At 40.9% G+C, this 1,153,433-nt stretch overlaps 2 protein-coding genes and 5 long non-coding RNA genes across 15 annotated transcripts; 3 read left to right on the forward strand and 4 right to left on the reverse strand.

Moving 5' to 3' along the window:
• Positions 1 to 10,521: 10,521 nt before the first annotated feature.
• LOC138736805 (uncharacterized) lies at positions 10,522 to 57,247 on the reverse strand. Its single transcript, XR_011340592.1, has 4 exons — positions 57,184 to 57,247; positions 35,695 to 36,948; positions 32,607 to 32,879; positions 10,522 to 10,899 (listed from the first exon to the last, which is right to left on the reverse strand). It is a non-coding gene; the product is annotated as an uncharacterized lncRNA (long non-coding RNA).
• Positions 57,248 to 70,890: 13,643 nt separating this feature from the next.
• fam184ab (family with sequence similarity 184 member Ab) lies at positions 70,891 to 247,157 on the reverse strand. Of its 6 annotated transcripts, none has more exons than XM_069886849.1 (18): positions 246,732 to 247,155; positions 197,099 to 197,947; positions 195,736 to 195,871; positions 188,549 to 188,730; positions 185,604 to 185,801; positions 181,239 to 181,361; positions 177,580 to 177,741; positions 157,839 to 157,960; positions 156,257 to 156,407; positions 131,955 to 132,167; positions 106,921 to 107,074; positions 104,850 to 104,977; positions 101,472 to 101,656; positions 97,987 to 98,133; positions 91,624 to 91,741; positions 82,519 to 82,623; positions 81,713 to 81,918; positions 70,891 to 71,746 (listed from the first exon to the last, which is right to left on the reverse strand). In XM_069886849.1, the coding sequence occupies exons 1-18, from the start codon at positions 246,858 to 246,860 to the stop codon at positions 71,659 to 71,661; spliced, it is 3,396 nt and encodes a 1,131-aa protein (XP_069742950.1). In that variant the 5' UTR covers positions 246,861 to 247,155; the 3' UTR covers positions 70,891 to 71,658. The 6 variants fall into 6 exon arrangements, 5 of the variants coding, with proteins under 5 accessions (XP_069742950.1, XP_069742953.1, XP_069742954.1 ...); XM_069886852.1 differs by lacking the exon at positions 246,732 to 247,155 and adding an exon at positions 231,614 to 231,663; XM_069886850.1 differs by lacking the exon at positions 70,891 to 71,746 and adding an exon at positions 79,317 to 80,970.
• A 43,948-nt stretch (positions 247,158 to 291,105) lies between these two features.
• Positions 291,106 to 832,740, reverse strand: man1a1 (mannosidase, alpha, class 1A, member 1). 4 transcript variants are annotated; one of them, XM_069886857.1, is made up of 13 exons: positions 831,834 to 832,740; positions 657,270 to 657,366; positions 608,400 to 608,515; positions 547,055 to 547,135; positions 421,929 to 422,023; positions 347,407 to 347,530; positions 346,760 to 346,853; positions 346,125 to 346,157; positions 317,936 to 318,051; positions 313,685 to 313,904; positions 311,269 to 311,441; positions 302,673 to 302,788; positions 291,106 to 291,788 (listed from the first exon to the last, which is right to left on the reverse strand). In XM_069886857.1, exons 1-13 carry the CDS (start codon positions 832,350 to 832,352, stop codon positions 291,785 to 291,787), a joined length of 1,788 nt encoding a protein of 595 aa, XP_069742958.1. In that variant the 5' UTR covers positions 832,353 to 832,740; the 3' UTR covers positions 291,106 to 291,784. The 4 variants fall into 4 exon arrangements, with proteins under 4 accessions (XP_069742958.1, XP_069742955.1, XP_069742957.1 ...); XM_069886854.1 differs by having other exon boundaries at positions 291,106 to 292,347; positions 831,834 to 832,737; XM_069886856.1 differs by lacking the exon at positions 547,055 to 547,135 and having other exon boundaries at positions 291,106 to 292,347; positions 831,834 to 832,739.
• LOC138736810 (uncharacterized) lies at positions 445,910 to 468,355 on the forward strand. The gene is made up of 3 exons (XR_011340599.1): positions 445,910 to 446,022; positions 463,701 to 463,849; positions 467,511 to 468,355. It is a non-coding gene; the product is annotated as an uncharacterized lncRNA (long non-coding RNA).
• LOC138736809 (uncharacterized) lies at positions 529,437 to 544,236 on the forward strand. Its single transcript, XR_011340598.1, has 4 exons — positions 529,437 to 529,464; positions 539,542 to 539,662; positions 540,173 to 540,288; positions 544,124 to 544,236. It is a non-coding gene; the product is annotated as an uncharacterized lncRNA (long non-coding RNA).
• LOC138736808 (uncharacterized) lies at positions 831,825 to 930,115 on the forward strand. Its single transcript, XR_011340596.1, has 3 exons — positions 831,825 to 832,437; positions 833,160 to 833,250; positions 928,341 to 930,115. It is a non-coding gene; the product is annotated as an uncharacterized lncRNA (long non-coding RNA).
• On the reverse strand, positions 913,376 to 917,611 carry LOC138737676 (uncharacterized). The gene is made up of 3 exons (XR_011341136.1): positions 917,414 to 917,611; positions 913,812 to 913,885; positions 913,376 to 913,717 (listed from the first exon to the last, which is right to left on the reverse strand). It is a non-coding gene; the product is annotated as an uncharacterized lncRNA (long non-coding RNA).
• Positions 930,116 to 1,153,433: the final 223,318 nt, after the last annotated feature.

The following is a 1,153,433-nucleotide window of genomic DNA, read 5'->3' on the forward strand; positions in this document are numbered from 1 at the left end:
TGACCAGGAGTCTGTCCCATCATGCTCGAGACAATTGTCTGAATTTGAAAACCTGTAAATATGTTTTATTTTCTCTCCCAACTCCACGGTATCTAGTGGACGTTCAGCACAATGACATTGGTGGACACTGTTTTTTTCCCTCCCCCATGGACTCATTTTAAGAAGGGGGTGAATGTGGTGATGCAATCACTGGACTGCCTGTGACTGCCTGGGCCCGTCTGCACTCCTGCACTGCCTACTGCAGGGGGCAACCCATTGTACCTGCAGGGAAGTAACCTGGGTGGCTGGCTCCACCTACTCCCTGCCAATCACTGGCCCCATATAAAGGCTCATGCCAGTCCTTGGGCAGGAGCAGAGCACACAGAGCCAGAAGGGATACTGAACTTTGTGTGCAAGTTTTAAGCTAATCAAAGGCTGTAGTACAGCCTTTATAGTTTGTGCTTATTCACATATGTGTGTGTTTGTATATCTGTGTATATATAACATTTTGACCCTGACCCCTTTGTCATGAGCAAAAGAGCAGGCAGTTGTGTGAATAAAAAGGCAGGGGAAGGAGGAAAGAAGGGCAGGGCGAAGACTACAGACCAACAGGCAAGAGGTCATAACTCAACATGGATGAGAGGGCAGGAGAAAAAAGCTGAGAATTGATCAGGGTGGGGAGGTAGATCTGTGTATGCAGAACTGGAGGAAAGGAGACAGAGAGATAGGGAAAGAGAGGGGGGGGGAAAAGAGGTTTGTGTAGAGGAGACCACAACGGGAGCCTTGGATGCAGTAGATGTCTTTGCAGATTCACAAGAGAAGTGTTGCTTCATTTGGGGCCCAAAATTGTGTTGTGGGTGCAGGTGTAGTATTTCCTGCAGCCATAGGGGTAGGTACCAGGGGAGTGATTAGTGGGGAGGGAGGAGTGGATGAGGAAGTCACAAGGGAGCAGTCCCTTCAGATGACAGAGAGGGAGGAGAGGGGAGTGTCTGGTAGTAGGTTCATGTTGTAGGTGGTAGAAATTGCAGAGGTTACGTTGAATATGGAGGCTGGTGGGTGGTAGGCAAGGACAAGCGAATCTTATCCTTGTTGTGTCTAGGAGGGAGGGGACCAGAGCAGATGTATAGTAAATAGAGGTTATGTGGTTGAGGTTGCTAGTAACTTTGTTACACAGAATTGCTAAAGGGTCCATGGCATAAATGTTCTTATTCTTATAATATTTCTGCTGATCTGCTACAACAAGATCTATTATTGTTGAACAGGAAACCACATAGCAAGTCAATGTTTATCAAAGATATTATCGTTCACTTCTGTATTTTAAACGGGAAGATGCTTTCATCATACTGAAGTGCTTTAGGAACTTAAAAATATAATTCTGTAAACAGAAAGCTTTGAAACGTTGTCTCCCATTGGTAGAGGAAACTCACTCCCATTATACACAGCCACTAATAATAATGACAACTAGATTTTGATTAATCCTAATTTATATTTCACAACACTTAATCAAATAAACACATTTATTGAGACAGATTTTCATTTGGAATGGTAAAACTGTAGGTGAATGAAATGTTGCTAAGTGACACTGCTTTTTTTAACCTGAAATATATGATCCAGTCTGGCCTGAAACATCAACTGTGAGAAACAGAAGTACCTTCACAGAATTTGCTCGAGACAAAAATTGAGAACAAAGAACATTTATTATACAACAATGCAAAGTTGGGTGCTTCCCCTTACCCTGGGAATACACACATACACTGGGACTCACCCAACTTTTATACAGTTTATTTCAGTATAGAAGTACCCTCCCCCTTACATTCTTCTGCCTCCTGGATGAGTTTGGCATTAGGCAATCCTGTCTGCCTACATGCTGTTTCTGTGAACTTGGAGGACCACGGGGTATCCTGTCGGTTTCCCATCATGTCATTGTCCTTATTCACACCTTCCCGACTCTCAGGGCTTACTAACTTCTTATATGCAGAACTTGCTAATTCTGTCTAAGGCTTACTAATTACATATACGGAACTTGCTGATTCTGTCTCAAAGGCTAGAAGACCCTTATCTTATTCAGATTAGCCTTACCTTCCTACATTCTATTATCTATTATCTATCCTTATCTTATTCATACTGGCTTTATTCATTACACATATATCCATACTAGTTTTCTTCATCTTTCATATTAGTTTTACTCATCTCTCACATCAACCATTTATTTTCTCCCCCTAACGTTGGTCGACCTGTTGAGTAGCTTCAGTAGATTGTGTGTTGTGAGTATGATCTTGTCACTTAGCAACATCCCATTCAATTACACTCCACACCATAGTACTTTCATCTGAATCTCTTTAAATCTGCAAGAGTCCTTTTTAACTTGATAGAACTCCTATTTAAGTACTGCAAGACACCAGACTGGGATTTGGGTCACCTGTTTTCTAATCCAAGTTAAAAAAGTGGGGAAAAAAAACAAAGTGAAAAAATAAAAATTACACTATTGTATTACACTTTTCAACGGTCTTGCCATCCAGTTAGAATTCTCAGACAAATATACCAGAAATTAGTAATACACTGGATTGGTCATTGAAATGAAATAGAGTCCAGGCTGGACATATGGGTATGCATAGGTTCTAGAGGTAAAGAAAGAGAAAATTTAAAATGTATATTTTATGGGAGTATCAATAGATCTTACTTGATACAGAAGACAATATAGAAGACTGCAGATGCTGTAATCTGGAATAAAAATTACAGTGCCGGAGGAATTCATCAGTCAGGTTGAGACCCTGCATCAGGAATTTTTAGGTTGGGATTTGTTTGGAGTGAATGGAGAGCTGTGCATTCAGAAGGGGAGGAGGTGGCAGCAGGTGAGGGAAGTGGAGAAGTCCAGGTGTTTGATGTCATGTCTAATTGAAAATGAAAGATCAAGAGAGGTTAAAATGTCAGAAGGGCATGTCCAAGGGGAAAGAGGAGGGTTAGAGATGTAAGTGGTCATCATTAATTTCTCTCTAAAACATAGGCATGGAATTCAAAACCATCCTTTTTCCTCGGCAGATACTGCCTAACCCATCGAGTTGTAAACTGCACTTGGAAAAATATTACGCTTGTTGCCATGTATTGTTAATTAATCTTTCATCGCTTTGGTCATTTTCCTGCACGTTCCCTCTCCTTATAACTCGATTAAAAGTTTAAAATGTAAAGCAATTAAATGAGTGGCTGTTAACTCACTTGATAGATGAAAATTGAGCATCATTACAAAATCAGATAGATCCTAATTCTTTTGGTTAAAAATATGCAGGACTTTAAAAAAAAATCCTTCAATGTCCTATTTAAATATGGAATACATGGTCACATTTAAACTTTGCACATTTTAAACTGCATAAGTAGCTGGTGATTTCTTCTCCTTCTGCCCCCCCCCCGCCCCCCCACCCGATCAACCTCACCTGCTTCCATTCTGACAAAGGATCTTCAGACTCAAAGATTAACTCTATTTCTCTTCCCACAGACGCACACCGACCTGCTGAGAGGTTGCAGCATTTTCTTTTTTTCACTTAAGGCTTTCAGCCTCTGCACTTTTTAAAAGACAGATTAAAATCTGTCAACACATTGAACAGGTGAAGCCAATCCTCAGCAATATTCTGCAAGTCTGAGCCCCAGGGCCCAGCACTGAGTGAGCATACAGTCCACCCCAGCTCATCCAACCTCAGCCTCTTAGACTGTCTCTCCCCAAGGAGCTTTGGCTCTTGATTTGCTACAGGAATAGCAGCAGAAAATGTGAATTCACCCAAGGGTCCCAGCACTACAATGTACATCAGTGGCAAGGTTGGGATTCAGGTGAGCTTTCCAGTGCAGTAACACTTTCAGTAACAATAATGCCTGAATGATCCCTCTTAGCATTGCTTTCACATTTTTTTTTAATGCTGGAAAGCATTCTAAATGCAAAACAATGTATCTTTGTGGCTGTTAACCATCCACCATTGCTTAGTAGTAGAATTCTTTGGCTTGGCTTCGCGGACGAAGATTTATGGAGGGGGTAAAAAGTCCACGTCAGCTGCAGGCTCGTTTGTGGCTGACAAGTCCGATGCGGGACAGGCAGACACGGTTGCAGCGGCTGCAGGGGAAAATTGGTTGGTTGAGGTTAGGTGTTGGGTTTTTCCTCCTTTGCCTTTTGTCAGTGAGGTGGGCTCTGCGGTCTTCTTCAAAGGAGGTTGCTGCCCGCCAAACTGTGAGGCGCCAAGATGCACGGTTTGAGGCGTTATCAGCCCACTGGCGGTGGTCAATGTGGCAGGCACCAAGAGATTTCTTTAGGCAGTCTTTAGAGTTAGCAGGGCAGTAAATATCAAATCTGATCACTTAACTGGGGGATTTGCATGCTGCTTTTCCTGTTCAGCATACAGGTAGCCCTCCCTGTGTTACATTGGTTCTGCTCTTACAATGCTCTTCTACACTCATCATTGAACCAGGATTTATAATAATGATGGGGTGAGGAATATGAATTTTAAAAAGCGACAGCACTGGTGCTGGTGTGGACACACAGAGAGCAGGGAGCGAAGTCACAGTGCTCTCCCATGGTGTCCAACCACCCAGTCTGACTTCTGTCAGATCTGTACAGGCTTTAACTAGCCTGTTAAAGGAAGCAATATTCAAGATTATTTCAAAAATATTCAAAATAATCTTTATTTTAAAATCCTGTGACCATGGGGTCTGGACCAAAGATGGCAGTGCCTGTGATCGACAGCAGCCTCAACGAGTTGTACACTCCAGGGAAGCAGAAGACTGGTGCAGGGCACCATAAAATGGGGCGATCACCCCCCCATTTGAGAAGGAGAAGCAGAGGATAATGACAATGGCACTAAGGCTGAAGAACACACAGGCGGTGACTTGAGGCAAAAAACCCATGTAGGCTGCAGGCTGCTGACAACTGTGGTCAAAGGACTTATATCAGGCTGCAGACTGCAGGAGATTAGCTGGAGATCGGCTGAAGATATCAGAACCAAGGTTTGAGAGCATGCCAAGTGCCCTGGAGGCTTCCTGATCATGCCAAAGGTATGTATCTGGAGCTCGGGTTGCTGATGGTTTGGATTCTGAGATCAATAATACTATTTCCTCACTGAACTCGGGGAAAGCACCAGGTCCCGATGGATATTCTGTGGAATTTTATAAAGCTTTTTCTTCTACTCTCTCTCCCTGGCTTATTAAGATGTTTGATGAATCTATCACATTGGGTAAGCTACCACAATCATTTTACAGAGCTACGATTTCTCTAATCTTGAAAAAAAATAAAGACCCGACCGAATGTTCCTCTTATAGACCAATTTCTTTGTTGAATGTTGATTCTAAGATTTTCTCTAAAATTCTAGCGACAAGGCTAGAGAAGATATTACCATATATTATCTCTGAAGACCAGACTGGATTCATTAAAAATCGTTATTCCTCCTTTAATATTAGAAGATTGATGAATATTATTTACACCCCTTCACATAAGTCCTCAGAATGTGTTATTTCATTAGATGCTGAGAAGGCCTTCGATAGAGTAGAATGGCCTTATTTATTTACAGTTCTTGAAAAATTTAATTTTAGTCCAATATTTATATCTTGGATTAAACTTCTTTATAATTCCCCAGTTGCCTCGGTTTTTACTAATACCCAAAGATCGCCATATTTTCGATTATTTCGGGGCACCAGGCAAGGGTGCCCCCTTAGCCCTTTATTATTTAACTTAGCTTTAGAACCTTTGGCAATTGCTATCAGAGAAGCACCCAATATTACTGGTATTATTCGTTGCAGGGATATTCATAAAGTATCACTATATGCAGATGATTTATTGCTATATATTTCCAATTCTGAAAATTCTATTCCTGCAGTTTTATCTTTATTAGCCCAATTTAGTAATTTTTCGGGATATAAACTGAACTTAAATAAAAGTGAATTATTCCCTTTTAATGGATGGGTTCCTATTTATGATAGTTTGCCTTTTAAAATAGCTAGAGACTATTTTATATATTTAGGGATTAAGATTACTAAAAAACATAAAGATTTGTTTAGGACTAATTTTCTCCCTCTATTGGACCTGATCGGTAGTTTACTTACCAATTGGTCACCATTATCCCTATCTATGATAGGCCGAATTAATGCTATTAAGATGATGATCTTACCTAAATTTTTATATATATTCCAAGCTATACCTATTTTTGTTCCTAAATCTTTTTTTGATAAGGTCGATTCTAAATTGTCCTCGTATATCTGGCAAAACAAGAATCCTAGATTGGGGAAAAAATATTTACAGAAATCTAAACTGGAGGGAGGGTTGGCATTACCCAACTTTAGAATTTATTATTGGGCAATTAATATTAGTTACTTAAGGTATTGGTTGAATTATTCAGAATTATCTCTAAATCCCCATTGGGTAAATTTAGAAATTAAACTGGTACAAAATTTCTCAATTAGTTCTATTTTGGGAGCTGCTCTCCCTTTTACTCTTACTAAACTATATAAACTAATTGATAATCCAATGGTTAAACATACACTACGTATATGGTTTCAATTCCAGAGATTTTTTGGCCTAAGTCATTTTATCTTGGAAACCCCTATTGTACTAAATTTCCTTTTTCATCCCTCTCTAATTGATCAAACTCTTGTCACAAACTTCTATAATTCTGTATGTGCAGAAATCAAATGGAAATACAACAGTGTCATGGGAAGATTCATTGATGAATAAACATAAGGAACAAAGATTAGTTTACACAGAGAGAAAAGTAACTTCACTTTCGGTTACAATAGTGTCACTGGTGGGATCTGGAATAAGAAGAATTCAGTCAGTGTTTGCACAGAATACATTACAAAGATAGTGACCATGTAAACGGAAGAAATGTCCTACAAAACCTATTTGGTTTATTCATTTTTCTGATGACATCCTGTGGTTGCAACAATACATCAATAACTGAAGAGATTTCCCAGTTCTCGTGTGATGTAAAATGTGTTGCTTAATCTTGAATTGGTCACAGATTAACAGAGCATGTTATTACCAGATATGGCTGCCTCTTGCTCAGCATTTAATTAGACTGGAAGAATACAGTGTTCAATGTTCAGAATTCATTTTCTCATCATGTTTAAAGAAGAATAGAGATCATAAAGCCAAATTCTTACTCAATTAAATAAAGTGCACCCAAGGTGAGCATCTGGAGAGGAGAGATAATTCTGCAGAACTGAATTGCAATTCCAACTGTCCTGCTTTAACCCAAGCCTTCATCATATTGACAGAAGTAAAGCTGAAACTGCAGAACTTCAAAGAGTAAACAAAAGTAAAAACACAAAGCTGGAAAAACTCAGCAGGTCAAACAGTGTCCTTCATATCGCAAAGATAAAAATACATAACCGACGTTTTGGGCTTGAGCCCTTCATCAAGGTATGAAAAAAATGTCAGCAGGCATCCCAACAAAGAGGTGGGGGGTGGGGGGAATGGATGAAGGAGAGGAGCCTGGTCTCAAAGGCAGGAGGTAATAGGTGGAGAAGGGGAATATAGTACCTCTATGAAACTCTGTTCAGACCACACTTGGAACATTGTGTTCAATTCTGATCACTTCATTACAGGAAGGAGTTTGAAGCTTTCGAAAGGGTGAAGAGGAGATTTACCAGGACATTGTCTTTTTACTTCTAACTACAGTTTCTGTAGACTTTCATGATTTACTTGGAACTTCAAAGTATTATTTGCATCTTATTTGTGATGACACTAAAAAAACAAATTGGCAGTACAGCCGAAGCTGCTGTTACGGCACTAGTGCAGATTCACGGAGAGTGGGAGGCAGAGATACAGCACTCCCCCACAGAGTCCATCCACCTAGTTTGACTGCCATCAGCTCTGTACAGAACTTAAAGGGATGGTTAAAGAGGCCAAAATGAAGGGAACAGAAGACTGATGCAGGGAACGAGAAAGCGGGAAGATCACCACCATTTGAGAAGGAGAAGCAGAGGAGACGGCCAACGGGATGGTGACCACAGCAGCAGAGCAGTGAGGGGCTCTGATGCTGAAGAACGCACAGGTGGTGGGCGAGTGGTGACTTGAGGCGAGGAACCCATGCAGGCTGCAAGCTACAGTTGACTGCAGTCAAAGGACTCACAGCAGGCTGCAGACTGCTGGAGACTGACTCAAGACTGGCTGAATGGGTACAAGGCATCGGAACTGGGATGCGAAAGAGTGTCGAGGGCACTGAAGGCTTCCTGATTGTTTCAGAGGTGTGCATATAGAGCTTGGGATGCTGATGGTTTGGACTGAAGGCTGTGTTGGTGAGGAGGCTGTGGGAGCGCAGGAGGCGAAGCCATAGACATTCAGTGACATTGGATGGGAACTCTCTTGTACTTTTCTTTATCTGGCTGTAGTGGGCACTGGCCAATAAGTCAGTGTAAAGCTGAATTTTACATTTATTGTCAAAACAAAACAAAAGTTTGTTTCTGGCTTATTCTATTGTGATATCCTCAAAATGAGGGCAAATGTGATTGGTGTAGTTGGGTGAAGGTATCAGCATGAAGATGATTGGAAAGGGCTCTGTTTCTGTGTTGCACATGACTATGATCTAAATTGACAGAGGGAAGTAAACTTTCACAGAACATCAAGCATAAACAAAATAATGCCATGTATTCAAGTCAGAAATAAAAAAAACAATATTCAATAGATATGTGGGGAGACAATTTAAGATTGGTGAATCATAGAGAGCTGAATAGATGCAGATTTCATTTTAATTTTTAACTCAAAAATACAGCATGATAACAGGCCCTTCTGGCCCATGAGCCCAAGCTATCCAAATATACCTATGTGATGAATTAGCCTACTAACCCGTATCTTTGGAACATGGGAGGAAACGGGAGCATCAGGAGGAAATCCACTCAGTAATGGGGAGAACATCCAAACCCCCTACAGGCAGTAATTGATTCAATCCCTTGTCGCTGGCACTGTGATAGCATTGTGTTAACCCCAATGCAAACCATGCCGCAGTTAATAGAGTTAATAATATAAAGAAATATGGAACAAATGCAAAAATTGGTCAGACTGCATATCCCTCAAATGGAGTGATAGCCACAGTCCAAGGGGTTGAAAGGCCTCTTCCTCTTTCACACCTGATACAACATTTTTAATACACTTGGTTGCTTTCATATATTTGATATTTGAAGCTAAATACATGAAATAATAGTTGAAGGTCTGTTAATCAAAAAGTCGAGGCCCTGTTTCGAGTTTTCATTAAATGCGTTTTGACCCTTCCGTAGACTCAAAAGACGAGAAGAAATCCTCAAAAACAATAGGCAGCTGTGATCAGAAATAAGAACCCATGAATTCGACGCCACCTGGTCTGTCAAGCCTGCTCTCCCATTTATCAAGATCGTGACAGATCTTCCACCACAACTCTTTTTATGATCAAGCTCAATGACTGTCTCTCCAAATTGGACAGGTTAAAGAATTCTCTGTATTCACCACCTCTTCACATAGAAATTCCACCTCATCTTGATCTTAAATAGCCCACTGCATAATTAGAATGGAATAATGAAGTACCCTCATTGGACTTGAATCTAAGAATATGAAGAGAATTATATTTCATGCCAATTAAGGTTTCTGCTTGCATGGTAGTTTAATTTTAAAACTCATTCAAAAATTTTTAAAATCTGCATAATTAAGTTTCTTATGTGTATTGATATCATGTTAAAATATGCCAAGAAATAATTTTAAAAGATACTTTTTCTGATATTATGTAGCTACTAACCTTTGCATCTATATGGCAATTAGTGCTAATTTAATACATGCTGAATAGATCATCTAAATAATGGAATCTGCATCCTGAAATAATTCCTTTGCGAATCGTAGATTTCCACACATTTAAAAAAAAAACCTCAATGACGCTTACTTTAATTCACTTTAACTGAAAGCCTGCTCGATAAATTCACTTATCCCAATTAATTAAATTAGCATCAGACTATCATAACTCTGTTATGCTCATGAAGCCACCCCCCAAACCCCACAGATTAAATTCTGGACATTAATTTTTAATTGTTCCTGCAAATCAATGGATATGCTTCTGCTGGCCATAAACACCATCATTTTTTTTAGTGGGTGCACCAGTGAATTTATTGACAGAGATTTAGCCAAAATACTGGCCACAAATGTCAGCTGTAATCACTGGAATTAAAAAGCTTAATATTACATTGGTTAAACAGATGTATTTTATGACATGAAATTTGTTATAGAGGAAAAAAATGGGCATTCAGCCCATTCAGCCTAATATAAATATTCTGACTGTGATATTCTTCTGTAGCAGTAAAACAGGTGTTCCCATGACATTTTCTGGGGACCACACCTGTTTTGATCAGAGGGTTTGGCATGTAGAGTGAATGCCCAGCCATGTCCCGCAACTACTTGGTGAAATTAGTTTTCTTCGAGAAAATGAGCATTTAATGTTGCTGTGGGATTTACCAAATGCTATAATTTCTTCTCTTTGCCTGGATATTTTAGGCAAATATAATTAGATTATTTTTTTTGGACCATGTAGAGGTTAATAATGAAGAATACTAGAATAAAATTTATATATGTTAATTAATCATAACCACATTTTAAACTGAAACGTGTGCAACACTTACTATGAAGAAGTGAAACTCAACAGAACATCTCCTTCTTCAACAAGCTTCATAAAAGTGTTCAAAAGAGGGTTTTTTTGCCTTGAGGAATAACTTGGCTCTGGCTAATGTATTGTTCAGCCCCCATTTTGTGTTTTCCACCTCAGTGGAGATGAGAGGAACTCTAATCCAACAAGCATTCATATACTTTTTCCACACGTAGATTTCAATCATTTCCAAGTTGCTTGATGTCTCACCATTTGTTGGACTAATTTTGACTTTGGATCCAATAATATCCATTGCAAGCCACTCGAGACTTTCGTTTCCACTAGAAAAAAGCTAAAATAACACAGAGTTACATTTAATTTCCAGTTGTGGGATAGGTCAATTATCATGCTTATGGTCCAACTCCCCCCCCCCCCCCCCTCACTCTTTGAGGATGAAGGAAAGTCAGCAGTAAGTAAGGGAATTTTGGGAGGCTGGCAATAATTTTGGGAAATATAAAAGATAAAAACCAAAAGACAGTAACAGCTAGCGTGAGTAAGTTATGGCGCCAGTGACTGGGTATCAAATCCAGCGCTATTTGTAAGTAGTTTGACCCTTCTCCCCTTTTCTTACTGGGTTTCCTCTGGGCACTCCAGTTTTCTACCACCCTTAAAACATATACGGGGAGTTGTGTGTTAATTGGGTGGAATTGGGTGGCACAGGTTTGTGGGGCGGAAGGGCCTGTTACTGTGCTGTATGTCTAAATAAAAAAGATAAAAAATGAAATAAAGGAAGGAATGATGAGAAGTCAGCTCAAAGTTGGACAGTTTCTCAGACTTCAGTAAATGGAGAATTAAGTGAGGGGACCGGATACAGAAAAATAAGCAAAAGCTCAAAATGTAGAATTAGAGAATGGGAACATAAAAGGGAGAAATAGTGATAGGGCATCAGTAAATAGAGGATCTGCCAGGTAATTTTTTAAAAAAGTGGCAGCACTGCTTGTGCTGCTCTAATGGCAGTGATCTCACTGGTGCAGACCTGAGAGAGTGGGAAGTAGAGACAGAGCTCTGCTTTGCAGGGTCTTACCTCCTGGTGCTACAGGCTTTAAGCTGTTAAAGGGTCTGATGGTCTTTTATTTTTAAAATCTTATGACAGAGAACATACACAGTACAGGGACTTTGGTCCTCGATGTTGTGCCAACCAATATATCCCTAAAAAATCCAAAATAAAAAGTACTAAACCCACCTACCCCATTACCCTCTATTTTCCTTCATCCATGTGCCCTTCTGAGTCTCTTAAATGCCCTATTGCTTCAGCCTCCACCATTTGCCCCGGGAAGGCATTCTAGGCACCCACAACTCTCTGTGTAAAAAAAAAAAACATACCTCCCCTAATTTTGTACATATGTCCTCTGGTGTTTGTCATTCATGCCCCTGGGAAACAGTCGCTGGCTGTGATTATGCCTCTCATAATCTTGTAGACCACTATTATGTCTCCTCTCATCCTTCTGAGCTTCAAAGAGAAAAAAGTCCCATTTGTCTCATAAGACTTGTTTTCCAATCCAGGCAACATCCTGGTAAATCTCCTCTGCACCCTCTCCATGGCTTCCACATCCTTCCTATAATGAGGTGACCAGAACTGAACACAATATTCTAAGTGTGGTCTTACCAAAGATTTGTAGAGTAGCAACGTGACCTCTCTACTCCTGAACTTAATCCCCTTATTAATGAAGCCCAGCATCCCATTGGCCTTCTTAACTATCATCAACCTATAGGCAAACTTGAGGGATGTATGGATTTGAACCCCAAGGTCTCTCTGTTCATCCACACTCTTAAGTAACTGACCATTTACCCTGTTTTCAGCTTTCTAGTTGTCCTTCCTAAATACATCACATCACAATTATCTGGATTGAACTCCATCTGCCACTTTTACACCCATCTCTGCATCCTGTCTATATTCTCTTGTAACATTTGACAACCTTCAGCTCCTTCCACAGCTCCTCCAACTTTCATGTCATGTGCAAACATACTGACTCATCCTTCTGCCTCTTCATCCAGGTCATTTATAAAAATCACAAAGAGCAGGGGTCCCAGAACAGATCCCTACAGCACTCCACTAGTCACTGACCTCCAGGCAGAATACTTTCTTTCCACTACTACTCTCTGTTTTCTTCCTGCAAGCCAATTTTTTTAAAATCCACACAGTCAAGGTTCCACTGATCCCATGTCTCATGACTTTCTGACTAAATCTCTCATGGGGGACCTTGTCAAATGCCTTTCTAAAATCTACGTAGACCATATCTACTACCCTACCTTCATCAATTTCTTTTGTTACCTCCTTAAAAAACTCAATTAGGTTCGACCTTCCCTTCACAAAGCCATGCTGTCTATCCTTGAGTAGACTGCACTTCTCCAAATGCTCATAGATCCTATCCTTAAGAATCCTCTCCAATATTTTGCACATCACAGATTCCAACAGCAGTCTATAATTCCCAGGATTCTCCCTATTACCTTTTTTTAATAAGGGGGCTACATTTGCCATTCTCCAATCTTCAGACACCTCCTTTGTGGTCAAGGATTCAAAGATGATTGCTACTGCCCCAGTTATCTCTCCTCACACTTCGCACAGTTACTTGGAATATAATCGCATCTGTCCCCGGGGACAGAAGATCCAATGCTTTCTCTTCCTTGATCTCCACATTATCCAGCACACAGGCCTATTCTATTTTGACCTCACCTTCATCAAGTTTCTTTTCTTTTGTGAACACTGATGCAAAGTATTCATTTAGGACTTCTCCAACCTCCATCCCTGAAATCCCGCGCCGACCGCCCCAGCCCTGTAGTCCCGCGCCGGCCGCCCCAGCCCTGTAGTCCCGCGCCGGCCGCCCCAGCCCTGTAGTCCCGCGCCGGCCACCCCAGCCCTGTAGTCCTGCGCCGGTCGCCTCAGCCCTGTAGTCCCGCACTGGGGGAGTGTCAGGCAGCGGGGTCTGCGAGGCACCTGAAAGCTGCTATCCGCTTTGCCTGCTGCTGCTTTCAGGTGCAACGGGGGATTCTCCGAGCCAGAGAATATACCTACAGGAGGAGGGTTAGGTAAGTGCTCCTCCTGGCTGGATTCTCCACTCTCAGATGGCCACCTGACAGCCGCATTGGGGTAGAATAGGCGGCTTTACAGTTGGGTATTCTGGCCACCTGAAAGTGGCTTTTGTGTCAACTTCAAAGGACCCCTGCCCTCTGCGGACCACGATGTGTATTGCCTCAATATTATTTATGAGTACTCCCATTTTCTGTTTATCATCCCCTGCTCTGACATGACAGCTACCAGAGTCATCAAGGCCCTGCACAGCCTCTTCACTCTTTTTGGCTTCCCCTACTAGATTCATAGTGACCACGGATCCTCTTTTATGTGCGACAAGCTGCACCAGTACCTGGTGGCCAGAGGCATTGCCACGAGCAGGACCACCAGCTACAATCCCTAGGGGAACGAGCAGATAAAAAGGAAGAATGTCACTGTCTGGATGGCCATCCTCCTAGCCCTGTGGTCCAGGGGCCTTCCAGACTCCCACTGGCAAGAGGTCCTCCTAGAGGTGCTCCATTCCATCAGGTCCCTCCTATGTACTCCCAAGAATGCCACACCACATGAACATATTGTAATGATATGGTTGTATGTACAGGCTGGCCCGCCTTCCTGATGACATCCTCTCCTAGACTCCTCCCTGGTCTCCTTCCATGTGACCCAGGCCATAAAGGTCGAGTCCTCTCTCCCTCTCCTCATTTTCCCTAGCCTTGACCCGGGCCATAATAAAGCCTATCGTTCCCCTCAGTCTTTGTCTCCATAATTATTGGGGCAACTGGTAGCGCCCAACAATTTTTTAAACAAAATTTTGACGGTCTCCGATAATGGAGAAGTTGCTGCGCCCTGATCGGCTAGAGCTAGACCCCAAGTCCCGGTGCATCTGTACTCTTCAAGCAGTGGGTGAACTGTTTTAATAATTTCCTCGACGCCACCACTGAAGTGGTCGATTCTGATGAGAAGAAGCTAAAGATCCTATAGGCACGAGTCAGCCAGAGGGCTTTCCTGGCCATCCAAGGCAGCGTGACCTACGTCAAGGCGATGGCTGAGCAGCGGACGATGTACAAGCCAAAAGTGAACGAAGTCAACTCCCATTACCTGCTGACATCCTGAAAACAACAGCCTGGTGAGTTCACTGAAGAGTTCATCTGATCCTTGTTCATACTGGGAAAAGACTGTTTGGGGAATCCCACGTCCACAATAACGTTGAACCAGATCCGATGCATGCCGTGGATGAAACCGTCCTCTTCCAGGTGGAGATTGATATCTCCGACTTCGCACTGGCCACCACACTTAACCAGGCAGGCAGGCCGGTAGCGTTTTTCTCCCACACCCTGCATGGTCCCGAAGTATGGCACTCGTCTGTCGAGAAGGAGGCAGAAGCAATCATTGAGGCAGTGCGCCACTGGTGGCATAATCTGGCCAGTAAAATGTTTACCCTGCTGACTGACCAGAGGGCAGTGGCCTTCATGTTCAATACAAAACAGCGGGATAAAATAAAAAATGACAAGATTCCTAGGTGAAGGATTGAGTTATCCACCTATAATTACTATACCTTGTATCGGCTGGGTAAACTCAACGATCCCCCAGATGCCTTATCCCAAGGGACAAGCGCCAGCACGCATCTCGACCATCTCCAGGCCATTCACGACAATCTGTGCCACCCGGGAATCATGAGGCTGTACCATTTCGTTAAGAATCTAAACCTCCTGTACTCCGTTGAGGATGTCCGGTCCACGACTAGATGCTGCCAGATCTGTGCCGAGTGTAAGCCACAGTTCTACCAGCCAGAAAACGCACACCTCATTAAGGCCTCACGCCCCTTCGAACGACTCAGTGTCTATTTCAAGAGCCGCCTCCCAATCTCCAATAGGAACGCCTACTTCCTGACAGTGGTAGACAAATTCTCCAGGTTTCCCTTTTCTATTCCCTGCCCACATATGACCTCGACGACAATTATTAAAAGAGACTGTGCAGCATCTTCACCCTATTCAGGTACCCCAACTATATTCATGGCGACCGGGAGTCCTCCTTTCCGGAGGAGTGACTCACAGACACGCGGCCCCTTGGCAGTCCGGTAGAAGGAGGAAGCCGCCCGTGCAACTAAACCTTTAGTCGGAGGGAGCGTCCACCTTCCCATCCATTTTTTTTTTTCACTCCCCCCCCCCCCTTTTCTCTGATTGTTCCCAGTGGTTTCTATTTAAAAAGAGGGGGTGAATGTAATGATATGGTTGTATGTACAGGCTGGCCCGCCCTCCTGATGACATACTCTCCTAGACTCCTCCCTGGTCTCCTCCCATGTGACCCAGGCCATAAAGGTCGAGTCCCCTCTTCCTCTCCTCATTTTCCTCATTTTCAGTCAGCAGGGTAAACATTTGACTGCTTGGGCCAGCAGTCTCTTGTATAAAAAAGCCTATCGTTCTCCTCAGTCTTTGTCTCTGTAATTATTGGGAAAACTGGTAGCGCCCAACACATATGTTTTCCTTTCCCAGGAACTCTGTGACAGGGACCACGCTGCCAGTGTGGCTGACGTCCCCAGGCCTGGTCCTACTCCGGAAACGTGAGGAGCCATAAGTCCGACCCTCTGGTTGAAAGGGTCCAGCCAGTTTCCCTTTGACTAACTTCTGAATGCAACAACAAACATTCAAAATGTGCCTTGAATTTATTTACGACCACCTTGGTTTTTTGCATCCAGATGTTGCCTGTGGATTACACAGTGCACCGTAAATACACCAGGTACAGATTTTTTCAAGAAACTGATGAAGCCACGATGATGGCCTGTTGCAATCCAAGAATGCTGGGAAGCGGGATAGCTTTCTCTCTGAAAAAAAATCTCAAACACATAAAATACTCTCTCCCCTTTTGTATTTGTTTCTAGTTGCCTTGCAAGTAACAGCTCTTGAACCAAACTTTCATCTCTGTCGAAACAAACAAAAGCAAGAAACAAAGATTCTTTTCCTGGCAGGGTGAACTCATCTAATTTTAAGCCAAATGCTTAAAATTGTCCAAACAATGTTGTGAATGTAGTGATATGTAATTACACCACTAGGTCACCAGGGGTCATCCCGGTGACCTTGTATATAAAGCAGTCCAGAGCTACAGTCTAGCCTTCCAGATTTGTCTTGCAGAGAGACAAGATCTCTTAGTGTACATATTAGTTTATTAAAGCTGTCTTACACTCGTACTGCTGGTGTGGTTATTGTCAGCACAGTGCTTTCAATGTTTGTGCCTTCAATGTTTTCAGCCATTTCTTCCACTCTTCTTTGAACAGAGTTATCACTGAAAGCGATAGCTTTAATAATTTGTTCAGGTGACTTGTGTGAAGCTGTGCATAAAACCTTACTTACTGCTGGCAGAATAAGCTCTTTCTGGGATGAGACTTACCAGATCTAGCAATGAGCAATGAGATGCTGTTTGATGCATGCAAACCATCACTGGATTGTTGTGAAGTGCTAGCAAACATATTTCCAATGGATTTCCCTTTCTGTATGTTTTCTCAAAGTGACTTAAAATATGCAAAGTTTTTGTCTGCATTATCAGAGCGCATTTGCTTCAAATGTTTAAGAAGCCCGGAAAGCTTCATGGTTTCATTTGAAAAGGCTCCTTCACACAGTCGGCACATGGGTTTCTGTTGGCTATTTTGTGCTGATACAAATCCATATTTCACATATTCCACACTATATTGCCGACATTTCTTTTTGTTTGCTTTGCTGAGGCCATATTTTATTCAGCAAAACAAAATGTCCTTTGTAAAAATCATACCAATCACAGCAAAATGCAACAGAAAAGAAACTTAAGGAAATACAATAGCAATGCAATTACCTCCGCAGTCTGCCCTTGGGTTCTACATCCGCGGATTCAACCAATTGTGGATCAAAAATATTTAAAATAGAAATTCCACAAAGTTCCAAAAAGCACGTGCGAGCACTACGACATTTTATAGAACCAGTAATACAGCGTAGCCTATATATGTATAACATGTGTATGTGCACTTAAGAAGTATAAGTTAATGCTGCCTGATGTAACCTAAATGTAAATAAAATGTGGCACGACAGAGGAGAAAGACAAAACAAAGCACTTCAAGCAAAAAAAAATGTAAAAACCATGTAAATCACTGCAAGAGAGTTAGATAAGACTCTTGTGGGTAACGGAGTTAAGGGTTATGGGGATAAGGCTGGAAAGGGGTACTGATGGTAATGATCAGCCATGATCTAAAATGGCGGTGCTGGCCCGACGGGCCAAATGGCCTACTCCAGCTCCTATTGTCTATTGTCTATTGTCTATTTTCTAAAACACAACAGAAAAACCCCCCACGGTCTGGCTGTCAGGTGCTCAATAGGCAGGTGGTTGGGGTGAGGATCAACTGCCGGGAGCTCGATGAGCAGGCAGCCTCGGCGAGGATCAGCCATTAGGAGCTCGATGGGCGGGCAGCCAGAGTGCGGATCAGCCGTTGGGAGTTCGATGGGCGGGCAGCCAGGGCGAGGATCAGCCATCAGGAGCTCGATGGGAAGGCTGCTGGGGGCGAGGATTAGCTGTCAGGAGCACGATGAAAGGGTGGAAGGGGCCAAAAATAGAGAGGGGGGGGGTTGTGTATTTATACATAATTTAAATATACATTACAACCTGAAGAAAATTTTAAATTCTTACAAACCTGGAGCATTGGCCCTTGCAGATATGAATGTAGTACATGTACTGTCCAGAGGACGTAAACAAGAAACAAACAAACATTCACCTCCCCCTTTTCTTCCCTCTGATCCCTTGGATCTTCCCACTGCCCCCAGTGGACCGCAGGGCCCACTTTGTTGATCAATATTCTATAGCAAATAAAGGTTGGCTCAACTTAAGTCTTTTGGAGTCATTGAGGATGCATCACATGTATATTACAGTTCTATGTATTATTACATGACAATAAAAGGAATTGTGTATCAGTAGTAAGTTGGAGAGAGCACTAATGTAGAGCAAAAATATAATAGAATTCACTTCACGGAAACAATTCTGCAACCCTGTCAGCTCCAAGCTGAAAACTTGCCTGCAGAATGTGACAGTGCAAGTCAAACTCCAAATGAACTGCAATTAATTAAGGATTGCTTAAAATCCCACGGATGTCAGTCTTCTTTCTGGTGTTCAGTATTTCCTCTATCCTCTCACATTGTGCTTTAGATATATTTGCACAACAAAAAGATTTGTATGAGAATTGATTTTATTCTTCAATCTTCTGTATACATGGAGTATCAGGATGGTCGACAGGACACTATCTCAATCCAGGACACCCCTTGACTGACCAGCCAATCCCCTCCCCTGGTAATCCTGACCAACCGGCCCTACCCGATTTTGCACTCCAAACTCCAACCAACCCAAACAGCACCACAGTACCAACACCCCCTCAACCATCAGAAGCACCGCCTGTTGCACAAGACACCGCCCGGGGAAACGGCAGCTGTGCCACAGCAGCCCCTGCCATGGTCCCAATGACAGACGAGACCACTAGCCAGGCTGAACCTGTAAGGGACTTTGGAACTGCAATGAACACTAAAACCACATCACCTCACCAGACTTTGTTTAAAAAGGAGGGGTGAATGTGGTGCTACCCCTATGTATATATGTACTGTGTGGGTTGGCCTGCCCCCTGAACCTGTGACTCCAACTTCCCAGATATCTCCATAAAGACTGTCACACCCAAACCCTTCCCTCAGTACCTGCCTAGGAACCGGGCCAGGAACATGCAAGCTGTGCTGACACTTAAGGTAATTAAAGCCTATTAATCCCGACTCTCTGTCTGATTGTGGTTGATTGGCAGTACATGCCAGCAACTCTGAAATTTGACAGCTTAGACACGCAAACACCAAAGTTTTCGGATCAAATGTTTGTGAGCAGACGACTTCTTGGTTTATTTTTCATGTGGATGGCAGCATTGTGCAATTTCGCTGGACTGACAGCTCGCAGCTCTTTCCAGAAAGGGGAAGCTTCAAGGTTCCTTTTATTGTTATGTAATTATACATGAACATGTAATAAACATGATACACTTCAACATCTGTGTGTCATAAAGCACACACAAGTCTCCATGAGCAATGCCTATGTGGAGCAATCCTACACAGGCAAGGCCCCTCATCTCTTCCTCCACTACATTCGTGCTGCCTTATGAACCCATGATGAGCTTGTTGATTTCATCCACTTTGCTGCCAACTTCCGCTCTGACATGAAATTCACTTGGTCCATCTCTAGCAACACTTCCCCCCCCCCCCCCCCCCGATCTTTCTGTCTCCATCTCAGGAGATAACGCTCCACAGATATCTTCTATAAACCCACCAACTCCCACAGCTACCTCGACTACACCTTTAATCACCCTGTCCCCTGTGAGGATTCCATTCTGTTCTCTCACTGTCTCTGTCGCATCTGCACCCAGGGTGAGGACTTGTATGCCAGATCATCCTTCTTCAAACAACGTGGCTTTCCCTCTATTACCATTAACCCTACAGCACAATACAGGCCTTTGACCCACAAAGTTGTGCTGAAACCTACCTTAACGTGGTCCTTTAGGAGCTGCAGTTTGACACATCGGATGCAGATATGGCCATCCGGAAGTCTAGGATACTCTAGGGCCTCCCACATCTGACACTCACCCGCATATCCTCCATTACCTGCACATCTGCCCTGGTCCCCTCTGTCCCCACATGCAACAAGGAAAGGACTCCTCTTGTCCTCACCTACAATCCCATCAGTCTCCACATCCCACATATCCTCCTCTGCCATTTTCACCACTTATTATGTGATCCCACCACAAGCGTATAGTCACTTCTCCTCCCTCCAGAGGGACCGCTCTTTCTTCGACTCCAATCATACTCTTGGGACCTACCCCATGACCACAGAAGAATCTCCACTTGCAACCACATCTCCTCTCACCACCATCCAGGGCCCCAAATAGTCCTTCCAAATGAAGCAACGCTTCACTTGTGAATCTGCGGGTGTCATCTACTGCATCCGGTGCTCCCCCTGTGGTCTGCTCTACATTGGAGAGACTGGACTCAGACTGGGAGATTGCTTTGTTGAGCACCCTGCTCTGTATGCCTCAATACTGTGGATCTCCCAGTGGCCAGTGCCAGATTTATATATGGGCTGAACAGGCTGCAGCCTAGGGCCTCATAATCTAGGGGGACCTTTGCCTCCTGCCAAAAAAAATAGAAAAATAAATTTACCATTAATTTATTTAATTTGTTACAATAAAAATTAGGGGAGAAAATAATGTGCAAGCATAAATCCAAAATTCAGGAACACATTGATGGGAGTGCCAAACACACTCGCCTTTGATTTTAATATTTAGGCCCAGTTGCCTAGTAACATTAAACATGTATGTATAACAATTGCACAAGTTTTCACACAGGATTTTCCTGCATGGCCGATTCTCAACTTGTGGGAATTCTGAATTCTTAGCAGGATTCCAACAATCACGCATGTTGACGAAATCTCTGAGATGACTGTCTATCATTAGAACGTGTATTATGAGAACAAGTGACGATTCTTTACAGTCAACAATGTCCCAAAATCAGTTGTCTGATCTGAGCATTCTCTGCATAGAAAATGATAAATTGCAACTTACTGATTTTAATGACATAATTGATGTTTGCATCCAAAAAATCTTGAAACTATTCTGACGTTGTATATAGTGTCATGTTGAAACATAGCTAGGAATGTTCTGTGTGAACATCTTCATTAATTCCATACTTTTGTAGAGTTATTAAAGGTTATAAATATATAAACAATCTTCTTATCAATGCTAACATTTCACCAGTGTTCTAATTTCATTGTCTAGACAAAAAAAAGAGAACGAGGTATGTTTCTCATGATCAGATGCCCTAGGCCTCCCAATGTCTCCTAGCCCAGGGCCTCCAGTTGTGTTAATCTGGAACTGCCAGTGGCCACCCATTTCAATTCTTCATCCTATGCCCTTGCCGACATGTCTGTCATGGTCTCATGCACTGCCAGACTGAGAACACCTGTAAATTGGAGGAACAACACCTGACTGGGCACCCTTCAATCAGATGGCATTAATATAGACTTCTCTGGCTTTTGTTAAACACCCCACCCCCCCCCCCCCCCACCACCACCGCTTCCACCGTCATCTCTCCATTCCCAGTCTCTTTTCCCACAGTCAATATAAATTCTACCTAGTTCCTTATCAAATCTATTTAACACCTTTTGTTGGTCTGGATTCCTCCCCCATTGTTTGAATTCTGACTCTTTCTGATTATTTTCCCCTGAAGAAGGGCTCAGGCCTGAAACATCGACTATATCTATCTCTGTCTCCTGTAGATGCTGAAAATACCAGCTGAGTTCCTCCAGCATTTTGATGTTTTTACTACAATCACAGCATCTGCAGCCAATCGTGTTTCACCCCAAACAATGGACGAAAGAGAAGAAAAAGAGAATTCCTTCAGAGACAACAAGTGTCCGTGGATTTGTCTCCAGTACTCCCTCAGCCTCTGCAGCTGCACAGACTCTTGTTCAATCCATTGACAACCCGAGTTCCAGGTCCAAACCTATACAATCAGGAAGCCTTCACCACTCAAGGCCCTTTGGGAGCCCTTCCTGCCCTCAGCACCCTCTCAAATCCCAGTTTGAATACCTGGTTCCCATGAGCCAGTCTCCAGCAGCCCACAGCCTCTGTGGGTCCTTCAACTGCAAGTTGCCAGCAGCCCACAGCCTGTCTCATTGTCCTCCATGCTTTGCCTGCTCCACAGAAGGTATTCTTCCCGCTTCTGGGGCCCTGCGTCAGTCTGCTGCTCCCCTGGAGTCTGAACCCCCTCGAGTTATGCTGCCAAGCATTGGCACTGACATATTGGGCACAGACATCATTGCTGCAGGATAGAAAAAGATCAGCTTCTTTAAAAAGCTGTTTGAACCCTGTATGACTGTATCACAGTAGGATCGTGCGGAGCAGCCCTGTGTCGTTGTTTCCTGCTCTTCCGGGTTCGTACCAGCAGCAGCATTGCAGTTGCACCAGCTCCTGCAGTACCACCATTGTATTTTAGATAAGTACAATCTGCTAGAGGAATGCACTGGGTAGAACAGCATCAATAGTAGTTAGTAATAGTTGTTTATTTCTATAGAGCATTTAACACAATGCACATTGATCCAAAGCACTGAACATGCAATTAGGAATAAATTGGTTACTATCTAAATGATAGCAGGCAGCCAAAATACACCGGCACAGCCATCTTTCTACAGAGACTATCCCACTTAGAACATTAATTATTTAAACCCTAACCCGTTCCTCCCGATCGCAGTAACGAACAACTTCTCATGTCAAGTCAACATTATTTATCATTCATCCCATGTTTGCACGGTGGGACAAGATAGTGTTTCTCCAGGACCATGGAGCAAATTTACATAGATATAAGTTAGGAAGGCAGTTAACATATTAAAATATTAAGGTGTTAAGACGTATACACTGGAAATCCATGGCACACTATCCTCATCTGGGAGTTCAGTAGCGTGATGGCTTGGGGGGAAAAAGCTGTTTCCCGCTCTGGGTTCAAGGGCTTGAGTGCTTCAGTACCTCCTGCCTGATGGGCAGGAGTTTATATGTGGGATGTGTGGAGTCTTTTAAATTGTTTATTGCTTTCTGCCTGCATTGAGTGTAGTAAATGTTCTTCATGCTAGGAAGAGGTTCCTTAATGGTCTTTTCTGAAGACTTCACTATCCTCCGCAGGGTCTTTCAATCTGAGGTGGTACACCTTCCAAAACAGGCGGTGATACAGTTGCATAGGATGCTCTTAATACATCCTCTGTAGAATGTAATGAGGAGGGCAGGTGGGAGAGGGATTTTCCTTAGCCTTTGCTGGAACTAGAGGCACTGTTGGGCTTTTTTGGCTTTGGAATTGGTGCTAAAGGACTAGGTGACGTTGTCCTTCAGATGCACACCGAGGAACTTGATGACTTCAACAGTAGACCCATCAATGGTCAGAGGAGTGTGATCTCTCCGGGCCCTCCTGAAGTTGACAATCGTCTCTTTTGTATTTTTTAACATTCAGATACAGATGGTTGGCTCTGCACCAATTTTTAGTGTCTGTACTTTGTCTCTGAATGCTGCCTCCTCGTCTTTACTGATCAGGCCAACCACTTGAACTTGATGATGTGGTTCGAGCAGTGTTTGGCTGCACCATCTTGGGTCAGCAGGTTGAACAGCAGTGAACTAAGCATGCAGCCCTGGGGGGGGGGGGGGGGGGGGTGGGCGGGTGGCGGCCTTGCTCAGAGTGACAATCTTGGAGGTGCTGTTCTGATCCAGACTACCTGAGGTCTCCCCGTCAGGAAATCAGAATCCAATTGCACGGGGAGGTTTTTAGACCCAGCAGGATCAACTTCCTTATCAGGTACTGAGGTAATATCATGTTGAATGCCAAACTGAAGTCAATAAACAGCATTCAAACATACGAGTCTTTATTTTCCAGGTGAGTGAGGGCTAGATGAAGGGTGATGGCTGTAGCATCATCCATTCTCAATTTTAAATGAACAACTGTGCTACAAACATCAGATCTCAAAGAATAAATGGTGAACACAAATAAACCCAGTTGCAATTCTTTTTAGATGTTACAAAAAACTCCAACTGCAGCCATCTTAGGGCTGGTTTACCGGCGTCAGCAAGATTTAGATGTTACCGTCTGCCAGCTTCAAAGAATAACCACCAACCAAGTCAGTTTCTCAAGTTGGAAGAGCAACAGTCCTCCTCAAAGCCCTCCTACCCCAGATGATCCAAACACCATGAGGCCCTACTGCTCAGGTCAACATTGACCACAACCAACACATCTCTGAGATTCTCAGATTTAAGGGAAGAGGGGAAAGATTAACAATAGTCCTAAGGGGACCACGCACATAATCCTAACTAAACCCCAGTACAGCCCTTGCTATTCAACAGACAACATGCCAGATGTTCAAGGTCCAGGTCATTTATTTGGCACATGCCAAGTATATTAAGCTGCAGGAGAAACAAAATGGTCAATGTTGTGGGCAAGAAACCAGGACCGAGAGTACAGAGAAAAGAGAACTAGTATAATAAAGGTCAAGGTTGGAAGGGTTGGAGCAGGGTCAGTGGGAGATTGGTAGACCAGGGAGAGGTGAAGAATGCCATACAGAGGGAGTTACACAGGCAAATACCTGATAAAAGGAGAGAGATGCAGGAGAAGCAAAGGGATAAGATGAAGGAAGCCGTGTTATACAATGTGGTGTGGGTGATAAATAGGGACAATGACTGCCAGTTCCGGAATCTTATAAGAGGTGACAATGATGGCATAATGAGAGACCAAATGGAACTGAGGGGGTGGAAGGAGGGAGGACTAGGCAGAAGGAACTAAAAGGGGATATAGTGGTGGAAAAGGAAGAAAAGAGAAAGGAGAATGAGAATGGGTGGGGTATGTGTGAAGGTGGATGGGAAAGGGAACAAAAATAAGTCAGCTTTTCTTTCTCCAGTCATAATTGCATGTGCAGGTACATAAATACCACCTAAACTCCCACTCTTATCTGTTAGTTTGGGAGGGAGCCACAGTTTCACAATGAGATTACAGATGAGATTGATTAACAGGGGAGCAAGTCCCTGACTTGGTGTATAAGGTGGTGAGTGTGTCAGATGTAAATATTGTCTGTTACAACTGACTGACTGCATTTGTCATCCTTGTTCTGACTCAGTAAGTTGGGGAAGATGAGTGTTTGAGGTTACTGATAGATGCTAAAATCAAAGCTTATGAAACTCCAGGACTAAAGATATAAAGTTCTACTTGAAATTCACATAAAATGCTAGAAACGAAAATTGAGAATCCTGAAGCCTTCAGCAGGTCAGGGTTCATCACTAGAGAAAAGCAGTCAATATTTCAGGTGAAGGATCTTTCTTCAGAACTGAAAATAAAGTGAAAAGACAAGCTTCCTTTTTAAGTTTTGGAGACAGGTATGGTGGGATAAATAAATATGACACTATACCTTGAATACAGTTTTAAAATTTAACTTCTTTTAGAAAAAAAATCACTCTGTAAGCATATTACATTTACTGCCCTAAAATAGTTAACAATTGTATTTTAATTGATCAACTTTTTTTTCAAATTAGTTGTTGACTCTCTGAGGTCCTGCTGTCAAATAAAATGGGTAACATTTGAATATATTTAATTCTTGCAATATTCAACCACAAAAAAAACCACAAGAAAGAAATAAGAGTTTTGCTGCATTGTAAAAGATGCAAAGAGTATCTTCTGAATTTGATTTGCAAAAGTATAATTTGAATGAATATAAAACCATTGCCTTTTCAGAATGGTGCTTTGTGTCCCATTGCACTTCCTTTTCCTGTTCCAGGGAACACAGAGTAGACTTTCATTCTTAGAGAGACCAAAATCTGGAATTTTTTTTGATCACCAGCACTTCTCAGGGGATTAGTCCTGGTGTAAATCTGAGGGTTTGATCCAACATCCAGCCCCAGCCTCTCTCTGCAACATGTCTAGTGTTTTCTTCACTGCACACTTTAGTAAGACCAGCAATGAAGCAAATACTCTTGGTTGTGACCTTCAGGTTATTTTGCCAAGCACATATGATGGACTGAAACAAATTGGATCCTGAAGATTCCAAATGGATCCATTAACTATCAACACCTCAATTCGCCTTTTATCCTTCAGTCCCCCCCCCCCAACCCTCATTAAATTTCAACAACAGAAGGCCCTCCACAAATTTTACTTCATTGTACAACCAGAAAGCAATTACTTTTCATTTGTAGTGTTTATGGAACTTAAAGGTATTAACAGCATGCTTGGAAAAACAGAAGCCTGGATATCAGGTTGATTTTGATAAATTATTATAATTAACAGGTAAAACAATTTAGAGTCATAAAGTACAGGACGGAAACAGATCCTCAGGTCCTACTCATCCTTGCTGACCAAGTTGCTTATCTGAGCTGGTCCAATTTGCCTACACTTGGCCCATATCCATTTGAACTTTTTCCTGCCCATGAATCTGTCCAAATGTCTTTTTAATTATAATGCTACCCTCTTCTACAGTTTCCTCTGGCAACTTAAACCAAGACAGATTGCACAAATATTCATTTCTGTTTGATTATTCTTCAGAAAATTGGCACAGGCTTTAATGTGTGCTAATGTACATTAGAATGTTAGGTGCATTTCAACAATCAGACACACACCTAGTTCTGTCCTTGATTACACACTCACATTTCCTTTCTTGTTTGTATACTTTGGAGCTTTTGGGTATTGGGTATTTGGGCATTTTCCCTTTTGATTTGTCCATTCCCCCTGGGATTGTAAATTGTAGTGTGGCTGGTGGCAATCCCTCTCTCGTGCAGGCACTGCTGTACTTCTGTGCTCATGAATGCAGCACCCCTGTCTGTGTATATATAGTTCGGGTACCCAAATATGCTGAAGATGGGTTGGAGGCATTTTATAACAGTGGCTGCTGATACATCAGAACACGGGATTGCGAAGGGGAAACGGAAATAATCATCTTTTATGTTTAGGAAATAGACATTTCTATTATTGAACAGTAGTGGGCCTTTAAAATCGAGGCTGAGGCGCTCAAAAGGTTTGATAGCTTTTATCAGGGTGGCTTTGTCTGGCCGGTAAAATTGCTGCTAACAGGATCTGGTGCTCACTTGGGCATGTGGGGAGGGCAAGGCGGATGACTAACCCCTGGTCAATAAAACTTTCAGTGCTTCCACTATCTATTAAGCAATTTACCCTCACATCATTAATTTTGATGCACACAGTGGCATCAAATAAATTGTGTGGACTCGCTTGATTCATGCGTATCCTTCTGGCGTGTCCTTCCATCCGATAGTACTCGCCGTCATATTCATCTCCTGAAGACTGTCCTCTGTTTTGTAGCATTTGTCCAAGATGGCTGGCTGCACATGGCATTCTTCTTCTTCTGTTTGTCTGTGGAGAAAGAAGAGCTTTCCCGCCTCTCATTAGCATGAGAATGGGCCTTGGCTGTGGCCTTGGGGCTTCTGCAGATTTTTGCACAATGCCCACGTTTTCCACAGTTTGGAACAGACATTTTCTCTGGCAGGGCAGAGGGCTCTGGAGTGTTTTCTTTGTTCACAGAAAAAGCACTTGGGACCCTCAAGGTGCTGCTGCTGCTGTGAATTCCTGTGAGGCAGCAAACTTTTCTTTTCCTGGGGCTAGAGAGTCCAGCAGTGTGACGTTTGTCTCAGCCCCAGGGTCCTGTGAGTACTCCTCCAATTCTTTCCTGGTGCTTTCTAAACTTTCCTCAATAGTCTCTGCCTCATCTAGCCCTACCATTCCTTTCTCCAGCAATCGATGTCTTGTCTCAGTGGACCATATGCCCGCAACAATTCTGTCCCTAATAAGGTCCTCCACATACTCCTGAGCTGATACTGCTTTAAAGTTGCAGCCTCTCGCCAGGTCTTTCAGAGAGAGTATAAAGTCTCTGGCAGACTCCCCTACTTGTTGTGACCTGGTCATGAGCCTGTACCAGGAGTGGAGTTCACTATGTCCCTTACTGTAATGCCTCTGTAAAATGCTCATTGCCTTTTGGTAGGACCTGGCATCCTGTATAAGGGAGTAAGGGTGGTCTCCCAGCTGGGCTAACAGCAGCATTAATAGCTCTTTATCCGATGTCTTAGCACCCTCCACGTAATTCAGAAAGCATCTCTGCCAGCGGCCAAAGTGTGTGCCGGCTCTGGGATTTCTGGAGTCGAGCTCTAGCCTTTCTGGTCGCAGCACATGGCTAAGCCGCAGTCTCTGGTCCCTTAGGTGTAGCAAGGGCAGACCCTGGGGTACTGGGAACTTCTGGTAGAGCCTCTGTGGGGCTTGTGTCTGCTGGAGGAGTAACCTGGGTGATTGGGGCTGTTGGCTGAGTCTCTGGCTTTGGGACATTTGCAGCCATAGCCTCAGGTCTCCGTGGTACTGTGGAAACTGCTGCTGGGGTAGTGACGATAGCAGTGTCTGCTTTCCCTGGCTCTGGAGTGGTCAGGAATTCTGCACAAATGTGGCACATACGTCTTGTGGAGATCCTTCCACCCACGCTAGTAGAGGCCCCTTTCTGATGAGACCGCAGTTTAGTTCTGCAGTGCCTGTACCAGTGAACCCATGGGCAGACAGGGCTCTGGGCCGTTTCTTACCTGTCCTATTTTACTTCTGTGGTTTTCCCCACATTCCACCATGATTCCAGTACAGTGGGCCCTCGCCATCTCTATCCTTGGATGCACGTGTGTGCTAGTCGTCCCCGGATTCCATTCCTCAGGAAGAGTCTCCAGGTGGTTGGGAATGCGCATTGGAGCAGAAGCAGCTTCCATCTTAGTAGCTATGATATTAGTTTATTTAATTGTACTGACAATAACCACACCAGCAGTGCGAGTATAAGACAGCTTTAATAAACTAATATGTACACTAAGAGGTCTTGTAGTTCTGGACTGCCTTATATACAAGGTCACTGGTATGACCCCTGGTGACCTAGTGGTGTAATTACATATCACCACAGGTATAACATTTGTTGAATAGTCACAATGCAACAAACAGCACATCCAGTTAATTTTTACCTAATACAACAGTGCTGACAGGAGACGTGACTGGCAGTTTCAATATTGAGTGGAGGTGGATCACCTCCTCCCAATGTGGACAGAGTGTACTTGAACCAAGAGGGAGTACTTTTTTCCAACATCTGTTCAGGTGCAGGCTCTGTGTTAGCAGAGAAATTACTTTGTCTACTTTGGTTTCTCTCTGACCAGATGGTATCTGATACACACTATCAATGACTCTAAAGACTGAGTGAGGAGTGATGAGCTGGCCTAACTCCATGTGCTTGAATGAATGGAAGGGGGCAGGAAGGTCGACCTTTATGGCCAGGTCACAGGGATAGGGGTCACATGGATAGGGGTCAAGTCATCAGTGGGCAGGCCAGCCACTTAGGTACAGAGCAACAGCAGTATATACATATATCACTACATTCACCCCCTCTATAAAAAACAAGACCCAGTCCTAGAGGTTCAGCCGGTCAGATAGCTTCCTCTGCCTGTGACCTGCACAGCTCTGCCGGTGGTGTACTGGTCGGCTCCATTGCTGATCGGGTGTCTTGAGGCGGGGCGGGGGGGGGGGGGGTCGGCAAGGCTGATGCCATAGGGAGTGGGTTCTGGTTGTCTGTGGGGGCAGTCGTGGTGGTCGGCTTGGCAAGGCGAGGGTCTCAGGCATGTGGTGTGGGTGCCTGGGAGGGTGTCAATAGCCTGCACCAAGTCCCTGTAGGGGCCAATACGTGTGTGTATGGGGATTGGGGCTGGAATAGGTGAGTGTCTCCCGCACATGCCTGGTACCAGACAGGGACTGGGTTTTCATGGCCATCAGGGTTCTGGACATATTCATATTGTGGAGTTGGGGGTTGTGTATCGTTATGGGAGGTTGCAGTCCTCTGAACGCCATTGTTACACTCTTAAACTGGCTCTAGAAGTCGAGGCCCATTAGTATTGATGCACAGAGCTGTGGCATCACAAGTAAATGAAAGTTATCATAGCATTCACCCCCACCATTAACGATGTTACACAGTACCCACGGATCTCCACAGATTGGTTCTTTCTGGCCATAGGGATGGTGCCGCTCATGGGTCTGACAGAGAGAGAGAGAGAGAGAGAGAGAGAGAGAGAGAGAGAGAGAGTTTCTGGGCAGTGATCAGGTGGATAAAGCTCTCTGTGCTCCCACTGTCAAATAGTAAGATCATATGCATTAAATGGTAGGTTATTGAGATGTGCAGAGCAACAAAGGGATTTAGGAGTTGTGGTCAATAGTACCCTCAAGGCTGATACTCAGGTAGATGGTGTGGTGAAGAAGGCATTTGGAATGTTGGCCTTCATAAATCGGAGTATTGAATTCAAGAGTAGGGAGGTTATGATGAAATTGTACAAGGCATTGGTGAGGCCAAATTTGGAGTACTGTGTACAGTTTTGGTCACCAAATTATAGGAAAGATATAAACAAAATAGAGAGAGTGCAGAGAAGATTCACAAGAATGTTGAAAGGATTTCAAGGTTTGAGTTAGAGGGAAAGGTTGTGCAGTCTGGGGCTTTTTTCTCTGGAGCGTAGAAGGTTGAGGGGGGACTTGATAAAAGTGTTTAAGATTTTAAAAGGGACAGACAGAGTAAATGTGGATAGGCTTTTTCAATTAAGAGTGGGGGAGATTCAAACTAGAGGGCATGGTTTAAGATTGAAGGGGAAAATTATAAGGGGAACATGAGGGGAAATTTCTTTACGCAAAGGGTGGTAGGGATGTGGAATGAGCTTCCGGCAGACGTGATCGAGGCGGAATCATTGGTTACATTTAAGGAAAGATTGGATCGTTACATGGAGAGGAGAGGACTGGAGGGGAATGGACCGGATGCTGGTCAGTGGGACTAGGAGGGTGGGAATTTGTTACGGAATGGACTAGTAGGGCCGAACTGGCCTGTTCTGTGCTGTAAGTGGTTATATGGTTATGGTTATCTTTTTTCCATTTACCTCGATCTCAATCATTGAGCGGGCAATAGGATGAGGTCTACACTGGTTCAGGGTCACAGAAGCCAGGATCAATTCATTGTTGTCGCTGTAGGAGGGGAGGCCAGACCAGTAAGATGGTGGCCTCCATGTTGACCATGTTGTTGCATCGGAAGAGGAAGGTGGAAATGACATCACCTAGGAAGGTGGAGGAGATGCTGGGTAAGGTGGTGACTCCTGGGTCACGCATGCAATCAAGCCATTCGGAGCTGGACGTGATGTCAGTGACACCCTGCTCACTCAGGAGGGTTTGGACGACTACAGACATGCTGGTAATGCCCTTTCTTTCTGCACCCCAAGCAGGTTGCCACTTTGGCTGGATAGAGTCATCTGGGGTGCTTCAGATGGCTGCAGTAGTGGCACCTCAGGTGTCATTCGTGGGGTTGTGACTCATTAATGCGGAGGCCATCTGTGATGCTGGCTTTCAACATGGCAGCATCCACAGTCTGCACATGGAGGCCCCGTTCTTACCAGCAATCTTGATGGCATTGCGTTGGGCTGAGTCGAGGGTCCTGGCAAGCTGGAAGGCTCTCTTCAGGGACATCTTGACCTCCTCAAGCAGTCGCTGATGGATGTAGTCAGACCTCACTCTATCCACGCAGGCATCTCGGACCAGATCTTCCACACACTGAGCTGCAGGCACGGGGGCTGTAGGTGTGCCCCAGCAGTCTCTCCCCAGGTTGTACAGCGCTCGGAGGAACTCGTCCATGGACTCACCGAGTTGCTGTCTTGAGGCCAGTCGATACCGTGAGTACACTTCATTCACCCGGGGTTGGTAGAGGTTATGGAGCTCAGCCATGGCCTTTGGGTAGGTCATGCAGCTCCGGATCGTCAGGTACACTCGGTGGCCCACTCTAGCTTGCAGGACCTTGAGTTTTTTCTTGTCAGAGTCCACCAGGCCCACTTCGACTTCAAGGAAGTTTGTGAAGCAGGCGATCCACTGCTCGTACCGTTCGGCAGCTCCGGGCATCTGTGGATCGATTTTTGAGGCAGTCAGGTCTCAGCAGCTTGTCCATCCCGTGTGGAGAATCAATGTGTATTAAATTGATACCCACTATCAATTACTCTAAAGACTGAGTGAGGAACGATCGGCTTTAACACACATTAGGTTTTGGCCGGCCCAACTCCATGTGTTCGAATGAACAGAAGGGGGCAGGGAGGTCGACCTTTATGACCAGGTCACAAGGAGAGGGGTTACATGGGGTCGAGTCATCAGTGGGCGGGCCTGCCACTTATGTACAGAGCAGCAGCTGTATATACATATATACACATCACTACGCATCTCAGTCACTGGGTATGAGCTTCCCAGGAGGGCAGGCAGCCACGAACTGCATTTCTCCAAAGGGCTCTCATTAAAAGCCAGGCCATTTCAACATATCTCCAACCTCTTAATGATCAGCGGTTGTGGATCATCCCGAAATTAAAGTTTGCATGTTTTATTTTTAATGTACTATGGTGTGACAATAAAAAAGAGAACCTTGATTTTGCTGATGATCAAATCCGTATTTCTAGACAACACACGGTTGACTTTAATCCTTAGGGAAACCAATCAGTCGGATATTTTTCACCAGCATTACTTCTCAGGGTAGTAAATCTTGGAAGATAACGGCTTCCCTAGCTCCTGATGTCAACTTAACACCCGGTATTCGTGATTTGTGCCTCTTCTCAGTGGTATTTCACAGGGATCGGTGCTGGGATCCTTGGCATTTATAACATATGGATGTAGATGCAGCAGGCACAATCAGTAAGCCTGCAGATGATAGGAAGATTGGTGGAGTTATTGACAGGATGGAGGGTGATTCTAATGTATTGTTGATAAGGGTTGAGAATGGAAGCTGGAGTCTAATCATGATAAATGTGAGGTTTGCATTTTACAAGTGCATTTGAGACTAGCATGTTCCATGAACAGTAAGAAATTAGGAAGCAATGAGGAACAGAGGGACTTTGTTGCGTCAGTCCAAGGATTCTTGAATGAATGGGTGAATGGGAATTTATTGTCATATGTTTAAGAACAATAAATTCTTATTTATTCAACCATTTTTTCAATGTACAGATACAATCGAAGTCTTATTGGCAGCACAGCTAGGAAATGTGGTTAAAAGCACAGAAACGCTGGGTGAATGCCTTGAAGAAGGGCTTGGGCCTGAAATGTCAGTTCTACAGTACCTCATCTGGAAACCTGCTGAGTTCCTCGCATATTTCTGTATTTTTTACTAAAACCACAGCATCTACAGACATCTCACTCCAGATAACGTGGTTAAAAGGGCATATGAATGTTTGCCTTCATTAGTTGTGGCATTGAATACAAGAGCGGAGAGGTAATGTCCCAGCTTTACAAAACTTTGCTCAGATATCAGCTGGAGAGCTGCATGTAATTCTGGTCATCACACAAAGGAAAATATGTGATAGCACTGGAGGGGGTGCAGCACAGATTCACTGGATGTTGCCTGAGAATCAATTATGATGAGAGAAAAGAAAGTGAGGTCTGTTTTTCCAAGAGTGGAAGAGGGAAAGAAGAGACATTTCAAAGGCATCTAAAATTAAATGAGTTGAGATGGGGTAAACTGCAGGTAACTTCTCCCTTAATGGGAGTGATTAAAATGAGAGACATAGATATCAGATAAGAGCAAGAGATTTTGAGGAGAGACACATGGAATCTTTTTCACCCAGAGAGTGTTAAATACCTCAAATGCATTGCTGGAGAGAGTGGTGGAAGAAGAGTGGCTGACAGCTTTTTGGAAGTGCCAAAAAATTGCCGAGGTATTGAAGGCTATGGGCCAAGAGCTGGAAGATGGGATTAGTCTGGGTGTTTGCCCACTGGTTGGAGTTATTATGTTAGGCTGAGTGATCTCCTTTCATGCTGTATGACTATTGTCATACAGTCAGTGTATTGTCTCTCCATTATTGGAGAAACTACATTCTCAGTAGCAAATACAGTATACAATGATGAAAGGAGTACAAATAATTCCTAAGTTTAAATAAGAGTTTTTGACTTTTTGGACAGAGGAGAAGGTAAGTTAACAGAGGTAGGAGTTAAATATTTTGTGTTGGCCTGATAAAGTATTTTGGGAGACGGAGCAGGTATTGGTGGAAATGAAACCTGAGCGTAAGACACAATCAATTTGGATAATTAATTATAAAATGTCTGTGTAACTGACATGATGAAAGAGTGTTTTCCTGCTGACCAATGTTATATGTTACACATTATAAATTATACCTCTGAGATATTATGATTTAACTTGAATGATTGTGAACGAGGTGCCTATAACACTGGACAATGAAGATTTTGATTCCTGAACCTTGTGGGTATATTTTATGGATTCTGGGCTGGGGATCACAAAAATCACCTTAAGATTTTCTTATACTATTTTTTAGATATTGTATAACTTATTTTTGTGATTTTCTGATTTCCTGTCATATTTTAAGTCTACTTCAAGTATATAAAACCATGAAGTGCAGCATGTCATTAAAAATTAATTTTCTGCATTCACATCTGGACGTTTTCCCTGTTGATCTTGGTTCAGTGAGTGACAAACATAGTGAAAGGTTTCACCAGGATATTGCTACAATGAAAAAGTGGTATCAGGGCAACTGGAATCCATCAACGCTGGCCAACTAATGTTGGACACTGACTCGAGAGGCATCAGATGCTGAGTACAAATGGAAATCAATGGCAAAAACATTTTTAGGTCAGTTGAACTAATGCAAGATTTTCATTATGTGATTAAATTGCTCAATTCAATAAAAGTTCATTCAGTGTTTTTCCAAAATTCCTATGTTATACAGCAAATCTGAAATTATCTTTGTGTTCAGCTTGAAGTTATCTATCGTAATCTCCATTTTATTTCAGGGGAAGCAAACCTTTTGAAAAAAAAAGATTGTCCAGTGTAATAATGTTTGGAACTAAAGTGAAAAATAAATTAACGAGTATATTCTTTATAATTTCATTTCCAAAACTACCCCTTTCCTTAATATAGACTATAGAGGTAAAAATATCAAATATGTAGGATAAGTGTGGATAAATTCTTGATGGTAATCACACAGACAGGGTGGCCAAGGGATGGATTTCTGTACTGTATGACCCTGGTTTTTTTTTGAATGAAGAAGTATTCAACAGTTTGGTTGCATTAGAAGAAATAGGATAACCTATGTTAAATAAATTAATGTTGAAAAGGAGGAAATCTGAAAATGAATGAATTGAGGAAAATTTGAAAATTGAGTTAATAATTTTAGCACCATGGGCACGAATTAAAATATTTACAAAGGAATCAACCAGTGTTCCCAGTGAAAATGATAAATAGTTCTGAATCATTCCTTCAAAAATATTTTCATTGGGGGTGAGTGGTGTGATGGCATAGGTGGGAAATGTGGGAAGACACTTCTCCCAGCAGAACTATTCAAAACCTGGCCCTAAAAGGTTTTTCTGAACAAATCAACAATCCAAAGATTTTTGAGAATCATTGTTAACATTATTCAAAGCAGCTATGAGGAAAACAAAGCAATAGACTGGGAAAAAAAAAACCCATCCCAAAACAAACAGTAAGTAGTGAAGAACCTGGGTCTACCTTAGAAATGGAGCCTGCGGAGTCAATTCCTCTTCCACCAATATCAACGAGACAGTCGCTGCCTAGTGTCCAGGTAACTCTAACACCATCCCCTTGAAGCTCTGAGGAAGATGGTGCTGGAATTCAGACGTCTTCCTCCTGAATCCCAGGAGCTGTCATGCATGGTTCAATTCTCCCTGCCGGTGGGGGAGGGGACCGGGTGGTTTGCGACTTCTTGCTGGCCAGTGATACTAGACTGCTGAGGGAGAGGCCTAGACCTCACAGAGAGGTGGAATTGCCATCCATGTTGATGGAGGAGGAGGAAGAAGACATCACTGGAGTGGCTGAAGAAGAGGAAATCTTCCCAACAATGAAGAAGAGAAAACAGTGATTTATCAGGTAGGCCCTTATCTAAGACTGTTCAATATATTGAGAGTAAAATTGGGCCTACAACTTATGTAGACCCTCCAACCCAGTTTGATATTTTAATGAAAAAAATGAAAACATTGACAATTCAAATGAGTCAAGGTTTTTCATCTATAAAGGAATAATTTAGTGGTATAAAGGGAGAAATATTGACTATTAAGAATGATGTGGCAAAATGTGTGAAGCAGGTGGACAATATGCAAATTAAATTTCAGAAAATTGAGGAGGATTTTCAAGATTGTCACGAAGATGTGGTACAACGTAAAGATACGGTTAATAAGTTGGAGGATTCTTTTACTGCTTGGGAAGTACAAAAAAATTATTTATTAAAGAAAATTGATGTTTTGGAAAATCAGATTTGTAGGAATAATGTTAAGATTGTCATTTTGCTGGAAGAATTTGAAGGCTTAGATCCAGTGCAGTTTTATCAGAATTGGATTCCTGAAGTTTTGGGAAGAGATTATTTTCCAAATGGTTTGGAATTGGACAGAGCACACAGAGCTATTAGGAAGAAGCATTTTCCTGGCCAACCATCATGATCCATTTTAATTAGGTGTCTATGTAATCAAGATAAAGAAATGATTTTGAGAGTTGCAGTTCAAAATGCAAGAAAGCATAAGACACTTTTGTTGGTCAAGATTAACAGAGTGTTTTTTGTTATATATGCAGATCTGAGCCAAATTATTATTAAGAAGCATAAAGAGTTCAATCCTGTTAAAGCTGTATTGTGGAAGAAAGGATATAAATTTGCTTTTAGATACCCTGCTACTCTCAAGGATTTTTATGGTGAATATAAAACTCAATTTTTTACTGATGAAGATGATCCTCTTCTATTCACTAATTCATTGCCTGAAAATAAGCAGAAGAGAAGTCAAGATCAATTCCCTCAACAACTGAAGCCAGTTCAAGAAGAGAGGAAGAATGGTTCACAGAAGATGGAATGCCACAAATTAACTGAAATTGACGATGATCAAGTTAATAGGGATTTACAAGCTGCACATGATACTTGAAATGCTTTTAAATATTGTTGTTTTTACTTAATTGTTCTGTTCGGGGAGGTGGTTTTGTTTGCTTATCCTTCCAAAGTCATTAGCCACTTGGTCACTTCCCATATAATAGAGAGGGGTAACACAGCTTGTCAGTGTTTTTTTTTCTGGGGGGGTGGTTTATATATTTTATTTTTCTCTTTTTGAAGGTTTCTTTATTTCTTATCAAGGAGATGTACTTTACTTCACAGATTAATCATGGATAGGATTCCCATCCCAGCAGGCGGCGGAAGTTCAACATTTATGATATTAAGTATCATGACAAGTAAATTAAATTTTGTGATGTTTAATGTTAACAGGCTCAATAATCCAATTAAGAGGAAGAGAGTTTTGGCTTATGTTAAAAAGTTCAAAGTAGATATTGCTTTCTTGCAAGAAACATATTTGACTGAAAAGGAATGTCTGAAATTGAAATTGGGTTGTTCAAGTTACGTCTTCTTCCGTCAATTCTAAAGCGAGAAGTGTTGCTATTTTGATTAATAAGAAATTGTCTTTTAAATTAGAATCAATTGTTTGTGACTCAGTGGGTAGACTATTAGTAATTAATTGCAAAAATTATTTGGTATTTTGGACACTTTTGAATATTTATGTGGCAAATGTTGATGATGAGAAATTTATTCAAGATTTTTTTTTATTTGGTTCAGGCACATGAAAAAGTAATGATTGGAGGGATTTTAACTTTTGTTTGAACCCATTATTTGATAAATCTCCAAAAATAGTAACTAGAACGAAAATGCCAAAACAAATTTTAACATTAATAAACAAAATGAATTTAGTTGATATTTGCAGAAGGTTGAATCTTAAAGAAAAAAAAAATTTTTCAGTTTATTCATTTCAATATGATTCTTACTCTAGAATAGATTTTTTTATTATCGTCCCATTTGCAAGGATGTGTAGTATCTGCTGAATATAAAAATAGAATATTGTCAGATCATTCTCTTTTATTATTAACATGTATAGGCTCAGAAAAATTAGACACTACATATAGATGGAGATTTAATTATTTATTGTTAAGAAATGTAGAGTTTTGTAACTTTTATAAGAGACCAAATAGAGCAATATTTACAAATAAATAGATTCAGTTAATAGTAAATTTATTTTGTGGGATGCTTTAAAAGCATATTTAAGTGGATAAATTATTAGTTTGTTGACTAAAGTTAAGAAACTCTCGAGTGAGGTTGATAAATTGGAAAAGGAGATAGAAAATTTAGAAAAAAGATTTACAGCAGAATTCAACAGAGACTTAAAAAATACAAACGATAAATAAAAAAATTGCATTATAATTCATTACAAATTTATAAAATGGAGAAATTATTACAAAGAACTAGACAAAAATATTATGAATTAGGGGAGAGAGTCCATGGCAATGAAAAACAGAAAAGACATCTAGAACAATTAACGTTATGAGGAAAAATTCAAAAAATACATATAAATCCCAAGATATAAATTATGCTTTTAATGAATTTTATATGAAATTATGTACATTTAAATCCAAAAGGATGAAGTTAAAATTGATAATTTTTTAGCTAACCTTCAGCCACCTTTTTTGAATATTCAAGAACATAATGAATTATAGAGAAATTATAGAAGAACTTAAATCAATGCCAAATGAGAAATCTCCTGGAGAAGATGAATTTACATTTGAATTTTATTTTTAAAAATCAAGATTTATTAATGGTCTTTGTTAATGAATGTATTGAAACAAGCAATGGTGGTTCATTTTTTTAATCAAATTCTTTTTCTCAGGCAATTATAACTGTTATTCTTAAGAGGGACAGAGATCCTTTAAATACTGGATCATATAGACCTATTTCTTTGTTAAATGTTGATTATAAAATTGTAACTAAGGTTTGAGCAAATTGATTATCAAATTACTTACCAGAATTTAATTCATTTAGATCAAGCTGGATTTATTAAAAATTGTTATTCTACAGATAATATTGTAAAATTAATTAGTTTGATTCATATTTCTCAGGAGGTGTCCAACTTGCCAATGGTCTTATCATTAGATGCTGAAAAGGCATTCGATAGGATACTTTAATTTAAAGTATTGGAAAAAAAATTGGTTTGGAACAATGTTTATTAGTTAGATTGAATCTTTTTTCCAAACTTTATTTATTGAAAAATTATTGGTATACATACAAAATACACTTCACAACAAAATTTATACATACATACATATATATATATATATATATATATATATATATATATCTATATACATATATATATATATATATATATATATATATTCTATATACATATATATAGATATATATACATGAAAATAAAAAGAAAAAATCAAACAAAAAAAAACAACCCCCACCCCTTCAGCCAGCTCTCTTAAGGAGAGCCAAAGAAATATATATTAATAAAAACTTTTTAAAAAATGAATAAAATAAATCAAAGTACCTCTAAATGCATATATTCCAAATATAATGACACTTATTAACAAAAAATTAATAATTATCATGCAAAACATAAATAATTTTATCCATAACAATACAAGCTTTCATTTTTTATGCCATCACATTATACTAATCACTGTCTTATCCATCCATGTATTTGCTACACATTTTCAAGCTACAGACAATGCTAAATATACAAATGCGATTTGAAATTTATCCAACCCCAATCGCTTTAAAGGAATCACATAACCCAGTAAAAAAAAAAGATGGATCTAATGGTAACTTAATCTTATACAATTTTTCCAAAATTGACTTAATTTCTTCCCAAAATGGTTGTACATACATACAAGACCAAACAGCATGTAAAAAAGTTCCAACACATGTACCACATCTAAAACAGGAAACTGAATTACTAAGGCCATAATTTTTTCAATTTCTCAGGAGTTAAATATAACTGATGCAAAAAATTATAATGAACCATTCCATATCGTACATTCGTCAATCTAGTATCACTATCATGACACATATCCATCCAGTAATCTTCAGGAAAAAACAAAAGTTAAATCATTTTCCCATTTAAACTTAGATTTCTCCTATATTATCTTGTAATACTTGATACATAACAGAAATATAACCCTTTTTAGGCATAGAAGAAATCAAAGACTCAAACTCCGACAATACTCCATCTCTCTCCCATACATTTTTTTTTACCAGTGACCAAAGTTGATAATAAATAAATAAAGCTTCAGCAATATCAATTGAATAAAAGAAAGAAATTGACCTTCCACAAAACAATCCTGCAATATTTTTATATTCTTAAAATCCCAATTCTTTAAATGACTATTAAACAATGAAAAAAGAATAAATTGATTATTATATGATGGCATTAAAATAGATAATTTACCTTTTGATCCTATAGTCCTATTCTTTTTTGTTGATAACATCAATAAATGATTTAATATCGCCACATCATACTCCCATAATAAATCTATATTCCACCAAAATATAAATTGATGTACTGCAGTTTCAGAAATACTCACCATCTCAACTTTAGCCCAACTTGGAGATTGATCCAGATCCATCAAACCACTAATAAATTTAAGTTGGGCTGCGTCATAATAATTCTGATAATGAGGTCATTGCAATCCACCTAATGCATATTTCCAACTGAGCTTACTTAATGCTACCCTTGGTAATTTACCTTTCCATAAAAATTCCCTAGTAGCTTTATTTAAATCCTGAAAAAAGTTCCTTGTAAGAAAACATGGTATTGATTGAAACAAATATTGAATACATGAAAAAATATTCATTTTAATACAATTAAACCGGCCAATTAAAGTTAATGGAAGGTCTTTCCACTTAATTAAATCTGCTTTTATCTTTTTCAACAATGGAACATAATTTAATTTATATAAAGATTGATACTCAGTATTCACAATTATTCCTAAATATTTAATTTTATGTCTATTTCAAATTAATAACATTTTTATAAACTGAATAATCTCCTTCACCTACCGGTAAAATTTCACTTTTATCCCAATTTATTTTCTATCCAGATAATGATCCATACTGCAATAAACATACCCGTAAATGCAGCAAACATTGTTCCAGATTTGTAAAGTATGGAGTCTCCAGGAGGTGCTCATGGAGTGAACACGTTTTGGTTTTTGCTCCATAAAATATACTATTTTTAACCTGTATCCACCTTTGAACTAACTTCACAGAAGTCAGAAAGATCTTTATTATTTCTCTAATTATACTTGAGTCTGAAAATTTTGAAGAAATGACTGAAGGAAAAGCTACACGAGCTAAAACCCGGGAAGAAGAAGGTAACGGCCGAGAGAAGAAACAACCAGACATTAAACTAAGTGAGATGACCTTCACTGACTTTTTAAAATTCTTTCGTGATGAATTCAAAGATGTTTGTCGCAAAAAGACCTAGCTGAACTTCGTACAGCTTTAATTGCCTCAGAAGCTGAAACCAAAAAACAACATACCTTAATTGCAGCTCTTCAAACTGAAGTTCAACAAAAAGAGATTAGACTGACTGAGGTCGAACAGAAACTTTCCAAAGCAATTAAACAACTAGAAGCACTCCAGCTGAAAAGCATTGATTCAGAGAACCGTTCCAGAAGACAAAATATTCGTTTGGTTGGAATTCCTGAAGGCATTGAGAAAGGAGATCTCCTGACGTTTTTTGCCGAGCTTTTAAAAGAAGCATACCCATCCGAATTCCCTGCTGATCCACCGCTACTTGATAGAGTACATCGTATCTGGAACCAAAATGCTGAAGCTTCCAAACCCAGAGTGGTGATGGTCCGTATGCATTACATGAGTACAAAGGATAGATTGATTCGTGCAGCCAGAAGACTTGGAAATGTGACTGTTCGTGGCTTTAGTCTAAGAGCCTATGAAGATTTTAGTCCGGAGGTAGTACGCGCTCGAAGACTGCTTAAAGATCTGATGTCCGAATGTTTTGAGAAGAAACTGAAACCTGCGCTCCTGTATCCTGCGAGGCTTAGAATTTCTCCGGAGAACCAAGCTCGTCAAATATTCGACTCCGTGTCTGCAGCACGGAACTACCTGTCGGCTAATTTCCCGTCTAGCGCGACCTCTCAGCCCGAGTGACCGATAAAAAATGCGGTAGATATTGGTCTTTTTCAGGTTAATAGTCAGATTCTGATTTCTGACCATTCGAAAAGTAATAGATCATTATAGCTCTAATTATCCTGTTCATCTTTAACACATTTTTATATATTTTCTTTCTCCTCTGTGAGAAATTTTTTTTTTAAATATATAAGTGTATGTTTAATTTTATATTAATCTATACTAATAATATGATTATATTCTTTACTATTTTATTTCTGAATTACTGAAAATGGCAATTTTTTATCTTTTGTTTATTAAAACTTTTCATGGTTTTTTTTTTACATTCGCCATTTTCTCTTTGTCTTTCTTCATAAACTAATTTTAAAATGATTTAACTCTTTATGACTTTGTTTTATCAGTAGGTACTACACAATTACGATTTTTCTTTTATTTCTTTTTAAATATTTTTCTTTCAATATTTAGTATTTGATTTTAGCTTGAGTTATCCTTTTTATAAGTTTAGGTGGTGGATCTTATCTTAATATTAGGAGCTGCCGTCTGAAGACATGGGGGTAGGTTTAGTATTATCTCTTCTTTTTTCTCTGATCACTCTCTGGTCAGATGGGGGGCTTTGTGGGTGGGGGGTGGGTTTTGTTTTTCCTTCAGGGGTTCTTATGTTTCATTTTCTTTTGTTTTTTCTTGATTTTTCTTTTAGAACTACAGATATGGCTGACACGTCATCATTTCCAGTCCTTCCTTATATCTTAATTCTTCTTCCGGGCGCATGGGTCCCTGCTTTGGTTAACCCTTTATATACTGGAGGGTTGACCTAAGTAATGGATCAAAACATTAATTTTGTCTCTTGGAATGCTAATGGTCTAAACAACATGTTTAAAAGGAGGAAGGTCTTTAAAGTATTCCAGAGACTGAAAGCACAGATTATTTTTTTACAGGAGACTCATGTGAGGAAGGAGGATAATCTGCATTTTTTTAAATCTTGGAAAGGCCCACAATTTCATGCCAACTCATGCTCTAAGACTCGAGGTGTATCTATTTTTATTGATCCCTCTATTACATTTGTTCAACATGACATCACTGTAGACCCTAACGGCAGATTTTTATTGGTTACTGGGTTATTATTCAATATTAAGGTTGTCATGGTTAATGTTTATGCCCCGAATGTAGATCACCCTGAGTTTTTTAGATCTTTGTTTACTATTTCACCCAATCTAAATGAATATCATTTAATAATGGGTGGGGATTCTAACTGTTGTCTGAATCCCCTGCTAGATAGGTCGAATCCTTCACAGCTCCTACCGAATAAATCGGCTACATATATTAACTCTTTCCTTACTAACTCTGGAGCTGTTGATATTTGGAGATTTCTTCACCCGACAGATAAAGAGTTTTCCTTTTTTTCTCATGTATACCATTCATACTCGAGAATTGATCACTTTTTTATTGATTCACGTTTTATTCCACTTGTAACTGCTTGTAAGTATGACATTATAGCCATTTCGGATCACTCTCCATTACAACTCTCTCTTAAATTCAAAGACTCTATTTCTACTATTAAGCACTGGCGTTTTGATGTTACATTATTGCAAGATTTAGACTTTGTTAAATTTATGAAAGAACAAATTAACTTTTTCTTTTCAACAAATTACACTATGGAAATTTCTTATGGAATATTGTGGGATACATTCAAGGCTTATATTCGTGGTCAAATTATTTCTTACTCAGTAGCTTTGAAGAAATGCATCAAAAACAAGATTCATCTATTGGTTGAGAAGATTAAAGACATTGATAAGAAATATGTGACTGATCCTACTGAAGAACTTTACAAACAAAGAATTGAACTGCAGATGGAATATAATTTGTTACTTACATCTTCGATTGAAAACCAGCTAATTAGATATAAATCTGATTTTTATGTGCATAGTGAGAAATCGGGTAAACTGTTGGCTAATCATCTGAAGAATATTTCAGCTAGACGCCAAATTGTGGAGATTCGCAAACAGAATGGAGAACTGACTGTTAACCAGGAAGAGATAAATCAATCTTTCCAAAATTTTTATACATCCTTATATAGTACAGAATCCCCTCAAGACTTTAGTAATATGTTTAATTTTTTAGAACATTTGAAATTCCCAAAAGTATTACCTCAAGATAACTTAGAATTAAGTAAACCTATTACAGATTCGGAGATCAATAATACTATTTTCTCACTGAACTCGGGGAAAGCACCAGGTCCCGATGGATATTCTGTGGAATTTTATAAAGCTTTTTCTTCTACTCTCTCTCCCTGGCTGATTAAGATGTTTGATGAATCTATCACATTGGGTAAACTACCACAATCATTTTACAGAGCTACGATTTCTCTAATCTTGAAAAAAAATAAAGACCCGACCGAATGTTCTTCTTATAGACCTATTTCTTTGTTGAATGTTGATTCTAAGATCTTCTCTAAAATTCTAGCGACAAGGCTAGAGAAGATATTACCATATATTATCTCTGAAGACCAGACTGGATTCATTAAAAATTGTTATTCCTCCTTTAATATTAGAAGATTGATGAATATTATTTACACTCCTTCACATAAGTCTTCAGAATGTGTTATTTCACTAGATGCTGAGAAGGCCTTCGATAGAGTAGAATGGCCTTATTTATTTACAGTTCTTGAAAAATTTAATTTTAGTCCAATATTTATATCTTGGATTAAACTTCTTTATAATTCCCCAGTTGCCTCGGTTTTTACTAATACCCAAAGATCGCCATATTTTCGATTATTTCAGGGCACCAGGCAAGGGTGCCCCCTTAGCCCTTTATTATTTAACTTAGCTTTAGAACCTTTGGCAATTGCTATCAGAGAAGCACCCAATATTACTGGTATTATTCGTTGCAAGGATATTCATAAAGTATCACTATATGCAGATGATTTATTGTTATATATTTCCAATCCTGAAAATTCTATTCCTGCAGTTTTATCTTTATTAGCCCAATTTAGTAATTTTTCGGGATATAAACTGAATTTAAATAAAAGTGAATTATTCCCTTTTAATGGATGGGTCCCTATTTATGATAGTTTACCTTTTAAAATAGCTAGAGACCATTTTATATATTTAGGGATTAAGATTACTAAAAAACATAAAGATTTGTTTAGGACTAATTTTTTCCCTCTATTGGACCTGATCGGCAGTTTACTTACCAATTGGTCACCATTATCCCTATCCATGATAGGCCGAATTAATGCTATTAAGATGATGATCTTACCTAAATTTTTATATATATTCCAAGCTATACCTATTTTTGTTCCTAAATCTTTTTTTGATAAGGTCGATTCTAAATTGTCCTCGTATATCTGGCAAAACAAGAATCCTAGATTGGGGAAAAAATATTTACAGAAATCTAAACTAGAGGGAGGGTTGGCATTACCCAAATTTAGAATTTATTACTGGGCAATTAATATTAGTTACTTAAGGTATTGGTTGAATTATTCAGAATTATCTCTAAATCCCCATTGGGTAAATTTAGAAATTAAACCGATACAAAATTTTTCAATTAGCTCTATTTTGGGAGCTGCTCTCCCTTTTACTCTTACTAAATTATATAAACAAATTGATAATCCAATGGCTAAACATACACTGCGTATATGGTTTCAACTCCGGAGATTTTTTGGCCTAAGTCATTTTATCTTGGAAACTCCTATTGTACTAAATTTCCTTTTTCATCCCTCTCTAATTGATCAAGCTTATTTACTCTGGAAAGTTAAAGGTATAACATGCTTTTCGGATTTATTCTTGGATAACTCTTTCATGTCATTTGAACAATTATCCATGAAATATGATTTACCTCGATCTCATTTCTTTCGATATTTGCAGATTAGGAGTTTCTTAATTTCGACTTTACCCTCTTTTCCCAATCGGGAGACTACGACTGTTTTAGAGGATGTACTATATTCAAAATTCCCTCCAAAAGGTGTGATATCTAAATTATATAATATAATTACAGATTTGTAAAGTATATTAAAACATCATCTGCAAATAAATTAATCTTATACTCTTCATCCAAACCTCTCATCCCTTGTATCTGCTCATTTTGCCATATTAATTGAGCTAATGGTTCAATGACCAACGCAAATAGAGCTGGTGACAATGGACAACACTGTCGAATAGAATGCGTTAATTTAAATAATGTCAAAATCTGTCCATTTGTCACCACTCTAGCAGTTGTGTTTGTGTATAAATCTTTAACTCAGCCAATAAAAAAGGGGCCAAATTTAAACTTTTCCAAGAACTTAAATTAAAAAATTCCATTCGACCCTATCAAAAGCTTTTTCCATATCAAGTACAACCGCCATTGGATGGTTGGGCTGCCGTTGGTATGCATTGATCAAACTAATTAGTTGAAGAATATTATCTGAAGCATATCTATTTTTAATAAAACCTGTTTGATCTACATATATCAATTTAGGTAAATATTTAGCAAGCCAATTTGCTAACAATTTAGTTATTATTTTATAGTCCACATTCAATAAAGAAATAGGTCTATATGAAGTCACTTTTAATGGATTTCTATCTTTCTTTGGAATTACAGTAATTAAAGCACTGGAACAAGATTCTGGTAACTCATAATGTTCAGTCACTTGCTGTAATACCTCTCCAAACACCAAAGATAAATCTTCATAAAAACTTTATAAAATTCCACTGAAAACCCATCATCTCCTGGTGACTTACCATTAGACATTTCCATCATAGCAGTTTGAATTTCTAAATTTGTGAATGGAGTTTCCAAATCTATAATATCCTCTTCATCTAATGCTGGTAACTTTAATGTAGATAAAAAAGAATCAATAGATCCATTATCCTGTTTCCCATCAGAAGTATATAATTTTTTATAAAATGAATAAAACTGTTCATTGATTTCCTGAGGTTTATAGGTAACTATTGAATCCTTTTTTAACAGCATTAATAACCCTCGAGGTTTGCTCCTTCTTTAACTGCCAAACAAGTACTTTATGCGCCTTCTCACCCCACTCATAATATCATTGTTTCGTTCGATTAAGAAAACATTCAAATTGATAAGTGTGTAACGTATTATATTGCAATTTCAATCTAGTCAAAGCTATCTTCTGATCTTGTTACTCCCTTCTGAAATTCCTTCTCCAATTCATCAATCTGCTTTTCTAATTTAATAATTTCAGCCATATACCCTTTCTTAACTTTAGTAGCATAACAAATTATTTGTCCTCTTAAATAAGCCTTTAACACATCCCATACTACAAATCTACTTTGAACAGAGTTAACATTTTCCATTAAGAAAAAATCAATCTGTTTCTTAACAAAAGCAACAAACTCAGGTTTTTTCAACAACATTGCATTAAACCTCCATCTATAAGATGGACCTAACACCTCTGAACTTTTATAAGAAAAAAATAATAAAGAATGATCAGATATTACTTTACTTTTATAATCTGCCTGCAATATCTTTCTCTGTAAATGTGCAGATATTAAAAAAAAATCTATGCTAGAAAAAGAATCATGCCTAGAAGAATAAAAAGAGAAATCTTCCTCTATAGGATTAATCCTTCTCCAAATATCTGCAAAATTTGAGTTTTTCATTAAAGCCCCTATTTGTATCACCATTTTTTTGATTTTCTAATACATTTTAGGGATTTATCCATTAATGGATTTAAAACGCAATTAAAATCACCCCCAACTAGAATATTTTCATTAGCTTGACTTAATAACAAAAAGGCGCCTGAAATAAAACATTCATCATCCACATTAGGTGCATAGATATCAAATAAAGTTCAAAGTTCATTAAACATTTTACAATCCACTTTTAAAACCCTCCCAGTCTGTAACTCAAAAGATAAATTTTTATGAACTAAAATTGCTACACCTTTTGCCTTAGAGTTAAATGAAGAAAAAAAAACATGACCAACCTAATCTCTTTTCAATTTCATATGTTCTTTTTCAGTCAAATGTGTTTCTTGTTAAAAAGCAATATCAATTTTCATTTTCTTAATATAAGCTAAAACTTGCTTTTGCTTAATTGGATTATTTAATCCTTGAACATTAAAAGTTCCAAATTTCAAATTAGACATTTAATAAATTGACAAAAGACAAAGGAGGAAAAACCCAACACCCAACCCCAACCAACCAATTTTCCCCTGCAACCATGTCTGCCTGTCCCGCATCGGACTTGTCAGCCACCATCGTGGACATTTACCCCTCCATAAATCTTTGTCTGCGAAGCCAAGCCAAAGAGAGAGAGAATATAAACACGTAATATTAAAAAAATGCTCTACTCTCCCTCCCCTAATGTTATAAAAAAAGTTAATATAAAAAGGAATCCAATTAATTCCACCCCCCAAAAAAAACCACCCAAAGGTAGTAATTCCCTAAAAAATTGGGTGTGGAACACCCCACCAGTGGCAGATGACTATCCACCTCCCCCCAGCCAGAAATACAATATATATAATAATGAAATTCAACATCATTAATATATCCAGCCCTGGGACTCCAGTCCAAGAGATTGATTCGAATCTTCAACAACACTAGGACTGTGAGTCAAAGCCTCCTTTTTCCCATCTTTCCCATTCTTCCCATTCTGTCCATTTGCCCTTCTTTTAGGTGACGATGGTGAAATTCTTCCCTGACCACGTAAATCCAGTATGAATTAGCGAAAACCAAAAAATTGAGACTGATATTTGCCATAAAAAACTTTCAACACTGCAGGGTATCGAAAAGCAAATTTATATCCTTTGCGCCACAGCACATCTTTGGCCGAATTAAACTCACGTCAACATCTGATAATTTCTTGACTCAAATCAGCATAAAAAACCTCTATTATTCTGACTCATCATTGGGACTTGACTTTGTCTTCCCTTCTGTACTGTCAACTGTAAAATCATTTCTCTATCCTGATAACTCAAGCACCGAATTAACACTGCTCGTGATGGTTGTCCCGGTAACGGTTTCCTCCTCAACTTCCATATCTTCTGGAAGGCCCACAATTTTTACATTATTTCTCTGGTTTTGATTTTCCATTGAATCCAATTTTTTAAAATAATTCTCTCTTCTGGATTCCTCAATCCACAAACAAATCTTCTACATTTTCTATTTTTTCTTTATTACTTTGAACTTGCTCTTTACATTCAGAAAAAGCTGTCTCAATTTTTTTTAAATTTTCCTGTACCACATCTACTGAATTAAGGTATTTATTAACATCTCTATTAAGCATAGATAAATCTTCAGATATTGTAGATTGCACTTGAGTCACTTGATGAGACATAGTATCCATATTACAACCAATCCCTTCCAGCACAGTAAAAATAGAGTTCAGTCCAGGTTCCATTGCCACATCTTGAGACCCACCTTCTTCAAGCTCCTCTTCCAGTTGTTCCTGTGAACTAGCTGTCTAAGGTAAATCCTCTTCTTTCTCCCTCATCGTTAAGATATTCCCCATGTGGCTGCAGGTTTGGACACCACCCCAGCAACCCACACGCGCTCTAACAGATCCCGGACCCTGGAACATGCCCGGCAGAGTGAGGGGCCATGTAGGGGCGATTTCCAGCACATTCCTGTGCATCCCCAACTCCACTGATGACAGCGCGGGCCCAAGGATTCCTTGTTCCGTCGGATCACCCGCACAGCCAACTTCGTGAACGCATGGGTCATCAGTCAATTTCTTCAACAAGCCAGCGCCATCTTGCGGGGAGAAGACTGGCGCCGGCATAATATTCAACCTGGCTGGTGTTCTTTGTGGCTTGGAGGCTCCTGATGGCAGCTCCATGGTTCCAGCTGGACAGGTAGGCCTCAGTTCTTCAGCACTTTTAAAAAGTAGTTTTTTCTGTAGTTGAACCTTAGATGTTTTAATATTAGCCACCATTATAGACAACTAATGTACTTAGAAGCAGAAATAAAATGTTTATATATGTAGATTAAAGTTTAAAAACAGGTGTTTATTTAATTAGAAAGATCTACTAGACAAGGATCCCCTTTGACTCCAGCACTGTTTGTATTAGCTATTTAATCTTTGGCTCAATTGATAAGACAAAATAATAATATTAAAGGTATTAAAGTGAAATCTGAGAAGTATAAGATTAATTTATTTGTTGATGATGTTTTATTTAACAGAACCCCAAAATTCTTTAAAATCATTATATGAAAGATTGAAACAATCTGGTGCAATATCAGATTATAAAATTAATTGGGGGAAAAGTGAGATTTTATCACTGATTGATGCTGATTAATACCGATTGTAAAATGATTGTTCAATTTAAATGGGCAGACCAAATTAAATATTTAGGAATTAGGTTGAATAAGAATTTTGATCATTTATACGAGTTAAATTATTTGCCTTTATTTCATAAAATTAAAAATGATTTAAATAGATGAAAAGATTTACATATAACATTAATAGGCAGAGTTTTTACATTTAACATTAATAGGGAGAGTTAATTGTATCAAGATGAGCAGTAGGGAGAGGAGAGGAGAGGAGAGGAGAAGGACAGAAAAGAAAAGAAAAGAGTCCGGGGCAGGTAAGAAAACTTTTTTAAAAGTCTCTTACCAGGGTCTGCGGGGAGGAGTCGGCGTCGGAGGCGGCCATTGGTCGAGCCAGCGTACAGGAGAGTGTGATGGGAAGGTAAGGTCTTTTTAAAGACTCTTACTGGGGACAGAGCTTAGCAGTAGGGAGAGGAGAGGAGAGGAGAGGAGAAGGACAGAAAAGAAAAGAGTCCGGGGCAGGTAAGAAAACTTTTTTAAAAGTCTCTTACCAGGGTCTGCGGGGAAGAGTCGGCGTCAGAGGCGGCCATTGGTCGAGCCAGCGTACAGGAGAGTGTGACGGGAAGGTAAGGTCTTTTTAAAGACTCTTACTGGGGACAGAGCTTAGCAGTAGGGAGAGGAGAGGAGAGGAGAGGAGAGGAGAAGGACAGAAAAGAAAAGAGTCCGGGGCAGGTAAGAAAACTTTTTTAAAAGTCTCTTACCAGGGTATGCGGGGAGGAGTCGGCGTCGGAGGCGGCCATTGGTCGAGCCAGCGTACAGGAGAGTGTGAAGGGGTTAATTGGTAAAAGGCCAATAAATAAGAGGGGCCCAGCGAGTGAGTGGCCCAGTGAAGGAGTGGGACTTCCAGGCTTTGGCTCATCAGGCTTCGGCGAAAGCAGGCGGAGAGAAAGCTAAGATAGTCTTCATTACTTCTTCATTGGGGTAAGGGATGAGTGTTAAGGCTGTGTGTTGTTGGGAGTGCCGGATGTGGGAGGTCCTGGAGTCTTCCAGACTCCCGGATGTCCATATCTGCACTAGGTGTGTCGAGCTGCAGATTGTCAGGGACCGTGTTAGGGAACTAGAGCTGCAGCTCGATGACCTCAGGCTGGTTAGGGAAACAGAGGTAGTCATAGACAGGAGTTACAGCCAGGTGGTCACGCCAGGGCCACGGGAGGATGAAAGGTGGGTAACTGTTAGGAGAGGGACAAAAGAACGTAAGGTGCCAGAGACGAGCCCTGTGAATGTAACCCTCAGCAATAAGTACGCCTCTTTGAGCACTGTTGAGAGGGACATCAAGGTTGGGGGGAGTGACAGTGGCTGTGCCTCCGGCACGAGGTCGGCCCCTGTAGCTCAGAAAGGGAGGGAAAGGAAGAGGAGGGCAATTGTGGTAGGAGACTCCATAGTTAAGAGGACGGATAGGGGATTCTGCGGACGCAGCAAGGAGAACCGGATGGTGGTTTGCCTCCCTGGTGCCAGGGTCCGAGATGTTGCTGCTCGTGTCCCAGATATCCTAAAGTGGGAGGGACAGGAGCCAGAGGTCGTGGTACATGTAGGTACCAATGACATAGGGAGAATTAGAGAAGAGGTCCTAAAAAGTGAGTACAGGCAGTTAGGTAGGGAGTTAAAAAGAAGGACTGCAAAGGGGGTAATCTCTGGATTACTCCCTGTGCCACGTGACAGTGTGAATAGAAATAGAATGAGGTGGAGGATTAACACGTGGCTGAAGGGGTTGAGTAAGGGGCAGGGTTTTAAGTTTCTGGATAACTGGGACCTTTTTTGGGGGAGATGTGACCTGTACAGTAAGGACGGGTTACACTTAAATCCCAGGGGGACCAGAATCCTGGCAGAGGTATTTGCTAGGGCTACTCAGGATCCTTTAAACTAGAATGGTTGGGGGGAGGGAACAAAATAGTACAGAGCAGTAAGGAGAAGGTTAGAATGCAAACAATGAAAGTTTGTAGTAAGTATTTGAATATGGATGGGCAGGTGATAGAGAAGGGAAATGCTCTGGAAGAAGATGAAGGGCAATTGTCAGGAAAAGTAAATAATGTTGTTCTTAAAGATGAGGGAAAACAGGGATTAAAAAATGGGAAATCCCTGAAATTCATATATTTTAATGCCAGGAGTATTGTAAAAAAGGTGGATGAGCTGAAGGTGTGGATTGATACTTGGAAGTATGATGTGGTAGCGATTAGAGAGACATGGTTGCAGGAGGGATGTGATTGGCAACTGAATATCCCTGGGTTTTGTTGTTTTAGGTGTGATAGAGTCGGAGGGGCAAGAGGAGGTGGGGTTGCATTGCTTGTCAGGGAAAATATTACAGCGGTGCCTAGGAAGGATAGATTAGAGGGCACATCCACGGAGGCTATTTGGGTGGAACTGAGGAGTAGGAAAGGAGAGGTTACACTTGTAGGGGTGTATTATAGACCACCCGGAGGGGACCAAGACCTAGAGGAGCAAATCTGTAGGAAGATAGTAGATATTTGTGATAAGCACAGGGTTGTAATTATGGGAGATTTTAATTTTCCACATATAGATTGGGAAACACATTCTGTGAAAGGAATGGATGGGTTAGAGTTTGTGAAATGTGTGCAAGATAGTTTTTTACAACAATATGTAGAGGTGCCAACCAGAGAAGGAGCAGTGTTAGATCTACTGTTGGCAAATGGGATGGGTCAAGTGACGGAGGTTAGTGTTGGCGAGCACTTCGGGTCCAGTGATCATAATGCCATCAGCTTCAATGTCATTATGGAAAGAGAGAAATCAGGGCCAAGGATTGAGGTTTTTGATTGGGGAAAAGCTAGATTTGAGGAGATGCGAAAGGACTTGCAGGGTGTGCATTGGGACAATTTGTTTTTATGGGCAGGATGTAGTAGAGAGATGGAAGTCTTTTAAAGATCAGATTTTGAGAGTGCAAAAGCTTTATGTTCCTGTTAGGTTAAAAGGAGGGGCAAAAGGTTTGAGAGAGCCGTGGTTTTCAAGGAATATTGGAAACTTGGTTCGAAGAAAAAGGGAGGCGTACATTAGATATAAGAAGCATGGAGTTAAGGAGATGTTTGAAAGATACATTGAATGTAAGAGGAATTTTAAGAGAGGAATTAGGAAAGCTAAAAGAAGGTACGAGAAAACTATGGCAAGCAGGGTGAAAACTAATCCAAAAGAGTTCTACAAATATGTTAATGGTAAGAGGAAAGCTAGAGACAAAATTGGTCCCTTAGAAAATCAGAGTGGAAAACTGTGTGTGGAGCCTAGAGAAATGGGGGAGATATTGAACAGTTTCTTTTCTTCGGTATTCACTAAGGAGAAGGATATTGGGAGATGTGGGATAAAAAAAGCAAATTGGGTAAATATGGGGAATATAGAGATTACAAAAGGTGTAGTTTTAAGGCTTTTGAAGAATATAAAGGTGGATAAGTCTCCGGGACCAGACGGGATCTTCCCCAGGACATTGAGAGAAGTGAAGGAGGAAATAGCAGAGGCTCTGGCGGTAATTTTTCAAATGTCATTAGATATGGGGATAGTGCCGGAGGATTGGCGCATTGCGCATGTGGTTCCGTTATTTAAAAAGGGTTCAAGGAGGAAGCCTGGCAACTATCGGCCTGTAAGTTTGACGTCTGTGGTAGGTAAATTAATGGAGAAAATTCTTAGAGATAGTACTTATAAACATCTGGATAGACAGGGTCTGATCAGGAGCACTCAACATGGATTTGTGGGAGGAAGGTCATGTTTGACCAATCTGATTGAATTTTTTGAAGAGGTGACTAGGAATGTGGATGAGGGTAGCGCAGTGGATGTTGTCTATATGGACTTCAGTAAGGCCTTCGATAAGGTACCACATGGAAGGTTAGTTAGGAAGGTGCAGTCTTTAGGTATAAATTTTGAGATAGTCAAATGGATTGAACATTGGCTGAAAGGGAGAGGCCAGAGAGTGGTAGTGGATAATTGTCTGTCAGGTTGGAGGCCGGTGACCAGTGGTGTGCCTCAAGGATCTGTATTGGGCCCATTGTTGTTCGTTATATACATTAATGATCTAGATGATGGGGTGGTGAATTGGATTAGTAAATATGCAGATGATACTAAGATAGGTGGAATAGTGGATAATGAAGAAGGTTTTCAAGGATTGCAGAGGGATTTGGGCTGCTTAGAAAAGTGGGCTGAAAAATGGCAGATGGAATTTAATGCTGATAAGTGTGAGGTGCTTCATTTTGGTAAGAAGAATCAGAATAGGACATATGTGGTAAATGGGAGAGCATTGAGGAATACAGAAGAGCAGAAAGATTTAGGAGTAACGGTACATCGTTCCCTGAGGGTAGAAACTCACGTGAATAGGGTGGTGAAGAAGGCTTTTAGTATGCTGGCCTTTATCAATCATTGCATGGAATATAGGAGTTGGGAGGTGATGTTGAGATTGTATAAGACGTTGGTGCGGCCTAATTTGGAGTTCTGTGTGCAGTTCTGGTCGCCTAATTATAGGAAGGATATAAACAGAGTGGAGAGAGTGCAGAGAAGGTTTACCAGAATGTTGCCTGGGTTTAAGCATCTGGAGTATGGGGAGAGATTGGACAGATTGGGTCTTTATTCTTTGGAGCGTAGAAGGTTGAGAGGGGATTTGATAGAAGTATTTAAGATTATGAAAGGGATAGACAGAATGGATGTGGATATTTCCGTTAAGAGGAGGAAAGTTTAAAACAAGAGGACATGAGTTAAGAATTAAGGGGCAGAGGTTTAGAGGTAACATGAGGGGGAACTTCTTTACTCAGAGAGTGGTAGCTGTGTGGAATGAACTTCCGGGAGAAATAGTGGCGGCGGAGTCAATTGTATTATTTAAGAAAAGGTTGGACAGGTATATGGATGAGAGGAAGATGGAGGGTTATGGGCATTGTGCAGGGAGGTGGGATTAGAAAGGGGTGTTTGGTTCGGTGCGGACTAGAAGGGCCTAATGGACTGTTTCCGTGCTGTAATTGTTATGTAATATGTAATAATTAATTAAATAATATTTTTCCTAGATTACAATATCTTTTTCAATTTATTCCTTGCAAAGTTCCTCCAAAGTTTTTTTAAAAGTTCTGAATTCTATAGTTAGCAAGTTATTGTGGAAAGATAAAATGGTCAGGGTATCATTGCAAATATTAACTTGGAGATATGAATTGGAAGATTTGCAACCCCAAATTTTCAAAACTATTATAAAGTGGCACAATTGAAATTTAATAATCGAATGCTTGAATTGGAAAATCCATTGGTATGGACTAATCTTGAGGTAACTAAAATTGATGAGAAGAAGATGGAGTAATTTATTTATAAATGGAATTCTAAGTTATTACTTATTTATAATTCACCTATTTTGAGACATTTAAATTGAATTATGGAATATGATAAATGAGGAAATAGGTACAAAGGGGAAAATTTCAGGTAAGACACCTTTACATCAGATTAAAACCTTTTTCCTTTACTCTTAATATTCAGGTTTTGAAAATTATGGGATCAGAAAGGAATTAAGACAGTACAAGATTGTTATAAAGCTGATTATTTTATGTCTTTTCAAAGAATGAAAGAGAAATGTGAAATACCACAAATTACTCTTTTTTGTTATTATCAAGTTAGAACTTTATTATTGGATAATTATGGACATGCTCTGAGGTTGCCAAGACAGTCAAAATTTAAAATTTTACTAATGGAAGTTGGGAAGAAAAATTGTATCTGAAATGCATTTGTTATAACAGAATAAAATGTCTAAATTAGATTTGCATAAATCAAGATTAAAGTGGGAAAAAAGATTGGTGAATAGCAATTGATCAGGAAGACCAGAGAAATTTATGACTAAGATTGTTAATGTGAGATATAGATCAGTTCATTATAATTTTATACACCAGTTATATTTAACTCCCAAAGAATTAAAGAGATATAATTCCTTCAGATTTATGAAGGGAACATGGGAACAGTAATCCTGGTGTATTGGGAGAGCAGGAATCAGTACCTGCTGAGCCAGAGACTAAACTATCAGAATCTCTGAACAATCAGATAATGGATTACTGGAGTTTTACTGCATTTGGTTTGTACTCATCTTGAAAATACCATGTGAACCAGAAGAGGGTGCTGATAGTCCATAATTTATACATACTTCTGATATTCCGAAGCAGTAGCCAGGTTAAACCTTTTGCAGGGTGGGTTGTAACTGGCAATGAGGAAGAGCAGCTTGTCCATAGCTTCACAATCATAGTAAACATATAATGCCGTGTCTCTCATCAAATAGCAATACACCTTAAAATATGGTTGATGTTTGTACGACTTTGATGAGTGCAGAGAGAAGTCTTTTTACATAAAAAATAAAACATGAAAATCTGCAGACACCATGGTTGAAATAAAAACACAAAGCTGGAGAAACTCAACAGTTTGACAGTTTCCTTTAAATAGCAATGGTAAAACTACCTCACCAACGTTTTGAGCTAGAGCTCTTCATCTTCATTCCTTGATGAAGGGCTCAAGCCTGAAACATCAGTTATATATTTTTACCTTTGCTAAATAATGGACACGGCTTGAACGGTTGAGTTTCTCCAGCTTTGTGTTTTTACTTTTTAATTATTCTTAGATGCCTAGCCAAATGTCTGATATATTTAATTAATGCTGATGGCAAAATATCTCAACTATTTGAATAATAATTCTTGTGCAATTTAAAATCATTAATGTTTATAAGTTCTCAAAGGGGTAACATATTCTCATGCAATGTATTCACACCGGTAACAAGGAATAATGGAAGCTCGGATCAGATCTTACCAATTGACCTTCTGCAGAGAATACCAAAGCAGACCACTCTACCCTGAGCATTCTTCACCTTCAGGGTCATGGCATAACAATGATTGTGATGAAGCAATATGTCACAATGGGGTACTTGACCCTTTTGGAAACATTTGAGTTGGATCACCATACCAACAGGATATTCACTCAACCAGCTAACAAAATGGAACAGGTTTTAAATTATGCAGACCTAAAACAGGCCTTAAAGGTTGAGACCAATTTTAAAGCACCCATAGGGTACTGGTGGGATATCTGAAATGTTGATCTCCCACTAGGTGGGTTATTTCTTTATCTTCTGATGTCCTTAGTCCACACATCAGATTATCACTGATGAGGCCACATTCCAATCCAATCAGCTCTTTAGCAATGACGCCCTGATCTACCTCTTTGATCTCCATCCCACAGAACAGTCTTCCTCTCAGGCCTCTAAATTTCCCTTTCCCTCTTCAATCTCTCCATTGTGGAACAATCATGCATCTACATATCATTTCTACCCTTACGGTCAAACACTACCAATGATTTTCCTCTATGGCCCAAACTTTCCAAAAAGTCTGGAGTTTGCTGAGGGAATGGCCTTTGAAAGTGCTCAAACCTTGTACATGGTAAAATATAGGACCTAGATGCCCCTCTGTTCTCCGAGCACATGGCTTTCGTGCAGTCTTGTCCAACAATTTTTATTTCTTGATGTCTTAGAATTACAAAAGCTGGACCTTTTTAGGGAATGCTTACATTATGAACATGCACAGTTTTTCTATCAATGTAGAGGTGAGGTGTGGGAAGACTGGGGAGTGCTATACAAGAATGGCGGTAGGGAACCGCAGACCAGTCAACCTCATAATAGTGGTCGGTAAGGTATTAGAGAGTATTCTGAGGAAGAAGATACACCTATACCTACACATAAATGGACAAGAGTTGATTTGGAGTAGTCAGTATGGCTTTGTAAGGGCAAGGCATAGTCTCACAAATCTGATTGTGTTTTTTTTTTAAATGTGACCAAGAAGGTTGACGAGGGCAGTGTTGTAGATGTTGTGCACATGGATTTCAGCAAGGCATTCATTAAAGTTCTGTACAGTAGACTGGTCTAGAAGAGATTAGATCTTATGGGTTCCAAGAAGAGATAACAAAATGGATAAATAAAACTGGCTTCCTGAAAGAAAGAAAAAGGTGATGATGGTTGTTTTTCAGACTGGATGCTTGTGACTAGTGGTGTGGCTCAGGGTTTGACGCTGGGCCACTTTCTCTTTATCATTTATATCAAAGATTTGGATTAAAAAAATACATGGCATAAATAGCAAGGTTGGTATTGCAGATGGTGAAGAGTTGTCAAAACTTGCAGAAGGATTTTGACTGGGTTTTGGCAGAGAAATAATTGATGGAATTTAATACAAATAACCTGAGTTGTTGCATTTTGGAAAGTCAAATATGGGTAGGACTTGTACAGTAAATGGAAGGGTGTTTGGGAGTATTTCAGAGCAGAGAGATCAAGGGCATCGTACCTTGAAAATGGCATCACAAGTAGAGAGTGTGGTCAAAAAGGCTTTTGGCACATTGGCTTTCATCCATCAGAGAATTGAGTGTAGAAATTTTGAGATTATGTCACAGCTACACAAGATGTTGGTGAGGATATTTATGAGGATGCTGCCACGACTCAGGTCCTGAGGTAGAGGGAAAGGTTAAACAGATTTCGGATCAATTCCTTGGAGTGATCTTATTGGGGTAATCTTATTGAGGTATACTAAATAGTGAAAGGAATAGAGTATTTTGCCCAGAGTATGGGAATGGAGAACCAGAGAACATAGGTTTTAGCTGTGGGGAAGAGTTTTAATAGGAACTGGGGAGATAACTTTTTAAAAATAAACAGAGGGTGATGGGAATATGCAGGAGAAGGTAGTTGGAACAGGTACTAATCCATTTAAGAAATATTTGGATGGATATTAGGCCAAAGAGCCTGTTTCTACATTGTATGCCTTTATGATGTATTCTGAGATAAAGCCACCATACGAATTTTGATATTATTTGATTTGGTGGCATGTTTATTTCAGCATACAGTTCTGCTCTGTGCATTTCAAATCTAGTCTAAAGTGCAGATGCCTGCTGTTATACAAGTTAAAATCTAATGCTTTGTTAGATGGTGCTAACTATTGAAACATTATCAAACCTCAATCCACATCACTATTGGATTCTGATAATTAATACACCAGGCACATGCTGGCTACCTACAGACAGTGAGCGGGTGAATCGAGTGATGAGTTCTTTCAGCCCTGCATGGACTCGCACGAGCATGCAACTTCCAGTTAGTGTAGACTGCCCAGAACAAGGAGGACATGATCCACATTGCCTATGTTGCAGGCATCAAATCCGACTACATGCACCAGAGGCTACTCGAGCAAAGTAAGTTAGACTTCAGAGAGGCGAAGGACCTCGTGAAATTGCTGAAGATTGCCCTCCGTAACATGGAAGCATGCTCAGAAAATGGCGCGTGGTCTTTACTGTGGTTGTCATATTGGGACTTGGGTCTACAGGCCTGCAGCCTGCTATCACATTCAATGAGTGAACCAACCACAGCTTCCCAGAGCACCCAAAGTGCTACTTTTGCGGTCAATCAAAAAGTTGTCTGGCAAAATTCGCTATGTGATTGAACTGCAGAAAGAAGGGCACTGCGCAAAGGTATGTTGATCACAGCCGTCCTCCAGTTCCAGGTCCACCACAGGCGCAAATGGGAGCCACCATCTTGGCCACCGTCGACCACACCATGACATGGGGGCTGTTATCTTGGACACTGGTAAATTCCAGGGATAACCATGTCACCACTTGGGCGCCACTATTATGGCAGACCAAAAGTTAACATGGGCCAGACTATGAACTGACACTAGCATCTGTGGTGCTGGATCAGAACAGCCCATATCAACTCTCCTGGTTTATCCAGAATTGAGGTACCACCATTAGTCACCTCAATGTCTTGCTGATGAAACTTGCCCCATCAGGTTTCTCCAGACGATAAGCTCTTTATTTCAGGCTATCACAGAGTTCCTTTCTGTTCCCCTTATTTCAAGAGAAACATCAGACAGATAGCACTTCCAGCTATCCGCCACTCTGGAGTTTCTGTTTCAGTTCCAACAAGCTTCTCCTGGCTTGTTACAGCTTTCTGTGTCACACACAGTCAAAGACTCCCTTCTGTCTCTCTCTCTCTCTTTGAGACTCAAACTGCCAGGCAGCATGTCCTTCTCTCTCTCACTTGCAAAACCCCTGACCTTCTCCAGCAAACAATAGCAGTTCATTTTTTGGTTTAATCTGTTGTTTTAGGTAAACAATAACCTTTCAATGACATTTCTGTGAAGAGGTATTAGGAGACAGCTGGTCTTTTGCTGTGGCTTTAAAGACAATAGTCCATTCATTCACTTCAATTAACAGCCACTTGTGAAATCACCATAACATTCTCCATAACTTCTGTAAAGTCACTGTCAATATGAAATCTCCAGTATTTCAAATAAAATCTGTTTTAAAGTGTGTGTATGTATGTAACCTTCTCTACTTTTCCCAATTTATCTCCAATACAGTAAAGGGAACAGGACATTTATTAAAGCGAAGGTCCAGCGACTCCTGAATGAGTGGATCATTGAGCCCAGTACCAGCCTGTGGAGAACCCAAGTGGTGGTGGCCCAGGGAGGGGGTAAACACAGGATGGTGATTGATCATAGCCAGACTATTAACTGCTCTACACAGCTGGATGCGTACCCCCTCCCTTGCATTGCAGAAATGGTCAATCAAATTGCCCAATATCCACCTACCACCAGCTCCCCATTCGCCTGGAGAACCACCAGAACACCACTTTTGAGACAGACAGCTGCCTCTACCATTTCCTCAGGGTCCCCTTCAGGGTTACCAATGGTGTCTCTGTTTTCCAGCGGAAGATGAACTGGATGGTGGGCCAAAATAACCTGTGTGCCACCTTCCCCTGCCTGGATAATGTCATGATCTGGGGCCATGACCTGGAAGATCATGTTGCCAAACTTCAAAAATTTCTCACAACAGCCAATTGCATAAACCTCACCTACAACAGGGATAAATTTGTTTTCCGGACTACCCGCCTGGCGATCCCTGGCTGTTTGTGGAGAATGGAGTTATTGTGGCCCCAACTGCATATGCCCACTACTAGAACTCCCCCTTCCCCACAGCATTAAGGCCCCAAAATATGCCTGAGGTTCTTTTCCTACTAAGTCCGGTCGGTGGCCAATTATGCGGAAAAAGCCCGCCTCCTTATTAAGTCCACATCCTTCCCCCAACAAGAGAGGCCTGTGCAGCCTTCAGTTGGATAAAAGAGGACATCGCTCGAGCCACAACTTATGTGGTGGATGAATCTACCCTGTTTCAAGTTCAGAGGGATATGTCTGATTTCACCCTGGCTGCCACCCTGAACCAGCAGGTCAGTCAGTGACCTTTTTCTCCTGTACCCTCCAGGGCCCTGAAATCTGACACCCCTCCATCGAGTAGGAGGCTCAGGCAATAGTTGAGACAGTGCGGCACTGGAGGCATTATCTCACCGGTAGATGTTTTACCCTGCTCATGGACCAACAGGCCATGGCATTCATGTTTAACAATAAACAGGGGGGTAAAATAAAAAAATGATAACATTTTGAGGTGGAGGATTGAATTCTCTACCTATATCCTGTATTGGCCGGGGAAGCTCAATGGGCCCCTGATACCCTGACCCAAGGGACATGTGTCAATGCCCAGATAGACCTCCTCAAAACTCTCCACAATAACCTCTGCCACCCTGGTGCCACGATATTTTCCACTTCATCAAATCTCATCATCTGCCGTACTTCATTGGAGAGGTCAGAAACATGATCGGGGACTGCCGAGTCTGCGTGGAGTGCAAACAACTAGATAGGGCATACCTGATGAAAGCCACATGGCTGTTTGAACTCCTGAGTATGGATTTCAAGGGCCCTCTCCCCTCCATCAACTGCAATGTGTATTTCCTCATGGTCATTGATGAGTATTCATATTTTCATTTTGCCATCCCTTGCCCGGACATGACCACCACCACCACAGTCATCAAGGCACTGCACAACTTGTTCACTTTATTCGGGTGCCCATCATACACCCACAGTTCCCAGGACAGTCCTGCTACGGAATCACGTGAGGGGTCATAAAATGACCCACTAGTTGAAAGGGTCCAGCTCCTTCATGAAAATCTCCAATACATTTATGTGGCCTGCCTGGATGGGTGTGACGCTACTGTCTCCATCAGGGAGCTTGTGTGTGCGGGAACACCCAAGGAGCATACCCACCAAACAACACCCTCCCCTCCATGGACACACACTACATACCATGCACTCTAGTCCCTCCCCAGCCCCAGTCACACCGGTCAAGCCACCATGCCCCCAGCAGGTCGACAAGGCGCTGGAGCTCCAGGAAGAATCAAAGGCCCCAGCTACCGCAGAGCAACCGACTCTCTGCTGGTCTCAGTGGAAGGCCAGGCTGTCAAACAGACTCAACCTCTAAGACTTTTGTAAGACTTTGTGCTCCACTCCACCCCACCAGTCAAAAAAAAAAGGGGTGAATGTGGTGAACTGTTGTACCCTCTTTAATCTGGCTCTGCCCCCTCCTGTGATTGTACCCATGCCTCCTCCCTGTTGACCCTGTATTAAGGCTCCAACACCACAACCCCTCCCCAGAAAGCCTGGGTCACAGCACAGGACGACCTTCAAGTTTTTCTAAATAAAAGCCTATAGTTCTGTAACTCTATAGTTTTCTGAGTTATTGATAGTGTTTAAAGTATCAGTGAGTTATTTCTCTTGTACTAAGTTTCATCCCCCTTGCTCCTGCCCGTATCGGGGCCGCCGCCATCTACCCTTCGCCCGGACCGGGGCCGGGGCCGCTGCTGCTCTCCCTGTGCCCGGACTGGGGCCGCCGCCTCCCACTCCCTGTCCGGCCCCGGCCCCGGTCCGGGCGAAGGGTAGACGGCGGCGGCCCCGATACGGGCAGGAGCAAGGGGGAGACGGCGGCCCCGGCCTCGGTCGAGTGAGGCAGGCGGAGGCCCCGGTCCGGACAGGGAGTGGGAGGCGGCGGCCCCAGTCCGGGCACAGGGAGAGCAGCAGCGGCCCCGGCCCCGGTCCGGGCGAAGGGTAGACGGCGGCGGCCCCGATACGGGCAGGAGCAAGGGGGAGACGGCGGCCCCGGCCTCGGTCGAGTGGGGCAGGGGGAGGCCCCGATCCGGGCAGAGAGTGGGAGGCGGCGGCCCCAGTCCAGGCACAGGGTGAGCTGCGGCGGCCTCGGCCCCGGTCCGGGCAGTATGGACCGACCTAGGAGGGGAGGCAGGCCCCTCCAGCCCGGGTAAGAAACCTGCATAGGAGAAGGCCACTCCGATATAAAACCTACGACCCAAGGACCTCGCTGCCACGTCCCAGCTTGCTTGGCCACGGCACACGAACCATGGGTGTAAAGGGTGGGGCCAGTACTGCGCGCACTGCACTCCACCTAAAAGCTCCTTTGCGCAGGCCCGAGGACAGGTCCTCGTCCTCCCCCTCCTCGTCCTCCCCCTCCTCGTCCTCCCCCTCCTCGTCCTCCCCCTCCTCGTCCTCCCCCTCCTCGTCCTCCCCCTCCTCGTCCTCCCCCTCCTCGTCCTCCCCCTCCTCGTCCTCCCCCTCCTCGTCCTCCCCCTCCTCGTCCTCCCCCTCCTCGTCCTCCCCCTCCTCGTCCTCCCCCTCCTCGTCCTCCCCCTCCTCGTCCTCCCCCTCCTCGTCCTCCCCCTCCTCGTCCTCCCCCTCCTCGTCCTCCCCCTCCTCGTCCTCCCCTCCTCGTCCTCCCCCTCCTCGTCCTCCCCTCCTCGTCCTCCCCCTCCACGTCCTCCCCCTCCACGTCCTCCCCCTCCACGTCCTCCCCCTCCACGTCCTCCCCCTCCACGTCCTCCCCCTCCACGTCCTCCCCCTCCACGTCCTCCCCCTCCACGTCCTCCCCCTCCACGTCCTCCCCCTCCACGTCCTCCCCCTCCACGTCCTCCCCCTCCACGTCCTCCCCCTCCACGTCCTCCCCCTCCACGTCCTCCCCCTCCACGTCCTCCCCCTCCACGTCCTCCCCCTCCACGTCCTCTCCCTCCACGCCTTCCCCCTCAAAAGATGCTCACAAACTCAAGCTAGCATGCTGGAACATCAGAACCATGCTAGACAAGGCTGACAGCCACCGACCTGAACGTCGGTCTGCCCTCATTGCACATGAACTCCTCAGACTTGACATCGACGTAGCCGCTCTCAGTGAAGTCCTCCTGGCAGATGTAGGCAGCCTCCAAGAACGCGGCGCGGGCTACACACTCTACTGGTCTGGCAAGCCTTCGGATGAACGACGCCTATCTGGTGTAGGCTTCATGGTCAAGAGCTTCATTGCCTCCAAACTCGAAAACCTTCCGACAGGCCTCTCGGACCGAATCATGTCCATGCGACTCCCCCTTCAGAACAAGCGTCACATCACCCTCATCAGTGTCTATGCTCCAACCCTCCAGGCGGAACCAGCAGAAAAGGACAAGTTCTACACCGACCTGCGCAACCTCATCCAACGCACCCCTACAGCCGACAAGGTTGTCATCCTGGGCGACTTCAACGCTCGTGTCGGCAAAGACTCAGAAACCTGGCCAGGAATCCTGGGCAAGCATGGCGTCGGCAAGTGCAACGACAATGGGCGCCTCCTGTTGGAGCTCTGCGCAGAACAGCGGCTTGTCATTACAAACACCCTTTTTCAGCAGAGGGACAGCCTTAAGACCACCTGGATGCATCCCCGATCCAAACACTGGCACCTCCTGGACTACATCCTGGTGCGAGAAAGTGACAAACGAGATGTGCTCCACACCAGGGTCATGCCTAGCGCGGAATGCCACACTGACCACCGGCTGGTTCGCTGCAAGCTCAACCTTCACTTCAAACCAAAGCCCAGGAACAATAAAGCCCCCAGAAAGAGGTTCAATGTTGGAAACCTGCAGTCAGACGAAGCGAGAGGAAACTTCCAGGCAAACCTCAAAGCAAAGCTCGACGATGCAACCCGCCTCACGGACCCGTCCCCTGAAACCCTCTGGGATCAGTTGAAGACTACCATACTGCAATCCACTGAAGAGGTACTGGGCTTCTCCTCCAGGAAAAACAAGGACTGGTTTGACAAAAACAGCCAGGAAATCCAGGAGCTGCTGGCAAAGAAGCGAGCTGCCCACCAGGCTCACCTTACAAAGCCGTCCTGTCCAGAGAAGAAACAAGCCTTCCGTCGCGCATGCAGCCATCTTCAGCGCAAACTCCGGGAGATCCAAAATGAGTGGTGGACTAGCCTCGCCAAACGAACCCAGCTCAGCGCGGACATTGGCGACTTCAGGGGTTTCTACGAGGCTCTAAAGGCTGTGTACGGCCCCTCACCCCAAGTCCAAAGCCCGCTGCGCAGCTCAGACGGCAAAGTCCTCCTCAGCGACAAGATCTCCATCCTCAACCGATGGTCAGAACACTTCCAATCTCTTTTCAGTGCCAACCGCTCAGTCCAAGATTCCGCCCTGCTCCAGCTCCCTCAACAGCCCCTAAGGCTAGAGCTGGATGAGGTTCCCACCCTGGATGAGACATATAAGGCAATCGAACAACTGAAAAGTGGCAAAGCAGCAGGTATGGATGGAATCCCCCCAGAAGTCTGGAAGGCTGGCGGCAAAACTCTGCATGCCAAACTGCATGAGTTTTTCAAGCTTTATTGGGACCAAGGTAAACTGCCTCAGGATCTTCGTGATGCCACCATCATCACCCTGTACAAAAACAAAGGCGAGAAATCAGACTGCTCAAACTACAGGGGAATCACGTTGCTCTCCATTGCAGGCAAAATCTTCGCTAGGATTCTACTAAATAGAATAATACCTAGTGTCGCCGAGAATATTCTCCCAGAATCACAGTGCGGCTTTCGCGCAAACAGAGGAACTACTGACATGGTCTTTGCCCTCAGACAGCTCCAAGAAAAATGCAGAGAACAAAACAAAGGACTCTACATTACCTTTGTTGACCTCACCAAAGCCTTCGACACCGTGAGCAGGAAAGGGCTTTGGCAAATACTAGAGCGCATCGGATGTCCCCCAAAGTTCCTCAACATGATTATCCAACTGCACGAAAACCAACAAGGTCGGGTCAGATACAGCAATGAGCTCTCTGAACCCTTCTCCATTAACAATGGCGTGAAGCAAGGCTGTGTTCTGGCACCAACCCTCTTTTCAATCTTCTTCAGCATGATGCTGAACCAAGCCATGAAAGACCCCAACAATGAAGACGCTGTTTACATCCGGTACCGCACGGATGGCAGTCTCTTCAATCTGAGGCGCCTGCAAGCTCACACCAAGACACAAGAGAAACTTGTCCGTGAACTACTCTTTGCAGACGATGCCGCTTTAGTTGCCCATTCAGAGCCAGCTCTTCAGCGCTTGACGTCCTGCTTTGAGGAAACTGCCAAAATGTTTGGCCTGGAAGTCAGCCTGAAGAAAACTGAGGTCCTCCATCAGCCAGCTCCCCACCATGATTACCAGCCCCCCCACATCTCCATCGGGCACACAAAACTCAAAACGGTCAACCAGTTTACCTATCTCGGCTGCACCATTTCATCAGATGCAAGGATCGACAATGAGATAGACAACAGACTCGCCAAGGCAAATAGCGCCTTTGGAAGACTACACAAAAGAGTCTGGAAAAACAACCAACTGAAAAACCTCACAAAGATAAGCGTATACAGAGCCGTTGTCATACCCACACTCCTGTTCGGCTCCGAATCATGGGTCCTCTACCGGCACCACCTACGGCTCCTAGAACGCTTCCACCAGCGTTGTCTCCGCTCCATCCTCAACATCCATTGGAGCGCTTACATCCCTAACGTCGAAGTACTCGAGATGGCAGAGGTCGACAGCATCGAGTCCACGCTGCTGAAGATCCAGCTGCGCTGGATGGGTCACGTCTCCAGAATGGAGGACCATCGCCTTCCCAAGATCGTGTTATATGGCGAGCTCTCCACTGGCCACCGTGACAGAGGTGCACCAAAGAAAAGGTACAAGGATTGCCTGAAGAAATCTCTTGGTGCCTGCCACATTGACCACCGCCAGTGGGCTGATATCGCCTCAAACCGTGCATCTTGGCGCCTCACAGTTTGGCGGGCAGCAACCTCCTTTGAAGAAGACCGCAGAGCCTACCTCACTGACAAAAGGCAAAGGAGGAAAAACCCAACACCCAACCCCAACCAACCAATTTTCCCCTGCAACCGCTGCAATCGTGTCTGCCTGTCCCGCATCGGACTTGTCAGCCACAAACGAGCCTGCAGCTGACGTGGACTTTTTACCCCCTCCATAAATCTTCGTCCGCGAAGCCAAGCCAAAGAAAAAGAACTTTCATGGGCTATGTTTTCTTGGATTCCAGAGCAATTCCTGATTCCAGAGCAAGCAACAGCGTCAATGGGAATATTTAGAATAACTGAAGCCCATTGGGAAAACAAAATCATTGTCTTGACAATTTGGTCTTTGTGAACAGTGTTCCAAAACCATAATATTTCCAAAAAAATATTGATTTTTCTGTAAATACAGATCTACTTTAAAAATTGAATAATGAAGTCATTATTTATATTTCTGGAAATTAATTTTTTTCTTCATTCTCTTGCTTCAGCCTTATTCATTTGTATCTGTCCAAGATCTGTAATTGTAATCTAAGTTTGATAACCTGCTCAAATCTATAATAATAAGGCACCTCATCAATTTCCACAGTTAGACTGCCTTAAATCCTGGACATTCATGATTCACACTATTTTATTTCAATTCACACACGATGACATTGAATTAAATAATCATATTATTTCAGTACTACTGTTGTATCAACCTCACACAATTAAAGGAGAGTGCTTAAAATAAGAGTAGAAATTTTACAAACTCCACTTTTCATTACTCTCTCATTTCCAATTCTCTTCCCCATTTCTTCCTTTCTAATTTTTCTTCATCTTACCATTTTTTTCTGTTATTTTGCTTATCGTTGCATTGATTTTTCCCATTTGATCCATAGATTGATTTTCTGACTTTGTTTACGAGTTCTTCCTTTAACATTCAATTTTACTGGCCTTCACCCATTTCCCATTGTTTGATAAATACTCCAATCAATTTTAAAAAATATATACATCTTTAGGTAATGCAGCAATAACAAATTATGTGAGAGTAATGTTTTGGTATATATTTTTCATGCATTGGCAATGTTAATTAATTGAAAACCAATTAGCACAAACTCCATGATAAAATTCTAAAACAGGTCTCTGTATTAACAACTGGCTGATTGATTAGATAAATAATATGAAATTATTCAAACTATATCAAATATCAAAGTATAAATAATGTGGATACAGACTTTGCTCATTTGTCTTTTGTATTGCTGCCTTTTCCAACAATTGCAATTCATAAAGTAAAATAATCAGTTTTGCAATAAAGATTTATTTTGTCACTAAATGAACTATTTACTTAACTTTGTTCTTCATACCCATCATTACCTGACTAGGGGACATTCTTTTAGCCTTATCTACAGAATTCTATGGGAAAATGGAACAGAAAAAGACCATATGGCTCATGGAATCTGGTTCTCCAAAAAAGCAAAGACCTCAGATCTTGAGATGACAAAAATGTGGACCAGAGTCTCGAAGTATATCTGAAGCAATTGTCATACTTGTCTGAAGATAACCATGGGAACTGTCTTCTCAGAATCGGACAGTCTCAGAATAGATCCATTAAACACATATCACAAAGGTATGAAGGTATCACAAACCCAATTTACAAAGGTCAAGATCTTAGAAAACAATATAACAATGCTGTCTCATGATTTGTGCAAATTTGATAGAGGTAATAAACAGTGCAAGTAGATGGACTATTGAATATTCATTAAAGTTAGATCTGCTATTTTACTACAATTAGCTTGCACATTTCAATTAACAATCCTTCCCAACCCCACTACAGAGGCCTCCTATTCTTACTTCCACCTTCAAAACATCAATCCAGAGGTAGGAAACCAATACCAAATTTTTATCTAATTGGTTCTTAGCTTAAGCAGTATGGATTTTTCATTGTTGTACTAACAGATCATGTCTGTAATATCAGACTATTAGACTTTTGGAAAATTGTATGCTTTGATGAAAAACCTAGAATGCCGTTGTCTTTTAAAAAGTCACGAGACACTGAAATGATATAAACAATGTTAATGGTGCAAGTAATAACCAACAGCAAACCAGAAGCCTTGCAATCGTTTTCATCGCTGAGCTAATATTATCCTACACCTTATAAAATGGATAAATGATTTAACAGAATTATATGCATACTCAAAAGGTCTGCTGGAAAAATATCAACAACTTTAAAAATATTACATTTACTACATAGCTTATAACATCTGGAAATTAATTTGAAATCAATGCATTTCAAATCTGTCCTCTAATTATCATTTTCATTGAAATCTCCTTTGGCTTTCCTTTCAAGTGCAAGTTTTGCCAACTCCCTGGTGTTACTATAAAAATTAAATAATAGTCTCCCTAGATAGTCTTGACACATACACATTACTAAAACTTAAATGGTATAATTTTTCATTTCTGTGTTTTTCTTTCTGGAAAAGACAGCTTTAATATGATAGTCGCTGATGATGTACTGTACGTGCCAAAATGTCAATCCCTCGGGAAACTTGAAAAGAAAATCAAGGCTGCCAAATAAATTTACTGATTGAGGCATTAACGTGTGATTAGTTTATGCTACTGCAAATGTAGGATTTTCAACTTGCCTCCCAAACAATTGGCACAAAATACTTTCAATTATCAAGAATGAATAGGCAGTATGTCATCGGTTTTTAATGAAGACCACCTGCCTGCAAAATTGTGGAGTAAAAACCCAAAGCTGGAGAAACTCAGCAGGTCAAGCAGTGTCCTTTATATAGCAAAGGTAAAAATGCATAACGAATGTTCCAGGTTAGAGCCCTTCTTCAAATATGGAAAAATGTCGGCAGGCATCCGAACAAAAGAATGGGTGGGGGAGGAGGTGTGGTCGTGAAGGCTGGAAGTGATAGGTGGAGAAAGGAGGAGAGGACAGCAGCGATCACCTCCAACCTTTGCGACCACACCTCCCCCCACCCCACTCTTTTGTTCAGATGCTTGCCGACATTTTTCCATACTTTGAAGGTCTCTAACCTGAAACATCAATTACGTTTTTTTTTTAACCTTTGCTATGTAAAAGATACTGCTTGACCTGCTGAGTTTCTCCAGCCTTGTGTTTTTACTTCAACCATGTTATCTGCAGACTTTTGTGTTTTACTGCTTGTAAAATTGTGGAGGCATCCTTGTGTGTATTTTCTGTATATCATTTCCCAAAAGTTACAAGCAGAATTATATTGCCAGAATGTTAGAAATTAGCAATACTATGCTCACTGCATTGTTTTCTTATTGGATTTAAAAGTTGTGCTGATGCTACAGCATTTTTACACATTTTTAAAATCTCTTTGGTACACCATGATGATTTTGAGCAGATTTAAAGCATTTCTACTGAAATGATAACAAGACAATGATGGTTTTCAACATGCCTTGTACTGTATTTCTTCCAGGATCTAACACACTAAAGACACATCGTGTATTTTAAAATACTTGAAAAGGAAACATGCATTTTATTTATGTTCTTTATTCAGCTTCTACGGATCCCAACTGATGACTTACCAGCTCTGACAATATTGTATTTCTTTCATTCAATATTTACACATTTTTTTGTGAAATTGATTTGTGCATTACTACATTTGTTTCAGAGAATTGGAATAAGCAAACAGCTCATAAAGTCAGAATGTCAAGCAGTTCTATTGGCATATGGATACTGTGATTAAACATACTCCTCTCAACAAAACAAAAAAAGCATGTTACAGGATCAAAAGTTTATTAAGCAGTCAATATAAACTTCCAAACAGTGAGACATCCTGAGGTAAATACAAACCATGTTTCACATCTACATTATATTCCAATATATTGCATATTTGTCCAAGAAAGAAATAAGTAACTTGAGATATCAATCACAATTTTGCCTCTCTCTCTCTCCCTCGACCCCAAAGTCAGCAAGGGATAAACTTGGGGAAAGTAACATAAGGTAATCTATCAGCCAAAGAGACATGGAAGAACATTTGTTCTGCCCCACAAGTTGGGAGCTTGGGAACATTGCAAGGAGGAGGAGGGAGTTAAAATATTATTTAAAATCAGTAAAATAAAATGTATTGTGCTGCTGGTAACATTCCATATTTTTTAAAGTCCTGGTCAGCAACTCAACCAGGCCAAGGCAAACAAAGTTCCTTAAAATGCTCATTATTTTTCAGAATGCTTAATGACAATAACTATGCTCAGATGTGTGGTGAATGGATTTTTGTAGCATCATGCTCCTAATGTAGAAAGTGTTTAAGATCCATAGGAGTTTGGCTACTTTTAGAAAGTAAAGTATCTTGCAAACCATTCTTCGTGCTGTGAATCTGAAGCAGGCTCCATAACTGCTGTAGTTTCCATATGTGAAGGGCTACAGTGAGAGATAGAGAAACCATTTTTTAAGCACGAGCCATGATAATAAAAATTCAAAAGACATGATCATATGAATCACCTCCACTGGTGCAGTGTCGCAAAATAAGTTCAGTTCCCACAAACAAATTGAACCTGAAAACATTTCACAAAGCACCATGTCCTTCCAAGCATTTTGATTTATCCTGTTTCTTTGATCAAATGATCCTTATGGATTCAGAAAGAGAAGGTTTGCCAGCAAGATTCTGAATCAGTTTCTAAGATTGAACACAACACTGAGATAAATTTCACAAATAAAAAGTTAGTAAAAATATCATGAGTAATATAAAAGGTAAAAGTAAATCCTATTAGAAAAATAAAAGCTTCAATGTGTGCCCCGACCATTCATTCTACTTACCAGGATCAAAGTAGTGTAAGACACCTGTTGGGAAATTAAAATTGAATTAGAAGTGTGAGATGATGTATTTTGGGTAGTCAGATAGGGGTAGAACACGTCCAGTAAATCTGTGGGTGGTAAGGAATGCTAAATCACTGAGGGACCATGGAGTTCAAGTCCATTGTTCACTGACAGTGGCAACACAGATAGACAAGCCATGAATAAAAGCCTATAGCCTTCATAGGTCAGAGCACAAATGTAAAATTTTGGACATTACTCTGAAACTTCAAGGTCAAAAGAACAACTTTATCTGATTTTACTTACACACACACACACACACATTTTGTTCCTCTGGAACACATGGCATGGTCTCAAAGCTATATACCAGGCACACCAGAACAAAAAGAAGACAGGAATTAAAACCCCTCCCAGCCTCACTTTCAGGACAGCTTCTCTCCCTTTAATCCAACATGCCCCAAATATAAAAGAAGAATGGCATCATTAGCTTGCTTACTCCTAAAACTTCTAATAACGTCTCAATTTAACAATAAAAAAAACTGAAAAATATGACAGATTCCACATTCAGTCTACTAAAAAAAAAGCTGTTCAAAGATTCAGTCTGTCAGCAGGTTTGTGAGTGTGCTGTGATCTGCGCACTACCTCCGATGACCCAACAGGCACCGCAGTCAAAGATGTTTTGGGCGGATCTGGTTCGGGGGCAATAGACGGGTCTGTGTGTCCATGTGGGAAAGTTCATCCTTTTCAGGGGACCCAGGCCCCTCTGCCAGCATCTTTCTCTCTCCGGCAAAGTCACGGGGGAACACACTTCCTCAGTAGTCTGTCTCACCATTGGGAACTCCATGACTATGTATCATGACGCAAGTACACATGGTCCTGATATCTGTGGAAAACACGTCCTTCAGTCAGCTTAACAACATAGGAGACTGGCCCACTCTGCTTAAGAATAACCACAGGTCACTATTCCTGATTGTTTCTCACATAAACATTGTCATGTGGTTTTAACTGTCTTTCTCGTGCATGTTGATTATGTCCCTCCTTCTGCTTTTCCTGCTTTCTCTCCACTTTTGCCTTCCTGTCTGGGTGCAGCAGGTCCAATCTTGACTTGGGCTTACACCTCACCAGCATCTCTGCTGGAGTGCGTACAGTTGTAGTCTGCGGTATAAACCGGTAGTTAAACAATAAATGTGAAAGCCTTCAGGTCTTCCTTCACTGTCCAAACAGTCCACTCAGCCAAACCATTTGAGGCTGGGTGGAAAGGGGTCGTCTAAATGTGATGAATGTCATTCTGCTTCATGAACTCACTGAACATCTACTGGTAAATGTTGGGCTATTATCAATGGCCAGAGTGTCAGGCAACCCCTGGACTGCAAACACTTGCCTGAGTTTGTCAATGGCTGAATGTGATGTAATTTTGCCCATGATGTGAGCTTCCATTTAGAATGTGCATCCACCATTACTAGAAACATTTGCCCCATAAAAGGGACAGCAAAGTCCAAATGCAGCCTAAACCGGGGCGGTCTGGCCGCTCCCAGGGATGCAAAGAAGCTGCTAGTGGCAATTTCTGATTGATCTGACATTGTATGCATGATTTTACCTTGTTCTCCAGATCCTGATCCATTCTTGACCACCAGATGCAAGGCATTTTATTCGAGACACCCCTGGATGAGTCTCACGAACTTCTTCCACAATCTCTGAATGGCCTGGGGATGCACGATGACCCTTGGCCCCCAGAAAATGCAGTCATCCTGAAGACTCAAAGTTCCTCTCCTTCTATGATACTGGGCCATCCTTGCAAAAAGAAAGTCTTGACTTGAGACAGGACTGGGTCCCTCTCTGTCCACTGCTTTATCTGAGTCGCTTTTACAGGTGTCCCTGACAACTTCTCTGATGAAAACACCGTCTCTGGAGACCCAGATGTAGTATCCGGTGCCTCAGGTAAAGGTAGATGACACAGCACATCAGCGTTAGCATTATCTTTACCTGTTCTGTACATAATAGTGTACTAGTAGACTGACAAAGTGAGAGCCCAACACTGTATCCTAGCTAAGGCTAGAGATGGGATCCATCTGGTCTCACTGAACCAGCTCATCAGTGGTTTATGATCCGTAAAAATTGTAAATGCACACCCAGAAAGGTACTGATGAAAATGTTTGACTGCAACAATAGTGGCGACACCTTCTTTGTGTAGCTGTGAATATCCCTTTTCAGCAGCTGTTTGGGTATGTGAAGCAAAACCAATGGGCTTCTCTGAACGGACCTCCATTACATGGAAGAGAACTGCCTCACCTCCATAGGGCAATGCATCACATGAAAGGGTGATCTCCTTATCTGGGTCATAGTGAACCAGCAGCTTTGCTCCTGCTCTTCATTCCACTGTCACTTGGTGTTATTCTGAAACAGCATGAACAGTGGGGCCAAATCCCTTGAGAGGTCAGGAAGTAACTTGCCATAATAATTCACCATGCCCAAAAATGATCCAAGTTCCATAATGCTCTTTCGGCTTGGGACCTCCTTGATAGCTCTCACTTCATCCTCCACCAGGAAGAGCCCCTCATCTGTGATCTTGTGTCCCAAGTAGGTCACACTTGGTGCCAGAAGCACTTGCCGTGTTTCAATCACAGCCATGCATCTGAGAGCCTCTTCAACACCTGGTCCAAGTTAGCCAGATGCTCCACCTCCGTGGCCCCCATGATCAAAATATCATCCAGATACACTGCTACATGCAGAATCCCCTGCAGCAAGGTGTCCATTGCCCTTTGGAAAATGGCAGGGCTGGACACCACTCCAATACCAGATGATTGTATTTAAATAATCCCTTATGCGTGTTAATTGTGACGTACTCCTTTGACTCCTCATCGAGCAACAGCTGTTGATAAGCGTGGCTCATGTCCAGCTTTGAGAATAGCTTAGCCCCTGACAGGGTTGCAAAAAGGTCATCCATCCATGGCAATGGGTGCTCCTCCATCTAAGAGACCTGATTTCACCATAAGCTTATAGTCCCCACATATCCACACCATTTTGTCTGCCTTCAAAACTAGAAAAATGGGAGCCGCCCACCCTGAAAACTGGATGGACTCAATGATGCCCAACAGCTGTAAACATTTAAGATCTTCCTTGACCTTGTCTTTCATGGTGTAGGGCACTGCCCTGGGATTAAAAAAATGTGGTGTGGCCTCATGGTCAACATCGAGTTTCACTGTCATGCCCTTCAATGTGCCAGCTCATCCTTGAAAATGTCGTCGTACCACTGTGTGTGCATACTTAAATTCATGCCAGTTGAGCCGGATTTTGTGAAGCCAATCATGGCCCAAAAGACTGGGCCGCTACCTTTAGCTATCACCAGCCGAGCTTCTGCCTTCTGATCCCTAGCTAAAATATCTAGATATAACATCCTTAAATGAGGTATGGGCTGCCTCATATAGGTCTTGAGTTTGAGCTTTGACAGTCTGACGGGAGGCAGGGTGGACCTCCATGTCCTGCTGTATGTCTCCTCACTGATGACTGATGCTGTGGCCCCTGAATCAATTTCAAACTTAATGTCCTTTCCCGATAGTGACTGTGGCAGAATATGGTTCAGGTGGTTTCTCAACTGTTTCCACTCCAAACATATTGTAAGTACACATTGCCTCTTCCTCTGCTTCTTCTAGCTATTGTGTGGCTGCTGGAGCCTGTTTGCACAGTGCGTCCCTCCACACCGAAAATATTCCACTCACTTTGCCTGTATACCAGTCTCCCTCTTGACTTGGTACACTGCCATTGACTACTTAGCCTCCTCTGTAATTCCATTCCCAACTTCTTTTCATACTCTGGCCAATCCTCATTTCCTTCCACAAATTCACCTATAATCCCAAACATAGCCATCCAAATGCACAGCTCAGGTTTGAAATAGGTTGACACTTCCACAAAATCGGCAAAAATATGTGATAACTTCTAATTTGAAAAAGGACCACTTGACAACTTCAAGCTCAAAAGAACAATTTTATCTGGTACAGCAAAACCATATACATACGCTCACACACACACACACACACACACACACACACACACACAGAGGCTTGTTTTCTTCCTCTGCAACACACATGGTCTCAAAGCTATATTAAAGGCACACCGGAAGTAAAAGAAGACAGGAAGTAAAACCCCTCCCTTACTCAGGAAACAGCCTCACTTTCAACACTTTACAACTTTAGAAAACACTGGCTAGGCTACACTTGGAGCATTGTGTGCAGTTCTGGTTGCAGCACTATGGGAAGAATGTGATTAAGCTGGAGAGAACACAGAGGAGATTTACCAGGATGTTGACTAGATTGGAGGACTTCAGATATGGGGAGAGATTGGATATCTGGGTTGTTTTTCCTTTGAGCTAAGAACATGGAGGATTGACTTGTGAGAGGCGTATAATAAAAGGCATTGTTATCAGAATATTTTGCCCTTGGGAGAGATATCAAAAATAAAAGGCATTGGTTTAAGAGAAGAGGATGGAGTTGAAGGGTTTATGAAGGAAATTTCTATTTTTTAAAAACATACAAAGTGATTAATATTTGGAATTCACTGCCAAAGGATGTGTTAGAATCAGATACAATAGCTACATGAGGAAGCATTCATTGCTCAGGACTTTGAACATAAAAGTTGGGAAGTCATATTGCAGTTACCGTATTTAAAACATTTTGAATATTTGTTTGCAGTTCTGATTGCCACATTACAGGAAGGACGTGGAGGCTTTGGGGAAGGTGAAGTTCAATAGGATGTAGTCTGGATTTGACAGTGTTAGATATAAAGAGGTTGAGCAATCTTTGATTGTTTTCTCAGGAATCTTAGGGTCTGCGGGCAACCTGATAGAAGTATAAAAAATTAAAAGAAGTAGATAGGTCTTTTGTCTCAGGATGGAAATGTCAAATAATAAAGGGGATAAAGATGAAAGAAGGAAAGTTTAAAGTAGATGGGTGAAGCAATAATTTTTTTTTTCAAAACTCAAGAGTGCCTGGAACACACTGCCAGGGAGGTGGTGGAAGCAAACATAATAGCAACTTTCAGAAGGCAGACAGAAACATGAACTAGCAATGTATGGAGGGATATTGACAGCATGTGGGCAGACAGGATTAGTCTCAATTGACTTTATGATCAACAAGCCATCATGAACAAAGGTCTGGTTCTTGTGCTGTACCGTTCTATATGTTCCAGAAGATATTTGAACAGCCACTTGAATTGGCAAAGCATAAAAGAATACAAACCTAATGTGGGGAAATTGCCCAGTGTTTGATAGGACAAAAATGTCAGTGTGGACATGCTGGAATGCCTCAAATACAACCATAGTCTAGTGAACACATTTTGGTCATACAGAATTCAACCTAATCCAGATTGTGGGCCAATGTTTGCTTTAAGTGATGGGAAAAGATAGCATTGTCAACAGTTTGAGTAATTAACTCCTGGAGAAGGATACCATGATATCAATGGATGATTCTTTACTGACTTTCAATTAGGCAACAGATGAAAGTCTGGTTAAAACATACCACCACGTCATCCAAAAATATATAAATTTCTGGAGAATAATTTGCTGGCATAGGAATCGTGGGATGCAGGAAAAAATTATGAAAGGCTTTCAAATTGAAACTTTATCTTCTTGGGCAGATGCTGCAGAACCTTTCTTAGGATGTAAAAGGAAATAATGCAGGGGCTAACAATATGATGAAAATGTGTATAAAAGTTGGAAAGGCTTGTAAACAAATTATGATCCAAACATTTGGCCTTCCAAACATTTATTGCCCTTGAATAAGATACATTTGAGTGTTCAGTAACTGATACAGTGTTTGAGCGCATAGAGTTATCTTTTGATCTATATTCTAGTTGCAAAATTATTAAATTATATCCAACGGTGAATGCCAGTCCAATGACCTCTGAACAAAAAGAATTGAGACAGCATACATTAAAAAAACAAGGTTAATAGTTCCTTGCAAAAAAAATCACACCATACAATTGTACATATTTGATTTGTTCATCTGTTTTAAATGATCAAAGTGAACATTAAAACTAAATGGCTGAGATAAGTTTCCATAGAACAAAAGAAATGGAATTAAGGAGAGGGCATTTGACCCCTCACATCCTCTTAGCCATTCAATAAGACCATAGCTGTTCTCAAAACTCAGCACCACTTTCCTGCACCAATTCCATTTCTTTTGAGTCCATTAATCCATAAATCTACATATCCAAGAGAATGAAGCTTCACAACCCTCTTGGATAGTAATTCACTGACACCTGAGTGAAAAGAAATCTTCTTGGATCAGTCCAGAATGTCCTCAACTCTTTCCATGAATTTAACACTTATCAGGCAAAATAAAAACAGGAAGACAGGTGTGAGACAGCATGTGAATTAAGCAAAACGCATAGCAGTGTACTTAAACAAGTAGATTCCGGAAATTTGCAACTCATTTATGTTTTTTTTAAAATAGAATTTGCATGGTTTTATGGTCTGAAGAATGTCGGAGGACTCAGCATTGGTCATTTACACACGAATGACCAAAACTCAAAATCTCCATTTTCTTACGCGAGTTTAGACAGCATACTGGAAGTGCGGTAATTAAAGCGGCAAGACTTGCAACACGCATCGTTGATATGCGCTAGTCCATTGTTCACAAAATTTACTAGGTGTCCAGAAGTTAAAATATTGGAATGGGAATTACACCCTCATTCCCGTTCTGAGATTTTTACACAGCATGTGTTCTGGGGAAATGGCAATAATTTCATGGGAATGCAGTGGCTGTGTAAAAAAACAGAATTGTGAACCTATGAATTCCAAATCAATGCTATTCACTTTGCATATTAACAAATTGCATTCTTTTTCCAGTGAGGTTCACATCAATAAAATAAACAACAGGAAAGTGAGTAAAAGGATTAATATTTTTGTTCATATGCAGGAGAAATGCCAAGAAGCGACTCTCCAAATTACAAATCAGTAAAATACAGAATCAAAATTGTTCAACACAAGTGAACATAATTTAGATATAAAAACAAAAAAATCTAAAGTTCAAAACAGCTTCATAACATAATCTAAAAAAAATTTAACTAGTGATGCCAAAATGCATTCCTTAACACGCTGCTGGGACACATATAGAAATAAAACAATAGCTCATTTGCAAAAGTAATTTATTAAAATAAAATATATACTTTAAAAAAAATGCAGGTATTACATTGTAGAAGCAACCAAAGGTACAAATACATTAAAAGCCACTATAACTTAGGCCCAGATAATAAGAAAACATAAAACAGGAAGAAAACTACAAACAAAATGGGTAGTAAGTACAGATTAATTATATAAGTGAAATTTTTCAGAGTTCAAGCACCTTTGCACACATGTTTAAAGCTGCACAAATCTTTTTAAACATAGTGTACACAAATTTTAGAAAATTGGTTTTATTGATTCTGTACAATTATAAATAATTCATTTAGATGATGCTTGCTTTTACAAATTATTTACAATATATTGCAGTAATCAGATTTTTAACATGCTTTTCTCTTCAGTCCAAATTAAGTAATCAATTAATTTTAAATTTCTGAAATTAACCTGGAAGTGGCAAAAATATAGTTATGGAAACTGTTGAGTGCAGGCATAAGATATTGAGCTAAATATACTTAAAATATAAAACATTAACTTTTGAAAGATAAGGAGACAATGCAGAAAATATATTATGAAATGTTCTACTGTTTATCTCAATCCTAAGAATCCGCTCACTAATTATCATGAAATTCTGCACAGCCTCATTAGGGAACCTGTCATAACAGATTTTAATTTCTTTGATACTTTTCCCTTTTTGCAATATCAAGCAGCAAATGTTTTCTGCCAGGAAACAACCATGCCATCTTTACCTAAAAATTTCTACTCGCCATCTTTTCAACTGTAAAATAAACCAACAATAGGCTCCTTCTGGGAAAAAAACTGAACCATAAATGATGAAAATGCTCAAGAGCTTGAGAGCATCATCAGAAAGAGTTACTAAGGTAATACTGCAAGTGGATGATATTTTATTTTTCTTTGATCTGCGATGTTAACCTTATTTTCATGATGTTATCTGGTCTGCCTTCTATTTACATCTAATTCTGGTTAAATTTCAGATTTTAAGCATCCACCACATTTTTCTTCAAAGTATTCTTTCTCAATTTGAGTGGGAATTAATTGGTCCCTCATAAAATGCACTTAACACTCAAACATAACAATGTGTAGCTGTCAAAACTCTCAGCAGATATTGCTTTTAATTTTCTGGGGTAAGGATGATCCCATTATAAGACAGTAGCCGTGAAAAAGGATCAGGTTGCTCCATGCTGCCAAGAAATATAAAGATTGGGAACTTTCTTGTGTCCTCTTTTCCATTTAACTGGAATTTACTCAATGTAGTTGAAAAGAAATAGTGAAAAATGGGTCTTCCCTTTGCATTGTAGACCTTTTATGTAAGTGTTTGGGGCAAAACGTGTGTGCAAGCAACATAGGGGTTGGTCAGTATTAGGGATCACAATAGATGAACCTGAGCCCAATGTCAGTGATCCAAGTGATTTTCATTGATGGTGTGCATTGGAATCAGAGACAAGATCAAGGTCAAGAATGTCAGTCATTGTTGGGGATCAGAGACAATGGAGGAAAGAGTAAATTTCCAATTGACATTCTTCATGTGTACAATCAAGACGAGACATTTTGCCTCCACAGACGCTGCTTAATCTGCTAGAGTTCTGTTTATTGTTTTGGATTTCAGCATCTGCAGTCTCTTCTGTCTCTTCACCAAACCTCCGGATTGATGTGCAGGTGATTTTTTTTTTACCTCCATACAGAACACATCTCTTGAGATCTCACCCAGAACAAAAAATACAAAATGATAAAATACATTTTCAATGTATTTTAATTCCACAAGGGATTTAATCACTGGAGGAATTATTGATGTCTTAAATTCTATGACATCAATTGTTAATGAAAGGGGATATTCCAATAGCATACAAGACAAGGACAATCTGTTCATTATTGCATAGCTTATGAGCATTGATAATGAGTAAACTGTTGAGGTTTATAATTGCTACATTTTACTTCTACTGAAAAAATAATATTTTTTCTGAAAAAATACTGCCCTAACAAATACAGAATTTGTTTCAATTTAAAAAAAAACTCTCCCTTTGTCCAGATTTCATTGAGGTTAAATTAGTATAAGAATTTCACATTTATATAAAAAATATTTTATTAATTCAGCCTCAGAATGAAACCTTAGCTTGTTTGCTTTAAGTGCAGTGGAGATGATTGAAAGAGATCCAACAATATTGATCAGAACTATTGAAATTATTGTTCATCACAAATTACTGGTAATTTAATGAATTAAATTTGGTTAATCGTTACACTACTGATGTAATGAAACATTCACATGTAATAGAAGCTTTTACAACAGACCAAAAAAAAACATTGCTTAATTGCAAAGAACTGTGAGTTTCCAATTAAGGCATTGCCTATCTTATGCAATTGAAATTTGATTCGCAAAATTATGGTTTTGGTTTATGGGCATTTTGGGCCATCACATTAACATTTATATGGAGGTGTATGCTCACCTCAAAAATCTTTTCACCTCTTTTGGAGGTACAGGCTGGGGTAGAGGCTTGTTGCTATTAAACCCAATATCATGAACTGGAGAATTTGGAATTGGCTCCAAGCGATTGTGCTGATGTTGCCCATTTCCCACTCCTGCCGATTCCACAGCACTTAGATTTGGGGCACTAACAAAACGACTGGCAGTTTTATCGTTCTTTTTTTTCTGCTGTAATGAAAACAGGAAAAAAAATAAGAGTTAAAATAAGAATGTTATTTTAAAAGGAAGTTCTTTTCCAATTCGTGGAACAGGCCCTTCAGCCCTTCTAGTCTGTGTCAAACTATTATTCTGCCTAGTCCCACTGACTTCACCCAGTCCATAGCCCTCCATACCTCTCTCATCCATGAACCTGTCAAAATTTTGTTTAAATGTTGAAATTAAGCCCACAATCAGCTAGCAGCTCATCCCACACTCCCACTACCCTCTGTGTGAAGAAACTTCCCCTAATGTTCCTCCTAAACTTTTCCCATTTCACCTGTATCTCAGCAAGTCTCAGTGGAAAAAGCCCACTTGCATTTACTCTGTCTATACCCCTCATAAGTTTGTACACTAATATCAAATCTTCCCTCATTCTTCTACGCTTCAGGGAATAAAATCTTAACTTTTTAATCTTTCCCTGTAACTTAGTTCTTAGAGATCCAGCAACATCCTCTTAGATCTTCTCTGCACTCTTTCAATCTTATTGATATCCTTAGTGTAACTAAACAGAAAGGCCAAACCACTAGTAATCACAGAGCAGATTAAAAAAAACACTCCAATGAAACAAACCTTGGCTAGGGGATTGATTACTCCTACAGTTGGGCTGGCATTAAAAACCTTGTTGAAATTTGTTTCTCTGTTCACCAGCTCCAGTTGGTAAAATTTCTTGTCATCCTGTTCAAATTAAAAATTAAACATTAAAATGCTTTCAATTTTATTTTAATAACTTTTATTGATATCATGAATGTAACATAGAAAAATCTTTAAAGGTGTATCTCAGAGTAATTTTAGACAAAAATAGATCCCAAAACAAAGAAGGCACTGCATTAAGTTTCTGGCCTTAAAGAGTTAAATAGGTAGAAAGGTTTAGGGAAAGAATTGAAGAGTTTTCAGTTGCCGTTTAGGGATTTGGTATTAAAGTTGTAGCTGGGGTGCAAATCAAGCAATCTTACTTGCCCTGATTGTAACTTTGAACAAGATTGTTATCACTGCATTCAACCAAGGAAGAATATCCCATTCTACAACTTATTTATGTTTTCTAGGCGCTAGAGGGACTTCAAGGAGTCAGAAAATTCTACTGTCATGATCTAATCCTGACAAGGATACTATTCTAACTTTTAGGGAAATTGAAGCTGCACATGGACAGGCCAAATGAAATGAATAGTAATAGTTTCAGAATTTATTCAAGAATGTATAAGAGAGGTTTTTCTGGATCAGAAAGACAGAACAGGCTAATTTAAGAGCCTTAAGGAAAAAGTAATCACAACAGGGTATACAAAGAGTGAAAGTTTTTAATTTAATGAGCAGAAGAGCATTGAATTTGAATAACGCAAACTACAAGACAGGAGGCACATAGGCAAACTAAGCTAAAAGTACAACTCTAAACAAGCAATTTAAAATTTAAAGATTTAATTCATGTTTACAAATAAACTTTGAAGTAATAAACAGAAAAAGTCATTATCACAAATTATCACGCGGAAAAACCAGGGGTTCCCCAACCAGAAGCTCTGCATGAATCAGAGACTCCGCAACCTGCTGAGGGTGAGAACAAAGACATTTAAGGCCGAGGATCAGGTTCTTTACAAGAAGCTGAGTCATGACCTGCAGAAGGCCATCTCTGAAGCAAAGTGGCAATTCCGTAGGAAGCTAAAGATAGAGACAGATACACACCAGCTATGGCAGGGAGTGCAGGCAATTATAGCCTATAAAGCGAAGGCAAACTCTATAGATGGCTATAATGCTTCACTACCCGATGAGCTGAACACTTTCTATACCCATTTTGAGAAGAACCACCAAACAGTACCGACTAGAATCCCTGAAAAGACTGAGGACCCTGTGATATCTGTCTGTGATGCCAATGTCAGAACATCATTCAAGAACCCTCCCAAGGCATCAGGCCCTGACAGTGTACCTGGCAGGGTTCTGAATTTCTGTGCCAACCAACTAGCCGGAGTGTTCATGAACATTTTCAACCCCTCATTGTGGCAGTCAGAGGTTCCCACCTGCTTCAAAAGGGCATCAATCATCCCGGTACCCAAGAGCTGTATAAGATGCCTCAATGATTACTGCCCAGTAGCACTAACTTCTACTGTGATGAAATACTTTGAGAGGCTGGTCATGGCCTGAATAAACATGGACCCACTGTAATTTGTCTATTGTCACAATTGCTCCACAGTAGATGCAATATTGCTGGCTCTCCACTCACCCATGAATCATCTCAAAAACAGCAGTTCATACATATGGCTGCTCTTCATCGACTACAGCTGGGGCTTCAATCATTTTCCTTCAGAGCTGGTCAAGAAGAGACAAACTCCAGGCCTCTGTACCCCTCTCTGCAACAGGATCCTTGACTTTCTCATCTGAAGACCAGTCAGTATGAATTGGAAACAACATCTTCTCCTCACGGATTATCAACACAGGCGCTCCCAAAGGATGGATGCTAAACCCGTTGATCTACTCACTATACACCCATGACACAATACCAATGCCATCTACAAGTTTGCCGATGACACCACAGTTATCGGCAGAATGACAAACGCCAATGAGGAAGCGAACAGGAGGGAAATAGATCTACTTGCTGAAGAGCATAACAACAACAACCTTGCACTCAATGTAGCAAAATCAAGGAGATTATTGTGGACGTCAGGAGGAAGTTAGGGGAACATGACCCAGTCCTCATCGAGGGCTCAATAGTGGAGAGGGTAAAGAACTTCAAATTTCTGGGAGTGAACATCTCTGAGGATCTGTCTTGAGCCTCCACGTTGATGCAATCACAAAGGTGGCTTGCCAGCGACAAAACTTTGTGAGGTATGGGAGGAGATTCAGTATGTCATCGAAGACTCTCGTAAACTTCTACAGGTGTACTGTGGAAAGCATTCTAGCTGGCAGCATCACTGCCTGGTATGGAGGTGCCAACTCTCACTGCAAGAATAAATTCCAGAGGGTTGGTAACTCGACCTGCGATATCACAGGCACCAGACTTCACTCCATCGAGGACATCTACATGAGGTGGAGTCTAAAAAAAGCTGCCTTTATCCTCAAAGACCTCCACCACCCAGGCCATTCCCTTTTCACTCTACTACAATCAGGAGAAAGGTACAGGAGCCTAAAGACAAGCACTCAATGGAACAAAAACAGCTTCTTCCCTATTGCCATCAGATTCCTGAATAATCAATGAACCATAGACACTGCCTTACTTTACATGCACTATTATTTTTACATTTTTTTAAATTTGTTATTGTTGTAAGATAGTTATAATATGAATATTTTGATTATGATTGCTGCTGGAAAACAAAACAACAAATTTCATGACTTGATCATGGCAATAAATTCTGATTCTGATTTCAAAGATAGTACTGTATCAAAAGGAATGGCACATAATGCTGCCAATAAGAACAATAAACCAGAGGGTTCAGAAAATTTCAGAATTCAGCCTAGGAGAATCAAGGCATCAATGATGAAAGAGAAACTAGAAGAGTAAAAAAAAACTTCTCAAATAAATGTATAAATAAGAAAAGATCATCTAAAGATGAAGTAGTGCCTTATTGACTGAGATAGGAAATTATTTTGGGAAGTTAGGAAACGCAGAGAAACTGGACAAATATTTTGTGTCTGCCAACATAGAAGCATGAAAAAAATCTATTTTATATTCCATTCAGGCTTATTATAATACTAGAGATATCAAAAAAGAACAAATTGATTCAATACATAATGGTTTTCACTCCACCCCAAAAACCCGTTCCTCCCACCCAAAAAAAGGAAAATATACAAACTAAAAAAAAGTTTTTAAAAATTGCTATAAAAAGAAAAAAGGTATTTGGATTGCAGAGAGAGATGTTGTGCAGTACAAATCATCAGTTCTAACATAAACATACAGAGGAGAATTCTGCAGGACTAGAGGAATAAGGATATCACTACAAATTTAATGCCATTATATGAGTGTATGGGCATCAAATTTGTAAAAACAGAGTATTTATTTCCTAACTTATAGGTATTTTTTTTCCAAAGGAATCCAGCTTTGAATTCCACCTTGGCACAGTTAAAGATACATTCAATATCGAAGTAATTGCAATCCATTTTATTGCTGCTACTGATGCTAATTTAACAAATTTCAATTGATAAATTGATCATTTCAATTGAAGAGTCATACCTTCAATATTCACTAATAAAAATAAATCTGGACTTAGCGGTAAAGCAACTCCTGTAACCTGTCTCAAAAAGTTACGTATAGTCACCCAAAAAGGTCTCACTTTGGGACAAGACCACATTGAATGTGTAAAAGATCCTACATTTTCACCACACCTAAAACATTGACCTGATAAATCTGATTTCAATCTATTCAACTTCTGTTGATCTATTGTAATATTCAAATCTATTTCCATTTCTGCCTTGATCTCTATAATCCTAATTTAGGAGTTCCTGCTTGTAATAATGAATATATCAAAGAAATAGTTTTTTTTAACAATCCCACTCCTAATAAGAAATCTACCTCAGTACAGCTAGATAGAAAAATTGTTGGTCTTAACTTATCTCTCTAATATACTCCTAACTGAAAATAAAAAAAGGGTATTATGTGGTATATCATATTTGTTTCTCAATTGCTCAAATGACATTAATTGATCATTTCATAACAATCTTCAACATTAACAATCTCTTTATGGTGCCATATATTTCACAACTTACTATCTTTTGAAAAAAAAGAGGATTAATCAATGGCAACTTTAGGTGATATAAACCCTCCATCAACATCCTGATTTATTTCATTCCACACATTAAGCAAATGTTTCAATAATAGTGTCCCTTTATCAGCAACCAAGAGTTTTAATTCCCACATATATAAATTCTTCTGCTTTTTTCTCTCCTATTTTATTCAATTCTACATTAACCCATGCTGGTTTTTTTTTATTTACAAATGAAGCAAAAAAATCTCAGCCGTGCTGCTTAATAAAGGTGAATGGTCAGATAAAATCCTCATCTTATAATCCGCTTCAAACGTCCTAGTTTGTATTTGAGCTGAAACCAAAAATAGATGAATTCTGGAATAAGAATCAAACATACTAGAATTAAATGAATAATCTTTCTCCCGAAGGTGAAATCGCTTCCATACATCAATTAAATTCAAATCGCTCATCAAACCCAATGTAGCTTTAGCAGCTTTCAATTTCGCCATCACTCAAGTGGACTTATCCGACAATGAATCTAAGCAAAAAATGAAGTCTCCTCCTATTAAAATATTTTCAAGTGCCTCTGCTAGATTTTTAAAAAAGTATCTTGAATAAACTTGTCATCATCAATATTTGGAGCATACAAATTCAAAAATGTCCACATTTCTGAAAATATTGGATAGTATTTGATCATTACATTCTATCTACAGGGTCTGTAACTATATTCTAGACCTTAATTGAAAGATTCCTTTTAATCAAAATTGCCACTCCTCCTGTTTTAGAATTAAATGAAGATGACATTAAATGTCCTACCCGATCCCTTTTTAATTTCAAATGTTCTTTTTCAGTTAAATGTATTTCTTGAAGAAAAGCTATATCAATTCCCAATTTCTTAATATATGTTAACATTCTTTCTACTTTACTGTTTAGCCCATTAACATCAACATTTACAAACTTAATTACCTTACTCATCAAGATCAAACATTTATTAATCTCTCTCCCTCACCCCATCCTGCAGGCCTCCTCCGAATCCAACAAAATCTGTGTATCTATACCTTCTCTAGCAATCCAAAAGAAGAAAAAGGAAAAAAAATTTAAAAACTGAAAAAATTCATACCTATAATACAGAGAAAAAAAACCCTCCCCATAAGTGTTGTCTAATATAACATTAACTCCCTCCATTTTACGAGTTGTGACCAAAGTCACAAACACACATAATCCTGCAGAAATCAACTCTCATGGTATATCCAATGTATAAACTTTTATCACTTAGCTAATAAAGATTAATCATTTGATTAATTTATCATAATTAAGATAACAGTTCAAAAATCAAAAGAAAAGAGCATAAAGGAAAAAAGTACATCACCAAATTCTTCCATCTTAATTATGAAATTAAAATTAAAAAGAGAGAAAAAAGATAGTTCATGGCATCAAGTCCGTAGTAATCACTGAAGGCTGAGCTTCAGGAAGACTCTGAGCATATTCTTCTGCTTGAGCAAAATTTGTAAAAAACCTGTTCTGTTGTCACGGAACAAAAATCTTCAAAGTCGCAGGATATTGAAGGACAAACTTGTAACCTTTATCAGATAGAATTTTCTAAGCTGAATTCTTCCTTCTTCTCAACAAATTTTCACTCAAGTCAGGGAAGAATAAGATCCTATTCCCTTCCCATAACAAAGGCCCTTTCATTCCTTCACTCCTTTCACAGCAAGACTTAGAACTTTCTCTCTGTCTTGATAACACAGAAACTTTATTAATATAGAATGTGGCCTTTTATTAGCCCTCAATTCTCAAAGTTATCTTCTCCCAATGCTTTAGGAATGCAATCTTGAAAGAAGCAAATCACATCTGGACCTTCTTTACTTTCTGGCAGACCTACTATTTTAATATTATTTCTTCTACTGAAATTCTCCAAAATATCCACTTTATCAGAAACCTTTTTGTTTACTGTAATCAAACAAACAAGTAGTTGTATTCTCCACATTAGACACCCGATCTTAAATATGCGGTACATCATCCTGTACTGCAGTCATGTTTCTTCCATTTTCTCTAATTTCTTCTTCATTTTATTTACAATATCCAATACCTTATCAGTTTCTTCTTTCATCTCTTTAATTTCAGCCTTAACCTTCTTTAGTCCTTCTCTCATTTCCTCTTTCATTAAGTTAATCTATTGCATTATTATAGATAACTCCTCTGTCTTGTTCGGAAGATTAAATTTAATTTCTTCCATCACCTCTTCTTTCTGTACCTCTTCTTCAGCTGATGAATCTCCTCTCGAACCTAATTACTCCTCCTCCGGCGCCAAAGTCAAGGTCCTCAACTTTTCTGTAAAGCGTTGCTGCACTCCCAGTCGTGCCTTGGGCTTCGTTGTGCCACGCATGCGTGATTTCTCACATATGCACAGTTCGCTTAGATTCCTCACCAATGCCATCTCTCCACATTAGCGACTGAGAGACAGGAATCCCCTCCTCAGGCTCACCAGGTCAGGTTTCAAACCTTTTTCTTTTCACTCACATAACACCTTAAGCAGTCCCTTACCAATCACAGTGCACTTATGGCATGGGAAATACTTAAGGTGGAATGTGTGTTTTTATTAAAAAAATGATGCCCACCCCTGTTCTAAACTTTTATACTCAATGCCCTGTTCTAAACTTTTATACTCAATGCCCTGATCTAAACTTTTATACTCCATGCCCTGATCTAAACTTTTATACTCCATGCCCTGATCTAAACTTTTATACTCCATGCCCTGATCTAAACTTTTATACTCCATGCCCTGATCTAAACTTTTATACTCCATGCCCTGATCTAAACTTTTATACTCCATGCCCTGATCTAAACTTTTATACTCCATGCCCTGATCTAAACTTTTATACTCCATGCCCTGATCTAAACTTTTATACTCCATGCCCTGATCTAAACTTTTATACTCCATGCCCTGATCTAAACTTTTATACTCCATGCCCTGATCTAAACTTTTATACTCCATGCCCTGATCTAAACTTTTATACTCCATGCCCTGATCTAAACTTTTATACTCCATGCCCTGATCTAAACTTTTATACTCCATGCCCTGATCTAAACTTTTATACTCCATGCCCTGATCTAAACTTTTATACTCCATGCCCTGATCTAAACTTTTATACTCCATGCCCTGATCTAAACTTTTATACTCCATGCCCTGATCTAAACTTTTATACTCCATGCCCTGATCTAAACTTTTATACTCCATGCCCTGATCTAAACTTTTATACTCAATGCCCTGATCAATGAAGGCAAGCAATTTGCACAACCCTCTTACTACACCAGGGACTGGGCTCAAATCTGATGCTATCTGTAAGGAGTTTGTACAATCTCCCCATGTCTGTGTGAGTTTCATCTGGGTGCTCTGGTTTCCTCCCACCATTCAAAACAGACTTGGGTGCAATTGGGCAGCATGGGCTCGTAGGCTGAAAGAGCCTGTTATGGTGCTGTATGACTAAAGTTTTTTTTAAAGTCTAAATAGCATGTCAGATAGCTTCCTTACCACCCAATCTTCTTGTGTGGCCACTTTCAATGAGCTATGGATCTGGAACTCTAACCCTCTGTACACTGAATATTTTTAAAAAGAATCCTGCTATTAACTATATACTTTCCCCTTACATTTTACCCTAAAACCTAACATCTCACATTTATTCAGATTAAACTCCATCTGTATTTTCACTGCCTGTATCTGTAATCAATCTGTACCTTGCATATACTTTGACAATTCAACCAATCTTCATGTCATCTGCAAACTTACTAACCCATGCACATATTTTTTTCATCACATTAATTTGATTGATTAGAAGCAGCAGCAGTCCTAACACCAATCCCCATGAAACACCACTGGAGAAAAACCTCCACTGAGAGGCAAGCCAATTCAAAATCCAATGTGGATCCATTGCATCTGCATCTGTGTCTTCAGGATCAGCTAACCATGAAGGGCCTTGTCAAATGCCTTACAACAATCCATGTAGACAACATCCACTGCCCAATCCTCATCAACCACATTCATCAGCTAAATAAATTTAAAAAAAAGTTTTCTAGAATGTACTTGAAATTATGTGTCAGTCGCATTCTTTATTTGATGACATGTCTACTTTGAGTACAATTTTTACCAATAATTCTGCCTCGCCCCAGGAAAAGAATCTCAGGGCAAATAAAGGTGACTTGACTTGATGTCAATAAACCTGAAAAAATTGTATTCTTTTCAAAAAGACTGGTCAACAATGAATCTTGTTCCTAAATTAGAAACAAAGAGAAAATAAAAGTTAGACGTCAACTGACAAAAAAAACCAAAAAAAAACCACATTCATCAGTTCCTGGAGGAAAAAAAATCACATTTCTAAGCACCTCCCCCTCCCCACCCCTCCAAGCCATGCTGATTGTTCCTGATCTAATCATGACATTCTAATATGTATGCAAACTTCTCAAATAGCCTCCTTACCACTGATGTGACTCTCACTATCTATAATTTCCTGAATAATCCCAATATCCTTTCTGCTCTCCAGCCCTCCAATACCTTAACTTAGGTGTTGCAAGTAGGGATCCTCCTTTCTTTCAGCAGCTTGAGGTAGATCCTATCAGGCCCTGAGGACGTCGACCTAAACATTTCGGCATTCTCCACACTGCTCTCATTACCCTACATGCTCTATTAGTAGACAAGGAGCACATTTTTTAGCAAGGGTTAATAAAAATCATTTTGGTCTTCCTCATATTTAGTTGGAAATGTATTCAATTTTAAAGGCACCAATTGGCTAACAATAGTTTAAACTCTGAGCATTCAATTTCTGCTGCCAAAGCAAAAATAGATGTAAAGAATTTGACACAGTTCTTTTAGCTCAAGCAGTAATTAAAATCACAATTTTGTTCCGAAAAGATCCTGTCGACAACCCATAAAGAGTATTGAGCTGATTAATACTCCAATTGTCATTTGTCATCACTGGGTGGAAGAGATGTCTTCTACTTAAAGATAATGAATACACACCACTAGTTTTTTCATGAGCTCATCCCGTTCTGTAATCATTTCCTTTAATTCACTGATCAGCTGCAGATCTTCTGCTCTTGATTCCCTGCTATTGTATTGTTCTTCAGCCTCTTCCAATCTGGAATAGCAGAACATATTTTGAACTAAGAATAAGCATTCATATAGTCTGGAATTTGCTAAACTCCACTTTTAAACCTAAACCTTTTTTTAAAATAGTGGGTTACAGATCAAACAAAATTGTCTTTATGCACGGAGTGAAACCAAAAATTGTCAATTCTCATAAGCTGCGTTACAAGTTAAGGAAAACAACAAGTTGTATTTTAGATTTCTTTTTAAAGAAATATTTCTGTTTTTTCATCTCATCTCATTTTGAACCCATGCTTGTATTTTGCCTTTATATTTTAATCCTTACAATTTCCTTTGTTTGGAGAAATTAATATTAAATTCTCAGGACCACTGAGAAGAACACTAAAGTGCAAATGTACCACAGCAAATGTTTCTAAATTTTTAGGTTATAGACATGTCACTGCTTTAAAGTAAAGAAATCCAAAATTACATCATTCTAAGGCATTATGAATGATAATTCATGACAACTAAATAGGATTGATGACTTTACTGAAATTCTGTTTACATAACTGCTAATGCTTCCATATTCATGTTGATTGTGTCATTCTGAATTGCAAAAAGGGAGTATCTCAAAAAGTGCAAGCATAAGCTAATCATGCCTTCATATAAATAGCACACAAATGAAATCTTCATCTAAAGTCAAAGGGTACAATACCAACATGGCATTTCGTGAAAAGGAGTTGAAATTGAGGGGCTGATTGTTTTCGGAGGGTTTTTAAAAAAAATGTGATTAAGTGTCAAAGTGTTTGTGGCAATTGTTTGTTTTCTGGAGCAGCATCATTTCTATCCTCTATAAACAGATACTGTGATTATAGTTTAATACACAGAAGTGACAGATGTAATTCAATCCAGGTAAGTGTGAAATTATGCATTTTGGAAGGTCAAACATAGTTAATGGCAGGATTCTTAACAGTGTGGAAGAACAGAGGGACCTTAGGATCTAAATCCATAGATCTCTCAAGGTTGCCACATAGGCTGATAGGATAGTTAAGAAGACTTATGGTATTAGTCAAGGGATTGAGTTCAAGAGTCATGAAGTAAATTCTGGTTAGATCACACTTGGAATATTGTGTTTAGTTCTGGTCACCTCATTACAGGAAGGATGTGGAAGCTATGAAGAGGGTGCTGATGAGATTTACAAAGATGTTGCCTACATTGGAGAATATGTCTTATGAAACAAGGTTAACAGATCTAGGGCTTTTCTCTTTGGAGTGAAAAATAATGAGAGGTGACTTAATAGAGATCTTCAAGTTTATGAGAGGCATAGTTAGGCAGACATACAGCACTTTTCCCCCCCAGGGTGAGAGTAGTAAAGACTAGAGGAGGGCTGTACAAAGTGAAGGGAACAAAGTTTAGGGGAGATGTCAGGGGTGAGTTTTTTTTAAAAAATACAGAGCGTAGTGGTTGGAATGCATTGCCAGGGCTGGTGGTGGAGGTTGGTACAATAGGGACATTTAAAAGACTTAAGCAAGCACATAGATACAAGAAAAATAGAGGGCTATGGGAGTAAGGAACGGAAGGTTTAGTTTGTCGAATAGGTTTCTATCAGTCAGTACAACATGGTGGGCTGAAGGGCCTGTATTGTGTTAGAATGTTCTATGTTCTAGATTCTAATTGTTGGAGAAACTCAGCAGGTCACACAGGTTTTTTTTTAATGACAAAGAATCATAACCAATGTTTTTGGTCTGAGCCCTTCGAAAAGGTATGAGCAAAAAGCAGGCAGGCGCCTGGATAAAATGATAGGGGGAGGAGCAAGAGCACAGGCTCACAGAAAAGAGGTAATAGGTGGATATGCTTGGGAGGACAGAAGAGGAAAAAGCTAGGAAGTAATAGGAGGAGGAGATAGCTCTCTACCAGAGAATGCTGTTTGGTTGGGTTGCACTGGTGAATTCAGATGACAAATAAATTTGAACTTGAATGGAGGTGGAAGGGGGTGGGGAGGTGGAGGAAAGGGAAAGAGAAAGAAAGAGAGAACGAGAACTAGGAGACATAGGGTTAGGGGAAGGGGAGAAATGGCTAACGGAAACTGGAGAAGTCGATGTTCATACCATCTGGTTGGAGGGTGCCCAGATGGAATATGATGTGCTGTTCTTAGTCTGGCACCCTCCATGAGACCATGGACAGACATGTTGGCCTAGGAATGGAGTGTTGAATTATAATGGGTTGCTACTGGGATGTCTCCGCAATTGCAGTGGATAGAGCAAAGGTGCTCAATGAAACAATTTGCCAGTTTACGTCCAGCCACTCCAATGTGGAGGAGGCCACAATGAGAGCACTAGATGCAGTGGATGCTGCTTCACTGTACTGATTATTTTGTTTACATGGGTTTCCTATACAAAATTATTAAATCTAATTGTAATGTATTTGTAATTATACTAAATCAATGTAAGCATTGTTAAGTGTCAGTTATAAAACTGAGAGAAACAAAAACAATTTAGTGACAATGAATAGTAAAATATTGTTAGGCATGTGAAAAAGAGCTGAGAATAAATAAGTGGGGGTATAGGATTAATTGGATCTCTCTAGGAGCTGGCATGGACTCAATGCATTAACTAATCTCCTAAGTTATGAGGAAAAATAATATTTCAAATATGCCGATGTTTATTTTTTTAACTGAATTCAGTTTTAATCATGTTAAGATCATTTTTATGCACAAGCTTTTCCTACAGTTATGTTGCAAGTATTCTCTATAAAGGTTGAAGATATTTGTCTCATCTAATGTAAGTTTCCAAATCTAGTAAGATATTTTGTGACAAATCACAAATAATTTAAGCAAAGGATTGAAAAACGCTGCGTCAAAACAATTTAACCTAACAAGTTAAACTCCATACAAGTTTCATATAGTCCTCTTTACTCTATCCTATTTGGGTATACTGTTAGTCGTTCCATCTTTGACTGTTTATCTGATTTTCCCATAATGGCTTGGGAATTCTTATACAATTAAAACAAATGTGACTACTTTTATGTCAAAATAACTCATTTGCATTGCGCCGTTTGTCAACACAGATTGATGGAGTTCTTTGCCTTACTGCCATTCCCCTGATCAGTTGGCAGACTGAAAGTTGCTGAAAATGCAAAGGAACTTGAAGGTGGAAAAGAATAAGGTACAGCAACAGTACCAACAAGGAAGTTCATTGCATGACAGGAGGAAGAGTGAAAAATTTCAGGATAGCATTACAGTCTCAAGTGGATTCACAAGCTGAAGGGGAGGTTTGGAAAGCCTAACTTTCTTTTATTTTTTGTGAGCACTCCTTTTCCACTCGGCCACAGAAACCTGTAGAAATTTCCCTTGTTGGTTTACCAGTCAAAATAACAACTCAATCCCAAGGATGTCATCACATTTCACTCTTAAAGTGGATTGCGGGAGGAATCTTTCTGTCTACCTGGAAGAGTAGATTGAAAAAGAATGCTGCAGAATGAGAACATGTTGTTTGTAGACAGATCACCAGGCATGTTTTTGTTTAAACCACTTTTCCATCTGTTGAAAATCAGGCAAACAAGACTAAAGCACAATAATACAAACAGGATCCAATTGAAACATGTTGCATTAATCTTCTAATACAGCTTCTGTTTTCAAATAAATTCATCCATAACCAGTAAGATAAGGATTTTCCCTTGTTCATATTTTAATAAAGCAGCTTGTTCTGGTGCTGAGTGAAACTGAATTATAATTAGTATCTGCAAATTCAGCCTTTTTCCCAAGAAATATCCTCAAGCATGATTTCAGAGGGGCCAGAAAGTCTCAAAGCCATCCCTTGTCACTCTATCTCAAAAATGAGCCTTTTTAACTATAAGTAAGGACAGGTGGGAGTGAGAAAAATATTTTAAAAAAGGGACAAACCTCAGTGTCAAACCAGATACTCATCTAACAGCAAATTTCACTTTCAAGTAAACAGTTGATGTCAGACTGATTTCTGTCTATTATCTGATAAAGGCAGCTTGTGCAATGACTACATATGAGATGATTCCAGTCATAATGAGTCAGGATCGTACAAGCTTACCTAGGAAATTAGAGGCAGAATTAAATGATGCCATTTGTGAGAAAATTACTGAAATCTGCTAACTAGGAAAGAATGACTGAGAAGGAAAATATAAACAAGTCAAAGAAGGAGCCAGTAGGATCAGTGAATAATAAGTCATATCTAATGGGGTAGATAAGGCATTAGAATGAACACTATATAAGCTTTTACCCTGAATGGTATCAGGAAATCCATGACTTGTGCAAATGCAGAAGCCCAACCCTGCTGACCAAGTTTTGGCAACAATATTTAGGTCAGATAGAGACCAGAAATGGACCAGGAGCTTACTGAGGTTTACCAGCAATGGGGATTCTGATGTTAAATATTAAACTGAATCAGACCTCGCTCTCAAATCTGTCAATATAGAATCTGAATGAAGTGTAAAATATTTCTAATTCTTTTGCATTTATAGTTTGTAATAATGTTAACTTTTTTCTTCAGTACCTGAGGTTTTATTCATTGTTTAATTGTTTTTGAATGCTAGGAACAACAAAAATCTTGACAGCATTTTCAGATGACAAAGCTAGAGCAGGGATTTCTCTGCTGTCAAAGGTTTCCAGGGGAGTTTCATGGATGGGGATCAATAAGGCTTGGCACACAAGTACATCAATAACAAAAGTGTAAATTAAGTTACCATAATGTCCCATGAAACTAGGCAGACTATTACTGAGACTGGCAGAATTTATTCCATATGTTGACAGACTATCTGGATCCAATGGATGTAATGGAAATGGTTGTCTCCTCCTCGTTGCACCATTAGTTCACACCAGCCTTCTATGGTAATAAACTTGGGATTTGATCTTATTACAACAGAAAAATCTCTGGACTGGGGTAAGGCAGCCTCTGAACAGCTTAAATAGCCAATGCTATACCCTAACAATGGCCAGTGAATATATCTGTTTGAGCAAGGGTGTTGCCCAAATTCTGCATCTCAACTCTTAGTGGTTCACATTTTGACCAACCTACCTAACCCCAGCCCACAGTCAATGTTGCCACAGCAAACCATGGAGAGATTCTTTGCTGGTTAAAACCAATCGACAGCAAATAATCATGACAAGTTCCCAGCAAAAGACAACAGAGCAGGGATTCATGTCCGGAGAAAGAAACAGGAATCACAAGTAGAGGTTTATGTACAATACAAAATTAGGTAGCTTTGTAAATAATGCAAATAGGAAATTAAGCAGATGTTGATATATTTTAATGAGATTAAAAGTGCAAGATCACAAAATCATTCCTTTAGGCCAAGAAAGAGATAAAACATCTTGAAGAAAGCAGTGAGCAACAGTGGATGAGATTTGAGGTTTAATGCAGCCACATGCAGAAATCACTCAAACAAGAGTAGGCAAATAACAATAGGAAATCATGAATGGAATGTTGGGTCTAATAAGAAACGAACTGCAATAAAAAGGGATAGGAGTTACAGAAGTATGGAATAGATCCTTGAGACAAGAAACGACAGATCCTGGAATCTGAAACAAAAAAAAACTGCTGGAAAAATCAGTGATTTCAGCATACATGGGCGAGATGGATGTCCTGATGCATGGACTCAACCTAAAATGCCAACAATTCCTTTCAGCCCATGATATTGATCCATCTGTTGGATTCCTCCAGCAATTTCTTTTTTATTTTGCTCCAAATAGATCCTACTTCTCTTAATTTCTGGTAGTGTACTTCAGTAAAGATGCACTTTTTTTTGATGGGATGCACCTCTGGTTCACCAATATTATAGTTAACAACAACAGCTAACTTAGGTTAAACTCAAATTCCTTCAAATAAAGGTTAGCAAGAGTGATACTATTTGGATGGTTAAGATTATTTAAGAAATGCTTATAGTGTAGATAGAAAGTAATTATTTCATGGTGATAGTTTGTTTGGGAATTATGTCAGAAAACTGTTTATTACGAAGAAGGTAGTGTTAGACTGGCACTCTGTCTCTTCTCAAAACACAGTCAAGGATCAGCCAATTGAAGATTTCAATGTTTTGAGTTAAGTTGAAAGTTACTGATCAATGTAAGGTAGCTGAATTATATATAATGCATATCAGTCATGCTCTAATGGCCTTGAGAGGTTTAAAGGTCTATTCCTGTTCCAATCTTCATAAAACTTCTGTATATTGCCAAGAAGAAAATTATAAACTAATCAGTATCTTTCTTTGTTTGACACTACAGCTATTTGCTTCAGTTCTCATAGTCATTATTTTAAAATGCTCAAAACATACAAGATTTCCAGAGAAGAAATTTTATCTTTCAAGAATTCCTGAGCCTTGTTGAAGTCTGCTAGCATGCACTGTGTTTCTCGGATATGGGCTGCAGTCATTTCATTTATCGTCTTCTCCTCTTTCTTTATCATCTCCTGTTCATAAATCCTGTTCAAAAAGAGACAAACGAAAGCTAACTCCCATCTTAACAGCCACTAATTTACACAGCTCAATCCCTTCATTTCAATTGTCACATGGGCGAGATGGATGTATCCAAATCATAAAATGTTAAAACTGTTTACCTTAACCAATTTCAAGCTGGAAAAAAAAATCTCTGGCACAGAAAGAGGCCATTCAGCTCATTTGGTCAGACAAGAAATTTCCAGCCTAATCCCACCAGGTTTGTGGTCCTGCAGGTACCATATGAACAGAAGAAAAGGAAGCAGGGTTTGCCAATCTAACATCAGAGGTCTGCTCTGGCATTCAATATATAGCTGTGTTTATACTAAGGACACCTCGCAACACCGCAATTTTTGTCGCTCGCATCACCGCGCATTTTTGGACTACCTGAGCTGTTTCTACCGAGCAATGAATACGCGGTGATGCGGGGCAATGCGAGGTGATGCGAGGAATGCGAGGTGATGCAGGGCGATGCGAGGTGACCAGGAAGTCTGATAAGCAATTGAAAACCACGGGTGAAAAATCGCGACTTCCGATGAGTCACCCACGGTGTTTCCACTGCGAGGTTGTCCCTCGCATCACCCTGCATCGACCACCTCAAAAGTAGGACGCCGGAGCACCTCGAATCGCCGCACATCGGCCACAACCGGATGTGTTTCCAGTGCGGCCAAATTCGAGGTGTCACCGCGCATCACTGCGCTTCACCTCACATCACCGCGCTTTTCCCGGCTCACTAGAAACACCCCCAATGATCTTTTACCTCATCCACTTTCCTACACTAACCTCATATCCTTCATCCCTGAATATTCAAAAATGTATCCAGCTCAGTCTTGCATATACTCAGTAATGGAGCTTCAAACAAATTAACTCACTCTTGATACATTAGCTCTTTATTCTGAGACAGTGACAGTTGGTTCTAGATACACCAGGTGAGGAATTTACCAATCATGTCCCAAACAAATTCTGTAGTTTTGAATGAGATCGTTTCCCCTTTTAAACTCAACAGGATACATGTCCAGTCTGCTTAATCAACCCCTATATACAACTGCACCCCTCATCCCCTCTCAATCCCTGGAAACATGGAACAATTGCAAGAAATAATGGAACTTTAACATGCATCTTCAGTGCCTATCTAGGGTATAAGGCTGCCTAAACTCCTGTTACTTCAGCAATGATTTTGAAATCTCTCTTACTTCACTGAATGCCTTACATGTCTAAATTCTTTACATTTATCTATTTAATTTTGAACTGTATTTTTTTTAGCAATCTCAATCAATTCCCAGGGATTATAATTAGGCAAGTATTGCTTGGTTTAATGCCTTGTCTGTCTTCACTTTATTAACATGACCTGGAGGAATTATGGCATGTTGCATATATCCTCAAGAATAAGGTTACGAAGGGGAACAATTAGTTCAATGGGAGTACCTGCTCTTGTCTATCCGCAAGATACCTTTGATGGTTGCAATTTAGAGCAGTTGGACAAAAGACAAAGGAGGAAAAACCCAACACCCAACCCCAACCAACCAATTTTCCCTTGCAACCGCTGCAACCGTGCCTGCCTGTCCCGCATCGGACTTGTCAGTCACCAACGAGCCTGCAGCAGACGTGGACATACCCCTCCATAAATCTTCGTCCGCGAAGCCAAGCCAAAGAAAAAAAGAGCAGTTGGGGAGCATAGAGTTGCAGAATAATACAACAGATATCACTATCTTCATTAGTTCTTTGAAAGATTTATTACCCAATAGTCTCTTCTCTGCATGTCCTTTCTCTGTGGCTTTTCAAAATATTTGTCCCTTGAAACTTTGTAGGAAGTTGCTTTCAGCACAATCCTTGACTTTATGTTCCAGATTATAACAATATGCTAGATAATTTTTATTTCCACATTTAACCAATTTCTTTGGGAGTAAGTGGCATTTTTTTCTGAACATGTCCTGCCAACTTTGAAAATTTTGATACAAACACTCTGTATTTTTTATTTGTTCCTGCAGAATTTAGATAAAATTTGGTGGGTGTTGTTTTTCTTGAATTTCCTTCCTAAATTTATTTCCTTTTATCTTCATCTATTTGTTTATTTCAACAATTTTCTTACAGTATATTCTCCTTATGGCTGTTTTGATCATGGTTACTCTGTGCAACATTTCAGAGGTTTGCAGCTTCTGGCATAATAACTGGACACACACAGGAAACTGCAGACACTGCATTCTGAAGCTAAACACAATCTGCTAGTTGAACTCAGCAGGTCAAGCAGCATCAGTGGGAGAAAAAGAATGAAAAAAAAGAATAGTGTCATGATATAAAATTTCAGCCAAAATGTTGTACATTCTTTTTCTCCCTCTGATGCTGCTCGACCCACTGAGTTTCTCCAGCAGGTCGTGTTTAGGAATAATTTCAAAGTTGCATTTCACTTCAACAACCACTTTTTGCATCAATTGCACCTTAAACAGCACTTTCTATCATGTCATGGAATATGATTGTATTTATTGTGATGCCTCTTGAAGTCAAAAAGCTTGTCAAATTTTATCATCAGGGCTCATACCTCACACAAATAAAAGGCTCCCATGAATATTTTGAAGATTGAGCATGAAGATGCATCTAGTCATTTTTAAACCTTCAAGACATGTATATTTATTGAACTATTTTCTTTGCAATGATTTTTCAAGGCAAATATACTGTTAAAAAATGCACAAGATTATGTTTTTAATTGATTGACACAATAAATGGATAACACTGCAAGTAAAAACAAAAAGGAACAAACTTCACTGATCTGAGGTTCTAATCCTTAATTTCATTGTGACATATAATGAGGCCAATTCAGCCATTGTCTCAATGTCAGCTCAAAGAGAAATATGATCCTCTCACTAATTTTCCCTGTAACCTATATTCACATTTCTATTAATTTCCTTAAGATTCTTCTCCACGACCACACATCAGATGCAATGTACAATGGCATCTACCAACTCCAGCATCATTGAGATGGGGGAGGAATTCAGAGCATTCAAGGGAAACAGCACATGGTCACAGGAGAACATGCAAAATCCACACAGATCATACCAGAATCCAAGTTTAGACATGGGTCTCTGTGATATAGCACTTCTATTAGCTACACGGAATAGGAAGGAACCATGAATTGAAGAGAGAGGAAAAAGAATTATTTTAATACACATCTTCAGCAAATATAAATCACATTTCATTCATCTTTTCAGATTGAAATTATTCTCATGTGCAATTGTTAAGTTCTGAAGGAGATGCAAAAAAGATTTGCACACATGTTTGCGTGCGAGAAAGGGTTCAAATATGCAACTTAAATTTCTAAAATTATTGTTTACCTAATTTTCTGGTTGACTTCACTTCGTATTTTTAGAACCTCATTCCCTTTGTACTCAAGCTCTTTGGTTAAGGTGCTTAAGTTTTCATGCATAGATTGATTCTCCTCATCCATTTCCTTTATATGGTGTGCTCGATGTCGAACTTCTTCTTGCAAATCAGATATTCTGCTTAATAGTTCCTTTTTCTAGATGATTAAGAGAATCACATAAGTTGAGCAGCAATTACCAGTAAAAGGAGAAATATAATAAAATGTGTTCCAACTTGGAGCCTCACTCAGAGAAACCAAACAACTTGTCCTGTATAATCTCAGTATGTACATTCATTTAGAACCATAGAACACACATTAGAGCGCAGTAGCAGACCCTATGACCCATTGACAATGTTGAACTATTTATTCCACCTTGTCCCATCAATCTACATCTGGACCACACTCTTTCATATCCCTCCCATCCATGTAACTATCCCATCTTCTCATTCATGTTGAAATTGGCAGCTCATTCCACTGTCTCGCCACTTTCTCAGTAATGAAGTTCCCTCCAATATTCCCCTTAAACATTTTACCTTCAATACTTTAACCCATGTCCTCTCATTCTTGTCTCAGCCAACCGCAGTGAAAAAAGCCGGCTTGCATTCACCCCTTATAATTTTGAATACTTCTATCAAATCTCCCCTTATTAGAACCATAGAACATTACAGCACAGAAAACGCATGTCTAATCTTTGCAGAAGTATTATTTTGCCCAGTCCCACTGATCTGTACCCAGTCCATAGCTCTTCATGCCTCTCCCATCCATATACCTGTCCAAATTTTTCTTAAATGTAAAAATTGAGCACACATTCACAAATTCAGCTGGCAGTTCATTTTACACTCCTACTACTCTCTGTGTGAAAAAGTTTCCCCAAATTTAGCCTCACCAATGTTTTATAAAACTTCAACATAACATCCCAACTCCTGTATTCAGTACTGTGATTTATAAAGGCCAAAGTGCTAAAAGCTTTCTTAATGACCCTTTCAACCTGTGATCCCATTTTAAAAGAATCATGTATCTGTATTCCCTCTGTTCTACTCTGTAGTTCCCTATAGTTTACAGTGCATGTCCTATCTTGATATAGCCATCCCAAAGTGCAACACATCACTCTTGCCAGTATTATGTTCCTTCTGCCATTTTACAGCCCATTTTTCTTTTTGGTCCAGATCTTGCTGCAAATTTTGAGTGTCTTACACGCTGTCCACTACTCCCCAAATCTTAGTGTTATCTGCCAAATGAACCATTGTCCACATTGTCATCCAGATTGTTGATATAGATGACAATCAACAATGAACTGGTTTCTGAAGCACACAGTAGTCACAACCTTGTGAATTTTAACTCATGGAGCAAAATGCTTTAAATGACTAATATTATAACTGCTACTTAAAAAGAGCAGCAACGACAAGCCAAGGAACTTGTCAGTAGTGGGATAATTGCTGGAGGAGATCCTCTGGGAGAGGAATTATCAGCATTTTGATAGACAGTGACTGATTAGAGATGGTCAGTATGGGTTTGTGTGTGTAGGAAATTGTGTCTCACAAATTTCATAAGGTCCCGCACTGGAGGTTTCCTGCAAGGCAAAATCACATTGGATTCAAGGTGAGCTAACCAATTGGATTCAAAATTGGCTTAGTGTAGAGGGTTGCATTTCTAATTGGAGGCCTTTGACCAGTATTGTGCTGCAGGATCTGGTGCTTGGTTCACTTCTATTTATCTGCATTAATGATTTGGATGACAATGTAGTTAACACTATAAGTACCAATATCAAGGAAGAATATCTCAGTTTATAACAGGATTTGAAGATGGACCAGCGAGTGGCAAATGGAATTTAACAAAGATTTGCACTTTGGCAAGTCATAGCTGGAAACAACTTCCTCGGTAAATAGTAGTGCCTTAAAGAATGTTGTAGAAGAGAAAGAGTACAGGTGAATATTTTCATGCGACTCAGATAGACAAAGAGGCCAGGAAGGTGTTTAGCACGGCTGCCTTCATTGGGCAGGACATGGAATACAACATTTTAGACATCATGATACAAGGCATTGGTAAAACCAACTAGGAGTACTGTGTAAAGTTCTAGTTACTCAGCACGAATAAGGATATCAATAGGTTGGAACATGTGCAGAAGATATTTACCAGGATGACACCAGGACTTCAGGGCTTGAATTACTGGAGAATCAGGGATATGATTGGAGTGCAGGAGGTATATAAAATGATGAGGGGGCATAGATAAAATGAATATTCACAGTCCCCCCCACTACCACTTCCCCAGGATAAAAGATTCTAGAATGAGAGCCTATGGGTATAAGCGGGGTAGGGAGAGATTTAAGACCAGAGAGACATTTTTTATCCACTCAGAAGGTAATCTGTATCTGGCTGGAGTTATCAGACACAATTAGGAGCTGGTACAAATACACATTCAAAAGACATTTGGAAGATATATGGATAGGAATGGGCAAAATGCAGGTAAATGAGCCTAGCCAGAACATCAACTGGGTTGGCATGGGCCTGCTCCATTCCCAATAGAATAATTTGAGATTCAGTTGTAAGATCTTAAATATTTTATGACAATGTATTTCTTGTTCACCCACTAATTGTTTAAAGATCCTAACAATTGCCCAAAACAATGTAAATTTATTTTTAGAGTTTAAAATATTCAATTTAAATTAAATTCCACTCAGAATTTTACAAAAATCTGGACTCAAATTACACAGATAGGTTGATGATAAAATTGGAAAAGTTCCTGTTTGATAATGGGTAATTATATTTATTAAAGATTCAGTTGACAATGAATTTTCAATATCTTCAATGCTGAAGGAATTAAAAGTTTAAGAAGACAGCGTCACTTAACAAGAGGGGAAAGTCACAAATTACAATTGAGTAGTTTCTAGTTAACATGCAACTGTTGACAAGAAAATCAGTAATGTTGTGCAAGTCTTTTAATCTCATCATATAGGAATACAAGAATAGGAATACAGGAAATGAACACCAGACACATTTGGGGAAAATAAAACTATATTGAGAGAAAGCTCTTGAGGATTTTGAAGATACTAAACAATATAATTAAAAGAACAATATTCTGCAATATTTTCAAATCTCAGTACTGAATAGTGAAGCTTAACACAATCAGTAGAAAAGACTCGAGATGAAGGCTGATCATATCCCTCAAGTTAGGGGAGGAAAAGATGTTTAACAAATACATCTGCCTTAATTATTTGAATGCATTGGTGCTATGCAAGACCAAAAATTGAAGCAATTTTCTACTTTGATCAGAAAATGGGGTCTCATTCCTTACAGTATGTATTTTGTTTTTTTTATAATTGTAAAACATTAAAACATTAAATGAACTAACCTCTTGCCTGTGCAGCTCAATAGCCTGATCTAATTCGATTCTTGCAGTTGCCATTTCCTGTTGGTGATTTTGTTTCAGCTGGTCCATGGCTATAGAATGTTTGTAGTTGAGATCTGAACAAGCAGCAGCTAGCAAGACCATACAACATTGCTTTAGTAAACTGCTCTTTAACATATTACTTGGTTGTTAATTAAAAGTATTTGCTGTAGAGAACTGTCAGAAAGGAAACAAGATTGATTACATCATTGGAATCTTGCATGAAAAAAATACCTTCTGTAAAATAGATTTTGATTTTAATAATTACAATTTTTTTTAAAGTATGACAAGGTAAGAATAACATTTTTGTTTATTGTTAAGTCCCTGGCCTTCCTTTTAAAAAAAAATCTAAATTTGCAACAAATTGAGAGAAATTTAGAAAATTCAACAGTCAAATGTATTCAGATGTTGAATTTTCATATAGTCTTTTAAACAGGAAATTATTTTTGATCCATCAGAATTACAGGCCAAATCATGGTCACATTTACTCACTGATTTTCTCTCTGAGGGAATCTGATAGTGATCGCTTGTGGTCATACTCCCATGTTTAATGCGTTATTACCCAAGTAACTATTGAGACTGCTAACAGGAACCTACTACGTAGAGCACCAGGCTCTTCTTGGTGAAAGTGGTTCCAGCATTTAAGCCCATTTTGCCTACAATAACGAATATATTTTTATCATTTTACAACAGAACATCAAATAAAACTGGATATCTAAAGTCTACTTGTTTATATCATACAGCACAGGAACAGGTCCTATCCATGCTGAACATCAGATAGATATCTATCTATACAAATCCCATTTACTTGCTCTTTTGCCTATTGCCTTGTATTCAAATGATCATCCAGATGTTTTTAAATGTTCCAGACTTCAGTCATCTTCCAGGTAAAAAAAAATCTTCCTCAGATTCCCACTGAACCTCTTGTTCCTCAATTTAAATTTATGCTCTTTGATTTTTGACAAGTTTACCAGAAGGAACAGTTTCTTCCTATCTACCTTATCACTGCCTCTCAGCATTCTGTTTGCCTCTGTTGGGACTCTCTCAATGTCCTCTGATCCAAGGAAACAAATCAATTATGTTCATTCTCTCCTCATAACTGAAACTGTTCATTGCAGGAAGCATCCAGGTTAATCCCTTCTGCATTCCATCTGCTGCACTTACAAATTATCCCTTCTACATTCATGTTTTGGTTATGGATGAACATCACCAACAGCAAGAGTCCCAGACCTAATCCTGGTGATAAAACATTGGTCAGGCTGCTTCCAAGCAAAAACTCCAAAACCATTCTCTGACTCTGACAACCTAGCCAATTTTGGATCCAGCTCACCAATTTGCTTTTGTTCCCAGAAACTCTAAAATGTTGAACCAGTCTTCCTTGTATGAACTTTTAAAATGCTTTACTGTTGTGCATGTAAATCACATCAATGTCACCACCCTCATCAATATATTTAGTTAGTTCTTTAAAAAAATAACAATATCATATTAGGCAGGATCTCCCAATAACAAACCTGTACTATCATAATTTTACTGATGTTGCGCAACAGTGTTGCCATTTTTTTCTGACAGGAAACATAATGATTGTCACCGGACAAACGAGCATTGAAAGTTTTAATCCTATAGCTTTTTCCTTCAACAAGATATTTGGCCTGATAACCTTCATTAAAAGATGTACTGAGTGTTAACAAGCTACTTTCTTATCACGTCAGAATTATTGTGTAAGAAGTGGAAAAAAAAATTCATATTGAGTGACTTCAGCAAGTTTAGAAAAATTCCAAATGGTAGGTGGGTAGATGACCAAATGAATACAATTTTAGATCATAACAAAGGACATGTATACATACAAAAATATATCCAAAACTTGGGCCAGGATGAAAGATTAATACAAGAGAGACAGAACACGGCTGAATAAAATCATCAAATGATCTGAAACCAGAGAAATAAGATTACTTTTTTTTTAAAGTGAAGAATGCAGCAGAGATAATTAATTCTCTACAAAGAGGACAAATCAGTAGAATTGTACAAGAATATATACCAAGTAATGCTTTCTTTTCATCCTCCAGCTCTGTCCTCAAATCCTGTAGGTTTTGTTCGGCCTCCTTTTGTAAAGCCTCCAAATTTATTTTCTGACTAACCTTCTGGGCCTGCATTTCTTCCACATGCTGTCTAATTAAAGATTCCTCCAATTGCTACAAGACATACAGAAAAGAATTACATTAAAAGCTTTACATAAAAAATAGAAGCAGGATAAGAATCATGCATTCATCATTTATCAAAAGTTTTAACCTGCACTATATCCCACATTCAATCCTTTTCTGAATTTGGAAGTTCACCCACCCTCTGTATGAATAAATTCCTTCTGAATTGAATGGTGTGCACCTTTTAAATTTGAGATTGTGCCCCTCCAACTGGCTGGTCCCAGATTTCTCAGCCACTACTTATTCTAGCACCTTTGGAACCTCTGCTTGAGAAGAAATTTAGTAAACCTTTACTTTAGTTCTTCCATTACAAATACCTATTTCTTTATTTAACATCCCCTTTTACAATGTTTTTCAAGGAACAATATTTGTTCACAAATCACAATTTTAGTTTTTAATGAAGGAAACCAAAATGTATTCAAGCATGGACTGTTCAAGATGCAATATATCCCTATCAAGATACATCTAAGAACTATCTGCACTGCCCTCACTATCCTCTATGGCAATGTACTGTTACAAGCCCAAAGGACCCCAAAACCCAGCAGCAATAGACATTTTTCACCAAGACGAATGGCTTTCAAAACAAGTTATTTTTAATCAACTTCAAACATGAAAATAGAATCAAACTTTAACTTAACTCTACACTTAACTAATCCAAATTAACCCCCTTCTAATTCTAAGCACACATGTACATAGTGTGTGTAAATTCAAGAAAAGTTCTTTGGTTCACAGTTCAATCTCACTTCACCTTCTTCCAAGTTCTCTGGTTGCAGGCAATCACCATACTGTGCACAGAATTTAACATGTATAAAGTTCACCAGGCTTGGTGCTTGAAAGGTAAATGTTTACTGCTCAGGAAGGTTCTTGTAGAGTTTGCAGAGATATTTGTTGCTCCAGGATTTGCACAACTGAGGTACCAACACTAGTCTCCTCAGGATCTCGCTGATGAAACTTGCCCCATCAGGGTCTAGATGGTAACCTCTTTCTTCACCTACCACAGAGTTCCATTCCTTCCTCTATTTCAAGAAACATCAGACAGATAGCACTTCCAGCCATCGACTGCTCTGGAACTTGCTTTCATCAATTTCAAAGTTTTCCCTGGATTGGACTTTTCAGTTACTTGTCAGTGTCCACACACACTGACTGACTGACTCAGCTGTTAACTCAATTCTCCAAAAAAAGCATGTGACTCATGTCTTGCAAAACCCCCACCTTCTCCAGCAAAACAACAGGAGTTCTTTCTTCTGCTCCATCTGTTGTTATCTTAGGTAAACAATCCAGGAGTGACCTTTCTATGAGCACTTTGCAGAAAGGATACTGATAGACAGCATGTCTCCCAGCAAAACAATGGTCAAGGCAGTTCAATTAACACCTACTTGTGAAAGGTGCTTACATTCTCCAGAGATCCTGCAATGTGAATTCTTCAACCTTTCACAAATAAGATCTGTTTTAAAACGTGTGTTTGTATGTGACCTACTCTACTCTAAATCTTATAAATTCTCCCCAAATATTAATATTGTTACAGTACCCATTCAGTACCTCTGACTCTATGCACAAATTCCCTATTTTATCCCTGAGATGTCCTATCATCTTGTTTTTAATGCAAGTACAAAATGTCTTGGGATTCTCTTTAATCCTACTCTCCAAGGAAATTTTTATTCCTATTTTGTGCCTACTTAATGTCCTGCTTGTGCTCTTTCCTGTGGTCTTTATATTTCTCAGGGTTCTGATCTAATGGTAGCTTCTTAAACCTTCCTTTTTTTTTGTTTTTGCTGATTTCACAACTTTTTTCATCATGCAAGGTTCTCTTTCTTTGCCAATAACTGAGCTTCCTCCTTATTAGAACATGCTGGTTCTAGATTCTGATCAGCTGGTCAAGGGAGCTGTCATTATTGGAGTGGGCTGAGTTAGGGTGGAAAGGATTTGGCTTAAGGGACTTTAGTAAATAGGGCTGAGGTGGTGGTGCAGGAGGTTAAACAAGAAAGGGCCACCCTATTTGAGAAACAAAAAGGATTCAGTAGAAAGGCACAGTAAGGGGAGGTTTTAGACATCATTTTTTTTCCTCTAGTCATAAACAGTGGGAATGGCAGCCAAGGCAGGGGTATGCTCCTCTTTCAGAATATAGGTCATCAGGAAAACCAACAGTATCCCTGACGACTTCATCTGCGAGGTGCATCCAGCTGCAGCTTCTGAAAATCTAAGTTAAAGAATTGGAGCTGGAGTTGGATGAATTCTGGATCATTCGGAAGCAGAGCGATGATAGGCAGGAATTACACGGAAACTATCACACCTAAAAGGCAGGCGGAGGGTAGCTGGGTGACAGCTAGGAGAGAGAAAGGGAACATGCAAGGGGGAGGGGGATGAAAGGGGGAGGAGTGGCATTGCTCATCAGTACAAATATCACATCTGTGCTCAGGCAGATAAGACCAGAGAATTTGTATAACTACTGGAGGCTATATGGGTGGAGCTGAGGAATGGGAAAGGTAAGACCACACTCATGGGTTGTATTACAGATCGCCCAATAGCCAACAAGAATTGGAGGAGCAAATCTGTAGAGAGAAAGCAAACACCTGCAGAAAACATAAGGCTGTGATAGTAGGGGATTTAAATTTTCCACTTATTGACTGGGACTCCCAAACTGTAAAAGGGCTGGATGGCTTGAAGTTCTTCAAATGTGTCCAGGAAAGTTTTCTAAATCAATATATAGAGGTACAACTAGAAAGAATGCAATAACAAATCTCCTATTAGGGAACAAGACAGTTCGAGTGACAGAATTATGTGTAGGGGAACATTTTGGGTTCAGTGATAATAATGCCATTAGTTTCGTTAATTATGGACAAGGATAGGTTGAGATTCTAAATTGAAGAAAGGCTAATTTTGAGGAAATGAGAAAGGATCTAGAATGTGTGGATTGGGATAAGTTGTTTTCAGGTAAGGATATACGAGGTAATTGGAGGACCTTCAAAGGTGAAATTTTGAGAGTACAGAGTTTGTATGTTCCTGTAAGGATTACAGGCAAGGTTAGCAGGCAGAGGGAACCTTGGTTTTCGAGGGATATTGGGGATTTGGTTTGGAAGGTGTATAGCAGGTATAAGCAACATGGAGCAAATAAGGTTCTCAAGAAGTATAAAAAATGCAAAAAAAAAAAAAATCAGGAAGGCTAAAAGAAGACAGGAGGTTGCTTTAGCATAAAATGTGAAGCAAAATCCTAAGGGCTTCCACACGTATATTAAGAGCAAAAGGATAGTAAGGGACAAAATTGTTCCCTTTGAACATCAGTCAGATTTGTATGGAGCCAAAAGAGATGGGGGCGATCTTAAATGGTTTTTTTTCCCATCAGTATACACTCAGGATCTTCAGCTGGATCTTCAGCAGCGTGGACTCGATGCTGTCGACCTCTGCCATCCCGAGCACCTCGACGTTAGGGGTGTGAGCGCTCCAATGGATGTTGAGGATGCTGCTGAAGATCCAGCTGCGCTGGATGGGTCACGTCTCCAGAATGGAGGACCATCGCCTTCCCAAGATCGTATTATATGGCGAGCTCTCCACTGGCCACCGTGACAGAGGTGCACCAAAGAAAAGGTACAAGGACTGCCTAAAGAAATCTCTTGGTGCCTGCCACATTGACCACCGCCAGTGGGCTGATAACGCCTCAAACCGTGCATCTTGGCGCCTCACAGTTTGGCGGGCAGCAGCCTCCTTTGAAGAAGACCGCAGAGCCCACCTCACTGACAAAAGGCAAAGGAGGAAAAACCCAACACCCAACCCCAACCAACCAATTTTCCCTTGCAACTGCTGCAATCGTGTCTGCCTGTCCTGCATCGGACTGGTCAGCCACAAACGAGCCTGCAGCTGACGTGGACTTTTTACCCCCTCCATAAATCTTCGTCCGCGAAGCCAAGCCAAAGAAGAAGAAGATACACTCAGGATGACTAAAATTTAGCATCATATAGACTAAAATTAATAAACATGGACCAGACAGGCTTTGTTAAAAAGAGACCATCAGCAGATAATGTGATTAGACAACTTAGTAGTATACATTTGGCACAAAAAAAAAATTTAAGTATTGTTGTGGCCTTAAATACAGAAAAAAGCTTTTGATCGATTGGAATGGGATTTTTTTTTTAATTTTATGTTCTGGACAAATTTGGATTTGGTCAAATTTTTATAAATTGGATTAAGGCCCTTATAAAAAATAAAGATCCAAAAGACAAAGTAATAACTAATGGACAATTATCTATTTAATTTCAAATGACTAGGACGTCCCTTATCTCCAACTTTGTTTATATTAGCTATAGACCCACTATCAGAAGTAATTCAGAGTGATTTGAAAATTAAGGGACTTAAGGTTGGTCAATATACTTGACAGAACCTGAGACTTCCCTGTGGAAGAATTTGGCAAGATTTCTGGGTACAAAATAAATTGGAATAAAAGTGAAATTATGCTTCTTACAGTGGGAGATTATAGTCATTGTCAAAGAAATACTCAATTTAAATGGCAAAAAAATGGGATTAACTATTTATGGATTCACATCGACAATAATCTAAAAAAATCTATATAAATTGAATTATTTGCCAAAATTTAAAGTTGAAGATTTTAAAAAATGGATGACTTTACCTATTAATAGGATGAGTTAATTGTGTAAAGATGAATACATTTCCAAGAATTCAGTATCTTTTACAAACTTTACCTTTAATTACTGCCACAAAAGATTTTTTTCAAGAATTAAATAAATATGTAATGAAATTTCTTTGCAAAGGTAAAGTGTCAAGAGTTTCGATAGAAAGATTAATATGGAAATATGAACTGGGAGGCTTACAACTTCCTAACTTTAAGAATTATTGTCAAGGAGGAGTCACATGATGTAGAGGCCGGTCGGGGTGAACCAGCCCTCTCCAGAAAAAAATAAAAAGTTTGGAATAAACAAAGCTCAACAAGTATAAAACTCAAGAAATAGAAGATAAAGTTACAGAGAAGAACCAGAAGATGGAACCCAAAAAAGAGAAAGTAAGAACTACGGCAAAAAAAGGAAAATCACCAGAGAAGAAAGAAGAAGGCCTTACCTGCATGCAGGAGCAGGGAGCTACAGTGGTAGCTCTCCAAGGTTGGTGAGTGCACTGCGAAGTCGCGACCTCCCGACCGGTGGACTTCAAAAATGGCTTTCGGGGCCAAACAAAAGTGCACAGTCAAAGCATAAAGTGAACACCAGCGGGAGGGGGGCTCAGCCGAGGAGCAAGCAGCTACAACACGACCAGCTGAGGGATGCCCAGCATCAGGGCGCTCAGCTGGAGGAAACGTACAATCAAGAAAAACAAAATAACGGCGAGGAAAGAATCGAGGAGCCTGAAGAGGGAGCACTGCGGCAGGGTGACTGACGATGAGATGATCAACAGCAGGAGACCTGGCAGACAGATGGCCTGCAACCGGAGGCCCAACAGCAAGAGGCCCAGCAAGACAAGGCCAACAAAGACATAGAAATAATTAATCAGAAAGAATAGAAGAGACACAGATACAAAGAAGAAAAGAAGAAGACACAAACACAGGTACAGACACAGAAGAAGAGGAGGAAGAAGACCAAGATCTTCACAGGGAAAAATAAGGTACAATAGATGGACAAATATAGATTAAAGCCTTTTTTGAAGAACAAATTACGTCATTAAAAGAATGGTTATCATTAGAATTTAATGCAATTAAAAGAAAAATAAAAAGAGCAGAAGATAAAATGCAAAGTTTAGAACTGGTCATTACAGAAATAAGGAAAAAAGTAGAAAATGTGGAGGAATGCAAAACTGCAGTTGACTGGAAGTAAATGATTTAAGAGAAAAATTGGAAGAAAGTGACAAAAAAATTAAAGAGACACAAGAGTTGTTATCTCAGAAAATTGATATTTTGGAAAACTGTAGTAGGCGAAACAACATAAAAATAGTGGGCCTGAAGGAGGATGAAGGCGGCTCAGACATGAAGGAATTTATAAAAGGATGTATCCCAAAGGTTTTGAGAATGACAGAATTGCATGAAGAAATAGAAAGGGCACATAGAGCACTAGTATCGAAACCGCAGACACATCAAAAACCAAGATCCGGCAATAAAGTATACATAAAGATGTAATAATATAAAGTAAAAATAATGTATATGTAAAGATCTAAAGATGGAAAAGAGAAGGGAAGGAAGGAAGAAGGTGGGAAAAAGAGAGAGCTTTGTTATATGTATATAAAAAAAGTGTTTTCTGGGGGGTGCTGGGGGGCAGAGAATAACCATCACTGCGAAATCAGTTGATGCTTGTGAGCAAGATCACAAACCAAATGGAAAGGGGAGTTGTGGTTTCCTGGCAAGGGATAAGGGGCAACTCAGAGAAGGGAGGTTCATTTGGGGTTAAACTGTTATTGGGTGTGGGGATTGTTGGGAGTATTTTATGTTTTAAATGTGTTGTCATACATTGAGTTTAAAAAGGAAAACTTAAAAGACAAAAAAAGAGAAAAAAAGGGGACGGAGGTGGCGGGGAGGCGGAAAAGAGGTGTAAACAAGATATAAGATGGCCGCGTTGAACTATATGACTATAAACATTAATGGAATACATAACCAAATTAAAAGGAAGAGGCTTCTAAATTTACTGAAAAAAAAAAGAAAAATAGATTATAGCATTTGTTCAGGAAACACATCTAACCGAAGTGGAACATAACAAATTGAAGAGAGACTGGGTAGGACACGCAGCGGCAGCATCATATAATTCAAAAGCTAGAGGTGCAGTCATATTAGTTAACAAAAATGTACCAATCAAGATAGAGGAGGAAATAACAGATCCAGCAGGGAGGTATGTAATAATAAAGTGTCAGAAATACTCATATTTTTGGAATTTGCTCAATATATATGCACCTAACAATGAGGATCAAAAGTTTATGCAAGATATTTTTTTGAAGATTGCAGATATACAGGAAATATATTGATAGGAGGGGATTTTAACCTTAATTTGGATCCAATGTTGGATAAAACTGGACAAAAGACAAGCAAAAAGAATAAAGTACTCAAATTTATTGTTAAATCAATGCAGGAAATGAAACTTATGGATATATGGAGGAGACAGCACCGAAAAGAGAAGGAATATTCATATTACTTGAGTAGGCATAAAACATACTCAAGGATTGATATGACATGTTTTTGTTGTTGGCTCATATTCAAGGGAGAGTCAGGAAAACTGAGTATAAAGCTAGACTACTTTTAGATCATTCGCCCCTGCTATTAGCAATAGAACTGGAGGATATCCCACCAAGAACATATAGATGGAGGTTAAACCCCATGCTACTTAAAAAGCAGGAACTTAGAGAGTTTATTGAATGCCAAATTAAAACATATTTTGAAATAAACACAGAATCAGTTAAAGATTAATTTATACTATGGATGCAATGAAAGCTTTCATTAGCGGACACATAATAAGCTATGTATCTAAGATGAAAAAGGAACAGAATTGGGAAATAGAGCAGCTGGAAAGGGAGATAGCAAGTACAGAAAAGGAACGAGTGAAAAGGGATGATATAAATAAAAAGAGAATTGGCAGACAAAAAAATAAAATATGAAACATTACAAACATACAAGGTGGAGAAGTACATAATGAAAACAAAGCAAAAGTATTACGAATTGGGAGGAAAAAAAAACATAAAATATTGGCCTTGCAACTTAAAACAGAACAAGCTAAAAGAACTATATTGGCATCAAGGAAAAAGGACAAACAAATCACATATAACCCAACAGAGATTAATGAAAACTTTAAGGAATTTTATGAACAATGATATCAAACTGAAAATGAGGGGAAAGATGATAAACAATAAAATACCAGGAGAGGATGGATTTCCAATAGCATTTTATAAAACATTTTAAGAGTTATTAATTCCTCCTGGAAGTAATGAATTAGATAGAAGAAACACAAAACTTACCAGACTCATGTAAGACAGCAATAATTACAGTAATACCAAAGATGGGGAAGGATCAATTAACACCAGCATCATATAGACCAATATCCTTACTTAACTCAGATCATAAAATAGCAAAATTATTAGCAAACAGATTTGCCGACTGTGTACCAAAAATAATAAAACAAGATCAAACTGGATTTGTCAAGAAAAGACAAACAGTGGACAATGTCTGTAAACTTATTAATTTGATTCTTGCATCTCAAGGAAGTAAAAAACCAAAGTGGCAGTTGCCTTAGATGCAGAAAAAGCCTTTGACAGGGTAGAATGGAATTATTTATTCAAAATATTACAGAGGTTCAATCTACCAGAAAAATATATTAATTGGATTAAAGCATTATAAAATGGACCATTGGCGAAGGTGACATTAAATGGATATGTATCGAACCAGTTTAAACGAAGTAGGTCAACTAGGCAGGGATGTCCACTATCTCCCTCACTATTTGCTTTAGCAATAGAACCATTGGCAGAACTGATAAGAACAGAAAATAAAAGGGATAAAAATAAAGGAGCAGGAGTATAAAATCAGTTTATTTGCAGATGTCATCATAGTATACTTAACAGAACCTAAAATATCAATAAAAGAACTACATAAGAAATTGAAGAAATATGGAGAAATATCAGGATATAAGGTCAATGTAAATAAAAGTGGTGATGCCAATGAGTAATGCAGATTATACAAAACTTAAAAAAGAATCACCATTTAAATGGCAAACACCAGCAATCCAATACCTAGGTATTAGGTTAGACAATAACTTAAGCCACTTGTACAAACTAAATTATCAGCCATTAATAAAGAAATTACAGGAAGACTGAGAACATCAGAAAGAATTACCACTAACGTTGATAGGGAAGGTGAAATGCATTAAAATGAATGTGTTCCCAAGGATACAATACTTATTTCAAATGTTACCAATTCCCTTAACAAGAAATTCTTTGTTGAACTAAAGAGAGTAATAAGGAAATTCTTGTGGAAATGGGGGAAACCCAGGGGAGCACTAAATAAATTAACCAAGGTGGTTTGCAGTTACCAAACTTCAGAAATTATTACAGAGCTGCACAATTAAGGTATTTGTCAGATTTTTACCAGACAAGAGATAAACCAGACTGGACTAAGATAGAACTAGATAAAATAGGGGAGAAGGTACCAGAACATATACTTTATAAATGAGATGAAAAGCTGGTGCAATATAATTACTTAATATATGGAAGAAGATACACGTAGAAAGTAAAAAAAATGAATGACCAAATACCAAAAATGTTATTGACGCAAAATCCACTAATCCCTTTTACAATAGATAACCTTTCCTTTAGAGAATGGGAGAGAAAAGAAAAGAATTTATGAACATTTGAACAGTTGAAGGACAAATATGGAATAACTCACAGTACAATGTTTGCATACCAAAAACTGAAATCTTATTTAAAGGATAAATTGGGAAACAGATTGAGATTAACAGAAGGAAGCAGCTTTGAATATGTGATTACAGATACAATGATAATAAAAAGATTTATAACAAATATTTACATTAAGCTGCAAAATGATGAAATAACCTATAAACCCAAACAAAAGTGGAAAAAGGACTTAAAGATAAAGATAAAGAATGAAACATGGGAAAAGTTATGTTCAGGAACAATGAAGAATACAATAAACACGAAGTTACGCATGATACAGTATAATTGGTTACACAGGTTTTATATATATCACTCCTCAAAAATTAAAAGAATTGGATCCAACAATATCAGATTGATGTTTTCATTGTAAAAATGAAATGGGAACAATAAAATCACAAAAAAAACAGCATACCAAAAAATCCAGAAATCTTTCTTTTAAATAACATAATAAGTAAAGAATTAGGCCTGAAATTGGATAAAGCACAAAAAAGATTCATTATGATAGCCTTAGCAGTAGCAAATGTTACTGAGTTCTGTGTTGTGTATTGGCCTATGTGTTGTGTGGTTTTATGTTAAAAAGTGACAGTTTGCCTTAGAGAGCCAAGGTGAAGGTGGACTACTGAGAGAGCGGGAGATGGACTGAGCATGTGCAGAAAATTATCTAAAGGTTTCTGGACTTGGACGATAAACCACCACGGGGGTGCTGTGGAGTAGAAGAAGGCCCAGAGCATGAGTTATGGTCTGGAGGACAGTTTAGAATGTTGGGATTTCAAAAAGGATGAACATTCTGAAGGCAGCCAGAAGGATCCTGACCAAGCCAGTTCCTCTCTTTGCAAGCAACACAAAACAACTTCGAATTTTATGCTCTCCCTTTCTCTCTCAAAGATCTTTTGGCTTCAGTTTACCAAACAAACTGAATTTTGTTTATGATCTTTGCTTCAGTTGAGATCGAAGTTTTGTGAGTCTTGTGTGTTTTGTGTTGGTTTTGTGTCTAAGTTAAACTGTGGGCTGGTTGGAAATATAACTTAGACTTTGAATATGTATGTTATATTTAGGCTGGTGAAGTTATTAGTTTTATACTGTTATAGAAATTTGCATAGTAACCAGTGGGCATTGTTATAAAAGGGGGAATATTGAATTGAAGTTTGAAGGTGATTTTTTTGTTAATAAAGTAATTGTTCATCTTTACCCCTGTGTGATATGCCTTCTTTGTGGTTACTGGTTTGATCTTGTTACATAAAAATTGTATAATGTCAACTTGGAAAATGGAAGAGAGCCTGAGAATACAGCAATGGTACATGGAAATGAATAAATGTATTCCATTGGAAAAAAATAACATATCATTTAAAAAATAAAGTTTCATTGTTTGATCAAATTTGGGAACCATACATGGAACATAACAGAAAGAGCTTGCCTCGGACCTCAATCTCCTAAAATGATAAGAAGACAAAAACGATTAGTGTACAAAAGTAAATGACACATTTTTCTTGTTTGTTTTTCCCTTGTGTGAAGATGTTATTTTATGATTTTATTGTATTGAATATATTTAATATTTTCTGGTTTTGGAGGGGGGTGGGAAGGGGGGAGGGAGGGAAAGGGGGAGAAAAGGGGGAAAATGTCACTGTGTATATTTAATGAGAAACATATGTACATATTTTGGTTGATATGGTTCATAGTGTGAGAAATTTTAAAAAAGAATTATTGTCAAGAGGCTCAAATGATATTTCTTACCTCTCTCTTTGAAAAAGTACAAAAACAAGCATGGATCAAAATAGAGTTAGATAAAATAGGAGAGAGATTAATGGAGGAATTTATATATAAATGGCATTCAAATATATTTATTAGGGATCTACCATTGTTGAAACACTTGATTACTGATTGGGATAAAAGATGAAATTTGAATAAAAGGAAATATATCACCTCAGATGCCCTTGATTCTAAATCATGTGTACCTTTTTCAAAGGATAACCAGTTTTTAATTATTTGGGTCAGTAAGGGTATTAAAACATTGAAGATAGTTATCAACAAGGTCAATTGATGTCATGTGAACAATTAGGGAATAAATATGGAATCCCTAGGAACACTTTGTCCTGTTATTTCTAATTCAGAGCATATTTAAGGGAAAAGTTAGGTTTAGAAATGTGGTTTACCCATTTGTAGTGGGGTGGAAACTCTTATCAGGAGAGAAAATACCAAAATAATTACTTTTGTAATATACGTTTTATTAATAAAAGAATACTAAACAGGTAGTGCATAAATCTGGACAGAAATGGGAGCTGGATCTGAATATCATAATTTTTTTTTCTTTTCTGCCTTTTAAAGTAATAGGCAAGTCATTCCACCTATCTAGATCATTTTTAATTTTATTAAGCAATGGTACATAATTTAACTTATACAAATTATCTAAATTTTTATCAATTCTAATAACGAAATATTTAATCGGATTATATGTCCACCTAAATTGAGTCAATAGTGTAGGAGATAAAGGGCAACCTTGTCCAGTTGATTGTGTTAATGAAAAAGAAGAAGAAAGTTGTCCATTAGTAACTACTTTAGCTGAAGGATTTCTAAATAAAGCTTTAATCCAATTCATAAATTTTGGCTCAAATTGAAATTTTTGTAAAACCTTAAATAAATAACTTAATTCTAATCTATCAAAAGGCTGAGAACTATTTCATTAAGCTAATTCATTTAGTTACATCATCAGCAGAATATCTTTTCTTAATAAAATCAGATTGATCTAAATTAACCAACTCAAGAAAATATTAATTTATTCTATTAGCCAAAACTTTAGCAAAAGTTTTATAATCAATGTTTAATAACGATATAGGTCTATAAGACTCAGGTTTTAATAAAATTTTATCTTCTTGGGTATTACTGTTATTACAGTATTTGAAAAAGATTCTGGTAAGGAGCAAGTTACTGTTACTTATTTTAATACTTCCATTAATAAAGGCATCAATAAGTCTTCAAATCTTTTATAAAATTCAGACATAAACCCATGTTCACTAGGAGACTTCCCAATTTGCATAGAATTTAAAGCCTTAATAACTTCTTTCAACGTAAATATAGAATCTAAATCTTTCTGAGCTTGGCAATTCAAAGATGGAAGTTGAAGCTTCTGTAAAAAGTCATTATTTTTTTCTTCATTATTCAATGATTGAGATGTATATAACAGTATAATACTCTCAAAGAATCTTTATATCCTGTAGCTTATAAATAATTTTTGAATTCTTCTTGACAGCATTAATAACTCTTGATCCTTGTTCCGTTTTCAATTGCCAAGCTAAAATCTTATGTGCTTGTTCTCCTAATTCATAATATTTTTGTTTAGTTCTATCAATTAATTTCTGTCCTATAAGTCTAAACTGAATTATAATGCTTTTTTTTATTTATCAATTCTAACCTTTTTTTCCAGATGGATTTTTTTGTTAGTTTTTCCCCAAAATTACAATTTCCTGCTCTAATTTATCCAGTTCCTTAAGATATATTTTTTTAAATTTTAGTTAAATAGCATATTATTTGGCCTCTTAGATAAGCTTTTAATTCATCCCATAAAACAAATTTATTATCAACTGAAACACCATGTATTAGACTTCTCACAAAATTCTACATTTCTTAATAATGAGTTAAATCTCCATCTATAACTGTTGTAATTTTATCAGAATTTGAACATGACATCAATAATGGTAAATGGTCTGATTCAATTTTAGCTTTATATTGTACATAGTCAATCCTTCCTTGTAAATGAGCCGAAATTAAGAAAACAATCTGTTCTAGACTAAGAATCAAACCGATAAGAATAAAATGCATAATCTTTCTCTCTCGGATTCAATTTCCTCCAAATATTTACCAAATTTAACTCTTCTATAAATGTCAATATTCTTTTAGCCATTTTCATTAAAGATTTTGTAGATTTATCTAAAATTGGGTCCAAACAACAATTAAATTCTCCACCAATTATTATATTTCCACTTACTTGTGGCAAATTAAGAAAAACATCTTGAATACATTTTTCATCATCTACATTAGGAGCATTCATAAAAACCTACATTCATAAAAATCCAAGATACTGAATAAATTTGACAATTTACCAACACAAATCTACCAAAAGGATGAATGACTGTTAATTGTAAGTTAAATGGAAAATTTTTATTAATTAAAATAGCTAATACTCGTGCTTTAGAGTTAAAAGACAAAGGTATAACTTGACCAACTCATTCCCTCTTTAACTTATGATGTTCTTTCTCTGTTAAATGAGTTTCATGTAAAAAAGCAATATCTACTTTCAACTTCTTAATATGAGCTAAAACTCTCTTCCTTTTAATTGGATTATTGACCCATTCACATTAAGCATTATATAATTCAAACCTTGTATTACCATATTTTAATTTAAAAAAAATACTCAACTCTCCTCTCCACCTCGGGTCGTCCCAGCTCCACAGACAACTTTCAAAACATACCATCTCCAAAGATAGAAAGTAAGAAACACCAAAACTAAAAATACATTAAAAAAATTAAAATAAAAAACCTTAAAAGTGCCCATTAGGTCAGTGCTAACTCACTTCATAATGAGAAGTAGCCCTCGCCACTGGTAACACGAGGCCTTGGAAGAGGAAAGCGGGAAAAAGAGAATCCACCTCCCCAGACAGAATATCAAAATTTAATTTCAATCAGTCAATTATGATGAAATTCTTTAAGGTCTCTATTAACTTGATCATCATCAATTTCAACTTGAGCTTCAGTCGCTGTCTTCCAGGTGAAATCCTTCTTTTCGATTTTTCTTGATCCCCTTCAATTTGTTGAGATGCTCAAGATTGCTTTCATTCTGCTTAATATGAGGTAAGGAATTGGCAAATTTAAAAGCTTCAGACTCATTAGCAAAAAAATTGAGCTTGATAGGTCCATAAAACACTTTAAGAACTGCAGGGTATCGAAAAGCAAATTTATATCCCTTCTTCCATAAAACTGATTTTGCTGGATTAAATTCTTTTCTTCTTTTTGATAATTTCATTACTCAAATCTGCATTAAAAAATACTCTATTATTTTGGATCATTCAAGGGCTTTGTTGTTTCCTGGCTTTTTTGAGCTGCCATTTTTAAAATCATTTCCCTATCTTGATGGTTGTCCCGGATACTGTTTTTTTTTCTTAGATCACTAAGTGCTCTATCAATTTCCAAACCAGTTAGAAAATTCTCTGCTCCCAAAATTTCAGGCAGCCAATTTTGAAAAAAATCACGGTTTTCACATTGTTTCTTCCATTCTGATTTTCCAACATATCAACTTTTTGCAATAATTTTTTTTTCTAAATTTCCCACGCCATAAAATAATCTTCTATCTTATTAACTGTATCTTTACATTCTTCTACCTCTATGTGACATTCCTGGAAATCTTCTTCTAATTTTTTTTAATTTTATTTTTATTAAGTTTTATTTAATTTTGCCTTATCTATCTTCATTACAGTCATTTTGTCTCTAAAATCAGCTTTCACTTTATCAAAATGTGCATCCATTTTTTGACTAATTGAGTCTATTTTTTTCAAAAATCTTATCAAAAATCTGTGGGTCAAGAGGTTTTGGGGTAACATAATATGCACCCATTTTTACCTTGAATATATTGATCTCCTCCTTCTTCTGATTCCTCTCCCTATGATTATGGCAGAAGGCTTTCCTCTGCTTCTGGTTCTTCTTCTTCTTCCTTCTCCTTTGAAGTTGCCAAGGACTGAAACTGCAGGTGGGCTTTTTGCTTCGCCCTTGTTTGGCCTGCAATCACATATGGAGTCGAGTCCACAGACTCTGACTCAATCACTTCCATAGAGCACATGTGCATGCACGTGGTTTCTACAATCACTTCCTAGTTTTCTTCCATGCTCCAGTGCCATCTTCCCCAGCTCCCCGAGAAGGTGGCGCTGGAACCCGAATCCTTTCCCGTGGAGCCTTCGACAGTCAGGCCTGAGAGGAACCAGAATCGGATGCTGATTCTTCAAGGTAGGCCCAGTTTCTTCCATCAAAGTAACTTCAGTTACAGCCGACTTTTTTGCAGTTTGTGTTCTGGAATATTTTTTGGAGCCATCTTTTGAGACCTCTAGAAAATGTTTAAAGTTATTTAATACTTAAAAAAAGGTATTAATTAAATCTGCCAGGAGAGGCATTTTCCATGTCTTCTCCCTATGACATCATGCCATGCCCCTTCCCCTGAAAATCACAATTGATGAGCAAAGATGGCCAGATCTCTGTCAAGATAGTATGATAAATACTATTTGTTTAAGATATAGATAAGTTCAGTTTAATTTTTTTTTCAGCTATATTTAACACCACACAAACTTTACAGAATGAAATCAGATACATCAGATCAATATTTTAGGTGTGGTGAAGAGATAGGCACTTTCTTGCATTCAACTTGGTCATGTTCAAAAGTAAAACCTTTTTGGGTGGATCTACAAAACTTCTTAGAGCAAGTTACAGGTGTATTTCCATTAAACCCAGATTTATTTCTAGTAGGAAATATAGAAGGAACAAGACCTAAATTAAAATTGTCAATATATCAAATGAAATTTGTTAAAGTTTTATTGGCAGTAGCAAGGAAATGTATTGTGGTGACTTGGAAATCAGACTTATATTTAGGTATGGGAAGATGGAATGCAGAAATTCAAAGCTGTATTGCTTTGGAGAAAATTAAATATAATTTGAGAAATAAATCTCGTATATTTTTACAAATTTGGAGCCTGATAACATAAATTTTTGGTATAAATATGTAGAAATCTTCTTCCAGACTCTTAAGACCTGTTTTAACCTTCATTAAAATGAAAAGGCACATATAAAGTCTGCTGAGTTCCACTGTGTTGGAGGGGCGATACTTTGGGCAATCCTTTTTTTTTGTGATATATATTTCTTTATATATATATTATTCTTTATGAGAGAGAGGTGGGGTAAGGGGCTGGGAGAGGGAGGGAAGGGGAGGGGATATAGCTATCATGTAATGAATGAAAATTTCTTCAATTTAAACACTTTTTATTGTATAATAATTACATGTATGGAAAAAATGTTAAATAATATATTTTAAAAATATTCAGGAAACGAGCACAGGGGAAGTAAGAAAAACAAGCAGTGAGGGCATGGAATCTAAACAGATTACAGAGGAATAAATGTTTGCTGTCTAAAGCAATTAAGAATGAATAAATCCCCAGGGTCTGACATGATATTCCCTCAGATCTTGAGGGAGGCTAGTGTAGAAATTGTAGGGGTCTGGCATAAAAATTTAAAATGCCCTTAGCCATGGGTGAGGTGCTGGAGGATTGGAGGGTAGCTCATATTGTTCTGTTGTTTAAAAAAGGCTCTAAAAGTAACCCTGGAAATTATAGGCCAGTGAGCCTTACATTGGTAGTTGGTAAATTATTGGAAGGTGTTCTAAGAGATCGGATATACAATTAATTGGATAACCATGGACTGGTTAGGGATAGTGAGCATGGCTTTGTGCATGGTACGTCATTTTTAACCAATTTTATAGAGAGGTTACCAAGAGCATTGATGAAGAAAAGGCTGTGGATGTTGTTTGCATGGACTTTAGTAAGGCCTTTGACAAAGTCTCAGATGGGAAAAGTTAGTCAGGAAGGTTCAGACACTAGATATTCATGGTGAAGTAGTGAACTGGATTCAACAATGGCTGGATGGGAGAAGGTAGAGAGTATTGGTAGATAAGTGCTTCTCAGACTGGAGGCCTATGACTAGCAGTGTGCCTCAGTGATCAGTGTTGGGACTATTGTTGTTCATTATCTATATCAATGATCTGGATGATAATGTGGTAAATTGGATCAGTAAGTTTGCAGATGACACTAAGATTGGAGGTGCTGTGGACAGCGAAGAAGGTTTTCAAAGCTTGCAGAAGGATCTGGACCAGCTGGAAAAATGGGATGAAAAATGGCAGATGGAATTTAATACAGACAAGTATGAGGTGTGGCAATTTGAAAAGACAAACCAAGAAAGGAAATACATTGTAAATGGTACGGCACTGAGGAGTGTGGTAGAACAGAGGGAAACGGGAATACAGAAACATAATTCCCTGAAAGTGGCGCCACAGGTGAATAGTGTTGTAAAAAGAGCTTTTGGCATTTATGCCTTCATAAATCAAATTATTGAGTATAGGAGTTGGAATGTTATGTTAAAGTTGTATATGACATCGATGAGGCCAAATTTGTAGTATTGTGTGCAGTTTTTGTCAGCTAACTGCAGGAAAGATATCAATAAGAAACAAAGATTGCAGAGGAGATTTACTAGGATGTTGCCCGGAATTCAGGAACTGAGTTACAGGGAAAGGTTAAAGAGGTTAGGACTTTATTCCCTGGAGCTTAGAAGAATGAGGGGAGATTTGATAGAGTTATTTTAAATTGTGAGGGGGATAGATGGAGTAAATATAGATAGGCTTATCCACTGAGGATAGGTGACATACAAATCAGAGGACATGGATTAAGAATGAAAGGGGAAAAGTTTAGGGGGAACATAAGGGAGAACTTCTTCACGCAGACAATGGTGGGAGAGTGGAACGAGCTTCCAGCTGAGGTGGTTAATGCTTGCTCAATTTTAACATTTAAGAAGAATTTCGGCAGATGCATGGATGGGAGAGGTAGGAAGAGCAGCTCAATTGGGATAGGCAAACAAAAGTGCTTTGGCACAGACTAGAAGGATCAAAGAGGCCTGTTTCTATGCTATAATGTTCTATCGTCCTTAAAAAAAAATCAGATGTGGACTTGTCTGTTAATTGCTGCTTAGTTAATCCCTTCCTCCTGCTCCAGTCTAATAATGTTATCATTTGTCTTCTTTCAATTTATTGCTTTCCCACAAATTCCAGGCTTATCCTTATTCATTACTATGTTGATCACTATTCCCCAAATGCTCTCCACTGAAACTGATCATTTGGTCTAGTATGACTCCTTCCCTGCTTGGAATTTTACATGCCATTTCAAGAAACAATCCTAGATGCAGCTAATAGATTCCACCCCATCTATGCTTCTGGCACACAGGAAGTCCCAATTAATATTGGGAAAATTAAATTCTCCCACTACAACTCCATTGCCTTGATGTATTTTCATAATCTGTGCACATTTATTCCTCTTTCTCTTGGTGGCTATTGGGAGCTCTATCTTATAACTTAATCAGTGATTACATCTTTCTTATTTCTTAACATAATGCCTTGGTTGATAAGCCCTCCATTTTGTTCTCTGTACAGCTGTGATGCTCTCCCTGTTTAGAAATCCAATCCTTCCATATTTTTTTACTTCCCTCTCTCCTCGTTCTAAAACGTCAAAACCCCGAAATGTTGAGCTGCCAGAGTTATACCTTTTGCAGCCAAATCTCCATAACATCATAATTCCATGCACTGATCCAGCCTTTAATTCCATCAGCCTTATCCCCAATACTATAACCATTGAAGAGAAAACATTTTGTCCATTAGACTTAATGTTCATGAACCTATGTCTTCCTGTCCTTCCTTTCCGACTTACTTAATATCCAACATTCCATCATTTCCTCCACTTGCTACCCTTACTTGGCAGGCAGTAGATTTAATTCAAAGGACAACAAGCACTTGTGCTTCATCAATAAAAATGTTTGTTAGTTACAATCTAGAAAGGCTAAATTCCTTGCATATTCTAGATGTAACCAAAAAATATAATTTAACGTGCTGCTCTACATCTAATTAACATCAAGCTCAAGTACATTAAAATTTGATGTGGCAAATTGCCACGTTGCTTTTGGCCCATTTTCCTGGTTAAATGGGAAGAGCTCAATCTTCTTATCAATCATCTGGTATACTTCCAAGTCACAAAGTTTCCCTATGTGAAATAATTCAGAAAACATTGATACGGCCAACAAGCATATCAATATTCAATAACATATCAGAAATCCTTTATTTTTCTTTTTAACATTATCCTAATATGTATAATTGATATATCCAACATTACCACTCAAAAGATCTTGTAAAGATCTGTAATTTCTCAAAATATTTTTTTTTCCCTCTAGTTCCTTTTGCTGTTTGGTACTTCATAAAATATCTGCAATCCTTCCTGCATTCAGTTCAGGGCATCCTTCATCTTCAACACTAACATCAGTGCTGCTACCCATCTCCTTTTCTTCCTTCCTTACCTTTTCTGAAAGATTCACATCATGAGTATTGTGTACCCAGTTCTGCCCTTTTTTGAGTCATGTAGGCAGTACTGACTTCCACAGTGACTCAAAGCAAATTTGGTGCCAAGTTATACTTCATGGACAGGTAGTGCAGATCAGGAGCTTTTATTGCTCACATAATGCAAAGTCTGGGCCTCTCCTGGACCTTGACTCAAGCATCTCCAAAATAAATGCCTCATTGCACTCACCATTTATCACCTTGGGGGATGATTTTAATGTCCCAGGTATGGATTCAAAAGGTGCTCTTCAAGAACCCCGAGCTGATCTCAATGGGTCCCTATCTTTCTTAGGAATCACAGTAATTATAGCACTTAAACAAGATTCTGGTAACAAGTGCTCCTCTGTTACTTGCTGCAACACATCTCCAAATATAGAGGATAAATCTTCATAAAATACTTTATAAAATTTAACAGAAAATCCATAATCTCCTGGTGACTTTCCATTTGGCATCTCTTGTATAGCCACTTTAATCTCAAAATCTGTAAATGGAGCTTCCAATTCTTTAACCTCATCCTCCCCTAAAACAGGTAAATTTAATTTAGATAAATAGGATTCGATAGAACCAGTGTCCTGCTTTCCCTCAGAAGTATATAAATTTTGATAAAATGTATAAAACTGAGGTTTATAGGTAACTATTGAATTCTTTTTCACAGCATTAATAATTTGTGATGTCTGTTCCATTTTTAATTACAATGCTAATACCTTATGAGCTCGCTCACCCAATTCGTAATAACATTGCTTAGATCGATAAAGTAGATGATCATACTGATAAGTTTGTAAAGTATTATAATATAATTTCAACTTCATTAAAGCAGCTTTTTTTTAAATCTTCTGTAACATCTTTCTGAAATTCCTTTTCCAATTCAGCAATGTGTTTCTCTGACATTAAGCTTTCTGCCACATATTGAGGAGCAGTTGTTATTAGAATCTTGTTTGAGTGCTATAATTACTGTGATTCCTAAGAAAGATAGGGATCCGTTGAAAGTATCTTTGTATAGACTTATTTCTTTATTAAATGTAGATTATAAAATTATAGCGAAGATGTTAGCGAATAGACTTGCCAAATATTTACCTCAGTTGATACAAATAGATCAAACAGGTTTTATTAAAAATAGAAATGCGTCTGATAATATTCTTAGATTGATAACATTAGTCAATGCATTTAGACAGCAACCCAACCATCCAATAAGACAATCAGACATTAAGACAGAATGATAAAATTGAAGGAATGACAATTGGGGAGGATGAATACAAGATTAATCTATTTGCAGACAATATGCTGGTATATTTGTCAGAACCAGAACAGTGTTTGAAATATTTACAAGATTGTTAAAATTTGGAGAGCTATCTGGACATAAAGTAAATTGGGATAAGACTGAAATATTGTCCGTTGGGGATGGAGATTATTCAGAATATAAAATATTATAAAATTGAAGTGGTCAGATAGAATTAAGTATCTGGGAGTGGCAGTAAACACAGACTACCAGTCTCTATATAAATTGAATTATGTCCCTTTATTAAAAAGGATTAAAATGGATTTGATTAAATGGAAAGATTTGCCGTTAACATTAATTGGATGAGTAAATTGTGTTAAAATGAATATTTTTCCTCAAATTCAATATTTGTTTCAGTATATACCATGTTCACTTTCAAAGGGTTTTTTTCAGGACCTGAATAGGGCAGTGCGGGAGTTTTTATGGAAAGGAAAATTAGCCCGAGTAACTTTACATAAACTTACATGCTTTAGGTGGATTGCAGTTACCTCACTTTCAAAATTATTATGATGAAACCCAGTTGAAATTTGTTAGCAGATTGATGGATGTGGACCAACCTCCAAGTTGGGCAAAGGTGGAAATAGCTTGTATATCTGAAGTTGAGACACATCAGTTTATATTTAAATGGAATGTGGATTTATTGTGGGAATGTGATATGCCGGTATTAAAACATTTGTTAAGGTTATGGGCTGAAAGAAACAGGGTTTTAGGATCAAAGGGTAAATTACCAATTCAAACCCCGTTATATCATAACCAGCTTATTCCTTTTTCAATGTTTAATAATCATTTAAAGAGATGGAATTCTCAGGACATAAAGATAGTTCAGGACTGTTTTGAAGAAGGTCAATTTCTTTCTTTAATTCAATTGAGGGAGAAATATGATATATCTATAAATTCTCTGTTTGTGTATTATCAGTTCAGAGCATTGATAAAAGATAATTATGGTAAAGAGATAAATTTACCCATGTAAACGATCTTTGATCTTTTCTGTACCTAAGAAAGGTTATATTTCAGATATGTATCAATTGTTACAGGATAGTATGGATAAACCGAAATGGGAGAAATCTCGGCTTAAATGGGAAAGTGATTTAACTTATATTTTTCCGGAAGATAATTGGGAGGTTATGTGTTCTGATAGTGTAACTAAAGTAACACATGGTATGGTACATTATGGCACATTATGGTATGGTCAATTATAATTTTTCACATCAGCTATATTTGACTCCAGAGAAATTGAAAAAATATGGATTTAGTCATTTGGATTCCTGTTTTAGCTGTGGACTATGTACTTGAACTTTTTTACATGCTGTTTGGTCTTGTTTTAAAGTACAACCATTTTGGGAAAGAATTAGATTGGTTTTGGAAAAATTATTTAAGATTAAATTACCGTTAGACCCATCAATCATTTTGTTGGAATATATGGTTTCTTTGAAAGGATTAGGGTTGGATAAATTTCAAATTGCATTTGTACATTTAGTGTTATCTGTAGCACAAAAATGTGTAGCTAGTACTTGGAAGGATAAGTTGGAGGTTAATATAACACGCTGGCACAATGAGTTGAGAAATTGTATTATCATGGAAAAAATTACATGTAATCTGCACGATAATTATTCATTTTTTGTTAAAATGTGGTCTTCTTATTTTGAGTATATGAATTTAGAAATACTTTGAAATATTCTTTATAATCACTGTATTATCTTTATATTTGGCTCCCCTTAAGGGGGCTGTCTGAGGGGTGGGAGGGTGGGTGGGGATTTTGTTTTTTCATATAAACACAAAAATTGTTTTTTTTCTGTTATGTTTGATTGTAAGTTGTTTAAATTCTTTTAAATAAAGTTTTCAAAAAAAGAAGCCCTAGCTGATCTGATTCTGAATAATCACCTGTCACAGAAAGTCACTTTCCCTACCAAATGTAATGATACAAATGGCACTGCAAACACCTTAGACCTATTACTAACTACAAAACCAGACTTAATTTCAGAGGTCTCATTTAGTGCTGGAATTAATGATCACTTTATCATCCAAGCAAAACTGTACATAAAGACTAAAATCCCTTCTAAACCACCTCATTAAATCCCCCTTTGGAGAAGGGTGAATGGCAAGGTATTCAAAGTTTTAGCAAAATAACTTGGGAAAGATTTCTTCAATTTCCACCAGATAAAAAGTCTGTTGAAGACAACTGTGTATGACTAAGAGACTCACTAAATGATATTGTCACAAATCATGTCCCTCATAAATGTATTAAAGGTCACATGAGTCCTCCTTGATTTTCTGTGAAACTAAAACATCTCTGCATTAAGAAAGAGAAAGTATTTTTGGAAATATGTGAAATCCAGACAGACAAACACTGGTGTCCATACACTTAAAGTAAATAACTGCTGAGGACCAGGAGAAAGCAGAAGCTCTTGCAAATCAATTCCAAAATGTCTTTTCCCAGGAAGATATGGATCTTTCTTCTTTAAATAATCTACCATCCAGCCCATATACAGACATGCCTCCTGTCACAATTGAGGATTAAGGTGTCAATAAGTTACTGCTTAATATCAATACGGCAAAAGCTATTGAGCCAGACCAGATTCAGAAGCAAGCCCTCAGATTGCAGCTAAAGAACTAGCTCCTGTTCTGCAGTTTATCTTCCAGCAGTTGTTCAACTCAAGTGACGTTCCCCTAGATTGGAGAAAGGCAAGCATCACTCCTCTAGTCAAGAAGGGCACAACTACCAACCTGTCAAATTATCATCCTATTTCATTAACAAGCACCTGCTGCAAACTCCTAACGCATATAATAGACAACAACCTGATGAGGCATCTTAGCAGTCACAATATTCTTGCTGATAATCAGCATGCATTTAGGAAGCATAGATCATGCGAGTCCCAGCTTACCCTAACAACAAATGACCTGGCCAAAAACTTCAATAACTATGTCACAACTGATTTAGCAGTGTTCGACTTCTCCAAAGTATTCAATGTCATTCCCCACCAAAGATACTTAAGAAACTCAATGACGGTATTCGCTCCAACACTAAAAAATGGATTTCCAATTTCTTGAAGAAACGTCTCCAACATGTGTGCATGAATTGAAAAAGCTCTGAATGGCGTCCAGTGTTACGTGGTACACCCTTAGGTACAGTGTTAGGCCCACATTTATTTCTTTACTCCACATCAACAACATTCATAGAAAAGTTACAAGCACCTCTAGACTATTCATGGATGACTGCTTGGCATACCCTCCCATTAAGTCAGCTGATGACGAGGATGCTCTCCAAAAAGATCTTGATAGCATGGTAGAATGGTACAACAATTTGGCATGCACTTCAATCCTTCCAAATGTGAAACCATGCATGTCATCAGGAAGAGAAAACCAGGCAAAACATCATACAAAATCCTGGGTGTCACCCTTGATGAAACCAAACAGAACCTGCATTGGAACGATCAGATGTATCATACAAAGGTGAATGCAACAGGAGTCCTAAATTTTTCTGAGACGCAGTTTCCATCATTGTTCAACTTCTGTGACTACATTTGGAATAAGCAGTAGCTGCATGGGACCCATACACAAACAAAACAGGCAACCCAATTTGTCACAAATACATATGGAAGAGAAGTGAGTGTTACAAAGCTCTTGGATTCATTTAAGTGGAGCTCTCTACAAGACAGATGTGAAGCACACTGCCTGATCTGTTAACTGTCAGCTCAATATAGACTATCAATTCTACAATGCTAGGAGCAGATGAGGGCATGCAACCCAATTTGTAGTGCCATCTTCCAAGACAGATGTGTACAGCAATTCATTCTCTTCCTGTACAAATAGAGCATGGAATAATCTTCTCCCTACCATACTCACACAACCAGACCCAATTAATTTTAAGACCGCTCTTCTTCAAAAATCTCCTCCTTAAGCACACCCTCTTCCACCTCCAGTTTAAATTCCACACGGAATATGTTGGAGGATCAAGAACCAAGTAATTCAATAGGAAATTACTTCACAATTACTACAACAAGTCTATGGAGCAAAAAATTTAAATGTAATTCAATGTCTAAAAGAACAAGAGTATAACATGCCTTATATTCTTGGGCCTTGGATTCATTCAGACTTCTCAAAGTATTCTGATGAACATCCTCTAAAGATGCCTGTTGATGCTTGTGCTCTTCTTCCATTTCTTGCATTTGCTTCATGAGCCGTTGTCTCTCATGATTGAACTGGCATTGAAGTTTCTGCAAGGAATCTTGGGACTGGGATAGCTGCATTTCCAGATTTTGCTTCAGTAAGGAGATCTAGATCAAAGAAGAATTAATGGACTGAAATAGGAATTAAAGATAGCAATATACATTTATTAAATGTGGTAACTAAATTATGTGCATCTTGATTTGTAAATTTCAAAAATCAACCATACAATTTTATGCAGTTTCAAACAACTGATTAATTTTGATTAAATGCAATGAAAAAATAACTGATGGACATCAAAACAATGGTCTTCATTATTCTACACAGGCAGTCATATATCCAAGCACAAGATGACAAGAAAATGGAACCACAATAGGCTACCAGACCACTCAAGTTCAGTTTAATATAGGATAATGTATACTGGTTTCAATTCATAAGATCATAGGATATTGGAGCAGAAGTAGGCCATTCAGCTCATCGAGTCTGCTCTGCCATTCCATCATGAGTTGATCCACTCAGCCCCACTCACTTGTCTTGTTCCCATAACCTTTAATACCCTGACCCTTCAGATACCTATCAATCTTTGCCTTAAATGCTCCAAATGACTTGGCCTCCACAGTCACCCATAGTTGCAAATTCCCTGAGGTTCAATCACTCCTGGCTAAAGAAATTCCTCTGCATCTCTGTTTTGAATGGATGCCCTTCAATCAAAGTCATGCAATCTTCTGTGAACTCCCTCTTTTGAGTCAGTTCTCCATAAATTTCCTAATACTTATCAATTTCCATCTTGCATACATCCAACAATCTGGCCTCCAATTCCCTTGGAGGAAGAGAAATTCAGATGTTTGCCACTATTTGAGAGAAATTTGTATACACCTACACACATCTCCTTTAAATCCCATCCCACCCTCCCCCCAAACCCAAAACACATGCCTGCTAGTATTTTACATTTTAATTCTGTCTGTCCTATCTATACCTCTCATAATTTTATAAACTTTTATTAGGTCTACCCTTAGCCTCTGATGCTCTAGAGCAGGGGTGTCAAACTCAAATTCACGGAGGGCCAAAATTAAAAACTTGGACTAAGTCGAGGGCTGAACTAAATATTTATTGAAAATTTTCAACAACATCTGCATGTTTTCTCTTCTTTCAACATATGTAATGTTAAACTTTTTCTTATTAAAATAAATGTTTAATAATAGTTTTGGATAAACTCTTTCCAGAAGCATTAACAAATGAGAAATAAAATATTCAATAAATAATATTTCTCTATAGAGGATTTGTCAAATGTTGCTAGTGTGCTGTCGAATAGTAAAATCTGAGGGCTATTGAGAATGTGGGAGAATAACATGATTCCTGAAACAATCAAATGGGTGACTGATTGTGGGCATGAACTCTAGCAGGATTATTTGCCAGGCCCTTTTTCCATTGGTACAGATATCCTTTGATTTACACACTTTTCAAGTTTTATGCCTAATGAGCTTGTATCCAGGTGCAGGACCATTTTTAACCAGGAATATATTTATCACTGTGACATGAAACTATTGGAAGATTGTTTTATCCTGAGATTAAAGTTCATAATCCTTACTCAGGCATGTGTGCAGGAGGGCGGGGTTTGCGGGCGATCGGGTTGGACAACGACAGTGCGGGGGCATCGGCTCTCGCTGCAGGGCAGCATCTCGGCGGATCAGCGGCCCCGTCACCGTGAGTCGCAGGTCGGCCTGCGGCAGGGAGGGGGAATGGGCAACGGTCCTGGCGAGGTCAGGGCCCCCCCTGAGTTTCTGCTGGACCCCCCTTGACCTGCTGAGTTTCTCCCGGACCCCCCTTGACCTGCTGAGTTTCTGCCGGACCCCCCCTTGACCTGCTGAGTTTCTCCCGGACCCCCCTTGACCTGCTGAGTTTCTCCCGGACCCCTCTTGACCTGCTGAGTTTCTCCCGGACCTCCCGTGACCTGCTGAGTTTCTCCTGGAACCCCCTTGACCTACTGAGTTTCTCCTGGACCCCCTCCCCTTGACTTTGAGTTTCTCCCAGACCCCTCCCCCTTGACCTGCTGAGTTTCTCTCGGACCCCCCTTTGACCTGCTGAGTTTTTCCCGGATCCCCCTTTGACCTGCTGAGTTTCTCCCAGACCCCCTTTGACCTGCTGAGTTTCTCCCTTCTGGTGTTTTTACGAGAACCACAGACTTTCTCTCATACATTGATGAGGGGGATCAAGGGCCAAACATTGTCAGGTATCTCTCTGCTGGATAAAGGATACGGTTTAACCCGCTGAGTTTCTCCAGTGTTGGGTTTTCACGAGGTAGAGTCAAAGGGCCAAAGGGCCTGTTTCTGATCTGTAATGTTCTATGGACCCTGCTCTTCTTTCTGTGCCGGAGTCCCAGGACCTTTCCAGGGCAGTCTCCGCGCTCAGGACCGCGCTGGGATCCCGGTCAGCGGTGGAGGAGCAGGTGAGCGCGGCTAATCCCAATCCAGCCCACGCCACTCCCGAGATTGGCGGGGGGTTCCACCCTACCTGCCCGACCAGCCTCGCTCTCCACGTGTACTCCGGGCATCCGCCGCTGGTCCGGTGGGAAGGCGCAGGGTGGCCGGCGCCCCCATCGCCCAGCGGGGAGCCCCAATCTTCCCTCCGGCGTCCCGACTCCATCTGCAGCTCCAAGAAATGCTGTGCCACTGGGGTTCTGGGCGCTGGGAAGCAGCCTTGGCTTCCCCTGACACCGGCCAGGCCGTGCTGCGGTGGGGGTTGGGCGGGGGGACACGACAGCGTGTTTATAAAACCACCCACCACTACTTTTCAAGGACCAGGATTTTTCTCTCTCTCTCTCTCTCTCTCTCACCCTGGGACACAGCGGTTACTGTGCATGCGCTATACTGGCGCAGCGGCCAGCGGGCCACCTCTAATACATTTTTTATATGATCTTGCGGGCCAAATATAATTATATCGCGGGCATGTTTGACATGTGTGCTCTAGAGTAAACAATCAAGTTTATCCAACCTCTACCCATAGTTTGTATCCTTTAATTCAGACAGTATCCAAAGCCTCAAACTTCCAGTAATGTGATTAAAATTGAACATAATACTCAAAAATTAGCCAACCAAAGTGTCTGCTTTCTCCACCACCCTATCGACTTATGTAGCTGCTTTCTAGAACCTTTGGGCTTAGACCTCAAGATCTCCCTGCCTATAAATGCTGTTTGGACTCCTGCCTTAAATTTGACCTCTCAAGCGCAACACCTCATATATTTCCAGATTAAACCCAGCTGCCAGTTTTCTTTCCATACCTGTACAGGTACTCTCGACTTGCGACCTACGTGACTTGCGTTCATCTGCACATAGGACCAAAAATTTGTTGAAAAATATAAAGAAAAATATAAAATTTATGTGGTTTATGCTGCATTTGACAAACTATAACAGGGCACATAAGAGCCAAAATGTGCACTTACCTTGTTAGTCAGCATCCTGGGGTCTATAGGATGGGTGCAATCATCTTCCTGTGTGCATGTATAAGCCTTCGGTTAGTGTACATGTGGTTTGTATATTGGAGTTTGGTTGGTGCATGTGCGAGAGTTAAGGGTGCAAATTCAATATTGTTAGGGTGCTTTTTTCTCGCACATGCACCAACTGAACTCCAATAGGTAAATCCACCATGCATGTGCAACCAAAGACTTGTGCATTCTCACGGGAATCAAAATGGCTGTGCCCAGCCTATGGACCCTGGGACATCGACTAATAAATATGCACATTTTGGCTCTTACATGCCCTATATCCCTGTTATATTTTATCAAATACAACATAAACTGTGTAAATTTTATAATTTTTATATTTTTTAACAAATGAACACCATTTCAACATACGTCCATTCCAAGATTTGACAGATCCTTCGGTCTGAATTACGCTCGTCAGTCGGGGAGTACATGTAATTGATTTGTCTTGTCAACAACAGATGCCAAATTAATTGGCTTATCATACCCCATTTCATCCTTCCTTTTGAAATAAGAAGGTTAAATTGCCTGTTTTCCAATCTTCTGGTATCCTCCTGGAATTTAGTGGGTTTAAAAAAATCAACTTCTGGGTCAACTATTCTGCGTCAACTATTCTGCAACCACTTCCTTTTATATCCTTGGGTGCATGTCATAAGGTCCAGGCAATTTGTCTACCTTTGGCCAGTGATTTTCTCTAATATTTTATCCCTTGTGATTGTGATCTTTACAAGTTACTCCATTTTGTTTTCATTTCTTAGCTGACAGATATTGGCAGTGCCCTCCATATTAAAGACAGACGCAAAAAAATCCTTTTATTAATTCATTTCCCTTTTCTCCATCTTCTTCCTGTTTGTTTTGATATTAGATGGACATTTTCTCTCAAAATAATTTTTCTCCCTTATTAGTTCTTCTGCTGCTGGAGCCTTAAACCTCCCAATCCTCTGGTCTACCATCAGGCCATGCTACTTTGCATGCTCTACTTGTCAAGTTTACATTATCGTTGACTTACTTTGTTAACCACAGATCATATCTTTTTCTCATGAAATCACTCTTTCAAATCGATAAGTTTAATGTAGTGGTTGGCAACCTGGGCTTGTATCTGCCACTCTCGAAAAGGAGTTTGTATGTGCTCCCTGTGTCCACGTGGGTTTCCTCCAGGGACGCCAGTTTCCTTCCACATTTCAAAGACATATGGGTTAGAAGAATAATTGGTAGTATGAGCGTAATTGGGTGATGCACGTTTGTGTGCTGATTGGGTCTGTTATTGTAAATTTGTGTGGAGCATTGTTGACAGTCTCTTTGACTACTGCCTGTCTCTGCACTTCCTTTCCCAATCTACCTTAGACAATGTGATCTTCCTGTCAATATAATCACCCTATTTAAGTTGAAGACCATATATTTGGCCCTGAAATTGTGCTGCAACATCTAGATTTCTATTATTTTTGGTCATAAACTCTGTGATCTTTACCACAAAATCTCTTAATAATCTTTCCCTATTACATGTCAATTCTAAAATAGCCTGTTCCTAGCTAAGTCTCATAACATACTGCTCTCAGAAACAAACCCTGAAATACTCCATAAATTCTTCCACTTAAATAAACATGCCAATTTGTTTCATCCCGTTAATATATACCTTAAAACCCCTCATGACAAATGCAGTTCCCTTCAAACATGCCTACAATATTTCTACTTGTGCCCTACCCCATCAAGAGACCATATTTTGGGAGCCTAGTGGAAAGCCCAAACTTTATCCTATTCATGATTGTATCCCAAAGTGATACTTGTATGACTGTCCAATGCTTCTCTATTATGATACAACATCACTTTCATAATTTCTTGATGAACAGTGCTACCTTGCCTTGTTTTATTTTTGTATTATTCTTTTGGCACATTGCACCCTCATCCTCAATACATTCTACAGAGGATGTATTGAGAGCAATGAGAGCATCCTGTGCAACTGCATCACCCCACCTGGTTTGGAAGTTGTACCACCTCGGACTGCAAGAACCTGCAGAGGACAATTAAGTGAATGGAAAAGATAATTGTGGAGTCTCTTCCAACCATGAAGGACACCTACAACATTCAATGCAGGTGAAAGGCAATAAACATTGAGAAGGACTCCACACACCCATCACGTAAACTGCTCTCCTTTTTGCCATCTGGTAACACTCAGGTCTTATGTCCAGATTGGACAACAGTTTTTTTTCGCTCCAGGCTCTTGAACAATCCATGGACTTTTACTGTATACGCCTTAATATTTTAATATGTTTAACTTCTAACTTATATTTATGTAAATATGCTCCATGGTCCTGGAGAAACGCTATCTCATCTTTATTGTGTAAGCATGGTGACTTCATTTGACTTGATAATCTGGAATTCTGAACACCCAGTCCTGGTGAGCCTGCATCTATTATTTTGTATAACCTGTTCAGATCATTCTCGTACATTGGTACTTGTGCTGTCAACTCTTGTAACTTACTGTAAATGATATTGTAGCCATATGCTACTTGAACACACACACACACACACACACACACACACACACACACACACACACACACACACACACACACACACACACACACACACACACACACACACACACACACACACACACACACGTAGTGTAGTCAGGTTAAGCTCTGAGTTTTATTAGGGATCAGGTCCAACTTTTATACTTGCACTGTTCCCACCGTGGTCCCCCTTGGCTGATGTCACAACATGCATAACAAAAGTGGGTTTCCTGTGCATGGGTATTTTCCTGCATAACAATGCCCTTCTTCCCCATGCGCTGTCCCTGTCTGTTGGCTGCGCAGCAAGACCAGTGCCATTGGGGTCGCTGGCCTTTAAGCTGCCATTGCCGTTCACCCGCTGGTTTGCTTGTTGGGGACAATAGCCGCTGCGCAGGCTGCTGTCCTTTGCTTGCACTCGCCGTCTAAAGCGCCAGCTCGATTGCTGCAGTGGTGGGCCACCACATGACCCCCCCCACCCCACCCCCAGAACTGGTGGTATTGTCCATGTTATTGACCTTGGTGCCTGGAGGCAAAGTCTCTTCAGCCTTCGGTACCCTGCCTCTTTGGTGTGGTGCTGGTGTCTCGACCAAGCAAACAGGATCCAGATGTGCCGGCTTCAGCCTGTCTGTGAAGATCTCCAGCTCGAACATGGCCCCATTGATCAGATGGCTTCTGAAGCAGTGGATGATATGGAGAATGAAGGTCCTGCAGGTCTGTGGGTATGTTGGTTCTCGCGTGTCTGTGACTGGAAGGTGGAATCTTTCCCTTAGCCTGCTAAGGAATGCTGCAGAGTTGTCCTGCTACCCATTTCTAGGATGGTACGAATTCTCTAGGCATCACCAGTGGAGCTCTGTAGATGAGTTTGGCCGAAGAGGTGTTGGAGTCCTCCATAGGGAAGATCCTTGCCCCATTCAGGATAGCCACGAAGTCCTGGATGTGCGGCATGGGGTACCAATCTGGTGTTGTGGCCTCGTTGAGTCGGCAGTAGTCGCTGCATGGTCTCCAGCACTCAGTTGTTTTGGGTACCATGTGCAGGAGAGAAGCCCATGGACTGTCTGACCGCCGTATGATGCTGAGCTCCTCCAGTTCCCTGAATTCCTCCTTCACCAGCTGGTGCTTCTCCGGAGGGCTCTGGGTCAGGATATGATGTTGTACTCCATGTCGGGGCATCACCATGTAGAATTGAGGGGTGAGCACTTCAGGGAACTCAGCCAGGACCCTAGCGTACTCATTGTCTGATCTCTGTATGGAGTCTAGGTGGAGCGCTGGGAGCCTGGTGTCTTTGAGGGGGAAGGTTTGAAAAGTCTTGGTGTGGAACAATCCCCTTCCCTTGCACATTTGAGCATGCAGGAAGTCTGCCTGAGCCAACTGCAGTTGGGCCTTGTGAGTATCATAGATCTGAATCTTGCTGTTGTTGGCAGCCCTCAGCGTGGCACCTGACTCCCTGTTCCTCGTATCCTGTCCTAACGGGGGCAGGACGTTAACCTCTGCTCCTGTGTCCACGTGGAAGCGTCATCTGAACTGGTGGTCCCAAACATACAGGAGGCTGTCTTGGTGGCCAGCTATCGTGGCCATTAGTGACGGCTAGCCCCGGAATTTCCCTGAAATGTCCATGGCAGCCTGCACCAGCTAGCTCTGACGCCTCATCTCTGGTGGTAGAAATACCACTGGTCATCTGGATCACCTCCTCTGGGGTGCTGCTGTTTTCTTGGCGCCTCTGCGTGGGTCTGGCCGTGGGATTTAGTGACGAGGCCCATGGATATTGAGTACTCTCTCTTCTGTTTCTACAGATCGTCAGCTCATGCTGCAACTTTCAGTGGGTTGCTGAAATCCGTGTCAGCCAGGAGCAGTTGGATGTCCTTGGGTAGTTGCTCCAGGAATGCCTGCTCAAACATGATGCAGGGCTTGTGTTTGACAAGGAGGGCCAGCATCTCGTTCATGAGGGCCGACGGGGGCCTGTCCCCTCTGACACACCGTGAAAGCCCGAAGGTCTCAATCAGCAAGTCCTTGAAGGCAGTGTACGCGCCTTCTGATGGAGGCTCCTGGATGAAGTTGGCCACCTGGCTTGCTGTGTCCTGGTCTAGGGCACTCATCAAGTGGTAATACTGGGTGGATTCTGCTGTGATCTGCCAGATCTGGAATTGTGTCTCAGCCTGGTCAAACCATACATGTGGTTGAGAGCGATCGTATTGACTGCTGCCTGTTTGCTCATCGCTGGGTTTAGATGCCATGTAAACTATCGGGGTCACCAATTGTAGCTGCGTGCTACTTGAAGGTAGACACACACACATAGTGTCGTCAGGTAAAGCTGAGTTTTATTAGGGCCAGGCCAGACTTTTATACTTGCACTGTTCCTGCTGTGCCCCCCTCCCCCCACCCTTGGGTGACATTATAACATGCATAACAAAAGCTGCATTCCCACACGCGGGTACTTTTCTGTGTAACAATGCATTTATTCCCTGTCTGCTGTCCCAGTCTGGCAGCAAGGCCAACGACATTTTGCCGTTTACCTGGCAGTTCGATTGCTGGGGCCAGTGCTGCTGCGTGGGCTGCTGGCCTTTGGTTGCACTCACCAGCTGGAGTGCTAGTTTGATCACTGCCATGGCGGACCGTCACAATATGCACATTCAAATAGTGACAGTCAAGGTCTAATTATACTAATTCTGGATATGCTCTGTATGGCATACTTTTGTTTATATATTCTCTCCACCCTGTCACACCTTGCTTGTCAATTTCTCTCCCTTGCACCTCCACTCTCCCATTTCCTCTCGGTCTATGAATCATCCCATTCTTGGACGCTTTTTTTCCTATTTAATTTAAAGGCCCGCCTTCAACCATATTTATGCGATTCACCAAGGCACTGGCTCCAGCATGGTTTAAATGAAGCCTATTCCAAGGGAAGAGCTTTCTCCTTCCCCAGAACTGGTGCCAGTATCTCATGAATCAAACCCATTTCTACCATTCCATGCTTTGACTCACATATTTAGTCTCATCCACTTTGCACTTGCTGTTTTTGTTTCCCACATAGTTCAAGTAGTAATCCAGTGATTAACACCCTTGTGGTTGTACTTTTCTATTTTGCCCCAAGGTCTTCTTAATCCAGAAGTAGAACCTCTTTCAGACTCCAAGATATGTTGTCAGTGTTTACATGACCCCAGGAAATGTATCCTGCTTTCCCACTCCAAGTTTTACTTAAATCAGGCCAAGAAATAACAACAGATGGCCCATATAGCCTGTAGGGCTCTGCCTTTGCTGCAGAGAAACTGTTCTCACTTGTGCTAATCTTTAAGGCTATTATGTTTCCTTTTTTTTCCTCATTTGAATGGCATCATGTCATGGTACAATGGAGAGTTTTCAGATTCTCCCTGCATTTTGCATTTTCAACCACACAGGGAGCAACAACCTCATACCTTTTGGACAAGCTGAGCACTGAGGCTTCTCTGGAACTATTTACTAGATCCCTCTACCCACCTCTTCTGCAGTTTCATCATACTGTTCCACATCATTCAGCAGTTTAAAGATTCCCTTTCAATCATCTAAGGGAATAATTGCCTCCTGGAATACTGTAGTATTTTCTCGAGTACTACACTATTACAATCCAAGTGAAGAAATTCTTAACAAAATTGCTTATACTATTTGATTTCAGTTCATCATGTGATTATGCAAGTGCAGGCTGCGCCTGTTTACCCAAAATAATGTTGAAAATTCAACTTCTATGGACATACAACATTGCTCTAGGTGTGCATCAACATTTCTTGTTCTTGACAAGCAGGTTTCTCCAAGAGACTGCAAATCTAAGAATAACCGCACAGTATTTAAAAATCATAACACAACCAACAATCACAATTTTGGAAAAAACATAAATAATGCACATATACTATTCATAATTGCAAATATTATATTGCACCCAAAGACATATATGATGTAGTTAATTCACTGGTACAAGTCACTCATAAAACAACTAACGTGCAATTATACTATTATAAACAACCTATAAGACATAAAATCATTCATGTCACAGCAGGTGCAAATTATAATTTGCTTTGTATCAAATGGCTTTCTTCTCATGCACACAGACAAAGTCTAATAGCACAATTTTTCATGCAAAGGTAGTTTGTGAGCATTTTAAAATATCAAATTTTTAAAGAAGCTTAATATGGAGTAAAGCTTAAAAGCCACATTGCTTGATGCATAACCAGGATAGCAAAAGTCCATCATTCTACATCCATTTTTTGACTCTCACATTTAACTTCAGAATTATTTTGCACAAAATCACTGTGAAGTTATTCCAATCAATTTTATGCTTGGTTAAATTGTTACACTTTGAGATTAACATATCATCCTGACTAGTTTCTAAATAAAATCACCTGATAGGCCCCAATTCTTCCCATTTGAGAGGAATTTATTTGAGCTACTTTTATTTTAACTTCTGGTTGCAAATAAAAGCCTGTATCTAAATACAACTACATTAAACATTGCAAAACAATTACAACCTTGTGAAAAGCTGTAAAGCCAGCTCAGGCATGTTCATGAACAATTAATTACAAGACTGCAAAGTCACAAAACGATCAAGAATGGTGAACGATGCACAGCATTCTTCATTTACATAATTGAGATAAAACAAATATGATTGAAATTCAGCCCTTATCACTATCACAATCTTGTTTATGCAATAGTGGCAGCTCTTTGTACTCTATTTCCAAAGTTCAGTTAACATGTCCAAAGACAAAATTTCAACCTGTACTCTTTTGATTGAGCTGGAAAACAGAACTGCTTTAGTCAAACAATCTGCTTCCAAGCAGTGTTAAGTTTTCTAGTTCCAAAGCATAAAATGGGATTTGTGACAATTAAACTAAAATTTATAAACCTTCACAAGGGTGTTGCATCTGGCCATTGTCTTTAAGATTAACAACTAGGAATCTTGTTTATTTCTAGGTTAAATCCTCCCCGCAAGTTATTGTAGTTCCTGTTATGGGAAATGATAAATATTCAAATAAACATGCAAAAATCACACAACAGACACACATATATACATATATGTATATATTCAGGTGAGATGAATATTGCATGTGTTTAAACATTTTTTTTCCCAAAAATATATTTTAAAGTAAACCTTTTTACATGTAGAGGAATTCACTATGAGTAAATCAGGTAATGCAAGCATGCCACACCTACACATCAGGTATCAGGCAGGATGAAAATTGCATCTCACTTACATTACTGATAGATTTTTGTAAAGCTTCACCTAGAAAGTGCCGCTATGAAAAAGATCACAGGAATAAAAAAAAAATCAGAATCTAATTGTAAATTGAAGAAACAATTTGGAACAAATATGGAAAAAAAAACAAATGCTTATTATGAACAGTGTGATGATTTTGACACACTGGTAAAAAATGAAATATTTCCACTATGAGGCTGAGTTTTAAGAATTGTTCCAACAACGTTGATGACTTAATTATATAAATATATGTTGGCAATGCAGAATTCAAAATTCATAAAAAATATGATGAAAAATATTAAAAAGAGTTGAAGTAAAGCATATAATGATCATAACCATCTAAGGTCAGAAAGTCAAAGGCATATAACATAGAAATAGGGTCCTTGGTCCTCCTTGTCATGCCAACGATTAAATATCTATACTAATTCCATTTACCACTATTTGATCCATAGATTTTATGCCATGAAAATTCAAGTGCTTATCTGGATACATCTTAAATGTTTTGAGAGTATTCTTCTTCACTCCTCTTCACCCTACAGTGCAATCATGTATTTTCTGTAGCTGGTGAACTAATCTGTACTCCCCTGTGGCCTAACCTAAGTTTTATAAAATTGTATTATATTTACTGTCCTCTGATTATCTCATACTTCAACACGAGCAAGAACTTTGGAAAAACTTTATCAGGTTCCCAGTAATCTTCTCTTTGCCTCCCATAGCATTCTGGGATACGGAAGCTTGGGAATTTATCCACCAGTAGTCTTGCTCAGAATTCCAAAACCTCCTATTTAGCGATAACTCATTCTAGAACTTCAATGTCTCCCTCCTGGAATTCACTAGTGAAAATATCCTTCTCCTTAATGAATATAAATGAGCAGTATTCATTTAAGCCCTCTCTTACATGTTCTGGCTCCAAACAATATTTTAGTACCCAATAAACACTACTCTTTCCCTGGACATCCATCTTCTTGCTGTTATTATTCTTAAAACATGCTTAAGGATTTTTCATGACGTGGTCCATAAATGACATTGCATGCCCCTTCTTTTCCTTCTCAGTTTCTTATTTTTCTAAAGTATCCTCCCTTCAACAAAGAATGGGAGGCTCTTGGAACAAGTGCCAGATGAGATGATAGAGGCAGCTATGACAGTAACATTTAAGAGGTCTCTCTTATTTTCAGTTCTCTATACCAGCCATGTGCTTTATTCTCTTTTACCTTAATTCAGCTTTTGATTTCCCTTCCAGGATTCTTTGGAATTAAGGTCCTTACCTTTCACTCTTATAGGAACACTTTGGCCCTGAATTTTCATTATTTCACTTTTGAATGAACTCAACAGAAAAGTAAGTACAGGACCAGGCCCTATAATCCAAAATGCCTGTGCCAAATATGGAGCCAAATTATACTTAACTCATCTGCCATGGTCTCAATACTTCAATTCCATGCCTGTCTGAACACATCATTTTTTTGAACATTTTATTTATTAGCATCTTTCATACATTTCAAATTAATTTGCAATAACATTACATAAAAAATAGTAAATAATTTTTAATGTTCATCCCCTCCATTTCCCACCATCCCTAACCCCAACAGATAGAAAAAGAAGATAGAAAAAAAGAAAAGTACATATTCATCATAATCATTATTAACCATATTAATAATAACAAAATATATTTCCTGATGAAAGTACCATATTTTCAGGTGGAATTGGATTAGAAGGTCTGGATTAGTCTATATTCATAAAACTCATAAGGCTCCCATATTTGACAAAATTTATCATAATCATATCTCATATTATAAGTATTTTTTTCTAATGGGAGACAATATTTTATTTCATTAACCATTCTTCTATTTTAACATTATTTTCCAAATTCCACATTTTAGCTGCACACTTTCTCACTATTGCTGTTGCAAGACTCAAAAATCTCTTTTTATATGTATCTAATTCCAACTTAATGTCTTCATCATATATATTATCCAACAAAAATATTCTTGGATCTAATTTAACCTTCACTTTTAATATTCCCTCTAAGATAACACAATTCTTTCCAAAAAAATTTCTTACCTTTTCACACAACCATACTGAATGCAAAAAATTACCAACCTCTTTTTTACATCCAAAACATTGAGCAGAAAATTTTAAATTAAATTTATTCAACTTATAGGGTGTATAATACATTTGATGTAAAAAATTATATTGATCCATTTGTTATCTAGCATTGATTTCATCATATTTCTTCTTGAATTTGTATATTTAAATCCTGTTCTCTTTAGTTTTATATAAATCATTATTTTCCTTTATTTCTTATAATTTATTAAACATAGTAGTTATAAATCTTCGAATAATAAAGGTATCTGTAATAACATATTCAAATTGACTATGCTCGGGAAGTCTTGTTCATTCCTATTTTTTCCTTAAAATATGATCGTAATTGATAATATGCAAATATTGTATTTTGTAATATCCTATATTTCTCCTTTAATTGATCATGTCATAAAAAATTGAACCTCTAAATCAATCTCATATTTTCTGTATACCTTTTTCATACCAATTGTCAGATAAATAATTATTCATTGTAAACAGAAGAATTTGATTTTGTTTTAAAGTCAATTGAGCCAACTGATAATTCCTTATACCTCTTTTGACATGTATCTTGTTCTATATTCGCAACAAATATTTTAAAATTGGTATTTCTTTTCTACCTTTAAAAATTTCATAATTCCATTTATACAATATTTGGTCTGGAATTTCTTCACCTATATCATTCATCTCAAAATCGACCCAAGATGCTTTTTCTTCCCTTTGATACCAAGATGACAAAAATCTCAATTGAGCTACCTTATAATAACTTTTAAAATTTGGTAATCTCAAACCTCCTTGATCTTTTTTCCATGTCAACTTTTCCATACTTATTCTTCCCTATTTCCCTTTCAATAAAAACTCCCTAACATTCTTATTTAATGGGTGTAAAGGGTGGGCCCAGTACTGCGCACACTGCACTCCACCTAAAAGCTCCTTTGCGTGGGTCCGTCCTCCCCCTCAAAATATGCACACAAACTCAAGCTAGCATGCTGGAACATCAGAACCATGCTAGACAAGGCTGACAGCCACCGACCTGAACGTCGGACTGCCCTCATCGCACATGAACTCCTCAGACTCGACATCGACATAGCCGCTCTCAGCGAAGTCTGCCTTGCAGATGTAGGCAGCCTCCAAGAACAAGGCCTGGGCTACACACTCTACCAGTCTGGCAAGCCTCAGGCTGAACGACGCGTATCTGGTGTTGGCTTCCTGGTCAAGAACCCCATTGCCTCCAAACTTGAAAACCTCCCGACAGGCCACTCTGACCGGATCATCCCCCTTCAAAACAAGCGACGCATCACACTCATCAGTGTCTATGCTCCAACTCTTCAGGCGGAACCAGCAGAAAAGGACAAGTTCTACACTGATCTGCGCAACCTCATCCAACGCACCCCTACAGCAGACAAGGTTGTCATCCTTGGCGACTTCAATGCTCACGTCAGCAAAGACTCAGAAACCTGGCCAGGAATCCTTGGCAAGCATGGTGTTGGCAAGTGCAATGACAACGGGTGCCTTCTGTTGGAGCTCTGCGCAGAACAGCGGCTTGTCATTACTAACACCCTTTTCCACCAGAGAGACAGCCTGAAGACTACCTGGATGCATCCCCGATCCAAACACTGGCACCTCCTGCACTACGTTCTGGTGCGAGGAAGAGACAAACGAGATCTGCTCCACACCAGGATCATGCCCAGCGCGGAATGCCACACTGACCACCGGCTTGTTCGTTGCAAGCTCAACCTTCACTTCAAGCAAAGTTCAAGAACAGTGGAGCTCCCAGAAAGAGGTTCAATGTTGGAAACTTGCAGTCAGACGAAGTGAGAGGAAACTTCCAGGCAAACCTCAAAGCAAAGCTCGAGGATGCAAACTGCCTCACAGACATGTCTCCTGAAACCCTTTGGGATCAGCTGAAAACGGCCATACTGCAATCCACTGAAGAGGTACTGGGCTTCTCCTCCAGGAAAAACAAGGACTGGTTTGACAAAAACAACCAGGAAATCCAGGAGCTGCTGGCAAAGAAGCAATCTGCCCACCAGGCTCACCTTGCAAAGCCTTCCTGGCCAGAGAAAAAATGAGCCTTCCGTCTCACATGCAGCTATCTTCAGCGCAGACTCTGGAAGATCCAAAATGAGTGCTGGACTAGCCTCGCCAAATGATCCCAGCTTAGCGCTGACATTGGCGACTTCAGGGGATTTATGAGACACTAAAGGCTGTGTACGGCCCCTCACCCCAAGTCCAAAGCCCTCTGCGCAGCTCAGATGGCGAAGTCCTCCTCAGTGACAAGATCTCCATCCTCAATCGATGGTCAGAACACTTCCAATCTCTTTTCAGTGTCAACCGCTCAGTCCAAGAATCCGCCCTGCTCCAGCTCCCTCAGCAGCCCTTGAGTCTAGAGCTGGATGAGGTCCTTACCCGGGAAGAGACATAGAAGGCAATTGAACAACTGAAAAGTGACAAAGCAGCAGGTATGGATGGAATCCCCCCCAGAGGTCTGGCGGCAAAACTCTGCATACCAAACTGCATGAGTTTTTCATGCTCAACTGAGACCAAGGAAAGCTGCCTCGGACCTTTGTGATACCATCATCATCACCCTGTACAAAAACAAAGGCAAGAAATCAGACTGCTCAAACGACAGGGGAATCACGCTGTTCTCCATTGCAGGCAAAATCTTCACTAGGATTCTCCTTAATAGACTAATACCTAACAGAGGAACTACTGACATGGTCTTTGCCCTCAGACAGCTCCAAGAAAAGTGCAGAGAACAAAACAAAGGACTCTACATCACCTTTGTTGACCTCACCAAAGCCTTTGACACCTTGAGCAGGAAAGGGCTTTGGCAAATACTAGAGCGCCTCGGATGCCCCCCCCCCCCCCACCAAGTTCCTCATCATGGTTATCCAACTGCACGAAAACCAACAAGGTCAGGTTAGATACAGCAATGAGCTCTCCAAACCCTTCTCCATTGAAGCAAGGCTGCGTCCTCGCATTAACCCTCTTTACTATCTTCTTCAGCAAGATGCTGAAACAAGCCATGAAAGACCTCAACAACGAAGACGCTGTTTACATCCGGTACTGCACGGATGGCAGTCTCTTCAATCTGAGGCGCCTGCAAGCTCACACCAAGACACAAGAGCAACTTGTCCATGAACTACTCTTTGCAGACGATGCCGCTTTAGTTGCCCATTCAGAGCCAGCTCTCCAGTACATGACGTTCTATTTTTGCGGAAACTGCCAAAATGTTTGGCCTGGAAGTCAGCCTGAAGAAATCTGAGGTCTTCCATCAGCCAGCTCCCCACCATGACTACCAGCCCCCCCACATCTCCATCGGGCACACAGAACTCAAAACGGTCAACCAGTTTACCTACCTCGGCTGCACCATTTCATCTGATGTAAGGATCGACAAAGAGATAGACAACAGACTCGCCAAGGAAAATAGCACCTTTGGAAGACTACACAAAAGAGTCTGGAAAAACAACCACCTGAAGAAACACACAAAGATCAGCGTGTACAGAGCCGTTGTCATACCCAAGCTCCTGTTCGGCTTGGAATCTTGGGTCCTCTACCGGCATCACCTATGGCTCCTAGAACACTTCCATCAGCGCTGTCTCCGCTCCATCCTCAACATTCATTGGAGTGACTTCATCACCAACAACGAAGTACTCGAGCTGGCAGAGTCTGCAAGCATCGAATCCATGCTGCTGAAGACCCAACTGCGCTGGGTGGGTCACGTCTCGAGAATGGAGGACCACCTCACTGACAAAAGACAAAGGAGGAAAAACCCAACACCCAACCCCAACCAACCAATTTTCCCTTGCAACCGCTGCAACCATGCCTGCCTGTCCCGCATCGGACGTGCCAGTCACCAACGAGCCTGCAGCAGACGTGGAGATACCCCTCCATAAATCTTCATCCGCGAAGCCAAGCCAAAGATCTAAAAAAACGTTTCAGGTATCTGAATTGGTAATGTTTGAAATAAGTATTGAATTCTTGGAAAAATATTCATTTTAACACAATTCTCCTGTCCTATTAAAATTATTGGTAATTCCTTCCATCTTTTTAAATCTTCCTCCAATCTTTTTAAAAGTGGTAAATAATTCAATTTAAACAGATTATTCAATTGATTACTTACTATTATCCCAAATATTTAACTTCATCACTTTGCCATTTAAATTTTACTAACTTTTTACATTGTGTATAATCTGATTAACCATCGACATCATTTCACTTTTATCCACATTAACATATATCCTGAAACTAATCCATATTCTATCAATCTTTCATTTAGTCTATTCAGTGAAATTCCAGGTTTAGTCAAATATATAACATCATCTGCAAAAAGACTTATTTTATGAACTTTGTCTCCTATCTCAAAACTTGTAATTTCCTCATCCCCTCCAATAATTTCGGCTAACGATTCTATTGCCAATACAAATAAGAATGGTGAAAGTAGGCAACCCTGCCTTGAAGACCTTCCTAATCTAATCAAACCCAATGTTTGACCATTTACTACTACTTTCACCTTTGGTTCATTATACAATGCTTTTATTCCTTTTATAAATGTCTCAGGAAATCCAAACTTACATAATACCTTAAATAGAAAGTCCCATTTTAATCTATCAAACGTTTTTTCTACATCTAAAGTAACTGCCATCGCTGGAGTTTTCCTCCTTTGAGCCACATTTACCAAACTTAAAAATCTCACAATATTATCTGCTGCCTTCCTTTTTGTAATAAATCCCATTTTGGAAGTATCTTAACCAAACAATTAGCCCACAATTTGGATACAATTTTATAATCTACATTTAACAAAGATATTGGTCTATATGAAGCTGTTTGTAATGGACCTTTCCTCTTTTTTGGTATTATCGTTATCAATGCCATCTTAAAAGATTCTGGTACATCATTTACTTCTCCTAATTGATTTAATATCTCTTTAAAAACTGGCACCAACATTTCCTTAAATTCCTTCTAAAATTCTCCTGGAAAACTATCTTCTCCTGGCACTTTATTATTTTGCAATGTTTTCAGAACCTCATATACATAAATTTGGTAATTGAATTTGTTGCAAATATTGCTCTATTTTAATATGATCTTGTTTTTACTCAGACATACAACTTCTCATAAAACTCTCTAAAATTTTCATTCATTTCCTTCAACTCAGTAAACCATCTATTTTTGTCTTTCATTGTCCTAAATACCTATTCTTTCTTTAAATGCCATGTCAACACCTTATGAGCTCTTTCTCCCAGTTCATAATACCTTTGTTTAGTTCACAAAATATCTCCTTCAACTCTATATGTTTGTATCATATTAAGTTTGACCTCTTTTGTTTCCATTAATTTCTTCCTTTCTTCACTTGGACTCATTTGTATTGTTTTCTCTAGATCAGTTATTTCCTTTTCTAATTGATCTACTTCCTTTAAATAGTCTTTTTTTTTAAATTTAATCATATAACTAATCATGTCCTCTTAAATATACCTTTAAAGTATCCCATATAACAAATTTATTCTTTACCAAATCTTTATTATTTTCCATAAAAAACTTAATTTGTTTTCTTACAAAATCACAAAAACCTTTCCAAAAAACAATATCTTATTAATCTCCACCTGTATCCACTAACATTTTTCTTCCTCAGATTCTATTGACAATAACAATGGGGAATGTTCCAAGATAGCATGTGCCAAATATTCCACCTGTTGTATTCTAGATTGAACTTGAATTGTCAATAAAAACATGCCAATTCGTGAATGTCTTATGTCGTAAAGAATAAAATGAATAATACATATTTTCCTGATCTTTCCATTTTTGAACTTAATTAAAATCTCCTCCCATCAAAATTTTACCATTGGCATTTGATAGTTTCACAAAAACATCTTGCATAAATTTACTATCTTCTACATTAGGAGCATATAAATTCAACAAGGTCCAATTTTCTGAGTATATTTGACATTCTACCATAACATACCTTCCTGATATATCCTTCTCTACACCAAAAATTTTTACTGGTAGATTTTTATTTATCAATATTGCAACTCCTAAAGCTTTTGAATTAAATGAAGCTGTCACTACTTTACCTACCCAATTCCTTTATAATTTATCTAATGCATTTCTTGTTAAAAAAAGCTATATCTATATATTTTTTCATAAATACCATTTTTATGTTTTAATTGATTTTGTATCCCATTAACATTAAAACTCATAAAATTAATCTTCCTAATCATTTTCAATCAAATTAACCCCCTACTCATCCAGCCTTCATCCTCCAAATCCCTCTTTAACATATCAAAGATATTATTCTTTATTAGATCTATTATACCAATAAATGTGTGGAAAATAGAAAAGTTAAGAAAAAAATAAATTATGGAATACCCCAAAAAAGGCGCACACAAAAAAACATACCCTTTTTAACAGCCTTATTTATAGGGGTAGTAGTCCAGCCAACACCCGCACACATGAATTGGTGGCAGCCAGCAAACATTCCCTTTGTCCCCCGTCCCCCCAAATCTTATACTAACTAGCCTTTACAAATATCTTCAGTTACTAAACTATTTATTAATATTGTCTTAACTTCCTCCCCTTATAATTAAAGTCAAAGAAACACATAATCTTCCAGTTTTGCCGTCAAACCAAACAGTATACCTCCTCCCCCATTACTTCCCATCTTAGCAGGTTACCCCTTACTTCCATTTTAACAGGAAAAGATTCAGCAAAAGCTTTGGTTTCATCAGGATCTGAAAAAAAATTATGCTCATCAAGAAAAATTTTCAATACAGCAGGATATCTCAAAACAAATGCATATCCCTTCTTCCACAAAACATTTTTAACCATTAAATTCCTTTCTCTTATTCAGCAGTTCAAAACTTATATCCAGATTAAAAAAAGATTTTGTTTCCATTATAGATCATTGCCTTCGCTTGCTTTGCTGCTTGTTCCAACGCTTTCTCTCACCTCATAGCGAAGGAAATTAACCAATATTGGATGAGGATTTTGACCTTCTTGCGGTTTTGGTCTTAAAGCTCTATGCGCTCTTTCAATTTCAAAGCCTTCTTTAAATTCTTCCATTCCCAATACTTGTAGTCTCCAACTTTGTAAAAATGTCTTCATATCTTGGCCTTCATCACCTTCTCTTAGCCCCACAATCTTGATGTTATTTCTTCTACTGTATTTTTCCAGTGTCCATCTTCTGACTAAAAGGTTCCTTCATTATTTTTGCAAATTTTTCACCTGGTCTTTTAGTTGTTGAATTTCCAACTCATTTCCTTTTATTCTTTCTTCCATAACTTCTAATTTGGTTAATATCCAATTGGTTTATGGTATTCTGCACCTGACCAGTCATATCTCTAGTTTCTGTCACTTTATTAGATATGACTTTAAGAGTCTTTTGCAATGATTCTTCCAGAGTCCACTGCAGATGACCCATATACATTTTGAGCTCTGAAGCCAATAATAAAATTTCTTACCAACCTCTCTGAATACTTGTTTTGTGTCATATTCAACTTCTACCTCTATTAGTTCTTCACTTGGTTCTTCCCCGGAGCTGTCAGGTTCAGGATTTTTTTTTTTTAAAGTGCTTCTTTTTTTTCTTCTCTGCACATGCATGACTCCTCGTGCCTGCGCAGTAGATGTTCTTCTTTAGTTACCAGCGGCCATTGTCGGGGGAGACCTTGAGTGAAAGAGCTCAAGGTCTCCCCATCTCCCTGGCGTTCACTACGGAGGACCAGATTCTGAACAGCTCCAGGCTCCTTCTTTGAGATAGGCCTTATTTTTTTTCTCCTTGTCCTTTTCTTTTTCTGGCTTCAGGACTGTAATAACAAGTTTTTCCTTCTTTGGTGGCATCCTGTTCTTTTCTCCAATTCTTCTGACGGTTTCTTTCACTGTTCTTTTAAACTTTTCTGCATTTTAAAAAATCTTCTTTAAACTTTTTCAGGGAGAGTAGGGATTACATCACTAACTCCACATCATCACGTGACACAGCTCCTGTCTGAACACATCATATCTGGTTCCACCACTTTTCTAGCACTTGTTCCAGGAACCCATCAATCTCTGTGTAAAACTTTGCCTCATCAATCTCCTTTTAACTTTCTTCTCTCACCTTTAGTCTGGTATTCTTCTTGTGTGTCTTGCATTACCCAGGTTTTCCCACTATCAACTAGATTAAATTAGTTTTCCTTCTATATACAAAATTGTGAACACAATTTTTGATTCTGCAAAATTTTAAATGCAGACATTTAAAAATTCACATTTCAACTTTGGTACTGAGAATTTTCTCCAAAATTAGCCCTCCCCAGAATAATTGGTATAGTTGCAAGACTGATCCTACTTGATAAAATAAAAATTACTATCAAAAAATGGAAACCTAATCTAATGTAACCACCATCCAAAGTGACTAATTTCTATTCCATCAGTCTCCTCTAAGTGTTGAGCACAGTCATAGAAGATGTCATTGAAGAATTCCTTGATGGCCTGGACACATGGTGATTAGAAGTATTTAGTCTGCACTTCTTTTAAAGAACTGGATTAAATATTGATAAGGGAGCCAAATTTCTGAAGAAATGTCAGGATAATTTTTTTTATCATATGGGCAGCACATTCAGTTGGCCATAGTGACTCCTGTATTGGCAATGCAAATTTAATTATTGACGTATTCTAAACAAAATATAAAATAAATTAAAAATATTAAAAGAGAAAAGAGAAGTTCCACCTCAAAATAATGAGGCAGCTAAATGTGGAGCATCTAAATGAGAAATCAAATAGAGCTACTGCCAGTTCACATTATTGATTGAGAAGCTCTTTGTTAAAAACTCAATCTTTCTTCCTTTTCCTGATCTTTGATTTTTCCACTTCCTGCTTTCTGCCCACACTTCTCTTCAGATTTGAGTCTTTTTTCTTCCTTGCTCATTATGAAGTTTTATCCAGTTTTTCCTTTACTTATTAGTTTTCCCATTTAGATTTCCTGCAGTACTGTCTGGTTAATTGCTTTAATGATTCAAAAAGTTCTTTGAGGACAGAACTAAAAGAACAGATGAAGGGAAGATGATGCAATTAGTCAAATTGGAGTAATGTGTAATCAAAAATAGAATAAAAGTCCAAAAATCCAAACCACCCGAGAATACGAATTTCTCAAAAGTTCTCAAGATTTTTTAAATTTAGCAGGCTTGTGTGTACATGCATAAGTGCCAAAGAAGCACAGAAGTTGCAGAAATGAATAAATAAATATTTATTTGTTATTTATACTTAGTTTATTTACATTTTAACATATAAAATACAATTAAAAATATACCTGTTCATCTTTTCTTTATTCTCCTTAAATTTGAATTTTAAAAGCACTGCCCGAAAATTCAGAAAATCTGAACCGACGCCATCCCTGGGCAGTCCAGATTTTAGGACTTTTATTGCATTAGACAATTTGAAAGAGACCATGAAATTAGAAAGAAACTAAATTCTTTTCTGTAAAAATGTTTCCTCATTTTATTTTATGCTTTAATGGGTCTTGTTACACTAAGACATCTAGTAATCAGCTTTAAGCTAAATCGAGCATAAAAATATTGTTCCACATTTTCAATGAATGCTATTGGAATTTAGCATCTGTGATTGCTAACCAAAAATCTGTCTTGCTACAGTATTTAAAAACATGGAGATTTGAAACAATATTAAGCCAAGTTGAAGCAACACACAAGATGCAGGAGGAAATCAATGGGATAGGCAGCACCCATGAAAGACAATAGACAGTCAATATTTCAGGCTATAACCTTTCATCAGGAATAGCAAGAGGTTAGAAGCTCTAATAAAAGTGTGGATAAAAGGGGAGAACCACAAGATAGCAGATAGGTGAATATAGGTGGAAGATGAAGAGGGAAAGAATGTGGAGATGATAGGAGGAAGAAGCAAAGGGCTAAGGAACATGCATTCTGATAGGACACTATATCATGGGGCCATTAAGTCTCGATCCATTTGCTTTTTCTAATCTCTCTGACTCCATTCGACTTTGTCTTTCCCCTTCCTTACCTGCCAATCTTCCACACTTTCCCTCCTTTGGCTTCTCACCCCCTTCCCTGCAACTTCTTCAACCCTCTGCCGACCAGCACTTCCTACTCCATCACCCCACCCCCCCACCGCTATTTCTTCCCTCCCACCCAGTCACTTGTATTCACCTAATGCCTGACAGCTCATGCTCTTTCCCTTCCACCTCACTCTTTTATTCGGATTTATGTGATGAAGGGTTTCAGCCCAAATGTGTATTGCCTTCCATGAAGGTGACCTGACCAACTGACTTCTTCCTGTATTCTGTGTGTCCTTGCTCCATTTTCCCAGCATTTGCATTCTTTCTTGTTTGAGCCAAGTTGATGGTTTTTGTTCCAATGTAACATAGATTCTTTACTATTAATAAAGATGCAATGAGAATTGTTTCAACTAAAATTAAAATATTTCTGAGAGTTGCAGAAAAGAAGAAAGTGCTGCTCTTGAACTAATGTTCTGCAAAAGTAAAGAGATGTAGAAACTACTGCAGTCAGGACACAACTTGGCAGGTTTATTGGCCCTTCTCCCAATATTAATTAGTAAGCACACTCACAGTCACAGGAAAGATTGGAACAAATGGGTTAATTAACATTAAAAAAAGCTCCAGTGAATGGAATGATATCTTAGCAAGCCATCATCTTCAGAAAAGAGTAAGGGTGAAAATTTAATCATATTCTTGCTATAATTAATTACAACTTTCCTGTTGGGCACAATATTTTAAAATAAAACTTTTTTTTGATATTAGTTCAATCAGCATTCTGAAGCATATGAAAAGAACAAATGCAGCTTTAAAGGTGTATAGTTTCTTTATGATTTGTATTTAACAAAAACAAGGTTTACAAAATAAAAGTTGTACTTTGATATAGTACAGTAATAATTTTAGACAAGTTCAACGCATACCTGATTCAAAAGATCTTCTACCTTTTTCTGGCAACCTTCCTTCTCTGCACTGATTTCTTGGTCCTTTTGGTGTGAGAGGTGAGCCAATGCAAACCGTTTCTCATCTGCATGCTGTCTTTCTAACGTTGCACATAATTTTTCATATTGCTCCCTAAGATAAAGACATCACTTCAGTAATATAAAATACAAAAGGATTAAAGAGTTTTGAGTAATGATACAAGCATAGAAAATGTTAATGAACATTTTTAATTCATAACGCTGAGTGATTCAGAAAAGGAAATGAAAATATCAAAAGTTTCTGGTTCAAGAAAAAACCTAAAGACTCCTTGTTGAAAACCTTTCCCTTAATGGACCAGTTATAATAAGTTGTGTCAAAACTTGTGAAAAGTTATTTACTAATCCTCAAATCTTTTTACATGGCCTTTCAATCAGATCATCTTTCATTTTTCTAAATTGCAAATATAGACCTCCATCTGCATGATGGTTCCTCAAAGGCAAACTGCAGGAACTAATGTAACTTATATTATATCTACTTCTTTTGATTTTCTCACCTATAGAATAATACTGTAAATATGGTTCATAGCCTATCCAGCATGAATTACACTACTCATGATCTTAATACCATTGGCTTCTATTCTATCACACGCATTACATTGATTCTTTTCATCCTCTTCCCTTATCTGCAACTTAAAAATTCAGTGTAAGATGTGCAATATGCGAACGGAATATTTACTTCCCTCCCTTTCAATTAAAAAAAAATATTTTTCACACTATGAACCATACTGACCAAAATACACACAAACATTTCCCTCTTGAATATACACAGTGTCATTTTCTCCCCATTTCCCCCCTCCCTTCCCTCCCTCCTTCACCCCCCCTCCCCACCCACTCAACGTTCAACATATATGATACATTAAACACTTTCAATATTGATAAACATAGGCAATTCTGATATTACACCAATATTTTATTACAACAATAAGAGTTGTGAGCAAGGCTAATTGTGGATGGGGTAGATGGATATGAGTTCTCTTGGGTGAGCCCCTATGTCCAATAGAAAATTTAGGGATTAACACAATCTTAAAATGACATTGGTCATTTCTAACAGTAGACATTGTATAAAATTGTTCTAATGAAATGAAAAGGGGAAAAATGCAGGATGTCTGTTACAATTTCAGACACATTTCCACTTTTTTGAAAACACAATTGTCATTAACATATGTGCTGTTCTAGTCAAAATCTAATCAGGTCATAAAACATGTTATTTAAGGAGCTAGACCACTAAACCTTCCTCTCAGAGGCTAAATGTTTCTGTCTGTAATATGTCAGGAAGCTACACACATTTCCTTCCTGTTCCTCAATATCATTACTTGAAATCCCAAGTATTTATCTTTGGGGTTGATGGTGATCAGAGTTTTACAGATGATTACATTTCAACTATTTCTTTAAAACAACTCACAGTGGCAATTACTGCCAGCAAGATGCCTGCATCCACTAGTCGAGGAGATCTGGTTGGGTTTAGAATTGGTGGGCAGCCCATATGCTTCCTTGTGGTTTTCATTCATGAAGAACAATGAATTACCTCATAACTATTTTCCACTTTTGTTCCAGATCCTTTTCTAATGTTTCCAATTTGAATTTACATTCTTCTTTAGCTACAGTTAGTTGCGTCTCGTAGTTCTGCCTTTGTTGTTCCATTTCTCCCTATGGCATACAAGTAAATTACGATTATAATAAACAGATAATGGGTCAAAAATATTACATTGGAATTATGTACTTGAGGCATTCAGAAAATTAGCTTGTGAATGCAGCCCAAAACATAACACAAATCTCCATCAACTCGATCTACACCCCTTTGCTGTCTAGGAAAGCGAGCCAACGTACAGAAGGATCTACCCCATCCTGGATATTTTCTTTCCCAGTGATGGGCGTTGGTGAGTGTGATCAAGAGAGTTACACTTTAAAAAAAATGTAAATAAGAAGTGTCTGTAATTAACTGGAGCCAGTAAAAGAAAGGGAAACTCAGGTAGAGCATCTGCTCCATCTGTGACTTGGAAACTTTGGTGAACAGCTGCTTCACAGTGAAACTGATAAGTCCCTTAAACTTCCCTCATAAACCACTCAAAAACAGTAATTGTCCAGTAGGTTGGCACTTGAGACTAAACAAAGTAATTCAAGATTATTTTTATTGTCAAATAATAAAAATATGTAATATTAGATGACATTGCATTTAGTCTGCCTTAAGTCGAAGATTTGCCATCAGCGGAAATTATCTAGCATCCCTTATAGCCAGAGAAACAGAAGAAAAAGAGAGTCCAGAGTCACTAAGTGTCCATGGATTCACCTCCAGTGCTCCTATAGCCTCTACAGCCACACAGATTTCAGTCCAAATTATTGGCAACCCAAGCTTCAGCTCAAAATCTCCGACACAATCAGGAAACCTTCAGCACCCAAAGCCTGTCAGGAGCTCCTCTAGCCCTCAGCATGCTCTCATATCCTGATTCCGATATCTGGTACCGCTTCAGCCAGTCTTGAACCAATCTCCAGCAGTCCGCAGACTAGAGTGATTTCTTTAACCTCAAGTCACCAGCAGCCTGTAGTCTGCATGGGTTCCAAGCCTTGAGTTGCTAACATCCCACCGCCTGTCTGTTCTTCAGCCACAGATCACATCACTGGTCCACCGCCATGTTCACCATCTGTAGGTCCTCTCCTCTGCTTCTTCTCAAATGGTGGAGTGTGGGGGGGGGGGTGGGGGGGGGTAGGTGTTCTCTCTATTTTCTGGTGTCCTCCACCAGTCCTCTGCTTCTCTGGAGTTTGGAACTACTTAAGGCCACTGCCAGTACAAGTGCTGTCATCTTGGATCCAGACCCAATGCTGACTGGATTTAAAATAAAACCATCGTCGACTTCTTTAACAAGCCATTTAAAGGATGTTGTTGAGCTGTTGGTAGTAGGACTGGGCAGTAGAACCCTGTGGAGGAATGCTACTTCACCGCTCCCCGCTCTACCCAGATCCACGCCAGTGGCAGCATTGCTATTGCAGTACCTCGGAAATTGTTTTTTTTTCAACATCCAATTACAGCTATTTATATAAAATAAGGATTCTGGGCCAGGAGTTGTAGCTCCATTGTGGTTCCAGCTGACCACAGTGGCATCAAGTGTTGGTTGACTGAGGAACTCGAGCTCAAAATTGATGATCTGGAAACTGAGCTTCAAGCACTGACACATCAGGGAGGGAGAGAGTTACCTGGACACTATCTCAGGAAGTCAAACCATTAGACTAACTGCTTCAAATTTGGTCTGTAGTCAGGGATAAAAGACTTGATTGCTGGTGGAACTAGTTGGATCTAAGGGGTAGTTCTGTCAGAGCCTCAGCCCTCCACCAATTCACAGGGTCTTGCTCTCCCTCTGAGGGAGAGAGTGGGAGTGTAGGAGGGAAGAATGGCCTGACTGTGACACTGTGGTTCATAGAGCTATTCAAGAGGGGGTGAGGTGGGGGGGGTGGGTGGGGGGGAATGAGAATAGGAGTGAAGTATAATGGTAATGTAGTCAGGGAAATAGACACTATTTTCTGTAGCAAAGATCGAGAGCCCCGAAGGCTATATTACCTGGCTAATGCCCAAGTGTGGGATATCTCACCTGACCTGTAGAGGAATTTGGAGTTGGAGAGAAAAAATCCAGTTGTTATGGTCCATGTAGGTACCAGTGACATCAGAAGAACAAGGAGGGAGGTTATGCTGACAGAATTTGAGCAGGTTGGGACTAAATTAAAAATCAGAATCAAAAAGTTAATCATCACCAGGTTGCCAACTAAGCCTCATGCAAATTGTCAAGGGATTGTTAGGAATTAAAGTACCTTTAAAGAAATTGCTCGAGACAAAAATTGAGAACAAAGAACATTTATTACTACAACAATGCAAAGTTGGGTGCTTCCCCTTACCCTGGGAATACACACACATACTGGGGCTCACCCAACTTTTATACAGTCAATTTCAGTATCAGAATGCCCTCCCCCTTACATTCTTCTGCCCCCTGAATGGGTTTGGCATAGGTAATTCTTCCTGCCTACGTGCAGTTTCAGTATACTTGGAGAACCAGGGGGGGTTATCCTGTCGGTGTCCCTTCATGTCATTGTCCTTATTCACACCTTCCTGATTCTCTGGGCTACAGTCTCTTGATATGCAGAGTTGACTCATTCTATCTAGGGTTGGCTAATTTCATATGTATAAATCTGTGTATGGTTAGCTAATTAGAAATGTATGACTTGGTACTTCTGTCCAGGGCTAGGAGACCCTTATCTGATCCAGACTACCTCAACTTCCTACATTCTATTGTACCTTACCATTCCTTATCTTAGTCCTATGGTCTTGTCACAAAGGATAGAAGATTCTTATGTTAATCGTGCTGACTCTGCTTTCCTGCATCCTAAGCCCCAAACTTATCCTGTTTGAACTGGTTTCAGCCATTTTACTGATGAACTTTAGTTTCTTCCATGTTCATAATTTTAGGTCAATTTTCCCATCTCTCACAATCCTCACTTTTCTTTTAGATCAGTAATACTGATCTTTCACCATGATCAGTGTTACTGATCTTTGGTTACTAGTGTCAGTGTGACTGATCCCCCCCCCCCCCCCTTTCCTCACTTTTCTTTTAGATCAGTAACACTGATCTTTCAAGTGTAAGGTGTAGTTTTACCCAGCTGGTCAATAACCGAATTGTAATGTCTGTGTAAAGTCTTTAGGTAGGGGAGCACCATGAAGGTCAGGGGAGTGAGTCCAGCTGCTTATTAGGGTTTGGAGTATCAGGCTCCAGTTCTCAGTAAAGAGTCTAGTCCATCCCATACGTTGAAATATGGAAGCAGTGTCTTTGAAGCACACGACCTTTGTTAAGTGTTGTCCCGACGAAGTCTATGAGAAGCGCTGCCTTCAGCAGCGAACGAGTAGCAGTAGTCAGGCGGTTCCGTTTGATTGTGGCTAGTATCTGATGTCCTCTTCAGCCCCGAACCCTAGGGCCACCGATCTCCGAAGGCTGTTTGGAGCCTGATATTAAAGTGTCAAGCAGCTCACGTTGTTGGAAACTGGTGCTCCCTTTCATGGGGTGATGAAAAGAGACCAAGCTGGGGGGGGATTGTTTCTTGTGATTTAACTGTGTGTTGCAGCTTGTCTGCCAACATTAGCATATGTGTCAACTCTCTCTCTCTCTCTGCTACATGTACAATCCAATGTCCTTTGTGAGGATTTTGACACCCTGCACTCTACTTCGCTCCTTTCCACGTTATATAAGCACCAGATGAGCAGCAGCTCCCTGAAAACAGGTGTTCCCCTTCAGGGATGATCAGAGAGAGAGAGCCAGGTGGGGGATTATGTGTCTCGTGGTTGTGTGAAGTGTCTGTTTGTTTTGCGGTTAGCTTGTTAGTTTCCCCCTTTGTGTGAAATGTACATTGTTTGTTTTGCGGTTAGTCTGTGTACACAGGTGCCTCACTGTGTGACTGCCTATCCCCACTGTGTTTCCCTGATCCGTATTCTAAATACCTTGCCTCTATGCCCTCTCTAGCCTGTAAAACAGTACAATCTGTAACCTCTGCTACCCCTTCTCCAGAAGTACTTAAAACATCGAGAGTACTCCACTAAAGCTGTTTAATTCCCCTGGTCCGTATTGGGATCCCTTATATCCCATTATGACTATACATTAAATCTATGCCCTGTCTACATTCTAAAGGAGCTGAATTGTAACCTCTGCTGCCCCTATTCCAGGGGGGCTTAAAACATTAACGAACAATATTCCAAAGAAATTAGTAAACAACAATGAAGAATACATGTAAGCTCATTAAAATACAATAAGAACTTAATAAAACACAAAAAATGTAAAGCTCATTGAAAACTGCAATAAAATGCAAGAAGAACTGAATAAAACCACAATAAATGTAAAGCTCATTGAAAACAGCAATCAAATGCAAGAAGAACTGAATAAAACCACAATAAATGTAAAGCTCATTGAAAACAGCAATCAAATGCAAGAAGAACTGAATAAAACCACAATAAATGTAAAGCTCATTGAAAACAGCAATCAAATGCAAGAAGAACTGAATAAAACCACAATAAATGTAAAGCTCATTGAAAACAGCAATAAAATACACAAAACTGAATAAACCATTAAAAAAAAACGAATAAAATTGTAACATTATGGCACTTTGTCATTAATTCTTTGAATGTGGGTCCAGCCTTTCTCTCTTGTTCTTACTGCTGTGTCTGTAATTAAAAGTACACAGAAGGGACCATCCCAGGCAGGTTTTAGTTGATCCTCTTGCCATGCTTTTACATATAACCAATCACTAGATTTTAATAAAATGAATAACAATCTGACTTTCCTTTGTGTTAGTGTAAAAATTGTAAAATGAAACACAAACCATATTTGCATGGGTTTTGAATATGTTAGACCTTATTAAAATGCAGTTGGAGCTGCTTGTCTGTATGGGGCACAACCCTCCAATTTGTTAGAGTGAGTACATAACAGACATTGCAGCACAAGAGCCCCTGCAAGAGAACTTGAAACATATTCAACCTTTAGTTCTGCCTTAAGTAAAATGCCTTGTGCCACAGCTCACAGGAGCTGGCCTTATTTAAAACAGTCTGTAAAACAGGCACCAAAAAAAAGTTAAAAGATGTTCTTCTGAGGATTGCACACACAATAATTTAAGTACAGGCTAGTTTCTATTATATTCCACTTAAAAGTTCTGCTGCATGAATCCTGGAGCTTGTGGAGTCATTATTGAATCAAGAAATATTGGTACCATGCCAATCTCATTCTAACATGCCAATTTCTCCAGTCCTTAAGTCAAGATGTACTGAATAGCATCTGGTACAAGATCTGTGAGTTCTTAATGATATTATTATTCTTATGCACCCAATTGTTCTGAACTATGCCACCAATTTAAATCATATTCCACCTATTGCAGTACTCACACAGCACCATAGACCAGTTCGCAGGTTTATTTCTCCATTAAGCTGAATCCAGTTGCGCAGGGTTTACCTCCGTGATTATTTACAATGTAACTTCCGCACTACCGGATTTAAATATAAACCTGATGAATGGGGGAAAGTTATCATGAATTAAATAACAGCGGCAATACAGAGAAATTGTGCTGAGGCATTAATTTCACTCCAGAGGAAAATGCACCAGAGAAATGAATGATTAAACTTATAGGAATCCCCATAGGAATCCCCAGAGGTATCTTTATTCTCCAGAGGTGGGTGATCTTTAAACTCACGGACCTTGACTGCTGAATGTGTAGAAGAAATGTATTAAATGTGTTGATAGGGCTCCATACCTCTAACTGCAAGACAAGAGCCTGAAGCCTCAATTTCAAGTGCCACAGTGTACTTAAAGGGACATGCACACTCCCCCTTCAACTGGCTGATCCAGCCACTTTACACATCAGATCCTTTCTTTATCTCACATACACTTAAAGTTAAGATGTATAGAACTCACCCTATTTGCGCAAACATTTCTCCCTGCAAATGTTATAACATCACTCAACTCTCAGGTACTCCCTGTGCAAAATCACATTTAAATACAATTTATTTCATAAATTGGAATTAACTGGTAGTTAAATTCGCTAATTCTACAGTATTGAAAAACGATCATTTATGACATTTAATTTTTAGCATGAATTTTAATCAATATTGGTCAGTGACTGAAGTGGGAAGTCGTGATTTATGAAATTATCTCTGGTCTCTACTCTCCCACTCCCTGCACTTCTCCCAACATTCAGGAGCTGGCACACAGTCCCTGCCTTTTTTTTTTTTTGTTACTCATCTACTATTCCTTTAACTGCTTGCATCAAAATGTTAGCCTTTGCTTTCTGCTTATCCTCAGATGTCTGGACAAATGCTTTTTGTGTGATCTGTAGAAGCTGGGTTATTCCCTGCTCATGCCAATTTTCTGTCTTTTGTAATTTTCTCTTAATGTCTGGGGCTGAGTTGGTAACAAAACCTGTTAGTACCAATTGTTCCCCTGCTGGGGATTCTATGTCGAGACCCCCATATTGTATATATATTTGGTCCCAAAAATTGGTCTAACTGTTCGGCACATCCCTGGGGATCTTCTATCAGGGAGGTCAGTTCTTTCTTAAAGTTACACACTTCAGTACTGGTCAGGGGCACATTTACGAAACCGAGACCTTCTCTCATGGGAACTTCCCGCAGTGGTCTCATCCAATTGGTTTCTGGCTTATTAGGTCTGGGTTCCTGCTCCCTGGGAAATGAATCAAAGGGTTCTGCCCTTTCTTCCTGAAGAGTCTCACGCTGTTCTGAATTAAAGTTACCTCTCTCTCCTGCCAACAGAGGTGGTAATCGAGTGCTTTGTGAGCAAGTTATCATACCACTCCTGCTCTCTTCTCTAGTGGTGGGGGAGGTGGGGAAGGTGCAGAAGGGTAGGTCATAGGAGGGGAAGGAAAGATAGGAGCCGGCATAGGAGGAACATAGGGTGGAGGGAGGGAATGTAACACATCCCAACCCTGTGGTTCAGGGACAAGAGGTTCCTCCTCTCTCTTATTCCTGAATTCTTTCTCATTCAAAACCAGCTGTTCAATGGATCCCTTGAGCCAGCAGGCTGCATATTCCCTGCTCTCAACATTGTCTGGCTGGTTTTGATAGAGCCATAAGTTCAAACTTCACACATCCATTCATCCTCGGATCCGAATTTTGGCCAGTACACGGAGCTCCCTTTAACCGGGTATCCCACCCATTCATTACAACAATACCTGACCGTCGTCAGTTTGTCTTTACCGCGGGTCTTTCCTGTGCCCCACTCAGATAACATCATCCCAAGCGGGCTGTACGTAGCTATCTGGTGGTCACGTCCTGTGTCAGGACTCTCATCTCTACTGCCCGCTATTCCCATACTTAGGAACAAGTAAAATACTCTTACCGAGTTCTGGCAGTACTGCTCTAGCGCGCGTCCTTCCGCCGTTTGTTCTCAATGCCTCTTCTCGGATATCACTCGCTTCTTCCACTGACCAGCCACCCGTCGCCCGTGAGTCCAGCTGAATCAGCCGGGGTGCACCTACTCTCGTCGTCGGGGTACTCTGTCAGTGGAGGGAGTGTGATCCCGGACGAGCCCCCATTTGTTAGGAATTAAAGTACCTTTAAAGAAATTGCTCGAGACAAAAATTGAGAACAAAGAACATTTATTACTACAACAATGCAAAGTTGGGTGCTTCCCCTTACCCTGGGAATACACACACATACTGGGGCTCACCCAACTTTTATACAGTCAATTTCAGTATCAGAATGCCCTCCCCCTTACATTCTTCTGCCCCCTGAATGGGTTTGGCATAGGTAATTCTTCCTGCCTACGTGCAGTTTCAGTATACTTGGAGAACCAGGGGGGGTTATCCTGTCGGTGTCCCTTCATGTCATTGTCCTTATTCACACCTTCCTGATTCTCTGGGCTACAGTCTCTTGATATGCAGAGTTGACTCATTCTATCTAGGGTTGGCTAATTTCATATGTATAAATCTGTGTATGGTTAGCTAATTAGAAATGTATGACTTGGTACTTCTGTCCAGGGCTAGGAGACCCTTATCTGATCCAGACTACCTCAACTTCCTACATTCTATTGTACCTTACCATTCCTTATCTTAGTCCTATGGTCTTGTCACAAAGGATAGAAGATTCTTATGTTAATCGTGCTGACTCTGCTTTCCTGCATCCTAAGCCCCAAACTTATCCTGTTTGAACTGGTTTCAGCCATTTTACTGATGAACTTTAGTTTCTTCCATGTTCATAATTTTAGGTCAATTTTCCCATCTCTCACAGGATTAATAAGATCAGGGATTTAAATTTGTGGCTCAAAACCTGCTGAGGGAGAGGAGGGTTTGAATTTGTGGGGCATTGGCACCAGTATTGGGGAAGGAGGGAGCTCTTCTGATGCTCGGTGTCCACTTGAATTGCACTGGAACCAGGGTTCTGGTGAATCACATAACTAGCGCTGTGGATAAGGCTTCAAACTAAATAGGGGGGTGAGTTCAATAGAATTAAAAAGTATGGATAAAGTTAAAGGGAAGGAATGTGCAGGAGAGGCTACAGAAGTGACCAGGATGAAAGATAAGACTGTAAAAATTTAAGATCTGACAACACAAAGACAAAGGCGGGAAGGGTGTTGAACCCACAACTGAAGGTGTATTTAAATGCATTCAGTGTACGAAATTGGGTAGCTGTGCTTAAAGCTCAGTGAGAAATTGGGAGGTATGACAATGTGTGAGATGTTTCTGAAGGAGGATCACAGCTGGGAGCTAGACAGGCAGGTGGGCAGAGGGGAATCTGTAACTAAAAAGTGAAATCCAATCCCTTACAAGAAGGGAAATGGAATCAAGGGGTGGAGAATCTTTGTGCATAGAGTTGAGAAACTGTGAGGGTTTAAAAACTCCAAATAACAGCCAGGTTATAGGGTGCAAATTCTAACAAGAGTTAGAGAAGATATGTAAAAATATAACCTTATGATGGTCATGAGGGCTTCAATATATAGGAAGACTGGGGAAATTAGGTAGGGGCTGAATCCAAAGAGAAGGAATGTGTAAAATGTCTACAAAATGTTTTATTTTTAAGAACAACTTCTGGTCAAACCCACTGGAGAAGAGGCAACTCTGGATTTGGTGTAGTGCAATCAATCAGGTTTGATTCTGGAACTCAAGGTAAAGGAATCATAGGGTGTAGCAATCACAATGTGCTAGAATTCACCCCACATTTAGTAAGGAAGAAGTGAAGTTCAGACATGTCAGCATTGCAATTGAGTAAAGGTTATTATGGAGGCATGAGAAAGGAGCTGACCAAAGTTCATTGGAAGGGAACCCTAACAAGGATGACAGTAGAGCAGCATTGGCAGGAGTTTCTAAACAGTATTTGAAAGATGCATTATTGTTTCTTCCCAATGAAGAAGAACCATTCTAAATGGAGGGTATGACAACCATGGCTGAGAGTGGAAGTCAAACCAACATAAAAGCAAAAGAGAGGGCATACGGTATTGCAAAAATTAATAGGAAATTGGACGATGGGGTAGCTTTTAAAATCTAACAGAAGGCAATTAAAAACAAAGAGAAAAAAGATGAATATCAAAGTAAGACAGCCAATAACAAAGGAAGACACCCAAAGTTTTTCAGATATCAGAGAGAAGCAAAAGTGGACACTGGTATTCTGGAGAAGTGGTAATGAGGAACCAAGAAGTTGTGGATCAACTGAACATATATATTGTATCAGTCTTCAGTGACGTGCCAGAAATTCAAGAGAGTCGGAGCTGAAGTGAGTGTAATTGCTATGACTAAGGAGAAGGTTCTTAGAATACTGGATAAGTCACATGGACTGGAGGGAGTATAGCCCAGGGTTCTGAAAGAGGTAGATGAAGAGATTGTGAATATATTAGTCATGATATTTCAGGAATCGCTGAAGTTGGGAATGATTCCATAGATAAAATACAGGTAATTACAAGTCAGATAGCCTAACATTAGTGGTTCACATGATTCGAGAGTCCATTATTAAGAATGAGTTTTCAGAATATGTGAAAATACAAAATAAAATAAGCCCAAGTCAGCATGGATTCCTACAGGGGAGATCAAGCCTGGCAAATTTGTTTGTTGTTCATTGAGGAAGTTCTGAGCGAGGCAAAGGACAGTCAGGGCATTTGGTTTACTTAGATTTTCAGAAGGCCACATGTTCCATGAAAGGTACAAGCATGAATAGAAGATTGGTAGACTTGAAGAAAACAAAGAGCAGGAACAAACAGGACCTTTTCTAGCTGGCCGTTGGCAACAAAATTGATGTTTTTTTGGCAAACTTTGCTGATGATAGGAAGATAGCTGGAGGCGCGAATAATGTTGGGGAAGTCGGCAGTGGGAGGGACTTGGATAGATTAGGAGAAGGGTCAAAGAAGTGGCAGATGGAATACAATGTAGAGAAGTGTATTGTCATGTACTTTGATAAAGGAATAAAGAAGTGGACTAATATTTAAGTAGGGAGAGAATGCAGAAAGCAGAGGGAAAAAGGATTCCCTGTCAGTTAACTTGTAGGTTGACTCAAAAAGCCAAATATATTATTACCATTCATTTCATGAGGACTAGAACATGAAGGCAAAGATATAATGCTGAGGCTTTACAAGGCATTGGTTAAACCACATTTGGAGTACTTTGAGCAGTTTTGGGATCCATATCTAAGGAAGGATGTGCTGGTATTGGAGAAGGTCCAAAGGAGGGTTTTCAAGAAGGTTAATACATGAGCATGTAGGCGACTACTACAAAGAAACACATACATACACACAGCATGGCAGGCTAAGCTCACTCCTTTATTAGGGCTGGAAAGGCTGCTTTTATACAGTTCAAGATCCCGCCATTTTTGCTGATTGACTGAGTCATCCATATGAATAATAGCGGGTGGGAACATCCATGCATATGAATGCCCTTCTTCCCAGCCTGTTTCTGCTGAGTTAGCTGGGCACCTTGACTAATGCCATTTTAGGGCTGTGGTCTGATGCTGCCCCAGCTTCTACCCCTGCCGGTTCGTTGTCCTGGGAGTCGCTTTAGCAATCTCTGCCCGTGTCTGCTGCCGCGCGATGTGCCGGCCCGATCTCCACAATTGCAGGCCACCACATGACTCACCCCCTCCCTCCAGAACTAGAGTTTCAGTCTGTAGTGTCCGTAGGTATAGTCCCCAAAGTCTTTTGTGATCTGCCTCTGCATCGAGGTGTTGATGTCTCCACGGGTTCTGCTGGGTCTGTGTGGGCAGGCTTGAGTCTATCTGTAGTGAAGACCTTTGGTTCACCACCGATGTCCAATTCGAAGGTGGCTCTGTTGTTCCAGATGACTTGAAAGAGACCTTCGTATGGCTTCTGCAGTGGTGAATGGTGGGGTCCTCTGCATGCAAACACATACTCACAATCCTTGAGTTCTTTGGGGATTTTAGACTTGGCTTGTCTGTGTCTGAGGGTGGGATCAGAGCCAGGTTACCGACCTTTATGAGCAGCCTGTCCAGGAAGGTGGTTGTCTCCTCCTGCTGTCCTCTGGCCTGTGGAACAAAATCCTCGGGAAACGTGAGTAGGGTTCCATAGATGAGTTCAGCGGAGGATGTGTGGAGGTCTTCTTTCGGCGCTGTTCAGATGCCCTGTAGTGCCCATGGTAGCTTGTACACCCAGTTGGGGCCTCTGAGTCTGGTCATGAGGGCAGTCTCGAGGTGCCTGTGGAAACGCTCCACCACGCCATTGGCTTGTAGGTGTTATGCCATCATATGGTGTAGCTGAGCACCCCACAGGTTGGCAATGTCGGTCAACAAACTGGAGGTGAACTGTGCACCTCAGTCAGAAGTGATGTGCTGTGGAAATCCGAATCTTGCAATCCAGGACGAGAGGAGTGCTTTGGCACAAGACCTGGTGGATGTGTCGGCCAGGGGGATTGCTTCTGGCCACCGGGTGAAGCAGTCGACCACTGTGAACAGGTAGCGGAAACCCTGAGAGACTGGCAAGGGTCCCACTATGTCCATGTGAATGTGCTCAAACCTGCATTCCGTTGTCTCGAAAGGCTGTGGGGGGAACTTTGGTGTGTCACTGCACTTTGGCTGTTTGACACTGCATACATCCATCAGCCAGCTCCCCACCAAGACTACCAGCCCCCCTACATCTCCATCGGGCACACAAAACTCAAAACGGTCAACCAGTTTACCTATCTCGGCTGCACCATTTCATCAGATGCAAGGATCGACAACGAGATAGACAACAGACTCGCCAAGGCAAATAGCGCCTTTGGAAGACTACACAAAAGAGTCTGGAAAAACAACCAACTGAAAAGCCTCACAAAGATAAGCGTATACAGAGCTGTTGTCATACCCACACTCCTGTTCGGCTCCGAATCATGGGTCCTCTACCGGCATCACCTACGGCTCCTAGAATGCTTCCACCAGCGTTGTCTCCGCTCCATCCTCAACATTCATTGGAGCGACTTCATCCCTAAAATCGAAGTACTCGAGATGGCAGAGGCCGACAGCATCGAGTCCACGCTGCTGAAGATCCAGCTGCGTTGGGTGGGTCACGTCTCCAGAATGGAGGACCATCGCCTTCCCAAGATCGTGTTATATGGCGAGCTCTCCACTGGCCACCGAGACAGAGGTGCACCAAATAAGAGGTACAAGGACTGCCTAAAGAAATCTCGGTGCCTGCCACATTGACCACCGCCAGTGGGCTGATATCACCTCAAACCGTGCATCTTGGCGCCTCAGTTCAGCGGGCAGCAACCTCCTTTGAAGAAGACCGCAGAGCCCACCTCACTGACAAAAGACAAAGGAGGAAAAACCCAACACCCAACCCCAACCAACCAATTTTCCCCTGCAACCGCTGCAACCGTGTCTGCCTGTCCCGCATCGGACTTGTCAGCCACAATCGAGCCTGCAGCTGACGTGGACATTTACCCCCTCCATAAATCTTCGTCCGCGAAGCCAAGCCAAAGACAAGAAGACACACCTTGGTCCACCCCCGAACTTGTTTCTGCAATCCATGCCACCAGCTGGACCATAGACCTGATGGATGGGTGTGCCAGCCCGTGGATTCATCAAAAACGCATCGCCTGCTGATGGATGCAATATAATCGGGACAATAGGTCGAACCTGCCTGGTGGCCACGTCGCACAGGAGGGTGGTAGTACCTGTGCCGACTGGAACATCCTGAAGCTGTAGACCTATAACAGCAGTCCCGTACTGTGGGATCTTGTCATCCTGCTGCTGTGCCTCTGCCAGTGCTGCGAAGTCCAGACCATTGACCAGGGAGTGGATGCAGTATCTTGAGAAGGCGCCCGTGACCATGTTGCCTTGCCTGAGATGTGCTGGATGTCGATGGTATACTCGGAGATGTAAGACAAGTGTCTGTGTTGACGGGCTGACCAGGGATCGGAGATTTTAGCCAGAACGAAAGTCAGTGGTTTGTGGTCTGTGAAAGCCCTTCCCTCAAGAAAGTACCGGAAGTGGCGGATGACTAAGTACAGTGCCAGCAGCTCTCTATCGAAAGCACTGTACTTTAGTTCAGGGGGCTGCAGATGTTTGCTGAAGAAAACTAGTGGGTACCAACTTCCTTCTATCTGCTGCTCCAGGACTCCACCAATCGCTATTCCTGAGGCATCAACTGTGAGGGCCGTGGGTGCATCTGGTCTGGGATGGGTCAGGAGTGCAGCTTTAGCCAGGGCTTCTTTTGTTTCCACAAATGCACGTGCAGATTCATCGCCCCAGGTCAGGTCTTTCTCCTTGCCGGACATCAGGATGAACAGAGGACACATCACTCAGGCAGCTGCTTGGATAAAAGTTTATCATCCTCACGATCTCCTGCAGACCTTTGGTTGTAATGGGCTTCAGGAAGCTGCGGATGGCCTCTACCTTGTCGGGCAGTGGTGTGGCTCCATCTTTTATAATCCTGTGGCTCAGGAAGTCGACGGTGTTCAGGCCACACTGGCATTTGGCCAGGTTGATGGTGAGGCCGAACTCCTGCAGATGACGACAGAGATTTCGGAGGTGATGAAGGTGTTCCTGTCGGGTTCTACTTGCCACGAGGATATCGTTGAGGTAGATGAAAGTGCCATCCAGGTCTCAGCCCACTGCATCCATCAGTCACTGGAATGACTGTGCCGCATTTTTGAGCCCGAATGGCATCCTCGTGAACTTGAACAGCCCAAATGGAGTGATGATGGTCGTCTTAGGGATGTCATCAGGATGCACCGCGATCTGGTGATATCCTCGCACGAGGTCCACTTTTGAGAATATTGTTGCCCCGTGCAGGTTTGCCGCAAAATCCTGGATATATGGCATGGGGTAACGGTCCGGGGTGGTAGCCTCGTTGAACCGGCGATAGTCGCCACATGGTCTCCAGCTCCCAGTTGTTTTAGGCACCATGTGCAGGAGCGAAGCCCATGGGCTGTCTGACTGTCGAACAACACCCAATTCCTCGAGCTTGCAGAACTCCTCCTTGGCCAGTCGCAGCTTCTCCAGGGGAAGTTGTTTCACCTTTGCATGGAGAGGTGGGCCCTTGGACAGGATATGATGTCTGATGCCGTGTCGAGGCAACTGAGGGGAAAAGATTGCTGGGAATCCCGCTAGCACCTTGGAGAACTCATCCTCCAAGCTGTGGACGGAGTCCAGGTGCATTGCCGGAAACCTAGCACCCCTCAGTGCGATGGTCTGAGGTCTCAGTCTGTCACTTACCCTTAAGTCCACTAGGAGGCTGTGGGCTCGCAGGAAATCCGCTCTGAGGAATGGTTGTTCCACTGCAGCCAGCGTGAACTCCCACGAGAAGTGGCTGTTCCCGAACTGCAGCTTGGCCCTACGAGTGCTATAGGTCCGTATACTGCTGTTGATGGCAGCCCTCAATGTGGGTCCCACAAGCCTGTGCCTAGTGTCCAACCCTGTCGGGGGTATCACGCTAACATCTGTCAGACAGGCGGTGCCAGACGTTCATGATGCTCTCTTGGTGGCCATCCATCATGCCCATCAGCAACGGCTGGCCTTGTTGTTTTCCCTGGAACTCGCAGGGGGACTGGCATCGGCGGGCCTCGGTGCCCCACCTCTGGTGGTAGAAGCACCATCTGTCGCTAGACTCGCTTCTGCCTCTCGTCTGCTGTTCCTTGCTTGGGACCACTCTGGTCGGATTGAGGGACTTCTTTACGAGCCCCATGGTAGCCGAGCACTTCTGTTTCTGTTTCTACAGAATGTCTGCCTGTGCTGCGACTTTCCGGGGGGGTCAGTGAAATCTGCATCTGCCAGGAGCATTTGGATGTCTTCAGGAATCTGTTCCAGAAATGCCTGCTCGAACATGATGCCAGGCTGCTCATCTCCCAGGAGGGCCAGCATCTCATTGATGAGTGCTGACGGGGATCTTTCTCCAAGCACATCCAGGTAGAGCAAACGTGCTCCTCGCTCTCGCCGTGAGAGAATGAACATCTCGATTAATAGCTCTTTGAAGGCAGTGTAAGTGCCTTCCGATGGTGGTTTGTGGATAAAGTCTGCGGATTCAGGGTGCTGACCACATGGTAGCACCAGGTGGTCTCTGCTGTGATGCCCTGAATCTGGAACTGAGCCTCTGCCAGATTAAACCACAAGCTGGGTCGAACTGTCCAAAAGGTCGGGAACTTCAGGCCATCTGCGCTGACTGCTGCTTCGTTCTCCATCGCTAGGTTTAGATTCCTTCTAAACCGTCGGGGTCACCAATTTTAGCCGACCGCTACAAAGAAACACACACACACAGTGTGGCAGGTTAAGCTCACTCCTTTATTAGGGCTGGAAAGGCTGCTTTTATACTGTTCAAGTTCCGGCCATTTTTTGCTGATTGACTGAGTCATCCATATGAATAACAATAGTGGGTGGGAACGTCCAAGCATATGAATGCCCTTCTTCCCCAGCCTGTTTCTGCTGAGTTAGCTGGGCACCTTAACCACGCCATTTTAGGACTGTTGGTCTGATGCTGCCCCAGCTTCTATCCCTGCCGGTTCGTTGTCCTGGAAGTCGCTTTAGCGATCTCTGTCCCCGTCAGCTGCTGCACGATATGCCGGCCCGATTTCCGCAATTGCAGGCCGCCACAAGCAATGTTTGATGGCTGTGGGGCTGTATTCACTGGAGTTTAGATGTGGGTACGGGGGAATCTTATCAAAACATACTGACAGATAGCATGGACGTGGAGAAGATGTTTCCAGTCTTGGGGGGGGGGGGGGGGGTCAAGGACCAGACAATACAGCCTCAGAATAAATCTATGTCTCTTTAAAACAGAGATGAGAATTTTCTTCAGCCAGAAAATGGTGAATCTGTGGAATTTGTTGCCCAAGATGTCTGTGGACACCAATTCTTTGGGAATACATAAAGTAAAGATTGATAGGTTCTTGATTAGTAAGTGCATCAAAGGTTATGGGGAGGTGGCAGGAAAAAAATACATCAACCATTATTTGAATGGTCTGAATGATCTAATTCTGTTCCAAAATCTCATGGTCTTATGACACACTCTCTTCTCCATCCTCCTTTCAGGGAGCTGGTTCAAGAGTGAAATTGTCCAGCAACAGGCCAAAAGAGCGTTTCTTTGGCTCTGGCCATTTAAAAACTAATCTTTTCATTGTAACTCTATAGTCTGAAATTGTGCGCCTGCCCCTCTACTTTGCAAGGCCGTATGCATGCTAAAGATGACTTGCTAGGGTGCTCGCAGAAGAATCTTCTTACTGTACCAGGTTTAATGTGACAATCAACCTGAACTTGATGTTAGAGAGCTTTAGCCTAATATTTTTACCCTCATGTAAACAAAAATCTTCTCAATTACTTGATCAGTAAGTAGATATCATACCATTAGACCACTAATTATGTGTATATGCATAAAAATACGTATAAATTGATATCTCATTCCACACAGCCTTCTATATTTGAAAGCTGACAAACACCATCATCTGTCCATCATGCTTCAGTGAAAAATGAAAGTCTGATCATTGTGATGTCAGAACATCAAAGTAAGAAAATAAATGATGCATAATAAATAAACTGCTTGAAATTAGAAAAAATAATGGAAGACCTCAGGTTCAGGTCCTTTCAGTTTCTTTGTCTAATTTGTGAGCAATCATTATTTGGGAATGACTCACAGAGGCACTTGCAAAGCTATTTGAAGTGGCAGAAGGGACGAGATACTGGAGAATATTTCTTAAATTATAATGGTTGTCTTTACTTAACTATTAAAACATTGTGAAATAATTCTTCTGGAGATTAAGCACAATAACGTTCTCCAGCATTCTTACCAGTCAATGATCAATTTTCATCTGATACCCAACAAATGAAATTATATTTGATTGGATTTTTAAAACACATGAATATATTTAATCATGCGACAATAATGAGTTGTTCAAAAGAGCATCAAGTGCCTGTAAAACATGCAAATTGCTGTCTTGCTGACTGAGCTTTGCTGTCACTATTCTGTCTGTGCTTCACTGTTGGATTTCAAGTGGAGGCCAATGATCAATTTCCCCATTAATTAAACTGGAATATAATTTCTGGATCCTGCAATGAGATTATTGATGGTATATGTGGGGAAAAAAGAAAACTAGGTAATTTAAAGTAAAATTATTTTATGCTCTGTATTGAGAGATTTTATTGTCCTCAAAATTTCGCATCTGTAACAGTGTATTTCATTGAGAATAACTAAATATTTCTGAATGTCAGCGATAGACAATAGAGAAAAAAAGCAAACAGGTTTAAAATATGCCAAAGGTGTGATATTGCTTTGCCATCAAAATTTCCAATGTGATCTCATGGGCAGGTGTTATTCTTACCTATCCACCACTCAAGGCCTTTGTGCCTCTAGGGGCTTAACTGTTGTCTCCAGAAATGCCTTGGTCTGCAACATCAACTGTGCATATCCAAACAGAGGGATATGAACCAAGCGCATGCAAATCGAACTAGCTTAGATGGGCAACTTGATCAGCAAGGAAATGTTGGACTGATAGACCCATTTTTGTTCTGTATAACCTGACCACTTTGAAAACATGTGGAATGTAATCCAGATAACAGGAAGCACTCTGCAAAATCTCAAATAATGACCATCATAGTTCATCAATGATGTTCATATTTGAAGGGCTTAGGCTGAAATGTTGGTTATACATCTTTACCTGCTATTGACGTTGTGGGACTTGCTGAGTTTCTCCAGCATTTTTGTGTTTTTACAACCATCATTGTCCTACCAGTTTTTGGCAATGTCAAACCAACAAATTACTTAACTGTCTCATGTGCACTGATTTCAACACCAAAGCTTTTGAGCTAAACTTTGTGGAATCTGTAACAAATTGGTCTTGTACTGTGTTTAATCAACTTTCAAAAGAGAATTGGATAGGTGCAAGGGAATATAATGTGTAGGATTGCAAGAGGAAAAAAAAATGGATTGTTCCAGAAATACTAGTCTGTACCTGATGGACCTAATGGTCTCCATCAAGCTGTAATTATCTTATGATCCTAGTTATAATGAGGACAGTAAAATCCCCAGTATCCACAATCAAGAAACTGGCAACCCCAAGCAATCAGCAAAAAAAAATACATTTTTTAAAAATATATATTTTTTTAAAAAATAATTAGATAAAAATTTAAATTTGTAAAAGTGAATGTTGTCCAAAGCAACACCCAACCCCTTGGTGAAGATAGAGCAAATATTTAGCCAGGGGAGTGTCCTGGTTGTGCCCCACCTGCAGCAGCTGTTTGAATAAAGTTTCAGTAAAGTTGTGTTTGAATAAAATGGTGTCGCCCACGATGAAGAGCCAGCTGATGCCACTCAGCACTGGGGTGACTCTGTTAAAGTGTGTCCTATCACTGCCTAGCAAGTCTTTATCTTTATTAATATTAAGTATATAAGTATGGTTTTATCAGTAAACTTGAAGAAAGGGGTGTTAATTATGATGGCAGCATGGTTAACATAGTGTTTAGTGCAATGCGATTATAGCGCCAGCGACTGGACATGGAATTTAAATATTGTAAGTTATGGGAATTACCTGATTAAAGTGAACTTTACATAATTAAGCACTACAATAGTGATGTTTTTTAAAAAATTACTTTTCATTTTGCATCGTCTTTTGCCTTTTAAACTGATTATTCTTAATGGAGGGATATTAGTTATGCATTGTAAGAGTATGTCTCAGGCAAATGGAAAATTTGCATATCCGGCATCCACAATCCCCATAGGTGCCGGATAATGGGGATTTTACTGTATATACTATCCAATTAAACACAAATGTATTTATTTTCACCCATTTTTAAAGCCTGAAATTATGACAGAAATTCTTTGTATTTTGCAGCAATTGAAATATTAGTTTATCAATTGAACTTCTTACAGAACTTAAACTAAAAAGGTAGCAACGTTTTCCTTTCCACAAGATTTGAAATTAAGTATATAAATAAAATCAGTAATAAAAGAAAACTGCAAAAATAAGAAAAAATGAAAGAATATTATTGTAAAGTAATTTGTAAAGAGATAATGATCACTTTTCAAAATTACACTCTCAAATGGCACAGACATGGTAATTTTCTTTCGTGGTCTTGGAGAAATTCACTGATTTGAAGAAGCATAATTCTGGGTCATAAACAGATTAACTGAATAAAAATGATGCATTAGAAGACCAAAAAAAGATATTTCAATATCATCTTTCATGGAATGACTATAAATGGCATGTCATTAAGCAAAACATACCTTTAACCGCTGGAGAAAATACATTCAAAAATGTGTCAGAGGTCTTATTTGAAAATGATCTCTCAGTATATTGAATAAATAGTTTCAAATATATGGATAAGATATTAATACCTGCACAGAAGAAAAGGAGTCACTGGTCTCCCTCAGTTTGACCCTGGCATAATCCAGTTCATCTTGAAGTTTTTTCTGAGCATCCTTCAGGCTGGAAATATGCCCTTCTGCTGATCCTAAGCCATGCTCGCTCTTTTTCACAAGCTCTTGTAAACGGCATACCTGGTGGAATTAGATCATTTTTCATTATAAATGCTTTCTGAAGGAAAATAAAATTAGTTCATTACATCCACATCAATTTTCTGATTCAGCTTTGACCTTTGCCTTCTCCATATTCTCTCAAATTGATAAAAGAGACAAGTTCTCATATTTCTGCAGTATATTTCAAAACAGGCAGATTGTAAAATTTCATATTTAGTGCTGAAGATTGGTATGGAACTTGAACAAAAATCTTCCCAATCTCTTGCTTTACTTTGATGTTAATACTGCATACACTGCATTTGTATTGCTCCTGTAAGTTACTATTGATCTCACAACAGCCTCCATCAATTCTTTATTAGTTCACGGTTTTGGATTTCCAGCAAGCTGTAAACCACATTTCTATCTTCACAACTATTCAAAACATTTCCAGATACTTCTGATGATATTAGACATTGGGTGGCTTGTATCAACATGCATTTCTTAAAAACGAAATACATCAAGCGGCATGTAAATCAAACTCCACGTCTTGGAAACTGCTAACTTTTCAACATGGACAAAACAGCCCAATGGTCAATCTTATATACCGAACATCCCAGAAGAATCTAGAAACGGTCTCTCAAAATGAAGAAGATATTCAGGTGTCGATATTTGATTTGAGATTTACAGTATATAACAATTACGTTTCCAGGGAAATGCATAGGTTTAACTTATTCTGTGTAACAGAAATTAAATTTTAACATTAATACAAATATGGCAGCAGGGGCTATGACCGTTTGATCAGGATGAGCCAGGTCCTTCAAGACAGGTTGCAAAATTTAGGTTTTAATCTCATAGCAAACAAATCTTCATTGAGACATGCAGGATTATTAGGCTGAATTGAGTTACAGTGGAGTGAGTATTGTATATTGGAAAGATATTATGGTTCATTAGGCAGAAATAAGGATCAGGACTAATGTGGTTTCAAAATTTATGGAGATTGGAACAAAGGATGGCAACTGGTATATTGGAATAGTCAAGTCCAAAGGATAGAAAAAGGCTTCAGCAGTAGCTGCTTTGAGGAAAAGGGAGATCAAGTGATGTTGCAGTAGATCCAGAGGAAGAATAAATGGCAATTTCAGTTATAATCTGAAATCGTAGTACTCAACTGAAAAATTACTTGCTATTCCTTGAGCTTTGGAATACAGTGCAAGGCTGTAGAGGGGTGGTGTTAATTTTTATGTGAACAATAAATGGCAGCATAGATGGTTAATTTCTTTATGAATAAAGATAGTGTAAGCAAGTGCTTGTTATCTTTTAGTTAGCAGTTAGTGTTGGAGAGTCTATATGTAAATAAACAATAAAAAAAAGGGTTGGAAAAAAGCAGACTCTCAGATTATATCGAAAGGCTGGAAGGTTTTCAAAATCTTGGATGTCAAAAATGCAATAAATAACAAGAAGTGTGATGGGAGTGCTCGATTCAGCAACACATATTAAAATTGGAATGATACAGAGTAGATTAGCATAATCCATAATTTTTAATAAATAATAAAAATTAAAAAAACACACAAAGAAGTGTGATGGGAACAGAAAATGTTTTTCAGCAAATCCCCATTTGACTTAACATTTGAAGGAATTTATAGTGTGGAGTTACTGTACTTTATAAATATGTCTAAAATATTCCAAGATTAGAATATTGTCCAACTATGCAAATATCGTTTTAATGGTCTTGTACGTCTTAGCCACCAATGAAACAATCTCCAGCGAAAAGCTAGCTTTTATGAGCCTGCAGTATCATTTCCTCAGCATTATTTTGTTACTTTCTTTCATCACCTGTACATAATTGAATATCAATATTTCTAACTGACAGTCCAGGTAAATTATTTGCAACTAGTGGCATGGTTATGCAGCACAGAAACTGGCCTTCAGCCAAAATTGTTCATGTCAACCAAGTTATCTATCCAAGCTACTCCCAGTCACTTGTGTTTGTTCAATATCCTCTTCTAACCACATACTTGTTCAAATATCTTCTAAATGTTAGCCACTTTTTAATCCTTCCCTCTTATTTTCAATTTATTCCCTCGAGTATTAGATTCCCCTACAGTTAGAAAAACTGTGACTATTTAGCCTTCTATAGCTCTCGTGATTTCTGTAAAGTTCCCCACTCCTATGCTCCAAAGAAGCTTCAACCTATCGAGTTTCTCTTTATAATTCAACATCTCGTACATTTGTAACATGAAGTCCCTGCTCCTGCACTCAGTCCTGACTGATGAAGGAAAAGATGCCAAATGACTTCTTCACTACCCAATCTACCTGTGTCCCCATTTTTACAGAATGATGTCTCTTTGTTTTTCAACTCGATTGGTTAAAGACGTATATGTTTCTTTAGCTAAATACGTTTTGGGGGGGGGGAAGAGATGTAGTTATTATTGAATTTTTGAGTGAGAGCAATCTGGTAGTCAAAAAAGCCAAAATAATGTAAATGTTAAATGCAAATTTAACAAGATGCTCAGTGCAGAGGTGGATCCAATAATTTACTCGCAGTGTCAGATCTTCCTGAATCTGTTATAACGAAACAGAAGCAGCAGCACATTTAGAATCTCGATGCAGCTCCACTATTCAACCAGATAATGATTATAACTCCATATTATATGCTTGCCTTTGCTTGATATTGTTTCTCAACAGAAATCTATTAAGACTGGTTTTAATAGCTGTTATTGTAAAATGTAAATATATATTCTCTTCAGTTCAATTCAGCATTTTCCATTTGCTACAAAGAACTGAATTCTGTTTTAAAATAAGAATATAGTAAACATTTGATGATCTATCATATTCTCAGTATTACTGGTGTATTGCATTTTCCAGTGAATCCATTGAATTTAAAATAAATGTGGAAACCAGGGACCCAGTGAGCATAAAGGGAGCTTATAAAGATGGCCCCAATGAATTTAAAGCAAACATGGTAACTTGAGCCTCAGTGAGTTCAAAAAGAGGGCAGAAACCAGGCCTCAGCAAGTTTAAAAGAAGCACAGGTAACAATGCACAAGCAAATTTTAAAATAACATAACTCAGTTTAAAGGGCACATGGAAACTAGAGCCTGAAAAAATTGAAACTGAATGTATTAAACAGGGTTCCTATGAATTGAAAGGGAGTACAGGAAATGCCATCCAATGACTTGGATGCCAAACCATAAGGATTTATAAATAAAAAACACAACACGCTGGAGAAATTCAGCTGGTCAAACAGTGTCCTTTATGTAGCAAAGGTAAAAATACATAACCAACGTAAACGTAACTGTATTTTCACCTTTACTACATAAAGGATACTGTTCGACCAGTTGAGTTTCTCCAGCATTTTGTGTTTTTACTTCAACCACGGTCTCTAGAGATTTTCATGATTTACTTAGGATTTAAATAGTTGAATAGCAGATTATCAAAAGTTTTACTACATTCCAAAAATTGTTTTTACTTGCTGCATGCATATTTTGAGAGAACAACATTTAAGAAAAACAATCAAATCCTAGATTAGCAGTTTCTCTTGCCTCTTGATTGGCTGTATTTAGCTTCGCATTCAACTCTTCACGGAAGTTTTCTAGCTGTTGTTTGTATTGACTTTTCTCTTCTTCCATTTGCAGACGATCTTTTTCAAGACTTTGATCTATTTCCTTAAAAGAGAAAGCCGGGTAAAGAGATTGAGACTAAATTAATTAGTTTAAACATATGAATCTATAATATTGTGCAAAAATAATCCTTCTACCTGAATTTCAATATAGATCTACTACAAAGCATGTGCATTTCAGCAAGGACATCCTCCCAAAAATATGACACCGGCTCTGGCTACAAGGCTAACCCTGAAGGGTGAGGAATAGTGTGAAGGGGGTGGAAAGACAGGGATTTTTCCACAAGGCTATGTGAAGCTTGGTCATTTACTTCTTTCAATTGGGTTCTGACCAGGATGGAGTTGGCACTATTTCCAAAACCTCTCAGTTCTGTCATCTATTGAAACACCACTCCAAGGGTTTGAGTGTGTTTAATTTTCTTTTGGCTGAAAGCAGTAGGCACCAAAAATACATGGCTTCTTCAGAATTATAATCCTATCCACTTGCTGACATATGCTGCTTTGACATGGTACCACACATCAATTGGAGATATGCAATCTTACACAGCACACCATAAAGAATAAAGCCTGATAATCAGATAGCCATAGAAACATTTTCATTCAACAGCAGATCATGGTGCCAAATGCATTTAAGGCACTGTCACAAATCATACAAAATGGGCTATCTGCATTCAATGAACACCATGCTGCCACACAACATATTGGAGCAGAACACCGTCCATTTTGGAAAAAATCATGAAGTTGGTGACTAAAGTAGCAATGATTTGTGATCTGCATTATATTGCTCATCCAAGGAGATGAAGTATGACATACCAAGAAGCATATCAGCAAGAGGCATCAGGCATCACTTGCACAATTACTTCTGGAGATCTCCCTTTCACAGCCTCTGACCTTGTTTCCCAACCCCTTACTGCCCACTTCTACCTCTGACCAAAGATCCACAAGCACAACTTCCCTGGTACACCTATTGCTTTCATCTGGTCCTGCCACATTGAACTCGTACCATCCTATCTCGTCCCCATTTTGTCAGGCTTTGTCCAGTCCCTTACCACCTATATTCAGGATAACTCACAAGCTCTCCACTCTTTTAACAATGTTCATGGCCCTGCTGCTAACCATCTAATTTTTACCATGGTTACCCAGTCCCTGTACACTTCCATCACCTATAAATAAGGACTCAAGATTCTCTGCTTTTTCCTGGATAACAGACCCATCCAGCTCCGTTCCACACCATCACCCTCCATCTGGCTGAAATGGAACTCACCTTAATAACCTCATTTGACTCCTCCCACTTTCTACAAATCAAAAGTGAGGCCAAAGGTACTCATATAGACAGCAGCTAAGCTTGTTTTTTTTTGTAGGGTACATCAAATAATTCAAGTTGCCAACCAAAATAGGGAATGTTCCTCCACTCGTTCTCCATGGTATTGATGACTACTTTGAGGTTGAATTGTTCACCCATGATGAGCTTGTCAATTTCATCATTTTTTGGCGGGTAGATATTAGGGGGGGGGAAGGTTGGGAGGGAGGGAAGAGGAGGGGGAGGGAGTGTATAGGGAGAAAATCTTGTATTGTTTACTCTTTATTTGTATATTTTTTTAAACTTTATTTATTGAACAAAAAGTAAGTTTGCTGCCAACTTCTGCCCTAAAATTTACTTGGCCCATCTCTGGTACTCCTCTTCCCTTTCTCAATATCTGTCTCCATCTTGGGAGACAGATTATTGACTGACATTTTTTATTAAGCCAATGACTTCAGTAGTCACCTAGGATACATCTCTTCCCACCCAAGTCAAGCAAAGTCACCTTTATTTATTGTTCATTCCATGTCCGCACGATAAAGATGAGATAGCGTTTCTCCAGGACCATGGAGCATACTAACATAAATATAAGTTAGAAGTTAAATATATTAAAATATTAAGATGTATACAGTAAAAGTCCATGGTACCCTATCCATATGGAATCCGCCTGCACCGAGTGTGGTAGATGTCCTTCAAGGAAGGAAGAGAGCCCCCAGTGATATTTTACACTGACTTCACTATCCCCTGCAGAATCTTGTGGTCCGAGATGCAACTTCCAAACCAGGTGGTGATGCAGTTGCACAGGATGCTTTTGATACATCCGCTTTAGAACGTAGTGAGGATGGAGGGTGGGAGATGGACTTTCCTCAGCCTTCACAGGAAGTAGAGATGCTGCTGGGCTTTCCTGGCTATGGAGCTGGTGTTAAAGGGCCAGGTGAGATTCTCCGCCAAGTACACTTCAAGGAACTTGATATTCTTGATGCCCTCAACAGTGGAGCTGTCAATGGTCAACGGAGCATAGTCAAGAACCATCTCTTGTTTTTGTAATGTTCAGATATAGGTTGTTGGCTCTGCACCAATCAAGGTCGTGTCGTCAACAAACGTGATGATGTGGCTCGAGCTGTATTTACCTGCATAGTCATGGGTCAGCAGAGTAAACAGCAGCAAACTAAGACCCCCATGCTCAGTATGATATTCTTGGAAGTGCTGTTACCAATCCAGACTGCCTGAGGTCTCCACGATAGGATGTCAAGAGCCCAAATTCAGAGAGAGGTGTTTAAACCCAGCAGAATCAACTTCCCTATTAGGTACTGTAGTACGACTGTGTTGAATGCTGAGCTGAAGTCAATAAACAGCATTCAAACATACGAGTCCTTGTTTTCCAGGTGGGTGATGGAGGACTGTGGCGATGGCATCGTCCGTAGAGTGGTTGGGTCTGTATGCGAAATACAGGGGGTCTAGTGATAGGGGTAGCAGGAGCTTGATGTGCCCCATGTCGAGCCTCTTGAAGCACTTCATGACAATGGATGTAAGTGCGACAGGGCAGTAGTCACTGAGGCAGGACACAGACAACTTCTTCGGCACAGGGACCAAGGTGGTGGCTTTGAAGCACGTTGAGACCATGGCACTCCTCAGGGTGATGTTAAAGATGTCGGTGAGAACATAGCTGAGTAACACATCCCCTGAGCACTCTGCTGTGTATGTTATCTGGTCCAGCAGCTTTCCACAGGTTGATGTTGCCTAGCTCTCTCTTCTGCTATTCCTTTCTCAGTTTCTTTGTCTCTGCCATATCTGCTTCCAGGATGAAGTCTTCCATTCTAAGACATTTTAGATGTCCTCCTTTAGTAAACACAGTTTCTCTCTACTCTAGCACCTCACCTGCACCTCCTCCATTTCCCATACATTTGTCCTTGGCTCATGCCCTCCCCAAAAATAAGTGTCCTTCTCATTCTTATCTCCCACTCCACTTGCCTCAACATTCGACATATTATTCTTTGTAAATTCCTGTCACCCACAAAGAGATCCCACCCATCTTCCCCTCCCCACAGGAATCATTTTCTCTAACACACTTCTTTACTTGTCCCTTTGTACTAAATGTTCCCCACCCAAACCTATAACCACACAATATACCACATCTGCACCTGCACGCTCCAACTTCCCCACAACCCCCCACCCCACCTCAGCACCATTTGAGGCCGCTACCAGTCCTTCCAAATGAAGTAACACTTCATCTATGAATCTGGAGGGTCATTTACTCCACCTGTGTCCCGCTGTAGTATCATCTCCATCAGAGAGACTGGATGCAAACTGGGGATTCCTTCATCGTGCACCTCCGCTCTGTTTGCTGCAACAAACAAGGATTTCCCAGTGGCCAGCTACTTCATTTCCACTTCCCATTCCCACAATGACATGTCTGTCTATGGCATATTGTATTGCCAGGTTGATGACACACAAATTAGAGAAAAGCATCTTATATTCTACCTTGGCAGTCTCCAACAACATGGGATTAATATTGACCTTCAATTTCCAGAAATCCCCTCCCCCCCCCATTTTCCCTTATTTCTGTGGCCCAATTCCTCTGCTATTTTCATTCCTCACCCTCCCTACCTGTCTGTCACCTACACCTTTTTTCCTCCGGTTCCCTATCACCTATTAAAGTGCATCTTTTTCAGCCCATTCCCTCATCACCACTTAGCTATTTTTTTCTTCTCCTTCCCACATGTGTTCACCCATCATCTGCCAGCCTGTACTCCTTCCTCTCCCCTCACAACCCCCTCCTTTTATTTGATGAAGGGTTTTTAGTCCAAAACTTTGACTATATATTGCTGTCCACATCAAAACATTTACATGCACAATACAACTAAGGATTGGGTTAGGATGGGGGCACATACTGATATTGAGAGCTTAGGAAAATATTTGATTGGACATGTCATAACGTTCAGTGCAACATGTGACTCAGAAGAATATGGGCCGAAATTTTTAACTTACCAATTGCAACATTTTCTTTTCTCTTTCACTTGTGCCTTGAATTGATTCTAATGCAGCTTGATGTTTTTCAGTTAACTCCTCTATATTCTTCCTAAAGGTTTCCTTTAGATATCTAGTTTCCTCTTCAAGCTTATGGTGCAGGTTTGTTATCTCCTCTTCATAGTATAGCCTTTGTACCTCTTTTTCTTCATTTAAGGACTGCAATTAAGAACCATTAATTGAAAGATAATTATAACTGTAAGATTTAGATCAGTGGTTCTCAACCTTTTTCTTTCCACTAAGTATTTCTTATGGCATAGCTGCTCTGTGATTAGTAAGGGATTGCTTAAGGTGGTATGTGGGTGGAAAGAAAAAGGTTTTGAAACCACTGTTTTAATCATACCTAATTAACTCATTATGTGCAGTTTCATCACTTCAAAGAAAGTGGACCAATGACAATTTTTATCAAGCAAAATATTTCAGTAACAATTGAGTCTAGAGCAGTGATTCTCAACCTTCCCTTCCAATTCATACCACCTTAAGCAATCTCTTACTAATCACAGAGCACTGATGGCATAGGGATTACTTAAAGTGGTATGTGAGTGGAAAGAAAAAGGTTGAGAACCACTGGTTTAGATATTTTAATTAGGTTTAAGGAGTTGGCCCTGGAGTGGTATTTCTCTATCAATTACATTTTTGTGTTATATTGTAAGGATACAAATTTATTTCTATACTGTATACATAATGAAGTTGTCCAACAACATATTGGTTCATTCTTATGGCCTCAGATTGAGATTGTACTAGATCACACATGTCAAACTCTGGCATTTGGCCCGCAAGATTATTTCAAAAATGTACTAGAGGTGGCCCGCCCTGCAGCGAGAGCCGATGCTGTTTTTTGGTAATGTCACCCCCACCATCCTCCCCCTTCATTGCACATCCTTCCCCATTGTAACACAAGAAATTGTAACACGAGAAGTCTGTTGATGTCATCAGCCGGCAAGCCAGTTGGAAGGCTCCCCGCACAACCAGTCACTTCTCCCACCTGTCGAGCGGTGCGGCGGATTGGCGAGCGCCTGTGATTTCCTGTCGGCGCGACGGACATGGCAGGCTGCGCACAGTCCCCGGGCAGCGCGAGCCCCGCGCGACTGGCACCGGACGGCCCTTCCACAGAGCGAGCGCACTTCTCCCGGTTGCCACGGCCTTCAGCGTTTGCACCCGCGCAGACCCCAGGGACGGCTGGTTCAGCCCTGCACGTGAAGAGAGAGATGGTGGCTGTCCGCAAAGGCTGATCGGCAGCGCGCTGGGCCTGAGTGGGTGGGTAAGCAGAGGTGGGCAGAGGATGTAGGTAAGGAGTAATGGGCAGGGGAAGTTATGGTGGTGCGAGGGGTAGTTAGAGGGAGGGATGAGGAGGAGGGGTGGTTAGGGAAGAGGTAAAAGGGGAGGGGCAGGGTAAGTAGGGGAGTGTTGATTAGAGGGTGAGAGACAGGTAAAGGGAGGAACAGGTTGAGGGGAGAGGCAGTAGAGGGGCGTGTATAGGATGGGGTGGGTAGAGGCAGAGCGAGTGGAGTGAGGGGTGAGTAGAGGTTGGGTAAAGGACAGGTCAGGTAGAGGGATTGTAGGTCGTGGGTGAATAGAGGCCTAGAGCCTGAGGAGTGAGCAGGAAATGCTGAGTCCTGATGCAGGCCAAAATGGACACAGCCTGTGAATGCTGACTACATCTCCACAGGGACCAAATATGTTTCCCTCAGGTCAAGCAAAGGGTGAACTTGAGCAACCTACTCCTGACCTGTAACATTATCCTCCTAAAGTTATATCCTAAAGTTTAACATTACATATGTTGAAAGAAGAGAAAACATGCAGATGTTGTTGAAAAATTTCAATAAATATTTAGTTCGGCCCTCGACTTAGTCCAAGTTTTTAATTTTGGCCCTCCGTGAATTTGAGTTTGACACCCCTGTACTAGATGATGAATGAATAAAATCTACTTGGAATTATCAAAATTCCAGTAAAAATTATTAATACAAGACTACAGTTGGTATTTTATAGATGGCATCAATGTCTGAAGGTCAACAATGGACAATTCCCAGGTCTATTATCATGTCTGTTTTTAAATGTTGCTTTTGTTCCAACTTCTGAACCTTTTCATGTGAATCCCAACCTTCGACACATTAGCTTCATTTCTGATTAAATTATATGATATAAAACTACTTATGTCTTCTGATGTCTTTGACTGTTGCTTCTATTTAAATTTTTGGAAAAACCCCTCACGTAACTTGCATTGCTTGCTTGACCAATTCAATTTTCAGAGCCAAAGCGGTCTTCTTTTTCTGTCCCTGCTGTTTTAAGATGGTTTGAATCTTCTTTAGTTTATGGGTTTGAAGGTTGTTTGATCTTATTCCGGGTCTGCAGATCTGCCACAACTACAGCGGGTGAAGCCTGATGGAGCAAATGGTTGGAAATTGTCTCTTCTTTCTGTTCTTTCTCTTGCTGTGACAGGACTTTGAATAAACTAATTTTCAAGGAGTCAGCTTTCTGGCATGCAGATGATGAAGTCCATTCACTGGACTTGGTTAACCCAGACCCTCTAAGCAGGGAGTATTGGCCTGGGAGAGGAATATGATCAAGGTTTGCCAATTGTGCCAGTTATAGTGGAGGATTTTGTAGACAACATTATAGGCTGGCCATTGAGTTTCAAAACGGTTTAAAATCTTTCCATCTTGAATGTTTGCCTCAATATCTTAATAACTGATCTCACACATTTTCTACCGTCTTGAGAGATCATAACCAACATTTTGGTTGGTTACATTTTTTTTAACCTTTGTTATATAAAAGACACTGTTGGACCTGCTGAGTTCTTCCACATTGTGTTTTTACTTCTACCACGGCGTCTACAGATCTTCATGTTTTACTTTTAACATTCCTTTCAAATCAGAATTAAACATCTCAAAATATTAAAGCACAACCTTCTCAATGGCAATGAGTTGCTTCCTCTGTTGCTCATCCAAGGTCTGCTTGCTGTTTTGCAAGATATTCCTTTCTTCTTCAAGATGGGATAGCTTCTCCTTTAACTGGCAGTGCTGCAAATTCAATTCTTGGATTGTAGCTTCTTGGGCCACTTGAGTAGCTTGAAGGGTTCCAATATGACCTAAGAACAGGAAAATGTATTATTATAATTGTTCCTCAGGTATCTGCAATCTCTTATATTTTAATATACCTATCCCATTTGTTTCTATCCCTGGATCTATGGTAGCATTGCCAACTGAGTTAGATCATTTCTGTTGAACTCGATCCATAATTTAGAAACAAGTCTTTAAATCAAAGCACCATCCGTTTTCTGAGTTTGATGCAACAAAATCTATGAAATAAGGGATGGGGAGGAGGGTGTTCAGTAATTCTGGCCAATAACTGCTTCTCAACAAATAGCATTAAATGAATGCATGAATGTTTGCACTGTGCTGCTAGCACTAAACAACAAATTTTGTGACTTGCTCATGGCAATAAATTCTGATTCTAAAACAAATTATATTGTCCTTATCATATTTCTATTTGCCGGGAAATTGTTTGCCAGGGTTGTTAATGACTACAATGTGCCTGTGAAGTTATTTGAAAGATAGAGATCAAAAGTGCTGTTGATTAATTGTAAATCTGTCTCTTAGATTAAAGTCTCAGTAAGATTATGTAAACAAAAATGGATTTTGTGTCAGAAAAAAAACTGCAATTTGCATTTATTTGTTAATTTTAATGCAGGAAAAACTTGAGATGTATAATTAGAAAAAAAAATATATGCAAAGCCAAAGCAAGTTTAGAGCAAATGCAACTTTGGTTACCCTATTACAGGAGTAGTGTGCAGGCATTTGGAAAAAGTACATTACAGAAAAGATTTACCATGATATTGCTTGAATGAAAGGCAATAAGTTATGAGGAGAGGTTGGCAAACCTGGATTGTTGTTTTGTCTGGAACACCAGAGGCTGAGAGAGCTAATAGTTTATAAAATGATGAAATGCACAGATAGGATAGAAAAATGTCACAATCTAGAGGACATGCATTGAAAGTGAAGGGGTGTGTGTGGCGAGTGGTGTAAGCATTTAAAAGGGCTCTAAATAGACCTGAATATGTCGGGAACAAAGGGATGTGCATCTTTTGAGAGTAGCAGTTTTAGTTTAATTTCAGCATCACGTTTAGTGCAAACGCCGTGGGCTGAAGGAGCTCATTCCTGATATTTTATGTTTTAATTGTTCTGGTGCCTTGGAAGAGAATTTTTTAACTTTTGATATGGAAGAGGTATAGGACATCTGGTGGATAGCTGGTGCTGTGTCATTATTTGAGACTGGCAACAGGGAAATGCATCAGAAGCAGGAAGTTATGGAAAGGGATTCTGAGGTACAGGATTTATTTGCATTTGGAAAGGTAAGGGCTGATTAGAGTGTAGCTTTGTGTGTGGGAGATCATATCTTATGAATTTGATTTGAGTTTTTTTTGAAGAGGTAACCAATAGGATTGATGAGAGCAGGACAGTAGACACTGTTTAGATGAGCATTAGCTTAGACTTTGACAAGGTCCTGCACAGTCCAGCTTAGCACATATTGGATCCAGGAGAGTTAACAAACTGGATTTTAGAAGACAGAGGGTGATAGTGGAGGGTTGTTTTTCAGAAAGGCTTGTGACAAGTGTTGGGCTGTAGGGATTCATAACAATGAACAATGAAGGTATTCCTTCCTGAACACTTTGGGTGATTTTGTTGATTTGGGGCTGCTGAGTATGAAAATCATCTTATAATTTTCATATCATGTATCTTTTAAAAATAGAATTAATTTTTTTGTGATTTCCTGTAATATTTTAAGCCTCCTTCAAGCGTACAAAGAAGTACAACATGTCATTAAAAATTCATTTTCTACATTCACACTTGGACTTCTTCCCTGCTGATCTTGGTGCAGTCAGTGACTAATATGGCGAAAGATTAGATCAGGACACTGCGACCATGGAAAAGAGTCATCATGGCATCCGGATAGAATCCATCAATGCTGGCTGACTACTGTTGGACACTGACATGAGAGGCAATAGCTGCTGAGTACACAATGAAAATCGGGGGCAAAACATTTTTAGGTCAGTTGAACTGATGCAATACGCCAGCATCATTATGCGATTAGACATGCTAAATTCAATAAAATTAATTTAATGTTTTTCCAACTTCCTTCGTGATACAGAAAATCTGAAATTATTTTTGTATTCAGTTTGAAGTTGTCTATCATCATAAACAATTTTATTTTCAGGAAGCAAACCTTTTGGAAAAAAAATTATTGACCAGTATAATTGATCCTCCCTTGTTCATCATCTGATCTGATTTGGAAGTGAAAGGTGTTGTGTTATGGTGAGCCAAAACAGGGCAGGACTTGCACTGTAAATGGTCAGGAACTGGGGAAAGTGGTAGAGAAGAAAGACCTCAGAGCACGAGTACATAGGTAACGCAGGTAAATGGGACAGTGAAGAAATCATTTAGCACATTTGTCTTTCTCAGTCAAGTCAATGAGTACACGTGTAGGAACATCATGTTGTGGCTGTATAAGACATTATTATGGCCACATTTAGAATATTATGTACGATATTTGGTCATCTAGCTCTAAGAAGGGTGCCATAGGAAGGGACACAGTAAAGATTCACATGGATTTAACCTTGGTGGAGAGCTTGAGTTTACAGGAGAGATTAGCATAGACAGACATGATGGGCAACATAGGCAGTGCCCTCCATAATGTTTGGGACAAAGACACTTTTTTCCTTTATTTGCCCATATGCTCCACAGTTTTAAATTTGTTATCAAACAATTCAAGTGATTAAAGTGAGCATCCAGATTTTATTCAAGGTTATTTGCATACATTTTGGTTTGACCATGTAGAAATTACAGCACTTTTTGTACATAGTTCCCCCATTTCAGGGCACCATAATGTTTGGGACATTTGGCTTCATAGATATTTGTGATTATTCAGGCATGTTTAATTGCTTCAATAGTGCAGGTATAAGAGAAATAGGATTGCTTCTAAGCTTTTGATCACCTGTTGTTGCCATTTTTCAACATGAGGACCAGAGATGCGCCAATGAAGGTCAAAGAAGCCATTATGAGGCTGAAAAACAAGACTAAAAACAGTAAGAGACATCACACAATCCTTAGGATTACCAAAATAGATTGTTTGGAACATAATTAAAAAGAGTGTACTGGTGAGCTCAGTAATAGCAAAGGGACTGGTAGGCCAAGGAAGACCCCCGCTGTTGAAGACAGAAGAATTCTCATCATGATGAAGAAAAATCCTAAAAGCCTGCCCGACAGATCAGAAACACTTTTCATGGTTTGGATGTGTCAATGACCACTGTCCATAGAAGACTTCATAAAATAGAAATACAGAGGGTACAGTGCGAGATGCAAACCACTAATTCACCAGAGAAACAGGGTGGCCAGATTACAGTTTGCCAAGAAGTATTTAAAAGAGCTTGCAGAATTCTGGAAAAGGATCTTGTTGTCAGATGAAACCAAGAGCAACCTATATCAGAGTGATGGCGAGAGCAAAGTGTGGAGGTGTAAAGGAACTGCCCAAGATCAAAAGTATTCACATTTCAGGATCTCTGGAGAATGTAAGCACTTTTCACAAGTAGGTGTTAATTGAACTGACATCATAAAATGCTTAACCATTGTCTTGCTGGAGTCATTCCATTTATCAGTATCCTTTCTGCATTGTGTTCACAGAAAGGTCAATTCTGGATTGTTTACCTAAGATAACAACAGATGAAGCAAAAGAAAGAACTCCTGTTGTTTGCTGGAGAAGGTGGGGGGTTTGCAAGGCATGAGTCACATGCTCTCTTTGAAGTTTCAGTTGGAAAAGAGAGAGTTGAGTTAACAGCTCAGTCAGTCAGTGTGTAGGACACTGACAAGTAACTGAAAAGTGCAATCCAGGGAAAACTGTTTGAAACTGATGAAAGCAAGTTCCAGAGCAGCAGATGGCTGGAAGTGCTATCTATCTGATGTTTCTTTTGAAATAGAGGAAGGCATGGAACTCTGTAGTAGCTTGAAGAAAGAGGTTAACATCTAGAAGATCCTGATGAGGCAAGTTTCATCAGCAAGACCCTGAGGTGGTGGTACCTCAGTTGTGGAAATCCTGGAGCAACAAATATCTCTCTGCAAACCCTACAAGAACCTTCATGAGTGGTAAACATTTACCTTTCAAGCACTAAGCCTGGTGAACTTTATACATGTTAAATTCTGTGCACAGTATGGTGATTGCCTGCAACCAGAGAACTTGGAAGAAGGAGAAGTGAGATTGAACTGTGAACCGAAGAACTTTTCTTGAATTTACACACACATTATATACACGTGCGCTTAGAATTAGAAGGGGTACTTTGGGTTAGAGTATAGTATAAGAATAGAATTAAGTTAAAGTTTGATTCTATTTTCATGTTTGAAGTTGATTAAAAATAATTTTTGTTTTAAAAACCACTTGGCTTGGTGAATGTCTATTGCTGCTGGGTTTTGGGGTCCTTTGGGCTCGTAACAAATGATGTAACTGCTGATAGCAGTAGAAAAATGAATTCTGAGGTTTACAGAAACATCACATTTGCTCAGGTTTGAGCAAATGCCTCCAAACTCATTGGATAGCTCTTCACCCTACAGCAAGGCAAAATCCCAAACATACTACTAAAGCCACAAAAGGGGTTTTCCAAAGCTACAAACTGGAAAAATATTGAATGGCCAAGTCAGTCACCCAATTTAAATCCAATTGAGCATGCCTTCTATATGCTGAAGAGGAAACTTAAGAGGACAAACCCCCAAAACAAGGAGGTGAAGAGGTAATAGAGGCTATTACCAGATAAGATACTCAGCACATGGTGATTTCTGTGAATCACAGACTTCAAGCAGTCATTGCATGCAAGGGTAATGCAACAAAGTACTAAACAACTTTATACCATTGCTATGTCCCAAATATTAAGGAGCCCTGAAATGAGGCGGTCTATGTACAAAAAGTGTTGCAATTTTCATAAACAGCAAACATAATTTGTTCTTGTGATGTTGGTTGATGGCTATTCATTGGTCAGAAGTCTATAAAGATTCCACTATATTTCTCTGAAATACATCCATTTCCAATAGTACACCAGTTTAAAACTTCATTAAAACTATCTACTTTCAACAGTGCTGGGTTCTTTCAGCAACATTCTGAAATTTTAATCTAGATTTTTGTACTCATTTGGAAAGGGACTTGAACCCAAGATTTTCTCTCATGGATGAAAGTATGAAATACCTGTCACTAGGGGATCGAGTTGGAGAGGGAGAGTTTATTAGGAAGGACATTGCAGAGGATGAAACTTACAGATCTCAAAGAACCAATGAAAATAAATAAATTGGGATCCATCATTTGTTAGAATAGGAAGAACAAAACAAAGAAATTGTACCTTCATTGGAAGTTACAAATTAGGATGTGTGAGGCTATGAAAATAAAGATGAGTATTTTAAACTGGAACAAAGTATTTTATACATGAACCAATAGTTGAGTTTTGGGCAAATTGAATGACATTGAGTCTGAAATTAGGAAGTATGCCAGGCAATCACTGGGATTGCTGAATCTGGAGATAAAAGGTGTGATTGAATGTGTTCATCTTCAAAGTGACTGAGTTAGAGAAGTGACCAGCAATAATCGTGTGTGGAATTATGGTAGTTTACATGATTTCAATCTCAGTTAAGGGCTAAATAAATTGCTGGAATTGCAAACAATCCGAGACGACAGTTGGTGAAGGAAATAAATTTGGTGCTGAAAGCAAATTTTTGTGGGGTGTAAAAGACTCCTGTGATATTACCAATAATTGTATTGCAGACAGACAGCTCAGTTCAGCTAACATTGGATATTAGACAAGTTATTTGACAACAGAGAATCAATGGTTGGATCTGGAATGGTCTTTTAGAGGTTAAGTTGGGAAACTGTGGATCTGAAATCGCAATTCATGGAAATGGCTAATGTCATTAAGAGTTAGGAAAAGACAACTAAATATTAATAAATTATTGGGGTTTCCAGAAAGCATGTTAGCAGAATGACAAGAAAGCATACTGGCTGCATTTCATGTCAGACTGCAGTCATTGAACCCGACATTAGAATTACAATGAAGTATCCAGGACACTGAAAACACTGCTCCTAGTGAGGCCTCCTCTAATTTGGAGAGTGGATGCAGATTGGGGGAAAATTGCTTCATTGAGCACCTCCATTCTGTCTGCTGCAACACCAAGGATCCACTAGTGGCCATCCACTTCAATTCCCTTTCCCATTCTCACACTGACATGTCTGTCCATAGCCTACTGTCCTGCCAAGTTGAGGGCACAACACAAATTTGAGGAACTGTGCCTTGTATTCTATCTTAGCAGTTCTACTTCCCCTTCCCTACGCTCCAAATCTGCCTATCGCCTACACCTTTCTTCCTCCAGCCAACCACCTCCTTCCCTTCCTTCCTCTTCTCAGAGCCCACCTGTCTCAGCTCTCTGACCCTTTTACCTATCACACAGCTCCTTTCTTTTCTTCCTTCTTCCAGCTGTGTTCACATTTCACCTCCAGCCTGTCTCTTCCCCTCCACCCACCCCTTATTCAAGCAACCACCCAGTTCTTGCTATTGCTGGAGGGTTCTTGGCCTAAAACATTGACCATTTAGTGCTTTCAATGGATGTTCCCCGATCCGTTCAGGGCCTCCAGCACTCTATGAAAAACAACAAATATGTAGATACTGTAAAACTGGAGCAACTCACAGAGGATTAGTCATAACTTTGATGATTGGCAGGCCTGGCTCAAGAGACTGGGTGGTTTACTCCAGTTTCTAATTCTTGTATTCTCATGTTTGTACTTTCTGGATGTCAGAATATAAATTGTTGTCTTGACCATAAGGAACAGACTTAATAAGAAAGAAGAAAGATCTTACCGAGGTGTTAATGGCAATAAAGATAGAAGTGAAGCAATAATTGAGAAGACTGTCATTCATCTGATTTCAATATTCCTAATTTTTGCTTAATGTTGAACTAGGTTTCATTCAGCATCGTCTCTTTCCAATTGCATCATCCAAACTGCATGCATTTAGAATTTATCCACCATTTTGTTTAGTCTAATAAACAGAGTTAAACAAAGGCAGACCTACTTGATTTAAGTAACAATTCTGTAGATTGCTGTTGAATATGATCTTTATAAGCAATCAGTTCATTTTCTAACTGATTTTGTTTTATCTGAGTATTATCTGCTTTCTGTTGATCCTCCTTCAGCTGTCCCTGAAGCATCTGAAAGAATATGTGTATTTTTAGTTAAATAAATCAATTGCTATAATTGGGCTCTGTTCAGAACTAAATATTACAAAAAATGATAAAGCAAGGCAAATTTTAACAGTTACATAATGACAATCACATGAAATTACCATCATCAATGTACACATCTTCAGTGTTCTGGAATTAGCAATAGCTTCCTGCTTCCCACTGTCAATCTCTCAGCATGTCAAGGGAAAACAGTGGCCAAAATGCATTTTATTACCTCTCTGGCTCAATGTTGAGTTTAAAAATCAAGTCCTGTCAAATTTCAGAATCCCTGGTCACATGGCATCAGGCCAGTGCAAATTGTTGCAGATGGAACATGGAAAAAAAACTGAAACTACTGATATATGAACCTTAATGTCTACTTACTGCAATACAGGAGGAGGCTATGACAGTCTATGGCATCTCTGCCAACTCCCAGCAGTGCAATCCCACAGTCTCCTTCTCCATATCCCTCTATATGCCTGCAATTTCCTCTCTCTCTCTGATGCTCTTCAGCTTGATCCTTTTACCACTTTTAAGTGGCAATTTACAGTAGCCAATTATTCTATCAAAGTGTCTTTGTGATGTGGGAGGAAAGTGGAGCAAGTGTCACATGATCACAAGGAGAAAATGCATCATGTACAAAGACAGCAAAAAGACAGAAATAATCCCAATTTCCTGTGGCTGCTGAGCATCAGTACTAACTGTTGTGCATACTATTCCATCTAGCAATACTGTGTAACATCTAAATTGATCAAGCTATTAACTTATTGGGATGATTGGGAGAGTTTTCTTAATGGTTAAAAATTCATCTCAATTCCAGCCCATTGATACCATTAAAGTAGGTGACAAATGGAGATGTTCATTACCCACTCAAGGAAACAAGCTCAAGTAGAAATGGTTTGCAGCCATTGAAAGATTTTTTTTCTTAAAAACATGTTTATCACTACTGTTCAACAACATTCACTTTATTGGCTTGATGCACTTGACAAGATAAATTTGAATGAACAGTCATGACAGAACCTCGAGATTTATTACAGAAACTATTTCATCCCACAGATCAGAAGACAAAACAAATTTTAATCTCCAATAGAAGATAATTTTCTAATGTAACATTTCTAATATATGTTTAATGTAGTTTTGAAAATCTGGGCAATAAATGCTTTACAGCAATGATTTCAGATCATTAAATTTCTAATCATTTGCATTATTTCTTACTTGTACATGGTCTTCTGCTTTGTTTAATGCTCCATGAAGCTGTTCACATTTTTTCCTCAGCTGATTGCCATCCTCCTGAGCAATCTGCAATTCTGCCTGCAGTTTCTCAAGTACCGTTTTCAAACCAGTCTCTTGCATATGAAACTCCATCTTTAATTGTGACTCCCTCTGTTTACAAAGCACATTTTCAGATGCCTGCTGAGATTTTTTTAAAGCTTCAATTTCACGTTCATAAAATGCCTGAGTTTTAGTCAATTTTGCTTCATGTTCTTCCATTAATTTGTGCTTTTCAAGTGCAAGTTCTTCACTTTTATTTTTCATAGAAAGCAGTTCAGATCTGAGCATTTGCTCCAATTTTTCCTGTTGTTTATCTGATGTTTGCTGTCGACTCTGATGAGACCTCAAAAGATTCTGTATTTCGAGTTTGTGAGCTGCACGAAGTTCTTCTAGAGTTTCTTGTTTATCCAGATCGAACTGAGACTCTAATTTCATAAATTGTTGCAACTTTTCTTCAAAACTATCCTTAATTTCTTGAATATTTTTAGTCATAGTCACAACACCTTGAATTTGGTTAGTCTCTAAAACAAGATGTGCATCTTCAACCTGCTGCCTATAGGCCTCAAATTCTGCAAGTGCTTGTTGTTTCATCTGCTCATGTTGTTCCAGAGATTCTTCTAAAGTCTGAATTTTCTTCCGTAGCTCTACTTCCTCATTGATTTTACCCTCATAGTGAAGAATTTTCTCTTTTGTTTCATTGAAGATTTGTTGTATTTCCTCCTCGTAGGCCTCCTTGAGTGTCTCGATAGCAGCCTCATGTTCATCGTTTTTGGTATTTAAAGCATAAATCACCTGCAAAAATATAATTACATACATTTATAAAGCTAAAGGTTCAGACAATGCAGTCCCTTGGATCAAAAGGATTTAGTGTTTGGTAATAAAGATATTATCCAATGCAATATGTTTTGTACAAGAATAATATAGCTCTTGATTACCCTTATGAATAAGGGGAAAGAAGGTGGCCTTAGCTTTTAACTTATAACTTTCTCTAGACTCACCTTGATCTCCTCCCCAGTTAAAGTTCACATCATTGAAGATTTGAGGAATCTTTATTGTGGGCTTTTAAGCAATAAAATTTACTACAAATTTATAGCATTGCCATTCAATCTAAGAACAATTCATTTTTTTTTAATGTAAGAAAACTACGATCAATGACTATACTGCTTAAGATGCAACTTAACTGGCAACTGATGCTTCCTTAAGATTATTACAAGTAACAATATGGATTACACATGGCAAAATAGCAAATGCCATCAGCTTCTTAGGGTGGACAATTAAGCTCCAAGTTTATAGTCTTGGAAATGAATTTAATCAAAAATCAACAAGGTCCTGGAAAGAATGCAAAGAATCACACCAAGAATTCCTCAGAGTTCAGGAAGTGCTCCATAAGAATTCTGGAAAACAAAAGCAAATATATCCACACTCTCAATATGCAAAACTAACACCCATTACATCAATGGCCAGCTATGTCCTGAAATATCCCAGCAGTTTCACACAGAAAGGGAAGTTACAATGTTTCTTAAAGGCACTTTAATTTGTCAGCTGTTGTTCGTGAACACCTCAGTAAGTCAAATGGAGTGGTACCAGGTTCCTGAACTTATTCACCAGTTACTCTGCTAACTTTGTAATCATTACACATTCAAAGATCAAATTATTTAGCATCTGATTAAGTTTGTGGGTGAGGCCAGTCTATTATCAAGAACAAACATATCAAGGAAACCAAACTTTGAAGAGGCAAGTTCCCTACACTACAGTTAAACAATAAAATCTGCAAATGCTGGGGGGGGGGGGGGAGAGAAAGGGATCGGGCAAGCAATTGACCAATGGGGAGGGGGGAGCTTACTCCTGTGAGTGTGTAACTCATCATCAGTTGGGGGTCGGGACTCCCCCTAAATTGCCAGGGAGGGCAAATTCCTAGGAATTTGAACCACGGTGTGAAAGGCCTGAGAGGTTCTGAATTTCTCCAGGTCAAAGTAGGGCCCCCTTTGGTGTGAAAACGCCTTTTGTTTTTACTACAATCACAGCATCTGCAGACTTCAGTGTTTCACTCCAAACTCAGGAAGTAAAAGGCTATCAACATTTCAGGCCTGAGCCCTTTGTTGGAAATTTAGAAAAAACAGGTAAATGAAAAAGGTGGGGGGAGGAGAGAAGAGGTGGGAGGAAGGCAGAGAAGCATAAGCTAACAGAAAAAGAAGCTCCAAAGTGATTGGGGAGAAAAGAGCACAGGATAATTCGAGGAGAAAGAAGGGAAGTGGGTCAGGATCTGGAAGAGGGGTTGGGAGAAAAAGAGACAAGGGGAGTATTTTAACAGAAATTGGAGAAGTCAATATTGATGCTGACTGGTTATGACTGATGAGATGGAAATCAAGGTGTGGTTCCTCCAATTTGCAGGTGGCCTCGATTTGGCAGTACATGAAGCAATGGTGTCACCATGGTTGTGGTGTGTGGAATTAAAATAGTTGGTCAATCAAAAGTCCTTGCTGAGGCTGCACAACAAAACGATATACTAGTCTGTGTCCAGCCTCCCTGCACTACACGTCATTCTTTTGACCTTCACACATACAAAAATGAATGTTTTCATGAACCAACAGGACTGAAATTAACCTTTAAAAATAGACTGAGATAAAAAGAAATACAAAAAGGAGTCATTAATGCCAAGACAATGAACTTTGCTATAACCTAAGTAAATAGTGTAATCATACCACTGGTTGACAAGTGTTCATTTAAGACTAACCACAAAGTAACAATTATGGTTCCATCTTGTCTGGAATTATCCCAAAAGTCTTTGACAATATCAATGCCCAAGTCAATGTGCTGTTATCTGAGCTTTGAATTTTACTCAAGTTGTATGGGTTCAGATCAAATTCTGAGTGGGAAGAAAACATCATCTATTCTCAAGTGAAACAAAAAAGTCTGCAGATGCTATCACATTAGAAACTACAGTACACAAAATTGCTGCAGAAACTCAGCATACTTCCATAAGAGGGACTGAGCACTTCACCATACATGGGTGAAAAGCAGGTAGGCACCTGAATAAAAGATAGACGAAAGAAGGGATAGGGGGAAGTGCACATACCAATAGCCAAGAGACTGGACATAGATAGGAGAGCAAGAGAGAAAAGCTGAGAATTGATCAGGGGAGGAGGTTGATCTGTAAATGCAGAGCTGAAAGGTGGTGGGATCACGTTGTAGGAGGCAGAAACTGCGGAGATTTGTTGGCTATGGAGGCTGATGGGGTGATCAGGCTAGAAATGTTGGCAAGTTATCCCTGCCTTTTATGAATGCTGTGGGACATGCTAAGTTTCTGTAGCAATTTTGTGTGGTTTTCTATTTGCAAGCCAACAATCCAAGCAATGTATGGGAGGGGATTGTTCCAATAGCCTGAAAGCTGTGGATTGTGCAAATTTTCACCAGCTTTGTTAAGGACATTATTACAAGAAGATAATTTCTAGAAAATGCTTACTGTCCAGTTTTAGATTGTGTTGTCTCCCTCTACCATCCCTCCTTTTTTCAATAACTATTTTTCCCTTCCACTAAATATTGTGCCTCTTTACAAACTGCTGCACCAGATTTCAGCATCGGCACTCTCTTGCATCTCCAAAGGGGATACAATCTCCATTGCTCTTTAATAGCCAACATCAACGTGAGCAAGACTAGTTATTACACATTCAAACTGTAAGGTACTTGAGATTGAAGATTTTTTTTAATGATGTCAAAGAAGCCCAAGGTGAAATATACTAAATAGGACACACTTCAAGCATCATAACCAAGTAGTGAACAGAATGGATGTTATAATGATAAAAGGACTATAGTCAAGGAGTGTGCTTTAAGCAAAGTGTCATGTGCTTTAAGCAAAGTGTCAACTTCCTTTTCGGCTGTTTTGCTGCAGCTATCCAGGCAACAGTGTATTCCAGTGCAGTCTTGTATGGGTGGAATGACTTAGAGGACACAGAGAACACCCATCTTCAGATATGGTTTGGCATATACGGTATTTTTATAGCTTATCTTTAATTTTTCATCAAAAGGCTCTGCAAATGATGATGTTGCTGTCACTGAATGACAAGATGTGCAACTATACGAGGTACAGAAGCCTGAAGTGAAGCACTTCCAGATTTGAGGGGTTTTTTCCCTCAACAGTCAATTGAATATTTATTTATCCATCCTTTGATACAGGATATTTATTTTCTCTTTTTCTGTTACGTCATTTGTGGCAATTTATTACTTTTATTTCTTTTGTAGCAAGCAAAAATTATGCACCATCTTTCCATTGTAATTAAGTGCATGACAAGCTCATATTGACATTCAAAGATATACAAAATAATTTTAAAACTGACAACATTGAAAAATAGTAACTCAAGTACAAGAATATTTCATTTAGCTCAAGGAAATAATAACACTCAATGCCATTTTGTCCAATTTAAATTCAGCTCGTATATCTATTTTTATCCATGTCTCCTGATACTTTTGGCTGATAAAAATCTACCTCAGATTTAAAATTAACAACATGTTCCAGTATCAATAGCCATTTGTAGAAGACACTTCAAAAATGTACTCCCCTTTGTAGATTTTAAGGACAAGGAAAAGGAGTGAATTTTTGGATGTGCAATCTCCACTTTAAAAGCCTTTATGTCCCTCCCAGTTCTTTCTCACTGTTCTAAAACCCATTCCCTCAATTCAAAGTGTAAACATTGCTGATCTTCTGTTGACCCAACTCTGCTCACTCATCCAACATGGCAATATTAGTATTTCTGATGCTTCATCATCTCATCATAAGACTTCCAGATTTTAGGATCTCCAACGCTGTTTTGATATTCCACTATCCCCTTCTTGCTCTCTCAAAACCATCTTTATACCAACAACACACATCCAGATCATACTTCCTCAACAAAACCCTTTCACTACTGTATAATGCTAAAATAATTCAGCATCTAGAAAAGAAGGTATGGAAGAGTGACTAAATGCTTACATCAAATCATCTTGCAGATGAAATGCTATTTTCAATAACATCAACATATTTTTAAAAAATTGAAGGTTAGGGCAAATAAGAAAAAGGAGGTAGAAAACTGAAACTGCAAAATAAAGCACAAGAAGAGTATAGAGTATACGGAGAGATTGGACAGATTAGGTCTTTATTCTTTGGAGCGTAGAAGGTTGAGAGGGGATTTGATAGAAGTATTTAAGATTATGAAAGGGATAGACAGAGTGGATGTGGATAGACTATTTCCGTTAAGAGGAGGAAAGATTAAAACAAGAGGACATGAGTTAAGAATTAAGGGGCAGAGGTTTAGAGGTAACATGAGGGGGAACTTCTTTACTCAGAGAGTGGTAGCCGTGTGGAATGAGCTTCCAGGAGAAATAGTGGCGGCGGAGTCAATTGTATTATTTAAGAAAAGGTTGGACAGGTATATGGATGAGAAGAAAATGGAGGGTTATGGGCATTGTGCAGGGAGGTGGGACTAGAAAGGGGTGTTTGGTTCGGTGCGGACTAGAAGGGCCTAATGGCCTGTTTCCGTGCTGTAATTGTTATGTTATGTTAAGTTCATAATTGTAATTATAATGAGAAGAAAAGATATCTCATCTGGCATGAGGTAACATTGTTGCAATTGTTGCAATTGTTGCTACATTGCTTCAATTAAACAAATGAGATTAATGGAAATTAACTAGGATTGACCAAAACAACTAAAAACTAAAGATTGGATTGTACCTTTCTTTAATGCATAAAATTCTGTCTTGGTGCCAAATCAGATGCAATGAAAGAAAACAGACTTAACTGGGACTACCTCATTTTAAGAAATAGCTTCCATAGTTTTCTCCACAATAATAGCATTCAAGAATGTATCTTATGATGCAAGGTTAAGAGGGTTCTGACTTTTTTTTAAAGAGCAAAGGAGAGGTGACAATAAAGGTATGTAAGATTATGAGAGGTATAGTTAGGGTAGACACAAGTATCTTTATTCCCAGGCTGACAGTAGCAAATACCAAAGGACAGCTGCATAAAGTGAATGGAGGCAAGTTTAGGGTAGGTCAGGGTTACTTTTGAAAAAAAAACACAAAGTACTGGGTGCCTGTCATGCCTTGCCAGGGCATGTCAGCACCTCTACTTCCTCAGGAGTTTGCAGAGGTTTGGTAGTGGCAAATTTCTACAGAGATGTGATGGAAAGTGTGCTGAATGGCTGCATCACAATCTGGTATGGAAACACCAATACCCCTCCGCCTAAAGCCCTCTAAAAGGTAGTGGACACAGCCAACACAGGCAAAACCCTCTCCACCATTGAGTATATCTACAGGGAACGATGCCATCGGAGAGCATCAGCAATCATCAAAGACCTACACCACCTAGCACACGCTCTGTTCTCACTGCTACTATCAGGAAAGAGGTAGAGGTGCCACAAGACTTGCACCACCAGGTTCAGGAACAGCTGCTACCCCTCCACCATCAGACTCCTCAACAACAAACTGAATCAGAGACTCATTTAAGGACTCTTACCTGTGCACTTTATTGATTTTCTTTTGGTTCTCTCTGTATTGCACAGTTTGTTTACATTCATTATCTGTTTACAGTTATTTGCTTGTTTATATGTTTATGCTGTGTAGTTTTTTTTTTGCACTATCAATTAGTGGCAATTCTACTGCGCCCGCACGAAAAAAAGAATCTCAGCGTTGTATGTACTCTGACAATAAATCTGAAAACCTGAAATCCGCCCACTAGACACCTATGTTATGGAGTGGCCTACATTAAATGTGTGGTATTTAGTAGCACCGCACCTTCAAACAAATCTTATATCAATGTTGGTGAATCAATGAATATTAGCAATACTCCTGTGGAAATGCTTCAATTCACATACGATTCCTAACTTACTGCAAGATGATTTTGTTTTTAATCAGAAAAAAAAATTGTAGCCATGACCTTCTGATACAATTTAATCACTCAAAGTCATCACTCTTTTGATGTGATGGGCTGGAGTTGAGATATCAGTGAAGTAATTTTGTTGAGGGGTGTCAGTGGTTGTTCTGGGTGTGAAGTTAATTGGTGTGAAGTTAATTGATTTATTGGTGACACCATTCCCTTTCTCAGATCATTTTTGACAATCATTTTCAGCATATCAAGATGACAGGGACAACACTGTTACAGTGACAAGTTCAATGGTTTTAGTCGTATCAGTCATGGAATTAACATGCAGGTCCCCTGAGTAAATATGGTATGTCTGTTCTCAGTATTACTGTAATACAGGGACCTGGCCCAGACCATGAGGAATTTGCAAAGAAAATTGCAATGTAACTGCAGTTATAAACTATATAAAATCATAGAATGATTACAGTTTAGAAGAAGCTCAGTCAACTATGTCTTCACCAATTTGCTGTAGTCCAATTCTGTGAGTTCCATTTTACCTTTTTTTCCTGTAGGCCTGCATATTATATCCTCATAATAAATAAACGTTTTTAATTAACAGTGATATGTCTTGTGTACTACAAACTTAACTAGGATGTACATTATCATCATTTATTTGTTGTTACATTAATCATACTTATATATTGTGTAAGCATTAAATGCATCATCCGACTATCCATTCAACTCAAAGATTTCATGAACCTCAAAATAATGAGAATATGATGAATAAAGGGAAAAGTAAAAAGTAAATTTGTTGAGTAAAATAGTCAGGGCTGCGCCTAAATGGACAGGGATGAGCTTGGCATTTTTCAATTCCTATTGAACCATTCATGCATCAGAAATTTATCTTGAATGATCATGACATCACCAGTGGTATAGGGTGAAGAACAGTAGTCAACTCCTTAATTTTCAGCCCAAGTCTATGGTGGTCAATCCTATACCCATCATCAGAATTGAAACATTCTCACCAGTGACTAGTAACATGATTGTATTTCAACTAAAAAAAAGACTGAAGGTTAAAGTTAGTTAGATTGTCATGTCCCACCATCATAGAAAGCAGCTGTCAAAAGAAAACACACAACTGGACAAAAATTGAGCATTAATGAAAATGTGGAAATGTGTATGAGTTATACATTAGAATGCTTAAAAATATTGAGAAATGTGTAAATAAAATATTATTGACTATAAAAACTGCTAACAAGAAATACATTAAAGGTTGAAAAAGAATAATTTAGATTTCACATGTAGATACATGACATCACATACAACCCTGAGATTCCTTTTTCCTACGGGCATGGCAGTATTACCACTAACTGGTAGTGCAAAAATAAACTGTACTCAGCTTATTGTTCACAAACTGACTGTGCAATACAGAGAGAACAAAGGAAAATCAATAAAGTGCACAAGTCCTTAAATGAGTCTCTGATTGAGTTTGTTGTTGAGGAGTCTGATGGTGGAGGGGTAGCAGCTGTTCCTGAACTTTGTAGTGAGTCTTGTGGCACCTACACCTCTTTCCTAATAGCAGCGAGAACAGAGCGTGTGCTAGGTGGTGTGGGTCTTTAATGATTGCCACTGCCCTCTGACAGCAGTGTTCCCTGTGAATGTACTCAATAGTGAGGAGGGCTTTGTTGTCCTACATATAAAGTAGAATGTGTGCAGTTAAATTAATCTAATAGTTTTTAAATGGATTCTTGGTAAGGTATCTCATTTTTTGGACCATTTGAAAACAGTTCATGTCAACGTTTCCAATGGTTCTTTGTTTAATACCAATAGAAACAAAAGCTAGAAACTGGAGGGTAACAGCATACTTCAGAAGGGCAAGTGAAGTTTGTTTACTCAAATGATCAGTAATTCTGTAAAGGAAAAAAACCTTGTTTTCAACTCAAAAATGGAGCAGGTTGATTATTAGAAAACAAGTTTTAACGTGCCCAAACCTTACTGTGTCTTCAACAATCTGAAAATCTGCTTCCTAACGAAACCAAGATTTTTTTTTATGCTGGCTAAATTTTTCTCATTTTCCATCTCTCAAAAAGGAGCTAATTTTCTGACTTCAGTCTGTATCAGTGGTGCTGAGGTGGAAATAGTAGGCTGCTGTAAGTTTATTGGGGTAAACAACTCCAGTTACTTGTCCTGATCCACCCATGTTAATCCAATGGTCAAGAAAGCACACCGAAGGCTCTACTTCTTCAGAAGGCACCCCTTCATGACTTTTACAGGTGCACCAACAAGGGCATCCTATCAGGGCACATCACTACATAGTACAGCAACTACTCTGCCCAAGACTGCAAGAAAAAAGTCATGAATGCGGCTCAGGCCATCACAGAAACACTATTTCCTTCCATCAACTCCATTTATAACTTCTGTTGCCTTGGAAAAAAATAGCCAAAAAATTAAAAGACTCACCCCACCCCAGCAGGGAAAAAAATTCACAAGTAGGAGATAATGAATCACCAGATTCAAAAACCGTTTCTTTTGCATTGTTTTCAGTGTTCCTGAATGAACTTCAAAATAGTAAAATTATGATAGCTTTACTCCATACCAACAAATCTCTCTCTGTAACTCTTACACCGTGTCTTACTTGTGTTAGATGCCCTTTGGCCTGCTTGCAAAACAAGTTTTATCATTGTATCTTCATTCATGTGACAAATTTAAACTTGAATTATCTTTAAAACTGGGATAAGATTTAATGAATTATAGTATTTTAAGGCACAAATAAATTGTTTTTAAAAATTCCTAACAAATCCATTTGTTAGAGGTGTATGACATCTGTTGAGAATATCTTCACATTCAAATTAAACTTATTTATAAATGCTACCCAATTCATAAAAAAAACTAACTATCCACAATACGCAGTCGGTAGGAATCCTAAAATAAAACTGAATCACTTATTCAGCAAAAGGGATTAAACCACTCAATACAATAAATGCTGTCGAACCCTCAAACTGATTAAAATGACAAACCAGCCCTCAATGAGTTGCTGTCATTGACCTTTTACTAGATACAAGCAAACAGAATTTGATGAAATGAAAAATAATGAACATTTTGTGCCACCAATTTATAACACATGCTGTACTTGATTACCAAAGTGGTTCCTCCTTATCTGTCTTAATTCTATTCCCATGATAAAAGGGTTTTTTTTCCCCCCAGAGCAGTTCTTACTTATCCCTGTCTTAACTTCATTCCCATGTACCTTGAAGCTATGACCCCTAGTTCAAATCTCACCTGTCAGTGGAAACAACCTCCTGCTTCTATCTTATATTCTAGTCCTTTCAGAATTTTATAGGTTGCCACAAAATCTCCTCTCATCTTTCCAAATTCCAATGAGCATCATCCCAGGCTACTGCTCCCTCAATGACTCCCTCGTGCACACATCCCTCCTCATCAATTGCACACCCCCCCAGCACTTTTCCCTGTGGCCAAAGGAAGTGCCACATGTGCCCACATCACTTCCTTCATCATAGTTCAGGGCCCCAAACACGCCTTTCAAGTGAAGCAAATACTTCACGTGTATCTACAGAGTTGATTTACTGCTCCCTTTGTGACCTTCTCTACATCAGAGAGACTGGGCGCAGATAGGGACATTGCTTCGCTGAGCACCTTCGCTCCTTCCACACCAGTGACAGAGACTGCCCAGTAGCCAACCATTTCAGTTCTGTGTTACACTCCAATTCTCACAGGTCTGTCCGTGGCTTTATGTACTATCCCACCAAAATCACCCTTTTAAATGGGAGGAACAACACCTGACTTTCCATCTGGGAATTCTCCAGTCAGATGGCATTAACATTGACTTTTCTGGTTTCAACTAATCAGTTCTCCTCTACCCTCCTTTCCTCTTCTAGCTCTCCTTTCTGCCCCCTTCCCTCCCTATTCATCCAGTCATCCTGCTCCTCTTGCTTGCTGCTGACCCTTCTCCCTTTTCCACCTTTTATCTCTTGCTTTCTGACCACATGTCCCCACCCCCCCCCCCCTTTTATTTGGGGGCCTGCTGACATTTTTATCATGCCTTTTTAAAGAGCTGAAGCTCGAAACATTGGTTATATGTATTTTTACCTTTGCTATATAATGGACAAGGTTGACCTGGTGAGTTTCTCCAGCATTGTGTTTTTACATTATATATGGTATCTACAGATTTTCATGTTTTACTTCATGCTGCAATTTTTCACTGATAGAAAGATTTTCCATTTTTCCTTCCCAAGTGTATGACTACACAGTTACCAAAAGTGCACTCCATCTGCCTTAACCTGTTTACATCTCTCTGCAGACTTAATCATCCTCTGCACAACTTGCTTTACAACTCAATTTTGTGTCATTAACATATGGTACTTTGATGCATTACACTCAGTCCTCTCCCACAAACCACATATGCATGTTGCCAACAGTTCTGGGCTCGGTACTAATCCCTGCATTTCTCTACTACCCATTGATTGCCATCTATTTATCCCAACTCTCTGTCTTCTATCACCCAGCACACGCTCGGTTCTCACTGCTACCATCAGGAAAGAGGTATAGGTGCACAAGACTCGCATCACCAGGTTTAGGAACAGCTGCTACCGCTCTATCAGAAACCTCAACAACAAACTCATTCAGGGATGTATTTAAGGACCCTTACTTCATTTATTTTATTTCTCTGTATTGCAGTTTGTTTAATTTCCTTATTTGTCTACATGTGCATGTTAAGTCAGTTTTTTTTTTGCACTGCCAATAAGTGGTAATTTTGCCATGCCCGCAGGAAAAAAAGAATTTCAGGGTTGTATGTTGTTTTGTTGAGAAAGTGTCAAGTTTGGTGGGTTCAAAGAAAGACAAGTTTGGACATAAGGATTTGCAATCAAACATAACTTTATTAACATAACAATTAATAAGAGCGTGGGAACATATGTGCACAATTTATAAGAAAGCATGGGAAAAATGGTAACAGGAATAAAACACGCGCATATTTAATAAAGAGAATGGGAAAATTTGTAACAAAAACAAACAGGGGAGAATATTAAACAATACACAATTATGAATTCACACAGGCAATGCAGACATTAGCACACAATAAGCGGGGATTATACACACTCTCCCGGACCCCTGAATGAGAGGAGGTGGATCTGGTACCGCAGTACCTGCAAGGATATAAGCACATTCTCGAACCTCTGATCAGTAGAGGGGTGGATCTGGTATCACTGTACACGCTGGGTTATACACATGCTCTTGGACCCCTGATCATTTGCAAGCAGCAGCTCTACTACCAGTATTTATCTATAGCAATTTGAGCTATAGCAATACCAAGGCTCAGCTTTAGTACAATGTGCACCTTAACCACAACCCTTCCAAGCAATGTCTACAGTTGCAACCTGGCATGGAGCAGTGTCTGGGGTCATCATCACAAGGCAAAGAGAGCGAATGTTCTCTGTGCTGGTGCTAAATACAAAGACACTAGGTGATTTGAACCAGTTAATGGCAAGGTGTGCGCTGACCAGTGGCCAGAACCCAATGTTAACTGACACTCCACCTGCAAACTGTAACTTTATAACTTTGAGTGCAACAAAAAGCACACCACATACTGAGACATAATGTGACTTCCAAATGAGTTTTAGATGGAGAGGCCACATGTCCAGGCCACGCCTCTTCCACACACAACAAAATTTCAGGGTTGCATGTGATGTCATGTACGTACTCTGACAATAAATCTGAAATCTGAACTGTGCATCCTTATCTTAGTCTTTTGTGCAGCACCTTATAGAATGCCTTCTGAAAATCCAAGTGAGCCACATCCATCAGTTCCATTGCACTTGTTATTCCTCAAAAAAAACTCCATTAAATTTGTTAAACATGATCTGCCTTTCTTGAACACATACTGAAGCTATCTCATGGAACAATTTCTCTCCAGTCCAGGTTCGTGACACCAGTCATGAAGCTAACTGGCCTATACATACCTGCCTTTAGTCTTGCTCTTTTTAAAATAGTGATGTTACATTTGTTGTGTTCCAAAAGATACAAAAATTCTTTTTCACTTTACTGTGCTGTGAAATCCAAAACAAAGATATTGACATCATTCATGAATGGTCTGATAAATGCGAAGTAACATTTGCACCAAACAGTGAAGGAGAATAACCATCTCCAATTGTTAATACAGGGTATTGTCCATTTGGGCAAAGTCCAACTGCATTTATGTCTGTCATCCATGGTCCCATAAGGCTATAAAAGAGTTCAGAAATCCTTATTCTGGAAGAGAATGTCTGAAAGGAATTTCATCGATAAAGAGGTCCAGTCAATGCCAGACTTTAAGGCTTTTAAAGTCAGAATGACAGTGTTGTTATAAAGCAATGTTGCTGGCTTCAAGTTAAAGCCATTTCTTATTTGGCATAGTGAAAACCCCGAGAATTTCAATAACAAACGCAGCTTACTGGTTTATTACAGGAACAATAAAAAGTCCTGGGTGACACAAATGCTGTTTCAGGATGCCCTTCTCCATTGCTATGCCAGTGAATTGGAGAAGTACTGCTTAGAAGAAGGCATACCACTTAAGATTTTGCTAACTGTAGACAATGGTCCAGGACATCCCCTTTTAATTGGTGACATCCCCTTTTAATTGGTGACATCCCCTTTTAATTGGTGACATCCCCTTTTAATTGGTGACATCCCCTTTTAATTGGTGACATCCCCTTTTAATTGGTGACATCCCCTTTTAATTGGTGACATCCCCTTTTAATTGGTGACATCCCCTTTTAATTGGTGACATCCCTTTAGTTGGTGACATCCCCTTTTAATTGGTGACATCCCCTTTTAATTGGTGACATCCCCTTTTAATTGGTGACATCCCCTTTTAATTGGTGACATCCCCTTTTAATTGGTGACATCCCTTTAATTGGTGACATCCCCTTTTAATTGGTGACATCCCCTTTTAATTGGTGACATCCCCTTTTAATTGGTGACATCCCCTTTTAATTGGTGACATCCCCTTTTAATTGGTGACATCCCCTTTTAATTGGTGACCAATATCAAAAATTACCTCTTTAATCCAGCCAAAGGACCAAGGAGTTATTGCAGCATTCAAGGCCTACTACCTGAAGAGGACCTTTACTCACACTGTTGCTCTAACTGATGACACTGGCAAGACACTGATGTATTTCTGGAAGGAGTACATTTTCCACTGCATAAAAAAACCTTGCTTGAGCCTGGGATGATGTGACCAAAGAGTGCATGAATGACATATGGAAAAAAAATACTGAATATGTGCATGTCTTTAAAGGATTTGAAAAAGATGAGATTGCAAGGATTAACAGAACTGTTGTCAACATGGTAAACAACAACCTGTACCTAGACATGGATGATGAGGACACTGAAGAACTCCTAAAGATGGTTCCTGAGGGGAGGAGTCACGTGATGGAGTAGTGGCTGGTAGGAGAATACCAGCCCTCTCCAGAAAAGAAGAAATAAAGTGATGAAAACGTAAAACAAGAAGGAAAGACACCGGAAGAGAAAGGATAAGGCTTTACCTGCATGAAGAGGCAGGTGCCTCAATGGAGAGTGAAGCCCACTCCCCGAGGTTAGAGACGACCGAAATGCACAATGCGCACACCAAGGAAAAGGAAAAGGGAGGGGGAGGAGGAGACCAAGCTCTGCACAGAGGAATAGAAGGTAAAATAGATGGACAGTATATAGATTTAAAAAATTTCAAGAACAAATGAATGCATTAAAAGAATGGTTGACATTAGAATTTAGTGAAATTAAAAGAAAAATGAAAAGTACAGAAGAAAAAGTGAGTAGAATAGAGCTGGTCGTGACAGAAATAAGGAAAAGATTAGATAATGTGGAAGAATGAGAAACGGCTGTAGAAATGGAAGAAGAAAATTGGAAGACAGTGACAAAAAAGTTAAAGAGTCACAAGAGTTGTTAGCTCAGAAGATGGATATAATGGAAAACTATAGTAGGCGAAACAATATAAAGATAGTGGACCTAAAGGAAGGCAAAAATATGAAAGAATTTATAAAAGAATGGATCCCAAAGGTCCTGGGAATGCCAGAAATACAGGAAGGAATGGAAATAGAAAGGGCACTCAGAACACTAGCCCCGAAACCACATTCACAACAAAAACCAAGATCTGTTTTAGTTGAATTTATGAGATACATGACAAGAGAAAATATATTGGAGAGGGCAAGGAATAAAATTAGAGAAGACAAAAAGCCATTGGAACACAAGGGTCAAAAAATATTTTTTTTTACCCAGACATAAGTTTTGAACTCCTAAAGAAGAGGAAGGAGTTTAACACAGCAAAATCAATCCTATGGAAAAAAGGTTATAAATAAATGTTAAGACATCCAGCTGTGCTTAAAATAGTTATCCCGGGGGAGCAAAACAGACTGTTCTCGGATCCGGAGAAAGGATGAGAATTTGCAGAATGCCTACAGGACAGAAAGAGAAATGAAGAGATGTAACAAGAACAAAGAACGACAACAAACTACATATAAAGATGTGAAAATAATGTATAAGTAAGAACTAAAGGGAAAGAAAAGGGAAGTAAGGGAGAGAGGAAAAAAAGAAAAGGGAGTGAGCTTTGTTAATTGTGAAGATAAAAGTCTTTTCTGGAGGGAGTCGGGTGGGAGAGAATAACAGTCACTGCGAAATCAGTTGATGCTTGCGAGCGGGTTCGCAATCCGAAATGAGAGGGGAGTTGTGGTTGCCCGGCAAGGGACAAGGGGAAACTCAGAGAGGGGGGGGGGGAAGAGACACTTGGGGTTAAGGGAATTTTAGATGTGGGAGTTGTTGAAGTATTTTATATTTTAGAAGTGTTGTCATACATTGAGTTCAAAAAGGGAAAACTGAGATATGAAAATGGGGAGAAAGGGAAAGGTGGTGGTGAGGAAGCGGAAATGAGATGTAAACAGAGTATGAGATGGCAATGTTGAACTATATGACTATAAATATTAATGGAATACATAACCAAATCAAAAGGAAGAGGCTATTAAATTTACTGAAAAAAGAAAAAATAGATATAGCATTCGTGCAGGAAACGCATCTAACTGAAGGGGAACGTAGGGCACGTAACGGCAGCATCATATAATTCAAAAGCCAGAGGTGTAGCTATATTAATCAATAAAAATGTACCAATCAAAATAAAGGAGGAAATAATAGATCCAGCAGGAAGGTATCTAATGATAAAGTGTCAGATATATTCAGAATTCTGGAATTTGGTCAATATATATGCACCTAATGAAGAGGATCAAAAGTTTATGCAAGATATTTTTTTGAAGATTGTAGATACCCAGGGAAGTATATTGATAGGAGGGTATTTTAACCTTAATTTGGACCCAAAGGTGGATATAACTGGACAAAAGACTAGCAAAAAGAATAAAGTAGCCAAATTTATGGTTAAATCAATGCAGGAAATCCAACTTTTGGATATATGGAGGAGGCAACACCCATAGGAGAAGGAATACTCATATTATTCGAGTAGACATAAAACATACTCAAGGATTGACTTGTTCCTGTTGTCAGCCCATATCCAAGGGAGAGTTAGGAAAATGGAATATAAAGCTAGATTGCTATTTGATCATTCACCCCTGTTATTAGCAATAAAACTGGAGGACATCCCACCAAGAACATATAGATGGAGATTAAACTCCATGCTACTTAAAAGACAGAAATTTAGAGAATTTATTGAACGCCAAATTAAAATGTACTTTGAAATAAATACGGACTCAGTGAAAGACAAATTTATATTATGGGATATAATGAAAGCCTTCATTAGAGGGCAGATAATAAGTTATGTAACTAAGATGAAAAAGGACTACAATTGGGAAATAGAATAGCTGGAAAGGGAAATAGTACAGAAAAAGAACTAGCAACAAGGGAAAATACAACATAAAGAGAATTTGCGGACAAAAAAATAAAATACAAAACATTACAAACGTACAACGTGGAGAAGAACATTATGAAAATAAAGCAGAGGTATTACAAGCTAGGAGAAGAAACGCACAAAACATTAGCCTGGCAACTTAAAACAGAACAAGCTAAAAGAATAGTATTGTCATCAAGGAAAAAGGACATACAATTTACATATAACTCAACAGAGATCAATGAAAACTTTAAGGAATTCTATGAACAATTCTACCAAACTGAGAACGAAGGGAAAGAAGACAAAATAGATCGAGTTTTTAGCTAAAATTGAACTACCAAAATTGCAAGAAGAGGAGCAAAATAATTTGATAAAACCATTTGAAATAGGGGAAATACAGGATATATTAAAAAAGCTGCCGAACAATAAAACACCTGGAGAGGATGGACTCCACAGAATTCTATAAAACATTTAAAGAGTTATTAATTCCTCTTCTCCTGGAACTAATTAACCAGATAGAAGAAACACAAAACTTGCCAGATTCATGTAAGACAGCAATAATTACAGTAATACCAAAGATGGGGAAAGATCCACTAACACCAGCATCATATAGACCAATATCTCTACTTAATTCAGATTACAAGATCATAACAAAACTATTAGCAAACAGATTGGCTGACTGTGTACCAAAAATAGTAAAACAAGATCAAAATGGATTTATTAAGAAAAGACGAACAACGGACAATGTATGCAAGTTCATTAATTTAATCCATGCAGTACAAGGAAATAAGATACCAACAGTCGCTGTTGCTTTAGATGCAGAGAAAGCCTTTGACAGGGTAGAATGGAATTATTTATTCAAAGTATTAATGTGAAGATAAAAGTGGTTTAACCTACCAGAAAAATATATTAATTGGATAAAAGCATTATACAAGGGACCATTGGCGAAGGTGACAGTAAGTGGATATGTGTTGAACCAATTTAAATTAAGTAGGTAAACTAGGCAGGGATGTCCACTATCTCCCTCACTGTTCACTTTAGCAATAGAACCATTGGCAGAACTGATAAGTACAGAAAATAAAATAAAAAGGATAAAAAAATAAAGGAGAAGGAATATAAAATCAGTTTATTTGCAGATAACATCATAGTATACTTAACAGAACCAGAAATATCAATAAAAGAACTACATAAGAAATTGAAGGAATATGGAGAAATAAAAATAAAGATCAATGCAAATAAAAATGAAGCAATGCCAATGAATAATGCGGATTATACAGAGTTTAAAATTGGCATTTAAATGGAAAACACAAGCAATCCGATACCTAGGATTTAAAAAATAAAATCACAGTATTTGAACAAATTTGGGAACCGTACATTGAACACAACAGAGAGGACTTACTGCGGACCTCCACCCCCTAAAATTATAAAATGAGAAGAAGTCAAAATGACCTGATCCACTGCGTAAAAGTAGATGACACAATTTTCTTGTTTATTTTCATTGTGTGATGTAATTGTTCAATGGTTTTATTGTATTGTATATGTTGAATGTTTAATGGGTTTGGAGGGGTGTGGGAAGGAGGGAGGGAAGGTGGGGGGTGGGGGGGGAGAAAATGCCACTGTGTATATTTAAGAGGGAAATGTTTGTATGTATTTTGATTGATATGGTTCATAGTGTGAAATTTTTCTTTTAATTTAAAAAAGATGGTTCCTGAAGAGCTAACAAATGAAGAGTTGCTGGAACAAGGGTGAAGAACTGAAGAGGCCAGGGAAAAGGAAACTGCAGAAGGTGAAGAACAGGTGGATAAGAGATTCTGGTTAAGGAGTTAGCCAAATTCTTTGCAGACCTTAACAACTTGCTGAAGAGATGGACCCAAACACTGAATGCTTTTCATTAATACTCATGTAGTGTTTGCTGCATATAAAGACATTTATGAAGAAAAAGCCAAATAGATCAAAGAACACTGGACATTCCTGAAGAAGCCAACACCTTCTCAAGAAGAGCCTCAGTCAAGTCCTTCAGGCATTAGAGTGACAGGTCATCAATAGAGGTTATTCAACCTGAAACTCTTCCAGTCGAACACATATGAGCAAGTTGAGAACAGTGATGTAGATGATCCTGATCCACTTTGTTAAGTTGTGTGTGATATAAGCTAAGAAAGTGTTTACATAAAAGTTTAAAAAGTGAAAAAATAATTAAACAGTTTAATTTAGCATAAGTTCAGTATCCCATATAGATTTGCTAAGTATATTCAGCAATATGGTGTTTGCACAACGTCCACATCAAATAACACGCAATTTCACAGAACGTATCATGAACGTTAAGTGGTGCATAATACATTCAACTTTTCATAACAGTATCCCTCAAGTATCAACATCTTAAGGTGAGTGGATGGGGGTAGGAGAAAGGAGTGTTCGGATTGGTTACATCAATGGACCAGCCACAAAACAACTGTTGTAAGAAGGTGGTTCTTATGCTGAGACTGATTCACTTGCTGACTCTACAAAAAAATTCCACCGTCTTTTAAGCAGAAGTCAGGTAATGTAATCCTGTACTCACCACTTGCCTGGACAAATGTTACTCGAACAACAATGAAACAGGAAGACTGAAGCTGAGAAGGAATGGGGTACATTTGCTGCAGAGAAATGGATGGGAGGTCAATCTACATGACTATAAGAGAGGCAGAGAGGATCACTGGAATCTCCCTCCATCAACCTGATATACCAGGATTGTTTTCTGAGAGCACTCAAAATCATTGGGGAGCCCTTCAATCTGCACACAGCACCTTTCAGCTGCACCTGTCAGGAAAGAGATACAGGAGTATCAGAGCCAGTGCCACCAGGCTGAGGAACAGCTTCTCTTCACAGGCAGTGAGAATGCTAAACGACCAAAGGAACTACTCACACTAACCGTCCGAGACTCTCATTTGTAGAAAACAATATTTATATAGATGAAATACTTGTCCTGCATGTGTATTGTTTGTATGTGTGTTATGTCTGGTTATGTGTCTGCATATCTTGCAATGGAGTCCAGAGAATGCGGTTTTGTCTGGTTGGATTTGCACAATCAGATTACAATAAACTTAACATGATCAAAGCAGTTTTGTTGATTGCCACAGAATCCACTATCTTGAGCATTCACTCCTGCTATCAAAGTACATACTGTAACCATGATGTGGAAATCTATTTCCAAGGCAATTTCAACAATAATTCCTCAAACTACCATTACTACGAGAGGTGTTTTCATAATTCTAATAACTGCTCTTCAGTTAGCAGCGATATGGAATTGCCAGACATTCCCCATTAAGTCATACAACAAAATTAATAGGATATGTTTTCTATTCTGTCATTATTGATGCACCCAAATCCTGGTTTCCCAACTAAAAAGCCTTGTGGAAGCGCCTTCAACCTGACTGCTGCCATGATTGAATGCAATAATTCACCACCACTTTCTCAAGCCCCATAAATGGCTAATTTATTTTAAAATAGTTAAGGCACTCTGGAATGATGTTAGCAATATCACAATTCTTGATAAGCAAAGGACAAAAGGATATCAAGTGGAAGAAGAAATGTGGAAAATTCCATGCTCCTACCTTGTATGTTGGTATGTGGACCAAACAATCTGATAAATTGTTGAGATACAAGACCATGATCATATCTGTCATCATTTCACTAATAGAACAAGGTCAGGTATGTTGCTCCTGTTCTAATGAAATAATGAAGCAACTATGGAATTGGACATCACCAAGCATGTCATGATGGGTGGTGTTACGGAGTCCAGAGGACCCCAAAAACCAGCAGCAATGGATATGCACCGCAACACAGGGTTACTTAAACAAAAGTAGTTTTTAATTATATTTGAACAGGAAAACAGAATTGAACTTTAACTTATTACTTAACCTACCTAACTAACTACTTAATTCCCCCCTCTAATATAAGCGCAGGTCCGTGTAATGTATATTTAGAATTAGAAAAGTTCTTTGGATCACAATCCAATCTCACTGGTTGCAGGCAATTCTTGTACTGTGCACAGAAGTTAGCATTAACAAAGTTCACCAGTCTTTGGAGCTTAACAGGCAAATGGTTACCACTCAGGAGGGTTCTTGCTGGTTTTCAGAGAGAGATTCCTTTTCCAGGACATCCACAACTGATTCCTTCTCAATCAGTCTTGCTGACGAAACTTGCCCCCTTCAGGGTTCTCCAGATGATCCTCTTTTTTTCAGGTCACCTTTCATACCGCCATCTTCTCCTTTGACCAGGCAGCCTTCCAAAGTTTGCCAGCTTGCCTCTCTGGAACAGATTCTCTCTCCTCTGTTTCTCACCCTCCCTCTCTGAGTGCAAAACTCTTTTCCTCTGCCTGCAAAGATCACATGCTCTCCCAGGCAAACTGCTGTTGATACCTTGTTGCCTCCTGCAAAAAGCATTCTGCAAAAGTCCTGCAAATATTCTGTGTTTTAAAATATGTGTGTGCAAACTGCTCTAACAATTCTTCCCAAACCACCTCTAGATACTCTGTCACAGTGGAAACCCAAAGACACAAGAGTTAGCAAGTATGCAAGGAACTGAAATAGAATGTTCAAATGGTCTTTAGAATGACAGTGAATCTTCAGTCTCAAATATAACCACAATTCAACATTTGACTATTACAAACCTATCAAAACCTCAGGTGAAATCAAGCATAATGCACTGCAACTGCAACGCCATATCAACCAAATGAGAAGAACTGACAGTTATTCAGTTGATTCTGTTACATGTCAAGATTGCTGGATGAGCTACAACATTCTGTTTCAAAATAAATGAATTTTTTTGTCTACCTCTCCCATAATAAATTTCCCTGTAGTACCTGTAATCAGATTTCCAATAAGCATCTGTCAAACTTGATATACACTACTAAATTAACCTTTAATTTCTCAACACACAGCTTCCAACAACTCTACACACTCAACATCCAAAGAACACTTCTATCCTATTACTTTTATTCCTTTCATATTTGTCTTTCACAAATTACAAATTCAAGTTAGCTTTTACACTTTATTTTAGTTTTGATCCTCAAATTGCAGTCTTATAAAGCCATATGATGTCAAAAAGGAAAGATGCAAAAATGTACTGATATTTTGAAACAGGAAAGTCATATCCAACCACAAGTAATATTTTATTTCATCCTAAATGGACTATTTAAAGTACACCTGGCCACCCTCTTTAATGGTGCTCTCCATAAAACTATGTCAACCAAAACTTTGCCAGCCAAGTCCCATCTGATTGCACTTAATTCTGCTTATTGATTAGGCTTCAGGTTATGCACAAGGAGACAATAGTAGAATTACCTCACAAATCAGGCAGCATCTAAGACTCAAAAGTGGGATAGTGGATTAAAATAATGGATATTTGAGAGCTGAGGGTTAGCTGTCTGGACTGAACAATGGTGTTCAGCAAAACAGTGAATCAATTAGTTTTAGGTTTCTCCAATGCAGAGGCAACCTTATTGTGAGCACCAAACATAATACGATACTGAAAGAAGTGCAAATGGATTACTGTTTCACCTGGATGGATTCTTAGACAGTGGAAAGCGAAGCAGTAAAAGAGCAGGTATGCATTTCCCATGTTTATGTGGAACAGTATCATGAAGACCCATTGATGGAGATGAAAGAGTAAATGATGAAGAAATGGAGGCAAATGTCTCTGCAGAATGCTGAAATGGAAGAGAAGGGGAAGCTGTATCTACATTTGAATCCTTGAAAAGTGGAAGAATTTATGGAGGAAGGACCATTGAAGTTGTGGATCCTATTTGTATTCTGGTTGTATCAACAGGACAGGAGTGCAAAAATGCAGGAAAAAAAAGGAGATGCTTAGAGACATTTATCAACAAGATGGTAGAAGGGCACAAGCATCATGAAATCATAGAATGATTGCACCAAAGAAGGAGACCAAAAAGAATGAGAGGAGATCTAAAACAAATAATTATCAAAGGGATTGATAAGATTGAGGTAGGAAAGTTACTTTCAGTGGTAGGCATGATTAGAGTAAGAGGACATACCCTCGAGATATGGGAGAGTAGGTTTAGGATGGAGTTGAAGAGGAACTGCTTTTCCCAAAGAGTAGAAAATCTGTGGAATTCTATGTCCAAGGAAGCCGTTGAGGGTTCCTTATTTAAGACACAGTTACCGGTATATAGATGTTTGGATAGTTGTGTAATTAAGGGTTATGGGGAAAAGGAGAGTAAGTACAATTGCCCACAGCCAGATCAGCCATGACATGAAATGATAGTGTAGGCTCAACAGGCCAGATGGCCTACTCCTGCTCGTATTTTTTATGTTCTTGTGTGACCTATCATGTCTTGACAGCTCTCTACAGAGCAATGATCTACTTCCACCCAATGACCCTTTTAATATAACAGCAGAAGTGATGAGGGAATAGAAAGAGTCTCCCAGAATGCATTGTAGGAGGAAATATTAAGATAGCTGTGGGTCTAAACAAATATTCTTGTTAATCTATTCCCTGCCCCCCTCAAAATAAAAATTTAAAAATGTAAAGAAAGAGAAAGCAAGAGTCAAAAATAAAACACGTGACTGAGAGGAAGGTGAAATATGGCAGCAAGGGATTTTTTTTTAATTTTTGGGTGTATATATATATATATATATATATCTATAGATAGATAGATAGATAGAAGGAATTTCAGGATTGTATGTGATGTCATGTATGTACTGACAATAAAAATGAAATCTGAAACTATGGACAAAAGGGATTTTTCCCTTACTCAAGACAAGCAGGCATGCCAAGCAATGTGGATGAACACCATAACATTGGCCATTTTTTTGTTGTTGATGGTCAACACCACTTGTACTTTCAAAGTAATAATCTCTCTGGTTCACAAAGAGATAGATGTTCACAGAGTGCAAGACATTATCATGGTCTATTGCTCCTTAATCTCTGTTTTGGGGTCAAGGATATTATTGCTTTTATTGAAACAAAGGCACGAAAATTTATTAACTGTGGCGGTGTGAGCAATGGAAGAAACACAACCACCACGTTAAGGGTCATTAATAACAATTTTTATTCAAATTCAGCACGCCCATATAAGGGCAGCATGAGCTCAGTCACCTGGTGCATTGTGACATCATAATCACTGCCCAGGGTGCGCGCTGGAAGGGGTGCTGGAATCAGAGAGAAACCTCTGACGACGCCATTTCCCCATGGCTGCCCCGCCACATGGCGATACAAGCAGGGCCGGTTTGCCATGAGGATGTGTGGCACCACACAACCCCCCCAGAACCGGCAACGCGTCCTGTCTCCTGTCACATTGGTGGCCGGCCCCGTGGTGTCTGCACTGGCTTCAGGCAGTCCACCATAAAAAGTTCCTCTCTCCCCCCAACATCCTGGGTGAAGGTTCCGCTGGACCAGTGCAAGACTTTGTATGGCTGCTCATACAGTCGATAGAGCGGTGCACCTTGTGGTCCCCTCCACATGAAACGAACTAGGCCGAGTCGAGCTCTTTGGGGAGATGAAATGGCTGGGTGCCGTGGTGTGCCAGGGGGTGGGGGAGCTAGGGAGGCCAGTTGCCTGCGTAGGACCGCCAGCAGGTTTTTGTCAGTGGTCGTGGTGTCAGGGTCTGGGATGAAAAACTCTCACAGCAGGGAAAGCAGTGCGCCATAGACCATCTCCGCTGCTGAAGCCTGCAGTTCCTCCTTGGGTGCTGTCCTAATCCCAAGGAGGACCCAAGGTAGTTCGTCCGCCCAGTATGGTCTGGAGAGCCTGGCCATAAGTGATGCCTTCAGGTGCCTATGGAACCTCTCCACCAACCCGTTAGACTGCAAGTAGTATGCTGTGGTGTGATGGAGCTTGACCCCCCCAGGAGCTTCGCCATCTGAGTCCACAGGGAAGACGTGAACTGCTCACCTCTATCGCTAGTGATGTGTGCCGGGACTCCAAAACGAGCGATCAAATGGCTGACCAGAGTCCTGGCGCATGTCTCCACAAATGTCTCCTTAATCAGGACGGCCTCCGGCCACCTTGTGGCCCGATCCACCACCATCAGGAGGTAACGAGCTTCCTTGGACACCGGCACGGGCCCAACGACATCAACGTGGAATGTGCGAACTGCTGGGTCGAAATTCTGGATCAGGGCTCACGTGTATCACTGGACCTTGGAGGTCTGGCATCTGGTACAGTTCCTGGCCAGTTCTGCCATCTCTTTCTTCAGCCCGTGCCACAAAAACCACTCCACGACCATCCGCACGGTTGTCTTTACTGCTGGGTGAGAGAGGTCATGGATCAGACTGAAGACCTTCGCTCTCCTGTGCGGCAGGACCACCGGGCACGGCGTGCCTGTTTAGACGTCACAGAGAAATGTGTCTGGGCTGCTGGGCACCCGGACATCCTTGAGTTTGAGGCCCGAGATGGCAGTCCACAAGGCCTGCGTCTCCGCATCGTTCCTCTGTGCCTGATCCAGTTGCTCATAATTCAGGCCGGGCGCGAGAGTGTTGATGGCTGGACGGGAGAGTGCATCCACCACTACATTGTCCTTGCCGGCCCTGTGTCGGATGTCGGTCATGAACTCAGAAACATACAAGAGGTGGCGCTGCTGTCTGGAGGACCACGGATCCTTGGCCATCACCAATGCTTGAGTGAGGGGCTTATGATCCATGAAGGCTGTGAACAGGCTGCCCTCGAGGAAGTAGCGGAAATGGCGGAGGCCAAATACAGTGCCAGGAGCTCTCGGTTAAAGGTGCTGTATTTGAGCTCCGGCGGGCACAGCTGCTTGCTGAAAAAAGTCAGCGGGTGCCATTGTCCATCGAGCTACTGTTCCAGAACCACCCCACTGCCATAGCTGAGGCGTCCACAGAGAGCAAAGTGTGCGCCTCCGGCAGCAGGTGCACCAGCAGCGTGGCGCTGGCTAGAGCATTCTTTGTCACGATGAAAGCCCTGTCCGCCTCCTCTGGTCATGATAAAGTCTTTTCTTTGGTGGCTCGCACTCGTCCCTGGCAGCGGCTACGGTGGTGATTTCAGGCCTGCGGGCTTCTGCTGTGTCTAATTGGGTGGAATGGAACATTCGGGCATTGATCAGCCTTTTGCCCTTCATGTCAACCAGTAGGCCGTGAGCTCTAAGGAAGTCGGCTCCTAACAGCGCGGTGCCCACGGCAGCAAGGACAAACCTCCAGTGGAACTTCAGCTTCCCGATCTGGATCTGTGCCCTGTGGGTGCCGGAGGTCCTGATGGAGGAGCCGTTGGCCGCCCACAGCGTTAGACCTCGAGATCATTTGTGCAAAGCAAGTCTCTTATGCTGTGGGGGTAAGGATGCTGAACTCAGCATGTGTCCACCAGGAATTGGCGGCCGGTGGAACTATCCATCACATCTTCAGTTTGAGGCTGTTTGTGCGGCCAGCCATCGCAGCCATCAACGGCAGCTAGCCTGGTCATTTCCATGAAACCTGCAGGGTTGGCGGCACTTACAAGTTTGCGCTCCCCAGCACTGGTGGTAGAAACACCAGGTCGACTGGCCCTCCTCTGGCTTGGTCTTGGGAGTGGCTTGCGGTCGGCTGGCTCCTGGTCGTGCCACCTGGTTGAGGGCTACCTCGTTCTCCCTCTTTGTGCACCAGAGGCCATCTGCACAGGCTGCTGATCTCCTCGGGTTTGAGAAATCTTCATCTGTGAGGAGCAGCTGGATGTCCTCCAGGAATATCTGGTGGAAAATAAAACAAGGCTCGTGGTCTTCCGCCAGGGCCAGCATTTCGTCCATCAGCGCTGACGGACTACGGTCCCCAAGCCCATCTAGGTGAAGGTGCCTGGAAGCCCGTTAGTGGGGAGTTAGCCCGAAAGTTCCAAACAGCAGGTCTTTGAGGGCAGTCTACTTGCCCGTAGCCAGGGGGAGTGGTGGATGATGTCATCCACCCTCACTACCATATCTTGGTCCAGAGCACTCACGATATGATAGAACATCATGGCGTTTGAGGAGATGTTGCGGAGTTCAAATTGTGCTTCTGCCTGCCCAAACCACGTTCTCAGTCAGTGAATCCAAAAGGGGGGAAGCTTGATGGAGAAAGCGTTAACCTCTGCTGAATCCATGGAGTTTTGAGTCCAGAAAAACATCTGGGCTCATCAGGGTCACCACTGTGGCAGTGTGGGCATTGGAAGAAACACAGCCACCACGTTGAGGGTCGTTAACGACTTTATTTTATTCAAATTCAGTGTGCCCCTTTAAGGGCAGCATGAGCTCAGTCACCTGGTGCATTGTGACATCATAATCATTGCCCAGGGTGCGCGCTGGAAGGGATGCTGGAGTCAGAGAGAAAACTCTGATGACGCCATTTCCCCATGGCTGCCCCGCCATGTGGCAATACAAGCGGGGCTGGTTCGCCACGAGGATATGCGCCGCCACACACCTAATTAAACTCAACCACGCAAACTTTCATTGAGGCCTCTGCCCCATGGAATGAAATAAGCTCAGATCCAAACATTTTCCCAAGTAACTTGCAAGTAAATGATAATTCTGTAACTAGCACAGTATTAATTATACAGCTACGTCATTTTCACAGGACAGCTTGCAATTGGGTATTGAACACATTTGGAAGTGGCTAATTAAATATTGAATTACTTATTAAGAGTGCTAGAAAGTCTTGATCAAAGTTTGTGCCAATTTTACACTCAAAATCAATTACATGTTGCTGAAAAAAAAATCAGGACAAATGGATTCCTCGATTCAAAGTTAGAAAGCTATGATGCAAACTCAATTTTTTGTTTTAATTAAAACAGATTCAGAATCTTTTGAGGCAGTTTCAATTTGTTGCCATTTCTTCATTTTAACCAGTTTTACTGTTTCGAGAATAGGTGCTCACCAGATTTAAATTACCTTTGTTCATCTATTTAAGGACCAAGAAAGAATAATTTAAAGATATGTTTGACACTTCCATAGATTACAATTAAGATCTGTTCAATCTTCTGAAGCATGTGTGCAAAGTGAAAGCTGAATGCATTAATCATATAAAATAGGTCAGAATTTAGGCCAAATAAATGGACAGAAGAAAAAAAATGGGTCGAAGCACAACTGCAATGGAATTACAGAGCATAGCATGGGGAAAAGAGAAAGTGCACGTGCAATGGGGAATACTGGCATAAAAGAGTGATTGAAAAACTGAAATAAGGCACAGGGATGGAAGTGTTATCAAGAAAAATGGCTTTAGCTTTGGGGTGCAAGTAAATAATCTGTCTGAGGTGGAATTGATTTTGGTTGGTGGGTGAGTAGATTCCTTTGGGAGAGATTTGGGGATATATCATTATTTACTACTGAGTATGAAACTCCAGAAGCAGAGTGATGTAATTATCCATAATTAACAGTATATTAGCAATTAGGAACAGGCCAAAAAACATCATTGACTCAAAGCAGGCCTGAATATATGACCAGGAATAACATGAGAAAATAAAGAGATTGGAATTAGAAATAATGCTAAAAGGATAGGTATTGGGATAGAAAATGTCAGTACCTGCACATATCAACAAGGAGTTAAAAAGATCACAGATAACAAAAAAAAGTTAAGAAAACTATTAGCCAAACACATTCACATATGATACTGTCATTGCCTGACAGGGTATTACAGCAGTTACAGGGACATTTTTAGCTGACTTCCTACTATAAACTATAAGCTATGTCAAAGCACTTAGCAAAATGGCCATCCAATTGTTAGAGTCTGCATGTATAGTCAAAATGAAATCAGTGAACAGATCTATTATGAAGATATAGACTGCATGTAAACATCACTTTAAAGCAAAATTGTATCATAGCAAAATCTAAATAACAAGATGCAACCGAGTCAATATTTAAAGATGCAATATTCAGAATGTATTCAGTGGCTGACTGAAATATTTTGAAAAAAATGACATAATTTCATATATTTATTCAACCTTCTCAAATCAAGGAGGAGAGGAGCACAAAAGGGGCAAGTAAAAGAAATATGTGAACAAAATTGACTATGTTTATGCTATTTAATAAATGATCACAGTCACAGCTGGTGTGAATTTAATCTCAGAGTAAACCACGTGATTTGCATGAAGGAAATCACGTCATTTTACTTAAACTGTAAAATATTCATATATTTTCTTGTGAATTAGCTTTCCAGGTGCACTGTCCTTATCCAAACAGAAAACAACCTTGCTGTAATGTCCACAATACAAAGTAAATTCAAATTGTAATGCTTGATTTCCATTTTACTCATCATTCAGAATAAATTATGAGTTCTAAGGTAATGGAACCAGAGAACTTCAGATAATGTTTTTTTGCCCCCAGTTAATCGCTCATTCATTTATCAAATATAGTAAAATGACAAAGGTATTACCAATAATCTTCTGGATTTCTGAAACATGATAAAATTATAGTTATACAACATGGCTGCAGACCAAAGCTATAAAGTCATAAAATTAGCTAGAAGATAAACTAGCGCTTTGGTCCAAAGTCTTCACACCAATCTACACACATATATGCTCCCATTTTTCCTTCTCCAGTTCTCCTACCATCCACCTGCACCATGCAAATTATCCATTTCACTTATCCATGAGAACATCTTTGATATTAATTAAGTATTAATTATTAATCCAAAAAATTTTTATTATATAATATATATGAAAAAACAAAAATAACTTAAACGAAAAAAAACTAATAAAAAAAACTAAAAAAAAAGAAAAAAGAAAGAAAAAAAGAAAACATATATAGAAAAAATATATAATAAAAACAAGTTTTTTTTAAAGAAAAAAATGATTAATTCAAACTTATTTAAATTGTATATAATCAATAACTGGGGTCGACTTTAACTCATATAAAGACATCTTATCTTGTATAGAAAAAGATATTCTTTCCATAACCAAACAAAACTTCATCTCTGAATACCACCTATCTAAAGACAATACATTTCTATTCTTCCAAGTAATCGCTATACATTTCTTGGCCACTGCCAGCGCTAAGTAAATAAAAGAGATCTGGTAATTATTTAATTCTAAATCAATCAACGGTTGCATATTCCCTAATAAAAATATATCAGGGTCTAATACAATATGAAGATTATATAGATTATTAAATACAGATTGAATACCTTTCCAAAATTGTTGTAACCGATCACACAACCAAACAGCATGTAAAAAAGTACCAGAAACCTGATCACAACGAAAACAAAGATCTGACTTACTAAAACCAAATTTTTTTAATTTTTCGGGTGTTAAATATAATTGATGTATAAAACTATAATTAATCATCGCCAATCTAGCATTAATCAATTTTCGAACGCTATTACGGCAGATTTCAGACCAATCTTCTTCAGTTATGGTTAAACTTAAATCTTTTTCCCATTTCATTTTATCTTTATCCCAATCTATTTTACTTTCACTTTCCAACAAAATACGATGCAAACCTGATATATAACCCTTTTTTGGAAATGAGAGCACATATTTCTCAAAATCAGTTTCAGACAGTAAATTCATTTGACGACTGCATAACTGTTTTACAAAAGATCTTAACTGATAATACACAAATATAGAATAACCACTTATATCAGATCTCTTTTGCAATTCTACAAAAGAACAAAAATGACCTTCTAAAAAACAGTCAGATAAATTATGTATTCCTTTCTCCTCCCATTGTTTCAAAATAGTATTAGATACCGTGAAAGGAACAAGTTGATTATTATATAATGGTAATCTTCCCGACCACTTATTTTTCAATCCCATTTTATATAATTTACTTGTCCATAAATTCATTAAATATTTAAATATTGGTACATCATAAGTTCGTAACAAATTTTTATTCCATCGAAATAAAAATTCATTCGAAAATTTTTCAGAAATAACTGCCAATTCTAACTGTGCCCAACTAGGCGTATCTTGTGTGGCCATTAATGCGCTAAGAAATCTAAATTGAGCTGCTTCATAATAAAATTGAAAGTTAGGTAGCCGTAACCCTCCAAATTGAAAATCCCACATCAATTTTTTCAACACCACCCTAGGAAATTAAAATTAAAACTAAAAGTGAAATTTTATCAATTAGTAAAGATGATTATTCAATGTTTAGAAATATTACGAATTTGAAGTGGATGAAACAAATTAAATATTTGGGAATTAATGTTAATACTGACTACCAAAATTTATATTCACTTAATTATCTTCCTTTTATGAAGAAGATTAAGGCAGATTTAGTTAAATGGAAAGATTTACCTTTGGGTTTATTAGGAAGAATTAATACTATAAAAATGAATATTTTTCCTCATATACAATATTTATTTCAATCAATTCCTTGTTGTTTACAAAAAAGATTTTTTAAGGATTTTTTAAAGTTATTAGGGATTTTTTGTGGAAAGGAAAATTTTCTAGGGTGCCGCTAGGGAACTTTGACAACTGTCAAAGCATGTGAGCCATACACTGGAAGTCCATGGGCTCGCAAGAGAGCGAGCCTGCGGCTGTTATCCGCTCTCCACCAATGGGGAGAGCTGGAGGCATGCGCTGGGCAGTTTAAAAAGCCCAGCACGCTGGTTTTGAAGAGGTTAGTCCAGTGGATTGGACTACAGTCAGTCTGACTGTGTGTGTTCACCCTGCAGCTTCAGCAAGCCACAGGCTGAGGTGCTTTGTTCACGGGTGGTAGCACTGCTAGCTAGAGCTGTACGTCAGTGTGCTCAACCAGTAGTTTTAGTGGAAAAAGACAGAACTACTTTGTCCATGGGAAAAAAACCACACAAATGCTGGAGAGAGAGAGAGAGTGTGTGTGTGTGTGTGTGTGTGTGTGTGTGTGTGTGTGTGTGTGTGTGTGTGTGTGTGTGTGTGTGTGTGTGTGTGTGTGTGTGTGTGTGTGTGTGTGTGTGAGAGAGAAAGACATTGACCAGTGCCTCTCCTGTCCCCTTTCAAGAGGAGGAGTTCATGTGACAGCAGTCTCGGGATCACTCAAGCCAGGGTGTCCAAAGGAGAGAACCTGTGTCACAGAAGGTCACTTGTTAATCCTAACGAGGGCTTTGAAAGACTCGTGTGACAGAAAGTCACCTTTTGACCCTAAAGAGGGCTTCAGAGGTGTAAACCTCGTGTGGTGACTAGGAGGTTATTGTGAAAATTCCCAAGTGAAGGAAGTAAAGGTAGTTGTTGCCACATTCAAAATGCAAGCAAATCTCATGTTCACCTGACAGGGTTGAAAGGCTATAGGGACCACGGTCAACTGCATACAGCCTCAAACTAAAATACCAGTGGGCAAGGAAACAAATAATCCCAAGCTTGGAGGCCAAATCTGTGAGCTGTTTCTTCTTGACTGACAAACGTGATGTGTCTGACTTGGGGGGTTTTGTTTTGAGAATTTTATTGATTTTTTGGGGCATTTGAGCTTGGTTTGTAATGGTCTGGGTTCCCTCCCACCCCCAACCACATATGCCATATAATAATCTGTTGTTTGCATAGAGTGCCATTAAGGCTGGTGTTTGGGTGTTGTTTATCGGGTTAATTCTATTATTGTCTGTTTGTTAATAAATTTTGTGTTAAACTTAACCCATTTGTTTACGTGTCTCTCAATTGCTTCTGTAGAGCGTAACACATGGGAAGAAGATCAGGCAAGATGTCATAGGTAGATATGGGTGGGAGAGCAGGAGGAAAATGCTGGGAAGTGATTGTGACAAAAGTAGAAAAGCAGAGCACATTCCATTTTGAATGTTGGTAATTCAGCAAAGTAAAAGCTGATTGTGGAGAATAACTCTTAATTTGGCATAGGCAATAAAAAGACAAATTAATAATTTGGCATGGGACACAACCCAATGCAATGAATCCTAGAAAGCGTACTTAAATAGAAAAAGGATTGAGAAAGTCTTTAGATCTTTTAGAAAGCTTTGGAAATTTGTCTGTATAAATATGCAACTTGTGAGCCACATGGCAGATACCCTTGTGGCAAGACTAGTTGCATGTGGCAGTGCTGCTTCCTGTAACAGAGTTCTCACACTTTGCAAAGCAACAATAAAGTACGGTAAAATTTGGAACTGTATTTGCATTCATTTGTCAAATAATATCAGGTCCACTTCTACAATAGGGGAATAGGACAGCTCTCTGAATGGAGAGGAAAGAGACTGGGGAGCTGGAGGAAATGAGACAGGGATAGGTAAAGAGAAAGATACAGAGGAAGGGCCAAATAGAAACCAGAGAAGTCGATATTAATACCATCTGGTTGGAGAGTCCACAAACAGAACACCCATTGTTATTTCTCCAATTTGCAAGTGGCCTCAGTTTGGCAGGGCGAGGCACCAGGTGACTGAGCTCATGCTGCCCTTAAAGGGGCATGCTGAATTTGAATAAAAACAGTCATTAACCACCCTCAACATGGTGGCTGTGTTTTTTTCCCCACTGCTCACACCCCCACACATCTGTATTTTCAGATCCCTCTGTTCTACCACATTTCCCAGTGGTCTACCATTTACCATATATGTCCCATTTTTCTTTGTCTTTCCAAAATACAACACCTCACTTGTCTGCATTAAACTCCATCTTCCATTTTTCAGGCTGGTCCAGATCCCTCTGCAAACTTTAAAAACCTTCTTCACTGTCCACAACATCTTGCTGATCCAAACTTGCTGATCCAATTTACCACAATGTCATCCAGATCATTGATATAGATGACAAACAACAATAGTCCCAGAACTTATCCCTGAGTCACATTGCTAGTCACAGGCCTCCAAAATGAGAAGCAATCATCCACCACTACTCTCTGGCTTCTCCCATTCAGCCATTGTAGAATCCAGTTCACTACTTCACCATGAATATCTAGTGGCTGAACCTTCCTGACTAACCTCAAGGATGCGTGCATATCCCACTGCTCTACTCTTTCTATATCCATGACTGTGACTGGGAACCCTGGTCCTATTCGCTGGCACTGTAAAGACATTGTGCTAACTGCTACACTAACAATGCCACCCCACAGTATTAATTCCTGTTTTAAGCTTTGTTGTACCTTTGATAGGTTTACATAGTGGGTTCCCTTAGGGATGTTTCTGTTTTCTGGCACTTTATGTGGTCCAGCAATGGCCAGTCCCAACGTCACCGGATTAAAGAGGTACAACCTGTATTACTGAAAGTACTAAAACCTCCTTATCTTATAACCCTCTATTTTTCTTCCATCCATGTGCCTGTCTAAGTATCTTAAATGCCACGAATAGTTCAGCCTCCACCACCATCCCTTGCAAAATATTCCAGGCACCCACAACTCTCTGTAAAAAAAAAACAAAAAAAAACTTACCCCTGATGTCTCCCTCCCTTCACTTTGTAAATACTCTATGTTTTCTGCTGTTTGCTATTCCTGCCCTGGGAAAAAATGCACATTATCTACTCTATCTCTGCCTCTCATAATCTTGTAGGTCTCTATCAAGTCTCCTCTCATCTATCTATGCTCCAAAGAGAAAAGACCCAGCTCTACTACCCTTGCCTCATAAGAGCTATTCTCCACTCCAGGCACATCCTGGTAAATCTTCTCTGTATCCTCTCGACAGCTTCCACATCCTTCCTACAATGAGATGACCAGAACTGAATGCAATACTCTTAAATGTGATCTCACCAAAGATTTGTAGATTTGCAATATGACATCTTCACTCTTGAACTCTTGAATTAATGAAGCCCAACATCACATAGGTCCTATCAACTTGTGCAGCAACCTTCTGAGATGTACGGATTTGGCCCCAAAGTCCCTCTGTTCATCCACACTCTTAAGTAACCAACCTTTAACCCTGTACTCCGCCTTCAGGTTTGATCTCACAAAATGCCTCACCTCATACTCATCCAGACTGAACTTCATCAGCCACCTTTCCACCTGCCTAATCATCCATGTAATTTTATGAAAAACATCACAAAGAGCAGGGGTTCCAGAACAGGTCTCTGTGGAACTCCACTAGTCAATGACCTCAGGCAGAATCATTTCCTTCCACTACTACTCTCTACTTTCTACATGCAAACCATTTTCTTTTTATCCTCACCACCGAGGTTCCATGGATCCCATACCTCTTGACTTTCTGAACAAGTCATTCATGGGGGGGTTTTGAAAATGCCATACTAAAATCTATATAGACCACATCTATTGCTCTACCCTCATCAATTTATTTTGTTACCTCTTTTGTTCATGAGACAAAATCTCCCATAAACAGACATGCTGACTATCCCTACTCAATCTTTGTCTTTCCAAGTACAGATAAATCCTATCTCACAAAATGCCCTCCAGTAACTTTCCTACCACTGTTATTGGGCTCACCAGCCTGCAGTTGCAAGCTTGTCCTTGCTGCCCTTTTTTTTTTAAATAACGGCACCACATTAGAACTTTCTAGTCTTCCAGTTTCTCACCCATGGATACCAACGAGAAAAGAATTCTGCCGGGTTCCAACAATTTCTTCCCTAGGTTCCTATAATGCCCAGGGATGTCCTTGGGGAAGGACTTGGGGATTTATCCATTTTTGTATGCTTTAAGATGATCAGCAACTCTGCTTTTGCAAGATGGATAGGTTTCAAAACATCACTATTTTCTATCCTATGCTCTCTACCTTTCACAACCATGGACAGTACAAACATGAAATATCAACTTACAACAATGCCCATCTCGGATGGCTCCACACATGTATCACCACATCTATTGTTAAGGACCACTACTCTCTCTGAAATTACCGTTTTGCACTTAATATGCTTATAAAATCTTTAAGGATTCTCCTTTACCTTATCTCCAAAACCTATTGCATGTTCTCATTCTGGATTGAGTTTCAAACACTGTGATACATCAAGGAAGGGGAGATTTATCTAGACATTCTATTTCAGGATGCACATTACCATTAGAGTAACTGCTTCAAATTTGAACTGTGCTCAAGGACAAGAGTGTGTGACTGCTAATGAGACAGTTAGTGGCATCCAAGATCTAAGAGGATCCAAGGAAGAGCCTCAACCCTTGAGCTTATCCACAGGTCAGGGATTCTTACTTTTTCTGCAGGCAATGTGACCCAATTGTGGCATCATGGTTCAGGGGGCCATTCAAGAAGAGGAAAAAGGGAAGATAAATGTCATGGTAATAGGGGATAGTGTAGACAGAGGAATGGACATGTTCTTTGTTGTGAGGATCAAGAGTCCTGAGGCTGTATTGCCTGCCTGGTGTCCAGGATTAGGACATTGCAACTGGCCTGCATACGAATTGGGAAAGGGAGGAATAAGATTCAGTTGCCATGATCCATGTATGTATGATGTAGGTAGAACTACAAAAGTGGTTCTGCTGAGGGAATTTGGGCAGCTAGGAACTAAATTAAAAGGCAGAATGAAAAAGTTAATAATCTCTGAATTGACACATAAGATTAGGTAGTTAAATGCTTGGCTCAAAGACTGGTGTAGGACAGGCATGTTGGAATTTGTGGGATATTGGTACAAGTATTGGAGAAGGAAAGAGCTCTTCTGATGGGACACACTCCTCTAAACCCTGCTGAGATCATGGTCCTAGTAAATCACATAATTGGTTAGGGCTGGGGGGGGAGGTGGTGAGGTGTCAACAGATTGGAAAAGAATAGATAAAATTAAAGGGAAGGAGAAGTTATTGAAGTATCCTCAATAAAAGATAGGACAAGAAGTTTAGAAAATAGAAACTCTTGGCAACACAAAAATAAATGTGAGAAGGGTGGCGAACACGAGACTAAAGGATATGTATTTAAAGGTCTGCAGTGCTCAAAACAAGGTAGGCAAGGCTTAAAGCTAGTTAGAAATTTGAAATTGGTGTGGGCATGACAGAGATGTGTGGCTGATGGAGAATTGCAGCTGGGTGTAAAACATCCAAGGATGCACATCCTCTAATTTGGAAAGAGAGGCAGATGAGAAGATGATTGGAAGGGGACCATAGCAGGATAGAGATAGAGCAGCAATGGCTAGAGTTTCTAGGAATAATTCGAATGACACAGGATTATTTCATCCCAAAGAAGCAGCACTCAAAAGGGATGGCAAGGTAACTGTGGGTGACATGAAAAGCCAAGGGTAGCAATTAAAAAAAAGGAAAAGCAAGGACATACAGTACAGCCAGGTGTGCAGTGCTATTATTTTTTAAGGAGCTGGAGCTCACCAAAAATGGTGACATGGAGGTCTCATGAGATCTGGCCTTGGTAGCTCCCATGTTGTATTTGGTGTTGTATAATTGAGAGTGAACAGTAAGACAAGGAAGGACGACGACCAGTCGTGGAAGAAACAGGTTCTTTGAATGTCCATAATAGTGCTCAGCAGAGTGGGTGGGGAGGGGGGTTCTGGAGCAAAAATTAGGAGTAAGCCAGAGGAGTAGGTAGCTTTGAAGAACCAAGAGATCCCAACAAAAACTAAAAGCAAAAAATGAAATATGAATGTTAGCTTGCTAATAATATAAAAATAGCACACCAAAAATGTTCTCAGAGAAATAAAGAGCAAAAGAGAGGCAAAGGAGAACATCAAGCCACTGGAAAATTCTGCTGGAGAATGGTAATGGGGAATAAAGAAATGGGGAATTAAATTAAGCAGCAGCATGGTTAGCAATAGCAACAAACACAACGTGATTACAGCGCCTGCAACCGGGAGCAGGGTTTGAATCCCATGTTATCTGTTTGGAGTTTCTACGTTCTCCCTGTGTATTCATGGGTTTTCTACCAGGGCTCTGGTTTCCTCCATCGTTCAAAAAAAAAAAGTGGTGGTTGAAGGTCAGTTGGGAATAGTTGGGTGGCATGGACTCATGGGCTACCATGCAGTATATCTAAATTTAACTATTTAACAGACATTTACATCAGTCTTCAGATTTATTGTCAGAGTACATACATGATATCACATACAACCCTGAGATTCTTTTTCTTGCGGGCACGCAAGAATTATGACCAATTGCTCGTGCACGGTTTCATAACTCCAAAGGAAATGCACCAATGACAATTTTTCTCAAGCAAATTATTTCGGTAACAATTGGGTTAGAACAGTGATTCTCAACCTTTTTCTTTCCATGCACATACCACTAAGTAATCCTAATGATTATTAAGGGTTTGCTTAAGGTGGTATGTGCGTGGGAAGGGAAGGTTGAGAATCACTGCTCTAACCCAATTGTAACCGAAATATTTTGCTTGAGAAAAATTTTCAGTGGCCCATTTCCTTTGGAGTTATGAAACCGTGCACATAACGAGTCAATTAGGTACGATTAAAACAGTGGCTTTCAAACTTTTTTCTTTCCACCCACATACCATCTTAAGCAATCCCTTACTAATCACAGGGCACCTATGGCATAGTGAAAATTTAAAGTGGTATGTGAATGGAAAGAAAAAAGTTAAGAACCATTGATGTAAACAAAGAACTATAAACAGATAACAAATGTAAACAAGCTGACTGTGCAATACAGAGAGAATTAAAAAAGAAAAATCAATAAAGTGCACAAATTAGAGTCTTTAATGAGTTTCTGATTGAATTTGTCATTGAGGAGTCTGATGGTGGTGGGGTTGCAGCTGTTCCTGAAACTAGTGGTATGGGTCTTGGGGCACTTAAACCTCTTTCCTGATGGTAAGAGCGCGTGCTGGGTGCTGTGGGTCTTTGATGACTGCTGATGCTCTCCGATGGCAGTGTTCCCTGTAGATGTACTCAATAGTGAAAAGGATTTTAGCTGTCATATCCCAGGCTGTATCCACTACCTTTTAGTCATTGGTGTTTCTATACCAGACTGTGATGCAGCCAGTCAGCAGCCTTTCCACCACACATCTATAGAAATTCGCCAAGGTTTCTGGTGCCAAATCAAACCTCCACAAACTCCTGAAGTAGAGGTGCTGACGTGCTTTTTTTAATGATGCTACTGGTGTGTTGGGTCCAGGAAAGATCCTCCGAGATAGTGACGCCCAAGAATTTAAATTTGATCAACCTCTCCACCTTTGACCCCCCAATGATCACTGGATTGTATACCTCAGACTTCCCTTTCTAGATTTGATGACATTGAGTGCAAGGTTGTTTGTTGTTCAACATTTAAAGAAGTTTTTCAATCTCCATCCTGCTGACTCATCCCCTTCCTTTATACAACCCACTACCATGGTAGTATCAGCAAATTTGTAGTTGGTGTTATTGTTGTCCAAGCTGCACACTCGTAGTGTAAAGTGAGTGGAGCAGGGGGCTAAGAATACAGCCCTGTGCTGCTCCAATTCTGATGGAGATTGTGGAGGAGAAGGTCTTACCAATTTTCACTGATTGTGGTCTGGAGGTGACAAAGTCTAGGATCCATTACACCATGAGATGTTAAACCCAAGGTCTTGGAGTTTGCTGATCAGTTTTGAGTGGATGATGATGTTAAATGCTGAAATGTCACCAATAAAGAGCAGCCTGATCTTTGCTGTTTTGGCATTGCAGGGCATTGTGTTGAGCCAGTGAGATGGCATCCACTGTAGACTTGTTCCTACATTAGGCAAACTGAAATGATTCCATGTTACTGCTCAGACAGGAGTCAATATGCTCCTTCACCAGCATTTCAAAACACTCCATAACTGTTGATGTAAGTGCTGCTGGTCGATAATCACTAAGGGAGGTTACTACACTCTTCTTAGGCACCAGTATGATCGATACCTGTTTGAAACAGGTGGGTATCATGCTCTGCTGGAGTGCAATATTGAAGACATCTGTGAATACATTGGTAAATTGGTCAGCACAAATTCATAATACTCAGCCAGGTAATCCATCTGGGTTGGATTTTTTCCTCGTATTCACTCTCCTGAAGGAGAGTCCATATCCTCATATATGGACAGAATAGGATCATCAGGGGATGCTGTGGTGTGGAGGGGTGGTTCTTCACTGTTACTGTCATCAAATTGGGTGTAGAAGGCATTGATTTCCTCTGGGAGCTAAGCTTTGCTGTCTGCTACTTCACCAGATTTGTTTTGTAACAGATAATGGAATTTAGGCCCCACCACAACTGTTAGGTTCCCATTTTCATCCGGAATCTCCACTTTGCCTGGGAGATAGCTTCCTGCTCCTACTGTACTGATCTGGATCTCTGGACTTAAATGCCTGTGATTTGGATCTCAGCTGGTTCTGGAATTCATTCTTCATCTAGGGTTTTAATTGGGGAAACCCTGACTGATTTGGTAGTGTCACGCTCATCTACACGTGTTTTAATAAAATCTGTGTACTTGTTCAGATTCTCAGCAGAGTCCTTGAACACGCCCAATCTGCTGACTTGTAATTGGTCTTCAGCTTCCTGTGACCACCTTATAACTATCCTGATCCTCTCTGAGTGTCATGCCAAAAATTCAAGAAAGTCAGAGGGCATAAGTGAGTGTAGTCACCATTACAAAGGAGAAGTTTCTTGGGAATGTGAAGTGACTGAATTACCTTGGTCAAACAGACTACATCCCAAGACTCTGAAAGAGGTAGCAGGTGAGATTGTTAATGTGTTAGTAGTAATCCTGCAGGAATTGCTAGAATCAGGAATGGCTCAAGAAGGCTCCAAAAAGGGAGAGAGGCAAAAGACAGGAAATTAGAGGCTGGCTACGCTAACTTCAGTGATTTCCAAGATTCTAGTGTCCATTATTAATGACAATGTATCCATAAGACATAGGAGTGGAATTAGCCCATTCCATCATGGCTTATTTCCTATCCTTGACATATTCTCCCGTCTTCTCCCAGTATCCCTTGATTCCCTTCTTATCAAGAACTTATCTACCTCTATCTTAAATATACCAATAACTTGGCCTCCACAGCTGTCCGTCACAACGAATTCCATAGTAACATCACCCTCTGGGTAAAGAAATTCCTTCTAATCTCTATTCTAAAGGGATGTTTTTGTATTTTGAGACTATTACCTCTGCTCCCAGACTCTCCCATTATAGGGAAATAGCCTCTCCACATCCACTCTACCCAGTCCTTTCAGTGTTCAATAGGTTTGAATGAGATCCCCCTCATCCTCTAAACTCCAGCGAGTACAGTCCCAGAGCCAACAAATAATGCTTCTCATTGGAGTGGCATGGTTAGTGCAGTAGTTAGCGCAACTCTGTAACAGCGCCAGCAATTGGGACCAGGGTTTGAACCCTGCGCTGTCTGTAAGGAGTTCATACGCTCTTCTGTCTGCATGGGTTTCCCTGTGGTGCTCTGGTTTCTTCCTACTGTTCAAAACATACATGTAGGGGCTGTAGGTCAATTGGGTGTTTTTTGGCACCATAGGAACGTGGGCCATATTGTGCTGTATGTCTCAAATTAAAATTAAATTTAATGAGATCCCTTTCATTCCAAGTATCATTCTAATGAACCTCATACTTTTAGAGTACTTGAAAGCACACGCAAAATAGGCCAAAGTCAGTGTGATTTGCTTCAGGAAAGATACTGCCTGGCAAATCTCAAAATTTTTTGAGAAAGTAAGGAGCTGGACAGACAAAGGAAAGTCAGTGGATGATGTTTACTTGAATTTCAGAAGGCCTTTGACAAGATGCCACAATGAGGCTGCTTAATAAGAAAGAATTACAGAAAAGGTACTAACATGAATAAAAGATTGGCTGTCTGGTAGAATTCAGTGGGAATAAAAGGGGCCTTTTCTGGCCAGCTTCTGGTGATAAGTAGTGTTCTGTATGGGTTGGTCGGTACGAGTCCACTAATTTTCACGCTGTATTTAAATAGTTTAGATGATGAAATTTATGGCTTTTTGGGCATGTTTGCAAATGATTCAAGGGTAGGTGATAGGCAAGTAGTGTGAGGAAGTAAGGGAGTTTGCAGAGATTGGGAAAATGGGCAAAGAAGTTGCAAATGCATACAGTGCAGGCAAGTGTATGGTCATGCACTTTAATTGAGGAATAAAGAGGCAGGGCTTTTTTTAAAGTCGGGAGAGAATTCAGAATGCAGAGATCCAAAGGGATTCAGAAATCCTCATCCAGGATTCCTCATGGGTGAACTTGCAGGTTGAGTCAGTAGTAAAAAAAAAAGCAAGTGCAATGTTAGCATTCGTTTTGAGAGGACGAGAACATAAAAGCAAAGTTGTACTGCTGAGGATTTACAAGATGTGAATCAGACCACATGTGGAGCAATGGGAGCAGTACTGGGCTCCATATGCAAGGAAGTGCAAGTATTTGAGAGGGCTCAGAGGAGGTTTATAAGAATAATCCCAGGGATGCTTCAAAAGCAAAATCATCTAATCCTTTTTTTAAAATATTCCTTATGTAAAAGATATGTGCATTATTAATGTTTATCTATAATTTTTAAATAGCAATAAAATTATCTTACCAATATCATATTTGGGAAAATTGAACAAAGAATAATTCTGCTAAGTATTACCACAGAAAATATGTCTTTTCACTTCATTCTTTCATTAAGCCATCCTGCCCATCCCTAATTGCTTTTTTAAAGATAGGGCCAAATTGCCTTCTTGAATTGCTGCTCTTTCTTTTGAAGGTAGTCCATCAATGTAGTTGATATTAGAGCAGCAGGACACAGTGTGAGTTTTCACAAGTGCCTTATTCTTCCAAATGGTACATTTCTCAGATTTGGGAGGCAATGTTTAAATCACAGTTTACTTTATAGATGATACATACTGTCCCTACTGAACACAGACAAAATATACAAATTTGTACATTACAGACTGCAAAGCACAAAAGGCTCAATTTAGATTGGTAAAAGTACTTTTTATGGCTTGAAGATTATAAAACAAATGTATTAAAATGTAAATGTATCCTAATATGGTGATTTTCAGTTTTCTCAACAAGTTTACTTCACAAAGAGTGCTACAAAAAAAACTGTGCCACTTGGTTCTCGAACCGTCATTCAAAGGCTCGGGCCGTGAGAGCCCGAGGGAGTGATGGGCCCAAGCAGCAGACTGGCAGCACAAGGCTGGGTGGTTTAACTTGCTCCCTCTCAATCAACAGATCGGCTCGTGTTATCGACCGAGGATAACAACATTTGAACTGAAGTGTTGAATTATTAAACTTAATTTTTGGAACAAGTTGTTAAACAATTACACTTAGTGTTTGTACAACTCACAAACAACTACAATTCCTTAATTAAAGTCACAAACCCCTGCGATCCAAAATGGCCCCTTTTGGATTGCAAAATGCTGGAAGGACACAATTCAGATATACAGAATGTAGTTTCACTCAAACTGCCCCCCTTCTGGACATCATAATCACAAGTATGGTTTGAACAAGCCAAAGCCAAATTCCACATATACCAGATAACTGCCAATGCCACAAAGTACTACTACATGGTCAGTGCACTGGACCAGGAAACCACCGGGCACGTCATTGATTACCTTCACCAACCACAAGCAGACAACAAGTACGAAGGGATCAAAACACTCCAGGTCTCTCCTGCCATGACAGGGTGACAAAACAGTTGCACATGAATGGCCAAGGCGACCATAAACCATCCACGTTCATGAACGAAATGCTCGCCCTGATGGATGGGCACATGACATGCTCCTCTCTCATGATGATTTCACCGACCTTCCCCAATGGCTGGCAGCCTGTGCAGATGTACAATGGCAAGCCAAACAGCAGGGGGAAGCAACCATCAGCTGTGCCTGACCAGGTGACACGGAAAGGACAACAGCGAAGTCAGCCTTTAACAGCACCAGTAAGGACAAGTGGTGCTACTACCACCAAAGATGGAGCTCCACAGCCCGCCAATGCTGATGTCCCTGCACACATCCAGGAAATGTCTGGGTCGGCTGTTGTTAGTGGCAACGGCGGCCAGCCAAAAAAAATGACTCCTCTACATCTGAGATCGTTATTCAGGGTGGCATTTTATTGTTGACTCAAGAGCAGAGGTCAGTGCATTGCTCCTCTTGAGCATCGACACTCATTCCAGAAAGAAGAGGCCTTCCCTGACTGCCACCAACAGCAGCAGCATCAGGATGTATGGGGTCCACACAATCCCGCTTAACATCAACTCTTGCCATTTCAAATGCACCTTTACCATCGTCGATGTCTCACGCCGACTTCCTCTGGGCGCACTCCCTACTAGTCGATTTGAAAGGACAATGTCTCGTCAATTCCAAAACATTCTAATCAATCAAATTGTGCCATGCCAAATTGACTGCACCCCACCTCAGCTGAATGACTTTCTCCAACAATGAGTATACCAGGATCCCAGATGATTTCCTGCACATCACAACTCTCCAGTTCACAATGGCCAGCCTCAAGCATGGGGTACAGCACCATATCCCCACCACTGGACTGTCACTCCATGCATGCACAAGCAGACTGCCCCATGATAAGCACCAACTGGCCAAAGACACGTTCCGTAGGTTGGAGGAAATGGGCACAGTACACCACTCAGACAGCCTGTGGGCGTCCCCGCTTCACATGGCCCCCAAATCTTCTGGGGGCTGGAGACCCTGTGGGCCTACTGCCAATTACTGCAATCTTAATCGGGTCACAACAGCTGTCTGGTATCCTGTCAAATTCTGTCTACCCAGACGACAACCCCAAAACAGCTCTCATCACACTCTACAGCCTCTGAGTTCCTGCGCATACCTTTCAGCCTCAAGGTCGTTGTTCAAGATTTTCAAAGGCTTATGGACATGGTAGTCCCCGGGCTCAACTTCTTGTTCATCTACTTCATCACCAGCCACTCTCACCAGGAACACCGTGCACACCTCCGACAACTCTGCCAGAGATTCAATGAGTATGACCTGGTGATCAACCTTGCCAAGTATCAGTTTGGCCTCAATTCCATCAACTTCCTTAGCCACCACATCATCTAACACAGAGCGGTCCCACTCCTGTCCAAGGTCGAGGTCATTCGCAAGTTTCCCAAACCCTCTATTATGAAGGGACTCCAAGAGTTTGTCGGGACAGTCAATTTCTATCACCTTTTCATGCCAGCAGCAGACAAGATAATGCATTCACTTTTCAAGGTCCTGGCCAACAAGCCGAAAGACTTCACTTGCGATGATGCAGCTACGAACATGTTCGACAATGCCAAGGAAGCTCTGGCAAAGACAACAATGCTGGTACATCCATGGGTCAACACATCGACCACTCTCATGGATGACACATCTGACACAGCCGTGGGCGGAGTGCTGGAACAATTGATCAATTGTAGCTGGCAGTCCCTCGCCTTTTTCAGTCGTCACCTGAGACGACGAGCAGAAATACACCCCTTACGACTGGGAACTCCTACTCCCTACCTCACCATCTGGCATTTCTGCTACTTTTTCCAAAGGCAGGCATTTCATGGCTTTCTCAGGCCACAAACCACTCATGTTTGCCTTTTCCAAAGTGTCTGATCACTAGCCTGACAGCAGCACCACATGACCTACATCTCAGAATACATGACCTCCATCCAGCACATCACAGGCAAGAGCAACCAGTTCGCAGATATGTTATCCAGCAACGGCCATCAATGCCATCCATGGTTTGGCCCCAGCTGTCGACTACTCAGCGAGAGCAGGAAGAGATGTTCGCCATCGTACTGCCATCTCAGACCTAAAGTTAGAGGATGTGATATTTGGGCCACTGACACCACACTCCTCTGCAATGTGTTAATGGGACAGCCAAGACCCATCACACCTGCTGCCTGGCAATGCCGGATCTTCAACATGGTTCATGGCCTAGCTCACCCTTCCATTTGGGCAACAAAAACATTGCAGCCAAGTTTATGTGGCATGGGTTGTGCAAACAGATTGGCAACTGAGCCAGAGCGTGCATCCCCTATCAAACCTCCAAGATTCAGCGACACTTAAAGGCACCACAGCAGAACTTCGCCCCGACATTTCAACCACATCCATGTCGACATCATGTGACCAATGCCCCCATCCAGAGGTGTCACCCTTTACACCATCGTGGACAGGTTCACGAGATGGCCAGAGGTTGTCTCACTATCCAACACTTCCACCATGACCAGTGCATGTGCCCTCACCATCCGCTGGACAGCCCGTTTTGGCTTGCCAGCAGACATCTCCTTCGACAGAGGTGTGTAGTTCACCTCTGAGCTGTGGTGAGCAATGGCCTGGCTGCTTGGCACCAAGCTGCACCACACAACAGCCGACCTCCTGCAAGCAAACGCCATAATGGAATGTTTTCACACGCACATGAAGGCATCCCTCAAGGCACAGCTCAGGCTCAGGCTGGATGGACGAATTGCCGTGGTTCATGCAAGACATGCATGCTACCCCAAAGGAGGACCTGACAACTTCCTCAGCCGAACTGCTGTACAGCGCCCTACTTACAGTCCTCGGAGACTTCATCGTGTGGACATCAAGAATTGCCCATGACCATGCTGACACGTCTCCATGAAAAGGTGAGCACACTTTCTCCAGCTCCAACATGATCTCCCAACCACATACATCCCACCTGACCTCCAGTACGTTTTCTTTCACCAAGATTCCCACTGTACACCTCTGCAAAAGCCATATGAGGGGTACTTCAGAGTACTGCAAAAGGGTACCATGGTTTTCATCATCGACATGGGCGGCAGACATGAGACTGTCTCCGTGGACCTTCTCAAGCTGGCACATTTGGGCATTGACTAACCAGTGCAGGTGGCACAACCATGCCACAGAGGGCGTTCACCACCACAACCAATCCCACATTCAACTTGACAAGCAAACCACCTCTAATTCTCCTGTTCTTGGGAGTATGGATGGGGGGGGGTTCATGTGGAGAATCACGCCACCTAGTTCTCGAACCATCGTTTGGAGGTTCGGGCTCTCGTGAGAACATGACGGGGTCCAAGCAGCAGACTGGCACACTCGCCTGGGCAGTTTTTTTTACCTTCTCTCTGAATCAACAGGTCGCTCGTGTTTTCGACTGAAGATAAAGACATCTGAACTGAACTGTTGAATTATTAAACTTAACGTTTGGACCAAATTGTTAAACAATTAAACTTAGTGTTTGTACAACTCACAAACAACTACACCACTCTAATATTATGTGACTTATTAAATTAGATCAAAGCTCAATTTTACAGAAGCCTTTATATTTTAGATATCATACATTCAATACAGTACTTTCAAATGTGATTATTAAAATCTTGAGATTTTTCACATTTCAACAAGAATAATTTACTTTAATGTTATTAATATTTTGTTACTGTGTAACCATGCAAAAGAAAAGAGCACTGAGAGGAGCCTGGGCTTTGTCGAAGGAAAGAATCCAAAAATATCCATGTGCTGCACAGAAATAACTTTTCTACTTTAACCTTTTTGCTGTTGTAAAAAGAATTTAATATTCACTATTAACAACTCACCATACAGATTAACTGCAGTAAAGATAAATTCTTTCAAATCCAAATTTGATAGTCATCTAATCAAATCTAAATTAAAATCAGAAGTCATATTTTTTCTTTCAATAAATATGAACTTCTGGCATCTTCATTCACCTAACAGGAGTTTTACAGTTTTAACATCAAGTCTTGTAATCAATATAAATTTTGTGATTGTACTACAATACAAATATATTAGAAATTAAATTCAAAAACGCTAAGCTGTTCCAAAAACTGCTAAAAGGGACAACAATTATTGGTTTTCGTCAAATTTATTGTCATCTGATTGTCCAGTCTTAGATGCAAAAACATGCAGTCACACAACCAGACAAAGAATACATATGCAGGACAAGTATTATATCTATACAAATAAATGAATAAATTTTATTTTGTACAATTGATCGCCTCGGATAGTTAGTGTGAGCAGTTTCTTTGGTCATTCAGCTTTCTCACTGTCCTTGGGAAGAAGCTGTGCCTCTGATTCTGCTGAGTTCTTCCCCAATGGGAGCAGCTGAAAGATGCTGTGTGCAGAGTGGAAGAGGTCCTCAATGATTTTGTGTATCCTCTTCAGAAAATGATCCTGGTAGATCATGTCAATAGTGGGGAGGTGGGGTAGGCGGCGGGGGTGAGGGGAGAGAGAGACTTCAGTGATCCTCTCTGGCACTCTTATGGCTCTGTGAATTGACCTCCGATCTATTTCTCTGCAGCAACTGTACCACGCTGTGATGCAGCACCAGGACACTCTCTATAGAGCTCCTATAGAAGCCTTGCCTGCTTCAGTCTTCTTGGGAAGTGTAGATGCTGTTGCGCCTTCCTGAAAAATGAGATGTTGAGCGTCCACGATAGGCCACTAGTTAAGTGAACTCCAAGGAACTTGAGCTCTCCACTCAATCTACTACAGTGTTATTGATGTGTAGTGGAAGGTGGTCATTCCTGGTCTTCCTGAAATCCACCTTCATCTTGTCCATGTTGAGATTCAGGTTGTTACTCTTGCACCATTTCACAAGATTTTCCACCTCTTTGTTGTGCGACTCATCGTTGTTGCTGATGAGGCCAACTACTGTTGTGTCATCTGCTACCTTGAAGACACTGTTGGAGCAGGATCTGGCAATGCAGTGGTGGGTCAATAATGTGAACAGGAGCAGGCTGAGCACACTGCCCTAAGGTGTCCCAGTGCTCAGTGTGACAGTGCTCAATATTCTACTGTGGTCTTTCTGATAGGAATGCCAGGATCCTGTTACAGAGAGGGGTGTTGAGTCCCCGTGAGGACAACTTCGCCACCAGCCTCTGGAGAATGATCATATTAAGCACTTAGCTGAAGTTAATGAACAGCAGCCTGGCATATGAGGCATCATTCTCCAGGTGAACGGTTACTTCTACAGGCAATCTGAAATGGATCCATAGTCCCAGGGAGGTATGCTTTGATGTATTCTATCAAAGCATTTCATAATGGTGGCGATCAGTACCACACTAGTTATTGAAGACTGTCATTGTCACCCTCTTGGCCACCTAGAACCCTGTGGGAATGATGGATTGCTGCAGTGAGGTGATTAAGATGTTCGTGAAGACATCTGTCAATTCGTCTGTGCAGTCCTTCAGTACTCGGCCAGGTATGATGTCTAGTCCCACCACCTTGTGTGGGTTCACCTTGGAGAGAGTCCTCCTCACATCGGCCACGGCTATGCAGGGATCCCGTCCATCAGGGGGACATGGAGCTTTTTTTGGCATCATCCTGTTCTTGTCATCAAATCGTGCACAGTCTGTCTGGAAGGGTAGCATCCTTGTCCTTAACTCGCAAGGTTGACTTGTGATCCATACGTGATCCCTTACCACATGCACCTCGTGTCATCCATGTCCATGTGGATCTTCTGTGTGTATCCTCGCTTTGCCTTCTGGATTGCACAAGAGAGTTCAGCCCTGGCTGATCCTTGTACCATTCTATGCCCTGTCTTGAAGGCAGCATCATAAGCTGAGAAGGGCCTGGACCTCTGCATCCAACCATGTTTCTGGTTAGCCCTGGTTGTGATGCATTTGATCTTGATGACATCCTCAATCCACTTGCTGTGTACTGAGCTTATCTACTCCTCTATGTTTATGACCGTTTCAGGTGGCCACCTGAAACTGACTTCGTTAATTGTTTCTGTCATCTTGCCAGTTTGAATGTTTACATACCATCATAATAATAATAAAAAACTTCATTCAATTTCCAAATGGGACTTTCTTGAGATTTAATACACAAATAATTCTAAAAAGCTATTTAACAACACAGGACACGACTCTATTAAAAGTGAGCGAGTGATGGTTGAATACAATTCCACCGAACCTCATTATTTTCTTCTCGAGTTCAACCCTGGATCATCCCTTCACTTGACAGCCCTTTGACACCAGTTTCTCCCATTCTTTTCCTCCCCCAAATTTGCCTTATTCTCCAAGGGTCTCATTAAGAGATACCCTACGTTTCCTTTATCCTGAGTCCACCATCCTCGTTCTTCTACCCCGACCCTTTGGCTGAGTTTGTCTCGGCTTTACCCTGGTGCCTTCGGGTTTCTTTTCTCCGCTGAATTTGTCCCAGCTGTGCCCTGTCCCCCATCCCCCGCACTATTTAAACACCCTCTCCAGGGATTTTGTCCCAGGTTTTCCCCACTCCATTCCTTTCCAGTGGCCTTCACCAGGTTTCCCCTCTCCGCCAGATGCCAGCCCGCAGTCACCTTGGTCAGCTGCGCGATCTTCTTGCTCATCTTGATGTGGAGCTCCTGGTTGGACTCGGGGGCCGAGGCCGCCTTACCGACGGCCGGCCCGCCGCTGCAGTGCTGCTGCCAGCCCACGCCAGTCGCCATCTTCCGAAGCAGGGAAGGAACTGAATGGACAGTCGCCTCGGGAGCCGGGTCCCGGACTGGGGTGGGCGCCGCTCGCCTCTTGCTCAAGCAGCCGTTTTAACCAGGCAGAGAGAGGCCGGGCAACCCGTGCAGCCACGGACTGGGAGCGGGCGCTCCTGGGAACCGAATCGACTCACAGCTCGCCATGGTTACTGTCGGCCGTGGCTCAGCATCGCCTCTCTGCCGCCGCCGGTCCCTGTGTGTTGTTGTTGTTGTCGTTCCTTTCCTCTCTCTCTCGCCGCATCCACGCTGACGCCGTTACCATGGAGCGCGCCGATACGCAATTTCCGGTTCCAGCGCCTCCCCCGAAGGAAGTGATGACTGCTCTTTCACGGCCGAGACTCGCAATGAAGAAAGGTTGGAGTGGACACGCGAAGATCGGGGCCATGCTTGGGAAGAGATCGGGAGATGGAAGAAGAGTCGGTTTTAGAACTGGCGTCTTCTTAAGAACCTTCTGGGCTCTTTATTTCTCAACCTTTCTTCCCCCACTCACAGATACCGCCTGAAGTAATCCGATGCCATAGGTGCTCTGGGGTTGACTTAAGGTGGTATGTGAGTGGGGAAAAAAGGTGGAGAAACACTGAATAAGTTTCACCTGTGAATAGCATCACCAAAGCCATCTCGTGGATCTCATGAACCCTCGTATTAGAAATATGTCAATGCTCCTCGTTTAAGTTCCGAAATGATTCTCACAAAAGAGCGAGGAATGTGGCTTGTCACTTCACCACGTCGCCTGCCACCGTTCAGCTCACCACTCTCCTGCATGAATTGGGACATGCAATGTCTGACTGAGCAGGAGCAATGAGGCAAATTCAGTGGTAACATTCAAAATGGAATTGGATAAACATTTAAAATGAAATAAATTACAGGATTATTGGGGAATGGGACCAGCGAGATTGCTTTCACTGAGAGCCTTTATGTGGACTTGATACTCCAAGTGGCCGCCTTCCATGCTGTGTCCATTCAGTGACTCTGAAATGTGTGAGACAAAAGCATGGAGCGATAAAACGGGCCGAGAGTATCCGAGAGTAATATCCGTTCGGGCCACTTCCCATTCTCACGTTGAACGAGAAAAGGGTAAATGTTTTTGAGCCAAATGCTCCACTTTCTTTACCTTCACATGCTTGGTCTCTGACCTACTTTTTCATCCTCAATTTCTCTGCATCATTTCAGGGTGAGGCTAAAAATAAAAGAGTCATCATGATTCGACCAAATTTCTCAACTACTAAGCACATTCCCAGTCGGTTTACAAAAGCACTTGATTCTCAACTTACCAGACACTAAGAATCCAGAGAAAAAAGTTCAAATCTCACCAAAGCAGTTAATAATGATTTTTTTTTTTAATTTATTTACTATCACATAATAACTTAAAGCAATCAGTGCCCAGTGAATTTTTTTCTCCTTTTTTTAGATTTTAAAGTGTCACCAAGAAACTCAGTTGAGAATTTCGAATATGCTTCTATATCAAAGAATTACTGAGAATGTGTACCTTACAAAAGTTGAATTGAATAATATAGGTGGGTGACCACCGGAATCGCAGTGGATACAGTGAAATAACCATTTTTAGAGTGAATCAAACGGATTTACTCTGCATCTCCCAATAAAAGCCAGAATCACACGCTGATATCATCACACGCTGACATCACATAACCGGTTCGATGCCTCCTGGGAGTTGCAGTGTCATTATAGTGCTGCTACACAGCTCCCCTGCTCCCCAGAACCAGCAGAAAGGTTTGTCTGTCATTTGGGTGGTCGACCTCTGTGACAGACTGTTGCAGTGGGGGAGTTTTGTCCACATGAGCCTGTCAATAATGAAGGACTGTGGTTTCCTCCAATGTCTAAAATACAGGTCAACCTCATTTATCTGAGTATCCTACAAGTTCCTTTATAGGGCAACTGTAAAAGTTGACCAAGTGTTCCCCTTCAGGCAAAGACATATTTACAGTTTTTGAGGTCTTCACACATAAAGGAAGAGTGCGCCGTACATAAGCTCTGCAGATGAAGCTTGGAGGTCCTCCTTTGGAGTTGTTTTAATGCCTAGTAATACCCAGGGCAGCTCATCAGCCCAGTTTGAGCCCTCTAACTGAGCCATCAAGGCTGACGAGATGCCGATGAAATGTTTCCACCATTCCATTAGCCTGAGGATGATAGGCATTCGTATGATGAATTGTTGTACCCAGCAAGCAAGACAAGGCCATACATAGCGAGGAAGTAAACTCTGGTCCTCTATCCAAAGTAACATGCACCGGTAAACAAAACAAGACACTCAAGAACTATGGAAAGCCTGAGCACAAGTGTCTGCAATAGCGTCTGCCATAAGCACGGGAATCATGGAGGAAGTGGTCCCTGTGGAAGGCAGAGAAGGGAGAAAAGGGGAAAATGTAACTCATGGTGGGATCACGTAGTAGGTGGTGAATCTGCAAGGGTCATCTACTGCTCCTGCTGTGATCTCCTCTACATCGATGTGCAGGGCTGGACACAGACTTGATCACTTTGTTAAGCACCTTGGCTTTGTCCACTGCAATAATGTTAATATCCCAGTGGCCACCCATTTCAATTCTCCATCCCATTCCCTTGCCGACATATCTGTGCATGGTCTCATGTACTGCCAGACAGAGACTGCCCATGAATCGGAGGAAAAACATTACATCCTTTGACTGGGCACCCTCCAATCTGATGGCATTAATATTGACTTCTCTGGCTTTTGTTAACTCCCCTCCCCCACCTACCCCTACCCCCACCTACCCCTACCCCCTTGCTTCTTTCCCTTCCCTGACTCTTCACACAGACATGATAAATTCGACCTAATCCCTTATCAGATCCAATTAACACCTTTTATTGGTCTGGATTTCTCCCCCATTGTTTGAATTCTGAGACTTTCTGATGTATCCTGCTTCTGCCTTTTCTGATTTTTCATAGAAGAAGGGTTCAGGCCTGAAACTACAACAATATATCTTTGTCTCCTAGAGCAGCTGAAAAGACCAGCTGAATTCCTCCAGCATTTTGGTGTGTTTACTACAACCACAATGTTTGCAGTCTATCATTTTTCACTGAGACCAAATTTGGAATATTTTGTGCAGTTTTGGTCACTAGCTATGGGAAAGATATCAATATAATTGAAAGAGTGCAAAAGAATTTACGAGGATCTTATCGGGACTTGAGAAGCTAAGTTACATGGAAAGGATGAATAGGTTAGTACTTTATTCTCTAAAGCATCTGAGATTGAGGGTAATTTCATTGAATGATACAAAATTATGAGTATAGATGGGGTAAATGCAAGCAGGCTTTTTCCACTGAATTTGGGTGAGAGGATATGGTTTAAGGTGAAAGGTGTAAGGAGAACATTCTTTGCACAGAAGGTGGTGAGAGTGTAAATTATGGTGATGATTGTAGGTTCAATTTTGTTATTTAAGAGAAGACAAAAATTGCTGGCACTGCTGTAGCTGCTGTAACAGCAGTACTGACCAGTGTGGACTCTTCAGAAGAGCCGGGAGCAGAGACACAGTGCTGCTCCACAGGGTCCTGCTGCCAGGTATAGATTTCAATGACTGTACAGACTTTAAATAATCTGTTAAAGGAGCCAATGGTGTTTTATTCTAATCCTGCAACCACAGAGGATTGTGCTCAAGATGGCAGCGCCTGTGCTGTGCAACACACCATAAGAGATTGCAGTCTCCAGAGGAGAGGTGAAGCGACACAGGGCACCTGAACCGGGGTGAACACTACCTCCTCCCTTGCCCCTGCAGGTAGGTGACCAGGACAAGGACCAAAGGGTTCAGCGGCTGAAGAAGCCTCGCAGGCTATGGGCTACTGGAGAATGGCTCATAGAAACTTGGTGTCAGATCTGGGATTTGAGAGGTGCTGAGGGCAAGAAGGGCTCCTGAAGGGCTTCAGGCACTGAAGACTTTCTGATCATATCAGAGGCTTGGACTGCCAATGGTTTTAACAGGAGTCTGAGCGGCTGCAGAGGCACTGGAAGTTCATCCACGGATACTCTGTCTCTGAAAGCACTCTCTTATTGTTAGTGTGACAGATTATGTTATATTTTATATTGTACATTCTTTGGCTTGGGTTCGCGGACGAAGATTTATGGAGGGGGTAAAAAGTCCACGTCAGCTGCAGACTCGTTTGTGGCTGACAAGTCCGATGCGGGACAGGCAGACACGATTGCAGCGGTTGCAGGGGAAAATTGGTTGGTTGGGGATGGGTGTTGGGTTTTTCCTCCTTTGCCTTTTGTCAGTGAGGTAGGCTCTGCGGTCTTCTTCAAAGGAGGTTGCTGCCCGCCAAACTGTGAGGCGCCAAGATGCACGGTTTGAGGCGATATCAGCCCACTGGCGGTGGTCAATGTGGCAGGCACCAAGAGATTTCTTTAGGCAGTCCTTGTACCTTTTCTTTGGTGCACCTCTGTCACGGTGGCCAGTGGAGAGCTCGCCATATAACACGATCTTGGGAAGGCGATGGTCCTCCATTCTGGAGACGTGACCCATCCAGCGCAGCTGGATCTTCAGCAGCGTGGACTCGATGCTGTCGACCTCTGCCATCTCGAGTACTTCGACGTTAGGGATGTAAGCGCTCCAATGGATGTTGAGGATGGAGCGGAGACAACGCTGGTGGAAGCGTTCTAGGAGCCGTAGGTGGTGCCGGTAGAGGACCCATGATTACATAGATATGTGTTAAAAGGAGATAAATTGAGGCAGTTTTTTTTAGTGTAGTTCAATGTAGTGGCACAACACCGGCCTACTGCAGGGGGCAACCTCTGTACCTGCAGGAGTGTAAGGGGACAGGACAGCACCTGGCCGGCTTTCAATCAGTCAGCCTGAAGGGATCAAGCCCCATCCGTTTTGGTGTCAATCACCCTCCAGGATATAAGCCTGCACCGGCCTCCTGAAACTCACTCAGAGTTACTGCAGCTACAGACGCCTGGCTCTGTGGAAGTCATTGTGGATTAAAGCCTGTTGTCCAGTCTTTACCTTGTGTGTGTCTGATTCTAGCTAACAACGCACCACAATTTAATCCACAAAATTTTCCTACGGCTGCCATGAAAAACCTCCTGAGCGCAAGGAACCTCGAAGTAGACCCACGCCACCCGGAAGCCCAGACACGCTTCGAGATCTGGCAGAACGTGGTCGAGGCAATCATCGAGGCACACCAAGGTGGCATCCTGGACTCAGATTGGAAGAGGTTGGTCCTACTCCAGTCAAAGCTGGGTTCCCATGCATTCCAGGCAACCAAAGGCTTCTCCACATACAAGTGCGCAATGGACACTCTTGAGAACTTGTACAAACCCCCCCCCCCCCTTGAATGCAGTCTGTGCAAAGTACTTCCTCAACCCCTGAGCCCAGCAACCTGGGGAGATGGCTGAGGCTTACCTGGGGCACCTGCGAGAGTTGGCTCGACCGTGTCTGGCTGAACCCGGGGTAGGTGCAGAGGAAGTCGAGAGGCTGATCCACACTGCCTTCATCCGAGGGTTATGCTCAAGGACCATCTGACAGAAGCTACTGGAAGACAATATCTACACCCTAACCAAGACAGTGGAAGTGGTCCAAACCCTGGAAACGGCAGCCCTGCACATCGAATCCTTCGACTCCAGGTTCCCCCAGGCTCCCTCGTGCCCTTCTCACACTGGAGCTGCAGCCCCAAACCGAACTGGGGAGAAGAACATCGCTGCAGCAGGTGCCCGGCACCCCTGTAAGTACTGTGGGTCCTGGTGTGGGTCAGACCGACGATCACGCCAAAACTGCCTTGCTAGGAACCAGTATTGTTCTCGATGCGGCAAGAAAGGCCACTTTGCTAAAGTGTGCCTCTCAAAACCAGCCAGCAGCTGAGTGGCCCTCAATGACCTCCCCACCTCCCCCGCGGACTCCTCCATGTATGCGTGCCAGGCGGCGCCATTGTCCCCGCTACAACTTTGGCCTTCTCCAACCTCGACGGTGCAACATCCGACAATGCCTTCAACTGTCGCAGTGTGTGCCCAAAGCACCTGGACCATCCCCCGCCCTTGCCAGTGCCGCTCACCGAGAGCTACAGCGAAATCACTTCCAGCTCACGGTGTGACGTCACTTCCGGCTGATGTAATGATGTCACTTCCCCCGGTGCAATGAACACGGCTGGGGAAGGAGGCCAGCCACGCAGAGGGCCCCCATGTGCCACCGCCATCTTGGGCCAGGCAGTGGCCGACACGGAGGGCCCCTGACGAGGTTGAGAATGATGTAGTCAACACGGGCGGTGACCAGGCCACTCTACCAATGCTTCCCATGCCTCCAGGTGCCAACGGCTACCACATGCCGCACCCCACAACCGATGTCAACATGGTTAACATGGGCAATGACCAGGCCACCCTACCAACGCTCCCCATGCCTCCAGATGCCATAAATCACTGTGCACAACAGAAGAGCGATGACTCCGACTCCAAGACAGTCCTGGCTGCCACCACACTGACCAGGGACATCTCTCACGACCTCGGGTGCTCTATGATGGATGTGCAAGTCAACGGGCAGGTAATGAAGTGCCTGTTCAACAGTGGCAAGACCGAGAGCTTCATTCACCCAAGCATGGCCCACTCCCTAAGATTAAAAGTCCACCCCACCAACTGCTCGATCGCCCTCGCCGCCAAGGTTAAGACTGTTGGTACCCTCAGGTGCTGCTCGGCCGATATAACTGTGGGAGGGGAGACTTACACAGGGTTCAGGTTCCTGGTCATGCCCAAACTCTGCGCCCCAGTCCTCCTGGGCCAAAATTTCAATTGCCACCTGCAGAGTGTCACCTTTGCCTTCGGGGGGCCCCAACCTCCACTCACATTACACAGCACACCAACCTACCAGCCCCGGCCAACTTGCAGCCTCTCCACATTGCGGATCACCCCACCAGCACTCTTCCCACATCTTGCGCTAGGCTGCAAGCCAATTGCCACCAGAAGAAGGCGCTATTATGCCACAGATAGAGACTTCATCAAGGCGGAGGTATGGCAACTCCTGGTGGAAGGTGTCATAGAGCCCAGTAACAGCCCTTGGAGAGCCCAAGTCTTGGTGGTCAAGGATGGTTGTAGATTATAGCCAGACCATTAGTCGGTACACCGAACTGGATGCCTACCCCCACCGAGGATCGCTGACATGGTCAATGAGATAGCCCGCTACCGGGTTTTCTCCACAATTGACCTGAAGTCAGCATATCACCAAATCCCCATCCACCTGAAGGACAAGCCCTACACCACCTTTGAGGTGGATGGGCGCTTGTACCAGTTCCGCTGAGTTCCCTTTGGGGTCATGTACATGCTCTCCATTTTCCAGTGGAGATGGACCGCATGGTAGACCGTCACAAGCTGAAGGCAACGTTGCCATATCTGGATAGCATCACTATCTGTGGCCGTGACCAGCAGGACCACAATGCCAACCTGGAAAAATTCCTTCAGATGGCCGGGGTGCTGAACCTCACTTACAACAAGGAGAAGTGTGTGTTTAGCACCACCCGCCTTGCCATCCTGGGGTACATCGTGACTTATATAGTCGTCGGCCCAGATCCAGAAAGGATCCGCCCATTAATGGAGTTACCTCTCCCCTCCATGCTAAACACCCTCTGTAGGTGCCTTGGCCTTTTCTCTTATTAATTGCAGTTGGTCCGTCACTTCTCAGACAAGCTCCACCCACTGGCCCAAGCTACAACTTTACCCCTCCCACATGAGGTAGCCTTCATCCACATCAGGCAAGACATCGCGGATGCCATGATGCAGGCTGTGGATGAGGATTCCCCCTTCCAGGTGGAGAGTGATGCCTCTGAGGGTGCCCTCACTGCTACTCTCAACCAAGAGGGGTGCCCTGTTACTTACTTCTCCAGGACCCTCCACAGCTCTGAGCTAGGGCATTCCGCCTTTGAAAAGGAGGCCCAGGCAATTGTGGAAGCCGTCCGCCACTGGCGCCACTACCTGGCTGGCAGGAGATTCACCCTCCTCATGGACCAACAGGCCGTAGCGTTCATGTTTAACACTTCCCCCAAGAGCAAGATAAAGAATGACAAGATCTTGTGCTGGAGAGTCGAGCTGGCAACCTATAGCTACGTCATCCAGTACTGCCCCGGGAAGTTTAATGACTCCCCCGATGCCCTCTCTTACACCTGCACGTCTATGCACAACAACAGGCTGCAGGCATTGCATGAGTCCTTCTGCCATCCAGGTGTCACCAGGTTGTACTATTTCATTAAGTCCCGGAACTTGCCGTACACCATCAGGGACGTCAGGGACATGACTGAGGCCTGTCGGGTGTGCGCAGAGAGAAAAGCCCGTTTCTTCCACCCGCTCCAGGCCCATGTTGTCAAGGCTACTCAGCCTTTCGAGCATCTCAGCATGGACTTCAAAGGGCCCCTGCCTTCCACAAAACGAAATGTCTACTTACTCAGTTGTGGACGAGTACTCATTCTTCCCTTTCGCTATCCCTTGTCCGGACACCTCCACTGCTACCATCATCAGGGCCCTGGGGCAGATGTTCACCATGTTTGGCTACCCCACCTTCATCCACAGCGACCGGGGTCTAGTTTCGTGAGTGATGAGCTGTGCCAGTACCTGAAGGTGAGGGGAATCGCGACCAGTTGCACGATGAGCTATAACCCTAGAGGCAATGGGCAAGTAGAATGCGAAAATGGGGTGGTCTGGAAGGCAACTCTCCTGGCTCTCAGGTCAAAATGGTGTACCGTTGAGTACTGGCAGGATGCCCTAACTGAGGCGCTCCATGCCATTCAGTCAATGCTGTGCACGGCTACCAACAAGACCCCTCAAGAACGTCTGTTCTCATTCCCCAGGAAGTCGGCAACTGGAATGTCCCTCCCAGCATGGCTCACGTTCCTGGGACCAGTGCTCCTGCGTAAGCACGTATGGACACACAAGGCCGAAGCCACCCTCCAGCCCAGGACGATGCTGACCAGGCATACATCCCCATCCCCAGGCAGCTATGGGGCATGCAGGACCACCTTGACCACCAGGGGCCCACTTCAACCCTGGGAAACAACCTGCCCCCCCCCCACCCATCCAATACGACCCTCATACGTCGACCCCAGCCCCCCCATGCGACACCACACCAGTCACTGGCACCCCTGCTGCCAGCCCCTCCACTTCTGTCCGACCAGTGACCAGGAGCCAGTCCTACAATGGTCACAGAGACCCCGGCGGCCACCGGACCGTCTCAACCTGTAAATATTGTACGTGTATAGTGAGTACGATTCCTTGTTACTGTGCACCCCGGGACAATTTTAAAGAAGGGGGTGAATGTGGTGGTACACCACTGACCTACTGCAGGGGGCAACCTCTATACCTGCAGGAGTGTAAGGGGACAGGACAACACCTGGCCGGCTGTCAATCAGTTGGCCTGAAGGGGTCAAGCCCCACCTGGTCAGTTGTCAATCACCCTCCGGGATATAAGCCTGCACCGGCCTCCCAAAGCTCACTCAGAGTTACTGCAGCTACAGCCAGCCTGGCTCTGTGAAAGTCTTTGTTGATTAAAGCCTGTTGTGTGTGTCTGATTCTGGCTAACAGCGCACCACAGTCACATACAAACTCTTCAAAACAGATCTCATTTAAAATGCCAGAGCTCTGCTCAAGTCAGATAGTCCAGGCTCTGAGTGCCTTTGAAAAGACTTTGAAGAATGCCTTTAGAGACTTCACAAATAGGTATTAATTGAACATGCTGTGGAGTAATGGATTATTGTTTCGGAATCTGAATGCAGTTCACTGTTCTAGAAAGGTCATGTGGTTTTGCAAGCAGAGAGAGTCAAATGGACTTTTCTCAGAGAGAGACGGAGAATTCAGCTCTATAGTTCAGCAGCAGCAGCTGGTACTGGAACATGACAAGCTGGCAAGCTTGTGGAAATACCCCATTTTGAAGATGGTTTGTGAGTTCTTAGTTCAGCCTGGTCAAAGCTCTTGTGGTCCATACAAGAGGAGATGGCTGGCTGTATAATGTTCCACTTGAAATAAGGGAAACTGAAAAGGAATTCTCTGTTGACCTGAAAGAAAGAGTTATCATCTGGAAAACCCTGATGGGGCTAGCTTCTTCGGCAAGACACTGACATGGCTGATCGGAAGGAATCAGTTTGTGTCCAAAGAGCAACAAATCTCTCTCTAAAAGCCAACAAGAACCTTCCTGAGTAGTAACCATTTACCTTTCAAGAGCCAAAGCCTGGTGAACTTCATAAATGTTAAATTCTGTGCACAGTATTAGAATTGCCTGATACCGGTGAACTTGGAGGAGTGAGAAGTGAGATTGGACTGTGAATCAAAGAATTTTTCTTAACTTACACACACACACATTATAATCATCTGTACTTAGAATTTAAAGGGGGTTAAGTTAAGTTAATAGTGATGTTAAAGTTTGATCCTGTTTTCATGTTTGAAGATAATTAAAAGCAACTTTTGTTTAAGTAACCATTTGTCTTGGTGAATTTCTATTGCTGCTGGGTTTTGGGGTCCTCTGGGCCCATAACTAAGCCCTCTGGGCAATGCTCATAACAACTCTTTGCGTTATGGCAGACAATAGTTGAAATATATCATATATATTACATTTTTATGTATTATTGTGATGATAAAAGGAAATGAAGATTGAATAGATACTGTACATGGATGGGAGGGTTAATAAAGAGCTTTGGTCTGGGTGTAGGTCGATGGGAGTGGGCAAAATAGCTGGGCACAGATTAGATGGGCTGATGGGCCTGTTTCTTAATGGTTCTAATTTACTCCTAATCGCTCAGATCTCTGTGTTCTGGCAATATCCTCCTAAATTTTAAGTAAGTTTATTGTCATCTGATTGTACAAATACAACCTGACAAAATGCTGCCAGTGAGGACAGCTTCTTCACCAGCCGCAGGGGAAAAATTGTATTAAACGCCGAGCTGAAGTTAATGAACAACTCGCCGCATGAAGCGTCTTTCACCAGGTGGGCCAGGACAGAGTGAAGTGACAAGGCTATAGCATCATCTATGGAACGGTTTCTTTGATAGGTGAATTTAATTAAATCTACCATCTCTGGGAGATGTGCTTTGATACATTCCATCACCAGATACTCAAAGCATTTCATAATGTTAAATGGAAGTCAATGAGGCCTGTTATGTCATTTTCTATGGTACTGGGATGGTGGTGGCTGTCTTGAACCCTGTGGGAATGATGGACTACTGCAGTGAGGTGTTGAAGATGTTAGTGAAAACCTCTGTCAATTCATCTGTGTAGTCCTTCAATACTTTACAAGGTATGTCATAGGGTCCCACCACCTTGTGTGGGTTGACCTTGGATAGGGTTCTCCCTCATATCAGCCGCACCTATGTAGGAGGCCCATTCATCGGAGGACACAGAGCTCCTTCTTCTCATCAAACCATGCATGAAGGTGTTCAGTCTGTCTGGAAGGGAGGCATCATTATTCTTAATTTGCAAGGTTGACGTGATCTGTTATAGTCTTTATCAGTTGCTACATGAGCCTCATGTCATACAGCTGCCTGCAGATCTCCTGTGCATACCCCCACTTTCCCTTCTAGATTGCACATGAGAGTTCAGTCCTGGCTGATCTTAGTGCCATCCTACATCCTGTCCTGAAGGCAGCATCGCAAGCTCTGAGAATGGCCTGGACCTCTGCATTCAACCATGGTTTCTGGTTAGTCCTTATTGTGAAGCATTTGATCTCGGTGACGTCCTCAATGCACTTGCTAATGTCGTCAGTCACTGAGCTCGTCTACTCCTCTATGTTTACATGACCGTTCTAGGTGGTCACCTCCCTGAAACAGCTCCAGGCCGTAGTCTCATTAGATATCAGGTCAGGTATCAGGTAGTGTTTTATTGTCACTTTAACACCATACTCCATTCTGGAGACATGACCTACCCAGCGCAGTTTGATCTTCAGCAGCGTGGATTCGATGCTGTCGGCCTCTGCCATCTCGAGTACTTCGATGTTGGAGATGAAGTCGCTCCAATAAATGTTGAGGATGGAGCGGAGACAACGCTGGTGGAAGCGTTCTAGGAGCCGTAGGTGATGCTGGTAAAGGACCCATGATTCGGAGCCGAACAGGAGTATGGGTATGACAACGGCTCTGTATACGTTAATTTTTGTGAGGTTTTTCAGTTGGTTATTTTTCCAGACTCTTTTGTGTAGTCTTCCAAAGGCGCTATTTGCCTTGGCGAGTCTGTTATCATCGCCTTCCCAAGATCGTGTTATATGGCAAGCTCTCCACTGGCCACCGAGACAGAGGTGCACCAAAGAAGAGGTACAAGGACTGCCTCAAGAAAGCTCTTGGTGCCTGCCACATTGACCACCGCCAGTGGGCTGATATCGCCTCAAACTGTGCATTTTGGCGCCTCACAGTTCGGCGGGCAGCAACCTCCTTTGAAGAAGACCGCAGAGCCCACCTCACTGACAAAAGACAAAGGAGGAAAAACCCAACACCCAACCCCAACCAACCAATTTTTCCTTGCAACCGCTGCAACCGTGTCTGCCTGTCCCGCATCGGACTTGTCAGCCACAAACGAGCCTGCAGCTGACGTGGACATTACCCCTCCATAAATCTTCGTCCGCGAAGCCAAGCCAGAGAAAGAACACCATTCTGCAAAGCAGTGTCACAGAATTAAAATGAGACAATGTTCTTGAGATGACAGTGATTATACAAAAGATGCTTGTCAAAACAGTACCACATACAATTCATTCTTCAGAGATTAGACAATGGCACAAGTAAAGACTGTTTGCAAACTAGATGTTAAATGTGTCTGCCAGTTCAAGTAAAGAACAGTCCCCGATCCTTAAAGGCCCCTGCGGGCTACTAGTCGCACAGCCTTCCCAGGTCAGGTTAATGACCCCTCCAGGACAAGATGTTAAAAGTCCGCCAGCGTTTAGGGAAAACAGACTACCGCATATTCATAGTTTACGCAGTTCCCAAAAGCTCTGGTGCCATCTGCCACAAGGCCCAGGATAATGCATCCTCTCGACCTCTGAGCTTGCCCTGAGGCCCAGGGCAACGCATCACTAGACTTCTGAACTTGGAAACCGAACGCCACCTAAGACTCTGCTGTTCCATCCTCTCCTCACAACCCCTGGCAGCAGACACCCCCAAAGAGTCTGAAAAGCCGCTAGGCCACAGCGACACAAAGTGGATTGACCTCCTCCTCTCGGCCGCGGGTGAACCTCCGTTCTTCATCGAACTGGATCTCCGCAACTTCTCAGTATCCGCTTGGGTCAGCTCCTGTTCCTCGCTTCTCACTTGCAACGCTTGACTCACTGTAATGCAAAGTCCAACATGCTTATTATCTCCCTGGGAATTGACTTAGTTTGTTTTCCCAGTGAAAACATTCAGCAACCTTCTCAAAAGCTCTGCTATATCTCATTGTAAAAGTGGAAGCCAATGCATGCGGAACAGGTTTGGATGAAGAAAGATACATTTCATTTTTTAATCTTCCCTCTTGCTCATGAATGATCATTATTAAATCCAGTACTTCTGCTCACATAGATAACTGTTAATGGGTGAATTTTCAATTTTATGTTTCCATCAGAAAGCCTTACTTGCTAGGCAGACATATTAAAATTTCTATTGTAATCTATGTATTATTTTTGGACAATAAAATTAATAAAATTATATGCTGTGAACCTTAGTGTTTTAAGTACAAGCTATTCAAAATATTCACCCTGATCCAACACCATTCCTTTAATTTAATTTCTAGCTTAATATTTTACAGCTCTTTTGAAAGAATTAAATGTGCTCAAAATTAAATGATTTGGGCGGGATCCTTTGTCATGTGTTCATAAATCTATGAGAGGAAAAGACTTCATCTCTGATCTTGCATACAACTCATTAATTTTGTATTTCTTCTCATTCTACACTCACAAATCAAGTTGAATAGCCTGTTTTTTTTTAATCTCCATCACCATGCCTACACATATTAAATACTTGTCTTTGATTTGTTAAGTAACTGTAGCTAAGGAATGCAATGAGGTAGATAAAGTACTGAGTAATCTCTTAGAAGAACGCTTCATTATAGAGCCAGTGGCTGAGGGCCAAGTTGTTAAGAGATGTGTGATATATATATGCACTGATATCGAATGAAAAACGGAATTATCATGGAACCTGTGAACCAAGATCCGTTGATGAGTTTCTCTGATCTTCTTTGGTTTGTGGTTGTGGGCAACATACAAAAAAATCATAAGGAGTCATGGGCCAAACAATATTAAGCCCAGCAGTTTTCAACCAGTTACACTGCAAGAAAAATGGTGTTTTTAGACTAGAAAACCCTGTGCCATTGAAAATTAATTTTCTATCAAAATAACTATATGACACTATTGAATAGTTTAACTGTTGACATCACAGTAGGCATTTCTGTATCTGCTGTGGTATAAATTAAATGAATACAAATAAATCTCTTTAAAACTCATTCAAAAACCAGTGCAAAATAAAAAGATGGGTGCAAAATAAGAACAGGGTACAAGGCAGTCTCCAAAATTCCTCCACAACTCTCAGTGAATACATTTAATGGCCCAGCTTAATGATTATGACACAATGTGTAATTCTGTAGATAGGCTATTAAAATTAGGCTATTAAAGTTAACAGACTCCTTGCAAATCAAACAAACACACTTCCTCTTGACTTCTGTGAAAAAGTTCATTTTTTTTCCCCCCACTGTGTCTGAAATTTTTAGCACTCCCTTGCTATTTTCCGTCTTCGGTTCTGCCATGTTTAATCAACTGGAAGGTACAAACTCCTTACAGACGGTGCCGGGTTCAAGCCCCAGTCATTAGCGCTGTTTAAGCATTGCACGAAATGCAAAGCTAACTGTGCCAGGATGTGATAGCAATATGTTTTTATTTCCTTATTTTACAAACATCTTTGAATCTTTTCCTCTGCCCATCTGGTAAATTGTTCCCATGATAGAATAGTATATTATCCAGAATCACTGTCACCAACAGTAGCTGTATTTGTGCAACTCTATTCCAAAATGGCACCAGAAAGTGCAACATGTTGTTAGCAGCAGAGCAGGGAAACCTACATCTACTAGGATACTCATTGTATTGTTTAACTACAAAAGTATCCATAATTTCATGAAATGGTGCATAACTTTTTAATGCTAATTGACTTTTTATGTTGGGTGTTTAAAATTATTTTTCAGTCATTTCTTGCTATCAGATAAATTGATTGACTTCATCAGTATATGTTAATTGTGTTGATATCATATTTGAAAGAGGTATTTTTCCCCTGTGAAGTTTCTGTAGAAACATTATTGTAACAATGAAATCTTTAAATTGATGAAGGGGAATCCATCATTGATATGAGCAGTGGGATTTCACGTACTCAGGTTTGTATAATTAGTTCTCATCAGTTTCCCATTATTTGCCAGAAGGCAAACTGGAGTGTTAGCTTGATCCATACTAAGCAAAAGATTCTTAATTTTATGATTTTTCTCATTCATTTTACCTTTATTATGTTTTCCAGGAAGAAAATTGCTATAATAAATATTAAGGATTCTTGGGCTCTAACCAGTTGTCTACTCCTGGAAAGGATATTCCAAATTTACTGATTCTCAAGGTAAAAAGATATAATGACTTAATTAAACTGTGTATCCTGCTTCTGGATCCATCTGTTCTCAATACTGTGGAGAATTCACCCATGACTGTGTGGCCAGGCACAATTCAAATGCTATCTACAAGTTTGCCGATGACACTACAGTTGTTGGCAGAATCACAAATGACAATGAGGAAGTGTACGGGAGGGAGATAGATCAGTGCATTGAATGGTATGACAACAGTAACCTTGTGCTCAATGTCAGCAAAACCAAGGAGGTGATTGTGGACTTCAGGATGAAGTCAGGGGAGCATGATCCAGTCCTCATCGAGGGCCCCATAGTAGAGAGAGTGTCAAGAACTTCAAATTCCTGTGGGTTAACATCTCCAAAGATCTGTCCTGGAGCCTCCATGTTGATGCTATCACAAAGAAGGTTCTCCAGAAGGTGTACTTTGTAGGATGTCTGAGGAGATTTGGTATGTCATCAAAAACTCTAGTGAACTTCTACAGGTTTACGATGGAGACCATTCTAGTTGGTTGCATCACTGCACCAACTCTCAGGACAAGAATAAACTCCAGAGGGTTGTTAACTGCAATATCACAGAAACCAGACTTCACTCCATCAAGGACATCTACACAAGGCAGAGCCTTAAAAAAGCAGTCTTTATCCTCAAATACCCCCACCTCTCAGGCTATGCCCTCTTCACTCTACTACCATTGGGGAAAAGGTACAGGAGCCTAAAGATAAGCACTCAACAGTAAAAGGACAGCTTCTTCCCCATTCCCATCAGATTCCTGAATAATCATTGAACCAAAGACTGTGCCTTAATTTTCATGCACTATTTTCATATAATAATGTTGAAAGATAGTTATAATATCAATATTTGCACTGTAATGCTGCCACGAAACACTGAATTTAATGACTTATTCATGACAATAAATACTGATTCTGAATTTCATATTTTTCAATTTCAACCCAAAAATTGAAACATAGTGTTCTACAGGACAGAAATAAGCCCTATGGCTCAGCTTGTCCATGACAACCAATGTAGTCTCATTTGCTTGTGTTTACCCCCATAACCCTCTAAACCTTTACTATGTACAGAAAAATCTAATTAATTGTGAACTTCCTACTCACTGCTGCATATAGAATGTGGAATTCCGGTCAACTGTATATGTGTGAAAAAGAAAAAAGTGTATATCATGGCTAATGTGATTTATGGTGTGAAAAAAAAAATTTAAAAAAAAAAAAAATTCTGTCTCCAGACTGCTGAGTTGAACTGAATGAATAAAAACCTGTGTTACAAGTTCATGAAAAAACACACAAGCCCACTGGATCTCTATTGTCCAATCAGCTACCTGTTGATCTGAGCTTTTCAAATCCATCTGCCTGAGTCACCTGAATTCAATTGGCAAGCGCAGCCTTCAGATACTACAACTATGCATGGACCCATTTAATTGTCTTTTCAACATTATAACTAAACTCACTTCCAACACTTCCTCTGGCAGTTCATTTCATAAACCCACCACTCTCTGTTTGAAAATAAGTTGCCCCTCAGCTTCTTTTTACTTTTTTTCCCTTCTCACCTTAAATCTTTGCCCGCTAACTTTAGATTTCCCTACCCTGAGATAAAGACTGTGATTATTTACCTCATCTATGGTTCTCATGATGTTGACAATCTCTACAAGATCCCCTCCTTGGCCACCAAAACTCTAGGGAGAAAAGTATCAGCCAATCTAACCTTTCCTTATAATTTAAGCCTACCATTCTAAGTAACATTCTCATCAATCTTTTATGCACCCTTACCAGCTTAATTATACATTTCCTCAAGTTGGGTGGCCAGACCCGTGTACAGAAGTCCAAGTGTGATCTCATTAACAATTAGTACAGTTGTAACATGACATCTCTGGTCCTGTACTCAGTGTTTGACTGATAAAGGCAAGCATGCCAAACACTTTCTTCACCACTCTATCTACCTGTACTGCCAAGTTCATGGAACTCTATACCTGTACGCCCAAGTTTGTTCTTTAAAACACTCCATTTACTGTAAGTCCTGGCCTGGGTTAACACCTTGGCCCACTTTTTTTTTACTTCCTCTCTATTATGTTATAATCTTAGATATCCTTCACTGTCTATAATTTTGGTGTCATATGTAAATATCCTAACCATGCCATCAAAGTTATTGTAGAGCACGTCAAAAGAACCAAAGACTTGTTGATCCAAACCAAGGTTTTTATTAACTAAAAGACTGGAGCATAACACAAGTAGGTCGACCAGTCCAGAATGACCTGGTCTGGCTAGGAGCGATCCTTTAAGACCTGCCAGTAGGTGTGGCTACACTCTCAGCCAATCACAGTCATCCTACACTGCAATCTGTACATATACACATTGGTGATAGAATTTGTACCATCACAGTTATAGATAACAATCCCTATAACATATCATTGGCTCGTGGCCTCCAATCTAAGTAACAATCCTCCTCTGTGTCTTTCCTACCATCAAGCTAATTCTGCATCCAATTTGGCTAGCTCAGCTTGGATTCAATGCCTCAGATAGACACTGACTTACAATGTTCCTATTTATGATATTTGAAAGTTACGGTGATCAGAATCCATCTTGAATAAAGGTCAGTCGGAGTCGACCTGTATCATCATTGTTGCTTCTCCTTCTCTGAAGGAAATGCTTCGGTCCAATCAGCACACACAGATTGCTTCCAAATTGTGTTTTGTCAGACCCAACGCCATTTAAAAAAAAAAGTTGTTTTGGAATGCATGAACAGATTGCAAGAGATTGAAGAGGGAGAGAGAGCGACGACAATTTGTGAATGCATTCTAAATCACGACGTAGAGATGAATAGGGTTGCCGCTGCCCCTAGTTACCAGGCACCATCTCAGGCATCTTGCAGGAGCAGAGATGCTGGATCTCCCTCTCGGCAGGTGAGGGGACATCGGCCTTCTGGCAAGGGCAAGGACGTTGACCTCCCGGCAGGAGCAGATCAGAAAACTACCTGTACAGGTAGACCCCAACTCACAATAATTTCACCTTACAATGCAAGTTGCAGAACTGAACCCCATTGTAAAGCAAGTGAATCACTCCAAATCTGTGGAACTCCTTCCCTTTTGATCTCTTTTACGGCAGAGTCCACAGTACAGGAGAGCAGGAGCCTGAGGTTTTAAAATGCAGAAAGATAGTTAAATACCAAATGTATCTTTGGACATTGTAGCAGGCTGTGGCTGAAATTGCAGTCAGATTCGCAGAAATATCTACAGCTTCATACTTGAATTTGATCTTCTGGCCAGCCTATTACCATGTGGAACAATGTTGCAGGCCATGTTAAAGTGCTACATTATGACCCTGCCCTCATAAATCTTTTTGGTCACTGCTTCAGAAAACTCTTGAGACATGATTTACCATGCACAAAGGAATGCTTATTATCCTTAAACAGTCTTTCTCTTTCCAAATGCATGTAGATCCTGCCTCTTAGAATCCCTTTCCAATAATAAGCTCACTGGGCTATAGATCCCTTGTTGTTTCTTGTAGCCTTTTATTTAAAAATTAAGGTACAATATTAGCTGGTCTTTCAACTTTTCACCTGTGACTAAAGAAGATGTAGATATTTCTGCGAATCTGACTGCAATTTCAGCCACAGCCTGCTACAATGTCCAAAGATACATTTGGTATTTAACTATCTTTCTGCATTTTAAAACCTCAGGCTCCTGCTCTCCTGTACTGTGGACTCTGCCGTAAAAGAGATCAAAAGGGAAGGAGTTCCACAGATTTGGAGTGATTCACTTGCTTTATCTTGAGCTCCATTCCGATCACAGTGCTGTTTGTGTGATGTATGCAGCTTCTGCAGGTGACCCTGACGATTTTCCCTGGTTTCTTCACTTTCCTCTATCATGAGGCATTTCATTTTAGTGTGACTGTCACTTTAAAGGTTAAAAAATTGAGGGCTAGTATGAGCTATGGAGAGCACTAAGTTGGAAATAATCATCTATAGACTGTGCCCAAGGATTTTCCTCGGGAAAAACTGTTGTTTTTATCCAGGCACACGAGTGAAGAGTCATGTGAGAGACACACTTAAAGAAACAGGCACTTTGTGATCAGCAGCCATTTTTAAGAAAAAGCAGTTCGAGCAGCAGGCCATCGGAAGGACCACTGTGCTGGAGTGGCTTTGTGTGGTAATGGTCAATTTGTTTGTTTCTCCTTGTCAGGAGAAGTTTTGATCCCCACCGTGATCAAAGAAAGGGTAATTTTGAAGGGGATTTAATGAACCACATAGTAACCATGAGAAAGGTCATTTAGAAGAGAAATTATTAAATTACACCATGACCAAAGGATAGGTCATTTTGACTGACCAGTATTTGGGTATTGGAAGCAGAAGAATTACTGCATTTGAATCGTGACCATTGTTATGGTCATTTTTGACTGACTCATTTCGGGATTCTGGAATTATTGTGAAAGTCCCTCATTTTGTTTCCCCTACGCCAGGAAAAGGGGAGTTGTGACAACTGTCCATGTGAAAGGACATTAGCTCTGGAAGTAACTCAACAAGGTTTCATGATTTTTCAGCCATCTGTCACTTGATCTCTCCCACTTGATTCGTAATCACTTCTTTGCCTCAGTTTAAGAGTCTTGTGTCAACACTGGATTTCTAAGACTGACCTAGAAATAACTTTTCTGAATTGTGCCTAAGTTGTAATGGTTTTGGGTAACACACACACACACACACACACACACACACACACACACACACACACACACACACACACACACACACACACACACACACACACACACACAGACATACAATTAAGCATAGTTGGGGGATAAATTAGATAAGGTAATTATTAGTAATTAATAGTAAAAAATATTATTTTAAAAATAACACTGTCTTGGTGAATTTCTATTGCTGCTGGTCTGTGACATAACACCTCCTAATTCCTGAAGGTGTGCTAGTTGGTAGATTTATTGGCCACTATAAATTGCCCCTCATTTGTAGGAGAGTTGTAGAATATGGGATGTTGGGGATGATGGGAATGGTGGGAGTATAACATGAAATTAGTATTGGATTAATGTAAATGAGTATTTGGTGCTTGTTTCTTTGCTGTAAGACTCTATGATTGAAGCAGTGCTAGACTTATTTGAGGAAAGTATTAGAGGCGATATTAAACATTTGAGAACAGTGATCACAAGAGCTGAAACTATTTATAATTTGAAACTGGTTTTGAATAGTGGAGAATCTGGATCAGAAGAATTGGAATCAAAAACTGGCAACCAAAGCAATAACTGAACAATGAATTGGCCTTGGACTAATATTTGAGGAATAAGTATTACATAAATGTTGAGATTTGTCATCTTACTCTTTTTTCAAAATTGTGCCATGGGATTTTTTATGTCCATCTGACAGGGAATGTAAATGAACATTTTAGGAGAAAGACAGCCCTTCACTATTGATGAAGCTCTTCCACAGTAAATACTTCAGTGTCACCATAGATTGTGATGTCTCTCAAGTGATACTGGGATCCTTCTCACTGAAATGTGAGAATACTTTCCTCAAAACAGTTGTAAAATTAGCCAGAAGTATCTTATCTTTTCATTAGCACATTATGACCTTCTGGACACAAACATAATTTCAATAATTTAAAATTATAACTATGATATCATTATTAAAGCAGGTGCAAGCAATGGTTTTCTGTTTTCACTTGCAGCTTTTCTCAAACCATCGTCTGTTTATTTAGTGTCCCCCTTATTGCATCTTTTCTTTTCCATTTGTTTATTTTTTTCTCTCTGTTTTTCAGTCTATGTCATACATCATTTGTTCTTCCACAAAACATGTTCCCTTGATTCTTGGTCTCTGAACTGACATATTAAGTAGTTGCCTTTGAAACAGAGCAATAAAGGATTTTTGTGCTTTTTTAGTACAATTCTAAGAAATGTAATTGTGCTTGAGGTCTAATTTCTCATATATGACTCAATTAGCATGAGCTGAGGTAAAGAGAAATAAGGTTATCCCAGGTTGGGTTGGGTTCAGAACTTACATACGTTCACCAGCAGTGAATGGGGTTCGAGATCAAGCCAATAAATTGAGCGGTCAGTGTAAGTGTTAATTTTCAAGGATTATGAGGTGGTGATAAAATTAGGCATGGCTTTATCTAGCCAGGAATCAGTAGTCAGGGATATGTTCAGTTGCTGGGATGGGGATTGTTCCAAATGTGGTGTGATTGGTTATCGAAGGAAATGGCATCAATAAGTGGGGTCAGGAGGGTGTCGTAATTTGTGGGTAATATTATACTGAAGGAGGAGGAGTGATGAGGTCTCAAAGAAGAGCCAGATCAGTGGAAGAAAACTGAACCTCATCCTTTTACCAACACCACCAGAATATCTCAATTGATGCCTTGATGTTGCACTTGAACAGGCTTTTCAGTTACTGAAATTGACATTACTGTAACAGGCGTCTTCTACAAATCCATTAATTTCCACAGCTACCTCATCACACCCGGTCCCCTGTAAGGATTCCATTTCATTCTTTCAATTCCTCTGCCTCTGTCACATCTGCACCCAGGACGAGATCCTCCATCCCAGATCATCAGAAATGTCCTCGTTCTTCAAACAACATAGCTTTCCCACTACCACCATCAACTTGGTCCTCACCCACATATCCTCCATTTCCTGCACAGCTGCCCTGACCCACTTTGCTCCCACATACAACAAGAATTCCTTGTCCTCACCTACCACCTCACCAGCTGCTGCATCCAACACATCTTCCTTCACTATTTCCGCCATCTACGAAGTCATCATACTACTAAACACATATTCCCCTCTCCTCCCATCTCTGCTTTATGCAGGGGCCTCTCCCTCCTTGACTCCCTTGCCCACTCATCCTTTCCCACTAATTATCCCCTTGGCACCTACCCATGTGACCTCAGGTGATGCTCCACTTGAGCCCACACGTCCTCCCTCACCACCATTCAAGGCCCCAAATGGTCCTTCTAAGTGAAGCAACATTTCACTTGTGAATCTGCAGGTGTCATCTTCTGTATCCAGTGCCCATTGTGTTCTCCTCTACATCAGAGAGACTGGGTACAGACCGAGAGATCTCTTTGTTGAGCACCTCAGCTCTGTCTGCCATAATAGTGTGGATCTCCCAGTGGCCATACATTCCAATTCCCCATCCATTCCCTTGTTGACATGTCTGTCCATGGTCTCATGCATTGCCAGACTGAGACCAACAAATTGGAGGAACAACACCTCATCTTCCATCTGTGAGCTTTCCAACCAGATGGCATTAACATAACATTGACTTCTCTGGCTTTGGTTAACCCCACTCCCTCAATTTTACCCCTGTTGCCTTGCCCCCCCAGCCCTGTCTCCCTCCCCTTTTCCTCTGTCTACCTTCGCACAGACAAAGTCAATTCTCACCTCTCCCCTTATCTTATCCAATTAACACCTTTTGTTGGTCTGGACTCCTCCCCTAGCCAGCACTGTCTCCATTCCGAGAGTTCTGGTTTTTTTTGCCTTTATCTTGAAGAAGGGCTCAGGCCTGAAACATCGGAAATATATCTTTATCTCCTATGGGTGCTGCAAGAAAGGCTGAGTTTTGGTGTGTTTTTACTACAATCACAGCATCTGCAGAATTTCATGTTTCACTTAGTTACTGTAATTGCTTCCATGTGAGAGGTTTGCAGCACATGTGGAATAGAAGGAAAGTTACCAACATTGCAATGCACATGATTAATCCATTTAAATCACATTTTATTGTTAGTGGAAGTCAAATTGTGTAATATGTAGCATCCAATTTCCAGACATTTGTGGTCTTCTTTTTAAAATATTTTTATTGAATTTAACATATAAATCCTACATACAAAGTCTTCTAATAAAACAAATAACAGGTCATATCATATACATATCACAAATTAATATAAATATAAATCAATAACCTATCCTTATTTGTTTATTCAACCATATTTCTTTAAAAATTTATGGATAGAAAATAGATAAACTACATTAGACAATCCCTTGATATAAACAAAATTAAATTCTGTCTAATTTAATGATATGACTTATGATAATCATAATTAAACTCATATTCAAGTTAATCTAAAAAAGGAATAAAGAGAAAAAAATGCAAAATTCCCCCCCCCCCCCACAACCCTAAAACTAAATTGAATCTATCCCCTTCCTCTAATCAAGGTTACCTTGTAGAAAAGGATGTAAAGATATGGATTATTACGAGCCCAGAGGACACCAAAACCCACCAGCGATAGGAATTCACCAAGACAAATGGTTACTTAAACAAAAGTTGCCTTTAATTATCTTTAAACATGAAAACAGGATCAAACTTTCTCCCATATCCCAAAGCTCTGAAGGTTGATAGGGTGTAAGTGAGACATAGAATGTGGCATGAATTAAAACCTTGAAATGCAAAAATAAATGGAATTATTGTAGGACTTGTGTAAATGAACATGATGGTTAGAGCAAAGTTGTTCTGCCAATGTGGCCTTTTCCTTGCTATATCTCTATAGAACTCTGACTTTAATACATCTTAAATATCTCAGAATGCCAGTAATACTTTTAAAAAAGTTAAATTTGTTAATAAATTTGACAAAACAGAGAGGTTCACTCCAGCTTCCCTTTCTGTTAAAGTCTGTCAGGGCATTGAAGAGCTGGAGCCATTGCATCACCTCACCTGAGGCTAGTTTGCCTTCCAGAGCCATGTATCTAATGCAAAATGTAGCAGACATATAACATAGGCTTTCTGCTTCCAGCTCAGTTTAATACAGGCATATTGCAAAATGAAGATATATGCAGCAAAACCCACAACATAACCCTGTGGAATTGAACTGATTATCATGAAAGTCACTGAACAGTTTTGCAACTGATAAATTGATGAAGCTTTTACTGATGAGTAAGACTAACAATATTTCTGGTATTAGTTCTTTTGGCAATGTGTTAGGACTGCAAATTTTGTATCTATTTTTCTCACTGGATCAGGTTCAACATTAATAAGAATAGCAGCCACTGATTAAAAGTTGTAGATAGTTCATTGAGTATAGGAATAATCTTTAGAGTAATGTGAAAAACTCTATTTGAACGATACTTTGGAATTCATTCGTAATGAGATTAGGATGATGATCTTACCAAAGTGACTACAAACACTTTCTAGCACAATATTGGCCCTTAAACCCATGATTTTATGCCAATTTATGTAAACAAACCACAGTAATCTAATCCTTTGCTGTATCACACCCATAATCTTCTATTTTTCTTACAATAGTATAACAATACTGGGTTTGTGGTTGAGGATTTTTTTTGTGTATTCAGAAAATTGCAATTTATTGTTGTATTGTCATATTATATTGTCCGTATCGGAGGATGTCACGCGAGCTGTCTTCTGGAGAGTGGATCCGAGAAAAGCACCCAATCTAGACAGAGTACCAGGCTGAGTATTCAAATTTAGTGCTGACCAACTTATCAACGTGTTCATGGATATCTTCGAAATCTCACTCGGATGGGGCATGGTACACACCTGTTTCAAACAGGCATCAATCGTATCAGTGCCCAAGAAGAGGGTGGTAACCTGCCTAAATGACTATTAACCAGTGGCACATCAACAATGATGAAATGTTTTGAAAGGTTGATGTTGAAGCTCATCAGCTCCTATCTGAATGGCACCATGGATGTGTTCCGATATGCCCGTCATTTGCATTTCACTGGCTCTTCACAAAGCCCTGGAACACCTGGACAGCAAAAATTCATTCATCAGGATGCTTTTTATCAACTACATTTTGGCATTTAACACTATCATTTCTTCAAAACTGATCAGCAAACTCCAAGACCTGGAACTCAACAGCCTTCTGAGAAATTAGTCCTTGATTTCCTCACCTGCAGACCACAATCAGTGAAGATTGGTAAGAACATCTCCTCCACAATCTCTATCAGTACTGGAGCACCACAGGGCTCTGTTCTTAGCTCTCTGCTCTTCTTGCTTGACACCAATGACTCTGTAGCTTGGTACAACAACGACACCATCTACAAGTTTACTGATGATACCTCGGTAATGGGTTTCATAAAAAGGAGTGATGAGTCAGCCTACACTTGGCCGCATGGATACACCCTCTATAATCTTGCACTCAATGTCACCAAAACCAAGGAGTTGATTGTTGAGTTCAGGAAGGAAAAAATAGAAGTGTATGATCCAATGATTAATGGGAGAGCAGATGTGGAGAGGGTGAGCAAATTTAAGTTCTTGGGAGTCACTATCTTGGAGGATCTTTCTTGGAGCCCACACACTAAAGGCATCATGCAGAAAGTATGTCAGTACCTCTACTTTAGCAAGAGTTGGCAGAGGTTTGGTATGACATCGAAAACCCTGGCAAATTTCTACTGATGTGTGGTGGGAAGTGTGCTGACTGGATGCATCATGGTCTGGTCTGGGAACACCAATACCTAAGGTGTAAAGTTCTGGTAAAGGTAGTGAACGTAGCCCAGGACATCACAGCTTCTCACCATTGAGAACATCTACAGGGATCGCAGCTGTCAGAGAGCAGCAGCAATCATCAAGAATCCACATCACCCAGCACATGCTCTGTTCTTGCTGCTGCCATTAGGAAAGAGGTCTAGGTGCCACAAGACTCCCACCACCAGGTTCAGGAACAACTACTATCCCTCCACCATCGGACTCTTCACCAGAAAATTCAATCAGGGACTCATTTAAAGACTTTGTTTTGCACTTCATTGCTTTCTTTTCTCTCTATATATTGCACAATCAGTTGTTTATTTATTTGCATGTGTACATTGTGTACAGTTTTTGTTTGCACTTCCAATAAGTGGTAATTCTGCCTGGCCCAGGTCAGGGTTGTATGTGATGTCATGTATGTACTCTGACAATAAATCTGAAATCCAAAACCAGAAATCTATTAAACATAGTATAAAATTATCCATTTTTAGAGTTTAGTGGTTGTGTACTTCAAAGAACTTTAGGTCATTACGTAGAAACTATGACCACGGAATGATGATGAATCACCAGCGTATACCAAGGAGTGTCGAGAAACTTTTACATTGGGGAGTGTTGAGGTTCTCTGATGCCAATACACTAGCAACATGGAGCTGGAGTTAAAGCTCTCTTGTCATGGGGAATGGTGCAATTGTTGGACGCTCTGATATTTTTTCTTCATCTTGGTAGAATTCTTTGATTCTGCTTTGGTTCACACTTTGTGGCCTTTTATCTGCTTTGGTTCACACTTTGTGCCTTTTGCAGCAATATTAGCAGTAATCTTTGAGGAGAAATTGTATATGTTATGGTAAGTAGATTAGCTTTCTGTTCAAATTAATACTTCTAGCCTATTAATGATTCAAGCATTGCCTGCAGACAGAAAATAATTATATCAAGATATTTGCAAGGAGTTTTTCTGAACCAATAGATTTAGCTGGAGTCAATGGAGAGAGATGTATATCTCTTTTGCTGTTAATATTGCTGCTTCTGGAATGCTTTCACTTGCATTCGGGAAGTAGTATTAATATTTTATGGCCATTTCTAGCAAAGATATGCTGGAAATTATTCAGGAAACCATCTGCTCAGCATTTTTGAAGCTGCTATTAGTCAAAGGTAGATTAATGGAACCTTTAATAATTGGCAAATGACCTAGGAATTAAAAAAAATACTATTAATCTATTTTATCTACTTGTTTCCGCTTTTGAATGTCAAGTCAGAAGATAAACTCCCTGACAGTGAAGTACTTGCAGAAGCTACATTAACAAATCTAATAACTCTTCTAAAATAAAACATATCTGGCAGCTTGTCCTCTTTATCAAATGGAAGAGTGTTATGTTACAAGATCTGGATAAGACACTTATGTACATGGATAGGAAAGGTTTGCAGGAATATGGCCAAATGCTGGAAAATGGGCCGAGCCAATGGCCCTGTTTCTATGCTGAATATATCTATAACGTCAAACTTACTGGGATGACAGGAGATTGAAATATGTCTGTAAAAATATTTAAAATCAATAATACAAACTTGTAAGATGGAGCTTCCAAAAGGCCACATGAGGTGGCTCAGCATCATGACCCTCAGACATTTGAGAGTGGTTAATTTTTTAGATGGAGATAAGCAGGAAAGTACATCAAATTTCAAGAGTCATTTTGGTTTTAGCTTCCATATTTAAATCAATGATTTAAATGTACATCATGTACATTGGGAGCTATTGCTCAAAATTTAGACTATTTAGCTGGTGGACACCTACTATTTTATTTTAATTCATGTTTGGATGCAAAATTAAAATGTTAAATGCAGTAAATATGTACAGTAGAGGAGTAGCCACTTCAGCCCACTATACCATACACAAATGGCATGCAATATCCTATTGTCCTTTAATCTTTAAAACCCAGCTCTAAATTGTGCCTTTTTGTATTGCAATTCATAAAAAAGTGCTGGAGAAACTCAGCAGGTCACACAGAATCTATAGGGGGAAAAAATTACCAAAGTTTCGAGCCTGAGCCCTTCGTCAAGGTATGAGCAAATAGCAGGCAGGCCCATGAATAAAAAAGTTGGGGAGAGGAGGGAGGAAGGAGCAGGAGGAGGAGTTCAGGCTAACAGGTAAGAAGTCATAGATGAATATGGGTGGGAAGGTAGAAGAGGAAAAAAAGAAGTGAGGAAATAGGGGGATGGGAAGCTTTCTGAATGAAGAGGGCTGGGGAGTTGGACGAAATGAGAGGGATGGGGAAAGAGAGACTCAGAGGAGGAGTTTTCCTTATCCCATTCCTGTTCCCTTCCCTCTCCATTCAGAGACATACCGCCTCCCCTATCATTTCTCAACATTTTTTTTTTCTTTTCCACCCTCCCACCCGTACTGATCTATGACCTCTTATACGTTAGCCTGTACTCTTCTACTTTCCCCTTCTCCTAACTCTCCTCTCCCCACCTTTTTTATTCAGGTTCCAGCCCTGCTTTTTGCTTATACATTGACGAAAGCTTCCGGCCCGAAACATTGGTTACCCTTTATTTCCTATGAATGCTGTGTGACCTGCTGAGTTTCTCTACAATCACAGTGTCTACAGTCTTTCCTATTTAAAGCCTCTGTGTTTTGTTACCTTGTGACAAAAGCACTCAGATTTCCTTCCATTTTCTAGCTCCCACTTTCTATCTCCCTGAGCCATAATCTTGACCTTGTTCAGAACTCTGCCCATATTCTACTGACATGACTTTCATTGGTTCCAAATTAAGCAACGTTCCAATTAAAACATCCCTGTTTTTATTTTCAAATCCATGCATGGCTTCGTCCTTTCCTCACTTTTTATCAGCTTCAGATCCAGGATAAGAATTTAGAAATAGAAATAGGAGTAGGCCATCTGGTCCATCATGCCTGCTTCATCATTCAATAAAATTAAAGGCTGCTCTATTTTCTCAATGCACAAAAGTGCTGGAGAAACTCAGCAGGACATGCAGCATCCACAACAAGCAACGCACAGCTGATGTTTCAGGCCTGAGCCTTTCATTGTATAAGAGAGTGGGGTAAGAAAGGGAGGAATGTGGGGTAGTAGGTGATAGATATATACGGCAGGAGAAGAAGTGAGTGAGATCAAGGGTATTGTCATCTGAGTGCACAAATACAACCTGACGAAAGTGTTCTCCAGTCCTCCGTGCAAAACAAGCAGACGCACAACCAGATAGAGCACACATACAGGCGAACAATACTCATGCAGGATAAATATTCATATATACAAATAAATAAATATTGTTTCATGAATATGAGAGGCTCAGATGGTAAGTGTGAGCAGATCAGCATTCTTGCTGCCTGTGGGAAGAAGCTGGAGCAGCTGAAGGATGTTGTGCGCAGGGTGGAATGGGGTGCTCACTGATTTTGCATAGCCTCTTCAGATAATGATCCCAGGACATCATGTTGATGATGGGGAGGGAGTCTCCAGTGATCCTCTTTGCCACCCTTATGGCCCTGTGGATTGTCGTCTGATCTGCTGCTCTATAGCAACTGTACTGTGTTGCAGCTAGCCAGCTGGCAGATCGATAGAGTTCCTGTAGAAAGAAGCTGGGAAGGGGTAGAGGGCTGAGTCAAATGCTCTCTGATATGATAATGAAGGAGAAAGGTGTGGCGAGCTGGAGGAAGGAAAACGTAGGTGTCAGGCAGGGTAAAGACAGAATGAAAGGGAGACAGAGGGATGAGGGAAAGTGGCAGGGTGGGAAGAAAAAAAGAAAACAGGAGAGGGGGGCTATTGGAAATTGGAGAAGTAAATATTGATGTGTATAGTTGGAGTCAGCCAAGACATAATACAAGATGTAGTTCTTCCAATTTACATATGAGCTCACCCTGGCAGTTTAGGGAGGGCCAAAGGACCTAGCCTGTGCTGTATTGTTCTATGTTCTAAGGAGTATGTAAGTTGCCCTATGAGAAAGAGTAACATTGGTCCTCATTTTGGGAAATTAGGCAGGACAAGTGACTGAGGTATCAATGAGGAAGTACTATTTGACCAGTGATCATATTCCTATGAGTTTTAAAACAGTTGTGGATAAAGATACCCTCCAAGATCCACAATCCAAATTGTCCCATAGATCCACCGTCTCTGCATGCTCCTGATTCACCAAACGGGTATTATTTCACCTCAACTCCATTTTATCTTCCCAGTCCTGTCCCTCCTCACCTACATCCATGATATCTCATGTACCCTCCATTTCTCAATAAGTTCCAGCTCCATGAACCTGATTGCCTCGTTTTCACTATGGACAACCAATATCCAAGTACCTCCATCCCCATATCAAAGGTGACAAAGTCCTTCCTTTCTTTCTCAACAAAAATCCCAACCCAACCACCCTCCTTTGACTGGCAAAACTTGTTCTCACCCTCAATAATATATCCTTTAACTCATCCCAGTTTCTCTATGTCAAAGGGGTAGGCAAGGATATCCACATAGGTCCTGGCTATGCTTGCCTTTTTGTTGACTCTGTGAAATAATCCAAACTACAGGCCTACACAGGCAAGGCCCCTCAACTCTTCCTCCTCTGACATCTACATTGGTGCTACTTCATGCACCTATGATGAGCTCTCGACTTTATTTACTTTGCTGCTAACTTTCACCCTGACTTCAAATTCACTTGGTCCATCTCTTGCAACACTCTCCATTTTCTCAATCCCTCTGTTTCCATCTTGGGAGGCAAACACTCTACAGACACCTTCTACAAACCTATCAACTCCCACATTTACCTTGACTGCACCTCTTCACACCCTGTCCCTTGTAAGGATTCCATGCCTTTTTTTTCAATTCCTTCATCTCCATTGTATCTGTTCCCAGGATGAGGTCTTCATTCCAGAACATAAGATATCTCCCTCTTCAAAAAGCATTGATTCCCCTCTACCACCATCAACTCAGCCCTTACTCACATCTATTTCCCGCACATCTGCCTTGACTACTTCTGCCCCTAAATGCAACAAGGACAAGATTCTACACCTACCACCCCACCAGCCTCTATATCCAATATATTATCCTCTGCAATATCTGCCTTTTACAACACTTACAACATGATCCCAGAACCAGACACAGCTTTCATTCTCCTCCCCTCTCTGCTTTCCTCGGGGACCGTTCCTTCTGTGACTCTCTTATCCACTCTTCTCTTCCCATCAACCACTCCCTTGGTACCCAGGCCTGTGACAGAAGAAAATACTGCCCTTGTGCCCACACTTCCTCCCACATCACCATTCAGGGCCCCAAAGAGTCTTTCCTAATGAACCTGCAGAGGTCATTTACTGCTTTTGGTGCTCCTGTTGTAGCCTTCTCTATTTTGGAGAGACTAGATGAAGACTAGGAGATTGTTTCATTGAGCACCTTTTCTTTGACGCTGCAATAATGGTGAGCTCCCAGTGGCCAACATTTCAATTCCATACCCCATCCCCACACCCACTGACATGTATATAGTCTTGTTCACTGCAAATTGGAAGCTTGTTCTTCTCCCTCCGCCCCTTCTTCTCTCCCCTCCTCCCCCCACCTTTTTATTCAGATACTTGTCTGTGTTTTGCTCATACCTTGATGAAGGGTTCAGGTCTGAAACATTGGTTATATCCCTTTGCGACCTGCTGAGTATCTCCAGCACTTTTTTGATTTGCACTACAATTACAGTGTCTGCAGGTTTTCCTGCTTAACTGAAAAAAGATGGGACTGGTCAACAAATTGAAATCCTAAATTAGGGAAAGTTAACTTTGTTGGCATGAGACAGAAACTGGTTAATGTTAATTGGGGGAGGCTGTTTGTAAAGGGTCATCTGGTAAGTAGGATGCTTTTAAAAGTGATGGAGAGGGTTCACAGCTAACAAGTTTTGTTGCAATGAAAGGCAAGGGTGTCAGACTAATGAATATGGATTGATGAGGGATAGTCAGGCTCTGATCTGCAAAAAAGAGTCATATGTTCAGTAGAGAGGGCTGGGATCAAGCTGAGGTGTAGCAGGATGCTAAAGAGCAAAGTAAAACATGAACATCTGTAGATTTTAGAATGTATTTTTATTTTAGATGTAGAAAAATTTAGATGTAGAAAATAAGAGTGAAATCAGGAGGGCAAAAGGGATTAAATATCTTTGTAGACAAAGACAAGGAGAATCCTAAGGGATTCAATAAGTATTAGAGTAAAGGCTAATTCGGGAGAGAATATGTGCCCTCAAAGATCAATGTGGTTGATTATGTGTGGAGCGACAGATCAATTAGGTCTCAACTGAATATATCATATCAGTATTTACAATGGAGATGGTCATTGATGCTTGGAAGTTCAGACAAGAGAGTAATGATGCCTTGAAACATATATCTACATTTCAAAAAAGGAGGTGCTGGCAGGTAGATGAATCTGCAAAGCCTTCATAAGGGTATCCTTGAGGACTGTGGGAAACCAGGGAAGAAATTGCTGGGAGTCTGGCAGAGATATTTGTACAATTGTTAGCCATAAATAAAATAATGCAAGACTGAAGGGTGGCTGACATTGTGCCTATGTTTAATAAAGGCTGCAAGGACAAGCCAGGAACTACATGAGTAAAACACGGAGGTCTGTAGACACCATGTTTGAAGTAAAACCACAAGGCTGAAGGAACTCAGCAGGTCAAAGAAGTTCTTTTTTATTCTTTGGCTTGGCTTCGCGGACGAAGATTTATGGAGGGGGTAAAAAGTCCACGTCAGCTGCAGGCTGAATATTAAAATACATAACCAAGAATTCAGGGGGGGCGTGGCAAGATGGCGTAAGGATCAGACGTGCCTTCCAGTCCTCTCCTGACTCTATCTTATTGTTTTGTCTAGAAATGCCCGTTAAAATTCTTTAAAAGTTTAGATAATTTCAGTGCTGTTAATTTAACTTATGATGGTACAATTGGTGAAAAAGAGCAAAAAAAAAATGACAACAGATCATCAAAAAACTACATTTTCCAAAAGTTCAAGTTTTGGAGCCTACCTGCAGGAAAGACACCGGGACTCAGCGTGAAATGGATCCCATGAGAGAGGTACAGTGTTCGGATGTAGAGCTCTATGTTACATCGGTAGAGCCCCCTAAAGAGGGCACCAAACAGCCTTTAGAACAAAGAGTTACTCAAAGGCATTTGTCAACTGTAGAGGTGGCGCTGCAAACTGCACCTCTTGAGATAGAAGAACCTATACAACTTGATGTACTGGGAGAACTTAAAACATTATGGACAGGGGAAAACCCCGGCCAGCGTCCTCCAGTCACTGCTGGAGAGGCTATGGCTGGGGTTTCCACACGCAGTCATACTACAAGGAAGGCAACCAGAATGAAGGAAGGAACAGAAGATTCTTTGGTTACGCAGAAGAAGCAGGAATCTGTTGAGCCAAAATCTCTTCCAATTGAAAAGATTTTTGTGAATCTTGAATCTAAATTATCTCATACAATGCAGGGATTATCCAAGATTATGACTGAACTTGGTACTAGGTTTAATACTCTGGTGAAAATACATTCTCAACAGATGGCTGAGTTTGGAGCTTTTAAGCTTGAAGTGAGAGATAAATTTAATTCGTGTGAAGAAGATATAGACGAAATACGGGATCAAGTTTTTGATGTGACCAAAATGGTCAAAGACTTACAAACTCAAAATAAAAATTTGGTGAAAAAGATTGATTATTTGGAAAACCAATCCAGACGGAACAATATAAAGATTATTGGTTTGCCGGAAAGTATGGAGGAACCAGACCCAAGAAAATTTTTACTGAATGGATTCCGCAGGTGCTGGGTCAAGAACATTTCCCGGAAGGTATAATACTGGAACGTGCTCACAGAGCCTTGCGTAGAAGACCTATTTCAGGTCAAAGTCCAAGACCTGTTTTGGTTCGTTGCTTGAATTATTACGACAGAGAAATAATTTTACGAGTGGCTATTGGATATGAACAACAGAGAAAATCACCCTTGATGATTCAAAATAATCGAGTTTTCTTCTATGCGGATTTGAGTCAAGAAGTTATGTTCCAACGAAGGGAATTCAATCCTGCTAAAGAGTTGTTGTGGAAGAAAGGTTACAAGGCAACCTTTAGATATCTAGCTGTTTTGAAGGTTTTTCAAGATGGTTACCAACCAAAGTTCTTTGATTCTCCAAAGGAAGCTATAGCATTTGCTCAAGAGCTGCCAATTACTCAGTTTCAACAGAGACATAGCCTGCCGCGATCTCTAAGGAGACAAGAGATGGAAGAAAAGAGCCGTGCTCCAAGAAGGAATGGTTGTAATGGTGACTCGGCAGTTGGAGCTGATTAAAAGAAGAGTTGTCCTTTTTTTTTCTAATGTTTTTTTTTAAAAGGGATATTAAATAATGATGATGTTAGTTTAAGATGAAGTGAGTTGGGGGAGAGAACTGGATAGGCACTATTTCCTGAAAGTCATCTGCTACGTGTGAGTTATCTCACACCCATTTTATTTTGGGAGTTACCGCATTGCGTGGTTTAGACGGGAGGGGGTATTTTTAACCACCTACCCATTTTTTTTTCCTTTTTTTTGTATTATTAAAGAGTGAAGGGGTTTTTTTTTGTTTAAATATAAAAAGTATTTGATTGTTTAAAAAACTAAAAATTGATGTGGTTTTTTTTGTAAAGTTTATTCAGTGGAAAGTTTTTTTCATCTTTTTTTTCATGCTACAATTTTCATCCAGAAGCACTAATATCAACAGTGATGAAGTGTTTTGAAAGGCTGGTGATGAAGCAGATCAGCTCCTGTCTGAGCAATGACATGGATACATTCCAGTTTGCTTATCGCAGCAACAGGTCTATGGCAGATGTCATCTCACTGGCCCTACACAAAACCCTGGAACATCTGGACAGCAAAGATGAATACATCAGGATGCTCTTTATTGACTACAGTTTGGCATTTAACACCATCATCCCCTCAAAACTGATCAACAATCTCCAAGACCTGTGATTCAACATCCGACTGTGTAATTGTATCATGGATTTCCTCACCTCCAGACCACAATCACTGAGGATTGACAAGAACATCTCCCAACAATCTCCATCAGTACTGGAGCACGACCAGGTTGTGTTCTTAGTCCCCTGCTCTACTCACTATACACCTAGGATGTGTATGATAATAACACCATCTACAAATTTGCTGATTATACCATGGTAGTGGGTTGTATAAAGGAAGGGGATGAGTCAGCCTACAGGATGGAGATTGAATACTTGGCTGAATGGTGCACCAACAACAACCTTGCACTCAACGTCACCAAAACTAAGGAACTGATTGTTGACTTCAGGAAAGAGATATACAAACCAGTGATCATTGGGAGATCAGAGGTGGAGAGGGTGAGCATTTTTAGGTTTTTGGGAGTCACTATTTTGGAGGATCTTTGCTAGATCCAACACATCAATGTCATCAAGAAGAAAGCACAACAGCACCTCTACTTCCTCAGGAGTTTGGGGAGGTTTGGCATGACTCTGGCAAATTTCTACCGAGGTGTGGTGGTAAGTGTGCTGACCCGCTGCATCACAGTCTGGTGGGAACACCAACATCCGTGAGCATAAAGCCCTCTGAAAGATAGTGGCCACAGCCCAGGACACGACAGGCAAAACCCTCCCCACTACTGAGTACATCTACAGGGAACGCTGGCATTGTAGGGCAGCAGCAATCATTAAAAATCCTCACCATCCAGCACACGCTGCTGCCAGCAGGAAAGAGGTATAGATGCCACAAGACTCACACCACCAGGTTCAGAAACAGCTGTTACCCCTCCACCATCAGATTCCTCAAAGACTCATTTAAGGGCTCTTGTGAAATTTATTGATTTCCTTTGCTCTCACTGTATCACAGTCAGTTTGTATGCATTCGTTATCTGTTTACTGTTCTTTTGTTTACATCTTCACGCTGTGTACGGTTAACATTTGCACGATCAATTCTGCCGCGCACGCAGGAAAAAGGAATCTCAGAGTTGTTATGTGATATCATGTATGTACTCTGACAATAAATCTGAAATAAAAAAAAATAACAAACATAATGTACTAGAACTTTTGACTGCTGTAAGGCAAACAAAGAGTCACCATGACCCAGGCTCCCCTAATAATAGAAGAAAGAGAATCACTGCATGTCTGTAGATTCACCCCCAGTTCTCCCACAACCTCTGCAGCTCTACAGACTCTAGTTTGATTGATCAACCACCCAAGCTCCAGGTCCAAACCTCTGACATGATCAGGAAGCCCTGAGTACCTGAGGTCCTTCAGGAGCCCTTCTTGCCCTCAGCACTCTTTTGAATCCCGGCTCCAATACCTGGTTCCCATTAGCCAATCTCCAGCAGGCCACAGCTTATGTAGGTCCTTCAACTGTAAGCCTCCCGCAGCTTGTGTAGCTCTCTCAGCCAATGAGCCTCTTGATGGTCTGCTGTGGTGTTCTTTTAGCTGCTGAGCCACTTGCTGGTCATTTCCTTTGCTTCTCCTTCTCAATTGGGGGTACTCTTCCCGTTTCTGGTGCCCTGCACCAGTCCGCTCCTCCCCCAGCGTCTGCATGTACAGGTACAGTAAATGGCAGGGGTCAGGAGAGACCTCAGGTACTTACATAGTTCCCTGAAAGTGCTGACATGGATAAACAGGGCGGTGACGATGCTGGTTGGCATAGCTGCTTTCATCTGTCAGTGCAATGAACATAAGAGATGATGTCATGTTACAACTGAACAAGACATTAGTGAGACATCATCTAGCTACAGAAAGGCTATCATTAAGCTAGAAGTGCAGAAAATACTAGTAATGAAGATTCTGGAACTGGAGGGCTTGAATTTGAAGGAGAAACTGTGTGGGCTATATTTTTTTTACCTGGAGTGAGGGATGCTGAGAGGTGACCTGAAAGAGATAGATAAAATTACGAGGAGATTCTTTCATGAGGAAAGTACTGATGAAATTTACAGCCCAAAACGTTGACTATCTATTGCCTTCCACAGATGCTGCATGTCCTGCTGAGCTCCTCCAGCACTTTGTGTGTATTAACCAGTTCCCATGTTGGAATCACCTGCCAACAAGCAACTGTTTAAAGGTAATTTATAAATAGTTTCTATTGTTAAGAGCCCAAAGGACCCCAAAACCCAGCAGCAATAGACCTTCACTTAAACAAAATTTGTTTTTAATTATCTTTAAACATGAAAATAGAATCAAACTTTAACTTAGCTCTATTTACTTAACTAACCCAAATTAACCCCCTTCTAATTCTAAGCACATGTGTATGATGTATGTAAAGTTCTTTGCTTCACAGTTCAATCTCACTTCTCCTTCTTCCAAGCTCTCTGGTTGCAGGCAATTCTTATACTGTGCATGGAATTTAACATGTATAAACTTCACCAGGCTTTGGTGCTTGAATGGTAAATGTTTACCGCTCAGGAAGGTTCTTTGGAGGTTTGCAGAGAGAGATTTGTTGTTCCAGGATGTCTACAACTGAGGTACCACCATTAGTCACCTCAATGTCTCGCTGATGAAACTTGCCCCATCAGGGTTCTCCAGATGATAACCTCTTTCTTTCAGTTCCTTTCTGTTCCCCTTATTCCAAGAGAAACATCAGACAGATAGCACTTTCAACCATCTGCCACTCTTGAGTTTACTGTTTCCAACCAGATTCTCCTGGCTTGCACTGTTCAGCTGCCTTCAGTGTCACACACACTGGCTGAGAGAGCTTGTTGAGCTTGTCTTCTCTCTCTCTCTCTCTCTCCCTCCAACTGCCAACTGCCAGGAAGCCCATGTGACTCTCTCACTTGCAAAAACCTCCACCTTCTTCAGCAAACAATAGGAGTTACCCTTCTTGTTCAAGTTGTTGTCTTATGTAATCAAAACCCAGGTGTGACCCTTCTGTGAGCACTTTTCAGAAAGGTCAGAAGCCTTGTAGTTATCCAACCAGCCAGCCTGTCTCCAATTCTAAACAATGGTCTATTCATTTCATGATGTCATTTCAATTAGCACCTACTTGTGAAATGTGCATATCATTCTCCAAAAGTTTCTGCAATGTTACTGAATGTGAATTCTTTGTATTTCAAATAAGATCTGTTTTAAAAAGTGTGTGTGTGTATGTAACCTACTCTAATCTTACCAAATTCTTCCCAATATTTATCCATTACATTATATTTCCTTTTGACAGAAGAAAAGCATTTGACCCACTGACTCTATGCTGGCTCACAGAACAATCCCTTTCCCCAACTAACTTTCCCTGCAACATTTTCTCCCTGTATTTCCTTATATTCTATACTTTCTATACACTTGATATATCAAAGGTATAATATATTCAATACACCTGGTGCAATTTACAATTGTAGATTAAAACATAAACCAGCCTGTCTTAGGGATATGAAGAAAACAGACCACTTGGGGAACCCATGCAATCACTGGGAAACATGCTAACTCTACAAAGACAGTACCAGAAATCAGGATTGAATCCTTATTAATGGAATTGTGAGGCAAATCTGAGCTTTGTTAAGCATCTGTCATCTGTATAGACAGCTGCAATATTCTGGAAGTCACATAACAGCACAGTGGTCACAATTCAGACAGGAATTTGGTTAAAATATAAGTAGACACTTCAAACACTAATTCCAGAAGCTTAATAGCAAATTAAGTCAGAAGATTAATGTTCTGTTTAGTATTTTATTCACAGCAGAACTGTGCATGAAATATTCAAGTGCTATATTCAATCTTGAAGTCCATCATTTATCATTCTGAGTTTCCAACTAGAAATAGAGCACTTTAGGGCCCTAAATTGAAGGGATGCTTCAAAGGTTTAGAAAGTAAAGAAGTTCACCTGTATGCAATCATAATATTTACTTGTCCAGTATTTTTGTATCATATATTTCAATTAAAAAAAATCACACCCCCTTGATTATGTTTACCAGAATTATTAACAAGACTCCATTCAATGTGAATTTCTTTAGCCAGATTGTGATAAATCTGTGGAATTTGTTGCTACAGCAGTTGTGAAGGCCAAGTCATTGGGTGTATTTAAAGCAGAGATTAATTGGTTCTTGATTAGCCAGGGGATCAAGTGTTATGGGGAGAAGTCTGGGCAGTGGGGCTGAGTAGGACAATGAATCTCCTCATGATTAAATGGCAAAGCAGACTCGATGGGCTGAATAGCCTATTTCTGCTCCAATGTCTTATAGTTAATCATATTTATAAAGTATGATGACACCTTGTGGAAAAAAATAAATATTACAGTTCAATATCAAAATAAAGTCAGGATGCTTTCAAGGTTCCAATCATTGGGAATCCTGTTTCCTCTTTGCTTGGTTGCAAATTTTAAGTGGAGCTTAGGAAAGAGTTATGTGCCTGTTTGATTAATGGATATGCAAAGAGAAAATTATCACATTCAAAAGATTTAGAAAGAGTGCTGCTGAATGAGGAAAAGTATGTTAATTAGTTGTAAAATTAAATAAAATTGTTATTCACAGGATATTAAAAAAATAATAGTTGATTGTAATTTTAATTAGACTGTTTATTTTGAAAATTCTTTAATAATTCTAGATGCACTTTTTAAAAATGTATAAATTAAAAAAAAATCACCTCATTAATTTTTAACAGGTTTTGAAAGTAAGCAGGATGTGATCTCTGAGGAGTTGGATTGGTTTTGGGGAAGGAGGATTTCATGGATCTTTTCTCATAAAATGGTGTGTAGACTGCTTGTTGGCCATCAGCAAAATGACTTTGCTACTGACCGGAAAAGTGGAGGCTAATTTAATTTTTGCTCCAAGTGAAAATTAACCTGATCAATTTGCCTTTTCATTGATCATTATGATCAACAGACAGCCCTCGTTTCGGAGAATAAAATGCTCAACTTATCAAAGGACCATTCAAAAAGCCAGGGATCGCAATGTCAGCCAGTGTGATGGCTGCACTGTGGTGAAAAAGAAATCAGGAAACATTTAGCAGATTGTCACAATCTGCATAAAGCTTTGGGCTACTAACCTTTTGAAAGCTCTCTCTGGTGTGTAAAATTAATTTTTTTTCTTCTACTTTTATGATGTAAACTTGACAAAACCATATATAATTAATTTATCACTTGATCCTCAAATGTCCATATTTATTTGACTTGGTTTTTCTGCTTATTGTGCAAATATCCAACCTCAAGCTGAAGATTTCTTAAAGGTTTTGAGTTCTTTTAATGCTTCTGGCACTCATAATATTTAACTTAAATTTATATTTTAGTTAAAATAAACATTGCTTGATGTTTCAATATTAATCTCAAACTAAGCAAACATATTCCTTGTACATGTCATTTAAATTGGTAATGAACAATCCAAACAATATCAACCAGTGTTATCCCAATATCTGAACTTTCGATTCTGATTGATGTTGCGGACTCCATTGACATCTGTTAAAATATTTGAGGCTTTGAAGGCTAATGTTACATTTCTTCAAATGAAATTTTGTCACAATTGTCTATTATTATCCTGTTCTACAACTTCCCAACAAAATATTAGAGTTCCTTATCCATACCATTCCTTGAAAGCTTGATTGAATTAGTTCTTTTTTTTTTACTTTGTTTTCTTTTTATGAATTCAAGGTTTCTCCAAAATATATTTTGATTTTTGTTTTTAGTTAGGTTAAACTACTTTTGATTAGGAATGCAAAATAGATCATTAATAACAAAAAGCGATGCTATTTAACCAGACATTTCTCCCACTGCATTGCCAACTGGTAACATATACAGACTGAATGGAAAAGAGAGAGAAAGATATGATACTGAATTGGAATGGAATGGAGACAGAACTCTCAAGGAAAGACAGGTTTATCTCATAAGAAACTGGGACATGTTGGACAACATGGGTGTAAATCATGGGGAACAAATAGTGTACAAAATAAATAGCACTTGAGAGCCAACATCTTGCTTGCATGTTGACATCATCCATGGTAATCTTGGAGGAAGGATGACGAAAGAGGTACCAAACTGTGAAAAATTAACAATGTGGAAATATCAGTTCTATGCTGGGTGGAAAAGCTTATAATTTTGTTGGTTTTATGTGTAAAGCATTTAAACTTTTCTCACTTTGTTCTCTAATGATGTGTATTTGATCAGTTAAAGAATCCTACAAATCAATTGTTTCAACAGTTTTATTTTCTGCCACTACTCTTGAAACATGATCAAAGTGTGGATTGATTCTTTTTCATTCATTCTTGGGATATTGACATTGTGAGTAAGGCTGATATTCAGCGCCTATCAGGAATTTCCCTATTGAAGCTACTGCCCATCACCATCTTACCCCTGAATAGCTTGCTCAACCACTTCAGACAACAGGTAACCATCAAAAATGGAATCACATGAGGTTACTCTGAATCAGAATAGCAGGTGTTACGAGCCCAGAGGACCCCAAAACCCAGCAGCAATAGATATTCACCGACAAATGGTTACTTAAACAAAAATTGCTTTTAATTATCTTTAAACATGAAAACTGATTTAAACTTTAACTAACCTAACTTAACCCCCTTCTAGTTCTTCTTCTTTGGCTTGGCTTCGCGGACGAAGATTTATGGAGGGGGTAAAAAAGTCCACGTCAGCTGCAGGCTCGTTTGTGGCTGACAAGTCCGATGCGGGACAGGCAGACACGATTGCAGCGGTTGCAAGGGAAAATTGGTTGGTTGGGGTTGGGTGTTGGGTTTTTCCTCCTTTGCCTTTTGTCAGTGAGGTGGGCTCTGCGGTCTTCTTCAAAGGAGGTTGCTGCCCGCCAAACTGTGAGGCGCCAAGATGCACGATTTGAGGCGTTATCAGCCCACTGGCGGTGGTCAATGTGGCAGGCACCAAGAGATTTCTTTAGGCAGTCCTTGTACCTTTTCTTTGGTGCACCTCTGTCACGGTGGCCAGTGGAGAGCTCGCCATATAACACGATCTTGGGAAGGCGATGGTCCTCCATTCTGGAGACGTGACCCATCCAGCGCAGCTGGATCTTCAGCAGCGTGGACTCGATGCTGTCGACCTCTGCCATCTCGAGTACTTCGACGTTAGGGGTGTAAGCGCTCCAATGGATGTTGAGGATGGAGTGGAGACAACGCTGGTGGAAGCGTTCTAGGAGCCGTAGGTGGTGCCGGTAGAGGACCCATGATTCGGAGCCGAACAGGAGTGTGGGTATGACAACGGCTCTGTATACGCTTATCTTTGTGAGGTTTTTCAGTTGGTTGTTTTTCCAGACTCTTTTGTGTAGTCTTCCAAAGGCGCTATTTGCCTTGGCGAGTCTGTTGTCTATCTCATTGTCGATCCTTGCATCTGATGAAATGGTGCAGCTGAGATAGGTAAACTGGTTGACCGTTTTGAGTTTTGTGTGCCCGATGGAGATGTGGGGGGGCTGGTAGTCATGGTGGGGAGCTGGCTGATGGAGGACCTCAGTTTTCTTCAGGCTGACTTCCAGGCCAAACATTTTGGCAGTTTCCGCAAAGCAGGACGTCAAGCGCTGAAGAGCTGGCTCTGAATGGGCAACTAAAGCGGCATCGTCTGCAAAGAGTAGTTCGCGGACAAGTTTCTCTTGTGTCTTGGTGTGAGCTTGCAGGCGCCTCAGATTGAAGAGACTGCCATCCGTGCGGTACCGGATGTAAACAGCGTCTTCATTGTTGGGGTCTTTCATGCACTTTCTAAGTGCATGTGTATGTAATGTGTGTGTAAGTTCAGAAAAGTTCTTTGGTTTACAGTCCAATCTCACTTCTCATTCCTCCAAGTTCACTGGTTGCAGGCAATTCTTATATTGTGCACAGAATTTAACATATATAAAGTTCACCAGGCTTTGGTGCTTGAAAGGTATATGGTTACCGCTCATGAAGGTTCTTGTCAGTTTTCAGAGAGATTTGTTGTTCCAGGACATCCACAACTGATGTACTCCCATCAGCCACTCCAGTGTCTTACTGACAAAACTTGCCCCTTCAGGGTTCTCCAGATGATAACCTCTTTCTTTCAGGTCACTGTAGAGTGCCTTTTTGTTTTTCTTATTCCAAGTGAAACATTAGACATTCAGTCCTCTCCTCTTGCATGACCAGGCCGTCTTCCAAATGGAACTTTCCACAAGCTTTCCAGCTTGTCCTGTTCAGCTGCTTCTGCTAGCTGTAACACTATAGAAGTAATCTGTGTGTGTGTGTCTCTCTCTCTCTGAGAGAAAGCCTGTTTGACTCACTCTGCTTGCAAAACCACATGACCCTCTTAGAACAACAAGTTCTCTTCCAAACAATCTGCAGCTCCAACAAGATCTTTGATCTGTTGCCTTTTGTAAACAACAATCCATTAGTGAAGTCTCTTGAGCACACTTCAAAGCTCTTGCAAAAGCTGTGAAGCCAATATGTCTAGCATGGGGCAGAGCTCCAGATCTGTCTACTCTAACAAATCTTTCTAAATTTATCTCCCAAAAACATATCTACATACTCTGTCACACAAGTTTCTTCTCTCAATGACAGTGAAAGGCACATTTATAGGCTGATGGAAAATATTAAGGTTTGCAATCTGATTTACAGCTCTCTTTTATCTTCTCTGAGCATACACTAGCAGATATAATCCAAAATGCAAAGTTGTTCAAACAAACATGTCCCAAGCTTCCTTATATACAATAATTTTTCAACTGAGCTGTTTGATTCCTCATGGAATCTACTTGTGGTGAACAAAATTTCTACAGTTCATTAAGCCGGGGAATCTGTCTGCAGAGCAGGGTCTCCATTCTGTCAATAGAGTGGGTTAATAAGAAGAGACAAATAACAGGGAATTTTTGAATTAAGTTATCTTGAAATTAATTGTAATCTTGTCTTTACATTAAAATTTAAAAAAAAAACAGGGGTTTAAAAAGATATTTTGAGGGACACCATTTGGCTAGATATCAAAGTATTTGTGAGTAGGGAAGTTTTTTTATGAAGGCAAATGGAACAACAGTAGGTAAACAACTTGGTCACCATAGACAGGATGGACTGAAGAGCATGTTTCCATGTGATAAGACTCTACATCTCCATATTATTGTCAGCTTTGTACTTAATCCATTCTATGCACTAACCTCTGTCTATCTTCTCCAGAATTGCAACTCCTTTTCCCATTCAGATTTTCTGTAAATTGTTTTTTGCATTTGTTTATCTCCTCTTCCCCAACTATTTTTAGCCACCTACCCCATCCATTGAAATCCAGTAACTAAGTACAAGCCCAATAGTATAATTTCTTTTTCATATCTCCCTTAATATTAACTATTGTAACTTTGTATCTATCCATCATTGTGAAATGCATTATTTTGTCACAATATGCACAAAACAAATGTTTTTTCTTTTAATTTACTTTTTTTTTAATCGAAGGTGTCAAGGAAGGAATGTACAAATTGTCAGAGAATTGTGATAACAGAATGTGTATAAAATGGTATCAAACATTTTCAAACCACGCACACATACGCAGTGCCAACAACAACCACCAGAGAATTTTAACTGAGTTTTTCAAAGTTTCAAGGTGTGTAATATTCTTGAATCCCTGCCAACCAAACATATTTTCATTGTTGTCATTTACCTGCATATCTAAATGTGAGAAGAAGTAAACATTTTAAACACCCTGCCCACAAAGGTTGAGAATAGTACATTAATTAAAATAACAAATCTTTAGATATCTATCACCATACATTTTATATTGTTGCTTTAGAAAACATACATAAAAATATTTTTTAAATTTTTTTGAAGTAGACACTCAAACAATTTACAACATTAGAGGCTCATATAAAGGGAATGTTTTAATTTGCAGAAGAAAGACACAAAAAGATGTCTAAAAATAAATCAAAATACAGAAGAGCAGAAACCAATTCCCTCATTTGATTATCTGGCATATTTTAGAAGAACTGTCAAGTGCAATGTTTGTCCTTTGGGTCCGTTCCACGCCATCAGTTTGGAAGTTCAATAATTCACAATATCACCTCCTTACAGTATTTTTGATTTCCCTATCTTCAGATCTCAAATTACCTGAAATAAAAACATTGTTTATCCAACACAGTGATTTTTTATTTTCACTGTACAAAATAGAGAAAAATAAAACATAGCATTTATACCAAGATCTCAATTTATAACAGTCAATTAAATCAAAAATGTAAATGATTCAATGAGAAAGTTTCTTATTTTTAATTTTATAAATGTGTGGCTAAGGAACAAAAGCAAAAGAAGATAATTATTTATGAATAAATCTCTGGATATTAAATTAATTATGGCTTTTTTGCAACATGGCAAAATTGCAAATCCAAGCAGACATCTCCTCACAGAGGAGGCGAGAATTGTTGCAGTCTCCTGCAGTCTTGTATTAATTATATGGCAGCATGCATGTTGCATATTACAATGTATTTTGCTTTGTTTTACAGCACGCATATTTGGATTAAAATGATGGATATCTGAATGGTCCAAAATATTTGCATTGATTTACTGAATTTGGTCATTTTTGCGTATGATTGGTAATGGATGAGCTTCAGAGTTGAATATCCAGTGGTCCAGTGAAAGAACGTCATCATCGGAGAACATCAAGTAAAGGTATCTGATGACAAGTAATAAGGATTTAGATTAATAAGGATGAAACCGTATATGAGAAAGCACCAATTTTATGCAGAATATTACTGTCAAGTACAGTCTTAGATTCTTCCACATCTATTAACAGCACTGTTTCATGGACAAGAGTTTTAACATAGACTTACTATTCTTGAAATGTAACTGATTAATGGCAAATCAGGATCTATCAATTTAAGAAACTTGTGGCACCGAAGTCTTTAATAGTCATTACCTAAGAACATATTAGTGGCTTATTTGACTTCAAATGGGGAGCTGTGAAATCTGTTGGTGACAATGTAGTTTACAAATCCTTTAGTGCTAAAGGAAGAAAACCATGCTTGTAAATAGTTTTCTTTTATTTTTTACAAGTAGTACTTGATTGTAAAAAGTAATAAATATGAGAATATCAGGTCTTATCATCTTTAACATGTGCATAAGATAGCAGAAATCCCAAATTCAGATATCTGTAAGTTGCTGATCCAAGTATCCACCTCTTCTGCAAGTACACTGAACTCTATGAATATGGAAACTTTTAGTGATTCTTAGTAGTGGTATATGAAATGAGGATAGAATTTACTACCAACCCCTTGTGCCCTTTCAAAGAAGGTAACAAATTGCATATTTGAAAACTAGAGTTAATGTATAGAGAATGCTGTTAGGGAAGAGTTTCAGGATTTTGGCCCAATAAAAAAACAACATCAATATACACTCAAGTGGAGGATCACTTCACCGGGGTTGCATTGGAAGCTCCCCCAATTGTCAAAGGGAATTAAAAGACAGCTGTTGGAATAATAACATCACTATATTCGGCAATTTCATCTTCCTTTAAATTAGCTGGAATTCTCACATTGCAAAGGGCTTGGTCAGGGCACAACTTATTAACTTATCCAGCAAACTTTTCTACCATTTGCAGTTGGCTAAATGGAAAGGATGCTGTATGAGACCTCCTCTTGGGAAACCAGGCAGTTGCAAGTAACTGAGGTGTCAGTAGGGGAGCATTTTGGGACCAGTGGACATAACCTCATTATTTGAAAGTAGTTGTGAACAAATTAAAGTTCTAAATTGATGCAAGGCTATATTGATGGTGTTAGATTGGAACTTGCAAGTTTGTTTGAGAGAGGGTTTGCAGGTAAAGAATGTCCAACAAATGTGCAGCTTTTAAAAGGAAATAGTGAGAGTTCAGGGACAGCATCTTCACATTAGAATGAATGGTAAGGTTGGCAAAATTAGGGAACCATAGAACACCACAACATAGATACACACCCTTCAGCCCATTGAGTCCATGCAGAACTATATTTTTGCCCAGTCCCATCAACCTCTTGCCATGCCATAGCCCTCCAAACACCTATCCAAATTTCTTGTAAAACTTGAAATTGAACCATCATCCACATCTTTTGTTGGCAACTCATTCCACATTCTCACCACCTTCTGAGTGAAATTGCTCTCTCTAATGTTCTTCTTCAGCATTTTACCTTTCACCCTTAAAAATTGTCTCTTGTTCTAGTCTCACCCAGCGTCAGTGGAAAAAATATACTGCCACTTATCTACTTTATCTATACCTACAAGGGAAAAGCCCTGCAAAAGGTAATGGACATACCCCAGCACATTGCAGGCAAAACTCTCTGTACCATTGAGAAAATCTACATGGAATGCTGCTGCCAGAGAACAGCAGCAATCATCAAGAATCCACATTACCCAGTATATGATCTGTTCTTGCTGTGGCCATCAGGAAAAAAAAAAGAGGTGCCACAGGCTTGTATTACTAGGTTCAGGAACTGTTGCATTCCTCTATCATCAGACTCCCCGTCAACAAACTCAATCAGAGACTAATTTATGGACTCTTTCTTGCCACATTATTATTGAATATTTATTTTTCTTTATTGAACCTTTCCCAGTAACTCAACTCCTCAAGTCCTTGCAACATCCTTATAAATTTGCTTTCCACTCTTTCAATTTTATTGATATCTTTCCTGTGGGGAGGTGACCATAACTGCACCCAATGTTCCAAATTTGGCCTCACCAATGTCTTATACAACAAGAACATTTTATTCCAACTCCTGTACTCAATACTTTGATTAATAAAGGCCAATGTGCCAAAAGCTCTCCTATCCAACCTGTGTTACCACTTTCAATTAATTATGTATGTGTAGTCCCAGATGCCTCTGTTCCTCTGCACTCCACAGAGCTCTAACATTTACAGTGCAACACTCTCACTTTTTCAAATTAAATTTTAATTGCCATTCTGCAGCCCATTTTTCCAACTCGTCCAGATCCCAATGCAAACTTTGAAATCCTTAATCGCTGTCCACTACACCCCGATCTTAGTGCAAATTTACGGATCCAATTCATCACATTACTACCAAATTGTTAATATAGATGACATATCCCTGAGGTACAGCACTAATCACAGGCCTCTAGTCAGATTGGTAATCATCTCTGACCACTTTGTAGTTTCTCCCACAAAGCAAATGACTAACCTTACTTTGAATACTTTTTTTTTATTTTTTAAATTTTTTATTTTTCACACCATAAATCACAATAGCCATGATATACACTTTTTCTTTTCCACACATTTACAGTGACTTTTTCTCCCTCCCCCCTCCCTCCTCCCAAGCCACCCCCCCATCCCCCCCCTCTCATCCATTTTAGTTATACAATCTAGGTTGCATTAATTCAGTTAGACAATGTTGTCATTCAACAAAAATACACCAGAAATTCTACTGAGTCCATTCTTTTCTTTTCTTCTCCTTCCATCAACTTAGGTAATGTTTGTTCCCGGTAGGTTTTCGCTATTGTATTTAATGTAAGGCTCCCATACTTGTTCGAATATTTCAATATTATTTCTTAAACTATATGTTATTTTTTCTAATGGAATACATTTATTCATTTCTATATACCATTGTTGTATTTTCAAATTATCTTCCAATTTCCAGGTTGACATAATACATTTTTTTGCTACGGCTAGGGCTATCTTAACAAATCTTTTTTGTGCATCCTCCAAGTCAATTCCAAATTCTTTATTTTTTATGTTACTTAGGAGAAAGATCTCTGGATTCTTTGGAATATTGTTTTCTGTTATTTTATTTAATATCTGATTGAGATCATCCCAAAATTTTTCTACTCTCTCACATGTCCAGATTGCATGAATTGTTGTTCCCCTTTCTTTTTTACATCGAAAACATCTATCAGATACTGTTGGGTCCCATTTATTTAACTTTTGCGGTGTAATGTATAGTCTGTGTAACCAATTATATTGTATCATACGCAGCCTCGTATTTATTGTATTTCTCATCGTTCCAGAGCATAACTTCTCCCATGTTTCCTTTTTTATCTTTATATTTAAATCTTGTTCCCATTTTTGTTTAGTTTTACCATTTGTTTCCTCATTTTCCTTTTCTTGCAGTTTAATATACATATTTTTTATAAATCTTTTGATTAACATTGTATCTGTAATCACATATTCAAGGTTACTTCCCTCTGGTAAACTCAAGTTGCTTCCTAATTTATCTTTCAAGTAGGATCTCAGTTGGTAATATGCCAGCGCTGTATCTCCCGTTATATTGTACTTATCTCTCATTTGTTCAAAGGATAAGAATCTACTTCCTGAAAAACAATTTTCTATTCTTTTAATCCCTTTTTTTTCCCATTTTCTAAAGGCAAGGTTGTCTATTGTAAAAGGGAGTAGCTTATTTTGCGTCAATATTAGTTTTGGTATTTGGTAATTTATTTTATTTCTTTCTACATGAATCTTCTTCCATATATTGAGGAGATGGTGTAATACTGGAGAAGTTCTATGTTGTACCAATTTTTCGTCCCATTTATATAATATGTGTTCAGGTATCTTTTCCCCTATTTTATCTAATTCTAGTCTCGTCCAGTCTGGTTTTTCCCTTGTTTGATAAAAATCTGATAGGTACCTTAATTGTGCGGCTCTATAATAATTTTTGAAGTTTGGCAGTTGTAAGCCTCCTTGTTTATACCATTCTGTTAATTTGTCTAGTGCTATCCTCGGTTTCCCCCCTCTCCATAAAAATCTCCTTATTATTTTCTTTAACTCTTTGAAGAATTTTTCTGTCAGTTGTATTGGCAATGCCTGAAATAAGTATAGTATCCTTGGAAAAATGTTCATTTTAATACAGTTTATCCTTCCTATCAGTGTTAGTGGTAGCTCTTTCCAATGCTCTAAATCGTCCTGTAATTTTTTCATTAGTGGATTGTAATTGAGTTTATATAATTGGCCTAGATTTTTGTTTATTTGCACACCTAGGTATCTTATTGCCTGCGTTTGCCATCTGAATGGGGATTCCTCCTTAAATTTTGAGAAATCCGCGTTATTCATAGGCATTGCTTCACTTTTATTTACGTTTATCTTGTATCCCGACACTTCTCCATATTCCTTCAATTTCTTATATAGTTCTTTTATTGATAGTTCTGGTTCTGTTAAGTACACTATCACATCATCTGCAAACAGACTGATTTTATATTCCCTGTCTTTTATTTTTATTCCTTTTATATTATTATCTCTTCTTATCGATTCTGCTAGTGGTTCTATAGCTAGCGCAAACAATAATGGTGATAGTGGGCATCCCTGCCGCGTTGACCTGCTTAAGTTAAATTGCTTTGATACATGTCCATTTACTGTCACTTTCGCTAACGGTCCCTTATATAATGCTTTAATCCAATTAATATACTTCTCCGGTAAACTGAATTTTTGCAATACTTTGAACAAGTAATTCCATTCTACTCTGTCGAAGGCCTTCTCTGCGTCTAAAGCAACTGCTACTGCCGGTGCTTTATTTCCTTCTACTGCATGAATTAAGTTAATAAATTTACAAATATTGTCTGTTGTGCGTCTTTTTTTGATAAATCCAGTTTGGTCTAAATTTACCATTTTCGGTACCTGTTCTGCTAATCTGTTCGCTAATAGTTTAGCTATTATCTTATAATCTGTGTTTAGCAGAGATATTGGTCTATATGACGCTGGTGAGATTGGATCTTTCCCTTGTTTTAGTATCACTGTAATTATTGCTGTTTTACATGAATCTGGTAAGTTTTGTGTCTCATCAATCTGGTTGATTACATCCAGGAGGGGCGGTATTATTAGGTCTTTAAATGTTTTGTAGAATTCTATTGGGAGTCCATCCTCTCCTGGTGTCTTATTATTTGGTAAATTTTTTATTATCTCTTGTATTTCTACTGTTCCAAATGGTTCTGTTAATTTATTTTGTTCCTCTATTTGTAGTTTTGGTAGTTCAATTTTAGTCAAAAATTCATCTATTTTCCCTTCTTTCCCTTCGTTTTCGGTTCGGTATAATTGTTCATAGAATTCTCTGAAGTTTTCCTTAATTTCTTTTGGATTATATGTAATTTGTTTGTCTTTTTTCCTTGTTGCCAATACCATTTTCTTAGTTTGCTCTGTCTTAAGCTGCCATGCTAGGATTTTGTGTGTTTTTTCCCCTAGTTCATAATATTTCTGTTTTGTCTTCATTATATTCTTCTCCACCTTATATGTTTGTAATGTTTCATATTTTATTTTTTTATCCGCCAATTCTCTTCTTTTGGTTGTATCTTCCTTTATTGCTAATTTTTTTTCTATGTTTATTATTTCCCTTTCCAACTGCTCTGTTTCCTGATTATAGTCCTTCTTCATCTTGGTTGCATAACTTATTATTTGCCCTCTAATGAATGCTTTCATTGCGTCCCATAGTATAAACTTATCTTCCACTGATTCCGTATTTACTTCAAAGTACATTTTTAATTGTTTTTCAATAAATTCTCTAAAATCCTGTCTTTTAAGTAGCATGGGGTTTAATCTCCATCTATACATTCTTGGAGGGATGTCTTCTAGCTCTATTGCCAATAACAGGGGTGAGTGGTCCGATAATAGTCTAGCTTTATATTCCGTTTTCCTAACTCTCCCTTGTATGTGGGCTGATAACAGGAATAGGTCTATCCTTGAGTATGTTTTATGTCTAGTCGAGTAGTATGAGTATTCCTTTTCTTTTGGGTTTTGTTTCCTCCATATGTCCACAAGTTTCATTTCTTGCATTGATTTAATTATAAATTTGGTTACTTTGTTCTTCCTGTTAATTTTTTTCCCCGTTTTATCCATATTTGGATCCAAATTCAGATTGAAATCCCCTCCTATTAGTATGTTCCCTTGCGTATTAGCTACCTTCAAAAAGATATCTTGCATAAACTTTTGATCTTCTTCGTTAGGTGAATATATATTAAGTAGATTCCAAAGCTCTGAATATATCTGACATTTTATCATAACATATCTCCCTGCTGGATCTATTATTTCCTCTTCTATTTTAAATGGCACATTTTTGCTAATTAATATAGCCACTCCTCTTGCTTTTGAATTATACGATGCTGCTGTTACATGTCCTACCCAATCTCTCTTTAATTTCTTGTGCTCCAATTCAGTTAAGTGTGTTTATTGGACAAATGCTATATCTATTTTTTCCTTTTTCAGTAAATTTAGTAGTTTCTTCCTTTTAATTTGGTTATGTATTCCATTAATATTTAGAGTCATATAGTTCAGCGTAGCCATTTTATATTTTGTTTATCTTCTCTTTCTGTTTTTCCATCATTACCTTTCCTCCTTTTCCATTTCTGTTTTCTTATTTTCAACTCTTTACCAGACAACATTCCTACAACATCCAACATTTTCCTTATTCTCCTATTTCTATCTTCTTTATCCCCAATCTCCCCTTCCCCTCCTGAGTTGCCCTTTATCCCTTGTCGGACAACCACATCTCCCCTCTCCATTTGGATTTGCGAATCCACTCGCAAGCGTCAACTGATTTTGCAGTGACCGCTCTTTTCCCCCACCCAGCCCCCCCCAGAAAAGATTTCGCTTTTTATATGTCACAAAGGTCACTCTTTTAGTTCCCTCCTTATTCTCTCTATTCCATTACCTTCCCTTATTAATTCTTGTCTATACTCTCTATGTTTTCCTCTAATTACAGATACTTTCACATATGCCCATTGTCTCTATTCACTCTTATACCTCTTTACCCGCATACATATCAATCGTGGTCATTTTTACCCTCCTTACCCGTCTTCATCCCTCAGTCTATTTTTGTCTTTACCCACATACATATCAATCGTGATAATTTTTGATCTCATTACCCGTCTTCATCCCTCAGTCTATTTTTGTAATTGTTCTGCAAATTTTCGTGCTTCTTCTGGATCCGAGAATAGTCTGTTTTGTTGTCCTGGAATAAATATTTTCAATACCGCAGGATGCTTCAGTGTAAATTTATATCCTTTCTTCCATAAAATCGCTTTTGCTGCATTGAACTCTTTTCTCTTCTTTAGGAGTTCAAAGCTTATATCTGGATAAATGAAGATTTTTTGCCCTTTATACTCCAGTGGTTTGTTGCCCTCTCTTACTTTTTCCATTGTCTTCTCCAGTACCTTTTCTCTTGTAGTATATCTTAGGAATTTTACTACAATAGATCTTGGTTTTTGTTGTGGTTGTGGTTTAGGGGCCAATGCTCTATGTGCCCTTTCTATTTCCATTTCTTGCTGTAGTTCTGGACATCCTAGGGCCTTAGGGATCCATTCTTTTATAAACTCCCTCATATTCTTGCCTTCTACATCTTCCTTAAGGCCCACTATCTTTATGTTATTTCTTCTGTTATAATTTTCCATTATATCTATTTTTTGGGCTAGTAATTCTTGTGTCTCTTTAGTTTTTTTATTAGATTCCTCCAATTTCTTTTTTAAGTCTTCTACCTCCATTTCTGCTGCTATTGCCCGTTCTTCCATCTTGTCCATTTTTTTCCCCATTTCTGTTAAGGTCATATCCATTTTATTTATTTTCTTTTCTGTGTTGTTTATTCTTCTTCTTAAATCATTGAATTCCTGTGTTTGCCATTCTTTAAATGACTCCATGTATCCTCTAACAAGAGCAAGTACCTCCTTTACCTTGCCTTTCTTTTCTTCTTCTATTTCCCTGTACTCTTCCTCTTCCTCTTCTTCTTCCTCTAGGTTGACCGTCTGTTGTTTCTTTGCTGCCCTTTCCTCCTCTTCTTTCTTGTTTCCATTGTCTTCTGTGGTCTCTTCTTGCTGCAGGTGTTCTGCAGCTGTCGTTGCCGGCTGTGGAGATCGACTCCCCAGCTGGTCCCCCCTCCCGTCGGTGAGTTTTTTTTCATGCGCATCGCGCATGCGCGAGGAGTCGCGCATGCGCGGTTGCGCACTTTTACTCGGCTCTGTGAGCCATTGTTGTAGTTCTCTTTCTACCGACCTGAGGTAGTGGGGTCTTCTCTCCACAGCGGGCCTCTTCGGACAGGTAAGGCCTTCACCTTTTTCCTCTGTTGTCTTCTCTTCCTCTCTTCTTTCCGTTGATTTTGATTTTTCTCCTTTTGTCTCCATCTTCTTTCCACCTTTATACTCACTTTTCTTTAACTTGTATTTCTGTGCCTTTGTATTTTCTCTTGTTTTTCCCGACTTTTCTGGAGAGGGCTGGAGTTCACCGTCCGGCCACTACTCCATCACGTGACTCCTCCTTACTTTGAATACTTCATGACTTAGTCTTCTTGACCATCCTTCCATGCAAAAACTTGTCAATGTCCTTGTAGTCAACATCCTCTGCCCTTCCTTCATTAACTTTCCTGATAACCTCCTCGAAAAACTCTTAAGATTGGTTAGACATGACTTACTATGCACTAAAACCATGCTGTCTGTCCCCAATCAGTTCTTTTTTTATCCAAGAACGTGTATATCCAATCACTTAACATACCTTCCAATAACTTACCCACTTCTAATGTGAGGCTCACTGGCAGACAAATACAATTTGTCTAATAACCTGCATTATTCTGAGTGCTTTAAACAATCAACAGCATTAGCTTTCTTCCAATCCTTTGGTACCTCTTCTATGGCTAAGGATTAAAAAAAAACACTGCTGCACCTCCTGCAATTTCTGTACTCGCTCCCCTCAGCTCCGAAGTAATATCGTCAGCCAATGGAAATGTATCCACCTTTATTAGCCTCAAGACCGCAAGCATCCCCTACTCAGTAATCTGTATAGGGCTGTTAACCTCACTGTTGTATGGTCTTACTTTTCTAGACTCTGTGTCCTTCTCCTGAGTTAAATTACATTTTAAAAAATCATTTATGGTCTCCATCATCTCTTTTGGCTTCATGCTTATATGGCTACTCTGGTCTTCAATAGAACTAACTTTGTCTCTTGCTATCCTTTTGCTTTTAATATATTCATAGAAGCCTTTTGGATTTTACTTCACCTTGTCTGCAAGATTAATTTCATACCTTTTAGCCCTTCTGATTTTCTTGTGTTTTCTTGCATTTCATGTTCTCCTCAAGTACCTCATTTATTCCCTGCTGCCTATACCTGCCCTACACCTTATCTAGGGCCTCAATACTTCTTGAAAAGCAAGGTTCCCTGCACCTGTTAGTCTTGCATTTAATTCTGACAGGAACATTGAAACTCTGTAGTCCCAAAATTCCACCTTTGAAGGCCACTCACTTACCAATCAAATCATTGGTAAACAAACTGTCCAATCCTCAATTGCCTGATTATTAATGTATTGAATTTTTCAGTAAAATCTATGAAAATAATGATGTTTCTGGAATATATTATTATGCATTTTATGAATAAAATATTTTGCAAAAAAAAAATCAATTTTTGGAAAAAAAATTCAGTTTTATGTGTTCAAACTGTAAAGGTTTCCCACTCATTTTTTACAAAAGCTGTCACACAGAGTGACACACAAGTATATGTCTGTGCTTCCTGTTACAGCAAAACTAACATGTAAAGTAGAAACAAGAATGGGAACTAGAGTGAATGTAAATACTTTGAAAATACCAAACTCCTCCAGATTACTCCCATTCAGTCATATAAAGTCTGTCATTTCAATGAAAATGAAGACACATAAGTGGCTATCTAAATGTTTTGTGAGATATAAAGGAAAAAAATACCCACAATGCATATATAAGCAATTTTAATCGTCCACTTGTGAATAAACTACATCATAAAATGCAAAAGATGTTTTACCGCTTTGTAGCCAGAGATATAGGTTAAAATAATTATATAAAATGAAAAACTCTAGAACTTCCACCAGAATTTTATTGTTTCCATAATTTTCCAATGCAATTAAAATGTGCTTCAGACATCCACTCAGGATTGGAAACTAGTTCTCAGTACAACATACTCACTAATAAAAGTTGTGTGCTCTCCTTTCAGGTCTTCCCAGTTATTTCCAGTTGTCAGTGCTGCAAATATTAACCACAGGTAATGTGAAGGCACCCAATTAGTATTTTTTTCTCTCCCACTTCTTTACTTACTTTAACGTTTCTGCCAGAAAGAAACTCTGTTGAACATCATCATGACTTAGTTGACTGGAATAGACATCTCTTATTCCAGAATATCCTGCATCTACTCTGCAATTCTTCTCAATAGCCTAATTGGGAATAAGAAATATTTAATGTCTGTTTTGACAAAAAGAAATTCAGTTTAACCACCAAATTACCCATCAGTTATAGTTCTTCTCAACATTAACATGTTGGAAACTCATAATTATCCACATTTATCATTTAAATGTATTCCTTACACAAAATGTGTTGCCTGTATAATATCAGTTTTTAACAATATGATTCAACTGAATGAAATTGGAAATTATTAGTATAGATATATTTATAAGTGCTGGTCAAAATGGTGACTCTCTGCCTTATAAGTAGACAAAAGTTAAATAATTTCATGTATGTTACATTCTAAATATAGTTTTACGTGACAATAATGGAACCTTTACCTTTTTACAAATGAAGAATGGATTTGAATGATATGTTGATGGAGAAAAATGAAGAATTGTGGGACAAGGCTTCGATAACAATGAAAATCTGCCATGGACTTGTTGGGATATGCACCATCTATTTATTTTTAAAATAATTGTAAAACTTCGACCAATTCAATGACTAAAAAAAATACACGGAATATGAAGGTAATTTTGTGAATTGGATACACTCATATTTTGTGAAAAGATGCTTGATGTCAGAATGAAGGTGGTGCCAAGGTATCAGTATCTTTTTCAATCATTACCCATTTCGATGCTATGGGGATTTTTAAAGATGCTCAAGAATGTGTCAGGAGGTTCCTGAGGAACGGTAAAGTGGCTAGAATCTCCATGGAAGAGTTGATGTGGGACTATAATTTGGCAGGGGGGGGGGGTTGGTGGGTTTAAAATTACCTGATTTCAAAAAATAATACTGGACAGTCCAGGCAAGGTTTATTGCCTCACTCTTTGAGGGAGCCCCCCCCCCCCCCATCCTGTGCACAAATTGGACTACATGCGGTAGGTGAAAAGATAGCAGGAGAGTTTATATGCAAATTGCACACCAAATTAATTTAAAAGAAAATGGATAACCCCATATTAAAGCATATACTTCAGATGTGGCAAAGAATAAATCAATGTATTGGATTGAAGGTGGAGTTATCTCCAAAAATTCCTTTGACCCAGAACAACTTAATATTCTTGACTCTGGGTAATAAAATCCTGGACACCTAGTGCCAGAAGGGGATCAGGTGTATTGAGGATTGTTACAAGCGAAGATAGTTTATGTCATTTGAACGGTTGAGCAACAAATACAATTTGTCTAATAGAACATTCTTCTACTATCTCCAAATAAGATCTTTCTTAAGGGAAAAATTGGGACCAACTATGATCCTACCTAGATGTGGTAACGTGAAGATTCTAATTCGACAGGGGAATGTGTGTAAATTTATCTCTAAGATGTATTACGTATTCCAAAGTGAGGGTCTGCAGCCAGGCTTACACAGGTCAAGGGAGAGATGGGAGTCGGACTTGGGCACAACAATCAATGAAGAGTGGTGGCAAGACCTGTGTCTGGATAGTGTGACTGGACTCATCAATGCCAGATACAGGTTGGTGCAGTACAATTTCTTGGACCAGATGTACCTCACACCACAAAATTATGTAAATAAATCAAAGCCAGAAATTTCAGAAATGTGCTTTAGGTGTGGTGTGGAGGTTGGAATTTTTGTCCATTTCCCCAGGCTACGTACAAAGGTAAGATCTTTCTGGGAAGACCTGGGGAACATTCTAAAAAATAAATTACAAAAGTGGATTTTCCATAGGATCTAGAAGTGTACCTTCTTAGAGACACTGGGGATGTGAGTTTTAGAATGTCCAAATACCAAATTTCATTTGTGAAGATCGCCTTGGCAGTAGCCAGGAAGTGTATAGAGGTTTCATGGAAGTCCGACTCCCAATTAAATACCACACGATAGAATGTGGAAATGCAGAACTACATTCCCTTGGAGAAAATCACATACAATCTAAGGAAGAAACATTACACATTCGTTAATGTGTGGCAACTTTACTTGAAATATATTGTCAGACAGATCCCCCCCTTCCAAAATACTGTAGCAATCCGTCCCAGCATGGAAATGAATGTGATCCAAGAAGTGAGATATAATACAGGTGATGCATTTCTTTCAATTTTGTTTTGAGGTTTTTTTTTTAACTTTCTTTTTAATTTAATTTAGTTGCATCAATGCAATTTAATTGACTGTATTTCAGTTGTATGAAGGTGGGGGGAGGTGGGAGGAAGGGATAAATGCAGATAATTTTACATGCATGTTAAAAAATATGGTTTGTTTGAATTTTATGATTCCATGAAAATTAAAATAAAATAATAAAAAAAGATGCCTGATGTAATTGTCTCCCTCTGAAAAATCAAAAATTGGTGATTAAATGAAAAAAAAGAGTGTTAAGATATAAAGCCTTTTAGCTTGAGTAGTAGAGATAGAACAGAATCATATTTGATGGATGATATGTTCTCTGCCAACTACAGATTTTACAAATCACAAATTTAACTTTCTGAGAAAGCACCTTGGTAAATTAGGGTCATTCCACACAATCTATTAAAATGCATGTACAGAAAATAGTGCCCACTATTTCTCAAAATGAACTTTCAACAAGATAAATTGTCCACCTTAAATGTAATCCCATACCACTTTTAACTGATTCTATTTTGGTGTAATTGACTTCTTCGTAAATATGACAGCAAGTGACGTGATTTGTCAATTAATTTAATCAATTGAAAAATTGGCCATTTTGTTCAATTATCGTTGGTTAATACTTCACATTTTTGTATCATTAAGCAAATGATAGGCAGTAATGAAGACAATTAACCTGAAATGCAGGAACTCAGACTGACAAGAGGCCAAATGGGGACTCAAGTACTAATTCACATATCAAAATTTTAAGAAAAAAAAAGAAATTAAAAATGTGAGGGTTAAAAAAAAGTACTTTTAAATTAACATAATATCTCTGACCTGACATGATGTGCTATATCTACAAAACAACATACATTCATGCATGTTGTTGCTAACATCTCTGCTCAGTGAACAAACTAATCCCTTTAAATTTGGGAAGAATCCAGAAAATGCTGTGTATATTACTTTCTTTCTGCTTTTCTGGTCATCGTATCACAGGAAATAAAGTTGAATCATCTAAAACAGCTTAGAGTGCATATTTGTGAATTTAGTAATGGCTGTTTTTGGATTTAAGTTCCAATTTAGGATGTAGGGTTATATAATGGAGAATAAAAATCTATCAATTAAAAAAAAACTGCTGAAAGCACTTGAGAGTGGTTTATAGTCAGATAAACAGACCCTTAAGCACAGCACATTTACAGAATGCCTATCTATACTAATCCCACTTACCTGCATTAACCATGTTCCACAATGCCTTACTCATTCAAATATCAGTAGATGCTTTTTAAATATTGTTACTGTTCCTGCACCTCTGGCAGCTCATTCCAGATACCAATGATTCTTTTTGTTATATATCTATCCCTTAGATCTCCTTTAAACCTTCTCCCTCTCATCCCTACTCTATGCCCTCTAGTTTTAGATAGCCTTACAACAATGATTTTCTATCCAATCTATGCATATCAGAATTTTATATAGGTTTCTCACACCTCTTAGAATCTCTTTCTCCAGGGAAACCAGTCTGACCTGCATAATCTCTCTATATTATTCAATCCCTCTAATCTTTCACATCCTTGTGAATCTTTTTTTTTCACATCTCTTGTTCAATGGTGTCCTTCCTAATATTATGAGCCCAGAGGACTCCAAAAATTAGTAGCAATAGAAATTCACCAAGACAATGGTTACTTGAACAAAAATGTTTTTAATTTTCTTCATACATAATAATGAGATCAATATTTAACTTATTACTATTAACAACCTAACTTAACCCCCTTCTAATTCTAGGCGCACGTGTATGTAATTTGTATGTGTTCAGGAAAGTTTCACTGTTCAATCACTTTTCACTTCTCCAGATCACCGGTATCAGGCAATTTTCCATACTGTGCACAGAATTTAACATTTATGATCTTCACCAGGCTCTGCTGTTTTAAATTGTTACCGCTCAGGAAGTTCTTTGTTGGTTTCAGACGGAGAGATTTGTTGTTTGTTGGACATACACAAATTGATTCTTCAATCAGCCACTTCAATCAGCCACTTGCCGAAGAAACTTGCCTCCTTGTGGGTTTTCAAAAAAACCCCTCTTCTTCCAGGTTAACACAAAGAGTTCTTCTTTTTCCCCTATTTTAGAAGAAACACAATATCCAGCCAAAGTCTCTGTAATTGACTACAGAGATTTAAAACAGGCTGAACTCGGAACTCAAAACCCATCTTGAAAATGGGGTCTTGCAGCAGTTCTACAAAACTTACAGTTTCCACACCAACTGCTGCAGGCAACTGACTCTGACTCTCTCTCTCCCCCCCCCACCAAGAAAGAAAGGCATGTTTTTTCTCTCTGTTTGCAAAACCACATGATCCTTCCTAGAACAGCAGACTTCAACCAGAAATTTGGATCACTGGCACCAGTTTAGCAATAGAAGATCTTGAGGAAAAATAGGTCATGGACAGATGTGAAAGTATGAGAATGAGCAATGGAATTAAAGTGGCTGGCCTCTGGGAGATCCTTGGTGGTACAGTGGACGGAGTGATGGTCCCCAGTGAAGCAATCCCTCAATATGTGCCCAGACTCTCCCATGTATAAAAGGCCATGCCGGGAGCAACTGATGCAATAAATGACCCTTACACATTCAAAAGTGAAGTTATGCCTCACTTGGGGCTCTGAATGTTGTTGAGGGAGGAGCTGTAGATGCACTTAGTGCAGTCACAGGGATAAGTGCTAGGAGACAATTAGTGGGAAGGGATGAGTGGACAAGGCAGAGCAAATGATATCAATGGAAAGTGAGAGCAATGGGGAAGATGAGTCTGTGGTGGGATTCTGTGGAAGGTGGCAGAAATTGTGGAGAATAGTATGTTGGATGTGAAGGGTGGTAGGTGAGGATTACGGTTGGGGGTTAGGGGTCTGGGACTAGGGCAGATGTTGGAGGAGATCGAGAAGATGTCGGTGAAGGTTGCATTGATAGGAGTGGAGGAAAAAACACATTTTCTGAAGACAGAGAACATCTCGGCTGACCAGGAATGGAACTCCTCCTCATGGGAATAGCCACCTGCCTTTATCCTCCAATGACCTCCTTGCTTTTTCTCGCCAGCATTTTCTGTGTTTCTCTTCTTCAAGATCTCTCTATTCAACAGAACAGCCCAGAGTTTTGCTGGGTATGTTTGTATGTATAAATGTATGTATTACCACCAACATTCTGATACATTAATTTATGTGACAAATAACAAAGGGCCCAACACTAAGCTCTGCAGCGTATCACTAGCCATAGGCTTTTAATCAGAAAAAATAACTCTCCAATACCACCCTCTGCTTCCAACCACCAAGCCAATTTTGTATCCAATTTGCTAATTACCCTAGATTTCACATTTCTTGAACCTGCTGGACTAGTCCACCACATGGGATATTGATAAAGGCAACACCTACTGATCTCTCCTTGTCAATCCATTTGGTCAACTCCTCAAGCAATTCCATCAAATTGCGAGATATCATTTTCCACTCATAAAGTTATGCTGATTATTCCTTATCAGTCTTGCCAGTTTGAGGGCAAACAAATACTGACCCTAGAATCCTTTCCAATTTCTTTCCCGCCATTAATGTTGAGCTCACTGGCCTGCTGTACCTTTGCTTATCATGGTGTCCTTCTTTACTGAAGGCAGAAGATTAGCTATTCTCCAGTCTTCCTGAACTTCATCTGTGGCTAATGAAGATATAAGATTGTCTGCCAAAGTACCAGCAATCACCTACGAAACACAAGTTCAAGCCCTGGGGATTTATCCACCTTTATGCTTTTTAAGACTTCCAATACCTCCTCCTTTGTAGTTTTGCTATGCTCCAGGATACCATTGTTCCCTTTTCTTACCTCAGATGTGATGAATTAACTTAAATTATCACCCATTTCCTTGGTTCTACACATAGACCCCACAGGCTTCAGGCTATTGGGGACTTGCATCTAAGGACTCACACAGGCTATGCGCTGCTGGAGACCGGCTCACGTCAACCAGATATCAGAACCGGGATTCGAGCAAGTGCTGAGGTTAAGAGGAGCTCCCAAAGGGCTTTGGGAGGTGAAGGCTTCCTGATTGTAACAGATGTTTGGATGTGGAGTTCGGGTTGCTAACAAATAGAACAAGGGTCTGTGCAGCTTCAGAGGCTGAAGGAGCACTGGATGGAACTACACTGACACTCGATGTTCCTTCTCTTTCTCTTACTGTAAGGGGAGCTGGGCAATACTAATGGGGACTCTTTGATACAAACCACTAGTTAGCCACAGAAAGGATGACCAGATTACAGTTTTCCAAGAAGTATTTAAAAGAGCCTGCAGAATTCTGGAAAAGGTCTTGTGGACAGATAAGACCAAGATTAACCTGTATCAGAATGATGGCAAGAGGAAAGTGTGGAGGCATAAAGCAATTGCCCAAGACCAAAAGCAGACCACCTTTGCCATGGTTTACATCTTGCAGTGTAGCCTCTGTATTTCTTTTTATGAAGTTTTCTGTGGACAGCAGTCATTGACATATCCACTCCTGCTTCCTGAAGAGTGTTTTTGATCTGTTGGACATACATTTGAGGATTTTTTCTTCATGATGATGAGAATTCTTCAGTTATCAGTAGTGGGAGTCTTCCTTGGAAGACCAGTGCCTTTGCAATGATTGAGCTTTTTTTTTCTTCATGATGTTCCAAACTGGATTTTGATAATTCTAAGGATTGAGTGATGTCTCTTACTGTTTTATTCTTGTTTTTCAGCCTCATAATGGCTTCTTTCACTTTCATTGGCACATCTCTGGTCCTCATGTTGAAAAATTGCAATGACAGACTCCAAAGTGATCAAAAGCTTAGAAGCAAGCCTTGCTCTCTTATATGTGCATCAATGAAGCAATTAAAGATACCTGAGTCCTCACAAACACCTGTGAAGCCAAAATGTCCCAAACATTATGGTGCCCTGAAATGAGGGGACTCTATGTGTAAAAAAAAGCTGAAATTTCTATATGGTCAAACCAAAATGTTTATAAATAACCTTAAATAAAATCTATAATGTGCACTTTAATCATATGTAAATTGTTTGATTACAAATTTAAAACTGTGGAGCACAGGGGCAAATAGAGGACTAAGTATCTTTGTCACAAACATTATGAAAAGTACGTATGTAGCTGCCTTATCTCATCCCTTAGCATTGTGTTAGCCCCAGTCAATATTAGTCAAATTATATGATATTAAACCCTGTTAGTCCTCCACTTATTTCCTTACATATTTGCTCCTCTAATTCCTTACCACAGTATAAAATTCTTGCTAGAATGTGGTGTAGTGAGTTATCCTGAGATTATAATCCTATAATTTCTTTTTAATCTTCTGTTTAATTCTCTATCTTCACGGCATGACTTAATCTCTCTTCCTTCCTATGTTTGCTGACATGCAATGAAATAAGTTTGAAGGGAATCACATTCGAAGCTGGGAATAGGCATTAATAATCAATGTTAAGGAAGGAGAAACAATAGCCTCATTAAAATAAATTCAACAATGCTACATGATATTTGAAAGGCAGGAACTGTGGTTGAATTACACCATAAACACAGAGCAGCCCAAGATTTAAGAAATATGTGGCATAGGAACCTACTGAAATCATAGCTCAAATATTTATTAGATATGGAAGAAATAACATTTGGGAATCAGTGATTAATGTTTAAGATGTGATTTGAGAACACACCATTGTGGTGAAAGGCCAAAATTATCGTACATAGTTTAATGACATTGAAAGATCAAGTGGAATGTGGACCTAGCCCATCACTGTTACCAGAAAAGTTGTCAATTTAAAATCAGGGACAACACTGGATAAAAGGGGGAATAATGTGTCTTCCATCAATGGGACCAATCAAACCTGCAATGCAGTGATACAGCATGGCCCTTCAGGCCAACTTGTCTCTGGTAACCATGCTGATTTTCTGGGCTAGTCCCATTTGCCTACTTTTGGCCCATGTCTTCCTAAATATATTTTCTGGACGATCAGAAGTGCACACAGTACTATGTGTGGTCTTACCAATCACTAGTTTAGTTCTGACATGATGTCCCATTTTTTGTACTTAATACTCTGTCAATGTAGGCAAGCACATCAAATGGCTTCTTGACCATCCTATCAACCCGAGTTACTACTTTCAGGGGTCTATGTACCTGAATTCCGAGGTCACTTCCACAACACTCAACCATTTGCTGTGTAAAGACAGCCTTATACACTTGGTCTTGAGAGAATACCATAATTATTTAAATAAATAGTGATTCTTTCAGGGCAAGTAAGATACCATTTCTGCTGAACAAATAAATGCCAAAAAATAAAGCTTTCCTATAATCTGTCCATTGTGCTATTACTGTACTTCTTGAAAATTAAACATAATTAATTAAAATAAAACGTGTTGTATAAAAAGTAATGTAGATAGAAACACACATACCTGAACAGCTTCCCAACCCCACTCCCTATATTTGGGGTCGTGGGTTAGTCTCCACATGTACATGTGTGTTTCAATCACTTCTGGCCGCAGAATGTAATATTTTTCATTTTGTCTTGTTGCAATAGCTTCAACACCTCCATCAAACCTGAAAGCCTCAGGACCCAATTTTGTGGCTGGAAATTAAGTATGAGCATACGAAATTTAACAAGATGCTACCATTATCAAACTGACTTGCTTCACAAGGTTTGCATTATCAAGGTAAACATGAGTAATTCTCAAAAAAAAATGATCTCAGAAAGGTTAATTCAGAAACTAAATGAAAACATAATTGAATATAGATAAGAAAATACATAAAACAAAATGTATTAACGAATCAACATTTACATTTTGAAAAACAAGTTAGGAAGTGAATGTAACATTTAGATCAAAAGCATGTTTATTTGGGTGGTGTGGGCATAGTTTCAATCCAAAATGGTACTTGATATGGTGCAGCTGAATGTGAGAGCATTAATGTTCCATAGCAGGAGTATGGAGAGTGGTCAGATCAAGACAATTTGATAGCTGTCTGCCTATTTTGAAATTTTGGGCTACACCTAACAACCTCTTTTAATCATTCATCCCAATCTGTCTTTGGCTTAGAGACTCCCTTTGACCCCATTCACTGATGCTGCTGAACGTGTGCAACATCTACTTTTAGCTTAGGAGCTAATTCATTTCAACTAACTGTGGCTCTATGTTGGTATTTGCAGCTTGCTACAGTTCTTTAAAATTGCTAACATCTATCTGCAGTAGTATAGCAGGTCCTGGGTAGTTATGTTCTGACCTCAAAGCTTCAGCAAAAATGAGCTTTTCCCCCATGGGACCCATGCAAGTGCAGTAGGACTAGGAGTATGATTAAAGGTGGCACAGAGAAGGGAGGACAAGCTGTAGGAAAGAGGGTTCTTAATCAGAATGCTACAAGGAATAATCTTTCTCTCGTGAAGGGTGCCTTTATCCTATAAGGTCACATTCACTGAAATCTACCACCTCCTCCAACCACACTGCATGTCTCCTTTAAAAGGTGTAGATGGACTTTAAATGGTGCAAACTAACAAAGTGATTCTAACCTTTCACAATTTTGAGTTCCTTGCTGAGACACAGAGCTATTCATCAGCACAGTTAGCCCTGGCTGCATGGTGCCATCAAGTTAATTGGCAAACTACACAAAATAGGCAGTCAGCCTGCAGTGTTATTCATAAGTGCCAGCTGATCCTACATCATCAGCCCTATCTTCATTCTGGGAGATGGGGCTATTAAATATATACCCTTCTAAATTATTAATTTGTCAGTAGAGATGTTTTGTGGTTGTGATTTTGCATTTGTGATTTTCAAACTGGCATTGGGAAGAATTTGTGGCAAGGTACCAAAATTTATGATTTCGGTCTGCTTAATGTTTAACAGGAGGAAACTGCAATTAATTTCAGGCCTGATGGCCAAACTACCAGTGGTGGAGCGATAGTGAATCACTCCAAGACCACAGGAAAGGCATCAGTATATAATTGGACCTACTGATAAATAACAATGAGTTTTAACTGCACAATAGGTAGTTTAGTGGGGGGTTTCACATTATGAGAGGTCTAAAGCCCTCTTACTTCTACCTTTAAACTAGACAAGCTTGAGTACCTTATAATTTTCTGTTCATGTTATTTCAATGGCATTTTTCCCAGAGGCAGACATCGCTATGCTGCCTTATATCAGCTAAACTTTGGATTTACATTTTAATCCTTCCTCAAGCCTGGAGGTTTTATCCTCAACAGAAGGACAGCAGGAGGTGATAAATTGCAGTGCCCTATTATTCTTGTTATTCACCATCTGTCAGAACAATCTTCTTATTAAAAAGTTACATGGGATGTATAAAGTGTAGAATAGTGTCTGCTGTTATTGAATTCGTGCCCTGGAATAGTGGCCAGGTGCTCTTGCTCCTCCTTGGGTGATGAGGCTCTTTCATTTATGTATTACAAAGATCCCCTTACAGGAACTGGAACCATGCAGATCACAGCTAATAATAAGATCCGAATCATGTATGATGTTACTTTCCACTTGTGATAGTACAGATTCTATCACCAATGTGTACATGTACAGATGGTAGTGTAGGATGACTGTGATTGGCTGAGAGTGTAGCCACACCTACTGGCAGGTCTTAAAGGATTGCTCCTAGCCAGACCAGGTCATTCTGGACTGGTCGACCGACTTGTGATATGCTCCAGTCTTTTAGTTAATAAAGGCCTTGGTTTGGATCAACAAGTCACTTAAATGTTTTGTACTTGAGTAATAGACAGTTGAAAAAATTACCAATGGACACTTAAGGGATAACAGCCATCTAAGATTTAATGGCTTACAAAGGGAAGATCATTATAGAGAATCTTATGAGCCTCACCTGTACGGACATAAGACTCATGGCAAGTACGTGCAATCTCAGCAGCCAGTTCCATGTGATGACCACTCGTATCTTCAGGTGCACCGTCGGCGCCCAATGCAAACATTCCTCCAGAAAAACATGTCAGATGTCCCATCTTGTGTTCGAGTAAGCCACCTTTCCATTCAGCAATATATTTTAATCCTCCATTAGATTTTCTAATCAAATGGGTTTCAATTGCCTTGGTAAATAAGGAGACATGGTCTAATGAGCTTTATGGGTTATTAGTTTGCAACAAGATGATTGTCTTTTTGTTGTGAAGGAAAATCAGTACGAGCATTGTTCTTTCACTGTGGGACTCCTTGCAATCTTTTAATTAGGATTACCAATATTATGGCCCTGTTGAACTAACGTTGACTGATAAGGTCACAGCCGTCCAGCACAGAACAAGCTACAAGGCCCAACTCATCAATGCTGATCAAGTCCAATTTGCATGCATTTGCCCCATATTGTTCTAAACCCCTTATATCCATATATTTGTCTGAATATATTTTAACATTGTAATTGTACTCACTTCTTCTGACAGCTTGTTCCAGATATGGACTACCTTCTCAGTGAAAAAGTTACCTTCTGGTCCCTCTCATTTTAAACCTATGCCTTCTTGCTCTAGCATCATCTACCCTGGAAAAAAGACCAAGCATTTACATTATCCACAGTCCTCTTTATTTCATCTATCTCTATACAGTCCTCCCTCAGCCTCCAATGCTCCAGAAAATTAAACCCAATTTATTCAGCCTCTCACTGTCATTCAAGTCCCAGTCACAACCTGGTGAATCTATTTTGTCTTTCTCAACTTACTGACATTCTTATCAAGCCAGCTAAGCAACCAGACTGCATGCAGTACTCCAAATGTTGTCTCATCAATGAGTTGTTAGCTGTATCATAATGTTCCAACTTTTGTACTCAATACTTGGCTTAATGGGAACAAGCATATCAGACATCTTCATATTCACCCTGTGCCACTATTTTCAGGGAACGATGCATGCATACTCGTTTTTTTCTCTTCTACAACACTTTTCTGGGCTCAAGCATATATTGTATAAGTCCTGCCCTGCTTTAACTTATTGAAAGGCAATGCCTCACACTTGTCAGAATTCCACTTACCACTTATTGGCCCACATTCCCAAGTGATCTAGATCCTCTTTACCCTGTCCACTACAGCACCAATTTTTGAATCATTATCAAATTTACTGCCATGTTAACTGTACAGTCATCCAAATCATTAATCTAAACAAGAGTTGATCTAGCATCAAACAGCAGCTCTCCACTGATCACAAGCCTCCAAACAGAAAAGCAACACTCCATTACTACCCTCTGGCTCCTTCCTCCAATCCAGTTTTGAATACAAATAGCTATCTCACCTTGAATCACATGATCTAACTTTCCAGACTTATGGACTTTGTCAAAGGGTCTTCCTAAAGTCCATACAGACAGTCCATTGCCTTGCCCTCGTCAATTCATTTGGTAACCCCTTCAGAGTACTCTAGCCTGATCTGTGACACAAGGCTTCCAATGCATAATCCATGCTGACCACCCGTAATCAGCCCAAATGCTCGTCGATTCTGTCCATCAAAATCTTCTCCACCAACTTTTCCATCACTGTCATCAGTTTTACCAGCCTGTAGTTTCATGGAATATCCTCTCTGCCCTTTTAAAATATTACAATGGTAGCCACCCTCCAGTGTTCTGGAACTTCACCTGTTGTCAAAGATGATGCAACTATATTGCAAAGCTCTGTGCAAATTCTTCCCTCGCTTCCCACAAGGAGTGAGAGTGCAGTTGGTCAAAATGAACCCATAATGAATCACCCATTTACCTAAGCTGCTGTTATCATCGTAAACAAACTCCTCCAAATCAGGAGTTGGATCCAGCTTAGAACTAGTGTGGCTTCCAAACAGGGTTGAAAGTAAATTAAGTTTCTTAGCAGTCTGGCCATATCACTCACATTGCCACTTAGCTCATTGGTACTAACATTTTTGGCTACTTCGTTGCAGCGGTGCTGAACTAGCTTCTCAGAGTACTTTGACAATATTGTAATATTTATTTTCTTCTTTCTACTCAACGGTTTCTTATCAGTTCTTCAAGATTCAAATAAAAAAAGAGTTTAAACATTCTAATAATTCCAGAAATCCACGTTATGAAAAAAACAATAAAATCCTTCCAATCGCTTGGATCAAAAACATCAGGAATGCTGAAAATGAGCAGAGTTGCTGAATTTATCAACACAAGTGCTGTATGTATCCATTTATTTAAATAAACAAAAGATAGATCTTTAGTTTTGTTTAGAGGAATAACTTATAATTGCACTCAGTGTCACATGTTGAAACCATTCCAAACATCGAACAGTTAATAAGACAGTAATTAAGTCGAGATACAGTGGTAATGTATGGAAACATTGTGGTGATGCAACCACTGGACCGTCGGTGACTACCTGCTCCTGCCTGCACTACCTAGTGCAGGGGGCAACCCTTTGTACTTGCAGGGAGGTAACTTGGGAGACTGGGTCCACCTACTCCCGGCCAATCACAAGCCCCACATAAAGGCTCGCGCCGCCCTTGGGCAGGAGCAGAGCACATGGAGCCAGAAAGGAGACAGAACCTTGTATGCAAGTTTTAAGCCTTCAGTATAGCCTTTTGTTGTTTGTGCCTGTTTGTTCATGCTGCGGTGCTCCACCAACATAAAGTCTGATTTCACAAAAATCAGTGAGATAAATGAATAGATAATCAATTCATAAAATATGGCTGACGGATAACAATCACACAGACTTTCAGGGAAATGCCTTTGAATGGTGTTTTTTACATCAAGCCACAGAGTGCAAAATCTCAGCTGATAATTCAATAACACTGGAATACTACAGTTGAATTGTTGATCTGGATTATGTGGTCTTTGCAGTGTGATTTGACCCCATAAACTCCACCTCATACTGAAGAGCATCACCAATGAGTCAAGGTTGACATTTAAATATTTGGAATTTAACTAGATGCAGCACTAACAATTTTAAATAAAAGCACATAAAACAAACAATTAAATTAACAAATAGGAAGATCATATTCTGGCCATGATCTCATTAACTGGCATCACAGATGAGGGTTTGAGTAATCCAATCCTTATATATAAGCTTGGAAGAGTGCACCCTCTTCTGCGATGCCAGTTGATACAATCAAGACACCCACACAAATGTTCATGTACTATATGTTCATTCTGCCGTCCATCCATCTTACACGTGTATACATCATGGATGGATGATTGCGCAATCTAATACAATAAGTTGCGATACTTGTTATAAAATGTGCAACTCAGTCAGCAAAATGAAAGCAAGTTCACACCCATACTGAAGAGAAACAGAGATATGCAGCCAAATTATGCTGTCCCGATCTCAGAATTCCATCAAGTTTTAGCAGAGTATCTAAGAACATAACATAAGAACATAAGAACTAGGAACAGGAGTCGGCCATTCGGCCCAACGAGCCTCCTCCACAATTCAATAAGATCATGGCTGATCTGATCATTGACTCAACTCCACCCACCTGCCCTTTCCCCATATCCCTTAATTCCTTTGTTATGTAAAAATATATCTAACTGAACCTTAAATATGTTTAATGAGGAAGCCTCAACCGCTTCCCTGTGTAGCTTGTTTCGGTGCACATATCACACTAGGATTCATAATATCAGGTCAATATGTATAAACTAGTTTATTCCTTGGTCAAGAAATAAAATTAAATCTCAGTTTAGTCGTATTAGATGAGAAGTCTAAAAGCAACAGTTTATGCTTTTTCAATAAAACATATACTGTAAAAATAGAGATAACACTGAAAATTGGAAGTTATAATGCACAAAGGATTCATTGTTATATGGAATTCATTATTCATTTCATTTATTATATGGGTAACCTCTTATTTCATTAACGTAACATGACTTTTTGCGATGTTCAAGATTTCTGCACAATACCCTTTGATGTGTGAGAGAAATTGTTTTATTGAGGTAAATCACTGAATCATTCTGTAAATGTAGGTAAAGAAAGCATGCATAAAGGAACATTTGAATAGAAGTACTTATCAAACAAGATAAATTCACCACATAGGCATAATTTATAAATGGTCATATATAAGAATTAAATGGTTTACACTTTCAACATCACATTTCATTTTATAAAACTAGATATGCACTAGTATTACCATGAGACCATTCAGGAGATTAAAATGTTGTGTTTACCTGAATCGCATCATAATACATTTTCCGGGCTTCTTCATCAGTCTTGTCTGACATCAACCATGCCTTGAGCAAATATTCATAAAAGCTGTCTCCAAGCCCTCCAACAGATACGTGATCTGAAAGAACAGGTAGAATAAGCAGCAAGTTCTTGCAGATATTCTCAAAACAAATCAGACTGTGAGACAATAAAATCATTTTCCTACTTACAGCTTGTTACTGACAGTTTATATATTAACTAAAACAAAAAAAATATTGTCACACATACAAGTACAAATCAAAAATCTATGATTTCTTTTTCAGCACAAGGCACTTTTGTGAAATATTTAGTAAAACTCCCACAAAACAGTGAGACACATTTTTACTGACATTTGGAAATGCTAACTGTTTAGCTTTAAACAATCCCTTGCATTTATGGGCCAACTTTAAACATGAAAACATTCATATGCACTTCACAACAGAATTATTACACAAACTTAGAAATCAAGCCAAATAAGCAGATAGAAAGGCAAATGAACAAAGGTTTGATCAAAGAAGCAGATTCTAAATAATTCCTTGAAGGATGAAAGAAGCACAGACAGAATTCTGAGCTCAGGGCTTTAGCAATTTAAGAAATCTGTGCTACTGGTGAAACGATTGAAATTAGTGATGCATAAAAGCATAGAATTAGAAAAGATCAAAAAACTGAGATAAGTTAAGGCAAGAACTTGTTGAAATTTGACCTCAAAAGATGTTTTTTTCCCTTAATTAAGCCGTGGCTTATCAGGAGGCTAATGCAGGTAGATGACTTTAATAAAGGACACAGATAGTGGAGTTTTGGATGATCTTGTATTTATTGAAGGTAAAAATGGGAGAACTGGCTGGGTGGGTTGGAATAGCTTACTCTTGAGATATCCAAGGAACAGGTAAACATTGCAACATTGGTGAGGTCAAATTTTGAGTATTGTGTGCAGTTTTGATCACCTAACTGCAGGAAGGATATCAATAAGTTTGTAAGAGTGCAGAAGAGGATGTTGCCAGGACTTGAAGAACTGAGATATAGGGAAAGGTTAAACTGGTTAGGACTCTATTCCCTGGAGTGCACAAAAAAAGGAGGGGAGATTTGATAGAAGTATACAAAATGAATATAGGTATAGATAGAGTAAATGCAAGCAGAAGTTTTCCACCGAGGTTAGGTGAGATAAAAACTAGAGGACATGGGTTAAGGGTGAAAGGGGAAATGCATAAAGAACATGGTGGAACATCTTCAAGCAGTGAGTGGTTGAGCTGCTTTATAATAATTTTTTTTAAATTAGACTTTCGTAGACCCCCGATCATATTTCCATGTTAATTTTTCCAATGCCATCCTAGGCATTTTTGTCTTGAAAATACATTTTCTTACATTTTTATTTAAATCTTGAAAAAATGTTGTTGGTACAGAAATTGGTAATGATTGGGATAGGTATTTTATTCAAGGAAAAATATTAATCTTCACTCAATTTATCCTTCCTATTAAAGAAAAATGTTAATCTTTCCATCTTATTAAGTCTTCTTTAATTTTCTTCAATAAAGGTATATAATTTAATTTAAATAAATTATTCAAATTATTATCAATATTAATTCCTAAATATTTAACCACTTCTGCCATTCAAATTTAGTCATTTTCTTAATTTGAGTATAATCAGTCTCAATCATTGGCATCACTTCACTTTTATCAATATTTACTTTATAACCTGATATTAACCCAAACTCCGCAATCATACATTTATTTTTTTTAATCAAATTTCATAGTTTATAAGATATATTACATCATCTGCAAAAAGACTAATTTTATGTTCTTTATCTTCATGCCCTTAATCTCATTATTTCTTCTTATCTGCTAAAGGTTCTATAGCCAACACATATAAAAAAGATGATAATAGACAACATTGTCTAGATGATCTTTCCAATAAAAAAGATTTTGATATTTGTTCCTTTTTAACTACTTGAGCCTTTTGATGATTACATAATGTCCTTATCTAATTTATAAAATTTGTTGGAATTCCAAAAACCTTCAACACTTTAAATAATAGTCCCATTCTAAAAGGTTTTATTTGCATCTAAAGCCAAAGCTACAGATGGTATTTTTCTTTTTTGAGCTACTTAATAAACTTAAAAACTTAACAATATTATCAGCTGATCTTCTATTTTTGATGAAACGTTTGGTCCATAATTATCAATTTAGGTAAACATTTAGCTAATCTATTAATTAATAATTTAGACCAAATATTATAATCTGTATTCAATAATAATATTGACCTATATGAAGATGGAAGCAAAGGATCCTCCCCTTTTTTAAGAATGACTATTATTAATGCTGTTTTAAATGACTCTGGTAAAACACAGGAGTTGTTCATTTGATCTAACAATCCTACAAATATAGGGATCAATAACTCTTTAAATTCTTTGTAAAACTTCAGAGAAAAACCATCCTCTCCTGGAGCCCTATTATTTGATTAAGTCATCAATATGTCATATATTTCTGCATCAGTAAAAGAATTTGTTAATTCAATCTTTTCCTCAGTATTTAATTCTGGCAATATAATTTGTGATAAATATTTATCTATTTTTATCTCCATCCTTCAAAGATTCCAATTGATATAATTTCTTATAAAATTTCAGAAAAACATCATTAATACCCATGTTTTATAAATAAGGTGACCTAATTCCTCCTTTATGGCTATTCTTGTTCTCAATAATTGCTCTGTCTTCAATTCAACTCTTATCTCCCAACTCATAATATTTTTGTTGTGTTCACATTATATCTCTCTCCATTTTATATGTTTGAATTTCATTAAATTTCAATTTTTAAAATTCCAATATTCTTCATTTCTCACCATTCTCTTGATTCTGTAATTATTTTTCCAACCTTGTTACTTATTTTTTTCAAGCGGTTAATTTTAGCTGTATAACTTTTATTTCCCATCTTAATTAAGTCTTTAATAGAGTCCCAATCCACAAATTTACTGCTTATAGAGTGTTCATTAGTGTCTAGAAAAAATTATCTGCTGTCTTAAAAATTTACAAAAATCATGCCTTTTTAACAATGCAGTATTAAACCTCCATCTATAACCTATATTTTATTCTTATTCCAATAAAATTGACATAACTAAAGGTGAATGATAATATTTTTGCTTGATATTCAATCTTTTGAATTCTTGCTTGTTGTTGAGAGGAGATTAAAAACATATCTGAACGTGAATATGTCTTATATCTAAAATAATAAAATTAATAATCCCTCATACCAGGATGCATCTTCCTCTAACTGTCAAGTTTCATTTCATTCATAAAATTCATCACAATTTTAACTACCTTGTTTTTAACCATAATTTCACCTGATCTATCCAACTTTGAATCAAAAGTAAAATTAAAATCTCCTTCCATGATTATTTTCCCCTTTCCATTGGCTAATTGCATAAAACATCTTGTATACATTTTCTATCATCTATATTCCATGCATATATATTCATCAATGTCCAACATTCCAAATAAATTTGATAATTTATCATCACATATCTTCACATTATCATTAGATATATCCAATATTTTAATTGGTAAACTTTATTTATTAATATCGCTACCCCTCTGGTTTAAGAGTTAAATGAAGAAGACAATAACATTCCTACTCAATCCCTCTTTAATTTCTCATGTTCTATTTCTGTAAAATGAATTTCTTGTAAAAAAAAGCTACATCCACTTTGGTTTTTTTCATATAACTTAATAACCTTTTTCTCTTTATCGGATTCAGAATTCCATTAATATTAATAAAATTCAATTTCCCTGCCATTAAACATCAGTATTAGACCGTATGTCCATCCAGCATCCCCCTCCCCTCTCACTTACCACAATACTCCTTATGTAACATGCTACATACATAAATAATCCAGGTTTTGAATAAAAAAAAGAAAAATAATGAAAACAATTAAGAAGAAGAAAGTAAAGAAAAACCTCAGAGGTGCTTGATGGTAAAACATCTCTATCCCCTGAATTATAAGGGATGCAAAAAGTATATATGTGCCTATGATATCACAGTGGTCAGCATTACACTCCCCACTAACTCACTCGATACATCATACCATCCCTTACTATAGTTTTTCCAATAAATCTATTAATCCATTGATCTAATCAAAATATAATAGATCTTGTGCATTGTAGGTTAAACCTTCCTCCCCCTTTAAACTCCCTTGAAACACAATGTAATTTCAGTTAGTAAAATTCTTTCAGCTATCTAATTAATTCAGGTATCAGCAACCACCTGTTGTTCTTTAGCAGGCAATGAATCTGCACCTATCTCTGCTTGATTAGACTCTCTAAAAAATCTCTTCCTCCCACCGGGACAAATACTTTCAGTACAGCAGGGCATCTCAAACAAATGCACAGCTTTTTTTCCATAGCACATATTTAACTGGATTAAACTCTTTTCTCTTTTTTAACAAATCAAAACTTGTGTCTGGATAAAAGAAAATCTTATTTCCATTATAAATCAAAGGTGATCATCTTTCTTCAGTTTGCTTCGCTGCCAACTCCAATATCTTCTCTCTTACTTCATATCGAAGGAATCTGACAAGTATTGGATGGGAACTTTGGTCAGTCTGAGGTTTAGGTGGTTTAGGTCTCAGTGCCCTATGGGCTCTCTCAATCCCCAAATCTACTTGAAATTCGGCCTGACCCAAAGATTCTGGTATCCATCGTTGCAAAAGTGTTTTCATATCTTGACCTTCATCCCCTTCTTTAAGTCCAACAATCTTGATGTTATTCCGTCTACTAAAATTTTCCAAAATGTCTATTTTTTTGCATTAACTGATAGTTCTTGGCAGCAGCTTCTGCTTGTACTTTCTTAATTTGATCTTTAATTTTTTGATATTGAATTAATTTCCTTTAATTTTCCCATCCTCTATTTTAATTCTTGTGTCAACTTGTTGCACTAAATTTTCAATCTTCTCACCATTCTTCCTTACTTCATCAGTTAATACTTCCATAGATTGTTGAAAATAATCTAAAAAGTGCTTCATTTCCCCAGAAGATAAGGAAACTTCTGTATCTTTCTCTGCATTTTTCTTGATTGTAAATCATTCTTGGTCTTTTCTTTGCTTTTCCAGGTCCTCTTCTTGATCGCTGGAGCTGTGAGAATCTTGTATTTTTTTAAAAAGTTCCTCAAATTTTTTGTGTGCTCTGCGCATGCACGAGGTGTAATGCATGCGTAGAGTCACTTCTTCAGTCGGTGTCAGCAGCCATTGTCAGAGGAGACCTTGTCCAGCAATGTCCAAGGTATCCCCAACTTCTGGCTGCTCTTCTTTGGATATTACCTGTGGACAGCTTCAGGATCCTTTCTCAAGGGAGGCCTCTCTTTTTATTTGCTCCATTTCTTGTATTGCAGTAAGGCCTTTACCTTTCTTCGGTGGCATTGTTAATGTCTTCTGTATGTCTTTAGACAGTTCTTTCTTATACTTTTTGTAACTTTTATAGTCTTTTTTGTCACTTTTTTGAGGAGAGTAGGAATTACCAGTATAATCTCACGTCGTCACGTGGTATGCCCCCCCCAAGTAAAGTTATCATTGTGTTATTTGTAGTACTTATTCCCAAATATGATGCAGTTAATTAAGCATAATGTGGAGAAAACTAAATACAATTTGCTGCAATAAATACTTGTGAGCAAACTTCATTTACATGTTTGACATACTTTGCTCTTCTATTTAACTTTTCATTTTCACCCCGAAGCATAGAGAAGGAACAAATGAGAATGAATTCCTTGCACAGCCCCCTCAGTTTGGTCAGATTGCTGAAAATACAAAATTGAGTACTTCATTTATTCTTATCACATTTGTATAATAATCCACATGGGAGGCAGAATTGTGCTGTGGGAGATTCCCACATCATTTCTTCAAAACTTTATAAAGTTTTTCTTCATGGTTTTAAGAAAGAAATTTAGAACACCCATTACAACAAGAATCTAGAGTTAGGGAACATGGCACTTCTGAGTGTATGGTATTTCCCCACAAGGACAAAAGAAAAAATTCAAGAGTTGGTCATTCTCAATTACTGACTTGTTTTTCTTACAGCCTGATATTTAGCAGCTTTGAGACCTTTCCTCAATAAATACTTAAGGATGGGAAGATTGTCAAATACATTGCACATAAAGGTCCCAAAAAATTTTGGTGTACTACAAGGTCACTCAAGGAGGCACTGAAGTTACCAAATATGTTACCAGTAACCAAATGTAGGTGGCAACCTTGAGACATACATCTGCAAATGAAAAGGCTTCCAAGAACAAATTACCATGGAAACCTTTGAAACAAGTAACTGCAAATTCATCTTAAGGGATATTCATCAATAATGTTCTGTGTTATTATTATGCATTATTAGAGCAGACAACATTTTACAGGGAGCATTACTGCAACAATTCACTGTCACTCTACTGTCAGATTAGTCAAATTAAATGAATTCACACAAAAATTGGCTATTTGCCAAAAATCTTTTACTAATTTATAGAGTTCCTCAACAATGAAGGATAAAAAAAAATCTCTTCCTGAAAGAGATCATTTCAAATGCATAGTACTGCGTTTGTTGTGCAAAACCTTACACAAGAACAGTCAAGATCAATTCTAACTGTGAGGTAAGGAAAGGGAAGAAAAATCTTTTCATAAAGCATACTAATTTATTGGTATGAAATCCATTCTTGAATTCTGTCAGAAGCTTTAAAACAATATGTAATGCTAATGCATGCAATGATGAATTAGTTCTTTCTTACTGCGATTATACATCAAAATTAAATTATAGATAAAATTCAAAACAAACTTTGCAGACCTTCAATTTTTGAAGACTTCTGTGTGATTGGACAATGCAGGTCGAACAAGTGTGACTGAGATACAGATACTCATCATATAACCAAATTTAAAAGAATCCATACATTTATATATTCTTTTAAAATTTAGACATACATCATGGTAACAAGCTATTTTGGCTATTCATGCTGCTCAATTTACACCCAATTAACCTACACTCCTTGTACATTCCAAACAATGGAAGGAAACCAGAGCAGACACAGGGAGAATGAACAAACTCATTATAGATGTCACAGGATTCCTACCCTGGTACCAATTGCTGGTGCTGTAAAGGTGTTGCGCTAATCACTACGCCTCATCTCTACAAGTTTGAGAGTGCAATTCAAATACATCATTCATTTGTAAAATTCATATCCTTAAGTGTTTAATTATTAAGTGTTAATAATTATTGATCTTGACTGTTCTTGTGTAAGGTTTTGCACAACAAACGCAGTACTATGCATTTGAAATGATCTCTTTCAGGAAGAGATTTTTTTTTATCCTTCATTGTCGAGGAACTCTATAAATTAGTAAAAGATTTTTGGCAAATAGCCAATTTTTGTGTGAATTCATTTAATTTGACTAATCTGACAGTAGAGTGACAGTGAATTGTTGCAGTAATGCTCCCTGTAAAATGTTGTCTGCTCTAATAATGCATAATAATAACACAGAACATTATTGATGAATATCCCTTAAGATGAATTTGCAGTTACTTGTTTCAAAGGTTTCCATGGTAATTTGTTCTTGGAAATTCATTTGTAAAATTCATATCCTTAAGTGTTTAATTATTAGCAGAGAATACGTCCAAATGCAACATGGAAATGTGTAATTGGCCCAACCAGCTCACTTTGCCGTTTCCTACCTTCAATCAAGAAAGAGTTCCAGTCACCCTCACCACACATTGTCAACTCCTTAACCTTCATTCACACATCCAATATAATATTGACTTAGTATTAGTCTGGATTTCTCCACTAATTCTGAAGGTAAACTCTACAAAGTTGCATGTGTAGATTCTCTTGCCCTTCCTTCCGATCTTTTAACAGTGAAGCCTCGTGGTCAAGACCATTCACATAGCTTCAGTGCCAGTTTGCCCACTCAATTTACACACTGAAACTAAACTTTACCTGGCATAAATGCTTAAAATGTCAATCTTCCTTCTATTTTATGATCCTCTTCAGCGGAGCATGAGTTCATTCATCTCATAAAATTCATGGTAGCTGTTTAAATGCATTTTAAAGACTCACATTTCCCTGCAAGTTTATTTCTCCAAAGTGCCCATCCAATTTTCTTTTGAGATCATTTGTCACCCCTGGTACCTCTACCTTTGCAGATAATAGTTCCAGCTGTATCCATATGTTATCAATTCCTTGTACCGTCAACTTTGTCTGGTATCTAAGCCTGTTGTAAATAGTATGTTTCTATTAAATCTTATTTTAGCCATCCATACTCCAAGAAAAATGATCATAGCTTCTCCTGTTTTACTCTGCTGCTAAAGTATCTCACCCTAGAACCATGGCGTTAAATTTCCCCTGTATTCTCTCAAGGATCTTCACATCTTTCCCAAATTACTGTACCAGACTTGGAAGCAATACTTTAGCTGTGGACTAACCATAAGAAATAAATGAATAGAGAGATACTCTACAAAGTGAGATGAAGTAAGCTGCAGAAGTGATCCATGGACTAAAAAAAACACGAGGTAAAAGAAAGGAACGGCAAGTTCACCTGTTGGTCAGTGTGGCTATTTATTGAAAATATTGTGATTTTATTTAATGAAAAATAGCAAAGCATCAGTGAATAAAGGTGACCACAAAGATCTAACAGTCATTAGAGCTTGGATTTATTGCTAATTGGAGTCAGGCATTAAGTAAGGGATTCCCCGGCTTTCAGTAATAATATCATCAAGCAACCAATCAAATCGAAGAATTCCCAAATGTAGTAAACTCTGAAGCAAAAAGCAAAACCAATGTTTTTAATGTTTTACAGGATGAAAAATAAATATAAAATTATGGTAGAAATAGAAAATTATACAAACTTTAAAAACTATTTTAAAAAGGAGTAAAAGAATGAATTATTTATCAGAAGAAATGAAGATTCTCACAAAGGAGAAGCTTTGGAGATGACCTGACAAGGAAAGTGACCATGGCAGCGTGCTAGCAAAGGGCACAGAGGCTACTGGCTGCTGGTGACTGGCTCATTGGAACCAGGGATCAAGATCAGGATTCCAGAGGGTGCTGAGGGCAAGAAGGGCTCCTGAAGGATTCTCAGGCACTGAAAGCTTCCTGGTGGTATTGGACCTTCATACCTGGGAGCTCGGGTTTGCTAATGAATCGAACAGGGTCTGTCTGCATGGCTACAGAAGTACTGGAGGAGAATCCATGCCTCTGAAGGGACTCTGCTTTTATTTCTCTTATTGTTGGGGGTGCCAGGCATACTAGTTGCAACTCTTTGTGTGCCTCTGCAGCAGACAAAAGTTGGCAAATTTTGTCCATTATTACATTTTGGGGACAAGACAATAAAGAAATCTTGGAATATTGAATTAGTTTCAGGGTCTGGGAAACTGCTAACTAACAGTGATGGTTTAGTACCTTATTTAAAAAGTTAATGACATACATGTAACAACAAATAAAATCTTGTTGCTTCTTAATTTTAACAATTGTTGTTCAATGCCTTAATTATCCATCAGGTCATTGATTCCTGCACATTTTTTTTCTTGGCAGAGCTGAAATAGCACAAAATTAGGGTGATTAATTTCTGAATTTTCAAATTTAATTGTATGTATGGAGAATGTAGACTTGATGTCAGATGCCCTTCACTATTGTGTTATACTTTTAAAAATGTTTTTATATTTTTCACACTATGAACCATACTGACCAAAATACACACAAGCATTTCCCTCTTGAATATACATAGTGTCATTTTCTCCCCTTTCCCCCCTCCCTTCCCTCCCTCCTTCATCCCCCTTCCCCACCCACTCAACGTTCAACACATATGATACATTAAACCCATTAAACAATATCACACAATGAAAATAAACAAGAAATTTATGTCTTCTACTTTTACATACTGGGTCATTTCATTTTGTCTTCTTCTCTCTCTGTCATTTTAGGTATATATACTTGATGCACATTTTGAGCTGACAAAGTTTCTTCTTTGGTGTTTATAGAAACTGTACCAGGAAGATTTCTTCTTTAGTCTGCATTTTGTGTCCAGTGTGTAGGTTTTTATTTACTATTACAATAGCTTTTTTTGCCCATTGATTGCTTTGATGGTTGAAAGTTGTGTGAAAATTGTTGGGTCTTTGTCTTGGTCATCCCTTGAGTTTCCTAGGATTTGTTGTACCCTCAGTGAGCTGGATTGGTTGGCTGGAAGGAGAAAATTGGGTGGATGGTGGGGATGGAACTGCTGCTGTATGGGGGTACAAACTTGGTGGAAGTCCCTGGGGCAGTGATTAATAATATAAAATATATTAGTCTCATAGTAAATGGTTTGAACAGGTGGTGATGAGGAAAAGGGTCTTGGGACACATCAAGAAAATGGGGGTGGATCTGGTCTTCCTCCAAGAAACCCTTTTAACAGAATGGGAACACTAAAAATTAAAAAGAGGTTGGGTTTGGTGTATCAGGTGATAGCCTTCTTATTTGGCTCGAAGATAAGGGTTGGGGGGGGGGGTGGGGCGGGTGGGCGGTAGCAATCCTGATAGGAAAGAGTGTTCAGTCCATGTAGAGGGTAGGATCAAGGAGACTGAACATGCAGAAAGACCTCTTTTAGATCATTCACCTTTGACGCTAACTATAGAAATGCCAGATAAGCAGGATACAATGTACAGATGATGCTTTAATGCACTGCTGCTAAAGAAGCCAGAGTTTTGTATTTTTGTTAGGGCATGGATAGGCATGTTCTGTGAGGCCAACTGTACCTCTACTCCAGATAAATGTTTCCTGCGGGACACCCTCTAAGCATATTTGAGAGGTCAGACAATTAGGTATATTAAAACAGTTAAAAAGGAGTACACAAGGGAGGTAGAGGAATTGAAGTAGATTATTACCAATTAAGAGAGGGCCTTCCAGGAGTCAGGCTCTGAAGAGCACCACAGGACCCTGACAAATAAGAAATTAAAGCACAATACACTCGAAACATACAGTATGGAAAAGGCCCTAATGGGATCGAAAAAAAAAAGAATTGGGGGAGAGAGCCCACATGGTTCTCTCTTGGCAGCTGAGGGTGGAGCGGGCCTCAAGGATGATCAATGCAATACAAATGGGGAATGGAAGGATCTTGTACAAGCCAAAAGAGATCAACGAGACCTTCAGGCAATAACTATGAGGGCTTATATCTCTGAATTGGCAGAGGGGTCTGGCAAAGCAGTCAAGTTCCTGTGAAAATTAGAGCTACTAAATTTAGACCCTGAAGAACAGGAGTGGTTAGATATCACCTTCACAGAGGAAAAAATAGGGAAAGCATTGAGTTCACTAAAACTAACAAGTCTCGAGGGAAGGATGGGTTCCCACTTGAGTTCTACAAGGGATTTAAGGACTTGTTAATCCCTCTTTTTATGGAAGTGGTAGACTAGGGAGTGGAGATCCATGGCCTCAAAGAATCTTTTTCAATAACAATTGTTATGACGATTCTAAAAAAAAGGCAAAGATCCACTAGTACCACCCTTTAGGCCGATCTAGTTGTTAAACACAGATTATAAAATACTGGCCAAAGCTTTGACAAATAGATTGGCAAAGTATTTACCAAAGTTAATAAAAAAAGATCAGACGGGCTTTGTCCAAAAGAGACAAGCGGCAGATAACATTAGACGGCTGTTGAGTATAATGCATCTAGTACAATCAAGAGATGAAAGAGGGGTAGCTGTAGCCCTGGATGTGGAAAAGGCATTTGATAGGTTAGAGTGGGACTTTTTATTCAAGTGCTGTAAAAATTGGGGCTAGGGCCAACTTTTATAAATTGGATGAGAATGCTGGATCATGCGCCTAAGGCTAAAGTTGTGATCAATGGGCAAATTTCGCTAGCTTTCCCACTATCAATATCCAGTAGACTACTATCTCCAGCTCTATTTGTACTAGCCATGGAGCCCTTGGCTGAGCCGATATGCCAGGCTCCAGATATCAATGGATTTGGGGCAGGCCAGGAGGAACAAAAAAATTAACTTATTTGCAGATTATGTGGTGATATACCCAGTGAATTCGCTGGCCAAGTTGCATTCTACTCTAGAGGACTATGGGGAGATCTCTGGGTATAAGATTAATTGGAAGAAGAGTGAAATTATGCCACTAACAAAAGGAGATTACAGTCAATAGCAGGAAAACAGTTGTTTGAAGTGGGCACAAAATGGGATTAAATACTTAGGCATGATGGTGGACAATAACTTGAATAATTTATATAAACTGAATTATACCTCTTTGCTTGGGAAGATTGAGGAGGATTTGAATAGGTGGATGACCCTGCCCATAATGCTAGTGGGCAGGGTTAACTGCGTAAAAGTGAATGTGTTGCCACGGTTTCAGTACCTCTTCTAGACATTGCCCATGGCGTTGCCCCGGGGATTCTTTCAGAAATGGCTCTCAAAAGTGCGAAGATTTTTATGGAATGGTAAAGTGGCCATAGTCTCTATGGAGAAATTAACTTGGGATTTCAGTCTTGACATAAGGTGATTGCCAAATTTCAAGAAATATTATTGGGCAGCCCAGTCAAGATACATTGAGGGAGGGAATGTACCATCCTGGGCACAAATTGATCAGCACTTTATTTGGAAGGACTTTATTTGGAAGTGGAATGTTAAATTACTATCTGGAAAGAAAGGTAAACCCATATGGAAGAAAATTAATCAACATATAGGGTTCAAACTGGGGCTGTTTCCAAAAACACCCCTGGCTCTGAATAAACTGCTCCCATGGACTGATCCTAGACATCTAGTTTCATAATGTCATCTGGTACACAGAGGCGTGTTATGAGCAGGGCAGCTATTGTCATTTAACCAGCTTAGAAATAAATATGGTTTATTAAACTGGATGTTCCACTGCTATCTACAAATAAGATCTTTCTAAGGGACAAATTAGTACAACTATGCCCCTATCAGTGTGCAGTGACATAGAGAACCTGATTTGAAAGGGGAATAAATAGAAGTTTATTTTGGCAAAGTATTTCTAACTTTAGGCGGGGTTGGGATGGGGGAGTCAGGCTAAACCAGGCCTTCACAAGTCAAGGTAAAGGTGGGAGTTGGACTTTGGAATAATGAATGACAAGTGGTGTTGGTTGGACCTGTGTCTGATCAGCATGACAGCAATCATTGATGCGTGGTACAGGCTGATGCAGTATAACTTTCTTCACCAGGTATATCTGATGCCACAAAAATTGAACAGATCAAAATTGGAAATTTCAGACCAATGCTTCAGGTGTTGCATTGCGACATGAACTTTTGTGCACGCAACCTGGACATGTACCAAGGTGAGGTTCTTTTGGGTGGACCTGGGCAAAGCCTTGGGAGAAATCCTAGGCAAAGAATTCCCACAGGATCCTGAGTTGTTCATGCTGGGAAACATGATGAACATAAGACTTACTATGAAGCTGTCCAAATTTCAAATCCACGTTATAATGGTCGCATTGGAAGTGGCCAGGAATTGCTTAGCAGCTATCTGGAAGTTTGACTCCAGCTTGAGCATTGCGCACTGGAATGCTAAAATGTAGAGCTGTGTTCCCCGTTGATGATTTCCTATGATCTCAGGAAAAAGCACAGTACCTTCCTTAAAATTTGGAAACCGTATCTAAATTACATTGGTGCACAGCTATAGGGTGGGCCATCCTGTCTCACAGCCGAACTCCATCCCATTCACAATCTGAAAAAAAGCCATGGATAGGATATTGGCTGGGTCTGTATATCCCTGATTTAATCTTTGTTGTGAGCATCTTGAATGTTGTGTGTTATGTGGTCCATCGTGTATAAGGGGGGTGGGAGGGGTAGAAAAAAAGGTTCGGACTCAGTGAGGCTCAGTGAACCTTGTACAAAAATGATGACTAAGTTTTGATGCATGTTGATCACTGTATGAGTTGGAGGTTGAAAACTGATAAATAAAATATTCTAAAAGAAAATGCTGGGTCATTATGCTAGAGAGATCACACGAACACAAAGACCAGAGTAAAATGAGAAGAGAGAAGCAGCAAACTGACAAGGCACCATTGAAGATGCAAATGTTTCAGGGACATATAAAAAGACCAAGATTCCAGTAGGCAACAGCCAGGTATGTGAAAACTATTACATAAGGAATAAATATCTTCTTCCATTATTGCACTCACATTGCAATTGAGGAAACATGCTATTAATTTCAAACTCTTTTTTGTCCCAAAATAGGCTATACATTACTGAGATATGTCAAAATCAAAATTGGTATTTTGTTTTATAATCCATATGACATAGGAGCTGAACTAGACTATACAGCCCATCAAGTCTGCTCTTACAGGAAGAGTGGTTTTCAACTCAACCTTCTTCTTTAGGAAACTGCAATTCATAGATAAACAGGCATCCTTTCAAAATTCATAAAATGATTACTGAAAATGTTAAGAAAAACTAAGGGGATTAACAAATATTTTCCAAGAGAAGTGAAGAACTTGAAAAAGTTAATGTGATTTATGAGCTTTTGCGGCTCCACTGACAAAATGATTGCCTCTTAACAACTCCCTAGTCTTATTCTTTATATGATCACCAGCATTTCAAGTGATATCCTCCCCTCCGCCACCCATCCCAAAGAATAAGGTATTTTCATGATCCACAAATCAATATTTCTATCTCACAAGCACCAACAAAACATGGAACTTAACTGATCACTCATCTCGTTCACTGTGGGATTCAGCCCTGATATCTGACAAACACAAAACAGATATTGTCTCCCAGAGGTAAATTAATCTGCAGTGAGGTGTTCTGAATTTCAAGCTTCTACATGAATGTGAAGTCTTCCTCATTCAACGCCTGTGTCATACTGAGAATTTCAATCTACTTAGGTTAACAGCAGTGGTGCAGACCAAGGGAAATGCATTTATCTGTCCTCCTTATTCCCTTAAAGGAATTACAATATGCCTCACAGTTAATTGAGTAGGTCTTATCCAATATTCAACATATAGTTTTAGTACATAGAACTCAACACAGAAAATTTCCACCAGCAAGAAAGTGATAATCAGAGATTTTGTTGTCATCAATATTAAAGGCAGGGCAAATGCTGCCGGTACTCCAGGAATACCTCACTTAGTCATCTTCAAACTAATATCAAGGGCCTTTTTATCTCCACTTGAACAAGCAGGCAGAACTTTAGTTTGATAACTTATCTAAAAGACAAGATGTCAGAAATTGTAGAACTCCCAAAGCACTTCATTTGAGTATCTGCTTGGAGTTTTGTGTTCATGTCTCTGAAGCCACCTAACTCACAACTGCAAGTGGTACCAAATGAGAGACAGGTGATAACTAAGTTTACATTTATTTGTACATTATACATAGTACAGTAAGAAGAACTCTTCTGGGAGGAGTCTTTCTGCAGCCATTTAAAGAACATGATTTACAAAGTACAGGGTTAGAATCAAAAGAAAGATCAATTAGTCCCAAGCAAAGGAGCATGATATCTCTGTTATGGGGTTCATTCGAGAACCTCATGGCTGTTGGAAGAACCCACCTTTTAGCCTGCTGATGCATGCTTACATACTCTCAAACGTTCTCCCCGTTGGGAGGAGGGAGAAGAGGTGTCAAAGGTGAGAAGGGTACGTAAGTATGTTGGCTGCCTTTCCAAAGCAACAGGAGATGTAGATGTTGATGGAGGAGAGAAGCATTGGTCATGTTATGAGCTGCGGTCACTATCTTCTGTAGTTTCTTCTGATCTTGAGCAGAGCAGTTCCTGCTCCACATTGTGAATCATCCAGCAAGTATGCTTTTGATTGTGTGCCTGCAGAAGTTGTTGAAGGAGAGAGGGGAACATGCCGAACTTCCTTAGTCTTCTGAGAAAATACAGATGTTGCTGCACTTGCTTCGCCATCGAGTCAACATGCTAAACCCAGGTCAGGTCTTTCAAGATATCTATTCAGAAGAATGTGAAGCTATCTACGTTTTTCTGGATAACACAAAGGTTGGAGGTGTTGTGGATATCAATGGAGGTTGTCATAAGTTATAACAGGATTTAGACAGGATGCAGAATTTGGCAGAAAAGTGGCAGATGAAGTTCGATCTGGATAAGAGTGAAGTGATTCATTTTGCAAGGTTAAACTTGAAGGAAGAATACATGGTTAATGCAGAATTCTTAACAGTGGGGAAGAATAGAGAGACACGGTTCTAAATCCATAGATCTCTTAAGTTTGCCAGCAGATTGATAGGGTAATTAGGAAGACAAATGATATGCTGGTCTTCATTACTGAGTTCAAGAGTTGTGATGCAATGTTGCAGCTCGAGCAAATTCTGGTTAGAACACACTTGGAATATTGTGTCCAGTTCTGGTCACCTCATTACAGGAAGGATGTAGAACAGGGGTCACCAACACGGTGCCCGTGAGCACCAGGTCGCCCGCAGGGACCACATGAGTCGCTCGTGGGCCTGTTCTAAAAATAGCACGAGTCACCAATGAGCTCCGTTTAAAATTTTATTTAATTGTGTTGCTATTCTTTTTGAATCACACTTGCATTGATGTGGATTTGAAAATGAAAATACTGTATAAAAATTAAAAAAAAATGTTTAATATACATGAACTCTGATCTAGTCTGGTTCAAAGGTCAGTATTGTGTGCATGATAACCTTCAGCGTTGGCTGAATAAGCTCGCGGGCACTGTGAAGATGACGAGCTAAATGTGGTTTCTACTCGAAAAACATGGCAGAAAAAAGAAAGAAAACTTATCATTTTCACAGTGAATGGGAGGAAGAGTTCTTTTTTTACTACAGTGAAAGCAAAAGTGTGGGGCGACTATGGCAATGGAAAAGCGGCAAAATGTGGAGAGACACTTCAGTATGTGTCACAAAAGCTACCATGCTAACTACCCACCGGGCAGTGCACTACGGGTAGAAAAAGCCCGCAACTTAAAAGCAGCTTTGGGAAAACAGCAGTCTTTTTTCACGAGGCCGGTGAAAAACTCCCAAAAAACAACCAAAGCCTCATTCAGAGCTACACATTTTTTGATAAAGAAGGCATTTTCAGATGGGGAATTGCAAACACTGTGTTTAAAGACGAGAAGAACAGAGCCGATGTCCTATCCACTCTCTCCAATGTCCAACTGGGGACAAGTACGGTGGTTAGAAGAGTTTCGGCTATGTCCGGAAACTTGGTATATGTACAGCAGCAATGAAGTTTGCCAGCCTGTTTGGTTCAACCTATCCCTGTGAATCAGCCTTTTCTGACGTGAACTTCATCAAGAACAAACACAGAACAAGCCTCACTGATGCACATCTGGAAGACTCACTCAGAGTTGCAGTGTCAAGTTACACCCCAGATTACAGTACCCTGGTGAGCAGCTTGCAATGCCAGGCTTCCCACTCACAGACAAAAAAAAAACAGATACCAGATGTCACTGGCAACATGGCAGTGTCATAGCAAAGTTAAATTCTGCTGGAGTTGATAAGTTTTTATATTAAATTACCCATCTTTTAATGTTTATTTTTACTGACTCCAACAAATTCAAATATTGAAAAATTGTGACACATGTGTTCATGAAGTGTGACAGATACGATGATTTTGTTAAAAATACTGCAGATTTGATGATTAGTACAAAATGTGATAAGAATTTAAAAATCTGAAAGAGTTGATTTTTGTTAAATCTTACATAATTGATAACTTGTACAAACATGGTACATAGTTAATGATTTGTTAAAAATTGTTAAGAGTTAGTGGTAGTAAAAATGGGACATTATGATTTCCTATGAAATGTTGCAAACGTGATCATTTGAAAATGAAACAGTTGCAGAGATTAATAGAAATAAAATGTTGCACGTTGAATCGTATATGTTTCCTACCTTGTTAAATCATTGTTAATAATTATTGTGAGGAATTATTAATGTGATTAGTGTCTTCAAATAGATGAATATCATTAATCATTAATAATAATATATAATTAGGGTAAACCGTGCAACTTTGTTATTTCAGAAGTGTGTACTATACTGGTAGCCCTTCGTATTACTCAGTACCCTTGAAGTAGCTCGCAGTTTCAAAAAGATTGGTGACCCCTGATGTAGAAGCTATGGAGAGGGTGCAGGGAAGATTTACAAGGATGTTGTCTGGATTGGAGAACGTGTCTTATCAGACAAGATTAATAGAGCAAGGGCTTTTCTCTTTGTATTGAAAAACATATGAGTAGACAATAGAGGTCTACAAGATTAGGAGAGGTATAGATAGGGTGGACAGCCAGCACCCTTTTCCCAATGCCAGATTACCAAACATCAGAGGATATCTGAACAAGGTGAAGAGAGCAAAGTTTAGGGGAGACGTCAGGGGTAATTTCTTTACAAAGCGAGTAGTGTGTGTTGAAATACATTGCCAGGGTGATGGTGGTGGAAGCTGGTACATTAGGGACATTTAAAAGATTCTTAAGACAGGCACATGGATTCAATAAAAATAAAGGATTATGGGTGTGAGGTAGGAAAGATTTAGATTGTTGAGTAGGTTAATATTCAGTGTCCTCCATAATGTTTGGGACAAAGACACTTTTTTTCCTTTATTTTCCCGGGCTCCATAGTTTTAAATTTGATTAAAGTGCACATTCCAGATTCTATTCAAAGTTATTTCCATACATTTTTGTTTGACCATGGAGAAATTACAGCACCTTTACATAAAAAAAATTGGTGCATGAGTAGGCCATCCCACATGCCTGGTCCGTCATTCAATGTGATCATGGCTGATCGGCTTACCTCCACCTACCTGCTTTTTCCCTCTATCCCTTAATTTCGTTACCTATGTAGAAATCTATCTAACCTTGTCTTAAATACAATTATTGAGCTTCAATGGGCAGCAAATTCCACATATTTACCACATTCTGGGAAAAGCAGTTCCTTCTCATCTCTGTTCTAAATTTACTACCCTGAATCTTGAGGCAATGTCCCCTAGTTCTGATCTCCCCTACCAATGGAAACCACTTACCTACCTCAGTCTTACCTATGTTTTCCATAATTTTATATTTTTTTATAAGATCCCCTCTCATTCTTCTAAATTCCAGTGAGTACAGTCGCAGACGACGCAATCTCTCCTCATAGGCCTAACCCCTCATCCCTGGAATCAACCTGGTGAACCTTTTCTGCATTGCCTCCAAAGGCAGTACATCCTCCCTTAAGTAAGGAGACCAGAACTGCATGAAATACTCCAGATAGGGTCTCACTAGTTCCTTGTATAGTTATAGCGTAACCTCCCTGTTTTTAAATTCAATCCCTCTAACAATGAAGGACAACATCCCATTTGCATAGCCTGCTACACCTGCAAAACAACCTTTTGTGATCCATGCTCATACACTCCCAAGTCCTTCTTCACATCAATATGTTGCATTCACTTGCCATTTAATTAATATTCTGATTTTCCAAACTTCCTTCCAAAGTGGATAATCTCACATTTGTCAACATTGTACTCCATCTGCCAGACCCTTGCCCAGTCATTTAACCTATCTATATTTCCCTGCAGACTCTCCATATCTTCTGCACAATTTGTTTTTCTGCTCATTTTATGCCATCAGCAAAATTATATACACTACACTCAACCCTTTCTTCCAGATCATTTATGTATGCTGTGAACAGTTGCCGGCCCAGCACCAACTCCTGCAGCACTGCACTCATCTCTAATTGCTAACGAGGTAAACACCCCTGCACCACAACTCTCTGCTTTCTATTGGTTAATTAATTCTTTACCCATGCTAATACATCACCTCTAATTCCATGCATCCTTATCTTCTGTACAAGACTTTTATGTGGCACCTTACAAAACGCCTTCTGAAAATCCAGGTAAATAATCCCCTCTATCTACCTCACTCATTATATCCTTAAAACACTCCACTAAATGTCAGACAAGCTTTGCTGAATCCATGCTGCGTCTGCCTGATGGATCCATTTCACTCCAGGTGTCTTGTTATTTCTTCTTTAATGATAGCTTCAAGCATTTTCCCAACTACAGATGTTAAATTAAATGATCTATAATTCCCTTACTTTTGCCAACATTCTTTTTTGAATAGTGGTGTTACGGTCACTGTCTTCCAATCCACTGGGTCCTGCCCAAAGTCCAGAGAATTTTGGTAAATTATCACTGTTTTAATCATACCTAATTGACTTGTTATGTGCATAGTTTCATAACTCCAAAGAAAAAGGGCCAAGGACAATTTTTGTCAAGCAAGATGTTTCAGTAACAATTTGGTCTAGAGCAGTGGTTCTCAACCATCCTGCTCCACACCCCCCAACCCCACTCACATAACACTGAAAGCAATCTTTATCAATCTTAGAGCGCTTATAGCATAGGGTTTGCTTAAAGTGGAATGTGAGTTTATGGAGCAGTTTGAAAACCACTCATGTAAATCATCTGGAAAGTTGGTCGGAGCAATGGAAAACTGAGTTTAATCGTGACGTTTGTGAAGTGATACATTTTGAGAAGGTAAACAAGGGTAGGATGTACACATAAGTTGGATGGATCTAAGAAAGAGTGGATGAACAGAAGAATCTAATTATACAAATCCATAGATGCCTGAGAGCGTCAGCGCAGGTCAATGTGATGGTGAAGGCGGAACAGAAAATGTTTACCTTCTTTGGCCATGGTACAGAATACAGGAGCTTGGACATCCTGTTAAAACTTCATAAAATATTGTTTAATCCACTCCTGAAGGATTGTCATGTATAGGAAGGGTTTGTTTATGTTGGAAAGGTTGAAGAGAAGACTCACCAGGTCATTGGATTAGAACATTTCAGCTTTTAGGAGAAATTGGGTAAGGCTGGGTTTGTGTTCCCTGGAGCAGAGAACGCCAAGGGATGATCTGATATGAGTTTATGAAATAATGAGAGCGATATACAGGATGGTCAATAAAAATAATTTCCACATTGAAAAGGGTGTCTACAACCCATGGTTGAGAGATGGGAGGTTGAGAGGCATCTGTGGGACAGTTTTTTTTTTCCACACAGAGGATGAATGTGGGACTTGAGAATGTGGATATGAGAAGGCAGATATGAAGATCAGGACAAATACTTTAATCATCAAGATAAAGAAGGCTATAGACCTACTGGGCAAATGGAATTAGTGCAGGTAGGTACAATTGGCAGCATGGATATGGTGGGCCATAAAATCTGTTTATGAGATGTACGATTTGATGACTCTTAATTCTAAAGCATGTAACTTTGCTTTGGTCCTTAGTTTCTGTCATTAAATGTATTAGCAATCTCCCAAATGCTGGTTCAAAAGAATCTAAAATAAAATTATGCTATTTGTTTGGCTTAATTGCAAAGTACTACCCTTAGGCTCCCTCATGTAAAATTGCTCTGTTTCATTTGAAGTCAAATTTTGTACATTCCCCAAAGCTCCGGCTTCAGGAAGGTGCCCTTACAAATATAACAATTCTTTCAGATATTGGGGAGTATTGACATTGAGTGAGTGCTTATGTTGTTGATAAGGTGGGTCACAGAATCTTGTCAGGGAAGCAGGGGAACCTGCAGAGACCTCTGAAGAGCACCACATGCAAAGAAAATAGGGAAGTACCCATATTTCTAGGAAAATTATGCCAGAACCAAGTGCCCCTTCCAAATGTGAAAGTAAAGGTGGCATTTTCCAAAAATAAGTTCCCACATTGCTTGGAGTGCTTTTCTTGACTTCTGCAATGCAACAGTGAGCAATGAAGTATCCTGCATGGTACCTGATAGCAGGTAATTCCAGGCCAATTCTCAATTAACAAACAAACACACTTTATTTGTGAAAGAGCTCCAACAGGAAACTAAAAGCAAGCACAATGGCAATATTCAAAACATGCATGGACAGATTTATGGATAGGGAAGGGCTTAGAAAGATACTTACAAAATGCAGGCAAAGGATACTAGCTCAAAATGTTAACATTCAGCATGGACACATTGGGCCAAGGGAGTCTATACTGTAAGATTATGTATGAATGAAGTCACCCACTACATGTAAGTCAGCAGATGCCTGTGATAATAATACAATACTATATTTTCAAGTACATTTTAAGACACAAATGAACATTCCTTGTCATAAATTGTTAATCATTGTAAAGCAAACACCATTCAATTTTGGTTAGTGCTGTTGTTGTATCCAGGTTGTACCATCTGAAGTCTTAATAAACACTAAAAAGGCTTGTAAGTTTACAGCACATTTCTTTTCTCACATCAGGCTACTGGGTCACTTATTGATATTGGGTCTCTCTCCCCGTGCATGTACCACTCTCAAGTGTGATGCGGCTCTTACAGTGTTAGTGTTCGTGCTCTAGCATAAGATAGTCCCAGGTTTCCTCAGAGTATAACATCCCTCCTTCTTAAAAAATTATTAACATTTAAAAAATTTATTACAACTTTATGTTTCTTAAAAATAAATTGTTACTTCTTCTTTATCTGCAATTGCAATTAAGAATTAGCTATTCTATTTACATATTTGCAGTTCTATATTCTTTTCAGCGGAATTGCACTGGTGGTAGGATGCTGCTTCTCCACCTCGTAGACCTTATTCCAACTGTTTGGTTCTGTAGTTCTCTTGTTGCTTTCTGTGCAGTCGTTGGGGTGTTGTTGGTTGGGGTTTCGCCTCGCGTTCCCTCACAAGTTGTTGGAATTTCAGAAGTGGCTGATGCTTTTTGTGTCAGATTTGGGGTTAGGCGAATGTGGGTCCTGTTTCGTCTCAGCTGCCTGTCAGATTCTGTCTCAATGGTGTATGACCTTGGCATCTCAGCTTTTCTAACAACCTTTGCTGGATTCTAGGTTTTTATCACTCGCTCTTGAACATGAACATGCTGCTTTGTGAACAGTTCTGGTAATGTTTGGGCACATCTGTTATAATGTTGACGACTTCCCTCTTGCATGTTAGCCAACTTTCTTCTTATTTCCTCTTGGTCGTCTGGTGGATAGATTTTGCTTGGCAGATTATCTTGTACTTTCTGCCATTCAGAAGCTCTGCAGGGGACTTCATGTCGGCCCTCAAAGGCGTGGCTCGCAGTGACAGAAGATCAAGGCAAGGCCTTTGTCTCTCGACACTTTGTGAGAGTGCCTTTAATTGTCTGTACATGCCTCTCAATGAATCCATGGCCCTTGGGGTAATGTGGTGATGATATAGTGATATGGCCCATATTCTGCAGCTATTTCTCTGAATTCACGCAATTTGAATTGGGTCCCATTGTAATATATCACTTGTTCGGGTATCCCCTGTTCCGTGAAGAGTGCATGTATTGCAGCAGTGATGGTTGGTGCTCTCAGGTCCTTCACTTTCCTGATGAAGGGGAATTTGGATTAATAGCAGGACACAATGAAATACCACTCTTGTAGCCACCATTTTTTTGACATCCTTATACATGCCTGTCCAGTAAACTGCTGGCCTTGCTCTGAGTTTGCATTTCTCCATTCCCATGCAGCCTTGATGTATTTTCTGGTATTATCAGCCGAGACCCTGGCAGCGGTACACCTTTCTCCAGGGATATGTTGTCCCTGACAGACCGTATTGTAGACAGCACCTGTTTTATCCTTTCTGGGCATCCCTGTATCACCTGTTGCGAGAGCAACTGCAGCACCTCGTCCTTTGTGATTTCTTCTTTAATCAGGTTTAATTTGTTACTGGTCACACTGACGAGACATCTTTTATTTCGTATTTTTCATATGGGGAAAGATGTGACAAGGCATCTGCAAGCACCATTTCCTTCCCTGGCCTATACTTAAAGGAGAAGTCATAACATTGGAGCTGGAGGAGTAGCCTCTGTAGTCTGGCTGGTGCCTTGCTGAGGTCCTTTTTCTGGATGTGTTCCAGCAGGCGATGACCACTCTCTACCAAAAACTGTCTCCCATAGAGGAATTTGTGGAATTTTTCACATCCACATACGACTGCCAGTTGAGTGGCGTCACAATAACCATCTTGCACTAAATTTTAGCAAAACTAAGGAACTGATTGTGGACTTCAAGAAGTGGAAACCAGGAGAACGCAAACCAGTCCTCATCAAGGGGTCAAATTCCTGTCAACATTGCTGAATATCTAGTCTGGGCCATTCACATCAATGCTATCATGAAGAAGGTTCACCAGCAACTACACTTAGGAGTTTGAGGATATCGGCATATCGGGTCTCTCCTGTGGTCAGGGCTTTTGAGGCAAAGGCTTTCGGTTTTTCTTCCTGCACCAATGGTGCCCCAAGGCCTACTTGTAATGTGACAGCTTTTTTTTCTGTCGTAGTAGCTGAGTTCTATTTCTCTGCAGACCACTTCCTTAAGTTTGTCAAAATGTCACTGATGCGATGGTGACCACTGAAATTCCACATCCTCTTTCAGCAACTCTCTGAGGTTGGCTGTGTGGTCTGACATGTGTGGGGTGAAGGGATCCATATATTGGACCAGGCTGAGGAAGCTTCTTGTTACTTTATGTCCTTTGGGTGTTCCATTTCAGCAATGGCTGTTACCCTCTCTGGGCTTGGCCTGACCCCTTCAGGTGTGTACACCGTTCCGAAGAATTGGCACTCCTTCTCCTTAATGATGCATTTGTCTGCATTGAATTTGATGCCGGACCCTCTTGTTCTCTCCACGACTTCGTGCAGGTGGAGATCGTGGGTATGCCCATCTCGACCAAAGACCTGGGTATTCATCTGCGATGCCGACAGCGTCCTTCCATCCTCCGTAGGTCTCATCTATCTTTTGCTGGAAGACGTCTCGGCTCACCTTCACCTTTAGGCCAAAAGGTAGTTGCAGGAACTTGTACCGGCTGAATGAAGTATTGAATGTTGTGAGCAGTGTCGATTCTTCATCCAGCTTCACGTTCCAATATCCATTCTTTGCATCTAGTTTGCTAAAGATTTTGGATCCTGCTAGTTCAGAAGTGATGTCTTCCAGCGTTAGTGTTGGTTAGTGACCTCTTTTGATTGCTTGGTTTAAGTCTTTGGAATCCAGACATATCCTCAGGCAGCCATTTGGTTTTTCCTTTATTACAATGGAGTTCACCCAATCGGTTGGCTCGACCACTTTCACTATCACTCGTTTTTCTTCCATTTCTTCCAGCTCCTGCTTTTACCTTTGTTTCAGCTCTATTGGCACCTTCTGTGGAGCATGGATTATTTGTTTGCAATCTGGGTCTATGGTTATGTGGTATTCAAAATTTCCAAAGCACCCAACTGTGTCATCAAAGCATTCAGGGTACGTGTCCATGAGCTCGGCCTTGTTTGTGATCAGAGGGCGTTGTTCAAGTGGGATGTCGCTATTGATCCTCTTGAACATTTCCTTCTCCCTGATCTCATTGTTTACAGAGACTAGCTGTAATTCCCGACAATTGGCATCAACCACAAAGAATGTGCATACGATGCTCTTTCCTTTATGTCTGCCTTTTATTTGGACTTTTCCTAGTTGTTTATTCATAGGGCCACCATAGGCTGTGAGCGTGACATTTACAGCTTCTAGTGTGCCTTCCTCCGGAGATCAATTCTCCATGTTCTTGGGGAACATTTGACAGTACAGTATGAGTGGGAGGATGTTGCTTTGTGATCCAGCGTCCAACTTTATTTTCAAGTTGAATACTGTCGTTTTTTTTTTGTAATATTTCTTTTCATTTGGATTGTGGTGTGCAATTCACTTTTTCCTCCCTTCCCTTTCTTGGATGTCTCATGGAGGAGTATTGTTTTGATATCGAACGTCAATGTGTCAGAGTCACTGCTGTTGGTTCCCTCTGTATTCTTGGTTTCTCTCTCTTTTCGTGACAGACCTACACAGCTTTTCCAAGTGATTGACCTTCCCACAGGTCCTGCACTTTGGACCAGACACGAGGTATTTCTTGCAGTCATTGGAGAGAAGTCTGCTGCACCTCTTACAGTTCTCAGATGTCTGCAGCTTTCTCTGTGTGCACTTTATGGTAGCAACCCTTCTATCGCTCTGCTGCTTGTTGGCCTGCTTGGAGAGGGATTGCATTTGCCTCCTTGTGTCTTCAAAGGCCCCAGCTGCATCCACGTCATCTGCTAATTTCAAACTATCTTTTCCTTTGAGAGTTTTCTGAACTTTGGGATGAGTACATCCCCAAATCAGTTAGGCTACTACTCTATTTCTTTGAACTTGCATTTCACAGCAATATTCTTTAGTCTTGTGAGGAAATTATCTACTGACTCATCAGGTTCTTGTTTTAATCCCTGGAACTCATATTGCTTTATTCTATGGTTGGATCGCGTTTCCAGATGAGAAGAAAAATTTTCAAGTATCCTTTCTGGGTTATTTTCTTCCCCTTCAGCCAGCTCCCAGCTATTAAACAGGTCTAGTCCTTGCTCCCCTGTCCAAAGAGGGATGAAACTAACCTTTTCCTCTGGCATAGCTCCCTTGAGGAAACTTTTGAATGCCAGGTTGCACTTCTGCTTGAACGTTTTGAAAGCCTCTATGATATCGTCAACTTCCTCATCCATTTCTGGGTGCAACGCTACTGCTGCTGCTGTGGCAGCCATTTTCTTCTCCAGTTCTGGTAATCAGATAATGTGCTTTTTCTTTGTTTCCTTCTCTCCATGTTTATTTCAAATTTTTTTATATAGTGTGGGTTTCGATCGATCCCACCGCTGCCACCTTGTGTTCGGATTGTACTATCTGAAGTCTTAATAAACACTAGAAAGGCTTGTAAGTTTATGGCACATTTCTTTAATCACATCGGGCTACTGGGTCTCTCCCCGCATGTTGAACACCACTCTCAAGTGTGATATTGCTCTTACAGTGTTAGTGTTCATGCTCTAGCATAAAATAGTCCCAGGTTTCCTCAGTATATAACAGCTGTCTTCAAGAAATTCAAAGAAGAAGAGCACAAGTTTTGAAGAGCATGGAGTTATCTATCGGCCAGACAGTTAAAGACAGGTGATTTCACTTTCTAAAGAGTATCAGTGAGCCAGACATTACTTTACAACAATCCAGTATTTTATGGTAGCTCTCACTGATTAAACAGCTTTTCTTGCAGATTTTTCAATTATGTGAACTTAAAATTTACAGTTGCTGTGGTGTGGGTGGATTATTCGTCCATGTCTCTGGATTCTCATCTAATAACAACTACTTTGTCAATGTACTTGTGAATGGTTACCGTGTAATATATTTATTTCATTAATCACCAAATGAACAGGCACTTTTAAGGTTTGGCCAGAATAAGCTTGCAAAGTATAGTATTTTTGAAATACAGTGCAACTCTGATTATCTGAAATCAGATTCTCTGAATTTCTCATTCAGGATAACCGAAACAAATGAGAAATCTTCATTTATCCAAAATTTTTTCAGAGCTGAACTGACCTCATTGGTTGAAAAAAAATTCAATCGATATGAAATTAGAACGAAAATTGTCCTCATTTCAGGTAACTCCCTTTCCTCTCTCATTCCATTTCTTCTTTACCTTCTCCTATTGACTGTTCTCTCCAACTCTCCCTCTCAAACTGCATGCCACTGTCTCATTGCAAGCGGTCGGAAGAATCCCTTGCCCAGCATCATCAAGGAGAGCGGCCTCTTGGGCAGGAGCAAGACCTCGGGCTCAATGGCATTCCCTCCCTTCCTCCTCTCCTCTTCCCTCTTTCCTTCCTTGGCATACTGGATGCATGCGCTGACTTCAAACCCTCCCCTTGACCTACTACTGCACATGCACATTGGTCTCCTCTAGGGGAGGATTTGGAGTCGGGACTCCAACTTTGGGAGATCTGGTGACCGGAGAGCTCACTGACACACCGATGGGTGTTCCACCGGTCCGGGAAGCCTCCCCGGGGATCAATGGCAGTGGTGGTTGGAAAGTCATGGTGATTGGCGGCAGCATTGGGTTTGTGTTAGTGATTGACGGCAGCGGTTGGGAAGTCTCAGTGATCAGTGGCTGCCAGCATTCTTCTGGAGAGAATTAAACATTATTTTAATGCTTAAAAAGCTTTCCTTTGTTTTTTTATTGTTGTTTAAACACTGTTATGTGATTTGCTATTGCTACTTTAAAAAAAAGATGACCAGTTATCTGAAAAAAAAAATTATCCGACATAGGCCGGGACCCGACCATTTTGGATAATCAGAGTTGATGGATTATTAATGGATTATTATTTGAACTCAGTGTGCAGTGCACTACAATGGAAAACTTCTCCATTCATCTCCTGTTTTCCTTAGCAAAAGGTAATCAAAGCACTTCCAAGTTGTGGAAATGCATTATAATTGTAATGCAAGGAGACTTAAATCGATTAAAAAAAAATCTAAATGTGCTATTACCTACCTGTGGCACAATGGTTCTCTTTTACGATTCTGCCTTGAGAAATAAGTGCAAAGAACCTCACTCAAAAAGCAGATCATGTACTGAGAAAAGGTTCAAAGATCTAAGACAATATAAAAACATTTGCATCACCCTACTCACAACTCTCTATTTAAAAAAGAGAAAGTAGCATCAGCTAAACTTAAGTTCAAGGATTTGTGTTAACTAAGAACAAAACGTAACAACCAGGAACCTCTTGTAAGAGTGGGGAAAGGCAGCAGGGGAGTGACTGAGTGGGGAATGGCTGAGCAGGGAAGAGCAAGCCACTTGCAACTGAGAATGAACCACAATCAAAACAGAAACATCGGTGGCAAATATAGATGACCCAAAAGCAAAACAAAATTCTAGTTGCTGGAATTCCAGTTGTCTAACATTAAAACTGAAATGTTAGAATTACGCCAGCAGACCAGTCAGAAGCCGTGGAGGCAGAAAATTTCAGGTGAAAATTCAGAGGGATGCAAGAACTCGACCTAAAATATTGATAATTTGTTTTCCCCTGCCACAGTGAGTGTTTGGCCTGCTGTATTTCAGAATAAGCCTGGCATAAAATTGAGATTGTTTTTTTCTTTAACTTTTAATTTTCAAATGGATTTACTTACGTTGACCCCATTGACCACTGTTGGGATTCAAGTAATTTGGATAGAGTCCTTGCGGTTTATCCAGACGATTCAAAACTTTTCGAATGTTCATCATCTGTCAAAACATTTTGAATTTCCAAATTGATAATGTTACCTATTTACAATAAAAGATCAAATTCAATATTCTCAGCTAAACCAAAACTTCAAAAATCAAAAAACCTAACATATTTAATTAGTGTTGTGAACAAGAAACAGAAGATAAGAAATAGGATCGCATATATCGTGGAAATATTTTGAAGGCACTTGTGATCCAATGGATTATATAAAGCCCACCAGAACCATGCATAACTCAATGGGATTGAAACCAAGACTCTTTGCAGAAGAGAATGATAGAAAATGGAAGAGAGAGAAAAGGTAAATTGTCCCACAGTGCTTTCAGTCCATCATTGTGCAAACAGCTCAAGAAGGTTTGCAGCTTATATTTTTAACCAGGGAAATGCTTGGGGAGAATTTGCTTGCTTGTCATTTAGAACACACATTATCCATTATTATTAGCTTTTTTGGTTGCTTTGTATCAAATTATGCACTACCCTGGATAGTAATTATTTGGCAGATGAATCAATAGTTTGGAAACAATACATTTAAAATTATATTTGGTAGTGACTGACCTTTTCTGCAAAAACTGGATTTCCAGACAGTTGACTTAAATGCATGAACTCGAGATGCAAGGTGCCAAATTCAGCCAAGATACTGCTACCTCCTGAAGCCCAAGGCCAGTTCCGACCAATTCCGCTGTAAAAACATTCCATGTAGTCAAGTTGCATAATGTACATAAATCTATTAAATATACACTAAGCTATTTGAATTAGATTGGTTAAGTACTTAAATAGCTGGGACTAAAAAAAATCTACAATTTTCAATGTCAGGAGCAAAGCTCAATTCATCAGCAATGATTTCAACAAATAAAAATTGCAATTTATGATAAAGGACATAAAATTCATAGAACTTAAAAAGCTGGAGTAACACAAGTTTATCTCATGTTGCAAAGGTATAAAGTTCAGTAACCTTTATGAATTACTTTTGTTCACTTATTGCAATATGCTAAGAGTGCCTCTATTTATTAAAATGACTAACCCACAGCTTATAAAATGCAGAAAAATCTTTTTCCTGAAATGCAGATCTTCCACTGCATTCAAATTGACAGAACACTATATTTCTTTTTGTGATAAGCTGAACCAGAATGAGAATTCCTCCTGCTGTGTGGTGCTGATTGCCAGGCAGGAAGCAGCAAAGGATAACTGAGAGACCCAGGGTGAGAAGTATGGCACAACATTCATGAGATGAAGAATGTGGAAAACCACAGTGCTGGAATTTTGCTTGACATGGGATTCAATGTGGGATATGACCATGATCCTGCTTTGTAAGTTAATGACATCCAGAAAACAGTCACAAGATAGTACAATAAAAATAAATATATATATTTTCTTTATTCGCAACTTTAATTCAGCTGAGGAGAAAAACTGAACCAAGGTGGAGGCCAAAAATGAAAAGCATAATGCAGGGAATGATGCAAGTCCAGGTCCAGTTCATACCAAGTCACCAAACAGCCTGGAATAGCATCAGGCATTAGCTACAATCCCTTTCTTTTTCATTCATGGGATTTTGCTTTAACCTATGGAAGAAGTTAATGAATTTCAATTTCAATGTCATTAGATGTGACATGTTATGCACAGTATATATAAAAAAAAGTTCTTTTGATTGGAAAGATTTTTCAGCCCTGATTTATAATCTAAGAAAACATTTTTTATAATGTCGTTAAAAAAGGCAGTACCTTAATGTAAGTAGTAACATCATATAAATCTTGCAAAACATACAAAATGCTAAAGGATCTTGAAAAAGTGGATGCGGGGAGAACGCTTCCTTGTGTGGGGTGATCCAAGGGTGAGGGAGAGGAATAAGATTTTGGTGTCATTGTTTAAAAATAAGGGAATCGCAGACAATTGTTTCTCTTTCAGTGGGAAAGAAAAGGGCAGATTATTTAATATTATAAAGCTAAGTAACAGGGTTCTTGATAAGCAAGGGAAAAGGTATGAATGGTTACTGCTGGTGGGCAGGGATGTGGAGATAAGAATAACAATTAGATCAGCTAATATTTATAGTTATTTGCAAAGCTGATTTCTAGAACAGAGTGCCCACTTCTGTTTTTAATCTGTATGAATTGGGGTTTACTTTTACATGGAGTTTGCGCCATTTTAATAGACAGGTTATTGCTTCAAAAAGTGCTAGTTTTTCTTTCTGTGGGTTTATCACAAGGAAAGTATGAACTGCCCAGTATATTAAATGTCCTCTGCAAAGATAGTGATGAGCCAGGTTTTCTCAGAGTGAAATCAGTGTGTTGAAGATGATGAGACAGCAGTGACAAGAGTCCCAAGGTTTTGACCTGGTGGGAAAGAAATAATGTGAATATAGTCTGGATGCTATAAGCTTCAAAGGGGGAACTACAAGTAGTGCTGTTACAATTCATTGCCGCTTATCTTCCTCGACAGGCAAAGTCATAGTATTCGGGAGTTGGGTGTAGAAAGCTTGGCAAGTTGCTGCATTTGTCGTTGTTACACTCTGCAGCTTTGATATTCTAATAGAGGATGGAGTGAAGGATGGTGGTGCCAATCAAGCAGACTCCTCTCTTCTGAATGATGCCAAGCCTCAGGTTCTTTGGGAGTACAAATTGAGTGTATTCCATCTTGTGATGAATGATTGGAGAAAACCTTTGCTGAGTTAAGATAAGATTTACCCTCTGATCTGCTTTTATAACTGCAGCTATTATATATCGTCTATTAATCTTTTTGATGAGAGGTGACTCTTCCAGGATGTTGATCATGAAGTATTTGGCAATGAAATGTGTATGATTGATGGCTTAGACTCATCTTTGATCTTTGCTAAAAAATAAATAACAAATGCAGAGGCTGGAAATTTGACAAAAAGCAGAAAGTTTTTAAAATAGAACCAGAAGGGAGAAAAATAGTTGATGTTTCAGGTCAGTGGATACATCTTTTCTGTAGAAAGGTCATTAATCTGAAATGTTAACTGCTTTTCTCTCTACGGATACTGCCTGACCTGCTGAGTACTTATAATGCACACCTTGAATTGAAGATGTTCACTGCCTTTCTGAGGTACATATGTTACTAATCAGTCTGAATGTTGTCCACGACTGGCTGCAGATATAAGTGAACTACTTCATTATCAAAGGAGTTATGAAAGTAACTAGTCCAATCTCCCTACTTTGACTTCTTGGAAGATGGAAGACCACCAATGAAGTGGATGATGGTTTGCCCTTTGAGACATTACCATAAGAAATGTCTGTGACTGAAATGAATAGTCATCATGAGGTTGAGATGACTAGTTCTAACATCATTCAACCATCATCATTCTTTGCCCCAATAATGACTTCAGCCAGTAGAGAGATTTCCCCAAGATTCGCATTAGTTCAATTTTACTAAGATTTATATCACTATTTTTTGTCAAATGCTCCCTGCACATTAGGAGCAGTGACTTTAACTTCAAATGTTAATCCATCTTCAAGTTAAAGAGGTCTGGAGTTGCACATTCAAGGTGCAACTCAAGCTAAACAAAAACAAGCAAATATGAAGGCGGAAATGATTGTAGATGCTAAAATCTGGAACCAAAAAAAAGAACAAGGTCAGGTCACATCACTGGAGTCAAAATGGGCTTGTTTGATACTTTCCATAGCTCTGTTGACTGCTGTGACTGGACTGATGTGGTTGTAAGTGGCTACAATAGATACATCTGACAGCTCACATGTAGGGGATATCCTATACTGTCAGATATATGAGAATATCAGTTGCTTCCATCAGGAGAACAGCATACACCTGTGCCAGCTCTGCCAGCGCCTTAGTGAGTACGGACTGGCTGTCAATCCTGCTAAATGCTAATTCGGGCACAGCATTTACCAGCATAGGGCAGTGCCACTTCCTTCCTTCCAAAGTGAAAGCTATACGCAGGTTCACCCAGCCTTCCACAGTTAAAGGGCTGCTGGAGTTTGTAGGCATGGTAAATTTCTACCAGCAGCAGCCAAGATCATGCACATCAAAATACTTTCTGGCCAGCCCAATTACCTGGAGTGGAATGAGGAGGCGACTGCAGACTTTGACAAGGCAAAAGATGCATGGCACCATGCTCGTGCATCCATAAGTCAGTGTGCCCATGGCTCTCATGGCCGTAGGAGGAATCCTGGAGCAGGTGGTTGACAGGATTTGGAAGCCACTTGCCTTTTCAGTCAGCAGATGAGGACACCAGAGGAGAAATAAGTACGTTCATCCGAGAACTCTTGGCCCTTTACCTTGCCATCTGCCATTACGGTATTCCTGGAAGGGAGGGATTTCACCATTTTCGCAGACAACAAGCCCCTGACATTCACCATTGCTAAGAGGTCAGATCTGTGGTCTGCAAGACAATAGATGGATCTCTCCTACATCTCGGAATACACCACTATCATCAGGCAAGGGTAATCTCATGGCAGACGCACTCTCCTGTATGTCCATTCATATGTGAGCACGAGAAATTTTTCTTTGAATTTTTGTATCTCAAAGTTTTTGTATCTTTATAAATCTTTGCATCTTTATGCAGTAAATGCTTTGTTATTCACCATTATGAAAGTCTTGCTGTGAAGCTATGCAAAATGTTTATCTATTCTATCAACGAATAAAGTAACAGCCACAGAGTTTGATTTATTGGATTAAAGAGATCGAAATTTGGGATATCACAGCTCACGCCTTGGAAGATGATACTTTGAAATCAGGATATTAGAACAAGGGAAATGTCGTCTATACAAGTTATCAGAGACAGAGAAACTAAGTGAATGGAATAACATTCTGAAAGAAGGTGGAGCTCACTCTTCTGTCTGCATCCGTGGGACCGAGGTGGAGAGAGTGAACAGTTTTATGATACTTGGAGTAAACATCTCTAACCACTTGTCTTTATCCAGTTACACAACGGCCAAGATAGTACAGAAGGCAGAAGAAATTTGGGGCATATCACCTGCATTCCTCAGCAATTTCCACAGTTACACCATGTCTAAGGATTCTGTCAGGATACTACACTGACTTTTCCACTCAGACCACAAGAAACTGAAAAGATTTGTGAATGCAGCGCAGACCATCATAAAATCCCCCACCCCCCCCCCCCACTCTATCTTTTGCACAGAGCACATACCATCACGTTCAAGGACAGTTTGTGTATTCGTGAATGAAGCTCACACTAGGAAACTAATGTTGCCTCTGCTCAGTTACCAACTGATCTTTCTCTGTAACTGCTCTCTGTGCTGTTTTACTTGCTGTACTCTGTATGGGTTGTCTGCTGGACTTCTCACAAAACAACCTGGCTCACTGCATTTCAGTACCTATGACAATAAGTTTGAACATAACATAAATGGACCGGAGAGGATCAATAAAGATTTGTAAAGACAACATTATTTATGATCTAATAACTTTGAGATAAAGAAAGAAAATGATGGAAATACTCAAAGTAAGGCAGCATCCATGTCAAGATATATATTGAATGTTCTAGATCAATGTCTATCCTTTAGGATCAATATAGTATCTGGGAAATTGAATTGAATATTTTGAGGAGAGAACTAAATTACTGGTTAAACAAAAATGTCTGGCTATCATTTACACAATTCCCCAAAGGTTTCCAGCACACAAAGAGGAGAATGTTGAGAAAAAATAAAAACAAGCGGGCTAAGGGTAATTTATTGCCTTGGATTCTGGAATTGATTGTGGCATAGGAAAGAGAACATTCGGACAACTATATATACTCTAATTGTCAGGATGTGACAAGTGCTGCCCTCCAGGGATCTGTATCAGGGCTTTAACTTTTCTTTGGACATAAATGATGAAGGAACAGAGTTATATATTTCCGGGTTGCCTGTGGCACTACATTCAGTGTTACAGCAAATAAAATTACAAAGGATGTTGATGGATTAACTGAGTAGGTAAACTCTGGCCAATGAATCTCAATATGGGGAAATGCAAATCATCCACGAGAGATCGAAAAGAAATCAGATTGGAAATATTTTTACTGTTGTAAACAACAGGTAAATGGAGATATTTAAGAATCGATATGCAAATGGAAATAAAAGCACATTGACATTTACAAACATTAACTTGAAAGACTAATAGAATGTTGATTTTAATCTCAAAGCGGAAGAATAGTGGTGGTTGGGGTGAAAGTTACAGTTGCATAACACCCTAATCAGATTCTGTTAAGGGATAAAACTGCATTGCACAAATAAAAGATTATGTGGAATGAGATAAGTATCACTGGAGTATGTCATAATTTGCATTCAGGATTAATAAATGGCACTGTTTAAAATTTGTGTTTTCCTAACTTGGAAAATTGCAGTATTAAGATGTACCGGTAATTACCAGAGATTATTGAATGAAGATCTACCGGGACCAATGCCTGAAGAGGGGGCCTGTTTCCGCTCCGTAAATGGTTTTATGGTATTATGCTCAGTTCTGAATGATCATTTCCAGGGAGGAGATGCTAACCTTGGATTTCATTCAGTATAAATTCACTAGAATGATAATGGGTTTAAAAGGTTTAAATTATGACAACAATTTGTAAAGTATAGCATTCTAAAACCTTGAGTAAAGAAAGTTAAGACAGTATAATGGTGAATTTGAAGGCAATGAAAGGATTTGATGGGTTAGATGGAGAAAAATGATATTAACTGGAAAAGAGGAATTACTTTTAACAATAAAGCTCGTCACTCAAAAAATTGTGTTTTTTTTAACACAAATAGTTCTGGAAACTTGGAACTCTCAAGCCTTTTGAGGTTAGGTTACCGTACACTTTTAAAGTTAAGATCAATGAGAGTTTTGTTAGAAAAGCATGCAAAACCAGAAGCTAGAGTTACAAGACTAAATGGCTGAACAGGTCTGAGAGACTGAAAGGCCTACTCCTGTAGTTTTGTTCCCCAATAAATCTTGTCTCATCTCTGAGTGCCTCCACTGTACTTTGTTCAATTTAAAAAAAAATTTGGTTCAGATCTGTAGTTTCTGTAGTGTTTTACTTCTCGTTGGGTACCATATAAATCAGACCTGGGAACATTATGTGCGTGCGATGTAGAGTAATGCTGGACTTCAATGAATATCACAGTGCAAGCAACACTGGATGTGAGTATCACAAGTAATCTCCAAAAGGTCAAGATTTTCGATCCTTTGATAAGGTCACACAAATTAACAATGTTGTACAAGTGAGAAGGTTAAAGTATGTCAACTGCTTCAGGAGTAGAATGAAATATCAAGTTTTCACAAGACCTTGAATTGTTGGAAAGTGTACAGATGATCAACATGTTATTTGCTGTTGCAAAAATTAAAGGGATTGCTTTCTTTAAAAACAAACAACTTTTTAAGTAAATCTGTGCTTTGAAATGAAAGCAAGAATGAGGGAAAAAAATCAAACAAAATTTAAAAGTAACCAGATATTTTCACAAACCATTAACCTTAATCCAAAACATTATGGGAACTAAATTTGCTATTTGTTTTTTTACAAACCCTGTCACCTTGTGTGTAATGATAACAGGCTGAAAACCAATATTGAACTCTTAGGAGTCCAGATATTGGGTGTCAGAACTGACATTGGTGTGGTAATAGATTGTTTTCTAATCGTCATAAGAAATTAAGCCATTTCACATCCATAGAAATCTAATTGGATTAATCACTGGATCAGATTGAAACATTATTAGTATTTGTTCACACAATGACTTGTAATTTTAAAATTTAATGACAAAGCGAATTATCTGGTTTGTGTGTGTAATCTTGGAAATGTAAAACAAGACAATACATTGTGATTTGTGATACTTGAGCAACAAAAATATGTGGTGTTTAAAGCCTGAAAAAATAAACTATTATTTCAGGACCACCATGAGATCCATCTGAACTTTTGAAATGTTGCTATTTTTTCTTGCACTAACTACAACTGTTAATATTTATTTATCTATCCTTGGCTCAATATCGATTGACCTTTATGGTGGATATACTTCTCAATCTTCCAATGTTGTAAAAACCTTGTCTGCTTCATCACTCATTTGTTCATCACTCATTTGATTAATCCTCTCTCAACCCAGAAATCAATCTGGTCAACCTTTGCTGTACTCCTCCTCTAACAAATACAGTCAAACCCCCTGTTATCCTGAATTCAAGGGACCAGCAAAAAAAATCGTGGAAAATAATAGGAAAAAAATACTGAAGTTTAAAACTGGTGCATCTCACCATTTGTTCACCACACAACACTCGATTCACTTATACAATTCTTATAGGTGCCAGGTACCAAGTGTTTCACTGTATATCCTTTAAATAGAGAGACCAGACTTGTACACAATATTCAGATTATATTCCAGTTAGTCTCTCTAAAGCCTCATATAATTATAGCAAGAATCTCAACTGTTATACTCAAACTCCCTTGCAAAAAGACCAACATATTATTTGCTTGCTGTTGAACGAAAGTACTGAAGAAATTTAGTAGGTCATGAAATTCCATAGAAAGCTAATGGCAGTTAGCATTGCAGGCCAGAGGCCTTCCTAAGGAGTGCCAAAAATCAGCTCGACAGCCGAATAAGAAGGGGAGGGCAGTGGGTAGGAGGACAAGCTAGCAAGTAAAAAGTGAATACGGGGTGGGGGAGGAGGGGGGGGGAGAAAATAAAGTTGAGAGATGATGGGAGAGAGGGCAAAGGACTGAGAAAGATGTTATCTGATAGGAGGAAGAGGTGAGGAGCTGGAGGAAGGGAGACAGAGGGGTGAGGGAATGAAAGAGACCAAGGGAGGGGGTGCATGGAAATGAGGAGTTGATATTAATGCTGTCTGGTTGGAGACGGCCTAGACAGAATATAAGGTGCTGTTGCTCCAAATTACGTGGCCTCAACATGGAGGTCATAGATGGACAAACCAGTGAGACAATGGGAGGTCCTTACTGTTGTAGCGGACAGGCTAAGGGTGCTAAATAAACACTCAAACAATTGCTGCTGTACTTTTATTTTCCTTTTTTAAAATCACAAACTGGATAGGAACATAGGAAGTAGGAACAGGAGTAGGCCAAAAAAGGCCCATCGAGCCTGCTCCGCCATTCAATACGATCGTGGCTGATCTAATTTATGACCTACCTGCCTTCTCCCCATATCCCCTCATTATCCCTTTGATAATCTCTTTTTTTAAAAAATTTCCTACTGCCATGTGTTTACTTATTCACTTACGTCAGTCAACATCCCCTGGAAACCTCCTTGCATCATTATCATAGCCCAAAATGTAACCCAACTTTGCATCATTTAGCAAACAGATAAATCACATGAGATCTCATTTAAATGATTGACATCCACAGCCGACTAATAATTCTTGCTGTTTGCTATTCATTATTTTATCTTTGGTATACACTTTTTGTAATGTCTCACTCATTACAAAGTCATATATTGATTTCCAAAATATGTAAATGTCTGTATGTAAAGTTGTGTACTGTATATGCATACACATTTTATGCTCGCTCAGTTCCAATTTCCAGTGGTCCTTGTTCTGGCAAAAAAACCCTACCATTGAAAACCAAATGTAGGTCTGGACATTTCATGCAGAGTTCAGAAATAATATTTACAGTTTCATAATGTCTGCCTGTTTTCTTCTGTGACTAGAAATAGTTCCTTTCATATCAGAAAATAAGATGTCACTATACAAAAACAGATAGTCAGAATCAATATCGGGAAGTGAGAGTAAGACAAAGCAACAGCAAGCATTTTTAAAAGAAATAGAATAGAGCAAATCTTCAGAACTAAGCAGATGACCAGGTGCAAATGAGGCTTTTGAATGACACAGTTGTTGAAATTCAGCAATTTTAAATAACAATACAAAGTCTTAAGTTAAAAGGACACAATGCTAGATGTAAATTCAGGTTGTAAATCTACCATAAGTCCACAAAAGCAAATGGGTAGTCATAATAACCTATTTGATTCATCTATGGGCCTTCATTGTGGGAAATCTACAGTCCTATTCAATCTGGCCCACTTTTCCAATGTTACGTAGCAGTCCCTTATGCTTGAGGAGTTGTGAGGTGAATGAGGCCAGTGTAGGACCTGCAGACTCCGCCACAGATGGGGTGGCTGGGAGGGTTGTCCTTTTGCTATTCAAGATGAACTTCAGTGTGCTTACAGATGACAGGCGGATTCTCAAATGTCATCCTGAAAGCTCCTTTGCCATTTTGACTGTCATGAGCTAGAGATCCCACAAGTTGGGAGGAATATAACCAATTAACAAGGCCTTTCTCTGTCCATTTGCTAACCTCCTGCTTTGACACGGTTTTGGATTGAGTGTCCATTTTGGGTGTCTGGCACACAAATAATGTTGTCTGACCATTGCAGCTGACTGAGCCTCGGTGCTTGGGATACTGATCTTGTCACTGTCACTCATTCTGCTAATGGATTTGAAGGCATTGTTGTTTCTTCTGCAGTGCTTTGAGGGATCTGCTGTCAATAATCCATGTTTCAGAATCATAGGGTCCACAAGCTTTGGGTTGGGTCCAAGGACCTAACTTTCACTGAAAAAAATAGCAAATATCATCATCGATAAATGCCAATTGAAAGCTGATTCCTGAGGTATTGGATATGCCCATGATTGTCAGGTGTTGTTCATGACCTTAACTGTGAGGGTAAAATTTTGTATGATGGATAGTCTAGCAGAAACATTTTGATTTTGACATTAAGTATAAGGACCATGGTGTGGTATGCTTCATTTAATATCTTGTTGCTTGGGCTCTAAATTTGCCGACTATGTGGAGGATGGGAGACCTTGGTTCTGGAGTAGAGGTGACAGAGTTGAAGTCTTTTCTATTTGTCCTGCATATGAGATCAACTCTAGTTGACCATCAAGTACACCATTATTGGGAGGCATTTAAGAAAAAGTTTCTGGCAGTCATACTTGACACTAGTCTACATGAAATTGGCTGTTTTGGACCACTATGTCATCACAAAATGGAGAGACATTTATGTCCAACCAAATTTGGAACCAATGCCCCACAGCCCATTATCAATGACAGAGTCAAAGGCTCTCATAAGATCAAATGATTGTCTAGTGGTTGATGTGGCCACCTGCAATTCTCTTGAATTGAAATATGGTGATGCCCACTGTGCCTCTGGAAGGACATAATCAATCCTCCTCCAGCCAGATATATGGTGCCCACAAATGGGGTTGATAATGTCCTCTGCATGTCATTTACTTGAAGGGCAATGAAGGATGGGCGATAAGTGCTAACCTTGCCACTGACACCTTATTTCTCAGGTATTGGAAATATCTATCTTTTCAGCTGTTTCTCACAAAGCTTAATTGTGAGAGTGCAATGCTGTATACTTTTAAAAAATGAATCCATATTTAAAACATAATTCATGTGGAATCATCCTTCTTCCCCAAATTATTTTGATTATCAAATTTCATAGGGCCACACTGAGAACACAATGGACAGCTCCAAGATTGCATGGTTTGCAATTTCTGTCCTCAGCTGTTGTTGTGATTCCATGATTTGTGGGTCAGGGCATCATTTGATGACATCATTCCAATGCACACTCATTCCACGAGCTTGAACCAGCCAAACCCAGAGCCACCTGTTGTAAGGTTAACTTGGGATATGGCCTGAGCCATGCAATGCCAACCTGATCTGTCCCTTGGGTAAGTAAATATATGTTTTAATTCCCTGTCATGATCCCTCGTCCCTATCACTTCTCCAGGGGAACTGAAAGAGAGGATGTGGAAAGGAACAACATATTTATTTGAAATAAAAGGCTCAGTAAATGGTTTGAAAAGTTATCAAAGCAACATGATTAGTCAGGCTAAAAAAAAAACACTCAATAGATCTGCTGAAAAAATAGCTTGTTTTGTGGCAGCCTTTTATAATTCTAGTACAATCCTGTAACTATTCAATTAACAACAGGATATTGTACACATTGAAGCAAATTGTACAATTTTGAAGAGTGAGATTGTGTTTAATTCTAATATGCAAAAACAAATTAGCTAACTATTTCCCCCTTCTCATTCCAACAAATGAAAGAATTGCTGACTTTAAGTAATGTACCAGAAGATCTTCAATAGCTATTGAAATATTAGTACCACATGATATAAGAGTTTTCTGAAGGAAAGCGTGGATCTCACAATTTACCTTAAATAACAAATGTCTTTATGGCGTGCCTTTTGAAAATAATAATATTCCTGCAAATATTTACATGTTATCAAAAACTAACCGATGAGTGACAATACCCTAAAGGTTAACAGCAGAAGCATCACAAAAAGGCATGGTGATTGAAGTATACAGAAATAATGTGCAGGCATCAGTGCAAGAAAAGAAAAGCAGCAATTTAATCAGTTTCCAAAGACAACTGTTTTACAATGCTCTTTTACATGAAACACCTGACACACATTCACAAAGCACATCTCACATTCATAGCACAATTCACTCTGTTCCACTTCCAAAGAATTGGAGAGGTGAGTTAAGCGCAGAAGATGAGGCAAATGGATGGATACATTGTTTTTTTTTGTGTGGTGCTATACTCTGAGAAGTAATGCAGAGAAATATCTCTTTAATGTTCATTTCAACATTAAAGTAATCTTATAGAGAATATTGGGGAGGGTTTAAACCTGCTTGGTAGGATGATGGGGACCAAAGTTTTAGTTCAGATGTTGGAGCAGTTGGTGGAATGGTAGATGTAATGTGTAATGAGACTGTGAGAAAGGAGGCAGTGAATGAAGCCTAAATGCAGTCAGTTAGATGGGTTGAAATGTGTTTACTTCAATAAGTTCAGTAAATGAACTTACAATGTTGTGGCCATTACAGAGACTTGGCTGATGCAAGATGGATTGGTTGATGAGTGTTCTGGGATTTAGATGTTTCAAAAGGGAAAGGGAGGGAGGTAAAATGTGTGTGTGTGTGTGTGTGTGTGTGTGTGTGTGTGTGTGTGTGTGTGTGTGTGTGTGTGTGTGTGTGTGTGTGTGTGTGTGTGTGGGTGGGTGGGTGGGTGGGTGGGTGGGTGGGTGGGTGGGTGGGTGGGTGAGTGTGTGTGTGTGTGTGTGGGTGAGTGTTGATAAGTTCCATTGCAAACCAGAGATAGTATAATAGATTCAGAAATTGAGGATATTGTGGAGGGATCGCCCACTGAGTCAGTGTTGGTAGTAGTCAGAAGCAGGAACAGAACAAGCAGTCTATTTGGAGTATTCTATAGGCATCCAAATAGTCACTGGGCTTGTGAGGAGTAAATAAGTAGGAAGATTTTAGAATGGTGTAAAAATAACAACATTGTTATGAGAGACTTCAACTTCCCTATTGTTGTCTGGTACATCCTGAGCTCAAAAATATGGCAGGATTTGTCAGTATGTAGATAAGCTAACTGGCTGGAGAAGCCATACTGGGTCAAGTACTGGGTAGTAAACCTGGTCAGGTGATAGACCTCTTGATGGGGGAGGACTTTTTTAACATTGACCACAACTCCCTGATTTTTAGCAAAGGGGCAGACAAAATTAAAACATTTTTAATTGAGGGAGGGCTAATTATGATGGAATTATGAATGAACTTGGGAGAGTAAATTGGGAATGGATATTCTCAGGGAAATAAACAACAGAAATGTGGAAGATATTGAGGGATTATGGAATTGTTTGTCCTACTGAGACAGGGTAAAGGAAGAAGAGTAAAGGAACCATGGTTGACAAGAGAGGTGAAACAACTCATCAAGAGGAAGAAAGAAGCATACATAATTTTTCAGAAGCAAGAGTCAGGAAATTATCTGGTAGCCAGGAACGAACTTAAAAAAGGATTTTGGAGAGCTGGAAGGGGGCACAAGAAGGTCTTGGAAAGTAGGATTGAGGAAAACTCTAAGGCATTCGACAAGTACATGAAGAACAGAAGGATGACTAGAGTGAGGGTAAGGCTTCTTCAGGATAAAGAGGAAAAAAATGTGTCTGCATTTGTTAGGACATATTCCTAACTGAATAATTTGCTTCAGTGCTCACCAGAGAGAGACCTTGGTGAATGTTAGGTTAGTGTGGAACAGGCTAATATAGTGGAGCATGTTGAGTTCAAAAAGAAGTAGCGCTGGATCTTCTTAAAAATACATACATATTGCAAAGCTCCCAGGACTGGATGAGATATAGCCCAGGTTACTACAGGAATGCTGGGATGCTGACAATGATCTTTTAATCCTCCCTGGCCACACAGGATGTATTGGAGGACTGGAGATTGGAAAATGTAGTCCCCTTGTAATAGGGAGAATCCTGGGAATTATAGACCAGTTAGTCTTATGTCAGTGGTTTGCAAACTACTGGAGAGAATGCTTGTGGACAGGATTTATGAGCAATTAGCGATTTAATAGTACAATCAGCACAACTGTGTGTCGTTTCTCACACGCCTAATAGAATCTTTTCAAGAAGGTGACAAAAAATATGAAGGTCGGGCAGTGGATGTAATGTATCTGGATTTTAGTAAGGCATTTGAAAATGTCCCCATGATAGGCTCATTCAGAAATTAATGAGGCATGAGATCCATGGAACCTTGGCTGCATAGAAGATAGAGGGTAGTGGTAATGGAATGCATTTTGCCTGGAGGTTACTGATTTGTGGTATTTAATAGGGATCTGTTCTAGGACCCCTTCTCTTTGTCACTTTTAGAATGACAGACGAAGAAGTGAAGGGCTGGGTCGGTAAGTTTGCAGATAACACATCATTACGACAGGACATAGACAGGATACACAGTTGGGCAGAGAAGTGGCAGAATTAGATTCTAGTGTCATGAACAAGTCATGACATTCATTGTTTTGCAGCATCACACAGTGCAAACATTCATAGAAATCCACAAAAAGTTAAAGTAAGGCCGTGTCTTTGGTTCATTGATCATTCGGGAATCTGATGGCAGCGGGGAAGAAGCTGTCCTTGTGCCATTGAGTGCTCATCTTTAGGCTCCTGTACATTTTCCTTGATGGTAGCAGATGGGGTGTTGGGGGTCCTTGGAGATAAAGACTGCTTTCTTAAGACACCACCTCTTGTAGATCTCCTCGATGGAGAGTAATGTTGGAGGCTGAGTTTACAATCTTCTGGAGTTTTTTTGTTTCTTGTCCTGAGTATTGGACCCTCTGTACCAGACAGAGATGCAACCAGCCAGAATGCTCTCCATGGAACACCTGCAGGAATTTTTGAGAGTTTTCTGTGATCTACCGAATCTCCTCAAACACCTCACAAAATATAGCCACCGGTGAGCCTTCTTCATGATTTCATTAACATGGAAGCTCCTGGACAGACACTCGGAGATGTTGACACCCAGGAATTTGAAGTTCTTGACCCTCTTCACTACTGAGTTCTCATAGAGGACTGGAATGTGTTCTCCTGACTTATGTTTGAAGTCCACATTAATCTCCTTGGTTTTGCTAGCACTGAGGACAAGGTTGTGGTGTGACATCATTCAATGAACTGATCTATCTCCCTCCTGTTTGCTTCCTCATTGCCACTTGTGATTCTGCCAATAACTGTGGAGTTATCAGCAAATTGCAACTGTGCCTGGCCACATGGTCATTGAAGTAGAGCAGTGGGCTAAGCACGCATCCTTGAGATGCACCTTTGTTGACAGTCAGTGAGGAGGAGACGTTGTTTCCAATTTCTATTGACTGTGGTCTTCCAATGAGGATGTCAAGGATCCAGTTGCAGAGGGGGATGCAGTAGTCCAGGATTTAGAGCTTATTGATCAGCCCTGAGGGTTGAAGAGTAGCTGTATGCACGAGTTTCTGTTTTCGAGGTGATCCAGAGCTAAGTGGAGAACAATCTGGAGAAATGTGAAGTGATACACTTTGGAAAGTCAAATTTGAAAGTGGTGTACATGGTTAATAGCAGGACTTTTAACATTGTGGAGAAACAAAAGGATCTTGGGGTCCAAGTCAATAGATCCCTCAAGGTTGCCACACAAGTTGATAGAGTGGTTAAGGAGCTGGTCATCATTCATCGAGAGATCGAGTTCAAGAGCCCTGAGGTAATGTTGCAGCTCAATAAAACTCTGGCTAGACCACACCTGGAGTATTGTGTTCAGTTCTGGTTGCCTCATTAAAGGAAGCATTTGAAAGTTAAGACTGGGGTAAAGGAGATTTATCTGGATGTTACCTGGACAATGAGATAGACAACAGACTCGCCAAGGCAAATAGCGCCTTTGGAAGACTACACAAAAGAGTCTGGAAAAACAACCAACTGAAAAACCTCACAAAGATAAGCGTATACAGAGCCGTTGTCATACCCACACTCCTGTTCGGCTCCGAATCATGGGTCATCTACCGGCACCACCTACGGCTCCTAGAACGCTTCCACCAGCGTTGTCTCCGCTCCATCCTCAACATCCATTGGAGCGCTTACACCCCTAACGTTGAAGTACTCGAGATGGCAGAGGTCGACAGCATCGAGTCCACGCTGCTGAAGATCCAGCTGCGCTGGATGGGTCACGTCTCCAGAATGGAGGACCATCGCCTTTCCAAGATCCTGTTATATGGCGAGCTCTCCACTGGCCACCGTGACAGAGGTGCACCAAAGAAAAGGTACAAGGACTGCCTAAAGAAATCTCTTGGTGCCTGCCACATTGACCACCGCCAGTGGGCTGATAACGCCTCAAACCGTGCATCTTGGCGCCTCACAGTTTGGCGGGCAGCAACCTCCTTTGAAGAAGACCGCAGAGCCCACCTCACTGACAAAAGGCAAAGGAGGAAAAACCCAACACCCAACCCCAACCAACCAATTTTCCCTTGCAACCGCTGCAATCGTGTCTGCCTGTCCCGCATCGGACTTGTCAGCCACAAACGAGCCTGCAGCTGACGTGGACTTTTTACCCCCTCCATAAATCTTCGTCCGCGAAGCCAAGCCAAAGAAAGAAGACCTGGATTAGAGAATGTGTTATGAAGCAATGTTGACTGGTTTCCTCTTTGGAGCGATGTATATAAGATTATGGATATAGAAAGGGTAGATAGTCAGTAGCTTTTTTTAAAACTGGGGCAACCACAGTAAATACTATAATTTAATGGTAGTGGAGGAAAGTTTAGGGGAGACATAAGAGGTCTTTTTTTTTACACAGAGAGTAGTGGGTTGCTGGAATACATTTTTGGGGATGGTGTTGGAAGTTGATACCATAGGGACATTCAAAAGTCTCTTAAATAAGCACATGGATGTAAAAGAAATAGATGGTTATGCATATGAGGTAGGTTATTGCTGTGGGTAAGTTTTTATAGGTCTGCACAACATTGTGGGCTGAAGGGCCAGTACTGTGCTGTAATGTTCTATGTTTTAAACAGCAAATTGGTCTTTTAAATATTGCTTCATCTAAGTTTTGGTGTGGCAGTATGAATCTACCTTATTTAAACCTCACATTTAGCTTGGAATATGGAAGTCAAAGCTTCGCGTGTATATGTTTTATGTAAAATGAGGATTGAACCCACAACACAGTGGTCAGAGTGCAACAAATGGAATAAATTAGTAATTTTTAAACTTAAAAAACTTAAATCAAAAACTGCGGCAAAGTTTTCAAACATACATTCCATTCTCTGTAATTTGCTCTGCTTCAATGCTGCAGACAAAGGGCTAAAAATTGGCAAAGAATCTTATCCCAGCATTTTGATGACATTGAGATCCATGAAATCCATAACTGCCTTGTACATTCCACATTGTTCTTTAATGGCTGACATAATAAAACTGATCGTCTTCAACTCTGACTCAGTTGCTCGTAAGGAGTAATTTACAAATGGCAGTAAGATAGAGAGGCATATTGTTACTTTTTGTTTTACATTATTTTTTTTTAGGATTTGGGTGATACTGGTAAGGTCAGCATTTATTGCTCATCTCGCACTACATTTGAAAAAATGGTGATGAGTCTCTCTCTTGAATTACTATAATCCTTCTGATGAAGGTACTCCCATAGTGCCATTGAATTAAAAAGTTCCAGATTTAGACCAAGTGACAATGAAGAACTGGTGATTTATTTCCATATGCAATTTAAATAACAACACTCTGGATCAGTGGATTGGCTTTCTGCATCAGTCTCTTGTTATCGACGATGACTTGCTTCCACTCACATTTTATGGATTCTCGGATTTTCTGTGAGGAAAATGCACTCTTCCACAGAAGGGGTGGGTGACAGCTAATAGGACAGGTGGATAGCAATCTGCTTAGAGAGGGCTTCTGTGTGCTCACAGGGCATAGATTCAAAGTACACAATGACATCCCAAATGCTGCTTTTCCTCTTTGAGGGGTCATGGGCCAGGTATTCCCAAGAGTTAGTTGGGATGATACATTTCTTTGGTTCACGTCCATGAATCTTTTCCTCCGTCCACCTCGAAGTCTCATTCCTTGACAGTGCTAGGAATTGAAAGTTTACTTCTATGGTCTAACGTTGGGCAGGCATGCAACACAGCCTTCAAAATAGGCAATGGAGCAGTGGGTTTCAAGACTGGGGATTTGGGTCTGGAAGACAATTGTAATCTGTACTATGAGAAGCTAGGATCTTGCATCACAGTCCGAAGAAAATCATTATAACATTGACTGGTAAATAGGTTAGAAAATTAGTTGATTATGAAAGTTACTCTCATTTTCTAAAGTTCAAATACTTATTATGTAACTAGCAATACAGCTTAGCCATGATTTCTGATGTTTTCCCCCACATAAGCAGAACAGATTCATGACTTTTAATGAAATTGACTGTAAAGTTCAACAATACTTAATTCAGTTCAGTAGTTTGCCAATGTGTTTCATCTATTTACAACCCTCTTTGAATGCAAATTAAACCTCATTTTAGCATATAATATCTTCCATAATGAACATCTGCTACAACAAGACAATCTGTTCCTGAACTCCCTTGCCACAAATGGGCATTAATGCCAAGTACAATATGAATTATTTCCTCTTATCTAATGTGCTCTCAGATCTTGTTTCTTCATTGATTTTACCAGTGACAAACCAGCATCTTGGGAAGGTTGTGAGTGCGTAAGACTGAACAATTCAGGTCACACTGTTCCTGTGTGCATTTGGAGGATTAAAAGACAATGGCAGTGCTTCTCGGGCTGCAAAACATGATCAGTACAAGTGGCACTTCTGCAAAATAAACAAAAAAACTGAGCAAGATTGTTGCTAAATAACTGCTGAAGGATCTCAGAGGGTCAGGCAGAATCTGTGGAGGGCAAGAGAGAATCATTGTTTCTGGCCAAGACCCTGCATCAGGACTGGGAGCGTAAAGGGTAGAGAACCAGTATAAAAAGAGATAGCTAGTGTAAGGAGGTGAGAGGCAGAGTGAGGCCGGAGCTGACGTGATAGATAGATGGCTCATTGTAAGGAAGGGTTGATGAGCAGATGAAACCAGGTCAGGGAAGACAGGAGAATGGAAGAGAGAAAAGTTGATGTGAAAATTGCATGTATCATAGAAGTTAAAGGGCTGTACATGGTGGAATGTTTCCTCAGATGTATCTATTTCAATACAAGAAGTATTGTAGGAGAAGCAGCTGAACTTAGAGTGTGGGTTGGCATGTGGAATTATGGCCATTCGTGAAATTTGGAGTCAGGAGGGGTAGGGCTGGATTGGCCACTCAATATTCTGGGCTTCCATTATTTCAGATATGATAGAATGGGGGGTGGGGTATGAAAAGGGGGAGGAGTAGCATTGTTCCTCAGGGAAAATATCACAGCTGTGGTCAGGCAGGACAGGGCAGAAGACCTGTATATTGAGACTATATGGGTGGTGCTCAGGAACAGGAAAGGTACGACCGCACTCAAGGAGTTGCATTATATGCCGCCCAATTGTCAGCAAGAATTAGAGGAGAAAATCTGTAGAGATGCGGACAGCTGTAGGAAAGATATGATTGTGATGGAAGGGGATTTTAACTTTCCATGTATTGAACTCCCATACTGTAGAAGGGCTGGATGGCTTGGTTTGTCAAATGTGTTCAGGAAAGTTTTCTAAAACAATATTTGGAGGTACCAAGTGAGAGTGAAATACTGGATCTCCTATGAGTGAAGGGACATTTTGGTTCTAGTAATAATAATGCCATTAGTTTCAAGTTAATTATGGAGAAGGATAGGTCTGGGCCTTGGGTTGAGATTCTAAACTGGAGAAAGGCCAATTTTGAGGAAATGAGGAAAGATCTAGTATGCATGGATTGGGATAGTTCTATTCTGGCAAGAATGTGTGTGAGGTAAGTCGAAGACATTCAAAGGTGAAATTTTGAAAGTTTTATGTTCCTGTCAGGATTTTTAAAAAATATTTTATTTAAAGTTTAAAATGACATAACATAACATTAGTTACTACATTTTAATGCAGACATAATGTGATTTGTCATTTATATATTTAAAAAAAAATGTCCCCAACCACCCCACTAATACCCTCCCTCCTCCCTTCCCCACCTACAAAGAAAGAAAAAGGAGATCATCATCTACTACAATCACATTTAAACTTTTTGGCTGCAGGAGCGGGTGGCACCTATCAAAGCAGACCAAGAGATCAAATTCTAACACCAATAGTTTTCAAATAAGGGCTCCAAACTCTAGTAAAGAAAAAAAAATGTCTCTTAAGTTATATGTAATCTTTTTCTAAAGGAATACAGACTTTCATTTCATTATGCCATCTTTTCATACCTAAAACCGAGTCAGATTTCCATGTAATAGCTAAACACTTTTTAGAAACAGCCAAGGACAAATGCAAAAATTTAATTTGGTACATGGTCAATCTCAATCGTAAAGCTATCGACTTAATAACTGTTCCAAAAAACAATTTAATTTGCAACCAAAAACTCTTAACTTTAGGACAGGTCCATGCCGAATGAAAAAAAAGTACCTACTTCTTGGGCACATCTAAAACATAAATCTGAAGAACGAAGTTAAAAAATTTTCAATTTATACGGAGTCCAATACAATTTGATGTAAAAAAAATATATTGGACTAATCTATAATGTACATTTATAACCTTAGTCATATTATCTTTACACAAATTTCTCCAAACATTTTCATTAATCTAGATCTGATTCCCATTTCATTCTTGATCTATGAAGATTCTGTCAAAAGGAAAAGTAAATAGGCAGAGGGAATCTTGGTTTTTGAGGGGTATTGGGGATCTGGTTTGGAAGAAGAGAAGGTGTATTGAAGGTAGAGTCAACACAAAGTAAATGAGGTACTTGTTGAGAATAAAAAAAATACAAGAAAATCTCAAGAAAAAAATCAGGAAGGCTAAAAGGCTGTATTGGCCAACAATGTGAAGGGAAACCCTAAAGGTTTCTGCAAGAATATTAAGAGCAAAAGGGTAGTAATACAAAAAATGGTCCCCTTGAAGATCAGAGTGGTCAGCTTTGTATGAAGCCAGAAGGGATGGGAGAGATCTTAAAAGTTCTTTTTTTCATCAGTATCAAATCAGGAAAAGGACGCAGGGTATTTGGAAGTAAGGAAAACAAGCAGTGAGGTCATGGAACATATACAGATTGAAGAGGATGAGGTGCCTATTGTCTTAAAGCAAATAAGGGAGGATAAATCCTGAGGGCCTGACAAGATATTCCCTCAGACATTGAGGGGAGCCAGTGTAGAAATTTCAGGGGCTCTGATAGAAATATTTAAAATGTCCTCAGCCACGGTTGTGGTGCTGGAGAGTAGCTCACGTCTGTTGTTTAAAAAAGGCTCCGAAAGTAACCCTGCAAATTATCAGCCAGTAAGCCTGACATCAGTAATAGGTACATTATTTATTAGAAGGTGTTCTGGGAGATCAGATAAACAAGTATTTGGAGAGTCAAGGACCGCCTTCGTACATGATAGGTCCCGCTGAACTAATCTATTCGAGGTTTTTGAGGAGGTTACCAGGAAAGTTGATGGAAGAAAGGCTAATATACAGATTTAAGTAAGGCCTTGGACAAGGTCCCACATGGGAGGTTGGTCAGGAAGGTTCAGATGCTTGGTATTCGTGGTGAGGTAATAAATTGGATTCAACGTTGAGTATACGGCAGAAGCCAGAGACTGATGCTGGATGATTCCTTCTCAGACTGGAGGCCTATGACGAGTGGTGTTGCTTCAGGGATTGGTCCTGGGATCATCTCCATCATTAATCTAGTTGATAAAGTGGTAAATTGGATCAGCAGGTTTGCTAATGACATAAAGGGAGGAGACATTGCGGACAGCGACAACATTTTCTAAAGCTTGCAGAAGGATCTGGACCATCTGGAAAAATGCAGATGGAATTTAATTCAGACAAGTATATGGTGTTCCATTTTGGAAGTAGAAACCAAGGAAGGATATACATGGTAAATGGTAAGGCACTCGGGAGTGCAGTAGAACAGAGGGATCTAGGAATACAGATACATATTTCCCTGAAAGTGGCAATACAGTTTGATAGGTTTGAAAAGAGAGCTAAGGCATATGGCTCTTCATAAATCAAAGAATTGAGTATGGAAGTGAGGATGTTATGGAAAGGTTGTGCAAGATATTTCTGAGGACAAATTTGGAGTATTGTGTGCAGTTTTGATCACCTAACTGCAGGTAAGATATCAATAAGATTGAAAAAGTGCAGAGATTACTTATGAGGACTTCAGGAAATGAATTACAGGGAAAGGTTAAACAGGTTAGGACTTTATTTCCTTGAGCTTAGAACAACGAGGGAAGATTTGATAGAGGTATTTAAAATGATGAGGGTATGGACAGAGTAAATATAGGTAGCCTTTTGCCACTGAGGGTAGACAGCATGCAAACCAAAGGACATGGGTTAAGAGTGAAAGGTTTAGGGGAAACATGAGGGGGAACTTCTTCACACAGAGAATGCAGGGAATATGGAATGAGCTGCCAGCTGGAGTGGTGAATGTGGTCTCAATTTTAAAATTTAAGAAGAATTTGGACAGGTACATGGATGGAAGAACATTGAGGGCTCTGGGTGCAGGTCAGTAAAACGAGGGAGGAAAATAGTTTGGCACAGACGAGAAGGGCCTGCTTCTGTTCTGTGGTTCTAAGGGTGGAGACTGCAAAAGAAACTGGGAGAAGAAAAGTGGAGTCAATAAAAGGTTGCAGATTATGGAATTAGATAAGAAAGAAAGGTGATGAGCAGATAGGGAGGGACAATGGGAGAATAGGAACATAGGGGGAGGTGATTGGGAAGCACTGCAAGAAGTATGTGGGTGACAACCAGTTGGAGTCATGTGGGGGAGAGGAAAGGAGAAAGTGGCTAACAGGAGACCACGGTTTGCATTTGGAAAGAAGGATATGTGTGTAAGAGAGGACCTATCGGATCAGGGTGGGACACAAGGGATCTGAGGCAGTGCAGATTACCTGTAATTGGAGAATTCGTTGTTCAGGCCAGTGGGTTGTAGATCACCCAGGGGAATATGAGATAATGTTCCTCTAGTTTGCATTTGTCCTTTCCCTGCAAGCAGTGGATGCCAAGAACAGACTAGTTGGTGTGGGAATGGGGAGAGGATTTAAAATGTATTGTCATCACAAGCTCAAAATGGCATTGCTCCAGATTCCAGCCATCTGCAGCCACTGTTGTCTCTTTATTAGAAAATGGATAATGTTCCTAAATAGTCCAACCTAACAATGTGCAGTGCATGTTTCTGAGAGAATGGCAAAATATGTTGTGAAAGTAAAAAAAAATACGATTTGGACAGCAGTTCCACTCTCTTTGGTTTCTATTAGATTGATCTACTGTAGTTATGAGTTGGGTGGCCTGCATTATTACTTTTGTTAACACTGAAAATATAACCCAGGAGCTTTAGGTGTAATTTAAAGACACAATATTCAGGGTCCTTGAAGAAAATGGTCTGAAAACAAATGATTAAAATTAAGTCACTGCAAAATTCAATGAAATAATATCCTGGCTGCTCTTACAGGCATAATCAAAAATTAACAACTCTCCACTTTTCAAAATGTTTGAAGTGTTAACAAAAGAGCCAACAGCTGTATTGGAAATCTGTCCAGCAAGACAAAAGGACTGCAATTTTGTACTTAAGGATTAAAAATATTCATAAGAGAATTACTGCATCCTGTTTGAAGATGTACTATAATGAGTTGATGTGTAACATCTAAGAATAGCTTTTATGTTTATTTCCAGAATGTATCTGTAAGGATGTTGGGAGTGGGGATAAGGGAAGATGCAGGTATTTTTGAGATATTGTAACCTGTACTTTCCTAATGAGTCAAAATGAATACATACTTTTTTTTTACTCTCTCAAGTCACTGTAGGGAGCATTAAGTGTTATGCCTCATTAATTCTGAAAACATAAAAGCTCTGTTTTCACTTCAGTTGTCCCATAACCAAAGTTGATGCCATAGTTCAGTGCTATTAGATAGCAAATGATAAAATTTAAAGGTTGTTCATAATTCAGATCCAAAAGGAACAATAGAAGGGACTTTTACTTGTCTTACGTCCCTGATTTTTGCTTGTGATGGGGTAATGGATCTGAGTTTCCTCCTTGTAATACATGTCCTCTAAAAGGACATTCAATACCAACTAATACACTTCAGCCAGCGGAGTAACTCTAAGGCATAGATAGGCTGTGAGCTTGGTACGGAAGACCTACAGTGGTTACTATAAAAACATTGATACCGTCTCTAAGCTATGTTAAGCACTGAAAAAAGCAATTGCAATATCTTGAAAAAAATACATTGTAGCAAAACGACTGATGAGTTAAGAAAGTGAACTTCAGACATTTATTGTGAAATGTATACATTTGTAGATTTTCCATCAATACAGGTGGTCCCCTCGTTATGACCTATGCGACTTAAGACCATCCGTTCATGCGACCGAAAAAAAGTATACATTTTTATAAAAGAAAAATATATGTAAATAAAACAAAATTATGCATCAGGTCTCAAGGGGTATTTATTTTGATGGACCGACATGGTGGCTACCATGGGTCAGGAGAGTGCCAAGACTGAATGTGTTCTATTTTCGGGACACGAAGGCAGTGGTAGACCCATTGTTCGAGGTGGAAGAGGTGAGTGCAGGCCAGGTGTTGGTGGTAGTGTTCAATAGGTCTTTCCAGTGTCGGGCAAGCTGGGCTGTGGATGAAGTGCCATGGCTCCAGTTTAAGAAAGTTTGGGCCGGAGTAACATGTGTCTGATTTATGTGCATTTCAAGATCAGACTGGTCAGTCAGAATGGAACTTGGATGTACATTGGGGACCATCTGTACATTAAATTTACTTCCTCAGGACTTGGCAGACCAGCTGCATCAGTCTGGTATGGGAACACCAATACCCCTGAGCGTTAAGCCCTGAAAAGCAGAGTGGATGCGGCCTAGGACATCACAGCAAACCAATTCCCACCAACAAGAATATCTACAGGGAACAATGCTGTTGGAGAGCAGCAGCAATCATTAAGGATCTACAACATCCAGCACACACTCTTGCTGCTACCACCAGGAAAGAGGTACAGGTGCCACAAAGCTCACACCACCAAGTTCAGGAACAGCTGTACCCCTCCACCATCAGAGTCCTTAACAACAAACTCAATTAGGGACTCATTTAAGGACTCTTACTTTTGCACTTTATTGTTTGTTATTTTTCTCCTCTCTGTATTGTACATTTCTTTATTTGTTTAACATAACATAACATAACAATTTACAGCACGGAAACAGGCCATTAGGCCCTTCTAGTCCGCACCGAACCAAACACCCCTTTCTAGTCCCACCTCCCTGCACAATGCCCATAACCCTCCATCTTCTTCTCATCCATATACCTGTCCAACCTTTTCTTAAATAATACAATTGACTCCGCCGCCACTATTTCTCCCGGAAGCTCATTCCACACGTCTACCACTCTCTGAGTAAAGAAGTTCCCCCTCATGTTACCTCTAAACCTCTGCCCCTTAATTCTTAACTCATGTCCTCTTGTTTTAATCTTTCCTCCTCTTAACGGAAATAGTCTATCCACATCCACTCTGTCTATCCCTTTCATAATCTTAAATACTTCTATCAAATCCCCTCTCAACCTTCTACGCTCCAAAGAATAAAGACTAATCTGTCCAATCTCTCCCTATACTCTAGATGCTTAAACCCAGGTAACATTCTGGTAAACCTTCTCTGCACCCTCCCCACTCTGTTTATATCCTTCCTATAATTAGGCGACCAGAACTGCACACAGAACTCCAAATTAGGCCGCACCAACGTCTTATACAGTCTCAACATCACTTCCCAACTCCTATATTCCATGCAATGATTGATAAAGGCCAGCATACTAAAAGCCTTCTTCACCACCCTATTCACATGAGTTTCTACCTTCAGGGAACGATGTACCGTTACTCCTAAATCTTTCTGCTCTTCTGTATTCATCAATGCTCTCCCATTTACCACGTATGTCCTGTTCTGATTCTTCTTACCAAAATGAAGCACCTCACACTTATCAGCATTAAATTAAGACAGTATAGTTTACTGTCTTAAGAGTTCAAACAAACTGAAAATTTCAATGATTACACTACTAAAAAGTGCTAATTCTGCCTGGCCCGCAGGAAAAAGAATCTCAGGGTTGTATGTGATGTCATGTTCGTATTCAGACAATAAGTCTGAAATCTGACAAGAGAAAGAAACTTCATTTTATTGTTGAGAACCAAATGAAGGCCCTGGCCCATCTTGCAAGGTCTGGAAGGGAAATCTGAAAGTGGAGATTCATTGACAGCAAAATAAGCAAAATTCTTTCCTCAATCCTATCCATTACCAGGGTGGATAAACATATCCTTCAGGAGCAACAGATTATGTTCTACTGATCTACCTAAAACCAAATGGCATGAACACTGAATTTTCCAATTTCAAGAAACCCCTCAATGCCCCAATCTGTTTTCACTGTTTCCACTTGTCCTTCAATTGCTCTCATTTTCTGAGTTAGGTCCAGTACTTGCTTTTCTCTCAACATCATTCTCCCTTCCCACGTTGCCTCCATGGCCATCTCTTATCTCTTGGCCCCATCCTGGCATTTGCCCTCTCCCTTTTATGCTTACTATCTCCCTTTCCACCCAAGTTTTAAAAAAGGCTCCCGACCCAAAACGTTGACTATTCATTTCTCTCCCTTGTTGTTGTCGACTAACTAAGTCCCTCTTACTTCTCTCTGTTCAATAATAACAACCTTGGACTTTAAGTAGGTGATTGCAAGGGCAAAAGGAATCAAGTGGCTCAACAATATTTAAGGTACAGAAATAAGATTTTGCACAGATGAAATGGCTGGAGGCAGGACATTTACAATTTAAAGGAAATTCTGAAATTCAGTGATGCCCTGGTAATTTTAAAATGCATGTAACACTGCAAGAGATAAAAAGGGGAAGAAAATTGTGATGCATTTGAAGGTCAGAGTAACAAATTCACAGGAAATAATTACTCTATTGTGGCCTCTTTCCAGTTTTTGTGAAGTGATCAGGTAGTTTTTCAGTAAAAAAATGCTGTGCAGGTTTTGGGCTAATATATCAATGTAGTAAATTATTGTGTTGTGAATACTTAATTGGACTGTTATAATCTTGGCCAAAACTCTCAAAATATGATTCTTAAGATTTACACCAAAAAGTGGCAGTGTGCCCTTTGGTGTTTTTTTCTTCATGTACCTGTCTTCTATTGCCTATCCATATACTTAATGAGATGCTGCAGGCATTTGAGAATTAATTTTGATCTAATTTATGTACTAGAGGACGCTTTCAATACTCAGATCACAAAGTGTTGACGAATAATTTCATGAGAGACTTTGAGAATGTTATTCAGAGCTGTACATTTTTTGCTGCTGCCATTACAAAAAAACATCTGAAGATAATGATTTTATTGTCATGTACATTGCAAAATGTACACATGCACTAAAGTTCTTACTTGCTGTATCCGGACAGTACTTTGTGAAAAAACAACAACGGTGTATTAAATTGTATTGAAAAAAGAGACAATAAATACAAAAGATAACTAATATTCAATTATTAGAGTGGATTAAAAAACTGACTTTGCTTTGGTGCAGAGAGTCCTTTGTGGTGTTGGAGCAGTTTATGATTAGTGTAACAAGGGGAGGTTCAAGAGTCTGTGAGCTGTTGGAAAGAAACTATTCTTTTTTTTAAATTTTTTTATTTTTCACACCATAAATCACATTCTTGAACCTAGAGGTGCTGTTTTTTGGTTTCTGTCCCTTCTGCCTGAAGGTAACATTGAGAAGAGATTGCAACCAGGGTTTGGGGGTCCTTTATTATGTTATTGCCTTCTTGAGACAATACACCAATGTGTTGGAGAATCTCAACAGGTCTATAGGAAGTAAAGGGTAACCAAAGTCCCTGTAACATCAATGTAGACAGGTGTGTGAAACCTTAACCTCTCCTTCCTAAAATCAACAATAAACTCCTTGGTCTTGATGACATTGAGTGCATAATTGTTTTTCTGGCACCACCCAACTGGATTCATGATCAATGCCATTACTTTGGTACTGGCAAAGAACAAGCACTTTTCGTTAGATTAATGGATTAATTAATAATTATGAATGATTTAATTGAATAATTTTTTAGTATTATGTTGAAAAAGATTGTATACTCAAACTGTAACTTAAAAATATCTTTGACTTTTTCATTCAAAAATAGCCGTTTCCAATTTATAGTGGTTACTTTTTTTAAGGATGTTAATATATTATATCAATGATGACTCAGTTGATGATTGATCACGGCTTTAGTTAACTTCCATTTTCACGGTGCACTTATTAATAAAATTTGCTTTGTAATCTGTTCCAAGAACCAAACAGCCTTGAGCAGACAATAGACTTTCTACCAAGGAAATTGGCCACAAGCTGCTGCACAATTCCACTGCTTTGCAAGTGACACAAATGAGACTGCAAAGAAAGAATTTAAACTTGAAAGAAAAGTTCCTGAATAGAATGAAATGAGTTGTCATCATCAAGAATGACAAAGTAAGATCATTAGTATACTTTACAATAAAGGGCCATTGGCGTCACTAGGGGGGTGCGGACTGCAGTGGGAGACACCATCAGAGGGTGTGACACCCAAATGACTGTCTATAAAATTTTTGTGCAGCGTTTCAGCAGAATTTTTTTAAAATAAAAACATCCCTGTAGTTAGTTATAACAACAAAAACATTTTTCATTAGTCCAGCTTATATGTATCAATTTATCTACAAGGCTAAAACTTGGTTAGTTTACTTTTTGAACCTTCTAATGCACTCCAGTCAGAGCTGGCATTATTGTCCAATTACAATGGCACTTTCAATCATGTGGTTTAATCTGCACGCGCAATAAGCACACACTGTTGTTTTTGTTGCTGTTGGTGTTTTTATACTCATTGCTTTTGACAAATTTTCTGGTATTTTAGCTACAGTATTGTGGTAGTTAGTATTTATGAACCTAACTTTTTTGGGAATGAAAAAAATGAAATAAAGGCTTCCACTCACTTACTAATTTAAAGGTGTAATTTTAATTTTGCTAGTTGTTTATCACATATATCCATCGGGCACGCAAAACTCAAAATGGTCAAGCAGTTTACCTATCTCGGCTGCACCATTTCATCAGATGCAAGGATCGACAACGAGATAGACAACAGACTCACCAAGGCAAATAGCGCTTTTGGAAGACTACAGAAAAGAGTCTGGAAAAACAACCAACTGAAAAACCTCACAAAGATAAGCGTATACAGAGCCGTTGTCATACCCACACTCCTGTTCGGCTCCGAATCATGGGTCCTCTACCGGTATCACCTACGGCTCCTAGAACGCTTCCACCAGCGTTGTCTCCGCTCCATCCTCAACATTCATTGGAGCGACTTCATCCCTAACATCGAAGTACTCGAGATGGCAGAGGCCGACAGCATCGAATCCACGCTGCTGAAGATCCAACTGCGCTGGGTAGGTCACGTCTCCAGAATGGAGGACTATCGCCTTCCCAAGATCGTGTTATATGGCGAGCTCTCCACTGGCCACCGTGACAGAGGTGCACCAAAGAAGAGGTACAAGGACTGCCTAAAGAAATCTCTTGGTGCCTGCCACATTGACCACGGCCAGTGGGCTGATATAGCCTCAAACCGTGCATCTTGGCGCCTCACAGTTCGGCGGGCAGCAACCTCCTTTGAAGAAGACCGCAGAGCCCACCTCACTGACAAAAGACAACCCAACACCCAACCCCAACCAACCAATTTTCCCCTGCAACCGCTGCAACCGTGTCTGCCTGTCCCGCATCAGACTTGTCAGCCACAAACGAGCCTGCAGCTGACGTGGACATTTACCCCCTCCATAAATCTTCGTCCGCGAAGCCAAGCCAAAGAAGAATATCACATTCAGTGATATATGGGAATTATGAATTACGAGTAACATTAGAACAGAACATTACTAAGGATTATGTATGGTCTGGTACGGGAGGAAGTCCACAGGGATGGGGGAGGTGGGGAGTGGGGTTGGGGTGACTCCATGTACCAACCGTCTTTGGTCTTTCAACGTAAGTATTCCAGATACAACTTGGATTTTGAGGGTCAAAATTGATGAATAGGAAAATTGGCTAAGATTCAGGAATGTGAAAACATTACAAAACTACAATGAGAGATGAATGAAATCCTCATGCAAAATGACAATTTTGTTGAAAATTACAAACAAATCACAAAAAAGGGCAAGTTATTTGAATATTCAAAATAAAAGTATTAATTCATAAGGTTTAAAATAGGAAATCAAAACAGGAGAGAGCAGAGAAAGATTTTTTTTGTTTAATTAAATGGTAAGACCGGCAAAATACTGACACCTATTTTTCAGTTTGTTGTTCCTTTTTACAATCATTTTATTTCTTTGCTACTGCCTTGAACAGTGCCATATTTGTGATTTAGCTATGGCAGGGAAACTACTGTGCTTTTTCCAAAGTCAACAGAAAAACTAGCTGGGATCAGAGCCAGTAGATAAGTGGCAGGAGGTAGAAAAGCCATTGGAACCTCTGCCAAACATTAAGGTATTATTGTTGCATATATTAAGACAGAGAAAGTGATTGCTTTTTGGATTTGTAATTCTGAGCAGCCTCAACAGATATTGTCTAAGAATGAGAAGTTTCATCAATGACTTGTTGCACAAGCCTTTGACAGATTTTACTAGCATTGCTGTCACTCTTTAACATCTGAACTCTTCCATCCTCAACCTTTAATACAAAAGCAACATTTACACATCATCTAAAAATAAAATAAATGTATGCAATTTTAAATGAGTGCACTTCAACGTGCTGCTTTTAATTCTGCCCTGATAATCAGTCTGTGGCCCCTGGGAGAATACGGCTCCCATTGAGAATGGCTGAATTAGAGGATACATATGATTAAAAGGGAGGAAAAGGCATTGTTATTAATGGAAAGGCACTGAACAGCAAAAGCAGCAAAGCGATAACTATTATTTGTGAAGTGAATGGCACTGGCATCTTTTAATTGTCTTGAGAAGGCAGTGATTGGCCAAATTCTGATGTCCAACGTGTTCCTTGTTTGATAAAATTCAGTGGCTCATCAAACTTTTTCAGACCAGCAAAAATATTGCAGTGGCTCATGGCCAGAATGTACAGCAGATCTGAAAGAATAATCTGGTGTTTTAACATAACCAAGCCACTTTGTGATCAAAGACCAAATACTGCATCAAAGACCATATAACCATATAACCACTTACAGCACAGAACAGGCCAGTTCAGCCCTACTAGTCCATGCCGTAACAAATTCCCACCCTCCTAGTCCCACTGACCAGCACCCGGTCCATACCCCTCCAGTCCTCTCCTATCCATGTAACTATCCAGTCTTTCCTTAAATGTAACCAATGATTCCGCCTCGATCACGTCTGCCGGAAGCTCATTCCACATCCCTACCACCCTTTGCGTAAAGAAATTTTCCCTCATGTTCCCTTTATAATTTTCCCCTTCAATCTTAAACCATGCCCTCTAGTTTGAATCTCCCCCACTCTTAATTGAAAAAGCTTATCCACATTTACTCTGTCTGTCCCTTTTAAAATCTTAAACACCTCTATCAAGTCCCCCCTCAATCTTCTACGCTCCAGAGAAAAAAGCCCTAGTCTGCACAACCTTTCCCTGTAACTCAAACCTTGAAATCCTGTCAACATTCTTGTGAACCTTCTCTGCACTCTCTCTATTTTGTTTATATCTTTCCTATAATTTGGGAACCAAAACTGTACACAGTACTCCAAATTTGGCCACACCAATGCCTTGTACAATTTCATCATAACCTCCCTACTCTTGAATTCAATACTCCGATTTATGAAGGCCAACATTCCAAATGCCTTCTTCACCACACCATCTACCTGAGTATCAGCCTTGAGGGTACTATTTACCATCACTCCTAAATCCCTTTGTGGCTCTGCACATCTCAAATACAATTATTTTACCTGTGCTTATTTACACAATTATTTAGTGGTCATAAAGTACCCATATGTATTTTGATAGGTAAGCTATCAAAGAATCCGATCTGAAAGAATAACAGCTGAGCAGTGGTATGCTAACATTTGGTGTAAGTAAATCAAGAAATCTATGAAATTAGCCATGATATTAATGATAAAACAGCTCAAAAGGGTGATATGTTCTTCTCCTAGTTTTAATTTATAAAGTACAATGATATTCAATGGTTGCAGGAATATATTCAACAGAAGACTCTCAACTATCTTTGGCTTGCTCGCATTCAGGGCCATCATCCAACTAGACAGACTATGGTTTTGACCACCCTTGAAATACATTTCAAGATTCACCATTCCGAACATCAAAGGAGAAACAACTATCATAGGATAGAAGCTGTGATGTTTCTCTTATTACAATAAAGAAATTTGGGTTCTTTTTAAACAATTAGATTTGTTAACTAAGCAAACAGCACTAAGAACAGAACACACACAGGCAAGTCCTCATTTGGAGACATCCATCTTGAATCTTTCCAAGATGCAACAGCCTTCACAAGATACAACATTCACCAGATGCCACACACTCTGGCTTTGACTCCTCCAGGTGGTAGCACTCTATCACTACATCCCCTTTCTTTGAGATGCTTAACTTAACATGTCACATTAATACAATATTCTTTCAATGTAAAATTCAACACAAACATAACAGGAACATCAGCAGCACAAACCTTTAAGTGTATAGTTCTTTTTTCTTTTATAGATTCAGCCTATCAGGTGCTTTGACAATTTGTGTGGATCTTCCTAACACAGGTATTTGTGTCGGCTCTGCTGGTCCACTACTCTCTTGCATGGGTGGCATTTGCACTGTTGCTGTGCAAGCTGAACCGTCTGCATTTATCTGTTCTTGCAGTATTGGCGTTTTCAGGAGGCTCCTTTGATTCCTCCTCAGTATTTGACCGTCCTCTGTTCTGACTGTATAGGATCTTGGATTTACTTCCTCCAGAACAGTGGCTTTCCTGTCCCAAGTGTTGGAATCTCTGAGTTTCACTGTGTTATGTTGTGCCAGTGGCCATAAGCTTCTCGCTGACTTGTCATAATTTGCTTTTTGTCTCCCTTGCAGACGCTTTTGTTTATGTTCAACATCTTTGACACCTCTGTTCTTGTTTGGGCCTGCAGAGTAGGGAAGTGTGGTGCGTAGTCTACATTCCATCAGAAGCTCAGTGGGTGACATGCCATGTTTAAGTAGGAAAGCTCTGTATCTCAATAGAGCTAGATACAGCTCTGAGCCAAAGTCTAGCGCAAGGGTTTCCAAAAACCTTTTAGACTGTCGACCCCTTCAGGGACTACGTGGTCCCTCATCGACCTCCAGGCATGGAATCCCATCACTGGCGAGGGAGGGGCAGGGCTGGACGAGGGGATCCTGGATGGAGTTTCTGGATGGGGGGGCTGATGGGGGAGTGGGACAAGGGAGCTGGATTAGGGATGCTGGACGGGCTGCTAGATGGTGGGGTGCTGGAAGAGGGGAGTGCTGGATGGTGGGGGTGTGGGAAGGGGGTGCTAGATGGTGGGGTCTGGAAGAGGGGAGTGCTTGACTGTGGGAGTGCTGGAAGGGGGTGCTGGACAAGGATGCTGGATGGGGGATGTTCTGGACAGTTGGGGTGCTGGATGGGGGCTGCTGAAGGGGGGGGTTCTTGGATAGGGGGTGCTGGACAGAGGTAGTGCTGGAGGGGGGTGCTGGATGGGGTTGCTGGATGGGGGAGTGCTGGATGGGGGGAGTGCTGGATGGGGGTTGTTGAATGGGGAGGCTGTGTTGGATGGGGATTGCTGGTCGGCGGAGGGGGAAATGGATGGGGTGGGAGGGTGCTGGGTAAGGTGACCAGATGACTGGTTTTAGGTCAGATAGTCTGGCTTTTGAGCCTTCTTTCCTCCATATGGTGCCACCTTGAGCCAGATGTTAATTTGTCCTCCAATTGGGGGTGTAGGCCCTATAACCTCAAATGGAAGACAAATTAAGGGGCAGAAAATTTAATTATCTGTTAAATGCAGCATCCCGGAGTCAGCAGGTTTTGTGTAGCTGGCTAGGGCATGCAAAATGAGGGGGAAGCGTTACAGCAGTGCATAGAGGTTTTGCAGATAAACCTTCCCCCCAACAGCCCCCTCCCGCATTATGGAACACCCTCCTGGTGTTATTGACCCCTTGGCATATATTGACTCCCTGGATTGTCCCATCAACTCCTGCAGATCGATATCGACTACTTTGGAAACCCCTAATCTAGTGCTTTCTTGAACAACTGTTTAACTATGTGAATTCCTTTCTCTGCTTTACCATTTCACTGTGGATGCAGAGGACTTGGAAGTCACATGTTGAAAACCATACTCTTCTGCAAAGTTCTGGAATTCTCTACAGTTGTAGCATGGACGATTGTTGCTGTAGACAATTTGAGGAATTTCATGTCTTACAAAGATCAATTTCATATATTTGATCACACAAGCAGCAGACATGTTGGGAAGCAACACAATCTCCAGATAGTTTGATAATCAAGAACCAACAACTAATTATTTCCATCCATGTGGAACAGATCAGTCCCAACTTTCTGCCATGGTTCTGTTGGTACATCAGTTATTATCATAGGTTCCTTTATCTGCTTTGTGTGATGTTTCAAACAGCTTGAAACCATCCTGACAATGTCAGTGTTTATCCCTAGCCAATAAACAGTAGTTCTGGCCCTCCCCTTGCATTTTTCCATTCCAAGGTGCACCTCATGCTCCCTTTTCAGCACCTCTTGTTGCAGTGTTTGAGGAATGATAATTTGCTCTATCTGAGTAGAAGTTCACTGACAACCCTCAGCTCAGCTCTGATGTAGTATGGCTGACATTTACCTCGAAGCCAACCTTCATTCAGATTCTTGATGACCTTCTGTAGAATTGTGTCCTTTTCTGATTCAGCTGCAATCTGCTTGGATTTCATGTCAGATATGGCAGGAGATTCAGTGATCAGATTCACTTGGAGATTCACATCTGTCTCTGTGAAACTCTCATTGTGTGCTTCACTCTATGTTGTTGCCCTGGGTAACACATCAGCCAGCACAATAAGTTTCTCTGGTGTGTATACCAATCCAAAGTCATAACGTTGTAGCTTCATCATCAGTCTTTGTATTGGTGGTGTCATCTCACTGAGATTTTCCTTATTATGGCTATTAATGGCTTGTGGTCTGTCTCTGGCATGAATGTTGGTAGTCCACATACATAACTGTGAAATTTATTGAGTTCATAGACCAGACAATGTCTAAATCGACATTCAGATGTGGTCCTTGTCCTTGATGTGAATGAGACTGGCCTCCAATCTTCTCCAACAACCTGAAGTACCTATTCCATCTTTTGAAGCATCCTTAGGTATTTTTTTTGTCTTTCTGCATGTGTCAAAGAATGTCAAAAGCACTAATTCTGTAGTTAGAATGATCCCCATTGGGTTGGTCCCCATTCTTTGTTGTCTGTCCACTTGAATTCACATTTGTCCTGTAACAACTTCCTTTGGTAGATTATTTTGGAAGACATGTATGGTATGAATTTACCAATGAAATTGATCATTCCCAGCACTCTCAATATGGCTTTTTTGTTAGTGGATCTGGACATCTCTGAAATTGCTTTCACCTTGCTCTTGTCTTGTTCCACACCTACCTCTGACAGTTTATCTCACAAAAAGATGATTTTCTTCGCATGAAACTGACATTTTTCTCTGTTTAACTTTAATCCATACGTCTGGATGCTTGTAGCACTTTGATGAGCCTCTTGTTATGTTGCTCCTGTGTGGATCCCCATAGGATCATGGGATACACATGTATCCCATTTATGCCTTCTTTGATGTGCTCCATTGTCCTGTGGAACACTTCTGGAGCTGAGGAAATTCCAAAAGGCATCCTTCAAAAGGAGTATCATCCAAATGGTGTATTAAATGTACAGAATTTTGTGCTGTCATCATGTAGTTTTATTTGGCAGAAGCCCTGGGATGCATCCAATTTAGTGAAAAACTTTGCACCGACCATCTCATTTATAATTTCATCCCTGGTTGGAACCTGATAATGTTCCCTCTTTATATTGACATTCAGGTCTTTTGGGTCGGTCCTTGCACACATGTTGGTCACCATTCTTCTTTTTGACACACACCATCGAATTCACCCATTCTGTGGGCTCCTCCATTTTCTTTATGAGCCCCTAGTGCTGTCATTCAGTCAATTTCCTGCTTGAGCTTTTCTTTTAGTGGCGGTAGAACCTGTCCTGGGGCATGAACTACTGGCTGTGTGTCCTCCTTTAACTGTATCTTATAGGTGAATGGTAGAACTCCAAACCCCTTGAAGATGTCTGGAAATTGATCCAGTATTTCCTCTATGCTGTTCCATTCATTGTCTCTGTTAATGTGATACACCTAATGTGACTAGGCTTAAGTTTTCATATGGTTCGTCACCAAGCAGTGATTGTTGCCTATTTGGGACTACTATGAACCTGAGATGGTGCTCTTTACCTCTGACTTTCACCTTGAGTTTATATGTACCTTTTGTGTCCTTGCTCTGACCATTGTAAGCTTTGAGCAGTACAGGATTTGCATGGATGTATTGCCCTGATGTTGCATTCACAGATCAAATTGACCTTTGCACTCAGGTCCAGCTTGAAAGGAATATTTGTTCAATTTCTATGCAATGACAGTCCATTTATCCTGCTTGACACTCATCACTTCCTGTTCTATCATGCTTACAAAAAGTGTATCACTGAGTGCAGTTTTTTTTATAGTGTCTTCTCTCGTGTGTACACTTTTACTTCTGTCTTGTTTCCCTTTGGAAAAGCATTCCCCTGCATAGTGATTCTTCCCTTTGCACTTGTTACAGACTTTCCCATAAGCTTGGGGGCATGGTTTGGCACATGTTTAGTGCCATGTCAGGCTCACATAGTTCCAAGAGCTAAAAGAGTACTCTTTGCTGAAGCAGTAAATGGAAGGAGATTCTATGACAACCAATGATTCAGCTAGAATGAGACAAAGTTACCTTCAATGAATTAGGCATGTACAAGTTTGCTGATGTGGAACAGTTCCATTGGAAAACAACATAAGGAATACAGATAAGGTGGGTCCAGAAAACAGGATTTTGTTCTCTCTCTATAGAAACATGGAACAGTATGAGAATAGTAAAAACACACAGAAATGCTGGAAGAACTCAGCCAGTCTCATGGTGTCCATAGAAGGTAAAGATATATTACCAACATTTAGGGCCTGAGGCCTTTCACGCAAAAAGAGAAAGGCTTCGGAATTAAAGGCTGGAGAAAGCAAGGGGGAAGGGTTCAGATCAACAGACAAAAGGTTAATTGAATATGGTAAGAGGAAAGGTGAGAAATGATTTGGCTCCATGAAAGGAAAGGGTGGGGGGGGGGGGGATGTAAGAGAGAAAGAGCATGTTATAGGAAAGGAGAATGGGGAATGAAGATTGGGGGGTGGGGGGGGGTGGGTGGTGTTTAATGGAAACTGGAGAAATCAATGTTACTGCCATCCATTTGGAGGTGCCCAGCAGAAGTTGAGGTGCGGGTGGTCTCAGTCTGGCAGTTGTCGACACCATGGACAGACATTTCAACAATGGAATAGGACGAGGAATCTAATTGGGTGGCCAATGAGAGATCCACGCTATTGCGGCGGAGAGAGTCGTGGTAATTAATGAAGAGATCTCAAAGTTTATTTCAAGTCTCTCTGAAGGAGAAGAGACCACAAAGGGAGCACTGGATGCAGTAAATGACCCCTGAAAATTCACGTGAAATGTTGTTTAACTTGGAAGGACTCTTTGGGGCCACAAATTGTGGTGAGCGAAGAGGTGTGGACACAAGTGGGGCATCTCCTGCAGTTACAGGGGTGGGTGCCAAGGGAATGAGTGGTGGGGATGGAAATATGTCTGATGGTGGTCTGATGTCTGGTAGGTGGTGGAAATAGAGGAGGAAAATATGTTGGATATGGAGGCTGGTTGGGTGGTAAATGAGAACAAGAGGAATCCTGTCCTTGTTGCACGTAGGGGCAGAGGGGGCCAGGGCAGGTATGCAGGAAATGGAGCATATGCGGATGAGAGATAAGTTAATGGTGGTGAAGGGAAAGCCACATTGTTTGAAAAGGAGAACATCTCTGATGAGCTGGCATGGAAAATCTTATTCTGGGAGCAGATGTGACAGAGACAGAGGAATTCAGAGAAAGGAGTTGTGGGAGTTGTTGGGTTTGAGAAGATGATGGTTGAGAGTTTATTTCCTGAGATGGAGACAGAAAGATTGAGGAAAGGGAGAGTGGTGCTAGAGATGGACAAAGTGAATTTGAAGTCAGGGCTGAAGTTGGCAGCAAAATGGATAAAGTCAACAAACTCCTATGAGGCATCACCAAAGTAATTGTCAATATAGCAGAGGAAGAATTGATGAGCCATGCCTGTGTAGGCCTGTGGCATGGATTTCTCCACGTAGCCAACAAAAAAGGCAAGAAGGGGTGGTACCCATGGCTACCCCTTTGATTTCAAGAAAATGGGATGTCATAGCAGGTTATTGAGGGTGAGGACAGTTCTACCAGCTGGACAAGGGTGATGGTGAAGGAGGACTGGTTGGATCTTTTGTTGAGAAAGAAACAAAGGGCTTTGAGGCCTTTGGTATGGGGGAATCACTATACACTCTTGTCCATAGTAGAAGAGATGAAGGGCATGCGAATAATTCCAGATGTAGGTGGGCACATGTTTTACAACCAATGCACAAAGGAAATTAAGGTTAATTATTGAATGAGTTTTGATTTAACCATTCCTAGCAACCTTAATAATAATAATCTGTGAATTTATGGGCATTATTGTTATTAATTTATTTTGGCATTGGATCATAAAAATAAGAAATACTCTGATGATTTATTTAATGGAACAACAAACTGAACAAAGTAGTTCAAGTATAGAATAACATCTTAACTAAATCTGTTACTTTGTAGAATGCAATCATAGTTGAATTATATTAAAATATGCCAATACTGTTTTATTAGGCATGAGAGAATGGCTGTGTCAAAATTATCTTTAAACAATTTCAAGTTTACATTTGCACAAGCATTCAGTGTGCACATACTTTTATCATAGGAAAAAAAATTGCACAACGTAAGATTTTTGTGCACACTGACTGCTAAACATTAGCGCATACATTGGGAGGACTAGGCCAGGGGGATAAAACTAAATCAAGGTAACATGATGCCAGTGAGGTAATAAGACAGGACAAATACATGAGAAGTGAAATCCTGAGTCCAGGAATTAGAGATTTCTGGTTACTACAATTGTGACACAGGTCTGTCACGAGTGATCTATTTGTGTCTTGACAGGTATTACATTGGAGTAAGCTGCAGTTGTACTTACAAGTATACTTATCATCAGATATCAGTGTGCTGACAATACATGTGCAAGTTTGGTGCAACAATTTGTAAACCTACCATATTGTCCTCCATCAATTATGACAAATGACAACATTTTGTCCTGTCACTGGAAAGAAGATGCTTTAGTAGTCCACTTTTGTTTCTGTCCAAGAATGTTTCAATTGGGCCTGCAGGTGGCCTCTGCTCATTTCATTTTCTAGTAAGGGCTGCAATGCTGCATCCATGTTTTAGTAACTTTCTTTTTTCCCAGTTTTTGCACAGAGAGCCCATTTCAGAAAGGAAAGAAGAATCACAAGGTTTACTGAGAATGGAAGCTGTAAATAAAAAAAATCTACCCTTTCTTAATTTCTGTCAGCATGGGATATTTGGACTGGAGGCCTGCATTTTACTGTAATTTCCAAGCAATTCTATGCCTTTGAATTGATAGGTGCTACACTGAACATAAGCTGTGAATGTACTGAAAGAGATATATGGAAATACTAATAAAATGTCATGATGCAAAAAGACAGTAAATGTGAGGCATACAGGATTAATCATCGTGCTTTTCTACACCTTGGTTAAATGCAAAAATGATCTGGTTCTTCCAAGCCAAACTTAATTTGCTTCACCCTATTGGCCTATTTAACCTATAAAATGATACATGCTCTTGATATGGCTTGTTTCAAAAGCTTCAATATAAATACAACATTAAAGTAAGATGGTATTCTTGAACTATTCATCATTACACAATTTACTAAACCGAGTTTGACATTTCGAAGAAAGGACAAGATTGACAAAACAGCAAAGAGTAGTCTGCTTGAGTCCCCGACGTCTGAACCCCTCTGAATACTGCTGACTAAAAATCTAAAATCTATTCCCACATGACACTGTGCCTCCTACTGAACCTCAGTACCCTACCACAAATGCTCGGGCTGCAGCGTATGGAACTATTTCTTGGAAAATTACACAATTCGAATTTAAGATACAGTATTTTGACTGGACCTGCTTCTTTTATTTACTGCCTATCATTTTGGGTGAATGGTAGTTCATAGAGCATCACAGCTGAGGAAACAGGCCCTTCTAGTCTGTGCTGAACTCTTGATCTGCCTAGTCCCACAGATAATGAATGACCTGCAAGTATTCCATTATCCTCCACACCCCTCTCATCCATATACCTGTCGAGATATTTCTTAAATATTAAAATTGAGCCTACATACACCACTTCAGCTGGCAGCTCATTCCACACTCCCACCACTCTGTGTGAAGAAATTCCTCCTAATGTTCCCCTAAACCTCTCCTGTTTCGCCATTAACCCATATCTTCTGGCTTGTATCTCACCTAAACCAGTGGAAAAAGCCGACTTGCATTTACTCTATCTATACCCATCATAATTTTGTAGCTAAATCTCCCCTCATTCTTCTATGCACCAGTGAATAAAGTCCTAACCTGTTTAACCTTTCCCTGTAACCCAGTTCCTCAGAGATTACTCAGGCATATTAATATTACAAAAAAGTAATAGCTAATGCAAAGATGGTTGGTACCACTGTTTATTCATAAAAGCAGGCAAATTAATTTAGAAATACAGCATTAAAAATACTGGGAACAGGACCTACAGCTTTTATTTTCTGAGGAAACTTGAAATGTGCCCTCTACTCCCTCCTACAATTTAAAGTAGTCCATAGGGATCACATGTCCAAAGACAAACTATCTTCTTTTTTATGCAGATGGATCTCCTTGTTGTGATAAATACAACAATGGAAATGCTTCATTAATTCATATGTTTTAGACATGTCAGAATCTTGAGAAATACTGGAAGAAAGTATTTCAAACTTCTGTACTTTTTGAAGTTACTTTTAAACCTAATCTCTTAACTGTCTTATTTGATATTGTTAGAGAGAATAGCATAATTTTAACGGTATCTAATTTGCATGTCTTTGTTTTTCTTTCTTTTATGAGCAGTGTTGCTCAGGATGAGGGACGTTGCTTTGCCTACTTGTTATATAGCTCAAAGGCTACTTGATGGCATGTCATGTTTAAAGTTAGAGAAGATTAGATGCTCAATTTCCAATTTGAATTCAAATTTTCAAACACTGTGGGGACCCTTTTTGAATTACTTTCATAATCTTTGATTTGATATGAAGGTAGAAGAGTTGACAAATAGGGTATTTTCTGACTGATATTTTGGTAGTGAAGTTTAGAATTTTTTTATAATAAAATAATAAAATATTAATACAACACAATTTGTTTGATTGAGTATGTGGGGTTCCTTGGATGAAATGATATATTTAAGTGTAATGTATCTTTTTGACTTTTAACCTATATTCTTATGTACTCTTATATTTTTCAATGTGGAATTTTAATGTTCATAAAAATATTGAAAAAGAAATGCAGCATTACAATGACATTAAAGGGCAATGGAAAACAACAAAAAAACTTAATTGAGTAAATAACTACGCAGGAAAGTAATCTGCAGAAACCAAGTTACCAGCTGCGTTACCATCCCTCTCTACATTGATGTATGAAACTTGCATCTCTTGATGTACCTGCTGATCTTTGAAGGTTCACCACTACCAAAGTCACAGTGAGCAAAAGATCATTCTCCATAACATTTCAAGATTACAGAGGACTTCTGTTTACAGATTTCCTACATTTTCCTCTCCTGACATATTTTGCTGTAACCATTGCATCTCTTCTGGACCCACTGCTTAATTCTTTAAGTAATGCTCATCCATGTTTTACTTTAGCCATTTAATCACTCTTGCCCACTATCAAACATTTTTTTTTTGATTTCCACATTTTCCATTCCTCCAAAACTAGTCACATCAAGCAACATTCAGTCATGATGTAAGGAAACAGTAACTCTGTTTTTTTCTTCACAGATGCTGACTGACCTATCAAACATTTTCCAGTATTTAATGTTTTTTTAAATATTTTTCATTTGCCACATTTTTCTTTTCAAAGTTTCCAGGAATTACTGGAGCAGTTTAAAAATAAGTGCTGGCACTTATATTTAGTGGAGTATTGCCAACATGAAATTGTGGAATATTATACTTATCTTCTTCATGAAAGATTGTTTCATTCCAACATTCCCAAATGAACAAAAGATGTACCTCTTGCACGCATTTAGATATGGGAACTCAAATATAAACAGAAAATGCTGAAAATATTCAGGCCCCTCTGAAGACAGAATCAAATTAAAAATCCAGATGAAAGAGCTTTCATCAAAATTAGCTATAGATTTAACTACTATGTCAAGAAAAAAAGAGGGAGAAGTGCTTTCAGAAATTTTGTGAACATAATGTCGAGTTTGAAAGCTGTAACATCCTTAATGGACAGATGAGATGCCGTTCTGTGAGATTCATTTGAATAGTACTGGGTGCCAAGAACTGAGAGCTTTCGGAAGTGAGTCAGAGAAATAAATGGGATGCTGCCAGAAGTTCAGGGTCATGCTGACAGAATAAAGTTGTTTAGCAGTGCTCACTCAATACTCAGTCTGCAGTTGGTGCTTGCATTGTGAGGAAAATGTGCATTTTAAGCAGCAAGTACATTACTGTATGTTTAAAATCCGCCAAGTTTAAAACCTGAATCTTAACATTGAAGTCTCAGCATTCCAACGCATCAAGTATACAATGTAAATCTTAATAGGGGAGTATCAATGCTCTCCTGTGGGGTTCAAGTAAAAGTAAATCGTGTGGCAAAAATGTTGTGGTTTGTACTGTTCTCGGAGAAGCAGGCAGTTCCAACTTCATCACCACTGGTCACCTCCCTCCCACAGCCACCAACCTCATGTATCCCATCCCCACCTTCTAACTTCTATCCATGACCCATTGTTTCCACTTGCTCTTGCCCCACCGAACTAGTTTCATCGTACTATGACTCTATTTTTTCTCCCCTAGTCCAGTCCTACATCTGCCCTCCATCTCTTTAATTACTTCAGATTCTCAAACTGGACTGCCTCATTTTCATGATGGATGACCGATCCCTTTATACCTCTATCCCCCATACTGAAGGTCTCAAGGCACTCCACTTCTTTCTAGACCAGAGACCAGACCAGTCACCCTCTACCACCAACCTCCCCGACCTGAAAGAACTTGGCCTCACTCTAAATAACTTCTCCTTTACCTTGTTTCATTTCCTCTAAATCAAAGGAGTAGTCATGGGTACCCGTGTTAGTCCCAGCTAAGCTTGCCTGTTTGTGGGCTTTGCATGCTACAAGCCTACTCAGGAAAGATCCCTCAACTCTTACTCTGGTATATTAATGACTACATTGGGGCTGCTTCATGCACCTGCGATGAGCTCATCAACTTTATTAACTTTGTGGCCAACTTCCACCCTGATCTCAAACTCACCTGGTCCACCTCTGACAACACTCTTCTCTTCCTAAGTCTCTCTGTCTCTATCTTGGGAGACAAGCTTGCCACTGATATATAATATTCCCACAACTACCTGGACTACACTTCCCCTCACCCTGCCCCCTGCAAGAATTCCATCCCCTTCTCTCAATTTCTCCATCTCCGCTACATCTGTTCCCAATATGAGGTCTTCCAGTCCAGCTCTTCCAAAATGTCTGCCTCAAATGTGGCTTCCCTCCACCAACATCAACTCAGCCCTCACCCACATCTCCTCCATTTTCCATTCATCTGCCCTGGCTCCTTCTGCCCCCAGATGCAACAAACATAGAATTTCCCTCATCCTCACCTACCACCCACCAGCCTCCACATCCAACACATTATCCTCCAGAATTTCCAGCACTTACAACAGGATCCCACTACCAGACACATCTTCCCCTTTCCTCCCCTCTGCCTTCCATAGGTCTATTCCCTCTGTGACTCCCTTGTGCACATATCCCTCCCTGCCAATCGCACCTGCCCCCCGGTACTTTCCCCTGTGGCCGCAGGAAGTAGGAACATAGGAACATAAGAAGTAGGAACAGGAGTAGGCCAAAAATGGCCCATTGAGCCTGCTCCACCATTCAATACGATCATGGCTGATCGCCACACTTGCATCCACACCTCCTCTCTCACCACAGTCCAGGGCCCCAAACAGGTCTTTTAAGTGAAGCAGCACTTCACGAGTATCTGCAGGACTGATTTAGTGCATCCAGTGCTCCTTTTGTGGCCTTCTCTACATCAGAGAGACCGGGCACAGATTGGGAGTTTGCTTCGCTGAGCAGCTTCGTTCTGACTGCACCAGTTAGAGACCTCCCAGTCGACAACCATTTCAGCTCTGTGTTACACTCCTATGCTCACTTGTCAGTCCATGGTATTATGTACTATTCCACAAAGACCACCCGTAAATTAGAGGAACAATACATGATTTTCTGTCTGGGCACCCTCCAGCCAGTTGGCATTAACATCAACTTTTTCTGGTTTATGCTAACATGCTCTCCTCTCTTCCCCCCCACTTCCACTTCCCTTCCCCAGCTCTCCCTCCCCCCTTCCCTCTCTATTCACCTAGCCATCCCTCCTCCCTTCTCTACATATCACCTCCTGTTTTTGTGACCACCTACTCTTTTGTTTTCATGCCTGCCAACATTTTTTCATACCTTGATGAAGGGCTGAAGCCCAAAATGTGGGTTATGTATTTTTACCTTTGCTATATAAAGGACACTGTTTGACCTGCTGAGTTTCTCCAGCATTGTGTTTTTACCTCAACCATGGTGTCTACAGATTTTTGTGCTTTACAGCAGGATTGGTTAAAAAACAGATGAATTTGTTGTGGAAGCATTGGTCTCTCTGCAATGCTAAAATGGGAAGGTGTAGGCTCATACATTCCAGAGTTTAAGAGGGATCTGACTGTCATCACATCAATCCTTATGGTATGACAGAAGAGATTTGGACAGACATCCATTTAGGTTAGGTGTCTACAACCAGGGATCACAATCTCAAAATATGGGAATAACAATTAAAAGACAGAGACAAAAACAAACCCCTTCACCCAAAGAGAAGTGAATCTTGATCATTCTCCAGCTAGCAGAGGGATCTGGACCAACTAGGAGAATGGGCCAAAAAATGGCAGATGGAGTTTAATGCAGACAAGTGTGAGGCATGGCATTTTGGAAGGGCAAACCATAGTAGGAGATACTCAGTTAATGATAGGGCACTGAGGAGTGTGGAGGAGCAGAGAGATCTGGGTTTAAAAGGTGGCATCACATATGGACAGGTTTGTAATTAAGCTTTTGGTATTTTAGCCTTTATAAATCAAAGTATTGAGTATAGGATTTGGGATGTTATGATAAGTTGTTTAAGATAATGGATAGGTCAAATTTGGAATATTGTGTGCAGTCCTGGGCGCTTAACTATAGGAAAGATATCAATAAGTTTGAAAGGAAGATTTACTAGGATGTTGCCGGGTATTCAGGAGTTGAGTTACAAGGAAAAATTAAACAGATTAAGACTTTATTCCTTGAAGAGAAGAAGAATGAGGAGGTATTTGATAGAGGTTTACAAGATTTTGAGAGGTCTAGACAGAGTGGATGCAAATAGGCTTTTTCTACTTAGATTGGGGGAGATAAATATGAGAGGTCATAGTTTTAAGCTGAAGGGGGAAAGATTTAGGGGGAACATTAGGGGGTTCTTCACTCAGAGAGTGGTGGGAGTGTGGAATGAGCTGTCATCTGATGTGGTGAATATGGGCTCAATCATGTATTTTAAGAATACATTGGATAGATACATGGATGGGAGAGGCCTGAAGGGTTATGGGATGGGAGCAGTTGAATGGGACAAGGGAGATGATGGTCAGCTCAGACTAGATGGGACAAATGATCTGTTTTCTGTGTTGTAGCATTCTAAGGTTCTATGGTTCCAAGTGGGTTGTGCTGCATCTGTCAAGACAGAGACTGATAGACTCTTGGATATTGAAGCAATAGAGAACAGAGGATTAGTTCAAGAAAGTGATGCTGAGGTCATGATATCATTAAATGGGTATGAAGGGCCAAATAATCTTTCCTTTTTTTATTGCTTATGTTCTTATATGCTTATTCTATGCATGTAAGCACATTTTTTTGATGCAGGAACACTATCTGAGTGTACAAGTACAACCCGACGAAACAGTCTTCAGTACAAAACATGCAAACACACAACCAGACATAATACAGATGTAGACAAATGACACATATGCAGTATAAATAAATAAATATTGTTCAAAGAATTGTCTCCAATGGTTAGTGTGAGCAGTTCAGCATTCTCACTGCCCATGGGAAAATGCTGTTTCGCAGCTTGATGTTACAAGCTCTGATAGCCCTATATCTTTTTTTCCTGACAGGAGAATCTGGAAGATGCTATGTGCAGGTGCTCTCTCTCAACAACAATCCTAGTAGATCACGTCGATGGGTGGGGTGGGGGAGGGGGGAGGGGAAGAGGGGGATCCCAGTGAGCCTCTCTTTCCACACTTTTGGGCCTGTGGATTGACTCCAATCCAATTCTCTACAGCAACTGTACCACACTGTGATGAAGCCGGCCAGGAAGTTCTTGATCAAGCTACTGTAATGGCTGGTAGCCTTTCCCACTTCAATCTTCTCAGGAAGTGCAGTCACTGTTGTGCCTTTGTAACATTGCCTGAGGAGATTCTATATGATCAGGATAGGTCACTTGTTCAGTGGACTCTGAGGAACTTGGTGCTCTCTACTCTCTCCACTATTGAGTTTTGAAAGTGTGGTGGAGAGTGCTCGTTCCTGATCCTCCTGAAGCCTACGATCATCTCCTTCTTCTTGTCCACATTAAGACTCAGACTGTTATTATCACACCATACCATGAGATTTTCACCTCTTCTGTGTCAAGTGTCTCATTGTTGTTTAACCTCTGTGACTGCAGGAAGTGTGCCCACATCTTCTCCTCACCACCATTCGGGACCCCAACAGTTCATCCAAGAGAAGGAACATTTTTCTTATGAATCTGTGGGGGTCATCTATTGTACCCGGTGTTCCCATTCTTGCCTTCTCTATTATCAGAGAAATTGGATGCAGACTGGGAGATCGATTCACTGAGCACCTTCACTCTGACCACACAAGCAGTGCAGATTCCACCAGCAGCCAACTATTTCAATTCCGTGCCCCACTGATAAATTTCTCTTAATATGGATTTAAACATTTACCCAGGCCAACATTGTTGGATCTCTGAATGGCTCATAGCACTAATTTTCTCTTAATATGGGTTTAAACATTTACCCAGGCCAACATTGTTGGATCCCTGAATGGCTCATAGCACTAATTTTCTCTTAATATGGGTTTAAACATTTACTCAGGGCAACATTGTTGGATCCCTCAGTGGCTCATAGGACTAATTTTCTCATGCTGATAAATTTGTCCATACCCTCATGCACTGGTCAAAAGAGGCCACCTGCAAAATAAAGGATCAACACCCATCTGGGCATTCTCAAACAGGATGGCATTAACATCGACATCTTCTGTTTCTGTTGGCCATTCCCATCTCCACTCTCCCCCATCCCCTTTCCTTCAACCCTTCCTATTATTTCTCAGCTTTTTGCTCATATCCTTGCACCATATCCACCTATGACTTCTTGCCCGTGGGATAGTGCTCCTAACCTGGCCCTTCCCCCCATCATTTTATTTAGGGACCTGCCTGAATTTTACTCATATCTTGATGAAGGGCTCAGACCTGAAATGCTGGTCATGTACCTGTATCTTTGTTGCATAAAGAATGCTGCATCAATTGCTGAATTTCTCCAGCATTTTTTATGTCAACTGCAATCACAGCATCTGCAGATTTACTTGTTTAACAGGATTAACATCGGATAGTTTTTTTTCCCCCCTTGGAGGCAGAGCAGCATATGAGAGATTCCTCTGTCATCCTGCATGTTATTAGATAAGGCACAGATGAACAATTAAACTCTTTCCTTCCTGGATCACAATTATTCAATTGTCAGCTGAGCCATTCAAAATGTTGAAACCCATATTAAGAGAAAATTAGTGCTATGAGCCATTGAGGGATCCAACAATGTTGGCCTGAGTAAATGTTTAAACCCATACTAAGAGAAAATTAGTGCTATGAGCCATTCAGAGATCCAACAATGTTGGCCTGGGTAAATGTTTAAATCCATATTAAGAGAAAATTAGTGCTTGGAGTATCTGTAAACAAGAACTTAGATTAGACTCAAATGTTATAAATAGGTTGTTATTTGAATCTGTGCAATATTGTATTACCTGTAGCAAGGTCAGAAGTTAAACCAGTGTAGCTGCTGTTCTCCAAAATTTATTTACCTTTTTAAGGGGGTTTGGACCAATCTTCAAGTTATACATAAAGAAAACTGTGACAGCAAATATCCAGGCATTACAATGTATTGAACATGTTCTGCATCTGACCTGCATCTGCCTTGATGTATTTCTTTTGCTACAAGGGAATACAAGGCAATCTATTTAAAGATCGGTTCCAGAAGAACACTTGCAATTTTTCATATTATTGCAGTTAATTTTGTATTCAAGCAGTGTTCATCTACTTTATTAGCTTAGGATTAGACAGCACTGATCTTAAATTGTGAAGTGATTTATATCTACAAAATAAAACTGCATTTTTAAAAATAGAAACATTTAGGGGAGGAATGGCACAACAATATTTCAGCCACTTTTACATGAACTATTTTGTTTAGTTACAAAAAGAAAAGAAAACAAAGTAAAGAACTCTAACTTCTTACTGAAAAAAAAACCTGGGATGTTTTGACAAAATTAAAGGTAGTGGAGTTCTGCTGAATCTATAAAACATTACTAACTGAAGGAAAATCCATGTACATAAATAAATATATTCAATGAACAAGACAAACAAATTTAATGAGTACAAAAATTGACCATAAAAGGACTCCAAATTTTATGAAAATTAGTGTTAGTATACAATTTAGAACACCTGACATTTTCTCAATTAAGGCAAAACATGACATAACCATTGAGTACTAGTGGGTGGAACAGGGTCGTTCCATTTAAATAGGATAGCTCTTCGTGCCATATGAGTTGTCAATAGTATGACTTGATGTAGAAAATAGCTTGTTAATATCTTCTAACACTCCAAAGCTGTTAAAGGATTAGGTTCAAGATCAACATGTAATATTATTGACAAAACATGAAAAATCTCTCTCCAATAAAGTTCAAGTGCACGACAAGACCACAACAAATGTATAAAGATTGCTTCCCCATCATTACATCTGTCACATCCAGGATTTAGATCAGGAAATATACAAGATAAATTGTCTTCAGACATGTAAATCTGATGTACAAAATTGAACAAATTGTTAATTCACATAATATTACAATTATCACATTGGTCCTAATATTTATGCCTTTAGTATTAATCTTACATGATTAACCTCTAAAAGTGATTTTCTTTCAAAGTTAGCTTAATTAGAAACATTTTGTTTTTCAAGATACGCTGAATGCACATCAAAGCAACAAGGTTATATTTTACCTTTTATATATTATTACCTGAAATTTGCCTTAAAACAAAAGCTTTATGAAGTCAATATTTTTAAGGTGGCTGACTTCACAAGATTGAACAGAGTTATTACACCAGTAATCCTGGAAAAATTACGAGAGAGAAATAAATCAATGTTCAAATAAGGTTTTATTTTAAGATGTTTAAACACTTTTCCATTCTGTTTGAAACTACATTATAAGTACTGTAATCTTCAGGCATAAAAAGGCTCTAAGAAAAATGGAACATTTTTTCCTACACATATTAGTTACAACTGCCTGCTGGTCTTAATTACATATAAATAAAAATGTTATACTCATATATAACTTTTAAAAATTCCCATGATCAACAGTGAATTTTAAGTTTTTAGAGAAAAATCCCAAACTGGGATTAATTTAGTTAATATGTTAACTGAAGTCAAGCCAAGAGACTCAGACTGCTATCAACCTAATCTTAAACACAATTGTCACCAGCTTGCACTTTAATATTGAAACAAACACTGAAAAAGCTGTTTCAAGTCCAATAAAGTTTTTAAATCCTAAATTGCTGAATATAAATTGTAACTTCATGTGAATATATTTTTCTTTGAGTTTCTATTGATGTTTATACTTTGAGTCTGCTCTGAGGTATCAAGCTGTGATTCTAACCAACTGTTCTGCCACAGAAACAATCCCAGAGCAATCATGCAAGGTTGTGAAATCAGACAAGCCACTTTACAATATTTTTCCCTGAAATACTCATTGCATCCAATAAGATTCCTGCTAGAATAGAGCTAATCTACAGGAAGAGCAGCAAACTGTTCAAATAGAGAACTACGGTTACTCCATACTTTAGCTGCATGGAGCAGGTGATATTTTCATATAGGCACACTTCAAAGTTGAGCTCAGAATCATTGCAAATGAGAGAATAAATTACAAACAAAATAAATGTCCTTTACCAAGCTGGTGTTGGACAAGAGAATTCCCCAACAATAACAAACCAGAAGATGAGCTTGGAAAACATGGATTATTTTTAGTAATTTGGGAGTCACTTCTCAGCAAAGATAAAGCTTGATGAAAAAATTCAGAACTGGCTACTGATGATAAAAAAACTTTTGGGAGGGCAAGACCCAGCCAAGGGTGAACAAATACACTGTACTGCAAAGTCAAGGTGGATCTATGAAGGGGAAATCAAGTTTGTCAAATCTTTGGAACTCCTTGAGGGTGTCTCACTGGCAAAATGACAAGGGAGAACTTGTTGATGTGGTGTATTTGGACTCACAGAAGACTTTTGATAAGCTGCCACTCCAAAAAGATTTTGAACAAAATTAGAGTGCACGGAATTACATGAAATATACTGCTGAAGACTTAATGATTGGTTAACAGACACAAAACAGAGAGTAGGAATAAATGGGTCATTTTCAGATTTGAAGGCTGTGACTTGAAGTGTACCACAAGAATCAGTGCTGAAATACACAATCTAACCTGACATCCTTCATAATGTGGCATAATGTTCACAATTATGTTATGGACCCAGAGGTCCCCAAAACCCAGCAGCAATAGAAATTCACCAGGCAAATACTTACATAAACAAAAGTTGCTTTTACTTATCTTTAAACATGAAAACAGGATCAAACTCTAACTTATTACTATTAAATTAATCCCCTTCTAATTCTAAGCGCATGTGTATGTAATGTGTGTACAAGTTCAGAAAAGTTCTTTGGTTCACAGTCCAATCTCACTTTTCACTCCTTCAAGTTCACTGGTATCAGGCAATTCTTATACTGTGCACAGATTTTAACATTTATGAAGTTCACCAGGCTTTGGTGCTTGAAAGGTAAACGGTTACTGCTCAGGAAGGATCTTGTTAGCTTTCAGAGAGAGAGAGAAGGACTTCTTGCTTGTTGGAAACAAGCTGATTTCTTCCAATCAGTCACTTCAGTGTCTTGCCGAAGAAACTTGCCCCATCAGGGTTTTCCAGATGATAACCTCTTTCATTCAGGCCACCACAGAGTTTCTTTTCTGTTTCTCTTATTTCAAGTGAATCATTATACAGCCAGCCATCTCCTCTTGTGTGGACCACAAGGGCTTTGACCAGGCTGAACAACCCGTCTTCAAAATGAGTTTTTTCCACAATCTTGCCAGCTTGTCACGTTCCAGTCTCAGCTGTTGATGTTGAACTGGAGAACTATACAACTGAATTCTCTCTCTCTCTCTCGCTCTCTCTCTCTACCCCTCTCTCTCTCACTCAGAGAAAACCACATGACTCTCTTTGAACAGCAAATTGCCTTCAGACAAGACTGCAGCACCGGACCTAATCTTCTGAGTCCATTCATCTGTGCTTTCCAAAACAATAATCCATTATTCCACAGCATGTCCAATTAATACCTACTTGGGAAATTCTTATAGGCATCCTTCAAAGTTTTTGCAAAGGCACTCAGAGCCTGGACTATCTGGCTTGAGCGGAGTTCTGGCATTTTAAATTAGATGTGTTTTGAAGTGTTTGTATGTGACCTACATTAAAAAAAAACCTGTCACAATTTATCTCCTTTAAAACATATCTATGTACAATATAAAATATAACTTAATCAATCTGTCACAATTATAGGTAATAGGCACAAGTGTGCCATACACAGGTTTGCTATAATTTCATATTTAAATGACTGTGTTGACCATGAGAAGGATGCAGAAAAGATTTGGGATATTTCCAGAAGTTATGTGAATGGGTAAGAACATAGAAGATAGAACAGAGTTTTTAAAAAATGTGAAGTCAGTCACTTTGGGAAAAAAAAAGTAGGCAAGGATTTTTTCAAATGGTAAGATTGGTGTGAGATAGAAAAGTGTTGGTGTTCAGAAACAAATCACTGGACCTTAATATGGATGTCCTGCAAGCAATCAGAAAGGCAAACAGTTTGCAGTTTATTGACCTTTATTGTAAAAGGACTGGATGTTAAAGTAGAAGAGGAGAGCTGCCTTGCCCTAGTTAGGTCGTATCTGGAGCATGATGTATAGGTCCGGTCTCCCTACCTAGAGAAGGAAAAGCTTCTAATAGAGAGAGCAACAAGTTTCACCAGATTTATTTTGTCAATGACTGATCCCTTAGCTGACTTCATACTGATGGACATATTAGTTAAGTTTTAACAAACTGGACCAGTGCTCTCCTGAGTTCAAAAGAATGAAAAATTATTCAATGAACCAGACAAAATTCCTAAAGGGTTTGATACAGGAATCTAGAAAGAAGGGTCACAAAATAAGAGGCCAGAATGTTTAGTTTAGAGAGAGAAGAAGACCTTTCATCTTGGAAGTCAATGAATAATATACCCAAAAGATGCACAGAATAATTTTAAATACAAAATGTTCTAGGTGTGAAGGGATTATGGGATATGGAGTTACTGCAGATGACACTGGGGTCAAAGAACAGTGATAATCTGCTTGAATGGAGGAGCAGGGAGTAGGGATTGAAAGGTCATTCCTAGATCTGTTTCTGACCTCACAGTGTAAGGATCAAAATTGGGAATACATAAAGAGTTATGATGAGTGGAATGCAGAAGGTTTGCAAGGTTGAGTTCTGTTTTAAAGCTGGGGAAAAGTGAGACCATGAAAGAATTTGCTGACGTGGATTAGTTAGAAAAACAGAGGTTCTTCGAATTCTTGACAGTTGATAAACATTGGGGTGTTGAAGATAGGAGACTGAAGACCAATCAAAAAAATCTTAGGAATAGTCAAGGTCAGAGGTAGAAAAATCGGGTATGTGTCTGAACATGGCTACACTAGTTAAATATAAATAGAGAACATATAACCTAGAAAGCTACAGCAGAGTGCAGCTCCTTTAATGTACAGTGATGTGCCAACCTCATAACCTACTCCAACAGGTGCATGTACAACAGTAAATTAAATGAATACATTTAGTGCAAGCAAACATTAATGCAATATCATAGAAGACTCTGACTTTTAGCCTGATCAATAGAAATATCTTGATACTCAACGATGCCCTCAGCTCCCGTGAGAAACATAAACAGTAATAAAACAGATATTGTAGGTAGTCACAGAATGCACTGACCAGCCTCCAGCCATTCCTTCTTCATAACTGTTTGGGTAAATTCTACTCATTTGAAATTCAATCCGTTTTCTATCTGTCTGTATACATTTGAACATTCTCGGTTGGATTGAACTTTCTTCCTCAGATACTCAATATGTTATCCAACTTAATTGGTTTACAAAACATACTGAACAAAAGTACATAATCACTTTTGGAATTTATTGCAAGTTATTGGGGATCATGGAGAAGCTGATCACATGGACAGAAAGAGCAAGATATGGTAAAAGCCTAAGTGCAGGGACAAATAGTTGTTTCTTTTTACAAAGTACCTGTTCAGCTGCAGCTAGTAAGAATTTCAGTGAATATGTACATTGTACAATGTAAATGACAAAAAGTTCACCAAAGTTGATAGGATAGAAAGGAAACCCTAAGGAAAGAGCCCTGAAGTATGCACTTCCTTAACTGCCATTCAGAAGCTAGAGATGCGTTGCTTTTCTTATAGTGAAGTTTTTGCTGTTTCATAGAAGCTGACTCGATGGTGCAGAAGCGGTGATGCATTTTCCATGCACGATAATATATGGCTTTGGAAGGAGCTTCTGTTGTTGGGTTTTATGTACCACTGCTGCCTTTGTTCTTACTGGTGGTAGAGCATGTGAGTTTGAAAAGTATTTTTTAACAAGTCTTGGAGAAAGGTGGCAGCACATTCTGAGATAGGTAGTCACCAGGCTTTACATAGAAATAGTTATAAGTGAATATCAACCCCCACCATCTTCAAATGGAAAACATCAGTGACTGCAGCCACCATTGATGGAGAAAATCTGTGTTAGGGCAGGGAATTAGACAGAACTTAAACAAGATACAGTACTATGCTTTGGAGTGTGTGGAGTCCCTCAAGCATTGGTGAAAACGGTTCATCCTTCAGGTTGTGGCTTGTGAATGATGGAACAGCTTTGGAGAGTAGGGAAGCAAGTCATTCACCTCAGGATTTCCACTCTCTGACCCGTTCTCTCATGAGCCAAGTCCATTTGGGCTTCTGATCAATAGGTGAGGGCTTTGGCAGTGAAAATATAATTGAATATCAAGGTAAGACAATTGAAAATTATTTTCTTGAAGATTGTCATTTAACTGGGACTAGTGTGGGAAATGTTCTAGACAGAAAGAAGAATAGTAGAGAAGAAAGGTGAAAGAGTAAGGTGGAGGGTTCGAAAGAGCAAGAGAGGAATAGTTAGAGAAAGATGGGAAATGGAAAATTGAAACAAGTTACAAAAGTTTCCAGTGCAACACATAAAATGGCTGGCAAAACACGGCAGATCACGCTGCATCCATCGGAAGTAAAAGGCAATCTGACAAAGATCTCCAGCCTATACATTGATCGCCTTTTATTTCTTGTGGATGCTGTGTGACCTACTGAGTTTCTCAAGTGCTTCTGTGTATTGCATCCGACCACAGCATCTTCAAATTTTTTTGTTTAACTACAGGAGCTTGCAGGCTATTTTTTAGACCATCAGACTTTGCATTCACCACCCTCACAACACCCAATTGACACCCACTCCTCACTACCACCACAACCAGCCATACCCGAACAGATATCGCAAAATAAAATATTCCACTTCTGAGCTATACAGGATTGTAGAGGATTATGAGCATAGAAAACATGTATCTGACCATTTGATTAAACACAAAACACTATTATTGATATTGCTGCATTGGGACACCTTGGGGAAAATACGATGTAAGTGCAAGATTTATTATTTACTACTGTCAGATCTTCAGATTGAACCAAGATTCTTAATTTATATTTTGTAAACTTCATGTATTGTAATCATGTTTCATGCTGCAGGAAACAAGAAATTACGACATTTTCCGCATTATTTAATTTATTACCCAAAAGACCATCCACAGTGTTTTTCTTCCACTTACTTAACAAATACATAGAAATGGAAGATTGGGTTTTAGAAATTATTTCAGTGAAATTTAAAAACATATTTGACTTAACATAAATATCGTCCACAAAATTTGCAATCGGTTTAAAGCCCAACTCTTCCCTACAACATTTCTCATTGACTGCTGTTCAGTTGTTCCAAGGGGAATGAATTTACCTAAACCTGGATAAATCAATAGCTTCACTTCAGCATAGAAGACTTAATTAGTTTACTGATGGTTTCCATTTGAAGATGGTGGGGGTTGATATTCACTTATAACTATTTCTATGTAAAGCAATTTCAGGGAAAGGACAAAATTAAATTTAATGGTAACAAACATATGGTATACAGCTATATCTTCAAAGTGTTCAGTGATGAATGGAATTGATTGGCTGAAGGAGATTTGGAAAGAGACTAACAAAGTGGCATGGTAATAGAGTTAAAAATATAATCAAATACAATAATATAAGCTCAGAAAAATGAATCCCTAAGGATTATTGTAAGGCAGTTGGAACCGTTTGTCAGACTTCAGTGTTGTGTTAATATGCTACTGAATCCTACATGCAATATGAGGAATTTCACTCCAAAAATAGTGAGAGCTTTATATGGAATAAATTCCTTTTGTTAGGTGTTACTAATGGACAAGTACCACAGAAAGTAAAACAGTAAAATTTGGACAATGCTGCATTATTGAAGAGAGAGGTAAACTTACATGTCAGAAGTGGGATTTGACCACAAATCCCCAGTTGGAGCCCAGAACATCCATTTTACTGCAGAAGGACTTTGTTCCTTGAGTCTGGTGCCTCAAACCACTTGGCCTCAGGCTGAAACATCAGTTATCAGTATATCTTTAGATACCTTGAGGAAGGGGGTGAGGCCTGAAACATTGGTTATGGATCTTTACCTCCTAGGAATGCTGCACGACCTGCTGAGTTCCTCCAGCATTTTTGTACTTTTAGCACTATTGAGCAGATCAATATCAAGTTTCTTGGTAGAGTAGAAATGTCACCTCCAGAAAAAAATACTGGAGAGAGCTTGAAAAATGTTGGTGAGTTATACTGCATTGATAACTTCAAATCCACTCGATTACCTCAGGGCTTCAGAGAGAAATTTTACTGAATTCTTTGTAGATTAAAGGATTCAAACAGGGCAAATTGTACATGGTTTATCATGTGAGCAAGGTCATGTATCAAAAGTAGATCTCAGGAGGCATGCCTTCTGATATCTTAAAATTTGACTGAAGTGCTGCTTTAAAGTTTTCCCAATAGTATGAATTATTTCTGAATGGAAAAAAAATATTTGAAACTGGCTATAGTACATTTTCTGAAGTTCAAGTCATGGTAATCCACTGCCAATGCACTACAGCAATTACTTTACAAATGAATAAATCAATGACTTAAACTCTACCTCTCACAACCTGCTGAGTACTTCTGGTATTTTCCATTTGTATTTGTACAGCAGTCAAGGTGAATCTTGGTACCTATATTTCACAATATAAGATTGTCAATCGTTCTCAAACGACAAATAAGTCAAACTTGTCCAATATCAGCCCAGTAATGTTTTACTAATACTTTATTGGTTCTCAATGTCAGTAGTTGGCGTTACAGAGAAAAATTGTGGCTGTTATTTTGCAGTTGATATCGCAGTATCACAGGTTTGAGAAAGGAATTTAAAACATCCCGAAAAGAATGAAAAAAACAAAGAAAGGTTGCTGACTTCTATCAGTTTGTGTGGTTCTGGCCAGTCCTAAGTTGTACTTACACACAATCCTTCAGGATCATGTTTAGAAAGGCCAAATGGTACAGGTACTTTGGCTTTCCATTCATCTGCAACACATTCAACCTACAAAAGAGGAGGAATTCTTTTACATTCCTACTCTTGATGGGTTTTAATTGGGTATGAGTCTTCAGTTAAATTTCTGTTTTTTAAAGATAAATAGCCTCCTTTATTCTGCTATATCCTATGTAATCCACCAAGTTCTCACACGGTTAACATCCTGGATATCAAATTGACTAGAAACTCAACAGAGTCAACAATACCAATACTTTTACTGAAGAGCTGATCAGATGCTGGATCTCCTGCACTGATTTATTTACTCCTTGACACCACAAAGCTTTCCACCAAGTTCAAGACAGACTTCATTAGTATAATGGAATACTCTTTTATTTGTTTGGACAAGTGCTCATGAACAATACTCTCGAATCTCAACACCATCCAAGACAAAGCAGTCCTATAGCTGGATGGTGTCTGGTCTCATAACCTTTGTTGTACCCATTGTACTCAGATATCATATGAAATGAAGTGAATTTGCTGGACCAGTTTCTGTGATGGCGGGCAAGTTAGATGATCTGTTTGGCACTCTGGCTATTCTTCGGCAACCATGAGGCAAACATTGTTGAGGGGGATATTCTCAGAGCCGTCTTCTCAATAGAAGGCGAATGATATTTGATCTTGTTGAAACTTTGCCACATGATTGTGGTCAAGACTGAGAATGGAGAGGATTGAGAACAATCTCCAGATTATACAACCTAGAGTAGCTTTCTATACTTCTGCACATCAAACTTTATTGTGTCAATTCCTGGTGTGATTTGATAACTTTAAATAAAGCACTTCTGATATCTGAGGACCTCACATGTTCCCATAAATACAGCCCAAATCTAATGGAAAACTGTCATTTATCACTGAAGCTGATTATAAAACTTGATCAATCATTGGAATCAGAAACTAAACCAGATACAAGATGATATCTTTATGAATGCATTCATTTTTAGGATCTGCATGTTGTTGGAGTGATCAGCATTTGCTGCCCTCCCTAAGTTGCCCTTGTATATTTGGTTACGTGTATATATTTCTCTGAAAATCTGATACCCTTTGTACTGAAATTTAGATAGCAAGCGATTAGCAGCCTATCAAGAAAGGAAATGGGAATGTTGGACTTTATTGCTCGGGGCATTGAATTTAGGAGCAGAGAGGTTGTGCTGCAACTGCACAAGGTAATGGTGAGACTGCGTCTGGTGTACTGCATGCAGTTCTGGTCTCCTTACTTGAGGAAGGCTTTGGAGGAGGTCCAGAGGAGATTCACCTGATTAATTCCAGAGATGCGGAGGTTAGACTATGAGGAGAGATTGAGTCATCTGGGGTTATACTCCCTTGAATTTGGAAGAATGAGAGGGGATCTTATAGAAATGTATAAAATTATGAAAGGCATGGGCAAACAGAGGTAGATACACTGTTCCAAATGGTCAGGGAGACTAGAACTAGGGGACATAGCTTCAAGATCCAGGGTAGCAGATTTAGGACAGAGATAAGGAGGAACTGCTCTTCCCAGAGGGTGGGGAATCTTTGGAATTTGCTGCCCGTTGAACCAGGTGAGGCTACCTCAGGAAGCATATTTAAGACAAAGTTGGATATATTTTTACAAAATAGGGGAATTAAGGAATATGAGGAAAAGGCAGGTAGGTGGAGATAAGTCTATCATCAGATCAGCCACAATCTCATTTGATGGTGGAGCAGGTTCGACAGGCTAGATGGCCTATTCCTGTCCTTTTTTCTTATGTGGATAGGCCAGGGAAGACTTGGCAATTTGTTGTAACTGTAGCTATGACCATGATTCACCACATGAATTCATGCCCTAAATGACTACTTCTCAAGGCAGAGCATGTGTTCTCCTGCCATTGCTGTCTAGAGCGACACCTCAATGAATATCTTTGATCTGTTGCAAGTATATTGTAAGAACAGAATGACTCTCAGCCTTTTTTCAGTCTAAGAAAAAATTTAAGCAAATTTTATGAAAATGGGGCCATCCTATTTGGTCACATCTCCCCATACATTCAATTCAAGTGAGTCTATTTTCTCTCAATGTAAACAAGAAGATGCCAGAGTGACTCGGGGTAAGGCAGCCTACAGGGATAGAAGTGGCTAGTCAACATTTCAGGTCAGGACCCTTTATTAAGATTCAATTAACATTTCTCTATTTTCTCTCTGTTCACAACTTTGTGAAATGCCTAAAATGCAAGATAATGTTGTCACTGTGAGTTTATTCACAATCTTCACTGCCATTGTTCTCTCGTGCTCTTCTGGCTTTAGTTGGATAATGGCAAGTGTTATTTGTCCCGAGCAGAAAGGGTGGAGTAGCAAAAACAGATGTTGGAATTTGGAAAAAAATAATTTGATGTTAATAAAGAAAGATGGGACAGTGAGCACAGCACTTTAACAGTGCCAGCATTCGGGACTGGGGTTTGAATCCTTGCACCATCTGAAAGGAGTTTGTATATTCTCCCCGTGTCTGCGTGGGTTTTCCTCAGGGACTCTGGTTTCCTCCCACTGTTTGAAACATACTGAGGATTGTAAGTTAATTGAGTGTAATTGGACTGCACGGGCTCATGGGTCAAAATTGCCTGTTACTGTGTTGCATGTCTAAATTTGTTTTTCCAAATTACATCAATGGATTAGTGATTCTGAGGACTGAACTAATAATCACCCAGTGTTACGACCCCAAAGGACCCCAAAACCCAGCAGCAATAGACATTCACCAAGACAAGTGGTTTTTAAAACTAAAGTTATTTTTAATCAACTTTAAACATGAAAACAGAATCAAACTTTAACTTATCTCTATACTTAACTAACCCAAATTAACCCCCTTCTAATTCTAAGCGCACGTGTATGCAATGTGAGTGTAAATTCAAGAAAAGTTCTTTGGTTCACTGTTCAATCTCACTTCTCCTTCTTCCAAGTTCTCTGGATGCAGGCAATTCTTATACTGTGCACAGAATTTAACATGTATAAAGTTCACCAGGCTTTGGTGCTCGAAAGGTAAATGTTTACCGCTCAGGAAGGTTCTTGTCGGGTTTGCAGAGAGAGATTTGTTGTTCCAGGATGTCCACAACTGAGGTACCCGTTCTATTCCTTTTAATCCAAGAGAAACATCAGACAGATAGCACTTCCAGCCATCCACTGCTCTGGAACTTTTTGCTTCCAACCAGCTCTTCCTGGCTTGTTTCAGCCGTGACTGTTCAGTCTCTTTTCAGTGTCACACACACTAGCAGAGAGGGCTTGTCTTCTCTCCCTCTTTCTCTCTCTCTCTCTCTCTCTTTCTTCAACTTCTAACTGCCAGGAAGCCCATGTGACTCTCTCAGTGGCAAAACCTCCACCCTCTTCAGCAAACAACAGGAGTTCTTCTCCTTAGTCGAGATGTTTTCTTAGATAAACAAAACCCAGGAGTGACCTTTCCGTGAGCACTTTGCAGGAAGGTACTTGTAGCCAGTTTGTCTCCTCCAAAACAAGGGTCTTTCATTTTATGACATCAGTTCAATTTGCACCTACTTGTGAAATGTGCATCACATTCTCCAGAGATCCTGCAATGTTATTAAATATGAATTCTTCAGTCTTTCAAATAAGGTCTGTTTTAAAATGTGTGTATGTATGTAACCCACTAATCTTACCAAAGATCTCATAATATTATAATCCATTACACCCAGATGCTCAAAGATTAAATTCAACTAATTAAATAAATATGACATAAAAGGGCAGCAGTAATGGTAACCCTTGAAACTGCTGGAATGTGATTTAAAAAATATTCTCAATTACCAATAACCAATAGGATGTAATTTGGCCAACATGTAATGCCAATGTCCCAGAAGTGTGAATGACTTTTAACTGAGAGAGTCAGCACAGCTTTGCGAGAGGTAGGTCAGGCCTCATGAGCCTGAATAGAGTTTTTTGAGGAAGTAACAAAAGAAATTGATGAAGATATGTTGGTAAATGTGGTATATATGGATTTTAGTAAATCCCCCAATGGTAGAGTCGTTCAGAAATTCATGAGGTACGGGATCCATGGAACCCAGAATTGGCTTGCCTGCAGAAAGCAAAGTGTAATGGTAAATAAAACATATTCTGCCTGGAGTTCTGCAAGGATCTGTTCAGGGACCTCTGCTCTTGGTGATTTTTATAAATGACCTGGGCAAAGAAGTAGAGGGATGTGCCTGTAAGTTTGCAGATGCTATGAAGTTTGAAGGTGTTGCTGATAGGATAGAAGGTTGTTGTAGGTTTCAAACAGGATCTAAAGATTCAGAGTTTGGTGGAAAAGATGCAGATAGAGTTCAATCCAGATAAGTGTGAAGTGCAGCTCAGTTAGCATAGCGGTTAGTGCAATGCTATTTCAGTGCCAGCAACCTGGGTTTGAATCTGGTGCTGTCTGTAAGGCATTTGTACATTTTCCCTGTGTCTATGTGGGTTTCCTCCGAGTGCTCCAGTTTCCTCCCATCTTACAAAATGTACAAGGTTTGTAAGTTGACTGATATATTTGGGGTGCACAGGCTCATGGCCTGGAAGAGCCTGCTACCATACTGTATGTCTAATTTAATTTTAAATTTGATGCATTTTAGTAGATTGTACTTGAAGGCAGAGTACATGATTATTGGTAGAATTCTTTATAGTGTGGAAGAACCTTGGGATCCAACTCCATAGAATTTTCTAGGCCTCTGCGCAGATTGATAGGATAGTTAAGAATGCTTATGGTATGCTGGCCTTCATCTGTCAAGGGATTGAGTTCGAGAGTCATGAAGTGATGTTGCAGCTCTATACAACTCTAATTAGACCACACTTGGAATATCGTGCTCAGTTCTAGTCACCTCATTTCAGGAAGGATGTGGAAACTATGCAGAGGACGCAGAGGAGATTGACGAGGATTTGCCTGGATTGGAAAGCGTGTCTCGTGGGTAAGATTAACAGAGCTAGGGCTTTTCTTTTTGGAGTGAAGAAGGGCAAGAGGTGACTTACTAGAGGTCTACAAGATTATGAGAGGCATCGATAGGGTCGACAGCTAGCAGCTTTTTTCAAGGGAAGAAATAGCAAACATGAGCAGACATCTGTACAAAGTTTAGGGGAAATGTCATGGGTAGGCTTTTTATTTTACACAAAGTGGTGGGTGCTTGGGATACATTGCCAGGGGAGGTGGTGGAGGCTGGTAAAATAGAAACATTTAAAAGACTCTTGGGGACCTGGATGCGAAAAAAAATAGTTATGGGTGTAAGATAGGGAAAATGGAGTTAGAATCTGTGTCATAATGCTCTATGTTGTATGTAAGTGTTCTTTGAAATAGCCCTGTCAGTCAATTCAAGAGTAATTAGGAAAATTAATGGTTCATTCCCCAATTTTTTTCACATCCATGATTACTGAAAGAAGTTCCCATCTCTCCTCACCTCCTATCACACCCCATCATATATTTGATCCTTTCCCTTTTATTCCATCACTTACTCAGTTCTTTCTGTTGTTTTATTGATTAGTTTGTATTATTCTGTCCCCTGCAATGGTCACCTGACATAGCTTACTCAGTAGAATCATTGCTCATTGTTACATTCCTCAAGTTTAACCCCTCATTTACTTAGTCCTATTCCCTCAGAGATGGTACAAGTATCAAGAGACGAGTGCCACGATATTGAATCTTCCCTGACTGATTCCTACTCCCCTCTCCAGTCTCCATCAGAAGTTTCTCATCTCAAGAAATAAAATTACTCAATAAATCACCTGCTTATTATTTCAGTCTTTCTCTCTTTTTCCTGCATCCTTATGCGCATGAAATTAGTATCTGTCCTCTGGGTCCATACATTTAGCAATAGCCTTTACTGTTAACAGGTCCCAGTTGAGGCAATTAAGCTTCTGAAGGCAACTACTGCTGTTTTGAAACTGAATGAATATTAAAAGAGAAAATGCTCTTTTTTGTCTTCTTGGTTTCTCCTCCATTTCATGATAATTTAAAGTTTCTGGAAACATGAAACGTCGCTGCTGCAGCCATGTTTTCTGTATATTTTATTTAAGATTCATACATGCAGTAACTATAATTATAATACTACAAATGTTTAAAAAAAAGAACAAATTGATGACATACATGATGGTTTACACCCAACCCCAAAAAACCCTCCATCCCACCCAACCATCCCCCTCAAAAAATATATACAAACTGAAAAAAATAAAACTTCATAGGTATAAAAAGAAAAGGAGAAAGAAAAAGAAAAAAAGATCTTTGGACTAGAAAGGCCAACATGGCCTGTTTCCGCTCCGTAAATGGTTAATATGGTTATATGGATTGCAGAGAGAGATGTTGTGTAGTACAAACGTAAACATACAGAGGAGAATTCTGCAGGACGAGAGGGTTAAGGATATTTGAGTGTACAGGCACCAAATTTGTAAAAACAGAGTATTTATTTCCTAAATTATGGTTTTTTTTTCCCCAAAGCAATACAACTTTGATTTTCAGCATGCCACCTTGGCATCGTCAAAGATGCATCTGATCTCCATGTAATAGCAATATATATTTTCTTGCTACCGTTAATGCTAATTTAAGAAATTTCAGTCGATAAATTGATAGTTTCAATTTAGGAGTTGTACCTTCAATATTTCCTTATAAAAATAAATCAGAATCTTGTGGAAAATCAATTTCTGTAACTTGTTCCAAAAAAAATTACATAAAGCCATCCAAAAGTGTCTCAAATTGGGACAAGACCACATTGGATGCATAAAGGATCTTCCATCATCACCACACCTAAAACATTGGTCTAATAGGTCTGATTTTCATCTATTCAACTTCTGTGGTGTAAGATATAATTGTTGTAAAAAACTGCATTGAACTAATCTATATCTTACATTAATAATATTAGTTGTACAATCTTTAAATAAATTTTCCCACATTTGTTGCCCTATTGTAATATTGAAGTCTGTTTTCCATCTCTGTCTAGATCTATATAATTCTGGCTTAAGAGTTCCACTTGTAACAATGAATATATCAAGAGGTGAATTTTTTAACAATCCCTCTCTTAATAAGAGGTTGCACCCATGTTTCTACACTGCCTCTACACTTTATTCTTTCCCACACACAATGCTGTGATCAACTACTTAAGGTGCATTTTGCCTCAGTAAAACTTGTTTTTTTTTAATTATTCATGGAAAAGGTGCTGGTAACATGCCAGAAGCAAAGCAAAATTTCCCCCGGTACAGTTGATTGATCCATCCTGAGAATTTGGCACACTCCAGATGCTCACTTTGCACAATCTAAATTCAGCTCATAGGACAACTCTTGATTTCTGAGAAGAACTGAGGCTCCAAATAAAGAGCTCACATAAAGGCACAAAAAGATTAAAATCTATTTCATGCAAAAAAAAACCTTAAGCAAACTGAAAAGTTAAATTTTTAAGTATTTCATTCTGTTTAAATCTTGTTTTGAATGTTTCATTTAGAAAAAAAATGTTGAGCTGTAATTCTTTTCAGAAACCTTACCTGGATTTTGCAGGTGTAACAAACAAAATAGATCATTCACCTTTATATCATGAAAATGACAGGGGTCTCAAGAGTTGCTACTTGTCATACAGGAACTTTGTTTCTGAGCCATCTCTAAGTTACTGGGTGTTGCCAACCAGAATTTGTAAGCCTTAATTAAATGGATGATTGGCAACACTTTATGTAAATTTAAAAGATAAAAATATAATCATATTCACCATACAAAAGCATGAAACTCATACTAGTTCAATATATTTTGAATTAAGATTATTGTTTATTAATATATCACAGATCATTTCATAGGTTTTCCCTGTTTGCTTAAGAGTTGTAACAGGTACGGATATCAACAGACCCATCAACAATGCTTTTATACAATTAAAAAATGATAAACTCAACTTTTTAGAACTTTATGCTTTTTTTAACGGGTAAATGAACAAAAATGTCTCCTTTTGTATAGGAATGCAATACATCTCCATCATTTTTGTAAGGCATAAGAGTATTATTGCCTCATAACATTTTAAAAATCCATTTGCTGTAGTTTAGAAAATAATTTAATAACAGTATACTTCCTACGTTACTGGAACAAAGTTTATCCGATCATCAGTGGGATGCGGTATTTACATGACAGATTTCTCACAGTCTGTCCGACTAGCTGCATTTATGCAGTTTGCTTCAGAGACATTCTGGTCAAGTTGCTTTGTGCCTACATAAAGCATCATTAGACAGTAATGAATGGGAAAGTCTACATGTGTAAATTGAAATTTTTGCTCTGCAGGTGATGATGTTGCAACAAGCCAAAGTAATAAAACAGAAGACTTCATCAGCTTAAACCCATAACCAGAACAGTTTAAAAGGTTGAGACCATGAAGCGGAACATATGGAACAGCACAAGTCTCTATAATTTACTTAAACGGTATGCTTCGATGCTGTGGATTCTGAGACGCAAGAGGGGTCACAGGTTGATAAAAGAATTTAAACAGCAGGTTCAGGCATAGATCTTGTACACTATGTATCCAACTTTCAGTGTTCAGATTTATTGTCAGATATCAGAGTCAACCCTGAGATTCATTTTCTTGTGGGCCAGGCAGAATTTCTATTGCTCAGTTGTGCAAAAAACTCTACTCAAGAAAAGATAGGAATACAAAAGAGAGAAATCTAAACAAACTGACTGTCCAATACAGAAAAAAATATTCAGTAATAGATAATGTGCAAATTGAGAGCCCTTAATTCAGTCTCTGATTTGGTTTGTTTTTTTAGGAGTCTGATGGTGGAGGGTAGCAACTGCCTCCTGAACCTCGTAATATGAGTCTTATAGCACCAATACCTCTTTCCTAATGGCAGCTGCAAAAACAGAACATGTCCTGGGTGGAGTGGATCCTTGATGATTGCTGTTCTCTGACGGCAACGTTCCTTGTAGATTTTCTCGGTGGTGGGGAGAGTTTTGCCTGTAATGTAACCCATTACTCTTGCAGGGCTTTCCATTTAGTGTTATCAGTACCCTAATACCAACACGTGATGTAGCCAGACATCGCACTGTCCACTACATAACTGTAGATGCTTGTTGAGGTTTCTGATGTCATACAAATCCTCTGCAAATCCCTGAGATAGTAGATGTGCTGAGCATACAACATACTACATTAGGGATCAACGGAAAGAATCACTAAACAGAGTGCAAGGACAAAAGTATCTAAAGTGGGAGTAGGTGATAAGGCTCCTTAAGCCTGCATCGCTATTTAGAAAAAGTACACAGCTGGTTCTGTATTTTCTCAGCATATCGCCATATCCTGCATAGATCAGTCAGACACTAGTTTTCTCAGAAGATGATAGATGCCCAGTCTTATTGAAGCTGACATTCTGTACAAAGAAAATTCTCATCTTCGAACTATATTGCAAGCCCATCAGTCAAAGATTACTCACCAAAAACTGGATTTGCGAGACTCTCAGCATCTGTGCTCTCCCTCACTCTCAGATTCTTGCATGACTCATCTCATTCATTCTTATTGCTAAGAAATGAAGACCAATCTTCTCTCCTCATATGTCAGCACCCTCATTCCAAAAGTCAACCTATGGAATTGATGCTGCAATGATTTCAAACCAAGAATTTTACTCAGTAAGTAATCAATCAAGACTGTGCTGTGTGTTCCAAATGAGATCTGATCATAGTTCTGACTGAACAATCTTAGCCACGCTTTCTTACTTTTGTTGCCCAACCACCTTTCAACAAAATTTGCCTTCCTGATTGTTTGCTCCGCCTTTGTGTTTACATTTTTGCAACATATGAACTCACACATTAATTAGCTTCCTGCAGTACTGAAAAAAAACATTTCCTCACATTTTCCCACATTTCTCCATGCATATTTACTTAACATCTGGCTAATTATACAAGCACTTTTCTAAGTGGTCTATTATCACATACTTAATGATGGATTGCAGCATTTTTGCCATGAGCAGATGTTATCCTAACTTTAATTGTGGTTTTATATTTACTACCTTTCACCTGCTGGGAATCTTCAATCTTCAGAATATAAGCAGATGTGAAAATCATCACATTTGCTTTCATTGCATTAATTCTTTTAATTTCTTTATCATTAAACATTTGCAAACCCCTTCCCACTTTTATTATAGTGTATATTTTGTAACCGTGATGTATACCAAATATATTTGATTTGTACCTTAGTCTTTTATAAAAATGTCTCCAGTCATTGTTTCCATGGAATGTTCTCTTCCTGTATATAGCATTGCAAATGTTACAATGTTATTTATGTTTCTTTCCAATTATTGTATGCTCCTTTTCAATATATTGGTTACAATTCTGCTTCCTAAAGTTTATCTAATCTTGAGCCTTATTTCACTTTAAAAATTCTGCATTTCATCTATATAGGACAGTAAAAGACCTTTCTGGACCAATGACCCCACGTCATCCAAATACACCTGTGTGACCAGTTAACCTACTAACCATGTGCATCTTTGGAAGGTGGGAGCACTCAGAGGAAACACACATGGTCACAGAGAGAATGTACAAACTTCTAAAAGATTGTGCCAGATTTGAACCTTGGTTGCAGCTTAAATAGATTCTCTTTTCATAATGTATTCCAATCCTTAATTTCTTTTGTTACCTCTGTCTATTTTCTTTTCAATTTTTTTAATGGAGAATTTTTAAATATTTAATTAAATACTTCCCCTTTGCATTGATTGGGGAATCTTTTAGCTTAATTATTCATTCTACCTTTGCCAATGCACCTCTCACTCCAACAAAAGTGATAAGTGGCTTTACTTAATTTCAAGCCAAGTTTACATTGTCCTGTCTTGAATTGTTGTAAACCATAATCGATCATGAAGTGATCACTCACTATAGAAGGCAGGGTGAGGTAGTCTGATCCCCAGTTCATTAAAGTCATCTTGTTCCTGAAAACTGATCCAAATCTAATCTCTGATCTCATTAGAACCATAGAATGCTACCTTCAGATTACCTATGGCAATTTGATTTGTTGAGTCCAAAATGAAAATGAAAGCCTTTCTATTTATTATTGTAATACCTTTGGTTAATTCTATCTCTAGTTACATTTCTGATGCCAAAGGGGTCTGTAAACCACTCCAACTAGAGCTGTTTGTCCCTTATTATCTCTTCCTGTGTTACTGAAATAATATCAACACAATAATCCTGAGCACATGTGCCCCACACGCTTGCATATACAGGTCCTTACTACATCCTCTATACACTCATCATTGTGTGCCCAAATATTGCACTAATTCCATTTTCAAGTTTGTAGATGACACCCCTGTCGTCGGCCTGATCTCAAACAATGACAACATCTTGTATAAGAAGGAGACAGAGTTTAGTGAATGGAGTCAGGATAATAGCCGCTCATTTAATTTAACCACAATGAAGAAGCTGGCCATTCATTTTAGAGAATTAAGAGGAGCACAGGTTCCAATTCTAAATCAAAGGTGCTGAGATGTGGATGGCAGAGAGCTTCATTTTCTTAGGGAGTCATAATCACTAACAGGTCCTAGTCTAATCACATTGATAGTGCAATAAAGAAAGTGCACCAAAGAAGGAAATTAGGCATGTGTGCAAGGCCTCTCACTACTGTGGTCAACTTTTGAAAGCAATAACGAGTCCAGTTTGCATGAGAATTTACCAAATGGGAAAAGGGGGTGATTTTATATTGGGCCCCAGTAACAGTCTAGGATTGGAGGCACAACTAAGGATATCAAAGCATATAGCATCAACTCTGCAAAATTAATTAATTGGCTACAAAACATACTTAAGTCCCCTGGACAGCACCATCATAAATTATTGAACAATAACTTCAGAGTGTTGGTAAAATTTTAACATCTCAGCAGAAAATGCTGTTTCCAAGTTGAAGAACAAAACCCACATTTAATTGCAAAGATATCTGAATATCACAGAGCTTCTAAATTTCTTCTAAGAACATTGCATCAGAATAGTTCATTCCATCCTCTACCGATGCACCCATCATTCAAATGAAGTCACGAAATGCCTACTGTAGCTGAAGCTTGAGTGTTCTTAAGAGCCTTGATGATCAGAGATCATTTACTGCAAGGGACATGATGAAGTTTAATCATTTCAAAATGCTTTCTTACAGAAAGCATGACAGGACTTTTTCTTTGAAGAGGATGGGGAATAAAAGAAGAAAAATAGTCAAATTGAACTTCCTTATCACTATCAGAATCTGAAATTGGAAAGGGGGCGTTATTTCACAGGCAGCTTGAAAGAATTCAATTAGATTTTACATTACTTAAGTAAAACAACTACTGTTGACACTCAATTGATTGCCACTAAATCTATATTTATTCTCTTCACATTCAGAACTCTTAATGCACAGCACAACTTTGCTTCTGCTGAGATTGATCAATTGAGTTAAAACTATACTTATTATCCTCTATTAACTCTTAACTTGGAATAAAAATGGCCAGAGTAAAAGCAAAAGAGCACTTGCTGACATAAACTGAAAAAAAAATCCTCCCAATAACATATTTATATTACCAAAGGCTTCCACAGAAGATACTGCAGAAGATACAAGCTAATATCCTGGGAGCAGTATATTAGCTTGGATAGGATTGTTAACCTACAGAAAACAGTGTTGGGATAAATTTGCCATTTTCAAGCTGGCGAACTGTAACTTGTGAGATACCACAAGGATAAGTGCTGGGGCTTCAATTATTTACAATCTACATTAATGACCTAGATGAAAGGACCTACATTAGCTGATAATACAAAGATAGATAGGAATTCAAGATGTGGGGAGAATAAATAAAAAAATGCTGGAAACTCATTCACAATTCCAAAGTCCAATGCTGTTAACAATGACCAAATATAGAGAAAAATTGTATATATTTCTGGGTGTCTCAGTAGCAGTTGGGAAATATTTCTCCACATTTTCTGGAGGGAATTTTATTATTATTACTTACCCCTACCCCTCCCAGTGTGAAATGTCATTGGAGATCTCACATGCAAAAATCACCTGCAATCCAATTTTCAACCTCAATGGTCTGAAAAATGAGCAGCCAGCTTTTAGTATCTCCCATTCTCCTAAAATGATGCTATTTAGAGATCCCAAATCTCATCCTCAATGATTCAGTAACTTCTTATGACCACAAATATATTCTCACGTGTACCTTGACTGTTTTCTCCAATACTGTAGATCTGTGTCAGAGACATTGTCATCTTCCCAGAATCAGGATTATTTTAAGATAGCGCTGATAATCTCTGTCACATCTAAAGGTTTGCTGCTCACTGCTGGCTTAGTCAAGTCAATGTCAATCCTGACATAAACAGAGAAAATATGAAGTTTTCCTTCTGCACACAAATGTATGAAGAAGGGTATGGTTTTTGAGCTGCACTTCGGGCTTTCCAAAAATGAAGGTATTTATGTATATATAAGGATTTCTCCAGCAACTTCCTGCCTGGAAGGACTGGAGTACCTCTTTTGCACATACTAATATGTTCTCCATTTTATTTTAGTTCCTCCAACACTTATGGAGAAATCCCCATCATTGCAGCATCCATATATTCAGAAACAATCAGAAAGTGGAGGAGTGTGTCTTATATTATGATATATCCCACTAAGATGTTTTTAACTGTACTTTGTCTATTCTTTGTACTATTTGACTAATTGCAACTATCCTCTCTCCACTGATGTTAATTATTTACTTCTTATTCTTGCATAACCACTGTATGGGTTCACTTGCCTCAATAGCACTCAAAACAAAATTTATTTTAGTGTACCTTCGTACCGTGATGATAAACAATGCAATCAATCAAAATGCTCACAAAGACAAGAACTTGCAAATAACAAGAGGAATACTGTGCAGTTTTCTGACAACATGAATTTCAGTGCAGTGTACACAAATTACTCTCATAATCTGAATTTTACTGACAGTTTTAAGGTGACCCACAATGCAGTTCTAAATGGCAAATAAATTATTTTTGGGTCAAAGTCTCTGTGAAGTTTAAGAGAATGGGTAAAATGATGGCAGGTGGAGAATAACTCTGTGAATGGAGAAGTTATCCACTTTGGTAGGAAGAACAGAAAAGCAGAAAGTTGGATAAATGAGATAGTATGGAACATTTCTGTGAGGAGCTATATGGTTGCCCTCATATAGGGAACAAAGAAAAGTACCATCCAGATGCAGCAAGAAATTAGAAAAGTAGATGGACTGTCAGACTTGAACACCAGATGAACTGGGATATAATAGAAGATATGCCCTGCATCATCTATGTGGGCAACTGGATTACGACATACAGTGTAATTCTCCTGATTTAATTAGGGATACACATTCTGTATGCAGTTGGAGAAGCTTCAATAGCTTAATTGCTTAGATGAAGGGGTTGAACCTATACTCATTTCCCCTTGAAGAATGAAAACATAAGAAATAATGGAAGCATTAGACCATCAGGCCTTTCAATATTTCTTCTTCTGTTATGATCATCGCTGATCACTTAGCTCAGCATCATTTTCCTGCACATCCTCAATCCTCTTGGAATCCAACCAATTACCACCCTCTTCTTTAAGTGAACATGTTTCTTCTAATCTCAGTTTTCAAAGGTCCTATACAGTCTTGTGAGATAGTGACCTCTATTTCTGGACTGTGAAGCCATCCTTCCTGCATCGAGTCTTCAAGCCCTGTGAACATTTTGTGGGATCGCTTCATATTTTTCTGAACATCAGAGGATGGAGACTTATCTTATTCAATCTCTCCTTGTAGATAAACCAGCCGAGTAAATTGTCAGTGCACTACCATATGGCAAGTAAATCCTTTCTTAGGTAAGGAGACTCAAATTATACTTTTGACAAACAGTCTCTTCAAAGCCAAGCACAACTGCAAAATCTTTGTTCCCGTCCTCCAATCATCCTGTGGTAAAGGCTAATCTAACATCTTTCTTCAGTCATCGCACATGTAAACTTTCAATTACTTATGTTAAAGCACAAACCGGTTTCCTTGAACATCAATAATTTCGCACCATTTAAAAATGATTCTGCTTTTCTTTTTTTTCTGCATCAAATTTTAAAACTTAGCAACTTTCAATTCATTTCACTGCTGTGTTTCTGTCCACTCACTCAACTTATCCAGAATTCAAACATTTTCACCTGTTCTGCTAAATTCACAATCTATCTCCTAGATTTAATACTTTCAGCAAACTTGAAAATGTGACATTTAGTTCCCTTGACCAAATGGTTAATAGTTTTTGAATAGTTGGGATCAATTACTAATCCTTGCAGTACTCCATCCCTGCCAATCTGAGAACAATCCATTCATTTTACCAATTTTTTACCAATTCTCACTCCATAAATGATCGTGGGGATGAGAGGGTTGATGAGTGAGGAGTGTTTTATGGCTCTGGCCAGTACTTGCTAGAGGTTAGATGGATGAGTGAAATATTCTAAATATTGAAAGGGCTAAAATAGAGTGGACAATGGAGATGATGTTTCCTCTACTGAGAGAGTCTAGGATCACAGGAACAGACTCAAAATAAAAGGACATCCCATAAGAACGGAGGTGAGGAGAAATTTCTTTAGCAGGAGGGCATTGAATCTGGGGAATTCATTGCCACAGACAACTATGGAGGTCATTGTGTATATTTAAAGCAGAGGTTGATATGTTCTTGATCAATAGGAGCATCAAAGGTTATGGGAATAAGGCAGGAGAATGGGGTTGAAAGGAATAGTGTCTCAGCCATGAGTTGAATGGCCAAGTAGACTGAAGGGCTTAATTTGCTCCTAAGTTTTATGTTCTTATTTTCTTTATTAGAGCATATGATTCTGAGCACTGTTAAAGTAAATGCTGAGAATCATCTTCCCATTTTGAGCCTAGTTGTGGATTATGGGCTGTACCCATCCAAGAAGGAGCATGAGGAGAGCTGCAAATTGTTGGAATTCTTCACCTCAGAGAACCAAGGAGACTAAAATATTTTATATTCAAAGCTGTGACAGAGTCTTGGATCGAAGGGTCAAAGGTAATGGGAATAGGGAGAACTGTTGAGCAAGAGGTTAAGATTAGTTCAGCCATGTCCTTAATGAATGGCAGAGGAGGCTTAAGAATTATCTGGCCCTCGCACGCTCTTATATCTTGCCTTGGATTTAACATCAGCAGAATTGAAATCTCCATTGAAAAAAACTTTTAGATGTCAACAAAGTATAATAATTATCATTTTGCATTCATTCAATTAACTGAATAGTTTCTATGAAGGTCAATCTAGCTCAATACCAAGAATGAAAATATACCTTTGATAATCTTTGCAACATTTTTCAGTGATAGAGGCAAATTCATAAATAAATACACACATGGCATGTTTAGTGCAACAAGAATGTAGCTTAATCGAAGAATGACAAAGGACTCATTTATAAAGTCTGATTTAAATCCAATTACTATTACAGTGTGTTTCCCCATATCCAAAAAGCTTGGGACTGGATGGTTATTGGATTATATAGAATAAGAAAAAAAAACAAAAACAGCACAGAAGCTTTAGTCACTGCCGATCCCTGACACCTCCCCACTGACACCGCCAGTCCCCGATACCTCCCCACTGAAGTCCCTGCTCCTGCCCAGGAGCCTGAGGTCCCCACTCCTGCCTGGGAGGCTGGTCTCCTTGATGATGCCGGGACAGTGAAGAACCAAGTACAGTGAATGGTAAAGAAATGGAAAGAGAGAGGGAGGACTTACCTGAAACAAGGACAATCAACATTCCAATTCTTCCTAGTTTCTCCCCATGCGCTGCCTGACCCGTCAATTTCCTCCAGTCACTCACTGATGGCTCGAGATTCCTGTCTGCTTCTCTGAGCCAACATCCAGCCGTTCAGTGTCTGTCTTCCCGGCTGGTTCTGAGCTCTGTTGTTACCAAACTAGCACCAACAGAGCAACAGAGCCCCACAATGGCATGTCAGGTCATAAATTTTTTCAACTTGTGACGTCATGTTGGTGTCGAAGTAAGTTCGGTTAATAGAACTTTTTGGTTAATGGATTTTCGGATATGGGGAAATGTAGTGTATTAACTTGTTGGAACTTGCACAATAACTGTGGAATATTCTATGTGCCAGGTGACGTTCATAGGAATACATCTGTTAAAACCTTGGGGTGAGGAGAAGATTAAGATAGGGAAGACAAATCCAATTTTTAATTGTATGTTGTTATAACAATTGTTGAAAAGATTCAAAGGAAATTTAAAACACCAAAATACCCATTGTCCTGATGTAGTTCCCACTAATGTATTAAGAAACTGAACAATTATGCTTAAGAACTTCATGAAAAAGGAACAAAATGGTTTAACAGCTGAACTTGGTTACCTTTTAATGTTCAACAGAGCCCAAGGAATTCCAGTAGGTGTGTTAAATGCAGGTAGTAGTTTCTTGCCCAGATCCACTGCTTTACTCCTGAATATCTGCAAAGAAAAACAATGAGGCATTACTGTACCTGGAAGAAACTTGAAGCCACCGAGAGACAATACTTATGTTAAAATCTCAAGATGAAAATATATAATTTAGACATACAGTGCGGTAACAGGCCATTTCAGTCCACAAGCCCATGCCACTCAACTTACTCTCCCAATTGTTTTGAACGGTGGGTGGAAAACAGAGCCCTCAGGGAAAACCCACGAAGATACGGGGAGAACATACAAACTCCTTACAGATAGCATGGGATTCGAACCCCAGTCCCAATTGCTGGTGCTGTAAAGGTGTGCTAACTGCTACACTAACCGTGCCACCCATAGTTTGGGTTACATTGCCCATTTTGCTCCAATATGAAATCACATGTTGGGTGAGATATCAGCAGAATTATTCAGCCGGTTGAAGATACACAGATTAATCATAATTAGGTTCAACTTTGCAGTATGATTCACAATTGGAACTTTTTGAAATCCAAGTATTTCGTTGTGCAGCATCAACAGCAGATTGAATGATTACTGATGAACTATTCCATAGCTTACCCACCTGGCAACCTTGACTTACCCTGTCAGAGATATTCCCATTGTCTATCCATTCCTTCCCCACTCTCATTTCAACTTGTATCTAATTTGTTTCTCTCTTTCCCTGTTTTGACAAAGTCTTCAACCTTAAATGCTTATGGTGTTTTTCCTTCTATGCATACCATGTGACCTGTGGAATGCATCTAGCATTTTCTGTTTATGTTTAAGAAAACTGAAAGTTCTGGAAAGCAAAAACAAAATTTGCTGGAACCACTCTCTCTTGGCAGAGAGAGGCATGGAGTTAAAAACAAATTAATAATGATCAGAATTCTGGAACAGCCAATATCTTAATGAGTATTGAAGCAGGCTCAAGAGTACTTTCCTACTCTTGTTCCTGTTTCTGATGTGCTTTTTGGTTCAATCAAATCCAAGCTCCTGATTCAACAAGCCAAAGAGCTCAATCCCAAATGTAGCCATGGAAACCTGAGACTGAAGAGTGTTACTGGTCTCATCCCACTGCCTGGACATTTCTGGTATATCATTCAACACATGCTTGAGAATCATGCACTTCACCCTGTGTGCTGCAGTGAGACTATGATGAGAATGGAAAATGACAAAAGGAGGACCTATCTGGACATGTTATACTTTCGGCAGGGCTTAGCCTGGTGGAATATTATAGGAGCATTGCAAAGAAATGAAGATGCTTAATAAACAAGCTAATCCTAAGAATTCACCCAACAGAGTATCTCAGTGATGCAATTAAAACTTGGGAGCAAATTTTCTCCTGGGGGGAGGATAAAGAGTATTAGCGAACATTACAACATGCATATATGAAATTATTGCTGTGATTGAATAACTTTGGGTGTATTTTACCCAAAATGCCTTGTCAGTTTCATGCAGCGTCCACAAAGATATAAAATGTATTGCATTAGCTGGTAAATGTAAGTTAGTTAGTGCACATGTTGGGAGAAAGGATTTGTTGCAACCTCCATTGATGTTGCCCACATGTGCTAGTTTTGTACCACCAACCATGTCCTTGGAAACTATTCCAGACTTCTCTCTCAACACTTTCATCAGCTCTTCATTTATCTGGGGGCTTCCTAATGTGCACTATGTTCCTGTAGTTGAACATCTCCACAAGGAGGTTGAGATGAAAAGGATATTTGCTCTGTCTGTGATGGCACGTTCCTATGCCCTTTTTCCAAAGGTTCACAGTAACACCAGCAATGTCTGCTTTTAGTGGAAATTTCTCCTTATAAAAGTGATGTTTGGAGTGAGTCAACATGAGTTGCTTTTTTTCCCCAGAGGTACACATATGAAAATATGAATTCATCCTTGATTAACTCTTTGGACACCAGCCATTTTTGACCTGCAGCATATATACTCTAGACTGGATCCATGCATAATCCTTTACAGTAGTAAAGTTCAGTACATGGTTGGGTATAAAACCAGTCCTGGAAAAATGGATACAGAGCATATGTGTTTGTTGCTAGTCCTGTAAAACTGGGACATGGAGTCCAAAGATGGGTCAAATGGAGGAAATAATATAATTTGCACCCCCAAAGCACACTAATTCTTGAATGAGAGAGCATTAAAAATGACCCACTTATAGCACCAAGGCAAACTGATAAGTCTCATAAGTTATGTGTTATTTTAGTGTCTTTTATGGCAAGACAAAGTGCTGACTCCAGCAATATATAAACACATTACTTTGAAAGATAAAGCAAGGTAATTTCTAAAAATAAGAAATATAACTTTGGTTACATTAAAAGAACAATGAATCCCAGTAGAGAAACAAGAATACTTTATTGTGGCACAGAAATGACTCATAATAAAATAAAAGAAGGGCAGACTGTTCCCGAGTTTCTTAGAACACTACATCATCACTCTTCTAAACAAACATATGCTGGACATGTTCCAAGCAATTTCTTAAATTTAGATATGGTCAGTGAAGGGACAGATGTCTTTAAATCAAAAGGATCTTGTTCTGACCCATGGACTGAAACAAGAAAGTCTGCTGATGTTGTAATTGTAGTACAGTAAGACTCCTGTTATCTGGATTCAAGCAACAGACAAAAATATTGCGGAAAACAAATAGGTAAAAAAAACAAGGATGTTTAATATTCGGGCGCCTTGCCATTAGTTCATCAATCACGCAACACATAGTCTCAAACAACTGGATAACCCCTGCAGATTCCTAAGTGTCTTGTTGCTTCATTTCGAAGGACTGTTTGGGCCCCTGAATGGTGGTGAAGAAGGTGAAAGTGCAAGTGTGGAATTTCCTGCAGCTACAGGGGTAGGTACCAAGGGGTTGATTGGTGGGAAGAGATAGATGGATAAGGGAGTCAGGGAGAGGTCCCTATGCGTAAGGAAGAGAGAGGAGAAGGGAAGGTTCATCTGGTAGCAGGATCACATAGTAGGTGGCAGAAATGAGAAAGGATGATATATGTTGGATGCAGAGGCTGGTGTGATGGATGGTAAGGACAAGGGTCATCCTGTTATATTTTGACTGGGGCAGAGGGCCAAGTTGATGGCAATGGAGAAGTCACATCTTTTGAAGAATGAGGACATCTCAGATGATCTTGCATGAAGACTTCATCCTGGGAGCAGATGCGACACAGACTGAGGAATTGAGAGAAAGCAACAGAATCCTTGCATGGGATAGGATATAAAGAGGTGCAGTCAAAATAAATGGGAGTTGATGGATTTGTAGAAAATTTCTGTTGAATGTTTGTCTCCCAAGATAGAGACAGAGAGATCAGAAAGTAGAATGTGTTCCTGGCGATGGACAAAATGAATTTGAGATTGACATGGAAGTTGGTGGCAAAGTGAAACAATTTGTCGACTTCATCATGGCTGCATCTACATAGCAGAGGAAAAGTTGAGGAGGCTTACTTGCATAGGCCTGTAGCATGGATTGCTCCACAGAGCCAGCAAAAAGGCAGGCATAGCTAGGCCCATGCAGGTTGGTACCCATGGCTAAACCTTTGACTTGAAGAAAGTGGGATGAATCAAAGATGTTACTGAGGGTGACATCAAGTTCTTCCTGCCAGAGGAGGGTGATAGTGGGGGTGGGGGGGGGGGGGGATAAGCTCATGGGGCCTGTTGTTGAGGAGGAAACAAAAGGCTTTCGCTCTGGGGAATAGAGGTGCGTTGAGATTAGATGTCTATGGTTACGATGAGGCAGTCAGGTTCAGGGAACTGGAAGTTGATGAAGTGATGGAAGGAATGTGAGGTTTTGCAGATGTAGAAGGGGTAGGTCTACACCGGGGATAAAATGGAGTCGAGGTAGACTGATACCAGTTCAATAGGGCAAGAGCATGAGGAAACAATGGGTCTACTGGGACAATTGGGATCTTGGATAGAAAGTAGAACTGACCCATCTTACTCAGACAGGAAATTGGGTCATCCATGATTTCAGAGATTGATAGATCAGGCTCTATGAGCTGATGAGCCTAAGCTCTGCTTTTATTTCTTAAACAAACTGGCAAATGAACCAGAATCACAATTTATTATCGTAAACAAGTTATGAAATTAAGAACGGCAGCATCATACTGCAAACATTCATATTATGAACCATCTTCCAACACTTTCTTCTTTTTATTTTCTTCTTTGGCTTGGCTTCGCGGACGAAGATTTAAGGAGGGGGTAAATGTCCACGTCAGCTGCAAGCTCGTTAATTAGTGTCTTCCAACACTAATACATACATATATATATATATATATATATATATACACACACACACACACACACATAAAAAAATAAAAATAATAGTGCATGAAAAGTAAGGCAGTGTCTTTGGTTTATTCCTCATTCAGGAATCTGATGGCAGTGGGGAAGAAGCTGACCTTGTGCCATTGAGTGTTCATCTTTAAGTTCCTGTACCTTCTTCCCGATGGTAGCAGAATGAAAAGGGCATGGCCTGGGTGGCGGGGGCCTTTGAGGATAGGGACTCCTTTTTTTTTTAAAAGACACTGCCTCTTGTAGATATCGTTGGAGTGAAGTCTGGTGCCTGTGATGACGCAGGCCGAGTTAACAATCCTCTGGAGTTTATTCTTGTCCTGATAGAGTTGGCGCCTCCATACCAGGCAGGGATGCAACCAGCCAGAAAGCTCTCCACAGTACACCTGTAGGAATTTTTGAGTCTTCAGTGACATACCGAATCTTCTCAAGCACCTCACAAAATATAGCTACTGGTAGGCCTTCTTCGTGATTGCATCAAAATGGAGGCTCCAGGACAGATCCTCAGAGGTGTTGACACCCAGGAATTTGAAGTTCTTGACTATCTCCACTACTAAGCCCTTGATGAGGACTGGGTCATGTGCCCTTTACTCCCTCTTGATGTCCACAATCATCTCCTTAGTTTTGCTAATGTAGAGTGCAAGATTGTTGATTTGACACCACTCAAAGAGGTGATCTCTCTCTCTCCTGTGCACTTCCCCATAGCCTTTTTATGATTCTGCAGACAACTGTGGTGTTATCGGCAAAAAATAGATAGCATTGGAATTGTGCCTGGCCACAGTTGTGGATATATAATGAGTAGAGCAGTGGGATAAGCACGCATCCTTGGGGTATGCCTGTGTTGATGATCAGTGAGGAGATGTTGCCTCCAATTCGTACTGACTGTGGTCTTCCAATAAGAAAGTCAAGGATCCAGTTGTGGAGTGGAGTACAGAGGGCCAGAGTTTGTAGCTTCTTGACCACCACTAAGGGAATAATGATGTTGAAGGCTGAGCTGCAGTCAATGAAGAGCAGCCATAAGTATGAGTTGTTATTTTTGATGTGTTCCAGAGCTAAGTGAAGAGCCAGTGATATTGCATGATTGTGACAATAAGAAAATTGCAGTGGCTCCAGATCTTTACTTAGTTACGTGTTCATTCTGGCCATGACCAGCCTCAAAACATTTCTTCACAGTAGAAGTCCAGTGTGTTCCAAGAGTACAATGAGGGTATTTTATGTTGTGCAATGAGTTGAAATTATGTGGAATGCAGCACCTGAAGAATGTAGAGTAAATCCAATTAAAAAAATGAATTGAACACATAATTAGTGCACAAAATCCTGCAGGGTTAAAAGACACAGGAGAAGGAGGTGGAACTGATGAAAGACTTCCTCCTGAGTAGTTTTATTCTTTAATTCCACAGTAACTCAGTGGTGGTACAGTATTGAACCTAACCATTTTCTATCCTGCAACTTGTAGATAATTTAGGACATTAATTCCAAAATTTCTCCCACAGATAATCTTCTTCTCAGCAAATATTCTAATAATCATACAATTATATACAAGTAACACAACTTATTGCCAGAAACATCATATAACATGGAGAGATTTTTAATACACTTAGTACTGATCAAACATGGTTTAGAATTAATTAAACTGGAAATACAAGCCTTGGGAAGTTGCTCTAAAGAGGAAAACTGTGGGACAGATACAGGATGCGATTAAGTTGTTGATTCCTTGCTTAACAATACTCTTTCTCAGGGATACAAGTATTTGGCATCAAGCTGTAATTTAAAAGTTAAAATATTTAATGTTTTTTTTTTCTAAACTCATAGGGCTATAATCTCTTCTTTGGTGTGAATTCTTAATGGGAGATGTATTCTCACATCCCTAGGAAGCTGAAATGAATCACTTTCTACTGGGTCAAGATGAACAGTAAGCTGCAGGGAGGATTACCATGGCTAAGAGGAATGCTGCCACAACTGAACTGCAAATTCCAGCAAGTTCACTGCTTCAGAAATAGAAAAAGCAGTGGCCAGTTACTTAAAGGATTGCAAAGGCTTGAAGATTTTCCATTTGTCACCCTTGAAAACTTGGATAAGCGCGTGAACAACAAATGTTGGCAATTGGGGCTTGGAAGGAGTCACCATCTTATGCGAAGGCAAAGACCTCCTACTCCCCTGTCACCATCTGATCCTGGGCATAATGCCAACTTACATCAATGTTCTTAGGAACTAGAGGTAATTATTCCAGAAATCAGGAAACTCAACCAACGACCTGGCCCTGATCTCTTCCACTACAACCACAATTCCCATCGGGATGAAGAAATGTCAGCTCCATTCATCGATACCAAGTTTGTTTAGAGCAATACACTTGCTGAGTTTTCATACAACTCACCTTCAAGTTAATTATTGTTGATCATCTGCACATTTTTCCAGTTATTGATGTGAAATTACAAGAGTAATGCTGAAGAGCTAAAACACATGTTTTGATTTCACATGCATTTTAACTGAATTATCCATTTCAACCCCATTACATCAAAATAAATATTCATTTGAGTCTAATGAGATTTTGTTTTGGTGATGGTGGTTACCAGTTTTGCAAAGGATGAGGATATAAAATAGTCAACTCCAAGGGACAGAAACTAACTCTATGCTCAGAACGCAGAACTATTTTTTCAAGAACACCCACACGCCTTCCTATTCTGAGAAAGAAACCATTTGCAAGTAAAATGGAAGATAGCATATTATTGCTTCCAGTTTCTCATCTCTTCATGCTGTTTTTATTCTGGTAAAGCCATGATCTGAAGTTACTTTCATATCTGAGGAGAGAGGCTGTTTAATTCTACCAGTACAGAATGCCAAAGGTGAGAGCATCCATTGAAACCTGGAAGGAAGATATTGAGAAGTCAGGACCACATTTGTGCTCAGAGTCTAAATGATCAACAAACAGCGATTTAATTCTCGTTCCAATTTCCAATATTAATGTGAAGCTACATTTAGTAGCATTACAATATAGGAAATCAGAGGACATTGTTGTAAAATGCATTTTGCATGAAAGAAGTGTTTGATGCACGAACAGCAGTGTAAGAGGATGGAACTAGGTTGCTACAGCACCTCTTTCACTCTCAGGATTAAAGACCCACCCTACATCCAACCACTCTCTGAAACCCAACCTTTCCAGTCCCAGCAACTGGATGGATGCCTTCTGCACCTCTTCCAATTTATTGATGTCTTCCTACAGCGGTGCAACCTGAACCGCATACAGTACTCTAAGTGTGGTGTCACCAATGCGAGGTATAGCTGAGTCATGAATTCCCAAATTTTGATTTCTATAACCCACTTAATGAAAGTGAGTCTACCAAACTTCACCACCCTATCCAACTGAGTTGCCATTTTCAAGGAATTATGCACCTGTACCCCATGGTAAATCTGTTCTACAACACACTCCAGGGCTCTACCATTCATTGTGAAAGTCATGTCCCAGCTTAATTTACCAAAGTGCAACTCCTTTGACTTGTCAGAGTTACGGTCCATTTGCTACTTGTTTGGCCCACCTACCCAGCTCATCTAGATTCTATTGTAAACTTGGATATCCTTCCTCAATGTCCAGTATCCAAATTTGATGTCATCCTTAAATTTATTAATCAAGTCAACAGCATTACAATTACAGCAGTGGACCCACTAATGACCCCTGAGGGATATCACTGGACACAGGCCCCCAATTTAAAAAAAAATTCTTCCACGACTACCCCCTGCCTCTTTCCACTCAGCCAATTTTGAATACAATAGGCCAGCTCACCACAGATCCCATGTGATTCAACTTTCTAGACAAATCTGCCATGTTCTTTCTTTGGCTTGGCTTCGCGGACGAATATTTATGGAGGGGGTAAATGTCCACGTCAGCTGCAGGCTCGTTTGTGGCTGACAAGTCCGATGCGGGACAGGCAGACACGGTTGCAGCGGTTGCAGGGGAAAATTGGTTGGTTGGGGTTGGGTGTTGGGTTTTTCCATGTATAACATTGTCAAAGGCCTTACAAACGTCCATATATGCAACACACACTGTTCTGCCCTTATCAATCCTCTTCAGATTCATATTTATTGTCAGAGTACATACATGACATCTCATACAAATCTGAGATTCCTTTTTCCTCCTGGCACGGCAGAATTACCACTAACTGGTAACGGAAAAATTAACTGTACAAGCATGAACATGTAAACAATCAAAAGAACTGTAAAGAAATAACAAATGCAAACAAACTGACTGTACAATATAAGGAGAACGAAGAAAATCAATAAAGTGCACAAGTAAGAGTCCTTGAGTTAGTCCCTGATTGAGTTTGTTGTTGAGGAGTCTGAAGGTAGAGGGGTATATCAGCTCTTCAAAACACTCTATCAGAGTCGTGATCTGCCATGTATGAATCGATGCCAGCTACCTCTAATCAGTCCTTGACTATTCAAATACCAGTAGATCCTGTCCCTCAGAACCATTTCCAGCAATTTTCCAGCCATTGACATCAAGCTCACTGGCCTATAGTTGCCTGGGTCAACCTTGCTGCCATTTTCAAGGCTGACACCCATTTCGCATTGGCATTATGTTACTTCTGAACTAATGAAAGAAACTATTTTCTTTAGAAAGTAAATGACAGATATAGATGCCAGAGCAATGTAAAGTTAGACAAAACAGAAGTTGGGTGGCAGAATGCAAGTCCAGATATTAGTGGCAGTGCTTGTGGTAAATACCAATTCTAGTTTCAACAGACTTACAGCAGAAGGGCTTACTGAACTACTGCAATCAAACAACATGTTCCAACCCTAAATACTCATCCCTTGTGAGACAGCAATTTGCATCAGCCTCCTCTGGATTAGTTGGAATATTGTATTCATTGCTCTGTACATTTATATCAGAAAGGTCAAATGTTAATTCGCCACTGTACTAAATAATTCTGTTTTCATCAACAGTAAAGTCAAACATATCAGCTCAGATCCTCCTGAATGCACAGAAACCTTGTTTTCAATAAAATATTTTTGATACAAAATGACAGTAATGACTGGGAGCTAATATTTTCAGTATTTTGAGGAATTCTCTATAAGAATGAAAAAAAATAGCAAAATGCCACTTCAGTTCTTCAAAATAATTCATTCGAACTGGCAACTTAGTTGTTTCTGAAAGAAAGCAGTATACCACTACAGTCATACTGAATAATGCATCGCAACAATTATATTGAGGTGGACAACTGGACTTTAAAAGCTGTGTAATGTTCAATTATATATTCATCATGTTTTTTCTGTGTTATTAAGCCCTAGGTACTGCTGCAATTCAGTAGATCCCAGTCTTCAGGAATAGTCAGGGAACTGATGCTCAATAATCAACCGTGCACTTGTGTATTCAAGTGGTGTGATTGTTTAAGCATTGGATTTCTCTCTGAAAATAGAATTAATTCTTATCCCTGGTGCAATGCAGTACAGGATTGTCTGTGGAGGAACAACTACCAAATACCTGATGTTGAATTAGGAGCTTAAAAGCAATTTCATACTTTTTCTAAATGCTATGATCAAATTTCAATGGCATGGTTGTAATACCAGAAACATATATGCATTATGCAATTGTGGAGAACTCACCACAGCCTAGAAATATGGCAAAACAATACCTACATGCAGACTATATTGGCCTGTGTTCTCTAATAGACAGCAGAAACGGTTCAGTTAGTGCAGTTAAACAAGAAAATCTGCAGATGCTGGGGTTGCATGCAAGACTGGCACATTTTGGCAAAATTGACAAAAATCAGCAAAACAAAACTTGCCTTTGCAAATTTAAGTTCGGGTTATGTTGAGCTTGAAAACTTTCCACGAGCTGACTTTGAAGACAAGGCTCACATGTTATAACTGACTATATTTTTAAAGTTCAGAAATCAATAGAAATAGAGCCACAAAAAGAGCAAGACTCACTCCATTTGACCCGTCCACCCACCATTAGCACCACACAAAAGTGCTGGAGAAACTCAACAGGTAAGGCAACATCCATAGGAAGCAAGAGGTAACCAATATTTTGTGCCTGAGCCCTTCATAAGGAATGAACAAAAACAGGTAGATGGCTGATGGGGCGGAAGAAGGGAAGAGGGTGGAGCACAGATAAGAGGTAATAGGTAGATACAGATGGGAGAATAGAAGAGAAAGATGTAATGGGGAGAGGGCATACAGCAAAGAAAGATAGCTTTCTGATAGGAGAAGGAAAGGAGTCAGGAGTTGGAAGAAGGGAGACAGAAAGGTAGTGAGAGAGACTGGGAAAAGAGGCTAAATATTAATGCCGTCTAGTTGGAAACTGCCGAGATAGAATAAAGGGTATTGTTCCTCCAATTTACTGGTGGCCTTGATTTGCCATGGATTGATGTATTGTTGTGGGAAAAGGATGTGGAATTAAAAAGGTTGGCCACTGGGTGGTCCTTGCTGTTGCAGAGGACAGAGCAAAGGTCCTCAATAAAACGATTTCCCAGTCTGTCTTGAATCTCAAAATGGAGAGGAAGCTGTATCAGGAGCACTGGATGCAGTAAATAACCCCTGCAGATTCACAAACGATGTATTGCTTCACTCCGAAAGACTGTTTTGGGCCCTGATAGTGATGAGGAAGGAGGTGTAGACATAAGTGTAGCACTTACGGTCACAGTGGTAGGTACCAAGGAGGCAATTGGAGGGAAGGGATAAAGTGGATGAAGGAGTTATGGAGGGAGTTATCTCGACAGGAAGCAAAGAGGGAAGGAGAGGTGAAGATGTGACTGGTAGTGGGATCACATTCTGCTCTTGTAAGGATTCTTTTCATTTCCCTCAATTTCTCCTTCTCTACTCCATTTGTTCCCAGGATGAGATCTTCCATTCCATTTGAGATGTCTTCAAAAACGTATGGCTTCCCCTCTCCTGCCATTAACTCAGCCCTTGTCCACATCTCCTCTATTTCCCACACATAAGCCCTGGCTCCTTCCCTGCAAGACATGACACAGATAGAGTTCCCTTTGTCCTCGCCTATTACTGCTTATCTATTAGCTTCCTCCCTGCTTTCCTCCACCATCACTCACCATTATTTTCAGACATCTATCTCTTTTTCCTGATTTCTGACAAAGGGCTTCAGCTTGAAGCAGTGGTTACCTTTTACTTCTTATGGATGCTACATGACCTGCTGAGTTCCTCCAGCATTTTTGAGCATTTCACTTGACTGATTTTCTGCTTTACCTCCATCCACCTTCTTCCTTCATGGTCAAAGAAGACATCAGTGGCACCCATTTCCTTCACAGATTTTCAGATCTCCTTAGAAACACACCATAATTCAATTTAAACAGTTGCTTGTCAGGTCCAATAAAAGGAGCCTCATTCATCATTCAAATGTCATTTCTTCCTGTCTACCCAGACACAGCCATGCTGGAATTTAATAACTCCTTGAATTGTTCATGACAATTACAAGAAGGTGCACAATTTAAGTTGCAACTAGCCTGACCCCAAGTTTACCGTCAAAACAATCAAAATAGCAATTAAATTGCTTTCAATTTCTATTTTAATGAGTTTGGGATAGGAGCTTTCAAAGAGTGAGATCATTGTTTCTCTGAAGCCAAAACATTTATTGTGAAGTGATGCCTATAGGAATAATCACTCACTCCACAGGGAAAGAAGTGCCCATATAGGCCAAACAATAATTTGCTTTTTTCTTCATGTGTGGGGAAAGTAAGAATGCTGGATAGTGGAACATTTTCACACCCACTGCTGACCCATCAATGAACAAATAAAGTGAAGGTGCAGGAAATCAGATGGTCAGGGAGCATTCATGGAGAGAAAAAGACAGCTTTTCTTTGCATGTTTACTATTCCCACATCTGTGGTCTTGTTTCCTTGTGTCTTACTGGCACATTGATGTTAAATGAAAATTTGTCAATGCATTTTACAAGCTCTGCTATACATTTTCTCTCATTCTTTACACACACACACACACACCCCATGTTGTCTGTATACTGTAGCTTGACGACGGAAACTCTACTGACTTTGGTTGTGGCATGGAATCACCACTTCCCATTAAATCCTCTGGAGTTAGGAAGCTGAGGGGAGACCTGATAGAGATTTATAGAGTGATGAGAGGCATTGATAGGGTGGACAGACAGAGTCCTCTTCCTGTAGTAAAATTTTCACATGCTGGAAGACATATATTTAAGGTGAGGGGGAGGAAGTTTGGGCAAATACTTCGCACCAGGAGTGGCAGGTACCTGGAATGGACCATCAGGAGTGGTGGTGGAAAGATACAGAAGTAGCATTTAAGAGATTGCCAGACAGATACATGAGTATGACAGGGATGGAGGGATATGTATTGTGCAAGCAGCTGTTTTTGTTTGACTTGGACATCATGGTCTAACCATTACATAGTTTAATAAATTGGACAAATTAGAAACCAGTTTTAAATTCATGTGTGGAAATGATGATTTTTTCTTTCTTTGAGATAAAATGAGTGAAAAGGATGAAAGTGCCTTAAGAATTCATATATTCATATTTGTTAAAACTGGAGAACAATTTGACAAGAAGATGATAAAATTTGATCTCAAGCTTTTATAAAACAAAACAGACATTGAACAAAAGGTATTGTTGCATCAGTGTTCACAACTACTGAAAAGTTACTGGTTTCACATCACTGATTGCTGCTTCACCTACTGAAATTTTCCTGAATCTTCAGTAATTTGTCTTAGAACAGTTATTCCAGGTCAGAAAAGACATTATGACAAGATCATACCAGAGATATTTGCTATTATATCTGAAATGAGACATTTTAGTTACATGGTTATGAAGAGGCACAGGTGCAATAAAGGGGAGCTAATAGGAGCCCAAAATTGAGGGTATAAATAAAGTGAATTTGACATTAATTATTTTCATGGTAGGTGAATCAGTATCTGAACCACTGAAGATGACAAATGAAAGAATGATAGGAGAGGAAAGAATTGTTGAGCACCTGCCAAAGTGTTAAGATATGAAGCATATTATAGATATATGAAAACCCATAACAGTTTATTTTTACCAGCAGTAGGTTGTTAGCATAGATTTGTAGGCATTTCAAATACCTTAAAATTACGAGTTAGTTTGAAATAATTGCATATTATAAAGGGGAAGATCACTGTCACTCACACATGACTACTTGCTGTCTTCCTTCAGATTTACTTCATCAAAATTTGAAATAAAGAAAGCTGTACATTTTATATGCTGCTCTGAGGTCACTGGAAAAGTAGTATTAGATGGTGCAAGATCAAGCTCTTGATATGAAATGTGAACCTTGATTCTAGTTTGTAGGGCTTAACCTGTATAGTTATTGGTAGGTTTTTCCGCAAACTGCATCCTAATTCCACTTGTTCCATTCATGACTAAAATTTCAAATAGCGAAGAAGAATGTGTATGACTGACAGAGTAAAAAAAAGGATGCTACTTACAGGAAGTGACTATTTGCAAGAGATGGACTTTTCCTAGCATTGCCTACCACGATATGTGCTGTGGTTCAAAAAGGCAGAGATCCAGAAAGATCAATTTCAAGCTCTGACCACGTGACACCACTCCAGTACTGGGCAGAAGTAGAAAATGTACACTGTGATTATTCCTTTCTTACTTTGAATGTAAGTCCTTGTGAAAAGGATGTTTCATATTTGGTCCCTTATTATATTGTTTTTAATGTTAACCAGCCACTGTGGTGCAAGCCTATTTGCTGCTAAAGAAACATTGAGGTTGTGTGTTTTATTAGCTTTAAAAATTGAGTCTTGCTGTTGTCCATTGCAACTTATATTTTTAAGAGGATTATCTACTTAATTTTCTTCAGAATATTTACATTGTACTCAAATTAAATTCTGTAGTCCAGGATGCACTCTAGCATTTGGAGGAACCCAACAATCTAGACCAGTGGTTCTCAATCTTTTTCTTTCCACTCGCATACCACTTTAAGTATTCCCTATGCCATAAATGCCCTGTGATTAGTAAGGGATTGCTTAAGGTGATATGTGAGTGGGAAGAAAAAGTTTGAAAACCACTGTTTTAATCGTACTTAATTGACTCATTATATGCATTGTTTCATAACTCCAAAGGAAATGGACCAATGACAATTTTTCTCAAGCAAAATATTTCAGTAACACTTGGGTCTAGAGCAGTAATTCTCAACCTTCCCTTCCCACTCACCTACCACCTTAAGCAATCCCTTACTAGTCACAGAACACTGATGGCATAGGGAATACATAAAGTGGTAGGTGAGTGGAAAGAAAAAGGTTGAGAACCACTGATCTAGTCATTGGGTAGACTCCATGGATACTCCAGGCACAGAAGAGGGGCAGGAAGTCAACTATGGTGGAACTCTCAGTGACCTCCTGGACCAGTGAATGGCCATTCAGGAGTAGACCAATGAGGAGGTTCCCCCAACCAACTCACGTCCCCCGCCCATTCACCAAATATCAGGCGAATGGTGCTAAACTTAACAGCTCCTTTAAGTTCTCAATGAGGGACTGCAACTTCTTGCATTCCATATACCACAGGGAACATGACATAGAAATGGCAGACTGTAAAAGATTTGTTGCATGGCGCTACTCTCTAGTACACTTTCAACCTCAGATCCCTGATTTAAAGAGGAGGACTCCCTTAAGGACAAACCTCCCCTGGAGATCCCTCTTCATGTTGGATGGATGAATGGATTGCCATGGCATGTCTGATTAGCAAACAGAGAGGATGTGAAGAATATACTGAAAAATCCCAGCAATGTGAGGTATGGAAAAGCAATAGACAATAGACAATAGGAGCTGGAGTAGGCCCTTCGGCCCGTCGAGCCAGCACCGCCATTTTACAGATCATGGCTGATCACTACCATCGGTACCCCTTTCCAGCCTTATCCCCATAAACCTTAACTCCTTTGCCCACTAGAGTCTTATCTAACTCTCTTTTGAACATAATCAGCGAATCTGCCTCTACCACCCTCTGTGGCAGAGCATTCCACAGATTCACACTTCTCTGGGTAAAAAAATGTTTTCTCATCTCCGTCCTAAAGGGCCTACCCTGTATTCTTAAACTATGCCCTCTCGTCCTTGTCTCCCCATCATTGGGAACAAGTAATCCGACTTCACCCTGTCTATCCCCCTGATAATTTTGTATACCTCAATCATGTCCCCCCTCATCCTTCTAAACTCCATCGGATACAAGACCAGTTTTTCTAGCCTTTCAGCATATGTCAACCTCGCCATCCCTGGAACAAACCTTGTAAATCTGCGCTGCACACCCTCTATAGCTAGTATGTCCTTCCTCAAAATTGGAGACCAGAACTAGACGCAATACTCCAGGTGGGGTCTCACCAGGGCCTTGTATAACTGCAGAAGGGCGTCTCTGTTCCTATACTCCAATCCCCTCTTTATGAAAGCCAACATGCTATTCGCCTTCTTCACAGCTTTCTGAACCTGTATGCTAGTCTTCAGTGACTGGTGAACAAGTACACCCAGATCCATTTGCTCCTCCCCACTCCCTAGCTTGTCTCCATTTAAATAATACTCAGCTTTCCTATTATTGCCCCCAAAATGGATAACCTCACATTTGCTTACATTGAACGTCATCTTCCATTCAGCAGCCCACTCCCCCAACCTGTCCAAGTCCCTCTGCATTTTCCTGACATCCTCCTCACACCCCACACCGCCACCCAGTTTCGTGTCATCTGCAAATTTGCTCAAATTATTAATAATCCCCTCATCCAAATCATTTACATAAATTACAAACAACTGAGGACCCAATACCGATCCCTGCGGCACTCCACTCGTCACATCCTGCCATCCTGAAAAAGACCTGCTTATCCCAACCCTTTGTTTCCTATTTCTTAACCAATTTCCTATCCATGTCAGCACCTTACCTCCAATACCATGCTCCCTGATCTTGCCCACTAGTCTCCCGTGCGGTACCTTATCAAAGGCCTTCTGGAAGTCCAAATACACCACATCCACAGGCTCTCCCAAGTCCACCCTCTTTGTCACATCCTCGAAAAATTCATGGAGGGCATTTCTGATAAATGGCATGTGTTGTGTGGCACTGTCCGCTGATGAAAGTTTTGGGGTTGGTACTATTGAGCATTTCTGGCTGAGTGGGGATCAGTCTGGACAGGGTCACCCACACTTTTGAGCCTTCCCCATACCCATTGTGATGGGATGGCTAGAAGTAATGACCACAAGCCCAAGTGATATACTGCTTGATCCTCAACCCTGGCAGCTGGAGCACCTAGTGGGGAAGCATTCTGATGAGAGGTGAGTATATTCCAAACTGAAAAGTTCTTTGTGAAACACTGACAACTTCTGTAGAAGAATGCAGCTGATGTTTGGATTGGGAGCTGTGATTTTTACTGAAGGAGGTGTCCTTGGTGGAAAGAACACATCCCTCCTCAATCAGAAGACCCAGAACCTCAGCAGAGGTGGAGTGCTTCCTCCTGCCCTAGAAGAGGTCCACCAGCTTTTTTTGGAATTTGCCAACAAAGGCAGAGAGCCTTATCAATGTGAGCAATTAGTACCACAACTTGGAGGTCACTTTATGGTCACTTCTGCAGGAAACGCAAGGTCATGATAGTAGGAGATCTTAATTTTCCACATATTGACTGATACTCCCATACTGTAAAAGGGCTGGATGGCTTGGAGTTTGTCAAGTGTATTCACAAGAGTTTTCTAAATCATAAATAGAGCTACCAACTCCTATTAGGGAATGAGATGGGACAGGCAACAGAAGTATGTGTAGGGGAACATTTTGGGTCTAGTTATCATAATGCCATTAGTTTCAAGTTAATTATGGAAAAGGATAGATCTGGACTTGAGGTTAATATTCTAAATTGGAGGAAGGCCAATTCTGAGGAAATGAGAAAGGATCTAGAATCGTGGATTGGGATAAGTTACTTTCAGGCAAGGATGTGCGAAGTAAGTGGAGACCTTCAAAGGTTAAATTTTGAGAGTACAGAGTTTGCATGTTCTTGTCAGAATTGAAGGCAAGTTTAGCAGGCATAAGGAACTTTGTTTTTTGAGGAATATTGGGGATCTGGTTCGGAAGAAGAGAGAGCTGCTTAGCATGTATAGGCAACATGGAGTAAATGAGGTACTTGTGGAGTATACAAAATGCAAGAAAAACCTCAAGAAATAAATCAGGAAGGCTAAAAGAAGACATGATGTTGCTTTGGCAGATAATAAGAAGGAAAATCCAAAGGGTTTATGCAGATATATCGAGAGCAAAAGGAGAGTGTGGATTAAAATTGGTCCCCTTGAAGATCAGAGTGGTCAGCTATGTATGGAGCCAAAAGATCTTAAATGTTGTTTTTTTTCATCAGTATTCACAGTATTCACACAGTCATAGGAAATAAGGATATGAGGTTATGGAACCTATAGAGATTAAAAAGGAGGAAGTGCTTGCTGTCTTAAAGCAAATAAGGGTGGATAAATCCCAAGGGCCTGACAAGATATTCCCTCAAATCTTGAGGGAGGCTAGTGTAGAAATTTCAAGGGCTCTGGCAGAAATATTTAAAATGTCCTTAACCATGGTGTGGTGTTGGAAGATTGGAGGGTAGCGCACGTTGTTCTATTGTTTGGTTGGGAGAGGTATGGAAGGCTATGGACTGGGTGCAGGTCAGTGGGACTAGGCAAAAAAAATGGTTTGGAACAGACTAGAAGGGCCGAAGGGGTCTGTTTCTGTGCTGTAGTGTTCTATGGTACTTGGCAACTGAAGGAGCGCACTGGAGAAGTCCAGTACAGCGCCATAACAGAATAGTGACTTTCTCCTCCAACTCCTGCCAGTTTGCCAGCATGTTTTCCTTAGCAGGGCTCAGGTAGATATCCATTCACAGGAGGTACTCTACATGAAGTCTCATTTCATCTGGGAAGGATTTGCACGATGATGCTGCCACGAAACACCAAATTTCATGACTTGTTCATAACAATAAATTCTGATTCCATCTATCACTGAGTCCCGAATATTTATTCAATTTGATCCTTGCAGAAAAGACCTGATGACACTCTTAAATCTTTTGCAGGTCAATGGTCTGCAACTACAAGGAGTGCAGCATGCAGCTTTGGTTTGTAGCTTCAGGTTAATGCTGACTGCCTCAATAAAAATGATTGCATTACCTTTAAACACAATGTCCAAGAGAGGGAATGAGTGAGTAAAAATGATACTCAACTCTAGATCAGCAAAGCGGTAATTATATTGCTGTATAGCCAGAGGAAGGGTTTAAAACAGTGTAACAAGGACTAAGATAGATCAAAGCCTTAATTTATGAAAAAATATTTTTTTCTTGATTGACACTGTGTTACAGTATGGTTGAAGTCTCATCAGGTCTTCTGAAAAATAAACAACTTTAATTTGTTTTTCTAAAACCATGCTTGTTCCAAAATATACATTTCATTCATTTCCATTTAACTACATTACCAGTGAAAGGTGATGTGGGAACAATTTGCTTTTCTGCCATACAAATCCATTTTTGTAAAGCAGGATGGAAAATATTATTTTTTAAACACAGAAATTATAATTTACTAAAAACAGTAACCTGCAATTTTTTTAAAACAATGCTGACAAAAGCAAGCAAGATGCACGAGCAAAGAATGCATATCTAAATGAATAATTAACTGTTTCATTGTTTTATATACCAGTAAATGGACAAACTACATCCGACTCAGGGGAATGACTCAGTCACTGATAGAGAAAGAAAATAATCAGGACATTTCACAATAAAAATGAAAAAAGACAAAAATATTATTGCAAAATTTTGTTCATTCAAAAAAATCCGCACAATAGATTTACATGAATTGAAATAATGTGAAGCATTAAATAAGGAAAATATTGAAAACAATTTTTTTAAATATAAAATAAAATGGCAATCTTCTCATTTGTAGCAGGGACAGAGTGTATCCTCAATCTACAACAAAAATAACAGGAAAAGTTGAATTTTTTCTTCCTGCAACTTGATGAGGTTGTGGCGATCCACTTACCAGCAACCGAACTGGCTCCCAAAATGGCGAACATGCTGTGAAAAATTAACCTGCATCCAACACAGGTTTTTATCTGGTCTGATAACATCAATTCCTGTCCATGTGGCAGAAGCAGTGATGTATATAAGCCCAGCATGCAAACCTGGAGGTGTCAGTTGTGCACTAGATTCCACAGTGTGTACATTGGCTTCCATGTGTATACATCAACTTCACAATGTGTACGCTGACATGTATAGGAGCTCAGTATAGAATATTTTGCTACATTGGTGACCCTGATATGGAAATTTTTTCTTTGATGCATGCTGTGGTTCTGAAACTGCCAATGTTTTGGACTTTACAACCATGTGTATGGCTTGACCAAGCAGAATCCCAATTCTAGTTGAGGCAGATAACATTTGATTCTACACAGTACTACCATATAGTAAGTACCATGGATCAAGAGATGGCATGCTGAGTTTCTGATTTCCTGCAGCAGCCTCTGGAGGAGGGCGTGTATGGTGCTCAAGAATCTGCTCATCCATACCTTTAGCCTCTCATGATGTGAGCAAACAGCCTGTTTACTTCACTTGGATGCCTTGGGAGTCAGGACCCCTTCTGTGCTGATGAATGAAATGTTGGTACCAGTGGAAGGACATAAGCCCTACCTCATGTTTGAGCAGGCTTTCTTGGAGTAGTTGCCAGAAGATATCCACCTACTGCTGGCTGGCTGATGAGGATTGCAGTGGCTCATGCTGATGTTCTATGGTGGACTTAACAAGAAAGTGTGACATCTTTAGGGCAGATCACCAGATTCTGCTCACAGCAGCAGGACTGTGCAACTCCAACCTTAGACCGGCAAATCTGTTTTCAGACTGCTAGTCAGGCAGAAGACAAAGGGTTGAAGGCAGCACCCACTGGTGTCTCTACCATCAATGATGGGGTGCAGAAGCTTGCAGCTGCTGACCTCCCTGTTTGTTTCAGGGAAATGACCGGGCCAGCTGTCGGTAATGGCTGTAGCAGATGGCCATCAAGACAGCCTTTTATATGCTTGGGATAGATATTCTGGCCAGAATTTCTTGGTGAATACAGGGGCTGAGATCAGCATGCTTCCCACTTCGGGGCACAACATGCGTAACAGAAAACCTGGGCCATTATTGAAAGCTGCAAACTGCAGTGCAATCCAGACATTTGGCACATGTAGGATTCAGCTTCAGTTTGGCGATATGAAGTTCATGTTATCACAGTCGCACAACCGCTACTGGGAGCTGATTTTCTCAGTGCACATGGCCTGCTGATTGATCTAGAGGGTCGAAGGCTTGTTCATACCAACACTTTCCAGACTTTTGCCCTAGGTGAGGCCAAGCCACCAGCCCCACATTTAGACTCTGTTACTCTTTTGGAGAATGAATTTACTAGGTTGTTCGAGTAATTACCCGCAATAATTATGCTGCAATATGGGGCCACTGCCGCATGCCCAAACTTGCAGGCTCCCTCCAGATAAACTTCATCTGGCCTAAGAGGAGTTTGAAAGGATGGAGGACATAGGTAGTGTACAATGGTCTGATAGCTGCTGGGCCTCACTGTTCCACATGGACCTGAAACCGCAGCCAGATGGAGACCTTGCAGTGATTATTGCAGATTGAATGAGGTTACCACATCGGATCATTACCTGGTACCGCATTTACAGGACTTCGGGTCCAACCTGCAGCCAGCCCGCATCTTTTCCAAGGTGGACCTTGTCCAGGGGTATCATCAGATCCTGTTCCACCTATGATATTCCAAAAATGGTTATTATAACACTCTTTTGGCCTTTTTAAATTAAAAAAAGGATGCCTTTTGGGCTCAAAAATGTCGGGCAGATTTTCCGTTTAATGGACAGAGTAGGACATGATCTTGACTTTACCTTCATAGGCCTAGATGACATACTTATTGCTAGCCGCATTCGCCAGGAACATCTGTCCCACCTGCGCAAGCTTTTCACTCATTTTAATGAGTTTGACTGATCATCAACCCGGCCAAATGTCAAATCAGGTTGGCGACCATCGACTTTCTGGGCCATAGAATCGAGAAGCACGGAGCAAAGCTACTACGGAGCAAAGGTCGAGGTGATCTGGGTGTTCGCAAAGCCCAGCATAGTTAAACGCCTCCAGGAGTTTGTTGGAATGGTGAAGTTTATCGCTGGTTTCTACCATCATTGGCTCGCATCATGCGGCCCCTCTTTGCCCTGGTGTCAGGCAAAGCAAAGAATGTCACTTTGGACAAAGAATTGTCAGCAGCATCGAGAACAGCAAGGAAGCACTGGCTAATGTAGTATTGTTGGTCCACCCAAGAGCAGATGACCTGACAGCCCTGACAGTGGATGCGTCTCGTATGGCAGTAGGAGGGGTGCTTGTACAGTACATCGATGGACAATGGAAACCATTAGCTTTCTTTAGCAAGTACCTAAGACCACCAAAATGCAAGTTCAATGCTTTTGGATGAGAATTGTTGGCACTGTTCCTAGCTATCAGACATTTCTGGTACTTTCTAGAAGGCAGGCATTTCACAGCTTTTATGGTCTACAAGCCACTTACATTTGCCTTCATTAAGGTATCAGATCCATATTTGGTTCATCAACAGAGACATTTATCATATATTTCTGATTTCACAATGGCCATTGAACACATCTCTGAAAAGGCCAACGTAATGACAGATGCGCTGTCTCGCCCAGCCATGAAATCTGTGAAAACCTTAGCCCAAGGGTTGGACTATGTTGCAATCACCAAGTCCAACAGGCGGATGAAGAAATTACAGATTATGGAACAGGAGTATCAAACCTGCAGCTGAAGAAATTCCAGTAGGCCCGGGGGAGCTCAAGCTCCTGTGCGACGTATCTACAGCCCATCCTCACCCAATTGTTTCAGTGGTGTGGAGATGGCAGCTATTTGATGCAGTACATAGGTTGGCACATCTATCCATCAGAGCAACTGTCCAGATGGTAGCCAACAGATTTGCGTGGCAAGGCCTTTGAAAACCGGTCTGTTATTGGGTGAAGACATGCATTCGTTGTCAGACATCCAAAGACCAGTAACACAAAAGCCTCACTGCAATCTTTTGAGCCGATGAATCAGAGGTTTGACCATGTACATGTCGACATTGTCCGCCCCCTGCCGGTGTCACATGGTTCCATTTTTCTTCTTACAATAGTGGATCGGGGTGGCAAGAGGGAGTTCCACTGGTAGACATAACTACCAACACCTGTGCCAGGGCCCTCCTTTCTGCTTGGATAATACGTTTTGGTCTGACAGCACACATCATGACTGACAGGGGTACCCAGTTCATGTCAAGCCTATGGTCAGCAGTGGCCACCCTGCTTGGAACCAACTTGCACCACACAACTATGTACCACCCACAATCCAACAGACTAGTATAAAGGTTCCACAGGCATTTGAAATCAGCCCTTATGGTGTGTCTGCAGGGACTTAACAGCGTTGACAAATTGCCATCAGTACTCTTGGGCATACAAACGGTACCTAAGGACAAAATAGGTGCCTTATCAGCAGAGTTGATCTACGGTGCGCCCTTGATGACTCCAGGAGAATTTTCATCAGACTCACGAGTATGGGAGGAGAAGCCCACAGCAGTCCTAAGCAAGCTCTGTGAGAAGCTCGGTTCTTTAGTGCCCATTGTAAAGGTTAAAACCTTATGTTTTTGATTTGTCGTTAATTTTATGACTATCTCTTTAAGAATAAATTGTTTTTGTAGTGTTACCATAGTTACTATGATGTCATATGTTATACTATCTGGGTGCACAGGGAATGCGTTCAGTCTTTGAAGAACCATGGAGGAGGTGTAAGTATCAAAATACTTTTGTTTGAATTTGACTCGTATCATCTCTTCTCATCTTAATCATCTCTTATTATTGTTTTATATCATTATTATTATACAGAATGCTTTATTTAATCAAGTTATGAAAATCTTGATGTGAAGTTATGGAAAATGGTTTATATCAACGAATTAAAGTTACTTACAGCTGAAAATATGAAGTTTGGTTTATTGGATTGATAAGATTATAATTTGGAATATCGAAGCTTGTGTTTCTGTCAAGATGGCATGTTTTGAAATTGGGAAATACGAGAGATTAAAAAGTGTCATCTATACCCATACCGACATTTCAACATGGTCAGGCAAGGTCCCCAGAACTGTCAGGACTGGAAGTACGTTTTTGTACAGAAAGGAGCACACAGAGCACCATATCAACATCCGTATGAGGGACCCTTCGACGTACTAAGATTCAATGGTTTGACGTACATTTTGGACATCAGAGATAAAGAGGAAACTTATGTAATTGACTGCCTCAAACCTGCCCATCTGGATCTGGATGGACCAGTCATGGTCCAGGTGCCTTGGCGGAGAGGAAGGCCACCCAAACAAAATGAAAATACAGTCTTTGAGGGTCCACATCGGGATTGCCAGTTCTTGGGGGCTTATGTGTTGACTCATTTAACAACAAGTGAACCGGCTCCCAAAATGGTGGATGTGCTGTGGAAGATGCAGGAAATTGACCTGCATCCAACACAGATTTTAATCTGGGCTGATGACATCACTGATGTTGTCACTTCCTGTCCATGTGACAGAAGCAGTGATGCATATAAGCCCAGCATGTAAGCCTGGAGGTGTCAGTCTTGCACTAGACTCCACAGAGTGTACATTGACTTCCCCATGTAAACGTCAACTCGACAACGTGTACAACAATTCCACAACATGTACACTGATACCTGAAGTAGCTCAGCATAGAATACCTCGTGACAAGGTAAAAAATGTGTGTTGGCTTTGAAGCCTTCCCATTTCAACTGTCAATCATTCCTCAATCAGGCAGAACAGAGGGTAAAGATCACTCTTATCCAGAGTTACCAATGAGATTCCAGAGGAACTCAGCAGCAGGTCAGGCAGGATCCATGGGTAGAAATGGTCCGTTAATGTTTCAGGTCACAAACCAAAATGCTGACTGATCATTTCTACTGTGGATTCAGCCTGACTGCTTTGATCCTCTAGCTATTCATTGGGTGTTCAAGATTCTAGCATCTGAAGTTGTTTTTTTGTTTCTCTCCTTCAAAGTGCTAGTTTCCCCCACTTCCTGAGCAAATCTCATTTTATTTCCATTGACAAAAAAGACATCGGAAAACTGATAGCTTAATTCAGATATAGTTCATCCAATTAACAATCAAAGACAATAATTATTCCTTATATTGGAGAATGATAACAAGCAGGGTTATCTCACTCAAAGACCATGTGCTGGCTAACCTAGAAGCAACAAAGAAAAAAATCAGAAAATATTGGAAATATGGAAAAGAAACAATTCCGGAAATACTCTGCAGGTCAGGAGTATCTGTGAAGTCAAAAATAGAGTAACATTTCAGGTCAATCACCATAACTGGGAAAAATAGGAGGAGAAAAAACAGGAACATGAAGAGGAAGTGAAGAATGGAGAGAACAAAAGGAGTGTCTTTGATGGAGTTGAGACCAAGGAATAACAGGTGACATTGAATGATGTTGACTATGAGATGGTAATGAAGCTTCTTAACAGGAGTCTTCCTCTTCCCTCTATTCCCTGCAAGTTTTTATTCTCTCCTACCCCCTACTCTATTTACTCCTCATCCAGAGAGATTAGCACCAGTACCTTCTGCTGTCTGACACCCATCTGTGTAAGCCTTCCTCTCTTGGCTTCCACCTCATCATCCACTTTCTCTTTCTCCTCAACTACCCCCTCCCTTTCTCTGCAAGTGTATACATACCAATTCTCTAAAATGTCCTCCTTCTGAAAAGGAATCACCAACTTGGCATGTTAACTCTTTTCCTCCTTCCATAGATGTGATTTGACTCACTATTCTCAGCATTTTCTATTATTTCTTTTGTTGGTTAACCTAATTGGGTCCAGTCATACCCATCTTAGAGATTGCATTCCTTTTGTGACCTCATCCTCTACATCACTGCAAACTGCATTTGACTGAAGGTCACACTCTCTTCAAACATAGCTTGTCCCAATGTTTCCACCTTCAACTGTATGAGCTTTTCACTGATTATGCTGCGAAAGGCCTTGAGAGCTTCTACTATCTTAAAGATAATGAAAAAATGGTCAAAGCTGCTTCTTGCGTAATATGTGTATGCCATTGTTTATTCAAACCAATTTTAGGAAAACATTTTTAGAGAGAAAGTATAAAAATATACAGGGTGCCTTTTTTGGCACGGTTGAACAATTAAAGAGTTGAATTTTCTGAATTCACCCATGATTTTTAAAAATTAAATTAAAGTCTTTGTCCTTTAATTGATCTGCTTGTTTTAGTGTGAGCCAGAAATAGCTCCGTATATGTTAGGAAAAAGTTTTAGCTTTTACTACACTGATGGCTAGATGAGCAATTTTACTGAAATGGAAGGTTGATTCTTTACCCTCCCCATGCACAGTGGTTACATGATGTAACATAAGGTTGGAGAAAATTAGATACAATATTAAAGATATAAATTTTCAATTTTGTAAAGATGTGGAGCTATTTCTTGGAATACTATTATGATTGGAAGAATTAAGAACGCTGAAAACTCGGGAGTTCACCATCCGATGCCTGGAGGTTGCTATCTGATTCCAAACTTCCTTTTGTATAACTAACACTAGCCTTGATTAGAGGGAGGGGGTTGATTAGTTTTAGTTTTATGGGTTTTCTTTTTTCTCTTTTTTTAATTATTTTTACCCAAATAATTTGGTAAATGAGTTTAATGATATATATTAAGAATATGTTAATTGCTTTGTTTTTCATATGAATAGGCAACTGGCTAACACTGTAACATTCTTTCTGATTTTCTTGACATGTATACGAGATGACTAGCTGAATTTTTTATGCAAGCTTATACTTTAAAGCTCAATAAAAATATTTTTAAAGAGTTGAATGTAATTTCTCATTTGCAAATTAAACAGATTCCCTTCAATAAAAATATACTACAATGAGCAATCAGCTCTTTGAATGAATGGCATTGCCTGAGGCAACAGTGGAACATGTTAACAATTTTAATAGGAACTACCTGCAAATCATTTTGAGAAATGTTAAACTCCCATTCTTCATTATCTCCAATTTCAATTGAGATGATTGTCATCAGCCAGGTATCAATATGCAGATGGAATCTGAACTCTTACTCCACATGAGCCAAGTGGATTACATTTTAGTATATGCATTCAAAAATTATGTAAATTGACAATGTAAGAACACCATTTGTATTCATAAAATGCTGGACTAACATATGTCAACTTCCCAAGTCTTTGGCAAATATTATAACATAAATTACAAATTCTCTAATGTTCCATCATTTATTCTTGTCTCAGCAAATTTCCTCTGATACTTCTACTGAGCCCCCAATTTACTCTGTAGTTTACAAGCATGCAGTAAACCGTCAATATTGAGAGGTGCAGTGAAATTATAACAAAGACATTCCAATACAAGTGTGCCAATGTAGACACACCTCTGTATATTTTGAGACGTTCAGAAAAAAAAAGAAAAATGGAATTTTTACCATGGACTAAAAGTAGCAGTATTCATGTTTTTTAAAACCATAAATAAAAGCACCACTTCAGTGACAGAGACCTCCCAGTAGCCAACCATTTCAGTCTGTGTCACACTCCCACACTCACATGTTTGTCCATTGCCTAATGTACATCCCACCAAGACCACCCACAAATTGGAGGAACAACACCTGATTTTCTGTCTGGGCACTCTCCAGCCAGATGGCATTAACAATGGCTTTTCCAGTTTCTGATAACCTGCTCTCTCCTCTTTCCCCTCCCTCCTTCCCTTTCCCTTTCCAGATCTCCTCCCTCCCTTTCCCCTCCACTCACCCAGCCATCCCTCCTCCTCTTGATCGCTGCTGTCCCCTCCCTCCCTTCTCCATCTATCACTTCCTGTCTTTGCCACCATACCTTCTCCCCCCCCCTTACTCTTTTGTTCAGACACCTGCCGACGGTTTTCCATACTTTGATGAAGGGCTCAAGCCCGAAACGTTGGTTATGTATTTTTACCTCTGCTCTATAAAGGACGCTGTTTGACCTGTTGAGTTTCTCCAGCATACAAGCCCAAAACGTTGGTTATGTATTTTTACCTCTGCTCTATAAAGGATGCTGTTTGACCTGTTGAGTTTCTCCAGCATTATGTGTTCTTACTTCAAACACATATAGCATCTGTTTTATGCTTAGGGTTAAAGTTTAAAATCAACATGACAAATGGATTGAACTAATTAAAACTAATTTTAATCCAATTCAATTTCATTCACTTTGAACGGAGAAGAAGCTCGCTCTATTGGCATAGTGCAGCTAAGCTCTAAATGAAAGCCAATGATGTGAAGAACAGCCAGTGGGGGAAAAGGGTAAAGCAGCTCCATCAACCAACTCTTGATATGACATTTTTGGACAGAAGTACAGAAGACCAGTGTAAAACGTAAATGGAGAAAAAAATGCATAAGCTTAAACATATTGGATTTGAGGGTTCTTATGAATAAGACATAGAAACCTGGCTCACAATTACAGCAGGTAATAGGGAAATCTAATGAATCTTGTGCCTTATCTTAGGAGGGCTGGTGTATAAAAGTTGACATGTCTTACAAGGTGAAGAAGGTACCGTTGAGACCAAATTTTTACAGTTTGATGCTCGCCAACTGTGACTCTGCCGCTGTGGTGAAGTGCCTTGAATCCAGCTTCATCACCATTCCTCACTGACAAAAGTTGTAAAGGTCAAATGCCAACAAGGCATCTGGAGCAGGTGCGATCATTGGTGAAATTTTAAAATTTTGCAGTGAGAAATTTTGGTCACAAATTCACAACCTCATCTCTGCTCCTGGGTCGAGGTAAACAGGCTGAAGGACTTCAGAGAAGTGATAAATATGATGAGGTTCAAGAGAGAAGGCACGATGGATTATGGTAACCATAATCACTGCTGTCTTCCACAGGGAAAGTTATTGCCAGGGTCTTCCCCACCACCTCCTCTGAGTAGCTGAAAAGTCGCTTACAAAATCACGGTGAACACCATCTGTTCACTGGCACTATGGACATGAACTTCACTGTACAACTCGAAGAGAAATGCAACGTCCAGCACCAACAGGCAATGTTTTTTTTTCTGATCTCACAGATGTCTGTAACTAATTTAATGGAGAGGAAGTCTGATATAGACTTCTCAAATTTGGAAGTTGACCGAATTTCATCACAACCATCGTTTTACTTCTTGGACCTCACCATGATCCTCACCCACAGGATCACAACAAGCTTAGTCTCAGAGCAGGCCAGTATTAAGGTGATATCACTTTTCTGAATCTTTCTTACTTCCCACTGGAGTCGAGTTGTTTGATCTATTTCACCTGCACTCCAGAACCAAAGCACTCTAACTTCAATAAAGACAGAAGACGTTGGAAATAGACAGTGAATTGCACCTGTGTAAAGAGAAGCTGAGTCAACATTTTGTATTTCCAAAATGGTCCCTTCTTATGCTGGATTTCCAGCACCTGTAGTTTTGTTTTTAACTTATATACTACATTCAGTCATCTATCTGGAGTATTTAAAAGGTGCTTGCATATGTGGAACTTGGAAGCTAATTTTCAAAGTATGGTGGTTGTTAAATTAGCGGCTCATGACATGTTATTACAGTGCTAGAGACCCAGGTTCGAATCTGGTGCTGCTCTAAGGACTTTGTATGTTCCTCCCATGACCTGAATTAATTTTCTCCAGGAGCTTCAGTTTCTTCCCACTGTCCAAAATGTACAGGTTGGACGGTTATTTGGGTATAAATTGGTGGCTCAGGTTTCAAGAGCCAGAAGGGCCTCTACTGTGCTGTATCATTAATATATATATATATTTAAAAAGTGATTGATAATTTGTTCACTGAGAGATACACTTTATACTTAATATACAAAAACAAAAGTTCTCTACCAGCTTGCATTTGACATATAATGCAATAATAGTCCACAATTAGACCCTGGAAAATATGGACATATTCGCAGATCATTTGCCCACCAAATCAACAGAAGTACCATCTCTCATAGAAGTATCATCAATCCTATTTCCCCTCATTTCACTGCAATATATTCTCTCACTCAAGCCCATTAACAACACTCCACATCCCAGATTCTCCCACTAGCTACCTAGGCTAGGAGCAATATTCCGTAGCCAATTAACTTTCCCGTACGGTTTTAGGAGGTTGGTAATGCATGCAGTCACTGAGAGAATATGCAGACATCTCACAGGCAGTTCTAGAGGTGAGGATTGAACCCAGATTGCTGGAGCTGTGAGGCAGCAATTCTATAAGCTGTACCGTTGTGCACTACTCAGAACACTCCTACGGTGGATCCCGAGGCTCCTGGAATGGCCAAATCATTTGTTTCAGAATAGCAAAGAGAATTTCAAGAGACAGTCGAGATAAAGAACATTATTTCCATTCTCATGTTTCAACATGCAGTTTTAACCAATAGGGATTTTACAACGAGTCAAAAATGCCATCTAAAATTACGTGGAAATGAAAAAAAAATACTTGTTGACTACTCTCTCACACCAGGACAGTTACAATCACAAAAAAAGATTCTCAAAATAATGAGTGTAAAACTCTTTCTCTGTTAAAAGTTCAAAGCTAATATTTAATGTTTTACTATTTAGCTGCACTTGCAAACCATGTCTCATTTATCATGGCAAGTGCCTGCTAAAGATCCCTCAAAAGCAATCAATGCTGCTCTAATTTAAGTTGAAAACACTTGTATTGAAATTTACTTTTCTGTGCAAATGACACAGTAGCCTCTTTCACACAGACCAGTAAAGCTGGCTTTTATCTGCTTTTCAAGCTCTGTCGAAAAAAAAATCAAAGGCGTATTGGGTGGTCCAAACTTACCTGTCTTCTATCCTCCAAGGGGGAGTACTCTCAGCAGTGGAGCCTAGTGCTGCCAGACTTATCTAAAACAGTTGACCCATGCCGAAACAGGAAGGGGTGATGACGTCTTTTGCAGATGACATAAGTGTGGGAAATTCAAATTGTAGTGACTTCATCAGTACTAATGAACTTGCTTAATAATTTTGATTATGATGCTCAGAAGCTTTAATGGAGTTCTAAGACTGCACAGAATGTGCAAAGCTATCAAATGCATATATTGTTTCACCACCAATCTGAGTGCACAGCAATGACACCTCCAGTTTTACATAACAGTTCATGCTGGCGATGCTGCGATACATGTCCTGTCTCTTTTGCTTCGGGAAGCTGGCTTGCAGTGCGGAAGGATTCATGGAGCTGGCTTTTATCGGCTCTGTGTGAGCAGGCAAGCCAGCTTCCTTAGATGGGTCATGTCTCTGGGAATACCGCGGCTTTGCAGTATAAAAGGGGCTACAGAGAACTAATTAGCAGCCACCTCACGACCATTCTCCAGTTTTCTCCACGTTAAGTAGAAATAGTTCAGATCACCTTTATGTTTCAAGACAATAGGGAAATGCTTTTTCAAAAGCCTCCTTTAAGCTTTTGCATATCAGACATGATGAAGGTTAAAGCAAACAAATTCAGGCCACAATAAACAAAATTGGCAGCAAACAGAAAGGAGAGGGAAACAAAACACACTGAGTAAGGATTAAGAGTAGGTGATCATAATGTAAAAGGTTCAACAAGGAGATTTCTGCCAGCACTGTAATTATTCTCATTATTTATCAGGAACTGAAATACAATTTAAAAATGTGTTGATGACACCTAACTGGGGAAGGAAGGTGGCAATACAAGAACACTAATAAATCTGCAGAAATAAAGTGTAATTGCTAAATGCATTTCAATATCACAACAGAAAAGGGGAGAAACATTTGAAAGAACATGTTAGGTGACATTTGTATGCAGTTCTGGTTATCCCATTAAGGGAAGGGTGTGATGGCTTTGGAAAGGGTACAGAAGTGACCTACCAGGATGCTGTTCCAACTAATAGGTATGAGGTATGGGAGAACTGATAGAAGTTTACACAGTTATGAAAGGCATAGATAGCTTAGACAATCAGAATCTTTTGCTCAGAGTAAAAGTGTCACAGACTAGAGGACATGGATTTAAAGTGATAGGCCGTAGGGAGGGGGACTGTCAAGTGGATGTGCGGGGCAAGGTTTTGTTCCCACACAGAGAATGGTGTATGCCTTGACTTGCTGACAGTGTTAGTAGTGTAAGAACGTACAGCTGTAGCTTTCAAGAGGTTGCTGAATAAACCAATGGTTATACAGGAAATTGAGGGATATTTTTCATGTGCAAGCAGCCGTGATCTAGTTTAATTTGCACATCATATTTGGCATGGATTTCAAAGGATGAAGTGCCTATTTCTATGTTGCAGTGGTGAACAGTAAAATTGAGGAAACCTCACATGCCTTGCAATTGCATGAAGAGTTAAGTGGAGGGCTGATAAAGGATCAAAAAGATAACCCATTGTAGAATAAAGGAGATTTTAGTAGTGGTTGCCTTTGCAAAAGCAAGAATGATGACAATTCTGAAACGATGGGTGAAGTGTATTAAATATTGAGTACAATAAAGAGATCAGATGGGAACCTTTGAAGGATTTGGCATTTTTCTAGTGGAGGGGAAATTGATAAGTACAGATTCAGATTGCTAAAGAATCAGAATTTGGAAAGAGCTGTGAAGTTGGCCAGCACCATCACAGGCTTCAGTCTCCAATCTCCACTCCATTGAGGACATCTATAAGAGGTGGTGTCGTCAGAAAGAAGCCTCTATCCTCAAGTTCTCTCACTACCCAGGCTATGCCCTCTTCACACTGCTAACATTGGAAAGGAGGTACAGGAGCTTGAGGATGAATACCCATTAGCACAAGGACAGCTTCTTCCCTCCGCCATCAGATTTCAAAATGGACAATGAACGACAGACACCGCATCATTTTCTCTTACTTATTGTACAAATTCATTTGTTTTTAAATGCAAGTTTACAGCAATATTTACACTGTTACACTTCTGCAAAACAACAAGTTTAATGACAATATATTCTGATTCTAACAGAGGACTTTGAGACTGTATTGACCATTGGTTAATATTAGTGGTAAAACAAACATACATGATGTTTCCCTTAATTTGCAGAAGCAGAGAATGTAAGGGTGGTGAGGTTATATCAGAACTGTATATAACGCTAAATGTTCCACAGGTTAAATGCTGCCTACAATTCTGATGTGATCACTTGAGAGAGGATGCAGAGGCAGAGATGTGACAAGAAAAATTCAGTGATGAGAAAAGTTTGCACAGGCTGGGTTTGTTTTCTTTGGAATAGAAGAGACTGAGGGGAGATTTAATTGAGGTGTATAAAATGATCCAAAGTCCGGATAGAGTGAATAGCAGAGGAGTCAAAAACCAGGGCATGGATTAATTCACAATGTGGAATGTAGGGGCCTGAAACACATTGGCTGAAATGGTGGAAGAGAAAGTAATCCTCATCTCTTTAAACAGTTGCACCTGAAGAATTATGGGCCTCTTAGTTTAGGGCCTGAAAGTGGGATGAGGCTGATAAAATCTTTTCAGGTAGGCTGAATTCGGTTCTGCACACATTTTCTATATTTCCAAAGGCAATAAAAAGGGGGCTTCACACAGCTGAGTAACAGATTAAATTGACAGATGTACCAAAGGGATATCCAGCGAAACAGATGGAGTGATAACTAAAAGTAGTGAGAAAATTATTAAGGTAATAATTAACAAAGCCACAGTCAGTTGAGGGATATTGAATTGAAAAGCATAATTGAAATAGTAAATTAATAGTGAAGTTTAGTCTAACTTTCAGAATCTACATTTTGAACAACCTTTGAAAAGAATAAAAATGGCTTTGAAAAGGAACAAAGAAGTTCAAGAGGATAATCTGCAAGGTTACCCTTATCATCTTTAGCTGCACAGATGGAAGCTCAACTTTGTATTAATGCTACTGTCCTGATCTTCAAAAGGTAATGTAAGTTTTTTCAGAAGGTAAACAAGAGAAAGAACATAATTCTAATGATAAGACCTAACTGAGAGGAAAGGGTCAGAGACCAGTGATAAAATATGCTTCTACTTTATCTTTATGATGGGTCTAAGCCAGAGTAAGGTCAGATACCTGTGTATTAGACTTCCAGAGCGCGCCTGCTTACTTACTATGGTGCAGACATGAAATTCTGGAACTTGCTGCTCTTCACTCTGCAGTTGACACATTGGTTCTCTACCAAACTGGCTGACTGTGTGTTCAATCCCAATGCCTGGATGGGGTTAGATCATGTGAAGCATGAGCAACAAGGTGTTGTGGTCAGGCCAGAAGGGTCACTTTGTAGAGTTGTTCTGCTCTCAAGAGCAAGTCTGAACTTTTTATACCCTGCCAGTTTAATTCTCCATGGCTGACCTCTGTGTTTTCAACCACATAAATGCTCCAACAATTCCCAATGAAAGCTCAAGGAACAGCAGCTAAGCTTCCATCTGAGCACAAGACAACTTTCATGAATTGTGTGTATCCACCTGTCTGATTCAACTTTTTTTCTTTTAAAATCTGTATTTAACTGCAGCTTTTAAAAGTAAATGTGGCCTGCATTCCATTCTCCCTTTTGCTTTGCTCCATCTCTCTCACTTTCTCTCCATCTTTCAGCTACTCCCATTGTGATAGAGATCCCACAGGCAGTGAGATTGCTGAATGAACTGCTCATACTAACCCTCTGAGACTACAGTATTTATCAAACAATATTCATTTATTTTTATATCTGTATACCTGTACTGCACGTTTATCATTCTTCTGTTTTAAGTCTGGTTGTGTGTTTGCATGTTTTTACACAGAGGTCTGGAGAACACTGTTTCATCAGGTTGTACTTGTACAATTGGACAATAATAAACTTGAACTTGAACTCTCCATTTGCACTGCCCAGTTTGAGACCATTTCCAATAGTTTGTGGTTTAATTTGAATTTCCAACATCTGCATTTAAAAAAAAAATCCTGTATAACATGAAAATCAAGGCTTTTTTTAAAAAAAAGCTTTCAATTACTTATAGACCTTCCTACTACATTTGTCCTCTTCATTAGGTTAGTCCTCATTTCTCTCTCCTTCATTGTGTTTACATTGTCCTGCAAATCACACGTCTCTCATGAAAGGCATATGCAATGTGGTTTACATCATTAAATTAGAGTTCATCACAATACACTATTGGTTGCGATGAAAGGAGCAGATTTCGGTACGACAATTTATTTTTAATTTTTTTAATTTTAATTTTTTTAAATTTTCGGTATAATCCCATTAACTATTTTCAGCATATGTCCCTTCAATGTACAATGTTATTTTTCACTATAACAAATAGCTCGCTATTCTCTCAAAATAACAGTACAATATCAGATGATTATTTATTGACTGCAGCTCGGCATTGAACATAATAGTCCCAAGCAAACAAATCCCTAAGTGGCATGACCTTGGCTCAGCACCCCTCTCTGTAATCGGCTCCACAATATTCTATCCTGTAGGATACAATCAATATTGGCTGATGACAGGGCCTTTTCCACAAGGCTGCATACTCATTCCTCAACTATACTCCCTATCTGCCCACAATCGGCAAACATAGCTACAATTCTATCTATAAGCAGAATATCCCACAATGACAAGGCAAAGTACACAAGAGAGATAGAGGGACTTGTGACTTGGTACCAGTAAAACAACTTTCCCAAAATGTCAGCAAGCCTAAAGAGCTGGCTCTTCGAAGCTCATTCCTCAGTAAGCATCACTGTTGTTGAGGTAGTGATCAGAGAGCTTTAAGCTCCTGGAATAAAACATCTCCAGTGACTTGTCCTAGTCAGTGGCCAAAAATGTGTACCAGCACTTCTACTTTCTCAGAAGCCTAAGGAAATTTGGTACATCACCTGCATTCCTTAACAACTTCCACAGGTGCGCCATTGAAACCATTCTATTAGGGTTGTGAATGTTGCTCAGGCCATCACACATACTCCATCCCCTCACCTTCATCTATAACTTACACAACCTTGGAAAAGCAGCTGACATATTAAAAGGCTTATCCAACCCTGGTCACACCCTCATCACCCTCTTCCCATGAGTATGAGATTACGCAACACCAGATTCAAGAACAACTTCTTTTCCACTATTGTCAGACACTTGAAGGAAGCCAAATTAGTAAAATTGTATTTTCTTTGTTGCTTACCAACTGATCTCACTCTGTAATGCTTCATTTTAAAAAAAACTTTTCAACTGTGTATGAGATATCTAAAAGTCTGTTTTCAAAACAACCTGTACCACTCATCTTGGTACATCTGACAATAAAACTGAACTTGAACTGAAATGCCCCAGTGCATTTTTCTCAGCATTTTTGATTTACAAAATTTTGCTTAAGAAAACATTTCCAAGAACGTATCCCCTTTCATAAATCGAGAAATGTATATTTAAAGCTCCTCTGTCCTGATGCATCTATGTTTCACAGACTTCTTTTCACGGTTTCATTTGTCTCATAAGACAACTTAAAGCTACAAATCTACAAGGATAGTCATCTCATTACCAAGGTACAATTTTCAAGGATGTTTTTAACAAGAGAAATCTCATTATGTATAACTTTGCAATATTTAATTTTCAAGGATGAGAACTTACAACACTGGCAGCACAATTGTGGAATTAAAGTAATGAAATTTAACTGGAACATCTGCCTGTGGGAGCAATGGAATGTTTTATAAAGGCTGGCTTGATTACCACATGCAAACTTCACAAAGTACTGAAGCAGCAGTTGGCACATGAGCCAGTCAGGGAGCTAGGGAAAGGAACTAAATGTTTCACTTGCTCTGTGCATTTTGACATTTGGATGATTGCTTATTCTTCTAAATATTACAGTTTTCCTGAAAGTGAAAAGAACACGTAAGGTTTTAGGACCATTCATCATCGGATGACTTCTTACTTCAAATTTTCTGTGAAAGGAACACATGTTACTTACTGGAGGGGTGGGGAGTAATTTAACTGCAAAATTCAGATTACATTAGATGGATGAAAAGCAAATATGTACACATATGATATCTTGTATGCCAAACAGCCTGGGAAGTACATATTTGGTTAGTAGTATTAACTGTTTCGGGAGTATTAGACATTAATTGTACTCTCTTCTCAAAGTCCACTGAGGACAATGAAACTTAATATCTGGAGGCAATTATAATTTCCTTTTTTTTGGCCATTACATAGTTTTTTTTTAACAAATATTCTAAGGAACCCAGTAGATTTAACAGGAGCATAGGAGCAGGGATCCTTGTCAGTTTAAAGAATCATGGGAAATCAGACCCAGGAGCTAGATGCTAAATTCTCAGGATTTCTGAATTATCGGACAGCAGATTATCAAAGTTTCACAGTGGCTTTCTTTGTTTTGCCAAATACGTTGCAAGGACAACACCTTTGTGAAAGGAATTCCTCATTTCAAAACCCCATTAAGATCTGTATTCTCACACTTTGTTTCACAGTGCTAAGAGCTGGAGCAATGCAATTTGCGACTTGTGTACACTGGGGAATGAAAGACAATATTACACTTAAATAATTTTCCTATATCCTGTCTACTCAGGTTCTAATGGGGGAATTTAGTTATGCATTTTTTTCAGTGCACAATATTCCCATACTGTGTAATGAAGAGAAATTCGTCTTTGTGGAGACCAGGAGACCCATTTAGGTGTTTTGTTTATAAATATATTATTAAATATTTCAGATTATGCCTTTCAATAAATAGCCTCCACACAGTGTGAAATGAGGTTCATTCTATCTTCAAGAACATTCAGATAACCAAAAAAAGGCAGCACTGCCGGAGCTGCTGTAACAGCAGCACTACAGCTGGTGCGGACCTGCACAGAGTGGAGAGCGAAGACTTAGCGCACCCTTGCGGGGTACAACCGCCCAGTCTGACAGCTGTCAATTCTGTATAGGCTTTAAATGGCCTGTTAAAGGAGTCAACAGTGGTTTATTTTAAAATCCAGTGGTTGCAGTGTCTGGGTGCCTATGATCAACAGCAGTCACAAGGGGTTGCAGGAAGGGGAGGATTGGCGCAGGGGACCAGTAAATGGGGAGGACTCCCCCCCCACCAGTTTGAGGAGGATACTCAGAGGAGGCTATCCTCTGAGACGTTAACGTTGGTGGTAGACCAGAGGCCGAAGAAGATACACGGGGTGGACTACTGGTGACTCTAGGCGAATAACCTATGTAGGCTGCGGGCAAATGCAGTCAAGGGACTCACAATGGGCTGTGGACTGTTGGAGACTGGCTCAAGACTGGTTGAAAAGGTACCAGGTATTGGACCTGGGATGTGAAAGGGTGATGGTGGCTTCCTGATCATGTCAGAGTTGTGCATCTGGAGCTCGGGCTTGGACTGAATGCTGTGTGGCTGGTGAGGCTGTGGGAGCATGTGAGGTGAAGCTATGAACATTCAATAACTCTGGGGGACTCTCTTTTGCTTCTCTTTCTCTGGCTGTAAAGACCACTGGGCAATTTTTGCTGATAGCGAATCTTTTCCTGGCTTACAGTAGACTAAAGGAGCTCTGTATCCAATCATGGTTTCTGGTTAGCCCTGGTTGTGAAGAATGATTTTGGTGACATCCTCATTGCCCTTGTTGATGTAGCCAGTCACTGAGCTCATCTACTGCTCTATGTTTACATTACTCATCTACGTTAACATGGCTGTTGTGGGTGGCTACCTCCCTGAAACAGCTCCAGTTCATGGTCTCAAAGCAATCTTGCAGTGCTGATATGGGCCCCCTTTCCCTACCACCCAGCCACGTCCTGATCTCCCTGCGAACTGACTTAGTTTACTTTGCAACCGTCCATTTGTCGGGGTTAGAAGGACCAATATGTGATTGGAATAACCAAGGTGGGGGCGAGGTGCAGTTAAGTGCAGTCTTATACACAGCAGGAACATTGGTGTACACCTAATGCCAGGATGTTCTCTCCTCTGGTGGTGAAGTTTACATGCAGTTGAAAATATGCCAAGACCATTTTCAGGTTGACGTGACTGAAGTTGCCAGCAACAATCATGGCACCATCAGGGCGGGAAGTCTGGGCTTCGCAGCTGGTGCCATAAAGCTCCTTCATAACTTCACCCTCATTAGTCGAAGGAAGAATGTAGACTGCAGCAATCAGCATGGCCAAGATTTCCCTGGGCACATGGAGGGTCTGTATTTCATACAGACTTTAGTAAGGCCTTTGACAAGGTTGCATGTGTGAGGTTCAGGAAGGTTCAGCCAGTTGGTATTTCTGATGAGGTAGTGAATGGGATTCGATATTGGCTGGATGGGAGAAGCCAGAGAGTAGTGGTGGATGGTTGCTTTTCAGACTGGAGACCTGTGATGTGTGCTGAGGCTCAGGGATTGGTGCTGGGACCATTGATGTTTGTCATCTATATCAGTGATCTGGGTGTTAATGTGGTAAATTGGATTACCAAGTTTGCAGATGGCACTAAGATTGGAGTTGTTGTGGACAGTGAAGAAGGTTTTCAAAGCTTGCAGAGAGATCTGGACCAGATGGCAAAATATGCTGAAAAATGGCAGATGGACTTTAATGCAGACAAGCATGAGGTGTGGCAATTTGGAAGGACAAACAAGAAAGGACATACGTGGTAAATGGTAAGGCACTGAGGCGTGTCGCAGAACAGAGGGATGTGAGAATACAGATGTATAATTCCCTGAAAGTGGCATCACAGATAGGTTTTAAAAGAGAGCTTTTGGCATTTTGTTCTTCATAAATCAAAGTATTGAGTATAGGAGTTGCGATGTTATGGAAATGTTGTATAAGACATTGGTGAGGCCAAATTTGGAGTATTGTGTGCAGTTTTGATCTCCTAACTGCAGGAAAGGCATCAATAATATTGAAAAAGTATAGAGAAGATTTATTAGAATGTTGCCGAGACTTCAGGGATTGAGTTACAGGGAAAGATTAAACAGGTTAGGACTTATTCCCTGGAGCATAGAAGAATGAGGAGAGATTTGATAGAGGTATTTAAAATTATGAGTGGAAAGACAATAAATGTAGGTAGGCTTTTTACATTGAGGGTAGGTGAGATACAAACCAGAAGACATGGGTTAAGGGGGAACTTCTTCACACAGAAAGTGGTAGGAGTATGGAACAAGCTGCCAGCTGAAGTGGTGAATGCAGTCTCAGTTTTAACATTTGGATGGGTACATAGATGGGAGAGGTATGGAGGGTTATGGAATGGGTGCAGATCAGTTGGACTAGGCACAGACAAGAAGGGTGAAAGGAGCCATTTTCTGTGCTGTAATATTCTATGTTTCTGTATTGGTACGAGCCCAGAGAACCCCAAAACCCAGCAGCAATAGAAATTCACCCAGACAAACGGTTATTTAAACAAAAGTTGCTTTTAATTATCTTTAAACATGAAACCAGAATCACATTTTAACTTATCACTATTGACTTAACTAATCTAACTTAACCCCCTTCTAATTCTAAGCGCACGTGTATGTAATGTGTGTGTACGTTCAGAAAGGTTCTTTGATTCACAGTCCAATCTCACTTCTCATTCCTTCAAGTTCACTGGTTGCAGGCAATTCTTATACTGTGCACAGAATTTAACAGATATAAAGTTCACCAGGCTTTGGTGCTTGAAAGGTATATGGTTACCGCTCATGAAGGTTCTTGTCAGTTTTCAGAGAGAGATTTGTTGTTCCAGGACATCCACAACTGATTTACTTACATCAGCCACTCCACTGTCTTGCTGACAAAACTTGCCCCTTCAGGGTTCTCCAGATGATAACCTCTTTTTTTTCAGGTCACCACAGAGTGCCTTTTTGTTTTTGTTATTCCAAGTGAAACATTAGACAGCCAGTCCTCTCCTCTTGCATGAACCACAAGGGCTTTGACCAGGCTGAACTAAGCACTCACAACCCATCTTCCAAATGGGATTTTCCACAAGCTTGCCAGCTTGTCCTGTTCCAGTCCCAGCTGCAAGTTGCTGACTGTAACGGTGTAGAAGTGATCTCTGTCTCTCTCTGAGAGAAAGCCTGTTTTACTCTCTCTCTGCTTGCAAAACCACATGACCCTCTTAGAACAGCAAGGTCCCTTCCAAATAGAATGCGGCTCCGACAAGCTCTTTCATCTGTTGCCTTTTTGTAAACAACAATCCATTAGTGAAGTCTACTGGGCACTCTCCAAAGCTTCTGCAAAGACTGCTGGCCCTGACATGTCTTGCATGGGGCAGGTCTCCAATATTTTAAATAAGATCTGTTTTAAAGTGTTTGTATGCAACCTACACTAAAATCTGCCCTAATTTATCTCCCCAAAACATATCTATATTCTCTCACAGTATATAATAGTTAGTAAATTACTATTTTTCTTCAATTTCAAACAAGCTTGCCAAACTTCTCTCCCATTGCAACATTACATGAATAAGCTTAACTATTCCTGACTCCTGTTCTGCATCTTGCTAATTGGATCAGAATAGTGAATGTCGTTATTTGGTACTTTTAAGTAAACACACTCAAAAAAAGTAAATGTTAGAAGAACAAAATGAGATAATATTCTTCAACTGAGTCCCATTTTTATACTCAATAATTCAATCAAATCAGACGACCCAGACTTCTATACTTTTCACTGTTGTGTTACTATTTAGATATTTTCTATTGCTCTCAATGCAGACGATCAAGTACAATGCCCTTTAGTGCTTTGAAAATCCTGATTAATGGATGCCAATTAATGCTAACATTAGATCAGATGTTCAGGACAATTTTATGTAATGAGTAAAAATATAACTTCAAAAGCATACATTTGTAATTTTTTTAATTTCTGAAGGTCTATGTTTGGAAATGCTCATACAGTGGGACTTCTATTCAGGTAAAGATTGCTTTCCAGCATAATGATATTTACAGATTCGTGGGTTTCTGGTCAAGTTCAAAGCTCAATTTCATATTCATCTGACAGTCAAAATCAACAAATGGCCATCAAAGTGACCATCATAATCATATCAAATTGCCTCAGGGTCATCTATGATGCATTTGGAGTGATAGTATTCCATGTAGTGGTTGCATGAAAGCTCCAAGGTAGAAAGGAAGAACTTTGTTCATCTTTCTAGCATATTCCCAGAGTGAAGTTTCTTAAATCACTATACTGAGAGCCAGGTGAAATTGGAGCCTCTTAAATTACTGAACATGGACAGTGAATAAGGGGTCACACATCGGATGGTGGAACTCTTTAAGAAGCCAATGGTGCCCAATATTTCTTCAATATTTAAACAAGAGGATGCACTACTTTAGTTATTCTCCCAATCTTATTTGATTGGGTGTACGGAATAAAATGTTGTGTATATTTCTTGCGTTGTAGGTTTTTGTGAGGACAGGTGCTGAGAGCAATTCTCCATGCTCCCAAAAAGTAAATCAGGAGAAGGCAGCTTCAGTAACCAGATTTTGAACAGCAGTTACTATTGCATTTGCATTGCACTTTAATTGTCAAACTGAACCCCAGTTCATCCTACAATTTAATGTGTTTGTTCCACAGATCTGTTGTTATTACCATTAAAAACATTGGAGAACTGTGGCCAGAAGTAACTCCAATTACTGGAGACCAGTGGGGATGTACCACTGACAGGCTGGCAAAGGATGTCAGCTGTGGATTTATGACTTTCATTTACACAGTTGCCAGACAAGGTTAGTCTCTACATTTTTGAGTTGCACAGAATAAAGCTATAGATTCTGCTTCTATTTATCTTGAGACCAAATTAAAAGAATTGAGTTTTTCTTTGGAGTGTGAATGATATAGTGGTTGAACTATCAAGGTATTATTGTCAATGAAATAAAATTATGGATCTTACAAAAAATTCCATTTGTTAATTTCTAGTTGTATGCTTATGCCAAAAATGCACAAAAATATTTCTGAATGAAACTAAATTGCCCTGATGTGCTCTTTAAAATATACTGAAAGAGGAAGCTTAACATGGGAAATGATAAACCAATAAAATTTCTCCCCACAATTCCCATGCTGAAGGTTTAAGACTTGTATCCCTCTCAACATTTCCTACCCATGCACCTATTTTTTTTAAAAATGCTGTAATTGTATCCACTTCTACGACTTCCTCAGGCAACTTGTTTCATATATCCACTACCTTCTGTGCAGAAAAACTTGCATCTCAGGTCCTTTTTAAATATTCCTTTCTCATCTTAAAACTAAGTCCCCCCAGTTTTAAACTTCCAAACCCGGGGAAAAAGACAGTGATAATCTATCCAGTCAATGCCCCTCTTATGATTTTATGAAGTTCAATTAGGTAAACTTTCAGCCTCTTTACTCCAGGAAAACAGCCCCAAGCCCTCCAGACCCAGTAACATCTCTGTTTTCTCTGCACTCTCTCCAGCTTAATCATATTTCCCCCCCATATTTGGTGACAAGAACTGCTCACAATATTCCAGGTGCAGACTCACCAACATCTTGTACAATTAATACATCATGTTCAAACACATTCTTCAATAACTTGTCTATCTCTGTTGCTAGGAAACCCTACAATGGCCTATCTGTTGACAACATTCCTTAGAGCCCTGTTATTCACTGTTTATGTCCTGTCCTCATTTATCTGATACCCAACTCACTCTAACAAAGCCAAGTTTTGTTTCTAACAAGTTTTTGCACATTGATTTTAATGGTAACCAGCTCAGTTCATTCCCAGCAGACCTTTTATTTAGTAATGTTACAAGCTCCAACTGATTATTTAAAGATTCAAACACACCCCACATCGAGCCCATCCTGCAAAACTGTATGTTTCTCCAGGTTCCCCTGGTGGCCAATATGCCAGAAGTAATCTTGTGCATCCAGACTACTGAGAGAAGCATCCTGTAAGCAATGTCTATCCAGGCATCATTCACAACATCCAGTCGTCTTTGAAGATCTCAGGGCAAACTCACATATGTATAAGTCAAAGCTAGTGTCATCCCTGATGATTTTTTTTTGCATACTGTCTCTTTTAATAGATGCAACATAGGCTATTTTGTTGCTTATTGTTGTACTGAAGAAGTCTTAGCTCTTGCGCAAAATTGAATAGCTTCGAATTTTCACCAGTCCCAATGGCAGAATTGCACAGGTTCCAGAAACGTGCATTCATGGAAAGCACTCATAACCTAAATCCCTTTGTTCTCTGTTCACAAGGAAGCTTACTCTTGCACATTACTCTTCAGAAGACTGTGTTGATTTCTCAGTCTTTCTGGAAGACTGTCTACTTGCTTCCACCATTGGAACACAATCATCCCTTGCTAACACTCTCCAGTAACTGAAAGAGTGGTGATTATATTATAAATTCTTCTTATTATTACTGTTATCTGATGCTTTAAGGGCTACTTATGAGGTCAGAGCTATGATGAAAGGTGCTACCAATACAAGAAATATATCCTCTCATGACTTCTTCCTGAAACAGCATATCACAAGGGACCCTGTTTTTATTACTTTTGAGGTACTGCTACAATTTTTTAAATTATGTTTCTGAAAAAGTGATATGGATATTGCTACAATTACTTTATTGCCAGAAGAATGATGCAGGATAATTTCTACATTAATGTTTTAAATAAAATCATGATCAGTATAAATAATGTAATTAGAGTAATTGTTTCAGTTAGTGTAGAGGTCAAGAGCCAAGGGACATAGGTTTGAGAAAACAAACAAAAGATATGAAGGGACGAAGAGGCAAAGCTTAACATAAGGTGTAATTACTGGTGTGATATAAAACTATTTCCCATCGGATGGAGGAACTAGATTCAATCGCAGCTTTTAAATTAAAATTGGAGACGCGTCGAGTGCAAAATAGATTACACAAGATTTTAACAAGCTGATCAGGACTTGGTGAGCTGAAAGGCTCCTTCCATGTTGAAACAATTCTATGATGAAATAGCTTCACTTCTCGTTTATCCAGTAAGGTTTTCATGTTACGCTGGCTGTGCTTTTTCATTTAATTTAGACATCCAGTACAGAAACAGGTTTTTTTATGACTTCATGCCCAAGCTGCCCAAATATCCCAATTAACCTACAACCCCTTAACCTGTCGCCCAGTAGTAGGAGATGGTATGTGTTCTGCTTGGAGGTCAGTGTCAAATAAAATTCCGCAGGGATCTGTTTTGGGACCCTACGCTTTGTGATTTTCATAAAGAACCTGGACTAAGAAGTAGAGGGATAGGTCAGTAAGTTTGCAGATGACATGAAGGTGTTATAATTACAACAGGATGTAAACAGGATACAGAGATGGGCAGAAAAATGGCAGATGGAGTTCAATCCAGATAGGGGTGAAGTGATGCATGTTAGAAGGTCAAACTTGAAGGCAGAGTACAATTGCAGGATTTTTAACAGTGTGGAAGAACAGAGGAAGCCTGGGGTCCAAATCCATAGGTCTCTCAAGATTGCTGCACTTGTTGATAGGATAGTTAAGAAAGCTTATGGTATGCTGGCCTTCATTAATCAGGAGATTGAGTTCAAGACTCATGAAGTACTGTTGCAGCTCTATAAAACTCTGGTTTGACTACACTTGGAATATTGTGTTCAGTTCTGGTCATCTCATTAAAGGAAGGATGTGGCAAATATGGAGAGGGTGCAGAGAAGATTTACCAGGATGATGCCTGGATTGGAGAATGTGCTTTATGAGGCAATTTTAACAGAGCCTGGGTTTTTTTTTTGGAGCGAAGGTGGTTTAGAGGTGACTTATTAGAGGTCTACAGAGAGCAGAACTCTTAGTGTAGTGATTAGCCCACTATTACAGCACTAGCAAGTTGGGTTCAAATCCGGCACTGTCTGTAAGGAGTTTGCACATTTTCCCATGTCTGCATGGGGTTTAATTTCCCCTGGGTACTCTTGTTTCCTTCCACCTCCAAAAAAAATCACAGTGTTGTAGGTCATTTGGGTGAAATTGGGAGGAACGGGTTTAAATGGCTTGAATTGGTTTCCACTGTGGTGTAAATAAATTTAAAATTACATTTCAAAGATTGTGAGAGGCAAAGATAGGGTAGACCACAAGCCTGGGGTGAGAGTAGCAAACACCAGAGGACATTTGTACAAGATGAGGGGAGGAAAGTTTAGCAGAGATGGCAGAGGTAAGTTTTTGACAAAGAGAGGTAGTGGGGGCTTTGAATGTATTGCCAGAGGTCATGGTGGAGGCTGGTACAATTGGGATTTTATAATAACTCTTAGACAGGCACATGGATGCAAGAAGAAGAGAGGGTTATGGGTGTGAGGTAGGGAAGGATTACTTTGTGAGTAGGTTTCTAACAGTCAGCACAACATCATGGGCCAAAGGGTCTGTACAGTGTTGTAATGTTCTATGTAACCCCTTATGTTTTGAAGGTTGAGAGAAAACCAGAGCACCCGGAGGAAATCCATCAGAAATGGGGAGAATGTCCAAACTCCTCACAGATAGCATTATTTAATATGGTAATTAGTTTAAAAGTATAAGATTCCTGAAACAAAGATTATTTGGATTTTGCTTCAAATTTCTTATCTCATATCTGCAATATAACTGTACATGAACTAATGCATTATTTCACCAGTAATAGGTCATTTAAATAAAAAAAAAGAACAGAAAATGGGATGATCAATGGGTTGTATAAAAGGGGGCGATGTGTCAGGATGGAGATTGAAAACTTGCCTGAATAATGTATAAACAACCACCTCTCACTCAATGTCACCAAGACTAAGGAACAGATTGTGGACTTTAGGAAGATAAAATCAGAGGTACATGAACCAGTAATCTTGGGGGATTATTGGTAGAGGAAGATCTATCCTGGAGCCATTATATTGATGCCATTGTGATGAGAGCAAAACAGTGCCTCTACTTCCTCCAGATTCTGCAGAGGTTTGGTATGTCATCGGAAACCTTGGCAAATTTCTAGAAATGTGTGGTGGAACGTGTGCTGACTTGATGCATCACAGTGTGATATCTGGGTACCAATACCCCTAAGTGAAAAATCCTACCAACGGTAGTGGACTCAGCCCTGTAATTACAGAAAAAAAACTCTCCTCACCATCGAGAATATTTTCATGGAACATTGGTGTTGGAGAGCAACCACAATTATCATAGGTCTTCACCACCCATCAGGAAGGAGATACAGATGCCACTAGTCTCATGCCACGTTCGGGGATGGGTGCTATCCCTTAACTATCAATGTCTCGAATAATAGATTCAGACTCATTCAGACTCAATAAAAGTCTCATTTTTCTCTTATTATTAGTACTGTATATTTATACCTACATCTACATTTACATTGTCATTTTGTTTACAGTTCTTTTTTTCTTTTAGTTCAGCTTACAGTTATCAGTATAGAGATTACTCAAACTTGGCCCACCAAAAAGGAATCTCAGGGTTGTATGTGATTTCATGTATGTACTCAGACAATAAATTTGAACATTTAATGTGCAGGCAAATCAATAAACTGTGTTCTGAGTGACAGTAGGTCTCTAAAAGTAAAAAGATAAAGGACCCATTATTGTCACGTAATACTACATTTAGAATGTGACATACATGAAATTCTTTAACTTTTGTCTACCGTAAGGCAGACAGAGAGTCACCACCTTGTCCAGCGCCCCTCACAGAAACCTACAGCACCTGGTGTTCCTAGGTGGTCTCCCCTCCCATCCAAATACTGACTAGGCCTGAGCCTGCTTATCTTCTGAGATCAGACAATCTCAGGCATAGTCAGGCTATTAGGTCCTGTCTAAGGAAGATCTGATCCATTTGCCATTGATAAGTAGCTATTCCATTAACAAAGCTCTTCATTGTCTCAACTACTTCTTTAAGCAACATCCTAAACTCCCTTGTCCCTTAGATGACAATTTCTATTTTGCCAACCATATCTGAAGTCTTCCAGATAACATTCAGGTCATCATTCTCCCAATACATTCTGAGGATTCGGGAATATAACAACACGAGAGAGATAAGCATTATTGAAATAGTAAGATTAGAAATAATGAGTCATCATGTTTTTGCTTCCACCTTGAAAGTCACATTTCTTCAATACATAATAAACCTATTAGCTGTAATGGAGATGAAGAGCCATCTCTGCAAAATTGGATTTGGTCTATATTGTATAATATTGATTATTCATTTTGAAAGAAATTTGATGTGGCAAAATGGAAAATAAACTATTTGTATGGATTAAGGGTAAAGGTGAACGAAAGCTGTTCTTGTACTAAAATTTTTCGATATGGGAACTCGGCAAAATCAGAATATTTCACAACAAGTTACCTCTGGCAATATTCTAGAATGAATAAAGAAATACCCAAACCACTTAGCGGATATGATAGTATCTTTGGAAAGAGAAACTATTAAAATTTAAGGTCCCAAACCCTTCACAGACACATCTGTACATGGATTTGGGAGTAGTCATGGGTACCCACATGGGTCCTAGCTACACCTGCCTGTTTGTGGGCTTTGTGGAGCATGCCAGGCTGCAAACCAACACAGGTAAGACCCCTCAACTCTTCTTCCGCTATATTGATGAGTACATCAGGGCTGCCTCATGTACCCACGATGAGCTTGTCAAATTCATCCACTTCGTGGCCAACTTCCACCCTGATCTCAACTCACCTGGTCCATCTCAAGATCAAGATTCAATTTATTATTATAGTAATAAAACGGTGTCATATTACATGAAATTTCTCTTTGCCTGCTGCAAGGCAGACAGATTTGCCACTGGCAGGAATTGCCTAAGCATCTCTTACAGTCTGAATTATAGTCAGACTTACAGTCCGAGAGAGAGAAGCAAAAAAGAGTCCTCCAGGGTCATCGAGTGTCCGTAGATTCACCTCCAGCATCTATGCAGCCATACAGAGCCCAGTCCAAACCATTGGCAACCCGAGCTCCAGATTCAAACTTCTGACACAGTCAGGAATCCTCCAGCGCACTCGCCACCTCCTCACATCCCGGTTCTGATACCTGGTACCCTTCCAGCCGGTTCAAGTCTGCAGCCAAGTGCGAGTCTCCTGACAGCAGTCTCCAGCAGCCCACAGCTTCCGTAGGTTCCTCAGCTTGAGTTGCCAGCAGCCTGCTGCATGCACTGGTCCTCAGCTGCAGAGCCCCCTCATTGGTCCGCTTTTCGCTCTCAGATGGAACGTGATCTTTCCGTCCTCTTTTGCCCTGCTCCAGTCCTTCGCTTCCCCAGAGTCTGCAGCCTCTCATGGCTACTGCTGAATAATAGGCGCTGGCATCCTGGGCGCAGACCACAGTTGTGGGATTTCAACTAGAACCACTGTTGGTTCCCTCAACATTCTCCCCTTCCTGGATCTCTCTGTATCCATCTCGGGAGACAAGCTTTCTACCTACACATATTACAAACCCACAAATTTCCACAACTACTTTGACTACACCCTCCTATCCTATTGCCTTCTCTCAATTTCACTATCTCGGCCACATCTGTTCCCAAGAGGAGGTCTTCCAGTCCATCTCTTCCGAAATGTCTACCACAAATTATATGAAACTGGGAAACATAGAAGGATAATGATTAGCCCAGACGTGGACTTCAGGAGGGCATACACAGGATTATAGAATGGGATATTGATTTCAAAATGTAGCACTGTGGGAATGCACTTATATTATTCCACAATCTAGATTCTGGTGTATGTAAACACAAAAATGAAAAGTATCATGATAACTTCTTCAAGATTACAAAACATTTTGCTAATTTTGGGATGGTAAAATAAGCCTGAATAACTTTACAAGAAAAAATTATGTCAGAAATTAATGCATTTTCTGTTTGAACTCTGCTAGTGTAATATGGACAATTCTGTGCAGCTACTTCGGGAAATATCCTGGAAATGTAATCACCATTTCTACATTGTCATCAGGTCTAAATGTGCAAGACCCAAAGAGTAACATGGTGACAATATCTTCTCCAGGACTGCAGTGATTCATGAAGACAATTCATTACTACCTTTTCATGTACAATTCTCTCTCTTTGGCTTGGCTTCGCGGACGAAGATTTATGGAGGGGGTAAAAAGTCCACGTCAGCTGCAGGCTCGTTTGTGGCTGACCAGTCCGATGCGGGACAGGCAGACACGATTGCAGCGGTTGCAAGGGAAAATTGGTTGGTTGGGGTTGGGTGTTGGGTTTTTCCTCCTTTGCCTTTTGTCAGTGAGGTGGGCTCTGCGGTCTTCTTCAAAGGAGGCTGCTGCCCGCCAAACTGTGAGGCGCCAAGATGCACGGTTTGAGGCGTTATCAGCCCACTGGCGGTGGTCAATGTGGCAGGCACCAAGAGATTTCTTTAGGCAGTCCTTGTACCTTTTCTTTGGTGCACCTCTGTCACGGTGGCCAGTGGAGAGCTCGCCATATAATACGATCTTGGGAAGGCGATGGTCCTCCATTCTGGAGACGTGACCCATCCAGCGCAGCTGGATCTTCAGCAGCGTGGACTCGATGCTGTCGACCTCTGCCATCTCGAGTACCTCGACGTTAGGGGTGTGAGCGCTCCAATGGATGTTGAGGATGGAGCGGAGACAACGCTGGTGGAAGCGTTCTAGGAGCCGTAGGTGGTGCCGGTAGAGGACCCATGATTCGGAGCCAAACAGGAGTGTGGGTATGACAACGGCTCTGTATACGCTTATCTTTGTGAGGTTTTTCAGTTGGTTGTTTTTCCAGACTCTTTTGTGTAGTCTTCCAAAGGCGCTATTTGCCTTGGCGAGTCTGTTGTCTATCTCATTGTCGATCCTTGCATCTGATGAAATGGTGCAGCCGAGATAGGTAAACTGGTTGACCGTTTTGAGTTTTGTGTGCCCGATGGAGATGTGGGGGGGCTGGTAGTCATGGTGGGGAGCTGGCTGATGGAGGACCTCAGTTTTCTTCAGGCTGACTTCCAGGCCAAACATTTTGGCAGTTTCCGCAAAGCAGGACGTCAAGCGCTGAAGAGCTGGCTCTGAATGGGCAACTAAAGCGGCATCATCTGCAAAGAGTAGTTCACGGACAAGTTTCTCTTGTGTCTTGGTGTGAGCTTGCAGGCGCCTCAGATTGAAGAGACTGCCATCCGTGCGGTACCGGATGTAAACAGCGTCTTCATTGTTGGGGTCTTTCATGGCTTGGTTCAGCATCATGCTGAAGAAGATTGAAAAGAGGGTTGGTGCGAGAACACAGCCTTGCTTCACGCCATTGTTAATGGAGAAGGGTTCAGAGAGCTCATTGCTGTATCTGACCCGACCTTGTTGGTTTTCGTGCAGTTGGATAATCATGTTGAGGAACTTTGGGGGACATCCGATGCGCTCTAGTATTTGCCAAAGCCCTTTCCTGCTCACGGTGTCGAAGGCTTTGGTGAGGTCAACAAAGGTGATGTAGAGTCCTTTGTTTTGTTCTCTACACTTTTCTTGGAGCTGTCTGAGGGCAAAGACCATGTCAGTGGTTCCTCTGTTAGCGCGAAAGCCGCACTGTGATTCTGGGAGAATATTCTCAGCGACACTAGGTATTATTCTATTTAGTAGAATCCTAGCGAAGATTTTGCCTGCAATGGAGAGCAACGTGATTCCCCTGTAGTTTGAGCAGTCTGATTTCTCGCCTTTGTTTTTGTACAGGGTGATGATGGTGGCATCACGAAGATCCTGAGGCAGTTTACCTTGGTCCCAACAAAGCTTGAAAAACTCATGCAGTTTGGCATGCAGAGTTTTGCCGCCAGCCTTCCAGACTTCTGGGGGGATTCCATCCATACCTGCTGCTTTGCCACTTTTCAGTTGTTCGATTGCCTTATATGTCTCATCCAGGGTGGGAACCTCATCCAGCTCTAGCCTTAGGGGCTGTTGAGGGAGCTGGAGCAGGGCGGAATCTTGGACTGAGCGGTTGGTACTGAAAAGAGATTGGAAGTGTTCTGACCATCGGTTGACCCTTTTTCAGCAGAGGGACAGCCTTAAGACCACCTGGATGCATCCCCGATCCAAACACTGGCACCTCCTGGACTACATCCTGGTGCGAGAAAGTGACAAACAAGATGTGCTCCACACCAGGGTCATGCCTAGCGCGGAATGCCACACTGACCACCGGCTGGTTCGCTGCAAGCTCAACCTTCACTTCAAGCCAAAGCCCAGGAACAATAAAGCCCCCAGAAAGAGGTTCAATGTTGGAAAACTGCAGTCAGACGAAGCGAGAGGAAACTTCCAGGCAAACCTCAAAGCAAAGCTCGACGTTGCAACCCGCCTCACGGACCCGTCCCCTGAAACCCTCTGGGATCAGTTGAAGACTACCATACTGCAATCCACTGAAGAGGTACTGGGCTTCTCCTCCAGGAAAAACAAGGACTGGTTTGACGAAAACAGCCAGGAAATCCAGGAGCTGCTGGCAAAGAAGCGAGCTGCCCACCAGGCTCACCTTACAAAGCCGTCCTGTCCAGAGAAGAAACAAGCCTTCCGTCGCGCATGCAGCCATCTTCAGCGCAAACTCCGGGAGATCCAAAATGAGTGGTGGACTAGCCTCGCCAAACGAACACAGCTCAGCGCGGACATTGGCGACTTCAGGGGTTTCTACGAGGCTCTAAAGGCTGTGTACGGCCCCTCACCCCAAGTCCAAAGCCCGCTGCGCAGCTCAGACGGCAAAGTCCTCCTCAGCGACAAGATCTCCATCCTCATCATGTACAATTAGGGATAGGGCAACAAACATAGGTATTGCAGGATTACCCATATGTAGTGATAAGTAAATCTCTTTTCAGAAAAAAAACATGCACCAGTAAATTGATAATTTAATTAAAGAAATGCTAGATTCATGACAAACTAAAAGTAAATCACTGCAACTTTAATTGTGCTCTGTTGCTGCGAGAGAAAGAAGGAGCCTGACTCGAATGGTGTCCAGTTGTTCACACACGCACATTTTAAACATTCCTTCCAGGAACACCTGCTGCCCGCTCCACAGTCAGAACCCTCCCGGTTGCTGACATCAACGGTACATCCGTGACTTTCTGAGCCAGTTCAAACTGCCTTTAGGGGAGCTGCCACATGGCCCTTCCCCAGAACTAGCGATTGGAGGCAAAATGCCCGGCACCTGCACCACCTCTGGTTGTTTGGGTGGGCATCCTCTCCTTTGCCGTGCGGGAACTGTAACTGATCGATCGAGATCTAGGTGTGCTAGCTTGAGTTGGTCAATGGTGAATGTCTCTTCACACCCACTGATGTCCAGGATGCAAGTCATGTCATTGTGGCGTACCACCTTGAAATGCCCCTGTAGGGACACTGTAGGGGCAGTCTGTGCGCACCTCTCTAGACAGCAAGTCCTTAGGCACAAAGAGTGTCTTGGTGCCAAGGTGGGACATTGGAATCGGAGCCAGTTTATTGAACGGCTCATGCAATTTGTTGAGGACCTCTGATGGGGCATCTTTCTGCCCTCGAGCTGCAGGCACAAACTCTCCAAGCACCATGAATGGGGCGCTGTATACCAGCTCTGTCGTTGAAGACTTCAGGTCCTTTTTGGGTGCTGTTCGTATATCGAGCAGCACCCAGGGTAGTTCGTCTATCCAGTCTGGCTCATGGAGATGTGCCATCAGGCAGCCTTTAAATGCTTGACCAGGCCATTTGACAGCAGTGGTAAGTCATTGTGTGGCGGAGCAGTGTTTCCAGCAGGCATGCCAGTGCGGTCCTGCATGCAGATGTGAATTGCGGACCCCTCCCTGTCCGAGATGACAAGGGCTAGGAGGCCAAAACATGCCACGCAGGTGGAAACGAGGGCCCTAGTGCACGACTCTGTGGAGGCATCTGCTTGGGGAACTGCCTCCATCCATCTCATGAACCTGTCTACCAAGGTGAACAGGTACCTCAACCCCTTTGACACTGGTAAGGGGCCAACAATGTCAACATGCACATGCTTGAACTTCCACTGTGATGGCTGGAAGGGCTGGAGTGGAGTCTTTATGTGCCATTGTACCTTTACGGTTTGGCAGTCTGTACACGTTCTGGCCCAGTGCCCGACCTGCTTTCAGAGGCCATGACACATGAACTTATCACAGATAAGCCAACTGTGCAGGATGTCAAAAATGTGGTGCCTTCAAATGGCTGAGCCGATGGGCCGAGGCAAAGGAGTATTGGACCCCCTGGTCCCATTGCAATGTGCTCCAGGACTGTATACTGGGATTTCAGTGTTCTGGTGCTGAGCTTCAGCTAGTGCCACGTAGTCCACCCCCGGAGATAGGGAATGCATCACTTTCATGGAAGCGCGTGACAGCGCGTCGGCAACAACATTGTTGTTCCCAGAGATGTGTCTTAATGTGGTGGTAAATTCCGAAACATAAGAGAGGTAGCATTGTTGGCGGGCCGACCACGGGTCCGACACTTTGTCGAAAGTGAAGGTTAGAGGCTTGTGGTCAGTGAAGATGGCGAACTCCCTTCCTTCAAGGAAATAACGAAAGTGCCGGATGGCCAGGCACAAGGCTAGCAGCTCCCTGTCAAAGGTGCTATATTTGGTGGGGTCGTAGGTACTGGCTGAAGAATGCCAAGGGCTTCTATTGGCCGTCAATTAGCTGATCCAGGATGCCGCCCACTGACGAGATGGAGGCGTCCACCGTGAGGGTGAACCAGGAGTGTGGCATTTGCCAGGGCGCCCTTGGTCTTATCAAATGCCATTGCAGTCACTTGCGTCCATGTGATCTCCTTGGTCTTGCTGGGCAAGAGACCAAACAGGGATCACATGATGTGGGCTGCCAAAGGGAAGAAGTGGCAATAAAAGTTTACCATCCACACAAACTCTTGTATGCCCTTAACCATATCAGGTCTGGTGAACTGGCGGTTGATGCGAAGCTCTAAGAAGTCAATGGTGGACTACCTGAATTGGCACTTGGCTAGGTTTATCACAAGTCGAAAATTTCCGGTGATGGCAGAGCAGACGCAGGTGTTCCTTGCGGGAAAGGGTGCCGATGAGTATGTCATCCAAGTAAATGAACAAGAACTCCATTTCTCACATCCATCAACCTTTGGAATGTTTGTGCTGCGCTTTTTCAGACCGAACAGCATTCTGAGAAACTCAAAGAGTCCGAACGGCATAACCTGAGCTGTCTTTGGTACACTGTCTGGCTGCACCAGGATTTGGTGGTACCCAAGTACTAGGTTTATCTTCGGGAAAATGTGAGCACCATCCAGGTTGGCAGTGAAAACCTGTATATGGGGCACAGGGTAGCAGTCTGTTGTTGTGGTGTCATTCAGCCTTCGGTAATCACCGCACAGTCTCCATCCTCCTGCTGAGTTAGGTACCATGTGCAGCGGGGAAGCCCATGGGATGTCAGATCTGCGCACAATCCCCATCCCCTCCATCTTCCAAAACTCCTCCTTTGCAAGGCAGAGCTTCTCTGGTGTCAGTCTGTGGGCTTGAGCATGGAGTGGAGGTCCTTGCTTAAGGATATGGTGTGACACGCCAAGCTTAGGTGTTGCCAAACAAAACTGTGGCATTATGATGTCTGGAAACTCCGCAAGAACTATTACGAATTCATTCCCTGAGTACATTACGGAGCCCAGGTGCAGGGCGAATAGCTTGGCCTCCTCCAAAGGAGAATGTCTGAAAAGTCCTGGTATCTACTAACCGTCACCCCGTCAAGTCGACCAGCAGTGAGTGGGCTCTGATGAAATCCGTCCTGAGCAAGGGTTGGGATACCACAGCCAGCGTGAATGTCGAAGTGAACGTTGACTCCAAACCGCAGGGATAAGGTTTGAGTACTGTACGCGCGGATGCCACTGTTGTTTATTACTGTCAGCACAGGCCATGCCTTTCTGTTCCACATATCGTGACCTGAATGAAGGAGGCTCCGATGATTTTGGCTTTGGTGTCTACCAGTAACTTGCACCTGGAGTGCTTCTTCCAGACATAGAATAGGCTGTTACAGTGGCCAGCTGCCATAGCCATTATCAATTGCCGGCCATGGTGTTTCCCAGAAACGCACATGGAGGTCAGCAATGGCATGCTACGTAACCACACCGTTGGTGGTAGAAACACCGAGAATCAGTGCTGGTATCGTCCCTGTTCGAGGGTGTATACGGCCTCACTGCTGGGGTGCGTGGAGCCTGGCCTTCATGTGTGATGCAGCACTAATCTCAACAGGGTATCCGCCCTGCTGCTTTGCACGTCGCAAGATGTCTGTGCGGGCGCGGCCAAGCTGCGGGGGTTGCTGAAATCCTTGTCAGCTCGCATAAGGCAGATATGCTCAGGCATCAGCTCTAGAAAAAATTGTTGGAAGGGCAGACATGACTTATGGCCATCTGCCAGTACCGACATGACACTCTTGAAAGCCAATGGAATGTGGTCACCTAGACCATCCATGTGCAGGAGCCACGTGGCTCGTTTGCAGAGGGAGAGAATGAAAGTCTGGAGGAGGAGGGCTTTAAACTTCTTGTACTTGTTGTTAGCAGGGAGTCGATTCACATGACCTTCCTTCTTCTGGTGGAGGGTGCTCACTACATAACAGTACTTGGTTGTACTTCAGCTTGTTCAAACCAAACTGCTGTCTGAGTCATCCAAAAGGAAGGCAGTTTGAGAGACACTGCACTTCAGGAGGCCACGTTGTCCATGCCGGGTCCAAAATCCATTGTGCCCATTGGGGTTATCAATGTAGTCACATTGTATCGCTGCAAGAGAAAGAAGGAGTCTGACTCAAGTGGCGAGGGGTTGGAAAACGGTTTACTTGTTCACACATGCACATGTTTTAAACATTCCTCACAGGAAACTGCACACGCTGCAGGGCGGAAATGATGTCACCTTCCTGCCTGCGATTTGCTCCACAGTCAGAGCCCTCCCGGTTGCTGACATCAACGGCAACTTTCTGAGCTGGTTCGAACTATGCTTAGGCAAGCTGCCATACAACAATTATTAAAATTCTACCATGGTTTAAAATATGAAAAAAATTCAAACGGACATGCAAACAATATAAAAATGCACGTGATAATCTACCATATAATTAATTATATCATTAGTTACACAAACCTCACTGCTGAACGTTATACACCATCAATCTTTATCAAACTAATAAAAATGTCAAATGAAACTAATCCAGACAAGTCCAAAGATGTTGGTACTCAGCAGTTAGTTATAATAAATAATAATAAAGCTTTGACTTGTCGAATAGATGTGTGTATGTTAACTGTGAATCAGGCAAAGTGGTTGCAAAGGCAACAGCTGATTCATAATAGGAACAAGTCTCTGCCCTCTGAATCAATTCTTTTAGATTGGAGTGTTGTTAATGTGACACCATTTTTTTAAGAAATAAGGGAGAAATCAAAGAATTATAGACCAGTTCGCTTGGCTTCAGTGGTGGGGAGAATATTTAAATTGTTAAATATTCCACTGCTGTGCATTTGAAGAGAAATGAAGGGATTAGTTCTAGTCATCATGGATTTGCGAAAAGGAAATCATGCTTGGCAAATCTCAACTTTTTTGAGGATGTAACCAGTAGAGGGGACAATGGTGAACCAGGTTAAGCAGTAGATTTGGACATTCAAAGAGCATTTGATAAAGTCCAGCACAAAAGATTGGCATGCAAAATTAGAGGAAGTTGTGTACTAAGAGTAAAACATGAATGTCTGCAGACACCGTGATTGAAGTAAAATCATAAAGCTGGGGAAAATCAGCAGGTGAACAGTGTGATTTACAGTGCCTTTACATAATGTTTGGGTCAAAGAAACTATTTTCCTTTATTTGGCCCTGTGCTCCATAGTTTTAAATTTGTAATCAAACATTTCACATTTATCAAAGTTATTTGTATACAGTTTGGTTTGATCATGTAGTAATTACAGCACTTATTTATACATAGTCCCCTCATTTCAGGGCACTATAATGTTTGGGATATTTGGCTTCACAGATGTTTGTGAGTTCTCAGGTATGTTCAATTGCTTCATTGGTGGAGTTATAAGAGAGCTAGGCTTGCTTCTAAGTTTGGAGTTGCCATTTTTCAACATGAGGACCAGAGTTGTGGCAATGAAAGTCAAATAAGCCATTATGAGGCTGAAAAACAAGAATAAAACTGTTAGAGCCATCTCCCAAATTTAGGATTACCAAAATCAATAGTTTGTAAAATCATTAAGAAGAAAGAGTGTATTGGTGAACTTCAAGATGCAAACCCATTAGTTAGCCACAGAAAGGATGACCAAATTACAGTTTGTCAAAAAGTATTTAAACAAGTCTGCAAAATTCTGGATAAAAGTCCTGTGGACAGATGAGTCCTAGATTAACTTGTATCAGAATGATGGCAAAAGCAAAGTGTGGAGGTGCCCAAGATCAAAAGCATACCATCTTTCCCACAGTTTACATTTTGCAGTGTAGCCTCTGTAAGTCCATGAAGTCTTCTGTGGACAGTAGTCTTAACATATCCACACCTTCCTTGAAGAGTGTTTCTGATGTGCCAGACATACATCTGTAGATTTTTCTTCATTATAATGATAATTCTTCTTTCATCAGTAGTGGAGTCTTCCTTGGAATAGCTGTCCCTTTGTGATTACTGAGCTCACCAGTATGCTCTTTCTTCTTAATGATGTTCCAAACTGTTGCTTTTGATAATCCTAAGGCTTGTGTGATGTCTCTTACTGTTTTATTCTTGTTCTTCAGCCACATAATGGCTTCTTTGACTTTCAATGTCACAACTCTAGTCCTGATGTAGAAATATGGCAGGGAAAGGGAGCGATTATTCCCACAAATTGGACCCTTCCCCGTGGACGCAGGAAGGGCAACATAGATCTTTGCCCCTTTCCCTCTCCATTCACAGAGCCATCATCCCTCCCACTCTCCCTTATCCACCTATTACATCCTGCCTGTGAGACTGTGCCCCTCCCCCCCAACCATTTTGTTTGGGTGCCTGTCTACATTTTGCTCACATCTTGATGAAGGGCTCAAACCTGAAATGGCCTTGTATCTTTACCTTTACACTGTTTGACCTGCTGAGTTTCTCCACCTTTATGTTTTTAAGTAATGTACTGACGCGTTTAGAAAACTGGTTGGCTGCTATGAAGCAGAGTTAAGTAATAATGGGTCCTTTTCAAATTGGTTGGCAGTTACTATTGGTTTGGTGCTGGGACCACAATATATACATATAGATGCTGTAGATGAAGGAACTGCATTTAATATCTCTAAATTTACAGCTGGTGACAGTATGAGCTGTTAGGAAGATTCCAAGAGACTAATGGGTGACATGGACACATGAGGAGAATGGGCAGGTTATCCACTTTGGTGGTAATAACAAGAAGTCAGGTTATCTGAATGAGCAAAATTAGGTAAAGGCGAGATGCAACAAGACTTGATGTCCTGCTGCATGAATCATTGAAAATTGGAATGCAGGTAGAGCATGTGATGAAGAATGAAAACAGCATGATGGCCTCTATTATGAGAGGTTTTGTACAAAAAGCAGGAAGGTTATATTGCAAGTGCACAGAACCTTGGTGAGAACACACATCTTGAGTATTGTGAGCAGATTTGGTCTCCTAATCTGAGGAAGGACATTTTTGCTATTGAGGGAGTGCAGTGATGATTCACCAGACTAATTTCTGGAATGGCAGGACTGATGTATGAAGAAGGGCTGATAGACTAACATTATATGCATTAGGAATTAGAAGATTGACAGGGGATCTTATTGAGACATGTAAAATCCTGACAGCACTAGACAGATTTGATGCAGAAAGAATGTTTTGATATTGGAGAAGTCCAGAATAAGATTCAACAGTCTTACTATAAGGGGTAAACCATTTAAGACTAAGGTGAGCAGAAACTTTTTTACTTGGAGAGTTGTGAATTTGTGGAAAGTTGTTGAGGCCAGTTCATTGGATTCATTCAGAACTGAGTTAGATGTGGCCCTTAGGGCGGCACGGTTAGTGTAGCAGTTAGCGTAATGCTGTTACAGCGCTAATGACTGGGATCAGGGTTCAAATTCCACACTATCTGTAAAGAGTTTGTACATTCTCCCTGTGTTTATGTGGGTTTTCCCCAGGGGGTCTACTGTTCTCCCACTGTTCAAAAGATATGCCGGGGATTGTAGGTTAATTGGGTGTAATTGGGGACAAAGGCTCGTGGGCTGAAAAGGCCTGTAACCCTGCTGTATTTATAAATTTATTGCAAAAGGGAACAAGGTATATGACGAGCAAGCACAAATAGAATAATGAAATCATATGATTAGCTATGTGTGGTGAACTGCTGTACACTCTCCTCTGGCTCTGCCCCATTCTGTGACTGTACCCATGGCTCCTCCCTCTTGACCCTGTATAAAGGCTCCAACACCATAACCTCCCCCTAGAAAGCCTAGGTCACAGCACAGGATGACCTTCAAGGTTATTGTAAATAAAAGCCTATTGTTCTGTAACTCCAGCCTTTTGATGAATTGATAGTGCAACAATTTTATTTATAATTTTTTTTCCAATGATGGAACAACTCTTGAAGCCTGATATGCTGGAGATTGACCCACAATCGCCAGAAGCCTCAGACAGCTTTGAACTCTGGGTACGCTGCTTTGAGATCTTTCTGCAAAATTGCTCCGGAATCGTGGCCGCAGAGGCAAACAAGCTGCAACTACTATTTTCCCGGGTCGGACATTGAGTGTTCCCGATGATCAGGGATGCCTCAATGTACAGGAAGGCAAAGGAGATACTCAAGTACCAGTACAGGGAGAAAGTCAATGAAGTATATGCCAGGCACATGTTGGCTAACTGCAGACAGCAACCAGGTGAATCGAACAATGAGTTCCTCCGGGCCCTGCGGGGTCTCACACATAGATAGCGCATTACTTTGATCATATTGAATGGTGGATCAAACTCAAAGGGCTGAATGGCTTTCTCCTGCTCCTATTTTTGATGTTTCTGTAAGTCACACAACACCACCATTATTGCCAGAATAAAGAGTTCTTACCACATATACTTTTCCTTCCAGTGATGCAGAAAGAATAGAATCAGTAATATAGAACATAAATATTTCAGATTTATTGTCAGATTACATACATGGTATCACATACATCCCTGAGATTCCTTTTTCCTGAGGGTGTGGCAAAATTACCACTAATTGGTAGTGCAAAAAAATAATCTGTACACAGTGTAAAACATGTAAACAAACAAAAGAACTATATAGATAGACCCATAAAGCAGATAGGATAACTACTTCTTCAAGCCTTAGCTCTGTTCTTATGTAAAATCTGGAATTCCATTGAATGTATGCCCTCTGACTATTACAAAATACCATTATTGATAAAATGTCAACATGATTTTCTTTGCAATTTTGTCTCTTTCCACAAATCAGCTGCAATATCATGCTATTTATTCTGGGAAAAAATATGGTTTGAGTGAAGAAGGGCCTTGCACTCTTGCACAATGAACAAGAATGGACCTTTTAGCTAACTCAAGTCTGATTTGCCATTTAGAGAAATTATAGTTGATCAGCGACTCACTGCCATTTCCTCCAATTTTTGTAATACCTTGGATTAAGAGACATCATTCAATATCGTCTGAAGTTCACAACTTTCACATACCATTGTAGTTAATATAAGATGAACTCCTTTAAAGACCAATGTATCTTTCCAGAATTAGACACAATGCTCCAGGAGTGGTATAACCAGGAATTTACATAACTACGGACTACAGTATAACTTCCATTCCAGTCCTCAAAGTATTATGTCAGTTTTCTAATAATCCTTTGATCACTTTCTATTTTGTATTCTTTTGTATTCTCATCAAACTTGAATATGTGACCCTCTATCTCAACAAACTGTTAATAAATAGAATGAATAGATAATGCCTCTTTGAAGAAGTTTGCATGATATATTTAATTGTATCCAACCAATCAGAGCATCCTACCTTGGTTCCTGGTATGGATTTTAAAATGAACTACTGTTTTCAGCTCCCCTTCACTGATCACCTATTCTCCTCCACCTCTCTTGAAATGTCTGCACTTCACCAATAAACGCAGGCATTGCTAGTGATGCTCAGATCATGAAAGTGAATTAAAAGTAACAAGACATGGGAAATTAATTTACAGACAAAAAACTTTCGATTTAAACGAAATTTCAGTCCACGTAGAAGCGACTGCATAATCTTGAATTGATAACAAATGGAATATATCATCCTCATCTCCTCAGCTATTTTAGTTATGTTAACTACATTTAGTTAACTTCTAAAACAATAGACTCAAATAATCCAGAAGCAATAAGAAAGATCATTATTTATGTGCAAAACTGAACAACATGCACAAATTATCCATGGAAAGAGCACTTTTGAAAATATTGGTAAAGACATCACCAGTGCAACTGCAACAAATATCTTTTTATACATAATTGAATTCAGTGCTACTGACATTCAATTATATTCGATCATTATTTAACATGTTACATTATGGTCTAAATGAGTTGAGATCTGCAAATTCAAAGCAATTCCAAAAATTTACAACTTCCCTGATGATTTGCCAACAAGCAATTAAAGGAGAATATAAATTAAGTTAAATATAGACTGCATGTTACAGTTAATTAATAATTTTAAATTAAGCATCATTTGTGGAATTCCATTTCATTTCATCAAGCTTTGTGCAGCATACTAAGAATGACAACCATGAAATTAATGTCTGTCAAATTTTGCTTTACAATTAAGATATCTCTTTGCATGTACCATATTTGAAACATAGTTTCATTGATAAAACCATTTGCAGTATTCTATAAGCCACTAAACCAAATAATCTATTTTATTGGATAAACAAGATTAAAGTGTCATCTTGTATAAGATCATATTCCAAACGGTAGTGTGTTTGATGTGGAATCATTTACCAATCCAAGATTTCAGGAAATGAGAAGCTTGTAGATGCTGGAAAACTACACACAAAGTGCTGGAGAAACTCAGTCAGTGGCTCAGGCATAATTCATGGAAAGGAATAGACAGTTGAGGTTTTATCCTGAAACTGAGCTCATCACCAGTCAGCCTATGATTCTCCCCCATCCCTGACCCAAACTTTTTATTTGTGTGTCTGCCAGGTTCTTCCTATTCTCAATTAATGGATTTCAGTTCAAAATGTTGACTATCTATTGCTTTCACTTAATGTGATTTGAGTACATAAACCAGGCTAATAGTGGAACACCATTAGAATTCTGCCTTGCTTGAATGCCCTCTTGTGAACTGTAATTTTAAACTGCATGGTGCAGAATTAAGAGAGGTATGCCAGATCATGACTGGTTTAGATAGAATAGATATGGCAAGTTGATACCACTGTTGAACAATGGTTGGTGGTGGGGCACAAACCTAAATTTTAAATGTTTGCTTCCTAAGGGGAAATGAATAAATAGGCACTTGTAGGAGAAAAGGTCAGAGGGCTACACTGTATAGAAACAGGCCCTTTGACCCAACTAATCCATGCAGACCATTGCCAATCCAAGTTAGTCCCATTTGTCTATGCTTGGCCTAAATCCATCTAAACCTCTAAACATTCCCTATCTATGTACATGTCCAGATGTGTTTAAAATGTTTTAATCATACACACCTCTGCCACATCCTTTGGCAGCTCCCTCCATATACACACCACCCTGTGTGTGAAGAAGTTGCCTTTCAAGTTCCTTTTAGAGCCCCCCTCTCATCTTAATCTCCTGCCTCGTGGGGAAAAAAAAGCTACTTATGCAATCTATAGGCTTCTTCAGGTGCATTCTTTGCCAAGAATGCGCCCGCAGAAGCAGAAGCGGCCCTTTGAATTGCCATTCAGGTGGCAGTGCTAAAAGCGCAGCGCTGGCCACCTGAAGGGACAGCTGCACCGGATGCACCTCTGAGCGCAGTCCATCTCCTGTCCCTTTGGGCTGTCAGGTTTGGGATGGCTGGCTGTCAGAGCTGGGACAGCTGGCGCGGGGACGTCCAGCGCCGGCTGCTCCACAGTGGGGACTTATGTTGGGCTGTTGGGAGATCTGGGCAGCAGTATCAGTGTGGGGATGTCCTGCGCTGACAGCCCATTGCCGGCTGCCCCTTCCCTGACGTCCCATGCCAGGGGGCAGGGGCAGTTAGGAGGGGAGCTGTCAGGCGCTCGCCAGCTGATTGTCATCCCCTTAGCAGTCTCTTTCAGGCGGCTGCATTCACATGCGGGGGGGACCTCAGTGCTCTGGCAATTATCCCACCTGGAGGAAGGTTACAAAGTTCGCCTCGCAGGCGCCCCCTGCGCTTTCAAGTGGCCTCACGACAGCTGCATATAGGCAGGTATTCTGGCCACCTAAAAGTGCCTTATGCCTCTATAAGGTCATCTTCAACCCCTAAGCTCCACAGAAATAGTCCCAGCCTATCCAGTCTCTGCTTGTAACTCAAGTTCCTCAGTCCTGGTAAGATCCTTGGGATTTTTTTTTTTGCAACCTTTCCAGCTAAATATCAAGGCAATCAGAAATGCAAACAATGCTCCAAATATAGCCATACCAGTGGACGGAGAAGAAAGTTATCTTAGACCACAATGGTGATCTTGACCAATTGGGTTAAGTGGGTAGAGGAGGATTTGCAGATGGAACTTAATTCAAATAAATGTGAGGTGTTGCATTTCCATGAAGACAAATGTGCCAAATTGCTTCTTTGCACTTTGTCTACCCATTTGCCACCTTAAGGGAACTATATACCCTGAACATGACAAAAAACAACAATCTTGATTTGCTGAAATGCAACTCCTCACTCTTGAATTAAACTCTATCTGCTATTCCTCCACGGCCCATATACCCAGTTGAACAAGATTCCTTTGCAGGATAACTTTTTCCACAGTCCACTATTCTGCCAATGTCAGCATCATCCAGAAACTTAATCGATCGAAAGACTATGGTGAAAGAGTAAAGAACTGAGACTGATTGGATTGCTCAGCTAGGACTGGTGTAGACTCAATTGCCTCCTTTGCACCTCTGAAATTAGGTTCCTGTGTGCTCATGTTAATGAAAAGATTGCTTTGGACTGGTTGCTTCAGTAAAGGAGGTTTGACATCTGTTCATTGCTTCCTCAGTTATCAAAAGCAAATAAAGATCAGCAGCAAATCAGAGGGATCATGTTATTTGCTTAATCTGAGAAACCGCTCATTAGATTTGAAGTCCTTTGAGATGTACAGCAACAGGTCATTGCACATCAATCAATAGACAACCTATGCAATGTATAGTTCCAATGCATTTTGTTGCAATGAGCTTTACAGCTGCTAAGCATTCAATCCTGATACACACCACTTTATCTCTTCAAAATTTGCTGCACCCTTAATTAGATTTGGGGAATCTTGAATATGATTTTCTTTTATTAGAACCCAAGCTCCCATTACAATATGTATAATCAGAGATGATTGATGTCTCATTATAATCTTAATGGCTCGGTTATTGGTCACAATTTTTAAGTTCTCCCTTATGAAAGCAACATGAAATAGAAACCTATTTACTCCTCTCATCAAAAATAAGTATCTAAAATAAACAATTGTATGGAAATATGATTACTTTAACACAATATATATGTCAAACTTTAATTTTTGTCAAAGATTGAATTTAATGTACCAGAACATCAAGAGGAGTCTTTCAAGTAATTGCTCTGTTCAATACATTCCAACTGATTGACGAAACATGATAGTTTTCTTGCTGGTTTTCTAATTTACTCTATTATTTATCCTGCCACCTAATTATTGCTTTTCTTCGTGATTTCATGAAAAAACAACGAGATGTGGGGGGGAGACCAGCAGCGGCAACTCCCTGAGGAAGTTGGAGTGCCGTCACTGGGAGTCCATACCCGCAGTAAAACTTTTAAAATGCCTTCTGTTGAGTTGCAGCAGGAGCTGCAGTTACCTTGTTCTGTCACTACATCAGAGAGAGCAGGGCTGAGCTTTTCTGACCTACAGTGTATGCAATTAAATGATGTTGTTCAAGCTGTTATTAAGCCTTTGACATCTCAAATAAATGAAATGGCTCAAATGACTGCTGGTATAAGTTCAGAATTAAATATGGTTAAGACACATGTTGGTGCATCTTATGAAGAATTTTAAAAAATTCAGACTGCTTTTTTGGACTGTAAACAACAAGTGGCTTCTAACACAGAAAAAGTGCTGAAGGTTGAAAAATCAGTCATCGAATTGGGAGAACACGAGAAGGAGCTAGAGAGGAAAATAGACTACTTGGAGAATCAAAGCAGAAGGAATAATGTGAAAATTGTTGGTTTGCCAGAAGATATAGAAGGACAAGATCCTCTTCGTTTCTTTAAAGACTGGATCCCGCAAGTATTAGGGCAAGAATGTTTTTCTGGGGGATTGGTACTGGAAAGAGCCCACAGAGCTCTAAGAAGAACACCCTCAGCTGGTCAACAACTGAGACCAGTAATAATTCGATGTTTGAATTATTTGGACAGAGAAGCAATACTTCGACTAGCGGTGCAGAATGCGAGATAACGACAAACTCCGTTATTGATTCAGAATAGCAGAGTTTTCTTTTACCCTGATTTGAGTCAAGAGGTCATTCAAAGTCGACGTCGATTTAATCCAGTTAAAGAAGTTTTGTGGCGTAAAGGTTATAAGTCTACTTTTCGCTACCCTGCAGTGTTGAAGGTGTTTTATGGAGACTATCAATTTCGGTTTTTTGAAAATGATCATGAAGCAATGATTTTTTGCTGATTCATTACCAGATATAAGAGGTCAAAGATGTAGTCCACCATTATCTCCTAAAGAAAAATCTGGTTGTTCTGGAAACAGAAGAAATGGCAGAAATGGGTAAAATGGAAATGGAAAGACTCCAACTTCTTCTGAAATGGGATCTTCGAAATTGGAATCTCTTGGATGAAAAGAAGAATTTTTTTTTCTTACTCTATTTTTTTTGTTATTATGATATTTTTATGTTATTGATTGTTTGGCTGGGGAGGGAGAGATTTCCTCTAAGTTCTTTACTAGTCATCAGCCACTGGTGGGTGACCCACATCCAATTTTTGCTTAGGGGATTACTACCTTTTTTTTCCCTCAAAACTTTATTTATTAATTTTAACATATGAAGAAAGTAAGTAATTCACGTACAGAAAAAAATACAAAATAAAGTAATACAAATACAAAGTAACATAGTTAATACAATACCAATCTCGGCATCTCCCCCTAACAACTAAAAACTAAGACTAAAATAAAACTATTTTTAACCCCTAAACCCCCCCTCCCCACCCCCACGATAAAGAGTGAAGAATTAATACTATTATTATAATTAAAAAAAATAAAAAATATATCTTTAAAAAAAGATCGATATATATAAAATAACAAAAAAATATTAATAAAGTATTAATTATTAATCCAAATTTTTTATTATATAAGAATATATATGAAAAAACAAAAACAAAAAGAACTTAAACAAAAAAACCCAACTAATAATAAAAAAACTAAAAAAAAGAAAAAAAAAGAAAGGAAAAAAAGAAAACATATATATAGAAAATATATAATAAAAAAAAGTTTTTTTTAAAGAAAAAAAGATTAATTCAAACTTATTAGGGGATTACTACCTTTTGGTAGTTTTTTTTGGGGAGGGGGATTTTCATTTTTTATTTTTTTTTATTTTCATTTTAGTGAATTTTTTTTCCTATTGGAGGGCCTATAAACATTGATTTGAGTTTTCATATAAATATATTATTGGTATTTAGTAACAATAGTAGATATGTCAAAGTTGAGGTTTGCTACTTTTAATGTTCGAGGATTAAACAGTCCGATTAAGCGTAAGCGAGTCTTGGCGTATATTAAGAAAATGAAAATTGATATTACTTTTTTACAAGAAACACATTTGAATGTGAAGGAAAGTATGAAATTAAAGAGGGACTGGGTTGGGCATGTATATTCTTCCTCATTTAATTCTATGGCTAAAGGTGTAGCAATTTTGATACATAAAAATTTATCTTTTGAATTACAATCAATGGAGGAAAAGGCAGAATGTATTCTTAAATTGAATTGTAAGAATTTTAGTGAATTTTGGACTTTACTTAATATTTATGCCCAAAATACAGATGATGAAATATTTATTTCAGATGCATTTTTATGTTTGGGTCAGGCTAATGATAATATTTTAGTTGGTGGTGATTTTAATTGTGTTTTGGAACCTTTATTAAATAAATCTCTGAAGAAAGTTAAGAAATCCAAGATGGCACTTCAGGTTCAAGTGTAGGTGAAAGATCTTAATTTAGTAGATATTTGGAGATGTCTTAATCCAACAGAGAAAGATTTCTCTTTTATTCATCTAGACATGAATCGTTTTCAAGGATTGACTTCTTTTTAGTATTGGCACATTTACAAGGGAAAATACAACAAGCGGAATATAAAAGTAGGGTGATTTCAGATCATTCTTTGTTATATTTTACATATGCAACTTCTGAGAAAATCCAAGTGGCCTATCAATGTTGTTAAAAAATATGGAATTTATTGATTTTTTGAAAAAACAAATTAATTTTTTTTGAAAGAAAATTTTAATTCTGTTCAAAGTAAGTTTGTATTATGGGATGCTATGAAAGCCTATTTGAGAGGACAAATAATTAGTTATACTTCTAAAATAAAGAAGAATCGATTAAATCAGAGTTTTGAATTAAGAGAAACAGATTGATGAGTTAGAAAAGGAATTTCAGAAAGATGCCACAGAAGATCAGAAAATAGAATTATCTAGGTTGAAATTGGAATATAATACTTTGCAATCTTATCAATTTGAATGTGTGATTAATAGGACTAAGCAAAGGTATTATGAATGGGGAGAGAAAGCACATAAGGTACTGGCGTGGCAATTAAAGAAAGAACAGATTTTGAGGACTATTAATGCTGTTAGACGGAATTCCCTTATTACTTATAAACCTCGTGAGATTAATGATGAATTTTACTCATTTTATAAAAAGTTATATACATCTGAAGGAAAACAAGAAAATGGATCGATTGATCTTTTTTTAATCACAGTTGAATTTACCGATATTAGAGGATGCAGATATACAGGAGTTAGAAGAACCATTTACTGATTCGGAAATTAAAATGGCTATGCTGGAAATGCCAAACGGTAAATCGCCTGGTGATGATGGATTTTCGGTTGAATTTTATAAAATTTTTTATGATGATTTATCTACAGTGTTTGGGGAGGTATTACGTCAAGTTGGAGAACATTATGAATTACCTGAGTCTTGTTCTAGTGCTTTAATTACAGTAATTCCAAAAAAAGATAGAGATCCTTTTAAGGTATCTTCATGTAGACCAATTTCGTTGTTAAATGTAGATTATAAAATAGCTAAAATATTAGCGAATAGATTGGCTAAATTTTTACCCAAGTTGATTCATATGGATCAAACAGGTTTTATAAAGAATAGATATGCTTCAGATAACATTTTGTGTGTGATTAGTTTGATTAATAGATTTCGACAATCTTCAGATCATCCGATGGTGATATCTCTAGATGCAGGAAAGGCATTTGATAGAGTTGAATGGAACTTTTTGTTTAAAGTTTTGGAAAATTCAAGTTTGGTCCTTTTTTATTGGTTGGATTAGGGCTCTATATAGTAAACCGGTAGCTAGAGTATTGACGAATGGTTTGATTTCTGAACCCTTTAAGCTATCTCGATCAACTCATCAAGGTTGTTCTTTATCACCGGCTTTGTTTGCGTTAGTGATTGAACCTTTAGCACAATTGATAAGACAAAATACACAGATACAAGGTATGAAAGTTTTATACGAGGAGTATAAAATTAACTTATTTGCTGATGATGTATTGGTGTATTTAACAAACCCAGTTCAGTCACTTTTGCATTTGAAGGAGTGTTTAATACAATATGGATGTCTTTCTGGATATAAAGTTAATTGGGAAAGAAGTGAAATTTTACCGGTAAGTGAAGGAGATTATTCAGTTTATAAGAATATTATTAATTTGAAATGGACTGATCGAATTAAATATTTGCGTATAATTTTGAATGTTAATTATCAATCTTTATATAAATTAAATTATGTTCCGTTAATAAAAAAAATTAAAACTGATTTTATCAAATGGAAATATTTACATATTAATTTAATGGGTAGGATAAATACAATTAAGATGAATATCTTTCCGCATATACAATATTTGTTTCAATCTATTCCGTATTTACTTGATAATATTTTTTTTGAGATTTGAATAAAATGGTTAGGGAGTTTTTATGGAGAGGTAAAATTTTCGAGAGTAGCTTTGAATAAATTAACTTGGAAATATGAGTTGGGGGATTACCTTTACCACATTTTCAAAATTATTATGAAGCAGCCCAACTTAAATTTATTAGTTCATTGATGGATTTGGTACGGCCTCCTAGTTGGGCCAAAATTGAGATGGCAAATATTTCTGAATTTGAAATACATCAATTTTTGTTTAGATGGAATATAAATTTGTTACAACAATATAATGTGCCTATACTAAAACATTTAATGAAGTTATGGATAAAGAAAAATAAAATGACAGGCTCTAGGGGTAAATTATCGGCTTTGACTCCATTGTATAATAATCAACTTATTCCTTTTTCAATACATTATCAAAGTTTCTTGCATTGGAGATTTAAAGGTGTGAAAAATTTGGGAGATTGTTTTAAAGAGGGTAAATTTTTATCTTTTAATCAGATGAGGGAAGGTTTTGGTATTGATAAGAATTCTTTGTTTCTATATTATCAAATTTGATCTTTGGTAAGATGTATGTTTGGTAGAGATATGATTTTACATGAAATGACTAAATTTGAGACTTTTCTTATGAAGGTACCAGAGAAGGCTTATATTTCATCTATGTATCAAATATTATAGGATGGTATGGATAAAAATGGTTGGGATAGATCTAAAAGTAAATGGGAAGCGGATACTGGTTTTATTTTTTTCCGAAGATGATTGGTTAGATATTTATTATGATAGTATAACTAGACTGATAAATGCCCATTATGCAATGATTAACTATAATTTTTTTACATCAATTATATTTAACACCTGAAAAATTAAAAAAAGTGTGGTTTTCATGAATCAGACGTGTTTTAGTTGTGGTGATACGGTTGGAACTTTTTCATGCTGTTTGGTCATGTATACATATGCAATCTTTTTGAAAGAAAATTCAATCGTTTTTAGAATATCTGTATAAGATTAAAATAGTTTTAGATCCAACAGTATTTTTATTGGGTAGTTTGCAACCTTTGAAAGGCTTGGGATTAGATAAGTTTTAGCTTGCTTTTGTATATTTAGCTTTATCCATAGCGAAAAAATGTATTGCTAGTACGTGGAAAGATACAAATATGATTGATATTAAAAGATGGCATAATGAGAAGAAATATTGTTTAATAATGGAAAAAATTACATATGTTTTGCGTGATAATTATATTTTTTTATTAATAAGTGGTCATTATAATCAGAATATTTACATTTCAATTTACATTGATTAGATCTTAATATGTATATTTAATTTTTCTTTAATATTTTTTCTTTCTTTATGGCTCTCCTTAGGAGAGTTGGCTGAAGGGGGGGTTCTTTTCTCTTTTTCATACATACATACATATATATATATATATATATATATATATATATATATAAAACGTCCATGTTTATGGTTAATTGTTGTATATGTCATATATGTTTTTTGAATGAATAAAGTTTTAAAAAAATCATAATCCAGTAGAGTAGTCTCATTATCAACATTAGCAATTCTCACCTTTCATTCCAGAGTTTGACCTATGCACCTGTGCTCTTCATAAAATAAATACAAATTGTATAAATTATTCTGTACATAAAACACTATTTACTGAATTTTCAACAGCTAACACCTGCCAACTTAATCAAGTCATGGTCACCTGCTTCACTTGCTCAAAGAGAGACACCTACATTTGGCTACTTTTTTCTGTTCCTTGCTATCCATGTCCTTTAATTCATCCCATTCTTTTTCCCTTTCACATTCCACAAAAACTTGCACACTCACCTGATTCCATCTGCTTCTACTCTCCCTTGTTTCTTCCAAATCTGTGCCCATACTTAAAAAAAAGTACACAGTTTGATCAAAAAAATTACTTGATTATTTTTAAATAATCCAAAGTTGATTTAAAACAGAAATACTTAAAATGAGTTAAAATCATAAAGTAGTACAATCCTTATTCTTGCAACCAAATTATTGCATACATAATTCTGTGTTAAAATGAATGACAGCTGTCCAGCCATTCTAACAACCTATGAATATCTTTTTGAAGTCTATTATTAGACTCCTCATAGCTTCCTGCACAGCTTTATCAGATCTGGAAATTTAATTCAAACTTATTAGCATGTATTGGAGAAGTAGTGGTCATAATATTGGTCACTATACAGTTCTCTCCATTCCAAGAAAAAAAACATACATGAATGCTCAGTGTTTCTGGTTGTTTCATTAACCTTCTATACATGCCAATACAGTATTAGCTTAATATATTTCATGGGTTTCAGCTTAGATAACAAGTTTTTCTGACATTTTATCAAACATTTTTCTACGTTCCATAAGTGCCACATGATTTATATAAAATTGCAACCATAGAATATTTCTGCACTGGCTGAAGTGATAAATTTGGAAAATGTTTGCTTAGTTATTTTGGATTGCAGTGAGATTTCAAAAGATAGCGTCTTCTACGTGGTGGGAAAAGAGAATACACTTTGATACTCTCAGGTTTATGGTTTTTCCAAAGTTCTCATCTCATTGTAGCAAAAGCATTCCTGAAATTTATCAAGCAAACAGCAAATCAAAACTGAAAATAAGGTTTATCAATCATTAATTCTTGACATAAATACATTTGGGATGTTTGATGAAAGGTGAAATAAAATGTCTCATCTGACTTGATTTGTGGAAATAAGTGCATCAAGTGCTTAATAATAAGATTTAGTATTTTAACTTTATTCAATTTCGATATCATCTGAAATACAAATCTAATGTTGGTACAAAGTAACAGTGCACTGAATATTGTCAAAGGGCCTCATAGTGACACCAGCTACACTCCCAAACTATACTCTGGACCTTGGTTTTACTCCTAATGCTATATTAAAGGATGGAGATTATTAAGCTTGGGAAGTTACTACTGCCTGGTGTCAACCTGGTGGGAAAGTCAGTCTGGCCAAGTTGTTTGGAGGGCAGGTCAGTGTTTCAGTGTAGAGAAGGCTAGTGTTAAGCTTTCAAAGTTTTTTTAGTGTAGGTGTTAGTGTCGTTCAGGTGCCTAACCTTTTCTCCAGGATCATTGGGACCAGACACCTGCTGTTGTTCGGAATCTTCCTGATTTTGGAATCATTTTGAGTTCTGTCCCTTTAAGCCTGCCCGAGTCACGCTGCTGCATCCACCCCCCACCTGAGTTTGCTGATGTCTCTCTCTCTCTCTCTCTCCCCGAGTCGCAGTGCCGTCTCTCTCTTCCCCCCAGCCCGCGAGTCATGCTTTTTGTCTTCCCCACTCTCATTCATCCAAGTCACATTGCCATCTCTTCCCCCTTGCCAGCCAGAGTTGAGCTGCCAACTCTCTTCACCCCCCCCCCCTCGCCCAACCGAGTCACATGCGGTCTCTCTCTCTCTCTCTCTCTCTCCCCCCAATGTACCAGTGCCAGGAAACCAGTCCCCTTCTTGGTTTCTTCTGTGCAGTCGTTGGTACAGCGGTTTCTGCTGCATGGGGGATTATGGGTAGCAACGAAAGTCATTGTGCCACAGCCACTGGGCCAAATTGAAGTGTCATAATGCTGTACAGCTGTCAGTATAGGATGCGCTTATAAAGTAGTGGAAAGCGACAGGATATATGGGAGTTGATTGAGGAGCGCAGCAGGTCATGTTTGGTGCCAAGCTCCATCGTTGATGAGCAGATGTCATCTATTGAAAAAAGTGCAGGTTTTTGGAGGTTGCTGGCTTTCAGAATTCTGATAAAAAGTAAAGCACCTGTCTTGACATGGACACATGTAGTATTAGTGTCGTTTTAGTATTAGTTTAGTTATATTTCAAAGGTTTTTAGCGTAGTTATTAGTGTGTAGCATTAGTATTAGTGATGTGATAATGGTGGCCAACTGGGGGACCAGGAGTTGTGGAAGCTCCTCTTGCTAAGGGCTGAGGAGGAAATCTCCAAACATATAAGAGACAATGTGAAGGACAGGCTGTTATTTGAGAGGGCCACCTGTAGGCTTAGGGACCTAGATTTGACACTAGGTCTGCCAAATTGTGAGGGCAATCACAAAGCATAAAGATTTGTCACTAGGTGTCCTAGATTGTGAGGGAGCTGATCTGTGGGTATTTCCTCAAGTTTGAACAGTCTAAAGCCCACTGCAGTTATAAAATGCTCTTTTATATGTTTTATTAAATTGTGCACACTTTTTTGCGCGCTCTTTTAAACATTGTGCGCATCCAGACTAACAGGTTCCTTGGAGTGCACTTGGCGGAGTATCTCACCTGGACCGTTAACACCAACTCCATAGCCAAGAAAACCCAGCAGCGCCTCTAGTTCATGTGAAGGCTGAGGAATGTTTATCTCCCACCCTCCATCCTCACTACATTCTACAGAAGATGTATTGAGAGCATCCTGTGCAACAGCATCATCGCCTGGTTTGGAAGCTGTATCTCCTTAGACCGCAAGACCCTGCAGAGGATAGTGAAGTCAGCGGTAAAGATCATTGGGGTCTCTCTTCCTACCATGAAGGAGATCTACAACATTTAATGCAGGCAAGACGATATTGTGAAGGACTCCACACACCCCAACCCCCCCCCCCCCCCATGTAAACCATGACCAATATAAAGAGAGCAAAAAAAACTGAAGAAATTAGAAAGGCTAAAAGGAGATATCAGGCTGCTTTGGCAGGCAAGGTAAAAATAAATCCAAAGGGATTGTACAGGTATATTAAAAGTAAAAGAATAGAGAGGATAAAATTGGGCCCCTTAAGGATCAGAGGGGTGGTCTATGTGAGGAGTCAGAAGAGATGGAAGAAATTTTAAATGATTTTTTTCTTGAGTTTTCACTAAGGAAAGGAATGTTGGGTCAGGTGAAGTAAGAAAAACCAGTAGTGAGGTCATGGACTATATATAGATTAATGAGGAGATAGTACTGGCTATTTTAAAGAGAAACAAGGTGGATAAATCTCTGGTTCCTGACAAGATGTTGCCTAGGATCTTGAGGGAGGTTACTGTAGAAATAGCGGGGGCTCTGAAAGAAACACTTAAAATGTCATGAGCTACTGGGAAAAGTAAATTGGGTAATTATAGGCTTGTGAGTCTGATGTCAGTGGTAGGTAAATTAATGGAGAGTGTTCTTAGAGATGATAATAAATAATTATTTCCATAGACAGGGGCCGATTAGGAGTAGTCAACAAGGTTTTGTGCATGGAAGATCATGTTTAACATATAGAATTCTTTGAAGAGGTTACTAAGAAGGTTGATGAGAGAAAGGCTGTGGATGTTGTCTACATAGAATTTAGTAAGGTTCTGTATAGGAAGTTGGTTAAGAAGGTACAATCATTAGGTATTAATGTTGAAGTAGTGAATTGGATTCAACAATGGTTGGATAGGAGATTCCAGAGTAGTGGTGGAAAATTGTTTGTCAAATTAGAGGCTGGTGACTAGGGGAGTGCCTCAGGGATTGGTACTGGGTCCATTGTTGTTTGTCATATATAATTTGTTTGATGAGCTAGTAAATTGGATTAGTAAGAATGCAGATAATACTAGGAGTGATTCTCTTGTGGACAGTGAGGAAGGTTTTCAAAGCTTGCAGAGGGATATAGGACAGTTAGAAGAGTGAGCTGAAAGATGACAGACGGAGTTTAATACTGATAAGTGTGAGATGCTACATTTTGGTAGGACTCATCAGCAAAGGTTAACACATGTTAAATGGTCGACAATTGAGGAGTGCGGTAGAACAAAGGGATTTAGGAACTTTGGCACATAATTCTCAGAAAGTGAAGTCAGATGTAGATAGAGTGGTGAAGAAAGCTTTTGGCATGTTGGCCTTCATAAATCAGAGTATTGAATACAGGAGTTGGGATGTCATATTGAAGTTGTATAAGGCATTGGTAAGGCCATACTTGGAATATTGCGTGCAGTTTTGGTACCTGAATTATAGGAAGGATATCAACAAAACCCAACACCCAACCCCAACCAACCAATTTTCCCTTGCAACCGCTGCAATCGTGTCTGCCTGTCCCGCATCGGACTGGTCAGCCACAAACGAGCCTGCAGCTGACGTGGACTTTTTACCCCCTCCATAAATCTTCGTCCGCGAAGCCAAGCCAAAGAAAAGAAATCAACAAAATAGAGAGAGTGCAGAGAAGATTTACAAGTATGTTGCCTGGGTTTTAGGGTTCAAGTTACAGGGAAGTGATAAACAGGTTGGGACTTTATTCCCTGGAGCATAGAAGATTGAGGGGTGATTTGATAGAGGTCTTTAAAATTATGAGGGGGATAGATAGACTTAAGTGTGGATAGGCTTTTTTCATTGAGAGTGGGGAACATTGATTGAGATTGAAGGATGAAAATTATAGGGTAAGCATAAGGGGAATTTTTTTCACTCAGAGGGTGGTGGGAGTGTGGATTGAGCTTCTGGCCAAAGTGACAGATACAGGCTCGATTTTAATAGTTAAATAAAAATTGGATAGGCGTATGGACGAGAGAGGTATGGACGGTTATGGGCCGGGTGTGGATCAATGGAACTAGGTGGGAGAAGGTGTTCGGCATGGACTAAAAAGGCCAAATTAGCCTGTTTCTGTGCTGTAATCGTTTTATGGTTATAAATTCACCCTTCTTCCATCTGATAGGAGGTACCGTAGCACTCGGGTCCTTACATCCAGATTGTGCAACAGTTTTTCCCCCAAGCCATCAGGCTCCTGAATTCCCAGAACATATGTGGATAGTGTACCGTGGACATTTACTGTCTAAATCTTAATATTTTAATATTTAATATTTAACTTCTATTCTAACTTATATTTATGTAAATATGCTCCGTGGTCCTGGAGAAATGCTATGTTGTCTTTACCATGAGTGCATGGTATGAACGATAAATAAAGGTGACTTTAATTGAGTTGCCATATGTCTTATTAAATTGTGTGTGTTTTTTCCACCCTCTTACATAAATTGTACATGTATGTGCTTTACTCCTGCTCTGATTTCACTGTCCTGTGTGTATATATAATACGTCACTCAGGACATCACCACTGGAAGTTGGGTGCCCCCCCTTTAGCTCCGCGATACCGGGTATTTAATGTTAAAGGGGACAAGACCTCAGGATATCATGGTCCGATATTTCAAAATGAGTCATTCACATGCCAATTTAGCGAGTTGCCAATGTGAAAAGGCTTATCCATATAAAGACATAAATGTGATTCTATACAAGTATTTAGAATGAACAAAGCAACAAATAAAAATTACTCTTCTGAATCCAGCTCGAGCCACACACTTGACTACTGTAATATTCTGATTAATCTGGCATTTAATTGTTTGGTAATATCCATAAATCTTCGTCCGCAAAGCCAAGCCAAAGAAGGGATTATGATAGTCCAACACCTGGCTCACTCATTAGTTCATAGAGTGAGCCGATGATCCAGAGTGTGAGGAAGGTGTGTGGCCAGAGCTGGGTTCATATGTGCAGCTCAGATGAGATCTGGATACTGGGTCAAGTGTGGGACCTGAGTCAAGTTTAGATGTGGAAGACCAGAGGTCAGGAATATGGGAGGTTTACACCTGGAGCCATGGTCCAGGGTGCTTGTTATTTCCTTGTTTCCTGTAAACTCACCAAGTTTACTGGAAAATTTATCAAACTGCAGTGTAAACTAAAAAAATTGATATAAAAATATTTGGGTACATTGTAATATCCAATAGTTTGGAAAATCTGTTAGTCCAGCAACACTTAAGTCCCAAGGTCATCCAGTTATCAGAAATTTGTCGTAATGATATGTCATTATCGGCGATCCCTGAATTACAGAAGGGTTGGCTTCCAAGAAAACAGTACCTAATACGAACTTACATCATCTGCATATGCATTAAGAAATGCGAGGTGAAAAAAAAACTGTATTCATTTACATATTTTACTCTTAAATTCCATAAGAGCAAATTTTATTCCAGATCTCAAATTTTTGAGTAGTTATTTTGTGAATTCTGTAAGAGCAAATTTCTGTAATTCAGGGGTTGCTTATATGTGCCAGCATCAGACAACAAATACCACACCGTGTTGCGACCAAAGCCTGTGTGTTTCTGCTTGCAACATGGCCTGGTTTAGAAAATTGATGTCCCAGGAACGCAGAGGCTGCAGAACGTACCAAAATGACCTATCCAATAACCACACTGCTACAAAGAGGGAGGCAACACCATAAAGCATCCACATCATCTTCTCACTGCTATCTTCAGGAAGAAGGTGCAGAAACCTGAAATCTATATCTTCATTATTTTTCTTCTGCAAGACAGGCAAGCAACACAAGAACAGCACCTCATAAAATACCAACCTGCCTAGACTATCACACATTTCCTGCCCCATCTGTTACAGCGAAAAGTGTTCTTATATTGGGCTTTTCTTCCATCTCGGATCATACAGAATCGGAATGGAACCAAGTCAATCTCAGACCTGTGGTACTCTCCAAGAAAGATTACTACACATTTAAAACTAGCATATCAAAGCTAGAACAACAAAAAGTGAAATCAGACTTGCAACCTCTATAAGGGCAAGAGCAGGAGGTGAATCGTTTTCCAAGACACACACCATTCTGATCTAGAAACATTTCTGATCACCCATCAGCTTATTGAATGGCAGAACAGGCTTGACAGGGCAGATGTCCTTATGCTGCCCCTATTTCTTAAGTTCTATATTCTAGTTCCTTCACAGATCCTGTCAAAATCCCACAACACCCCAACTGAAAGTCACTTAGTACAGGACTGTGGCAGTTCTTGGAGGTGGTTCCTTCCACATTGCCATGAACAAATAAGGGTTGTAATTTTGCTGTCCTTGCCAGCAAAACTTGTTTTCTGAGAATAAATATGTATACACTGACTACATATCAGAGAGAAAGGAGATTATTTTGTCAATGTTAGATTGCAAGATACATAGTGAAAATTAATAAAACATTAACCAAAAAAAAACAGATATCAATGAAGAATGCAGCTGATCAATGAATTCTGAACAAAAATGAACAATGGAGTGTTGCATTAAAACAAATAATGATCCTGGTAGTGCTTTGAAGCTATGCCTTTGCTTAGTATCAAACTCAGTGGCCTTGTTTTTTTGGATAATAGCTATGAAAGCACTAATCCAAAAAAAGAAATTGATCCCACATAATGATACATGCATTTCATATTAAAGCACAGTTCATACTTCTGAAGCATAATCTCTGATTGGATGTGTTATGTGCCAAGGGCTCACTAAATTACAGCTCATGATGGAAACTACAGAAAGGAAACAATACAACTTTTCTGTTTTTCACCAAGTTGCAAGCACATGTAAAATAACTCTAACCCATGAGAAAAAAAACCAAATATATGTCACAGACAGTTGTCATATGTTATTATACAACATATTCAAAATATGTGTGTGTGTTTGGGAGGGGTGAGGAAGGGAGGGACTGGGAAAGGAAGAGGGAGGTGGATGTGGAGAAGTTGAGAGTGGAGGTGAGATACAATGTTCTTTCTAAGTAATTAGATAGAGGAGTTGCAGCATGATCTCTTAAAAAGTAAAGACCTTCAAAATGGGCTCTTTATATGTTAGGAACATAATTAGTGTCCTAGCTGACCACATCGTAGTGTGTTATGCTAACTTCAAAGCAGCAGATCGTAGGTCAGTACGGAGGGTTATTAAAACTGCTGTGAAGATTACTGGGGTATTCCTTCTCTTAATTGATGATATTACAGGGATCGTTGTTTAAAGGGGGCTCAGAGAATCATTGAGGATCCTGAAAATCTTTGAGACACTACCTTCAAGAAGGAGGTACAGGAGCATAAGGAAACAGTTACATCCCGCAGGCAGTGAGACTTATAAAACTGTACATTATTTATATATATATATATATATATATATGTTGGATAATCATGTTGAGGAACTTTGGGGGACATCCGATGCGCTCTAGTATTTGCCAAAGCCCTTTCCTGCTCACGGTGTCGAAGGCTTTGGTGAGGTCAACAAAGGTGATGTAGAGTCCTTTGTTTTGTTCTCTGCACTTTTCTTGGAGCTGTCTGAGGGCAAAGACCATGTCAGTGGTTCCTCTGTTTGCGCGAAAGCCGCACTGTGATTCTGGGAGAATATTCTCAGCGACACTAGGTATTATTCTATTTAGTAGAATCCTAGCGAAGATTTTGCCTGCAATGGAGAGCAACGTGATTCCCCTGTAGTTTGAGCAGTCTGATTTCTCGCCTTTGTTTTTGTACAGGGTGATGATGGTGGCATCACGAAGATCCTGAGGCAGTTTACCTTGGTCCCAACAAAGCTTGAAAAACTCATGCAGTTTGGCATGCAGAGTTTTGCCGCCAGCCTTCCAGACTTCTGGGGGGATTCCATCCATACCTGCTGCTTTGCCACTTTTCAGTTGTTCGATTGCCTTATATGTTTCATCCAGGGTGGGAACCTCATCCAGCTCTAGCCTTAGGGGCTGTTGAGGGAGCTGGAGCAGGGCGGAATCTTGGACTGAGCGGTTGGTACTGAAAAGAGATTGGAAGTGTTCTGACCATCGGTTGAGGATGGAGATCTTGTCGCTGAGGAGGACTTTGCCGTCTGAGCTGCGCAGCGGGCTTTGGACTTGGGGTGAGGGGCCGTACACAGCCTTTAGAGCCTCGTAGAAACCCCTGAAGTCGCCAATGTCCGCGCTGAGCTGTGTTCGTTTGGCGAGGCTAGTCCACCACTCATTTTGGATCTCCCGGAGTTTGCGCTGAAGATGGCTGCATGCGCGACGGAAGGCTTGTTTCTTCTCTGGACAGGACGGCTTTGTAAGGTGAGCCTGGTGGGCAGCTCGCTTCTTTGCCAGCAGCTCCTGGATTTCCTGGCTGTTTTCGTCAAACCAGTCCTTGTTTTTCCTGGAGGAGAAGCCCAGTACCTCTTCAGTGGATTGCAGTATGGTAGTCTTCAACTGATCCCAGAGGGTTTCAGGGGACGGGTCCGTGAGGCGGGTTGCAACGTCGAGCTTTGCTTTGAGGTTTGCCTGGAAGTTTCCTCTCGCTTCGTCTGACTGCAGTTTTCCAACATTGAACCTCTTTCTGGGGGCTTTATTGTTCCTGGGCTTTGGCTTGAAGTGAAGGTTGAGCTTGCAGCGAACCAGCCGGTGGTCAGTGTGGCATTCCGCGCTAGGCATGACCCTGGTGTGGAGCACATCTTGTTTGTCACTTTCTCGCACCAGGATGTAGTCCAGGAGGTGCCAGTGTTTGGATCGGGGATGCATCCAGGTGGTCTTAAGGCTGTCCCTCTGCTGAAAAAGGGTGTTTGTAATGACAAGCCGCTGTTCTGCGCAGAGCTCCAACAGGAGGCGCCCATTGTCGTTGCACTTGCCGACGCCATGCTTGCCCAGGATTCCTGGCCAGGTTTCTGAGTCTTTGCCGACACGAGCGTTAAAGTCGCCCAGGATGACAACCACAGCAATGAGCTCTCTGAACCCTTCTCCATTAACAGTGGCGTGAAGCAAGGCTGTGTTCTCGCACCAACCCTCTTTTCAATCTTCTTCAGCATGATGCTGAACCAAGCCATGAAAGACCCCAACAATGAAGACGCTGTTTACATCCGGTACCGCACGGATGGCAGTCTCTTCAATCTGAGGCGCCTGCAAGCTCACACCAAGACACAAGAGAAACTTGTCCGTGAACTACTCTTTGCAGATGATGCCGCTTTAGTTGCCCATTCAGAGCCAGCTCTTCAGCGCTTGACGTCCTGCTTTGCGGAAACTGCCAAAATGTTTGGCCTGGAAGTCAGCCTGAAGAAAACTGAGGTCCTCCATCAGCCATCTCCCCACCATGACTACCAGCCCCCCCACATCTCCATCGGGCACACAAAACTCAAAACGGTCAACCAGTTTACCTATCTCGGCTGCACCATTTCATCAGATGCAAGGATCGACAATGAGATAGACAACAGACTCGCCAAGGCAAATAGCGCCTTTGGAAGACTACACAAAAGAGTCTGGAAAAACAACCAACTGAAAAACCTCACAAAGATAAGCGTATACAGAGCCGTTGTCATACCCACACTCCTGTTCGGCTCCGAATCATGGGTCCTCTACCGGCACCACCTACGGCTCCTAGAACGCTTCCACCAGCGTTGTCTCCGCTCCATCCTCAACATCCATTGGAGCGCTCACACCCCTAACGTCGAGGTACTCGAGATGGCAGAGGTCGACAGCATCGAGTCCACGCTGCTGAAGATCCAGCTGCGCTGGATGGGTCACGTCTCCAGAATGGAGGACCATCGCCTTCCCAAGATCGTATTATATGGCGAGCTCTCCACTGGCCACCGTGACAGAGGTGCACCAAAGAAAAGGTACAAGGACTGCCTAAAGAAATCTCTTGGTGCCTGCCACATTGACCACCGCCAGTGGGCTGATAACGCCTCAAACCGTGCATCTTGGCGCCTCACAGTTTGGCGGGCAGCAGCCTCCTTTGAAGAAGACCGCAGAGCCTACCTCACTGACAAAAGGCAAAGGAGGAAAAACCCAACACCCAACCCCAACCAACCAATTTTCCCTTGCAACCGCTGCAATCGTGTCTGCCTGTCCCGCATCGGACTGGTCAGCCACAAACGAGCCTGCAGCTGACGTGGACTTTTTACCCCCTCCATAAATCTTCGTCCGCGAAGCCAAGCCAAAGAAGATATATATATATATATATATATATATCTAGATTTTGGTTTGCTATGTATATTGTCTATATTGTTTGTGTGCAGGGTGTACTGTGTGTCTCTGTGTGTGCACTATGATCCAGAGATACACTGTTTTGTCTGATTTTGCAATCAGACAGTAAACTTGAACAGCACCATATGCTCATTCCCAATTTGGCCTTCTTGGCCTTCTTGCTTACCTTCCAATGTACACAGCCTTCTTAGACATATCGAGATCTATCAAGTACATTCTAAATTACCCTCTTTTCCATGGTTCCACAGGCCAGCAAGAGACCTACATTTCCTTACATTCATTTCAAATGCCTGTAATCAGAGCTGGTGACACATTTGTCATTTTGCACAGCTAGATCCACATCTCTGAGCAATCATGATAAAAGTTGTGTTTGTATTTCTGGTGTTAAAACAGCAGACATAGATTGGGTATATCAGTATATGAGATTCAGCATTAAGCGCCAACAGTACCTTCTGGACAGATTTTTATTTCAACTTATGATTGTGTTGTTCAAAGAGCCGGTTTACTCATAAATAACAGATTATTTTGGTCATAACTGCTTCATGAAGAATAAACATCAGCCCAGGGCAATAACATTCTTTTTAATCCAAAGAGTTCCTACCAAAAAGAAATGATATATTTGCAATTCATAAATATGCAATTTGTCATAGACTGAACAATCAAGCTATTGAAAACATCCTAGTGGAAGCAACATTCTCTTTGGTGAAAGGAAAGTAACTGATGAGAATGAAATAACTTTGGAAATACTGGTGATCAAAAAATCAACTAATCAGAAATTATGTAGTTTACCTCTTGCAAAAATAAATTTAAAACAATCCATGGCAGCTGCGGTACGGTTTAATGTTTTGCAATGTATTTCTTTGAGGTGGAATTTCAATTTCAATAAAAACATTGAAAAATAAAATTATTCTAAAAGGATGTTTTTAAAACATACAGCACAGTATCAGGCCATTTCAGCCCACAAGGCCATGCTGCCAAATTTACACCCCATCAACCTGCACCTCTGGTAAATTTCAAATGGTAGGAGGAAATCGGAGCCACTGGAGAAAACTCACACAGACATGGGGAGAATGTACAAACTCCTTACAGACTTCATGGGACTCAAACTCCAGTCCAGTCCCGATTGCTGACGCTAACCCCTACGTCAACCGTGTCACCCTTAAACATCCCCATCATCAGGATAGATGAATAAATATTCATTTACAGTCAGTGCAAAAAAAAAAATGTGATGTTTCAAGAGTTTAGACAGATCCTTTGGTCCTGAAGCAGCTTTTGGACTGTGGGGTCTGCACCAAAGGTGGCGGCACCTATGATCGGCAGCAACCATGAGGGGGTTACAGACTCCAGGGAAACAGAGGAGCAGAAAACAGGGAGACCACCATCTATTGGAGAAGAAGAAGAGGAGGCGACTCATGCAAAACGGTGACCACAGCAGTGGACCAATGAAGAAACACAAAGTTGGCGGACGGTTGGTGACTTGAGGCGAGGAACCCATGGAGGCTGAGGGGTGCTGGCGATTGCGGTGAAAGGATTCGCACCAGGCTTCGGACTGCTGGAGACTGGCTCAAGATTGGCTGAAGAGGTACCAGCTATTGGAACTGGGACGCAAGAGGGTGCCAAGGGCACAGAAGGGTTCCTGACCATGTCCAAGGTTCGAATCCGAAGCTTGGGCACTGTTGGTTTGGACTTGGCTCTGTGTGGCTGAGAGGGCTGCAGAAGTGATGGAGGCAAATCCATGGATGCTTGTTGACTCCAAGGAGAATTTCTTTTGCTCTCTTTCTCTGTCTGTAAGAGGTGGTTAAAGCAATTCCTGCCAATGGCAATTCTGTCTGCCTTACGGCAGATGAAAACAACTTCTACGTAACATTGTATTGTCTTTATTACATGACTATAAATTAAGTCTTGAATCTTGAATTTATGGATGGTGTTTCAGACAGACTTGCATATGCAATCATTGGTATAGAGGGAATGGGGAAGTGACGAGGTGCCTGTGTTGATGCCCAGCAAGGAGGAGGTGATTTTGCTGATCTACACTGATGAGCATCCTCAAATGAGATTGTCAAGGATCCAGTTGCAAAGGGAGGAACTTCATTGAGGTGTGGGGGGTGAGCAGATGGAACTTGGGGAGGAAGTTGAAGGATCTGGGTATCCAGGAATGAGAGGAGAGGGGCTTGTTTGGAAAGAATCAGATGTTTGAGAGGGGGTTACAAAAAAGGTTGATGAAGGGAAAGCTGTGGATGTTGTCTATTTAGACTTTAGTAAAGCTTTTGACAAAGTTCCCCACAGGAGGTTAGGAAAAAAGGTGGAGGCATTAGGTATAAATAAGGAGGTAGTGAAATGGATTCAGCAATGGTTGGATGGGAGGTGTCAGAGAGTAGTGGTAGAAAATTGTTTGTCCAATTGAAGGCCGGTGACTAGTGGAATTCCTCAGGGATCAGTCCTGGGTCCACTATTGTTTGTTATATATATTAACGATCTGGAAGTAGGGGTGGAGAATTGGATAAGCAAGTTTGCGGATAATACAAAGATTGGTGGTGTTGTGGACAGTGAGGAAGATTACCGTAGATTAAAAGGTGATTTAGGAAGGCTGGAGGTGTGGACTGAGAAATGGCTGATGGAATTTAATACAGGTAAGTGTGAGGTGTTACATTTTGAAAAGGCAAATCTAAATAGGTCATATGCATTAAATGGTAGGCTATTGAGATGTGCAGAGCAACAAAGGGATTTAGGAGTTATGGTAAATAGTACCCTCAAGGCTGATACTCAGGTGGATGGTGTGGTGAAGAGGGCATTTGGAATGTTGGCCTTCATAAATCAGAGTACTGAATTCAAGAGTAGGGAGGTTATGATGAAATTGTACAAGGCATTGGTGAGGTCAAATTTGGAGTACTGTGTACAGTTTTGGTCACCAAATTATAGGAAAGATATAAACAAAATAGAGAGAGTGCAGAGAAGGTTCATGAGAATGTTGACAGGATTTCAAGGTTTGAGTTACAGGGAAAGGTTGTGCAGACTAGGGCTTTTTTCTCTGGAGCGTAGAAGAATGAGGGGGGGACTTGATAGAGGTGTTTGAGATTTTAAAAGGGACAGACAGAGTAAATGTGGATAGGCTTTTTCAATTAAGAGTGGGGGAGATTCAAACTAGAGGGCATCGTTTAAGATTAAAGGGGGAAAATTATAAGGGGAACATGAGGGGAAATTTCTTTACGCAAAGGGTGGTAGGGATGTGGAATGAGCTTCCGGCAGACGTGGTTGAGGCGGGATCATTGGTTACATTTAAGGAAAGACTGGATAGTTACATGGAGAGGAGAGGACTGGATGGGTATGGACCGGGTGCTGGTCAGTGGGACTAGGAGGGTGGAGATTTGCTATGGCATGGACTAGTAGGGCCGAACTGGCCTGTTCTGTGCTGTAAGTGGTTATATGGTTATAAAGGAACAGAGGGGGAATGGTTCCCTGAAACTGGTATTTTAATGTTCATGCTGTTGGGCCTTCGGTAACCCAGGTACAATATGAGGTAATGTTCCTGTAGTTAGTGTTTGAACTCAGCCTGGCAGTAGAGGAATAGAAAGACATACAGGTCTGTGTGAGAGCGAGGAGAGGAGTTAAATTGCTTACAATGGAGCTCAAGACAACCGTTGCAGATAGAGGTGCTCAGCAAAGCAGATGCCTAGTCGGCAATTTATCTCGCTGATGTAGAGGAAGCCACATTAAGAACAATGAATTCCATAAAACGAGGTTGTGTCTGCAGAAAATATTTGTGTGTGTTCACTGATACAGCCTTTATCTTTCTGTAGAGACTTTAAGCCCAGATCACTGTGACTGATTATTAGATTTTCTCACATGATGGTATTAAATGTGGAGTGATAGTTAATGAAAAGCAGCCTGAAAAACTGTTCTTCTGGTCCAGATGAGCAAAAGCAGTACGGATGGAAAATGAGACGGCACTTGGTGTTGACCTAGTTGTGACTGAAAGCCAATACTAGTGGGTCCAGATCCTTCCTGAAGCAGGGAGGCAAGTTCCATAACTAACCTCTCAAAGCCCTTCATCACTGTGATTGTTGAGGCAAAATGTGAGTTCTTAAAATAATAAATGGGATTCAGGCTTAATGCCAGAATGGAAAAATGCATCAGAACAACCACTCAAGTTCAAGTTCATCGTCACATGTATCAAGGTAGAAAGAAAGTTTGCTGGCCAGCAGCCAAATCTGTCGACCAATACATACGAGAGTAGTAAAACACAGCACGGAGCACAGAGTTACAAAGAGAAATCAGCTAGGACAGAGAAAATGAAACTCACGGAAATCCCTACTTCACTTAGCAAATTGTTTTGAGCGATTAAAAATGGGAGGTGAGAAGAGATAGGTGCATTTCCTGCACTGCTCTCCGATGAGTGATGAAGAGCAGATCAGAGTTCAGGATGCCTTTCAGATTTGTAAGTTATCAAGGTACCTTGACATGGTGCTACTAGATTAAAGAACTTTTTTTAAGAATGCTGGCTCGATCAATTCAGCTCCAGGAGTTTGCAATCATGACCAAAGGAATCCTTAATCCTTCAATCCTGATGTCACCATTTAGCTATAATGGAGAATCGGAGCAGCATGACAGGCAGCACCCATATGAAGCACCAAAATATGTCCAGCAAAACAAGATTGTTGAATGGAGGTATTGCACCTGCATGTCTCTTATTCTTCTAAATGTGCAGCTGAAATCACAGTAAAAGAATAACCTATTTTTTTCAATACTTAGCTTAATAAGGATATTTTAACAAGCTAGGCACACAGGCATCATTACCTAGATTCCAATTTTAGTGATGTCATCTGGTCCACCAATGTACACTACTTGTATGATGGCACATTATGAGGCATTTCACCATCAAAGTATTAGGGACATTTATAATTGGCAGCAATTAATTGCAGCCATTTGTCCCATGATAGACTTCATACATAACATGTTGTTGCATGAAACACATTTAAAAGCCATTCTTGGATACAAATCAAGGAGGAGAGGAATAAAATCAAAGTAAATTGTGGGAAAGTTATTGTAGTGCTAAATTAATTAAGAGACTCACTATTCTTAAAATTAATCACTGCCTAGAGGTAGTTCTCTATAGAACCCACCTTGCATATATTGTTCTTGATGCGGCCTCCTCTACAACAGTAAGACAGTGAAGACTAAACCACTGCTTTTCTGAGCATCTTTGTCTTCAATGATTGCCTTGAGCTGCATTGTAAGCCCTTTTACCTCCACACTTTTATAATGACCTGTCTGCCCTCTGCCTCTTCCACTACCAGGGTGAGGTCAAATACAAACCATCATATTTAGCTTCGGTACTCATCGATTCAACAGCATTGACATTAAATTGTCTGATTTGAGGGAACATGTTCTTCCTCTGCTTCTTTATCTCTCATTCTGATTCACTCAGGTCCTCTCAACTACCCCTTTCTTTCCAAATCCAACTCTTTCCCTCAGCTCCCTGACTATCCCATTATTTGAGTGCAGTAGATTTAGAGTCATCGAATGATTGATGTTGTGTATGACCGCACACAATTAAGACTCGGAGATGTGATGCTTTCTCATCCTTAACTTTTAAACTAGCATGGCTACTGACACACAGGGTTATATATGGGTTATAATGTCCAGCAAAGGGCGGGCTTATACACAACACTCTCCCCCCCCCCACCACCCCCCGTGCACCCCCCCCAAACATGTGATAAATGCTGACTGGGCTCCTTCGAACTAATAAGATTACATTGGGCACAGGATAACAAGTGAGAAAGGACAGCAGAGGGCAGGCTTATACCCAACAATTGGAGTTTCAATGGGAGAGCATTTGGGGTACAGTGATCTTAACTCTGTCAGTTTTCAATAGTTATGGATAATGAGTAGATAGGAGTTCAAAGAAAAGTGCTAAATTGTAGGAAGGCGAATTACAACGGGCAGGTACTGGGGAGAGTAGATTAGGAGTGGTTGTAATTGGGTAAAACCACATTTGAAATGTAGGAATCTTTTAAATGCCAGCTGGTTAGAAATCAGAACAAACGTTCCTTTGTAGATAAAAAGATAAATATGGCAAGGTTCAGGTATGATGGATGCAAGCGATATTGTAAATTTAGTCAAAAAGGGAGAATATGTAATGTTCATGAAGCTGAAACTAGACTGGGCCTTGGGATTAGAAATAGTGTATGAAAGGAACAGGAAATAAAGAGGGCTAAAAGGAGCATTGACATATACTTGGAGATTGTTTAAGGAAAATTTTAAGGCATTTTATACATACATTATAAACAAAAGAGTATCTAGGGATGGTAAGACCACTTAAGGGCAAAGGAACTGGAGGAAGTGGGTGAAAAACAAAATCAGTATCCAGGAGAAGGCTTGTGAGATTTGAGAGGGGTTTACTGAGGTCTTCCCCAAGTAATTGACACAGGCAAAAGAGAAGATTGCTAGGACTTTGACATCAATCTCCATTTCCTACTTGTGCCCTCAGGTCAGGTTCCAGAGAATTGGAGACTAGCCATTGCTGTTCCTTGGTTTAAGGGTAAATTGTGAGAAACCAGGAAATTATATCCCAATCAGTGTAAGGGAAATTATTGGACAAGATTGTTTTGAGTAATATTTATTCAATAAGCATGGGCTTATTTGGAAATGTTAGCATAGCTCCCTGAAAGTGGCAGCTTAAGTAGATAGGATAGTGGTGAAGACATGTGACTTACTTGCCTTTATTGGATGGGCTGACAAGGTATGTTTCAGCTTTGTCCTTGCTGCATTATTGAAAGGATATAGGGGTTTTGAAGAGGGGCAATGAGGTAAGAGATCAACAACGATCTTTTGAAAGATAGGGCAAGTGCTGAAACTGAAGGATTTATGCCAACTTGTTCTTTATATTCAGATTCAACATCTTCCCAGAGCAGAAGTAAGCTATCTTATAACATTAAGGTTAAGCATTGGAGGTCGAAAGATGGAGGAATAAGCATCTCTGTGGTGTTTCTTTCCTTTTGTCTACCCAGAAGTGCCATATCTAATTGCAACAATAAGATTTGTGTTCAAAAATGTGCATTTCAGAAGATCTTTCTTCTTTGGCTTGGCTTCGCGGACGAAGATACATAAGCACTAAAGATACAGAAAGACACATAAGGGAGAAGGTACCTAACAATCTAAAGCTTATCTCCAGTCAAAAGCCAGTTTCACACCAGCATAACAAGCTAAAAGTATTTTCCATACATTTTGAATAAATTAATTTTTGGCACTTTTATGTATTATCAACATATTAAAGTTTAGTACTGAGTGCAGGTCAATGATCTTCACAACAGTCGCTTAGTGAATACCATGGAGCCAAAAAAAAATTAGTACCACATCTTTATCTGATTTTTGATCTTTCTACTGCTACTCTGTACTGATTGAACAGGATATCATAATGAACGTATCCATTATAAAGGCTTCCTACTTTCACAACATTACCTCTCTTCATCAGAATTTGATTATATACTCTCCTAAAACCCTAACCCAAGCATTTACTTTCATCTCCCGAGTCAACTATTGCAAATCTCTTCAAAGTTGTTCACAATCTTTCCTCCTGTATAAACTGGTGTTCATCTCAATTTAAATCCCAATTTAATCCAAATTTAGTCAATATGCCCATCTTCTCTGTGCTTGCTAACACTCATTATTTCTGGTCTGCAAATGCTTAATTTAAAATGTATCTCCTTATTTTTAACTCTCCGTCCCTTCTCCAAGTTCTGCAGCATCATGGAAATCATGTGGTCCTCTTGCTCATCCCTGTGTTAATCATTTCAATCAATGGCGATCATGGTTCAGAAATACTCTCTGAACTTCTTTGATTCTTACAGCTTCCTTCCTTAAGACACATTAAAATCTAAAATTTTATCAAGCTTTTGCTTGTCTTGCAAAGCAATTGAATATTTTATATGGGTACCTGTTGAGTACATTGAATACATTGACCATAATTACCATCTGATCTCATACCTTCTCGTGTGGGCAAAGTTTTTGACATTCCTACTAAATGAAAATTCACTGCTCCCTTAAATGGCTGCGGATCTTGCTCTCACCATTTGTCCACAACCCTTCATCAACTGTTACACTGTAGTCTAGTTTCTCTCCATCGTAGAAACCCACATCATTAGTGTCCCTTCTTAGCAACTTCACTGGGGATCAGATTTCCCTGCTGATCTCTTTCCCCATCTATCTTGGTTAGACGCACAATTTTGAAAAATAAATTCACTTAATAGAAATGGTGGTGGTGTGGCAGCTGTGATAATAGCAGTGTTACTGTTAATGTGGACCTGAGAGGAGTGGGAAGTAGAGATGCATTTTGCAGTGATCTTCCATGGCATCTTACTGCCCATTTGTTACATTGCCGAACACAGGTTTAAATTGGCCATTGAAAGGAGCTGTCTGGTTTTTTTTAAACTAGAAAACCTACAGAAGTCAGTGCCCAAGATAGCAGCAACCATGCTTGGATGTCCAGACCACAAGGACTGCTTCAGGGCACCTGGGCAAGAGAACACACCATCACTAAGAAGGAGAAGGCCAGTAAAAGACACTAGAGTAGGAGACCACAGCAGCAGACCAGCAAGGAGTTCGGTAGTCGAAGGACCACACTGGGTTGCGGGCTGCCTGTGGAGAACGGCTCATGGGAATTAGGTATTGGGACAGGGATTCATGAGGGTGCCAATTGCAACCAGGGCTCCTGAATGCCTCGGGCAATGACAGCTTCCTCATCATATTGGGGGTTCAAAATCATGAACCACAGAGGGTCACTTAGATGCCCGAAGCTTGGGAGGTTACGGGAACAGAGGAGATAGTGTCATCAGGGGAGGTGGTAGTATCCATGGATACTCAATCCCTTTGAAGAGACTCCCTTTTGCTTCTCTTCCTCTTCTTGATAGGGGCACTAGAATTGTGTTGCCACTTCATGGGGAAACAAAAGTAAATGCATTATGTCTTTTTATGTGCATGATAATAAAGGAAACTAGATTACGTTTTCAAATTTATAAAGCAAGCCAGAATTTGAAGTGCTACCAATCCAAAGAGAGTCAAATCAACATCTATTCAAAAGCAATATTATTTTCATCTGTAGATTGCTGTTTTGCCATCCAACAGTTCTAAGTACTTGAAATTTTGTGGTTGTGATTGCAGGGAATTGCTTTCGAAAACTGCCAAATATCTTTGTTCATACTCTTAACTTTGTTAAAACAAATTCCCACATCACATTTTTTATTTATTTCTACCGTATTAGTTAAAAAAACTGCAATGGCCATTCCGAGCTCCTGGCTGCATGCCATTTCAACTCCTTTGGTATTCCCACACCATCCTTGGTCTTCTCCACTGACAGAGTTGGGGCCAACATACCCAAGAGGAAGAATGCTTTATATTCCACCCTGGCAGTCTATAGCCTAACAGTATGAACATCAATTTTTCCAACTTAGGTTACAAGACCCCTCTCCCTTTTTTCCAAGTTACATCTGTTCTTCCCCTCGCCTGACCCATTTTGATCACTTTACAACCCACTTTTGTTCCATCCCTATGGGATTCTGTCATCTTCCATCCACATTTATCCTACAAGATTCTTACCTCACCCTTCTGGTTCCATCTAGACCCTCCATTATTAACTATTGTCACTTCCACTTCTGATCAGATTCCAAAACTGGAAGCTTTTATCTCCACTTATCACTCATCCCCGACTGTCTGACTCATCTTCTTCTAAATTACCTTGTAGCGGCTGCTACACACACACAGAAGCAAACCACAGGACATGGTGGAGGTTTCAGTTGAACTGTTTATTCAAACTTCGCGCGCGTCCTTAAAGGGTGGTGTGGGCTCCACCCCTGCGTTGGCGGTGATGTCATCATGTTCGCCCAAGGCATGCGCTTTTGCCTAAGCCACGAGGCACTGAGGTCCCCTGATGGCACCATCTTATCGCAGCTGCCCCACACAACCCCCCCCCCCCCCCCCAGAGCTGGCTTACACTTCTCTCTGCTTCAGTGGCCGACTTTGTTGTTTTGGTCAGGCTGTCAGTACTGGCTGGCTAAGGTCCAATTGCGCTGCCTTGAGTCTGTCAGTTGTAAATATGTCCTCCTTTCCCCCAATTTCTAGCGTGAATCTCTTGCCTGAGCATTTCAGGACTTTGTAGGGGACCTTGTAGGGACACTGCAGGGGCGTGGGATGTGGGCCTCGCCGGACAAAAACAAAGTTAGTCGTGGCCAGTTCCTTGGGAATGCAAAGCGGGGGTGGCTGCCGTGGTGGGTCGGTGGTGGGGGCACTAGTGAGATGAGCTTGCCCTGCAAGTCTGCCAGTAAGGACCGATTCTCGGTTGCAGAACCAACGCTTGAGCCAAAGAACTCCACGGGAAGCGACAAAGGTGCGCCGTAGACCAGCTCCGTGGACGATACCTGTAGGTTTTCATTTGGAGTCGTTCTGATGCCGAGCAGGACCCAGGGTAATTCGTCCGTCCAATTTGGGAAGGTGAGGCGAGCCATGAGAATTGACGTGAGGTGCCAGTGAAAGCGCTCCACTAGACCGTTGGCTTGGGGATGGTATGCAGTATTATGATGGAGCTTGATCCCCAAGAGGTTCACCAGCTGCGACCAGAGGGCAGATGTTAACTGGGTGCCCCTGTCGCTCGTCATGTGTGCCGGTATGCCGAACCTGGAGATCCAGTGGACGAGCAGAGTTCTGGCGCAGGACTCAATGGAAGTGTCTTTCAGCGGGATGACCACAGTCAACAAGTAGCGGGCGTCCCTGGACACTGGTAGGGGGCCCACAACGTCTACATGTATGTGCTCGAATCTCTTGGTCAGGGAGTCAAACTGCTGTACTGGGGCCTTGACATGGCGCTGGACTTTGGAAGCCTGGCACTGTGTGCAGTTTCTCACTATCTGGGGTACCTGTTTCTTGAGGCTGTGCCACACGAATCATTCTGTCACCATGAACACTTAGGTCTTGGCCGAGGGATGAGCCAAGTCGTGGACCATGCTGAAGGCCTGTGGTCTCCAATGCGGTGGGACTACCGGGCAAGGCGCAGAGCAGCATGTCGGGGCTGTCCAGCAATTTGAAGTCCTCGAGTCGGAAGCCCATGATGGTGATGCAGAAAGCTTGTATTTCTGCATCCTCCTTCTGCACCTGCGCTAGCTGGGCGTAGTCCAGTCCAGGGGATAGGCTGTGGATGGTGGGCCTTGAGAGCGCATCTGCAACGACATTGTCCTTACCCGCTCAGAGGCGGATGTCGGTGGGGGTGAAGTCCGATACGTAGGACAGATGTCTCTGCTGTCACACCGACCAGGGATCCTTCGACATGGTGAGGGCCTGAGTGAGTGGTTTGTGGTAGGTGAAAACCGTGAATGGCCTGCCCTCCAGAAAATTCTGGTGATATCTGATGGGCAAGTACAGGGCCAGAAGCTCCCTGCTGTATTTTAGTTTTAGAGGGCAAAGGTGCTTGCTGAAAGTGCAAGTGGGCGCCTGGCTGTTGACTGATTGCTACAGGATGTCCCCTACGGCTATGGCCGAAGCGCGCACTGAGATCGCATGTGTGGGCGTTAGGCTGCAGGTGGGCCAGTAGGGTGGCACGTCCTTCGTTGTGGTGAAAGCATTCTCGGCCTCTTCCATCCATTCCAGGGTCTTATTTTTGGCGATGATCAGTGCGAACCACGGCTGCATGATGCGAGCTTCCCCTGGGATGAAACGGTGGTAGAAGTTGACCATCCCGGTGAATTCTTGTAGACCCTTGAGGATGTCAGGCATCGGAAACTAGGTGCGGGTCTCAAGGGCGGTTGGGGGAAGCACACTCAGCTCTGCTCCAGTGTCTACCAGAAAATGTCGGCCACTGGACTTATTGATCACATGCAGGAGTCTGTAAGTGTGGCCAACCGTCGTAGCCATTAACAGCAGTTGGCCGGGTCGTTTCACTGAAACGAACAGGGCTGCCTACACTTGCGGGCTTGGGCCCCCTAGTCTTGATGGTAGAAACAACAGGTCGGGTGGTGTTCTTCCGGTTTGTGCTTGCGGGGTGCCTGCAGCCGATTGGGTTCTGGGCGGGAGACCTGGCTGACGGCGGCCTTGTTTTCTCACTTGGTCCGCCGGAGCACGTCTGTGCTGGCTGTGAATCTCTGTGGATCTGAGAAATCCTCATATGCCAGCAGGAGTTGGATGTCCTCTGGCATTTGCTCAAGGAAAGCCTATTCGAACATCAAGCAGGCCCTGTGGGCCTCTGCCAGCGTGAGCAACTCGTCCATGAGAGCAGATGGGGTTCTGTCACCCAGACCATCCAGGTGTAGGAGACTGGCAGTGCGCTGCCACGGGAGAGGCTGAAGATCCCGAGGAGGAGGCTTTTGACAGCGAGGTATTTACATTCCTCCGGTGGGTTGTGGATCAGGTCATCCACCCTGGCCACGGTTTCTTCATCGAGCGTGCTCACGACATGGTAGAACATCATGGTGTCTGAGGTGAAACTGCGCCTACGCCTGCCCAAACCAAGTGCGTGGGCGATGCATCCAGAAGTGGGGTGGGGGGAGAGTTTCACTGTAACCGCGTTGACTGCTGTTGCGTCCATATCAGGAGGCCAGAAAACCATCTGGTCTCGCTGGGGTCACCAATGTAGTGGCTGCTGCACACACAAAAGCACATCACAGGACATGGTGGAGGTTTCAGTTGAACTGTTTATTCAAACTTTGCGTCCTTTAAGGACAGTGTGAGCTCCGCCCTCTCGCTGGTGGTGGCGTCATCAGGTTCGCCCAAGGCGCACGCTTTGTCCTAAGCCACGAGGCACTGAGGTCCGACAGCGCCATCTTGCCATGTCTACCCTGCAGGTGCGGCAATACAAATGGCACCGGTTTGCCATGAGCAATGTGTGCCGCCACAACCTCTTATTTTTCTCTCACCTTTCTCTCCCTTTTTCTGTTACCTGACAATCCATCATCATTCTCTCCTCCCTGATTATTCTTCCTGGCTCTGTCTAATCCCTCTTACCCTGTTCTCATTATACTATTATCGCCCTTCTACACTTTCAGTCTTGAGAGATTCTGGCCCAAAAATGATGACTATTCTTTTTCTCCACTGATGTTCTCCTCCTGTTGAGATCCTCTAGCAGATTATTTTTTAATATTCCAGATCCCAGTATCGGCATTTCTCAAGTGTCATACAGATGAAACTGTCGTGAACCTTGATGTGATTTAATATAACTTGCTTAATAGAGAGAATGATACAAGTCTGAAGGGGATATATTCCTCTCCTGGCCGCCATCGTTCATAATCAACCATAGCTATATTGCGATCACATTATTTGGAGTCCAAGATATGTAAATAAAAAAGATGTTAGATCTATTGAAATTGCACATGCAACAGAAATGGTGGTCAGTGAAGCACAGGACTGGCAATATTACCTAGGAGGAGCTCAGAGAGTTTAGGGGTTGGGGCTTCACTTCACTGCATCTTATAGAAAATACAAAACTCACCTGAATGGTAAACATTATTGTTGTGGCAGTAACAACACCAGCATAATGAGTGCTATCACAAATCATGCTTGCTGTAATCGTGAGATTAAGGAATGTCTGTTGTTACAGAGTTCTGCATTGTGTATTGGCCTATGTGTTGTGTGGTTTTGTGTTGAAAACTGACAGTTTGCCTTAGAGAGCCAAGGTGAAGGTGGACTGCTGAGAGAGTGGGAGACAGACTGGGCATGTGCAGAAAATGGTCTAAAAATTTCTGGACTTGGACAATAAACCACCACTGTGGTGCTGTGAAGTGGAAGAAGGCCCAGAGCATGAGTCATGGTCTGGAGGACAGTTTAGAATGTTGGGATTTCAAAAAGGATGAACATTCCGAAGGCAGCCAGAAGGATCCGGACCAAGCCAGTTGCTCCTCTCTCTGCAAGCAACGCAAGATGAAAACTTTGAATTTGTGCTCTCTCTCTCTCTCTCTCTCTCAAAGATCTTTTGGCTTCAGTTTACCAAACAAACTGAATTTTGTTTATGATCTTTGCTTCGGTTGAGATCGAAGTTTTGTGGTTCTTGTGTGTTTTGTGTTGGTTTTGTGTCTAAGTTTGTCTGTGGGATGGTTGGAAATATAATTTAGACTTTAATTACATATGTTATATTTAGGCTGTGGAATTTATTAGTTTTACACTGTTATAGAAATTTGCATAGTAACCAGTGGGCATTGTTATAAAGGGGGGGGGATTTTGAATTAAAGTTTGAAGGTGAATTTTTTTTGTTAATAAAGTAATTGTTCATCTTTACCCCTGTGTGATATGCCTTCTTTGTGGTTACTGGTTTGATCTTGTAACACTGTCAAAAGATTGTGTTGAAATAAAGTATAGCTAAGGTACACTCAAGCAACTAAGCAGTGCAAAGCCTATTGAAATGTTCAGTGAACTGTATCATAGGTGTGACCCAAGGAAAATAACTCTGATGGATAGGAACTGTTCAGAGAAAGTCAAATGTTTGAAAGTCACCTATGTCAGTGAATTTAGAGAGTATCAATGCAGATTCAGTATCATTATTGCAAGAGAAGAGAATTGTATCCATTTGGCCAGAAGGTAAATGTGAACCTCAAGGAGCCAGGTACCTTTCTTTGTTCCTGCTTTACAGGAAAGTAGGAGATGTGATTTACAGTGATGAAATTTGCTAGGCCGGCCTCCTTTCCAATAAAAAGACTGAAAGTGGAGAGGGGTGGGGGGGTTGGAAGGTGAGAGTGTAGACTAGCAGCATGAAGAAATTGCCTGCATTAGCTGTTTTTGGCAAAGTGCCTTAAATATTTCATGATGACCTGAAGGAGAATGTAACACTTCAGTTTTTCAGAGCATAACCTTTTTCTTGGTGTATAAAACCAGGAGATTTTCAGGACTGAAAATGGCTGGTCCTCATTTAAAATGGAGAGAAACTTCTGCTTTATCATTCAGAATATAACAGTTGTAGAAGAAACAGAATGTATGAAGATGCAGTAAAAACCCCTGGTATCTGGACCTATGGGGATTGGTAGAGGCCAGATAAGTGAATTTCCTGGTTGCTTGAGAATGATTTTGTTGTGTGATTGGTCAACTAACGGCGAGGCACGCCAATTTTAAATATCCTTATTTTTTACTTATTTATTTTCCACGTTATTTTGCCAGTTGCTTGAGGGTGGCTGTTGCTTGAGTTCCTGCTAACAGGGGTTTTACTGAATGCAGGATGGTGAAGAGATTATTTCAGGCACAGAATCAAATCGATTCTGGAGTTTGAAGCATGTTTCCTCTCCATTTGTGATTGGCTGCTGTATCACTCCAGCACCATTTGTTCATAGCTCCCATTTGCTGTTTATTTTTTCTCCTATTATTTACACTGTTGTGTCATTATTAGTTCTCTTCTAGATAAACTGACCTTTGTTCCTATTTTGGTTTCCATTTATTTATTTTAGTTTGCTTGAATTGATTGCTTTCTGTTAGTTTTTCTTGTTTGTGATTATTCATTTATCAAGGTTTGCTTCAACATTTGCCTGGAGACACTCAGATTCCTCAACAGTTTCCTTTAACAGTTAAATGTTCTTCTTTGCAGATATAAAGATGATGTTGTTGGAGTCCCATTTAAGGGAGAAGTAGCTGAATTTCTAGATGGACAAGAAATTGATAAGGAACAAGAACAAAAAAAATCAAAAGTCAATCAATCGTCGTCAAGTTGAGTTACATTCAAGGTTGCCAATGAGATTGCCTAGGTTCTGGCTATAATATTCCAAACATTAATAGCCTCAGGAGTGGTATATGAGGACTACAAAGTTCCAAGGTTAGTACTTTGTTCAGTGAAAGGTGAAGGAATAAAGCCAATATCCATGCACTAAACAGTGTAATCTTGGTAGTGGGGATAATTCTGATAATAGTAATCAGAGACGGAATTCGCATCATTTCAAAATGTACCAATTGGTTTGATGCAGCTAAGATGGATTAATTAAAGGTAAATGGTATCTAATTAAATTTATGATTTATTGATGAGTTGTAGAGAGGATAGATGGACAATAAGAGAAACAATTAATGTGATATATGTGGACTTTCAAAAACATTTGGTCAAATGCCCCATAACAGGGCATGCATGAAATAAAGTACTGTAAAATATAGTACTGTAGTGGTGAAATTATAGTTCAGTTACAGTGATTTTTTTTTCGAGAACAGTGTATTCATGTGTATCCATGTTAACACTAGGATGACTGCTTTTCTTAATATATAATCATTGCAGATGATGCCGCTTTAGTTGCCCATTCAGAGCCAGCTCTTCAGCGCTTGACGTCCTGCTTTGCGGAAACTGCCAAAATGTTTGGCCTGGAAGTCAGCCTGAAGAAAACTGAGGTCCTCCATCAGCCAGCTCCCCACCATGACTACCAGCCCCCCCACATCTCCATCGGGCACACAAAACTCAAAACGGTCAACCAGTTTACCTATCTCGGCTGCACCATTTCATCAGATGCAAGGATCAACAATGAGATAGACAACAGACTCGCCAAGGCAAATAGCGCCTTTGGAAGACTACACAAAAGAGTCTGGAAAAACAACCAACTGAAAAACCTCACAAAGATAAGCGTATACAGAGCCGTTGTCATACCCACACTCCTGTTCGGCTCCGAATCATGGGTCCTCTACCGGCACCACCTACGGCTCCTAGAACGCTTCCACCAGCGTTGTCTCCGCTCCATCCTCAACATCCATTGGAGCGCTCACACCCCTAACGTCGAGGTACTCGAGATGGCAGAGGTCGACAGCATCGAGTCCACGCTACTGAAGATCCAGCTGCGCTGGATGGGTCACGTCTCCAGAATGGAGGACCATCGCCTTCCCAAGATCGTATTATATGGCGAGCTCTCCACTGGCCACCGTGACAGAGGTGCACCAAAGAAAAGGTACAAGGACTGCCTAAAGAAATCTCTTGGTGCCTGCCACATTGACCACCGCCAGTGGGCTGATAACGCCTCAAACCGTGCATCTTGGCGCCTCACAGTTTGGCGGGCAGCAGCCTCCTTTGAAGAAGACCGCAGAGCCCACCTCACTGACAAAAGGCAAAGGAGGAAAAACCCAACACCCAACCCCAACCAACCAATTTTCCCTTGCAACCGCTGCAATCGTGTCTGCCTGTCCCGCATCGGACTGGTCAGCCACAAACGAGCCTGCAGCTGACGTGGACTTTTTACCCCCTCCATAAATCTTCGTCCGCGAAGCCAAGCCAAAGAAAAGAAAGTGGTGAAATTATAGTTCAGTTACAGTGATTTTTTTTTCGAGAACAGTGTATTCATGTGTATCCATGTTAACACTAGGATGACTGCTTTTCTTAATATATAATCATTCCATGGGCTTTCAATATTCTTCTTTGGCTTGGCTTCGTGGACGAAGATTTATGGAGGGGTAATGTCCACGTCAGCTGCAGGCTCGTTTGTGGCTGACAAGTCCGATGCGGGACAGGCAGACACGGTTGCAGCTGTTGCAAGGGAAAATTGGTTGGTTGGGGTTGGGTGTTGGGTTTTTCCTCCTTTGTCTTTGTCAGTGAGGTGGGCTCTGCGGTCTTCTTCAAAGGAGGTTGCTGCCCGCCGAACTGTGAGGCGCTAAGATGCATGGTTTGAGGCAATATCAGCCCACTGGCGGTGGTCAATGTGGCAGGCACCAAGAGATTTCTTTAGACAGTCCTTGTACCTCTTCTTTGGTGCACTTCTGTCACGGTGGCCAGTGGAGAGCTCGCCATATTACACGATCTTGGGAAGGCGATGGTCCTCCATTCTGGAGACGTGACCTACCCAGTGCAGTTGGATCTTCAGCAGCGTGGATTCGATGCTGTCGGTCTCTGCCATCTCAAGTACTTCGAATGACATAAATCAAAATGCGCAGGAGGATTGTAACTAACGTCTTGAAGTAATAGGTATTCTGGTGAAATGGGTGAGAAAATGTTGGAAGAAATGTAAATCAGAAATATGTGAACTGTTAGATTTTAGATGGAAGATCAAGAAAAATAATATAAAGAGGGCATGTTGCTCAAAGAATATGGGAATAAAGCTTTGAGAGGAAAAAAACTGCAAAAGCTGTTGAAGTGATTGGGCAGCATGAGAGTGTTTAAAGAGAAATAGAGGATAATAAATTGAGGCACAAAGTACAGAGAAAAGACAGTCAAAGTGACCCTCTATAATGCACTAATTTTATCAAAACTGGGTGACAATATCCAATTCTGAGAGCCGATGAATTAAAAAAAGGGTGAGGTAAATCAGGAAAAAGATTAATGAACAGTTAACGGTTGACTGTGTTTCGATGTGTGAAGAGATACTCCGAGCTGAGGCTGTTCTCCTTAGAACACAGCGCATTGCACAGAGATCTGATACACATTATTTAAATCAGGCAAAGCGGACAGCTTGAAAATATTCCCATTGGCAAGAGGGTCAAGAATAAGGGAAGTAAAATGAAGATGTTTGCAAAAAGAACTATATCAAACATGAGATAAAATCTTTCTTTTTGTGTGTGTAGTGAGTGATTAGGATCTGAGTGCCAGAGGAAATCAAGGCAGTTTCTATTATACCTCTCTAGAGGGAGCCGAATTGGAACCTGAAAGCAAAGAATTTGAATAGTTATTTGGAGAGGCTGGGGAGGGGGAATATTTGAATTGCTCTCCATTGATCTGGCGTATACCTGATGGCCTGAATTACTTTCTTCCGTGCAATAACATTCTCTTCCTCTTCCTACAGATCCTTACATAATCCCTGGTATTTCTGATAGTCAATGGTCCTCTCACCATTTCATGAAATCTCCATGAGAAAGCAGCACTGGTTTACCTTTTATCAGAACTCTGCTTAGCCTTTGTATGCATCAGCCTTTCCATTACCCAGCTAGCAAGAAGTTAACTATTCATTAATCTCAGGCAACCCCTCTCAACTCAAACTCTCAGTTTAGTTTCAATGTATCAACAGATTCCAAACATCATGTGATGTTAATGATTTCTTCTTCCACATCAGTGTCAGTTTGCTTTTCTGGCCAACACTTTGTGCTCTTTCTCCAGTACATTCTCCCCTTACTAGCAAGCTTGAAGCCCTGGTCTTCAGTCTTTTGATAATCCACATGTTGCAAATGTCTGACCTCCTATTCCTACACAATTTATTTCTCATCTGAAACCTGCTGTTTCAAATATTTTTAAATATTTTTCACACTGTGAACCATATCAACCAAAATACATACCAACATTTCCCTCTTAAATATACACAGTGGCATTTTCTCCCCTTTTTTCCCCCCTACCTTCCCTCCCCCCTCCAAAACCAATAAACATTCAAAATATACAGTATAATAAACCCATTAAACAATTTCATCACAGAATGAAAATAAACAAGAAAACGTGTCATCTACTTTTACACACTGGATCAAGTCATTTTGTCTTCTTATCATTTTAGGGGGTGGAGGTCCATCCGAGGCAAGCCCTCTCTGTTATGTTCCATGTACGGTTCCCAAACTTGTTCAAATTTTTTTAATTAAATGTTATTTTTTCAATGGAATACATTTATTAATTTCTATGTACCATTGCTGTGCTCTCAGGCTCTCCTCTGATTTCCAAGTTGACATTATACATTTTTTTGCTACATCTAAGGCTATCATAATAAATATTTTTTGTGCTTCATCCAGTTTGAGGCCTAATTCTTTACTTCTTATATTACTTAGAAGATCTCTGGATTTTTGGATATGTTGTTTATTGTGATTTTATTTAATACTTGATTTAGATCTTCCCAAAACTTTTTCATTTTCTCACATGCCCAAATTGCATGCTGAAACATGCTGTTTCAGATAGTGATTCTAAAATAGTTACCTGTGTGTGTGTGTGTGTGTGTGTGTGTGTGAGAGAGAGAGAATGTGTGTATGTGTGAGAGTGTGTGTGTATGTGTGAGAGAGAGAAATCCAAACCATTACTGCTTAGGCACAGTTCTGGAAAGTTGGTCTAAACTTCAGTCTTAGAAATCCTGTGCTCGAACACAGACTCTTTAACTGATGCCCAGAATAAATCACGAAGGAGGTGGGAGAGACTGATTGACCAGACTGCTGAAAACTCATGAATCCTTGTCGAGTTTCTTGATGAGAAATACCTTTTGGACAAACGGTTGTCACAACTCCCCTTTTTCTTGCGTAGGGGAAGCAAAATGTGTGACTTACGCTATGCTTCCAAAAACCCTGGCACTGGTCAGTCGAAGTGACCTTTCTTTTGGTCATGGTGGGTTCAATATTTGCCCTGACGGGGAGAATCAACCAAATTGTCCATTTCACACAGAATCACTCCAGCACAGTGTTCAAGAGATGGGTGCTGATCACAAAGTGTGCTGTTTCTTTAAATGTTTCCTTCACATGACTTTCTCTCCAGCTGTCCCTGAATAAAGCAACAAAATGTTCTTTCTTCCTTCAGAGGATAAATCTTGGGCACAGTCTGTACCTGATTGTTGCCATTCAATTCTCTCCACAGTTGTGAATGGTTACATTCTGTAATAACCCTTAAAGTGGCAGTCACTAAATGAATCAGGAGCTCGTAATATCAAACTATAATTTCTTTTAAAAACTATGTTGAAAAGCAATACACATAAGTGCTGGAAAAACTCACCAGATTACACATCATCTGCAGAAAGTAAAGGGTACCTAACATTTCAGGCCTCACACCTTCGAAAAAGTATGAGCAAAATGCAGGCAGGCACCTCATAAAAAGGTGTGGGGTGAGAGGAAGAGAGGAGAGGAGGAAGAGGTAGAGGGAGTAGCACAGGTTAATGAGGGAATTTCAAACCCAGTGACAGCAAGAAATTCTAAACTTGCGCCCACCTTCCTCACCACCATTCGAACACCAAACATTCCTTCTCAGTGAAGCAACACTAAACTTGTGAATCTGTGGAGGTCATCTACTACATCCAGTGCTTCCATTGTGGCCTTCCCATCATTAGAGAGGTTGGAAATGGATTGAGAGATCATTTCAATTAGCATATTCACTCTGTCCACTGTAGTAACAGGGGCCTCCAAGTAGCTGACCATATTAATTCCACACACCATTCCCACACTAACATGTCTATCCATGGCCTCATGCACTACCAAACCAAATCTATCTGCACATTGAAGGAAATAACACCTAATATTCCATCTGGGCACTGTCCAACCACATGGCATTAACATTAAATTCTCCAATTTCCATTAATCATCCACTCCCCTGTCTCTCCCTTTCCCTATACCTCTGTCTGGGTCAGCCATTCCTTAACCCAGCAGGGAGTCAGAATACAGGGATCATATCCTGGTTGGCTGCAAGTTGGTAGTGGTGTCCCACAGAGGTTGGTATTGGGCCCACTTCTTTTTATGTTGTATATTAATAATTTAGATTATGGAATGAACGGCTTAGTGGCCAAGTTTGCAGTAGATGTGAAGGTAGGTGGAGGAGCAGGTAGTCTTGAGTAAACTGGGAGGCTGTAGAAGGACTTAGAGAGATTAGGCAAATGGGCAGAGAAATGAAATACAATGTCAGAAATAAATAAATGGGCAAACTATTTTTTTTTAAATGTGGAGAAAGTTGAAAATACCCAGATTCAAAAGGATCTGGGAGTCATCGTGCATGATTCCTTAAAGATAAACTTAAATGCTGAGTTGGTTGTGAAGAAGGCAAATGTAATGCTGGCATTCATTTCAAGAGGAAAAGTATATAAGATCAGGGATATGATGTTAAGTTTTTATAAGTCACTGGTGATATCTCACTTGGAGTATTGTGTGCAGTTTTGGGCAGCTCATTAAGAAAGGCTGTGCTGACATTGGACAGGGCTCAGAGGAAGTTCACAAGGATGATTTAGGAATGAAAGGGTTATCACAGGAAGAGCATTTGACAGCTCTTGGTCTGTACTCGGAATTTAAAAAGAAGGGAAGCTCAGTGACGTATTTTGAATGTTGAAAGCTGTGGACAGAGTAGATGTAGAAAGATTGTTTCCCATAGAAGGAGAAGAGGGCACAACAGGATTGAAGGGTGTCCACTTATATCAGAGACGTGGAGGTATTTCTTCAGCCAGAGAATGATAAATCAGTGGAATTTGTTGCCACAGACCATCGTGGAGGCCAAGTCAGTGGATGGATATAAGGAAAGATTAATAGCAGAATGGGCAGAGAAATGGCAAATGAAATTATACGGTCATGCACTTTAGCCAGGACATCAAAAATTCTGGGAGAATGCCAGGGAGTGGGGCTGAGTGGGAAAATGGATCAGCACATGGTTAAATGGTGGGGCTGACTCCATGGGCTGAATAGCCTATTTTTGCTACAATGTCATGATTTTATATCCACCTTCGTCCTCTTACCTGTTAGCCTGTGCTCCTCCCCATGCCCCTTCACCATCTTCTCTCCTTTCCCCCTCTCCCCCCACATTTTCATTCAGCCACCTGCCTGCTTTTTGCTTCTCTCTTGATGAAGGGTTCAGGCCCAAAACATTTACTTCCTATAGCTGCTGCTGACCTGTTGAGTTTCTCCAATACTTTTTGTGGACTCCACTCCACTTTCCTGCTTAATTCCTGTTGATTCTTTCCACAGTTATTCCACAGGTTCATATGCCCGAAGCAATCTCAGTTTTTGTGCCAGAAAACTGAAGATCCCACTCTATCTCTGCACACAATACAATGAAAATTTCAATCTAACTGTTCTCTACTACCCTTTGCCCCAACTAATGAGTTTCCCCTGCAAATGAATTCCTCCTACCTTTTGCCTAGTTACCCACACTCTTGTTCGGCTCCGAATCATGGATCCTCTACCGGCATCACCTACGGCTCCTAGAACGCTTCCACCAGCGTTGTCTCCGCTCCATCCTCAACATTCATTGGAGCGACTTCATCTCCAACATCGAAGTACTCGAGATGGCAGAGGTTGACAGCATCGAATCCACGCTGCTGAAGATCCAACTGCGCTGGGTAGGTCACGTCTCCAGAATGGAGGACCATCGCCTTCCCAAGATCGTGTTATATGGCGAGCTCTCCACTGGCCACCAAGACAGAGGTGCACCAAAGAAGAGGTACAAGGACTACCTAAAGAAATCTCTTGGTGCCTGCCACATTGACCACCGCCAGTGGGCTGATATCGCCTCAAACCATGCATCTTGGCGCCTCACAGTTCGGCGGGCAGCAACCTCCTTTGAAGAAGACCGCAGAGCCCACCTCACTGACAAAAGACAAAGGAGGAAAAACCCAACACCCAACCCCAACCAACCAATTTTCCCTTGCAACCGCTGCAACCGTGTCTGCCTGTCCTGCATCAGATTTGTCAGCCACAAACGAGCCTGCAGCTGACGTGAACATTACCCCTCCATAAATCTTCGTCCACGAAGCCAAGCCAAAGAAGAAAAGAAATTGGCATATTAATTATTTAAAGTATTACATTTGTTTTCATTCCTAGCATTACCTTACACCCCCTGCACCAGTCTCATATGATATGCATTTTGAAAACTGGTTCATCTTTTGCTGTACCAATTTCATGCTGGTTCTCCCATTCCCGTCTACAAATGTGTTATGTTATTCCTGAATTTCACCTGCTCCCACCATGGCACTTAATTCACAAAATACCCAGTATTATATGTGGATTGTGAAGGAACATTGTGAATGGCGGAGAGTCCCGTGACCTCCCTGTCTGAAACCTTTGAAACCTATCACCTGCCAATCAAGGTTGGCCTCCGGACACCCATTAGTGCATACCTTACTGTTGGCTCATTTAATTGACTCAGTGTCACCACTAGCCAGATGCCCAACTCAGAATAGGATAAAACATCAATTTATTTTGTTCTTTCTTCTTCTTGGTTCAAGCCCCTGGTATCGCTCTATGCCAGGCCAGTACAGTGAAGGAGTCCTGAGTAAGGTGAGCACTACACTTAAGCTGAGCCATAGGACTGTGATAGATCAGTAGTTGTAGCGACCCGCACCCCCGATGGTATCGGGAATCAGGTGTGGTTTGAAAGTCCCTGTCTGTGAAGTGTGTAGATGTATGGGAGCGCGTACACGATAGGTGGCCACTGGTATTGGAGTCTAACATGGGTCCGATGTGAATGTTATAGAGTTGTTTAGTAGTAGAGTAATAAAATATTGTTTGACGTCTTCCCATTTGTCTTCCATGCGCTCAATAAAGTTACCTTTAATTTTAACATTTGTGTCTGGACTTGTCTCTCTGTGAACCTGATACAAGTACTTCCCAAACACCAACAACACCTGGGCAGCTGATTTTCTCTGGTTTCATAAAAGTAACTATTTTCTAGATAAGATTGAAAACACAGGAGATGCGCAGTTTCTAAGAACTGATGCAAGGCTAACATTTCAGAGGGAACCAGTTTTGATGAAGGATCAATGATGTGAAATGATAACTGTTTCTCTCTTCAGTCATGAATATTCTGTTTTTATTTTTAATTTCCAGCAACAGCAAGTTTATTTTGTTTTTCTAACACTATTAGGGCTTGCCCTTTCGCTAAAGTATATAGAGTTAAAAATGCCCAAGAATCATGGAATAATCAGGGGAAAGCATGGACCTGCGTTTACTTATTTTCTTCAATACCTGTTAGTTTGCTGGTATATGGTGCCCTTTATTGAATTGAAACAATGTTACTCACCATTTATCCATTTGTTGCTCTGCTTGCTGCCTTCATCATTAAATTGTGAATTCTCTGACCACATCTTTTTAATTTGTTCATTCTCACTGATCTTCAAATGTATTTATGCTACATTAATTCAATATTTTTCTGATGGCTGCTTAGATGTTCTGTCATGCTCATTAATAATCTTTGCTTCTGTGAGCAGGTGGCCATATTTTATCATTTAGAAATCATGTTATTTAGCAGCAAAAAAAATGATGAAATTACACTTGAATGCTATTATTTTCCATTTTTAATCACCAGTCATTCGCCTGCCAATTCTGGAATCCACTATTTTAAGGTCTGCAATTCATCACATTCATAAAACTTCAAACACATACAATACTTCAACCTTTGGGAGTTAATGTGCCATATAGATTTATCTACCTTTTATTGCTGCATTTCATTCTCTTTGCTTTTCTATTGACTTCAATGGAAAGAAAAAAAATGAGTGTCATGTGTAATGGGCTGCCAATTCAACATCACTGGCTTAAAAACATCACTCAACACTTGGAGTGAATCACCAAGGGAAATAGACTGGTAGAAACAAGAATTTCATCTTGGTGCAATCATAGAGGTTCATCAAGAAGGATCAAAAAGCAAAATCAGAACAGGAAACCAAACACTAGGAATTTCTTTACAAGTCGATACAAGATTTTTTAGTTAGAAGGTATCTATTTTTGTATGCTTCATTTTAACAACTCAAAAGGTACACTGAAATGAAAAAGATTGTGATGTTTAGTTACTTTCATTTTCAATTTACTACTTTAATACAGCCTTCATAATATAGACTCCAGACTCCAAAGCAATGGTTGGTGTAAGGGTTATGGTGACGTGAAATGACTTGCAAATATATTTTTCCCAAGAAACTAATAGCTAGAAAAATGTTTATGAATTCTTAGAGTGTCTCTATGGTAACAGCCTTTTGCCAAGGTCTTTTTTCTGTGTGTTTAATATAACCAAGGTTTTAGTTTGAATTTTACTTTTATTCTGTGAGGGACCAGAGAAAGAAGAAGACGGTTCAGGTAATTTCTTTTACCATGTAATTTTGAAAGTATTAATGTATTTATAGTTCATTGTCTCTTTATTAATTGTTTTAAGTATAGTTTACTGTCTTAAGAGTTCAAACCAACTGAAAATTTCAATGATACTTTAGAAAAGACTTTTCATTAACGAGTCAAGATAAACGATGTCTGCATGTTTGTCAAGTGATTATAAAAAATAGTTTTAAGTTAAAGAAACCTGGATTATTGACTTGTTAGTCAAAAAAATAAACTAATTAAGTAAAAGAAAATCTGGATTATTGACTCATTAGTTAATAAAATAGACTATTTATAGTCAAAGAAACAGACTAGTGACTTGTTAGTCAATAGAAGATGGATCTTCAAGCAAGACTCACATACCACTTTAAGTATTCCCTATGCAATTTGTGCTCTGTGATTAGTAAAGGATTGCTTAAGGTGGTATGTGAGTAGGTGAGTAGGAAGGGAAGGCTGAGAATCACTGCTCGAAACCCTATTATTACTGCAATATTCTGCCTGAGAAAAATTGTCATTATTTGCATGGCCCATTTCCTTTCAAGTTATGAAACCATGCACATAAAGAATCAATTAGGTATAACTAAAACAGTAGTTTTCAAACATTTCTTTCCACCCACATTACCCACGTTAAGCAAATCGTTGCTAATCTCAGAGCACCGATGGCATAGGGAATACTTAAAGTGGTTTGAGAACCACTGATTTAGTCAAATGAACTGGACTTATTAGTCAATGGAAAATTGGAAATTTCATTTGGTAGAGAAGACTGGATAGTTTGGGCTCTGTTTAGAGCAGATCAATAAGAAGACATCTCAACAACCAAGTCCATTAAGAAGCAAAAAAGCCTTCTGTGTATTTATTACAGATGAGAACACAGTTTGGCACATTGGATCCATTTGTCCTATGAAGACTTGTTTAGATTTTGGAGAGATTGTTGTGCATGTTTGATCTGTGATTTCAATGAATGGCACAATGAAGAAAACAGCAACTGCAGCTGCTAAAGAGCTATGTGTCAAGAAGATGAAGAAAACAGAACTTATAGATGAATTGCAAAGTCAGCAATTAGGTACAAAGGGAAACAAAGAGGCTCTTCAAGCAAGACTGAGGGAAAAATATAGATAAGGCAAAGAATGCAGCTGTTAGGGATACACATCCCACAAAATTACTGCAAAAACCATTAATAGAATTTGAGATAGAATTTGTAATAGTGGCTGAAGCTATATTGCACAATGGTGGTGTGGAGGATGAACAATTCAAAATGGTTAGAGATTGAAGTAATACATGACATGCAGAATCTAATAGGACCTAGCAATAGTGTGTCAAATACTACTGGCAGAAGGAGCTCTAGAGCAGACTCCAAAGTTTCAAGTACTGAATCTATGTGTTTAAAAATTCAAGCAGATAAAGCACCTCTTAAAGTGGAACATGAAATGTTTTAGTTTGAATTGGATTTAGAATATAAGGAAGAGCTACAACAGATGTAGTGACCGAGAGTAGAGAAGTAGCTAAGAATGGAGGAAATGAAGCTAAAAATGCAAAAGAAACAGGTGGAATTGGACAAAATAATTGCTCTTATTGAGGCTGGACCACAGGCACTAAAAAGCTCAGTGGTATTTGGTGCTCAAAGTAAATTATTGAAAGCATTAGGTTTTGAGGAAGAACTTCAGAAAAAAAAGAAAATATTAATTACCAAAGCTGAGCAATTGATAGAACTACAAGAAGCGCTTGGTCAAGGACTAAGCAGATTAAGACTTGGTACTGAGCCAGTGCTACAGCCACAATACATCTTTGGACCTGGACCAGGCAGGTTAAGGCATGGGCCTGAGCCACCATTGTCTGTGCCAGATGTGTAAGATCCCGAATTAATCAGGTTGATTCAAAGAGCCAGAGATCAAACCCAAATGATGGCCACAATGGACAAAGATGGGGGCCAAATGCCATCTTTTGCAGACTCATACCAGGCACTCCTGGCAAGTATTATAAATCCAGATGGACAAAGTAATGTGTGCCTAGCCAAGACAAGTCAAGAGGAATTAGCTGCATAGTTAATTCAGTGACAGACCCTTCCTCTTCTCTTTTCAAGATAAAGATTCCACATTTTGATGGTGACCCACTTCAATTCCAAGCATTTATGAAAAGCTTTGAATGCAGTACTGAAATTAAGAGTCAAAGCTTAGAGGATTGTCTATATTATTTGCAGTAGTTCATGAGTGGATGACCACAAAATCTTGTAAAGAGTTGCCAGCATATGGCTCTGAATGAAGGATTCAAACAAGCTAAGTGATTACTAGAGAAGCATTTTGGTGACAAGTAGAGAATTTCTAGAGTTTATATAAAAAGACTGTTTCACGAACATTAATAATACCAGAGGACACGAATCATTTACAAGCTTATGCCCTCTTTGACAGAGGGTGTTGCAAAGTCATGACCAAGATTTGGCATCTTTGAGAGCTTGAAATACCTCAGAATATGGTAAACAATGTAGATCAATTACCCAACTGGACGAGACCTATAGAGAAGACAAGTTGTTGAATATCAAAGAAGATACTATGTGACAGCTACTTTTAAGGATTTGGTGGAGTTCATTGAAGGACAAGTGCATGTTGTCACAGATCCAGTGTATGGAATTAAATGTACACAAAAAGCGAGTAAAGAAGTTGAGAAGTCCAAATCATATCCTCAACCAAAATTGAAGTAAAGTACATTTATCATCTCTTTCTAACAGTGTTGGATAAAGAAATTAATGTTTGTCTGTTGAGAAGGAGTTTTTGTCATGTAATAATAAGCATGATTTGGGAAAGTGTGCTCAGATGGAAAAGACACATAATGAAAAAAATTGCTTTTTTGAAGGAAAATAGAGTATGTTTTAGCTGTCCATGTAAAGGACACATCAGCAAAACCTGCAAAAAGTGACTCAGCTGTGACATATGCAATCAAAGGCATCTTAAGATACTACGTCTTCAAAGAAAAGAAGAATACTGAAAAGGATCAAATGTTGATGAAAGCAGAAGAAAACAGTACTTAAGCTTTAGTATTGACAAGTGTTCTTACTGGGACCAGTGCAGATAACTGCAAACTCTCAACTGTGCAATTAAGGCCAAGGATGGGAATGCAATGATACGTCCACATGCATTTCTTGACCTAGGCAGCACTGCATCTTTTTGCACTGCGGGGATTATGAATAAGCTTAAACTTCAAGGAAAAAAGACAAATATTCTATTGAAAACCATGGGACAAAAAAGAGCTGTTTAAACTAATGTGGTTTCAGGGTTAGAGGTTGCTGGAATACAGCGATGATCTTTGTGACCTTCCACATATTTACATTTAGAAGTCTATGCCTGTGCATAGAGGAAGCATCCCACATCAAAATTATATGGATCAGTGGTCACATTTGAGGAAGGTTTATATACTGGAAAATAGTTCTGAGAGAGAGATGCTAAGTGGTTTAAATGCACTAAAGGGTCTGGAACCAATAGAAGTAATACTGAGTGTGAGAGATGGACCATACGTTATTAGAACTATGCTTGAATGGACAATTAATGGGCCATTAGAAAGAAATAATGATGTTGCTCAGAAACAGTCAACAAGTATCAATAGATAAGTTGTGAAACTTAATGAAACATTGAAACAACCATTCAAGTCAGACATTTCTGAACACCTTGATAGCAATCACAAATCTCCAAATACATCGTCGAACATGATTACTGAAGAAATTACGGCATGTTTTAAAATGAGCAAACACTGAAAATTGTGCTGATGGTATAAAGGAGTATTTCACTGACTATTTGGTACAACTACCTTCAGAGTACAAAATGTTGAGAAAGGACTTGGAAATATTGGATAATCCAGAAAACAGTGACCAAAAGGGTTTTAACTTTGCACTTGGAAATAACACTGAATCTCATGATTCTTCAGTTTTGAAAGTAATCAAGAGATAAGATCAGAGAGCAGTTGACAAGAATGGAGAATTAATTGTAAATAGAATTTCAAGTGTAAGAAAAGAATAACTGCTAAAGAAATGAATGCAGTTATTGAAGAAAAGGATGAAACCTTATTAAGATGCATACAGTTGAAAAATGAGATTCAGTTTTTGAAAAAGAAAACTGACTATGGAAAACAACCAAAGTACATTCTTGAAGACCCAATTAATAAAAGCAGAGAATCTAATAAAAAATTCAAGATAAATCATCAGAAAATGACACTGAATTGAAAGTTGTAAAATTGGATCCAGAATTACAATAGAAGCCAGAGTGGCTGTTAATAAATTTGAGGAACCAATGTTATTTAAGTTCTACCTTTCCTATAACCAAATGCAGAAGAAAAAGAAAAAGAGAAGACCCATCTTGTGCCCTAAAGAAAGTAAAAACCTTGGAAACTAAAAATAGCTTTATGAGCACACCAATTACCAAAGTCTGTCTTTTACAAGAGAGCTTTAATGATTGATTTTCACATTCTTTTGAATATTTACCCATTGTATCACTATATTTGATTTTTTTTGTGTGGTAATTATTATTTTTAGATATATAATTAGGGGCTGGTTTTGTAAAGGTTAAAATAACTTGAAATGACTTGCAAATATATATTTTTGCAAGATATTAGCAACTAACATATTGTTTATGAATTCTTGGAGTGTATCTATGGTTTAAAAAAAACTTAAGCCAAGGTCTTTTTCTGTATGTTTAATATAAGCAAGGTTTTAGTTTGAATTTTTTCTTTTGTTCTGTTAGGGACCAGAGTAAGAAAAAAAATCAGATAATTTCTTTGACCATGTAATTTTGAAAGTATTAACATATTAATAGTTTATTGTCCATCTATTGATTGTTTTAAGTATAGTTTACTGTCTTAAGTGTTCAAATAAACAGTGAAAAACTCAATACTACTTTGAAATGGATTTTTCATTAACGAGTCAAAACAAATGATGTCTGCATGTTGCTCAAGAAATTATAGAGGAAAACAATCGCAATAGTTGTCTTCAGAATGTGGTCACTACATTCAGACAAAGCTTACAACCCATCAGACATCAGGCTCATTAGATGTCAAACCCCAATATCTGGCCTACAAATTCAACTAACAAGCCTGGAGATCACGATAGTATTGTTGTTATAAGTCCAACCAGACAGATATGACTCATAAGCCAGTTATTTGAGAGTTGTTCCCTTTGGTTGTATATTGTCCTATTGTTCAGTTCAAGTTAAAATTTATTGTCACATGTACCAAGATATGTTTTTTTCAAGCAGAACAGCTAAATAGCTCAGATCTCATGCAGCACACATAGATCAGCTGGACACAATACAAAACTGCAGAGTTTCAAAGAGAGATCAGATGTTGTGGAGCAAAGCCAACATAGTTTTATTATTGCGAGGGTCATTCAAAATCTGATAATGTCAGGAAATAAATTGTCCTTTAATTTGGTTATGCATGATCTCATCATTAATCTTCCTCCCTCCATTTGGGGGGAGGGGAGGGGGTGGTTGAAGAGAGTATTGCCACAGTGGTATGAGTCTTTTAAAATGATAGCTGTTATCCAAGGGAGTAGGAAGTTTATCTGGAGTCAAATGAGGAATATGGAGTACATGAGATGACCTGAGCCGAGTTCACAATCCACTGTAGTTTCAAAATCACACTTTGATGTATCCTAACATCTTTCAATGGTCCACCTGTAGAATTACTTAATGGATGCAAGTGATATGCTAAATAACCTCAGGCTTCTGAAGAAGTAGAAGCACTGGTGTGCTTTCTTGGCAATAGTGTCAACATGGGTGGAATATTTCAGGTCAATGGAAAGACTTACATCCAGGAACATAAAGCTGCCTACTATCTCCACCCCATTATCATTGATATGGACCAGGGAGTGAACTCTGCTTCCTCTATGATATTGAGGAAGAAATTTTCCTGTCACAAAGCCATTAGCCCTTCTATCTTCTTTCAACATTCCAAACTGTCATTGTTACAGATCTTGCCAATGTAATCTGTGAATATATACATAGAGTTGGAGCAGTATTTGACCACACAATCATGAATGTACAGGGAATGTAATGAGGGGCTGAGTACACATAGAGGGGGTGCTGTTACCAATCCTCGCTAATTGCAGCATGCAAGTTAGAAAATTATAGATCCAAATGCAGAGTGGGATGCTGAAGCCAAGGTCATGGAGTTTGAGGGTGAGTTTGTTTGGTACTATTGTGTTGAAGATCATGCTGTAGTCAATGAATAACATAAAATGGGAAAGATGTGATCACACTGATAGGGTTGAATTATTGGCTGCTCAATAGTCAGAGAGGATTTGAGGAGCAAATCCGTACAAAGATAGCAGAACAATATAAGAAACAGAAAGTTGTGACAGTAGGAGATTTTAACTTTCCACATATTGACTGGGACTCCCACACTGTAAAAGGGCTGCATGGCTTGGAGTTTGCCAAATGTGTTCAGGAAAGGTTTCTAAATCAATATATAGAGGTACCAACAAAAGTGTATGGAATGTTTGATCTCCTATTAGGGAACCAGAAAGGTTAGGTGCCAGAGATATGTGTAGAAGAACATTTTGGGTCCAGTGACCATAATGTCATGAGTTTCAAGTTAATTATGGATAGGGATAGGTTTGATCCTCAAGTTGAGATTCTAAATTGGAGAAAGACCATTTTTGTGGAAATAAGAAAGGATCAAGGAAGAGTGGATTGGGATAAACTGTTTTCTGGCAAAGATGTGCTCAGTAAGTGGAAGGTGAAATTTTGAAAATGCAGAGTTTACATGTTCCTGTCAGGATGAAAGGCAAAGTTAACAAATATAGGGAACCTTGGTTTTCAAGGGACATTAGCGATCCGGTTAAGAAGAGAGAGATGTACAGAAGTTATAGGCAACAATGAGTAAATGAGGAACTAGAAGAGTATAGAAAATATAAGAAAATATTTAAGAAATAAATCAGGAAGGCAAAAAGAAGACATGAAGTTGCTCTGGCAGATATTATGAAGGTAAACCCAAAGGGTTTCTACAAGTATGTTAAAATTGACAAAATTGGTCCCCTAGAAGATCAGAATGGTCGTCTATGTGTGGAGCCTCATGAGATGGGGCGATCTTAAACAGTTTTTTTTTGCAACAGTATTTACTCAGGAAACTGGCAGAGTGTATAAGGAAGAAAGGGAAAGAAGCAGTAGTGCATAAAATATATCAAGATTAAGGAGGAGCAGATGATTGCTGTCTTACAGCAAATAAAGACGGATAAATCCCCTGTGCCTGACATGATATTCCCTTTGACATTAAGGGAGATGAGTGTAGAAATTAAGGGGCTGAGGCAGAAATATTTAAAATGTCCTTAGCCACAGGTGAGGTGCCGCAGGATTGGAGGGTAGCTCATTTTGTTCTGTTGTTTAAAAAAGGCTCCAAAAGTAAACCAAGAAATTACACAGCATTGAGCCTTACATCAGTAGTAGTTAAATTAATGGAGGGTGTTCTGAGAGATCAGATATACATGTATTTGGATAGCCAAAGGCTGATTAAGGATAGTCAGCATGGACTTGTGTGTGGTAGATCATGCTTAACAAATCTTATAAAAGGAGCTTACCAAAAATGTAGATGGAGGAAAGGCTGTGGATGTTGTCCACATGGACTTTAGTAAGACCTTTGACAAGATCCCACATGGGAGGTTAGTTCAGAAGGTTTGGACACTAGGTATCCACGGAGAAGTTGTAAACTGTATTTGAAATTGGCTGAATGGTAGAAGACAGAGAGTGGTAGTGGATGATTGCTTCTCAGACTGGAGGTCTGTGACTAGTAGTGTGCCTCAGGGACCAGTGCTTGGACCATTGTTGTTTGTTGTCTATATCAATGATCTGGATGATAATGTGTAAAATTAGATCAGCAAGTTTGCTGATTACACTAAGACTGGAGGTTTTGAGGACAGTGAGGAAGGCTTTCAAAGCTTGTAGATGGATCTGGACAAACTGGAAAAATAAGCCAAAAAATGGCAGATAGAATTTAATGCAGACAAGTGTGAGGTGTTGCATTTTGGAAGGTCAAAACAAGGCAGGACATACACAGTAAATGGTAGGGCACTGAGGGGTGGGGAGGAATAAAGGGATCTTAAAATACAATTACATAATTCGCTGAAAGTGGTGTCATAGGTAGACAGGGTTGTGAAGAAAGCTTTTAGGGTGAAAAGGGAAAGGTTTAGGAGAAAATTAGAGGAACTTCTTCACTCAGAGAGTGGTGGGTGTGTGGAACGAGCTGCCATCTGACATGGTAATTGCAGGCTCAATCTTAAGTTTTAAGAATAAATTGGATAGATATATGGATGGATGAGGTCTGGAGGGTTATGGAATGAGTGCAGGTCAGTGGGACGAGCAGAATGATTTTTCAGCACAGACTAGAAGGGCTAAATGGCTTGTTTTCTGTGCTGTAATGTTCCATGGTTCTATGTCCTTCTTGTCCGTGCATTCCAAGGCAGAGTGTAGGGACAAGGAGATGGCAGCTACTGTGAACCTGAATGGGTCAAGGTTATCAACAGAAAGATTTGAGAGGATAGACAGAGCTGATTTAAGATTCACTGACAAAACCATACATGTAGTTAGATGCTGTTATATTCTATTTCTACATGCCATGCATTCAAGCTCAATTGACCATTTTAATTAAGCTGTGAGATATGAGGTATGCAATAAGAGGTCCCTCAAGACTTGTACCACCAGGTTTAGGAACAGATGCTACCCCCCCACCATCAGACTCCTCAACAACAAACTCAATCATGAACTCGTTTAAGGTCTCTTACTTGAGCATTTTAATTATGCTTTTTTTATAATCTCTTTGCATTGTACAGTCAGTTTGTTTACATTTATTATGTTTACAGTTCTTTAATTGTTTACATGGATATATTGTGTACAGTTTTTTTCACTATCAATACATGCTCATTCTGCAGAAAAAAGGAATCTCAGGGTTATATATGATGTTATGTATGTACTCTGACTTGTCCCAGGAATTAACTGGGTCAGGGACCAGTGGAAAAAGAAAACTGTCAGCACACCAGAGTCAAATGATATTATTTCACGCTGGGAATTAACCACCTCAACCCCTACTCATATCCCTGGCGTCAGCTGATGCCAGCGTGGTGATAAAACCAGTGGAAAAGGGACAGCAGAAAATCACCTGTTTCCAGTTGAAGGTAGAACACTCCAATCCCTGGGGATGAATTAAGTCCCGGTTAAGGGTGGCCCAGTGGAAACAACACAAATGGCTTTCTATTCTGGGACACTGCACAGACAATTAACTGGGATGCCAGTGGAAAAGGGGCTTATGATTCATTCCTGTTGAGGAAGCTTAATTAATTTGAGAAACTTCACTTGCTGGACTTATTACGTTATGATGTTACAAAGGAACAGATTGCTTTGGAATGAATGATTAGTTTTAATTAAATAAGTGAGGAAGAATTTAAAGAATTTTATAAGAGAAAGAGTCAAATAAGACTCACCATGCTGTTTTGCATAACCCAAAATTTGATCGCTCTTGTCTGAGGAAACAGGATCTCTTTAATGTGGTTCATTCTGTGGACATCTATTTTTTGCATTCCTTTTAGGAAGAGAAAGTCTGGTTTCTAGAGTGGGAGAGAACAGCCAGAGCATAGCTTGATATTCCATAGAACTCTGAGCTGTAGTGATCTACAAGGCTGAGTTCTATTGCCAAAGGAAATTGCAGAAGAAATTCCCAGATTCCACCAACACCATCCAAATTAGTCTGTTTTACCTTTTCTTTACAATCACCTTAACATCAAATAGTTTTGAGCATGTGGAAAGTTCATTAAAATGTATTTGAGGTTCAAATTCCTGCCTTTCCATAGTTTTGTGCCCATGCTGTAAGAATCAAATATAAATCCTCCTTACCTTCCTGTAACCCAGGTTCCCAGCTGGGAACACTGAAGTACACACTTCGCATTGAATCTTTCTATCTTATCCACCTGCATTTGTGAATGCATAACCAAATTTTATTATTATTATTATTATTTTTTTTTTATAATGCTCGTTGATTTGCAAATATGAGACCCCATCTGCGCATGTGCAGTCATTTAATCTGTTTGACTTGCAGCATGGGCGCCATTTTGAGCGCCAACAAAAGGTCGAAAAAAGTCAGTAAATCGTGTTTAAGATGATCCGACTAATGTAGGGATGCCAAGCGCGAACACCAGGAAGACCATCCCTCAAAGGAGGTAAGCATAAAGCAATCCAGGGAAGCCAGTGGGAGGCTCATGGGCCCTGAGGTGGGGGAGGAGCGCAGCGAAAAGGCCTCGAGCTCACAGAGCTCCAACAGCACAACCGAAGCACCAAAGAACCAGCTGGCCTGGCAGGGAGCAGTCAACCTGCTGAGAAGCAGCAATGCCAACCTACCTCCATTGGGGGTGGGATCAGGCGATAGTGGCCTATCCTCGTGGAGGGTGGGGCAAAAGTCTGGCTGCACTGACCTAGCTTAGCTGAAGTTGGGGTCCGACATGTCTGGCAGTGATATAGAAATGCCACCTCAGGAGGCGAGCTCAGTGAGGGAATGTCTCTTCAGTTCTAGTGGCAGGGAAGAGGAGGTGCCTTCACTTAGTAAGACAAGGCCTGGCCACTCTACAACCCACTCGTCAGGCATAGTTAATCAGCCCCCTCGATGGGCGAGGATGACCACCAGCTGCGCAAAAAGCCTGAAAAAAGGCAACGTAAGTATCTCTGATCCACAGGCACCCACTTGATCGGAGTCCAAAACAAAAGCCTGCTGGAGCGCAGAGCCCACGACCAATGAGGAAATCAGATCTCGCTGAGACTGGACAAGTTGAAAGGCATGATATCAGCAACCGTGAGTAAACCACAAGTGCCTTCTGAGCAGGGAGAAGAATCTTATTTTCAATATAAATGGGACGAGGTAGAGCCCAAGGGGCCTGACGTGGAAATCGAATCCCCTAACCTCCAATACACTACTCCCATTGGTCGGGATGAGAGAAAAGTTCCATCAATCGCAGCAAAATTTGCAGTACCGAGGGGCATTGGGCAACCCCTCGATGAAGAAATCACGAGGTCAATATCATATCTGGTATCTGATGTCTTGAGAAAGATGGTGCTAGAGGACTCGTTTAAAAAAAATACCCCCACCCAGTCAATTGCCCTCAGCTGGATGTACCGCAATTTGGGGCAATTTGAACATCCCCATAAGAGCCAAGGACATGAACCTACCAAGATTACAGGGCTCTCTGGTTAAAGGTATCATTGTGTTTGCCCAGACACCGTTGTCAGATATAACAGAGACACAACAAGATGTGCTGGGGTTGCTCTCCCTTGCCAATTACGAATTTAATGCCTTCCGGAAGGAGCTGATAAAACCTGATCTAAATGTTTGCTATGCTCATTTATACAAACCCACTAATCCTGTCACTAAATTTGTCTTTGGTGATGATCTGAGTAAACAGGTGAAGGACCTGAATGAGCAGCAGAAGGCAGAGGCTGGAGTGGTTAGAGGTTCGAGAGTACAGGCAAGAGTAACTGCTATGTTTCATCCCTTTCGCAGGTACACGGGGGGCTTTAAGAGATGATATCCCTCTCAGGCGGCACCACCATGCAGGCATTTTTTAGGGCAAAGCCCTCTGTGGAGACAGCAACAACAGAATTTTTCCACCCAAACCTCTTCGCAGAGGTCGAGCCAGATTACACAGCCATGCCGGCCAAGCATGTTGAAAAAAATTGAGCACCACCTATGGACAGCAGAGTACATTTTCTAATTATGATGATAAGATTGTGGGCGGTCGATTAACAATGTTCTTTAGCCAATGGTATAATATTACTACTGATGCTAATGTACGGCATACAGTATCTGGGTATCAAATCAAGTTTGACCCACAGAAATTCCCTTCAGTTAGAAGTAAAGGCTTATACAATTATATACTCAGCACCTAGCTCATGGAAGCTACATATAAAGAGGTTATGGCTTTAGAACGCAAAAAAAAATGTAATAGAAAGCTGCTGCTGTGAAGAGAATGAGTTCATATCAAACATATTCTTGAGACCTAAGAGAAATGGGGAACGAGAGTGATCTTAGATTTATCTGACCTTAATGAGTATATCTTATACCAACATTTTAAAATTGACACGATTCACTCTGTTATACCTTTATTACATAAGGGCTATTTTATGGGATCCGTCAATTTACAAGATGCTTATTATTCAGTATCTATTCACCCACTCTCGAGAAAGTACCCGAAGTTTATTTGGAAGGACAAATTGTGGCCATATAAGGCACTACCTAATGGACTTAGTTCTGCACCCAGAATATTTACCAAATTGCTGAAACTGGTTTTCTCCCAGCTCAGTAAAGAGGGACATATGGTGATGGGTTACTTGGATGACACCATCGTGATTAGCAGGTCCATGGCGAAACACAGAGAGCAGTGAACGCCATTACAGCACTGCTGCAGGAACTGGGATTTATTATACACCCAGAAAAATCAGTCCTCAGCCCAACCAGAAAAAGTAAATTCCTCGGGTTTCTCTTAATAACGGAATCTATGAGAATAACTCTGCCAGAAGATAAAAAGGTGAAAGTTTTTCAGGCTTGTAGAGCTTTGATTGCAGAATCATATCCCTCTATATGTAAAGTAGCAAAAGTAATTGGAAAATTGGTGGAACTTTCCCAGCCGTTCGGTGCAGTTCGTTAAAATATAGATTCCGGGAAAGAGATAAAGTACAAGCCTTAAAGGTCACCAGGGGTCATTTTGATAGACCTATGTGCTTATCACAAGAGGCTAGAGCAGAACTTGCGTGGTGGACGACAAATGTATCAGAGGATTACCGTATGCCATGATAGAGATTAGAAAGTTTGATATGAAAATCCAATCAGATACTAGTGGTAAAGATGGGCCACCATAGACTTAACTACCTCTGTCGGTAGCAGATGGACTATTCAAGAGATTAGACTGGCATCAGCATCTGGTATTAACTTCCCAGAAATATTGGCAGCTCAGTTGGCACTGAAATCATTCTGTTCAGAGAAAAGGGGTATACATGTGTTGATGAGGTTAGACAACACCTCAGCAGTAGCATACCTGAATAAAATGGGAGGCTTGATGTCCTCATCACATAACTGGCTTGCAATACAGACATGGAGTTGGTATATTAAAAGGAATATCTGGATTACAGCCGTGTATTTGCCAGGGTGACTGAACTACCAGGTGGATTTGATGTTTAGAAAGTTCAATGATAGAACTGAATGGATGTTGGGGGAAAGAGTTTTAATCTGATAGTACAAAATTTTGAGTTGCCAGAGATCGATCTTTTTGCATCCCATTTAAATGCCAGAGTACCGAGATATGTATCCTGGTTGCCAGACCCCCAGGCAGAAGCCATAGACACCTTTACGATTGATTGGGAAAAATTGAATTTCTATGCTTTCCCCCCCCCACTTCTCATTAGTAGCTTAAGTTCAGGAGGATGGGGCCACTGGACTCTTCGTGGTGCCAAATTGGCCTTCCCAGTCCTGGTTACCAATGCTGAATTAGATGCTGCTCGAATGGCCTTTACTGTTGAGAAGGAGCAAGGAACTGCCAGTTCAGCCAATATCTCTCCTTTCCCCATCTTCTCACTCATTTCGATCACTTATGTTGCAGGATTGACATTAAAAGTTTGGCGTAAAAGGATTGTAGCTGAAAATGGTGGACATTATTTGTGCTTCATGGAGAAAGCCAGCTCGAAAGGAATATGCCACTTATGTTAATAAATGGCAACTGTTTTGTTTTAATGAGCATTACAATGTTAATTATGTTTTGGTTTCAGGTGTTTTGCATTTCCTCACTGATTAGTTTTATGTTCACGTAGCCAGTTATAGTGCTATCAATACGGCCAAGAGTGCTTTGGCAGCCTTCCTGACTCTACGTGACACCAAACACTGTCAGGAATCATCCCCGATTTCAAGATTCATGAGGGGAATATTTCACTTACATCTGCCTATGTCATGTTATCACGCCATCTGGTAATGTTAAAGTTGTGTTGGATTTGTTGCGACATTTGTTGCCAGCGTACACTTTGGATTTGCATGATTTATCATGGAAATTGGTCATGCTTGTGGAACAAAGTTTAAATTGTACGCTTATCAAGAGGATGAAAGATTATGTGTGGTGCGGTACCTGAGACAATATATTAAATGTACTCGCGATATCAAAGGGGAAGAGAGATTCTTGCTTGTATGTTACAGGAAACCGCATCAGTGTGCATTCTCTCAGATCTTGGCCAGATGGCTAAAGAGGACCATGAGGTTGGCCAGAATGGATACCACTCAGTTTAGGGGTCACTCAACCAGAGAAGCAGCTAGATCTACTGCTAGTAGAGCGGAAGTCCCCATTTGGGATCTCATCCATCAGGCAGGATGGTCAAATGAAAGAACATGTAACAGGTTTTACAATAAACCTCTGAGGATGGAGGAGAAAATTTCACTGCAGCAATTTTACAGGCTGCCGATTGAATCGTGCCTCTTACTGGAGGTCCATTGGGGCTATGAAGAAAAGAGACCACTGAGCTTTGAAATCTCAGATTAGCGAACCAATGAGCATTGCAGAAAATAATGGAGCCCTCCCATAATTACTTAGAACGCTGATAAGGTAGTTTCTAGTGTTGCATGTATGCCTCACAATTAAATGCTCTTTTGACAGAATTATTCCAGTTGTCGTCCTTTTCGAGATTCAAAGATTGGCTGCACATGCGCAGATGGGATCTCATATTATCTCACCACTCCCATTACTCAAATAATAATCATTAAACTTCAAACTGGCAAGTTCTCGTTTAATGCTCCATTATTTCTTCTTGAAAATGTAGACTTGCAAAAAGGCTATTATTTATTATCTTTTCCTATGTGCCCTCTTGAAATGAATGCCTTGCCACTTCAGAGGATAGCTATGAGACAACCTCAAAAGCATTGGGTTTTCCAACACAAGGATGACAGATTTCCTTTTTATGAAGGATATTTAAAAATAATCTGCTGGCAATCATGACTAATGCTATATTTTGGATTTCAAGTCCTTTAACTGCTGAACTAGATAAAAGCAATAATCCTGTAGTCCATAAAGCCAAATGATACATCTGTACAGCAAAGGAAGAGTCTATTTCCCATTCATGTCTGCAATTATTCTTTAAAACACGTTTCTAATCAGTCTTAATTACAAATCTTACCTTGTATGACAGCAATATTTTTCTATTCAACTATTTAATCAATTCACTCTTTGAAATTACTAATCTAACTTTTATTCACCTTTTGAAGTACTTCATGGCTGATCATTAATAACTTGCTGTATATTTTACCCCACTTATGGTTACCTATGGTTCTTTAGACAATTTGTGTCCTCTAATTACTGTCCTTCTTGCCACAGTTTCTCTTTACTTCTCTTAACAAAATTAATCTTGATGAATGCCCTCAATATATCTTATTTTGGAGTGAAGTACAAAAGTATTAGCTAGCCCATATCTCACTTTCCCCTGGCAGTCATCTTTACAAGACAGTGGGGGTACGGTGGGGGGGGGGGGGGTGTGGGGAAACAATTTTCATAAGTAGCTGAGTTCATGTAAGATATCCTGAGAAGAACAAATGAATCCATAAGATGGCATAAGCTTTCTATTGCTGTAATCACCTAAGGGTCTAGTTAACAGCTGTCTACTAAAGTGATCAATGCTGATGCAATTTCTATTTTGCCTTTCATCATTTTGTACCTGTAAGAAGCTTCAGCAGAATTATTAAGATTTGTTATAAGACCAGGAATTGTTAAATTAAAATAAGATTATACTAACATTCAAAATCAATTTCTCATTAAAAGCATTCCTCCAAACTGAGAACTTAAAAAAAACTTGTTAAATTAATTCATTGGAATTCTCAAAATCTATCAACTCTCACGTTACAAATATTTAAATAGCTTATATCATTTTCACAAATCAAAACATTTTAAACCGCTGTCTATATAACCATTTACTGTGTTTTCCTCTTCTACTGCAGACTGACACAAAATACATTAAGTGACCATCATCTGGAGTTATTCCAGACCAGAGACTACATATAATGATTATTTTCCAAGCAACATCTTATAAAATAAGTAACTTTTAGTAAACAAGTTAATCAGTAAATTAACCTTCTGACCTAGAAAGTATAGAAAATGAGCTGGTTGTTGATAATATTTAATTTACATTGGAACTTCACAAGAACAATTTAACAAGCATGTATCATTCTGCCATTCATCAAACTGCAAACCCAGCCATATGCTTGAAACAAAGCACGATCTTGGTATGAGAATTTTTATATAAATCACTGCCAGCTTCTTCCTTATATGGGTGAGGTAATTTCAAATGAGCAACAGAAAAGATCTAGAATCAATTTTCTGCTCTGCCTATTATTTTGGGGAAAATAATGAATATTGAAATTAAGGACAAAAGAAATCAACAAAAATAACCATTCTGAGAAGAGTTTTCAGTTCCTATTTAGAAAATATGTGCACTTTCCAGAATGACCCTGCAAGTAAAGTTACAGATCTCTTTGCCAAGAATCTTTCAAATGCCACAGAGATTCTTGTGTTGCTTCAAGTCGACATCAAATTTGAACACTTGATTTCTATACTTCAGTACAAACATCTGCTGTCTACACCTGGTAGCTGCTAATTTCAGAGTGTGTAACCAAGAGTGAATCATAAAGGCATATGAGGTATTATTATTCTTTAAGAAAAACAGAAATTTGCAGTTGCATTTAAATACCTCTTTTTTTAAAAAAAAAATCCCATCCAGGATGAGCATTCTTTGATAGAGCAGCTTGAATTGGCAAAAAAAACCGCAATATTTTTATTTCTCATAGTTGCTATTTTTGGTATCTGCTGTTACAAGTTTTTGATTTTAAGGATTTTAAGCAACAATGTTTGTACATTTGGCAAACTAATTGTAGCTAAGAGAATGAATTAATGAATCTTGTGCAACTATTTAACGAGACAGTTGTTTAAAAACATGTTAAGGACAACCACTTTAATTTATAAAAGCACTGTAGACATCCAAAAAACACAACACCAAAAAATATCCAAGTATCTTGAAAAGTTTTATAATTGAAATGAAGAAATTATAGCATTCTAATTGTAAGGAGAATGATCTACCCAGGCAAGAGGAGAATAGATGATTTATGATTTATTTTTCTTTCCTATCCCATCTTTCTAATTTTCTCAAACACTAATCATTAACACTGTACATTGTTAATTCATATTATAGGATGGAAGGCAGGAGAGGTCAGGGTGTGTATCCAATTTAAACAATCTCCACTCACAACATTCCAAACATTTTGCCAGTGCCTCACCCAAACCTTTAACTTAAGATTAGTCATGAGCCCTCAGTAAATGTCCCATCCAACTAAGTTTTTTATCATCTTGTAAGGCTATTTCATCAGTCGAGGACAATTCATCACATCTTTTTGTACATATTATGGTATTCCACCAAAGTCTAGATCGGTTGCAGACCTGGACTAACACGAATAGTGCGGCAAACATTAAATATTTAGTTTGGTGTTCCATTGTCAGATGGAATATAAATATACTTATAAAGTTAAAATGCTTAGTGGTACTTACCTCTTCGCCCGAGAGATAGTAAGCAGAAAGGAGCCCTCCAACAAATCGAATATTCACTTCAAAAACCGAAACTTCTGCATGCTAAAAAAAGGTAGAAAATTGCTGTTAAGACTGAATAAAATGGAACTTTTCTGTTACATTAACTGTAAAAACACAAAAATGCTGGAGAAGTTCAGCAGATCAAACAGTGTCCTTTATGTAGCAAAGGTAAAGATACATAACTGATGTTTCGGGCTTGAGCCCTTCATAAAAGAATGAGAAAATGCCTTCTCGCATACATACGAAGGAGTAGTGGGGGCATGGGAAAGGGGGATGGAAAAGGCAGGAGATGATAGGTGGAGAAAGGAGGGAGGGGACAGGTGGGTGGAAGAACTGTAAAAACAGGAAAGGGAAGGGGAAGAGAAAAGACAAACTGGTTTAATGGGAAGTAGTAAAGTCAATGTTAATGCCATCTGGCTAGAGAGTGCCCAGACGGAAAATAAGGTGTTGTTCCTCCAATCTGCAAGTGGTCAGGGCGGGATAGTACACAAGGCCATGGGCAGACATGTGAGTGTGGGAATGTGACGGAATTGAAATGGTTGGCCACTGGGAGGTCGCTGTGGTTGCAAACGGAGAGGAGGTGCTGAGCAATGTGATCTCCCATTCTGCAACCAGTCTCTCCAATGTAGAGGATGCCACAAAGGGAGCACCGTGTAGTGATATGTTTTCTCCTTGTACATTATACCCTACCTGTGTGCTGTAGTATGTATGAGGCTGACCCAACCACTAGTTACTCATCTCCTATGTCTCCTCCCCTTATGACCTGGCCATAAAGTTTGACCTCCCTCTCCCCTTCCAGCATTCCTGTACCTGGATCCAGGCTGGCCAAAGTTTTGTGTTTATTAAAGCCTATCATTCCCCTGCTTTCAACTTCGTGGTTATTGATAGAGCCTATCACACCGGATGCAGTGAATGAGTCCTCTGAGTGTTGCTTCACTTGAAAGGGCTCTTTGTGGCCCCGGACATTGGTGAAGAAGGAGGTGCGGGCATAGGGGAAGGTGCCATGGGTGGGATGGGTGGAGAAGGATGAGTGCACAAAGTAATAATGAAGGGAGCAGCCCCTGCAGAAGGCAAAGAAGGGAGGAGAAGGAAAGCTGCTCGCCTTTTCTTTCCCCTCCCCCTTTCCTCCCTTTACAATTCTTCCACCCTCCCAGCCATTCCTCCTCCCCCTCAATGCTGCTCTCCCCTCCCTCCTTTCTCCATCTATCATCTCCTGCCTTTGGCACCACCTTTGCACCCCCACCCCCCACCCCGCTGGCATTTATCATACTTTAATGAAGGGTTCAAGCCAAGAACATCAGTTATGTATCTTTGGTACATAAAGGACACTATTTGACCTGCTGAGCTTCTCCAGCATTTTGTGTTTTTACTTCAATCACTGTATCTACAGATTTTTGTGATTTAATTCTGTTACATTAACTGTTCACTTGCTCGACAACATTCTGAACCTGCCTTTCTATTAAAGTTGATTTGATTGTTCATGACTGACCAGATTATATTCTTTCAACTGCAAAATAAAATCTTAAGTTACCAGACCAAAAATTGCATATTTACCAACTGAAACTGAAATAAATACTGTAGAATGTAAACTCAATCGAAACTATGACTGGTCAAAGCACGAGTGCAGTCAGCCTGTGGAGCCCCAGAAATGGGATTCAATATAGGAGCATAAACTCAGTTAGAAGTGGTAATGTTTATTCCTGTTCTTCCTTTTTTCTTTAATAAAGCTACAGGAGTTCCATCTATTTATATTAAATTAAAGCTTGAGCAGTAATTGAATGATTCTTAATGAATACCAAAAAAAGAAAAATTTAATCTGGCTTTGTCATTGAACGATTCCAATTCTTGATGTACAACTGGATTACATTTTATATTTCTGAGGCAATTCTGAAATGGAAAGAATCAAAAACATATTGGGGTGGAACTTTCTCCTCAGTCACATATATTAAATATACTCATTGAAGCACATGCACAACACACACTTCTGATATTCTGAAATGGACTACACAGCACATTTAAAATAAAATAAAATCTCTCTGGTTTCTGCTCGGCCACTCCCTGTTCTCTCTCCCCCTATCTTTCTGTCTCCTTTCCTCCAGCTTTCCACCCCCTTCTCTCTCCATTCTTCGCTATGTTTGATCTTCCCTCCCCTATCTACTCTTGGCCCCAACCCCCAACACTTTATTCAGGCAACTGCCTCGATTTTGCTCATATTTTGATGAAGGCCTCAGGTCCAGAATATTGGTTATGTATCTTTGTTGTATAAAGTGTACAGTTTCACCTGCTGAGTTTCTCCATCATTATGTTTTTACTTCAATCACGGTTTCTGCAGACTTACATATTTTACTCCTACACTGCACATTTCGTTTCAACTTGTCAAAGAAATCACCAATGCCACTTCTACTTTGAGCAACTCCTTAACTGAAAGTAAAGTTTTAGGTACTCTTCATAACTCTTTTAGTATATGTTGCTTTTGCCACCTGCCACATATCAGTAAATTTTCAAAATTCTCCACAATTTTAAAACAAGTTGCACATCTCTAAAATAGGCATTTAATCTTCTTCCATTATTGTCAAGGCTAGATGATCAGAAATAACTTTGTAATAATTTTCACCAGTATTTATATTGGGAGTGAAGACGATTGAAGGAATCAGTAACAGATTGCATATAGGCTGGAGACTGGATTATAAGGATCCATCATTTTGAAGGCCAGTGAGCTCTCACTTTGATGGAAATAGTATAGCCTTGAGGAAGATAATTTCAAACTAAATGATACACATTCATACATGTAAGAACATATTTATTGATGCAGATCAATAAATGCCTTTTCATGTTTCTTTAGCTTCAGTCAAACCTTTTTGTCATTCTCTGAGGCATCTGATTTGGCATTGTCATATTTGCAGAATCAACCACACAAGTACTCGAGTCTCAGTAAAGGATCCAGGCATGAAAAGTTGATGGAACATTTCCATGCATGGCTACTGCCTGACCGTCTGAGTTCAAAAAGCACAAAAAATAAAGATTAAATCACAATTATAAAATGGAAAATATAATGCACAGCAGATCTTCCTGGATTAAATGAAATTGCAGCTTTAAGTTGTTTAATTTTACTTTTGCTCTTTCTACAGGTTTTCATTCCATGCACCATTCCCAGGCTGCCAATGGAACCTTGATGTCTTAATTGATAGGATGCTGGTGGAGAAGTTGCATCTTCAAGCTTCTGAGAGTCCACACATTGAAGGACCTTATTTGGAGCCAGCACATCAAGGTTACATTGAAGAAGTCACCCCAATACAATGCACTCCACAGCCTGGTTAGGAATGCAGAAGACTACAGAAAGTGGTGTAGAATCCTGAAGTCCAGAACTACGAGGCTCAAGACCATTATTTTTCCAACAGCTGTTGGGGGATCCTTTCTTTCTGTCAGAAAAACTTTTTTTTTTGTGCATACTGAAAGAATGAACGTTAATTTATTTGCATTTTTTATATTTATCATCTTTTTTCTATCTTGGCTTTTGTAGTAATTTAATTTATTCCTGTGCATTTGGTATATCTTTTGAACTTGTTTGGCAGCAGAAAATATGAATTTCAGGTACATGTACATTGAACTTGTGTGGATGAAAATAAACTCATTAATGTATATTAGATGTCTTCTTTGGCTTGGCTTCGCGGACGAAGATTTATGGAGGGGGTAAAAAGTCCACGTCAGCTGCAGGCTCATTTGTGGCTGACAAGTCCGATGCAGGACAGGCAGACACGATTGCAGCGGTTGCAAGGGAAAATTGGTTGGTTGGGGTTGGGTGTTGGGTTTTTCCTCCTTTGCCTTTTGTCAGTGAGGTGGGCTCTGCGGTCTTCTTCAAAGGAGGTTGCTGCCCGCCAAACTGTGAGGCGCCAAGATGCATGGTTTGAGGCGTTATCAGCCCACTGGCGGTGGTCAATGTGGCAGGCACCAAGAGATTTCTTTAGGCAGTCCTTGTACCTTTTCTTTGGTGCACCTCTGTCACGGTGGCCAGTGGAGAGCTCGCCATATAACACGACCTTGGGAAGGCGATGGTCCTCCATTCTGGAGACGTGACCCATCCAGCGCAGCTGGATCTTCAGCAGCGTGGACTCGATGCTGTCGACCTCTGCCATCTCGAGTACTTCGACGTTAGGGGTGTAAGCGCTCCAATGGATGTTGAGGATGGAGTGGAGACAACGCTGGTGGAAGCGTTCTAGGAGCCGTAGGTGGTGCCGGTAGAGGACTCATGATTCGGAGCCGAACAGGAGTGTGGGTATGACAACGGCTCTGAATACGCTTATCTTTGTGAGGTTTTTCAGTTGGTTGTTTTTCCAGACTCTTTTGTGTAGTCTTCCAAAGGCGCTATTTGCCTTGGCGAGTCTGTTGTCTAGCTCATTGTCGATCCTTGCATCTGATGAAATGGTGCAGCCGAGATAGGTAAACTGGTTGACCGTTTTGAGTTTTGTGTGCCCGATGGAGATGTGGGGGGGCTGGTAGTCATGGTGGGGAGCTGGCTGATGGAGGACCTCAGTTTTCTTCAGGCTGACTTCCAGGCCAAACATTTTGGCAGTTTCCGCAAAGCAGGACGTCAAGCGCTGAAGAGCTGGCTCTGAATGGGCAACTAAAGCGGCATCATCTGCAAAGAGTAGTTCACGGACAAGTTTCTCTTGTGTCTTGGTGTGAGCTTGCAGGCGCCTCAGATTGAAGAGACTGCCATCCGTGCGGTACCGGATGTAAACAGCGTCTTCATTGTTGGGGTCTTTCATGGCTTGGTTCAGCATCATACTGAAGAAGATTGAAAAGAGGGTTGGTGCGAGAACACAGCCTTGCTTCACGCCATTGTTAATGGAGAAGGGTTCAGAGAGCTCATTTCTGTATCTGACCCGACCTTGTTGGTTTTCGTGCAGTTGGATAATCATGTTGAGGAACTTTGGGGGACATCCGATGCGCTCTAGTATTTGCCAAAGCCCTTTCCTGCTCACGGTGTCGAAGGCTTTGGTGAGGTCAACAAAGGTGATGTAGAGTCCTTTGTTTTGTTCTCTGCACTTTTCTTGGAGCTGTCTGAGGGCAAAGACCATGTCAGTGGTTCCTCTGTTTGCGCGAAAGCCGCACTGTGATTCTGGGAGAATATTCTCGGCGACACTAGGTATTATTCTATTTAGTAGAATCCTAGCGAAGATTTTGCCTGCAATGGAGAGCAACGTGATTCCCCTGTAGTTTGAGCAGTCTGATTTCTCGCCTTTGTTTTTGTACAGGGTGATGATGGTGGCATCACGAAGATCCTGAGGCAGTTTACCTTGGTCCCAACAAAGCTTGAAAAACTCATGCAGTTTGGCATGCAGAGTTTTGCCGCCAGCCTTCCAGACTTCTGGGGGGATTCCATCCATACCTGCTGCTTTGCCACTTTTCAGTTGTTCGATTGCCTTATATGTCTCATCCAGGGTGGGAACCTCATCCAGCTCTAGCCTTAGGGGCTGTTGAGGGAGCTGGAGCAGGGCGCTGTTTACATCCGGTACCGCACGGATGGCAGTCTCTTCAATCTGAGGCGCCTGCAAGCTCAATATTATACCTTGTAGTGGGGAATGAAGCTGTTTGGCTGACTGAGGTATCAAAAGGTGAACACTTTTCAAGCAATGACCACAACTTCATTGGCTTTAAAATAGTTATGAAAAAGGATAACACTAGTCCTTTCTTTGTATAATATTCATAAATGATTTGGACAAGGTTAATTTTGGCAAGAAAGTAAGTTTGCTGATGGCATGACATGTGCCACAGTAGACAGTGAAGAAGACTGCTAGCATTAACAATTGTATCATGACCAGATGGGGTCAAAGATAAACTGAACCAGGGCAGGATTTACTCTGTTAACGGCAGTGCCCAAAAGAGCGTTAAGGAGTAGTGGGACCTATAGATGCTGAAAATATAGCTCCTTAAAAATGGCAGCATAGGGTAGAGTAATGAAGAGATTATTTGGGACACTTACATTTGTCAGTCAGAACATTAAATACAAGTGTTGGGGCATCATGTTAATGTTATACAAGACATTCTTGAGACCATAATTGGAATATTGTGTGCAGTTTTGGTCACCTAGCCTTTGGAAGGACATTATAAAGTTAAGAAGGTACAGAAGAGGTTTATGAAGCTATTGCCAGAACTAGTCATGTTGTGTTATCATGAGGGACTGGAAAAGCTAGGCTTGTTTTCTTTGCAACACAAGAGGTTGAAAAGGGATATTACTAGGTATATAAAAAGTGAATAGTGACAGATATTTCCTGGATAGGAGAATCTAAAACGAGGGTGGGATATAGAACAGACACATTTAGAATATGGAACAAGGTGCTTGTCAAAATGGTAGAGACAGGCACATTACGACTTACTTTACTAAGATTATTATATGAAATATAACTTAATATTAACCTAAATATTAATATTAACACAGATCCATTACAGAATGTTGCGATTCACAGCAGATGCAATTGCTCCACAGCAGATGCAACATTGCTGGATCTCCACTCAGCTCTGGATCACCTATATACATATGGCTTCTCTTCATCAACTAGAGCTTGGCCTTCAATACCATTATTCCCTCAGTGCTGGCAAGAAACTACAAACTCTAGGCCTCTGCAACTGGATTCTTGACTTTCTCATTGGAAGGTCACAGTCAGTACGAATTGGAAACAATGTCTGCTCCTCACTCATCATCAACACCAAGGATGGTGCAAAGCCCACTGCTCTACTCGTTATACACCCATGACTGTGCGGCCAGGCACAATTCAAATGCCATTACAAGTTGTCAGCAGAATCACAAACAGCAATGAGGAAGCGTTCAGCTCATTGAATGATGTAATGACAACATAACTGCGCTCACCATCAGCAAAACCAATGAGATGATTGTGGACTTCAGGAGGAAGTCAGGGGAGCATGACCCAGTCCTTATCAAGGGCTCAGTAGTGGAGAGGGTCAAGAACTTCAAATTCCTGGGTGTCAACATCTCCAAGGATCTGTCCTGGAGCCTCCACATTGATGCAATCACAAAGAAAGCTCATCAGCGGCTATACTTTGTGAGGTGTCTGAGGAGATTCAGTGTGGCACTGAAGACTCTCGTAAACTGGCTGGTTGCATCACTACATGGTATGGAGGCACCAAATCTTAGGACAAGAATAAACTGCGGAGAGTTGTTAACTTGGCCTGTGACTTCACAGGCACCAGACTTCACTCAATCGAGGATATTTACATGAGGCAATATCTTAAAAAATCAGCCTCTTTCCTCAAAGACCCCCAGCACACAGGCCATGCCCTCTTCACTCAGTTACCATCAGGAAAAAGGTATAGGGACATAAAGGTGAGGATTCAATGGTACAAAGACAGCTTCTTCCCCGCTGCCATCAGATTCCCGAATGATCAATGAAACAAAGACACTGCCTTACTTTTCGTGAACTATAATTTTACATTGTTTAAAGTAATATTATATGATGGTTATAATATGAATCTATGCATTATTATGACAATAAATTCTGATCTGCTTCTATCACTTCCTCTATCATTTTATCGTACATACTACTCTACTCATGATGAAGATGACTTCTAGGTTCCATTTAAATAATTTGCATCTCATTTTAAATTGATGGCTTTGAGTTTTAGATTCCCTGTACCCAAGAAAAAGTCATTGACTATGTACCTTATCTATGCCCTCATAAGGTCTATACCAGTAGTTCTCAACCTTTTGCTTTCCACTCACATACCACTTTAAGTAATCCCTTTGCCATCAGTGCTCTGTGATTAGTAAGGGATTGCTTAAGATGGTATTTGAGTGGGAAGGGAAGGTTGAGAATCACTGCTCTAGACTACATTGTTTCTAAAATATTTTGCTTGAGTAAAATTGTCACTGGCCCATTTCCTTGGGTGTTATGAAACTGTGCACATAATGAGTCAATTAGGTATGATTAAAACAGTGGTTTTCAAACTTTTTCTTTCCACTCACATACCACCTTAAGCAATCCCTTACTCATCACAGAGCACCTATGGCATAGGGAATACTTAAAGTGGTATGTGAGTTGAAAGAAAAAATGGTTGAGAACCACTGGTCTATACCTGTATAAGGTCAACTCACAATCTCCCATGCTCCAGGAAGAAACATCCGCCTATGCATGTTCTCCTTATAATTCAAGCTCACGAGTCTATGTAACATCCTCATGAATCTTTTCCACATTTTTTCCAGCTTAATGACATCTTTAATGGATGGAGGTGGAAATGGTCCTGGGAGACAATATATCCAAAGGCCTCTCCAGAAGAGAGAGAAGGTGTGTGTGGTGTGTGTATGAGTGTGTGATGATTTGTCTTTCAGAGAGATTTTCTTCACACGAGTATTTTCTTCTCTTGCATGAAGACTGGAATCTGTGTTCCAACCAATCAAACTGCCCTCTTTATCTTAAAGAGACGGTCAGAAGAGGACTTAATTATTTCAAAGCCACTTATTCTGTGTTTCCCTTTTTCAGGAGTAACACCGGCAGCTTTTTTCCACCTCTGCATGAAATATTGTTGCTTTCGATCCTGTCTTAACAGGACGGCAAGTCTCTCATTTCAATAATATATTTCTTGCAAATCTCTCATGTCGCATGGTATGTGACAGCATTTCTGTCTTTGAAGTTCATAATATCCCTTGGTACCTATGTGCTAAAAGCATCTCTGTCCATTTACTTATAGAATTAAAGTAATTCACTTTTATGCTTCTCTCTTATTTCTAGGCTATCTGGAATTTACCAAGAAAATGGCTTCTTGTATACTCAAGCAAGCAATCCATTGTTGCACTTATCTCAAGAACCATTGTAAAAATATTTCACCTCTTCTCCTTGCAATGCAACAGCAGACTCTTTCACTTTCAAACTGGCTTCCATGCTCAATGGTGTTTAAAATGCAAATGTGTTTGTTGATTCTGAAGCCAGCTACCAACTGCAAAGAACCACGTGTGTCTGTAGAATGTAAATTTTGGGTCTATTTCAGGCTCTAAACTTCCCCATACTTGAAACATCGATGTGAGCCTCAGCTAATATATATAAGAGGATCTCCATTAACTTGGTTACAACTTCTCCTCACTGCTACCTTAATGACAAGTCTGAAGATGAGCACCTCAAGGTTCAAGAACAGTTTTTTTTTACCAACAATCTCCACTTGTTACACTCATCATGAACTGCTCCACCATCACAGAAAGGATTTCCTATGCAATTGTAATCCCACTTTTTTCTGCACTGTGGTAACTGAGAATATTTATGATCTATCTTTTGTATTTATTATTTCTTTAAGTCAAGATATACTACTCTTGTTTTTTAAATTTATAATCTATCTGTATGACTGAAGCAAATAATATTGGTGCATATGTGCATTTTACAATAAACATGATCATCAGCTTTCCTAGAGTGAGTGACCAAAATGGTGAATAATACTCAAAATGTGGTTTCACTAACTTGTCCAATAACTACATTTATACTTTGATCTTACTAGACAGCAGAATCAATGGTATGCTGATTCACAAAGTTTCATAGATATTTCAAGAGCCCAGGAAAACAGGCTATAGAAGATAGCAAACATAGTCAGGTCTATCGAAAACCTCCCCTACATTTGAAACAGCTATGTGAGGCGCATCCTCAAGAAGTCATCAAACATATACCACTGATCATTAGTGATTCAATACAAATTAATGGTGCATTGGCTTGTAAAAGGATCTCAGCCTCTTTTTGAATTTATGTGTTGCATTTCAGTACATTCTAAAAGTATAGCACACTTTAAGATGAAAAACAGACCTGCAGCTCATGGATGAGAATTCTGAGGAATAAGGTATGCTGTAGAAATAAATACAAGTAAATTTAATGCTGAAAACCCAATTATCAAAGAAATAAAACAGACTTGAAGGGCCGACATGGCCTGTTTCCGTGCTGTAAACGGTTATATGGTTAAAACATCCATTCTCTAAGTTCCTATCTGTGGTAAGTGAAAACTGTAATAATATCGTTATTCAGCATTTTATAACTCATGATGAGATTTGGAAATGTATTTTTTCATTGTAGCCCAGGTAGCAAAAATGGCTTCATTCTATCTATTGCACAACTTGCTCTGATGTTCAATAATATATAAGAACAAACCAAATAAAAAACTTTGCCTTCTGTGATTCATAAATTCTATAAAGTCTCTCGTCACAATGAAGAGGGACACATACTTTACATATTGTGATGTGAGGTTTTTAAAAGTAACAAATTATCTCTAAGATTCAGGAAACACATTTAGTTGAAATCACTGATCAAAAGAACACTTATGGTGTGCTTGCCCTCAATGGACAGGGCAGAAGTACAAGATTAAGGAAGTCAGTTGCAGCTCCATAAAACTTTGGTTAGGTCACACTTGGAACCATTGTGTGCAATTCTGGTTATTTCTTTACAGATATGACATGGAGGCTTTGGAAAGGATGGAGAAGAAATTTACCAAGTTGCTGCCTGGGTTAGAGGGTACGAGTTTTGGGATAGATTGAACAGATTTGGGTTATTTTCCCTGGAACATCAGGGTCTGAGAGGAGACCTCAGAGAGTTTATAAAATTATGAGAGGCAGAGATAGGGTGGGCAGTCAGGATTTTTCTGCTAGGATAAAAATGTCACGTACAAGAGGACATGCAACTAAAGCAGGTGGGGGTTAAGGAGATTTGTTAAGTTTTTGCACACAACGTGAAGGGTGCCTGCTGAGGTAGTGGTGGAAACAGATATGACTACAGCATTTAAAAGGCTTCAAGTTAATATGCAAGGAATAGAGGTTTATAAATTTTGGGCAAGCAGCATCATGTTAGTTTAACTTCTAGTTATATTTGGTGCAGACATCATGAGTGAAAGGTTCATTCTTGTAGTATTCTAAATTAACTTTCAAGTTTTCACTCATCCCAACGATGCATAACCAAGACTTAGAAAATAATTCAAAATCTTTTAACCTGTTTTTTTTATTATTATTGTAAAAAAGGTAGAGCCATTCACATGAAATTATAACTTTCAAAATTAAATATTTTTAACAATTTCATTAATGTTAACTATGAGTCATTCAGTAAATTTAATTGCCTATTTAATTAATGTTTCAACAGGAAACATAAATGCTGTAGCATCTCCTTGATTATTACTTTTTTAACAGCAAATGACCACAGAATAACCTCCATACATAAATAATTCATTTATTAGGATAGAAACAAAATAAAAAGCTGAGTCATAGTAAAATAATCTGTCCAACTTTATTAATACCACATATTGTAAGGCGTTGCACTTTGGCAGGTTAAACCACGGCAGGATTCGCATCGTAAATGATAGGGCACTGGAGAGTGTTGCAGAACAGAAAGACTTAGAGGAGCAAGTATATAATTGCATGAAAATGCCAACACTGGTAAATAGAGTGGTGATGAAGGCATTTGCCATCCTTGCCTTATCAATCAGGGCATTGAATCATGTCATAACTATACAAGATGTTGTTGAGACCACACTTGCAGTTCCAGTTGCCCAGTTAGAAGAAAGGTGTCATTATTCAGGAAAGGGTAAAGAAAAGATTCACGAGAATGTAATTGGGATGGGTGGGCTTGAATTATAAGCAGAAACAGGAAACTCTGGGACTTTTCTCCTTGGAGCATTGAAGGGGGCCTGACAGAACTTTATACATCTTCACAGAGAGTGTGGTGGGTATACGCAACAAGCTGCCAGAGGTAGTGGTAGAGGTGGATACAACTGTCATACAGAAAACAAAATGGGAAAGTTATGTAAATTTCAGTTAACAACGTAGCTGGTATGGATAAGTTGGGCTGAAGCACCCATTCCTCTGCTGGAATATAGTATTGAATAACTGCAATCTCACGTGTTGCCATTAACAGAATTATTATATTGCATTTAAATTTATGTCTTGCTTGAGGTTTTTCCATTGCTGCTATCAAAAAAAAGGCTTTTTTTCTGCTCTGCTGTACAAGTTGTTCCTGCATTGAGCAATTTGAAAGAAAAAAACCAGTTTGCTTTAATATGCTAACTTATGTTACTCGTGAATGCTGAAGTGCCTCTAATCAGAAGACAGAGGGCATATAAAATTTTGCAGTTCGTTGCTGAACCCACACCATGAAATTATTCAAGGTGACACTCAATGTAAAAAAACATGCTGAAATTTCACTTGCACAGATGGCAGAACAATACACATCATCTGATGAATTTCCAAAATATAAGACCTGTACTGAAGCTGATAAACTGAATATATGGTTGTAATTCGCAATACTGTTCTTCTGTTCTGAAGTCAAGGATTATATTTTCTTCCCTCATGTATAATTCAATTATTCAAAACCAACCTGAAAGGAAAGAAATTCTGAACAACGTAAAATCAAACCCAATGCCTGCATTCAAATTATATCACAAATTAGACAAACTACTCAACTTATTACAGCACAGTTTATATTTCTTAGAGCAAATCTAAAATCATGGACAGTTTGAAAATAAAAATTGAATGTCATTTGACGTGTGACAAATTTAGGAATTCTGTAACAATAGTAACCAGGTAAAAATATTCAAGCCACTTCACAGGGATGCCATCAAACTAAATTTGACATGAGGTCCCACAGAGGCATCAAATGGAAAAAAGAGAGAGCAAGATTTAAGAAGAGAATTATGGAGAGATGGGGAGGAGTAGTAGCTTTTTAATTGCATATTCAAAATATGAAGACAAGTAGTTTCATGCAAATAGCCGAGCAATGAACAATAAAACCAGGAATAAGAAATACTTACTCAAAGGTAATAGTCACTAATTGCAGTGCCTTCATTCAGTATACATCAAAGGAATAGTTTTTCCTCAGTTTGAATTTTTTGGTCAACATTAGTGCTAAACTGACATGAATAGTGAAATCAACCTGTGGCCACTGGAATCACAGTGGACTTGACAAAATAATCACACAAGGTGTTTTTAGAGTGAATCAAACAGATTTACTCTTCATAATTTGCGCAACCTATTAAAAGGCAGAATCATACGCTGAACACACCCTAATATCATCAAGCACTGACATCACATGACTAGTTTGATGCCTTCTGGGAGTTGTAATGCCACCATAGCGCTGCTACACAACTTCCAACCCCTCCCCCACCCCAGAACTGGCTGAAAGGTATGTCAGTCTTTTGGTGGTCGATGCGACAGACTGTTGGCTGCTGCAGTGGGGAAAGGCTTGTCCACATAATCTGGTTTAAACCTGTCAATAGTGAAAGACTGTGGCTTCCCTCCAATATCCAAAATACAAGTCGACCTAGTTTATCTGAGTATCCTATAAGGTCGTTCATAAGTTGTCTGCTTGCTTGTTTTGGGGTGTTGCCTGCTTGTAGGGAGTGATGTACTAAGAGTACTAGAGTGTGTCAATATTGGAGGGGTTGGTTGCGCAGACTTGTCTTTCCTTGCGGTGCTTTATAGCCAGCCATAGAATGTCTGTCTGCGCTGCTACAGACATTGGGTCTTCAAATGAACACTTGGATAACATGAACCCAATATCAGCTGATGTTCGCTCTAAAAAGAGCTGCTCGAATAACCTATTGGGACTTTCACCAGATGCCAGGAACAGTATTTCATCCATTAGTTCTGAAGGGGTGCCGTATCCCAAACCATCGGAATGTAGTAGTTTGGCTGCCCTGTCCCAACGGGACATATGATATACATAATAAAAGTGTTTTTAAAGCATCATACTTGCTGGTATCCAGTAGAAAGTTGCTGACCCTCTTAGTGACAGCCTGGTCCAGGGCACTGATAAGTAGTGTCAACTTTGCGAACATGAAATTGTGCTTCAGCCTTTTGGAATCAGTTCAGGCTCAGCTGTCCAGAAAAGTGGCAGCTTCACAGCAACGGCTACAGAGTCCATGTTTGTCCAAAAATATGTTTTTGGATTCGTCGGGGTCACGAAATGTGGCCACTGGAATCACAGTGGACATGACGAAAAACACCACACAAAGTGTTTTTAGAATGAATCCAACAGATTTACTTTTCATAACCTGCGCAACCTTTTAAAAGCTCGAATCACGTGCTCAACATGTGCTGACATCATCATGTCACATGGCCAATTGAATGCCTTCTGGGAGTTGTAATGCTGTCATAGCGTCGCTACAAACCCATTAAATGATCAATTTCTGCAATCTCAAGACAACCCTACCCAGTAGATAAAACTGCTCAATGTAAATGCACTTTCAAGATTTCCATTTTTTCTATCATGTTGAAAATGCAGCTTAATTTCAGATCTACAAAATATTTGATAGAACTTCCCCAAAGGGAAAAAATTGACACAAAGGCCGAACCACTTCAAACAGAACTTTGTTTTGGCATCAAGCCCTTTCACTGCTTTACCTGATGCAACACAAACATGAAAATCAGAGAATCATATTTCCTACAGTTAGTTTATCTGTTTAAGTCAAAATTAAAATGGACGGAATGTTTAATGTGTGATGGCATACAACTTGACCAGGAATAATGAAGTGCATACAAGGAAAGACATGTTTAATTTACTATGCGGTTGGGAGACATGATGGAAGGGGAACTGTAGGGGGGTGGGGACTTCAGGGAACAATGAAAAATAAGAGGATGGCTAATTGGGAAAGAGTGGGAAGATCAGCCAGATAGTTGAGGTCAAGATTTGGGCAGATGCTGGTTGGATAGAGTTTAAGAGGACTCTGGTTGATACTGGGAAGAAATGGAATATCTGACACGATCAAGGAGAGGGTAGTATGAATAGGATGGAGGTTGTGAAGAGAATGAAACTCGGAAGTCTGTAGATGCTATGATTGTAAGACCCCAACAATGAAGACGCTGTTTACATCCGGTACCGCACGGATGGCAGTCTCTTCAATCTGAGGCGCCTGCAAGCTCACACCAAGACACAAGAGAAACTTGTCCGTGAACTACTCTTTGCAGATGATGCCGCTTTAGTTGCCCATTCAGAGCCAGCTCTTCAGCGCTTGACGTCCTGCTTTGCGGAAACTGCCAAAATGTTTGGCCTGGAAGTCAGCCTGAAGAAAACTGAGGTCCTCCATCAGCCAGCTCCCCACCATGACTACCAGCCCCCCCACATCTCCATCGGGCACACAAAACTCAAAACGGTCAACCAGTTTACCTATCTCGGCTGCACCATTTCATCAGATGCAAGGATCGACAATGAGATAGACAACAGACTCGCCAAGGCAAATAGCGCCTTTGGAAGACTACACAAAAGAGTCTGGAAAAACAACCAACTGAAAAACCTCACAAAGATAAGCGTATACAGAGCCGTTGTCATACCCACACTCCTGTTCGGCTCCGAATCATGGGTCCTCTACCGGCACCACCTACGGCTCCTAGAACGCTTCCACCAGCGTTGTCTCTGCTCCATCCTCAAAATCCATTGGAGCGCTTACACCCCTAACGTCGAAGTACTCGAGATGGCAGAGGTCGACAGCATCGAGTCCACGCTGCTGAAGATCCAGCTGCGCTGGATGGGTCACGTCTCCAGAATGGAGGACCATCGCCTTCCCAAGATCGTGTTATATGGCGAGCTCTCCACTGGCCACCGTGACAGAGGTGCACCAAAGAAAAGGTACAAGGACTGCCTAAAGAAATCTCTTGGTGCCTGCCACATTGACCACCGCCAGTGGGCTGATAACGCCTCAAACCGTGCATCTTGGCGCCTCACAGTTTGGCGGGCAGCAACCTCCTTTGAAGAAGACCGCAGAGCCCACCTCACTGACAAAAGGCAAAGGAGGAAAAACCCAACACCCAACCCCAACCAACCAATTTTCCCTTGCAACCGCTGCAATCGTGTCTGCCTGTCCCGCATCGGACTTGTCAGCCACAAACGAGCCTGCAGCTGACGTGGACTTTTTACCCCCTCCATAAATCTTCGTCCGCGAAGCCAAGCCAAAGAAAAAAGAAAGTGAAAACACACCAAAATGCTGAATGAACTCAACTGATCCTTCCAGCGTCTATAGGAGACAAAGGTATTGCAGAAGATTTGGGCCTGAGCCCTTCTTCAAGGAATAAGCAAAATAAACCAGAGGCAGGAAATCTCAGAAAGTCTCAGAATTCAGACAATGACAGAGAAATCCAAACCAACAAAAGGTATTAATTGGATATCATATTTGTATGAAAGGAGACAGAATGGAGAGACAGAGCACGTGGTGGAAAAAGGGGCCAGGACAGATGTGCAGATAATGGAGGATATGCAAGTGAGCACAGATTTGATGGTGGTAGCAGGAAAGCCATGTTGTTTGAAGAAGAAAGACATCTCTGATGATCTGGCATGGAAGTCCTCATCCTGGGTGCAGATGTAATGGAGACATAGGAATTGAAAGAATGGAATGGAATCTTACATGGGACAGGGTAGATGAGGGAGCTGTGGGATTTGGTGTGTTAATAAGGCAAAGGGGTAATGTTGGGGGTGGGGTTAATGAGAGCCAAAGAAGTCGATATTAATGCCATCCGGTTGGCGGGTTCCCAGTCAGAAAATGAGGTGCTGTTCCTCCAATTTACTGTTGGTCTCAGTCTGGCAGTGCAGGAGACCATGGACAAACATGTCAGCAAGGGAATGAGATGGAGAATTGAAATGAGTGGCTGCTGGGAGATCCATGCTACTGTGGCAGACAGAGCTGAGGTGCTCAACAAAGTGTATCCCAGTCTTTGTTCAATCTCTCCAATGTAGAGGAGACCACAATAGGAGCACCAGATGCAGAAGATGACCCCTACAGATTCACGTGAAATGTTGCTTCACTTGGAAGGATTGTTTGGAGCCCCAAATAGAGGAAAGGGAGTAGGTGTGGGCACAAGTAGAGCATCTCGTGCAGTCACAGGGGTAGGTCCCAAGGAGATGGTTGGTGGGAAGGAATGAGTGGACAAAGGAGTAATGGAGGGAGCAATCCCTTCAGAAGACAGAATGGGGAATATGTGCCTAGTGGTGGTATCATCTAGTAGGTAGGGGAAATGGCAGAGGATGATGTGTTGGAGGCAGAGGCTGGTGGGATGGTAGGTGAGGACAAGAGGAATCCTGTCCTTGTTGCACGTGGGGGAAAAGGGGGCCAGGACAGATGTGCAGATAATGGAGGATATGCAAGTGAGCACAGATTTGATGGTGGTAGCAGGAAAGCCATGTTGTTGAAGAAGAAATACATCTCTGATGATCTGGCATGGAAGTCCTCATCCTGGGTGCAGATGCAATGGAGACGGAGGAATTGAAAGAATGGAGTGGAATCTTACATGGGATAGGGTAGATGAGGGAGTTGTGGGAGTTGGTGTGTTAATAAAAGGTGTCTGTCGAGTTTGTCTCTTGACATAGAGACAGAGATTAAGGAAAGGTGGATGGACCAAGTGAATTTGAGGTCGGGGTGGAAATTGGCAGCAAAGTGGATGAAGTTAACGAGTTCATCATGGGTACAGGAGGCAGCAGCAAAGTAGTCATTGATGTAGCAGGGGAAGAGTTGAGGGGTCTTGCCTGTTTAAGCTTGTAACATGGATTGCTTCACGTAGCTACAAAAAGGCAAGCAAAGTTGGGCTCATGCAGATACCCTTTAATCCGGAGAAAGTGGGATGAGTCAAAGTTATGAGGAAGTAGCTGCAAGATTAGAATTCTGTTACTTATTTAGAAATAGTGATGGATACAAAAGAGCTTCTTTAAATCAGCAATATCAACTTAACAAATAAGTTGTTGACTTGTTCAACTAAGAGCAGGCGACAAGGTCTTGATTTCTGATTAAATTTACAACAGGATGCTTTTCAATCTCTGCCTCAGGATTCTCCATCACTGCTGTCAAAGTGTTTCAAACACACAAAGTAAGATACAGTGCACCAAATTCCATATCACAGCCCAACATCAATACTGAAAATGTCAAATCTGATTTAATTGTTCAACAGAAATTGTTTTTTATTTTGTTTTTTTAATACTTTTTTTTTGTTTTTTTTTTTTAAAATTTTTCTGCCTCATAACATCCCGCTACCCGCCGGCCCGCCCGCCGGCCGGTCCCAACAGAAATTGTTTGCATGATAAATGTATACCAAGATCATGTTGGGATTTAAAATCTGTTGATTTACCAGCCAGCCATTCTCAACAAGGTGGGGGGGAGGGGGGGCGGGGAGGGTGTGGTGCAGACATAGACTGAAGTAATCTTTTTTTTGCAGTCAGAAGGAGAAAAATAAGGAAGAAACAAACTGAGCTTGACTGTTTCAGAAGGAAAGGGCCCCATAGAACAGAGTCCTAAGGGGGCTACAACTAAAAATACTAGGTTGAGAATGGTTGATATAACCATGTACACACAGAAACATTTCACATTCAGGTTGTCCTCAACTTATCACCTATGCGAGTTACGTCCACCCACACATATGGCCGAAATTTCTTTAAAAAATACTGTACATATGCTGAGATTCATTAAAAGCTCATCTGATTTAAATCTTTTTGAAAAATTGCTTTAATACCTCATTAAGACGTGCAAATCCAACTTACAACCAATCCGAGTTATGTCTCATCCTTTGGTCCCAATTACGTTCGTAAGTCGAGGACTACCTGTAGCCTAAATGTGCTTTTATGTAGTGACTGAACCAAGAAATAGGGAATTGAAAGAGATAATTCAAAGGAGTAATCTGAATGACCTATTTTTAAATGAAGGGGTTCTTGGGAGGAAAAGAAACTGAGAATGCTCTCCAATAGGAGTCAGACAATAGAAAGGAACATAGGGAAATCAAGAATCTTGGGGTTGGATGAGGTTCAGGACAGGAGGAAAGAGGGTTCAAATTGACATTTCTTATACCATTCAATCAGTGCAAGGGGATAGAAAGACCTTTAGACAATTGAGATTCAAACACATCACCAATAGCATATTGGCAATGAGTCATCAGCACCTTAGAATGAAGGTGTATGCAAATGATAAGGCCATTAGTGAAAGTTCCGGCTTTGTAAGGTGAGCCTGGTGGGCAGCTCGTTTCTTTGCCAGCAGCTCCTGGATTTCCTGGCTGTTTTCGTTGAACCAGTCCTTGTTTTTCCTGGAGGAGAAGCCCAGTACCTCTTCAGTGGATGGCAGTATGGTAGTCTTCAGCTGATCCCAGAGGGTTTCAGGGGACGAGTCCGTGAGGCGGATTGCATCGTTGAGCTTTGCTTTGAGCTTTGCCTGGAAGTTTCCTCTCACTTCGTCTGACTCCAGGTTTCCAACATTGAACCTCTTTCTGGGGGCTTTAATGTTCCTGGGCTTTGGCTTGAAGTGAAGGTTGAGCTTGCAGCGAACCAGCCAGTGGTCAGTGTGGCATTCCGCGCTGGGCATGACCCTGGTGTGGAGCACATCTCGTTTGTCACTTTCTCGCACCAGGATGTAGTCCAGGAGGTGCCAGTGTTTGGATCGGGGATGCATCCAGGTAGTCTTAAGGCTGTCCCTCTGCTGAAAAAGGGTGTTTGTAATGACAAGTCGCTGTTCTGCGCAGAGCTCCAACAGGAGGCGCCCATTGTCGTTGCACTTGCCGACGCCATGCTTGCCCAGGATTCCTGGCCAGGTTTCTGAGTCTTTGCCGACACGAGCGTAGAAGTCGCCCAGGATGACAACCTTGTCGGCTGTAGGGGTACGTTGGATGAGGTTGCGCAGGTCGGTGTAGAACTTGTTCTTTTCTGCTGGTTCCGCCTGGAGGGTTGGAGCATAGACACTGATGAGGGTGATTCGATGCTTGTTTTGAAGGGGGAGTCGCATGGACATGATCCGGTCCGAGTGGCCTGTCGGAAGGTTTTCGAGTTTGGAGGCAATGGAGTCCTGTCCAGAGAAGAAACAAGCCTTCCGTCGCGCATGCAGCCATCTTCAGCGCAAACTCCGGGAGATCCAAAATGAGTGGTGGACTAGCCTCGCCAAGCGAACCCAGCTCAGCGCGGACATTGGTGACTTCAGGGGTTTCTACGTGGCTCTAAAGGCTGTGTACGGCCCCTCACCCCAAGTCCAAAGCCCGCTGCGCAGCTCAGATGGCAAAGTCCTCCTCAGCGACAAGATCTCCATCCTCAACCTATGGCCAGAACACTTCCAATCTCTTTTCAGTGCCAACCGCTCAGTCCAAGATTTTGCCCTGCTCCAGCTTCCTCAACAGCCCCTAAGGCTAGAGCTGGATGAGGTCCTCACCCAGGATGAGACATATAAGGCAATCGAACAACTGAAAAGTGGCAAAGCAGCAGGTATGGATGGAATCCCCCCAGAGGTCTGGAAGGCTGGCGGCAAAACTCTGCATGTCAAACTGCATGAGTTTTTCAACCTGTGTTGGGACCAAGGAAAACTGCCTCAGGACCTTCGTGATGCCACCATCATCACCCTGTGCAAAAACAAAGGCGAGAAATCAGACTGCTCAAACTACAGGGGAATCACGCTGCTCTCCATTGCAGGCAAAATCTTCGCTAGGATTCTCCTAAATAGAATAATACCTAGTGTCGCCGAGAATATTCTCCCAGAATCACAGTGCGGCTTTCGCGCAAACAGAGGAACTACTGACATGGTCTTTGCCCTCAGACAGCTCCAAGAAAAGTGCAGAGAACAAAACAAAGGACTCTACATCACCTTTGTTGACCTCACCAAAGCCTTCGACACCGTGAGCAGGAAAGGGCTTTGGCAAATACTAGAGCGCATCGGATGCCCCCCAAAGTTCCTCAACATGGTTATCCAACTGCACGAAAACCAACAAGGTCGGGTCAGATACAGCAATGAGCTCTCTGAACCCTTCTCCATTAACAATGGCGTGAAGCAAGGCTGTGTTCTCGCACCAACCCTCTTTTCAATCTTCTTCAGCATGATGCTGAACCAAGCCATGAAAGACCTCAACAATGAAGACGCTGTTTACATCCGGTACCGCACGGATAGCAGTCTCTTCAATCTGAGGCGCCTGCAAGCTCACACCAAGACACAAGAGAAACTTGTCCGCGAACTACTCTTTGCAGACGATGCCGCTTTAGTTGCCCATTCAGAGCCAGCTCTTCAGCGCTTGACGTCCTGTTTTGTGGAAACTGCCAAAATGTTTGGCCTGGAAGTCAGCCTGAAGAAAACTGAGGTCCTCCATCAGCCAGCTCCCCACCATGACTACCAGACCCCCCACATCTCCATCGGGCACACAAAACTCAAAACGGTCAACCAGTTTACCTATCTCGGCTGCACCATTTCATCAGATGCAAGGATCGACAACGAGATAGACAACAGACTCGCCAAGGCAAATAGCGCCTTTGGAAGACTACACAAAAGAGTCTGGAAAAACAACCAACTGAAAAACCTCACAAAGATAAGCGTATACAGAGCCGTTTGCATACCCACACTCCTGTTCGGCTCCGAATCATGGGTCCTCTACCGGCATCACCTACGGCTCCTAGAACGCTTCCACCAACGTTCTCTCCGCTCCATCATCAACATTCATTGGAGCGCTTTCATCCCTAACATCGAAGTACTCGAGATGGCAGAGGTCGACAGCATCGAGTCCACGCTGCTGAAGATCCAGCTGCACTGGGTGGGTCACGTCTCCAGAATGGAGGACCATCGCCTTCCCAAGATCGTGTTATATGGCGAGCTCTCCACTGGCCACCGTGACATAGGTGTACCAAAGAAGAGGTACAAGGACTGCCTAAAGAAATCTCTTGGTTCCTGCCACATTGACCACCGCCAGTGGGCTGATATCGCCTCAAACCGTGCATCTTGGCGCCTCACAGTTCGGCGGGCAGCAACCTCCTTTGAAGAAGACCGCAGAGCCCACCTCACTGACAAAAGGCAAAGGAGGAAAAACCCAACACCCATCCCCAACCAACCAATTTTCCCCTGCAACCGCTGCAACCGTGTCTGCCTGTCCCGCATCGGACTTGTCAGCCACAAACGAGCCTGCAGCTGACGTGGACATTTACCCCCTCCATAAATCTTCGTCCGCGAAGCCAAGCCAAAGAAAGAGTGAAAGTTCCAGCAGCAGTTGGAATGAATTAGAGAAGAAAGCAGACAATGCTTGAGGGCTGGAGAGGCAAGTTTAGGTGTCCTCGGCCTCAGAACTGAAGCGGATGAATGGTTTCCTCACGTGTATAACCTGGTGAAGAAGGGATGAAGGAAGAATCTCAACAACTACTGCTTGAGATAAACCAGTGCTGCTAGAGCAACAGCACTTCCATTTAAATGCTACTACAGCTGGTTATGTTCCAACATAAAGGCGACATAAAATTCACCTGTATCTGTTGAGGGAGCTTTCATAAAACAAATAGTTGATATCTGAAGACAAGTCACCACCTTTATTTATCATTCATACCATGCATGCATGGCAAAGATGAGATAGTTTGTCTGCAGGACCATGGAGCTTATTTACATAAATTTGTTAGAATAGAATTTAAAAACTTTAAAATATTAAAACATATGCAATAAAAGTCCACGGTACGTTATCCACATACATTCTGGGAATTCAGGAGCCTGATGGATTGGGAGAAAAAACTGTTGTCCAATCTGGACGTAATGACCTGAGTGCTATGGTACCTCCTACCAGATGGCAGAAGGGATAACAGTCTGCATGAGGGATGTGTGGAGCCCTTCACAATTTTTATTGTCTTTCCCCTGCATCGTTTGTTGTAGACGTCCTTCATGGTAGGAAGAGAGCCCCCATTGATATTTTTTGCTGACTTCACTGTCCTCTGCAGGGTCTTCCAGACCGAGGAGGTACAGCTTCCAAACCAGGCAATGATGCACAGGATGAGCTCTGTAGAATGCAATGAGGATGGAGGATGGGAGATAAACTTTCCTTAGTCTTCACAGAAAGTAGAGGCACTGCAGGGCTTTCTTGATTATGGAGCTGATGTTAAGGGACCAGGTGATATTCTTTGCCATATGCACTCCAAGGAACTTGATGTTCTTGACGACCTGAATGGATGAGCTGTCAATGGTCAGCGGGAGTTGAGAACCATCTCTTTTGTTTATTAACATTCAGATACAGGTTGTTGACTCTGCACCAATCTGTCAGCATATATCTCTGTATGCTCACTCCTCATTCTCAATTTGGACTCCTCACCAAATTGTATCAGTGATGATACAATTTGTTGATTTTCTTTCACAATATTTTGTTTTTTTTAAATATATGGGTCTCAAATATTTAATGTTTGTCATAGATACATTGGCCAAAGGGTCTGTTCCTCTGCTGTACTGATCTATGTTCTGTGACTTTTTGTTATTTCTGGCATTGAGCAGCATTTTGAGCAGCCAAGATGGCAGCACGCGAGGTTGCAGCGGCTCTTCGGCTCCTGACAACAGTTGTGCTACGTTGTCTTGATGATTGGCAAACATTCATCAAAATACAAAACACAAACCGGATTTTCAATTAGCAGATTGGATCATTAAGATTCTGTGCAGTTTAAACTAACTGAAGCATGGAAAACAGACTGCCATAAAACACAGAGCAAATCATGGGAGATGTGTGGGAGGCCATCGTAAATGCTGCCAGAGAAGACAGACGCGTGGAAAATGGCCTGGCATCAAAGTTAGAATGAGAGGTAACCCCTTTACACCCATGTTCCTGACGGTCTTACTCTCAAATGTAAGATCCCTGGAGAAAAAAATAGATTACTTGAGGCTGCATCTGATTCAGAGAGAACTGCAGGTTTGCTATGCTTTGGTGATTACAGAAACATGGCTCCAGCACACCATTCCAGACTCAGCGATACAGCTGATGGACTTACCTTCTTCAGAGCAGACAGAGACGTTGCGGCTTCTGGCAAGACTCAAGGAGGGGGAATGCATTCACATCAACAAGAACTGGTGCACGGGGGGAGTGCCAAGATGGTGAAGAAAAAAGACGTGTGTTCCACCTTTCCCCAGCTGGATTATTAAATACCCGACTTTACAAAGTATAAAAGTGGTTAAAAATAGTTTTTGAATAACAGTGATTCATCATGGCTACTAATGTGAAGAAATCTAAAACGCAACTTCAGAAGTAATTACCATATGAAAGTATAGACGATCTGAGGCCTACCTGCACAGCTGAATCCACGGAGTCGTTGTTGGGAGTCTCCAAACCCCAGAGGATTCCTGCCCATTCAAGTTTGACTTTGGTGCCAATCCTGCAGTTGCAAGATGGCGCCGGCACTTCGGTGAGTTTGGTTGTAGCCGACCGGCGTGCATGTGAAGCCATGAGTGTGGGCGGCCTGACTGATAAAGGGGCCCGTGAGCCCGTGACATTGCTGGGTGGCCCGGGGACACCCAGTGTAGCATCGGAGGATGCCCCTGCGTGTCCGGCGGTTCTGCTGGGCATGTGCAGAGCATCCTGAGTCTGGGACTTTTTGAAAAAAGTGTGGGCTGTGGGGAAGCCTGAGTGTCGGCACCCCGACGAGGCCGGGGTGCCAGCGTTGAGTGTCCAGACCCGCAGCCACACAGTCAGAGGATCTATGGTGACTGAAGGTGAAGAGGAACTCACCTTATTGGAATTTGCCCAGGAGGAGGAACCTGTACTTTTAGAAGGTAGACCTCAAAAAGTGGCTATGGAATCTGGATTGGACTCAGTGTTCACTGTTTTGGAAGGGATTGCTTTTCAAATGGATAATATGTCAAAACAAATGTCAACTCAAATAACCCAAGGATTTATGGATGTGAAAATAATAATGAATATTTTGTGTGAAGAAATGTCAACTATGAAACAAGAAATGACTGTAGTTAAGAGTGATATTAACAGTTGTATAAAATCTGTTGATATTGTACAAGATAATTTTTTAAAAATTGAAACAGCTTTTTCTGAGTGTCAAAATCAAGTGGAGCGCAATAACGAAAAAATTGGAAAAAGTGGAAGGTTCTTTTGTAGATTGGGGGATTCAAAAAAGGGATTTATTGAAGAAGATTGATTCTCTGGAAAATCAAAGCTGGAAAAATAATGTGAAATAGTTGGTCTTCCAGAGGACTTTGAAGGTTCTGATCCAATAAAAATTTTAAACATTGGATCCCAGAGGTATTGGGTAAAGAGTTTTTTCCTGAAGGTTTGGAACTGGATCGGGACCATAGAGCTTTGAGAAAAAAAGCACTTCCTGGACAAACACCAATGGCGGTCTTGATTCGTTGTTTGAAGTATCAAGATAGAGAAATTATTTTACAAATGGCAGTACAGAAAGCGCAGTTGATGATTCAAAACAATAGTGTTTTTTTAAGCCGATTTGAGTCAAGAGTTTATTAGAAGACGACGGGAATTTAATTCGGCTAAAGATGTCTTATGGCGAAAGGGCTATAAGTTTGCTTTTCATTATCCTGCAATTTTGAAGGTTTTTTATGGAAACTTTCAATCTCAATTTTTTGAGAATGATCACGATGCCTTGGGTTTTGCTAATTAATTGCCAGAATTGTGAAGAAATGGGTGGTCGTCACTATTGTCTCCTAAGAGGAGGGTAAATGGAAATAGGAATGGGTTTGGAAAGAATAGTAAGAATGGAAAGAAAGAAGAGCTGACACGAAGTCTTATTGACATTGAAGATCCAGAACAATCATTGGGCTTGGAATCATTGGGTTGAATATATTTACTATATTTGATTGTTTTTAATTACATAATGAATATGTATCTGGCTGGGGAGGTGGATGACACTGAAAGCTTTGACAGTCATCTACCACTAGTGAGTTTTTAACACCCAGATTTTTAGGGTGTTACTACCTTTTGGGGTTTTTTTTAAATTTTAAATCTTTTTGTTTATTGAGGGGTGGGTTTTGTGTTCTTTTTGGAGTTTTTGAAGAATTATAAAGGGGAGCATTATTTTATAGAGTGTAAATATATTAGTAGTTAGTAAAAATTTCTACTTTGAATTTTGCAACTTTTAATGTTCAGGGATTAAATAATCCAATTAAGTGAAAGAGGGTATTGGCTTATTTTAAAAAATATGAAAATTGATATTGCCTTCTTAGAAGAAACACATTTGACCGAAAAGGAACATTTGAAATTGAAAAGAGATTGGGTTGGACATGTGTTTTTTACTTCTTTTAATTCTAAGGCAAGAGGGGTGCCGATTTTGATTTATAAAAATTTATAATTTGAATTGGAATCTTCAGAGGGAAATGTAGGTAGAGTTTTACGGGTGAATTGTAAAATCTTTGCTGAATCCTGGACTTTGCTTAATCTTTATGCACCAAATGTAGATGATGAGCGGTTTATTTCAGAAGCTTTTTTTATTGTTAACTCAAGCTAATGAAAATATTTTAGTTGGGGGAGATTTTAATTGTGTTTTGGAGCCTTTATTGGATAGAAACCTGAAGAATATAAGGAAATCAAAGACAGCAATACAGATCAAAGCATTGATAAAGGATTTAAATCTGGTAGGTATTTGGAAAAAGGTTAATCCTACAGAGAATGATTTTTCTTTTTATTCATCATGACATGATTCATTTTCTAGGATTGATTTTTTTTGGTATCAGCACACCTACAGGGTGTATCTGACCATTCATTATTATTTTTTTCTTGTGAAAGTTCAGAAGTGGTAGATTCATCGTATAGATGGAGGTTTAATGCGATGTTATTGAAAAAAAACCAGAGTTTGTTACTTTTGTTAAAGAGCATATCTCTTTATTTTTGACTGAGAATATTAATTCTGTGGATAGTCATTTTGTAGTATGGGATGCATTAAAAGCTTATTTGAGGGGACAGGTTATTAGTTATTCTACAAAAGTTAAGAAACAATTTATGGCAGAAAGTTTAATGTTGGAAAATCAGATTGCTGAGTTAGAGAAAGATTTTCAGAAGGATGTGACTGAAGACAAAAAAGCCACATCAGCGAAATTGAAATTACGTTATAATACTTTACAAACTTATCAGTTTGAGCATTTAATTAATCGAACTAAACAACGTTATTATGAGTTGGGAGAAAGAGCTCATAAGGTACTTGCTTGGCAATTAAAAGCTGAACAGGCATCTCGGACTATTAATGTTGTTAAAAAGAATTCAATAACTACCTATAAGCCTCAGGAAATTAATGACCAGTTTTATTCATTTTATCAAAAATTACATACTTCTGAGGGGAAGCGGGATAATGGTTCTATTGAATCTGATTTATCTAAATTGAGGTTACCCGTATTAGATGAGAAAGATATCCAGGAATTGGAATCTCTGTTTACAGATTTTGAAATTAATGAAGATATACAGGAAATGCCAAATGGAAAGTCCCCAGGGGATGATGGATTTCCTGTGGAATTTTATAATTTTTTTATGATGATTTATCTCGTGTATTTGGAGATGTGTTAAAATAAGTTACTGAAGAAGAGAAGTTGCCAGAATCTTGTTCAAGTGCTTTAATAACTGTTATTCCAAAAAAAGATAGAGATCCATTAAAAGTGTCTTCATATAGACCTATTTCTTTATTAAATGTAGATTATAAAATTGTAGCCAAGGTACCAGCTAATTGACTTGCTACATACTTACCTAAATTGATACATACTGATCAAACAGGTTTTATTAAGAATAGAAATGCATCTGATAATATTCTTTGATTAATTACTTTGGTCAATGCATACCGAAAGCAGCCTAACCATTCTAGTGGTTGCACTAGATGCAGAAAAGGCTTTTGATAGGGTTGAATGGGATTTTTTATTTAAGGTGCTAGAAAAGTTTAAATTCATCCCTTTATTTATTGGTTGGGTTAAAGCTTTATATACGAATCCAATTGCTAGGGTGGTGACAAATGGCCAGATTTCTTTACCATTTAGGTTGACTCATTTAACTCGACAGGGCTGCCCATTGTCAACTGCCTTATTTACATTGGCTATTGAACCATTAGCTCAGACTATTAGGCAAATTGATGAAATTAGAGGGATGAAGGTTATGAATGAAGAATATAAGATTAATTTATTTGCAGATGATGTATTGATATATTTGACGGAACAGGAACGGTCAATGAAGCAGTTACAAGAGTGTTTGTCAAAATTTGGAGAATTGTCAGGATATAAAGTTAATTGGGATAAAAATGAAATTTTACCAGTTGGGATAGGAGATTATTCAGAATTTAAAATTATTACAAAATTAAAGTGGACAAATAAAATTAAATATTTAGGTATGTTTGTAGAAGTTGATTATCAGTCATTATATCAGTTAAATTATGTGCCTATATTAAAACAGATTAAAGCAGATTTGATTAAGTGGAAAGATCTTCCATTAACTTTGATTGGAAGGGTCAATTGTATTAAAATGAATATTTTTCCTCAAATTCAATATTTATTTCAGTCAATACCTTGTTTACTTTCAAAAGGTGTTTTTCAGGATTTAAATAAGGTAGTGCGGGAGTTTTTATGGAAAGGTAAATTAGCTCAAGTGGCATTGTATAAACTTACATGGAAATATGCGTAGGTGGATTTCAGTTACCACATTTTCAAAATTATTATGAAGCGGCCCAGATGAAGTTTATTAGCAAGTTGATGGATATAGATTATCCTCCTAGCTGGGCTAAGGTGGAAATGGTGTGTATTTCTGAGGTTAAGGAAAATGAATTTATATTTTGTTGGAATTTGCATTTGCTACAGTAATATAATATGCCGGTATTGAAACATTTGTTAAAGATCTGGATTTTTTAAAAATAGGGTGTTGGGATCAAAAGATAAATTATCAATTTTAACTCCATTAAATAATAATCAGCTTATTCCTTTTTCAATGTTTAATAATTATTTAAAGAGTTGGGATTTTAAGGGTATAAAGACAATACAGGATTGTTTTGAAGAGGGACAATTTATTTCTTTTAATCAATTGAGGGAAAGAATTGATATATCTGTAAATTCTTTGTTTGTGTATTACCAACTTAGAGCTTTGGTAAAGATAATTATGGTAGATAGATGAATTTACCCACTTTGTCGAGATTTGAGACTTTGATTTCCCCTGCACCAAAGAAGGGTTTTATTTCTGTTATGTATAATTTATTATAAGATAGTATAGATAAACCAGACTGGGAAAAATCTAAACTTAAATGGGAGAGTGATTTAGTGTTTATTCTTCCTGAAGATGATTGGGCAGATAGATATGTGTCAGTATAATGTAATCAAATTGACAAATGTAAGATAATGGAATGGTTAATTATAATTTTTTACATCAATTATATTTGATTCCAGAGAAATTGAAAAAATACAGATTTAGAAATTCAGATTTATGTTTTAGATGTGATTCATGCATTGGAACTTTTCTACATGCTGTTTGGACTTGTGTTAAAGTTTAACCATTTTGGCAAAGAATTAAAGTAGTTTTTGAAAAATTGTATAACTTTACATTACCATTAGATCCAACGATTTTTTTTGTTGGGTAATTTGATTTCGTTAAGGGAGATTAGGTTTGGATAAAATTCAAATTGCTTTTGTACGTTTGGTGTTATCAGTAGCGCGTAAATGTGTTGTGAGTACTTGGAAAGATAATAGAGAGATTAATATACTACATTGACATAATGAATTGAAAGCTTGTATTGTTATGGAAAAAATTACTTTAATTTATATAATTATTCCCTTTTTGTTAGCAAATGGTCTCCAAATTTGAAATATATGCAATTAGATATACTTTGAATTGTTTTCAACATTTATAATATTTTTAATTATATATATCATCTATATTTTTGGCTCCCCTTAAGGGAGTTGGCTGAAGGGATGGGAGGGTGGGTTTGGGATTTATCTTGTAAAATCAATTTTTGATTATTGGATTGTATGTTAAGTTTTTTTAAAATCTTTAAATAAAGTTTGAAAAAAAAACCAAGAACTGGTGCACCAATGTCTCTGTTGTGAAGACCTTTTGGTCAGCAGAGATAGAGAGTGGGAAAGTAGCTTCTGGTGAAATGCAGAACCTTCTACCTACCCAGGAAATTCTTGAACATGCTGATTGCCAGAGTCTGCATTCCACAAACAGATAATGAGGGCAAAGCCTTGAAGGAGCTTTTTGGCACAATCTGCAAAGCCCAGACTTCCCACCCTGACGGTGCTATGATTGTTACTGACAACTTCAATCAGGACAACCTGAAAATAGTCTTACCACGGTTTTAACAGCATGTGAAATTTGCCACCAGAGGATAGAATAGCTTGGATCAGGTGTACACCAGCGACTTTGATGCACACAAGGCTGCACCTCGTCCCCCACCTTGGTTACTCAGATCACATATCTGTCCTGCTAACCCTGGCGTACATACCGCTGGCAAAGCAAACTAGGTCAGTTCACAGGGAGATCAGGACATAGCTGGAGGGTGGGGTTCCACCATAACAGCGCTGCAAGCCTGCTTTGAGGTCAGGGAGGCAGCCACCTCAGAGTCGGGAGTCAGAACAAATCTAATCAGGGGACATTAGAGTAACTGTGGCGGGGGACATACAAACTTCAGTTCGTGTGCAACTTCATGTGTTGTTCATGTTTGGGTGGGCATGGCCCGAGGATGCCGCCTCTCCCCTGACACTAACTCTGGGCCACCTACAATTGTTGTGTAAACATGGAAGGGTACACAAGCTCAGTGGACAGGCTACATCACCAAGTGCATTGAGGATATCACCGAGATGAAATTTTTCACAACCAGGGCTAACCAGAAATCACGGTTGGATGCAGAGGCCTGAGCTTTTTCAGAGCTCGCGAAGCTGCCTTCAGTACAGTGTGTAGAATGGTACTAAAATCAGCTAGAGATGAACTCTCCTGTGCAACTTGGAAGGCAAAGCGAGGGTAAACACAGAAGACCAACAGACAGCTGTGCAACACTGGAGATATGAGGCACATGTGACAAGGGATCAAGACTATAATGGATTACAAGTCAACCTTATGAATTAAGGAGAATTTTGCTATGTCTCTCTTCTGCTCGGACTGATCATCTTCTATACACAATTTGTGTCCCCTTATGAATGGGCCCCCTACACAGCTATGGCTGAGCTGAGGAGAACCCTATTCTAGGTGAAGCCACACAAGGCAACAGGACGAGATAACCTATCTGGTCATGTACCGAAGGACTGCACAGACGAAGTGACAAAGGTCTTCATGGACATCTTCAACATCTCCCTGCAGGGTTCAAGGAAGCCACCATCATCCCGGACCCAAGAGGGTGATAATAACAGGGCTCAATGATGAGCATCTGGCGATGGAATGCATCAAAGCACATTTCTCAAAGAGGCTGCACCCCTTTCCATTCACCTATAGAAGAAACTGTTCCACAGAAAATGCTATAGCCTTGTCACTTCACTCCATCCTGGTCCGGCTGGAGAATGATGCCTCATGTGCCAGGCTGCTATTCATGGACTTCAGCTCAGTGTTTAACACAATCGTTCCCCAGAGGGTGGTGGAGAAGCTGTCCTTGCTGGAACTCAACACCGCTCTCTGTAATCGGATCCTGGACTTTCTAATGGAAAGACCACAGTCCATCCACATCAGTAGCAGAATGCTAAATACCATCTTCCTGAGGACTGGTGCACTGAGCTGTGTGCTTAGCCCACTCTTGTTCACGCTACTGAGAATGACTGCATCGTGAGATCCAGCTCCAACAGTGTCATTAAGTTTGCAGATGACACAACAGTAATTGTCCTCATCAGCAACAATGTTGAGTCGCACTACAGAGAAGAGGTGGAAAATCTCATAAAATTATGCAAGAGTAACAACCTGAGTCTTAACGTGGACAAGCCAAAAGATATGATCACGAAGGACCAAGAATAACCAACTACACATCAACAACCCTGTAGTAGAGAAAGTAGAGTTCACTTAACTAGTGACCTTTCATGGACACTCAACAGCTCTTCACTTGTCAGGAAGGTGCAACAGTGACTGCACTTCCTGAGAAGACTGAAGCGGGCAAAGCAACCAGCCACCATTATGTAAATGTTCTATAGAAGCTCTACTGAGAACTCGATTGAGGTCATCCAGTCTGGCTGCATCACATTGTGGTATATTTGCTGTGGAGAATTGGATCAGAAGTCAATCCACAGGACCATAAGAATGGCAGAGAGGATCACTGGAGTCTTCCTCCATCCTATTGGCGTAATCTACTGGGAATGTTGTCTGAAGAGAATGTGCACAATCAATGAGGATCCCTTCCATCCTGAACACAGCATCTTTCAGCCGCACCCGTCGGCGAAGAGATGTAGGGGTATCAGAGACAGCACCACCAGGGTGAGGAACAGCTTTTTCTCCCAGGCAATGACAATGCTGAAAGATCAACGGAACTGCTCACACTACACATCGGAGACTCTCATTTGCACAAAACAGAATTTATTTATTTGTACAGTTTAACATTTGTTTGTCTGTATGTGTGTTATGTCTGGTTGTGTGTCTGCTTTTGTTTTGTACCAAGGATTAGAGAACACGGTTTTGTCAGGTTGTACTTGTCCAATCAGATGACAATAAACTTGATACTTTGTGCTGCTGAAGTCCGCACAAAAAAGGTATTCTCACATTCTGCTGGATCCAAGTTTCCATACAGCACATTGGCTTAATCTGTCTGTGATATGCATTCATATCATGGTCCTGTCCCAATGAGGAGAAAGAGAGCACTAAATAACATATTTCTGGAAGAGATAAATATGGAGTGCCATGTTCCCAGAATGTGTTATAGATCATCATGAACAGTGAGTTACAAATTACTATATTTAGATACATTATGCACAAAGCTTACTCTGACTTTACATCTGGCCATTTGTAGTTTTTGAGAATGTTGTTTAATATGAAGCTGCATATATTAAACAAGAGTCCGTTCTACCGACAGGATTGAAATTATGTCCTAAGGGATCGATTGCTATGTACTGGGAATTTAATTTTGGATGATTGAATAAATTTTGTTAGATCTGGAAAAGCTCGAGTCTAAAGAAAGTGTGAGTCAGAAAATACTTAATTGTTCATTGGAATTTGGCATTTCAGTATTTCCAGGGGATAAATATAGACATCTTCTGGTAATCAATAATGAAAGAAATGAAAATATTCTGACCATGTCATGCAAATTTCAATCAAATGTTATTCTTTTGCATTTGTGAATCTGCAAATGTAACACAATTCACAATAGCATCCCTTTGAGAAAATCTCCAGTTAAACTCATGATCATTCTCTGGAAAAGTGTTACACTGCAGATGTTATGTGAAGGAATTGAAGGACTTCTGATAGGCTAATGTCCACGTGTGTAAGGTATGAATGTATCTGTCCTGAATCAGGAATCAGTTTACCCAAATCTCTCCTTACGAAGTTGTGTGGTAGCTGGTGTGTACTGACCATTCCACATGCTAAAAATTCACATTCAAACACAGAACTAGGGTGGCACCGTGAGCAATACAGGTAGGGCAATGCTGTACAGCACCAACAATCCAAATTTAAATCTGGTATTGTCACTAAGAAGTTTGGATGTTCTCCCCATACTGTATGTCTGAATGCAGAACAGAAAGAGACCCTTTGGCCCATGATGTGTGCAACAAAATGCAAAATTAAACTAAATTGACTTCCTGCACATGATTGATATCCCTCCATTCCCTGCAGCTTCAGCTTATCAGAGCTGAAGTGGAAGTAAGTTGTTCTCGATTGAAAAGAACTACTTAAGTTGAAGATGAAAACCACACAGATATATTTATTTGACAAGCTCTTTAATCTTGAAGGAGGCAGTTTATTGGTACTTTTCAATAATTGAATTAATATTTGAATTCCTGAATTAATATTGCAACATAATTTAATGCTGTTCTGGTTCCAAAACCCCAGTTTAATTATAAATAAAGTGTTGGCTTGCTTAAGCCAGTTATCTTTTCATTCCCATACTCCTAAATAACAAAGGAAATTCAGGGGTCAGATATATCTTGCAAAATTAACAAACCGTGTTTTGGTGTGTGCGTATAATGCTGGCATTACCAGCATATGCAACAGCCAGTCACGAGGCCTCCTGACAAGGCCAGCAATGGATGGCTATCTCCAGAGGGAGAGAATGCTGACCCTGCTATTGAGAGTTCAGCAAGATCACAGAGATTTGGCCAAATGGTCTACAGCGCAGCCATTGAAGAAGCCAGAAAAAGTGAAGGATCAGGCAACCAAAATTAAAAGCTTCTCCAAGGGAATAAAATTATATGGATAATAATTTTACTTTCAATTACATTGCTCCTAAAAGAAAAGGCCCAGGAATCTTGGTACAGACTTCTACCCAATTCATTGATGACAATGCAGTTAATGTAAAAACAAAGTTCTTAATAATGACAAGTGCATGCCTGAACATAGCAGGGAGAGAGGAAAACAAACTAGCAAAGTGTAGATCTGAGCAAAAATAAACCCGCTTTTAAGAAACATGAGAACTGAAGGTGGTCCCAATCCAAAACCCATTGAGTCATTCCAACTTCTCTTTTTCTCCCCACTCATTAATCCTCTTTTTGTTCTCAGCATTAGCCTGGGAAACTCATAACTGTACTTCCTGATAAAAAATACCTGCCTGCACACAGGACTGCACGTACATATGCCACGTGGTGGACCGGAAAAAAGGGCACCCCAAAACAGGAATAATAGATGTGATGACTCCAACAAACACCAAGTGAATCTAAATTGAGACACAATGGGACGTGACTATTTGTGTGTCATTTTATACAGTGAACACAACTGGAGGCCACCTACTTGGAAGTAATAGTGCGGGTGAACATCATGAACGTGTAACCTGCCCCATTTGCATAGGAACACAAATTAGAAGGACAATATTGGCAAGAAAACATATACAGATGATGATTGTCATCACAAATATACTAGGTTTTGACCTAAAACTTATCCAATGCTCAACCACTGTGTCAAGCTTGAGAAGGAGTTAAAATCAGGAAATCCAAATTGTCCTAACACTCTGTCATGATGGTCATATCAGAAGTGACCCACAACATACCCGGCCTTTTCCCAACTCTAGCTGTTGACTATTCCAGTCATTTTGCATCAAGCAAGGGAAAACTACAGTGTCTGATTTGGGATTCAGGTAGGTACAGCCCGGAGCTGCAAATTACCCAAGGAACAGAGCATTTGAGGGGAGTCATGAGGCTGATTTCAGGGGGCTAACTCAGTCTTCAACTCATATAATTTATAAATCTCCTGAGTAGCCAAATATGAAGGTTCTACAGTTCTCAACTTTACACACAACATTAGAGATAAAGAGTGGTGTAATGGAGGGTATGAAGCAGCAGTCCCACATTTTGGTCTAACTATTGACTTGTTGTCCAGGTATAGTTCTTGTGACATGGTAGATTGGGACTCACAGCTAATATTAGTTCAGATATTGAAGATTTTTTACTGCACATAACTGCATGGTTCAAGTTGGGAAGGGACTTGATCTCAGACCTTGAGTTGAAATCTATAGAGGAGTGGAAAATACATTATGACTAAATTCTTGCTGAGAGCGTTGGACTAGCATAGCAAATGGTGTTTCCAGACATACATCCCCACAGCCTGATAGTAACCTCTGGAAGCAAAATGGAATAGTTGCCTGAATTAAAACATTACATCACATTCACCTGCACCCATCCAAACTGACTCGACAATAGAAGTGTTAGTCAGGGCATTCAGGGAAACTTCCAAGACAGTCAAAGTTTCTCAGCTCTCATGAAGCTTTTTGACAGAGGGGCAATTTACAGTAGCCAATTAAGCTATTAGCACATTTTGGGATGTGGGTCAAAAGCAGAGCCACCAGAGGAAACCCACAAGTCACCAAGAGAATATTCAAACTCAATATTCAAACTCAGCAATGAAATTTGGACCTCTGGAGCTACGAGACAGCACCACTAACTGCAGAGTCTACATGCTGATCTCCATATTGTGTCAACATTTATGTCACCTTCTGATCACATGCCTTCAAAAGCTACGTTGATTTGTGATCAATTTGTCATTTATACTACCAACAACCCTATTCCTCTTTTTTAAATCTTCCCCGATCTACAGCTTCCTTTTACTTTTTTAAAAGGAGTGCAGACTGTTGCTGTTTGGCATTGCTTCTTATTTTGAAATCTCACATTTAATCTGCAGGCTCCTAATTAGCAGACTCAGCCACATTGCTCATCTCCTGCTCTCGAAACTCCTGCTGCTATTTTATCTTGTTTTCTTCTCTCAAGGCCATGTTCCATTAGGTCCTGGTCATCCTCCTATCAGTTTGTCCCTCTTGATTCTAAACGCTTAATATCAGCCTCTAGGGGGGGACACGGTGACCCCGCCAGTAGAGCTACTGCCTCAAGTACTGCACATTTTGCTTGTGACCAATGGGCTTCCTCCAGGTGCTCAGTTTCCTCACTCATGCCAAAGACATTCGGGTTGGAAGGATAATTAATCACCATCAATTGTCCCTAGTGAATGGGGAGTGGTAGAATCTGAGGTGGCCGATAAGTATGTGGGGGGAATTAAGCGTCATGAGCAGTAAGAATGCTTTGTAAGCTGGCAATAGTCTCGATGTGCAGAAGTAGCCTCCTTCTATGTTATAGAGAAATTGGGTTTTTTTTATTCCTTCTCTGACTTTTGGTTTCATTTTTCTGCTTATTTTACAATGCCATAATGATGGCAATGAATTTATGAACATTGACAAAATGAAATTTCATGCCACCAGGATCTTGTAACTTGGTATGTAGAGGAGGCAGTCAGTGCTTCAGGCCAACAAGAAAGGTGGCCAAAAAGCATAGACTGGAGAGGAGAGAAATAACAAAGTGGATAACTGCAGTCAGATTAAACAACCCAGGGAAAGATAATAGCATACAGGTAATTGAAAATGAGAGATGCGTTAACTATGCCTGAAAGAATAGTTGCAATGGGGACTTGGTCTCATCACGTAAACCCACAGGATGGAGGGGATAAGCTGGCAAGTGATGCCATGTAATGCAGCACAGAAAGAATTCTAAAAAGGTCAATGGAAGGCAAAATACTGGTTTCAGTGTCAGTTCAGATAGGTCAGGGAAGTGAAGAGTGCTGTACCTGCAAGGTGAGCTTGCTGAGAATTGCCAAGGAGCAATAAAGGGATTGTCAGCAGGTATGGAGGGGTGCAGCAGGGTACAATCTGAAAAGTGAGGTGGATCCCCATAAAATTGAAGACATCATGGCAGGGGCACCAATATCAATAGCCATATAGAAGTCAATGAGAATCAAGAGGTGAGGGAAAACAAAACCAAAGAACAAGGTGAATTTGAAGACAGGGTGAAAGTTAGCAGCAAAGAGTATAAAGTCGAAGAGCTCATCACATTTGCATGAGGCAGCCCCGATATAGTTGTCAATGTAGCGGAGGAAAAGTTGAAGGACCGTTTATGCTTGCAGCATGTTTGCTCCACAAACAGACAAGCATAGGTATGACCCATGTGGGTACTGATGGCTACTCTTTTGATTTGGAGAAAGTGGAATGATTGAAAGGAGAAATTATTAGGATTAAGAACTAGTTCTGCCAGGCAGAGCTAGTTAGTGTGCTGGGGTGGGGGGGGGGGGGGGGAGCGGTGTGGTTAGGTCTCTTGTCAACAATGAAATGAAGGGCTTTGAGACCTTCTGTATGGGGGAATGAGGTGTAAAGAGATTGGACGTCCATAGTGAAAATAAGGTGGTCAAGTTCAGGGAATTGGAAATCTCTTCAGAGGGCATGTGAGGTACTGGAGATATAGGTGCAGAGGTATTGGACCGGGGAGAAAAATTGGAGTCAAGGTGAGATGATACTCATTCAGTGTGGAAACATTGGGTCTACATGGATAATTGGGTTTGTGCATCTTGGGCAGGAGGTCAAACTGGGCAGTACAGGATTGGGAAACTATGGGAGAGCTTGATTAAGCGGTCAAAAATAACACAACAGAAGAAACTTGTAAGAAACAATAAAAAGGACAGTAAAAATATTTTGCAAGAATGTAAAAATAAAAAGATTAGTGAAGACAATTTAATGTCTGATTTATCAGAAGCAGAATTTATACTGGAAATAAAGAAATAACAGAGTAGCTAAACAAATATTTTGATTCTTCCATCATGGAAGAGGACAGAAATAGTTTCTCACAAATAGCATGGAGCCAGGAGATAAATAAAAGAAACTAAATAAAATTAATATGAGCAGAAAAAAGTGCTGAAGCAATTAACAGCCTCGAAAGCCAAAAATATCCCCAGGATGTGATAATCTGCACAAGGGAGAAACCATAGAAAGAACAGATGGATTGATTGCCATCTTGTAAAAATTTGTGGATTTTTGAATGGATCCTACAGAGTTCAGTTTGGAAATATAACCATATGACAGACCCGTTAAACTAATATCGGCAGTAGGGAAAATACTAGTCTTTCATGAAAAATGTAACAACAGGACACTAAAATTAAAGGGAGCAGTTAAAGAATTTATCGAAAAAAATTGTGTTTGACAAATCTCCTGGAAAGTTTTGAGGAAGTAACTGGTCGAGTTTAGAAAAATGAAAGATCTTATTGAAAATACTGTATTCTTAAAGATAATAAACAAAATTTAGATTTGGTTCAATATTTTAAGAATAATTTAACTTTTGCTTTTACATCCAGAATTAACCCTAAGCACCATTTCATTACTAGATATCAGCTGTGTATAAAAGAATATAAATGGATAAACTCTTCATTAACCACCCTGAGTAATGTGGATATGTGAAATGTATTTGCATTTATATTGAAATGATCTTACTCTACAAAATCTATTATATTAATTGACTAGCAACTTATTTACAAACCATGAAAGCTTTTTCTTCAAAGAAAATATTACCTCCTAAATTAAAAGTAAATGGATCCAAATTACAAACAAAATCCACAGTTTAGAAATGAAGAAATAAAAACTGAGATATGCTTAATCAATTAGATATAAAACATGAAAAAATTAGAATAATAAAAAAGAATTGAACACCAACAGCTTATTAAATGTTCAACAGTTTAGGTTAATAATTCATCAGTAAACCGGTTTCTGATATTTGAGTTCAATTTATTGGTATAGTAAATCTGAGAGGTAGGAACAATTTTCATTAGCACAAAGCAGCACAGTTGGCCTAGCAGTTAGCGCAACACCTTCACAGCGCCAAAGATTGAGACTAGGGTTTGAATCCCACGCTGTCTCTAAGGCGTTTGTACATTCTACCGGTGTCTGCATGGGTTTTCCCTGGGGACTCCAGTTTCCTCCCACTGTTCAAAAAGTACTGGGATGTAGGTTAATTTGGTACAAATTTGGTGACACAAATTGCCAAGATGAAAAGGTGAAATAAAATGGAAATAAATGAGGCATGCAAATAATATTATAGGGAAAGTTTATGAAGGCCACAAGAGGGAAAGTTTATGAAGGTCACAGGAAAGGTATGGGAACAGATATACAAATTCAGCTCAATGGTTATTTTTTTAATGAGTTTAAATCTCTTAAAGTATGGAAAAGATTGTCTTTCTCAAAAATCCTTGAAAGCATTTTTTTAAGTTCACTCTGTCATTGAGGGCAAGCACCTTGCAATTTTTGACGTGAAACAGATTAAGCTATGACCAAAAACACACAACAGTGATCTTTTCATTTATCTTGAATTTGATGGAAGGAAATCACAAGTCAGTGAACAATCTAGATACTTCATAGGTCACTGCAGAGCATTATGGTTCATGGATTTCTGAATTTTAAATAGTAGTCTCAGAGATGAAATAGTTCTATTGCTTTCAAAATGACTTTGCTCCTGGGAATTTATTGTTGATGAATATGTTTTCTTTGTGCTTAAATTTGCTTCAGACAGCAGCAGAGTTGAGTAATTAAGATGGATCTGCTGCCTCAAGTGTCCAGTACTTTTGGAGCTGATTAATGTTCCTTCAAAATCAGAAATATTGATCAGAAAGAACAGCAACCTAGCTTTCTTTAGTATTTTTGATTTAGAAAGATCACAATCTTTCTTCAAGTTCCCAGATCAATGGCACCAAAGTTGGGATTGCCATGTAACTGCAGAGAGTTATGAATGCAGTTCAGACTAACACACAAACACCCACCCTCCCTCCATCAATTTATTCAATACTACCTACTTCCTCTTAAAGCAACCAACCTATTAAAAGACCACACTCCTTTTTTCCCCTTCTCGGGAGGGAAATTCACAAGTGGAAGATTGAGCACCACAAGATACAAGAACAACTTCTTTTCTGCCATTATCAGAATCCAAAATGAAACATGCACCAGAAAAGTAATGTTGCCTTTAGTTTGTATTACCTGGTCTCTCTGAAAATCTGTCACTATATTCTGCAGTACAATGTACAGGCTGACTAATTGGACTGCATGCAAAACTTCTTCATTGTATTTTGCTACATGTGACAACAAACTTGACATCATATCACATTTTGTCATCTGCTATGATATCTCAAAGCTGACAGCATTTGGTATCGCAGCTACAATCTCAGCAGCCAGTCCTCAAAGTGATACAGATATATTATTGGCAGTGGAGGGAAGATTAAACCATTCCCAAGGAGAGAAAGATTTTCAATAGGCTAGTAGAAGATAAATATCACATTCTTTGTGCAAGGAGTTATTAAATTCCTGCAAGACCACAGGCAGGCACTCCTGGACAGGGAGAGATACTAAACTGTAATACTATGAGAATGCTGCTTATAAATGCTTGTATTTTGGAGAAAGCTCTCAATGCCAGGAAACCCTGTGTCAGCTCTAGCTGTTCTGATTGGCTGCTGAAAGAGTAGATGACTTCTCTCCTTGAATATGAAGGATGGATGAACTCTCTCACTGGCCCATGAGCAATGAGTGAGTTCAATGAAAGGGACAATGATGGCTTCCTTCCTGACAAGTTGAATACTTTCTACACGTGGTTTGATGAGGAAAATGAGATGACATCAAAGGCTCATCTCCCCTAAGGAAGAGGCAAAATGCATAGCAACATCTGAGGTGAGGAACATCCTATCCGGGGTGAACTCACGCACAGCAGCAAGTCCAGATAACATAACTAGTTGGGTGCTAAAGGACTGTGTAGCATAGCCTACAGAGGTCCTTATGGCCATCTTCAACATCTCGCTGCATCAGTCCACTGGCTCTGCAGGATTCAAGACAGCCATGATCATCACATTGCCCAAGGGAGCGATGGTAACCAGACTAAATGACTATAGCTGAGTGGTACTGCCGTCTATGATCATGAAGCATCAAAGTGGACCTCCAGTGACACTGGATCTGTTCCAGTTTGCCTACTGTCCAAATCAGTCCACGGATGATGATATAGCCTTGACCCTCTACTCCATTGCAACCCATCCAGAGAATGTGCCTCAAAGGCCGGGCTGTTGTTCATTGACTTCATCTCAGTGTTCAACATGATCATACTTCAGAGGTTTGTGGATAAACTGTCCCAGCTAGAACTCCACACATCTCTCAGTAACTGGATTCTGGATTTGTTGTTGGAAAGACCGCAGTCTGCCTAGGGTTTGCAGCAAACCTCAAACTCCATCACGTTGAGCACTGGCATACCTCTCTGCCAGATTCAAATGTAATAGAATCATCAAATTTGCAGATGATTCAACAGTAGTTGACCTCATCAGAAATAATGATGAGTTGCATTAGAGAGAAAAAGGTTGAAAGATTTTGAGAAATGATCCGAGAACAACAATCTGAGTCTCAACGTGGACAAAAGAAAGGAGATGATTATGGACTTCAACAGGACAAAGGTCGACCATTCTCCTCTAAACCTTTCAGATTTCAGATTTATTGTCAGAGATGACAATACATGACATTACATATATCCCTGAGATTCTTTTTTTCCTGCAGGCAGCAGAATTACCACTAATTAGTAGTCCAAAAAATAAACTGCACAGGGTGTAAACATGTACACAAACAAAAAATTGTAAACAAACTGACTATGCAATACAGAGAGAACAAAAATAAAATCAATAAAGTGCACAAGTAAGAGTCATTAAATGAATCTCTGATTGAGTTTGTTGTTGAGGAGTCCAATCGTGGAGGGGTAGAAACTGTTTCTGAACCTGGTGGAGCAAATTTTGTGGCACCTATGTCTCTTTTTGATGGCAGCAGCAAGAACAGAGCATGTGCTGGGTGGTGTGGGTCTCTGATGATTGCTGATACTCTTCGATGGCAGTGCTCCCTGTAAATTCATTCCATAGTGGGGAGGGGTTTGCCTGTGATACTCTGGGCTGTGTCCACATTCTTTTGGAGGGCTTTATGCTCAGGGCTGTTTATGTTTCCATATCAGACTGTGATGTAGCCAGTCAGCACACTTTCTACCACACCCCTGTAGAAATTTGTTAGGATTTCCGATGTCATTTCAAAGCTCTGCAAACTCTTGAGGAAGTAGAGGTGCTGACGTGCTTTCTTCACAATGTCATTGGTGTGTTTGGTCCAGAAAAGATCCTCTAAGATAGTGACTCCCAAGAACTTAGATTTGCTCACCCTCTCCACCTCTGATCCCCAAATGGTCACTGGATTGTATACCTCTGGCTTTCCTTTCCTGAAGTCAATAATCAGCTCCTTACTTTTGGTGACATTAAGTGCAAGGTTGTTGTTGCATTATTCAGCCAATGGTTCCATCATGGAAAACGTGTGGAGCAGAAAGTTCTATGGTGTACATATGAGGTACTGGACTCGCTACACTTCCCCATTAATGAAGAAGGAGCAGCATAATCCATACTTTCTAAGAAGGCCGAGGAGGGCAAGGCTACTGACCCCCATCTTGACAACCTTTTACAGAAGCACAATTGAGAAAGTCCTGTCTAGCTGCATCATTGTGTGGTTTGGTAGTTGCAAAGCAGCAGAGTGATAGTCTATACAGAGGATCATTCAAACAGCGAAAAAACACACAAATGCTGGAGAAACTCAGCAGGTCAAACAGTGCCTTTATGTTGCAAAGGTAAAGATACATCACCAATGTTTCAGGCTTGAGCTCATGTGGGGGAACATGAGAGATGTCCAAACAAAATGGGGAATGGGGGAGGTAGGGTAGTGAGGGTGGAAGATGATAGATGGAGGGAGTGGAAACACTAGAAGAAGGTGGGGAGGAGTCTAGACTAGGTGGATAGAGAAAGGAAGTAGGAACTGGAATAACTAGTTAAAGGGGAGAGGGAGGGGGGAAGAAGCAGCTTATTAATGAAATGCAGTGAACTCACTGTTCATGCCCTGGGGTTGGTGGGTGCCCAGATGAAAAATGAGGTGTTCTTCCTCCAATCTGCAGGTGGTCAGGGTGGCGTAGTGTGAAAGGCCATGACTGACATGTGAGTTTGAGAGTATGACTCTAGATTGAAATGGTTGGCTACAGGGAGGTTGCTTTTGTTGCGGACAGAGAGGAGGTGCTGGGTGAAGCAATCTTCTAATCTGTGACCGGTCTCTCCAAAGTAGAGAAGGCCACAGAGGGTGCACCGGATGCAGCAAATGAGTTTTTTGGAGGTACAGGTGAAGTGTTGTTTTACCTGAAAAGTCTGTTTGAGACCTCAGACCATGGTGAGAGAGGAGGTGCAGTTGCAGGCATTACACCTCTTACGACCATAGTGGAAGGTGTTGGGGGGGCGATGGGTGGGGAGGGAAGAGTGCACAAGGGAGTCATGGAGGGAGTGGTCCCTATGGAAGGCTGAGAGGGGAGGAGAAGGGAAAATATGTCTGGTGATGGGGTCCTTTAGTAAGTACCGGAAATTCCAGCAGAATATGTGTTGGATGCAGAGGCTGGTGGGGTGGTAGATGAGGACGAGGGGGATTCTGTATTTATTGTTTCTATGGGTGGAGGGGGGTTTGGACAGATGAGCGGGGAATGGAGGAGATGCAGGCAAGGAACATTAATAGTGGTGGAGGAGAAGCCACGTTTGTGGAAGAAGCCAGACATTTCAGAGGCTCTGGACTGGAAGACCTCATCTTGGGAGCAGATGCAGCGAAGATGGAGAAATTATGAGAAGGGGATGGAGTCCTTGCAGGGAACAGGGTGTGGGAGTTAGAGGGTTTGTAATACATGTCAGTGGAAAGTCTGTCTACTGAGATGGAGACCGAGTAATCCAGAAACAGGAGAGTGTCATCAGAGATGGACCAGGTGAGTTTGAGGTCTGGGTGGAAATTGGCTATGAATTTGATGAAATTTTCAAGCTCATCGCGGGTGCATGAGGCCGCCCTGATGTAGTCGTCCATGTAGTTGATGTACCTGGAGCCCTGTATAAAGGGAGCTCAAGGAATTATTGAAGACTACATCCATCAAGTGCATAGTATCTTCAACCAACCACCATCAAAAAGATGGTACAGAAGCATCAAAATCAGGACTGCCTACCAGGCTATGGAATAGCTTCTTTTAACTGTGACAATCATCCCAAATACACACATATATATAATACAGCTGTATATTAATTTGATTAGAGGAAATGGTCAAACCAGATACAATTATGATGTTAAAGGGGTATTTGTAATGGCATTTAAATTGGCAACTCACTGAAGGATATGCTCTGAAGCTAGATGAGCAAAGAGGTCAGCCTGGCCATAATGAACTGAAGGGCCTGTTTCTGAAGTTTATGGAGAAAAAAAGATAGTTGAAACTGATGTTTAGTTGGTTAAATAATAACTGGTTCGTCAGATCAGTTAAGTTGAAAACCACACCAAAAAAGAACATTGCAAAGATCATTTAAAGAAATTTATTGGAGAGAAATATCTCTAACACTGATTTATAATAATTCAACTGAAAAGTTATGGGCCAATTTATTGCTGGATGATAAGAAGCCCAAAAATGTGCATTCTATTCTCTAGCCTACAATGTCACATACATTTCACACATTCAGTTTTTCTGTGTTTTTTTTTAACATTTCGACAACGAGCACAGCTCCTGCAACCATAGGGGTTCAAACACTCTCAACCACCACAAGACTTCTATCAAGAATGACAACCACATCATCGACACTTTGTAAAGTCAACCACCTGGCTGCACATTCTTCCTGCATTCAGGCAGAAAATGAAGTGAACTGACCCTTAGAGAAGGCTGCGGAGAAATGATTGTGACATTTTGAAGTTGGTAGACTGGGCCAAGGCAGTGAACCTGAATGAATATGCCATGCTCCTTACCAAAAATTTGGAAATGAATTGGTGAGCATGTACCTATGAAGACTATCTGGATGTATCCTAATCAGAAGGCATGAATGAAATGGGAGATTCACAACATGATGAAGATCAACTCAGAGGCTTTCAAATCAAGTAATTCAGAGACATACAGGAAGAACAAGTACAAACTCCAGAAGCCATTTCCAATGCAAATAAACAATTTTGGACTATGCCAGAGTGACAGAAGAATACTTGGTATCTGTGGCAGAGGAGGAGGAGCTTCCTGAAAGTGAGTCAGAGGAGGAGGAGCTTGCTGAAAGTGAGGAGAAGGTAAGCTATTAAAGTCGGGGGCTTACCGGGGCTTGGACCTACTTGGTTCGGCTGGGAGTTGGAGGAGGAGCATGGAGAGAGTCGGGCTGTGAATCAGAGGAGGAGGAGCTTGCTGAAAGTGACAGGGTTAATTGGTCAAGGGGCCAATAAAAGGAGTGAAAGGGGAGGGAGCGGCCAGCGAGGAGTGGCTCAGTGAGTGAGTGAAGGAGTGAGACTTCCTGGCTTTGGCTTATCAGGCTTCGGCGAAAGCAGGCAAGGAGAAAAGGTAATCTGAATTATTTGCCTTCGTATTCAGAGTCATGCCAACAGGGTTAGTGCTCTGTACTGGGTGTCAGATGTGGGAACAATGGGTGACCTCCACCCTTCCAAATGGCCACATCTGCACCAGGTGTACCGAGATGCAGTTACTAAGGGAGCGAATTAGGGATATGGAGGTGCAGATTGATGACCTGCGGCTTGTAAGGGAGAGTGAGGAGTTAATCGACTCAAATTTCCGGGCGATAAATACTCCAGAACCCGTGTCAGGTAAGTGGGAAACCGTCAGGGGGGGAAAGAAAAAAGCGAGAAAAACGGAGAGCACACCAGTGATTATCCCACTCAGCAACAGTTATGTTGTGTTGGATTCTGTTGAGGGAGATGACCGGACAGAAGATGGCCACGGGCACCAGGTCAATGACAATGAGCCTGGCAGAGTGGTGCAAAAGAAAAGAAAAAGGAGAAATGCAGTAGTTATTGGGGACTCCATTGTCAGGGGTACCGACAGGAGGTTCTGTGAGCCAGATAAGTATACCCGCGTGGTGTGCTGCCTCCCTGGTGCAAGGGTACAAGATATCACAAATCGGGTCCAAAATATTCTGAGAGGAGAGGGAGAGCAGTCTGATGTCTTGGTACATGTGGGTACAAACGACATTGACAAGAAAAGGGAGGAGGTAATGAAAAGGGATTACAGTGAGCTGGGACGAAAGCTGAAAGACAGGAAAGCTTGGGTGGTGATCTCGAGATTACTACCTGTTCCAAATGCAAGAGATGAAAAGAATGCAAGGATAAGGAAAATGAACATGCTGGTGTACAAGGCAAGGATTTGGCTTCTTGGATCATTGGGATCTCTTTTGGGGAAGGAATGATCTTTACAAGAGGGACGGGTTGCACCTAAATCCAAAAGGTGTCAAAATTTTGGCAAGTATGTTTGGTACAGCAGTGGGGCAAGGTTTAAACTAATTTGGCAGGGGTATGGGAACCAGAGTGATAGGGAAAAGGGTAGGGAAGATAAAATAATGGTCAGGAAAAGTAAAATAGGAAAAGTAATGTTGGGAGGAGAAAGTAAAAAAATCAGATGGTGCAGTGAGTTTTCGGGTCAATGATAGTGTTAAGAAAATTACAAAGAAAAATAGTGGGCAGAAAAATCAAAAGAAAAGGTTACAGAAGTCACTAGATATTAAAAGGACAAAGAGCATAAGAGCACTTTATCTGAATGCCCGCAGTATTAGAAATAAGGTTAGTGAACTTGAGGCGCAAATCGGTACCCATGCCTATGATTTGGTAGCCATCATGGAAACATGGCTACAAGGTGACCCTAAATGGGAATTAAACTTTCAAGGGTATCAGGTGGTGCAAAGAGATAGACAGGATGGTAAGGGAGGTGGAGTTGCACTCTTAATCAAAGAGGAGCTCCAGGCAGTAGTGAGGAATGATACAAGATCTAAAGAGCATAATGTTGAATCCATTTGGGTAGAGATAAAGAATAACAAAGGGAAAAAATTATTGGTGGGTGTTATCTATCGCCCACCAAATAACAATAGTTTAGTGGCACAGGAAATAAATAGAGAGATAAGTGAGGCATGTAATAATGATACGGCAGTAGTCATGGGGGACTTTAACTTCCACATAGATTGGGAAAATCAAGTTGGTTGTGGGAGTCTGGAAGAGGACTTCATAGAATGCATCCATGATAGCTTTCTTGAGAAGCATGTTAAGGAACCCACAAGAGAAAATGATCTCCTGGATCTAGTGTTATGCAATGAGATAGGTAAGAGTAAATGATGTAATAGTCAGAGACCATCTGGGAAATATCGATCATAGTAAGATTGAATTTCTCATTCAGATGGAAGGGGAAATAGTTAGATCTAAAACTAATATATTATGCTTAAACAGGGGTGACTACCATAGGATGAGGGAGGAATAGGGCAGAGTGGACTGGGAGCACAGGCTAATTGATGAAACAGTTGAGGAACAGTGGAAGATTTTCAAATATTTTGTAATGCTCAACAAAAATATATTCCGGTCAGGAAAAAGGGCAGCAAGGGAGGGAAAAATCAACCATGGTTAACAAAGGAAATAAAGGAGAGTATAAAATTGAAGGCGCAGGTGTACAGAGCTGCAAAGAGCAGTGAAAAACTGGAAGATTGGGAAAACTTTAAGAGATAACAAAGGGTTACAAAGCGGTTAATAAGAAATGGGAAAAAGGATTATGAAAGTAAATTGGCACAAAATATAAAAACAGAAATCAAAAAATTTTATAAATATATAAAATGGAAGAGGGTGGCCAAAGTTAACATAGGACCCTTGGAGGATGAGAAAGGAAAACTGGTAGCAAAAAATGAGGAAATGGCCGAGGCATTAAACAAATATTTTGTGTCAGTCTTCATGATGGAAGACACGTCCAGCATGCCCAAGTGCGGAGTTAAGGATGCGAATGTTTGGGAGGGTCTTGATAAAATAGTTGTTACAAAGGAAGTAGTGATGGAGAAACTAATGAGACTAAAGCCAGACAAATCACCTGGTCCTGATGATATGCATCCAAGGGTTCTGAAGGAAATGCCAGAAGTTATAGTTGATGTATTGGTGGTAATATACCAAAATTCCTTGGATTCTGGGCAGGACCCGGCAGACTGGAAGACAGCAAATGTCATGCCACTTTTTAAGAAGGGATGTAGGCAGAAGACTGGAAATTATCGGCCAATTAGCTTGATGTCTGTAGTTGGAAAAATGCTTGAAGCCATCATTAAAGATGAAATAGTGAAACTTTTGGAACATAAGGGTTCAATCAGGCAGACGCAGCATGGTTTTAGAAAGGGAAGGTCTTGTTTGACAAACTTGTTAGGATTCTTTGAGGATATAATGGGTGCGGTGGATAGAGGGGAACAGGTTGATGTTGTATATTTGGATTTCCAGAAAGCGTTTGATAAGGTGCCGCACAAGAGACTTCTCAGTAAGTTACAGGAAAGTGGAGTCCGGGGAAGTATATTGGCCTGGATTGAAAATTGGTTGTCTGACAGGAGTTTTTCAGGTTGGCAGAGAGTGGTAAGTGGGGTGCCGCAGGGGTCAGTGTTAGGCCCACAACTGTTCATCATTTACATTGATGACTCGGAAGAGGGGACAAAATGTGGTGTAGCCAAGTTTGCGGATGACACCAAATTGAGAGCAAGAGCAAATTGTAATGAGGATGTGGAGAGTCTGCAGAGGGATATAGTTAAGCTGGATGAGTGGGCAAAGGTCTGGCAGATGGAGTACAATGTTAGTAAGTGTGAGGTTATCTACTTTGGCAAGAAAAATAAAAGAGCTGAATATTATTTAAAAGGTGAAAAACTACAGCATGCTGTTGTGCAGAGGGACTTGGGAGTGCTTTTGAATGAATCGCAAAAAGTTAGGTTGCAGGTGCAGCAGGTTATTAAGAAGGTAAATGGAATGTTTGCCTTCATCGCTAGAGGAATTGAATTCAGGAGTAGGGAGGTAATGTTGCAACTGTATAAGGTACTGGTGAGACCGCACCTGGAGTACTGTGTCCAGTTCTGGTCTCCATATTTGAGGAAGGATATACTGGCTTTGGAGACGGTCCAGAGGAGGTTTACTAGGTTGATCCCTGGGATGAAGGGGTTGACTTATGATGAAAGATTAAACCATCTAGGATTGTATTCGCTCAAGTTCAGAAGAATGAGAGGAGATCTTATAGAAACATACAGGATTATGAAGGGAATGGATAGGATAGATGTAGGAAGGTTTTTTGAGCTGGCTGGGGAAACTAAAACGAGAGAACACAGTCTCAAGATTCGGGGGAGTAGATTTAGGACAGAGATGAGGAAAAATAGTTTTTCCCAGAGAGTAGTGAATGTTTGGAATTCTCTAACCAGGGAAGTGGTTGAGGCTGCTTCATTAAACATATTTAAAATTTGGTTAGATAAATTTTTACATGATAGAGGAATTAGGGGATATGGGGAGAAGGCAGGTCGGTGGAGTTAGGTCATAAATTAGATTAGCCATGATCGATTTGAATGGCGGAGCAGGCTCGATGGGCCATTTTTGGCCTACTCCTGTTCCTACTTCCTATGTTCCTATGTTTATACACCATCATATTCTGTAAGTGGCAGAAGCCAAGCACTATCAACAATCACTTCAAAAGGGAAGAAAATGATGCACTCTCATTAGGCTCCTCAGCACCTCGGCAACTCTGTGCTCCCATTACCTGACGGTGATGGGAAAAGGATCTACAAGAGGCTGTACCCTTGGAAAGTGATCTGCCAAGACAGTGTACCTGGCTGCGAACTTAAAACCTGTGCAAATAAACTGGATGGAGTTTTTGCAGACATTTACAATCTAGCAGTGCGAGAGTCTGAGGTCTCCATCTGCTTCAAAAGGACAATCAATATACAATCCTCAAGAACAGCAAAGTAATCTGCCCTCATGACTGTGGCACTTACGTCCACTGTGATGAAGTGTTTAGAGAGGTTGGTTATGGATCAAATCAACTCTTGCCTCAGGAAGGGCCTGGATCCATTTCAATTCCACTGCTGCCAATAAACATTCAACAATACAATAAAACCATTAAACAATGTCATCACACAATGAAAAATAAACAAGAAAAATGTGTCATCTACTTTTACACACTGGATCGTCATTTTGTCTTCTTATCATTTTAGGGGATGGAGATCCGAGGCAAGCCCTCTCTGTTGTGTTCCATGTACCGTTCCCAAATTTGTTCAAATAATCTGACTTTATTTTTTTAATTATATGTTAATTTTTCCAAAGGAATACATTTATTCATTTCCATGTACCATTGGTGTACTCTCAGGCTCTCTTCCGATTTCCAAGTTGACATTATACATTTTTTTGCTACAGCTAAGGCTATCATAATAAATCCTTTTTGCACTTCATCCAGTTTGAGGCCATAATTCCTTACTTCTTATATTACTTAGAAGAAAGATCTCTGGACTTTTTGGTAGGTTATTTTTTGTGATTTTATTTAATATCTAATTTAGATCTACCCAAAACTTTTTCACTTTCTCACATGCCCAAATTGCATGTACTGTTGTTCCCGTTTCCTTCTTACAGCGAAATCATCTATCTGATAATGTTGGATACTATTTTTTTTTAACTTTTGGGGCATGATATATAACCTGTGTATCCAATTATACTGTATTATGTGTAACCTTGTGTTCATTATATTCTTCATAGTTCCAGAACATAACTTTTCCCACGTTTATTTTTTTATCTTTATGTTTAAATCTTTTTCCCACTTTTGTTTGGGTTTATAGCTTATTTCTTCGTTTTCCTTCTCTTGCAGCTTGATGTACATCTTTAAATTATCATTGTGTCTGTAATCAGATATTCAAAGCTGTACCATGAGTTATTCCATATTTGTACTTCAACTGTTCAAATGTTAAAATTATTTCCGAAAAAACAATTTTCTATTCTTTTAATTCATTTTCTCTCCCATTCTCTAAAGGAGAATCCCATTGAAAAAGGGATTAGCTGATTTTGCGTCAATAATAATTTTGGTATTTGGTAATTTTTTTTTCCTTTCGAAGTGAATCTTCTTCCATATATTGAGTAAATGATGCAATACTGGTGAGCTTTTATATCGTAACAGCTTTTCATCCCACTTATAAAGTATATGTTCTGCTACCTTCTCCCCTATTTTATCTAGCTCTATCTTAGTCCAATCTGGTTTTTCCCTTGTCTGATAAAAATCTGATAAATATCTTAATTGTGCTGTTCTATAATAATTTTTAAAGTTTGGTAACTGCAAACCACCTTTGTTGTACCTCTCTGTTAATTTATCTAACGCTATCTTCGGTTCCCCCTTTCCATAAAAAAATCCTTATTATTCTCTTTAGTTCATTAAAGAATTTCTCTGTTAAGGGAATTGGTAATGATTGAAATAAGTATTGTATCCTTGGGAAGACATTTATTTTAATGCAATTTACCCTCTCTATCAATGTTAGCAGTAATTCTTTCCAATGTTCTAAGTCTTCCTGCAATTTCTTTATTAGTGGTTGATAATTTAATTTGTACAAGTGGCTTAAATTATTATCTAACCTGATACCTAGTTATCGGATTGCTTGTGTTTGCCATTTAAATGGTGATTCTTTTTAAAATTCTGTATAATCCACATTACTCATTGGCATCATTTCACTTTTATTTGCGTTGATCTTGTACCCCGATATTTCTCCATACTCCTTCAATTTCTTATGTAGTTCTTTTATTGATATTTCTGGTTTTGTTAAGTATACTACGATGTCATCTGCAAATAAACTGATTTTATATTCCTTCTCCTTTATTTTTATCCCTTTTATTTTATTTTCTGTTCTTATCAGTTTTGCCAATGGTTCTATTGCTAAAGCAAACAATGAGGGGGATAATGGACATCCCTGCCTAGTTGACCTACTTAATTTAAATTGGTTTGATACATATCCATTTACTGTTGCCTTCGCCAATGGTCCATTATATAATGCTTTAATCCAATTAATATATTTTTCTGGTAGATTGAACCTCTATAATACTTTGAATAAATAATTCCATTCTACACTGTCAAAGGCTTTTTCTGCATCTAAAGCAACAGCCACTGTTGGCATCTTATTTCCTTGAACTGCATGAATAAAATTAATAAATTTATAGACATTATCTGCCTTTTGTCTTTTCTTAATAAATCCAGTTTGATCTTATTTTACTATTTTTGGTACACAGTCATCCAATCTCTTTGCTAATAATTTTGCTATTATCTTATAATCTGAATTAAGTAGAGATATTGGTCTGTATGATGCTGGTATAAGTGTACCCTTCCCCATCTTTGGATTTACTGTAATTATTGCTGTCTTACATGAATCTGGCAAGGTTGGTGTTTCTTCTATCTGGTTCATTACTTCCAGGAGAGGAGGAATTAATAACTCTTTAAATGTTTTATAAAACTCTATATCCTCTCCAGGTGTTTTATTGTTCGGCAGCTTTTTTAATATATCCTGTACTTCCTCTATTTCAAATGATTTTATCAGTTTGTTTTGTTCCTCTTCTTGCAATTTCGGCAGTTCAATTTTAGCTAAAAACTCTTCTATTTTATCATCTTCCCCCTCATTCTCAGTTTGGCATAATTGTTCATAAAATTCCTTCAAGTTCTTATTAATCTCCATTGGATTATATGTAATTTGTTTGTCCTTTTTCCTTGATGTCAATTCAGTTCTTTTAGCTTGTTCTGTTTTAAGTTGCCAGGTTAATATTTTGTGTGTTTTTTTCTTCTAGTTCATAATACTTTTGCTTTATTTTCATTATGTTCTTCTCTACCATATACGTTTGTAATGTTTTGTATTTTATTTTTTTGTCCGCCTATTCTCTTCTTTTTGTTGCATCATCCCTTGTTGCTAGTTCCTTTTCTGTACTTACTATCTCCTTTCCAACTGTTCTATTTCGCGATTGTAGTCCTTTTTCATCTTAGTTACATAACTTATTATCTGCCCTCTAATGAAGGCTTTCCTTGCATCCCATAATATAAATTTGTCTTTCACTGATTCTGTTTTTATTTCAAAGTACGTTTTAATTTGGTGTTCAATAAACTCTCTAAATTCCTGCCTTTTGAGTAGCATGGAGTTTAACCTTCATCTCTATGTTCTTGGTGGGATGTCCTCCAGTTCTATTGCTAATAACGGGTGAATGATCAGATAGCAATCTATCTTTATATTCAGTTTTCCTAATTCTCCCATGAATATGAGCCAACAACAAAAACATAATCCTTGAGTATGTTTTATGCCTACTCGAATAATATGTGTATTCCTTCTCTCTTGGGTGCTGCCTCCTCCATATATCCATAAGTTTCATTTCCTGCATTGATTTAACCATAAATATGGCCACTTTATTCTTTTTGCTAGTCTTTTGTCCAGTTTTATCTAACATTGTATACAAATTAAGGTTAAAATCCCTTCCTATCAATATATTCCCTTGCGTATCTATAATCTTAAAAAAAAAATAACCTGCATAAACTTTTGATCCTCTTCATTAGGTACATATATATTGAGCAAATTCCAAAATTCTGAATATATCTGACACTTTATCATTACATACTCCCGGCTGGATCTATTATTTCCTCCTCTATTTTGCTTGGTACATTTTTATTAATTAATATAGCTACACCTTTAGCTTTTGAATTATATGATGCTGCCACTATGTGCCCTACCCAGTTTCTCTTTAATTTGTTATGTTCCCCTTCAGTTAGATGCAATTCCTGCACAAATGCTGTCTATTTTTTTTATTTTTTCAGTAAATTTAATAGCCTCTTCTGTTTAATTTGGTTAGGTATTCCATTAATATTTATAGTTATATAATTCAACGTGGCCATCTCATATCCTGTTTACACCTCATTTCCACTTCCTCACCACCACCATCCACCTTTTCCCCATTTTCATCTCTCAGTTTTCCCTTTTTAAACTCAATGTACGACAACACATTCAAAACATAAAATACTTCAACAACTCTCACATCCAATATTCCCTTAGCCCCAAATGCCCCCCCCCCCCTCTCTGAGTTGCCCATTATCCCTTGCCGGAAAACCACATCTCCCCTCTCCATTTGGATTGCGAACCCGCTCGCAAGCATCAACTGATTTCGCAATGATGCTTATTCTCTCCCTCCCAACCCCCCCAGAAAAGACTTTTTTTAACACATATAACAAAGTTCACCCTCTCTTTTGTCCCCCTTGCTTCCTTTCTTCCCTTCTCTTTCCCTTCTTTAGTTCTTACATATACATTATTTTATTGCCCTTCTTCATTCTTGTTACAACCCTTCATCTCTCCTTCTGTCCTGCAGGCATTCTGTAAATTCTCTTGCTTCCTCTGGATCCGAGAACAGTCTGTTTTGCTCCCCAGGGATAAATATTTTAAGCAGAACTGGATGTCTTAACATAAATTTATAACCTTTTTTCCATAGGATTGATTTTGCTGTATAAACTCCTTCCTTCAAAACTTATGTCTGGGTAAAAAAATTATTTTTTGACTCTTGTATTCCAATGGTTTATTGTCTTCTCTAATTTTATTCCTTGCCCACTCCAGTATATTTTCTCTTGACATATGTCTCAAAAATTTTACTAAAACGGATCTTGGTTTTTTTATGTGTCTGTGGTTTCGGAGCTAGTGTTCTGTGTGCCCTTTCTATTTCCATTCCTTCCTGTATTTCTGTAATTCCCAGGACCTTTGGGATCCATTCTTTTATAAATTCCTTCATATCTGTGCCTTCTTTATCTTCCTTTAGGCCCACTACTTTTATGTTGTTTCGCCTACTATAATTTTCCAACATATCAATTTTCTGAGTTAACAACTCTTGTGACTCTAACTTTTTTTATCACTTTCTTCCAATTTTCTTCTTAAGTCATTCACTTCCATTTCTACAGCCGTTTCTCATTCTTCCACATTTTCTAATCTTTTCCATATTTCTGTCATGACCTTTATAATTTTTTCTTCTGTACTTTTAATTTTTCTTTTCATTTCACTAAATTCTAATGTCAACCATTCTTTTATTGCTCTCATTTGTTCTTGTGAAAAAAACTTTATCTATATTCTGTCCATCTGTTTTACCTTCTATTTCTCTGTGCAGATCTTGGTCTTCTTCTTCCTCTTCTTCTCTGTCTGTACCTGTGTTTGTGTCTTCTTCTTTTCTTCCTTGTATCTGTGTCTCTTCTGACTTTCCTGATGAATTGCATGTCTCACTTCTTCTTGCTTGACTTCTTCTTGTTTGGTTTCTTGCTGTTGGTCCTCTTCTGGGCTACTCATCTGTTGGGCTTCCTGTTGCTGCTCTTCATTCCTTTCACTCCCTTTCCTGTCACTTTCCTCTTCTTCCAGCTGAGACCCCTGGTGTCGTGCATCCCTCAGCTGGTTGCGTTGTGTTTGCCCGCTCCTCGGCTTGTCGGAGTTCTCCTTCTCCTTAGTAAGCGCACTGTGCACTTTTGTTTGGCTCAGAGAGCCATTTTTGCTGTCCAGCGGTCGGGGGGGGGGGTCGCGACTCTGCGGGGTCGTCACCAACCTTGGAGAATGGGCTCTCTTACCCACGACGGCTCCCTGTTTCTTCATGCAGGTAAGGCCTTCTCCTTTCTCTTCTGGCGTCTTTTCTTTTTTTTCCCGTTGTTTTTACTTTTTCCTTCTTAGGAGCCATTTTCTTTATTTTCTCTACAACTTTATATTTTATTTGTTATGTTTTGTATTTCTTGAACTTTGTCATTCCTTCACTTTATTTCTTCTTTTCTGGAAAGGGCTGGTATTCCCCTACCGGCCACTACTCCATCACGTAACTCCTCGAATATCGTTTATTTAAGAAAATATTTGACTTATGTACTTTACCCCTAACCTTAACTGCATTGTTCAGTGGTTTGGAAACTCGCTGTTTTGCCCACAACCCTAATCCAGGGGTTCCCCTCCATATAAACTGCCATTGTTCAGTGGTTTGGAAACTCACTGGTCTGCCGCATCGGAGCAGAGACAAGAAAAAACAGATTCCCGTCAATGCAGGGAGCCTGATCACAGTGGGAACAACAATAATTTTCAAAACACCCATTTAACTCTCTCTATTCTACAGCTCAGAGCTTATATTTCAAACATTTTAAACCAGTCTTGCAAAGTATTATGAGATGGTTTAAATAACAACTTTGAAGTTGCATATTTAAAACTGCGGATCAAAAAGAGTCTTGTACAGCATACTTTCTCGTGACGCTGACTCAACCACCCTCGAACTGGAAGTTGACGACATACTACTTCTGGCTGTCTTGTCGGTTTGTAAGTACAAGTTGTTTGTAAATGAATGTTTTTATCCTGGGGACTGCCTGTATATATGTGACTACCTAGTCACTGCCAATTGCAAATTAACACTGTGCTGTGGGATAGGATCATTCAGGAAACAAAAATGGTGCTAAAATGCAGAAGATAAAACCATTATATACAAGTACAAATGGCTGACTCTCCCGCAACCCTACAACCCAATGTAGAAATCCTCCTCATTTATCACTCCCGCCCATTGTCAAAGATATGTTTCTTGTGTCCCTTCAAATGCTGCTGTAACCAATAGCAGAATCTTAAAGAAAACTCGCATCAAGCATGAGAGTAGGTAAAGGTACTGTTGCAACCATTAAAAATGATTTAAAAAGCATCCAACTTAATACAAACTAAGTGTGAGGTGATCACATTGAACTTACAGCACCAGAGCTGGCCAATCAATTGTTAAAGCTCCATAGAGGAATCATCTCATAGAGTACCACCAGAATGCCTTATTGTTTTCTCCTACACATACTCATCTAGCTACCCATGAAATACATCACCACCAAATCAGTCAAATATTTTTTGTTGTGGGGAGTTAGTAACTGAAAGCAGGACAATAAAAAAAACAACAGCAAGAATAATATTACAAATATATTTACGCCTGTGGAATATAAAAAGCAGATTTGGGAATACAGCTGCAGGGCATATTAAAGGCAGCACTTCAAGTTACACAATAACTCTAACCACCCACAACTTATTCCCATCAATCTCTCTCCATTCTTTAGCTGAGTAAAAATATCAAAGCTCGACTCCACTATTGTCTATCCAGTGTCGCCAAATTATCTCTCACTGCAACTCTCCATCCTACACTCCACATCATTACTTCTGGGGTCCCCCAATCTACCTGTGTATTAGTCCAATCCCATTCTTTCAACCATAACTTTCCTCATCCACAAAATACAGGAATGAGTTTTCATCCAAACATTTATCCTCAAGAAGGAATAAAAGACTTAAAAATAATTTGCAGCTATTGTAATTCTCATGGAGAGTTTCATTATAGTCTCCATCCAGGAAGCATACTTTCATCTCCTTGACCTGACAAGAAAATTCCAGACATGCACATTAAAGTTTAACAATTGAAAAAAGAGAGAGGCATTATTCCATGTTGCAAAATTAATTAGTATTCCATGAAGGCAACTTACTTGAAAGGAAAGAGCACCAAAGAGAAATTAAACAGGAATACAAAACCATGGGAGGAACAGACTGGGTAAATACAATCTTTTTGCCCAGACAAGGGGAAATCAGTAACCATAGGATATACATTTATCCATCTTGTTACCGATTTCCCCATTATTGTCACGTAATACTACATTTAGAATGTAATATGCATGAAATTCTTTAATTTTGTCTACTGTAAGGAAGACAGAGAGTCGCTACTTTGTCCATCGCCCCTTACAGAAATGAGGCCCCAACAAGAAACAAACTCATGGCGCCTGGTTTACAAGACCAATGCTCTAACCCCTGAGCTATCGAAGCATCCATCTTACGCAAATTACTACAACATATTGTACATTACGGAGAGGGGGGGAAATTTAACAGGAACCTAAAGGGAAGTTTTTTTTTGACAGAGGGAGATGAGTGTGTGGAATGGACTTCCAAAGGAAGTGGCTTAGGCAAATATTATTGTAAAATTTAAGAAAAAAAATGGTCTGATACATGGACAGGTTTCAAGGGATATGGACTAAAAGTAGGCAAGGTGGACTCATGGGCATGAGCAAGTTAGGCCGAAGGGTCTGTTTCCATGCTGACCCTATGGAACTACTTTATAATTAGATCTGGTTAACTGCTTTATTTTAATATTTCAGCTTTTAACAACTCACATAAAAGAAGACTTGAAAAGATTTTTTCTAATACTTTTAGTTTGACATTATATAATGGTTTTGCATGGTATCCTTTGCTATCATTTATGCAGATAACTTTTCAAACTCATTATGCCCTTCTTTAAAACAAGTGATTTAAACAGTTTTGTCAATCAGAAGCCATCACTATGCAATGGGTTATAATATGATCGATTTGTGTAACATAGAAACTTGAAAAGAACATAAAAACTTATTTTCCAGTCTTTCATGACATCAGCTCCATCTCTAAAAATAAATAAGAATTGTTATTGTGACTACCTGCAAAACATGCATTGGACTGATAGTTTTAGAAAATTAAAGTGAATAAACAAAAATTCTAAAAGTAATGAAAGGATGGGAAATTATATTATGGACTTCATAAAATTACCTCCAATTCATCTGCTTTTATGGCTGAACTTGGTAAATTGTGTTTGCTTGTTTTCTTAAAGAGTGCCTGGTACAATAAATAATATTTATTCATGGAACAGTTTGATTCATTTAATTGTATTCACCACAGGCTTTATGTTAATTACTGTTAAATTATTGTTTGAGGTTGGGAATCCCCAGTTGTGCTTTGAACCTAAGGCCCAATTTAAAGTGATAGTTTTTGATAAAAACAAATACAACTTGCTTGTACATTTAAACTAAATGTAGTCACTGAAATAATTATCTGACTAAAGTATTAATCTTGGAACCATATAAACAGACTTTTTCCTATATTATTTTCTTATAGACCTTTATTTGCTTAAGGGGAATTCAGTATAGCCTTTCAATCTGAACAAAGATGCTCTAATGCTCTAAAGTCTGAAGCAAGATTAATGAATATTTAATACATTTTAGATTTGTAACTTGACTGTTTACATGGTAATGTAATTGTTCTTTTTATACACAGAAAATGAGGTAGCATTGTATAAATGTAGGATTTGCAAACTAACACAGAGCACAAGCTAGTCACATTAGATCTTTGCTTGCAGCCCAGTGAGTTTCAAAGCAGGTCAGACATCAAATTTGAACTAATTTAAAAATCGATTAAAACTTTTTAAAAAAAGGACACAGCTTCAATAATTAGAAATTACATTAAGCTCATTCAGATCCCCCTGCTCTGGTTGCAATGATACCTGGTCAAATACAGCCTTAAAAGAAATTGAGAAAATTGCAGATACATTTAGATTCTCTTTGGACTTCTAAACTTTTTGCACTCAAGAATCATGTTTTGGAATGCTACCAATGCTACTCCTCAAGAGAGGGAACAAAGAGATCCATTGAAGACAAAATTGTCAGCCATCAATGTGGGAAAGTTACTGAGGTTTATCAGACACACTGAGCACTTCCACAGTTATTAAAGAAATCTTAGAAGTTCACGAATAAAAGGAGTAAAGCTATCCAGTCCATTCCTCCATTTCAACTGTTGGTCTGATTTAAGGTTAAAGCAATTCATGTGCAAATTGAATCCTATGGACTGGGAGCATGAGCTGCTTGCTCACTGCCCCCCTACCCCACATCTTATTCAATCTGTTCAGGGAGCTGTGCCTGTCAAAGAAAGCCTGAGCGATGGGAGGGAGTGAGTGTGCGACAGGAGGGAGAGAAAGTGATGGGAGGGAGGCAGAGAGGGAAAGAGAGGCGGGTAGGAAGGAGGGAAAGTGAGCGGCAGTGACAGTGACTCTGGAAAGTATGGTGAGTAGTTTGAAAGCATTTCTTCTGTCACCATCTTGGAAAATGGTGGCACCAAAATTTACCTTTGTATATAGGGCCCGGGGTGGTTTTTTAGACTTTTTTTGGGGGGAAGGGGGGAAAGGGGCATGTTATATGCCATCAATACGGTACTTTGAGAAACAATATTGCAGGGCAAAATGAAGCACATGAATGAGGTTACAGAGTACTAACAAGCACATGACAAGATAGGGCTTCTTTCAGGGAAAATCTTGTTTGACAAACTTATTGGAATTCTTTGAAAAAGTGACAAGCAGGCTGGATAAAGGAGATGCAGTGGATGTAGGGTATTTGAATTTTCAGAAGGCCTTTGACAAGGTGCCACATAGCAAGATAAGAGACCACGATACAACAGGAAACATATCATAGGGGTAGAGCATTGGCTGATTGGCAGGAAGCAGAGATTCGGAACACAGGGTTCATATGCTGGTTGACTGTCAGTTGCTGGTGGTGTTCCATAGAGGTCAGTGTTGGGGCCGCTTCTTTTTATGTTGTACATCAATGATTTGGATGATGGAATGAATGGCTTTGTGGCCAAGTTTGCAGATGATATGAAGGTAGTTGGAGGGATAGGTCATGTTGAGGGAATAGGGAGGCTCCAAAAGGACTTAGACATTTTAAGAGAATGGGCAAAGTCGTGGTAAATGAAATACAATGTAGGAAAGTTTACGGTCATGCACTTTTGTAGAAAAAAATAAACAGGCAGACTATTTTCTTAATGGGGAGAAAATTGAAAATTCCCAAATACAAAGGGATTTGGGACCCCTCGTGCAGGATAAGTCCATGGAAAAGAAGGGAAATGCAATACTGACATGTATTTCAAGAGGAATAGAATATAAGAGCAGAGGTGTGATGTTGAGACTTCATAAGGCTCTGATGAGACCTCATCTGAAATATTGTGAGAAGTTTTAGGTTCCATTTCAGAAAAGATGTGCTTGAGTACAGTTTACACTACCAATAAGTAGAAATTCTGCTTGCCCCGCAGTAAATAAAGGATCTCAAGGTTGTATGCAATGTATATGCCCTGACAATAAATTTGAACTTGAAATTGAGTGTAAGAACCAGAGATCTCACCACTGTTTATAAATACAAATACATTCATTAATGATGCACAGAAAAGTGTTAAATTTGGCACCAAAGGTGCACCAGGTTCTGTTGAAAGCTTGTACAATAAAGCTTGCCATCAAAAAACATCCATCTTTCAGGGTCGTCTTGCTTAATTCAGCCATCATTATAGTTTACACATCTCTTGCTCCTGAAGGAGCATTCAAATCTGTGTACACCTCAAAATGCAGTGACCAATGGATTACTTCAACTTAAACAAAAATAATGTTTATTAAGTATCCATCCACAGTAGTCTGGTTACAACACCCCATATCTTCCACTGTGTTCATTTATCTGTGCACACTGCATTTGCTTTTGCAGTCAAAAAACATCACATAAGCTCTCTGGACATAGTCACTTACTTCATCTGGAAGCACAAAACTTTTTTTGTCTTAGAAATACTTACCACATTGAAGTCAAGATTTTTTTCAACCCATTCCTTTCCTTCTTTGAACTCATCGTGCATTCCCATAATGTAGAGGGTATCGAGGGCATCCACTATTGTCGCTCCTTGAATGTTACCTACAAACCAAAATACAAACTTATTGAAGTTTTCTCTCATGTCTCAAGGACACTGACAGATCATTTCTCTGAAAATGAAAAAGTGAGAAACAATAGTCTTTCCTGCAAATCATACAATGTTCCCAGGATTCCATGCCAATTGAAAATATCAAGACATAAGTAATACAGATGAGAGGAAATCTTTCACCTTATTTTTGTAGAAACCTTTAGAATAGAAATGGCAATTCACACATAGTTCTCATTTTCTTGATTTTTTTTTGTGCAACACGTTTGTTATTAAGTATTACACCTGTGCTTTCTAAATCCCTTCCAGCGTATGTATCAATTAAAAAAATCAAAACTCCTATGGCTACATAAAATTTGGATTTTGATTTTTGTAAATATTTAATTTGTATGTAAATCTGATTCAAGATGACACTTGTGTTCAATTCTTTATTTTTAGTCATAATATTGAATAAGCATTGCAACATAGGTCTTCCATATAATCCTTTTATAATTATGTTAAATCGTTTCATCTCATGAACAATAGTTTTGTATCATCTTTGCCTGCCTATTATGTCATCTGTTCAGAAAATTAATTAAATAATTTTACCGTATGCTCACCCAAACCAACCTGTCAAGACATAAAGTAAAACAGCAAATGCGCGATTGTACTGCAATGCAGAAAAGTTTTGGGAAACAGAAGGTTATGCAGCATTGATAGGAAGTAAAGGGTAACAAATGTTTTGGGACTTAACAATAGCTGTGTTTATACTAAGGACACCTCGCATCACCTCGAATCACCGCGATTTTTTGTCGCTCGCTTCACCGCGCATTTTTGGACTATCTGAACTGTTTCTACCGAGCGATGAATACGCGGTGATGCGGGGCGATGCGAGGTGATGCAGGGCGACGCGAGGTGATGCAGGGTGATGCGAGGTGACCAGAAAGCCCGATGAACAATTGAAAACCGCGGGTGAAAAATCGCGACTTCCGGTGAGTCACCTGCGGTGTTTCCACTGCGAGGTCGTCCCTCGCATCACCCTGCATCGACCACCTCAAAAGTAGGACACCAGAGCACCTCGAATCGCCGCACATCGGCCACAACCGGATGTGTTTCCAGTGCGGCCAGATTCGAGGTGTCATCGCGCATCACCTCGCATCACCGTGCTCTTCCCGGCTCACTAGAAACACCCCCATTGAAACCTTGATCAGAAGAGGCCCAATGCGCAGTCACCAATCACAAGTCCAATCAAATTCAGCACTGACAACTGTTTAATTAATATTTCACATTTTACTCGTGTTTCTATAAATGGCTGGCTGAGAAGTTACCTCATGTTCATGCGCAACTACCATAAAAGAAGTGATCAATATCATTCCCAACAATGACATTGAGACTTCCAATCCAACTCAACTGCAGACTCTAAACACATCATGCACTATTTCCTACCAATTCCATTAACCATCCTGCAACAAATTAAGGGATGGTACTAATGACAGTATAAGGCAGAACCTCCCAACTCAGGTCCCTGAGATAAAGTGTAACAAATGTGGAATGAATTCCAGCAGCTCATTCTTGTACTCTTTTTGAAAGAAGTGATTTCCTATTGCTCATGTTGTTAAAGTTCCTCTCACAAATGGAGCATGTTCACAACTTTTTATTCAACCCAATACTGAATACTCACAAGATTATTGTAAACGTTCCAGAGAATGATTTGCAGAATTACGCGGAAAAAATGGAGTAAAAAGACTAACATACTCATATTACTCTGGACCAGTACAGACTCCATGAGCTGAGGAACTTCCTTCTCTGCTATAATAATTTGAAACAACAAAATCAAGTCAAAAATCAATATCCATGCATAAATTTCTGAAGAACATTTCCTAGTTTTATATTTGCTAAGCATTTGCACAAGATGTAAAATTGGTGCTTCTTTAATTTGATTCAAGTGTTGAAAGAAAACTACATTCATTGTTAAAAGAAATGTTAAAAATTGACTGGGGTGGATCTGAAATTAAAGGAAACAATAAATCAGAAGAAGGAACTCTGAAAATCTTTTCCATTTACAGTCGAACAAATTGACAGCTGACTCAGCTTTCAATGTCATGCTTTTCAAAATCTCTCTTAAAAAGATTTAGAAAATAAATCAAATACATTCTGATGCTACAAAGTAAAAGCCAAAAACTTCTACAATGAGAGGGATTCAAATATGCCATCCTCATAAATGAAAGTGTTCACTTCCCAGCCAAATTATGCACATAAAATGTCTTACCATGATGTGATTGATGTGAATAAGCATACTATGCTTCCACTCTGATGAATGAAGAGTCACTATTTGAAGATTTCATTTGCATAATTTTTTGGGAAAAAAATATTGGTCATTTTCATCTTGATTAAGTCATTGAAAACTGAAACATTCTAAACTCTCTTTAGACTGTCATTATTACTACTACTACAAGTAGAAGAAACAAGTGCAAAAGAAACAACTGTAAAAAAAAACATTTTAGAAAGTTTGTTTCACTCTTTGGATGTGGGTGTCTTACAAATCCAGCAATGATTTCCTATCTATAATTGTCCAAGAAAGTTAAAATGAGCCTCCTTTCCAAACCATTGCAGGGATGTGGTGCAATATTCCCACAATGATGTTGGACATTTCACATTGCCGATCACATATGGATGAAATAGATCATTTACCGGGTCCATATCTGGGAATCGCGCTGTGTGAAACGTCCCAATCTAGCAGGGCGAGTTAACTTCAACCAGTCCCTGACATGTGGTGGGGGAAGGTGTCAGAGCTTGGCCATGTTAACTCATTAATTGCCTTCTGGTGGTGTGAAAGCACATTATCACCACTGGAGGCAGGCCCCCCCCCCCCCCACTTAAAATGCCAGGTTGCCAATTAAGCATGGTGCAGTGGGGAAGGCTCTGAGTGCTGAATGCTGAGTAAGTTTACCCACTTTCTAGGAGAGATGGCAGTGTGAAAAGGGCAGTCAAAGAAATGGCACAAATTTTCAAATCGAATAGTGAGCAACAAACAGTAAAATCAAGAGGAAACATTAAATCCCACTTGTTCAGTCCACTATTTAAAAAAAAATCAGTTAATCTTTCACTTTACACCATTTCTCTGCATTCATTCCATTTCCCTTGATTCCTATAATATCCAAAAATGTATCAATTAAGGTTGAATTTGTTGAGATGGAAGGAATGTAAAGCATCTTAGTGTCATTGGAATTTCATTATCCAAGTAGGTGCAAATTATTCTATAAGAATCACAGAATTTCGCTTGGACTGCAGGTCTTGCAATATAGGGAGTGGGAAGTTGAACTGGGACTTCTCACTGGAGTGTAGGAGACATTATGCTGGCTGATTAAATCATGAGAGCCAGAGGTAAGATGAATGGTCATAGACTTTATATCCCCCATGGTAAGGAAATCTAATTTGGAGGGTATAGATTTCAGGTGAGAGGGGAAAGATTTAAAGGGATCCTGAGAGGAATCTTTTCCACATAAAAGATAATGGGAATATGGAACACTGCTAAAGGATGTGATAGAAGCAGGTACAATTGTGGCACTTGCGGATATTTGAATGGTTGCATGCATGGGAAAGGATGGGGTTATATGATCTGAGTGCAGGCAAATATGACTAACTTGGATAGATGACTTTGTTGACATGGACAAGTTGAGCTGAAGGGCCTTTGCTTTTTTTCCACAAAATCCCCATATCTGACTTCATTCAATGGAGGTGAAAGTCAATAAACATTGAGGAGAACTCTTCACTCTCCTCATATAAACTGTTCTTCCTTCTGCCATCTGGTAGGAGGTACCGAAGCACTCGGGCCCTTACATCCAGATTGGGCAACAGTTTTCTTCCCCCATGCCATCAGGCTCCTGAAAGCCTAGAACACACATGTCAAACTCAGGCCCGCGGGCCAAATTTGGCCCGTGATATAATTATATTTGGCCCGCAAGATCATATCAAATATGTATTAGAGCTGGCCCGCTGGCCGCCGCGCCACAGCTAATACTACAAATCCCAGAATGCTTTGCAAATGCGTTGGCGCCGGCCCGTCAGCCCGCTAATCGCCCCCACCTCCACTCTTTACTTTCATTAGCATCTGTGACCTGTCGCCCAACTCACATGTAATAAACCCCTTACAAAAAATGGCCAAACGAAAGAAAGAAAACAGGACCTTTCAAGACCGGTGGGAGGCAGACTATATGCTCATCATTTTAAAAGACAAACCTGTTTGTCATTGAAGCAAGTTGGTTTTTTTTTGACTTGTTGGCTTGTGAAAAAAAATACATTTAAAAGGATCTTAAAGGCTATAGAGAAATATTATTTATTGAATATTTTATTTCTCATTTGTTAATGCTTCTTCTGGAAAGAGTTTCACCAAAACTATTATTAAACATTTATTTTAATAAGAAAAAGTTTAACATTACATATGTTGAAAGAAGAGAAAACATGCAGAGGTTGTTGAAAATTTTCAATAAATATTTAGTTTGGCCCACGACTTAGTCCAAGTTTTTAATTTTGGCCCTCTGTGAATTTGAGTTTGACACCCCTGGCCTCGAACATATGTGGATAGTGTACTGTGGACTTCTTATACGTTTTAATATTTTAATGTGTTTAACTTCTATTCTAACTTATATTAATGTAAATATGCTCCGTGCTTCTGGAGAAATGCTATCTTGATTTACCATGCAAGCATGGTATGAACGAAAAATGAAGGTGACTTCACATATGGATAGAATATCATTTTATATGTTGCAAGATAGATGCCAGTATTCTAAAAATATTCCAACTATTCTACCATCCTTTCTGCAATAACAAGCTAACTTATTTTTGCACAATGGTCATTCCAACTTGAAATGTTTACTGTTTCTCTCTCCACAGATTCTACCAGACCTGCTGAGAGTTCATATTGTTTTCTGTGCTTGTTTCAGTCGTCCAGAATCTTCAGCTTGTTTTTTTTAAATTTTCATTTGACGTCAGAAGAATAGGAGTGCAGAGACCACTGGGTTGATTTGTTGATACTGAATCCTGTGCCTTGATTGAGGTGTCAAGATTCTGTTTAATTTTATTCTTATTGTTGATTTTATACAACTGGAGAATATTTTAGAAGCCAATGAGAGTTATCCAACATTGAGCAACTCAGAGCAAGATTGAAGTGTAGTGGATTCCAAACCCTAAAACAGTGGTTCTCAACCTTTTTCCCTTTCCACTCACATACCATGTTAAGTATTCCGTATGCCATATATGCTTTGTGATTAGTAATGGATTCCTTAAAGTGGTATGTGGGTAGAAGGAAAAAGTTTGACAACCTCTAATGTAGTCATAACAAATTGACTCGTTATGTGCACGGTTTCATAACTCAAAAGGAACTGGGCTAATGACAATTTTTCTCAAGCAAAATATTTCAGTAACAATTGGGTCGAGAGCAGTGATTTTCAACCTTCCCTTCCCACCCACATCCCACCTTAAGCAATCCCTTACTAATCACAGAGCACTGATGGCATAAGGAATACGTAAAGTGGTATGTGAAAGTGGTATGTTGAAAGAAAAAGCTTGAGAACCACTGCCCTAAAAGTTACAAGACCAATTAAAGTAAGTTCAGTTCATTTTTAAAAATCAGCCTTGAAGCACAAGATACAAAGTGGAATTTGCAAGACCATAGGCAGTTAGTAAAACTACCATAATTAGATTGTTCTGCAATAAATAGGCACCATGTCAAATGATGAGCTTCTGTTTTATTTGACTCCATTTTATGATTTCACTGAATTATTAGACGGGTTCAAGAAATGAATGGTTGCTTCTATTCCTAAGCAAAGCTATCCTCAAAGAAAGTTATTAGATAATTGCTATTTCTGGATAATAACGATAAATTAATCAAGATCCAAGTGAATAAATTCCGTGTGACAAAATATAAAGTTCCCATGCAAACCAATAAATAATAATATCAGTATCTCACTGCACATTTACATCAAATAAAATGATGGGAGAAGGATCACAGTTTTTTTTTTAAAATCATGCTCAGCCTTAACTATCATCACCTCCAGAATGAGCAAATAAAGATAACTGTTAGAGATAGAAAAAAAGCTTAAAAACCATTAAGATTTCCTAAATATATGGAATGCCAGCTAATGATGAAAAACTTAGATGTGAATAGCATCTAATTATTATGTAGACTGCAATACAAGGAAATAGAGTATAGGTCAAAGTGCTTCTTCTGTTTCTTTTCCATTCTAAAATGTAAGTATTAAAAATCTTCAACCTGACTCCAATCCACAAACGTTAGTTGAAAAGATTAACTCTAATTCATTATCAATTTGGATTCTTATTTCAATCTGAATCAGTATCTGATGGGCAGGTAGCTGTATAATAGAGCTTTAAATGAGAAACAATGTGGGCTTCATATTTCTGGAAATAAACCGAAAATGCAATTGTGAATTGAGCCAATTTACTCTAAGGCAGGGTTTCCCAAACTAGGTTCCGTGGAAAGGCATAGGGGTTCTGAAGAAGAAATGACATGGAAGGGGAGACGATCACGACCTTCCACTGATGCTCACTTCAGCCCCTGCTCCAATCAGTGGCTGGGCTCAGCCTGTCCATCAAAGGGTCCGGCAGTGGGGTTCCAGACCAATTAGTAGCAGACAGAGTGATGGGGAAGGAAGAATAGTGACATTTCTTCTTCCTGCCTGCACAGGCAATCAGCAGCCTGTGAACCAATTATGATGTTGGCAGGCAGACGGGCTCAAAGGGATGCACCTGCTGACCTCACCTATTAAATTATCAATCAGTGCGTGAAGCCTCCATTGTGACGCTCAGTGTGGGGGATTTGCCCATCCTCGCCTGTCAATCAGTGGCCTGCTTGTCTATGTTTGGCCAATCATCATTGAATGAGGTGCCCTACCCAACCATTGTGACGTAGTTCGAAGTACAGACTCCTGCTCACTTTGCCTGTCAATCAACAGCTGGCGATTCTCGTGCGGCGGAAGAAGCGACGTCAGCAGTGGATAGGTCTTCTCTTGTTAGTCGCTGACCGGATTAACTATCGAGTGGAGACACCCCCATTGTGATGTTGGAGGGCATCCCATTGATTAAAATGTAGAGAATGGTGATTTATTTACTTTATTACTATGCTTGCATATATACCGGGTCTTTTAAATTTTATTTGACAACTGGGGTTCCGCATTCTCCAAGTGCTCTCCAAAAGGGTTCTGTGAGCTAAAAAGAATTGAAGCCCTGGTCTAAGTTAATCGAGTCTCTGTAAAATAGAGAGGAAGAAAGAGAGAGAGAGGCGGGGGGGGGGGGGGTGAGGTGGGGGGGGGGGAGAGAGAGAGAGAGAGAGAGAGAGAGAGAGAGAGTATAGTTGTGGTGATACAATCATTGGACTGTCTGTGACTGCCTATGCATGTCTGCACTCCCTACTGCAGGGGGGAACCCAATGTATCTGCAAGGAGGTAACCTGGGAGATTGGCTCTATATAAAGGCTCACGCCGACCCTTGGGCAGGAGTAGAGCACACGGAGCCAGAAGGGATACTGAACCTTGTGTGCGTTTTAAATTAATTAAAGCCTCCATAATTTGTCCTTGTTTGTTCACACTGCAGTGCACCACAATGGATTTTCATTGACCACAGAGCTGTCATATTTATACTACCTCATAAACTCTACCTCATAGTCCTTTCCTAAAATCTTTAAAGATAGCAAATATATGACAATTAGTTGTTTACACATGGCATTTCACCTTAAAATGCAGTTAGAATAGTTTAACACCAGGCAGCTGGTACTGAGTTTCACAGGTTTTTATAGTCCCCAGTTGACATGAATCCTATTAAAGTCTTAGCGTCTGAAATTCTACTGAAGAGAAGTTTCACCCATTGTAACTACTGTACGATGTGCTTTATTACCTGTAATGTAATTCAAAATCATTACCTTGCAACATAAAAGATCATGTTCAAAGGCTGACAAAGATACGAGAGCAATAAAGAATGAAAGTAATGTTTGGGCCAGTTAAGGAAGCAGTTTGTAACTTAAAAGAACATGGAGCCACAGAGGCATTACAGTCAGAAAAGATGTAGAAAACAATTTGCTGCAGGACCTCACCCTGTAGGAGCATAAGTGGAAGAAAAATGAATTTTCAGTATTTTGGATCTGAATGGTTTTGAGTCATTAGGAACAGATGATAGCAGATAAGGACTGCAGTCAGAGAAGAGTGACCTGATTAATCGCTAAAAATGGTGCACATTTTGATCATTAATGATTTAAACCTTGGCAAAATCCTGTGTATACATCAGTTGGTTCTACAAAAAAAAGAGAAAGGGTACAATAGTGCCATCCAATACAGAAATCTTTCAACCTCAATTTAAGGTACCCCAAAACAAAGAATCCTGTCTCTTTTCTTGTAATTTAAAAAAATTCCTTAGCCAAGGACATCTGCACAGAAAATAGTAATTTAATTTAAATGAAGATAGACAGGTTAAAGCACCAGACCTACAAATACTAAGACTGAAAAATACAAAACAGGGCCAGTGCAAAAATCTGTCCAGAATTTAAGACAGAGCATTTAGTTTTAACCATGTTATTCCTCAATTAGCGGAACATAGAACTGAATTTGATTGTTCCAAATCAGAAAGGACAATTTCCCCTTTTAACACCTCTCCCCTTGATTGAGTTGACCAGAAGAATATGGGATAATCAAAGTGGCCCACCATGGTGCAATTATATGACATCATTCAAACTTACTTTACAATGGACTAACAAATATTTTAAGATGATTTTTTTGCATAATATGAAGTTTTTTTATGAGAATGCTACATTGGAAAACACTTTCAAATACAAGCAGTCCCCGGGTTATGAATGTCTGAGATACGAACAACTCGTGCAATACATTTCTGATCATCTGAAATTGACACCGGATGTTTTTCGGTTAACTGCATTTTTCGGATAACTGAATGTTGGCTTTAAGCAGCCCAGTAGCATCATCAGAATACTTGTATCAGTCATTGCTGATCCCAACACCTCTCCATCACTGTTGCCGATTCCCCAACACTTCACCACCACCATTGCTGATCTCTGACACCGCCGTCGCTGAACCTGCCCAGGAGCCCGAGGTCCCTGCTTCTGCCTGGGAGGCCGTTTTCCTTAATGATGATTCCAGGAATTGGGGAGGGGCATTCGCAGGCCATTCCCCCCAATGGGTTATATTCCCCCCTCACACCCCCAGTGTAACTGCCATCTCACTCCCCCCCACCCAGTCTGATGCCCTGGTCCGACACTGCTTCTGCAACCCTCCCCTCCCCCCATATGATGCACCTGCCTGGTCTGATGCTGTCTCTGCCAACCCCCAGTCTGATGCTGCCATCACATCCTCCCCCCCCACCAATCTGAGCCACTGAAAAGTCAGTGCCCCCCCCACCCCCCCCCCCCTATTATCCTGATGCCCCTTGATTAGATTTGTTCTGATGCCAACTCTGGAACCAAGTACAGTGGAGGGTAAAGGAGAAATGTAAAGAGAGAGAGAAGAGTTACCTGAAACGAGAACTATCTTCCCATACGCTGCCTGACCCGCTAACTTCCTTCAGTCACTTACTGATGGTTCAAGATTTCACCCTGCTTCTCAGAGCCAGCATTCACCCATTCAGCGTCTATCTTCCCGGCTGGTTCTGAGCTCTGTTGTCACCAAACTGGCGCTAAGAATGCGTCATGAGCATGCCAGGTGATTTTTTTTTTCCAACTTGTGACATCATGTTGCCACCGGAAAAAAAAGTTTGGATTTCCGGATCATTGATTTTCGGATAATCAGAAACATACTGTACTTAGGCTGTTCCCCAATTCGTGCATGTGCATATATTACCTCATGAACGCTGAACAAGAACGGCAAGTACCTGTTCAGCCTTTCAATTAAATTTGGCTTATGGACAGACCCAGGTAACGGAACTCATTCGTACCTGGGGACTGCCCTGTATCTAATATTTTCCATGATGAAAAAAATACACTCTGTCATATTTTAATTGATGGAAACAATAAAATAGCATTTTCACTCTGAAAAACCATGAAATTATATGAACCATGTAATGGAATAAAAGGTTACAGATATTAGAAGCTCTCCAAAGTCTATTACAGATGTTGAACTGGTTCCATGAAAAATAAGTACATTTATCAGCTCTGAGCCAAAAGTGTGATCATTGCACACGTTCTCTAATAGCTTTAATACAGTTTCCGGTTCAAAGTCATCGAAGCATATCATCACTAGAAATGTTGGAATAAAATGAGATTGCCAAGTTATATGCTGTTTTTTTCTGAACTTCATTTATAAGCTGTGGATTGATGTTTGTAAGGATAATGAGGTAGTGACCCTTCTGACAGGGATGCAACCAGCTTAGTGTACTGCTTTGATTTGATCGACCACATTGACCTGGATCTGGAACCATCTAGTCAATCGGTACATGATTTTCCGGAGTGGTCATCTTCTTAAAGCACTATAAACTCTATTCGTTAACCACTAGTTGATCCCTGACAAAAACAAACTACACATAACCTTGCCATCATCGTGTCCTCCAATTTGAGCTACTGACCACATCCTGGCAGCCTGATTGCCCCACACGCTCTTCCAAGGATCCACTTTTATCCTGGTGATATAACTCACTCTGGTTCTGTCTCAGTTCCTCAGCTGCTAAACCATTTGACCCTTAACTTTATTCAGGCCAATATCCCACAATTGAGATTGTCTAAAGCTCAGTTTGGTTTCTTCAACTCTTTTAATTCATAAACTCCAGATGCTAAAAGTGAAATTTTCCTACTGCCTCTCTCACAATCTTGCCTCCTTTAAAGCAATTTCCTTGACAGAATTTTTGGAAATTTGCCCAATCTCTAGTTCGATGCCAAATTATGCCTGAAAAGGGGATTTTAGATAATGAAGGAGTGACATCTACTGACTTCAGTGAATTAAGGGCTTTTTTTGCACCTATTTTAATATTAGCTTTAAAAAAAAACATTTAAAAGATTGAGAGGTAATTTGAAGGAAATACAAGATGCTAGAGTCTGGACAGGATTGATGTGGACAGTATGTTTAATTTTGTGGGGTCAAATTGCTAAAAACAAGTTTGAACGCCAACGTTGGAGCAAATGGTTACTAAAATATTACCCATCTAAAACAGAAACAATGTGAATTTTAGTTATCTCACAGGAGTGTTTGGAACACTTTTCCTCAAAGAGTGGTGGCAGTGATGTAGCTGGGGGTGGGGGGGGGGCATGCAGGGGGAATGACCACTCCCCCGAGCACATTTGTTCAAAAGTGGCACCTGTTTTTGACCTGTGAGATCACGGCATCTGCCACTGAAGCTCCTGATGCCTGACTCCGAACCCTACCCTGTGTGCCCCCCTCGGCCTACCGCACACGCACACTGGAGACCGGTGTGCGTGTGCGGTCGAAGGCTGTGGATGTTTGTTATCTTGGTAGCATGTCATTAGACTTCAGGCTTAGGGAATCATCCCAAACTCTTCCGCAAAAAGATTGGTTTGCCCTATGTGATAGATCATTCAATGCAAGATGATGCTAGGGCTTCCCATGACCAATATAATAAACACACAACTTGTTGGTCATTTTCTTTTGTGGGAAATTGCTCTGCACAGATTCTCTACCACCTTTCCTCCACTATTTCAGCTCCCCCACTTGTCAGGAACATCAATGGTTGTTCACCAGCTTGAAGGAGTTGGGAAAGGTGTAAAATAAAAGTCATTAATTGTTTCTTTCAAGGAAAGACAGAAGAGGGGGAAGAGGACTAGAGGTGAGGAGGGGAGAGAGGGGATAATAGACAATAGGAGCTGGAGTAGGCCCTTCAGCCCGTCGAGCCAGCACCGCCATTTTACAGATCATGGCTGATCACTACTATCAGTACCACTTTCCAGCCTTATCCCCATAACCCTTAACTCCTTTGGCCACTAGAGTCTTATCTAACTCTCTTTTGAACATAATCAGCGAATCTGCCTCTACCACCCTCTGTGGCAGAGCATTCCACAGATTCACACTTCTCTGGGTAAAAAAATGTTTTCTCATAGGAGAGAAGGGGAGGGGAGAGGAGAGGAGGGAGGGAGGGAAGGGGAGAGGAGAGGAGGGTGGTGGCGGGGAGGGAGGAGGAAGGGTTGGAGAGAGGAAGAGAGTGAGGAGGCTTTGTGCGCTTGTTGCAAAACCTTTGTACGCTCGCACCCATGCACAGCTGTGGTCGTGGCGCCTTTTTTATGGGATCTCACTCCCCTAACATCAAAACCTGGCTACACAACTGAGTGATGGAAATAATCTTTCAATATTTTTAAAGCCAAGCTAAACTGATTTTTGATCAAGAAACAGTTTAAAAATTACTGGGGTAGGCAAAAATGCAGTAACAATGAATTCAGCCTTGATTTTACTGAGTGGTGAAGCAGGCTTGAAGAACTAGTGGCCCACTGCTACTCCTAATTCATATGGTTACATTTAAAATACACAACTGTTGGAAAATAAACTTGCTTTTAATGTCCCTTTTAAATCATATAGTCCAGGCATTTCTTCCATTTGAAAGATGGATTATCAAGTTAAAGTTGTGGAGTCTCACACCATATAAAATAGAAGCAGGAGCAGACCATCTGATTCATTGACCCTTCTCCACAAGTCAATGGGTGATCTGGCTGTGGATTCAACTCCACTTCCCCACCCATTCCCTATAATCCTTAGTTCCTCTATTATTCCAAAATGCATTGGTAACATTTAATGCATCTATTTCTGCTGCTTCATTTGGGCAGCTATTCCTACTACTCCCTGGAATCTATTTCCCTCAATCTTGAGGTTATGCCTCCTAGATCCAGATTCACTCCCTAATTCTATTCTATCTATTACTTTCACAATTTTATACAAGGTCCCCTTAATTCTTCTAAACTCCATTGAGAATAGTTCCAGGCTACTTATTCTCTTCTCTGTGGGGTTTATCAATTCAAGTTTATTGTCATCTCATTGTACACGTTCATCATGGTTTGGCTTCACGAATGAAGATTTAAGAAGGGGGCTGTCCACTTCTCTGCAGTTTGTACTTGTACAAACTGATAAAAAAAGCATTCTCCAGTCCTCAGTGCAAAACACACAACCACACGTAACACATACAGACAAATAATACATATGCAGGACAAGTATTTATCTATAACAATAAATAAATATATTTTGATTTGTACAAATGAGGGTCTTTGATAACAATCCCATTAGGCCACGTCAATATAGGGGAGGGAGACTCCAGTGATCATCCCTGCCACTCTTATGGTCCTCTGGATTGACCTATGATCCATTTCTTTGCAGCAACCATACCACATTGTGTTGCAGGTAGCCAGGTGCTCTCAATAGAGCTCCTGTAGAAGGTTGACATATGGAGGACGGTAGCCTTGCCTGCTTCAGTCTTCTCAGGAAGTGCAGTCGCTCTTCCGGCTTCCTGACAAGCGAGGAGCTATTGAGTGTCCATGATAGGTCACTAGTTAAGTGATCTGCAAAGAACTTGGTGCTCTCCACTACAGAGTTGTTAATGTGCAGTGGAGGGTGGTTGTTCCTGTTCCTCCTGAAATCCACAATCATCTCCTACATCTTTTCCATGTTGAGACTCTTGCACCATTTCACAAGATTTTCCACCTTTTCTCTGTAGTGCGACTCATCATTGTTGCTAATGAGGCCGACCACTGCAAACTTGATGGCACTGTTCGAAATGGATCTGGTGATCCAGTCATGGATCAGTAACATGAACAGAAGTGGACTGAACACACAGCACTGAGGTGCACCAATATTCAGAGCGACAGTACTCAATATTCTGCTACTGTCCCGGAGAGACTGTGGTCTTTCCATTAGGAAGTCCAGGATCCAATTACAGGGAGGGGTGTTGAGTCCCAGTAAGGACAGCTTCTCTACCAGCCTCTGGGGAATGATTGCATTAAATGCTGAGCTAAGTCAATGAACAGCAGCCTTGTGTATATGATGTTGTTCTCCAGCTGGGCCAGGATTGAGTGAAGTGACAAGGTATGGCACCATCTGTGGAACGATTTCTTCTGTAGGCGAATTGAAATGGACCCAGTGTCTCTGAGAGGTGTCCATTATCAAACACTTATAGGTGAAAGTCAGTGCCACAGGGCAGTAGTCATTGTGGCCTGTTATTGTCGCCCTTTTGGGCTCTGGAATGATGGTGGCTGCCTTGAACCCTACAGAAATGATGGACTGCTGCAATGAGGTGTTGAAGATGTCTGTGAAGACCTCCATCAATTGGTCTGCACAGTCCTTCAGTAGCCAACCAAGTATGCTGTCTGGTTCCATCACCTTGTGTGGGTTCACCTTGAATAGGGTTTTCCTCAGCTCGGCTGTGGCTATGTGGGGGGGGGGGGCAATTCATCAGGAGAAAACAGAGCTTTCTTTGGTGTCTTCCTGTTCTCATCAAACCACGTATAGAAGGTGTTCACTTTGTCCGGAAGGGAGGCATCATTGTCCTTAACTCGCAAGGTAGACGTGATGCGTTATAGTCTTGATCCCTTGCCACATGCGCCTTGTGTCACCAGTGTAGCACAGCTGACTGTGGATCCCCTGTACTTACCCCCTGTACTTACCCAGGTTTTGTCTTCTGGATTGCCCTGGCTGATCTTAGTGCCATCCTATACCGTCCTGAATGCAGCACTGCGAGCTCTAAGAATGGCCCAGACCTCTGCATCCAAGCATGGCTTCTGGTTAGCCCTGGTTGTGAAGCATTTGATCTCAGTGACATCCTCAATGCACTTGCTGATGTAGCCAGTCACTGAGCTCTTGTACTCCTCTATGTTTACATGACCACTGGAGATGGCCTCCTCCCTAAAACAGCTCCAATCCATGGTCTCAAAGTGGTTTTCCAGTGCTGCTGAAGCTCATGCCCACTCTCGACCACATCCTGATGTGACAAATTGGTAAAATGTTAACTTGGGGAATGGTTCATTATGATGTTGATTAGTCAGAAAGTGGGGAGAATTAATTAGGATCAGATGTTCTCAGGGAAAAGCACAGAAGCAATGTGAAGGACACTTAGAGACCACTTGCACAGGGTTCTAGATTGGTTATTCCCACGAAGACATGGCAAAGATGGTAGGATAAGGGAACTGTGGCTGACAAAGAGATGAGATAGCTCTGTAAGAGGAAGGCGGAAGCATACATAACATTTAGAAAGCAAAAGACAGGAAGGGCTCATGATAATTGTAAGATAGCCAAGAAAGAGCTAGAAGGGGGCATGAGAAGGTCTTGACAAACAGTTTCAGGAAAACCCTGGGCCATTTTATGCATATGTGAAGAAGGATGACGAGAGTAAAGGTTGTTTAAGGATAAAAGAGATGTGCGTGGATCCAGAAAAACAAGCATTGACAATCATCCTCTGCATCCTATCACCTCGCAAATGTTGGATCCAATTTGCCAAATTCCCATGGTTTCCAGATCAATCTCTCAAGGGGGTCTTTGTTAAAGGCCTTACTGAGATCCATGTCCTCATTTATAAACTTACTTTTTTTGAAAAATAAACTGGTCAGACATAATCTCCCCATAACAATGTAATGCTGACTAGCCTTGATCAATCCCTGCCTCTCCATCTGCATATTCATTCCTTTCCTCTGAATGTTTTCTAATGAATGTTTTATCATGGATATTTGACTCAAGGTCCTTTATCCTTGCTGCCTCTGAGTAAAGGTCCAATATTTGCTGTCCTCCTGTCACAAGACATCTCACCAGCAGGCACAGAGTAATTAAATACTGTCAGAACCCCAGAAATTTTCTCCATTAACAGTCTCTGAAATATCTCAGGGCCCTAGCGATGTATTTCCCTTAAGGTGGCACAATTAGTGTAGCAGTTGGCGCCATGCTATTACAGCACAGGGGCATGGGTTCAAATCCAGAACTGTCTTTAGGAGACTGTACACTCTCCCCACGTCTGTGCAGGTTTCCTGTGGTGCAGGGTTTGGTTGGTTAATTGGTGTATTTGGGCAGCAGGAGCTCATGAGCTGGAAGGGACAGTTACCATGCTGTATCTCTAAATTAAATTAAACACAGTCAGAGATGTGATAGCTCATCGTTTTTTTAGTGTTAATTTGTTCTTGAATATCAATGGTCTCTCCTTTCTGAATTCCAACTACAATGGCCATGTCACATCCAACAGCCCCATCTAGCATATGACCTGAAGTGCTGTTTAATTACTGCCTTGTTAAAACAGTTAAAACTGCCAACCTGAATTTACTGGGACAGCATCTAGTGGAAAAGGAATACTGTCCAAACAAACATGAGCGTCGAATGAAGTCATTTCACTCCAGGGATTAACCACCTCTACCCCTACTCATATCCCCAGTGTATGCTAATGTCAACGTGCTGATAAAACCAGTGGAAAATGGACAGCAGCAAGTCCAGTTGAAGGAAGAACACTCTGACCCCTTGGGATGAGTCTGTTCAGTGGAAAAGCAATTAGTGTCCCAGTTAAGGGTGGCCCAGTGGAAATGGCACGAAGGGCTTCCTATCTTAAGACACTGCACAGCCAATTAACTGAGATGCCAGTTCAGTTAAAACCAGGAGACATGGCAAACAGCAGTTCCTGACCAGAATTTTATCAGTGCATTATTTCAAAATTATTTGATGAACAAGACTGCAAGAATATTAAATTAAAATACCAATGAGGAAAGTAAGGTGGATGTAAAGAAGAAGCTGGTTCTGGGAGGGTGCTGATGGGGAGGTCTCTTGTTTAATTCAAATTGGTGTGTTGGAGTAATTTTACAGCATGGACACAGGACCCCCGACCCAATTTGTTCATGTCTATCAAGTTGTCATCCCAAGCTTGTCCTATTTGCTTGGGTTTAGTCATATCCTTCTAAATATTTCTTATCCACATACTGATCTAAATTCCTCTTAAATATCAGAATTGTACCCACTTCTAACACTCTATATGGCAGCTCAATTCACATACCTATCATATTCCATACATCCATATAAAAAAAAGATGGGCCGTCAACCCTTTCAAAAAGCGTGCCAAAGTGGAGAGGCGTTGCCAGCAAACGAAAATGAAAGGGATATCGAAAGCCACATCATCTATTCGGTACATAATACCTACCAAAAAAGTGTCCAGCAATATGGTAAAACATGCAATATGTCTGACGACAAAAGCAACCATTATGCCCGTTGCTGTAGGAACCAAGTGCAACAAAGCAAGGTTCATGCAGTAGATGAAAGGGAGATAGAGGAATTCTATGTAGATGTTGTGACTGAAAACAAGAAAGAAAACAGACTGGATGTTGAGATGAAAAGTCAATGTCATATGCATTTCAGTTAAATTGGAAACTGCAGCACAAATTAATGTAATATCAGAGACTGATTTTAAGCAGATTCGACCCAAAACAAAGATGTATGGAACAAAAGAGAAGGCGACAGGATATTCAAGTACTGATATATCAGTGCAAGGAGAATGCATAGTCAAAGTGAAACACAAAGACAGAGAGCATATGCTAGCATTCTTTCTTTGGCTTGGCTTCGCGGACGAAGATTTATGGAGGGGGTAAAAAGTCCACGTCAGCTGCAGGCTCGTTTGTGGCTGACCAGTCCGATGCGGGACAGGCAGACACGATTGCAGCGGTTGCAAGGGAAAATTGGTTGGTTGGGGTTGGGTGTTGGGTTTTTCCTCCTTTGCCTTTTGTCAGTGAGGTGGGCTCTGCGGTCTTCTTCAAAGGAGGCTGCTGCCCGCCAAACTGTGAGGCGCCAAGATGCACGGTTTGAGGCGTTATCAGCCCACTGGCGGTGGTCAATGTGGCAGGCACCAAGAGATTTCTTTAGGCAGTCCTTGTACCTTTTCTTTGGTGCACCTCTGTCACGGTGGCCAGTGGAGAGCTCGCCATATAATACGATCTTGGGAAGGCGATGGTCCTCCATTCTGGAGACGTGACCCATCCAGCGCAGCTGGATCTTCAGCAGCGTGGACTCGATGCTGTCGACCTCTGCCATCTCGAGTACCTCGACGTTAGGGGTGTGAGCGCTCCAATGGATGTTGAGGATGGAGCGGAGACAACGCTGGTGGAAGCGTTCTAGGAGCCGTAGGTGGTGCCGGTAGAGGACCCATGATTCGGAGCCGAACAGGAGTGTGGGTATGACAACGGCTCTGTATACGCTTATCTTTGTGAGGTTTTTCAGTTGGTTGTTTTTCCATTCATCGTGATACTAAAGGATGTACAGGCCATACTAGGTTTAATAGCCTGTGAGAAACTGAACCTGATAAAAAGAGTCCTCGCTGTGGAGAGCAAAGGAGAGACAGTCTATGATGAACTCATGAAAGAGTACAATGACCTATTTCAGGATCTGGGCAGCCTTCCAGACACACGAACAGATTGAATAAACATGTGCCACCGATAATACATCCATGCAGAACAGTTCCATTTGTGCTTCAAAAGAAACTAAAGGCAGAGTTGGTCAGGATGGAAAACTTAAACATGATTCAGAAGATAGATGAGCCAATGGAGTAGGTGAGTTCACTCATCATTGTGGACAAAAAGAATGGAAAGCTTAGAATTTGCCTGGATCAGAGATCTAAACAGAGCAATAAAGAGAGAAAAATTTAAGCTTCCAATCTATGAAGAAGTTGTGTCACAGTTGGCAAGTGCAAAGTTTTTCAGCAAGTTAGATGCATCATCAGGATTTTGGCAGTTGAAATTGGATGAAGCAAGTTCAAGACTGTGGACTTTCAATAGTCCATTTGGCAGATACAGATTCCTAAGGTTACCATTCTGAATTGCCTCAGCTCCTGAAGTGTATCACAAAACTATCCATAAGGTCTCTGAGCACCTGGATGAAGTTGATACCTCAATGGATGACATTATAATATGGGGAAATACAAGAATGGAGCACTAAGGAAAGTGCTGGAAGCAACAAGGAAATCAAACCTGAAGCTGAATAGAGAGAAATGCCAGCTCGGGGTGACAGAACTAACATTTGTAGGAGATATTATTGGCAGTGAGGGCATCATACCAGATCCCAGAAAGGTGTCCGCCATTGGGAACATGCCAAGGCCACAATGCAAATAGGATGCACAGAGGATTAATGAAATGTACAACTATATGGGTAAATTCATATCCAACGTCTCAGAAAAGACGTCTCCATGGAGAAGACGAACAGAAAAGAACATTGAATGGGAGTGGAATCACCATGAAAAGTCATGTTGGGAACTAAAGAAACTGCTCTCAGAGGAACCAGTTCTGAGGTTTTACAATCCAGCGAGATCCATCAATCAGATGCATCACGTAGTGGGCTTGGTGCAGTTCTTCTGCAAAAATATGATCACTGGCAACTCATTGCAATGACAGGTGCGGAGATGCTCAAATTGGAAAGGAGCTGCTCAGCCTGTAAAATATTTCATCAGTTTGTGTCAGGACAAGCAATCACTATAGAGACTGACCATAAGCTCTTGATTGCATTGTTTAAAAAGCCATTAAATGTATGTCCACTGAGAATACAAAGAATGATGATTAGGCTGCAACTTTAAATACTGAATATGGTGCACACTCTGAGGAAGCTAACGTACACAGTTGTCTAGAGCCGTTGACATGAGGAAGCCCGCAAGCACCAAAATGGATGAAGACATGAATGCCTTCGTGGACATGATCACAAGTGCATTCTATATAACCATATAACCATAAAACCACTTACAGCACAGAACAGGCCAATTCGGCCCTACTAGTCCATGCCGTAACAAATCCCCACCCTCCTTGTCCCACTGACCAGCACCCGGTCCATACCCCTCCAGTCCTCTCCTATCCATGTAACTATCTAGTCTTTCCTTAAATGTAACAAATGATCCCGCCTCGACCACGTCTGTCGGAAGCTCATTCCATATCCCCACCACCCTTTGCGTAAAGAAATTTCCCCTCATGTTCCCCTTATAATTTTCCCCCTTCAATCTTAAACCATGCCCTCTAGTTTGAATCTCCCCCACTCTTAATTGAAAAAGCCTATCCACGTTTACTCTGTCTGTCCCTTTTAAAATCTTAAACCTCTATCAAGTCCCCTCTCAATCTTCTACGCTCCATAGAAAAAAGCCCCAGTCTTCACAACCTTTCCCTGTAACTCAAACCTTGAAATCCTGTCAACATTCTCGTGAACCTTCTCTGCACTCTCTCTATTTTGTTTTTTATCTTTCCTATAATTTGGTGACCAAAACTGTACACAGTACTCCAAATTTGGCCTCACCAATGCCTTGTATAATAACCTCCCTACTCTTGAATTCAATACTCCGATTTATGAAGGCCAACATTCCAAATGCCTTCTTCACCACACCATCTACCTGAATATCAGCCTTGAGGGTACTATTTACCATCACTCCTAAATCCCTTTGTTGCTCTGCACATCTCAATAGCCTACCATTTAATGCATATGACCTATTTAGATTTGGCTTTCCAAAATGTAACACCTCACACTTATCTGTATTAAATTCCATCAGCCATTTCTCAGTCCACACCTCCAGCCTTCCTAAATCACCTTTTAATCTACGGTAATCTTCCTCACTGTCCACAACACCACCAATCTTTGTATCATCCGCAAACTTGCTTATCCAATTCTCCACCCCTACTTCCAGATCGTTAACATATATATAACAAACAATAGTGGACCGAGGACCGATCCCTGAGGAACTCCACTAGTCACTAGCCTCCAACTGGACAAACAATTTTCTACCACTACTCTCTGACACCTCCCATCCAACCATTGCTGAATCCATTTCACTACCTCCTCATTTATACCTAATGCCTCCACCTTTTTTCCTAACCTCCTGTGGGGAACTTTGTCAAAAGCTTTACTAAAGTCTAAATAGACAATATCCACAGCTTTCCCTTCATCAACTTTTTTTGTAACCCCCTTGAAAAACTCAATCAGGTTTGTCAAGCATGATCTACCCCTCACGAAACCATGCTGATTACTCCCTAGCAATCCCTGTACCTCCAAATAATTGTAAATACCATCCCTCAGAACACTTTCCATCAACTTTCCCACCACAGATGTCAGACTCATGGGCCTATAATTCCCAGGTTTACATTTAGATACAAAAATGGAGCTCATAAAGTCAGAGACAAACAAAGATGAAACACTGAGACAACTGAGAAAAATCATCTTGGATAGATAGCCAACATGAAGGAGGTCTGTGAACCTGACATTGCAGAGTACTGGAATTGGAGGGTGGAGCTATCAGTGGTTGAAGACATCATCTACAAAGGAAGTAAAATCCTAATCCCAAAGAATCTGAGAAAAGGATTCATGGAGGACATCTTGGAATTGAAAAGCGTAAGGTGATGTACTGGCCAAGAATCAATGATATAACAAATGAAGTGTCCAACTGTACAATATGCCAGAAATATCGAGCAAGCAACCCTGCAGAACCACTAAAGCCACACCCAGCACCATATAGACCTTATCAGAAGGTAGGTACTAACTTATTTGAAAGTCAAAGGAAGGACTACCTTGTAGTCACAGACTATTACTCCTTGTATCCGGAGGTGTGTAAATATGAAAGCCATATTCTCCAGACATGGGGTGGCAAATGTGAACTTCACAGACAATGGACCCCAGTTTTGCAATTCAAAGTTCCAACAGTTTGCCAAATATTGGTACTTTGTACACACCACGTCAAGTCCTCATTTTCCAGTCTAATGGTCTAGTGGAAAAATCAGTACAGACGGTGAAAATACTGATGAACAAGGCAAACGACAATGGAACGGACTTCTACCAGATCTTAGCCTACATCCCATAAGGAGTAGTGGGACGTAGGCTGAGATCAAACTACATATCCAGGAGATCTCCTAAAACCAAAAGGGGAGAGAAAGTGAGGAAATTCAAAGAGCACCAGAAAGAAAAGCAAAAGTATTACTTTGACAGAGGAAAAAAAAACTACCAGAACTGGTGACCAAGTAAGGCTAAAAGACAAAACTAAGTTATGGACTCAGGATGGAACTGTCCTTAGTGAAGTCCAACCTAGGTAATATACCATTCGGACAGATGAAGGTGCTTTTTTGTGAAGAAATTGTAAAGACCTTCAAATGGTACCAACCACAGTAGGTGGAAAGATGGATACTTTTAAACAACTTTAATACACAGCTGAGAAGACATCATCTGAGGCAACAACTCAGATTCAAGAACAATCAATCAGGAGATCGTCAAGACATGTGACGCCTCCTAAAAGACTCAGAGTAAATTTAAAGACTTGTAGCCAACCACTACAAAGAAACACACACACACATTGTGGCAGATTAACCTCACTATTTTATTAGGGTTGGAAAGGCTGCTTTTATACTGTTCAAGTTCCCGCCATTTTTGCTGATTGACTAAGTCACCCATATGAATAACAATAGCGGGTGGGAACACCTATGCATATGAATGTCCTTCTTCCCCAGCCTGTTTCTGCTGAGTTAGCTGGGCAGCTTGACCAACACCATTTTAGGGCTATTGGTCTGATGCTGCCCCAGCTTCTACCCCTGCCAGTTCGTTGTCCTGGGAGTCACTTTAGTGATCTCTGTCCACATCTGCTGCTGCGCGATGTGCCAGCCTGATCTCCGCAATTGCAGGCTGCCTCAGACTCCTGTTATAGAACAAAGTAGTGCTATCTTTTTCACTCAAGTTTTAGTGTATGTAAATGTGAACACACAAAACAAGTTTAAAAAATATTGATAAAATGAGAATGCAAGTTCCTGGTGTTAAAGTTAAAATTGCAGAGTTATACAAAGAAAATATGTTAGTTACAAGTAAACTACTTTTGCTTTAAGAAAGGGAGATGTAATGATAGTGATCATACTTGCTTGGCCACTAGCAAGGCCTTGATTATAGTTCCTGTTTGATTAGACTTGGCTGCCAGCAGGGGGCTGATACAGAGGCAGAGACTGCAGTATGTAGGATCTGTAATGAATGTTTGTAGCCTCATGGCATGCCTCATGGTGCTGTTTACAACAACTTTAAAGTAATTAACCTTTTCCTTCATCCATGTATTGTCTAAGAACTCACACATACAAGATGAAACACCTCACGTGACACTTTTTAATACAGTAACATTAATGGATGCTAACAGCTGTCAAATGGCATCCCCATTCATAAATCAGGCTCCTGTCCAAACGCAGCTGAAGGAATAGAGTTAGAGGGGCTCTAGTCAGTATAAGCATGAGAGAATATTGCAGGCATAAAGAAATAACCAACTCCTTCCTGTAGTTTCAAGTTTAGAAAGAGGGCAGCTGAAGCTACATTCCACATATTCAGAGACCCTTCCAGACCAAGCCATCAACACCTTGTCCGGCCCTTCCCTGAAACAATTAAAGCAGCTAATGGGAATTCACAGACATAAAGAATACCTTTGCGATATTATTAATCACAGCCAGCAACAACCAAACAGACTCATATCTGAAAAACGAGCTGTCAATGGAGCAAGCCATTCATGAGCACTTCCCGCCTGAAACTCAACTAAGCCATTACCACTACATGACAGATGCAACCCTTTACGATCAAAGAAGGCTGCCGGAAGCCAGCACCAACAAATAAGCTGGTAATGGCCCCCTCCCTGTGTGGGTAGTTTCGGTCACCCTTGCGTGGTTCATAAGCTCATTAATTCCAGTGACCACAACAGATATCAATGTATATTTGGTATGAACATTCCCAGACAGCCTTCAATACTTACGAATCTCAATATGTATTTGCTACCTCCGATTAACATGAGTCCCTTTTGAAATTAACAAATGTATCATGCTAATCTTTATCTATAACAAAGAGCCTGCGAAAATTTGTGTCTGACAGTTATACAGAAGAATGACATAAACTGTACCCCTTTCCTTGAATCTTTGAATGAGACCAAACAGTCTTACTTAGGTGACCTTGTCATTATTGCTAGTGTTATTTGAACAAAGTCTGTTTGGTTGCACTTTTTGTACCTTGACTATCACATGTCCCCTGGGTCTCTCACCTACTTGAGTGACATGGTTAGTGAAGTAGTAAGTTACCCAGGGTCGAATTCAGCATTTGTATGTTTCTACCTGGGATCTGCATGAATTTTCCCTGAATGCTCCAGTTTGCTCCCACCGTCCAAAGAGTACGGGTTTGGTAGTTTAATTGGGTGAAATTGGGCAGCACAGATTTTTATGGGTTAGAAGGGCTGTCTACCATGCTGCATCGATAACATTTTTAAAAAAATGTTCGTAAATGCACCATAGAAAGCATTCGATCTAATGCACAGAGAATGCTATATGCAGCTCAAGCCATTGTGCAAATCAATCAACTCCAATCGAAACCGCCTGTCTTGTGTGAATGAACTCAACCCACCCCATTCATTCTCCACCCTTTTGTTGAGCAGAAGATACATGTGCTTAAAAACATGAACCTCCAGATTTTCTTGCCAGCTATTTAGTCCTTTCACTGGCAAAAGATGATACCCCTCCACTCTTTTAAACTATACTTTTCTCTAAACTCTGCAGTATTTTTTTGTACTTTTCTCCATGTGCTGCACTAATATTTGTTTATTTACTTACTATTCCAATGATGTGTTGATTTGACTGGATAGCACAACAAGTGAAGGGTTTTTTTTAAATGTATCTCAGTACACATGCCAATGTTTAATGGTTCAAAAAGCAACCCCATTTTTATTGTCCTTTTTATTCAGCCAGAATTGGAGAACCTGAACAAGTACAAAAAGAATGAGATGTCAGTGTAAGTACAACAGAATGAGAAGACAATACCATTGGTTGTGCTGTTCAAAACAGACAGAATGGTGTGAATAGATGGGTAACACTGATGGGAAACGAAAGGCAAAACAGCACAATGGCCAGATGTAAAAAATAATGCCAGCGCTGCCAGATCTGATGTAATGGCAGCTCTTCTACTGGTGAAGACCCAGGATAGAGGACAGCGGAAAAACAGCGCTCCTTACAGGGTCCAACCCTCTGGTCCTAATGCCGGCAGCTCCGTGCAGGATTTAAATGGCCTGTTAAAGGAGCCAATGATATTTGTAAATAATATCTTGCAACCACGAAGTCTGTACCCAAGATGGCAGCACTTGTGCTTGGCCACAGTCACGAGGGTTTGCAGACTCCAGGAGAACAGCAAACTGGCACGGACACCAGAAATGGGGACATCACCACACTCCCACCCTGCTGAGAAGAAACATGGGAGTCGACCCTTCAGGGCGGTGATGACAGCAGCAAACGAGTGAGGGGCTCAGGAGCTGAAGGAGCCTACAGGACAGTAACCATGACACCAGACCAGCAAGGGGTTCAGCAAGTGAGGGATTCACATAGGTTGTGGACAACTTGTGGTCGGGGGACCTGCACAGGTTGCCAGCTGATGGAGACTGGCTCAAGTGAATAGGATAGCGGAGCTGGGATTCGAGAGGATACTGAGGGCAAGAAGGGCTCCCACAGAGCCTCGGGTACTGAAGACACCCTGATCGTGTTGAAGGTTTGGATCTGGTAGTTTCAATCTGCAACTCAAGTTGCCAAGTGATCGGGCACCTGTGGAGGCTGCAGGAGAGCTGGAGGAGAATCCACGGACACTCGGTGACTCTGAAGGGACTGTCTTTTGCATCTCTTTCTCCTATTGTTAGGGGAACCAGGCTCATGGCGACTCTTTGTTTGCCTTAAGGCAGAAAAAAAGTTGTGGAGTCACGTGATGGAGTAGTGGCCGGACGGTGAACTCCAGCCCTCTCCAGAAAAGTCGGGAAAAACAAGAGAAAATACAAAGGCACAGAAATACAAGTTAAAGAAAAGTGAGTATAAAGGTGGAAAGAAGATGGAGACAAAAGGAGAAAAATCAAAATCAACGGAAAGAAGAGAGGAAGAGAAGACAACGGAGGAAAAAGGTGAAGGCCTTACCTGTCCGAAGAGGCCCGCTGTGAAGAGAGGACCCCACTACCTCAGGTCGGTAGAAAAAGAACTACCACAATGGCTCACAGAGCCGAGTAAAAGTGCGCAACCGCGCATGCGCGACTCCTCGCGCAAGCGCGATGCGCATGAAAAAAAGCACACCGACGGGAGGGGGGACCAGCTGGGGAGTCGATCTCCACAGCCGGCAACGACAGCTGCAGAACACCTGCAGCAAGAAGAGACCACAGAAAACAATGGAAACAAGAAAGAAGAGGAGGAAAGGGCAGCAAAGAAACAACAGATGGCCAACCTAGAGGAAGAAGAACAGGAAGAAAACAGTGAAATAGATAAAGGGAAAGGCAAGGTAAAGGATATACTTGCTCTTGTTAGAGGATACATGGAGTCATTTAAAGAATGGCAAACACAGGAATTCAATGATTTAAGAAGAAGAATAAACAACACAGAAAAGAAAATAAATAAAATGGATATGACCTTAACAGAAATGGGGAAAAAAATGGACAAGATGGAAGAACGGGCAATAGCAGCAGAAATGGAGGTAGAAGACTTAAAAAAGAAATTGGAGGAATCTAATAAAAAAACTAAAGAGACACAAGAATTACTAGCCCAAAAAATAGATATAATGGAAAATTATAACAGAAGAAATAACATAAAGATAGTGGGCCTTAAGGAAGATGAAGAAGGCAAGAATATGAGGGAGTTTATAAAAGAATGGATCCCTAAGGCCCTAGGATGTCCAGAACTACAGCAAGAAATGGAAATAGAAAGGGCACATAGAGCATTGGCCCCTAAACCACAACCACAACAAAAACCAAGATCTATTGTAGTAAAATTCCTAAGATATACTACAAGAGAAAAGGTACTAGAGAAGACAATGGAAAAAGTAAGAGAGGGCAACAAACCACTGGAGTATAAAGGGCAAAAAATCTTCATTTATCCAGATATAAGCTTTGAACTCCTAAAGAAGAGAAAAGAGTTCAATACAGCAAAAGCGATTTTATGGAAGAAAGGATATAAATTTACACTGAAGCATCCTGCGGTATTGAAAATATTTATTCCAGGACAACAAAACAGACTATTCTCGGATCCAGAAGAAGCACGAAAATTTGCAGAACAATTACAAAAATAGACTGAGGGATGAAGACGGGTAATGAGAGCAAAAATGATCACGATTGATATGTATGTGGGTAAAGACAAAAATAGACTGAGGGATGAAGACGGGTAAGGAGGGTAAAAATGACCACGATTGATATGTATGCGGGTAAAGAGGTATAAGAGTGAATAGAGACAATGGGCATATGTGAAAGTATCTGTAATTAGAGGAAAACATAGAGTGTATAGACAAGAATTAATAAGGGCAGGTAATGGAATAGAGAGAATAAGGAGGGAATTAAAAGAGAGACCTTTGTGACATATAAAAAGCGAAAACTTTTCTGGGGGGGGCTGGGTGGGGGAAAAGAGCGGTCACTGCAAAATCAGTTGACGCTTGCGAGTGGATTCGCAAATCCAAATGGAGAGGGGAGATGTGGTTGTCCGACAAGGGATAAAGGGCAACTCAGGAGGGGAAGGGGTGATTGGGGATAAAGAAGATAGAAATAGGAGAATAAGGAAAATGTTGGATGTTGTAGGAATGTTGTCTGGTAAAGAGTTGAAAATAAGAAAACAGAAATGGAAAAGGAGGAAAGGTAATGATGGAAAAACGGAAAGAGAAGATAAACAAAATATAAAATGGCTACGCTGAACTATATGACTCTAAATATTAATGGAATACATAACCAAATTAAAAGGAAGAAACTACTAAATTTACTGAAAAAGGAAAAAATAGATATAGCATTTGTCCAAGAAACACACTTAACTGAATTGGAGCACAAGAAATTAAAGAGAGATTGGGTAGGACATGTAACAGCAGCATCGTATAATTCAAAAGCAAGAGGAGTGGCTATATTAATTAGCAAAAATGTGCCATTTAAAATAGAAGAGGAAATAATAGATCCAGCAGGGAGATATGTTATGATAAAATGTCAGATATATTCAGAGCTTTGGAATCTACTTAATACATATTCACCTAACGAAGAAGATCAAAAGTTTATGCAAGATATCTTTTTGAAGGTAGCTAATACGCAAGGGAACATACTAATAGGAGGGGATTTCAATCTGAATTTGGATCCAAATATGGATAAAACGGGGAAAAAAATTAACAGGAAGAACAAAGTAACCAAATTTATAATTAAATCAATGCAAGAAATGAAACTTGTGGACATATGGAGGAAACAAAACCCAAAAGAAAAGGAATACTCATACTACTCAACTAGACATAAAACATACTCAAGGATAGACCTATTCCTGTTATCAGCCCACATTCAAGGGAGAGTTAGGAAAACGGAATATAAAGCTAGACTATTATCGGACCACTCACCCCTGTTATTGGCAATAGAGCTAGAGGACATCCCTCCAAGAATGTATAGATGGAGATTAAACACCATGCTACTTAAAAGACAGGATTTTAGAGAATTTATTGAAAAACAACTAAAAATGTACTTTGAAGTAAATACGGAATCAGTGGAAGATAAGTTTATACTATGGGACGCAATGAAAGCATTCATTAGAGGGCAAATAATAAGTTATGCAACCAAGATGAAGAAGGACTATAATCAGGAAACAGAGCAGTTGGAAAGGGAAATAATAAACATAGAAAAAAAATTAGCAATAAAGGAAGATACAACCAAAAGAAGAGAATTGGCGGATAAAAAAATAAAATATGAAACATTACAAACATATAAGGTGGAGTAGAATATAATGAAGACAAAACAGAAATATTATGAACTAGGTGAAAAAACACACAAAATCTTAGCATGGCAGCTTAAGACAGAGCAAACTAAGAAAATGGTATTGGCAACAAGGAAAAAAGACAAACAAATTACATATAATCCAAAAGAAATTAAGGAAAACTTCAGAGAATTCTATGAACAATTATACCGAACCGAAAACGAAGGGAAAGAAGGGAAAATAGATGAATTTTTGACTAAAATTGAACTACCAAAACTACAAATAGAGGAACAAAATAAATTAACAGAACCATTTGGAACAGTAGAAATACAAGAGATAATAAAAAATTTACCAAATAATAAGACACCAGGAGAGGATGGACTCCCAATAGAATTCTACAAAACATTTAAAGACCTAATAATACCGCCCCTCCTGGATGTAATCAACCAGATTGATGAGACACAAAACTTACCAGATTCATGTAAAACAGCAATAATTACAGTGATACTAAAACAAGGGAAAGATCCACTCTCACCAGCGTCATATAGACCAATATCTCTGCTAAACACAGATTATAAGATAATAGCTAAACTATTAGCGAACAGATTAGCAGAACAGGTACCGACAATGGTAAATTTAGACCAAACTGGATTTATCAAAAAAAGACGCACAACAGACAATATTTGTAAATTTATTAACTTAATTCATGCAGTAGAAGGAAATAAAGCACCGGCAGTAGCAGTTGCTTTAGACGCAGAGAAGGCCTTCGACAGAGTAGAATGGAATTACTTGTTCAAAGTATTGCAAAAATTCAGTTTACCGGAGAAGTTTATTAATTGGATTAAAGCATTATATGAGGGACCGTTAGCGAAAGTGACAGTAAATGGACATGTATCAAAGCAATTTAACTTAAGCAGGTCAATGCGGCAGGGATGCCCACTATCACCATTATTGTTTGCGCTAGCTATAGAACCACTAGCAGAATCGATAAGAAGAGATAATAATATAAAAGGAATAAAAATAAAAGACAGGGAATATAAAATCAGTCTGTTTGCGGATGATGTGATAGTGTACTTAACAGAACCAGAACTATCAATAAAAGAACTATATAAGAAATTGAAGGAATATGGAGAAGTGTCGGGATACAAGATAAACGTAAATAAAAGTGAAGCAATGCCTATGAATAACGCGGATTTCTCAAAATTTAAGGAGGAATCCCCATTCAGATGGCAAACGCAGGCAATAAGATACCTAGGTGTGCAAATAAACAAAAATCTAGGCCAATTATATAAACTCAATTACAATCCACTAATGAAAAAATTACAGGACGATTTAGAGCATTGGAAAGAGCTACCACTAACACTGATAGGAAGGATAAACTGTATTAAAATGAACATTTTTCCAAGGATACTATACTTATTTCAGGCATTGCCAATAGAACTGACAGAAAAATTCTTCAAAGAGTTAAAGAAAATAATAAGGAGATTTTTATGGAGAGGGGGAAACCGAGGATAGCACTAGATAAATTAACAGAATGGTATAAACAAGGAGGCTTACAATTGCCAAACTTCAAAAATTATTATAGAGCCGCACAATTAAGGTACCTATCAGATTTTTATCAAACAAGGGAAAAACCAGACTGGACGAGACTAGAATTAGATAAAATAGGGGAAAAGATACCTGAACACATATTATATAAATGGGACGAAAAATTGGTACAACATAGAACTTCTCCAGTATTACACCATCTCCTCAATATATGGAAGAAGATTCATGTAGAAAGAAATAAAATAAATTACCAAATACCAAAACTAATATTGACGCAAAATAAGCTACTCCCTTTTACAATAGACAACCTTGCCTTTAGAAAATGGGAAAAAAAAGGGATTAAAAGAATAGAAAATTGTTTTTCAGGAAGTAGATTCTTATCCTTTGAACAAATGAGAGATAAGTACAATATAACTGGAGATACAGCGCTGGCATATTACCAACTGAGATCCTACTTGAAAGATAAATTAGGAAGCAACTTGAGTTTACTAGAGGGAAGTAACCTTGAATATGTGATTACAGATACAATGTTAATCAAAAGATTTATAAAAAATATGTATATTAAACTGCAAGAAAAGGAGAATGAGGAAACAAATGGTAAAACTAAACAAAAATGGGAACAAGATTTAAATATAAAGATAAAAAAGGAAACATGGGAGAAGTTATGCTCTGGAACGATGAGAAATACAATAAATACGAGGCTGCGTATGATACAATATAATTGGTTACACAGACTATACATTACACCGCAAAAGTTAAATAAATGGGACCCAACAGTATCTGATAGATGTTTTCGATGTAAAAAAGAAGGGGGAACAACAATTCATGCAATCTGGACATGTGAGAGAGTAGAAAAATTTTGGGATGATCTCAATCAGATATTAAATAAAATAACAGAAAACAATATACCAAAGAATCCAGAGATCTTTCTCCTAAGTAACATAAAAAATAAAGAATTTGGAATTGACTTGGAAGATGCACAAAAAAGATTTGTCAAGATAGCCCTAGCCGTAGCAAAAAAATGTATTATGTCAACCTGGAAATTGGAAGATAATTTGAAAAGACAACAATGGTATATAGAAATGAATAAATGTATTCCATTAGAAAAAATAACATATAGTTTAAGAAATAATATTGAAATATTCGAACAAGTATGGGAGCCTTACATTAAATACAATAGCGAAAACCTACCGGGAACAAACATTACCTAAGTTGATGGAAGGAGAAGAAAAGAAAAGAATGGACTCAGTAGAATTTCTGGTGTATTTTTGTTGAATGACAACATTGTCTAACTGAATTAATGCAACCTAGATTGTATACCTAAAATGGATGAGAGGGGGTGGGGGTGGGGGGGTGGCTTGGGAGGAGGGAGGGGGGAGGGAGAAAAAGTCACTGTAAATGTGTGGAAAAGAAAAAGTGTATATCATGGCTATTGTGATTTATGGTGTGAAAAATAAAAAATTTTAAAAAAAAAAGGCAGAAAAAAAGTTAAAGTATATCATGTGCGTTACATTTTTATGTGTTATTACTCGACAATAAAAGGATCCTTTTTCCATTTCATAATATTTATTTGTGGATTGGTAGGATCACAACATTTTGGTAAGCTCCCCTTGAAGGATGATAGACAGCTAAAATATAGATTCATGAACTTAGAGTTACTTGACAAAAAGTATCTCACAATCTTACAGGTTGTATGTGCTCAATAAGCTGTGACATGGGCTACATTTATCCCCAAGATTAGATTCAGTCCATCATGGACAATTTGTAACAGGATATCTATCCTAAATTGACTACACAATCATTATGCTGCAAGGAACTAAGCTCTCTTGGGAATATTTAGCAAGTTATGGCTAAAGCACAAGTGTAAATTTATGCATTCTGAACTGGTCTGTGTGGGCTTCGAAATTGACAAGAATGGGCAGAGGCTGTCCTTGAATAAGATGGTGAGAGACTTGACCAATGTTGTCAGGGTTAAAATGCAAGTTGCAAGGAAAGTCTGCAACTTTACTAGCCAGTGGATTTTGACACAAATTGTGCTGTCTCCTAGTTACATCTTGCTTCAAGGTTAGCTCTCTCTTTCTCTCTCTCTCTGAGATAAGGCAGTCAGTTTTGAATTTCCTTTGTTCTGCGAAGATGGAAAGTCTTGGGAGAGACTGAAACTTTTGATTTTTAAATATCGTTATAATCATTGTTTTAAGCATCATTTAATCGTATAAGAAAGTAATAGTTACATAGTAACTGATAATGTTTAATTCTTTCTTTGGCTTGGCTTCGCGGACGAAGATTTGATAATGTTTAATAAACCACGAATAACTCAACTGCAAGTTTAGTATGGACTTTTCGTGAACGAGTCATAAACAAGGACATTCCAGTCTCTCCACGCAATTATAAAGGATATAGTCGCCAAAATGTTCTGAGGTTTGTTCTTTTCTTTGAGTGCAAAACAACAACAGTTCAAGATCACAAATCACATGATTCTCAAAGGGCCAGAAGACAGATAGATTGAGTAATTACAAAAGCAGAATATTTCTGTAACATAACTCTGTGCTTGCTTAATATGATTTTAGTAATCTGCATTCACCAGACTTCAAATGAGTATTGTTGTATCCTTTTTTGGTACAATATTGAATATCATCATCATCAAGAATGGGAATATGTTGCTCAGTTATATTAATGTTTCAAGGATCTTGATTGAAACTGATCTTACAGATTTAACTACAGTACGTAACATTAAATTACATCAGCACCTACACTTCTTTAGATGTGAACTTGCTTGGGACATCAATGAAAGTTGCAATGTCAGTGCAAGTTCATTCTTTCTGGACTTAATCTTTTTTTAAATGAGTTTTCTGACCTGAAAGCAAAATATTCACAAGGCTAGAGGGTGAAAATGTTTGGGGGGGGGGGGGGGTGGCGGGGAGTTGAAAATTAATCCCACAAACTGATCATCCACTTGTAAATATATTAGAAACAACTGGAGATATTTCTCAAAAAGATCAAATCTTCAATGTGATGTACTGTTCAAGAAAGAAAGAGATGCCTGATAGATTTCAGTTGAGAATCTTTATCAGGGAGGTAATCCTTTCATTAAATGAATCTGTGACACTGAATAATAGTGAGCTGCAACTTTAGTAGTTACAGTATATCGTTCAATTTCATTTATATTCAATTGTACCAGAACAATCTGACGAAACAACTGCAAAATAGTGCAAATATATATATACAGACATAACACACACACACACACACAAACATACAGTACATATATTAAAATAAATATTATATAGACTTAGAGAGTTATTTTGGTAGATCAACAGTAATTTAGCAGTCTCACTGTCTGTGAGTAGAAACTGAACCTCACCCTGGTGGTCTGGCTCTAATAATTCTGTATCGCTTTCCTGACAGGAGTAGCTGGAAGATACTGCACGTGGGGTGATATGGGTCCTGTCTGATTTTGTGAGCCATCTTTAAACAACAATCCCGGTAGATCACGTTGATGGCGGTGGGGTGGGAGGAGACTCCAGTGATCCTCTCTAACCCTCTTATGGCCCTGTGGATTTACCTCTGATTTATTTCTCTGCAGCAACCATAGAACACTCTGATCAGCTGACCAAGGTGCTCATGATAGAACTCTTGTAGAAGGTTGACAAGATGTTGGCTGGTAGCTTTGACTGCCTCAGCCTTCTAAGGAAGTGCAGTCACTGTTGCGGCTTCCTGACAAGTGAGGAGATGCTGTGTGTGTTCAGGATAAGAGAACTCTAACGAACTGGGTGCTCTCCATTTTCTCTCTATGGAGCTATTAATGTTTAGTGGAGGTGGTCATCCTTGGTCCTCCAGAAGTCCACAATCATCACCTTTTGTCTCATCCACATTGACACTCCGGTTGTTATTCTCACACAAATTCACGAGATTTCCCACCTCTTCTCAGTCGTTTGACTCATTACCATTGCTGATGAGCCAAACTACTGTTTGTCATCTGCAAACTTGATAAGCCTGTTGCAGCTGGATCTGGCATTGCAAGTGTGGAGCAGGCTGAGCACACAGCCTTGAAGTGCGCCAGGGCTCAGCGCGATAGTGCTCAACATTCCCTGCCAACCCGGTGAGACAGTGGTCTTTCCATTAGGAAGACCAGGATCCAGTTACAGAGAGGGGTGTTGAGTACCAGCGAGGACAGCTTCTCCACCAGCCTCTAAGGCATTATTGTGTTCATTGCTGAGCTGAATTCAATGAAAGCAGTCTGGCGTATGAAATGTCATTCGCCAGATGGGTCAGGACAGAATGGAGGGGCAAGGCTATAGCATCATCAGTGGAACGGTTCCGTCTGTAGGTGAATTGAAATGGGCTCAGTGTTTCTGGAAGGTGTGCTTTAATAAGTTCCATCGCCAGACATGTGAAGCATTTTATAATAATGGAGGTCAGTGCCACTAGGCGCTAGTTATTGAGGCCTGTTACTGTCACCCTCCTTGGTGACCTGAAACCTGTGGGGATGATGTTGTTTTATATCTGTTTTAAATGCTGTTTTAGCATCTACAACTGGTTGTCTTATTGGTTTCTACAAGTTTTATGTAATATGTTTCTGTATCTAACATAATACTAAATTAACTGAAGACTGAGGGCTGTTCTTCTGTAATTGTCATGCAAAACATTCATGGATTTCTAATTTGTCATTTTTACTTGGGGAGCAGCAGAAGATTACACTGCCACCATATACTCCAAGTGGATTTGATGAATGCATTTTTAATCTATTTTGGATGCAATTACAAGATTGAATCAAAAGCTTTCAAAGGATTAAGAATTTAATTTCTCCTGGCTTGTTCGAATGGAATACTCTATTTATTTCTTTCAAAGGTCATGCTTGAAGGTCAAATATCTTCAGACTCTGTTATTTGCAGAAGTTGATGTGATAATGGATTTATCTTATGACCCCAATGATAAAACAAAATTCCATTTTTAATGCTGGAAAGCACATCTTGAACAAACAGTTGTTACCATTCCAGAATATTAATTTTTAAAAAAAGATTTCAGTTTTGAGTTCTACTACAAATAAAACTGCTATATACTGAAGAGCAGGTAGTTTCAAACAATAACAGTAAATTCTGACCAGACACATTTAATAACCATTAGCATAAAAAGGAATCAGCCTACATTAAGAAGTTTATATTTATACAACACCTATCAAGATTCTAACAACCAATTAAGTTTTACTTGGTGCAGTCACAGCTACTTTGCAATAAATGCAACAGCCATGAACACACCACAGGATCCAGTCAACAACAACAGAATAGTGACAGATTGATCAGGTTTAATGATGCTAATTGATGAATAGATGTTGGCCACAACATCAGGAATATCTCATCTCTGAAATCATGTTGTTATCTTTTTTTTAACAAGGAACTGACAGAGCAGATTTAGTTCCTCTAATGTTGCAAGACTCCCTCCGTTCAGAAATGACAGCAGTTTCATATGTCTCAGCCTCAGAAATGGGGCTCAAATCTATAACCTTCTGACAGAGGAAATTGAAACATTTGTTGACACCCTACTAGTTACCACATACATCCAGCATGAGATGTTTAATTTTTTGAGATAGAATACATGGAAAGACAATGGCTCTGAAAAATGTAGAGAAGGGATTTTCGGGCAACTGAGTGACATAAGGAAGGCATGGTTAGTAGCAGTTAGCACAATGCTGTTACAACATCAGTAACCTGGGTTCGAATCCAGTGCTGTCTGTAAGAAGTTTGTACATTCTCTTTGTGTCTGAATGGGTCTGCTGGGCGCTCCGCTTTCCTCCCACCTTTCAAAAACGTATGGGGATTTTAGGTTAATTGGGGTATTGGGAGGCATAAGGCTGGAAGGGCCTGTTTACTGTGCTGTATGTCTGAGTATTTTTTTAATTAAAATATCATCTTATCTCGCTTAGCTATAGTAAACATAAAGACACAGGCATACACCTCACCAAAATGTTAAGTTTATGCCTTAACATCTATTTCAGACTAATAACTTCAAAACTTAATCTTAGAATCATAGAATACTACAACACAGAAACAGGCCCTTCAGCCCATCTAACAGCATCAAACAAATTTTATGCCTAGTCTCATTGACCTGCACCCAGAACATACCCCTCTCATCCATACAACTTTCCAAATTTTACTTCAATGTCAAAATTGAGCATGCATTCACCACTTCAGCTGACAGCTCATTCCACACTCCCATCGCTCTCTGCATAAAGTTGTTTCTTCTAAACATCTCACCTTTCACCCTTAACCCATGTCTTCTAGTTCTTCTCTCATCTAACCTCAGTGGAAAAAAAAGCCTACCTGCATTTACCCTATCTGTATCCCTCACAATTTTGTATACCTCGATCAAATTTTCCTCTCATTCTTCTGTGCTCCAGGGAATAAAGTCCTAACATGTTTAACCTTTCCATTTACCTCAGTTCCCCAAATCCCAACATCATTGTAAATCTTCTCTGCTCACTTTCAATCTTATTGATATATTTCCTGTATTACTTTAGCCTTTATAAAATCCTTAGCAATTTGTAACTGAATTTAGCATTTTAATTCCAATCTAGGTTCTATGGTGACTGCTTGAGTCCCGTTCTCCTAAGAATAAGATAGGGGATGCAGAGTCTCATTTCACTTTGGTGGTTTCAACCCAAATTTCAGAGAAAAGCAATGATGATAATGAAACTGTCATGTACATCGGAACACTTTACAAATGCACTGAAAATCTTCCTTACTGAAGCTGCACAAGCACATAAAATTAAAAAAAATAAATTTAAATACCACAAAGAAGAAAAAAAGTAATGCACAGAAAGGATAGATATACATTCAGTTATAGGCAATGAAAAGGAATATGATGTTATAATAGCATAGACAGAGCTTTGGTTGTGATTAGGGTAGTATGGAAAGGTTCAAGAGACCATTAGGAATGAAAGGACCGAGCATACGAGGAATGTTAGGAATATTTGATGGCTCTTCGACTGTACTCGATGGAGTTCAGAAGAACGAGGGGAGACCTCATAAAAGCATTTTTAATGTTGAAAGGCCTGAACAGAGTGGATGTGGCAAAGTTATTTCCCAAGGTCAGGGAGTCAAGGACAAAAGGGCCCAACTTCAGGATTTAAGGATGCCCATTTAAAACAGAGATGTGGAGGTTTTTTTTTAGACAGAGAGTGGTGAACCTCTGAATTTGCTACTGTGTATCTGGAGGCCAGGTCCTTAGGTGGAAGTTCAATCGAGTATTTCACAACGTGGCGAATCTTCTCGAACTCCCTAAAAAAGAGGCTTAAGGGTGGATTCTTCATGCTTGCCCCAAATATGGTGGTCCCAGGAGAGGTCTTCTTGAAGTTAGTAACTATCCTCACCTCTATTTCACAAAATGTTTCCCTTCACAAATAACTTGGTCTTACTGACTGTTGCTCTGGCACCAAACAAATTCTCGGTCTCATTTGTATATTATGACTCATCATTATCCATTATTTGCCTAATAATAGTGGTGTCATCAGGGAGTTTATAGATTGCATTGGTGCTCAACATTACATCGCAAAGGAATAGAGCACAGGGAATCAAGCATGCAAATTTGAGGTGCCTGTGTTGATGGTCAGTGAGGAAGAGTGATATTGCCAATCCTCACTTCTGATAAGATTCCATTTGCAAGGTAACAAATACCTGGATTCCTGAGTTTAATCATTGGGTTTGTTTATCTTTTCTTTTTCTTTGGCTTGCCGGACGAAGATTTATGGAGGGGTATGTCCACGTCTGCTTCAGGCTCGTTGGTGACTGACAAGTCCGAAGCGGGACAGGCAGGCACGGTTGCAGCGGTTGCAAGGGAAAATTGGTTGGTTGGAGTTGGGTGTTGGGTTTTTCCTGCTTTGTCTTTTGTCAGTGAGGTGGGCTCTGCGGTCTTCTTCAAAGGAGGTTGCTGCCCGCCGTACTGTGAGGCGCCAAGATGCACGGTTGGAGGCGATATCAGCCCACTGGTGGTGGTCAATGTGGGCAGGCACCAAGAGATTTCTTTAAGCAGTCCTTGCACCTCTTCTTTAGTGCACCTTTGTCTCGGTGGCCAGTGGAGAGCTCACCATATAACACGATCTTGGGAAGGCGATGGTCCTCCATTCTGGAGACGTGTCCCTCCCAGCACAGTTGGGTCTTCAGCAGCGTGGATTCGATGCTTGCGGATCTGCCAGCTTGAGTACTTCGATGTTGGTGATGAAGTCATTCCAATGAATGTTGAGGATGGAGCGGAAACAGCGCTGATGGAAGCGTTTTAGGAGCCGTAGGTGATGGCGGTAGAGGACCCATGATTCCGAGCCGAACAGGAGTGTGGGTATGACAATGGCTCTGTACACGCTAATCTTTGTGTGTTTCTTCAGGTGGTTGTTTTTCCAGACTCTTTTGTGTAGTCTTCCAAAGGCGCTATTTGCCTTAGCGAGTCTGTTGTCTATCTCTTTGTCGATCCTTGCATCAGATGAAATGGTGCAGCCGAGATAGGTAAACTGGTTGACCGTTTTGAGTTCTGTGTGCCCGATGAAGATGTGGGGGGGCTGGTAGTCATGATGGGGAGCTGGCTGATGGAGGACCTCAGTTTTCTTCAGGCTGACTTCCAGGCCAAACATTTTGGCAGTTTTCGCAAAACAGGACGTCATGCGCTGGAGAGCTGGCTCTGAATGGGCAACTAAAGCGGCATCATTTGCAAAGAGTAGTTCACGGACAAGTTGTTCTTGTGTCTTGGTGTGAGCCTCCAGGCGCCTCAGATTGAAGAGACTGCCATCCGTGCGGTACCGGATGTAAACAGCATCTTCATTGTTGAGGTCTTTGATGGCTTGTTTCAGCATCATGCTGAAGAAGATAGTAAAGAGGGTTGGTGTGAGGACGCAGCCTTGCTTCACGCTGTTGTCAATGGAGAAGGGTTCGGAGGTGGCATTAAATGCTGAGCTATCATCAATGAACAATAACCTGATTTAGGTGTTATGGTCCAAGTGATCAAATACAGAAGTAGGGCCAGTGAGATGTATCCACTGTTGACCTGTTGTAGTGATAGGTAATTTGAAATGGATTCAGGTTCTTCCTGAGGCAGGAGTTGATTTCCTCCATAACCAACCTCCCAAAGCACTTCATCATGAAAGGCACCAGTGTCACTGGCCAATAGCCATCTAGTTAAGTCATTCCACTCTTCTTGAGCTTCTGTATCATATACGCCCATCTGAATGAAGCATGTGTGGACCTCAGACCATAGCAGCAAGAAGATGAAAATGTTTGCAAAACTTCCAGGCAGTTGTCTGCACAACTTTCAAGTGTGCAGCCTGGTACACTGACTGTTTCAGATGGTTTTCAGAGATCCACCCTCTTGGCCGTCCTTTTCATGTCAATCTCAGTGACTAGGAGCACAAAGACACCAGGAGCTGCGGGGCCTCGTGAGGGTGTATCATTGTCATACCTTTCAAACAAGCAGCACAGTTTGGTCAATCTAGAAGATTTGCTTCGCAATGACCTCATAAGAAGTGATGGAGTGAAAGCCCTGCTACTGCTGCTGAGATAGGACCTAACTCAATCATCAAAAATATTTTCATTTAAAATATTACATTGATAATGCAAATGAGGTAGGCAACTAATTTATTAATAGATTTCCCTTAACGTGCTCTCTTGGCAGTTTAGTGAGTAAATATAGATTCAATGCTTTTATTATAAATGGGTTATTTTTCATCTCCAACATATTTTCAGTTCCTCTCAACTGCTAATAAATGTTCAAAATTGAACTTTGAATACTGCCTTGTCTCACTTTGTAAAACAGATTTCAAGACTGCAGTCAAGGCTGTTGAAGTATTTTTATCAGAACTATTTCAGTGGCTATTTATCTTTCATTTAAAATTTACTAAATGATTTCATTCGAATCCAATGAGCACACTGAGAATTCAGCCTCTATGCTATCCTATTATCAAATCTCGACAGAGTCATACTATTTCTGTCTCATCCCACACACGAACCATCACCACCTCTCTAACTATTAAACTCATATTATTGCCTTCTCTTTGTTGAGTAAATTTACACTCAAATTAAAATGCTTATATATTTTGCAGTGAACAGGTACAAATCTGAAAATAACTACTTGGGCTGTTATCTCAGACAGTGAACTGAGTGTTCAAAGTATCCTATTCTAACTACTCTCCCTTTGAATTGCAGTACTCCTTATATCTGGTATCGCAACAAGCAGCAAGTACAAAACAGCAGTGCAATTATATATAGATATATACACATATATAAAACTCATCAAACTCGTGCACTTAATCAGTTGAATGCAAATTATAATGCAAAGCATGGTACAACAAAAGAGAGATTATTTCAAATCAATCTATTTGCATTATGCATGTGTAAAAATTATTCAATTTAAATTCAAACCATTGCATATGTGACCACTGAAATTGCAATTTTAGCTTGCACTAATAGCTTTAAGTTTCTGAATAAATACTGAACAAATACAAATTCCTAACTGTTTAATTTAGGAAATAAAGTTATTAAGTTTTTTCTAATTTAATGTCTCGGACTCCTCAGATTCATTTCTAGTAACTATCATGTTTAAGCCATACAATTGCCAGGTGCTACCGCAGCAAAAAAAAAAGGACAATTATTAAACTGCCAGCAAAAATTTTTACTTTAAGCACTTACTAAATTAAACAAAGTTATCTTACAACATCCAGAATGTACAGCAAAAACCAAATCTTCATTCAACTTAAAAAGGCAATTATATCCATTCATAGAGGTCAAGTAATTCAGTAAGATATTCAATGTGCCAAAATCCTCTGCTGTGTATAATACAGAAACTCAATTTCTATATTGGCCTCACAACGGACACAATGAACGAGAATTTGCTCCATGCTGTTCCTGTGGCACTGAAATAGCATTCTAATATTTGTGAACATCAATGAAGAAAGTCTCATCTTTAGAGCTCATACAAAATATTTTCAGGTTTCTCTGTATAATGCTGCCCTTTCAGTCTGATGTCCCTATTGATAGGTCACAAATTCTCTCTTTTCTCAGCACAAAGGGTGTGATGTTTTGCAGACTTCTGCTCTAAAAGGGATTTAGCACAATGTAAGGAGCTCTAGGCTGAAAGAGTGGATGCTGAAGTAAATGGAGATGCATGCCGAAGATAGTGCACGGAGAGAATTTAGACAAGCTGAAGATCATTTCCTGTAGATGGCATGATTTTTCTGCATGGGTCTCTGTAGGAATGTGATGGAAATTCATTAAGGTCAGCAGTTCCAGGAAGCCTGCATTGCAACTAGAAGTCCCTAAAAATCTGCCTGCTCCTATAGGTTGCAAGAAAATTAGATGAAGTTTACTTTCTATGCCATTTCCACATTTTCTTCCTCCACATGACTTTATCTCCCAATTAATCTTTCCTTAGTTGAATTGATCTCTGGATTGAGCATCTTCTCTTCACTGATTATCAACACAGGCGCACCCCAAGGATCCATGCTTAGTCCACTTCTCTATTCACTGAACATCCATGACTGTGTGGCCAGTCACAATTTCAATGCTATCTATAAATTTGACAATTACATCACCGTTGTTGGCAGAATCACAAATGGCAATTAGGAAGTGTATAGGAGGGAGATAGATCAGCTCGTTGAGTGGTGTCATGCCAACAATATTGCACTCAACATTAGCAAAACAAAGGAGATGATTGTAGTCTTCAGGAGGGAGTCAGGGGAACATGACCCTATCCTCATTGAAGGCTCAGTAGTGAAGAAGGTCAAGAATTTCAAATTCTTGGGTGTGAACATCTCCAAGGATCTGTCCTGGAGACTCTATGTCAATGCAATCATGAAGAAGGCTCGTCAGTGGCTTTGTGAGGTGCCCGAGGATATTCGGTACGTCACCGAAGTCTATCGAAAACTTCTACAGGTCTATCATGGGGAGCATTCTGGCTGGTTGCATTACTGTCTGGTGTGGAGGCGTCAACTCTCACCACCCCAGGCCATGACCTCTTCACTCTGCTACCATCGGGAAAAAAGGTCATAAAAAGGTCATAAAAAGATGGTTTCTTTCCTGCTGCCATCAGATTCCTTCGTGCCCTATTTTGTGTTTTTTTATTTATGTTTGTAAAAGTGATTTATATGAATGTTTGCACTGTGACGCTGCCGCAAAACACCAAATTTTGTGATTTATTCATGACAATAAATGCTGATTCTGATTCTTGATCTATCGCTTACCAGCCTTGGAACCACACTTCACCTTTAATGTGGCCATCTTCCCTTCACTCATTCAGTCCACATGAAGGGCCTTGATCCTAAACATTAACTGTCCATTTCTTTCCATAGATGCTGGCTAATCCATCATGCTTCTCCTGCAGTTTGTTGTTTGCAATAAACCTTTCCACTGCATCTCAACAGTCAACCTAAATTCAAGCAAAATCTTGAATTTGTTAAACTTCACTCTCCTTCTACATAGTGGTTAGTAACCTTCATTATGTACCACAGAGCTGAGAATTAAGATCAGAAGCAGCTAAAGGCAACTATTATAATGTAGATTTATCCTGGAGAAAAAATCCTGCTGAGGGACAAAGGACAAATTTCACAACAAATAGGTGAACATACACCAAGCTGCTCTACACTGTCTTAAGCACATTTTTACTCAAACAATCCCACTCCCCATCCCACACCTTAAAAGTTACACTGGTATAATTCTTGCACGAAATTCATTTTGCTTAATGGCACTAATCAGATAAAATTTTCATTTTGCCAGTTGAAATAACTTAAAAAGCAATGATTTTATTGATCCTTAAAATTTTTTGTTCCCAATCCAACCATTCCCTAAAACTAGCATCTGAGATGGGTTGAAAAAGATGATTCTTTATAAAAGGGCTAGAAAGAGAAACATTAAGATACCAGTAGTCAAAAAGTGACCTAAATTGTGCCCATATTCTCAGTCTATGTCTCATTATCAGATTGTCCATTAATTTGAAAAAGGGTAAGCAAGAGCCTAAAACTGCCAACATTTTTTTTAAACTCAATTCCATTTTAACACCTCATCTGAAATGTCAAAATGAAATAACATTAATAAGTTTCATATATTAACTGCCCAATAATAACATCTAAAATTTGGGAGAGATAAGCCTCCATTCATTTTGGTCTTTTGAAAATAGGCCTTGTTTATATGAAATTGTTTATCTTGGTATATATACAAAGAAATAATCAAATCCAATGAATTAACATAAGTTTTAGGAATGAAAATTGATAAATATTGAAACATGTACTGTGATGAACTAACAAACCTTTCAATTATTTTTGGGACTAAAGGGACTTTGTTAGCACTAACACAGGAACAGCAATGGAAAATTCACCAGACACTAAATTCAAAATACTAGTTTTTAATTAAATTATTAGCAACATAACATTTCTTACTTATCTCTAAGCATTCTTAATTCCACTATGTGAAAGTGTGTGTGTGTGTGTGTGTGTGTGTGTGTGTGTGTGTGTGTGTGTGTGTAATTAAAGTCCTACTCTAAAAAATCAATCTTTAAAAGTTCAGCATCATTATAGCCTTGCTTAAAGGTCATAAATACTCAGAAATAATTATAAAGCTCTTTTAAACATATCTTCAGGCTTTTTTCTCACAATGTCGTTAATTTCTTCCACGATGAATTCACAAACCCAGACAAGGGTTAATCAAATGTGGTTATATTCTTCCACAATCAAGTTACAAACCAGACAAGTGTTAAATGAAGTGGCCACACAAAAATAGACCTAGTAGAAATCTGTCCTCTTTTCAAAAGAGACAGCAAAATAGCCTTTTTTTATTTCAAAAGCCACCGATTCTGTGTTCCCTTTTTACAAGAGTAACACATAACAGCACCAATTCTGGTTACTGTAACTCAACCCTGTCTTTCACAAGGCTTCAACTCCTGTGTGTTACTTCTGTACTTTCCAACCTGAACTCTTCCAAAACTGAACTCAAAATGTCTGAATATATTTCTTCCAATCAATTGACCATTACATCATCGCCAAGGTGCTTCCTAATTCTTGGAAACCACATGACCATCAGTTTTATTTCTACCAAAATTCTGTTCCATTTTCAAAACCATTCCATATCCATAACAACCTCTGACCTCATTTCTATTTAACAGGCTTAAGTGATTTTGATTAAAACTGTTGGCTTCCTCAGCAGTTTTGGAATAATTAAGACCCACTTCAACTCCAATTGCTCTGTCTGTCCAAGATACCTTGATTCCGAGAATGAACTCTCTTCTCAGAAAATAATGGTCCACTATAAATGTACCCCAATCTGTGTGTGACCCTGTATCAGCCCACAGCTAACTTATTAAGAATGCGGATGCAATATTTTAACTCTATAATTTACTTTGCTAAGACATTTTTATAAAAGAAATATAGTTTAACATTAAAGAGTAACATAAATCCATTACAATACAAACATTTTGATAAAATGCTCATTTTAATTACATTTAAATGTCCAATCATTGTCATGAACAAGGGTGACCATCTGAATAATAACTCTTTTAAGGATCCATATATTCGAGGTGATTTTGCTTCATTTGAACAATTAATAGATAATTTTAACCTTCCTAATAGATATAAGCATATTAAGTATTTTGTTCAGTCTAAATTCTCCAATTTTTTTCAAATTCTCGATACCAATTTTTTTCTATTTTAAGTTTGCTTATAGCAGATCAATAGTAATTATTTATAGCAATTTGATAGACCTAAGAATGTGTTCAGGGACAAGAATTAAGAATGGATGGCAACAAAACTTGAATACATCAATTTCAGATCAATAACACATTTGATATTACTTGATTCTGTGCATGACATTGTTTAATAGAATTTAAAGTTGCACGTAGAATACATACCATATGCACAAAGTTAGATGATCTTGTTTTTATCCTAATGCTGATCCGGTGTGACAAATGTAAAATTTTTGAGGCCTCTCTGATTTATATGTTCTGAGAATGTCCAGAGCTACAAGAACATTGGGAACAATTCTTTAAAACTCTATCACAGGTTCTAAGGATTAAATTAGAACCGTGTCCTTTTATTTGCTTGTTTGGTTATTCTCTAGAAGAGAGGATTTCCTTGAATTAAACTTGAAAATGAATAGTAGCTTTTACTTCAATGATGGCCAGACAAGCAATTTTGATATGATGGAAAGACAGCAGAGCCCCAACTCCTATGGAATGATTAGAGAATGTTATGTCTTGCATGAGTTTGGAGAAAATTAGATATGATATTAAAAATATCAAGGTTGACTTTCTCAAGATATGGGGCCCATTTATGGACTATTATCATAATTTGATGACTTAGGCAGGGGTTTTCTATCCGATGCCCGAGAGCTGATACTTGATGCTTTACAATTTATTTGCTGATGACGGTGCTTAGTGGGAGGGGGTAGATTAGTATGTTTTTTTTTCTTTTCCTTTTTTTCTTTTGTTTTTATTTGTTTTATTTTACAACTAGAAGAGATTGTTCTATTTAGATATTCACAATGTATATCTCATTAGTTTTAATCTCATTACATCTACATTAGAATATGAGTTGAAATTCTCATGAGGATATTTCACTTTTTTTGAGAATTATACAAGACTATTTATAATTGACAGGTGACTCATATTCTGGATTGTTTTATATAAAAGCTATCTAATTAATTAATATCTAAACAGATACATGTAATATTTCTCTCTATCAAATTAATAAAAATAGTTTAAGAAAAGGAAATGATTTTTGAAATGCTTTTCAAATTTGCATCACCAATTGAATTTATAGGAATTTGCAGGATACTTTCCACAGAACCAGCCACCATGATATGAATCAGCAAATTTGGAGCACTCAACCTGAGGAACTTGCAAGAAATGTAAAACTTAATATATTTAAAGCAAGCTTATGCAGCCCATCACACTTGCCCTACTCTCTTGTCACTGCTACCTTCACACAGTAAACACGGCTCACTGTTACAGAAGGGAGATCATCACATCATTACATAAAGGGGAATAAAGTTTAACAAATTGAAGTTTCAGCTTTAATTTAAGGTTGGCCGTCACTGTGCAGCAAAAATGTTTATTGCAAACTACAAACTGTAGGAGGAACTTGGTGTGTTAGCCACCATCTGCAGAGTGAAATGGACAGTTAACATTTTGGATTGAGACCCTTCATGTGGACAGAGTGATTGAAGGGAAGATGGCAAGCAATAAGAGATGAAGGAGAGGGGTGGTGCCAAAGCTGGTAAGCCATAGATCCACCCAGCTATGGAAAGATTGCTTGGGAGATAAAATCACGTGGAGGAGGAAATTGTGGAAATAGCAAAAGAGAGCAAACTTTATCTACTTTTCCTGTAACATTTAGGAGCTGGAAAAGTTTTAGGGACTTCTGATTACAATGCAGGCTTTCTAGAACTGCAGACCTTAATAGATTGCCTTGGCATCTCTACAGAAACCCTTCCAGAAAAATCATGTCATCTACAGTAGCCTTAACTCTGTCACTTCCAGGTTCAACACCAGCCTCTGAAATTCCCATACTTTCCTCACTATAACATTATTTGAAGACCACCACTATTGACTCGGCATATTGCTTGCACTAATCTAATTATGAATATTCATTATACATTGATTTTTCATTTCCCTTTTATGATTTTATTTCTCATGTTTTGTGTTGTAAGTTTTATGTACTTGGGAAACTGCAGCAAGTATGACTTTCATTCCATTTGTACATTAAATCTGTATGACAATAAACTTCATTAATTCATTGTTTCACATTGTATATCCACTTTGAGAAGGCAGCATCCAGCACAGTGCCGCCAATTTACACTCCACAGTTCAGGGGCATTAAAAACTAAGGTTGCAAACAAGCCTATCAGGTCAGTACTCCCAGGATGTCTGAAAGTTTTTTTTTCCCACTTTTCATGAAGGTCTATTTAACCTGTTGACTGTGTCCATCTCATCTTGTAATAATATCTCCCATATGCCCAGAGCTTTGGCTTCCCATTTAAATTACTGCAGATTTAAGCATGATCGTTCCAGAGTGTAATGGTTTGTTTGGGGTGTCTGAAAAATCTAGAAACTAGCTCAATTCAGAACCAAGGTTGAAACTGAATCATCAAAAATGCTAAACTTATTATTTTGGAAATGTACAACTAGTGAAAATAAAAATTGAAAATTTGGCAAAATATCAAAGTAAATATGCAGATTGAATATGGAGAAAGTCAGCAATATGATTTCCCATCATAGATAGAAAGAGTTAACCAAGAATACACAGGGTTTGCATGAGATATTAATAATTGCTGAACTGGATTGTATTCAACCTGTTATCAGAACTGGTCTCTATTATCTGCTCACCAGCACTAACCTGTTACATTTAGGGAGGGTTGACCAAGCTGACCCACCATTCTCAAGGCCTACTCCACAAACCCAAATGAGCTACATGGAGTGATTAATCAGAGACATTTTAAAACCATTCCAATTGTCTTAAACAGCAAAAATATATGAACAATTATTGCAAAATTAATCAGTGTAATAAAGCAATCTTAAAGTTACAGAGATTATTTAAAATATATGAAATATGAAAACCATTTACCTGTATTTAACTATTTCTCAAAGTTGTATAGCTTACACCAAGGGGCTGGATACAAAATGGGTCCAGCTTAATGATTTGCTTCTCGACTTTATGATGAGTTAAGTCCTGAACCAGGAGGTCAGATGCACTGGCATCCAACTTGTAGCTCATCTCCAAGTTCTGCATTTCACTACGCAAGTGCAAAAGTCAGATGAATTGACAGATGATAACAAAGGAATTTGGCTAGAGGTCAAATACAATTCAGCCCATTACAATAGAAGATAGCCAGTATAGGAAGATCTTTAGAATTTAGGGAATCTGGAAATGACAGACCTCAATCCATTCAATTTAGTCATTCTCTTGTCCCCCACTGGAAACTTGCTGAAGAAACCCAGTTCAATCTATCACAGAAAAGAACAACTCCCATCACAAAGACTACAGCATAACATGTTGGGCATCCATAACAAACAGTAGTGACAAAACCACTGTTGCAATTATCAGAAAAGGTCTCTATTATCTGCTCACCAGCACTAACCTGCTGCATTTAGGGAGGGTTGACCAAGCTGACCCACCATTCCATGGCTCTCCATGGAAGGCATCAGCTGCAATCGGTTGACAAAGAAGAACAAGTAGAGAACATACAGGAGTATCGAGGAGGCAAATAGCAAATGTAGCCAATATCTTGGAGTAAAATGAACACGGAAAATATTTGTGATGTAATAACCTGACCATAGTTTGCACATATGCCATATTACTAGAACTGTTATCAGTGAGAAATCTGGAAAACTCTACAGTTTTGGAATTGATATTGTATTGTCTGCAGCATCTTTCATCATTTTACATTGGATTTTGTGCAAGCATCTCAACAAAACAACTGAACCAGTGGTTACATTAAGCTAAACTATGGACACTGATCATGACCGGCAGCCTTCTTTGTGAGATATGACTTTTAATATACAAATTATGCATACTTTCTGTCCAGTGATAAACTTAAGGATTAGGAAGTACAAACAATAAAACTTACCAAATAGACTACTAGAATGTTGATGTCTAGATAGAGGTTTCAATTCATTTGATCCCCATGCGTAACGTTTATAATTTTCCCAAGCATGTTTCATCATCTACAAAAGATAATGGAATATTGTTATTCCATTTTAAAAAAGAATTATATAAATTATTATAAAAGACATGCATGGACATTTTTTTTAAAAGATGGAATTAAATTTACTCAACAAACTAATGCAATGCATAGTTATACACAAATACATGTATATTTTACACCTTCAAATATAAAAAGCAGAACTACAGCATTACATATTGAACTTTTCTTTGTACATTATTTGAAATGTTAAATTAGATGAATAAGTAAAGAGCAAAAATGACTCTTTAACAATTGTACAACAGTATCGCAACTGAATTTGCCAAGAAAAAAAAGAGTCCCAGACCGAAACCATGTAGGCAAATTGCAGAAGTAATAAATAATAAAAAATGAGTGGGCCATGTTTTCACCAGCCACACACCCATTCCTCTCCAAGCTATTTATTTTCTAGAATTAGAATATCTTTAGACTGTCCTTATCTAACAGTCCTGGGAAAGTTCCAATGTCAATTGTTGGTGATTTTCTCTCACTTGGCCATCTGACGCTCCAGAGAAAACAGTCCAAGTTTGCCAACTTCGGTATATAACCAATATACTGCAATGCAAGCGCAACCTCCTGGTAAACCGTTTCTGCACAGTCTCCAAAAGCTTTCCTTCATGTGCTTAACTAGTCAATATGGCAAGTGGATCATAGAAATCAAAAGGTCCAGTCCGATCAGCCAAAATGAGAAACAGCGGTCACAGTAATAAAACACAGAAACAGGTCGACTATCTACCATGGCTCTGATTGCTATCAATCCCTTTCATGAGCCCTTGGTCCTCAGGTAACCAAGTCTTGGTGACTCCAGTGTTTGTCCAAATGTTTCTTAAAGAGTTGGTACTGGGCAAAATATTGTCTCTATTGGTAGACCATTCTCCTAGCCCTGATGGAATACATCCCACGGTTTTGAAAGAAATAGTAGAAATTGGTGTACATCCATTTTATGGTAATTTACCAAAATATTTCAGGGCTCTGGCCAGGACCCATATGATTGAAATACCATACAGTCAAAAGGCAGGTAATTATAGGCCAGTTAGCTTAATGTCTGTAGACAGGGAATGCTTGAATCTACAATTAAGTAATAAATAGTAAGCTATCTGGATAGAAATTATTCCCTCAGGAAGACAGCATGTATATTTAACAAATTTAATGGGCTTTTTTTGAAGATTATAACAAGTACGGTGGATAGAGGAGTACAGGTGGATTTCTGTTCTGTGATTTCCAGAAGGCATTTGATAGGTGCAGCATAAGAAGGGTTCTGCATGAGGATGAATGGAATTGGGGGAAAATTAGCATGGATCAAGGATAAGTTGACCAAGAGAAGGCAAAGAGTTGGGATAAATGAATGTTTCAATCATTTGTGAGCAGAGGGCCACAGGGCCCAGTATCACAAATTTTAGGAGCAAAAGTAGACAATCTGCCCATCATCCACCATTCTATCATAAGCTGATCCATTCTCCCACTCAGCCCCACTCCCCAGCCTTCTCCCCATTACCCTCGATGCTCTGACTAATAAAATAGCTATCAATCTCTGCCTTAAATACATAACCTTACTTCCACAGACACCCGTGCAACAAGTTCTAGAGATTCACGACTCCTTAGCTAAAGATATTTTTCTGTATCCCTGATTTAAAGTGATGAGCTTTCATCCTGAGTTGCACCCTCTTGTCCTAGACTCCCCTACCATGGGAAATAATCTTGCAATATCTACTCTGTCCAGGCCTTTCAGCATTCAAAATGTCTCTATCCGGTTCCCCCTCATCCTTCCTACTTCAACGAGTGCAGTCTAAGAGCCGACAATATTCCTTTTCATTTCTGCTATCCTTCTAATAAATCTTCTCTGAACTCTCTCCAAATCCAGCACATCCTTTCTCAAATAAGACACCCAAAATTGTACATCGTACTCCAAGTGAGGTCTCACCAGTGCCCTTTAGAGTTTCAACATTGCATCCCTGCTCTTATATGTCATTTCTCCAGAATGCCAAAATTGCATTCACCCTCTTCACCACCAACTTAACCCATAGGTTAACCTTTAAGGTATCCTGCACGAGAGCTCCCAAGTCCCTTTGCACCTCTGAATTTTTAATTTTCTCCCCATCTAAGTAATAGTTTGCCCGTCTAATTATTCGACCAAAGTACATGACCATACACTTTCCAACATTGCATTTCATCTGCCACTTCTCTGCCCACTCTTCCAATCCATCCCAGACTCTTTTCAGCTTTTCTGTATCCTCATCACTACCTGTCCTACCACCTATGTTGGTGTCTTCTGAAAATTTAGCCATAATGCCATCTATTTCATAATCCAAAGCATTTATATACAGCATAAAAAGAAACAGCCCCAATACCAACATCTGCAGAAGACAATTGGTAACCAGCAGCCAACCAGAATAAGATCTCTTTATTCCAACTCTGTTTCTTGCTGACCAGCCAATGCTCTATCCTTTCTGTAATTCCATGGATTCTCATCCTTTTTTTAGCAGCCTCAGGTGTGGCACCTTGTTGAAGGCCTTTTTGAAAGTCTAAATACACAACATCCACTGCATCTCCCCTGTCTATTTCACTTGTGATCTCTTCAACAAGATTGCAGTAGGCTTGTCAGGCATTATCTTCCTTTAAGAAAACCATGCTGACTTAGACCTATCTTGTCATGTACCTCTTGGTACGCCGTAACCTCATCCTTACAATCAACTAACAGCTTCCCAACCACCAACACCAGGCTTATGTCTATAATTTCCTTTCTGCTGCCTCTCTCCCTTCTCAAACAGTGATTCACGAACCTCCAATTCACTAGAACCATGCCAGAATCCATTGATTCACAAAGACCATTATCAATGCCTGCACAGACTCTACATCTATGTCCTTCAGAACCTCAAGGACAATTCCATTTGGTCTGGGAGACTTATCAACCCTTAGACCAGGGTTTCCCAACCAGGGATGCTCGCACCCCTTGGGGGGTGCAAGATAGCATTCCGGGGGTGCGAAATAACATTTCAGTTTTTTTAATAAATCCATACTCCTTCAATTTGGATAATATGTCAGATGATGAAGAGCTAAAGGAAGATCTTATTGAAATGCGCACAAATCGTGTTCTTGAAATGCAGTTTGAAAGCAAAACTTTGGAACAATATTGGTGTTCGACAATGGACATGCTTCAACTTTGTGAAAAAGCACTAAATGTGCTCATCCCATTCGCGACGACATACTTATGCGAGTCTGGATTTAGTGCCCTTTTGTCAATCAAGACAAAATCTAGAAATCGCTGGGGTGCACAGGCAGACACGCCGATTGCCATCAGCAACAAAGTGCCACGTTTTGAAAACTTCTTCAGCAATAAACAGGAACAAAAGAGTCATTAAATTTAAATTGGCTTATGAACATTTGAACATTAGTTCTTTAATTTTTTTAAAGAAATTTCATGCATGGATGAAAATTTAATTTTTTTGTAGGGTTCATGCAACTTTCAAATAGTTGTAATAATTTTTCTTTTCCATATGTTTCATTTTTGTTTATATATTATTAAAAATTGATTATACAAATTTGTTTTGGTCACCACCTTTATTCTTAAATAAATTATTACTTTAAGGGGTGCGAGAACATATTAAAATTTTTTAGGGGTGCGGGGCATAAAAAAGATTCGGAACTACTGCCTTAGACCATTTAGCATCCCAAGTACCTTCTCTTTCTCAATCTTGACTGCACTCACTTCTCTTTTCAGAGACCCTTGAGAGTCTAGAATACTACTAATGTCTTCCAAAATATTCATTCAGTTCCTCTGCCATCTCCCTGTCTCCCATCACAATTTATCCAGTGTCATTTTCTATGTCTACTTTTGTCCCTTTTATCCTCTTTATAGATTTTAAAATGTATTTAATTTCCTCTTTGCTATTTGAGGATGGCATGAAATTAAGTGGAAAAAAAAGCAAACTATGCAGAGGTGTCAGGGAGTCTGTAGAGAGATATTGAAAAGTTAAGTGAGTGGGCAACAATGTGGTCGACGCAGTATAATGTTTGGTCATCAGTTTGGAAAAATGAATGGTTGATCAAATTGTTATTTAAATAGTGAAAGATTGCAGCATGCTCTTGTGCAGAGACACTTGGAAGTGCTTGTACACAAAACATCAAAACATGAAAACAAAGAGTAGAGAGTTTCTTCAGCAATTGTATGGGTTCATGATAAGGCTACACCTAGAATACTGGAATTGGAGGTGGTGCAGATGAGGTTCACCAGATTGTTTCCAGACATGGTAAACAAGAAAATTTGAACATGTCGGAGACTAGTGTAGAATTGGGACTGAGCCCTTCTTTGAGTGTCAAAAATCAGGCATTGGCCTGTATAAAAAGGTAGAGGAGAAGGAGCACAAGCCAACAGGTAAGAGACAACAGTTAAATAATTACAAAAGCTGTGAAGCAAAGTGGGAGAGAGAAAGGACCTAAGAAAAAAATATCTCTTTGATAAAAGGAAGGGAAGGGTGTGGGAAGCTGAAGGAAGGAAGACTGAAGAATGAGGGAATCAGAGACGTAGTTGGGGAGGGGGTAAAGGAAATTGGAGAAGTCAACCTTGATGACATCATTTTGGAAACTACTAAGGCAAAATATAAGATGTTGTTCAATTTGCAGGTGGCCTCAATTTGGAAGTACATGAGGCCAAGGACAGATATGGTGTATATAGGTGGTGTGTGGAATTGAAATGGTTGGTCAGTGGGACATCCAAACTATTGTAGCAGACCAAGCGAAGGTGCTCAACAAAATTACATCCAGTCTCACCTATGTAGGGAAGGTCACATCGGGACCCCTGCAAATTCACAACTGAAGTGTTGTTTCACTTGGAAGGATGGTTTGGGGGCCTGAATGGTGGTGAGGGAGGTATCGGAGTAGCATTTCTCGCAGTCACAGGTGTAGGTACTGAGGGGGCAATACGTAGGAAAGGATTAATGCACGAAGAGCAGTCTCTGCGGAGAGGGGGGAAGGAAGATATGTCCCGTAATAAAATAAGGGAGTGAAATATGTTGGATGTGGAGGCTGCTGGATGGCACGGTTAGCGTAGTGGTTAGCGAGATACTATTACAGAGCCAACAACCCAGGGTTTAAATCCAGTGCTGTCTGTCAGGAGTTTGTACATTCTCCCCATATTTACATGGGCTTTCCCTGGATGTTCAGTTTCCTCCTACCTTCCAAAATGTATGGTGTTGTATGTGAATTTGGGTTAAATTGAGCGGCACAGTTTCAATGGCTGGAATCGGCTTCTACCATTGCATAAATAATATTTAAAAATTTAAAGAGGACTCCTGGACTCTTCCATCCTGCGATGCAACAAGGACATCTGCTATCTGCTACTTTCCCCCCCATATATGCTATCTAAATTGCTAGGCTTTTCCAGGATTCTACCTTATTTGAAATTTCGAGGATTCTGTTACTCTGTACTTTTCAATTCAGTACTTTAAAAAAAAATTCTCTTAATTCTTATTGATCTTCCATTTTTATCTCTTCCAGCTGCATCTGTTCCATCCTCTTACACCCAACAACATAACTTGATTCACTCATTCCTCGTGATCTACACCCTATCAAAGACATTCCCTACAATTCACATATGTTCAATTCTTAACTCTTCCCTGTTCTGATAAAAGGACATCAACCTTAAGTGTTGACTTGATATGACCTCCTCAGATGCTGCCTGACCTGCTGAGTATTTTGTCTTATTTCAGTTTTTTTCTGTGTCTGTAATTTGTTCCCTTATTATTTACTCACCAATAAAATCCTTAATAGTGTTTTTTCTCTGTACTACCCATGACAGATTTTTTTTTTCTTGACCCACCAAGGAGTGTTGCTTTTTTAAAATGATAAAAATGAATCCCAGTACAGAAATTAATACGTCACTGAGAATGAAGAGGATTGTTAGCTCTTGATATTTCAACCATTAATTTAATTTTCTGCAGTTACTAAACAGTAGCTTTGTCACATTAGATCACAAACATTTGTAAACTCTTCTTTGTATTTGAAGATTTGCACTGCAAATAGAACCATTCAATGCACATCTGGGCTTTTGAGAGGAATATAGATTATGCTGTGTAAGTAGGCCAAGACCCAAATGAATTTCAAAATCAAAACCATTCAGACTTGTGTTGAACAGTAATAATATCTATTATGGAAGCTCAAAACATGCCCACAGGAAGATCATGCTGCTGTTGAGTGAATGTCATTGTTAATTTAATGCTAAAAATAAAAGAAATTCAGTGTACAAGAACACATTAATTAATTTCTATCCCAGAAAGAATATCAGTGCCTGCTCTCATAAGCCCTTAAGGTTAAGGACAACTTGTTTCTGCTTCAGGACTGTGAGCTTGGTTGAGGGTAACATAGCAAACTGTCAAAGGACAAGCAGGAGTTGTTTATTTGGGTAGAAGGTACCCTTTCTCTGTCATCTTTTGACCTGACAAATTTACACAAGGTTTCCAATGTCATCCCCAATGTTTCGTCTCCAATTAAAATGATCATGGGCTCGAGCTTCCTCCAAGTCGGTTGTACATTGGACATTTTAACTGAAGCTTTGGAGGTAACCCTTGAGTTGGTTACACTGTTCACCCATACTTCTATCCACTGCTCTTCTGATAGAAATTGCTGTTGGAAATACAAATTGTGGCTACACACTGAGCTGATCAAGTATAATAACAGCATCAAGATGGATTTGTTAGACATAATACATTTTTTTGGAAATTAGAAGATAGCCTGAGAATACAGCAATGATACATAGAAATGAATAAATGTATTCCATTGAAAAAAATAACATATAATTTAAGAAATAACATCACAGTATTCAAACAAATTTGGGAACCGTACACGGAACACAACAGAGAAGTCCTACCGTGGACCTCCACCGCCTAAAATGACAGAAGGAGAAGACGACGAAATGAACTGACCCAGTATGTAAAAGTAGAAGACACAAATTTCTTGTTTATTTTCATTGTGTGATGACATTGTTTAATGGGTTTAATGTACCATATAGGTGGGTGGGGAGGGGGGAGTGAAGGAGGGAGGGAAGGGAGGGGGGAAAAGGGGAGAAAATGACACTATTTATATTCAAGAGGAAAATGTTAGTGTGTATTTTGGTTAGTATGGTTCATAGTGTGAAAAATTTTTTAAAAATTTTTTAAAAGATGGATTTGTTAGCAAGAGAAAGGAGAATGACATTGGTTTACTTATTCTAGCAGTAAATTTTGAGTACTTTGATGAGATATTATTGGTGGCATTTGTCCTGTGATTTGAAGTCACTGCTGCAGGTAATCCACTGCTTAGATTTAACTCACTTATTTATACAGTGTATCAGTTATAAAATAGGAGAGGTTATTGAAAGTTTGTGCCTAATTATTTAACATAAACTAAAGGATAATAATGATAGCAAATTAAAACAATCAATTCTTTTGAACAGGGGCCTCTGAGGAATATAAACAAAGTAAGCAAAAAATTAAATATAGATTTGGGTGGGCTAAAAGTAGTCATTAAAGATTTTTGGTGGAGAGGGAAAAAGAGAATCACAAGGTATTTTATGCACATCTAAAACATAAGGGTCATTCAGGAGAGGCAAAGACCACTTAAGAACAAAGTAGGGAAATAATGATTGGAGTAAGAGGAAATAGGCATCAATATTTCTCATCAGTACCACCAAGGAAGTGGACGCAGAGCACAGGGAGAGGAAAGCCGATATCGAGGAGGTGACAATCTTAAAAGACATTACGGTGAACAAATTTCCAGCGCCTAATGAATTCCATTCAGGTTAATGAGAGAGGCAAATTAAGAGATTGATGGGGTCATGACAGAGAGGGCAATAGAGATAAACCAGGAAAATATAGGCCAATGACATCAGTGATCGGGAAATTATAGGAAAAAATTCTTGAGGGTAAGATCGACTCACATATGTAAAAGTATCGGCATGCAAGAAACTCTCTGTCTGTAGAAGCTCACACTCTTGAATTACTGTAACTCTGCTTGTGCTCTCTTGTTGAACAATCTGCTGTACTATGGGTTTACTTACCTGGATAGCACACAAAACAAAGCTTTACACTCTATCCTGGTACAATAAGACAACGAAAATAAAATGAATAGGTTTATTAAGGGTAGCCAGCCTATTTTGCATCTGGGTGTAATGTCTCACTGACTTGAATTAGTGAGGAGGCAGGGCAGTAGATTTATTTACATCGAGTTTTAAGCTTTCGATTGGGTTGCTTACCGTAGGATGATCCAAAAGATGGATTGCATAAAACTTAGTAGATTTGATTAAAATTAGCATGGCTAAAGATGGCAAAGTCGTATGATGGAGAGGTCTTACTCTGTCCAGAGGTGTGTGATCAGTGGTGATCCAAAGAAATTGGTTCTGGGACTTCTGAACCTATCTATAAATAAAAATAATTTCAACAAAATTGTTGGTGGTCTGATCAGTTACTTTGTAGATGACACAAAAAAATTATGGAAATGTAGAGAGTGAGGAAGTTGTCAAAATATTCAGGTCACAGACCAGATGGAAATACAGTATGTGCAGAAAAACAATGGAGAAGATTAATCTAGACAAACATAAGTGCTGCATTTTGAGAAGTCAAATGCAAGAGAATACATGCAATAAGTGGCATTTCCATTAGGAGCACTGATGTATACATGGATCTTGAACTGCAAGTAGTGCAGTGGTCCTTCAAAGCAGCAATGCACTAGATAGGGTACTAAAGACACCGTACAGCATACTTGTCTTCATCAGTCAGGATGCAAAGTATAAAAGGAAGTACTATTACAGTTGTACAAACCTTGGGTGATGCCACATTTAGAGTAATGGATATAGTTGTGATAACCATGTTACAGAATGTGGAGGGTTTGGAGAGGATGCAAAAGTGGTCACAGAGGTGCCTAAGTGGTTTTTATCCAAACCTATCACAGGCACCAACATCCTGTCCATTGAAAACATCTTTGTTAGGAGCTGCCACAAGAGGGCATATCATCAAATTTCACGTTTTGAGGAGCTCTCCTGGAGCCAGCATATCGAGGAATAGAGGAATGCAGACCAAATACAAGCAGACAGGATTAGTTAAAATTGGCATCATGGTTAGCATCGTCATTGTGAGCCAAAGGAACAGTTCCTGTGCTGTACTGTTCTGCATTCTATATTGAATGCTACATAATAATTATTAACAAAATTTGCTTTTTATATTATACATGTGCAATACATGTCATTCACATGGCAATAATGAGTATTGGGGCTCCCTGGGTTACAAATGACCTGACTTACAAATATCTATCTTTATACAAATTCTCCCATACATTTTTAAACCATTTTGCATTCCAGTGATAATGATAATTTATAATTTTGTACTTTTCATTAACAACCGGGTGTAGAATGTGGGTGGTTATTCAATGAAACAAAAGAATTATAACAAACGTACGGTATGTAAAGCAAGGGTAGTTACAGAAAACAGACATTTCCAACTCCCAAAGAAGTCTTCTTACAGACGGATCTCAGGAATTTGCACAACTTAAAGACTGCATGATTTAACCATACAGTCTGAATTTTGCTCAGAAATATAATCTGATTTGTTATGCAAGGTGGTATATAAATACACTTGCATTTGTGACTATAGACAAGTGTTAGCAGTGATTTTCTTTATCTCAAAGGACACATGGAGGTTCATACTGATTCACTGCTCCCCCAGACCACAAGGGTTATTGGCTCTGGGGGGAACAGTGAATCAGTACATGGTAATAGAGTGGGAGAACACCCCCACCCCCCAACAAAGAAGGAGAAACCAACCTGGGAAAAGACAACAGAGAAGGAGACCAGAGCAGCAGATCAGCAAAGGGCTCTGCAGTCAAAGAGTTCTGACTAGGTTACAGGATGGTGGAGACTGGCTCATCGCAACAAGGTATTGGGACTGGGATTCATGAGAGTGCCATTGATGAGCAAGGCTCAGAATGTCTTCGGGCACTGACAGCCTCCTAATTGTAACATGGATTTGGAACCAAAGATCAAGGAGGGTGACTTGGGCGCTGGGACTTGGTTCAACACTGGAATGGACTGGATGCCATGCAGCTATAGGTGCTATGGAAGACTAGGAGGCTATGGACACTCTGTCCCTGAAGGGACTTTCTTTTGACTTTCTCTTCTTCATCGTGACACTGGTCTAGTAGTGTCTCTTTTGCATGTCCTTACTGGCAAAAAAAAAGTCAACACATTCTGTGTACTTATGTACAATAAAAGAACCTTGACCCTTCATTTAAATTTAAAAGACAAACACTTTTCAGGAAATAACTAAATTTTAGCAGAAATATCAATTGCATGAATACTTCAGGATTGATCCCAATATATACAATCTCTACCATAGCTAACAGGTTCACATTATACAAAGGCAGAAGAACACATCAAAATATTGAATATTATTTTAAAAATTCAGATGAACAAATTAAAATTTGATTGACAAAGAACAGAACAAAGTCTGCTACTCAACTGGAAATATTAAAGACATGAAACCTCCAGTATTTTTTTTTGTGAACTTCTTGTATTTTTAAAGCATGCTATGTTATCTCTGTGCAAGGATGAAATTCATGTAATTCTGGTAAGAGATAATCTTTTACCTATCTGAATAATATATGGATCAATTCTGAAAATCCAAAATATTGGACAAATTTTAAATAATTTTTCATTATCTCAAACCACAACCTATGTAACAGGAAGTCAAGTTCAAGGTAAATGTTATGACTTGTTAACTAACATTTGGGTGTCAATACAAATATGCACACAACTTCATTAAGACAAAAATAACCATAAATTAGTGTCAACGTGCAATCCTTCCTTTACCTATCGGACTACACATGTGCTTTTGAGCAAGCAGGAGGTTCACTTAGCAAGATCAACTCCTGATGTATATTTGTATTAGTTTCATCTGATGTCCTGTTTTGCGGAAACTGCAAAAATGTTTGGCTGGAAGTCAGCCTGAAGAAAACTGAGGTCCTCCATCAGCCAGCTCCCCACCATGACTACCAGCCCCCCCACATCTCCATCAGGCACACTGAGCTCAAAACGGTCAACCAGTTTACCTATCTCGGCTGCACCATTTCATCGGATGCAAGGATCGACAACGAGATAGACAACAGACTCGCCAAGGCAAATAGCGCCTTTGGAAGACTACACAAAAGAGTCTGGAAAAACAACCAACTGAAAAACCTCACAAAGATTAGTGTATACAGAGCCGTTGTCGTACCCACACTCCTGTTCGGCTCCGAATCATGGGTCCTCTACTGGCATCACCTACGGCTCCTAGAACACTCGATCCTCAACATTCATTGGAGCGACTTCATCACCAACATTGAAGTACTCGAGATGGCAGAGTCCGACAGCATCGAATCTATGCTGCTGAGATCCAACTGCGCTGGGTAGGTCACGTCTCCAGAATGGAGGACCATCGCCTTCCCAAGATCGTGTTATATGGTGAGCTCTCCACTGGCCACCGAGACAGAGGTGCACCAAAGAAGAGTTACAAGGACAGCCTAAAGAAATCTCTTGGTGCCTGCCACATTGACCACCGCCAGTGGGCTGATATCGCCTCCAACCGTGCATCTTGGCGCCTCACAGTTCGGCGGGAAGCAACCTCCTTTGAAGAAGACCGCAGAGCCCACATCACTGACAAACGACAAAGGAGGAAAAACCCAACACCCAACCCCAACCAACCAATTTTCCCTTGCAAACGCTGTAACCGTGTCTGCCTGTCCCACATCGGACATGTCAGCCACAAACGAGCCTGCAGCTGACGTGGACATTACCCCTCCATAAATCTTCATCCGCGAAGCCAAGCCAAAGTCATCTGTGTATAAGCAAAATAATTTAAAATGCCAGCATTACCTCACTCTTTCCAGGTGGAAGTGTCACAAGAGATGTAAATAACAACTTGAAAAGGAACAAATATAAACTGGAGAACAAATAATGTTGACTCAGATAAAAGATTTTAGGAGGAGGAATAATTAGTTTCATGTATCAGGTATGTCATCGCTATGCTGAGTCAGTGAAAATCCTACACTACCAAAATATAATGCTGGCAAAAATTGATGAATAGAATCAAAGATGAATATTTAAAATGTAACACAACTGGTCTGAGAGAATTTGACCACAAAGCCCACTAACCTCTGAGTTTAACTCTGTTTTATGAGATCAGATTACATCTATTAAACAAATATTACTCTATTTTCTAATGTGAATCACAAAACTCAGTAGTTTTGCCAGTGGTATGCAGACGAAAATAGTGGCAAGGGATCTTCAATTCCATCACTTTTAATAGAGATAAAAGTGTTTTTGCAGTTTGTGACTTTGTTCTGAATAAAGCTCACAAACATTGATGATAACAAGAAAAGATTTTGAGGGTGGTTTGCCAGTTTTCCTACACAAGAATAAAATGCAGAACTCTCAACAGGTCAGACTGTGAACTTTATATAGCAAAGATCAACGTTTTGAGTTTGAGCCTTTCATCAAGGTAACATACAATAATGTAAGAAAGTGCTGCCAGAATGTAGAATTGAACCATAACAGCAAATGTAATTATTTCATCATCATTCTTAAAAGAGAGAAACAAGATCTTTAGTGCATCATGTCCATTTGACCTTAAGCTAGCTCTTTCATTGCCTGGCATGCCAGAAGAAAATCTTTACATATTGTCATACAGCATGGAAAGACGCCCTTTCGTCCAACTTGTCCATGATGACCAAGCTATTTTCCTGAGCTAGTTCTATCCTGTGGTCTAGGGGAGAGAACCCCTTATAGACGACACTTTCCTTATTCTAATATATCCTAATTTCAGAATATCAACTTCCAAAGGTTGAGCTGCTTTATCCCAATTTTCGATCTCTTTAATCCAACAAATCAAACTCTGTGGCTGTTTCTTTATGTAGTTTTAATTCATTAATTGAATGGATAAACATTTTACATCCAGTACCGCACGGATGGCAGTCTCTTCAATCTGAGGCGCCTGCAAGCTCACACCAAGACACAAGAGAAACTTGTCCGTGAACTACTCTTTGCAGACGATGCCGCTTTAGTTGCCCATTCAGAGCCAGCATCTTGGCGCCTCACAGTTTGGCGGGCAGCAACCTCCTTTGAAGAAGACCGCAGAGCCCACCTCACTGACAAAAGGCAAAGGAGGAAAAACCCAACACCCAACCCCAACCAACCAATTTTCCCCTGCAACCGCTGCAACCGTGTCTGCCTGTCCCGCATCGGACTTGTCAGCCACAAACGAGCCTGCAGCTGACGTGGACTTTTTACCCCCTCCATAAATCTTCGTCCGCGAAGCCAAGCCAAAGAAAAGAAAGATACAAAACCTTAAAGAGATATAAAAACTTTAAAGAGATACACAATTCAACGAAAAATTCCTCGCGCTCACACTTTCTTCGCATCTTGTAAAATGAAAGAGCAAGCTATTAACCTGGGCGGATATTACGACATTTTACATCATAGTCTCTGTGGTAACACTGCAAACAGTCACGTAAACACTTGGCGTTCTCCTCCAGGCCGGAGCCAAGCGCACAATCATCGACCCAGGCAATGGCACATGTGCACTGGCTGAAATGCCAGCCTCGGCTGAAGCCACCACCACTAAGCCAACCACGCATGCGACAGCCACACTTCAGCTCTGTAAGTAGTGCCAGACCACGTACATGCATTGCATGGGAAGAAGCCAATGGACCCTGGGACACTGCTGGTGCCTGTGGCCAAACAACAGGTAAGTAATGAGCTTATGGGTCTTACACCGGCCCCTAATTATTATAATGAGAAACTATGGCTATAATTATAATTGACTTTGGCTTGGCTTCGCGGACGAAGATTTATGGAGGGGGTAAAAGTCCACGTCAGCTGCAGGCTCGTTTGTGGCTGACAAGTCCGATGCGGGACAGGCAGACACGGTTGCAGCGGCTGCAGGGGAAAATTGGTTGGTTGGGGTTGAGTGTTGGGTTTTTCCTCCTTTGCCTTTACTATCATATATATAATAAACAATTAACTACATAACATTCAAAACATTATGCAGGTCTTTTTTTTCATCTTTACCACCACCCTACAGTCTATGTAGTGGACAAAGTACAAAACGCAAATCCAACAAAATAAAATCAGCTTGGAATCATTATATTTCCTCCATCTGGTAGAATCCATAAGCCAAAAGATCAACCTCAGATCTTCCTCAGACAGAATAGACACATCTTTCTGCTTAAATTTAACATGAGGTACGTCTTCAGCATGTAGCTTAGATTTCTTCCTTTCTTCAACATTCTGCTTTTCATAGGAAAAATTAAACTCTTAGAACCAAATTTAAATTTATTTGCTTCTCTCGATTTCAACAAAGCTCATCTTTTTATTTATTTTTCGCAGTCGGTCATAAATAATCTATGATTCAAAAGTCATTGTTTCTTTATCTTGTCTGTCACATTGCTGAAGTGCAATTTCTCTTTCTTTCTGCATTGTTAGTAATTGATCCTTCAAGTTACATTCTTGTTTGTTTTATGGAGTCAACTGTTTTGTGTTATTAACCAATGACTTGTTCTCTTTCAAAAGATGAATCTCTTCTTCCAACCTTTTACATGTCGATAATGCTGAATCTCTTTCCTTAATAACTCTATTCATTTCTTCAGCAGTTATTCTTTTCTTCCATTTTCTAACTTCACAAAATTTATTTAAAATTAATTCTTTATTCTTGACAACCTCTCTCTCTCCACCGTTCCCTCGGTCACTTTCGAAACTGAAGAATCATTGGATTCCTTCTCATCCTTTTGAAATCCAGTTTAATTTCCAAGTTAAAAACTTTCCATTCACTGTTTTTATGATTTAATATTTCCAAATTCTTTTTTCAAAACTTTGTTCTCTAAATGCAATTGTACCAAATTGTCAGGTTTCTGTTCCTTTATTCAATCAGTGCAATTTTCTGTGTTTACCAGTTTTACAACATTGTAAGATTTCATCATTGTAATCTCTGAGCTACAAAACCTAATTTCAAATTTGTTCTCAGTCTTTTGTTTTAGTCCTGGCTCCGATTTAATTACATTTGAATAATCACCAGCAGTATTTGCAACATCTTCTAATACTTCATTTTCATCCATTCCTGATGAAAATAATTCCTTCAATATTGTTTTCGATGCCTTTGATTTAATTTCATATTGATCTCTTTTATTTTCTTCAGAAATGAATTTCTTATTTAAAGTCTTTTGTTGTTCCCACAACTCACCAACTTTCAAAACTGAAATCCTGTTGACTCTTGTCTCAAACTGTTCCTGAGCAATATAATTATTTATTTCTAAAGATCCGTTAATTGTCCATCCAAGCCTAGTTCTAACAGCATAAGGTCCATCCTCCCTTCATATTACTGCTAATGGTTGCAAAACCTTTGGTAAATTTGAACCAATCAACATATCCACCTCAGAATTAATTTCATGTCGATAAACATTTCACAGATAAGAAAACTGATGGGCATCATAATCACGTGGGGTGTTTCCTTCATGTAAAGGTCTTCTGAGTGCATAAAATTGGAAGATCACAAAAATCTTTGTCATGCAATCCAGCAACCTCTAAGCCTGTAACAATGGTGGTTTCAACAACCTTTCCTTGTCTCATGGTTTTCAATATAATCTTTGACTTTCTTCCTTGAAGATTAAGTTGGTTTATCCGTTCTACTTCCTGGGTCAAGAAATGCAAATGTATGTATTGTTGACCTCTATAGGTACTATTGAGAGTTTGCTGTTGTTCTTATTGGCTCCAGTCAGACCACTTGTCTGAACCGAGGCTGTAACACTGTGGTTTGCTGCTTCCTTTGTTTCCGTTTGCTCATTTTCCAATTCCTTGCTCCTTTGGTGAATGTGCAGCATTCTCGGATACTTCTGATTGCATATGACATAGTCAAGTCACTTCTTACAGTTTTTACAGATGTATCCTCCACACAGACAGCTAAAACATATTCTGGTTTCCTTTTAAAAAGCAATTTTCTCCTCACGTGACTTCATTTCTAGTTATGCATATTTTTTCCAAGGTATGCTCATCTTTACAGAAGTTTTTCTCAGCAGGCAAACTCTCAATTTCTTCAATTACTTAATCCTTTTCCTTACTTACAACTGACAGATTAGTGGCAAAGGTACTCTTTCTTAATTTTGGACTAGGCTGTGGCTTGAACTCCTTTATGTCTTTGCTCACTGTTGGAGTATCCTTGATTTTCCCAAATATTGGTCCTGTTCTGATCCATACGTGCCATCCAAGGAACTCCACAATATCTTCAAAGGTAGCTTCCTTTCCATGTTTTGTCTGAAGTTTGCAAACTCTTGTTCTCCACAAATTCTTCAACTTAAAATGCAATTTGAGGGTGATAATTGACATATTAAAGGGTAAGTTGAGCCCACTCATGTGGCCAATATCTTTCATGGCATTATAGCATCCTCTTAGAAAGAGGGTGTATGCATGTAAAGCCTTTGCATCCTCTGATTTTATTGATGACCATATAGGCCCTCACTTTATGCTCATTGCCAAATGATCTTGTAGTAATGCCTTTGCCACAGCGAAACCCCTTTCTGGGTCCATATGTAGGCAACTCCTCACTGGTTCCTTTGGTTGTTTCCAGTGTACTCTTCTATGTAATAAATATGATCTCTGGTGTTTTTATTCTTATTTTTGATATTATGTTTGAAAGATCTAATGAACGATTGATATTGAAGTGGATTTTCATTAAAAATTTGAATCTCCTTCTTGGGTAAGGAATGGAGACCTTGTTGCTGCATTAATAAAGTGGTAATTTTATTTTGTTTTCCCACAATTGACAATATATTGTTTTGTTCACTGTGGCTTAAAACTGCTTCTGTAGCCAATAATATCACATCTCTATTCACCCTGATGGTTACAACCTGACGGTAATGAAATCCGCTCATATCTCTAAGGTGGTGATCATTGATGATGAGCCCTGGCAATAATACCATGCTCAGGGGTGGGGGGGGGGGGGGGGGGGATGGGCAGTGTGGTGGAATTCATCCATATAGATTTATGCCTTGTGACCACTGAACAAAAGGTTCTGCCTTAGCTTCAAATACTCTCATTTCACGAGACAACTTCTCACCATCAGACCTCCAAGGTAGGTTGCTTCGAACAACAGATCCTTTCGAATTTGTCGGTACTTTCACTTCAGCCTGTTTTGCAACATACCTTGATTTCCGATCCCATTGTTTGTTTTTTTTTTACCTCCCATTGTTACTTCATTTGCACTTCCTCCTGTTCTATTTGTTGCTTCCTTTGATGCTTCTTTAGCTGCTCCTCTTCTGCCTATTTCTCCTAGATCACATCTCATTGTGCTTGAAGAACGGCCAATTTAGCTTGAGCCCTTATACTTTGAATAGTTGAAGCATAGGGAAGCTCCGGAGCTCTCCTTAGAACTTTTTTTGCTTCTTCTGCTTCCAGCACTTGAGACCCTGTCTTCTAGATTTACTTCTGATATGTCAGTTATTGCCCAAAAGTCTGATTCCGTTTCAAAATTGAATTGTACATTTTCTTCCATCTTATCCTCTCTGCTGACATATTGTGACATGTTGCTGCCTTCACATTCAGTTGTTGTCTTCTGCAATGATTTTGCAATGTCTTTATTCCCATCAACCAAAGCCTTGGCTTCTTCAATTGACCGATTCAGTCTCGTAATGTGAACACTTTTAATTCCACCTGTATCGATATTCTATTGTTTCAGTTCTTATCTGAGTTCCGCAACCTTCCTGCCTTTGATACATTGCTCCTTAATAGCAAAGTCAACAGCTGCTTCAGCCATTTTTACTCATCTTGTTCCACCATCCTTCGAGTGCCCACAACATGAGCCAAATCAACAGTCCCCAATTGGCAGCAAATTCCAAACTCCTTTCAAACATTTCCCAAATACATAGAAGTCCACAGACTTAAGCCTAAAGCTTCCAATGGTTGTAAGATGCTGCTTTTAACAAAGGAGTTTCCACTGCAGCATGTCAGTAATATCGCTGATTTTCAAGAAATGGCTTCACCAGCAATGATTATAAGACACTTTGCTATTAGATTGGAGACTTTAAATCACTTTCCGACTGATACTCATTGCAGATGGATGTAGATTACAAACTGCTCCCAACTCAAGAAATTTCCAAGATGGTTGCCGCATTATTTTCTATCTTCTATTCTTCTATTGACTTAATACAATAAATTTATATTTGACTTAATGTAGTGACTTCCTTCAAGTTGCTTGGAGGCTAAGTTAGGCGTTTATCCATAACACGTTTCCAATCATTCCCAACACAAATTCAATTGTATTTTAAATCCTTTATACTTAACAACAACACATTTAAAGAAGCCTAAAAAATATTCAACTGATAATTAACGATTCTGAAAATTGTCAATAGAAATTATAGATTCCTAACTCACCTTCCTTCAGGTTTCAACTCCCAACGCTGGCTGAAGAACCTCCTTTTAAATGCTGCCAAACTGCCACGTGTGCTCCAGCCACCATGCACACCGGGCCGAGCCCGTGGCACACAAGTGCACCACGGTCCACATTCCAGCCATTTACCACCAGGCCTGAGCCAAGTGCGCATGTGTCAACCCAGGCCATGACGCATGTGCACTGGCGAACATGTTAGCTCTGGCTGAATCTACCACCAAGCCAACTGCGCATGCAATGGCATGGTATGGCTCTGTAGGCGGTGCACGTGTTGCACGGGAAGAGGGCCACAGATCCTGGGACACCGCTAGCCCCCATGGCCAAACAACAGATAAGTAATGAGCTTATGGATCTTACACCCACATAGACAACATCCAGAGCCTTTCCTGCATCAGCTTTCCTGTTAACCTCCTCAAAATACTCTAAAGGATTAGTTGAACACGACCCAGCACACACAAAACCATCACCCAGTCTGAATGGCTTTCCTGGACAGTTTTAAAAAATCCTTCCTCACTAATTGTCCTCCCAATTAAGTATTGACTTTCCTGAATCCTTTGAAAGGGACACTGCCCAAAACTTTCTCTGAGGCTTCAACAGCCCTGATTTTAAAAAAAAACAAAAGATCTGACTGAATGTGCCTCCTACAGACCTACTTCATTTATGAATGCAAATTAAGGTGTCAGCTAACAGACTAGAGAATATATTACTTTTGATTGTTTTGCAAGATCAAACCAGTTTCACTTAAAATCTTCACTCACATTTTAACATTATTAACTATAAAATACTCACATTCTCCTTAAATTCCAGAGTGTGTTATCTCTCTGAATGTGGAGAAGGCCTTTGACAGGGTTGAAATCCTATGAAGATTTAATTTTGGTCCTGGTTTCATCTCATGGATTATCCACTTTCTGCATCTGTTGTCATCAACAATCAACACTATTTAACTTACGTCATGGAATGAGGCAGGGATGCCCTCTTAATCCATTCTTATTTAGCTTCAGAATCATTATCTATTATTTTTCGTGATTCTGAGGACATTTCCGAGATTTCTAGAGGGGGGTATATTTCACAAGGTCTCCTTATATATGGACGACCTTCTGTTATTTGTCTCAAATCCAGAAGTATCTATTCCTTTTATGTTGTCATTACTGTCACAGTTCAGTCACTTTTCAGGGTAAAAACTAAATTTACATAAGAGTGAACTTTTTCCCCTATGGTGCCAATCGATGCCAATATCCCTTTTAAGGTTGTTAAGAATTTCAGTTTACTTATTTAGGAATTATAGACACCAAAAACCACAAACATTTATTTAAGGAAATTTTTCTTAATTTATTAGAACAATCTAAGCAGATATTGTCCAGATGGTCACCTTTCTCTAATTAATTAGTTAGTAATATTAGCTCTATTAAAATGAATATTTTCCCCAAACTTTTATACCTTTTCTATGCAATTCCAGTCTTCATCCCCAAGTTGTTTTTTCATTCCCTTGACTCTATTTTATCTTCCTATATTTGGCAAAACAAACGATCTCGGCTGAATAAGCTTCATTTATAAGGTCTAAAAAAGATACTATTACTGGGCAATTAAAATACATTTTGTTTTGGATTCAATATTTTAATAGATTGGACCACCCAGTTTGGGTCTTTTTGGAATTGAAGTCAGATGGGATACTTTCTGTTTTATCCTTTCCAGGAGTAGCATTTCCTTTATCTTTAACTAAAGATAAGGGAATGATAATACAGCCCTGTAGTAAAACATTCCTTGCATATCTGGTTTCAATGCAGGAATTATTTTTGATTTAAAAGGTTTTTCCTTATCAAGTTTTATATCATCTAATTATGTATTTCCTCCTTTATATGATTCGACATTTCTCAATTGGTATAATAATAGTATTCAGTACTTTCGAGACTTGTTCGTTGACAGTTGTCTCATAGCTTTGGATCAGTTATCAATGAAGTTCAATTTACCAAATTAACATTTTTTTTTAGATACTTGCAGATCAGAAATTTTTTTTTACAGGTTCAAATTACCATATTTTCCCATGACTTGTGTATCTAACATGCTGGATATAATTTTCAAATTAAAACCCTCCCAGAATGGTTTAATGGCCTTTATAATATATGTTTTCAAAATCGCATCGTTTCCCTTGATAAGATTAAAAGAGCATTGGAGCATGGTCTATAGTTTTCTATCTCAGGCAAAAATTGGGATTTTAATCTTAAATTAGTTAACATTTCTTCACAATGTGCTCGACATTCTCTTATTCAGTTCAAGGTTGTACATTGGACTTACATGTCTAAAGACAAATTATCCCATGTATTTCTTGATCTAAATCCTCAATGTGACAGATGTAACAAAGGGGAAGCAACCTTGATACATATGATCTGGCCTTGTTGAGTTGTTGAACTTTATTGGAGAGAGTTTTTTTTTAAATATTCTGTCAACAATATTACGTGTGAATCTTGAATCTAATCCTTTAATGGCTTTGTTTGGAGAGATAGATATTAACAAGCTATTTTCTTCATCTGATCATCAAGTCATACTATTTACTACTCTTATGGCACTAAGAGCTATCCTACTTAGATAGAAAGATCCTGTTCCACCCACTAGTACTTAGTGGTTATGCATGTCATGTCTTGTCCTAATTTAGAAAAGATCAGGTGTTCAGCATTGTATGCTAACGCTAATTTTCATAAAATTTGGAGTCCTTTTTTGGACTATTTTCATGTTCATTAAATCTGTTTGTCTTGATCATTGAATATATTTATTTATGTATCTGGTTTTTCCTTCAATTAGTAATGTTTTATAGATTCAGCAGAATTAAGCTGTCTTTAATTTTATGTCAAAACATCCCAGTTTTTTTTTTCAGTTGGGGATTAGAATTATTTTCTCTAATTTCTTTTTTTTAACTTTTTCTTTTTTGTCATTCTGACAACATTGAATGGGGAAGGGGTATATCATTATTGTTTTATTTTTTGAAAACGTACTTATATTCTTCATGTTTGGTAACATAGTGTTCTCTATACAATGTGTTCTTGTTTTATAAAACTCAATAAAAAGATTGAAAGAGAACACAAAGCCATGTTGACTATCCCTAACCAGTCCCTGGCTATCAAAATACTTGTCTATCCAATCTTTTAGAACACCTTCCAATAACTTACTGACTACTAATGTCAGGTTCAAAAGCCTGTACTTTCCTGGGCTAATTTTGGAGCCGTTTTTAAATAATGCAACAATGTGAGGTGCCCTCCAATCTTCCTGCACCTCACCCTACCTCTGAAATAAAGTAAAAAGTGTTTTTTTTTTAAAACAAACTGCATCCCTCAAGTCTAAACATGTGAAGTTAAGGTGTCAATTCTTTGGCTTGGCTTCGCGGACGAAGATTTGTGGAGGGGGTAAAAAGTCCACGTCAGCTGCAGGCTCGTTTGTGGCTGACAAGTCCGATGCGGGACAGGCAGACACGGTTGCAGCGGTTGCAGGGGAAAATTGGTTGGTTGGGGTTGGGTGTTGGGTTTTTCCTCCTTTGCCTTTTGTCAGTGAGGTGGGCTCTGCGGTCTTCTTCAAAGGAGGTTGCTGCCTGCCAAACTGTGAGGCGCCAAGATGCACGGTTTGAGGCGTTATCAGCCCACTGGCGGTGGTCAATGTGGCAGGCACCAAGAGATTTCTTTAGGCAGTCCTTGTACCTTTTCTTTGGTGCACCTCTGTCACGGTGGCCAGTGGAGAGCTCGCCATATAACACGATCTTGGGAAGGCGATGGTCCTCCATTCTGGAGACGTGACCCATCCAGCGCAGCTGGATCTTCAGCAGCGTGGACTCGATGCTGTCGACCTCTGCCATCTCGAGTACTTCGACGTTAGGGATGAAAGCGCTCCAATGGATGTTGAGGATGGAGCGGAGACAACGCTGGTGGAAGCGTTCTAGGAGCCGTAGGTGGTGCCGGTAGAGGACCCATGATTCGGAGCCGAACAGGAGTGTGGGTATGACAACGGCTCTGTATACGCTTATCTTTGTGAGGTTTTTCAGTTGGTTGTTTTTCCAGACTCTTTTGTGTAGTCTTCCAAAGGCGCTATTTGCCTTGGCGAGTCTATTGTCTATCTCATTGTCGATCCTTGCATCTGATGAAATGGTGCAGCCGAGATAGGTAAACTGGTTGACCGTTTTGAGTTTTGTGTGCCCGATGGAGATGTGGGGGGGCTGGTAGTCATGGTGGGGAGCTGGCTGATGGAGGACCTCAGTTTTCTTCAGGCTGACTTCCAGGCCAAACATTTTGGCAGTTTCCGCAAAGCAGGACGTCAAGCGCTGAAGAGCTGGCTCTGAATGGGCAACTAAAGCGGCATCGTCTGCAAAGTGTAGTCAATTACTGCCAGACAAAAAACGCATTTAAAATTCTCCATTTGCCATTGCTCAGTTCAATCAGGCCCAAGTCTTCAGTCGTTCTGGATGTTGGACATATCACCCTGCATGTGCAATGTGAATTGCTCAGAGTATTGTCTTTGGTGAGCAAGCTGAAATATTTTCTGAATCACAAAACAATCTATTTCTCTGCCAATAACTTCCCATGAGGATCACTACTGTCCTTTTGACAGAATCAATCAACTGGCAAAACTCAAACATTCAGTAAAAACACAAAAATGCTGGAGGAACTCAGCAGATCTCACAGCATCCATAGGAGGTAGAGATTTTTTTAAACCAGTCACAATAAACTACAGTATTTACAAAAGGAAAATCTTTCCAAGTTTCTACCCACCCTTAGTTTTATATCCATACATTTCCATCATAAATGTATTTCTAATTACACTATTACCACTATTACTCCCTCTCTGTTGTTTAAGGACTTTCCACTGGGTCTCAGCCCCTCAATATCTGGTGACAGAAGGACTCAAAACTGTGGACCTTCCCCACCACACCCTTGCATTGGTTATACCAAGCCTCAGTGATTCCCTCAGCAGATTCTCCTGCAGCCTGGAATGTGCCAGTTTGTAGCATTGCAGCATCAACATCTGTGTGCTGAAAGACCAACAGGTTTTGGGCAGACCAAAGTGCGTCTTTCACTGAGTTGAAGATCTTCCAACAGTTCTGGATGTTTGACTCTATAAAGATACATAACCAATGTTTTAGACCTGAACCCTTCTTCAAGGTATGAGCAAAAATCCAGAGGGTGGAGAACAGGCCAACAGACAAAAAGTGGTAATTGGATATGGACAGGAGGACATGAGAGGAAAAATGAGAATGGATCGGTGATTGCAGAGCTGGAGGAAAGCAGGCAGGGTAAAGTAAAGAGAGAAAGACAGAGCTAGAGAAAGGAAAAATATGGATAGGGGAAAGAGATTAACAGAAACCAGGAAGTCAATGATAATATCATCTGGTTGGAGGATGCCCAGATGAAATATCAGATGTTGTTCCTCCAATTGGAGGTGGTCTCAGCTTGGCGGTACATGTGACAAGGGCAGATATGTTGGCATATGTTGAATTGAAATAGGTTGCCACTGGCAGAACCCCACTGTTGCGATAGACAGAGCCAAGGTGCTTAATGAAGCAATCTCCAAGTCTGTGTCCAGTCTCTCCAACATAGCGATGACCACAACAGGAGCAGATGATGCAGTGGATGACCCCTGCAGATTCACAAATGAAGTGTTGCTTCACTTGCAAGGACTGCTTAGGGTCCACAATCATGGTGAGCGAGGAGATGTGGATGCAAGTGTAGCACTTCCTGTGGTCACAGAGAGCGATTGGTGGGAAGGGAAAATGGACAAGTGAGTTACAGAGGGAGAGGTCCCTGCAGAAGGTGGAGAGCAGAGGAAAGGAGGTGTGTCTGATGATGGGATCACATAGTAGGAGGCGGAAATGGCAGAGGATAATGTGTTGGAATATGTGGTGATAGGTGAGGATGTGGGGAATCCTGTCTCTGTTGCATGAAGGGGCAGAAGGGGACAGGGGAGATATGCACGGGTAATGTAGGATATGCAGGTAAGCGCCAATTTCATGGCAGTAGAGGGAAAGCCATGATTTTTTGACAAAGAAGGACGCCCCAGATGATTTCACACAGAATACCTCATCCTGAAAGCAGATGCAACAGAGAAATTGTGCGAACGGAATGGAATCCTTACAGGGTCAGGGTGTGAATGGGTGCAGTCAAGGTAGATGTGGGAGTTTGTGGGTTTGTAGAAAATGTCTTGTCAAGTATTCCCTTCATTGTCAAATATTCACATACTTTCACCTGTTCAATTCAAAGTGCTATTGAAACTAAAGAAGTTTACCTTTATTAAAAGAACAGTACTTAGAAAAATGTATGTTTTAATGTGTATCTCACAGTCAAGATCATATTGACTGAAACAGTTTGCTCTTTCTTGGTCTGAGGGTAGATTCTCATTGTAATCCAAATTAAGTTATTGCCCCATTTTGTGAATGGAAATTTTTGAAAAAAAACAAATGAACAATTTGGCCCTAAATTCTCAATCTAATTAACTATCCCGTGAATTTGCACATCATTCAAAGAGCTAAATTATGTTGCAAAACCAAGATTTGTATGCAATTTCTATTATTTGATTGATAGAAATATACATAAATTCATCGACATAATTAGAAAAGGTGTAAAATAATTCAAATTTGGAACAGATTTATATTTCTTTTACTTTATAAATGCTGCAAACTAATTATAATTCAACAGCAAAATTAAATGTAGTTCACTTTAAGTACCAATAAGAATTAGCAATTGAAAATATTCATCATTTCCTCATGACATTTAAGCTGACCAAATAAAAAGACAAAAGAACAAAACTATAGTTTATGCCACATTACACTGCACATTATCTTGACATTGGCCCTTGTGGGCTCGAAAGCCTTTTGCATTTTTTTTTTAAATCTACAGCAGTAACTGTAGTTGATGGAGAACAGGCTGCTTGAACTTTATGTCAGAGGTCGAGTCTCAATAATATACTTGACTCAAATTATAATTATGGCTGGACCTACACTTCTTTTTACAGATTCTGTAACATTAGATATCTATCATAATTGTATTTTATAGCCTGGACCACCAAAGCCAAGTGCTATCCTGCTCACATTCTCACACACCAAATTTGCCTCTTCAGCAAATCCTCTCCCCAACTTCCTTTCTGCATTTTTGTTCTCCAAGACTCCCCTGACATTCTCTATATTGCCCCCTCCCTGTTTTGTCTTTTAGATCATTCAGGTGCCTTGCCATTTGGCGTAGGCGATCGTGTCTGTCTATCCGTCACAATCTCTGACCTTCGAATTCTAGTTGTGGCCTCCCCTGTCTCCTTCAGTGAAGGCTCCATCTTTGAGCTGAGACCATAGCCGATGTTATACTAGGGAAAAAAAATACTGAAGTGGTTTCCCGTTGCCTTCTTCAGTTGCAGTCTTCATGCCAGGTATCCCTGGCCATTGAACCATAGATTCATCTGCACAGTGTCTTTAGTTTTACAACCATGAATTCCAATTTCTAGAATCTGCTTGTAAAAACCATCCACCATCTGCAATCCACAGCTTCACATTACCCTGATTGGGAGGCTAAACAGGTACTACACCTTACCCAAGGGTAATCTGTAGGTTTTCAGATGGAAGGAGTGCCTTACACCTCCTTTTGCTAAGCAATTGTGCAGCACGGACACTGACCAGTTTTAAACATTGACAGAGAAAGACAATGTCAAAATCATGTGTCTCAACTGCTCGAGGGGTAAATCGATGGACATGCTGGGTAGCCTTCGGATGGTTTGGCTTTCTTTAATTATTGTGCAGCTTGGAAAAGCTATCAAGAGACAAACCTGGTTAAGAATTTGGCCAATATGATCCTTGCTGGGTATGAGAGGAATCAAAACAGATTCATTCCAAATTTACCACAGTTGACTCCCAACAAGAGTTGCAAGACAATTATTAACAAGTACAAAGTGTTCTTCAAAAGGTTTTGTAGTTTAATTTGTTTTTGCCTGCAGAGATGAATAGACCAATTTACACTTGGGATTATCAAATGTTAATGTGGCTCATCTGCACTTCTGACTGATTCATTTGCAACTGCTGAACACGTTTAAATGCCTGAATATCCAATGTTATGGTGAAGTGTACAAGAGGCTTGGGGCAACAAGGAACTTAGCATCATGAATACAAAACAAATGCAAGTTCATTGTTTAAACACATCAATTGTCCCAGTCTTCCTAGTCAGGACACTTCTCTCCAGTGGTTCCCTATGTCTAGTGGCAATGGAAAAAGTACTTATTCAAAGTCCATTAAATTCCTTTAGTAAGACAGGTTCACAATCCTTTATCTGGACATCTAAAATCGGGAAAGATCCAAAATCCAGCAAGTGGGGAGAGAGGCTGCAGCGCGAGTCGGGCGGGCTGGGGGGGACACCGGCAGCGCAAGTCAGGTGGATGAGGGGGGGAGACCGGTAGCGCGAGTCGGGCGGCCGAGGTGGGGGAGAGGTGGGCGAGAGGAGGAGACCAGCAGCGTGAGTCAGGGGTGAGGGGGGTGGGGGGAGATGGCAGGGCTACTGGAAGGGTGTGGGGGTGAATACGGCAGCACAATTTGGGTGGGCTTAAATCTGGCTTTCCGAAATCTGGAAAAATCTAAAATTCGGAACACACTGTCCCCCAAGGGTTCGGGATAAAGGATCGTACCTGTCGTATGATTTGTTCTCCAAATTGAAAACAACATTTACAGAGCATACCTATACATATTTTAATGGAGAGAAAACTCCGTAAACATCACTTTATTTACAGTACTTCAAATAATTTGGCAACAATGGTAAAATTAACAGTAGAAAAATTACATTTGTTGTTGTAATCACAGACCTCAATACAGTGTGCTTCCTAAAACATTTTTAAGCCAAGATTTATCTCTGCAAGGTATGAAAATATGACTGACATCCTATTAAAGAATATTGCACCTGAAGATCCTCTTGCAACATCTCAATTCACAAAGAATACAAATCAACTACACTTTATAACCAGATATTAATTTGTTTTAGATGATGTAATAATTTATTTGATGGAACCAGAAAGTTCATTACGCAAATTATATTGAAGATTAAAAGAATATAGAATAGTCTCTGGTTATAAAGTTAATTGGAACATAAGTGAGATTATGCCTCTCACTAGGGTGATTATACAGAGTGTAAAAGAGATACCCAATTTAAATTGCCAGCCAATGGAATAAAATATTCAAGGACACAAATAAACAACAACTTAAAAAAATATTTAATTTGAATTATAATCCTTTACTTACAAAAACTGATGAAGTTTTAAAATAAAATGGATGGAATAACCTATAACTTTATTGGGAAGAGTTAAATGTATAAAAATGAATATTTTTCCTAAGTTACAATATCTTTTTAAAACATTTCCTATATTTAGTCCACAGAATTTTTTTCAGAAATTGAATAAATGTGTAAGAAAGTTTTTTTTTGAGGGGCACGATGTTGAGAGTCCATTAGAAAAATTAACTTGCAAATTTGAACTGGGAGGTTTACAACATTCAAACTTTTAAAATTATTATAAAACAGCACAAATGAGATTTCTCTCTTCCTTTTTTGAAGAAGGAGAGAAACCAGTGTGGATTAAGATGGAGATGGATAAAATAGGGGAGACAATGCCTGAAGTTTTTATATATAAATGGGATATGAGATTAATAAGAGACAGGGATACTCCATGGTTGAAACATTTGATTAATATATGGAATAAGGAAAATGTTGAAATAGGAATGAGGAATTATGAGATACCTAAAGTGCCAATGATTCAAAATAGACTTATCGTATATTTCGGTATATCAATCGAGTTGTTAAACCCAAAAAAATCTCTCAAAAAATGGAGGGGGGGGGGTTTGACTTATACACTGGATATACTTTTGAAACTTTAAATTCAACTCAAAATCAAATCTGCGCTGACCGACATATAAGTCGACCCTTGAAAAACTGATTCAGCGTTTAAGTCAACCCTAAAAAAACAAAACCCAACTGTGACAGATTTTCATTGAGATTTTAATTGAAAACAACACAATTAGCACCCTTCAAAATCACTATCATTGTTGGAAAAACAACACATTTAGAAACCTTCAAATTCACTCTCGCTCTCATCGTCTGAAGCAAAAATGGCAGCAAGCCCATCCATACTCACATATTGATCCTAGTCTGTTTCAGCTTCATCATCAGTGTCCCACAATAAATCATCTTCCGTGCCATTAAAGTGCACAAGTGATCCCATACTTTAAATAATTTTATCACAATCTCTACTTTACTTTGTCCCATGCCTTAAGCAAAGTTGCACAGCCTATCAAGTGATAGGCATTGCCCTGCCTTATGTAAATGACTTTTCTGCACTCGACGTCCATGTATTCCATTCCTCGTGCACATGGTCTTTGAATGGCTTGTTCAAGCAGATACTGAGAGGTTGCAATGTAGATGTAAAACCACCCAGGATAACCACCACCAAGTATTAGGTAGTGCGAATCTACTTTTAGTGTTCTCAGTTAAGTGGCTACGAAAAATATCACTAACCAGCAAACTCCATTCTTTGCGTAAACTGCCTGACTGCCTGTTCCACACATTTTCTATCCGTAGTTTTACACCATTTTCATCTACTCATTTATTTTCATTTTTGGTTTAACTTTGCATTTGAAGATTATCATGGGTCTTAACTTCGTCCCGTCGGACAATAACACCATGGTAAGCCTGGTCCTTTCGTAGCCTGTATTTCTGGTTTGCACCATTCTATTGCCTATCATGTCAAAATTCAAGGGGGTTTTGTCCATATTTCCAATATTTGCCAATGCAAACTGGTGTTACTGCCAGTTCCGTATAATAAACTGGTGAAAACTTACAACTTTATGATCAAGGTCTTTTGATAGTTACTATGCAATTTTTGTTTTTTTTTTGGCATAATACCAGATTTTCCTATTTATGAAACAATTGCATCAGACTACTGTAGCCTCAAAATCATCACTGAGCTTAGGGCATGACTTGGCCCACTTCAGTGCAAATGTTCTTATTTCATTTCGGGTGACTATGTATCTACCTTGCCTCTGTTCATGTCCCAATTCTGCATCGTGATTTTCCAACTCTGGCCAACAAGTGACTCCTTTCTCAAAGAACATTGCCTTTTGGGTATGTTTCTTAAAATTTCTTCTTCATTCCTCCAACCTCTAACCAATTCAAATACATCAAGTTTTCTTGCAGCAGTGCAGCTGTTGGTTTTCTTGGCCATTTCTATCACGTTCAACTTCAAATTTTCATCGCGTGCTGAGTTATGTCGATGGACTCTCCATATAGCAATCACCTCCACCCAAATTCCAGCATATCAATCCGCGTGTTCTCTGGGGGCTGACGTATATGCAGATCAATGGCCCATTTCAAGCATCATGAGTTTTGGGGGGGGGGGGGGGGGGGGTCGACTTATACACCAGTCAACAGGGCACCTCAGGCAGCCAGAAATTTGGTGTCAACTTATATGCCAGATATACCATAAAACTCTTAAAATTAGGCCGAAAAAGTGGGTTTACTTATACTCCAGTCAACTTGTGCACTAAAATATATGGTATACCATTTACAATGAATAAACAACTTCTTAATATTTGGTCTCCCAATGGAATAAGGAGAATAGTGGATTGTTTTGAAGAGGGAAAGTTTAATGTCACGTGATCAATTAAAAAATAAATATAGGATACAAAATAATACAATATTTTGTTATTATCAAATAAAGGCGCATTTACAAGATAAATTGTCCAACAATGTTATTGCCTGAAAGGAGTGAAATAAAAAGTTTAATTTGTAATAAATCTATTAAGAAGTTTATGTCAGCTATGTATATATTGTTGCAAAAAGAAATATGAAAACAAGGAACCATAGATCTTGACAGAGATGGGAAAATGGTTAGAACTGTGTCATGATCATGTGACAAATACTATAAATATCAGATATAGATTGGTTATATATAATTTTTTATATCAATTATATCTTACCCCACAGAAATCAAATAGACTGAAATCAAATTTATCAGATAAATGTTTCAGATGTAATCAAGAGATAGGTTCCTTTTTAAACTCCAATATGGTCATGTCCATTTTGGACAGAATTAGGAGAAGGTTTTCTCAAGATCCAATGCTTTTTTTAAGTAGGGAATATGTCAGGGATAAGGCCAAAACTGAAACTTAATATGTTTCAAAAGGAATCTGTGAAAATTGCATTAGCATTCACAAGAAAATGTATATCAGTGACATGGAAATCAGATTCACATTTGGGGATGGACAAATGGCATGCTGAAATATATAGCTGTATACCTCTTGAGAAAATTACATATAATTTAAGAAATAAATAATATGCTTTTTTAAAAGATTTGGTCCCCATATTTACACATTGTAGGTATTAGTTTATGTAATATATCCCCTGAACCTCAGAGAACATTATCAAATCCTAGAAATTAGTATATGATTAATAATGTAAAGGCAAAAGTTCACTGAATGTATTGATATTATGCAAATCAGATGTGTTTTTTTTCTTCTTTTTTAAAATCTTTTTTTTTCTCTCTTTCTCTTTTTCTGGTCTTGGGAATTATTATTTGGTGGAAGGGGTGGGAAGGGTTAGGGGGCATTAATATTATTGATTTGAGATGTCTGATGGATGTTTGCTGTATTTGGACATTGAAGCATGTACAGACCCTGCTGAATTCAAAGTCATCTGCTACTAATTTCTGACAAAATTGTCTTATCATGAGGAGTCCAACAACCTTGGTTGACACACTGCAGCAAATTCTGTGTTGAACAAATCTGAACAATGCTAGAATGTCTGCTTGCTTGTTTGTTCCACGACTACCATTGTTATGAGCCCAAAAGATCCCAAATCCCAGCAGCAATAGACATTCACCAAGACAAGTAGTACCTTAAACAAAATTTGTTTTTAATTATCTTTAATCATGAAAACAGAATCAAACTTTAACTTATCTCTATTAACTTAACTAACCCAACTTAACACCCATCTAATTCTAAGTGCACGTGTATGTAATGTGTGTGTAAATTTTTAAAAAGTTATTTGGTTCAATCTCACTTCTCATTCTTCCAAGTTCACTGGTTGCAGGCAATTCTTATACTATGGACAGAATTTAACATGCATAAAGTTCACCAGGCTTTGGTGCTCGAAAGATAAATGTTTACTGCTCAGGAAGGTTCTGGTAGGGTTTGCAGAGAGAAATTTCCACAACTGAGTTACCACCATTAGTCGCCTCAATGTCTTGCTGATGAAACTTGCCCCATCAGGGTTCTCCAGGAGGTAACTTCTTTCTTTCAGGCTACCACAGAGTTCCTTCTGTTCCCCTTATTCCAAGAGAAACATCAGTCAGATAGCACTTCCAGCCATCTGACATTCTGGAGCTTTTGTTTCAATTCCAACAAGCTTCTCCTGCTTGTTTCAGCTGTGACTATCTCGCCTCATCTCAGATTCCAACTGCCAGCACATGTCCCTCTCTCTCTCTCACACACTTGCAAAACCCCCTCCATCTCCAACAAACAATAGGAGCTAGTTTTCTGCTCCCATCTGTTGTTTTTAGGTAAACAAGAACCCAGGAGTAACCTTTGAGTGAGCAGAATGGTCAGAAATCTTGTAAAAATGTTCAACACAGATGACCTGTCTCCAGTCCATTCATTTTATGACATCATTTCAATTAGCACCTACTTGTGAAAATGTGCATAGCATTCTCCATAGTTTCTGTAAAGTCAATGAATATGAATTCTTCAGTATTTCAAATAAGATCTATTTTTAAAGTGTGTGTATGTATGTATGTATGTAACCTACTCCAATTTTACCAATTTATCTCCCTAATACACCTACAAATATTATATCACACCATTGTGAAGGAATGAGCACATACCTTGCATATTGCAAGAAAATACAAATCCAGCATTGATGCCGTATTTTACACTTCTTTCATCAAGTTACTTCCATTTATTTTGCTGAAAAGTTTTGCTCATGCTAACATAAAATGATGGAATAAGTTCATATAATATTTTTTAATCACTATTTCCCAATTTTTTTTTCCACACAGATGAAATGATGACATGTTGATTTGGCTTGCAGTTAGTGTTGGCAAATCCAGTTTGATACAGCCAGACAAATAGGAGTCACAATTTCTCCACAAAAATATTCAGTTGATAAAACAAGTTCCACAATAAAAGAAAACTCACAAAATAGCAAAAGGGTGTGAATATTGTGTGCCTAACTGAGTATATACCATTTATTATTGAAGCATACGGTTTGAAATATTGTAGGTTTTTACTTTCTGCAAAACACAGTGTGAACATAGCTCCAATGAGGAAAACACTGGATACTGCAGGTACTAGAATCTAAAGCCAAAACAATCTGGGTCAAGCAGCAACAGCAGAAGAAAAAGAATGGCTGACATTTTAAGTCAAAACTCTTGAACAGAAGTGAAGAAAGTTGGATCATAGAGGACTTTATATGGTATAAAGAGAGAACTCCATCTGAAGCATTTGTTTTTCTTGCCTCTCTTGCCTTTTGGCATCTGCCAGTTCTCTTCCTCTGTCCACGTTCTTCATCCTGCTTGGTTCTCCAATTCTGTGCGGCTCCCTGTCTCACATCAGTCTTCATTTTGCTGCTTCTGTTCTAAGTTTGTTCAGTCCTGATGAAGAGTTTAGACTTGAAATGTCAACCATTCTGGCGATCACTCACTCATCTAAACTTCACATTCTTGTTCTATTTGCATTCCATTTTTATTGGAATTGATATTTCTACAACAACAAAATGAAAACACTTCCCCTTTCTAATTTGTTCCTTCTCAGTAAATTTAAAAAGTTCTGTCACTCAACCATTGTTATTTTCCACAATTTAAAATCCAATAAATTTAGCTTTGTTTCCTTATTCTAATAACTGTGCCATAATGGTCTACTTCACGATCCATCCTACTGTGTTCCTTTTCTTCCCTCCAATGACATCTAATTCCCTTCCTTTGTATCTTCCATTTTGCAAAATAATCTCCAAACTAACATAAAAACTACAATTATAGGAGATTATAAATTGTTCAAATATCACTTGCAACACAATCAGCAAAATTATTGTTTAAATTAAAATGGTCTCGGTTTCTTGTATAATCATGCATCGCTTAAAATCCATAATACATTTTGTAAAATAGGACGTTATACGATTTGGAAGTTGTGCGAACACCATATGACATACTCAGCAAGGTTATTTGGGATAGTGTAGTGTACCTGTATTGACCTGTAAAGAAAATTAAAAGAGTGATAACGCTACAATACTCAAGAGACGCGCGGTACACAAGACTAGATGCTGCTGCCTATGAGTCGAAGCATACACCGTTACACTGTAAACTTTTTATTTGTAAGTTGGGAAAGTTCAGAGACAATTATGCAGTTAGACATTGCCCGAATGGACATTATATGGCACATGCGACGCTATAATGACCAGTCCTGCCCAACAATTCTGCACAAGTTTAAAGTACATACTACAAAATTCCAACAGGATCAGCAAATTTCTCCAGTTAATCAGAAAATACTAACACTTCAATCTAACAGTGCACTCCTGTCTTTCAAAGAATGCCTCCAAAACTGCCTGCATTTTTAAAAGCATTGATTCAGTTTCCTTTCAGAGTATAATTACCATTTCATTTTCAATCATCATGACCAGAATGTGAAAATATTTTGCCGCAGATGAAGGCACAGATGCTTTGAAGGAAAGCTAGATAAGCATGAGGGATGGAACAGAAGGTTATGCTGATAGTCAAGTAAAGAGCATGAGAGAAAGCTTGCGTAGCATATGAACACAGGGTCAAATAGGCTGATGTTATGACAGTACACCAGGAATTCAGCAACTGACAATCAAAAATATTTGTCCCACTTTTAATCTAGTTTCTTATTTCTTTCTAGATATTGGTTTGAATTATTCTGCTTTGAAGATCTAACATTAAGTTTTTAATGAAGAAATGTATCAAATGTTTCTGAAGTTTAAATACACTAGGGCATTGTTCAATACAGTTCAAAGATAACTGTAAAAAAAGTTTTTAAAAATGAAATTTATTCCAAATAGAAAAACAACTTTGAATGTAAATGTAACTGGTCATATCAATTATCAGCCTAACATTTTGCAGATAACATTAGTTTCAAACATCTAACATTTATGACATTAAAAGACAACCCCTTGATTGGTGAAATTAAAAAAAAACAATTCACATTTGAGGTCTTTTTATAGTGAAAATTAGTAATCTGTAAAGACAGGTTTCTTTGCCTTTAAGATGCTCCACTTACCTGCATAAAAAGTTCCAAAGGTGGATTGGCAGGTCCATTGCAATCCAGGTTCCCTCCGGCCGAGGGTATTAGTGTCAGAGGTGAAGCAAAGTCACACCACCTCCTGCGTAAAGGGATTGGCTCCCAACAGGAAGGCAAGATGATTGACATCGTGCTGGCAGCCCCGTTGCCCCACTGTGCTGTGGCAGAATGGCCAGTGGAGATGTCAGGCAGCGCTCGCTCGCTCACTCCACCACACTCCTTATGCTGCCCAGCTCCCTCAAGTTGGCCGCAGCGGGGTGGGGGGAGGTTGCTGTCAGGCAGCAGGGCTGTCACAGGGCGGCCACTGGAGTGTTATACACACTGCCTCCTTTATTCCCTGGGAAGCCAGCGGGCTGCTCTGAGCTACGTAAAAGGGCCGTGCGATCCGCCTTTTGTGTTCTCTGCATAAAAGGTAAATTTGCCTTTTTTAAAAAAAAACGTGAGCAGGCAATAACGAGGATATTGTGCAAAAAACCCCATTTCTGAATTCTATGTTCATGTAAAACCTCATTTAGATTATGGCATGTGATTGAAGAGGAATTAAATATGACACCAAGTTTCCATTTCAAGATTTCTTTGTTGTCATGATGTAGTACAAAGCATGTAATCTTACACTAAACTGTCTTTAGCCAGCCACAAGGCAGGAAAAGAGTCACCATTAGTGTCGGCCAGCGCCCCTTAAAGGACAAAAGAGAAACAAAAGAGAGTTCCTTCAGAGTCACTGAGTATTCGTGGATTTACCTCCAGCTCTCCCACAGCCTTTGTAGCCACACAGACTCCTGTTCAATTCATCAGCATTCCAAACTGCAGATCCAAACCTCCAACACGATCAGGAGGCTTTCAGCACCTGAGGCCCTTCGGGAGTCCTTCTTGGCCTTCACATCCTCGAATCCCAGTGCTGATATCTAGTTCCGATCACCCAGTCTCCAGCAGCGCATGTGGGTTACTCCACTGCAAGTCGCCCATAGCCTATGTGCATCCCTCAGGCATTGAGCCCTTCACAAGTCGGCTGCCATGGTCTGCTTCCCGTAGAGCCATCTACTCTAATTTTCATTGTTAACTGGGAGTGTTCTTCCTGCTTCTGGTGTCCTGCATAGTTCTGCTGTTCCACCGGAGTGTACAACCCCCCGCGGCCACTGTCAAGCACAGGCACTGCCATCTTGGGCACAGACTCTGTGCTTGCAGGATTTTAAAATAAAACAACATCAGCTCCTTTTTTTTATAATTTTTTTTATTTTTCACACTGTGAACCATATCAACCAAAATATGTACAAACATATCTCATTAAATTTACTAGGTGGTTTTTCTCCCCTTCCCCCCCCTTTCCCTCCCTCCCCTCGACCCACCCCCCCCCTTTCCCTCCCTCCCCTCGACCCACCCCCCCTCCAAAACCCATAAATATTCAACATATACAATACAATAAAACCATAAAACAATATTTTCACACAAAGGAAAATAAACAAGAAAAATGCGTCATCTATTTATTACACACTGAATCTAGTTGTTTTGTCTTCTTTTCATTTTCATTCTCATTTTAGCGAATGAAGGTCATAGGCAAGCTCTCACTGATATGTTCCATTTATGGTTCCCAAATTTGTTCAAACATTGTAACTTTATTTTTTAAATTATATTATTTTTTACAATGGAATACATTTATTCATTTCCATGTACCATCACTCATGCTCTCTTCCATTTTCCAAGTTGACATCATACATTTTATTGCTATCACTAAGGCTATCATAATGAATTTTTTTTTGCACTTTATCCAATTTGAGCCTAATTCTCTACTTCTTATGTTACTTAAAAAAAAATATCTCTGGTTTTTTTGGTATGTTATTTTTTGTAATTTTATTTAGTATCTGATATAATTCTTACTAAAGCGTATTTACTTTCGTACATGCCCAAGTTGCATGTAATATCCTTCTTACAGCGAAAACATCTATCTGATAATGTTGAATCCCATTTTTAAAATTTTTGAGGAGTAATGTATACCCTGTGTAACCAATTATAAAGTATCATGCATAACCTTGTGTTTATTGTATTCTTCATAGTTCCAGAACATAACTTTTCCCATACTTCATTTTTTATCTTTATGTTTAGATCCTTTTCCCACTTCTGCTTAGGTTTATAGTTTATTTCATTTTCCTTATCTTGCAGCTTAATGTAAATGCTGGTTATAAATCTTTTGATTATCATTGTGTCTGTAATCACGTATTCAAAGCTGCTTCCTTCAGGTAATATCAAGCTGTTTCCCAATGCAACCTTTAAATAAGCTTTCAATTGATGATATGAAAACATTGTACCATGAGTTATTCCATATTTGTACTTCAACTGTTCAAATGTTAATAAATTATTTCCCAAAAAACAGTTTTCTATTCTTTTGATTCCTTTTTTCTCCCATCCTCTAAAGGAAAGGTTGTCTATTGTAAAAGGGATTAGCGGATTTTGTGTCAATAGTAATTTTGGTACTTGATTATTCATTTTTTTCCTTTTTAAGAGGATCTTCTTCCATGTGTTAAGTAAATGATGCAGTACTGGTGAGTTTTTATATTGCACCAGCTTTTCATCCCATTTATAAAGTATATGTTCCGGTATCTTTTCCCCTATTTTATCTAGTTCTATCTTAGTCCAATCTGGTTTTTCCCTTGTCTGGTAAAAATCTGATAAATACCTCAATTGTGCGGTTCTATAATAATTCTAAAATTTGGTAACTGTAAACCACCTTGATTATACCTCTCTGTTAATTTATTTAATGCTACCCTTGGATCCCTCCCTTTCCACAAGAATTTCCTTATTATTCTCTTTAGTTCCTTAAAGAATTTTTCTGTTAAGGGAATTGGTAATGTTTGAAATAAGTATTGTATCCTTGGGAACACGTTCATTTTTATGCAGTTTACCATCCCTATCAACGTTAGCAGTAATTCTTTCCAATGTTCTAAGTCTACCTGCAATTTCTTTATTAGTGGCTGATAATTTAGTTTGTACAAGTGGCTTAAGTTATGATCTAACCTGATCCCTAGGTATCGGATTGCTTGTGCTTGCCATTTAAAAGGTGATTATTTTTTTAAATTCTGTATAGTCTGCGTTACTCATTGACATCACTTCACTTTTATTTGCATTGATCTTGTACCCCGATATTTCTCCATATTCCTTCAATTTCTTATGTAATTCTTTTACTGATACCTCTGGGTCTGTTAGGTATACTATGATGTCATCTGCAAATAAGCTCATGTTATACTCCTCCTTCATTTTTATCCCTTTTATTTTATTTTCTATTCTTATCAATTCTTCCAAAGGTTCTATTGCTAAGGCAAACAATGAGTGGGATAGTGGACATCCCTGTCTAGTTGACCTACTTAATTTAAAGTGACTCAGTACATATCCATTTACTGTTACCTTCGCCAACGGTCCATTATACAATGCTTTAATCCAATTTATATATTTTTCTGGGAGATTGAACTTCTGTAATACTTTAAATAAATAATTCCACTCTACTCTGTCAAAGGCTTGTTCTGCATCTAGAGCAACAGCCTCTGTTGGTTTCTTATTTCCTTGAACTGCGTGGATTGGATTAATAAGTTTGCAGACATTGTCCGCTGCTCGTCTTTTCTTAATAAATCCAGTTTAATCTTGTTTTACTATTTTAGGTACACAATTGGCCAATCTTTTTGCTAATAATTTCGTTATTATCTTATAGTCTGAGTTAAGTAGAGATATTGGTCTATGTGATGCTGGTGTTAGTGGATCCTTCCCCACCTTTGACATTACTGTAATTATTGCTGTATTACATGAATCTGAAAGCTCCAAGAAAAGTGCAGAGAACAAAACAAAGGACTCTACATCACCTTTGTTGACCTCACCAAAGCCTTCGACACCGTGAGCAGGAAAGGGCTTTGGCAAATACTAGAGCGCATCGGATGTCCCCCAAAGTTCCTCAACATGATTATCCAACTGCACGAAAACCAACAAGGTCGGGTCAGATACAGCAATGAGCTCTCTGAACCCTTCTCCATTAACAATGGCGTGAAGCAAGGCTGTGTTCTCGCACCAACCCTCTTTTCAATCTTCTTCAGCATGATGCTGAACCAAGCCATGAAAGACCCCAACAATGAAGACGCTGTTTACATCCGGTACCGCACGGATGGCAGTCTCTTCAATCTGAGGCGCCTGCAAGCTCACACCAAGACACAAGAGAAACTTGTCCGTGAACTACTCTTTGCAGACGATGCCGCTTTAGTTGCCCATTCAGAGCCAGCTCTTCAGCGCTTGACGTCCTGCTTTGCGGAAACTGCCAAAATGTTTGGCCTGGAAGTCAGCCTGAAGAAAACTGAGGTCCTCCATCAGCCAGCTCCCCACCATGACTACCAGTCCCCCCACATCTCCATCGGGCACACAAAACTCAAAACGGTCAACCAGTTTACCTATCTCGGCTGCACCATTTCATCAGATGCAAGGATCGACAATGAGATAGACAACAGACTCGCCAAGGCAAATAGCGCCTTTGGAAGACTACACAAAAGAGTCTGGAAAAACAACCAACTGAAAAACCTCACAAAGATAAGCGTATACAGAGCCGTTGTCATACCCACACTCCTGTTCGGCTCCGAATCATGGGTCCTCTACCGGCACCACCTACGGCTCCTAGAACGCTTCCACCAGCGTTGTCTCCGCTCCATCCTCAACATCCATTGGAGCGCTTACATCCCTAACGTCGAAGTACTCGAGATGGCAGAGGTCGACATCATCGAGTCCACGCTGCTGAAGATCCAGCTGCGCTGGATGGGTCACGTCTCCAGAATGGAGGACCATCGCCTTTCCAAGATTGTGTTATATGGCGAGCTCTCCACTGGCCACCGTGACAGAGGTGCACCAAAGAAAAGGTACAAGGACTGCCTAAAGAAATCTCTTGGTGCCTGCCACATTGACCACCGCCAGTGGGCTGATAACGCCTCAAACCGTGCATCTTGGCGCCTCACAGTTTGGCGGGCAGCAACCTCCTTTGAAGAAGACCGCAGAACCCACCTCACTGACAAAAGGCAAAGGAGGAAAAACCCAACACCCAACCCCAACCAACCAATTTTCCCCTGCAACCGCTGCAATCGTGTCTGCCTGTCCCGCATCGGACTTGTCAGCCACAAACGAGCCTGCAGCTGACGTGGACTTTTTACCCCCTCCATAAATCTTCGTCCGCGAAGCCAAGCCAAAGAAGACATGAATCTGGGAAGTTTTGTGTTTCTTCTATCTGGTTCATTACTTCCAGGAGAGGAGGAATTAATAACTCTTTAAATGTTTTTTATAAATTCTTTTGGAAATCCATCCTCTCCTGGTGCTTTATTGTTCGGCAGCTGCTCCTTTAACGTGCTGTTTAAAGCCTGTATGGAACCACCAGCATTAGGGCCCGGCAGTTGGACCCTTTGGAGCAGCACTGTGTCTTCGCTCTCTGAGGTCTACACCAGTTCAGCGTTGTCATCACAGCAGCTCTGGTAGCGCAATCTTTCTTGCTGGATGAATATGAATCAGGCTGCACATTGCTTCCTCATCCTATCCATGAGAACAGTATTATATTTTCAGTGGGATTTGAAGCTCTGCTTTTCATCCCAATAATCAGCAGCAAGAAGTATATGGATGGGAGGAGGATGGAGGGATATGGTCCGAGTGCTGGTAAGTGGGATTAGAGGAGGGTACTTGGATCAGTGCAGACTAGAAGGGCCAAATTGGCCTGTTTCCGTGCTGTAATTGTTATATGGTGTTATATGTTATATGATTTTGGCAACAATTCTTAAATCAGACATTGCAGAATGGGCTGAAGAAAAGGCAGAGTTTGGAATCATCAGTACAAGTACCAAGATCGTTGCCCTGTTAAAGGTCAGCATGTAAATGAGGCAGCAGCCAAAGATAGATCTGCAGAGGACTTCGGAGACAATAATCCTTTTCTCGCCACAGTGTAAAATGAAGATTCCCAGGCAATTTCCCGGGAACCTGCAGTGTGAAAAAGTCAGCCTAGGAATTTGAAAGGGATCCACGGCCCTATCTCGTACAATGTGGGGTGAATGGCCATCTTCATGAACCATAACCCCTCGTGCAGGTGGAACTGCTCTCTATGGGAAATGAAGTCAGCCATTCATCCCACATTGTGCCACCATCGCGATATGCTGAAGTGGCCACGAAGCACAGGGGAAAGGGAGGGAGAGAGGGAGTGGGCAACCGACAGATGGGGGAGGGGGAGGAACTTACTCTTACTCCTGTGCGTGTGAAACGCAACATCAGTTGGGAAGGGATTCCCCCCCTAAAATTGTCGGGGAGGGCAAATTCCCAGGAATTTGGTCCATGGTGTGAAAGGCCCGGGAGGTCTTGCATTCCCAGGAATTTCACTGGGTCCAAGTAGGGTCACTGCTTCCCCACGGTGTGCAAAGGCCTATTGTTACCAAGACACATCCTTGTTGTAGGTGAAGTTATTATTTCTGCAAGGGTCTTCTTTGGCTTGGCTTCGCGGTCGAAGATTTATGGAGGGGTAATGTCCACGTCAGCTGCAGGCTTGTTTGTGGCTGACAAGTCCGATGCAGGACAGGCAGACACGGTTGCAAGGGAAAATTGGTTGGTTGGGGTTGGGTGTTGGGTTTTTCTTCCTTTGTCTTTTGTCAGTGAGGTGGGCTCTGCGGTCTTCTTCAAAGGAGGTTGCTGCCCGCCGAACTGTGAGGCGCCAGATGCACAGTTTGAGGCGATATCAGCCCACTGGCGGTGGTCAATGTGGCAGGCACCAAGAGCTTTCTTCGCATCACTAATCACAGAAGTTGGGGCAACTGCCTTACTGCTCCAATGACCTGGGACTGATCCCGACTTGTATGAAGTTTGCAAATTCTCTCCATGATCATGTGGGGTTTCTGTTGGTGTTTCTGTTTTCTCCCACATCCCAAAAGTGTGCAGAAAGTTAAAAACCAGTGACTGTAACTACCTTTCAGGGTAAGTATTTCACTAAAGAACTAGAGGAAAGTTGATGAGTATGTGAAAGAGTTGTAGAGGAGCAGGGAATTGGAGAAGAAATGGAATTTGTGGAATTGCTATACTGGGAGCATATGTCTGCTGAGTGGGTTCCTTTATCAAAATAAGCAACCTCATTTTTATCCTGGACAGTGGAAAATCCCCAGATTCCCCCATGGGAAATGGACTGCAATCAAACAATACATCAGGCCAAATAAAATACTTCTTCAACGAAGTTAGTGATCCTTTCAAGCATTCCCAAAGATAGTAAATGCTTTGTTTTTTAAATTTCCAAACATAGGTTTTTTTTGTGACGCCCACATCATGATGCCACTCCTCCATATATATATATACATATATATATGTATATATATATATATATATATATTTTTTTTTCCAAGTCCTAATTGTGTAAGCATACACAACAGTGGCGACGAAGAATGAAATGAAACCTACGCATGCTCCATGCACCAACCAGGGAAAGGAAGCCAAAGGATAAAGATAAAAGGTGACCACCTAACGAGCTCCACGGGTTTCCACCAAAAGATCAAAGCGAAAGTGTGTAAAGATGGCGAAGGGAAAAATTCGGAGAATTCAACAAAGCAGATGAAAGTTGGGGTAATTATGTAGAATGGTTTAACCATTACTGCTTATCCCATAATATTAATGAAGCCTCGGTAAACAAAAACATGCCCTATTCCTCAGTATAATGAACTGCAAAACATTCTATCTCCTTAAAACTTTACAGTCCCCAGAGGACCAAGGGACGAATACATACACCGAGTTATGTACAGCCCTGGGGAACCTCTTAACCCCCCCAGACCACCGGTTATGGCAGAAAGGTAACGATTCTATGAAAGGAAGCAAATACCAGGGGAGGCAGTAAGTGAATACCTGGTAGCATTGCATAAATTGTCCAAGCACTGTCATTTCAAGCAGTTTCTGACCCAAGTACTTCGAGATAGATTAATGATGGGATTGGCAGATCGCCAGACAAAGCAGAAATTACTGGTGATGGATGATGAAGTAACTCTTGAGGTCGCTTATAGAAATGCCTGGCAGACAAAAATTTGGATGTGAGCCAAAAAGACCTTCTAGTCGGGAAGTGTTCCCACCAACAGGGCTTCGTTGTGGAAAATACAACCATTGCCCAGAAAACTACTTCTTCAAAACAATTTTCTTGTTTATTTTCATTGTGTGATGACATTGTTTAATGGCTTTATTGTATTGTATATGTTGAACATTTAATGGGTTTGGAGGGGGGTAGGAAGGTGGGGGTGGGGGGGAGAAAGGGGAGAAAACGCCACTGTGTATATTCAAGAGGGAAATGTTTGTGTGTATTTTGATTGATATGGTTCATAGTGTGAAAAATTTTAAAAATTTTTAAAATTTTTAAAATTCCAAATGCCATTGCTACAACAAAAAAGGACATGAAAGTGAAGAAAAGGTAAAGTGCAGCTGGACTCAAAATGCTGATAACCACCCAACCGAGGTCAAAGCGCCAGCAGAAAGAGAGAGAAAATACCCCTGACAAAGACAATAGCAACAGCTCTGAAGACAACAAAACAAAAAGCTGCAGCTTTGCACATCCGAAAGATAAATGAAAAAAGCATGGCGATTTATATTTAACTACAAATAAACAACAAACATCTGAAAATGGAACTCTACACAGGGGCTGCAGGGTCTCTAATGCCATTACATTTAAAACAATGCTTGGTACCACACCTACTGGTGAAAACAACTGTAGTTACACTGAGATCTGTTACTGGAGACAAAATCAAAGTGTTTTGGAAATGTACTGTCAGGGAACAAATACAAGCAACACCACCAAAAACACTATCTCTCTACATTGTAAATACCCCAGGGACCAGCACTTTTCGGAAGAAACTGGCTGCAACACATTCCCCTAGACTGGCTGAAGATCGGTTCAATACTGACTGTAAACTACGAAGACAACACCTAGCCAGAACACAACCAGATCCTCAATGGTCTTCCAACAAGGGTTGGGAAAGATCAAAGGGATTCAAGCCAAACTGTAATTAAAAGAGAATGTGGAAACAAAGTTCATCAAAGCCAGAACTGTCCCATTTGGAGTGAAAAGAAAAATTGAAGCCGAGTCAAACAGATTAAAAAATCAAGGCATATTAGAATCAATAAAATACAGTGATTTGGCAGCGCCCATTGTACCTGTACAGAAAGCATACGGTGAGATCAACCAGTCACTAAAAGTACCAGAATACCCTATTCCAAGCACTAAATGGAGAGCAAAAGTTCACAAAACTAGATTTGTCACAGGCATACCAACAAATAAAGTTGGGCAAAGAATCAAGACAATATGTGACAATCAATACCCACCTGGGTCTGTTCACCTATACAATGCATGCCATACAGAATCTCAGCAACACCTGCAATTTTTCAAGCTACAATGGACAAATTACTATACAGAATCTCAGTTGGATGTTACCTTGACGATATCAACATCACGGACTAAAATGACAGAGAACATGTACAAAACCTTGAAACGGTCCTAAGCAGATTACAACAGGCCAACATACGATTACGACAGTATAAGTGGGTCTTCATGCTGCCCTCAGTGACATACTTGGGATTTACAATTGCCAAGGAGGGAGTATGAATGGTTCCGGCAGCCACAGAAGCCATTCGCAAAGCTTGATATCCAACCATTGTCGGAATTACAGTCCTTTCTAGAACTTACAAATCACCAACAGAAACGTATCCCTAACATATCTACATTATGCAGCCCCCTGAACCACTAACTCAAGAAAGATCAAAAATGGTATTGGAATCCAGAAACTAAAAACACAGTTGATCGACTAAAATAAATATTAACATCAACAAATGAGGTCCTGCTCCACTATGACCCAAACAAGGAAGTGACTCCAGTGTTGATGCTTCACCAGTAGGACTGGGAGTAATATTGTCCCAAATCACAGAGAAGGGTGAGCAACCAGTGGCATTCGCTTCATGATCATTAACTACAAGTGAACGCAATTGTGCACAACTGGAAAAAGAAGGATTAGCAATCATTTTTGGTGTAAAAAGATTCCACGAACATCTCTACGTAAGAACTTTCACCCTCATCATTGACAATAAACCTCTAAGTTTGATTCTGGGCCCCCACAAAAGTAATATTAGCTGCAGCCAGAATTCAAAGATGGGGCATGCTACTAGCCGCATACAACTATGAGGTAAAACTCAACAGCCATGCGGATGTCTTATCACGCTTACCACAACCCAAAACTGAATGAAAAATTTTTTTTTAATTATTAAATAGACCGCAGAAGCAGCAGCTATCAACCAAGAACAACTACAACAACTGCCCAGATGATCGGCAACGAAACCCAAAAGGAGGCAACATTAAGCAAAGTTTTATACTTCACCCTTAATGGATGGCCAGAATCCGAGGTCATACCAGAAGACCTGAAAGCTTACTTCACACACCGCAATGAACTATCAGTTGAAGAAGGATGTTTACCTTGAGGTACCCATACAATTATCCCAACCAAATGGCAAAACACCATGTTATCAGAGCTGCAGCACAACCATCGAGGAATGGCATGACTGAAAGCATTAGCCCGGATGCATGTTTGGTGGCCATCAATAGACAGAGACATTGAAACCACAGTGAGAGAATGCAAAATATGTCAGTCAAAGCAGCCAAAAATGCCTCAGGCCAAGGCCAACCCATGGAAATAGCCTTCCAGACCCTGGCATTGGATTCATGTAGACTTTGTGAGGCCATTCATGGGAGAGACTTTTCTTATAGTGGTGGATGGCCAGTAGTGTCACATATGAAAAACACCAAAATTCATTGTACAATACCATCAGATTAACATGGCTATGGGCCATATTTGTCACATACGGTTCACCTCATGAATTGGTCATGGACAATGGACTTCAGTTTACATCAGAACCTTTTAAGAAATTTATGTGCAACCACAACATCAGACAGATTTTATCGGCACCCTATCACCCAAATACTAATGGGGAGGCAGAATGTTTTGTGCAAACATTCAAAAAGGTGATGAAAACCAAATAAATACCTAAATGCTTCCTGGACTCACAAAATTGCAGATTTCCTATTGGGGTACAGAAACACACTGTATTCTATCACAAAATACATCCCAGCAGAATTAATGTTTGGCCGCAACCTGCGGACAAGTCTATCCACAGTTCACTGAATCTGGGCCTCTGTTTAGAAAAATTCACATCGCCACAAACTTTACCTAGAACACTGGAGGTGGGAAAGAGAGTACTACAAGATTACAGACAATACAAAGTCCAATGGGTGGTAGGGTGATACTACTGTTCTAGTGGGAGACCGGCTGTGGAAACAACACATTGACCAATTGTGGCCATTGTCTGACACTAAGTCCACAAACTACTGCACGACCTGGAGGAAGTAGAACCAGACCTGCATTGCCTGCTACGGCAATCCAACCCTTTTGGCCGAGTAAAAGAGGGGCGGTGACGGGTAGCCCAGTAACTGCGACAAGCAGACCAGCACGTAGAACCCCAGAGGACAGTGAAGTCTAGCAGTTGCTGTCGACCTGACTATCTATCGGTCCCACCCAGAACAGTCCCAAGCAAATATCAGTCCAGCATGCCACGCCAAGGCGATCCAAGAGAGAAAGACCACCCGAGCGCTTTAAGGCCTATGTTCCATAATTATTAAGTTACTTTCCATATTATAATCACTCAGTATATGTACCCTAATTCGCACTAGTAGTCATCGACTTGATGTAGTAATGGTAGTTAGAGGAGGCCTTTTTGACATTTATTACACGGAGGGGGGGGGGGTGTGTGTGGACCTTGCAGTCCATCATGATGCCTATGTCATGATGTCACCCCTCCATATATATATCTCTGTATGTCAGTAGTCATGTTAATCTGATGGTATTAAAGAATGAAAAAAGCACCACATCCCCAAGTCTTCCTTATGTAAGAGTATCAATGGATAGAACAATGGATGAACAGTTGGAAGTAAATGAACTATGAGCAAGTAATGGCAGCATTGGTGTATGGATGAATGTAGGACTCATCCTCCTTCCTCCCAGATCATCCAAACAAGCAGCTGAAGTTTAACCATCATTCAAGGAAGGTCATTACATTGGTTACAATATTATTAATATCCATGCTTGATTTAATAGTTTGATATATCAAGATATAACATTGAATTTCCACTCTCTTGTTTAAAATTTGGAAGCTTGGATTTTTACTAATTACTTGCAAGAAGCTTGTGACTTGTTTAAAGTTGGAATACTCAAACAATAGTGCTAAACAAATGTTGAAATGCAAGGACAATTAGTAAATTGTCTAATAAGCATTTCCCTTTATGCATCTTTCCCCACCAGTGACACAAAGGAAAAGATAGCAGTGTGCCAAGTCCAGTTGTTCAGTGTTTAGTAACCTCTTGGCATACACAGAACATTATTAACAAAACAGACTGCCTGTGGGTTTTTGTAGGATGTGACAGGAACCTCTGTTACAAATAGAAGAGTTCGTTCAGAGTGCCCTTGTCTTGTCAAATCTATTTCAAATACACAGGCCTGTCAAAAGCAGTGAAAAAAAGTTTTAAAACCCTAAAAAAAATCAGCTGCTCAATATTGTTTCACATAGTTAAAAGTGAGATACAGGAAACTTCCAGCAGCTAACCTATTATGTTCTTTTTAATGTTCTTCACTGCAAGAATATGGCTGTGCATCCATGACATAATAAATTAGATTTTTCCATGGTATAATCTCCACAATACACACACATAATAAAGCTGAACTTCCACAGCATGGATCAGAACATTAAAGTCATACCATGGCATTACCTTTATATAGTGCATTAGTCAATATTTATCCCTCACCTAACATCATAAAAGCAGGTTACTTGGTCATCAACACATTGCCAATTTTTGATGCTTGCTATGCACAACTTGGGTGCCGATGTCACAACAATAACTACTCACTTCATTACCTGTAAAGTGCTCTACAACATCCTGAAAAATGTAATATAATTGTAATTATTTGTCTTGTTCTTTCACTACTCAGTGAAAGAACTACTATAGGTTAATCAAGCCACAAGATAGCTGTTCCAGAAAACATTTTTCTCAGCATTGCACGGTTGCTTCTAGAACCATTCATCTTGCCTCCTTGGAAGGCCTACTTTTACAAATGGGAGATGCAAATCACCAGGTGTGTAAAATAGTGAGCTTGAGACACTATGCAAAGTATTTGTGGATTGGTTGTTTTATTTTTTTCATTTTAGTTATCCTCAAAGGCTATTATAAACAGAAATTTGGAGGGTAGATGAGTAATTTCTTACATCCTTGCTGATAATAACAACTGAAGTTGGTTGCTTGACTTTGGGGTGGGGGGCAGGCAGTTGTCTAAAATGGGGGTAAAACAATTAGATTATTGAGACTAGTCCCATGAGAAGAAAAGTTACCATGACATCCGAAAACACCCCCAAGTGATGGCAAATCAGCAGTATTGTTTCCCTGGAAAAGTTGTATTTGAACATTAATAAATGAATTGGTCCAAAAATAAATCAGCAGATGCCACAATCTTAAGGTAAAAAAAGAAGCTGGTTGGACTCATCAGGGTTCTTCAGCATCCATGTGGAAAAATAGTCAACTTTTTTGGTCAGGACCCTTTTTTTGAGATGTGAAGGAAAGAGAGCAAAACAAAGAGATGAGGAGGGGTTGGGATGGTGGGGGGAGGAAGGAAGGGCCAAGAGGTGATAAGATGCTACACAAATGAAAATGGAACAATTTCTAACATGCAACTGTGCTAAACCATTTATCTGTCTGGGCACACCTATTGGTCGACTGTACCTGTGACTCCTCCCACAGACTCATGAATAAAGGTAACTGTTCCTCAGCCCCCTCCTCAGGTCAGGACAGTCGACCAGCAGGGATGTGCCTTCATTCTATGGTGAATAAAAGCCTATCAGTTTTGTTCATCTTCATGTCTTTTGGAAACATTGATGGTGCATCAGTAACATTTATGTATGCAAGTCATGAAAAGAGAAGGAAAAGCAATATACAAAGTGAGCTAATTTATGAAATTAGTTGTTTGTTCATCTATCAGCCTGGGGACAATGAAGTAGAAAACTGTACTTCCCTGGAGTGAAGTTCATCTTAATCATGGGATTGCTCAATATGGTACAAAATGCCAGCTGCAGCGTATCCCCAATTTATGCATTACAGTTACCAACAATTTCAGGCCTAGATTTTGACAGTACTGTACTGTATCTGCAAAGAATAAAATTACTGAAGTCCATAAAATTAAGACTTCAAATTAACTATCAATGTACAATTAGAATTAGAGTTCATTGTCATGAACATGTGTCATGAATTGTGTTGTTTTGCAGCAGTACAGGTACAAAAAGTATTATAAAATAAAAATTTTAAATAAATAGTGCAAAAGAAGAAATAGAGTGAGATAATGTCTGTGGTTCAATGTCCATTCAGAAATTTGATGGCAGAGAGCAAGAAGCTGGTTTTGTACCGTTAGGTATTAGTCTTCCCACTGCTGCTTCGCCTTCCTGGTCATAGCAAAGTGAAGAAGGTATGGCATGGATGCTGAAGGTCGTTGATGATAGAGGCTGCTTCCCTGAAACACCACCTCTTGCAGATGCACTTAATGGAGAGAATTAATGCCCATGATGGCACTGGCTGAGTTCACAACTCTCTGTAGTCTTTTTCAGTCCTGTGCATTGGCACCTCCATACCAGTGATGCAACCAGTCAGAATGCTCTCCACTGTATGCCTGTAGAAATTTGCAAGGGTCTTAACAAATCTCCTCAAACTCCTCATGCATGATAGCTTCTTCATGACTGCATCAACCTGAAAGCACCAGGATAGATCTTCAAAGATGCTGCCACCCAGGAATTTGAAGTTATTAACCCTTTCCATGAGTGGATGAGGCCTGGTTTGTGTTCTCCTGGTATCCCCTCTCTGAAGTCCACAGTCATCTGCTTAGTTTTGCTAACATCAAGTTCAAAGTTGTCGTTATGACACCACTCAACCAGATGATCTAACTCACTCTTGTACGCTTCGTCATTGCCGTCTGTGATTCTGCCAATGACCATATTGTCATCGGTAAATTTGTAGATGGGATCTGAATTGTGCCTAGACATGCAGTCATGGATGTAGACAGAGTAGCACAGAACAAATTTAGAAAAAACTACCTGAAGATAAACTTCCCTCCATTTGACTTGCATTGCCTTTCTCAAGTGAATTAAATCTTTGGGGGGGCGAGGGTTGAGGGTTGGAGGGAATCAAAGTATTTCCACATTTTCAAATAGCTTTAGAGACTGCTCAACATTCAAGTCTGTCCTGCTATTCAATAGAATCATGACTCATCCGACTCACACTTATCTCCCCTTTTAAATGACACTTCCAAACTGCCCTCAAATTCCCTAATGCCTCAAACATGTATCCACTGTTAAACTCCTCCAATGATCTAGGTTCCACAACCCTTCCAAATGCAGAGTTCCAGAGATTAATCACTCTTTACATGGCCAGAGCCAAGGGGGGCATCCACAGGCCATGCCCCCCAAATTAATTATTGTGCCCCCACACCCACTTACCTGCAGGTCAAGCCTTTAGCACAAAACTTTTTTAAAATTACTTTATATTTATGATATTAAAAGTAATCTTTTTGTTAAATGAAATGAAATAAAAACAAACATAAGAAAATTACATACACGTATAACGTCAGAAAGGAAGTTACGTTGGTAATGCGTGGAACGCCTATAAGCATGTGGCAACATAACAGAAGTTGGGTCAGGATTTCGAGCAGTGGGCATGATAGATTTAAACCTGAATAAAGTGTGCTTACCATTCCTCCATTGAGAATCATTAAAGACACATGACATACACAACAGAAATGGGTAGAAGGAGATTCAGAACCAACACTCACTGCCTGCAACTCTTCTAAAGCTAAGCCATGTGTTTAATTCACTTTATGATGCCAGCCTTGGCTTTCATGATTTTTACACAAAATGTTGAATAATTTTTGATTCGGTCTGCATTTATTTGATAAGAGTGGAGTATACAGTCTATTTCAAATGATGTTTTAATGATGCACAGTGCAGTGTGTGTGTGTGTGTGTGTGTGTGTGTGTGTGTGTGTGTGTGTGTGTGTGTGTGTGTGTGTGTGTGTGTGTGTGTGTGTGTGTGTGTGTGAGAAAGAGACTTTGCAACATGTTTATAAATTGGAACTAGGTTGGTTGTGGATGGCAAAGTCTTATTATCAGAGCTTGTGTGCAGTTAGAAAGGGAGAGTTTCTGGTTTGCTGGACCCACAACTGAGAGCTGAGACCAAGAGGAAGCCGCTCAAACAACAGAAGGGGTAGTAAGGACATGATGCCACAGCTGTGGTAATGGTGGAGATAGAAATGAAAGTAACAATGTACAGTGATGGAAATTTATAGTTAAAGAACTTTCAACCATATTCCTTTTGTATTTAATTTATTGTAAATAAATTTTATGTTTGGTTGAGGTTCATTTATAGCATTGAGAAGATGATGAATACATTTGAAGCACAAAATGGTTGCTTTCAAAAGTTGATTTATTCCCATGGACACCGGCTGCAACAATTGAGTGCAGGAGAATGGTTTGAACCCGAAACTGTAGGTCTTTAAGCTGCAGGTCCAAGTGCAGAAACTAGCGAAGACAGCCAGCACCAGCATCACTAGGGGCTATGGACCATATGGGGAGACACCATCAGAAGGGGTGTCATCAAAATGAATCACATGGTTTCGTCTCCACACACACTTGTCTGAAATGCTGGAGGGAGAAGGGATGTATGATGGCACTGTGGAAGGAGGAGGTCAACGGCAGATAAGCCACCCCAACCCCCACCCTACTGAGTGAGTTATCGACTGGCAGCTTGTGCCCCCTTCACCAGCAGTTACCCTAATGCCCCCAATTGCATCTCTTCTGTCACCAACCCAGATTTTTTATGCTCTTAAAATATCACCCATTTCTATATGCTTAATTGTAATCCCCAAAGACTTAAAAAGATTTCTTCTTCAATTGTATTGTCGCCTCAGTTATTCTATTTAAATCCCACCAATCATATTTCAGAACCAAAATTACAAATGCAATTCTGCAACTATATTGCACCAATTTTCATGTCACTGCAGTGTTCATCATAAATCAATTACATCATCCGGCTCCTTGCCCAGCTCAGTGGGTCTGTCCTTTGCCTGGTCTATCACAACATGCATTTTATTTCTGCCCATTCCTTAATGACCTAACATGCCCAACTACCCACATGTTCTACTTCTTCTTGGTAAAGAGGCTGAAAATAAATTCATGAAAAAATCCCAAGCCAAAGACAGCAAAAAGACACAAAGATTGACTTTTGGAATGGTCACGGCAAAGGACAAGAACTTAATCAAAAGTGATTCAGAGTTGCTTTACCAAACATCAATCCTAGAAGAGTCTTGGATAATCATGAACAAAATAATAAAAAAATTAACTGCTGCAGATCCTGTGGAATAAATTATTCATGTAGGCTATTCACCTGGAGAATATTGGAAACGAAGATGCCCTGATTTCACTATTACAAATATAATTTGGGTAGACTTAGGACTACAATAAACTATGTAATAGGTACACAAGAAAAAAATTGACAATTCCTACAAAATTTAATAAATCTGACAGAAATGTTCTACAGCTGAAAAAAATCTGCCTATCTTACTTGAAGCTAAAATGAAAGGTCAACGAATAAACTGATTACTGATAAGTTAACAGCTGAATAGACAGGGAGCTGCTTCGTAATAAGGTAACAGCACTGGAATCGAGTAAATCATGCCATTCAGAAGGTTTTTATAATTATCACATGCAGGGGGCTTGCCAAGACATGCAATACAAGTTTTCTTAAAGTTCCACTGAGTTAAAAACCTTATCGTAAACAGATGACAAATGATTTGGTCTAATCAAAATTTACTTATTCCATTCAAATGTTCTATATTAAGCCAGATATGTCAATTAAGGTATGCCTTCCAGTTATTTTCAATTTGCAATATAGGTGCAGACTTGGCATGGGTATGACAATTGCCTATAACAAATGAGCCATTTATAACATATAATGATACTTTGTGAATTAAGCTTCACTCCAGATTACTCATCCTCAAGATGGCCATGCTATCATTTTCCTATTTTATTGCAATGACAAATCAACTACAAAAACAACTCAGTAGGAAAAAGATCCATCAGCAACCACATAATGACAGATTTTAAGCCAAGTTTACTTGTCACAGGGTATCTCATACAGTGAGAAGCGTTCTTCTGCAAACAGGCTAACATTCATATAGCCATGTAAAGAGCACCAAGCAACAGATTGCACTGTCATGGAGTTCATTCAGCATCCTGATGGCTTTCGGGAAGAAACTGTCTTTAATCCTGCAGGTGTACGATTTCATAATCTTAAACCCTTTCCTCAAGAGCATAGAATATGTCCAGGACATGATGGGTCTTTCAGTATGTTGGCTGCATTTCCTAGTCAACAGGAGATGTAGATGAGTCTGGGGTAACTTATATTTTGAAAAAGAACCACTTGACAACTTCAAGCTCAAAAGAATTTTTTTCTGAAACAGAGGCTTGTCTTCTTCCTCAGTTGTTTTTCCTTTACAAGCTTGGCATCCAAGGTATATACAAGACACACAGGAAGAAGACAGACAGGTAGTAAAGAAGATAGACAGGTAGTAAAACCCCTCCCAGCCTCACTTTAAAAACAGCATACAATTCAACATTTCTCCTCCCTTAGAATCAAACATTCCGCAAATATAAAAAAAAACAATGGTGTTATTTGCTTGCATACTCTTGAACAATAAAGACGCTGTTTACATCCGGTACCGCACGGATGGCAGTCTCTTCAATCTGAGGCGCCTCCAAGCTCACACCAACACACAAGAGCAACTTGTCTGTGAACTACTCTTTGCAGACGATGCCGCTTTAGTTGCCCATTCAGAGCCAGCTCTTCAGTGCTTGACGTCCTGTTTTGTGGAAACTGCCAGAATGATTGGCCTGGAAGTCAGCCTGAAGAAAACTGAGGTCCTCCATCAGTCAGCTCCACACCATGACTACCAGCCCCCCCACATCTCCATCGGGCACACAAAACTCAAAACGGTCAACCAGTTTACCTATCTCGGCTGCACCATTTCATCGGATGCAAGGATCGACAACGAGATAGACAACAGACTCGCCAAGGCAAATAGCGCCTTTGGAAGACTACACAAAAGAGTCTGGAAAAACAACCAACTGAAAAACCTCACAAAGATAAGCGTATACAGAGCCGTTGTCATACCCACACTCCTGTTCGGCTCCGAATCATGGGTCCTCTACCGGCATCACCTATGGCTCCTAGAACGCTTCCACCAGCGTTGTCTCCGCTCCATCCTCAACATTCATTGGAGCGACTTCATCACCAACATCGAAGTACTCGAGATGGCAGAGGCCGACAGCATTGAATCCATGCTGCTGAAGATCCAACTGCGCTGGATAGGTCACGTCTCCAGAATAGAATGGAGGACCATCACCTTCCCAAGATCATGTTATATGGCGAGCTCTCCACTGGCCATTGTGTCAGAGGTGCACCAAAGAAGAGGTTCAAGGACTGCCTAAAGAAATCTCTTGGTGCCTGCCACATTGACCACCGCCAGTGGGCTAATATCGCCTCAAACCGTGCATCTTAGCACCTCACAGTTCGTCGGGCAGCAACCTCCTTTGAAGAAGACAAAGGGCCATCCTTGTAAAAGGAAAGTCTTGACTTGAGACAGGACTGGGTCCCTCTCCACTTTATCTGAGTCACCTGACAGCCTCTCCAATGAAAACACCATCTCTGGAGGCACAGATGTAGTATCTGGTGTCTCAGGTAAAAGTATACAACTCAATGCATCAGCATTTGCATTATCCCCACCTGCTCTGTCATCAGTGGTTAGTGATCTGTTAAAATTGTGAAAGCACATCCACAGAGGTACTGGTGAAAATGTTTGACTGCAAAAACAATGGCCAGACCTTCTTTGTCTAGTGTGAATATCCCTTCTCAGCAACCGTCAGGGTACGGGTACGTGAAGCAAAGCTAATAGGCCTCCCCAAACACATGCGTGAGAACTGCTCCTATTTCATAGGACAAGGCATCACAAGAAAAAGTGATCTCCTTGTCTGGGTCATAGTGAACCAGCAACTTCGCTGAGTGGATGAATTCTTTCATGTCCTTAAAAGCTTCCTCCTGCTCTTCACCCCACTGCCACTTGGTGCAATTGTACAACAGCTTGTACAGTGGGTCTAAAACTTTTGAGAGGTCATGAAGTAACTTACCATTATAATTCACCATGCCCAAAAATGAAATAAGTTCCGTGACGCTCTTTTAGTTTGTGGCCTCCTTGATAGCTCTACTTTGTCATCCATCAAGAAGAGCCCCTCAGCTGTGATCTTTGTCCCAGTTAGGTCGCACACGGTGCCAGGAACACACATTTGCCCTGTTTCAATTGCAGCCCTGGATCTAAAAGCCTCTACAAAACCAAGTTAGTCAGATGCTCCACCTCTGTGGCCCCGTGATCAAAATATCATCCATATACTCCACTGCGTGTAGAATCCCCTGCAGCAAGATGCCCATTGTCCTTTGGAAAATGGCAGTGCTGGATACCACTCCAAACATTAGACGATTGTATTTAAATGCATATTCATTGTGATATACTCCTTTGAATCCTTGCTGAGCAGTAGCTGTTGGTAAGTGTGGCTCACGTCCAGGTTTGTGACTAGGTTAACCCCTGACAGGGTCACAAAAAGGTCATACACCCATGGCAATGGGTGCTCCACCATCTTAGACACCAGATTTCACCATAAGCTTATAGTCCCCACATATCCTCACCATTTTGTCTGTGTTCAAAACTAGAAAAATGGGAGCTGTCCGCATTGAAAACTGATCAGACTCAATGATGCCCAACCACTGTAATCATTTCAGCTCCTCCTTGACCTTGTTTTTCATGGCATTGGGCACCGCCCTGGGTTTAAAGAAAATGTGGTGTGGCCTCAGGGTCAACATTGAGTTTCACTGTCATACCCTTCAATGTGCCCAGCTCATCCCTCAAAACGTCACTGTACCACTGCTGAATGTCCTCCACTGTGTGTGCATACCAGTTCATGCCAGTTGAGCTGGATTTTGCGAAGCCAATCTCAGCTCAAAAGACTGGGTCCATACCTTTAGCTATTACCAGCTTGGCTTCCACCTTCTGACCCTCAGCTGAAATATCCACATATAACACCCCTAAATAAGTATGGGCTGCCCCATATAGATTCTGAGTTTGAGTTTTGATGCTCTGATGGGAGGCAGGTTGGACTCCCATGTCCTCCTGTAGGTATCCTCACTGATGACTGATGCTGTGGCCCCTGAATCAATCTGAAACTTAATATCCTTTCCTCTGACAGTGACTGTGGCAGAATATGGTTCAGGTGGTTCCTCATCTGTTTCCATTCCAAATATAATGTAAGCACACATTGTCTCTTCATCTGCTTCTTCTAGGTTCTGTGTGGCTGCTGGAGCCCATTGAGCCCAGGCTTAACCTTACCCTTTGAACTCCTATACTGCTGAGTTAAATGTCCCTTTTTGCCACAACCATAGCGGACAGTGTCTTTGAATTTGCAATTATTTGCACAGTATGTCCCTCCACACCAAAAACATTCCACCTGCTTTGCCGGTATACCAGTCTCCCTCCTGACTTGGTACACTGACGCTGACTGTGAAACCCCCCACATGTCCTTTCTGGATATCCTTGGCATTATTAGCAGCCATCTCCATGCCTTGGACAATCTCTAGGACTTTCTTGAAAGTCAGCAGTGGAGTTTCCACCAACAAGCAGCATTATATGGCATCATTATTAATGCTCCATATCAATTTCTCATGGAGCGTATCATCTGATACTGCCTCAAAATCACAATTCTCTGATAGCTACCAAAGCTCAGCCACAATATTGGCCAGAGTCTGTGCTGCTTTCCTGTAAAGACAGTTACAATATCCTGGTCCCTGATCAGGCCATTGGAGATATTTAAATTCGGTTCTCATTAAAAAAAAACTGCACTTTCACAATTTTAATTAACAATGAAATTCAAGTTCAAATTTATTGTCACCTGTACCAAGAAGCAATGACAGAGGATGTTTTGCAAGCAGTTTAGTACAGAAAAGAAACAGTACAAAAGTACAGAATCACAGAGAGAGATCATTTGATAAGGAGTAAAGGCAAAATGATTTCCACACCTGAGCTATGTTCGCAACTCTCTGAAGTTTCCTGTGATCTTCGGCAGAGCAGTTCCCGTCAGTAGGGGGAGCAGTTCCCGGCAGAGGTGTAACTAGAGGGGGAGCAGTTCCCGGCAGTAGTGCAGCTAGAGGGGGAGCAGTTCCCGTCAGTAGTGCAGCTAGAGGGGGAGCAGTTCCTGTCAATAGGGGGAGCAGTTCCCGTCAGTAGTGCAGCTAGAGGGGGAGCAGTTCCCATCAGTAGGGGGAGCAGTTCCTGTCAGTAGTGTACCTAGAGGGGGAGCAGTGAGCGCATTCTTCAAAAGTGGCGCCTTTTCAACAATTTGTTTTTACTCTTTAGTTCCCTTGTGCGATAAAAGTCAAACCTCATTACCGTATTTTCCCTCAAATAATGCACAGAAAATCATAAACTTGAGTAAAAATATTTTTGTATAGCACACACATGCATGTACTGCATGTACTGCATGGGTATAGTATTCTACATTTCAATTTACAAGAGCAATTTCCATTTTCTTAGGACATGAGACAAAGCTCATGCCATGGACTCACGATTTGTCACAGTTAATTTCTGCAATTCTTTGGCTTGGCTTCGCGGACGAAGATTTATGGAGGGGGTAAAAGTCCACGTCAGCTGCAGGCTCGTTTGTGGCTGACAAGTCCGATGCGGGACAGACAGGCACGGTTGCAGCGGCTGCAGGGGAAAATTGGTTGGTTGGGGTTGGGTGTTGGGTTTTTCCTCCTTTGCCTTTTGTCAGTGAGGTGGGCTCTGCGGTCTTCTTCAAAGGAGGTTGCTGCCCGCCAAACTGTGAGGCGCCAAGATGCACGGTTTGAGGCGATATCAGCCCACCCAATTAACTCCCCAGTAGTGTCAATCACCCGTTATATAGATGATATCCTGCTGCAACATATTAACATGCATTGGAGAGGAATCAATTAAATAAATCAAAAACAAGCTTCAGAGTTAAGCAGGATTTTAATACTATCAGAATTTTATAATTATTTAAAGCCTACCTTGTTAAAAATAGCATGCAATTGAGAATTGTATGGTTGGATTTGATGTAATGAGGATGCTTAAACTGATGCCATATGGCAGAATCATCCTAATGTCTCAGATCAGAGGCCCTTGATATGTTAATCTCCTTCCTCAGGGAAAGGGTCTGGGCAATTAACATTGATAAGGTGCAGTGCCCTAGCCAGAATATCCTGTTTCTTGGAAAACCATGGCACTCAGGCCAAGGAGATAGTCCCAAGATCAAAATTTCCCATGCCCACTATAAATTGTGTGCCGCTATTACACTCCCATGCTGCCTGTAAACTGCCAGCACAACATTCCCATGCCTGGTATAAATTTTGGGCGTTCTTTCAATGCCATTATTATATTCCCATGCTCACTATAAATTTTGTGCATTCCTTAAATGCTGCTATTGCTCACTATAAATTGTGCGCATTCTTTCAATGTCGCTATTACATTTCGATGCTCGGTATAAATTGCCAGTTTGACTTTCTCATACCCGTTATAAATTGTGCATATTGTTTCAACTTGTAAAAATATTCTCGTAATGCGCACACATGCATATAGCGCATGGGAGGAGGGGTACCTCGTTTGTTGATAACTGAAAGTCAAGGATGAACCAAGGGTCATTGTCCCATATCAAAATATTATAATATATTCTTGTCACACACTGATAATCTCTGTTGTGGCATAAACAAATATATAATTGCTTCATGAACTCTGGTACAACACAGCCATCTCATAAAACACCTGCAATAATCTAGTGGTAAGCTATTCTCCATCAGAATTTTTTATGAGGCGCTTATATATAAAACTGATTATAACTTGAAAATGAAGCATTTCCACCAAAAATGTCATAGAAGAAAAGTGTATTAAAATTGTCTAAACTATCAAAAAAACATATTTTTGTTGTCAGAAAATTTGTGTAAAACAGCACAATTTATTTCTGTCTGTGCTGTTACTTGATTGTGGGGCAGCTACACTTCTATAAAAATAATATAATGTTGGAAGAATGGAGGAAACATCAAATTATAGTTAGGCTACCATGAATTTTGTGCTGTTTACAAGCCAAAACACTTTGGCATCCGTAGCTTAGCCAATGCATATTACTTGCTCTCCATCCTTGGGTGCAATCGTCATTCCCCTGACTTTTGATACTGTAGTCATACTAGTCATGGGTAAATTAACAGTCTGCATAATTTATTTTTCTGTAGATAAATAAGCCATAAATTTGAAGAGAGCAAGGTTTTAGTTTAAATATAGTTGCATGGAAATATAATGGATTTAGTTATCGTAGATTTGCTATGAACAGTTTGAACAACAGCTTTCAAAATATAGGTTTAGATAGGCTGTTTTTTTTAAAGATTTTTAAATAGTTTAGAACTTTAAAAGGAAGGTGGTCAAGTACAGCCAGTTAGCCACATCTTTGAAGTGTTTACTTCCTTCAGTTTTGTGCCCATAAACATTGCAGACAAAAGGAAGGTGTCACTCAAAGAAGAGTAGGCGATGCTTAAAAAACATTTTTTCGATAATCTCGCTACAGATGCCGTATACTCAAATTACTCTGATGTTCTTACTGTGACTTTCTTTAATTCATTTTGAACAGTTAAGCATTTCCTATTAATAAAAATTTTAAATTGTACTTTGATTTTAAATACAAAGTAGCAATTATGTATTTCCTTTAAAACTGTATCTTCCTTGTGTTTTGACGTTAAATACAAAATAAAAATGTATAATGAATTTAAAATTCCTTGGTATGTATTATGGCACCTTTTTATGTGCTCGCTCCCCCTAACTTTAGAAACTGGCTAAGCCCCTGATTCCAGTACTATGTAGTCATGCACCCTGATATGATGCTTTCAATAGATTCGCTTCGGAAGCTAAGGGATGCGGGTGACATGCCAAATTTCCTCAAGCTTCTGAAGATGTTGAGGCATCGTTAAGCTTTCTTGGCCAATGTATTGATGTGGGTGGACCAGGGCAAATCACTGGAGATAGTTAATCTTAGAAACTTAAAACTGCCCACTAGTTCCACCTTGTTACTTGTTGATAAGTGATGTGAACTGGGAAGTGAGTTCTTCCCCTCTTCTAGAAGTCTACTTTCAGGTCCCTGGCTTTGCTGACTTTGAGAGAGGGGCTGTTGTTCCTAGCATCAAGCGACAAGTTCCTCCATCTCTCTTCTGTACTCCACTTTATCATGGTTAAAGATCCTACTTACAATGGCAGTGTCATCCCATGAATTTATAGATTTAGTTAGAGCTGTTTCACACATAGAAATGAGAGTACAGAGAGTAGAGCTGAGGACTGAGAACACAGCCTTGTCATGTGTTGGTATTGATGATCGTGGAGGAGTGCTGTCAACAATCCTTGCTGTCTGCATTCCTCACACTATTCTTCCCAGCTTTGCTTTGTAGCCTGTGATGCCACGAAAGCTGATGACTCCATATAGAAAACAAGGTTGAACTGGAGCGGGCAGCCTTTTACCATGCGTGGGCCAGGTGGTGTGCCAGTGGATGAACGCAGGCTGCATTGATGCAACAAATAAATAGATAGACAAATTAATGAATAAATTGATAAATGGAATGAACTTGATGATGCATTCCAGGTCAGAGAGGCATCTTCAAATTTGGAAATGCATCAAAAAATCACAAGTTAGTCATTAAAATTACACAAATAAAAAAAAACAATGTGGGGGGGAGAATGACATCGTGAGATGGGAGCAGAATGTCATGGGGGGGTTCTTATGCAGAGGGGGGAGGGTTTCAGCACAGAGGTTAAGGGGAGGACTACAGCACAGTGAGAGGGGGGTGGTGTATCCACAACAAGGAGTGGGGGTCTCCAATGCACAGACATGGGGAGCTGCACACAGAGAGTGGGAGCCTCCAACGCAGAGAGCAGGGGAGCCGTGAACTGAGGTGGAGCTCACACTGAGGCAGGGAAGTCATGCAACAAAGGGTGGAGGAGCCTCATACCAATGGGGGCAGCCGTGCACCAGGCCATAGATTGCCCACCTCTGGGTTACACACTGACCCGCAGGCTGCGAGTATCCTGTGTCTGAGTAAATAATCCCTAAATATTTATATTTTAATTATATCTTCATGTACTTATGTGATTGTTATATACTGTGTCTTGTGTGTATAGATTTGTGCACCGTGGTCTGGAAAAACGCTGTTTCATCAGGTTGTATATGAACAGTCAGATGACAATAAACTGAAATTTACAAGCAACATAAAAAATATATATACATGCCAGTTTAACAGTTTAAATTCCATTTGGATACTAGGAAACAAAACTAATCTGAAAGTACTAGAAAATGATCACTTCCCAAAATAAGCATTTTTAACCTTAAAATCTGATATGTAACTCTTTACAGCTATTGTACATAACTTTAATGTATGTATGTTATTAAAGAGATACAGGAGGATCAGAGCCAGCACCACCAGGCTGAAGAACAGCTTCTTTCCATGGGCAGTGAGAATGCTGAACGACAAAAGGAACTGCTCACACTAAGCATCTGAGACTCTCATTTGTGCAAAACAGTATCTATTTATTTACTTATCTATTTGTCTGTTTGTTTATTTATTATTAACGATAAAAATACTTGTCCTGCATATGCATTATTTGTCTGTATGTATGTTATTTGTGGTTGGGTGTCTGCGGGTTTTGCACAGTGAACAAGAGAGCATTGTTTTGTCAGGTTGTACTTGAACAATCAGATGACAATAAACTTGACTTGAAAACCCACTTTTGCTGACTACAATAAAAAATTTGAGCAAGAAAAGAAAAAGTGAAATACTTTCCTTATGTACTGGGAGCGTATACATGCCAAAGCCAGTCTTCAATTGTATCACTATTGCATCTGAACTATAATTCTTACCATCGCAAATGACTTTGTCATGAACACATTTTCTGGACAAAGGGCCAACCCGGGGCCATAGTTTGAGGATAATAGGCAAACCATTTAGGATCGAGATGAGGAGGAATTTCTTTACCCAGAGGGTGGTGAATTTTTGGAATTCTTTGCCACAGAGGGCAGTAGAGGCAGGTTCATTAAATATATTTAAGAGGGAATTAGATATATTTCTTCAGTATAAGGGTATTAAAGGCTACGGAGAGAAGGCGGGGATGGGGTACTGAACTTTAAGATCAGCCATGATCTCGTTGAATGGCGGAGCAGGCTCGAAGGGTCGAATGACCTACTCCTGCTCCTATCTTCTATGTTTCTATGTTAACCTTGCTTTCTGCACATTTTTGTGAGGTGAAATATAAAAACTGTTTTTGAAGTGAAATTTTATGAAACAGCCACCCAATGATTTCCACTCAGAAGAGCTATCTCAATAAGGTTTTTTTTTCTTAAACTTGATATAGTTACTCAGATGAATCAAATGGAACATAGAATTGATGGATGAAAAGAATGGAAGAGCAACTAGAAGTCTTCCACTGCTCAATTCTTTTCAGGAAAAGATCAAAGGCATTAAATATTTAAGGCAAAAAATTAATTATGAAATAGCTGCTAAGTTTTGCATGCATTTACTTAATTCAAGGACTGAATAAACTTGGAGTATTTCATGGAAAAGGACAGAGGCTTCGGAAAGCATATCAGAAGAAGTTTATCACAATTTTGAGAGATGAAGCAAAGTTGTAAAATGGAAGGACTATTCTCCCCGGCAATAGAGAGGTTATTAAATAACCAAATAGAAGTTTCAAGACGATGAGATTTCGGCAGCATACAACAAAATTTATTCCCTCTTATAAATGGGTCAACAGGAGATCATTGATTCAAAGAGATTGGGAAAAGATATGAAGTTAACATTTTCCCCCTCAAGTTACTAGCATGTAAAAATATATACCATACCTGAAATAATTTTAGAAAGAGGGTTGAGTGCTGTACTTATAGGATCATAGTAAAAATGTCCAATGTCTCTTAAAAAATAAAGCACAACATGATGATCTGAATGGCTTTCTCCTTTAAGGCTGTAATTACATCACAGATCATGCATCCTACCAGGTCCCTTCCAACACCCAATAATGCAATCTCATCAGTCCCAATGCACCCATCCCAACATCCTGTCCATACTTACCCTATAATTAATTCTCACAAGGCCCTTTGATTTTGATTTTTGGCTTAACTTGATGGGCAATTTACAGTGGCCAAAGAAATTAACAGATCATGTTTGGCATATGTGGGGTGGAGGGGGCACCAGAGAACTCAATGGAAACACACCTGAAAGTTCCATACAGACAAATACCAGAGGTCAAGATTGGACCCAGCTACCTGAAGCTGTGAGAACTCAGCACAAACTGCTGTGCCAGCATAATTTGCTAGGATTCATTGAAAGAAATATTAGCCTTACAGTACAATGTTCAATGAATTGATTCATTTCTACAGCACACATCAAAGTGTTTTCCATCACCTCAACTGAGTCTTTACACCATGAATTAACAGTTCAAAACCAGCTAAAGAGAAAAAATTCTAAAACAGTGGCTCGCAAAAAATTACTTGGTCATCAAAAATAATTATGCAAGTGAACTGAAGGCAAAATGTTTTGCTTGTTTTTCCTTGAAGTTCAACATTTACATTTCAGATTACGTCCACCTGAACAGGAAAACAGGAAGATCTCACAAGTAATATGTTCGATGTTATCATGCACTGGTGCCCATATCAAAAAGGTCCAAGCCATTTTCAAACTTGTAAAACCTCATTACTGAGTGCAACTTTTCCACAAAACCGCAATGGAGGAAATGATACTTCAGATGTGCTCCTCCATTGTTGTCCTTCCAGCAGTTTTGGATCCTAGGGAAGAGCCCATAAATCAGAGAATCCTCTGTCACACTGCTGCTTGGGATGAACCATTGCATACTGTTCACACACTCTGAGTTAATCTGCCTTCTGTCAAGAGGTGGGTGACTGCCTCCTCTCCTCCATTCATTTGGGGGACAACATGCATTGTGGATGATATTCTGTTTGTACAGGAAGGATCTGAGTGGGAGGGCTCCTCTTACCACCAGCCAGGCCAAGTCCTGGTGCTTGTTGTTAGCACAGACAATAAGAGATTCCACCAGATGACCTGAATGGTCTGCTTCAGGAACCACCCCAAAGTCTCCATTAATTCCTTGTCTCTCAATACCTGCAGGGCGTTTTATGCTGACCACTGTCGATGTTGATCTTTCAGCACACTGAGATGTCAGTGCTGGAACGCTGCCATGAGCACTGTAATGGATCTGTGTTAATATTAATATTTAGATTAAATTAAGCTATATTTCATGTATAAATATCTTAGTAAAGTAAGTAATAGAGTTAAAATATATTTCTAATGAGGGAATTGTAGACTGGTTCACACACAGGTCACAGCAAATTTGCAGAAAAACCACTGCAATAAGAGAAAAAGTTCAGTTGGAGTCGTAGCATCTGGAAAGGCAGAGTTAATGGAACTGAAGTGGATTTTAATTGATTCAAGATCAATAGAGTGCTTGCTTCATTAAAAACTGAAGTATCTAAGTACTCAATAAGAACTGCTGAAGGAAGTCATTTGTTTTAAATAAAAACAAGTTTATTAGACTTCTCAGAACCAAACCAATTAAACCTCTTGGAACAGAGATGAGGTCAGAGGTTGTTATAAATTTAGAGTGGTTTTGGAAAAGGCAAGAGGTTTTGAAGAAATTAAACGAAAGCTGTGGTGATGTCATGCCACATGATGTCAGAGAGCTATAGGCTGAAGGAAGAGAAAGGTTTTTCAATCAGAAGAAGAATGAGGAGACAGAAGGCTTGACCTCCTGGAAAGACAGGACTTGTATTATCCTTATCACAGGAGATAAAACATAAGAGGCTTTTAAATTTTATTTGTGCCCAGAAGATGGTCACTCCTGTTTGAAGAATATCTCTCTGAAAGACAGCTTATCAATAGTCTTATTAGTTTAAAGAGATCTGAAAATATAATCTTTAAAAGGGCTTCATCATTACTTCTGCACTGCAATTTAAAAGGAACCTGAAGTCAACAAGATAATTTAAATTGGACTTTAATTTTACTTTTTCAGAATCAAGTTTAAACTGTAATGGTTTTGGACTTTAAAACAACTTTTCATTTAGACAGAAGTAACCATACTGATTAGTGAATAGTATCACTGTCAACATGTTCTATCATGATTCAAAGGGTTATTTGCAGCCAATTTCTTTAGACACCATTCAAGAACAATTCATCATCTAACTATTTTTAATTAGGCAACACATAGATGCTATTAATTTTATTGTGAACGATCCCATACCAAAACATTGTCATATTGTGCTTGTCAGCTTAGTAAAATACAAGGAACTTCAGAAAAGGAGATTAAAATATTCTGTTACTCTGGTAGCTCAGAGGTTAAAGCACTGATCTTGCAAAGCAGGAGTCACCAGTTCGTTCCTTGCTGGGGCCTCATTTCTGTGTGGGGATCTTGACAAAGTGGTGACCCCTTACGGTAAACAAAGAATTTCATGCATGTTACATTCTAAATGACAATAATGGAACCTTTAACCTTTCAACCTTTCATATTCCCAGTTTCTCCTAAGTGTTAATTATGCCAAATCAGAAACTTGTGCTCAAGCTCTGCTGCTGCAGAGCTATTTACAGATGGTTTGAACCAAAGATCAAATCTACATGTTCACACTTCAGGAGGCTATTGAGACAATTGAGTCCATGCATGTGCTCTAAGCCAACCCAATTTCATTCCTGTCACATGCCCATCAGCTCCCTTGAGTCTTCTATAATATACTAATATTCAAATTAATAATATTTACCAATTGGCCTACCAACTAGTACACTTTTGACATATGGGAGGAGACAAGAGTACTTAACAGAAAAATTAGCATCTCATGAAGAATGTGCAGACTTCACTGTCCACATCAGAGGTGAGAATCAAACTCTAGTTGTTGGACCTGTTAGGCGGTGGCAATCCCTTCTCCACTAGTTTGCAGTTGCAAAAATACTCCAGACTCAATACAGATTAAAGAACACAATGGGTTTTTATGCATTAAAGCCGTGTTATCGCCTGCTCAATTATTTTTTAAAGGCAAATTTACCTTTTATGCAGAGGACAGAAAAAGCAGATACCGCAGTCCTTTTATGTAGCCCAGGGCAGTGCACAGGTTCTCAGGGTAAAAAGGGGCAGAATGTGTAGCCCAGCACCAGCCACGCTGCAACACCCCCACTGCCTAACAACCCCCCCACCACCCCGAGGCGTTGCCAGACAGCACTGCGACCCCGCTGCCTGACAGGCATCCATTAGGGGCAGGCAGCAAGAGAGAGAATGGCAGGGTAGCAGTTTGAGGGAGAAAGGCGGTGTGAGGGAGCAGGGCAAGGGACTGGCATGTGGGAGTGTGTGGCCCGCTATACCATTCTGTCCCGGAAGTCCACTTCCTGATCTGTTGTTGTGGGCCACTAAGCCTAGCTCTAACCCTAACCCCAACCATAGCCCTAGCCCTAACCCTATTCCAAACCTAACCCTAAGTTATGAATTTAAGGTCACCCACTATGCAGACAATAAACTTATCCCAGGACATATCAAAATGCACAACTGAACCCACTAAGAGTTAGAAACAGGCAGAGGGGGGCCAACAAAAAATGGCGTTTATAGTGACACAGAACCTCTGAAAGAGGAGACAAGTTAACACAAGAGAGATGATTATTCTGCTGCCGACATATTGACAAACTAATCTGAACCCTAAACCTAACCCTAATCCTAGATTTGACACTAGGTCTCCCAGATTGTGAGGGCAATCACAAGGCATTATTCCCACATTCTTTTATTAAACTGAATGCGTTTTTTTCCCATGCTCTTTCATATTGTGCACATATGTGTTTTATTCCCACGTTCTTCTATTAATTCTTGTGGTTTTTTTTTAAAAGTAATTTTTGATAGCAAACCCTTGTGTCTAGACTTGTGTCTCATGGCCCTGCCTCTTTCTCAACACAACAATGACCAGTGCGGGGACAGTAACAGTGTTACTGTTGGCATTACTCACCATTATCACCCTAATTTCAATCTGGCATATAAAACTGGGGAAATATTTTTAAGCCATTTTTTAGAAAAAAAACAAGTGGACAATAACATGGCATCAAATACGGTTATGTTATACATGACATTAGACGCAGACGCCGATGCTGTTGAGTTACACATTCCACCCCTTTTGTTTGTAGAATGCCAGTATGCAGTCTAAAATCGTGGACAGAAAGAGATTTGCAGTTTTGGCCTATCCTGTGTGAACAACCAAATGCTGGGATATTGGAAACTCTTCATAATGGTAAAATCCCATAATGTCTGTGTAAAAATCATAGAAGAGTCACTGTGAGCATTGCACAACATCCCTCACAATAGAAGAAAGAGAAGCAAAAGATAGTTCTTTCAGAGTCTATAAGCCTTTACTTAGAAAACCCACTTAATTGGGGCCTGAACTTTAAAGGAAACTCGGGTTGATCACACTGAACCAAGAAATGCCAGGTCAGTGTGACCTTTTACACAACCAAGCTGGCATCCCAGAGCAAAAAGAGGCAGGACCCGTAGCATAAGAAGCCATTGCAAAACACATCGGCTCTGTTACAACCTACCTTGGTAGTATCATACTTGGGATGAAAATGATTCCCCCCCATCCCACCTTTGTTACATTTATACAAGTAGGTGAAGCAGTTAAAAAGCGGTTAATTCCTGTATTTTAACGGCTGTGTAAAAGGGGCTACTGATTGTTCGTGGATTCGCCTCCATTGCTCCCGCAGCCTCCAACTGCACAGGTCCCTGCCCGATCCATTGGCAACCCAACTTCCAGATCCACACTCTTGACATAATCAGGAAGCCTTCTGCACCCGAGGCTCTTTGAGAGCTCTTCTTGCCCTCAGCGCCCTCTTGAATCTCAGCTCTGTTACCTGGATCCCATCAGCCAGTCTTCTGCAACCCCCAGTCCTTGCTGGTGGCTCAGCTACTGAGCCCCTCACTGGTCTACTACAGTGGTCACCATCCTGTAGGGTCCTTTGCTTCTCCTTCTCAAAATTTGTGTGTTATCCCCATTTCTCTTGCCCTTCCCCAGTCTGCTCTTCCCCCAGGGTCCGCAACCCCACGAGGCCGCTGCCAAGCACAGGCACTGCCATCTTGGGCACAGACTCCTCTGCGGAGGATTTTATAAGCGCAAGTAGACTTCTTCCATTGAGGTTAGGTGAGGTGCACACTAGAGGTTATGGGTTAAGATTGTAAGGGGAGAAGTTTAGGGAGAACATTAAGAGAAATTTATTTACACAGTGAGCAGTAGGAGAATGGAACAAGCTGGCATCTGAAGTGGTGAATACGGGTTCCATTTTAACATTTAAGAAACATTTGGACAGGCACAGGGATGGAAGGGATATGGAGGGATATGAACTGGATGCACAACAGTGCGATGAGGCAAAATAATAGTTTGACACAGACTAGAAGGGCCAAAAGGCCTGCTTTTAGTGCAGTGTTCTGTGGTTCTATAAATGGAACAGTGATATATCTCCTTAGCCAATGAGAGGCAACAAATTAAAAAGTGAACCTGAACAACAGAGGGAAAGATAATGAACTTGATGCAAGATAAAAGTGTAAAAAAAGGAAGGTTAGATTGAGAGAAAAGAAATAAAATTAAAACATTATTAACAAACATTTACCAAATGCAGGAATGATTCAAATTTATTGTTAAACTACATACATGACATCACATACAACCCTGAGATTTTTTTTCTGTGGGCAAGGCAGAATTACCACTTGTTGGTAGTAAAAAAAAAACTACACAGGGTATACATGTAAACAATAAAGAATTGTAAACAGAACAGGTAATGATGTTAACAAAATATGCAATACAGAGATCATTTTTAAAAAATCAATAAAGTGCACAAGTTAGTGTACTTAAAGGAATCGCTGATTGATTTTATTGTTGAGGAGTCTGAGCAGCTGTTCCTGAACCTGGTGGGGTGAGTCTTGTGGCACCTATACCTCTTTCCTGATGGTAGCAGCAAGTGCTAGGTGGTGTGGAATCTTAATGATTACTGTTGCTCTCCAACAGCAGCGTTCCCTGCAGATGTTCTCGATAGTGGGGGAGGGTTTTGTCTGTGATTTCCTGGACTGGGTCCACAACATTTTGGAAGTCTTTATGCTCAGGGGTATTGGTGTTCCCATACTAGTCTGTGATGCAGCTAGGCATCACAGTTTAAATTCTCTTTCTAGGCTAAGAGATATTGATTTCGTAAGGATATAAATCTCATGAAAATAGCATTTTCTACAGAGAATTGCCACTTAAAGTGTAAATTCAACAGCTTTATGCAAGTTACAAGCAGAGCAAAGGTGAACTATTAATTTTGAGAAGCTAACAGCAGAGTTTAATAAGTCATCCAGAAGATTCTTGCAACTCAAATGTTAAGAGTTACATTCTTGTTTGGAATGGTGCTTTGATTTACAGATGCTACTGCGATTTTTATGATCTTAACTGCAATTTCTGGACAAAGTGTGTTATTGATACAAAGTACAGACCTGATAGATGTTTTTTTCATACTTAAATATTGTTGTCAAATCTATACCAACTTCTATGAAACTTTACTGATGGCTTGGTTCACTTTACCTAGCTTATGTTTCTCAGTTGCTCAGATAAATTAATCAGTCACTCAGTGGTTCTCCATTTAAGTTTGCTATTCTTAATCTTGATCTTTGTGTGTGAATTTCTCCCTGAGGAATAACATCCTCATGTTATAGGACAGAGTATGGAAGGGACGATGCTCAGATCTGGTCACAGTCAGTGGATGGTTTGGTAGTTGGGGGAGGTGGTGGGGGGGAGGGGGAGGGAAGAGAAGAACATTCCAGGGCATGACAAGATTACTTATTTTAATCTTTTATTTACAATAAACACATGCATAAATGCATGATATTCTGTGACAAAATATTTGGGACCATGTTTTTAAGAAATTCTCGTCTCCACACTGATATGCATTGTTACTTTGACTGAGGTCAAGATTTTCTGTTGCAAATTAAGATGAAGAGCAATGGAGTTTGTAGAATGGTAGATTTTCATAAGCGTTGAAAGGACTTGAGTGCACAGTGGAATGAGGATATTTACTGAATGAAACTTATGACAATAGGCTCAAAATTTTTAATAATGTAAGTTAAACAGGTATAACAGTAATCTTCCTCCTTGAGTGCATAGCAATGAAGAGGTCTGTCATTGATGCCCATCTTTCGGTTCCAAATACGAGAACATTTTGGGATAAAATCCAAGAAGTGTTTTTTCATCATCTCTCAATGACTTGCTCAATTCAAAATGTATAAGGAAGTAATGATGATATTAGTGAAATAAACTCCCCAAGAATGAATTTTCCAGTCAGTTTGCCAGTCTTGGTTTGACAAATACCATGAAAATACACCTCAATAGTTAAGATTAAGAATGAATGGGAACAGGATTTGAACTTACCATTTTGAATGAGGCTTGGGATTCTATTTGAAATCTGATTAATACTACCTCCTTTTGTGCATGACACTGTTTGCTGCAAATTTAAAGTAGTCCATAGAGTACATATGGTAAATTATTACATAATACATAAAGTAAATACATAAAGTAAATTATTTCATTTTTATTCAGATATAACTGCTCTGTGACAAATGCAAAATTTTTGATGCTTCATTGATTCATGTGTTCAGGACTTAACCGAGTCCAGAAAAATTTTGGAAAGACATCTTTCAAACTTTATCAGTGATTCTCAAGGTCAAATTAGAACCTTGCCCTTTAAATCGTTTATTTGGATCATTTCAAGAAGATGATGTTTTACTCAGAATTGAATTTTATCTTTTAATTCATTGATAGTCAGATGTGCAATTTTGATTAAATGGAAAGACAACATCCTATTTACCCATATACAATAGTTAAGTGATATCGTGTTTTATCTTAGTCTATAAAAAATAAGATATGCTATTAAAAATTCAAATATTAACTTCCAAAAGACATGGGACCCATCTATGGACTATTATCATAACCTAAAGGATTAAGGTATTTAGATGCTCTAGTGCTGTGCTGTCTGAACTGGTGTCACCCGATTCCCAGATATCTTTTTTTTTAAAACCTTGATTAGTGGTAGGGGGTTTCATTTATAACGTTTTTATTCCTTTTTTTTAAGCTTGGGATTTTCTTTTTTTCTTAATTTTGATTTTGATAATAGATAACTGTTTTGTTCAATTGTGAATAATGTAGACATGTATAAAAATTATTATAGGAGGAGAAGAGAAGGAAAAAGAATTGTAACTGTTATTTGTTGTTAAATCTTATTTTATTGTTATGTTGTGCTCTGGATTTCCTTATGATGAGAATATTGTATAATGCTTTAATTTTTTTCTTTCTCAAATTTTGTAGCACATTGTATAATTGTTCTGTCTTTTAAAAAGAATGAAAAGAAAATACAACCACTTTGAGATCACAATATTCTGAACTTTGATGATTGCCCAAAATTTGAACTGGAGGTGGTAGACACATTTCATCACTTGAACTGAGCAGTATCACTCTAGTTCGATATTGGTGCATTCAGTTTACACTTTGATAACTGTTGCAGTTTCCAGCTGCTGGCGGGGAGTATACATAGCTCAAGTGCTACTTGGAATATGTTTGCCATTTTCAAAGTCACATGAATGACAAAACGTTTACAGGAAAAATATCAACCAATTGTGAGCATAAAGTCGCCTTGCAATTAGGGAAAAATCTGACTTGTGTTTTAAAAAAAACACACACACAGAAATTCTATATTTCTGTAAGGAAGATCTGCCTTTAAGCTGGTTTTGGTCATTCACACTGAAATGAACAAAGCCAGCATTTTTCCGGGTCGGCGTGCCTTTTTACACAGCAAGCCGACATTCCATGAGCAAATTACGTGGGACGTGTAACACAACCTTGTTGGCATCTAGTGTCATGTATAATATACCGTATTTGACGGCATTTTAGACACATTCTTTTTTCCCAAAAGTGGCTCAAAAGTATCCACCAGTCTTATATACAAGGTTGAAATTAAAGTGATAATGGTGATGAAAGCCAACATTAATGCTGTTGATCCCTGCACAGGTCATTGCTATGTTTAGAAAATGTTAGGTTCATGAGACACGAGTCTGGACACGAGGGTTTGCAATCAAACGTTAATTTTATTAAAACACAATGTGGGAAAATCGTAGTGGGAATAAAACACACACACATGCACAATTTATAAAAAGTATGGGAAAATCTACTGCAAATATTGATCTATAGCAGTGGATTTCAAAATTTTTGTTTCCACTCACATATCACCTTAAGTAATCCCTTTTGTTGGGGGCTGGTGGTGGGCTGTTGGGGGGGGGGGGCAAAAGGGAGAAGCAGGGCGGTGGGCTTCAGACTGTTCAAACTGAGGACAAACTCACAGGCCAGCTTGCTCACAGCACAAGATGACCAGAGATACCTGGGGACAGCAGAGAGTGGGGCAGTGGAATCAATGTGGGGACTGGTTTTTTATCACAATGCCACTCCCTAACATTAATCTCCTTTCCCTTAATATCTGAAGGTCTGTCAGTGACTGTCTTGAATACATTCAGTAACTGAGCATTCAGATTCAGTACCTTTGATGCATACTTTTGATCTTATTCATGAATGATTAAGCCATATTTTGAATGACCAACAGCCACCCACATCTGTCCTGACAAAATCATGAATTATGTATTCTCCTCCCAGCAACACATCAGTGCTTCACCCACCTAAGGAAACGGTGAGTCTAGTAGAGGATGCATTACTATTTCACCACCAGCTCATTTCATCTACAGCTCCAGCATTTCAACTTCAACTCATTTCAGACTTCTACATTTATACAAGCATGCATAAACATCCAAGATGGGATAAACCGCAAGTGCCTGCCAGTCAGGTATTCCCTAGTGAACTACTCGCTGTCAGCCAAATCAATTCTGCATTTTACCTTTGCTGTATAATTTCAGCTCAATCTGGCAGACCTAGTTTCAAATCAGTGATGTATTGGGAATGATGCCTTGCCGAGTTGGTGCTGGACCCAGCCACACTTTGTGATTGGCCTCACCCCTCTCCATAAGTGGCGCACAGCAACAGAGAGCAGGCAACGGACTGCCAGGACAGAATGGGACAGCGGGCTGATGGGAGAGAGAGAGAGAGAGAAAGCGGTCTATTATGAAAAAGATTTTTCCTGTTGTCTTGGATTTTTTGTCCAAGTTTTAAATGCTTACCCTAAATACAGTACATTGTAAAAAATTACAGTAACCATACACATCTTTACCCAAGTTGGTCCTGAAATGCCAGAAGTTCCTTCTACGCTGCTGGCATTCTGGGAATTTTTATAAGTCCGTTGCCAGTAAAAAGCCAGGCCTGGAATGACTCCCCCCCCCACCCACCCATCTGTTCTGTCTCTGTACAGGAAAAATGTGCAAATGTCCCAGAACAAAAGGGCTGTGTAAAAAACATAAGTGATTTGGTAAACATAAGCGCCAAAAGCAAACACCACAGAAAACATTGGAGGCCAGGCTTTTGTTAGAAACTGAATAACTATGATTTTCCAATATTCACACCACACACAAAAAAAAAATCACCCAGAATTGGCTCAGGATAGTCAATGCTTCATCATTTTGTATCCTTCCATACAATATTTAAACAGTTCAATTATCGTCAATTGTTATGATTTAACAGGATTATGGCCATACTGATACTGGACGCAAACAGTAAATAAAAGAGAAAAAATTTGAAAGATTGAGGAAATATTTTAAATTGCAAGTTTTTACTCATTGCACCACTTTTATGTGATAAACAATTCAATATGTTATAATAACACCAGCATTTTGTCACTACTAGTTTGTAGCCAAATAAAAATTATACATTCATACGAACTGGACAAAAAAGAAATTAGTGGAGTCATGTAATGCTGAGAGGCTGAAAGGATATGCTCAGAAAGCTCACATCTAAAAGATTCTAAAACAAGGAAAATAACTTATAAATAGCAGTTAAACTTACCCTCGCTGAAGTAAGATGGGCAGGAAGAGCAAGAAGCAGGTGGCAGAGGATCAGGACCTGCTAGAAGCGGCGGAAACATCGAGTGAAAACTCACTCGACGCTGGCGACCCGCAGGCTCCCGCACTACTAGCGGAGCCTAGTGTTGAAGGCACGTGGATGAAGCCTGCGACGTCGGGCTCGCCTGACCAAAATGTTCTGGCAGCAGTGCGATTGCTGGCGGCCCAGATTGGAGGTCTGGAGAAACAACTGGACACCAGACTAAAAGAGGTCCCTGAGGCCTACTCAACGTGGGGCTCTAACAAATTGTGTCAGGAAAGCAAGATGGAGAATGTCCAAGATAGACAAGAAAGACTGGAAAATGCAGCTGATGCATGGGTCATCAAAAGAAAACAGCTGATAGATAAGTTAGACTATCAGCAAAACTACAATCGTGGAATAACATTAGATTACTGGGCCTGAAAGAGGGGGAGGAAGGGAAAGACTCGGTGGAGTTCTTTGAACACTAGATCCTCAAGTATTGGGAAGGGAGCGATTCAGAGCCCTCCCTAACTATAGAAAGGGGCCCAACGGACATTCGGCCCCTTTCCCACCCCAGATCAATGCCCAAGGCTGGTTCTTATCTGGTTTGTTTGTAGCCAGTGCCAAGGGCAGCGATGACCTGATCAAGCGAGACAGGGGGACCGGTGGAATTCTGGGGAGGGGGAAGATTGATGTTCTTCCCTGACTTGAGTCCTGGACTGCTAAAACAATGAAAAGAATTTGACCAAGTCAAGAAAATATTGAGAAATAAAAAAGTAAGAGTAGGCAATGCTGTACCCAGCCACCCTAAAAATCATGCTACCAGAAGGGGAGAGGAAATCCTTTAAGGAACCACAGAATGCTATGATACACACCTGGGAATTACTAGGAAATGAAAAAGCCTGCAAGAATACAGGCTAAATTGAATCCCTGAAGGAGCCATGGACAGAATGCCTGAGAAGCTATTGAACAAAGGAGGGTCATTACTGTCTTATAATTATGGATTCACGAAAACAAGACGATTGAGTCTATTGTTGTACATAGTTGCTGAGGTTCTGATAAAGTTTTATAACGATCAGAGGGAATGGAAGCCTATATATTTTTCCTTGGTTTTTTTTAAAGAATGTATAAATGGGGAAAACAATGGGAGCTCGAGGCAGAAGAGGCTGTGCAAGGCTGCAGTGCAGACTGGACGAGAGAAGATGGTACACGAGGAGACTCGAAATAGGAGGGAAGATGGTGCAGGAGCAGAGAGGAGAGGCGCCAAAACAGAGGATGGGAATATTTTGAATGTTTTACTTCTTAACTTGGATATATAAGGGTTTTTAAAGGTTTATTTTATTTTGTCTAGGTTTGTCTATTGGGGGGGGGGAGGGAATTTTGTCTTTTTCATGTTTATTTTTAGTCTCCTTTTTATTTTGTGGCTGGTGTGGACTTCAGCATGGAGAGACCATGAACGACGGAAAGGCGTGAGGAGGGTGCTATTCAAGACAAATAAAAGGGGGTGCTGCGGAGGTGAAAAGATATAGAAGCACAAAAATCAATAAAACTGTGGTGACGCACATTTGTGCAGCAAACCGGCCCCAGTGATCACAAGCGGTCAGCGGGGCAGCCGTGGCAAAGATGGTGTTGCAAGACTGTCTCTTCCGTTCCAGACTGGGAGGCTGCGTGCGAACTGCAACATTGTGACAGAAGTGCAGGAACACGGGGGGGGGGGGGGGGGGGGGGTGGGGGGTGGACCGGAGACCGGCTTAAATGCAGCAGCGCAGAATTCAAATAAAAATACTTGTGTTACTTGAGCTCTCAGCCTGTTGTCTCGGTCTCTTCGCTGCGCTCGTGCACAATCAGGTACACTGGTTACCCCGACGAGTCTCCACGTCTTGAAGACTCGACATAATGGAACCCACAACCATCGGCACTGTTGCGTTGAATTTGCCAACATTCTGGACGAACAGGGTCCACACTTGGTTTGGCCAAGCAGAGGCCCAGTTCCAGATTAAACAGATAACCTCGGATTCGACAAGATACTTCTACATGGTCAGCTCATTCGACCAGGAAGCCGCCTCAAAGGACGATGACCTCATCCAGGCACCGCTAGAGGAAGGTAAATACATGGCTCTTAAAAACCTTCTCATTAGCACATAAGGCCTCTCACGACACGAGAGAGCCTCCATGCTCCTTCACTTGGATGGCCTAGACAATAGGACCCCGTCCGCCCTCATGGACGAAATGCTCAAATTGATAGAAGGGCATAAGCCCTGCTTCATGTTTGAGCAGGCATTCTGGAGCAGATGCCCAAAGGCATCAAACACTTATTGGCTGATGCGGATTTCAGCGAACCGCACAAGATTTCAGCATGAGCAGATGTCCTCTACCATTCTAAGTGCAAGGGCATAGATTCAGTCAACCGTGTTACATGGTCGCCGCCGAGGACAACGCCCAAGTTGAGTCCATCACGTGAACAGGCCTGACCCAAAATGGTGCTGCTACCATCAGTGTTGGGGGGGGGGGGAAGGGGGAGGTGGGCATCAGCATGTAGATGCCGCCAGCCATGCTCTTTCCCTAGAAATGATGGGGCCAGCCACTGTTAGTGGCTGTGGCATCTGGCCGACCGAACAGCCAGCTTCATGTCTGGGACAGGATCTCGGGCCACAGGTGCCCCATGGACATGAGAGCAGAGATAAGTATCATACCCTCTAAGGTGCTCAAGACATGCATAAGACCCCAAGGCCCCTCCCTATGCACTGCCAACATCACCGGCATTAAAACTTTTAGCAAGAGGCAAATTCCTGTACGTTTCGGTAATACCACCTTCAATTGGTCCTTCACACTGGCTTCAATGGATAAACCCCTCTGTTAGGCGTGGATTTGCTCTGGGCACTCTCCCTACTGGTAGACCTCCAGGGCGGATGATTAGTCCACACTAAGACAGTCCAGACAGTGCCCCTCAGGACATCCATCGAGCCGTCCAACCAGCTTTCTTCCTTGAAGACTCCACATGGCCAATACAGCTGCTTCCTCACTAACTTTCCCTCCATTCTGCACCCCCAGTTCACTGCTGCCATGCCAAAGCATGGTGCCCAGCATCATATCGTGACCACTGGCCCACCATTGCATTCGCGAGCCCACCGTCTGTCCCCAGACAAACTCAACCTCGCCAAGGAAGAGTTTAAACACAGAAGAACTCGGCATTGTCTGCCATTCCGATAGCCCATGAGCCTCACCCTTCCATTTGGTGCCAAAGTCCAATGGCAGCTGGAGACCCTGCAGGGACTACAGATGCCTCAATGATGCAATGACCACTACCCAATTCCCCATATCCAGGATTTCACAGCGAACCTCCATGGTGCGAACTTGTTCTCTAAAGTTGACCTGATCTGGGGATACCATTAGATCCCCGTGCACCTGGATGATGTCCAGAAGACCGCTATCATCACTCCGTTTGGCCTGTTCAAGTTCCTTCGCATGTCATTCAGTTTGAAAAATGCACATTCCAATGCCTCATGAACATGGTCAGCAGAGACCTGCTTTTCCTTTTCAGCACGCCTGAGGAGCACATGACACACCTGCGCCAGCTTTTCATTCGCCTCCACAGTTCAACCTCACCATTAACCCTGAGAAGTGCCAATTCGGCCTCAAGGAAATAAACTTTCTGGGCCACAAAATTACCAAAGATGGTGCCACCCCCCTACAAAACAAAGTGGAAGCCAGGCCAACAACACTGAAGGAACTACAGGAGTTTGTGGGCATTGTGAATTTTTACAACAGATTCATCCCTGCGGCAGCCGAGATTATGCACCTTCTTTTCGCTCTGATGTGGGATTCGAAGGGTGACTTCACATGAACGGATGAAGCTCACAACACTTTTGAGGAGACCAAAGAGGCCCTCGCCCATACAATGATGCCAGTCCACCCACAAATGGACATACTGACAGGTCTCACAGCCGATGTGTCCAACAGAGCAGTAGACGCTGTCCTGGAACAGTTCATAAACAACTCATGGAGACCTCTAGCCTTTTTCAGTCACCACCTGCAACCACCCAAACTGAAGTACAGCATGTTTGACAGAGAGCTGCTGGCCCTCTACCTGGCAATTTGCTGTTTCCACTACTTCCTAGATGGGCAGCCATTCACTGTCTACATGGATCAGAAGCCCACTCACTTTCGCCTTCTTAAAGTCCTCCGACCCATGATCCACCCGAAAGCAGAGGCACTTATCCGAATTCTCCGAATTCACCACCTCCATCCCATATCTCTCTGGAAAATGCAACATTGTTGCTGACACACTCTCCAGACCAGCAGTCAACGCATTAGCTCAAGGCATCAACTACCATGATATGGCCCAGCTTCAGAACTGTGGTCACAGATTGCAGCTCCAAGACCTCCCACTTGACTTTAATGGCACCACACTCCTCCGCGATGATTCCACAGGCCAACCCCGGCCTCTGGTCCCCGCCCAATAGAGGAGAACAGTATTCGACATAATCCACGGTTTGCCGCACCCTTCCATCCGCACAAGCTGGTGTCCTTCAGATTTGTTTGGCACACCCTACACAAGCAGATCACAAAGTGGGCGAAAACCTGCACAGACTGCCAGTCTGCAAAGGTCCAGCAACACACCAGGCACCAAGTGCAGCAGTTCAAAGCTAAATCTGCAGGTTCCAGCATGCCCACCTGGACATAGTCAGATCCTTGTTTATAGTGGCACCTTAATACCACACTGTGGAAAAAAAAACACACTTTTGTACTTTTATATCAGGTCAAATTGCTCTGTTTTGTGAAACAAATTTCCCTTCAACTAATAATATATAATTTTTTTAATCTTGTACGCACTAAAGACCTATCTAAGGGGGCAAGTAATTTTGTACACTAAAAATATTTTAAAAAACGACTGAGGTGGAAACATTGGAACAGGAGATCAGAAGATTGGAAAAAGAATATCAAAACCTGGGATCGAATTAGAAATATCGGGAGTTGGAAAATAAGAAACTTAAATACAAAACTCTGCAAACATACAGAGTGGAAAAAACGCTCTTGTGATCTAAGCAAAGATATTATGAACTCAGTGAAAAAACACACAAAATTTTGGCATGGCAAGTGAGAACAGAGGAAACTTCAAGGATGATTAATGAGGTTCAATCGGGGCCAGGCTCGGTTACGTACAATCCAAGAGAAATAAATGACACCTTTAAAACTTATTATGAGAAATTGTATAAATCCGAGGTGCCAAGAGACGTAAATAAAATTGAGGAGTTCTTGGTGGGGGTTCTGTTGCCGAGATTTGCCCAGGAGTACCAGACAAAATTAGATGCCCCATTTTCCAGTGAGGAAATCAAACGGGCCTTGGGTAGGTTTCAAACAAACAAGTCTCCAGGAGACGAATGGCTTCCTGCCCTGAGTTTTATTAGGAACTCAGAGACCTATTGATGCCATTGTTAATGGGTGTAGTAAACCAGGTGGGGGAGACGCAGACGCTCTGGGAATCTTTTTTGGCATTGTCGTGATACCTAAAAAGAACAGGGACCCATTAAAGACATCTCATACAGACCTATCTCACTATTAAATACAGACTACAAAATAATAGCCAAGGCACTGGCCAATAGGCTGGGTCGGACCTTCCCAAGTTGATAGATCCAGATCAAGTGGGCTTCATCAGGAAGAGGCACTCTGCCAACAATTTGAGCAGACTATTTAACATTACATATATGACATAGGCAAAACATGATCCAAATATAATAGTTTCGCTAGATGCAATAAAGGCCTTTGATGGCCAGAATGGCCTTTTTTGTTTAAAGTTTTGGAAACATTTGGAATGAGACAAACATTTGTTAATTGGATAAAAACACTGTTTGACAAACCATGGGCAAAAATCAGTACAAATGGACAAATATCACCAACATTTCTCCTCAGTAGATCCAACAGGCAGGGAGGGCCGTCCTCTGTCTCCAGAGCTGTTTGTTTTAGCAATTAAACCATTAGCAGAGGTTATCAGGAAAGGTCAGTGATAAAGGGATTCAAAGTTGGTCAGTTCAAGCACAAGATAAAATCTAATGGCAGGTTACAAGTTATACCTGACGGACATGGCCGGGTCTTTGCAAAAGTTGCTTGCAATACTGGAGGACTATGGTACAATATTGGGCTATAAAGCCAACATATAAAAAAGCAATATCATGCCATTCAATAAATTTGACCACAAAGAATATCAAAGAAAGTTATTTCAGTTAGCAAACAGGAGCTGTGAAATACCCAGAAATCAAGATTGAAAGTAACCTGGAAAATGTATATAAACTCAACTACCCCCTATGCTGGAGAAGACTGAAGTTGATTAATGAGATGGAGAGATCTGCCCATCTCTTTAATGGGAAGGGTTAACTGCATAAAGATGAAGCTGATGCCGTGATTCCAATACCCCTTCCAGTCTTTGCCAATTCTGTTGCCACAATCTTTTTTTAAGGCACTGAATGATAGCATAAGGAAATTCTTCTGGAATGGGAAAGTACCCAGAATAGCCCCAAAAAAACTGATATGGGACTACACTTTGGAGGGGGGGGGGGTCTAAGTTTGCCTGATTTTAAGAAATATTAGATAGCAGCTCGGTCGATTTCCTTGCATCCTTCTTTGAGGAAGGGGAACCACCCTCTTGGGTGCAAATGGGATTGCACACAATGGGGGCGAGGACAGCGAAGGATGTCATATACAAATGGGATGCCAAATTAATAGCAAAGAAAAATGGATAACCTCTTACTGAAACATCTGATTAAAATCTGGCACAAGATCAATGAATGTATTGGAGAGAAAGCGGAAATATTGCCAAAGGCACCACTGACTCATAATGAATTGATCCTATGAACATGAAGAATAAAATCTGGGAGATTTGGCATCGGACGGTGATCCAACATATTAAGGACTGCTATGAGGGGAGACAGTTTAGGTCCTTCAAGCAGCTAAAGGGTAAATACCATTTGTTTTATAGGACCTTTCACTGTTTCCTCCAGTTAAGATCATTTCTAAGGGATAGGTGGGGCCCTACAATGACTCCGCCAACACCTAGTGAGGTTGAAAGGTTGCTTCGACTGGGAATCGCACTCAAACAGATATCAAGAATGTACTCAGTACTCCAAGGTGAAAGCCCCAAGCAGGGGATACACAGATCAAGAGAGAGATGGGAGTCAGACCTGGGCATCACAATTGATGAGAGATGCTGGTTGGACTGGTTTGGAGACAGTGTGACAACAGTTATTAATTCTCAATACAGACTGGTTCAATACAACTTTCTGCACCAGCTCTACCCCACACCACTAAAGATTCATAAGGGAAAACCAGAGGTGCCGGAGATGTGCTTCAGGAGTGGAGTGGTGTAGGGAACATTCATTCATGCAACCTGGTCCTTCGCAAAGGTAGCCCCATTTTGGCAGGATTTGGCTGACATATCAACCAGAATAATGAAGGTAACCTTTCCACTGGATCCAACGTTTTATCTGCAGGGGACAAATTAACCAAATTCCAAATTCAATTTGTATTCATTGCTTTGTCCATAGCAAAAAAAATGCATAGTGATTTCCTGGAAGTCTGACTTCCCTCTTCATATCAGTAAGTGTATTACCAAGATGCATAGGTATATTCCCATGGAAAAAAATTATGTATAATCTTAGAAACCAACACAGCTGCTTTGTTAAAATAGGATAGCCAAATCTGACATGCAAGGGAGCATAGTTGTAGCCACAACCCAATAAAAAGACCTACAGAGATTTACTAATAGATGGATTAATAAAAGTAATTATATAAGGGGGTGGCTTCACTGCCTCTAAGGGCACTTACTGGCATCACATCCAGCCTGCTGACATCACATCCAGCCTCTCTTTCTTTTTCCCTTTTTTTCATTTTCTCTGTCTTTTGCTTGTTTTTTTGGGGAGGGAGTGTTGGAAAGGGAGAGAGAGAAACACCACATGTTTGTAGATTGCTGGGAGATACTGATATATTTTGTAACAGTGATGTTATCGCCTTGTTTATTGACGGAAAACAAAAAATAAAATATTTTTGAAAAGAAATTAGTATGACAAAACAGAAGAAATGGGCCAAGTTTTATGAAAATACATTTAGTAAATAATTTGTAGGAAATGAACCAGAGCCAAGAAAATATTCTTAAATTGACAGAATAGCAGGTTGCACAACAAATTTAGAAAACATATTTGTCACTGTTAATTTAACATGCTAATTTGTGACTGCATCCAGAAAAGGCCTGGCAGTCTATTTTACATTTATGAAAAGAGATTATTTAATTTCTAATGCACATATAGTCAATGCACTTATAAACCAAATTATAAAACACTAGCAAGTGAATATAGAAACTCTAGTCTTTGCAAAAATGGAAGCAGATGACTATACAGTGCCCACCATAATATTTGGGACAAAGACAATTTTTTTTCCTGTGCTCCACTGTTTTAAATTTGTTATCAAACAATTCAAATGTGTTTAAAGTGCACATTTTAGATTTTATTTAAAAGTTATTTGTAACATTTGGTTTGATTATGTAGAAATTACAGCACATTTTATACATCGTATCCCCATTACAATGCACCATAATGTTTGGGACATTTGGCTTCACAGGTGTTTGTGAATACTCAAGTTTGTTTAATTGCTTCATTGGTGCAGTTATAAGAGAGCTAGGCTTGCTTCTAAGTTTTTGATCACATTTGGAATCTGCAGTTGCCATTTTTTAACATGAGGACCAGAGATGCGCCAATGAAAGTCAAAGAAGCCATTATGAGGCTGAAAAACAAGACTAAAAACAGTAAGAGACATCGCACAATCCTTAAGATTACCAAAATAGATTGTTTGGAACATAATTAAAAAGAAAGAGTGTACTGGTGAGCTCAGTAATCGCAAAGGGACTGGTAGGCCAAGGAAGACCCCCGCTGTTGAAGACAGAAGAATTCCCTTCATAATGATGAAAAATCTGCAAAAGTCTGAAACACTCGTTTCAGGAGGCAGGTGTGGATGTGACTACTGTCCACAAAAGACTTAATGAACAGAAGTACAGAAGCTACACTTCAAGATGCAAACTACTAGTTACCTACAGAAACAGGATGGCAGATTTCAATTTGCCAAGAAGTATTTTTTTAAAACCTGCAGAATTCCAGAATAAGGTCTTGTGGATAGATGAGAATAAAATTAAACTGTATCAGAATGACAGCAACAGTGAAGTGTGGAGACATAAATGAACAGCCAAGACTCAAAGCTTACCACCCCGTTAGTGAAATATGGTGGTGGGGGCATTAATGGCCTGGGCTGTCACATGTACTGGTGTACTTTGATGATGAAACTGCTGATGGCAGTAGAAAAATGAATTCTGAAGTGTACAGGAACATCTAATCTCCTAGAGTTTCAGCAAATGCCTCCAAACTCATTGGACGACACTTCATCAAAAATCCAAAACAGTAGTAAATCACTAAAATCACAAAAAAATCTGTTGACACAGTAGTTGAAATAAAAACACAAAATGATGGAGAAACTCAGCTGGTAATGTAGCAAAGGTAAAAGCATATAACCAACGTTTCAGGTTTAAGCCTTTCATCAAGGTATGGAAGAATGTTGTCAGGCATCCAAAGAAAAGGGTGAGGGGGGGGCAAAGGAAGATGATAGGTGGAGAAGGAAGGGAAGGCACAGCAGCAATCGGAGGGAGGAGGGATGGCCAGGTGGGTGGAGGGGGAAGGGAGGGGGGGGGGGGAAGAACTGGAAAAAGTAAAAAAGGGGGAGGGGAAAGCAGAGAAGTCAATGTTAATGCCATCTGACTGGAGAGTGCCCAGATGGAAAATAAGGTGTTGTTCCTCCAATTGCAGCTGGTCAGAGTAGGATAGTACATAAGGCCATGGACAGACATGTGAGTTTGGCAGTGTGACTCAGAATTGAAAAGGTTGGCTACTGGGAGGTCTCTGTTGTAGCCGCGTGAGCAGAGGTAATCAGTGAAGTGATCTCCCAATTTGTGACTGGTCTCTCCAATGTAGGGAGCTCTCCTTCTGTGATACAAACACATCTTCCCTTCTCCTCCCCCTCACCTTCTGCAGGATCACTCCTTTCATGATTCCCTCATGTGTTCATCCCTCCCCACCTATCCCCCACCCCAACACCACTCCCCCCCAACACATTCCCCTGTGTCCAAAGGATGTACAACCCTTGTACCCACACTTCCTCCCTCACCAAATTCCGGGGGCCCCAACAGGCCTTTCAAGTGAAACAACACTTCACTTGTATATCCACAGGACTGATTTATTGCATCTGGTGCTCCCTTTGTGACCTTCTCTACATCGTAGAGACCAGTCACAAATTGGGAGAGCACTTCGCTGAGTACCTCTGCTCCCACTGCTACGACAGAGACCTACCTCCCAGTAGCCAACCAATTTAATTCTGAGTCACACTCCCATGCTCACATGTCTGACCTGGGCCCCATGTACTATCTCACCCTAACCATCCACTGATTGGAGGAACAGCACATTATTTTCTGTATGGGTGCTCTCCAGCCAGATGATGTTAACCAACTTCTCTGCTGTCTTCCAATCTTCTCATCGTTTTTTTTCCACTCCCCGTTCCAGTTTTTCCATCTACTCCTCCTTCCCCTGATCACTACTATCTCCTGCACCTATCATCTCCAGCCTTTGCACTCCCCCCCCCCTACTTTCCTGCCACCTCCCCCACCACCCCCATTCTTTTTTTTTGGACACCTGCTGACACTCTTCCATACTTTGATGAAGGGTTCAAGCCAGAGAAATCAGTTATGTGATTTTACCTTTGCCACATAAAGGACACAGTTTGACCTGCTGAGTTTCTCCAGCACTTTGTGTTTTTATTTTTATGATCCCACACATACTGCTAAAGCAACAAAGGAGTTTTCCAAAACTAAACACTGGAAAAATTCTTGAATTGCCTATTCACTCACCCAATCTAAATCCAATTAAGCATGTTGAAGAGTAAATTTAAGAGGACAAGCCCCCGAAACAAGATAGAACTGAGGATAGCTTCAGTAGAGGCCTGGCAGAGCATCACCAGAGAAGATATTCAGCACTTGGTGATGTCAATGAATAATAGATTTCAAGCAGTCATTGCATGCAAAGGATATGCTACAAAGTACTAAACATGACTACTTTAATAAACATACCATTGTGCTGTCAAAATATTATGGTGACCTGAAATGGGAAGACTATGTATAAAAAGTGCTGTAATTTCTATATGGTCAAACCAAAATGTATATCCAATAACCTTGAATAAGATCTGAAATGTGCCCTTTAATCATATGTGAATTGCTTGATTACAAGTTTAAAACTGTGGAGCACAGGGGCAAATAATCAAAACAAAATGTCTTTGTCTGAAACATAATGGAGGGCACTGAATAAAGGAATGTAAATTTGGAGATTATGCTCAACACATGAGAAGATTACTGTTAGGCATCATGGTTAGCGCATCACTATTACAACATCAGCAATGCAAGTTAAAATATGGTGCTGTATGTATGGAGTTTTACATTCTCTCAACATATGCACATGTTTCCTCCAGGTGCTCCGGTTTCCAAAAATGTCCAAGGTTTGTAGGTTAACATAATTTTGGGTAGGCAGGTTCATGAGCGAGAAGGGCCTGTAAATGTGCTATAATGTCTATACAGTAAAAACACTGGTATCCAGCACTGATGGGGATTGGTAGATGCCTGATAAGTGAATTTCCCAGTTGCTTGAGATTACACTTACAATGCCTAAGTAATACACCTGCATTAAGAATAAACAGTTTACAAGATTAAAATACCATACTGTAATCACTTTGAATAAACTTCACATATCAATATATAAACCGTAGAGTATTTGACTTTATTTTCGATGATATGCTTCAAAAACATTTAACGTCCCTGCATCTGCTGGTTCCTTCCCCTCCATGGAGCCGGCTGAAAGATGCACAATAAAAATTATAGGTAATTAACCCCTTTCCTCTTCCAAGTTTACAGATAAAGCCTCTGACCAGGGCAACTCTTACTAAGCATGCAAAAGGAGTAACTTACTAAGCAGGGTTAAGAAGCTATTTAGTAAGCAGTGTTAAGGAGTCACCCGAACTTAAAGCAGCATCAACCAGCTCTTCATCCTGAGTGATGCCATTTTATTCAAACACAACTTCATTCACACTTTATTCAAACAGCTGTGATGAGCAAAGTACGACCAAGGCACCTCACTGGCTGAATGAGAAGATATTAGAGTCGATCCTCAAGGATGAGGTTATGAAATACCTGGAGACGCATGACAGAATAGGTCCAAGTCAGCATGGTTTTTTAAAGGGTAGATCCTGTCTATTAGAGGTTTTTTTTTAATGAAATCTCAAGTAGGATAGACAAAGGGGAGGCTGTGGATGTTGTATATTTGAATTTTTTTATAAGGCTTTTGATAAGGTGCCGCATGTTTGGCTACTCAATAAGATGAGGGCCCATGGAATTATAAGGACTATATTAGACTGGATAGAAAATTGGCTGATAGGCAGGAAGCAAAGGGTTGAAATTAAGGGATCCGTTTAGGATGGCTACCTGTAACAAGCAGTGTTCCACAGGAGTCGGTCTTGGGTCCACTGATGTTTACCATTTATATTAATGATTTGGATTATGAAATGAATGGTTGTAGCCACATTTGCAGATGGCACCAAGATAGGTGGCAGAGCAGGAAGTGTTGAAGAAACCATAAAGTTGTTGAAGGATTTAGACAGATTAGGAGTCTGGGCAAAAATATGGCAGATGAGATACAACGCTGAAAAATGTACGGTTCTCTATTTTGGCAGTGGAAATAAACAGGCAGAGAACTATCTGGATGGGGAGAAAATTCAAACCTCAGAAGTGCAAAGGGACCTGGGCCTCCTCATGCAGGGAAACCTAAAAGTTAATGCCCAAGGACTCAAGCCCGAAACATTGTTATGTATTTTTAGCTTTGCTATAAAAAGGACACTACTTGACCTGTTGAGTTTCTCCAGCTTTGTGTTTTTACTGCATTTTTACCTATTATTTTATGCTTATTATTTTATTTTCCTCAGGTTTTTTTTTGTTGGTTGATTAAGGGTGTCAGTTGCTTGAATTCCAGAAACCAGGGGTTTTTATTATATATCTAAATGAAAATTTAAAATTAAGATAACAAAGGGTATTTCTTACGAAAGCAAACGGGAATTTCAGATCAAGTGGAGGGTTAAATACCCCCCATTAGAGGATTGATGACTTTTTAAATAAGCACACATAACTGCTGCTCATAAATATTTCTATTCACTAGAGACATAATAACAGATTGCAGTGGAGAACAGAATGGAAACCAGTCAAGAATCATGATTGGATTTGACTTATTTTGTAATTACGCAGCCACAAAATCCATGAAGTTACCCAAGATGATTAATATCACAAGAGGAGGAAATGTCACAGCTGTTATAAACAAAATTCTAAAAAGGCATAATTTGTTTAAGTAACTAATGCATGAGGTATTAAATAAATTTCTCCACTTGTTTACTGGTTGGGAAAGGTCTGTGAACAGGACTAAAACACCATGAATTCCAATACATTTGTTCTCACTGATCACACAGCTCTGCCAAAAATTCAACGGTCTTCAAGTACTAGTCTTTCCTTTTGACAAGTGATGATCTTGCCTTTTTGCATAGTGCTCTGGATCGCACTGAGAGCCTGGAATAAAACAAATCTGACAGCAAATGGTGCCACAGGTCACAGTAAAATGAGGTGCCTAACCATTGATCTGACCCTAGGGAAGCCCAGGTTAAATGACATGGCAATTAATCTTCTAGAGTCTTATTTTCATAGGCAAATGATCTTAATTATTCCTGAAATACAACCAAGCTTGTGGTGTTAAGGCCCTACTGATTAATATTTACAATACTGTTGATACTTTCCATACTGACGTACAGTGTCAACATTATGAATAATAGAGAAGGAAAGTTAGTAAAGATAAAATTCTAATTCAGTTGAAACATTTTCCCTTCACAGATACTGCCTGACATGAGATTTTCCCCTGATTACTTTTTAAAACTTTTTTTAATACAAATATATTTTCCCTATTATTAGTTGAAAGCACGTCATTAAAACTATAGTTTAATGTATATCTTACAATCTGTAATGCATAATATTTCCAAATAGAAATAAAGTAATTTGGTGTTAACTTGCACACAGCACCACCCTGACAAAATTAATTTTAAAATATTATTTTAATTGATAAATTGGTTTCTATTTGGAAAACAATGTTACTTTTCCTTATTGCTTCTCTTTTAAAGAAGAAGAACACTTCAATGTATCATAATTAACCAATAGTTTAAGGCTGCAGCTATTTTTTCCACTCTTTATTGAAGTTCTATTGCCCAACTTTATCATTACTCAGGCGCTGACATCCTTTCCAGCCATGAGATTTTAATTGAACAATTGTGATGACACACGACCAAATGAAGTTGACTATTATTGAGGCCACACAGTGAACTGGAATTCACTGACTATGTATCGTTCCAATGGCTAGCTCCTCCCTTGGCTCCACTTTCACCAACCCCAAATAAACCACGGTTTCCCCACCTTACCTCAGATTTACCCGAGGACCATTGTGTCTCTCTGAGTGCAATCAGTTATATTAAAGGCAGTTTTCTGTGACTAGCTGAAAATTTTGCACAACCACAATACAATACTGAAATAACAACAAGGCTTCCAGGAGGACACCATATTCCATGACAACAGAATCAAGATATTTCACATCAAGACTGAACAGAAACATGACATTATCTCAAGTATTTACTCTCAGGTATGAATAATTGACAATGACTTCCCAGCTCATCCTACACAAATTCACAGCAGCTGCAGAATATCGAGTACTCAATAAATTGCATACAAAGAACCAGAACTAAAATTACCTTAATATCCAAAATTGGTTCAACTTTCTGGGAATATTTTGAGAAGGGGAGAGAGACTCTTGCACATACACACAATTCTTCCCAAACAGTAGGCCCTTTAAAAACAGGGTTAACCAGGCAATTTGCACGGTTAGCAATCCAATTACATGGCGATTTGAAAGGGTCCAACCTCAGAGGTAGTCAGGGAAACCATTAAAACTTACCCAGGCATCCTTGTCCAGCATCTTGAAAAGGAGAAATGGCCAACCTGGTTACTCTGGTGACAGCAACACTTGTATCACAGGGAAGCCCCTGGCTGAGGAGCTGCTGCAGCGATCAGGGGGAGAGAAGGGGGTGGGGGGGGGGGGGGGAGAAAGAGGGCCACAATCAGAGAGAAAGTGGAGGGGAGGGCCACGATCAGAGAGAGTGGGGGGGGCCATGATCGGGGGGAGAGAGGCCGCTACGACGGGGGTGAGAATGGTCACTGCTGTGATGGAGTAGAGAGTGGAACCATGATCAGGGGGGAAGAGTGGGGCCCACGACGGCCATTGCTTCTGCACTCCCTCATTGAGCTGTCGCTGTGAACCAGAGCGGCATGTTGTGGCAGCAACCTCACCACCACCCCCCCTCCACCCCCCCATTCGCAGCAGTGACACTTCACTGGGGGGAGGAGTGGCGACTGATGGGGAGGGTGACTGACAGGGGGTGGCAAGACTGATGGCCGATAGTTTCTATGAGTGCATGATGCGTCATTGTGGGGGCGGAATCCCCCTGAAATCACTGGGTTGGTGATTTAACAGGTAGGTCCTTCTGCAATTTGGAAGGTGGATCCTGCACCCACAACCCAGTAATCGCACCCGGATCCCAGGAGGGCTACTCAGGTGCTGAAATTTGAAAGCACCTAGTTGGTCACAGCATCAGCTGGAGTCATGTTCAGCCTTATACTTTATCCTGGATGTCAAATGCCCTCACTGGATCATATCTCCTCTTTCCACTAGCCAACTTTCTCCCCATCCTGTCAGACTGAAGTCTGCCTGAATGTTGAAGGCCTCTCCAGCTCTTAAGTGTCAAGTTCAGGTTTCAAGCCTTGCTTAGTGAGGATATCAAATTTCATGATCGAGGCAGCAAGGTTGTTACTTGTGCTACCTGTTAAACACCATTTGCAATGTGAACAACTCTCACTTCAGAAACAGGATAGAAAAAAAATGGAAAGTACTGAAACTGAAGGCCTTTGTAGGGGTCAGACAAATTTTGCAACAGTTTACAAAAACTAAAATTCACAATAAATTTATCAATAAAGATCCCTATAAGCATAGTTAATGCAATGCTACATTTCGCAGAACAATTTTAGTAACGTCGAAGTTAACATTAATGATCAATTAAGTGCTACAAATTATAACCACCATTTACAATCATTCATTCACAAGATAATGCTTAGATTTCCAAATTTCACAAAGAACTCAAACTCCTATCGACTCACAATGCCACTGTTTGCTAAGCTTTGAGACATTTTCATTAATAAATCAGTTTCATCAATTAAACTATCAATTAGAAAATAAAAATTTGCTATTGTAGGATAAAGAGTGTGCATTTTTTTGTTCAATATACACTTTTGAGTTGTACAGTATAGAACTAGACCCTTTGGCCCATCATATCGATGCTGACTATCATGCTTCTCAATACTCATCCCTCTCGCCTGGATAATTCCATATCCCTCCATGCCCCGCTCATTCTGATGGCTACAGCCTCCACCACCTTCTCTGGGAGCTCAATGAAAGTTCAAATTTATTGACAGAGTATCTACACAATATCTTTATCCTCCCCTGAGATTATTTTTCCTACAACCCAGGCAGAATTTCTACTGACTGGTAACCGTAAACCATACTAAAAAAGATATATGTACAAAATAGAAATGTAAATAAAGAAAAAAATGCAAACAAAATGATGTGCAATACAGAAAAAAAATCAGTAATCAATAATGTGCAAAGTTAGAGTCTTTAAATGAGTTCTGATGGAGTGTTGTTTAGGAGTCTGTTGGTGAAGGGGTAGCAACTGTCCCTGAACCTCATGCCCCCTATACCTCTTCACTGATGGCATAAGTCAGCACACTTTCCACTACATATTCGTAGAAGGTTTGCCAAGGTTTTCAATACAGACTGCATTAAATTTGATCTGGGATCACTGATATTGTAATAGTGTTGTGCTAACCATATTAGGGGATATGGGGAGATGGCAGGTAGGTGGAGTCAGGTCACAAATTAGATCAGCCATGATCTTATTGAATGGCGGAGCAGGCTCGATAGGCCATTTTTGGCCTACTCCTGTTCCTACTTCCTATGTTGCCACATTGACTGAGAAGTTGTTGTTCATACACCATTCAGCCAAGTTCTTAATCTCTCTCCTTTATGCTAACTCATCAGCTGGTTTTTTTCCCCACTCCACAACTATCACATCTTCAGCAAGCGAGTAAATGGTATTGTCGCCATACTGATCCACACAGTCTTAAGAGAGTAGAGCAGGAGGTGAAGTACGAGGAGGTGAAGTACGAGGAGGTGAAGTACGAGGAGGTGAAGTACGAGGAGGTGAAGTACGAGGAGGTGAAGTACGAGGAGGTGAAGTACGAGGAGGTGAAGTACGAGGAGGTGAAGTACGCATCCCTGTGGTACTCCGGTGCTGATGGACATTGTGGAGGAGATGTTCTCGCCAATCCTCACTGATTGGGGTTCTGGAGGTGAGGAAGTCCAGGAACCAATTACACAGTGGGTGACTGAGGCCCAGGCCTTGATCTTTGCTGATTAGTTTTGAGGGGATGATGGTGTTGAATGTTCAACTGTACTCATAAAGGACATTCTGAGGTATGCATCTTTGCTGTCTAGATGTTCCAGAGTTTTGCGTAGAGCCAGGAAGATTAAATCCTCTATTGACCTGTTGCGGTGGTAGGCAGATTGGAAGAGATTCATGTCACTGCTTGGAAAGGAGCTGACATGCTTCAGCACCAGTCACTCAAAACAATTCATCATTGTGGATGTGAGCACCACTTGTCAGTAGTCATTTAGGCAGGTTACCACACTCTTCTTGGGCACTGTACGAAGGAGGTCTGCTTGAAACAGGTGGGTTCAACACCCTGTCGGAGTGAGATGTTGAAGATATGTGTGAACATATTGGCCAGTTTAATCAACAAAGCTTTTCAGTACTCAGTCGTATACTCAAGTCTGGATTGGATACTTTCCTTGGATGCACTATCCTGAAGGCAGCCTGCAGGTCATGGGTCATGTTCAGATATTAAGGGTAGAGGATCATCAGGGGACATGGGGGTGGGTGGTGTCATTCTAGTAGTCAAATCAGACATAGAAGGCATTGAGCTCATCAGGAATTGAAGCTTTGCTGTCTACATTGCACTGGAATTGGTTTTCCGGATACAAGTTACTCCATGTGAACATTTTACCCCACAGACACCTTTTAAAGCTTCTCCCTCTCACCTTAAACCTATTTCTTATTGTCTTTGACTCTCTACCACAGGAAACACCATGATTACACAAACACAAAATCTTTCCTTGCATCTTAAAAATGCATATTTTTCATCTTCCAATAACAATCTCTCCAATCTCACATCATGAATGAGGTGCATTGTTGAGGTAGCATGAACCATGGCAACATCACTGATTTGTGCCCCATTAAATTGTCTGGATTGAAACCAAAATCAAAGTGAAAATCAGCATCCAATTGACTGCAGAACAAACTTGCTAAATAATAATTTTTGATAAATTTAATAACTCCCATCAGGATTAATTCACAAAGCCAACCACAACTTGTGTCGATTGTCTTAACAGCAGCACTGCTTCCATTGACAGAAGAACCAGAAGAAAAAAGAAATAAATGTAACTTGAAAAATTCTTCAAACAAGTTCCATTCTTTTCATTCAAATGGTCATTGCCTTTAACCCAAATGATTAGATATTGGGTACATAACTCATGTCACAAGGTTGCTTTCCAAAGGGAAATATAATTCTATAATTTGTATATTCCATTTATTTTTATATCAATCATTGAGTTCAGTATATATTTTAAAAAACTGGTTAGCTTTTGCTTGCTGCCCAGGTTTGTGAACATACATACTGCAATGCATTGAGCTAAAATTTCACAATAGATTCCATTTGGCTAAAGTGCTAATGAGTTTTCTGGCACTCATCCAATCAATTCTAATTTATGAAGTGGTTTGGGGAAGTGGGTGATGGGGGTGGATTTGGATGGAAGAAGAGCATCACTGGAACTGAAGCACTCAATTCCCAAAACAGGTTACTGTGGCGGCTCACCACAAGGCAGGTGAACCAGCCCCGCTTGTAAGCTACGCGGAGGGGCAGCCAGCCAAAATAGCGCCGTCGGGGGTTTCCCTTCCTTCCAGCTCGGGGCTCAGAAAGCCACACTTGGGGATCATGTGACGCCAGGATAACGACAGCGCCCTCCAGCGCGGTACTCAGCCAGGTCTGGGCTAGGAGTATAAGTGCAGCTCAGCAACCTGCAATAAACTAGTCTGCTCACTGAGCTCAACCCATCTGGTTGCGTGCGTTATTGCAGGAGCAGTGTAGCTGCCGCTACATTACATTTCATTTTCCCTAATCAGATGATTATTAATCAGTGACACTGTGGAATGGTCCAAGTCGATGCCAATGGAAAAAAAATTCTCACTATAGTTACACCAACCTTGAGCTCTCCAATCAGCACAGTCTTTGCAATATTTCCCTACAAAGAAGAATCACTACATTCTTCAAAACAAGATCCCAGTCAGCGCAATCTAAACCAGAAATATTAAGCATCACTCACTGATATAGAAAAAAATAATTACTGGTAAGATTATGTAATTTCAAATACTTTAAAATTTATTTCATCTGGGAAGAACAATTGCCCTGTTTTTAAGTTTCTTGACACAATGATGCAATGATAAGAGGTTGTTTTGTGAGCAGAATAGTTACGGTCAACCAGTTTACCTACCTCAGCTGCACCGTTTCATCTGATGCAAGGATCGACAACGAGATAGACAACAGACTCACCAAGGCAAATAGCGCCTTTGGAAGACTACACGGAAGAGTCTGGAAAAACAACCACCTGGAGAAACACACAAAGATCAGCGTGTACAGAGCCGTTGTCATACCCAAGCTCCTGTTCGGCTCCGAATCATGGGTCCTCTACCGGCATCACCTACGGCTCCTAGAACGCTTCCATCAGAGCTGTCTCTGCTCCATCTTCAACATTCATTGGAATGATTCATCACCCACATCGAAGTACTCGAGCTGGCAGAGTCCGCAAGCATCGAATCCATGCTGCTGAAGACCCAACTGCGCTGGGTGGGTCACGCCTCCAGAATGGAGAACCATCACCTTCCCAAGATCGTGTTCTATAAATCGTGCTCTCCACTGGCCACCGAAACAGAGGTGCACCAAAGAAGAGGTACAAGGACTGCTTAAAGAAATCTCTTGGTGCCTGCCACATTGACCGCCGCTAGTGGGCTGATCTCGCCTCCAACCGTGCATCTTGGCGCCTCACAGTTCGGCGGGCAACAACCTCCTTTGAAGAAGACCGCAGAGCCCACCTCACTGACAAAAGACAAAGGAGGAAAAACCCAACACCCACCACAACCAACCAATTTTCCCTTGCAACCGTTGCAACCGTGCCTGCCTGTCCCGCATTGGACTTGTCAGTCACCAACGAGCCTGCAGCAGACGTGGACATACCCCTCCATAAATCTTCGTCCGTGAAGCCAGGCCAAAGAAAGAAAGTTAGACATCTCATACCTAGTGTAAAACAGTGCATAAGTGCAGATACAGGGAGATCAGTTAAGTCAATAGCTTCACTAGATTTATTTTACACTAAGACAAATATGAAATAAAAATGTTTCTCACTTCGATTATCTGGAAGAAAACTAATTTTGAGCACCAAAGACCAATATATAACAAAGAAATACTGTAAATAACACGAGATATTGAATTATTGACCCCCATCTGGAAATTTGATCTTGTTATTACCACAGGTTTGGTCCATCTAAGCTGACAAAATAATCATTTATTTTTCTAGATGAAACATGAAAAGGCTGCAATAATTTCGCCCCAAAGGAAATAAACCAACAAACTCACAGCAGTGCTCGTAACATTGACCCTACACTTGATTTGCCAAACCAAATCTGTCAAAAGAACATTTGAAGGAAGAGAATTTTTACAATTGTAGATTTAGTTTCTGGGAAGTGACATTGATCAAATGGAAGAAGTGTTGTGGTGGTGATGGTAACTGTGCTTAATCTAGCTCAGCCACTCTCAATAGGGGCAGTGGTGGGGAGGGGGGGGGGAATGTAAATGGCTCCCCCTGGGGGCCACAGCTCATTGTTTTGTGAGAACCCAAGCTGCATAGGGGTCATGGAAATTGAACGGATTAAATTTTGGTCAAAAGGAAAGGACTGCTGCTGGGCCTTGCTTCATAGTTGTCAAGCAACGCGAGATTTTGTCAAGGTCAGAGGCATTTGGAGACAGGCTAGAATAACCTATATAAATAGAGAAAATTAACAATGTTTTCAAGTGTTCTGAAGGGGGTGAGGGAGGTGGTTCTCTTTCTTCTTTTTGTTTTTTTTCTTTTATATACATATATATATATATATATAAATGTTCATGTTTAATTGCTGTATATGTCATATATTTGTTTTTTGAACGAATAAATAAAGTTTTAAAAAAATGTTTTCAAGCATCCCTTGCTTCGACATGACATGCAGCCAGCTTTGGCAATGAATTGCCTTCCATGTACTTTTCCTCTTTTGTTCTATCACCTTCAATTCCAGGAAATAAGCATGCAGGCCCAAAGGTTTTGCTCTATATTTCTCATGTTCACAAGCACCTTCATTTTCCTTCGAGTTTTCAAAACAATGGTGAATGTATGTCTCCTGCCAGCTTTTATTAAAGAAAATGTGTATTATTCACTAATTTCCTTAAAATTTAAGCCCTTTTGAGGTAATCCTTGTGTTTTTTTTTTCATTTTATAATAGTTAATTTTTGTTACTTAGAGAAATAATTTTATCCACGAATTCTTCGTCAAAGCGTTGGAAGTATTCAGTGGAAAACTTATCATATCACATTGAATACTTATCACATAGATTATTACATCTGTGCAGAATCCTTCTCTTTCAATGTGTTTGATTTATTTGAATACATTTACAAATTAAAACACGAGCACAAGCCAAAACAACATTTTAGAGATGGTACATAAAGAGAAGATAAATCCTTGGATTACTTCAAAACCTTTTGAGATAATTTTGAAAGAAGGTAAATCCCAAATAGATGATTACTGAAACAGCAAATAAATGTGAAAGGGTCTTCTTGCATCATACAAGTGACTTGATTACTACAAGTGAAAATGCTCATAATGTCACTGTTATTTATTATGTCTTCAGTGTTCATAGTAATATCTGATATCATGAACTTAAATGTCAAAGCAATTATTCTGACAATTCCTTTGAGCAATTCCATTGTTTCTCGAAGAATTGATAGGGACATTGAAAAACAATAAATCATGTCATTACAATCTAAGAAATTTTCTTTGCAATTGGACAAATCCACCCTGCAAGAGAACAACACTTTAAGTTATCATGGCTTACGCCAAATTCTGGAATGGAAATGGACTGATGGAAGAGAGGTTGTTTTCCAGAGGATTTAAACAGATACAAAGGGACTATTTTCACAGAAGTTAACAATTACATAAACGAGAGCAACCGATGATGTTGCCTCAATGGTTAGACGATACAGAAGGTTCAACACACACCTGAAAACTGTGCAAATCATAAATCTTCGAGTAGCAGATACTGAAATGCCTACTTTAATAAATGAGCTCATCAATAAACTACTGAAATGGCAACAGTTAAACTCTTCAGTATTGTCCTATCATTTATTTTGATTAAAAAAAGAATTTTCAATGGCACAGGGGTTTCTGGTATAAAAACACCTTTTTTTTCCTTGCAATGTTACTGGTTGAAAATTGTCAGGCTTAATATTGTTTGGTCCATGACTTTTTCAAGAGTTTGCTCACCCCTGCCTTAAAGGGTAAACACCATAACTTTATTGACAGAAAGGAAGCCATTGTTTCATTCCTTAAAATCCTCGAAGTCTTTTGGTGCAATATCAGACATTTCCAAATCCGAACACGAACCCAGAGGTACTGAAGGATGATGAAATTACTGTTTATGTGAAACATCTAAAGCAAATACTCACAGCTCTGCAGGAAAGATTTAATGACCTGTTAAACCTCAATAACCCATATTGTATATTAGATTTATCTGAGCAACAACCCACCAATGTTTACGCAGAAATTCAAAAGAGGTTGATTGGTCTTCAAAGTGATACAGTTGCATGCCACAAGTTCAACCTGAAATAATTTTGGTTTAAGAGGGATCTATCAGATAGATTTCCAAAACTATAGGAAAAGGCTGAAATATTTTTTCATTGCCTTTCCCTCAACATACTTAGTTGAATGTGGATTCAGCAAGGTACTTTCCTTGTCAAAACACAGGAACCAGCTTGATAACTCAACTCGAGGTAACCTTCCAGTATCACGATCCAATTTGGAGTCTGACATCAAAAAACCTTCACAAGAACATAAAGCTCAAAGATCTCACAAAAATTTTCATTTTATAATTAAAAGAACTTCAAAGACGAATACAGGTTCGTAATCCTTTATCTGAAATTCTGAAAATTGAAAACCTCCGAAAACAGAACATTTTTTCCACGGATGTCATTTGCACACCAAAGCTCACATTTGGCTCCAAACATGTCCTGACGCAAACCACACTCAACTCACGGTTGAATATCCAATGAGCGTAATTAGTGGAACCCGAGAGAATCTTTACTTTATAGCTCCCAGCAGAAAAACAGAGTCCAGCATCTCTGATTTGCCGTATACAGACGTGCAATTCGTCGTAAATGGCCCAACATCAGGATGCTCCCCCACCCCAGTCCAGCGTCACCATAAATACCCCTCATTCAGCATCTGAATTTGGAGCTCAGATAGGCAGTAGTTGGAGTGAGGATCCACAGTTGGATGTTCAGATGAGCCAGCAGCTGGGGCATTAGGGGTTCAGATAGGTGGGCAGCCAGATCTTCGGGAGTTCACATGGCGGGTGTCGCAGCCGGAAGCTCAGATGGGCGGGCTGCCGTGGCATCGGGAGCTCCAGTGGGCAGATGGCTGGGGCGAGGGTCCTCTAAAGAGGCGACGTGAGCTCCAGTAGGTGGGCAGCCAGGGCATTGGGAGCTACAGTTAGCAGACTGCTGGGGCGAGGGTCCACTGTCAGGGCATCGGGAGCTCAGATGCAGCCACAAACACCCCCCGTCCTGCAATGTCACAACCCAACCCGCCAACCAGAGCCACAAACACAACCCCCCAATTACTTGCAGTGAAGCTTTTAATTGTTTTCACTGTTCAATATTACCTATTATTTTGAAAATATCTTAAATAATTTTATTCACTTTCATTTCTAATGGTTTTTGAATGCTCTTTAATTTGTTGTAAATTCAGAAGCTATGTGACAATGCTTTTTTGCGTATCAAAAGGGTTTCTCAGCAGTTTTGTGGGAAAAGCTACTGCATAACCCATTGCACAACAAACCCAGGACACAGTTGGCCAGGAAGTTGAGTGTTATGAATCTGAACCAGCTAAACGCAGGGTATGAGGGAGGCAAAGTACAGGAAGCAGTCCTCACTCTGCTAAATAGAAGCAAATTTTAATTGGGAGTCTGTTCACATATCTCATGCCAACTCCATACCAAGATAACTTTCTGCTTCCACAACTCTTCAAAACTATTCCAATGTATTTCTCCTGGCTGGCCTATAAATAGTACAATAGATAATCAACTTTGTAATCTATTACCCCACTAAATTGATTTGAAGTGTTTTTATAGATTGTAATATCTTGCGCCACTGAAAAAAAACCTCATCTTTAAAGTAGTTAAAAATATGTGCTGGGGTACTAGCATGAATGACATCCAATAATCCATGTGTCAAATTATTAAGAGTGCAGGATTATTGGAGTTTTGGTGCAGTTCAATGCAGATATCATCTTGCAAGATTTGGTCCATTATCTGTCTAGGTGTAAAGGCAAAGTCTAATTTTACGTTCATTGTTTCTAAGCAGATAAAAGTGCTCTTCCCTCCTTCAAGCACAAGACTTCAACTGTAACAAAAACCAGCAATACATTTATGGTAACAGTTGGAAAGACTGGCCAAAGGTTGATGAACTTTTAGAAAGTCAAATTATATCTGCATACAGCTTCAGGCTTGTAAGCGAGTGTCAAGAAGGCAACGTGAATCACAGCTTGAGAAGTTATTCAAAGTGACAAGCTGCTATTAATTAGAGAATGTGGATAGATGCAGAGATTGAGTCACTTGTGCTTCCTAGTATGAAATTCAAATACAAATCTAGATGAAATCAGCTGTGCACCTTGGTGAAAATCTTCAAGTTCAGAGACATAATTTCCCCTTGTTATGCACCCTTCATTGCATCATTAAATGAACTTGGGCATTATCTATGAGGGGTGATTTCCATCTGTTTCTTATAAAGAACATGGCATAAACCAAAATCATTTTTGCCATTTTGTGATAAATATCATAAAACATGGCCTGATGAGGGTCCTGATATGATTGTCTCCACAGAACTGAAACTGACTCCAGAATTACCTCACTGAAAAATCTAGAAAGAAAAAACAGAGCTTTGTATATTGTAATTCTTCCTGACAGTGGCTGGTTGAATTTTAATAATCTTTCTCTTTATAGCTGGAAAATAAAATTCAAACAGGACATTTTTAAAAATTTTATGTAATACAAATAATTTACATTATACCACACACAGTTCTAGGATATGACAGTTCTTGCAGGGTCATCATCTGCTTGTAGTTCAAGATGTCAGATGTCTGGCTATGTTTCATCAAATAAATTAGATGGTTTTTTTTTAAATAACTCCTCTCAAAGTGCAGTTTGTACTTTATATGATTTCTCAAAATTCAGATACAACACAAGCAAAAAAAAAAATTTACACCTTCCAACAAAAAGCAGAAGCAGATGAATTCAAAAGGCGGCACAATTACATGGCAGTTAGCATAAAGTCATTATCGAGTCAGTAACCCAAGTCCAAATCCAGCACTGTCTGCAAGGGTGTTTTTACATTTTCTCAGTGTCTACATGGGTTTCCTCCGGGTGTTCCGGCTTCCTCCCACCCTTCAAAATGTATGGGGCTATTAGATTAATTGGGGTAATTGTGTGGCACGGGCTCGTGGGCTGGAAGGGTTGTTACCATGCTGTCTCTCTAAATTTAAAATGTAAATTTAAAATTTAAACATCAGTCCTAAGACTTGTGTGTTTTACTTATACCAGATGAAGGGCTCAGGCCCAAAATGTTGGTCATACATCTTTGCACTAAAAAAAATGCATGACTTGCTGAGTTTCTCCAGCACTTTTGTGTATTAAAATACATCAAACTATCTTTATATTTTCATTGTTTAAAATATTAATTCCCCAAACATTTGAATTAGTCTTTTCCGAACTCAAATGAATTCTGAGGGGGGCGTGACAAGATGGCTTAAAGGACAGACGTGCGGTCCTACTCCTCCCCAGCCAGTTATTTTTTTTAAACACCCATTTTTAAACTTTAATTTAAGTATATAAACGTTTTGTTTCTACTTCTAAGTACATTATTTCTCTATAATGGCGGCTAATATAAAAAAACCAGAAAAAACTACTTTTTAAAAGTGCTGAAGGACTGAGGCCTACCTGTCCAGCTAGAACCACAGAGTTGCCTTCGGGAACTTCCAAGCCACAGAGAACTCCAGCTAGGTTGAGTATTATGCCAGCGCCGGTCTTGTCTCCGCAAGATGCCGCCGGCTTGTTGATTAAATTAGCCAACGTTGACCTGCGCGATTGTGATGGGGCTTTAATTAAAGATTTAAATTTGGTAGATATTTGGAGAAGGATTAATCCTACAGAGATTTTTCTTTTTATTCTTCTCGACATAATTCCTTTTCTAGACTAGATTTTTTTAAATATCGGCACATTTACAAGGAAAGGAATTGCAGGCAGAATATAAGAGTAGAGTTATATCAGATCATTCTTTATTATTTTTTTCTTATGAAAGATCAGAGGTAGTATGTTCATCCTATAGATGGAGATTTAATACAATGTTGTTGAAAAAACCTGAGTTTGTTACTTTTGTTAAAGAACAGATTGATTTTTTTTCTTAATTGAAAATGCTAATTCAGTTAAAAGTCGTTTTGTATTATGGGATGCGTTAAAAGCTTATTTAAGAGGGCAAATAATTAGTTATACAACCAAAGTTAAGAAAGAATATATGGCTGAAACAAACTAGAAAAGCAAATTGATGAACTGGAGAAGGAATTTCAGAAGAAAGTGACAGAAGATCAGAAAATATCTTTGACTAAATTGAAACTGCGATATAATATGTTACAGACTTATCAATTTGAATGTTTGCTTAATCGGTCTAAGGCACACAAAGTACTTGCATGGCAGATAAAGAAGGAACAGACCTCAAGGGTTATTAATGCTGCTAAAAAGAATTCAACAGTTACCTATAAACTTCAGGAAATCAACGACCAGTTTAATTCATTTCATTAAAAAATTATATACTTCTGAGGGGAGACAGGATAATAGATCTATTGATTCTTTTTTATCTACATTAAGGTTATCAGCATTAGAAGAAGAGGATATTATAGATTTGGAAGCTCCGTTTACAGATCTAGAAATTAAGACTGCTATGTTGGAAATGCCTAATGGTAAGTCATCAGGTGATGACGGGTTTTTGGTGGAATTTTACGAAGTTTTTTTATGAGGATTTATCCTCGGTGTTTGGGGAGGTACTACAACAAGTGACTGAACGTTATGAGTTGCCAGAATCCTGTTCTAATGCTTTAATTACTGTAATTCCAAAGAAAGATAGAGATTTGTTAAAGGTGTCTTCATATAGATCTATTTCTTTATTGAATGTGGACTATAAAATAATAGCTAAAATGTTAGCAAATCGACTTGCTAAATATTTGCCTAAATTGATACATGTAGATCAAATGGGTTTTATTAAAAAATTGACATTCTTCAGGTAATATTCTTCGATTAATAATTAGCTTGGTCAATGCATGTCGGCAGCAACCGACTACTTGATGCAGAAAAATCTTTTGATAGGGTCGAATGGGATTTTTTTTATTTAAGGTTTTGGAAAAGTTTAAATTTTGCCCTTTTTTTATTGGTTGGGTTAAAGCTTTATATACAAACCCGACTGCTAGGGTGGTGACAAATGGACAAGTTTCGTCCTGGTATAAATTGACACATTCTACCCGACAAGGTTGTCCATTGTCACCAGCCCTGTTTCCATTGGCCATTGAACCATTAGCTCAATTAATAAGGCAAAATGAACAGATACAAGGGATGAGCATTCTGGATGAAGAGTATAAGATTAATTTATTTGCAGATGATGTTTTGATATATTTAACAAACCCAGAACAATCCTTGCCACACTTACAGGAATGTTTATTACGGTATGGATCATTGTCTGGATATAAAGTTAATTGTGATAAAAGTGCAATTTTGCCGGTTGGTGAAGGAGATTATTCAGTTTATCTTACTAATTTGAAATGGTCGGATAAAATTAAATATTTAGGAATAATTGTGAATACTAAGTAACAATCTTTATATAAATTAAATTATGTTCCATTATTGAAAAAGATTAAAGCAGATTTAATTAAGTGGAGGGACCTTCCATTAACTCTAATTGGCCAGGTTAATTGTATTAAAATTAATATTTTTCCACATATTCAATATTTGTTTCAATCAATCCCATGTTTTCTTGTAAAGAACTTTTTTCAGGACTTAATTAAAATCACCAGGGAATTTTTATGGAAAGGTAAACTAACAAGGGTAGCATTAAATAAACTTACCTGGAAGTATGCATTAGGTAGATTACAATTCCCTCACTTTCAGAATTCAGCCCAATTTAAACTTATTAGTGGTTTGATGGATTTGGATCTGCCTCCAAGTTGGGCTAAGGTTGAGATGGCAAGTATTTTTGCAACTGCAATACATCAATTTATATTTCAGTGGAATATAAATTGGTTACATGAGTATAATATGCTGATATTAAAACATTTATTGATGTTATGGACAAAAAAGAATAAGATTATAGGATCAAAAAGTAAATTATCTATTTTAACTCCACTATATAATAATCAGCTTATTTCTTTTTCATTATTTAATAGTCATTTAAAGAAGCATTGTCCGTAGCTCAAAAGTGTATAGCGAGTACATGGAAAGATAATACAGTGATTAATATAATGCGATGGCATAATTAAATGAAAGCTTGTATTGTTATGGAAAAAATTACATATGTTTTGCATGATAATTACTTTTTTTTGTTAAAAAGTGGTTACCATATTTGGATTATATGCATTTAAATGTACTTTGATTTATTTTATTTTTAGTTTTTCTATATATATTTTCTTGGCTCTCCTTAAGAGGCCATTATGGCCACTTAAGAGGCCTTAAGTGGCTGAAGGGATTGGGGGGGTGGGAATTTAATTTTGAAAAATTTAGATTTTTTTCACTTTTTTAAATTTTATTCTTAATTATTTTATATACACACACACACATATATATATATATATATATAGTGTGTGTGTGTGTGTGTGTGTGTGTGTGTGTGTGTGTGTGTGTGTGTGTGTGTGTGTGTGTGTGTGTGTGTGTGTGTGTGTGTGTGTGTGTGTGTGTGTGTGTGTGTGTGTGTGTGTGTGTGTGTGTGTGTGTGTGTGTGTGTGTGTCTGTATTTTGTATATTACCAATAATTTTTCAAATTAATAAAGTTTGAGGAAACAAAGAATTCTGAGAGATAGGATCTAGGAAATAATGACTCACAAATCTGATTTGATTTTTTTGAATAGGTGATTGAAGAGGCAGGGATTGACAGCATGGACCTTACCAAAGCCTTGACAAGGTCAGTCACGTAGGATGATTCTGATTGTTAGATCGCACGGGTTCCAGAATTGGCTTGGTGATAGTGGGGAAGGGATGTCACTCCGAATGGAGGCTTGTGACCAGCAGTGTGCTGCAGAGATCAGCCAAGTTTTTTGTAGTTTAAGCCACTTTAAAATGTTTCATTAGCTTTTTGCTTGTTTTTTTTTTAAAGTATTCCATCAGAGGGTTGGTCATTGTTCCATTCCAAAGTTTTAATGTGGTTATGGGAAAATGGAGAGAGCCATTGTGAGCAATGGGCTGATCAAGTCCATTATGTTCAGTGTTGATGAACTCTGGGTTTAATGCATTTAACAACTGAACCTACATGCTAATTGACACAAAGGAAATGTAATGCAAGGGCTAATAGTCTTGTATAGTAAATTAGCTTTACATAGCAGAGAAAGGCTATGGTGAATTTATTTAATTATTTGATGAAAGCTGCAAAATTGATTTTTCTCAGGGCAAGAAATGGATACATTAATCACTGCGTTAAGCCTAATGTTAGATGATTCTGCTGTGAATTGGACAATGAGGTTATGAGAAAGCAAACTGATCTTGATCCTGGTCAGGATTCTATTTCATCTTTGTTAAATGTAAGGTTGTAAATTGGGTTGAAAAATGGATGAATAGTAATGTGGCTATTTTGTGTGTAATGGAGATTACACTTGATTCATAATAGTTGTCTGGTGGAAATGTTATGCAATAATCTGCATGTGGTCCTGAAGATTCCAAAATTATATGCTGTTAATCAACTTCAGTGCAAATACAGGGATATGTTCTAAAAATACAATGTACTGCACAAGTTCTTGATGCATAAAATGCTTCATAAAATATTTTAAGTGGTTATAAAATGGAACAAACTGTCACTTTGGCCTCTTAAATGATTTCTCATGGATCTGTCTTTAGAACTAATCAGGTTCCAGCATACCTGTGGTTTTTATCCTCTAATTATATACTACTTTCTGATAAAATTTTGATGGCATGTGCTGAAGTATAGTTCTGCAGCAGATCTTAAATAAGATTAGTGGTTTTAATTTTTAAATTAGGAAAAATAAGCAAATTACTTAACCAAACTTGACCTTTTATTCAAGATCAACATCAAATAAAGGCATACTGTATATGTTAAGCATCCATACCAATAAAGCAGAGAATCTAGTCACATATTTATACTTTGCCCATTACTCAAAGAGTGACAAGTCCAAAGATATAGGTGTGAAATTGAGAGAAAACAGCAGAAAGCAAATGGTGGTTCTCTACAGAAGCAAAATCCAGCCCATAATACCTGGCATGCAACTTAATTACTGAATTTCACTGTGCTCAACCAATTTTTGCATTCTGTACCATCCATAGCATGCATTCAAACCTGCACGTGTAAAATATTATTCTGCTTCAATACAAGATTTTACAGAAAATTTAAACCACCTTATGATTATGCAGAGTCAGGATGTATAAAATGCTGGTGAGAAGCTAAATACTTTAATGTATCCAGATAAGGACTGTTGTGCTCGGGACTATTCCTTGATGCTCAATTGTATGACTAAAAATTGAAAAAGACTGATTTAGGGCTAAAAGATGCGGCAAAGGATTGACATGGGAGATACTGAGGGACCATTTCCTCTTGCTGGAGAATTTAGAATTAAGCGGCTCTAATCAAGGCCAATAGAAGGAGAAATTTCCTCACCCAAAATTTTTCAAACCTTAAAAAAGCACATTAACAAAGATATTCTGCTACATTTTCTTGTCACTTTCAGCTCAGTATTTCATGTTTTGCTCTCTCCTGAGGATATCTTAATTATAACCATATAACAATTAGAGCACGGGAACAGGCCAATTTGGCCCTTCTAGTCCGCACTGATCCAAGTACCCTCCTCTAATCCCACTTACCTGCACTCTGCCCATATCCATCCATCCCCCTCCCAACCATATACTCATCCAACTCTTTCTTAAATGACAAAATTGACCCTGCCTCCACCACCTTTCCCAGAAGCCCATTCCATACAGTAACCACTCTCTGAGTAAAGAAGTTCCCCCTCATGTTACTCCTAAATCTTTGCCTGTCAACTCTCAACCCATGACCTTTTGTATCCATCTCTCCTAATCTCAATGGGAAAAGGCTTTCCACATCAAATCTATCTATCCCTCTCATCATCTTAAACATCTCTATCAAATCCTCTCTCATCCTTCTACGTTCCAAGGAATAACGACCTAATTTGCTCAATCTCTCCTTGTATTCCAGATTCTAACCACTTCTGCTGCTACATTTATTTCTGTAGAACAAGGAAGCCAGAAAGAACTAAAAGTGCATCATTAATTTGGTTACAATAATATACCCACCTATGGTGTTCCTACAAATACAACACAATCAAGAACAGTTTCTCACCCATCAGGAGATTCCTTCACCATTCAATGCGTTGAAAGGAATATTTGGAGATGTTCCATTAATTCAGTTACTCATGTTCAAGTCTTTAATCAAAGCAGTGATAAACTTTCAAATGACCTATTTTATACAGAAACTTGGGTGACATGTGTGGCGTGAATGCGGGAGTGCTACACAAGCAAACATTTTTCACAACTAACATTCAGTATAAAGAGCCAAGAGGCTCAACCCAGATCATCGGTCCATAAAAAGTCAATAGTTATTTCATCAACAAGCATCATCATACTCTTAATCAGAGCATTTGAAAATTTGAAATGTATTCAACTGAAAGGCAAATATTGAATCACAGACAGAATAATGGCTAAAACATCACTGAGGACATGAGTGGCAAACACAAAGACATTATTCATCTATATTTTATCTTCTTGGAAAGCTTTATTTATCAAGATTAATCAGAAACATTGTGACTTGGAAGTAGTGTCAAAGGACTGAACCTGAATTTATGCAATATTGGTGCCATGTTTAATGCAGAGGTGAACTTTGAATTATCCAGACATGCTGAAACAAAACATTTCCATCTTTATTGTCATGTTGAACTGCTAGACTTTTTTTCAGCATTCACATGCTCTACCTTCCAGGCAGCCAGATTTGTTCAGTCCATAGTACAAACCCTTGCTGCAGTGACTCATCTTATACCAAGTCCCATGCCTGTCACACACAAGCTTCCAGTTATAATTTTAAAAATATCTATGGCCTAATGCCTTCCAATTTCCACAATTTCCTTCTCTTCTATTATCCCATGATTTCACTGCACTTCTAAAATTCTGACCTCTTAAATAAAAACAAATATAAAAATTTCATTTTTGAATAGCGATGCCTTCAGCACCAAAACCATAAGCTCTGGAAACTCCCTCCCTCAAAAGCTTTTCCATCTTGCTCTCATCTCCTACTTTAAATACTTTGACCTTGTTTTTTTTCCCCCCCAATCATTTTCTCTTATCTCTTGTGTGGCTCAGTGTAAAGTTTGATAAACTTTCATGTAATGTACATTGGGTCATTCTGTTATATTAAGAACAAAACAAACAAGTTGCTCCTGCTTGTAACACAGTGGAAAAATGGAGTCCACGTCATTTAACTGAAGTCCTCAGTCAGACCCCAATAACCTCAATTCATCAATTTGACTCAGCTTGCCATTGTTAATATTTAACTGCCAATATTGCGCCAGATTGTTCAATGTGCATCATAAGACTTGGTTGATAGATATTCATAAACTGTACACATTTATGCAATTTCACTGGGTATGTAAATATATTCACACTGAAATTCGAAACACAAATAAATGGGGGGGGAGGGGGGGTAACTTCTCTATCAATTTTGCAGAATGCTATGTCAATTGTTGCACATGGGTTAAATGAAATGCAAATAGAGTACTCTTCAATGATTAATTTGCTCAAATTATTTAGGAATGTGGATTAAATAGGAGATTAATTTGCCACACTCCAATCAAATCCCTGAATGGTTCCAATTAATGTTCTGAAATCATTGTACAGGAAAACAATCCTTTATCCGGACATCTAAAATCCAGAAAGCTCCAAAAACCGGCAAGTGGGAAGAGAGGCATGAGTTGGGCGGGTGAGGGGGGGGGAGACCGGCAGCGCGAGACGGGCGGGCGAGAGAGCGCGAGACGGGCGGGCGAGAGAGCGCGAGACGGGCGGGCGAGAGAGCGCGAGACGGGCGGGCGAGAGAGCGCGAGACGGGCGGGCGAGAGAGCGCGAGACGGGCGGGCGAGAGAGCGCGAGACGGGCGGGCGAGAGAGCGCGAGACGGGCGGGCGAGAGAGCGCGAGACGGGCGGGCGAGAGAGCGCGAGACGGGCGGGCGAGAGAGCGCGAGACGGGCGGGCGAGAGAGCGCGAGACGGGCGGGCGAGAGACCGGCAGCGCGAGACGGGCGGGCGGGGGTGGATCCGACAGCACGAATCGGGTGGGCGAAGGGGGGATCTGACAGCGCGTCGGGTGGGCGGGGGGGATCCGACAGCGCAAGTCGGGTCAGCGTGGGGGGGATCCGACTGTGCAAGTCAGGCGGGCAAGGGGGGCATCCGACAGTGCAAGTCAGGCGGGCAAGGGGGGGATCCGACAGTGCGAGTCAGGCGGGCGAGGGGGGATCCGACAGTACAAGTCAGGTGGGTGAGGGGGGGATCCGACTGCACGAGCCGTGCAGGCGAGGAGTGATCTGACAGCGTGTGTCGGGCAGGTGAGGGGGGATCTGACAGCGTGAGTCGGGCGGGCGACGGAGGGGAGATGGTAGCGTGATTGGAAGTGGGTCGGGTGGATATGGCAGCACAATTCAGGTGGGTTTAAATCTGGCTTTCTGATATCTGGAAAAATCCGAAATTCGGAACACACTGTCCCCCAAGGGTTCTGGATAAAGGATCGTGCATCTGTATTAATGAAATTCAGAATCCAGTAAAACAAAAAAATTTGTTAAATTATATGAAAAAGATTAAAGTAGATATAGTATGTTTCAGGAAACTCATTTGACTGAAATAGAACATGGGAAGTTAAAAAGAGATTAGGTTGGATCAGTATTGGCTTCTTCATTTAATTCCAAGGCCAGAGGAGCAGCTGTATTAATAAATAAAAATTTACCAATTAAAAATATTGGATACAACTATAGATAAAGCAGGGAGATATGTAATGATTAATTGTCAAATTTATTCAGAATATTGGATATATATATAACCAAATGTAGATGATGGGAAATGTATACAAGATATTTTTATGCAATTATCAACTGCACAGGGAAAAATAATAATGGGTGGAGATTTTATTTTTTCTTTTGATTCAAAACTAGATAGATCAGGTGGAACTATTGTTAAAAATAAAGTAGTTAAATAGTGACAGATTAAATGAATGAGATGAGACTTGTTGATGGAGGAAAATTTATCCTAATGATAGGGACTATTCTTTTAGACATGAAACTTTTTCATGTATTGATAAGGTTTTAGTCTTGACACAATTACAAGCTAGAGTTCAGAAGAATGAATATCAAGCAAGAATATTATCAGATCATTCATGTTCAGTGATGTCAATTGCACTGGAAGAAGAACAAAATTAGGTTAAAGATGGAGATTTAATACAGTACTTTTAAAGAGGAAGGATTTTTGTGAATTTATGAGACAACAGATAAAGTTTTTTTTTCTAGAAATTAATGAACACTCAGTAGCAAATAAATTTATTATATGGGACTCTATGAAAGCCAATTTAAGAGGACAAATAGTCAGTTACACATCTAAAATAAAGAAGGAATATATGAAAGAAGTAGATCAATTAAACAAAGAATTATTGTATTTCGAAAAGGAATTGCATGTTCATTAAAAATGAAGAGAAATGAAGATTATAGGAACCAAAAAAATTGAAACCTAATACAATACAATCTTATAAAGTAGAAAGAGATGTACTGCGCACACAACAGAAATATTATGATTAGGTGATAGAGCCCATAAAGTTTTAGCATGGCAACTCAAAGCGGGACAATTATCAAGAACATTAATAGCAACAAAAAGAGAAACTGGTCAAATTACATGTAAAACGTGAGAAATTAATGATGATTTTCAGAATTTTTATAAACAATTATATCAGTCTGAATCTTTAAAGAATGAGGAAAAAAAATAAATGAATATCAAATGAGGGAGAAGACAGCGTGGGTATATACTGAAATAAATAACATAGGAGAAACTAATCCAGAATATTTTTTTGAATAAATGAAATGAGGAACCTTTGAAAGGAGTACCAATTTTAAAACATTTATTCATGATATGGAATGGAATTCTAATAGAAAGAAGAATTAAGAACTACCAAATGGCTAAAATGATGTTAAAGCAGAATCCACTTATTCCTTTTACTTTAAATAATCCTTTCTTTGATATCTGGCACAATAACAGGATAAAGAAGATAAAAGATTGTTTCTTAGGTTATTTTTTCTTGACTTTTGAACAAATGAAATAGAAATACAATATATCAAATAATACTATTTTTTCATACTATCAGCTTAAATCATATTTAAAAAAAGAAATTAGGTGCGAATTTTAGACTTCTGGAACAGAGCCCATCTCAGTGAAAAAAAAATGGGAAAAATATTTATATATACAAATTTATGATGAGGACTGGATGAGATTTTTCTTTTTCTTTGGCTTGGCTTCGCGGACGAAGATTTATGGAGGGGGTAAAAAGTCCACGTCAGCTGCAGGCTCGTTTGTGGCTGACCAGTCCGATGCGGGACAGGCAGACACGATTGCAGCGGTTGCAAGGGAAAATTGGTTGGTTGGGGTTGGGTGTTGGGTTTTTCCTCCTTTGCCTTTTGTCAGTGAGGTGGGCTCTGCGGTCTTCTTCAAAGGAGGCTGCTGCCCGCCAAACTGTGAGGCGCCAAGATGCACGGTTTGAGGCGTTATCAGCCCACTGGCGGTGGTCAATGTGGCAGGCACCAAGAGATTTCTTTAGGCAGTCCTTGTACCTTTTCTTTGGTGCACCTCTGTCACGGTGGCCAGTGGAGAGCTCGCCATATGACACGATCTTGGGAAGGCGATGGTCCTCCATTCTGGAGAGTGTGGGTATGACAACGGCTCTGTATACGCTTATCTTTGTGAGGTTTTTCAGTTGGTTGTTTTTCCAGACTCTTTTGTGTAGTCTTCCAAAGGCGCTATTTGCCTTGGCGAGTCTGTTGTCTATCTCATTGTCGATCCTTGCATCTGATGAAATGGTGCAGCCGAGATAGGTAAACTGGTTGACCGTTTTGAGTTTTGTGTGCCCGATGGAGATGTGGGGGGGCTGGTAGTCATGGTGGGGAGCTGGCTGATGGAGGACCTCAGTTTTCTTCAGGCTGACTTCCAGGCCAAACATTTTGGCAGTTTCCGCAAAGCAGGACGTCAAGCGCTGAAGAGCTGGCTCTGAATGGGCAACTAAAGCGGCATCATCTGCAAAGAGTAGTTCACGGACAAGTTTTTATTATATTGTATTGTTATATTATATGTATGCATTGATGCAAATTAAAAATAAAATTTAAAAAAAAATACTGTTTCTTCAAGATGACAAAATATCCATCAACTGCAGAGTTGTTGTTTTGGATATGGCAAGTACATTCTCAGAATTCAAACTGAAACCAAGCGCAAAACTGATTTTCTTGTGTTAAAGTTAACCCATTTAATGGTCAGTGAGTCTCTGTAATATCAAAGATATAGTAATCCATGCCATTTTTGAAACCTTGGCTACTAAATTATGATGATAAACTAGACCATTTGGATGCCAACATGTTTGTCTGAATAAAAAGTGAAGAATCTTATGTATTTTACATTTAGACATACACCATAGTAACAGGCCCTTTTGGCCCAAGAGCCCATGTCACCCATTTAAACCTAAATGACCTACAACCATGGTATGTGTTTTTCTTAAAGGGTGGGGAAAACCCATGTAAACATGGGGAGAACATACGAACAGAGTGCAGGATTCAAATCCTCCAGATTGATTACTGTCTGTCACACTCAATAGAACTGGAAGGTATTACCAAATAACCCTTACTATATTGAGTCAAGAGATTGTACAGGCAAAAGCAGAATTCTCAGTCCAGTACAGAAACCAAATCTGATTTCTTCCAAACAAAAATAACTTTCCTCAAAACTGAACCCATCACAATGCACTGATTGAACATTTTCACATTTTAATCTAGTTTAAAAGATGCAATAAAATTTCTCAATTTGAAATGAAGATTTTCCTCAAAATTGAATGATTTTTTTTCCGCACTTCAAGAAACAAATAATAGTCAACCACTCTTGTAGGTACAAAGTCACATACAAGCCAGATATTAGAATAGCAGATTTATTTCCCTATAGGACAATAAACTAATTATTTTATTTTTAAACAAAAATATGTTTGCATTTTGTGCATTACCACTGATGCTAACTTTATTTTTTAATTCCAGGTATATTAAATTATTTGAATTTAAAGACCACAACTACCATGTGAAATTCAAATGTATTTCTGAATCAATTGTCAAAACCCTCTGGATTCTCGTCAAATAATGCAACCATTAGACCAAACCTTGTATAGAAGCAGATAGATATATCCTACCAGTGGTATTCAGAGGCTGTCAGAGAACATGGACCAAACTAATACTAAAAGAAAGCACATCCTATTTCAGATACTCATAAATAAAGCACCAGCTATCAGCACAACTCCCTTAACATCTGTCAGTCTGAATCCAAGAGAGACAAGGCACTTTCCCATGGTTTGGGGAGAACAAAATTATAGCTTTTCCAAGCATTTCCCCACTGCTGCTTCAAAAACAGTGGCATCATAATCTAAGATAGACTTCGAACTTTCCTTTTGCCAAGTCATAGTCAATTAATGGGTTGACAAATGTTATGAAAAAGCAAGGGTGACGCAGATAATGTAACAGTTATCGTAACTTTATTACAGAACAAATGACCTGGTTCAAATATGGCACTGACTGGAAGGAGCTTGTATGTTCTCCCTGTGTCTGTGTGGGCTTCTTCTAAGATCTCTAATTTCCTCCCACCATCCAAAAACATACAGAGTTTATAGATTAATTGGCATATTTGATCAGCATGGGCTCATGAGTCAAAGGGACTATTATTCTGTAGCATCTCTAAATCAAGTTAATTAAATTTTACATTAAAATATAGAAAAGAAGAACAGTAGGTTGATATTCAGTCCATCAGGCCTACTCCATCATTCAATAGAATCATGGCTAATCCCCAATTTCCATATATTCCTGCCTTCTCAGACACATTTGATGCTGTTTGTGTTGATAAACTTAGCTTCTGTATTAAATATATTCACCAATTGGTCTCCATGACCTTTTATGATCGAGAGGACCACAGGTTCACTCTATTGAGTAAAGAAATTTCAATCCAAAATATCTTACACTGAGAGCATGATACATTGTTCTAGACCTACAGACCAATGGGAATATCCTTCCCACATCTTGTTTGTCCAGCCCAGTCAGATTTTGGTTTATATTTCAACTGTATCTTTTCTTATTCCTCCAAGCTCTGATTGAGATTTAGTTGAACAAATCTCTTGCAGAGAAATTAGTCTGATGAACCTTAGTTGCAGATCCTCTACGGCAGGTGCACAACTTGAATCCAGGAAATCATAACAGCATCCTGTAGTCCAGATGATGGTTGAATAGTTGGCACAGGGTGCAGAATTTCAGATCTTTAGGTCATTGAGATCTCTTATGGGGAAGACATGACTGTACTAAAGGGATGAGTTACACCTGAACACGAGAGAGGCCAATGTCCATGCAGATAAGCTTGTTGGAGCTGTTAAGGAGGGTTTAAACTAGTTTGGCAGGAGGATAGGAGCAAGAGTGATTGGTCAGATGATAGAGCTGTTAGCAGAGAGACGGCTAAGACAGATAGGCAACAGAAAGGGCATCAATGCAATAGGTTGAAATGTGTTTATTCTAATGCAGAAAGTATTTAGGAGGGTGATGAATATAGAACAAAGAGCTCCACAGCACCATACAGCTCCTTCAGCCCTCAATGTTGTGCTGACCCATATATTCCTTGAAAACAGTACTAAACCTTCCAACCTCATAATCCTCTATTTTACTCCATGTCCCCAAGAGTCTCTTAAATGCCCCCAATGTTTCAGCCTCCACCCCCATTCCTGGCAAGGCATTCTCACCACCCACAACTGCATAAAAAAAATTTACCCCTGAAATCTCCCCTAAACTTCCCTCCCTTCACTTTGTACATATGTCCTCTGGTGTTTGCTATTCCTGGCCAGATAAACAGGTGCTGGCTGTCCACCCTATCTTTGCCTCTCATAATCTTGTAGACCTCCTTTTAGTTTCCTCTCATCCTTCTATGCTCCAAAGAAAAGTCCCAGCTCTGATAACCTTGCCTCATAAGACTAGTTTTCCAATCCAGGCAACATATGGTAAATCTCCTCTAGCATCCTGTCTATATCCTTTCGTAACCTATGACAACCTTCAGCACCATCCACAACTCCCCCACCCTTTGTATCAAGCACAAACATACTGACCCATCTTCCACCTCTTCATCCAGATCATTTGGAAAAAATCACAAAGAGCAGGTATCTCAGAACAGATCCCTGTGGAACTCCACTAGTCAGTGACCTCCAGGCAGAATACTTCCACTACTACTCTCTGCTTTCTACATGCAAGCCAATATTTTTAGCTTGACAGCCAATATTCCATGGATCCCATGCCTCATTTCTGAACAGGTCTCTCATGACCTTGAGAGGTCATCTCACTTGACCTTGTCAAGTGCCTTACTAAAATCCATAAAGACCACATCTATCACCCAATCCTTATTAATTTTTTTTCTGTAACCACCTCAAAAAACTCAGTTAGGCTCATGAGACTTTACAAAACCATGCTGATTATCCTTGAGTAGACTGTACTTTTCAAAATCCTCATCGATCTTATCCTTAAGAATCCTCTCCAATAGTTGCACACCACTGATGCAAAACTCATCAATCTATAATTCCCAGGATTTTCCCCATTACTTTTTTTTTAATGGGGGCCATATTTGCCGTTGTCCAATCCTCTGGCACCACCCCCACACCCCAGTGGCCAAAAAGGACTCAAAGATCATAGCACTCCCCCAGCTATTTCTTCCCTCATTTCCCACAGCAACCTGGAGTATATCAATCTTAATTTTTTGGAAATTTTTATTTATAATTTGTGTCAATACAAACATTAACTCAATGAAAATAATAATTTGTACAACATAATACAAAATGATACAATAAATATTTCCATTTTCTCCCCACCCCCCTCCCCTAACCCTCAAGAAAAAAAGAAAAATACCTAAATCAATTCATTAATTATTATCATAAATATTTACTCTTTTTCATTAATTATTAGCTGAGAGAGTGGGTAAAGTGGATGATGTGGATGGACTTTTATTCATGAAGTCTATATACGATTCCCAAATCTTATAAAAACTCCCAATCTGATTCCTTAAACTATAAGTATTTTTTTCTAATGGTATACAATTTTGCATTTCAGTATTCCAACTATCTATTGTTACAAAATTCTCCATTTTCCATGTTACTGCTACACATTTCTTTGCTGTCGCTATTGCTATACTCTTGATTTTTCTTGATAGGTATCCAACTTCAATTTTGTATCTGCTTCATATATATTTCCAAGTAGAAATATTCTTGGCTCTTTTTGTATCTTTATCTTCATAATTTGTCCTAGTAGTATACTCAAATCCTTCCAGAACCCTTCTACTCTTGCACAGGACCAAACTGAATGTAAACAAGTTCTTATTTCTTTATTATTTCGGAAACACATCAGAATAATTGGAATTAAGTCCATTTAATTTATATGGAGTATAACATAATTGATGTAGACAATTATATTGAACCATTTGATATCTAGCATTAATCATATTTGTTATACTCTCATGACACAATCTAGGCCATATTTCCTCTTGAATTTCTGTATTTATATCTTTTTCCCTTTGTTGTTTTGATTTATATATGTCCTTTGTATCCTACAGGTTAAAATCCTCCTCCCCATTAATCTCTCTCAAAATGTTTTACTGTAATAATAATTTAAACCATTCAATTATATATTTCATTCAAGTATCTCCCACTACTTATCTCTCTCTTTCAGGCAAACACCTTTGCTTCATTAGGCTCCGTAAAAAAAAAACCTGTTTTCCCATCTGGGACAAATACCTTCAAAACTGCTGGATACCTTAATGCAAAGGCATAACCGGTCTTCCATAATACAGTTTTAACTGCATTAAATTCTTTCCTCTTTTTCAACAAATCAAAGCTTATATCAGGGTAAAAGAAAATCTTAATTCTATTATAAACTAATGGTGACTGTCTTATTTAGCTACCAGTTCCAGAATCCTCTCTCTCACTTCATAATGCAAAAATTTAACCAGTATCAGACGTGGTCTCTGATCTGGTTGTTGTTTTAGCCGTAACACTCGATGGGCTCTCACAATCTCAATATCCCCTTGAAATTCAGTTACCCCTAAAGTTTGCAGAACCCAATGCTGTAAAAACTTCTTAATATCTTGACCTTCATCACCTTCTTTAAGTCCAAAAATCTTTGTTATTTCTTCTACTAAAATTTTCTAGAAGTCAATTTTTTTAGTTAATTGATGTTTTGTTGCAGCCGCTTCAGCTTGCATTTTCTTCATCTGTTCCTTAATATTCTGAATCTCAAATTCATTCCCTTTATTTTTTTCTTCCACATCTTCAAATTTTTTATCCACTTGCTACATCATTTTGTCCATTTTCTTTGTAAAATTCTTATATTCAACTATACACTCTCCACATTTTTTAACAACTTCTGTTAATAACATCAATCATTGCTGGAAATTCTCCATATAATTTTTAATTTCAGCTGTAAATGCATAAGGCTCTTTCATTTTTCCCACCTCTTTGGCCATAGTTACTTGTTATTCTTGCTCCTCTTCTTGTTCACTGGAGCTGAAAGCCTCCAGTGTCTTCTTTAAAGTTGTCTCTTTTTTCTTTTGGCTCTGCGCATGCGCAGTCACTTCTTCACTCGTAGTGGGAGGCCTTTGTCGGGGGAGACATTGTACAGCAATGTCCAAGGTCTCCCCAGCTCATGACTTGTCTCCACAGGGCATTACCTTCTGGACAGCTCCAGAATCCTTCTTCAAGATAGGCCTGTCTTCCTTATCTTGTTGTTTTTCTAGTTCAGCTTTTTGTGTAGTTACAGCTGCTTTTTTTTTTCTTTCTTTGGTGCCATTTTAAATTACTTTCCAAGTCGTCCGATGCTTTTTCCTTTTTTTTTATATTTTTCAACCTTTTTAACTTGCTTTTTTTTAGGAGAGCAGGGATTTGCAGTCTAATCGCACATCATTACGTGGCATTCCCCCAATCTTATAAGAAGATCCATCACTTCCTCTTCCTTAATCTCAACATCATCCAGCACACAAGCCTGCTCTATTCCAACTTCACCCTGAACAAGGTTATTTTCTCTTGTGAATATTGAAGCAAAGTAGTCATTTAGGACCTCCCAAATCTCCTCCACCTCCAGGCACGTTGCTTCTATTCTTTACATATGCATGGAATGCCTTGGCATTCTCCTTAATCCTACATGCCAAGGCCTTCTCATGCCCCCCTTCAAGCTCTCCTGTTCTTTCTTAAGCTTCTTCTCGGATACCATATACTTCTCATGAGTCCTTCCTGTTTCCTGCTTCCTATATTTAACATATGCTTTCTTCTTCCTCTTGACTAGTTGCCACATCTGTTTTATCAACCATGGTTCCCTTTTCCTTACATCTTTTCCCTGTGGAACAAAACCTATCCTGAACCCAGCACAAGTGACTCCTAAACTTCTTCCACATTAGTTCTATGCTTTCACCCTTGAACACCTGTTTCCAATTTATTTTCACTAGTTCCTGTCTCATCCCTTCCTAATTAGCTTTTCCCCAGTTAAGTACTTTCCAATTTTGACTGCTTTTATCCTTATCCTTAGCTATGTTAAAGCTCAGGGAGATGTGGTCACTTTCACCAAAATGTTTCCAACCGTGAGGTCTCCCACTTGACCAGGTTCATTACTCAGAATTGGATCCAGTATGGCCTCTCCTTTTGCCAGCTGGTCCACATATTGTGTCAGAAATCCTTGAACACATCTGACAAATTCAGCCCCATCTATCCTTCTTGTAGTCAGGAGGTGCCAGTCAATATTAGGGAAGTTGAAGTCTCCCATAACAACCCTATAATACCTGCACCATTTCACAATGTGCCTGCTTATCTGCTCCTCAGTGTCCCAAGGGCTATTTGGAGCCTATAGACTACTCCCATTATAGTGATTGCTGCTTTACGACTTCTGACTTCCACCCACACTGACAAAGTAGACACCCTGTCTGCAGCATCCTCCCTTTCTGTAGCTGTGATACTATCCCTGACCAACAATGCTACTCCATCCCCTCTATTACCTCCCAAACCCTGTATCTGCATCAGCAATACTGCCCTTTTTCCAGCAAAGTTTCTGTAATGGCCACAACATTGTGGTTCCTCATGCTGATTCATACTCCAGCGTTGAAATAGACACATTTCAAACCCTCCAACTACATTGATGTTTTGACCCCTCCCTGTCCTTCCTCACAAACTCAGAACACATAGCATCATGCTTTTGACCTTCTGCCCTATTCTCTGCACTAACATTCTGGTTTCCAACCCCCTTCCAAACTAGTTTAAACCCTCCGCATTAGCTCTAGAAAACCAGCCCATCAGGATATTGGTCCCTTTTCAGGTGCAGCTGCCCTTTTTATACGGCTCAGAAGAGATCCCAATGATTTACAAATCTGAATCTCTGCCCCCTGCACTAACTCTTCATCCATGCCTTCATCTGCCGCAACTTCCTATTTCTACCCTCTCTGGCATGTGGCACAGGCAGCAATCCTGAGATTACAACTCCTTAGTATTGAAACTCTCTCAAGATTTGGAATCAAATATGATAGAGAAGATATATAATTTTAAACTGAATCATAAACAATTGATATCTGTTCTTTATGACTTATTATTGTTGTCTTGAGGTAATTTCTTCGACAAGATTAAGAAATTATGGGAGCAAGATTTCAACAATTATTTTCGAATGCTACATGGGATTCTATTTTGAAATTAGTAAATTAATCTTCTTTATGTGCCCAACAAATTATTACAATTTAAAGTAGTACATCAAGCGAACTTCTCCAAAGTTCATTTTATTCTGATATTTCTTCAAAATGTGATAAATGTTTGACTGAAAAGGCACATTGTTTTATGTTTTGGTCATGTTCTGCTCTTTCCATTTATTAGGAAAGTACTTTTCATACCTTGCTTTAGTTCAGAATATTAATTTGCTTCTAATCTTTTTCTTGCCCTCTTTGGAATAAGTAAACCGACTGACTTGAAGTTGCCCGAGTCACAATCCTATGTGTTTGCCTTTATTTCTCTTATTGCTAGATGAGCTATATTGATGAGATGGAAAGATGCTGTCCCTCCTACGCATACCCAGTGGCTCTCTGATGTGATGGCATGTCTGACTTTGGAAAAAATTAGATGTTCTACTTCTGAAATGAATTTTATTTTTTTTTAATTTATGGGGTCCTTTTCTTAATTATTTCCATAATTTATATGGTACTTAAATCCCATTTAGTGATTTTGTGGTTTCCTTTTTTTTTACAGTAGTGGAGCATGCATGTTCAACCAACAACTTCATAAGGGTGAGGTTAGATTATTAGTTTTTTCTTCTGACTTCTGGTTATGTATCGTACATTATTTATAGTTATATGAACCAGCATAGTTACTTTGTTGGATATTTAATATTATTATTAATAATAATAATTGCAGCCTTTGTATCATTTATTGCTTACACTCAATAAAAATATTAAAAGATAGAGCAACCCTGAGATTACCACCCTTGAAGTCCTGCTTTTCAGCTTTTTTCCTAACTCCCTATATTCCTTCTTCAGGATATCATCCCTACTTCTATTTATGTCATTGATCCCCACGTTGCCCACAACATCTGGCTGCTCACCCTACCCCTCCAGAATGGTGTGAATGCAATCAGAGATGTCCCCGACCCTGGCACCTGAGAGGTAGCATACCATCTGGGAGCCTTGATCTCATTTACAGAAACTTCCAACTGTTCACCCAAACAACAAATCCCCAATCACCATAGCTCTCCTCTTCCACCACCACGCACCCACACCCCCCCACCCCACTTTTCCTTCTGAGCAGAGGGGCCTGAAAGATTCTTGAAAGATCATCCCCTCCAATAGTATCCAGAACAGTATACTTATTGTTGAGGGAAAATGGCCACAGTCATGCTCTGCACTGTCTATTCTCCTTCCCTCTTCTAACAGACACCCAGTTGCCTGTCTCCTGACTTTTGAGGGTGACCGTCTCTCTGAAGCTCCTGTCTATCACTGCCTCTGCTTCCAAAAAGATCCAGAGTTCATCCAGCTCCCAAACTCAGTGTCCAAAAAGCTGCAGCTGGATGCACCTCTTGCAGATGTAGTCATCAGAGACAAATATGCTATCCCAGATTTCCCACATTCAGAGCATTCTACTGCCCAAGCTGCTGTCCCCATTAATTATTCTTTGTTTAAATGCAAAGGTCTTACTTGGCCTTATATGACTAGAAACAAGTTTATCCTCTTGCCAAAGCCTCATGAGGCAAAACCTCAAAGTCCCAATTCTACCCTGAGCCACTCACACATTGGTGGCTCCTCTTGAGTTACCCCTCTTTTTATTGGCGACAGCTAATTAACCAATGGAGAATTTAAAAGAGTACCTACCTTTCCTGGCGCTTTCAACATGGATCAGTACATGAAGTTGCATTGCTGTGGTCATTACAGAGACTTTGCTGTCACAAAGGCAGGATTGGTAGCTTGATGCTCAGGGATTTAGGTACTTCAAAAGGGAAAGGGAATGAAGTTAAAGAGATTGTGAAGTGGTAGAGTGGCATTGCTAATCAGGGATAGTATCACAGCTGCAAGAAGGGAACTGTGGATTGATTGTCAACCAAATCAGTCTGGATGGAAGTCAGAAAAAAGAACACAATCACTATTCTGAGCATGTTATAGGCCCCAATAATCACTGGGCCACTGGGGAGCAGACAAGCAAGGCAGATTTTGGAAAGGTACAAAAGTAACAGGGTTGTTGTCATGGGTGATTTCAACTTCCCCAATATTGATTGGCACTCACTTGATGCAAACGTGTTAGATGGGGCAGACTATGTTAAGTGTATCCACAAAGAATTCCTAAGACAAACGTGGACAGGCCAACGAGAGAAGACATCCTGGATTTCGTAACCTTCCCTTGTTACATTAATCATGCACTGCTTCGACTTCACAAAAGGATTGTGGGCACTATTGAAAAGCCACTTCTTTTTTTTTGCACTGAGATAAGTGAAGGTCTATGAATAGTTTACTTTTTGCATTTATTGTGTCTTATCCATTCAATTAAATATATAATATTGGAGTTGTTTTTGTTTACAAAGTATTGGTTGGCTGCAGCAAGAATTTTGGCACATATGTACACTGTACAATGTATATGACAATAAACTCTATCATTCTTACTGGGCAACTAACCTGGTCAGGAGTCAGACCTCTTGGTGGGTGAGCATTTCAGAGATAGTGAAGATAGTGACAGCGACTCCCTGGTGTTTAGCATAGACACAGACAAGGAGCAGGAAATATGGGAAGTATTTTATTGGGGAATTACTTGGGACCATTAATTAGGAATAAGTCTTCTCAGGGAAATTAATACCAAAAGTGTGGAGGTTGTTTAGATAGCACACTTTGCACTTTGGATAGGTTTGTCCCACTGAGACAGAAAGGATGGCAGGGTAAAGGAAACATGCTTTGACAAGAGAAATCGAACAGTTAATCAAGATGAAGGAACAGAAGGTTTTGAAGCAAAAATCAGTTAGGGGTCCAGAGAAGCATGAAGAAGCCAAGAAAAGACAGGAAAGTTAGAAGGGGATATGAGAAGGCTCTGAGATGGTGTTGGATAAATGAAAAGCCCAAAATTTTCTATATGTCCATAAAGAACAGGAGGATGACTAAAGTGAGGTTAGGACCACTCAGGGATAAAGGGGAAAGCATGTACCTGGAGACTGAGAATGTAGGGGATGTCCTAAATGAATACTGCTTCAGTGTTCACCATAGGGGAGGATCTTGACGAATGAGAGGTCAATATAGAATAGGCAAATCTGCTGGAGCATGTTGAGGTTAAAAATTATGTAGTGATGGACTTTCTGAATAACATTAGAATAGACAAGTCCACAAGGTCAGGAAGCAAGGAGGAGACTTCTGGGGCATTGATTATGATCTTTGCATTCACCTTGGACACAGGAGTTGCACCAGAGGAGTAAATGATCGCATATGTTATTCTGCTGTTCAAAAAAGATAATGGTGAGAATTCTGGAACTTATAGATGAGTGAGTCTTGTGTCAGCGATGAACAAACTATTGGAGAGGATTCTTAGGGACAGGATTTATAAACATTTGGAGGAGCATAGTCTTATTGGGAATAGTCAGCATGAATGTGTGAGGGGGAATCCAGCCTCACAAACTGAATTGAGTTATACAAAGAGGTGATAAAAGAAATTGACAAAGGTAGAACAGCGATGTGTATAAATTTTAGTGAAGTGTTTAACAATTTCACCTTGGTCAGCTCATCCAGAAAGTCATGAGACATTGAATCCATGGAGGTTCGGTTGCATGGATTCAGAACTGTCTTGGCACACAAAAGGCAGAGTGTGATAGGAGATAGAGCATATTCTGCCTGGAGGTTGGTGACCAGTTATGTACTCCAGGAGTAAAACACAAAAAGTCTGCAAACATTGTGGTTAAAGTAAAAAACACAATGCTGGAGAAACTTTATGTCGCAAAGATCAAGATAACTAGCCTCCATTTCAGGCTTGAACTCTGTCAAGGTATGAAAAAAAATGGGGCAGGTGCCAGAACAAAATAGTGGGGGGAGGGGTGTAGCATGATCCCAAAGGAAGGAGGTCATAAATGTTTAAGGGAGGGAGGGCACACCAGCAAACAGGGAAGGAGGGATGGCTCTGTGAATGGAGTGGGAAGGAGGTAGGGGAAGAGAGCTCAAGGAAAGAAGAAAAGGGGAAAGGGAAGGGAAGGAAGGGAGAATGGAGAGTAGGCTAGCAGAAACTGGAGAAGTTGATGAAGGGACCCCTGCTCTTTGTGACTTTTATTAATGACTTGGACAAAGAAGTGGAGGGTGGCCTGAGAGTAGAAAACAACATTAGTTGCTTGAGAAAAAGATTTGAAACTCAAAAAATAATTCCAACATGCATTTTGATAGTCTAATAATTTATAAATGTATATTTTTGGTGTAATTATTTCAAGTTATATTGATTCATTCTTGCACCACACATTTTGTGCCAGTTTCTTCAAATAATGCCATTCTTTTTGGATTTCAGTCTGATGCTGTAATCAGAGCTGGTGATCAAGAGGAAAACATGATACTATTGAGCAACACTTGTTCTATAACAATATAAACTCTGCAAAGTACAGAATGCAGATAACCTTCAACCACAACTCCCTTGCACTTCACACACAAATTAAGAGAGCCTTACCTCAGACAAGCACATTATAAAAAAAACTCAATCTATTAAACAATTGCACAACTGATTATTAACCTGGTGTTTATGTGCAAAAATGTGGCTTTAAATTATCCTGTAGGCAGCATTTAGAAAATGACTTGAACAACATTCAGTCCTATGATGCTATTTAACAGTTATGATTTTTCAAATAGATAAAAATCAGCCTCTGTCATCCCACCAACTACAGTATCCAAATGGAAGCTTGGCAAAAATCTTACCAACAAGCTAAAAAAAACAAATACTTTGTTTAAGGACAATGTGCAATTAACTAAATTTTGACACTGTCCCTATAAACACAAATATTTCAGAGCAAAGCAGCTATGTCTAAGAGTTTCCAAATTTAGCAAAGTTAATAAATTGTGAATACTTCAAACTTATTATACAGCTACACATTGAATAGAATAGTACTTCTTGGTTTTCAAATGTCTCTTGACAAAAAAAAATGCACCCTACTTAAAGCACAGAACTTACTATTATTAAAAACATATATTACACATGTTTTTATTCATGCGACTCAAACTACTTGCAATCCTAAATGTAATAACCAGGCGCAAGTTGTTCTTCTTCAACATACAATGGGGAACTGTTCGGCTGTCTGTCATGTGCACAGAAGCTACTGGATACACAGAGTGATGCCAATCGAGTGCAAGGTACAATGACGTCACTGCAAAATTTTAACATCAATCCACACTTCAGAAACCATGTCAGCTTCCACTGGAAAATTAGGCTCAAGTCTTTTCCTGATCTGTGGCTGTGAAACTTATTTAAAAACCAATAAAGTTTGTGCAATGGGCCAGGTTTCTTCTTTAATTTGACATAATACCTATTATCTTTTATTTAACTAATTCAAGATATATGGGCTTCGCGGAGTGAGCCAGCATTTAATTGCCCATCCCTCATTGCCTTTAAGATTGTGGTGAACTGCCTTTTGAACTGCTCCAGACCTTGAGCCGAGAGCCACAACCGTTTGTGGAAATTATCCCACAATTTTGACTGAGTGATGGTAAAAGCACAGCAGTACCACATTTCTATCAAGATAGCATGTGGCCTGGAGGGCAACTTCCAGCCAGTGGTGACACCTTGCATTTGGTACCCACGTCTTCCCAGCTGACAGAGGTGCTATCTCGCAAGTCTTGGTGAGTTGCTGCAGCACCACTCGTGGATGTTTCTTGAGAGAGAGAGAAAGATGGACGCTGACTATTCCAATCCTCAGCTCAAGTCCCCATCTGCATGGCATCATGTCATCTGTCAAAGACATGATATCAGTTCTCATTTCAGACTTGCCACTCAGACAAATGCTGAAGCAAATTCACCATACTATTTCATGTGTGGTTGTTCCCATTAAAGCAGAACTGCAGTTGGAAAATTGAGCTTTAACATTCTTTATAAATTACATGTGCTATCATACAGTGGACAATATATCCTGTTCATAAGCAGAACTTTGTACATCTTCTAAGTAACTAACTTAGTCCCACAAAGCCCCCTATGAAATTAGCATGATCCAGTTTTCCTATAAATATTGTTTTAGTGTATTCTCTTGCAGGCAATTTTAGAAAATTAAACACATAAAAAGTGTATCTAGCATTGAAATATTTACATTTCTTCTACAATTTTTCTTAAAAGCACATTGAATAATTCCTTTAAAATTAGTTTGATAGATCTGATCTCCAACAATCAATATATTTTGTTCCATTTCTCTTTGCCTCAATCCCTTAAATTGTCCTCTAATCTTTTACATTTTTTGACAGAACCTTGAAAAATTGCACAACCATCACATGACCATGTACTTCAAGCCGAGAGGCAATTATGTTCACTTATGTCAATATGCCTGCTGCCTCCCCAAGTACCAAGAGATTAGGGGACTAAATATTTCCAACAATTTCAAGAACAATTTACAATTTGCAGTTTTTCCAAAATCTTTAAAAAGTAAACAAAATGTTATTAACTGAAAATAAATGGATTTTAAATTCTAAATTTCACTCCTTGCATCCAGAAAGGGAAAAGAATGGAAACAGAATATATGGCAAAGATTTGCATTTCGTGAAAAACTTTTTAAGGTGCACCTATGTACATTCACAGTGACTACAATTTGAATGTTCAACTTTGGCTCTTTTTCTCTCTTAAAATGCATTTCTGGAAACTTGCAGATACATGTCCATCTCTAATACTATTCAAACAATAATAAAAGGTCCATCACTTCAACTAGTGTAATTTGAAAAGTTAACTAAAATCACTGATTTCACAACACAGAAAAAGAAAAAAAGCTGTACATGCTGGAACCTGGAGCAAAGAATTGTTGGATGATTGGGGGTGTAGCAAGATGGCGTAGAGGGCAAACGTGCAATCCCACCCCTCCTCAGCCAGTTTTTTAAGCACCTGTCTTTAAAGTTTATCTAAGTGATTAAAAGATGTAGTTTTGTTTTTGGGAACATTAGTGGGTCATAATGGCGACTAATGTTAAAAAAAAAACGAAAGCTCATTTACAGAAGAAATTACTTTTTAAAAGTGCTGAAGAATTGAGGCCTACCTGTTCAAATGAAGCCACGGAATTGTCGTTTGGAACCTCCAAGGCACAGACTGCCAGGCTGAATATTACACCGGCGCCGATCTTGTCTCCACAAGATGGCGCCGGCATGATGACGAGCTCGGCCGGAGTTGATTCGCCCGTTCACAATGTCGGACGCGTGGACGACCCGGCTGAGAGAAGAGCCCTTGAGCCCAGTCTGCCGTCGGGTGAGCTGGGGACATGCAGAATGTCGTCGGAAGCTGCCTCTGCGCAGTCCCTGGCCTTGCCAGGCATGCGCGGTGCTTCAAGGGTCCATGAGTTACTGGACTACATGTGGGCTGTGGGGGGGCCCCGAGTGGCAGCGTCCCAACGTGGTCTGGACGCCACCGTTGGGTGTGCAGATCCACAGCCGCACCGGGAAGGGCCCGACAATGCTGGAAGAAGAGGAAGACTTACGAGCAGTTCACGGGAACAATTGGAGGTGGAGTCTAGAGAAGGTAGGCCTCAAAATGTGGAACTGGAATCTGTTTGCACAGTCTTGGAAGGGATTGCCTATCAAATGGACAATATGTTTAACAAATGAATCAAGGATTTTTACATCTGACAACTAAAATATCTAATATGTCTATAGGTATATATATATATATATATATATATATATACACACACACACACACACTTAAGAGGGATATCAGTAAATGTATTAAATCAGTGGATACAGTGCAAGAATTTTTTTTTAATTGAAACAGCTTTTTCTGAATGTAAAATTCAAGTTGATCGCAACAAGGGAAAAATAGAGAAAGTGAAAGATTCGTTTGTGGATTGGGGAATACAGAAGAAAGACTTACTGAAAAAAATTGATTAATTGGAAAATCAAAGTTGGAGAAACAATGTGAAAATTGTGGGTCTTCCAGAAGACATTGAAGGATCTGATCCAATAAAATTTTTCAAGAATTGGATTCCCAAGGTGTTGGGCAAAGAGTTCTTTCGGAAGATTTAGAATTGGAGAGGGCACACAGAGCGTTACGAAAGAAACTGTTACCGGGACAACCGCCACGAGCGATCTTAGTTCGGTGCCTGAACTATCAAGACAGAGAAATGATACTACGGTGGGCGGGACAGAAGGGACGACAAAGTCAATCTCCAATGATGACTCAAAATAACAGAGTATTTTTTAAACGCAGATTTGAGTCAAGAAATTATTAGGTGATGACGGGAATTTAATTCGACTAAAGAGGTACTGTGGCGGAAGGGTTATAAATTTGCTTTTCAATATCTTGCTGTATTGAAAGTCTTTTATCAATTTTTTGAGAATGATCATGATGCGTTAATTTTTGCTAATTCATTACCAGATTTATGACGACATGGAAGAGTTTCGCCACCGTCGCCTAAAAAAAAAGGGGCAAATGGAAATGGAAATGGGAAGAATGGAAAAAATGGAAAGAAAGAGGTTTTAACACAAAGTCTTATTGACATTTAAGATCCAGAACAATCATTGGGAATGGAGTCATTGGGTTGAATACATTTACAGTACTGGATTGTATTGATGTGAATGATGTATTTCTGGCTGGGGGGTAGATAGCACTGAAATCTTTGATAGTCATCTGCCACTTGTGGGGTTTACCACACCCAGTTTTTTAGGGCGTTACTACCTTTGGGTAGTTTTTTTTTGGGGGGGGGAATAATTTTTTTTTAATATACTTTCTTTTAAAAAATATTTAGGGGAGGGAGAGTAGTTTTAACTTACTAGAAGGGGAGCTATATTTTGTAGGAAGTGATTATATTGTTAGTTTATAAGGATGTCCAATTTGAAATTTGCAACTTTTAATGTTCAGGGGTTAAATAATCTGATTAAACTAAAGTGAGTTTTGGCTTACATCAAGAAAATGAAAATTGATATTGCTTTTTTTACAAGAAATACATTTGACTGAAAAAGAACATTTGAAATTGAAAAGAGATTGGGTTGGACATGTGTTTTTTTCTTCATTTAATTCTAAGGCAAGGGGTGTAGCAATTTTAATTCATAAGAATTTGTCTTTTGAATTGCAAACTATGGAAGGGAATGCTGGAAGGGTTTTAAAGGTGAATTGTAAAATTTTTACTGAATCTTGGACTTTGCTTAATGTTTATGCACCTAACGTGGACGATGAGTGTTTTATTTCGGATGCTTTTTTGTTATTAAACCAAGCTAATGAAAATATTTTAGTTGGGGGAGATTTTAATTGTGTCTTGGATCCTTTGTTGGTCAGATCCCCAAAAAGTAAAAAGAAATCAAAGATGGCGATACAAATTGGGGCCTTGATGAAGGATTTAAATGTGGTGGATATTTGAAGAAGGGTTAACCCTACAGAGAAGGATTTTTCCTTTTATTCATCTCGACATGATTCACTTTCTAGAATATATTTCTTTTTAGTATTGGCACATTTACAAGGGTATTACAGCCGGAATATAAAAGCAAGGTTATATCAGATCATTCCTTATTATTTTTTTCTTACGCAAGTTCAGAAGTGGTACGTTCATCTTATAGATGGAGATTTAATACAATGTTGTTGAAAAAAACAGAGTTCGTTATCTTTGTTAAAGAACAGATTACTTTCTTTTTGTCTGAAAATGCTAATTTAGTAAACAGTCGTTCTGTGTTATGGAATGTGTTAAAAGCTTATTTAAGAGGACAGATTATTAGCTATACCACTAAAGTTAAGAAGCAGTATATGGCAGAAAGTTTAGAATTAGAAACGCAAATTGATGAATTGGAGAAGGAATTTCAGAAGTGACAGAAGATTTTAAAAAGTGGCTTTGACGAAATTGAAATTATAATACGTGGCAGACTTATCAATTTGAATGTTTAATTAATCAATCTATGCAGCGTTATTATGAGTTGGGTGACAGGGCTCATAAGGTACTTGCATGGCAGTTAAAGATGGAGCAGGTTTCACAGATTATTAATACTGTAAAAAAGAATTCAACAGTTACCTATAAACCTCAGGAAATTATTGACCAGTTTTATTCATTTTATTAAAAATGATATACCTCTGAAGGGAAACAGGATAGTGGTTCTATTGATTCTTATTTATCTAAGTTAATGTTATCAGCATTAGAAGAGAAGGATGTTATGGATCTGGAAGCTCCGTTTACAGAATTAGAGATTAAGGGGGCTATGTTGGAAATCCCCAATGGGACGGATTTTCGGTGGAATTTTATAAAACCTTTTATGAAGATTTATCTTTAGTGTTTGAGGAGGTATTACAACAAGTGACTGAACAGCACGAGTTACCAGAATCTTGCTCTAGTGCTTTAATTACAATATCCGCGTGAAGCAAGGCTGTGTTCTCGCACCAACCCTCTTTTCAATCTTCTTCAGCATGATGCTGAACCAAGCCATGAAAGACCCCAACAATGAAGACGCTGTTTACATCCGGTACCGCACGGATGGCAGTCTCTTCAATCTGAGGCGCCTGCAAGCTCACACCAAGACACAAGAGAAACTTGTCCGTGAACTACTCTTTGCAGATGATGCCGCTTTAGTTGCCCATTCAGAGCCAGCTCTTCAGCGCTTGACGTCCTGCTTTGCGGAAACTGCCAAAATGTTTGGCCTGGAAGTCAGCCTGAAGAAAACTGAGGTCCTCCATCAGCCAGCTCCCCACCATGACTACCAGCCCCCCCACATCTCCATCGGGCACACAAAACTCAAAACGGTCAACCAGTTTACCTATCTCGGCTGCACCATTTCATCAGATGCAAGGATCGACAATGAGATAGACAACAGACTCGCCAAGGCAAATAGCGCCTTTGGAAGACTACACAAAAGAGTCTGGAAAAACAACCAACTGAAAAACCTCACAAAGATAAGCGTATACAGAGCCGTTGTCATACCCACACTCCTGTTCGGCTCCGAATCATGGGTCCTCTACCGGCACCACCTACGGCTCCTAGAACGCTTCCACCAGCGTTGTCTCCGCTCCATCCTCAACATCCATTGGAGCGCTCACACCCCTAACGTCGAGGTACTCGAGATGGCAGAGGTCGACAGCATCGAGTCCACGCTGCTGAAGATCCAGCTGCGCTGGATGGGTCACGTCTCCAGAATGGAGGACCATCGCCTTCCCAAGATCGTATTATATGGCGAGCTCTCCACTGGCCACCGTGACAGAGGTGCACCAAAGAAAAGGTACAAGGACTGCCTAAAGAAATCTCTTGGTGCCTGCCACATTGACCACCGCCAGTGGGCTGATAACGCCTCAAACCGTGCATCTTGGCGCCTCACAGTTTGGCGGGCAGCAGCCTCCTTTGAAGAAGACCGCAGAGCCCACCTCACTGACAAAAGGCAAAGGAGGAAAAACCCAACACCCAACCCCAACCAACCAATTTTCCCTTGCAACCGCTGCAATCGTGTCTGCCTGTCCCGCATCGGACTGGTCAGCCACAAACGAGCCTGCAGCTGACGTGGACTTTTTACCCCCTCCATAAATCTTCGTCCGCGAAGCCAAGCCAAAGAAAAAGAAAAAAGATAGTGGGCCTTAAGGAAGATGAAGGAGGCAAAGATATGAAAGAATTCATAAAAGGATGGATCCCCAGAGTCCAAGGAATGCCAGAATTACAGGAAGGAATTCAAAGGAATAAAATTAGAGAAGACAAAAAGCCAGTGGAATACAAAGGTCAAAAAAAATTTTTTCTACCCAGACATAAGTTTTGAGCTCCTAAAGAGGAGGAAGAAGTTTAACGCAGCAAAATCGATCCTATGGAAAAAAGGCTATAAATTTATGTTAAGATATCCAGCGGTGCTTAAAATAGTTATCCCGGGGAAGCAAAATAGACTGTTTTCGAATCCGGAGAAAGCACGAGAATTTGCAGAATGCCTGCAAGACAGAAAGAGAGATGAAGAGATGTAACAAGAACAAAGAACGATGACAAACTACATATAGAGATGAAAAAATAATGTATAAGTAAGAATTAAAGGAGGAAGAAAAGGGAAGTCAGGGAGAAGGGCGGAAAAAAGAAAAAGAAAAAGAGAAGAAAAGAAGGGGAGCTTTGTTGTAATGTGAAGATAAAAGTCTTTTCTGGAGGGGGTTGGGTGGGAGAGAATAACAGTCACGGCAAAATCCGTTGACATTTGCGAATGGGTTCACAGTCCGAATGGAGAGGGGAGTTGTGGTTGCCCGGCAGGGGACAAGGGGCAACTCAGAGTGGGGGGGACACTTGGGGTTAAGGGAATTTTAGATGTGGAAGTGGTTGAAGTATTTTATGTTTTAGAAGTGTTGTCATACAGTGCGTTCAAAAAAAGAAAAACTGAGAAATGAAAATGGGGAAAAGGGGAAAGGTGGTAGTGAGGAAGCGGAAATGAGATGTAAACAGAGTATGAGATGGCCATGTTGAACTCTATGACTATAAATATTAACGGAATACATAAATCAAAAGGAAGAGGCTATTAAATTTACTGAAAAAAGAAAAAATTGATATAGCATTTGTGCAGGAAACGCATCTAACTGAAGTGGAATACAATAACTTAAGGAGAGACTGGGTAGGGCATGTAGCAGCAGCATCCTATAACTCAAAAGCCAGAGGTGTAGCTAATTTAATCAATAAATATGTACCAATCAAAATAAGAGGAGGAAATAATAGATCCAGCAGGGAGATATGCAATGATAAAATGTCAGATATACTCAGAACTCTGGAATTTGGTCAATATATATGCACCTAATGAAGAGGATCAAAAGTTAATGCAAGATATTTTTTTAAAGATTGTAGATAAGCAAGGGAATATATTGATAGGAGGAGACTTTAACCTTAATTTGGATTCAAAGATGGATAAAACTGGACAAAAGACTAGCAGAAAGAACAAAGTAGCCAAATTTATAGTTAAATCAATGCAGGAAATGCAACTTTTGGATATATGGAGGAGACAACACCCAAAGGAGAAGGAATACTCATATTATTCGAGTAGACATAAAACATACTCAAGGATTGACCTGTTCCTGTTGTCAGCCCATATCCAAGGGAGAGTTAGGAAAATGGAATATGAAGCTAGATTGTTATCTGATCACTCACCCCTGTTATTAACAATAGAAGTGGAAGACATCCCACCAAGAACACATGGATGGAGATTAAACTCCATGCTACTTAAAAGACAGGATTTTAGAGAATTTATTGAGCGCCAAATTAAAATTACTTTGAAATAAATACGGAATCAGTGAAAGACAAATTTATATTATGGGATGCAATGAAAGCCTTCATCAGAGGGCAGATAATAAGTTATGTAACTAAGATGAAAAAGGACCACAATCGGGAAATAGAACAGCTGGAAAGGGAAATAGTAAGTACAGAAAAAGAACTAGCAACAAGGGAAGATGCAACAAAAAGAAGAGAATTGGCGGACAAAAAAATAAAACACTACAAACGTACAAGGTGGAGAAGAACAGAAGTATTATGAGCTAGGAGAAAAAACTCACAAAATACTAGCTTGGCAGCTTAAAACAGAACAAGCTAAAAGAACAGTATTGGCATCAAGGAAAAAGGACAAACAAGTTACATATAACCCAACAGAGATCAATGAAAACTTTAAGAAATTCTACGAGCAATTATACTGAACTGAGAATGAAGGGAAAGAAGACAAAAGAGATATGTTTCTAACCAAAACTGAACTACTGAAATTGCAAGAAGAGAAGCAAAACAAATTGATAAAACTATTTGAAATAGAGAGAATACAAGATGTATTAAAAAAGCTACCAAACAATAAAACGCCTGGGGAGGATGGACTCCCAATAGAATTCTATAAAACATTTAAAGAGTTACTAATTCCTCCTCTCCTGGAAGTAATGAAGCAGATAGAAGAAACATAAAACTTGCCAGATTCATGTAAAACAGCAATAATTACAATAATACCAAAGACGGGGAAAGATCCACTAACACCAGCATCGTAAAGACCAATATCTCTACTTAACACAGATTATAAGATAATAGCTAAACTATTAGCAAACAGATTGGCCGACTGTGTACCAAAAATAGTAAAACTAGATCAAACTGGATTTATTAAGAAAAGACGAACAACGGACAATGTCTGTAAGTTCCTTGCAGTACAAGGAAATAAGACGCCAACAGTGACTGTTGATTTGGACGCAGAGAAAGCCTTTGACAGGGTAGAATGGAATTATTTATTCAAAGTATTACAGAGGTTTAACCTACCAGAGAAATATATTAATTGGATTAAAGCATTATACAAGGGTCCAATGGTGAAGGTGACAGCAAATGGATACATATTGAACCAATTTAAATTAAGCAGGTCAACTAGGCAGGGATGTCCACTATCTCCCTCAATGTTCGCTTTAGCAATAGAACCATTAATAGAACTAATAAGAACAGAAAATAAAATAAAAGGGATAAAAATAAAAAAGAAGGAATATAAAATCAGTCTATTTGCAGATGACATCATAGTATACTTAACAGAACCAGAATTATCAATAAAAGAATTACATAAGACATTGAAGGAATATGGAGAAATATTGGGGTACAAGATCAATGCAAATAAAAGTGAAGTGATGCCAATGAGTAACGCAGACTATACAGAATTTAAAAAAGAATCACCATTTAAATGGCAAGCACAAGCAATCTGACAAAATGGGAAGCAGACTGAGATTACCAGAAGGAAGCATCTTTGAATATGTGATTACAGACACAATGAAAATAAAGATTTATAACAAACATGTACATCAAGCTGCAAGAGAAAGAAAATGATGAAATAAGCTATAAACCCAAACAAAAGTGGGAACAAGATCTAAACATAAAGATAAAAAAAACGAAATATAGGAAAAGCTATACTCCAGAACTATGAGAAATATAATAAACACGAGGTTATGCATTATACAATATAATTGGTTACACAGGCTATATATCACGCCCCAAAAGTTAAATAAATGGGACCCAACAGTATCTGACAGATGTAAGAAGGAAACGGGAACAATATACATGCAATTTGGGCATGTGAGAAAGTGAAAAAGTTTTGTGAAGATCTAAATTAGGTATTAAATGAAAATCACAAAAATCAACATACCAAGAAGTCCAGAGATCTTTCTTCTAAGTAATATAAGAAGTAAAGAATTAGGCCTCAAACTGGATGAAGCACAAAAAAGATTTGGGCTGATGGTTTTGTAGAGTTCTGTGTTGTGTATTGGCCTATGTGTTGTGTGGTTTTGTGTTGAAAAGTGACAGTTTGCCTTAGAGAGCCAAGGTGAAGGTGGACTGCTGTGAGAATGGGAGACAGACTGAGCATGTGCAGAAAATGATATAAAAATTTTTGGACTTGGATGATAAACCACTGTGTGGTGCTGTTGAGTGGAAGAAGACCCAGAGCATGAGTCATGGTCTGGAGGACAGTTTAGAATGTTGGGATTTCAAAAAGGATGAACATTCCAAAGGCAGCCAGAAGGATCCGGAACAAGCCAGTTGTTCCTCTCTCTGCAAGCAACACAAGACAAATTTGAATTTTGTGCTCTCGCTCGCTCTCTCTCGGCTTTTGTTTATCTTTGCTTCGGTTGAGATCAAAGTTTTGTGAGTCTTGTGTTTTGTGTCTAAGTTTTTCTTTGGGCTGGTTGGAAGTGTAGCTTATACTTTGATTACATATGTTATATTTAGGCTGGGGAATTTATTTACATTGTTATAGAAATTTGCATAGTAACCAGTGGGCATTGTTATAAAAGGGGGGGATTTTGAATTAAAGTTTGAAGGTGAATTTTTATTAATAAATTGTTCATCTTTACCCCTGTGTGATATGCCTTCTTTGTGGTTGCTGGTTTGATCTTGTAACACTTCTAAATAGTGTTGGCTCCTTTAACAGGCCATTTTAAGCCTGGACAGAGAACCCGGCATTAGGACCACAAAATAGAATCCTTCGGAGCAGTTCTGTGTCTCAACTCTCCCAGGTCTAAACTAGCTACAGCAATGCCGTTACAGCAGCCTGGCAGCACTGATTGTGTAAGTAAAACCCAATGAAACAGTGCTCTTTGGTACTCAGTGCACAAACATGCAAACATTCAGACATAACACACCTACAGAAAAATAATACATATGCAGAATATAGATACATACGAAATAAATAAATATTGTTTAATCAATAGTAGAGTCTCGAAAGGTTTATATGAGCAGTTCCTCAGTCATTCAACAGTTTCACTGCATGTGTAAAGGAGCTGTTTCTCAGCCTGGTCTGGTGGTCCTGGCTCAGATACTCCTGTATTTCTTTCCTGAAGCTCTTTCCATTCCCCAGCCTTTAATTCAGATGCCTGTCTTTTTTTTTAAAATCATACCTTAAGGAAGGGCTCAGGCCTAAAACATTGGTAATATATCCTTACCTCCTATGGACACTGCAAGACTGGCTAATTTCCTGCCGCATTTATGTGTTTTTAGATGAAAAGAGATACAAGTCTCGTGATATAAACCACTACTTATGGGAAAAAATTTCTCCTTCAGGCTTATTAGGTTCAGTTTTTAAGCATCCAAACATTCAATCAAAACTTATAGAAATGTAATCTTCTCTCTCCCCAGTCCTTTAAGATGAAAGAATATAGACCCCCAGACCAAATGTCAAATCCACTAACCACCAGGCTAACTCCAGAACCAATTCGCATTATTTATAAAACGATCTTGTATTTCTTTTCAAGAGGACTGAGGGAGGTTTTTGCTTTGCATAAATCTGCAGAAATTTTCTGCCACCAAAATCCTATCCCGGTTGTATTATAAAGTTACTTATCTAACTGGGTCCAAATTTCTTGTCATCCTATCAGAACCCCAAGTTTGCTAATTCACTTGTTATAGTCAAGTCACTTTATTTGTCGTTCCTACCATGCATTGCATGGTAAAGGCAAGATAGCGTTTCAGTACCATGGAGCAGATTTACATAAAATACACATAATTTACATAAAATTTACATAAAATAGAAGTTAAAGTATTAAGGCATATACAACAAAAGTCCACAGCATGCTATCCACATATTTTCTGGGAATTCAGGAGCTTGATGGCTTGGGGAGAAAAAATAAATGTGGCCCAATCTGGACATCAGGGCCTGAGTGCTACAGTACCGCCAACCGGATGGCAGAAAGGAGAAAAGTTTACATGAGGGGTGTGTGAAGTCCTTCACAATGTTTATTGCTTTCCGCATGCATCGTGTGTTGTAGAAGAGAATCCCCAAAGATCTTTTCCATCGACTTTACTCTCCTCTGCAGGGTCTTACGGCCTGAGGTGGTACAGCTTCCAAACCTGTACAAGTCTGCAATCTCAGTTCCATCCTGCACCAACTTTACCAAAAAAAGATACAAGCCAACGCAATTATAGTACTCTCAACCTCAGTCTCTTTTCTCCCAAATGGAATCAGCAAAGAACTTAAAAGCAAAAGAAAAATGGATGGATAACTCAAAAGCTGATTCAACATGAATACAAATGTGAACAATTCCGGACATTGCCAGATTGACATGTTTAGGTAAAATTTCAAACTTAAATCATTTCCAAAACATTCCCACACATTTGGGCATGCAAAATGTAATTGACATGTAAGGAATTCTATTCCATCTTACTTACCAGAGATTTCACCCCCCTCCCTCCCCACTTCCCCTTGCTCCCACAGACAAAAGCTGGCAAAAGTGCAGGCAATGAAGACAGTAATCCAAATTCTAACCTTTTGGCAACGTTTTCCCTAATGGAGGAAAGGCCAGGGGAGCAATTTCTATAATTTTAATACAAGTTGAAAAAAGTTGGGACTGTGGAAGGGTGTGAAGAAGGGAAGGATGGAAAAGGCACTAAATATACTAAGGATCTCTTTGATTTTTCAGGTGGTTTCACAAGAGATGTAGCGATAGACATTCAGCACCTGTCAGCTTATTGTGTAATTAAATATTGGCCCCAAGTTGGAAGATTGGTAACATGGTACAGAAACTAGCATATCCTCCAAACTAAGTTTTTTGGTTAAATAACAGACTGGAAACATGTCACTACTTCATTCTGCAAAGTTTTCAGCAGTTAAATACCAATGGAATGCTTGCAGGCACTTCAATTTTTTTCCCCCAGTAGAGTGCTCCAATTGATCTGTACCTATACTCCCTTCATCTGGGTTGAGGAGATGCATCCTTCTGGGAAAGAAATTATGCATTTCTCACTCCACAAACAAATTATGTGTGCGTGCGTGCGTGCGTGCGTGCGTGCGTGCGTGCGTGCGTGTTTGTGTGTGTGTGTTTGTGTGCGTGTGAGTGTGTGTTTGTGTGTGCGTGTGTGTTTGTGTGCGTGTGAGTGTGTGTTTGTGTGTGCGTGTGCGCGTGTGTGTGTGTTTGTGTGTGTGTGTTTGTGTGCGTGTGTGTTTGTGTGTGTGTGCGTGTGTTTGTGTGTGCGTGTGCGCGTGTTTGTGTGTGCGTGTGAGTGTGTGTTTGTGTGTGCGTGTGCGTGTGCGTGCGTGAGGATATCGCTGAAACTTGGTTCAGAGTAAGCTGAACACCCTGAATATTTTGTAAATTAGACCAGTGTAAAAACAAGTGGTGCAGGTTAACAAGTTCTACCTCAAATCCTCTAGTAGTAAATGTTCAATCTTGACATCCAGTTTGTCTTTGTGGAGTTTACGCATTCTCTCTGTAGAGAGAATGTCCCACAGACATGTGGGTTGGTATGTCCCTGCAAATTGCTTCTAGGATGGAAGTGATGGAACAATCAGAGGGAATTGATGTGAAATTGGGATTTGTCCATGAGTACTTGATGGTCGGCATATGGATTGTGGACCGAAAGGCTTGTTTCTTGCACACAGTTATGAAACCACAGGCTCCCACACATATTTTACTCCTGAAAGATTATTGTCTTTGCAAGTTTCGTAGTTACACCATTCACATAACACTATAAATGTCCTAGAAATGAAAATAAAATAAAATAAAATCATATTTCACAGATACAAGGCAATCAACTCAATATCTGGCTACCACTGCTGTTTAGCTGGTTTATTATCATCTGACTGTACATCTTCTTCTTTGGCTTGGCTTCGCGGACGAAGATTTATGGAGGGGGTAAATGTCCACGTCAGCTGCAGGCTCGTTTGTGGCTGACAAGTCCGATGCGGGACAGGCAGACACGGTTGCAGGGGAAAATTGGTTGGTTGGGTTGGGTGTTGGGTTTTTCCTCCTTTGCCTTTTGTCAGTGAGGTGGGCTCTGCGGTCTTCTTCAAAGGAGGTTGCTGCCCGCCAAACTGTGAGGCGCCAAGATGCACGGTTTGAGGTGATATCAGCCCACTGGCGGTGGTCAATGTGGCAGGCACCAAGAGATTTCTTTAGGCAGTCCTTGTACCTCTTCTTTGGTGCACCTCTGTCACGGAGGCCAGTGGAGAGCTCGCCATATAACACGATCTTGGGAAGGCAATGGTCCTCCATTCTGGAGACATGACCCACCCAGCGCAGCTGGATCTTCAGCAGCGTTTGACTCGATGCTGTCGACCTCTGCCATCTCGAGTACTTCGACGTTAGGGCTGAAAGCGCTCCAATGAATGTTGAGGATGGAGCGGAGACAACGTTGGTGGAAGCGTTCTAGGAGCCGTAGGTGATGCCGGTAGAGGACCCATGATTCGGAGCCGAACAGGAGTGTGGGTATGACAACGGCTCTGTATACGCTTATCTTTGTGAGGTTTTTCAGTTGGTTGTTTTTCCAGACTCTTTTGTGTAGTCTTCCAAAGGCGCTATTTGCATTGGCGAGTCTGTTGTCTATCTCATTGTCGATCCTTGCATCTGATGAAATGGTGCAGCCGAGATAGGTAAACTGGTTGACCGTTTTGAGTTTTGTGTGCCCGATGGAGATGTGAGGGGGCTGGTAGTCATGGTGGAGAGCTGGCTGATGGAGGACCTCAGTTTTCTTCAGGCTGACTTCCAGGCCAAACATTTTGGCAGTTTCCGCAAAACAGGACGTCAAGTGCTGAAGAGCTAGCTCTGAATGGGCAACATATGAAACAGCATTTTCCTGAACAATGGTGCACACCCAAACACACATCACACAATCATACATAAACATTCAAAAACATTATAAAATAAGTATGTACAAAGTATTTCTGAATATTTTCCAATAATGTTCTCATTTCATTCATCGGAGTCTCAAGGCTGCAGGACAAAATTCATCATTCTCACAGCCTGCAGGAAGACATTATTTCCCAGCCTGGTAGTAATGAGTTTCCTATTCCTGTACCACTGATCTTCTTGGCCATTTTGGTCCTCTGTGTTGACTTCTGGTCCAATGAGATATGCAGCAACCATAATGCACAATGATGCAGCCAGTCACGACATTCTCGATTACACTCCTGCAAAATGTTGTCAAAATGGGGGTCGGAAGCCTTCCCCTTTTCAACTACCATAAGATGTGTAGGCACTGCTGTGCCTTCCAAATGAATGAGGTGATGGTGTGCATCCAGGACAGATCACCCATTGTATGCATACAAGGAACACTGTCTCCTCGGCTCTCACCACAACAGAACTATTGATGTGTAGTGGTCAACCTTCATTCTCATCAAGTCCACAATCAGATCCTTTGTAGTGCATGTTGAGACTCAGGTTGGTGTTATTGCACTATTTGTCGAGCCTCCCAACCTCCTCCTGTAATGTTACCATTGAAGCCAAGTATTGTTGTGCCATCCACAAACTCGATGATTCTGTATGGACTGAATATGGCAATGCAGATGCAAGTTAGCTGGCTGAATAGTAGTGAGCTGAATGCTCCAGTGAGATGCTCCAGTGTTCAGCATGATAGGACTTGAGTTGCTACCAACCAGATTGACTGTGGTCTTTTCACAGAATGATAGAACACTGCAACAAAGAAACAAGCCCTTCAATCATTCTAGGCTGTGCTGAAATATTATTCTGCTTAATCCTACTAACCTAAACCAGGACCATATTCCTCCAGAATCAGAATTTTCAGAATCAGAATTTATTGTCATGAATAGGTCATGAAATTCATTGTTTTGTGGCTGCATTACAGGTGCAAATATTGCTATAAATTACTTTTTAAAATAAATAAATTAGTGAGAAAAAAAATCAGCCCATGGCTGTCCAAATACCTATATATACACACACTTTTTTAAGCAACAAGACAACAAGAGCTACCCTCCAATCCTCTGGCACCTTACCTGTGGGTAAGGACATTCTGTATAGATCTGCCTGGGACCCTGCAATTTTTACACTAGTCTCCCTCAAGGTCCGAGAGAATATCATATCATACCGGGGGTTTTAACTATTTTTATTTGCTGTAAGGCAGCAAGCCCTTCCTCCTCTTTAATCTCCATATGTTCCATGACACTTCTTTTGTTTTCCTTCCTTTCTTCCTTATGCACTGTCTGTTTCCTGAGTAAATAATGATGCAAAAGAACTGTTTATGTTCTCCCCATTACATGGGGCTCCACACACATTTGCAGCCCATTTTTCCACCTGCTTCGGATTCTTTTGAAAGCTTTGAAAGCTGTCCTCACTATCCACTACACCTCTAAGCTTTGTGTCTTCAAACTTGCTGATTCAATTTATCACATTGTCATCTGTATCAGTGATCTGGATGATAAACAATAGACACAGCACCAATCCATGGGGTGCACCACTAGTCACAGGCCTCCATTCAGAGAACAAATCATCCCAGTCCCATTCTGGCTTCTGAAAAGCCAATGTCCAATACATCTTGCTACTTCACCATGAACACCGAGCAACTGAAACTTCCTAATTAACACAGGTGCACCTCAAGGAGGCATGCTTAGCCCACTACTCTACTCACTCTACACCCATGACTGTGTGGCTCGAGATAATTCAAACACCATCTACAAATTTGCCGATGACACCATGGTTGTCAGCCAAATCACAGACGGCAATGAGGAAGCGTACAAGAGGGAGATAGATCAACTCATTGAGCGGTGTCACAACAATAACTCAATGTTAGCAAAACAAAAGAGATGATTGTGGATTTCAGGAGGGAAAAATCAGAACACACTCTAGTCCTCAATGATGGGTCAGCAGTGGAAGGGTTAAGAACTTCAAGATCCTGGGTGTCAAGATCTCTGAAGATCAGTCCTGAGGCTTGTCAATTCGATCACGAAGAAGGCTTGCCAGTAGCTATATCGTGAGAGGACTTTGAGGAGATTTCGTGTGTCACCAAAGACTTTTGCAAATTTCTACAGGTGTACCGTGGAGAGCAGTCTGACTCTTTGCATCACTGTCTGGTGTGGAAGTGCCAATGCACGGGACAGGAAAAATACTGCAGAGTTGTGAACTTGGCCAGCACCAACGTGTGCATCAGTCCTCACTCCATCGAGAGCATCAACAAGAGGTGGTGTCTTAAAAAAGTAACCTCAAAGATCAATGACCATCACCACCCAGGCCATGCCTTTTTAATATTGCTACCTTCAGGAAGGAGGTACAGGAGCCTGAAGACACTCAGCAGCACAAGGACAGCTTCATCCCCTCTATCATCCAATTTCTGAATGGAAAATGAATCAAGACACCACCTAACTTTCTCTTCTTTTCACATTAATTTATTTTTCAATGTAATTTATGCCAATACTTTATTTTGTTGCAAAACAACAAATTTCATGACATATTCATGACAACAAATTCTGATTCTTACCAGAGGCTGAAGCATTTATTTTCCTAGCGATTGGACATTAGCAAGCAAAATTGTCAGGAGTGTGAGCCTGGAGGGATTTGCTTTGAGACACTGTCTTCATGTAACAAATAAAGAATTGTACTATGTAGGGACTTAACACATCTCACACACACTTTTTTAAATAGTCATTTAAACAATTTCTGGATATTCGGCATGACATCCCAATTTCAATAATTTGCTAGTTATGTGAACCCCTTGATTAAATGTCGACCATATTAATTGTTAAAACACACAGACTGAGCAAACAACAAGAACCTCAGGGGACTTAGCAGGTCAGGCAGCATCCATGGAGGAAAATGGACAGTTAACGTTTCAAGTTGGGATCCTTTTTCAAGATTCACTCATTGAATTAGATAAGGATCACACTGGAAGTCAAAGTTGCATCTTTAATCTAACCCCAAGTAAAGAAACACTGCAAGTTAGTTGAGCAGAATTTGATCAGTTATTTCTCACATCCAAAAGTGCTTTTTGAGTTAATTCATGAGGCAGGCTGAACACACAATCTCAGCAATCTCAGTTGCTCCTTTAAAGTATATGCACTCCATTTAGCTCTCCAGGGAAGATCTATTCATATCCTGCTTTATTCCACAGTAGACGCAGAACCAACCACAATGAGAATCACTCAGCAATGCACATCAACTTTTGCAAAATCTGAATAATGGCAAGCAGATTAGCTCATTTGGGAAGATTCTCACTAGGCATGGCAAGTAGATGCATTCTTAGCTACTCTATTGACTGCAGATGTTTTTCATTCTTACAACCTTTTGAGTTTGGTGTGTATATTGATTTTGAGCAGAGATCAAAGAAATTGATCAACAGCCAAGTCTCTGATGTCTCCCAAGTGCCCGAATATTGCTGATAAAATAGTCACTTTTGGGGAATAATTTGCCCTGTATTCAAAATGAGACTCAACCTGGATCTCAGAACACCCAATATCATAAAAACTATGAGTTGGGAAAAGCTAATGTTGCTGATATGCATTTCAAAACCAATAAAAAATGAGACGTGTAATTTTCAGCAAATATCTTTAAGAACCAAAAATATGGTTTTCACTGGATACAAGACTAAGAAGCCCACTCAACAAATATGATGATTCACAGAATTCTTTTCAAGTATTGTTCATCAATCCATTCAAATCTTTAAAAAAAGTCTACTTATAATCTATTCAGATGCTTGAAAAAAAAGGTTTTCACTATTTCTACAAATTCCAGAATTTCAACAGGTGAAATCTTAGTAAAAAGACATATTATAACAGACTTTACTGCATGAACCCAAAGTGGGTACAGTGCATTCTCCATTGATGCATTTTATGATGTGATTTACTACAGCAACAAATTCCCCATTTGTTCTAGTTTTCAACCAACTTTCAGTTGCACAGAAGTGCTAGATTTAGTTATTAATAAAGCAAGCTCTAAAATAAAAGCTAGTTTTATCAACCATTCTAGAATTTTGAAAATTAAATTCATTTCTACAAAAAAATTGAGATTTTTAAAAAATTATTTCTTTACCCACTCTCATTTTGTAACACCATTTAATGTTAAGCCTGAACATCCTCAAACATTGGGCTTCATTAAAAGGGGCACTGAGTTCAAGAGTAAAGTTCCTTTTGCAAACCTCTGGTGAGACCACATTTAAGAGTACTGTGTTCAATCTGGTTACCTCATCATAGGAAAGATGTGGAAGCCATGGAGAGGGTGCAGAGGAGATTTACCAGGATGTTTGCTGGATTGGAAACTAAGTCTTATTAAACAAAGTTGGCTGAGCTGGGACTTTTTTCTTTGGAGAATAGGATACGATAAGACTTAATAGAGGTCTACAAGATTATGAGAGGCATAGAAAGGGTGGACAGCCAGCACCTGTTTCCCAGGACAGGAATAGCTAACACCAGAGGATATACATACAAAGTGAAGGGAGGAAAGTTTAGGGGAGATTTCAGGGGTAAATTTTTTTTTAATGCAAAGTTGAGGGTGGCTAGAATGCCTTGCCATGAATAGTGGTGGAGCCTGAAATATTAGGGGCATTTAAGAGACTCTTGGGGACATGGATAGAAGTAAAATCGAGGATTGCAGAGTAGGGAGTGTTTAGTAATTTTTCTTTAGGAATATATGGGTTAGCACCACATCAAGGGCCATAAGACCTATACTGTGCTATAGTGTTGATACTGAAAAATAAAATGTTGGGAATCATTGCAATTGTCAATCATAACATTTTGTCAAAACATAGAATAAAACTGCAAAGACAAATTCTCACAAATTATGAATGTGATGTATACAGTATGTTTTTCTACATTTAAATAAAACACTTGTTATTTTCTTATCAAAGATATAAACTTAGTCCCTTACAATTCTCCCTCTACACCTACAACTGCACAGTTAAATACCATCCCAACTTCACCAAGTTGCTGACAATACCAGAGAAGTGGTCCATATATTAAATAATGAGATGAAATTCAGGAAAGAGATTGAAAGTCTAGTGACATGGTGCCAAGTTAACAACATCTCTCTAAATATCAATAAAATGATCAATGACTAGGAGGAGGGGAAGTATCCACACCCCTGTCCAAATTAATGGCACTGAAGTTGAAAGAGTAGATAGCTTCAAGTTCTTCAGAATAAATATACCCAAAGCACAGTGATGCAATAGAGGTCTCTATTTCCTTAGATGTTCATGGATATTTACCATGATTCCTTTATTCCTAAACAATTGATACTTGCTGGATGTATCACAGTGTTACAGGTATAAGAGCTACTCTGCTCAAGATCAGAAGCAACTACAGAAGGTAGTAAATGCAGCTCAGAACATCCCACAAATTTACCTGCAATCATGGATCCCATCCACAATTCCCTCTGCCCAAGTGAGGCAGCCAACCTATTGCAAGAACCATCACATCCCACTTTCTTCTCTTCTCCCTCCTCCCATTTGTGGAGAAGGTTCAAGAGTGTGAAGATGTTCTCCAACAACCTAAAAGAGAGTTTCTTCTCTGCAACCATCAGAATCCAGAATAAACCCTGATTTAATGCTACCCCTGCTTGATGCTGGCTAATTGATTTCCCTTTTCATTGTAATGCTATGTTCTGAAGTGAATTCTTCTGATCATTCATAGCTTTATAAACAGCATGGGTTGGGGATACAATCCAAATTCAGAATTGACATTTGGAATGAAAACAAATTTCATGCACAAAATGATGCATTTTTGAAGAATGAGAAAAAGACAATAAATAATATAATTTTAAAGACATGCAGGAATAAAATGTTCCAGAAGTAAATGTCCATTTGCATGCACAGATCTTTGAAAGTGACAAGACACAATATGTGATTTAAACTAAACTTTAAACAAAGGCACTGAGCAAAAGAAAATGAGTTTGTAAATGTTTATAGTTCCCTTCATGGTCCCAGCTGGAACTGTATATTTCTAACCAACACAAAAAAAGTAATTCTCCCCTTAAGCCTAGCTGATATTTGCAAACTTTATGTCATCCAGCTTTTACACACACCTCATCGACATAACCTCATTCATAAAAATGAACAGCTACTCAAGCATCAACTGCCATTGCAGAAGACAGTTTCAAATTTCCAACATCCCTTTACACTCAAAAGGCCTGGCTCTCGCATTTGAACAGGAGACACAAGACAATGCTAGGATCTAAGTTGCTGGAGGAAATCAGCCCGTAAAGCAACATCTGTGGAGGGAAATGGACAATTAAAGTTTTGGGTCAAGAGAAAAAAAGTCTTAAACCAAAACATTGCCTCCTCATTTCCTTCTACCTTTTAGGTTGTATTTCCTTGACCCGGACTTCCATCAGTGGAAACTATTGGGTGAACAATCATAACTTAGGCAAGTGGTTCTTCAAATGCAACCCTTGGAATCTGTATTACTGTATATCATATTTCATTCATTTGTGGGCTCTGGAGAAGATGCAAATTTCACTGGAAAAGTCAGAAAACTATTTCAGTTACAAGAAAATGAAATCTTGAATTGTTCTCACAGAAGGTCCAAAAGAAATGTGATGATCACCAAATGCTTAAATGGAAAAGTAAAAAGAAATTATTTCTGCTGACAGAAAATCAAATTCAAAATAACAATCAAATCAGATGATCCAAGGAAAAAAGAATGCACTGAGTTATCCCCAACTGGACTGCACTGAACCAAGCAGTCAGGCCAAACAATGGTGGGCGACAAGAATGCATTCCTGGTAATGGTGATGGAGCCACAATAGGAGCATTCAAAAGATTCTTGGATAGGTACACAAATATAAGAAATTAGAAGGTTTTGGATGTGAGATGGGGAAAACAGATTGGTGTGGAGCAGAGTTACATATATCAGCATAACATTTTGGGCTGAATGGGGCTGAAATGTGCTATAATATTCCATGATCCATGTTCTAAATCATGATGTCATTGAAATAAAGTGTTTTTTTGGGGGGGTGGGGGAGTGTTAGGGGAAATTGCAAGAAAATTGATTGAGAGAAAATGGCATGTGTATGTATGCTTTCCGTTTCAAGTGCTTTGCCTGACATTCATTGGGCAGTATCTCTAAATCATAGCTGCCTTAGATGCATGATTTACTGATTTACATTAAATCGAGCAAGGTAACCAACTCCCTTTCCTGATTGGCTTTTATCTGCAAAACTGTACAAATTATACATTCATATTTATATTTTTTAGTTTATTTATTATGTCAGGTTCCATCTGAAAGGCAGCAATAGTTCCTGAAAACTAGGCCATGCAGGCTAATCAAATGGGTTTCACTTTTTTTTGCTCAAAGATCATGGAGGTCATATATAATCATTTATTTGTAAAACTGTTTCTAGGATTCCTGCAAATAGCCTGAACCTTTTTCTAAGCTATACAAGTTTACAATTCTCAAAAACATCCACAGTTTAAGTGAGCCAATAGCTTTTGGAAATAATAAGATTTTAAATAATCCCTTGATCTATTTGCTGGATTAAGGATGGATGCAAGTATATTTGAAGGAAGGAAAACTAATAACCTGCGCACATACATTGGCAAGAGGCCGGCAATTTATAAACTATCAAGCAATTTAGTCTCTTAACTGTGTCACCTCAAAAAATTACCTCACTCCATGCAGGTTTTTATGCGAGCCTTTTAAAATCATAGGCAAATTATTTGACATTTTAAAAGCCACATCATTCTTATTCCAATACCCCCCCCCCCCACCCAACACTTCTAACTCAAAAGTCATACATCTTTACAGTTCCATAACAATTAGTGGCAAGAGGAATTGAAATAGTTTTTTCCATAAATTCCTGATCCTTTCTTGTTGCAGTAAGTTTTCTCCTGCCTATCTTGTTGAGGGGAAAATATGACGACAATTGAACATGTAGAATCTTTGTGGATACCATCTACTTGAGGAAGCAGCCTTAACTTCCTCACAAATTGTATTTGACACAACTGTGAAATGATAAAACTGCCCAATAGCACCACATAAACTTTACACTCAATCACCACAGCTTTTATTCTCTCAAAAGAACACAAGACATCCTATGAAAAGGGATACATGTTAAAGGATTTTAGTTTACCAAATTAAAGTTGTATTTTTTTTTTTAAAAACATCGGCAGAGCATGACTCAGATGCTCAGATTTCAGATTTATTGGCAGAGTACATATATGACATCACATAAAACCCCGAGATTTTTTCCTGTGGGTGTAGCAGAACTACCATTAATTGGTAGAGCAAAAAAAATATACACAGCAAAAACATGTAAACAAATAAAGAACTGTGAACAGATAACAAATGTAAACAAACTGACTGTACAATAAAGAGAGAATTTTTTAAAAAGAAAATCAATAAAGAGCACAAGTAAGAGTCCTTATACGAGTCTCTGATTGAGTTTGTTGTTGAGGAGTCTGATGGTGGAGGGGTAGCAGCTGTTCCTGAACCTGGTGGTGCGAGTCTTGGGGCACCTATACCCCTTTCCCGAAGGCAGCAGCGAGAACAGAGCGTGTCCAGAACAGAGCGTGTTCTGGGTGGTGTGGGTCTTCGATGATTGCTGCTGCCCTCCGACAGCAGTGTTCCCTGTGGATGGATTCAATAGTGAGGAGGGTTTTGCCTGTGATGTCCTGGGCAGTGTCTACTACCTTTTGGAGGGCTTTCTGTTCAGGGGTATTGGTATCCCCATACCAGACTGATGCAGCCAATCAGCACACCTTCCATCTCACCTCTAGAAATTTCCCAGGGTTTCTGGTGTCATACTAAACCTTCACAAACTCCTAAGGAAGTAGAGGCATACTTTCTTCACGATGCCATTGGTGTGTTGAGTCCAGGAAAGATTCTCTGAGAAAGTGACTCCCAAGAACTTAAATTTGCTCACCTTTTCCACCTCTGATTCCCCTAATGATCACTGGATTGTATACCTCTGGCCATGATGCACTTATTAAATTGCCGAACAGCTGTATTTTGTTACACTGCCAGTGTTACACACCTTTCTGCTCTGTACTTTTGGCTAGTTTCTTTCACTGGTTAAAAAAGAATCTGAAGTTCATAATTGAATTCTAGCCCTCCATCCCTCATCAATAATCTTCCATGCAGGCACAGGATGTCTTTTTTTTTATTTGCATGGAATTTTAACATTAAAAGGTTTACAGCTAATCCCAGAAGTATTTCAGGGAAGCAGATGGAATTGTTAGATAAGGTTCACCTTTTAGGCAGTATTCTGGCTTAGAGGCATTCAGACATAATTCTACAGATGATACCTTCATAACAATGGCTCCTCAGCCAAGCATTTGCACCAGCAGTTCGTTTTGTACTCAGCACGATTAATATTGCAACAATTGCATTTTCGGTGTGTTGATAAACTCCAGTTAATTTGTGCACAAATCAGATGAAGAGGAAATTACACCAATTACATCTGGTAGGCGAGAAGATAGTTTTATCACAGAAAAAAAAACTTTTATAATAAAATTAGACATATATGAGTTGATAATTTATTGATTTTAATTATTGTCTTGCAAAAGGCACAAAATAACTCAGATGTTCTCTTTATCTGCTCAAATGCTTTGTGAACATGGATTTCCTTGCAGTAAAATTAACTTCTTGTCTCAAGATCTTTATTTCTTCCTCCAGATATTCAGAAAATCTAAATGAGTTCTGGACATAGAAACACAGCTGCATGAGCTCCATTCTGTTGCCCATTGACTTGACATTCTCCTACGGTACTCAGCTGTCCTAACAAATGGATTACAAAAGCAGTTATTAATAATGCATTGAAGGGAAACTGATTAAAAATAGATTTAGAGAAAGCAATTGGCATTTTCTCTTCAAAGGTTCACAATTGTTGTAAAACTGCTCTGCTCCAGAGAGCAAGCTGCTGATGGGAGACACCTGTTCCCCATAGTAACGGGGTTTCATCAACAAATCTCCACAACAGCCTCAATAAAAGATCCCAAGCCAAAATGCTGAGTGCCATTTGTATCAAAGATGCTACCTGACCCTTTGAGTTCCTCAAACTTATTGCTTGCTCAATGTGCACAACATATTTTTTTTATTGAGCTGTGATATTTACAACTTGATTGGGGCCAATTGTTGTCATAAATAGATTTTTTTTAAATCTGCAGTTTTTACTTATTTGTTGACCTGGCTGAGCCTTAAGGGACATTATCACATCTGACAAATTGACTCTTCTTCACTGATACAACCCACAATTATACAGAATCTTTTATCACTTCAGATCATCCTGAAACACTTTACACCAAACGAAGTACAGTACATTTCCGATTAACCAAAACCAATCAACCAAAATTCCAAATATCTGAAAGATTTTTCCCCCCCACCCCGGATGAGACATGACGTCACAATTTGAAAAGAAGTTGAAAAAATAATTACCCAACTGTGATCAAGTAGAGCTACAGCGAATCAGTTTTACAAAAGAGACAGTTTCCACAGGTTACACATTGAAGGAAAGGGTAGGACTGATTATTTATTGTTTTTTTTTGCTATGGGTTACTGCAACTTTGTGATAAATTGTGGTATTCTCAGAATTTGAACTGAATACCACGCTCCCTCCCTGCTCACCTGCCCGAACTGCTCTCTCCCCCCCCATTCTCTCTCTGTCAAATACCCTTTCAGCCGGCCCACTGCAATTCTGCTGGAGGACATCCCTGTCAATCTTCTACAGGTGAGGTGAGTTCTTAGGCACCCCGGAAGAGCGGGGACCTTAGGCAGAATTGGCAGTGGGGAGGTGATGGGGATCGGCAACTGTGTGGGGAGGTGTCAGGGATCAGAAACAGCTAATAGAAGTATTCTCCTGATGCTACTGGATGGCTTTAGAGAAAATTCCCGAATATCCAAAAAATCTACTTAACCGAGATAGGTCCGGTCCCAACTGTGGTTATGGTGTGAAGTCAACCACGTTACTGTGTTGCTTTTAATTTCAAAGTGCAAAAAAAAAATTTACAATGGAATAACTCGAACCTCGCTTGTCAATATACTAAATAAACCCTTAGTTTTTCAAAATATAGAGAAAATCATGGAATAGTAACTTGGTTTTAAAATAATTAAAACCTGCTGCAACTATACTATGCTATTCAAAGACTACCCATCACCTCAAAATGTTCTGGCGAGCCCAGAAATTGCAAATTTGTAAAGACAAAAGAGAACTTGAATGTGCTTGAATCTGGACAAGAAACAAAATGCTGGAGAAATTCAACAGGCCTAAAGGCAACTGCAAAAGGCAAAAGTCAATATTTTGGACAGAGACACTCCATCAGACACTGCATCAGTGTCCTCACCTCTTGCCTCCAAAGATTACATTTAAAAATGAGTCTTTATCACATCCAACATTTGCCATTCCACAGCCAACTATTATTCTACAAAAGACCTATTCCTTTGCATCAACACCTTCCCTTTGTGTCAGCATTGTTAATAATTGTAGACAATTTTATTTCTCTTTTTTGTCACAAACTCACACGAGACACCTCTCATTCATTATATCTAATATTTGAGAATTGCTTTCCAAACAAGCCCATTTGCTGGATCAGGACACACATTTAAGAAGTCCATCCATAAAGCTCTATGGAGATTTCTCTCATGTTAAAGGCAATGAGAAAATGGGAGTTTTTCTGTTGAGAACCTAAAAACACAAACATTGGAGTAAATGGGCGATGCCGGAAGGTCCAGTTACCATGCCATATCTGAAAAAAAATATCACAAGGCATCTAACCCCTCCAAGACTAGATATGTACATTGGCGAGTATAGTATCACAAGTGGTTACAGAAAAAAAGGCACCATGCTTGATGGGGCTCAAAAGGTTTTAGCATAAAATGGGCTTTAAATTAGATTCTGGAGAGGATTAAAAGTCAGCACTGATCTGCAAGTGCACATTTGACAAGACTTGGACAAGACACACACAGAGAGACTTCCGAGTGCTTTTGCACAAACCACAAAATGTTAGTTTTCAGGTGCAACAGACAATGAAGAAGGAAAATTGAATTGCAAAGAGGCTGAATTTAGCAACAGGGGGGCGTTCTGCTACAACTGTACAAGATACTGGTGAGGCCACAACTGAAGTTCAGTGTCCAGGTCTGGTCCCCTTATTTGACAAAAGATATACTGGCCTTCTAAGCAGGACAGCGAAAGTTCACCAGGTTGGGGGTGGGGGAGGGCGAAGGTACTGGTGAGGCCACAACTGGAGTTCAGTGTCCAGTTCTGGTCCCCTTATTTGACTAAAGATATACTGGCCTTCTAAGCAGGACAGAAGAAGTTCACCAGATTGGGGGCGGGGGGCAGAGGTGGGGGAGGGTGTTGGTCTATGACCAGAGATCATAAGGTATGTCCGTTGAATATTCTCACTGGAATTCAGAAAGATGAGAGGATCTTAAACAAAATTATGAAAGGAATAAGTAAGACAGGAGCAAGAAAGTTGTTTCTGCTGAATTAGATGACATAGCCTAAAGATTCAGGGGTGTAGATTTAAGACAGATAAGGAGAGGAGGAACTGTTTCTCCCAGAGTTGTGTATCTGTGGAACTCTCTGCCTAAAGAAGTAGAGGTGGCATCAATAAATACATTTAAGACAGGTAGAGAGATAATTTTTTACATTTTGGTAAATTAAGGGTTGGGGAAAAGCCATGTAGGTGGAGTAGAGTCCATGGCCAAATCAGCCTTGATCTTGTTGAACGCAGGGCAAGCTTAACAGGTCAGATGCCCTATTCCTGCTCTTATCTTGACATGATGAAATGCTGACAACAAAGCTCAAAAAGTTGATATTTATAGAATAATTGAATTACAAGCAGATGGATAGCAGCTCATTATGACTGAAGGTGATAGAGTCAAAGTGAAATTGGACATCGGTTTTAAATGGAATCATAGAAAATAGATACTGGAGCGGTCCATCTGAGCCTGCACCTTCATTCAATTCATTAATGGCTGATCATACAGTTTTGGTACCTTATTCCTGCTTTCTATCCAAATGCTTTAGTCCCTTTAAGCAAATCACATTTGAATATATCTAATGAAGTGGCCTCAAAAGCACTCTATGGTAAGAATTTCCATAAGTTTACAACTGAGTGAAAAAGCTTCTTCTCAACTCAGTCCTAAATTGCTTATCAGCTATCCTTTGACTGAGACCTCTTGTTTCAGACATGACCAACATCAGGAACATTCTTCCTGCATCTAAACTGCAAGACCATGAGCCAAGAGAAAGGCCCAGAAGTGGTGCTTCTGCAGCAGAAATACATGAACTATGAGAAAGGTTATGATCAACGAAGCAAAGTTCAGCTCACACAAAATCCAAAATTGCAAGCAGTTCAATCTGTCATAATGACTGTTAGCAAGTTTATGAAGGGGACAGTGAAAACAGGGACATGTATTCAGAACAAAATTCCAGCTCATTCAAGGTTGGATGTCAAATATTTTAAATTATGATCCCAATTTGCAATGCACCTTCTTAAGTTGACACAGTGCAATAGCACTTGCCAAATAGCAGTTAGAACTATTGGATCTGCTTCTAACATTAATCAATTTTAACAGAGCTTGGATGTTAGACAGATCAATTCATACAGCAAACTGACAGTAAATGTGACATTACGTAAACTTAAAACAGAAGGAGATGTAGTAATAAAGAGTTTTAGGACATCCCAACAAGGAACTGAACACAATGAATAAATTCAAATTTAATTTCTACTGATCAATTAAAACAATGTATTCATCATTACCAGTTGAACTTTATTTGCTATTCAAGAACCAGCCTGGACTGAAACTGGAAAACATTCAAACTTTGCCAAAGAGCAGGATGAAATGCAAGTGGCAGGATGGGTGGGAGTTCCACTGCACATAGCCACACCATACTGTGTTTTACATCAGATAATTTGCAAAATTAACATCCAAACACAATACACAAGACTAAATTGGACACCTACATCCAAAATCTGACCTAAACCAGCATCAACTTGAATGCACTTTGTCCATTTCAGGCTGTTTCCTTCTCTTCTTCCATATCCTCATTTTTACAAAAGAAATGGCCAAGTGTCAGTCTAATTTCATTCCATTTGTTTATTCTCACAACAGTTGTTCTAAAACCTACTTCACATGTAGAAGTGAGAGTACAATATTTATTACAAATGCAGAGTTAAATTTTGGTCTGCAACTTTATGTTGTTTTATGTTGCAAATAACTTTTATTAAATTAATATGAAATCTAGAAAAGAAAGTAAGCAATGGACCAGATAAAGAAGTAATGTCTGACAAATTGAGAAAATGGACAAAGGTTAGATAACATTTCTTAAATTGACACAATTAGCAAAAATTGTTAACTGCAGAATGTCAAGATGTAAGGCAGTGGATTGTAATCCACACACCCAGTCAGAGGATAGAGGAATAAATATACACATCACTTCTATTTTTAATTCATTCTTGTGATGTGGATATTGCTGACAAGATACTTGCTTCTCTCAATAAAGAACAGTGCCTATGTTGGTAGGTCATGTGACAATAGAACTTCAGAATTCAGACCCAGTAACAATGAAATAACAGCAATCCACATTTTCTATGATTTAGCAGGAAGTCGAACCAATTGTGCTTGATAAATGGAGCTAAGTATTGCCTCATATAAATGGTGCAAAGCTAAAGGCAGTGGCAACTACAAAAACACAACAAAAATTAGCATTTACAACAGGCTTTCTTGGAGACCAGATCACCATTCTTGCTTAATTTAATTCGAACATCAGACTGTACCAAATAATGATATTTCACCATATTTCTCAGATTAAAATCTATGTACTCTTTATGCAAAGTTACAATTCCCAATGTCAGACTCTAAACCTCAACTTCCATGCCTTTCTCGCCCAAGACTGTTGCTTAATACACATGTTCCTGGATCAGCACTACTTCTCATCTTATTTCTGGAAGATACAAAAACATAACATATTTTTCCAAAAAAAGTCCAAACACTGAGTTCAACCATCAGCTGTTTACACAATTCAGAAGCTTTCACAACTTTGACATACTATATGCAAAGATAATTTGATATGTTATATTAAAACTTCCACATGGAGGCAAAAACATTATAAAGAATGTATTTTCATGAATGTATGACTACCAGCCCCCCCACATCTCCATCGGGCACACAAAACTCAAAACGGTCAACCGGCTGCACCATTTCATCAGATGCAAGGATCGACAACGAGATAGACAACAGACTCGCCAAGGCAAATAGCGCCTTTGGAAGACTACACAAAAGAGTCTGGAAAAACAACCAACTGAAAAACCTCACAAAGATAAGCGTATACAGAGCTGTTGTCATACCCACACTCCTGTTCGGCTCCGAATCATGGGTCCTCTACCGGCATCACCTACAGCTCCTAGAACGCTTCCACCAGTGTTGTCTCCACTCCATCCTCAACATTCATTGGAGCGCTTTCATCCCCAACATCGAAGTACTCGAGATGGCAGAGGTCGACAGCATCGAGTCCACGCTGCTGAAGATCCAGCTGCGCTGGGTGGGTCATGTCTCCAGAATGGAGGACCATCGCCTTCCCAAGATCGTGTTATATGGCGAGCTCTCCACTGGCCACCTTGACAGAGGTGCACCAAAGAAAAGGTACAAGGACTGCCTAAAGAAATCTCTTGGTGCCTGCCACATTGACCACCGCCAGTGGGCTGATATCGCCTCAAACCGTGCATCTTGGCGCCTCACAGTTCGGCGGGCAGCAACCTCCTTTGAAGAAGACCGCAGAGCCCACCTCACTGACAAAAGGCAAAGGAGGAAAAACCCAACACCCAACCCCAACCAACCAATTTTCCCCTGCAACCGCTGCAACCGTGTCTGCCTGTCCCGCATCGGACTTGTCAGCCACAAACGAGCCTGCAGCTGACGTGGACATTTACCACCTCCATAAATCTTCGTCTGCGAAGCCAAGCCAAAGAAGAAGAAGATCAATTATAATGTATTGATTTGGCAACAGTTTTAAACATTTGTTTTGCTATTAACACTATTACAAGCTCCCATTTCATTTAGTAGAAGTATCACTTTAAGGGTTAGTACTGGATCCAACCATTCACAACTGTGGAGAGACCAGGTGGCAATGACTAGTACAGACTGGACCTAAATTCACTATTTTGGAGAGAGTCATTTGAGTGGGACACTGAAGGAAACAGAATTTATTATTGACCACCAACCATCTCATGGAACACTGAGGTGGAGTGACTGTGTGAAATGGACAATTTGGCTGATTCTTCCTGTCAGGGGAATCAATGAACCCACCGTGACCAAAAGTGGGTTCATTATGAATGACCCGTACCTGGATTTTGGAAGCAGGAGAATTGCTGCATCAGATGGTGACCAAATGTGACGTTCTGTGGTAGCAGCAAGCAGACACAAAACACAAAGACTGTACTACAGGCTTTATTCTGCTAAAAGTCTGTACACACCAGTTTCAGCTGTGGTGGCTCCTGAGTGACTGGCTCAGGACGGGCTGGCTCAGGCTTATATTCGGGTCGGCTGATTGACAGCCGGCCATGGGGAGTCAGAACCCAGGTGGTCCTTCTGCAGGTACAGAGATCATCCCCTGCAGTGGTCGTATCACCACATTCATCCCCTTCTTAAAATTGTCCTGGGGGTTGAGTAATGGTGCCGGGCAGTATTTACAGATTATTTACAGGTTTATGTGGTCCAGCGGCCATCAGAGTCTCTGTGACCATCGCAGGGTTGGTTCATGGTCAAAGGTCGGTGAGGGTTAATCGGGTCCGGCATGGATTGGCAGGAGAGGGAGTGGTTCAGCCCCTGGGTCCTGAGTGGGCCAAGGATGCCCAGTATGGGGAAATTGTATCCAATCGACATGGTTTTGGGGTGGTGGTTCTGGTCATGGTGGTGCCCCTGCTGGTGCCAGATCCATGGTCGAGTCGGTGACCTCACGGCCACTGGGATACCTAATGTAGGCGTAGTTGTAGTTGGCGTGAAGGAGGAGCACCTGCTTGACCTGTGGGTCGGCCATGTGGGTCGGCAGTATACGAGAACTCAACTGAGGATCTGAATGATTGCATCAGGGATGTTACAGACTTTATTGAAACAACTATGGACAAATGTGTCCCCACCAAAACGTTCAGGGTTTTTCCCCCAATCAGAAGCCCTGGATGAACAATGAAATCCAGAATCTGCTGAGAGTCAAATCACAGGCAGTTAGGCCCAGATATTCAGTGAGCAGGTGTAATTAATGGAAAGCCATCTGCTGGGTGAAGTGGAGATTCCATACGAAAATGGTAACAACAAAGGATAGCCAACAGCTGTTGCAGGGCCCTAATTATCTAACCAAAACCAAATCCAGAATCGGAGGAGACAGCAAAGCTTCACTCCCAGAGGAGCTCAATGCCTTCTACACCTAATTTGACCACGAGAACAAGGAAGAACCACTGCTCACTCCCATATCCCCTTATGATCCTTTACTGTCAGTCTTCGAAGATGATGTGCAAATTGCTTTCTGGACAGTGAATCCAAGGAAACCATGGAGTCCAATTAAACCTGTGCTGATCAACTGGCCAATATTTTCATGGATACAAGTTCAAGTTTATTTCTCATCTGATTATACCAGTACAACCTGACGAGACAGTGCTCTCCTATCCACAGTACAGAACAGTGCAAACCACACAGACATAACATATACAGACAAATGACACACTTACACAGTACACATATATTAAAATAATTATTAATAGAGTCATATAGAGTGCTTTATGAAGTCATTAAGCAGTCTCATGGCCATGGGATACCTTCAACATCTCACTCTGAAAGGATGTGGTACCCATCTGTTTCAAACAGGTATCAATCGTATCAGTGCCCAAGAAGAAGTGTTTTGAGAGGCTGGTATTGAAGCATATCAGCTCCTGTCTGTCCAGCAACATGGATCCATTCTAATTTGCTGACCACAGCAACAGGTCACTGGTTCTACACAAAACCATGGACAGCAAAGATTATTATGGAATCATATTAGGATGCTTTTTATTGACTACAGTTTGATATTCAACACATACCATCATCTCCTCAAAACTGATCAGCAAACTCCAAGACCTGGGCCTCAATACTCCACTGTGTTTTTGGATCCTGGCATTTCCTCAGTTCCAGACCCTAATTAGTGTGGATTGCCGAGAACATCTCTATAATCTCCATCAGCACCAAAGTACCAGAGGGCTGTGTATTTAGCCCCTTGATCTACTCGCTTTACACCTACAACTGCGTGGCTCAGTACAACAAACACGCCATGCACAAATTTGCTAACAATATTACAGTAGTGAGCTGTATAAAAGGGTTGAGACAGCATACAGGAGGGTGACTGAACACTTGGGTGAATGGTGTACTAACAACAACCTCCCAACCTCAATGTTCACCAAAGGAGCTGATTGTAGACTTTAGTAAAGGAAAACCAGAGGTGTAAGATCCAGTGATCATTGGGGGATCAGAGGTGGAGAGGGTTAGCAAATTTAAATTCCTGTGAATTACTATCTTGGATGACTTTTCCTGAACCCAACATATGAATGTCAAGGTGACAAAACCACATCAGCACCTCAAATTCCTTAGGAGTTTGCGGAGGTTCAGGACTTTTGAAACCTTGCCAAACTTCTGCAGATGTGCAGTGGAAAGTGTGCTGCATCACAGCCTGATGTGGGACACCAATAACTCTGAACGGAAGGCCCTGCAAAAGAAAGGTAGTGGACACAGTTCAGTACATCACAGACAAAACTCTCCACATTATTGAGAAATTCTACATGGAATACTGCTGTCAGAGAGCCACAGAAATCGTCAAGGAGCCACACCACCCAGCAGCAATCCTCAAGGAGCCACACCACCCAGCAGCAATCGTCAAGGAGCCACACCACCCAGCAGCAATCGTCAAGGAGCCACACCACCCAGGAGCAATCGTCAAGGAGCCACACCACCCAGGAGCAATCGTCAAGGAGCCACACCACTCAGCAATCGTCAAGGAGCCACACTGCCCAGCAGCAATCGTCAAGGAGCCACACTGCCCAGCAGCAATTGTCAAGGAGCCACACCACCCAGCAGCAATCGTCAAGGAGCCACACCACCCAGCAGCAATCGTCAAGGAGCCACACCACCCAGCAATCGTCAAGGAGCCACACCGCCCAGCAATCGTCAAGGAGCCACACCGCCCAGCAATCGTCAAGGAGCCACACCGCCCAGCAATCGTCAAGGAGCCACACCGCCCAGCAATCGTCAAGGAGCCACACCGCCCAGCAATCGTCAAGGAGCCACACCGCCCAGCAATCGTCAAGGAGCCACACCGCCCAGCAATCGTCAAGGAGCCACACCACCTAGCAATCGTCAAGGAGCCACACCACCCACCAATCGTCAAGGAGCCACACCACCCAGCAAACGCACTGTTCTTGCTGCTGCCATCAGGTATCTGTGCCACAAGACATGTACCACCAAGTTCACCAACAGTTGCTACCCCTTCCATCATCAAACTGCTAATCGACAAACTCAATCAGACACTAATTTAAGGACTCTTACTGTGCACATTATTTATTACTGAATAATATTTACTTTTTTTCTGTATTTGTACAGTTTGTTTACATTTATTTATTTCTTTACATTCCTCTCTTTCAACTACATATATTTTTACAATTTACATACCAATAAGACTTCAGAGAAGCGGAGGACTGGAACAGGGCACCAGAGGATAGGAAGACCACCTCTCCCCACCCACCCCAGACCCCTCTCCCATCTGAGAGGGAGTAGAGGAGACGACCTGCAGAGACGGTGACCACGGCAGCAGGCCAGTGAGGGGGCTCTGCAGCTGAGGAGCTGGAGCATGTGGCAGGCTGCTGGAAATTCAAGACGAGACACTCACGGAAGCTGTGGGCTGCTGGAGACTGTTGTCGGGAGACTCGTGAAGGGCCGCGGACTGCTGGAGACTGGCTCGAACTGGCTGGAGGTGTACCAGGCATCAGAACCAGGATGCAAGGAGGTGTCACGTATGCACTGATAATAAATTTGGACTATGGATATGAAAGGTCTAATTGCACTCCCACTTAAAATACTCTATTGATACGAGAGAAAAAATTAATGATCCTAAAATTGAAATATAACATACAGAATGATCTGAAACTCACATGTTTGAAGACAACCCTTTAAAAATGTAAATAATCTGATAAAATTTTACTAATCACTCGGCCAAATTGCAAAAGCACAAGCTACAAAAAGATTCATACTTACCTTTTCCTTAAAACCAGTCAGGTAAACAAAAGTGCATCTTCAATGTCAGTGCTCTTATTACTTCAATAAAAAAACCTGTTAAACAATAGGCCCTTAATGGCTGAGGCAGTAACGAGCAGTTACTGCTTGGTTTACACAACTGAACGGACAAAACAAGCAAGTCTTCTTTATTCTCAGTTTCCTTAGCAGCAGCTGCAGAACTTGGCATCTTGCATTGTTCCTTTCGAGTGCAAAAAAAGTACTTACTCCTGAATGTCAATGAATGCTAACCTTTTCCATCAGATATGCACAAGGATCAGATGGAAAAATGCAACAAGCAAGGTCCTGGGAGAGGTGTGGTCAATAAAAATAAAACTTGAACTTCAGTAAAGATGGTACTCCTTTGAAATCACAGGCCCTTTAGGGAGCTACTCAATTGCACAACATTCCCCAGGCACTGGTACTAAAAGAAGCAAAGATAGAAGGCAAAAGTAGACAACAAAGACCCTTGGGACTTCTCCATCATTCCACACAATGTTGTTTCCACTTTCCTAACACATCCCTATAACCCTCAAATCCCCATTGCCCAAAATAAAACACAAGAAACGTGAACAGAATACATCTGCTTTCAAAATAATTACTAACACTTGATCTTTTTTTTGTGGAGCAACAGGAAGGCTGCCACGGTTTCACAAATTTGAAGAGATTACATTTTTTAATCCAAAAACCAATTTGATCCAGATGTTCTACCCAACAGTTTATAGCACCAAAAAGGAAACCAAAACTGATGGGACTGCTCTCAGCATTTTATTTCCTCTTTGCTGAACAGTTGTGTCGAACCAACAGTATAGTAGAATGGGACCACAGATTAACCTGCCCACAGCAGCATTAATGGCAAGGATCTGAGGAACAGTAATTCGGGGAAAGAGGAAGAGGAGGGAATATAGTGAATGCTTTTTTTTAAACTTTATTTAAAGATTTTATCACATGAATAAAACAGAAAAAATTACATTTAAAGAAAAATGAAAAATAAAGTAATTATTACAACACAACATTAATAACCTAATTTAGATTAATCTAACCCCCCCCATATATATGGCCACTAAAAAAAAATTTATATATAAAAAAACCACCCCTCCCCCCAAAATAAAGAGTGAAGAATTAATGAAGTTAATAATATTATATATATTAAAAAAACTCACAGACAAAAAGAAAAATAACAAGTAAAAATACTAATAAAAAAGTTATCAAATCTAAAATATCACACATAAAACATATTTAAGTCAAACTTAATTACATATACTTAACAAATAGAGTCCACTTCAGCTAAAAGACATCCTATCTTAAATTGAAAAGAGTATCTTTTCCATAATTAAACAAGACTTCATCTCTAAATACCACCTATCTAAGATTAGTATATTTCTATCTTTCCAAATAAACACTATACATTTCTTGGCCACCACTAAGGCTAAATAAATACAAGAAATCTAATAATCAATTAAACCTAAATCAATTAATGATTGCATTTTCCCTAATAAAAATATATCAGGATCTAATACAACATAGATATTATATAAACTATTAAAAATAGATTGAATACCTTTCCAAAACTGTTGCAATCAATCGCAAATCCAAACAGTATGTATAAAAAAGCAAGTTGATTATTATATAATGGCTTAATTACTCTTGAATACTTGTCCAATAGAGGCTCCAATACCACATTTAAATCTCCCCCAATCATCACATTAGAATTTACTTATCCAAATAATAAAGACATATCCACAACAAAAGCTGTATCCTCAACATTTGGAGCATAAACATCAAGCAAAGTCCAAGCCTCATTAAAGATTGTACAATTCAGTTTTAATAATCTTCCACCATCTTTCTCTTCATTCTGTAACTGAAATAGTAGATTCTTGTACAGCAAAATTGCCACTCTTTTTGCCTTTGAATTAAATGAAAAAAAAACTTATCCAATCAATTCACGTTTAAGTTTCACATGTTCCTTATCTGTTAATTAAGTTTCCTGAAAAAAAAGCCACATCAACTTTTAATTTTTTTTAAGTAAACAAGTATTTTCTTACACTTAATAAGATTATTTAAACCCTGGACATTAAAAAAAAACTTTAGTTTAGACCTTTCTTACAACACCACAAGAAAAAAAGAAAAAAAAAGAAAAAAAAACACACCAAGAAAAGAAAAAAAAACCCCTTCCCTGATCCCCTCTTAAAACTACAACAAAAAAAAGAAAATTATTTTTTTTTAAAATAATAAAAAGAAACTTCACTCCTTAATCCAAAAATTAATTTTAAAAAAACAGGTAAGAGGTTGCTACCTCCTCCTGTCTAAACCGCACAATGCGGTAACTCCCACAAAATATTGGGTGTGAGATAACTCACACGTAGCTGACGACTTCTGGAAAATAATGCCCACTCATTTCCCTCTCCTAACTCCCATTTCACATTAAACTATCATCATCATTTAAATCTTCGAGAAAAAAAAATTCTTTTTTTTTTTAATCAGCTTTAACACTCCGACCACCATTGCTTCCATTTCTTCTTGAAATTTGATTCCCATCTTGTATCTCTACTCTCTTTGGAGACCGTGGAGGACTACGTCGTTCCTGGAATTGCGTGATTGGTAACAGTTGAGCAAAGTCCATAGCTTCTTTAGGGTTATCAAAAAATTTTCCATCCTGGAAAATCTTCAATACTGCAGGGTATCTTTCACAAGATTAAATTCACATCGTTGAGACATAACTTCTTGACTCAAAAATCCGGATAAAAAAAAAACACGATTGTTCTGGACCATCAAAAGAGATCTACTTTGTTGCGCATTTCTAATAGCCACACGTAAAATTGTCTCTCTATCATGATAGTTTAAACAACGAACCAGAACAGGTCTTGGATTCTGTCCTGAAAAAGGCTTTCTTCTCAAAGCTCTATGAGCACGTTCCAATATTAAGCCCTCCGGGAACTTATCTTGTCCTAACACTTGTGGAATCCATTCGGTAAAAAATTTTCTTGGATCTGGTCCTTCTATATCTTCTGGCAAACCAACAATTTTTACGTTATTCCGTCTAGACTGATTCTCTAAATAGTCAACCTTTTTCGCTAAATTTTTATTCTGGATTTGTAAAGTTTCAATTGTTTTATTTACGTCTTGTATTTGATCTTGTATCTCTTGGTCTTGGTCACAAACATCAAGTCTTTCATTCATTTCAAGCTTAAAAGCTCCATAATCAACCATCTGTTGAGTATTAATGTCCACCAAGGTATTAAGCTTAGTATTAACTTGAACCAAAAATTTACCTAACTCTTTGATTGAAGAAGATAACTTAAATTCAAGATTCTTGATAAGCATATCAACTGGAATAAATTCAGACAAAATAGGATTCTGCTGTTTCTGAATAACCAAAGGATCTTCTTTTCCTTCCTTTAGTTTAACTGCTTTTCTTGCAGTATGACTCCGTGTAGAAACCCCTGCCACAACCTCCTCAGCAGTATCAGAAGACTGGTATTCAGGGTTATCCTTAACCCATATTTCATCGAAAGCCTTCATTACATCAAGGTCTGTTGAAGTCTTCATAACTGGTGATGCATTTCGCAGCGCCACCGCTACATCAATCGGTGGACGTCTCTTTAAAGTCGGGTCTTCAGCTGGCGGCGTCCCAGCTGTTTCAAGTGTCAAAAGTTCAGTGACAGCGCTCATAGCGGGCGTTGATTGAAATACACGCGCCTGGCTAGCCCTTTGTTCCAAAGGCTGCCGGGCGCCATTTTTAAAGAGCCCTACCGGTACAGAGCGGAGCTCCTTTGCCGAATCCTGCACTTCTCCTCTTGGATCCATTCCACACTAAGTCCTGGCTTCTTGTAAACAGGTAGGCTCAGATAACTTCGGGAAATGTAATTTCTTAGCGATCTGCTGCCGTTTTCTTTTACTTTTTTTCAGCAATTGTACCATTAGAAGCTAGTTTAACACCTCTAACTACTTATAAACTTTTTTAAAAAGTTTCAACGGGCACTTGTAGACAAAACAATAACAAAGAGTCAGGAGAGGACTGGAAGGCACGTCTGTTCCTTACGCCATCTTGCCACGCCTCCGAATATGGCGAATGCTAACAGAAGTTAAAGGCAAACAAATATTCTGTGGAGAAATTTAGATCACATTAACTATTAAACCGACTGCAAAACTACATAACAGGACAATTTTAACCATTCACAAATCATCTTAGAGATGTCCATAACCATTGTTGATAAAAAATAATTCTTCAATAAAATTATAATTGGCACCAATTTCACGTCCTAAACAAATAATCTTAGCGCAGATGCCAAAAGAATAAATTTATCAAGGCAAATTCTAGCTTTCTGATTTTAAAATAAATGAAACCACAAAATACTGATGTTCATTCCAAAATAAACACTGGGTAAACAACAATCCCCAAATGAAACCAAATATCAAGTGTTGTCATTGGAATTACAGATAATTGATTTTACTTCGAGATGTTTAAGTTTTATTTTGTTCCCACAGTATCTCAACACTGTTGTACATACAAATTGATAAAAATTAAGGACAACTTCCATTTGTATATAAATTCTGGCAGTAAAACATCCATTAGCATTGCAGAAGAAGTGAAGACAAACAGAAAAAAATACAGTAAATTACTAAAAGCATAATTGGATAGATAAAGCTGAAGGATGTTTTTGAAATAGGTGCCCAAGCAAACAATGGTAGCTTAAAACAGGAGTACAGAACTTAAGGGTTGAAAGATACTGTCTCTTCTATCTGTGTTGAACCAAAAGCAGACAAACAGAAATAGGGATTAAAGATGATAGCACAGCTTTTAAAATATAATTATGCTTAATGACAAACACCTCATGGAATGAAAGACAGAATGGTATAAGTGAGAAAGTATAAAGAAGGAAAAGGTTTGCATGCATAAACAGATAGCAAAGGGCATAGAGTACCATTTGCGTAGAAGCGCCAACTAGAGGTGCTGAAGTAAGTCATGATAAGGTGGGGGAGGGGGGGGGTCAATGCTTTTCTTTGAAGATGAAAGTCATCTTTTCAATAAATAGGTATTACAACTCTAATATACTGATAGTACCAACTAAGGCAATAAATCAGTATAATCCAAGACAATTGTTGATAACTTTGTAAGAGGTTAGGTTTTCTGAAAGCAAAAATCAGTTTATGTTAACAGACTGAATACTGTATAAACTGAAACCTGACAAAAGACCAATTTATCCCTAATCATATACACTGCATTGGAGATCAAGCAGATTACTTACACCCTCTCCTGCCAGACCTGAGCATTGATGTACAATACTGTGAAACCATTGCAGTCTAACCAATGATTGATTCATATACCATGAGAAGCAGCAGGAGAGACAACATAAAACATAAGCTACTTCAAAACACAAGAAAATAGATAGTTCAAATTCCTTTAAGCTCTTTTCAACAGGTTCTGAAATGGAAATTCTGCAGGAAGAGATCTTATACAGTTCAATAACTTTCCTTATATGGTTGCTCCATGTTCACAGAAAGGAAATTTAATGTCAAAGTTCAGTGATTCATAACGGAGGTGGGATAATTTTAATAATTCATAATTGATTCCAAAACACTTGGATTAACTAACTTACTCAGCATTGTATGCATAATTATTTTGGTCATACCTTGCACCTATTCAGAGCATACCAAATTCAAACAAGCTATGTGTGATTTGTTTATCTTAAGAGAATACACAAATTTACATTGTGCCTACTGTAAACTGGAGGTCTCTCTCTTTCTCCAGTGCCAATGTAAATCAGTTGCAATCTGGTTCTGACACCTGACAGCATGTGAAAATATTAAATTATCAACAGTCGAGAACAACAGCAAAGAAACCAGCAAAGTACATCAGCACCTCTCCTTCCTCAGGAGTTGGCGAAGGTTTAGTATGACACCAGAAACCTTGGCAAATTTCCACAGAGGTGTGGTGAAAGGTGTGCTGACTGGCTGCATCAGTCGGGTATGGAGACACCAATACCCCTAAACAGAACGCCCTCCAAAAGGTAGTAGACACAGCCCAGGACATCACAGGCAAAACCTCCCCACCATCAAGAACATCTCCGTGGAAGGCTGCCATCGGAGAGTAGCAGCAATCATTATGCTGCAGGGTACAAGATGTTTGGAAATAAACAATGGGAAAAAAAATGAACATAGGTGAACATAGATGAACTAATTAGAGATCAGATAAATGGTACTGCCAGAAGTGTGATGGGGCCATCAATAAATCAGAACCAAAAAATGTTATCTTCATCCTTACAGGTAATTACAATGATAGGATTAACTTCAAATTGTTCAGGGCCAGAAGACCAGTGAAGACCAAAAACACCACATTTAAGGAGAAATTCAAAACATGTTCAGAAAACTCTCATTAGCTTGAAAAGCAATGGAATATCTACTAAGACAGAAAATGAATGAGCATCGAAAATAAATGAAAAAGAACTCAGATTTCAAAATAAAATTGTCCTTTATGAAAAAAAATCATGAAGTAGACAAGAATATCAAGTGGGAAATAATTTATCAAAATTTACAAAAAAGCTTTTGGGAGGTTGACGTCACAAGTAAATGAACAAAAGTACAGCATCCAACAATGAGAACTAGTAGAAAAAAGATTGTTTGGCAACTGCAAAACAGAAAGCAGTGTTGTGGTGCAACCACTATATTGTATGTATTGTGTGAGCTGGCCGCCCATTGAACCTGCGACTCCTCCCTTCCGGATATCTCTATAAAGGCTATTACGCCCAAACTCCTCCCTCAGTACCTACCTTCAAACCAGGCCAGCAACACGTGAGATGTGTTGATGTCTTAAGGTGATTAAGGTTTACATCCGGTACCGCACGGATGGCAGTCTCTTCAATCTGAGGCGCCTGCAAGCTCACACCAAGACACAAGAGAAACTTGTCTGTGAACTACTCTTTGCAGACGATGCCGCTTTAGTTGCCCATTCAGAGCCAGCTCTTCAGCGCTTGACGTCCTGCTTTGCGGAAACTGCCAAAATGTTTGGCCTGGAAGTCAGCCTGAAGAAAACTGAGGTCCTCCATCAGCCAGCTCCCCACCATGACTACCAGCCCCCCCACATCTCCATCGGGCACACAAAACTCAAAACGGTCAACCAGTTTACCTATCTCGGCTGCACCATTTCATCAGATGCAAGGATCAACAATGAGATAGACAATGAGATAGACAACAGACTCGCCAAGGCAAATAGCGCCTTTGGAAGACTACACAAAAGAGTCTGGAAAAACAACCAACTGAAAAACCTCACAAAGATAAGCGTATACAGAGCCGTTGTCATACCCACACTCCTGTTCGGCTCCGAATCATGGGTCCTCTACCGGCATCACCTACGGCTCCTAGAACGCTTCCACCAGCGTTGTCTCCGCTCCATCCTCAACATCCATTGGAGCGCTTTCATCCCTAACGTCGAAGTACTCGAGATGGCAGAGGTCGACAGCATCGAGTCCACGCTGCTGAAGATCCAGCTGCGCTGGGTGGGTCACGTCTCCAGAATGGAGGACCATCGCCTTCCCAAGATCGTGTTATATGGCGAGCTCTCCACTGGCCACCGTGACAGAGGTGCACCAAAGAAAAGGTACGAGGACTGCCTAAAGAAATCTCTTGGTGCCTGCCACATTGACCACCGCCAGTGGGCTGATCTCGCCTCAAACCGTGCATCTTGGCGACTCACAGTTTGGCGGGCAGCAACCTCCTTTGAAGAAGACCGCAGAGCCCACCTCACTGACAAAAGGCAAAGGAGGAAAAACCCAACACCCAACCCCAACCAACCAATTTTCCCCTGCAGCCGCTGCAACCGTGTCTGCCTGTCCCGCATCGGACTTGTCAGGCACAAACGAGCCTGCAGCTGACGTGGACTTTTACCCCCCTCCATAAATCTTCGTCCGCGAAGCCAAGCCAAAGAAAAGAAGAAGGTGATTAAAGCCTGTCTAATGTGGTTGATCGATAGCGCTACAATTTAATCACCTTAAATTTGGTCCATGGGCGGATATACTGCACACAGACCCTAAAGATACAGAGGCCTCAGTCAAATTCGATCAATGGCTGCACTGCCTCAACACTTTCATGAGGCACAATGACATGCAGAGTAAGGAAGACGAACGTGATCTACTCTTCGCTCTGGTTGGCCACCAAGTCTTCCAGATGATAAGGGACTGCACTATTTATTCAGCCACAATGCAGAAACAGTATCGGGCCCCAACGAACATCATTTATGCCAGATTCCTTCTGGGCAGTCGTAGACATGCGCCTGGTGAGTCAGTCGACGAGTACATGCAGGTCTTGTGGGAACTGGGGCGAGCCTACAACTGCGGCTGCCCATCTAGAAGGCCTGATATGTGATGTATGTGTGGCTGGGTTCAAGTCTGCTCATATCAGAAACTCCTGGAAAAGGGGGATCGAAGCCTCCAAGAAGTAGTCGACCTGGCTAAAGCGCTTCAGACAGTACAGATCTCTTCTCCTTGGGGAACATGGCTGCCACGTGGGGAGCTCAGGAGCCACCATCTTGGGATCTGGGGTGCCAAGTCACCATTGTCATCAACGAACACCCAAAGTGCTACTTCTGCGAACACGTGAAGCATCCCTGTAAGAACTTCCCGGCCTTAAACGCTACATGGTCCACCTGCAGGAAGAAGGGGCACTATGGTAAGGTATATAGGTCCCAACCCCCTTCCAGCAGCACTGCGTGCGGCTGGCAGCCACTGTCATCATGGACAGTGCCACTTCTGACTTCACCTCCATAACTTCCGGTCGCAGGAAACGGTTTAGCAGGACCATACGGTGGCACAATGGGACAGCATCACTTCTGAGGAGCAGCACTGTGTGCGCGACATGGGGCCATCCATCTTGACAGGCGCCCCGACCAACTCTTCAGCAGTGACTCAGACAGCGACCAGACACTGGCCTTGATTACCCTGGATCAACTGACCAGGGACATGATGAACATCAAGGTTAATCATCATGTCATGTATTTGATACAGGGAGCTTCATTCATCCGGGCACAGTGCAATCCTATTCCCTCGTGATAACCCCGGCAAAATGTAAAGTCTCCCTGGCCTCCAAATCCCACTTGACTGAGATTCATGGCAGCTGCACCGTGGCATGTCTTTGCGGGACATGGTCATCAACTACAGCCAGCCCATAAACCGTTTCACCCAGCTGGATGCCTACCCACTCCCACGCGTCACCAACATAGTAAATGAGATCACCTAGTTCCGGTCTTCTCAACCACTGACCTCAAGTCAGCATAGCACCAACTACCGATACAAACGAGGACAGCCCATACACTGCCTTCGAGGCAAACAGCTGCCTCTACCACTTCCTCCAAGTCCCTTTCAGGGTCATCAATGGGGTCTCTGTCTTCCAGAGGGAGACGGACCAAATAGTGGATGACTAAAGTTAGGAAATAGTCATCCACTATTTGGTCCGTCTCCCTCTGGATCATGAAGCTAATTTACAGAAATTTCTCCAGACAGCCAAAATCTTAACCTAACACATAACCAAAAGAAGTGCGTGTTCAGTACTTCACAACTAGCCATTCTTGGTTGCGTGGTGGAGAATGGCATCATTGGGCCCGACCCTGACCGCATGCACCCCCTGTTGGAACTCCCATTGCCACAAACCCTTAAGGCCCTGAAAAGGTTCTTGTGCCTCTTTTCATATTATGCCCAGTGGGTCCCCAATTACATGGACAAAGCCTGCCCCCTGGTGAAATCTACCACTTTTCCCTGTAAGCGGAAGCCCAAGCAGCATTCACACGCATCAAGGGCGACATCGCCAAGGCAGCAATGCATGCTGTGGATGAATCCATCCTCTTCCAGGTGAAGAATGAAGAATCTGACTTTGCTCTGGCTGCCATCCTCACAGGCAGGCCAGTGGGGTTCTTTTCACAAATTTTGGCACTCAGCCATCAAAAAGGAGGCCCAGGCCTTAGTGAAAGCTGTGTGCTGCTGGAGGCACCACCTGGCCTGAAAACTCTTCACCCTGCTGACTGACCAATAAGCAGTCGCCTTTATGTTCAATAACAAACAGCGGGGAAAAAATAAGAACGACACAATCATAAGGTAGAGAATTGAGCTACCCACCTACAACTATGAGATTTTGTACCAGCCCGGGAAGCTCAATGAGCCTCCCAATGTCCTGTCCCAGGAGACATGTGCCAACATGCAGTTAGCCCGCCTCCAAGTCATTCTATGCAGGGGACCCTTCAACCAACCAATCAACATCCCCTCACAGTAACCCTGGCCAACCGTCCCCACTAATTGCACACGACACAGTGCGCCAACCCCAGACTGAGCAATCCCACAGTCATACTACCCCACCTCAGCCACCAGAGGCACAACCTGTAGAGCAAGACACTGCCCCGGAACGAGCAATTGAACTACAGCAAACCTTACGATGGTCACAGCTACAGACAAGGCCACTGGACACACTGAACCTGTAACAAACATTGAATCACTTCACTCTACCGGACAAAAGGGTGAATGTGGTGCCACCACTATATTATACGAGCTAGCCCACCCCCTCCACCTGAGACACCTCCCTCCCAGAAATCCCTATAAAGGCTGCTATGCCCAAATTCCTCCCTCAATACCTGCCTTGGATCCGGGCCAGTAACATGAGAGATGTGTTGATGCCTATTAATCACAACTCTCTGTTTAATAATCGATAGCACTACAAGTGTAGGGTTAAAAAGTAATCTTCAAAATTACTTGAGACTCAAGGATCAGCTACCATAACTCACAAGTTTATAAATCAAAATAAATAATAGAATCAAAAATAATTACTAGCTTTATGGACAGTGTCTAGTTTGTTTTCCTGAAGTGGATGATTGAAATTACCATGGGAGACAAAAAATTGACAAGAAATGATAAATAAACAAAAATATTTAGGTGAATCACCAATGAATTTTAAAACAAGTGTGGGTTAGATTAAAATAAATATAGCATTTTACGGGTTACTTGGAAAATAAAGTATCTAAATAGAGAAAAGATACAAACCTATCATATTACAAGCAGCAAGTTTGAGTTAATAACAAGTTCAAAGTAGAGTCTTATTTTTATAATTTAAACAATGAAGTTGTGCTTATTTCATTCAAACTTTGCTTGAAATTATTGCCATGTTCTACTTGCGACAAGAGCATAGGAAGTTGGCGAGTGTACAAAAATAGTTTACAATGTAGCTACCAGAAGTTAAACACCTAAAGAAAGAAAAAACAGCTTGATCTCTCGACAGAGGTGAAAAGGCTGAAGGAGACCTAATAGAAGCCTTTAAAATTTACCGAAGATTTTGCTGGAGGACAGAGAGTATGTTTCCACTTGGATGGAAGTGCAGAACTAGAGGACATCAATGCAGGATATATGACAATTAATCTGAAGGAATTGACATTTCATGTGATGTTTTTCAATAAGGCTTCAAAAGAGAAAACCTTGTTTGACCAGCTTTACTGAGTTTTCTTGTTGTCAAAACAAATGTTAGACAATGTATATGTAATTCATCTGCATTTCTTAAAGATTTTCCAAACAACACTATTTTATATTGACATACAACAGAGTGAGGGTATAAAAAAAGGAATGAATTGCTGGCTGGCTTCAGGATACAAGATAGAAAGGGAGTAAAGGAAAGCTGGAAAATGCTAGGTTGCAGCGATCAATAGTGCTGGGGCCACAATGTTTTTACAATTTACTTCAATTATTTAAACTCTGGAATGAAAAATAATTTCTAAAATTGCAGCCAATCCCAAATCTAGGTGTGTGGACTTGTTGGGGTTTGGCAAAGTGGAATCAAAACTGAAAAGAGCTGCAACTGATTAGAGAGAAGATATTAATAAAATTGCTTTATGGGAAAATAATCATTAAATGGCATTCATCAGCAGGAAATTAGGAAGCTCACTTACTCAAAAGATGCAAATCTAGGTGAGGTTAAGGAACAAGGAGATCTCGAGTACAAAATTACTTAAAGTTCTACCAAAATTAGTCAAGGCCATAAAACAAGCAAAAACACTGAATTTCATTTCTGGATGGACAGAATTGAAAGAGAAATTAAGTTGAATCTGTGATGAACCTTGGTTTGGCTACACCTGGAGAACTGCAAACTTGTCTGGATCCCAGGAAAGTAAGGCACTGGAGAGGGTACAGAAGAAATTTACAAGGTTGATTTCAGAATCCATGGATATATAAAACACTGGACAACATTTTTTTTCCCCAAAAAGGTTTGCTTCCCGGAAAAAAAAATCAGGATTTTGTTAGACAACTTCAAGCTGAACTCAAAGATCATTTCAGATATGCATCAAATAGGAAGTTGAAGAAAAATTAAATGAACTTTTGTTGAATGTAGCATGTTTAATTACATGAAGTACCTCTGAACCAAGCTCTCATGCTGACTGCACATGATGTACAACAAATGCGTGGGGCCCAGGGTTTGTCTTAGTCACCAATTTTACAACCAAAGTAGAGCTCATAGGCTTTCTTAATAAGTGTGGACATGTTGCGTCTTTGAGCCTTACGCATATTCTCGCCACAAATGTAACAGAATGTATCACAGCTGTGGACGAGACATTTCTGCTGTATTGAATCTTCCTGAAGACAATAAATGGTATTGTTAAGTGCACTCACAATGCTATTGCCTGAAGAATATGCGTTCAATCTATAATCAATGTCATGCACAGTATCTGTTTATGTGAGCTGGTTTTATGGCCTGTCTGCATCTATCCTAACTAAGCATGCCCAGGCAACATTGGCATAGCACCAGCAGTGAGTGGATACCCAGGTATGCTTGGGTTGACCAAAATAGCTTACTTTGTGGGCAATATACTAGTAGACTTAAAATATGACAGGAAATCACATCTTTTAAAAAAAAGTACATAATAAGAACATTTTAAGATTATTTTCATGATCAGCAGCCCAAAATCCATAATACACCCAAAAGTATTCAGGAAGCAAAATCGCGATTGTCCAATATAATTGGGAATAGCATCAAATAATTGACATTAAAGGGTGTGATGATGTGGAAGCATGGAGAACATTTCCACTTGTGGGAAAGCGCACGATAGGAAGTGATGCTTCTAAGACCATCAACAAGAAATCCTGTAAAGAGTTCATCAAAAACTTTTTTTTTGACCCAAAGAGTGGTGCGAATCAAGAACTCATTACCGTATGGAATGGATGGGGTCAATAAATGTCTTGGGGAGATTGCATCTGAGAGAGAAGGCAATCGAGTTAAGATGACAGATCCTGATGAGCAAAGATGGGAAGTTGTTACAGGAGAACATTAATACCGACGAAGATTGCGTAGTCAAATTGGCCTGTTTCACTGTCAAATACAAATCCATGTAAACAGTGGTATTCCATGAAGGTGGAATATAGAATGAATGTGGGATTATCCACCTCACAAGAGAAGGAAAATGAGAGCATCCCACACTCAATTATTTCAACCAATTAATCTTGATGAATAGTCAAAAATTAAGCACAAAATTAAGCACAGCATGTCAGAACCACTTGAAGGATGGTGTTTAAAATAGCTTGCATGTATTAAATGTAGACATGCAGCACAGTAGCAAGCCCTTTCGGCCCATGAGCCCATGCCGTCCAATTGACGTGGGAGGAAACCGGAGAAAACCCACACAGGCACAGGCAGAACACCTGACAAATAAAAATCCTGATCAACTGATTAATAAATAAATGGATTGGACTCCTTATTAGTTGATAAGGGACATGTAATTTGGAAGTATGATAAAAATATGAGTCAATATCAGGGCCATGGATATTAGCAAATTGACCGTGAGTTTCAAGAAAGAATTAAAGAGGGTTGAAGGACACATTGAAATAGTTGGAGGTAGTGAGATACTCTGTCAGGACCGAATCAAAAGGGAATCACAACTCTTTTCCCCATATTTTCTCTCTCATCCAACAAGGAAAATATTCATATGGAGGAAAAAGGTTCAATGTGAGATGTGAATAGAATCTTATTTCTGATTCTTCTTTGCATTTCTAACTAAAGTGCACCTTGATTATTTAGACACAGGACATTTTGAAAAATACCCCCCAAAATTAAACCATCAATTTGTCCTCTCTTGCATTACTTCCACATTTGAGCCTGTAAATTGAAACAAAGCCTTTTCTGAATGTTTCTGTGCTAACTGGTTTGAGACAGAAGAGCCAAGGAATAGAATGATCGTCTCCATGGAACAAACCCCAGTTATTTTTCCAGTACCACCAAATAAACTGAATAAACTGCACATATAACTATCCCTGCTCTTCATTTAGCAATTGACTGGAGCTGGGAACCCAATGGTTTCGTGGATAATCATTTAAAACAATTGCTACATTCTTTTGTGGTCAAAATCGTGCACTTTCAATAGGATTTTGAGCCCAACTTTTTTAAAATTTGACAAAGAGCACGTTTCCTCAGGGCACCTTTCTAGCGACACTCTCGGTCGCCCTGAAGTCACCAACCCTCAGGGGCAAGTTGGTGAAGCAGGGAGGACATCCTTCCTCTCCAAGCTCGGTGCATCCCCCAAATTCACGGCTAACTATTTGCTCGCGGGGATGGGAAAAGATCAATCAGCACCAGTTGAACTGTGCCCAGCCCTTTCACTCAGACGTGTCCAGAAGTGAAATGGTTACTGCATCCTTCAGACTATTTGGGCAGAACCAGGGAAATGTGTACTCAGTCGAAAGCCACATGCGACCCATCTGACTGCTTGGAACGGTCATTCGTTCCAAAAATATTTGTTTCATGGAGGGTTTTCACTCGAAAACAACCATCCCAATTATTTTAATGCAAGCACATCATTTAAATCCAATGACAGAATTTGAAGCAGTTTTTTTTTTAACTTTTTTGTTTAGTCTTTTGCGCGTGATCTGGAGGCCAGCGGAGCGCTTTACCCATTTCCGCACAGATCCCGGGAGAGTGTCGGTCGGGCTTTCCTCCTCGACCGCCTCACCAAGCGGCGTTGGGGAGTGGGCGCACCCGGTTCACCGCGCCGGACTGACGGGCACGGGGCAGCCGCGTCGTCCCGAACGGTTGGCCCCCGGACTCGCAGTCGATGAAGTTGACAGCCCCCCCCCCCCCCCCCACCCACCCCTTGCGACTGGCCATGACAGGAAAGTGAAGGACGAGAAGGCGAGCGCCGGTACCTCTTTGATCTTGGCTTGCCTCTCGCGGGTTTGAGGGTCGCTCGGCTCCCGCCCTGTTGCGCCCACCGGCTTGCGGAAGACGACGTCGGGCAAGCGCGCCGCTCCTTCTTTCCTGTCCGCCGAATCCTGCACAACTTTCTGCTTCTCCTCCTTGATGTCTTGCTTGATCTGCTCGGGCGGCTTCTGCAGCGTGTCCTTCGCCTCGCGCAGCGCCTTCTCGTGATCCTCGCGGATCTTGCTCAACTTGTCCCCCTCCAGCTCCCTGCCGCCGTGCTTCGGTCCGCCGCCCGCACCCGAGCTCCGCTGCGTGTGGAAAAACACCCCGCTCAGCAGCTTGGACGAGTCGGGCAAGAAGAAAATCGCCCCGAAACACAGAGTGATGAAACCGCTGAAAACTAAGAGCAGCAGGAATTTCTCAGTCAGGCGAAAGGCGGGCCGGTTGGGTAGAACTGAACTGGCCGTGCCCGACTTCCGACTTGTACCCGGAGTAGTAAACGGCAGGAGAGTTGTCGGTGGCATGTCTCTGCCTTGAATTTTGTTTGTTCGTTGCAATCGAGGCAACACTCAACACTTTGCAATGTTTGACACTTTTGTCAGTAAAAGGGTGAGTGAGTGCTCTTCACCTTGTGCAACTGTCGGGGGGAGGGGGGGGAGAGGGAGGGAGGGAGGCGGACACTGAACTTCGAGAGTGGCCAAGTTCCTGCTGAATGCATCACCTGGAACACGTCTGCACAAGCGACCGGCGGCTGCAACGAGAGGAGAACCCCCTGGTCCTCAGACCAAGCTCGCACGCCGAGACTCAGCCCAGGAGCCACAGAGGAAGCCCGCCTACGCCTCGGGAGGGACAACGCTCTCAACCTATCGTGCGCCGCCAGCCACGAGCTCCGGGCCCGTGTTCCAACGCCTTGGAGCTGACAGCGTGCTCGACCAATTCGCGTGTTCGGGGGGGGGGGGGGACGGACAATGGGAGGAGGGAACGGGGCAGCGCTTCCGCCGTACTGGATGACAGGGGTGTGCGTGTGCACCGAAGGGTGTTTGCCTTCCCTACCCATCACATGATGTTCCTCCAAGACCGGCAAAAGAGCCGCTTCGTGTACAGCGCAGAAACTTAATTCTTCCCCCTTTGGCGTTTTACTTTAATAATCATTCTGCAACCCACTCAGGAAGTCGCGATCACTTTCTCTTTGTCAAAGCCTGTCATTCCAGTTTCATTGGTTCAGTTGTTCTCACTTCATTATGTCTGATACGGTATTCAACTGTAGATCCCCCAAATCTGCAGCACTTGCCCTGCTTTAACTTTGTTTCCTGCGTTTCTGTTCCTAGCAGCAATTACATGGGGCACTGAACATGATCGAGGGAAACGGAGAATCTCAGTGCTGACAAACAAGGAAGTGTCCGAGAGATGGCTGATTAAACGGTACTGCCGCTTTCCTACGATATTCGGTTTAGCCTGTAAAAAAAATCTCACTCGCATTTCAATGTAAATAGTGTTGGCGGGGTGAAGTTTATTCAATAGAAAGGCAAACTCAGCACTGGAACATGTTACTTATGTCTGACTCCTATTTTATAAGTCACAGGGTTCAGTCTGAAACATGTTCACCTGAATCATCTGATGCACATCAGAACTAACTTATTTGCCAGAGATTTGAGGTTTTATCTCGTGGAGATATTCGTAACCGAGTCCCCCCGTCCCCCCCAGATGCATCCTACTATACAAGGTGATGACGTGCAGAAGGGGTGGGGGGAATCTGTTGCAAGAGGAGGATTGTAACGTGCGCGTTACAGTTTCGGAACTTGTCGTGTTCGCCCTGAGCGAACGCATTGAAGTAATCTCGTGTAACTTTTGATCATGTCCTTGTGACATGCGTCCTTTTTCTTATCTTTGCAAAACACCGTCCATGATCTCTCAAATCTGGAGATAGTCTGTTAGCATAAATATTCTTGAGGTCGGTATGTTTGTTGCACCTGGTCAGATCCAAATTTGTTGCTTACTTTCACAAACTTTATTCATGGGGGGGTGGGGGTGGGGAAGAGGCTTGGTTCTCCAACTGCACAATACTGAACTTTTTCACATTCGGAGCTTCCTTTGAGAGGCTGAGACAAATCTGACGCGAATTAATGTTTAAGTTGCCCTTGGTTTCCATGATAGGAAATTTTGGGCACTTGCTTCATAGATTTAAAACCGTCAGAAAATAAAGCAAACTTTAACAGATACTGGTATGGGAGGGAGCCGGGGTGTCAAAGATGGATGGCCCATAAAAAAAAAACCGACGCAGGAATTGAAAAGCCCAGTTCTTTCGATGTTGGGTGCAATAATGCGCGATTTCAACGTCCTGTGAAATGACTGGGCGCACCAGCCGGCGGGGACTGTCAAGAAGGGTCAGCACCTCCTAAGGGTAGCCCTGCTATTTCTTGAAAGATGGCTGCAGGAAAGGCAGGTAGGTCTTCTGAAATTCACCCTGTCCTTGGCGACAAATAATAGTGCAACAGTGGGAAAGCATGCCCTGGGTTTTACATTCTTTACAAAAGAAATGTGATGCCTGAAATTCTGGATGAATCAATCTGATTCTGTGAAGAGCTAAACAGATATTAAGTGGAGCACCTTTCATTGGAACTGGAAAATGAAAGGCATATCAATTGAGTGTTATATTAGAGGCGATGAGGTGGAATGTATAGGAAGGAAATATATTTGATAGGAAGAGGCCAGCATTGCCATGGTGATAAGATGACCATCCAGCCACCTGGTTGTCAGGTGAATACGGAAGAAGGGAGAAAAAGAACAAACCATAGGGCATCAAACATTTTGCAACGCACAGCTGAAATAAATCCTCAATAAATCTGGACATACCAGTTGAGAAATAAACATTGAGTCACTATTTACAGATGGATGACTTACAACAGAATGAGCTAGTGGTCCATCTGTAATATCACCCAATCACATTGTATCAAAGATATTCTCTCAATCATGGCAGGTACAGTGGTCACTATTATTGGAGTTATCTTTGATGAGGCCATGACCAGCAGTGAGGCTGAAATGGAAGGAAATAACTCAAAGGTTCATTCCTCCCATTTCATCCCCATCCCTCATCTGTCCTGATTTTCATATGTAAACGCCATAAGCATCCACTCCTCCCAACACACCATCCTTGCATGTTTACCTGAGTGTTCATGTAGTTTGTAATTTATCCATGAAAGGCAGATCTGCACATGGTAGACACTGGACATAATCTTTTATAAAAAAAAACAGAATAGAAATAAATGGAGCCCAAATGCCAAACCCTTATAGGATGAGGTTACAAATAAGTATGGGTTTGGCTGTACAAATTGTAATATGTTTCTTGACTGTGTTCAACATTGCTTTTGCAGGTTGATTAGTTTAGATAAGGCTAGTATGTGAGGGAAATATCCCACCCAGATTATTTAGAGTGAAGCTGATTTTATGTTGCTTTCTGAATCTGGGAATTTTATGTTCTTATTCAGCTGTAATTTTGCACTGTTGGTTTATCTGGATTAGGTGAAAGTGCTAGGTTTTCAGTTAGTGGAAATACTTTCCAAGTTAGAGTAAGTCACTTGCCTTACTTGTGCCATTCAGTCTTGTTTCATTCTCTCGTGAATATTGGAAGTAAATATGGCAAACCACGTTTTTCCTTCAGGACCCAGCTTCTTATGAAGTTCAGATTAAGCACCATAAATCCTGGTGGACATCCCATTCTTGTTGTTTATCAACGCCTCTTCAGTGGTGCATGAGTTTTAAGTTGTCACTGTTGTCGTGGAGTAGGCATATCAGTTGCACCAATATTGATGCTCTCGTTTACAGCCTTATCTAAGTAGTCAGAGAGTACACCAAGTAAGTGGAGTAAGTCTCTTTATGTTGTGTCAGAAATCCAATCCAAACTACCACTCAAAGTTCCCACATGGTTCACAAAGCCCATTATCATCCCAGTGTCAAAGAAAAATAATACAATTTGCCTTAATGATAACTGCTCATTGCCTCTGACTTCCGTCATTGTGAAGTGCTTGAAAAGGGTGGGGGTTGTGGCCCACATTAACTCAAGTTTCCCAGAAAACTTTGATCCACTGTAATTCATCTACCATTGCAACAGTTCCATGGCAGATGCCATTCCCTGGTCTTAAACTCAGCACTGGACATGTTACTTATGTCTAACTCCTATTTTATGAGTGTAGCTCTGCCTTCAACACCATAGTCCCAGTCAAACTCATCTCCAAATGCCAGGACCAAGGCCTCAGTGCCCTCTCTGCAATTGCATCCTCAACTTACTTCAAATTCGACCAGTGAGGACGGCACTTTTGAAGACTGAATCTTAAACAATGACAAGATGGAGTATTCGAAAGAGATAGAGAATCTAATGGCATGAGATCAGGGCAACAACTACTCCCTCACTGATGACATGACAAAGGAACTTCAAGAAGTAGAGAAGAACACACACCCCTATCTGTATCAACAGTGCTGAAGTGGAGAGGGTAGCTCTAGATTTTTAGCCAAAAATATCACCAGCGACACATCCTGGTCCAACCACATTGACACTATGACTTTAAAAAAATGCACAAATACCTCAGAAGCCATCTATTTTTATAGATGGACCATGGAAAGTATCCTGTCAAGATGTATCACAGCTTGGTACTGGAACTGCTCTGCCTAAGACCACAAGAAATAGCAGAGAATTGTGAACTCATCTCAGATAATCAGGTAAATCCACCTCCTTAGCCATCAGTATCCACATCAATCCCATCTTCACTTCCCAGTGCCTCAGGACAGCAGCCAACATATGAAAGGACACATCTCACCCCAGTCACAGTCTCTTCAATCCCTCCTGAGAGGCAGAAGATACATGAATTTGAAAATATGCACCTGTAGCAGCCTGCACCTCAGGCCAACACAGGAACTGGCCGTCGAACGTGGCAACTGGCAAAACCGTGCGGGCTGAAATGCCCGTTTCCATAGGCCGTGGGCAGAATGGTGAAACTGGCCAATCACCACTTGTGGATCACAGGGGCCCAATCGGGGCCTGGACATCTGAGGTAACCAATCAGCAGCCGGCCTGCTCAAGCCATGGTGACGTGTCCGAGTTGACTATAAAAGGCAGTGCTGTCACTGAATAAACTCAGTGTCAATTACATTCTACTGGTGTGTGTGTCTTTCTTCTTCTGCGGATTCAAGCTGTAGCCTTAGGGCTATAATCTAGTTGTAGCCATAGCAACATTCCCACAGTGGTGACCCCGACTAGTGCACAGTGCTTTGGACCTGAAGATGAAAGAGCATCCTGTGATCAACACCGTAGTATTACAGGTGTGGTTCCAGCAAGTCGAGGTGCAGTTCACCATTCGACAGATCTCCGCCAACAACATGCACTACTACCACATGGTCAGCGCCCTCAATCAGGACACTGCAGCCTGCATCATTGACTTCATCCAGCAGCCACCAGAACAAGGAAGGTACATGACCATCAAAGAGCTGTTAAGCCGCACCTTCGAGCTCTCAAAGCGCTAATGCGCTGCCCAACTGTTGCATAGCGATGGTTTGGGAGACAGGACCCCTTCCACCCTCATGAGTGACATTCTCGCTCTCAACAACAGCCACAACTCTTGCCCACTGTTCCAATAGATCTTCCTGGAGAGGCTGCCTGAGGACATCCATCTGCTCATCACGGAGGAAGACTTCAATGACCCCAGGAAGGTGACTGCCCAAGCAGACCTGCTATGGGCAGCAAAGAAGGATGCCTGTGCTTTGCTTGAGCAGGTGACAGCACTGTGTCATCAGCACCCGGCCAGGAAGACCACCGACCGACTGTCCGACCACCAGAGCGCCATGCTTCACTGGTGAGCAGCACTGCTTCTATCATTGACAGTGGGGTTCCAAGGCCCGTCGATGCTGTGCGTTCCAGGGAACTGCCCAGGCCAGCCGTCATTAATGGCTGTGATGACTAGCCAACTGCATAGCCTGCTACACATTCAAGGCGTTTCTTGGTGGACACTGGGACACAATACAGTGTCATTCCCCTGACCAGCCTGAAGGCCCACTGTGGCAAAGTGGGCTAGAAGCTCCGAGCAGCAAACGGCTCCAACATCCGAACATTCGACACTTGCACCATTCCCCTACACTTCGGGGACAGACAATTCACTTGGAAATATACAATGGCGGTCATGCAACAACCATTACTGGCCGCAGATTTCCTGCGGGCCAACTCACTCCTGGTGGATATCAAGGGGCACCAGCTGGTGCACGCCTGGACATTTCAGTCACTCTCGCTCAAGGGCTCTGAACTCAGTGAGTACTCCCAACAACAAATTTGCGTGGGTCCTAGCAGAATTCCCCTCCATCACCACGCCTCACTTCCATTCGGCAGAACCCAAACACGGGGTGAGCCACCAAATCGTCACAGAGGACCCTCCCTGCTTTTCCAAGCAACCATAGTTATATCAGGTGAATTAATTTTGGCCCCTGAGGACTTGGGAGAGCCCTTGAAAACCACATTATCCTGACTACACGAGTGCCTAGGCACCCTGGCCCCATGAAACCTCGACCCTACTGCCAAACCTATACTTGTGTCCCAAAGAAATTTACTGACTGTAAATACATGTTTGTTCGGTGCCGAGCTCATGAACCACCTCTACAGTGGCCTTATGAGGGGCCATACTGTGTCCTCAGACACAACGGCTCCACCTGTGTTTTGGTCATTGACAGCAGGGAGGAGACTTTCGCACTTGACCGGATGAAACCGGGTTACTTGGACTCTGGCCAGCCTATCACTCACCTTATCCCATGGGACAGGGGTCAGCCTCCTAAAAACAGTGCCCCGATCACAATTTCTCTGGGGGGGGGGGGAGGGGGGGTCGTGTAGTGGCCCATAGCCTGTGCCTCAGACTGACACAGGAAAATCGCTGTTGAACGCGGTGACCGGCAAAACATTGTGCAGGCTGAAATGCCCGTTTCCATAGGCCGCTGGCAGAGCAGTGAAACTGACCAATTACTGTTGATGGATCCCAGGGGGCCCAATCAGGGACCGGGCATCCGAGGTAACCAATCGGCAACCGACCTGCTCAAGCCACGGTTCAGTGGTGACGCGGCCAAGCTGACTATAAAAGGCAGAGCTGCCACTGAATAAACTCTGATCGAATACACTCTACTGGTGTGCATGTCTTTCTTCTGCAGATTCAAGCTACAGCCTTAGGTCTTTAACTGAGAGCTATAACTTAGTTGTAGCCGGAGCAACCTCACTATACACCCTCAAAATCAAGGACAGTTTATTTCCTGCTATAGGCCGACTCTTGAGCAGACCGCTCATTAATACTTGTACTGTTTAATTGTGCTTTTCTATTTAACATGTGTGATAGTACAGATCTATCACCAATGTATATAGTGTATATAGTTACAGTATCTAGACTGTGCTTACAGCGATTGGCTGAGAGCTAAGCCACGCCTACTGTCTGGGCCTTAAAGGGTTATGTCCCTAGCCTGGTCGGATCATTCCGGACTGGTCGGCCACCTGTGAAGAGCTCCTGTCTTTTGCTAATAAAAGCCTTGGTTTGGATCAACAAGTCTTTGATTCTTTCGACGAGCTCTACAACATGATACATTGCACTTTTCTTGTTTTGTAGCACTATCCCCTACTGTTGCATTCTTGCATTACCTATTGTGGTATGTACAGCTTGACAAAACAAGGTTTTCCCCTGCATTTTGGGGCAAATGACAAGAAACAATTCAATTCAATTCAAGTCCATCAACATGAATTTGAAACACTATTACATGAGATCATAAGACAGCATCAGCCCATTGAGTCTGCTTTGCCATTCAAATCATGACTGATATATTTCTCCAATCAACCCCTTCTTACTATAACCTTTGACACACTTAAGGCCTCCACAGCCTTATGTTTTCAACAAACTCCACAGATTCACAATCTTCCGACTGAAGAAACTTCTCATCTCTGTTCTAAAGGGACATCCTTTTATTCTGAGGCTGTGCCCTCTGGTTCTCGACACTTTTACTACTGGAAACATTTTCTCCACGTTCACTCTATTTAGCCCTTTTAATATTCGGTATGTTTCAGTGAGATCCCCCTTCATCTTTCTAAATTCCATCGACCTTTAATCCAGAGCCATCAAATGCTCTTCATATGCAAACTCTCTCATCCCTGGAATCATTCTCGTGAACGTCCTCTGGTACTCTCCATCACCAGAAAATCCTCCTTTAAATATGGAGTCAAAAACTGCTCACAATACTTGAAATGTGGTCTGATCAGTGCTTTGTAAAGCCTCACCATTGCGTCCTTGCCTTTATATTCTAGTCCTCTTGAAATCGATGCTAACTTTGATTTGTCTTCCTTATCACTGACTCAACTTGCAAGCTATCCTTTGTGAAATCCTGAACAAGGACTCTTGATTTAACTATCAGAAATGAACACATCGTTTCTGAGATTGAAGCTTTTCTATTTTAATATCTTGTAAAAGAATATTTTGTAAAGCCATGAATTGGAAAGTTGAAATGATTCCAATTTTCACTATCTTTGGAATGGCTACTGCATTTCCTGAGAGATGGTAACACAAATTAAAGTGTCAAATTTTAAACTTGTTTGAATTGGGAAACTGTCTGAACACAGCTGATTTCTAAAATCACAACAAAATTTAATAAGTAACAAAACTATTCAATCCACCAATTTGTAAATAAGAAAGAAAAAAATATTTATCCAGTAGGAACAACTTAAGATGCAAATTTCAGTGGCTTAGGAGTTCAACTGCTGGCATGATCTGGGAGTGAGGACAAAGCAAGGTCAATTGGATGTGGGAGGAGGGATTGGGTGAGCATGGACCACTCAAGGTTGGGAATTAATAGAGTAGCAGGCCTGCCATCTGTGTTGGAGCTGCTTGATAGAAGGGCCAGGGTGATATCATGTTGAATGGAAGGCAGGAAAACAATACAGCAGAAAGATTGAAAGACAGTTGAGCATGAAACCAGGAAGCAAGTGGGAATTGGAACAGACTTGCAACTTCGTTGAGGAATCAGAATGGCATTGAGTGGGGAGAGCAATTGGGATGTTAATTTGTGAAGGAGGAAGGAGAATTGTGATATTGTAGTGAAGTATTCTATACTGAGTTACTATAGACGTCAGTGTACACATTGTGGAAATGCTGTACAAGTTGTCGAGTGGATATATATGCAGGGAAGTCGATGTAGATGCTGTGGAGTCTTGTGCAAATCCGAGACCTCCAGGCTTGCATCCTGGTCTTATATACATCATTGCTTCTGTCACATGGACAGGAGTGATATCATCAGTGATGTCATCAGCCCAGATTAACAACCCATGTTGGATGCAGTTCAATTTCCCATATTTTCCCTAGCACATCTGCCATTTTGGGAGCTAGTATGCTTGCTGGTAAGTGGGTCGCCATATGACCCCCCCCCCCCCAAACTGGCAATCTCGCTGCGGACTCCCAAAGTCTGAACTTTTTTTTTTGTTTGGGCAGCCTTCCTCTCCACCGAGGTGCCTGAACTACGACTGATCTGTTCAAATCCAGATGGGCAAGTTTGAGGTAGTCAATTGCAAAAGCTTCCGCTTTACCTCCGATGTACAAAATGTACGTCGAACCATTTACATCTCAGTACCTCGAAGGGAACCTCATATGGACACTGGAATGATGCTTGGTGTGCTCTTTTCTGTACAAAAACTTACTCGCAGTCCTGCAAGTTCTGGGGTACATACGACCTGGTCTGACCATGTTGAGATGTCAGTATGGGCGTGAAAGAATCGAGCTTCTTCGGACCATTGCGGGCGTCTCCTCCCGTCGTCATTAATCTGATACAAATTCTCCTGGAACCATCAGGGTGTGGCAGAAACCATCTCTGCCAATAAGGCACATATACCATCCTTAGGTGCCATTTGTATGCCCAAGAGTACCCACAGCAATTCATTAACCCAGTTAGGTCCCTGCAGAAGCGCCATAAGGGCTGATTTCAAAAGCTTGTGGACCTTTCTACCAGTCTGCTGGATTGTAGTTGGTACACAGTTGTGTGGTGCAAATTGGTTCCATGCAGCGTGGCTATTGCTGATCACATGAATTGAGCACCCCTGTCAGACGTGATGTGTGCTGGCAGACTGAAACATGCTATCCAGGCAAAAAGGAGGGCCCTGCGCAGTTGTCAGTAGTCATGTCTGCCAGTGGATCTGCCTCTGGCTACTGCGTGGTCCAATCCATTATCGTGAGAAGTAAACAGGAACCACACAATACCGGAAGGGGGACTACAATGTCCATGTGTACATGGTGAAACCTCTGATACATCAGCTAAAGATTGTAGTGGAGCTTTCATGCTTTGCTGAAGTTTGCATTTCTGGCAACAAATGCATGTCTTCACCCAATTGCTGTCCAGTTTTTGAAGGTTATGCCTCACAAATCTGTTGGCTACCATCTGGAGAGTTGTTCTGATCAATAGATGTGCCAACCCATGTACTGCGTCAAATACCTGCTCCCTCCAGGCCACCGGAACAATTGGGGGAGGATGACGTGTAGATACATCACACAGGAATTTAAGCTCTCCCGGGTCTACCAGAATTTCTTCCAGCTGCAGGTTCAAGTCTGCAGTTCTGTAACGCGGAATTTCTTCAACTGCTTGTGGCGCTTTCATGAGCGCAACATAGTCCATCCCTTGGGCTAAGGTTTGCACGGATTGTATTGCCAGGCGAGTCAGTGCATCTGCCACCATGTTGCCCTTCCCTGAGATGTGTTTGATGCCTGTTGTGAACTCAGAAATATATGACGAGTGTCTCTGTTGATGAGCTGATCATGGACCTGATACCTTAGTGAAAGCAAAGGCAAGTGGCTTGTGGTCTGTAAAAGCCGTGAAATGCCTGCCTTCTAGAAAGTACCTGAAATGTCTGATAGCTTGGTACAGTGTCAACAATTCTCGATCGAAAGCACTGTACTTGAGTTCTGGTGGTCTTAGGTGTTTGCTGTAGAAAGCCAATGGTTTCTAATGCCCATCGATGTGCAGTTCAATCACCCCTCCTACTGCCGTACTGGACACATCCACTGTTAGGGCATCCATTCTTGAATGGATCAGCAGTGCAGCATTAGTCAGTACTTCCTTGGCATTCTCATATATTGCCGACGATTCTTCATCCCAACTGATATCCTTTTCCTTGCCTGACATCAGGGCAAAGAAGAGACGCATGATGTGAGCCGCTGAGAGCAAAAAGTATTGATAAAAGTTCACCATTCCAATGAACTCCTGGAGGCCTTGAACTGTGCGGAGCTCAGCAAATACCTAGATCGGCTCAACCTTTGCTGGTAGTAGCTTTGCTCGACATTAGTCAATTCTATGGTCCAGTAAGTCGAAGGTCACTAGCGTAAATTGGCAAGTGGCCAGGTTGACTGTCAACTTAATCTCATTCAAACGAGTGAAAAGCTTATTCCTTACGACTGCGGCTAGAGATAAGTATATCGCCCAGGTATATGAAGGTAAAGTCGAGATCATGTCTACACTATCCATTAAACATCAGAAAGTGTGCGCAGCATTCTTGAGCTCAAAAGGCATCCTCCTAAATTCAAAAAGTCTAAAAGGTGTAATAATAGCCATTTTTGGAATGTCATCCAGGTGGACTGGGTTTTAATGATACCCCCAGACCAGGTCCACCTTGGAAAAGATGCGAGCTCCCTGCAGGTTGGACCCAAAGTCCTGTAAATGCAATGCTGGGTAGCGATCCAGTGTGGTAACCTTGTTCAACCTGCAGTGATCACCACAGGGTCTCCATCTACCCCACTGCTGCCTTGGGTACCATGTGGAGCAGGGAGGCCCAGGAGCTATCACTGTTGTGCAATACCCAGGTCCTCCATCCTTTCAAATTTCTCTTTGGCCAGACAAAGTTTATCTGGAGGGAGCCTGAGAGCTCAGGCATACAGCAGTGGCCCTTAGTTTGGGATGTGGTTTCGGCATCACCGAGATGAATTGCAGCATAGTTATCACTGGGAATGCCACCAACAACCTGGAAAATTCATTCTCTGAAAGAGAAACAGAGTCTAAATGCAGGGCCAACAGCTTGGCCTCATCTAGGGCAAAGGTCTTGAAAATACTGGGATCAATGAGCCCTCATCCCTCGAGATCAACCAGCAGGCCATGTACACTGAGAAAATCAGCTCCCAGTAGCGGTTGTGCACCTGCGACCAATGTGAACATCCACATGAACTAAGTATCGCCTAACTGAAGCAGGATCCTACACATGCAAAATGCCTGGATAGCACTGCATTTTGTGGCTTTCAATAATGGCCCAGGTTTTCTGTTACGCTTATTGTGCCCTGAAGGGGGAGCACACTAATCTCAGCCCCTGTATCCACCAAGAAACACCGGTGGGAATGGCTATTCCAGACTTATAAAAGGCTGTCTCAATTGCCAGCTGCCACAGCAATTAGCAATGGCTGGCCCTGGCATTTTCCTTCAAACACACAGAGGTCAACAGCAATGAGCTTCTGCACCCCTTCATTGACAGTAGAAACATCAGTGGGTGCTGTCTTCATCCCATTACTTCCTGGCTGACTGGCAATCTGATAACAGATTTGATCCACCCTGTTGCCAGTTTAAGTTTGGAGTTGCATGGTCCTGCTGCTGTGAGTGGGATCTGCCCTGTTCACATCACACTTTCTTGCTTAGCCCACCATAGAACATCAGCATGGGCCAGGACACTCTGTGGGTCACTGAAATTCTCATCAGCCAGCAGTATGTAGATATCCTCTGGCAACTGCTCCAAGAAAGCCTGCTCAAACACAAGGCAGGGCCTATGCCCTTCTGCTAGTGCCAGCATTTCATTCATTCGCACAGAAAGAGTCCTGTCTCCCAAGCCATCCAAGTGAAGTAAACAGGCCACTGATGAGAAACCAAAGGTATGGATGAGCAGACTCTTGAGCACCATATACTTGCTCTCCTCTAGAAAAATCAGAAACTCAACATGCCATTTCTTGATCCATGGCACTTACTACATAATAGTACTACAGAAAATCAGATATTATCTGTTCTAACTGGAATTGGGCCTCTGCTTAATCAAACAATACACATGGTTGTGAAGTCCAAAACATTGACAATTTCAGACCCAGCACATGCATCAAAGAAAAATTTTCCATGTTGGTGTCCAAATATCATTTGGACTGTCACAGTCACCAATGCAGCAAAATATTCTATACTGAGCTATTATAGACATCAGTGTACACATTGTCAAGTTGATGTATACACAGGACAACCCATACACACACCTCAGAAACTAGTGCAAAACTGATACCTCCAGACTTGCGACAGGAAGTGACATCATCAGCTCAGATTTAAAAAGAAAACATGGTTGAATGCAGATGAATTTCTTGTGTTTTCCACAGCATGTCTGCCATTTTGGGAACTGGTTAACTTGCTGGTAAGTGGCTCACCACAATATCATGAAAGGAAAGGAGGGATAGCTGTGAAAGCAATCCATTGGAGCAGAAGAGGATTTACAGTGAATTTCATGAGAAGAGTGGGGAAAACTAGATTTCACTATGAGAGGGGAGAGGAAATGGGTGAATCATGGCATCATTTCATGGAACAGAATGGAGGAATTGGGACAGTATTTCAAATGGACAAAGTGGGGAAAATCTGGACTACAGTTCATATGGAGATAGGAGGAGGATTCCATAACATTTGGAAATAGGAACATTCAAGAAACCTGCTATACATTAATGATGAGGTACAGCAAAATTGGAGAATATTTTTGGGGAGTTGAGAAAGGATGCATTGATGAGATGCTGAGGAAATGTTTTACTTATCTGCAAACCCTCAGTTCAGTGTAATGGAATCATAATCATATTGTGCTAGGATTACCCCACAATGAGTGGCCCTATGATCGAAGGTCCCCAGTATCTAATAGTCCAGGGTTTTTTTTTCTGTGGATGCCTGTGTTGCACAGGTGTAAAACATTGTCTATGGCCTGAAGTAGATACTCTATGATAACGAGTGGGTAGCAAGGGGGGTGACCAGCAAATGTGATGATTGGTATGATTTGAGCCAGTAATGGTTATAAATACAGTGCTCACTGGGTTAAATTGGTTTTGATGTGTCAAGCTCAGAAGAGATTAATCACATTTCCAGGTTATAATACTTCAGTGGTATTTGTCAATACACATGTTTAATTAAATCAGCTAATAAATAAGAGACTAAATGATACAATTGGTAACATTGTCTGGCACAAGGAGTGTACTGTGCCTTTCAGTAGATGAGATTAAAGTCAAAGGTGTTGATCTTTAACCAGCCTTAATTGTGCAATAATGGGCTCAAAGTGATATAGGCAACTCCATTACCCAGGCTGATTTGATTCAGGGAAACTTTGTTCTGGACAGAAATGCTATGGAACTCTGAAAATAATGTAGAACATTGTGTGTGAGGCTTCAAAAAATTGAAAGGCCGTAAGTTTAGAAAATCATGGCAGGTGTATCTCTGGAAAAAAAAAGCTTTTTCTTTAAGCCTCAAAGATGACATGAGATTTTGACATAACTGAAAAGTCCCATGTGGGATCCTTAACTCAACTCAGGTGGACCAAGAAATGTTTTATGGGATTGGTGTAAATATTTTTTTGGGGGGGTGGGAGGAAGTTCACCTTCATATGTTTCTCTTGAAAAGCTATGAAAATGTCAGTGTTCTCCTAGTTGGGTGGCTAGAGTCAGATCACACACTACCAGATTCAAGAACAATCTCTGCTGTTACCATATTCCAGAATGAACCTCACAAAATGTAAAATGATGTGGTCTTTGGTCTCTACCAACCTATCTCCTAATATACTCTGCACTTCTGTGCTGTGTCTTAATTGTTGTGCTATGTATGAGAAGTCGAGTTAGACTGCTTGCAAAACAAACTTTATCACTGCATGTTAATGCATGTGACAATAAACCTGAAATTTGAACTTTTGGAATAAGGCATTTCTATAAGATGATTTCAAGAGTTTAGAGCCAAATGTAGCTACCTTGGCAGATACTCTGCTTGACATGGACACCAGTGGCTGAAGGGCCTGTTTCTGTGCTGTAAAACTCCATTACTTTCTGAGGATGATACCATTTTATTTCAAGGAGGCTTTCCTTAAAGTATTTTTCTCTCCTCTTCCAGAAATCTTGTGCCCCAGCAGAGTTTTGTCAGGAATGTGAATAATATAGTCTGCCGATTAAAATGGATTGAGTTCAATTAGAATCTTGATATTGGTGCAAGAAAGGGCATTGACATTGGTTAGTTTACCCTGCATTAGGAGTATTTTAGAAAAAATATTGGTCATACCTCTTGATGCTTGCATTCATTAGTTAATGACATCTGTGAGAATGATAATTTGAAATGCATAATTAATGAGAATATAAGTGATTTCTTAAATTTGTTAAAAAATGATTAAAATAGTTTTTTGATGGCATTGATAGTCTTGCTGTTTCTTCATTCATCATTTTTAGTGTTAAACTGTGGTCATTGATTGATAGATTTAATAATCACTTAATTGCTCATTGACTGTTTTCCTGTTCTATGGAAGCAACCTTTCATCATTCTGACTATCTTTTTTAATGAAAACAATATTTGGGTGAATATATTTTATTTATCTAACACCTTGAAGTATAACAAATGTAGTCCAATTTTGAATAACGGAAAGATATGCAAGTATATATTCCCAAATGTGAACAGTGCTGTGGAGCATATCTTCTGACAGGAACAGGCATTTTCATATTTCAGTATTTTAAATTAAATTTAGACACACAGCATGGCCCACGAGCCCATGCAACCCAATTGACTTACAACCCTCAGTATGTTTTTGAAAGGAGGGAGAAAACCGGAGCACTCAGAGGACACCCACGTAGACATGGAGAGAACATAAAAACTCCTTAAAGTGCCAGATTTGAACCCTGATCAATGGTGCTGTGACAGCATTGTGCTAACCATCCAGCCATAATTAATCTGAATTAACCTAAATTAATCTGAAGAGTACTGTATGAGAGTTTCATGAACATCACTAATATATTCCAATTTATTTGCCATGGGAATCACCATATAATCATGTAGGGTTAGGCTTATTTTGTGTTGATGCCTGGTTTTTAACAGTCCAGCCAGGTGAAGCTTTATGATTTAAAGTTACATTTATTGTCATGTACACAAAATCTTTCCTTTGCCCTGTAAAGGCACACAAAGAGGCGTGTTAAGACAATGTTGCTATCAAGACAAAGAGATGAAATGTAGAACACTCCAGTACAGAAGCAGGCACTTGAGCCAAAATATCATTCTGCCTTGTCGCTCTGACCACCGCCCGGATCTCAGCTCTCCATACCCCTCCCATCCATGTGCCAATCCAAATTTTTCTTAAAGGTCATAATTGATGCATTCATCACTTCAGCTTGTTCCACACTCTCACCACTCTCTGCGTGAAGATGAACGTCCCCTAATGTTCCTTTAAACATTTTCCCTTTCACACTCTACCCATGTTTTCTTGTTCTTGTCTCACCTATCCCCAGCAGAAAAAGTCTACTTGTGTTTATCTATATCCCCATAAAGCAAAAAAGAGTCCCTTCAGAGATATTGCGGGTCCATGCATCCTGCTACCTCCTCTGATGCTGCTTCTTTGTGTACTCCTGTAATTTATGGAGCTGCACAGCCTCTTATCCTGTCCTGAGATGAACGTGAGCTGGCAGCATCCAAGTCGTACATCCTCAACCCCTGGTTTGGAACCCTCAATGTGTTTAGATGCTTTCAGCGCCCAAGGCCCTTCAAAACCCCTGCTCACCCTCGGCATCTTCATGAATTCCAGTCTGATATGTGATTACTGGAAGCCAGTCACTAGTTGTCTGGTGGGAGGCCTTCAATCACTGAGCCCTGAGCTGGAGCCTGGCCCTCTGCTGAGGTTTCCTACAGTCATATCCTCCACAAGGCCTGTCCTTCTCAGTGGAGGATGGAGGAGTTGTTCTCCTGCTCCGGTACCCTGCGCCACTCCGCTGCCTCCTTGGAGCCCACCACCCTTGAAGTCTGTGCTGCCAAATGTGGGTGCTGCCATCTTGTTTCCAGACCTCCAAGGAAATTGATGTAAAAATTACCATCAACTCTGCATTTACCATGAGATGTTTGTACATTTTAATGAGATCATCACATCCTGAACGATTCCTCTCTTTTCACGCAATGAATGTGCAGACATCCCACTTCCAACTTGTGTGGGTAGACATTGACAAACCAGCTGCATACAGTTTGACCTGGAGCATGTAGAGATACTTTGTGTCTGACATATTTGCCCTCCAATAACCATTACCATCTTCCCGTAAGTTTGTAATTGCATAGGCAAATCAATCAGGTGTTGCACCAATACATTTTATGGACTGTACCGTCCATCCATTCCTACATCCATACCTTTTGATAGCTTCTTAGACTAGTACAGGAACAAGTTGACATTTGAAAGGAAAAAAAAATTAATAGCATATTGACCCAGTGAATTCCAGAATGTGGGAGAGATCAGCCAGGCAGGATCACAAATTTTTCTTTTATTATGTCTTCCAAGGAGCAGATGGGAATTTATTGAACTGTTCCATGTGTAGAGCTCGTCGAAAGAACCAAAGACTTGTTGATCCAAACCAAGGCTTTTATTAGCAAAAGACAGGAGCTCTTCACAGGTGGCCGACCAGTCCGGAATGATCCGACCTGGCTAGGGACACAACCCTTTAAGGCCCAGACAGTAGGCGTGGCTTGGCTCTCAGCCAATCGCTGTAAGCACAGTCATTACACTCTAGATACTGTAACTATATACATTGGTGATAAGTCCGTACTATCACACCATGGAAGCTAATATTTACTACATTTCTTGTACAAACAAGCTGGTTTGTTGATCTACAACTAGACACCTTTTATGATAAAGCTTATCTACTTTGCCTGCATAAAAATAGAAGAATGCACATGGAGCATCCAATAGGCATGGATCAAATAGCATACCAGAACATAATTGGGGATGCTCAGGGTAGGCACAAAGTGTTATCCATTGCTAAAACACTGGAAAAGGAAGATCATTCTGGCCTCCCAACTGGAGAAAAAATTACCTGGCAAAGTGTGTGATTTTATCTGTGTCTCTGAAGTACAATATTTATCAGCTTATTTTATAAACAGAAATTTAACAAATTAAAATAAGAGAAGGATTTTTTTGTTTATCTCAGGATGAACTATTATGGTAAACTAAAGTTTTAATAAATTGGATTTTATCAGTTAGATCTCTGGGATGCCTCAGTTCTGGTCATCACATGTAAATAACTCTATCAACAGATTATAAATTAATTCAAGGAGAAAAATCTTATATGATACGTCACCAATCAGTGGGATTAACAGACAATGCAGCATTCCAATCTATTCAAAGGCTGAATCATTAATGGAGCTCTATATGGAATTGGAAAAAGGTCCAATGTCATCAGCTCACATCATGATCTCTAAGAAGCATTCTACATTTAGTCACTTTATTTATGTCAGAGAAGTTCTTTGAAATATTACATGGTGTACGTCACAACAGTAGTTGATCACTGATGGTTTTAACGACAGATTAGGTGAAACCTAGGTACAAGATCACATTTATGAAAGTTGATCACAAGTCATGTCTATATCTCTTTCTAAGTCGTATCATTTATCAAGATGTGTAAGAAGCATGTTTCTAAGAGTTTATCTGCTGAATCAATTCTAATTTATTCTTGCAACTATTTTGTTGTTTCAGTATCTCTGTATACCTGCTGAATTCTGTACATAAATCCATCAATAAACGTACAATACACAAAAGTGCTCTAGAAACGCAGCAGGACAGAATCAGAATTTATTGTTATGAAGATGTCACAAAATTGGTTGTTTTGCAGCAGTATTTTAGGTGCCATGTTGCTGTAAATTACATTAAAAAAATAAAGTAAATACATTTTTTAGTGCAAAAGATGAGAAAATAAGGTCGTGCTTGTGGTTCATTGTCCATTCAGAAATTTGATGGCAGAGGGGAAGAAGTTGTCCTTATTCCATAGGGTATTCATCCTCAGGCTTCTGTACCTCCTTCCTGATAGTAGCAGTGAGAACAGGGCATGGTCTGGATGGGTGGTGTGGGTCCTTGAGGATAGAGGCTGTTTCTCGAGACACCACCTCTTGTAGATGTAGATAACATCCAGAGGAAATGAAAGGCAGCCACACTGGCACATCTATCCATGGCCTCATGAACTGACAAATCAAGTATTCATTGTATTAAATCTGTAAGATAATTGTTGAATCTTGTGGTTTGTTTTATTTATGGAATTGACACTTATCAGGAACATAAGCTAAAAGTAATTAAAAAATAGCTTAGAATTTCAGAACTCCTTATTATCGTTGCTATACTTTGTTTCTTTACCATCTTGAAATTCCTATTTATCAATGGAATCAACACAATGTGATATTTTTTTCTTTAACAGAAGTGTTAACATTTATTTTCATGGACAGTCAACGTATATTAATGGTTTGTGCAAATGCAGGTCTGCAGCATTGCTTCCTTGAATTGTAGCAGATCTTCAGAAACATTTGCACTGTAAATCTGATGGCCATGTGACAATAAAGTGAATGAGATAGAACTTAACAGTTTCTACTTTTCTTCGATCATGTTAAGAGCAAAACATCTGTCTGCTTCAAGCAAAATAAACCCAGAACAAGAAGGGAGTGATAGGGTCAAAATATTTTTATCTCTTGGGATTTTCTCTCCTAACTTGTGGGTTTTGCAGTGCCTAATATGATAAGAGAATAGTCGCTTGTCTCGAGGGCATAAGCAGAGCAATCCTTATGCTCCAAGCCTGAAAAATGTATTAGATATTTTGAAAGTGTAGCACCTTTTAGTTGGACCAACCCTTATCGGGTCCCCTTCACATGTTTCATAGTTTTATGCACATACCAACAACCTTTCCACCAACACATCCACAAGACCAAGTAGCACCTGCCACAGTGCCAGTGAATGTGGGACTCATAATTACCAAAAAACCACCTGGTTCCTTCCCTTACCTCCTGAATGTCCATTATAGTCAGTAGCAGAAACTTCCAGTAGATCATTTGGAACACTTATTTTGAGACCAAAGTATCTATTTGTCACAAAATATGTAAGATTTTTATCCCTCTTGCCATTCAACTGGACATTTAACAGACAAAGTGGGCGGTGCACGGTTAGCATAGCAGGTTAGCACAATCAGTACTAGCGACCGGGGTTTGAATACTGCGCTGTCTGTAATATTTTGTACGTTCTCCCCGTGTCTGTGTGGGTTTCCTCCTAGTTCAAAATGTGCAGGGGTAGAAGGTGAATTGGGTGGGATGGGCTTGTGGGCCAAAAGGGCCTGTTCCAGTGTTGTTAAAAAATATTTTAATTTTTAATTTTGAGGCTTTAACATGCTCCTTAGAATGGTTTCATGAACTACATAGAATATCTAGCCACATTATGTACAAATCCAACAGCCCATTATTTTCAATTTCACTATTCATAACAGAAAAATCTTGTCCTATTTATTTTTGTGTAATTTTCTTCCTTCGCTGTTATTTTTTTCTCTTTAAGCTGTATCAGCCAATTGACTTCCACTTTTACTAAACTGTCTGATAGCCTTGTAAACCAGGGCTCGTGAGTTTGTTCCTCACTGGAGCCTCATTTCTGTGAGGAGCACTTGACAAATGGCAACTCTGTCTTCCTTACGTGAAATTCTTTATCTCTGTCGTGACAATAATGGAACCTTTACCAATTGCAAATACATTTGTATTCTTTCTTAATAGTTACTTGCATATAATTTTTCACCATCAGATGCTTCAGTAAAATTTATTCTGCCAATAAGAGTTTTACTTATTAAGACTCTAACCCCCAAATACCTATCTACCATCATCTGCTATAGAACTATTTGAATCTGTAAGATGGATGCCAGAGCTTGTTTTTTTTCCCCTCTGCTTCAGCTACTTTCACTGCCTCAGCCATTCCCAGTTTGCATTAAATCATGTTCCAATGGCCTACCATGTGAAGAAATTTGTCATGAAATTATCCCTCACTCTGCTGATTTGAAATGTTGCCTCAGAATGACTCCCAATCAAAGGAAATATTCCTTCTATTCATTCCCTGAGAATTAAAAAAAAGGCTTTTTCCTGTTTCATTGGCAAAGTCTTGGAATCTCAATTTCTCTCCCTGCCAATAATTATGATGGAAGAGTGATGTTATTTATAGTGTTAATATGTTATTGATACAAAGGAACCTCAACACAGCACACAGATATTCTGTTATCTAATATGTATCTTTTGCAATGGTAATTTACTTCTTTGACTTTGTACTCCAAGTGGCTCTTCCTCAAATCGTAAATATTTTTGGATGTTTAAAGGCTTTATCTATTTGTACTTTCAGATAGCATAAAAGTTAGAAGGAATAAATTTTACAGCCTCTTGAAGATTCACCAGTCAATGGAATCATGGCTGGTGCTATACTTCAAACATATTCCTGCCAAATCGACAAAAACTCAGATTTCCTGAAATCCAAGCATCTATTGATCTTACCCTTGAATGATTAAACACCTAGATCTCACTGAGGTAGGAAATTGTAAAACATTTATGACCCTTGCATAGAAGAATTTTCTCTTCAGCTCAGTAATAGACAGCCCTTTATCTTGAAATTAAGCCTCATTGTTTTATTTTCTTCAGCGAGAGAAAATGGCCTTTGTCTCTACCATTTCAATTGTCTCAACACCATTCATGTTTGAATGGTATCAAGTTTCATTTTTCCTGAAAAGCTGTAAGTTAGGATAACCTTATTCAATCTCATCTCGTATGACATCATTGCCATCCCAGGAATCGGTCTCGTGAATCTACATAATGCTGATTAATGCACGTCCAGAGAGCAAAATTAAGTACTTTACTCCAAATGTTGACCAAAGTACTATTTAATCTCAGGAAGATTCCCTTACTTGTATACACTGACCTTTTTCTGTCAATCAGTTTGCATTTTAGAAGTTCAGTTTGAAGGTTGTCGAGAACTATTATATCTATTCTGACGACCACCTGCATCTTCCATTCACCTGTAAGAAGAGGCTGTAGATGCTGAGCAGGCGCATCCCTTTGGAGTTGTTTTCTTCTTCCAACTCTTGCATATTTTCAGGCTCTATCTCAGGAACTTCAATTTCCAGGTCTCCGTAATCTTCCATTGGCAGTGAATGCTGCCATCATTTAACCATTTACAGCACAGAAACAGGCCAGTTCGGCCCTTCTCGTCCATGCCAAAGAATTTCTCCCACCTAATCCCACTGGCTCGCATTTGGCCCATAACCTCTCCCATCCATATACCTATCCAACCTTTTCTTGAATATTAACATCAATCTCAGTTCTAACACCTCTGCTGGAAGTTCATCCACACCCCCACCAGCCTCTGAGTGAAGAAATTCTCCCTCATGTTTCCCTAAACTTTTCCCCTTTTACTCTCAATCCATGCCCATGTCCTCTTGTTTGAATCTCCCCCACACTCAATGGGGAAAAAAAAAACCTATCCACTTTGACTCTCCGTCCCCCTTTTAATTTTGTATACCTCTATCAAATCACCCCTCAATTGTCTACGGTCCAGGGAATAAAGTCCCAGCCTGCTCAACCTTTCCCTATAACTCAAACCCTGAAAGCCTGACAGCATTCTCGTAAACTTCCTCTGCACTCTCTCTATTCTGTTTATATCCTTCCTGTAATTTGGCGACCAAAACTGCACACAATATTCCAAACTTGGCCTCACCAATGCCTTATACAATTTCAACATAACATCCCAACTCTTCTATTCAATACTCTGATTTATGAAAACCAACATACCATATGGCTTCTTCATCACCCTATCTACCTGTGATTCAACTTTCAGGGAATTATGTACCTTGACTCCTAAATCCCTTTATTCCACTGCACTCCTCAATTGTTTATCTTTTAACGTGTATGACCTGTTTTGCTTAGTCTGACCAAAATGTAGCACCTCACATTTATCAGTATTAAACACCAGCCCACTCTTTTTACTGTCTTATAGCACCCTGTAAGTAAGAATTGATAATCTTCCTAACTGTCCGCAATACTGCTAACCTTTGTATCATCTATAAATTTACTAATCCAATTTGCCACCCTATTATCTAGATCGTTAATATATATGACAAACAGCAATGGACCCTGTACTGATCCCTGAGGCACTCCACTCATCACCAGTCTCCAATTCGACAAATAATTTTCCACCATTACTGTCTGGGATCTCCCATTCAACCATTGTTTAATCCATTTCACTACTTCATTAATACCTAATGCTTCCACCTTCCTTACTAACCTTTTATGAGAACCTTGTCAGAATGTGGTGCACTGTTAGCCAGAATCAGATTCACACAAAGATAAAGACTGTACAACAGGCTTTAATTCACAAAGACTTCCAGAGAGCCAAACTGGCTGTGGCTGTAGCAACTCTGAGTGAGGCCTCGGGAGGCCTGCGAAGGCCTATATCCCGGAGAGTAATTGACATCTGACCAGGTGGGGCTTGACCCCTTCAGGCCGACTGATTGACAGCCGGCCAGGTATTGTCCTGTCCCCTTACACTCCTGCAGGTATAGAGGTTGCCACCTGCAGTAGGCTGGTGGTGTACCACCACATTCACCCCCTTCTTTAAAATTGTCCCAGAGGTGGGGAGGGGGGTCAGTAACAAGGAATCGCACCCACTATGTACATACAATATTTGCAGGTTTAATCAATTCGGCGGCCACCAGGGTCTCTGTGACCATCGTAGGAATGGCTCCTGGTCACTGGTCAGGGGAAGTGGGGGGGCTGGCGGCGCGTGCGTGCGCGCGCGCGGCTGGTGTGGTGCCGCGTGGAGGAGTGGCCAAGGCCCAAGCGGGCCCCTGGTGGTCAAGGAGGCCCTGCGTGCCCCATAGCTGCCTGGGGACGGGGATGTATGCCCGGTCAGCGTCATCCTGGGTTAGAGGGTGGCATGGTGTGGTGGGTGCTCCTGCTGGTGCCAGGTCCCTGGCTGAGACAGTGTCCTCCCTTCCACTGCCGAGCCTAACGTAAGTGTAATTATGGTTTGCATGAAGGAAGAAAACCTGCTCTACCAGGGCTTCGGCCTTGTGTGTGCATACATGCTTACGCAGAAGTACTGTCCCGGGGTCGTGAGCCTTGCTGGGAGAGACATTCCAGTCGCCGACCTTCTGGGGAATGACAACAGGCATTCGTGAAGGGTCTCAATGGTAGCCGTGACCGAATGGCATGGAGTGCCTCGGGCAGGGCATCCTGCCAGTACTCAAAGGCCCATCCTTTTGACCTGTGAGCCAGGAGGACTGACTTCCTGACCACCCCATTCTCACGTTCCACTTGCCCATTGCCTCTCGGGTCATAGCTTGTCGTGCGACTGGTTGTGATGCACCTCGCCGTCAGGTACTGGCGCAGCTCGTCGCTCATGAAACTAGACCCCCAGCCACTGTGGATGAAGGCGGGGTAGCCAAACATGATGAAAATCTGCCCCAAGGCCCTGATGATGGTGGCCGTGGAGGTGCTGGACAAGGGATGGCGAAAGGGAAGTGTGAGTACTCGTCCACTACCGTGAGGAAGTAGACGTTTCGGTTCATGGAAAGCAGGGGCCCTTTGAAGTCCACACTGAGATGCTCGAAACGCCGAGTAGCCTTTACAATGTGGGCCTGGGGGGGTGTGGGGGCTGGCGGAAGAAGAAGGGTTTGCACTCTGCACAAACCCGACAGGCCTCGGACATGTCCCTGATGTCCCTGATGGTGTACGGCAGATTTCAGGACTTAATGAAATGGAACAACCGGGTGACGCCCAGACGGCAGAGGGACTCATGCAATGGCTGCAGGCTGTCGTCATGTATAGATGCATAGGTGCAAGAGAGGGCATCGGGGGTGTCGTTAAACTTCCCAGGGTGGTACTGGATGTTGTAGCTGTAGGTTGCCAGCTCGACTCTCCAGCGCAGGATCTTGTCATTCTTGATCTTGCTCTTGTGGGTAGTGTTAAACATGAATGCCACGGCCCGCTGGTCTGTGAGGAGCGTGAATCTCCTGCCGGCCAGGTAGTGGCGCCAGTGGCAGACCACTTGCACAATCACCTGGGGCTCCTTTTCAATGGTGGAATGCCCTAGCTCGGAGCTGTGGAGGGTCCTGGAGAAGAAGGAGACGGGGTGCCCCCCCTTGGTTGAGGGTAGCAGTGAGGGCCATCTTGGAGGCATCGCTCCCCACTTGGAATGGGGAGTCCTTATCCACAGCCTGCATCGTGGCATCCACAATGTCTTCCCTGATCCAGGTGAAGGCTGCCTGCAACTCAAGTGGGAGGGGAAAAGTTGTGGTTTGGGCCAAAGTGTGGACCTTGTTCTCTGTAATAAGAGAACAGGCCCAGGCACCTGTGGAGGGCTTTTAGCGTGGGGGGGAGGGGTAACTCCATTAATGGGTGCATCCTTTCCAGATCTGTGCTGACAACTGCATGGGCCACGATGTACCCCAGGATATCAAGGCGGGTGGTGCTGAACACACACTTCTCCTTGTTGTAATTGAGGTTCAGCTCCGCGGCCGTCAGGAGGAATTTTTCCAGGTTAGCATCATGGTCCTGCTTGTCATGGCTGCAGTTAGTGACGTTATCCAGATATAGGAACGTCGCTTTCAGCTTGTGCCAGTCTACCATGCGATCCATCTCCTGCTGGAAGACGGAGACCCCGTTCGTGACCCCATAAGGAACCTGGAGGAAATGGTACATGCGCCCGTCCGCCTCAAAGGTGGTGTAGGGCTTGTCCTTTGGGTGGATAGGGATTTGGTGATACTCTGACTTCAGGTCAATCATAGAGACAACCCGGTAGCGTGCTATCTCATTGACCATGTCGGTGATCCTCGGCAGGGGGTTGGCATCCAGCTGGGTGTACCGATTAATTGTCTGGCTGTAATCCACGACCATCCTCGGCTTACTTCCCCCTTTGACCACCAGGACTTGGGCTCTCCAAGGGCTGTTACTGGGCTCTATAACGCCTTCTGCCAGGTGTCGCTGCACTTCCGCCTTGATGCAAGATGTGGAAAGAGCGCCGGTGGGGTGATGCGCAGTGTGGAGAGGCCACAGGTTGGCCAGGGCTGGTAGGTTGGCATGTTGTGCAATGTGAGTGGAGGTTGGTGCCCCCTGAAGGCAAGAGTGACACTCTGCAGGTGGCACTGGAAATCCAGGCCCAGGAGGAGTGGGCACAGAGTTTGCACATGACCAGGAGCTTGAATCCTGTGTAAGTCTCCCCTCCAACCATTATATCGACCAAGCAGTGCCCGAGGGTACCAACAGTCTTATCCTCGGCGGCAAGGGAGATTGAGCAAGTGGTGGGGTGGACCTTTAACCTTAGCGAGTGGGCCACGCTCGGGTGAATGAAGTTCTCGGTGCTGCTACTGTCTAACAGACACTTTGTTTCCTGCCCGTTGACTCGCACGTCCATCATCGAGTGCCCGAGATGGTGGGGGATGTTCCTGGTCAGCGTGGTGGCGGCCAGGACTGTCTCGGAGTCGGAGTCGTCTCTATCTGGAGAAATGGGGAGTGTCAATAGGGCGGCCTGGTCATCGCCCGTGTTGACCACGTTGACGTCGGTCATGAGGTGAAGCATGCGGTAGCCAATGGCCTCCGGAGGCGTGGGGAGTGTTGGTCGGGTGGCCTGGTCATTGCCCGTGTTGATCACATCGTTCTCAACATCGTCGGGAGCCCTCTGCGTCGGGTACTGCCTGGCCCAAGATGGCGGTGGCGCATGGGGAGCCACTGCATGACTGGCCTCCTTCCCCAGCAGTGTCTGTTGTGCCGGGGGAAGTGATGTCATCACGGCTGGTGGCAAGTTATGTTGTTACGTCAGCCGGAAGTGACGACACGACGTGAGCCGGAAGTGACGATGCTGTAGTTCTCAGTGAGCGGTGCAGGCGAGGGCGGGGTCTGGTGCAGATGCTCAGGGCACACGCTGTGATGGTCGCTGGTGGGGCTGGATGTTGCGCAGTCGAAATCAGGGAAGGGGAAGTCATCGCGGGGACAATGGCACTGCCCAGCACGCACATGTGGGTTGGGGGGGGGGTCCACGGGAGGCCGCTGAACTGCTGGACGGTTTAGAGAGGCACACTTTTGCAAAGTGGCCTTGCTTGCCGCATTGGGAACAATACTGGTTCCAAGCTGGGCAATTTTGGCGTGATCGTCGATCTGACCCATACCAGGACCCACAGTACCTACAGAGGTGTCAGGCGCCTGCCGCAGCAACGTTCTCCTCCCCAGCTAGGCCTGGGGCTGCAGCTGCAGTGTGAGAGGGCCATGAGGGAGCCTTGGGGAACCTGGAATCGAAGGCTTCAACTTGCAAGGCTGCTGTTTCCAGGGTTTGGATCACTTCCACAGCCCTGGTTAGGGCATAGATGTTGTCTTCCAGCAGCTTCTGCCGGATGGCCCTCGAGTGTAGCCCTCGGACGAAGGCGTCCCAGATCAGCCTCTTGACCTCCTCTACACCTACCCCGGTTCAGCCAGACACGGTCGGGCCAACTCTCGCGTGTCCCAGGTAAGACTCAGCTGTCTCCCTGTGTTACTGGGCTCGGGTGCTGAGGAGGTACCTTGCACAGACCACATTCATGGGGGGCTTGTACAAGTTCTTGAAAGTGTCCATTGCGCTCTTGTACGTGGAGCAGCCTTTGATTACCTGGAAGGTGCAGGGACCCAGCTTTGACCGGAGTCGGACTAAAATCTTCGAATCGTAGTCCAGGATGTTGCCTTTGTGTGCCTCGATGATTGCCTCGACTGTGTGCTGCCAGATCTTGAAGCATGTCTGGGCTTCCGGGTGGCGTGGGTCGACCATGAGGCTCCCATAGCCATAGCCGCCGTGGGAAAATCTTGTGGATTAAATTGTGGTGTACTGCTGGCCAGAATCAGACACACACAAAGATAAAGACTGTACAACAGGCTTTAATCCACAGTTGCTGTGGCTGCAGCAACTCTGAGTGAGGCCTTGGGAGGCCGGCGCAGGCTTATATCCCGGAGGGTGATTGACACCCGACTGGGTGGGGCTTGATCCATTCAGGCTGATGGATTGACAGCTGGCCAGGTGTTGTCCTGTCCCCTTACAGTCCTGCAGGTACAGAGGTTGCTCCCTGCAGTAGGCCGGTGGTTTACCACCACACAGAAGCCTCACTAAAGTTCAAATAGACAACATTCACAGCCTTTCCCTCATCAACCTTTTTAGTAACCTCCTCGAAAAACTCTAAGATTTGTTAAACATGATCTGCCCCATACAAAACCATGCTGACTGTGCTGAATCATTCCCTGTCCTTCCAAATAATTGAATATACCATTTTTAAGAATACTTTCCATTAATTTGCCCAGCACTGATGTCAGACTTACAGGTCTATAATTACTAGGTTTACTTTTGGATCCTTTTTTGAACAGTAGAACAACATGAGCCTCCTTCCAGTCCTCCGGCACTTCCCCCATTGCCAGTGACATTTTAAATATTTCCGTCAATGCTGCCACTATTGGTACACTCACCTCCCTCAGGGTCTTAGGGAATATTTTGTCAGGACCTGGCGATTTACCCACCTTGATCTTTTTTTAATATATCTAGCACTTACCTCCTCATTAATCCTTGTTTTATCCATGACCTCTCAACTATAATTCTTCATTTTATCTGGCTCAATATTCTTTTCCTTAGTGAATACTGAATTTTTAAAAATCATTTAAAATTTCTCCCATCTCCTCTGACTTCTCACGGAGCTTACTCCCCAATCTTCAAGGGGCCCAAATTTGAAGGATGCGAGGAAACCCAAGGGAAATCTCAGTGTAGGATTTAAACCCAGGTGGTGTAAAGGAGTGGTGCTAATTGCTGTGTCAACTGTGCTACCCCAACAATAATCAGATTTGCCTAAGCATGATCCAGAGAAGCAAATTGTGCATGGTAGTTTTCTAGCTGGTTGTGCAGCTATGTTAATAATATATTTCCTGCCCAGTTTTTCCTTAATCAAAATAACTAGAAACAGCCAGTAGGTCTGCCACTATTTGCAATAAAATAAATAGTTAATATTTCAGTTTCTGGACCCTTCAGCTACCTCTGTTTCTCTTTCCATGGATATTGCCTGACCTGTTGGAGTCTTTTCAACATTTTATATTTTTATGGCTGATTTAAAGCATTTTAAATTATTTTGAATTTCAGTTGTCTGTGTTTTTGTCCCAAAGGTCAATAATGATAGTGAAGATTTCACTGCCTGATTTTTGTTCAGAATTAAAACAAGATTTAAAAAGTATATATGTACCTGGTTTATTCATTCCCTTCTGCAACAAATTTCCATGCTCATACAATATTTTGTATCATGCTGGTTTTCAGAAAACTATGGTGATTAATTTGGTTTCTTTCTAAATCTCTTTCAGAATGCAATGATAATTTTTTTTATTCCTATCAGCTTTTATCACTTTTATAACAAGATTTGCTTACAATTGTTATAGTAAGAATATCTAAATCTATTAGTACGTCCTTCTATAAAATGCCTCCTCCCCCACTCCAATTTAATGTCTTTTCAATCATTCTTTATCCATTGTTTTATTTGTTAATGCTTTTGACCATCCTTAACTCAATTTTGGCTTCCTTTCTAAACCTTTATAATTCTTGTAGTTTTCTTCATCCCCTTTATCTCTTCTCCTCAGTCCTAATGTACTTCAAACATGATTTCACCCAGAAATGCCAGGTTCCAGTCATCCATCCAAGGATCTTTCCTTGCACTCTACAAAGCCACTGAAAAGATACAATAGAAGTTGGAGACATCCAAAGCCAGCATTACCACATCTTCATCTCTTGAACTTGTCAGTTCCTCAATGGCACCATGATGCACAAGAATGATTATATTTTAAAGGACACATACAAGACTCACTTAACTATTTGAGACTGAAAATGGCCTGAAATATTGACACTGCAAAGCACATTTCTTCAATTGCTTATCTTGAACAGAGTGTTCAAATACTGGGACAAACAGAAAGGCAAATTAACAGACTCTCATGTTCTCCACATGATCAAAAACAACTTTTATTGCATCGATGGAATAATTCTTGGTATCAGTAGTGAAATAAAAGATGGGCACAAACCACAAAATGAATTTACCTGCAGAATTTCGTTTTCTTGTGTTTATTTTGCCTCTATATTTAAAAGTTCTCAAATATCCATATGTCAGTCAAGCAGCCTTATTTCATTTTCTTAACTCATTACCAAGTCCAATAATTAATCTTTATTGTCACTTATTAATGATCAGCAAACAGTCCAAGGTTAGATCATCAGTAAAAAGATGTGGAATATTCATAACAACACAATGAAATGATGAGTTGTATGTCAGTGAATGACACAATATGAACCTGTTCATCTTATAACCCACATAGAACACTTCCAGTTCCTCTTTGTACCTTTCTTTATTTTGATTCACTCTAGTTGAATCAGAAATTACTTCTGGAAAATCAGTTCATCAATTTAAATGTATTGGAATAGAATAGGACCCAGAAATTATCATTGCATCAGAGCATAAAAACTCAATTGCAAGCATTAGATATCAATTATAGAAATGTCTCAAAATGCCACAATATAATATGATGCACGTATCATCTTTCACTCTCTCTCGTTTCCAATTGATAAGTATCTCCAAGTGAAGAACCCTTTAATGGTAAATTGTTTTTCAATGGCGAGAGAAGGATAATAATACTGAAAACTATAACCGGATCATTCTCATGTGGTTCCTCCACTCTGAGCAAGAAGAAAGCTTGGGGATGGATTCGCAACCTCCATCTGTTAGTATAGGGGATGGATGTAGCTGGGGACAAGGGGGAAACAGAAAAATATGAATATGCCGCAAATAAAATCCATTCACAAATGTTTGGTTGTTTTTGAAATTGAACACATTTTTTGTTTTCAGCATTCTATTCTGTCTGGACAACAGTAAATGGAGTACAACTTTGGTTTGGAAATTGGTGCCAAAGAATGAGATGAGAGTGAAATTGGGTGTTGAGATGGCCATTTTAAGAAAATAAATCAAGTGACATTTCCTCCTATATTTTAATGTGGGGATCTCTTGATTTTCTGGTTTTGTTCATATTGCATTTTTAAAAATCTGCATTTTTAATTGCTGTTATCAACAACCATTTTAGCCTGCAATTTACTCCTGGTAAGGAGGCAAATGGTCAGAGGTACTTGTCTTTTTTATGTCATTAAGTTGAGTGTTGCAGGCACTGGACATGGGGTCTGTCAGGGTGTGATTCTGGCTGGTTGTTCACAACTTTGGTGCAGGTTACAGTTTGTGGAGAATACATGCTATATTTAGGATTGAAGACAAAGCTTGAAAATGAGACTAGCCAACGGAAGCTTTTTTGCTGTTGAAAATATTGAAATCTTGGGCAATGTGCGCAAGTTCAAAGCTGAGAAATATTTAATTGCTCACTCAGCACAAACAATCAACATATCAGATCAATCATAGAGACAGGATGAAAGGAACGGATATTTGTTTCTTTCGGAGGGGAGAAAGAACAACCAAATCCTATCAGGTTTAAAATGAAGCATTACTTCCTGTGGTGCAATAAAGAAAGATGTAGAAATACTAAACATTTTTCAGAACATTTAAGAGCATTAAGTACTTTGACTTCCATTTGAAGTTATGTGACTTCACTAATTTTCAAATCAGACAGCAAACCATACATAGATGATGGTGGAAATCAGGAAATGACACTTCCAGAAACCTGAATGGATCAGGCACATATATTCTGTAATGTACAACCAAGTCAGAGACTGTGCAGCCTACAAGATGTCAAAGGGTTTTTTTTTATACACAGAATGCTCTGGAATGCATTGATAGGGAGAATGGTGATGGTGGAGGCTGGTACAATATGGATATTTAAGACTCTTTGGCACATGGATGTAAGAAAAATTGAGGTAGGGAAGGATTAGATTGTTGAGTAGGTTTACATTGGTTGGCCCAATATTATGGAATGAGGAGCCTGCACTGTACTGTAATGCTCTATGTTCTAAATATATACTGTGGTTACTGATCTGGGCAATTCCCATAATACCTTCCAAACTTTCAAATTTGTAACCTCTGTAACTCAGATCAGATTCTATTTAATGTCATGTAATAAAACAGATGTAATTTTACACAAAATTGCCTTTTGTCTGCCATAAGCCAAAGATTCTCCATTAGCATGACCTGGTACCCCTTATATCAGAGGAAGAGAAGCAAAAGAGAGTCCCCCTCAGAATCACTGAGTGTCCATGGTTTCATCTCCAGTGTTCCCACAGTTTCGGCAGCAACACGGCTGCAGTTCAGTTCAAACCATATGCAACCCGAGCCCAGTTCAAACATCCAACATGATGAGGAATCCTTTCAGTGCCCAGGGCCCTTCAAGAGCCCTTCTTGCCCTCACCACCCTCTTGAATCCTGGTTAAGCCTCCTGGCTTACAAGAGCCAGTTTTCAGCAGCCCGCAGCCTGGTGTGACTCCTTTGAACGAGTCGCCAAGAGCCTGTGTGGGTTCTTCTTCACCTGCAAGTCACCAACAGCTCAACTCCTGTGTGTGTCTTTCAGCCGCAGAGCCCATGCTGGTGTAGCACCATGATCACTGTCCTTAAGGTCATCTCCTCTGCTTCTCTTTCTCAATGGGGGATGTTCTCCCTGCTGCTGGGGCCTTGCCCTAGTCCACTGCTCCCCTGGAGTCAGCAACCTCTCAAGGATCCTGCTGAGCGCAGGCACCAGGATCTTAGGCCCAGGCCTGCAGTCACAGGATTTGAAATTAAACACCAATGGCTTATTTACAGGCCGTTTAAAGCCTGTACAGAGCTATGGGCAGTAGGACCCTGCTGGGAAGCACTGTGTATCCACTCCCTGCTCTCTCTGGGTCCGCACCATAGGAAGCACTGCCATTGCAACAGGTGTGGCAGCGCTGCTTTTTTTCCCCAGCATGTGGAATCTCTAACAATTGCAGATTCCTCTTCAAGTCATACAGAATGCTGTCTTGGAAAAATCTTCTGCAGTGTTGGGCCCTCATCCTGAAACACATTCCCTGATAGGATTATGTCAGTACCTTCACCAGAATGACTGCAGTTACTCAAGGGAAATTGAGGATGGACAATAAAAGATTGACCTAAATCACCAAAATCTGTAGTCACCATGGTTGAAGTAAAAACACAAAATGCTGGATAAACTCAGCAGGTCAAACTGTGTCCTTTATGTATCAAAGGCAAAAATACATAACTGACATTTCAGAGTTGAGTGTAAAAAAAATGTATCCAATGTTTTGGGCTTGAGACACGAGTTGTATATTTTTATCTCTGCTACATAAAAGACATTGACCAGCTGAGTTTCTCCAGCATTTTGTGTTTTTACAATAAAGATTGACCTTGCTAACAATATCCAGATCCGATAAATTAATTAGATACAATTCATTACATTTTGATATTTGTCTGAGAAAATTGTATGATGTATTCTCTGTCAGGTTTCAAATATAATATTCTTGGAATAACAGTGGAAAGGTTCAGCTGACAGAATTTTGACAAGCATCTATATTTGTTGATTTTCATTTTTTTGTGCATTATACAAGAAGATTGAAATGAGATTGTCTTGGTATGAAGTGTGGCAAAAAGTATTTTAGTGCATAACTCAAAAAACTTGTCACTGACTACTATACATTGACCTAAAACAGATGTGAAAAACAATCAAAGAAAATATGGCTTTTGGTTCTGTAAAGGGCAGCAAATGGACTGCTTGTACATTGTTTTATTTTGTGCTTCTAAAAGAATTCTGGCATCCATAAGTTAAACAGCAACACTAACTGTGAGCATGGTAAAAGTGATTATCACTTTTCAAAACACATTTCATGACCTCAGGACATCCTAAAGCACTTAATAGCTGTAACCTTTGAAGCACTGAAAATGTATGACAATGTAGCAAAGCACAAAACAAAGCAGTCAATTTTTCAACAGCAAAGCCTCACAAACATTAACATGGCCAAGTGTGATATTAAGGAACTGAAGGGTAGAATTGAACTCAGGCATCAAAACAGGCAATCTATTTTATCAGCATTCTTTGAGAGGCAAATTTTAGCTGGAACATTTCCCTGTCCTTTTTTAAAATGGTGCCATAAGATGATTTTTGCCCACCTGAAGGAAAACAGGCACCACATTTGACTTGAAAGTCAGAACGTCTGGCAATGCAATATCTATTTGATTTCACAATTGAAGAGTTAAGTGGGACTTGAACTTATGAGGGGGTGCCATTACTGAGCAATGAATGATGCTCATTGTTCATGGGCCTCAATGGCAGCATTAATAAAATGCTGTATATTACCACTGTTTTGAAAACAGTAGCATTAAGTATGGCCTTGCAAGTGAAAAACTAATATTTATTAACAGGCAGCACTGCAGAGCCCGATAGGAAACAATTTTTGTGGGGTCCGAGGTTCACAGCCAAGGTCAATGGCTGTCGTCGCTACCCATAATCCCCCACGCAGCTGAAACTGCTGCGCCAGCGCAGAGGAACCAAGAAGGGGGCCATTCTCCCGGTGCTGGTGTAGCAGTGGGGAGTAGGGGATGGGTGGGGGGGGGGGGAGAGAGAGAGAGAGACAGAGAGAGACAGCAGTGCTATTCGGGTGCGGGGGAGAGAGAGAGATGGCAGTGTGACTTGAGTGGGGGGGTGGGAGAGATGGCAGCGTGATGTTAGCCAATGGGAGAGACGACACCAGGACTCAGGCAGTTGGGCTTAAAGGGACCGTGATCAAAATGATTCCGAAATCCAGAAGATTTTGAACAACGGCAAGTATCCTGTATAAAAGGTTAGGGCACCTGCATTTCCCTAGCATGGGGCCCAATTGGGAGCAATTGGTCCAATTGGCCTAAAGCCAGTTCTATTTATTACACTGGAATACTTAAAAGCTCAAATTTTATATGTATATATACGATTTATCTCTCGAAACACAGAAAAGCAATATACAATAAAACTGTTCATTGTTAAAAAGGAAAAATATCTTAATATTTATAAATATAAAATATTAAAAATATCTTAATATTCCCATTATATCTTAATAACCAAGATTATGAACTTTATCACTGAACATGGAACAAAAATAATGTACAGTTGGCATTATTTTCAAACATCCTCTTGTTTCAATTATATAAAGCAGCTCTGTGGATTATATTTTTGCATGATCAAATTCAATCCCAGTAAGATGAGATGACTAATAAGCTCCCAGTCAGCTGCAAGAAGTGCACTGCTGTGACACTGAACTTCACAGCATTCATTATATTAGTCTGCTTTACAGTAGTCAAACATTTTAGCTGATATATTGAATGTGACTAAAGTTAGCCATTTGCTTAATTTTTAAGAGAAAGTGAATCTTACATTGAAACCAAGAAGTGCACTGCTGTGATAAAGTGCTTTGAGAGTTTGGCTCATCCTCCAATCTACATTAGGTCACCTCGACCTTAGGAACACCTATTTCATGCTATCCAAACCCATGTCCAAATTAAAAAATCTGGGACTCTATTCATCCCTCTGCAACTGGATCCTTGATATCGGCAAACCCTAGGTCCTCTATGCTGACCATCAGCATGGGCCCCCAAGGCTGCATGGTTCGTCTCCTACTTTATTGCAACTGCAAAACCAAGTTCAGCTCCAAAAAAATCACTGATTTCGCTGTTGGTAGCCGAATAAGTGCAAATGATCAGAATACAGAATCTAATTAGGTGGTAACAAGAATCTTGGCCTCAACGGTACGGAGAACAGGGTGATTGTTGTTGGTTTTAGGAAGGATAAACTGAGGATATTTGGCATGTCATTGAATACTCCCTCAAACTTGTATAGGTGAACTGTGGAAGGTATACTGACTGGATGCATTACTGCCTAGTTTGGGAAATCGAGTGCTAAGGCTGCCAAAGAGAACCAACCTAGCCATTGCCAAATCCATCACAGGATCTGACTTCCCAACGATTGAAGGCACTGCCTGAGGAAGGCAACCAACATCACAAAGGATATCCATCACTCTGCTCACAACTCATCTCATTGCTACTTTTGGTAGAATGTTGAGAAGACAGGAGACCAGCACCTCTAGGTTCAGGAACAGTTTCTTTCTAATGGCTCTTGAATTTCCCTTGTTACGTTAATCATGGATTGCTCTAACACCACAAAAATGACTGGCTGCATGATTGTAAAAACATTATTTTATTCTTGCACTGTGGTTACTGTGAATGTTTATTATTTATCTCTTAATTCAATATATACTATTGTAGATGTGTCTTTTATGAAGTACGTGTTCAGCTACAGGGTAAGAATTTTGGTGCATATGTACATTGTACAATGTGACAATAAACTCATTAACATTACCATGGGAAAAATAAGAAGGTGGATTAGAAAGTATTGTTTCCAATTACTTTCAAGAATATATTGAAGTATAGCAGAGTATTGGCAATTGTTTGTTTTTCTATTTATTTTAATATCAGAATCAAAGACAGTGAACTATATATTTTAAATCAACATTCTATGTGCAAGGTTTTGGATATCTTTGATGTTTAAAATGCCACATTTTCTCCTCTAGATGCTTATGCTCCCTCTTGTGGCAAAGTGCAATATAAAATTATTTGATTAATGTTTTTCTGAAATCAAAATGACAATTTGTCAATTTCTAAATTAGGTTCAGCAAAAAGATCTATGCAATAACTGACCCAGAACATCAAATGAAAAATGAATATGTGTGCCCTTTTACTGCTACATTTTGTCTATCTATAATGTATGGGAAGTGCAGAGGGAAGGACCTTAACATTAAGAGTTAGAGCACCTGTAGGTCATTCTTCTTTGTAAAAAGAAACATTCAGAAGAATCGCTGGGGAGGAAATAACAAAAGGAAAATTAATGGATTATTCAAGCAATCTTAAATATACAAAAATGCAGAACTGAACTGAAGAGTGCAGCCCAAGAAATAACACAGAAAACATTGAATTTGATGACTCACCCAAGGCAATTAACGTACTGATGTTTAATGAATTTGCATGGAAATGCATTACATCAAACCTAACATTTCTTTTGGCAAGCAATGTTGATATGAAATAATTGGTATGTGATTAAAAATAAGCTTGGGGCTTCCAGGCAGTTTTAACAAAAGTGTCATTAGTATTACTCTGGCACACATTGGATCAACATACAATTGGGATACTATTGGGATCCAGGTTGCTAACAGCTCCCTGCTAGCCATGAGTACAGAATGACTTTGCCCAAATGACCAAGTTGGAATAGGCTGACGGTAAAAAAAAAGTTGTCCACAAGAGTTGTGCTAAATAATAAGAAATAAGAAGTGCTGATGACGGCTACTAAGGATTCCAGGTTTAAATTGGTGTATTTTGATTTTAAGGTTTGGGGAAAGGTACAAAAGTGGAGAAGATAAAATGGATAATTATATTTGATGCTGGTACATCAATGCCCAGCATAAGTTTCCATTTGTATTTATAATATTCCAGCCTGGAAAAAAATCACAAAATCTGACAATATCTATCAAATATAAGACCATAAAACACAGGAGCAGAACAAAGCAATTCAGCTCATCGAGTTTGCCCCACCATTTAATTGTGATCTGATCCATTATTTCATTAACCCCACTGCCTGGCCTTCTCCCCATAACGTTTGATGCCTTGACTAATCAAGAACCTAACAATCTGTCTTAATCCACCCAATGATTTGGGCTCCACAATCACCTGTGGCAACAAATTTCACAATTTGCCACCCTCTGGTGAAAGAAATTCCTCCATATCTCTGTCATAAGGGATACCCTTCAATTTTGAAGTTGTGCCCTGTGGTCCTAGATTCTCCCACCATGGGAAAATAACCTTTCTACATCTACTCTTTCCACACCTTTCAACATTCAAAATGTTTTCTCCCTCATTCTCCTAAATTCCAGCAATGGGGGCATTTAAGAGACTCTTAGGCAGGCACATGGATGAAAGAAAAATAGAGGGTTATGAGGTAGGGAGGGTTCCTTTATTTTTTGGTAGGCATATAAAGTTTGGCAAAACATTGTAGGCTGAAGGGCCTGTATTGTGCTGTAATGGTCTTTGAGTACAGGCCAAGAGCTGTCAAACACTCCTCATGATAATCCTTTCATTCTGAGCATCACCCTATGAACCTTCTCTGAACTCTCTTCAAGGCATTGCGCAAGGGGAAAAATGACTTGATTGATTTTTAAAAATCTTTGTGGCAACTTTTCATGTCACTGACTTTACACTTGTGATTTTCACTGACTTGAACTGAATATGATGTAATGGAATTTTCGGAGAACTAGCGTGGCCCAGACATCTAAGGATTTTCCACCTTCTTGACTGAAATCCTGTTTCCCATCCACAAATTTCTCTTGGCAATATCATTCATACTTCAGTTTCCACATGTAAATTGATGTCACCCCAGCCCCTATTTCCTCACCAGCTCTCTTACCTCTTCCTCTAATGTTTGGACCACATTAGAAAAAACGAAACAATGGGAAGAGCATCAGTGGCCCTCAACTGCCAACCCCAGATACTTTCTTAGCAACTGTCCAAAAAGTGAACCTTGATGTCCCATGTTACCATACAATAACATATAGATCACACATCACCACTCTTACTGAGACTACCCTACTCCTCCACTCTAACAATCATTGACTATATTCATGCCACAATAAATCTGTGGTCTTAATGTATTCTTTGGCTTGGCTTCGCGGACGAAGATTTATGGAGGGGTTAAATGTCCACGTCAGCTGCAGGCTCGTTTGTGGCTGACAAGTCCGATGCGGGACAGGCAGACACGGTTGCAGCGGTTGCAGGGGAAAATTGGTGGGTTGGGGTTGGGTGTTGGGTTTTTCCTCCTTTGCCTTTTGTCAGTGAGGTGGGCTCTGCGGTCTTCTTCAAAGGAGGTTGCTGCCCGCCGAACTGTGAGTTGCCAAGATGCACGGTTTGAGGCGATATCAGCCCACTGGTGGTGGTCAATGTGGCAGGCACCAAGAGATTTCTTTAGGCAGTCCTTGTACCTTTTCTTTGGTGCACCTCTGTCACGGTGGCCAGTGGAGAGCTCGCCATATAACACGATCTTGGGAAGGCGATGGTCCTCCATTCTGGAGACGTGACCCACCCAGTGCAGCTGGATCTTCAGCAGCGTGGACTCGATGCTGTCGACCTCTGCCATCTCGAGTACTTCGACGTTAGGGATGAAAGCGCTCCAATGAATGTTGAGGATGGAGCGGAGACAACGCTGGTGGAAGCGTTCTAGGAGCCGTAGGTGATGCCGGTAGAGGACCCATGATTCGGAGCCGAACAGGAGTGTGGGTATGACAACAGCTCTGTATACGCTTATCTTTGTGAGGTTTTTCAGTTGGTTGTTTTTCCAGACTCTTTTGTGTAGTCTTCCAAAGGCGCTATTTGCCTTGGCGAGTCTGTTGTCTATCTCGTTGTCGATCCTTGCATCTGATGAAATGGTGCAGCCGAGATAGGTAAACTGGTATTCTGAGAACTACCTAAATACAGCACTCCTTGCTGGTGTTCTGTTATAACCATCTTCCCATCCATAAACTAGTCATTCAATGTTTGAATTTGTACTCAATTCTGTTAACCCATCAACCAATGCACATTGGATCCTAGTTAAGCGACATACTAGTTTTAATACTTTTAAAATTTTAAATGCCTTGATGGTCTTCCTTTTTACCTTAGTTGCTTCCTCCAGCCCTGCAGCTGTCCAAGATATCTCCCTCTCTCCAATTCTTGGATCTTCATTATGACTGAATTAAATTGCTCCAACATTAGCAGCTAGACATTCAAATGCAATTCCCCAAGCTCTGGATTTTCCATTTCCCCTTTTATGATGCTTCTTAGAACTATCTTTGCAAACAAGCTTTACTTATCTGAACTAAATCTCCTCAGGAAACTTGGCTTCAGTTTTTGTTAAATGATGATCCTTTGGAATATTTATAATATTAAAGGAAATATATTTCTTGAGATCAAACCTTCTGTTGAGATATGTGTTCAACAACAGATTTTCTACATATGCATTCAAAATTGTTTATCCAAATCATATCTGCCCAACTGCCTGAGTCCTGGTGCCGTCTCTCCCATTGGCATGTAATATCCTCTGAAGTATTTGCTTGAACCTTGCCCAACCAATCTCTCTTGAGATGAAACACTTTCTGATCATGCAGATGAAGCTATGTAAGAAAGACTAAAATCTTTTACTCCACATTAATTACAGAAAAACAATGAGGAATCCATACAAGTATGTCCCAAAATAGAATGTTTACAACTTTAGCTTTTGGTATATTGCAATTTTCTGCACAAATACTCACAAGTTAGTGTGTTTCAATTTGGTTTACTTTCATATTTTATGATCTTTTAAAAGCAAAGGAACAAATAGCTGACTTGTCGCTAGGCCCCTTATCTGTTTATTCCTGAGTCAGCTGCTAACGGGTGTTCAGTGAATATGCAGGTTAAAAATAATGAGCTTTTCTTCCTGCCTTTGTCTGAGAATGTTTATTGTATCCATCAAATAGTTGAGATTAAACCGGTAATGGGCAGGAAATCACAAGCTGTGGCATTGCAGTAACATGCTCTATGATGACAGTTTATTTATGAAACTACTCAATAGACCTGCTTCATGTAAATATTGTAAATCTTAAATCCACTTTAGTATATTCATTTCCTTGTCATGTATTAACCTTCTTTCTTCAGAGAATGAAGTATTTAGAGGTCACAGTGTTTAAAATCCAATATTACTCTTTGGTGCCGACACAATTTTTGGGGATCATATGTAAACATAATCAACCAATTTCTATTATACCTTTCAATTCAAAATAATTGAGTGATTTTTTTTCAGAGTCAACTGAAGTGCAAGTGCAGTAAGTAAGATATGTTCTGTAGATGGTGGAAGAATTCACACAACTGCAGCATCAAGGATAATCAAACCATGTGTGTATAGGAGGAACAATATGGAGGATACATTTAAGATTACACAGAGGTCATAAAAAGTATTTGTATAATCTTGAGAGATGGGTTCTACCTTCTTAATTGACAATTTCTCTTGTTCTTCAAAATAATGTGTGTAAATTGTAAAAAGCTGAGGCCCCAGCACTGAATCTTGTGGAATGCCTCTTGTAACATCTAGCCAGCTGAAGACAGTTGTTTATGCTTTCTGTCAGTTTCCTGTTTGCCAGTCAATCTTCGGTCCATTCCAGTAATGCCCTCGACATATATATTACTATAGAAAATTACAATAAATTGGTCAAACCTGATTTCCTTTTTAAAAAAAAATTGACTTTGCTTCATTAATTTAAATTTATCTTAGAGCTTAAAAATATCCTAGATGTTAAGCTAACTGGTCTGTTGTTTCTTGTTTTCCTCTTTACCCTTTTTGAATTTAGGTGTTATGTTTGTTATTTCCTATCTCATGGGACCATCCCTGAATACACTATTTCTTTGAAAATGTAAACAAAGGCATCAATTGTCTCACATACACATAATACACAGCACTTAATAATCACATAGATACATAAAGATATAATTTAAAATACATTTCTATAAATATCTTGCCTCACTGTCTCATTGGTCACTTTGGAGCCTAGGTTAAAGACTCACAGCTGAACACTTCATTCAGTACCTGGAGTATTCTGTATTCAGTATTCTGGAGTTCCTCCCTCACTACAGTTGCTGATTTGGAACTGTTCATGCAAAATACCTGTTTAATTAATCTGTCATTTTCTTTCAATTATAATTTTTTCCATTCTCACTTCCTTTTGGAGTAATGCTGATTTTTGTCAACTGGTTTCTTTAAATATTTATAGAAATTTTCCTATCTGTTTTATTTTATTTCTGATGCAACATCTTGGATGATCCTACGCAGAACTAGCCTCTCGCAGATGAAAGTGAATCTCTGGAATTCTCTGCCTTCGCAAATGTTTGAAGCTGTATCATAAGAACATAAGAAATAGGAGCAGGAGGAGGTCATCTGGCCCATTGAACCTGCCCCACCATTTAATTAGATCATAACTGATCTAGTTATGTATTCCGCTCCACCTACCTGCCTTTTCCCCACAATCCTTAATTTCCATACTGTGCAAAGATCTATTCAACTGTAACTTAAATATATTTAAAGAAGCAGCCTCTACTACTTCGTTGGGCAGAGAATCACACAGATCCATAACTCTCTGGGGTTAAAAACAGTTCCTCCCTTTCTCCATCCTAAATCAACTACCCTGAATCTTGAGGTTATGTCCTCCCAACCAGTGGAAACAACTTTCCTGCTCTTTCTTAATGATCCTTTTCAAAATGTTATAGTTTTTTCAGAGGATCCCCTTTCATTCTTCTAAATTACAGTGAGCATAGTCCTAGATGACTCAATCTCTGGAATATTCCTGGTGAACCTCCTCTGCACGGCTTCCAAAGCCAATATATCTTTCTTGAGTAAGGAGGCCAGAATGGCACATAGTACTCCAATTGCAGCAGAAGTCAATCCTTCTCGCAATGAACATTCCATTTGATACCTTTTGTGATTCATGCACAAGAACTCTCTGCACAACAGCATGTTACAATCTTTCATGATAAATAACTAAGCTGGAGATGGATAAATATTTGAGGAATTGAGGTGTATGGATGTGATGTGCTGGAGTGCGAACAAACAAGCTCAAACTACAAAGGCTTTAATTAGCTTAAAACTTCTGGTTCCACATGCTCTACTGCCTACCATGGGCTGGTGTGAGCCTTTATATGGGGCAAGTGATTGGCAGAAAGAAGGTGGAGCCAGCCTATCCCTGTAGATGCAGTGTGTTTCCCCCTGCAGTAGGCAGGTAGAAAATCCAGACAGGTGTAGGCAGTCACAGGCAGTGGTTGTATCACCATGATGGAAAAATGGATTTGAGGCAAGCATAGGTCAGCCATGATCTTTTAAATGGTGAAGCATGCTTGAAAGGCCTGATGGCCTATTCTTGCTTGTATTTTTGTGTTCTTGTATTCTTTATCCCACAAGCAACCGTAACTTACACTTACAAACTTCAGTGAATTCAGGAAAATAGGGTGGCACGTTTGGCGTAGCGGTTAATGCAATGCCTTTACAACATCAGTGATTGGAACTGGAGTTTGAATCCCATGCTGTCTGTAAGGAGTTTGTACGTTCTCCCCATGACTGCATGGGTCTTCCCTGGGGGCTTCAGTTTCCTCCCACTATTCAAAATGTACTGAAGGTGTAGGGTAATTGGGTGGCATGGACTTGTGGGCTGAAATGTCCCGTAACTGTGCTGTATGTCTAAATTTTTAAAATTAAAAAAATAGTAAATATTCAAAGCTGTGTAATCAGATTGAAGTTGACACTGAACAAACAAAATGATGTTTTTAGTTTGTATGTACCAGAATCTGAAGTAGGAGGTCACAGAGTGTGAAGGTCATCTCTATCACAAGGACTTCTCTGCTTCAAGGTTAAAACTTCATTTTTATTGTCACATAAAAATGTTATATGCATGATATACTTCAATTTTTGTCTGCTGCAAGGCAAACAATGAGTTGCATGGTACCCCTAATAATAAGAGAAAGAGAAGTAAAAAATATTCCCTTCAGAGACATTGAGGATCAATGGATTTTACTCCAACACTTTTGCAGCCACACAGTCTCCAGTTCAAACAACTGGCGATCTGAGCTCCAGGTCCAAACTTCCAATACAATCAGGAAAACTTCAGTGCTCAAGGTCCTTCGGCAACCCTTCTTGCCCTGAACAGCCTCTCGAATCTGGGTTCCAATACCTGATTCCTATGATCTGGTCTCCAGCAGCCCACAGCTTGTGTGGATCCTGCAGCTGCTGAGCCCCTTGCTGACTGCTGCTGTGGTCATGTTCCCTAATGGGTTGTCTTCCATGCTTCTCCTTCTCAATGAGGTGTTCTCCCATTTCTGGTGCCCTGCACCAGACCACTGCTCCCTTGGAGTCTGCAACCCTTTGTGGTACACTGCCCATCATAGGCATTGCCATCTGGCCACAGACCCCTGTGGTTGCAGGATTTACATAAAAAAACATTGGCTTCTTTAAAAGGCCGTTTGAAGCCTATATGGAGACATTGGCATCAGAACCGGGCAGTAGGACACCGTGAAGCAGTGCAGTGTCTTCGCTCCCACTTTGCCATTACAACAGCTCCAGCAGCACTGGCATTTTGTCCACCAATAAAGACGCATGAAGAATTAGAGTAAAATTTGATTATAAAATACATCAATCACACAATCAAGAAACAATCAATCATAAAAACAAATAAACTGCAAGTGACATTTGAAAGGTAAAGTAAGGTTGCCCCACATTGCATTTTTTGGCGATATTATTGTTCTGGTGAGGTGGCAAAAGACAAAGGAGGAAAAACCCAACACCCAACCCCAACCAACCAATTTTCCCTTGCAACCGCTGCAACCGTGCCTGCCTGTCCCGCATCGGACTTGTCAGCCACCAACGAGCCTGCAACAGACGTGGACATTACCCCTCCATTAATTTTCGTCCGCGAAGCCAAGCCAAAGAAAGAAAAGAATTGTTATGGTAATGCATAGGATATGGTGGACTGGAGCCGTTTACTCTCGAGTATGAAGTCAAAGTGTTTTGTTAACATGGGGAAATAATTTAAATTTGGCAAACAAAAACAGCTGGAAAAGATAGATATGGAGTTTTGTTGAAGTTCAAACCTGGATATAGATATATTTAAAAAAAATTTAGATATGCAGCACGGTGATAGGCCCTTTCAGCCCTCAAGCCCATGCTATCAATTACACCCTGGTATGTTTTGAATGGTGGGAGCTCCCAGGGAAAACCCATACAGACATGGGGATAACATACAAACTCCTTATAGACCATGTGGGATTTGAAACCCAGTTCTGATTGTGGGTGCTGTAACAGCATTGCACTAATTGCTCTGCTAACTGCGCTGCCCTTATTGGTGAGCAATATACCTGAAGTTTTTCTTGAAGTAACAAATGTAAGAAAATGCATACTTCAACCCTCATGCAATTACATGTGTTCTAATGCTTGGAAGTGTGCGAATATCAATTTAAATCATATGCAGCTAAATCTTAAAATGGTATACCAAAGAAAATTATATACCTTCCTTCTAACTCGATCCCCTGGTTGGGGATTGTTGTGATTGTGATTGGACTACACTCTTCGAGACACAGATTCATAGAATTATACAGCACGGAATCACTACTTGACCCATTTTAACAATGCCAACCCAGATCCTGCCCTGAGATAGTCCCACTTACCTTCATTTGATCCATATCTCTCTAACTTCTCTGGTGAACTCAACTTCTGAACTGGTCGACTATGTGGGACCTTGTCAAAAGGATTTCTACCATCCTGGCCTCAATAATTCACTCTATGACTTTCTAAAAATCTCAAGTTTATGAAATGTGATTTCGCTCACAAAAATCCATGCTGACTATCCCTTATCTTATTTTATCAAATTCAAATATATTGCATCCATCTGAATCCTCTCCAGTCATTTTCCCACCACTGATGTTAGGCTCACCTGGCTTACCTTGGAGCTCTTGTTAAATGAAGGAGCTACATTAGTCAACCTACAGTCTTCCAATACTTCATCTTTACTCCAATACAAAAAATATTTGCCAGGAACTATCTTCCATTGCTTTCCTCAATATTCAGAACAGTTGGTTAGGGCCCATTAATCCACTTTCCTGCCACTCAGGATGTCAATTCCTATTCTTGTAAAATATAATCAAGTTTAAGGCCCCTTCCTCACCCATCCCAGCCTGTTGTCACTGTACTACTCCTCTACTAACTCCCCTCAGTCCTGATGAAGAGTTTCTCCTCAAACCTCAACCATTCTTTTTCTCCCACTGATGCTGCTTGACCCGCTGAGTTCCTCCAGCAGATTGGCTTTGGTTTCTGATTTCAGAATCTACAGTTTCCTGTATGTTACTGTTCTCTCTTTTGGATTCCCCAACTTCCATTAATTTCCCCATGGTAAATGAAGATGAGAAGTTTTCATTGAAGATTTGACCCATCTCCTGTAGCTTCACCCATATTACACTGATCCTTAAGGTAATTTATTCTCTCTGTAGTTACCATTTTACTTTTAATATATTTATAAAATCCCTTAAGATTCCCCTTTGTCTGCCCATTTCTTCTCCCAAAGTGTGTGACTATACACTTTCCGACATTGTATTTCATTTCCACTTTTTGCCTATTCTCCTATCTGTCATTCTGCAGCCTCTGTTTCGTCAACACTACCTGCTCCTCCACATCATCTAGATTGCTTAATCCCCTCAAGAGATTCACTTGATCCCAACTGCTGTTTCCGAACATATACCTCTTTCTATTTTTTTTTCCTGACCAGAGCCTTAATATCCTTCATTAGCCAAAGGACCATAATCCTGCCTGCTTGGCCTTTCTCTCTGTTAGGAACATGTTGGTCTTACATTCTCCAATCTTCTCTATATCGGAGAGACTGGATGTAGACTGGAAGATAGCTTCATTGAGCATCTTTGCTCTCTCCACGTCAATGATAAGGATCTCCCAATGTCCAGTCATTTCAACCCTGTGCTGACGTGTCTGTCCACGGCCTCGTATACCTTCAATCTAAGACCATCCCTAAATAGGAGGAGCAGCATTTAATTTTCACTCTCCAATTGGATGACATTATCATCAACTTATCCAATTTCTGCTAGCCTAGTCCCTTCCCCATCCTTGGATCTTCTTTCCTCCAGCAATCTACCCCCTTCCTTCTCCATTCACAGAGCCATCTCTCTGCCCTTTGTTTGCTGATGTGCCTTCCCTCCCTTATCCACATTACTTCCTGCTAGTGGGACTGTACTTCTCCCTTGCTCTCCCCTCTCCATTTTGTTTGGATGCATGCCTACATTTCGCTCATACCTTGATGAAGGGCTCAAGCTTGAAACTTTGGTTGTATATCTTCTTTAATATTTAAAGGTCTCTGTTTGACCTGCTGAGCTTCTCCAGCATTATGATTCTACTTCAGTCACTGTGCCTGCAGTCTTTTTAATTTATTCTTCCATTCTCACTTTTAAAAGTCTCCTACTAAATTCCTTTCACCCCACACCCATGATGGACGAGCTTCTTTTGTTCCTGGTTAAAGAATATATTGATCTCAAAAGGATCCATCCTATTGCATGCCCCTATTTTCATAAACTCCATCCCATAACCCCTGAGATGATGCCTCAATTTCTAGCCTGGTGAAATGCCTTTGTTTTAAGTATTCTACTGCTGCCTTCAGTTGGCAAGGTTCTAAGATCTTACATCTGGATTATATTATGATTGTTTAAGATGATCCCAAAAGCAAAACTTTTAGTTATGTGGCCTTCTATTTTCTCCTATGATGGTGTCTTGCTTTGTTATGTGAGGGTCATGTAGAGCTATTTAGGATACTTTAGTACATTAAAAATGGGTTTTGTTGTGGACAGCAGATTGATCAGAAACTTTCTGAACAAAATTAGCAACACTCTGGACTAAGAGGACAGGGAAATGGGACTATTCACTGTAAAACAAGGAAGTCTGCAGATGCTGCGATTGCAGTAAATACTCGAAAATACTGGAGGATCTCAGCAGGTCATGCAGCATCCAGAGGAGCCTGAGCCCTGAAGTCTAATTGGATATCTCTTTCAAATGCTTACATTGGTAAAATGGCCTGAATTGCAGCCTTACAATGCTATGATAGTTTTTGTATCTCATGGTATCAGCATCCTTGCTAGCTTCATTTCATATTAGCACTGATAAGAGAAACAGAACCAGAGTTAGATACTGATCATCAAAATGTACCTCTGATCCCTTTCTGGTAAACAGCAGGCAGCCATCTCATGCACTGAAGGGGATCAGAAATAAACAGCAAATTAGATTTGATAATACATAATGTGCAATCTAATTAGGAAGGGAAAACATTTGACGATTACATGTGGAGTATGTTTGCTAATTAAAAAATCAGTTGCACAGGATGTTGTGCAAAACCTTGTACAAATGTTTCCTCTGCTCCTGTACTTGTGATAACTACTTGATCCATAAAATATAAGGTTTGCTACCTGAAGGCCTATTTGTGCTAGGGAAATGACACAGTCAAGACAATATTTAAAATGGTAAATGTATGGCATGGGTTGATCTATGGTAAAGCAATATCATGCCATAGAAATGCCAGGAAATTATTATTTGCAGAAGAGAAATACTTACCACTTTCATCTTAACAACAGCATTGCCCAAGTCTTCCAATATCAACACCTTGGGGGAGGGTGGAAGGGGTTACCATTGACCAGAAACTCATCTGTACCCACCACATAAAAATTACAGCTATAAAGGAAGGTCTGACACCCCAAAGCCTTCTCACTTATTTAAGGAACAAATCAAGAATGTCATGAAATGTACTCCACTTGCCTGAATGTGAAAAGCTCTTAAAATTTTTCAGGACCAAGTGAGAGATTTGATTTGCATCATCCTTCATACTAAATCCTTTAACCACAAATGTATCATCTATAAAACATACAGCTGTTACAAGTTAAAGCCATATTGATAACACCTCCGATATGCACGAACTAGAAAGGAATGGACAGCACGTAATAGCCAAATTGGTTGGTATGGGAGAGATGGGCCGAAAGTCCTGTTCTGTGTTATTAATGTCATCATTTGCAATTTCCCCTCCAAATCTATGATGACATGTTACTGGAACTAGACCCTGGTGTACCGATCCAAGGACTACATTCACCACAATGACAGTTCAAGAAGACCGCATTCTATCAGGCGATGTGTCAACAGAAAATGCTGACAACAAACCAAGGAGACTAAAGGACAGAATTTGTACAGAGAACAAATTAGCAAGTAAAGAAATGATGTCCTGCATAATAGCTTACCGAATGATTCTCATCATTGACATTGAAGTTTGTTCTTCAATTCCTTTAGGCTCCTGCAGGCTTCAGGCATACCAATTAGATATGAATTCTCGGTGGAAGTATATCTCTGAAATTCCAGCATATAATTTTTAACTGTTATTGTAATAGTAATAATCATTTCAAGCAATTTGTGCATACCTTGTGTATTTCATCACATGCAAATTAGATTGTAATTGAAGTTCATTAAACAGTTATTTTAGACTTGATGTCTATGCCATTCCACTTTACCTCACAAAATAGCATTCAGTTACTGCAAACCGGTCTCCTTGTACTCCTTTCCATCAGCCCAGGGAAATCTTGGTGTATAATTTTATAGAATCTCCTTGCTTTTCCTTTTCAATTGACCCATTTAACCTGTGGTGTCCAGTCCCTTAAACTTTACAGAACATAACTTTCAGCTTTGTCAATGTTCACATTTTCCTTATTCAGTCAATGTAATTTTTGATTACAATTATAATAGCTTTGAGATTTAAAATTTGATACCATCCTGTATCAACAACTATCTCAGTTTTCCACTTCTTATGCAGTTTAACAGTTCCTGTTTACAGAGAATGAAAATTAGAAAATAAATGTTAATAGTTGTTTCTTTTTGGGCCGTTCCTTGGGGTTGAGGATAACCACTCTGAAGAGGCTGATGAGCCCAGTGTGTCTCCTACAGGTTCTGCTATAGGAAGGGAAGGAGGTGTTCGATGGAACAAGAAAGTGGGCACTATGGGACAAGGAGTGGTCCTACCATTTTTCCTGGCTTCTGCACATTCACAACATAGAGATGTGAGGTTCATCCAGCCATTCCAGTTCCTTCTCTGTTTTGATTGGCTGGAAACTAATGATTCCCATAGTGAGGATGTTGCTTTTTTTTAAGGAGGCTTTGAGAAACTCCTTAAATTCCTTTCACTCTCCTCTTAGTTATCTCTTGCTGTGATGGAGCATGAAGCTTGGCACCTGTTTCTGCTTGTGTGAGAATAAGGTGATCCATTTTCTAGAATCTTCTGGTTGTTATTGTTGTTGGCTTGGGAGAGAATAACTTTGCTTAATCTCCTGTAAAGCATTCAATTGCTGGAACCTTTGTCCCTCTTCAATGTACCTATGAATACCTCTGTATGCTTTTGTCCTCTTTAAAAGAAAAATATGTTAGCAATGGAGACTATCTCCACTCTAAAGAGATTCACGAGGCTAAATCCTGAGATAAAGGGCTTCTCCTATGTTAAGGGGGGCCAAAGAAATTAGAATTATTATTTGGAGTTCAGAATAGGGACTGTGATTATTGATCCCTGCTCTCCTGGATCCACACCAGCAGTAGTTCTACTGGTGCAGTCACTCCTGAATGAGCAAGAGTTCAACAGTATTTATGGAACTTGGACTGTTTCCAAGATATTTGATGTTCCACATGACAGAATAGATGTGGTGTTTCCGTGTGTGGGTGAATCCCTAATAGGGGACTAATTGTTACAATACTCAAGTTGATCATTTGCAACTGAGCATGTGGAGGAACCTTTGCTCGCAGTGGGTACTTAGTCGCTGGTGCTTTCTACCCTGGAGGGTTTTGAAGGGCAGATCTTTGAGGATATTTAGAGAAGAAGTAGGTAAATTTTGAACAAAAAGAGAATTAAGGGCTGTAGGAATTGATTCAGAAGAAATGATCACGCCTGCAGCATGCAAATCATGGCTGAGCTGCAGTGCCTATTTCCTTACATTGCGTTAATCCCAATTCCATGAACTCTGTTGATGGAAAACCTTTCAGTGTGGTGTGATTGGTACTTCATCTTAATGTGTCCTCTTTTTATAGACATTTGAATATTCATTGTTGAGAATTTAGCTTCATTTTGTAAGCCCTGAGAAGCCTTGAAGAGGCTTATTCTGTTTATTTTACAACTTAAGCTAATAGAGGCAAATAAGCCTATGCTTCACCCTCTCAAAGTTGGGGAGGGGGGAGATTTCCCCATTTCTGGTTCCCTGTGCCAGTCCACTTTCCCCCCCCCCCCCAAGAATTTACAACCCCTTATGGTACACAGCCCTGAACAAGTGCCCCAATCTTGGGCACAAATCTATGTTTACAGGGCTTTAAAAAAAAACACTGTGGCTCCTTCAATAGGCCATAGGCCATTCAAAGTCTGTATGGAGCCATCAGTGTTAGGACCCTGCAGAGCAGTGCTGTGTCCAGGCTCCCTGTTCTCCTGGGTCTGCACCAACAGTAGTGCTACCTTTGCAGCAGCTCTGGCAGCGCCACCATTTTTTCCCCTTTTCTTGAATGATCACGAGTATTCATGGAACTTGGACTGTTTCAAAGATATTTAAACTTGCTGGTCCAGCATCTCAACCAACAACCTGAATGCCTATTCCCTTGTCTATTGGTCCACTGCAGTCTGCAGCATTTATATGGTGCATCAATTAATCGGGCGACTCAGTTAGTGTAGTGGTTAGCGCAATGCTCTTACAGCACCAGCGATCAGGACTGGGGTTTGGATCCCACACTGTCTGTACTTTCTCCCCATGTATGTGTGGGTTTTTCCTTGGGACACTGGTTTCCTTCCACCCTTCAAAACTTATCAAGGGTGTAGGTCAATTGGGTGTAATTGGTCAGCATGGGCTCATTGGCCAGAAGGGCCTGTTAGCATGCTGAATTTCTAAATATAAATTTAAAAAACTTAAAGACTTCAGTTACAACCAGGATCTCATGACTGTTATCATTCAGAAGATTAAGAAAAAAAACATGCACGAAAGTATCATTTCTAGCAAATTTTCTTTCAAGTTGCACACAATACAAACTTGGAAATATTTTACTATTCCTTAATTATTGGTGGATCAAAGCCCTAGAATTTCTGATCAAGCACTACTGCTGGAGTTCCTTAAAGGTTCTAAGTTTACTAGTTTATGAAGCCTTCTCAAACAAAAATGATGGCCAATAAATGGTGGTCTTGCCAGATTCCATGAATGACTAAAAAGCATGATCTTGGTCATATGGTTTCCACTGTCATTGAAATGTTCCAATGGTTTGCATTCAAATACCTGCAAAATAAAGCAGCACATATTACTCTGTCACTCCATTTATCTCGAAGAGATCCATCTTCTTTGGGCCTTTTTGATCTTTGATGAACTGGTATTCAAGATCATAAATGCATTTTCTAACTGTGTTCAATTTTTATTTTATTTTCTCCTCACCATCATTTAAAAAAAAAATCTCTTTGGTTGTTTTACCTAATAATTCTCAGCATTTTTTTCTGCATTACCCTTCTCATTTTGAGTATGATTCCTTTGAAACTTCACCTTTTTTTTCCCCAAAGTTCAAATTTATTGTCAGAGTATAGACACGACATTAAATACAACCCTGAGATTTTTTTCCTGAAAGCCAGACAGAATTTCTAATTACTGGTAAATGTAAATTGTACTCAAAGAAAGAAATCTAACAAAAGAAAGAAATCTAAACAAACTGTGCAAATTTAAAAGTATAAATATTCAGTAATAAATAATGAGCAAAGAACAAGTCTTTGAATGAGTGTCTGAATCTTGTTGAGGAGTCTGATGGTGGAGGGGTAGCAGTTGCTCCTGAACCTGGTGTTGTGGGTCTTGTGACACCTAGACCTCTTTCCTAATGATGGTGGTGAGAACAGAGCATATGCTGGGTGGTGTGGATCCTTGATAAGTGCTGCTGCTCTTTGATGGCAAGGTTCCTTGTAGATGTTCTTGATGGTGGAGAGAGTCCTGCCTGTGAAATATTAAGGCTGCATCAACTACCTTTTGCAGGGTTTTCCACTGAGTTTTGCTGCTTCCATAGCACACTTACCACAAAAAATTGAAGAACTTTGCCAAGGTTTCTGTTGACCTCCACAAACACATGAAGTAGAAGTGCAGATGTACTTTATTCACACCAGTGTCAATATGATGGGTTGTGGACAGGTTTTCCAAGATTGTGACCTCCAGGAATTTGATGTTGCTAACCCTCTCCACCTCTGATTCCCATAATGATCACTGGATGCTACACCTTTGGTTATCCTTTCCTAAAGTCTACATAATTCATGGCCTTGGTGACATTGAATCAAATTGTGGTTGTGAGTGACATTGAGGTTGTGGTTAGTCCAAATTTTCATTCTCCCTCTGTATGCTGACTCATCGCCTCCTTTTATATAGCCCACCACGGTGGCATCACCAGCAGCAAATTTGAATATGGAGTTGTTGCACCAAGCCCAACAGTTGAAGGTATATAGTGAGTAGAGCAGGTAGCTAAGGCTGCATCCCTGTGATGCTCTAGTGCAGATGGAGTTTGTGGAGAAATTGCTCTTGCCGTGTGTTAAATTCATTATTTATCCATGTAATCCTTGGGCCTTTGATATACTCGTTTATTTCCTCTCAGAATGTATACAGCAGCTTGCATTTAAATAGCATCTACCTGTTTGAAGGGACTCAATAGACGCATGCTGGAGGTAAATAGGTGAAATGCATTTGTCAATTTCTCAGAAAGGATGGTGTGAATATAGCTGTAAATGCTTTTCCTGAGTTATTCCATTATATTCAACGTGAAGAACTAAAGATCTTGTCAGATCATTGCACTATTGGTTAGTATGCACACCTAATCATTTTTCATAAAAGAAAATAGATTATAATCCAAGACAAGTATTGAATTAAAAGTAAACGATGAAAGAGCCAAGTATAGGGTTTGCACCATGACTGATTTGTCCCATTTAAAAGAATTGAATTTTGAATAATTCTCTTTCATTTCACTGAGGAAAGGAAACATCCAATGATGAATGACAAATTTGGTTAGCATAGTTGCCTGAAAAAAAAACAGAAGGAGAAGTTATGTTTCAGTATTTTAACTTTCAGATGCTTTAATTAAATTATCTGCAATAAATTAAAAGGGATGTTGGAAAGGAAATGGGTTCCTTTGACCAGGGAGAATGTAGGATGGCTTGATTTCCTTGCGAACTGAAGATTCTGTTTGAGTTTTGGAGTAAAGTTATTTGCACTCCAGTGGAATTATAGCTTCTCCTATAAGTGAGGCAGGTATATCTTAGTCACCAGGAAATCCAAATTCATAAAAGCCACTTGAAACTAACAGTATAAAAACATGGTTGATGAAGTATTAATAAAAAGAGGACTAAATAATGGATTATGCAATATTTTGTTGAGAGAGTAACCTTCAACCTTTATCTTCGCTATGTAAAGTACACTATTTGAACTGCTTATTTTTCTCCAGTGTTGTGGTTTTACTTCAACAACAGACTTTCATGTTTTACTTCCAACTTTTCAAGTTGATGGATTTAACAGGACCAGGATGACGAGGGATAAAATACTTAAATTCACAGGGAAAGAAGTCGATAGAAAAATGAATAAAATTAGAGAGTGGAAGACCATAGGAGTTAAATTGCAAGTGAAGGACTACAATGTAAGGGCATAGGTAGGAAAAAAAATACAAAGGAAGTACTAATGAGAATAGCAGAATCATTATTTTGATTTGTTCCAATTCTTACATTGAAGCATGGGAATAGAAGCAAAAGTTTTGATTAATGAATTTCATGGGATATCAGATTGATCAGTATTTTGGTGCATCCGCAGTTGGAGCAGAGATGGAGTCATTCCAGTTTATTGATATGATTTTTGGTCATAGAAACCAGCAAAGCCTGGAGTTTAGGGTAAAATGATGTCTTCCTAGGGCTGATAACATGGACTGTTTCTTGGGTGGCACAGTTGGTGTAACAGTGAGTGCAACACTGTTACATCACCAGCTATCAGGATGAGGGTTCAAATCCCGCCCTGTCCGAAAGGAGTTTGTACATTCTTCTCGAGTCTGTGTGTATTTCCTCCTTCCCTTCAAAAATGTAATGTAGGTCATTTGGCTGTAATTGGGCAGTATGGGCTTGTGAGCCAAAAGGGCCTGTTTACGTACAATGAGATCATGGACTCCATGTCTAAATTAAATTGAAACTGGTAGCAGAATTGTTCCTGGATAAAAGCAGAGATAGCAGTTAATGGGACAGGCAGGTGTGATTTTTCCCAGGTAGTTGGAGCTTCTCACTAGGGTTTAAACTAAGTTTTAGGAGATTAAGAACCATAGTGACAGAGCAGATAATAGAGAAGTAGTAGAAAACCCTGCAGACAAAAACAGAAATAGAAAGGTTCAGCATGGTTGGAATAATATTGAATTATGTCCATTTCAATGCAAGGAGTATTGCAGGAAAGACGGATGAGATTAGAGCATGAATCAGCATATGGAGTTATGACATTGTGACCATTAGTGAGACCTGGTTGCAGCAGGGGCCAGACTGGAAGATGAATGTTGTTTTAGATGTGCAAGAGAGGAAAGGATGAAAGGAGGAGAGATGGTGTTGCTAGTCATGGAAAATGTCACAGTGTTTAAATAGGACAGACTGGATGGCCCATCTACTGAGGCTATATGGGTAGAAATGAGAAAGGGATGACCATGTTGGTGGGATTGTAGTTGAGAACTCCCAGGAGTCGGAGACAATTGGAGGAGCAAATTTATAGATAGATAGCAGAAAGTTATAAGAAAAATAAGCTTGTGATCATAGGTGATTTTAACATTCTATATATTGACTAAGATTCCCATACTATAAAAGGGTTGTGTGACTAACATCAACCACAGAGACAGAGTGCAAGTTAAAAGCTAGTTTTAATAGATTAATGTATACAGCTAGGGCTTGCCTCTGTGCAAGCCTAGGTCAGAATGAAGGAGCCTAGCTCCAGTCGGCTTTATATACAAGGCCGTCAGGTGATAGCCACTGTTATTAGTGGTGTAATAACATATCACCACAGGTTTAATGGGCTATTATTTGTCAAATCTGTTTAAGAAAATCTCCTTAATCAATAAATAGTGATCCCAACTAAAGAGAGTGCAGTACTCAATCCCCTATTCAGGAAAGAGACAGGGGAAGTGATGAAAGTGTGTGTTAGGGAACACTTTGGATACAGTGATCATACCGCCATTCATTTCAAGATAACTATAGGCAAGGAAAGGTCTTTTCCTCAGGTTGATTTTAAATTAGACATGCCAATTTTGAAGGTATCAGAAAGGATCTGACAAATTTGGAATGGTTCAGGTTGTTTTCTGGAAAAGGTGTGCTTGGTAAATGGGAGACCTTCAAAAGTGAAATTTTGAGTGTACAGAGTTTGTCTGGTCCTGTCAGAATTAAGAGGTTTTGGGAACATTAATTTTCAAAAGATGTTGAGCCCCTGGCTAAGAAGAATGAAGTGCCTTGTAGGTATAGGCAGCAAGGAACAAATGAAGGACGAGAATAAGAAATGCAAGAAAACACTCAAGAAGGAAATCAGTTTGGCTAAAAGCAGGGATGAGGTTGCTCTAGCAGAAAAGTTGAAGGAAAATCCCAACATCTTCCACAGATATATTGAGTAAAAGCATGACAAGGGACAAAATTAGTCCTCTTGAATCTCAGTGTGATCATCTATGTATGAAGCCAAAAGAGATGAGGGATATCTCTATGTATTTGTTTTATGTATCTGTATTCACTCCAGAGATGAACATTGAGTCTATAGAAGTAAATAGGTAGAAGAACAATGAGATCATGGACTCCATGAAGATTATAGAAGAGGAGGTGCTTGCTGTCTTGAGGCAAATAGGGGTGCATAAATCTCCAGAGCCATACAAGATATTTCCTCAGACTGTGAGAGACTTGTGCAGAAATTTGAAGAGTCATAGCAGAGCTATTTAAAATGTCCTTAGCCATGGGTGACATGCCAGAGGATTGGAGAAAAACTAATATTATTCTATTGTATAAGAAAGGGTCTAAAATCTGGAAAATTATATGTCAATATCATCAATAGTGGATAAGATGCTGGAAGATATCCAAAAATACTGGATATAGAAGTAGAGGACAGAGACTGATAGTTAACAATGCTTTGAGATGTAAGTCATGCCTAACTAATCTTATTGGATTTTTCAAGGAGGTTACCAGGAAAGTTGATGAAGGAAGGGCAGTAGATATTGTCTATATAGACTTTTATAGGTCCTACAAGAGAGGTTGGAAAAGGAAGTTCTGTCCTAGGTATCCATGGAAATTATTAATTTTGATTGAACATTGGCTTTTGTGGGAGAAGCCAGAGTGTGGTAGTGGAGAATTCCTTCTGACTGGAGGCTTGTGATTAAATGTGTGTTTAATGATAGATACATAATTTTTTGTAAGTGGCATCACAGTTAAATAATGCCATAAAGAAATCTTTTGGCACATTGGCCTTCATAAATCAAAGTGTTGAGTACAGGATTTGTGATGTTTTGTTGAAGTTGTAGAAGACATTGGTGAGGCCAAATTTAGAGTATCATGTGCAGTTTTGGTCACCTACTGACAGGACAGTGATCAAAATGTACAAGGATGTTGCTGGAATTTCAAGAGCTGAGTTGTGGGGAAAGGTTGAATAGGTTAGGACTTTATTTCTTGAAGTGTCAGGGAATGACAAGAAATTTGATAGAGGTATATAAAGTTATGAAGGATATAGAGAGGGTAAACGCAAACAGGCTTTTTCTACTGAGGGTAGGTAAGACAAGAAAAGAACATGAGTTAAGCTGAAATGTGAAATGTTTTTGAATATTTTATTTTTGATTTTTTTTTCAAAAATATACGTAATAAAATCTTCAATATCACAATATATTAATCTTTTTCTTACAAACAACAAAAATAAAACAATCCCTCCATCCCTCCCTTTTTCCAAACATACAGATCCGCACACCATCAGAGCTTACTTATCTTTTAAATATATAGACCATTATTGGGGATATCATGTTTGGATATGTATAATAGTAACATTTATAGTCCTTTTTTAAAATTTCTGTATCTGGGTTTTCCAGGTATTATCATAGTTATTCTTTAAATTCTCCCCCCATAGACTGTTCATTTCCGCAGTCCATTGTGCTAAAGTAAAGGGGAGTAGGACTTGCAAGTGATCGCAATACATTTTTTTGCTACTGCCAGTGCTATTTTTATAAATGAGATTTGATATTTATTGCTTCTATCCATAAAATTACCCAATAGTTTAATTCTCCCATGATGCCAATAAATGCCAATGGACTAGATGGGTTGAATGGCCTGTTTTTATATTGTTGTGTTCCATGAATGCTCACAAGATGAAGCAGGTGGTGGGGGCACTTGTTTCTTCAGGCCTAACTGAAAACATTTTGTTAATATTTAGTGGGTCATGGTAGCTTTTCATCACAGTTATGTGGCAGACTGACCATTACGACACAAATACGTTGCATTTACCAAACTAAATTTTATATTATTTGGTCTCTCTTGTACAATTTGTATGAAGATGCTCTGCAAGATACCACTGTGTAGGGTTGGCATGCTGCTGGGAGACGGACAGAAATCAGCACAGAAGTTACTGTGGTGGACTTGGAGATATTTTGAAAGCATTTCTTTAAAAGCTGTGATCAATGGTAAAGCTGTGCAAGATTTTCAAATTCTTGGAAGTTTTATCAGCAAAAGATGGTAAATGAAAAGCTGTTGAACATTAAATAGATAATGTTCACTGTCATTATTGGTATTGGGAATTTGAAAACAGAAGATGCCAACTTTGTTGAAAAACATGGTCAATATTTATCCTTCAAAGTGGATTATATCAGTGGGATGTGATACACCATCAATTACTCGAAAAACTACTGTAGAGAAACCAAAAGGCTTTTATTCACTTAAGAACACAAGCACATCCATAATGTTTAGTTGTCCTGTACTGAGCTACAGGGGGCTGTGGAACAGTCACCTTTATAAAGGAGCCTGCGAAGAGGGGGCCACAGGTACAACTAAATCCAGTGCAGCATTTATAGCCATACCTGATGAAGTGGAGTGTCTGATGAGACAATTATACATAACAATAGTCCACCATATTCACCACTTCTTTTTTAAAAAAAAGAGTCCATTGGGGTGAAGTGGAACTTGCAAGGTTACAATTCAAAGTCACACGTTCAGCCTTTCAGGTGGTCTGGTAGTTCACTGAGACCATCGTAGCACCGGTGGCTGCGGTGCTATGGCGAGATCCTGAATGGTCTTGGGCATCTTTACATACTCATCAGTGTTCTGCTGATTGGTAGGTGCCAATGAGTCTGGTGTAACCTTCCTCAGGACAGAGGCACAGTACCATGGATCAGGTGGTTTGTGTGTGTTCCACAGTGACGGGAGTGTAGGCAAACTGCCGCAGCCTGCAAGGCCTGTGAGGAAGCCCTGACAGAGATGGTGTCTTCATGTCCATCCAGGTATGCCATGTAGGCATATTGGGGGTTGGAATGGAGCAGGTGGACCCTTTCAACAAGGGGGGTCAGACCTATGACTCCTCGCATGCTTCTGGAGTAGATCAGACCCTGGAGACGTCAGCCACATTTGGTAGTGTAGTCCCAGTTGCAAATTTCTTGGGAAAAGAAAACATACCTTCATGCAGTGTGGCATTTCTGGCCATACATAGCAGGGACCTGATAGAGTGGAGTGCCTCCCATAGGACCTCTTGCCAGTGGGACACTGAAAGGCCCTTCAACTGCAATGCTAGAAGGAATGCCTTTCAAACTGTAGCATTCTCCGTCTCCAATTGCTCATTACCCTGGGGTTGTTACTCATGATCCTGTTCGTGGCAATGCCTCTGGCCAACAGCTACTAGCACAGCTCATCACTTATAAAAGATGGCACCAGGTTACTGTGAATATAACTAGGGAAGCCAAACAGAGTGAAGAGGCTGTGCAGAACCTTGATAACTGTGGCAGCACTCATGTCCGAGCAGTGGATCGAAAATGGGAGTATTCATCGATGATGTTCATAAATACACATTGGGGTTAGTGGAGGGCAGAGCTCCATTAAAATTTTCACTGAATTGTTTAAAGGGGTGGGTGGCTTTAATTAATTGTGCCCTGTCAGCTTGCACTCAACGCAGACCAGGTAGTTCTTTGTCATGGATCTGATCTTGTTGATGGAGTACGGCAGATTGCGTGCTTTAACAAAGTGGGGGAGAAAACCTGGCAACTCCGTGGTGGCAGAGATCATTGTAAAGATTTTGCAGTTGGTTGATCTTTGTGCTGGCACAAGTCCCATAGGACAGGGTGTCTGGCAGCTCATTGTTTCCCCAGCTGGTGCAGAATATTGTAATTGTAGGTGAACAGTTCAATTCTCCACCTCAGTATTTAGTCATTTTTGATTTTACCCCAATGCTGATTGTTAAACATGAATGCAATTGCATGTTGATCAGTCAGCAGGGTGGATTTCTTATTGGCCAGGTAATGGCACTATTGCCGCCCAGCTTTGACAATGGCCTAGGCCTCTTTCTCAACCAAGGAGTGCCAAATCTCGGAGCCCTGTAGGGTATGTGAAAAGAAGGCTAGTGGCCTACCTGCCTGGTTAAGGGTTGCTGCTATGGCGCTCTGATGCATGGCTTTCCAACTGAAATGGGGTGGCTTCGTCCATATCATGCTTTGTGGTCTTAGCCATATCTGCCTTAATGCAGCTGAAGGCAGCTTGGGCCTTCGGTGCTGGGGGAAAGATGTGGATTTGATGATGGGGTGGGCCTTATCTGCATAACTGGAATCCACTGAGCATAATAAGAAAAGTACCCAAGGCACCTTCAGGGCCTGAGGCTGTGAGGGAGGGGAAGCTCCAGGAACAGCCGCATGTGGTCAGGGTCCGGACTGATGACTCCATCTCCACGACATAGCCAAGGATGGCCAGATGGCTTGTGTGAAACACACACTTGGCCTTGTTATATGAAATGTTAAGAATCTTGGGTGTTTTGAGAAATTTCTGGAGATTGGTGTCATGATCCTGCAGGTTGTGGTGATGTTATCGAAGTACGGGAAGGTAGTGTGCAAATCATACTGATCCACCATCAGGTCCACCTCCCACTGGAAGACCGATATGCCATTTGTGACACCAAAAGGAACCCATAAGAAGTGGTAGAGGTGCCCATCATCCACCTCAAATGCTGTATACTGATGATCCTCTGGGTGGATAGGGATTTGATGATATGCCGATTTCAGGTCAATGGTTGAAAATACCTGATACCTGGCAATTTGGTTGACCATGTCGGTAATGTGTGAAAGGTGGTATGCATCCAATTAAGAGCATCTGTTGATGGTCTGACTATTATTGATGACCATTCTATTCTTTTCCCTACTTGTGCTCTCCAGGGGCTGGTGCTGGCTTCAACATCCCCACTCCCTGAGCACACTCTGTACCTCTGTCCAGACGAAGGCCCTGTCCCTGGCTCTGCACTGCCTACTTTTGGTGGCAACGGGTTTACAGACAGGAGTGAGATTGGTGAATAGTGATGGGGGAGGGGGATTTTGTGTGTGGTGAGTGGTGGCGTTGCCTGTTTGAAAACATTTGATTATGTACATTGAGGGGAAAATGGGGCTATCACACTCAATCGTCACACTTTTAAGGTGACACTGAAAATTCATTAGTACCCTGCTCTGTTGGTCACTATGCAGAAGCCCTGGACGTCTGCTGTGTGTGACCTGGATGTCAAGGAGACCTTCTGGTTCATCAGCAGTACTGTGAGAGAAAAATGCCACACTGTGGCGATCCTTGGCTATGCTGTGTCCAGGTGGACCAGCATCGGGTCACTGCACATTGCTGTTATGGGCGGCAGAGGTGTCCAAAATGGCAGCCCCCAGGGCCTGCATGCGGCGCTGCTGGGTCCTGAAGATGGTGCCTAAGATGGCATCCCCCATGGATTGCAATTGTTGCTGCTAGTTCTGGGTGATGATGGTGTGTGGGATGAAAGTCCCAATGATCTGCATGCGACACTGCTTGGAAATGGATTGGACTTGCACTCTTTGGCATGGTGGCCCTGCTTCCCACAGCTGGAGCAATTTGAATCCTTCGCTGGGCAGTGCTTCCTCTAATATTTCCCCAGACCACAGAAGTAACACTTTGAGTGCTCCCTTAGGACGGTGGCCATAGTCGGGTCGCCACTAGAGCTGGACAAATGCGATGGGATGTGGCGCAGAGCACTGCTGCTGTGGTTAAGTCATTAGTGGAGTGAGGATGTGACAGTGCATCCCAAGATGGCAGCATCCAGGGTAATCATGAGGCAGCCTCGTTGTCAGACAAGTAAGTCTCCATGTTCTGGAGAGGCACCTCCAGGTACCTGCCAGTTCAATTGCTCTCCGCAGATTCTCCTTGCTCTAGGAGTCTCTGTCGAACATAGTTCACCTGAATCTCGAGATATGTGTCCTGAATCAGGTCCTCTGTATACTCTGTGGCAGACACTGCCTTACATTCAGAGGCCCTGCTAAGTGCTTGCAGGGCCTGAAGATATTTAGCGCTCGACTCACCGGGTAATTGTTTTCAAGTCACCAGGAGGTGTCTGATGTGGACAACATCGATTTTACGCAGGTACTGTCCTTTGAGAATGTCCATGGCTTCCTGGGATGTTGTAGCATCCCTGATCATGGAGTACACCAGGGTGCTGATCTGGGAGTGCAGCACTTGTAGTTTGTTGGTCTCCGATCGCACAGAGAAGGCCGCCTGCAGGAATGCTTCAAAACAGCACAGGCAGAGGTCAAAGTTGGTTGTTGCCTCAGGTGATAGTGGATTGATTTCTAACTTTTCAGGCTTGAGGATCTGTTCCACTGTGGGGGGAAAAAAAATTTAGTGAATAAAATTGATGCACCATCAATTACTCAAAAGACCATTGTAAAGAAACCAATGGGCTTTTGGTCACTTAAGTACACAAGCAGAACCATACTGTTCAGTTGTTCGGCACTGAGCTGCAGGGGGCTGTGAAATCTTTATCCAGGATACTGTGGGGAGGGGCCACAGGTACAACCAGCCAATAGGTGAGCCTGACCAGACAATTATACATACAATGGTTTACCCTGGTGCGTTCAGTTATTGACAATGATTGCCTTCACCATATTTTGCTCAGGCACTGAAAGTTTTTTTCCTGCTGTCTTTGGGTTTTATAATATTCTGAAAAGTTACTCTTGGAAAATCATCTTGAGTTCTCAATGAGTCCTTAATTTCTCACATACTAAAACTAAAAGCAAAATAGGAATGTTTTCTCTGCTAACCAAGAGTTTGTTGGCAATGGACACAAAATGAAACACATTAACACTGTCATTTCATATTTATGTAAGGCATTGGTGTGAACAAGGCACCTTAGCTGGCTTTCTTCTAAATCTTTCTTATTACCTTTGAAAAAATACTTTACGAAGAACTGAAAACCCAAAAGAGAAATATTAGTATTGATCACTCCCTTCTCTTTCCAAGACGCATCTGAGTTTTAAAAAATAATTCTTGTAAGAATAATTAATAACCATCACATTTCTTTGTCATCATAAGTGCTACTGTCATGCTTTCCATTTATCTATTAAATTTAAAAATGGTTTGTCATACTTTCAGTTATTCAGCACCCCTGTCACAGCTTTCTCTCTTACATTTGCTTTCAAACTCTGTTGAGAACCATTTGTGGCATTCCTTGGTGAAATAAATTAAATTTCACTCTTTGTAAAAATAACTAATTGTGAATTACCAATTGATTGCATTATTATGTGTGGACCTCAAAGATAACTGGATTTCTGAATAACATGAACCAACCATGCATATTTTATCAAGCAGTGTCTTCCATTGGAGTCTTCTGATAGCACATATGGATAAAAGCATTGTGTGTACTAGAAGACAGATTGGTTTGGAATTCATTGTAATGCTGATACTGACAAAGTTAAATTGATTCTCTAGTGGCAAATCACACAAAATTTTGATGGAAAATGATTTTGAATGTGTTGCAGTGTGCATGCCAGCAGATGAGTTTAGCAAGGTCAATCTCAAAAATATTTCAAAGTAACAGAATTTGTCAGAGAAAGGAGTAATTGATTAATTAATACATGTAAAAATAAAAAGGTTAAACCATTACAAATATCACATTTTCATATTTTAAAAGTTTATTTGTTAAATTTAAGTTAGTTGCTTATGGACTTTTACAGTATAAAAACAAGCCCTTCATCCCATCTTCTCCAGGCTGACCAAATTGTCGACCTAAGCTCATCTCATTAGCCTGAGTCCATACTTCTCTAAACCTTTTCTATGCACATAGCTGTTTAAATGTCTTTTAAATGTTACAGTTGTATGGCTCCAACACATCCTTTGACAACTTGTTTCACATACCTACCTACCCTTTGTGTGAAACAGGTGGCCTTCAGGTCCCTTTTTAATCTTTCCCCTCTCCCCTTGAATCTATTTTTAAAATTAATTCTCATTGCATGTAATCAGATCAAAATCGCTCAAAGGTTGGACACTATTGCCCGACCACTGATGGCTGGATGCTTTACTTGAGATATTGTCATGACATTAAGGCAAGGTTGGTTTGAATAAAACAGACTGAGGCTGTTTCTATATTGCACAAGCAGATAATATCTCCATTTGAGACCAGTGTAATTCACTTCCATCCTATTTCAAAGAGGACTTTTTCAATGACCTCAGTGAGATTTAGAAATGCAGCAGATGTTTATTGGCTGGATGATGCAGGTTCCATTTAATACAACTCTCTTTCTATATTAGCTGGTGGGATGGTAAAGTGTATATTTTTGGTTTTGATGAAGAGTTCTTAACCTGAAACATTAACTATTTATCTTTGCACCTGGGCTACCTGACCTGCAGAGTGTTTTACGAACATAAAGAAGCTGGAGGAATCACAGCAATCACAGGTGATAAAGACATATAACCATCATTTTGGGCCTGAGTCCTTTGTCAAAAAAACAAAAAGCTGGCAGGCACCTGAATAAAAATGGTAGGGGAGTAGGGAAGAAAAGTCAAAGGGAGAAGCACAGGCCAACATGCAAAAAGCCATAATTGGAATGGACAGGATGACAGGAGAGGAAAGGTGAGAATTAATTGGGAGAGGGGTGATTTTGTGAATGCAGAGCAGGAGAAAGGGAGAAAGAGGGAAAAGGAAAGAGAGAGACAGGAGCTACAGAGACAGGGATTGTGGGGGACAAACAGAAGTCTGACAGGTTGATGTTAATGCCAACTGGTTGGAGGATGTGCAGACAGATGTTTTTCCTCCAAAATGCAAGTGGTCTCAGTCTGCCAGTGCATGAGGCCAAGGACAGACATGTCAGCAAGGTTATGGAGTGTGGTATTGAATTGGGTTATGTGACAGAATATAGATATGCTTTTGGGAGATAATTTGGGAAAAGGTTTGTTAGTGTAGGTCACATACAAACACTTTAAAACAGATCTTATTTAAAATACTGGAGTTCTGTTGATGCTAGGCATGTCGGGGCCTCAGAGCCTTTGCGAGGGCTTTTGAGAGTGCCCAGGAGACTTCACTAATGGATTGTTTACAAAAAAGACAGCAAATGAAAAAGCTTGTCGGAGCTGCAGACAGTCTGCAAGGGGACTTGCTGTTCTGAGGGGGGAATGTGGTTTTGCAAACAGAGAGAATCAAACAGGCTTTTACTCTCAGAGAGAGACACATAGAGTTGCAGACAGTAACAACAGCTAGGACTGGAACAGGACCATCTGGTAAGCTTGTGGGAAACCCCATTTGGAAGACTGGTTGTGAGCGCTTAGTTCAGCCTGGTCAAAGCCCTTGTGGTTCATGCAAGAGGAGAGGACTGGCTGTCTAATGTTTCACTTGGAATAAGAGAAACAGAAAAGGCACTCTGTGGTAACCTAAAAGGAGAACCCTGAGGGGGCAACTTTCTTCAGCAAGACACTGAAGTGGTTGTTTGTCCATTGTACAACAAATCTCTCTCTGAAAACCGACAAGAACTTTCCTGAGCGGTCACCTTTCAAGCCTGGTGAACTTTATAAATGTTAAATTCTGTGCACAGCATAAGAATTTCCTGCAACCAAAGAAAGTTTGTAGTAAGTATTTGAATATGGATGGGCAGGTGATAGAGAAGGGAAATGCTCTGGAAGAAGATGAAGGGCAATTGGCAGGAAAAGTAAATAATGTTGTTCTTAAAGATGAGGGAAAACAGGGATTAAAAATTGGGAAATCCCTGAAATTCATATATTTTAATGCCAGGATTTTAATGTAAAAAAGGTGGATGAGCTGAAGGTGTGGATTGATACTTGGAAGTATGATGTGGTAGCGATTAGTGAGACATGGTTGCAGGAGGGATGTGATTGGCAACTGAATATCCCTGGGTTTCGTTGTTTTAGGTGTGATAGAGTCGGAGGGGCAAGAGGAGGTGGGGTTGCATTGCTTGTCAGGGAAAATATTACAGCGGTGCCTAGGAAGGATAGATTAGAGGGCACATCCACGGAGGCTATTTGGGTGGAACTGAGGAGTAGGAAAGGAGAGGTTACACTTGTAGGGGTGTATTATAGACCACCCGGAGGGGACCGAGACCTAGAGGAGCAAATCTGTAGGGAGATAGTAGATATTTGTGATAAGCACAGGGTTGTAATTATGGGAGATTTTAATTTTCCACATATAGATTGGGAAACACATTCTGTGAAAGGACTGGATGGGTTAGAGTTTGTAAAATGTGTGCAAGATAGTTTTTTACAACAATATGTAGAGGTGCCGACCAGAGAAGGAGCAGTGTTAGATCTACTGTTGGCAAATGGGATGGGTCAAGTGACGGAGGTTAGTGTTGGCGAGCACTTCGGGTCCAGTGATCATAATGCCATCAGCTTCAATGTCATTATGGAAAGAGAGAAATCAGGGCCAAGGATTGAGGTTTTTGATTGGGGAAAAGCTAGATTTGAGGAGATGCGAAAGGACTTGCAGGGTGTGCATTGGGACAATTTGTTTTATGGGCAGGATGTAGTTGAGAGATGGAAGTCTTTTAAAGATCAGATTTTGAGAGTGCAAAAGCTTTATGTTCCTGTTAGGTTAAAAGGAGGGGCAAAAGGTTTGAGAGAGCCGTGGTTTTCAAGGAATATTGGAAACTTGGTTCGAAGAAAAAGGGAGGCGTACATTAGATATAAGAAGCATGGAGTTAAGGAGATGTTTAAAAGATACATTGAATGTAAGAGGAATCTTAAGAGAGGAATTAGGAAAGCTAAAAGAAGGTACGAGCAAACTATGGCAAGCAGGGTGAAAACTAATCCAAAAGAGTTCTACAAATATGTTAATGGTAAGAGGAAAGCTAGAGACAAAATTGGTCCCTTAGAAAATCAGAGTGGAAAACTGTGTGTGGAGCCTAGAGAAATGGGGGAGATATTGAACAGTTTCTTTTCTTTGGTATTCACTAAGGAGAAGGATATTGGGAGATGTGGGATAAAAAAAGCAAATTGGGTAAATATGGGGAATATAGAGATTACAAAAGGTGTAGTTTTAAGGCTTTTGAAGAATATAAAGGTGGATAAGTCTCCGGGACCAGACGGGATCTTCCCCAGGACATTGAGAGAAGTGAAGGAGGAAATAGCAGAGGCTCTGGCGGTAATTTTCCAAATGTCATTAGATATGGGGATAGTGCCGGAGGATTGGCGCATTGCGCATGTAGTTCCGTTATTTAAAAAGGGTTCAAGGAGGAAGCCTGGCAACTATCGGCCTGTAAGTTTGACGTCTGTGGTAGGTAAATTAATGGAGAAAATTCTTAGAGATAGTACTTATAAACATCTGGATAGACAGGGTCTGATCAGGAGCAATCAACATGGATTTGTGGGAGGAAGGTCATGTTTGACCAATCTGATTGAATTTTTTGAAGAGGTGACTAGGAATGTGGATGAGGGTAGCGCAGTGGATGTTGTCTATATGGACTTCAGTAAGGCCTTCGATAAGGTACCACATGGAAGGTTAGTTAGGAAGGTGCAGTCTTTAGGTATAAATTTTAAGATAGTCAAATGGATTGAACATTGGCTGAAAGGGAGAGGCCAGAGAGTGGTAGTGGATAATTGTCTGTCAGGTTGGAGGCCGGTGACCAGTGGTGTGCCTCAAGGATCTGTATTGGGCCCATTGTTGTTCGTTATATACATTAATGATCTAGATGATGGGGTGGTGAATTGGATTAGTAAATATGCAGACGATACTAAGATAGGTGGAATAGTGGATAATGAAGAAGGTTTTCAAGGATTGCAGAGGGATTTGGGCTGCTTAGAAAAGTGGGCTGAAAAATGGCAGATGGAATTTAATGCTGATAAGTGTGAGGTGCTTCATTTTGGTAAGAAGAATCAGAATAGGACATATGTGGTAAATGGGAGAGCATTGAGGAATACAGAAGAGCAGAAAGATTTAGGAGTAACGGTACATCGTTCCCTGAAGGTAGAAACTCACGTGAATAGGGTGGTGAAGAAGGCTTTTAGTATGCTGGCCTTTATCAATCATTGCATGGAATATAGGAGTTGGGAGGTGATGTTGAGATTGTATAAGACGTTGGTGCGGCCTAATTTAGAGTTCTGTGTGCAGTTCTGGTCGCCTAATTATAGGAAGGATATAAACAGAGTGGAGAGAGTGCAGAGAAGGTTTACCAGAATGTTGCCTGGGTTTAAGCATCTGGAGTATGGGGAGAGATTGGACAGATTGGGTCTTTATTCTTTGGAGCGTAGAAGGTTGAGAGGGGATTTGATAGAAGTATTTAAGATTATGAAAGGGATAGACAGAATGGATGTGGATAGACTATTTCCGTTAAGAGGAGGAAAGATTAAAACAAGAGGACATGAGTTAAGAATTAAGGGGCAGAGGTTTAGAGGTAACATGAGGGAGAATTTCTTTACTCAGAGAGTGGTAGCTGTGTGGAATCATCTTCCGGGAGAAATAGTGGCGGCGGAGTCAATTGTATTATTTAAGAAAAGGTTGGACAGGTATATGGATGAGAAGAAGATGGAGGGTTATGGGCATTGTGCAGGGAGGTGGGACTAGAAAGGGGTGTTTGGTTCGGTGCGGACTAGAAGGGCCTAATGGCCTGTTTCCGTGCTGTAATTGTTATGTTATGTTATGTTATGTTAACTTGGAGGAATGAGAAGTGAGATTGGACTGTGAGCCAAAGAACGTTTCTGAACTTGCACACACATTACATACACGTGCACTTAGAAATAGAAGGGGGTAGTTAGGTTAGTTGTCAACACTGATAAGTTAAAGTGTGATTCTGTTTCCATGTTTGAAGGTAATTAAAAGCAACTTTTGTTTAAGTAACCATTTGTCACATAGCTCATGGAGCTCAGAAGCATGGAGCTAGGATGCGAGTTGATGACGAGAGCTGCTGAGGTCGTGGAAAGTGACCAGGGCCTACTTACCGGACTAAGCCCCAAAGCCTCAAACTCGAGTAGGTTGCGGAGCAAACACGGAGCCTCAAGAGCGCGGAGCTGTTGGAAGCCACCTACAGGGAGCTAAAAGGAGCAACTGGGAGGGAGCTGATAGTGACTGTTGGAGGTAGGATGAGGGGAGCATGTGGAAGGGAAAGCAATGTGAGAGAAGGAGGAAACATGGCAAGTTAGCAGGAGTACATGCCAGGCTGAGAGAAAACCCCTTTATTGACAAGTTTTCCCATCCAACTTACTTAATAACGTGTGGTCCCTGGAAAAGATAGACTACATCTGTCTTCAGAGATCTGGACAGTGTGACTACAAGGACTGCTGTGTTCTCATCTTCACCGAAACATGGCTTGGTGACAAGGTTGCAGATATTGCCATTCAGCTGGACAATCTTGTTTTGGGATACTGCGCTGTGTGGAAACGTCCACAGTGTGGGATTGTGCATTTACATCAATACAGAATGGTGTAAGGATGCTGTTAGGGTCACCAGTCACAGTTCACCACTCGTGGAACTTGTGGCTGTCAGATGCAGACCATTTCATTTACCACAGGAATTCAACATGGTTCTTATTCAGCATGCACACTGGGCCATTAATGAATGACAGAACACGCACTCTGATGGTGTGTTCATCATGGCTGGGGATTTCAACCATGCAAACCACAAAACTGCTGCCAAAATTCCATCAGTATGTGGACAGACAGGAACGCCGGACCTTGTGCACCCAAACTTCCTCGATGTGTATCAGGCAGATCCCTGCCCCCACCTCGACTAGTCAGACCACATCTCTGTAATGCTAATCCCAGCATACAGACCAATCATCAGATGCTCCAGACCAGCCATCAAGCAGGTAAAGACCTGGCCGGTGGGAGCCATCTCTGCCTTTCAGGACTGCTTCAAGACCACTGACTGGTACATGTTTAAGGAGGCAGTAATGGACGAGAATCACATCAAGTTGGACGAGTACATGGCGTCAGTGATCAGCTATATTAGCAAGTGCACCGATAACATCACCATGCCCAAGACCATCACTACTCGTCCCAACCAGAAGCCATAGATGATTGCAGAGATGCATGTGCTGTTGAAGAACTGCGACTCTGCCTTCAGAGTGGGAAACAAGGCAGTGTTAGCCAACGCAAGATCCAAGCTGTCCAAGGCCATCAGGGAGGCAAAGAGGGCTCATGCCCATAGGATTCAGAGTAATTTCTGGAACAGCGACAACACACAGAGCATGTGGGAGGGTATCTGTACCATCACCAACCACAAAGCCACACCAACTGCCTGTGTCAGAATGCCTCCCTCCTGGACGCTTTGAATGACTTCAATGTGGACTTTGAGGTGAAAAATGACATGGTGGCGAGTAAGTCCACACCTCCCTCATACAAACAGTCACTGTGTCTCACGGGGGCTGAAGTGAGAAGGATATTGCTCAAGATCAACCCTCGTAAGGCTGTGGGACCAGATAACATCATGGGCATGGTGCTCAGAGGATGTGCGGACTCACTAGCTGACATCCTCACACATCTTCGTGCTTCAAGGTGGCCACTGTCATCCCTGTGCAGAAGAAGCCCTCAGTGACGAGTCTCAATGACTGTCATCCTGTCGCACTCACGTCCACTGTCATGAAGTGCTTCAAGAGGCTAGTCATGGAGCGCATCAAGTCTCAGCTGCCTCCCTCATTGGACCCCCCTGCAGTTTGCGTACCATCTCATCCGATCTACAGATGATGCCATTGCCACCTCACTTCACCTAGCCCTCACCCACCTGGAAAATAAAGACTCGTATGCTTGAATGCTGTTCATAGACTTCAGTTCAACACAATCATACAGCAGCACTTGATTAGGAAGCTGAACCTGCTGGGGCTAAACACCTTTCTCTGTAACTAGATCCTTAACTTTCTGACTGGAACACTTCAGTCAGTTCAGATTGGAAACAGTATGTCTAACACCATCATACTGAGCATGGGGGGGGGGGTGGGGGCAGGGCTGTGTGCTCAGTCAACTGCTGTTTACCCTGCTGACCCATGACTGCACAGCGAGATACAGTTTAATCACCAAGTCCTCAGATGACACGAATGTGGTGGGGCTCATAAGCAAGAATGATGAGTCAGCTTACAGAGAGGATTTGCAAATACTAATGGACTGGTGCAGAGACAACAACCTACACCTGAGCGTCAACAAAATGAAGGAGATGGTGGTCGACTTCAGGAGAGCCCGGGGGGACCATTCTCCAAAGACTATCGATGGCTCCACCATTAAAGTAGTCAAGAATACCAAATTCCCTGGTGTCCGGTTACCTGAGAATCTCACCTGGTTCCCCAACACCAGATCCATTGCCAAGAAGGCCCAACAAGAAAGTCCAGCTTCCACCCTCATATTCTATGGGGAATGCATTGAGAATATCTGATGTCACTGCATCACTGCCTGCTTCAGGAACTGCACATTCCAGAATGCATGACCCTGCAGAGGATAGTAAAGACTACTGAGGGGATTATTGGGGTCTCTCTCCCTGCCATGATGGACATTTATAATGGCTGTGGTTTGCAGAAAGCCATAAACATTGTGAAGGACTCCACATATCTCTACTGCAATCTGTTCTCCCTCCTACCATCTGGGAAGAGGTACCGAAGCATTTGGGTCCTCATGGCCAGATTATGAGACAGCTTTTCCCCCTAAGTCGTGAAGCTACTGAACTCCGGGGCCACAGGACTACCATATGTAATATGATATTTAAAAGTAATAGGTTATTTATTTTAAAAAAAAGTTTCTGATGTAATTTATCCATGTAAATAACTAGCTCCATGGCCTGGAGAAACGCCATCTCATTTTCACTGTACGTTGCAAGGGTTATGGTATGATTGACAAATAAACGCAATGACTTGAGTGGGGTTAAGTGGAAGAATAGTTAAGCTCATGATGGAATGGCAGAGCAGACTCAATAAACTGAATGGCCTACTTCGGTTCCTATATCTTATAGATGACCTCCTTCTGGGAGTAGATGCAATGAATGATGCAGGTTCTCTCGCTCTCCCTTTCTTTCTGTCTCCTCTCCTCCAGCTCTGCATTCACAGAGCCACCCCCTCCCCTGATCAATTCACACCTTGCCTCTCCTGTCCTATCCATGTTCAATTATGGTCTTTTGCCTGCTAGCCTGTGCTCCTCTCCCTGCCCTTTCTTCCCTCCTCCCCCAGCCTTTATACTCAGGTGCCTACCTGCTTTTTTTGCTTAAACCTTGAAGAAGGACTCGGGTCTGAAACGTTGGTTATATATCTTTACCTCCTATGAATGCTGCGTAACTTGCTAAGTTCCTCCAGCATTGTGTTTTTACTACAATCGCAGCATCTACAGCATTTTGTGTTTCACTGTTGAGAGTTTCCAGTGTGTAATGCGCGTCGAAAGAACCAAAGACTTGTTGATCCAAACCAAGTCTTTTATTAACTAAAAGACTGGAGCATATCACAAGTAGGTTGACCAGTCCAGAATGACCTGGTCTGGCTAGGAGCAATCCTTTAAGACCTGCCAGTAGGTGTGGCTACATTCTCACCCAAACACAGTCATCCTACACTACCATCTGTACATATGTACATGTACACATTGGTGATAGAATCTGTACTATCATACAGTGTTTTCAATTTAACTAGGATTTTGGGTTTTTCTGCACTTGCCATATTGTTCAATGCCAAGGAAAAAATAGAATATAATTAAATGCTTCAGGATCTTGGACTATTGGGCTCCCTTCCAAAAAAATGTGACCTGTACAAGCAGGTCAATTCTCTTACCTCCACTTCCATCTTACATGTAGCTTTTTCGCCGAGGAATTCAGATAGCATACCTACCTCTCTCTCAACCACATTCCTTTTATGATATGGAGAGGAATCAACATCCTGGAAGAGAGATCTGTTTGTGTTACTTGAATGGATTAAAACTAGTTTGCAGGGAAAGGCTTGTAACAAGTCATCATAGCAGGTGAGCAAGTTGAGATTAATTTGTATGTTAAAGTAAGCAAATTCTTTAGCCAGGACAGGGTAGGGGATGTGGGTGTTGGGTGGGGTGGGATTGCAAGAGAGAGATTGTGGAAAGTCTGACAGACTTGCTGATAATGGCATGTATTTTAATGTTACATGTGACAAGCAAAGAGGATGAACTCCAAATATGATTAAGCATGTGTGACTGGGACTTTATTGCCATAAATATAGTTGAGAGAGAGGCAGGTGTGCTGTCTGAATTTCTAGGCTGCAGAGCAACATACAAGTAGAGTTAAGAGAGGTGGTAATGTTGGATTTTTAATAAGGAAAACATCTTGGCAGTACTGATAAAGGATCATTTTGGGGTACGTCCAGTGAAACTATATGGGAGGAGTTTTGAAATGAGAAGGGGATGATCGATAGGTTGTCTTTTATACCACCCAGTAGTCAGCAGGAATTAGAGAAGCAAATGTGCAGGGTGATCACAGGCTACTGTGGGAATAACAGCTTGTCATAGTGGGTGATTCCAACTTCCCTCAAATTGACTGGGATTCACACAGTCCCAAGAGCTTGGATGGGGCAGAATTTATAAAAAACAGCAGTCAATCCCAGAGTGCTGCAGGGTTCTGTTTAAATTCAAGCTTGGATATCAATTATCATGATTGATTCCTTATATATGGTGGCACAGTTGAACAGCTAGTCGTGCTGCTGATTGACAATGGCAGAGACCCAGGTTCAATCCTGTTTGTTCACAATTTGTGTGTTCTCCTGGTGACAGGGTGCATTCCCTTGGGTGCTCTGGTTTCTTCCCACATCCCAAAGAAATACAGGTTAATTGTTTTGGGGAGTGATAAGAACTGGGAATAGAGTGAAGAAATGAAGAGAATTTTGGAGAATAAAAATGAATTATGTTTAATGTGACTCTCTATGACTGTATCTAACCCCTTCTCCATCCTTCCCAGAAAAAAATGAGCAGCCCATTCCAATTCTTACTGAAAAGAAATTGACATCCTAGCCTGTGCAATCCCAATTCTTACAAAACTCCAACATTGTTAATGAAATCAGTTCTTCTGGCAGGGTTCTCAATGCACTAAAGTATTTGTTGTTTGCATTTATTAACTTTGGCTATATTTTACCTTGTTCCTTCAAATTATTTAAATGAGTGATCTGCATCAGAACTTGTGTGTGATGTCACCCTGTTCTGATCTGCATCTGCCCACACTTTTGCTGAGCTACTGCTTGTTTTAAGTACCAACCAGCTCTCTCCCAACCTCAAGCCCTGTGCTTGTGTTGTCCTAGAGAACATGTGCTGTGTTCCTGAACTGGTAGCTGTTGATATGAATGCTTTTCACCTCTCATAAAATGTCATTGACCTGACATTTTGTTTACTATGGAGACACAAGAGACGACAAATGCTGGTCAAGGGTAAAAAAAAACAAGCTGCTGGAGGAAATCATTGGGACAGGTAACAATCGAGGAAGGAAATGGACAGTCGATCTTTTGGGTTAAGTGCCTTGAAGCATGGTTTTGGCCTGAAATGCTCACATTCGCTTGCTCTCCATGGATGCTGCTTGATTCATCTAATTCCACAGGCAGGTTTTTTTTTGCATTTTGTTAACTGTTTCTCTCTGCACTTATGCTGTTTGACATGCTAAGTATTTTCTTAATTTACTCAAACAAAGAACTGCAGATGCTGTAAATCTGAAATAAAAACAGCATTTAGCTTTTGCCTTGGAACTACTTTAAATTCCTTTAGTTGGTAATAAACAATTTGGGTTGCTTGTTTAAAAAAAGCAATTACAATTAATTTGCAACACAAAGGTTTTATTCAATTAAGTGGGAGTAGATTATTAATAAAATAAACAATTGTGCTCATTTAGAAGCTCATCCAGCCCAATTGCCAGGGGATTTGATTTAGTAGGAACTGTATTAAAATCTGTTGGGAGATTGATTATGCTTTTGGCCGAGATTACTCCATTCTATGTTGTTTTAAGCAGTTGTGTCATTCACAATGTAGTAATTCAGCAAACTGGCTTTGATTTTAATAATGGATGGAATAGTGATATCAGTTGTTCAAATTTGGTAAGAATCACTAAATTCTTAGCAAATTATAATGTGGAGTATATAATGGCACAGGCCACTAAAAACATAATTTGATGGCTTTAAGCACCTTCGTATATGCAACATCCATTGGAGCGCTTACATCCCTAACGTCGAAGTACTCGAGATGGCAGAGGTCGACAGCATCGAGTCCACGCTGCTGAAGATCCAGCTGCGCTGGATGGGTCACGTCTCCAGAATGGAGGACCATCGCCTTCCCAAGATCGTGTTATATGGCGAGCTCTCCACTGGCCACCGTGACAGAGGTGCACAAAAGAAAAGGTACAAGGACTGCCTAAAGAAATCTCTTGGTGCCTGCCACATTGACCACCGCCAGTGGGCTGATAACGCCTCAAACCGTGCATCTTGGCGCCTCACAGTTTGGCGGGCAGCAACCTCCTTTGAAGAAGACCGCAGAGCCCACCTCACTGACAAAAGGCAAAGGAGGAAAAACCCAACACCCAACCCCAACCAACCAATTTTCCCCTGCAACCGTGTCTGCCTGTCCCGCATCGGACTTGTCAGCCACAAACGAGCCTGCAGCTGACGTGGACTTTTTACCCCCTCCATAAATCTTCGTCCGCGAAGCCAAGCCAAAGAAGAAAAGAAAGAATATGTAAAATTTACAGTTGTCGATTAATATTTGCAATTTCTTGGCAAGATGAGACTTTTTCATTTTAGTTCAACTTCATGCAGCATAGAAGGTCTAGATCTGCATTTATTTTCTCAGAAATGATTACTATGTGAACTCTTGTTTGACTGCACTGAAATCGTATTCTTGGCAGTTTCTTGTTTCATATCGCTAGGGTTTATGCGGATTGATGAAGTCATATACAAGAATAATCATTAAACTGGCAATTCTATTGCACAGGAACAATTATTTAATCAAGGATCTTAATGATCTAGAAGATATTGTAATCCATTACAATGGATGGAGACAGCAGAGCCCAATGATCGATAGAGGCACAGGAGATGGAAGATCCTGGAGCCTAGAGCAAAAAAAAATTAGCTACTTGTGGATCTCGAGGGGGTCAGGTGGCATCTGCGGAGGGAAATGGATTGATGACCTTTCAGATTAAGATCTTGCATCTAGATTATGAGTAGAGGGGAAATACTTGAAAAAATAAGAGGGGAAGGACTGGAACAAGCAATAGGTGGATCCAAGCGAAGAGGGTTGATTGGCAGATGGAGTCAGGTTGGGGATAGAAAAGTGGAGATGGTGACAGAGACTGGGAGGTGAAAAGTAGAGGTAACAAAGTGCTTCAGATTATGGAATCTGATAAGAAATACAATTACCAAACACAATGTTAGATAGTTAGTGCAAAACTCAGTTTAAGGTGCCACTGTAGCTATGGAGACATAGGGCAGCAAGTTGCAGAGATGTGAAATTTGTCTTATGGATTCAATATGAGCTGAGTAACTTTGAACGTGAGCTGACTTTGATTGGAATTTCTGCGAGGCTCACTAGTTTTACTGTATTATAGTCATTTTCTGGATGACTGTGAAACAAAGCTATTATGAGTGATTTTGTATAAAGCTACAAAACAGTGTTATTATGCCTTTGGCCGAGCAGAAAATAAAGTACACTCCAATGTGATATGATATTCCTAACAACATAAAACTACTTTATTTCAATGGTCAATAAAGAAAAGATTTTGCTTCATGTTGGCAGAGATGGTAGGTAGCAGAAACATCTGATAACACATAATGAAATCAAAAATATTGCCCGAGTATATAATTGTACCTACTAATATTATATATATGTTTGTGTGTGTGTGCTAAAGAGCTATGGAATGTTTGATTTAATGCCTGGCGAGATTAAAATTAAGGAATGGAAGGCTAAATTTGCTGTATCAGTGCTTGGCATGTCATTTAAGATGGTCTGTTAGAGAATTCATATAAGGAAGAATGATCAGTAAACAAATCAAGAATAGAGTATATCCCATAAACAAATATGCCTTGGTTGCTCTGTGAAACAAGAACTCAAACTGGTTATACAGGGCACATGTTACTTACAGTTGCTTAGCAGGAACCTGGATTTATCTCGGATTCATTGAAAAGCCCTGGATGGAGGCAAAAGCTGTTGTTACTGTTGGAGTGGTCTGAAAAATCTTATTGCTGACACCATTGAAAAATATTGTTCCCTTAGGATTGACCTGGTCATATTTCTTGCCAACCATTTGAAATTGAATCAGTCTTTGCAACTTTGTTGTTAAATTTGTCCCCAAATTATATATTCCTATTTCTTTGGCTTGGCTTCGCTGACGAAGATTTATGGAGAGGGTAAAAGTCCACGTCAGCTGCAGGCTCGTTTGTGGCTAACAAGTCCGATGCGGGACAGGCAGACACGGTTGCAGCGGCTGCAGGGGAAGATTGGTTGGTTGGGGTTGGGTGTTAGGTTTTTCCTCCTTTGCCTTTTGTCAGTGAGGTGGGCTCTGCGGTCTTCTTCAAAGGAGGTTGCTGCCCGCCAAACTGTGAGGCGCCAAGATGCACGGTTTGAGGCGATATCAGCCCACTGGCGGTGGTCAATGTGGCAGGCACCAAGAGATTTCTTTAGGCAGTCCTTGTACCTTTTCTTTGGTGCACCTCTGTCACGGTGGCCAGTGGAGAGCTCGCCATATAACACGATCTTGGGAAGGCGATGGTCCTCCATTCTGGAGACGTGACCCACCCAGCGCAGCTGGATCTTCAGCAGCGTGGACTCGATGCTGTCGACCTCTGCCATCTCGAGTACTTCGACGTTAGGGATGAAAGCGCTCCAATGGATGTTGAGGATGGAGCGAAGACAACGCTGGTGGAAGCGTTCTAGGAGCCGTAGGTGATGCCGGTAGAGGACCCATGATTCGGAGCCGAACAGGAGTGTGGGTATGACAACGGCTCTGTATACGCTTATCTTTGTGAGGTTTTTCAGTTGGTTGTTTTTCCAGACTCTTTTGTGTAGTCTTCCAAAGGCACTATTTGCCTTGGCGAGTCTGTTGTCTATCTCATTGTCGATCCTTGCATCTGATGAAATGGTGCAGCCGAGATAGGTAAACTGGTTGACCGTTTCCTATACCACTAAGGAAACAGCTTATTTCTGTCCCCTTGATCTGAGACTGGCGATCCCTCAGCATATCAGGTGAAGAAATTCATAGCCAAATTTTGCCAATGCTACACTTTCCAAATGCATTCCTGGCTGACTTTCCTCAGTCAATATATAAGATATTTGAAGTTGTCAAAAGCACTGTACCTGTATTTTAACTTGCAATATCCTTTCCATCCTCCTCCTGTGTTTCCTGACATTAATTGCAATGAGTAATAAGCAATGGCAATATTTACATTTTAGTTTATTTGTCACAATATACCTAGTACAGTGAGAAGCGTTCTTGTGCAAGCAATTCAACACGTTATTTCTAACATTCACGTTCACGCAGCCGTGCGAAGAGGCAAGTTGCAGAGTATATAGTTGCAGTCATCAATTACAGAATTATTACTTACAGAGAACAATTAGTTACCAGCAAGGGCAACACGATAGCTCTGCTTTGGGGTTTATTCAGGAGCCTGATGGCTACAGGGAGGAATCTCTTTAAGCCTGTTGATCCATTATTTCACATTGTTAAGCTTTCTCTCTGATGGGAGGAGGAAGAAGGGAGTGTGTCTCGGGTGTACTGGTGTCTTCAGTATGTTGGCTGCCTATCTGAGGCAATGGGAAATGTAGATGAAGTCCACGGAGGGGAGGGAAGCTTGCATGATGTTCCAAGCTGCATTCACTACCTTCTGTAGCTTCTTCAAATCTTGAGCAGAGCAGCTCCCAAACTGAATTGTGATGCACTCAACAAGTATGCTTTTAGAACCATTAACCATGACAGCACAGAAACATTCCCTTTAGCCATTTAGTCCATGCCACACTATTATTCTATCTAGTCCCATTGACCTCCACCAAGACAATAGCCCTCCATACTCCTCCCATCCATACAATTCTTAAATGTCAATTAGCCCGCATTCACTACTTCAGCTGACAGCTCATTCCCCACACTACATGGTTCGAAGCTATATTTCATGCCATTTGGAATTATAAAAATTTTGGAAATGACTGAAATTAAATTGCAGTCCAATGTTAGAGACAAATTTGTGCAGCAAGATTCATTTCAGCTATTGCCAATAGTACTAGATTCTATGGTCTGCCTTCTAGCTGTTTGGTGAAAATTATTTTGCCTGACTGAGTAAGAATCTGTGAGCTCCGTCTAACAGTAGTGTATGTCTGTTCTGCAGCGGAACTTGTGGGCAACTCGCGTCCATTATCCATGTGTGGATGATCACTGTTACAAATCTCTTACTGATGCCTCCAGTGCTTCAGATGTGGTGCATCAAAAAACAACTCATCATTCATACTTGCTTTGCACTTGTTATATGCTGTGTAGGTCTGTATTTCCCTGTCAGTGTTCCTTCAGGGGTCTGTGGAGAAGTTTAGTATTATGAAGAGACCTGCAATCCCATAGTATTGCAGCATGCATAGTAATTAGCTCAGCTCAGAGATATTATGTGCTATTGGTTACATTTTCTCTTTCCCGTACCATAGGCAATTTTCATATACACAGCTTCTTCAGAAAGAGGTATACTTAGACTGCCTTATTTTGACCTCATGTGTGTTCTCTTTCAGTTGCTGAAGCAATCCTGAATTAACCTGGTTGCCAAGGCTAAACGGAAAGTCTAATTACGTCTTGTCTGTTGCATTTTTATCAACGTTGAACTTACCTGGAATTTCAGTTCAGTGCAGGCATATGGCTCCTTTTGAGCAATAACAATGGGAAAACACTAGCATTCTTGGTCAATGTTGAGTTGAGCCTGAGATAGTTCCAATTTACTGAAAATTTTAGCATGTATCTTTGATGTGCATAAATCCATTGGAATGGTCAGAGGATACCATGCACATCTCTGCCTTATTTAGTGTGACTTTGTAATTGCTGCAGGTGTAAATTGTCTTGTCAGCATTTGGGGTCACATTCTGTTGCAGCTTTGTCCATCCATTTTATCCAAGTTTCTTCGGTTCCACTTCCTCCTATGTTCTGAAGGCAAACTGGACAAATTTGGGTCTGCAATAGATTGGCTCTATGCTTTCACAAGGTACAGTTCTCCATGGCTTTGAGAAGCTTGCTTCAATCTGAGTCTGAAACCATGGCACTCAGAGTCTCGGCCCAAAGGTGTTGGCTAGTGTTACTGATATAGGTACCAACATGGCTGTTTATTCATGTATTTTCTGCAACTTAAGGGTAAAAAGCTAGTATTATTTTTTTCTCTTTAGGATTTTTAAATTATTTTAAAAATTTGTAGATCAATTATTTTTGGTCTTTATTGTTTTTTTGTTCCTTTTTCATTTCTTTCTGAAACTATTAGTTTGAAATTAGTAGCTGACACCCAAAGATGGGTCTTTGGACAAAGAAATTGATTCCAGGATCAACAAGGCCAATTAGGCTCTGGTTTCCCCCCCTCCCCCCATACTTTTTGAAGGGTGGGAGGAAACCAGAGCATCCGGAGGGAGCCCACGCAGACACAGAGAATGTACAAACTCCTTCCAGACAGTATCGGATTTGAACGTAGGTTGCTGGCGCTGTAATAAGGTTGCACTAATCACAATACTAACCTATATAAATTCATGTTTAGTTGAATGTCCCTTTTGTAATTGAATTATTAATCACAGACTTCTCATATAAAATGACAAAATGTTCTATGAAAGTGTTGTTGAAAAAGAAAATTTAATTATACTTTTAAGCAGGCAGTATTTCCTTACAGATGTCAATGAGATGTTTGCGATTGTTTCTTATTGTTGAGTCTATCTGTCCTTGGTATGATACATGATAATGTCTAGACAAAGCCTATTTGCCTGCTTTCATTATCGAGTACCTTGACAATAGATTGATTCTTTCTAAGTGCTATATGAACTGAGGAAGCTCCAGCACCGAACACAGGCCAGAGCATTTATTGTTTCCTACATTAAAGTATAAAAGCTTGTTGAAAATAAATGGGTGGCAGAGATGTTACTAAATTTTAGCATGAGCATACTACAAATGCTGAGAAATTTCTTGATAGTTTTGAATTTACGTAATGAGTTATTGAAGCTCTGAAGAAAATTGAAATAGATTCAGAGTGCATTCGTGCTAATTTCTCTACCTACACTGGGCAAGACAACTTCAATGCTCCTAATCATTACTCAGCAAACCCTTGAGAAAGTAGCACTTTATTGGCTCGAGGATGGGAGAAAGGGCAGAAGGGTGCGAAATGGAATTTGGTGAACCTACTTTCTTAGGAGCACAGAACTCTGGACTAGATATATAGTGCAGGTTGGTCCTTAACTTACATTGGGGTTATGTTCCAGCAACCCCATCATGCCAAAAAATCATAAGTCAAGAAAGAATACTACAACGACCATTTTTTTATAATTAAATTTTGAATACCTTTATTCCACACGGGAAAAAAATTAACGTCCACAGCTGAAAGCACAACTGGGCATGAAAAATGTTTGAAGCATTGAACTAAAATTAATTTCTGGATTTTATGAGGATGATGGGAACGCTAAAGTGCCAGGGTCATCAATTTCGCTCTCTTCTGATGTTGCTCGAGAACTGCTCGTGGAACGCACTGTGTCATTGGCAATTCTTGAAGGCACTGGGGCATCGACACTGTTGACAGCTCTGGGGCGTGGTTGAGTCAGTATCATGAGAGAATATGCTGTATGATACTCTCGCGCCACGCTACCATCACCCAGCATCACAAAAGAGTAGTGTATCGCATATTGCAAGCGCTGGAACAGATTGGAATTTGAAATTGAAAGTAGGGTTTTGAACCATAATAACTTTGAAAAATTGTAAGTCAGACCATCATAAGTAAGGGAGCACCTGTAATTGGAAGTCGTTACTAAAGCCAGATTGCAGGACTTAGTTTTCATTGTACCATTCAAGCAGGTATGGAGCTGAAAAAAAATGAAGATTTGTAAGCAAAAGCTCAAGCAGGGCATTGGGAAGCCCAAATGGTTCATGAAATGTCTTTAGTGAGCAGTATTAATGAAAATCCAAGACAATTCATACCTGCATTTAAAATGAGATGCTTACTTGGGAGAGGATAGGACCACACAAGAACAAAGGAGAATATATATGGTTGGAGTGAGAGCAAGAGGGTGAAGTAGTTGGGAGATTTTGAGATCAAGTAAGAGATGGTGCTGGGACTTTTGAAGAGTATTAAGGTAGAAAAGTCCTCAGGGCCTGATGGGAGATACCCCAGTTTTTTGAAAGAGGCAAGAGAGGAGATTGCTGGGGGCTTGACAAAAAAAAAATTGTATGGAGTGAAACATCAAAGTCTACATGATATGATTGTAGGAAAATCACTGATATGCTGGAGGAACTCAGCAGATCTTACAGTTCCCATGGGAGATAAAGATATATAACTGCCATTTTGGGCCTGAGCCCTTTAAAGTATGAGTTCAAAAGCAGGCAAGTACCAGAATTAAAAGAAATGGCAAGGGGAGAAGTACAGACAAAAGTTATACATTGAATATGGAGGGTATGCCAGGAAGAGGAAAGGTGAGAATTGATTGGGGTGGGGTTGGCTCTATGAATTCAGAAATGGGGGAAAGAAGACAGGGAAGAGAGTGAGCTACATGAAAGAAGAAAGGGAAAGATGGGGGGTTGGGTTACAAACAAAAACTGGAGAAATTTGTTAATACCATCTTGTTGGAGGGTGCACAGAAATTCTGAGGTGTTGTTCCTTCAATTTGTGGCAGGAATAAAGACAGGGAAAGATTGGGGGAGGGGGTGACAAATGGAAACCAGGGTAATTGATGTTAATACCATTTAGGTGGATGGTGCGCAGAACTCTTAAGGTATTGTTCCTCCAATTTGTGGGTAGTTTCAGTCTTGCAGTGAATGAGACAATGGATAGACATGTCAACAGGAGAATGGGGGAGGGAAATGAAATGGTTAGCCACTGGGAGACCCCTGCTATTGTGGCAGACAGGTTGCTCGGCAGAGCAATTTCCCAGTCTTTGTCTCGTCTCTCTGATGTGGAGGAGACCACAATGGGAGCACTAAATGCAGTAGATGTCCCCTGCAGATTCACAAGTGAAGAGTTGCTAACTTGGAAGAACAGTTGTTGACCTTAAATGGTAGTGATGGTGGAGGTATGGGCACAAGTGGAGCATATCCTGTGGTCACAGGTGTAGGTGCCAGGGGAATGATTGATGGTAAGGGAGGAGTGGATAAGGGAGTCATAGAGAGAGTGGTCAATGCAGAAGGTGGAGAGGGGAGAAGCAGAGAAGATGTGTTTAGTGGTGGGAACACATAGTATGTGGCAGAAATGGCGGAGGAGGATATGTTGGATGTAGGGATTGGTGGAGTGTTCAGAGAGGATATTTGAAATACCTTCCTTGTTACTAGGGCATAGAGGTCCAGGGCAGATATGTGGGTAATGCAGGCTATGCGGAGAGGGTGAGTTGATGGTGATAGAGGGAAAGCCACTTTGTTTGAAGGAGGATATTTCTAATGATCTGGCATGGAAGACCTCTTCCTCGGAGAATTTGCAACAGATAGTAGAATTGAGAAAAAAGAGTGGAATCCTTGAGGAGACAGGGTGTGATTAGGTGTAGTCAAGGTAGCTGTGGGAATCAGTGGGTTTGTAGAAAGCATCTGTCAAGAAGGTGCCTCCTGAGATGTTGAGAGAGAGATGGAGAAAGAGAACAGTGTTGTTTGAGATGGACCAAGTGAATTTGAGGACAGGGAGAAAATTGGATAAAGTTGACAGGTTTAACATGGGTGCATGAGGCAGCACCAAAGTGGTCATCACTGTCTTGGAAGAAGAGATTGGGGCCTTTCCTATATAAGCTTGTACCATGTAGCCAACAAAAAGGCAGGCATAGCTGGGACCCATGCAGGTAACATTGGCTACCCTTTGACTTGGAGAAAGTGGGATAATTCACAGAAGTTATTGAAGGCAAGGACCAGTTCTGATAGCTGGAGGAGGGGCACTGTTTTGGTCTAATGTCAAGGAAGAAACAGAGGGCTTTGAGGTCTTTGGTATGGGGGATGCAGGTGTGCAGTGCTTAAATGTCCATTGGAAAGAAGAGCTCAACTGCCTCTCCCATAATATGCCACTGAGCTTTCAGATACCTTTCTATACTCCATCTTGTCATTGTTTCAGGTTTGACCTATGATGGTGATGTCATTTTCAAACATAGAGTTGGGGCATTGTTTGACCATGCAGTTGTTCGTGTACAGGGAGAAGAATAATGGATTAAGGAAACAGCCTTGCAGGACATTGGTGTTCAGAATGATCATAGAGGAGATGTTGTCACTAATCCTTACTATTTGTAGTCTTCAGGTCAGGAAGCCAAGGAGCCAGTTATTGGGGGCGGGGGGTGAGGGATGAAGTGCTACTGCCTATATCATAGAATTTTGTGATGAGTTTATTTGGTACCATGGTGTCAAAAACAAAGCTGCAGTTAATAAACAGGAATCAGACATAGGTCACCCCATTCAGATGTTCCTCTGATGCTATTCTCTGTTTCAATAGTTGGCAAATTGTAGAGGATCGAGGCTGGCTATTAGGCTTGTGTTATAAAACAATTAGTAGACCAGCCAGCCTAAAATTATTGGTCATCAAGCTATTGTGGAAGATGCTTAGGGATAGGATTTACATAGATTTTGAAAGCCATGGTTAGCATGGTTTTGCACTGGGCAGGTCATGTCTTACAAATTTGATAGTTTTTTGAAGTGATGAAGGTGATTGATGAGGGTAGGGTAGTTGATGTTGTTTGCACGGACTTTAGTAAGGCATTTGTCAAGATCACTCATGGTTGGCACATCTGGAAGGTACAGATTCTTGGGATCCACTGTGAATTGTTAGTTTGGATTCAGAATTGGCTTGCCTTTAGTGATGCTGAGAAATGAATCAGCCATGGTCTTGAGTGGTACAAGTAACATAAGGTGCTGCATGGTCTGTGCCTGCTTATGCTATGTATAATATAATCATACACCAGAGACTAGTGGAAAAGCTGTCTTTGCTGAGACTCAACACCCCTCTTTGTAACTGGATTCTAGACTTCCATTGTGGATAAGACAAAGGTGATTTTGGACTTCTGGCAGATTAAGGACAAACACCCTCCACTACACAGTAATAGCTCGGGACTGGAGAGCACCAAGTTCCTCAGAGTGCACTTAAGAAGTGACCTATCCTGGACAAGAAACTTCTTCTCACTTGTCAGGAAGGCACAACAGTTTCTGCACTTCTTTAGAAGGTGACGCAGGCAAGGCGGCCAGTCATCATTCTGTCAACTTTCTACAAGAGTTCTAATGGAGAGTGTTCTAGCTGGTTGCATCACCATGTGGTACGGTTGCTGTGGAGCATCAGATCAGAGGTCAATCCGCAGGACTATAAAAGCAGAGAGGATCACAAGGGTTTCACTCCCAACCCCCCCCCACCCCAACCCCACACCCCATTGGTGACTTACCAGGATTGTTGTTTAAAGATGGCTCACAAATTCAGGGAGGATTCCGACCATCCCACACGCAGCTCATTCCAGCTACTCCAATCGGGAAAGAGATACAAGATTATTAGAGCCAGAACCAGCAGGTTGAGGAACAACTTCTTCCCACAGGCAGTGAGACTGCTGAATGACTGATAAACCCACTCTATTCTTTATTTTAGTGTACGTCTACATGTACTGCATATATGTATCATTTGGCTGTATATGTATTTGCACTGTTTTGTACCTTAGACCAAAGAATACTGGTTTGTCAGGTTGTACTGGAACCAATGGATGATATATAAACTTGAACTTGAACCCTTATGCTGACATCAACCTAATCATACAAGTTGTTGACAAATGTGAAGGACATTTGAGATTCAAATATCAGAGACCTGCTGTCATGTGTTCTCAATATGAGACCTTTCCATTATTCCTACTTTCTGCCTCCTACTAGTTACTTAACCAAGTCAATAATTTGCTTCTATTCCCTGACCTTGAGTTTTGCTGAAAAATCTTTGAGGAGACATTTAATCAAATTTCTTTTGAATCTTCACATAATAAACACTGATAATTATGGAATGGTCAGTGCAGAAGGTGGAGAGGGGAGGAGCAGAGAAGATGTGTGGCAGAAATGGCAGAGGAAGATATGTTGGATGTGAAGATTGGTGGAGCGTTCAGAGAAGACATTCGAAATCCCTTCCTTGTTACACATGAGGGCATAGAGGTCCAGGGCAGATGTGTGGGTAATACAAGATATGCGGAGAGGGTGATTATAATCATTTCATGTCTATTAATTGAGGCACCTCTTCAAATTATTCACACAGGTATATCAGGCATGCCTCTAGGTAAGCAAGCAGGCTTATTAGCCCTTTTCATGCTGGCTAATTAGGGAACTGGTTAAGGAGGCTGTTTTACCTTTCACACTGGACCACTGTTAACCAGTTCTCTGAGTCCTTTTGCACTCCTCACAAGGCATCTTAGGGGATTCTATCCTCCAGAGGTGACACCCGAGTGATGCATCGAGTGATGATGAACCTGCTCTAAATCTTGATCAATGTATTAAGATCTTGTATATTAACAAAATTAATCATGCTAAATTATAACATAATTAATCATTATGGACAGCACAGTATGAGCTCTTCAGCCCCCGTGTTGTGCTGCCCTATATAAATTTCTAAAAGACCATGGGAAGGTCATATAAAACACATGGCCACACAATTTCCAAAGGCATGGGAAAATCCCAGCGGCAATAGTGCACAATTTATAAAGACTTTGGGAAAGAGTGATGGCAAATCTGCCCTCCCAGAATAACGTGTGGCAGAGAAAGGCCTGTGTGCACAGATCACTCATGGAGGGGCTTCTCTGCCACACGGAATTCTGGGACGGAAGATCCACCATCTCTCTCCAGCTGCGAGTTCTCCACGGTCCTTTAGAAATTTATAAAGGTTTATTATAGGTTGGAAAAGTTTATACATATTTAATGTTTTGTTTCCTTCATATTCCTGCACTCTCACATAAGTGTGTCACTACTTTATCCCAGGATACCCTATGCCCCTTTCACACTGGGCTAATTGGCACAAAGGTGTCATCAGATGCTGGGTTGTATCATCCCTGGTGTGATTTAACACCTGCATGCTGATTAGGGAGCTTTTACACTGGACCCTTAACTGGTAGATTGGCCATAAATTGCTAAGGCAAAGTGCCAGTGTGAAAGGGGCTATTGATAAGCAGAAAACTTTCAAGGTCTTCAGTTGACACATCTTCATTTATTGTCTCATAAATTCCTGATAACAGATTGTGGATACTTTGTAACTTTCCTGCTTCATTAATGATGGACATATGGAATCTTATAATTTAAAGTTACATATACTGAATCATAATATTGGAAAATTCCTTCCGGAAATGCCATGAAGAAAGCAGGGATAAAATTTAACGGTATATATTTTAGCATCTGAGAAAATAAGGCTATACAAAACACAACTCCTGGAAAAAATTCTAGATTAGTTCAGGATTGATATTGCAAATGAATTTGGTTTAATCTGTTAAAGATATGGAAAAAGAAATCTGAGCATTGTATGATAGCATTATCCATTGTAATTCTCCTTTTAAAAGGAATATAATTACTATCCATTCACATATCAAATGTAATTTATTTCATCCTGATTTTTATGTTATTTATTGTAGAGTTTTGGTAGATTTTTCACTTGCCAAAAAATTCTTGTTCATGCTTTGGATATAATGTTTTTACAGCTGGTGTCAGTGTCAGTATTGCTGTGGATATAACAATAGAGCGAATTGGGCTCTGATTACATTATCATGTGAATGCAAACATTGAATAGCCTTCTCATAATACACAAATTAACCTTGTGAAAAAGGTCATCAGTGCATTATCCATGAGTGAATATATTATCTTTGAACTGTTGGTTAATAATCTTAACCATTTACTGCTATCACAATTCCAAAGTTTCAGTTCAGTCAAATATGTAATCTTGTATTTGCATAGAACAGTATGGCACAGAAATAAATGTCATATTTTGGCTTTCACTTGGAAATTCTAGGACAGCTTGTGAAAAGATGGAAACATTTCCTATCTGCAGGGGGAAATCTGGGGTGAGCCCTTGATACCTTGATGAAGGGCTCCAGCCTGAAACGTTTATCTTTGCTATTTAAGGCACACTGCTTGACCTGCTGAGTTTCTCCACGATTGTGTCTTTTACTTCAACCATGGTTTCTGTGCAGTGAACTGGACTTCATTGTCTGTATTATTCAGTTGGCTGGCTCCTCCCTTGGCTCCAACCTCACGTATCCCATTATAAACCCTGGGTTTCCCGCCTTACCTCAGATTCACCTGTGGACGATTGTATATACTGGCCATTGATTGTAAGCTATTAAAAGTGTATTTGTACTCCTCACTTGTCTCTGAATACAATCAGTTGGTTTCAACATTAACCTATTAAAATTGTAAGCAGGATGGAAGCTCCAGGTTGACCCTCTGTCCCCTGAGGCCCCGGAGAAATTCGCCTACAGGTTGGAGTGTTTCCAGTCATTCCTGATGCCCACACAAGATGTCTTCAACACTTATAGCCTCTGGATGTCGGCACTTCTCTTTCAAGTCAGCCTCAAAGGGGTTCGCTGTCATCAGAGACTGTGCTACACACAAGTCGGCCATAGAAGGCTTGGAGGACCACTGCATGAAGCCCCAGAACGACATGCTGGCAAGGCACCAACTCTCTCAACATCACCAGTGTCCGGGTGAGTCGCTGGATGATTGTTCTTGAACAGTGGGCTCTGACTAAAGAGTGCCACTATGAAGTGGTCACAGCCCGGGTGAGAGAGGAGGAACAAATCCTGGAGACCCTCGTAGCAGGAGTGAGGTCGAGATACCTGAGGCAGTGACTGCTAGAGTTGGGAAAGAATGACTCGGCCAGGACCCTGGAGCTGGTGAAAATGCTCGAGCAGGCCAAATTGGGAGTTGATGACCTTGTGGGCGAAAATAGAACCTTTTCAGAGGACCAGGTCATTGGAGCACCTGTGACCAGCCCCCCCCCTCCCCCACCGCATTGACTGCTGCGACCACACATGATTGGTGATGCCACATCTGTGGACAGGCATAGCACCCCTATGTCTGATGCCCCGTGGAGGACTCCATGTGTGCTGGATGTGGTAAGCAAGGACACTGGGTGAAGGTCTGCAGGACTAAAGGGAACCCAAAGAGGGTGACTGCATGTGCAACCTCCAAATCATTGCTTGACCCATATCAGAGTCCCAAAGCACTGGCCTCAGCCTCTCTGTGCTGCTGGCTGCCAGAATCTTGCTGTGCCTTGTGGCGAGACCTGCCACCGGAAGTAAAGCATAGCGGGAAGTTACGGGGCTCATCTTGCCGCACCTAGAGGTTGATGCCATCTTGTCTGCTGCAGGCCAAGAGGAGAGAATCATCATCAACATGGGGACTAACAGGGTTTCTGGAGCACTAAGATCAGTCGTCCTGGATCAGGCAATACCTCACTGAATAACTCGACGATGAAGGTGAGAGTAAAAAGACGTTTGACTGATTGCTTAGTAGACACTGGCTCCACTGAGAACTTTATAAACTCTGCGACTACTCTGCGGTACAACTTAAGAGTGTACCCGATGGACTATCGTATTTTCCTTACACATACTCTGCATTGATCCAGGGGTATTGTATAGTACATCTAACTGTAAAAGGGTGGGAATTTTGTACGGTCTGATTGTCTGTACTGAAGGATTTGTGTGCTCCTGGTGTTGTGGGGCTGGACTTCTTGCATCACCTTAAAAGTGTGACCATGGAGTACTCTGGCCCACTCCCTCCAATCATGGTGTGGAACGGAAGGTCCCAAAAGCCGGACGCCACATGCGTTCTCTTCACCCTAAATATTGATATCCCCCCCACCCACTGTTTCCGAACTTGACTCCCGATTGCAAACCAATAGCTACAAAGAGCAGTCGATACAGTGTGGGGGATCAGGAATTTATTAGAGCTGAGACACAGCGGCTTCTCAAAGAAAACAACATTGAGTTCAGTAACAGCCCATGGAGAGCCCAGATGGTAGTCGTGAAAGGTGGAGAAAAGTCCAGGCTAGTGATTGACTATAGCCAAAGAATTAATTGTTTCACGCTCCTGGATGCATACCCTTTCCCACAAATTTTGGACATGGTAAACAAAAATTGCACAATATCGGGTCTATTTGACCACTGACCTGAAAGCTCCATACCATCAGTTACCGATCCATTCTGAGGACCATCCCTACACAGCATTTGAGGCAGACACTCTATCAGTTCCAGAGAGTTCCTTTTGGCATTACTAATGGGGTCTTCATCTTCAAGACAAATGAACAAAATGGTCAATGAGTACGGGTTGAAGGCCACCTTCCCTTCTTGACAATAGACAATAGACAATAGACAATAAGAGCTGGAGTAGGCCCTTTGGCCCGTCAAGCCAGCACCGCCATTTTACACTCCAGTAAGTGTGTGTTCTGAATGAAACATCTGGTGATCATGGACTATGTTATGGAGAATGGCATCGTTGGCCTGGACCCCAATCGAATTTGCCCCTTGTTAGAATTTCTGATCCTGAAGACCATGAAAGCTTTAAGGAGGTACGTCTCCTACTACATGGTAAGGTCTGTCCCCTCTTAAAGTCCCCCCTCTTTCCAATTGTTGGCTGAAGCCCAGATGGCATTTGACTACGTTCGGAGCTACATTGCAAAGGCCACCATGCATGTTGTGGATGAGAATGCATCCTTCCAGGTGGAAAGCGATGCCACTACCATTAACCAGGCAGGCAGACCAGTTGATTTTTCCTCCTGCACCCTCTAAGGCAACAAGATTTGGAACCCATCTCCAGAGAAAGAGACTGAAGCCATTGTAGAGGCCATCAGGCACTGGAGGCATAATGTGGCCGGCAGAAAATTTACACTACTCACCGACCAGCAATTGGTGGTATTTATGCAATAATGCAAAAAGGGGTCATTGATGAGTATTCACATTTTCCGTTTGCCAACCCCTCCGCAGACATGACCACCACCATGGTCATCAGGGCCTTGCACTCTATTTTCACCCTGTTTGGATATCCCAGCTATATTCATAGGGACCGGGACTCATCACTTATGAGTGAAGTGCTACACATGTACCTGCACATAAAGGGCATTTCCTCAAGCAGGATGACTAGCTACAATCCCTGGGGGAATGGACCAGTTGAAAAAGAGAACGTTACTGTATGGAAGGCAATGAAATTGGTTCTCCGGTCCAAAGGCCTTCCAGACTCGTGCCAGCAAGAAGTCCTACCCATGACACTCCTCTCCATAAGATCACTCCTTTGCACGGTGATCAACACAACTCCTCACGAGCTTATGTTTACAATCCAGAGGAAATCCACATCAGGGACTACTCTCCCAGCTTAAAAGCATGTGAGGAGGAGCAAGAGAGAACCCCTGATTGAGAGGGTGCACCTGCTGCACGCCAACTCAATGTGTGCCTGATGGAAGAGAGGACACCAGCTCGATCAGAGACCGGGCACCCACGTCAAATGTGCCAGAAACTACCGAGTACCCCACTGGTCATTAGAGTGGCTGAACACCCATCGCTGAGAAGAAGTGGTCCAATCCACCCCACAACATGAGCTTGAGACCCATTGACCCCACAGAGGGTCAAGAAGTTCAGGAAGCCCAAAGTTCTCCAGTACTGTGGCGCTCAACCAGAATTACCAGACCCCCTGACAGACTTAACTTGTAAATATTTGTAAAGTATGTTTTTTTTAATGAATGGTCTCTGTTTTTCACCCACAGGCTCAATTCTGGAGGAAGGGGTGAATGCAGTGAACTGGAATTCACTGTCAGTGTATTGTTCTGATGGCTGGCTCTTCCCCTGGCTCCACCCTCACCTACCCCAATATAAACTCTGGTTTTCCTGCCTTATCTCAGATTAACCTGAGGACTATTGTGCCTCCTGGCCATGGATTGTAAACCATTAAATGTGTATTTGTACTCCTCACTTGTCTCTGAGTGCAATCAGTCACGTTACAGTCTGTAGACTTTCATGTTTTACAATCTTGTTGAGAACTTTGTAGAAAAGTGAATGCTGGAGCTTCTACCTTGTGTATACTGAGCGTTGCTTGAGATATGATTTTATGTTGTGAAGTGCCCTTCCATTGAACCTTTATCTTCCATTAGGATCAGGGAGTAGGCCTCTGCTGGGCTATGAGAATTGTGATATGGTGCTTGAGCTGTCTTTCACTGATATAAATTTCCTAATTTCCAATTTTATAATTTTCTGATAGTAATGTGATCTGACATCAGATCCAGTACTCATATTACAAAGGAGAACAGCCTTAAGGTGTTTGAATGTGGAATCACTGAATCAGTTCAGCACTATAAAATATGACAAAATAATGAAAACTCAGAAAGATATCTTCTTGTGGTTAGATTCCAGTTCCAGCTTAGTTCTTAAGCAGCCCATTACTCATCTGCATAGATGTGAAAAACTTTGTATCTCCAAGGTAACTGGAAAGTAATTTTCTCATTCGAGATGCACTGTGGTTGGATGCACGAGCATGCTGACAGACTGATCCCTGAATTGGATCAAAACTAAATTATAATAATGAACGTGATTATATTCAATTGCCCATGCATGACAAATCAGCAAGCAATTGCACAGTTTGTGATTTGAAGCTCAATGGACATAGTGAGATCTGGGTGCTTGGTTCGGTCACATTCGAACCCAGGTTGTCACAAACTTTTTGAATATTTCATCACTCACACTACTTCAAGCAGATGCACTTCCCAGTAGTTATGGTCCCCAAGCTCACTATTCCTACCCTTGTATGTGGACGCGCACATACACGTACACGTACATTTCCAGCTCTTGTAGGTTGACAGGTATTTTCATCTTTTGCTGTGGAGGTGTTGATTAATTCTGTGTCCTGTCCTTGTTTCCTATGGTGGGATCAGCACTGGAGAGCATTATTGTGCACGATTCAATAAAATTGCAGGATTAATTTCAGACAACCTTTGTATTATTGCATTAGTTGGTGTTGAGAATGTGCAAGTTACATCGAAAGTGAAAGGAGATGAACATCCTGGATGAGGAAAAAGAGAAGAAAAGGAGAAAGAGAGATATTTTGATTGAATGAGTTGAGTCAACTGGAGAGGGAAGCTTATGAAACTTAATTGTACTTTTACTGGAAAATGGCCTGCATTGATATATGCCTTAATTTCCCTTGAGAATGTCATGATGGGTCACCTTGAATTGCTGCAGTCCTTCAGAGGAGGAGTACTCGAGAAGCTGTTTGGTTGGCAGTTCCAAAATTTTGACCCAGTGACCATGAAGGAACAGCAATATACTGTAATCGTTAGCCAGGATGGTGTATGACTTGGAAGGAAACCTGCAGGATTCCCATACACCCTTGGCCTTTGCGATAAAAAATCATGGGTTTGAGAGGTGCTCTCTAAATTGCCTATGTGAGCTATTGCATTCCATGATGAAAGGTGCTGATTATGCTATGTTGTCCTGGATGTTGTTATCATGTAATCATCCAGGCAAACGGGACATATTCTACTGACCTCCTGCCTTGAAAATGATATTTTTAAAAAATTGTAGTTAGAAGTGAAGGATTCCATTCTTTGATCTGCCCTGATAATATTGATGTGTCCTGTCCAGTTGAGTTTCTGGTCAATGGTGACCCCGATATTGATGGCAATGATAATGCTATTGAATTTGTATGCTGTTAATACATTATATTAATGGAGGCCATATATTTATTTCTCATTCTAGTGATTATAATATTTTTGTATTGCTTATTTAAAGATGTACCCACGCTCCTGTTCGGCTCCGAATCATTGGTCCTCTACCAGCATCATTTACGGCTCCTAGAACGCTTCCATCAGCGCTGTCTCCGCTCCATCCTCAACATTCATTGGAATGACTTCATCACCAACATCGAAGTACTCGAGCTGGCAGAGTCCGCAAGCATCCAATCTATGCTGCTGAAGACCCAACTGTGCTGGGTGGGTCACGTCTCCAGAATGGAGGACCATCGCCTTCTCAAGATCGTATTCTATGGCGAGCTCTCCACTGGCCACCGAGACCCGAGGTGCACCAAAGAAGAGGTACAAGGACTGCTTAAAGAAATCTCTTGGTGCCTGCCACATTGACCACCGCCAGTGGGCTGATCTCGCCTCCAACCATGCATCTTGGCGCCTCACAGTTCAGCGGGCAGCAACCTCCTTTGAAGAAGACCGCAGAGCCCACCTCACTGACAAAAGACAAAGGAGGAAAAACCCAACACCCAGCCCCAACCAACCAATTTTCCCTTGCAACCGCTGCAACCGTGCCTGCCTGTCCCTCATCAGACTTGTCAGTCACCAACGAGCCTGCAGCAGACGTGGACATACCCTTCCATAAATCTTCATCCGGAAAGCCAAGCCAAAGAAAAAGAAACTGCTATGTCAAAAACATTGCTTTTGCTTTGAAAGCAAGAGACACCTGAGAACTGCAATGACATTGTTCAGATAATTGCAGGAAGCAGTGACCTGATTAAACCTTTCTCTGACATCTTTAGTGGAGATCAAAGGCTCAACAGCATTTCCTTCTGTTGCAAGCTTTTTGGGGTTGGAACAGAGTGCAAAACATTCACAAGGCCCTTTCAAGCTACCTCAGAGGTGGTCAGGAAACTCAGTAAAACCTACCCAGGTGTCTTGCTCCTGCAAATTGAAAGGGGAAATGGCCAACCTGGTTACTCTGGTAATGTCAGCGCTTACATGCATGCATCACAGGGAAACCCCTGGCTGAAGTGCCACTGCCGCAAATGGTGGTGGTGGTGGGGGGGGGCGGGGGAGGGGGGAGGGGGAGGGAGAGGGAGAGTGGTTGTTGCTGTGATCGGGGTGGGGGGGAGACTGGTTGCTGCTGCGAATTGGGGGACTGCAATATGTGAACATCGCTCTGGTTTGTGGCAACTGCTGAGTGAGGGAATGCTGGAGCAATGGTGGTCTTCCTTACCTATAATTCCCCACACCACTAGAACTGTTGATCAAGTAAGTAATCAAAAAACACAGAGTTGGGTAAAAGAAGCAGGAGGATGGTTTCATTGGATCGTGACCATTCTGATGGTCGTTTTGCCTGACCTTTGCCTGTGTTTGTTTGGAAGCATTATGGAAGTCACACAATTTGTTTCCCCTACAAAAGGAAGAGGGGAGTTGTGACAATCATTCATATGAAAGAACATTTCTCTGGAAGCAACTTGATAAAGATTTGTGATCACTCACTGATCACTCAGTGTCTCATCTACATAATTACTTCTGAACATCAGTTTAAAGGTTGTGGGTTTCAACACAGGATTTCTAAGACTGAACGTTGAATTTAATTTCCAGAATTGTATCTAAGCTGTAATAATAATATTTATTTATTTATTTTATTTAGACATACGGCATGGCAACAGGCCATTTCAGCCCACAAGTCCGTACAATTTACACCCCATTAACCTACACCCCTGGTACATTTGAACAGTTTGGGTAATCCACACATTCACGTATATTTGTGCTAGTGGGGTTAAGTGTAGATTTAAGTAAAATGTTATTATTAGCAATTATTAATAAAACAATTGTTTTAAAAACAACATTGTCTTGGTGAATTTCTATTGTTGCTGGTCTATCACATAACACTTCATTCAGTATCATCTGCTAAAAATTCAAAATTTTACCTTGCTTAACCGTCAATAATCTGTACATTTAGGAAAATGGCCCATGAATATATTGTATACTTACAATATTAATACTGCTACAGAAGAACAATACAGTAATTTGCTCTTAAATACTGGCATTAGCTTAGTGAAGTATCTCTATGCTTCACAGGAGTGATTATGGAAGAAAAGGTTGACAAGACTGAACTTTCTCAACCATCGCTAATTGGTCCTGAACTGGGGAGGCAGCTGAAAATCAACTACTTTGATGAGTCAGGAGTAACATAGAATCAAGATTGATTAAAATTGGCAGATTTCTTTCACTAAAGGACACGAGTGAATCAGATTAGTTTTATAACAACTGCTACTGAGACTAAAAAAATCAGATTTTGCTCAGTTTTTGGGATTTAAATTCTCCAGCTACCATGATGGGATTCAAACTCCTGTCCCTGGATCAAAAGTCCAGAACCCTGGCTGTGATCTTAATAATTTAACCATGACTGTTCATTGATTCAAAGAGCAGCATTTAGAAAACAATCATCTGAAATTCTGCATTTTTTCCAGAATGCCAGATGAGAATGCTAAATAAGATTGATCTGTGCCTGTGCTACATCTGGTATAAATGGTATATTTTAATTATTATATTTATTCAATGTTATTTGAGTACTATATTTTTATTTGATGCATTCAGTAATTCTAATATATTTTTATCTGCAGATATTTGTCTTTGAAGATAATTCATTCCATATAATGGAAGGAGCCAAACAAGTATTGCATATAAATACCGCAAATGAATTACTTGAAGACATTTTGTAAATAACAGACAACTCCTTTGACTTCACATGGAAGATCATTTGGCTTTTATTGATGAGTAGGTGTTAAGAATAGACAGGAATCCTTCTAATTAAGGATAATTTTGTGTCAAGAATGCTACATTTCTTGTGAATTTGTTGTGTAATCACAATCTCCCTGTGGGGTAACAGAGCAATCTCTACAAATGCAACTGCTTAACACATCATTCATAACAATTTGCAATACCCAATCAAGAAATGGTATATACTTATTTTAAATCACCATTATCGAGACAGTATGTTCAAGAATACTAATAAATTATGGCACTTAAAGTGATGGAAGGAAAGCCACAACCTGCTTCTATAATCCTATCCAAATGCAAAAACAAGACTGCCCTTGCATGCATAGGCTCGTGCAAGCTCTTGCCCCATTGGAATAATTTCTTACTACCTGGATTCCATCCTATTGCCCTTTTCCAGTCCCCTTCCCCTTACACACAGGACCCCTTGCTAACTCACCAGCATTCTGATAACTCCCATAAGAAATAGAAACAGGAAGAAGCCACCTGGCGCATTGAATTTACTCTACCATTTAATCAGATCAAGACTGATTTGGCTACGGATTCAACTTCTGTAACCACTTCCCCAGGGTGGGAGAGCTTGGACAGGGGCCAGTAGTGGAATGGTAAATCAGGGAGGGATGAAGAATGATAAACCAATGGAGAAGTGGAGGCAGTTGATTGGCAGGTATCAGATAGGAGTAAAAAGGGGGTCAGGGGAAAAAAGGTGAAATTGAAAGTATTACAGAGGGGTGATGAGTGTAGACAAGGGTTACCAGTTTTGGAATCTGATAGGCAGAAAAGGTGATAATGGTGATTTATTGGAAGCTCTTTGGGAGAATTGAGGGACAGATAGAATCACATGGAACTGAAAGTGGAGGAGAATTCTGTTGGTGAAATGTGGGTGTAGGGGGATGGATTCAGAAGGGGAGGAGGATGAAAACAAATTCAAGACTTTCCCCTCTCAAAGCCATATTGACCATAATCTGACCATGACTTTCCACATTTGAATACATTATTTCCCTAAGTATCCTTTGCAATAGTTTCCATGCAATTGATTTAAGGATAACTGGCCTATAATTTTTTTGGATTATTCTATTTTCCCTGCTTGAACAATAGTGCAATGTAAGCCACTCTCCTCTTCTATCCTCCTCTGGGACCTCCCCTGTCACTATTGAGGATATAAAAATTTTCATCAAAGCACTTGTCAAAGGCACATCTCTTCATTAGACTCTTACAATAACAGTCTCAAGGGACATCCACCTAATGCTCCTCAGAAGACCCAAAACCACCTCTTCCTTGATTTTGAAATGCCCTAATTCATGAACTGTGCTCCATGTCACCATCTTCACCCTTCTCCTTGGTAAATAATGATGCAAAGTACTGAGTTAGTACCTTTCGCATGACCTCTGTCTCCAAGCACAAATTCTCTTGTTCTTGAATGGTCCTAGTCATTATCCTGTTTTGATTGTAGACAGAAAATTGTAGGCTGTGACCCTGCTGAATCTTACATCACAGCCCTGAGCAGTATTGGACCAGTTTGTACTGTCAATACTTTCATGCTTGTTTGTTTGCTGGAGCGCTTGCTTTTATTCATAGATGCTTGTAAATATACTTTTTGTTTGATGCTAATTGCATTTAATTGGCTTTGTATTTTGTACTTGGTACAATGACAATAAAGTTGAATCTAATCTAAAACGTCTTGGTATTTTCTTCAATCCTGGTCACTAAGGACATTTCATGGCCTATTTGGGCTTTCCTAATGTCCTGCTTGAGCTCTTTCCTGGAATTTTTATATGCCTCCATTGACCTGTATGATTGTAGCTTCCTGAAGCTTACATATGCATCCTTTTTCCTCTTGACCAAGTTCACGACTTCTCTTATCATTCAATGTTCTCTTAACTTGACATTCTCATCCATCTGTCACACAGGCACATGCCGGTCCTGAATTCTAATAAGTTTATCCATAAACAACTGCCACATGTCTGTTGTGGGACTGACCAGTAACAGCTGCTCCCAGTTAACCCTCCCATGCTCTTGTCTAATTATATCATAATTTGCTCTCCACCAATTTAGGATTTTTCTACAAGGCCCAAACTTATCCTTGCCCATAACTTGAAAGTTAAGGAAGAATGATCACTATTCCCAAAATCCACTTCCACTGAAACTCCAATCACCTGGCCAGGGTCATTTTCCAATGCAAGGTCTAATATGCCCCTTTCTTGGTTGTGCTTTCTACATGATCCTTCAAGGGACTCTCTTGGACGCACTTCAAAAATTCTGCCCCATCTGAGCCCTTGGCATGAAGGATGTCCCAGTCAATATTGGGGAAATTAGTCTTCCACGATCCTGTTGCTTTAGCAACTTTCCATAATCTCTCTACATATCTGTTCCTCCACCCCTTGGTGACTTTTGGGAGGCCTCTACTTTAACCCTAGCAGAATGATTACACCTTTCTTAGTTATGATTTCTACCCATGCCACCTCAGCAGGTGAGCCCACCCTGATTCGGGTTTTTTTTAATGTCCTATGACACTCTCCCTGATTAGCATTGCTGTGGCTCCACCTCTTTTATGTCCTTCTTTATCCCATCTAAAACAATGAAACATCGCAACACTGAGCTGCCAATCCTGTCTCTATTGCAGTGATGCCACTATTCAGATAATATTTTGGGTTCATATTGTTGTCATCAAGGTGGATAATCTCCAAGGTGGAACTGTCCACAAGGCATTGTTTCTGTAATGTAGTTGTTCATTCATTCAAACTCCCCATATCTGCCTGGAGTAGTCTTCAGTTTTCCCTGCTACCCAGCTCTATGTTGTCTACAAACCAGAGATATTGCAATTAATTTCTTTGCCTTGACCATTAATATATGTTGTGAACGGCTGAGGTCCAAGCAATTAACCCCATGGTGTCCAGCTAGTCACTGTTTGCCACTTGAAAAAGATCCATTAATATTAGCTAGATGGTTTATATTAGTCCGTTGTAATTGCTTTGAGTGCTCAGAACTAACATTGTGATTAATGAGTGGCCGAGAGTATCAGGCTCAACTTGAGTGAACCAGCTGGAATTTTGCAACAATCATGTCTGGCAATATTCTGCTGCTAATCCACAAGTGAACAGAATTTAAGTTTGCTGATGCTCTGCTTTTAAATATAGATATTTTATAGGATAATGCAGGTGTACGTCTCTTGAATACTCATCGTTTCCCACTATTGATTTAACTGCAATTTTAATTGGGGCCATGATCGTGTATAATTAAATAAATCCTCAGTAAGTTGGTATGTTTGTCATTAACAACTGCTGAATAAGCACTCAAAAAGTCAAAGAAATGCATTGATATCAGTTGTGGGTGTCAAAGTAAATTAAAAATACTACTTACAAGGAGTAAATAGTGCATCATTGACCAAAGTGCATTTATCCTAATATTTTGTTGTTTTTCCATAACCCCATACACCTGCTTTAAACAGGTAGATAATGTGGATATATGTGAGATTATTCACCTTGATGACAAAAAAATCGAAAGCCCAATTATTATCTGACCAGCTGCAAGAGGGACAGAATTGGCAGCTCAAAGTTTCTGGGTTTCCTTGTTTTAATGGGATAGAGAAAAGGGTGGAGTCATAGCAATGCTACAGTGTCACAGGGCGTAAAAGAGATGAAGTCATGGTGGGCTCAACAGCTGAGGTTATCAAAAATAAGAAAGAGATGTACTCTTTCAACACTCCTCTGCAGGGTCCAATTGCCCAGCGATTCTGCCTAATGGCCTGTGCAGGTTTAAACGGCCTGTGAAATGGGGCCCGCAATGGCTTTTACACAGAAGATTCTCAAATGTCTGGCACCCAAGATGGCAGAACATGTGTTGTGGCAGCTCAGAATCTGAGATTTTCAGGCTCTGGATAAGCAACAGATCAGCTCTGGTCATTAGAGTGGCTGAACACCCATCGCTGAAAAGGAGAAGCCCAGGAGAAAACACTACAGGGTAAGAAACCATGGCATGGACCAATGTGGGGCATGTTGAACAAAAGTCTCACCAGGGCACAGGGTTTTGGTGAGTGGCTTTTGGGGACCAGGATTTGTGAGGGTGCCAATGGTGAGCAGGGTTCTTGAGGGCCTCAGGCTCTGACAGCTTCTTACTTGCTCTGACAGGGATCGAGGAGGAGGCCTTGGATGCATCATGCTTGGGTTCATTGCTGGGTCTGACAGGAGACCCTATGGCTGCAGAGGTTGTGGGGTTAAGGAGGTAATGGCATTGAAGGAGCTAATGGGATCTATGGACCATGGATGTCTCTGAAGGGGCTCTCTTTTGGTTGTCCTCATCTGGATAGCGGTGCTGGACTCGGCATCTCTGTGTGCCTTGACAGACATATTTTTGTGTACTTCGGAATCTTGAAACTTGAAGTGGGGGATTTAAGTAAAGAAACGAGACAAGAGTTTGAAAATGCTGGAATCTGGAACAAAGAAACAAACTTCCAGAGAAACTCACTGGGTCCAGCAACAGATCAGTGGAGGCAAATGAATGGTTGATGTTTTGGGTTGAGGCACTGAATCAAGACTGGAGCAGGATTTAAATCAAATAATTGACTTAAATAAAGCTCATCTCAGCATTTGTAACCATGAAATTTGTGGGACAATGTTCAAGTCTTTGTGATTTGTTAATGCTTATGTTTTATCCCATTTTTATTGCCTCACCAGTTCAGATGAGTTGAAAGGAAACTGTAAGTAGTGGCAATGTCAGCAACATCTATTTCCACTGAAAGAATAAATCAAAAAACAAACATGTAAAGTACTTGCAGAAGTCCAGAACTTCCCCATTTCCGCTTTGAACTGCACACGAATTTCCTTTTCATCAGGCAGGGAAATACACCAGTTTTTTTTAAAGTACATCTCAATCCAAAAACTTAATTTAAAAAAAATATTGCTTCTAAAGTTACTTCCTATGTTTAGAAATAGCAAAAAAAAGCCACTCAAGTGTCACATGTTTGAAACACTGTTGCAACATACCTGATTTGGTGAAGAGGTTTAAGAAGACCACTTTTCATTCTGAACTGGGTTTTTTTCTGCTTCCTGCCACCAATCTTTCCTCTGTACTAGAATTCTGCAGTAATTTTTTTTCTGTTTTGCTGCTTTTTGTTATTCCCTCTGGATCCTGTTCCTGTTATATTTGTCACTGTTTGTTTTTAAAATTTCCTGTCAAATGTTGGTTCTCCTTTTACACCTCTGCACTAATTAAGAGTTGGTTCTGCCTCTTCTGAGTTTTTCTAATCACTTTTAATTTTCCCAAGTCCACTTGCTCAGCGTTTCAATATTGAACAATGAAATATATATTTGGAGATCTCTCTCTCTCTTTCTCTCTCACACACATACCCTGTCAGACTGAATTTTCCTTAAAACACATTCAAAATTGATGAGAATTGTCGGACAAGATACATTCTTCATGTTGCTCAGTAAAATGGTTAATTTCCTTTTGTCTGCTTTATCTGCACAGAAACCAATGAATAATAATTCTCTGCAAGTAAAATGCTTTCTCATTCCAGTGCTTGTGACCTGTTTCTTGCACATTTAGATCAGTAAATAAGCTTGAAAGTCAAGTTTGTCACCTGATTGTACAAGCACATTAAAACATCATTCTCCACTTCTCAGTGCAAAAACATGCAGTCATTCAGACATAACACACATAAAGACAAATCATACATAAGCAGGACAAGTATTTATATCTATAAAATAGATATAAATATTTTTGTACAAATGAGAGTCTCGGATGTTTAGTGTGAAAGTAGTTCCATTGGTCGTTCAGCATTCTCACTGCCTGTGGGAAGAAGCTCTTCCTCAAATGAAGTGATTCAATACATATTTTATAGCTATGCCATTTCAAGATGGCTCAGCTGTGATAGAAATTCAAATGACTGGACATAATCTTCGATATTCATCAAATATCTTAATAGCTTTATCTTAATAGAGCTGGAACTCAAAGCAGAACAAAGCATTGATTACATTTTGTATTGAGTACTGGGGTCAGGTCTGGATATTGCACCTCTCTGTTGACCTTCAAGGTGTTCAGAATTGCGCTGATGTTGAGAGGTAAATTATTAAAACAATTTGCATTTCTTGGTTTGTGTTCCCCTAAGTATAAAAGGTTAAGTAGTGGTTAAAATGATAAAGGGATTAGATAAAGCAGATGTCAAAGAGTCATATTGATTTGCTGGGGAATCCAGAATAATATTGTCTCTACTAGCTAAAAGCAAAATCAGGAAACAAGCTTTCATCTGAAGATTTTGGAAATTCGAACCTTATTCTATAATGAGGTTGAGTTCATTTGGTGCTAAATGAGATCTACAGATGCTGGGAGTCTCGTGCTCTATGTAAAAGTGCTGGAGAAACTTAGCAGGTTATACAGTATTCATGGGAAGCAAAAGGCAGTTGATGGTTTGGGCCTAATCCCTTCATCAGGAGTGTTGAGAATTAGGCATACACCTGAATGATAAGGTTAGGGGGAGAAACACAGGCTAATAGGTAAGAGGAACTAGGTGGATACAGGTGGTAAGGTACAAGAGAAAGAGGCTGAGAAGTGATGGGGAAGGGCTAAGAAAGCAGGTCTCTGATAGGAGCAGGAAAGGAAGGAGGTGAGGGAAGAGAGATTGGGAGGGATGAACAAAAATTGCAGGTCAGTATTGATGCCATTTGTCTGGAGACTGCTGAGACAAAATATAAGGTATTGTCACTAGCTGCTACAAGCCATGGTTCTGCAGAGCCTATAGCGCAAGAGGTTATAGCTGTATACAGGTTAGCTCAGAAAGAACACACAGTTCCCAGAAAGAATGACATGAACCCCAGTTGAGGGTAGTTAACACACTCAGCTTTATTGGGCTCACAGCCCTGCTTTTATTCTCAAACTGAGGGTCGTGGTCAAATTCCTGCCAGCACTGATTGATGTGTTTGTGAACCACTTTCCCTGATAGGCCAGTTAAGCTCTTTTTGTTGTGGCAATTGGAGAGCAACACTGTGGACCTCGTGCAGCCTGCTGGATCATCGTGTTCGTCCTTCATTTTGTGAGGCCCCTCGGGGGAGCTGCGAAGGGCCGCCACAGTGTTCCGCCAATTTGCGGGTGGAACTTGGCAATATATGAGGCCATGGCAGACAATAGCTATCTTTCTTAGCTCTATCCTCTTACCCGTCTTTCTCTTCTTCCCTCCCACATGTATTCACCCATTACATCTTACCTGTTACCCTTGTTCCTCCCCTTTGCCCTCTCCCCACCTTTCTTCAGCACTCCTGAAGAAGGGCCCAGACTAGAAATGTCAACTACTGTGTGACCTGTTGAATTTTTCCAGAACTTTTGTGTACTGCTGTTCAATTTTTTTATAGATTCTTTAGTTCAATGGAAGAAGAGTTCCTGAAGAAGATGTGTTGCAGATATTATGAAACCTTCATGGGCCTGCATTGTAATCATATAACTGCAGGGATCTTGATGAATGAGGCTATTGGCATGCATGACTGATTAAAGACATAATTCATTGGTTTAAAAAGGGGAAAATATGAGTTTATTTTGTGGGCACATATTAACCCATCCAAATTCCTGACATTCTTTTTACCCTTCAAGCATTAAAAGATGCAAACATTAAAAGATGGAAGGTGAAGGATGTGATAAAAATAAAACAATCTTGTTTTACGAGATAACTCAATTAATGATCGTATTGCATTAGTAGGGTGAGGAAAATATAATCAAAATAAAATGCAGACTGTCCTCCATTAAATCAGACATCACTATCATGACAGATCCCACTGAAGATCAAACTCAATTGACATTGTTCACTCGAATTTCCAGTAGAGAAAATCTCTGGTAATTCATTATCTCTCTGTAGAAATTCCAATGGTTTGACATCTGGCTCACCAGGTAATGGTTGTCCACTCACATTCCACTCTTCCAAATTGCCAGAGCTCAATATCCCAATGCATTTTTTAGAATACTTTTGATGTGTATGCACTCGCACAATTAAGACTCAACGTGATGTTTTCTCATCCTTTACATCTATTAGACTAACATGGCTACTGACACACAGGGTTTTTTTATATATATATGGAAGGGTGACATCATGACATGGGTGTCATGATGTCCAGAAGAGGGCAGGCTTATACCCAACACTCTTTCTGTCGACTCCCGTGCAATAAATGCTTACAGGGCCCCTTCGAACTAATAAGATCAGGCTCAGGACTGCAAGTGAGAATTAGAATACATCTCACGAGTAAGTATAATTATAAAAGGGAAAGTATTTAATAATAATCAGGTGTTCAGATGGCCTTCTTTCTCTTTTGAACTGCCTTGGCGTGGTTTGTTGTGCCGGTCCTTGCTTGGGACCCGTAGATAATCGGGTTGGCAGCGACTGCCTGCCTTCACTGACCTTTGGCGACATCCTATCTTCGCTACCCTCCTGGCTGTGTGTCTCAGTTACTGGACTCCTCGGCTCTGTGATGGTCTCTGTGCTCCCCCCCACCCCCTCACTCACCACCTCACATAGATGTCATGATGTCTAGCAGAGGGCGGGCTTATATCCAACAATTTTATCTTTGTGTTTTTATTTAAAATTATGCATTGTAACCTTTTAAATGTACAATATATTAAACTTTTTCCTCACAAAAACAACAAACAAAAACTAAACAATCCCTCCTTCCGTAAATACAGATCCGTTCACCGTCAGAGCTTGCATATATTTTAAGAATATAGAGTACAGTTGAGGAAAATACATTATTTGTATATATAATAGGTACTTTTATACTTTTTCTTCCTTTTTATTACTGTATCTGGGCCCCTAAATAGTCCAGGTATGGATACCCGACCTTTACAAAAGTGTCATATTTATTCTTTAAGTTGTATGTGATTTTTTTACCATAGGTATACGGCTGTTCATTTCCGCAGTTCCGGAGTTGGATTTCCAAGTGATGGTGATACATTTTTTTTGCTAACACCAGTTTTGTTATAAATGAGATTTGATACTTGGTCAATTTGTTGCTTATTTCCATGAAATTACCTAATAGATAGAGCTCTGGGTCACCCGTGAAGGCAGCTGATTCTAATGCATTTTTACACTCTCTGGGGCCTTGGTTCAGGAACTCCTTTTCCTGTCACTGAGACAACAATTCTGTCAGTATCCATCCACTTACTTAGGCTTTGGTTTCTGTACTTACATTCCATTTTCCCTGTCTACCTTTGGGATCTTGCTGCCCCACACTTTATTTCAATATACATTGTTCACTAGATTACATTTTTTTAAAAAGTAACTTGAAAGACTTGCAAAATTACCAGATGTAACATTCAATAATCCAGAACATTTATTGGACAGGCACCAACAAAGTTATTATTTGCAAGCTTCTAAGAATGTTACTACATTCTAAACAATCAGCAAGTTAGAAAACATCTTTGGTTGAAAAAATTGAATTAATATTTTAGTTGGACTCTGGAAGAAAGTCTGTTTGTCCTGAGCAGGTAGATGATACAGATTAGTGCAAATCTGGGAGAGGGAGGTGCCCATATGTTGGGAGAAGGTATAAGTAGGGGGTGAGTAGATTAGAGCAAAATAAAAGCCTGCTGAGATGCAGAGCCCAACATTCTCTGGAGGATGTGAAGGGGAATTCTAGGGAAGCCCAGAAGTTCAGGCAGCATCTGTAGAGAGAAAGAGAACAAATTACATCAGATCCATCCAGGGATTGAAAATCAACTTTTGAGAGAAACTTTGAGCTAATGTGCCACACCCATAAGCTTGATGTCGTGATAGGTCATTCACAGAAAATGTCAGATCAATGATAGTGCTGAGGGCAGCACGCAAAGTGTAACCATGCTCACATTCGCTATGATTGCTTTGCTCTCATATCTCTCCACTTGAAGTCTTCCAAGATTACTAACAATTTCCTTATAATTTTTCTTTAAAATAACGTTGCCTTTTCTCTGTTCTCACTCTATCTGCAAATCTGCCCTGTGTTTTTAACTGCTGTGCTATGTATGGGTTGACTCGCAGGACAAATCACAAAACCAACTTTTATCACTGAACCTAGGTCAATGGCCAAGAAAGTGCACCAGGGCCTCATCTACCTCAGATGCCTGAGGAAATTTTCCCTGTCACCAACATCCTTTAACACCTTCAAAATGTGCACCACTCTCATAATGCATCACCGTGTGGAGCAGAAAATGCTCTAGCCAAGACCACATGAAACTGCAGAGGGTTGTGAACACAACTCAGGCCATCACCCATAACTCCCTCTCCTCAATCGACACTATCTACTTCTCCCACTGCCTTGGAAAAGCAGCTAACATATTAAATGACTCATCACACTTCGAATGACTCACCTGCCACATTCTCTTTTTCTCCTCTTTCATCAGGAAAAGCTTCATGAGATTCACATGTAACAATAAATTCCAACTTGACTTGACACAAGATGGCTTCTTAAGTATGAGTCTGAAATATTATGTGATTTTTCTTTCCCCCTGTAAATTCTACACAATCAGGTTACGATCTGAGGAGAGGCAAAACACCTTGTATTTTGTACTTTGGAGTGTGTGCAAAAGCAGGGTCAGTGAAAACTGCTGCAGTATTGTTTTAGAGCAGTGCCCACAAGAGAGAGAGAGAGAGAGAGAGAGAGCAAGGTGCACTCTGCTATTGCCTTCTGTATAATAGTTTAGGTGAACAATATTTGGAGAATATTGCACTTTCATCATTTCTCAGTGCTATTTATAGATATAATGGCAGGTTATTGTGCATTGCATAAACAAAGATTCAATAAAAAGTATTGCATCAGAAATCTTAGTGAGACTATACATCGCCAGCATAATTCAATTGATGTTGAAAAAAATACAATGAACTTTTATATTTTATATTTTTCTTATTATTGTGCAGGTAATTCAGAACACAGCAGAAGAATTACCTTTAGCAGAGAAGATTGTCATTTTTTTAAAGAATACCAGTGAAGAATATGGTTATTTTGATTCCTGTTCCAACACTCAGCAGATGTTTATATGGTTTGCTTTTAATGACAATTTGATTAACTATTCAATAATATTTATTTAAGGATCATTGTAAATGCTGAGAAACATCCTGAAAAACTGAAGATGATATTTTTTGATTCTCAACACAATCATCTCTATTATGAGTGTCAGGAGATGAAACTTTTTTAGTCATACAGCATTGTAACAGGCCAAGTCGGCCCTAGTTACAACACATTCACCTACACCCTGGTACATTTTTGAAGGGTTGGAAGAAACCGGAGCCCCTGGAGAAAACCCACGCAGACAGAGGGAAGAATGTGCAAATTCTTTTTACAGATAGTATGGAATTCGAACCAAGGTCCAGTCCAGAACACTAGCACTGTAAAGGCAACCGTGCCCCCCAAACTAATGGGAGCAAATGGGAAAAGTCAGTTGATTTATTTGAACTGTTTGATGAAAATATTAATTTAGTTAACATGTTAGAAAGCATTCTGCTGCTTGGAAGAAATCAAAAGAACTCCCCAGTTATCACAAATTCGGAGCATATGCAAGAACTATAGACAATTCTAATACTTTCAAACTCGACATGTAAGTGTTTTGTCTGGTGATGACCTTTAAATCTGTCATTGATTTTTCTATTCTTAGTTTACAGTAAATGAAAATCAGAGATGCACAAACTTGTTAGGCTGACAACTAATGAAATAGAAATGAAACAATAATAATGCCCTCTGTTTTTCCTATTCACAGCAACATAACAATGATGTAATATTGAATTTCACCTGTATTTCTAACATTAAGCCTGGTTCTGTTTGGTTTTGTTTTCTTAAGTTTCTCTTCATTTTTTCTGAAGAAATAATGGTTGGTTACTGTATCTCGTTCACATCATAAGAGGGTGGGTGGGTGGGAAGTGGTTGAGAAGAATTTCTACCTCCTGATCTGTTGAGAAACCTATTTAACCTACAATAATGGTACCAGTCCTCAGTACTTGGACAAATTAGATATACATAAAGTTAAAACAAGGTAGAATCATGTTCATTGCAGAAAATTCAGAGAGCATGTGGAAAAGGCAAGGAGAACATAAAGAAAAAAAAGACAGGCAACAAACACACGTTTTCAAAATATCTATGAGATGCCAGATGAAAAGTCTCCAAATGTAAACCAGGAAATTACAGGCCAGTGAGCCTGACATCAATAGTGGGTAAATTATTGGAGGGTGTTCTGAGAGATGGGATAGACAGGTTTTTGCACAGCCGAGGGCTGATTACGGATAGTCAGCATGACTTTGTGTGTGGCAGGTCTTATTTAACAAATCTTAAAGAGTTTTTTGAGGAGGTTATCAGGAATGTTGATGAAGGAAAGGCTGTGGATGTTGTCTACATGGACTTTAGAAAGGTCTTTGACAAGGTCCCAAATGCGAGGTTAATTTGGCACTGAGTATTCATGGAGATACTGTAAATACAAAAATTCAAATATTTGCTGAATGGGAGAAGTCAGAGAGTGGTAGTGGATGATTGCTCCTCAGACTGAAGGCCTGTGATTAGTGGTGTGCCTCAGGGTTCAATTCTGGGACCATTGTCATCCAGATCATTGATAAAGACAATGAACAACAATGTGGTAAATTGAATCAGCAAGTTTACTGATGACACTAAGATTGGAGGTGTGGTGGACAGCGATGAAATATGGGACAACATGGCTTTAGGGTGAAAGGGGAAAGGTTTAGGGGGAACATTAGGGGGAAGTTCACCCAGAGAGTGGTGGGAGTGTGGAACAAGCTGATGATTTACCTGATGTAGTAAATGCGGACTCACTCTTAAGTTTTAAGAATAAATTGGATAGATACATGGATGGGAGAGCTCTGGAGGGTTATGGAATGGGTGCAAGTCAGTGGGACTAGATGTTTCAGCACAGACTATAAGGCTCAATTGGCCTGTTTTCTATGCTGTAGTGATCTATGGTTCTATGGGAGTAAACGGGAAAAGCAATGCAAAAAGAAAGATGGAGCTGAGCAAAAAGAGATGGTGAATGTGGGCTAAATTGCATGAAACAGGAACTTTGTCCTAACCAAGGAGATTCACTGAACTAATGCCACAAGGATTTATCCCATAACTCTCAAACTTACCTACTTCTTTACCTGTCCAAATATCCTTTAAATATCTTGTCACTATCATTAGATCTAAATTTGAGATTTTTCTCCTTTAAGTTTTTTTATATCTGCACATATCCATGTCATACATGGCAATGTGAACAGTACCCTGACATTTTCATTCATCTCACTGATTTGCATGATGAGTGGAAAGGACCTGAGCATCCTCCTCTGCAGGGTACCATATAAAAACCACCATAACTAATAATCATTTTTTTTTGTCTTCAGAAATGCATCTGATTCTTTATTCAACTTGAAATATGTCTGTTAATCCTGGAAAACTCGATTTTAATTTTTATTAGAACATCTTGTTGAAGGTTATTAAAACAATCAATGAGTGAAGAGCAGTTATAGCTTCCAGCAACAATATATAAAACTAAAGAACATTTTTTATTCAAACAAATGAAAAAAATAAATACCTTTCTTGGCATCATCAGCCAATCAATTCAGACAAGCATTCCAACTGGAAGTTTAAATGGAAGCAGTGACTCGATTTGTCATTCAAATGCCATCTACAAATTTGGTGATGACATCACGATTGTCGGCAAAATCACAGATGGCAATGAGGAAGCGCACAGGGCTGAGACAGATGAGTAGGTGAAGTGGTGTCACAATAACAGCCTTGCACTCAATATTGGCAAAGCTAAGGAATTGATTGTGGACTTCAGGAAGGGGAAACCAGATAAACATAAACCAGTCTTCATCGAGGGGTCATCGGTAAAGAACTTCATATTCTTGGGTGTCAACATTTCTGAAGACCTATCCTGGCACCATCATGTCAATGCCATCATGAAGAAGATTCACTTGAGGCAATATTTTGTTAGGCGCTTGAGGAGATTTGATATGTCACCAAAGGCTCTTGCAAATTTCTACAGATGAACTGTAGAGAGCACTCTGACTAGTTACATCACTATCTGGTATTGAGATGCCAATGTACAGGATAGTAAAAAGGTGCCAGAGGGTTGTAAGCACAGCCAATGCCATCATGAGCATTAATTTTCACGCGATGAGGAGGACATCTTTAAGAAGCGGTAACTCAAGAAAGCAGTCTCTATTATGAAGGATCCCATCAGCCAGGCCACCTACACTGCAGGAAGTACAGGAACTTGAATCTGCATACCCAACATTACAAAAACAGCTTCTACCCCTCCACCATCAGATTTCAGAATGTACAATAAACCTATCACCATTACTTCGCATTTTACTATATTTTCCACTAGTTTTATTTATTTATTAAATCTTGTATTTATAGCAATTTTGCACCTGTTAAGCATAGTAGTGCTTCCGCAAATCATCACATTTCATGATGGATTTTCATGTCAATAAACCTGATTCTGATCCTGGAATAGCAGCTGGTGCCAGAACAGGAAATTTACATGCCAAAGACTGATAATCTAAGATCCATACTGTGCATTATTGCACCCCCTTCAGGTAGTCAAGGGAAAACCCTAACATTCCTATATATTTTTTTTGCAGAATGGGGACAAAGAATAAATGCTTGAAATTCATGTGCATGACATTCTTTTCTCATTTGGTAAACACTGAAAAAAATAAAATCAAGCATTAATGAAGTACAGAAGTATATTTTTTAGGAATATTCATTATGGAATGGACCACCTGACAGAGGCAAGTACTGTGCCATGATGAAAGCTGACCACTAGTTTTTAAAATTGCTGTTTTCTAGGTTCTAAGGCTTCCAGATTTATTTTTTATTTTCCCTAAAGCAGTGGTTCTCTTTCCACTCGCAGACCACTTGAAGTAATCCCTATGCTGTCGGTGCCCTGTGATTAGTGAGGGATTGCTTAAGGTGGAATGTGAATGGGAAGGGAAGGTTGAGAATCACTGCTTGAGACACAATTGTTACAGAAACATTTTGCTTGAGAAAAATGATAATTGGTCCATTTCCTTTGGAGTTATGAAATCGTGCAATAGCGAGTCAGTTAGTTATGATTAAAACAATAGTTTTCAAACCTTTTTTTTCCACCCACAGTAAGCAAACCCTTACTAATCACAGAGCACAGATGCACAGGGAATACTTAAAGTGGTATGTAAGTGGAAAAAAAAGGTTGAGAACCACTGCCCTAAAGGAAACCTTTGATGACACAACCTTGGTTAAAAATTCAACAAAGGAAGCATTTCCTGGTAAAACAAAGGAAACAAATGTCGGACTTATTTATAAATTAGTTGGTTCCAGTGATGTGAAGACAATTTCCTTCATCTTGCTGGATGAAGGAACTCACCTTTCTTGTACTGCATGATTTTCCAAATGAAGGATTTCTGCTTTCCACTAGCACAAGATGGACATAGTTATTAAACGTCATTCATTGGACCAGGAACATTGTTGCAGGATTGGCTCAGTGACACAACTAGTTGAGCCATTGCCTCACAGCATCTAGTTTCAATCCTGTGAGGTTTGCATGTTCACCCTTGTTTCCTCAAGGTGTTCTAGTTCCCTCTCACACACCAGAGACATGCAGGCTGGTAGGTTAATAGGCCAGTGCAAATTGCCTTGAGTGTGTACATGAATAGTAGAATTGAAGAGTGGGATTAGTGTAGGATTATTGTGAAATGGTAGTTATTGGTCAACGCAGACTTGGTGGGTTGAAATGCCTGTTCCTGTGGTGTATCTTTCTATGATGTAATGAGTGTCTCAGGGTGTTAGCAAAAGTTGTAACATTGTACTTAATCGATGACTTTCTTCATCATATGATCAGAAGTTGGTATCTTTGCTGACAGAGAATTTAATTCCATTTGCAACTCCACAGATAAAGAAATAGTTCATGTCACTTGCAGCACACATATGTCGTGGAGGGTGGGGGTGGTGGGGGGTGAACAATAACCATTTCAAGAAAGGAGGTGAACTACGTCCCATGAACTCAATAACAATCATCTTGCAGAGTACTCTTCATTGACAAGAAACTTAACTAGACTAGCCATGCATGGTTACAATATCAAACTTAATAATGTGTGGTAACATGACCATCTATGGTGACATAGTTAGCACAATGTTATTTCAGCGCTTGTTTCCAAGTTTTGAATCAGGCACTATCTCAAAGGAGCTTATACGTTCTCCATGTTATTGTTTGTATAATAAAGAACTACATTTCTCAGTAGGCAATGAATGGAGTTGGCACTGGAACAAAATGTAGACAACGACAGAAATCAGGTGTACTGGGGTTCCAGCAGATCCAAAAATAAAGTTGTTTAAGCATTAAAACCCATGCAAGATTCTTCTTCTTCAAGGAATAAACATAACATGGTGTCAGAAGAGTGTGAGTAAGTAAGAAAAGACAAGTCCTCCCACATCAATGCAGTCTAACGCCAATCTAACCAATAATTGGAAATGCTTCAAACAGTGATTAAACATTTGTTTAGAGGCTGATGGAACAGGAAAGACCGATGAAAAATGGAAGGCATCTATATTTATACATGTGATGGGTAAAGATGCCAATTTATAACAATTGATCAGATAGCTTTCACGTTGGACAAAATTTGAGGAGTATTTTGTTCCAAGTTAAAACATCACATTTGAGAGATTCAAATTTTTTGTCCTGTTACCAGAAACAAGGAATGAGCTTTGACCAATACTTAGCCGAGATTCATACCCTGAGTGAGTCCTGTGAATTTGGAGATTTGAAAAACTCACTCATTCGAGACTGAAGAGTTTGTAGAATCCCAAATAATGAACTTAGAGGAAGACTGTTGCATGAAGAAGATTTGATACTGGAAAAGGCTGTGAAAATGTGTAGGGCACCAGAAACCACATGAGCACAAAGTAAAGAGCCGCACGGGATAGACGCAAAAGTGCATGTGATGAAAACAGAGAAGCAGATCAGCAGGAGTTTTCCAAAGCCACAGGTGTGATAGTACAGATTCTATCACCAATGTATATATGTACATATGTACAGATGGTAGTGTAGGATGACTGTGATTGGCTGAGAGTGTCGCCACACCTACTGGGAGGTCTTAAAGGATTGCTCTGAGCCAGACCAGGCCATTCTGGACTGGTCGACCTACTTGTGATATGCTCCAGTCCTTTAGTTAATAAAACCCTTGTTTGGATCAACAAGTCTTTGGTTCTTTCGACGCGCATTACAACAGCAAAGGAAAGAGGTAGGCTCAAACAGCAAATGCTGCAGGTGCGGAGGTGGATATAGTCCAAAGATGTGCCCTGCCTATGGAAAGTTCTGCAATAAATGTGGGAAGAAGAATAATTTTGCAAAGTACTGTAAAGCAGTGGCTACAAAGAGAAAGCTGCACGCAGTAGACGAATAAATGGAGAAATTCTTTGTGGATTTGCTACAGATGGCTGCTGGTAAAATGGAATGGATCGTTCCAGTGACTGTGAATGAGACAATAATTCCATTTAAGCTCAACACCAGAGCCCAGGTGAATCTGTTATGTAAGGATGATTACAAAACCATCACAGTAAAGAACAAGATTTATCCAGTGAAATTAAAAGTGAAAGGCTACACTGGAGAGAACTTTCCAATAAAATGGGGCTGTATGGTGATCTTCAAACACTCCCTGTTTGTGGCATCTAAAGTCACAGCTACTGATTGTAAAGAGAGTTCAGCCAATATTAGGTCTGAGTGCATGTGAAGAGCTCAACCTGGTGAAAAGAGATTTTCATAGTGGCTTCACAGATCAAAGATGAGCACACAATGCTCATGGAAGAGTACAGAGATGTCTTTGCGGGGCTTGTATATTTACCTGGTGTATACAAGATCCAAGTAGATGAGACAGTGGATGCAGGAAATTTGTCCATGCATCCAGGAAAGTTCCATTCCACTTAGAGACAAACTTAAACAAAAAACTAGCGTGCATGAAATGGATAAAAGTCAAACAGAAAATTGAAGGACCTACAGATTGGGTCAGCTCACTGGTCATCATACAAAAGAAAAATGGAGCATTGTGTATATGTTCTGACCCAAGAGATCTCAATAAAACCATCAAAAGAGAACATTTTAAATTGCTGACATGCGAGGAAATCATGTTGTGGTTTGGAGTTGTCAAGTGGTTTAGCAAGCTCAACATATCATTGGGGTTTTGGCAGCTGAAGATCAATGAGGCAAGTTCGAATCTATGCACTTTCTATGCACAATGAAGATACAGCTTTCCTTGGCTACTATGTGGGATCTTGTCCACACCAGAAGTCTAGCATAAAATTATCCACATGATCTTTGAAAGTATAACTTGGAGTTGAGATCATGAAGGATTACATTAATTTATGGAGGTCCACCAAGAATAAACCATGAGCTATGATATCCCAAATTCAAATTTCTTTAATCCAACAAATCAAACTCTGTGGTTGTTACTTTATGTAGTTTTAATTCATTGATAAAATGGATAAACATTTTGCATAGCTTCGCATTAAGACTTTCATAACGATAAATAACAAAGCATTTATTGTATAATGAAGATATAAAAGATATATAGAGATATTCCAACTTTAAAGAGATACATGATGGCATTTAAAGAGACAAAATACAAAGAAAAAATTCTCGTGCTCACTCTTCCTTCACATCTGGTTGAATAATGAGTAAACCATTAGTCTGCCCAGATATTACGATATATTACATTATAGTCACTATGGTAACACTACAAACAATAGCTATCTTAAAGAGACAGGCATAAAATTAACTAAGAATCAGAAAACACAAGGTTTTAACCTTTACAGGGAGTGAAGCCTGATCCAAGAGAGACATCAGCCATTGAGAATTTTGTGAGGCCCCAAAACTAAGAGGAGGTGAGAAGTTTCTTGGGGATGGTGACTTAGCTGGTTAAGTTCATCCCTCATCTGTCGACTGTGTCAGCACCACTTAGGTCCCTCCTTGAACATAGAAATGAGTGGATCTGGTTGCAAAAGCAAGAAGAGTGCTTCCAGGCACTCAAAAAAGTCCTTACAGAAGAGCCTGTACTAAAATTTTATGATCCAGATAAGCACACCAGGATCTCGGTTGATACATCCTGACATGGCCTTGGAGCAATATTACTGAAGTAACATGAGGACACATGGCAACCTGTGGCCTATGCATCAAGAGCTTTAACAACTATGCACAGATAGAGATAGAGCTTCTTGCCAGTACTTATGCATGTGAAAGTTTCCATCAATACATTTATGAACAAGCTCTTGAAGTGGAGATAAATAAACCACTGGTCTCAACTATGTCCAAACCACTGAATGACTGTCCCATGAGAGTACAGCGCATGTTGATAAGGCTGCAGAAATACAATATGAAAATGATCTACATGGCAGGAAAATACATGTTTGTAGTTGATGCACTGTCTCTAACAGTTGACAAGAAAAAAAAGAGCCACCAAGAGGTTAATGCAGAGATACAAGCTTATGTTGACCTGATTATCACCTCATTTCCAATATCCTGGGATAGAACAGAGCAGAGCAGATCAGGAACGCAATAGAGTCAGATGAAACAATAGCCCCTTTCGCACCACCAATTACACCTGAGTTCATCCGCCAATATCGTGGGTCAAATTGCGTGAATCACGCGGTGTGAAATGACATATCCGGGAAGTGTGAATAGATTTCAACTGGGCTTTGATACATGGAGGGAGCAAGTATCAGAGCCCGGCTGAGTTAACTCACCATTCGCCTTATGGTGGTGATAGCATTGTCATCCTGGGGTCAGCTTGCTCTGTAAATTTTTCTGTTTCCTAAGAATGTTAGCAGTGAGAAAGAGGCTAATGAAAGAGCTCAAAGACAGAATGCAAAAAGGATGGCCAACAGCTATGAATGGGTATTCAGGATTATTGGACATGAAGAAATGAACTGTCAGTTGTGAAAGATATGGTCTTCAAAGGAAACAGGTTTGTGATTCCAGTGTTGCCACACAAGGCAATGCTCCAGAAGATACATGAAGGACAATTAATGTGGGGAAAATGCAAATTTAGAGCTCCAGAGGTGATGTACTGGCCAAGAATGAACTAAGACATAAACCAGACCACTGCTTTATGCAAAATATGCCTTACCTATAGTCCAAAGCTCCAAGCAGAACCGCTTAAACCAGACAGGCCTACTTCAAATTTGGAGTCGATTTGTTTGACTGAAATGGGAAGAGTCATAATAACATACTATTTGTCCCATTACCCAGAGGTAGCAACAACACTGCAGTCAACATCCAGCAAAACAGTTTCATTTTCATGAAAAATGTGTGTAGAGAGGGATGAAGTTCCTTGTGAAGTAGTATCAGACAATGGTCCACAATTTTCTAGCAGTGAATTGGAGTCCTTTGCCAATACTTGGGGGGTTTAGGCATGTAATTTCAAGCCCACATCATCCAAGTTTAATGGTCTACTAGAGAGTTCTGTCAAGGTGGTGAGGAGCCTCATGAAGAAAGTGCATGATGGGTGAGAGATTTCCACTGAACCCTAATGATGCACAGAAGTGCGCTACTACAGAACGGACTTTCTCCTGCCCAAATGCTGATGGGTCGACACATACAGTATGTACCAACCTTCCAATGCATGAAAATCTGTGGACACCTAAAGGAGCACACAAGGTCAAACAGGCTAAAGTGGAAGAGAAAGTAAAACAGAAACAGAATCATGATAAGACTGCGAAAAACCGACTAGTCCTGAAGCCTGGAGTTCAAGTGCAAATCCAAGATCACAATTCTGGCACATGGATATGTGCAAGAGGAAATAGATCCACATTCCTACCAAATCCAGACAGAGGGAGGGACACCTCTGAGAAGGAACCACATGGATCTATGACCACAAACTTCAACCCATGGTCATGACCCATTACCTATCAGTACACAAAAGGGGCTAGCACATATAGAAAAGGAGCATGTTGTTCAGAGTTCACAGAAAGACATAAATACTAACACAGCAAATGCAAGCAATACACTGGTGGAAACACGTACCAGACCAAAAAGGATTGTTAAACCACCTCAGAGACTAAAGCTTTTTTCAAAAAAAGGAGAAAGGTGTGTTGTTAAGCATGTATAATAATGAACTACATTTCCCAGTAGGCAACGTGTGCAATTGGCGTGGGAATAAAATGGAGACTACGACAGAAGTCGAGTGCATTGTTGGTTCAAGCAGCTACAAAAATAAAGTTGTTTAAGTGTTAAAACCCATGCAAGGTTGATCTTCTTCAAGGAACAAACATAGCACTCCCTGTTACCTGCATGGGTTTTCTCCGGGTGCTCCAGGTCCCGACCGCTCTCCAAGGGTGCAAAGGGGTGGCAGATTGTTTGGTCACATGCGTGTAATTAGGGGGCGTGTGCTCATTGGCCTGAAAGGCTGTTACTGTACTGTATCTTTAAATTAATTTTTTTTTAAAATCTATTCATTCCCCAAAATCTTTCATGTGTTAAAGAAGTAATACATTGAACTCAACTGTAGTTAATTACAGTGCCCATAATGCTTGAATAGTTTTACACAGCCCAGGACAAAATAGTTCAGCTGATCGATACACTCACAATATTGAATATTCATAGTTTTCACCACTTGTTGGCTGTGTTGGCTGTGTTGTATGCCACTTTTAACATGCACTACAGTAAAAGCAATTTCAAAACCTCTTCTGAAATTTACAGGTACTAACACGTAAAAGAATAAAGGTAGAAGTACATATGATCATTTCCACCTCCAAGCTCTTCGTTATTTGGCTTAAAAATGTTGTGGCTCTGACATTATTGCTCCAAAAACACTGCAAAGATGTAATCATCTCAAAAGGTAGCTGGGGATGCAAAATAAATGGTGGGGGTCTTGTCAACAGTAAATAAATCTAGGTCACTGCAAAATTGATGCATATATCAGCTTATCCAGGCTGGGGTTATGCATTGCTGAGTGTAATGTATTGGTAGGGCCAAGGATGAAGCAGCTGAAATTCATATTCAGCAAAGGTGCAAAACTGGTGACAACTAATTGACTGCAATTTATTTTTTTTAATCTATTTCTCTTTTCCAAAAATTCTGTGCTAAATCCCTCATGTCTTATCCACTTAAATACTGCATTATTTACTTGACAACTCATCCCATCTTTGGCAATCTCAAGAGGTGGGCAAACTTGTTTCGACTTTTTAAGGGGGTTTCAAGGAATTTTGCAATGCACTGGAGCCTAGTAACTTAGCTTGCCTTTGAATTGTATGCAAATGAAAGCTTCTCACTGTGTCTCAATGCACATGATGATAATAAATTCATCTAAATTATGGAGCTTCCATGAGAACCCAATGCCCCAGCTATCTCATTCCATATTTCGAGCATTGTTGCATTGCAATTGCTTTTTTTAACCCCTTGTATATCAGTTATGCATCCCTCTTCTCACCATTTTCAAACTGTAGCTCAGTGTGCAACACTATCATATCAGCAAAACCTATGATGAAACTAAAGGATCTGGGACTTGTACATTCTTCTGCAACTGGATCCTAGACTTCCTCATCAGTAGACCCCGATTAATGGGGATCAGCAGCTCCACTTTGACCATCAACACACGGGCAAACTCTATTCAAACTTTATACACTCGTAAATGCATAGCCAAATTCAGTTCCAATGCAATCTATAAATGCATAGACAATATCACCATTGTTGGCCAAATAACTGGAAATATTAAGTCAGAATACACAATGGATAATAAAAATCCTCTGACTAATCTAACCCCTCCCTCCAAACAAGCATAACTTGTACAATTATGAAGATATGGATCAAATAACGATCTTCAGACACTAGACAGAGAGTCTCCGGGGATCATCCAGACTTCTTAAACCTTCCAATTATGATAGTAATCTATGAATAGGCCCCACATCTTGTCAAATTGCAATGTGCTATCTTTAATGTTGTATCTAATTTTCTCCAAGCTTAAACAGGACATAACATCATTAGTGGATGGAGAGTTAGCTTTCTTTTTTATTAAAGTTGTTCATCTAGCTATCAACGAGGTAAAAGCTAAAATTCTCTCCTGGGTTGAAGTCAAGAATATATCCTCTTCTTGATAAAAAAAAAAGCAATAGAAGGGCATGGTTCTAATTTGATCTTTAGAATTTTTGATAAAAGTATGAAAAACATCTTTCCAAAATTATTATAAGTTGGGGCATTCCCCAAAATATATGAATAAATGAAGCTTCAAAGATTTTACACCTATCATATAGTGGATCAACATCTGCATAAAAATGAAATAATTTGTCTATGGACATGTGTATCCTATGCACCACCTTAAATTGTAACAAACAATATTTTGCACAAAATTAAGATTCTTTAATCAAGTTAAGAGTGGAAAACCAATCTTGGTAATTAGACTGATTAGTTAAATATGGGTTTAATATAGTTGTCATGGATCATATCATTAATTAGGATAGAATGCACCCTTTGTCAAGAAAAGGGATTGTCTAATTTAGTCTTGTCAATTTTCTATCCAGAACTATATTGGGGTACATAATGAGAAAAGGATAAAATGTGAATGACTATATTGATAGAATTTGATATCTTAAAAAGAAATAAGTTAAATAAACAATCATGGATAGGTTTTTGATTTACATTATATGTTTAATTTGTGATGTGTATATGACATGACTTGCTGTTTGTTATATTAGATTTTTTATGTAGAATTTGTATGTTAAACTCAATAAAAAATATTTTAAAAAATACACGATGGAAACCAAGAATCTGGTCAGGTAGTGCCAGAACAACAAATTTGCTTTCAGCATCACCAAAATCACGAAGCTTATTGTTGATTTTAAGAAGAAGGGGATGAGGGACTATGCATCCATCTGTATTGATGGGATGAAGACCTCTCCTGGTATGAGCACATCAAGGCAACTGTGAAGAAAGCACACCAATGCCTCTATTTTTGAAGAAGTAGGAGGGGATTTAGTGTGCATTGAATACTATATCAAACTTATACTGATGATTCCATCAGGGACTAGTTAGGAAAATTGAGTGCACAGGACATGAAAGGCTGAAGAAAGTGGCAAACCTAGCCAAATCCACCATGGCTCTGACTTCCCATCCATTGAAGACATCTATGTGAGTAGCTGCTTCAAGAAAACAGCCAACTTTATAAACCTGCTTCCTCAGCCAAAAAGTATTAATATCAAAAGATTGGACCTCCCTGTTCTACCCTAACCCTGACCATAAACTACCCCAGGACCACCCAAAGGTCTGTTTGCACTATTGAAACACCATATGTTTTTCCACTACCTGCAACTGTGAATATTTATTTATCTCTCCTTTGATATTCACTACCTTTTTGATTGTCTCAATGAATTGTGATAATATAATTTATACTCTTGTTATTGCTGTAACTTATGGACCAAATGTAAGGAGTTGCCTCAAGAAGACAGCCAGCATCACAGAGGACCCTCCTCCCCCTTCCCCCCACCCCCCTGGTCACAGCATCTTCTTGCTGTTGCCTTCGGTCAGAAGGTACAGAAGTCTGAAGACCAGCATCTCCTGGTTGAAGAACAGAATCTTCTCAAAGGCTAAAAGGTTCTTGAACTTTCCCTTGTTACATTAAGCTGGACTGTTCCATCATCATGGAAGAACTGTCTGCATTATTGTAACACCACTTTATATTCTTACACTGTGGTAAGAATGTTTACTATCGATCTTTTGTATTTATTGCTATTTTTAAAAAACATTATTATTGTGTTTTTTTCATGAAGTTACTGTTCAGGAGAAGCAAGTAAGAATTTCAATGCATATATACAATGTATATGACAATTAACTCATTATCATTTGCCTTTACCAACAAAACGTCCAAATAAGCCTCTGTAAGATTAATTTTTTCCTTTCTCTTCTGATGTGCCCATTTTTATTTCAATCCCAAGAGTAGAATTTGCCTTGAAGTTTTATGTAGTTACATAAATCTGATGGATTCCAGTTGTTGCACCTTTCAGCAAATGTTTTGCAATCCTGTGAAAACTGGTTGGCATGATTCTTGCGTGTTCCACAGAATATTTAAATGAGTTAACTGATGTTTAAATTTGCTGACGACAGTAGCACGGATAATCGATTTGGCAATTTCTTAATCAGGACTGTAGGACATAGATGTGATGTGGGATAACAACATGGCCAATTATGTGAAACAAAATGCTTTGAAAGTGAGATTGAGGATGAAATGAGCGTGTAGGAAAACTTGCAGGGGAGTTTATTAAAGTAATAAGTCAAACTTTGATTTAATGCTTAAAAATCTTTTTCTCCGAGAATTCAAAATCTATTGCTAGAGCCGTAGCAGAGCAAAAACATTCAGACATTGGTTGCTGCACTGACCATATCTTAAATAGTTATCACAGACTCATTCCTATTATCATTTTAATTACTCATGCACTCAGCCAGTTCAGTATCCCACAATTTTCTAATAATTGTTCACTGCAATAAAAAGTCAAGAAAAGCTTCACTCACAAAAATGTGAATTCTTCCATTTTTTGATACATGCAACATCTGCATTCACACCTGGAAAGATCCTTGCAAGAAACCCTAAAGTGCAGCATTTATAAAGGAAACTTAAACCTTTCGAGGCATCTTCCTGGCAACCTCCATTTATGAATTCTCTTTGCACAAGAATACAGCCTCCTGCACATCATGTTTTTGAGAGTACTGTGCAGGTTTCCCTGCCTCTTCCCTTTTCCACAACCCCATACTCCACCATTGTCGCTTGGCTTCCCAAATCTCCCTCATGGGCAATACACTGAGGTGGGAGCTCCGAGGAAAGGTGTAATTAATGTTCAACTATTAGCCACTAATAGCTGTTGTCCTTGAAACAGTGTAATATTATATGAAACAGTGCAATAATAGCTGTAAAAACATGTGAGCACTGTAATGAAAGTGGGTATTAAAGAATTTTGCTTAAATTTTTAAAAAGGAGAGTGCTGACACAGTTTTATTACTCAAAAAAATGATGCAGATAATTCTCTGGGCCATAATGCTGTTTCTCCCTCCATGGATGCTGCCTGACTCTATGTATTTCCAGTGAAACTGGTTTTAAATTTTTCAGCAACTGTAGCATTTTGCATTCAGCACGTTATCAGGCTTGCCCATCTATGAGGTGTAGCAAATTTACTTGTGTCATTATGGCACCTGTAATCAGATTTGACAAACAACTTACAACTGAAGCTTCCCTTCTATGTCCTGACTTATGATACTAATATCATTACTTTAGAAATATAATTTCTATTTGAACAGTCTTCACATTATCTTTGTGTTTTAATTAGTGTTTCAAAATGTGGGAAGGGTTCTGATTTAAATGTTACATTTGAACAATAATTACCATTTTTGAATTTCATTGTAATAAAGTCTCTTTGCATTTATCTACTTTATTTTATCTTATCCCAAATGAGGAAGCATAATAATATGTAAATTAACAAACAATTGATCAGCAAATCAGGTTGGCAGGATAATTGGCCTCTGTAATTTGCTCCTGGTGTGGGTGAGATTAACATGGCCTGGTGCCTTTATGGTGAGCATGGACTCAATGAACTGAAGGCCTCTACTTCCATACTCTAGGACTCTCCATACAATAATCTTTTAGCTACTGGCAACATTTGAAGTCTTAGAGAAAGCTTGAATATAATTTTCTTCAATTTTTCTGTCCTGTTTCTGAGGATACCTGACTACTCCTCTGTAGTTTTTCTTGATTGTGGTTGAACAGAAACTGAAAGTGGAGGAAAATGTATTTTTCCCTCTGCTCTATTCACTGTGAGTGGGAGGCGGCGGCCCCAGTCCGGGCACAGGGAGAGCAGCAGCGGCCCCGGCGCTAGACGGCGGCGGCCCCGATACGGGCAGGAGCAAGGGGGAGACGGCGGCCCCAGCCTCGGTCTCTGAACCCTTCTCCATTAACAATGGCGTGAAGCAAGGCTGTGTTCTCGCACCAACCCTCTTTTCAATCTTCTTCAGCATGATGCTGAACCAGGCCATGAAAGACCCCAACAATGAAGACGCTGTTTACATCCGGTACCGCACAGATGGCAGTCTCTTCAATCTGAGGCGCCTGCAAGCTCACACCAAGACACAAGAGAAACTTGTCCGTGAACTACTCTTTGCAGACGATGCCGCTTTAGTTGCCCATTCAGAGCCAGCTCTTCAGCGCTTGACGTCCTGCTTTGCGGAAACTGCCAAAATGTTTGGCCTGGAAGTCAGCCTGAAGAAAACTGAGGTCCTCCATCAGCCAGCTCCCCACCATGATTACCAGCCCCCCCACATCTCCATCGGGCACACAAAACTCAAAACGGTCAACCAGTTTACCTATCTCGGCTGCACCATTTCATCAGATGCAAGGATCGACAATGAGATAGACAACAGACTCGCCAAGGCAAATAGCGCCTTTGGAAGACTACACAAAAGAGTCTGGAAAAACAACCAACTGAAAAACCTCACAAAGATAAGCGTATACAGAGCCGTTGTCATACCCACACTCCTGTTCGGCTCCGAATCATGGGTCCTCTACCAGCACCACCTACGGCTCCTAGAACGCTTCCACCAGCGTTGTCTCCGCTCCATCCTCAACATCCATTGGAGCGCTTACATCCCTAACGTCGAAGTACTCGAGATGGCAGAGGTCGACAGCATCGAGTCCACGCTGCTGAAGATCCAGCTGCGCTGGGTGGGTCACGTCTCCAGAATGGAGGACCATCGCCTTCCCAAGATCCTGTTATATGGCGAGCTCTCCACTGGCCACCGTGACAGAGGTGCACCAAAGAAAAGGTACAAGGACTGCCTAAAGAAATCTCTTGGTGCCTGCCACATTGACCACCGCCAGTGGGCTGATAACGCCTCAAACCGTGCATCTTGGCGCCTCACAGTTTGGCGGGCACCAACCTCCTTTGAAGAAGACCGCAGAGCCCACCTCACTGACAAAAGGCTAAGGAGGAAAAACCCAACACCCAACCCCAACCAACCAATTTTCCCCTGCAACCGCTGCAATCGTGTCTGCCTGTCCCGCATCGGACTTGTCAGCCACAAACGAGCCTGCAGCTGACGTGGACTTTTTACCCCCTACATAAATCTTCGTCCGCGAAGCCAAGCCAAAGATTCACTGTGATAACTGTCAGCTTCTCCATCCCTGCATAATGCTAATCCTGCCTGAGGATGAGGGTAAAACCAGGTCTCGGCAAGGTTTCCTTCCCATCTGCCTGTATTACTGCCATTTATGGATGTCAATTGGAAAGGTAGCCATAGACATCAGAAAAAGCAAAATAAACAAGTGGGGAATTTCAACTGGTAGGAAATTAACAGTGGCCGCATATTAAATACAGGGGATCTTACGGAACCAGATGTTGGGGTGGGAAATGAGGGGTCGTTGCTGGCAGGGGAAAAATACTATTAATAACCAATCAGCATGAACAGATTCTCCTTCATTTTCTTGATAAGTTTATCCTGAAATACTTCATCGTTGGGCTTGGGCATGGGAGTGAAGCATTCGATAGCTGGAGGCTTCATCACGTCGAGAGCTGAAGCCGCCACCACAACTGGCTTTGCCATGATGAATCATCAGGAGGAAGTGGCTGGCTGAGGGGAAAGCCAGCTACTGATTTGATGCCCAAGCAGACAATCATATCAAGGTGGGGTTCATCTTATTCATGCCACTATGAGGTAACAGAGAGAAAAAAAAACAAATTAGGAAGATTGTTCACTTTGTATTGTAATATGGGTGGTATAAATCAGATTTGTGCTGGAATTATTTACCGGTGTCCCGGTAGGATCCACCCACGACAGTCAGAAGTCAGAGTTGAAGGGGGAGTAGTGAAGGCTGTGGAAGGAGTGAGGCTGGTGTAGTCCCTATTCTTGGCTACAAGATGCTGAGAGCAAAAGGTAAAACCAAGAGGAAGAAGTTTGATTACATGGCTGATCGGAAAAAGCTGAAGAAGAAGATGGCGAGGAAAGAGGCTCCCTGGATCCAGTGGTGAGTGCAGTGGGCATATGGACCTCTTAAACTGCTGGTAATTTCTTATGAAACTTATTTCAAGGGAAAAATAATTCAACAGTCAAATGGGAAATAAAACATCTTGGTTTTAGTTTATGGAATTTGATTTGTGGATGAGTTGGTGCAGCTGGGACATAGATAATCCCTCTGATCTTCATACTACTGTTACCACTTCCTCTGGGTCCATCCTGCCTGAGTAATCGGATGTACTCAGACATTACATTACAAGGGTCTACTATGTTTGTTCATCAGCCATGGTTCTGTGAATGTGACCTGTTAGGGTTTCACGTGAGTTTCTGTGGGATTGGTTCTGACTCAACCATCAGTCGCTCTGTGTTTGCCCACAAGGAAGACTTTATAAGGTCAAATAGGCTGGGAGGGATTTGGTGTTGTTTGTATATAGATTCTATGCTGTTGATAGGTGGCCCTCTCAGTATTTTCTTTTTTTCTTTTTTTCTGTTCCAATCTTGTGTTTATGATCCAAGGAAGTCATTCTGTGGTCATTTTTGGAGAAAATATAAAGTTACCCACATGGTGTTCTCCTGAGTCAGATCTGGTAAGATGCCGTAAAACCCAGAAAATCTGCAAATGCTGGGGTCGAGTGCAATATTCAAATTTTTGGAGAAACTCAGTACGTCACGCAGCATCCATAGGAAATAAAAGCTAACCAAGGTTTCAGGAATCTTCGAAAACAGGTCAACTAAAAAAGGTGAGGGGAGGCGATAAAAAGTGGGAGGAGTACAAGCAAGAGGTGGATGCAGGTGGGAGATTAGAAAGAAAAGGGAACTGATAAATGATGGGAGAGGGGTAAGGAGGGAAGGGGATAGGATGTGGAGGAAAGGAGGCCCAGGGTTAGAAGAAGAGTCAAAAAATGTTGACTCAGACAGAAATCTCTTACAAACCAGAGGATATAAATGAAGCTTTACGCAAGTTTATGTTAATTTATATAAATCTCAATTGGTGGGGGGTTTGTCACAATTGGATCTCCCAAATTTGAATTTAGAAGAAAGGGAATGGTTAAACATTTTCTTTATTCAAATTTATATAGGGAAGCATTGGCCTCCTTGCAAATTAATAAATCTCTGGGAGAAGATGAATTTTATGAAGAATGTAAAGATTTATTAATACGTCTGTTTATGGAGGTATTAGATCACGCAGTGTTGGCCCGTATTCCCCCAGAGTCCTTTTCGACAGCAGTTATTATGGTGATTCCCAAAAAAGATAGGAACCATTGAAACTTTCGTCTTATAGGCCCATATCACTTTTGAATATGGACTATAAAATTATTTACAAAGCCTTAGCCAATAGATTGGCAACTTATTTACCTAAATTAATAGACACTGATAAAATTGGCTTTGTGCAGGGGAAGCAATTGGCAGACAATATATGCAGATTGCTCAATATTATATTTATGGCACAAACAAGAGGTGACTTGAGGGTTGCTGTGGCTCTATATGCAGAGAAAGACTTTGACAGACTGCAGTGGGACTATTTATTCAAAGTGCTAGAAAAATTTGGACTAGGACAAACATTTATTAATTGTGTTAGTGGTCTAGATTCTGAAACTAAATCTAAAGTAATAATTAATGGTTAAATTTCATCAACATTTCCACTGTCCAGATCTAGCAGACAAGGTTCTCCATAATCTCCATGTCTTTTCCTCCTGGCTATTGAATCGTTAGTGGATCTGTCTAGATCCAGGCATAAATGGTTTCAGGATCAATCAGGAAGAACATAAAATCAATTTATTTGTTGATGATGTTCTGATCTATCTGACAGAACCAATTAACTCATTACAAAAATTGCAGTCTAAATTGGAAGATTTTGAGATTATATTGGATTATAAAGTCAAATTGGACAAGAGGGAAGTTATGACACTTATGGGTAGGAATTATGAACAAATTAAGAGAAATTCTCAATTTAAGTGACTGCTTAATGGGATTAAATAATTAGAAATTAAGATAGATAACAACCTACAGAATTTATATAAGATGAATTAACTCCCCTTGCTTTGGAAAATTGAAGATGATCTTAATATATGGATGACCCTCCCAATAACTTGGTTGGAAGGGTCAACTAAGCAATGTGCTGCTTAGAATACAATATTATTTTTCAAAGTCTTTTTCATAAACCTTAATAGATGCATCAGGAAGTTTTTGTGGAAAGGTAAGCCTTCAGGGTCTCTATTGATAAATTAACTTGGAATTATGAATTTGGAAGTTTAACACTCCCAGATTAAAAAAATATATATTTTTGGGCAACCCAATTGAAGTTTGTCACATTCCACTTTGACGGAGAAGAAAAGTCTTCATGGGTAAAATTGGAGTTGTGTAAGGATGGTGAGAGGATAACAGAAAACCTTATATATAAATGGAATTCTAAATTATTATCTGTCCCAAAAGAAGCCTCCCTATTAATTCATATCATTATAATATGGAATAAAATTAATGGTCAAATTGGGGACAAGGTGTGGTGGGGGGGGGGGGGTGGCAGGCGGGAGTCTTTCACCTAAAACTCCCTTGGTTTAAAATATGTTCATTCCATTAACAATTGACAATAAAATCCTGACAATGTCCCAGAGAAGGGTCATGTGTATTGAGGATTATTATGAACATGGACAATTTATGAAATCTGAGCAAATTAGGAATAAATATGGAGTTTTATATACATCTTTTCTCTACTACCTTCAGTTAAGATCTTATTTAAGGGACAGATTAGGTTTAGTTCTAACTTTACCGCAGGGTAATGAAATACGGACTCTGGTTCGGAAAGGAAGTACAAAAAAAAATTTCAAAGATGTTTTCCTTACTTCAGATGGGAACCCCTAAACAAGGGCTTGATAAATCAAGTCAAAGGTGTCAATCAGATTTGGGAATAGAAATTAATTAATTTTGCTGATCCAACATGTCAGGACAGCATAATTTACTGATTAATGAAAGGTATCAGCTGGTGCAATATAACTTCTTGCATCAGCTATACCTTACTCCTCAAAAGTTACATAAATTCAAATTAGAAAGAACAGACCAATGTTATTAATGTGGTCAAGAAATAGGTACTTTCTTGCATTCAACTTGGTCATGCCCTAAAGTAAGGCCTTTCTGGGAAGATTCTGGAAAAAAAAAACTGAATTTGATACCCTCAAGATTCTGAATTATTTTTATTGGGGAATTTAGAAGATGTAAGACCTAAAATGAGGCTGCTGAAATATCAATTAAATGTTATTAAGCTCGCTTTAGCAGTGGCCAGGAAATGTATAGCAGTAACTTGGAAATCTGATTCCCAACTAGGTTTAGCCCGCTGGAAGATAGAAATACATAGTTGTGTTCCCCTGGAGATGATCACCTGTAACCAAAGAAACAGGTATGATGTATTTTCAAGAATATGGAATTCATACCTAAGGAACATCAGGGTAAATCTTTAATGATTCCCCCTCTTATCTCTTACCCCTGGTGCTCGCAGCACTGAGGACCCTAGATAAGTCTGGTTATTCTCCCTTTGGTTCAATGTGGACATTGAATTTGTATTTTTTTGTAGTATTATAATAATTTTTAATTCTTTATAATAATTGAATCATGTTAACTTTTTTCTCTCTTTCTTTAATATTGACGTGCAGATCTAAATTTGCATTTCTTTCTTAATATTATGGATATTGATGTTTTTCTTTTTGATTATTCTTCATTTTGACTGCATGTTGATTGAAAATTTTCACAATAAAATATTAAAAAAAGAGAGACAACATTAACTTTTTTTTCAGAAACAAGCTGCGGAGTATAAAAAGAATAGCATGCAAGAGACTGATACTGATAACAGTAAAAGTGGCAAAGCTGTATTTTGCTTGCCTCTAGTTCAAATTTTCTGACCGAGTACAAATGCAGTTCTGAAAGTAATGGTGCTTCAAAGTCAGGCATATATCCCTGTTCAGGTGTTTGGATTGAAGAAATGTGGAAGAAAATAGCCAGGAGGAAAAGACAATGGAGAACCTTGTCTGCTCGATCTGGACAGTGATTCGACTTTAAGGATGATAAACTGGATGTAAAGAATATGCAAACCTGTGACATGTTTCACTTCTAAGCAGGGGTTCAGTGCTGCCAGAGCTCACCAGAGCACCGATTCGGCACCTCTTTAAAAAAATGGCAAAAAAATTAGCAGGGAATTTAAACTACCATAGCTGGGATCAACAGTGAAGGCTGCATATAAAATACAGCAGAGATTTTACAGAAATGCACCACTACGATTGTTCATGCAGGCAGTTCAAAAGAGGAAGTTTGGAGAAATAACCTTAACAAGCAATAACAAAATTGTCTCCATTAATTATCTACAGTTTATTACTAGTCATAAATAATTTGATGCATTGTATGTTCAATACAACATCCTTGAAAGGTTCTCAAACTTCTGAACCCCAAATTATGTATAAATCCCTGCTAAATGAAATGTGTGTCCTTGATAAAGCTACTGGCCCGCTGAAATACTGCCTAATTATGGAGAAACTGCAATATCATCTCTCTGTAAGAGGTTTAAGATTTCTTCTTCCTCTGTAAATTCCTTCAGAGGTTGTGTGGAGGATCATGGATGTCGCATCCCCTAAAATTTATGCACATTACTGAGCTGTCCACAAGTTATTCCTATTAGTCTGCTGAGTGTGAGAGGGGATTCAGTCCCATGAACATGATAACAATAATGTACTCAAGAATTCTCATAAATCATGTATCAGCACTTCTGTTTGTTAAACTACACGGACCTTCTCTAGTTCAGTAGGATCCTGAGCCGTATGCCACATCATGGCTGCGGTACCACAGATCAGCAGATGACACCAGGATAAGAGATGCTCAGACCCACAAAAAACGTATTACACCTGACCCTTTGTGGAAATTATTGTGAAACTTCTCATTGGTGGCATTTGGTAAGTAAGATCCAGCTGCGCTGGATGGGTCACGTCTCCAGAATGGAGGACCATCGCCTTCCCAAGATCGTATTATATGGCGAGCTCTCCACTGGCCACCGTGACAGAGGTGCACCAAAGAAAAGGTACAAGGACTGCCTAAAGAAATCTCTTGGTGCCTGCCACATTGACCACCGCCAGTGGGCTGATAACGCCTCAAACCGTGCATCTTGGCGCCTCACAGTTTGGCGGGCAGCAGCCTCCTTTGAAGAAGACCGCAGAGCCCACCTCACTGACAAAAGGCAAAGGAGGAAAAACCCAACACCCAACCCCAACCAACCAATTTTCCCTTGCAACCGCTGCAATCGTGTCTGCCTGTCCCGCATCGGACTGGTCAGCCACAAACGAGCCTGCAGCTGACGTGGACTTTTTTACCCCCTCCATAAATCTTCGTCCGCGAAGCCAAGCCAAAGAAGAATTAGATTTAAATTGGTAAAATACATGATTGTTGTCTTTTTCTTTACTTGTTGATAATTATATTTTATGTAATTAGTGAGTGCAACCAACCAATATTTTGTCTTATTATTGAATAAGGTATTCTATGTTTTATTATAACAGTTATACACTGAAATGTAGTGATAGGCTATAAGCTTGATACATGTCTTAACTATCATTATATTTCTGTGGAGCTCTGGAATTCATATATTTCTTTCATCTTGGTTTGGTGTTTGACATTATAAGAAACCCTATTCATATATTTATGTTACACGCAATTTTTGTACCTAATCATTCCAGGGGTGTCAAACTCAAATTCACAGAGGGCCAAAATTAAAAACTTGGACTAAGTCGAGGGCCGAACTAAATATTTATTGAAAATTTTCAACAACATCTGCATGTTTTCTCTTCTTTCAACATATGTAATGTTAAACTTTTTTCTTATTAAAATAAATGCTTAATAATAGTTTTGGATAAACTCTTTCCAGAAGCATTAACAAATGAGAAATAAAAATATTCAATAAATAATATTTCTCTATAGAGGATTTGTCAAATGTTGCTAGTGTGCTGTCGAATAGTAAAATCTGAGGGCTATTGAGAATGTGGGAGAATAACATGATTCCTGAAACAATCAAATGGGTGACTGATTGTGGGCATGAACTCTAGCAGGGTTATTTGCCATGCCCTTTTTCCATTGGTACAGATATCCTTTGATTGACACACTTTTCAAGTTTTATGCCTAATGAGCTTGTATCCAGGTGCAGGACCATTTTTAACCAAGAATATATTTATCACTGTGACATGAAACTATTGGAAGATCGTTTTACCCTGAGATTAAAGTTCATAATCCTTACTCAGGCCTGTGTGCGGGAGGGCGGGGTTTGCGGGCGATCGGGTTGGACAACGACAGTGCGGGGGCATCGGCTCTCGCTGTAGGGCGGCATCTCGGCGGATCAGCGGCCCCGTCACCGTGAGTCGCGGATCGGCCTGCGGCAGGGAGGGGGAGTGGGCAACGGTCCTGGCGAGGTCAGGCCTGAGGCCTCCAGTTCCGGGCGCTGGGAAGCGGCCTTGGCTTCCCCTGACACCGGCCAGGCCCCAAAATCAGAGTCCACGGTGAGACCCTGCAACGTAAACAGAGGAGGTGGGGGCGATTAGCAGGCTGACGCCAATGCATTCTGGGATTTGTTGTATTACTGTGCATGCGCTATAATGGCGCGGGGGCCAGTGGGCCACCTCTAATACATTTTTGAAATGATCTTGCGGGCCAGATATAATTATATCTGGCCCGCGGGCCAGAGATTGACATGTGTGCCCTATGCCATCGGAACTCTGTAATTAGTAAGGGATTGCTTAAGGTGGGATGTGAGTGGGACGGAAAGGGTGAGAATCACTGCTCTAGACCCAATTGTTACTGAAATATTTTGCTTGAGAAAAATTGTCATTGGCCCATTTCCTTTAGCGTTCTGAAACCGTGCACATGATGAGTCAATGAGGGATGATTAAAGCAGTGGTCTTCAAACTTTTTCTTCCCACCCACAGACCACCTTAAGTAATCCCTTACTAATCACAGAGCACCAATGGCACAGGGACGCGAGTGGAAAGAAAAAGGTTGAGAACTGTTGTATTGAGGTAACTCCACATCTGATTAGGTTAATTGTTAGGTAAGTGGTCAGAGAAGGCCACCCCCCCACCCCAAGAAAGGCTTAAATCACAGGAACAAAATAAGCTTCCGTCTCACTGCTCCCAATCTTACACACAGTCCTGATGTGGAATGTGGGGTCGCAGCTCCACGTTCACCCGAGTTCAGGTGCTGTCTGTGTGGAGTTTGTACGCTCTCCCCTTGTCTTGGACCAACAGGTCGGTCGCCTGACGAAGGCACCTGAACCCCCCGTTGAAACGCCGGCATCCGGGGCAGTGGAGGAATTGGCTGAGAAGAGCGCGTTGCTCCCACCCCCCTCCCATGGTTGGAGAGGGATTAAACTGCAATCTCATGGCACCGGGCTCGTCTCCAACAAAAGGAGCGGGATGCAGGGTCCGCAGCGCACGGAGCGAGGGGGAAGGCATCGCCAACGAGACATTCAGTCCGGCGTCGCCGCTGAAGCGCAGACCCAGCGAGGATGGTCCCCAACTCCAGCCGCGTCTGTGTGTCCAGGAGCCGGGCGGGCTGAGTGCGGCGCTCTGATCCCCGGGATTCGGGACTCTGAGATCCCTCCACACGTCCGGCGTCTTCATTTTCACCTTCAGTGTGCATGCGCTATACTGGCGCGGCGGCCAGCGGGCCAACTCTAATATATATTTAATATGATCTTGCGGGCCAAATATAATTATATAGCAGGCCAAATTTGGCCCGCGGGCCAGAGTTTGACATGTGTGATGTACTGGCCAACTTCCTTGCCCCATTCATGTAAGGAGCAGGTACAAAATTGGATATGACATATATAGGGAAAGGATATAGGAAACAACAGGGATTTTGTCTCCTCTGGCATCTAAAATAATTTAGCACTCCACCTCTGATCGTAACTGCACTGTAGCCTCTCCGCTCCTGTTCTACATCAACAATTACCCACTAAAATAGTATAACAGGAAACACATGGATAGAGCATTGGGTGAATGGCAGGAAGCAAAAAGTCTAAAGGGATCATATTCTGATTGGAAACCAGTTGCTAGTGGTGTTCCACAGGGGTTGGTGTTGGGGCCGCTTCTTTTTTTAAGTTGAATTAGATCATGGAATGAATGGCTTTGTGGTCAAGTTTGCAGATGATACAAAGGTAGAGGCTGAAGCAGATAGTGCAGAGGAAACAGAGGCTGCAGAACGACTTGGATTAGGAGAATGCGCAGAGAAATGGCAAATTAAATATAATATCTAAAAGCGTACAGTCATGCGAGGTGGGCTCACCTCACTGACAAAAGGCAAAGGAGGAAAAACCCAACACCCAACCCCAACCAACCAATTTTCCCCTGCAGCTGCTGCAACCATGTCTGCCTGTCCCGCATCGGACTTGTCAGCCACAAATGAGCCTGCAGCTGACGTGGACTTTTACCCCCTCCATAAATCTTCGTCCGCGAAGCCAAGCCAAAGAAGAAAGACAGTCATGCACTTCGGTAGAAAAATAAATGTGCAAACTATTTTTAAATGAGGAGAAAATTGAAAATCTCCTGATGCAAAGAGACCTGGGAGTCCTCATGCAGGATATCCTGAAGGTAAACTTGCAGCTTGAGATGGTGGTGAATAAGGCAATTTACAATGCTTCCACTTATTTCAAGAGGAGTAGAATATAAGAGCAGGGATGTGATGTTGAGACTCTATAAGACACTTGTGAGACCTCCCTTGGAGTTTGTGAGTAGTTTTGGGCTCCTCATTTAAGAAAGTATGTGCTGACATTGGAGAAGGTTCATATGAGATTCACAAGAATGATTCCAGAAACAAAAGGGCTATCATATAAGGAGCATTTGACAGCTCTTGCCCTGTTTTCATTGGAATTTATAAGAATGAGAGTGGCTCTCATTGAAACATTTTGAATGTTGAAAGGCATGGATAGAGTAGATATACATAGAAAGGTTGTATCCCATGGTGAGAGAGTCTAAGACAAGAGGTAATATCTTGAGGATTAAAGGGTGTCTGCTTAGAATAGAGATGCATAAGAATTTCTTCAGCCAGAGGGTGGTAAATCTAAGGAATTTATTGCCACAGGCAGTTGTGGAAGTCAGGTCATTGGGTGCATTGAAAGCAGATATTGCTAGGTTCTTCTTTAGCCAGGGTTATGGGAAGAAGGCCAGACAGTGGGACTGTGGGAAAATGGATCAGCTCATGATTGAACGGTGAGCCAGATTCGATAGGCTGAATAGCCTATTTCTACTCCTGTATTATATTAGTCTAAAAAAGTTTCTTAAGCACCTTACTAAGAGATTGCTTCTGATGTCTGAGTCATATCACTCCTGATGTATCAAATAATCAGAGGCAGAAATGATCTGTTGAGAATCTAATATGGCAATTGGGAGTCCATTCAGCCCATCAACTCAGTACATCATAAAGTTCATCTAATAACAGGGAGTTGTGTTGGAAAAGTATCAAATTTGATATGGAGATGAGTCTGGACACAAGTGATATAATCAAAGGTAACATAATTGAACATGGGAAACAAACGGGGGAAGATGTCAAATGATACTTAATTAATCTACTATTTAATAGCTACATAGACATTCACGTTAGACAGAGGCTGGACTCCGATACCAGTGACCACCTATCTTCTACATGCTATGAGACAAAATCTATAACCGTGCAAACAGGCACATCGGGCAAAAGGGACTCCAATACTGGTGGGTACTTACTTTACCACACTCTTCCACACGTGTACACACTTCACAGACAGGGATTTTCAAACATCCAATTCCTTGTGCCAATGGGGTTGTGGCTCTCTGCAATCACTGATCTATTGCAGTACTCAATTCAGTGTAGTACACACCTTATAGCCATATAACCATATAACAATTACAGCTTGGAAACAGGCCATCACGGCCCTTCTTGTCCATGCCAAAACATTTATACTCTCTTAGTCCCACTGACCTGCATTCTGCTCATCACCCTCCAAATTTTTCTTAAAAGATAGTATTGTACCTGGCTCCACCACTTCCACCAGAAGCTCATTCCACCGGAACCTTACCCATGACTCCTCAAGCAATGTCCACACTGATGTGGGGTGATGACTAGGACTTGGATGAAGAGGCCGAGAGGGAGAAATGTGACATGTCAATGGTTACGCTGTCCTGAGCTGGGCGTCTGACCAATGATGACACGGAGTCATTTAAATGAGCCAATGGTAAGGTGTGCACTAATGGGAGGCCGGAGTCCAACCTTGATTGACAGGTGATGTGACTTCCAACTAGGTTTCAGATAGGGAGGACACATGATCTCCCGCAATCCACAATGTTCCAGATAGACAGGGAGGCTTCATGTTCCTCTAAAATCAAGATATAACACAGGGTGCGATCTCAAATTTGCACAGGAATTGGTAGGGCTCTGGAGAGTGTTGTAGAACAGAAAAGCCTAAGGATAAAAGTACATAATTCCATGAAACCAGTGACGCAGGTAAACAGGGTGATGAAGGAGTCATTTGGCACCAGCCAGGCCATTGAGCTCAGATTATGGAAAAAATTGCCAGAGGAAGGGGTGGAAGTGGTTACAACTACAACATTAAAAAAAAATATTTAGACAAGATATGGGCCAAATGCAAGCAAATGTGACTAGTTCAGTTAGTTAACATGGTTGGCATGGATGAGTTAGTCCAAGAACTTGTTTCCATGCATATAACTCTATGACTCAAATGCACTTGTAATCTAATTTTGTCTTCCAATAAGTCTTGCCAAGTATTGATTATGATTCACTGTGAATACATCACTGGAGTCAAAGTTTACTCTGCTGGATGATGCCGTGAGAAGAGAGGTGCTATTTCCTTAGAGAGGTAAACAAGAAAATTTGCAGATGCTGGGGTCTAGTGCAAAAAAAAGGACTCAGGCCCAAAACCTAAACTGCCTTTTCTTTCTATGCAGGGTTCATGACCTGCTGAGTTTCTCCAGAACTTTTGTGTTATTTCCTGAGTTGAATTTTGCTTGTTGTTTCTGTAGCCCTCACACAGTATGGATTTCATTTGTTGTTATTATGGAGGGGCCCGGCTTCAAGGCTGGCTCCATAGGTGGAGAAAAATGAGCACTTACCTTTTTATAGAGGAGGCCTAAAAGGCTGTTGCAGTGTTGCTTTTATGAAGAGCAGTGACTTGTTGCACCCTCAGGAGCCGATGGAAGCGGGACGACTGGTGCCGTAGCGCTGCCTGTCAACATTAAGGCTATATATGCAGTGAGCAATGGCTGTCTTCATTACCTATAATCCCCCATGCAGCTGGAATTGCTCTGGGAAATGCAGACGGTTCCAGCTGCTTCGGATTATGGGTAGCAAAGATAGCCATTGATCCTTCTGCCCAGCGCTGTACCTCTGGCATGCCAAGGGACTTCAACCTCAAGCTTTTATGCAGTGTTGCTGCTACAAGGTGCTGAGGAGTGAACATGGATAAACAGTGCAGGGGAGTCCGATGGATGAAAGAGTGGAGTGAAGAGCTAGGCTTGGCGTGCTGGAGGTGCAGTGCCAGACAAAAAAGCTGGAGGAAGGACCTTCAGGTTTTTTAAAAGGAACCTTTTTTTGTTTTAATGCAGGATGAATGACAACGTCATCAGCCCACCCCTAGCCAGCTATTTGCAACGGCAGCATATTTATGGATTGAGGTGGAGTGCTCTGCTCCACCTCTGCCACCAGCCTGAGGAGGGATCGGAGTCGGCGTCTTGGAGCCATGCACCAAGCATTTGTGGAGGTAGGTTCTGCAATGTGAGGGCAGAGAATATCTGCTTCCACAGTCAAAATTTTTTCCCCTATAAAAGGGTCTAATGAGCACAGTAAACAGTGTGTAAAGTTGGGGAATTGGGAAAAGTAGCATTTTCTAGTGACTAGTGAGTGACTAGATCTGTAAATCAACTTCAGTTTGGATTTTCAATTTGCAAATCTGAAAAAGAATCACCGCATGTTAACTATCAATCACCAATTAACTGTCGTCATTTCCTGAACAGAAAGTTAGCTGCTGTGACCAGGAAACTGAGTCAGGACTTGTAATTTGGGTATGGTTCAAAAGTAAACATTTACTGACACACAAAATGTTCCTAAATGGAGTGAATTGTTAACAAAGTAAGATATTGAGATTTAATTATAGAAAGGATCTATAGAGGGCAAGGGAAGTATTACTTGTAACTTTCAGTTCTAGCAGTTTATCTACATGAAGTAGTAAAGAATTTTTAAATAATTGTTTCTGTTTTAGTATGTTGTGTTATATGTTTTATGTAAATCAGCGAAGGCTGGACTGGAGACCTTAGTTGGAACTTGCGGATGGTATCTTGTCTTGAAGTCTCTCCTGCTTGGAATAATTGAGCTGCACTCCAAGTTGGAGATACTCCATCCATCAGGTTGCAATGGGGAGTATCAGGACAGTTCACTCTCACTCTTGGGCACACACCATAGGGAGTTACATGTCTGGAAAGAGATTGATGTAGCAGTTGGTAAACAAGAAGAGATAGAGAATGAGAATCTACTTTGAGAACAAGATTAATTCCAGAGAAGTGGCTGCCAGATGTGACCATGGCACCCTGAACAGCAGGGCTGTGCAGTGGCAGAGAGTAGGAGGGGAAATATGATGTGATGTCAAAAGTTGCAGTGATAGATTTCATACTTTGCAATCAGAAACTAAAGTTCCTCGATGCATTATCGTTCTGGTCCAAGGAAAAGGTATATCTTAAAATGGCTTGAAAGGATCTCAGAACTTGAAGGGATGATCCAGGGATTGTAATCCACATTAGGAAACAATAACCAAGAAGTTCTGTATGGAGCAGGAGCAAAATTAAAGGATTTTTTTAAAGACTTTATTTAAAATTTTATAACATGAATACAATAAAGAATTACATTTAAAGAAAAATAGAAAAAAAATTTAAAAAGGTATGATTACAATATTACATCAGAAAACTACACAAAATAACCCCCCCTGTTAATTGTAACACAATATTAATAGTCTAACTTAAAATTAGTCCAACCCTCCCCCCAAAATAAAGAGTGAAGAGTTAATAAAATTGACAATATTATATATGAAAAAAATACCCACTTACAAAAAAGAGATAAAACTTAACCTAAAAAAATTCTAACAAAAAAATATTGTCAATACTAAAATATCACACTTAAACATATATTTAAATCAAACTTAAATGCATATAATTAGCAAACAAAGTCCACTTTAACTTATAAAAAGACATCTTATCCTGAATTGAAAAAGATATCCTTTCCATAGTCAAACAAAATTTCATTTCCAAATACCACTTATCTAAAGTTAGTATATTTCTATCTTTCCAAGTAAGTGCTATACATTTCTTAGCTGCAACTAAAGCTAAATAAAAAAATGAAATCTGATAATCCTGCAAAATTAAAGGATTGATGAAAAAGGAAAATGTTCTCTGTAATGTTAACTAAACCATGTACATGTATCGAGGTAGCCTGAAATGATCAATTTTGCATTGTTAACCTATACATAAATGTAGATCTAGTGGGAGTGATTTTTCCAGCTCTGCATTTAGTGCTTAGGTGAATGTTGGACAATCGATACATGGTTGTATTGAACTCGACTCCCTCAATTGTTAGTCTAGGCCTCTGGATTAGTGGTCCAGAAATTTAACCTCACACCATCAGGAATTGCAAGTGATAAAGAGAAAGCTGATTGGATAAGATGCTGAAGTTCTGTACTTTAAGGAACTGCAATATTGGAGCAACATTGAGTGGGTCAATTTAAAAAAGAATGGAAATAGCAGGTGATGGTAGGTAATGCATCAGTTAAATACTTCATTCATCTGCTGCCAACACTTTGGTGGAAGACACAGAGGACCTTGATTCCAGGTTGCAAGGAGACAGAGAGGCGTTTCGAGGTAACTTTTATGTTTTTTTACACAGCTGCTGCATTCCAGGAAATTACTCCCATTTTCCTGGAACGCATGCAGTGTAAAAAGCTGGTAACGAATATGAGGATGCCGTTGCCGATCTAACATTTTACCTCCTAGATTCCTTGTCAATTTCCCGGAATGCCTGCAGTCTAAAGTGAATTGCAGGCCTTCTGTGAACAATGGGCTAATGATTAGGATGTCACCGTAGTGGCGTTGCAAGTCCCGCCTCTGTACTTACTGCACTCTGGTATGCTGTTTAATCTTGCCTTAAGAAATGAAGATTTGGAATTTTGGTCGCTCGTGTGTGAATGATCAATGCCGAGATGTCGGACATTCTTCAGACCGATTAAAATCACACAAAGTCTATCTAACAAACATATTTGTTTGCAGCTGTCTGTAATATAGATTGGCAAGAGATGTTTCCAGCAGATGGCATAACTCACCAGCTGGCTTCCTGCTGATCAGTAGCCTTTGGTTATTATTCTTTCTTTAAACTTTTAGCCTTTAATTCTATTCTGTCATTCTTATCCTTGAACAGTTCTTGCATTGGTCTACAAAAATAATTGCTGAAATTATCTTGCACATTCTGTTTCAGTCCATGATCAGTGCATTCTTGTATCTTGGATTTAAAAAGGAGCTGGACCGAGGATGGTTTAGTTGGGGAGGAAAAAATGCAGGTAAGTATGTTGATAGCTTTGACAAAATGACCTTTTCAGGGCAAGTTCGACAAGGTTATCAGGATGTTTCATGAACACTATTCACCAAAGAAAAATGAAACGCTCAAGAGGAACATGTTTCACTCGTGCACACAGCTGGAGGGTGAGAGCTTTGATACTTTTTTTAACAAACTTGAAATTAAAAGCAAAAACATGCAATTTTGGATGCTGCAAGATTCAATGATCCATGATTAAATGTGTTTGGTATTATTGATAAGGAAGTGAGAGAGAGAGGTTGCTATGAGAAACAGAGCTTACCTTAGCTGGAGCTGTGAAGATGCGCCACTTCACTGAATTAGCTTTGCAGCACATGGAAAAGTTCAATGAGAGTGCAGAAGCCAGTGAAAATGAAGGCATAGTCATAGCCACAGTGTCTGGACACCCACACAAACAAAAAAAAAATTAGATACTGTATGGGAAGCAACAAAAAGATGAAGAGAGATTCAATTTCAAATGGTGTGGCACTCAACACGAACCAAAATAATGCCCAGCCTATGGCAAAGTTTATCATAAGTGCAAAGGGCAGAATCATTACACAAAGCAATGTTTTCCAAATGGGAAATTAAACAGAAGTGGAAGTGTACACACTATAGAAGAAATTCTCCTCAGTGTACACTTTTCATTGAGAAGGTAGTGCAGGAAGATTTTGAACTGAGCAGCCAAACATGAACAGAGTCAAACAGAACAAGCTGGACACAGAAGCAAATGTCAATTTGAGCTGTTAGAGTGACATCAGGGCAATGAAGATAAAGCCATACATCCTTGAAGATCCTGTACAGCTCAAAGTCTATGATGACAGAGCATTGACATGAAAGGTGCATGTAAACTCAAGGTGAACGTTAAAGATAAAGAGCACCACCTCAGGTTCACAGTATTCCCAGATGGACATGAATCACTGCTTGGTGACAAAGCATATGAAAACCTAAGTCTAGTCAAGATGGTGTCCACACCAGGGAAACTTATTGTGTTGACTAATGCATTGTCTAGGGCAATGATACTGATTGAAGCACACAATGCGAGTTCTATAGAGATAGACGTGAATTTCCACATGAATCTGACCACTGAATCTCTTCCCTTATCTGGCATAAAATCCAAGCAGATCACACCTGAAACAGAAAAGGACACAATTCTACAGAAGGTCACCAAGAATCTGAATGAAGGATGGCCTAGAGGTGAATGTCAGCCATACTACAATATTAGAGCTGAGCTGCATTTTTTCAATGGGCTTCTACTCAGACAGAACAGAATTGTTATTCCTCAATAAATGTGACAAGAGATGCTGAAAAGGCTCCATGAGGGGCACCTTGAATGGAAAAATGCAAGAGGAGGGCCCAAACTGCTGTTTATTGGCCAGGGATGATGCTGACATTGACAGGATGGTCTCACACTGTGAGATCTTTTTCAAACATTGTGCAAAGCAGATAAATCATCTACAGTGACAATGTACCATACTACAGCTGTAGAGAATTTCAGAACTTTGCTGAAGAGTATGAATTTTGACATGTGACTTCAAGTCCTCTGCATCCACAGTCAAACGTTAAAGCAGAATGAGAGGAGTTCACAGTTAAACAGTTCCTCAAAAAAAGCACTGGATAGTGGCTCAGATCCTTTTCTCACTCTATTGAGTTACAGAGCTTTGCCACTTGAACATGGCATGTTACCTGCTGAGCTTCTGATGGGACATAGACTACGCACAAACAAAAACAGAGATCTTGAAGACGTAGAACTGAAATAAAGACATCTGCAATGGAGATAAAAAGTAAACTATGACAAGTCAGCCAGAAGCTTAGGGCCACTGGCACAACATAACACAGTGAGACTCAGAGATTCCAACACCTGGGACAAGAAGGCCACTGTTTTGGAGGAAGTAAATCCAAGATCCTACACTGTCAGAATACAGGACGGTCAAATACTGAGAAGGAATCGAGTCTGGGGGGGGGGGGGGGGGGAGGAGAGGAGGGAAAAAAAAAAAAAAAAAAAAAAAAAAAAAAAAAAAAAAAAAAATACTGAGAAGGAATCAAAAGAGCCTGCTGAAAACATAGGAGACATTGCAGGAATAGTCAAATGCAGAAGATCAACCCTGAACAACAACAGAGGAAACACCACCAGTGCTAGACAGTAGTGGACCAGCAAAGCTGATACAAGCACCTGTGTTAAAAAGATTTACACATTTTATCAAAGGACCCAACAGACTGAATCTCTAAAAGATAAGAAATTGCACACTTCAAAAGTTTATGTTGTTGATGTTGTGTTTATGTTTGTGTTGAACTTTAAATGGAAATGAATACTGTATTAGTGCATCATGTGTTAGGTTATATATCTCAAGGAAAGGGGATGTAGTGATAGAATGTTAGTGACGCTCCTGACCACTTGAGGGAGTTGTAAACTCATTTATGATAGCTTCGGTTAGATTCAAGATGGATGCCTCCACATGGTCTTATGTACTTTAGGTAATAAAGTATATTTGTTTTAAAAGAACCCAAATTTCTTTACAGCAATAAAAAGAAACAGATGGATCAGTAAGTTTGTGGATGTCACGAAAGTTGGAGAAGTTGTGGATGGAGCTTATGGATGTTGAAGGTTACAAGACAATGTAGAGTTGGGCAGAAAAGTGGCAGATAGATTTCAATCCGGATAAATGTGAGGTGATGCATTTGGGAAGGACAAACCAGAAAGGTGAGTACTCAAAAGTATTGATGAACAGAGGGACCTTGGGATTCAAATCCATACATCCCTTAAATTTACCACACAGGTTGATAGGTTATTTAAGAAGGCCTATGAGATGCTGGGTTTCATTAATAGGGGAAATTGAATTCAGGAGTAGAGAGGTTATATTGCAACTCTACAAATCTCTATTAAGACCACACATAAAATATTGTATTCAGTTCAGGTTACCTCAATATAATAAGGAGGTGGAGGCTATGGAGATGACGTAGAGGAGACTTACCATGATATTGCCTGGATTGGAAGATGTTTTATGAGGCAAGGTTAGCAGAGCAGGGACTTTTCTCTTTAGAGCATAGAAGGATGAAAGGAGACTTGATGGAGGTCTATAAAATTCTGAGAGGCATAGATAGGGTCATCAGCCAGCACTTGTTTCCCAGGGCAAGAACAGCAAACACTAGAAGATATATGTACAAAGTTAAAGGAGGGAAGTTTAAGGGAGATATCAGGGGTGTTTTTTTACACAAAGAGTTGTGTGTGCCTAGAATGCCTTGCTGAGGATGGTGGTGGAGATTGAAACATTGGGGGCATTTAAGAGACTCTTAGACAGGCACATAAATGAAAGAAAAATAGAGGTTTATGGGGTAGGGAGGGTTGAGTTTTTTGAAAGAAATGTATGTGTTGTGTGACAGAAATAGATATGATTTTAGGAGATAAATTGGTGCAGATGTTAGTGTGGGTCACATAAAAACAGGTCTTATTTAAACTACTGGAGCTCTGCTAAAATCTTTGGAGAGTGTCCAGGAGACTTTACTAATGGATTGTTGTTTACAAAAAGGCAACAGATGAAAGGTCTTATCAGAGCCGCATATTGTCTGGAAGGGAACTTCCTGTTCTAAGAAGGTCATCTGGTTTTGCATGCAGAGAGACTCAAACAGGCTTTCTCTCTGTGTGTGAGAGAGACACACACACAGAGATCACTTCTACAGAGTTACAGTCAACAAAAAGAGCTGGGACTGGAACAGGACAAGCTGTCAAGCTTGTGGGTGGCCACATTTGTAAGACAGGTTGTGAGTGCTTAGTTCAGCCTGGTCAAAGTCCTTGTGGTTCATGAAAGATGGAGAGGACTGGCTGTCTAATGTTTCACTTGAAATAAAAGAAACAAGAAGGAACTCAGTGGTGCCCTGAAAGAAAGAGGTTATCATCTGGAAAACCCTGAGGGGAAAAGTTTTATCAGCAAGATTCTGGAGTGGCTGATTAAAAAGGAATCAGATGTGGGTGTCAGCATACAATAAATCTCTCTCTGAAAACCGACAAGAACCTTTCTAATTGGTAACCATTTACTTTTCAAGCACCAAAGCCCGGTGAACTTTATAAATGTTAAATTCTGTGCACAGCATAAGAATTTTTCCTGCAACCAGTGAACCTGGAGGAGTGAGAAGTGAGATTGGACTGTGAATCAAAGAACTTTTCTGAACTTACACACGCATTACATACACGTGCACTTAGAATTAAAAGGGGGTTAAGTTAGGTTAGTAAAGTCAATAGTGGTAAATTAAAGTGTGATTCTGTTTTCATGTTTAAAGATAATTAAAAGCAACTTTTGTTTAAGTAACCATTTGTCTTGATGAATATCTATTGTTGCTGGGTTTTGGGGTTCTCTGAGCTCGTACAGTTGGCACAACATTGAGGTCTTAAGGGCCTGCACTGTGTGGTTTAATGTTCTATATTTTAAAGCAGTAGTTTTCAACTTTTTTGTTTCTACTCATATACCACTTTAAGTAATCTCTATGCCATCAGTGCCATGTGATGAGTAAGGGATTGCTTAAGGTGGCATGTGAGTGGGAAAGGAAGGTTGAGAATCACTGCTGGAGACCCAATTGCTACTGAAATATTTTTCTTAAGAAAAATTGTCATTGGCCCATTTCTTTTGGAGCTATGAAACCGTGCACATAAGGAGTCAATGAGATATGATTAAAACAGTGGTATCAAACTTTTTTTCTACCCACATACCACCTTAGGCAATCCCTTACTAATCACAGAGCACCAATGGCATAGGAAATACTTAAAGTGATATGTGAGTGGAAAGAAAAAGGTTGAGAACCACTGTTTTAAAATGATTTTTTGTGATTTTTTTATTATTTGGATAATGTCTAACTCTCTATCTGTCAATTTAATACTTTTAATTTTAACTTTATTTGTCTATTACTAAGCTACAATCCAAGGCATTTTTACCAAGGGTGTAATTGGGGGTAAATTGGGTGGCATGGACTCATGGGGGGAAATGGCCTGTTACCATGCTGTATGTCCTAAATAAAATTAAAATGTCTCAATAAAACAAAATAAAATAAGTTAAGAAAAGCAGCATTCAGAATATGTTTTTTGAGAGGACTATACTAGTGGGACATATCTGGCGCTTACACCCCTAACGTCGAAGTACTCGAGATGGCAGAGGTCGACAGCATCGAGTCCACGCTGCTGAAGATCCAGCTGCGCTGGATGGGTCACGTCTCCAGAATGGAGGACCATCGCCTTCCCAAGATCCTGTTATATGGCGAGCTCTCCACTGGCCACCGTGACAGAGGTGCACCAAAGAAAAGGTACAAGGACTGCCTAAAGAAATCTCTTGGTGCCTGCCACATTGACCACCGCCAGTGGGCTGATAACGCCTCAAACCGTGCATCTTGGCGCCTCACAGTTTGGCGGGCACCAACCTCCTTTGAAGAAGACCGCAGAGCCCACCTCACTGACAAAAGGCAAAGGAGGAAAAACCCAACACCCAACCCCAACCAACCAATTTTCCCTTGCAACCGCTGCAATCGTGTCTGCCTGTCCCGCATCGGACTTGTCAGCCACAAACGAGCCTGCAGCTGACGTGGACTTTTTACCCCCTCCATAAATCTTCGTCCGCGAAGCCAAGCCAAAGAAGAAGACTAGTGGGACATATCTGGCATACACAGTAAGGAGTTTTCTTTGAAGCATTGAACAGAAATTGCATCCATCAAGTTGTAGAAGTAAGATCCTTTAGCACAGAAGTGACAAAACAAAAACTTTTTTATCAAATTAAAGCTTGACAAACCTGATTGAGTTTTTCGAGGGGGTTACAAAAAAAGTTGATGAAGGGAAAGCTGTGGATGTTGTCTATTTAGACTTTAGTAAAGCTTTTGACAAAGTTTCCCACAGGAGGTTAGGAAAAAAGGTGGAGGCATTTGGTATAAATAAGGAGGTAGTGAAATGGATTCAGCAATGGTTGGATGGGAGGTGTCAGAGAGTAGTGGTAGAAAATTGTTTGTCCAATTGGAGGCCGGTGACTTGTGGGGTTCCTCAGGGATCGGTCCTGGGTCCACTATTGTTTGTTATATATATTAACGATCTGGAAGTAGGGGTGGAGAATTGGATAAGCAAGTTTGCGGATGATACAAAGATTGGTGGTGTTGTGGACAGTGAGGAAGATTACCGTAGATTAAAAGGTGATTTAGGAAGGCTGGAGGTGTGGGCTGAGAAATGGCTGATGGAATTTAATACAGATAAGTGTGAGGTGTTACATTTTGGAAAGCCAAATCTAAATAGGTCATATACATTAAACGGTAGGCTATTGAGATGTGCAGAGCAACAAAGGGATTTAGGAGTGATGGTAAATAGTACCCTTGAGGCTGATACTCAGGTAGATGGTGTGATGAAGAAGACATTTGGAATGTTGGCCTCCCTTCCTTCTCTACCTATCACCTCCTGCCTTGTGACTTTCCCTTCCTCCCCTCACTCTTCTGTTTGGATGCCTCCCAACATTTTTCCATATCTTGGTGAAGGCCTCAAGCCCAAATCATTGGTTATGTATTTTTACCTTTGCTATATAAAAGGCATTGCTTGACCTAGCTGAATTTCTCCAGCATCTTGGTTTTTTACTTCAACCATGCTATCTTCAGATTTTCATGTTTTACCTCTCAGAATACCCTCCAATAACTTACCTACTACTGAATTCATGCTCGCTGGCCAGTAATTTCCTGGTTTACCTTTGGAGCATTTTTTTTAATCCAATCCTCCGACACCTCACTCATGGCTAATAACATTTTAAATATTTCTGCCAGGGCCCCTGAAATTTCTACACTTGTCTCCCTCAAGGTCTGAGGGAATATCATGTCAGGCCCAGGGACTCTATTTATCTTTATTCACTATAAGGCAGAAAGCACCTCCTCCTCTTTAATCTCTACATGTCCATGACACTACTGCTTGTTTCCATTCCTTCCTTATATGCGATGCCAGTTTCCTGAGTAAATACTGAATCAGGAAAAAAAAACCCTGGGAATAACAGAAAATCAGATCATTCCTGAGCAAAAACCCAGATGACATTTTGTTGAATATTTTATTTAAATTTTTTTCCATGCATGTGATTAATAAACTATCATATAGTTTATTATATAGTTCATATAGCACCATTTCATCGGATGCAAGGATCGACAACGAGATAGACAACAGACTCGCCAAGGAAATAGCGCCTTTGGAAGACTACACAAAAGAGTCTGGAAAAACAACCAACTGAAAAACCTCACAAAGATTAGTGTATACAGAGCTGTTGTCAAACCCACACTCCTGTTCGGCTCCGAATCATGGGTCTTCTACCGGCATCACCTACGGCTCCTAGAACGCTTCCACCAGCGTTGTCTCCGCTCCATCCTCAACATTCATTGGAGCGCTTTCTCCTTTGAAGAAGACCGCAGAGACCACCTCACTGACAAAAGACAAAGGAGGAAAAACCCAACACCCAACCCCAACCAACCAATTTTCCCCTGTAACCGCTGCAACCGTGTCTGCCTGTCCCGCATCAGACTTGTCAGCCACAAACGAGCCTGCAGCTGACGTGGACATTACCCCTCCATAAATCCTTGTCCGTGAAGCCAAGCCAAAGAAGAAGAAGAAATATAGAACAATAAATGTTTAAATTTAAGAAAATTTAATTCATTACATTATGGTCCCCTTCCCTCCCAAAACATAAAAAAGTAATTAAATAATTAAATAAATAGAGAGATTATTTGAAAAATATATAATAATATAAAATAGGAAAGGAAAAGAAAAGATTGCATCATGGATTGCTCGGTGAATCGCTCCCCAATACACTAAACTCCAAAAAAGTTTATATGATCAATTTAAGGAAGAAGGTTGACACAGCTCTTAAGAGGCTGGAAGAACATTTCTACATATTTATATCTAAAATTTGTGTATATGGGCTCCAAATTTGCAAATAATATACCATATTTATTTCTCAAATTTTATGTAATTTTTTTTTAAAAAGAAATACAGCTTTAAATTTCTGCATTCCATTTTCCCATATCTAAATGTGAATCCAATTTCCAAGTCACTGCAATACATTTCCTGGCTATTGCTAATGTTATTTTAACAAATTTTGTTTTATATATTGATAATTTCAAATTAAATCTTATTCCTTCTATATTCCCCAATAGGAATAAATCTAAGTTTATTAGAAATGCAATGCCTGTAACTTCTAAATGTTTCCTAAATCCACCCAAAAAAGGTATTACGTTGGGGCATGACCAAGTTAAATACAAGAAAGTACTTCATTACACCTCAAACATTGTTCTGATAAATCTGATTTAATTCTATTTAGTTTTTTTGTGGCATCAAATATAGCTGATGTAAATATTATGTTGAACTATATCTTACATTAATTTGCCATACAATCTTGACCAAGTTCTGACCATCTTTGTTCATCAATTGTAATATTCAAATCTAACTCCCATTTCGGTCTAGATTTATGCATTTTTTTAATAGTTTAATAGTTTCTGTTTGAAATTAAAGATACATTGCAGAAGTAAATCTCTTAGTATTTCCTCTCCTAATAAGAGTTTCCACCTCACTACAAATAGGTAGCCACATCTCTGGACCTAACTTTTCCATTAAATACCTTTTCAGTTGAAAATAACAAAAAAGAGTATTACTCGGTATTCCATGTTTATTCCTCAATTGCACAAATTACCTCAATTGGCTTTGTTCATGATAATCTTCAATAGTTTCAATACCTTTACTAAACCAATTATTTAAAAGTCGATTGTCCTTTGAAAAAGATACAAGGTAGTTTTGTATCAAAGGCATCTTTTGTGACATATCTATCTAAAAATGGATTCAAGCAAAAATTAAAATCTCCTCCTATTAAAATATTCTCAAGTGCCTCTGCTAAATTCAAAAATGTTTCCTGTATAATTTTTTCATCATCCACACTTGGTGCATAGAGATTTCAAAGAATCCATAGTTCTGAATATATTTAACAATATACAATCACATACCTCCCTGCAGGATCAATGACTACATTTTGTATTTTAATTGGGAAGTTTTTCTCACCAACATTGCCACTCCTCCTGTCTTATAATTAAACAAAGAAGCTGTAACATACCCAACCCAATTTCTGTTTAGCTTCAAATGTTCTCTCTCTATTAAATGTGTTTCTTGTAAAAAAGCTGTTTCCTCCCATTTTCTTTTTTTTTTAAATTTTTTAAAAGACTCAAGCAAATATATACAAACAATATTAGACATTTTCTTATCACACAATATAATATCCATATATATAAATATAATAAAAATAAAGTATTTTCCCCTTTCCCAGATAGTAAATAAACCATAAAAGGAAAAAAAAACTAAACATTAAAATTAAAAATTAAAATTCAAACAGTTTTCATCTGTACCACAACCTTAATTCAATCTCTTTATTTATCTGTTAGGACAGTTTGTATCCACTTTTTACTTAAGGGGGGTATAGATCATATATGTGTGCCTTTGTGTCTCAGGTACAGCTGCCACACTTCAATAAATGTGTCATACTTCTTTCCCTTGATCATAACAGTCCTTGATACACCTGATACCTTTCTGGCACCAGGTGTCCAGGATCTTGTTGTCCAGCGTCATGGGTATTAAATCTACTCCCATTTTCTTAATATGTACTAATACCCTCTTTCTTTTCACTGACTTGTTTAGCCCATTAACATTGAAATTTTAAAATTTCACCCTGTTACTCATCTTGATAATCCACTCCTTCCTCCACTTCCACCTGTGACTCCTCATCTCTTATTCAATATCCAATATATTGGCGTGTACTTCCTCCAGCAATCCAGATAGAAAAAAAGAAAACAGATTTACTTCTAGAACATACATGTTACCACACTTATAATGATATATAAACAAAATAGACCCCCCACCCCAGTAGGTGCTGGTTAAATAATACCCAGCACTAACTCCCACAATTTTACAGGTTGCGACAAAGGTCACAATTGCCCATATGGTATAGTCGGAGTCAGAAACCCATCTCTTCCTCAACCCCTGGTAAGTAAATCTTTAATCATTTAATACATATGTAAAAGAATTTTTTAAAATTCAAAAAAATTTCAAAAATCAACAAGAAAAAATAATAAAGCAGTGTTTTAGATTATTTAATACTACGCGAACTACCAAGTAATTTTAGTCCATAAAAACATATAAATAACAACTGTTCTTCTGATTCTTCATTCCACCTGGCCACTTGGAAGATTTTGCACAAATTCTTCTGCTTGCACAAAGCTTGAAAATAACTTATTTTCACCTCCAGGCAAGAAAATCTTCAAAGTTGCAGGGTTTTTTTTTTCTCTTTCTTTGGCTTGGCTTCGCGTACGAAGATTTATGGAGGGGGTAAAAAGTCCACGTCAGCTGCAGGCTCGTTTGTGGCTGACAAGTCCGATGCGGGACAGGCAGACACGATTGCAGCGGTTGCAAGGGAAAATTGGTTGGTTGGGGTTGGGTGTTGGGTTTTTCCTCCTTTGCCTGTTGTTCGTGAGGTGGGCTCTGCGGTCTTCTTCAAAGGAGGTTGCTGCCCGCCAAACTGTGAGGCGCCAAGATGCACGGTTTGAGGCGTTATCAGCCCACTGGCGGTGGTCAATGTGGCAGGCACCAAGAGATTTCTTTAGGCAGTCCTTGTACCTTTTCTTTGGTGCACCTCTGTCACGGTGGCCAGTGGAGAGCTCGCCATATAACAGGATCTTGGGAAGGCGATGGTCCTCCATTCTGGAGACGTGACCCATCCAGCGCAGCTGGATCTTCAGCAGCGTGGACTCGATGCTGTCGACCTCTGCCATCTCGAGTACTTCGACGTTAGGGGTGTAAGCGCTCCAATGGATGTTGAGGATGGAGCGGAGACAACGCTGGTGGAAGCGTTCTAGGAGCCGTAGGTGGTGCCGGTAGAGGACCCATGATTCGGAGCCGAACAGGAGTGTGGGTATGACAACGGCTCTGTATACGCTAATCTTTGTGAGGTTTTTCAGTTGGTTGTTTTTCCAGACTTTTTTGTGTAGTCTTCCAAAGGCGCTATTTGCCTTGGCGAGTCTGTTGTCTATCTCATTGTCGATCCTTGCATCTGATGAAATGGTGCAGCCGAGATAGGTAAACTGGTTGACCGTTTTGAGTTTTGTGTAATGGAATACAAATCAATATCCCTTTTTTTTCCCCAAAGAGTCTTCTTAACTAGGTTAAATTCTCATCTTTTTAAATAAATCAGCACTTACATCAGGGTAAAATACTCAAGTGGGGCTTTCCTTGCTCTTGTCCCTTCTGCTTCTAGGGTCAAAATCTCTTGGTCTTGGTATCGAAAAAATGTAATTAGCACAGAGTGTGGGTTCTGATTTGGAAGCAGTTTTGATCTAAGAACTCTGTGTGCTCTTTCATTCTCCATAGGACGATCAAAATTAATTTGGCCCAGTACTTCAGGAATCCATTTCATAAAAAAATAGTCATTTGGATCTTGCTCCTCCACTCCTTCATTAAGACTCACTAATATAATGTTATTTCTTCTACTAACATTTTCCATTTTGCTGAGGCTTCTGATTTTCCATAGCAGTGGTGGAATCTTCTAAACTAGTAACTTCATCATTCACATGCTGCATTCCTCCCTGCAGTTTTTCATTTTCCCATTTAATTTATCAAATTTTCTCCTCTAATTTCATGAAATTGTCTTATTAATAAACCAATGGTAGTTATATCTTCTACTTTATGTTTACTTTTAAAAGTTTTAGCTTCTTTCAGTACCTCCTCTTATAATTGGTGATCTTCCTCTTCATTGCTGGTCTGTTGCGAGCCCAACTTATTCTCTTCTTTCTCTGAAGGCCCCAGCTTTTCGCGCATGTACAATGCTCCTCTGGGTTCTTCTCCAATGCCATCTCTCTGTCACTGCCGAGAGGTACATCAGCAGAAGCTCCCTCAACAGATTCACTCAGACAGAGAGTAGCTCAACAGTAACTCCTTGCTTCTGACATGTGGTAGGCCTCAGATCTCCTTTGGGCTTCTCTTCACATCGGACTTTAGGTAAGACAGCAGCAGCATTATCTTTCTTTGGAGGCATTTTTAAAATGTTGTAACAGTGTTTAAATGTACTTTAAAAGTTCTTAATAGTTTAAAACATTTCTAAGTTGGTATTTTTTAATAATTCACCAGGAGGGTCAGGCTCCTATGTTCCAACCCTATGGCATCACGTGATTTTCCCCCAACCCAGCTGACATTTAATGCACTAACATCATCCAGAGTGCAGACCTTGGAAATTCTCTCATTTAATTCCTTGCATTGCAAATGATTTAATAATCCATTTTGCTTTGTCCAGTGGTTGACTTTTTATCTTAAAGTAGGTGAAGTTTTTTGAATGAAATTCGAAATGTACCTATTGATCACTGAATTAAGGTTGCCATTCCAAAGGAGGACATGGTCACAGAGAGTATTTGCATTTGTTGGTTTTGCAATACCGTTTAATTTAAATGGCATCGCAAAAACAACAAATGCAAACACCCTGTATATACATTGGAAACCTGTTATAATGCAATAGTTGGGGTCCAAAAAATTGCATTGCAAAAAAACACCTCCTCCCCCACCCCTGTTTGTGGCAGCACGCAACCCTCCTCACCCCATTCATGACAATATACCCCCCTCCCCGTTCACAGCAGCACACCTCTCCCTGTTCTCAGCAGCCCTCACCCCCCCGCCCAGTTCATGGCAGTACTCACCCCTCCCACTTGTTCATGGCAGCACTCACCCCCCCCCCCCACTTGTTCATGGCAGCACTCACCCCCCCCACTTGTTCATGGCAGCACTCAGCCACCACCACTTGTTCATGGCAGCACTCAGCCACCCCACTCCCCGTTCACGGCAGGACCCCCCCTTCATCCATGCGATAAATTCCCCACCAAGATAAACATTGCTATACTTATTGTACTTACCTTAATAATTTAGATGCATCACTTCTAAACATCCACTGCGTCTGGTCCTGCATCTTTTAAAATGTGCTCGCTTAATGGAATGCAGACATTAAGCAGCTCATTCCTTTTATATATCGGGGTCTAATCTGGTTATTTCCAAATTCGCAATAAATTGGGGTGCATGATTCACATGACTTTCTCCTTCGTAATTCAATTGACTTCAATAGCCCATCTTGGCATTCCAAGGAATGATTGAGCTTAAAGCTTTGCATGTTTCAGACTTCCACTATCAATGTTCTAGGCTATTGAACTGTCCAATATCAGTAACATCAGTTCTGTGAAATAAGACACTGAAAATTCTTATCATTATTTTGAAATATGTACATACAAGAATGAAATGAAATAAAGACAAAGGAATGATTTTTTTAAAAAGGAATTTAATAGTAATACTTTGCTGAAGTCGTATTCATTTAACAGTCACTAAATATCAACAATCTGCTGACCTTCGAGAGAATCATCCACTTGAACAATTTTCCACAGGCTCACGCTTCAATGACAAAGTGGAACTTGGTGCTGTATCAGCAATCGTTTCAGAGGACTTGATGGAGCTCTAATATGGCTATGCTCTGAAGTGAATCTGCTTTTCTGATGAGTGTGCAGAACAGATTTAAGTAGACAGCCAAGCTACTGTATCAACTATTCTGCCAAATTCTTTCACGTGATCCAGTAATGATGTGCAAACATACACTGCACAAACTAATTTCCAGGATTTTAGACAGAATCTGAGTGCCATTTAACCACTGGGCCCATGTTTTGCTTCTGCATATGTTGAGCATGTGACCAAAATGATAATTGAGGAAAAGCAGAGAAATTTGCTGAGAGGTTGTAACTAAAGTTTCATTCAGGGCAAAATGAGTTTTCATCCTATTTCTCACCAAATTGGCACCAAGTCACTTTTCGTTGCGGATAGCTTGAAGTCTCCATGCTTAATTATTGGCAGGAATATTCATTCTTCAACATCACAAGAAAAGTGATAATTCTATCCTGCTTCTTGCATTTTACCATTCCCCAAAAGTCAAAAAACTGTCAGCTCTGGTTGAATGGTGCACGGTGGGAATTTAAGTTAGACTATTGTTGTCGATGCACCCTGTGTACCTGTGTAGCTGGAACAGGTAAGAATTCTGGCACATCTGTGCATTGTCTGCATGTCTGAAACAATCAACTATCATATTACATCATATCATGTCATGTCATGTTATGCAGAAATCAATCAATAATGGAGGCAGCACAAATTTGATTTGCTGCTTGTATGTAAATTAACAACTGCAAGTTAATTACTGCATCCACTTTTGGGGCTATTAAATTTCAGACCCATAATCTTTAGACAAGACACAGCTGTGGTACGTATGGCCCTTAAGAAGCAATTATTTGTTTACAATGTACTAATGGCACAGTGGGCATTCTCAATCAATGATATATATATATATATATATATATATATATAAAAATATGCCATCAAATACAGCAAGTTTGATTTAAAATAATAATTGTTATTGTATTTAATAAATAAGACCCATTCATTAATGGCTATTTTAATTGATTAGCTTAAAGTGCTGCTTAGTGGTTCAAAAATTGTTTAAAAATGCCACTAAGCAATATTCAAACAAATTAAAATATAATAAGGAATTGAATTGTAAATTATTTTTATAATGGGAATCTAATGGTTGCAGCACTAGAAGCTGTTTTTTTGTTTAATTCTAAGACTTAATTGAAACCTGTGAGAAAGTGGCTTAAAAATTTTTAAGTCCAGAACTCAGTCTTTTGGCATCTGATTGTGTCACGTTTACCTCCATATTGTGTTTCAGTGCAAAATATTTAAACTGATTTAACCTGTCATGAAGTACTCCAGTGAAGGATGCCATTGAGCTTATGGAATTAAAGATAGTTTATTCATTGATGTGCAAGGATGAGACTTTGGTTGACCCTTATTGGGAACATTTTCCTGTACTTTCTGAGCCTGGCCACAGAAAATCACAATAGAATTTTGGCTTTCTCACACTTTGGCAAAACTGTTCTGGATGTTTTTTCTTTATTTTAAGGAGTTGTAAAATGTAAGTTCTTGTTGTTATTCAATTGGAAAATAATTTGGGCTCACAAATATATTCAAAAAAAGAGAAAACATTTGTCTAATTTAACTTACATTCAGTACATTAAAAAATGTCTATCTGTAATATATCAAGACATGAAATCAACCCCTCTTAACTTGGGTTATACAATTTCCATGATCCAGGAGACTGCTTGAAGTATTTTTCCAATATTGCTCGTCAAATCCATGTTTTTTTTGGAACATCCTGCTGCTCACTTGGCTGCATTTGCACCAAATTGCTGGTTATCCAAGTTCAAGAATATTGTTATAAATTTGACCAGGTCTTATCATTAATACTAATGTTCAAAGCTGATTCCCATCTTTGTTTTGATTTGTATAACTCCCACTTGCGAGTTCCCGCTTGAAATAGAAAGTACATTACTGATGTAAATTTCTTTGTGATCCCCTTTCAGATTAGAATCTCCATTTTATTGCACTCTGGTAAAATCATGGTCGTTCCTAATATATTTCTTTTTTAAAAAAACATATTGAAAGTAGCATAATATTGTATTATTATGAATATTACATTTATTTTTTTAACTGTTCAAATGACATTAATTGCCCTTGTACATAGAAATCTTCTACATACCTGATCATTTTATGGGACCAGGCATATAGAATTAAATTATCCATAGTTAAAGGAATTATTCTATTTTGAATGAAGGGTGTTTTCGGAGTTATTTTTTTCCCTTGGACCAATTAAGTTATTCAATTTGTGCCAGATATTTAACATATGCTTTGTGAATGGTGCCTTCTTTTCAGCAGAAGTAAATTCAGTATCCTATTTTTATATAAAGTCTTCTGCCACTCTCTCTCTCTGACTTTGTGCAGTTCAATTTCCACCCATGAAGGCTTGTCTCTTCCATCAAAGAGAGAAGAGACTAATTTCATTTGGGCCACCCAATAATAATATCTGAAATTTGGGAGTTGTAAACCTCCCATATGATATTTCCAAGTTAATTTTTTTATGGAGATTCTAGCTAACTTACCTTTCCAAAGAAATTTCCTTATTAATTTGTTTGTTTTTGAAAAAAAATCTGCAGTAATTTTCTTGTGCACTATTCCTTTCATACAGCCCTCCTCAACTTTTTCTCATGAAACCAAACTTAACACCTCTCTCCTTGAACCCTCTGCCCATCACTATTGTTATCTCCCGAATCCACATTTATTATTTCTGTAACTTCGTGCTTGAATCCACACAAATTGGATTCAATCCCAGTCACGGTGCTTAAATGACACTTATTAATGCTATAGTTTATGGCCCACTTAACCATGAATGTGAAAAACGATCATTTCTCATGATTTTTACAATTGCTTTCATTCATTGATAATACCGACAACACCATCTCCTCCAAACACATTCCCTCAGTGTGTGATTGGATGGGAGAAACTCTGCTTGGTTCTAATTTCACTTGTCTTCTCCTAACCTGCAATTGATTATCTTCCTTCTTTAGTATTGCTACTTAAAGTCAGATGGAACATGTAATTCAGCCCAATTTGTTCATGCTGACCAAGTTGGTTCCTGGGCTTCATTTGATTCATATCCTTCCAAATCCTTCCTTTCCATAATTTGTCCAAATGCCTTTTAAACATTTTTCCTGTTACTATAGCTTCCTTTGACTGCTTGTTTGAGATGAAGAAACATTTGACCCTCATGTTCCTTTAAATCTCTACCATCTTACTTTAAATCTATGTCCTCCAGTTTTAAAATCATCTACACTTGGAGGGGGGGGGGGGGGGAAAGACTGTAAACATTTAATTTATCCTTGCCCCTTATGATTTTATGTACATCTACAAGATTACCCCTCCATCTCATGCTCCAGGGAATAAAGACCCAGTCTATCCAGACTCTCTCGACAACTAAAGCTCTTCAGGCAACATCTTGCTGAATCTCTTCTGCACCTGTTTCAATTTATTGACATCCTTTCCATATGTGGGTGACCAGAACTGCACACAATTCTGCAAGTGTGGTCTTGCCAACATCTTGTACATCTGTATCATGCTGTCCTAACTTTTAAACTCAATGCCGACCCATTGAAAGCAAATATGTCACCCTGAGTCACAACTTCCAACAAAACTTGCACCTGTATTCCAAGGTATTTTTTTTCAAGTTCAAGGTCAAGTTTATTAATCATCTGATTGCACAAATTCAATGTGATGAAAAAGTGTTCTCCAGTCCTTGGGGTATAACATGCAAACACACAACCAGAAATAAAAAAACATATGCAGATCAAATATACAGATATACAAATAAATAAATATTGTTTAATAAATTGTAGAGTCTTGGAGGGTTAATGTGAGCAGTTCATTCAGTCGTTCAGCAGTCTCACTGCTTGCGGGAAGAAGCTGTTCCTCAGCCTGGTGGTATTGGCTCTGATACTCATGTATCTCTTGTATGCAGGGTGATAAGGGTTGTCCATGATTTTGCACACACTCTTCAGACAACAATCCCAGTAGATCACTCTGCCACTCTTATGTTCTGTGGATTGACCTCCAATCCAATTCTCTACAGCAAACGTAACTCACTGTGATGAAATCTGCCAGGATGCTCTCGATAAAGCTCCTATAGAAAGTTGACATGATGGTGGGCAGAAGCTGTGCTTGCTTCAACCTTCTCTGGAAGTGCAATCACTGTTGTGCCTTCCTGACAAGTGAGGAGATTTTGTGTGTCAAGGATAGGTCACTACTTAAGTGGACTCTGAGGAACTTGGTGCTCTCTACTCTCTCCACTACCAAGTTATCAAGGTGTAGTGGAGGTTGGTTGTTCCTGGTCCTCCTGAAATCCACCATCATCTCCTTTATCTTGTTCACATTTGAGATTCAGGTTGTTGTTCTTGCACCTTATCACGAGATTTTCAACAATACTGTTCAGGACATCACCTTTATTGTGGAAGTGAAGTCTTGTTTTAACTGACCAAATTGTGAAATACCTCAAACTTGTCAGAGTCAAATTCAGAATCAGAATTTATTGTCATGAACAAGACACAAAATTCATTGTTTTGTGGCAGCGTCACAGTGCAAACATTCATGGAGAAAAATAGTGCACAATAAGTCAAAATAAGGCAGTGTCCTTGTTTCATTAATCATTCAGGAATTTGATGACAGCAGGGACAAAGCTGTTCTTGTGCCACTGAGTGCTTGCTCAACTTTAGGCTACTGTACTTTTTTTGGTATAGTGTGAAGAGAGCATGGCCTGGGTGACGGGGGGTCCTTGGGGAAAGAGGCCATCTCTTGTAGATGTCCTCAATGAGTGAAGTCTGATGCCTGTGATGTCGCAGGCCAAGTTAACAACTCTCAGTTGTTATTTTCTTGTCCTGAGCATTGGCACCTTTGAACCAGACAGAGATGCAACCAGCCAAAATGCTCTTCACTGTACATTTGTAGTGGTTTTCATGAGTCTTCGATGACATACCGAACCTCCTCAAACACTTCACAAAATATAGCCACTGGTGAGCCTTCTTTGTGATTGCATCGACATGGAGACTCCAGGACAGATCCATGGAGATACTGGCACCCAGAATTTTGAAGTTCTTGACCCTCTGGACTACTGAGCCTTTGATGAGGAATGGATCGTGTTCTCCTGACTTCCTTCTGAAGTCCACAATCATCTCCTTGGTTTTGCTAGCATTGAATGCAAGGTTGTAGGCATGACACCACTCAACAAGCTGATCTAGCTCCTCTTGTACACTTCCTCATTGCCGTTTGCGATTCTGCCAACAATCATGGAATCATCGGCAAATTTGTAGATAACATTGGAATTGTGCCTGGCCACACAGTCATGGGTGTATAGTGAGTGGAGCAGTGAGCTGAGTACATATCTTTGAGGTGCACCTGTGTTGATAGTCAGTGAGGAGGAGATATTGTTTCCAATTAAGTACTGACTGCAGTCTTCCAATGAAAAAGACAAGGATCCAGTTGTGGGGGTGGGGGGGGGGGTAAAATTTGGAGCTTCTTGACCAACACTGAGGGAATAATTGTGTTGAAGTCTGATCTGTAGACTATGAAGAACAGCTATATGTATGAATTACTGTTTTCGAGGTGGTCCAACCTGAGGGGAGATCCAATGATATTGTATTTGCTGTGGAGCGATTGTGATGATAGGAGAATTTCAGTGGGCCCAGACCTTTGTTTAGGTACGTGTTAATTCTGGCCATGACCTACGTCTCAAAGCATTTCATCATAATAGAAGTTAGTGCTACTGGGCAATATTCGTTGAGGCAGCTCACACTACTCTTCTTGATGATTTATGCCCTTTTGAAATAGGTGAGAACCTTTAACTGCAGCAATAAGAGGTTGAAAATATTTGTGAACACTCCAGCTCTGGTTGGTAGAGATTTTCAGTACTCTGCCAGGTACGCCATCAGGGCCTGACACCTTGTGAAGGTTCACCCTGTTGAATGATGTTCTGACATTTGCCTCGCAGACAGATATCACAGAGTCCTCAGCCTTTGCAGGGATCTTGTAGGCACTGTTGGGTTCTCCTTCTCAAAAGGGCATTGGAGGTTTTCAGCGCATCAGGTAGTGAAGCATCACAGCCATCTATGGTGTTTGCCCTCTCTCTATAGGCTGTAATGACCTGCACTCCCTGCCATAGTTGGCGTGTATCTATATCTCTCTCTAGCTTTCTCCGGAATTGCCACTTTGCTTCAGAGGTGGCCTTCTGCAGGTCATGCCTGGATTTCTTGTAAAGATCTTGATCCCAGCCTTAAACGCCCTTGATCTTGCCCTCAGCAGGTTGGAAAACCTCTGATTCATCCAAGGCTTCTGGGTGGAGAACACCCGGTAAGTGCACATGGGCACACACTCATCCATGCAAGTCTTGATGAAGTCAAGAGGCCATCCTTATTCACAGGTAAGTTTGATTCTATGGTTCTGTGGTTGAGTTTTAATATTTTGAATATGATTATTTGATATAATTCCTGGTTCAGGAGTTGAGTTTTAATAGTCCTGAATGGGCATATTTGATAATTCCTGTCAGAGCTGCACAAAAAAGTGCCCCCTCTGTAAGGAGCCATCTTGAGGGAAAAATGCCAGTTCTTGGCCCACCTTCTCAAGTCATCTAACTCCATTTTATTGTCCAGTATACCAACAATTTTGGTGTCATCTCCAAATTTACTCATCAAGTTGATTACATTGTCTTCCAAATCATAAATATAGATGACAAATAAGAGTAGACCCAGCACCTATGTTACACCAGTGGTTACAGGCCTCCAATATGATAAGCATCTCTCCACTAATACCCTTTGACTCTGGCCACTAAGCCAGTTTTTAATATAATTGGCCAACTCATCTTGGATTTATTGTGATCTAGCCTTTCAGACGAGACTTCTTCATTTATTTCCTTTGCAACCATATGGTGACTGAATCTGGAAACTCAGCATGAGATTGTGTGTATGTCAGAGGTGATCAGTTATATTTTTTACACAGCCACTGTGTTCCAGGTTATTCTCAATTTTCGGAACACAGTCTGTGTCAAAAGATCAGGACAGAAACAAGAGACTCATTCCCGCTCTGACATTTTACCTCCTTGACCCCTAGTTATTTTTATGGATCATCTGCAGTCTAAATTGAACTGCAGAAATCCTTGAACAAAGGGCTAATGAATAGGATGTTCAGCCTCCTTAAATGCCATACTTTAGGTATTCTATCTAAATGTGCGGTGTGATACAAATATTTGGAGTTTTGGTCATTCCTGTGTGAACGGCCATTCCCGGAACAAAGGGAGACATTGCAGAACAGAAAAATCTTGTGAGTTCTATTTAAAAAAAACATAAATGCTGCATTGCCATAATCTCTTTTGTTATGCAGCTCCTTTGTTATCCAGTACTGGATGATCAGAACTTAATTTGCTAAATGTTGTGAGGATTGAATACATTATTTTTGTACCTGTTGAAATTCCAACTTCTTCAAAGAACTCATTTGGGCTCGTGAGGCATGACCTGCCTCTCACAAAAGCATGCTGACTATCTCTGAGTAGAATATACTTCTCAAATTGCTCGTAAATCCTATCACTAAGAATTTTCTCCAAATGTTTTCCCACAACTGATGAAAGATTAAGTGATTTGTAACTCTTAGGATTCTCCCTATTACCTTTCTTGACAGTGGAACTGTCCTTGCCATCTCCAATCTTCTGATATCAAACATGTGTCCAGGGAAGATGCAAGAGATCATTACTATTGCCCTAATAATCTTTTCTCTCACTTTCTGCCACAGCCTTGCATATATCCTGCCCAGTCTCAGAGGCCTATCTATTTGAATATTTTTAAGAAGGACTAACACTTCCTCTTTCTTAACTTTGACATGCTTCAACACATTAGTTTGTTGCAAACTGACCTCACATTCACCAAGGACACTAAAGCAAAGTATTCATTAAAGACCTGACTGCCCCTACCGCCAAGCACATTCCCCCTTTATCCCTAATTTGTCCTACCTTCCTACCTTCTCTCTTGTCATCCTTCTGCTTTTCATGTACGTGTAGAATGCTTTAAGATTTTCCTTAATCTTACTTGCTGAGAACATCTCATGTTCCCTTCTAGTCTGCTAATTCCTTTATTTCTTCCTGGCTACTTTATAATTCTCATGAGCCCTTCCTGAATTTTGCTTCATAAACCTTCTTCATTCTTTCTTCTTCTTCTCAATGGGCAGTTCCAACTTTCTTCCACCTTTACTCTTCTATCTTTACCCTGTGTCAGTGAGACAAACCTATCCAGAACCCAGCTCAAATTTTCCCTCAGTATCCTCCACATATCTGCTGTGCATGTCCCTGAAAACCTCTGGTCTCAATTTACTCTCCCAAATTCCTGCCTAACAACATTGTAATTGGCTCTGACGCAATTATTTTATTTTCCCATTTTGTCTGCTCCTATTCTTATCCATAATTATGTTAAGGGTCAGGAAGTTGTGGTCAGTGTCTGTGAAATGCTCACCAATTGTGAGCAACCTGGCCAGGATCATTGCTCAGTCTGGCCTCTCCTCTAGTTAGCTTGTCTTCATTATTGTTTCAGTGATCCTTCTTGGAGACATGCCTCTCCCCTCACACCTTTGCCCCATCTTACCATTTTACACCAAAGATTTGCCAGTCAATATCAGAGAAGTTGAATGCATGAATGATTGCAATACATTCAATTAGATAATAACCAACTTTTTCTCTCTGTCTAACCAAACAAGATAGTTCACAAGATTGCCCGTCCTGAGTTTCCAAACCCATATTCTTTTCATCACCCACTTTACCCTCTCTCCCTTCGTTATATCGTTTCTACCCCTTCTGCAGTCAACTGTTCCACCTTGATAACCTTCATCTCATCCAGACCTCTGCTGCCTGTCCAACAATGACCCCGCATACATCATTACTGAGCTCCATTGATTCCTGCTCAAACAATAATTTATGTATTGGCATCTATGTTTTCAAATTTTTGTACCTGTTTTACTATTTCCATTGTATGAACAAATGTCGGCAGGCGCCTGAACAAAATGGTGGGGGGGGAGGGACGGGGCTAGTCGTAAAGGTAAGCAGTAATAAGTGCATAGGGAGAGCACACCAGCAAGCAAGGGGAGGAGGGATGGCTCTTGAGTTGAGAGGCTATCCCTCCTCCCCTGCTTGCTGGTGTGCCTTCCCTCCCTTATCCACCTATTATCTCATGCCTTTGGGACTGTGCTCCTCCCCCTGCCCCATCCCCTTACTATTTTGTTCAGGCACCTGTCGATATTTGTTTGTACCCCGATGAAAGACTCAAGCCTGAAATGTTGGTTATGTATCTTTATTTTTGCTATATAAAGCTCACTATTTAACCTGCTGGGTTTCTCCAGCATTTTATTTTTGCTTCAACCACAGTGTCTGCAGACTTTCATGTTTTATATTTTTCTATCTCTACGAATTCCTCCTGCCCACCAGGAAGACATCAGTTTTCCTCCATTTCACTCTTCTTCACTATGTGTGTTTTTCAAAATTCTATCCTTGGCAGCTTTGCTTTCATCTTGTTTTTAACACTGTCATTCCTTCCTTTATCTCTTCATCTCTTTTTCATGTTTTATTGTGTTAGAGATGTAATATCAATGCAAATTGTTGTTGATACTGCCAGGAGACAAATGACAGTGACTTTGGTGAAAATGTTTCCTTTCAATTTTTCTCTCCTACTTGAGAACAGGATCAGTTTTAGACTAAAATCAAATGTGTGGCCTTCCACTTCACAGATCTCTGGTGGTGGATAAGAGACCACTTCATTTCTGATTGATTTTGGTATGCTGACTGCTGATGTGAAACAATTGTGTTATGGGCATCAATTCTGGGAGTTAGAAATTGATGAAAAGATAGATTGGGTCTTTAAGGCCAGGTCATCAGAATTATCCATCTGTCTCTTATTTTTCCAAATCATTATCACAGAAAATAAAACGATTTGATGGTTGGTGTTATTACCATACGACATTGCTGAATCTGGGAAATGAAAGCACCCTATTATGTCTATCATGGCGAAAATTTGAAATGTGATGAAGTAAAATTGAAAGCTCTCTTATTTCTAGCTATCTGAAATAATGTTTGGTTGGGTTTCCTGCCTATTGTTTTAACATCACTGTCAACCGGTTTCCTGGGATACATATCAATGTGTGGCATTTAGTCTATCCGTCAACAATTTGCAAAGAAGTCGTTTGATCTCTTACTGTGGCGCAGAATATACAAATACAAATTTTACAGTAGTCAACAATCATTTTACAGGAAGAAATTATAAGATAAAGCTTTGAACTATCATAGAACATTGAACAACTTTCCAGATCTTTTTCTGATTTTTTGAGAATAATTTATCTGGGTTATGTGGTAGGTTTTATAATCAATAAAAGTGTCTGATGTAGTGAATGATGTTTGATATACATTTGGAGAAAATTTGATTGTCGCTGAAAATAAATGTATGAATTGAAATATGTGATTAACATTCCCCCATCCATTACAATATAGTCACCCAGCCAGTATTAGTCCTACTGCATTCAGTCATTAATGGGGGTGGTCAACTATACAGCCAACAGCCTTCAAGAGCATCCCTGTCCTAAACATTATCCCAGTAATTAACAGCCAATATACCGGTTAACGTGCCAGTGTGAACACACATGAATTGGCACACAGGCATCAGATCACCCCCCACGATGGACTGCCTAGGTAGGGTGTATCATCCCTGGAGTCATCTGACACCTGTGTGCCAGTTAGCCCAGTGTCAAAGGGACATGGGGTATCCTAGAACAAATGAATGAGGATAGGCACCCCTCTCCCCTGGGATCCTTGGTAGTGAGTGTGAAGAATGTAGACACCAGTTAACAGTGGTCAGGTGTAAATGGCAAAAACAGCTTCTTTAACTGATTTGTTGAACAACCAATTTACTAGTTAGCCAGTGTGAAAGAAATGGTACCACCGTGCAGAACTTTTAGTGAGTGGTCCACCTGGGCTTCACAATGAGGTCTGCATAACCAGAGAAGCTTGCTTTCGACCAATTCAATTCACTCTACATGATTTCACTACATGACCAAGTGGCTAAATGCAGGAAGGTTTTTTTTCTAATTGATGAATAGAGGAGTAAGTGACCTAATCTGCATTATGTTACTATGAATATCTATCATCTATCTAACTTTTGTATTTATTATTGTTGGGCGCTATCTGTAGACAAAAGGCTGAAGGGAACTGCTGGCCAGGTCCAGGCTAGGAAAATGAGCGGGAAGGAGAGGGGACTCAACCTTTTTGGCACGGGGAGGAGTCAAGGACAGGAAGACACCCAGAGGCCGGGCCAGCCAGTGCACATAATCATATCACCATATTCACCCCATCTTTTTAAAAAATGGAACCCACCGGAAAAATAAACAGTAAACCAGTAACATCAATAATAATAATAACAGTGGCAATATCAATAATTATCATAAAAGGGGGCGGGAGAAGCGGACGCCCCCACCGGCTAGAGGTTTAGCCGCACAGGCCGCCTCCTCCTTCTGCCGGACCACTGGGGAGCTGGTGTGTCCATGCGGCTCTCCTCCGGAGAGGGGGCCGATGGGGTAGAGTCTGCAGAAGGAACTGTCGGGGTCCAGGTGCTGGCGGGGGACTCCCAGGGTGATGGGGGGGACTCCCAGGGTGATGGGGGGGGGACTCCCAGGGTGATGGGGGGACTCCCAGGGTGATGGGGGGACTCCCAGGGTGATGGGGGGACTCCCAGGGTGATGGGGGGGACTCTCAGGGTGATGGGGAGGACTCCCAGGGTGATGGGGGATCCTCCGTTGCTTCACGGGAGGTAAAAGCCTGGACATCCGGTGGCAAGGCAGGCAGCTCGGACTCCAGGGTCATGCTCTGATGCAGCACGATTGTATTTGCGGCGTGGTCGGCAGCCGGCAAGGCAGTCTCAGGGTCTCTGGCCCTTGCCAGGTCTTGTATTGGCACAGTGTCCTCATGGCCATCCGGGTACCTCACAAATGCGAATTGAGGGTTTGCATGTACGAGGTGCACCGCTTCAACCAGTGGATATGTCTTATGACCCGTGATGTGCCTCTGAAGCAGAACCGGCCCTGGGGTTGTCAATCAGGGAGGGATGGATAAACCATTCGCTGATCTCCGAGGGAAAGCAAAGAGGCATTCATGAGGGGTGGTGTTAGTGGCGATGCACAGTAATGATTGGATGGTGGGGAGATCCTCGGGCAAGACGTCCTGCCAGCGGGACACTGACATATTTTTGGAGCTAAGGGCCAGGAACACCACCTTCCTGACTGTGCCATTCTCCCTTTCCACCAGGCCATTACTTCTGGGGTTATAGCTGGTGGTCCTGCTGGTGACTATGCCTCTGGCCAGGAAGTACTGTCGCAACTCTTCACTCATGAATGAGGTCCCCCGGTCACTATGAATATAGTCAGGGTACCTAAACAGGGTAAAGATGCTGCATTGGGTCTTAATAACCATAGCTAAGGTCATATCCGGGCAGGGATTTGAAAAGGGGAACCAGGAGAATTCATCCACCACCATCAGGAAGTTGGCATTCCTATTTGTGGTTGGGAGGGTCCCTTGAAGTCGACACTGAATCCTTCGAAATGGCGGGTGACCTTGATGAGGTGTGCCTTCTCTGGCTGGTAGAACTGAGGCTTACACTCTGACCGGACGTCCTCTATGGAGTACGGAAGGTTCCATGTCTTAACAAAATGGTACAACCTCATGACTCTGGGATGGCACAGATTATCGTGCAGGGTCTGGAGATGGTCAATATGGGCGCTGGCGCACGTCCCTCAGGATAGGGCATCCAGGGGATCATCAAGCTTACCCGGCTGGTACAAGATACCATAGTTGTAAGTAGATAATTCAATCCTCCACCTCAGAATCTTGTCATTCTTGATCTTACCCCACTGTTTAGCACTGAACATGAAGGCCACTGCCCTCTAGTCAGTCAATAGGGTAAACCTCTTACCAGCCAGGTAGTGCTGCTAGTGGTGCACCGCCTCAATGATTGCTTGTGCCTCCTTCTCGATGGAGGAGTGCTGGAGTTCAGGACCATGCAGGGTGCAGGAAAAAATGCTACTGGCCTGCCTGCCTGGTTTATTGTGGCAGCCAGTGCAAAATTGGAGGGATCACTTTCCACCTGAAAGAGGATGGATTCATCCATGCCATACATTGTGGCCTTAGTGATGTCTCTTCAAATTTGGTTAAAAGCAGCCTGGGCTTCCGCCAATAATGGGAAAGTAGTGGATTTAATTAGGGGGTGGGCCTTATCGGCGTAGTTGAGCATCCATTGTATATAATAGGAAAACAACTCCAGGCACCTCTTTAGTGCCTTCAAGGTGTTTGGGACAGGGAGCTCCATGAGTGGTCGCATGCAGTCAGGATCCAGGGCAATAATACCATGGGCCATGACACATCCAAGAAGGGCCAGACGGTCCGTGTGGAACATACACTTGTCCTTGTTGTACGTTAAGTTGAGGGACTTGGCTGTACGCAAGAACTCTGTGAGATTTGTGTCATGATCCTGATGGTCATGGCCGCACATGGTGACATTGTCGAGGTAGGGGAATGTCGCTGTCAGATTGTGCTCCTCCACCATCCAGTCCATTACTCTCTGAAAGGCAGAAACACCATTAGTAACACCAAAGGGTACCTGCAGGAAGTGGAAAAGTTTTCCGTCGGCCTCGAATCCTGTGTAGATTCGATCGCTCGAACGGAGGGGAAGTTGATGGTCAGCTGACTTGAGGTCAATGGTTGAAAAAACTCTGTACTTTGTGACCTTACTGACCAAGTCGTCTATACGGGGAAGTGGGTAGTGGGTACGCGTCCAACTGGGTGAAGTGGTTGATGGTCTGATGGTCAATTACCATCTGGGGATTGCCCACCCCTCTGACCACGAGGAACTGCACCCTCCAGGGACTGGTGCTAGGGACTGTGATCACCTCCGCCAAGAGTCGCTGAACCTCAGCCCGGATGAATTTAATGTCCTCTGTATTATAGCGCCTACTCTTGGTGGTGATCAGTTTGCAATCTGGGGTGAGGTTTGCGAACAGTGACGGGGGGCACCTGTAAGGTGGTGAGACCACAGGATGGTACCGGGGACTGGGCATCTGATTGGGGATGGGTGTCCAAAAGCTGGGGGTTGTGGATGGTCAGCAGTGGTTGGGGGGCCTCCGAACGCCATCGTCACACTCCTGAACTGATTCTGAAAGTTGAGGCCCAGGAGGATCGTAACGCAGAGGCGAGGCATAATCAACAATACAAAGTCATTATAACATTCCTCCCCACTGTCAGCAACACTACACGATACCCCCAGATACTAGTCTGTTGATCCCTTGCTGCCATTGATACTGTCCTGGTCATCAGTCTAACCAGGAGGGAGAGTCTCTGGACCACGTCGAGATGCACTAAACTTTCCATGCTGCTGCTATCAAAAAGACAGTTCATTTTGTGCCTATTCGCCTTGATCTGCATCATGGAGTTTGAGACCGGGTGAGGGCTGGCTTGGTTCAGCATCACCGATGCTAGGACAGGCATTTCTTCATCGTCATCATCGGTGGGGAGGCCCGCCCAAGATGGCAACCTCCATGTTGACCTTGCAGCATTCGATGGAGAAGAAGGCAGAAGTGGAGTCGTGGTGGTCGGAAGTGATGACATCGGAGCGGTAGGCCAAGGTGCTGAGGTTGGGAGCGGTGGCCAGTAAGATGGCGCTCCCCTCACCATGCACGCGGTCCACGCTGGAAGCTCTTCCAGAATGCACGCCACACTGCTCCTGGACTGCAGTCGAGACCTGCAGATCTTTTGGTAATGGCCCTTCTTCCCGCAACCAGAGCACATGGCTCCCCTCACGGGGCAGAGGCGTCTTGCGTGCCTGGCTTGCCTGCAGAAATTGCATCTCGACGATGCAGATGCCGTTATTGCAGCCACGGTCAGGTCAGTAACACCGGACGCTGAGTCCCAGGCTGATGGCCCTTGTAGTGGAACATACGTAGATGGCCCCGCTTATGCCCGTGTGACGCTGGGCCAAGTCTAAAGTCCTGATCAAGACAATAGCCTTTTTGAGTGGGAGCAGATCCTTCTTGAGGAGTCATTGTCAGATATAATCTGACCTCAACCCCGACACACAGGCTTCTCGGAGTAGCTCTTCCATGCACTGGGTCAGCGATATCGTGACCGTGGGATCCCCAGACAGTCTTTTCCCAGTGACCAGGGACTGGATGAACTCTTCAGTGGACTCACCAGGCTGGTGTTTTCCGGATGCCAGCAGGTAACGGGAGTAGACCATGTTCACTTTCCGCTTATAAGCACCCGCAGCTCAGCCATCGCCTCGTTGTAGGTCGCGCTCCCTTGGATAGCCAGGTAGGCCCTCTGGCTGACTTGTACCTGAAGGATCTTTAGTTTCTTTTCGTCAGAGTCGACCACCTCAGCAGCAGCGTTGAAGAAGTTGTTAACCCATAACCCTCTTTCACTCACTGTTTGAAGAGCTCCGATGCACCAGGGACTTGGGGGTCTACTTCTGGCCATTCTGGGTGCAGCAATTTCTCCATTACTGGAGACCTCCTAAATTTAGTACAATAAATTGTTGGGCGCTATCTGTAGCCCCAATAATGACACAGACAAAAAGCTGAGGGGATCGATAGGCTTTATTGTACTAGAGACTGCTGGCCCAGGTCCAGGCTAGGAAATGACGGGAAGGAGAGGGGACTTGACCTTTATGGCCTGGGGTCACATGGGCAGGACCAGGGAGAAGTCAAGGACAGGAAGACACCCGGAGGCCGGGCCAGCCAGTGCACATAATCATATCACCACAATTATCTTTTTATTTATAATGTTTTTAATTTAATTTACTGTTGTAGATTTTTTACAAAGTATCTGGCTGCAGTAAGCAATAATTTCAGTGCATCTGTACATTATATAATTATATATGTACATGACAACAAAAAAACCCATGATCATTATCTGTTTGAAAAGAAGGATTGGCTATTCAGATCTGAGAGAAGGAGAAAATTGTTTACTTGGTGGTGGTAGAGGTGGAGCGGGGAGTGTGCAAGGTTGTGTATATTTAGTATTCTTTACCCTGGAGATCAATGTGTATTCAGTTGGATTGATTCACAACAGAGATTATGAGATTTCTACCATGGAAATCCAAAATGAGTATCAATGCTTTAGTGACACTTGGTACATCTGGCACTAATATTTTCCATCACTTTGTTGATGACTAACTACAGACCATATGTTATCTGCTTGATGTCAGTTTTGAGGCTGCAATTTCTGAAATGCAAGCTTCCAGCATCAAAAATGGGATATGACATGGTTCCAATTACTATTTAAATGTGCACTTAAGAACAAAAGAAATAACAGCAGGAAGGGGCTATATGGCTTTCAGTCATTCACACCTGATCTTCCCCCTCAAATGATACATTCAACCATCTCAAAGTTGCCTTGGGCAAAGATCTCCTTCAATTGTAAGGTCGTAGTAATGGTGCTCATGAATTATGTGCATTATGTTTAATTTTATTTTGAATTCCTTAGATGACAACACAATCCATGCCAGAACACAGTAAGACCTTGACTACATTCAACATGGGCTGATATGTGGCAAGTAGAATGTTCACCATACAAATGCCAAGCACCGAAAACTTCCAACAAAAGGGAATCCAATCATCGACCTTCATCTTTCAATATCATTATCTGCTGCATGGACAACCTGTGGGTTCATTATTGACCAAAATCTCAAACAAATAACACAGAAATATTGTGATTGCAAGAGAAAATCCAAGGCTTGGTCCATTGCCAAGTGCATCTCATCCCTGTACCTCACCATCCAAAACCAAATCCCAGGAGTATAATGGAACACTCTTCAATTACCTGGATGAATGTAGATTTATCAACAACCTCAAGAACCACAACACTATTTAAAACCAAGTAACCCACTTGATATACACACACTTGACTTAACTGCAGTGTCTAATACTGAGATCTTCTTTGGCTTGGCTTCGCGGATGAAGATTTATGGAGGGGTAAATGTCCACATCAGCTGCAGGCTCGTTTGTGGCTGACAAGTCCGATGTGGGACAGTCAGACACGATTGCAGCGGTTGCAGGGGAAAATTGGTTGGTTGGGGTTGGGTGTTGGGTTTTTCCTCCTTTGCCTTTTGTCAGTGAGGTGGGCTCTGCGGTCTTCTTCAAAGGAGGTTGCTGCCTGCCGAACTGTGAGGTGCCAAGATGCACGGTTTGAGGCGATATTAGCCCACTGGCGGTGGTCAATGTGGCAGGCACCAAGAGATTTCTTTAGGCAGTCCTTGTACCTCTTCTTTGGTGCACCTCTGTCATGGTGGCCAGTGGAGAGCTCGCCATATAACACAATGTTGGGAAGGCGATGGACCTCCATTCTGGAGACGTGACCTGCCCCAGCGCAGTTGGATCTTCTGCAAAAGCTCACCAACACCTTCTAATCCCTTCTCATCTGCCACTTATGTAAACAAGGAAACAAGGTACATGAAACATCAGTGTCTGCATGTTCCCTGCTGAGGTGCATAGCAAAATATAAGATGAAAATGCATCTTGATTCTTTAGAAGTCACATCATCTAAATACTGGAACTTACCACTCAATAGCATCTTCATCAGTCAATAAAATGGCTCACTTTCAGAAATCCCAGGGAATTCATGATGAATAAATCTGGGGTGTTTGCACACAACTCTTACAGTTTGTATATTGCAGAACACTCTCCATTATATTCCCCTTTCTTTTGTAGAATAAAGTGGCCCAAAAATTGTACCAGCAGGGCTTTCTACAGATAGACAGTCATGCCTGAATGTCCCAATCCCAAGGATGAAATAAAGATGACTATTATTAAAACAACAGAGCATTCTCAATGTAAATTGATGGTATCTTTACAATTATTTCATACTTTCACATTGTTCCTTCCTTATTGTGTACACTGTTTCCTGATTAAATGTACCTGTTCTGCACACTCAAGTCCTTCCCTCTCATAACATTATCCTTGTCTTTCTTGTATTGAAACATGAGAAGATCTGCAATACAGTCAAGCAATTTGCAAGATTAAGAGGCAGAAATTATGAAATTCAATATTATTCAATCTCACCCTCACAATTACTGACTTAGAAACTGACACGACACATTATTCAGATGATAAAGCAGAGATGGGCTTTTCATGTTTTTCATGTACCGGACACATATGGCCTGAGGACATATAAAAGTAGGTGAGGGTGTTATCTGATAGGATTATCCAACAGATGGGACAGGAAATTGCTCTGAGCTAAGGAATTCTGATGTGCTTGTTCATCTGACCAGACAGGTCGAAAATCTTTTCCCCTTGTCAATCAAGGTTAGCCCATCCACAGGTGAGGCACACCTTATGATTGACTCTCTTGGACACCTTGCCTCGTTTGGGCATTCCTGACAGCAGGCTGCAGTATAAAACTCACCACATGGAGCAGCTCTCTTTTTCCCCCAGGGTTGAACCCTAGCTCCACTCCAGGTTGCGAGCTATGGGCGATGCTGAAGAATCAATTGTAAAGTGTGTGCTGGTAGAGGGCTATTGTGGTGCATACCTAGAAAAGACTGTTGTGCCTTATTCTTATTATCAGTGTGATTATATTCTGTAGTTAAGTGGGTTACCTGCCTGTGGATGAGGTACTGTTTGTTTGGTTTCACCATCAGTAGTTGCAATTATCAGTGATTTATTGGGAGGTGTAATTATCAGTGATTAAACAGCGTCCAATGTGCGTGAGTTGTGTGTAGTTTTTTTGACTATATATGAATGTGATCCGTGTTGCGATTTCCCCCATATGTAAATAAAGATCACTGTTTTCTACTAACATGTATCCAGGACATGTTACTCTTTGAAGCCATCGAACCTATTCCCCAAATAGTGACAACATTGGGGGCCATATAATAATGGAAAAAGAAGACTTCATTCTGATTTGCACGGATTGGATAGATGCACCACAGCATGTTATGGAGCTGTTCTGCACAAGATTGCAAGAAGCTGAGGAAAGCGATGAATGTAGCTCAGAACATCATACAAACTTCCCTTCCCTTCATGGACTCTATCTTCAGCTCTCCAAAGAAAGGCAACCAACATTGTAAAGGACCCATCACATCACAAACACACTCTCTTCTTCCTCCTCCAATCAGAGAAAAGCTACAAGAGTATGAAATTATGCAGTGATCAGACTCCTGAAGAAACCCCAGAACAGCTGCCTTTGATTTGCACTAATTAATCATTTTTTCCTTCATTGCAACTCTGTAATTGTATTCTTGCCCTTCTGTTTGATATCTCTGTTCATTGGTTAGATTTGAACTGTTTGTGGAAGAACCCTTCAGTATGTACTAGGTACAACGTGACAAATAAGTTTAAACTTGAAATAGATGAAGTCTTTAATGAGGTAGATTTTAAAAGAAAGTTGCTATGTGTCCACAGTTAAATTGTTGATGAGTCTGAAAATCTGTCAGAAGTTCAACGCCTGGAATCCAGGAGTCATTGAGAGCTTGGAAACTAGTGTCGGGTAGAGTCCATTTATGTTTGCAGTATCTGATGGACAATTGCTCAACATCCATGTGGCACTGACAACAGCTATCTAACATTTAGGTGCGGTCATGAAAGGTCAACTCGACATTTTGCAAGATCATTGTGCTGTTATCACAATTTGTATTATATTGCACAGAGGAGCAGGCACTGTGTCAATCCAGTCCAATAGGATTGCTCCATTTGCAGCACAGGGCAACTACTAGCTATCCAAGGGCCATGAGTGAGATGTTCTCCCATACTGCTTTCTGGGTCCCAAGTTGCAGACTTCTTCACTGATATTCAGCAACTTACTTCCAGTTATGCTGCCTCTGCTGGGTAAGTACTGGGGCAGTACTGTCAGGCAGGAAAGAAACAAAGCAAATATCTGCTCAATACTTTTGGGGAGAATAGTTCAGCCAATGGAGCAATTGGTTGATGTTGCTGGTTATGTGGGATTCCAAAGGATGACTTCTCCAAGAAGCTCCATACATAACTAATTGTACATCCTGCATCACAATGTTTAGCTTGAACACACAGAAGCAGAATGCATTGAGTTACAGTACCTGAAGTTCCCCAACATAAGCCCAAACTAAGCACTGGAATTCCCTCAGTAATAAAGGGTGAACATTGTTTCCAATGTAATTCTCAAACGGCATAAACTTATCAATAGCATTTCTTCATTTGGATTCTTCGAAAGACTCCCCATCTTCATGCTTCTCTCTATACTCTGCCTGTAAATATGGATTCCCATTGTAACCAGATATTTTCCTTGCCAGAAGCTAAAAACTAGAACAATCAAGTCCAATAATATTGCTTTTCCACAAACTTCAGATTGGACAAAGGAAAATATTGGATTTTGGCTTCATTACTCAAATGCAAAATCCCATCTCATTCACACTGCCAAGAAAGACTTAGAGATGAGCCAAATCACCATCCTTATAAATCAGTATCTGAGATACCCATACTGTGATGTATAAAAACAGTTAACTGCACATCAACAGTGCAAAGGTCGCAGAGTTGGGATAGATTTTTGGGCATTTTCTGATAGAATTCCTCAAACTGGAAAAGAAACATGCCAGAATGTATCTATTTTCTGTGCAGATTCCTTGGATTAAATGTTGACAGGCAGCAACTTCTTCAGACTTGTGCTCCTGCCATAAGCATGGAGCCTGTCATGGGCACCAGCCATTCTTATAACTGTTCCAGTTATTATTTGTGGCAGGCTAACAGTATAGTCCCTCTGAGAAGATGGTAAGAGGCTATAAAATTGACATTCCATGCTGTTTCTAGTCTCTTAGCTCTTAGAATTCTTGACATCAGTAGAAACTAATATATTCTGTTCAGGAAGAAACTGCTTTTTTTAAGATTTCACTGCTGAGAAATAAAATATCAATGATTATCACGTAAAGAATAAGGCAGCACAATTTTATGCAATCATTCCTTCATTGTGCTTGAAATGTGATATTCTTTTGACTTTAACTCAGGTGCACCATTTCGTACAAATTTTCATATATTTATAAATGCGCGGAAAATAAAATCTTCAAACAGAAAGAAAATCTGTCAGTTATTGTATCTTGGTAAAGTAAGATTTTTTGACTGCAAGATCAAATGCTCCACAACCAGAGATAACCAAAAACCTTGTTGGATGCAGAGGTCCAGGCCCTTCTCAGAGCTCGTAATGCACATGGCAGGGGATTAAGACTACATCGAATCACAATGCAATCTTGTGAGTAAAGGACAGTGATGCCTCTCTTCTGGACAGACTGAACATCTTCTATGCACGATTTGATGGGAAGAACAGGATGATGCCATAGAAAGCTCCATGTCCCCCTGCATAGCTGTTGCCAATATGAGGAGAATCCTATCCCAGGTGAACCTACAAAATGTGGCAGGAGGAGACAACCTGGTGAAGGATAACGCTGACCAATTGATGAAGGTCTTTATGGACATCATTGAATACCTCACTGTAGCAGTCCATGCAGAGTTGAAAACAGCCATCATCATGCTGATACCCAAGAGGGCGACAGTATCAGGCCCCAATGACTACCACCCTGTGGTACTGACCTCCACCAGAATGAAATGCTTCGAGCACCTGGATATGGAACACATCAGAACGCCCCTCCCAGAGATGCTGGACCTATTTCAATTTGTCTTTTGAAGAAACCATTCAACAGATGATGCTATAGCCTAGTCTCTTCTCTCCCTCCTGACCCAACCGGAATATGATGCCTCATACACCAGGCTGCTCCTCATTGACTCTAGCTTGGTGTTTAATGTGATAATTCCCCAGAAGCTGGTGGAGAACCTGTCCTTGCCGGGACTCAAAACCCCTCTCTATAACTACATCCTGGTCTTCCTAATGGAAAGACCGCAGTGAAGTGCCAGTGGATGAAGTAGACAAAGACGATGTGGTCAAACAATAATCATGGCTTTTATTAGCAGAAACTCATGGTACAATAATGAAAGACAATAGATGCATGTACAAATGTATCGAAGGGGAGTGTCCTTAACAGTAGAGATAATGCACAGCCAATGTTAGTACAGCAAGGCTCACCAGAGGGGAGACAGGCAGCTTGGCAGACATTCACCACAGTCTACCCCCGGCAGAAGAAGGGCTAAAATCAAAAGGACAGCTGCTAGGAAAGACTAAAGCAAGTGATACGTGGACACCATGTTTGGCCTTGAGATACTCTAACAGCCAAAATACGCCAGTATCTAGTAAGCAATCGAAATATAATTAGATGTTTTGTGAACATATGAGCCTATCAGGTTGTTTACGAATTCTGGTGCTTCGTCTCAAAACAGGTGGCTCCTTTGCAACTTTGGGAACTGGTACAGGTCCTGGGTCTGTAGTGTGGGAAGGACTGGTTTCTGGACCCACTCCAGAATTGCCAGCGTAAGGCAGTGGAGCCTCAGCATGGCCATCTGAAAGCTCACTAGGGGTCACAGGCTGGGAGGGTGAGTCCAACCTCTCAGGCTCCCTCTGAGTAGGGGTGCAAGGAAGGTGCAAACCAGGCGAGGCCAGATCTCTTAGGGGTACAGTGTCAGTACCCCTGAGTGGGAATTTAATATGAGCATAGTTGGGGTTGGTATACAGTAGCTGAACTGGTTGGACTAGGGGATCTGTTTTACGCGCCCAAGCAGCACGGTTCCAGGCTCAGATAAACAGGCTGGCCAGTCCATCACAGTTCCTGATTTCCTAGGAAAGGCAAACATGCATTCATGAGGTGTTTGATTTGTTGCAGTACACAATAAAGACCGAATAGGATGTAGTGCCTCAGGCAGCACTTCCTGCCACTGGGTAACAGGGTAACCATGTGTTTTTAAAGCAAGATTAACAGTCTTCCAGACTGTAGCATTAGCCCTTTCAACCTGCCCATTGCCCTGCGGGTTGTAGCTTGTGGTACAGCTTGTGGCAATCCCCTTTTGTAGCAGGGCTCGTCGCAGTTCAACGCTCATGAATGCTGAGCTTCTATTGGTATGAATGTAATTGGGAAAACCAAAAATGTTGAAGATTCTGTCAAGTGACAGACACTGATGAGACGTCAGGGCAGGGCATCGCAAAGGGAAACCTGGAATATTCGTCAATTACAGTAAGGAATATTCGTCAATTACAGTAAGGAAATATACATTTTTGTTGTTGGAAAGTAACGGCCCTTTAAAATCTAAGCTAATCCTCTCAAAAGGTCAGGTTGTCTTGATGAGAGTGGCCTCTGGAGCTTTGAAGTATTGCGGTTTGCATTCTGCGCAAAAGGGACAGCTTTTAGTCAGTTTCCTGACTTCTTCCAGAGAGTAAGGAAGGTTATTAGCCCTTATGTAGTGGAAGAATCTCGTGACTCCTGGGTGGCACAGTCTGCTATGGATCTCTTTTAGCCCCTCCAGCTGAGCACCAGCAGCAGATTGTGACAATGCGTCAGAGGGATCATTTAACCTGCCCGGTCTGTACTGGATTTCATAATTATAAGTTAAGAGTTCTATTTGCCAGCGTGCCATCTTATCGTTCTTGATTTTACTTTTGTGTTTAGTACTGAACATGTAGGCTACAGATTTCTGATCAGTGACAAGAGTACATTTTCTGCCAGCTAAAAAGTGTCTCCAGAGGCGAACAGCTTCAATAATAGCCTGGGGTTCTTTATCAATGGTGGGATGTTTAAGATCACGTCCACGTAACGTGCGGGAGAAGAATGTCACAGGTCTGCCCTTTTGATTAAGGGTTCCTGCCAAGGCACAATCTGAGGCAGCAATTTCCACTTGGAATCGGACATCCTCATCAATGGACAAGAGTGCAGCTTTGGCAATATTAGCTTTAATTTATCTCGAAAGCCTTCAAGACCATTGGAGACAGAGGAAAAGATTTAGTGTCAAACAGAGGACATGCCTTCATGGCGTAGTCTTTCCTAGCAGCTGTCCTTTTGATTTTAACCCTTCTTCTGCCGGGGGGAGATTGTGATGAATGTCTGCCAAGCTGCCTGTCTCCCCTCTGGCGAGCCTTGCTATACTTGTGGTGATATGTAATTACACCACTAGGTCACCAGGGGTCATCCCAGTGACCTTGTATATAAAGCGGTCCAGAGCTGCAGTCTAGCCTTCCAGGTTTGTCTTGCAGAGAGACAAGATCTCTTAGTGTACATATTAGTTTATTAAAGCTGTCTTATACTCATACTGCTGTTGGGGTTATTGTCAGTCTTTGTCTTTGGCTTGGCTTCGCGGACGAAGATTTAAGGAGGGGGTAAAAGTCCACGTCAGCTGCAGGCTCGTTTGTGGCTGACAAGTCCGATGCGGGACAGGCAGACACGGTTGCAGCGGCTGCAGGGGAAAATTGGTGGGTTGGGGTTGGGTGTTGGGTTTTTCCTCCTTTGCCTTTTGTCAGTGAGGTGGGCTCTGCGGTCTTCTTCAAAGGAGGTTGCTGCCCGCCAAACTGTGAGGCGCCAAGATGCACGGTTTGAGGCGATATCAGCCCACTGGCGGTGGTCAATGTGGCAGGCACCAAGAGATTTCTTTAGGCAGTCCTTGTACCTTTTCTTTGGTGCACCTCTGTCACGGTGGCCAGTGGAGAGCTCGCCAAATAACACGATGTTGGGAAGGCGATGGACCTCCATTCTGGAGATGTGACCCATCCAGCGCAGCTGGATCTTCAGCAGCGTGGACTCGATGCTGTCGACCTCTGCCATCTCGAGTACTTCGACGTTAGGGGTGTAAGCGCTCCAATGGATTTTGAGGATGGAGCAGAGACAACGCTGGTGGAAGCGTTCTAGGAGCCGTAGGTGGTGCCGGTAGAGGACCCATGATTCGGAGCCGAACAGGAGTGTGGGTATGACAACGGCTCTGTATACGCTTATCTTTGTGAGGTTTTTCAGTTGGTTGTTTTTCCAGACTCTTTTGTGTAGTCTTCCAAAGGCGCTATTTGCCTTGGCGAGTCTGTTGTCTATCTCATTGTCGATCCTTGCATCTGATGAAATGGTGCAGCCGAGATAGGTAAACTGGTTGACCGTTTTGAGTTTTGTGTGCCCGATGGAGATGTGGGGGGGCTGGTAGTCATGGTGGGGAGCTGGCTGATGGAGGACCTCAGTTTTCTTCAGGCTGACTACCAGGCCAAACATTTTGGCAGTTTCCGCAAAGCAGGACGTCAAGCGCTGAAGAGCTGGCTCTGAATGGGCAACTAAAGCGGCATCATCTGCAAAGAGTAGTTCACGGACAAGTTTCTCTTGTGTCTTGGTGTGAGCTTGCAGGCGCCTCAGATTGAAGAGACTGCCATCCGTGCGGTACCGGATGTAAACAGCGGCTTCATTGTTGGGGTCTTTCATGGCTTGGTTCAGCATCATGCTGAAGAAGATTGAAAAGAGGGTTGGTGCGAGAACGCAGCCTTGCTTCACGCCATTGTTAATGGAGAAGGGTTCAGAGAGCTCATTGCTGTATCTGACCCGACCTTGTTGGTTTTCGTGCAGTTGGATAATCATGTTGAGGAACTTTGGGGGACATCCGATGCGCTCTAGTATTTGCCAAAGCCCTTTCCTGCTCACGGTGTCGAAGGCTTTGGTGAGGTCAACAAAGGTGATGTAGAGTCCTTTGTTTTGTTCTCTGCACTTTTCTTGGAGCTGTCTGAGGGCAAAGACCATGTCAGTAGTTCCTCTGTTTGCGCGAAAGCCGCACTGTGATTCTGGGAGAATATTCTCGGCGACACTAGGTATTATTCTATTTAGTAGAATCCTAGCAAAGATTTTGCCTGCAATGGAGAGCAGCGTGATTCCCCTGTAGTTTGAGCAGTCTGATTTCTGCCTTTGTTTTTGTACAGGGTGATGATGGTGGCATCACGAAGGTCCTGAGGCAGTTTTCCTTGGTCCCAACAAAGCTTGAAAAACTCATGCAGTTTGGCATGCAGAGTTTTGCCGCCAGCCTTCCAGACCTCTGGGGGGATTCCATCCATACCTGCTGCTTTGCCACTTTTCAGTTGTTCGATTGCCTTATATGTCTCATCCAGGGTGAGGACCTCATCCAGCTCTAGCCTTTGGGGCTGTTGAGGGAGCTGGAGCAGGGCGGAATCTTGGACTGAGCGGTTGGCACTGAAAAGAGATTGGAAGTGTTCTGACCATCGGTTGAGGATGGAGACTTCAGGGGTTTCAACGAGGCTCTAAAGGCTGTGTACGGCCCCTCACCCCAAGTCCAAAGCCCGCTGCGCAGCTCAGACGGCAAAGTCCTCCTCAGCGACAAGATCTCCATCCTCAACCGATGGTCAGAACACTTCCAATCTCTTATTGTCAGTACAGTACTAACTTTGGCTGTGCATTATCTCTACTGTTAAGGATACTCCTCGTGGGTATAACTGGATATGCATCTATTATCTTTCATTATTGTACCATGAGTTTCTGCTAATAAAATTGATGTGCCAGATGATGAAGTAGACAAAGACAGTGTGGTCAAACAATAATCATGGCTTTTATTAGCAGAAACTCATGGAACAATAATGAAAGAGAATAGGTGCATATACAGTTCTATCCAAGGGGAGTGTCCTTAACAGTAGAGATAATGCACAGCCAAAGTTAGTACAGCAAGGCTCACCAGAAGGGAGACAGGCAGCTTGGCATACATTCACCACACACAGTTTGCCTGGGTTGGTGGCATAACGTCAAGCACCGTCACGCTGAGCGCTGGTTCACCTCTGGGATTTGTGCTCAGCCTGCTGCTGCTCATACAACTGACCCACAACTGCATCACCAACAGTGTTATCACATTTGCAGATGACAGATCAGTAGTTGGCCTCATCATCAACAACGATGAGTTGCACTACAGAGAAGAGGTGGAAATCTCGTGAAATGGAGTGAGGGTTACAACCTGAATCTCAATGTAGACCAGATGAAGGAGATGATTGTAGACTTCCAAAAGACAAGGAGCAACCACCCTCCACTATACATCATCAACGCTGTAGTAAAGAAAGTGGAGAGCATCAAGATCCTTAACTATGGACCTATCCTGGACACTCAACATCTCCTCACTTGTCAGGAAGGTGCAAAGCAACTGCACTTCCTGAGAAGACTGAAGGGGGCAAGGCTACTGGCCACCATCATCTCAACTTTCTACAGGAGCTCTACCGAAAGCATCTGGCCTGTTGCATCACAATGAGTTATGGTTGCTGCAGAGAATTAGATCTGAGGTCAATCCACAGAACATGAAAGCGGCAGAGAGGATAACTGGGGGCTTCCTCTCCCCCATCAAAGTGATCTACTGGGATCATTGTCTGAAGAGGGCATGCAAAATTACTGAGGACCCCTTCCACCCTGCACACAGCATCTTTCAGCTTCTCCCTTCGGGGAAGTTTCAGAGCCAGCATGACCAGTCTGAGGAATAGCTTTTTCCCATGGGCAGTGAGAATGCTAAACGACCAAAGGAACTGCTCACACTAATCATCAGAGATTCTCATATTCATGAAACAAATTTATTTATTTGTATCAATTAAATACTTGTCCTGCATATGTGTTGCTTGTCTGTACGTGTGTTATGTCTGGTTGTGTGACTGCATGTTTTGTGCTGAGGACCAGTGTTTCATTGAGTTGTACTTATATAATCATATGACAATAAACTTGACTTTACTTCTTGTACCAAAAATATGGTAGACAAATATTTCAGTCACTTCATTTTGTGTGCTGTGATTTTGTTCCATTTTGGAGGAATTTCCCTGTTTTCTAAAAATTCATTATCTTAGAACCATAGAAAACTACAGCACAAAAAAGCAAGCCATTTGGCCCTTCTAGTTTGTGCCGAAACATCATTCACCTTGTCTCACTGACCTGCACCTATTCCATAATTCTTTTGTGAAATGTTACTTTATAATATAATTGCTTTCATTTTACTGAGAACAAATGAGCTTCATAAAAATTTCCTTCAAGGAGCTTAATAAAACTACGATGATTATGCATTTTAAAGAATGATCAACAGACAACAGTCAAATGTATTGTTGCATTCAACTGCAATGGATAGCTGTTTACTGCTAAAAACACACGGAATTGCTGCAGGAACTCAGCCGGTTTTGCAGCATCCATAGGATATAAAGGACATTTCGGTGCTGAGCTCAAGGACTTTTTACTGCTGTATCACTGCATCATCTCAAATTTTTTTGGGATATCCTAAAAGGATGTGAGAATTGTTAGATAAATGCTAGTTTTTTTCTGGCAGTAGAGATGTGTTAACTGCAGTGCAAGTGTTCATCTTTATTGTGACTTCTCAATGCATCGTTTTAGAAGAAGTGTAAGCTTGGGATAGAGATAGAGACCAGGAGAATTGAAAATCAGTTCGTGATCCAAGGGAAGAGGCAAATAAATAAATTGCTGATATGTGTATCCAATAATACACTGCATTGAAATTCACTGAATGCAGCAGAGCTGATTTTAGCCTGTTGTATAATTGTTATTTTATGTACATTGGTTATAGATTTGACTCCCAGCTGATTGAACCTTGAATTGGTGAGCTTTTTCGTATGATAATTTTTCATCTCGAAATAAAGCATATTTCAAAATCCATATCTAAAGACTAGTTTAAGACCAGCTGAAGAATAAAAATGACTAAATGCTTTCTTTATTCTCAGGAGACATGACAGTGCAAAAGTTCACACCTTTATGGCAGCTTGCAACTATTGTTAATGCACTGGATCACACTGCTTCTTGTTGCTTGGCAACATGGGTCACTGCTGAGTCCCCTCTCCTGACAACACTATCAATTGTAAAAGTGAATTCTGGCTGGACTTCTCTCAATGGGCAACATTAACTTTGCAGAGGAATTATAGAAATATAAGAAGAATGACCAAAGGGAGAAATTGTCACAAAAATATATTTTCCAAACTCCTGTCCTCGCCAATTTTCAATGTGGGGGTATGGGGACGTGATGGGTGACTCTGCTATTTTTCAGTTGGGAGCTGGCAAGTCCTGCCCATCCTCTGCAGAATGTGGCAGATGTTATGCCCCTTTGCAGCTGGATACTAAGAAATAAAAGTCAGAACAAAATGCACAGCATCTATAAATCCAAAACATACTTTATGACCTGTTAGGTATCCAACTTCAAAAGATGAGAGAATATAAGAGGACATAATTAAGATTGTTTTATGTAAATATCTATACAAACAATAGAGACAATTGAAACTACAGCACCTATGATTTTTGCAAATGAATTTCATTACTTCGATAGATCAGACAATAATTTTGACAATAGAAAATGCTTGGAGCCCTCAGCAAATCAATCAAATTAAAGATGCCTCATTAGTTTTAATTTCCATAGGTGCCACCTGATCAACAGATATTTTGGCATTTTCTCCTTTTATTTAAGATTTAAACATCTGCAATTCTTTGATTTTCATTTTTAACATTATACACAGCCATATTTTTTTTCTTTGGGATAAAGCAAGACAAAATGACCAGCTATTTCAAATTTTTTTAAAGATGTGCACAATTTTTACCTCAGGAAATATCAGTTTTTCTGTTGTGATGCAATATTTGTAGATGTATTTGGGAAAAAATTTGGTAAAATTAGAGTAGGTTACATACATACACACACTTTAAAACAGATCTTATTTGAAATACTGAAAGAATTCATATTCAATGACTTTACAGAAACTATGGAGAATGCTATGCACATTTCACAAGTAGGTGCTAATTAAAATGATGTCATGAAATGAATTAACCATTGTCTTGAAGGAGTCAGGTGCCTGTGTTGAACATTTTACAAGACTTCTGACCTTTCTGCAAAGTGCTCACTCAAAAGTCACTCCTGGGTTTTTGTTTACCTAAAAACAACAGATGGGAGCAGAAGACTAACTCCTATTTTTTGCTGGAGGAGGAGGGGGTTTTGCAAATGTGTGTGTGTGTGTGTGTGTGTGTGTGTGTGTGTGTGTGTGTGTGTGTGTGTGTGTGTGTGTGTGTGTGTGTGTGTGTGTGTGTGTGTGTGTGTGTGTGTGTGTGTGTGTGTGTGTGTGAGAGAGAGAGAGAGAGAAAGTGAATGGTCACAGCTGAAACAAGCAAGAGAAGCTGGTTGGACCTGAAACAAAAGCTACAGAGCGGCGGATGGCTGGAAGTGGTATCTGTCTGATGTTACTCTTGGAATAAGTGGAACAGACAAAAACTCTGTGGTAGCCTGAAAGAAAGAGGTTATCATCTGGTGAACCCTGATGGGGAAAGTTTCATCAACAAGACATTGAGGTGACCAATGGTGGTACCTCAGTTGTGGAAATCCTGGAACAACAAATCTTTCTCTCTGCAAACTCTATGAGAACCTTGCTGAGTGGTAAATATTTACCTTTCGAGCACCAAAGCCTGGTGAACTTTATACTTGTTAAATTCTGTGCACCGTATAGGTACATAATCCTTTATCCAGAACCCTTGGGGGTTAGTGTGTACCGAATTTTGGATTTTTCCGGATTTCAGAAAGCCAGATTTAAGCCCACCAGAATTGTGCTGCCCGTATCCACCCCACCCCCTTCCAGTCACGCTGCCGTCTCCCCCCACCCCCGCCTATCCGACTCGCATTGCCAATCTCTCGCATGCCCAACTTGTGCTGCCGGTCTCTCCCCCTGGCCACCCAACTTGTGCTGCATTCTCTCTCCCCACTTGTCGAATTTTGGAGTTTTGTGGATTTTAGATGTCCGGATAAAGGATTGTGTAACCAGTGAACATGGAAGAATGAGAAGTGAGATTGAACTGTGAACCAAAGAACTTTTCTTAAATTTACACACATATTACATACACGTGCGCTTAGAATTAGAAGGGGGCTAAGTTGGATTAGTTAAGTTAGTAGAGATAAGTTAAAGTTTGATTCTGTTTTCCTTTTTAAAGATAATTCAAAGCAACTTTTGTTTAAATAACTACTTGTCCTGGTGAATGTCTATTGTTGCTGGGTTTTGGGGTTCTTTTGGCTCATAACACTATCCCTGTAACCTCTACTATGTAAAGCATAAATGTCTGCAGACATTGTGTTCATAGTAAAAGCACAATGCTTGGGAAACTCAGCAGGTAAAACAGTGTACTTTATAAAGAAAAGATACAGAAAAAATGTTTCAGGCTTGAGCTCTTCATTAAAGTATAAGCAAAATGTAGGCAGGTGTCTGAACAAAATGGTGGGGGGAGAAGCACAGTCCCACAGGCAGGAGTAATAGGTGGATAAGGGAGGGAGGGTTCATTAGCAGAGGGAAAGTAGATTGCTCTGTTAAAGGACAAGGAAAGAGATGGAGAGCTGGAGGAAAGAAGACAGAGGGATGGGGAAGAGAGGGAGAATGAGGAGTAGGCTAGTAGAAACTGGGGAAGTCGAGGCTAATGCCATCTAGTTGTAGAGTGCCCAGATGGAATATTAGGTGTTGTTTTCTCCAATTTATGGGTAGCCTTGATTTGACAGTAGGAGGCCATGGACAGATATGTCAGCACAGGAGTACGACGCAGATTGAAACGTTGGCCACAGGGAGTTGGCCTTGTCATTGATGCGCTCAGTGAAGTGATCTCTCAGTTTGCATCCAACCTCTCTGATGAAGGAGCATCAGATGCAATAGATCACTCCTGGAGATTCAGAAGTGAAACATTGCTTGACTTGGAAGGACAGTTTGGGGCCCAAACAGTACTTGACTCCATTTTTTCTCCCCTGGTCCAGTCCCTCCCTACTTACATCCATTTTTTTTAAAAATTAGACACACAACGCGGTAACAGGTCATTCTAGCACATGAGTCTTTGCTGCCATGTTTGCATTCAATTGACCTACATGCCTTCCATATCTTTGATACCTTCCAAATTCCTGAACTTGGCTTCCTCTCTTTCGCTATTGGTGTCCAATCCCTTTACACCTCCTTCCATCATGTAAGAAGGTCTCAAAGCACTTTGTTTCTTTCCTAACAAGGGACTAACAAGTCCTCCTCCACCCCCACTCTCATCTGCCTGGAAAAACTTGTTCCCACCTTTAATAATTTCTTCTTTCACTCATAACATTTTCTCTAAATCGAAGGAGTTGCCATGAGTACTTACATGGATCCCAGGTATGCCTGCCTTTTGATGGCTTTGTGGAGCAATCCATGCTACAAGCCTACACAGACTTCTTCTGCTAATTAATGACTACATTGGTGATACCATGATGAGCTCATCAACTTTATTCTCTTTGCTGCTAACTTTCACCTCAACCTCAAATTCACTTCAGTGACACTCTCCCACTTCTTGATCGCTATATGTTTCCATGTCAGGAGAAGCTTCCCATAGACATTTTTAACAAACCTACCAATATCCACAACTAACTCAACTACAATTCTTCATGCTCAGTCCTTTGCAAGGATTCTATCCCTTTCTCTCAATTCTGTCTCCATCATATCTGCTTCCAAGATAAGGTCTTCCAGGCCAGATCATCCAAGATGCCCTCCTTCTTCAAACGAACTTGTTTCCCCTCCACTACCATCAAATCCCTTAGCGCATCTCCTCCATTCCTGATAATCTGCGCTGGTGCCCTCCGCCCCTAGACACAAGAAAAACAGGATTCCCTTTGTCCTCACCTACCACCCCACCACACCCATCACATTACCCTCCATAATTTCTGTCATGTATCTCACTACCACACACATCTTCCCCGCTCCTCTCCTCTCTACCCATGGGACAACTCCCTCCATGACTCCCTAATCCATTCATCCCTTCCCATTAATTTTCCCCTCATCACCTTCCCTTGCGGCTGCAGGAAACGCCACACGTGCGCCCTCACCTCCTCCCTCACCAGTCCTTCCAAGTGAACCAATACCAGTTATGAATTTGCAGGAGTCATCTACTACATCTGGTATTCACGTGTAGCCTTCTCTACATTGGAGAGACTTGATGCAGACTGGGAGTTTGCTTCACTGAGCACCTTCATTCTGTCTGGATCAATGACAGGGATCTCCCAGTGATCACCATTTCAATTCTGCTCCACACTCCCACACTGACATGTCAGACCATGGCCTCATGTACTGTCAAACTATCAAACTAAGGCCACCAGTAAATTGGAGGAACTGCTAATATTCTGTCTGAGCGTTCTCCAACTGGATGGCATTAACAATGATTTTTCTAGTTTATACTATCCTGTTCTCCCTCTATTTTCCTTCCCTCTATTTTCCATCCCTCTATCTACTTTTCTCCAGCTCTCCATACGCTTCCTTCTCCATTTGCAGAGTCAAACCCCTCCCCCTGTTAGCTGGTGTGCCCTCCTTCCCTTATCCACTTATTACCTACCTGTGGTACTGTGCTTCTCCCATGCCCCTCTCCCCCACCATTTTGTTTGGGTGCCTGCCAACATTTTTCCATACCTTGATGAAGGGCTCAAGCCAAAAACATTGGTAATGTATCTTTATCTTTGCTAAATAAAGTACACTGTTTTACCTTCTGAGTTTCTCCAGCATTGTGTTTTTACCTTCTATCTCTTCTACCAAGTGTGCCACCAAATATACTTTGTTGCTTTACACTACAGTTGTTTCTTTATTCTACATTTGTCCCCAACCCCAACTATAAACAAATGAAAAACCATCCTTCCTTATCCTACCTTGTTCTCTCTGTTATTTCTCTCAACACTAAATGGTCTCAGTTCCTACATGAGACTCCTTTAATTCTTACAGTGTCCTTCTCATCTTGTACTTTTCCCTGTGCTCTTTTTCACTCAGTGCAAAACATATCAATCAGTTGAAATGTTCTGAAGATGTGTTTTTATATTTTACAGTTCCTAGACTCTATGCATGTGTGTATGTACATGCGCGCGCATTTGTATATGTGCATGCATGCCTCTCTTTTAATTCATTCCAAGAAGAATCAGAAACACAATTGAGATCAGATAGAAATAGACAAATCTATCTGAATGATAGCAGAAATGTAATGCACCAGAAAGTTCCATAAAGATGTAATACTTATTACAGCCCCCAAAACTTTTATTTCCTTTACTGTGCTTGGCCCATCATATGTTGACTGCACTTATTTGTTGTAACTGTTATTCAAAGTTTTGCTCTATAGTAGTTTCATCTTATTACAGCTACAATTACAAGGCAACAGTCTATTGCAATTTTATCATGTATCTGCCCTCATTGCTGTTAATCAGGCATAAATGTAATAGCACTGACCATATGGTATGAACAAGGTTTTAAATATATCTTCTTAATACTATATTTTATAAAGTTGCTATCTTCTGACAATTGCACAAAAGCTGTTTACTGATGGATCTGCACCTCAATAAATAAAGTGGAAACCTTAGCAGGTAAAAGGTTGAAAATGATTCATTTCCACCATCTGAAGAAATATCAATGATTTAAACAAATCTTGTGCAAGTGAGGACAATTTTAAATATTTTTTTTATCTCTGCACAATAAAATGAGAAGTTCCAGCATGATATGTGAAAATTATTCTATGTTAATCCAGTTTTTCATTTTATCATTACTAATTATTAATTTTGCATCTCCATCAAAAACAGATAACATTTGAAGTCATTATCACTGAGTTCATGTTGTTGATGCTAGCAACCTCTGTTCTTAAGTGAAGCTGACCACTTCAAAATCTGATTAGTTTTCTCAAGCTGAGATACCAATCCATCCATCAAATTAGCCAACCTTAAGTGAGCATTGGACATGTGGAAATTGAATTGGTGACTGACTAAGTTCAAATAATAATAATAATGTTAATCAATGTCATTATGAGAAAATATTTATTTTTGTGCCTCCATGGTCACTCGTCAGAAACGCTGACACCACATCCAGACTCTTTCTTTCTTTTCTCTCCCTTTTGTTTTAAGGGGGTGGGAGAGGGAGGGAGAGAAACACCACATGTATGTAGATTGTTTGGGGATATCTGTGTATTTTGGAGTAGTCTGTGATGTTATCTCCTTGTTTATTGATGGAAAACAAAAAAGAAAATGTTAAAAAAAGAAAGTTTTTATTTGATCTTTAAAATTTAATTCAAAAATTAATGTATTTAGTCCTTTTCAAAATTATGCAAATGTGATCAAAACCCAATAAGGAAACCTACTGAAAATTACTTATGAATCGGGTCAAATAAAATAGAAAAAACTGTACATACAATGACGAAGGTTTAACTTTGAATAGAATATCTTTGTAAGTTAAACATTCAGTCAGTGAAAACTTTCAATATTATTGTCTTAAGCTGCATGAAAGAGTGTTTCAAGATTTAAACACACATGGACTGACAATGCGAGCTCAATGCAGTAACGCTGGAACTTATGCACAATGGACATTGACTGTGGCTGGAGTGCAGAAAGCCCATCTTGGTCTGGAATGTGATTCCGGCTCATTTTCATGAATTATTAATGCTTCTGAGGACAATTCATGATGCACCAAGAATAAACCAGTCCAAGCACCTTTCACTAGCAGCACATAAGTGGATGCTGGCCACCATCAAAGCTGCTCTGTTCCTGAATAGATGGAGATTCAAAGGCAGGAATGTTCACATTTAAAAAAGCTCCACTCCTCTCCATGATATAGATTACTGATATATTTGGTGAATTAGAGGTGACTGTTTGGTGCCTAAGAAATGACATATATCATCACATTTATGGCATATATGCCCTTATATTTAATGGGAGAAATCAATTAAATTAAAACAAAAACAATTTCAACAGGAATGTAAAACTTCTTGTATTTTTAATGCCTTTACTCTAATTGTAAATTCTAATTGCAGAGGTTTGAATGACACCAGAAACACTGAAAAATTTCTACAGATGTGTGGTGGAAAGTGTATTGACCGGTTGCATTACAGTCTGGTATGGGGACACCAAAGCCCCTGAGCATAAAGCCCTGCAAAAGATGGTGGATGCAACCCAGAGCATCACAGACAAAACCCTCCCCACTATCAAGAACATCTATAGGGAATGCTGCCGTCGGAGAGCAGCAGCAGTCATCCAAGGATCCACACCACCCAGCACACTCTCTGTTCTCGCTGCTGCCGTCAGGAAAGAGGTATAGGTGCCACAAGACCCACACCACCAGGTTCAGGAACAGCTGCTACCCCTCCACCATCAGACACCTCAACAACAAACTCAATCAGGGACTCAGCTAAGAACTCTTATTTGTGCACTTTATTGATTTTTAAAATTCTCTCTGTATTGTATAGTTGGTTTGTTAACATTCGTTATCTGTTTACAGTTCTTCATTTTTTTACATGTATACGCTGTGTACAGTTTTTGTTTGCACTACCAATAAGTGGTAATTCTGCCTCACAGGGAGAAAAAGAATCTCGGGGTGCCATGTAATGTCATGTATGTACTCTGACAATAAATCTGAATCTAAACTTAAATAAAAATGTGATGCATTTTGATAACCCTGACTACCTAGAAGAAATAGATATATATCCAGAATATTTTTTGGTGAACTGGCCTTCGATACTCCATATCTGTTTAATCTATATCTTCTCTTATTGAAATAGTAGCCAAATAGTGTTGTGGTAAGCCTTCCCTTTCATTCACACAGTTGTCAAAAATTAAGGTCTGCTTGTTTAAAATCTTCTTTTCTTTGGCTTGGCTTCGCGGACGAAGATTTATGGAGGGGGTAAAAAGTCCACGTCAGCTGCAGGCTCGTTTGTGGCTGACCAGTCCGATGCGGGACAGGCAGACACGATTGCAGCGGTTGCAAGGGAAAATTGGTTGGTTGGGGTTGGGTGTTGGGTTTTTCCTCCTTTGCCTTTTGTCAGTGAGGTGGGCTCTGCGGTCTTCTTCAAAGGAGGCTGCTGCCCGCCAAACTGTGAGGCGCCAAGATGCACGGTTTGAGGCGTTATCAGCCCACTGGCGGTGGTCAATGTGGCAGGCACCAAGAGATTTCTTTAGGCAGTCCTTGTACCTTTTCTTTGGTGCACCTCTGTCACGGTGGCCAGTGGAGAGCTCGCCATATAATACGATCTTGGGAAGGCGATGGTCCTCCATTCTGGAGACGTGACCCATCCAGCGCAGCTGGATCTACAGCAGCGTGGACTCGATGCTGTCGACCTCTGCCATCTCGAGTACCTCGACGTTAGGGGTGTGAGCGCTCCAATGGATGTTGAGGATGGAGCGGAGACAACGCTGGTGGAAGCGTTCTAGGAGCCGTAGGTGGTGCCGGTAGAGGACCCATGATTCGGAGCCGAACAGGAGTGTGGGTATGACAACGGCTCTGTATACGCTTATCTTTGTGAGGTTTTTCAGTTGGTTGTTTTTCCAGACTCTTTTGTGTAGTCTTCCAAAGGCGCTATTTGCCTTGGCGAGTCTGTTGTCTATCTCATTGTCGATCCTTGCATCTGATGAAATGGTGCAGCCGAGATAGGTAAACTGGTTGACCGTTTTGAGTTTTGTGTGCCCGATGGAGATGTGGGGGGGCTGGTAGTCATGGTGGGGAGCTGGCTGATGGAGGACCTCAGTTTTCTTCAGGCTGACTTCCAGGCCAAACATTTTGGCAGTTTCCGCAAAGCAGGACGTCAAGCGCTGAAGAGCTGGCTCTGAATGGGCAACTAAAGCGGCATCATCTGCAAAGAGTAGTTCACGGACAAGTTTCTCTTGTGTCTTGGTGTGAGCTTGCAGGCGCCTCAGATTGAAGAGACTGCCATCCGTGCGGTATATATAGCGATCTATTAAATCACTGCAACATGGGTAAAATACTCCAGGTGAAGGAAGTACCATTTTGACTTGGATCAGATCCAAAAATTAGCAGTTAATTAAAACACAGATTATAGAGAGCAGTGTATAAATGATTCCCTGCTGATACATTCCATTTGAGAACATTTCTTTGCATGACTAGTCTTGTGGGACTGACAGAATGTTGTACTGCTTTCACTAGCCCCTTTCATACTGACACCTTATCCTAGTAATTAATAGCCAATATACCAATATCATCGAGTCCACGCTGCTGAAGATCCAGCTGTGCTGGATGGGTCACGTCTCCAGAATGGAGGACCATCGCCTTCCCAAGATCGTGTTATATGGCGAGCTCTCCACTGGCCACCGTGACAGAGGTGCACCAAAGAAAATGTACAAGGACTGCCTAAAGAAATCTCTTGGTGCCTGCCACATTGATCACCGCCAGTGGGCTGATAACGCCTCAAACCGTGCATCTTGGCGCCTCACAGTTTGGCGGGCAGCAACCTCCTTTGAAGAAGACCGCAGAGCCCACCTCACTGACAAAAGGCAAAGGAGGAAAAACCCAACACCCAACCCCAACCAACCAATTTTGCCCTGCAGCCGCTGCAACCGTGTCTGCCTGTCCCGCATTGGACTTGTCAGCCACAAACGAGCCTGCAGCTGACGTGGACTTTTTACCCCCTCCATAAATCTTCGTCCGCGAAGCCAAGCCAAAGAAAAAATACCAATATACCGGTTAAAGGGCCAGTGTGAACGCTCGCGAATTGGCACACAGTCATCAAATTACCCTGGGGATGGACTGCCTAGATAGTGTGAATCATCCCTGGGGTCATCAGAAGCCTGCATGCTGAGTAGTCCAGTGTGAAAGGGACAAGGGCTATCCAGGGACAAAGTAGTGACGCATTGATGGCATTTTTGCATGAGTGCAGGAATGTGAAAGCAAAAGATTAAAAAGGTATAAAGGGTGTATTCAATTTACTAAATCCTGATCAATGTATTATGATCTTTTATTTTAACACAATTAATGATGCCTAATTATAACATAATTAAGCATTATGTACAGCACAGTATGAGCCCCTCAGCCCCTCTTGTTGTTCCAACCTATAAACCTTTATAAATTTATAATGGACCGTTGGATAGTGGTAGTGGCAAAGAAACACATAATTTATAAAGACTGTGAGAAAGTCACAGTGGGGTTGAAATACACACACACACACACACACACACACACACACACACACACACACACACACACACAAATGAAGTGGGTACATACAACAATCAAGGATAGATAGATACATAGATAGATAGATAGCTATGTCTTTGAGAGACAGAGGAAAGGAGAGAGAGAGAGAGAGAGACCACGCAATAGCCGTCCTGCCCTCCCAGAATTCTGAGTGACAGAGAAAGAGCTGTATGCATGGAGCACTCATGGAGGGGTTTGCATGGAATTCTAGGAGGACTGGTCCTCCATCACTCGATGCATTACTCAGACATCACCGGTGGAGGATAGATGCCCCTCTTCCCAGGGATACCTGGTGGTGAGTGTGAAAGGATGTAGAGAACTGGTTAACAATAACAATAGTCCAGTGTGAATGGCAAAAACAGTTAATTGAATGGCTAATTTACAGGTTAGCCAGAGTGAAAGTTAAAGTGAACACATTTGCTTGATGCTCTTGCATTCAGTAACAATTGGTGTCCACTCCAGAACCAAGTTGCATTATGCTGATTATTCTTGAGTTTGAACATGCCTTAGCAGAGACCTATTGTTGATAATTTTGCTGTAATATCTGAGACAATGGGTGTAGCAATACCCACAAAAGTTGCTTGGAGGTTAGGTGTGGCTCTTCTTTGTGTTGCGTTTTGATTGGATTCACCACAAAGGCTAGATGAATTTTAAATGGTTTATTTATTAACACACAAAAGACTTGTAGTGATCTATAATAACGTAAGGTTCCAATAATAACGGCTGTTGTAATGATCTTCTTTAACCATCTATGAAATGTCTATAAATAATGGTCAACAAAAAATATGTGAGCCTCACTCTCTCTCCTTATACAACCCACCACTTCATTTGATGGGCTAACCAACTCTGAGTCTCTCACGCCCAAACCCCCGTGTTTGCGGCAATCGACCAAAGAGAAAAGTGCACATGCAGATGCAATACAGGGCAGAATGGCAGTGTCGACACCAAAGATGCTGCTGAATCCCACAACTGGCCCAATGGTATGCCACCGATGTCCGCAAAAAACCCAACAAATGTAAGTAACTCATTTTTGGCCCAAAAAATTGACTTTACACATGACACCTGCAGGACAAAGGTTCCCTACCACCAATGTTCTTTCTGAAAAATCTTCCTGTTTCACTGGAAAACAATGTCAGTGACCTCTCCCAGGAAATATCCCAAATAGTTAAGCCATGGTTACACTCGGGTACACTGGGCAGGTCACATGCCAATACAGTACTAGATGCTTGAAAAGGACACTGTTCTGAGTGTTGTCATGGAAAGAGATTGCAAGCATACAGAGAAGATTATTTAAGAGCGTACTCAAACAATCCTTCATGAAATGCAGAATCACCACTTATTCCTGGAGATTTCTGGACCCTGACTGCTCAAAGTGGAGAAGAAACATTCAGATGCAACTGAGTACTTCAAAGCCATGTGTCAGGAGAACACAGAAGTCATTTGTAAATGACAGGTAAAGTGGACTACATCATATGCTAACCACTCGTTCATCTCATCAGGCATCTCTGTCCTATCAGTGACTCCCATATTGACAGTAATCTTAGAACTCACAAAACTGGAATTGAAGTAAACCATCTTCCATTCTAATCTACTACACAAGAGGAAACAGTAATTGTAAACAGAACGTAATGGAATTTCAGCAATATTCAAATTCCAGCTTGGATACAATGCTAGGACTGTATAAAATGTGTTGAGGCTAAGTTATGTGGTATATTTAAAATAGAGATAAATAGGTTCTTGTTTAGGAAGGGAATTGAGGGTTATGGGGAGAAGGCAGGAGAATGGGGTTGAAAGGATAGTAAATCAGTCAAGATGGAATAGCGAAGCAGACTTGATGGGCCAAATGGTCTAATTCTGTTCTGATGTCTTATAGTCTCATGATCTAAATGTAAGAAGATATTATTTAGTTTGCTGCATTTAAAATGTATGATACTAACATCAATGATCAGACGTGGCACTGTCACAATGTAAAGGAATACTGTATAGATCTTAGCATGGAAACGTGATTATGCCAGGCTCACGCCATTTCATCTGACAGTTCAGACTGTTTTAAATTCTTTTGTGGGTGCATCCTCAACAACTTAGAAGTGAGACACTTACTGTATTGTTACTCGTTGAAAGGTGAAAAGTCGTTATATGTGCCTGCCCCTTAGACAGCATCAGAGTCTGCAAATAGAGTTAAGTGACTGTTTAAAGTCCTCCCATCATCCCCAATGTACAATTATATATTTTTTAACATATAAATAACATTATATTTCCATTGTCAATTTTCACACTTACCTTACAGAGTGGCCATTACTACAGAGCAACCTGTGCATGCATGGTGCCATGTGCTTAGACTGAATACCTGACATACGGTACTTACGTAGGCTGGACGTGGGTCAATATCGTCTGTTATGTCGTATTCATTATCCCATTGTTGTGGACCACCTGCAGTTCAGTTTAGACTGCAAGGAGTCAGCAATAATGTCTAGGGGAGCCGCAGGCAAAATTTCGGAATGGGAATGAGTCACTTATTTCTGTTCTGATCTCTTTACACAGACTGTGTTCCAGGAATTTGGGAATAATTTCCCAGAATGCAGCAGATGTGATTGATTGATTGATTGATTTGTATGAGCAGGGGTTAGCTGTATTTATGGAAATCCGGTTTTTATAATTTCTGAACTGAAAAGCTGTTGTTAAAACATACATTCCTTTGGGGATGATATTTAACCTACCATAAAGGCAATATGTTTGATACTATCAAACTTGACGTTTTGTTCACTTTTTGTCAGCTTTTAACATTTCCTACCCTCCTGACCCAAATTTTATCGATGAACTCTTCAAGTTACAAGTTTTCATAAAGGCAATGATATCTGCTTTATATTATAAACTATTGAATATAAAACCAATTTATTTAAATGGAATAAAAACTGAATGGGAGAATGATCTGAATATCTCTTTCTCAGTGGAAGAACAGACTTCAATTTTGGGCCTGATTTACGAATCGTAATTGAACGCTGGGCATCGTCTTTTTCAATTCAATGTTACATCATGTACATTTCTCCAAAGTCAAACTTGCTCACATTTATTCTGATATTATTTCACTTTGTGACAAATGTAAAATATTCAATGCCTCTTGGTTACATATGTTTTGGACTTCCCCTAATTTGCAAAAAGATTGGAATGACATTTTTAGAACTTTTTCAACCATATTTAGTATCACTTTAGATCCATGATTTGGTAATTACACTATTTGATTTTTCTAAAGATATAAGTATTATTTTATCTTCTAATCAAAGACAGGTTGTAGCATTCGCCAATTTATTAGCAAGAAGAACAATTCTGTTCAAATATAATCAATGGCTATTAGATATATCCTTTTTAAATCTGGAGAAAATTAAGCATAATATCATGAAAATCATGATTTCTTTTGATAAGCCTTGGGGACAATTTATAACTCACTTCCATAATTTGACTAATTAGGTGCGATGTTGAATATCGCTGGGCGTGCTTGTTTGGATCCCCTGAGGCCACTTGTTTGAATTTAACGTGACATACAATATGAATTTTAACCTTGATTGCTGTGGGTTTGAATTTTTTTCTTACTTATCTCTTATAAATTATATGTATTACAGGTTAACAATCCTTTATCCGGATGTCTTGGGGGACAGTGTGTTCCAAATTTTGGATTTTTCCGGATTTCAGAATAAAAACCAGCTGCCCCAGATTTAAGCACACCCGAATTGTGCTGCCATATCCATCCCCTTCCAGTTGTGCTGGCGCCTCTCTCCCCCTCACCCACCTGAATCATGATACCATCTCTCCACCCCCCTCCCCTCCACCCGCCCGACCGTGTCACGCGGCTGTCTCTCTCTCTCTCTCTCTCTCTCTCTCTCTCTCTCTCTCTCTCTTCGCTGTACCAGCACCAGGAAAAAAATGCCGGTTATTGGAGCTTTCTGGATTTTAGAGGATTGTGTTCCTGTATTATATATTGGATTTGGAATTAAGTAGTATATACTGTACCATATTTATTATTTGTAAATCTGCAAAGGGTTCATTGCAATGGATTTACAGCTTATTGTTTTGGTTTTTTTTTCTGATAAAACTCAATAAAAATAATTTTAAAAGAAAATATACATTCCTGAATGTGGAGTGGAAGAAGTGAATGGCCACAGCTCCAAACTCCAATTGTTGCAGACACTCCCAATTAAATAAAATACTACTTTGATTCTGCATTCCCAATCTGTACACCTCTCTCCCTCTGCCTGCCCTGGCATACTTTTATTATTTTTTGTCTTATTATCATTTGCTTTCCACTTTATGCAGAATCTTTCTCTTCTTCTTTGGCTTGGCTTCGCAGACGAAGATTTATGGAGGAGTAAGTGTCCACGTCAGCTGCAGGCTCGTTTGTGGCTGACAAGTCCGATGCGGGACAGGCAGACACGGTTGCAGTGGTTGCAGGTGAAAATTGGTTGGTTGGGTTTGGGTGTTGGGTTTTTCCTCCTTTGTCTTTTGTCAGTGAGGTGGGCTCTGCAGTCTTCTTCAAAGGAGGTTGCTGCCCGCTGAACTGTGAGGCGCCAAGATGCACGATTTGAGGCGATATCAACCCACTGGCAGTGGTCAATGTGGCAGGCACCAAGAGATTTCTTTAGGCAGTCCTTGTACCTTACCTCTTCTTTGGTGCACCTCTGTCTCGGTGGCCAGTGGAGAGCTCGCCATATAACACGATCTTGGGAATGCGATGGTCCTCCATTCTGGAGATGTGACCTACCCAGCGCAGTTGGATCTTCAGCAGCGTGGATTTGATGCTGTCGACCTCTGCCATCTCGAGTACTTCGATGTTAGGGATGAAGTCACTCCAATGAATGTTGAGGATGGAGCGGAGACAACGCTGGTGGAAGCGTTCTAGGAGCCGTAGGTGATGCCGGTAGAGGACCCATGATTAGGCACCGAACAGGAGTGTGGTTATGACAACGGCTCTGTATACGCTTATCTTTGTGAGGTTTTTCAGTTGGTTGTTTTTCCAGACTCTTTTGTGTAGTCTTCCAAAGGCGCTATTTGCCTTGGCGAGTCTGTTGTCTATCTCGTTGTCGATCCTTGCATCCAATGAAATGGTGCAGCCGAGATAGGTAAAGTGGTTGACCGTTTTGAGTTTTGTGTGCCCGATGGAGATGTGGGGGGACTGGTAGTCATGGTGGGGAGCTGGCTGATGGAGGACCTCAGTTTTCTTCAGGCTGACTTCCAGGTCAAACATTTTGGCAGTTTCCGCAAAGCAGGACGCCAAGCGCTGAAGAGCTGGCTCTGAATGGGCAACTAAAGCGGCATCGTCTGCAAAGAGTAGTTCATGGACAAGTTGCTCTTGTGTCTTGGTGTGAGCTTGCAAGCGCCTCAGATTTTTTTTTTTTTTTTTTTTTTAAATTTTTTATTTTTCACACCATAAATCACAATAGCCATGATATACACTTTTTCTTTTCCACACATTTACAGTGGCAAGCGCCTCAGATTGAAGAGACTGCCATCCGTGCGGTACCGGATGTAAACAGCGTCTTCATCGTTGAGGTCTTTCATGGCTTGTTTCAGCATCATGCTGAAGAAGATTGAAAAGAGGGTTGGTGTGAGAACGCAGTCTTGCTTCACACCATTGTTAATGAAGAAGAGTTCAGAGAGCTCATTGCTGTATCTGACCTGACCTTGTTGGTTTTCGTGCAGTTGGATAACCATGTTGTGGAACTTTAGGGGGCATCCGAGGCACTCTAGTATTTGCCAAAGCCCTTTCTTGCTCACGGTGTCGAAGGCTTTGGTGAGGTCAACAAAGGTGATGTAGAGTCCTTTGTTTTGTTCTCTGCACTTTTCTTGGAGCTGTCTGAGGGCAAAGACCATGTCAGTAGTTCCTCTGTTTGCGCGAAAGCCGCACTGTGATTCTGGGAGAACATTCTCGGCGACACTAGGTATTATTCTATTTAGGAGAATCCTAGCGAAGATTTTGCCTGCAATGGAGAGCAGCGTGATTCCCCTGTAGTTTGAGCAGTCTGATTTCTCGCCTTTGTTTTTGTACAGGGTGATGATGATGGGATCACGAACGTCCTGAGGCAGCTTTCCTTGGTCCCAGCAGAGCTTGAAAAACTCATGCAGTTTGGCATGCAGAGTTTTGCCGCCAGCCTTCCAGACCTCTGGGGGGATTCCATCCATACCTGCTGCTTTGCCACTTTTCAGTTGTTCAATTGCAGAATATGATATGGTATAATATCAACATCGTCTCTTTTTTTTCCAAATACTCTTCATGAAACTGCTGGAGCAGGAAATATATTTTAATCCCCATATATAAACTGTGTAATGATATCAGTTGATCTATCATTAAAATGTAAGTGGGATAGTTATAGTCCCCATTTGTATTTTTAATTTTTTCTTGATAGCATTTTTGCCTTTCCCTCTGAGACTAACTGGGGTCATCACAAATCCCGCCTTGCACCATTGCATCGCATTTAACAATTTGGAATTGTTGCACGATTTAGCAAAATTGGAATTGTTTTCAGTAAATTTGTAAATTGATATTTTAATCCAATAATAGAAAACATATGGTATTATGTCAGTATTAGGCTACCAATGTGGTAAAGAAATGTGTATCTCTAAAGTATTTTGCATTCATATCTGTGAACCCTAATAATATGATATTTAACATGACAAATCTATGAAAGTGCCAGTCTAGGTTAACACTGCAGTGATTGTGTAAGAAAGCCTGCATTTTACAAATATAATTATCAAGAAGAACAACTAGGAACAGGAGCGAGAATGTGCAAGAGGACTGCATAAATAGGTAAGTACTGTGCTGTTATGTTTCTTTTCCAGTTAATGGAGTTGGAGAGAGTGTGGGAGAACTGTTTAAATAGTTGAATACTGGTAAGTTTCTTTTCCAGTGAACAGGAGTTTGAATGTGAGTGTGTGAGAGCAGAACTGTTCAAGTGAGATGTATAAGCAGAGTGGCCATAGTGTGAGTGGGCCAGAGTTAGAGTGGGGAGTTGAGGCTTTGGCTCAAGATACTTCGGTGAGGAGAAGCTGAGGCCAAAGAAGCAGGTAAGAAGGATAAGTTTTTCCTTTTATTATTTCTGATTTGGACTTGGTTGCCCTTAGTATAGTGCAGGAGTTGTTATATACTGAGGAAACTTGGGACTATTTTACGCTGGAGAATGAACACTACAAGAATGTAAGTGCCACATCACTCTTGAGTGGTGAGAATGCTCAGTGCGACATTGTATCAATACATGACCAGTGACCTAATGTGAGTAAAGATTTGTGCTTCTAAACTTACAAGCCTTCTTAGTGTTTATTAAGACCTCTGATGGTACAAATAGGACATAACATGGTGGCAACGGTGTGGGGGGGGGGGGGGTTAGATAGAAACCCACACCATATAGAAAAAACCCCTATAAACCAAAATAAACATGAAGAGAAGGAAACAAATAAAAAGCACCATTAACTGAGCTGGAGAAGAAAATGGCCGCAGCAGCAGCATTACATCCAGTCATGGACAGGGAAGCCGATGACATCATAGAGGCTTTTAAAAAGTTCAAGTTGAAGTGCAACCTGGCATTCAGAAGTTTCCTCAAGGGAATTACACCAGAGGAAAAGGTTAGTTACATCCTTCTTTGGATGGGGGAGCGAGGAGTAGACTTGTTTAATAGCTGGGAGCTGGCTGAAGTGGAAGAAAATAACCCAGAAAGGATATTTGAAAAATTTTCCTCTCATCTGGAACCGAAATTCAACCATAGAATAAAACGATATGAGTTTCAGGGATTAAAACAAGAGCCTGACAAATCAGTAGATAATTTCCTCACAAGGCAAAAGAACATTGCAGCAAAATGCAAGTTCAAAGAAATAGAGGAGAGGATAGTCGACCAAATAATTTGGAGAAGCGCTCATCCTGAAGTGCAGAAGCTCTCATAGGAAAAGACAGCCTGGAACTAGCAGATGCCGTAGATGCAGCTAAGGCCTTTGAGGCCACGAGGAGGCAAATGCAATCCCTCTCCGTGCAGGCACAGAAATAGAAGGGTCGATGCCATAAAGCACATGCAGAGAAAGTCACAGACATCCAAGAACTGCAGGAGGTGCAGCAGAATACACCCCTTCGAAGACCACAAGAAATGCCTGTGTATGGTTCGAAGTGCAGGACCTGTGGGAAGGTCAATCACTGGGAAAAGATATGTAAGTCTGACACGAAAAGGGAGAGAAACCAAGAATACAGAAGGAAAATACTCCACGTCGAGGGAAGTGGCAGAAATGACTCCGACTCACTGACGCACGGCATTGAAACAATACTCCTCCATGAAACATCCAAGAAAGGGAAGAGAGAAAAAAATGAATTGCACACCTCAATAGAAGTAAAAAGAAAGATCGGAAATAAGCCAACAATATTCAATTTGAAAGTAAAGTTGGATACTGGATCACAAAGCAACATCCTCCCGCTTAGACTGGACCACCAGATGTTCCCCAAGCACATAAAAAATGGGTACCCGGAGGAAGGCACACTAGAAGCCATAAATGTCACGCTCACAGCCTATGGTGGCCCCGTGATTAAACAACTAGGAAAAGTCCAAATAAAAGGCAGACATAAAGGAAAGTGCATCAAATGCACATTCTTTGTGGTTGACGCTGACAGACCAGCAACCCTAGGTCTGAATAGTTGTCAGGAATTACAACTAATCTCTGTAAACAATGAGATCAGGGAGAAGGAAATATCCAAGAGGATCAATAGCGATACTCCACTCGAGCCATACCCTCCGATCACAAATAAGGCTGAGCTCATGGACATGAACCCTGAATGCTTTGATGACACCGTCGGGTGCTTTGGGGACTTTGAATACCACATAACTATAGACCCAAAATAAAAACCAATAATCCATGTTCCACAGAAGGTGCCAATAGAGCTGATACAAAGGCTAAAGCAGGAGGTGGAAGAAATGGAAGAAAATCGAGTATTAGCAAAAGTAGTAGAGCCAACTGACTGGGTAAATTCTATAGTAGTAAAAGAAAATCCAAATGGCTGCTTAAGACTATGTCTGGACCCCAAAGACTTACACCAGGCAATTAAAAGAGGGCACTATCCAATACCAATGCTGGAAGACATCACTTCTGAATTAGCAGAATCCAAAATCTTCATTAAGCGAGTTGCCAAGAATGGGTATTGGAATGTGAAGCAGGATGAAGAATCGACACTGCTCACAACATTCAACACTCCAACACTCCATTCAGCTGGTACAAGTTCCTGCGCCTACCTTTTGGCCTAAAGCTGAGCCAAGACATCTTCCAGCAAAAGATAGATGAGACCTACAGGGGATGCAAGGGTGCTGTCGGCATCGCAGATGACATCCAGATCATTGGTAGAGATGGGAAAACCCACTATCTTCACCGACATGAGGCCATGGAGAGATCAAGAAGGGTTGGCATCAAACTTAATGCAGACAAATGCATCATTAAGGTTGAGGAGCGCCAGTTCTTCGGAACGGTGTACACACCTGAAGGGGTCAGGCCAAGCCCAGAGAAGATAACAGCCATTGCTGAAATGGAACACCTAAAGGACATAAAAGAACTAAGAAACTTCCTCGGCCTGGTCCAATATATGAGTTCCTTCACCCCACACATGTTAGACCACACAGCCAAACTCAGAGAGTTGCGAAAAGAGGATATGGAGTTTCAGTGGTCACCTTTGCATCAGCAAAATTTCAGGAAGCTTAAGGAAGTGGTCTGCAGAGAAGTAGAGCTGAGCTAATATGACAGAAAAAAACTATCACATTACAAGTAGATGCTTCCATCAGAGGCCTTGGGGCAGCATCGGTGCAGGAAGGAAAACCAATAGGCCTTTGCCTCAAAAGGCCTGACAACAGGAGAGACCCAATATCCCAAGGAGCTGTTGGCAGTTGTATATGGATGCGAAAAATTCCACAAATTCCTCTATGGGAGACAGTTTGTGGTAGAGAGTGATCATTGCCCGCTGGAACACATCCAGAAAATGAACCTAAGCAAGGCAACAGCCTGACTACTGAGGCTATTCCTCTGGCTCCAATGTTACGACTTTACCTTGCAGTATAGGCCTGGGAAGGAAATGGTGCTCACTGATGTTTTGTCATGTCTTTCCCCAAATGAGAAATATGAAATGAAAGATATGGAGAACAAGGTACATCACCTCATCAGGGTAACCAGTAACAAACTAAACCTGATTAAAGAAGAAACTGTAAAGGATGAGGTGCTGCAGCTGCTCTCCCAGCAGGTGATACAGGAATGCCCAGAAAGGATAAAACAGGTACAGCCTACAGTACACCTGTATTGATCTGTCAGGGACGACATATCCCTGGAGAATGGTGTATTGCTGGCAGGGTCTTGGCTGATAACACCAGAGACAACGAAAAGAGAAATTCTCCAGAAAATACACCAAGGCCTCATGGGAATGGAGAAATGTAAACTCAGAGCAATGTCAGCAGCTTACTGGATAGGCATGAGTCAGGACATCGAAAACATGGTGGCTACATGTCCGGCATGCCAGAAATACACAACAAAAGGAAGAGATGATACCTGCAGAAATACCCGCCAGGCCAGAGAGAGCAAACCTGTTCACAGAAAACCGAGAATGGTATCTGATTGTGTCCTGCTACTACTCCAAATATCCCTTCATCAGGAAAGTGAAGGACCCATCACTGCTGCAGCATGTGCGCTCTTCATAGAACAGGAGATACCCGAACAAGTGATATGTGACAATGGGACCCAATTCACATCGCTTGAATTCAGAGAAATGGCTGCAGAATATGGGTTCACCATCACTACATCATCACCACATTACCCCAAAGGCAATGGATTCATTGAGAGGCATGTAGAGACAATTAAACGCACTCTCACAAAGTGTCGAGAGACAAAGGAAGATCCCTACCTTACTCTTCTGTCACTGTGAGCCACACACTTGAGGGCTGACATGAAATCCCTGGCAGAGCTTCTGAATGGCAGAAAGTACAAGACAACCCTGCAAAGCAAAATCCAACCAAGAGACAACCAAGAGGAAACAAGAAGAAAGTTGACTAACATACAAGAGGGCAGTCATCAACATTATAATAAACATGCTCTTCAGAGGGCAGCATGTGCATGTTCAAGAGGTAGTGATAACAACCTGGAGTCCAGCAAAGATTGTTAGAGAAGCTGAGACACCAAGGTCATGCATCATTCAGACAGAATCTGGCAGGCAGCTGAGACGAAACAGGACCCATATTCACCCAACACCAGATCTGACACAGAAAGCGCGAGAAGCACCAGCAGCTTTTAAAATTCCAACAACTTGTGAGAAAATGCGAGGAGAAACCCCAACCAACAACACCGTAATGACTGAACAGCAAGCAACAGGAGAACCGAGACCAACAACACCCTCACCCACAAGTGTACTAACACCACCAAACCAAACAGACACAACAAGGTCTACGAGGTGGAAAAGCAACATTCCGCTGAAAAGAATATAGAACTGCAGGTAAAGAAGCAGTAACAATTTATTTTTAAGAAATTTTAAATCTTAATAAATCTTTTACTTTTTTATATTTTTTAAGAAGGAGAGATGTTATATACTGAGGAAACTTGGGACTATTTTATACTGGAGCATGAACAGTGCAAGACTGTAAAAGCCGCATCACACTTGAGTCATAAGCATGCTCAGTGTGATATTGAATCAATACATGACCAGTCACCTAATGTGAGTAAAGAATTGTGCTTTTAAACTTACATGCCTTCTTAGTGTTTATTAAGACCTCTGATGGTACAAATAGGACATAACAGGAGTGATTACAGTTAAGGCATTGGAATGCTCCTCCTGTAGGAATTCATGGAATGTGATGGTTTCCTGAGGTTTATACCTGCAGGAAGTTTAGCCAACTCCAGTCCTTGAAAGACCATATTAAAGTATTGGAGCTGGAGTTGGATGAACTGGAGGCTGAGCAAGTTATAGATAAGACTTTTGAGCAGGTGATTACACCCAGAGTGCATGATTCAGTGAGTAGATAGGTGATCACTGAGAAAGGTATGAGGAGAAAGAAGTCAGTAGGGAGTTGGTATGGAAGGATAGGTCGATAGGGCAAAATTTCAGCCAGTGGGATGAGTTGCAATACCACAGGGTCACAGTCAAAAAAGTAACAAATACAGGACTGATGGTTGTATATTTGTGGTGCTACCACTATGTGTCTAGATGTATAAATGTGCTGTATGGGCTGGCCTGCCCCCCCTGAACCTGTGACTCCTCCCTCCCAGATATCCCCATAAAGGCTGTTACACCCAAACCCCTCACTTAGTACCTGCTTTGGAATCAGGCAAGCAACGTGCAAACTTTTTTCTTCAAACTTTATTTAAGAGGGGTTTGGCAAGATGGTGTAGAGTCTACACGTGCAATCTCGACCTCTCTGGCCAGACTTTTAACCCTTTGTTTTCAAGTTTAAACTTTTTAAATTTTAGTTTAAAGTATTAAAGAATTATTATGGCCACTAATGGTAAAAAGACTAAACCTCAAGTTCAGAAGAAGTTACATTTTTGAAGTGTTGATGATTTGGGGCCAAGATGACTTGATACAGCCCCAGGCTCAATCTCTTCATTGTCTAAACCCCAAAGATTGCCTGTGGGGGCTGAAAAAAAAAAACTATTATTCACCAAATGAAGGATGGCGCTGGAATTATCCATTTTACGGAAGAAGGTGCGTGTTCCCAAGAAGTGGACCCTGATTTGGAAAGCCTTTCGATTTCAATGGAGGGAGCACACTGGAAGACGATTCCATTGTTGGAAATGCATCAGGTAGCATTTCAATCTGAAGAAATTGTTTTTCTTCGTGAATTGATGAAAAAATGAGATAAGCGGGGAGTCCAGCGGCGACTCCTTGAGGAAGTCGGGGTGCCGTCACTGGGAGTCCAGACCCACAGTAAAAATTTTTAAATGCCTTCTGTTGAGTTGCAGCAGGAGCTGCAGTTACCTTGTTCTGCCACTATGTCAGAGAGAGCAGAGCTGAGCTTTACTGAATCACAGTGTATGCAATTAAATGAAGTTATTCAAGCTACTATAAAACGTTTCTTGACATCTCTAATGAATGAAATGGCTCAAATGAATGCTGGTATAAGTTCAGAATTAAATATGATTAAGACACGTGTGCATGCATCTTATGAAGAATTAAAAAAAATTCAGATTGCTTTTTTGGACTGAAAACAACAAGTGACTTCTAACACAGAAAAAGTGTTGAAGGTGGGAAAATCGATCATAGAATTAGGAGAACGTGAGAATGAGAATCAAAGCAGAAGGAATAATGTGAAAATTGTTGGTTTGCCAGAAGGTATAGAAGGACAAGATCCTCTTCATTTCTTTAAAGACTGGATTCCGCAAATATTAGGGCAAGAATTTTTCTCTGGGGGATTGGTATTGGAAAGAGCCTATAGAGCTTTAAGAAGAACACCCTCAGCTGGTCAACCACTGAGACCAGTAATAATTCGATGTTTGAGTTATTTGGACAGAGAAGCAGTACTTCGACTTGCAGTGCAAAATGCGAGACAACGACAAACTCCATTATTGATTCAGAATAGCAGTCTTTTTTAATCCTGATCTGAGTCAAGATGTCATTCAATGTCGACGTCGATTCAATCCAGTTAAAGAAGTTTTGTGGCATAAAGGTTATGTCTACTTTTCGTTACCCTGCAGGGTTGAAGGTGTTTTATGGAGACTATCAAATGTAGATTATAAAATAATAAATAAAATATTAGTGAATAGATTGGCTAAATTTTTACCAAAGTTGATTTATATTGATCAAACAGGTTTTATAAAGAATAAATATGCTTCAGATAACATTTTGCGCGTGATTAGTTTGATTAATAGATTTCAACAATCTTTAGATCACCCGATGGTAATATCCTTAGATGCAGAAAAAGCATTTGATAGAGTTGAATGAAAATTTTTGTTTAAAGTTTTGAAGAAATTTAAGTTTGGTCCTTCTTTTATTGGTTGGATTAGGGCTCTATATAGTAAACCAGTAGCTAGTGTATTGATGAATGGTTTGATTTCGGAATCTTTTAAGTTAACTCGATCAACTCATCAAGGTTGTCCTTTATCACCAGCTTTGTTTGCGTTAGTGATTGAACCTTTAGCACAGACAAAATATACAGACAAGGTATGAAAGTTTTAGATGAGGAGTATAAAATTAATTTATTTGCTGATGATGTATTGGTGTATTTAATAAACCCAGCTCAGTCACTTTTGCATTTGAAGGAATGTTTAATACAATATGGATATCTTTCTGGATATAAAGTTAATTTGGAAAAAAGTGAAGTATTACCGGTAAATGAAGGAGATTATTCAGTTTATAAGAATATTATTAATTTGAAGTGAACTGATCAAATTAAATATCTGGGTATAATTTTGAATCTCTATATAAATTAAATTATGCTCCGTTAATGAAAAAAATTAAAACTGATTTGATTAAATTGAAAGATTTACCTATTAATTTAATGGGAAGGATAAATACAATTAAGATGAATATCTTTCCGCATATACAATATTTGTTTCAATCTATTCCTTACTTACTTGATAATTTTTTTTCGAGATTTGAATAAAATGGTTAGGGAGTTTTTATGGAGGGGTAAATTTTTGAGAGTAGCTTTGAATAAATTAACTTGGAAATATGAGTTAGGGGGACTATGTTTACCACATTTTCAAAATTATTATGAAGCAGCCCAACTTAAATTTATTAGTTCATTGATGGATTTCATACAGCCTCCGAATTGGGCTAAAATTGAGATGTCAAGTATTTCTGAATTTGAAATACATCAATTTTAGTTTAGGTGGAATATAAATTTGTTACAACAAAATAATGTGCCTATACTAAAACATTTAATGAAGTTATGGATAAAGAAGAATAAAATGATAGGCTCTAGGGGTAAATTATTGGCTTTGACTCTGTTGTATAATAATCAACTTATTTCTTTTTCAATACATAATCAAAGTTTATTGCATTGGAGATTTAAAGGAGTGAAAAATTTGGGAGATTGTTTTAAAGAGGGTAAGTTTTTATCTTTTAATCAGATGAGGGAAGATTTTGATATTGATAAGAACTCTATTTCTTTATTATCAAATTCGATCTTTGGTAAAATGTATGTTTGGTACAGAGATGATTTTACCTAAAATGACTAAATTTGAGACTTTTCTTATGAAGGTACCAGAGAAGGGTTATATTTCATCTATGTATCAAATATTACAGGATGGTATGGATAAAAAGGATTGGGATAGATCTAAAAGTAAATGGGAAGCAGATATTGGTTTTATTTTTTCTGAAGATGATTGGTTAGATATCTGTTATGATAATGTAACTAGATTGATAAATGCACGTTATGCAATGATTAATTACAATTTTTTTTATATAAATTATATTTGACACCTGAAAAATTTTAAAAATATGGTTTTAATGAATCAAATTTGTGTTTTAGATGTGGTGATGCAGTTGGAACATTTTTTCATGCTGTTTGGTTATGTATACATATACAATCTTTTTGGAAGAAAATTCAATCGTTTTTAGAATACCTGTATAAGATTAAAATAGTTTTAGATCCAACAGTATTTTTATTGGGTAGTTTGCAACTTCTGAAAGGTTTGCCAGCTTGCTTTTGTATATTTAGCTTTATCCATAGTGAAAAAAATGTATTGCTAGTACGTGGAAAGATACAAATATGATTGATATTAATAGATGGCATAATGAGATGAAATATTGTTTAATAATGGAAAAAAATTACATATGTTTTGCATGATAATTATAATTTTTTTATTAATAAGTGGCTGTGATACTCAAAATATTTACATTTTAATTTATATTGACTAGATTTTAATATTCTTTCTTTTTTCTTTTTTTATGGCTCTCCTTAGGAGAGTTGGCTGAAAGGGGGATTCTTTTCTTTTCTTTTTTTTCTATATATATATTAAAAAAAGTTCATGTTCATGTTTATGTTTAATTGCTGCCTATGTCATATATTATTTGTTTTTTGAACGAATAAACAAAATTTTTAAAAAACTTTATTTAAAAGATAATAAAAACAACATACAATCTAATAACAATCAAAAATTAATTTTACAGAAATATATATATATATATCTTTGGCTTGGCTTCGCGAATGAAGATTTATGGAGGGGTAATGTCCACGTCAGCTGCAGGCTCGTTTGTGGCTGACAAGTCCGATGCGGGACAGGCAGACACGGTTGCAGCGGTTGCAAGGGAAAATTGGTTGGTTGGGGTTGGGTGTTGGGTTTTTCCTCCTTTGTCTTTTGTCAGTGAGGTGGGCTCTGCGGTCTTCTTCAAAGGAGGTTGCTGCCCGCCGAATTGTGAGGCGCCAAGATGTACGGTTTGAGGCGATATCAGCCCACTGGCGGTGGTCAATGTGGCAGGCACCAAGAGATTTCTTTAGGCAGAAAAAACCCATCCCACCCACCCACCCCATCAGCCAGCTCCCTTAAGGGGAGCCAAAAATATGAATTATATAAAAAAATTTTGTCTTAATAACAATACAGAGTATATCTAAATGCATATACTCCAAATATGGAAACCATTTATCAACAAAGAAAGAATAATTATCATGTAAATTATAAGTAATTTTTTTCCATAACAATACTAGCTTTCAATTCATTATACCAGTGTGCTATATTAATCTCTGTAGTATCTTTCCAGGTACTAGCTATACATTTACGCACTACAGATAGCACTAAACATACAAAAACAATTTGAATTTTATCCAGCCCCATTCCTCTCAGAGAAGCCCTATCACCCAACAAAAAATTCATTGGATCTAATGGTAATTTAAAGTTATATAATTTTTCCAAAACTATCTTAATCCCTTGATAAAATGGTTGGACTTTAACACAAGACCAAATAGCATGTAAAAATGTTCCAGGATATAAACCACATCTAAAATAAATCCAAATTACTAAACCCATATTTTTTCAATTTCTCTGGGGTCAAATATAATTGATGTAGAAAATTATAATTAACCATTCCATACCTTACATTAGTCAATTTAATTACATTATCCTGACACATATCCACTCAATCATCTTCAGGGAAAATAAACACTAAGTTACTTTCCCATTTAAGTTTAGGTTTTTCCCAATCCAGTTTATCCTTGTTGTCTTTTAACAAATGATACATAACTGAAATATAACCCTTCTTTGGTACAGCAGAAATCAAAGATTCAAATCTTGTCAAAGTAGGTAAATTCATCTCTCTACTATAATTATCTTTTACCAAGGCTCTGAGTTGATAATACACAAACAACGAATTTACAGATATACCAAATCTTTCCCTCAAATGATTAAAAGAAAGAAATTGTCCCTCTTCAAAACAATCCAGTATTGTCTTTATACCCTTAGAATCCAAACTTTTAAAATAATTATTAAACATTGGAAAAAGGAATAAGCTGGTTATTATACAAAGGAGTTAAAATTGATAATTTACCTTTTGATCCCAAAACCATATTTCTTTTAATCCAAATCTTTAACAAATGTTTCATTACTGGCATATTATGTTCCTGTAACAAATTCAATTTCCAACAAAGTATAAATTGATGTACCTCAGCCTCAGAAATACATGCCATTTCCACCCTGGCTCAGCTAGGAGGTTGATCTAAATCCATCAATCTAATAATAAATTTCAACTGGGCCACTTCATAATTATTTTGAAAATGTGGTAACTGAAGTCTACCCAACACATATTTCCATGCAACATCACTCGAGCTAATTTACCTTTCCATTAAAACTCCCACACTGCCTTATTCAAATCCTGAAAAACCCCTTTGAAAGTAAACAAAGTATTGACTGAAATAAATATTGAATTCGGGGAAAAATATTCATTTTAATACAATTGACCCAGCCAATCAAAGTTAATGGAAGATCTTTCCATTTAATCAAATCTACTTTTTTCTGTTTTAATAAAGGCACATAATTTAACTGATACAATGACTGATAGTTAGCATCTACAAACACACCCAAATATTTAATTTTATTTGTCAACCTTAGTTTTGTAATAATTTTAAATTCAGAATAATCTCCTATTCTGACTGGTAAAATTTCACTTTCATCCTAACTAAATTTATATCCGGATAATTCTCTAAATTTTGACAAACACTCTTGTAACTGCTTCAACAACTGTTTTGGTTCCATCAAATATATCAAAACATCATCCACAAAAAAATTGATCTTATATTCTTCATCATAACCTTCATCCCTCTAATTTCATCGTTTTGCCTAATAGTCTGAGCCAAAGGTTCAATAGCCAAGACAAATAAGGCTGGTGGCAATGAGCAGCCCTGCCGAGTTAAATGAGTCAACTTAAATGGTAAAGAAACCTAACCATTTGTCACCACCCTGGCATTCAGGTTTGTATATAAAGCTTTAACCCAACCAATAAAAAAAGGGCTATATTTAAACTTTTCTAACACCTTAAATAAAAAATCACATTGAATCCTATCAAAAGCCTTTTCTGCATCTAGTGCAACCACCATAGAATAGTTAGGTTGATTTCAGTATGCATTGACCAAAGTGATTAAATGAAGAATATTATCTGATCCATTCCTATTTTTAATAAAACCTGTTTGATTAGTATGTATCAGCTTAGGTAAATACTTAGCAAGTCTGTTAGCTAATACTTTCACTATAATTTTATAATATACATTTAATAGGGAAATAGGCCTATATGAAGACACTTTTAGTGGAACTCTATCTTTTTTTGGGATAACAGTTATTAAAGCATTTGAACAAGATTCCGGTAACTTCTGATCCTCAATAACTTGTTTTAACACATCTCCAAATACATTAGATAAATCATCATAAATTTATTTATAAAATTCCACAGAAAATCCATCATCCCCTGGAGACTTTCCATTTGGCATTTCCTGTATAGCTTCCTTAATTTCAAAATCTGTAAATGGAATTTCTAATTCCTGAACATCTTTCTCTTCTAATACTGGTAACATTAATTTAGATAAATAAGATTCAATAGAATCATTGTCCTCAGAAGTATATAATTTTTTGATAAAATGAGTAAAACTGGTTATTAATTTCCTGAGGCTTATAGGTAATTGTTGAATTCTGTTTAACAGCATTAATAGTCCAAGATGTCTGTTCAGTTTTCAGTTGCCAAGCAAGTGCCTTATGAGCTCTCTCTCCCAACTCATAATAACATTAGATCTATTAATTAAGCACTCAAACTGATGTTTGTAATGTATTATAACATAATTTCAACTTCGCTAAAGCAGCTTTTTGTCTTCTCTCACATCCTTCTGAAAATCTTTCTCTAACTCAGCAATCTGTTTTTCCAACCTTAAACTTTCTGCCATTTATTATTTCTTAACTTTCATAGAATAACTAATGATCTGCACTCTCAAATAAGCATTCAAAGCATCCCATAATACAAAATAACTATCCACAGAATTAACATTCTCAGTCATTAATAGAGATATGTTCTTTAATAAAAGTAACAAACTCTGTTTTTTTTCAGTAAAATTGCATTAAACCTCCATCTGTATGACGAATCTAGTACTTCCGAAACTTCACAAGAAAAGAATAATAACAAATGGTCTGATACTTTTATATTCAGCTTGAAATACTCTACCCTGTAGGTGTGCTGATACCAAACAAAAATCTATTCTAGAAATGAATCATGTTGTGAAGAATAAAAAGAAAAATCTTTCTCTGTAGGATTAACCTTTCTCCAAATATCTACCAGATTTAAATCTTTCATCAATGCACCAATTTGTTTTGCTATCTTTGATTTCCTTATACTTTTCAGATTTCTATCCAATAAAGGGTCCAAAACACAATTAAATTCTCCCCCAACTAAAATATTTTCATTAGCTCGAGTTAACAATAAAAAAAGCTTCTGAAATAAACCACTCATCATCTGTATTAGGTGCATAAAGTCCAAAATTCAGCAAAAATTTTACAATTGACTCGTAAAACTCTCCCAACATTTCCCTCTGACGATTCCAGTTCAAATGGTAAATTTTTATGAATCAAAATCGCTACCCTCCTGCCTTAGGATTAAAAGATGAAGAAAACACATGTCCAACCCAGTCTCTTTTCAATTTCAAATGTTCTTTTTCGGTCAAATTTGTCTCTTGTAAAAAGGCAATATCAATTTTCATTTTTTAAATATAAGTCCATTCCTGCTTTTGCTTAATTGGATTATTTAATCCCTGAACATTAAAAGATGCAAAATTCAGGGTAGACATTTTTATTACTAATGTATTTACAGACTATAAAATAATGCTCCCCTTTATAAATCTTCAAAATAAAAAAAACCTTAATAAACAGAAAGAAAAAAAAGGAGAGAGAAAGGAGAAAAAAAATTTTTTTCCCCCTTTTTTCCCCTGAAAAAATAAAAGTAACCTAAAAATTTTTTAAAAAACACCCAAAGTTAGTAACACCCTAAAAATCTGGATGTGGTAAATCCACTAGTGGCAGATGACTATCAAAGCTGTCGGTGTCATCCCCCCCCCCCACCCCAGCCAGATGGATACTCATTATTTAAGTAAACAATCAAATATAATAGATACATTCAGCCCAATGATTCCAAATCCAGTGATTGTTCTGGGTCTTCAATGTCAATAAGACTTGCACAACAGTAATATCAGCTTGAGTAACTGAGCCTGATCTTTGGCACCACAATTTTGGAAGAACATGAAAGCAATGAAGAGAATTTTGTCTGGCTTTGGGAATGCTCCCAAATAGAAGAAATTACCACCAAAAGGATAAACTGATGAGGGCGAAGATTAAAAATTGTAATCAGGATGAACTATTTGGGATCTTTTTTTTTAGTTTCCAAAAAGTGCACATGATCTGTTTTTGTATATTTTGCAGTGTTCACTCACATTTCCTGAAGTTCAAGAAAATGCATAGAGCACATCCTGCCACAATTCACCCTAATGCCTGATATAATTTCCTTGTTGAGTCATGTAGACATAATGGTGCCTCTAATGTCATTTACTTAAGAGAAGAAAGTGGATCAAAGTGTTGTGTTTTGCAACATGCTTTTATTTCACAGTTCAATAAGGAACACATTTTGAAGAAAATTGAGAACGATGCTTGATGTAGTCTATATTGTACAGTGCCCCTGGAACATTCCTTTTAAATGTTGAAAATCATCCCCAGTAATTTTTATTGATGTGCAACACAGCAGGTGGCAATCCTGTTGGTGTTGGCTTTGGTGAATGAATGTGCATATCACATCTGTAACTCAACACTGCCTGTGATCGTAAAGACTCAGGACTATGCCACCCAGAGCAGGGTGAGTAGCTTCATGCTCAAGAAATCTAACTTAGGAGATTGGGATGCACCATAATCTCACTTTGTCACCACCATATTATTGCTCTCCCAATATGATTCGGTCAGTGACAAGCATGAAGGCATGTGTATGAAATGAACAGTTTGGGTGGACTCAATAACCACTTTTCACAGTACTTGTGTTCAATCTACAGGGCCAAACCTGAGCTTCTCTTCACTTACCATTTAATTCTCCTGGGGGACACGTCTAGTCTATCTTGCCAGGCATGCCCCCTTGCTCTGCATTCCACAGCTCATGTATTCCAACTTCGAAGTTCTCACATTCTATCTACTGAAATTCACTCATTGATTAGATAACATTGTTTACATCTTATCCCCATTCTCACACCAGCTATATGGTAACATCCATTCCCTTCCCCTAGCTTCTCTGCAACTTCACAAGCTTCTTTTGTCTCTTTCCCAATTTAAATGAAGGTCTTTTACCTGAAATGTTACCTTTTTTTTTCTTTTCCACACATTCAGGCCAACCTGCTGAGCATTTCCTATCTTAGTTTTGGGTTGTAATGTCTCTTAAATGAGGTGCAGCACAATAACATTTTTGAATCTTAAAAAAAAATCCATACAGGTGGTAATCATAATGGATATTGTAGTACAGATTTCAAAAGAAACAAATTAAATTTACACTCCATCCCAAAATCCACTCCCTCCAAACCTCCCCTCCCATATATATAAAATATAACTCACTATGTATATAAAAAAAGAAAAGTAGAAAGAAAGAAGTGAAAGTTTTTGGATTGCATAGAGAAGTGTCATCCAGCACATATCTCCTAATTCTTCATAACCAGCCAGAGGAGAATCTTGTAGGTTTAGAGGCATAGGAAGAATTTCATTACAAATCTAATCCCATTATTTGAATGTATGGGCACCAAATTTGCAAAAATACATAGGATACTCATTTGTCAAATTGTATGTAATTTTTTTCCAAAGGGATACAACTTTGAATTTCTGCATGCCACCTTGGCATACCTAAAGATATATCTGATTCCCAAGTAACAGCAAAGCATTTCCTTGCTCTCTCTTTGGCTTGGCTTCGCGGACGAAGATTTATGGAGGGGGTAAAAGTCCACGTCAGCTGCAGGCTCGTTTGTGGCTGACAAGTCCAATGCGGGACAGGCAGACACGGTTGCAGCGGCTGCAGGGGAAAATTGGTTGGTTGGGGTTGGGTGTTGGGTTTTTCCTCCTTTGCCTTTTGTCAGTGAGGTGGGCTCTGCGGTCTTCTTCAAAGGAGGTTGCTGCCCACCAAACTGTGAGGCGCCAAGATGCACGGTTTGAGGCGATATCAGCCCACTGGCGGTGGTCAATGTGGCAGGCACCAAGAGATTTCTTTAGGCAGTCCTTGTACCTCTTCTTTGGTGCACCTCTGTCACGGTGGCCAGTGGAGAGCTCGCCATATAACACGATCTTGGGAAGGCGATGGTCCTCCATTCTGGAGACGTGACCCACCCAGCGGAGCTGGATCTTCAGCAGCGTGGACTCGATGCTGTCGGCCTCTGCCATCTCGAGTACTTTGACGTTAGGGATGAAAGCGCTCCAATGGATGTTGAGGATGGAGCGGAGACAACGCTGGTGGAAGCGTTCTAGGAGCCGTAGGTGATGCCGGTAGAGGACCCATGATTCGGAGTCGAACAGGAGTGTGGGTATGACAGCGGCTCTGTATACGCTTATCTTTGTGAGGTTTTTCAGTTGGTTGTTTTTCCAGACTCTTTTGTGTAGTCTTCCAAAGGCGCTATTTGCCTTGGCGAGTCTGTTGTCTATCTCATTGTCGATCCTTGCATCTGATGAAATGGTGCAGCCGAGATAGGTAAACTGGTTGACCGTTTTGAGTTTTGTGTGCCCGATGGAGATGTGGGGGTGCTGGTAGTCATGGTGGGGAGCTGGCTGATGGAGGACCTCAGTTTTCTTCAGGCTGACTTCCAGGCCAAACATTTTGGCAGTTTCCGCAAAGCAGGACGTCAAGCGCTGAAGAGCTGGCTCTGAATGGTCAACTAAAGCGGCATCGTCTGCAAAGAGTAGTTCACGGACAAGTTTCTCTTGTGTCTTGGTGTGAGCGTGCAGGCGCCTCAGATTGAAGAGACTGCCATCCGTGCGGTACCGGATGTAAACAGCGTCTTCATTGTTGGGGTCTTTCATGGCTTGGTTCAGCATCATGCTGAAGAAGATTGAAAAGAGGGTTGGTGCGAGAACACAGCCTTGCTTCACGCCATTGTTAATGGAGAAGGGTTCAGAGAGCTCATTGCTGTATCTGAATAATCATGTTGAGGAACTTTGGGGGACATCCGATGCGCTCTAGTATTTGCCAAAGCCCTTTCCTGCTCACGGTGTCGAAGGCTTTGGTGAGGTCAACAAAGGTGATGTAGAGTCCTTTGTTTTGTTCTCTGCACTTTTCTTGGAGCTGTCTGAGGGCAAAGACCATGTCAGTAGTTCCTCTGTTTGCGCGAAAGCCGCACTGTGATTCTGGGAGAATATTCTCGGCGACACTAGGTATTATTCTATTTAGTAGAATCCTAGCGAAGATTTTGCCTGCAATGGAGAGCAGCGTGATTTCCCTGTAGTTTGAGCAGTCTGATTTCTCGCCTTTGTTTTTGTACAGGGTGATGATGGTGGCATCACGAAGATCCTGAGGCAGTTTACCTTGGTCCCAACAAAGCTTGAAAAACTCATGCAGTTTGGCATGCAGAGTTTTGCCGCCAGCCTTCCAGACTTCTGGGGGGATTCCATCCATACCTGCTGCTTTGCCACTTTTCAGTTGTTCGATTGCCTTATATGTCTCATCCAGGGTGGGAACCTCATCCAGCTCTAGCCTTAGGGGCTGTTGAGGGAGCTGGAGCAGGGCGGAATCTTGGACTGAGCGGTTGGCACTGAAAAGAGATTGGAAGTGTTCTGACCATCGGTTGAGGATGGAGATCTTGTCGCTGAGGAGGCTACTAGTTTAACAAATTCCAATTGATAAATTGATCATTTTAATTTAGGTCTTGTACCTTTAATATTTCCTAATAACAATAAATAAATCAGGACTTTGCAGAAAGACAATTCCTTTAACTTGTTCCAAAAAAAATCTGTAAATCTTCTCAAAAGGGCCTTTCATCGGGACAAGACTTTACCACACTAAAACATTGATCCGATAAATCTGATTTCAATCTGTTGAACTTCTGTGGTGTATGATATAACTGATGTAAAAAATCATATTGGACTAGTCTATATCTTACATTAATAGCAATAATCGTACAATCCCTACATAAATCTTCCCATATTTGTTCATCAATTCCAATATTTAAATCTGTTTCCTATGTCGGTCTGGATCTATGAGTCCTTGTTTGTGAGTTCCTGTTTGTAATAATGAATATATCATAGAGGTTTTTTTTTAACAATTCCTCTCCTAATAAGAAGTTCTGCTTCAGTACGACTAGAGAAAAACATAGTTAGTCCAAACTTATCCCTCAAATATGCTCTTAATTGAAAATAACAATAAAAGAAAATTATGGTATAGCATATTTGCTCCTTTGTTGCTCAAATGACATTAATTGACTTCTTTCATAACAATCTTTGACACTTACAATCCCCTTACGAAACCAGATATTCAAAAACTGATTATCCCTTGAAAAAGCTATTAATGTTCATCCTTGAATTCATTTAATGCAACAAAAATGCCAATACTCCGATATTTAATTATGTATTTTTCCTTAGAATAGAGAATGGAAGAGATACATTTGTTTAAGTTGTGAATAGTTTTGAGCCTTGAACGTTATAGTACAGAACAGGCCCTTCTGCCCACAACGTTTTGCTGACTTATGTAAAGCTGCTCCACAACATTCTAACCATTCCCTCCTGCACATCCATCACCCTCTATTTTTTCGTACATCTATGTGGCTATCTTAGCATCTTTTTTGATGTCCCTATTGTACCGGCCTTCACTACATGCCAGGCACCCACCATTCTTTGTGCAATTTGGTCAGATAAATAGAGGGAAAATGCTTCCAAAAGCCAAAAGTAATTAATCAGAGGACACATATATTCAAGGGGATTAGCAGAAGATCATTAAGAAAATTAATTAATCCAACTTATAGATTAGGTTTGGTATGTGAAGTCTGATGGAGAGTGGCTATAGATAGCCTTCAATAAAATGTTGGATGAATACAAAGATGAGGAGAATAGACAAAGGAGTGTTCTTTTCTGCAAATAGCAATTGCAGATCAATAGTCTGAATGTCCTTAAAATTCTTCCTAAATATTCTTTTATTATATGATTTTTGTGATAGTGAAACAAAATTGTTTCAATGAGTTCTCCACTATCTTCCTAAAATGTAATAAATTCCTTCATCTCTTTCTGCTCACAAGTTTAATCCATGCTATGGTTATGTTTTCAGTGCTACCTGAGATGACCAGAACTAGCATTCATGGAGAAGCAATTTACACCAGATTACTGCCTCATTTTGTCTACACCAGTGTATTTTGCAAGGCTGGCAGTTCTCATTTTGTGACTCTTTGATCGGCTCTAGAATGTGGAGACAAGTAGGCCAATGGAGACCACTATGTTTTTTTTAAAATGGTAGCAAGCCACAAAAGAATTGGCTGTTCTAAGAGATGCTATATTAAAGGATACTTGCTCCATTATTTACCTACCTGTCACAATAGGCTTTGGCATTGGATGTTGCTAACAATTTGGGTTCGACAGTTTATGTTGGCACAGTTAGTAATTCAAGTGCAAGTTACTTTTAGAAGGTTCAAAGTGATAGGCTCCATGGCAGCCAGCAGGTCGGGCAGGTAACTGGCATGTAAAAGAAAGTTTATTGAAACCCTTAAAAAGTTATTAAAAATTCATTAAAGTTGTTTGCATATTCATGAAGATGTCAGCTGAAGCTCAGTGGGGAACATTTGCACCAGAAACAGCCATTTTATTCTTCCCCACTTCAAATGTGGGAGAAATTGATGGCACTTCTGTTGAGAATTTGGAAGTTTTCTGCATTGCTAAGGCATTGTCTTATTGGATGAGACATTAAATAAAGGATTCATCTACCTCCTTAAGTGAATCAGACCAGAAGAACACCAGATATAGGAGTGCAAGTAGGCCCATCGAGTCTACCCCACCATATATCATGGCTGATTTATTATCCTTTTCAACCCCATTCTTCTACTTTCTCCCCTTAACCCTTGATTCCTTTCCTAATCAAGAACGTACCTACCTCCACCCTAAATTTTCCAAATGACCTGGCCTCCACAGCCATCTGTGGTAACAAATTGCACCAAAAACATCCACAGTTGAGTTGATATGTGGCCATATTCACCCATCAGTCAACACTGGAGACTATATAGTAGGAAGCCTTCCAGTAGGAGACCCCATAGAAAGTGACAGCCTAAGTGGAATCCTGGTAGGTGTCATGAGAACCTGCACAGATCAACTGGTGGATGCATTTACAGACATCTTTAATCTCTCCCTCCAACACTCCAAAGTCCACACTTGCTTCCAGATGACCACCATCATATCAGTACCAAAGAAAAGCACAATAATGTGTCTAAATGATGACCATAGGCGGTTTTGACATCCATTATTATGATGTGCTTTGAAAAGCTGGTCATGATTTCAATTTGCCTACTGGCCAGACAGATCCACAGCAAATGTCATCTCCCTAGCTCTCCACTTAGCACTGGAATACCTGGATACAAGGACATGTATGCCAGATGTATCATCGAATACAGCTCTGCTTTCAATGTAATACACCCTAACAAACTAATTATCAAACCTCAGGATCTAGGCCTCAGAGCCCCTTCTGCAATTAGATCCTTGACTTCCTGTCTAACTGACTGCAATCACACTCAATACCAATGCACCTCAAGGATGTATATTTTGACCTCTATTATGCTCCCTTTTTACACCCATGATGTTGCATCTAAATAATCTTCCAATACCATCTTCAAATTTGCAAATGACACCTGAGCAGTAAGTTTAAAATCATAATAATGAGATGGAAAACAGTAATGAGATTGAAAGTTGAGTGGCACGGTGACCAGGTAGCAACCTCCACAATAATTATAAGGAGGCAATCATTGGTTTCAGGAAAGGAGGCAAAGTACACACCCCTGTCCACATTTATGGTGCTGAAGTCAGAAGTGTGAATAGCTTCAAGTTCTTCAGAACAAATATTTCCAGACCTGACCTGGGGAAAGCACATTGATGCAATAATCCAGGAAACTATGAAGGTTCAGCATGTCCTCTCTTGTCCTTCATCATCTTCTGCAGGTGCACCATTGAAGGCATACTTGCTGGATGCACCACAGTGTGGTACAGGAGCTGCTCTGCTGGAGACTGGAAGGAGGTATTGAATGCAGCTCAGAACGTAATACAAATTTGACTCCCCTCCATGGACTCCACCTACATCTCCGGCTGCTCAGAAAAGTCTGCCAACATACTGATCTCCACAATCTCTATCTGAACTGAAGCACCACAGGGCTGTGTTCTTAGCCCTGTGAACTGCTCACTTTACATCTATGACTCTGACAACACCATCTACAAATTTACTGACGATACCACAGTAGTGGATTGTCTAAGAAAGGGGCAATGAGTCAGCATGCAGGAGGGAGATTGAAAACATGACTGAATGATGTACTAACAACAATCTCCCACCCAATGTCACCAAAACCAAGAAACTGATTGTGGACTTTCGGAAGGGAAAACCAGAGGTGAACAAACCAATGATCACTGGGAGATCTGAGGTGGATATGGTGAGCAAATTTAAATTTATGGGAGTGCTATCTCAGAGGAACTTTCCTGGACCTGACACACTAATGCCATTGTGAAGAAAGCATGTCAGTACCTCAACTTCCTCAGGAGTTTGTGGTGGTTTGGCAAACCTCTACGGATGTGTAGTGGAAAATGTGCTGAGCAGATGCATCATGACCTGGTTATGAGGGCACCAATATCTCTGAGGGAAAACCCTGAAAAAGGTAGTGAACACAGCCCAGTCCATCACAGGCAAAACTCCCCCACCATCGAGAAACAATCTACATGGAACGCTGCAGATCAGCCACAATCACCCAGGATCCACACTGCCCAGGACATGCTCTATTCTTGATTTTGCTGTCAGGAAAGAGGTACAGGGGCCACAAGACTCATACTGCCAAGTTCAGGAACAATTGGCACCCCTTTACTATCTGACTGTTAAACAACAAACTCAATCAGAGACTCATTTAAGTACTCTCACTTTGCACATTATTTATTCATTAATATTTTTTCTCTATTGCACAGTCAGTTTCTTTCCAATTTTTTTGTTTACATTCTCTCTTTTGCATTCATATCCTTTTCTTGAGTACAGATTTTTACATGACCAATAAATAGAAATTCTGCCTGGCCTGCAGGGTTGTGGTGATGTCATATATTTACTCTGACAATAAATCCAAATTTTGGACTTTGAAAGACCCATCACACCCCAGACACACTCTCTTCTCCCTCCGCACCAATGGGCTTCAAGACAGTTTTTTTACTGTATCCATCAGCCTCATGAGTGAACCCCACAACTGTGGTCTCATGCTACCCTTGCTTGGTGTTAAATGATCTTTCTGTTAATTGCAATCCTATACAGGTGCTCCCCTACTTATGATTATCTGACTTACGATTTTCAAAGTTACGATAGAACAATAGTGTGAGTGTCATTATTTACTTTTGTGGTTCTGCCAGAGCTGCTGTAGCAAGCGAAAGGCGATGCAGCACTCTCGTGGGCTTGCAACAGCCCATTAAAGCAGCCGACGGGAGTTTTTATTTGAGATCCCACAACCTATTAATTGGCAACAGTCACGAGGGGCTGCAGACTCTGGGGAAGCAGAGGACTGGAGCAGAACACCACAGGCCGGATGGTCATGCCCCTGTCTGAGACGGAGAAGCAGAAGAGACGACCCACAGGACTGTGACCACCGAGGTGGACCAGTGAGGGGGCTCTGTGGCTGAGGGACCAGTGCAAACTACGGCTGCTGGTGATTGCTGTTGGGAGACTATCCAGGCTGTGGATTGCTGGAGACTGGCTCAAACTGGTGGAGGAGTACCAGGTATTGGAATGGGATGTGAGGGAGTGCTGAGGGACCGAAGAGTCCCTGACCGTGTCGGAGGTTCAGATCTGGAGTTCATGTCACCAATGGATTGCACTGGAATTTAGGTGGCTGTGGAGGCAGCAGAAGCACCTGAGGCAAATCTATGGACACCCAGTGACCCTAGGGGGGACTCTCTTTTGCTTCTCTTAAATCTGACGTCAAGGAATGTAAGATGCATTTTGGCAATTTCTGCCAGTGGCAAATCTGTCTGCCTTGCCTCAGGCAAAAAAAAATTCACGTAATAGGACACTGACTTATTACTATGACAATAAATTGAATCTTTGATCTTGATTTTAATACGTTAAAGTAAAGTCATCGCAAGCATTGTAGATTTTTCCAATAAACATTGATAATTCCTCTAAGGTGAATTCTTTATACGCCTGGAAGTCAGCCTGAAGAAAACTGAGGTCCTCCATCAGCCAGCTCCCCACCATGACTACCAGCACCCCCACATCTCCATCGGGCACACAAAACTCAAAACGGTCAACCAGTTTACCTATCTCGGCTGCACCATTTCATCAGATGCAAGGATCGACAACGACATAGACAACAGACTCGCCAAGGCAAATAGCGCCTTTGGAAGACTACACAAAAGAGTCTGGAAAAACAACCAACTGAAAAACCTCACAAAGATAAGCGTATACAGAGCCGTTGTCATACCCACACTCCTGTTCGGCTCCGAATCATGGGTCCTCTACCGGCATCACCTACGGCTCCTAGAACGCTTCCACCAGTGTTGTCTCCGCTCCATCCTCAACATTCATTGGAGCGCCTTCATCCCTAACGTCGAAGTACTCGAGATGGCAGAGGCCGACAGCATCAAGTCCACGCTGCTGAAGATCCAGCTGCGCTGGGTGGGTCACGTCTCCAGAATGGAGGACCATCGCATTCCCAAGATCATGCTATATGGCGAGCTCTCCACTGGCCACCGTGACAGAGGTGCACCAAAGAAGAGGTACAAGGACTGCCTAAAGAAATCTCTTGGTGCCTGCCACATTGACCACCGCCAGTGGGCTGATATCGCCTCAAACCGTGCATCTTGGCGCCTCACATTTCGACGGGCAGCAACCTCCTTTGAAGAAGACCGCAGAGCCCACCTCACTGACAAAAGGCAAAGGAGGAAAAACCCAACACCCAACCCCAACTAACCAATTTTCCCCTGCAACCGCTGCAACCGTGTCTGCCCATCCTGCATCGGACTTGTCAGCCACAAACGAGCCTGCAGCTGACGTGGACATTTTACCCCTCCATAAATCTTCGTCCGCAAAGCCAAGCCAAAGATTTGGTCAATCACTTATTTTAGTTCAGTCAGAATGCTTGTTGGGAGAGGGTGGGGCAGTGTGATCAGTGTGTGACTTATACAGGGCTGTGGGGAGAGAGTGTGGGGGGGGGGGGCAGCAATGGGTCCAGTGTGTGACTGATTACAGCGCTGTCAGGAGAGTGTGGGGCCACAGGATCAGTGTTGGGACTGATGCAGCACTGTTGGAGGAGAAATGGCAGTGGGATCAGTGTACTCTGTAAATTGTGTTCTTCACATGGTTGTATGTGATGTTAGAGATAGCCTGTTGATTTGTTTACTGAGAAATTCTTCTCACTGTGTCTGGTATTTTGTGACAAATTAACTTAAACATTAATAACCCAGACTGAACTTCAACAAAGGCATTCTATTGGCTGAAAACGGTTTGGAATATCCTGATAATAGAAAAATAATTACTTATTTGCAAGTCTTTCTTTATTTGCCTTCTGTTCTCAGGAAGCCAATATTCATTTTGAAGAGGAAAAACTAAAGTAAGTGGATTGATTGATTTTGAAGCAACCCTATTTTCAATCAATTGAGGTAAAATCTATCTCAGAGTTACAACATTAATGGATTCTCATCAACTCAAATAACCATCAGAATTCATACAGGCACCTCAGTGATTTCCAAGAGATATTTGGCCAGAATGAGATGCATTGTAATTATGAGCATGGGTTTCATCAGTGCTGAAACTGAAGGCCCCGACTGGAGCTCCTGTTTGGCAGGCATTTTAACTCTCCTCATCATTCCAATGCAGAACCTCTGTCCATGGCCTCATCCAGTGCCAAGATAGGCTAAACACACATATGAGGAACAAATGTACCATAATTCGCCAGGACAACCTTGAACTCAATGGCATGAAGATCGAGTTTTCCAGTTTCAGATAATCCTCACTCCTATCTAGTCCCACTGTTTCCATTCCTTTTTTATATATGCCTATTCTTGCTTTCCTCTCACTTTTGCTTTTCAAGCAAACCCGGGTGTTCTCTTCCACTACCTGCCTCTTTGTCTCTGACCTTCTTCTGTCCAATTCTCTATCACTTCTTGGCCCCGGTCCTCTCCCTCCCCTTTAATATCTGAATCTCCCCTTCCCACTTTTAGTCTCCATAGAGTGTCACAGCCCAAAACCATGAATGACCAATTCTCTCCATGGATGCTACCTGGCCTGCTGACACCCTCTAGCTTCTCTTTATTCACTGATGTTTGGAAACTAGATGTTTGCAACCAGAGAAACCAAATTGACATGTTTCTGTGTTGATTAAGAGCTGAACAGGTGAGATGTATGTTCGAATGCTGTTTATTGACTTCAGTTTGGCATTCAACACAATCATACCTCAGTACCTGAAAAAGAAATTGAGCCTAAACACCTCCCTCTGCCTGCATTTGGATTCTTGACTTCCTGATGGGGAGACCTCAGGCAGTTCAGTATATGACACCTCCAAGGCCATTACACTGAGCACAGGGATTTCCCCAGGGCTGTGTGCTTAGTCCATTGCTGTTCACTCTTCTGACTCATGACTCTTCAGCGAAAAACAGCTCAAATCGTGTCATCAAGTTCTTACCTTATTAACAAGAAGGATGAGTCAGTGTACAGAGGTGCAGTCGCTAATGGACTGGTGCAGAGCAAATAACCTGCATCTGAGTGCTAATAGAACAAAAGAGATGGTTGTCAATTTCAGGGGATCGCTCTCCACTGACCATTGATGGCTCTACCACTGAGGTCATCAAGAGTACCAAGTTTCTTGTTGTGCACTTGGCAGAGGATCTCACCAAGTTCCTCAACACCACCTCAATTACCAAGAAAGCCCAGCAGCTTCTCTACTTCCTATGAAGGCTGAGGAAAGTTCATCTCCCACCCTCCATCCTCACTACATTCTTCAGAGCATATTGAGCAATTTCATCACACCTGGTTTGGAAAATGTACGACCTTAGACTATAAGAACCTGTAGGGGATAGTGGAGTCAGCAGAAAATCTCACTGGGGTCTCTCTTTCTACCATGATGGACATCTACAAGACACAATGCATGAGGAAAGCAAATAACATTTTGTGAAGGACTTTACACACCCTTCTTGCAAAATGTCTCCCTTTTGCCATCTGGAAGGAGGTTCCATAGCATTCAGGCCCACACGTCCAGATGTCCACTAGTATATCATGCTGTTTTTCATGGTTTTTTTTATTGCATTGTTATTTAGTAGATAATTCCTACTCGTGTAAATATGTTTTGTGGTCCTGGGGAAACAATATCTCATCTTTACTGTGCTATTAGTGGTTATGGTATGAACGATAAATAAAAGTGACTTGACTTGATATTTTCTTTGTATCCCCATGCATGTTGATTCAGCTTCTTCACATTGACAAATTAAAGAATTCCTTAAATATTTTGGAATTTTGTTGAACTAAAAAAAAATCACAAAGAAAACCAACTCATAACTTTATGTGTTTTAAAGATGCTGATTTGAAACACAGAAACATCAAAAGACTGTAGCAGTTGGAGGCTATAAATCCCTTTGAGCATGCTCTGCCATTCTTTGTGATAATCTGGGAATCCAACTGCTTCCTTCTTAAATGCAGTCAGTAATTGGCCTCCACAGACTTCTGTACTATAGATTTTTGACTGAAGAAATGTCTCTTTATCTCAACCTAAATGCCTGATCTCCTGTCCTAAGGGTGATCTCTGGTTCATTGGCTCTACTCCCACCACACCAGCACCACCCCACCCCCCACCTCACCAATCACCTCCAACCCCAGCAAGGCAAGCATCTATCCTGCATCCAGCCTGTATAGGCCTGTGATCTGCAGACAATAAAGGACCTGTTCAACACAATCTCTCCTCATACAAAGGACTTGCTATCCCAGAAATTAGAAATCCTTGCCAAAATTAAGAGAAGCCAAAACTGCCCAGAATATTCCATGTGCAGTCTCACCAAGAACTGCATCAATGTAGAAACATGTGCTTGCTCCTGTATGCAAAGCCATTCACAATGAAGACCGACATAATTTTTGCTTCCCTTTCTACTTGCTGCAACAGCATAGATCCCTTTGCATATGGCACATTTTCAATACTCAATCATACTGATCTTCCTACTAAAGTGGGTAACTTTACCCAGCTCAACCTTCAACCCCATTACTCCCTTAGTCCTGGTCAAGAAGCTACAAATTCTCGGCCTCTGCACACTCCTCTGCAACTGGATCCTTGACGTTCTCAATGGAAGACCACAGTTAGTACAAATTGAAAACAATGTCTCCTCCTCACTGATTATCAACACAGGCACACCTCAAGGATGCATGCTTAGCCCACTGCTCTCCTCGTTATACACCCATGACTGTGTGGCCCAGCACAATTCCAATGCTATCTACAAGTTTGCCAATCACAAGCAGCAATGAAGTAACGTACAGGAGGGAGATAGATCAGCTCTTTGAGTGGTGTTACATCAATAACCATATGCTAAAATCAAGGAGATTATTGTGGTCTTCAAGAGGTAGTCAGTGGCTCAGTAGTGGAGAATATCAAGAACTTCAAATTCCTGGGTGTCAACATCTCTGAGGATCTGACCTGGAGCCTCCATGTTGATGCATTCATGAAGAAAACCCTCCAGCAACTAAACTTTGTGAGGTGCTTGAGGAGATTTGATATGTTACCAAAGACTCTCGAAAACTTCTACAGGTTGACTGTGGAGAGTATTTTGGCTGGTTGCATCACTGTCTGGTATGGAGATGCCAACTCTCAAGATAAAAAAACACTCCAGAGGGTTGTTAACTTGGCCTGCAACATCACAGCCACTAGACATCACCCGAGGACATCTACATGAGGTGGTGTCTTAAAAAAGCAGCCTCTATCCTGGAACACCCCCACTACCCAGGCCATGCCCTCTTTACTCTCTTACCATCAGGAAGGAGGTACCTAAAGATGAACACTTAACGGCACAGGGACAGCTTCTTTTTAGCAGCCATCAGGTTGCTGAATGATCGATGAACTGAAGACACTGCTTTACTTTTTGTGCATGACTATTTATAAATATATATATATTAATGTTGTAAGATGGTTTATAATATGAATGTTTGCACTGTGACGCTGCCACAAAACACCCAATTTTGTGACTTGTTCATGACAATAAATTCTGATTCTGATTCTGAACAATCACATTTATCTACATTCTGTTTTTGCCCACACACTCCACTTGTCTTAATCACCTTAAAGATTCTTTCTAACCTCTCATAACTCACAATCCCATCCAATTTTTTTCTGTTTTGTCATCAGCTAACTTACAAATCTGACCTTTCTTCTCTTAGGAAATTATTGATATATACAGTGTGAACAGTTGCATGTTATTGTGGGTGTCATTACTACCTTCAACTAGAGGGAACAATAAAAAAATAAATATCCGTGAGGCAAGGAAGTATGTCCTGAGATTAAAATCAATTTTCCATTTACACGCTAAGCAATCATTTGAGGCTTTCCTTTAAGTGCTTTACTTCTCAAAATGTTACATTCCTTGTACATTTAACATTGTGCTTGCCATTTCAAAGTAAAATTATATATTTTTAGTGCACAATCATCAAAAATAAAATTAGAGTCTGGTGCTCCAGTGTGTTACAAATAACTTAATTGCAAAATACTGCAGATGCTGGAAATCAAATCAAAAGCAGGGAATGCTTTTTCTCAGGAACACGACAGGCAGCAGAAAGTGACAAACCTAGCCAAGTCCTTCAGAGACATTGGCCATTAAATGCGAGACGCTGCCTCAAAGAGGCATAAAGAACCTCCATCACAGTGGTCACAAATTCGCTGTTACCTTCAGGCTGAAAGTTCATCATCTGGAGCCCATCACCAAAAATATTTTTCTTGTTTATATTTGTAGCCAAGACATAACAAAGTTTGTCAAAATAGTCTTTTAAGCAAAGGATTACTGTATATAGAATAAAGCAGAATGATTCCAAGAAATTATTTAATGAATTGTTTCAAAAGTCCTTAGTATCAGGCAAATTTATAACCACAAAGTAACATTCCACATACAGCAATGTTGCAGACCTTTTCAAGGATATCAGAGTTTAGTTCTCTTATTGACTTAGCTTCTCATAAGGTGAAGCACCAGTTATTGTGAAGCATCACTTCTTGTCAAGCTGAATGCCATCTAAACTCACTTCGAAAGGGAAAACAATGATGAATCCTCACTTACTTCCATAGCCCCACCTAACTCTATGCTTCCAGACACTAATATGTGAAAAGGATCTTCAAGAGAGTGAACCCCTTGGAAGTATCTGGCATAGATGATATACATCCCTTAAAACCTGTGTGGACCAACTGGTTAGAGTTTTTGCAGACATTTTCAACCTCTCACTGCTACAGTTTGAGGTAACAGCCTGCTTCAAAATGTCATCCACCATGATGGCGCGCAATAAAAGCAAGGCGATTGTCTCATTGACTACTAATCGGTGGCAATTATGTCCATTGTGATGAAGTGCCTTAAGAGAATGATTATGGAGTAATTCAACTCTTGACTCAGGAAGGACTTGGATGCACTTTAATTCACCTATCCCCACAACAGAACAATAGCAGATATCACCTTACTCGTTCTCTACTCTGCATTGGATCACCTGACACTGGAGAGAGTTAGTACCTTCAGGTTCCTGGGTGTCCACATATCAGAGGAGCTCACCTGCGGCCAACACATCAAGGCAACTGTGAAGAATACACAGCAATTCTGCTACTTTTTCAGGAGTCTGAGAGATTCTGCATGTTTTTGAATGTTCTGTTGAATCATTACATGGTTTGGAAACTCTAGTGCCCACTGTAATGAGCCCAGAGGACCCCAAAACCCAGCAGCAACTGAAATTCACTAAGACAAATGGTTACTTAAACAAAAGTTGTTTTTAAATGATCTTTAAACATGAAAACAGGATCAAACTTATTACTATTAACTTAACCTAACTTAACCCCCTACTAATTCTAAGGGCGTCTGTATGTAAGTTCAGAAAAGTTCTTCAATTCACAGTCCAATCTCACATCTCACTCCTCCAAATTCACTGGTTTCAGGCAATTCTTATACTGTGCATAGCATTTAACATTTATGAAGTTCACCAGGCTTTGGTGCTTGAAAGGTAAATGGATACCATTCAGGAAGGTTCTTGTCAGTTTTCAGAGAGAGATTTGTTGTTCGCTAGACACAAACTGATTCTAATCTGTGTCTTGCCAAAGAAACCTGCCCCATCAGGATTTTCCAGATGATAACCTTTCTTTCAGGTCAGACAGAGTTCCTTCTTGTTTCTCTTATTTCAAGTGAAACATTAGGCAGCCAGTCCTCTCCTCTTGTGTGGTCCACAAAGGATTTGACCAGGAACTCAAAATGGGGTTTTTCCACAGAGAAAAAGCCTGTTTGACTCTCTCTGCTTGCAAAACCACATGACCCTCTTAGAACAGCAAACTGCACTCAGACAGCCTGTGGTGCCGGACCTAATCCTCTGAGTTCTTTCATTTGTTGCTTTCCAAAACAACAATCCATTAGTGAATTCTCTGTAGGGCACTCCCCAAAGCTTTTGCAAAGTCACTCGGATCTGGCCTGTCTAGCTTGAGCAGAGCTCCAGTATATTGAATGAGGTCTATTTTGAACTGTTTGGATGTGATCTACACTAAAAACCTGCCACAACTTATTTTCTTTTAAAACTTATCTATATACAATATAAAATATAACATAATCTGTCACACCAGAAACACAGAAGGTTTCAGAATGTGGCAAACTTAGCCAAATCTATTGCAGACACCGACCTCCCATCCAATGAAGATATTGAAGTCTCAAAAAGACAGTCAACATCAAAAATCCTCATCACCCTTGTCTAGATTCAAGAACTGTTTTTTAAAATTTATCAAACAGTTTTCCTACTCTTGAACTTCCCTGTTCTTCCCTAACCATATCACTATTCCAGGTCCTCCAAAGATCAGACTGCACTATTGTACATAAAATTTCATTTTCACTAAATGCAATTATGAATATTTATCTATCCATTTTTATCTCGTGTAATAAATTAAATTTATACATACAGTTTGTTCGTCTATTTTACGTTCCTGTATAGTTGCAGCAAAGAAGAATTTCAGTGAATCTGTACTTTGTGGTTTTATATATAACAATAAACTCATTCTTTTATTTGTTCCTTAATCACTAACAGCATTCATCATCGGGGAATTTGATGCAATATATTCAGAAATTATATAAATAAACAATAAATAAGCAAGTGAGATAGGCAGTTATCTCTTGTGAATAGGCTGAGCTGATTGCAAGGATCAGCATTGTGTGAGTTTAGTATTCTACAGCTATCAGCACTCTGCTGGCTACTGGAGCAGAATCAGAAAGACAGGAAAAAAAGGAAAGCTACTTAAATACCCTGCACTAATCTGTCAACACAAATTTTGTGTGCTTTTATTTCAAGGCAGTTTACATGATGCACTGTTAGCACTGCAGTAATATTGCACACATTGTGTCATATATAAAAACAAAATGGCAGCACTGTTGGAGATGCTGTAACAGCAGAGCTGCCACTGGTGCAGACCCATAGAAAGTGGGGAGCAGAGACACAGCTCTCCCTCGAGGTCCAACCACCCAATCCAACTGCTGTCAGCTCCGTACAGGCTTTGAACTGCCCATTAAAGGAGCTGATGATTATTTTATATAAAACCCAGCAAACGTGGGGTCTGAACTCAAGATGGTGGTGCCTATGAGCGGCAGCAGCCACGAGGAGCTGGATACTCTAGTGAAGTAGAGGACTGGTGCAGGGCACCAGAAAACTGGGAGACCACCCCATGTTTGAGAAGCAGGAGATGACCCATAGGATTGTGAGAAATGAGTAAAACTGATATAAAAATATGAAAGATGAGGAAACTAGTATGGATATATGTGTAATGAATAAAACCAGTATGAATAGGATAAGGATAGATAATAGAATGTAGGAAGTAAAGTTAGTTTGAATAAGATAAGGTCTTCTAGCCTTAGACAGAATTAACAAGTTCTGCATATAAGAAGGTTGTAGCCCTGAGAGTCGGGAAGGTGTGAATTAGAACAAAGGCAGGTTTGTGAATAAAGACAATAAGGACAATGATGACACCGACAGGATACCCCCCTGGTCCTCCAAGTTCACAGAAACAGCACGTAGGCAGACAGGATTGCCTAATGCCAAACTCATCCAGGAGGCAGAAGAATTTAAGTGGGAGGGTATTTCTATACTGAAATCAACTGTATAAAAGTTGGGTGAGCCCCAGTGTGTGTGTGTATTCCCAGGGTAAGGGGATGCACCCAACTTTGCATTGTTGTGTAATAAATATTCTTTGTTCTCAATTTTTGTCTTGATCAAATTCTGTGAAGGTACTTCTGTTTCTCACAGGATGGTGACCATGGTGGCGGACCAGTGAGGTTTTTTGCAGCTGAAGGATCCACTTAGGCAGCAGGCTGCTGGTGACTTGAGGCGAGAAACCCAGGAGGCTGTGGGCTGCTGGAAACTGGCTCAAAACTGGTTGAAGGGGGTAACAGGTATCGGAACTAGGATGCAAGAGAGTGCCAAGGGTGATGAAGGGTATTGGAGATTTGAATCTGGAGCACGAGTTGCCAATGGTTTAAACTGTGTGGTTGTGGGGGCTGTGGGAGCACTGGAGGAGAATCTGTGGACACTGGGTGATTCTGGGAGGTCTGTTGGAATCTAGGGGTTAAAACATTATGAAAGAAATGATTAATTAATAAGTTTATATGTACTGCATGGTTCAGGGGAAAAGAGGAATGTGATTAAGTGGCAATCACAGCATGGAGCAAAGTTGGCTGAGCAAAATGGTCTGCTCCCAAATACAGGGAGAGGAAATGCATAAAACGATTTAGGAGGAATGCTCAACTGAAGGAGGTGGTGGGTAGCACAGGAGACACAGGCCAGACCAGAACAAAGAATGGCCTGCAAGAAACAAAGGGAATGGAAAACCAGTCTAGGAGGAAGATTAAGGCATGAGGAGGTGTTAAAGAGAACAGCAGAAATTGGCCAGACAGGAACAGAATGGTGATTTGAAATATCTGGGGATGAATTAATTTCTGATCCAATCAACAGGATAGTCTGGCCTGGAGGATTAAGATGGGAGTGCTACACCCCAGATATCTGCAAAACAGGAGATGACTTGTGATAACCCTTATGCAAAAAGATCTAGCAAAGGAAGACAACTTTTGTTCTGTATGATAAGGTTGATCTATATAAACTGAGCCAACTGGACAATAGGGGTCAGTCTTGGGGAATAGCTCACTGAGCAGGTGACCTATGAACTAACGACTGACCCAGAGCTCTGTTAAGTTTTATTCTTGTGCTGTGTAATAAACTGACTGTTGAACCGAATACCTTCTCCTATCACTTCATTCAAAGAACACGCTGGACTCAGACCACACATAGACTAAATTAAGAGTAAGGTAAAGCCAGAGTCCGACAGGTCTCTATTTTGCTTCTCTTTCTGTGACTGTGAGGCACTATGCCGATGGCAAATCTGTCTGCCTTACAGCAGGCGAAAGCAATTTCATGTAATATGGCACTGTTTTTATTACATGACAATAAATTGAATATTGAATCTTGAATGTTATATTGTTAACTTTTCTTTATTGCAGCCCACAAAGACATCAATGGGGAATGTATCAGCCAGACCTTGTAGACTTGAGCACTCTTCAATGCAGGATTATTATTTTAATAATTTGTGTTAGCTTCCCTTTCATTTTGTTCAGCTTTTCTTTCTTACCATATTTTAAGCTTATCCAGCTGCATTCTTTTGTTTGCTGCCTCAGCCGTAGCTTTCGAAATTTCAAATCTGATGGTGTTAGCCAAGAGAAGCTGCCAACTGAGGTGGCCTTCCTTCCTTTGCAAGGTTCAGTGTTGTTGAATTACTTACCTCTTTCTGAAAGCCTCAGTGTGCTGCTTGCATATCTGAACTTTAAGGCATTCGGTTCATAGTTCCACTTGGATGTTTACAGTCCTTCAAATGTAATTTGCTGCCCTTTTATATCAGTATCAGGATTTATTGTCATGAACAAGTCATGAAATTCGGTGTTTTGCTGAAGAATCAAGTGCAAACATACATATTATAATCTTACAACATTACCATAAAAATAAAATAATAATAATGGTAATATTGCACAAAAAGTAAGGCAGTGTCAGGAATCTGATGGCAGTGGGGAAGAAGCTGTCCCTTTTCTGCTGAGCGTTTGTCTTTAGGCTCCTGTACCTGTTTCCTGATTGTAGTGAGGCCTGGGTGGTGGGGATCTTCGAGGATAGAGGCTGCGTTTTTTAAGACTCCACTTCATGTAGATGTCCTCAATGGAGTGGTCTGGTGCCTGTGATGTCGAGTTGACAACTGTTGAAATATAGGGATTAATTAATCATAGAAAATATGTAGAATATATGCTTATGTACTATTCATTTTGTATACATGAATCCAGTACTATGCAACAATTTAATATTTACCTCATGGTGAAGGGAAAGAGTAATATAAGTAAGGGGCAGCCACAGTATGTAGCAAAGTTGGCTGATTACAGTAGGTTTAGAATTGCCTACTCCCAAAATACAAAAGAGAGAATATGTATGAAACAATTTAGTAGGAATGTTAAGGCAAAAGGAGGTGTTGATGAGCACAGGAGCCGATGGCCAGACAAGAACAACGAGAATCCTGACAGAGACTGTCAGAAACAAAGAGAATGGAAACTAACTCAGTAAGAAGGCAAGGCTAAGACAGAAGGAGGTGTTGAGTAGAACAGAAGAATATGGCCAGATGAGAACAAAGAAATAATTAGAAATATCTGGGGTATGAATTGATTTCTTGATCAAAACAACAGGATATTCTGGCCTTGAGGATTAAGATGGGAGCTCTACACCCCAGATATCTGCAGAGCAGGAAATTACTTGTGATAAATCTTATGCAAGAAATCTAGCAAAGAAAGCCAACTTTTGTTCTGTATGATAATGAAATCTAGCAAAGGGAGCCAACTTTTGTTCTGTATGATAAGGTTGAGCTATATAAACTGTAGAGACTGGACAGTTGTTAGGTCTGCTTTGTTCATGAATGAGTGAGTCAAACACCAGACTGAGTCGAAATCAAGGTTCTTTGTTCTTTATTGCCGGATTGTAACACTTGCAACTAACCGTGTTAGTTGGAGAAGGCGCATTCTGCCGTTATCAGCAAGTGGTGTTTTTTATATACCTTAGGATACCACCTCACTGTCAAAAGGCAAAGGAGGAAAAACCCAACACCCAACCCCAACCAACCAATTTTCCCCTGCAACCGCTGCAATCGTGTCTGCCTGTCCCGCATCGGACTTGTCAGCCACAAACGAGCCTGCAGCTGATGTGGACTTTTTACCCCCTCCATAAATCTTCGTCCGCGAAGCCAAGCCAAAGAAAAAGAAAAGGATACGTACTTAGTAAATTATCATACCATGACATTGTCCAATGAATAAACTGTTGCTATCCTTCTCTGCTAGTTTCCTGCACATCAATTTGTCATCCCCACTCTTATCTTGAGAGTACAAGGTCACAACTGCATCTTGTTACGGCCCAGCACTGGGTGACTCCTTCTACATTCCCAGCTCATGATGTTTTTACCTAACACAGTAGAGGTCAGTCTTGGGGAATAGCTCACTGTGCAGGTGACCTATGAACTAATGACTGAACCAGAGCTCTGTTAAGCTTTATTCTTGTGCTGTGTAATAAACTGATTGTTGAACCGAATACCTTCTCCTATCACTTCATTTAATGAACACGCTGGACTCAGATGACACATAGACTAAATTAAGGGTTGGGTAAAGCCAGAGTCCGACAATTTGGTGACCCCGACGTGATGAAGATGGAGAAGTGATGGAAGAAAAAGAGACGAAACAACGGTCGATTGTGGTGTGGTGATAACAACAAGTGGCCATTCAACAAAAGGAGGTAAGCAGACGCCTGTTTAAATGAAGTTCTGCGATTGGCAATGATAAATTTGTGTGTTGTCACCACTCTGCAAAAGTCCTAGTAGAAGCCAATGAATAAAGCTTAAAAAATCCAGGGGTTAAAGTCCCCTGGAGAAGAATCCGGGGGTTAGAGTCCCCTGGAGAAGAAACCAGGGGTTAGAGTCCCCTGCAAAACCCAGGGGTTAGAGTCCCTTGGAGAAAACAGGGGTTAGAGGCCGCCTAGAGAAACAGGGGTTAGAGGCCCCTGAAAAAAACAGGGGTTTGAGTCCCCTGGAATAAAAACAGGGGTTAGAGTCCCCCTAGAGAAATAGGGGTTAGAGTCCCCTAGTAGAGACATAGATATAAAAGTTAGTGTTCTTGGCCAAATAGATTTAGTGAACATATTGTATAATAGTTACATTTTTTAGTAGTTTGCTAAGTTTTCCTTGTTCAGTATTGTATAATAGTTACTTGTTTTAGTATTGCATAAGAGTGATTTGTTTTAGTATTGTATAAGAGTTATTTAGTTGAGTATTGTGTTAAGTTTTTCTTTCGTGATTACGAGAAAGCGTGAAGGTTCACAGTAGGTTGAAGGGCTGCAAAATTCTACCAGGTGAGAGACTCATTGAATTACGAGGTCTGAAGGGAAAAAGATAGGAACGTAAGATGGAAGGAGAGGAATGTCAGGAGTATGGGGATGTGGATGGATTCCTCCATCTGCAAACAAGGAGTCAATTAATGGGCGGATTACCGAAGGGAGAGGAAGTAAAGGCTATAAAACGGTACGATCAGATATGGAAAGAGCTGCAGAGTCAGGGGAAGGTGCCACTAGGATTAGGAAAAATCAGGCTTGTATTGTACTTAGGAGAAGCTGAAAGGGAGGCGAAAAAAGAGGTACAGGAACATGAGAAAAAGGGACAAGGGTCTATCTTGAATAGAAGAAAATTTAAACAACAGAAGGAAGTGAAGGAACAGAGAAGGGCAAATTTACATGATATGACATTGGCTTGCATGGCTGTGGAAACAAACCTTCAGCATGCTACTAAAAAGGCATCCCTTATCACAAAGGAGAAAACGGGGGAGGAGATGACAGGGGAGGTTAAGCCATCAGCCCCACTATATCCAAAGTTACCAGAGACGTTGCCACCACCTTATCCGATTTCCCAGATGCCAGCGATGCAGATAAGTGAGGGAATAGTGAATGTCACTGAATTAGCAGGTCACGAACTCCAGGAGGCGAAGGAGAGACTTGAGAGAGTTATGCAGGAAAGTGTAGAGACAATGAAGGAGTTAACGAAGGAAATACAAAATGATGTATGTAAAGAAAGGGAAACTAGTATGCATATGTAAAAAACAATTGAGAGAGAGCAAGAACAGTTGGGGGGGCTAGTTCTGATCCAGTACGTAGATGACATCTTATTGGCAGCACCTGAGCCTGTCTCCTGTTTGCAGGCCACAAAACTCCTGCTAGTGCAGCTGTTAAAGGCAGGTTTTAAAGTCTCTCGTTTAAAGTTGCAATGTTGCAGACAGGTGGTCTCCTTTTTAGGAAGAAAGGTCTCAGCGAAAGGTACAGGGATATCCCCTGTGTATCGAAAAGCGATACTACATCATCCAAAACCTAAGATAGTTAAGGAAATGCTTTCGTTTTTGGGTTTGACAGGTTATAGTAGGCAGTTTATCCCATCGTATGGTGAGTTGACACAACCACTGCGAACTTTGGTGAATGAGCAGGAGATGAGGAATCTGGGAGCTACACTTGATTGGACTGCACAGGCTGAGATGAGTTTTATTCTACTTAAGCGAGCTCTTACAACCGCTATAGATTTGGCGATTCCAAATTATAGACACCCTTTCTTTTTGGATGTTTCTGAAAAAGCACACACGATTGTTGGTGTCCTTTTTCAGAAAAATGGGGGTGGAAGATGTGTGCTCATGTATGTGAGTATAACACTAGATCCGACTGAAGACAGACACCCACCATGCACGAGACATGCAGCGGGGGTAGCAAAGATTTTACAAAAGGTGGCACACATAGTGATGGGACATGCCCTGACGGTATTAACAACACACAGTATTGTAGCATTCGTGAGCTTGACAGCATTTACAATGACGTCACTGAGGCAGACGAGCTGGAAAAGATCCTGAATGCTCCAAATATTACATTTACCCATGAAGGCATTAATATGGCAGACAATATGGGAGAGGAAGAACCACACTGTTGTGAAAAAAGGGTTCTAAGGGATATTAAAATAAGACCTGATTTACAGGCGTCACCCTTGAGAGAACCAGATGAAACCTTATTTACAGATGGTTGTTGTTACAGACATCCCACAAACAGATTAAAAGCTGCCTATGCAGTAGTACGGAGAACCACAGAAGGATTTGAAGAAATTATTACAGGGACAGTGAGAGGAAAGGAGTCAGCACAACTGGCAGAACTACAGGGAATGATAGCAGCATTAGAATGGGCAGAAGGAAAGGAGGTAAATATATATATAGATTCTGCATATGTGGTAGGGACAATACAGGTTGAGCTGAGTCAATGGATTAGAAGTGGGTTTTTAACAGCAGCAAGGACCCCAATTAAACACGAGGAGGATGTTAGGAAATTGGCTGAGACCCTCTTGAAACCAAGGGCATTAGCAGTTATTAAATGTAAGGGCCATGATAAAACAGATACGATGGTAGCTCGGGGAAATCAGGAAGCGGACACGGCCGCAAAAAGGGCAGCAGGGTACGACCCTCAGTTTATTATGATGCAGGCAGATAGAACGGCACATGACTTATTGCCACCTTGTGAGGTAGGAGTAATAATTCAGGAACAAGCACAGCATCACCCCAGGAAATGATGGTATGGAAAGAAAGGGGGGCAACCGAAGATCAAGGACTGTGGAGATCAATGGACGGTAGGCCAGTATTACCATCTGGACTCATGAAACCCCTCCTGGAGGAGGCGCATGGGTTAACCCACTGTGGGAAGAAACAGATGATAAGGTATTTGGTACATTGGTGGCACCCCTTCCTGCCGGCGATGGTGGAGAATCATATCAAAGAGTGTAAGGTATGTATGACATGTAATGTCAAGGCGACTGTGAAACCTCACGAAGGACAATTTCCGTTGCCTAAGTTACCAGGGCAGGAAATTGTAATTGATTACACAGACATGATAGAGAGGGCAAGGGGATATTGATACCTCTTAGTAGCAGTTGATGTGTTCACAGGTTGGCCTGAGGCAATCCCTGCCAAAAGAGAAGATGCAAAGATGGTAATTAAGTTCCTAATCAACCAGTACATTCCTATACACGGGTTTCCTAGGAAGATCAGGTCAGATAATGGAAGTCATTTTAAGAATGAAGATTTACAGGAGGTAGAAGCGATGTTGGGGTTAAAACATGCCTTTGGAACGGTGTATCATCCACAATCCCAAGGAAAAGTGGAGAGAATGAACCAAACAATAAAAGGTAAGATCGGGAAAGTACAGGCACAGACCAAATTAAATTGGGTGGATGCGCTGCCCCTGGCATTGATGTCAATAAGGAGTTCGGTAAGTTATGTGACAGGATTTACTCCGTGTGAACTACAAACGGGGCACCAGTCTCCGGGACCTGGAGCCGGGATTCATACCACAAAGGAAGAGGTTAATCCAATGAAATGTAAGCTTTATTATGATTAAATAACGGCTCTGGTATCAGCTTTTTCACAACAGGTCACAAGTACCGAACGAAAAGGTGAAACCCCAATACCATCAGCCGCGGAGTGGGTTCTGCTAAAGGTGATCAAGAGAAAGTGGTTGGAGCCCAGGTGGACAGGACCCTAGAGAGTGGTGGAAAGAATGTTTCACGCTGTTCGACTACTGGGAAAAGGAGAGACGTGGTATAATTGGAGTCAGAGTACAGCAACGGACCCACCTACACGGACACTGGAACAGATTCGAATGGAGGTGACTGAGAACCTGTGAAGCAACTACGGACTAAGAACTTTTTGAACAGGTCCCTTTAAAGAGACTCTCACTTATTGTTGTTTGAAAATTGATGAAAATGGGCAAGCGGTAAAGGATATTTCTTCCAGCATTCGCAAATTAGCTCATGCCCCTGTACAGACCTGGCGACCCTTGGGGAGTGCGTCGTTGGGAAATTTGTTCTCAGGAAGCTGGGGATGGGTCCACACTGCAGTGATTATTGCTGGAGTGGGTGTGTGGTTTTGATCCCGATCCCGTGCATCCTTCCCTGCCTCCAATGCCTAATCCGATGAGCATTCTCACAGATGGCCATCACCGGATCCCAAGGCATGTATTTATCCTTACTGCCCTTCCAGGAATATGAGGATAACAAGGGGTCGGAGATACCGGTCCTTGCAAGAACTCCTGAGGTTTCGGTCTGCTGGTTGGCCTCATTTTCATGAGACTAAAAGGGGGACTGTTGGAATATAGGGGTTAATTAATCATAGAAAATATGTAGAATATATGCTTATGTACTATTCATTTTGTATACATGAATCCAGTACTATGTAACAATTTAATATTTACCTCATGGTGAAGGGAAAGAGTAATGTAAGTAAAGGGCAGCCACAGTATGTAGCAAAATTGGCTGATTACAGTAGGTTTAGAATTGTCTGCTCTCAAAATACAAAAGAGAGAATATGTATGAAACAATTTAATAGGAAGCAAAAGGAGGTATTGATTAACACAAGAGACAATGGCCAGACAAGAACAAAGAGAATCCTGACAGAGACTGTCAGAAACAAAAAGAATGGAAACTAACTCAGTAAGAAGGCTAAGACAGAAGGAGGTGTTGAGTACAACAGAAGAATATGGCCAGATGAGAACAAAGAAATAATTAGAAATATCTGGGGTATGAATTGATTTCTTGATCAAAACAACAGGATATTCTGGCCTTGAGGATTAAGATGGGAGCTCTATACCCCAGATATCTGCAGAGCAGGAAATTACTTGTGATAAATCTTATGCAAGAAATCTAGCAAAGAAAGCCAACTTTTGTTCTGTATGATAATGAAATCTAGCAAAGGAAGCCAACTTTTGTTCTGTATGATAAGGTTGAGCTATATAAACTGTAGAGACTGGACAGTAGAGGTCAGTCTTGGGGAATAGCTCACTGTGCAGGTGACCTATGAACTAACGACTGAACCAGAGCTCTGTTAAGCTTAATTCTTGTGCTGTGTAATAAACTGATTGTTGAACCGAATAACCTTCTCCTATCACTTCATTTAACAAACACGCTGGACTCAGATGACACATAGACTAAATTAAGGGTAGGGTAAAGCCAGAGTCCGACACAACCCTCTGGAGTTTATTCTTGTCCTGAGAGTTGGCGCCTCCATACCAGGCAGTGATGCAATCGGCCAGAATGCAAGAATCTTTGGTGACATGCTGAACTTCCTTAGACACCTCACAAAGTATAGCCGCTAGCAAGCCTTCTTTGTGATTGCATCAATGTGGAAGCCCAAAGACAGATCCTCGGAGATGTTGACACCCAGGAATTTAAAGTTTTTGACCCTCTCCACTACTGAGCCCTCGATGAGGACTTGGTCGTGTTCCCCTGACTTCCTCCTGAAGTTCATAATAATCTCCTTGGTTTAGTTGACGTTGAGCGCAAGGTTGTTGTCGTTACACCATTCAACGAGCTGATCTATCTCCTTCATGTACGCTTCCTCATTGCTATTTGTGATTCTGCCGACAACTGTGATGCCATCAGTAAACTTGTAGATGGCATTGGAATTGTGCCTGGTCACACAGTCACGGGTGTATAAAGAGTAGAGCAGAGGCCTAAGCACGCATCCTTGGGGTCCACCTGTACTGATGATTAACGAGGAGGAGATGCTGCTTTCAATTCATCTTGACTGTGGTCTTCCAATGAGAAATTCAAGGATCCAGTTTCAGAGGTGGGTACAGAGGTCTTGAGTTTGTAGCTTCTTGACCAGCACTGAGGGAATAATGGTATTAAAGGCTGAGCTGTAGTCAATGAAGAGCAGCCGTATATATGAGTTCCTGTTTTCTTGGTGATCCAGAGCTGAGTGGAGAGCAAGCGATATTGCATCTACTGTGGAGTGATTGTGATGATGGGTGAATTGCAGTGGGTCCTAATCTTTACTTAGCTATGTGCTAATTCTTGAAGCATTTCATCACAGGAGAGGTTTGTGCTACTGGGCGGTAGTCATTGAGGCAGTTCACACTACTCTTCTTGGGATGAATGATGCCCTTTTGAAGCTGGTGGGATCCTCTCACTGCCACAATGTGAGGTTGAAAATATTTGTGAACAGTCTGGCTAGTTGGTTGGTGCAGATTTTCAGAATGACATGAGGACCTGATGCCTTATGAGGGTTCACCCTTTGAAATGATGTCCTGATGTCTCCCTCAGAGACAGATATCACAGGGTCCTCAGCCTTTTCAGGGATTCTAATAGGCATTCTTTGGTTATTCTTCTCAAATCACATATAGAAGGTGTTCAGCTTATCAGGTAGTGAAGCATTGCAGCCATTTGTAGTGTTCACCTTTGATTTGTAGGGTGCAATGGCTTTCATTCCCTGCCATAGCTGGTGGGTCTCTGTCTCTAGCTTCCTCTGGAATTGCCACTTTGCTTTGGAGATGGCCTTCTGGACTTCTTTTAAAGATCTTGATCCCCTGCCTTAAACACTCTTGTTCGCACCCTCAGGAGGTTGTGGATTCTCTGATTCATCCAGGGCTTCTGGTTGGAAAACACCCAGTATTTATGCATGGGCACACACTCATTCATGCAGGTCTTGATGAAGTTGGTGATACCTATTGAATATTCATTCAAGTTTATTGATGAGTTCTTGAATATGTTCCACTCTTCTCTGCCTCCCTTGACCACACCTTCCCGATCTTCACCACTGGTGCTGTAGTTTATCCAGACGCCGGTGTTCGATCAATGCGATAGATGGTGTAGCCCTTGGGCTGCAGTGTTGTGTCCAGTATGTCCGCGTTTAGCCATGTTTCTATAAAAGACATCATGTAGCGCTCCCTGATGTCTCGCTGATGTTGAAGTCTGGCATGCAGTTCATGAAGTTTGTTCTCCAAGGACTATACGTTGGCCAGAAGTATGGTAGGGAGTGGAAGCCTCAGGTCCAGATGCCTCAGTTTGACCTGTAGTGTTCCCCACCCCCGCCCTCCGCTTCTATATGGTTGGATCTTCTTTACCTGGCACATGGGCCTGCTGCTGGAGTTGTTCTTATACCTGCAGGAGTTGCTGTTGTACCTGCTTGAACTGTTTAAAACTCTGGAGTTGTTGTAAATCACAGATTTGTTGTTGTACCTGCTTGGGCTGTTTAAAGGTCTCTTGGCCCGACGCATTCTGCCAGTTCTCCCGATTCTGCCAATTCCAGGTGATCTTAGGACCTCCATGCTGTTGGGTAAGTTTGTTTTTATGTTTCTCTTGAACAAGAACATTTGATTATTCCTGTTAGAACTGCTTGCAAAGAGTCACCGCTGTAAGGTGCCATTTTGGACTATGTTCCTCTAATTCAAGTCATTAAAATGTTTTCAATGTCTAAATGTCTGAGGACTGAATAATCAGTCCTGATGCAGGGTTTCGGCCGGAAATATCGACGGTTCCTTCCCCCTAAGATGTTGCTCAACCTGCTGCATTCCTCTAGCAATTGGTTTCTTGTTCCAGATTCCCGCATCTGCAGTCTCTTGTATCTCCACTGAGTAAGCTGGGTTTTTTAAATTACTTGGTTCATGAGAGATTTTTATGGTCAGTTTTATGGATAGCATACCAAATGTCATCCAGGAAATTAAGCGAGGGTTTAGTTCACAAATGAACTCTGATGTAAGTCGACTAATTTTATGATTCATGTGTTGTGCTCCTTCCAAATATCCCAAGTGTTAAGAGGCAGACACATTCCACCTATTCAGGAAGCAATTTCTTACAGTTGAATTGTACAAATTTTAATTGTTTAAACAAAATAAGAAAAATTAGATACAATGTGTTGATCTCTTTTCCTGATTTTTTTGGGAACTGAGGAAGAGGCTGAAAGAAGAGAAAGTGAGTAACTTTGTTGCAATCAGATGGCCTGTCCATAACTGCCAAAGAAATCTGGGACTTCCAGATAATTGCTGTCCTTGGCAATTTGTGGTTTACAAATCAGCCTGTAATGAAACTCTGCCGGGCCCTAAAAGATGACATGAAGGTTTCCCTGAGCTCCAGATGGCACTAGTAATTGTAGCTGTCTGTGAATGCTAGCTGTATGTTTTACAACTGCTATCTATAAATTTGTTGATGACATCACGGTTGTCGGCAAAATCACAGACGGCAATGAAGAAGTGTTCAGGAGGGATAAATATCAATTCGTTGAGTGTTGTCGCAACAACAATTTTGCACTCTACCTTAGCAAAACCAAGGAGATGATTGTGGACTTCAGAAGACAATCAGAAGAACACAAATCAGTCTTCATTGAAGGGGTCAGCAGTGGAGAGGGTCAAGAACATCAAATTCCTAGGTATCAACATCTCCAAGAATGTGTCCTAGAGTCTCTATAAAGATGCAATCACAAAGAAGGCGCGCTGGCAGCTATAATTTGTGTGAAGTTTGAGAATATTCAGTATTTTACTGAAGACTCTCGAAAACTTCTACAGGTGTAATGTGGCAAGCATTCTGGCTGGCTGCATCACAGTCTTGTGTGGAGATGCCAATGCTCAGGCCAAGGAAAAGCTCCAGAGGGCTGTTATCATGGGCACCAGTCTTCACTCTGTCGAGGACATCTACAAGAGTCGATGTCTTAAGAAAGCAGCCTCTATCCTCAAAGTCCCCATGACCCAGCCATGCTCTCTTAAATCTGCTACCATCGGGATCAGGTACAGGAACCTAAAGATGAATCGTCAAAGGCACAAGGACAGCTTCTTTCCCTCTGCCGTCACATTACTGAATGAATAATGAACCACGGATACTGCCTTACTTTGACTTTTCTTGCACTATTTTTATTTATTTTGGAAAGGTGGTTTTATATAAATGTTTGCCCTGTGATTCTGCTGCAAAACAATGAATTTCCTGACATTCATGACAATAAATTCTGATTCTGTTAAACAGCTTTGACTTGAATGGATTTCAAAGCCAGATGAAGAAGATTTAGCATTAACATATTTGAAGGAAATTCAGCCGAATTTATACCAATTATATTCCTTAATTACATGATTGAAACCAGGATTTTAATCAGCATGGTCTTTGGAATAGCTGAGCCAAATTATGATTTGCAAACCTCAGCTACCCAGGGCACAGAGTTTGCCTTAAGCTATGTCATTGTTTGCCAGATTTCTGAGAGCTGGGAGTATTGTTTAAACTTTGTTCTTTTTATGATAATCACCCAAAGCATGATATAAGAAATGTGTGATACAAGAAGTGTGACATAAATAACTCAGAAATTATTAAGGATGATTAGATAGGTACAGGAGGAGGAAAGGGGAAATTATGCTGGTAAGGTTAGATGAAGATAGGTGGGAGGAGATTATTTTAGAGGATTGGCATAGATCAAATGGCTCATGGCGGTACATTCTTCTTTAATTTTTGTTCCTGATCACTGAGTATGAGATAACTTACTCTTCCCAATGTAGTGAAGTCTTCCTATTATCAAGAAGAGTAATGTATTAATCACCCTGATCACAAACCCTACCACCAACTCGCACCATTAACTTTACAGATGTGGGCTGAAAATACTACAAGCTGCCATTTCCTCCTGAAATGAAGTTTACAAACTAAAAGGAAAGGTATGGGAAATATAACTTTTTATTCACTGAGAGTAAGTTATTACATCAAATCAAAAGTTATGATGATCCTTTTAAACAAGTGAATGAAACAAATGGACCAGAAAGAGAAATGGAAAAATGGGCATTTTGAAAGCAGTCTTCAAGGTTTCTGAGTTGGTGGAAGTGGAATCACAAAAGATAGGGCTGAATGTTATTATGCCGAGTGCCAGATGATTTTTACTTCCCTGCTCCGTTTTTCAGACATTGCCCTTGCTCACTCAGTTTACACTATGTGATAAATGGAATAATTGATGAGATGGACAGGTTCATTTTTTTCCTCCCTCAAAACAAATAAATACAAATGATTCCTGTATTTTAGCTGCATTCTGCCCTTTCAAATGTTGAGTTTAGAATGTTATTGTTCATTAGAAAGAAAACATCCCTTTCCTTCAATGTTGAAAGCAAACTTCTTCGTTACGGGCATTCATTTACTTCTCTCGAAACCAAGTTTCAAACATTCAAAATGGGATGGAGATAGATTAGTGGCTTTTACCATAATATGTGCACAAAAATTCTGATTAGGGAATATATCCCATGTACTCCTAATAACCACATTTACCATAATATGTGCACAAAAATTCTGATAGGGAATATATGCCATGTACTCCTAATAACCACATTTATTTCCAAAGAAAAGGCTGATTTCACTGGCTGTTCTTTATGCTCTGGAATATTTATTTTTTGCAAAGGTCAATAATGACTATTGCTTTTTATAAATGGAACAACCATTATCAGTGATGCTGGATGAATTAATATAATATCATGAATGCCACTGACATTTAACTCTTGTCAGGTGAAAACGTTGGATGCTGAATTTTGTCACTATAAACTGCATTGTCATTTTCCTCATTTTGGAACCTATTTCTTTGGTTGAGTTAACAAACAATGAGGAAAATAGTTGCTGGTGATTGTTCAATTTATAAATTGATTGCTTCTGAGTCCACTGTTTGTACTGTTCTAGAGAGATTAACACATAATTTAGGCAGACAGTTCACTGGGTAACAAAGGGAATGCTGCACTTTGGGAGGAGCTGTACCATTAAACAGACTCTCCATCTATTGTATTGGGTAGAGATAAAAAATTCCATAGTAGTGTTCTATTAAAAGATAGTCCTTTGTGATGTCCTGAGTGGTATTTACTGCTGAACTGCTATTACTGAAAGAGCTAATTTGATCTTGTAATGTGTTGCTGTCTGTTGAGAGTTTGTTGTGTTAAGATAGACTGCCGTGGTTCTAACCTTACAGAAGTCATTACTCCTCATTAATACTGTGTTAGATGTAAAGTGTTTTATTAGACATTCTGACTTCCCGAATCTCATTCTTTCTTTGTGTGAAATATGTTTTCAGGGCACCGACTGAAACTGTGCAACCTATAGGTTCAGTGGGACTATTTGACACGTGATTTCTGTACCCAAGCATTCCTAAACTGTCCTGACTGCTCACATACTCCCTATACTTTTTCTCGGTTTCAAATAGTTCAAATGTGCTTAAAATATGGAATAGGAGTCTGTGCAAAAGCCTTCCATCTTCAGAAAATCTTCTGGTTGAAGTAATTTCACTCAGGATCCCAACAATAATTTTATATTCATGAAATTTCACTCCAGGTTCCCAAAATAGTCGTTTATTTATTTACTCTCAGAACTCTTAATATTCAAACTGATAGGGCTGGAATGATGTTTCTACATGGATGCTTCAGCAACAAACACCAGTTTTGGATATCAATCTTGTAAGAAGAGATCTGCAAGTTTTGATGAACTGAGTCAAGGAGCAGTTTCTGACTGCAGGTAATCAAATTTGCTATTTATTAACAATTGAGGGTCTGCTGGGGTGTAAGAAGGACTTTTGGTCCCTGTTAGTTGGACTTTATCTCATCAAGACCTTTAAGCATTATGGAGGACTGAATTTCATTTCTTCACTCACAGGCCATCCCATTTGGTGGGAATGCATGCATTGCTTTCCATTTATTTAATTATTTGCCCAGGGCTGCTGAGATCAATAATATTATCACAGACCCACTCCCATTGGAATGTTTCCTAAAGTTTTAAATGGATTGGTATCTCACATCATAGACTGATCCATTGAAATCCATTGACTGGGAAGTATGCTGAAGGACAGGAATCACTGCTGCCTAGTAGTTTATTATTATTATAGCGGTATTGGGAAGGTCCTGATTTTTTTCTTCAGTTGGTGAGACACTAGAACATAGGACATAGAACATAACAGCACTCATGATATCTGTGCTGAACGTGTTGTCCTTCTTGGTGAATATTGTCGGAACTTGTGGATTTAATATATATGAATTTTCAAAAGGAATCTGATGAGGTATCATTAATCTTTGTAAATTAAGAGTATGTGGAGTTGGAGACTTTTATAGTGTGTTAATCAAAGATAGAAATCAAGGAATTGGAAAACATGGGTCATTATTACTGTGGTAGCTGTTTAAATGACATTACATCTGTACTGTAATTTCTTTGCTCAAAAGGATAAAGTGCAATATATCTTGGTTGCAGATAATACAAAGATAGGTGGAGGGGCAGGTAGTGAGGAGGAAACTAACAGGCTGCGGAGAGACTGAGATTAGGAGAATGGACAAAGGCGTGGCAAATGAAATACAACGTTGGAAAGTGGGTAGAAGGAATCAAATGGCAGACTAATATTTGGATTGAGAAAAAATTAACCTAGATTAAACTAAATTGTTCTGACTGCACCTGTATATTTACATGTCAATCTGGAAGCCTCTTAAATGTTACCATGGCATTTGCTTCCACCCCTACTCCTGGCAGCTCATTCCAGACACCTAAAATTCTCCATACGGATGTTCTCCATGTGATGTGCAATCTCATGCAGAATACCCTAAAATGCTAACCTTCAGGTTGAGTTGGTGGTGAAGAAGGTAGATGCAATGTTGCCATTAATATCTAGAGGAATAGGATACAAGAGCAAGTATGTGATGGTGAGCGTTTATAAAGCACTGGTGAGGCCTCACCTGGAGTAGGGGTTCCGATTTGGGTATGTTATTTAAGAAAGGGTATGTTGGCATTGGAGAGAGTTCGAGAAGATTGACAAGAATGGTTCCTGGAATGAAGGGATTAGCAAATGAGGAAAGTATGAAGTTTGATGGGACTGGGACTGGACAGAGTAGATATGGCAAAGTTTTTTCCCATGGTGGGCACATCTTCAAGATTGAAAGGCACCAATTTAAAACAGAAATGAAGAGGAATATTTTTAGCCAGAGTGTGGTGAACCTCTGGAATTTTCTACCACAGGTAACTGTGGAGGCCAGGTCCTTGAGTATATTTAAGGCAAGATTTTCAGGTATCTGAATAGTCAGGGTATCGAAGGTTATGGGAAGAAGGCAGGGGAGTGGGGCTGAGAGGGAGAATGGATAAACTCATGATGGAATGGCAGAGTGGAATGGATGGGCTGAATAGTCTACATCTACTCCTATATGTTATAGTCTTATGGTTTCCTGAATATACAAAGCTAGATGGAAAGTAAATTAAAAGAAGTACAAAGAAGGTAGACACATGAGATAATTTTAGATTTCAGACTTATTGTCAGAGTACATACATGACATCACATACAACACTGAGATTCTTTTCTCTGTGGGCAAAGCAGAATACAGAAAAAAAAATGTACACAGCATTTAAATGCAAACAAATAAAGTCTGTAAACAGATAATGAATATAAACAATCTATGCAATTCAGAGAAAATTACATAAAATATATAAATTGTACAAGTAAGAGTCCTTAAATGAGTCTCTGATTGAGTTTGTTGTTGAGGAATCTGATGGTGGAGGGGTAGTGAACCAGGTGGTGTGAGTTTTGTGGCACCTATACTCTTTCCCGATGGCAGCAGTGAGAACAAAGCCTGTGCTGGGTGGTATGGATCCCTGATAATTGTTGCTGCTCTCTGGCATCAGTATTCCCTGTTGATATTCTTAATAGTGGGGAGGGTTTTGCCTGTTCTGGGCTGTGTCCACTACCTTTTGGACGGCTTTACACTCACACTCAAGAGTATTGAGGTCCCCATAACAGTCAGGTGACACACACTTTCCATCACATATCTGCAGAAATTTGCCGGGATTTCTGTTGTCATACCAAACCTCTGTAAAGTCCTGAGGGAAGTAGAAGTGCTGACATGGTTTCTTCACGATGCCATTAGTGTGTTGGGTCCAGGAAAGATCCTCCAAGATAGTGACTTCCAAGAATTTAAAATTGCTCACCCTCTCCACCTCTGATCCCCTCAATGATCACTGGATTGTATAGCTCTGGCTTCCCTTTCCTGAAGTCAACAATCAGTTCCTTCGTTTTGGTGACATTGAGTATAATGTTGTTGTTGGTGCACCATTCAGCCAAGTTTTCAATCTCCATCCTGTATCCTGACTCATCACCTTTCTTTATACAACCCACAACTGTGGCATGATTGGCAAATTTGTAGATGATGTTATTGTCATACCAAGCCACACAGTTGTAGATGAAAAGTGAGTAGAGCAGTGAGCTAAAAATACTGCCCTGTGGTCCTCCGGAACTGATGGAGATTGTGGAATAAGCAAATACCAAATGAGTATTAATATGGAAGTGAATTTAATCCTCATAGTGAGAAGCATTAAAAATTACATATTTTTTGAAAATGCTGAGAAGCTATAAGTACCCAAAGTGATGTACAATCCTTGCATGTGAACACAGGCACTGCAAACAATTAGGAAGATAACCTATTCACTGCGGGGAGGTTTAAATGCTGAAGTCTTGTTGAAATTTCACAGTTCTTTGGCGAGATAATTGTTGACAATTTTGATCTGCATACTATCAGGTGGATATTCAATAAGAGGGTCAAGTAATTTTGGATTGAAAGAAACAGGGTCACCATAAGAGATAAAATTAGGAAACAACCATTGTTTGAGTTTCAAAGAAATGGACAGGTGAAGGAAGCAAAGGGAATGTCTGTGATACAATGGAGGACATAGCAGGTACAGGAAAACTGAAACAGAAATTGATGGAAATACTAGAGATCAGCCAGCTTGGGAGAAGAGACAAAACTTACTTAATGTTACATAATAATAATCTTATCTCAGATCTGACCATTCTGGTGTTATACCGAAAGGTTTGTTATCTGACTTGAGACCTGAGGGCCGAAGCTTGTCTTTATAGAAGATGAGATGCTGTTTCTCAAATTTATATTGGGTTTAATAGAAAAAAAATACTCTGATGTACCATCAATGACTCAAAAGACTGAAGTTGAGCAAAACTGATAGGGTTTTATTCGCAATAGAATGAAGGCACCTCTCTGCTGGTTGACTGTCCTGAACTGAGGAGGGGGCTGAGGGACAGTCACCTTATTCAGGAGCTTGTGGGAGGAGCCACAGGTACAGTTGACCAATGGGTGTGCCCAGACAGATAAATATATACATACAGTGGTTTACCACAATCCCGGCTTTAGTTTATTTAAAGGATTTGCAATGAAAGTTCTTATGATTGATTTCTGGAAATTAAATAAAATTTAGAGAGATTGCCATTCTCACTGGAATTCAGGTGAGAGCTGAACTCATGGAAACGTACAAGATTTGAGGAAATCAATTATCTGTGTAGGTATGAAGGGTTTGTTTGTGACATAAAATTAAGACTGTGGGATTTAATATGGAGCCATTTAGAATAGAAATTCATATTTAACTCTGTATATGAATCTTTGTCCCATAGTGTGGTGGTACACCACTCGCCTACTGCAGGGGCAACCTCTGTACCTGCAGGAGTTTAAGGGGACAGGACAATACCTCGCCGATTGTCAATCAGTCGGCCTGGAATGGATCAAGCTTCACCTGGTCGGGTGTCAATCACCCTCTGGGATATAAGCCTGCACTGGCCTCCGGAGGCCTCACTCAGAGTTGCTGCAGCCACAGCCAGCCTGGCTCTGTGGAAGTCTTTGTCGATTAAAGCCTGTTGTACAGTCTTTACCTTGTGTGTGTCTGATTCTGGCTAACAGCGCACCACAATTTAATCCACAAATTTTCCCACGGCGGCTATGGAAAAACTCCTGTGCACAGGGAGCCTCGAGATCAACCCACGCCACCCGGAAGCCCAGACACGCTTTGAGATCTGGCAGCACGCGGTCGAGGCAATCATCGAGGCATACAAGGGCGACATTCTGGACTTCGATCGGAAGTTAGTCCTACTCCGGTCAAAGCTGGGTCCCCGCACCTTCCAGGTAACCAAAGGCTGCTCCACGTACAAGATCGCAATGGATACTCTCAAGAACTTGTACAAGCCCCCCATGAATGTGGTCTGTGCAAGGTACCTCCTCAACACCCAAGCCCAGCAACCCGGGAAGACAGCTGAGTCTTACGTGGGACACGCGAGAGTTGGCCCGAATGTGTCTAGTTGAACCCAGGGTAGGTGTAGAGGAGGTTGAGAGGCTGATCTGGGATGCCTTCATCTGAGGGCTATGCTCGAGGACCATCCGGCAGAAGCTGCTGGAAGACAATATCTATGGCCGAACCAGGACTGTGGAACTGGTCCAAACCCTGGAAGCAGCAGCCCTGCAAGTCGAAGTCTTCGATTCCAGGTTCCACCAGGCTCCCTCATGGCCCTCTCACACTGCAGCTGCAGCCCCAGGCCGAGCTGGGGAGGAGAACGTCGCTGCGGATAGCGATGACTCCAACTCCGATCCAGTCCTGGTCGCCACCTCGCTGACCAGGGACATCCCCCACGATCTTGGGCGCTGGATGATGGTCGTGCAGTTAACGGGCAGGTAACAAAGTGCCTGTTAGACAGTGGCCTGAGAGCTTCATTCACCCGAGCGTGCCCCACTCCCTAAGGTTAAAGGTCCACCCCACCACCTGCTCAATTGCCCTCGCCGCCAAGGATAAGACTGTTGGTACCCTTGGGCACTGCTCAGTCGATATAGCGGTGGGAGGGGAGACTTGCACAGGATTCAGGCTCCTGGTCATGCCCAAACTCTGTGCACCACTCCTCCTGGGCCTGGATTTCCAGTGCCACCTGCAGAGTGTCACCCTTGCCTTTGGTGGGGAGGGGGGCCCAACCTCCACTCACATTGCACAGCACACCAACCTATCAGCCCCGGCCAACTTGCAGCCTCTCCACACTGTGCATCACCCCACCAGCGCTCTTTCCACATTTTGTGCTAGGCTACAAGCTGATCACCACCAGAAGTAGGCCCTATTGTGCTGCAGAGAGGGACTTCATCAAGGAAGAGGTGCGATGACTCCTGGGGTGGAAGGCATTATAGAGCCAAGTCCTGGTGGTCAAAGGGGGAAGTAAGCCGAGGATGGTCATGGATTACAGTCAGACCATTAATCAGTACACCCAGCTGGACGCCTACCCCCTGCCGAGGATCGCCGACATGGTTAATGAGATAGCCCGCTACTGGGTTTTCTCCATGATTAACCTGAAGTCGGCATATCATCAAATTCCTATCCACCTGAAGGACAACCCCTACACTGCCTTTGAGGCAGACAGGCGCTGTATAAGTTCCACCAGGTTCCTTTTGGAGTCACGAACGGGGTCTCTGTCTTCCAGCGGGAGATGGATCACATGGTAGACCGGCACAAGCTGACGGCAATGTTCCCATATCTGGATAATCTCACTATCTGCGGCTGTGACCAGCAGGACCACAATGCTAACCTGGAAAAATTCCTCCAGACTGCCGCGGAGCTGAACTTCACTTACAACAAGGAGAAGTGTGTGTTCAGCACCTCCCGCCTCACCATCCTGGGGTACATCATGGCCCATGGAGTCGTTGGCCCAGATCCAGAAAGGATGCGTCCATTAATGGAGTTACCCCTCCCCCCCCCACACTAAAGGCCCTCCACAGGGGCCTGGGCCTGTTCTCTTATTACTCGCAGTGGGTCCCTCGCTTCTTGGACAAGCTCCGCCCTCTGGCCCAAACCACAACTTTTCCCCTCCCACCTGAGGCGCAGGCAGCCTTCACCCACATCAAGTAAGACATCGTGGACGCCACGATGCAGGTTCCTTTTGGAGTCATGAACGGGGTCTCCGTCTTCCAGCGGGAGATGGATCGCATGGTGGAGAGCGATGCCTCCGAGGTTGCCCTCGCTGCTACCCTCAACTAAGGGGGGCACCCAGTCGCCTTCTTCTTCAGGATCCTCCATGGCTCCGAACTAGGGCACTCCACCATTGAAAAGCAGGCCCAGGCGATTGTGGAAGTACTCGCACTTCCCTTTCACCATTCCTTGTCCGGACACCTCCATGGCCACTGTCATCAGTGCATTGGGGCAGAATATTATCATGTTTGGCTACCCTGCCTTCATCCACAGCGACCGGGGGTCTAGTTTCATGAGGGACGAGCTGCACCAGTACCTGACAGCAAGAGGCATTGCGACCAGTTGCACGACAAGCTATAACCCGAGAGGCAACGGGCAAATAGAAATCGAGAATGGGGTGGTCTGGAAGGCAGTCCTCCTGGCTCTCAGGTCAAAAGGGTGGGCCATTGAGTACTGGCAGGACGCCCTGCCCAAGGCGCTCCATGCCATTCGGTCACTGCTGTGCACGGCTACCAATGAGACCCCTCACGAATACCTGTTCTCATTCCCCAGGAGGTCGGTGACTGGAATGTCACTCCCAGCATGGCTCACGTCTCCAGGACCGATGCTTCTGCATAAGCATGTATGGACACACAAGGCTGAAGCCCTGGTAGAGCAGGTTTTCCTCCTTCATGCAATCCATAACTACGCTTACATTAGGTTCGGCGTGGCAGGGAGGAGACCATCTCAACCAGGGACCTGGCACCAGCAGGGGCACCCACCACACCACGCCACCCTCCAACCCAGAATGACGCTGAGCGGGCATACATCCCCGTCCCCAGGCAGTTATGGGGCACGCAGGGCCTCCTTGACCACCAGGGGCCCGCTTCAGCCTTAGGAGATGAACCTGCCCCCCCCCCCCACCCATCCAATACGACCCGCATACGTCAACCCCGGCCCTCCTGGTCATCCCTCCGCGCGGCACCACACCAGCCACACACACCCCTTCCGCCAGCCCCCCAACTTCCCCTCTGATCAGTGACCAGGAGCCAGTCCTACGATGGTCACAGAGACCCCAGCAGCTGCCGAATTGTCTCAACCTGTAAATATTGTATGTACATAGTGGGTGCGATTCCTTGTTACTACCCTCCCCCCCCCACCCCCGAGACAATTTTAAAGAAGGGGGTGAATGTGATGGTACACCACCGGCTTACTGCAGGGGGAAACCTCTGTACCTGCAGGAGTGTAAAGGGACAGGACAACACTTGGCTAGCTGTCAATCAGTCGGCCTGAATGGATCAAGACCCACCCGGTCGGGTGTCAATCACCCTCCAGGATATAAGCCTGCACCGATCGGCCTCCCGACGTCTCACTCAGAGTTGCTGCAGCCACAGCCAGCCTGGTTCTGTGGAAGTCTTTGTGGATTAAAGCCTGATGTACAGTCTTTATTTTGTGTGTGTCTGATTCTGGCTAACAGCGCACCACACATAGGATGAAGATAATTCAATGACTGAAAGTGGTAAATTGATGGATTAGATAGGAGAGTGGAGTTCAGGTTTCTCTGAGAAGTGCAGTAAGCTAATGAGATCTATAGGTCCTACGTTAGTTTTGATTTCTTGCATTCTTAATTCACTTCCCAAGGTTATCCTGAATCTCCACTGTTCATGCCAAAGAGCAATGTTTTTTTTTCCCCACACTGAGTGTGGCAATTCTTTTTCTTTCCACTCACAGACCACTTTACGTCATCCCTATGCCATTGGTGCTATATGATTAGTAAGGTGGTCTGTGAGTGGGAAGGGAAGGTTGAGAATCACTGTTCTTGACCTAATTGTTACTGAAATATTTTACTTGAGAAAAATTGTCATCGGCCCATTTCCTTTGGAGTTATAAAACTGTGCACATAATGAGTCAATTAGCTATGATTAAAACATATGGTTTTCAAACTTTTTCTTTCCACCCACCTTAAGCAATCCCTTACTAATCACAGAGCACCAATGGCATAGGGAATACTTAAAGAACTATGTGAGTGGAAAGATTAAGGTTGCAAACCATTGAGTTAGAACTGTAGAATATTACAGCACAGAAACAGGCCCCTTCAGCCCTTCTTGTCTGTGTCAAACCATTTGTTTTTGCCTAGTCTCATTGACCTGCACCCAATCCATAGCCTTCCCATCCATGTACCTGTCCAAATTCTTCTTAAATGTTAAAAATTAAAGCTGTATTCACCACCTCAGTTGGCAGAAAAAGCCATGACATCAGGATGGTTAGCCCAGAAAGGTGAGTTTGTTAAAAAGCTGTTTGAAACAACAAAGGATTGGAACTTAACTGATGATTCACTTTGGGGAAGCATAATCATTGGGTCTATTCAAAAAGATTTTTAAAAACCTCTTAATGGAATTAAGAGAGATGAGAATTGGCTTGGAAAATTAGGCTGAGTTCAAAGATTAGCCATAAACTTAAAGAGCTGAGCAGGCTCAGTGGTTGTATGGCTTACAGGTGCCATTAAGCAGATTGTGATATTTTTTAAAAAGTTCCACATCAGCAAAACATGGCCCCTCATAAATTCAGAATTTGGATGTATGGTAACTGTAAACTATCAACATAGTTAACTGAATCCTGAACTTGATATCACTGCTTTCTCTTGGAGAACTACCGTGCCATTTTAAGGTTTTGTGGATAATGGTGGGAAATAGCAGTCTATTTGACTCAGCTTGTGACTGAGTCTGCTGACAGGTAGCATTCAACTACCCATCACTTCACTGATGTAATGCTGCCATTTTGAATCAAGTATATTTTCCTTCCTCTGTTATCCCCTCTTGCTACTTGATGTTTGGTGTATGTGTCTCAACTGTCACTGAATGTAAATTTCATTTTTACTCAATGAATTTAGTATTGAGTTGAAAGGCTGTTTCATCGAGGAAATTTTTGCAATTTTACTTTAAATAGGATATGAGGAAACAAGAACATAAACAATAATCAGTAGCAATCTGATGATTATAGATCCTGCTCTTGGTCCTTGATATTCAATTATCTTCAGCTTCTAATAGTTTAATACAAAAAAATATTAGAAATCCCTATATCATGTTTTTTCACCAATCACCACCTTAAGTGTGCAGGTCAGGAATGATCACTTTCAATGCAGGAAATTTACATACCTCTACCTCTGCATCGAGCAGGACTGGATCAGTATCGTGATCAGGAAACTGAAGGAAGTATGAATAGGCACAGCCTGTGATCTGAGCAATATGCATGAGCCTGGGAAAGCACACACAGGATGGGGGACAATCAGTGCCCGTGTATGTGTGTGTGTGTGTGGGGGGGGGGGGGGGGATGTAGGGGTCTGTGTGGGAGGACCAGCAGAGCATTCTGGTCCTTATATCAATTTCATTCCCTTTCACACTTGCATCCCAGTAAATCGGCTGTTCAGTTTCCCGGCATAGGAATGGGGTTTGGCCTTTTCACACTAGACCACTCTTAACTGGGACACTGAACGTTTTCACACTTGCAAAGGTTTATCCCTGGTGTTTGGTCTGTTGTACCTATTAAAGGTATCTGAGATGCAATTGCCCGTTTCAATTGCCTGATCTCAACGCAGACGTCGGGGATTGTACTAGGGGTCGAGGCCAAACAATCCCTGGTGTGAGAAGATGTCATCTGACGCCGGCATTGAGCGGATTTTGCTTTCACACTTGCCATTTTAAAGGCTGATTGGCATTCGATTCCTGGGATCACTGGCAAGTGTGAAAGGGGCTTTGAATTCCAAAATCTATATGCATTGGAATTTGCTTAGTAAACTTGCCATACTGCACAATCAGTTTTGATTTGTTCATTTCCTATTTCTCTTTTGATTTTTAATTTTTTTAATATATAATAAATACAGTACAATGAAGAAAAGGGAACAAAACTGAAAATACAATCTCACATTTCCTATTTCTCATTTTTTAATTTAAAAAAAAATCAAGATTTGCATCTAAAATGTGATCACAGTTGCATTGCTGGTTGCATTGCTCAGATGAGCCCTACCCTGGGACCCGAGAGGCCCTCTAGGCACATTATTGCCAGTGTGAGGATGTCCTAATTTATAGCACTTTTACTAACAGAAAATCATTTATTAAATGATCCACAGCAAACTCTGTGCATTCAGTCAGCTACTGATTTCCAGTGTGTCATGAATTATGACTCTCAATGTATCGTAATTGTGTTACAAAACTCCTGCGTAATTTCATTCTGCAATCTTCAGGTTTATCCATACTGACAAAGGACTAACAAATGAGAGCTCTTGAATAAAAAAAAATAACTTAACATTTGCTGTGTGAACAGATTATTTTATTGAACAAAATTTGATTTTCTAAAAAAAAGTTGAACTAAAAGCTTTAAAGCTCATCAAGTTTTCTGCCCACACAATGCTTATAATTCAGGTCCATTTTTACCTGACATATATCTTTATTTCTATTTTGTTTCTCAGTGTACATCCCTTTAAATGCAGTAAAGCAAGAACATCAGTAAATATTCAGTGAGTCATCTCTTAAATAATCTCTCACTGCTCATAGGTCCTCACCCAATCTGAAGGAGTGGAGAGAAATTAGTCAACTGATTGAAAATGTGTGGTTGTTAGAGTCAAGAGCAAAAGAAGCAGCAGGTAGGAGTTAAAACGAAGCCTTCACAGTTTGAAAGTTGTCTGTTTTGAACTTTCTATGATGATATGTTGTCTAATGTTAACAGCAATATTAGTTCAATGAAGCATCCTTAGATTTTACATATGTATGTCATGGAAAAATGGCAAAGAGCCAGTATTTCTACATTTTTAAACTTGTTGCAACATTGAATGTGTGGAAATATTTCAATTTATATTTGTTTTGTATTCAGGAATGTTGATAAGAAATTGATACTGATAACATTGAGCAAGTTTAGATTTAAAAAAAATCCTTCTATTCCAAAAGTTATGCCATTGTTCCCTCATTGGCTATTTAAATAAGATAATTAATCCAATGGCAATTAGCACTGAATAATAAGCAATTTGCTTAATAGATTTGCACCATTTTAATCCTTATTTTAAGAATGCTAAAGTTAATTTTGTTTCTAACTTGCAAATGCAGAAGCCTTTGGTTATATCATCGAGAGAGGAATATAATTCTGGATGTCATTTTGTTCCCTTTTGCTCCTTTGTCTGATTAGAATTGGTGGCCTGTTTTCCTGTTTAATGGTAATTGTCTAAATAGACAGACTGATTAGAGTGGAGTATTAACACATGATTCTCAAGTTGTCACCTTTATTTATCATTCATACCCATGCTCGCATAGTAGACTGAAATATTAAATGGCTTTTGCTCAACTGAACATCCATTGGCAATGTAGAAAAAAACTGGAATCCTATTTTCACTTTCTTGGGCACAGCTAAATTTTAGTTTCCACACTAGATATGGTTGATGGAACTCCACTGAGGAGGATCCCAATTGATCCATTAGACTTGTGCTTACCCATCCCAAGAGCCACATGACAAGTTTTAGTCTTGATGTATTTAAATTGGATCTACAATGGAAGTAAGAATTCATTTCTGATTTATTATCAGAGTATATACATGACATCACATACAACCCTGAGATTCCTTTTTCCTGCAGGCATGGTAGAATTACCACTAATTGGTAGTGCAAAGAAAATAAACTCTATACAGTAAACATGAAAACAAATAAAAGAACTGTAAGCAAATAATGAATGTAAACATGCTGCACAATACAGAGAGAACAAAAAAATAAATAAAATGCACAAATAAAAGTCTTTAAATGAGTCTGAGTTCATTGTTAAAGAGTCTGATGGTGGAGGGGTAGCAGCTGTTCTTGAACCTGGTGGTGAGTCTTGTGGCACCTATACTTCTTTCCTGATGGCAGCAATGAGAACAGAATGTGTCCTGAGTGGTGTTGGTCTTGGATGATTGCTACTGCTCTCTGACGGGAGCATTCCCTGTAGATGTTCTTGATAGTAAGGAAGATTTTGCCTGGGATGTTCTGGGCTGTGTCCACGACCTTTGGAGGGATTTATGCTTAGGGATATTGGTGTTCCCATACCAGACTGTGATGCAGCCAGTCATAACACTTTCCACCACTTCTGCAGAAAATTTCCAGGGTTTCTAGTGTCATACCAAACCTCTGCAAACTCCTGAGGAAGCAGAAGCACTGATATGCTTTCTTCAAGATGCCTCTCCACCTCTGATTTCCCCAAATGATCACTGGCTGGATTGTATACCTCTGGCTTTCCTTTCCTGAAGTCAACCATCAACTGCTTAGTTTTGGTGATATTGAGTGCAAGGTTGTTATTGGTGCATCATTCAGCCAAGCTTTCAATCTCCATTCTCTCCAGGTTGGAGAGAAGCTAGTATAAAGAAGCTGACTCTTCCCCTTCCTTTTTACTGGCCAACAAATTTGTAGATGGTATTATTGTCGTACTGAGCTACATAGTTGTAGGTGTAAAGTGAGTAAAGCAGGGGGCTAAGAACACAGCCCTGTGGTGCTCTGGAACTGATGGAGATTATGGAGATGTTCTTGCCAATCTTCACTGATTGTGGTCTGGAGGTGAGGAAATCCATGATCCAATTACACAGTGGGGTGTTCACTCTCAGGTCTTAGAGTTTGCTGATCAGTTTTGAGGGGATGTTGGTGTTAAATGCCAAACTACAGTTGATAAAGTGCATCCTGATTTATGCATCTTTGCTGTCCAGGTATTCCAGAGCTTTGTGTAGGGCCAGTGAGATGGCATTTGGTGTAGCCCTGTTCCTATAATAGGTGAATTGGAATGTATCCATGTCACTGCTCAGACAGGAGCTGATGTACTTCATCACAAACCTTTCAAAACACCTCATCATAGTCCCTTGATTCACTCTCCTCCAATACGAACAGGATGGGAACATCAGGGGACATGGTGATGTGGAGGAGTGGTTTTTCACTGTCAAATCAGGTGAAGAAGCATTGAGTCTCTCTGGGAGAGAAGATTTGCCATCTTCTACTTTACGGGATATAGTTTTGTAATGTTATGGCTTTTGGGCCTTACCACAGCTGTCGGGTGTTGCTTGTTAATATCCATTTTCATCCAGAATCTTCACTTCGTCTGGGAGATGGCTTTTCACAGGTCATACCCTTGCCTACTGTACTGATCTAGATTTCTGGACTTAAATGCCTGCCATGTGGCTCTCAGCATGCTTCAGATTTCATTGTTCTACCAAGACTTCTGGTTGGGAAAAACACTGAATGATTTGGTGGGGACACACTCATCCACAGCTCTTTTGATAAAGTGTGTGACAGCCTTAGTGCATTGACGTATCCATGGTATGGCAACTAGGGGATGTGTCCTGTGCATCATTTGCAGGGGAGGGGGGCACTGGCTAGCCTTACCCACCCAATATCTGAGTCCCTAGCCCAATACAGAATCTCCATCTCACTTGAGCACCTGGAGCACCACTGCGGCACCTCTCTGGGCTGCTTTAGGCCAGCGTTTCATTGGGCCACTTCAGGGCCGCAGCCGCTTCAGGGCAGTTCTGGAACCTCGTGGTAGTGGTGGCTCAATGCAGTATCAATGGGGAAAAATGACTGTTTTCCTTATCCATAATGCCCCAAGCAGCTGGAACCACTCTGGCAGTACCAGCACCAGAGAAATGCAGAGTATCATCTAGTGACACAAATGATACTCTGTATCATTTTTAAAATATGAATTAAAAGTGTGTTTGTGTGTGACTGAAAAGGGTAATGTAATCTGAAGAACTGAATTGCCATTACACCACTCTGTATTATGACAGCTCTACCTAGCACTGCCAATCAAGATTTGGCCCTGCCCCACCCACTAAATGCACACCTTGCATTGCCCAATTTAAATTTGGCCTTGGGCCATTAGCCTTTATAATCAGCTTAATCTTGATGACACTGAGCCATTGGCTCACTGGGCTGGGCTCCCCAGCCTGCCTGTACTTGGCATTGGGCCATTGGTTGTTGTAATTGTTTTATCCTTGCTGGCACTGAGCCATTAGTTCCCTGTAAATGACCCTGGGCTGGACCACCCAGCCCTCCAGCACTATAAAGTGTACCATGAATCACCCTCTTTGCCATTGTTGGGCGTCTTTGCCATTGGGACCACCCTGCTTCACTCCAGGCTGAGAACTGTGGATCAATGCTCACTACTGGTGAAATTGTTGGTAAGTTGTTGTTGGTACTAAGATGTGGACTGTACTATTAAAGGGTTGAGAGGATTCAATATTGTAATGCATCTGATTGCACTCAGAGACTTGTGAAGAGTACAAACATGCTTTTAATAGCTTACAATCAATGGCTGGTAGATAAAATAGTCCTCCGGTGAATGTGAGGTAAGGCGGGAAAACCAGGGTTTATATTGGGGTAGGCAAGGGAGGAGCCAGCCATCTGAACAACACACAGACAATCAATTTCAGTTCACTGCATTCACCCCTTCCTTCAGAAGAGAACCTGCGGGTGAAAAGCAGACCATACATTAAAAAAATAAATAAATAATAGTTTACAAATATTTACAAGTTGAGTCTGTCAGGGGGTCTAGTCATTCTAGTTGAGAGCCTCAGTACTGGAGGACTTTGGGCTTCCTGAATTTCCTGGACCCCCTGTGGTGCAGGGTTACTGGGTCTCAAGGGCTCTGGTCATGGAGTGGATTGGACTATTTCCCAAAAGTGTCATCTGGAACCCTGGGTGGGGTACTTTCTGGTTCCTGGCTCGTTTGAGGCATCAGATCCTCAGTTCCAATGGGTGCCAGGTCTCTGATTGAGACGGTATCCTCTCTGCCATCAGGGTATGCCACGAAGGCATAAGGTGGGTGTAGCGTGTCGAATGACTCAAAGACTTGTAGATTCAAACCAAGGCTTTTATTACTAAAAGACTGGAGTGTAGTACATCGAGGTCGACCAGTCCAGACTGACCTGGATCTGGTTAGGTGCAGTCCTTTATGACCTGACCAGTAGGTGGGGCTACGGCTCTCAGCCAATCATTAGCACTAAATACAAATATATACAGAGGTGATAGGATCCCATAGTATCACATTCACCCCTTCTTTGAGAACTGATCCCAGGGTGGCTAAAAAAATAAAAGGCAGGGTGGGGGGGTTTGTTACAGAGTGGTGGTTTTCTGAGTTCTTAATAGTCCGTAGTCTGTGTGGAGGGGTACATCAATGGTATACCTTTTCTTTGGACTCCAAAACATGGGGATGGTAGCATGCAGGGGATACGGCCTGTAATGGTCAGATGGTCTGATTGACCGACATGATCTCCGTGGCACAGGAATCTGAGTAGCTGGCGGGGGCTGTGCATGATCGTCGTTGGAGTCTCTGAGGGTCAGTGTGGGTACCCTAGTCTGCAGTCGTCATTATCTATGTGCTGCTGCTGGTCCCGCTGTCCCGGCATGTTACCTGGGGGAGAGTTGGAGGAAGGTTGGGGAACAAATGTTACAATGTTCAAACTGGCTTCGGCCAGATCCCTTACCAGACTGTGTCCTCCAGTCTGTCCGGGTACTCGATTTTAAAAACATAGTGCGGGTTCATGAGTAGCAGCATTACCTGATCCACTAGAGCAGGGGTGTCAAACTCAAATTCACAGAGGGCCAAAATTAAAAACTTGGACTAAGTCGAGGGCCGAACTAAATATTTATTGAAAATTTTCAACAACATCTGCATGTTTTCTCTTCTTTCAACATATGTAATGTTAAACTTTTTCTTATTAAAATAAATGTTTAATAATAGTTTTGGATAAACTCTTTCCAGAAGCATTAACAAATGAGAAATAAAATATTCAATAAATAATATTTCTCTATTGAGGATTTGTCAAATGTTGCTAGTGTGCTGTTGAATAGTAAAATCTGAGGGCTATTGAGAATGTGGGAGAATAACATGATTCCTGAAACAATCAAATGGGTGACTGATTGTGGGCATGAACTCTAGCAGGGTTATTTGCATTGCCCTTTTTCCATTGGTACAGATATCCTTTGATTAACACGGGCATGAACTCTAGCAGGGTTGTTTGCCATGCCCTTTTTCCATTGGTACAGATATCCTTTGATTAACACACTTTTCAAGTTTTATGCCTAATGAGCTTGTATCCAGGTGCAGGACCATTTTTAACTAGGAATATATTTATCACTGTGATATGAAACTATTGGAAGATCGTTTTATCCTGAGATTAAAGTTCATAATACTTACTCAGGCCTGTGTGCGGGAGGGCAGGGTTTGCGGGCGATCGGGATGGACAACGACAATGAGGGGGCATCGGCTCTCGATGCAGGGCGGCATCTTGGCGGATCAGCGGCCCCGTCACTGTGAGTCGCGGGTCGGCCTGCGGCAGGGAGGGGGAGTGGGCAACGGTCCTGGCGAGGTCAGGCCCCCCCTGAGTTTCTCCCGGACCCCCCTTGACCTGCTGAGTTTCTCCCGGACCCCCCTTGACCTGCTGAGTTTCTCCCGGACCCCCCTTGACCTGCTGAGTTTCTCCCGGACCCCCCTTGACCTGCTGAGTTTCTCCCGGACCCCCCTTGACCTGCTGAGTTTCTCCCGGACCCCCCTTGACCTGCTGAGTTTCTCCCGGACCCCCCTTGACCTGCTGAGTTTCTCCCGGACCCCCCTTGACCTGCTGAGTTTCTCCCGGACCCCCCTTGACCTGCTGAGTTTCTCCCGGACCCCCCTTGACCTGCTGAGTTTCTCCCGGACCCCCCTTGACCTGCTGAGTTTCTCCCGGACCCCCCTTGACCTGCTGAGTTTCTCCCGGACCCCCCTTGACCTGCTGAGTTTCTCCCGGACCCCCCTTGACCTGCTGAGTTTCTCCCGGACCCCCCTTGACCTGCTGAGTTTCTCCCGGACCCCCCTTGACCTGCTGAGTTTCTCCCGGACCCCCCTTGACCTGCTGAGTTTCTCCCGGACCCCCCTTGACCTGCTGAGTTTCTCCCGGACCCCCCTTGACCTGCTGAGTTTCTCCCGGACCCCCCTTGACCTGCTGAGTTTCTCCCGGACCCCCCTTGACCTGCTGAGTTTCTCCCGGACCCCCCTTGACCTGCTGAGTTTCTCCCGGACCCCCCTTGACCTGCTGAGTTTCTCCCGGACCCCCCTTGACCTGCTGAGTTTCTCCCGGACCCCCCTTGACCTGCTGAGTTTCTCCCGGACCCCCCTTGACCTGCTGAGTTTCTCCCGGACCCCCCTTGACCTGCTGAGTTTCTCCCGGACCCCCCTTGACTTTCTGTGTCGGTGTCCCAGGACCTCTCCAGGGCAGTCTCCGTTTTCAGGACCCCACTGGGATCCCGGACAGCGGTGGAGGAGCAGGTGAGTGCGGCTAATCCCGATCCAGCCCACGCCACTCCCGAGATTGGCGGGGGGTTCCACCCCACCTGCCCGACCAGCCTCGCTCTCCACGTGTACTCTGGGCACCTGCTGCTGGTCCGGTGGGAAGGCGCAAGGCGGCCGGCGCTCCCATCGCCCGGCGGGGTGCCCCAATCTTCCCTCCGGCGTCCCGACTCCATCTGCAGTTCCAAGAAATGCTGTGCCACTGGGGTTCCGGGTGCTGGGAAGCGGCCTTGGCTTCCCCGATACCGGCCAGGCCGCGCTGCGGTGGGGGGTGGTGGGTGGGTGGGGGGACACGACAGCGTGTTTATAAAACCACCCACCACTACTTTTCAAGGACCAGGATTTTTCTCTCTCTCTCTTCCCCTGGGACACAGCGGTTACTGTGCATGCGCTATACTGGCGCAGCGGCCAGCGGGCCACCTCTAATACATTTTTGATATGATCTTGCGGGCCAAATATAATTATATCATGGGCCAGAGTTTGACATGTGTGCACTAGAGTTCATTTTTTGAATACTGGACATGATGTCTCAGCAGAACAGGTCCAGGAAACATCAGCCAAGCTGGTGTGGTCGTCCCTGTTTCCGACTTCTGTGGGAATGAGAATATGTGTTCATGTGGGGTAGCTTTGGTGGCAGTACTTAACAGAGACCTGATGGAGTGTAAGGCATTTGGGAGTATGTCCTGCCAGTGAGTGGTGGGGAGGCCTTTAGACCAGAGGGAAAGCAGAATCGCTTTCCAAATGGTAGCACTCTCCCTTTTGACCTGGTTTGTCCTGCTCAAAGCAATACCGTGCTCCAGAAGATACTGCCTCAGCTTACCAGTCATAAACGAGGACCCACGGTCACTGTGGATATAACTTGGGTACCTAAAAATGGTGAAGTTGGTGTGCAGTGCGTTTATGTGGAGGTGGTCATGTCCGGGCAGAGAATAGCAAACGGGAAGCGGGGGTACTCATCGACTACCGTGAGAATATAGGTGTCATGGTTTGTCGAAGGTAGGGGCCCCTTGAAGTCCTCACTGAGACATTCGAAGGGCCGGGTGGCTTTTATGACGTGGGTCTTCTCGGGCTGGAAGAAATTGGGCTTTCACTCAGCACAGATGGGGCAGGCTCTGGTTATGGAGAGGATCTCCTCAACAGTACAGGGGAGGTTGTGGGCCTTTGCGAAATGTGCGAACCTGGTAACCCCCGGGTGACAGAGCTCCTCATGGAGGCTTTGCAGCCAATCCAGTTGTACGGTGGCACATGTCGCATGGGAAAGGGCATCAGGTGGGCCATTGAGTTTGCCAGGCCAGTACAGGATGTCATAGTTAAAGGTAGAGAACTTGATTTTCCACTTGGCAGTTTTGTCATTTTTGATCTTGCCCCTCTGGTTGTTGCTAATCCTGAATGAGACCGCACGTTGGTCTGTCAGCAGTGTAAAGCATTTGCCAGCAAGTTAGTGTCTCCGATGACTTCCACAATGGCCTGGGCCGCCTCCTCTACAGAGGAGTGTCAGCTTTCTGGGCCCTGGAGGTCCTGGAAAAGAAGGCGACAGGCCTGCCGGCCTGTTTAAATTGGCTGCCAGTGCAAAGTCGGAAGCATCGCTCTCTACCTGGAAGGGTATCAATTCGTCTACGGCATGCAGAGTGGCCGCGGCAATGTCTGATTTGATGTGGTCGAAGGCCACTCAGGCTTCTGCTGACAAGGGGAAGGAGGTGGACTTGGAGTGGCCATGCCTTGTCAGCATACTGGGAGACTCATTGGGCATAATAAGAAAAAACGCCAGGCAGCGTTTGAGTGCCTTCTGGGTTTGGGGCGGTGGAAGGTCCATGAGTGGGTGCATGTGATCGGAATCTGGCCTTACCACCCAGTTTTCCACCACGCAACCTAGAATTGGGAGGTGAATGGTCCGCACACTTTTCAAAATTATAGGTTAGATTCAGCCATTTTGCAGTTTGGAAGAATCTCTCGAGGTTGGTGTTGTGGTCTTGTGGGTCATGGCCACAGATGGTGACATTATCCAGATAAGGGAATGTAGTTGTTAGCCAGTTCTAGTCTACCATCTGATTTATTTCCCACTGGAAGCCCGCGACACCATTAGTGACACTAAAGGGGACCCTGAAGAATTGGTACAAGTGCCCGTTCACTTCAAAGGCCGTGAAAGGGCAGTCCTCTGGACGGATTGGGAGCTGATGGTAGGCTGATCGAAGGTCAATGGTGGAAAACACATGGTATTGGGCGATCTGATTCACCGTGTCCATGATTCACGGGAGAGGGTAAGCGTCTAAGAGCGTGAAGTACTTGACCATTTGGCTGTAGTCAACCACCATCCACAGCTTCTCCCCGTTCTTCACGACTACTACCTGCCCCCTCCAGGGACTTGTGGTAGGCTCAATGATGTCTTCATCCAGTAGTCTTCGCACCACACTTTTAATGAATTTCCTGTCCCTGAAGCTGTACTGCTGGGTTTTGGTTGCAATTGGTTTCCAGCCAGGAGTGTGGTTGGCGAAGAGTGCTGGAGGAGCGACCCGGAGAGTGGAGAGACTACAAGCCTGGTTCAGGGCGCGGGGACAGGCTTGGGCTGTTGTTAGCAGGAGGTATCCAGGGTGGAGTAGTGGTGGCAGACAGAGAGCGGGGTGTGGGGACCCCCGTAATACAGTGACTCCTATTTTAAAATGGCATTGAAAATCCAACCCCAACAATACAGGAGCACACAGTTGAGACAGGACTAGTAACTTAAAATGCATAAATCTGATGCCCTGAACTTTCAAAGTCACCACACAATACCCCTTGATGCCCGTTGAGTGGGCTCTCGTTGCCAGCAAAATTTTCTGGTCAGTCAGATAGACTGTAAGTGCACATTGTTGGACCAGGTCTGGATGAATGAAGCTCTCCTTCGAACCTGAATCAAAAAAACAGTTAGCATATTGGTTGTTCACCTTGATGGTTTCCATGGCCTTAGTTAAGGGATGTGGTTGGCTTTGATTCAGTCACAGATGCAGCGATTTGATGCAGGAGCCGGGCTGCCCGCCTTGGCGCCTCCAGCCGGGCTGCCCGCCTTGGCGCCTCCAGCCGGGCTGCCCGCCTTGGCGCCTCCAGCCGGGCTGCCCCGCCTTGGCGCCTCCGGGAGGGCTGCCCGCCTTGGCGCCTCCGGGAGGGCTGCCCGCCTTGGCGCCTCCGGGAGGCTGCCCGCCTTGGCGCCTCCGGGAGGGCTGCCCGCCTTGGCGCCTCCGGAGGGCTGCCCGCCTTGGCGCCTCCGGGAGGGCTGCCCGCCTTGGCGCCTCCGGGAGGGCTGCCCGCCTTGGCGCCTCCGGGAGGGGCTGCCCGCCTTGGCGCCTCCGGGAGGGCTGCCCGCCTTGGCGTCCTCCGGGAGGGCTGCCCGCCTTGGCGCCTCCGGGAGGGCTGCCCGCCTTGGCGCCTCCGGGAGGGCTGCCCGCCTTGGCGCCTCCGGGAGGGCTGCCCGCCTTGGCGCCTCCGGGAGGGCTGCCCGCCTTGGCGCCTCCGGGAGGGCTGCCCGCCTTGGCGCCTCCGGAGGGCTGCCCGCCTTGGCGCCTCCCGGGAGGGCTGCCCGCCTTGGCGCCTCCGGGAGGGCTGCCCGCCTTGGCGCCTCCGGGAGGGCTGCCCGCCTTGGCGCCTCCGGGAGGGCTGCCCGCCTTGGCGCCTCCGGGAGGGCTGCCCGCCTTGGCGCCTCCGGGAGGGCTGCCCGCCTTGGCGCCTCCGGGAGGGCTGCCCGCCTTGGCGCCTCCGGGAGGGCTGCCCGCCTTGGCGCCTCCGGGAGGGCTGCCCGCCTTGGCGCCTCCGGGAGGGCTGCCCGCCTTGGCGCCTCCGGGAGGGCTGCCCGCCTTGGCGCCTCCGGGAGGGCTGCCCGCCTTGGCGCCTCCGGGAGGGCTGCCCGCCTTGGCGCCTCCGGGAGGGCTGCCCGCCTTGGCGCCTCCGGGAGGCTGCCCGCCTTGGCGCCTCCGGGAGGGCTGCCCGCCCTTGGCGCCTCCGGGAGGGCTGCCCGCCTTGGCGCCTCCGGGAGGGCTGCCCGCCTTGGCGCCTCCGGGGAGGGCTGCCCGCCTTGGCGCCTCCGGGAGGGCTGCCCGCCTTGGCGCCTCCGGGAGGGCTGCCCGCCTTGGCGCCTCCGGGAGGGCTGCCCGCCTTGGCGCCCTCCGGGAGGGCTGCCCGCCTTGGCGCCTCCGGGAGGGCTGCCCGCCTTGGGCGCCTCGCGGGAGGGCTGCCCGCCTTGGCGCCTCCGGGAGGGCTGCCCGCCTTGGCGCCTCGGGAGGGGCTGCCCGCCTTGGCGCCTCCGGGAGGGCTGCCCGCCCTTGGCGCCTCCGGGAGGGCTGCCCGCCTTGGCGCCTCCGGGAGGGCTGCCCGCCTTGGCGCCTCCGGGAGGGCTGCCCGCCTTGGCGCCTCCGGGAGGGCTGCCCGCCTTGGCGCCTCCGGGAGGGCTGCCCGCCTTGGCGCCTCCGGGAGGGCTGCCCGCCTTGGCGCCTCCGGGAGGGCTGCCCGCCTTGGCGCCTCCGGGGAGGGCTGCCCGCCTTGGCGCCTCCAGGGAGGGCTGCCCGCCTTGGCGCCTCCGGGAGGGCTGCCCGCCTTGGCGCCTCCGGGAGGGCTGCCCGCCTTGGCGCCTCCGGGAGGCTGCCCGCCTTGGCGCCTCCGGGAGGGCTGCCCGCCTTGGCGCCTCCGGGAGGGCTTGCCCGCCTTGGCGCCTCCGGGAGTGGCTGCCCGCCTTGGCGCCTCCGGGAGGGCTGCCCGCCTTGGCGCCTCCGGGAGGGCTGCCCGCCTTGGCGCCTCCGGGAGGGCTGCCCGCCTTGGCGCCTCCGGGAGGGCTGCCCGCCTTGGCGCTCCGGGAGGGCTGCCCGCCTTGGCGCCTCCGGAGGGCTGCCCGCTTGGCGCCTCCGGGAGGGCTGCCCGCCTTGGGCGCCTCCGGGAGGGCTGCCCGCCTTGGCGCCTCCGGGAGGGCTGCCCGCCTTGGCGCCTCCGGGAGGGCTGCCCGCCTTGGCGCCTCCGGAGGGCTGCCCGCCTTGGCGCCTCCGGGAGGGCTGCCCGCCTTGGCGCCTCGGGAGGGCTGCCCGCCTTGGCGCCTCCCGGGAGGGCTGCCCGCCTTGGCGCCTCCGGAGGGCTGCCCCGCCTTGGCGCCTCCGGGAGGGCTGCCCGCCTTGGCGCCTCCGGGGAGGGCTGCCCGCCTTGGCGCCTCCGGGAGGGCTGCCCGCCTTGGCGCCTCCGGGAGGGCTGCCGCCTTGGCGCCTCCGGGAGGGCTGCCCGCCTTGGCGCCTCCGGAGGGCTGCCCGCCTTGGCGCCTCCGGGAGGGCTGCCCGCCTTGGCGCCTCCGGGAGGGCTGCCCGCCGTGGCGCCTCCGGGAGGGCTGCCCGCCTTGGCGCCTCCGGGAGGGCTGCCCGCCGTGGCGCCTCCGGGAGGGCTGCCCGCCTTGGCGCCTCCGGGAGGGCTGCCCGCCGTGGCGCCTCCGGGAGGGCTGCCCGCCGTGGCGCCTCCGGGAGGGCTGCCCGCCCGTGGCGCCTCCGGGAGGGCTGCCCGCCTTGGCGCCTCCGGGCGAGGGCTGCCCGCCGTGGCGCCTCCGGGAGGGCTGCCCGCCGTGGCGCCTCCGGGAGGGCTGGCCCGCCTTGGCGCCTCCGGGAGGGCTGCCCGCCGTGGGCGCCTCCGGGAGGGCTGCCCGCCGTTGGCGCCTCCGGGAGGGCTGCCCGCCGTGGCGCCTCCGGGAGGGCTGCCCGCCGTGGCGCCTCCGGGAGGGCTGCCCGCCGTGGCGCCTCCGGGAGGGCTGCCCCGCCGTGGCGCCTCCGGGAGGGCTGCCCGCCGTGGCGCCTCCGGGAGGGCTGCCCGCCGTGGCGCCTCCGGGAGGGCTGCCCGCCGTGGCGCCTCCGGGAGGGCTGCCCGCCGTGGCGCCTCCGGGAGGGCTGCCCGCCGTGGCGCCTCCGGGAGGGGCTGCCCGCCGTGGCGCCTCCGGAGGGCTGCCCGCCTTGGCGCCTCCGGGAGGGCTGCCCGCCTTGGCGCCTCCGGAGGGCTGCCCCGCCTTGGCGCCTCCGGGAGGGCTGCCCGCCTTGGCGCCTCCGGGAGGGCTGCCCGCCTTGGCGCCTCCGGGAGGGCTGCCCGCCTTGGCGCCTCCGGGAGGGCTGCCCGCCTTGGCGCCTCCGGGAGGGCTGCCCGCCCTTGGCGCCTCCGGGAGGGCTGCCCGCCTTGGCGCCTCCGGGAGGGCTGCCCGCCCTTGGCGCCTCCGGGAGGGCTGCCCGCCCTTGGCGCCTCCGGGAGGGCTGCCCGCCTTGGCGCCTCCGGGAGGGCTGCCCGCCCTTGGCGCCTCCGGGAGGGCTGCCCGCCTTGGCGCCTCCGGGAGGGCTGCCCGCCCTGGCGCCTCCGGAGGGCTGCCCCGCCCTTGGCGCCTCCGGGAGGGCTGCCCGCCCCTGGCGCCTCCGGGAGGGCTGCCGCCCTGGCGCCTCCGGGAGGGCTGCCCCGCCCTGGCGCCTCCCGGGAGGGCTGCCCGCCCTGGCGCCTCCGGGGAGGGCTGCCCGCCTGGCGCCTCCGGGAGGGCTGCCCGCCCTGGCGCCTCCGGGAGGGCTGCCCGCCCTGGCGCCTCCGGGAGGGCTGCCCGCCCTGGCGCCTCCGGGAGGGGCTGCCCGCCCTGGCGCCCTCCGGGAGGGCTGCCGCCCTGGCGCCTCCGGGGGGCTGCCCGCCTGGCGCCTCCGGGAGGGGCTGCCCGCCCTGGCGCCTCCGGGAGGGCTGCCCGCCCTGGCGCCTCCGGGAGGGCTGCCCGCCCTGGCGCCTCCGGGAGGGCTGCCCGCCCTGGCGCCTCCGGGAGGGCTGCCCGCCCTGGCGCCTCCGGGAGGGCTGCCCGCCCTGGCGCCTCCGGGAGGGCTGCCGCGCCCTGGCGCCTCCGGGAGGGCTGCCCGCCCTGGCGCCTCCGGGAGGGCTGCCCGCCCTGGCGCCTCCGGGAGAGGGCTGCCCGCCCTGGCGCCTCCGGGAGGGCTGCCCGCCCTGGCGCCTCCGGGAGGGCTGCCCGCCCTGGCGCCTCCGGGGAGGGCTGCCCGCCCTGGCGCCTCCGGGAGGGCTGCCCGCCCTGGCGCCTCCGGAGGGCTGCCCGCCCTGGCGCCTCCGGGAGGGCTGCCCGCCCTGGCGCCTCCGGGAGGGCTGCCCGCCCTGGCGCCTCCGGGAGGGCTGCCCGCCCTGGCGCCTCCGGGAGGGGCTGCCCGCCCTGGCGCCTCCGGGAGGGCTGCCCGCCCCTGGCGCCTCCGGGAGGGCTGCCCGCCCTGGCGCCTCGGGAGGGCTGCCCGCCCTGGCGCCTCCGGGAGGGCTGCCGCCCTGGCGCCTCCGGGAGGGCTGCCCGCCCTGGCGCCTCCGGGAGGGCTGCCCGCCCTGGCGCCTCCGGGAGGGCTGCCCGCCCTGGCGCCTCCGGGAGGGCTGCCCGCCCTGGCGCCTCCGGGAGGGCTGCCCGCCCTGGCGCCTCCGGGAGGGGCTGCCGCGCCCTGGCGCCTCCGGGAGGGCTGCCCGCCCTGGCGCCTCCGGGAGGGCTGCCCGCCCTGGCGCCTCCGGGAGGCTGCCCGCCCTGGCGCCTCCGGGAGGGCTGCCCGCCCTGGCGCCTCCGGAGAGGGCTGCCCGCCCTGGCGCCTCCGGGAGGGCTGCCCGCCCTGGCGCCTCCGGGAGGGCTGCCCGCCTGGCGCCTCCGGGAGGGCTGCCCGCCCTGGCGCCTCCGGGAGGGCTGCCCGCCCTGGCGCCTCCGGGAGGGCTGCCCGCCCTGGCGCCTCCGGGAGGGCTGCCCGCCCTGGCGCCTCCGGGAGGGCTGCCCGCCCTGGCGCCTCCGGGAGGGCTGCCCGCCCTGGCGCCTCCGGGAGGGCTGCCCGCCCTGGCGCCTCCGGGAGGGCTGCCCGCCCTGCGCCTCCGGGAGGGCTGCCCGCCCTGGCGCCTCCGGGAGGGCTGCCCGCCCTGGAGCCTCCGGGAGGGCTGCCCGCCCTGGCGCCTCCGGGAGGGCTGCCCGCCCTGGCGCCTCCGGGAGGGCTGCCCGCCCCTGGCGCCTCCGGGAGGGCTGCCCGCCCTGGCGCCTCCGGGAGGGCTGCCGCCCCTGGCGCCTCCGGGAGGGCTGCCCGCCCTGGCGCCTCCGGGAGGCTGCCCGCCCTGGCGCCTCCGGGAGGGCTGCCCGCCCTGGCGCCTCCGGGAGGGCTGCCCGCCCTGGCGCCTCCGGGAGGGCTGCCCGCCCTGCGCCTCCGGGAGGCTGCCCGCCCTGGGCGCCTCCGGGATGGAGGCTGCCCGCCCTGGCGCCTCCGGGAGGGCTGCCCGCCCTGGCGCCTCCGGGAGGGCTGCCCGCCCTGGCGCCTCCGGGAGGGCTGCCCGCCCTGGCGCCTCCGGGAGGGCTGCCCGCCCTGGCGCCTCCGGGAGGGCTGCCCGCCCCTGGCGCCTCCCGGGAGGGCTGCCCGCCCTGGCGCCTCCGGGAGGGCTGCCCGCCCTGGCGCCTCCGGGAGGGCTGCCCGCCCTGGCGCCTCCGGAGGGCTGCCCGCCCTGGCGCCTCCGGGAGGGCTGCCCGCCCTGGCGCCTCCGGGAGGGCTGCCCGCCCTGGCGCCTCCGGGAGGGCTGCCCGCCCTGGCGCCTCCGGGAGGGCTGCCCGCCCTGGCGCCTCCGGGAGGGCTGCCCGCCCTGGCGCCTCCGGGAGGGCTGCCCGCCCTGGCGCCTCCGGGAGGGCTGCCCGCCCTGGCGCCTCCGGGAGGGCTGCCCGCCCTGGCGCCTCCGGGAGGGCTGCCCGCCCTGGCGCCTCCGGGAGGGCTGCCCGCCCTGGCGCCTCCGGGAGGGCTGCCCGCCCTGGCGCCTCCGGGAGGGCTGCCCGCCCTGGCGCCTCCGGGAGGGCTGCCCGCCCTGGCGCCTCCGGGAGGGCTGCCCGCCCTGGCGCCTCCGGGAGGGCTGCCCGCCCTGGCGCCTCCGGGAGGGCTGCCCGCCCTGGCGCCTCCGGGAGGGCTGCCCGCCCTGGCGCCTCCGGGAGGGCTGCCCGCCCTGGCGCCTCCGGGAGGGCTGCCCGCCCTGGCGCCTCCGGGAGGGCTGCCCGCCCTGGCGCCTCCGGAGGGCTGCCGCCCTGGCGCCTCCGGGAGGGCTGCCCGCCCTGGCGCCTCCGGGAGGGCTGCCCGCCCTGGCCGCCTCCGGGAGGGCTGCCCGCCCTGGCGCCTCCGGGGAGGGCTGCCCGCCCTGGCGCCTCCGGGAGGGGCTGCCCGCCCTGGCGCCTCCGGGAGGGCTGCCCGCCCCTGGCGCCTCCGGGGAGGGCTGCCCGCCCTGGCGCCTCCGGGAGGGCTGCCCGCCCTGGCGCCTCCGGGAGGGCTGCCCGCCCTGGCGCCTCCGGGAGGGCTGGCCCGCCCTGGCGCCTCCGGGAGGCTGCCCGCCCTGGCGCCTCCGGGAGGGCTGCCCGCCCTGGCGCCTCCGGAGGGCTGCCCGCCCTGGCGCCTCCGGGAGGGCTGCCCGCCCTGGCGCCTCCGGGAGGGCTGCCCGCCCCTGGGCGCCTCCGGGAGGCTGCCCGCCCTGGCGCCTCCGGGGAGGGCTGCCCGCCCTGGCGCCTCCGGGAGGGCTGCCCGCCCTGTCGGCCTCCGGGAGGGCTGCCCGCCCTGGCGCCTCCGGGAGGGCTGCCCGCCCTGGCGCCTCGGGAGGGCTGCCCGCCCTGGCGCCTCCGGGAGGGCTGCCCGCCCTGGCGCCTCCGGGAGGGCTGCCCGCCCTGGCGCCTCGGGAGGGCTGCCCGCCCTGGCGCCTCCGGGGAGGGCTGCCCGCCCTGGCGCCTCCGGGAGGGCTGCCGCCCTGGCGCCTCCGGGAGGGCTGCCCGCCCCTGGCCGCCTCCGGGAGGGCTGCCCGCCCTGGCGCCTCCGGGAGGGCTGCCCGCCCCTGGCGCCTCCGGGAGGGCTGCCCGCCCTGGCGCCTCCGGGAGGGCTGCCCGCCCTGGCGCCTCCGGGAGGGCTGCCCGCCCTGGCGCCTCCGGGAGGGCTGCCCGCCCTGGCGCCTCCGGGAGGGCTGCCCGCCCTGGCGCCTCCGGGAGGGCTGCCCGCCCTGGCGCCTCCGGGAGGGCTGCCCGCCCTGGCGCCTCCGGGAGGGCTGCCCGCCCCTGGCGGCCTCCGGGAGGGCTGCCCGCCCTGGCGCCTCCGGGAGGGCTGCCCGCCCTGGCGCCTCGGGAGGGCTGCCCGCCCTGGCGCCTCCGGGAGGGCTGCCCGCCCTGGCGCCTCCGGGAGGGCTGCCCGCCCTGGCGCCTCCGGGAGGGCTGCCCGCCCTGGCGCCTCCGGGAGGGCTGCCCGCCCTGGCGCCTCCGGGAGGGCTGCCCGCCCTGGCGCCTCCGGAGGGCTGCCCCGCCCTGGCGCCTCGGGAGGGCTGCCCGCCCTGGCGCCTCCGGGAGGGCTGCCCGCCCTGGCGCCTCCGGGAGGGCTGCCCGCCCTGGCGCCTCCGGGAGGGCTGCCCGCCCTGCGCCTCCGGGAGGGCTGCCCGCCCTGGCGCCTCCGGGGAGGGCTGCCCCGCCCTGGCGCCTCCGGGAGGGGCTGCCCGCCCTGGCGCCTCCGGGAGGGCTGCCCGCCCTGGCGCCTCCGGGAGGGCTGCCCGCCCTTGGCGGGCGCCTCCGGGAGGGCTGCCCGCCCTGGCGCCATCCGGGAGGGGCTGCCCGCCCTGGCGCCTCCGGGAGGGCTGCCCGCCCTGGCGCCTCCGGGAGGGCTGCCCGCCCTGGCGCCTCCGGGAGGGCTGCCCGCCCTGGCGCCTCCGGGAGGGCTGCCCGCCCCTGGCGCCTCCGGGGGGGCTTGCCCCGCCCTGGCGCCTCCGGGAGGGCTGCCCGCCCTGGCGCCTCCGGGAGGGCTGCCCGCCCTGGCGCCTCCGGAGGGCTGCCCGCCCTGGCGCCTCCGGGAGGGCTGCCCGCCCTGGCGCCTCCGGGAGGGCTGCCCGCCCTGGCGCCTCCGGGAGGGCTGCCCGCCCTGGCGCCTCCGGGAGGGCTGCCCGCCCTGGCGCCTCCGGGAGGGCTGCCCGCCCTGGCGCCTCCGGGAGGGCTGCCCGCCCTGGCGCCTCCGGGAGGGCTGCCCGCCCTGGCGCCTCCGGGAGGGCTGCCCGCCCTGGCGCCTCCGGGAGGGCTGCCCGCCCTGGCGCCTCCGGGAGGGCTGCCCGCCCTGGCGCCTCCGGGAGGGCTGCCCGCCCTGGCGCCTCCGGGAGGGCTGCCCGCCCTGGCGCCTCCGGGAGGGCTGCCCGCCCTGGCGCCTCCGGGAGGGCTGCCCGCCCTGGCGCCTCCGGGAGGGCTGCCCGCCCTGGCGCCTCCGGGAGGGCTGCCCGCCCTGGCGCCTCCGGGAGGGCTGCCCGCCCTGGCGCCTCCGGGAGGGCTGCCCGCCCTGGCGCCTCCGGGAGGGCTGCCCGCCCTGGCGCCTCCGGGAGGGCTGCCCGCCCTGGCGCCTCCGGGAGGGCTGCCCGCCCTGGCGCCTCCGGGAGGGCTGCCCGCCCTGGCGCCTCCGGGAGGGCTGCCCGCCCTGGCGCCTCCGGGAGGGCTGCCCGTTGTAGCTTCCCATCTCTGAAGGTCGCACTCAACAGCTTTCAGAACAAGGGGCTGGACGGGTGCCAGTGTTTTGCACGGCGGCCACTGTGAGTGCTGTTGCTGAGGCTTTGACAGTTGAATCAGCTGGGGCGCCACCAGCTGGAGAGTTAAAGTGCTGTCATTCGACTGCTACAGTGGTGGCGCTGCAAAATGCGTCCTATATGTGGATTTCGTCTGGAAAGTGAACATTTGCTCGTGAGGAGTTACGTTGGTCACAGTGCAGAGAAGTGACCTTATGGAGTGGAGCACTGTGGATAGGACTTCTTTCCAGCCTGAGTCTGGAAGGCCTTTGGACTGGAGAGCCAATTTCATAGCCTTCCATATTGTCATATTCTCCTTTTCAAATCCGTTTCTCTGGGGATTGTAGCTAGTTGTTCTGCATGAGGCAATACCTCTGACGAGCAGGTACTGGCATAGTTCTTTGCTCATAAATGAGGGGTCCTGGTCACTATGGATATATCAAGCAGGGTAAAAATAGAGTGCAAGGCCCTGATGATCTGGTCAGGGGATGGCGAACGGAAAAAGTGAATACTTGTGGATGACTTTAAGAAAGTACGTTTCCGTTGGTGGAAGGGAGGGAACCCTTGAAATTGACACTGAGTTGTTCAAAGGGGCGGAATGCCTTTATCAGGTACACTTTGTCGGGGTGGTAGAAATGCAGTCTGCACTCAGCGCAGACCTGGTCATCACCCTAATATTCTCAAAAGTGTAGGGCAGGTTGCATTCCTTGACAAACTGAGCCATGCAAGGGAGGTCTGGATAACAATGCTCATCGTGCAGTGGGTGCAACTGGCTGGTGTATGCAGAGGCACAGCTTCCTCTTGACGGGGCATCTGGAGGCTCATTAAGAATACCTGGCCTGTTTGCTATGTCATAATTATAGGTGGAATGTTCGATCCTCCACCTGGAGATCTTGTCATTCTTTATTTTTACTCCTTTTGTGTTATTAAACATGAATGTCACTGATTGCTGGTTGGTGAGCTGTATAAATTTTCTGCCAACCAGGTAATGGCTCCAGTGCCTCATGGCCTCTAAAATGGCTTGGGCCTCTTTCCCCACAGATGGGTTCTGAAGCTCGTGGCCCTGCAGGGTGCAGGGGCTAAAAAGGCAACTAGCCTGCCCCCGGTTAAGGGTAGCAGCCAGAGCTGTGTCAGAGGCATTGCTTTCCACCCGGAAGGGTGCATTCTCATCCACCACATGCATGGTGGCCTTAGCGATGCAGCTCAGAATGTAGTTGAAAGCTGCCTGGGCTTCGGCCGACAATAGGAAAGAGGTGGACTTTATCAATATAGTGAGGGACCCATTGGGCATAGTAAGAAAAGAAGCCCAGGCACCTCCTTGAGGCCTTCATGGTCTTTAGGATTGGGAAGTCTAACAACGGGCACATTTGATCGGGGTCAGGACCAATCACACCATTCTCCACCACATAGACTAGAATCACCAGACATTTAGTCTGGAATACATATTTACTGGTATGTGAGGTTCAGGGATTTAGCCATGTGGAGAAACTTCTGGAAGTTGGCGTTGTTGTCTTCCAGAGAGTGTCCACAAATGGTGACGCCGTTGAGATAAGGGAAGGTGGCCTTCAAGTCGTACTCATTGACCATCTTACTTTGGAAGACCGAGACCCCGTTAGTGATACCAATGTAGGGGCAGTCCTCGGAATCGATCAGTAACTGATGCTGGTGTCTGAAATTTGAGGGAGGGGGTATGCGTCCATGAGTGTGAAGCGATTAATTGTTTGGCTATAGTCAATCACTTGCCTGGACTTTTCTCTACCTTTTATGATGACCACCTGGGCTCTCCATGGGCTGTTGCTAGGCTCAATGATATTTTCTTTGAGCAGTCACTGCATCTCAGCTCTAATAAATTCCCGATCACCTGCACTGTATCGCCTGCTCTTTGTGGCTATTGGCTTGCAATCAGGAGTCAGGTTTGTAAACCATGGTGGTGTGAGAAACAGAAGTACGTTCACAGAAATTGCTTGAGACAAAAATTGAGAACAAAGAACATTTATTACACAACAATGCAAAGTTGGGTGCTTTCCCCTTACCCTGGGAATACACACATAAACTGGGGCTCACCCAACTTTTATACAGTTTATTTCAGTATAGAAGTACCCTCCCCCTTACATTCTTCTGCCTCCTGGATGAGTTTGGCATTAGGCAATCCTGTCTGCCTATGTGCTGTTTCTGTGAACTTGGAAGACCAGGGGGTATCCTGTAGGTGTCCCATCATGTCATTGTCCTTATTCACACCTTCCCGACTCTCAGGGCTACAACCTTTATATGCAGAACTTGCTAATTCTGTCTAAGGCTAGAAGACCCTTATCTTATTCAGACTAACTCCACTTCCTACATTCTATTATCTATCCTTATCCTATTCATACTGGCTTTATTCATTACACATATATCCATACTAGTTTCCTCATCTTTCATATTTTCATATTAATTTTACTTATCTCTCACAATCCTCACTTTTCTTTTAGCTACGCTTCATGAATTCTCAACAGGAAACATGCATCCTTTGGGTTATAGTGATCTGACGAGGGGTCCGTTGAATTAAATACTGCACACAAGTCTTTAGGCAGGGGAGCACCATAATGGCCAGAATAGCGAGTCCAGCTGCTATAAGGGCTGTGGGTATCCGACTCCAGTTACCAATAAAAAGTCTAGTCCACCCCACACCGGACCAAGGTTTCCAAGTCTGAACCTGGGCATGGGAAGATTTTCGAACTCCTGAAGAAGTGTCTTTAACCGCCTGACCGTTGTGAGCATTGTCATTAACCAGTCTTTCACAAACGCTGCCTTCAGCAGCCAACGAGTAATCGAGAGCCAGGCGGTTTTGTTGAACTGTGGCTCGTATCTGTCGTCTTTCTTCAGCCCATAAACTCAGGGCCATCGCTGTCTGTACGGTGATGATCTCTAAGGCTGCCTGGAGTCTGATTAAACGATTTAAATGCCAAGCAGCTGTGGCGTTCTGGAGCAGCTTGCGTCATTTACAACTGGAACTCCCCTTACCGAGGTGGTGCTTAACATTCCGAATGTCTGTGTGACCCAAAGGATGATTTACAGGAGACCAAGTTGGGGAGGGGTGTTTCTTGTCACTGGACCTATGAGTTGCAGCTTGTCTGCGAACATTAGCATAAAGTATCACTGAACCTGTGAGTTGCAGCCTGTCTGTGAACATTAGCATAAGTATCACTGAACCTGTGAGTTGCAGCCTGTCTGTGAACATTAGCTCTATCTCTGCTACATGTACCATCCTGACTAACATTCTGTCTGTCATTGTCCCACCATCTTCTTTGTGCTATCCCTTTAAAATTCCTCTTTTTTAATACCTGTAGAGGCCACAATACAAATCTAATCTATTCCCCTAGGGTCGTTCTGTTCCCCTGATCCATGTTGGGATCCTATATTAACCCATACCCCACTATGACTATACTCTATACCTGTGCCCTGTCTACATTCTAAAGGTAAATAATTGTCACCTCTGCTGCCCCTGTTCCAGGAGGACTTAATACATTGTGAGCAATTTGGTGATTTCCCAAAAATTGGGAACCAACAAGTAAACAAAACAGCAAATGGTTAAAACAACATTACAGCATTTGTTCCTGGCGTAGTGTAACTTTCAGATCAGAAGGATGAAGGACTGAACGCCAGGTGGAGGGTAGATTATCAATGTCGTTAGTCTGTGGTTCAGCAGCTCGTTTAATTCATTGGATGTGACTCCATCTCTTTCGTTCGCATGGCAGTGTCTGTAATCAAAAGTACACAATAGGGGCCATCCCAGACAGGTTTTAGTTGGTGCTTTTACATATACCCAATCACCAGGTTTAATAGAATGAATAGGATACTCCAGGGATGGGGTTTGAGCTATGACTTCTGTCGTAAGTCATAGAGAGAAGTAGAAAGTCCCTGTAAATATTTAGATATGTACTGGTCATTAGCCTCAGGGATAGGGGTATCAGTGTGGAATCCCATGTAAGGAAGACCAAACATCATTTCATATGATTAGACAGCAAGGTCTTTATGAGGAGCTGTGCGAGTCCTAATTAAAGCTAAGGGTAAGCATTTAATCCAGGAGAGGCCAATTTCCTCATGAAGTCGAGTGAGCTGATTTTTCAAGGTCTGATTCATTCGTTCCACACGGCCTGAGCTCTGGGGGTGCCATGGGGTATGTAGCTGCCAATCTATTCCCAGTATTTTCCACACACCCTGGAGTACCTGAGAGGTAAAATGTGTACCTCGATCTGAGTCAATGGTTTGAATCATACCATATCGTGGAATCACAGACTCCAGTAGTATCCTGATAACGGTGCTGGCACGATCATTAGGGGTCGGGAAAGCCTCAACCCATCGTGTGAAATGATCTACCATCACCAGGAGGTATTTGTTAACCCCTATTAGGTAATTCCGTAAAGTCAATTTGTATCCGTTGAAACGGGCGTACAGCTATATTGTGACCGCCAGGCATTACCTGGCGCATAACTTTCTTATTTACTCTCTGACAGATTGGACAACCCCGAGCAATGAAAAGACCGTACAAAAGTATCCACAAGTGCCTGTGTTCCCCAGTGTGTCTGCTGGTGGAGCTGATCAATAATTTGCCGAGCCAAGGCTTTGTTCAGCACTTGACGTCCTTCTGCTGTCCACCACAACCCATCAACAGTTTGACGCATTCCCTGGTCTTTCATGTAAACCTCCTTCCTGTGAAAAGATGGGAGTCTTTTTAACCTCATGTGGGGTGGGCAGTAACAGCTGCATGTCTATTTTCTCCGTGAGCGCAGCCTGTTTGGCAGTTGCATCTGCCTGTCTATTCCCCTGTGCTTCAGGACTGTCACCACTTTGATGGCTTCGTACATGAAATACAGCTATTTCCTCAGGTAATGTAAGAGCATCTAGAGATTGGAAAATTAAGTTTTCATGGATCAACTTTTGTCCTTTTTCAGTTATCATTCCCCGCTCTTTCCAGATCTTCCCAAAGGTGTGCACTATACCAAAAGCGTACTTTGAGTCTGGGTAGATCGTGCCCACCTTGTCCTCTAGACCCTGGAGAGCTCTACAGAGGGCATACAATTCACAAGATTGTGCTGACCAATGACCGGGAACGCGACCGGCTTCAATCACTACTCCTTCCTTCCCATCCACGACACTATACCCACTATAACGAGTGCCATTAATGGAACGGGAAGATCCATCAATAAACCACCTTTCACCCTCCTGTAAAAGCTCATCGCTTAAATCCTCTCTAATTTTGGTCTGTAAATCTATTACCTCTAAACATACATGCTCTAACTCATTCATGGTATTGTCAGAATTTGGAGAAACCAAGAAAGCTGCTGGATTGTGTTCTTTATTTGTAATCAGGGTCAAATCATCCCTATCCATTAGGATCGCTTCATATTTTAAAATTCTAGAATCTGTAAGCCACCTTCCAGCACGTTGTAAGAGAATATTGTGGACTGTGGGTAGGGTGTGAACTATCATCGAGGCACCAAACGTAATCTTTCATCCTTCCTCAACTAAAATAGCAGTGGCTGTGATGGCTTGCACACATTCTGGCCAACCACGACAAACCGGGTCTAAAACTTTTGACAGAAAACGACTGGCTGTCTACAGCCTGCCCTCTCTTGTGTTAGTACTCTGGTGGCTACACCTCCTTTCACATTGGTATATAGGTCAAATGGCTTAGTTAGGTCGGGTAAAGCCAACACTGGGGCACTAATAAGGCTCTGTTTCACCAAGTTAAAATCTTTAATCTCTTCCTCTGTCCAGACAACAGCTTCGCCCCCTAGAATCGTGAGTTTATCATAGAGAAATTTGACCAGGCTAGAATAATTTTCAATCCAGATTCTACAGTATCCCACTAAACCAAGGAATTTCCTAAGTTCTTGGGAGATGGGATCTGTAGAATACCATGTATCCTCTCTGGACTTATTTTCCTAGTTCCCTGACTTACCAGATGACCTAAGTATTTAACTTCTGATTGAACAAATTGTAATTTGGATTCACTCACCCTGAGACCCTTATTCTCCAGAAAATTCAAAAGTTCAACAATATACTGTTTAACTAATTCGTATGTTTTTCCCGTAATTAACAAATCATCAACATATTGTATCTACTGGCAATTCTCTCTCCGAGGAGCCTCGTCTAGTATTTGTTCTAAGACCTGGCCGAATAAATTTGGTGATTCTGTAAAGCCCTGGGGAAGGACAGTCCACCAGTATTGATTCTTGCGTCCAGTAAAACGATTTTCCCATTCAAAGGCAAACATGTCTCTGCTCTCTGTTGCTAACGGACAGGTCCAAAAAGCATCTTTGAGGTCAATCACACTAAACCATTTACTATGGGGATCGATTTTACCCATTATCGTATAGGGATTAGGTACGACCGGGTGACGGGGTGAGAATAATTTTGTTCAACTCCATCAAGTCCTGCACTAATCGATAGGTACCGTCTGGTTTTTGGACAGGTAAAATTGGGGTATTAAAAGGTGACATATAAGGTTCGAGTATACCATCTTTCACCAACTGGTCAATTACTGGCTGCAGCCCCTTTCGGCCAGCCATTGGAATTGGGTACTGTTTTCGTCTAATTACTTGCTCAGGATCTTTTAAAGTAATTTGCAGGGGAGGAATATCTAACACTCCTCTATTGCCTCTTTTTGCCCATACTCCAGGATTTATTAGTTCCCGATCTTCCTCGCTTAATACATACAATTGAACCCCGATACTCGATTCCTGTGGTCTGGTGCCGATAGCCAATTGGTCCTTTAAATCTCATCCTAACAAACAAACTCCAGCTTGGGGAACTAGTAAAATATCCTCTGTTATTATCTTTTCTCCCATTTGTATTCTTACATCTCTTAATACAGGGACCGTAAAATCTCTTCCTCCTACTCCCGAAATAATCACGGTCCCCTCTATCTTAACACCCTCGGGTGGTTGTAAAATACTAGACTGGACTGCCCCAGAATCTACTAAAAAGGTCATCTTGTCACTGTGGGGTCCTATGCTTAAATTTACCAATGGTTCTCCATGCAGCCCCACGGTGTGTATTGACTGAGATCCGTGACCCCCCTATTCATAATCTGCTTCCATCAGGGCGTAAGATCGCGTCTCCCTGGCTCACATTGGGCATTCTCTCTTAAAATGTCCCTCCTTTTTACAATGGTAGCAAACTAATGTTCCTGTTTCCCAATTTCTACCAGGGTCTCCACGGGGTCCTGGGAATGGTCGTCGTCCCCGGAATTCTCCTCTACCTCTGCTCTGATCTCTACTTCCCCACTCCTGGCGCTCTTCCCAACGTCCAGGAGCTGGCACACAGCCCCTACCCTTTCCTTGCAGTCCCTCCACGACTTCCTTGACTGCCTGCATCAAAATCTTAGCCTTTCCTTTATGTTTATCCTCAGACCTCTGGACGTATGCTCTTTGCGTGATCTGTAAAAGCTGTGTTATTCCCTGTTCATGCCAATTCTCAGTCTTCTGCAATTTCCTTCTAATGTCTGGGGCTGAGTTTGTAACGAAGCCCGTTAATACCAATTGTTCACCCGCTGGAGATTCTATATCCAGACCCCCATATTCAGAAATGCGGAGGGAGTCTCCTCGGAACCTTGGGGAACCTCAACTGCTTTCTTAAAATTCTGTCCCTTTGGAACAGATTCCTTGATTCCTTTTATCAGATTAACCCTATATTCCTCCATTAATGTGTGACCATCATTAGTATTCTTATCCCAATTTGGTTTTGCCAGGGGGAATTTAAGTTCCCCAAGTATCGCCTCTGGTCCCCCTTGGTGTTCCCTATCCCAGACTCTAATCCCTGCCTGGCGAATCATTCCACGTTCATCCAAAGTGAACAGAGCCCTAAAGATCGATGTTAACTCATCCCATGTATATATATATTTGGTCCCAAAAATTTATCTAATTGTTTGGCACATCCCTGAGGATCCTCTATCAGGGAGGTAATTTCTCTCTTAAAGTTACGCACCTCCATACTAGTCAGGGGCACATTTACGAAACCGAGACCACCCTCCCACGGGAACTTCCCGTAGAGGTCTCATCCAGTTAATTTCTGGCTTATTATGTCTAGGTTCCTGCTCTCCGGGAAATGAATCAAAGGGTTTTGTCCTTTCTCCCTGGAGGGTCTCATACTGTTCTGAGTCCTAGTCTCCTCCCTCTCTTGTCAATAGAGGTGGTAATCTAGTACTTTGTGAACGGGTCATCATACCACCCCTACTTTCTTTTCCTTTCTTTAGCTGTGGGGGAGGAGGGGAAGGTGCAGAAAGGTAGAGCATAGGAGAGAGGGGAAAGATGGGAGCCGGCATAGGAGGAGCATAAGGTGGAGGAAGGGAATGTAACACATCCCATCCTTGTGTTTCAGGGACAAAAGTTTCCTCATCCTTCTTGTCCTTGCATTCCTTTTCATTCAAAACCACTGAGCCAGCAAGCTGCATATTCTCTTCTCTCAATATTATCTCTTTGGCTTTGATAGAGCCTACTCTATCACATCCAGTCCTCCTCGGATCCGAACTTTGGCCAATATACCGAATTCCCCTTTATCGGGCTTTTAACCCATTCCAGACAGCAATACCTGACCATGGTCTGTTTGTCTTTCCCGCGGGTTCTCCCCGCACCCCAATCAGATAGCATTAATCTTAAGGGACTTTGCTTAGTTATCTGATCGTCCCGTCCTTCCCTAGGACTATCTTCCATGCTACTCACACCTCCCATACTAACAGTTAAGTAAAATTCCTCTTACCGGGATCCAGTAGCTATTCCTAGCGCGCTTCCTTAACGTCCTCCCGTCGTTTGTTCTCAATGCCTCTTCTCAGATATCACTCGTTTCATCCACTGACCAGTCACCCGCCATCCGTGAGTCGAGCTGAATCAGCCGGGGTGCACCTACCCTCGTCGTCGGGCACACTGTCAGTGGAGGGAGTGGGATCCCGGACGAGTCCCCATTTGTGAGAAACAGAAGTACCTTCACAGAATTTGCTCGAGACAAAAATTGAGAACAAAGAACATTTATTACACAACAATGCAAAGTTGGGTGCTTCCCCTTACCCTGGGAATACACACATACACTGGGGCTCACCCAACTTTTATACAGTTTATTTCAGTATAGAAGTACCCTCCCCCTTACATTCTTCTGCCTCCTGGATGAGTTTGGCATTAGGCAATCCTGTCTGCCTATGTGCTGTTTCTGTGAACATGGAGGACTAGGGGGTATCCTGTCGGTGTCCCATCATGTCATTGTCCTTATTGTCCTTATTCACACCTTCCCGACCCTGCATACAACCTTGTATGCAGAACTTGCTAATTCTGTCTAAGGCTAGAAGACCCTTGTCTTATTCAGACTAACTCTAATATCTATCCTTATCCTATTCATTCTGGCTTTATTCATTACACATATATCCATACTAGTTTCCTCATCTTTCATATTTTCATATTAGTTTTACTTATCTCTCACAGTGGGGGGGGGGAAATCAATATTTAGGGTGGAGAGACTGCATGTGGCATCTTGCTTTTAGGACCTTCCGTTCCACAGTGGGCCAGAGTACTCCATAATCACGCTTTTAAGGTGACACAGGAAGTCCAGGCCCAGCAACACAGAAACACACAAATCCTTCAGTACTACAATTGGAACTTACAAAATTGCCCCCCTTTTACAGTTAGATGTACTATACAATACCCCTTGATAGTATCCAAAGTAAACACAATAGCCTGTTGGATGTATAGCAGAGTGGTCGCAGAATTTATAAAGCTCTCAGTATCTACTAAGCAATCAGTCATGTGTCTGCCTGATTCAGGACGACCAATGCTAGTGCTCAGGTGTGACAGATTATAGATATGTTTTTGGGAGATAAATTGGGGCAGGTTTTTAGTGTAGGTCACATACAAACACTTCAAAACAGATCTCATTTAAAATACTGGAGCTCTGCTCAAGATAGACAGGCCAGTGCCAAGAGCCTTTGCAAAAGCTTTGGGGAGTGCCCCAGAGACTTCACTAATGGATTGTTGTTTTGAAAAGCAACAGATGAAAGAACTCTGAGGAGTAGGTTCAGAGCTGCAGGCTGTCTGGGAGTGCTGTTTGCTGTTCTCAGAGGTTCATGTGGTTTTTGTAAGCAGAGAGGGAGTCAAACAGGCTTCTCTCGGAGGGGGGTGGGGGGGTGCTGAGAGAGATAAAGATCAGTTTTACATTGAGCAGAAGCAGCTGGGTCTAGAACAGGATAAGTTGGCAAGCTTATGAAAAACTCCATTTGGAAGACTGGTTGTGAGTACTTAGTTCAGCCTGGTCAAAGCTCTTGTGGTTCATGCAAGAGGAGGGAACTGGCTGTCTCATGTTTCACTTGAAATAAGAGAAGCAAAAAGGCATCTTGTGGTGCCCTTAAAGAAAGAGGTTATCATCTGCAAAACCCTGATATAGGGCAAGTTTAATCAGCAAGACACTGAGGTGACTAATGGAAGTATGTCAGTTGTGGATGTCCTTGAACAACACATCTCTCTCTGAAAACCAACAAGAACCTTCCTGAGCGGTAACCATATTTACCTTTCATGCACTAAAGCCTGGTGAACTTCATAAATGTTAAATTCTGTGCACAGTATAAGAATTGCCTGCAACCAGTGAAATTGGAGGAATGAGAAGTGAGATTGGACTGTGAATCAAATAACTTTTGTAAACTTGCACACACATTAAATATACATGTGCTTAGAATTAAAGTGCGATTCTGTTTTCATGTTTAAAGATAATTAAATGCAGCTTTTGTTTAAATAACCGTTTGTCTTGGTGAATTTCTATTGCTGCTGGGTTTTGGGGTCGTCTGGGCTCATAACACAGGAAACCACATTGCTCCCCATGTTTATGTCGACTCTCTCCTCTTGACCTGCGAGCAGACAAGATTGCATTGACCACAAGGTTTGGCAAGATAGCCACCCCCAGTCTTGATTCAAAGGAGGATTAGGTGGACATTGACCACAAGGTGTGGCAAGATGGCCACCATTGCTTTCCGCGATGATTTACTTCTGGTGGCGAGCCTCACCACGAGGAATAGCAAGATGCTGATGGCGTGGAGCATGGAGAGGCTGGGGCCAGCACTTCGGGACACTGGCACAGGTTGAATGTCAATTCGGGGGTTGCATACGCGATCGGCCTCTTTGGGTTCCCATAGGCCCTATGGACCTTCACTCAGTGCCCTTTCTTACCACATCCTGAGGACCCTGTATCCTTCATGGGGCATCGGGTGTGGAAGTGCAGTGTTTGTCCACAGAAGTAACATCTCCGGTCACACATCGGTGTAGCAGTCAGCACAGGGTCTGGGGGGGTGGGGGGGGGGTCACTGGTACCCCACTGATCTGGTCTTCTGAAAAGGTGTTGCTTTTGCCCGAGAGTTCGTCAGCTCCTGGCTGGGCCTTTTTGAGCTCTGGCCAAGTCTTTCTTCCCCAACTCTAGCAGTCACTGCCTCACGTACCTCGACCTCATTCCTGCCACGAGGGTATCCTGAATTTGTTCCTCCTTTCTCACCTGGACCGTGACCGTTTTGTAGTCCAGGCCCAGAGTTCAAGGATAAAATCATCCAGAGATTCACTGAGGCATTGCTGACATTGAGAGGGGTAGTGCCTCGCCAGCACGTTGTTCTGAGGTCTCATGTAACGGGCCTTCTATGGCAGACTCGTAAGTCCCTGATGACAGTGTACACTTTAGAGCCAATGAGAGAGAAATGCAGACCTCTGGAGGCTATTGGAGTTGAAGATGCCTTGCGTGACTGTCAGGTAGGACTGGAAGTACTCCAGCTAGTAGGTGAATTCCTCCTGGGCCTCTGGGTACAGAGGGTCAACCTGGACCATGCCTGGCTTCAACTTCCATCCTGCTTCAAAGTTAAGCTGTTAAAATTGTAATGCGACTGATTGCACTCAGAGACTTGAGAGGAGTACAAACATGCTTTTAATAGCTTACAATAAATGACCGGTAGATACAATAGTCAGTCCTCAGGTGAATCTGAGGTAAGGTGGGAAATCCAGTGTTTATATTGGTGTAGGTGAAGGTGGAGCCAAGGGAAGTGCCAGCCATCTGAACAACACACAGACGGTGAATTCCAGTTCACTGCACTATTAGCGTCCCTAGTTCCTATTAGTAGCATAGAGCTGTGTGTCTGAGTTGAGGGGTTGTGTGGCAGGTATTGTATTGGTTTTCCTTGATGGTTGAATGTACTGGGTGCATTTTGGAGTGGGTGTGTATAGTTCACCACAGCCAGGACTGCAGTGCTCTCTGGAGCACCCCTCCAGAACCTTACTAAGCCAGTCCAGCCTCCGGCATCTCATCAGGCAACTTCGGCCTTCGGGGCTGCTCAGGCACTTCACAGTGGTGGCAGCTCAATGTGGGATTAATGGGAAAAATTCCTTACCCATAATACCCCATGCAACTGGGGGATTATGGTGAAGATAATATGAATCGTGTATGAGATCTGCTCTGCCAAATCTGCAAGAAACTGCAGAGGGTTGAGAAGTCAGCTCAGGTCATCCTACAGATCCCATTCATTGCCTATGTCTTCATCTCCTGGTGCATCAGGAAAGCTGCCAATATTTATAAAAATACATCTCACCACCCACCACCCTGTCCCCCCTCCTCCCACTCCCGGCCATTATCCCCATGGCTTCTGGGTAGAAGGTATACAATTTAGAAAATGTAATCCTGTGGTCGTTGTGCTGTGCCGTAAACGAAATTAAAAAAAAAAACACACAGAAGCTGTGTGAGTTGAACCAACCAACTGACTTTACTGGAACTCCCCGAAAGCTTATCAGCACCACTTCCTTTTAGCCCCTCCCACCGGGTGCATTGTGGTGTCAGCCCAGTGCGAGCCTACAACTACATGACCCAGTTCACTTGTGGATCAGTGCAGGTTACTATGTGCTCCCACTCAACCCAGATGGGATGTTTGGAGATGCTGAGTTCATAGTTTCTAAACAGTTTGTACATTTGGGAGGCTGACCTCTCCACCACAGGGCTGGAAATATTACTGGTTAGTATGAATAGAAAGAAAAAGGTTGAGAACCACTGATCTATGGGACAAGACTTTTTAAATTGGTAAATACCTCTTCTATATGTGTACAGCATTCATTAATCCAATTCAAAGTGGTGCATCGTGTTCACATGTCCTAAGATAAATTGGCTAGTACTTTTTCTAATACAGTAAAACCTCGTTAGAACGCAAGCGATAGTTGGGGTCCAAGTTTTCATACCATGTTACAGCTGAGTCTTGGAATAGATGCAGGGGCATCTGGTGCAGGACGTCGGGACAGGGGCGGCCTGCTCCGGCCACCCCTGCCCTGACATCCCACATCGGCCATTCCTGCCCCGAAGTCACGCGCCTGGGAGCAGGGGCAGCGGGGAGGGGGGCTATCAGGCAGAGGAGAGGGAGGGCTGTCAGGCTTGGGGAGTTGGGTCATCAGCTGATTGTCATCAGCCCGCCCCTTAGCAATTTGGGGTCCACAGACACCTGCTGTAAGTGATTCCGCGGATTAACGGATCATGTTCTAATGAGGCTTCACACTATTAACTCTATTTGTGACAGTTGGAAATCTGAAATTGGTACATTGACACATATATTTTGGTCTTGTTCATCCTTAGAAAGCTATTGGAAATAAATTTTTAATATCTTTTCAACTATACTCCAGGTGGAGCTATGACCCAATCGAATAACTGCTCTTTTTGGAGTTATTGACCCAGACATGGGGAGTTTTTCTGTACCTGCACAACAGGTTGTGGCCTCTCTACATTGTTGGCTAGAAGAACTATCCTATTCAAATGGAAAAACTCTAGACGTCCAGCAGTATTTCAATGGTTTTCTCATATTATGTCTAATTTAAGTTTAGAAAGAAATATCATGTATTTGATTCATTGATGAAATTTGAAGTTACATGGTGACTTTTTTTATCTTATTTTAATATGATGTAAATGTTTCTAATATGATTCGAGGTATTTACTCTTCCAGATGAGATATAGTTTTACTCTTTTAATTTACAGTAGGAACCAAAAGCAACAAAATAAATGCAACTCTCAGGATAACTACTCAGCTGTTTTTTGTTGGTTCTTTTTGTTAGAGTAGGTTAGAGTTTTATATACAATATGTTTGATTTTTTTCCCCCCCATTTTCACCCATTGCAGTGGAGGGGGATAAAGTTTGTACTCTTTGAAGTTTTATATGCATATAAGATGCTGCATTTTCAGTTTCATTCTCTTTTCTTCATCATATTGTATTTCCTACATAAAAAAAATAAATAAATTGAAACGGAAAGATTGATAAATCTGTGGAGCTAGTTACGATCTACCCTAGGTTGCTGTGGGAAATGAGGGAAGAGATAGGGCAGTAGCTATGACCTTTGAGTCCTCTTTGGCCACAACAGAGGCTTTGGTGGATGGGAGAATGGCAAATGTAGTCCCCTTGTTTAAAAAATATATTGTGGAGAAACCTGGGAATTATAGGTCAGTGAGTGGTGTGCAAACTATTGGAGAGGATTCCCAAGGATAGGATCTATGAACATTTGGAGAAGTACAATCTACTCAAGGCAGTCAGCATGGCTTTGTGATGGAGATTTACCAGGATGTTACCTGGATTGGAAAATAAGTCTTATGAGGAAAGCTTATCAAATCTTGGACTTTGCTCTTTGGAGGTTCTGATTATGACAGGCTGGTGAATTGTGCCACTCCATTATCAAACCGGCATCTGTAGCTGCGGGCCCCCGCGGTGGCCGGGGGACACAGATAACTATGGGAGCTGTGTGATAGCGTGCCAACTAATTATGGATGGATAATAGCACCACTGCTCTCTGTTTGGGTTAAATCCGGTCAAGTCTGACACCGCACTGCTATCTGATGGGCCCCTTGCCGAGGCACTGCTATGTGCCTTACCAAAAGTCTACCATGCATGGGCTGCTAAGCAACGGGGGTTGTTAAAGTCTCCATCTGCAAGCAGCAAATGGATGTCTTCTATAATTTATTTGAGAAAAAGTTGCTCAAAAAGCAGACAGGGCTTGTGTCCATCCATGAGCAGTAGCATCTTGTTCATTAGTTTGGAAGAAGTGCTGGTCGCCTAGGTCATCCATATGGAGAAGTAGTGCTGCCCTGTTGCATTAGGAAAGGCCAAAAATACGTATGAGCAGGACTTTAATGGCTTCATACCTGTCGATGGCTGAAGTCTCGCATAAGAAATCGACAATACACCCCGTGGTATCTTGGTCCAACAATGCAATGACACATTCATACTTCGTTGGATCAGCAGCAATCTGGCGTAGATGGAACTGGGTCTCTGCCAGCTCGAACCAGACCTTTGGCTATGAGGTCTAAAATACTGGAAATGTGAGTTCAATGGTGTTCTGCAATGTCGTTTGGATCATTAGGGTCACCAATGTAGAGAGTGTTGTGTTGTGAATAAAGCCCATTTGGGCCATTTGAATTCTTCTGTACACCTTTTGGTTTAAAAAAGAAATGCGGCCCAGACATTTCAATGCCTAATGGACACAGTTACCCAGGGCTTGGATTTCGTATTCATTTACTTGGACAACATTCTTAGCCACTGTGGCAGCAGCATCGGGCCCATCTCCTATGTCAGCGACTAGTTAACTACGGGTTAGTGATCAACCTGACCAAATGCCAGTTTAGCCTCAAATCAATTGATTTTCTCTGCCACCACATCAGTTAGGACAGAGCATTTCCACTACCTTCCAAAATCGAGGTAATTTGCAAATTTCCAAGACCCTCTACAATTAAAGGCCTGCAGGAGTTGGTTGGAATGATTAACTTTTGTCATCATTTCATGCCAACTGCAGCCAAAGTTATGGATCCCACGATAGGAATCCTGCCATTGACCAGATACTCCATTCTCAAGTTTGACCTTTCAAAGTACTTCACTTTGCACTTATCTGATTGAACTCCATCTGCCACATTTCCTCTTATGCATCCAATATCCTGTTCTAAACTTTGATAACCCTCTCCATTATCCACAACACCAACCTTTGTGTCATTTGCAAATTACTGAACCACCCTTCCACTTCTTCGTTCCCAGAACTGATTCCTGTAGAATGCCACTAATCACTGATCTCCAGTCAGAATACATTCCATTAACGATGACCCTTTGCTTGTGTACAAGCCAATTATGAATTCAAGCAGCCAAGGTTCCATAGACACCATGCCTTATGACTTTCTGAATGAGGGACCATGTCAAATGCCTTACTAAATTGCATACACATCACATCCACCACCTTACTTTCATCAATTCCTTTGACACTTTTTCAAAAAAACTCAATTAGGCTATTATGGTATGACCTGTCTATCCCAGAGAAGATTAAGCTTCTCTAAATGTTCATCAATCCTGTCCCTAAAAATCTCTCCGATGGTGACAAACTCTTCATCAAAGACTCACTGGTTTATAATTCCCAGGATTCTCCTTATTTCATTTTATTGTGGACCTCCATTGACATTCTTCAATCCTTTGGTACTTCTCCTGTGTGCAGGGAGTACATGAAGATCATTGCCCATGCCCCCTGCAATCTCTTGTCTCAATTCCTGACATAATATGTGATATATCTTGTCCTGTCCTGGGGATTTATCTGAATATTTTTTAAAAAGATGCAGCATTTCCTCTTTCTTATCCTGTGCCACACTGACCTTGCATCCATCAATATGGGAGCAAAGTATTAATCTTGTCTCTCTCCTGCTTCCAGGCATGTTTCTCCCTTTATTCCCAAGAGGTCCTACCCTCCAAAAGATGAAGGCTCAAGAGCCCGATGGGTGTAGATTAAGGAGAAATTGAGATGGAACTGTCTAGTCCCTAATTAATCATTTCATTTATGAATCTATAGAACATTTTGAGGTTAAAGGTATTACAGGTCTGGATTTATTAATTAATTGAACAACTCCTCTAACTACCGTGGTGGGATTTGAGATCAAGTCTTTGGATCATTGGTCCAAATTTCTGAGTCATCAGGCATATAAATGAAAATGCAATCTTGCCACATTCAACTCATTCCTCCTTCATCCTATCTGGTGCATAGGGTCATCAGCCAACATATTTTTGCTTGCTGGTTAAGAAGGCCCTCAATAGTAGAGGGACCAAGTTCAAGAACCATAAGGTAAAGTACACCACTATAAAACTCTGGCTATACCACACTTAGAGTATTGTGTTCCATTCTGGCCACCTCATTACAGGCTGTAGATCCTTTAGAGGGTGCAGAGATTTACCACAATATGCCCTGGATTGGAGAGTGTCTTTTGAAGCAAAGTTGACTTAGTTAGGGGTCTTTGGAACAATGAAGGGTGAGAGGTGACTTAATAGAGGTATAGCCGCTTTAGTTGCCCATTCAGAGCCAGCTCTCCAGCGCATGACGTCCTGTTTTGCGGAAACTGCCAAAATGTTTGGCCTGGAAGTCAGCCTGAAGAAAACTGAGGTCCTCCATCAGTCAGCTCCCCACCATGACCACCAGCCCTCCCACATCTCCATCAGGCACACAGAACTCAAAACGGTCAACCAGTTTACCTACCTCGGCTGCACCATTTCATCGGATGCAAGGATCGACAAAGAGATAGACCACAGACTCGCCAAGGCAAATAACGCCTTTGGAAGACTACACAAAAGAGTCTGGAAAAACAACCACCTGAAGAAACACACAAAGATCGGCGTGTATAGAGCCGTTGTCATACCCACGCTCCTGATCGGGTCCGAATCATGGGTCCTCTACCGGCATCACCTACGGCTCCTAGAACGCTTCCATCAGCGCTGTCTCCGCTCCATCCTCCACATTCATTAGAATGACTTCATCACCAACATCGAAGTACTCAAGCTGGCAGAGTCCGCAAGCATCGAATCCATGCTGCTGAAGATCAAGCTGCACTGGGTGGGTCACGTCTTCAGAATGGAGGACCATCGCCTTCTCAAGATCATGTTCTATGGCGAGCTGGCCACCGAGACAGAGGTGCACCAAAGAAGAGGTACAAGGACTGCTTAAAGAAATCTCTTGGTGCCTGCCACATTGACCACCGCCAGTGAGCTAATATCGCCTCCAACCGTGCATCTTGGTGCCTCACAGTTCGGCGGGCAGAAACCTCCTTTGAAGAAGACCGCAGAGCCTACCTCACTGACAAAAGACAAAGGAGGAAAAACCCAACACCCAACCCCAACCAACCAATTTTTCCTTGCAACCGTGCCTGCCTGTCAGTCACCAACGAGCCTGCAGCGGACGTGGACATACTCCTCCATAAATCTTCATCCACGAAGCCAAGCCAAAGAAGGAGATAAAATTATGAAGGGCATCCAGCATCTGTTCATTTTCACTCTGCAGGAACTTGTGTAACCCAGGCTATCAGACAGTCCATATGGTATGCGTATTCATAGGTCAGCTTTTTCTCTGGGTGCATCCGTATTTCAGGCTGAGCCATCACCCCTTCAGTCCACTAGAGCACCAGGTTCCCGGTTTTGTTTCAGTCCCTTACTAACGTACCTGGTGCTGTAGTCTTATTTGCCCGGTCAACTTCCAAACCCCCTACCTTTTCCACCCCTGTTTCACCAACAGCCTATTACGGTGGTGTATTTGTGGGTTTATTGCTCAATTGAGGCACTCATTCATCAGGGCCCACTGGGCCATCACCTTTCCTGGTCCGCTTGAGTACCACAATGCCCTATTCCTCCCAGGTTCCCTTGTGTTGCTGGCTATCTTCTCACTTTCGGGTCCTCATCAGCTCATTGCTGTTTCAGCCTATCACAACAGTTTTCTCTACAGACAACCTACACGGCCGGCTGGCAGCTTCACCCTTTCTGGTCTGCTTCTGCACAAAGTTGCCGCGTTCCTTTATGGTTCGCCAGAGCACCAAGCTGGCAGCTTATTTTCAGTCCCTTATCAGCCTAGTTCTGTTTAGCCTTGCGTATGTGCATTGTCATGTCATGTTGCACTGAGATGTGTTATCCTGTCCACTGACAAACACCCTACTCTCTGCACACTTCATCAGAGAGCCCATTGTATTTGAGGGTCAGTTTTTTTTTTGCTCTGGGTCCATTTGTGCGAACCATAAACTCATTATCATCTGAAAAACAAAATGCTGCAGTTACTTCTCTGGGCCACAAGGAAGCAATTTCCAAAGTCATGGATCTGTAACCAAGTAGACCAGGGCAGCAGTTGCATGGAAACACTACAACCTGCTGATTCCCTTTCAGGCTGCACACCATCCTAACGTGAAAATCTATTGCTGGTCAATGTCGCCATTTAAATACTTTACCTGTCTGATGCTTTCTCTTTTATGACACATCAGCTGTTACTATCATTAGCCTTATCGGAGCTGTCCTTTTTTAAATAATGTCTTTCTTTTGCCAATGTGCTTGGCATAACTGGTTGAATTGTCTTCAGGGATTAATTAGGACTTTACAGAGTAACCTGGTATAGCCCATGTATACATGTCCATATATCAGTGACGGTTCAAGAGAGTCAAACAGCTCTCCTTGATATGGACATCCAGTTGTGTTTTGTCAGTTGCCGTCTTGAAAATGAATCTATTAGCAGCAGAGGTAAATAAGAGAATGAATAAAATGGAGAGATTTAGAACTGTTAGAGAGTAAAATAAATGAGTAGCTATCAGTCAACAATGCCAAGTGTCAAAAAATAAACTGGATGGGATGTTTAATTGTAACACTCCAACTCAGAAGTAATTATATATTTAAAAAAAAGTAAACTTAACTATTCATTGGATCCAAGGGGCTGGATACACAAGTATAAGAATTACCTGATTTTGCCCCTAGTAATATAAACCTTTACTGCTGCTGGGCAATGTGTGCTTCAGTGTACAGAAGGAGATTTTGTAGTTGCACAATGGAAATAATGGATCTCTAACTGGCTTATTTCGATCTCATCACTTAACATGCATTTCATAGAGATAATATTTGAAATATTTCTTGGTTGTTTTAAAATGGTGTACTGCAAGCAATCTTGCCAGTTTTAGTGCATCATTCAATGTTGTGATTGCACATTAGTTACCAACATAACACTTGTCAACTCTAGGGAATTGCTGATATTTATCTGCTTGGTCCTCTCAAGAGCTCAAATTTAATTAAAGCTGTCGAATCAAAAATCAACCATTCAATTTCTGATGAGATATGTTGAATAATCATAAATGAAGTTAAAATCCTAAAACAGTTAAGAAAATGGAAATTGGCTTTGCCAGGAAATGGAAGGTGTAGATGGATATGTGCTGCAGTAAATATGTAAAAAAAAATATGGGCAGTGATTCTGGAAGAAATGTCTGCCTCTCTTCCCCTTTTTCAGTTTATTTTCACCTTCCATGTTGTGTTGTGTGGTAGAGAAAGCAGAGATGTGTGGCAAGTTTTTGCCAATTACCCTGGACTCAGCGTTTATCCCAGTGGCAGATAAATTTACCTGGAACTGAATGGTCTGATGTGATTGTATTTCTAAGAATTGTATTATTTGGTTTCTATTGATTCTTCCTGTAACTTTTTTCCAAAATGCACAACTTTATGTGTGCCCATTTTATCTCTTGTTCCCTATACCATTGTAGGAGTGGTATAAACATTATGTTTAATGATACGTACTTCTTCTCTTTCACTGTACTTTATTCAGAATCAATTGAAAGCCCAATATTCACTGTATTAACTTCATCCATCCTTTCTGTTATATTGACAAAGAATATGATCTTATTATTAATAATTAATAAATCCATAGCACCTCTTAGAAAATGTGAATGTAATATTAAAATTCTGATGGAGGAGATGTTATACTTGTGGATTAAAAGCAAGCACAGAGGAAATGGAGGAACTAAGACTCAGGCAGCATCAATGGAGGGAAATGGACTGCCGATGTTTTGGGTTGGGACCCTTTATTAAGTTTAACATGGGAAGGGGGAGAAGGTGGAGAGCAAGCATAATAAAAAGGGAAGAAATAACTTCAAGGGGGGCAAGTGGCAATAGGATATTCATTAGGAGAGATGTAGAGGAGGAGAACACTAAGGGGGTGTGAATGAAAAGTGAGTACTGAAATGGGCTAGTTACCTGAAAATGGAGATTTTGGTATTCTCCCCTATTTTGTGGACTTCCACTCCATTTTCCCCCTCATAGTATCTGTGCAAAATTCCCATGTCCTCACTTTTCACCCACCAGCATCTTCATCCAGCTCATCATCTTTTGACAGTTTTGCTAATCACATTGTAATCCCTCCATCAGGGACTCTTTCCCCTCCCCAATCCCTTTTTGCAGGGGCCAGTCCTTCCATGACTCTTTTGATCTGCTCTTTCCTCCACCCATGTCCTTCCAAACTCTTCCTCCCCAGGACACTACCTGTTGCAGCAGCAGGAAGTGTGAGATGTAGTTACACATTCCTTCCCCCCCACCCACCCCCCATCCTGGTCCATAAACAGATTTCCATCTGAATCAGTGTTTCACATGCACCCCATCCAACCTGATCTACTGCATTGGGTTACTACTTTTTGCAATCCTGCACTCCTTCCTTGCTTGCCAATGTTTTAATTCTCCTTCCCATTCCTACTGACATGTTTAACCTCGACCTCATCCATTGTTGGGGTGAGACCAAACACAAACTTGAAGACCAGCATATCATATTCCTCCCAGGCAGTCTACAACTCAATGGTATGAGCTTTGCATTTTCTGATTTCTCATAAGCCCCACCCTGATTGGGTTCAAGTTTCCATCTCTCCTTCACAATTCCATAAAATATTAGGATCTGAAGAAAACTGTTCAGCCCATCAATTCCGCTCTGTCCTTCAATCATGAATTGATTTATTCTCCCACTCAACCCCACTCTCCTGCCATCCTCCCTTAGCCTTTGATACCTGGCTATTCAGATACTTATCAATCTCTGCCTTATTCTAGTGTTTGATTTTCACTTATTACTCCCTTCTCCCACTCTACCTGTCTCCCCATTCTTCCTCTGCCATCTGCCCTGTCAATTATATTCTCTTGATCCCTCCCCATCCCTTTTTCCCCCTTCCACATTGGTCTCAGTAAAATATCTTAACTTAAAATGTTGACTGTCCATTTCAATCCATGTGTGCTGTCTTCCCCATTGTCTCTCTCACTACTGTGTTTGCTCAAGACTCCATCATCTATCGTCTTCTATGGATTTAAAGATTACATCTAATCAGCTAAATATAAGGACCACAAAAGAACATTCTTGACAGAGCCCACTGCTGCGATTTCATCAGCAAGACATATTACTGATGTTTAGGGCCTGAGCCCTTTCTCAAGGTATCTTTACCTCCTATGGACGCAGCAAAACCAGTTGAGTTTCTCCAGCAGTTCTGTGTTTTGACTACAATCACAGCATCTGCAGCCTTTTGTGTTTCATTCTCATCATTCAGTGTGATCATGGCTGATTAGATTAGATTCAACTTTATGGTCATTGTGCCAAGTACAAAGCCAATGAAATACAATTAATATCTAACCAGAAGTTCAAAGAATAGTGATATTTACAAGTAACTGTGAATAAAAGCAAACAAACATGTATAAAAGTACTGACAGTACAACATGGGTGTAATACTGCTCAGTGCTGTAATGCAAGGTTCAGCACAAACACAGTCTTGGGAAAGAAGCTCCTCCTGAGCCTTCTGGTCCGGGAGTGAAGGTTCCTGTAGCGCCTACTGGATGGAAGGAGAATAAAAAGTCCATAGTTAGAGTGAGATACATTCTTGAAAGTTCTTTTTGCCCTGCCCAGGCAGCGATTCTGACAGATGTTCTCAATGGTGGGCAAATAGATGCCAATAATCCACTGGGTAGTTTTCACCACCCGCTGGAGTGTTTTACAGACCAATATGGAACAATTACCATACTGCACTGAGCTTCCACATGTGAGTACGCATTCAATGATACAGTGGTAAAAATTCATCTCTGTCCTAGGACAGAGGTGAGCTTTCTTGAAGCTCTGCAGGAAATAAATGCACTGTTGCTCCATTTTGATCAGGATGGGGGAGTTCGTGGGCTAAATGAGATAATCAGAAATGTGGATGCCAAGGAATTAGAAGCTTGATGCACATTCCACTACAGCTCCATTGTTATAAATAGGGGCATGAGTGTGGGTCCCAGCACACCTGATCTGCCCCAAGCCTCACCACCTCATCTGTGCCAGCTCCCCATGCCCATCATAATCTGCTAGAGGAACTCAACAGGTCAAGCAGCATCAGTGGACAAAAAAGAATGGTCAATGTTTTGAGTCAAAACCTTTCCTTAAAATGTTGACCATACCTTTCTGTGCACTGATGCCTCCAGCAGAGTGCAATTTGCTTCAGATTCCAACATCTGAAATCCCCTTTGTATCTCCATGTCCATCAATTCCTCTCAGTCAAAATATTTACCTGCCTTTTTTAACCACCTCCATTGTCCTCTGCTCCAAGACAGAGACTTCCAGATATTCACCACCTGCTATAAGAGTAAAGTTTTGTGCACCTGTATTTTAAAATGGACATTGTTTTTTCTCCTTCTTGTATGCTCTTATTCCACCGAAACAGGCTATTCCGACCCATGAGACCATGCTGCCCAAATGCCCCAATTAACCTCAACCCTAGAATATTTTGAAAGATGGAAGGAAACCAGAGCACCCAAAAGAAACAGAAATGGGGAGAGCAAACAAGCTCCTTACAGACACCGCCAGATTCGAACCTGATTCACTGGTGCTGTAATAGCATGGTTCTAATTGCTATCTAGTTATTATTCACAATAAGACAATCACTCATCCCAGAAATTATCAGAGTGTATTTCTTTTGATTAGTCTCCAATACTGATATATCACCTGCTAAAAAGAGGGTCGAGGCAGCAACTCTGTACAATTATAATGAAACTTCATTGCAAGGAGGTTGGAATTAGAAATGGAGACTAACAAACCAGTTCAGATTTCATTCATATTAGATCTGGGATCCTCATAACTTCAGTGAAAATCCTACACCTGCATATTAGGATAGATATAGCCTATTGTTTAATGTTTCTAATTATTTACATTGGTTTTGTGTTTTAAGTAAATGTATTGTTTAATATTTATATATTTAAATAAGTTTCTTAATGTCTAGCATGTCACAGTATTTGGAGCTTTGTTGTTGTCAAAGCAGCCATTCCCCTGGGCTTGGTTTCTGACATATACAGAAAAGTAACGGGCCCTCCTGATCCATGAACCCATGCCGTACAAGTACCTCAATTAACCTAAAACCCCTGTACATTTGAAAGGTGAGTGCTGTTCTGGGGATGAGGCTTTGGTGAGGCCTACAGCATTCAGACTTCTCCACCTGATCTAAAGGGGAAGAGGATCAGTAATGGGAGGGTTCCAGGGGCCAAAGCTGGCATCTGTCAGATGGATTTTTAGCTCGATTTGATGATCATTCTTGATCTAACAGCCCCACCTTCTCTGTTTCTCTTGTACATATTGTGTATTTTTTAAAATTCCTGCCTGTATTTGTTGACATCAGGCCTCTGTTAAGAGTTTTAAAATGTAATGTTGTACGGCAACTGGTATGTGTGACAACTTTATGACAGTCCTTGTATGCTTTCAGGTGCTTTCAGAACTTTGGTTCTTTCATGTGACACCAGGGGTTTTGGAGTTTACTTGTTTGCCAGACAGTTTGTGAAACAATAGTCATTCCTGCAGCCTAGTTGTCCATCAAGATGAGCATCAAAACTGGAACCTGTTTGTTGGAATGATTGTAAAGTTGAAAAATTTGGCTTGCAACTCTCTTTATTATTGTGACATTTATTTCTGTACCGTGTATGCCAATCTGTCACACCTATTCCTTCTAGCTCTTGGAAAATGTGATAGGTAGTTGATGAAAAGTACTGAAGTTGGGTGATGTGGCAGAAACTGCTCAGGATTTGGAGCTGTTTTAGGATTACGCAAGTTTTGATTTTCAACATTTAATTTGTTGGTACAGCACATGCACTGACATGTTTTTTGGTATAGGGTATGGAGCATGTTAAACATTAAAATTTGCTTCCTTTGAACTAATTGATAACTTTTTAGGGACATTGCCTGGCTATGTTTTAACTTCCATATTTATCTTCATGCTTGCAGATTGGATTTCCCGGCAGTGGGATGGGATATGTCCAGGGCACCCTGCATTTAACAGAAGTGTAGTAGCAGCACTGTTTATGCAGCACCGTCCACTAACTCTTGAAAGCACTACCCTCCTCTGCCCAATCTGTCTTACATTTAGGTCTGCTCCCATTATCATCTTCATTCTGTGATTCTGCTGCAAAGACTTGTCCACTCCTGACCACTGATCCCTGTCATCGACCAATATCTGATGATCCTATGGATCATATTGTTGCTCCTGATGACAGGACTATTTCCAATGATGACCAAAAACTGCCTTTCTGATGATCACATCACTGTGATGGGTATATTACATTTTGTACTATATATGAATATGTTTTTAAAGGAGATAGATTGTGGGGGTTTAGTGTAGGTCACTTAACACACAAACACTTCTCAAAACAAATCTCACTTAAAATGCAAGAGCTTTGCTGAAAGTGAGACAGTGAGGCACTGAGTGCCTTTGCAAAGACAAAAACTATATTGAAAATGCTTTGCTAACAAACTTCAAAAGCAGGTGCAAATGAAACGGTCCATGTTCAGAGGCTGATAAGTTCCTTCAAAGACTGGGTCTGGGGCCCTGCAAGAAGGCCAAGTGGTTTTGCAAGCAGAGGGAGAGAGAAAAGCCCAAACAGGCTTTCTCTAGAAGAGAGAGAATTCATCTGGAGTTCTGCAGTGGCTTTTGGAAGCTGCAGCATAACAAGCTGGCAGCTTGTTGAAGACCCCATTTTGGAAGACGGGTTGTGAGTTCTGAGTTCAGCCTGGTGAAAACCCTTGTGGTCCTTACAAGAGGAAATGGCCTGAAATAAGGGAAATAAGAGGAACTCTGATGACCTGGAAGAAGAGGTCATGATTTGGAAAACCCACGATGGGGCAAGTTTCTTCGACAAGGCACTGAAGTGGCTGATCGGAGGGAATCAGTTTGTGTCTGTCCAATGAGAAACAAATCTCTCTCTAAAACCAACAAGAACCTTTTCTAGTGGTAACCAATAACCTTTAAGCACCAGAGCTTGGTAAAAATTCATAAATGTTCAATTCTGTGCACGGTTTAAGAATTGCCTGATAATGGTGAACTTGGAGAATTGAGATTGGACTGTGAATCAAAGAACTTTCCTGAACATATACACCTTACAAGCACGTGTGCTTAGAATGAAAAGGGGGTTCGGAAGTTAATAGTAATAAGTTAAAATTTGATCCTGTTTTTATGTTTAAAGATTAAAATCAACTTTTGTTTTAAGTAATCATTTGACTGGGTGAATTTCTTTTGCTGCTGGGTTTTGGGGTCCTCTGGGCCCCAACATTCACTTGTTTCCCTCCTGTTAATGATGCACTGCTGATTTTTTTCACTGACCTGATCAATTGCTGAACACAAGCTCATCTTTTCTCCACCTACCCTGGACGGGTAGGACTTAGAATTATTTTGAAAATGGATTTCACTGATGAAATCTGAGGACCTCTAGGAAATCGGTACTTTCATGTTACCTGCCTGCTAAATCTCTCTTCTGTCTGTCCCCCACCACCTTTCTAATTTCCTGCTGGAGTGAATTTATGAATAAATATTTCAATGGGCAAGGGACCAATTAACATAAGCAACATGAGGTTAGGGAGTTAGCAAACGGAGTGTGATTGCTCAGCGAGTGAGTGACCTGTTTTGATGTTGATGGCCAACAAGTTACAGAATGTGCTGTTGAAACGACAGCAATCAGCTTGCAGGAGTGGCTTGTATTCAATTTTATTTATTAGCTGTAACATGCTTCAGCCTAGGTGCAGGATAGATAATAACAAGGCAGGGTTCTTACTTGTCATTATTATTCCGTGACTAATGCTGGAGAATATCTCGATGTCAACAGAAAATAGTAACAGTACATTGTTGGTGGACATGAATTACACCCTGCTTGAGTCACTTTGATATGTGGGATGGAACCAATAAAACAATGTCCTTTTAAATTCAGTACATTTGACAAATGTCAGAATTATTAATAAGTACTTATTAATAAGTAGTTTTAATTGTTTTTAAATGTTAAAATTTAGACATACTGCATGGTAACAAACCCTTGTGGCCCACGAGCCCGTGCCATCCAAATACCCCAATTGATGTACAAGTCCCACACGTTTATGGAGGGTGGGATGAAACTGAAGCACAGAGGAAACCCACGCGATCACGGGAGGAACATAAAAACTCCTTACAGATAGCACTGGAATAGTGCTAAGCATCTGTAGTGTGCGTCGAAAGAACCGAGACTTGTTGATTCAAATCAAGGCTTTTATTAACTAAAAGACTGGAGCATATCACAAGTAGGACGTCCAGTCCAGAATGACCTGGTCTGACTAGGAGCAATCCTTTAAGACCTGCCAGTAGGTGTGGCTACACTCTCAGCCAACCACAGTCATCCTACACTACCATCTGTACATGTGTACATGTACACATTGGTGATAGAATCTGTACTATCACACCATCAAATTTCATGAATTGGATCTGATGAGGCAGAGGGAGGAATGAAATTCTGGAAAATAGATCATTTTAGCTGGTGGAGGTTAATAGGGGAACCAAGGATAATGTTGAACAAATAGATGATTTGGAACTGAAGGAAATAAAGGAGTTCCAAAAGATATGTGGTTTCAGGACAGTATTTGACAAAGCATGAGATTAACAGTTGGAAGATTGGATCTGATTTATTTTCCTTGAGATACTTAACCTAAGGGAACCACTGCCCTTCTTTGAGTGGAAGTGTTTTCCCAATGATGAAGAAGGACGGCATTGTGATTGCAGAGTAACCTTCATGTAAGTGATGGTTCTGTGTACCTTCTGACCTACTTCACAGTGGGAGAAATGTTATCAGTCGTTTCCCCCCCCCCCCCCCCCCCATTGTTGTATAATTAATATTTTCGTCCATACTTACGTCATGGAAAATGGAAGGAACATTTGGGATCATGAATATGTCAAAAAGTCATAGTTTTTCAGCATGGGAACAAGACCCTTGGCCCAACTTGCTGATTAAGTTGTCTACCTAAGCTGATCCCATTCGCCCATGTTTGCCCACATTCCTATTAATCTTTCATCGCCATGTACCTACCATCCTCAAGTTCCTTGTAAATCATTCCCCTCTGACTGTAAATCTATGCCCTTTGGTTTTAGATTGCCCTATCCTGAGAAAAAGATGATGACTACCTTTTCTATGCACTTCATTATTTTTATCTACTAGAAAGTTCTCCATCAGCCTCTGAAGTTCCAAGAAGGAAAGTTCCAGCCTCTTTTTAACACTCTTGGCAACATTCTCTTGAATCTTTCCTACACCTTCTCCATCTTAATGGTATCTTTTCTCTCCTGTCATCTTGATCATCAATTTCAGGGAATTTTGTACTTTCATCCCACCATTCTACAACACATTCCTGAGTCCTACCATTTATTGTGTGTTGCCCTGGTTTAACTCGCGCTTCTCTAAGTTAAATTCCATCTGACATTCCTTGACCCACTTCTCCAGCTGACATTGATTTTGCTGTAAAGGTTGATGATCTTCCTCATACCACCACTGTTGATGTCATCAGCAAACTTGCTAATTATTTAAATGATCTTGTCTTTCAAATCATTAATATAGATGACAAACAACTGAAGACCCACACCACATGTTCCCAATCAGAAATCTTTTGAGTAGGTTGCTTTGTTCTGGATGATGTCAAGCTTCCTAGCTGACGTAACCACTTGTCAATATGGGCTTGCATTAGTCCTGGGCCCACCCATCAATCAAGGCTTGCGGAAATATCGCGTTCACCTGTCAATCAGCAGTGGGGTCTCTGTCCTGCTGGTCCCAATGCTACCTATCAATCAATGGTGGCATTTGTACATGCACGAGTTTGAGGTCTGCCTCGTGCAGCAGAGGTCAGCTCATGAAGCGTAGCTCACGGGAGGTTTTTTTTTAAAGTCTCCCTTCTGTATTATTTTGTATTGAGACTTTAAAAAAAAAGATTTTGTTTATCCCTTTGTAACTAACACACTTTTCAAATTATTTGGGGCTAGCAGATGGTTTCTGTAAGGTAAAGTTTTGTTTGACTTTAATGAAGTTTTTCCTCCCCTGCTCCAACCAAACACCAATTGGTGTATTCCCAGCACATAACCTGCAGATAAATTTAGAATATGTGAGGGGATCATGTCCAAAGGCTAATAAATTGAACAATTTCACTTTATTCAATGAAGGATGGGGGCCATGAGGCAAGGGGGCAGGGCAAGGGCGTGGGGGCTTACTAAAGCTCAGCCGAGAGCTCGGTTGGTAGTTAATCCACCACTGTTCACATCCTTGGGAGTAGAGGGAATTCCATTAAAATTCTATTGTTCCTTGAAGGGTTTGGGGAGGAGAATCACTTGCCATGGATCTGGAGAAGGAAAAATAGGAAGAAGTAAAATGATGGTTCACATCACAAGTGAAGATGTTCACTTGGATGGCAAGATCTGACCATACAAGCACCTGACATTAATTGACGTGGCGCAGGGGGAGAACAAAGTTTAGAGGAGTAATAGGTGGAGCTCCCAGTTTACTTAAATCTGTGAAAAGTAGAATGTGAAACATCATGAAGAAAAGTCATGTTATAATTATCCCTCTGTGATACGTTTGTGGAATAGGAATCCATCTGTCTAAAAAGAACAGCTGTGGTGTAACCAGGAAGATTCACGATGTGACAACAGAGCAGATGTATAATTAAATAGCAAAGATATCCAGGTAGCAGTGGAAAGGCTCATCTGATTGGACTTTTCAGAGTTACAGGGTCAGAAACTGAGACACAAAACTGCAACCAGTAAAACAGGTTTAGGAATGTGGAAGATTACAAAAGGACCAATGATTTTATCAACCACTCCTATAGTGGAATTTCTTGAAACTAAATTGTCACAAGGATGGAATCTTACTTTGCAGGTTTTCAGGTCTCTTTGATAATTCTTTGGCTTGGCTTCGCAGACGAAGATTTATGGAGGGGTAATGTCCATATCAGCTGCAGGCTCGTTTGTGGCTGACAAGTCCGATGCGGGACAGGCAGACACGGTTGCAGGGGAAAATTGGTGGGTTGGGGTTGGGTGTTGGGTTTTTCCTCCTTTGCCTTTTGTCAGTGAGGTGGGCTCTGCGGTCTTCTTCAAAGGAGGTTGCTGCCCGCCGAACTGTGAAGCGCCAAGATGCACGGTTTGAGGCGATATCAGCCCACTGGCGGTGGTCAATGTGGCAGGCACCAAGAGCTTTCTTTAGGCAGTCCTTGTACCTCTTCTTTGGTGCACCTCTGTCTCGGTGGCCAGTGGAGAGCTCACCATAGAACACGATCTTGGGAAGGCGATGGTCCTCCATTCTAGAGACGTGACCTACCCAGCCGCAGTTTGATCTTCAGCAGCATGGATTCGATAGTGTCGGCCTCTGCCATCTCGAGTACTTCGATGTTGGAGATGAAGTCGCTCCAATGAATGTTGAGGATGGAGCGGAGACGATGCTGGTGGAATATTAAATCAGGGCAAGACCACAAACTGTCAATGGTTTAATTTGCATAAGGAACTATTTTAGTCTATGCTGTCAGTTGAGTTAGAAGAAACATGAGAAGTTATCCACCCTTGTTTCAGTTTTCTATATGATTAATTGAAATGAAAATGTACTTTAAACAAGGACAAGTATAAATATCCTGAATGTGTTCCTCCTAGTTTTAACAGTGATCTGTGTACAAAGTTGTAGTTCCTCCTCCTAGTATTAGAGTAGGTACAAGCTCTTTCCAAACAAAGCTATCCCAAATTAAATTAGTGGCTATATTCGAGTGAAGCAGAATCCTCAGGCAAGCTAATGCAGTATTTGGATAAATCCTAAGGGGTAGATGGGACTTCTGAGTTTTCTGAGGCACTATTGGTCATTGAAGTGGTCACTACATTAATTAGTTAAAAAAAAAAGATATTTATTGAAGGACAGATTTTTGCCAGGTGATCAGTAATAAAGCGCCTGCTCTTCTTTGAAATTAAATTGTAGGATTTTGTACTTTATTAAAATTCAAAATTAAAATACTTTGTAAAAGATTTCAAATATCCTTGTCAAAAGCATGCCAAAATGGAAATTGTCAGTGATAATTGGTCTAATAAATATTTCTGCCAATAAACTGTACATTTTCTTAAATTTTACAGAAACCTCCTGGAAGTTTCTTCTCGCTTCGTCTGACTGCAGGTTTCCAACATTGAACCTCTTTCTGGGGGCTTTATTGTTCCTGGGCTTTGGCTTGAAGTGAAGGTTGAGCTTGCAGCGAACCAGCCGGTGGTCAGTGTGGCATTCCGCGCTAGGCATGACCCTGGTGTGGAGCACATCTTGTTTGTCACTTTCTCGCACCAGGATGTAGTCCAGGAGGTGCCAGTGTTTGGATCGGGGATGCATCCAGGTGGTCTTAAGGCTGTCCCTCTGCTGAAAAAGGGTGTTTGTAATGACAAGTCGCTGTTCTGCGCAGAGCTCCAACAGGAGGCGCCCATTGTCGTTGCACTTGCCGACGCCATGCTTGCCCAGGATTCCTGGCCAGGTTTCTGAGTCTTTGCCGACACGAGCGTTGAAGTCGCCCAGGATGACAACCTTGTCGGCTGTAGGGGTACGTTGGATGAGGTTGCGCAGGTCGGTGTAGAACTTGTTCTTTTCTGCTGGTTCCGCCTGGAGGGTTGGAGCATAGACACTGATGAGGGTGATGTGACGCTTGTTTTGAAGTGGGAGTCGCATGGACATGATTCGGTCCGAGAGGCCTGTCGGAAGGTTTTCGAGTTTGGAGGCAATGAAGCTCTTGACCATGAAGCCTACACCAGATAGGCATCGTTCATCCGAAGGCTTGCCAGACCAGTAGTGTGTGTAGCCCGCGCCGCGTTCTTGGAGGCTGCCTACATCTGCCAGGCGGACTTCACTGAGAGCGGCTATGTCGATGTCAAGTCTGAGGAGTTCATGTGCAATGAGGGCAGACCGACGTTCAGGTTGGTGGCTGTCAGCCTTGTCTAGCATGGTTCTGATGTTCCAGCATGCTAGCTTGAGTTTGTGAGCATCTTTTGAGGGGGAGGACGTGGAGGGGGAGGACGTGGAGGGGGAGGACGTGGAGGGGGAGGACGTGGAGGGGGAGGACGTGGAGGGGGAGGACGTGGAGGGGGAGGACGTGGAGGGGGAGGACGTGGAGGGGGAGGACGTGGAGGGGGAGGACGTGGAGGGGGAGGACGTGGAGGGGGAGGACGTGGAGGGGGAGGACGTGGAGGGGGAGGACGTGGAGGGGGAGGACGTGGAGGGGGAGGACGTGGAGGGGGAGGACGTGGAGGGGGAGGACGTGGAGGGGGAGGACGTGGTGGGGGAGGTCGTGGAGGGGGAGGACGTGGAGGGGGAGGACGTGGAGGGGGAGGACGTGGAGGGGGAGGACGTGGAGGGGGAGGACGTGGAGGGGGAGGACGTGGAGGGGGAGGACGTGGAGGGGGAGGACGTGGAGGGGGAGGACGTGGAGGGGGAGGACGTGGAGGGGGAGGACGTGGAGGGGGAGGACGTGGAGGGGGAGGACGTGGAGGGGGAGGACGTGGAGGGGGAGGACGTGGAGGGGGAGGACGTGGAGGGGGAGGACGTGGAGGGGGAGGACGTGGAGGGGGAGGACGTGGACCTGTCCTCGGGCCTGCGCAAAGGAGCTTTTAGGTGGAGTGCAGTGCGCGCAGTACTGGCCCCACCCTTTACACCCATGGTTCGTGTGCCGTGGCCAAGCAAGCTGGGACGTGGCAGCGAGGTCCTTGGGTCATAGGTTTTAAATCGGAGTGGCCTTCTCCTATGCAGGTTTCTTACCCGGGCTGGAGGGGCCTGCCTCCCCTCCTAGGTCGGTCCATACTGCCCGGACCGGGGCCGAGGCCGCCGCAGTTCACCCTGTGCCTGGATTGGGGCCGCCGCCTCCCACTCTCTGCCCGGATCGGGGCCTTCGCCTGCCCCACTCGACCGAGGCCGGGGCCGCCGTCTCCCCCTTGCTCCTGCCCGGATTGGGGCCACCGCCGTCTACCCTTCGCCCGGACCGGGGCCGGGGCCGCTGCTGCTCTCCCTGTGCCCGGACTGGTAACACTGTGAACCAAAAGCACGAGGAAATCGGATGGCTGATGAACTGACCCAACAAGCGGCACGATCAGGAAAAGTACATCCACCTGATGGCTCTGATACCTCTCAGAGAAGGGCTGAAGAAGGTCCTATCTTTTCCCTCCTTGGATTTGGTTCAATGGCACTTCAGTCTGCTTCATTATTTTGTTAGACCCTTGTTTTGTGCTTTCTGCTTTGCCCAGCAGATTCACCAAATGGGCATCCAACTCTCTCTTCTCAGCTTGACCCAACGTCTCCTCTGTAAACTTTCAAGCACCAAAACCTGGTGAAATGTATACATGTTCCATTCTGTGCACAGCCGAAGAATTGCCTGTATCCAGAGAACGGCCGATCTCAGATGTGGCCCGGCGGGCTGCGGGTCGCCCGCTTTCCTGGACCGCGCGGCTGAGGAAGGTCCCGGCGCTGCCGCCTTTGAGGTTTCCAGGCAAATCTCAAAGCAAAGCTCGACGTTGCAACCCGCCTCACGGACCCGTCCCCTGAAACCCTCTGGGATCGATTGAAGACTACCATACTGCAATCCACTGAAGAGGTACTGGGCTTCTCCTCCAGGAAAAACAAGGACTGGTTTGACGAAAACAGCCAGGAAATCCAGGAGCTGCTGGCAAAGAAGCGAGCTGCCCACCAGGCTCACCTTACAAAGCCGTCCTGTCCAGAGAAGAAACAAGCCTTCCGTCGCGCATGCAGCCATCTTCAGCGCAAACTCCGGGAGATCCAAAATGAGTGGTGGACTAGCCTCGCCAAACGAACACAGCTCAGCGCGGACATTGGCGACTTCAGGGGTTTCTACGAGGCTCTAAAGGCTGTGTACGGCCCCTCACCCCAAGTCCAAAGCCCGCTGCGCAGCTCAGACGGCAAAGTCCTCCTCAGCGACAAGATCTCCATCCTCAACCGATGGTCAGAACACTTCCAATCTCTTTTCAGTGCCAACCGCTCAGTCCAAGATTCCGCCCTGCTCCAGCTCCCTCAACAGCCCCTAAGGCTAGAGCTGGATGAGGTTCCCACCCTGGATGAGACATATAAGGCAATCGAACAACTGAAAAGTGGCAAAGCAGCAGGTATGGATGGAATCCCCCCAGAAGTCTGGAAGGCTGGCGGCAAAACTCTGCATGCCAAACTGCATGAGTTTTTCAAGCTTTGTTGGGACCAAGGTAAACTGCCTCAGGATCTTCGTGATGCCACCATCATCACCCTGTACAAAAACAAAGGCGAGAAATCAGACTGCTCAAACTACAGGGGAATCACGTTGCTCTCCATTGCAGGCAAAATCTTCGCTAGGATTCTACTAAATAGAATAATACCTAGTGTCGCCGAGAATATTCTCCCAGAATCACAGTGCGGCTTTCGCGCAAACAGAGGAACCACTGACATGGTCTTTGCCCTCAGACAGCTTCAAGAAAAGTGCAGAGAACAAAACAAAGGACTCTACATCACTTTTGTTGACCTCACCAAAGCCTTCGACACCGTGAGCAGGAAAGGGATTTGGCAAATACTAGAGCGCATCGGATGTCCCCCAAAGTTCCTCAACATGATTATCCAACTGCACGAAAACCAACAAGGTCGGGTCAGATACAGCAATGAGCTCTCTGAACCCTTCTCCATCAACAATGGCGTGAAGCAAGGCTGTGTTCTCGCACCAACCCTCTTTTCAATCTTCTTCAGCATGATGCTGAACCAAGCCATGAAAGACCCCAACAATGAAGACGCTGTTTACATCCGGTACCGCACGGATGGCAGTCTCTTCAATCTGAGGCGCCTGCAAGCTCACACCAAGACACAAGAGAAACTTGTCCGTGAATTACTCTTTGCAGATGATGCCGCTTTAGTTGCCCATTCAGAGCCAGCTCTTCAGCGCTTGACGTCCTGCTTTGCGGAAACTGCCAAAATGTTTGGCCTGGAAGTCAGCCTGAAGAAAACTGAGGTCCTCCATCAGCCAGCTCCCCACCATGACTACCAGCCCCCCCACATCTCCATCGGGCACACAAAACTCAAAACGGTCAACCAGTTTACCTATCTCGGCTGCACCATTTCATCAGATGCAAGGATCGACAATGAGATAGACAACAGACTCGCCAAGGCAAATAGCGCCTTTGGAAGACTACACAAAAGAGTCTGGAAAAACAACCAACTGAAAAACCTCACAAAGATAAGCGTATACAGAGCCGTTGTCATACCCACACTCCTGTTCGGCTCCGCATCATGGGTCCTCTACCGGCACCACCTACGGCTCCTAGAACGCTTCCACCAGCGTTGTCTCCGCTCCATCCTCAACATCCATTGGAGCGCTTACACCCCTAACGTCAAAGTACTCGAGATGGCAGAGGTCGACAGCATCGAGTCCACGCTGCTGAAGATCCAGCTGCGCTGGATGGGTCACGTCTCCAGAATGGAGGACCATCGCCTTCCCAAGATCCTGTTATATGGCGAGCTCTCCACTGGCCACCGTGACAGAGGTGCACCAAAGAAAAGGTACAAGGACTGCCTAAAGAAATCTCTTGGTGCCTGCCACATTGACCACCGCCAGTGGGCTGATAACGCCTCAAACCGTGCATCTTGGCGCCTCACAGTTTGGCGGGCAGCAACCTCCTTTGAAGAAGACCGCAGAGCCCACCTCACTGACAAAAGGCAAAGGAGGAAAAACCCAACACCCAACCCCAACCAACCAATTTTCCCTTGCAACCGCTGCAATCGTGTCTGCCTGTCCCGCATCGGACTTGTCAGCCACAAACGAGCCTGCAGCTGACGTGGACTTTTTACCCCCTCCATAAATCTTCGTCCGCGAAGGCAAGCCAAAGAACAGAAACCTCCATAAATTATGGATGGATTACACTGTATTCTTTTCTAATGATCAGAGTTGTTCATTTCTGTAGAGTTAACCACACTTAAGAGCATTGTAAATCACGTACTCCATGATGCATGCTAAATAGCACAACTTCATGATGGGTGTAAAACATGAAAGTCTGCAGACACTGTAAATAAAGTAAAAAAACAATGCTGGAGAACCTCAGCAGGTCAAACAATGTTCTATATGTAGCAAAGATGAAGACTCAAAACCTATGTTTTGGGCTTGAGCCCTTCATCAAGGTATCAACATTGTTTCAACTCCATGATAGCTGCTCCTTTGTGGTAAGCCACTGTTCTACTGTGAATGGCTACTGCTGGCTGGACGTGCCTCCTGAGACTAATCCTACCCCTTTGCATGCTCTCCATTCTTCCTTCCATGATCAGTCGATAAGGTTGGTTGTTGCTCCACTCTATAGTCAATAAAAGCCTATCAGTGTCACAACCTCGGTCTTTTGTGGTCATTGATTGTGGGTCATCCTTGAAATGAAAAATATGTTTAGATTTGCACATATCGCAAGGCCTATGAATGGATGGAAAAATCAAAATAACTACAGATACTGGAAACCTGAGCAAAAATACAGAACATGCTGGAATAGCTTGACAGATCAGAAAGCCTGTGTGAAATGAAAGGGAAACTGAGTACATGGCACACGTCAACAGAAATGGGAAAGAAAATGGAAGATAATTGATAGTGAATTTCTTGTCCTAAACAATGTATGGTATATATATATATGTAACAAGACTTGAATCTTAAAGGCACCTTTGTGAAGATTCTCATCACTGGAGGAACTGGGACAATGGAACTATAGTCTAATTCAGGTTCCTTTATTATCGTGTACCTACATAACATAAAAGTTGATGACTTTGGTTTGCCTGTAAAGGCGCACAAAGAGACACCACTTGCCCAGTAGCCCTACAATGAAGAGTCCCTTCGTTGAGTTTCTGTGGATACCACCTTCTCCTCTGGTGCCACTACCTGCTGTGCTTCTGTTACCACTGTTTCAGCAGTGAATCTGGGCACCAAGCATCCATGTTACCCTCTTTGCCCCTGGTTCCAAACATAAGCTGTTAACACTCTCTCGGGAGCAATGTTCACTATCGGCACCTTCATGGTCCCAGTCCCGATGGCTGGTTCCCATAAGCCTGCATCCTGTTGTCAGTCCTTTTGACCACTGACTCTCTTGCTGATCCATTGCTGTGTTCTTCTACCCTGTAGCGTCTTTACCAAACTGCTTTCTTAATGGGGTGGTGTTCTGCCCTGTACCGGTCCACTACTCTCTTGAAGCCTGCAAACTATGTGGTATGGACTGCCAAGAATTAGCACCACCATCTTGGGCATGCGGGTTTGCCAAAGTTTTAACGAACCATTTGTGTATTGACCGGACGGTAGGACCCTGCGGAGAAGCACTGTGTTTCCATTCCCTACTCTTCTTGGTTCGCATCAGCTGCAGTGCTGTCATTATCACATCTGCAGCATAGCCGCCATTTCCCACTTCCTTTATCTTGAAAGGTAATTGCCAGAGTCTGTAGGTGTGTAATGGATGTTTGTCACCAGCCTTTTCCCCCGAGAAAGAGATAATCTTTCAGAAAGGAAGAGTCAGAGATGATTCATAGGAAGGTGAGGCGTGGGTGGAAATTGAGAACAGAAGCTGGTACATTTTTTAGTTCTTTTTGAGCACAGGAAGGAGGTTGAATGCAGTCATCAATGTACCAGAAGCAACCTGCTGTTGACTCTCCCAGTTCTCATTAAGGGTCTTTGATCTTTAACTTTGTTTCTCTTTTCCACAGGTGCTGCCTGGCCAGAGTGTTTCCAGCCATTTTTGTTTTGTTGAGTTCTATTGTTGTACCTTTCTGACCTGTTCTTGCATAGCTACTGCTAGTTCTGCTAGATATTTTAAGAATTCTCCTTTTGGTTTGAGGATTCACAAGCAACTCTGACCTGCAACTTTTAATATGTCATTTGTTTTTCCTCTCTCTGACTGCCCTCATTGTTGTATTAACTGGATGATTCTATAAACATAAGGATTGCCAGGACAACCCTGGCCTCTCCCAATGAGAGATACTCCCTTTGTCCTATCCACCTCATCCTTGTAACATAAAGTGAACTTGTGTTCACCCTTTACTAGTTCTAGACAAAGTCAGTGACCCAAAACATTAATTCTGCTTCCTTTCCATGGAAGCTGACAAACATCCTGAGTATTTCAAGAATTTTGTTTCTATATTTCTGAGTTAATGATCATCCAATTGCAGATATTAGGTTTGGTATCCCCAGGAACACCACAGAATCAGATAATGTATAGCATTGAAATGGGCCCTTTGGTCTCACCAAGACTGTACTAACCATTAATCACCCATTTACATTAAATTCCTATTGATTGGCTATGCATTATCACCAATTCCCTCTAACATTCTACTGCTTGCATACACATTGGGGACAATTAATCTCCTCACCTACATGTTTATGAAACACTGACCATGGATAGTATGGAAACTCCACACAGTCCCTGACTGAATCTGGGTCATTGGAGTTATGCTACACTGCTGTTGTGTATTATTGATTTGCTAGAGATGAATGGAGACTAGTCTAAATGTATTCTCCTCTGTCCCTTTACTTTGTAAAGGGATGCGCTCCAAGGAGGTGGGTGATCTACCCCTATTGCATCCTTGAGGACCTCATGGTCCTCTGGTGTTTGAAGCATATTAAATGAAAAGTATTGGGAGAATCTTTCTTCCATCTATCCAGTTTGGCTCATGGTCTTCTTATGATGGAAAAACTGTGCATATTTGCATTAATAAGCTGGTTGAGGGAATAAAAAAAAATAAGATCCACACTTATCAGTTCACTTGAGACACCAGGGATTTTTTTTTTGCTCTCTCTATTGGCTTTGTGATCTAATAGGTTCCTCTTGAGGGACTTCTCCACCTGGTTAGAAGTGATTGTGCATGTTCCATCTCATTAGAACATTCTGAAAAAAGCACTGTATAAATTTAAGATTAGAATAATTTAAATTTTTAAAAAGTTAAATATATTAATTTGGAATACACTGAGGCTTGGATTATTTTTAGACATTTGCTACTGATTGTGAAAATATAATATTTGAATCTTATTTGGTCTAAGGAAGCTAAAGATTTTCCTGCTGATGTATATTTTGACTGAAGTGCTTTTGAAAGGTTAGAATTGTGCATAACTGTGCAGTCTTAAAAACTAGTTTGTAGAACTAATCAATAGTTTATTTTTCCCAGTAGCCAGAATGAAATAAACATGTTTTTGGTTCATATCAACAGATTGGTTTATATGCCTGGAGCATTTCAATTTCAAACCAATTTAATATTTTCATAAGTACACAAAGAATGAATTGGTGATCATGATGTGGGAACCAACATTTTTTTATTCTGGCAGGAAGGAACATATGAACTGATGTTGTAGGAGCAGGGGGAAATTTGAACTTTTTAATGTGATTTAAGTTAGTTTGGGATATTGATTTGAACTCAAAAGATAACAGATGGTAATATTGCTGGAAGGGATCTCCTTTTAATCTAGATACAAGATTCAAAACAGATTTAACTCTACCCAAGTCAGAAAACAGATGGAACTGGCAGTATTGACACAACTAGAAGTGTTGAGTGGAGCAAGAGCTTTACTAGGTTTTAAGAACATCCTACGGCTAGATGCAACTAGAATTTTTTTTTAAACTAACGTTTTTCAACCTGTTCAAAAATGCACTTTTTTTTTGCTGTTTTTTTTAGGAGTAAGGAATGGACTGAATGATACTAAAGCCCATTCATGGCATTACTAGGAAAACTAGCAGCCAGGAAATCAACCCAGACTAAAAGAAAGATTGCAGTCATATGTTCGTTCCATGAGAATATTATTGCTTTACAAAATCTGTAAGAGTTGGGGAGTGAGTGGTAGTGATGCAGAACAAAATGTATATAATTTTTAGAAGGATTTGGTTTAATAGATGAGGAGTTTGGCTTATAGTATCCTATGAATACCATGGACCAAGATTTGGGGCAATAAGTGCTAGATATTGAATATACCTCCACATTCACAAAGCTATTCATGCTGATTAAGGAATATAATAAACCTAATTTAAGTTGGCACCATGGTTGGCATAAGGGTGGCAGATTGCACAATGCCTTTACAGCGCCAGCGATCTGGACCAGGATTTGAATCCTGAACTTTCTGTAAAGAGTTTGTACATTCTCCCTGTGTCTGTGTGGGTTTTCCCCAGGGACTCTGGTTTCCTCCCAAAGAGTGAGAGAAAGACAGAAAGCAGGAGCGAGATTAATAAGGATATAGTTTAGAACGGTTATGAAACATTAGTGAAAAATGTAAGCTCCTTTGAACAAACATTATTATTAAAGCATGAACATAAAATTTAAAAATGCATTATTAAATTTGCAGTCAGAAAGGGGCATTTATGGCAAATTAGGATAAAAGTACAATTTTTATTTTGTCATATTTTAGAGCAGTCCATAGCCATCCTTGTGATGGCTACTGTTCTGGTCATCCCTGTGATGGCTACTGTTCTGGTCATCCCTGTGATGGCTACTGTTCTGGTCATTCAGTCCTCCATAACATTGATGATTATTCCTTGGTCCACATCAAAGTGAGGACCAATTAATCGGACAGTCAGGCGTGGGAGGAAAATGGTGCAAATGTACCTAAGACAGTTTGAATACTGCATCCTGGTTGAGGCATGAAACACTGATGAAAGTGAGACTCCTTGTGAGAATATGGGGAGGTAGAGGTGACTTGTGAACAAAGAGTTCTTGTGATTTATCTCTGCTTTAGAAAATTCTTCTTTAAAATATTGTCATATGGAGGAAAATAATTAGGACATCTACATGAGGCGGTGCTTTTTTTAAAAAAAAAGCAGCTTCTATCCTCAAAGACCCGCACCTCCCAGGCCATGCCTCTTCACTCTGCTACCATCGAGAAAAAGGTACAGGAACCTAAGGAGGAGCACTCAGTGGCACAAGAACAACTTCTTCTCCGCTGCTGCCAGATTCCTGACTTGCTTTTCGTGGACTATCATTGTAATTTATTTTTATATATCTTTCTTTGGCTTGGCTTCGCGGACGAAGATTTATGGAGGGGGTAAAAAGTCCACGTCAGCTGCAGGCTCGTTTGTGGCTGACCAGTCCGATGCGGGACAGGCAGACACGATTGCAGCGGTTGCAAGGGAAAATTGGTTGGTTGGGGTTGGGTGTTGGGTTTTTCCTCCTTTGCCTTTTGTCAGTGAGGTGGGCTCTGCGGTCTTCTTCAAAGGAGGCTGCTGCCCGCCAAACTGTGAGGCGCCAAGATGCACGGTTTGAGGCGTTATCAGCCCACTGGCGGTGGTCAATGTGGCAGGCACCAAGAGATTTCTTTAGGCAGTCCTTGTACCTTTTCTTTGGTGCACCTCTGTCACGGTGGCCAGTGGAGAGCTCGCCATATAATACGATCTTGGGAAGGCGATGGTCCTCCATTCTGGAGACGTGACCCATCCAGCGCAGCTGGATCTTCAGCAGCGTGGACTCGATGCTGTCGACCTCTGCCATCTCGAGTACCTCGACGTTAGGGGTGTGAGCGCTCCAATGGATGTTGAGGATGGAGCGGAGACAACGCTGGTGGAAGCGTTCTAGGAGCCGTAGGTGGTGCCGGTAGAGGACCCATGATTCGGAGCCGAACAGGAGTGTGGGTATGACAACGGCTCTGTATACGCTTATCTTTGTGAGGTTTTTCAGTTGGTTGTTTTTCCAGACTCTTTTGTGTAGTCTTCCAAAGGCGCTATTTGCCTTGGCGAGTCTGTTGTCTATCTCATTGTCGATCCTTGCATCTGATGAAATGGTGCAGCCCCCAAAGTTCCTCAACATGATTATCCAACTGCACGAAAACCAACAAGGTCGGGTCAGATACAGCAATGAGCTCTCTGAACCCTTCTCCATTAACAATGGCGTGAAGCAAGGCTGTGTTCTCGCACCAACCCTCTTTTCAATCTTCTTCAGCATGATGCTGAACCAAGCCATGAAAGACCCCAACAATGAAGACGCTGTTTACATCCGGTACCGCACGGATGGCAGTCTCTTCAATCTGAGGCGCCTGCAAGCTCACACCAAGACACAAGAGAAACTTGTCCGTGAACTACTCTTTGCAGATGATGCCGCTTTAGTTGCCCATTCAGAGCCAGCTCTTCAGCGCTTGACGTCCTGCTTTGCGGAAACTGCCAAAATGTTTGGCCTGGAAGTCAGCCTGAAGAAAACTGAGGTCCTCCATCAGCCAGCTCCCCACCATGACTACCAGCCCCCCCACATCTCCATCGGGCACACAAAACTCAAAACGGTCAACCAGTTTACCTATCTCGGCTGCACCATTTTTATATATATAGAACTGTCATAAGCTGGTTATAATATGTATGTTCGCACAATGACGCTGCAGCAAAACATCGAATTTCATGACTTGTTCATGACAATAAATTCTGATCATACTTGGAATAAATGTCACCAAAAATGATTTCACAGAAGTATATGAAGAATAAAAAAACAATTGATTATTTACTCAGATTAATGACCACAATAATTAAATGGCTTCTTTTTGAGTCCTGCATTTGGTCTGAAGGTAGGGTTCTATTAGTAGCACAGCTGCAATTGAAGTAGCAAATGGGCATTAAAAAGCTAGTGTTGAAATGGCAACCTGGAAGCTAGAGGTTGTTGTAAAATCACATCAGATTTCCTATTGTCCTTCATGGAAGGAAAGTTGTCACCTTTTTAATTTTGATTGGACAATGTGGTTGATTCTAACTATTTTCTGAAATGGCCAAGGGACAATTCATAATTCAGAGGCATTTTGTGATAGATAGCAAAAAATAATAGTGTAGCCAAAAGCGTCCATATCACGTCAATAGATAAATAAAGATACCAAGTTAACCAAATGTCACTGGTGAGAAATTCATTCCAATGATAATTAAGGGAGAGATCTGTGAGCTAATATCTCCTAATAAGCTTTTTTGAGTAGCAGTGCAATGCCAACAGTAGCATCTGTGTGAAGGGTTGGCAGTGAAATACAAGCCCATTCATTATTCTGACTAACGATGTGATTTCAGCGACCAAATGCAATCTGAGCTGAATTGAGAGGCAAGGTCTGGTCAATGTTGCAAAATTGAATTTTTAGAACCTAGCTTTTTCACATTTGTTAAAAGAACATTTCCAGGAATGCAGTTGGAATTAATGGGGACAATTTGCCTTCTCCATTTTATTGACTTCCTTCGAATGTGAAGTTGGTATAATTTTATGGAGATGTCCCCATGACACCACCTATCACAGGAAGACCATGTAAAAAATAAAAGGATGTTAGTCATGGACTTTTACACCTGACCATGATGATGACCATTGTGACAACCAAAGCTTGTCCAATTCACCTATGTTTGGCCATAACCTAAACCCTTTCTTTCCACATACCTGTGCATGGAGTCCTAGTTTTACAGAATGGAAACAGGCCTGTTGGCTCATCTATTCCCCCTTTCATTTGACCTTTGCATCAAAATAATGTTAAAATGTTTAGAGAGTTTATTTAATTTATTTTGGTGTTGTGTGTGCTGCTGCTGGAGTGATGGATGTTCCTTTTAAGTGGGGGATTTCAAGCATTTCATCGTTCCTATTCTAGAGGCAAGCCACTGCAGAAAAATGAAATGAAAATTGAGGATGCTGGAAATGCTTAGCAAGAGGAGCAATAAATGGAGAAGAATAAAATATGAAAATTATTCAGAAGATGAAAGATTGGGGGTGAGGGGGGGGGGGGGAGAGAGCAATGGAGGAAGGAAGTACAGTACAATTTTGATTATCCAAAATCTCTGAGGATATCCAAAAATTTTCCAGGACCTCTGGGTCCCAGCCCCAGCAACAATGGACCTTAGGCTCATGGTGGGGGGGCAGCAGCGGATTTCTGGCTCCTGGCGGCAGCAGGGACCTCAAGCTCCCAGCATGAGCGGGACTTCGGTGGGGAAGTGCCTGTGATCGGTGGTGGCCAGCAATTTTTTGGTGAGAATTAAGCATTATTTTAATGCTTTAAAAAGCCTCATCTTGTTGTTTAAACATTGTTACAGGTGATTTGCTTTTGCCACTGGCAGTTTTCAAAAAGTGACCAGTTTTGTAAAAAAAAGTTTGTACGAAATAGGCCTGATCCTGACCATTTTCAATAATCAAAGTTGTACTGTATATGCTTGATATTGCAATACCAGACTGGAACAGCTGATTGTCTAAAACTATTGTACTTGAGCTAGAGTTTTGATGGCTTTAACGTGCAATGTTGGAAAACTTGATCTTTGTGCGCACATTGAGTTTTTTTGGAATAGTGTAAAAGAACAAATATGGGGAGTTCACATTTGCGATTCGGATGGATAATTGCAGAGAGTGCCAGTGGTTTTGTATGCCAATTCAATGAACCATTCCAATAACTTTGTTTTTAACTTCAAGGCTGGCAAAGGGAATAATTTAATAAATGGGTCACGTTTAAGTCACCTTTGGTATTAGACGTGCTGGATCTTTCACCGGGGTACTTTTTACATGTCTCTGGCAAGTTGTGAACCCCATTCCAGTAATCACGGAAAATTTAGCAATTCATTGTAATGGTGGTAATAAAGTTTAGGAGAGCAGTGAAGTGGGCCTCCAATTCCTTAGCAGCAGCCAAAATTACTGCCTTTGCTATAAATATTTTTACAGAAGAGATCCAAAATTTAACTAATGCTCCTGTGGGTTAATTCAAAATGTTCAGGGTTTTCTTTTCTATACTTGCAATTGTCTTAGAAATTCTCTGATATCTTCTTTCCAAATAATTTTTAAAAATACCCAAAATTTGGTTTGGAAATTTTTACTCATTACCTCCAAGATTGACATATCATTTTTTTTCTCTGTTTATTTGCATAATCCCTGTTAGAACAAGGGATTAGCACTGCTGTAGAAGAGGATCAGTAATGTATTTGTATCATCCGAAGTTCCACAAACCAAGGTTCCATTGAATGAAGCAAGCCTGTAAGAAGTAGCTGCAGGTCTTGTGATGCAACTTGAGGCAGGTCACTACATCACGGACACGATGTAACTATGTTGTGCCAAGTTACCTGATGAAGGATCATGTGTTTCTGTGGGGGTAGTAGTTGTGTTGACATTTTTGATTATGGGCAGCAGCCATAATTGGAGTCATAGGTCCAACAATCCAAGATCATTCCTGGCCTTTGTGGATGCACTGTAAATTACTCCCATTAAAAGAGGTACAATCTGCAGGAGATTCAAGGAATAAAATTAGTGTGGGCAGAGTGGATGTTCGATGGACAATGCTGACTCAGTGGCAGAAGTTACGAATTTATGTGCTATAGTGCAGGTCATTCTGGAAATTGGTCCAACGAGGAAAAGGAAATAATAATGATGCTGCAATGGAAATGGAAGATTTCACAGTATTCTAACACTGCACAGTGGGCCTTAGTGAAAGAGATGCAAAATTGATAATTTATTCCAGTGGGGCCCTAGATATTTAGCCACATGTTGCAAAGGTAGTGACTGGGAGGTTGTGTCTGTGGTGCTCATAGCCAGGGGACAATGCTGAAGAGCTGGAGCAGCACTTTCAAATGTTCTGGTCAATGTTAGGGATGCAGCGTCATGTTTAATTTAGACATGCAGCATGGTAATAGGCCCTAGGGCCAATGGGCACATTCTGCCCAAATACATGAATTAACCTACAAACCCCCATATGATTTTGGAGGATGAGAGAAAATTGGAGCATCTTGAAAAAACACATGCAGACTTGGAGAGA

Source organism: Narcine bancroftii, chromosome 6 (genome assembly GCF_036971445.1).
Source record: "Narcine bancroftii isolate sNarBan1 chromosome 6, sNarBan1.hap1, whole genome shotgun sequence".
NCBI classification, from domain to species: Eukaryota; Metazoa; Chordata; class Chondrichthyes; order Torpediniformes; family Narcinidae; genus Narcine; species Narcine bancroftii.

What these genes read in the sequence shown, in the direction of transcription:
- fam184ab (XM_069886849.1), bottom strand. Translation starts at nt 246,860, where the DNA reads ATGGCGACTGGCGTGGGCTGGCAGCAGCACTGCAGCGGCGGGCCGGCC. An exon ending in TGAAAAGAAAGCATTACTTG is followed by an intron (nt 104,978 to 106,920) that starts GTATATATTCTT and finishes TGGTCTTGCTAG; the next exon opens with CTGCTGCTTGTTCAGATCTC. An exon ending in ATTTCTTCTCTGGAAATCTT is followed by an intron (nt 91,742 to 97,986) that starts GTATGTTTTGAG and finishes CTGCTATTCCAG; the next exon opens with ATTGGAAGAGGCTGAAGAAC.
- man1a1 (XM_069886854.1), bottom strand. Translation starts at nt 832,352, where the DNA reads ATGCCACCGACAACTCTCCTGCCGTTTACTACTCCGGGTACAAGTCGG. An exon ending in GGCAAGCCAAGATCAAAGAG is followed by an intron (nt 657,367 to 831,833) that starts GTACCGGCGCTC and finishes TATCTTTTGTAG; the next exon opens with ATGATGAAACATGCTTGGGA. An exon ending in ATCCAGTTTTTGCAGAAAAG is followed by an intron (nt 346,854 to 347,406) that starts GTCAGTCACTAC and finishes ATGTTTTGACAG; the next exon opens with ATGATGAACATTCGAAAAGT.